The following is a 1153433-nucleotide window of genomic DNA, read 5'->3' on the forward strand; positions in this document are numbered from 1 at the left end:
TGTCTTTTGTTTTTCACAACATTTAATATTTTGATGAGTTCAAATCAGTTGCCTTGCAGACAGAACATCCTACATTCTAGATTTGATTTTTTCATCATGATCTCATTTTATTTCTTGTATTTCCTGAAAATAGGTCTACTTTATAAATGATGTTATTTTATATTCTTATTATATCATGTTAAAAGAGCATATAAATTTAGATTGGTCCACCAATAAGAATAATTAAATGTGACCACTTAGTGAAGGTGGTTAACCAGATCTAAGAAAAGAAATCTGAAGGAAAGAAGCTATAATTGACATCCTAAAAAAGACAAAGTAAGATTTCACAATCATGAACTAAGAAGATAAGGCTTTTACAAGTATCAAAGAATACCGAAAAACTCTTTAGAAATAAATGCATAATGGTAAATATGCAAAAGTCAGTAGAATGTGTGGAAAATAAAGTTGAGGGAATCACCTAGAAAGGGGCTTCCCCAGTGGTTCAGCAATAAGGAATCCACTTGCAGTTCAGGAGACCCAGGACACATGAGTTCGCTCCCTGGGTTGAGAAGATCCCCTGGAGAAGGAAATGGCCTCCCACTCCAGTGTTCTTGTCTGGGAAATGCCATGGACTTGGAGGAGCCTGGCGGGCTACAATCCTCGGGGTTTCAAAGAGTCAGACATAACTGAGCACACAATCACCTAGAAAGTGGGGCAAAGCTGGAGAGAGACTTAGAAGAAAATAAGAGAGATAATGTAAGAAAGTTAGAGGAGTCTAGGAGACCCAGGAGCTCCAAATATGGCTAACAGTACTTCTAATCTGAGTGAAAAAAAAGTGAAGGTGATACAATTATTAACAAGATAAATTCAAAAAGTTCCCCGGAGTTGAAAGATGTGCTTCTAGATGGAAAATGTCACTAAGGAAGGACCCAGCATAATGCATGATGCTATTTTTTTCTCTATATTTGCTCCATTAACCTGTCTTATCATACACATGTGATTTTATTTATTGTAACAAATATGTCAGTGCTTGCTAGGGTATGTCCCTCTTCAATATTTTTGTTCAAAAATTTTTATTTTTTTTATTCATGTCAATTTCATCATGTTTTGATTAAGTTCCATAAATGTGTATAGATATCTGAGTTTGTTTTATCTTTACAATGGTAAGGTTTCCTATTCAAAGTTATTAATTACATACAATCAAGTCATCTTTTCTATTCTCTGCTATTTTTGCCTGAGTGATTTGTCAGTAAACTCTAAGTTTTTTGCTAGTTTAATTCCTAAGCACTTTTTAACTTTTTTTTTTTATAAATAGCATTTGTTTGCCATTACAATTTCTGTATATATACCTTCAGTTCAGTTCAATCGCTCGGTAGCGTCTGACTCTTTGCAACCCTATGGACTGCAGCATGCCAGGCTTCCCTATCCATCATCAACTCCCGGAGCTTGCTCAAACTCATGTCCATCGAGTTGGTGATGCCATCCAACCATCTCATCCTCTATCAGCCCCTTCTCCTCCTGCCTTCAATCTTTCCCAGCATCCAGGTCTTTTCAAAGGAGTCAGTTCTTCTCATCAGGTAGCTAAAGGATTGGAGTTTCAGCTTCAGCATCAGTCATTCCAATGCATATTTAGGATTGATTTCCTTTAGGATTGACTGGCTGGATCTCCCTGAAGTCAAGAGTCTTCTCCAATACCACAGTTCAAAAGCATCAATTCTTCAGCACTCAGCTTTTTTTTTTTTTTTTTTTTTTTTTTTTGAGTCCAACTTCACTATACTCTTACAATTATAAGGTATATAATTGATACCTTAGACAGATATTTAAAAGCAAAGCAGAGGAGGCCAGCAGGCAGAAAACTGTAAGCAGCCCTGGTGGGTGGTGGGTGGATGCTTTCTGAGCAAACTAGCATTAAATTTGCATATCCCAAACTAGAGCCCAGACTTCCCCAGTGATGCAGACAGTAAGAATCAGCCTGCAGTGAGGGAGAGCCAGGTTTGATCGCTGGGTTGGGAAGATCCCCTGGAGAAGGGAGTGGCTACCCACTTCAGTATTCTTTCCTGGAGAATTCCAGGGGCAGAAGGGCCTGGTGGGCTATAGTCCCTGGGTTCGCAAGGTGTCAGACATGACTGAGCAACTAATACTTTCACTTTCAAACTAGAGCCCAGATCTCATCTGGACTGGTATTAAGGTCCCAGATGGTTCCAGTCTATGGGAGTATGGATGATTTAGTAGCCTGGTTGTGATAATGTCAAGCATTTCATGATTGGCTTAGAGGTTGAATTGCAAAAGTAGTAACTGAGATAAGACCTCTCTCCTATTAAAGGACAATGGAAGGATTTCCAGGGCTCTTGCATCATGTGACTTCATTTAGCTTAACATGGAAAATTATTGCTCTACAAATCCAAGTCTTATTTTGATATCCTTCTGTGTAACCCTTTGAAACAAAGTGGTGTAGCATGTCCAAATAAAACTTCTAATTTGGGAAATGTGCAAAATCATCTTAAAATGTCTTTCTTAATATTTATTTTTAAAATTGAATTTAGTATTACTTAGCTGAAAAAACAAAAGTATATAGAAAAAGCTCCTAGAAAAACCAACACCAAGTAACAATTTCTTACTTATTCCAAACTGTAAACACTCCTAGCCTTTTCTTTTTCCTTGAAAATTCCAGAAAGGGAAATGCTTAGCTTATTTTCTTGCTTTTTTTACTTAAACTACAGAATTAAAAGACTCTTAATTTTGGTTATCTCAACTGCTTTCTTTATTTGAATATCTCTATAGCTAATGTACACAGAGGGATATCAGGTTTCTGAAGTCCTAGGTGATCCATTTCAAAGAGCCTCATTGTACATAAGCATTGAGCTTTATTGTAGCATGATTCTGTGTAAATAATTTCCACTTTCTATGAGCAGGATATAGTCCTGGCAGGGAGTCTATTTGGCGTGGATATTCTAAATTTAATCTCATTTCCAGTCTCTTTTATGAAATTCATCTATTTAAGCTTCCTATTTCTTTCTACCAGGGTCAGTTTTGCTAAACAACAATTTTCTAGGAAAATATTTTCTTTAAGTTTCCATATATGTTGCACTAAAATTGTCTATAATATTTTTATGTACATCCAAATTTATATCTTCTGTCTCTGTGGTTGTGTCTCCTTTCTTATCTAATAGTCAATATTCTGTGTCTTCTCCCTTTATTGTTCATTAGATTTGTTAGCATCTAAACAGAGAAGAGCTCTTAAAGGAGGAATTACACAGGAGAGCACTGATGAGAATCAGGCACTCCTTCCATAGTAGTCACGTGTCAGAAAACAATGAGGTGGATTCTACTGACTTTTCAGAATTCTCTACACTGCCAAGTTGTTATTCATATGGCAATGCCCAGGAGGAGATACACCCTTCTCCTATATGCTGTTCTGTGGAAAATGAGGAATTAACTGTGTAAAAAGATAGGCTGTGACTATTCAAATACACAATTGAATCAACATTTTTTTATTAGAGAAAATACTTTATGCTCATATATGTTCTTGAAAATTAAGTAAAATAAAATCAATGTGAAGTAATGTTGGGCTAGAGAGACTAACTATGTCTATGATTTTGAGCATGTGCTTAAGTCCATAAGCATGGAAAACTAATGTGTTCAACTGCACATAATTCTAGATGCTTCTGGGCTTTATCCCTTTGATTGCCTGATAGACAAGTGCTAGGAAGAGGAAGAACAGATTCTCAGGCTCCTTGAAACCCAGACACATTTCTTTCTAAATCACTGTCATTATCCAGGTCCAGAAAGTCTGAATATGGTGATGAGAGGAGGAGTTGAGGAAAGAGAGAGAGAAAGGGCAAGAATATTCAAGATTGAATGTATGAGAATGGAGACCAACATGAAGAAGGACAAAAATAGACAATTGTAGAAGAGTACACATATAATTTGTTGGAACACCAGTAGTATTCCTTGAAAGGCTAGGGGAATTCCAAATCAAAAAAAGTATTTGCCTGGCTTCTGAGAATACAGAAAAGGAGACTGAAGTGGGTAGAGCTGCCCTGCATCTACCAAGAAGCATGTGATATAAAGAGTGTAAGATGACTTACCTTAGGACAGCTCCTTTGATTTCCCCAAAACCAGTATGAGGTTGAGAGTATAAAAGAGAATCCTTATATTTTGAGTTCTGGGACCCATTCAAAACAATGAAATCATTAAAACTTTACATTTCTTTAAAAAATGCAATGAGACATTCTTATGATCACCCTGAATTGAATCACGAAACCAGGAAGATTTGGCTGGTTTCTATTTCCCTGAGATTAGCAAGAAGAATTAACTGATGAGAATGGAGAGATGTTTATCTTACAGGCAATGACCATGTGTCAGAGTTGCATCGGGGGACTTTCCGCCCCAGGGTGAGAAGAGGCAGTAAATTATCCCCAAATGTCCTTTCAACTCTAAACTCTATGTTTCTAATTCAGTCATATACATGTGGCCTCACGTCATCTTTCTCTTCCACAAATAGGAAAATAAATCTTTTTGAAAAGAGAATTTTCCCTAAATTAAAACAAAAAGTGAAACTAGAACACAGAATACGTCAAGGCTGTTTATTGTCACCCTGCTTATTTAACTTGTATGCAGAGTACATCATGTGAAATGCTGGGCTGAATCACAAGCTGGAATCAAGATTGCCAGGAGAAGTATCAACAACCTCAAATATGTAGATGATACCACTCTAATGACATAAAGTGAACAGCAACTGAAGACCCTCTTGATGAGCATGAAAGAGGAGAGTGAAAAAGCTGGCTTAAAACTCAACAGTCAAAAAACTAGGATCATGGCATCCAGTCCCATCACTTCATGACAAATAGATGGGGGAAAAGTGGAAACAGTGACAAACTTTATTTTCCTGCGCTCCAAAATCACTGTAGACATTGACTGCAGCCACGAAATTGAAAGATGCTTGTTCCTTAGAAGACAAGCTATGACAAATCTAGACAGCCTATTAAAAAGCAGAGATATCACTTTGCCAACAAAGATCCATATAGTCAAAGCTATGGTTTTTCTAGTAGTCATGTAAGGATGTGAGAGTTGGACCATAAAGAAGGCTGAGCATCAGAGAATTCATGCTTTTGAATTGTAGTGTTGGAGAAGACACTTGAAAGTCCCTTGACAACAAGGAGATCAAACCAGTCAATTCTGAAGGAAATCAACCCTGAATATTCACTGGAAGGACTGATGCAGAAGCTGAAGCTCCAATCCTTTGGCCACCTGATGTGAAGAGCCGACTCATTGGGAAAGACTCTGATGCTGGGAAAGATTGAGGGCAGGAGGAGAAGGAGGTGACAGAGGATAAGATGGTTGGACGGCATCACCAACTCAATGGACATGACTTTGAGCAAACTCTGGGAGATAGTGAAGGACTGGCGTGCTGCAGTCCATGGGCTTGCAAAGAGTTGGACACAACTTAGAGACTGAATAACAACAGGAACACACAATAATTTTTATGATCCATCTATGATGTCATTGTTAATATGGTGGTTCACACTCCTGTACAGACTTTTCTCCTCCCTTTCTTATGAAGGAGAAGAAAACTGACCTGGAAATTTTTAGGCTTCTATAATTATTATATATTCACAGATACCACATTTTATGATACTGCAAAATAGTATCATTATCTATCTTTATACACAAATATTTGGAGCAGAATTAGTAGAATATCATGCTTTGCCTTTTAGTGGTTTTATATTTAGTTGTATATATATGTATCTGCTCCTAAGGACAGGTCTTGACCACTTTCCAAGCCTAGAATCTAGAATTCCTCAGTGCAATAAGTTTGGTTGAATAAACTTCAATCAGCTTTATAAACGTATGTTTCTTCTATTTAGTAAGTAAAATTCTACAGATGCCTCAAAACATTTCATTCATGCCCAAATTGGCTAGAATGTTCTCCTTCCTTTTGGCAAATATCCTTCTCACTGGGGTTTGTGCAGAACTAATGCCAAACTTACTTACTGTGGTTAGCTTGTGTTTGTGAAACAAGCTTATCATCCACAATGAACACATGGCTTTTAGACATAGGAATTAATCAGTGCTGGAGAGACAGGCTCCTGGCTTAGATTCTGGGCTTCCTGCTTGCATAAGCTTACTTTGGGGCTCTATTACACAAAGCAGAATCCAGGGCTGCAGAGCACAGAATCCCACGCACAGTTCTCTGTCAGCCTTAAACTTTGCAGAAAATGTCTGTTTTGAGTAGAAAATAGTGAGAAACACGGATGGATAGATAAAACTGAGTTAGGAATATGGCTATGTCACAGGGCTAACATGAAAAGCAAATATAATATTAAATGTGAAAACACTTTAATAATGTGTGTTCTACCTTACTTAAAAAGAAGTTAAAATTGTTTATGCTGCTGCTACGTCGCTTTAGTCGTGTCCAACTCTGTGCAACCCCATAGACGGCAGCCCACCAGGCTTCCCGTCCCTGGGATTCTCCAGGCAAGAACACTGGAGTGGGTTGCCATTTCCTTCTCCAATGAAAATTGTTTATAGTGACACATAAAATATGGCAAGATATCCTAAATTTGAAATTGATGAGAAAAAAAAAGTGCACAAAAACATGTAAGGTATCCAAGAAAGAAGCTAATATAAGCTTTGTGTCCTTGCTATTGGTTTTCTACAAAATCAGATTTTATCATTTTATCTGTTAATACATAGAAGAATATCTGATCGATACGGCAGTGCACAATGTCCATATAATTAAATTGCTTAAGAGAAGCACAGTTATTGCCCAGGTTATGGTAGTAAGAAGTTTCTTCCCTGGGTCTTCCAAAATAGAACAATCTTGGCTACAGTGAGCAAAACACCCTCCTTAACAACTTACCAACATTTTCAGAGCCTGACTGTGCCATGTTGTGATACATCCAGGCTATTCTGGAAGGGCCAATGATATGCACAAGGTTTGCAGGTCTGTGCTGGTTTGCCTCTATCCATACTGAGATGCCAGGAGAAAATGAACTGATTGTTGTTAAAACACTTTGTAAAGTAGAAAGCAAAGTAGTATGTAAATGCAAGATACAATAATTTTCACTGTCATTATGACTTTGCAAGCCAGGTGGTGAATTTGAGACTCAATCCAATCAGCACTAGGAAATCTACAATATTGTTAACAAGGAAGGCTAGAGTAAATCTTGTTTTCCTTTTGTTTCTCTTTTGCTGGGAAGCAATTTTCCTCCTGAATAGGTATCAGTCTTCCATAGAAGTATCTAAACGAGGACAGCAATCACTGATTTTACATACGAGCGCTAAGGTAATGACTCAGAACTTCTGGATTTCTTCCCTATCAGGGACAGGCAGATTTTCACAGTAAGGACAGATAATTTATTTGTGCAACAAAAGCAGAAAGTAGAAAATTTAAAATACTGAATACTTTAGAATGCTATCTGCGTATTTAAATGTAGCTATATGTGATATTTTAGAAAGCACCAGTAATGGAAACCAAATATAGATATTGTGCTGTAATGACATCTGTAACCAGGGTTCCTTGTTTCAATTTTTTATGAGAATTGCCTCTATAGTATTGACATTAATGCAAGATACATCTTTTTAAACTACATGTCTTCTCTCTCTAAAGATACTACCCTTTTTACTCTTACATTTACCTGGACTAGAAAGGAAGAGTTTCATTTGTTTGTTTGCTTTTTTAAAATTTTAAATGACTTTTTCTCAGTTACTGAATAGAAAGGGACCAAAAAAATGTTTCTTATGTATTTACTAAATATATTTTAGGTCTTTACTATGAATCAGGCACTAGGTCTAAAACTGTCATCATGTAAAATAACAATAATAGCAAAAATAATCAGCCAAGTCCTGTACTAAGTTCTCTATATGCATTATCTCATTTTAGCATCATGGAAAGCCTATGAACAGTCACTGTTATCATTTCCATTTAACAGATGAAAAAATGATGCACAGAGAGGGTAACTAACTTTTCAAAAGTCACAGAGCTAGTTAGCTCCAAAAATGACTATATGGTTTTATTTTGACTCTGCAGTTTAAGTTTTTAACTATGATGATAAAGAGGCATATGACTTCCTGATATAAACTCAGAAATAGAAAGAACAAGTGGTAGGATATGAAGAAACGTGGGGAATATAGCATTTTTGGGGCAGGACAATTCCAGTATCATAAAAAGACTCTGTGGAGAAGATTTAAGCTGAGTCCCAAAGAACGTGCAGGATTAAGTCTAGTGAAGGAGCAGTGGAGAAAGAGGAGAGGGTATTCCAGATAAAGCAAATGGCATAGCTCTGCCATAGCTAAGCACTAGATCTAAATTTAGGATAAGATACAGTGGAGAAAGCAGTAATGTAAAAAAAGAAATTAGCTAAACAACCCAGTGTCTATAAAGAAATGTAGTGCATTGTCAAGGCAATCATTGAAAGCAAAACAGTAGTCCATTAGTGAGAAAAATAAGATGACATTTCATTATATTGAGATCTAGAGAAATAAATTATATTTAATTCTTCTTCTCCTCTATGATGTATATTACACATTTATTCATTCTCAATAGAGCTTAAAGTGCCTTGAAGGACTTTCTCACCTCCAGCAGCTTATCCTTCTGCTTTATTTAGTAGTCTTATCCACTGACACTTGAAATATTGTTCTAATTAAAGTGCTGGCACTTTAGGGGTGCTGTGAAATTTCTCCTAGAAAAGGGCCCTCTTGTCTTTCTCATTATGAAACCAGGAAAAAGGTTTAGGGACTCATCAAATTTCAAATCTTTTTAAAGCCTCTAGCAATTCATCCTGTAATCATTCCCATGAATGACTGTCAGATCTGGGGTTAGAAATCACCATGCTCGATCTAAAGGTTAGCTTTTTCAGCATTTTTATGCTTTTCAAAATTTCCATAAGACGATAAATGCTGAAGGATCAGTAAGCTCAACAGCTTGGACACCCACTGCTGCCACACAGGCGTGTGAAATGCCTCCATCTGACTCAGAATTAGAGATGTAAAATTGTCATCTAGCTCAGGATTAGAGCTTGGCATTAAACGTATTTATAATTTGTGTTAGCAGAAACTGTGGGCTTGGAAAATCTTTGCTGGAAAACTGGAATTCTTCAAAGAAATTCCAACAAGCAAAAAGGGATCTGAGCAGAATATGTACATATGGAGGAAATAGTCCATCTGCTGATTATCTTGAAATTACTTATATATAGCTACAGCTATTTTAGTCAAAAGTCAACAATACCTTGCATCCTTATTTACATAGGGAAGCAATCCTGTGGTTTTATCTCTTTCTACTCCCCACTGCTGAAACTCCATCCTTACTTTTTTCTAATCAGTTGTCTAACTTGTATATCGACACAGCACAAATTCATTTAAGAAATATTTGTGATATGCCTATTATAAAAGAGGCAAACTGCTAGAAAAGTGAGTATATAATTATGAACAAAATATATGGTTCAAGCAAACTGAAGGACACTGTGAAGCCCCTGCACTGGGACAGACCCTAGTATATTCAAGAACATGAAAGGAGCCCCATTCCCTGTCGCCTCATGAAGATGATGAAGATGGACATGAAATAAGGCTGGAGAAAAGGCAGAGCCAGAGCGCAAAAGCTAGATTCCCCTACCTGCCACACCTGTAACCAGCGAGACAAAATGCAACTGGTTAATCAAGATAAAACTTTAGTAGAAAATGTGAAGCTAAAAAATGAGGTCTTGTCTAAATTCCAGTTATTTCATATACAACTTTCTAATCAGTTACATTTCAGACTTTGATTTATAGTTGGGATTAATCTGTGTAGTTTTGGAAAGAAATACAATTAGCACTAAAATGTAATGTACTGGGAGAGATGGCTCTTCCTGACATGGTGAGGTAGATCAGTTGTCACCAGGGTTTTGAATTCAACAGTTGAAAAATGACATATGATGTTTATTTTTCTCTTTTGGTGGTTGGATTTTTATTTGGCCAAATAAGGTCATTTCAAATAAAACAACCTGTTGTTTCACAAAATGAAGGAAAATTTTACGACAAAAATTGGGAAAGGTATCATTTCAGAATCTTAAAATTAGATTACTTTTATGGCAAGTTAATGAAATGTCTTTATTTTTCTCGTTTCCCTTCAAACCCAGTATATCCTCTCCATTGACCAAGGGGCCAATATTTAGTAGGTATTAAGATATATGGTATTCCATGAGGATTCAGGCAATTAAATTATGAGTTATATATCCTAAATTCTGATGTGTAACTCTCAGTATAAAATGTTCATGTAAAATTCTAGTAATGTGTCGGTTCCTTAAGTAGACACCACGTTCTCTGAGAATTGGCAGAAGGCTGGTTCACTGGGCACGGTGTTGGAGCTCCAAGTAGCCCTTAGGTGGAGACAAATTGGGAAATTAGTATGAAAAATACCACTTAATAAGAATGTGCTTTAAGAACACCAGAACCAAAATGAGGTACTTACTGTAAAATGCATGGAATTCAGCAGGTGGCAGGAATCCTAAGACATGCTGAGGCTCATGAAGAGCAGTTGGTTCATAAGAATGTAATACTATTTTACCAAGAGCAAAGATTTAGCAGAAACAGCCCTGCTTGGCTTAAACAAGGGACCTTGCAAGTCTCTCAGCTGGAGACTTGTCTACGGTTTTCCCTGATTTTGTGTTTAATTGCTGTAGCTCAGTACTATGTGGTTGGAACCAACCATTCTGTGACTGACATTTAAACTGGCTTAGTTGTAATGGTATCTTTCTTCTTGAAGGGAAGTATCCTTTGTAGAAGAGCATGTCTTCTGACCTAATGCAAAGCTGACAAAAGGTATGACTCTTATGACTTTTATGAGGTTAGATTAATTAAAAATATATACACACACATGTATATATATATGCAATTTCTCAGGTTTCTTATACTCAAAGCTCCTTGTGTTTGCAAAGGAATTGAGGCTTTGAATTTATCACTGCCATTAATTGTTCCTTCTCTCTGCAGACCTGGCCAAAAATTTTCTCCTCCTGGTTTTCTCTGTTCTCTCTCTTGGAATCCAATTGTTCAGCTATTTTAACTTGACCCCGTAAATATCTTATTTTCTTCTTTCTAATTTTTCTACTCTTTGCTTTATTGGTCCATTCCATTGGAGAATTTTGCATCTTATTTATTTATAAATATTTATAAATGTATAAATATAATACTGAATTATAAAATCTGCCATCATATTCTTACTTTCTAAAGTTTTTAAAGTAAATCCTATAATTTTTACAACATTATCTTTTATTTCATGGATCCAATCATTTTTTTAAATCTCTGAGCATCTGTGGTCATTCACTTAATCTAATTTGGAACTGTTTTTCCCACAATTCCCTTTCCTTTATTGTCCTTGGTTAGAGCTGCCAGCTCACCAAGTGCAGCTCACAAATGTTATCCCTGATCTGCTGGCTACTCTGGGTAGCCAGGCTATACATCCTCTAATTTCTGCCAGATCTCTTTCTTCAAATTCTTGAAGTCCCAGTCTCGGCACAAATGCAGTTCATGGCAAATAGTACCAACTTTTCTGCAGGAAGTGGACCATTGATGCTGGAGGCGATTAGTCAGGTTATACTTTCCCTCATGGCTCTAGTGTGCCCTGCTGTCTTCTGCTTCTCATTCAACTTTTCTTCCCAACTGCTAACACTTCTGACCAGAATTTAGCTCCACAAGAGATGCAGAGGCAACAGTTTTCCATAGACATTTCCTTCTTTCGTAATAGTGTAAGGACTAATGTCTGCAACAGAAGGCTTTTCTACCTCGCTGGTTGTGGTTCTGCTGCCCTGCATGAACTCTGTGTCCTTTTGGAAGACAGAGAGGAAAAATGAAAAAGATCTAAGACTGGGAACTGACCAGAGAAACTGAACACTATTTATTTATTATTCAAATATAAGCAGCAAATATTGATGTAAGCAAGGGGTCTGTTAACTAAATTCTGAAGATAGGAAACAAGCTTCTAAATTCTCATTTTTCATATCAGGATATTAAGAGATAATATCTAAATCTGAAAATAGGGATATATTAATATAAATGTTGGCTATAATCAGTAAGGTGGTAAAACTGACCGTGAGATGAAGGAGGAGGGACAGATTTGCCCATACACACAAAGCAAAAACAGTGGAAAAATAGGACAGTTTAAAACCAACTGGCATGTATAAAACATCACAGAAGATAAATATATGATTCTCTGTATAATTTGCGTTGTTGAAGTATAATTTGCTTTACACAAGCTTGGAAAAAAAGTGGTTAGCACACACACACACACACAAAAAATTCCAATGAAATTGATATGTCAGTACAAGAAGAGGAACTAATGAGCCCAATTTAGTCATGAATGTGAATAGGACCATGAGGTTACTCAGGTAGTAGTGAAAATTAAAGGGGAGTCAGTGTAAGATCTAATGGGGAAAAGGAGAGCTTTTCGTTATTGCTGCTGTTGTTTTCAGTAAAGAGGGAACTGCAAGCATGCAAATGTGATTATTTCTAGCGCGCTCCAGTCTGTTGTTTCCCTAGCTCAGTTCCTTGTGTGTTTAAATAAATCAGTTCAGGCATATTTGTGTTACTTTGCCTCTTCTATTTTTCTATCAGCTAATATCTATGTATAAGCTGTTTTGTTTTGTATTTTAATTAGGAATCATAGATGTTCACTATCTTGGCAAGTCCTAACAGGGTTCCTTCCAGAATGTAGCAGCCTTAACTGCTTTCCCTAGTCTTCATGCGCACAAAAGCAGCCTGGGACCCCAAACCCTCACCCTAGTAGGGAATACTGCTATAAATAACCAAAGAAACAATAAAAGAATTGAAACTGAAGCCTATTATACAGAGTGAAGTAAGCCAGAAAGAAAAACACCAATACAGTATACTAACGCATATATATGGAATTTAGAAAGATGGTAACAACAACCCTGTGTACGAGACAGCAAAAGAGACACTGATGTATAGAACAGTCTTATGGACTCTGTGAGAGAGGGAGAGGGTGGGAAGATTTGGGAGAATGGCATTGAAACATGTAAAATATCATGTATGAAACGAGTTGCCAGTCCAGGTTCGATGCACGATACTGGATGCTTGGGGCTAGTGCACTGGGACGACCCAGAGGGATGGTATGGGGAGGGAGGAGGGAGGAGGGTTCAGGATGGGGAACACATGTATACCTGTGGTGGATTCATTATGATATTTGGCATAACTAATACAATTTTGTAAAGTTTAAAAATAAAATAAAATTTTAAAAAATAAAAAAAATAAATTTTGTTCTAGAAAGAAAAAAAAAAAAGAATTGAAAGTAGTTGACTGTGGAGAAGAAGATCTGGGTAGGTGGGGCAGGAATGTAATAGGGGAATACTCTTTTTTGTTGTTATGGCTGTTAAGTCATGTCCCACTCTTTGCAACCCCATGGACTGTAGCATGCCAGGCTCCTCTGTTCTCTACTGTCTCCCAGAATTTGCTCAAATTGATGTCCATTGAGTCAGTGATGCTATCTAAACATTTCATTCTCTGCTGCCCAGTTCTTTTTTTGCCTTCTTTCTTTCCCAGCATCAGGGTCTTTCTTTTCAATGAGCCAGCTCTTGGCATCAGGTGGCCAGAGTACTAGAGTTTCAGCTTGAGCATCACTTTTTCCAATGAATATTCAGGTTGATTTCCTTTAGGATTGACTGGTTTGATCTCCTTACAGCCCAAGGGACTCTCAAGAGTCTTCTCCAGCACCACAGTTTGAAAGCATCAATTCTCATAAGAATTGATGACTTATGATCGACTGGTTTGATCTCCTTACAGCCCAATCAATATTTTGATTGATAATATGATTGATAATTTGATATTTTTATAATTGATAAATTGATATTTATTATAAATTGATAATTTATAAATCCTTTAGGATTGACTGGTTTGATCTCCTTACAGCCCAAGGGACTCTCAAGAGTCTTCTCCAGCATCACAGTTTGAAAGCATCAATTCTCATAAGAATTGATGAGACTCTTATGAGAACTGACGAGTCTCAATTTTTATGAGACTCCTAATAGCATGTATTTGGTTATGCACAGATAGTACTTTAGTAAAAATAAAAAAATGTATTTCAAAGGATAATATAAAAATATAAAATAAACATGCAAAATGACCTCAGATGACAGCAAATAGTAAGTACATATCTCAAACATTCCTAGAAAAACCTACTTTCAATCTAGATTCCTATACCTAATTAAACTAACTACTAATCAAGCATAAGGACAGAATAAAGCTATTTTTAAACACCTACGTATTTATAAAGTTATCTTCCCATAAATCTTTCTTTAGGAAAATATTGGAGGATGTATTACCAAACTAGAAGAGGCAGAGGAATGGGGTACAGGAAAGAATGAATCCAATTCAGGAGGGTGGTCGAGAGAAGGCTGAAGATGGCAGCAATACAGTGAGCCTAGAGAAAAACCAGTCTAGACAGAAAAGGGAAAATAGAGAAAAATAATTGTGAATATTGACAAAGTGCAGACTCTAGATGCTTTAAATTAAACACTAGAGAAACTCACCCATAAATTTCCAGCAACAATACACATGGTATATTAAAAGCCCAGACCTGCCCTGGAGAAGTTTGGCACTGTGACACAGCATCTACATTATTGATCAGCCTCAGAAATGTCATTTGGAAAGCAAAACAAACTTATCTGGCTGTCTGCCCATGCTGTATCTACACAGTGAAAGGGTTTTTATGTGGCCATTAAAAAGAATGAGGTGTATCTATATTCACTGATATGGAATAATAACCTTGATAAACTAGGAATAACAATAATAAACAGACCTGGGAAGCCTAATTTGGATGTAACTTGATTGGCTATTAGCTGTTGGCTTCCAACCAGTCCAAAGGTGGGTGAACTAAAGTCCTTATCTTAGAAAGAGATGTGAGAAGACAGTAAGGCCTAGTATCAAAATGACTGGAAACTCCAGTTTGTTTGGGAAGCAGAGAGCAGGAACCTATGGCTCCTAACTTTGCTTGGCCAAACCCCTCTTGATCAGTTTGGAAAAACAGGAGGCAAATAGATGGCTGGAATTCTTGGCACTTTATTGAATAGTTTAGCCAGCAACAGGGGTCAGAGTTTAAACTGGATATTTAAGTGGAAACAGAAAATGGCCACAGGGCAAGGGTGAATTTAAACTGAGAAAGATTAAGCCCTGAAGACTCACTGAAGGCTAATTTCTATAGTCTCACCCCAGTCATTTTCTTAAACCCACTGTTCATGCAATCTTGAATTTTACTGACTTGTATTTTGAACTCTATTTACCATGCTGAGGGTTTTCATATATTTTTAAATGAAAAAGGCAAGATCCCAAGTGTTATATATGATAGTATGCAATAATTTGTGTTATAAATAGGATATTTGAAGACACACACACGAGCAGGTACATATATGCTCCCAGCTGTTTGGAGAAGGAGAAGAAACTAATAACAGCAGGTAGAACTGAGGCACAACGATGGGAAGGAGACTTATACTTCTTGCACACATTTTGGTCCTGTTTAAATTTTAATTATTTACCAATTACCTATAATACTTGCTAAATACAATTTTAGTTTAAAAAGGAAAAAAAAAAAGAAAAGTCCAAAGGACAAGTCATAATCGATCAAAATGTTTTAAAAGAGTGTAAAGGGTTGTGAAAGAAAGTTGATTACGGATGACTGCAGGCTGCTACAAAAAGGGAGAATTTCAGAGTAATGATTAGATAAAGAAGGCTGCACTAGATGAAGGGGATGAAGGGGAGGAAATTCTTAACACAAGAATGAAAACATTGTAAATAATGAAATTTGCATAGTAAATATTTGGGATTTTTCTTTAAATAACACCTGAATTCACCCTGCTTGGGGAAAATACAGATTTCACGGTAAAATTCAGGATAAAGGAAACAAACTTTTACTTGGATTAAAAAAAAAAAAAACTTTATCTGGTAAAGAAATTATTTTCTTCAATCCTACCATATTTCTATAGTAAGCCTGCTTTACAACATTGTAAGATTTCTTTTCTTTTCTATCAAATTTCTTCCTACATTCCACTCACAGCATTCACCTCATAACACAACGTTCAGAGGACAACTCTGTCCTATAGTCATTGATTAAATAGAACTTAATAGGAAAACAAAATGGCTCTCATCTTGAAACTCAACTGGATCTCCACTCATCTCCTCTGTGCTCCAGCTGAACTCTCAAGCCTTCCTAAAGAATCCACAAATAACTAAAGTGGCTTCCTCTGATGACCCCCATTAGGCTGCTCAACACATCCTGACACAATCAGCCTCTTTGCTAGCTGCCAACATCTAAAAATAAAACTCAGTCTTCCCAGATTTTCCTTCCCCTCTTCTTTTTCTAATATATCTGTTTTTGCCCTTGTGATTGACAACAGCCTATTTCTCCTTCATATATGTAAGTAAATTATTAGCACGCATATAACTAACTCAACATCTGAGTTTTCCTTTGACAATTTCTCGAGTTTCTAGTGAAGCGTTATTGACTTGAATTCTAAAATGGTAGCCAGTAAAATTGTGTACCTTAAGGTCTAAATTGTGCCCTTTAAGGGGCTCAGTTTCTCTTGGCTTCTCTGGTTGAATCTCATATGCAGTGATTCAATACTTCAGATCTACCATGCTAAGCACATTTCTTGGTATAGTTTATTTCTGATTATAATTCTGATTGTTTCCATTGTTGACAAAAGTAATGTGGCCGTTGACACTACAGCCTGAGCAACTGGAGATTTCTATCAGGTGGCAGATAGCTGATTCTAATACTGTGGACATTTGGAAGCTTAGGAGTGAGAAGGCATTAGTATTTTGTTGCTCCTTTCGTAAGTAAAATCTACATTTGTTTTTGCTGTTTGCACTGATGTGGCTTCCTCTAATTAAAAAAATTTTCCTCCCCAAACTTAAGCCTTTTTTAGTATTTTTCCATTATGGCCATAGTAGTTGTCAATATTCATAAACATGGAAGTTCAACATCAAAGATGATATTCTTTTAGAAACTTTTGACTGTGATAAAGTGTTATAAGTGGATATTTAGAGTGGAAATGAAAGATAACCTCTGAAATAAAAAGAAATCAACTTTTTTTGATTGGCTAGAAGTCTTTAAACAATGAAATAATTCCAAATTAAGATCCCTTCAGACAGCTTTGGCAATGGCACCCCACTCCAGTACTTTTGCCTAGAAAATCCCACGGACAAGGAGCCTGGTGGGCTGCAGTCCATGGGGTCATGAAGAGTCAGACACGACTGAGCAACTTCACTTTCACTTTTCACTTTCATGCATTGGAGAAGGAAATGGCAACCCACTCCAGTGTTCTTGCCTGGAGAATCCCAGGGAGGGGAAGCCTGGTTGGCTGCCGTCTATGGGGTCGCACAGAGTCGGACACAACTGAAGCGACGCAGCAGCAGCAGCAAGGAAAAAATAGAAATTGATGTTTCTAGAACTTTGTCAATTAAGTTGAAAAATTGCAACTCTAAATAGTTATATAAATTTCAAAAGCAGAGACATTACTTTGCCAACAAAGGTTCGTCTAGTCAAGGCTATGGTTTTTCCTGTGGTCATGTATGGATGTGAGAGTTGGACTGTGAAGAAGGCTGAGCACTAAAGAATTGATGCTTTTGAACTGTGGTGTTGGAGAAGACTCCTGAGAGTCCCTTGGACTGCAAGGAGATCCAACCAGTCCATTCTGAAGGAGATCAGCCCTGGGATTTCTTTGGAATGAATGATGCTAAAGCTGAAACTCCAGTACTTTGGCCACCTCATGTGAAGAGTTGACTCATTGGAAAAGACTCTGATGCTGGGAGGGATTGGGGGCAGGAGGAGAAGGGGACGACAGAGGATGAGATGGCTGGGTGGCATCACTGACTCGATGGATGTGAGTCTGGGTGAACTCCAGGAGTTGGTGATGGACAGGGAGGCCTGGTGTGCTGCGATTCATGGGGTCGCAAAGAGTCGGACACGACTGAGCGACTGAACTGAACTGAACTGAACTGAAGGTATAATTGACATGTAAGAAACTGCACATATTTCAAGTTTACAATTTAATGTTTTGATATATATATAAACACCCATGAAACCATTACCACAATCAAGAAAGTGAATATATCCATCATGTCCAAAAGTTTCTTTGTGCCACTTTTTTTTTTTTTTTTTTTTAATTCAGGCTGCAGTGAAGAAGGTGCAATCCTACTACTGACAGCCCTGTGAGTTTTGACATGTATTTCTGACCTGGACCAGTTTACTCCTCCATAGGCAACCTGGTCACCCTCATTTCAGACAGGTTACCATATTGATGTCAAAGTTAGTGTGGCCCCCAGTGGGCATAGATCACTCACAAAAGCCAGAATCCTGAGCTCAATGAATCCTTCTGCCCCAGCCACCCAAATCCAACTATGACAGTTCTCCGCAGATGATCTTATATTCTGTAACTGGCATAATAATCAGACAGAACATCGAGAACATTAAATTACAATGTCAATCAAAGATTCCTGAAGCTTTCTATGACAGATGCCATTATCATCTTCCTGAAATATTAATTTTTTCAGTTATTTGTTCTCCTTTTTTATCATTCCAAGATTATCTGTACTTCTTAAAGTTCTTCCGGAGGTTGACTGATTTTCCCTTCATCTGTCACTGTGCACTTCTGCTGGGCATTGTTGTTGTTGTTCAGACGCTCAGGCGTGTCCGACTCTTTGCATCCCCATGGACTGCAGCATGCCAGCTTCCCTGTCATTCACTATCTCCTGGAGTTTCCTCAAACTCATGTCCACTGAGTTGATGATGGCATCCAACCATCTCATCCTCTGTCATCCCCTTCTCCTCTTGCCCTCAACCTTTCCCAGCATCAGAGTCTCTTCCAATTGGTTGGCTCTTCACATCAGGTGGTCAAAGTATTGGAGCTTCTGCTGGGCATAACTCATGCTGTATTGGCCAGAGATTCTGCACGCTTCATGTTCTTGAATTTTTTATTGCTAGAGAATGAGCTCACCAAGCAGACCTTTTTATTACAATGCTTTTCACTTTCAGATCCATGATCTGTTGCTCTAAATGCCATTTTTTTTTCAGGTGAAACTGTGGTGAAAAAGTCCCTCAATAAGCTAAACATTCAACACTTGTCAAAGCTGGATGCCAACTTTGCAAGATTCTCTTATTAGGAAGAGCTTTTCAAATTTTCTGTAACTTAATATACCCATCAATCTCCTACACAAGCTTAGGTTCAATCCATTTATAGTCACTAAGGTCACACACAAATCATATATTTCCACTGAATGAAAGGCTTTGGGGCTATATAGTCACCCCCAACAACAGATAGTAGTATGAGGTACTGAAGTTTTGTCTTGTAGCTAATCTTGCTTATCAAAATTTCCTGCGAGGCTAGTAATTATATTTAACTGGAGAAAGTTTCAGTTAAGAGACCAAAACTGCTGAAATGATATCCTGAGTTGGGGGTAGGATGATGTGGATGGCAAATACTTCATGGAACCAGATGTAGTTCTTTGTTAGCTCTAAGCCTCCTTTTATTCCAGAGCTATTTTTCCAAGTCCTGGCAGACTTCATAGGCCAGGCAAGACCTGCATAGTCACCACACTCCACCACCCACCAGCCAGCAGGTCACACAGGTGCCAAGACAGCCACACAGCAGCCCGGTGTCCACCCCAGAGTGGCTCCTGCTCCAGGAGTGACTCAGGAAGAGGCCCTCAGCAATCAAGGGCACAGACCAGCCACATGACCCAACAAAGGGTGAGGGGACTCCCAGGGGTCCTGCCCAGAACACACACTCAGTCAGCTAGACAAACCACCTCCTCACCCTTCCCAGAGGTCTGCACAGACGGTCTGGTCAGAGGATAACTGACGTGAGGGCACGACCTATCCTTGTGTCACTTTTTAATCTGTTTCTCCCGTGCCTCCTGTCACCCTACCTGGGCAGTCACTTATTTGCTTTCTGTCCTTGTCTATTTAATTGCATTTTCTAGATTTTATATAAGTCAGAACAGTATATATTTATTTTTGCCAAGCTTCTATCACTCTTTATAAATATCTTACTATTCCTCCATCGTGTCATGTATATCAGTAGTTCATTTTTATTGCTGAGTATATATTCCACTGAATGGATGAGCATTCAGTTTGTTTACGCATTCATGTGTTGATGAATATGTATATTGTTTCCAGTATGAGCTAGTTCAAAACAAAGCTGCTAGGAATATTCTTGTTAAGTCTTTCCATGTAGATGTATATTTTTATTTCATTTGTCCAAAGTGGTTGTGCCTCTTATATTCCATAAGCAGTATGTGAGAGTTCTGGGTTCTCTATTTCCTTTTTTGGCCAACACATTTCATTTTAGCCAACTTTTGGTATGATCGGGTTTTAATCTTAGGTATTTTTATTTATAACATTCCCACTTAGTGTTTCTTTGTACCTTCTATTTATTTGCTGAGACTTTAAAAAAAAATTTGTTTCCAGCATGTTTATAATTGCATGTTGAAACACTTTTATGATGGCTGCTTTAAAATCCTTATTAGGTAAATCTGATATCTCTGTTATCTCCGTGTCTTTTCTCATTTAGTCTGAGATCATTTGGTTCTCGATATAAGAAGTGATTTTCAGTTGATACCTGGACATTTTGTATACTATGTTAAAAGACTCTGGATTTGTTTTGCAGTCTTCTGTTTTAACATGTTCCCTCTAACACCACTCCTGTGGTTGAAGAGAGGAACCCGTCATTACTGTCAGTTGTGGGTGTGAGTCCAGGTTTCCCTTCAGCTTCTGTTTACACCTGAGGTAGAGAGACTTCTGGTTGCTGCTGGGTGGTGATGGGAGTTCAGGCTCCACTGATGCCAATCTGCCTAGGACAGTCCGATGCATCACTCTTCCCCACGTGACCTCCACTGACACTGTAGGAGTGTCCTTGTTACTGCCGAGCAGTGACGAAGATCTTGACTCCCTCAGTGGGTCTCCTCTGATACCCTGGGATTCCTTTGTGGCTCAGAAGGTAGAGTCCGCCTGCAATGAGGGTGACCCGACTTCAATCTCTGGGTTGGGAAAATCCCCTGGAGAAGGAAATGGCAACCCACTCCAGTAACTTGCCTGGAAAATCCCATGGACAAAGGAGCCTGGTGGGCTACAGTCCATGGGGTTGCAAAGAGTCGGACACAACTGAGCAACTTCACCTGACACCCTTCCTTCAGAGAAAGAGTAGGCTACGTCCTTACCAAGGATGGGATGAAAGTATAGCCTCTATGTGTGGTCTCTGTTGACATTTCGTAAGGAAGGACACCCTGTTGCCCTGAGTGGAGAGTAAGCACTTACCCTACACTAGGGCTTCTCTGATACCACACTGTCAAAGACAGGGAGGAGGTAGCTTACTACTATTAAGTACAGGTGTAACTCCTGACGTAGTCTCCACTGACACAATGGGGTTGCATTATTTCAGATTAGGTTCCCCTTTTTAATATCTGAATAATTATTTTGTGTCTTCTGTTCTAAACATGGTGATTTAGACTGTTTTGACCCTGATCATTCTTTGTCAATATTATATGCATTCTTATGTGTTGTTTAACACTTCATAGTAGCATTTATTGTTTATGTATGTGGGTGTACCTCAAATTTTAGGTAATCATCATGAGTATCTCAGGTTGCACTTTTAGCTTTTGCAATTAATAATTTTTCCAAAAAAATTTTAAGAATATCTTTTAGCCTGCTTTATCTTTTCATAAAATAAGTTTATATACTAAGTTTTGTACTCACTATTTTCCCCTAAGATTCTTAAACCCATTTACAAATGGTTGATCATAAATTCTGTGCCAACATAGATGCTTAAAGAGATCTTAAGGTTAAGTATGTAAATTATAACTCAAATTGCACATATTATATCTCCTAAGATTTTAATACTCAGCTTCTGTAAATGATAATACTGAATTCACAGGGAAATAAAAATTAAAATGCTTAAAATGCTAGGGATGGGATTTATGTATACTTATGGCTGATTCATGTTGTTGTATGGCAGAAACCAACACAACATTGTAAAACATTATCCTCCAATTAAAATTAAATTTTAAAAATGATTAATATTTAGTATTTGATCAATAAATACTGATTCACTCTCCTTCAAAGCTAGATTTTATAGATTTAAAAATTTCAAAATAGGAGAGAGAGCTGAAAATTCATGTTTAGTTTGGAAATATATGAATTATTGGATTAAACTTGTATTCAGTTAGCAGGCTCTTTTTATCTTACCAGTTATTCTGTTGAGGAAGCACTTAATGAGCATGTTTTAGATATCACAAAGGTAAAACTAAAACAATAAGCCCTTAATCCAATGCAATTCAACAAGTATGGTTTGAATGCCCATTAAGCCTAAGGCACTGGACTAAGTACCACGGAAGCTACACATATGAATAAGACCCAGTTTCTGCCCCCTAACATGGCAAAAATGAGTCATTGAAAAGGGGAAGAATGGAAAAGAACTCTATCACAGAGCGGTTGCAATGCACTGTAATCTCATCCAAGTGCACTGAGGGAATGGAGAGAGATAGGCATGAGAAAAGGGAAATGTGGCAGGACGCTAGGAACCTTGCACAAGGGGTTTTCTAGGTTTCCATGGAAACAGTTCGACTTGAATGCATGGGTGCATAAGGCAGTCTTACCAGGTGCCTGCTATTGGTTTGGAGGAGGGACAAAATTACATTTCCATGACAGTTACAGATTAGCTGAGCAAGTAGCTTTCCAAAGTGATGTACTTGCAAAAAAACAGATAAACACTGTCCAGAGTGAAAATGTTTGTATTCTCCAGTGCCAGCTGGGTAATTAGATCTCCCCTTAGAAAGCACGAGATTGCAGTTTGTACTTTCTGACCATTTTACCCAAGATAGCAAGATCTCCTACACAGAAACAGTTTTCTGGGGGGAAAAGTCTCATAATATATAGGTAGACAGTAGGAAAGAAAATTGAATATGTGAGAAAAACTGCCTCAAAGAGAACCCTGCAGACATTTTGGAGGTGACTAAAATAAGACAAGGAGTAAGAGTGTGTGTCCACATAGCAAGTTATGAAATATTTATAATGGCATTGAGACATTGAGGTGTTTGGCGGTGTAGTGAAGCAGTACTTTCTGTTGTGAATTGGGATTTAAGAAAGCAACACTTAACCATCCATCACAGATCAAGAGGTAACAAAGAAAAAATGAAAATTACACAATGTTGCAAAAAGAATCTAACTATATGGGTATAGTCTGAGTTTAGCAAAATATACAATTTAATTTCACACATTTCAGGAACACAAAAGAAAAAATGTTATACTCGCTTCTTCCAAACAAGATAGATAAATTAGGCAAGTAAGTAGGTAGGTAGGTAGATAGTTGCTGTATATTTGATGATTGAATTGTTTATTGAATCTTAATCGTATAAATAATAGTGATGAAAGTCACAACAAACCCTCAAGAAACATAAGGGCAATGGCATCACATACAATAGACTGTCAAAAGTTATAGCATAAATTAAAGATTACTTCTTAAATCCTGCATCGTGCAGAATAAAGTATTCAGGAGGGGCATGGTAATTGGAAAAATATTTTGAAAGGAGTGAGTTTTGAGTCAGATTTTAAAGATGTGGTGGGTTATGGATTGATAACGTGAAGGTGGAGGTCTTATCAGTGGATAGAAATGTTGTTTGCAACCAAGAATAAAATCTATAAACTTCGAGCAAACTTTAAAGACAAGTGTATGGTAAATGTAAGTGTAAACATGCAAGTCAGTGACAGGAAGAATAATGCTGAGATAGGTGTAACCGGTCCCCCACCTTGTGTTACTTTTAGAAACTAATAAATTACAGAAGTAATATAGCAATATTGCTGCAAATGTATAAAATATAGAAACATATAAAATATCCAGTGTAAATGCATGTTCAGTCGCTCAGTCATATCCAACTTTTTGCAACCCTAAGTACTGTGGCCCATACCCTGGCCATGGAATTTTTCAGGCAAGAATACTGGAATGGGTTGCCATTCCTTTCTCCAGGGGATCTTCCCATTGCAGGGACTAAACCCACAGATCTTGCGTCTCCTGCATTGGCAGGTGGATTCTTTACCACTGAGCCACTTGGAAAGCCTCAATTTCTTAAGACTTTTACAGTGTTTTCAGACATCTTAATTTTTGACAACAACTGGTTGTACAACAGTATTTTATTGATGTTGTGATTTATTTTTCTAATTACAGAATTTCCAAATAGGACAAGTTATTGGTTATGTTTCTTTTCCTTGTTTTTTATTTGCTCATATCTATTTGTCATATTTCTAGTGGTACTTATCTTCTTTTTTAGTATGGAGAAGATTAATTATTGTTATTTGTTTATATTACTCCGTCAACTTTATATATGAAAATAATTGCCCTCAGTTTGTGGCTTTCTTATTCGCTTTATTTAAGGTGAATCTGATGAAGAAAACTGGTTAATTTTAATGGGGTCTAATTTATCATTTTGTTTCCAGATAATGCTCTATCTTATTTAATACATTTCCTATTATATTTCAGATATTTTCTTTCAAATGCTAAATTATTAAATGGCGTTGTACTCTGGGATTGATGTTTTATTCTGCTATTTTATATTTTAACTTTTCCCCATGTGGAGGGCCACCAGATCCATTTATTAAATGGCCCCTCCCATTTCTCTCTGAGGAAATATACCTCATTTCCAGTCATGCAAGGGCCATGATACTGCATTTACTCTTACATCAGCCAGTTTTCCTATTCATGTCACAATACCCCCACTTCCTTACTTCCTATTGTTTTATTATAGGTATTTATAGTCATTAGGGAAATTTTCCCTTCTTTACACTTTTTCAGATTGTTCCAGCTATTTAGGTCCTTTGTGCACCCATGAATATTTCATAAACAAATTGTCAATTTTTACAAAATATCTTGTGATTTTAATTGCAGTTGTATTCAATACAACACAAAATAGTATTTACAGGTGCCGTGGCTGCTTTGTTGACTATGCCAAAGCCTTTGACTGTGTGGATCACAATAAACTGTGGAAAATTCTGAAAGAGATGGGAATACCAGACCACCTGATCTGCCTCTTGAGAAATCTGTATGCAGGTCAGGAAGCAACAGTTAGAACTGGACATAGAACAACAGACTGGTTCCAAATAGGAAAAGGAGTCCATCAAGGCTGTATATTGTCACCCTGCTTATTTAACTTATATGCAGAGTACATCATGAGAAATGCTGGACTGGAAGAAACACAAGCTGGAATCAAGATTGCCGAGAGAAATATCAATAACCTCAGATATGCAGATGACACCACCCTTATGGCAGAAAGTGAAGAGGAACTAAAAAGCCTCTTGATGAAAGTGAAAGAGGAGAGTGAAAAAGTTGGCTTAAAGCTCAACATTCAGAAAACAAAGATCATGGCATCCAGTCCCATCACTTCATGGGAAATAGATGGGGAAACAGTGGAAACAGTGTCAGACTTTATTTTTCTGGGCTCCAAAATCACTGCAGACAGTGATTGCAGCCATGAAATTAAAAGACACTTACTCCTTGGAAGGAAAGTTATGACCAATCTAGATAGCATATTGAAAAGCAGAGACATTACTTTGCCAACAAAGGTCCGTCTAGTCAAGGCTATGGTTTATCCTGTGGTCATGTATGGATGTGAGAGTTGGACTGTGAAAAAGGCTGAGCACCGAAGAATTGATGCTCTTAAACTGTGGTGTTGGAGAAGACTCTTGAGAGTCCCTTGGACTGCAAGGAGATCCAACCAGTCCATCCTAAAGGAGATCAGCCTTGGGATTTCTTTGGAAGGAATGATGCTGAAGCTGAAACTCCAGTACTTTGGCCACCTCATGCGAAGAGTTGACTCATTGGAAAAGACTCTGATGCTGGGAGGGATTGGGGGCAGGAGGAGAAGGGGACGACAGAGGATGAGATGGCTGGATGGCATCACTGACTCGACGGACATGAGTCTGAGTGAACTCTGGGAGCTGGTGATGGACAGGGAGGCCTGGCGTGCTGCGATTCATGGGTTCTCAAAGAGTCGGACACGACTGAGCGACTGAACTGAACTGAACTGAACTGTGGATACTAGTGTCTGTCAAATATAAGTTTGCTTCATGGATAAGGATGAAACTATAGCTTTTAAATAGAAGCTGAATCCATCTTTCCATCTTCAGATAGCTTCATTTAGAGACATTTTCTCCCTTTTCACATGGTTGTTAACCTTAGAGCATGTCAAAATGTACCCTCTTGCTGTATTCTTTGTAACTAGATATATAACTTCATAGAAAAGTTACGTTCTCCTCTGTAGATAATACTGAGGAGAACTACCATCATTACGGGGCTTCCCAGGTGGGTAAAGAACCTGCCTGCAAAGCAGGAGACACCGGAGATATGGGTTCATTTCCTGGGTCGGGGAGATCCCCTGGAGGATGGCACGGCAACCCGCTCCAGTATTCTTGCCTGGAGAATTCCGTGGACAGAAGAGCATGGCGGAGTATTGTTCACAGGGTCACAAAGATTCCATAGGTTGCATACAGTTGGATAGGACTGAAGTGACTGAGCACAGCCCAGCACCCTCATTATAATCCCAAGTTTTTGTATTCATTAACACATACTATCTTTCCTTCCATTTAAGTATTTTCAATGTCCTTCAAATTGTGTGTTGCTGTTGGCTAGATCTGAATTTATATTTGAGCATTTAATCTTGCTTCCAGCTATCATGCTCTAATTCTGTTGATTGCCTCTAGGTGCTTTAAGATTGCCTGTGAAAATAATAACATGTCCAGTAATAAGACATTTATTTATCCCTTTCCAATCATTACATCTTAATTTACTTTCCTTATTTTATTCCAGTTTTGGCCTTCTACTATTGTGTTAAATAGAAGTAGTAAAAATGGGAATCCCTGTCTTGTTCCTAAATCTATAGGGAACAATTACAGTGCTTACCCATTTATGATCGTGCATATTGTAGAGGTTCTTGTTGTCTTGTAGCAAGTTAGTTTCCTTCTAATTTAGCCTATTAAATCAGTCTTGAATGCTATTAAAAATTTTTCCTGTATTTCTTGAGATGAGCATATTTTTTCTATTATCTATTAATGCAGTGAATTAAATGTATACATTTTCTATTAAAAGTATCATTGTGTTCTTAGAATATAGTGGTGGTGGGTTTAGTCACTAAGTTATGCCCGACTCTTTGTGACCCCATGGACTGTAGCCCGCCAGGCTCCTCTGTCCATGGGATTTCCCAGGCAAGAATTCTGTAGTGGGCTGCCATTTCCTCCTCCAGGGGTTCTTCCCAATCCAGGGATCAAATTCTGGTCTCCTGCATTGCAGGTGGATTCTTTATGGACTGAGCCACCAGGGAGCATATGGTTTTTTTCCCTATAATCTATTAATGCAGTGAATTTTTTATTAAAACATTATTGCATGTTTATGATGTATTTTTGAGAGTACTGGGTTTCATTTGCTAATATTTTATCTAGGACTCTCACAATCATGAGGAAAATGGGACATAATATTTATTTTAGTTGATCTAGTTTGGGGTGGTATCAATAAGAATACTGTACCACAGCAAAAAAAAACTTCCAAAATTTTAGTAGCAAAACATTATAGTTTTATTTATTGGTCATGCTACATGCTCATCTCACATCAGTCACACAGAGATGCAGGATGACAGAGCTTTCACCATCTGGAAACTCGCCAGTCACCAGGGAGAGAAGGACATAACAAAGCATGCACTGACTTTTAAAGACTTCTTTTTGGAAGTCACACAAATCATAGCGACTCATATTTCCTTAGGCAAAACCAGGTCAAATTGTCCTGATTCTCATCAAAGGATTAGGCAATTGTAGGTTTGCAGAAGGGAAATAACTAAAAAAATGGTAAATATCTCTAAGGACTACCATAGTTCACAATTCTGGTAAGAAAACATTTAGTTTTCTCTCCCACACATGTAAAATGTAACCCCCAACTCATGAGACTTAGTACAAAAGTCTTTTCTAATCATGACATCAGTTCCACAAGCCATATTCTAAGGAATATGGTGGTTTGTGCAGTATCTTGGTATTAAGTCTAGATGTGACTCTTGATATGAAGGGCTGTAAACATCTCCAAAATCCAATGTGTAGTAGTGGAACCAGGACAGATAACTGCTGTAAATATTCTGGCAGAGGACATATTGTAGTCACAAAGAAAACTTTGATCCCAGAAAATAGAGATTTGTCTGTCTCAACTCTGAAAATTTTCCAAAAAAACATAATGATAATATCCACTCCCCTCCAAAGTTGGTAGGAAGAGTGATTATTGAATAGGCACTGGTTCTCTTCTTTAGGTAACTTGTCCAGTTTTCTCCCTGGGTAATTTTTCTTTATCTTCTCTTGCCTTCCCTCTCCCTGCTTTTTTAAAGTTACATTATTCTCCTTGTCTGTATCTGATTTGGACATCATCAAGATGTTTTTCTTGGAACCTGAGCAACTCTCTCAGTTGTCTTCTTGCCTATAGATGGTAGACAGCCCCAGGATCTTTTAAGGTATCAAGCAGTCAGGGTCTATTTTAGTCCAAGCTGTTGATTCTTTTGACAGCACAATTTTCTAAAACATAATTTTAGCTTTTCCATTTTATTGAAGTCAGTTCATGAGCAATGACCACACCTAAATGCCTTTGGAATCGTAATTCTTACTTTGAATATTTCATTACTGTCTGTTCCTCTTGCCTCTCTTTCTCCAATTATCTATGTGTATCTAAAGCGTATATGAACGACTTCATTATTACAGTTGTTCATTTTACCAAGTATTTAGCCACTATATAGTAAAGACACTCATTCTTCTGGTCTATGGTAAAAAACAAAAACAAAAAAAACTCCTCATTATCAAGCATATAAGCCATTAAGCCAATATCACATTGTTCGGGTTGTTTGATAGCACTCTGTATATCAAGGTACCAGTAGCTCTCAGCATAAATCTGACTGTGCCATGTGTGATATTATGATTTATAATAAATATATCTGGCCTTTATCCAGTGCTCTTAGCACAGAGCTCCTAAAACCCTTGGAATTTCCTGTGAGGAAAGTAAAGGTGTCTCTTGTTACATGGCTGAGCTGATTGTAGACCAGCTGGTTATCAGAGCCTTGTGATTAGAAGGAGACTTAAAGTTCTGACCTCCACACTCTCTTCCACATACACACCCTGACCTCCAAGGAGGGAAGAATGGTTGAAGACCAAGTTTAGCTGCCAATGACCAATGATTTAATCAATTACGCCTATGTATTGGCACCTCCCCGACTCCAAAAAAAAAAAAAAGGAGTGGGATCAGAGAGCTTCCCGTTGGTGAACATGTGGAGATTTGGAGAGAGTGGCATGCCTGGAAGCTCTGTGCCCTTTCCCTATATTTTGTTCCATGCACTTCTTCTACCTGGCTCTTCCTGAATTATATCCTTTTATAATAAACCAGTGATCTAGTAAGTAAAATGTTTCTCTGAGTTCTGTGAGCCACTCTAGCAAATTAATCAAAACTAAGGAGGGGCTCTTGGGAACCTCCAATCTATAGCCCATTGGTCAGAAGCATGGGTGATAACCTGGGCTTGTGATGGGCATCTTTGTTAGGGGAGGGAGGGTCTTGTGGGACTGAGCCCTTAACCTGTGGATTCTGATGCTGTTTCCAGGTAAATAGTGTCAGAATTCTGTTAAAATGTAGGATATTTGGCTGTGTCCAAAGGATGTCTTGTTGGTGTGAGAGGAAGCCACACACACACACACACACACGGACACACACACACGGACACATGCACAGGCACACATTGAAACTGGATCCAGAAACCCAAAATACTATGGTAGCAATCAATACCCAAATTATAGGAGCTTAAAATAACAAAGCTTTACATCATTTTTATGATTCGGGGTTGGTTGAGACTCCTCCAAGTCATCCTCACTTGGAGGCATAAGATAAGGAAGTCCTCACTCATCACCCTGGCGGGATAAGGGGAATGTTGCAAACCATTTGCAGGCTCTTAATGGCTTCCAAGTTCAATTAATTGGCCAAAGCCAATCATATGTGCCTGCCTACATTCACCAGAGTGGGAAGGTGCATATTACCACATGCCTGGAAGAAGGAAGGAAAGAAGACAGGAAATCATCATGTTCTATATATATATCAAATTAATTATTTCAGTTGAAGAAGTATGGGGGAAAGAAAACTGGATGCAAATGTTGGCTGAGATTGTTTCAGCCCTGACCATGAGGGAACCCTCAGGCTTTTATGAACACTGCATCTTTTTGATAGATGGGATCCTATTGTAAAGATGGAATTATTGAGGCATTAGGCCTGATACCACTAAACATCCTCAGCATTGTACTAACTCATTTTATTCTAACTCATGCTCACCACATTATCTTCTAATAAGCTGTCTTTCTATGTAGCTTGCTCTCAAGCAAAAAAATAAAAGCATTTGGGAGATATGAACAGTGTCTGTTCCTTTACAGTCATAATTCCCAGTGAAGTTTAGTAAATCAGCATGATGCTTTTATATCTTGTGCAAGATTTGTAGCATGAGTCGGCATCACCAAATCTAATCAGCTCTACTACACCGACATGATCAAACTCAGAAAAGTGGTAAATTCCAAGGGAAAGTACTGCTCAAAAATCTGGAGGCAGGGAGAATCAACCTGACCCTTTTTTCCTTTGCCTGAGGACCACATGAATCTGCATTTACAAAAAATCAAAAACAGATGACAATCCAAAAATTTTGCATTTCCTCTTTTCTTCAGAATACATAAAGTAAAAAATATAAGACAAGGAGATGTGGTAGGAAGAGATCTCAAATTGTATATACCATGGTGGCTCAGACTAGGTAAAGAATCTGCCTGTAAAGCAGAAGACCCGGATTCAATTCCTGGGTTGGAAAGATCAACTGGAGAAGGGAATAGCAACCCACTCCAGTATTCTTGCCTGGAGAATTTCATGGCCAGAGGAGCCTGGCAAGCTACAGTCCACGGGGTTGCAAAGAGTTGGTTGGTCACAACTGAGTGGCTAACACGTGCACACACATAGGCAGAATCAGAGACACTTGTTGGGGAAAAACTGAGCACTAGATCAGAGACTACAGCTTAAAACAAGTCAAGCCGAAAATAGACATGCGTATAAAGCATGGTGATGAGTTGCTGAGTGCTGTGAAAATCAGCCCTGACTGATGGTAGGAGCCGAGACAGGACTCGGAATAGGCTCAGATCGCCACGTGGTTCAGAACATGCTCCATCATCCCTGTCTTACTGGCCTTTTTGCAACACAACGAGCTCAATGGATTTTTATTTGGTTGTTACCTCTGCCTGAAATGAGTTTTCACCGTGACTACAAACCTGTGCCAGAAGGTAGGTGGGTGAAAGCATGTTCTGGCTGTGCTGGCAAGCTCTTGTGCCCTTTTTGCACCATAAGAGTGAAAATAAATGCCTGACAAATGCTAACTGAATAAATATGAGAGCAACGAATAGCTAAATTACATACTCCTTTCTTAGAAGAGAGGGCCAATCGTCAGACCTTTGTTGACACAGCACATTGACAAAGCAGATAGGGGGACAGAGAGAAACCTGCAGCAATGACATCGTCGCAGACTAATCCTTAGTAGGACTAATCTTAGTAGGCTGGTACTATGGTAAAACGTAGGACGATAAATGAGTCATGAAGTCCTGATTTTGCCGATCTTGATCAGTAGGTGATAAATTAATAATACATCATTGCACAGAATACCTATTATATCAATGGCTTCACAAAGAGCCAGAAAGACTTCTTATTAGTCTAGAGCAGGGTACATGTTGCAACATGAGAATGAGAATGAGTGTGGCTTCTAAGATGCTCATGTCTCCGTTTTCTGCCACTATGTTTCTATATCCATCCCTCATAAAGAACAATCTCCATTTAGAGGTGACTAAAAACTGAAGATGGAGTATCTTGTGCCCATCAGACTCAGGTTAAAATGAAAGACTGAAATATGAACTCCCTCCACAACAAAAATTAAACATGTTACTAGGCATCGGAAAAGTGTAGACCAGCAGTTTTCACTTTTCTGCCGCTAAATTTCTATACCCATCCCTCATAAAGAACAGTCTCCATTTAGAGGTGATTAAAAACTGAAGATGGGTTATCTTGTGCCCATCAGACTCAGGTTAAAAAGAAAGACAAAAATATGAACTCCCTCCACAACAAAATGGAGAAGGCAATGGCACCCCACTCCAGCACTCTTGCCTGGAAAATCCCATGGGCGGAGGAGCCTGGTGGGCTGTAGTCCATGGGGTCGCTAAGAGTCGGACACAACTGAGCGACTTCACTTTCACTTTTCACTTTCACGCATTGGAGAAGGAAATGGCAACCCACTCCAGTGTTCTTACCTATAGAACCCCAGGGATGGGGGAGCCTGGTGAGCTGCCGTCTATGGGGTCTCATAGAGTTGGACACGACTGAAATGACTTAGCAGCAGCAGCAGCAGCCACAACAAAAATTAAACATGTTACTAGGCATCAGAAAAATGTAGACCAGCAGTTTTCACAAATTAAAATAATTTGCTTAAAATATAAAATTAAAGCAAAAAATAAAATATTAAGAAATAAATTATCACTGGAAAAGATAAGTCAGGTAAAACATGCAAGCTTTCAAATCAGAGGTGAAAAGAAAGATAAAAATGTAGCTTTCCAAGCTTCAGGGAAAAAAAATCCATCATTAAGGGTATAATTAAATATATTTTAGAATTTTAGAAAGTTGGTGACGGGTATAGGAAACACAAAAAGAAGTTCTGAAGATATATAGATATGGATATGAAAAAATTAAATAATATTGAAATAAAATTACCAAACTAAATTCAAAGCTGTCTTATCTTACAGGGAAAAATGTGTAATGTTCAGATTTATCTTTTCTGGAGAAAATCATTTGCATCTAATTAGTTTCCTACAAATTAACTTCCAAGTTTAAAGAGTTGTGAAATATCTGCTGCTAATCAGTGGGCATGTGTCTCTCAAGTCAGTAGATACTTAGGCAGGTTTATCCGTACAGCATGACTATGAAGGTCATGCTGCATCCTTCTGCCTTGTATCCATGTAAGATAATCTTTCTTAGCAACCCTTCCTTGTGATCAAAGTAATCACCAAATAGTACTTTATTTACATAAATGGCACTAGAATATGAATCTGTGAATTCATTTATTTTTCTTTGTCAACATTATCTCTTTTTTTGTATTATATAGAGAGTGAGAGTGAGATTTTGTTGCTTTTTTTTTAATTAATGTGTGGTGTTCCATTAGTGTGCTTTCACAAGGTGCAGAGCTATGTTCAGATAACAGTAAAGAGCTTGATGTGACCAGAACATAAGATCCACAGAGAGAAATCTAAAAGATAAGGAGGATGAGGTCATCTGAGGACAATTGGTAAAGGTCACATGTTTTATGTAATGGTATTTTATTGTTCTGCTGATGATAATGATTTAATACTAAGTTACTGTTCTTAGAAATTCATCCATTTATTCACTGGTTACCTCATTCACCAAATATTTTTAAAGGCTGATATGTGAAAAAAAATCAGCAATGTGATAGGTGCAAGACAACATGTGTCATGCAAGGAGACAAGTTTTATTTTTTATTCATCAAAATGAAAACATTACACAGGTGAGTCATTCTTCGAGTATATACTTCCTTCAACTTTTCATTTATAAATACCCTCTTCTCATCCTTAGGACTTAATATAGATGCTCTGTCTTTTGAGATCTCTCTGATTATCCCAAGCTGAGTTAAGCATATAACTACAGTCTTTGGTAGATACTTCCATTATTGCATTATTGTATTATTATCATGTGTTATTATTACTAGTCTATTTATTTGGCTCCCCACTGAATTTTGTATTGTATCTATTATATTGATATTTTTGGTAGACACATAGCCCTTTATAAATGTTGGGTGAACTGAAAAATCATGAATAAATAGATGAATTCTCTAGGACAGTAACCTAGTATAACACCAAAAACAACAAAAAGCCAATATGACTTTTATACCCTTTAAATTATACACAGGACAAGAAGTTCTGGAAACTAATCTTAAGGAAATTAAGTGACATGAAGATATTTTTTCTGTTATATTGTAACAATGAAAATTTGACAGACAAGTCAACATAAATATTGGCAGATAACCATGTAAATAATGGTATATTAACTGGTTAATACATTATTCACTAAAATTATACTATGAACAGTGCAAAAGTATAAAACATTAAGAAAAATCCTTAAAACATAATTATAAATTTAAAAGTCTCTCAGTTCAGTTGCTCAGTCATGTCCAACTCTTTGTGACCCCATGGAATGCAGCGTGCTAAGCCTCCCTGTCCATCACCAACTCCTGGAGTTTACACAAACTCATGTCCATCGAGTCGGTGATACCATCCAACCATCTCATCCTCTGTCGTCCCTTTCTCCTCCCGCCTTCAATCTTTCCCAGCATCAGGGTCTTTTCAAATGAGTCAATTCTTCACATCAGGTGGCCAAAGTATTGGAGTTTCAGCTTCAGCATCAGTCCTTCCAATGAATATTCAGGACTGATTTCCTTTAGGATAGACTGGTTGGATCTCCTTGTAGTCCAAAGGACTCTCAAGAGTCTTCTCCAACACCACAGTTCAGAAGCATCCATTCTTTGGCCCTCAGCTTTCTTTATGGTCCAACTCTCACATCCATACATGACTGGAAAAACCACAACTTTGACTAGATGGACCTTTGCCGGAAAAGTAATGTCTCTGCTTTCTAATATGCTGTCTAAGTTGGTCATAGCTTTTCTTCCAAGGAGCAAGCATCTTTTAATTTCATGGCTGCAGTCACCATCTGCAGTGATTTAAAAATCTAAAAAGTTTATATTCTCAAGAGTTCTAATTATGTAATTATTTATGAATCCAACAGTCAAATCAATGCTGAAAAGTTGAAAGATATTTACTTGTTTTTCTATTTATGTTATATAATACTTTGAATACATATTCTTAAGAATTTAACTGAAATAAGCCACAGTTATATGAAGAATAGAAAGTGCTAAAGAAAAAATTTAAAATAAAAATTATTGGAGATAAATCATATTTAAATTAGACACTGTCTACCTGTGGCGGATTCATTTTGATATTTGGCAAAACTAATACAGTTATGTAAAGTTTAAAAATAAAAAAAATAAATAAAAAAAATAAATAAATTAGACACTGTCTATTGGCATCACTAATTGAAATAAAAATGATTATTAATCACATTGCAAGTTAAGTTCAATTTATATTATCTTATAATTATAGCCAACTGAGATATTTAGGCTGTTAGATAATTAAGCATCATTTTTATCCCTTCTATTTGTCTTACCCCAAATTTAGAACTGAGGAAATTAAGCTTCTCCCTTGTCTCAAATTAAAGGATTTTTCAAGTGATGAACATATTAGAAATCAAGTATATTGCTTCTTTATTCTGTTCTTTTACCTCCTTGAAAATATCCTGATGTCTTTTCTTATCAGGATGAGAATTTTTTTTTCCATATTTAAATTATAAGCCACATTTGTGATTTCTTCTCTGTGGGAAATAGTGTCAACAAATGCTTAATTAAAACATTTACACATCAGAAAAACACGACCGGAGTTTTATTTGTGACAAGGTATAACACTATTTCTCTCTCCATCTTTTGTCCTTGCAAGCAGAACTCAGAGGCTAGGGAGAGTGTGCAGGACAAAATAGCAGAGAAAAGAGAGATGCACAGACATCTCTGTACATTTACAGAGGCCCTCCCCTGAGTATTCAACTGAATACTGATCAGCACATCATGGGAGGAAACTGAGGCCAGAGAAAATCACTCACCACCGTTTAAAAGGATAAGAGGTAAGACTATCACTGCTCATACAGGGCAAGGAACAGTGCTTGTTCCCCTGGATTCTGATGATTTATGAGTTGTTTAGAATACACAGAGGCTCTTTTCTCATTAATGAGAATTTAATTAGACTGAGCAGTGCTCTGGTCTCAGCTAACAAATCTTAAAAGCTGAAATCAATAGGATCAAACTATCTTCAAGTAACCTAACTGCATTCTAGAACAAAGCTAAATACTGTTTATAGAAACAGAAAAATAGCTAGCATCCAATAAGGTAAAACTCACAGTGTTTTAATCCAATAAAAAATTACTAGGCATGAAAAGAAGCAGGGAAATAAGATCTATAACAAGGACATAAATCAGTTAATTGAAACCTGCCCAGAACTAAAACAGATGTTAGACTTAGCAGACAAGCACATTATAATGGTTATTATCACTACAAGTAGAGTTGACAAAGTACTAGCAATGAAAATACAGTGTGTTCAAAAAACTGAAGTAGAGGCATGGAAGATGGCAACAAGACCCAAGTCAAACTGCTAGTAATGAAAACTAAGGTATGTTTGGTGAAAACACACTGGATAAAATTTAAAAATTAGGCTTTGTGAAACAAAATAGTGAATTAGAAGGCATAGCAATAGAAGCTATCCAAATAAAGACATAAAAGACAATGAGGAAAAATGAACAGGGTTTCAGTGAACTGAGCCATAGGACAGCATTAGGAGATCTAATATACCTGCAAATAATGTCCGTAAAATACATGTAAATGGTCTAACTATGCCAGTCAATAGGCAGTGATTCTCAGAATGGGTTAAAAAAAACAAGATCAAATTATTTGCTGCCTACAAGAAATACACTTCAAATAAAAAGACAAAAAATAAGGTATAAGTAAATGAATGGGAAGGCTATACCATGCTACTTTCAAATGAAGTTAGAGTGGCCATATAAATATCAGATAAAGTGTATTTCAGATCAAAGAATATTATCAGCCAAATGTTACTGTTGTTGTTGAGTTGCTAAGTCATGTCTGACTCTCTTCTGTCCATGGGATTTTCCAGGTAAGAATACTGGAATGTGTTACCATTTCCCTTTCCAGGGGATATTCCAGACCCAGGGATTGAACCTGCCTCTCCTGCATTGGCAGGCACATTCTTTACCACTGAAACACCAGGGAAGCCCCCCAAAAGTTATTGCATAATGTTAAAGGGATAGTTTCATCAACTGGATGTAATAGTCATAAACGTTTATACCCTGATGTAATGCTTATAGCCTAATATAAAAAATATATAATAGATGAAAGAGTTCTCCTGCACTGCAAGCAGATTCTTTACCATCGGAGCCACTAGGGAAGACAATACCCTAATAACACAGCTTCAAAATATATGAAGGAAAACCTATAGAACTACAAGGTGAAATAGAGAAACCCACAATTATAGTCATAGATTTCAATATCGCCCCCTCTCTATAATTGATAGGAAATGCAAGTAGAATATTAAGGCTATAAAATAGATTTTAACACAATCAACAAGCCTAGCCTGATAGTTTTAAAACACACTACCCAGCAATGGCAGAACATACACTTTCCTCAAGCACACACAGGATGTTTATAAAAATAGACTATATTTTACTCCCTAAAACATGTCAGAATAAATTTTAAAAGAGTCAATTCATATAATATATGTATCCTTTGTAATTAAGAAACTAAATTAGAAATCACTTACAGAAAGATAACTATAAAATCCCCAGATTTTGAAAACTAAGTCATGGGTAAAAGAATAAATCAAAAGAGAAATTGGAAATATTTTTAATAACTAAAATTAAAGCACAGCGTAACAAAACTTCTGAGATGCTGCTAAAGCAGTACTGGTAAAGGAGAATTTATAGCACTAAATAACTGTATTTCAGCAAGACAAAAAGCTATCAACTCAATTAACTCAAGACTCTTTTAAGAAACTAGAAAAAAAGAGAGCAAATTAAACCCAAAAGGGTAGTATAAAGGAGATAATAAAGACAAGAGTGACAATCAATAAAATAAGAAGTAGAAAAACAAGAAAATCAATGAAGCCAAAGGTATTTCTTAAAGCGAGTAATAAATTTGATAAATTACTAACCATGAGAGAAAATATGAACTATAATACAGAAAATTTTGAAACTATGTAAGGTGAAAGATGTTAACTAGACTTATTGTGGTGATTATTTCACAATGTATACAAATATCAACTTACTATGTTCTACACTTGAAGCTAATAAAATATTATAGGTCGATTATATCTCAATTAAAAATATATAATAAATGAGAGAGGTGACATCACTAAAGATTCTACAGCTATTAAAAGGATGATAAGGAAATTCTATTTCTTTAAAACTTAAAGACAATAAAGTCAACCACTTGAATGTGAAAATTATTTGAAAGACAATATATCAATGCTCACTCATAAATACAAAAATATGAATATCCAATATCTATTAAGGAACTTAAATTTGTAGTTTAAAACACTCCTACAAGGAAACCAGTCCTAGATGGCTTCTCTGGGGATTCAACCAATCATTTCAGGAGTAAAAACTGCTCATTCTATACAAACTCTTCCAGAAAGTTGAAATGGACAGCATATCCTGATAGCTTACAGTGAATAGACTTGTGATCTCTGAAGAAGAAAATTTAGCTTCAGGACCAGGGACCAGCTTGATCATTCAAGAGCTTTTGTGTAGCAGAGTCTTATTAAAGCGAGAAGAAACAGAGAAAGCTTCTGACATAGACATCAGAAGGGGGATGGAGAGTGCCCCCACTCACTAGTCTTATCAAGGCCTTAGGTACTTTTACCAGACCCACTCCCACAAGATACATCTTAAATTAACAAAATTAGAACTAACAACAGAAAGGTCTTACTAGACCCACTCCCATCACCAGAAAACCTTTTAAGGAGAAATATGTCCTCGAGCAAGATACATTGTTATAATAAATAAAACAAAGCAATGTAAAAAAAAAAGTTTGTCTTTTTCTCCATGAGATTCCCAGATCCCTTTCTCCTTCTCTAGGGCTCCAGACCCTTTTCTCCTCCTCAGTGATGCTGGGAATTGATTCTCTCAGTCCCCTGACTTAGTCTGCTGGGCTGCCATAATAAAATAACATGGACTGAATGGCTTAAACAGCTGAAATTCATTCCTCACAGTTCTGGAACTGGGAAGTCCAAAATCAAGGTTGCCATCAAGGCAGATTTCAATCTGAGACCTCTTCTCTTGGCTGGTAGATGGCCACCATCTCATTGTGTGCTCATATAAAGTTTTCTTTATGCATGCATGAGGGAGGGGAAGGGAAGAGAAAGGGAGAGACACAGAGGGCATGCTCAAGATCTCTGGAGTCTCTTCTTATAATGGCTCTAATCTCATCACGAGAGCCCCACTCTCCTGACCCCATCTAATCCAAATTACCTCCTAAAAACCCCATCTTCAAATACAACCATATTGAGGATTTGGGTTTCAATATATGACTTTAGGAGGGACACAAACATTCAGTCCATAATAACCCCCAAGTCATTTTACAAAACCAAAATTACCTTGATACCAAAACTAGACATTTTTAGGTGTAGATAAATACCTCTCATGAGCATAAATGCAAAATTTGACAGTAAAAATATGCTAAAAAATGTAGTAAAAAATTGAATCTGATATTGTATTTAAAAAGATAATACATAGTGATCAAGTGGAGTTTATCTAAGAATGCAAGATTGGTTTATCATTCAAAGGATTCATCAATGCAACACAATATACTAACCAAAAAAGAAGAAAATATCTGACAATCTCAATCCAGTGTAGAAATGTACTTGACCAAATTCAAGTCCCATTTCTAGTAAAAAAAAAAAAAAAAGAAAGAAAGAAACTTTTAACAAACCAGGATTAGAAGGAAAATTCTGCAATCTTATAAAGGGCTTCTATGAAAAACGGACAACCAATAACTATGTATTATGATTTTGGTCTGACCAAAATTGGTCAGTATTCTGTTAGCAAAATTCATCCAACTGTTCACTTAAAATGGATAGATTTTATTTTTTTATAACTGGTATCTCGATGAGGCTGGGAAAAGTTGAGTAATAAAATCTCTCCTGCAGAATATTCCTTTACATTACATGCTTTTAATTACTATCTGGTCAACATAGATATTTCCTCTGAAAGGGAATTTACAAACACACTAAAGAAAAAACAAAACACAAACCTATTCAATTTTGCCTGCATGCTAATTTGCTTCAGCTGTGTCCGACTCTTTGCGACCCCATGGACTGCAGCCCGCCAGGCTCCTCTCTCCATGGGATTCTCCAGAGAAGAATACTGGAGTGGGTTGCCATTGTCTTCTCCAGGGGAATCTTCCTGACCCAGGGATTGAACCCATGTCTCCTGAGGCTCCTGCATTGCAGGCAGATTCTTTCAGTTCAGTTCAGTCGCTCAGTCGTGTTCAACTCTTTGCGACCCCATGGACTGCAGCACGCCAGGCTTCCCTATTCATCATCAACTGCCAGAGCTTGCTCAAACTCATTTCCATCCAGTCAGTGGTGTCATCCAACCATCTTATCCTCTGGCATCCCCTTTTCCTGCTGCCTTCAATCTTTCCCAGCATCAGGGTCTTTTCCAATGAGTCAGTTCTTTGCATCAGGTAGCCAAAGTATTGGAGTTTCAGCTTCAGCATCAGTCCTTCCAATGAATATTCAGGACTGATTTCCTCTAGGATGGTCTGGTTGAATCCCCTTGCAGTCCAAGGGACACTCAAGAATCTTCTCCAACACCACAATTCAAAAGCATCAATTCTTTGGCATTCAGCTTTCTTTATAGTCCAACTCTCACATCCATACATGACTCCTAAAAAAACCATAGCTTTGACTAGATGGACCTTTGTTTGCAAAGGAATGTCTCTGCTTTTTAATATGCTGCCTAGATTGATCATAGTTTTTCTTCCAAGGAGCAAGCGTCTTTTTATTTCATGGCTTCAGTCACCATCTGCAGTGATTTTGGAGCCCAAAAAAATAAAGTCTGTCACTATGACCATTGTTTCCCCATCTATTTGCCATGAAGTGATGGGACTGGGTGTCATCATCTTTGTTTTCTGAATGTTGAGTTTTAAGTCAATTTTTTCACTCTCCTCTTTCACTTTGATCAAGAGGCTCTTTAGTTCTTCCTTGTTTTCTGCCATAAGGGTGGTGTCATGGGCATATTTGAGGTTACTGATATTTCTCCTGGCAATCTTGACTCCAGCTTGTGCTTCTTCCAGCCCAGCATTTTGCAAAATGTACTCTGCATTTTTAAATAAGCAGGGTAACAATATACAGCCTTGACGTATTCCTTACCTGATTTGGAACCAGTCTGTTGTTCCATGTCCGGTTCTAACTGTAACTTCTTGACCTGTATACAGATTTCTCAGAAGGCAGGTCAGGTGGTCTGGTATTCCCATCTCTTTAAGAATTTTCCAGTTTGTTTTTATCCACACAGTCAAAGGCTTTGGCATAGTCAATAAAGCATAAGTAAGTGTTTTTCTGGAACTCTCTTGCTTTTTCGATAATCCAACAGATGTTGGATCCGTTAAGACCTTTCATAATATTATAGATTTTGTGCATCAACAGTATCTTAATAACCCATTTATACATATACTCCAAACCTTTCCTACTAATTATTCTATTTCTTCCATCTGATGGTCAAATGCCCGTTGTTACTTCAAACTGCCTATTTCCTGGAGAATTTTATACACTTTATTTACACTGTCTTATCATCATTACATGATAGTGTCCCTAGGCAGAACCTGAAGTCTTGTTGGAACTAAAGCTGGCAGAAGCTATTACTATTTTTATCCAGTTGTAGGTGAGACAACAGAGAGATGTCAATGCGAGGAGCTAACAGAAGGACCAGCTACTCTCGTTAATGCCACACAGATGAAAAGAATCAAGGGTAGTCATCAGGTACAAAAGTAAATAATTGAGTCATAAAAACAAGGAAATTAGAGCAAGACATACAAAATCCAGGGAGGGAACTAACCTGAGTATGGAGGAAGATGGATACGGCCAAACTTAGAATAAGAAAGTGGTGTGTGCAAAAATAGAGGAATTGAGGACTAAGAAATCAGTGAATCTCTGGAATCTTCAGAAACATACTGAAATGGAGAAGGTACATTCACAGGGATTAAGCTTGAGAATGGATTTCCGTGGTGGCTCTGACGGTAAAGAATCTGCCTGCAATGCAGGGGACCTGTGTTCAATCTCTCGGTCAGAAAGATCCCCTGAAGAAGAGAATGGCAACCCACTCCAGTGTTCTGGCCTGGAGAATTCCATGGACAGAGGAGCCTGGCCGGCTGCTTTCCATGGAGTTGCAAAGAATTGGACACGACTGAGCAACTAACACTTTCACAAGCTTGAGAAAGTGTGCCTGGATAGACAAATTTGCAGATAATTTCTGCCAGGAAAACCTTGGACCAGAAAACAGGACACAGGTTTATAGAATGAGTGGAGGAGAGCCAAGACAAATAAGCTAATTAAAAGGATCCTTCTAGCTGGATTCTCAAGCCACTCATGTCCAAACCTTCCTTACTTTCAATTTTTGCTTCTATCCTATGTTGTAACTTTCCTTGGTGCCACCTTGTAAAACCGTGTTATTGGTTCTTACTTATTCATTCCCTGATTCAGTTCCATGGCTGGTAGACTTAAATCATAGCAGATTTAAAGATGTGGCTAGAACCTGGCATATCCTTGGCTTCTTACTCAGAATAGTGTCAACCTCACAGTAGCAGCAGACATTGTATATTGACAAGATGTATTGTTTGGAAGACTTAAGAGTTACACAGAGTGCTTGGTAGAGGCATGCCCTGGTTGTTAATATTACTATAAACACAGGAATTAGTATTGTGCCAGAACTTAAATGAACACATTTTAGGCCACAGAGCTAAGAGTTCTTATTGAACTGGGCATAGAAGGCCATAGTTAAATTATACCTCAAACTATGGGTACCCCATAATTCACTTAAGTAAGATGAAACTTTGAGTAAAATAGAATATGAATTAGCACAGGAAGAGAAGTTCTGATTTGGGAAGTTGTATAGAATTTGAAGGACTTCCCTGGTGGCTCAGACCGTAAAGAATCCACCTGCAATGCAGGAGACCTGGGGTCGATCCCTGGGTTGGGAAGATCCCCTGGAGAAGGGAATGGCAACCCACTCCAGTATTCTTGCCTGGAGAATCCCCATGGACAGAGGAGCCTGGTGGGCTACAGTCCGTGGGGTCGCCAAGTGTTGACCACGACTGAGTGACTAAGCATAGCACGCAGCATAGAGTTCAGAAAAACTGAGAAAACTCACTAAATTCTTTCTTCTTCCCCCCCTTACTTTATGATGTAACCAAAACCTACCTTAAAATGCTGTCATTCATAGTTCTTATCATTAAAATGTTTTCTATTTTATCATTTTTATGAACCTATTCACTCTTTTTTCACATTTTAGAGATCTTTAATTATGATGAAGAGCACAGTTACTTGCTTTTTAAAATCATTTAGCCAATTTACTTTTTTTAATTTAAATTTATTTATTTTAATTAGAGGCTAATTACTTTACAATATTGTATTGGTTTTGCCATACATCAACATGCATCCGCCACGGGTATACACATGTTCCCCATCCTGAACCCCCCTCCCACCTCCCTCCCCATACCATCCCTCTGGGTCATCCCAGTGCACCAGCCCCAAGCTTCCTGTATCCTGCATCAAACCTGGACTGGCGATTCGTTTCTTATATGATATTATACACGTTTCAATGCCATTCTCCCAAATCATCCCCCTCCCCCCACAGAGTCCAAAAGACTGTTCTATACATCTGTGTCTCTTTTGCTGTCTTGCATACAGGGTTATCGTTACACTCTTAATCCTATTAAATGTTCCACTGGCTGTTAGTTGTAATTTAAAGGGACATAGGTATGTTCTTTGTTTTTGACTGAACCACGTGGCTTGTGAGCTCTTCATTCCCAGACTAGAGATTGAATCTGGGCCCTCGGCAGTAAAGCACTGAGTCCTAACCAAAGGACTGTCAGGGAATGCCCCACAGGTAGGCTAGAGACCGTCATACACAGTGAAGTAAGTCGGAAAGAGAAAAACAATATTGTATTTAAATGCATATATGTGGAATCTCAGAGAAGGCAATGGCACCCCACTCCAGTACTCTTGCCTGGAAAATCCCATGGATTGAGGAGCCTGGTAGGCTGCAGTCCATGGGGTCGCTAAGAGTCGGACACGACTAAGCGACTTCACTTTCACTTTTCACTTTCATGCATTGGAGAAGGAAATGGCAACCCACTCCAGTGTTCTTGCCTGGAGAATCCCAGGGACGGGGGAGCCTGGTGGGCTGCCATCTATGGGGGTTGCACAGAGTCAGACACGACTGAAGCGATTTAGCAGCAGCAGCAGCAGCAGCATGTGGAATCTAGGAAAATGGTACAGATGAACCTATTTGCAAAGCAGAAATGGAGACACGATGTAGAGAACAAATGGTGTGGACACCAAGTGGGGAACGGGGAGGTGGGGTGAATTGGGAGGTTAGGGTGGACATACATGCATTACTATGTGTAGAATAGCTAACTAATGAGAACGGAGCACAGGGAGCTCTACTCAATGCGCTTCGGTGACAAAGAGGGGATATACGCATACATACAGCTGATTCACTTTGCTGCACAGCAGAAACTAACACAATATTGTAAAGCAACTATACTCCAATAAAATTTTTTTTAAAATTGAGGTCACTGTCAACAGCTGAAGTTCAGTGGCCCCGACCAATAGGGAACATTCCATCCGTCTTTGCTTGGGAGTGTGCCTATTAGGTCTGCTTATTAAACTGGAGATTGCCCACCAACTGCAGCCACTGTATCTAAAAACTGTGCTTTCTCATTAGATAAAATATATTATTTCTTGGTCTCCCCCACACCCAAAGCATACTCGGTTTTCATAAAGATTCTGTAAGACAACAGAATCTTTTTATTAAATTGTATTATTGGGATAATACAGAAGGCATGAATGTGGTATGAAAGTGAGGCCATAATAAATAAACAAAGTAATGTATGGCAAGTCAGTCACTAGAGACTACCTCCTCTCTGAAGGATTTTTTTTTTTTTGTAGTTTTACTCATAAAAATAAGAAATATATGCAGTGGATAGTGAACTGGGAAAATATTTAAAGGATTATTTTTTTTTTCTATAGAAAGGCAAAAAAAAAACCCAGCTAGGAGGCCCCAGTACTGTTCCTGCCTTTTAATTTCAAACTGGAATGAGACTATCCGACAGTAAATCTGTTTTAAAGTGATTTTTTTTAACGAGAGAAGGTAGGAGAGACACATGAGAGAGATATTTTAATCTTAGAAGAGTGAAGGGAAATACTTGCAGTAATCTAAAATTGTTATTCTATTTATGTCTAAAATAAACGCGCCGCTGGACAGTCTCACTGAGCAGTGCTCTGTTATGGAGCCGGATTCTTGTTGTAAAGCCCCAGGCTGCTGCCTTCCTTCCCCTATTCCATTTCTAGAAGTTGTGCTGTCGTGACGCCGTGGAGCTCACAGATGGCAGCGGGCAGTAGGGTGGGAGTTATTCGCGGCTCACTCCTGCCTCGCATACCCCTGAGAGTAACTGCAAAATGGAGCCCGTGATTAGAGGGTGGAATTCAGTGACCATTATCTCCGCTTATGTTATTAATTAGGAGCCTTCTGCACATAAACAAGACATGCAGAGGAGCCTGTTATTAATGTAACAAAGAGATCTTTTCAGTATCTGCAATTCACACACACATTAGTCCCCAAGCATTCCCAGAAACTATTAGTACAAGTAAAACCAAGTTGTTTGGAACACATGGTCAGATTTTTGTAATTTCCTCTCCTCTGGGCATGGCATGCTGAAATGAATTATTGAGGGAGAATTTGGGAATGGTAATACTGTTAATTCATATACGTGTAGAGTTCTTAATAGCTTACAAAACATGTACATACATGTTACCTCATTAATCTTCACAACCATATGAGACAGATTACTAATATTATTGCCATTTTTATAAATAAGAGAAATGAAATCTCTCAAGCCTAAGAAACTTTCCAAGACCCCATGGCTTTTAAATAGTGGAGCTGGAGTTATTCAATATATGTTTTTGGTTTTTTTTTGTAAGTTCAAGGGGCCCATTTATACCAAACTAAAAAGTAACCAACTAACTCCCAAACTGGATAGCATCCTTCTATTATTAGGCACAACCCTATCTGAACATGGGCAAATCATCTTTGCTGAGCACTAGAGATCCATTCTAGGCACAGAAGTAAGGGCCATTCTGAGTATTTGATGTCTCTTAGCACAGCACCCCTCAGATCATAGTTCCCATACTGCTGGTGGTCTTTCATTTGTCACTGATGTGCAATAAGACAACCACTGAAGTTGAGAACAAACATCTGGAACATGGTATGGCAATTTAGGGCTTCCCTGGTGGCTCAGTCAGTAAAAAATCCACCTGCAATGCAGGAGACCACCTATGATGCAGAAGACCTAGGTTCTATCCCTGTGTCGAGAAGATCCCCTGGAGGAGGAAATGGCAACCCACTCCAGTATTCTTGCCTAGGAAATCCCATGGACAGAGGAGCCTGGCGGGCTGCAGTCCTTGGGGTCCCAAAGAGTTGGACATGGCTTAGCAATTAAACCACCATCACAGGGCAGTTTGGCAGACTAATTTTATGGCTGTTGAATAGTAAAAAATTGAGACCTATATTTTGAATGTCCTTTTTAATAAGTTTTGCTTTTCTATCAATTTATATTTATTTTACAAAAGGATCAGGCCACAGCAGAATGGGGGGAAAGTGATCCCTCACCCAGTTTTGCATAAAAAAGTACTGCTTTGTCATACCAGACAGGGTGCCTGCATTCAAGTTCTACAGGGCGTCCTAGGCAGGCTCTGTGCTACTCTACTGAAACTAATTAGCATGGACTCTCCCTAAGGGCCTCCCTCTCTTCTCGTTTTCTCAAGGTCTGCAGTTACAATAAGCATGTCCTTTGGAGTCTGTAATGCCTGCTTCTGAAGAGTGGCTGTGTCCGTTTTGCTGCATAACAGATCACCACAGACTTAGTGGCTGAAAACCACCCATTCATTATCTCCCAGATGCTGCAGGTCAGAAGGCTGAGCGTGATGGAACAGGGTTCTCTGCTCAGGCCTCACAAGGCTGGTACCCAGGTGCTGGCAGGGCTGCAGGCTCACCTGGGGTTTGAGGTGTTCTTCCAGGCATATTCAGGTTGTTGGCAGAATCCAACTTCTTACAGGGTGAAATGTTCCTTGTTAACTGTCAACGGAGCTCACTCTCAGCTCCTAGAGGCTGCCTCAGCCACATGTCCTCCTCCAAGACAGGTCACATGTTCACTTGCCTTCTTCCATGCCAGCCTGGAGAGGGATTCCAACACATGAATCTTCACCTGATTCAGGCAGGCCTACCCCAAATAATCTCCTTTCTGATGAACTCAAAGTCAATTTGTGACCTAATCACTGGATTGATATCCTGTCATGGTCCTTGTTCCCAACCACACTGAAGAGGAGAGAATTGCACAGAGCATGCATGCCAGGGATGAAAATTTGGGGGAGGGGGCAGTATCTTAGCATTCTGCCAATCACAGTGGTTAACACGTGATTAAAAAAAAAAACACTGAGAAAATATTTTGCTAATGAACTTTGTCTTACTACACTCTTTGAACAGTTACCTACAAATAGTATTAATTAAAATGTGTAACTTTCCATTCATGTTGAATTATACTAATTCCATGCCTGCTTGTGCCCTCAATTTCTTAGCAGGAGGAATCATCTGTCCCAAGAAGCATTTTGATCTTCAAATACCAAAATAACAGAGGTCACTAATGCCTTCATGCGGCAAATCCAGACTCCTCAATGCTTTCTTCTGTGGCACTGCCAGATTGCTGGTATTACGCTCATTACAGCTGGCAGTGCTGAGATTACAGGACTGTAAATGGAGCAGAGAACAGAGTCTTGGGGTGGGGTCAGAAGTCAGGCTCTGAAACTAACAAAATCAACACACAATACAACCAAGCGTGACAGCATCTGTAACTCATCCTGCAGTGGGTTTTTTGAAAGTTTACTTCTGAAACTAAGGCATCAAAAACCAAAAACACACAAAAAGAAAAGAGCATAAAATAATAGGCAGTCATGGAAATCACGGTAGTTCCATTTGGACACTAATAAAAAATGCTGAAGAAGTCATTGAAAAATGAGAAATTTCCTTCTGCCTATTGTATTACCTAAAGACAGTGAAGCTCCAAATTATTACCTTAAAAAAATCAATACCTTTAGTAGTTTCATCCCCAACAGGAAGGGTTATCACCAGAGTGTTAATAAGTATTCTCTTAACTCCATTCAATTCCATTCATTAGCAATATGCACTAACATTTTATAATACTTTTAAAAAGAATATTTTATTATTTCATGGACATATTTTGATTTGTGCTCAGTCATGTCCAACTTTTTATGGCCCCATAGACTATAGCCCAACTAGGCTCTTCTGCCCATGGAATTTTCCAAGCAAGAGTACTGGAGCAGGGTGCTATTTCCCAGTCCAGGGAACCTCCCAGCCCAGGGACTGAACCCACATCTCTTTTGTCTCTTGCTCTGGGAGACAGATTCTTTACCACTGGTGCCACCTGGGAAGCTTTTATTTACTTTTATTTACGCTAACCTTAAAATCTCAAAACAACCTTCTCATTATGATTTGTTTTGACAAATCAATTGTTCTAATAAAAATTTTTTTTTTTCTAATAATGAGAACTCTCTGGTGCAAGCTATAGAAATTACTAAGATAAGCAAAAAAAAAATGGGGAGAGACAGTTATTAAGAGGATGGAAAAAGGTAATTCTTTAAACAGTATATAAATATATAAGGCCCTTATACAGATGTAAAATCAACACATCAAAGATTTTGTTTAACTCATTGATCAACGAGGAAAACAGTAGGTGTTATAGCTTGTTCAAAGTAGAACTGAAAGTACCACACTTATAGTAGTGTAAGGAGGGCTGACACAAATTTTCACAGAAGTTACTCCTGGAAGAATAAATTGAATTTCTGAGCTGAGCTAGAAAGCCTGGACTTCTCTGGACTTTATCGAAGTATTACCAGTATGTGAGATGCATCCAGGAAGAAGCAAGTGAATTATTTATCATTAACATTAATGTAGACCATCGCATATCAAATCAGCCATATCAACGAGCCACACCTGAGGAGAGAGTTGCAAAACGAAACTCTCTGCCTCAGTCTCATTTTGCCAGTTCAATGATCCTATACAGATTAAGGCCTGGATTTACCTGCATATTGTTTGGTATGGAAATTAGACTTACACCTTCTTTAAACTTTCGGAATTACCCTATTGGAGACACAAACCGATGCATCTTTTCACTCAACCTTTCCTTCCCTAAAGACAGCCTGGTCCAGATTGGCTAACAGAAGGGGCCACTGCAGGAACATCTTGATAATTGAGACATCGTTAGTCTAATTACTTCTATCGCACCCTGCTTCACCTTCGCCCTCCCCCCTTTCTTGGAGAAGCATCTGCTAAATGTCAGTAGTTAAGATGTGTCAGACAGGATCCAGAACTGCATAGCTTAGTTTGTTGGGAGGCAGCCAGAGAGGAGAAGAGGAAGAAAAATATTTCTTTCAAATTCTTTTTTTTTTTAATTGTCATCCTGATTGTTTTTACAGAGAGAGAGGAGTCCAACAAAAATTGAAAGAGAAGTTATCTGTGTACCCGAATGAGTATGTGTGAGCATATTGTGTGTGTGTGTGTGTGTGTGTGTGTGTGTGCATGTGTGAGAGAAAGGGAAAAACAGAGATTTTTCAGCCAGGCAAGGGCAAGGGTATACGCATATACAGGAAAAAGCATGACATCACTGGCAAGATTTATATGCCCATTAATGAGTTAATGATTTAATGGCTTTTTAAATAGGGTGGAGAATGGAACACATATAAAACTCAGCATTCCACTTGTATCCATCCCTAATGGATCAGATAGTGAAATTTAGCTACTAAACTAGACACCAATTATCTAAATGCCTATTTGAGGGTGATATCTGTTACTAACTGGTGATGATCAAAATTACATATACCATCTATTCAATGCAAACGTTGTATAAAAGCAAAATTTTTCTCTCATCTACAATTAGTGTTTCCCACCGTCTTTGTATGTGTAGGATAGGGCTACCACCAACAGCAAAACAGGAATTCTTTCCTCATTCTCTCATAGGAGCAGCTACTTCACTGAAGCAATCAACATCTTGGTATCTGTGGAGAAATCACTAAGGGAAGAAAGATCTGCTTGTTCAAATGCCATCACTTTACTTTGTAAATACTGATGTCATCAGCAGTCCCTAGTATGTGTGTTCAGTCCCTAGAACAGTGGGTCTCAACTTGGGGTCCCTGAAGCAGAAGCCCATTTTTTAAACCCCACAGCTGATTCTCATCTATACCAGGCTGCAAGAATCCCTTTAGAGACTTTTGCTCCCTCTGAGCTATCATACCTGTCATACCAGAAGTCACTGCTGGTGGGTGTGTGGTAGTTTAGTCACTAAGTCGTGTCCAACTCTTGCGATCCCTTGGACTGGGAACCCACCAGGCGCTGTCCATGGGCTTCTCCAGGCAGGAATACTGGAGTGGGTAGCCATTCCCTTCTCCAAGTCACTGCTGGCAAGTGGACATGGAAACTACTGGATGAGGACATACAAAGGAAAGAAAGTATTTTTGAAAAATAATTAATAATTAAATACAAATTATTTAATAACTTCTTCATTGGTGAAGAAAAAAAAAAAAACAAGGAAAAGAATATAAACAAGTAGCTACACATTAATTTTCTCTAACCTAAACTTACCATTAATTTGGACCACCACTGGCCCCTATTTCTCTTCAGTGGACTGAACACACAACAGGGGAATCTCAATGAGGGCGTGGACTTTGCCATATTCTGCTGTAATTTTCATAGTTTCATACAATCTTGAGCATAGAGTATTGACTTAATAAGTATCAATATTTGTTGAATGAGAGAATCATGTTCTCAGAATAAAATCATTTGGGGAAGAAACTGCTCTGACATTGGTTTTTACATCTTGGTGATTTTTTTTTCCAATGCAAAAGCTTCATTTCTCTAATCAATGATTATGTCACAAACACCTTCCAAGCCTTGCCTTTGCCATCCCAGCAATCTGGGCTAAATATGAACTATGCTATTCCATAATATCCTTTCCTCTTCCCTCATGTCCAATATCCCTCTGTGCTCCCAATGCAAGAAACCTTACATCAAACTGTCATTTTCTGCTCCAAGATCTGAATTCTGTTTTCAGGGGCCAAAACAAAGGTAAAAAATAAACTAAAAGGATTAAAAGCAACTTGTTTCCTATATCCTCCCCCAGGCATGCTTCTTTAAAAAATTTTTTTTTTTTTCCCTATTAGAGAGAGGTTACTTTTGGCCATGAAATCACTCACTCCCCTCCTCCAAGTGTAGCAGACATTAACAAAAACAGAGCTTTTGCTTGCTTCTCTGGTTTCTATAATTTACCATTTGGCTCAGGTTTTCAGTTGAAATGATTCTGAATTATTCAAGGGAACAATGTGTTTTCCTTTCTCTGAATATTTTACAACATTTAATATAATAACTTACTCATTCACTTGAAGATATATACTGGACACCTACTATGCTCCAGGCACTGAGTGTATAAGTTGGACACGCCACAGTCTGTCTATGCTTTCTAGAGGAGGAGACATGCAAGTAAATCAGTGATTAACCATATGAAAACTATTCTGTGGAAAGTATAGATTTAGTTCCATGGCAGCGTAAGAGAAGGATCTCAGAATGTGACAAGACTCTAAAGCAAGACTGCTTAGAAGAAGGAGGACTTGAATCAAGGCTTTGAAAATGTGAAAGTGCTACATGATATGTGTAGGTTGGAAGATGTAAGAAACTCTTAACATAAGTGTAATGACTATTAGACATAGTCTGAAATATAGGAAGACTACTTTGGAAACTAGAGTCTGGTACATGTGGAAAGTATATGAAAGTGTGAAGGAAGGTTGGATGAGTAAGAACAATAGACTGAAATGAAGAGTATTTGGCAGTTAAACAAATAGATAAACTGACCGGTAGAGTCCAGAAATCAGCTTTAATATAATTTAGTATATGTGTGCATGTTAGTCACTCAGTCGTGTCCAACTCTTTGCAACCCCATGGACTGTAGCCCACCAGGTTCCTCTGTCCATAGGATTCTCAAGGCAAGAATACTGGAGTAGGGTTGCCATTCCCTTCTCCAAATTTAGTATATGACAAAAATATTTTTCAAATATGAAAAATTAATTCTTCAATAGTGGCTTAGGCAACAGGCTAGTTATTTTGCAAAAAAAATCAAATGATTTTTCTAGCTCACTTCTAATAGCAGATGAAATTCTATGTAGCTCGAAATGCGAAAACCAAATCATAAAGGTTTTGGAAGAAAATATAGGTAATGTGAATTGAATTCCAGATGCGCTACTTAAAAGATGTCATCCTAAAAGATGATGACATAAAAGTGCTGCACTCAATATGTCAGCACTTTGGAAATTTTTGTACTATTGGAATTTTGGAAAACAAATTTGCTGTTTTGTTTTGAATGCAATGCCCACAGGACTGGGAAAGGTCAGTTTTCATTCCAATCCCAAATAAGGGTAAAGCCAAAGAATGTTCAAACTACCATATAATTATGCTAATGCTAGCAAGGTTAATCTTAAAATCCTTCCAGTTAAGTTTCAGCAGTATGTGAACTGAGAACTTCCAGATGTACAAGCTGGGTTTCGAAGAGGCAGAGGCACCAGAGATCACATCGCCATTTGTTGGACTATGGAGAAAGCAAGAAAGTTCCAGAAAAGCATCTACTTCTGCTTATTGACTATGCTAAAGTCTTTGACTGCATGGATCACAACAAATTTTGGAAAATTCTAAAAGAACTGCGAGTACCAGACCACATTACCTGTCTCCTGAGAAATTTGTATGTGGGTCAAGAAGCAGCAAAACCAGACTTGGAACAATGGACTGGTTCAAAATTGGGAAAGGAGTATGACAAGGCTGTATATTATCACCCTGCTTGTTTAAATTATATGCAGAGTACATCAAGCAAAATGCCTGGCTGAATGAAGCACAAGCTGGAGTCAAGATTTACAGGAGAAATATCAATAACCTCAGATATTCTGATAACACCACCCTTATGGCAGAAAAAGAAGAAAAACTAAAGAGCCTCTTGATGAAGGTGAAAGAGGAAAGTGAAAAAGCTGACTTAAAACTCAGAATATGATAGATAAATAGATGGCTAATGGTTCAAAAACCAAAGTTACCAAGAGTTTCATCAAGGAACAAGTTGATCTTTTTCTTGGAGCTTTATTTAACCTTTGGTTAGTCCATAGGCCAGTCTTAGGCCAGTTACTAAATATCAACTGCTACTTGATCGACTAAAGTTGCTTTGAACTATTACTGGCTTCTGCCGTTCTACTACAAAATAGTTGAGAATAGAAGTAACCTTAATGCAAAAGAATAGTGAGACAACAACCTTTTTCAGATCTGTCTGAATGTCCATGTTCCTTTGTCCTGAACTTAGTATCAATGCTTTGAAAATGGTGACAGGAAGGACTCTCTTTAATAGATAGAAACAAAGATGAGGCTGAATTTCCTTTTAGTGTGGGATGTCTGATTGCAACTTTTTGTTTTTCCCTCTCTCCATATACTAGATTTTTTTTTCCATTTACTTTATAGTAAATAGATGAGAGCCAATATAAATATGGAGCAATATGCAGAAACAAAGCCAAAATCAAGACTCTGGGGTTGCCTCTCTTTTATTACAATTGTTTTTATTTTGATTTGCTTGCCTGCCAAGTTTTACTTGGAAAAAAGCATTATTCCTCAGGGAAAGTTGAAAAGTCACTAATTCTGCTGTAGAATCAAAAACATTTTGATGCAGTTATAAAAATAACCATCTTTAATTTGTAAATGTCAGTTTGAAAATTTGATATTCAATTCTATTAATTAAAATCAAAAGAAATTACACTCAAGCAACGTGATGGTAAATATTTGGCCACCTAATGCAAAGAACCTACTCATTGGAAAAGACCTTGATGCTGGGAAAGATTGAAGGCAGGAGGAGAAGGGGATGACAGAGGATGAGATGGTTGGATGGTATCATGGATTCAATGGACGTGAGTTTGAGCAAACTCAGGGAGATAGTGAAGGGCAAGGAAGCCTGGCATGCTGCAGTTTATGGGGTCGCAAAGAGTCAGATACAAGTGAGCAACTGAACAACAAATAGGGTATACTATTCCTGTAAGGTCTGTATTGACTTTTAAATTTAAATCAAGAAGCATCATAGTTTGAAATAGTCTAAAGTTCTCTTGTTAATGTATAATTATATATTAAAATAATATTCAAAACTAAATAGAAATACATAGAGGCATTCATCAAATAGGAATAAACATATATTTAGAGTATTGATATCTTTCTAGCAACCTAGTTGTGATACTAAATGGTATTTTGCCATCTATTTCCCCTTTTGATGCCAGTGTGTAATGTTCTGATTTTTCACATAAACTGAAATAAATAAAACTTTAATTTCATATGCCATTTTTTACATCCATGCTCACTCTAAAATTTTGTAATTCTGTTACAAAACAATTCTATTGCTACTTCTGGTGCTTTGCTCAGTGCAAAGGGGAAAAAATGCTTGTTTAAGTTTTTACCCTCTATCCTGGTGAGTGAAAAGCTTGTAATATGATAGACATACACATACTTGTCTATTAAGTTATTGGTTGCAAGATAAAAGAGCAGTTATCATGGGCATGGCATGATTTTCAGTTCAGTTCAGTTCAGTCGCTCAGTCGTGTCCGACTCTTTGCGACCCCATGAATCGCAGCACGCCAGGCCTCCCTGTCCATCACCAACTCCCAGAGTTCACCCAGACTCACGTCCATTGAGTCAGTGATGCCATCCAGCCATCTCATCCTCTGTCATCCCCTTCTCCTTCTGCCCCCAATCCCTCCTAGCATCAGAGTCTTTTCCAATGAGTCAACTCTTCACATGAGGTGGCCAAAGTACTGGAGTTTCAGCTTCAGCATCATTCCCTCCAGAGAAATCCCAGGGCTGATCTCCTTCAGAATGGACTGATTGGATCTCCTTGCAGTCCAAGGGACTTTCAAGAGTCTTCTCCAACACCACAGTTCAAAAGCATCCATTCTTTGGCACTCAGCCTTCTTCACAGTCCAACTCTCACATCCATACATGACCACAGGAAAAACCATAGCCTTGACTAGATGGACCTTTGTTGGCAAAGTAATGTCTCTGCTTTTGAATATGCTACCTAGGTTCGTCATAACTTTCCTTCCAAGGAGTAAGCATCTTTTAAGTTCATGGCTGCAATCACCATCTGCAGTGATTTTTAAGCCCCCCAAAATAAAGTCGACACTGTTTCCACTGTTTCCCCATCTATTTCCCATGAAGTCATGGGACCGGATGCCATGATCTTTGTTTTCTGAATGTTGAACTTTAAGCCAACTTTTTCACTCTCCTCTTTCACTTTCATCAAGAGGCTCTTTAGTTCCTCTTCACTTTCTGCCATAAGGGTGGTGTCATCTGCATATCTGAGGTTATTGATATTTTTCCCAGCAATCTTGATTCCAGCTTGTGTTTCTTCCAGTCCAGCATTTCTCATGATGTACTCTGCATAGAAGTTAAATAAGCAGGGTGACAATATACAGCCTTGATGTACTCCTTTTCCTACTTGGAACCAGTCTGTTGTTCATTTCCAGTTCTAACTGTTGCTTCCTGACCTGCATACAAATTTCTCAAGAGGCAGATCAGGTGGTCTGGTATTCCCATCTCTTTCAGAATTTTCCACAGTTTATTGTGATCCACACAGTCAAAGGCTTTGGCATAGTCAATAAAGCAAAAATAGATGTTTTTCTGGAACTCTCTTGCTTCTTCGATGATCCAGTGGATGTTGGCAATTTGATCTCTGGTTCCTCTGCCTTTTCTAAAACCAGGTTGAACATCAGGAAGTTCACGGTTCACATATTGCTGAAGCCAGGCTTGGAGAATTTTGAGCATTACTTTACTAGCGTGTGAGATGAGTGCAATTGTGCGGTAGTTTGAGCATTCTTTGGCATTGCCTTTCTTTGGTATTGGAATGACAACGGACCTTTTCCAGTCTGTGGCCACTGCTGAGTTTTCCAAATTTGCTGGCATATTGAGTGCAGCACTTTCACAACATCATCTTTCAGGATTTGAAATAGCTTAACTGGAATTCCATCACCTCCACTAGCTTTCTTCATAGTGATGCTTTCTAAGGCCCACTTGACTTCACATTCCAGGATGTCTGGCCCTAGGTCAGTGATCACACCATCGTGATTATCTGGGTCGTGAAGATCTTTTTTGTACACTTCTTCTGTGTATTCTTGCCATCTCTTCTTAATATCTTCTGCTTCTGTTAGGTCCATACCATTTCTGTCCTTTATCGAGCCTATCTTTGCATGAAATATTCCCTTGGTATCTCAAATTTTCTTGAAGAGATCTCTAGTCTTTCCCATTCTGTTGTTTTCCTCTATTTCTTTGCATTGATCACTGAAGAAGGCTTTCTTATCTCTTCTTGCTATTCTTTGAAACTCTGCATTCAGATTCTTATATCTTTCCTTTTCTCCTTTGCTTTTCACTTCTCTTCTTTTCACAGCTATTTGTAAGGCTGAAAAGGCAAAATGATAGGATACTGAAAGAGGAACTCCCCAGGTCAGTAGGTGCCCAATATGGTACTGGAGATCAGTGGAGAAATAACTCCAGAAAGAATGAAGGAATGGAGCCAAAGCAAAAACAATACCCAGCTGTGGATGTGACTGGTGATAGAAGCAAGGTCCGATGCTGTAAAGAGCAATGTTGCATAGGAACCTGGAATGTCAGGTCCATGAATCAAGGCAAATTGGAAGTGGTCAAACAAGAGATGGCAAGAGTGAATGTCAACATTCTAGGAATCAGTGAGCTCAAATGGACTGGAATGGATGAATTTAGCTCAGATGACCATTATATCTACTACTGTGGGTAAGAATCCCTCAGAAGAAATGTAGTAGCCATCGTGGTCAACAAGAGAGTCTGAAATGCAGTACTTGGATACAATGTCAAAAATGACAGAATGATCTCTGTTCGTTTCCAGGCCAAACCATTCAATATCACAGTAATTCAAGTCTATGCCCCAACCAGTAATGCTGAAGAAGCTGAAGTTGAACAGTTCTATGAAGACCTACAAGACCTTTTAGAACTAACACCCAAAAAGATGTCCTTTTCATTATAGGGGACTGGAATGCAAAAGTAGGAAGTCAAGAAACACCTGGAGTAACAGGCAAATTTGGCCTTGGAATACGGAATGAAGCAGGGCAAAGACTAATAGAGTTTTGCCAAGAAAATGCACTGGTCATAACAAACACCCTCTTCCAACAACACAAGAGAAGACTCTATACATGGATATCACCAGATGGTCAACACCGAAATCAGATTGATTATGTTCTTTGCAGCCAAAGATGGAGAAGCTCTATACAGTCAACAAAAACAAGACCAGGAGCTGACTATGGCTCAGATCATGAACTCCTTATTGCCAAATTCAGACTTAAATTGAAGAAAGTAGGGAAAACCACTGGACCATTCAGGTATGACCTAATGATTAGGTCAATCAAATCCCTTATGATTATACAGTGGAAGTGAGAAATAGATTTAAGGGACTAGATCTGATAGATAGAGTGCCTGATGAACTATGGAATGAGGTTCGTGGCATGATTTACTTAACCAGAAACATCCAAAGCTAACAAGCAGAAGACTGTCATGAGCCTCCACAATGAAAAAGCGTAATTCTTTAACCAATATTTGTCAGCTTGTTAATTTTTATAATCTTGTGATTTCCTTTCCCTTTCTAAACTGATATTTATTTTTGTGCCTAATAGGTAATTATCTTAGTTTAGTCAGGCTGTTATGACAAAAATAACATTCATTTCTCACGGTTCAGTTGAGTTCAATTCAGTTCAGTCATTCAGTCGTGTCCGACTCTTTGCAACCCCATGAACTGCAGCATGCCAGGCCTCCCTGTCCACCACCAACTCATGTCCATTGAGTTGGTGATGCCATCTAGCCATCTCATCCTCTGTCGTCCCCTTCTCCTCCTGCCCTCAATCTTTCCCAACATCAGGGTCTTTTCCAATGAGTCAGCTCTTCGCATCAGGTGGCCAAAGTACTGGAGTTTCAGCTTCAACATCAGTCCTTCCAATGAATACCCAGGACTGATCTCCTTTAGGATGGACTGGTTGGATCTCCTCACAGTCCAAGGGACTCTCAAGAGTCTTCTCCAACACCACAGTTCAAAAGCATCAATTTTTCTGCACTCAGCCTTCTTCACAGTCCAACTCTCACATCCATACATGACCACTGGAAAAACCATAGCCTTGACTAGACGGAGCTTTGTTGACAACGTAATGTCTCTGCTTTTTAATATGCTGTCTAGGTTGGTTATAACTTTCCTTCCAAGGAGTAAGCATCTTTTAAGTTCATGGCTGCAATCACCATCTGCAGTGATTTTGGAGCCCATAAAAATAAAGTCAGCCACTGTTTCCACTGTTCCCCCATCTATTTGCTGTGAAGTGATGGGACCGGATGCCATGATCTTAGTTTCTGAATGTTGAGCTTTAAGCCAATTTTTTCACTCTCATTTTTCACTTTCATCAAGAGGCTCTTTAGGTCTTCTTCATTTTCTGCCATAAGGGTGGCATCATCTGCATATCTGAGGTTATTGATATTTCTCCCAGCAATCTTGATTCCAGCTTGTGCTTCCTCTAGTCCAGCGTTTCTCATGATGTTCTGAAGATGAAATGTCCAAGACTGAGGCACCAATAGATCCTATGCTTGGTGAGTTCCTCTTTGCTATGACAGAAGGGACAAAAGAGCACTCCGGGGTCTCTATTATAAGAGCACAGTCCCACTCAGGGGACCTCCACCCTCTTGACCTAATCACCTCCCAAAACCCCACCTCCAAGTATCACCACAGTGGAGGTTAGGATTTCAACATATGAAATTTGGGGAAGCATGAACATCCAGCCATTATAATATTAATAATTTGTTACTGAAAAAGGAAATTTTTCAGTTGATTCTTAAGATTACCAAAGTTCCAGGCCCCCCAAAATCTGGATCTTTCCCTGTGAACAGTGGTTGACTTCATTTCCATTAATTTGTCTATGAGATCACAATATATAAGTTCTGCTGCTGCTAAGTTACGTCAGTCGTGTCCGACTCTGTGCAACCCCACAGACGGGCGCCCACCAGGCTCCGCCATCCCTGGGATTCTCCAGGCAAGAACACTGGAGTGGGTTGCCATTTCCTTCTCCAATGCGTGAAAGTGAAAAGTGAAAGTGAAGTCGCTCAGTCGTGTCTGACTCTTAGCGACCCAATGGACTGCAGCCCACTAGGCTCCTCCATCCATGGGAGTTTCCAGGCAAGAGTACTGGAGTGGGTTGCCAGTGCCTTCTCTGATATATAAGTTCATAGCACAATAAAACTGAAACCAAAAATTTTTTCCACTGTTTTTGTAGTTAATGAAAAATATAATTTGGGACAAACCACTACTAAATTAGTAAAAAGAACATAAGACTTCCTGACTAAACTCTGCCACCTTGTTTACTTCTTTGAAAGTTAATCAGACATTTCCTTGTTATATGAGGACTTGGTTTTTATGCTGTTGGAATGCTGTTCCCACCTTACCCCACCAAGATCTGTCTTTCAGTTAGTGGATGCAATTTCCAGAAAATAATTAAGCAGGTTGTCAAGGGAAGGTAGACCACACATTTTGATGACTTTCAAGAATGTCAGGAACAGCCCTGGCATTGGGGTGTTCCAGAGATAGCATGCTTTGTGTTTGATCAACTTGGAGCAAGGACTCTAAACCTAGAGAGTACAGAGAAAAAACAGGAAAAGAGCACTGGGCAGTTTAAGACTTGAACAAGGTACAATATATTAGAGGTGGGTGGGGTAAAAAATAATTTCATGGAAACTGAAACTACAGCTAAGAAGAAGGACATTAATCTCCTTTGACAGCAATAATCAGCAGAATTAGCATTGCAGAAAATTGATTCGGTGATATACTAGACAATCTTGAGAAGTTTCCTATAAGGCAGAAGGAAAGAATAAGATAAGAAAACAACCTAGACTACAATAGATAATGAGAAGAAATAATGAAGATACAAACTCAGAGTGATGGTTGTTCCTGAGTGAGCAGCAGAATAATTAGATCTAAAACAACAGTAACAAAAAGCATAATGTCCTTAGCTGAAAATCAAACAAACAATTAGAAAAACATTAGCATGAAGATAGAATTGGGTTCATCATGTGCCAGAGAATTCAATGAAAATAAATCCACACTGAAACCCACATAACTTTTTTCTTCTTATTATAAGGACAAAAGAGAAATGTCTATAGGTATTCAGGATTTTAAAAAAATCTGAAATCAAAATGTTACACATAGGACATTTTTCTGGTTATATTTAAAAGAACAAAATCTGCCAATATTCAGACTACCTTCTGTAAGAATGAGGTCAGAAACCAAAAAACTAACTCAGTAACTATTTGAAGACAGTAAGATTGTGTATCTAGATAATCCAGGTAATTTAATGGAAAAATTATTAGGAAAAAAGATAGAATTCAAGAAGTGAAAGGGCTGTAGGATGGCCACTGCAGGTTTATGCTATTTTCATCCTGGTTAAGTGGGCTTCCCTGATAGCTCAGTTGGTAAAGAATGCACCTGTAATGTGGAAATCCCCAGTTCAATTCCTGGCTTGGGAAGATCCACTGGAGAAGGGATAGGCTACCCACACCAGTATTCTTGGGCTTCCCTGGCGGCTCAGTTGAAGAATCCACCTGCAATGTGGGAGACCTGGGTTCAATTCCTGGGTTGGGAAGATCCCCTGGAGAAGAGGAAGGCTATCCACTCCAGTATTCTGGCCTGGAGAATTCCATGGACTATATAGTCCATGGGGTCACAAAGAGCTGGACACGACTAAGCGACTTTCACTTTCACTTTTATCCTGGTTAATGTACCTGTAGAATTGTTGAAAATTGGCTGTTGTTTTTGTCTTGGCCATGGTTTAAATTATCCAGTATCCCTTTTTTCTACTCATTCCCTTTAGTCATATTATGTTTTGAAAATTGAAGTACACTCTCGTTTAAGAGTTCTTGGTACATTGACAAAGACTGATCATACACTTCTCCTCAAAGAAAAAAGCTTCAACAAATTTTAAAAAGCAGAAATTATCATGCCACAAGCTTTGATAAGTCAATAATAAAATGAGAAATTAAAGCAAGATTTGAACAAAATAGCAACAGAACAGAAAATTTTCTGCTAAATAACTCCTGAAGTACTTCAACGATTCAAATGTGACTTGTGTGAGGAGAAAAATGTCCTAAGCTGTCTCATTCTCAAGAAAACTGTTTCTCTGGCCAACCCACCAACCTTAGCACATCCTCTCTCTCCAGGGGTCAGATGTCTCTGGCTAGGATGTCTTCCTTGTCTTTCTGCCAGGGTTGTGATTGATTATACATCTTCATTACCTAATCAGTCTGTGCACTGAATGTGGAATGGATTCAGCGGTCAGAGGAGAAAGTGGGAAAACGAAGCTACAACGTTTTGAAATGTGCTATGACTTCGGTATGGAGGAGGGCCTGGCAACCCACTCCAGTACTCTTGCCTGGAGAATCCCGTGGACAGAGTAGCCTGGCGGTTACAGGCTATATGATACAACTGCAGCAACTTAGCAGGCTCACAGAACCTAGGTAAAAGCTGTGGTCTAATCCACAGTGATCCCATTCGGCTCTCCACATAGGTATCTTCTTTTCCTTCAGATTTGATGCAGAATGCTCAAACCCTAGAAATGGATTGTGGTCCTCTATCCTTTTCAAAATGGGATGACTTTTTGTCGTCCATCTTACTGAAAGCCAAGGGAAGCAGCAGTCTAAGGGAAAGGACGTCCATATAGCTAGGGAATAAAGTCAGAAAACTGATGTCTGTGTTTTCCCAAAGAACCAAACCAATTATAAAACACCCTAGTCCAGGCAAAAGGGAGGCTAATTTAATAACTGGAAGAAATAGTTGTCAATAGAAATTATTTGGGACCTCAATCACAGATCTGTAATGATTGTTCCTCACTTCTCAGAAATGGGGAGATTTGGTCTATTTCTTAAAAAATAATTAAGTCTCTGAGAAGAGGAAAACAGGATGGAAAGAAGCATTCTGTGTTTTCCCCTCTACTTCCCTCAAAGGTGAGATCAGAAAACTTCCACAGGGGAGTCCCCAGAAGGGTTTGGGGCTGAGAGACATGTTTAGAAAACCAGAATAAGATTTTGAAGAAGAGAATTTGTTGTGGCCTAATTAAAGACAAACAAACAAGGAAAAAACCTTTAAGCTATTCTAGTGTCTTCATTCTAAAGGGTTGCATTTCAAATAAGAACAGAGGTGGGCAATGTGCTAAGAAATCTTTCTAGACAGGTGACTGTGTCAGTCTTAGGTTCCCCTCCTTTCTTGTACTTCACTGCTCCACGCTTGCCCTTTAACCCATCGTGATGTGATTGTTTGAGCATGTGTGCCTATTTCCATTAGACTCACAGACTCAGGCAGGCTACCTGCCTGTCTGTTGGTTGTGCCGTGCCTGCTTGTTGAAAGACTAAATGGAATAGCTACATAGATGGGAATTAGTGGTCATGCTGCTGCTGCTGCTGCTGCTAAGTCACTTCAGTCGTGTCCGACTCTGTGCGACCCCATGGACTGCAGCCTACCAGGCTTCTCCGTCCATGGAATTCTCCAGGGAAGAACACTAGAGTGGGTTGCCATTTCCTTCTCCAATGCATGAAAGTGGAAAGTGAAAGTGAAGTCGCTCAGTCGTGTCTGACTCTTAGCGACCCTATGGACTGCAGCCTACCAGGCTCCTCCATCCATAGGATTTTCCAGGCAACAGTACTAGAGTGGGGTGCCATTGCCTGGTGGTACCTATAGTCAAACCTCCAACTGACAGCAGGCATCTCCAGAGAGCTGGTACTTTGAACTTTTGGGGATAGCTGAAAGAACAAAGAACTCGTTGCTTGTAAATGCAAATTAGGTGATTTAAATTATTGGGTAGTGTAATTGGTGATTAACACATTTAGATTATTAGAATATATTAAAATTCTCTTTCTTCTATTGATTTTACCTTACAGAGCTAGGTAGAATATCTCTTCTTCTGTGTATTCCCTCTTTGGTCTTCCTTGTTAGCTCAGTGGTAAAAAAATTCACCTGCCAATGCAGGAAACGTGGGTTCAATCCATGGATCAGGAAGATCCCCTGGAGAAGGAAATGGCAACTCACTCCAGTATTCTTGCCTGGGAAATCCCATGGGCAGAGGAGCCTGAAGGGCTACAGCCCATGGGGTCACAAGAGTTGGACATGACTTAGTGACTAACCCACAACCACCACCGCCATCCTCTCTTCAAAATCTAACTTCTGCCATCATCTACTCTTTTTCTTTATTATTATAAACAATTTACATATACAGAACCTCAAACAAACTAAATAACTTATCCAAAGTCAGAAAGCCAAAGTTGATGGGCTATTATGGGACTTAAACTCAGCTCTTTGACTCCGTAATCTGTGAGCTTAACCACTCTGTTGTACTGGAAATAACTGCAGTTCTTTAAAATGAACCTTTTTAAGTGGCTTCGACAGTACTTACTATCTCAAAACCCTTTCTCCATGTACCATTTACTTTGTCAGTATCTCTCAAAATGCAGCACTAAAATAAATGCAATGTGTCAGATATTATCTGACCAGGACAGAGTGTGGTGGGGACTGTTACCAAATTTGATTTATCGGGCCCAACAGTTCCGTTTCAGTAAAATAAATGTGTACGGATCTTACCAAATCTATATTTATTTTTTAGTAAGCAAAACTTCTGGGCCATTTTTATGCAAATTATTCCAAAGAAAAGTCTCTCCAATCCAGTTGTAGAATTTTCTGTTTTTATTAAAACACAAGGTCATTTATCTTTGTTACATTTCATCATTTTGAATTAGACCTATCATAATCATTTTAAGACTTCCTTCTGATGTCTATCATATTAGCCATCCCCCAAATATGATGGCATCTGCACATTTGATAACCATATTTTCTAAGCATTTAGTCATGTCATTGCTAAAATATTAAAAGAACAAGATAAACATTTACCAATATTCTATTAGAAATGTTCCTAAATACAGAAAAAAAAAAAAACTAAGCATCTCTGGATCAATGGCTCAATGGTTTGCAGTATGATAATCTAGATATATTTCACTATATTATTATAATAACTAGAAATAAGGGTAACTTTGTTTAAATGCCATGTACAAGCCATTATACTCAACATGTCAACTCTATCAAGACAGACTAATTTGCTCTAACATATACTTAGTTAGTGAATCCATATTGGCTCTTGATAATCACAGAATCTTTTCTACAGGCCCAGAAAGTGTGAGGTTAATAATATATCCTGGAATTTTCCAGGGAACAAATATCCATGAGTTTGGGAGTTCTTTCTGAGAAAAGAAAACATAGATCTTTCGATGGAAGATAATGGTGAAAACACAAAATGATACTATTTCTAGTACCACGTTTTTGCATAAAACATAATTGTTACCCATTTTCTTCAACACATTTTTTTCCCTGGTCATTTAATTAACTTCACAATTATATGAGACTACATCTTATGTATTTGAATATTTTGAAACTCTCTTATAACTCCAGGATATATTACCAACCTCATACTTTCTGATCTTGTAGAAAAGATTATGTGATTATCAAGAGCCAATATGGATATTATTGTATGCAGTGTTTTGAAACTAGAAGACAGACTATGTATAGAATTGTATTAGAAGTAGGCCAAGTCCCTTAATATTGTCAAAGCAATTTGCCAATTGGAAGAAAACATGTTGTCATGTCAGATCTTCCTGATGACTGACTATACTGGCTTAAATACTTTAAAAAAAAAAAAATGCTCATCATCCCGTAGCCCTTATTTTACTTAAAATCTGTATTTCCAATTATAATTTATATTTCCCAAAAGTTTTCTGTTCAAAAGTGTGAATTTTGCCCTATCCTATACTTCAGACTTTACCACATGAACCCTGCTTTCAGGAGGCGTGGGTTTGTCTAAGGCTCCGTTTCACGTTTTATGATTGCATTGATTCTGTTCACAGATCTAATTACTTCAGGCTGACTCTTTCTTTTGAAACACTAACTGGTCTTCTCGGAAGTTTTTCTGGATCCCCTCCGGGTTTCGCGGACATTTCTTAGGTATGCTGAGCAGGTGGTATGCACTGGTCATTGGACTCTCCTTCCTGCAATGGGGACGTGAATCGCACTGCAGTTCCGACAGGCTCCACATGATGGTGGCCTTGTCTCCGCAAACCGGACTTTAGGTCCCTCCACATGCTAGAAGTTTACTGGCCTCAGTTTCAGGCTCCCTTAAGAAGTAGGGGTCAATTTGCCGGAACCCCGTCACATGGCTGAGGTTTTCAGCTTGGGCTCTCCACCTGTGGCTGAGACACAGAGACTGTGAGCTGCATGAGGCTTGCAGGGGTGCACACTACTGTGCTTTGCTTTTGATTTTCATTTTTCTCTGGAATACGTTTTCCTAGAACAAAACTCACATTTTGAGGATGGAGGATAAAGATGCAGAATGAAAACATAAATAATGCTACAGTCAGAATTGAGATCTACAGAAAATGTTAAAACACACACAAGATTTCAAAGGTTTAATATGAAAAAAAAGATAATGAAAATTATTTATAGATATTTCACATAAAAATGATTACAACTGGAGGTGTATTGGGTTAAATAGAATATATTAATAAAATTAATTTCACTTGTTACTTTTTAAAATGTGGCTACTAGAATTGATGCTTTTGAACTGTGGTGTTGGAGAAGACTCTTGAGGGTTCCTTGGACTGCAAGGAGAGCCAACCAGTCCATCCTAAAGGAGATCAGTCCTGAATATTTATTGGAAGGACTGATGCTGAAGCTGAAACTCTAATACTTTGGTCACCTGATGCGAAGAACTGACTCACTGAAAAAGACCCAGATGCTGGGAAAGATTGAGGGTAAGAGGAGAAGGGGATGACAGAGGATGAGATGGCTGGATGGCATCACCAACTCAATGGACATGAGTTGGCAATGGACAGGGAGGCCTAGCAGGCTGGAGTCCATGGGGTTGCAAAGAGTTGGACACGACTAAACAACTGAACTGAGAGCTAGAAATTTTAATTTTACACATGACTTGCATTTGTGGCTTGCATGGTAATTATATTGAACTGAATTTATATTGTCTAGAAGGAGGTGGGTGATGTTTTTATATTCCTCTGCAGTTATTTCCTAAGGAAATCTCTGACTTCAGCACAGTTGTCAGATTGAGCGAAGAATCTGAATTCTCAGCAAGTGTTGGAGGCCTCCATATGGCTATAGCATGGAGACATTTTAGAGTGGTCCCAAACAAGAGTTTCTGGGTCATAGTTGATTATCAGAATTATGTGGGAACAATGTTCTAATTGATTGTTGATCCCCTCTACAGATACATTGATTCAATACACATGGCTATATTGATGTTTTCCTTTCCTCCACTCGTTTTCTTTCTTTTTCCCTCCTCTCCAGTTCCTCCACTTCCTGGAGGAAGGAGTGACCTCCAGGTAGGAGAATACTGTGCTGCCTGAAGAAACAGATGTGACAGAGGCATGATGAGTGGAGAGCTGTAGAGAGAGTGTGAGCTGAACAAGAGTGGACTGAGGGTTGTCGCCTTCAGCGGTGCTCCAGAGTAGTTCTGGTGTTTCAAAGTAGGGCATATTCAGTTGTATTATCAGAACATGGGCATAACTGGAAAACCAGCCAGTTGACCCTAAAGTCTGAGGTTGATTTACAGCTACTAAAATTATATAGAATTTCTGCTCACTTCTGTTATCCTGAAAGTGATTATAAAATTGCATACTTTGGACTTACTTTAGATAGGCGATCCATCAGCTCTTCCCTCCACTACTTACATACAACTTTCCTACATTTTGAAGCCATTGGAGCTTTGCTTGAGCTTCATGTACTTTCTCAGGAGGAAATGAAAGTCTCTAAAAAAGTAAAATGCATTCATTCGGAAAAGCCTGCAGAATTGAGTTGGGTAGCCGGTGCACTTTTGACTTTTCACTAGTTTCGCAGCAACATTTCAACTGGATTCTGTTACAATCTCCCAATGAGGTGTTTTGTTTTTTACTTGTTTTGTTTTTCATTTTAGCAGCCAACTAACTCTCTTGAAGTTAACCTACCAGCCCTAAGATGACATCTGACATTGCAATTTAGTTCTTTGATTTTTTTTCTGTTTTTAATGGCTTGCTTTGTGTCTACCTGATGTGTCTATATGACCCAAGTGTCAGCCAGAGATTTGAGCAGGGATTTCCACAAAGCTTGGGACTCCCTCTCTCTAGTTCTCACCTCTCTAAAACTCCTTTCTCATTATCTATCAGCTGTCCCATTTTCTTTGAACTTGCTAGATGAAAATGGATGCTGATTTCCTATCAGAGATTTTGCCATTCTGTGTGGTTAAGATTATGACCTGCCTTAAGGCTGAAAACCATAATAAAAGGGAAACTTGCCTCTGTCTTTTGTTTCTTTCAAGTGCTGGCTCCCCTACCAAATCTCTGTGCTCACATTCTTTCTCAAATACCTTCAAATAATTATATTTTATGCCTTGACAGTCCTTATAGTTGTTGCCTGATGGAGGGCTGGTCCCATGCAAGCTTATTCAGCCATGATGGAAATGGATTTTCTCCTCTTTGTTATTTTTTATTTTGTAGATTTGTGCTTTCTTCATTTTTATGTTTGATTACTAGCTATCATTTGTATTTGATTGAATGATTGGTTTGATTTGTCTGTGTTTCTTCTTTTCCACCTCCCAGGATTTTGATTCATTAATTTGATTTAAAGTTTTTCTATTCTCTATTCATTTTTTATCTGTAATTTTTTCTTCTTTTTGGTTTCTTTTGGCTTATTTTATTGTTATTTTCTACTTTCTTATATCAATAATTTAAATTGCATTTTTTCATGCTTTATATTTATGTATTTATTTATCATAATTATACAAACAATAGCATTAATGTCTAACTATGAAATCTAAATCAGTACACTTTCAAAACAAATAAGCATTTTTGCTCCCCCTTCTCTTCCTATGTATATGTCCTTGATTTTTTTATTAACCTATAAACTTTATTGATCAAATTGCCAACATCCATTGGATCACTGAAAAAGTGAGAGAGTTCCAGAAAAACATCTACTCCTGCTTTATTGACTATACCAAAGCCTTTGACTGTGTGGATCACAACAAACTGTGGAAAATTCTTAAACAGATGGGAAAACCAGACCACCTGACCTGCTTCCTGAGAAATCTGTACGCAAGCCAAAAAGCAACAATTAGAACTAGACATGGAAAAACAGACCAGTTCCAAATCAGGAAAGTAAGTCTAGGCTGTATATTGTCACCCTGCTTATTTAACTTATATGCAGAGTACATAATGAGAAATGCTGGACTGGATGAAGCAAAGCTGGAATAAAAATTGTGGGGAGAAATATAAATAACCTCAGATATGCAGATAACACCACACCTATGGCAGAAAGCGAAGAGGAGCTAAAGAGCCTCTTGATGAAAGTGAAAAAGGAGAGTGAAAAAAGTTGGCTTTAAACTCAACATTCAGAAAACTAAGATCATGACATCTGGACCCATCACTTCATGGCAAATAGATGGGGAAACAATGGAAACAATGACGGACTTTATTTTTTTGGTTTCCAAAATCACTGCAGATGGTGACTGCAGCCAAAAAATTAAAAGACACTTGCTCCTTGGAAGGAAAATTATGAACAACCTAGACAGCATATTAAAAAGCAGAGACATTCCTTTGTCAACAAAGGTCCATCTAATCAAAGCTTTGGTTTTTCTAGTAGTCATGTACGGATGTGAGAGTTGGACAATAAAGAAAACTGAGTGCAGAAAAATTGATGCTTTTGAACTGTGGTGTTGGAGAAGACTCTTGAGGGTCCCTTGGACTGTAAGGAGATCCAACCAGTCCATCCTAGAGGAAGTCAGTCCTGAATATTCATTGGAAGGACTGATGCTGAAGCTGAAACTCCAATACCTTGGCCACCTGATGCGAAGAACTGACTCATTTGAAAAGACCCTGAGGCTGGGAATGATTGAAGGTAAAGGAGAAGGGGACGACAGAGGATGAGATGGTTGGATGGCATCACCAACTCAATGGACATGAGTTTGAGTAAGCTTCAGGAGTTGATGATGGACAGGGAAGCCTAGCATACTGCAGTCCATGAGGTCCCAAAGAGTTGGACATGACTGAGTGACTGAACTGATAAACTTTATTAGAAACAAATAAGCAAACACTGACTGATACACTCCTCATTTATGGAACAAATCAGTTTAAGTAACATTTGTAAAGTCTAGAAAAGTTTGATAATGACTTTAAATAATTTATTTTTAGGTTTTTACTTTTATTGCTGTCACTTTCAATGCTATGCACTTGAGTATTGCGTTAAAGTGTTAGTCGCTCAGTTGTGTTTGACTCTGCAACTCCACGGACGATAGCCCTCCAGGCTTCTCTGTCCATGGAATACTCCAGGCCAGAATACTGATGTGGGTAACCATTCCTTTCTCCAGGGGTTCTTCCTGATCTAGGAATCGAACCCAAGTCTCCTGCATTGCAGGAGATTTTTTTTTTTTTTTCATCATCTGAGCCACCAGGGAAGCCCTATTGATTTAAAAGTATCTTGTATATTCTGAATGTTCATTATTTGATTTTCCTTACCATTATTTTTGCAAAAAAATTGAATTGCTGACATCCTTATTTGTTATTCAAAACTTGTTTAATAAAAATTTCTTGAATTTCTAGATTGGACATGCTCACAGGAAAAATAAGTGCAAGATTTAGAAGGTGGACTAGAAGAAGCACCCATTCTAATACTCTGATAGTGGGTATAGAACTTAAGGTGTTGTGGCATCCATGTGTGTAGTCCCTTGTCTGCTAATTCAATTGTTGGCACGAGGCAGCATCTAACCCACCCTCTCCAATTCCCATCACATCTTCTCATTTGGTCTCTCAGGTCCTGGCCTATGTGCATATACAGCTTCATTATAAAAGATGCCAGCTTTCCTGCGGGCCTCCAGCATCATCCAGGTAAGCCAGAAACGGACTCTGGCTCCAGTTTGTACTTTTGGATTCTGGTTTATTTCTACAAGTTACAGTTTTCTCTGCTCTCTGACTTCATAAAGACTTCAAGCCCAACCTAGCTTCAAAGGCAACAGTTTGCATAGATTTGCCTACAGTTCCCACAATTGGGAAGAGCCTAATATTTATGATAAATTTCTTGTTCTATACCATGTTTAAGAATAGCTTCTCTCATAAACCCTTGATTTCAGAAATTGGTGCTGGAAGTGGTTCTAGAGAAACATAACCTCAAAGAGGGTTTCTCTAATGAATTCTGTGTTATTTGTACTTGTTACTGTGCTGTTGTTGATGTGCCGCTCAGGGAAACATTGATAGTTAATGACAGCGTGATAGTTCCTTAAATTATCACCTGTAGATGTCTCTAATAAAGTGTCTATAAAAACACACAACTTTGGTAGGTCAAGCATTGCAGCCATAGAGGTGTTAGAAAAAATAACCATAATGAGGTGGTTGGTTGGTTGGTTGTATGTTAATTGGAGAATTTGGGGAAAGAATATGCCCAGTCCAAGATTCTACTTAAGGACTAGAATAATTTTATCATTTGCTTGTTAAAAGAAAATTGGAATGGGGACATCTGGGCAGATTCTGTTAAAGCTGGGAAACTTTCCCTGAATTCTGCCAAGTATCTTTGACCCATAAAGAAAGCTCTTTATGTCCTGTCAGGGAGATTCATCTCCTCTTTCCTGAAGACGATGTAATGGGCTTCTCTGATAAAATTTCAGAATAATTTCTTAATTTTACTAAATTTAGGGAACTACTGATCCTCCTTATGAACTGCCCCCACCACTTCTCATTGTTTCCAGAGCTATAAAAGGACTCAAGTAATGGCAATCTTAGACTGTAAAGTAAAAAGTGTAACTTTTGAGGAGGACCTCAAAGATTTGCTAGTTTGTGTCCTAGAAATCTTGGAAACATGCATAGGAATGGATTCTAAGCTACTCATGAGAGGTGTAAGGAATATACTGTTGGATTGTAGCTAAACATTGCTATTGATGAATTGAGATACAATTCTGTACTCAAAACATTGGCAAAGGTGGCTGGAGGAGCTCAACATTTCATTTGCTTGGTTGACTAAAACCTGGTCCCAAAAGTGATCTGCATAGAGTGAAGATGAGATGCTTGCTAGACCTTCCAACATAGGTATCCAAAGGATTAGGAAGACTGGAATGCTAGAGTGGTGGAAGACTTGCCCACCCACTCCCTGAATACCTCCCCCCAAAAATCCAGAGGATACTTCCTTCACAAAGGGTATGCAAAATAGACTGGTCAGAGGAGCCCTGACACTACTATCAGAGTGGGTTACCTGATTTTAATGATGATGATGGGACTCCTGAGTGTCATGGGTCACGTGATGGCACCAAATTACCACAGACAAGAAATGTATGAATACTGGAAAGAGAGGCAGAGCCCAAATCTGTAATAGGAATTTTCTCACTGGCAGAAATCTTTGGTATTAAGTAGTGGGTCATGGTTTCTCTAGATAAAAATTAGAGGCCTGCAAAATTTTTACTTAGTTTAGGTAATTAGAAAGCTCTAGGTTTGTTCAACAGAGGACTAACTGAAATCACTGTAATTGAAGGTGAGAAAAGAAGGGAACGACAGAGGATGAGATGACTGGATGGCATCACTGACGTGATGGACATGACTTTGAGTAGGCTCCAAGAGTTGGTGATGGACAGGGAGGCCTGGCGTGCTGCAGTCCATGGGGTCACAAAGAGTTGGACACGACTGAGCAACTGAACTGACTGACCAAAAATAACAGAGGGTTTAACTGAGCCAGGACTGTGTGGGCACCCTTGCTGGCTACCTCAGGTTAGATGTACTTCTCCTAGTAATGATATCACGGAGTTCAAAACAACGTGCCATTGAAATTGAAAACCAATTGCTGCAGAGAGATACCAGTGATATAGCAAAACCTCACCCTCATGGAAAAGCTCTTTAATCGGTGGACAACTCGTGTCTCCAGGTTATGATTTGGCACTGCATGCTGAGCCTGTCAGCTCAGTAATCACTTGTTGACATAGACCTTTTTGGAGGTTCCGCTGATGTGATTGTGAACAATATTAATAGAATAGTGAGTAACAGGGGAGATATTAGGTTAAATGGAAGAGACAATCAGACTACATCTGACTTCACGTTCATTGTGAAGCAGCAGAGTTCCATGACCTGCTGCTTTTGAGGTTTTCAAAACTGCTAGTAAAGGAACATTTTGCAGGTTTGTCTTGGTCAGATCCAAATCTACCAAGATTTCCTCATGTCTTGATAAATCAATGGGGTTTCCTCTCATATCTAATTAAAGCTCTTAGTAGAATAATTCCATTATTTCCATAACTTCTTTAATAAAACTCCATGAGTATTGATTTCAAACTCATCAGAGATGTCCTTGGGATTTTTGTCAGTATTGAGAATGTACAAAGAATCTGATTTCTGACCAGGACTGCTATGTGATGCTTTGATGTAACACATAAGCTATCAAGTATGTACTTACCATTAGGCAGAGATTAACCTGGAGCAGCTGTTACAGACTGGCTGTTGGTGTCCCCCAAAATGTATGTTGGAACCCTATCTCCCAATGGAATAAGGGGGTAATTAGTCCTTTGGGAGATAACTAGGTTCAGATAAGTTCATGAGGGTGGAACCCCCATGTTGATAGGATTAGTGTCCTTAGTAAGAAGAGACTGTCTGTTTCCCTGCCATACAAGGATATAGCAAGAAGACGGCTATCTGCAAACCACAAGAGGCCCTCACCAGGCACTAAATCTGCTGGCACCTTGATCTTTCTCATCCCAGCCTACAGAACTGTAAGTGTTTGTTGTCTAAGTCACCCAGTCTTTGTCATAGTAGCCCAAGCTGACTAACAACAGCTCCATCAGTCCTGCTTTCTTCTTTGAGGCAGCCAAATGCAGGGTGTGTTTGGGAAGGGAGAGCGGTATGCACACGCACATCATTTGGCAATACGTTAGAGTATTTGTTTAAAAAGTAATAACTTCAATAAATACACTCAGGACAGTTCAATCAGAGTTCCTGGATAGGAAAACTATGTGAGGGATTTTGCTGGAAAACCCAGAGAGCAAATACATATTTTCGTGGATTCTATCCAATTAATCAGGATAATGATAGAAAGACCACACCTCTCATATATTTTCCACATTGCCAGAATATGTTATTCTTTAATAATACTTGCTGTGCTTAGTATACATTGGAGTGTCATTAAAAATGAGCTCATCGTGTGACAGGATGACCGAAAGAAAATAAATCTCCTGTTGCTGTATGTTATTTATCTCCGCCCTATTAAAATTTTCCTTTCAAACTGGCTTTTTAGCTAGCCAGAACATGACCAGATACTATAATAATGACAGTCTACACACACATTTTCTATGAGTCTTTATGCAGCTCATGTAAATACTGTAAGAAGTTTCATTCCAATCTTGAAGATTTTTCTTGATACATAAGAACTCTCCTCTCTATGTGCATCATCCTGAAGTCTCTCTTTTCTCCACTCTCATAAATGTGAGAAGATACTTCTTTCAGAGGGTTATTAAAGTTTGTTTTGCAGTCCACTGGTTGGGAACACAATTTCCTGGTAATTTAATTTTGATGGGTTTCTTAACTTGGGTTTAATTCTATTCATCCCAATAGATATCGGAGTAAAGAAGTACATATTACTGTGAATATGTATTGTATTACTATGAAGTTGAATCATTTTAAATATTTTAATACAGAGCACTTTCGACTCTGGCCATTTTAATGACTTATATCAACAGTAAAAATTCCAAAAACAGTTACATGAAACAGAAGTTTCACTTGGAAAAGGCAAACTGCACACTGGAAATTCCATCACAGGACTGCATTACATTGAATAGCATTTCATGGTTCAAGGACTAACCCCAACTCACTCCAAGGTTGAATTAACAGCATACTAACTCTGGACACGAGAGGCAGAGGGGACTCCCATTAACCATGTTACAGAAAGTGAAAGTTGCTCAGTCATGTCTGACTTTTTGTGACTCCATGGACTATACAGTTCATGGAATTCTCCAGGCCAGAATACTGGAGTGGGCGGCCTATTGCTTCTCCAGGGGACCTTCCCAACCCAGGGATCGAACCCAGGTCTCCCACATTGCAGCTGGATTCCTTACCAGCTGAGCCACAAGGGGAGCCCAAGAATATTGGAGTGGGTAGCCTATCCCTTCTCCAGTGGATCTTCCTGACCCAGGAATCGAACCAGGGTCTCCTGAATTGCAGGTGAATTTTTTACCAACTCAGCTATGTAGAACTGAAGTAGATAAGTCATAATCCCCACATATTGATTTATAGTGATGAAAACAACTCTCCTGGGCTGCAATACTCATTCTGACATGAAGCTGATTTTCTTCCCACTTGTGGACATAAATGGGGCTCAGATATTTGTTCCATGAGATCAGTTCCGTCAAGGCAGTGGTTGTGGATGTGATAAGGTGTTTGGCTTAGGTTTCTCCCTCTGCTGAGTATGTTCATAATGGCACTCCCACATGGACTACTGCAATGCCTCTGTACCTATACTGCTCATCGTTTCTCACCTCTCCCCACCACCTCCAGACTCCTAGTTCTTATTGACACATCGTTTTTTGATAATTCTGTGACATCAATCTTGCACCACTCAATTTCCAGATCAAACAGCCTTTGGTTTTAAGTTTTCCTTGCATGTGACCTAGTAATCATTGATTTTTTTGATTAATCCATTTCTTTTTCAACTATATTTTCAAGTTCTGGGAGACTTCCTCTATGTAGATTCCCAACTACTGAAAATCAGCAAAAAAAAATAAATTTACATAATTTTAGAAATTGAAGTATGGTAAATTAAAAACCATTCTGAAAAGAGAAACATAATTAGGAATTACGAAGCAGAGTTGATGGTAGTTAGCTACTGAAGAAGCTGAGCTTAGGCAGATGTCAGAAAAAACATCTTTATGACTCTCAGAAATAACATGATTTCCTTTTGAGAACCATACATTTATTACAAACACTAAACAAGAGATAGTATAAAGAATGAAAGACCCATATTATAAACAATTTTCCCATCCTAGTGTTAACTTATAATGAGAAAAATAATGACATATCAGGCTGTAATAATCACTTTGACATGAAATTAATTTTCTCTCTTATATAAAGATTAATATTTATTTTTTCAGAATGAAAGAATAGAATAAGGTTTCAGAAACTCATTCATTACATAAAAGTCTGATCTGGGCAGAGATGTAACATTCCTTTTCTGTCACAGTTAAAAACTGTTCGTTGAATTAAAGAATAAACCAGTGTGTGAGTTCAAGAACAATGAATTAAAAGGAAGCTCAGTAAGAATTGGAGGAGCATGTGGTGATACTGGTACAAGGAAAGCTAGTATCCCCAAAGGAGGAAATAATGGGAACAAGGAGGAAAAGAAAGGTGTGTTTGGAGCTTAGCAGGAAGGGGAGCCTGGGGCTTCCCTGGTGTCTCAGACAGTAAAGAAAGTGAAAGTGTTAGTAGCTCCCTCCTGCCCAACTCTTTGCAATCCCATGGACTGTAGCTCACCAGGCCCTTCTGTTCATGGAATTCTCCAGGCAAGAATACTGGAGTGGGTTGCCATGCCCTTCTCCAGGGGATATTCCGGACCCAGGGATCAAACCCAGGTCTCTCACATTGCAGGCCAATTCTGGAGAGAGGAGCCTGGTGGGCTACAGTCCACAGGGTCACAAAGAGTTGGACACAACTGAGTGACTAACACTTTCACATTTCAGGAAGTGTTAGGGAGGAAAGGCAGGTCCCAGTCTGATAAAATACTGAAGGTAAGGTAAGGTGAAGTCGCTCAGTCATATCTGACTCTTTGTGACCCCACGGACTGTAGCCTACCAGGCTCTTCCATCCACGGGATTTCCCAGGCAAGAGTACTAGAGGGGGTTGCCATTTCCTTCTCCAGAGGATCTTCCCGACCCAGGGATTGAACCCAGGTCTCCCGCATTGTAGGCAGATGCTTTACTGTCTGAGCCACCAGGGAGGAGGCCACTAAAGATTGCAGTACAACCCTACTGTCTTGCTTATGACTGTGACTTCAATTGGAATACGGTTCTGAACCAACCAGTGCCTGAAGTAAATGTGGGAATCCAGGACTTAAATAGGAAAACAAATTATGTTTATTTTCACTCATCTCTAACTGAACTAAAATTTAACATTCTCTTCCCTTGCAAATGTAGGCAACAAACCAAAAGAGTATAAGCAGGATTTTTTACTTTGTCATGAAGAAAATCATGGTCTCGTTGTATTACAGTTATCACAGATAGCTACAAATATCATGTATATTACCACTATCTTCAGTAGTTATTAGACTTAACTCTAGATCTAATTTAGTGAGTTAATAGTGAAGCAAAAATATTTCTGCATCAAAAATGTTTCTAAGTATAGAAACTGCATTTCAATATAATTGGAATTATTTATATTCCAATATAGCTTATATTAAGCATTTACAGTATTCTTTGAAGGGATCCACAGCCTTCTCCAGACTGCTAAAGGAGCTCATGGAACAACAAAAAAAAAATATTAAGAATCACTGCATTAGAATTAGTATTTTGGTTTTAGCATTCCTTACCCTTTTCTCTATCATATTAGCTCTCCAACAGTTTCCAGGTAAACAACTCCATCTATTAGCTCTCTCTAGAATTTTTATGAAATTGGTATCTAGGAGAGTCCCTATCAGTGTATATGTGGATAAGAAAGATGAACTTTTACATCACCCTTTTGTATTGTTTTCTTTACTCTCTCCTTTGTCCCTTTCTCTTCCCTTTAAATGAATTCCCTATCTTAGCACAGGCTTCTCAGGTGGCACAATGGTAAAGAATCCACCTGCCAAGCAGGAGATGCAGGTTTGATCCCTGGGTCGCAAAGATACCCTGGAGAAGGAAACGGCAACCCAGTTCCCAGTATTCTGGCCTGGGAAATCCTATGGATGGAGAAGCCTGGCCAGCTACAGTCCACGGGGTCACAAAAGAGTTGAAGACAACGTTGCAACTGAGCATGCATGCACACTTTGGCATTTATCTGGAGATGAAGGGGAAAACTTCAAGCAGGCAGGGAGATTCAGGAGGGCTTACATATAAAAACAGAGTTCTCCACACATGGATAGGAGCTGCTGATAGAAAGGAAAGGAAAAGTTGATGATGGTGGAGGAGACAGAGTTGCCAATGGGAGGGGGAAAGTCCAGCCCAGCAGATAAGAGCCAGCACTCAGCATCTGGAAAGTACAGACACAGGCCACAGGTTGGCCAGAGGCTAGTATCAGGGAAGTCCGGAAAAAAGTGAAATATTTATGAAATATAGCCCAGGAAACATGGCAGCAAGTACGCTAAGCTCAATCAAAATAGGGATAATTTCCTAGCCTGGAAATTTGATTTGCATCAGATGAGTCAGTCTAGATGTGGAAGAGATTCAGAGCAGGACTATACAGAGGACAGTGGTAATGTCGACTGGGGCAAGGGTTTGAGAGCAGAAAACAGAGCCCAGATTTATAAGGTAAGGATACCGGGCTAACTACAAAAAAAGTTAATTAAGGACATAGTAGAAAAGGGTAATAAAATGGAGGTTTCTTACACTTGGATGCAAGTTGAGCATGAGAGTAATGACGAATTTCTTCTTATTGAATCAGATCCTCTTAAATAACGACAGAGAAGATGGTTCACACAAAGTCCGTATTGGGACTAAGTCTGTCAGTCAAGGTGAACCTGATCATTCAAATGGAAACAGAGGGCTTTGAAGGCAGAGAAGCAGGATGTCTATGACAACTGGTCAGCTCTCCAAATCGGCTTTACTCTCTGAGGCATCTATTCTGTGTGGCATTAGGCTCCCAAAGCATGAAGCAGAATGTGTTATTAAGTCAGATCTCCTTGGATCACAACAAAAATAATCAGGCAACAGTGATAGAAGAAGAGAAAAAGAAACAGAAAAAAATGAGTGGGTCGCCAGAGGCAAAAGTGGATGACAGATCCAGATGGCCTTCATTATTTCTCAGTTGGAAAAGTCCAACAGCTTCCTAAATCGTCTTCACATTTTCAGTGCTGCACTACTCAAATTCACCTTATAAACCACTTCCAGGAGAAAGACTAAAATTCTTCAAGTGTAAACACTGTTTCTCACTTCAATCTTCTACTAAAAAATACCAACAACTCTTTGTCACCTAACAAGTTCCTTTTCTTTTCATTCAAATTTCTGCACAATATGGTTCCAACTGATGTCAATGCTTATTTCCTAGTATGCTTTATTTTTAACTCAATAGTCATTAAAATAAAACTAGAATACTTATTCTTTGAATCTTCATTTTTAATGTTTTCTTTTTATTTCTGACAAGTGTGTCCTCCTTTGAAGACTTTCTCTACTTCGTCTCCGTGTGATTTTGGTGGGCTGCCAATCAGAAGGCTATGGACTTCTGACAAGAGAAGTGCCCCGTGGCCCTAGTGAAGCCACCCCTAGTTCCTCGCCAGGAGGCGCATCCCAAGAATGCAGGGGCAGGGAGGGACCAAAAGAGGTTGGAACGGAGGAGGCGTATGAGGAATTCTTAGGTGTCTGTGTCTTTATCTCAATGTTCCTCTGATCCTCTATCCTTCCTTAGGCTCTTCCACTCAATTCTTTGAGCTACTCAACATCCTTTCGAGGAATTCCTTTGTGTGTGTGCACACACACACAGTTCAGTTCAAGAATAGCAGTTTCTGTTGCTTGTAACCAAAGAACACCGAAGGATGCAGAAATGAGCACAAAAGCATAGGGGGCGCTGTTAGGTATACAATAGGGCACAGACCTTCCCCCACCCCGAGATGACTGGCGTATGTGGAGTCAATTCTCAAGCTAAAATATCATAAAAAGCAATGGCACCGACATTAAAATTCTGATATGGGAAATTTAAAGTCATATAAAGGAGAGCTGGGAAATAAGGTCATGGATGGGGCTGCCTGGAACACTGTGGGTGAAACTTCTAGGAACTGTTGGCTTTTGTGATTGTTTACCCGGTTTCTGGATAAATGAAACTGAGGGAACTGTGACCTCAAATATTACCATTTTCACTGGGAGGCACAGACTAAAATCCAGAGTCTTCCTGTCCCCGTGCCCCATGCATCTCTTTTTACTAGTTGTCACGGGGCTGAGACTGATGAAAACCAAACTGGAGATGGACCGTACAGCTTGTTACATCAAGGCAATTGAGAATACTGCCACGTATCTTGCATAGATCTCGAGGGAAATAATGGGATATGAGCTGTGCAGCAGATACATTAGTAAACATTTAAGCCTGAAGAAACCTGAGCCACGGGCGCTCTTGCCAACATTCCTGGTCTGCCCTCCCCCTCCTTGACTGAGGAAGCAGAGTCCCCCACAGGAGAAATTAAATGGATCCTGTGGCGCCAAAGCACCTTGGTGCTGACCTCATCTCCCCTGACTCTCCTGATCTCTTACCCCTCTCCCGTTTGCTTACGTTACCCACAGGCTCCCTGTTCTTGCTCAGGTGCGGGGAGCTCCCACTGCAGGGCTCTGCACTCTCCGCCCTTGCTGCCATCTCTGCTGCCACACTCTCCTGCCAGCGAGGATGGCACGTGGACCCAGTTGCTCCACAGTGTGTGGGAACCCAGTTCCCCAACCAGGGATCAAACCTGCGTCCCCTGCACTGCAGGGCGGATTCCTAATGACTGGACGGACCACCAGGGAAGTTCCCACACCTGCCTGACTTGTTCCCTCACCTCCTTCCAACTTTTGGGGGCTTGAATGTCACCTCCTCCTGGAGATTTCCTCTGGACGTTATATTTGAAATTGCAACACTTGCCCAATATTATGTTGCCCTTCGGTGTTGTATTTTTCTCTGTTGCACTTAACTACCATCTATTATATATTTTACTTTTTTGTGTCCTTTGTTCCCAGACATAGCCCCCAATGAACCCTGCCTCCTGGGATTCACTCCCTCGGGTAGTCCCCCTCCTGGAGAATCTGGGCAGCTCTGCAACTCATTTGAACCTTGAGAATCCGTCAGTAAGGATGCTGAGCCAGTTCCAGGCTTAAGCCTTCAGAGGGCATGCTGACTTCTGACTTTGTGCTTCGGAGGGCTCTGTGCTACCCCGTGAAAAGGCTGGTTGCTTTGCTGGGTAGACTGTAGAGACAGACAACACCCTGTGGAAAGAGTGAGCCCGTGGACTACATGGAGAAACTGAGAGGCCCAGCCCTCCAGTGGCCCACTTGAATCCGGTTCTCCAGCTGTTTCCACTAAGAGGTCAGGCACATGAGGAAGTCGTGTTGGACATTGGACATTCCAGCCCTTCAAACTAACATCACACGGAACAAAAGTGCCATCCAGATGAGTCCAGTCAGCCCACCAGGAGAGGCAGGAGATGAACTAGGTGGTTTTGCATGCAGTGGTATGTAACCAAAACATTTTTCATTGTGTTCATTGTCTGTGTTTCCAGCAAGAGTGTAAATTCCATGAAAACAGGAGTGGCGGGGGGGCTCATTTTGTTCTTTGCTGCACCCCTGGCACCAGTAACTGTGCTGAGCACTTAATAAATAATTCGTATGCAGGAAAGCATAAATTAATGAATTTAAACTAAATAGAGACTATGGGATGAAATGCATAATCAGAATTTGGAAGGGGAAATATATTCAACAAGATTTTTTAGGAATTAATCTCTATTAATCAATATAATTATCATAGAATAACATTTGTTCAAATGGGCTTTAGAAATGCACTTCCTAGGAGTGTGGAATCCCATTTTCAATATGATCAAGCTTCTTGATAAGGATGCCTTCACCAGAGTCTGGGTTCAACTTCCAGTGTTGGTTAAGTTGCCGAATTTAACTCATGAACCAAATGGTGCCAATAGAAATCTACCTTAAATGGCCAGATAATTTTTAGCTTAATATAGAGGGAAGGAATTCAGAGACTTCAGGAATTCTTAATCGGAACAGTTATACACAACTTGCCCATTTTCTTCCTGACCACATCCCAGAATAGACCCCTAATAACTCTCTCTTCCTCCTTGCTGCAAGATAGCAGATTGGCATATGTCTAATGAAACTGATGAGAAGATGAATTATTAGCTATGACCACCTTAAAAGCATACAACTCTGGACTTAGAAGTCTAAAATTTATATCATTTATTGCAAGCATCTCAATCTGTTGGTCATTTATAGCAACTGAGATATTCATGTAATTCTCCAAGAATCTCATAAACTAAGATACTTGAAGATTTCTTTCTCCTGTATTTGAGGGATCTGACAACCAAAAGACAGGAGACAAATGACTCGTTGCGATTAATGTATTTTATGTAATATTTTATATCTCCACTAAGAGCAAGTTGCATATATGGATTCAGTCACTAACATGTTTATACTCTGTAAGGTATTCCTCCATTCCCAGTTTAACTACATGATGTCAGGATTTTCCATGTTGTCATTCTCTAACATAGATTGTATGGCTTCCATGCACATTTCCAAAGAACAAAAGAAAATACATTGCAATAACCTAGATATATAACCCTCTTAGGCTTCCCCAGTGACTCAGTAGTAAAGAATCCGCCTGCAGTACAGGACGTGGGTTTGATCCCTGGGTCAGGAAGATTTCCTGGAGGAGGAAATGGCAACCCACTGTAGCATTCTTGCCTGAAAAATCCCATGGACAGAGGAGCCTGATGGGCTACAGTCCATGGGGTCGCAAAGAGTCAGACACGACTGGGTGACTGAGCATGAGCATATAACCTCCTTAGCCAATCCCACTAACAACTTAATACTGTAGTTGTAATGAGATATATAGATCTAAATATATCAATGTTCTGCTGGTCAAGGTTTTGTCCTTTAAAAATTATATTACAGAAATTAGATATTGAGAGCTAATTGTTCTTTATTTTTCTTTTTAAATTAAAAAAAATGGAACACATGTCAGTTTGCATTCCTTTGTGTTGAAATATTCTTGAATGACATGATTTTACTTGTGACCCTAATAGGACTGAACATTTACTTTACTTCTGGTGCCTTTTTTGGAAAATTGAAAGACTGGGAAGAAGAGAAACATTGAGGCGGGGGGCGGGGGATGGATTGCTAAGATCATGACACATTTTTCTCTGATTAAAATGTTCCCTATATTTTATTTCTAGGAGAATTAAAGTCCACATAAGTATGAGGCAGGTATTTCTTGCTAAATGCTCTGAATAACATTATGCTCCTTACCCTTTATGGAAATGTATTCCAAGATTCTATGTCTTCTTTGAAAGTACTGGAAGATTGAAAATGCATCTATTTGACAGACCTGGAGACATTACTGTCTGCTTAAATAAGTTGTCTGCTGCTTAAATTTCCAGATGCAAGAAAAAAGTGTCCTCTGGCAGCCCAGACTGAGTACGAGAATGCAGGAGGAAAACATGATAAGATAGGGAAAAACATGGAGAGAATTTTTGTGACTCAGAAATAAGCTTGTAGACAGTGAGGAGCCTGTTTTACTCCAAAGAAGAATCTAAAATTTGAATTTACATGAGAAGAGTTGGAACACGATTCTCTACACTTTCGCCTTCTGATTGATTTCACTTTTAAAAGCTTAAGGCTTAAAACTAATTAAATTAAAAGCAAGCCAGAGAAAAAAGAGATTGAGATCAAATGCTTCGATATTGCACATCTAAGGATGCTGATCTGTCGCATTATTTTCTGGAGAAAGTTAATGGGAATAAAGCCCTTTGTTTCACTCCATTAGAGAATCCCACAACTAAAGGTTGATAAAATTTGAATTTTTATGTTTGGAAATTATTTTAAAATAATTCAATTGGTGAAAGATAGTATTTTATATTGCCTCATTCGGTGCTTCCTAAAGCATTTTTACCTTTGTTTTTCATTTAAACCAAAGAAGTTATGAAACAATTTCAGACTTTCAGATACATGGAACCAAGAGTTACATATTATGGGAAAATATGTGTTATCTCTTATTCCTAAAGAAATCTGTCTTCTCAGTGGGTAAAGGACTGTAATGTTTCTTTTCTTAAATAAGGCTTCATATGGTCAAGGACCCACAAATGAAATTATATAGTTCTTTTTGTTTTAATACCTCCACAATTTAGCAGAACTTGATAACTATTTAGAGCATTAAGTTCTGTTTGGAGTTCTATTCTTACAGAATTAACAAGACATTATGATGTCATTCTAGGAATATAGTGTGATAGGATTCATATAATCAGGATAAATAAGAAAGCCTGTCAAAATCCAAGTGTGAAGGATATGGTCACCATATTGAATAAGGACACGTTTGGTAACTGGAAGACTGTTTTTGGTAATTGGAAGAAAACTTTCTTCAGTCGAAGGTCCTTTAAGGAAACATAGCTGATTTCTTTCCATTTCTCTTTCCTTCCTCCAGGCTTAAAGAACACTAGGATAAATAAGTTCATAAAACTCAGAATGATTGGAAGAGAGAGCTTGCTGGGGCACTCTATGAAATACTGAAAATGGTCTTTCTTTTTCTATTTGTCAAGTCAGTGATTTTCAGAGCCTGTCCTTTTGTATTTATGTTTTCAATACTTCAGTGAGATTTAGCAAGGTGTTTAAAGCTGGGGCTGGGATGGAATAATTCTTGAGAATTTAAGTATTTCACACTCTATGCAGTGGAGATTAGCATCCGCACCCTTGCCTTCACAGAAAATCAGGGAGTTAGTGTATGATGTGTTAAGAATCACCCTTCACACAGCAGAGCGCCTTTGGCTTCTTGCCATGTTGTAAGGTTAAAGAAAGAGGGAATGCCATGATTATTTACAGGACTGCTTTTCCTGTGGGAGATTGTGTTCTAGTTCACCTCAGCTCATTACTGATTCATGGGCTGCTATTTTGGCTAAATGATGATGGAGGAGCAATATTAGGTGAGAGGCTAACAAAACATTCTTCAGGCTTTTCCACCATCCCTTTCCTTGCAGAGTCTTTGCTGTCAACAAAACCCAGTCAGGATAATGCCTCCCTTTCATCTCCTCCATCCATCCCCATGAGTACCTTTAGCCTATTAAGGTTCACCTGTAAAAGAACTGCATTCACTATTCATGTTTCTGCATTTGCACTTTACAAGGTACTCTGCTCTTATTAAGCACTAGGCTATAAATTGTTCCACATATGTGCCTAGAGATTCGTTCCTTTTTCTACTGCTCACTGGCAGTTGGCTTTGATTTAGTGGGGAGATATGGACCCCGCCAACATTCCTAGCTCAAGTGGAGTCTTTGACCAGGTGACAAAAATATTTCAACTTTGAAGGCACTTTGGCTGCATCATTAGACCAGATTGTAATTAGTTTATTGAAAGGTATTGAAACCCTCATTTCTGAAAGTGGACTTAGAGTTATCTTGATAGGTAAGTGTTATTTATTGAGTCTTATCCCTTTAAAAGTAAAGGTGGATTTTTCAAGAGAAATACTTTGAGGTTAATCCCAGCTGACTTCTGAGGTGTTATTTCTCTGAATAATAGAAGCATAGTTGTATTTACTTAAAAACTGTGTTTAGAGCCCAGAAGATAAGGGATTTATTAGCATATCTAGTCTGTGGTACTCATATAGTAGATGATAGAGTAGGAACCATTGGTTTATAGAAACCAATAACAAGCAACCATTATGCCTGGTGTTAATATGCAAACCCAGCCTTGAATATTCATTGGAAGGAGGGCTGCTGAAGCTGAAGCTCCAATACTTTGGCCACCCGATGTGAAGAAACCACTCATTGGAAAAGACCCTGATGCTGGGAAAGATGCTGGGAAAGATGCTGGGAAAGAAGGAGAAGGGGTGGTAGAGGATGAGATGGTTAGATGGCATCACTGACTTGACAGACATGAATTTGAGCAAACTTTGGGAGATAGTGGAGGACAGAGGAGCCTGGTGTGCTACTGTCCATGGGGTCACAAAGAATCAGACATGACTTAGCGACTGAACAACGACAAAGTCCAAACTCAATAGAAGAAGAGCATTTTTCTGTTCCACCAAACCCTAGACTAGTTTGGAACTTTAATTCGGTAGCACCAGTCCAACCTATTATATACGGATAGAAAGTTTAAAATATAGTTACAGACTTACATCTACAGCTGTGTCAACCCTCTACAACATTTGTGCCCAAGAATGATTTAATTAGTTTGTATGATCATTTCTCTCTGCTAACAGATGAGCTGGGGGAACATAGGTGACAAAGAGAGAAGGCTTACAATATCAAATTATTGCACACAAAAGCATCTGTTTTTCAGCATCACCTTGATTTATTTTCCTCATCTTTTTTTTTTCCTCCAATGGAAAAATAATTTCATCAAAAAACAAATATTTCTGCCAAAGTGAAATAATTTCATGTTATAATGCTTTCTTTTTTTAAAAAAAAAGTCAACATTGAACTAGGACATGCTCTGACCACCCTCCCCTCGTTTTGCTGACTACCACTTTTTAAAAATCCACTGGCAGAAAAAAAGATATTTTCCTCAAATAGGATGATCATATTTTATTGCTGCTTTGTTTAGTAGATATTTTTCTCAATTGGGAAAAAAAGTCTAGGTGAAAAAAATTACCTAACAAGAGAAGTAGTTTACATAGTCATAACATTTAAATTGCTGCCCAAAGAAAAAAATGTAAAAAAAAAATTTTTAATGTAAAATATCACATAACTTCAAAAAACTTACCTCAGTTTTCTATCACTTAACATGTACTATAAGTCAACTTTCTAAATAGGATTACAGTCCTCTATTATAAGTCCCTAGTGGTACTATGGTATATTGATACATTTTAAAAAATGCTACTACAAAATTTTTCTTTTCATTTTGATTCTGCCTATTGTGTACTTAAGCTATAGATAATTTTTGAATAAAAAGCCTACGGTAGATATAAATGCAATAGTTAACTGATCCTGTTTGCTGATGTCCTTTTCATGGTCCACGGAAGGTGGCAGCTTTTAGTCCAGCATCTTCTCCTGTTTCTTGCCTTCCTTTTTCTTCTTCTTAGATTCTGCTGTGATTAAAATAAAAGAAAGAGAGGAAAAAGTATCACATTAGTAAGCTATGAGAGAGGGAGCCACTTTTCTTATAAATGGCCAGGAATGAAATGATTAAATGCATAGACAAAGTACGTGTGTGTGTGTGTGTGTGTGTGTGTGTGTATGTGTGTATGTGTGTGTGTGTGTGTATGAGTGCACGTGCTTTTGCCAGAGTGCGCCTATGAGAATAGGCAGGAGTAATACAGCTTCCTGTGCAAACACCTATAAATGCCTGGTTTCATACTGGTTGCCCCCATTTGATAAACAACATACTGTCTTGGGGTCTCACTTAGAAAATTGAAACACAGCCGGCCTCTCTGAGAGAATAGCCAGGTCACTGCTCAATGGAGAGCTACCAACGCTATCCCAGACCCTCACTTCTCACATTCGCTTTCCATGGGACAGGTGATAAGCTTTTTTTTTTTCCTGTCATCGTTTTCAAAGTGCTTCTGCTCCTGAGGTATCCTCTCCTGATGTGTCTTCTGTTTATACATTTGGCCACCTAGTCACAGATGAAGGACCACCTCTGAATCTACCAAGCATGGAGCTTTGACTCTACAGAGACTCCTAGCCTTGGTGAAGCAAGTAAGATGGACCAACCTGGGCTAAACCAGGTAAGTAAAACTATTAGGATTTAAACCAAAAGACGTCATCCTTTTCCATTCAGTCATCTGTCATTTCCCTTTTCCTAAGCCTAGGAGAAAATGGTATGGAATAGGACATGTCAGCTTTGGTTCCAAAGATGAGAATGGTCAGCATCACCAGGCTAGCGAGTGCAAGGATATTGCTAAGTGTTTTTCAGATATTAAATACTTTCCCCATTCAGTCCACATAATGGCAAAAATGTATGGGTTAGGGGCTGGAGCCAGACTGCTGGAGTTTAAATTCTGACTCTATCACTAAGTTAATGTGAGACTCTGAGAAAGTTGTATATCTGTGAGTCAGATTCTTCACTTGTGAATGGGCATACAAATAGTACCACTTTGTCAGGTTCGTATCCAAATTCGATGAGTTGTACCAGATCCACTGAGAACAGAACATGGGACAATAAAATGGCAATAAAGGTTAGCACTTATTATTAGTATGATAATAGACTAAGAACAAGGGGGTGATTGCTCTATACGATTAATATTCTTTGTCATCACCAAGATATTTGCACTGAGCAGGTCATTGAATGTTCTGAGCAACAGAGGAATATCAGGACAGAAACAGTGGCCAGTAGGGACTTGTTCATGGGATCACAGGGCACGTACCCAAGAGGGTCAGAGGTTTATGATGAGAGGGGACATGACCCCAGCCACAAATGGTGTACAAAACTCAGCTTATACTTAAGCAGAGCTTGAACTTTTTCCATTCTTATCCTTATCATCTCTTCAGATTAGTTCTGAAGTCCATTATATATTAGGCCTAGTAGTATTTCTGTACAAAGTAATTGTCCTAAACTTCCTTTATTCAAGCTTCAAGGGTGCAACATATGCAATTAGGTCAGGAGTTGCAAAAATGTTGCTGAACTGCTGCTCAAGAGTATTCATTTTGTTCACAAATATCCTCAGATTTTTTCCCTCTCCATACTAAAGTAACACTTTTTTACTCTCTCTGTTTCTACTTGTCATTATAATGTCTCCTTTTTGACCTATTATAGGTGAGATGACCAGAACTTCCAAGTTTAAAGATACCTCTAAGGTCAAATAAGGTTCCCTGTTCAGTTTCTGAACAAATAATATCTGAACATTTAATAATCCCCAGTCTTTGGTTGGCATTTGAAGTAACAGCTGTATATTAAGATGGTATCCTCAGGGAATAATCTAGGATGACAGCTGAAATATAACTCTGATTTCCCTCATCTTATTTTCTCCAAATCCCTTACTGGGGAAGCCTCAGTAATTTATAATCCTCTAGCCTCCAGGAGAGGATGTTTGGGGCAATAGTTCACATGTTTTGGCTATCATGTCCCTATTTCAATATGTAAGTAAATGAATCCCACACTCATCAGGTGTTGGTAAAATTTTATTTCATAAAGCTTAAAGTTATTCTGAATATTTGAAACTATTTGATCTAAGTAACGTAGGCAACACTTTGGGAACTGGAATTTCTCCTCAGTTGTCCTTGGTTAAAACAAGAGCACCTCTCTCTGTTACCTGAGCCTGACATTTACTTTATATTCATCAATGAACAACCATTATTGGTAATGCCATTAAATTTTAATACCATTAAATTGGTATTTAACAACAATTAAATACCAAGAAACGAAGCAATTGCCCATATAATCTGCACAATATCAATCAATATTTTTAGTGCAACTGACAAATAAGTCACCATGGCATTCTTTTGACACACTACACACCTTAAGTCCACTCTGGGTTCAATCTAAATAGATAAAATGAGGAGTCTTCAGTAAAAGGTAGTGGAAAGAATTTGTATTTGTCTATAGTCAATTTCGGAGAAGGCAATGGCACCCCACTCCAGTCCTCTTGCCTGGAAAATCCCATGGACGGAGGAGCCTGGAAGGCTGCAGTCCATGGGGTTGCTGAGGGTCGGACACGACTGAGCAACTTCACTTTCACTTTTCACTTTCATGCACTGGAGAAGGAAATGGCAACCCACTCCAGTGTTCTTGCCTGGAGAATCCCAGGGACGAGGGAGCCTGGTGGGCTGCCGTCTATGGAGTCGCATAGAGTCGGACACGACTGAAGCGACTTAGCAGCATAGTCAATTTGATTTCTCACACTGTGACCTTTATGTATATTTAGTGAGCTTTGTCACTACTTATCTCTATGGCCTCAAAAAGTGATGAACATCCTCTCTAGCTTTACCCTGTCTGTGTTGTGCTGTGCTGTGCTAAGTCGTTTTAGTCTTGTCCGACTCTTTGCAAACCTAGGGATTGTAGCCCACCAGGCTTCTCTGTCCGTGGGATTCTCAGGCAGGTCAGGGAATGGTGACCCACTCTAGAATCACCATTCCCTCCTCCAGGACATCTTCCCAACCCAGGGATCCAACCCATGCCTCTTAAGTTTCCTGCGTTGGCAGGCAGGTTCTCTACCACTAGGGCCATCTGGTAAGCCCCAAAGATCATGGGTATGTGGCAGCTATTTTTATGGCTTCAGTCCGTATTTCTCTTGCTACCATCACAGATGTGTGTTACGTAAAAGACAATAAATCAGTATGGAGAAAAAGTATGTCTGTGGTAGACTTAGCCTGAGGGGGGAAAGAATTTCTCCTCTCGGAGTTATTTCATTCTTTTTAAAAAGTATTAGTTTTCCAGCTTTAAAAGTAATACCTATTTATATAAAAATAAAGAAACATACAGTAAAAAAAAATTACCCATGGTTTCACAATATATAGACAGCACTTCCAGCAAACAGTTCCATTTATGTTTCCTTTCTACCAATATATGTAATATACTTTAAGACCATAATGACAGTTGATAGAATATATTATATGAAAAATTCTGTTACATTAGTTTCCACGCCATTGCATATACTTTGAGACATGACCAAGTAGCATTCTTTTATGACATCTCTGCCTATTTTTCTTCTTTTGTTGGTCAGTCGGCATGTTCCCACATATCCCCATTTTTTGCTATTATAAAGAATGAGGCAATGTGTGTTTTGCAGACAAATCACTGTATGTTTAAGCTTTGCCCTAGTGTACATTACTAACAGAGGATCTACTGGATCAAAGAACAGAGTATTTTTAAAGCTCTAGGTATGTACTGGCATATTTCTTTCTTGAAAGGAAGTACAAATTTAAATTTTTATCAACAACTTATATAAGGCTATCACAGGGATGCTCTAGTGCTCCAGTTATTACGAATCCATCTGCCAATACAGGGAACACAGGTTCGATCCCTGGTTCGTGAAGACTCCACATGCCATTGGGCAGCTAAGCTCCTGCTTCACAACTACTGAACCTGCGTGCCTAGAGCCCATGCTCTGCAACAAGCCACGGCAATGAGAAGCCATACACTGCAAGGAAGAGTACCCCCACTCGCTACAACTAGAGAAAGTCTGCTCAGAGCAATGAAGACCAGGCCCAGCAACAAATAAATAAATTAATACAAATTAAAAAAAAAATCGATCACAGCAAACTCCTTCTCAAAAGGCAAATCATTAAACAAGATGCATCATCTCTTTTCCACCCATCCACAGGTCCTTTTAGGAATAGGATTGCCATGTGGTTGGTACAAATAAACACCCACTCCCATTTCCATTATTAGGGACACCTAGAAGAAATAAGACTGTAAGTGGGAATTGAAAGAAAGACATCACAGATTTTTTTCTGAAGACTTTGAGAGGAGATGGCATTCTAAGAAGCAGAAGAGTTGAAAATTCTGGAATAAAGTAATCTCATTTTCTTAGCAAAATGTCTTGGTTTGATTTCTTTTTTTCAGATGATCTATGGCATATATAGAAAATGAAAGAAAATTAAGAGATGAAATGATATGAGAGGGGCTTAGACTTTAACTGGGTCAACATCTCTTTGCTACTATTTCAAATAAAATGGCTTTGGGTCATTACACTAATGAGAGGAACTGTTAATTAGAATAGGAAAATATGTTTACCTTATATAGAGGTAGAATTCCTATAAGAGGAAGCTATGAACTCTCAGAAATGGACACCAAAGCTTTAGAGGTCAAGAGTGCCCGTGGACAGGGACAGTGGGTGGTGTGTTACAGAGAGTCCTAAATATAACCTGTGGAGATTCATTCAATAAATCATGAAAACTGAGTGAAGGAAAAGGATCAAGTTACTGTCAAACAATAATATCACCATGTAAATAAGCCCCAAAGTCTGGATACAACCAACACCTTTGTAATGCTTCATGAACCTATTTGAAGGAACTCACCTGTGCTTAAGAATCAGCTGCCTAGTCACCTGGAAATCTCTAATTCCTTCCCAGCTGTGTTTCTGAACTGATAACAAGGCTTGCTGAATTGTAAATGTACAGCTCGGTGATCCACCAGAGATCTAGGTACTAGCTGGCTCAGCTTCCCGCCATGGCACCGTTCATTGAATTCCCCAATATTTCAGGTTAAATGGGGGTAGTGTCTATCAAGTGGCACAATACAAGAAGAAATTTCTGTATATTTAATAATCAAAAGTATCATCTCTTAGTTTTTTATTCTGATTATTCTCAGATATGGTTCAGTCCAACATCTGTGTAATAATTTGTTTCCTCTTCAATTCCTTATTTTGTAATGTCATGCCATTTCTTCTTTTATGGACTCAATACATTTATAATACTTCTAGAATTATATATGGAATATATGTGTGCATGCATGCTAACTAGCTTCGGTTGTGTCCAACTCTTTGAGACCCTAATGTCTACTCTATTCATGAGATTCTCCAGGGAAGAATACTGGAGTGGATTGTCATGCCCTCCTCCAGGGGGTCTTCCCAAACAAGGAATTGAACCCACATCTCTTGGCTGCTCCTGCACTGGCAGACAGGCAGATTCTTTACCACTAGCACCACCTAGGAAGCCCGTATGGAATATATACATCCCACTATATATATCCACCTTCATAGGGCTGCTCCTCAGTGATGTGCTAACATCTGCCCTTTCCCTCACTGCCCACCTTCCTTTTGCTCAAGTCTATTTCATAACAACACCAACCACTCTCCTCTCTACTACCTGCCCTTCTACACAAGTTTACTTTTGACATCAAGTACAGTACATTAAAAATAGTATACTTCTGTGTCAAAATGCAGACTAAACATGTCTGGACCCTTTGAGCAACCTCTGTCTGCCTGCATTCACTTAGGGGTGACTCAACACTTAACTGTGTTGCCTCAAAATAGCAAGTTCAGCTATGAAAGTGTGGTGAGTAATGTGGACTTAACAGAGGGTTTAGTGGAGATGAGGAAATTATTTCATCAACTACCCAGAGCAAGTTTAGTAAATGTCCCTAAGCAGGTCAGCTATTTTCCAAAGCAACTCCCCATGTATCAGTAAACGAAGCTCTTCTCCCTTCACCCAGAGACTCCTCTTTTCAGCCCCCTTTCCCTCTTATCTCTCTGTTTCCTCCTCCTTGAAGGAAAAAGCTGAGACCACTACTGGCTTCTCCAACCCATCAAGAAAGGAATCCTCTCTAGGATGTGCTTTCTTTGTAGGGTAGAAGCGAGTGTGCTGGGATCACTCCTAGATCCGACCTATGCACATGGGTGTACCAGGACGAGAGTCACCAAGTCAAACCCCTCTTTTAACTCAGCTCATTCATATTGTCCTTATGTATCAGTCACACCTATTCATGTGTCTGGAAATGTTAAAAAAAAAAACACTGAAAATGTCTGTGGACTTTTCCTCTGAGAGTCACTAGAGAGAACAATGAAGAAAGGAATCAAGAGATACTTCATCTGTATGTCCTTTAATCCAGGGTTTTCTCACTTGTATACAGTTACAGAAGGAAAACAAAAAGCTGTGTGCGTTGTGGGTGTGTATGTTTGTATTCATATTCAGCTGCTACATTATTTTCTTCACCTTTGGGCAAAAAAAATGTTTAAGTACTGAAGAAAATTCAAGAGAGGCAAATACAGCTAAAGCAAATAAAACTTGGCAAAGAACATGTAATTTTATGTAGGTAGCTTTGAGAATGTTGGCATAATTATGGCCAATATTTGTGGGATCAATAGCACCCAATTCTGATACCTGTGTTAGAGACTTGTGTGTGCCTGTGTGTGTGTGTGTGTGTGTGTGTTTGGTTTGGCAGTCACTGGATGCTGTCATTCTTGGCAATCCTGCCAGCCCTATCTCCATGCCCTTCCTACCTTGAAGAACTCTATAAGTCAGCTAGAATAGAGGATATACTTAAATCCACGTGTCTCTGTCTCTCTAACACACACACACAGAAAGACACACACAACCACAGATGGTGGAATGAATGTCTAGGCTGTTTCTGTTCAGCAAAGCATCTGCTCCTTCCTCGGTCCACAGGCCCCTCTCAACACCTTACACTTCTTGACAGTGACCCCCCGACACAGAGTAACTGACCTCTTCTACATCAAAAGCAGAAAGAATACTTCTTTCTAATATGATATTTAAATGTTTAAAACCTTATTTCTGCAATAATGAGGGCACAGGTAGAAAATTGACCTTATTATAAAATATTATAAATTATATGGTAGCCTAAGTCAGAAATGAAGTACATTATTATAAACAATAAGTAGTGCCCACTAAGTACATCATTATTTTTCTATTATCATATCTAATGTTTAATATTTAATGACTGGTGCTATTGGAAACTCAAATTATGATTTATGGAAAAGGGGAAAAGCTTGAACTCTAGAATATTTAAAAACTCAGTAAGTACAGCTCCATGAAACATTTTTAATTCACTCTTATATTTTTTTGGTTCCTATATATATATGTATATGTATACATTATATATGTATACACATTATAAATATATATACATACATTATATATATATGCATACATATATATGTGTATGTATGTATCAGAATCAGTTGTGATGGGCTGAATTATGTCCCCCTCAAAAATTCCTACTGAATTCCTAACCCCTCAGAGTGTGAACATACTTGGAGACAAAGTTATTACAGAGGTAAATAGGCTAAAATGAGGTCATTAGAGTGGGCCCTACCCCAGTATGAGTGGTGTCCTTGTAGTAAGAGGGAATTTGGACACAGACAACCCCAGGAAGAAGAGAACGATCTATGAGCTGAGGAAAGCAGTCTGGAACAGACTCTTCCCTCACAGTACTGAGAGGGAATCAATCCTGCTAAAACCTTGTGAAAAAATGAATTTCTGCTGTTTAAGCCACCCAGCCTGTGGTACTTTGTTATAGCAGAGAGTGAACGAATGCATCTGTGAACTAGATAACACTAGCTGTCCTTTTTGTATATCCTTCAGATAACCCTCATTAGTTGCAGAAAATATGCCTAAGTTTATTGTTATTTTTTTAAATGTCCCCCAGATTTTAATTAACATCATTTGAATATGTGACTTTGGTACTGTACACGGTAGGACTGTATGCGCATGTGTGGTTTCAAGCTGCTCCAGGCATTAATCCATCACTGGTCTCCACGCCTCCAGATTTAGAGCAGCTGAGCTGTGTTTCAACAACACTCAATTCCAGCCTGCCTCCACGCACCCAATGCTCTGTCTACAGCAGCAGCAAGTAGGTCTGAAGAGACTCTCCTCAACTTCTCTGCTGCTGCTGCTAAGTCGCTTCAGTCGTGTCCGACTCTGCGACCCCAGAGACGGCAGCCCACGAGGCTCCCCCGTCCCTGGGATTCTCCAGGCAAGAGCTCTGGAGTGGGTTGCCATTTCCTTCTCCAGTGCATGAAAGTAAAAAGTGAAAGTGAAATTGCTCAGTCGTGTCTGACTCTTAGCGACCCCATGGACTGCAGCCCACCAGGCTCCTCCGTCCATGGGATTTTCCAGGCAACTTCTCTACATGTTTTTAAACAGCAGTCTTCATAGCAGCTTAATTTATTACTCTGGTGCATGTCAGCAAAGGTCTGAAAATAAAGCTTTTCTGTAGAATGAAAATCATCCCTGGAATTTTTTTCACCTTGCAAGAGCGAGCGCCAAGAATGTGCGAGCCTGTGGTAAACAGCTCTGGGCCTTGCCCTCTGTGTACCCCAGCAGCAGGACACTGGGGAAATGTTTACCTGCTTCTTGCTCTTTGGATTTCTGATGAGCTCTTCTATAAATACTGCATTTTCCTCTAGAAAAAGTCTTTCTTTCCCTCTGCCTCTTTGAGCTGAGCAACAGCCAGCCTGCTTTGATTTCCCTGTAGGTTGCTGAAGGCTGTGCAATGCGGCAGAGCTGGCTGGAGTCACCGGGAGCATGCAGAGCGTCTCTACAGCACTTGTTACCAGGGCACCGGTGCCCTGGATCCTGGGGAAGCACGAGTATCTCAGAGTGGAGAGAAGGTAGCCCCAAAGCCAGCCCTGGGTGGAGGCTGGGAGGCCACCGAGTGTAATGGGGTGCCTGGCACTGCTGTGTCTTACTCTGGAGGAAGTCAGCCCCTTTAAGGACCCCCATTTGAGAAAAGTGGCACTAAAAGTTATTATGTGCTCCCATGTGGTTATTATACAAAGAAAAGCTGAGTCAAAAGTATCTGATGCAGCTCAATCGTAAATGACCCCAAACATACTTATACTAATGTTTTAGAGTTCAGCTCAGTACAGTCACTGAGTCGTGTCCAACTCTTTGCAATGACCCCCTGGACTGCAGCACGCCAGGCCTCCCTGTCCATCACCAGCTCCCGGAGTTTACTCAAACTCATGTCCATTGAGTCGGTGATGCCATCCAACCATCTCATCCTCAGTTGTGCCCTTCTCCTCCCGCCTTCAATTTTTCCTAGCATCAGGGTCTTTCTTCACATCAGGTGGCGAAAGTATTGGAGTTTCAGCTTCAGCATCAGTCCTTCCAATGAATAGTCAGGACTGATCTCCTTTAGGATGAACTGGCTGGATCTCCTTGCAGTCTGAGGGACTCTCAAGAGTCTTCTCCAACATCACAGTTCAAAAGCATCAATTCTTCAGTGCTCAGCTTAATTTATAGTCCAACTCTCACATCCATACATAACTACTGGAAAAACAATAGCTTTGCCTAGATGGACCTTTTTGGCAATGTAATGTCTCTGCTTTTTAATATGCTGTCTCAGTTCAGTTCAGTCGCTCAGTCATGTCCGACTCTTTGCGACCCCATGAATCGCAGCACGCCAGGCCTCCCTGTCCATCACCAACTCCCAGAGTTCACTCAAACTCATGTCCATCGAGTTGGTGATGCCATCCAGCCATCTCATCCTCTGTCGTCCCCTTCTCCTCCTGACCCCAATCCCTCCCAGCATCAGGGATCAAGGTCTTTTCTAAGGAGTCAACTTTTCGCATGAGGTGGCCAAAGTACTGGAGTTTCAGCTTTAGCATCAGTCCTTCCAATGAACACCCAGGACTGATCTCCTTTAGAATGGACTGGTTGGATCTCCTTGCAGTCCAAGGGACTCTCAAGAGTCTTCTCAAACACCACAGTTCAAAAGCGTCAATTCTTCGGCTGTCAGCTTTCTTCACAGTCCAACTCTCACATCTATACATGACCACTGGAAAAACCATACTCTTGACTAGAGGGACCTTTGTTGGCAAAGTAATGTCTCTGCTTTTTAATATGCTATCTAGGTTGGTCATAACTTTCCTTCCAAGGAGCAAGTGCCTTTTAATTTCATGGCTTCAGTCACCATCTACAGTGATTTTGGAGCCCCCCAAAATAAAGTATGTCGCTGTTTCCACTGTTTCTGCATCTATTTGCCATGAAGTGATGGGACCAGATACCATGATCTTAGTTTTCTGAATGCTGAGTTTTAAGCCAACTTTTTCACTTTCCTCTTTCACTTTCATCAAAAGGCTCTTTAGTTCTTTTTTGCTTTCTGCCATAAGGGTGGACAAAAACCTAAACTATTCAGTTATTTTAGAATACCTAAAGAGATCCCATTAGGAAGCAATTTAGGAAGAATTGGTATAATAGAGAAGAACTCTGGACACAGACTCTCTTGACTTCAAGCCTGGCCCCTCACTGGCTAGTGACCTTGTGCAAGTTGCAACCTTAGCGTCCTGATTTGTAAACTGCAAACCAAACTCCTTGGGGCTGCTGTGGGGACCAAGTGAGGCAGTGCGTGCTAAGGGCTCAGTATAATGCCTTTCCGGGTTTCCCAGGTGGCTCAGTGGGTAAAAAAATCTGCCTGCAAAGCAGGAGACATAAGAGATGCGGGTTTGATCCCTGGGTTGGGAAGATCCCCTGGAGGAGGACATGGCAACCCACTCCAGTATTTGTGTCTGGAGAATTCCATGGACAGAGGAGCCTGGAGGGCGATAGTCCATAGGTTCACAAAGAGTCAGACACGACTGCAGCGACTGAGCACAGACGCACATCGTACTCAGTAAACAGCAACTACTCTTGTTACGCTCAAGAAATGCTGATGATAATAGCTGCAACTTAAAACATGAAGCAGAAGTTCTCAGTCCAGAAGTTAGAAAGGAAAAATGCAGAAGCTTCAGGGGGAAATAAAAAGAAGGTCCCTCAACCCAGTATCTAATTAGTGCAAACATTGTTCTATTATGCAGCCTTCCTTGATACTAATTATTATATAGCTGTTTTGTATGTACACAGCTAATGAGCCTCTGAACATGGAATTTACCAAGGGAGATGAAAGCAGATACACAGCATGAAGTAAACCCTACAAATATTTATAGCTGCTAGTCCTCACAGCTGCCCTGGCAATTAGAAGCAAAAATTCTTTAATAAGGATGGGAGTAAAATACCCAGGTGACTCTTCTTCCAAGCGAGTGCCCTGTGCTTTAACTGTGATTTCTCTGTACATTTTTGTTGCAGCCAATGAATGAATGGTGTGCTCTAGTGACCCAGAACAGGATAGTTTATTTACTTGGACACATCATTCAGGGAATTCCCTGGTAGCTCAGATAGTAAAGAATCTGCCTGCAGTGCAGGAGACCCAAGTTCGATCCCTGGGTCGGGAAGATCCCCTGGAGACGGAAATGTCAACCCACTCCAGTAGTCTTGCCTGGAAAATCCCTGGACACAGACAAGATGTCCCATCTTGGACAATGGGGTCACAAGAGTCGGACTTGACTTAGCGACTAAACCACCACCACCATTCATTCATTGAGTCAGTACTATTTGTTGAGCTCCTCTCATGGACTAAGGACCTGAGTTGTAGTAACTTGCATAGGTGAATGGGTAGTGGCTCCTGACCTCCAGTGCTTCAGTGTGGGGCAAGGCAGACATGCACTCATTGCAGAGGCAGTGATGAATGTCTTATCACAGGAGCCAGCCTTTAGAGATAAGGCAATCACTGCAGGCTTGGGCAGGGAAGTCTGCAAGTTCTCATAGGGATCTCCTTTCTAATCCTCAACAAAAACAAGCTCTTTTTGGCCTCGGGACTCTGAACTTCCCCTTGGTTTATTTAAAATGGTAGTATGGCTTTGTTTTCTTGGGCTCAAAAATCACTGCAGATGGTGCCTGCAGCCATGAAATTAAAAGATGCTTTCTCCTTGGAAGAAAAGCTATGACAAACCTAGACAGTGTATTAAAAAGCAGAGATATTACTTTTCAGACAAAGGTCCATATAGTCAAAGCTATGGTTTTTCCAATAATGTATGAATGGGAGAGTTGGACCATAAAGAAGGCTGAGCACTGCAGAATTGATGCTTTTGAATTGTGTTGGAGAAGATTCTTGAGAGTTCCCTGGACTGCAAGGAGATCAGACCAGTCAATCCTATAGGAAATAAATCCTGTATATTCATTGGAAGGACTAATGCTGAAGTTGAAACTCTAATACTTTGGCCACCTGATGGGAAAAACTAACTCATTGGAAAAGACTTTGATGCTGAGAAAGATTGAGGGCAGGAGGAGAAGGGAGCGACAGAGGATGAGATGGTTGGATGGCATCATCGACTCGATGGACATGAGTTTGCACAAGCTCTGGGAGATGGAGAAGGACAGGGAAGCGTGACGTGCTGCAGTCCATGAGGTAGCTAAGAGTCAGACACAACTGAGCGACTGAACAACAAAACATTGTAGCTAGCTGCTATTTGTCTTCAAGTCCAAGTTCAAAAGTGACCTCTCAAAGGTGCTCTCCCCAGTTATACTGTCTTAGCCCCCTTCTCTCTTGGTCACTCTAACACTTGGCTCTTTAGATATTAAGACCACTTTCTTCAATATGTAGTTCTCATTTGAATTATTAGTTGTTTATTTTGGTCACTATTATCTACCCACTATCACCACTAGAACACAGAAATAAGAGGGAAGGAAACATTTAATATCAGTAGCACCTAAGATTTTATAAATATATGAATATATTGGAAACTATGTCAAAGGACAGCATGCTTCTCTCAGAGCACTTGGAACTCTCTGCAGTACATTGGGATTTATCCTCTTCCTCCTACTGCACTACTGGGCCATATAGGTCATTGTATCCCTGGAGCTGACCTAACCTATAGCACCCACTCCATAAACGTTTGCTGAATAAACAAGCTGGGTTTTATAGAATGAAATGTATAAAGCATAGGAGAAGGGAAACAGGTCAAAAGTTTTTAGAATAACAGGTATAGAGAAATGGACATATAACAAATCATGGCCCAGGGATCCATCTGTGGGAGTTTGGTGTGGTTGGGGCGGAGTCTATGAGCAATGCCTGGAGCAAGGATCCAGAAGAGCCAAAGTGGATGATGCATGAGCAGCAAGTCCTGCTAAGGAGCCAGGATCTGATTCTGTGCTCATAGAAGTGACGCTCAAAGAGGGATTTTAGGAAGAATAAGTGGGTCTGAAATTCATTACTTTTCTTAGATAAGAAATTGAGAGGCCTATGTGGAATAGATACAGGGGTAGGAGGTATATGTAATGTAGGAAATTTAGAGTCAGGCTGCCTTATATTGAAGTCCTGGCTCCTCTGCCTATTATCTGTATCATCTTACACTAGGCATTTAAGTTTTCTAAGCCATAGTTACCATATATGTAAAATTGGGGATGATCATAACTATTTCACAGAGATTTTGTGAATATTCAATGACAATGTATGAGCATTTACCCAACTGTAATAAAAACCTATCAGGCTCTCAGGCTTCCCTGGAAGCTCAGCTGGTAGAGAACCTGCCTGTAACGCAGGAGACCCAGTTCAGTTTCTGGGTTGGGAAGATCCCCTGGAGAAGGGATAAACAACCCACCCCAGTATTCTTACCTAGAGAATCCCAGGGACAGAGGAGCCTGGTGGGCTACAGTCCATAGGGTCACAGAGAGTCAGACACCACTGAAGCAACTTAGCACGCACACACCAGGCTCTCACAAAATATTAACTCTAATCTCTATTGGTGTAAATCACCATAATTCTTTTGCCTGAAAAAGTGCTGAGGGAAACATCCACCTCAAGAAATCCATTTGGAAGGAAGGAAACATTCTACAAAATACTGCACATTTATCAAAGATTTTTACATAAATTACTTTTATCTATGCAATGTGCTATGAGATATTCATTGTAGATTTTAGTTTCCAGAAGACAAAACAGATATTCCAATAAAAGGGGGGCAGATTTAGATTTTCTCACTTCAAGAACAGTATCATGGATGGGAAATAAAATAGATATTCAAAGATTGCCACAAGCAGAATGAAAAAGAAATGAAAACCTTGAGGCCAAACTGGGTAAGACCGTTTCTCCCTGATCAAAAAGAGCAAATTCCCAGTTCTCTTTCTGGTCACATGCAAGGGCAGCAGCCATCGACCCCCCAGGGGTCTCAGAAAGGAGGAAGCCCCTCCCAGACTGGCTGGCACTGGGATTCTGTGCGCTCACCTCTCTGAACACGTTCAAAGTCTCTTGGCCTAACAAAGTTCATCCACAGAGTATCGCCATGCTCATTCCCAAGAGACGTCAGAGCCCAAAAAATAGAAAGAAACGTTGGGGAGTGTCTTTTATCTTTTAAAGAACTAACCAAAGAATCTATTTAGCAGGAGAGAATTGAGAATGCGGGAAATATCACTTTACTGACCCCCTTTCCCATTTAATGATCAACTGCCAAATGCTGTGCTCTGCACACTGCCGAGTCTCGCACTTAAATGGCTGCTGTGCTTTTGATCTGTAAAGATGAATCGTCAAAGCTGAGAAGCCTAGGAAATCATTCAAAAGAGAGAGAGCAGCAACGTAGCAAAGCTTTTAGAAATAGCCGGAAAGAAATGAAAGGAATCAGGGTTATCGAGAGCAGGGAAACTAGACAAGGACTTGGCACCAGCAGAGCGTACACTGGTGGACAGGATGGCAGGAGGGATTAGCGTTGTTGCCTGGACCACCTGTGACACAGCCATCCATCCGTGTGCTCCTCATCCTGCCTCTCTGGGAAACCATTTGTCAATGCCCTCTGTCACACAAACTCGGAAGCAGACACATGCCAAGCTGGCCTGTCGGAATCAAAAGGAGTTTCACATACTTTCTAGTATTTATGTATCTTGTTCATAAAGCAACAAATGATTTCCATGTCAAGGAAAACTCAAGATTCTAGAATGATCCAACATGATCATCGTGCTATATCATTTGTGGCACCTAGGAGGATCTCAGCTCATCTAGGTGCCTCCCACACAAGTCCCCTCCTCGGTCTCATCTCTGACTCTGCACTCAGGTGATAGCTACCAGCAGTCTGCTCCCCTGGGCTGCACCTGTGCCCACAGACGGGCCAGCCTGGAGGACCCCAGCTCCCCCACAGATAGGCCATCCTGCCAGCCTCATTCAGCTGGACCACCTTCTAAGTCTACGGTGAGTCTGTCCTCCAAGGAAACCATGGAGAAACACTCACTGCCCTCTGAAGGGTTCTCTGCTCTGCTCTTTGTTTTAGCACTGTCAACCCTTACTGGCCACATTTCCAATTTCTGCCCTTGCTCAACAGCTCAAATATTCCTGTACATTATTTTCAAACTGAAAAGACCAAAATGACTCAACAAAGAATGACTGGTGGTTCCAATAAGAAAAGACTTCTCTCTATACTTGCTTCCCTGATAGCTCAGTTGGTAAAGAATCCGCCTGCAATGCAGGAGATCCCAGTTCAATTCCTGGGTGGGGAAGTTCTGCTGGAGAAGGGATAGGCTACCCATTCCAGTATTCTTGGGCTTCCCTTGTGGCTCAGCTGGTAAAGAATCCACCTGCAATGTGGGAGACCTGGCTTCAATGGAAGATCCCCTAGAGAAGGGAAAGGGTACCCACTCCAGTATTCTGGCCTGGAGAATTCCATGGACTGTATAGTCCATGGGGTTGCAAAGAGTCAGACATGACTGATGGACTTCCACTTTCTTTCTTTCTCTCTATAGTTGGGTACTCAACTGGTCCAGTATGATTTTTATCCAAGAAATGTCATCAGTGCCTCTTCTAGCCCAATAGGAGAGAAGGGTGGGTCTAATGATACACTCCAACACATACGCCCTGGAGGATCACTCACTGAATACCAATTCAAATCCTTTTCAGCTTCTCCTTTGTATTTATAAGCAAAGTTTAGAAAGTTTTAGACATTTCCCAGACCCTCTTGCAGCAGAATTTTATATGTGACCTAGTTTCCACCATGCAGGCACTCTTAAATGAGTCTTAGAGCAGAGCAAGCAGAAAATAAGGCCACATTTGGGGAGATTGGACATTTTGGCAAGAAGGGAGGTAGAAGCGTTTGGCTTTGGGGTACAGGGAGGGTGAGGCTTCCAGTGTCCAGCTCTTAGCATTACATGTGTCAAGCAGTCAGTACTTTCAGCAAGAGGGTCTCTGTTCTATCAGTCACGTATGGTGTGATCAGACATTTCTCCTGGATCTGATGTCTTCTCGGCAATATTGCTGAATCCAAGTCAAATCCTCTGGCCCTTCCGGAGAGTCTGTGAGCTATATAAAACTCTTCAATCAACCCCTTTCTGCTTCACTAGCTAGAATAGATCTTGCTGCAGCTAAAATCTCTTCAACAGACACAGGATTTTCTTAATTAAAAATTTTAATTAATACTCTGAATCTCTTTTCCTAAGAAATTAAAATCTTAAGTGTCCAACACAATGACTCACCAATTTCTCCCTGCCAGATTCTGGCAGCAATTAAGCAAATTCCAGTTATAATCTCTCAGTCAGTCAATGACCCTCCCCAGAGCAATCTGTCCTTACCCCAGGAAAGCTACATTTCAATTCTACGTCTTCCCATTCTTAAGTCTGTATAGGATATCAATATTCTCCCTTCTTCTGGGTATACAATTCAGAAGTGAATGACTAAAAGCTTTCTTCAGATTAAGTGGGATTCCAACACAAGAGAACCTTTAGATAAGGATCTAAGTGTTTCACTGAAACTTCAAACCAAGGCTAGAGTGTAGCGTTTGTACAATATTGCCACAGAAGTAAGAACCACTTCTTTACCTCAAAGGTAATGCTGTGAGAATGAAGCACTATGAATTTTAAGACAATTTTTAACCAAATCAAATGGGATATTTAGTCATTTCCCAACATTTAGATGGCAATTCTAGATATTAAGCACTTCCTCTCCCAAGGCAAGTCTTTCAGTCTTTTAACCTCATTAATAATCAAGTCACAACGATTATCCCACAAGGAGGATGTTCTCCCATCTTTCCTCAATTTAATGCTGGGTCATCACAGCCTTACAAACATCTTAATATTCCATTCTAAAATTTAAAGAGCATGTTTTTCACACTGAGAATCATGCAGTTTGCATATTAATCCACTACCATTTCTCAAAACAAGAGGAAGCAAAACCAAGCAAAAGAGTTTTACAAAACAAGCAGGAAAAAAAAAAATCCCAGAACTTAATGTTGTGTTTCATGAGAAGGATAGTGTTGGAGGAAAGAAAGTATATTCTGACTATGAGCTCAGTGACTGGGTTAAATAGACAGACAAATGATGTCAAAAGAGAACAAAGCCTGGAATGATTCTGCTACTAAGCAATAGGGGGACTTGGATGAATCACTGATTTCCTTTGTTCTCATTTGTTACATGAGGGCCCCATCAATCACAGGCAAGGTCCCTAGAAGCTCTACCGTGTAATGAGTCTAGGAATCAGGATTTATCTAATACTGCTAGAGTTTCACGAGTTTATAACACCTAGCGGCATGCGTGTGTGCTCAGTCATGCCTGACTCTGCGACTCCACAGACCATAGCCCGCCAGGCTCCTCTATCCATGGGATTTTCCAGGCAAGAATACTGGAGTGGGTTGCCATTCCCTTCTCCAGGACCTAGGGGCAACACAAAACAATTGAAAAGGCACTGGGTCTTCCTAGTCAGCTAACTTTACATTTGAATCCTGGTTTCAACACTTACAAGCTGTGAAACCTCAGGCGAGTTGCTTAAACTCTCTGAACCCTGTGTTTCCTCATATAAAAGCAGGATAAACAAAATGCACTACAAAGTGTTGTTTGATGCTTGAATTAAATGATGAGGAGTCCCTATGACAGTACTTGAGTCAAAATTAGTGGGTCCTCTACCTCCCTCTGTCTTTTTTGTGTTTTATAAGCTAAAACACAAGAGAGCATCGATGACTTACTCTTTCCTGAATAAAGGAAGAAACTAATTTATAATTGTATAGTTTTGAGAAAAATTTCTTTAAATCATTTCTTTACTACAGCTTCCACCACTCTGGTGGATCTAGTTTACAAAACATTTTTTTTCCTTTTATTAATAGCATTTATTTTATAAATATTTATTCATCACTTATGGTGTGCTGCTCCATGTTCTAAGCAAAAGGGATACAGTGGAGAATAAGATAGACCAAGTCCCCATCCTCCTGGAACTTATATTCTGGGAAATGTCTTTCAGAACAGTTTTGGAAATAATGTTCTAAAAACTATCTTCTTCCATCTGGGCATCATCCCCCACATCACTGTTGAACTTAACAAAGCTCGTGTGTGAGTGCTAAGTCGCTTCAGTCGTGTCCAACTCTTCGTGACCCTACGGACTATAGCTCGCCAGGCTCCTCTACCTATGGGGATTCTCCAGGCAAGAATATTGGAGTGGGTTGCCCTGCCCTCCTCCAGAGGATCTTCCTGAACGAGGGATCAAACCTGTGTTTCCTGTGGTTCCTGCACTGCAGGCAGATTCTTTACTGCTGAGCCACCTTTAGAAATCTCATCTTCTCTTATTTCAAAGGAAAATAAACTCATGGAGGTTACCTAATACCCACAAGAGATTAAGTAAGAAATCTACAGGGTATGAAAGAGAATATGAATTTAGAGTCAGCCAAGTGTGGACTCTTGTCATTTATTAGAGATGTAGCCCTTGGCAAATAAAGTAACCAGTGTTCTTCAGTATCCTTCATATCAAAATCTACTTGCAAGGATATATGGAATTTTATGAGATAATATATGTAAAACACCTAGAGCAAGGTGAGAGAGTAGAAACAGAACAATACTAATCATAATAGAGATTCTATCTCATTATGACTTGTTTCTCCATTGATTAGAAATAAATGAGCTATCTGAAGGGTAGAAATTGACACAGAGAAAGCTGTAACATCCATTCATGGTTATTTGAAAAAAAAAATGGTATAAAAATATATACAACCCACACATGCCACCTGTTACATTTTTACGTAAACCATGAAAAATATGTCATGGAAAGTGTGTGTGAATCCCATTAAGAAAATCTTCTATCTGACAGTCTTCCTAGCTCAACTCATATGATAAGATTTTCAAAACTACTGATGCTGATTTAGTTGGTCTGGGTTATACCTGGGCACTGGGATCTTTATAAGCTCCCATAGAAAATTGTGTGTGCAGCCCAAGCTGAGAACCTGGTGTGCAAACTGCATTCATAGAACCCTCTATTTCTGAGAGGGAAAAGATTAGTTTTAGCAAAGGTATGTTATGTACCAAAAGATTGGATCTTAATGACCTATGAGATGCATAACTGGTAGTGTTGTGAAATACAGAACTCACTTCAGGTAAATCCATTTTCAATTAATTATATACTTTAATTTTTGACATAAAAAATTAGGTAAAAAAATTTTTACATAAAACAACAGACTGCCTACCCACTTGAAATATTGTTACCTCTATTTTTCAAGCCTGAACCATACTTTTAACCTTCATTATGTATCCCTGGGGCTTCCCTGGTAGCTCAGCAGTTAAAGCGTCTGCCTGCAATGCTGGAGACCCAGGTTCGATCCCTGGGTTGGGAAGATCCCCTGGAGAAGGAAATGGCAACCCACTCCAGTATTCTTGCCTGGAGAATCCCATGGATGGAGAAGCCTGGTAGGCTACAGTCCATGGGGTCGCAAAGAGTCGGACACGACTGAGCGACTTCACTTTCACTTTCACTTTGTGTATCCCTAAATGGGAAATGTAAAAAAGGGAACTATTCACCAGTCTAATTAAAATGGAACCTCATTTAATATATTTATCAAATATCCTGAGAAGTCTGTCTTAATCATGTTCCTCCTTTGTCCAACTCATTCCAAACTTTTCAACATTTTATATGTTCACCCAGCCCCACCACCATCCACCACCTGTCTAATCAAAATCCCATTTTTTTTTCTCCTCGCCCCATCAAACTGCAGTTTCTTTCACCAAAGGAGAGAACAGGGAGGGCATGGAAGCTTGTGTGTGTGTGCCTTCCTATCCATGGTCCCTGTGAATTTTACTCTCAATTTTGGCTGATACTGAAATCTCCTAAAAACCATTTTAATTTTTCAAAACTACTGATGCTGATTTAGTTGGTCTGGGTTATACCCGGGCACTAGGATCTTTATAAGTTCCCACAGAAAATTGTGTGTGCAGCCCAGGTTGAGAACCAGTAGACTGGAACATGGAGACATCTTCAATCCCTTTTCTTTTCCACTCTATATTTATGCTGAAGATTTTGGTTCTCTGACCGGATTAAAAATCAACTAATTTGAAAACTGCATCTCTTAGTTCTTCCAGTCTGTGGACTCTCTCACTGAATAGACGAGGTGTGGGATTTTCATTAGATTTCTGTGTCATTGTTTCCAGAAGAGTGATATTTGTACAGTTGGCAGACAAACTCAGTGCGCTGACTCTAGCCCCACGTTATGCCTTTCAAATACACACTGCAACCAGCAGAGGTTCCCATGACTTGAGGAGAGCGTCCTGAATCCCAGATATGCACCTGCAGGTCCAGCCTGCATCTGACCATCCTGAGATTGGAGGTAACCATTTCTAAGGACCACTCCATCAGACTAAAGAGCAAGGCCTATGAAAGGGGTCCTTCCTGCCCATCAGCAGCAAGCCAGTCAATCCTCCTCAGTTTCTGGGGATATTTTTTCTGATTTTAACTTATTATGGACTTTTAATGTTCATTTTCCTGAATTTTTCCTTATAATTAATCTAGCCAATATGAATTTTCATATCCATTTTAGAGTCCATTAAAATGAGCAAAGGCCAAGGAGATATTTTAAGATAGAGTTCACCGAGGCCCATTATAGTCATTTGCTAGGGCTACCATACACCAGATCACAGAGTGCATGGCTTAACAACAGGAGTTTATTTTCTCACAGTTCTAGAGGCCAGAAATGCAAGATCACAGTGTCAGCAACGATGATTTCTTCTGAGGTCTCACTTATCGGCTTGTAGATGGCTGTTTTCTCCCTATGTCTTCACCTTGTCTTTCTTGTGTGTCTGTCTGTGTCCTAATCTCCTTATATACTGCTGTTGCTGCTGCTGCTAAGTCGCTTCAGTTGTGTCCGACTCTGTGTGACCCCAGAGAGGCAGCCCACCAGGCTCCCCTGTCCCTGGGATTCTCCAGGCAAGAACACTGGAGTGAGTTGCCATTTCCTTCTCCAATGCATGAAAGTGAAAAGTGAAAGTGAAGTCGCTCAGTCGTGTCTGACTCCTAGCGACCCCATGGACTGCAGCCCACCAGGCTCCTCCGTCCATGGGATTTGCCAGGCAAGAGTACTGGAGTGGGGTGCCATTGCCTTCTCCCCTTATATACTAGTCATATTGGATTAGGACCCATCCTTATGACTTCATTTAACTTTAATTACTTCTTTAAAGACCCCACCTCCAGACACAGTCACATTTGGAGAGACTGAGGGTTAAGACTTCAATATTTGAATTTGGGGGGATATAACTCATCCATACAACCATGAAATAGAAGATTTTAATACCTTCTTGTCTCCCCTCAGCTGGGATTCTATTGTATGAAACCATGGCCATGATATTTAGTTTGGTTTACTGTCTCTAGCATGAAAGCTGACTTTCTGGGAATGAATACAAAGACAGCTCTACATAATTTTGGAATTCCATGATAAGCTAATCTAACTAAAAAAATATTAGAACTACAGAACTTACCAAGTTAGGGAGTAGAAAAAGGAAAAATATAAAATCATGTAACTGATTTCATGAGAACTATATTCACTGATTATCTAGGAGAGTTGATTTTGAATTTTCAGCCTTTTGATCTTCCTAAGTGTGTTTACACTCGTCAGGATGTGGTCCTGATTTAGGGCTGAGACTATAAGTCACCGTTGTTGTCATTGATGTTTTAATCACTAATCTTATCTGACTGTTTTGCAAAGCTGTGGACTGTAGCCCACCAGGCTCCACTGTCTAAAGGAGTGGGTAGCCATTTCCCTCTCCAGGGGGATCTTCCCGACCCAGGGATCAAGCCTGCATCTTCTGCATTAGCAGGCAGATTCTTTATCACTGAGCCACCAGGGAAGCCGAGTAAGTCACCATAAAACTGTCTTAATTTGCCTGTCTTGTTAAGTTGTTTGTTTCTGCAAGGAGACTATTCCTATACCCTCATCAGTGCAGAGGACTTCAATCTGAACGCATCAACTGCCTGCTGCTTAAAAGTACTTGGTGATGCTCAGTATATGGACTCTTTCCAATCCATTTCTTAAGGTGATTCATCCAAGACTTCCTTGTGGAAAATTTGCACATCTGAAGATCCTGCCTGAGCCCCTCAGTCCATTCAGATTAAAATTATGGTTCAAAGACAGGAACCTACCTTGAGGTTTGGACTTGGTCAGCTTGCCACAGGGCTTGGAGATGGTGACTGTCTTCTGGCAGTCGGCATTGTGGAGAGCTCGCTTCAGGCTCCCAGTTCGGGTCTTCAGAGCCGTGTTCAGATCACATTCTCCCCAGGCCTGGAACTGGTATTTGCACTCCGCTGGAGGCAGGGTAGGACCAAACAGAAATCTCTGAGTTCCTCTTGGAGTACCATGAAAACAGACACTTTTATTTTCGATTTTCTGTAGTGAGGTAATTGTTGGTTCACATGCAGTTGTGAAAAATAATACAGTGAGATCCCATATACCCTGCACTCAGTTTCCCTCCGTGGTGATATCCTGCATAGCTACAGCGCCACCAGGAACTTGTCATGGACATAGTCCAGAGAATTTATTTATTCATTGGAGAAGGAAATGGCAGCCCACTCCAGTATTCTTGCCTGGAGAATCCCACGGACAAAGGAGCCTGGTGGGCTACAGTCCATGGGGTCGCAAAGAGTCGGACACAACTGAGCAACTAATATACACAGTTTCACATGCTCTCATGTGTGTATATGGTATGTGGACGCTGACTTCCATGTGACTTTATCACATGTATAGATAAGAGTGAACACCTCCATCAATAGCATTCAAACCACTTCTAACACAAAGGTCCCTTGGGTGATCCTTTTATAGTCATAGCTTAGCATACTTCTTCCTTTCCTACCTCCTTGCCCTGCTGTGCTGTCTTTTCTTAGTCACTCAGTCATGTCTGACTTTTTGCGACCCCATGGACTGTAGCCTACTAGGCTCCTCTGTCCATGGGGATTCTCCAGGTAAGAATACTGGGGTAGGTAGCCCATCCCTTGGCCAGGGGATCTTCCCAACCCAGAATCGAACCAGGGTCTCCTGCATTGCAGGTGGATGCTATACCAGCTGAGCTACCAGGGAAGCCTTTCCTACCTCCTGAACCCTTAGTAAAATTATACTAATCTGTTCTCTGCCTCTATAACTGTGTCATTTTAAGAACACTATATAAATGGAATCATACAGTATGTAATGTTTTGAGATTGGCTTTTTCACTCGGCAGAATTTCCTGGAGGTCCATCCAACTGTATGAATCAATAGTCTGTTCCTTCCATTGCCGAGGAGTACTCCGTGGTAAGCATGTACCCCAGTTTGTTTAACCATTCACCAGCTGAAGGATATCTGGGTTGTTTCCAGCTTTTGGCTATAACAACTAAATCTGCTATACAAATTCATGTATAAATTTTTATAGGAACATAAGTTTCCATTTCTCTAGGATAAGTGCCTAAGAGTGAAATCACTGCATTGTATAGTAAATACAAGTTTCATTTTGTGAAAAACTGCCATGCTCTTTTCCAGTGTGGCTCTCTATTCTGTATTCCCATCACCAATGTGGGCATGATCTAGTTTCACCTGTATCCTTGCTCGCATTTGATGTTGTTTCTGACTTTAGCCATTCTTATCAGTGTGTAGTATATAGTGATGCCTCATTGGTTTTCATTTTTATTTTCATCATGGAGAAAAGATGCTGAACATCTTTTGTTTTTTGCCACCTATGTATCCTCTTTAGTAAAATGATTGTTTATGTCTTTTGCCCAATTTCTAATTGGATTGCTAGTTTTGAGAGCTCTTTATATATTCTAGACATTTATATATATAAGACCTTTAAAACACATTTTTAAGACATTTTATGTATAGATCTTTAGAGTAGTTGTACACAATTTAATATCAAACGTATCTGAATTTCACCATGCCTTTATAGAATTTACCTCCACTTATATAAAGGTATAACCCCAAAGGTTATAGAGAATGACAAAGATGTAGTGTAAGTATTCATTACCCTTCTCCACTGTCCAGTAGCCAAAACACATTTCTGTAAACCAGTGAGAATACTTGGGGCACTGTGTCCCACTATGGCAAGAAAAACAAGTCTAGAACGTGGGGAAAAAACAAAAAACAGGCAATTTTGGTGTTCCATGGTGGGTTTAGGGTCAAAAGTGTTGAAAGATTCCTTCTCAGATTGGGAGATGAGGTCAACATGAAACTGGCAATAGTCACTGAGCTAACTAAAATCTATGAACAGTGGCTCAGAGCAGTCCAACTGGGTTTGGTGAGTAAAGAGCTATGAACCAGTGTGGCAAGTGGGGAGGGAGCATGAGAGAGAGAGAAGGCCCGGAAGTAACAGAGAGAGAGAGAGATCTGGAGAAGGAGGAGAATAAATAAGAAAAGAAGAAGGGAAGATAAGAGGAATCTAGAAATAGAAGGAAAGAGCACACTGTTAAGAGGGACCGAGGGCCTATTTTCTGCCCCTGTTGCTAAGGCAGTGGTCTCCATCAGGGACTACTCTGACCCTCTGCCCCGCCCCGAAAGGAAACGTGCAGCAACATCCAGATACTTGCAGCTGTCGTAGTTGCTGAGGTGGGGAGTGCTACCAGAAACTAGTGGGTAAAAGTCAGGAATGCAGCTAAATAGCCTACGATGCACAGAGCAGCCCTCCCTCCAGGACAAGACAACTATCTGGTTCCAGATTCTAGCAGTACAGAAAACGAGGGACCCACAGTTGGGCAAGATGCCAGGTTATCTTGTATCTGATAAAATAAATGTGTTAAAATAGAGTCAACCTCAAAAAGATACCTGGTGGAAGGATGCAAGAATTATCTCAGGGTGGAAGATTAAATCAATAGGACAGTAAGGGTGGGACTCACCTCCAAATTGCTTTTTCCAGTTGCAGGGGATCTTACATCTCTGGGTCTTCATGGTTTGTTTACACTCAGCTCCGGTACGGGTGCCTTCACGGGTGCCCAGCCCACAGTCCCCACTGGTGGGTACGCACACACTCCACTGCCATTCTCCACAGTCAGACTTCTTCACCTTCTTTTCTGAAAGTGAAGAAGGAAAAATTATCAACGCCCAGAAAACTCTTTAGCTCCTGGATAAAACCAAGTCCATTCCTGAGCTCATTAATTGCATGGTCTGTGATTTTACCTCTCTCTTCAGTGTCTAGGAAAGAGTAGAAACTCGGTGTTAGCTGAATGAATGATTGAATCAACCAATGACCAGGAGAAAACTAGGGAGCTAGAACTAATATTTATTTAATTCTTACTATGTTCCAGGGACTGTGCTAAGTGATGTACTGACACCTCCTTTAGGAAGCGAATGTTGCTGAAAAAGAGAAGATGATCAAATTCAAGTTAAATCTAAAAAATAGGGAAATAGTCTATGAAAATTAACAGTTGTCAGATTAGTCATTCCAATGTATGTCAATGCTTCTTTCTCTGTCTTATAGATGGAGTGGTGGTCGTGGTTTAGTCACTAAGTTGTGTCCAACTCTTGCGCCTCCATGGGCTGTAGCCTGCCAGGCTCCTGTCTATGGGATTCTCCTGGCAAGAATACTGGAGTGGGTTGCCATTTCCTTCTCCAGGGGATCTTCTTGACCCAGGGATCAAAACCAGGTCTCCTGTATTGCAGGCAGATTCTTTACCAACTGAGCTACGAGGGAAGCCCGTAGATGGAGTAACATGCAGTAAATGTGGTGGACCACATACGTAACAGACTCTCAGCTCCACGGCCAACTTAGGACAATGTAAGTGACATAGAAAAGGTGCTTTATTCCTGCTAAGATTCAGTTTCCTCCTTTGTTAATGAGATAAAACAAAATTTGCTTCCAGGACTCTTTTCGAAGAAGAGTATCAACCTAAGTTAAACATTTGATTGCCAATCAATTTTCTGAATGATGTAGCTATTACTAATTATTATTTTAATTAATAGTTAGTGGTAATCATCTATATTTCAGGACTTAGAGTGGGGGGATGGGATAAGAGGGGATGTCACTTAGGTGTTCCTCTAAATACTTGGAAGAAAGGAAAGTGGGAAGAAAGGGAAAGAAGGAAAAAAGAGAGGGAAGGAAGGAGAAAAGACAAAAAGCAAGTAGCTGGATTAGATAGACATTAATCAAAGAAGACTTTTGTTCATAATGATATTGCTCACCTGGTTTCTCTTTCTTTCCTGCTTCAGCGATATCCACAGCTGCCAAGATGAAAATAAATGCCAAGAAGGCAGCTGCAAATTTTCGACGTTGCTGCAGGTACTGTGGAGTCTGCATTCTAAGAAGAAACAGAGAAATGGAGAAGGTGGAGTCAACCTAAGTCAAAGAAAGCTCACTGAACTCCTTGATGAAGGACTCCAGTTTCCATTTCTGAAATATCAAATTTTAGGAAGATTTATATCAATTATATGGAGCAGAGTTCAATATTTTCTCCAACATCCACTGAAGTAAGTGCTCTTCTGCAATCAGTCATGTATTCATTGATAAAATACAACAGTCCTTCACATAAGACTTCACACACAACCATTTGCTAAGTATGACTTAAGAGCAATGGAAGCAAAAGAATTTTGATGGCATGTGTTGGAACAGACTCCTACAGTAAGTCCTACTGATAGTGACACTTGGTAATGGCAATGACTACAGTTATCCTTATAAGTCCTGAAGATTCCTAAAAACAACCATGATGTTTTCGTCCATGCGTATAATGTGAGTAGACATAATGAATAGATTATCTGTGCAAGTATATGTTTGCTGTTATCTTCAGATGCATCCGTAATGATCAATAGCTCTCATTTTGTTTTATCATTTCCATGATCACAATTGTCTTATCATCATAGTTGTATTATTCATTGGTCCACTGAAAAGTGAAGCCCAGAACAGAAGTAGAGCAAGCACACCTTCAATATACAGCAAAAACACTTCTAAACTCAAATGTACTGAAAATCCTCTAAATTCTAGAATGGAGGGTTTACATTTACTCATAATTTGAAATCTCCACATTTGATATCAATAAAAAAAATCCCAGGATAACATTAGCAAGACTCCTGTAGAACTTGAAGTCACTTGTGACAGCATCCTGTCAACACGATTGCCTTGCCAAGCATACTGGGGAAGGCGCCAGGACAAGTGCCAGGAGAGCCCACTTCTTGAAGCTGTACCAAGTCACTGGCTGCAGCAACTCACCTGGTAGTCATTGATCTCCATCTAGTATGTTCCTGATATTTTATACTTCATATAAAAATGATAGCAATGGCATATGCTCATTAACTCAGAATTTTTCTTCCAGAAGTGTAGACTGTTGACATGATTTTACATTCTCATGAATGTAAACAATAAAACCTCACATATATAAGGGACTAAGATCACTCTGTTCTGTAATTTCCTTTCCTCATTCAAGCCTATCTATAAAATGATATCCTTGTCAGTGAATTTTTCTCCCTTTCTGTAACACTGGAAATGCCCATTGTAGTGTTTTTTAATTGATGACTTTGGATTCCATAGTATGGATGAATATTTCGTATTCATCAGTTAAAGTTAATATTTTGGTCATTTGGTCCTTTCCCTGAATCACAAGTCCTAATTAGCAACTCAGCATCTCCATCACTTTCTAAAATCTAAAATTACATGTTCTTACTTTCTGTAAATTTTTTTTTTTTTTTTAGAAAGTGAAGAAGATCTGAAGAGCCTCTTGATGAAAGAGGAGAGTGAAAAAGTTGACTTAAAGCTCAACGTTCAGAAAATGAAGATCATGGCATCCGGTCCCATCACTTCATAGCAAATAGATGGGGAAACAGTGGAAACACTGGCAGACTTTATTTTGGGGGCTCCAAAATCACTGCAGATGGTGACTGCAGCCATGAAATTAAAAGGCACTTACTCCTTGGAAGAAAAGTTATGACCAACCTAGATATCATATTAAAAAGCAGAGACATTACTTTGCCAACAAATGTCCATCTAGTCAAGGCTACGGTTTTTCCAGTAGTTACGTATAGATGTGAGAGTTGAACTATAAGTGAAGCTGAGTGCCGAAGAATTGATTCTTTTGAACTGTGGTGTTGAAGAAGAATCCCCTGGACTGCAAGGATATCCAACCAGTCAATCCTAAAGGAAGTCAGTCCTGAATATTCATTGGAAGGACTGATGTTGAAGCTGAAACTCCAATACTTTGGCCACCTGACGCAAAGAGCTGACTCAATGGAAAAGACCCTAATGCTGGGAAAGATTGAAGGCAGGAGGAGAAGGGGATGACAGAGGATGAAATGGTTGGATGGCATCATGGACTCAATGGACATGAGTTTGAGTAAACTCCGGGACTTTATGGACTGGGAGGCCTGGCGTGCTGCAGTCCAGGGGGTCGCAAAGAGTCAGACACGACTGAGCGAATGAACTGAACTGAATTGAATGTAAATTTTTATAATTATACTTCAGTGATGATCAAACAGACAAATTGTTACTGATTATGACACTTGCCCTATGACTTTCATTGCACATGAATTGTCTGAGAAGTGAGTCATATTGGTCGGCAAGTCCTCTCAGAGCTAAGTACCCTGGTGCATCTACACAATACATTTAATACATATCCACATAGCAACTATAATTATGAGATGTAACATGAACCTACGTGAAGGTCTTCTGGTATTTTCTCCAAAGGCAGTCCAAGAACATACTCTCAGTGACTAACCACTTTGGAGGCGGAAACTTCTCATTTGAGTCTTCTTAGAGGGTAAGTTATTGGAGAAGGAAATGGCACTCCACTCCAGTACTCTTGCCTGGAAAATCCCATGGATGGAAGAGCCTGGTAGGCTGCAGTCTATGCAGTCGCTAACAGTCGGACACGACTGAGGGACTTCACTTTCACTTTTCACTTTCATGCATTGGAGAAGGAAATGGCAGCCCACTCCAGTGTTCTTGCCTGGAGAATCCCAGGGATGAGGGAGCCTGGTGGGCTGCCATCTATGGGGTCGCACAGAGTCGGACATGACTGAAGAGACTTAGCAGCAGCAGCAGAGGGTAAGTTAACTTTTGAATTTTAATGCATTTCTATGTTGTAATACACCTTTTTGTTTCATAATTACCTATGAATACTTGAAATTAGATTGTGAATTAGATTATTGTGTTGTTGTTGTTTTTGTTCAGTCTCTAAGTTGTATCCTACTCTTTGTGACCCCATGGTCTGCAGTGTACCAGGCTTTGCTGTCCTTCATTATCTCCTGGAGTTTGTTCAAACTCATGTCCTTTGAGTCAGTGATGCCATCCAACCATCTCATCCTCTGCCGCCCCCTTCTCCTCCTGCCTTCATTGTTTCCCAGCATCAGGGTCTTTTCCAATGAGCTGGCTCTTCGCATCAGGTGGCCAAAGTACTGGAGCTTCAGCTTCAGCATCAGTCCTTCCAATGAATATTCAGGGTCAATTTCCTTTAGAATTGACTGGTTTGATCTCTTTGCAGTCCAAGGGACTCTCAAGAGTCTACTCCAGCACCCCAATTTAAAAACATCAATTCTTCAGCACTCAGCCTTCTTTATAGTCCAACTTTCACATCTATACATGATACTGGAAAAACCATAGCTTTGATTATATGGACCTTTGTTGGCAAAGTAATGTCTCTGCATTTTAATGTGCTGCCTAGGTTTGTCATAGCTTTTCTTTCAAGGAGCAAGTGTCATTTAATTTCATGGATGCAGTCACCATCTGCAGTAATTTTGGAGCCCCCAAAATAAAACTGGTCACTGCTTCCACTTTTTCCCATCTATTTGCCATGAAGTGATGGGGCCAGATGCCATGATCTTGGTTTTTTGAATGTTGAGTTTTAAGCCAGATTTTTCACTCTCCTCTTTCACTGTCATCAAGAGGTTCTTTAGTTAAGGTGGAATCAAGGTTGCTGGGAGAAATCTCAACAACCCCAGATATGCAGATGATACCACTCTAATAGCAGGAAAGTAAGAATTCAGAAATTTCCATCATGAGAGCACAGCTATTGAAAGAATTTTCTGACCAAGCAAAAGAGTGATGCTTGAAGAGCCATGTATCATACACAGTGGAAAGAGAGGTCACTGAGAAAACATGGACACTTAGCAGAAATAGAACTCTTCCATAAACACACACACACAGAGTTATTAATAGAAGGATACTATTGCTGGCTATTTTAACCTCAGGATTTCTAGTCTGACATTGCTAACCTTACTTTTATAATTATTTTCAAAAAGCTTTCTTTCAATCAAGTTAAAGTCACTTAATTTCAAGAGAAAAATCCCACAGAGGCCAGAATTTTCTGAACAAATGTTCTAAAATCATAGAATCATCCATTAAACAGGGATCTTAACTGTAGTGGTAGCAGAGAGGAAGAAAGGAGAGAGGAACTGGGATGAGAGTTAGAGTTAATAGAATAAAGTAAACTCTGTTTATATTGTTTCCCCCTATGAATTCAGAAAAATTTGGAATCTTAATTAGTGGGCAAATGGTTAATTTCAGCTTTTAGATGTTCTAAAGAAAATGCACACAATTCCATACGTACAGGGAAAATGTGTAAAATTTGTGATCAGCAATAGGTTTGAATTTTCAACTTATCTTTTCCCCTTCCTCCTGTTTTGTCTGCCATTCTGCTTAAGCCTCTGTTTTGGTAGCTTTAGATTCTTCTGGGTAGAGCAAAGGAAACAATTATTTTTTAAAAGAGGGTAAAGGAGTTTAGGAAAGAGATGAGTCAAATTATTAAAAAAAACAAAAACAAAAAACAAGTAGCATGCTGGTGCCTTGTTGCGGTGTTAAGAACTCGAGTAACTGAATGTGTGTAGATAAGAGCTTCCCTTGCTTGTGGTATCTGTTGGTTGTTTAACCCACTCCAGTACTCTTGCCTGGAAAATCCCATGGATGGAGGAGCCTGGTAGGCTACAGTCCATGGGGTTGCAAAGAGTTGGACATGACTGAGCGACTTCACTTTCACTTTCTTTCACTTTATTTGTCCTTAGCATCAAACAAAGGCAGAAGTATCTCCATATGGTGTATCCCTGCCGCACTCCAACACGTGCTAGATGAGCACAGAGGCAAGAATACTGACTTAAGGAAGTGGTCAGGGTCGGGACTTACTTTTCGAACGGAGGGAACTAGAACAATGGCAGAATAAGCCTTGCTAAGCCAGCTCAGGTCTTTTGAATAATTTACTTATTTTCACTCCTCCTACTGCCAACTTTTGCTGTCCTTACTCTGACAGATTTAATTTCATGGGGCTTAACAGTTAACTAGAAGACTACCCTAGATGCCTGGTGTCTGGAAATCACTGTGGCGTTATCTCAATCACTAATAAGTATGAATGAAGCTCAAGGATGAAACGAAATCGGTTAAAGAAACCAACTGGGGGGGGGGGAGTGTTAATAGATTAAATCCCGGTCACTTCTATAGAAAAATCACTGATGAGAAGGAAAAGTATTAGTCTTTAATAGGATCTAAAATTTTAAAGATGATTAACATCTGGTGTAAACATAAGACAAGGATGCTGGAATCTGTCTCTTAGTGATTTGTTTGGAATGACTAATATAGGATTTAGAGGCAGAAGCTTTGGCTTAAACTTCAGCTGTACCATATAATTTTTGGAATGTTCTTGGGCAAATCACAACCATTTGAACTGCTGTTTTGACATCTACAAAGTGGGTGTGATTATAATAACTTGAGAGGTTTGTTGTGAAAATGCAGGATGCAAACTCAGAGCTAACATAGAATATCAAGAAATATTTGTTGTGGAAACTAAGATGTAGACATAGAGCTAACCCAGATTATCAAGAAATATATTACTAGTTGCTGAATAAAGTTAGTTCACCCCTACACTCATATTACTTATTAAAAGGAAGTACTTATTTTCATTAAGAAATAATGAGCATGACACTTTCAGCTGTCTAATCTTATCTAAAATCAAAGGATAAAATTTTTTTTAAAAACCAGAGAGATATGATTTAATTAATGCCAACTAAAGACTTGTTCAGCTTTATTAGGACACAAATTTGTTCAGGCTTTTGACTTCTTAAAAGGTTAAAAGAAACTCAAGGACCTTTATCCCCAGTGTTTCTTTGGACTTCACTAAAGTATAGAGGCTCCATGTTGAGAACGAATGAAACTGTTATGCAATTTAACATGTATGAAATGAAAAAAAATGTAACTTTGCAACTGAATATTATACCTCTTGTGTGGTGAAACTATTCTACTGCCCTCCTTTTATTCAAATACCTGAGACAGGGTCCCAGCACAAAGTTGCCACTTAGTAAATTTTTTGCTAGCAAAAAAATATAGCTAAAACATGGCATCAAATAGAGGAAGTAGTATTCATGCTAAAGTGATGCCTCAGCTCTTTGTCTATGCCATGGATATAAGATTCACTGAAAAAACTGAGCTAGAAACAACCAGGATCTAAAGCATTTCATACATACAAGAGCAGTCTATGAATGATTTGTAATACATCAAACATTAAACATCACCAAAACTTTCTAGGTATTTTGCGATCTATCTTTCTAAAGCTCTGTGAAATAGTAATTTTTTTTCCCTTTTTATAGGCCACTTTTATTTTCACTAACCCTTCTTCAAGTCATAATCCTCAAATTGATTTATTTTCAAATGGTTGATCATTGCCTTAGATTCCTAAAGTCTCATATAAATAACCATTATGTTTACAATGGAATCTTTTGCTAAACCAGCCTTTCACTTTGATCTTGTTAAGCTGCCTTACTTAAACATTAAGTCTTGAAAAGAATGTGTCCCAAGCATGTGTGTTCATGACCTCAGCTACACTCTACTCACAGCCTATCAATGAATTCAACCATGTTCCATCTTTGATTTTAACTAAGTACATATCAATCAGATTGATAGTATGACATTTGTTTAATTTTTGTATAACACAATAAAAATGGGTAGCTTTCAGGCTGAATTATTTTCACAGCATAATGGCCCCTGTTGGAGAAATGTGATATTTTAGGACATTTTCTTTAGGTATTTATTCACCAATTTTTAGGGTACCTACTGAGGGCTGGATGTCTACTAGGCATAAGAACATGATAAAAGAATATGATTCAGCCCTCCCCCGAAAGAATTCTGTGTAACTGGGAAAAAAAAGTGAGAAATGAGTGACATGACTCACTATGTTAAATATCCTGAAGCCCTTATACACACAGTGCTATTTGAGTACCTGGGCTCAAGTGATAATTTTGCTTAGCAAGGGTGACTGAGGTAGAGGGTTGTGGTATATTTTATCAGATTTAAAAAAATAGTTGGTCTTCTAAATAAAGAAATGAGGGAAGGAAGGGAACTTCAGGCAAACGGGATCAAATAAATGAATTTGCGGAGATGATGTATATAATATATTCAGTGACAGAATGTGATTAGAATAGAGTGTACAGTACCAGCTAACAGTGGGTGGACCTCAAAAGGAGGAAGAGGAAATGAGGGAGAAAGACAGACAGTTATCAACTGCTCAGGAAAAGAGAAGCAAGGGGAAGTCAGGCAGAGAGGAATGTTGTATGCTGTGCTAAGTCACTTCAGCCGTGTCCAACTCTTTGTGACCCCATGGACTGTAGCCTACCAGGCTTCTCCATCCATGGGATTCTCCAGGCAAGAATACTGCAGTGGGTTGCCATGCCCTTCTCCAAGGGATCTTCCCAACTCAGGGATGAGACCCTCATCTCTTACGTCTCCTGCATTGGCAGGTTGGCTCTTTATCACTAGCGCCATCTGGGAAGCCCGCATGCTGTATAAACATAACAAAAACCCTAAGTTACCACGAAAGGGGCAGCCACCATACTCAACCAGTCATCTCGATACCCTTTATGTAGTATGCGTGTTTCTCTTTTGGCTTTCTTATTATTTTTGTTTACCCATGTTGTGGATGTTCTGTGTACTTTGGTTCATTTCCAGGTATTTATTACCAAAGTACTTATAATGCTTATAGTACTTGGGAGTCAGGAACAAGCTCCAAGATTCAAAAGCTTCACACACACACATTTAAGCATCTCTTCTGATTTTCATTAGAAAAATAAAGTTGGTCTAAACAATGATTTTTAGAGAACTGGTGTTTCCAGGGAGAGGTCAAGGGCTGCTGCCAGGTATGAAAGAAACCTGAGATGGTATTGACAGTCACACCGTATCTCCCACCCTTATCTCAGCTTTACCTGCAGCAACTTCTCTTGCATGACTTTCCTTGTAAGGTTTCATTTGTCAAGAAAGAAAAATGTATTTATTTTTTAAAACCTGATACTACTATTTGTTCTTTTTTTTTTAATTAATTTTATTTATTTATTTATTTCTGGCTTCACACGGGCTTTTCTGGTTGCAGTATGCAGGCTTCTCAATGCAGTGGCTTCTCTCGTTGCAGAGCATGGGCTCTAGGGTGTGTGGGCTTCAGTCATTGCCATGCACGGGTTTAGTTGCCCTGTTGCCCTTCCTGGACCAGTGATCAAACCCACGTCCCCTGCATTGGCAGGCAGCTTCTCAACCACTGGACCACCAGGGAAATTCAGAAAAAATGCATTTAAGAGTCACTGGTCTGGCCATTCTTAAGGTCAATAGGGGATATGATGTTACAAAACAATATTTTTTTCAAAAGTAGAAATGCGAAAATGTTTCAAGTAGTTAATATGAAATATATTTGAGTATGCAACATGCTTTGTTTTGGGTAGCAAAAACAGGAACTTTACAAGTGTATATTTTAACTATCCCATACTTTAATGTTTGACATGATTATGTCTTCTTATCAAGAATCAAACACACAGTATAAGTATGACTACAATTATGAGGAAAATAAGACAGTGAATCATAAGGCATTAAAAACTAATTTTTTAATATATGGAAAAAGAAGAGGGTTTGGAGTCAGCCAGATTTCTTCCATATAAGCTTTATTACTTATTATATCTGTGATGTGAACAAAGCAGTCACTCCCTTTTATTCTCAATACCCTCTATGGTAAAGAAATTTAAAGTTTTATCATGCAGACCCCTAGTTTTTTAAAGATTAGAATGAGATAACAGATATAAAATATCTGGCATCTTGACAGGCACACGTTAGGCGCTCCATCAGTAGTGACCCCTGTAGCTCTTAGAGGAAGAAAGTGAGGGGTGGAAGCCCCCAGAAGTAGGTTCATAAAGAGGGTGGCAATACCTCCTTTTAAAGTAGTTTGAATTTTGATAAGTAAATCTGGAACGAAAAGCATTTCCAATGGAAGAAGCATAATCCCTGATGACTCAGCAGTAAAGAATTCGCCTGTAATTCAGGAGATGAGGGCTCTATCCCTGGGTTGGGAAGATCTCCTGGAGAAGGAAATGGCCACTCACTCCAGTATTCTTGCCTGGAAAATCCCATGGATGAGGAGACTGGAGGGCTACAGTCCATGGAGTCACAAAGAGTTGGACACAACTCAGCAACTAACCAACAATGGGAAAATGGAAGAAATTTTAAGGTGAGAAATCAAGAGACTAATTTGAAGGAAATAGTTTGGTTTGCTGGTAAAAGAAGAAAGTGTGATATTGAAAAGTTGGAGCCATAGCAGGCAGATCATTGAAATCATAATTATTATCGGTGAATATTTAGTGACCGCATACTATGTGAAAAATAATAGGCTAGGTTATAAGGGAGACACAGATTTGAATTATATTTGATCTCACAAACTCTCCAAATGACAAACGCTTTATGGAGCCAAAGACACACTAAGATTATATGCCATATTTTGTGGTGGAAGATGTAAAAATGTTGCAAGTAAAACAAACGTATTTTTGATGAAAGAAATGTCTAATATTCTTGCTAAGATTTCTTCTGCAAATTTTAAAGAGTATTTATCAATTTTAGGCAGTAAAAATCAAAAGAAAGCTGTGGGTACTGGCAAACTTAATTAGTTTCTCAAAGCAAGAGTCAATAGTGTTAACAAATCATGGATAAATGCCCCATGCTGACTGAAGACACAGTCCATACTCCTTCAGCCTAGCTCAGTAAGAAAACACTTTTTTAAAAATATGTGGATCTTAACATCAAATGAAAATGTATTTCCTTCAAGATTACCACATTCTCATACGCTTGTAAACAACTGGATACAACTTTATCAACTACTGAGTTCAAATGGCATCTTGTTAATAACTAGCAGCTTTATTTGTTGAGATGAAGTGACCCAATCAAAAATATAACTAACAAAACAGCATGCAATTTTTCATGTTCACTAACATACTGCTCAAAGGACATGAGTGTGAGCAAGCTCCGGGAGTTGGTGATGGACAAGGAGGCCTGTGTGCTGAAGTCCATGGGGTCACAAAGAGTTGGACACAACTGAGTGACTGAACTGAACTGAACATTCTGCTAAGCATTAGGAGAGTATTTCACATCATTTTGTTGGGGGGGGGGCACTAAAGAATAAATATTTTATGGCTGTGTGAGGCAGAGACTTGGTACAAGAGCAATCAGGATCAATTCAGAGAAGTTCTGCATCTGCCACAAAGGTCAGACAAGTAATAAAAACGTCACACCCGGCAAGTGAGAATTTATTCTTTTTTTTTTTTTTTTGAGAATTTTGAAAAGGGATCTAAATTTGTTGACTGGTCTGTTGCAGACTAAATTTGGACCAGAAAAGGAACTGAGTATTACTTTTTGACCACAAAGAAATCACAGAAAATCTCAACCAGTAAGTCTTGAATGTATCTGAGAGACTATACCAGGTCTCTTAATTTGATACCTAGAATTACCAAAGAACCCTCCAGAAATAAGTTTCTATTTCCAATTCAATGGGATTACCCCCCAAAGCTACCAGAACCATAAATGAATTCTGTAATGTTACAGGATACCAGATCAATATACTAATACCAATTACATAACTATATATATGTAAAATATTTATCTGTCAAAGGATTTCCATCTAGAATACATAGAGAACATTTACAAATCAGTAATAAGAAAACCCATAAAAATATGAGCAAAAGAACTGCACACTGTCAAAGAAGATACACAAATTGCAAATGAGCACATCAGAAGATGTCCAACATTATCAGGAAACCTCTATGTGATACTACTACACAGAGACTCAACTGACTGAAAGTTAGAGAATAACCATACCAAATGTTACAAAGATGTACAGGGACTTTAACTCTCATAATCTGTTAGCTGGAACCACTTTGAAAATCGTCTTTATAGGCATGATGGGGGAAATGCAATTATATTGTTTTAAGGATTTTTTACTTACATAAAATGATGTAAAATTCATTTTAAATAGCAAGTTATATGTCAGAGATACATATGTCAATTCCTAATGCAACCTCTAAAAGAAATAATTTAAAGAGTAATAATTTAAAAGAGTAGAAAAATTATAATGCAATGTAAAATAAGGTTTGATTAACCTGAAACAATCAGGAAAGGAGGGACAAAGGAACAAAGAACAAATGGGATAAAGAGAAATAGCAACAAAGTATATGCAAATCAACACATATGAATAATTGCATTAAATATAAGCAGACAAAATGTATTAAAAACACAATGTCAAGTAAAGAGACAAGCAATATTGAACTGCATGCTATCTATAAAAGACATATTTTAAGTATAATTTTTTTTTAACTTGAAAGCAAACCAATCATAAAAAAAATTCTAGTGTGGCTATAGTAGTGTTAGTCAATGTAGATGTCAAGACAGGAAGAATTAACAAAACAGAGACATTTCATAATTAGAAAAGTATCTATTAATCTAGAAGACATAATACAAGAGGGTTTACATATAATAAAGAGGGTTTACATATAATAAAATCTCAAAAGACATGAATTACTCAGAACTGGAAAAAAGAAATAGACTAATCCAGAATCATAGTCTAAGGTTTTTGTTGTTCTGTGCCCAACTCTTAATTTGTGCCCAACTCTTTGCAACCCCATGGACTGCAGCATGCCAGGCATCCTGTCCTTCAATATCTCCTGGAGTTTGCTCAAATTCATGTCCATTGTGTCAGTGATGCTATCTAACCATCTCATCTTCTGCTGCCCTCCGACTCAATGGACATGAATTTGAGCAAACTCCAGGAGATTGTGAAGGATAATTGGTATACGTAGAAAAAAATTCAGTATGAATGAACTTGATAACAAAACCTAACAAGGACATTACAAGAAACCTCCTAATGACCATACACTCCTAATGAACATAAACATAAAAACATTTCTAAAATATTAGTAAGTAAAATCCCGTAAATATAAAACAAAAGCTAGTTAATCATAACGTGGTGTTTATTCCAAGATGCAAGGCTGTTTTAACAGCCAACACATTCACTACATTGGCAGAATTACGACAATAATGGAGAAAAATCATGGGATTAGCTCAAGAGATGCCATAAAAAACCTGAATCAAATCCAATACTATTTCCTGATAAAATAATGATGCACTATAATTAAAAATAGCTATAATAGCTTTGTTCTTCTTATTTTTAATGGGCATAAAAAAGTTACCTGGTTATGTTCAAAGACTTTAAGGAAAGCTATCAAAGGAGACTAGTTCTGAGTTTAGTCTCAAATAATATTTTAGGTTAGAGAAAGAAGAACATCCAGGCAAAGGCCTGCAGGTTTGAATAAGTGTGATATAGTCTAGGAATCAATGATTAATTTAAAATTGCTTAAGCACCACTGAGAAAATTTGAGAAATAGAAAAAGAACTAAGAGATGGAAGAGACTAATCTTGTTTCTTGATTGTCATATGTAAGGGTCACATGAGAAATGCAATGATATTTTACTTTAGAAAACATGGAGCTATGAAGAATTTTGAGTGAAGAAGGACCATGGCCAGCTGTGAATCTGAGAGAGTGCTCAGCAACAGGTTAGCAGAGTGAACGGGAGATGGTGGACCTAGACTCAGGAAGGCTTAGAGAAGGCCTGTTCACATAATCCAGGTGAGACACAGAGAAGACTTAAACTGTGGCACTGGAAAGGGGATTGAGAGAAGAAAAAAGTAAAGTGGCTATTTTCTACTTTACTAGAAAAGTTTCTACTTTACTAGAAAAATTCTACTAAATTGGCTATTGTGAATAATGTTGTGTTGACCATGATAGTTCATTGAGATCTGAAGTTTAATTCTTCTGGATACATATCATATGACAGTTCTATTTTTAATTTTTCTACTAGCCAATGTTTCTGCTTTACTAGAAAAAAGTAAAAAGAGAAAAAGTTATTTAAGGGGTAAAATGTGTTGGGCTTATCACATTGATTGAACACACAACTTATGTAAGGAGAAAGAAGGAGAAATATAGGACATTTCTAAGTTTCTAATCTTTAATCCAGAAATAGGTGCCAACATAGAGAATATGGTTTTCAACAGTTTCCCAAGTAATACACATGATGATCTATGCTAAGGACAGTATTCTCAGCAACTGACATGTATGAAATGTCAGAATATATATAAAAATATTTATATACAATATAGTTTATGAAATATATACTAATATATTAATACTCAGACATCTGAATGTTTAGGTTCTTCTAATATCCTTACTTTTCAGATCATTAAAAAAAAATTGCTTAAAGACACTTAATGACTAAGGTTAAGGAAAGGTAGTAAAGATTTGTTTGGAGATGTTGAGTCTAAGGTACCAGTAGGACATTTGAGTTGAATGAGATAGAAATTATCAATCTGGAAGAAGAGTTCTGATCTAGAGATGGAAATTAAAGTGAAGTGAACATATGCTATCTGAATAAATAGGCAGACTTGAGATTTCCCAAAGAGACCATGGAGTGAGAAGACACAGAGTAAGAATTGAGGATGTGCATAAGACGTGAGAATTCTGATTCTTACATAAGTGGGAGGAGGGACTTCCCTAGTGGTCAAGTGGTTAAGACTCAGTGCTTTCACTGCAGGGGGATTGGTTTGATCCCTGGTCAGGGAACTAAGATCCCACAAGCCTGGTGGTGTGGCCAAATTTTTTTTTTTTTTTTTTTTAAGTGAATTGGGAGTAGCAACTGAGGAATAAGAGGCAAGCAAAGGAAGCTGAATCATGGAAACCAAGCAAACAGGAAGTTCTGAGAAGTAAGAAATGATGAACAGGGTCAAATTCCAGGGAAAGGTGTCTATAGGAATTAGCAATAAGGAATCACTGGTAAACCACCTTAACATGGTATGTTTTAGTGAAATTGTGAAGCTAAAATAACCCCAAATAGCTGTTTCTGAACCAATCATTAAATTAACATTGCTTTAGAAACTGTTTCTTGGCCAGTGACTATCTGTGTTATTTAGCTCAGCATTATGTTACAAGAGCCTAATAAATATTCAACCTGACATAATGAAAGGCTCTGAGAAGTGCCACAGTGTAATGGCAAAGACTGTCCAAGAGTCAAAGGACCAAGGCGCCTGCTCAGGGAATGCCATGACTCACAGGGGCTGGAAAGACAATGACTCCTGTCAGAAAGAGAATCCCATGGGACTCCTTCAGGTAATTTGGATTACAGAAAGGAATCTTTTAACCCATTAAAGAAGAAGACATCATCTCACTGCTTTTGGTTGTGATTCAAAGTGTGCTAGGCACTCAATACTTTGTGTTTTTATAAAGTTCTAAGCCTCTCTTCTGAACCTCTTACTACCCAAAACACTACTCTGAGACCAGTAGCACCTGGGAGCTTCTTAGAAATCCAGACTAGGTCCCACATCAGACCTGCTAAACTATTCATTCTGACAAGGTCAAGATCCCTAGGTGATATTGAAAATTTCATAAACACTTCTAAACCATAATTTCTTTAGGAATCAAAATTTAAATATTTGCTAATAATTTGATTACTTATTTAAATGATTTATGGCCCAATTTCTTCCAATAATTTTAAGGTAGCTTTTAAAAGATACACAATCTCGAAGGATTACAAAAGAAAAATAAAGAAAAAGGCAAAGGAAAAATAAAGAGTAGGGAAATACAGTAGCCATCATGGATTAAAGGCTTTGCTCTGTGCTAAAAGCTTTATCTTTTATCATCCCAACAACATTAAAAATGAGTCAATATTAGTCCAGTTTTGCAGGTGAGTAATACAGAAATTAGAGAATCTAGATAACTTGCCCAAGATCACAAAGTGTTAGAAGAGTGTTTAAGTCAACTTCAATTTTTTAAAAAATAACATTTGAACCTAGATCAGCCAAAATCAAATTAAATCTATGTTCTTAACCACAAAGTTGAATAGAGAAGGTAGAATAAAAAATGCCTGTCATGTACTCTTATATGTTGTTGTTCAGCCGCTTAGTCATGTCCAACTCTTTGTGACCTCATGGACTGCAGCATGCCAGGCTTTCCTGTCCTTCACCATCTCCCAAAGCTTGTTCAAACTCATGTCCATTGAGTCAGTGATGCCATCCAACCATCTCATCCTGTTGTCCCCTTCTCCTCCTGCCTTCAATCTTTCCCAGCATCAGAGTCTTTTCTAATGAGTCACCTCTTGGCAGCAGGTGGCCAAAGTATAGGAGCTTCAGTTTCAGCATCATTCCTTCCAATGAATATTCAGGATTGATTTTTTTTCTTTTAAGATTGACTGGTTTGATCTCCTTGCATTCCAAGGGACTCTCAAAAGTCTTCCCCAACACCACAGTTCAAAAGCATCAATTTCAGTGCTCAGCCTTCTTTATGGTCCAACTCTTATATCAGTTCAGTTCAGTTCAGTGGCTCAGTCATGTCCGACTCTTCGCGACCCCATGAATCGCAGCACGCCAGGCCTCCCTGTCCATCACCAACTCCCAGACTTCACTCAGACTCACGTCCATCGAGTCAGTGATGCCATCCAGCCATCTCATCCTCTGTCGTCCCCTTCTCCTCCTGCCCCCAATCCCTCCCAGCATCAGAGTCTTTTCCAATGAGTCAACTCTTCGCATGAGGTGGCCAAAGTACTGGAGTTTCAGCTTTAAGCATCATTCCTTCCAAAGAAATCCCAGGGCTGATCTCCTTCAGAATGGACTGGTTAGATCTTGCAGGCCAAGGGACTCTCAAGAGTCTTCTCCAACACCACAGTTTAAAAGCATCAATTCTTTGGCGCTCAGCCTTCTTCACAGTCCAACTCTCACATCCATACATGACCACTGGAAAAACCATAGCCTTGACTAGACGGACCTTTGTTGGCAAAGTAATGTCTCTGCTTTTGAATATGCTATCTATGTTGGCCATAACTTTTCCTCCAGGGAGTAAGCGTCTTTTAATTTCATGGCTGCAGTCACCATCTGCAGTGATTTTGGAGCCTAAAAAAATAGTCTGCCACTGTTTCCCCATCTATTTCCCATGAAGTGATGGGACCAGATGTCATGATCTTCACTAATAATTTATTAATACATGGCTTTACACTTTCTAGAAACTGATGTAGAAAGAGAATACAAGAATCACATCCATATTTAAGTCTCTGCCCATCAGAATGCTATTTGTATAGTACAGGAGAGCTATCATTACCTTTTAAAGGAGTTATGGGCATGCTCAGACACTTGTCATGTCTGACTCTTTGCAATCCTATGGACTGTAGCCCACCAGGCTCTTCTGTCCATGGGATTCTCCCGGCAGGAATACTGGAGTTGGTTGCAATGCCCTCCTCCAAGGGATCTTCCCTACCCCAGGACTGAACCCACATCTCTTGCATTGTAGGTGGATTCTTTGCTCACTGAGCCACCTGGGAAGCCCCTAAAGGAGCTACAGATCCTTGTAAAAATGTGAATTATGTAAAACCTCTACATTTTCTCACTTTGCAGGAGTTCTTGAATATACTTAGTAACATTCTAAAAATGAATGCTGCTGCTGTTAAGTCGCTTTGGTCGTGTCCGACTCTGTGCAACCCCACAGACGGCAGCCTACCAGGCTCTGCCGTCCCCAGGATTCTCCAGGCAAGAACACTGGAGTGGGTTGCCATTGCCTTCTCCAATGCATCAAATTGAAAAGTGAAAGTGAAGTTGCTCAGTCGTGTCTGACTCTTCGTGACCCCATGGACTGCAACCTACCAGGCTCCTCCATCCGTGGGATTGACTTGAAGGCAAATAATTTCCAAAAGCAAAATAACAAATATTAATAATTTCATACCCCAAACGTGTGTATGGAGATAGATGGATAGATAGATCGATAGAGAGATATATCGATAGAAAGATCTCTGTAGAGAGATACAAATATAGACTCACATCTTTCACAAAGACACTAGAAACCTTTGTCCTTGGTGTAGGTACTAAAGAAGATGGAGCTGACTGACTTCAGAGCTCATAGTTTTCTCTTCTCTCTGTAGTTTAGGCCCTATGCTAGGTTAGGATCAAACAGCCTGACGGTTATCTTCTCTACATACCCTCCCTCAATCCATGAGTGATGTAAAATCCCTTCCTACACAGTTCCCACACTGGTGGAAGTGTCTAAATGGGTACTAAGCCACTTAAAGGTAAAGATATGGTGTGTGTTTTCTTGGTTTAGCTTGCAAAGGCTGGGTTATTAATGCCTGGTTCCATACCAGGAACAAAGCGCTGGAATAATCAAACAATTGCCCAGGAAGCCATCTGGATTGAAGTTAGTCTCTCCCTCAAGAACGGAAGAGCTGAAACTTGCCAGCTTTGATTTGCACGCCTTTCAGCTACTATTTCCAGCCAATTCAGTTCATACAACTCTAGCTTTCATTTAGAGCTGAGCTCATTGACTAAAAAAATAAAGAAGAATGGGAAAAAAAAAAAAAAAGGAAATCAAGGAAAGGCTTAATTGATTATGCAGAGTGTTGCTTTGGGAAAGAGGAAAATCTTGTTAGAAGCCTGGCAAACTCACTTCATTAGGGACCTAGTGACATCTTTCAAAATGAGAACATTACATCAGGTTAGTTTAAAACAGCAAGAGACCTTGCAGCTTGGTTGGGATACCTCATCCCCATTCACTCTGTCTGCCTCATTCTTTGCATTCTCCATCATATTTCATTGATGGTGAAAAGTTCACTACTAAAAAATATGCTGAAAGAGGTGTAACACTGGAAACTAGAAACATTAAAATCAAGGATTGTGATTCTGCTCACTCGCCTTGTCTTCTAAAAGCCCACTTTCTGTTCCTGCTTACATGGCTATTTTCACCTCATTCCAACATCCTCCTCTCGCACACATGGTGCCTTCCACTCAATCTTCCTTCATCTGATGATTCACTGAAAGCACTGTTGGTGAAGGAATTCGGACCTGAGTACGAGACCTTATGCTGGTGCATGAGAATCAATTGCTCCTTGTCCCTTCAGAGATCCTGTGAAGTCCTTCTGCGTAGTTTCCACATCCAAGAAGGAAGCTGATGATTTTTATTTCCCCCCTTTTTAGGAAGCATCAATGCCCCACTTACTGAACTGCCTCCTTTCTAGAAATAATTAGCCTGAGGCCTAAAACTACCATTGGAATTTATAAAAGAGTAACAAGATCAAAATGGTTCCTTCACGCCAAATAACCCTTATTTAGTTGTGTGAGAAAGTGGCAAGTAATAGTGATCTGATGGCCATAAAGAATCTTGGTTTCAGGAAATTTTGACACGTATTTGGAAAACATACCTCTTGAGTAAGACAGTGAAGTTCCAGTCAGACAATAACACTGTGAGGTGGATACAACGTGAGATAACAGGTTCTACCACAGAATACTTATATTGAAAGGGGAAAAAAAAAAATCTAAAATCAGTAATTTAATCTCTGTCTCAAAAAGCAAGAAAAAAGTTCAAATCCAAATTAAATACAGGTAGGAAAGTAACAAGTACATTTCTATTTTTAAGAAGCTCAAATAGAAAGTTCTTCCTTATACGAGCTGGAGTCTATCCACTGTAAATTTCATTTAATTTTTCTCAGCGGTAAATGAGGTGATTTCTTGACAACTCTTACACAGACAATAAGAGACAAAGTTAGCACTGATTACAGTTATGTCTAACATGACGATGACAGCAGGGAACAACACAAATAGATTATAACCTTGCAGTTGCAAGTTTTAACTAAATTTAAAGTAGTTGCTAACCTAGGTCATGAGCTTCCCAGTAAAAGATCCCCCTAAAGTGCTGGAGACCCAGGAGATGTAGGTTTGATCCCTGGGTTGGGAAGATCCCTTGGAGGAGGGCATGGCCACCCTCCACTCCAGTATTCTTGCCTAGAAAATCCTATGCACAGAGAAGCCTGGTGGGCTACAGTCTATAAGGGTTGCAAAGAGTTGAATGTGTCTGAAGCAACTGAGCACTAACCTAGATCATATTATTTAAGTCATACAATAACATCTTGCTTTATTGGCAAATAAATCCAGCAATTTTATGTATCTAAAACCTGTGTTCTATATATCTTTTGATCTCTATACTTAGTAATTATGTAGGTACTTGGCACATATTTACTGAATGAATGAATAAAATTTAAAACTGACCAGCCAAACCCAATGAAACAGTATCACAGGGTTGATACCCTTAGGAGATCCATCATTATCTTTTGAATTTTATATATAATTCTGCTGGTTTGGCTATCTGTTTTTCAAGTCTGTAGTAAATTAGAAGAAAGATAATAAATGCTGCCTCTAAGTACATCATTATCAGCATAAAGATACAGGAAAATATGGGGATATTATTTTTAAAAACTCAAAGGCACATATAAGTCATTTGGATTGAGTCAAGTAGTCCCCCCAACAACTCAGTTTTCCCTGATTGGAGCCCCCCGATGTCATAGTATTGACATCTGCTAGATAGCTAAGATCATCAATGACTGAGTGACTTGCACTTTATGATTATACGGTGGAGGTGATGAATAGAAGATTCAAGGGATTCGATCTGGCAAACAGAGTGCCTGAGGAACTGTGGACAGAGATTCGTACATTGTATAGGAGGCAGTCACCAAAACCACCTCAAAGAAAAAGAAATGCAAGAAGTCGAAGTGGTTGTCTGAGGAGGCTTTATAATAGTTGAGGAAAGCAGAGGAGTGAAAGGCAAGAGAGAAAGGGAAAGATATACCAACTGAATGGAGAGTTCCAGAGAATTGCAAGGAGAGATAAGAAGGCCTTCTTAAGTCAACAAAGTAAGAAACTTTCCTAGAATGGGAAAGACTAGAGATCTCATCAAGAAAATTGGAGATACCAAGGGAACACATGCAAGGATGGGCATGATAAAAAACAGAAACAGTAAGGACCTAACAGAAGCAGAAGATATTAAGAAGAGGTGGCAAGACAATGATGAACTATACAAAAAAGGTCTTAATGACCTGGATAACCACGATGCTGTGGTCACTCACCTAGAGCCAGATATCCTGGAGTGTGAAGTCAAGTGGGCCTTAGGAAGCATTACTATGAACAAAACTAGTGGAGGTGATGGAATTCCAATTGAGCTATTTAAAATACTGTTGATGCTGTTAAAGTGCTGCACTGAATATGTCAGCAAACTTGGAAAACTTCAGTGGCCACAGGACTAGAAAAGGTCAGTTTTCATCCAATCCCAAAAAAGGGCAAAGCCAAAGAATATTCAAACTACCATACAATTGTACTCATTCCACATGTTAGTAAAGTTATATTCAAAGTCCTTCAAGCTAGGCTTCAACAGTACATGAATTGAGAACTTCCAGAACCAGAGATCAAATTGACAACATTCGTTGGATCATGGAGAAAGCAAGGGAGATCCAGAAAAACAACTGCTTTATTGACTACTGTAAAGCCTTTGGCTGTGTGGATCACAACAAACTGTGGGAAATTCTTAAAGAGATGGGAATACCAGAACACCTTACTTGTATTCTAAGAAATCTGAATGAGGGGCAAGAAGCAACATTTAGAACCGGACATGGAACGACTGATTGGTTCCAAACTGGGAAAGGAGTAAGTCAAGGCTGTATATTGTCACCCTGCTTATTTAACTTATATGCAGAGTACATCACGCCAAATGCCAGACTGGATGAATTCCAAGCTAGAATCAAGACTACTGGAAGAAATATCAACAACCTCAGATGTGCAGATGATACCACTCTAATAGCAGAAAGTGAAGAGGAACTAAAGAGCCTCTTGATGAGTGTGAAAGAGGAGAGTGAAAAAGCTGGCTTAAAACTCAGCATTCAGAAAACTAAGATCATGGCATCTGGTTCCATCACTTCATGGCAAATAAAAGGGGAAAAAGTAGAAGCAGGGACAGATTTTATTTTCTAGGGCTCCAAAATCACTGCAGTCAGTGACTGCAGTCATGAAATTAAAAGACATTTGCTCCTTGGAAGTGAAGTGAAGTGAAAGTCGCTCAGTAGTGACCGACTGAACTATATAGTCCATGGGATTCTCCAGGCCAGAATACTGGAGTGAGTGAGTAGCCTTTCCCTTCTCCAGGGGACCTTCCCAACCCAGGGATTGAACCCAGGTCTCCCACATTGCAGGCAGATTTTTTACCAGCTGAATCAAAAGGGAAGCCCAAGAATACTGGAATGGGTTGCTTATCCCTTCTCCAGCAGATCTTCCCCACTGAGGGATGGAACCGTGGTCTTCTGCATTGCAGGTGGATATTTTGCCAACTGATCTTTGAGGGAAGCCTGCTTCTTGGAAGGAAAGCTATGACTAACCTAGTTATTGTTATTGTTCAGTCACTAAGTTGTGTCCTACTCTTTGCGACCCCATGGACTGCAGCACCCAGGTTCCTCTGTCCTCCATTATCTCCCAAAGTTTGCTCAAACTTTAAGTCCGTGATGCCATCCAACCACCTCATCCTCTGTCGTCCCCTTCTCCTCTTGCCTTCAATCTTTCCCAGCATCAGGGTCTTTTCCAATGAGTCAGCTGTTCGCATCAGGTGGCCAAAATATTGGAGCTTCAGCTTCAGTCCTGCCAATGAATATTCAGGACTGATTTCCTTTGGAATTGATTGGTTTGATCTCCTTACAGTCCAAGGGACTCTCAAGAGTGTTCTCCAGCACCACAATTGGAAAGTATCAGTCCATCGGGGCTCAGCCTTCTTTATGGTCCAACTCTCACATCTGAACATGACTACTGGAAAAACTATAGCTTTGATTATACGAACCTTTGTTGTCAACGTGATGTCTCTGCTTTTTAATATGCTGTGTAGATTTGTAATAGCTAGAGAGCATATTAAAAAGCAGAGACATCACGTTGACAACAAATGTCCAGGAGACAGTGCAGGTCAGAGGAGCCTGGGGTGTTGCAATTCATGGGGTTGCAGAGTTTAACAAAACAGAAAGAGAATCAGGAGAAACCAGGACCAGTCTACCCCTCAAAGGTAAAGATATTATTTTCCACTTAACCCTTCACTTAGACTGAACAAATTGGTGGTGTGTATGTGTATTACTGTGTGCGTGTGTGTGTGTGTGTGTGTGTGTGTTCGCACTCAGTTGTGTCAGATTCTTTACCTGTCCATGGAATTTTCCAGGCAAGAATACTGGGGTGAATTGCCATTTCTTACTCCAGGGGATCGTCCTGACCTAGGGATCCAACCTGTGTCTCTTGTGTCTCCTGCATTGGCAGGTGGATTCTTTACCACCATGCTACCTGGGAAGACCCTGTAAATGTTGATAAGGCAATTCTCTTCATAAAACAGACACATAAAAACCTTTGGTGGAGTATTTTCCGAATGAGTTAAAAATTCAAATATATGTTTAAAATTTAATATATATGGTATTAAATTTTTTCCTTTGAAGCACATTTCATTTTAAAGCACTAATTAGACTAAAAAAAAACATTAACTACTTTTCAACCCCAAGATGGTATGATTCTATCTTGTTCAATTCTGCTAAATCACTGTGGGATAAACTGTGGCAGGCACTGTTAATCTGCAGTTAATAGACTATGAAATTGAAGATTTAATCGATTGCATAACTTACCCCAAACCACATAGCTAGTTAGTAGTGAAGCAAGATAAGAAGTTAGCTTGATCTTAATCTTAATTAATTATTATATAATATGTCTCAACCATGTTTCAAGACAAGAAATCATCAGCAATCCTATTGCACAGCTTGAAATCTCATTCTAGTGGTGTGTTGACAAAGGAGCATGCTGAATAAACAAGACTTGTTCCCTATATGGTATAATAGTTGCTGATCTGCCAGTAAAGTTTTTCTCTACCCTCTCTTGACATTCCACAATCATAATTTGTGAACAATTTCACTGTTAACTTCTACTTACAGTGCTTCCTTTAAATAACTACTGTTTCCAGAGGACTTATAAAGAGGGATTTATGAATTACCAAATGTAAAGCTTATCGGCTATTTTGGGGTTGACATGGAGTTCTTTTCTGCTTGGGATGTGATCTAAGTACAAACAAAATGTATATTTTGTTTCTCAGAGAATTTTAAAGAGAAGTGACTTTAAATTGATCCTTCAGCTCCTAATCCATCAACTAGAATTTATTTAGTGCTGTAATGTATAAGACTGTGGACATAGTTTTTATATATATATATATATATATATATATATATATATAATATATGACCCTTATCCATAACAAAATTAAATTAAAACTTGAAAGTTTTCATGAAAATGTAAATGCAGCTCCTTTGCTCAGTATGACAAAGTGTCCCATGGAATTAAAAGCTATATAATGTATGTGTTTCTCAAAATGCTTACCACGTGGTCCACTGTGAAGCCAGGGAGACCTATTTACTAGACGATTTCTTTTCTTTAATACATTTTTCCAAATTATAAGTGGTGCATATCATAATTATTATTAACTGTAAACTCTACTCACAAAAGACCAACCAGAAAAATCTGTTAACTAAGCAAAGCTAATTGTACTAAACCTACTACAGTAAGGAAGATATAACCTTGACCACAGGACCCAGGGATTGAACCCATGTCTCTTATGTCTCCTGCGTTGGCATGTGGATTCTTTACCACTAACAATTCCTGAGAAGCCCAAGGAATTTACTAGGATTGAGCAAAGTTCATGAAATAAAGGTTTACTGAAACAAAGGTTGTAAAGTGTCTTGATAAGTGAACTGCTGTTTGATAAGCAAACTCTTTATCCAGGTAAGCAATCTATTGCTTTAACTGGGGAATAATTTGCCAAAAGTAAGCGTGTTTTTGGATACGTTCAGGAATTTTATGAAGCAACAAAGTTATGACTTGGTTTTATAGCATTAGAGAAGACAGAAAGAAAAGAAAGAGAAGTTGCTCAGTCGTGTCCGACTCTTTGTGACTCAATGGACTGTAGCCTGCCAGTCTCCTTCATCCATGGGATTCTCCAGGCAAGAATACTGGAGTGGGTTGCCATTTCCTTCTCCAGCAGATCATCCCGACGCAGGGATCAAACCAGGGTCTCCCACATTGTAGGCAGACTCTTTATCATCTGAGCCACCAGGGAATCCCCTTATAGCACTATCTTCCTGGCCAAATATTTCCTAGAAAAATGGGAGTAACTCAGAGGCTCTGCCTGGCTTCACTCTCAGGGTTGCTTCTCACCTCCCAGTTCATTTATATGTTAAGTATGATTTGTAATTATTGTTTATACACTAGAGGATATTTCACCTCATTCTAGGGGTCTCCAATGAAAATCAGTACATTCAATTTAGTGACCTAAAAATCAAGAAACAATATTAGCATAGAGATGGAAAACACATTTATTTGAGGAAAACAAAATTTCCATTTGCAATTTTAAAAATTTAGACCTATCATCTCTCAAGAAAACTAATTAATGTAATATATTCATTAATACTGATATTATTATAGGATATCACTTTTAGTTAACAACAGAAAAACAGCACAATCAGCCCTTCTGCTGGATGGTGGATTTAGTTTGAAAGAAAATAATATAAATCTGCACTTTCTTTTGCTTTTCTCCTCACTGAAACAAGTTGAGATTATTATTTATTTTGCACTTAAATGCAGGTGCTATACCAAAGCTTTGTACGCATATCTTATTTGATAGTCACAACAACTTTGCAAAACAGGTAGCATCATTACCATTTTACAGGTAGCAAAAACAGAATCAAAGTGGCTAAGCAGCTTGCCCAATTCATATAGCTCTTGGCAGAAACACGAATTTTGTATATCTGATTTCTATGGCTGTCCTCTTAGGACTAATAAGAGGAGGTTAACATGACTGTCACTGTGAAATTAGAACCTCAGTAATGGGATCTCCTAGCTTTCTAAAATTCAGACCTACTAATGGCTTTCCTGGACACTCAGTCAGTAAAGAATCTGCCTGCAATACAGGAGACCTGGGTTTGATCCCTGAGTTGGGAAGATCCTCTGGAAAAGGAAATGACAACCCACTCCAGTATTTTTGCCTGGGCAATCCCATGGACAGAGGAGTCTGGTGGGCTACAGTCCACAGGGCTGCAGAATTGGACATGACTTAGCGACTAAATCACCAGCACCAATATGGATCCATTAAATGTAGCTATAAAATGGAATTCTATGTGCCCATTACATGTGATCTATCATTAGCCACATGAAAATTTGTGACGTTTATTTACATGAGAAGTTGCTGACTCCATTTATACACTACAACCCCATTTAATAAAAAAAAACTACAAATGCACACACACATACAATATACACATTTTTAGGGTCCTGTGGGATATACTGTTGTTTAGTCCCTAAGTCGAGTCCAACTCTCTTGGGACCCCATGAACTACAGCCCACCAGGCATATCTGTCCATGGGATTTCCCAGGCAAGAATACTGGAGTGAGTTGCCATTTCCTTCTCCAGGGGATTTTCCTGACCCAGGGATCAAACCTGGGTCTCCCACATGGCAAGCGATGCTTTACTGTCTGAGCTACTAGGGAAGCGATATAAGTCATTTTAATTTTCTTTTAATGCTTTCTAAATTTTCTGCAATCCTTATAAGTATTGTATTTTATTTAGTGTATTTTTGCCACTCAAAAAATACACTAAAGTCATTTCCATTTTACAAAATAATTTGATCCAAACTCAGCCTAGTCACATCAAAGTAACATAGTTACTATTAAATATCCAAAGTGCCAAATGAAGCTTGAGAATTAAATATGGACTGAGGCTCTCATCTTTAACAGATCACTCCTCGTTTCTGTTAATGTAGCCGGGGGCACCTGACGTCATAGACTCAGCAACTACCGCTGCCTACAAATCCCTGACTATTCCAGACCCCCAGTTGTGCCTCGAGTCACAAATGCCAATTAACTCTCCCAAGAACATCCTTAACATGGCCAGACACTCTGAGCAAAGGAAGAGACTCTGATGCTTTCTCAAGACTCCAGCTGAAGTGAGTTGAATGGAATTTCCTTCATTTTCTCTTTTATGGGCAGTGAAAATATCCGGCTCTTTTTCAATGGAATTTCCAATCAGATTTGCTGGAATCTATAAATTTCCAGCCAAAGGCAGTGGGTAAAAATGACCATGAGTTCTTTTGACACACTTGAAAAGTAGGTGTAACTTGATCAGGGCTTCAATTGCCCATTCTTATCGGGATTATGTCGCTTGACATCCTCCTCTAGGGACCTAATGTCATTCACTCCCCGTGTGCCTTGTATCTGGGAAATTCAAGCAGCACAGCCCATCCTGCAGCCCACAAGTCAGACTGGCTCCCCTATTCTTGACTCTCAGGGAAGCGTTCCTTTTCCGGAGCTATTCCTGGTTTTATAAGTGAGCTAACATAACCAGGGTCTCATGAGAGGCTCATGAGAGGCTCAACAACAGAGTTTGTTTAGACCTAAAACTGCTTCACACCTTAGTCAAGAGATAAGAGAGAAAAAGGAGAATCCATAAATAGATGATGAAGAACCAGCTCCTACTTTCTGAGTCATGGTACTAGAAATAATCATTGAAACTGATTTGTGTTGATATGAGGCAGGCATTTTTCACCTCCCAGGCAGTAAAACTACTTACTGGGGAAAAAGCAAAATGCAAGCACCCCTAAATACCTTTACAAGCCATGCATCATACACTTGATAAAGTTTCTGGGCCAGCATACTTGAAATGCTAATAATTAAGGGTGGAATTAGTTGAGCGGGTTGCTGGGGTGCTCAGGGAAGATCAGTTCAGTCTCTCAGTTGTGTCCAACTCTTTGCGACCCCATGGACTGCAACACGCCAGGCTTCACTGTTCATCACCAGCTCCCAGAGTTTGCTTGAACTCATGTCCATTGAGTCGGTGATGCCATCCAACTATCTTATCCTCTGTCATCCCCTCCTCCTCCTGCCTTCAATCTTTCCCAGCATCAGGGTCTTTTCCAATGAGCTGGCTCTTTGCAGCAGGTAGGCAAAGTATTGGAGTTTCAGCTTCAGCATCAGTGCTTCCAAGGAATATTCAGGACTGGTTTCTTACAGGATTGACTGGTTTGATCTCCTTGTAGTCCAAGGGACTCTCAACAATCTTCTCTAACACCACAGTTCAAAAACATCAATTCTTCGGCACTCAGCTTTCTTTATAGTCCAACTCTCACATTCATACATGACCACTGGAAAAAATATAGCTTTGACTAAACTGACCTTTGTCTGAAAGTAATGTCTCTGCTTTTTAATATGCTGTCTAAATTGGTCATAGCTTTTCTTCCAAGGAGCAAGTGTCTTTTAATTTCATGGCTGCAGTCACCATCTGCAGTGATTTTGGAGCCCAAGAAAAGAAAGTCTGTCACTGGTTCCATTGTTTCCCCATCTATTTGCCATGAAATGATGGAACTGCATGCCATGATCTTAGTTTTTTGAATGTTCAGTTTTAAGCCAACTTCTTCACTCTCCTCTTTCACTTTCATCAAGAGGCTATTTAGTTCTTCACTTTCTTCTGAGGGAAGATAGAAATATGCTATCTTGGGAAGTGGAGTGCTGCATGATTCTACAATGCACAGCACCATGAAGGTGGCAATTGATCTTACTTTTTCAACTGAACAATTTATTATGGAAATAATAGATATCATGTTAAGAAAGGGTAGAAGAGTGAATCTTAAATGCTATTTTCAACAGATGTGATAACGATATTGTGGCTATAATTTTTAAAGAGCTTTCACCTTGGCATTTTCAAATGAAACAATAAAATGTCTAGAATGTGCTTTAAAATACTTAAGAAAAAGAAAAGTTTTGGCATACCACCCAAGAAAAAAACGTTCACAGAGCATAGTAAGTATATTTCAAGTCTGTTCTTGTATATGTACTCACAATTTGGTTGCTTTTTTGTTTCCTTTTATTTCCTAGAAAGAAATAGCATTCATATTTAGACCAATTTCAGGTATGTAAGGACTTCCACACTTTAGGATTTAGCTCCCTTGTGGCTCAGATGGTAAAGAATACACTTGCAATTCAGGAAACCTGGGTTCGATCCCTGGGTTGGGAAGATCTCCTGGAGAAATGGCAACCCATGGCCCACTCCAGTATTCTTTCCTGGAGAATCCCATGGACAGAGGAGCCTGGCGGGCTACAGTCCATGAGGTCGCGAAGAGTCAGACATGACTGAGTGACTAGCATTATCCCTGACATTTTTTTAAATTGTCCTTGTTGTCGTTACTTTTTCATAGCTGAGCCAGGTGGAGTTCTTCCTTCCAGCCATAGTTTGAGTTCTGAACATGGCTGCTTAAGTCCTAAAGTGGGCTGCTGAGGGCCCATGAAGTGTCCTGGTACAAAATTTCACATTGCTTTTCTCCCTCCAGCTGAATTCAAGTCCTCAGCAGGGCACAGTCGGCATTGTGTTGCACAGTGTGGAACAGTCTTGGTCCTAAACATTTATGTTCCTTTTCAAAAAAAAATTGGTCCCTGGCTGCTTTACTTGGCAATCTAAGTGTCTGGTCAAGCACATGAGGCTAACTTGCTCCCAATCAGAACATCTCCTGCCCCACCAAAAGAGTTTGGCCAGTTAGGAAGTTTCTCTGCCTTCTGCCCCAGAAAACAGACCAAGCAGCAGTTACTGAAAAGCCCATTATCTATTGTGTCTTTAACTTCTCCTCAGTGCTTTTAATTATGTGTCCCTGTGGTATTGCATATTTGTACATCTTGGGGAAGGTGAGGAGACAAATAAAAACATATCCTATTTCCATTAGCCAAACTGCTTCGATTCCTAATGAAGGTAATAGTAATTGTTTTCATCAAGTAGGTGGAGGACTGGATGTGAATGTCGTGTATCTTGGCTACTGTTTCCTCTATTATAAGGCAATTTGTAATTTTAAATAGGAACTTATGCTTCCAGAGAGTCTGGCAAACAAAAAAACAGAAAAAAATTAACTTTCTCTGGGTCATCAGTAGGTAACTGAGTCAGTGAAATATCCCAACAGTCCATACCTCTCCTGTCTAATACAATAGCCACTGAGTGGATGAACTGTGGGTGGTCTGAACTGAGATATGCAGTAAATGTATAATACGGGCCAGACTTGGAAGACTTAGTATGAACAAAAAGGAACGTAAAAAATATCTCAGAGTTATCTGATTCATTCCATCGAGGACTCATTTACTGACAAATTGGGCAGTGGACTAGTCATTAAAAATGGAGCAATGAATAAGACGAGCTCAGACTTGTAGATAGAGCTTACAGTCTAGTAGCTGTTATTCAAAACTGTCTTCCCTTATTGGTTGGCCTTCAGCACGAATACTCTGAGTATACTTCTGACATTTCCAAAACAGACATCCCTGAGTGCTGCTGCCACACCAAGGACAGGGACGTCCACTCTGCGTGTACATCTTCATGCCACCGGGCAAGGGTGCCCCTTCCCATTGCCTTAGAGCCCCACTGTTCAATCAAACAGCCATGCATCCCAGGGGAATGTTTGAAATGTGACTAGTGTAAATTATGATGGGCTACAAGTGTAAAATACACACTGAACTTCAAAAATAGTATGAAAAAAATGAATAAAAATTATCTGATTCATTTTATATTGAGCATACAGTGAAATGATATTTTGTATACAGCGGATTAAATAAAATGTATTATTAAAATTAATCATACCCCTTTCTTGTTAACTTTTTAATGTGATCACAAGAAAAATTAAGATTACATACTGGCTCCCATATTATTTGTATTGGCCAGCCTTCTCTGTAATGATGCTTTCCACTCCTCCAGGGCAAACAGCCACACCAGATGCCCTCCAGAAACCTGTGGAACAGCTAGGGGAGAAACTTGCACCAAACTAGGGTACTAATAAGCTGGCTCAGCGTCTCCCTCTTTTCTTTTCCATTGGAGGATCACTTGTACCGTGAGTGATTAGTGCATGAGATTCAAATGTGTAGGCAGTATGATGCAACAGAAAGGCAATAGCTGTTAATCAGAAGACCTTGTTTCTGCTGGTCTCAGAGTTCTCATTCACTTACTGAAAAATCAAGAGCAAATCATGAGATCTTGAGGTATAAATAGAAAAATCTCTTCACGTATTAAATATAAAAACAATCTGTTCTCTCAATTTTAGATAGAATGGTACTACATGAGATAAATATATGCATGTGAAGTCACCTGATAAACTGAAAGCCATATTGTCATTATCATCACTTTGAATAAGGATCATAATAAAATACTTTCATAAGCAATCAAGAAAACTTTTGAGATGTAAAATATTGAAATACCCTAATTCTGGGGAAATTCGAACAAAAGCAAAAATTCAAATATTAAAACACAAATGTTTCAATAGTAAAATTGGCACAGGAAGAGATGCATTGAAGGAACAGAGACCCCTAGTGGAGGGATGTAGAAGAATGGGGACAGTTTGGTTTTGGAGCTCACATCTCTATCTATTGCCCAATGCCAAGAGATCACTTTGATATTACTTGTCTCTCCAGTGAACATATTCTTACACATGCTACTCATTTACAACAGCAGCATCAAACTCACCCTATGTATTTGTAGCCAATCATTTGAATATTGCTGCAGTAGCAGAAAGGTCGGAGAAGGCAATGGCACCCCACCCCAGTACTCTTGCCTGGCAAATCCCATGGATGGAGGAGCCTGGTAGGCTGCAGTCCATGGGGTCACTAAGAGTCAGACACGATTGAGCAACTTCACTTTCACTTTTCACTTTCATGCATTGGAGAAGGAAATGGCAACCCACTCCAGTGCTCTTGCCTGGAGAATCCCAGGGATGGGGGAGCCTGGTAGGCTGCTGTCTATGGGGTCGCACAGAGTCGGACACGACTGAAGCGACTTAGCAGCAGCAGCAGAAAGGTGGGCGGGGGGTTTCTGATTTCACAATGGCTAAGTTGAAGCTTGCTGAAACAGAGGGCACTTTGTACAAGTTCTGGCTTAACAACACCAGGCACCACACCACTTAGCTCATGATTGCACACCACTGAGACACAGAGACGTGATTATTTTTCTAGGTATGTGAGCTGCTCCCAACATTCCTGGTCTCCATCAGACCCTGAAGATTGGGGCAGACTGATAGCCTCAGAAGTCCTAGTTTGGTTGTGTCTGTTGCAGCCTGAGAAGTTTGTCACAGTGTGGCTATGGAACTATTTCATGCTTACTTGACTGCACCAACAATTGACAAAGTATCCCAATTACTGATTTTAATCAGCAAATATCTCTTCCATTGTGCATGACAAAGAGGTTGACATCATGGGGAAATGTATAGAACTGAAAGAAATGGACTTGGCCCAAAGAACCTTCCATAAGTCAAGGCCAAGTAAATAATGTTAAATAATACTTTCTAATAAAGCATGTTATAAAATAACATATGATCATTTTTTCCCCAAAGAATCTGTGCCACCAGTTTCCTCTATAGTGGCTGGTCAGGCAGGCATGGTTAAGTTTGGCTTAGGTTTGGTTCTGCATTATGGAGGGACTTGGAAATTTACATGGAAGTGGAAATGCTGTAGAGGATATTTAAGACACATGGGCTCCAAAATCACTGCAGATGGTGACTGCAGCCATGAAATTAAAAGACGCTTACTCCTTGGAAGGAAAGTTATGACCAACCTTGATAGCATATTCAAAAGCAGAGACATTACTTTGCCAACAAAGGTTCGTCTAGTCAAGGCTATGGTTTTTCCTGTGGTCATGTATGGATGTGAGAGTTGGACTGTGAAGAAGGCTGAGCGCTGAAGAATTGATGCTTTTGAATTGTGGTGTTGGAGAAGACTCTTGAGAGTCCCTTGGACTGCAAGGAGATCCAACCAGTCCATTCTGAAGGAGATCAGCCCTGGGATTTCTTTGGAAGGAATGATGCTAAAGCTGAAACTCCAGTACTTTGGCCACCTCATGCGAAGAGTTGACTCATTGGAAAAGACTCTGATGCTGGGAGGGATTGGGGGCAGGAGGAGAAGGGGACGACAGAGGATGAGATGGCTGGATGGCATCACTGACTCGATGGACGTGAGTCTAGGTGAACTCCAGGAGCTGGTGATGGACAGGGAGGCCTGGCATGCTGCGATTCATGGGGTCGCAAAGAGTCGGACATGACTGAGCAACTGAACTGAACTGAACTGAAACCGGTCCCTCTGGAAGGGAGGTTTCACCCAGCGGTACAGAAAGGGGTCTCATATGAAGCAGACGGCACATTCACGTGGATTCACTGAGGAGAGTTTAACGAACGTATTAGTTACAATAATGTAAGAGTAGTTAGGGGGCATCCCAGGTGGCACTAGTGGTAAAGAACATGCCTGCCAATGCAGAAAATGCAAGAGATGTGAGTTCAATCCCTGGGTCAGGAATATCCCCTGCAGTAGGAAATGGCACCCCACACCAGCATGCCTGGAAAATTCCGTGGGCAGAGGAGCCTGGTGGATTACAGTCATGGGGCCACAAAGTGAAACCAAGAGAAGGTATTGAAACATCCTGAAGTGAGCAACAAGAAGGTGCCACCACCTTTCTATCTGAGGTGGAAAGTGGAAGGAATCATTGTTAGAACCTGGGGAGAGCTCAAAGTGTAGGAGACCACGGCCCCAAAGGACCAACCTCCGCACACTCAGGAAACAGCCCAGGTCACTCCTCTGTGATCTCTTGACTGTGCCTCCACTGACCAAAGCCAACCAAAAGCCAGATGGCAACGAATCTGTTGCTATTTCCTATAAAGATCAGCCTCCTGGTATTCGGAGCAGAATAGCAAACACTGGAGAGGGAAACTGAAGGGTTGGATAGAACAGATCCCAGAGGACGGATATGTTAGGTCAGGAGGATGCTGTGGGGTGGGAAGCTTCCCTCTGCTGGGCTCGGATGGGGAAGAGTTTGTTTCCTGTCCATCCAAGCTTGCCTGGGTCTGTTTCCTGTTAGGCTCACAACACAGGTAGCTCACACGGCAGGCAGCAAAGAACTGTCACAAGCAACTATTCTGTGCAGTTTCAACATGAAATCCCTAAGTCAAGGATTAAGGAGCAAGAATGAACGAAAAATAGGTCCCTGGGCCACTTGAAGAGTACAGAAAAATAATTCTTCGATATAAAAACATTATTGTTTCTAATCTTGGGTTTTTGAAAATCCTGAGATTGATGTTAATTCAAATTTTGATTGAACTAATCCCAAACACTGTATTCATTAGCTGAGTAAATATGCTTTAGATTTTCTTTTTTCTGACTTAGCCAGATATTGATCTGAACTGTCCAAAAGGCTTCTGGGTCTCTTGAGTAGACATCAGACAGAGAAAAGTGTCCCAGTCATTTAATATGGTAGATTCTTTAATGTGATTTTTTTTCAGATTTTCTGCTCCTTCTGTTTTATGTTAATAGCTTTTAACACAAAAATATTGGTAATTAAAGAGTTATCAACCTCTTGTTATAATTCACATTAATAAATACATGGCCACTGGATGGCTGGCCATGGAGACAAAGAGAGACCGAGTCAATATTCTGTGCACATGGCTAGTGGCTCAGCATACCGTATTGAGAACAGCTTGTTTTCATAGAAGCCCTGCTTTATTCCTGGCCCTGTTGCCCATAATTATTGTAAATCAGGACTATTTCCTGCCTTCCTGCCCAAAATAGCAGGAAGCATCCAACTCTTTCAGCCCACTTTGCTCATGGGCACCACCTCTCTGCAGGGGTTAGGGTTCTCTGCCAGGAATTTCCAAAGAGCTAACTCTGTTTTGGTTTCTTATCCAGAACTTCACTCGTGAGCAAAGAAATGAAGCAAGATCTGTCATATATCCAGGGATTTAGAGAAATGGCACCGCTTCAGGCCTGGTTAATAGCCCCGAGCCACTGGCAAGATTGAGCCCTCGCTCTTTTCCAGATTCATCATGGGATCAGTTCCAGGTGAGAACTGGTGAGCCTGTGACTGATGGGAAACAACTGGAGAACTCTCAAGAGTGCCGTATGAAGTATTAAGAGCAAAGAGAATGTTCACTGCCCCTTGAGATTTAATATAAAACTGCATCGAGCCTCCTCTCTGGGTCCATGCTACTTACTGGGGGCATGCCCAGCCAGAATACTGTTCATGGACAATATGGCCTACGTCTAACCTTTGATAGCCCCCAAGGTCACAGGCATCCCAGTGTCCATGCCCAGTGCCCAGAGTGGACAGCTACTATTTATAATAGTTAACACTGTTATTTATTGTTTGCTTTTGGTTCTGGGCACAATACTAAATGCTCTGTATGCTCTTATCTCAATTACTCAACCCACTCCAGTATTCTTGCCTGGAAAATCCCATGGACAGAGGAAACTGGAAGCCTACAGTCCATGGGGTCGCAAAGAGTTGGACACGACTGAGCGATTGAGTATGCATGCATAACCCTGCTAGCCATCACTGTTAACCCCACTGTACAGATGAGAATGCCCAGTTTTAAAAAGATCAGGTCCTAAGGAAGGGAGCTAGGGCCCCAGCTAGGAGGTGCTGTGCCATCCAGTGCAGAGGGCACCTGGGCCCGCACCTCGGAGGGGCCTCTGAGGGACCCAGAGCAGCACCGTGCAGGCCCCAGAGGAGCGTCCTGGCGAGACCACCAAACGTGATGGGCGGTCACCTCCAAAGAGGAGGCAGACATTGTTAATACAACTAAACACCATGCTCAGGTATATGAGACACACTCCCAATCACACCCTGTGACCTTGGACAGGGAATCGGCCCCAACCTCTCATCCCTGTTTCTGCCCTTATGAGAGGGAGAGAAACACTACTCTCCTATGTTTAACTTCTGCCTGAGAATCAGCCCTAAAAAACTCAACTTCTGACTCTTGCTAGAGACACTGTTCTGACTCTAGAATCACAGGGGCCCCAAGTAAAAGGTATGCTTTACTTAAAAGGCCACAGAAGTCCCAAATTGTACCATACCAGCCCAGTCCTCAAAACTGTCCTTCATCAGGGCTAATCCTTTCATGGGGGCCCATTCCCTTTTACCCTAAATATTTTTGGGGGAGCAATGTGGGGACCAAGGGCCTTGGGTGAGGTGACTGTCCCCCTCCAGGCAGCAATGTCACCTCTTCTCTGTTTAAAATGAGTCCTTTCTCTTTGTTGCTAGATGACAGATAGATAGGACATTAGTATTGCATCAAAATTCACTATTTAGGGGCTTCTCTGGTGATCCAATGGCTAAGACTCCCTGCTCTCAATATAGGGGGCCCAGGTTCGATCCCTGGCCTGGGAACTAGTTCCTACATGCTGCAACTAAGACCAGGCTGAAACGAAAAAGATCCTGCATGCCACAATGAAGACCAGGGGCAGTCAAATAAATATATAAATATTAAAAATAAATACATTTAAAAAATGAAATTCACGATTTAAGCACTTTTATACCTTTTATCCCATTTGACTCAGAACGTTGTGGCCATCAGGGTGGCCATAGGGCCTAAGGCACAGGTTTAGTTGGTCCCAGGAGGATAATTTGGGAAGTATAAAAACACACCAGCTATTTTTAAAGTGCTCGACAATTTTCCCTTATTTCCTCATGTGTTTATTTTCATTTCTATTTATTAAGTATTTCACAGGTGTCAGCTATGGTGCTAGAGATCAGAGACAGAAGGCAAAACATGGCATGGTACCTGCCCTCAAGGAGACCACAGCCTGGTGGAGGAAACTCACGAATCAGCCAGCAATGATACAGAGGATATCGAAGTAACATGGAAACAAACGAATAAGGATCTCACTCTTCTTGGGAGTCAGGGTGAGTTTAGGAAGGTGTTTCAGAGACAGTAAAGCCTGGTGGGTCCTGGAAGGGATGAGCAGGCATGAGCATTAGATGCTCTGATGGCACACACAAGCAAGCACCAGGGGCTGGCAGGCCCGCTCAGTACAGCAGGTCTCCTGACCAATAAGGAAGGACTAGGGGGATTCGGGAGGAGGCAAGGCAACCCACTCCAGTATTCTTGCCCAGAGGATCCCCATGGACAGAGGAACCTGGTGGGCTACAGTCCAAGGCAGTCGCAAAGAGTCGGACACGACTGAGTGACTAAGCCCAGCACAGCACAGCACAGCACATGCGGGTTTGGAGAAGGGCATTGTATTAACAGCATGAAGGCAAGCCTTCTCTGTGTCTCAGATTATCTTCACAGGGCTTTCATTTTTTCCTGAATTCATCAGTTCAACCCCAAGACATCATAACTTCGATTCCTGAGCAGTACCTTGCCCAGCTAAAGGTTCCACTTCCCAACTTCTATTCTGAATACAGTACAAAATTTGTCTAACCGATTCCTGCCATGTTCTTAGGTATCGGTCCTTTCATAATTTAATCCTTCCACCTGTACGTTAAAGTGAATTCTCGCTTGCTCCCCATTTGTAAATAGCCACTTCAAGGATATTTTGGATAATTGCAAAGGAGGCAGCAGGCTGAGGTTCTAGAGAGAGAAAATATAAAAGGTGTTGTAATGGATACGCTAAAAATGTTGTTTCTGCAATCAACATCCTTATACAACTAGAGTTTCCTAAACAATATCCTAAAGATGTACAAAATGTGTCAGAGAGAGAAATGAACCAAGGCAGTTTGGGAAATAAGAGTTGGCATGTGAAAGTAAAGCACTGCTGCAGTTAAAGACAGACATGGGAAAGAAAACAGAAAGATAATCATCATGTTATCCTCACATAACAACTGGACTGGCTGTTTAAAAAGGGAAAGAAAGTGTGAACATATTGATCAAATCTATCTGAATAGAAGGGTCCTGAATTTCTCTGAAGGATGCCAAGAGTGGCTAAGAATTATGTATATAAAATTAACAGAAATGTACAACACGCCTACTCAGTGCAGAACACCATGTGTAACAGGCATTTAAATGCTGGATTCTCACGAAAAGGACCAGTGATCTCACTTAACAGGTGCAGAATAAGCAGAATTCTAGGAATTCAGATTAAACCAGGCAAACGTGAAAGCTATTTTCTTTTTCTTTGAACTCAGCATGGTTTTTTTAGTTAGTATCATCATTTAAAGTTATATCTTAGCATTTGAAGATCAAGACCTAACAAAGCAGAGGTAACCCAAAACACTTTACTCTTGATAGTCAAAAATCCAGGATAAGAATCACAGTGTTAATATAGGTTCTTTAAAAGTTCTGGTAATTTATTATTATTTTTTTAATTTCCTGGGTTTTCACATAATACATCTTAAAAGGCACTCTTTTTAGAAATAAAATTATAAAAGTCATTTCTGTGCAAAATAAAAATTATACAGAGATTTTAAGAGAAGTCAATATAGGGACTTCCCTGTTGGTCCAGCAATTAAGATGCCATGTTTCCACTGCAGGGAGTGCAGTTCAATTCTTGGTTGGGAAACTAAGATGCTGCATTAAAGAATTTTTTTAAAAAAATTTTAATAGAGGTCAGCATAGTAAAGATAGAAAGTAAAGCTTAAACGGTCCCTACATGTTTTCAGTAATTTATGATTTACAAAGAATATTGTGCAGATTTCTTATTTGATCCCAACAATTTTGTGAAGCAAGGGGGGCAATCTGTATTATCCCCATCCTCCAGAAGTGAAGCCTAGGCCTCAGAGAAGCCAAATGTCGTGAAGAAGCTGACACATGGATAAACAAGTTGTGGTACATATACACAATGGAATATTACTCAGCTGTTAAAGAAAGGAACACATTTGACCCAGTTCTATTAAGGTGGATGAACCTAGAGCCTATTATACAGAGTGAAATAAGTCAGAAAGAGAAAAACAAATATTGTATATTGATGTATTTCTATGGCAATCCACTCCAGTACTATTGCCTAGAAAATCCCATGCAAAGAGGAGCCTGGTAGGCTACAGTCCATGGGGTCTCAAAGAGTCGGACATGACCGACCGACTTCACTTTCACTTTCACATGGAATCTAGAAAGATGGTACTGATGAATCTATTCGCAAGGTAGCAATGAAGACACAGACATAGAGGACTGACAGACACAGCGGGGAGAAGGAGAGGGGGGGATGAGTTGAGAGAGGTAGCACTGAAACATACCACATATCCCATTTACCATATGTGAAACAGATAGCCAGCGGGCGTTTGCTGCATGACGCAGGGAGCTCAAACCTGGTGCTCTGGGACAACCTAGAGGGATGGGATGAGGTAGGGGGCAGAAGGGAGGTTCAAGAGGGAGGGGACATATGTGTCCCTATGGCTTATTCATGCTGATGTATGGCAGAGGCCAACACAATGCTATAAAGCAATTATCATCCAATTAAAAATAAATTTTTAAAAAAGGAGTTAACATAGATAGTAAGAAACAAAGCAGAGGCGATGTAACAGGTCTCCTGACCCTGAGTTACCAAATAACTGGAATGTTGTTGTGTAGTCATGATATTTAACAAATATGAAGAATTTTATTGCTTCTAAGATGAAAACAAAAATTTCTAGCCATCAGATGAAATTCAGTGAAAAAAATTCAGAGTAGACTAGATAAAGCAACATGAAAGTATGGAACTGTTAGTCGCCCAGTCGTGTTTGACTCTGCGACCCCATGGACTGTAGCCCACCAGGCTCCTCTGTCCATGGGATTCTCCAGGCAAGAATCTCCAGGGGATCTTCCCGACCTAGGGATTGAACTCATGTTTCTTGTGTCTACTGCGCTGCAGGCAGATTCTTTGCCGTCTGAGCCAGAAAGAAGAGTAGGAATCAAAAATGGATGCAAACAAGTTTTATTTACCACCAACAATGCCGAATATCACAGGAAGTTTCCCTGGATCGTTAGCACCCTCCCCCTCACATCACCTCTGGGTATGATCTCCAGATAAGGAATTTCACAAGGTATTCAATATTGTGGTCACTGTCATTGATATGAAATTTTGTGAGGAAGAATGCAACAGTGGACTCCAACTTACACACTTAACTTGGTGCTTTTATAATTTTAAGCCATTTCCATTTCCATTGAATTATTCATTTTATTTTCTTGGTAGGTGGTTGGAATATATAGCACGTGCTATTTCATGGTAGGACACAGTTGCATAAATATCTCAAAATAACTCAAAAAGTGTATCAGTTCTGCTCTGCTCTCCCTGCTTTCAATGTAAACTGTATACAATTTACTTTCTTCATAAAACAATAGCTATTACTTATATGGCCTCAAAGAGAAAGCACTTGATGTTCATGTTTATTCATTGTATAGTATTTATTGTAATCATATCAATAAGGCACTGTTTCTATGGGCCAGCTGCATGAGACAGGGAAATAGCTTTGTTTCATAACACTCTCTTTGTATTTTTTGGTTGTTGTTATAATGGAATTTTGTTGTATATGGCTCTGAATTCTACTAAGTGCTTCAGACTTGAAGAGTTTGATTGCAAGACTTTTTCCTTTACTTTCCCTGTGCTATGACAGTAGTTATGAAGCAAGTCGTATCTCAGAGTCATCAGTTCTGAAGCCCAGGAAGGATTTTTACGTTTCCCAAGTGATTCTCATGAGCTACCAGATTTTTCAATGGCTGTTTTATGGAACATCTTTTTATTTTATTGTAGACTTAGGTTGAATGGTTATATTTTGAGAATTCCATCTGACTATTATTGTATTATTAGAATGAAAACATTTTCCCAGGTAAAACTAAAGCCCAATCACATGGAGACTTCTCTTAGGATGACTCTCAATTTGTAGTAGGATCATTTGGTATAAACCAAGTAATTGTGTATGGAAATAATGAATGTTACCAAGGAGAATTTAAGAATTTTTGTCATCTTTACATGATTTTTACATCATCTTTTTACATGATCATATATTACTTAAGTGTTACAATATTACTTAAGTGACAATAAATTTAACATGTAGCATTACCCCTCATCCCAAAAAAGCTTTGATGTTGCACAGCAGTTTATACTTAAGTAATATCTGATCATGTGTAAAGTACTTAAGATGACAAAAAGTTCTTAGATTCCCTTTGTTTAACATTCATTATTTCCATATACAATTACTAAATAATGTTGAGGTTAGTGCTATGGGCCTAAAGATGAACAGAATGGAGTTCCAGCTCTTAAAAATTTAGTGGGAAAATTACAATTTCATCCTGATATTAATCTGTTCCTCATCACATTTTTATTGGGAGGGTGTTAAAATAGCATGTATGAGTGAAAAACCAAGCAAATACCACTCACTGAACTACATCTATAGAATTTTTTATAGTTTATCCAAGTGACAATCACTAACATCCTAAAAGAGATAAACTTAAGTGCATATGAAATGCCCAGTAGGGCCATAAAAGACCTTTTGAATGCTAGTCTTACAAAGTTTCTAGGAAATGACAATAAATTTAACATGTAGTATCACCCCTCACCCACCAAAAGCTTTGATGTTGCACAATAGTTTGCCACCTAATTAAATGGTTTTAAATAAAGTTGTCTACAAGGTAGGAAGGCTGTAATCTGTGTACAGGCTGTGCAATATATTCCAGGTCCACCCCTTAAGAAGATACAGAGACAGATACAAAGCATAATGACTCCCACATGGAGTCACCAAACACATTCTTCAAAAACACTGCAAATCATGTTAACTGACCCCAGGGTTTGCATTCCTCCCCTTCTCTCTGATCTTTACCCCCCTTCTTTCACCTCTCTCCCTTTGCTTTGAGGCTTCTGACAGCCAAGTACTTGCACAGTTACTTTGGGTGACAATATGTTATCCCCAGTGGAAATCACGAGCTTTCATTCAAAAGGTGGTCACTCTTGACCTCTGACCCTGGTGCCTCCCACCCTGCTGCTCCCTTCCATTTTCTGTCTCCATGGATCTGAATAGTCAAGTGGAAAAATGGGAGCAGGAAAAGTCTATAGCTATTCATAGACCAGCCCACTCCCCTTTGCTGCTCTACCCCCAAAAAGGAGAGAAAGATGAATGAAACTCATTCATCAATAAGCAGGAGATGAAGAAGAAAGCCCTATTGGCTAAAAAGCAAGCCAAGAAGCAGAGAGGGTGAAAGAGAAGAAGTGCCAGGAAAGAAATGGAGAGGAGTAAGGGGCTGGTGTCGGGGGCAAGTGGTGAGTTCATGAAAATGAAAACCCAGGCGCTGAAGAGCCACACTGCATGTTTTCCAAGTCGAGTTATCTGTAAGGGGCCAACTGTCTCAAAAATGAATGCCTCCCACTTGTGCCACACCTTCTTAAACAAGCACGCAGTTAAAAATGAACAAAAGGGAGAAGGCCCGAGCCTCTGGGACTTTTATTTCTTTAAACATCTTGATGGAACCTCTGAGAGCCAGGACATAAAGCAACTAAGATACTTGCTGTCAGAGTTAAGAACTGAGAACTTAAAATCTACACTCATCCAGAGGAAATGCTTTTATGTGCCAGCAAGTGACAGCAGACATATCCTCCGTTACACATAGAGTTGATCTTTATTTCAGCGGTCTTGGCTCAGCAATCCGACGTCTGCAATCTAAGAAAGTGGCCTGACTCAGACTGGCCAATGGCCTCTCAGTCAATCAACCTGATCACAGCATAGAGGCCAGAAAACAGAGAGTAGTTCCTCTCAACCTAAGAATGTTAGGTGTGAAGAAATATCAACATTAAATTCAGATCAATCTCAAGGCTAGATAGAGTTCATTCACCATATTTCCTCCTCCCCCTCACAAGATGTAAACATTTAATAATTTATTAATCATCCATGTAAAAACTTGTTTGGTTTTTTCCCATATGCATGCCATCTCTGAGATTGACACTCCAAAGTAAAAAGTTTTCATTTTATGTGAATCCAAGGCAAAAACACACGCATTTGGATTAAAAAAAAAAAAAAAAAGACCAAGAATATGTTTCTGTGCTCCATTCCTCTTCCACCAGTGGGACATCACCTGCACCCCTGTAGCTTGACAAGAACTGCATTTACAGCAACGGAGTCACCTACTTGCTGACATAGTTCAGTTACTTTCAAATAAAGTCTAAAACAATTTTGCCAGAAAATTTGGCATTAGTCATAAATAATTGTTGCATGTTTCCTAGTTTTTCATCTGTCAGTGATACTCTTCTGACCATCAACATTTCCTAGCACTTAGGTTTTGAGCATAAGAATATGCTTGAAGGAGGTCATGGGTTACAACTGGACCAAAATAAAGATGAGGCCGATAGGAAAATTGGCAAATTCACGTGAGCTCAGGTCATCAAGTGGAAATCTCGTGAATTTCAAGTGTACATTACCACCATCAAGGGCAAAGCCCTTGAACATCTCACACAAAGTGGGACTGGAGATGAGTGTGGAAGAATCTCTCATGGAAGAAGCCATCAGGGACTCTACTGTCAGAGTTACACAGACTAACCTGCAGCTAATGCTCCTGTCATGACTGCCTCCCTGCATGGCTCCCTCACCTCCTCCCTTACAATCCTACAGATTCTCATGAAAAGCCCTGAAATGGGGACTAGAATGCAGAGGCAGAGAGGATTCAGCTCCTTTTTGGGCCTCTGCCAGATTCTCATTAGGTCCTGGACATGTGAGCCAATGCTGATTTCCATGGCTGATCTACCCTAAATCTGCCCTTCCTGAAACACTAGCCTTTGTCCTTCCAGTCGCCGTCTCTAAATGGGGATTTGGGTGAGAGCAATACCAAAGGGACCGTCATTATACACCCATTATTATGAAATTGATGGCCTCTAAGTCTTTCTGGCTGAAAGCTCTGACAGGCTGAGATCACACTGGATTGTAGAATCATTGCTTTCCCTGGTAAATCGGGTTACAAATGTGAACTAGAGTGGGAGGGAGGGTGAGCAGGAGGATAAAGGAAGAGTGTTTTTCCTCAAATTCACCTCACTTCATGCTGGAGTGAGAGGCCATCCATACTCACGAAAGGCTAATTATATAAATCAGATGCCCTGGCTGGGTTTCCAACCTCCTGGGAGCTGGGAGAACTTGGAATAAATGAGGTCTTCTGCAAAATGAAAGAAAACCTTTGAAAAAATGCCAAAACCAATGGTTATACAGCTTAACTCACAATTTTTTTATAGAAACAGAAAAATCTGGACCAAGGATAACAAAAATAGCTGAGTTTTCATCTTCTAGCAGCTTTGGAAATGTTCTCTGAATTTATTTACCTCCTTGCTAGGATCTACTTGACTTTACTTTGCATCGCTAAATATGACAACTCCCAAGATGTTCAGATGTCTAAATTCATCTTCAAAATAAAAGCTGACTTTTGTTTTAGAAAGATCAGATTTGTGTTAGGATACCACGATAAAAAGCCATTGCTCAAGCAGCAGAGCTAAATAAGGAAAGAAAAATCACATCGTTAAAGGAACAGGGATCTACACCTTTTGTTCTGGCTTTGCCACTTGGGAACACGCAATCTCGTGCAATCACTTCAGTTTTAAAGGCTTCAGAGTAATATGAAAATAACTGGGTTGATGTACACTTGCACCATTTGGTCTATGACACTAATTTTCCACACATGCCCCAAATAATCAATACTCAGAGGAACAACTAAAATTCACCAGCTGTCAATGGTGGACATGCCACTTACTTAGAATATGAGTGTTAAACTTTGGGCATTTGGTGGATGCTTCCATGAAGTGAAAGTCGCTCAGTTGTGTCTGATTCTTTGAAACCCCATGGACTATACAGTCCATGGAATTCTCCAGGCCAGAATACTGGAGTGGGTAGCCTTTCTCTTCTCCAGGGGAATCTTCCCAACCCAGGGATCCAACCCAGGTCTCCTGCACTGAGGGTGGATTTTTTGACCAGCTGATCCACAAGGGAAGTCCAAGAATACTGGAGTGGAATACTTCTTCAGTGGATTGAACCAGGGTCTCCTGCATTGCAGTTGGATTCTTTTCCAACTGAGCTATCAGGAAAGCCCAGCTCATTAAAGTTCTTTCTTATTCTTGTCCCAAGTCACTGATACTGCCTCCTGCTGGATCCACTGAAGTACAGCATCTGAGAACAATTTAATTCCTGACAATGTAAGCTCCTTTTAAGGGCAGGACAGGAAAGGTACCTGGAAATTCTCAAACCCGGTACCTGGAAATCATTCAGTACATGTCTATTAGAATAAATCATTACATAAGTGTATGAATGTTTGAAGTGAAGTGAAAGTCTCTCAGTTGTATCCGACTGTGACCCCATGGACAGAGGAGCCTGGCGGGCTACGGGCAAGAATACTGGTGTAGGTAACCATTCCCTTCTCCATGGGATTTTCCTGACGCAGGGATCAAACCCAAGTCTCCTGCATTGCAGATGAATTCTTTACTATCTGAGCCACCAGGGAAGATGGTATGGATGGGTAGGCCACTTGAATATTTTTAAAGAATGCTTCTAACTGGATCAAAAGCTGACTTATTCATACTGACTTTTCTTTCTGAACAATCAATCCATTTTTTCTAATTTTTCTTTCTGACCAGACCAACATTAAAATTCATTCTTGCCTGTTTAAGAACTCAGACTAAACATACAGGCACAAGTTGTCAAAATCATAGTTATCCAGAGATGGAACATATTACTGAGGCCATCTGGTCTTCCTCCTTTTAGTTTTCAGAGGTAAGAGGCTAAGATAAATTAAATGAAATGTCTTGTTCAAAGTCATACAATCAAAACATGACCACAGTGGAACTGAAGCCAGAACCCATATTTTAGGAAACCTAAGCCAATGGTCTTTCTATCATGTCTCATCCTGATTAAGTTTCTCTTATTTGAATACGTACACACAATATAAAATGTATATATACTTAATATATGTATATATGTAAGATCTGCTGTGTTCTTCATAAGTGAGAAACAGCTTCAGCTGCTCATGGAACCTCTAAACTGTCTAGGATTATGTTTTCTGCCCTCTTTTCCCCAAAGGAAAGCATTACAAGATCCCTACTGAGGGACATACATAGATCTTAGCAATCCTACTCCCTCTAACTTGCTTTTCTTACCGACTGGAAAATCTTTAGTCTGGGGGGAAGGAAGAACCATCTTTTACTGAACCAATTCATCATTTGTTGTTATAATTGTATGCCCTGAGTCCCCCTTGGCTTTGGAGGCCTCCAAATTGATCACCACTCAAAAGTCATAAATTTTGTGCTCTTTTTCCTATGATCTGCTCTAGGCATTCTCTCTTGAGGGCTGCATTATGGTTTTGTCTAACTACTTAAAGGCAGAAGGGATATAGGGAAACTTGATTTACCAGTCGGGGAAAAGAATAGCACAGAACTAATTCTCCTATTTCACATCATTATTTCATAAAAATACATGCACACTTTTACACAGTCCTACCTGCTACCAGTGGTGATTAGATTCTCAAATCAACTAACTAAAACCTATTAAAACCCTTAGAAAGCTTAGCTATCCGCCTGCCTTCCTTTCCATGGTCAGTTATGCCAAACTGCTGGTGAGTTTGGAGTTCAGAGTTTGGTAAGGCAAATTTTTGTTGAAGATATCACAATAGGGACTTCACTGGAGTGATCTAATCATCATCACAGTCTATATTCTAAAATGCTAAAATTCTAAATGCATGCTAAGTCATTCAGTCATGTCTGACTCTTTGCAACTCCATAGTCTGTAGCCTGCTAAACTCCTGTGTCCATAACATTCTCCAGGCAAGAATACTGGAGTGGGTTGCCATACCCTCCTCCAGGGGATCTTCCCCACCCAGGTATCAAACCCATGCCTCTTACATCTCCTGCATTGGCAGGCAGGTTCTTTACCACTAGTGCCATTGAAGCCCATATCCTAACACAGGACAGGATTAAAATCTTTGCAGAAAACAGAATAACCATGGATAAGATGCCCCAAACTCCATCTTGCCATCTCTCTCGAGGACACTCCCCAAGTTCCATGGAACTTAAGACACTATTCTAGGAATTGTGAATACTAGGGCAGAATAAGGTTTGAATCAACTAACTCCAAATTTACTGGGTTACCCTGAATTGTCTGAGATTGATATTTTGCCATCTAAGAGGCTCAAACGGAAATTATTATCTCTAGACCTAAGAGGATGATCTATCCTATCAATTCAGATGGCCCAATGAAGTTGGGACTGAAAGATAAAATAAGAAGAGGATGGGATCCAAAATAGACATTGAAATGACTCCTAAAGCAGAGTATAGAGGGAGAGCTGGATAGAGTTTCTCTGTGAAACTGGGTGGTTGGGATGCCTGAGGAAATGGCTTTATATAATCCATTAGCCGCTTTATGCATAGGTAGAAAGACCTGATTGTAAAATATAGGTGGCAATTCTGAAGCTCTAAGTAATCCATTAAAACTACCAGACACTGCCAACATGGGGGAAGTGTGATGTTTTCCAGTGTGAAGGACAGGATATTAATTATTGTCTATTTTTGGTGCCAGTAGTTTTCAAAGCCAATTTTAAAATTATACAGTGGCAATCATTCTCCAGTGGAAAATGAATATAAAGTAGGGTGTACAGCAACGAAGCAGCCACGTGAATCCATCCATTTCTCTTTGAGGAGTCTCTGCAGCACACGTTACTTAGGATGGTTTTACTTGCTTTTCTACCAATGAGAGAGATCAGGGTAAATGAGACAGGGAACCAGAGGGTGGGAGGTCTACTAAAATGAGAAGTGGAAGATGCACTTTGCCTGGCTTGACATCTTGTCGGGGTGGTTTGTTCGCTTTCTTTGCCTGATGCTTAGCTGTGATCCCTACAGTTTCTGAGCCACATTCTGTGTCTCAACTTTCAAATTCAGTTTACATACCTACCTTTTGAAAGATTGTTGTTATTTATGTTTTAAACTACCCCCCATCCCTCCTCCATATTTAATGAAAAATATGGGGCTGTTAACACAGGGAAGATTGTTAACCTCTGGTCCAAGGGCAGACAAAAAAGGTGGAGAGCTAGAAAATTCTATTTGTCTTTTTAATAAAAGTGTTAAAATATTGAATTTTAAATAGAGTCATACTCTTACTATAAAACAAATGTGTAAAACATAAATTATGGAGTAAAGGAATTAGTTAATACTAAAACTAATTTACTTTTTTTTTACCTACCTCACAAGGTTGTTCTGAGGATCTAATGAAAAATCAAAGACTGAACATAATAAAAATGCTAAAATAATTTTGTGCTATGGTCTATGTTATTTATACTAGGATATTGTTACGAACTGCTTCTAGGTATTTTAATAACTCTCTCTTTCTCCCTTTTGGTTGTCCATCTCTCACCCATCCTGTGGAAGCCAAGAGTCCTCTTGGTTACGCTCACTCCCACCCAGGTCTCCAAAGAGACTTCTTCAGGGTTATTTGACCTGTCTACCTCCCAGTTTCTATCACATATTGTCTTGTTCAACACCCACCCCAACCCCCTTCCAAAGTTGCAAAAAGCAGAAAGAGTAACAAAACTGAATAATTTTTAAAAGAAAATTATATTTCCCAGCCCATCTTAGAGCTGTTTTGTTGCAAAGGCAGCAACTCCTATAGTGACCCAGCTCTGGGCTGTATTTTGAAGAGTCACTCCCAGAAGTTCAACCTAGAATCCATTTCTTCAGCTTTCTCAATAACTCTGGGAAGTATCTCTGTCCCATAATCAATATCTCACTGCTTAAACTACACAGAGGAGATTTTGTTGTTTGCAACTAAAAAAACAGTTGACTTAAACTCACGCTTTCCCTTGTCAAATTCTGCTCTCAGCCCATCCTTCCATAACTGACAAAGGATGAAATAAATTCTTACTAAAATTTTGTATTTCAATTCATACATGAGTAACTATTCTGAAAATTCATTAAGACCTGTATAAATCTTACCTCTATCTATCCATCTATCTCTAAAAGATTGAAATTTAGTGTATTATAGCTATCCTATTTGTTGGATTGAGAAGCTTTATTTAATGCACTTAGGAACCCAATGAAAACTCATATCCTCTTGGCACATAACCTCTTTTCAGCACTGGATGTTCAACATGCACAGTCTTACTGGACTGGTAGAGATGTACATTTATTATTCGGCCTCTTTAATTTACCTGCTGAGAAATCACACTAGGAAGGCAGAAGAAAGTATCTGTTTTAGAGTCATTTAAGGAGAATGTTAAGCTATGCCACAAACCCAGAATTTTCAGAAGGCTGCATGATACCCTAAAGATAGTATCCCAAGATAAGCCTGTACTCTAGAATAGGGTTTGCACTGGGTCCTCTGTTAATTACAGCAGGTTCAGCAGTATCATGACTCATTATTCTTTTCTGTATTTACTGACCTACTTTGTTCTATGTTTTAGGGCATACAGCAGAGATGAGAGTCACCACTGAGGAATTCACTGTGAACAGAAGACACACATGTAGAGATATTAATAGCAGAATGCAAAGCTGGCATTGTAGAAGTAAAAAGTGCTGTAAGAATAGACTCTGTCTCAGAAGATTCGATAGGCTTAGAAGTCAAGGAAAATTATATATTCTTGAAGTGTGTCTACATTCTGCCTATTTTTATGTTCTCTTGGGCCCCAACCCATATGCTGCTTTGGGATACTTGATGATTCCTCAGTGTTTCATTCAGTTACCTAGCTAATAATTTTATACATAGTTAACCAATACGTATACTCATTCTCTCTGTTAAAATAATCGGTGTGTTGGTTTATCTTGTGGCTAGTCCTGATTGAGCCAGAAATCGACAGCAGGCGTGAGATCAGGAATCAGAACCTCATAGATGGCATTTAGGAACTGGTTTGGTTGTGTCCTTAGGTCTGAACACAGTGATGGGCTCCATGCTAATGGAAAATAGGATGCTAGTAATTATGCAATGCAACGGCATCCCAATTAATCAAATGAACACCCGTGGTTGACTGTGATAAAGTGCCTACTGAAGAACGTGCCTTGAGAGCCCAGATGGCTGATGTCCTTGACCACTGTAGCAGCTAGGATAACTATGGTGTGGGCTGGATTCTTCTGATTACTCTGCAGTGATTAGAGAAAGAAGGGACAAGCTCAAGTCAAAGTTCTTATCACAAATCACAGAAGAGAAGTGGCAACCCTTAAGAGATAAGAGAATCTCTTATCTCTTGTAACTCCTGAGCTGACATTACTGAAAATCTAACGCAACATTTAGTGGTGTGCGTTACAGAATGATAAACTATGTTGAAGTCACAACTTCACCAGGTCTCTAGTGTGAAAGTCAGGACATTGGGAGGTAGAGTTCCTGAAATTTGAAAAGGAGAGATGTAGCTGGACTCAGATAAAACCCAGGTACTTAAACCCCTGAGTTACTCTAAATTTCCCTTTAGTAACCATTGCGTGCATGTGTGCGTGGTAAGTCACTTCAGTTGTGTCTGACTCTGTGTGACCCTATGAACTGTAGTCCACCAGGCTCCTCTGTCCATGGGATTTTCCAGACAAGAATACTGGAGTGGGTTGCTGTGCCCTCCTCCAGGGGATCTTCCCGACCCAGGGATCGAACCCGCGTTTCTTACGTCTCTGCATTGGCAGGCAGGTTCTTTACCACTAGCACCACCTGGGAAACCTGAGAGCCTAACCCTGAGCCAGCTAGAAAAACAGAAATGTGTCTGCAGGGTCCCAACTCCAGCACCACTGGGTAGTGTGTGGAAGAGTGGGTTTGGAGCTGCGACAAGAGTCCCACACAAATGGGCAGCTAAACTGTACAGTGTGAGAGGTGAGAGGTAGATGATGTTACGCCAGCAAGACTCAGTTACGCTGCTGTGTGATCCTAAGTCTCTGGCTTTGTTTCTGTATTTGCATATTAAAAAGAAAATGGTAGACTAGAATGGTAGTTTAGTTCCACTTTCATTTTGAGTAACAAAAACCTCTTATCAAATAAGGCCATGTATAAAACTCAATTACATAAAACATATAAAAATAAGTTGCTCTTATTGTATCTTATACCCAGATGGGGGACCTCCCCTTGCCCACCCTGAGCATCCACCCTAAGCCACCTCTTCAGGGCTCTAAGGCTCTACTGAATGTAGTCAGTAAAGCTCTCAAAAGGATCATCTCTCAAGATCCTTCTTGCTCTAAAGGAAACCGATTCTGAGATTCTCTCTTCATGTCTAAAGTACCTTGTTCTGAACGCATAGTCCTCCGACCAGCAGCATCACATCACCAGGGACCCAGAAGAAATTAACACGTGTCAAAGCTGCCTGGGCTCATGTCTCAGGCTCCCCACTCACTCACTGTGCACCCCGGGAGCAAAGTGCTGACCCTCTGCTCTCACGCCCACCCCTGGAATTTCCATCTCGAGGGCCTCCTTCCTAGTAAGGGAACTCAAATAACATAAGAAAATCTTTGGGACGGCAAACAAGTCACCTTCCCGGGAAATTCAGAGTGAAGCATTTTCCATAATTACACGCCAAGTGACCCAATGGCAGAAAACTTTAAAACAACAGGTCAAGGTCGCCTCACACTAATAAGAGAGGCTTCCTGTCTTTCAAACAGGAGGGGCTGATTTCAAAAATGACCAATGGCAGATACCAAAGGATCGAGAGGGCCCAAAACAGAGTGGAAAGCACTTTCCATGCTGTAGAAACTGACCGGCATTTCAGCAAGAACAATAAGCAGAGGTGCTAAAGGCCCCCCAGGGAGGGCGTGGGGTCTCAGAGTGGCTTCCCAAAGCATCACCTTTCCTACAAATGAGCCAGCTGCCAGATTTGGTAAACATCATAAATCTCTAAGAACAGGGCTTGCACTCATGAGGTAACCCAGGTGTTCGACCATGGAGGATGTTGAAATATGCAAGGCCAGCAACGCCTGTGCCAAATGGGTCACAGCTGCCCCTCTGGGCGCGAGTTTCCCAGGCCCCTTGGTGGAACTGCTCACAATTAACTGCTTTGTCTGTCACCAAGCCCGCCTCTCTGTTGGACATGGGGTTCCTCTCAGGTTGGTGGTCTCTCTCTCTCTGTCTCCGCGTCTCTCTTTCTTATTTCCACGCATGCATAGCAATCTTAATCAGAAATCACATCAGTTACCTAAGAGCCTTTCTGAGACTGTGTTAGTGAACCCATCACTTAGGATGGCAGGCTTGATGAAAAGAGGCCCTGGGTGAGTGGGGAGAGACCAGAGGGCTGGGAAAGCGGACGCAGGCTCCAGGCCTCTTCCTCCTGGTCCTGATCTCTGGATCTGACATGCTTTTGTCATCCCAGCCTGTGTTCAACTCAGAGATCAGAATGTGATTTTTAGATTTCTTCCCATGTGGTTATGGAGAATATCATGTAAGTTTGAAGATCAATAATTTGATAAACATACAAGCACCTCTGGCATCATAATTTCTTCTTTAAACTTTCTAACTGAGCAGTGGGTGTGAGAATGTAGGTAAAGATATGAGAAGAATTGCAGAGGTCCCCAGTGGGGCAATCCCTGGGACCCAAAACTCCTGACCACATATGCAGGAATCTCAACTTTGGGAAACCCTCTAGGCCTTGAAACTTCACTGACTTCCTTTCCACCATCCCAGAAACTTCAAAATGTTCCAGTCTCACATCACCAAATGCAATAACAGATAACCATGGGCCTCTATTCTGTCTGTCATTGGATTTTATAGGGCCTTACTAAGAGAACACCTTAATTAAATATAGTAAAATAATTATATGTAAAATAATTGATACATAAGCAGTGATGGCTTGCAGGGTATTGTGTTATATTTAAAAAAAAAAAAAAACTAAGCAGAGTCCCCTCTCGTCTTTGCAGGAAGGAAATGCATCAACAGACACTGAGTAACATAAGATCTGCGAATAAGGGCTGACATGAGTAAGTATAGTTGGAGCTCAAGAAGTAGATGGTGAGCTTGGATAGAAGGTTTAAATAAGAATCCCTGGATTAAATAGACTTGAAACCTTTCTTCACAAGAAGCAATCTAGTGGCAGAGAGCCCACTGGAGATGAAGGTTTGCAATCGTCCAAGAACATCAGCATCTTGTCATTCTCATGCTGACCTTGATAGTAATCCAAGCCATTCCAGAGACTTCAAACAAATCCTTTTATAAAGTGTTTTATCACACATGGCTCCACATTAAATATTACCTTTTATATATTCTCTATATTTGTTATTTTATATATTGTGGGCTCATCATACATAATTTTAAGACAGCAAGTGGTAGTCTCTTTTTTTAATTTAAATTTATTTATTTTAATTAGAGGCTAATTACTTTACAATATTGTATTGGTTTTGCCATACATCAACATGAATCCGCCACGGGTGTACATGTGTTCCCAATCCTGAACCCCCCACCCTCTTCCCTCCCCATACCATCCCTCTGGGTCATCCCAGTGCACCAGCCCCAAGCATCCTGTATCCTGCATCAAACCTGGACTGGTGATTCATTTCTTATATGATATTATACATGTTTCAATGCCATTTTCCCAAATCATTCCCCCCCTCCCTCTCCCATAGAGTCCAAAAGACTGTTCTATACATCTGTGTCTCTTTTACTGTCTTGCATACAGCAAAGATGTCTTACCATCTTTCTAAATTCCATATATATGCGTTAGTATACTGTATTGGTGTTTTTCTTTCTGGCTTATTTCACTCTGTATAATCGGCTCCAGTTTCATCCACCTCATTAGAACTGATTCACATGTATTCTTTTTCATGGCTGAGTAATACTCCATTGTGTATATGTACCACAGAGTGGTAGTCTCTTAAGTTTCATTTAACTTTGTGTTCCATTTCAGAGCTCTGACTCGCAAATCTGTGTGCTACGAATGAATGAATACATGAATGAACAGCGGCCACAGGCATCTCTGAGCAGAGTGTTGGTCCTCTTTTATCTTTTAGGGCATTTGTTCATTCTCTGTGAGGTCATAAACAGCGTGGATTTTGGAGTCAGACAACCAGAGTTCAAATCTAGCCTTGCTAATCACTAGCTGATGACTTTCAGATATCTCCTTATCCTTTCTAAGACCATGGTTTCCTTATTTGCAAAATAGGATAATAACCCTTTAAGTGAAATAAGGTATTTGAAAGCAGTAAGCATAGCACTCAATACATAGAATTAACTTTCCTTCCATCAGCACCCAAGATTCTTTGTTCTCTGGCATTTTAGAAACTAGTGTCATTGTCTCTCCCTTTTTTATCTTACTAAAGGGAGAAGCTTCTAATCCGCCTACTTATCTACACAGCTATCTACTTACCTATCTGTCCATCCACCCCACTAATATTTAAATTATGTGATATGGCATAACTGCTGACAACTTGAGTTCTGGAGTAACACACACACTTGCTTTCAGATCTCACCTACCAACCCAAAGTGCTTGTGCCTGCTTGGTTGCTCAGTAATGTCTGACTCTTTGCAAGCCCATGGACTGTAGCCTGCCAGGTTCCTTTGTCCATGGGATTTCCCAGGCAAGAATACTGGAGTGGGATGCCATTTCCTTCTCCAGGGGAACTTCCCAATCCAGGGATCAAAACTGTGTCTCCTGCCTTGGCAGGCAGATTCTTTAGCACTGAGCCACATGGGAAGCCCTACAAACCCAAAGACCTTGTGCGATTTACTTAAGTCTCAGCCTCAATGTTCTCATCTGTAAAATGGGGTTCATTAGTTTCCATTCTGTAGAGAATTACTGTAAGGATTAAATGTCATTTAAATAAAGGATTTATCAGAGTTTCCAGTGCAAAAATCATTACCTATTGCAAAGTTTGGGCTTCCCAGGCGGTTCAGTGGTAAAGAATTTACCTGCACTGCAGGACACATAGGTTCAAACCCTGGATTGGGAAGATCCCTTGGAGAAGGAAATGGCAACCCACTCCAGTATTCTTGCCTGGAAAATCCCATGGTCAGAGGAGCCTGGCGGTCTACAGTCCATAGTGTCACAAAAGAGTCACACACGACTTACTGACTAAAACAAACAATTGCAAAGGTTAGCATTTTCCCCCCTTCCATTTCCTCCATAGTGGGCATGACCTAAATACCCATAACCTGAGATTTCTGCTTTTCAGTATTTCCTTAAAACTTGACATTGAAGCAAAGCACTCCCAGGGACTGAAAGTGTCTCTTTGTCATTTTACTGAGACAGCCGCTCTCCGCACACAGCTCACAGTTCTTTTTTTTGGCTGCTCAGCTTCCTCTGTAGTCATTGAAATGGAAAACTCAGGATTTCTCCCCATAGGGTTTTGTCTTCCATTTTATCAGAATCTGACCAAGATCTCAGACTGTTTCTGGGCATCCACAAAGAGTATTCAAACCTGCGCAGACGAGGAGAAGGACTAACTGCCAAGACCTCAGGGCTTGGAGGCTGGGCGCAGGCTCTGGGTTGTCTTGTGGGCAGTGTCTGCTGCCCAGCCTCCAGCATCACGCAGCTTTGCCAGGACTCACTAACACTGTATTTTTCTATGTTGAAGGTAGAGTTTAAGTGACATCAAAGGGTCAGAAGGAATATTAAGAGGGCCTGGATCTGTTTCAGTCCATACTCAATGGCACTGCCCTCCTTGATACACCCCCTGGATACATACTCTACTAAGAATCTACATAGATGAGTTCCTCCAACATTCTAAGAGGCAGAAAACAAATCCCTCCTTCTTTCTAGCTCTGAAATTCCCGTCATACTATATGTATGGTCAGTACGTGCTTGGAAAACACAAACATACATTCATACCTAAATGACAACCATTGAGCATCCTCATATTTATTTTTATTAATTCTTATTATTTTATGCCATGGAAGAATAAAATAGTCTATTATTTCTTTTCCTATTCCTCTTTCATCACAATTCACCCACACATGCACACACAGCCCCTCCCCCATGCTCACCCTGGCTCCCACTCACCTGATAGAAAAAATAAAACCCATATGTGGGGTCTAGAATCTTTCTTAAAGCAGACCATTTTAGTGTCAAGTTTAAAATGTGAACTATATTTTCTAACTATTCTATTCTGTTGTTTTCCTCTTAGCATTTAATACCTGGCCCTGGCGTTAATTAATACATACTTATTTATAAGATTATGAGTACTTTTACTCCATCTACAACTTAAAGCTGTGGCTGGGAGAGATAAAGAAAGGGAAAAAAAATCTTCTGGAAGGTGTTCAGGTAGGGAAAGAGAATTATGACATGTATCAGAAATACTGTAGAAAAAGATATGATGCTGGACGTGAAACAGAGAAAAGGAACATTGTAAAAGTTTGCATCATCCGTTTTCTCTTGATTTTCTGATGTTAGCTTTGCAAGTGAATTTTGTTCCTAACAGCAGTAGGCTTCCATAAACCAGCGCTCAGGCCTCTCTAGTCCTGCAGCTCACTGTGCACCTGCCCCACAGGAGACCCTGTTATTCCTCTTCAGAGGTCTGGGCGTGATGGTTATTCATCTCGCAGAGCAAGCTGGGCTTGGGGGAGCCCTCTGTGTTAGACCTTCTGGCCTGATTTTCCCCAGACGTCCAGTCAGCTCTGAGGTGAGCTATATGTGCTGTGACTCTGTAAGGAGTATTGAAAAATGTTCACTGTGTCCCATTCCGAGCATCCAAGCTAATGGACAGTTAAGGAAGTGACCCAACAGCTACTAGGCCTCCCCTGCTATTGCCAGTCCTGTGTGCATGCTCCAAGGGGTGCTGAATAACAACACAAGTACAGCAAAATAAGCAAAGCAACCCGCCTTCACTACCCTGGGCCCCTCAGGTTAACACCACTTATCAAGCTAGCCTCGGGGCAGCCTTCGACCTGCTCACAGTTGACCAAGAATCAAAGAAATGCTTGCTTTGCAAGAAGACAATCCTTTAAACCAAATATGATTAGAATTTCTGCTTGGCTTTAACAATTTTTAAATGATTCTCTCTCTATACATCTATGTATGTATATATGTACACATTATGAATATGAATATGAATATATGAATACACAATATGAATAGGAATGAAATGACTATATATATATGTATATATAGGCACAGTTTCATATTTCACCACCTAAAAAAATAAGCTAATGTCTTTGTTTATATCCATGTGTTAAAGACAAAAGTCATATGTGATAATGACAATATTTCTCTTGTCATTAATAGTGCTTATCATTGATGTCAAGTTCTTAAATGACAGATAATAAAACTATTTTACATGTGGATTTATAATTTCTCTATAACAATATGATTTTTGCAAGCTATGTACTAAAGTTTCAGCAACATTTTTAATGAATGTCAGCATATGTTTTCCTCTCCTTGTCCAAACCCTATTTAATATTCATTTCTCAGTTGAAATACACACACAGCCCTTGGGATTCACACATATGGTTCCAGATTAAATACATATAATCAATAAAAATAAGATATTGTTTAATGCTTCAGTCTTGAGTTAAGGTTCTATTCATAAATTCATTATTACAGGTTTTGCTTTATTTAAAACAGACCATACATGACTAGGCTAAGTAAAACAATATGTTTCATACCGGGCTCCGGCATTGGCAGGCAGATTTTTTACCACTGAGCCACCTGGGAAGCCCCATTTTATCCCTATCTATCCTTATCTTTGAATTAGGAGAGGAAATAGCTGTCATCCTAGCATTCTCAGTGGTAAAAAATCCGCCTGCCCATGAAGGAGACACAGGTTTTGATCCCTGGGTTGAGAAGATCCCCTGGAGAAGGAAATGGCAACTCGCTCCAGTATTCTTGCCTGGAAAATTCTATGGACAGAGGAGCCTGGCGGGCTGCAGCCCATGGGGTCGCCAAGAGTCGGACATGACTTAGAAGCAAAACAACAGCAAGTATTTAATAGCTAACTTTCAAAAATATATTGTATTACAAGTTACAGAATAAGAAATTTAGACTTAGTAACTGAAATTGTAGGAGATAAGATTTGGCAGGTGTTTTTATCACTGTTCAGAAAAGAATTTAGCAGAAACCCAATAGGTTTTTCCTGGTACCCTCCTCCCTAGACTATCCCCCTTTCCTTCAATAAACACAATCATTCTCCATCTAATTGCTCTTTATTATTTTCCTTAGAGCTTACCACTAACTGAAATCATATTTATTTGGTTCGTCATTTATCAAGAATATAAGTAGGTACCTTTTACCTTTTCACCCTTGTGTTGCTGTACAGTACAGTATATGGGCATCCATATACTGATGAGTGATTAAATGGGTGGATGTTTTCATCTATACTCTTTTAAAAATACAAAACATGTAATCTCATATAGTTATATATAGCAGATATACACAGTCACTGCTTTACAAAGAAATGTGAAATGATAAAAATGGTCATGTAAACTGAAACCATGGAAAGCAACCTTAATAATAATTAGGAACAATTATGATTGCTCCTTGAACTTCAAAAGTTTTTGCAAAATCATTAAAAACTCTTAGTATCAGATGTAAATGTATTGTACATCATGCATCCTTGCTCAGTCGTGTCCAATTCTTTGTGAGCCCATGGACTGAAGTCCATCAGGCTCCTCTGTCCATGGGATTCTCCAGGCAAGAATATTGGAGTGGGTTGCCATCTCCTACTGCAGGGAATCTTCCCAACCTAGAGATTGAACCTCTGTCTCCTGCGTTTCCTGCTTTGGCAGGCAGATTCTTCACCACTGCACCTCCTGGGAAGCCCCTGTAAATGCATAGGAAAATTTAAAAATATAGGGAAGCTCATACTTAGTATATGGTAACTTACAACATTAGAAATATTGAGATTTAAAGTGTTTCTTTTTTTGGAAAAATATTTATCATGACTACTTTGAACAGCTTGCTGTCTTCTCACTGTGTAAATTACAATACATTGTGAGCATCTTTCGATGCCTTGGCCAATTGTCATGGCTCTCTAGGTTTGGATTGGCCTCCAGAGTTTTATTCTTCATGCTTTCAATATCTTAAAATATACTTGAGAATTCCATTAAAGTGGGTTTCTTGCCAGCATCAGTTCCTTCGGGACATCTTCATCCTTTGTTTTGTCTGTCTTCCTCATTTATATCGACAAGCTTGCCTCCACTAAGTGTCTTTGGCTGCGAACGCAGAGCTTCTCAACTGGCAGCAGTGTCAACGTACCCACCTACGGACAGATATTTCTTCTCTAACTCCATTTATGTTTCATTTGAATTTCACTTCCAGTGTTAAATCACTTCTCACTTCTCGCCTGCAATTCATCTCTGTTGGCCAATTTCTTCTTTAAATTGTCTATTTCTGAAAAATGTCATTGGAAGGCAAGGAAGCAACAATACTCCAGACTTCACTGTCTATGCATAAAATGAATTACCGATGCAGAGGGACCACTGATGGGCAAGGGATGGAAGAAATGATGTGACTGCTCACTGATTATAAAGCAAATCTGTTATTTATGGAGTGCTTTGTGGACTGAGGGATTTCTTGGTGGCTCAGACAATAAAGAGTCTGCCTGCAGTGTGGGAGACCCAGGTTCGATCCCTGCGTCAGGAAGATCCCCTGGAGAAGGGAATGGCAACCCACTCCAGTATTCTCGCCTGGAAAATCCCATGGACACAGGAGCCTGGCAGGCTACATTCCATGGGATCTCAAAGAGTCAGACACGACTGAGCGACTTCACTTTCTTTTTTTTTCTATTTGTGGACTGAGAAGTTGGCAGTTTAATTTGTACTTTATGCAATTACTTATATACTAAAATTTGACCCATGTTGTCAGGGACCTGGTGCTAATTAAACTGTAGTAACCAAACTTCATGCACATTGGAACCATGCAAGGCAAAAACCGCCCGTAATTGAAAATATTAATTCTCTGCCAAACTTTCATATAACCTCTAACTCTATGTATAAGAGAAGCTACTTTAGAACCATGCAAAATCAGATTCTTTACTCTCAGAAGTCATCAATTAAAAACACAGAGATCATATTTTCCTTATTGCCCTTCTTTGAGCAATAGAGAACTGTAGACTTTTGGCTGCTGCACAGGTCAAAGAAAACAAGATGTAATTGAACATTTTACATATTTGCATTTATTAGCCAGGATCAGAAATGCATTAAGTCAGCAGTTTTCAAACCTCATCATGTGTTAGAATCACCAAAGGGGTGATTAAAACACAGATTGTTGACCCCCATCTGAGTGTTTCTAATTTAACAGGTTTGGGGTGGTACCTGAGAATTTGCCTCTCTCACGAGTTCCCAAGTGAAACGGATGCTGCAGATCAGGAACCACATATTAAGAACCACTGACTGAAGCACATTCAGAAGGGTGTTTCATGAGGAGACAGAAAAGACTCGGGAGACCAAAATTTGGCAAGAAGACAGCCGCTGACTCAAAGTGCTTCAGGCATCTCAGAGATCTTTTTATTTTAGGCTTCTTGTTTTACAATTAAGGAAGTGGAAACCTGCAAGATTCAAATTACTTAACTCAGAAACAAAGTTAACCAGTCTTAGAGACTGGTCTAAAACCTAGAATCTATTTCCAATAATTTCTGGAAGACAGCTAGCACCATAATAGACCCTATTCTCAACAACTGTAAGGTGAAATTTTTACACACACACACACATGTGCACGCACATACACACACACACACAGAGTTTCTCAAACTTTGCTTCATATGAAATGGCCTGGTTAAAAATTAATATTCCCAAGCCTTTACCTAAAAGTTCTGATTGCAGAGGTGGAGGATGCAACCCCAGGAGATCCAAATGCAGGTGAACTGTTCTTTAAGAAACTGCTCTAGAATACTGCAAGCCAATGTTTTAAAGCACAGTCTATACACAGGAAAGAATAGAATGCTGACTTTTCTTTGTATTTTTTTTTTCACAAAATACTTTTACAGACTATGAAAACTCCTCAAACTATCCTATGAGGTAGATGAGGCACCTCCTTGGAGAACCCTTGGTCAAGTTTCCACTCTCTAAGTTTCCTTTTCCTCATCTGTATAAGGCGTGAAGTTATTAAAACTGATCGCATATGATTGCTTTGAGGACAGAATGAGAAAAAATATATGAAAGCAATTCGTGAATGGAGAAATATTACATGGAAGTTAGTTGCTAGCTTCATTATAGAGAAGCAAATTTTGTTTAATATCAACTGGAGAATCTGCAGATAAAAGATTCTTAATTGTATTACAGTAGGCTCCCCCTGGCAGAAGCTTACCTATTTGTCAAAGGAACCAGAAGAGGTAAAACCTCCGTAAAAGTCATAAGATTTCACTCTCACAGGTTCCCAATTACCGTGAACAGAAGCTGGAGACCAAGTCCTAATCTGTAACAATAAAAACATATAATGTATCCTAGGCACAATGGTTTTCTTAGAAAACTGGCTAATCTCTGTCCCCAGGCCATTTCCTGCCTCTTCTGACTCGCACATGAATTAGGGATTGGAAACCAGACAATTTTGACTTCCTGAGCTTTCTTTGCTTTTGGCAACGCTGGAAGAATAATTTTTAAGGCAAGAAAATGAAAATGATTCATTTACCTTGACTCTGCCCTCACTCTGAAGGAGGATCTTGGAGCTGGAGAAAGAAAATACCAGAGAGGGAGGGGAGCCTTCCTTCCCCGCAGAGCGTTGAACATAAGACACATTCTCCTTTTGAGGGCTCAGCACTTGGGTTTCTCCACATATTTTAATCAATATTCACTGAGCCACAACAATCTGGCATCCACGATCACTCTGGTGTTGTGTTTCATGAATAACTACTTTTTCCACTGGGTGGAGAAGAAATGACTCTGTACACGGCTGGCAGAAGATCATTCCTTCGAGCAAAGCAAAATCAGCAGTTTCAAGGGAAATGTGGGCATCTCATGTGATGATCAGTGCACATCTAAAATGTAAACTCAAATTACAGAAGCCAACTCACAGGCCAACTGATCTCTTTTGGAAGATGTGGCTTCAGACCATTCCACGTGCATGTGGAATGCCTAGACCTGATTAGAGTTCTCCTGAAAGCCAATGCATCCCAGGAAACCTTATGAGATACAGCAAAGTAATAACATGTATTCCCCAGCAAATAAAACTGTTAACATGACCTTGCCTCATTCTGGCAGAAGCATGTTGCAAAATCTCCTGGGGAGGGAGGTACCATCCTGAGCCTGGGAATTTGAGTTCAGTGGGGAGCCTGGTCTCCACTGCCCAAGTGCTGCAAGCCTGAGGCTCCTTCTCATGAAATGGCCTCCGAGATGGTGAAGATGGCCATGAAGGTCAGACACCTGAGAAGCCTGGATCCAGCTCATGCCCCATTCTGAGGATAATCCATCTTTCCACAGTTCCTTCAAGTCCAAGACACTCCACCTCCTCTCCTATATCAGCTATATCTTTCTTTAGGTTTCTTCCATCAGTGGGACTGGAATTCTTTCAAATTGATCAGCACCTCAATTTTTACTCCCCCTTCACACCCATCTTAACATCTAGACTTCCATCCTAATATCAGATAGCTTCTGTTTTCCTTCATAGTGTCTCCAGAAAGAATTCCTCCTAAGTACCCACTAATGTGAAGGCATCAGAAATGCATTCGTTTATTCATTCTTACAGACATTTGGCATCATGCAAAGCATTGGGCTAAGACCTCTGTAGTTAAGTAGGGGAGAAACAGCTATTTAAAATAACTGCTATATAAAAATGAAGTCAGGATTCACACTACTGTCCCTACCAGGAACTCCCACATTTTCAGTCTTTAAACACAAGTCCGGAGACACTTCCTCCTGGAAGCCTGCCATGAATCCACTCCCAAATGAATCAGGTATCTCTCTTATGGGCTTTCAAGAGTGCTTATCTAGATCATTGCAGTAACTGCACGCATTAGCCATTGATGTACCTGCTCTCCAACTAGACTGTGAGCTTTAAAGACACTGTCGTATTCATCTCTGTACTGCTGCTGCTGCTGCTAAGTCCCTTCAGTCGTGTCCGACTCTGTGCGACCCCATAGATGGCAGCCCACCAGGCTCCCCCGTCCCTGGGGTTCTCCAGGCAAGAACACTGGAGTGGGTTGCCAGTTCCTTCTCCAATGCATGAAAGTGAAAAGTGAAAGTGAAGTCACTCAGTCGTGTCCGACTCTTTGAGACCCCATGGACTGCACCCTACCAGGCTCCTCCATCCATGGGATTTTCCAGGCAAGAGTACTGGAGTGGGGTGCCACTGCCTTCTCCAATCTCTGTACTAGGAAGTACTTAACATAGAGCCCAGTAGATCATGTTCATTGCATATTTTTGAATGAATGGATAAAAACTATAAAAGAAAAATCTTAGAAAGTTGTGAAACAGAAAAAGGAATGAGTATTAACTTCAGCTAGAGGAATGAAGACAATTTTCATGGAAGATATGGTACTTAAGCAAAGCACCGAAGTGTGAACAGGATTTCCAGAATTTGAAAAGATCAAGGGCTTGGGAGGAGGGGTGGTACACAGAGAACTATTTTTTAAAACCTAATGGATTCTCCCCACCTCTAATCTGTTACTTCTCTAATCTTTCCTATACTCTAGCAAAGTTTCTCCTTGCTTGTGCAGAACCTCCAAAGATGCCTTACTATTTAACAGGATAAAGTTCAAGTAGATCAGCTTGCATCTCAAGGGTCTTGCTATTGTTATCCAAAACTTTTTTCCTAATCCTAACTTTCACTCCTCGGTCACCCATTGTCTGCACGTATCCAGCCCTTCTACTCTCTGTCCCCAAATATCTTATTTTTTATCATCTTTTTGCTACTCCTCTCTCTCCAGCCCTCACCTCGAATGCCTTCCTCATGCCTTCCTGCCATGGACAGTACCACTCTGTCTTTCAAAACCCTACCTCCTTCATGCAGCCTCCCTTTTCCATGCCAGATCATAGTATCTTCTTCTAGACAACCTGATAACCACTCTTCTACCATTTAACCATTGTGTGGTTTTCTGATTTTAAGCCTGCTTTTCCCTCTTTGGAAGAGCAAATAAGGTACCTACAAGCTAGGATAATGGACAATGGCTTCTGTAACATGCACAGTGTTTCAGACGACTAATCTATTGATGAAAAATTCTTGATAACTGAAGCACTCTTCTCAGGATGTATGACAAGTCTTTAGGCAGACATCTTATTATTCAGCTACCAGCAGACCGGGGTGCTTTTCCTAGGTACAAGACTGAATTTAATGAGAAGTAAATAATCCGTTATCAGTGCGTCTATGTTATGAAATCACTAACTTTGTCTATGTAATGAAAAAAAACTTGCTACTTTCTCATTGATAGAAGTACAGTTATAGTTACTTTTTATCTCTTCCATGAAGCCAAAGTAATACTTTTTTTAACTGTGTAACTAGCCCTTTAAGATAGGTGCATCCTTTTCACCGTTTTTACCCTTGCCCTTATCATTGTGGGGCTCCTTCACGCTTTTCAGCTTCCAGGCTTTGCCCCTCGTCAAAGCACATAAATACGAGTCTCCAACCTTAATAATAAAAGACATCTCGAGGGAGAGAGGCTCAGTACTTTACGAAAAGAAGTGACCGTATCACACACAACGAGCTGCAGGGCATGGAGAATCCATCACCTAACCTTTCCCAGCCTCTATCCATCTGTGCCCCACTGCTGGATTTCCAAGCTTGACAGTGAATGCTTTCCAATGGGAAACTGTAGCGGGATTTTTCTTCCCATCCTTTGGTCCCTATTGTATGTTCAGCTGCACTGAAGCTAGCTGCTAATCAAAGCCAGAGTCTCTCCTACACAAACAAACAGGGCATTGTGGCCTCCCCTGGGGCTGGAACACAGCAATCCAGCAAACAATTTGGTCAGGTGATAGCAGCCCGGAGGAACAGACAGCGCATCACCCAGACACCCTCCAGTCCCCTCTCCTCCCACGCCCGTCCTCAGGACAGGCCAACTGAACACCAGGCCAGGCAAGCCAATGCTTGAGAAAGCAGTGGCAAATTAATAATATACAATCCAGGAGATCCAGTCTGACAACAGGATTCTTTGTCCAAAAAGAGTGGATTCTCTTGACCCTGGTGAGGTAGAAATAAAATACATGGCATGAAAACATATTCCTGGATACAAGAAAGGACAGATACTCACTGAGCCCTTGTCATAGAACAGCAGGCGTAGGTGGAAGAGCATAATGTTTAGGAGCTTTGTGGTTAGATATAGTTGATCTATAATCTCCATTCTACTTCTTAAACTTCCTCAATGGCCCACTGGTTAAGATTCCGAGCGTCTGAAGCAGAGGGTGTGGGTTCAATCCTTTGTCAAGGAACTAAGATCTCACATGCCACGTGATACAGTCAAAAAACAAACAAACAAACGATGTTCTCAGTTCTACCTCTCACTAGCTTGTGACCTTGAACAAGTTACTTAACCATTCAGGGACTCAGTTAGTAATGATGGCGAATTGTGCTCAGAACAGCAAAAGGAAAAGTGCTAAGAAAAGAAAGCAAGATCTCCAGTTTCTAGAAATAGCTGGTGATAGGGAATGAAGACTCCTCCCTGGCCCTGGCATTTCCTAGGATCAGAGCCTCAGATGCAATGGAAGGTCCTGAACTTGACTTACTGCCATTGTCCCCAGAGCACACCAAGGGAAACTCGGGATGCCCAAGGCCAGCATGAAGCCTGGATACAGCTGTCTTCATACCACAACAGGCGTGGGACTCTGAGTGCCTGCACAATGATTATGAAAACATCCCTAAGTATGAAAGATGGAGTAGAAAAGCTAGAGAGGTCAAAGAAAGTGATTGCTCATGTCACAATTTTTGGTCAAGGCAGCCAGTTAATATTAAATGTCACCAGGGTCGGTGAAGGGAGTGCAGGAGAGCAAGGAAAGTGAGTAGAAACTATGTGAAAGAAAGTGAAGTCGTGTCCGACTCTTGTGACCCCATGGACTGTAGCCTACCAGGTTCCTCTGTCCATGGGATTTTCCAGGTAAGAGTACTGGAGTGGGTTGCCATTTCCTTCTCCAAGGAATCCTCCTGACCCAGGGATCGAACCTGGGTCTCCCACATTGCAGGCAGACACTTTACTGTCTGAGCCACCAGGGAAGCTCCCAACTTCCCTGTGTGAAAGGTTGTCTTAATTCTATGTAACGATAAACATGAATTGAGTACCTACTACTCAATTTACCATTTGCTATTTGGGTAGTGGAAGAATTGATGCTTTTGAACTGTAGTGCTGGAGAAGATTCTTGAGAGTCCCTTGGACTGCAAGGAGATCCAACCGGTCCATTCTAAAGGAGATCAGTCCTGGGTGTTCACTGGAAGGACTGATGCTAAAGCTGAAACTCCAATACTTTGGCCACCTCATGTGAAGAGTTGACTCGTTGGAAAAGACTCTGATGCTGGGAGGGATTGAGGGCAGGAGGAGAAGGGGACGACAGAGGATGAGATGGCTGGATGGCATCACTAATTCGATGGACGTGAGTCTGAGTGAACTCTGGGAGTTGGTGATGGACAGGGAGGCCTGGCGTGCTGCAATTCATGGAGTCGCAAAGAGTCGGACACGACTGAGCGACTGAACTGAACTGAACTGACTGAAAGTGAAAGAACTAGAAGCAACTGTCCAGAGGTACAGGATAGAACAAAGAGGTCCGGCAAGAAGACGCAGGACCACTGAAACTTAGAACCAACACAGTGACTTCCTTTAAATACCAAGGGTAGACAATCCAAAATGATTTAATAATTGAAGCACCTTCATATAGAGACCGACAAATGGAAATAAAATCAGCTAGATGCCATCTCGAGGAATCTATAAGATCTGTAGATTTACTTCAGGAAACACCACTCAGTATTTTCATGTCTTATCTTTTCTAGTATGTATCTTAAGTGCTCCTCAATTGCACATGGCGCTCCTCGTTGGGTATTTCCACATCCTTATTTCAGTAAAAGTCAAATTAGTTCGATAAGCCACAGTACCGTAGTTTCTCAATTTTCACCTTCTGGGGGAATTTTTTTTACTTGCTCCTTAAGGCTTTCCTAACTGTCCTGCACTCAACCCTTACATTTCTCACCTCTTAAAATTCAGAAGTTCCTAGCCTCCTATCAGGAACTGAGATCTCACTGCAGCATTATGAGTCATAGTAAATACAAATATACAGTAGATACAAATACTTTAGGCTGATCTTCCTCACCGAAGAAACATTAAAATCACCTTAAGGAGAGTGGTCTCACCTTCCTGTGTTCTGTACTTATTTTCAATAGTTGCTCAAGTTCCAATACATGATAATAAATCTGGCCATACCTTGACATGGACTTGGAAATTAGGTAAGGAAGTGGTCAAATTGAGATGAGAAGAAGACAGGAAACAATACGTAGTTTTTTAAATACAAATGCCCAAGTCTCAACTTTTTTTTTTTTTTTTCTGATTTCAACAAAGATACTTAACATTACATATTAGAGCTGGTAAGTAGACGTCAAGAGTAGAAAACTAATCCAGGAAGCTAACTGGGCCAGAAGGGATGCTATTGTGCCCATGAAAGGGAGCCTCTGGGTCTGTTCCTTGATCTCCTTTCATCATCCCCCTATAAGAGTGGGGAAGATATGAATGGAAACAATGGGTAGAGGGTATAAGCCTTATGGACAAGTTGACTCCAGCAACCAGCTTGTCTAGCTCACAGCCCAGCATCCAAGATTGCTCATGTCCTATTTAAGGCAGGAGCTCTTCACTTGAACAACTGATACTGTTTTGTCTGCAAATACTTCCTCTGAGAGAAATAAGGAGGGGACAGGCTTGCTCCTGTCCTAGAATGACTTTGTGGCATTATTATACCAAGAGACGTGCAGAGCTTAGGAGATTTAGAAAGCAAACAAGACAAATCCACTGGGGAGAAATCTCCTAACGAACCCCACCAGGGTCAACTGAGCCCAAAGGACCCAAAGAGAGTTCAGGCAGAGTGGAGGAAAGGGTTGGTGGGAACCCCAATACTGGCATAGGCAATAAAAACATTTAACTTTCACCCCTTCCTAGTGTTCTCTGTGAGATCTGAAGCTCCTCTGCCCAAGCATCAGGCTTCTATCAGATTTTTGGATGTTTTCCCTAAGGTCTCAGTTCAAGTCCACTTCTACTTCTTTTGCAGTCTTGGTTCTGCTGCCTTTGAAGTTAAATGCTCTCATTTGAACCTCTTGCAAGAGAAATCACTGGATGAGATATTAGAAACCCATAGTTATCTTGCCTTTAGGAAATATGGATTGAGTTAGAGAGAAGTTGGTAGAAATCCACCTCTACCTGCTTATTCCTGCTAAATTGTTTTTGATCTGTTTCTCCAATCCGAGTTCATTTATGACAGCCTTGAAGTACACGTTCCAATCCCCCGATACCATATATCAGAGGGCAAACTCAGTGATCCCTAACCATCAGACCCAAACGGCTGTTTTCAAAGGCTAGAAATTATTTCAGGCTCAAGTTGGTGGGAATCCCAATACTGGCACAAACAATACAAGCATTTAACTTTTGCCCCCTTCTCTACAAACAAGAGTGTGGTTGACAAACCCAAGTGTGATCTGACTCACTTTAAACTAGAGCCAATCTGTACACCAGTCATTCCAAATAATAACAGAGCAAATAAATACTCCCCAAAGAGTGCCAAGCCCCGGGGGGATGTGCCTCAGAGAGGTCAGCTGCCTCTGCAAGCTTACCATCTTCAGTGTATCAGGCCCACTCATCTTAGCCCAGAGCAGCTCAGAAGCTCCTCAGGCTCCTGGGACCTGCTAAGGAGTTGAGATTGAACCAGGGTGGGATCAGGCAGGTGTGGCTTCCCTGGGGAGACATTTACCCCTGGATAGTATCTGAAGGGTCCTCAAGGTTAAGAATGAAAGATAATGTTTACTCAGCTCGACCTTTAACTGGCACACACTAAGGTCCACAGGATTATTTGTTCCCATCTAAATATCCATGTTTGCTGGGAGAAAGATTTTTTGTTTGCTTCGTTGGATGATGGTTGTTTGTTAGCATTCTTCTATTTCCAACTTTTTAATGAGAGTCCATGATATTAATTTACTAAGCTTTTTATGATTCAGATTTATTGATGTCAGGCTAAATAAACTGAATTTCTGTCTTAAATTGGACCACTTAGTAGAAACAAATGTGCATGGTAATGTGTGTAAAACTATAAAAATATAGCATATTTTGATTACAATGTTGACCTAAAAAGCAGGACTATTATTTGCACAACTATTTTCAAAACTTAAATCAGGAAAACTATAAAAGTGTATCAGAGTGTTAATAGTGATGCCTATTTTGAGCATAATTATAAGTCATTTTTTTCCTTCTTCATAACTTTAAAGATCTGAAAATCCTGTAGCTTGGACACATTATTCCAGAATGAGAAAAAATAATGTGTTTCTTCAGGTGTATATTTGTGTTTTCCTAATAGCAAACATAGTAATAAAAAAACACATTATGTTTCACATCATTAAAATTAATCAATCTTTTTACAAGTTTGAATTGCATTGAGCTGAATTTAAGGTTCTGAATTTTGCCAGAGGCCTTGAATTGAATAGTTAAACATATACTGTAATTAAAAGAGGATGGGAAGAAAGGCTTTATGTTATTGTTTCAAAATGTAAGTACCTCCACCAGTTAAAATAGCTTAATAAACTTTCTGCTTTCTTTCACGTAGCAGCTTCAAACTTTCTCGTTTAATCATCTTGGACCATAGCTCATATTTAAAGAAATACATTGTACACAGAAGGCAACATTTTTTTATAGAAAAAATTTTTTTGAAGAACTAAATTGGCCCTCGCATAAGATTCTCCAAAGCAGCAGGATATTTTTTTTTAAGCCAAAGATCCAACTCCTGGCTTAACATGGACACTGTTAAGTATCCATCTGGTCAGTTGGCAGATGCCCAGTGGAAGCCTTCTGATGTTCTAATGCTCAGAAACAAAGGCCACTATACACTAAAACTTTAGAGATGATTCTCTGCTGTCGAGAGCAATAATCCCTCACCCAGGTTAGAAGACGCCGTATTATTCTCAAATGAGGAAGGCCATTACGGAAACATTATTTTAAAGTTTTATATGGTCTCCATTCATTTTATCCTGAGTGAAGAAGAGTTTCTCTGTTAGCTAAAATTGGGACTGAGACATGTTCCTTACTGATTAAATCTGGACTCTGAGACAAAAATCTTTGGCTCCTTTCCTGGGCAGCCCAGTGTCTCCTGGGAAGCCACACAGATGGATGCTCCCTGCTCTACTTCCCTTATGATATGGAAGGGGACCTCCAAGAGAGAAACGATGTTCAAACCTTCAAGAAGAGAATACTGTAGGATGCAGAAAGCCTGTTACATTACATCCTTCTCATACTACGAATGGAATTTCCTAGACACTTCTTCGCCGGCTTCTAAGGTAAATGAAAATGGCAGTATTTGGCTCACTTACACCCTCTCAGGGAAAAGCTCCAGCAGAGTACCTGTAAGAAGCCCGAGATCACACCTGACAAGGGGCCTTGTATTCCTAAGGGGCTTCAGTCAAGTCAACGGCAATTCGGATGGTGACTGTCAATTTCCTCTGCACATGATCCAACATTATAAATATTATTCGGACGTGAAGATACAGGCGTGATCAGCTTTTGCACTAGAAGGACGTGTTACTGCCAGTGACCCTCAGTGTGTGTGCTAAGCTATGGACATCATGATTAGAGAGTTCTGATTCCTCTCCTAGTCTTCCAAGGTTATGGAACTAAACACTATTGGCTGGTCACTCAACATGAGGTCCCCAGGCCAGCAGCTGCTATCACCAGGGAGTCTGTTGGAAAGGCAGCCTCTGAGAGTCAGCCAGAGGCCTACTGGACCAGAGTCTGCATTTTAACAAGATCTCTAGGTGACTGATATGCATATGAAAATGTGAGGAGCACATCTATAGTATAAACAAAGTGCTGCTAATCCACCATAAAAACCTAAATTTACTGAGAATAACTGATGGGAATTTTTGGTATGCATCTTGTACAACTCTGAGGAAGCACTCTAACATAATATTCAGTAAAACAATTCATAGCCATTTTAGTTTAACCTTTTTTAGAGTTGTCTATTCTCTTCTTTCTTTCACTCTGACTCAAATTTCCTTTTCTTCACACCTGCCTGTCACACATCTCGCCTCCTACTCACTTCATCTGATCAAACTTACCTTCTGACGTCTTAGGCAGTCTCTAGGTCCTGAGAAAATGATCATGATGAGCAGCAGAATTGAGGAAAGAAACAGACAGAACTGGCCCTATTGATTTTATTAATAGAAGTTCATATTTCGAATAACAGTTTACAGTTTATAAACGTTGCATGGACACAACTGACCTTTACCAGCAGCCCATGAGGAAGGCAAAGCATATACCACCACCATCATCGTCATTGCCATCTTACAGCTAGAAAACCTAAGGTTCCAGGACCTACAGGACATACTCTACACCAGGTAGAACTGCAATGAGATAAATGCAGGCTCGCGATTCAAACCTGGACTCCTTCCTCCGAGCTGGCAGCTCCACGAAGGCAGCAGGGCCAGGGAGGACATGGCTGTGGGTATCACAATGCCAGCAATGAAGTGCCTGCACCTTGGATAAGAAGTGCCCAGTGTGCAAAATGCTCTCCTGCACACTATAGGCGGGCTTCCCAAGTGGTGCAATGGTAAAGAATCAGCATACAAATGCAGGAGATGCAAGAGACTCGGGTTTGATCCCTGGGTTGGGAAGATCCCCTGGAGTAGGAAACAGCAACCTGCTCCAGTATCCTTGCCTGGAAAATTCCATGGACAGAGGAGCCTGGTGGGTTACAGTCCATGGGGTTGCAAAGACTTGGACACAGCTGAGCACACAGACACTAAAGGAAAGGCCAAGGTCAACAGCCTGATTTGGGGACCTCACGTGTCGGATTCCCTGGGGCCTGGAGCATGATCACATGTCCCATGTGTTTCTTTTCAGAAGGGGTTTTGGATCTGCATTTAGAATAATTTGAGAGTATAGAAGGCAAGAGCATTGCAAGAAGCAGAAAGTCTCACCTTTGTGAGACACAGACTAGGTTTCTGTTTGTCTGTTTGTGTCTCATGCCAGCTGGACATGAGAAATAAAAGCAGTGGACGAGGGGAGTGTGGGAAGAGCAAGGGTAGGCTTTCATGGGGAGGGATGCACCCCCAAAATCAGCATTTCCATTATCTCTTCAAATACTCTGTAGCAGTCAGAATCTGGGTTCAGTCCTTCACATTCATTTTCTAGATTAATATTCATGTCAGTCCTAGGAGATAAGTATCATTGCCTCATCTTAGGAATAAGGAAATTGAAGCAAGAAAGATCACAATATTTGCTAATGCTCACACAGCTATTAAGAAGTGTAGCTGTGGTTTACCTTCAGTTCTTTCATCTTAGAGCTCAAATAATGGAGCATTACAGTTGATGTTTCTAACACATCACCGGCATTCAGGTGGCCTGTCACACGTCCGGGTTCTTTGACTCCACCTCTCAAATCAGAATCTCTGGAGATGGGCCCCAGGCATCTGGATGCTAAAACGTGACTCTAGTCATTCTGATAAACACTGAGGATCGGAAATCAGTACCCTGGGCGATCTGGCCATTCACTGCGTAGACACTGGAGATTAGGTTTGATGTGAGACGCAACTGTGAGAGAAAATTAACTAGCCAAAGGAAGAGACGGTATTATATTATAGAGGAGGAAAAATATCCAAACTAGGAATTTTAAGATCTTATAAGAACTCCAAGATTCTTGTATGGGGTCATCTTAACCTCTTTAAACTTGTATCCTTATCAACTAAAAAAAAAGTCTTGCTCAGCCTACCTAGGTAGAATTGTTATGAAAATATGATGAGAAAATACATGTTACTAGTTCTGAAAAGCAAAAGCCTATAGGCACACTGAAGTTATGATGAAAATAATGTTCCAAGTGTTCAGTCTTAAGGCTTCGAATAACAGTTTGTTAAAGAGGAGTAAGGTTTCTGTCTCCATTATGGAAGTGAGTCAGAGCCATGCAAGGTCAAAGGCCTTAAAATGAACAAGGTGCAGTGTGATAAGGAAGACACTCCATAGAATTGGCAGATCTATACGTTTGCAATAATGGAGGTGAGGGGAAGAGAGGAGAGCTTCTTCTAGAGGTTCAAGGATGAGAATGGGGTACTTGGTTTTAAACAGGAAATTGGTACCAGGTGATGTTTATAGGGATTGAGTACGGAAGACAGGCAGGGTCATTGGAGCATGAGGAAGAGCAGAGAGAATGGTATTCAGAGTCATTAGCTTACTTTTTCACTCATTCATCAGACATTTATCAGGCATTTCAATCGTCCCACTCTAGATATTCTAGGGTTCTAGGGATGAATGAGTGTCCCTGCCTTCAAGGGGTGAATGGGCTGGGTGGAGCGGAGCTGGTGGTAAAAGTGAGTAATCCTCAGAGGTAAATGATGTGCTTTTCCAATGGTAACACTGCTGGGAAAGGAGGAACTGAAGTCTTGGGCAGGGTGACGGAGGGGCTGAGAAGACAAGAGGAGGGAGAATTAGAGCGCCACCTAGAGGGAGGGTTTGCCTGGGAAAACCCACTCTTGGAGGCTTTAATTTTAGACTGATTCAGTTTCACCCAAATTCCACACTGAAGTTTGAGGACTTGCTGTCTCTCTCTCAGCTTTTCCTCCCACTTCTTCCACTTTTTATACCAAGATATCAGATGACTGTCCTTCAGTCAAATATGTGCCTTAAAATGATGTTTTTGGTTCTCATTCAGCACAATTCTTAGACTTAAGAGCCCAAGTGTCAGTTACTATTGACTTACTTCATTCAATATTAATATATAACAATAGATTTTTTAACTAACTATGAACTTTAAGAATCTTAAGAATTCTGGTTTTAGGAAACTCATTATGATGATGTTTTTATTCGAATGTCACTTTATCTAAATCTACTACAAAGAAATGACTCCAAAATAAAGCGGTGTAGAAGAAATTTAATTATTTCTCAAAATACCTTGAGCATGCCATTCACTGTATTCCCTGCCTACTTAAAAGAAATAGGAATTTGTGGTGAATGTGATCTACATAATCAAATCAGCAATGTTACCATAATTATAATGCCCTCTGATAACATTACATTATAGTTAGCCTTCTAAACCACAGAAGTCTTAACTTGTCATTTACCAAATACTAAAATAGGGAGGAACAAAGGGCTTGCTATGTTTGACAATCTAGAAAGGTCGTATGACACCTGGAAAACTATGCCACATAAAAGATTGGCAAGAAGTGCATGGAAACATGGCCCAGTGGATGGAAACTCGAAATGGACATAAACATCAAGCATGGAGAACAGCTTTCCAACACAAGGCTGTGGCCCAAATTCCACTCAAGTCAATTGACACAATGGGAAAAAGCAGGTCCAGCTCATAGAGAGAAGCTCCATATCTGAATATTATTTTACCCCATGTGTGACATGGAACTGAGTCAAGAGGAAACACAAGCTCTCTGATTATTCATTAGAACTGCAGCCAAAAGAGACAACATCACTCACCCTTAGAGAGGCTCCACTCAGCATCCAGCTAAGGGAACAAGGGCAGTTGGAGATGTCTGACTCACCAGACGCTTAAAGGTGAGCATCTCTTCACACAGGACTGACCTGCACTCAGCTTGCCCCTTGATCACCCTGGGTGGTCTTGGTTTGGGCATTACCTTAGGAGGGAGTCAAGGACAGTTCCCCTTTTTACTATGTCACCATATTAAAAAGTGTATTTGGAGAACTGGAATTCATAATCAGAATTCGGACTACTGGCCCTGAATCCGCGATTAACTCATATACCATTTTGAACAAGCCAACCAAACTCAGTCTCCTGAGAAAATTTTGAATAGTAATAAAATACCACATGGCAAATAAGAATATGATCAGAATTCACATGAGAATGTCATTTAAATGTGAAAGCAAGAGTATCTTCAAAAGGAAAAAATATTTAAACTCAAAATATTTAATTTCTAAGATTGACTTTATTGATAAAAGCAATTAAAATATTTAAGGATCTTATTTCTCTCAAGTTATTTCCAGTGATCAGGTTCTGTGAAAATCCAAACCAGGCCACAAGGTTTTCTAGAGTAAAAACATCAAAAATGTTCATTTAAAAATGTGGGTTCTGTGACACATTGCTATATGTGAAGATTAAGGTATACGTGGAAATTTTCAATAAATTGGTAAATGTATTATTCCCAATATCATGAAAAGAAGTCTAGAAATCCACAGAATTGTGTTATAAATATAATATACTCTAAATATTTTTAAATGTTACTATTCTCATTCTATATAAGACCCCATTGAAAAGTCAGATAATAAAAAGTCACATATTAACTGAGTTTCTTTTCTTTCACAGCTCTAGCTTTGAAAATACAATACACTTGTACCGAAATGCAAACAGCAGGAACACAGCAGCTAAGGCATTAAGTATGGCTTCAGGTGGGTGTTCTTTATAGAGGCTTTTCACTACATGAGAAAAAAATGTCCTAAAAGAGGCCTGGGAAGAGGAGGAGAACAACTTCTATCGATTTAAAGTACAATTAGAGAATTCAAAGCACCAAAGTTTCTTAAAGCACAAAATAATAGGGTTTTTTTTAATGAAATAATTGTTTAAAAGCCATCCTCTAATTTAAATGAGAAAGTACAAATATTGCTCCTCTGAAATAACTCATATCCCAAAGGAAGGAAAAAAGAAAATATCCACTCTAATTGCCTTTGAATTTAACTGGACTATAAATTTTCTTAATGATTTGGTCTTTAGAATGCCTAATTTATTTAAAAATAAAACCATAAAGAAGATGGAAAAATAGAAGCTTTATTTTCTATGCTGAGAGACACCTCTTTTGTCTCCCTCCAATTACCTTCCAATATTTCAAATACCAGTTTATCCCCAGATGCTCAAGAGGCTAAAATGGGCTTTACTGTTTCATCAACTCCACATTTGCCTGAAATCATGAAATTGCTTCATTATGTTTTTAGTTTAAAAGCTTTCTTGATAGTTCCTGGACCTCCTCCCAGGCCCTTTCCTCCAACACATACACACACACACACACACACACACACACACACACACACACCCCACCTCTCTCAAGCTGTTAAAGCAAAATGCCTAAATAACCCTCAAGATGATAGATGCCAAATGCCAAAAAGACCAGAATTTAATTTTTCTCAAATTGTTCCTTCTCCCCAATCATTGCCACCCCTCCCCCCATATGCCACTCCTAGTTTTTCAGTGTATCCCCCAAACTTATAAAGCAGCTGTTAACAGAGGGAGGGGTAAGTTAACAAAAGTATAAGTAAACTCAGTGTAGTGTTATGTTAAAGAAAAAAGGGTGCTTGCATGTGTGTGTGTGTGAGTTGAAGAGAAAGGAAGTTTTGTTTTATGTATTAAGTAGGGAAGGGATGGAGTAGAATACATTCGTCCCTTTTAAAATATTTTAACTTATTAGACGCATCAACTCAAAAACTAGGAATCTAGCCAATTAGCAATCAATATACCCCAGCTTTATGTGGGGGAAATAAAAAGTTCAAGTGTCTCGGTACATGGCAATTATTAAAATTATTCAATTAGAAGTGGGATGCAAGGTGTGTCTTTTAAACTTTGGACAGAACCATTTCTAGAACCATTCCTGGGCTGGCAGGCAGGACAAGGAGTGCCCAGATGCTCTGTGAGGGATGCGCAATGTAGCTGGCACTGGGAGGAACAAGCTCCCACTTGGTACCTAGAAATGCCAACAGAAACGCATCAGCTGGCAAGCCCTGGGGCCATCCGGGAAGCTGAGGAAAGATGGGAAAATGAGCCTGCTTGCTCAGGCTGCCTTACTTTCTCTCTCTTCTCTACCCAGCCACACCTACTAGCTCAGGTTCTACAAAGGGCAAAGCCCCCGCACGTTCGCCATCCAGCTGGAAGCCGGGAACCCAGTCCACATGCACATCCCATAACATTACAAAAGCTTACACTCTTCCCAGGGGTCCCTGACTATCTGACCTGACTCCCCCTAAGTAAGCCTCTGGAGAGCTTCAGTGGTGAAAGCAGCCCCACGAGCAGAGACACTAGCAGCCTCTCTCCCACTCTTACCAGTTATCACGCGCTGGCGCCCAGAAAGGTGTCGATCCGAGACACCTTTGAAGGAATCGCGCATTCGCTTCGACTTACTTGGAGTCGCAAACTAGCGGTGCGCGCTCAGGCTGCCTTTGTTGATCCGGGAGAGGTTTTTCTGCGCTGAGTCCAGGTACCCAAGTCGCTGGTGCTCGCGGCGGCCGCTGCTCTCCGCCCCCGCACGCCCGGTGACTCCCTGCTCTCTTTCTTCTACTCTCTCCACTTCGTCTTTTCCTCTGCTCTGTGGCTCCCTTGGCGGGATTTTTGGACTGGAAGGCGGGGAACCCGATCCTGCCTCGGACTGGCGCACGCCCTGCCGGGGAGGGGACGGAAGGGAAATGGAGAATGGGAGGGATGCGAGGAGCGGGCAGGGTGAAGACGCGGCTGGGGAGGAGGGAGCGCGCCGTTCCCTCGCGCGCTGATTGGGAAGCTTCTTCTTAAATGCGAGGTTCTCCCGGGGGCCGTCTCGGCCCCCACCCCCTGCGCCAGCACGCGGATTTGAACCCAGAGGCGGGGAGAATGAAAGACTTGTTTCGTTTTTAGCAGGGACCAATGCGGTATCCCTTTGCCAAACTTTGCGCAGGACCTCTTCTGCAGTGGGTGCGTACCCCAGTTTGCCAAGTAGCAGACCTGAAATGGACAGTCGAGGGTATCTTAGGTTACAATTTGGGCCCCAGGCGATTTTTGTGGTTGCTATTGAGGGTGAAAAACCACAGTCTTCAGAACCAAGCCCTTGTTTGTCCCCACCCCACCCCCAACGCCCTTCCCCCTCTCGCCCAAACCTCTGCACAGCATCAATCACTCCAGCGGTCAGTCCCGTCCCACCTGCGCGTCACTAAATGTGCGAAGGACTTTTTGGCGCTTGTCACAAAGAGTGACAGATGTCTGAAAGTTCCCAATTAAATGCCACTTTCCTTTAGGGGGCTTTCTTTTTCTGGCTTCCTTGGTGCATTTAGTGACCTACTTAATGACATTCTTTGACACTCAAGAATTTAGGGGCTTAATCCACGTGGCTCCAACTCCGAGGTTTTCTTTCTGGAATTTCCATTTTCTTCGGATGAGGACAGAAGTTAAGGTAATATACCTAGGATTATTTGAGTAACACATAAATGAGTATTTGTGATACAGATGGGAGGAAGTGTTGCGTGAAATTATTAAGTATAAAGCAAATGTACCCAAGCACGGTCAAAAAGGAGATTGTCCTCTGCTCACCGGTTCTTTTCTGTTCTTTCTCTTGCTTCTTTTACTTTCTTTCCACTTATTGTTTGCAGACCCCAAACGTAGTTGCAAAATATACTTCCCTTCCGTTTCCCATAGTTCTGAAGTAACTTCCTTTCAAATCAATTTAAGAGATAGCTACTAAGTGACTTATATAACTCTTAAAATTTACGTGAATCAACCTAAACCCCAAAAACCATTGTTTTGTGGGAAGTAGCTCTTAGAATCTTAGAGACTTTGCTGGCTACACGGACAAATGTTCCATGGAGGGGCTGGGTGGGGACAAAGAGCCTTCGCTACAGGCAGTGCTTTGAATCAATCCATTTTTTTTTTTTTTTTTTTTTTTCAAAAGCACAAGCATCAGAAATTCACCTACACACCTCTGGTCTATCCCTATAGCTGAATTCTCCGTATACCCAACACACACCTTCTTCAAATGAAACAAATGAATAAGGAGCTGTCTTCCTTCCATATACAAACTTCAGGTTGCCTGCGTCCCTTTTGTGATCCCATTTATCCAATGAAGTAAAGCAATATTTGTTTTAATCTGATTTTACCTGTATACATTGTGGAGGAATGCATATTATCACTTATGATTATTTTTCCCAGACCCTGTACTGAAAGAGATTTCTCTGTATTCACTGTCACTTCATAGGGGTGAAATTTCCAGGCCATTAAACAAGGAGTTATCCATTTTTTGGTGGTGGTGGTTTAGTCGCTGAGTCATGTCTGACTTTTATGACCCCATGGACTGTAGCCCACCAGGCTCCTCTATCCATGGGATTTCCCAGGTGAGAATACTGGAGTGGGTTGCCATTTCCCTCACCAGGGGATCTTCCCAACCCAGGGATTGAACCCTTGTCTCCTGCAATGGTAGGTGGATTCGTTACCGCTGACCCGCCAGGGATAACTTCTTAAGCACTATCTTAACATCTTCAAATGTAACATATTGCTACCAGTTATTATGATGCTTCTCTATAGGGATCCATAGAGTAAGCATGAGATCCCCATGATTTCCATTCTATTGTATGTGTTATATCAAAAAGTAACCCTTTATTCAAATAGGGACATATGAAAATTATTTTCATCAGTGGTTCTCAACCAGGAGCTATTTTGCCATTAAGTGAACATTTGGCGATGATGGAGACATTGCCGTTGTCACAGCCTGGGGGAGGGAGGTGTTACTGTGCCCCGTGAGCAGAGGCCAGGGATGCCACTAGACATGGTACAGTGCACAGGACAGCTTCCCCACAACGAAGAATTATTTGGCCTGAAATGTTGATAGAGCTGAGATTAAGAAACCCCGACAAACATTATTAATGTTTGTTTTTATTTTTTCATTTAAAAAATTTGTATTTATTTTTACTTTTTTATTGTGGCAAAATATACAGTAATTTTTAAGTGTACAGTTCAGTGACATTATACACACACATTGTCCTGCGACCAGCACCACCAGGCTTCCTAGGCTCTTAATGAGCGATTATAATGGCTGGATGGGACCATAATAACCATTTTTAGCCACTGTATTTTTAAAATATAAAGGAAGATGAAAAAGAGGTTTTTTTTCTTTCTTTTTTTTTTTTTTAAGAAATAGAAATCTATAATGTTTAGATTAGTCAACCCAGCAGGTACCACAAAGTTGAAGAAGAAGATGCTTTTTAACACACTGTGAAATGTGCTATTTCAAATTGAAACTTCTTCCTGTGACACAGACATGGGTCTGTCTGTTGATTTAAGATTTCAAGTCATTTCATTTATTTAGCTGACTTTGAGCACTTAAGTTTTTGAGTGAATAGAGCCATGAACAAAAATAAATGAAAATCCCACTCTCATATATCTTACACTTCTATTGATATAAACTAGCAAATGAAATTAATTAACAAATTAGTAAAATTTGTTAAAGATATAAGCCTATGAAGGAAGATGAAAGCATCCGTTTGGAGGAGGAAAGACTTCCTGAGTGAAGACTTAAAAGAGGTGAGGGAACTGGCTGAGAAAATATTTGGGAAAAGGACCTCCAGGCAAAGTTCAGCAAATGCAAAGGCCCTGAGGCCTGACTGCAGGATGGTAGAGGGCCACTGGGGAGGTCACAAATGGGCGAAGGTGGGGATGGAGGTGAGGAAGGTAGCAGGCTAGATTGTGCAAGGTCTGTGTCCTCCGTCAGGAATTCCACTTTTATTCTGAATGAGGTGAAAGGCAATTAAGTCTCTGGCTTAGCAGGGTCTCTCTGCTGTGTTGAAAAGACCACACAAAGACAAGGGTAGAAGCAGAGATTCCAGTTAGGAGGCTACAGCGGCTTCTCACTGACCAGACTTCTGCTTGTCCCTGTTTCTTGTGAAGAATAACTAACTCCAAACTTACTCTTTCACACGTTCTCTGCCCTCGAAAATGCCTGTCAGCAGTCACCTTGACTTGCTCATCCCAGCTCCCCAGCCTCTCCAGGGTAATTAGTGAGCCCTCTGCATGGGTGTTGCCAAGCTAAAATATAACTACATGCAGGATGATTTGAAATCATAGAAATTATAACATATCCTAAGGGTGTTTTGAAAATGAGGCGGCTGATTCTGCAGTGACAAATACAAGGAGAAGTGTGATGAGCATGAAGTTAAAAAATGTGAAGCAACCTGCTGAAAAATTGGCCAGCGTGTCTCCTGGATTGCCTACTTGGCAGGACGTTTAGATTCTTGATTACCACCCTGAGTTCTTCAATATGCCTAGAATGCAAAAGGACAATTCATCACACCCTCAGTGTGACGGAAGTTTCATTAATACATTTCCCTTCCTCTCTCTGGAATAGTTAAGAGGTAATTTTTTAAAAAAACTTTTATTTTTTTATCTTTGTGACTAAATTACAAAACTTACTTCAATTTAAGGTAATTTTTTTTAAATGACTGCAGTTTTACTGGATAAGAAAACAGAAAACTCAGCTAAGAAGGGCTTAAGTAGTTCGAGAATTTATCTCATGAACAACATAGTTGGATCAAGTCAGTATTTTAAAGTCTTCAAGGACCCAGGTCTTTCCATCTTTTGACTCTGCATCTTTAATTTGTGAACCAAGTCTCTTCAGTATGGGGTCAGGGAGCTTCAGACATATGTGGCTTAAAGTAAAGAAGGTCCCAAACCCTTTTCTCCATATCCTCACCAACATTTGTTATTTGTAGACTTTTTCATGATAGCCATTTTGACAAGTGTGAGGTAATATCTCATTGTGGTTTTGATTTGCATTTATCTGATGATTAGCAATATTGAGCATTTTTTTTATGTGCCTCAGAGCCATCTGTGTATCTTCTTTAGAACAAATGTCTATCAAATAGGCTCTATTTTTAGGAAAAAAAGGACAAATTTGGAAGACACATTGCTTGGTATCAAGTCCTGCTTTAAAATAAAAATAATCAAAATTGTTGTTTAATAATTATGTTTAATAAGTAGAGACTCATGGGTAATATGGTGAAGAAAATGGCACCCCACTCCAGTACTCTTGCCTGGAAAATCCCATGGACGGAGGAGCCGGGTAGGCTGCAATCCACGGGGTGTCAAAGAGTCGGACACGACTGAGCGACTTCACTTTCACTTCACTTTCATGGGTAATAAAGAACAAAATCATCAATTCACCAATGGACTCCAACATATTTCAGTGGAGACAAGATGGTCTTTCTAACAAATGATCCTGAAAGAACTTAATAACCACATGGAAAGGAGCAAATTTTGACACCATAGAGAAAAGTTGACTCCAAACAGCCCATAGACCTAAATGTAAAAGCAAATAATATAGAATTTCTAGATAAAGAGTTGGAGAAAATCTTTGTTACTCTGAAGTTGGTAAAGATTTCATAGGTTAGACATGAAAGCACAATTATTAAAACATTGATAAATTGCACTTTATCTAAGTTGAAATCTCACTCTTTGAAAGCCATCTTAAAAATAATGAGGCAATCCTGAAAATGCAAATAAACACAGTTGTCCCTCAGTATTTGCCAGGGAGGTTGGTTCTAGGACCCCCGTGATACTAAAACCTAATTATGCTCAAGTCCCTTATATAAAACAGCATAGTGCAGTTGACCTTCTGTATCCATGGGTTTCTCAGCCTCAGATAAAGGAGAAGCCAGCTGTTTTCTCAAAATATGTGTCTGACAGAGATTGTGGCCTAGGATATTAAAGATTCCACATAACTCAATAATCAGAAGTCAGCCATCCTAATAAAAAATTGCCAAAAGGTCTCACCAGACACATCACAAAAGAAAATATATAAATGCTAATAAGCTTGAAATGCAAACTCAAACTACCTACCAACCCAAAGAGCTAAAATTAAAAAGACTGACAATCCTAAGCATTGGTGACAATATAAAATGATACAACCAGTTTGGAAAATAGTTTGACACCTGTTAATAAATTCAATAGATTAAAAATGCATCTACCATATGATCTGGACTTTTCACTCTTAGGTATTTACCACTACCTACCAACCCAAAGAGCTAAAATTAAAAAGACTGACAATCCTAAGCATTGGTGACAATATAAAATGATACAACCAGTTTGGAAAATAGTTTGACACCTGTTAATAAATTCAATAGATTAAAAATGCATCTACCATATGATCTGGACTTTTCACTCTTAGGTATTTACTTAAGTTAAATAAAAATCTGTACCCCACACAAGAGTTTTTACATAAATGCACTTTTATTCTCAACAGACCCAAATTGGAAATCCGTCAGTTGTTGAATGTGTTAATAAAATGCAGTAGGTCCATTCAATGAGATGTTACTCAGCAATAAAAGAATAAACTGCTGATACATACAACAATGTGGATTAACTTCAAAATCATTACACAGTGCAAAACAAGCCAGACACTTGTGAGCACGTAAGGTATGATTATATTATAGAAAATTCTAGAAAAATAAAACCTAATCTGCATTGACAAAAAGCAGATCAGTGTTGCCTGCGACTGCAGTACAGGGTGGGAGAGGTTGATAGAAGAACCACCAAATAATCTATCGATGTGGTTACCTGAAAATACACATTTATTAAAAATCTTCAAACTATACACTTAGCATGGGTACACTTTATATAATTAAAATTCTGTATATAATTAAAATTCTGTATATAATTAAAATTCTTAAATGCACCTCAAGAAAATTTTTTACAAAATCAAATAATAAGGTCTTTAGGTGTAGTGGTTAATAACATCGACTCTAATCAGAGTAACTGGTTCCAAACCCGGGACTTTCACTGACTGACTGTGTGACCTTTAGTAACTTATTTAAGCCCTCTGTGCCTTGGTTTGGGCTTTCCAGGTGGCTCAGTGGTAAAGAATCCACCTGCCAGTTCAGAAGACTGGTTCGATCCCTGGGTCAGGAAGATCCCCTAGAGAAGGAAATGGCAACCCACTCTAGTACTCTTGCCTGGAAAATCCCATGGACAGAGGAGCCTAGCAGGCTACAGTCCATAGGGTCACAAAGAATCAGACATGACTTAGCCACTGAGCATGCGCGCATGCCTTGGTTTACCATTTGAAAAGTAAGGATAATAACAGTGCCTGCCACGCAAGTTTGCAAAGGAAATTAAGCTTTTAATATGTCTAGAACACTGCTTGGTTATTAACAAACACTATATCACCATTCGCTAAATTGGTAAAGAATCTTTAAAATCACTGTGTTAAAATCTGGGCCAGACACTGCATTAAATTGGCTCTAGATCCATGTATAAAGGAAATATGTCATGAAGTAACAAGTCCTTTAAATATAAACATCCCTTAAATAAAAGCTGTATCCTAAGACTTTCAAAAGTAGACCACTTAATTTTAAGAAATCATTTTTTTTTCCTTGCTCATTTCCCAAATTAGATTGCTCACCACTATTATTAATAGGTATTTGGTTGATAGTCAGCCAGGAAGGATGTCTGCAGTGTATAGGTGCCTGAGTAGTCAAGCTTCAGATTCTGCTTCAAGACCAGGGCAGTACTTATGCTGGGGGCACACAAAGACAGAGCCACAATGAAAGACACGTGCCCTGTCCTCCAAGAAGTTACACATATGGCATGACTGGCAGATGTGCATGGGTTTATAATGAAGGGCTTTTTCTTCAGTCCAGAGGAAAAATCACCCACAGCCAAAGTCAGGAAAAATGAGAGAACACTTAATAGAAACAGAAAGATTTATATTGGATTTTGAAGAATTTTGTTTGTTTGTTTGTTTTTTAATGTGAGGAGTAGAGTCAGACACAGCGATTATTCCAGCTAAGAAAGTCCAGTAAGAATGCTGGCTATGATTTGTGGGCGGTTTTGGCCGAAGCAGAGACCAGGTCTGGGAGCAAACCCGAGTTGACCTGAGTCACTTTGAGGCACCTCTTGAGTCTGCCTTTATTGTATTGATAGACGCTGCAGAGACGTGGGGGTTTCTGAAAAAGATTGACACAGTGCATGCAGTATTTAGGAAGCTTAATTTGACAGATGTATAACGCATGGAGAAAGACTGAAAGAAAGAAAATCTTTTAAGAACTTGTCATCTTGTCAATCTTTGATTCAATAATCCAAAATTTTCCAGTGCAGGTAAGATGTTTTTGAATGACATCATCTAAAATTTGGTCCTTAATAATGTGCTTCATTTCTCATTGTCTCCAGTATCCATTTTTATTGTAGCCAGGCAGCTGTCCCAGTGGCCTTTGTGCGTAACATGCTTCTTTATGTCTGAGTTCCCGCTATTTTTCTGGACCAATAAGGTCTTCCCTGCTCTAATGCATTTACCAAACCCTGTTTGTCAGTCAAGTTCCTCCTGCACCATAAAGACGGATGATACAGTGGCAATGAACTGGCCATCACCTCCAGCACCTCTCTCAGAACTCTTTGTTTCAAAAACAAAACAGTGAATTGTCATTTGTAAGGAATGCAAACCCAAGAATATCAGGTTAAAAGTGAGCCTCGTCAGATCCCCTTGACCTGCTGCTGGTTCGTTTTCTTACTTTGGATAAATCACCCATGACGTTTGACCTTTTTCTTTGTCTCTCTAAAATATAGTAGTAGAACAAGTGATCTAAACTCCTGATGTCCTGAGTATGAGATTGGACATTTTAATATAATTTCAGGGATTTGGAAGTCCATAATTAATATGTGTTCATCTGAACAAAATCCATCTTTCTTTTCCTTTTACCTCTTAAAATTGTCACCTTCAAGTACTACATACAGCAACACCTCTTTCTTTACGTATTATAAGTTTTACAAAGTCTTTCACATATGTTTTCTCACTTGATGTATATCAGGAACACATAAGGATAGACGTCATTATTACTCTGTCAGAGCTGAGGAAGCAGAAGTTTAATCCTCTAATGAGGATGGCGGCAAATTTTCAGAGACATTTCTATCTGATCTAAAGTTCTCTGCCTCCCTCCCTTCCTCTCTTTCTCACTCTCTCACTCACTAATTCCCTCTGCCACTGAACTGGTTCCAGAAAACCTACATATTTTGTATGTGAGATGAACTGATTGCTCCCTCATGGCAATTTTGCAGTATATGGAAAAAGAGCAAGATTATGTCCATGGACTCAGCATAGACTGTCCTTCAGACATTAGTATTTCTTTTCTTTTATCAGAAGATATTTTTAGGAGAGTCAGGCAAAGGGATGTGAGCCTGAGCCATCCTGTTCTGATAGGTCGGGCTCTGTGGTTTAAGATCAGTTGCTATTTAGCAAGGTACAGTCCTAGTCTTATTTTGGAAATGACTTTCAGCTTCCATTGGGCATGAATACTGAAACCACGATTATTATTATTTGAGACCAAAGTTTAGCCTGAGGAACTCAGTGGAACATTTTCCAAGACTCAAGGAGAATGTGACTCTAGGACATATGAGTACAGATGCTCTGCCGAGCACCTACCACACACCTATACACAAATACATAATCACACGCACAAGCCAGGAAGGAATCAAAGGAAACCTGTCCACAAATGGCATATTACATATGGTCTTTTGGCAAAGGGTACAGACACATACACACACACACATCTAGGAATGAAAGAAAATGTGGCCACAAATTATGTTTACCAAAATTGCTCCTTGAGATGAAATTTAAGAAGAGTCATTAGTTCATTAGAGAGAAAGAGAAGGAGAGGGGAAAGGAGAGGCAGAAGCAGAATAAGCCTGGAGAATCTGAAAACCTTGTTTGTCCAGGGCTAACTGGCAGTACGGTTCATAGTCATGCATGGGTTTGAGAGTTGGACTATATAAAGAAAGCTAAGCGCCGAAGAATTGATGCCTTTGAACTGTGGTGCTGGAGAAGACTCTTGAGAGTCCCTTGGACTGCAAGGAGATCCAACCAGTCCATCCTAAAGGAAATCAGTCCTGAATATTCATTGGAAGGACTGATGCTGAAGCTGAAATTCCAATACTTTGGCCACCTGATGTGAAGAACTGACTCTTTTGAAAAGACCCTGTTGCTGGGAAAGATTGAAGGGAGGAGGAGAAGGGGATGACAGAGGATGAGATGATTGGATGGCATCACTGACTCAATAGACATGAGTTTGAGTAAACTCCGGGAGTTGGTGATGGACAGGGAGGCCTGGCATGCTGCAGTCCATGGGGCTGCAAAGAGTCGGACACGACTGAGCAACTGAACTGAACTGACGCTATCTTATATCTGTAAAGCAATTTTTCTTTCAAAGATATACTGAACTGTCCATTTCCTGCTATATGTGCATAACGAAGTAGCTGCAGATGTTGGATAACGGAGCTGGAATTGGGAATGTTCTTCTTCTTCCTGGGGTACCAGAGCTCAGAGTTTGCAGCAATTTCTGCTTCTGCCCTCTCCCCCCACCCCCGCACGGGTTTGGGTTGTGCATGAAAAGGGAGATTCTGTGACTAATATCAATGAGACAAAGAAATGAAAGCTCTCTAATCCCTGGGCCAGGTGCCAGCCGTCCCACTGTACGGGGCCGTTGGCCAGAAATCCCACTGTAGGCTGGGCCCTAAGCCAACCAGGATTGGATACAATGAGTTTCACAGCCACCTTTTCAGAGCTGACAGCGAATGTCAGGGCACCAACAGCCTTTGATAAGAGCTCCAACTTTCTCTCTAACATTTCTACCCAATAATAATAAAAAAGCTTTTTTTTTTTTTTTTTTTAATTTATAAAGCGGTACTTTCTTGAAGATTGCTTAGTGCTTTTAGAGACACAAACTCATTCATCTCAATGCTTATAGTGAGAAGAGGTGGGGCTGGTGGCCAAGACTGGGAAATCAATATTCTCTTCCTGTGGAGAGAGAGAGAGGGAGAGAGAGAGAGAGAAAGAGAGTGAGAGAGAAACAGGCACATTACTTTATGCAACAGTTCATTCTGTTATTGAGATTTCTAGACAAAATCTCACATGAATATTCTTCCTTAAATTAAATGGGTGTCCTGAGCTAATAATGCATACTTGCGGTGTGATTCCTAATGAGTTGTTTACTTAGAATGTCTTCTCTCTTCTTAAGACTGGGGGCTTTTGAAAGGCCAAACACATACGCAAACCAGTTAGTACTGGCACCCTTCATGGAAATTTCTGGCGGTTTCAGATTTAAATATTGATTTCTTTCTTTCACTTTCTCTGTCTCTTCTCAACGGCAGCAGCTGTCAGGAAGTGAGGAACTTCATGCCAAGAAATCACCCAAGAGACTGTGAACACCATTAAAATATATTTTACCTTTTACTTTATTGTTCTCAAAAGCTCTTGAGTAGCTAGCTGAATATTGGGTAACCAAGAAGGGCTGCTCCACACCAGGAAGCATTGGATCTGATTTCCATTAGAGATTCTGAATAATTTAGTGGGAATTGAGTGCCCTAATCAGTTGCTTTCTGAGTGGTTGCCTCTAGGCACACGTCTATGTGCCTTGAGGTCTTCTTCTCTTGAACACAGAGCATGCACAATTTGAAACTTACTCATTTTTATTTAGAATGGTGGGAGACAAACTTACTTTCTGATAATTAAATCGGGTATAAAATATATCTAGTATGCAAAGTAAGCCCTAGTATACTGAAAATTAGCAGAATTGTGAGGACCTTACTTAATCACAACCTGTTGTCATTTCAGTCTCTTATCATAATGTATTCCGCTATACAATTCTCAGATTTTTCATTCTTTCAAACTGCAAATTGATGGTAATTGCTGTAAGAAGTTGAATTCCTAGCACTCATTATCCTGCTGACTAACTGGTATATATTTAGTGGATTGACATTTTTGATCGACACTAATGGAGATTTCAGTGGAAATCTAGACAAGAAAATAAAAGTTTGGGTTGAAGGAAGCCAATATGCAGATACATATATATCGCTTCCCATCTCTGTGTACCTGTGAAAAAGTCATAAAAACTAAAACAATACAACTGACCACTTATTCTAGATTTGTCATTTTTTTCATTACACAGCATACTTAGAAAGGGATTGTAAGGGAATTGATATGAAGAGATGAACATGGGTCAGATTTATGGATAACGTTGCCCGTAGTCTTAAAGAAGTTAGAATTTATTTTATTGCTATGAAAGTGAAAGTTCAGGTTGCTCAATTGGGTCCGACTCTTTGCGACCCCATGGACTATACAGTCCATGCAATTCTCCAGGCCAGAATACTGGAGTGGGTAGCCTTTCCCTTCTCCAGGGGATCTTCCCTACCCAGGGATCGAATCCAAGTCTCCCGCATTGCAGGCAGATTTGTTTACCAGCTGAGCCACAAGGAAAGCCCACTTTATTGTTACAGGCATTCCTTAGTCTGTTTTAAACTACAGAGTGTCATCTATCAGATTTTCACTTGAAAAGTCTTTCTGCATTGAGTTGGTAGAAGAGAACGAGTGAAGATGAAGCATGGCAGCTGAGATGACCTAGCTGGGTAATCACATGCTTGAATAAGTAAGTCAGCAACATGAATTTGAGTAAGCTCTGGGAGTTGGTAATGGACAGGGAAGCCTGGCGTGCTGCAGTCCTTGGGGTCACAGTCGGACACAACTGAGTGACTGAATTAACTGAGCTGATGGGGCAACAAGAGATTCGAGGGAAAAAAATAGATCACTGTCAAGGAGCAGTGGATGGGGACATCCCTGGTGGTCCAGTGGCTAAGACTCCACACTCCCAATGCAGGGGGCCTGGGTTTGAACCCTGGTTAGAAAACTGGATCCCACTTGCTGCAACTAAGAATTCACATACCACGATTAAAGATCCTGCAGGCCACAGCGAAGATCAAAGACAATGCAAGCCACAAAAAGAGAAAAAAAAAAAAAAAAAGCAGCAGCAGCAGTGGATCAGCTCTGTATGGTGAAAGGAAAAATGATCAAAATTAACTCCTAGGATTCCACCTCTGTGGATGATGATGCCAGTCTTTGAGACGTGAGACAGGACTGGACAACTAGAGATGAGCTCACCTTTGGAAATGTTGCGTTCTGTGATTTATGTGAGATTCAGTACAGAGCATTATTTAAGCAAAATTCAGAAGAAGTATATACCATGGTACAAACTGACAATTTAAAATTCCTCTTTCATATGTTTTCAAAGAATGATCCAAAACTATAGGCCACTTGCTTTAATTAGTTCATTTATAATGCCTCCCTAAATCAATTTGTGCAAGAAGCTCTCGACCCTATTATAAAAATCTTTTCAAGCTAGAGTTTGCCCTTTTAAAAGGGGTGTTTAATTTATCTTTCTGATGCTTCCATGTCCAGAATAGAAACGGAGAAACTTAGCTAGTGACTAATTCTGATTTCTCTCCAACGTCAAGGTAACCATATTTTGGTAGCTCCCTGCATCAAAGTGGCTGGAGAAAAGGGAACCCATGCCTTTTAAAGAAAAATCTGGTTATCTACTACTTAAGTGACAAACTCGGGAGCTTAACTCAGTTTTGTTTCCCACTCCATCCCAAACCCCATCCCTTCTCTTATTCATTTAAACATTCGAATGAATTCTAACTTGCAAGCAGATTTTTGCTGTTATCCAAGGCTTACAATCTCAGTGTCTTAAACTCTGCTTGCTTTTTGTCTTCTTGAGTGCAAGTTTGTGAGTCTTCTTTCTTTTTTAATAAAATAATTTTACCTTTATTCTGTTTTTGGCTGTGCTAGGTCTTCATTGCTGCACGGGCTTTTCTCCAGTTGTGGAGAGCAGGGTCTACTTCCCAGTTAAATGGCACAGCCTTCTCATTGCAATTGCTTCTCTTCTTGTGAAGCATAAGCTCTAGAGCAGTCTCAATAGTTGTGGCTCACAGGTTTAGTCGTTCCGTAGCACGTGGGATCTTCCCAGACCAGGGGTTGAATCTATGTCTCCCGCATTGGCAGGCAGATTCTTTACCACTGAGTCACCAAAGGAAGCTCGAGTCTTTGCTTTTCATTTTGTTTCATTTTGGCTTTCCGTGTGCATGCATGAGAGCGTCAGTGCAACCTTGAGGTCTGTGCTATTCCCTTGCCCCAGCTAGAGGAAATTTTTCTGACACTGATATGACACATGTTAAGCTGAGCCTTGAAAACCCCATGAACAGTATGAAAAGGCAAAATGATAGGATACTGAAAGAGGAACTCCCCAGGTCGGTAGGTGCCCAATATGCTACTGGAGATCAGTGGAGAAATAACTCCAGAAAGAATGAAGGGATGGAGCCAAAGCAAAAACAATACCCAGTTGTGGTTGTGACTGGTGATAGAAGCAAGGTTTGATGCTGTAAGGAGCAATATTGCATAGGAACCTGGAATGTTAGGTCCATGAATCAAGGCAAATTGGAAGTGGTCAAATAGGAGATGGCAAGGGTGAACGTTGACATTCTAGGTATCAGAGAACTAAAATGGACTGGAATGGGTGAACTTAACTCAAATGACCATTATATCTACTACTGTGGGCAGGAATCCTTTAGAAGAAATGGAGTAGCCATCATGGTCAACAAAAGAGTCCAAAATGCACTGCTTGGATGCAATCTCAAAAACGACAGAATGATCTCTGTTCGTTTCCAAGGCAAACCATTCAATATCACAGTAATCCAAGCCTATGCCCCAACCAGTAACGCTGAAAAGCTGATGTTGAATGGTTCTATGAAGACCTACAAGACCTTTTAGAACTAACACCCAAAAAAGATGTCCTTTTCATTATAAAGGACTGGAATGCAAAAGTAGGAAGTCAAGAAACACCTGAGGTAACAGGCAAATTTGGCCTTGGAATACGGAATAAAGCAGGGCAAAGGCTAATAGACTTTTGCCAAGAGAACGCACTGGTCATAGCAAACACCCTCTTCCAACAACACAAGAGAAGACTCTATACATGGACATCACCAGATGGTCAACACCAAAATCAGATTGATTATATTCTTTGTAGCCAAAGATGGAGAAGCTCTATACAGTCAGCAAAAATAAGACCAGGACCTGACTGTGGCTCAGATCCTGAACTCCTTATTGCCAAATTCAGGCTTAAATTGAAGAAAGTAGGGAAAATCACTAGACCATTCAGATATGACCTAAATCAAATCCCTTATGATTATACAGTGGAAGTAAGAAATAGATTTAAGGGACTAGATCTGATAGACAGAGTGCCTGATGAACTATGGATGGAGGTTCGTGACATTGTACAGGAGACAGGGATCAAGACCATCCCCATGGAAAAGAAATGCAAAAAAGCAAAATGGCTGTCTGGGGAGGCCTTACAAATAGCTGTGAAAAGAAGAGAAGCAAAAAGCAAAGGAGAAAAGGAAAGACATAAGCAACTGAATGCAGAGTTCCAAAGAATAGCATGAAGAGATAAGAAAGCCTTCCTCAGCGATCAATGCAAAGAAATAGAGGAAAACAACAGAATGGGAAAAACTAGAGATCGCTTCAAGAAAATTAGAGATACCAAGGGAACATTTCATGCAAAGATGTGCTCGATAAAGGACAGAAATGGTATGGACCTAACAGAAGCAGAAGATATTAAGAAGAGGTGGCAAGAATACACAGAAGAACTGTACAAAAAAGATCTTCACGATCACAAAATCACTATGGTGTGATCACTCACCTGGAGCCAGACATACTGGAATGTGAAGTCAAGTGGGCCTTAGAAAGCATTGCTACGAACAAAGCTAGTGGAGGTGATGGAATTCCAGTTGAGCTATTTCAAATTCTGAAAGATGATGCTGTGAAAGTGTTGCACTCAATATGCCAACAAATGTGGAAAACTCAGCAGTGGCCACAGGACTGGAAAAGGTCAGTTTTCATTCCAATCCCAAAGAAGAGCAATGCCAAAGAATGCTCAAACTACCGCACAATTGCACTCATCTCACATGCTAGTAAAGTGATGCTTAAAATTCCCCAAGCCAGGCTTCAGCAATATGTGAACCATGAACTTCCTGATGTTCAAGCTGGTATTAGAAAAGGCAGAGGAACCAGAGATCAAATTGCCAACATCTGCTGGATCATTGAAGAAGCAAGTGAGTTCCAGAAAAGCATCTATTTCTGCTTTATTGACTATGCCAAGGCCTTTGACTGTGTGGACAATAAACTGTGGAAAACTCTGAAAGAGATTGGAATACCAGACCACCTGACCTGCCTCTTGAGAAACCTGTATGCAGGTCAGGAAGCAACAGTTAGAACTGGACATGGAACAACAGACTGGTTCCAAATAGGAAAAGGAGTCCGTCAAGGCTGTATATTGTCACCCTGCTTATTTAACTTCTATGCAGAGTACATCATGAGAAACGCTGGGCTGGAGGAAGCACAAGCTGGAGTCAAAATTGCCAAGAGAAATATCAATAACCTCAGATATGCAGATGACACCACCCTTATGGCAGAAAGTGAAGAGGAACTACAGAGCCTCTTGATGAAAGTGAAAAAGGAGAGTGAAAAAGTTGGCTTAAAGCTCAACATTCAGAAAATGAAGATCATGGCATCTGGTCCCATCACTTCATGGGAAATAGATGGGGAAACAGTGGAAACAGTGTCAGACTTTATTTTTGGGGCTCCAAAATCACTGCAGATGGTGACTGCAGCCATGAAATTAAAAGATGCTTACTCCTTGGAAGGAAAGTTATGACCAATCTAGATAGCATATTGAAAAGCAGAGACATTACTTTGCCAAGAAAAGTCCATCTAGTCAAGGCTATGGTTTTTCCACTGGTCATGTATGGACGTGAGAGTCGGACTGTGAAGAAAGCTGAGCACCGAAGAATTGATGCTTTTGAACTGTGGTGTTGGAGAAGACTCTTGAGAGTCCCTTGGACAGCAAGGAGATCCAACCAGTCCATTCTAAAGGAGATCAGTCCTGGGTGTTCTTTGGAAGGACTGATGCTAAAGCTGAAACTCCAGTACTTTGGCCACCTCATGCAAAGAGTTGACTCATTGGAAAGACTCTGATGCTGGGAGGGATTGGGGGCAGGAGGAGAAGGGGACGACAGAGGATGAGATGGTTGGATGGCATCACCGACTGGATGGACATGAGTTTGAGTGAACTCAGGGAGTTGGTGACGGACAGGGAGGCCTGTCGTGCTGCAATTCATGGGATTGCAAAGAGTCAGACACGACTGAGTGACTGAACTGAACTGATACCTGTCTCCAGTTAATTTGACATTCCTGTGCTCTTCCCGTCCCCCGTCTTCCTTGCAGCACACTAATTTTTGTCTCTTCCTAGTTAGGTGAGAGAGAGAGATGGTGAGAGGAGTACAATATTTGGTTCCTGCAATAATCGATAAAGAATTGGAATAACTATTGAAGAAAAGCTTACACACCAATAGGAATTTTGTCAAAAAGGAAAAATGAGTATATTTGATAAGTAAATAAAAGATTTCCTTAAAAGCAGAAAAAGAGCAAGTGAATATTAAAAAATGACTATAAAATTGAACATTTATTTTGCAAATTAATTCAGGAGTATATAGTAAAAAAAAAAAAAAAAAGCTGTAATCCTCTTCATCTTCCAGGCATTGGGGTAAGCAATTTACAAATATCACATGTAATTCTCACAAAAACTCTATGAGGTAAATGACTCATTATCCTATTTTTTGGCTGAGATCACACAACTAGATGGGGTCAAGTTGAGGTCTGAGGCAGTCCTAGCCCAGAGTAGACTCTGGTCTTTTTCAATCATCATCTTCCCAAATTTTTCATTACATTTTTGCCATGTCCTGTAACATTTTGATCTGTGGGAAATGAATTATAATGATTGCTCACGTTTTGAAGCTGCAAACTGCTAGAGAAAAATCATGATGGCATTCAAATGTGTAGATAGATTACTACCTAAAGTGTGGCCTTCATCTATAGGGATAATTCAGAATGCTTGCAGCTTCAAATAACAGAAAACGTGACTAATGTTATGTTGCATAATGAGATGTCTAGAAATAGGTGGTTGCTGGCATTGATTCAGTGTCTTAAAGATTTGGATTCAGTGTGATGTCTCTGCCATACCGCTGTCCTGCACTTGTGTCTACAAGATGGCTATATCTTGGGTGTGCAGGACAGAGGGTTTCTCCTTGAGCACCTCTTTCTTGGAGGGAAAAGATAAATCCTTCCAAAGGCCCCCAGAAGACCCCTTACACATTATTAGCCATGACAGGGTCATAAGTGATCGACATGCAAGGAAGATCTAGTAAGCTGAAGATAAAATTTTTTTCAGCTTCTATATGGGAGGCAGGCAAAGGGAATAAATACAGGTGGCAGAAGGCTATAGGGTAGCCAGCAAACACATCTACAACTATTACCTGACGTGCATATATTGTTCCCCTTTAATTTGATGAGTATGTTGTAATTACATAATCTCTTCTCCAAATACCAAACATAGTGACTTGCACCTACCTGGGTTTTGGTTTGGGGATTTTTGATGCTGAATTTCAGCAATTGTACTGAGTTTTGGCAACATTCTTTAATTTCCTCTAACTACCTCACTTTATTAATAAAGAGCCGTTGCAGTGGAAAAATAGTTATTACGTATAATTTCCATCAAATCACTTCTGCCTGTGCCAACATTCTTTAAACAGTTCTATCCTTTGCCTTACGCCTTTCGTTTTCTTTTTATTCATTTATTTATTTTATTTTTGACTGCTTTGGGTCTTAGCTGTGGCAGGTGGGTTCTTCATTAGGGCCCACGAGCTCTTCTCTAGTGGTGGTGTGCAGGCACCAAAGCGCATGGGCTCAGTACTTTGCAGCCCTCCGGCGGCTTACTTGCCCTGTGGCATGTGGGATCTTAGTTCCTTGACCAGGGATTGATCGAAACACGTCTCCTGATTGGAAGGTAGATTCTTAGCCACTGGACCACCAGGAAAGTCACTATCTTTCATTTTCTGTTTCAGCCTCTTCCTATAGAAGAGATTTTGGTTGTTTTTACCTTGTAAACTCAGGATTCCTTAGCAAGTTCTATCGATAACTAATTTGTGTATGTTGAAATTAACTATGTATTTTTGATATTAACATTTTGTTTCTCTGGATCAAAGAGGAAAAGGACAAGTTAATAACTGAGAAATTACTGCTTCAAACAATTTTTCTATCATATTGTTTAGAATCAGAAAATAGTAAGAGTATAAGACATATTTTCACACTATAGAGTATAAGACATATTTCACACTATATATATAAGACAATAAGTCACACTAATTCCTTATCCAACCAAATATTTCATCTGTAACTGGCACAAAAGATGCGTAATGTGGCCAAATGTTATTAAAAGAGGGATATGTGTTAAAGAAGGTTAATTCTTCCTGATTAGTCATTTATTTATTTCCTGTTGAATTTTCTAAACCGCAGTGGTTTCAGTTCGTATTTCTTTTCCACTTAAAGAGTGGGGAGCTTTGAGAGAACCACATGTAATGCCATCCTGTGGCTGTGCCTCTCTAAAAACCAGTTAATAGGAAGCCCACTTGTCTTCCAATATGAGCCACACATCCAATATCAGATTTATCAGTAATAAAGGCAATATTTAGGGCTCTCATTTGCTTTGTCCCATTGTGCTTTTATTTATTTTTCTGAGTTGGCTTTGAACTTGAGCTGTAATAGTGGTGTATTATTTACTGGGCCCATCAATAAATAACTTACAAACATTAATCCTTTTCTTTCACTCAATAGCTATCTGACTATATAACCCCTTATCTGCTGTTCTCTAATATGTATATATATCATATAGATGACACTTTATCAAAGGACATAATAAAGCTCTGGAGGCTTTAGATTAACATTAGCAGTAAAAGTATAATAATGAAAAAAAAATTAATCCACATAAACATAGATAGCATTTACTGTGTTCCACATGTTAATAGTGGTCCACTTCCATGGAAGTGTTGAAGATCAATGGAGTCAATGATACAGATACTGAAAGAACCTGAAAACTGGGATTCTATTCCCAGATTAACTTTCCTGAACTCTGTTTTTTTTTTTTTAACTTTCAAAATATGCTTTGTGAGGACTCTCCAGCTCCCTAATTTTATGATTCTATACTATTTCAGGCCACTTTGATACCACCAATTCAATTACTGATTTGGACCAAAAAAAATAAATAAATCATGTAACAGTCCCTCCTGTGTCCCCAGTCACATAAGGGAATGGATCACAAATGGTCAAGCCAAGTGGGTTGTCTCCTTTTTCAGATAGCAAGTTCAGTTCAGTTCAGTCACTCAGTTGTGTCTGACTCTGCAACCCCATGGACGGCAGTACGCCAGGCCTCCCTGTCCATCACTAACTCCCTGAGTTGACTCAAATTCATGTCCATTGAGTCAGTGATGCCATCCAACCATCTCATTCTCTGTCATCCCCTTCTCCTCCCACCTTCAATCTTTCTCAGCATCAGGGTCTTTTCCAATGAGTCAGTTCTTCCCACCAGGTGTCCAAACTATTCAGCTTCAGCATCAGTCCTTCCAGTGAACACCCAGGACCAATCTCCTTTAGGATGGACTGGTTGGATCTCCTTGCAGTCCAAGGGACTCTCAAGAGTCTTCTCCAACACCACAGTTCCAAAGCATCAATTCTTCGGCACTCAGCTTTCTTTATAGCAAGGTTCTGATTCAACTATCAATTGCTGTGTTGTTATAAGGAAGAACCTTGTATTCTTCCCTCTTACAAGTTTATCCCTAAAGGGTTGTTGTCTGTTCAGCTTAAATTATACATAATTCCCCATCTCTGGGAACTCTGCCTCCTAAGTAAAGAACATTAAGCTAAAATACCTTAGTGTACCTCACAGCTCCACCTGTGAATGACTGCAGGGAGGAGGAAATGCACACCTCTCGCCAGGAGGCTGATGGAAAATAGGAAAGGTTTGGCTTTGCTCCCTCCCCTTTCAGTAAAGAGAAGCCTGGATTCTGACTCAGGCAAGATGATCCTTCAGGAGACAAGTCTGCCAATCTTCTAGGTCTGCTAGTTTTCTGAACCAAGTTGCTATTTCTTGCCCCAACAAGTTATCTCTCAATCCATTGGGCTGTCATTGGGTGACCAGCAGGACCTTGGACTCAGTAAACAAATTTTAGCGCAACCAGGCAGTAGGCTTGTGGCAATGGTCATAGCAGCTGACTGACTGCTAGTCCTGAGGACCTCATCTTGTCCGAGGATCTGCTGTTTCAAATTCCCCAAAACATAAGCTGTCCCAGCATCTGTGGAATGGCAATAAGGTGTCACTCCAGTGTACACAGCCAGGAACGTTATTGTCTCTCCTTTGTGGGCTTTTTCTCTGGAATAAGCCAGTTTGTCTTCTGTTTGAGTTGGGTACCCTGTTGGAGAAAGGAAGGAGTTGCATTTCCTCTCTGGAGCTTTTTCTCTGAAACAAATGGATTTGTTTTGCAGTTGAGTGAGCTGTGAAAAGAAGAGAAGAGAAAAGCAAAGGAGAAAAGGAAAGATATAAGCATGTGAATGCAGAGTTCCAAAGAATAGCTAGGAGGGATAAAAAAGCCTTCCTTAGTGATCAATGCAAAGAAATAGAGGAAAACAATAGAATGGGAAAGACTAGAGATCTCTTCAAGAAAATGAGAGACCAAGGGAACATTTCATGCAAAGATGGGCTCAATAAAGGACAGAAATGGTATGGACCTAACAGAAGCAGAAGATATTAAGAAGAGGTGGCCAGAACACACAGAATAACTGTACAAAAAACATCTTCACAACCCAGATAATCATGAAGATGTGATAACTCACACTCACCTAGAGCCAGACATCCTGGAATGTGAAATTAGGTGGGCCTTAGGAACAAAGCTAGTGGAGGTGATGGAATTCTAGTTGAGCTATTTCAAATCCTGAAAGATGATGCTGTGAAACTGTTGCACTCACTATGTCAGAAAATTTGGAAAACTCAGCAGTGGCCACAGGACTGGAAAAGGTCAGTTTTCATTCCAATCCCAAAGAAAGGCAATGCCAAAGAATGCTCAAACTACTGCACAATTACACTCATCTCACACGCTGGTAAAGTAATCCTCAAAATTCTCCAAGCCAGGCTTCAGCAATACGTGAACCGTGAACTTCCAGATGTTCAAGCTGGCTTTTGAAAAGGTAGAGGAACCAGAGATCAAATTGCCAACATCTGCTGGATCATTGAAGAAGCAAGAGAGTTCCAGAAAAACATCTATTTCTGCTTTATTGACTATGCCAAAGCCTTTGACTGTGTGGGTCACAATAAACTGTGGAAAGTTCTGAAAGAGATTGGAATACCAGACCACCTGACCTGCCTCTTGAGAAACCTGTATGCAGGTCAGGAAGCAACAGTTAGAACTGGACATGGAACAACAGACTGGTTCCAAATAGGAAAAGGAGTCCGTCAAGGCTGTATATTGTCACCCTGCTTATTTAACTTCTATGCAGAGTACATCATGAGAAACGCTGGGCTGGAGGAAGCACAAGCTGGAGTCAAAATTGCCAAGAGAAATATCAATAACCTCAGATATGCAGATGACACCACCCTTATGGCAGAAAGTGAAGAGGAACTACAGAGCCTCTTGATGAAAGTGAAAAAGGAGAGTGAAAAAGTTGGCTTAAAGCTCAACATTCAGAAAACGAAGATCATGGCATCTGGTCCCATCACTTCATGGCAAATAGATGGGGGAACAGTGGAGACAGTGTCAGACTTTATTTTTAGGGGCTCCAAATTCACTGCAGATGGTGATTGCAGCCATGAAATTAAAAGACGCTTACTCCTTGGAAGGAAAGTTATGACCAACCTAGATAGCATATTGAAAAGCAGACATTACTTTGCCAACAAAGGTCCATCTAGTCAAGTCTATGGTTTTTCCAGTAGTCATGTATGGATGTGAGAGTTGGACTATAAAGAAGGCTGAGCGCCGAAGAATTGATGCTTTTAAACTATGGTGTTGGAGAAGACTCTTGAGAGTCCCTTGGACTGCAAGGAGATCCAACCAGTCCATCCTAAAGGAAATCAGTCCTAGGTGTTCATTGGAGGGACTGATGTTGAAGCTGAAACTCCAATACTTTGGCCACCTAATGCAGATAGCTGACCTGTTTGAAAAGCCCCTGATGCTGGGAAAGATGGAAGGGAGAAGGAGAAGGGGACGACAGAGGATGAGATGGTTGGATGGTATCACTGACACAATGGACATGGGTTTGGGTGGACTCTGGGAGTTGGTGATGGACAGGGAGACCTGGTGTGCTGCGGTTCATGGGGTCGCAAAGAGTCAGACATGACTGAGCAACTGAACTGGACTAAACTGAGCTGAGGGCACCCTTTGGAGAGAGGAAACTGTTGTTGGACTTTGACCCAATTTGTGAACCGGTTCATTTGTTTCTTTGGATGCTAGCATCTGTGTGTGCATGTTGCGTCTTGTTTTTCTTGAATTTCTGTTTTTAAGAATGGGTAGTGTTACAACTCTTCATAAAGAAAGTCCTCTGAGCTGCATTTTAGGGAAGTGATCTGATTACAGCTGTAAGCCCAGTGGGTGAGGAGTATATGATACTTCATTGTAACAATGCTGTGTAACCACAGCACCTGTTAGGATCTCTGCTTGGGTTTAGGCAGGGGTATCTCAGGAGCCCATGTACCACTGACTGCTCCCCTTGCTGTGTTAAACATGTCATTTATGGTCTCCTGTATCATTGTATGTCCAACCTCAAGAGCAAACTTAAGGGCTTATTTAGGATTTTCTGTTTGTCCTTTGTTTTTCATTTCAGTTTGTTTGGTAACATTGCTCCATTTACAGCCAAATCAGTTTTGTGATATTTAAAACCTTTACTGATGTCAAAGGGAAGAAAGGATCAGGGGAAAAAAACCAAACTTTTCTTGTCCAAGAGTGGGACTTTCCTGGGGAAGAAGAGACAGGCTCCACTTGGTCCCTAAAATTTAAAAAAGCTACAAATAGAAATAGAAGTGTGTTTTCCATAAATACTAGTAAAAAGGGGTTAGCCAGCTAGACAGGTGATGTTGATCTGTGTTATCTGCTGGAAGCCCAATTTGAATCCAACCTCTTTTTTTACTGATGGGTTTTATGTTGTTTTACCTGATTCAGTTTTTGTTTTTTTAAAATACTTTTTAATTTTCATTTTTTAGTGGGAATATGAAGCTCTCTGGCAGACAGCATTTACAGTTAAATTTAGCCTTTTTAGCCTTAGTGCTACCAAGAGATTCTTCAGTCTTTCTCATTCAAATGACCCATTGTATTGAGAATTCTTTTCTTTCTACAGGACCACTTGCTCACTACTTAAATAGATACAGGTTGCAAGAGAACCTCAGCAGGAATGCCGAAGGCATGTGATATAGGTTATCAATTCAACAATTTAGCACTCTATCTCCATGGCTTCTGCTTCATAATCAGCAATGAGGCCTTCAGAAAGATATTCAGCCATCCTTTATCTTTACACATGATGCTTCCTGAAATATTTTTCAGTTTCTCTCCACAGTGTTAATCATACCATGTTTCATATTTTAAAAGTTTCCCAATCATCAAGTTTTGGCTCAACTATTCTTAAATCTAAGAGGATTTCCATATAATTATGCAAAACTGGTTAAATATTTAAAATTTCTTTACAGAGAATGGTAAGATGAACATAAGTCACTCACATACAGAAATGTTACCATTCATCTTCAAACTGGCTTTATCACTACTCTTCCTGCAATAAAAAGACACTGAAAATATCATGAGTTTTAAAGTTTTAAAGATATTTAGATAAATGTAATTCAACTTTCTAAATTCTGAAAACATTAGAGTTCCTCAATATCTCTTCACATAATTTACTCTTCTCTTAGTTTACTACCTTTGTCAAGAGTGGGACTTTTGGACATTTTCTTAAAAACCTAAAGCAGGAGAAGGAAATGGAAACCCACTCCAGTATTCTTGCCTGGAAAAGTCCATGGACAGAGGAGCCTGGTGGGCTGCAGTCCATGGGGTTACATGACTGAGCACGCATGCATGAGGGTGGAGGGAGATGGGTTGGTAGCAATAAACTGGTAGAATTTAAAAACAGAAAACAAAGCAAAAACCAAAGGCAAGTGTCAAAAATAGTAAAGTTTATCAATTGCCTTCATAGTCTCAAACGCAAGTAAGGCAACCTGAACAGATATAATCATCCTCATTTTGTAGACGAAGACACAAGGCTCAGACAAGTTAAATGACTTGTCCAAAATCAAACACTTAAAATAACTGGCAGTTCTGAGGCTTGACTGCAGAACTGTAGATTTTACAGTCAGAGCACTAATGACAGGATATACATGGAAGCATATAGACCTACTGCACTGTTACTCACTGTTGAAATATCTCTGGCCATGATATGCTGATTTCATCCCTCCTACCATCTTGCTGGGGCTTCTCCTTTGCACTTCGATGTGGGGTATCTTCTTTTGGTGGGATCCAACATTCTCCTGTTGATGTTTTTCAGCAGCGAGTTGTAATTTTGGAGTTCTCGCAAGAGAGGATGAGCACATGTCCTTCTACTCTGCACATGTGGACATCATATGGTAGATACCGAAATCAGATTGATGATATTCTTTGCAGCCAAAGATACAGTCAGCAAAAACAAGACTGGGACATGACTGTGGCGCAAATCATGAGCTCCTTATTGCCAAATTCACACTTAAATTGAAGAAAGTAGGGAAAACCAATAGACCATTCAGGTATGACCTAAATTAAATCCCTTAGGATTATATAGTAGAAGTGACAAATAGATTCAAGGGATTATATCTGATAGAGTGCCTGAAGAACTATGGACAGAGGTCATGGCATCCTACAGGAGGCAGTGATCAAGACCATCCCCAAGAAAAAGAAATGCAAAAAGGCAAAATTGTTGCCCCAGGAGGCCTTACAAATAGCTGAGAAAAGAAAAGACAAAGGCAAAGGAGATAAGGAAAGATATGCCCATTTGAATGCAGAGTTCCAAACAATAGCAAGGAGAGATAAGAAAGGCTTCCTCAGCGACCAATGCAAAGAAATAGAGGAAAACAACAGAATGGGAAAGACTAGAGATCTCTTCAAGAAAATTAGAGATACCAAGGGAACATTTCATGCAAAGATGGGCTCAATAAAGGACAGAAATGGTATGGACATAACAGAAGCAGAAGATATTAAGAAGAGGTGGCTGCTGCTGCTGCTAAGTCACTTCAGTCGTGTCCGACTCTGTGTGACCCCATAGACGGCAGCCCACCAGGCTCCCCCGTCCCTGGGATTCTCCCGTTAAGAACACTGGAGTGGGTTGCCATTTCCTTCTCCAATGCATGAAAGTGAAAAGTGAAACCAAAGTCGCTCAGTCGTGTCTGACTCTTTGCGACCCCATGGACTGCAGCCTACCAGGCTCCTCCATCCATGGGATTTTCCAGGCAAGAGTACTGGAGTGGGGTGCCATTGCCTTCTCTAAGAATACACAAAAGAACTGAACAAAAAAGATCTTCATGACCCAGATAACCACAATGGTGTGATGACTCACATAGAGCCAGACTTCCTAGAATGCAAAGTGAAGTGGGCCTTAGGAAACATCACTACAAAGATAGTGGAGGTGATGGAATTCCAGTTGAGCTATTTCAAATCCTAAAAGATGATGCTAAGAAAGTGTTGCACTCAATATGCCAGCAAATTATTTGTTTGATTAATGCAGATGTGTCTTTAGCATTAAGAATAATGCTTCTACTGTACCTAAGTTTATTGGAAATCAATTAAGACCTTATTATTCCTTTTACAAAGTTTGTTAAACAAGAAAAATAACAATACGACAAAGCTTTTCAGTAAATAAAATAGAGATAAATGTGGTAAGAGTTTTAGGTAAATGCTATAGGTATAATTATGTTTGGGGAATGTCTAGCTAAAATAGTCTCTCTTGATTTTCATAACTTGCAACTTAACTAATTAAATAGAAAGACTCCATTGACTACCAGAATGTGGTCCACTGGAGAAGGGAATGGCAAACCACTTCAGTATTCTTGCCTTGAGAACCCCATGAACAGTATGAAAAGGCAAAATGATAGGATACTGAAAGAGAAACTCCCCAGGTCAGTAAGTGCCCAATATGCTACTGGAGATCAGTGGAGAAATAACTCCAGAAAGAATGAAGGGATGGAGCCAAAGCAAAAAGAATACTCAGCTGTGGATGTGACTGGTGATAGAAGCAAGGTCCAGTGCTGTAAAGAGCAATATTGCATAGGAACCTGGAATCTCAGGTCCATGAATCAAGGCAAATTGGAAGTGGTCAAACAAGAGATGGCAAGAGTGAATGTCGACATTCTACGAATCAGCGAACTGAAATGGACTGGAATGGGTGAATTTAACTCAGATGACCATTATATCTACTACTGCGGGCAGGAATCCCTCAGAAGAAATGGAGTAGCCATGATGGTCAACAAAAGAGTCCAAAATGCAGTACTTGGATGCAATCTCAAAAACGACAGAATGATCTCTGTTCATTTCCAAGGCAAACCATTCAATATCACAGTAATCCAAGCCTATGCCCCAACCAGTAACGCTGAAGAAGCTGAAGTTGAACGGTTCTATGAAGACCTACAAGACCTTTTAGAACTAACACCCAAAAAAGATGTCCTTTTCATTATAGGTGACTGGAATGCAAAAGTAGGAAGTCAAGAAACACCTGGAGTAACAGGCAAATTTGGCCTTGGAATACAGAATGAAGCAGGGCAAAGACTAATAGAGTTTTGCCAAGAAAATGCACTGGTCATAACAAACACCCTCTTCCAACAACATGAGAGAAGACTCTACACATGGACATCACCAGATGGTCAACACCAAAATCAGATTGATTATATTCTTTGTAGCCAAAGATGGAGAAGCTCTATACAGTCAGCAAAAACAAGACCAGGAGCTGACTGTGGCTCAGACCATGAACTCCTTATTGCCAAATTCAGACTGAAATTGAAGAAAGTAGGGAAAACCACTAGACCATTCAGGTATGACCTAAATCAAATCCCTTAATGATTATACAGTGGAAGTAAGAAATAGATTTAAGGGCCTAGATCTGATAGATAGAGTGCCTGATGAACTATGGAATGAGGTTCATGACATTGTACAGGAGACAGGGATCAAGACCATCCCCATGGAAAAGAAATGTAAAAAAGCAAAATGGCTGTCTGGGGAGGCCTTACAAATAGCTGTGAAAAGAAGAGAAGCAAAAAGCAAAGGAGAAAAGGAAAGATATAAGTATCTGAATGCAGAGTTCCAAAGAATAGCAAGAAGAGATAAGAAAACCTTTCTCAGTGACCACTGCAAAGAAATAGAGGAAAACAACAGAATGGGAAAGACTAGAGATCTCTTCAAGAAAATCAGAGATACCAAAGGAACATTTCATGCAAAGATGTGCTCGATAAAGGACAGAAATGGTATGGACCTAACAGAAGCAGAAGATATTAAGAAGAGATGGCAAGAATATACAGAAGAACTGGACAAAAAGATCTTCATGACCCAGATAATCACAATGGTGTGATCACTGACCTAGATCCAGACATCCTGGAATGTGAAGTCAAGTGGGCCTTAGAAAGCATCACTAAGAACAAAGCTAGTGGAGTTGATGGAATTCCAGTTGAGCTATTCCAAATCATGAAAGATGATGCTGTGAAAGTGCTGCATGCAATATGCCAGCAAATGTGGAAAACTCAGCAGTGGCCACAGGACTGGAAAAGGTCAGTTTTCATTCCAGTCCCAAAGAAAGGCAATGCCAAAGAATGCTCAAACTACTGCACAATTGTACTCATCTCACATGCTAGTAAAGTAATGCCCAAAATTCTCCAAGCCAGGCTTCAGCAATATGTGAACCATGAACTTCCTGATGTTCAAGCTGGTATTAGAAAAGGCAGAGGAACCAGAGATCAAATTGCCACCATCCGCTGGATCATGGAAAAAGCAAGAGAGTTCCAGAAAAACATCTATTTCTGCTTTATTGACTATGCCAAAGCCTTTGACTGTGTGGATCACAATCAACTGTGGAAAATTCTGAAAGAGATGGGAATACCAGACCACCTGATCTGCCTCTTGAGAAACCTGTATGCAGGTCAGGAAGCAACAGTTAGAACTGGACATGGAACAACAGACTGGTTCCAAATAGGAAAAGGAATCCGTCAAGGCTGTATATTGTCACCCTGCTTATTTAACTTATATGCAGACAACATCATGAGAAACACTGGACTGGAAGAAACACAAGCTGGAATCAAGATTTCTGGGAGAAATATCAATAACCTCAGATATGCAGATGACACCACCCTTATGGCAGAAAGTGAAGAGGAACTAAAAAGCCTCTTGATGAAAGTGAAAGTGGAGAGTGAAAAAATTGGCTTAAAGCTCAACATTCAGAAAACGAAGATCATGGCATCCGGTCCCATCTCTTCATGGGAAATAGATGGGGAAACAGTGGAAACAGTGTCAGACTTTATTTTTCTGGGCTCCAAAATCACTGCAGAAGGTGACTGCAGCCATGAAATTAAAAGACGCTTACTCCTTGGAAGGACAGTTATGACCAACCTAGATAGCATATGCAAAAGTAGAGACATTGCTTTGCCAACAACGGTCCGTCTAGTCAAGGCTATGGTTTTTCCTGCGGTCATGTATGGATGTGAGAGTTGGACTGTGAAGAAGGCTGAACACTGAAGAATTGATGCTTTTGAACTGTGGTGTTGGAGAAGACTCTTGAGAGTCCCTTGGACTGCAAGGAGATCCAACCAGTCCATTCTGAAGGAGATCAGCCCTGGGATTTCTTTAGAGGAATGATGCTAAAGCTGAAACTCCAGTACTTTGGCCACCTCATGTGAAGAGTTGACTCATTGGAAAAGACTCTGATGCTGGGAGGGATTGGGGGCAGGAGGAGAAGGGGACGACAGAGGATGAGATGGCTGGATGGCATCACTGACTCAATGGACATGAGTCTGAGTGAACTCCAGAGTGAACACCAGATGAACTGGTGATGGACAGGGAGGCCTGGCGTGATTCGATTCATGGGGTGGCAAAGAGTCGGACACGACTGAGCGACTGATCTGATCTGATTGAATACCTGGGTCATTTTTATTTATTTAAATTTAAAAAAAAAAATTTTTTTTTTATTTGGCTGCACTGGATCCTGTTGTGGTACGTGGGATCTTTAGTCCGCAACCAGGGATCAAATCCAGGCTCCCTGCGTTTGAGAGCCTGGAATCTTAGCCACTGGACCACCGAAGAAACCCTACCTGGGTCATTTTTAATAGGATAAAATATTAGAACATTAGTTGCTGGGCTGGTCTAAGTTTATCTACCTTTGCCTTCTTAGGAGAGGAAGACTAACGCATACGTTTGTTGATTGGGAAATGTTAGAATGACAGTTTACAATGACTTGTCTCTAGGTTTTCAGTAGAGATTAAGGTTTTAAGGTTAAGAATTATAAGAGAAGCGTTTCAGTATGCAAAGATGCAGGATGTGTGTTTTCAGCAAAGAGGATTTGAGAAATGGAAATGCATTTTGTTAGAGGGGAAAAGGTAGTTTTGTCCTAGCACTCATTTCTGAATGTAAGAGAAAGTGAGGGACAGATTAATATGAATACAGAAAGACAAAAGTTTGTGGAGGAGGAAATCTGAGTTTTATGCATGGTCTGGCTTGGCTAAGACGAGATTGAACTTAAGAAAATGAATTTTAAAAGTAAAGTGGTTCAAAACCTGAATTTGGCTAAGAGGAAAAAGTTTTCTTAAAATATTGTATTGCTTTTGGTAATAGATTGTGAATTTAAGTGATCTGTATTTGCCACTGAGATCTTCTATATCACTGGTTAAATTTTTGATATTTTTGAAAAACTTACCAAAGATCAAGTTTTAAATGAAGTTCATTTGACTTCTACCTGACTTTGAGGTTTCTCAAAGGATCACTAATGTTAGTCACTCAGTCATGTCCAACTCTTTGGACCTCATGGACTATAGCCCATCAGGTTCCTCTGTGGACAGAATTCTCCAGGCAAGAACACTGGAGTGGGTTGCCATTTCTTACTCCAGGGGATCTTCCCCACCCAGGGATCAAACCCAGGTTTCCTGCATTGCAGGCAGATTCTTTAACATTTGAGCCATCAGGGAAGCCATCAAAGGGTCCCTGAAACACCTCAAGTTATTTGTTTTCTCTCCATCTCACAGAAGAATATTAAACTAATTAGGCTTATTTGGCATGGTAAATTACATAGGAAGCACTGTCAAATATCAATAACTGCAGATATGCAGATGACACCACCGTCATGGCAGAAAGCGAAGAGGAACTGAAGAGCCTCTTGATGAAAATGAAAGAGGAGAGTGAAAAAGCTGGCTTAAAACTCAACATTCAAAAAACTAAGATCATGGCATCCAGTCCATTACTTCATGGAAAATAGATGGGGAAACAGTGGAAACAGTGACAGATTTTATTTTCTTGGGTTCCAAAATCACTGCAGATCGTGACTGCAGCCATGAAATTAAAAGGTGCCTGCTCCTTGGAAGAAAAGCTATGACCAACCTAGACAGCATTTTAAAAACCAGAGACATTACTTTGCCAACAAAGGTACATCTAGTCAAGGCTATAGTTTTTCCAGCAGTTGTGTATGGATGTGAGAGTTGGACTATAAAAAAGCTGAGTGCCAAAGAATTGATGCTTTTGAACTATGGTGTTGGAGAAGACTCCTGAGAGTCCTTTGGACTGCAAGGAGATCAAACCAGTGAATCCTCAAGGAAATCAGTCCTGAATATTCATTGGAAGGACTGATGCTGAAGCTGAAACTCCAATACTTTGGACACCTGATGCGAAAAGCTGACTCATTGGAAAAGACCCTGATGCTGAGAAAGATTGAAGGCAGGAGAAGGGGATGACAGAGGATGAGATGGTTGGATGGCATCACCGACTCGATGCATATGAGTTTGAGCAAGCTCCAGGAGTTGGTGATGAACAGGGAGGCCTGGCGTGCTGCAGTCCGTGGGGTTGCTAAGAGTTGGACACGACTGGTAACTGAACTGAACTGATTGTCAAATAAGTGGTGATAAAACTTCTTAGGCTGTATCATATGGGTGAACATTATTAATATATACATTTTAGAAATTATATGAAACTCCTAAAATTCTAGTATATCCTGGTTAGTGATATCAGTCATAATTTTAGTAGTTACCATAAATTTTTGTATGTCATAGCAGTAACCAAGTTTCTTTTGAATTGTATAGTAATCCTGGTTGGCTAATGCCAAAGCAGATAGACATCCTTTTAGTGTTTAAGATGGTCACTTACTCTTTAGGTTTTAGAGTGACATTTTAAAAAACTGAAGTATAGTTGATTTAAGATATTGTTTCAGTTGAACAGCAAAGTGATTCAGTTACTTGTGGTTGTTTAGTCACTAAGTCGTGTCTGACTCTTTCATGACCCCATGGACTGTCGCCTGCCAGGCTCCTCTGTCCATGACCTTCTCCAGGCAAGAATACTGGGGTGGATTGCTATTTTCTTTTCCAGGGGATCTTCCCAACCCAGGGATCAAACCTGCTTCTCCTGCATTGGCAGGTGGATTCTTTAACACTGAGTCATCAGGGCAATATATATATAAAATTGTTCTTTATCAGATGCTTTTCCCTTATAGCTTATTGCAAAATACTGAGTATAGTTCCCTGTGCTATACAATAGGTCCTTGTTGGTTATCATTTTATATACGCTTCGTCACTCAGTCATGTCTGACTCTTTGCAACCCCATGGACTGTATCCCGTCAGGCCCCTCTGTCTATGGGATTTTCCAGGCAAGAATATTGGAGTGGGCAGCCATTTCCTTCTCCAGGGGGTCTTCCGGACCCAGGGGTCGAATCCATGTCTCCTGCATTGCAGGTAGATTCTTTACCTGCTCAGCCATCAGGGAAGCCCTAGTAGTGTGTGTATGTTAATTCCAAACTCCTGATTTATCCTCCCCCACCTTCCCATTTGGTAACCATAAATTTGTTTTTAAGTCTATGCATCTATCTCTACTTTGTATATAAGTTTATTTGTATCATATTTTTAGATTCCACATATGATATTTGTCTTTCTCTGTGTTGTTTACCTCACCTAGTATGATAATCTCTAGGTCCATCTATATTGCAGCAAATAGCATTATTTTATTGTTTTCTATGGCTGAGTAATATTCTGTCATTTATATATAATATACCACATCTTCTTTATCCATTTATCTGTTGATGGACATTTAGGTTGCTTTCACGTCTTGGCTATTGTAAATAGTGCTGCAATGAATATTGGGGTGATGGATCTTTTCTAATTATAATTTCTCTGGATATATGCCCAGGAGTTGGACTGCAGGATCACATGATACCTCTATGTTCAGTTTTTAAGGAACCTCCATATTGTTCTCCATAATGACTATACCATTTAACATTCCCACCAACAATGTAGGAGAGTTCTCTTTTCTCCACACTTTCTCAAGCACTTATTGCTTTTAGACTTTTTGATGATGGTCATTCTGACCAGTCTGAGGTGATACTTAACTGTAGTTTTGATTTGCCCCACCCTTATGGCAGATAGTGAAGAGGAACTAAAAAGCCTCTTGATGAAAGTGAAAGTGGAGAGTGAAAAAGTTGGCTTAAAGCTCAACATTCTGAAAACGAAGATCATGGCATCTGGTCCCATCACTTCATGGGAAATAGATGGGGAAACAGTGTCAGACTTTATTTTTCTGGGCTCCAAAATCACTGCAGATGGTGACTGCAGCCTTGAAATTAAAAGACGCTTACTCCTTGGAAGGAAAGTTATGACTAACCTAGATAGCATATTCAAAAGCAGAGACATTACTCTGCCAACAAAGGTTCATCTAGTCAAGGCTATGGTTTTTCCTGCGGTCATGTATGGATGTGAGAGTTGGACTGTGAAGAAGGCTGAGCGCCGAAGAACTGATGCTTTTGAACTGTGGTGTTGGAGAAGACTCTTGAGAGTCTCTTGGACTGCAAGGAGATCCAACCAGTCCATTCTGAAGGAGATAAGCCCTGGGATTTCTTTGGAAGGAATGATGCTAAAGCTGAAACTCCAGTACTTTGGCCACCTCATATGAAGAGTTGACTCATTGGAAAAGACTCTGATGCTGGGAGGGATTGGGGGCAAGAGGAGAAGGGGACGACAGAGTATGAGATGGCTGGATGGCATCACTGACTCGATGGATGTGAGTCTGAGTGAACTCTGGGAGTTGGTGATGGACAGGGAGGCCTGGCGTGCTACGATTCATGGGGTGGCAAAGAGTCGGACACGACTGAGCGACTGATCTGATCTGATCTTTGAGCTTTCCAGGTGGCACTAGTGATAAAGAACTTGCCTTCCAATACAGGAGACATAAGAGTTGCGGGTTCGATCCCTGGGTCAGGAAGATCCCCTGGAGAAGGGCATGACAGCCACTCCAATATTCTTGCCTGGAAAATCCTGTAGAAGAGGAGCCTGGCAGGCTACAGTACAGGGGGTCGCAAAGAGTTGGACATGACTGAAGTGACTTAGCAGGCAAGCACATGCTTCTTTAGAGAAATGTCTAGTTCTCCCGCCCATTTCTTGTTTGGGTTGTTTGTGTTTTTGATCTTGAACTATATGAGCTGTTTGTATATTTTGGAAGTTAATCCTTTGTCAGTCGTATCATTTGCAAATATTTTCTCTGTTTCTGAAGGTTATCTTTTCATTTTATTTATGGCTTCTTTTGCTGCATGGAAGATTTATGTTTTACTTAGGTCCCATTTGTTTATTTTTGTTTGTATTTCTATTAGTCTAGGAGATGAATCAAAAAAGATATTGCTGTGATTTATGCTAAAGTGTGTTCTGCCTATGTTTTCCTCGAGTAGTTTTATAGTATCTAGTCTTACATTTACGTTTTTAATCCATTTTGAATTTATTTTTCTGTATGATGATAGAAAATGTTCTAATTTAATTCTTTTACAGGTAGTTATCCAGTTTTCCCTACACTACTTGTTTTTTATTTATATTTATTTTTAATTGTAGGATGATTACTTTACAATATTGTAATGATTTTTGCCATATATCAGCATGAATCAGCCATAGGTATGCCTATGTCCCCTCCCTCTTGTATTCCTCTCCCACTTTCCTCCCCCTCCAGATTGCTATGGACCGCCAACTTTGGGTTCCCTGCATCATACAACAAAGTCCCCCTGGCTCTCAATTTTTTATGATAATGCGTATGTTTCAATGCTGTTTTCTCAAATCATCCCACCCTCTCTCCTTCCCTCACTGTTCTCTATGTCTGTGTCTCCTTTGTTTCCTTGCACATAGGATCATCGGTACTATCATTCTAGATTCCATATGTATGAGTTAATATATGATATTTGTCTTTCTCTTTCTGCCTTACTTCACTCTGTATAATAGGTTCATCACCCTAGGTTTGTCTACCTCATTAGAACTGGTTCAGATGAGTTCCTTTTTATGTGTATATGTACTATATTGTGTATATCTACTACAATTTCCTTATCCATTCATCTGTCAGTGGACATCTAGGTTGCTTCTATGTCCTAGCTATTGTAAAGAGCCCAGCACTACTTACTGAAGAGACTGTCTTTTCTCCATTGTATATTCTTGCCTCCTTTGTCATAGATAAATTGACTTTAGGTACATGGGTTTATTTCTAGGCTCTCTATCCTGTTTCATTGATCTGTTTGCCTGTTCGGTGCTAGTACCACGCTCTTTTGATGCTTGTGGCTTTGTAGTATAGTGTGAAGTCAGGGAGCCTGATTCTTCAAGCTCTGTTGCTGCTCATGATTCCTTTAGCTACTGAGGACCTTTTGTGCTTCCATAAAATTTTTTGAAATTCTGTCCTATTTCTATGGAAAATGCCATTGGTAATTTGATAGGGATTTCACTGAATTTGTAGAGCACTTTGGGCAGTTTAGTCAATTTGATAATATTGATTCTTCAATCCAAGAATACAGTATATCTTCCCATCTGTTTGTGTCACCTTTCTTTCATCAGTGTCTTATAGTTTTTAGAGTGCAGGTATTTTCCTTTCTTAGGTATGTTTATTCCTAGATATATTACTCTTTCTGATGTGATGGTAAATGGGATTGCTTTCTTAATTTCTCTTTCCGATCTTTTGTTAGTGAATAGAAATGAAACAAATATATATATATATTTGTATCCTGCAACTTTAGTGAATTCATTGATAAGCTCTAGTCATTTTCTGGTAGTGTTTCTAGGATTTTCTATGTATAGTGCCATGCCATCTTCAAAGAGTGACTATTTTACTTCCTTTCCCATTTGGATTCCTTTTTTCTTTTTTGTCTAATTGCTGTGGTTAGGACTTCCAAAACTATGTTGAATAAAAGTGGTGGGAATGGACATCCTTGTCTTTTTCCTGATCTTACAGAAAATGCTTTCAGCTCTTCTCCATTGACTATGATGTGCTGTGAGTTTGTCACATATGGCCTTTATTATGTTGAGGCATGTTCCCTCTCCACTTCCTGGAGAATTTTTTATTGTAAATTGGTGTTGCATTTTGTTAAAAGCTTTTTCTACATCTATTGACATGATCCTGTTTTTTATTCTTCATTTAGTGTGGTGTATCACAGTGATTTGTGGATATTGAAAAATCCTTGCATCACTGAGTTAAATCCCACTTGAACGTGGCGTATGATCCGTTTAATATACTACTGGGTTTGATTTGCTAGTATTCTGTTGATTTTTGTGTCTGTGGTTATGAGGGATACTGGCTTGTAATTTTCTTTCTCTTTTATGATATCTTTGGTTCTGCTATCAGGGTAATGATGGCCTTACAGAATATGTTTAGAAGTGTTTCTTCCTCTGCAACTTTTTGGAATGGTTTCAGAAGGATAGGTATTAACTCTTCTCTAGATGTTTATAGCATTTGCTTGTGAAGCCATCTGTCCTGAACTTTTGTTTTTTGTTCAGTTCCGAAGTCATGTCCGACTCTTTGAGACCCCATGGACCGCAGCACACCAGGCTTCCCTGTCTTTCACTATCTCCCAGAGATTGCTCAAACTCATGTCCATTGAGTTGATGATGCCATCCAATCATCTCATCCTCTCTCACCTGCCTCTTTTCCTGCCCTCAATGTTTCCCAGCATCAGAGTCCTTTCCAATGAGTCAGCTCTATGCATCAGGCCAAAGTATTGGAGCTTCAGCATCAGTTCTTCCAGTGAATATTCAAGGTTGATTTCTTTTAGGATTGACTGGTTTGACCTCCTTGCTGTCCAAGGGACCTCCTTGCTGTCCAAGGGACCTCCTTGCTGTCCAAGCAGTCTGCTCCTGCACCACAATTCAAAACCATCAGTTCTTTGGCGCTCAGCCTTCTTTATGGTTCAACTCTCACATCCATACATGACTACTGGAAAAACCATAGCTCTGATTATATGGACATTTGTCAGCAAAGTGATGCCTCTGCTTTTTAATACACTGTCTGGGTTTGTCATAGCCTTTTTTCCAAGGATCACGTGTCTTTTAATTTTATGACTGAAGTTACCATCCAGAGCCCAAGAAAATAAAATCTGTCACTGTTTCTATTGTTTCCCCATCTGTTTGCCATGAAGTGATGGGACCAGATGCCATGATCTTAGCTTTTTGAATGTTGGGTTTTAAGCCAGTGTTCTCTCTCCTCATTCACTTTCATCAAGAGCTTGTTTAGATCCTCTTTGCTTTCTGCCATTGGAAATTTTTAAATCACAGATTTAATTTCAGTACTGCCGGGGTCCAGCCCCGGTGGATCCAGGGAATTCGAAGCGGGGACGGCGTCGGCAAGGATCAGGAAACAACTGCTTAATTAAACTTTAATTAAGGATATAAAGAGTAATAGAATAAGGATAGCTCAGTGAGGAAATTCAGTGGAGAAAAGAGGCTGAAATAAGGATAGCTCAGTGAGGAAATTCAGTGGAGAAAAGAGGCTGAATAATTCAGCCAGAAGGTGAGAGAAAGAACGACATGGGGAGACCAAGTTTTAGTGAACAAGGCCCGCACTTTATTTTCCAAAGTAGTTTTATACCTTAAGTTATGCATAGAGGATAATGGGGGAAGGGGTAGAGTCAAGCAGCAAGCCAGATTTTCTTCCTGCAAACTTATCATATGCAAAAGCTTAGGTGATTTGCATCATCTTCTGGCCCGGAGGCCTGTTAACATTTTAAGACCCTTTCTTCAGAAAACTTACTTTTCTCTAAAGGTGGTTAGTCAGGAGCCACCCTCCAAAAGCATTAGATAAAGTTGCATTCCTACAGAGCAAAGGTGTGGTGGGCTATAACAAGAAAAAGAGTTAACTCAAGGGTCCCAGGTTACAAACATTAAAGCTACTACTTACACCAATTATATTAATCAATACACTGCCAGGGACACAGCAGGTAAGGGATATGGAGACTTAGCAGCAAACATTGGCCCAACAAGTGAAAATCCCTTCACCAATACAATTTCTAATCAATCTTTTAACTGCTCAAAGGAATCTGTGTTTAGACAGTTTAGAACATCTCATGCCTCTCACAGTTGGGAGGCTCTGAGCAATCACATGTGGCCGGAAAAACCTATTCAGGCAGGCTAGAGGATTTCCAAAGGAGTTTGTAGGTTGAAACACTGTCACACCCACGAATTGTTAACTGGAGCTGTAAGCTAACTCTTTTTTCAGAGAGAGGTAGTGGGGGACAGCCCCCTGTAAAGTCAGAGGTGTAGGTGAAAAGCACAAAGCAGAAAGTAGGCAGACTCTGGTTTTGGGGGGTAGATGCTCGAGAATTTCCAGGGGGACTCCTGAGGCTCGATCCCGCCTTTGCGTACGCCGAGCCTCCTTCCTCATGACCTTTGTCATGGGTGGAGCTCCTCACGCTGGCTCCCGGCAGTAATAGAATTCCAGTTGAGCTATTCCAGATCCTGAAAGATGATGCTGTGGAAAGTGCTGCACTCAATATGCAATATGCCAGCTCCTGGCACAGTACGTTGTGATTTTCTGTTTATATGTGATTTTTGTGTTTATATTTTCTATTTCTTCCTGGTTTACTCCTTGGAGACTGTTCTTCTCTAAAAATCTGTCCATTTCTTCTAGGTTGTCCAATTTATTGGCATTTTGGCATTGCCCAATTTATTGGTTGTCCAATTTATTGCTTGTAGTTGTATTTTATGGTCCTTTATATTTCTGTGGTATCTTGTAGCTTCACCTTTTTCATTTCTAATTTTATTGATTTAGGCCCTCTCCCCTCTTTTCTCAATGAGTCTGGCTAAAGCTTTATCAATTTTGTTTATCATTTCAAAGAACCGGCTTTTAGTTTCTATTGTCAGTCTCCATTTCCTTTATTTCTGTTCTGATCTTTATGATTTCTGTTCTTCTCCCCACTTGGGGTTTCATTGGTTAGCCTTTCTTTGGTTGCTTAGGTGTAATGTTACGCTGTTTCTTTAAGGTTTCTCTTGTTTTCTGAGGTACACTTGTCTTGGTATAAGCTATCTTGGAACTATTTTTACTGCCTCTCGTGGGTTTTGGGTCATCGAGTTTTTGTTTTCATTTGTCTCTAGGTATTTTTTTTTTTTTTTTTAATTTTCTCTTTAACTGCCTCAGTGATCCATTGGTTGTTTAGTAGCATTATTGAGCCTCCATATGTTTGTGTTTTGTTTTTTTTTTTGCAGCCTTTCCTTATAGTTGATGTCTAATCTCAGTGTTATCATCAGAAAAGGTGCTTGATATGATATCAATTGTCTTAAATTTACTGAGGCTTCTGTGGCCCAGCATGTGATCTCCTGGAGAATGTGCTGTGTGGACTAGAAAAGCATGTGTACAGTGAGTCCCCTACAAACGAGTTCTATCCTGAGACTGCATTCGTAAGTCCAGTTTGTTCATAAGTCTGACAAAGTTAGCCTAGGTCCCCGACTAACACAGTCAGCTTTATAGTCCTACACTATAATAGGTTTGAAATAGTTTTCACACAAATAATACGTAAAAACAAACAAATAAATATTTTTAATCTTATAGGATGTTGAAAAATACAATGGTACAATACAATAGATGGCACACGGGGGCTGGCATTGAGCAAACAGGCAAGACGAGTTACTGACTGGAGGAGGAAGAGCGGGTATGAGATGGTAGAGCTGAAGGGTCATCAGCAATAGAAGATGGAGGCAAGCTGCAGTTTCATTCATGCCTGACATTGATGGCACAGGTTCTGGTTCCTTGCTGGGTTCAACTCTGTCTACCCTTTTGAAAAAGCGATCCAGTGACATCTGGGTAGTAGATCTTATTTGTCATCGTAGATGACACAGCAGCACTGCTCTGCCTTCTGAACGGCTGCCGCAGCCTTCACGTACCACTGTACGTTCAGGGGCCTCAAAAACTAACCGTGCGTCTTCAAAAAAATAAAAGAAAAAAGAAAACCTCGACATTTCTTGCATCTTGAATCTCTTTGGTTCTTCAGCCACTTCTTCTTCCTCTTGTCTCTCTTGGTCCTTTCTCTGGGCCTCCAGTTCCATCAGGTCTTCATTAGTAAGCTCCTCTTGCTGCGCAGCAAGGAATTCAGTGAAGTTGTCCACGTGCAGATCTAGCTCCAGCTTCTTGCTGAGGGTCACTGAATTGCTGAAGACCTCTTTGGGCTCCTCATCCACTTTCTCTCATCCACGAAAATTGTGAATAAACTGTGGGCAAAAGTTCTTCCAAACCCCATTCATGATGACAGCTGTAACCTCATGCCAAACAAAGTAAATGTTTTTTGTGGCTTTGTAGACGTTAGAGTCCTTCCAGAATTGTCTTGGGTGGTTCCTGATTTGTCACTCACCTTTACTGCCTGACAAAAAGTGTGACATAAATAATATTTCTTGAAAGTCACCGTAACTCCCTCATGGATAGGTTCGATGAGTGACATAGTATTTTGTGGCAGATGCACTACTTCGATGTTGAGGTGAAAGTTGTCCACAAATGCGGGGTGGCCCAGAGTATTGTCGAGTAGCAAAAGATTGTTGAATGGGATATCCTTCTCCAAGCAATATTTCTCTACCTCTAGGATAAAGAAGTGGAAAAACTAGTCCTGGAATATGGTCTGTGAAACCCAGATACTTGGGCTTCCCCAGTGGCTCAGTGGGATATGCTCCCACCAGTGCAGGAGATGCAGGTTCAATCCCTGGTCCAGGAAGAGTCCCTGGAGATGGAAATGGCAGCCCACTCCAGTATCCTTGCCTGGGAAATCCCATGGACAGAGGAACCTAGCGGGCTATAGTCTATGGGGTCACAAAGAGTCAGACAGGACTTTGCGACTGAACAACAGCCCAGACTTTGGGATTACTCTTCCACACAACAGGAAAAGAGCCCTTGGCTATGTTTTTAAGGGTTGTTGGGTTTTCTGGACGATAAATTATGAGAGGCTTAAGCTTCATATTTCCAGAAGCATTGCCACCAAACAACAGAGTTAGCCTGTCCTTTGCTGCTTTATAGCCTGGCATCAACTTTTCATCCTTACCGATGTAACTTTTGTCTGGCTTCTTCTTCCAGTATAGTCCTGTCTCATCCATGTTAAAAACCTGCTTAAATAAATATATAGCTTCATCAATAATTTCTCAAAGCATTTCAGGAAATTCCTGGGAAGCTACTGTATCTGCACTCTCTGCCTCACCACTTCCTTGCACATTGTGAAGGTTGGCTCTAGCCTTGAACCAATGAAACCAGCCAAGGCTGACATTAAAAGGTGCCCTCTCATTCTTCAGCGTGTTTCTTCTCTAAGTCCTCATAAAGGCTTTCTGCTTTCTCTTGAGTCAGCATTAAGCTGAGTGGGACTGAACGCTGATGCTGATCTTGCCTCTATACACTGAGCAATTTCTCCATCTCCTCCTTCACTTTCCCTTTCTTCTTTGATATCTTCATCATCAGGACAGCAGATTTCACATGTTCCATGATCTTGTCCTTGTTCTTTAGAATCATGCTGATGGTTGAACGATTCGTGTTGTAAGAATGAGTGACCATCCTTATGCCTCAATCCACTCTCAATTATTTTCACTTTTGTTTCCATCATTATTTGACACTTTCTAGTAGTCCCAGCTATATCACTGTTGCTTTTACGCTTGCTTCTGGACATCCTGGGTTTGAAATAAAGACACTAGTGTACTCTATACAGTACTGTACAGTAAAGTACACACAAGCACAATCAGGGACTTCCCTGGCAGTCCAGTGGTTAAGAATCTGCCTTCCAATACAGAGGACTCAGGTTCGATCCCTGGTCAGGGAACTAAGATCCCATATGCTTCAGGGCAAGCCAGCACACCACAGCTACTGAGCCCACATGCCCCAAATACAGAGTAGCTCACACACCACAACTAAGACCTGACACAGCTAAAAATATATTTAAACACACACACACAGCCAGGCCTTGGTGCCAAAGCTCTATGAGAGCTCACACTACACTGATGAATACTCCCTGTCACCTCCACCACCTTATTCCCACAGTGAACCCCAGCTTCCCCCTGCCTTCCCCAGAAGATGCTCCACGACCAACAGGTAGGCCTGGCTCAGCCTCCTGTGGAGTCACTGCTCCGCCCTGTGTCCCAGGGTGCACGAGACACTGTGTGCACCTGCCAAAGGTGACATGTCTCTTTCCCCCAGTCCTGTGGAGTTCCTTCTATAAAGCCCCGCTGGCCTGCCAAGTCAATAGCTCTGGGGGTTCCTCCTTCTGATGCCAGACCCCCAGGGTGGGGAGTCTGCTGTGGGGCTTAAAACTCTCATTCCTCTTTGAGAACTTCTGTGATGTAATTATTTCCCCCAGTTTGTGGGTCACCCACTTGAAGAGGTATGGAATTTGATTATATCATGACTTCACCCCTCCTACCGTCTCACTGTGGTTTCTTCTTTATGTCTTTAGATGTAGAATATTTTGGGACAGTTTTCAGTCTTTTTATTGATGGTTGTTCAGCAGTTAGTTGTGATTTGGGTGTGCTTGTGAGAAGAAGTGAGCTGAAGTCCTACTCGGCCACCTTGTCCAGGAATTCCAGCCACTTTTTAAAAACTCTATAGCGGGGACTTCCTGGGCAGTGATTAGACTTCACACTTCCAATGTAGGAGCTGCATGTTCAATCCCTGGCTGGGGAACTAAGGTACCACATGCCTTGTGGCATGACACACACACACACACAAAAGCAGCTTTTGAAGGACTCTATAGCTATTTTGTGAAGAAGCAGGGAAGGATGATGAAATCCTTTATTTGCAAGCATTTGTGCCATTACATCAGAGAAAGTAAGAAAGGAGAGGGTATAAGAGTGAGAATGTTGTTGTTGTTCAGTTGCCAAGTCACATCCGACTCTTTGCAACCCCATGGACTACAGCACACCAGGCTTCCTTGTCCTTCACTATCTCCCGGAGATTGCCCAAGTTCATGTCCTTTGAGTTGCTAATACCATGTAACTGTCTCATCCTGTGTCGTCCCCTTCTCCTCTTGTCCTCAATCTTTCCCAGCATCAGGGTCTTTTCCAATGAGTTGGCTTTTCGTACCAGGTGGCCAAAGTATTGGGCTTCAGCATCAGTCCTTCCAATGAATGTTCAGGGTTATTTCTTCTAGGACTGACTGATTTGTTCTCCTTGCTTTCCAAGATACTCTCAAGAGTCTTCTCTAGCACCACAGTTCGAAAGCATTAATTCTTCAGCACTCTGCCTTCTTCACTCACTTCCAGCTCTCTCATCTGTACATGACTACTGGAAAGACCATAGCCTTGACTATATGGACCTTTGTCAGCAAAGTAATGTCTTTGCTTTTTAACGCACTGTCTAGGTTTGTCATAGCTTTCCTGCCAAGAAGCAATTGTCTTCTAGTTTCATGGCTGAAATGTTGCTTCAAACTGTAACACCTCTGCTTGAGCTAGCTGCCCCAGGCTCTTACACCCACATATTCATCCCTTCTGCCACCTTCCATTCCTTTCCGGCCCCAATTCCTGGCACGGGCACTCAGGACTGTCTCTCCTTTCTGGGAAAAATTAGAAAATTCTGTGTTAATTTCTGGGGCACAGGACTTAGTCTGGTATCACCATCTATGACCCAAGAGGGCACCCAGGAGCCACTCCCAGGGCAGGGCAGTTTTCATCACTGTTATCTCATATAGGGGATGAAATACAAATGATCGCCAGCTGGGTTTCTCAGACTTTAATTGAATCTTTAATTTAAATCTTCCTTTATAGGAAGGATCCTCTAAATCTGAAGTCCATTTGGTAGCATCCACAGCTGAACCAAACTGGGACCCTAGTGAGGGAAGAATGCCCTTACTAGAGCACCCCCTATTCATGAATCTCTGCAGATCTTTGAAAGGGGGGACCAAAGCAAAAGCATTTGAACATAATTCAAGAAATGCAGTAAAAAAAAAATCAAAACCTTTCTGAATTTTTCAAAAGGATTTATCAGGCCTACAGATGTCATACTAATACAGATCCTGAAGCCCTTGAAAATATTAGAATGGTAAATTTGACCTTCCAAGGGGCAAAGTGCCTTAAATGTCAGGAGAAATTGCAAAATTTAGATGCTTCCTTTGTAATGAACCCTTCTTAATGGGTAGATGTTGCTTTTAAAGTGTTCAATAGGGGGGGAAAAAAAAAACAACCAGAAAAAAGAAAATGCCCCCTTTTTTGGCAGCAACATTGGGTTTCCCAGAGGGCAGGAAACCCAAAAAGAGGTAGACCACTATGGGAAAGGAACAATGTGCTTACTGTAAGGAGGGAGAACATTGGAAAACAGAGAGGAACACTCTGATGAATGAAGAGGCCCAGGGTACGCCTTGGACTTGAACTATCTAATTTCCCACAGCAGCCCTGGGCAGAATTGACAGTGGGGAATGAGCTGATTAACTTTCCCGTAGATCTCACCTTGAAGTTTTACCGCAGAACAGCTTGACATCAGAGTCCCACCAGAACTTGCTTTAAGCCTATAGATGGCGCTCATGGAAACCCCAGGAAAGGAGACAGAGCTTCCCCTCACCCACCCGCCCCCGGGTCTACAGAAAGGGAAGACCGGAAGTGTACTAATGGCATCCCAGGGAAGGCCAAAAACACAGGGCCACTGCGCATCCCATTGAAAGGGACACTGGGACACTAATCTAAAACAATATATTCTGAGGCAAGAGAATTACTTCTTCCACAGATTGACTTGTCAAAATACCAGCTAGATTATTCAGAAAAGGACCAAGAGAGGGCCAAAGAGTAAGGATATACCTTGGACACTGTGGCTGCACGTTCATAACAGAATCATACATTAAAAAGGAACATCTCTAAAATATGTCAAGAGACTAATTTTACCTGGGTTAAGGCCTTGCAAGTTCCCCTGCTACGGATCAGTGGCTTCTAGAAGCAGGCCTAAATTAAGCTCCTTTAAAATATTGTGGGCTGTTCCAGGTGTTAGTCCAGGTGGGAGAATCTATAAATGCTCTAAAAGACCTAGCATTATCAATTATGCTAAAACTTTGGGTGCTATAATAACCTCTGTTCATGAGTTGGCCTCCAGTAGGTCTGTCTATCCAGCTGAAGTAGATGGTAATTTCATTGTAGCTCAAGTGTCAACCAATTTTGTTTAATTTTGTCCAAATTCATTTTGGGAACTGGAACCAAAACCCCAAGTTCAATTACAAGTAAGACAAAGTGCTAAGTGGTTTTATCAGGTTCAAATGGTTGTAGATAAAAAATGACTGGCTAAAGAGTCTAAGGAATATTTGTTGCCTCAACTCAGTAGGAATGAGCCAGGAAAGTCTTCATCCCTTTTCCTTATAAGATTGTGAAGTAGATATAGACTGTGGGGAATTGTAATAGGGAAGAAACTTTGTATTCTACTACAAGTAAGTCAGGAAAGGAATGTTGCCTATAAACTTAAATTATACATCTTGTCTCTGGGAACCCTGCCTCCTAGGTAATGAGCATTAAGCTAAAATACCTTTGGTTTCAGTTCAGTTCAGTTCAGTCACTCAGTCGTGTCCAACTCTTTGCCACCCCATGAATCGCAGCACGCCAGGCCTCCCTGTCCATCACCAACTCCCGGAGTTCACTCAGACTCACGTTCATTGAGTCAGTGATGCCATCCAGCCATCTCATTCTCTGTTGTCCCCTTCTATTTTGGTTTAGTTCACTGGAAATATCCTGACAAGGCCCACCTGTGAATGACTGCCGGGAGAAAGAAATTAGCACATCCCCTCTGGAGCCCGACCTGAGCCAGGAAAGGTTTGACTTTACTCCCTCCCCTTTTAGTATAAAAGAAGCCTGATTTCTCTTTTTTTTGAGGGGGGGTTCTTTTTAAATTTTTATTTATTTATTAATTTTTTTACTTTACAATATTGTATTGGTTTTTGCCATACATCAACATGAATCCACCACGGGTATACACATGTTCCCCATCCTGAACCCCCCTCCCACGTCCTTCCCTGTACCATCCCTCTGGGTCATCCCAGTGCACCAGCCCCAAGCATCCTGTATCATGCATCAAACCTGGACTGGCGATTCGTTTCATATATGATATTATACATGTTTCAATGCCATTCTCCCAAATCTTCCCACCCTCTCCCTCTCCCACAGAGTCCAAAAGACTGTTCTATACATCTGTGTCTCTTTTGCTGTCTCGTACACAGGGTTATTGTTACCATCTTTCTAAATTCCATATATATGCGTTAGTATACTGCATTGGTGTTTTTCTTTCTGGCTTACTTCACTCTGTATAATAGGCTCCAGTTTCATCCACCTCATTAGAACTGATTCAAATGTATTCTTTTAATGGCTGAGTAATACTCCATTGTGTATAGGTACCACAGCTTTCTTATCCATTCATCTGCTGATGGACATCTAGGTTGCTTCCATGTCCTGGCTATTATAAACAGTGCTGCGATGAACATTGGGGTACACGTGTCTCTTTCAATTCTGGTTTCCTCGGTGTGTATGCCCAGCAGTGGGATTGCTGGGTCATAACTCAGGCAGGATGGTTCTTTGGGATACCAGTACACCACATTCTCTTTACTTTCTAAGTAAAGTCACTATTTCTTGCCCTAAGAGCTCGTCTCTCAATTTATTCATCTATAGTGTGGCGGGCAGTATTATCTTGGACTTGGTAACAGTGATAGAAACCACCCAAAACTCAGTGGCATTTACATGCTTATGTTTATGCAGTTTAGACCAGGTTTGTCAGGCCAGTTCTACTCTGCATTATGCTGGGACTAGAACATCTGAGAAGTCTTCTTCAAACACATATCCGACAGATGCCTCAGCTCAGGAGGCTATTCATATCTCTTCTTTCTGCACACCTCCCCATGTGGCTAACTTGGGATTTGTCAAAATGGTGCTGAGTTTCCAGAAGGAGGAGACCAAGGGGACAAACCCAAAGTGCAAATGCCTCCTATCAAACCAGCACTTAGTTCACACCTTCAAATGTCCCATCAGCAAGAGGAACAAATCCAAAGTTAATGCTGGAAGGGACTATAAAAGACATTCATAGCAGAGAGCAGGGTTCTCTGGGGCCAAAAGGAACAGTCAGCCAGAGACACCAACATGAGATTTCCAGTTCAAACAACTAATACCGGTGAGTACACTAGAACAGCTTCTGACCCAGGCTCTTACAATCTATGTTTTGTTCCTTGAAAATAAAAAACATACAACAGAACTAAACTCTGAGAAATTCATATTTATTGTGCGGACCTATATTTTGCAGCAGCAGCATTCTATCAAATGACTAGTTCATTATTCTAGTATAAACTGCAGGGATGACATTTAACACTTGTTGCTCAGCCAACTTTTACTCCCTAGTTCTTTTTAAATAAGATAAATAGAATGGAAAATATGAGCTGATTCGGGTCAGACCTAGAAAATCCCATTCTTTCAGTATCTCCCTTCTCCTGACAGCTTAAATGGCTATTTCACATCTGGTGATTAAGAATGTAGTTTTTACCAGAGGCTACTGCTGACGGAGTTCAGACTCCTGCTCCTGATTGTCTCTGTCAGAGGAATGAGTGTCTTAGGCAGACAGGGAAGCTGTAACCTCTTCCTGCAATAAACCAGCAGCTCACTGAGCTGGCACCAACTGCTTCCATCGATTTTTCTTTACAGATAATTGAAAATGGCTCATATGCTGGTATTTCATACCCATCGTCAGTGACAAGGAAAAGGCCTTAGTTTCTGTGATTGTATCACGGTTCTCATTGCAAACCTTAGGTGTGAACTGAAGAAGCACTTTCCTTTCTGTGGACGTACCCCCACCCCAAGGACCCCCCTCCAAAACAAACAAAAAACAAAACACCAAAATTCAGAGGAACCAGGCCAATTTCAGAACTGAGATGAAAAGTTATGGATAGGGGAAGTGTACAGAGGCTTCGAGCAATGGGAATAAACACAGAAACTGAAAATGAACTTATGAGGCATGTGGAGTACATGTTGAATATCACTATAACGCAAACATTGTCACGCATGCTCAGTTGCTTCAGTCGTGTCTGACTCGGCGAATCTGTGGACGGCAGCCTACCAGGCTCCTCTGTCCATGGGGATTCTCCAGGCAAGAATACTGGAGTGGGTTGCCATTTCCTCCTCCAGGGAATCCTCCTGACCCGGGGATTGAACGTGGATCAGAGAGTCAGACAGCGCCACCTGGGGAGTCCCAAACATTGTCTTAGGTTTTAAAATTATGAAAGAATCTTCCAAAGTTTGGTTAATATAACATCTAAGTTTAAAACTTTGGTGGCTTTCAGAAAAATGAAGATAGTTTAAAAACAGGTAAATTAAAAAAAAAATGTATTCAAAGACTGAAACTAAATTGTTAATACACACTGTGTGCATACGCACGCATTTCCAAAGGAAGAGCAAAGTATTTCCCTCTTAAACAGGCAATACACACGGACTGACATACTATGAAACACGATCAGAAGTCAAGCTGATGGATTTTTTTTGCCTTATTAATTTCAGACTTTTTTTTTTAACTTTTCTTTTAAGTTCCCAGGTAGCTCAAATGGTAAAGAATCTGCCTGCAATGCAGGAGACCTGGGTTCGTTTTCTGGGTCAGGAAGGTCATCTGGAGAAGGCAATGGCAATCCACTCCAGTATTCTTGCCTGGAGAATTCCATGGACAGATCATGTGGTTGCAGAGTTGCACACAACGGAGCAACTAACGCTACACTTGATTTACAATACTGTGTTCGTTTCAGGTGTATAGCATCCTGATTCAGATGTTGTTATTCAGGTGCTAACTTTTCTCCAATCTTTTCCGACACCATGGACTGTGCCAGGCTTCCCTGTCCTTTACTATCTCCCAGAGTTTGCTCAAACTTATATGCATTGACTTGGTGATGTCATCCAATCATCTCATCCTCTGTCAGTCCCTTCTCTTTCTGCCCTCAGTCTTTCCCAGGATCAGAGTTTTTTCCAATGACATGGCTCTTCACATCAGATGGCCAATATTTTAGAGCTTCAGCATCAGTCCTTTCAATGAATATTCAGGGTTGATGTCCTTTAGGACTGACTGGTTTGACCTCCTTGCTGTCCAAGGGACTCTCAAAAATCTTTAGCACCACAATTCAAAAGCATCAATTCTGAAGTGCTCAGCCTTCTTTATGATCCAGCTCTCACATCAGTACATGACTACTGGAAAAACCATAACTTTGTCTATATGGACCTTTGTTGGCAAAGTAATGTCTTTGTTTTTTAAAATGCTATCTAGGTTTATCATAGCTTTTCTTCTATTAAAAGGAGTAAGAATCTTTTAATTTCATGGCTGCAGTCACAATATGTAGTGATTTTGGAGACCGAAGAAAATAAAGTCCGTCACTGTTTCCATTGTTTCCACATCTATTTGCCATGAAGTGATGAAACCAGAGGCCATGATGTTAGTTTTTTGAATATTAAATTTTAAGCCAGCTTTTCCACTCTCCTCTTTCACCTTCATCAAGAGACTCTTAGTTCCTCTTCACTTTCTGCCATAAAGGGTGGTGTCCTTTGCATAAATGAGGTTATTCATATTTCTCCTGGCAATCTTGATTCCAGCTTGTGATTCATCCAGCCTAGCATTTCTCATGATGTACTCTGCATATAAGTTAAATAATCAGGGTAACACTATACAGCCTTGACGTACTCCTTTCCCAATTTTGAACATCTATTGTACCATGTCTGGTTCTAACTGTTGCTTTTTGACTTGCATACAGGTTTCCTAGGAGACAGGTAAGGTGTCTGGTATTCCCATCTCTTGAAGAATTTTCCACAGTTTGTTGTGATCCACACAGTCAAGAGCTTTAGTGTAGTTAAGGAAGAAGAAGGAGATGGTTTTCTGGACTTCTCATATTGGCAATTTGATCTCTGGTTCCTCTGCCTTTTCTAAATCCAACTTGAACATCTGGAAGTTCCCATTTCACATACTAATAAAGTCTAACTTGGAGAATTTTGAATATTACTTTGTGAGCATATGAAGTGAGAGCAATTGTGTGCTAGTTTGAACATTATTTGCCATTGCCTTTTTGGGGGTTTGGAATGAAAACTGACGTTTTCCAGTTCTGTGGCCACTGCTGAGGCTTCCAAATTTGCTGCCATATTGAGTGCAGCACTTCAACAGCATCATCTTTTAGGATTTGAAATAGCTCAGCTGGAATTCCATCACCTCCACTAGCTTTGTTCGCAGTGATGCTTCCTAAGGCCCACTTGACTTCACATTCCAGGATGTCTGGCTCTAGGTGAGTGATCACACCATCGTGATTATCTGAGTCATTAATATCTTGTTTGTATAATTTTCCTGTGTATTCTTGCCACCTCTTCTTAATATCTGCTTCTGTTAGATCCATACCATTTCTGTCCTTTATTGTGCCCATTTTTGCATGAAGTGTTCCCTTGGTATCTCTGATTTTCTTGATGAGATCACTAGTCTTTCCCATTCTATTGTTTTCCTCTATTTCTTTGCATTGTTCACATAGGAAGACTTTTTGATCTCTCCTTGCTTTTCTTTGGAACTCTGCATTCAGATGAGTATATCCTTTCTTTTCTCCTTTGCCTTTTGCTTCTCTTCTTTTCTCAGCTATTTGTAAAGCCTCCTCAGACAATCATTTTGTTTTTTTGCATTTCTTTTTCTTGGGGATGGTCTTGATCCCTGTCTCCTGTACAATGTCATGAACTTCCATCCATACTTATTGAGGCACTTTGTCTATCAGACCTAGTCCCTTAAATCTATTTCTCACTTCCACTGTATAATAGTAAGGGATTTGATTTAGGTCATGCCTGAATGGCCCTGTGGTTTTCCCTACTTTCTTTAAGTTTGAATTTGGCAATAAGGAATTCACGATATGAGCCACCGTTAGTTCATGGTCTTGTTTTTGTTGACTGTACAGAGCTTCTCCATCTTTGGCTGCAAAGAATATAATTGATCTGATTTTGACCATCTGGTGATTGGAAGGAGGTGTTTGCTATGACCAGTGTGTTCTCTTGGCAAAACTCTGTTAGCCTTTGCCCTGGCTCATTTTGTACTCCAAGGATAAACTTATCTGTATTCCTGGTATCTCTTGACTTCCTACATTTGCATTCTAATCCCCTATGATGAAAAGGACTTTTTTGTGGGTTTTTTTTTTTTTTTTTTGGTGTTAGTTCTAGAAGGTCTGGTAGGTCTTCATAGAACCATTCAACTTCAGCTTCTTCGGCATTAGTGGTTGAAAATCCAAGTCAAATTGATAGACTTGGATTACTATGATATTCTCTTCAAGAAAATTAGGGATACTAAGGGAAATTTCATGTAAAGATGAGCACAATAAAAGATAGAAATGGTATGGACCTAACAGAAGCAGAAGATATTAAGAAGAGGTGGCAAGAATATACAGAAGAACTATACAAAAAAAATCTTCATGACCCAGATAACCATGATGGTGTGATCACTCACCTAGAGGCAGGCATCCTGGAGTGTGAAATCAAGTGGGCCTTAGGAAGAAGCATCACTATGAGCAAAGCTAGTGGAGGTGATATAATTCCAGTTGAGCTATTTCAAAACCTAAAAGACGATGCTGTGAAAGTGCTGCAATCAGTATGCCAGCAAATTTGGAAAACACAGCAGTGGCCACAGGACTAGAAAAGGTCAGTTTTCATTCCAATCCCCAAAAAAGGCAATGCCAAAGAATGCTCAAATTACCACACAATTGCACTCATCTCACATGCCTGCAAAGTAATGCTCAAAATTCTACAAGCCAGGCTTCAACCGTATGTGAACCGTGAACTTCCAAATGTTCAAGCTGGATTTAGAAAAGACAGAGGAACCAGAGATCAAGTTACCAACATCCATTGGATCATCGAAAAGCATGAGAATTCCAGAAAAACATCCACTTTTGCTTTATTGACTATGCCAAAGTCTTTGACTGTGTGTATCACAACAAACTGTGGAAAATTCTTCAAGAGATGGGAATACCAAACCACCTGATCTGCCTCCTGAGAAATCTGTATGCAGGTCAAGAAGCAACAGGTAGAACTGGACATGGAACAACAGATTGGTTCCAAATCAGGAAAGGAGTACATCAAGGCTGTATATTGTCACTCTGTTTATTTAACTTATATGCAGAGTACATCATGCAAAATGCCAGGCTGGATGAAGCACAAACAGGAATCAAGATTTCTGGGAGAAATATCAATAACCTCAGATACTCGTAGGACACCACCCTTATGGCAGAATGTGAAGAGGAACTGAAGAGCCTCTTGATGAAAGTTAAAGAGGAGAGTGAAAAAGTTGGCTTAAAACTCAACATTCAGAAAACAAAGATCATGGCACCTGGTCCCATCATTTCATGGTCCCATCACTAGATGGGGAACAATGGAAACAGTGAGAGACTTTATTTTCTTGGGCTCCAAAATGACTGCAGATGGTGACTGCAGCCATGAAAATAAAAAATACTTGTTCCTTGGAAGAAAATCTATGACCAACCTAGACAGCATATTAAAAAGCAGAGACATTACTTTACCAACAAAGGTCCGTCTTGTCAAAGCCATGGTTGTTCCAGTAGTCATGTATGGATGTGAGAGTTGGACTACAAAGAAAGTTGACCACCGAAGAATTGATGCTTTTGAATTGTGGTGTTGGAGAAGACTCTTGAGATCCAACCAGTTGCAAGGAGATCCAATCAGTCCATCCTAAAGGAAATCAGTCCTGAATATTCATTGGAAGGACTGATGCTGAAGCTGAAACTCCAATACTTTGGCCACCTGATACAAATAACTGACTCATTTGAAAAGACTGTGATGCTGGGAAAGATTGAAGTTGGGAGGAGAAGGGGACGAAAGAGGATGAGATGATTGGATGGCATCACCAACTCAATGGACATGAGTTTGGGTAAACTCTGGGAGTTGGTGATGGACAGGGAAGCCTCGAGTGCTGCAGTCCACGAGGTTGCAAAGAGTCGGACACGACTGAGTGACTGAACTGAACTGAGGTTTTGATATAACAGTCTCTCTTTCTCTACATATGTATGTATGTGTGTGTGTTTGTGTATGTATTTATATACATGATTGAAGTTGCTGATGTTTTAAATTCAAACTCATTTTAATTATCCTGCATTTGTATTCTTCTCCTCACAATTACTGGTTTGATACCATATTGGTGTGTGTATAATTTCTTAACCTTTACTGTATGTTTGCTTTTACTGGTGAGCTTTCCTTTTTCATAATTTTCTTGTATCTAGCTGTGGCTTTTTCTTTTCCACCTAGAAATGTTCCTTTCAGTTCAGTTCAGTTCAATTCAGTTATGTTCCTTTAGCATTTGTCATAAAGCTGGTTTGATGGTATTGAGTTCTTCTAGCTTTTCCTTGACTGTAAAAGTCTTTTGACATCTCTGTCACATCTGAATGAGAGCCTTGCTGGGTGGAGTAGTATTGGCTGTAGGTTTTTTCCTTTTTTCTCTTTAAATATATTATGCCACTTCCTTCTGGTCTGCAGAGGTTCTGCTGAAAAATCAGCTTGATGGTCTTATGGGGGGTTCCATTGTATGTTATTTGTTGCTTTTCCCTTGTTTCTTTTAGTATTCTGTTTGTCTTTAATTTTTGTCAGTGTGATTATATGTCTTTGTGTGTTTCTCTTGGGTTTGTCCTGTATGAGACTCTCTGCAACTCCTGGAGTTGGATGACTGTTTCCATTCCTGTGCTAGGGAAGTTTTCAGCTATTATCTCTTCAAATAATTTTTAAGGCTCTTTTCTCTCCCTCTTCTCCTTCTGGCACCCCTATATGTGAATGCTGGTGCATTTGGTATTGTCTCAGAGGTCTCTTAAACTGTTCTCATTTCTTTTCATTGTTTATTCTTTATTCTTTTCATTTTCATTCTTTATTCTATTCCATGACAGTTATTTCTACCACTTTGTCTTCCAGTTCACTGATTTGTTCTTCTGCCCTATTTATTCTGCTGTTGATTCCTTCTTGTGTATTTTTCATCTGAGTTATTGCATTCTTCAACTTTGTTTGGTTCTTCTTTATAGATTCTAACTCTGCTAAGAATTTCTTGTAACCTCTTGCTCTGCTGCTGCTGCTAAGTCACTTCAGTCGTATTCGACTCTGTGTGACCCCAGAGATGGCAGCCCACCAGGCTCCACTGTCCCGGGGATTCTCCAGGCAAGAACACTGGAGTGGACTGCCATTTCCTTCTCCAATGCATGAAAGTGAAAAGTGAAAGTGAAGTCGCTCAGTCGTGTCCGACTCTTCGAGACCACATGGACTGCAGCCTACCAGGCTCCTCCATCCATGGGATTTGCCAGGCAAGAGTACTGTGCATCCATCTGTTTTCCCAAGTTTCTGGTTCATCTATAAAGATGATAAGATCATTACTCTGAACTCTGTTTTGGGTACATTGTCTTTCTCCACTTCACTTAGTTCTGAGGTTTTATTTTGCTCCTTCACTTGGAACATATTCTTTTGCATTCTCATTTTGTCTAAAACTCTATTTACATCTTTATGTGTATAGTGGGTGAATTACATTTCTTGACCTTGGAGAAGTCACCCTCTGTAGGCGATTTCCTGTGTATCGCAGCAGTACAGTCCCCTCTCATCACCAAGGCCCAAGGAGCAGCTGGTTCCACTGCAGGTTCTGACCAGTGTTTTCAGACTCAGACTCAGTTTGCAGGCTGCAGTACCATACTTTTCTTGCCTCTGGTGACTGCCCCATGATGGATGAGGCTGGTCTGGAGGCTCATGAGGTCTTCTTGGTGGAAGGAGTTGCTGCCTGCCCACTGGTGGGTAGAGCTGGGTCTTGGCCCTCTGGTGTGCAGGGGTGTGTCAAGTGGCATATGAAGAGGTGGCTGCGGGTTCAAGAAGTTTTTAGGGTAGGCTGTCCGCTGATCGCTAGTGCTGCATCCCTCCTGGTTGGTTGTTTGAACTCGGGTGTCCCAGCACTGAATCCCACAGGCTGTTGGATAGGGCCAGATCTCTATGCCAAAGGCCCACAATGGCTGCATTCAGTCAGAGTTCACATAGGTGAACACTCCTTGCTATGTTCACCACCAGCTTTTATGACCCCAGAGAGAGCCAAAGCCACCTCCTTAGAAGACCCTCCAACACCAGCATGTAGGTCTGGTCCAGGCTCTTGCAGAATCACTGCTTTTTACCCTGGGCCCCACTGCATGCAAGACTTTGTGTGCACTTTCTAAGAATGGAGTTTCTGTTTCCCCAAGTCCTGAGGAGTTCCTGAAGTCAAACCCTGTTGGTCTTCAAAGCCGAATGCTTTGGGGTGCCCTCCTCCCAGAGCTGGACTCCTGGGCTAGGGAGCCTCACATGGGGCTCAGAGCTCTCATTCCTGTGGAAAAACTTCTACAGTATAATTATCCTCATGTTTGTGGGTCACCCACCTGGGTGGTATGGGATTTGATTATATTGCAAGTGCACCAATCTGTTGTGGTTTCCTCTTTGTGTCTTTGAATGTGAAATATCTTTTTTGTAGATTCCAGTCCTTTTCTAATGGATGGTTGTTCAGTCTTTTGTTGTGGTTTTGGTTTGCTTGTTAGAGGAGGAGAGCTCTACTTCATCATCTTGTCTCTCTCCTCTCCATTTCAAACTTTTGGCTATATTTATTGCATATTTTCACTCAATCTGTTTTCAGAGTTGTACCTTATCACTGTCAAAGTTTGTATATCTTTAACTTTTTAAGACACATTTTTAAGCTACAGGGAATAAAAACGATTGAGGCAAACTTAAAAGGTTAGGACTTCAATGTCAAGCCAACTGGATTTAATGAACTAAGATATCTAAAGTGAGAGCATCTTGCCTGTCCCCTATGCCACAGTGCATTCAGTTCAGTTCAGTCGCTCAGTCGTGTCCGACTCTTTGCGACCCCATGAATCACAGCACTCCAGGCCTCCCTGTCCATCACCAACTCCCGGAGTTCACTCAAACTCACATTCATCGAGTCGGTGATGCCATCCAGCCATCTCATCCTCTGTCGTCCCCTTCTCCTCCTGCCCCCAATCCCTCCCAGCATCAGACTCTTAGAACAGTGTTATAAATATGATATTATGCATTTCACCAATGTATCATCCCCAGCATATTTTCATAGGTTAACTTACTATGTGGGCTTCCCAGGAGGCTCAGTGGTAAAAACTCCACCTACAATGCAGGAGAAATGGGTTCAATTCCTGGGTCTGGAAAACCCCCTGGAGAAGGAAATGGCAATCTACTCTAGCATTCTTGCCTAGAAATCTCAAGGACAGAGGACCCTGGCAGGCTATAGTCCTGCTGCTAAGTCGCTTCAGTTGTGTCCGACTCTGTGCAACCCCATAGACGGCGGCCCACCAGGCTCCCCCGTCCCTGGGATTCTCCAGGTAAGAACACTGGAGTGGGTTGCCATTTCCTTCTCCAATGCATGAAAGTGAAAAGTGAAAGTGAAGTCGCTCAGTCGTGTCCAACTCTTAGTGACCCCATGGACTGCAGCCTACCACGCTCCTCCATCCATGGGATTTTCCAGGCAAGAGTACTGGAGTGGGGTGCCATTGCCTTCTCCAAGGCTATATAGTCCATGGGGTCACAAAAGAGTTGGACACAACTTAGTGACTAAACAACAACTTACAATGTGCTAGGCATTATTCTAAATATTTTTCTAGACAATATCTCATTTAATGTCCATAACAACTCCATTTGGTTGGCAGTGGTGTTTTCTATATTTCTGATGAGGAAACTGAGGTTCAGAAAGAAAGAGAGTTATGTGGACTCAGTTTATTGTTAGCACCATAGATGCCAAACCCAGGGCTGTCCACACTGATTCATAAAATGCCAAGCAGGAAAGAAATCCACTGTGACCCTCTTACATTCAGCAGTGAAGAAGAAACACCCTTTCTCATTAGCTATCATGACCACATCCTCTGTGTGGTTTTAACACATAATGCTGATTAAGCATCCATGCTGTGGGTAAGTTCTGGTCCTTTCCATCTGTATAAAACTGAACTAATTATCTTTACACCTTTCAAGTGATAGACTATAGAGTCAAGGAACTAGCAACCTGTATTAATCTCTAGAAATAAAGACACACAAAATTCCAAGGTTTGAAACCTATAAGAGGTGTGGGATTGAAGCCATAGATGTCTTATAGAAAAAGACATTGTAGATTTTTAAAATGCCAGTCAGCATGACTACTATGTCAAATATTGCTCAAACAGTATACTTTGTGGGAGACTTTAGCGGTTTCCAAAGTGAAGGCTTTAAACAGTGATCAATTTGAAGCTTTTCCCATCTTTATAATGAGTCTTCTATAAAAAGATTCCCTTCAGGGAATCCCACCACTTGAAAGCAGAAGGAGGTCCAGAGACCATCAGTTGTTCAGACTTGTTTTACAGATCAAGAAACTGGGCTCCTCCAGAGCAGAACTGGGCCTGGAATCCAGTGCATTTTTCTTCTACCACAAGTATCTGCTTCATCCTCATAATGCCTTCAGCTGGAATCTAAAGCATTCGAATGCTGCAATTGTGATTCAAGCTGCAGATGAGAAGTCCCTAAGCTTTGGTGCAGTCTCCCTGTCACTATTGAGCTATGTGATCCTGAGCAGTGTTCGAAGCTCTTGCATCCACAGTTTTCTGCTCTGCACACGCAGGTTGATGGCCATGGTGTCTGGAGACCTTTTACTACTGTGACATGTAACTCCGTGATTTAATCTATTTGTAAATGAACTTCTACTTTTCACAAAGTACAGGGCCTTCTTTTTCCTCATTAAGACTCTCTGTATTTCTAAGAAAAATGGCTTTGGAACTAGAATTCCAAAGATAGACAAGCTCTAAAAGATACAATAGGCATTTTTAGATATGTAAGAACCCAATTAATTTCCCTTATTCCTAGTTTTAATAAGCATTTTGTGGCTATCCATCAACAAATCAAGGAATTAAGACATGGATATCAAGAAGTAATAAGACAAACGCTGAAGCCCAAAAGAAGACCATCCTAAGAAAATAATTTTTCATCATCCCTAGGAAACCATTTATCAAAACTAGAACAGGAAGCCAGTGGACTCTGAGAAGGATGCCTTCATGAGAAAGAACTGGAATGGATTCCAAGAATCATTAGGGAGTTAGATGACACTAGCGACATTTTCTTTTTTTTAATTATGTGTGTACGTGTGTGTTTTATCTTTCCACAGAATAAAAATAACCAACACCAAGGGAAAGAAATTCATAAATCAGAGAGTACAAATATGAAGCAGAATGATTCAAATAGAAGTCAGAAAAGAAACTATTTGACCCAGATAAAGGAACATTGTCTTTCACCAGCATTGGGTCTGGCCTTGAATGTTATCAGAAAGGAATGTGGTTGTTGCACATTATGACCCCTTGCAGGGCACACAAACCTGCCAGGCTAATGCAACCCCCCACTCCTGCTTTCAACTATTAGAATGAAATTTGACAACACACAGAATTTCTAATATTGATACCACATAGGGGTCAAAGCTTGCTTCGGTGACAGGGAATATTGTTAACAGATGTTGAGGAGGAGAAGAAGGGACAAAAGATGGGGATGTGCTGAGATTCACATAAAACCATCACTGCGGTTCCCCCTGTGACCAGAGAGGGGCAGGAAATGGGACTAAAGGGGGAAAACACAGGAGATGGTAATGTTTTGTTAAGAAATAAAAGCTGGATAGACAGGAAAGGTGCAACCTGGCTAGTGGCAACAGGCATCTTCCCCAGTCTTGTGGGAGCTGACTGCTGTTTCTTACCATCTGGTTCTTTTTCCAGTGTTGGGTACTTTCCTCATTTGCATACCCTGGTAAGTATTTCATTAAATACTTGAGTGCGGGGTCTCTGCAGAACTCTAGGGTTATTTCTCTGTGTGGATCTCTTCTCTCTGATACTCAGTTCTAGAAGCTCTAGCTGCCTTGGTCTCCCAAGGTCTCAGCTCTTTCTTACCAATTTAGGAAATCTTCCAGGCTCTGCCTCAATTTCTACTCCTTGGGCCACTGCCAGGAAACTCTCTGAAGTCTGTAAAAATGAAGAAATCATAGAGCTAATTTTATTTAATTCTCATTTCTCAGGGATTACTGTCTTTCTTTGCCTGAGTCCAGTGTCTTAACAATTATAGTTTTATATATAGATTTTAAAAATTCAGTTAGAGTAAATCTGGTCTCTCTTAGTCCAGATTTACTAGACTAGAAGTCTAAAAGTTTTTTTTCTGCCTTATCAGGGATCTCTTTTAGTTTCTACCATCCCCAAAACAGGCAATGCTTCATTTGCTTCCAAATTTTGAAAATCGAATTTAACCCCCTAAAGGATAATATTTACACCAACTACACGTAACAGCCAGTAACCAAAGAAAAGAAACTAATTGTAGTTCTTAATTTTTATTCTGTACATGTCCACACAATTCACAATACAGAAAAAGTGTCCAAAAAGTAACTGTAACTAGTCAATGTCTTTTTTCAGAGATTAGTTCAATCTCCCAAATTAATTCCAGTGAAAATCTCTGTAGAGCAACGTGGTGATCAAGATAGTTTGTATAAATAGGAAATGCCAGAAAATTAGGGAAAAATACTTTATGACTTTGTTACAAAAACTCCATTCTCCCGCAGCCCACCCTCCCCACCCACCCTCCATTTTATGTTATCTGGATCCTCCTTTACCTGGCAATAAACTTCCTCATCCTCCTGCCGCAGATGCTACTTTGGTTTGGATTCCACCTGCCAGCTGGCAGCTTTGCAAAGGCGTGACTGTGGGATGTGGTAGGGCAGAAGCAGAAATCATGAAAGAGCCCTTTATAATGTGGCTGCAAAGCTTCCTACAGACATAGCCTTCGAGAGTGGACTCCCACAGCCAAGGGTACTCAGGATGCCCAGGAACGTTATCCCACTCAGAAATCAAATTAAATGAAAGGTATTCACTCTTCTGGAACTGAGATTGTCCTCTATTTCTTAATTCTTTACAGGAATGGTTTTCATCATTTTCAATCAGCTATATAGTCCATATAATATTCAGATTCATGGTTGCCCACTTCATCATTGGTAATTTTAAAAAAAACCCCACGGCCTAACTTTTTAACTGAGACTAATTTGGACCCTAACTTTTCTAAGATGTGTTTTGCAAAATATTCTGTTGTCTTAGAATATTTTGTCTATTAAATTTCCAAATCTCACTACCCAGGATGGCAAGAATCCCACATGTCCCAGCCCACAATCAGGATGTTAGCAAGCATCAAGCTAGGTGCCAGTTGCATTGGGAATTATACATGTTATCAAAGCCTCAGTCCAACTAATGGGGGAGGGGGACAGGGAATGAAAAAGTTTACAGTTAATAAAACCTAAAAGGTTAGGAACCATTTGGATTCATCACACAAAGTACAATAAATATCAAAGCTAGACTCTACCTTAAAAATTGATCTCACTAACATATTTGAGAGAATTACCCACAAATTTAAAAAAATATATAAGGTAAACCAATTTAGGGCTTTCATCTATTTATTTTTACAAGAAAATTCATAATAATCTATTTCTATAATTCTTAAGAGGAAAGGTTACATGTAAACCCCCAAATAGGAAAGTCATAGTCTCAGAATTTGTAAGGATTATGAAAAAGTCCCTAAATTGTCCTTTATTTTTCTCAGATTTTATCGGAGTCCTGCACAAGTCCACAGTCTAATCTCTGAACATTTGGAGAAACTCTTTCAAAATCAACCCAGTCCTTTGGAAAGCTCTGCTGGAAAGTTCTTCCTTCTATTACCAGAGCCCTGTTTTCTCCTAAATTCTAGACATAATCTAATTCTTCTAAGCAATATATGTTGACTATTTCACAACTGAGAAACTCTTTGTAGCCACTCTAAACCACTTCAATTTTTCTCTGTATCTTCTGAATTTGCTTTTCATGAGGATCAAAGTTTGCTGAGAGTATATATTATGCATTTGTGGGTTGCCATGGCAATTTAAGACTAGCGCCCTATTACTGTATTACTCTTGAGAATCTTTTTTTTTTTTTTCCCTATTACTCTGCTTTTTCTTACCTTCCTGAGCCAGAGGCAAGTGGGAAGGGTGAGAGACAAGATGGAGTGGGAGCAATTCTCTGAGCAAGCCTCCAGATATGGGTCCACAGTTAACAACTATCTCAGGAACGACTCTCACCCCCATGCAGCCAACCTGAAATCTAGGAATTCATGGAAGTAAGGGAAGGTAGGCAATTAAAACTAGTTCACAAACAGAAACATCCCGGGAAAATTAGTCTAGGGATGGGAGGTTAAGTCCTGTTTCATGACAACAGGTTACAGAAATTGCCTCCATGCCTTTTTGTAGTCAGAAAATACAGAGATCTTCTGCCCGTTCTCCAAGCTCCAGTTCCAAATGCACACCCCAAACAAAAAAAAATGGGGAGAAAGTAGGAGAGTGAACACTAGATCCTTTGTTTTCACTTTAATTCCTGAATTTGTGACTTATGACTTAGGAGAAATATATATCTTATTTAGAGATTTGGGAATTGGCTGGCAGTGGTGAGTGTGTGTGTAAGCAAAGCAAATTTTTTTTTAAGGTCATGAAATACCGGCTTCTAAATGGTCTGGGATATATTTACAGTGTCTGGTATTTTTACAGAAATACTTTCATTGCATCTATATGGCAGGAACTTGAAAGAAGGGGGCTGTAATTGAGTTCTGCTCCAGTCTAAAATCATAGAAATTGAAACCTGGAAAACATCACAGAAGTCTTAGTCCAAGCAATTGCTTTAACATGATCCCTGATCTGGTTGTTCAATATTTACTTATATGCCATAAGAAACATCAGCTGTGATAAGTTCACTGTTTTTTAGGAAACCCAATTCATTTTTCTGGATGTAATGTTTAGGGAAAATAAAATCCTTACATAAGAAATAAAGCTGCCTCCCCTCCATGTCTGTTCCTGATCTCGTCTGTCCTACAGAATTTGGACCTCATAGTCCTACTTAAGCCATCTTCTCCCAACATTCCTATTCATCTGGCTCCCTTCCAGATCAAACACCCCTCTTTTACATATTCATCAACTGCCCACAGTGGTGCCTTGTAAATATGAGATTAGGAATAGAAGGATATCTCCAGCCCGTTTGCTCTTTCTACCTCAAGTGTGGCATCTTCAGTGTTAGGCCTCTATGTATTGTGTTGGCTAAAAAAGTTTGGGTTTGTCCATAACATCTCATAGACAAGCCCAAAAGAATATTTTGGCCAACCCCCTACATGAATGTGTATGATGGATTTAGCCTTGTATACTCACCCAAAACTTTAAGCTTTGGAGTCTTGAATGGCAAGACACATTTTGGTGCAGTATTCTGAAATAATATTATTCCAGTAGTGACTTTCAAGGAGAGAAAATAATACCAACATTTAAAAATGCTGAGAATCACAAAGTAGAGAAGCCAAGAAGTCCCCCCTCAGCGTATTTTCGTAAAATCCATCCTGGTGCCAAAACATTTGGTCTTTTCTCCCCCTTGAAATGTGTCCAACCTGATAAGCCTCTGTATGAGAGCAAAACCCCTAAATTTTTAATTTCATATTCTCCCTCAGTCCTAACCAACTCATGCTATGGAATCTTAGGTAAATATTTTTTCAAGGAGGCACCTTCTAAATGATGGAAATCTGAATGATGGATGTAAAGAAGCATTGAAAGCAATGGTGGAAAATTATTTACTTAGAAAACATCTATTGTAGACACATTAGTCTGGAATATCTGAAGATCTTAGCTGTGCTACGGTTCTACCACTTACTACATGGATCAGTGTTAGTCAAATTCATTGCTCTGAGATTCTATTTATTTATTTTAAACACATTATATGCATTAAATCTCAGGGGTTTGCATTGAGGCTCAAAAGTGTAAAAAATGCATCAAAATGCCTAAGTAACATTCTAAAATCATTGAAACTGTTACCAATACATTGTACAGATTTGAGTGGTTAAAATTATTTTTATTGAAAGCTCTACGCACTAGAGGATTGAGAAACAATTTTCAGTTGCTCCCACCACTACAGCCTCCCATGTCAAATGCTATTTGGCTCAAAATACTGACACTATGGAAAAATGGGCAAAACCAGAATCATTACTTATTTTCATGGGTAAGCTCTCCCTTGTAATTACCATGCCAGGAGCAGAAGCCAGGGAACTTTCCAGGATTGCCTTTCATGGACATTTGCTTGGACCTCAAACATCTTTTAGGCAGCGCTTTCTCCTCTGATTATACCAGATTACAAGTAATTCTAAGAATATCAAACTGCAGCACGTTTTTATCCTGAATTTGAATAGACAGTAAAACAGATTTCAAATAGGACTTTTAAGGATGCCTAAGAATATTCATCAGAATCCATGGTGCTTCCAGAAGTAGAGTTATACCTCTTGGTATGCTTTCTTTTCATTAGCTCTTAAACTCATGCTTAGTTTTAAGATTTTTAAGTGATAACTAAATGTCATTCTCTTTAAGACTTAGACTGTCACAAAGTGATATTTTAAAAGATTAAAAGTCAAGATTTTTATAAAATTTTCAAAGGGATTCCTCCCTTTCAACAAAGTCATTTTAAAAGAATATTTTAGAAAACTCCCAGAATCAAATCCAGCCCCCTCAGACACATGTCCAAAATCACAGCATCCCTCCAGGTGGTCCACATAGCCTCTGCTTAAATACTCCCCATTACTAAACGTTTCTAATTCTGGGACAACTCCACTGTTTGATGATACTTATGCTTCACCTTTCTTCAGTCAAAATCCAACTGCAAGTTTTGCCTCTTGTTCCTAGTTCTGTCCTCGAAAATAGGATAAACATCTGGGCTCTCATTTTAGTAGTGTTTCTAAGTCTCATCTTGAAGTCTTGGTTTCAGATCCTTTTTTTTTTTTTTAGGAACAGTGTCAAGACTCCAAGAGAAAGGGAATGCAAACTGTGGCTTCTTTCATATTCTCGTTTCATATTTCATAGAAATAAAACATGGTTAGGCTTGAACTTGCAGGGCATGCTCCCCAGTACCATGGGCTTCTGTACAGAACTTATCAGATTGGAATTTGTATTTTCTCCTAGACTGAGTTCCGTGAGGCCAAGAGTTCTCTCTCTTTCAGTCATTCTTATATCCTTTGTATGGTGCCTGCACCAGAGTAAACATATCTTCAAATGCATGATTAAATATATGATTGTATAATTGATTTGTGAACAGATGACTGTGTGTAAAATGACTGAATATATGTATAAACAGATTCTGGAATATGTCCACCATGAAGATACCATCCAAATATTCAAATCTCTACTTTAAAACATAATGCTTCAACAGCCTAATAATTATTTTTTATGTCTTTTTTTTTTTTGATGGGGGGCAGGTTGGGGGGACAAGTTCAGTAACTGCCAGTGTCCTGGACAAACAGGTTGTCGTGAGCACGATTCCCCTCTTAGTTTCTAGTTTTAGGTTTCTCTTTGTGAGGTTGTTGTTTGTTGTTTAGTCGCTAAGTCATGTCTGACTCTGCGACCCCATGGACTGTAGCCCACCAGGCTTCTCTGCCCATGGGATTTCCCAGGCAAGAATACTGGAGTGGGTTGCCATTTCCTTCTCCAGGGGATCTTTCCTACCCAGGGATCGAACATGCATTGCCTGCATTTACCATTGAGCCACCAAGGAAGCCCATAAGATTTCTCATTCAACTGTGGCGAGATAGCCTACATCCATAAATAGCCAACAGGGGTAAAACACACACAGAATCCAGCCACCCAGGTGACTTCCTGGGGGCACACGGTTTATATCACTGGGTGTGGAAGAAGCTTCTATAATTGTGTACTCTCATTTTTGACTAGGACAGAAATTTGCTCCATCTATCTGGGAAATTACTTCTCAGAATAAGACCTCTTGTAACTGTGCAAGATGATCAAGGTCAGTGGGAGTCTATTTGTCCTTTAGGCAAAATGGATACTTGTCCTGGAGGGTAATTTTATTTTGATCCAGTTTGAACATAATATCTGGGGGAGACTCGGGCATCTGTATAATGGAATTATTGAAGGTAGTGGCAGAAAGTCCAGGAGTGGGACTACTGCTATGGTCAGACAATTGAAGGGACCAGAGATGGGATTATGACCAGGAAATAAAAATGGGTCGGCGCCAAAGTCAGTGTGAGGGGCCGGGCAGAGGGAAAAAAAAATAGGACTTAAAATAATCAGCTGAATATGGCATTTAGAGAATTAGAAACTTGAGATAGTCAGAGATGGTTCTAAGACCTGGGCAGAAGCAATTTTATACTAAATAAATGTTAAAGATCAGAAAACTCTCTAAAGGATGTTACACTTTTCCCCCTAAAATAAAAATAATCCATTTAAGTAATTAGTTTTATTGGATGGTTACGATGAGCCGGTTTAACAACAATCTACTTTATTTTTAAATAGCATAACTTAATATAAGATGCTGTTTTCAGTGATTTCATTAGCTACTCTTACTGGAAGGAAGCCAAGTTACTCAGACCCTACCCATATCCAAGTTATGACACCTTTTTGGCGGGAGCTTGCCAGAATTAAATATCATTAGGCAGCCTACTGACTGTCAGTCCTGTAAACTCAGCCTTGTAAAGATGTGTAAGAGTGTCACAGAGAAACTCTCCACTCGAGATCCACAAATAGCATAGACAAGTCTCGAGGCTCAGGTAGGTTGCATGCTTCATGGAAGGTAAGAAAAACAATCATAAGACCTCTTGGTCACAGATTTTATGACACAGGCAAGAACAAATGTCATGTGCATTTGAACTGCTGCAGTAACAGAACTGGGCTTAGTAATAGGAAAAATAACAAAGAAGAAAAGAAAAATTTCCTATTACCTTATCTTTGCCCGTTGGAGTTAACCACACAGGCACAGATGACTAGCATGCTTATAAAATGTTTTTTTAAACTTATGCAATATATGTGTATAGGATATATACACATATATGTCTACAATTAAATACATCTCTATGTGTGCCTGGAGGCTTGTATATGCAGAGTATGTCTGACATATGTACAAGCAACAATGTTTATCCGTGTTCCCACTGTTTATCTCTAGGGGCCGAACAGAGGACTCTATACCAGCAGAGAGCAACACCTTGACACTGCATGTGATACTCATCTGTGGTATTAGAACTTCTTCAAAAAAGCACATTCAACTTTTATAATTTAAAAAACCTAAACATTTAAAATAAAATTGACATGGGAAAAAAAAAAAAACACTGCTGCCCCACATTTTTCAAGACATGAATATTATAAGGTGTCCAGTCAATAAATCCTGGCAATCCTTTAGGCAAAGAAACTGTTATTAGGTCTAAATGGAAACTACTTGCTTGTTGAGGATCTTTCAATGTAAACGGACCTGCCTACACACTCAGGCCAGCTAGAACAGAAGGATGGGAACAATGGAGCACGTGTGAGGCTTTCCAGCACTTGCTGCTAGTTTCAAGGCTGTGTACTCGCCGGTTAAATTCTCCATTTCAGACACTGCATTCGTTTTAGGTTAAAACCTCTGTGTGTGCGCTCAGTTGTGTTCGACTCTTCGGAACCCATGGACTATAACCTCTACAGAGGTAACTGAAACTCTGAAAGTGAAATTCCCGGCCGTGGTGTTTATTTTCTTCTTAGCTTCTGTTCTTTATCATAGTCCTTGAATGTGATAAGCACAGCACAACTGGGTCCTTTTTCATTAAATGCATCATATCAGAATATAAGGCTACCAGAAAATGACTAGCTTTAAGGTTATATAATGTTGGCTTTTAATAACTCTCCATTTCTCACGCCTCTATCTGCCCAATCTAAAAATGGAATCCCAGAGCAGACAGGAGCACAACGCGAAGAGCTCTCCTGAGCCAAACACAGAGGAATGGCAGCTGAGCCAGCTACACTTGGCAGTACTGTCTCAGTAGGTTTTGTAGAAAATTGTATTTCCATAGGTGTACAGTTTCATGTCTTTTAAAGTTACGTGGATTATCAGACCAGCGCCAGACTATTTGCTGCCATGCTTCCTGATGGCCCAGGAGAGGGGCTACTACCTACCTAAGCTATGTTGGAGACTCCTAGAGCACATGCCCTTCTCTCTTTTCTAAAGCCCAGGACTGTCACACGCGGTGGCCATTTTTTAAAAAAAGCTACAGGAGGTAGATTTAATGTTTAAACCATTAAATAGGTCACTATTCTGACCATTTCTGATGCTTTTTTTCCCCTCAAAACCTAAGTTCTTAGGGTGTTTGCTTTTTCAAAGAGATATTTGCCTTTGTCCTATGTCATTCCCCCATCAATAATGTAGGACATTAATGTCTCTCTTTTTTGGTTTGGAACAATTTCCAAATGCATCAGGACCCCTACAGTAGTCATTGCTTCATCTATTTCCATACTGAAGATTTACGTGTGACTTCAGCTGGAGCTATTTGAATTGGCCCACAGCCACCTGCACCCTCAATTTTCTCTGGGCTGTTTGGAAGCATCACAGAGAAATATGAGATGGTGGTTGGTGAGAACAGAATCCTTCATCCCAGCGATCGCTATGTGGCCAAATGCTTGGCTCAATATAGGGCATGGAAGGCACCATTCAAAGCCAGATTCCAGTCTGTCTAAAGGATTATATTTCTGTCATCACAACATCTCCTTGACAGTCTCACCAACTGAAAAATTCCCAGCAGAAGCCCAGTGATTAAATTCTCCTGGAGCATGTTTCTTTCCAGCTTCTGGAAACAATCTACTGCAGTCCCTTTGGCCCTTGCCAGAAAACCCAAAAGATCGCTCCATTTCTAAGACTGATGTATGAAAACAGATTCTGCTTTCCACAGCTGAAAATAACGCCAACAGTTTGATTTGGAAACAATTAAGGGCAGATGTGGTCCCCATCCACTGAGAGGCTGTTCCCACCTAATACAGTGTATCATCTCTGTACTTTCAAAATGACACGTGACCAAAAGGGGTTCAGATAAGCGAGGCGGCACCACTGGACTTTAACTTAAATGCAGAGAGACAATCATTTATGCTCACATGCAGAAACACAAAGGAAACACTTGGCTTGTGTCTCAGAGCAAAATGGAAGAAAGCTCAGAAGACATTGGTTTAGTTTAAAGCAAAAAGCGTCACCCACTTTCACTTCTGCCTTATGCCCAGTTTTCTCTGAAAGTGAGGAGACTTTTTCTCCTGATTCTTTAGTTATGAGAGAGTGCCTAACAGAGGTACCTGGAAGTACCAACTGGTCTGTGGCATGATGAAAAGCTGTAATTCTACTGCCAGCGAGATGCTTCTAGTTAGAATTCCAACAGTAGTCGGCACTAAGAACATTCTGGCAGGGGAAATAGAGAAAAGGATATATCCGACCGCCCTGTACATGAACAGCGGGGGTACAGTGCTATCAGGTATGACCCTGGAATCTGACAACAGCAGTTGAGGCATCCATCCAAATGATCCAGGCATCTTGAAAGTCTGGCAGTGGAGCTCGTAAAACAAGGCTTTGTCCTTGGGACAAGGCTCCCTCAGGGTAACGAAAACCAAGACCTTAGAAGGAAAACCTAAAGCGGGCCCCTTCTCAGCACTGCACCCGAACCTATTAGCCTCTGTGCAGCACTCTGGTGACTGTTTTCTACTTAAGTGAGTTATTTTGACATATGTTGCTACTTTTGCTTTTGCTGTTTTATTTCAAGTTGATTAGCCTGCTTTCTACTATCAGTCAAAACGCCCAACAGTAAACGCTGTCGTAGTGCTCCATTTCCTGTCACCAGAGTTCCCACTCACGGTTCTCTGCTCTGCAATTTCAACAGCACTTAAAATGGAGTGGTTCTGCAAACCCGCTACGGGCCTTGGTGAGAATCCACTGCCCATCTCTGCTGCAGCAAAAGGCAAAGATGGCTACACGTAGGCAGTACGGAGCTGGGCCAACAGCCCAAGCTGAACCAGTCCTCCATGGCTCTTGGCAACAGTGCCGCCACCTGGGCTGACCCCTGGGTCCCCCTCCGAGGTACCACTCAACCCAGGAAACTCCCATGCCACCTTGCCGCATCTCAGAGATATTGCACACAAGCGGACGCTATCTATGTGGCACTCCCAGCTCCTATATAATGAAAAAGGGTTAGGGAGGGAGAGGAGACATGCAGAAAGGTCACTAAGTAGTCTCGGTATATTTAGTCTTGGAAGTGGAAGCGGTTTTACAGTTATATTTCTGCAGGACATCCAGAGGGTTTGAAAAGACCTTCAGAGTCTCGTGGTCTTCAAAGACTGAATGTAAAGAGAACAGATCATATATATTTTTTTTAAATCGATGGGTTGTTACAGTAGAATTGTGCGGTACAGGAGAAAAGTGAATGCATGGGGGGCGAGGGAGCAGTGCCATTTATACGAACATCCTTGGATCTTTAAAATAAATTATACAGGTGAACACAGAAGTTCATGCTACTTGCTGGAAGCAATAAGGATCGAATTTTGTGGAACTCGCAGTCCACAAATCTCCAGGTGTCCTGCCTCGTCCTCAGCGGGCTATCATGTTCTGTGGTACATCTTGGTAGCCCTTAAAACTGGTGGCATGGTCTCAGATAGATTCTTGCAGGAGAGACAGATTTATGGATTCCATCAGCTTCTTCCAGAGGAGCCGCCCGATCACCAGGAGGGCACAGGTGAGATGCTTGTTGAGGTTCTCTCAGCCTGTCTACCAGGGTCAAACAGCAGTTTCCAGGTCCTCATGGCCAATGATCTTATAATTCTGGCGGCTTTCCAGGTAGGCAGCCAAGTCTGGGTCCCCGGCCTGTTGGGCTCTGTCTTGAGGTGTCTTACCCTGTAGGTAACAGTGAAGAGGAAAGAGACACGAACACTTTGGAAACATTTTTTAAAAAATCATAGAAACAGAGCAGCTCAAAGATAACTAAAACTGATCTTTCCATGTTTTCTGTTTGAGTTGATGAGATACTTTCTAAATCTATTATTGCATCAAACGTGTGAGATATGCAAGTTCAAAAGAGATGATCCCTTTTCAGAGGTGGGGCTTCCATCAAAGGAAAGGGAGGTTCATAGAGTAACTAGTTACACAGCAGCAAATTGTGTAGCACAGGAAGTATGAGAACCCAGATTCTCTCAGAGGGGGATAGAAATCACTGAACAGAAAGTAGGGAACCAGGCATTCTGATTTCTAGTTTGGAAGTCTTTCTGTGATACTAAATCCTGGGAAATAACAAGCAGAAACAAAGAAGGAGGGATGATCAGAAACAATTTAAAAGGTGTTTCTTCGCTGGTTTCAAACTCTTCAGTTTGGTTCTCCCTAATTTAGAACTATTTTATCTCCCTAAAAAGTAAGTTAATTTCTGATAATAAAAGTGATGGGTGTTGAGTACAGAAATCTTGGGAAAGTAGAAAAGTATAAGTAAGCAAAAATCACCAGTAATTCCACTATACTAAGACAACTGCTATTACCCTTCCCATAAAGGAGCTATTTTCTTATTTCTGTAGCTCTACACACAATTAGTTTTATGAAAACTAAACCATACTTTGTGTATATACTTAGGTAATGTGCTTTTGCACTTAATAACATATAAAACCTCTATGTCATGAAATGCTCTTCTGCATCATTGTAAATGACTCTATAATTTTTTGCAGTCTATTATAATGTTGGGTTTCCCTGGTGGCTCAGCAGTAGAGAAGCTGGCTGCCAATGCAGGAGGTGTGGGTTTGATCCCTGGGTTGAGAAGATCCCCTGGAGGAGGAAATGGCAACCTACTCCAGTATTCTTGCCTGGGAAATCCCATGGTCAGAGGAGTCTGATGGGCTATAGTCCATGGAATTACAAAAGAGTCAGATACAACTCAGTGACTGAACAACAACAAATTATAATGCTATATGTATATTTATTGATTTAGGTCATACCTGAATGGTCTAGTGATTTCCCTACTTTCTTCAATTTAAGTCTGAATTTGGCAATAAGGAGTTCAGGATCTGAGCAACAGTCAGCTCCCGGTCTTGTTTTTGCTGACGGTATAAAGCATGGGCTCTAAAATCACTGCAGATGGTGACTGCAGCCATGAAATTAAAAGACACTTGCTCCTTGGAAGAAAAGTTATGACCAAAGTTATGGCAAAGACATTACTTTGTCAACAAAGGTCAGTCTAGTCAAGGCTATGGTTCTTCCAGTAGTCATATATGGATGTGAGAGTTGGGCTATAAAGAAAGCTGAGCACCGAAGAATTGATGCTTTTGAACTGTGGTATTGGAGAAGACTCTTGAGAATGCCTTGGACTGCAAGGAGATCCAACCAGTCCATCCTAAAGGAAATCAGTCCTGAATATTCATTGGAAGGATTGATGCTGAAGCTGAAACTCCAATACTTTGGCCACCTAATGTGAAGAACTGACTCATTAGAAAGGACCCTGATGCTGGGAAAGACTGAAGGTGGGCAGAGAAGGGGAGGACAGAGGATGAGATGGTTGGATGGCATCACTGACTCAATGGACATGAGTCTGAGTAAACTCTAGGAGTTGGTGATGGATAGGGAGGCCTGGTGTGCTGCAGTCTATGGGGTTGCAAAGAGTCGGACACAACTGAGTGACTGAATTGAATTGAACTGATGTATATTTATACACGTAATATTTCTGAAATGAGGCCAACAAACATAAGTCAACCGTTAAAGGAGGAATGGTCTTCATTATTTTGAATGTTTATAGACATACTTAACCGTCCTTGACGCTTCTAATTTTTGTTCAATGGTATCTACTTAAAAATGATATTGTTTTAAAAATTTTTGTTGGCGTATAGTTGATTTACAGTGTTGTGTAAGTTTCTGCTGTATAGCAAAGTGAATCAGTTATATACTCTTTAGATTCTGTTCCCATATAGGTCATCACAGAGTACTGAGCAGAGTTCTTGTGCTATATAGTAGGTCCTTATTAGTTAGTTATCTATTTATATATTATAGTGTGTATATGTTATTCCCCAATCTTCCAGTTTACCCTTTTCCTCCTCCCTTTCCCCCTTGGTAGCCATAAGTTTGTTTTCTACGTTAGTAACTTTATTTCTGTTTTGTAAATAGATTTATTTGTATCATCTTTTTAGATTCCACATCAGTGATACCATATGATACCTGTCTTTCTGTGTGTGACCGACTTCACTCAGTATGACAGTCTCTAGGTTCATCCATGTCACTGCAAATGGTATTATTTTGTTCTTTTATATAGCTGAGTAATATTCCATTGTGTATATGTACAAAATGATATTAAGTTCTACGGAAAGGATAGAGGCATGATCACTGTACCAGATAAATAGTTCCATGTATAAAAATGCACACAAGTATTACAGAAACTATCAAACACTTCTCAGCCTTATCTTTTGCAATGGATGGTATCAACTTCAATTAAGTCTGATCCTAGTAGCCTACAAGGGCATGTGGAATAGAAGATAAAAGGGATGTAACAATGGCTCTAAATGCTCTAAAATTTTTACCTATTTAGTTGGGATTTAATATTTAGCCATAGCTTCAAGTTCCTATAATTTTATTCAATTTGGTTACAGTACTTGTAGCTTATCTTTTTTCTTCCGGAATATAGATGATTTATAATACTGTGTCAGTTTCAGGTATACAGCAAAGTGATTCAGTTTATTTACACACACACACACATATCCCAATTCTTTTTCAGATTCTTTTTGCATATAGGTTATTACAGAATATTGAGTAGAGTTCCCTGTGCTATACATAGGTCCTTGTTGATTATCTATTTTATTTATATGTAGTAGTATGTATATAAAATAGATAATCTCCCAATTTTTCCAAAACTTTCACCAAAACTCCTAATTCCCCGCCCCCCAACCTTTCCCTTTTAGTAACCATAAATTTGTTTTTAAGGTTTGTGAGTCTGTTTCTATTTTGTAAATAAGTTTCTTTGTATCATTTTTTAAAGAGATTATCTTGTCATCAACATTAATGAGGTTGAGATTCCCAGTTTCTAAATAGAGGTGGAGTGAGTGTGCCTTTGAGTTGATTTTTAAGGAGCCATTTTCTATCGAGAGAAATTCTCTCAAAATATTGCTTCTCTCCAAAAATTTCCAGGAGAAGACCCAGTCATAATTATGATATTCAGCTTTCACCAAGCATAAAATTAGGGAATGGAAAAAATTAGAGGATCCCTGAAAAGGATGAAGCATAGCTCTATTACTCCAAACGGTAAGCTCTCTAAAACAAAATGTTGGGTGCAAACGTAGGTTATACAGAAGCATGTAGTATAGCTTGACTTTACCTACTTGCAGGAAATGAGAGAGAAAAATGGACATACCCACATGTGAGGAGAAATCATTAATATTGTAATGGTATATCGGTCTAGATTGTGGGATTTCTAGCAGTTTTTACTTTTTAAAAAATTTTTGCATTGCTAGAGTTTTCTGTGAGGCTGTACTATATTTATAATAAAAATAATAAAACTTTGCATTTTGAAAAGAGGATATACATACATAACACAAAATAGAAATATCAAGGAACATTGAGTCCCTTTATTTGATTCAGAAACTTAGATTAAAAAAGAACCATCTGTTCTGGGTCCAGGTCTCCTGGCCAGTCTCTTCTTGGTCCCTCTATTTCATCTTGCTCCTCCCTTCTACCACCTGAGTTGAGACCAGTCTCTGGTGCACAGGCAAGGGCCCTGCTGTGTTCAAGTGGCTCCAGCAAGAAAGGCCAAGCCCACCTCAAATCTTGGCCTCTGCTGATCTTGCTTCCCTGGGTTATGCCTCTCACTAAGGTTACACATCAAAGCAGTTGAATGCAAATATCATCTGGGAAGAATATCACAGTGAGTAATTATCTGCCATTTGGAATCTTATACCCAGTTAGCTAACCAGACAGGTAATAGATCAGCTAGAAATGAAGACCCGGCTTAATAAATTCAATAGTCTAGATTTATCAGAATTAAGACAGCCAGGGACCTCAGAGAGCAAGGATCTGGTGGGTCACAAGGGAAATGAAGAATCAAGCACTGAAACTGGTTCAGAAAGGACAGAAAGGTCCATATCAGGGAGAAAGCCATGTCACAATGTACTGCAGTTGGAGGAAAGTCCAGAGTGAAAACCACACACAGCTCCCATTAGATTTATTTAAGTGATGAGCAATTCTGAAGTCATCAGTAGGCTTGTACGTTACCTGTTTCTTGTCTACATTCATTGACGCCAAACTTAGGTTACTTAGCACATACTTAATGAAGTCCTCACATATATTAAAATTCTTCTCTGTAACCTGCTACAGTTAAGTGGCTTGTCCTTTCTTAGAGGGTGCTTTAAAACTCAGAGCCAACCATGACCATGACCTCAGATCATCATAGCAAATTACTCTATGGGGTTGATCTCTATTAACTCTTCTCTCTGCCTCTCTTTCCCCTTGAGTCCTGAGGTCAGAGCGTTCAGAGGTCTATGAAGCCCCTTGGACAAGCACACACCCTCCCTTTGTGCTTATACATTTAAACTGCAGTTTCTCTAAATGAAACACTTTATTTTGGCCTCCTTTTTCCAAAGCCCCAGGCACTTCCATAAGTACAGAAAGGATGCCTTTGCTCCAAGGCAATGGAGCCAGAGATCCTGCCCTGGGGGAGGATGCCTGCACTCACTCATCAAGTTACCTTGGAGTCCGTCTTTCTCAGAGATGCGCCTGCGTCCACCAGAAGCTGGCACACGGCCCGGTTCCGCTGGCAGGCTGCCTTGTGCAGTGCGGTCTCACCCCTAAATCAAAGATGAAATGGGTAAAGGGCTGGAGGCGGGAGTGGGGGTGGGGGAAAGGGGGCAGGGAGGGAAGTGAGGGTCGCATCGTACCCCTGCTGCTGACCTTCTGTGCCCCCTGGCCACTTTCCCACCTATGGTTGAGACCACAGTTGCAGAGCACGAACAGGGGCGGTGGCTGACCGGGGTCCTAAAAGTACCCTGAGTTGGTCATCGTCTCACCATAACACCTGACTCCAGCCTCTTTTTCAGTGTTGGCTGGTTAGGTAGGCTGAGTGATTTTGTTTTATATGACTACTGTCTGATGTAAGTACTCTTCAGTGGCACTCTGAAATAGACTGATGTGCATAGACATGTCTGAACAGTGTGCAGCCACTCTGTGTAGACATTCCAGCTATGTCCCGTAGACATCGGGACATAGCCGGAATGACGTGAGGTGAAGTGCACACAGGAGCAGCACGGAGCACCACATCGCAGGGCTCAGTAGACCACCTGGCCCTGGGAAGACCACCTTCTGGGACTTGACTTCAAAGACCCAGGAGGCAGCCACTCTGCCCGACCCGCTGATTCCTTGTGAATGGAAGGGGAGGGGCAGACCCAGAGGATATCTGGGAGGGACAGTAAGAACTCTGGGAGAGTTCAGCAGCCCGAGTCACCTCTAGTTAGCGGCAGGCCTGAGGTCAGCCCACTTGGGATGGGGAATAGCCATGGCAAAGTGACTATTTCTCCAACCCCCACAGACAGCAGAGAGAGGAGAATATTCCCATCCTGAGTCTAAAATTGAAAAGACACTTAATGCCAAGCTAGGGTGAATGACAACCTTGCTGATGGGATCTGTAGTACGTGAACAAGCTCCCGTAGCAACGGATGGTTCCTTCCTTGTCAGTGACTCATGACTAAACCCCTCCTACTTTTCTTCCTTCCGGGCTCCTTAGCCCTTCTCCACTCCACTGACTCAGTGGACATGAGTTTGAGCAAACTCGGGGAGATAGTGAAGGACAGGGAAGCCTGGTGTGCTACAGTCCATGGGGTCACAAAGAGTCGGACACAACTTACAGACTAAACAACCACAACTCCACCCCACCCATTCTTTATCCTTGTTATATTTCACTGCAGTTCTCTAGAGGCTCCTCCTGACTTTCAGGGTTAGATGTTTTTAGCCTTTCTTTGTCCCTGCTTGGGGAATAGTAACTGTTGTGCTATTCTGGGAATAAAAACGTTGACAACAAATGTTATCAGTTTGGGGGCCAACTGCAGAGCTGGTGAGTTTCTGAACCAGAATTCCTCTTCTGAGGCACAAAACATGGAAATGGTTGGAGCCACTATGTTCCTGGTTCTCCAGTGGTTGCATATAACTTGTCCCATTCTAGATTTAGCACAGAGAAATTGTCTCACTGCACAGAAAGGGTGCCTTAGGGCATTAGGGCTTAATTTGCTTATAAACCTCAGTTGAGAAAGAGTAAATGGATGGGTAATTAAGAGCTAAGTACATTAGACTTCTCTGCCATTCAAGGTGCACCAGTGCAGAAGTACCTCCCTTGAAGGAAGTTTTAAATGATGACCAGCAATGGTTATGTATGCAATCATCATGACAGGTACCATCTATTTTTACTGTGTAAACTTTGATTTAGAAGATTAGCTCTACAGTCATAAAGGCAAGTGAAACTAGGACATTTTTATATGATCTCAAGAAGACAATCTAGACTACATAATGCAAGGCAACACTCACGTTTCACTGTCTGCCATATCCAATAACTCGGACGGTCCTAAAGAAGAGGAAAAGCAAGATGCCCATCAGAAAAAAGTTCAAAAAATTACCATTAATAAAAAACCAAAACTGTAGTCACAGAATTAAAATACTTTGGGAGGCTGAATAAGAGCAGAGTATTTAGTTTCAGGGATAATAAGACCACCTCCCCCTCCAAAAGAGAAATGCTCCCTCCAACTCCCCTTCATCAATCTCTCAATCATCACCAGGCAATATGTAGAGAATGGGAGATAAAAAAGAATATAGCCTCTGCCTTCAAGAAACTTTCAAACAAGCTGAAGAAATAAAATTAATAGGGATAGAATAAATTAAGAATAATTAAGTGGCTATCTAAAGAGGAAAAGGAGAATCAGGTGGGCTTTAAAGTCTACTTTTAGCACAGGTTGTTCGGGAAGGTCTTATACAGCATACCATTAAAACTACAAGAGACTGTATTATTAAGTGCTCTTTATCTGACATAACACTTAGCAGCTTACACTAAGTCAAGACATTATCTACCCCAATTTCTTTATTTTAGAAATAGAGTAAAATTCTATTTTTCATAAAATTTCCCTCCCCAAATCTGGAAGAAATGTTATATATAAACATCAAATGGTTCTATATGCTTCATCAGGAATTGAAACATTCTGAGCTTTCACATTCACAACTTCTTATTTGTTCACTAATTTACTCAATTCAACCTGCAAACCTGCTTGGAATGCCCACCTCTCCCCCTGCTGCACTACTGCTTTCCTCCAAACCCTTCCTGCAACTTCTTACCTGCAGGTATCAGCTGATCCACATTTTCTCCAGAAAGCTCTCTATTACCACATTCTTAACATTGCATTAGATGCCCTGCCCATGTGTTCCCTCATTTTGTATGTTAACCCTATTTCCTACAATTAGGAGGGTAATATAATTAACCATCAAAACTGAGAGTATCCCTAACAAGTAGGGATATACAATCACCTTACTGATCATGACACTTGTCAAGCCATATTAAAATTACCTGCTGTCTTGTCTCTCTCCACAACTAGATTCTGGAAAACCCCTTGAAGTTGTGGCAGATGCCTTGTCCAACACTGTGTCCTCCGTTGGTGACTGGCATAGAGCACGGTGCCAAGCAGAGGCTTAAATGTTTGTCTGAATTAATGAATAAGGAGCCTGGCAAGCTACAGTCCATGGGGTTGCAAAGAGTTGAACACAACTGAGCAAATGACACACAAACAGATGGAAAGGTATACAGTGTTCTTGGACTGGAAGATTTTGACTATGCTACCCAAAGCAATCAACAAATGCAATCTCTATCAAATTACCAGTGCCATTCTTCACAGAACTAGAACAATAAAGTTTAAAAATTTTATGGAAATACAAAAGACTCCAAATAGCCAAAGCAATCTTGATGAAGAATGGAGCTGAGGAGTCAGGCTCACTGACTTCAGACTATACAAAGCTACAGTAATCAAAGTTGTTTGGTACTCGCCCAAAAGCATATAGATTAATGGCACAGGATAGAAAGCCCTGAAATAAACTCAGGTACCTATGGTCAATTAATCTACAACAAGGGAGGAAAGAATATACAATGGATAAAAGAGAGTCTCTTCAATACGTGGTGCTGGGAACACTCGAGAGCTACACGTAAAAACTTGAAATTAGAACATTCTCTAACACCTTACACAAAAATAAACTCAAAATGGATCAAAGACCTAAATGCAAGAACAGAAACCATAAAACTCCTAGAGGAAAACATAGGCAGAACACTCTGACATAAATTGCAGCAATATCTTTTTGGATCTGTCTCCTAGGCTAATGGAAATGAAAACAAAAATAAACAAGACCTAAGTAAACTTAAAAGCTTTTGCACAGCAAAGGAGAGCATAAACAAAATGAAAAGACAACTTCCAGAATGAGGGAAAATATCTGCAACAATGCAACCAAAACATGCAAATAGCTCATACAGCTCAGTGTCAAAACAAAACAGAACAAAAAACCCATTAAAAAATGGGCAGAAGATATAAATATTTCTCCAAAGATAATATGCAAATAGCTAACAGACACATGAAAAAATGCTCAACATCACTAATTGTTAGAGAAGTGCAAATAAAAACTACAATGGGGTATCACCTCACACCAGTCAGAATAGCCACCATCAAAAATATCTACAAACAATAAATGCTAGAGAGGGTGTGGAGAAAAGGAAACCTTCCTATACTGTTGGTGGTGACCAGCCACTACGGAGAACAGTACAGAGGTTTTTTAAAAACTCAAAATAGAACTACCATATGATCCTGCAATCTCATTCTGGGGCATAAATCAGAGAAAAACATAATTCAAAAAGATACATGCACCTCCATATTAACTGCAGCACTATATACAATAGGCAGACATGGGAACAACCTAAATGTCCATCAACAGATAAATGGATAAAGAAGATGTGGTGCATATATATATGCTGGGCTTCCCTGGTGGCTCAGATTGTAAAGTGTCTGCCTGCAATGCGGGAGACTTGGGTTTGATCCCTGGGTTGGGAAGATTCCCCTGGAGAAGGCAATGGCAACCCACTCCAGTACTCTTGCCTGGAAAATCCTATGGATGGAGAAGCCTGGTGGGCTACAGTCCATGGGGTCACAAAGAATCAGACATGACTGAGCAACTTCACTTCACTTCACATATATACATGTGTGTATATATATATATACACACACACACACACATATATATATATACACACACACATACAGTGGGACACTACTCAGCCATAAAAAGGAATGAAATAAAGCTATTTGCAGCAACATGGATGGACCTAGAGAGTATAAGAACTAAGCCAGAAGAGAAAAACAAATACATGATATTGCTTATATGTGGAATCTAAAAAAAAAATTATACAAATAAACTTATTTATAAAACAGAAAAAGACCCTCAGACATAGAAAACAAACTTATGGTTACCAAAGGGGAAAGGAGGTGGGCAGGATAAATTAGGAATTTGGGAGTAACCAGGAATTTGGGAGTAACCTAAACACACTGCTACATATAAAATCGATAAACAAGGGCCAATTGTATAGCACAAGGAAGTTTACTCATCATTTCATAGTTTTGAAAAAGAACATATAGATACATTTTATTTTCAATATACGTGTGTGTGCGTGTGAGTGTGAGTGTGTGTGTGTGAGTGTGTGTGTGTATATATGTACACACACATTAAACTGAATCACTGTGCTTTATACCTGAAACTAACTTAACACTGTAAATCAACTACACTTTTCAATGAAAACAAAAGTCACTGGTCAAGGGGAAGGGAGATGTTCACAATCCTCCTGGTCATCCAGGAGCTACATCACCAACCTCCTCTCCTTTCTTTCCATATATGGTCCTTAGGACAGGTCAATCTTCTCTTGAAACATCTGTCCTATTACTTGTTCCAATTTGTCCTATTTGACAAATACACTTCCTAATAGGTCTCCGTCAGGGACATAATGAGCGTGCAGGACTGTTACTAAGAAAACATATAAAGATCTAACATTTAGATTTCTAGGCTTCAAATTCATCATGTGTCCTCTGTCTCCCCAAGTATTTAAAACATTGAGGTTCACAGTCTTTTACTTGGAACTACCCCACCTCAATTTGTTCTCAAGGCTCCATTTTATTTATTTTTTGTATAAGCTAAATCAGTAGCTGCATGATCACCCAAATATTTCTGAGACTCTCCCAGCTCTGAGAGCTTGCTCCCTCCAGCTATCTAAAGCAGCATTTTCTACCCATATACCTAAATCTTTGGAGGAACAAATGGCAATCCAGTCCAGTATTCTTGCCTGGAAAACCCTACGGACAGAGGAACCTGGTGGACTACAGTCCACAGGGTCACAAAGAGTTGGACGCGACTGAGCATGCACTCACCTAAATCTTACACATTCTTTAAAAGCCCAGTGTGTGACAAGGTCCTCTGAAAAGGCCACCTTTGACCCCATTTCTGAACTCCCATAACACTGGGGTCGACCCCTGTACTGTGCATTTGCTTTCTGAATGTATGCCTTATCTCCTTAATTATTCTACATCTTTTAAGTGTAAGAACACTTTTTCTTACCCTTCTAGCACATTCCCTGTTTCACAGGTTCAACGAGGATTTTATTCATTCATGTTTGTTCCTCAGTCCTATGATTCTAAGGAAACTGGAATGATAACTCTCCACCCCATCACCCCCTGCCCCACCAAAATCCCCCTAATGTGTCAAGCAGTCTAGTGCAGTGATTAAAAGCGAGGGCTTTGGTGCTGAACATCCTTGGTCCCAAACTCCAGCTATCTCTGCCCCTCACGAGATCTCAGGCAAGTTCATTTTATTTCTCAGTCTCTTGATTACTGCACAAGTAAATTATAATTAATAATACTATTTATCGCATAGCTTTGTTATGAGGTTTCGTAAGTTAATACAAAAAAAGTGCTTAAAACAGTAGCTGGGGACACTACATGCAATGTGTAAAGTTTAGGTATAATTAAGTGTTCTATTCTCTGACATAACACAGCAGCTTACATTAAGTTAAGGTGCTGGAACATCAATGAGGGAAGGAGATATAAAAGGGTGCCTTGGCTCCCACTAACATTTGAAGTAAGTGTTGACTCCAATTCAGTGTTCTGAGAACCAAGTGCTCCAGGCCTATTCAGTCTTGGCTGAAGCAGCCTCCACAAGGTCAGGAGCAAGAATGCTTACAGAGCCCAGTGGTCCTTTTAGAGAGCTCCTGTCACTTCAGCAAAGTCATTCATTTTGCAAGGAATTCCATGAACATGAGCAGTGGCCTCACCAGTGTCTGTTCCCACCATTACTGATAATCCTGTAACCAAGCAGGACGCTATGGGGACTTCTCCTGGGGACAGACACCTCCCACATAGCTCCTCTTTGGAGCACCTAGAAAATAGTATCTGATGCACATTTCTGAGTTGTTTTACAGATGCTGAAACCACCAACAGATGGAAGAAGTTAACTGATGATCATGAGCCCCCAGACCTACTGGCCCCTAAGGATTGATAACCTTAACCTCTGTGACACTGCCGTGACCTCACCATCAGATGAGCTGATCATATACTCTGCAATGCCTCTCCCTCACCTGGCCTTTAAAAATACTTTGTTGAAACCCTTTGAGTTCGAGGTTTGGGGACACAAGCCACCTGTTCTCCATGTTTGGCCCTGCAATAAACCTTTCTCTGCTCCAAACTCTGATGTTTCAGTTTGTTTTGGCCTCGTTGTATGTTAGGCACACAGCCTCGCATTTGGTAACAACTGCACAAATATTTAGGCAGTAGGGGTCTCATCTCATTTCCTCAGCTCTGTCACCTGGTACTCTCAGAAGTGCAACCACATTGGATCCGTGGACTCCGGGGTCCATGCCTCTGTGCAGTGAGAGGATGATAAAGCAGTTTAATCTGTGCTAAAAAAGTGGGACAAAGAAAAGAAGCTTGTTTCTCAAACTCCTGACAAGAATCACTATAAATGAAGCCAACCCAGCAGGATTCCAGAGCTGATCGTCTAATCTGGGAGTCAGGCATGCCTAGAGCTGTTTATTGTCTCCTCCTTCCTCTCCAATCCTCTGTCCTTGACAGAGATGCAGATACTAAAACAAGATGTATCTTTTTGCTCTTAATTAATACCCAAAGAAACTTCAATTAAAGGTTTTAGAAAGACGGACTCTGGAAAGATGGACTTAACTGACAGCAAGAAGATTTAGGAGAAGAAAGGACAAGAGGAGTGCATGCCAGGTGGAGTCTGAGACAGAACTGTGGTTTCCCTCCCTATGTGTGTCTCCAGTGACCTACTGGGAGCTATTTTTAATAGTGTATCAAGCTATCACTGCTATGTGGAATCTAAAACACGACACAAATGTACCTATGCATGAAACAGACTGAATCAGGGACACAGAGAATAAACTGGCGGTTGCCAAGGAGGAGAAGGCTGGGAGAGGGATGAATTGGGAGTTTGGGATTAGCAGATGCAAACTGATATATATATATAATGGATAAACAACAAGGCCTTATTGTATAGCACAGGGGCCTGCATTCAGTATCCTGTGAGAAGCCATAATGGAAAAGAATATGAAAAAATATGTGTGTGTGTATATAAGTACATAAAACTGAGTCACTTTGCCGTATAGCAGTAATTAACACAACACTGTGAATCAACTGTACTCCGATTCAAAGATAAAAAGGAATTTTTTACAAAAATGTACATGAGTAGAATTACATTTTGCAAACAATAAAAATTAAGTTTTCTTGGAACAAAAATAGTGCATCATGCTGTCTAATAGTGCCCTGTGTAGATTAGTAGCATAAGATAAGATATGGAGGTGGGAGCATGTCCAGAGAAACAAAAACCATCAACAAAGACCACAAGTATATTCCCTTGAAAGAAAGAAATACATGTGAAAAAGCAGCAACTATGATTTTTGGAAAAGTTAATTTCAGCCTCAGCCATAAGGGAAAGAAGAGGAGAAAGAAAAAATAAAGATGGAATTCCTTCAAGTAGATCAATGGGGGAACATTTGGGTTTGGGCTTAGTTTGTTTGTCATGTGTACATACGTTCTGATTGTGGACACTATGCATCTCCCCTAAGGAATTGGAAGGAATGCCATTAAATTATCAGCAGAGAATTCCTGATTGTTCCCTGAATAGAAAAAGTCTTGGCTTTCTGTCTCCCCAGGGTTTACTAAAAGTCCCACAGTTCAGCCCCCAGCTGACCTGCACTGGGAAGCAACCACTGAATCTCTATTGAGGGGATATAGGTACAGATTTCTCCATGAACGTTTCAGAAGGTGATCGCCCTTCCATAGTCCTATGCCAGTTATCAGTAGAATCCTGTATATGATATTCATTTCAAACTACCCTGAATTGTGGTTGTTTATCTATGCTTTATTTCTCTCACTGAGTTTTAGGAATACACAGGGCAGAGACCATATATTATGGGTGAGCTTTTGCAAGTCTTCCAGCTTTACTACACTTCAGTTTTACCACCTGTCAAGTAGAGATAAGAGAACTTACCTTGTGGGCTTGTTGTAAGAATCAAATACACAAATACACATAAAGCACTCAGAACAATAAAGATGAGCAGTGATTATTACAATAATATTTCTGTTTAAGTGTATGGGACAGACTTTTTGAATGAATGAATGACATTTAAAAATCCACTTGGATCTTGGCCAATATCACACTTTTTTTCCTAAGAGAGAAAGATCCATAAAAGGAACATGGATTTAAAAAAATTTAAAAAGCTATGCTATCTGAGAAATGGTCTGAAAAATAAAGGGGAAAGAAAAATACATTGTGGGTAGAAACACATCAGTTTTCGGATGTGGGTCAGGGAATTCAAAAAGAAGCAAAACTTCACAAATGTCCCAACGTTGAAAAAGTGACAGCGTGGTAAGTAGTCAAACCTTCCAAACTTCAAATCGACTGCCCAGGCAGTGCTCATCCCAGAGGCTCTTCCAGGAACCCATGCAATTGTATCATCACCATTGCGCTTGTATTATATATGATGTGTCTTTTGTCACATGCATCCTTTAATTTGCTTCCCACACCGAGCCATCCAAATCCCCTTTGCTGTCCCCCCCACCTCCCCGTGGCCTCTCTCCCTCTGGACCTCATTTCCCATTAGTCTCCCTGACGCTGCCAGCAGACCATTCCAAATCCTCCTGAGCGCCGACAAAAGCTGCACAGATGTGGGGAGAGCCGGCACTGGGAACTCTCAACAGCACCGCCATCCTGTCCCAGCGGGACGGGGGTCGTTTCTCTTGGGGACCAGAGGCAGAGAGGGGGGTGGGTGAAAAAAAAAAGAAAGAAAAGAAAGACTGAAGGCAGAAAAAGAGGGAAGACAAAGTAAGCCATTGAAATCAGAAAGGAAATGCATGAGTGAGATTTCTATCAGGAAACACAGTAGGGGGCGGGGGGTGGGGGTGGGCGCTGGGAGAATAAAAACAAAAGAGCGAAATGTGCCCGGTGGTTAAAGACTAAGACGCCACAAAAGTCTCAGGGAGGGTACAACGAGGGAGGAGGGAGTGGGCAAAAATATGGTTGAAAGGAGTTGAAAAGCAGGAACCGCTGGGGGGTGGGGGCTCTCCGCTGGAATCCCTCCCGTCCTCCTCTCTCCACCCGGTCCTTGTGGTATTCTTAGGCTCTCTCTCCCACCTCCATTCTCTTTTCAACCCTCCCATTGCCCAAATTCCAGTTTTTTATAAAGGGAAGCAGCATGTTGTGTATTTAAGAGAAGAAGTCCCAAAGAAGATGAGGGACGAGAAAAATTCAAGCCTCCTGTGGCTTTTGAGAAATAACCACAGGTCCCATGGCCCCCCAGCCCGTGTTTAAAAGAGCCCTGAGAAGAGAAATTTGTGGCTGAATGTGGTGCCTGGGAGAATGACTAAGCTCTCACGACTCCCATTCAAGAGGCATCCTGACTGCAGACCCCCACCATCAATAAGACATGAAGAAGAGGGTGAAGCAGAGAGGAGAGAGGCGCTCCCTGGAGTAAGGATGCAGGAGGCAAACAAGTCCCATCAGTCATGCTCCTTGAAAAGGGCCCTCTGATTTCTTAGGACCCTTGTCTTTAAAGGCATCTTGACAGGCGGGTCTTTGAACAGTCTTTAGGATTTATATACTATAAACCCAAGGAAGGACTTGAATCAAGTTTTTAACACAAAAATTAAAAAACTACAATTTCAAGAGGTTTGCAGCAACCGAGATGGCAAGAAGGGGTGTCTCTTGATCTTTTCCACAGTATGAAATCTGCATGGATTTATTCTTTTATTTATGTGAATCCAAACTGATCAGATCCATCCACCGTAAATCTAACGTTAACTTATCAATATGATGCCGTAGTTTGGTAGACATCTCTGAACCCCAGCCTCACAGAGGCATCTCAGCAAAGGCTATTTTCCATCAAATCAAGGGAATTTCAGAGTCAGCATCATTATTAATCAGGCAAGACTATTTGCTGAGCAGAGACCACACTAAGAAGATGATTACAGAGTAGAGAAAGTGTCATGTTTTCTGTGTATGTATCCCTGACTTCAAGAACACCGCAAAGGGCTTGCTGCAATTTAAGAGAGATGACTAGTTCTGCAAAGACAGTTTTCAATTCTAAATGTGCAAGTTTATAAAATCATATCAGCAACTAAAGATATTAAGACAAATGACAACAACAGAAATGGTTGAGCCAAAGTGCTCAGCTCTTAACATGGAGAATTAGGCGGACAATGTCAATAGATTTCACGTCCATGCTCCTCAATAACTAGAAATAATGAAGTTGATGTTAAGAATGAAATGGACCATCAATTCAGTCAACCTGAATTGACTATCAGGTTGATAAATACTAATTTTAATAAAAATCAACTACAGATCAGTTTTTATTATTTGACTGTAGGAGAAGGCAATGGCAGCCCACTCCAGTACTCTTGCCTGGAAAATCCCATGGGCAGAGGAGCCTAGAAGGCCGAATCCATGGGATCCCTGAGGGTTGGACACGACTGAGCGACTTCACTTTCACTTTTCACTTTCATGCATTAGAGAAGGAAATGGCAACCCACTCCAGTGTTCTTGCCTGGAGAATCCCAGGGACGGGGGAGCCTGGTGGGCTGCTGTCTATGGGGTCGCACAGAGTCGGAAACGACTGAAGTGACTTAGCAGCTTAGCAGTACTAAAAAGGTTAAAAATCACCACCCATCAATACCCAACAGTGATCTTTGGACTGTAGATCATAGTCAGATTTTATTTTCAGACAGAAGAGATGGATTTGGCTGCATGATCTTCAGAGTCATACATCTACCGGCCAGTTACAGACCCACGAGGCAGATGCAGTGACCGTGAGAACTGCCTGCCTGTGAGCGAAGTGGAGGTGATTACAAGAATATCGTGTTTTCTCCTTAGTGTAAATATTAAAGTGACTAATTTACAAAAGCTAACCAAAAAAATGAGAAAAATAAGCTTCTCCCTTCCCCAAGTTACTAACAAATTCTTCCTGTCCTTCAGTGTTGATACAAAGAGCTATACCGCATGATTCACTCTTTGCAAAATCTCTCTCTCTAAACTGCATGATTCACTCTTGGGATCCAAGAGAAAGGAGTTCGGTGTTGGAATGTCAGGCTTTGGTGCAAGTACTCAGAGATGTGCCAGTTGGATTTCATGGCAGGAAAAGTGTGTGCTCTGATCTACAGCTTGGTTAGAAACTCCAAGCCCTGGGATCTTGAGTTACAGGGGCCTTTCTAGGCCGTCTTATGTAAGGCAATGGAAAGAGAAATGGGTGGTGGGGGTTGTGAAAATCCATGGTGTTACAGCAATACCATCTCAAGCCTCCTCATTCAAGCCCCTGGGGAGACTCAGCTGAAAAGAAGATTTCTGGTTTTTAGTGTAAGCATGTCCCCAATATTGCATGGGACATACTTCTGCTAAAAAAATGTTATCGTGTCTTGTATTTTGATTTGCTAAATCTTGAAGCCCTAGCTTAGGACCCTAAACCAAGGGAAAATATAAAATCTGAGTACCAGGGAATTCCAAGTGAGTCAGTAGTTCAGGATATTGAGAAGATCACCATTTTCAGCTGAAGAAGACAGAGAGTAAGGGAGGGGACAGATTGAACACATCCATTAATTTTGGAGCAGAGAGGTCTATTTCTCCGACCCTTGAGCGGGGGCTGCCTCCATGACTCGTTTCAGCTGACAAACTGCCACAGAGGTGAGGCAGACTTCTCCAGCCTGGCCTCTGAATGTCTGGAAGCTTCCATTCTCACCCTCCTGAAACCCAGGGATCGTCATGCTGTGAAGAAGCCTGAGATGAAAGTCCAGGTATCCCAACCACCCCAGCTGACAGCCCTGAACACGTGAGAATCCATCTTAAATACAGACTCAGTCAAAACTGCAGTTCCCTGCAGCCTGACAGGTAAGAGCAAGTGAGATACCAGCAGATCACTGATGAGAAAGGATCCCAGAACCAGGGACGGGAATTCCTGCTCTTCAGGAGAGGTAGAGAGGGGAGGAGAGAGAATTTCTAAGAGGTCTCATCACTCTAATAGATAGCCGGTATCTCACCAACCCTAGAGAGGTACTTGGGTACCGAGCAGATTAAGGTGTGAGGGCAAGCACTCAACTTCATGGGGTAAAAGCCAAACCAGGAGGGAATATCAAGATGACAATGATCAAGATGACAGCCACCAGGAGAACTTGAACCTGAGCTAAAAGCAAACAAGGTGAGGGCATATATCCAAAGCTCACCTTCACTTTGTCCAGGGGAAATTCTGAGATATTTTCTATGAAGAGAAAAATAACTATGGAAGCTTTGTGACCTGTACGCACTGTCTATGGGGCTGGGTTCTCATATTTGGTTCTGCCTGTCACCAGCTTTCGGAAGAGTCACTACAGGAAAACACCTACAGTTTGTGTGTGTGTGCAAAAGGCAAGTAGAATTTATGCCACCATTGTCTATTCAAGTCATTGTTTAAAGAGTCATGCTTTAATTGCTGGAGGCCGAATGGTCAGGGGAGTGGGAGACAGAATATACACACCCCTGACACAGCACCAGGAATAGATCTAAGCTTTCTGGGGCAGACAGGCTCGGGACAATCCAATCTAGCCTATGGGGGTTGTGGTGGGGGGGAGCGGGGAGAAAGCGTCTAATGGTGACCATCCTACTTGGATACCCTTTCCTTTTCCTAAACCACTCTTTCTGCCATAATTCAGGCCAAGGGTTCAGGCAAATTCTCCATGGTGAGAAGGTATTGAAGAGAAAAGCAAGGCGAGTCAAATGGGACTGAGAGTCTAATCCTTTCCAAGGTCCTTGTAAAGCTTAAATGATAGGATGTGTCCATTCTAAGCACGTGGCATACAACCAGTGCTCAAGAAACGGCAGCTCTGTTAGTTATCTCTTTGTGACTTTACAGTAGGATTTAAGAGTCCTACATACAACACTTTCAATTTAATGATGCATATGATTATATTTTTTATCCTGCAATTGCTTGACAACAGAGACTTTATTTTATTTTTGTGTGTGTGTCGGTTTATGGCAGATAGTTCCTGTGAAGTACCCCACAAATATTTGATGAATGAATGAATGGGTACATAGAATAAGACATGTTTGCTGAACTGAATAAAAAGAGGAATAAAGAGGAATGTAAATCAATACACAGAAAACAAATTTATGGTTACCAAAGGGGAAAAGGAAGGGGAGGGATAAATTGGGAATTTGGAATTAACAGATACACCCGACTGTATAGAAAATAAACAGCAAGGACCTACTATATAGCACAGGGAACTATATTCACTATCTTGTAATAATCTGTAATGGGAAAAGAATGTGGAGAAGATTAAATATATGTATAACTTCTCAGTGGCTCAGCAGTAAAGAATTTGCCTGTAATGCAGGAGACATGGGAGACATGGGTTCAATTCCTGGGTTGGGAGGATCCCCTGGAGGAGGAAATGGCAACCCCCTCCAGTATTCTTGCCAGGAAAATCCCATGGAGAGAGGAGCCCTGAGGACTACAGTCCATAGGGTTGCAAAGTGTTGGACAAGACTGAGCAACTGAACATACATGTCTTTAACTGAATCACTTTGCTGTACAGCTGAAATTGACATACTGTAAATCAACTATATTTTAGTTTTTAAAAAAGGGAATGTGACTGTGTACCAAAGGGAATGTGACTCTGTACTAAAATGCTTACTATTTACAGCCAAAATGTGGATACAATGAGGGTAGGCCATTGGCTCAGTGCTAGGGCTCACAGAAAATCTTTTAGGATCTCTGTATACCTGAATTCAGCAGAGCCAGAGATTCCTCAAAAACAGCCAAGCTAGGGAGACTTTGCCCACTTCTATCTTATTTTTCAGTCCTAGAAACACTATAAACCAGGGAAGCAGTCAAAGAAAGATTTGATACTCCTCTGACGTGTCTGTGCCATTAAAGGGCTATTAGAGGTAGGTGCTGAGGTCACCATCTAACACCAGATTACAAATCCAGTTAGGAGGCTGTCCAGGGGGTGAACATGGCCTGCCACAGAGGACACAGCAGTACCAGATATTTTTTGAAGAGAATAAAAGGTGACTTGAGTTGAAAAGGTGAATGAGATTCAAATAGAAAAAAAAAAGGGAAACTAGAAAGATGGAAATAAATATGCACATTACTCCTCAGACTGATCAGCTATAAATATGGATTAGGTACCTGGTCCCAACTCGTTAACTTCCCAAAACCCTTCCCCAAACAGTACATGATGCCAAGTCCACACTTGGTTTTGTCTTTCATTTTGTAAGTAATCAGCCCTCAAATACCCTGCAAAGGCCTTGATATGGAAATGATTCCTGTTAAGGTTAAGGTGGTTAAGGTACAGATAAAGGTGCTTGGTTAAGGTGACCTGTGTCACGGGTCTGGAATCCTGGCTCTGTCATACAAGCAAGGAGAGTCAGCGAAAGCTCAAGGGTCTCTCCACCATTCTGAGGACAGCCTGGATGAAAGTCAACTTCGAAAATGCAGTCTGTTTCATGGATAATTGATTCTTGGTTTGCTATGCCTACTCACCGTGGTCAAGGATATATTTCACAATCTCCCCGTTGCCGGTTTTAGCTGCGTAATGAAGGAGTGAACAGTGGTCTGGTCCCTGAATTAGCAGGCTGCCTCCGTTTTTATAGCTTTCTATTAGCTGCAAAAGAGACATAGGAAAAGCAACTCAGACAGAGTCCGGAACAAGGAAAACAGCTAGCTGGTGATAAAATAAAAGTAATGTAGCAAACCACAAATGTCTCCAGCCTCAGAGGACACAGGGAAAAGTCAAAGAGATGAAGTAGCATTCCTGGGTTGTGTTATCACTCAAATAGATGGCCAGTGTCTCAGCAAATTCCGGAGAGGGTAAGTGGGTACTGAACAGCCTAAGGGAATGGAAGCATGCTAAATTACTTGCTCCCTTTCTGTTTTTTTGTCCTTTTCTGGGCACTGAAAGAATGAAAGAGAGGAGAATGAAAGCTTCCCTATGTAGGCTGAGCGTTCTTGAGTTAAAGAACAATTAAGTCTATAGGCAGGAAGAGCTTGATGTCTGGTAGTGACGCTCCCTCCGCCCTTTAACTTTTTCTGCCCTCTCTAATGAGCCCAGTTACTGAGTACAGAAGCTGCTCGCCCCTTCCCAGCATGAGGTCACACGCACAGGCATCCAGTAGACACATGCACAGCCATGTTTGGCTCCCTCCTTCATCCAGATCTGCAGTCTGCCTGCCTTCTATTTATCATCCAACACATACCACCCAACAAGGCTTGAGATGATCCATGGGTTGAGAACCAAAAGGGTTCAGAGAATGTAGTAGTAGAAACCTAAAAGACTTCCAAAAGACTGGGGGAAAAACAGATTTTTCAGCCTGAGAATTAGGTGCTAAATAAGGACACAGTCTTAAGTTTGTGAAATACTGCACATTACTGAACTGTAACGTAAGTGAAAATGGATCTCTGTTCTCTAAACTGCAATAATCAGAACAAGGGCCTTACTAGAGCTTCTAAAATGTAGCTTTAGAATAAATAAGAATCAACTAACCCAGCATGTAATAAGCAAAAGGAATATGTGTACCACCAAGAAGTTAGATAGCATAGCATTATTAAAAACAAAACTCATAAGGTCAAAGAGAGTATACTCATAGTTCATACATTCACACAAATACAACTATAGATTAGCCATGTGCCAGATGCCAAGGAAACTAACATGAATACAACTTGACCACTGACCTCTAAGCCTCCAAGACCTCACTGTCCATGGGAGAGAGAGTTTTTTAAAGAATTGCACAGAGATGAAGAGGACAATGAGGAGGGTAGCACAGGGCACTAGGAAAACATAAAATAGGGGATGGAAAAAACCATGGAAGACTTCCTAGAAAACTGATCAAAAAGGAGCAATTGACTGGAAGTAAGGAACACGGGGCTTCCCAGGTGGCACTAGCGGTAAAGAACCTGCCCGCCAGTGCAGGAGATGTAAGTGATGTGGGTTCAGGCCCTGGGTTTGCAAGATTCCCTAGAGGAAGAACGGCAACCCACTCCAGTATTCTTGCCTGAAGAATCCCCATGGACAGAGGAGCCTGGCAGGCTACAGTCCATAGGGATGCGAAGAGTCGGACATGACTGAAGTGACTGAGCGTGCACAAGGAACATAGAGTTTTCATGCCTAAATTGAGAAGCAAAGGAACAGGAAGAAGTAGCTGTCTTCCATGACAATCTAAGAATCCTATTCTGTTCAACTGTACTGTCTCACAATGGCACGTCCATTCTTTGTGGGAAGATCCACAAAGGATTTGGGCTCACAGAGTAGCAGAGACCCAACCCATCAGCTGCCCCGATTTTGCCTTGCTGTGGTGTTCATAGACACTGTGGCCATTGGGCTAGTCCATGGGTGTGCTGTGCAGCCCGGGGGATAGGAGCTACGCATGACAGCCTGCACGCAGGGCTGATCCAGGGTCTATTCTCAGTTCACTGGTGTGCTTGGACCTTGCTTCCCCTTTCAACTCTCCCATTCTCCCCCTCCTCCCTCACACTCGTGACACACACACCCAGTTGAGTATTTAATATTTATAGTACTTTCTACATGGGACAGAGAAATGGAAGAAGATAAAGAAAAGGAAGGGAAAGTACTTGGGAAGGAAAAGAAAGAAAAAAGTGAAAATGAAAAACCCTAAGGCTTTATATTTTACCTCTCAGTAAATCAGATGTTACTGAGTCATTTCTCAGTCATCTAGGAAAGAATTATAACAGAGAATGAAATAAGGCAACCAGCCGAATATAGCGATTTCCCTTCTCTCACATAATTCTCTGTTAAGTACCAAAGAAGTGCAGTAACATGCCCAGGGCCCTGGAAAATCTGTTGCCTAGACTAAAAGTATATACAAAACAAAATGAAGTGGTTTCAAAGGTACAACAACATTTTGCAAAATTTTCTGGCTTAGAAACTCTCCAAGAGGAGGGATCAGGTCTGAACTCATGCCTTTTGCTCACAGAATCCAAAAAGACTTTGCAGGGAATATAGGATAATATTTGGTTTAATCCACTGCTTGGAAATGGCACTGAATTCAGGTATATACACTGCTTAGAGAGCACTTTCCTCTTGTGGCTAGCAATTCCTAGTAACACTGTGATCTGGTCGTGGCACGGGCACCATTCCCAGGGATGTGTGTCTGAAGATGACAGTTTAACAAGATGCTGACAATCTTCTCAGCCCTTGTTTTCTGCTAGTAACCTGTTAACAATGTAGCTCTGAGGTTTCTCAGTTTATTCAACAGATGTGCTTCCAAAGAACTTGTATACAAGAGCCTGTGTGTGTGTAAAAGTCGCTCAGTCGTGTCTGACTCTTTGCGACCCCATGGACTATACAGTCCATAGATAGGATTTTCCAGGCCAGAATACTGGAGTGGCACCCTTTCCCTTCTCCAGGGGATCTTCCCAATCCAGGGATCGAACTCAGGTCTCCTGCATTGCAGGTGGATTTTTTACTAGCTTCGTCATTAGGGAAGCCCAAGAATACTGGAGTAGGTAGCCAATCCTTTATCCAGCAGATCTTTTCGACTCAGGAATTGAACTGGGGTTTCCTGCATTGCAGGCAGATTCTTTATTGACTGAGCTAGTGCTTCTTAACTTTCTTTTAAGGCTTCTGGGTTCTCAATCTGGGATAGTGCTGAACTTGAGTGAGTTGGAGCCTCTGCCTGGGAAAGTTGCTGATAATACAGAGCAGATCAATGCCATTATGGTGTATACAGGGATACCCAGGCAGTCTTAAGTCCAGACACCGGAAAATAACTTGGGACCAAATATAGCTTTCCAGGTATTCATGGACTATATTATACTTTATAACAAATATTTGTCTCCCTGCTACGTTTAACTATTAAAGGAACATGGATTAACACTGTATTAACAAAATAGCTATCTTGGGAGAGTCCCTTCTATGAAGTTATAGGAACAATCTTAAGAGCTTTATGTGAATTTTATATTCAATCCTCACAGTAAAGCAAAGAGAAGAGCAATGTGATTCCATTTTACAGATGAAGAAATGGAGGCCAGAGACAATTAGGTAATTATACAAAGTCTCATATATAGTCAAAGGCAGAGCCAAGATCTGAACCCAGACATTCTGACTTCAGAATTTGCATTCACTCAGGAGGCAGCAGTTTCCTCTGAACTAAATTCTCCAGAAAACATGAGCACAAATCACAATATTCAAGGCAGATCAGAGTATCTTCTGATTAACTGTGATCCCCAGAGTTCAAAATGACAATAATGTTGCATGATGTTGTCTCTTGCTTAAAGAAAGTATTTCTGGGTATTGTCCAGGTTATTCTTACAGATGCATTCATTTAAAGACTTGGGCTGAAAGAAATCTTTCAACTTCAAATATTAGTTCCAGATAGCAGGAACCCAGGGCACTATGAGCACTGTCTCCTGGGGACATGTACCAGTTGTAACCAGTCAAGGCAGACAGCACTGTGCCTTTGCACAGACCCTTTGCTGTTTGGAGACATGGCGATGCTACAAGGACTCCTCTCACCCTCTCTGCTCAATTCTCAAAAAGAACATCCTTCTGCCTTCTACCCAGCTAGCACCAGGGGGATGGGAAATGATAAATGGGATCATAAAAATTTGGTGAGAAATTATGCTGATTTAGAGTTCTTAAAGAATCACCAAAAGTTCTGGTAGGAAGATATCTTACCTTCATAAGATCACCAGCTATTACTGCCTGCAAAATTGCTGTGAAAGACAAAAGAGAGATGTCCCATTAGTAGAAGACCCTCTCATGAAAATATTACAAAGGGCTGGATCCATATTTGGGAAACACAGTCTACATTTGGGGTGGGGGTCAGGGGAGGAGAAGCATGCCAAAGGTTGAAACGTGGGACAGACTGAGGCCTTCTTTTCACCCCTTCCCTCCCTGGGCATTCATCTTGTACATCATTCTGGAGCCAACAGGAACCCCCTCCAGCCCTGGTACAGAAAAGCGAACATGAAATGTAGAGTCATACATACTGGATTCAAATCTTAGCTCTGACCCTTACAGGCGGTGGAATACTAGGTGAGTTATCTAACCCCTCTGAGCCTCAGTTTCCACATCTGTAAACCAGCAAGTCTCAATTATATCAGATCTTTGAAAGGGTTTATTAAATCATACAAATGTTCTTATCTCATCCAGTGATGCAGAGTGCCTGATCATTAGGATTGTTTCTGCTCCCTTTTTCTAATTCCTTCTCCTTTGTCCTTTGGGGGTTCAAAAATTATTAGTGATTTTGTGTTCTATAATTATAAATAAATACCTACTGCTATGGAAAGAAGGATTAGAAGCAATAAAGAAGAAACACATATTTTAATTATGTTCTAAAGAAAGTAATCATACATTTAGCATAAAATTCATTGGTGATTCTTACAGAAAGAACTCTGAAAGTTTAATTAAACTAATTGTAAGGCTACTTGGTGGCGGTGGTGGTGATTTAGTCGCTAAGTCATGTCCGACTCTTGCGACCCCATGGACTGTTGTCTGCCAGGCTCCTCTGTCCATGGGACTCTCCAGGCAAGAATACTGGAGTGTGCTGCCATGTCCTTCTGCTTAGCTGAGGGGAAAATAATCTAAGTACCTGTGCATGTCATGTAGGGTGCAGAAGAAAAATGAAATAAATATAACTAATAAAACAGGAAAAGAATATATGACTGTCTAATGGCGGTTATGATTCCTAAAGGGGACAGTTGTATTAGGTCAAAAATGGTCCCTTTAGAAAAATACCTATATTTTAAAATTGCTCAAGAAAAAGATCATTTTAAAGTTTTAAAGTCACCTCCCCCCCAAATTAGAAGGTTTGAAGTTTATTTTTCAAAGTATCCTTTTACTCTTATTTCAGAGTCTCTCGTATACAGTTGGCCAAAAATGCAGTATCAAAGCACATGGTGCCCTTGACTATCACTGAACGAAGCCTGTGAAGCTTTCATCACGCGCACTTATGGGCCCTGGGTGATCAGAGCCAAAGAACCACAGACACGTTCAACTTGTTCAGAGGCCCAGGGCCGAGTGCCTTCCCTCTGACCAAAGCAGAAGTCTCGGAAACCTTAGGAAATAATGACAGCTGCTTGAGCACAGAAGGGAGAATGAAGGAAGAAGAGCGAGAAAGGAAGAAGAGGAAAGAGAGGGAAGAATGTTTCTTCTCCGTAACAAGCTGTCTAAGCTGGGACTATGGCTCCAGGCGCAATAATGCTCTTTGTACACAGTCAGTGTGCACCGATCAGTTGTTGAACTGACAGAACAGAGTGCTAGTTGCTCAGTCATGTCCAACTCTTCTCGACCCCATGGACTATAGCCCATCAGGCTCTTCCGTCCATGGGATTCTCCAGGTAAGAATCCTGGAGTGGGCTGCCATTTCCTTCTCCAGACAGAAAAGAGAGCAAAGAGGAAAGGAGTGAAAGGCAATGGAGATAAAAATAACAGAAAAGGGGACTTTCTAATGGTCCAGTGGCTAATACTCTGCACTCCTAAAGCAGGGGAGGCGGGGTTCCATCCCTGGTCAGAGCACTAGACCCCACGTGTCACAGCTAACCGTTCACATGCCATAACTAAAGATCCTGTGTGCTGCAGCTATGACCTGGCACAGACAAGTAAACAAATAGACGTTTCTAAAAAATAACAGAAAGGGAATTAATAAAATGTTGTATGTCAAAAGAACCTAAGAAACGTGTCTCATTCTTCCTTTTACAGATGGGACACTGACATTTAGATGGAAATGACTCTCTCAGGGCACAGAGACCATGGTAGCTCAATCACCCCACAATGCAGGTCCCTGTGACCATCCCAGGCTCTGTCCTGTGCCCTCTGGGAGTTCACCCTGTAGTAGCTCTCCAGGGCTCTGTGGGGCCTAAGGAAAATGAAAGGAAATAGTCTTTAACTGGAGTCTAATTCCGATCTCTGCAATTTACTTGTTGTTCAGTCGTTAAGTTATGTCCGACTCTGCAACTGCATGGACTGTAGCACACCAGACTTCCCTGTCCTTCACTATCTTCCAGAGTTTGCTTAAACTCGTGTCCATTGAGGCGGTGATGCCATCCAACCATCTCATCCTCTGCAGCCCCTTCTACTCCTGTCCTCAATCTTTCCCACCCTCAGGGTCTTTTCTAATGAGTCAACTCTTCACATCAGGTGGCCAAAGTATTGGAGCTTCAGCCTTATCATCAGTCCTTCCAATGGGTATTCAGGGTTGATTTCCTTTAGGATTGACTGCTTTGATCTCATTGCAGTCCAAGGGACTCTCAAGAGTTCTCCAGCACCACAATTTGAAAGCATCAGTTCTTCAGCACTCAGCCTTAGGAGTCAAACTTTTTAAATCAACTTTCTTATCTAAAGTAAGATTAACAGCTGTCCTGGTCACCTCTCTGTAGTAAAGATGAAGCCAAATAAGCACTTTATAAATAGGATAAGTTATACTGACAGAAGGGATAGATTATAGTACTTCTGTGACTACGCATAAAAACACATACACACACTTCAGAAGGAGCCTAGCAAGGAGGGTGAATTGGTGTGTGAAGTCAACCGGGCATATGGCTGTTTATACGGCCCTCATCAGAGGTGAGGCCAGGCTGCAGGAGCCAGTGAGATGGTGGAGCTTTCCCAAGATGTCAACTCTGCATGAGAGGGCAGGGAGAGGGAGGCAGGGGCAAGCACGAGCAATTGCAGGTGTGGGCGAATGACTCAGTTTGGGCTTTTACGCTACAGGATATTCTATATCCATTTAGGAGAGAAAGAAGGCTAGGGTAACTGCCTGACAAGGCAGTTGGTGAAAAGCCTTGAAAATGACACACAGACTTTCCTAACAATACAGAGCCTGCATTTTCAAGACCACATTGAAACACTTCCCAGACATTTAAAAGAAATAGAAAAAAGAAAGAATAAAGGAGAGAGAAAAGTAGAATTCGCTAACTTAAAGCACCAGTGAATAACATTTGGTGCATATGACCAATAAGTCAGGATGATGAAAAAATTCTCCAGGATAAATACTATTGGAAGAGTACTGAACATGAGTGAATGGATGAATGAGAGGCTGAGGGGAAACTCACTGGCTACCTGCCGAGTTCAAAGGATTGTTGGAGGAGGTGAAGTTAAGCCAACTTGTCCACAATCAGTGGTTTCATTAGCAAAAAAAGATTTGGGAAATCCTTAAAAGATGAAGGGAAGATACAAACGAGGACTTGTAAGTTAAGAGGCTGTCCGAAGGGCCCTGGGAAGAGGTCTGCACGATCACACCTGAGGCTGGGTTGTCATACATCATGACTGTGACGTTCCAGTGGGACCACTCCGGTGAGCACCTCTTCGTCCAGAGAAGGGACCTACATTTTTATCCTGTGAGTATTGAGAAGCTAAGGAGGAGTTGAAAGTAAATCAGAGAATCACGTAAATGTCCTGACGCCTGCCAGTTTGATTCAGCCCCTCCCTTCCTGCGAACAGAGTTGCGACCTGCTCTCAGCTCATGTGCCCCCATCACGGCAGCTTTCCATTGCTACCTCACTCCACTCCCAACATCTTTATTTATGTCTTTTGGTTTCCTAGCTTCCCAATTTAAAGTCCCCCTGAACAGACAGAAGAGCGTATAAAAGAATCATAACCACAAATAATTTCCAATTGTACTGAGATGGAAAACATGAATATTTATTTTTAAGTCAAGCAATACACTCAAGGGTAGCTATTATGCAAACATTATTAGGCACAAGGCCCTCTTCTCTGCTGATTAATGTCCTTCCCTCCTGAACACTGTTGTTTAAGATTTCCTCTGCATAAACAGAGCTTGACTCCATTAGTATTCAACTCCAGATAATAACCTTCTGAAAGATCAAGCTTAAAAACAAATAATGAATTGTTATGATTACAGCATTATTTTTTTTTTTTATTATTTCTTCAGCTCAGAGCCTGCCTTCTGGCCTTTTCCAAAATTCCTTCATATAGGGTAAACAATGCTCCCAAATTCAAAAGAACAAGAGAAGTTAAATGGCCAGTGGGATACAAGGGTTATTGAGTATATGACTAGTAGGTTTCCTGGATGATTAAATCACATAAACTTATATAGTCAGACAGGAAAGTAAAAGGGTAGAGGACTGAAAAGTTTGTCATTTTCAGAGAGTTTAGAAGTTGAATCATTAGCTTATAAGAAACGACTTATTTTTCCTTCAGCACTGTGCCTCCTGACAACTGCTGAACAGTAAGCATCCTGAGACAGAAAGCTGTAATGGAAAAGTCAGGACTACTGGGAAGGAGTCAAGTGTCTTCCTCTTACAGCCCCTCTTCGGCCTGGATTCCCAGAAGCCCAGACATCCTTAGACATCTGTGCACAGAAGGAAAAAAGTGACTCCCTCGCATCATGATGGGAGAAAACAGTCCATGGGCCACGGGCTGGCCCACCTCCTTCTGCCAGGCTGGGCCCTGTTCCAAGCTGACTGTACAAAATAAACTCCATCCTCTCCGAAAACTGATATTTTGGCAAGAAATCCAAATTAGGAAGGGATATATTTTAACTGAGTTTAGAATCATATTGCCTGAGTTTAAGGCTTGTGAGCCTGGCGGGCTACAGTCCATAGCGTTGCAGAGTCAGACATGACTGAAGTGACTTAGTACGCCCGCACATCATTAACTAGTAGGCAAGTTAGTTTAACCAAGCTTCAGGTCTCTCATTAGGAAAATGAAGATAAAATCAGTTCTTCTGAGACTCTGCCTTGCAAGTAAGCTCAAGGAACAGTGACTGTGACCACTGTGGTTTTCTGTGTAGAACACCATGGAATACTGATGTTAACACCATTACACAGAAATGAATCACTTCTTAGCTGTGAAATGAGGTGAGACTCAAGTCAATTACAGTTCTAGAACACGTCACATGACTAATTCCAAAGGGATAGTTTAAGGTTGCAAAGTCTGCTTTGCAACAAAAATATTTGCAAAAAAAAAGCGTACTGAACTTGGCAAAGCCACAATGCTTGTAAATCTCAATAAATCAACTAAAATAACTATAAACAGAGTCACAACTCTGAGCACTTGTGTCTATTTAAAAATTTTAACCTTTCATGTTATTTTGCAGTTTTAAAATTAATGTTCTGTTCCTGATTGTCACTTGTTAATGATAGCGGCCATTTAAATCTTTTATTTTAATTGTGGGAGAAAAAGATTAAAAGTAACAACAAAAACTGTTGAACAAAAATGGCTTCTGGAGGCCTACGGGGTAAAAATCAGCCGATTCACTGAGATTCATAAATATACATCTGACTTCGCCAAGTTCTGCATACATTTTACTCCTAAATATTTACAAAGCAAGAATCAGAACATAAAATAATGTGTCAGGAGTCATATTCCACATTCCAGAGCTCTATGTAGCCTTAGTCTAACCCTTGCATTTAATAGAGGAGGAAAATGGTGCTTGAGAAGTAACTTTCCAAGGTCACACAGGTAGTTAGCAATCCAGCTGAGAGAGACAAAAGGATGCTAGTTTCTTTTATTTTTATTTTTTAAAAAATATTTTCTCTGAATCTGAGGTCAGCGTTCCTTCCACCTTCTGTTTCTTCTGTAACTGGGAGCAGGGTGGCAGAAATTAAAACAATCTCAAACAAAAGCTTCACAGATGCATCAGACAGAAAGTGAAGTCATTTTATGGCTCCAGGCTCCAACCCTTCTTACACCAAAGCAGAGGCTGAAGAACCAGCCCCCCTATGGCCAAGGTCAGGTTCACAGTTCCCTTGATCTGATCACAACAGGTGTCTTCACACTTTTCCTTTCTTAGTATTGCTCAGCCCCACAGAGGCTGCACTCCCAGGTGCCTGAGAGCTTACTTCTCTGAGATCCATATTTCTACATAGTTTTTCCTGTATTTTCCTCATCAGCAGCATTCTGTCCAATTTCTCTGCTTCGTGAACAGCAAACCCTGGTACATCAGCAACAAACGGTGAAGGCTCAGCTCCCCAAAATGGAATTTAAAATAAGCATCAATAATAGCAAAGGTAACCTAACACACATTTCATGGTATGGATAACTACGCTGAATTATGCTAATCAGACATAAAGGAGGAAGCCGCTCATGAAAATACTGTAATTAATATTATTTTACATACTCTTACTGAACATTCCCAAGGTGAAAGAAAAGAGGAATTAGATATTGCTAAAGACCTCTGCATGTTAACTGAGGCCTCAAGGAAGTTTTGACAATTGATAATAACATATGTTGCCAAGTTATTTATTAATAGTAATAGCCAAAGCACTAAGGGTTCTTAATAATATATTAGAACAAATTTAAGATTATTCTTCTAATGACACACAAATCTGTATCAGTTCCCTATCCTTGCATAGCAAAACATTCCAAAACATAGTGACTTAAAACACGACAATTATTTATTTTGTTCAAAAGCTGAAGCTTGGGCTGGGTTAAGCAGAAATTGTTGTTTCTGCTCAATCTGGCATCAGCTGGGGCAGATTCACTGAGAGCTCAAAGATCTGCTTTCAAGATGATCACACACATGACTGCTAAGTAGGAGCTGGCTTCACCTGGGAGCTCTGACTCCTCTCGTGTGGACGTCCATGGGCTGCCTGGGCTCCCTCTGGAAGTGATGACTGTGTTTCACAAGCAACCATTCCAAGGGAGCCCAGTGCAAGTCACCTTGCCTTGGACCCCACCACAGCGTCACGTGTGCCCCGCTTCAGTCTTAAGTTTGTCCATATTCAAGGAAAGGAGATACACACCCCATAGCTCAATGAAAAAATAGTCAAAGACGTGTTGCAAGGAGAATGTGTGGGATGGGAGACAATGCTGTTTGAGGAAAAATACGATCTGTCACATCCTACACTTGCATCATGATGTGCTTGGAGTCAAGGGGTCGGTGCTGACCTGCATCATGATGTGCTTGGAGTCAAGGGGTCGGTGCTGACCTTCAGTCAGTGTTGGGAGATGCCCAAGAACACTTGTGTGACAGATACAATGTCATCTGTTTTACATTGAGCATCTCAGCAGATAAATAAAAAAGGCTGAGAACTACTTATCTGAAGGACCAGGTTTTTGGAGTAGGAAGAGGAAAGGCAAGTAGAAGACTCTGCAGACAGCAAATGCTGGTTGAGTTGAATTAGGAATTCTATATAAGGTATTAAAAAGCATAGACATCACTTCGCTGACTAAGGCCTGTATATTCAAAGCTATGGCTTTTCCAAGGTCAGGAGTGGCGGCTGTGAGGAGATACCCCACGTCCAAGGTCAGAGAAACCCCAGTAAGACGGTAGGTGCTGGACTGGCTGTGAGGAGATACCCCACATCCAAGGGCAAAGGAGAAGCCCCAGCAAGATGGTAGGAGGGTGGATTCATGCTTAGAATCAAACCCCATTCCTGCCAGAGATGCTCAGAGGGCTCAAACAAACCTTGTGTGCACCAGGAGCCAGAGACCCCACAGATACTGAGGACAGAACTGTGTTTGAGCATCTCCTGTGGAGGTACGGGTCAGCAGTGGACTGCCACAGGGCCAGGGGCTCTGGCTGCAGCAGACCTGGGTATGGCATAAGCCCTCTTGGACAAGGTCGTCATTAACCCCACCACAGAGCTACCAGAACTTACACAGGATTGGGAAATAGACTCTTGCAGGGTACAGACAGAACCTTGTGCACACCAGGACTCAGGAGAAAGGAGCAGGGACCCCACAAGAGACTGACCCAGACTTGCCGGGGAGTGTCCAGGAGTCTCTGTAGAGGCTTGGGTCGTGGTGGCCTGCTGCAGGGTTGGGTGTAGCAGTACATGCATGGAACTTTTGGAGGAGGTCCCCATTATTCTTCATTACTTCCACCATAGTTTGCTGCTGCTACTGCTAAGTCACTTCAGTCGTGTCCAACTCTGTGTGATCCCATAGAAGGCAGCCCACCAGGCTCCCCCCGTCCCTGGGATTCTCCAGGCAAGAACAGTGGAGTGGGTTGCCATTTCCTTCTCCAATGATGAAAGTGAAAAGTGAAAGGGAAGTCGCTCAGTCGAGTCTGACTCTTAGTGACCCCATGGACTGCAGCCTACCAGGCTCCTCCGCCCATGGGATTTTCCTTTGGCCTCAGGTAAATACCAAGGAGGGAACAGAGCCCCTCCCATAAACATTAAAACACTTAAAGATTCACTGAGCATGACCCCGCCCATCAGAATGAGAATAGTTTCCCCCTCAGTCAGTCTCTCCCATCAGGAAGCTCCCATAAGCCTCTTATCCTTCTCCATCAGAGGGCAGACAGACTGAAAACCACAGAAAACTAACCAATCTAATCACAGGGACCACAGCCTTATCTAACTCAATGAAACTATGAGCCATGCCGTGTAGGGCTACCCAAGATGGACGGGTCATGGTGGAGAGTTCTGACAAAATGTGGTCCACTGGAGAAGGGATTGGCAAACCACTTCAGTATTCTTGCCTTGAGAACCCCATGAACAGTATGAAAAGACAAAGATAGGACAACTGAAAGATGAACTCCCCAGGTCGGAAGGTGCCCAATATGTTACTGGAGATCAGTGGAGAAATAACTCCAGAAAGAATGAAGGGATGGAGCCAAAGCAAAAACAACACCCAGTTGTGGATGTGACTGGTGACAGAAGAAAGGTCTGATGCTGTAAAGAGCAATATTGTATAGGAACCTGGAATGTTAGATCCATGCTGCTGCTGCTAAGTTACTTCAGTCATGTCTGACTCTGTGTGACCCCATAGACATGAATCAAGGCAAATTGGAACTGGTCAAACAGGAGATGGCAAGAGTGAATGTCAACATTCTAGCGAAATAAAATTTTTAGTTCCGAATCAGCGAACTAAAAGGGACTGGAATGGGTGAATTTAACTTAGATGATCATTATATCTACTACCGTGGGCAAGAATCCCTTAGAAGAAATGGAGTAGCCATCATAGTCAACAGAAGAGTCCAAAATGCAGTACGTGGATGCAATCTCAAAAATGACAGAATGATCTCGGTTCGTTTCCAAGGCAAACCATTCAATATCAAGGTAATCCAAGCCTATGCCCCGACCAGTAATGCTGAAGAAGCCGAAGTTGAACGGAGCTGACTGTGGCTCAGATCATGAATTCCTTATTGCAATTCAGACTTAAATTGAAGAAAGTAGGGAAAACCACTAGACCATTCAGGTATGACCTACATCAAATTCCTTATGATTATACAGTGGAAGTGAGAAATAGATGTAAGGGACTAGATCTTATACAGTGCCTAATGAACTATGGAAGGAGGTTTGTGACACCTTACAGGAGACAGGGATCAAGACCATCCCCAAGAAAAAGAAATGCAAAAAAGCAAAATGGCTGTCAGAGGAGGCCGTAAAAATAGCTGTGAAAAGAGAAGCCAAAAGCAAAGGAGAAAAGGAAAAATATACCCATTAGAATGCAGAGTTCCAAAGAGTAGTGAGGTGAGATAAGAAAGCCTTCCTCAGTGATCAATGCAAGAAATAGAGAAAAACAATAGAATGGGAAAGACGAGAGATCTCTTCAAGAAAATTAGAGCTACCAAGGGAATATTTCATGCAAAGATGGGCTCAATAAAGGACAGAAATGATATGGACCTAACAGAAGCAGGACATATTAAGAAGAGGTGGCAAGAAAACACAGAAGAACTGTACAAAAAAGATCTTCATGACCAAGATAATCACGATGGTGTGATCACTCACCTAGAGCCAGACATCCTAGAATGTGAATTCAAGTGGGCCTTAGGAAGCATCACTATGAACAAAGCTAGTGGAGGTGATGGAATTCCAGTTGAGCTATTTCAAATCCTAAAAGATGATGCTGTGAAAGTGCTGCACTCAATATGCCAGCAAATTTGGAAAACTCAGCAGTGGCCACAGGACTTGAAAAGGTTAGTTTTCATTCCAATCCCTAAGAAAGGCAATGCCAAAGAACGCTCAAACTACCGCACAATTGCACTCATCTCACACACTAGTAAAGTAATGCTCAAAATTCTCCAAGCCAGGCTTCAGCAATACGAGAACCGTGAACTTCCAGATGTTCAAGCTGGTTTTAGAAAAGGCAGAGGAACCAGAGATCAAATTGCCAACATCTGCTGGATCATTGAAAAAGCAATAGTTCCAGAAAAACATCTGTTTTACTGACTATGCTAAAGCCTTTGACTGTGTGGATCACAATAAACTGTAGAAAATTCTGAAAGATATGAGAATACCAGACCACCTGACCTGCCTCTTGAAAAACCTGTGTGCAGGTCAGGAAGCAAGTTAGAACTGCACATGGAACAACAGACTGGTTCCAAATAGGAAAAGGAGTACGTCAAGGCTGTATACTGTCACCCTGCTTATTTAAATTATATGCAGAGTACCTCATGAGAAATGCTGGACTGGATGAAGCATAAGCTGAAACCAAGATTGCCAGGAGAAATATCAATTACCTCAGATATGCAGATAACACCACACTTGTGGTAGAAAGCGAAGAACTAAAGAGTCTTTTGATGAGATTGAAAGAGGAGAGTAAAAAAGTTGGTTCAAAACTCAACATCAGAAAACTAAGATCATGGCATCTGGTCCCATCACTTCATGGCAAATAGATGGGGAAACAGTGGAAACAGTGGCTGACTTTATTTTTTGAGGCTCCAAAATCACTACAGATGTTGACTGCAGCCAAGAAATTAAAAGACACTCCTTGGAAGGAAAGTTATGACTAACCTAGACAGCATATTAAAAAGCAGAGACATTACTTTGTCAACAAAGGTCTACCTAGTCAAGGCTATGGTTTTTCCAGTAGTCATGTATGGATGTGAGAGCTGGACTATAAAGAAAACTGAGCAGGGAAGAATTGATGCTTTTGAACTGTGGTGTTGGAGAAGACTCTTGAGAGTCCGTTGGACTGCAAGGAGATCCAACCAGTCCATCCTAAAGGAAATTGTCCCTGAATATTCCTTGGAAGTACTGACACTGAAGCTGAAACTCCCATACTTTGGCCACCTGATGCGAAGAGCTGCCTCATTTGAAAAGACCCTGATGCTGGGAAAGATTGAAGGCGGGAGGAGAAGGGGACGACAGAGGGTGAGATGGTTGAATGGCATCACTGCCTCAATGGACGTGAGTTTGAGTAAACTCCAGAAGTTGGTGATGGACAGGGAAGCCTGGTGTGCTGCAGTGCAATAGGTTGCAAAAAGTTGGACACAACTGAGCGACTGAACTGAACTGATGGCTTTTCCAGTAGCCATCATCATGTATGGATGTGAGAGCTGGACCATAAAGAAGGCAGAGTGCCAAAGAACTGATGCTTTCGAACTGTGATGCTGGAGAAGAGTCTTGTGAGTCCCTAAGGTGAGAGCAAGGAGATCAACCAAGCAATCCTAAAGGAAATCAACCCTGAATATTCATTAGAAGGACTAATGCTGAAGCTCCAATACTCTGGGCACCTGATACAAAGAGCCAGCTCACTGGAAAAGACTCTGATGCTGGGAAAGATTAAGGGCAGGAGGAAATGAGGGAGGCAGAAGATGAGATGGTTGGATGGCATCACTGACTGAATGGACATGAATTTGAACAAATTCCTGGTGATAGCGACGTACAGGGAAGCCTGGTGTGCTGCAGTCCATGGGGCTGCAAAGAGTTGGACACGACTGAGCGACTGTACAACAACAACCACACAAGGTGTGCTCTCATTAATCATCGAATGTGAGAGAAGACTGCGCCTCCTCTTTCTCTTCTCCAGTCAGGCAAACACTCATAGATTTTGAGTCTTATGTTCCTCGAATTCTGCCTACTGGTGTCTTCTCCACTGCTGAAATAGAGCGTGTGGGGTACAGAGCAAACATCTCACATATTACGTTATCACCTCTTCTTCATTGGGATGAACCCATCAGTGGTTAATGTAAAGACCATTCAATGCTACAGTGGTCTAAGACTCACATACCACCTGTGCTAAATTCCTTTTAGCATGTGCAACCATAGATGGAGACATAAATAGGTTTTGTGTCTCTCTAATGACAAATTCAATTAGTCCCTGCTAACTGAATGCATGACTGTATATGGGTTCTTTCCATCTGCTGCAGCAATCTTTCTGAAGTTGCTATTAGCATGGAAGACATCTCCTGTTTGCAGAAAAAACAAACAGCCCCCCACCCACCGCCCCTGCATTCAGCGTTCCCTTCTGGCAGAGAACGTGCACCTTGCTGCCAGAGCACCAGGATGTGCTCTGTTCACAGTCACTTCCATTCCTCTTACAGATCACTGGAATTAGCCATAAACCTGAAGGAACCAGATGCCTCTGCCAAACATCTCATTTGTTTATCTCTTGTTGTGAAACTGTTTTCCGGTTATTTTTCGTCTTTAAGCTCCATCTCTGCAATTAAGCCACAAGCACAGAGATGGTGTTTTTAGTTTTTTCCCTCTTTGCTTTATCCATATGCCACCTTTTAATGAAAACTCTCTAGTACAGGAAATATATGTAATGCGCACTAGCCACTTGGTCTGGTGATTCACCTAGCCAGGTGAATCATTTCAACACTCTTCAAACTGTGGGTCAAGGGAGATGTTCTAAGGAATAGAATAAAATCTATTTTACTGCCCCTGCTACACATGGCAGTTGATTTTGGAGCTGAAAATATTTCCATATCTTTTAAAATTATATCATGGTGCTTACCAGATGCAGTGAAACAGCATTATAAGTATCTCAATAAACCAGAAATGTTTACATATGGGTCAAGTCAGAGCCTTACACTAAGCAACAACACATGTTACTTTCTAGAACGCTGGTTGTAAGCCTTGTGTTAGTTACTTAATTGTGTGACTCGTTGTGACCCCGTGAACTGTAGCCTGTCAGGCTCCTCTGTCCATGGGATTCTCCAGGCAAGAATACTGGAGTGGGCTGCTATGCCCTTCTCCAGGGCTTAGTTCCTTGTTAAAACAAATGTCACACGTTAATTAATTTGCTTTGGGTACTGGGTTAGAGAAAAGTTCACAGGTTAAAGGGCCAACTGGGTTCATACTCTTTCAGAGTCACAATATGTTACTTTCCACCAACTGTGAAAATATGCAGTGACAGTTACTGGGGGCCAGAGAAGTTCTTGAAAATTCCTTCTTGACAGTCTGTACAGCTCAAAATTAATGGTTTTTCTAGTGATGACAGATTAATGTCATTTTCATATGAAGTGGGTCGACACACTTTTTTCTTTGTAGTGCCCTCTTCGAAAGTAATATCCAATTATTCCCATAAAACTAGAAAAATATAAATTCATCTTTAGCATCAAGATTATAGAATTATTTATTTTTGTTCAATAAATATTAAGCCTCCATCCACAGTGAGGATTTTCCTATTAGTCAGGGGTTTTAATCTGATTACAACTGACTGAATTCATGAACCCTAAATAATCGTAGTACACAATAACACGCTTTCTCCTTATCGTGTGGATAAAGTCATACATATTAAAATACTTAGTGCATGGCAAACTGCTTTAGGAATGTCAGAGATTAAAAAGGAAGTTCTAGTATTTTCCAAAAGTTGTTCATCCCTAGAATGCTGAGAGAATTTAATTTAGACTGACAAACTTTGTTGATTTTTTTTCTTTCCTGGCATTTGGATGATGAAGCATCATCCTGAGAGGGCCAGAGAAATAGAAGAACTAAGAAATAAGGTCCCTGTTCGCCTCACAGATGAGAGGAAGGTGCCCAGGAGAAGACGGGCTGCTGGCCACAGTCCTGACAACTTTCCCCAAAGATCTTGGGTGACAGCATTGGGGCTGGGGCTTCATTCTTTCCCTTATTGTCAGGCTGCCTTCCTCCTGTGACAGGTCTCCTTATACTCATGCGATGTATTTTAGCAGTGTCCTTCAGGACGTCTAAAAGGAACTTAGGTTGGAAAAGTGTGCTCGTATATCATTCACCGATAGCCACAAGCAGATCTGACGGGGCTTGAAAGTGACGGATGGTTATTGGTTTTAACCAAACATCAAGACTGTGTGGGAAGTGGCGTTTAAGGCCAGGATCCAAGAACAAATGATTGTGCTCTTGAGCTCAAACTGATGAGAGGTCTACAGGTCATCCAGTCACTGGGATGTCCGTTGAGTTCCTTGTCATCGTCCAGCAGCATGCTGACCACTCTGTCAGATGAAGACCTTTGTGACTGAGAGGAAGACTACCTTTAGCCCCAACAACGGCGTAGCCCTCTCTGGAACAAAATAAAGCCAAGGAGGAGTTGACACAGCAAAAGTCTACGCAGCCCCAACAACTGTGTAGCCCTCTCTGGAACAAAATAAAGCCAAGGAGGAGTTGACACAGCAAAAGTCACTTTCAGGGACACAGATCAGTGAAATGCACTTCTAACAGAAGTGTACCATTACAGTATAGAATCCACCTGCAATGCAGGAGCCAAAGGAGACATGGGTTTGATCCCTGGGTCAGGAGAATCCCCTAAAGGAGGAAATGGCAACCCACTCCAGTATTCTTGCCTTGAGAATCCCAAGGACAGAGAAGCCTGGCGGGCTATAGTCCATAGGGTCACAAAGAATCAGAAACGACACTATTTTTCTAAAAGATAAAACTTTTAGAGTCCGTCCTTACTTGTAAAAGTGAAGACAGACAAGAAGATTTATACCTGGAATTAGGTTATAATAAAAACATGAATTTTGACTCCTCCCATATCAGCATGTGGGCTTCCCAGGTGGCTCAGTGGTAAAGAATCCACCTGCCAATGCAGAAGACATGGGTTCGATCCCTGGGTTGGGAAGATCTCCCAGATCCCCTGGAAGTGGCAACTCACTCTAGTATTCTTGCCTGGAAAATCCCATGGACAGAGGGGACTGTGGGCTACAGTTCATGGAGTCATAAAGAGTCAGACATGACTAAGCACACACACACACATATCTGTCATATGCTGATATGCATATGTGGACAGCTGTGAATTGGAAGCATAGAAAAATCAAACATTTTGTTTCAGAGGAATGAAAAATAAGCTTTAACTTTCACTTAAGTATTATGCTAAGTTGATGAAGCAAGATCACACCTTAGAGGCAAGAGTAATAAAGTTCTTGGTTAGTTCTAATGCTTGCTCTACGGGTAAGATACAAAATAGAATAGGCTTTAGTGTATGAGTTGAACTTCAATGATCTTTATTAAAGAGCAGATTTTACTGTTCAGCTTCTAAGAAAGGAAATGAAAATTAAACCTTCATCCTTCTAGGGATTCATATATTCTAAAGACAGAAAGGTAAGAGTAACTATAAAGTGACATGGACACAGACACAGACACAGGGAGCCCTGCTTGCTAAAGTAGCATGATGTACGGAACAATTTCCTAGGGAATTTGTTAGAAATTGTTTCAAAAGGGAAGATTTGCACCGGCAAAAAATGATGGGAGGAAAGTTTTATATAGAGAAGACACACTGGCATAGAGGCATGGAGGGCAAAGTGAAAAGCAGTTTCACCTGATAAAGAAGGAAAACTGAGGGACCTCCCTGGTGGTCCAGTGGTTAAGATGCTGCGCCTTCAGTGCCAGGGGCGCGGGTTCGATCCCTGGTTGGGAACTAAGAACCCACATGCTGTGCAGCACGACCAAGGGGAAAAAAAAAAAAAAAGAGAGAGAGCTAAAATGGGGGCAGGGAACAATGAATCATAAATAGAGGGCGCTTCCAACATGCAGAGAGCAATGTGAGGTCAAAGATTTTTTTTTTTAAATGTCAATGAAAATCACTCAGCAATTCCATTTTCCAAATATAACCTTGGCCATGACCATCATTCTTTTCCTTGAAGATAAAAAGAGCTTAAATATAGACAAGAGGGAAAAAAGGAAAGGTCACTGGGAAATCAATACCAGAAGAAGAATGTCTGTGAATGGGTCATGTTTTCTGAGAACGAGAAGCCCTCAGGGTTAGTTGAGGAAGATGCAAGGACCAAAGAGACACCTGGTCAGACAAACAGAGCAAACCGCTGCTGACACAGAATGGCTGGAATGCCGTTTTTGTTACCTTATAAAACAGCACTCTGATTTTTCCGCAGTGGCTGAAAAAATTGCCTTCACTTCCTGGAGTGGAAAGAGGGGATGGGAATGTCACCAGGCTAAGCACAACTGAGTGGATTCTGGCTGATTACAAGCCCCGTTTTCAATAAGCAATGAGGCTTTGCTTTGTCAGGAGAGAAGCTGGAAGCTGCATAATTAAATAGTAATGTATGTTGCTACTGTGATAAAAAAAAATAAAAAGCTACAGTGTGAAAGCTGCCTGCAGCCTTTATGCACTTTCAAAGTTCCTGTCTTTTTGGAAGATGGGTGCATGGTGAGGTATGGAAATAGCAGAGCTGTTTGTCATCCAGGCAGAAGTAACAGACTGGCACTCAGTTGCAGGAATCCACATGCTAATAGGGCATACGAGTCTCCAAAATACCTTTCCAAAATGGAAGATGACATTATTAGTTTTGCCTCATGTACTTCATTGTCCAATATCCTTTCCTAGCTTAGAGGTCTGAATCTGTAGAACAGAAGGGGTCTCGGGTGTCAGCCAGCTTGGCCAGCTCAATGAAGAGACCAAGGCGTGAAAGCGTTGCTCTGCCCAGGGTACCCAACCTGTGAAGGGTGGTGCCTGGACCTTCTCATGCTAAGACCAAGGCTCTTGGTCTATGCCTGATATCACCATCCGTGCTCGCCTGACCACTGCCCAGAAAGATACAGTCTTTCTCTGTCTGTTGGGCTTCCTAAAGGAGTTGTTTAGTTCCTGTAAATTTATAAAACAGGCTTAAATAAAGTCATAAGCCCATGCAAATAGGATCCAGCAGGTTTACTCATTTTGGTTATTTGACCTTGATTGTTTCTCTTGTTCTCTGTTGCATTTTTACTCTCTTGCTGTGTCCCTTTCTTTTGTTAATACTTGCAAGCACACTATGTACTAGGCATAGAGCTAAATGCTTTCCCTACATTATCTGATTTGATCCTCATGGGAAGCTGACAGTAATATGTAGTATTATGGCTATCAACCTCATCTGAAGGATGAAGAAAGTGAGGCTGGCTGAGGCTGACATCTGCTCAAGGGCACACAGCTAGCGTGTAATAGAGCCAGGCTGACAAGGAAGCCTTTCCTCCCCCTTATTCGGCTGTACAGACTGTCAGATGGCACTATGGTGATGAACCCAGGTCCTCTCTTCCCACCATTCTCCTGGTCAGCCATGGGGGATGCAAGTTTCGTTGTCTCCATGCCCCATACTTTTCTGGCTCTGATGAGTGAAGGTGCAGAAAATAGAGCTGCAGAGCTGGTGAAAGGAAATGCAGAGGTGATTAACCTCTCACAGGTATTATGTGGAGTTGTGATGTCTGGAAGAAGGGATGATGCAGGAAGCTAAGAAAGTCATCCCCTAAAATTCAGAGCATCCAAAATGGACCCAGAAAAAGAGGCTGATATAGAAGGCTGGCAAAGACAGGGAGCATTCAGTTGACTTCATTATTTTGCTAAAGAAGAGCTGGACTGATGATGATTTTCCTAGCTCTATGCAGGAGAGCACCGGCCTAAGAAGCTATATTTTTTTTGTGGGCAGACAGAAACACACACTGGAAAACTGCTTCTAGATTCTGGAACGTACAGGTTGAAGTAACACATCCAGAACTAACTTCCAGGAGCCAATCGAAAGAAAGGGCAATGCATTCTAATATTTTGCAACTAGTACTTGTGATGAGAGGCTTAGTCTAAGATCATGATTTAAGGATACCAGTTACCAATAGAAGTAACTCAATTCTTTGCAAGAAAAAGCCATCAAAATAGAAAATAAGTTTTAGCTAGAGTAAATTGGGGGCTCTCCAGTGGCTCAGCAGTAAAGAATCTGCTTGCAATGCAGGAGACCCAGGTTTGATCCCTGGGTCAAGAAGATCCCCTGGAGAAGTAAATGGCAACCCACTCCAGTGTTCTTGCCTGGAGAATCCCAAGGACAAAGGGGCCTTTCTGACTCCATGGGGTTGGAAAGAGGTGGACACGACTGAAGTGACTGAGCATGCACACACGCACAGAGCAGATTGGCTGAAAAGTTTTCACTGGCTTTTAGGGTTTCTAGTCAAGTAGAGGGAGAAGGCAATGGCAAGCCACTCCAGTACTCTTACCTAGAAAATCCCATGGATGGAGGAGCCTGGTGGGCTGTATTCCATGGGGTCACTACGAGTCAGTCGCGACTGAGCGACTTCACTTTCACTTTTCACTTTCATGCAATGGAGAAGGAAATGGCAACCCACTCCAGTGTTCTTGCCTGGAGAATCCCAGGGACGGCAGAGCCTGGTGGGCTGCTGTTTATGGGGTCGCACAGAGTCGGACACGACTGAAGCGACGCAGCAGCAGCAGCAATCAAGTAGAACACAGACAAACAGTGTGACAATAACCATGATCCTTATATAAGGACTGTACTATTATTAATACTATCATAGCTGCCAATGTACCTGCTTCCCCCTCGGTTTAATAGGTACCACTATAAACCAGATAAAATCACTGTATAGAGTAAAAAGCTTAAACAAACAGTTTGAACTTTAGTTCAAAAAGCAAGCACAGTTCACTTCTTCATCTCTGCTCTCATATATGACTACATAGGGACCCAGCCAGGCATTTCTCACTTTCTTCTTAAACACTTACCTGTAGAACAGGGGATGTATCTGTAGGAATGAAACCTATGAAAGCTTCCCTCGTTGCCGGAAGATCCATGACACAGCCGTGTTTGATGACCTCTTCCCACCCATCCACTTAAAAGCAAACCAGGAGGTTAGCCTTCCTCCCTTCCTAGCTCTCTCCTTTTTTTCTGTTACTTTCTCATTTTGCAATGTTTTTAAATCCTTTAACTTAAATATTCTCTGAGGCCAAAGGCAATCTAAACTGAAGCTGTACATAAATCTTAGTAAAGAATGCTCCCCACTCAACACACACAGATATCTATAATTAGTCTTCAAGAGATAATTAGATAATGATCACCAGCAAAGTCTTCCAAAGAACCCAGAAGGCTCAAAGGATTATAGAGTTACAGTCAATAGTCAGATTTAATAAGGGGGAGTGAGAGAGAACAGTAGGGTCAGGGAAGAAGTAAAGTAATATAACCTGATTTCAGAAGGCCCAGGGTAAGGGTTTGTTTTGTTTTGTTTGCTGGTTCTGTTTTGTTTTTGCTTTTCATCAGCAGTGATTGTCTGTTTTCCTAGGAAATGTGAAAGAAGACAAGCCAAGGAAAAGCGTGCTGCCATTTCTGATCCCTTCCTTTCACAGAGCCTCTGGGGAGCACCCAGTGAGACCACCATTAAAGGCCATCTTTTCAGCACAGTAGTAATGAATTTCTTTGGAAAAGGACCAGCACTAACCTATCTTCTACAAGAGGGAACAATGTTAATGAGGCTACAATGGAACTCAAAGATGTGTACTGAAGGGTGTGTTTGCCAACATCGCATACTGCAGCAAATGCAACAGTGAGACTTGTATAGAGAGAATCAACTCTGTGCCAGGGCACAGCACAGAATGGGGCAACGTCTCTATTCATTGAGTGTAGAGTTAAATAGGAAAGGCAGCACCGCCCATGGGGAGAAAAACTGGAATCCACTCAAAAAAACCAGTGAATAGGGAAGGAGAAATCATGGGCATTTGAGCTGTCAGAAAAATTCATCATTGTTTGTCCTGAGAATTGACGGAGGTGGTTCCAAAACACCGAATTAATGAGCACCGAGGAGGGACTGGAATGAAGGACAAGGAAGGTGGTCTGCCAGAGAGATAGTAGGAGGGCACAGCAGCCGCACGGATGTGTGAGTACGAGGGAGATGGGATCTGGAGATGGGCCACAAGGAGGGGATAGAAGTAATTCATTAAGGCAACAGAAGCAAAACCAGGATGGAGAAGAACCTCGAGAGCGAGCGCTAAAAAGTTTGAATCCAAATAAAAAGCCAATAGAGGCTTCCATATCACAAAGTGACCTGGGGCAAACACACACACACACACGCACACACACACACACACACACGCACGCAGAGCAAAAACAAAACACTCTAACCACTTTGTACTAGCTAGCCCAAGGTCACTGCAAAGCGGCATACTGCAATGGCCAATGATAAAAATTCTTCCCAGTAAGGCAGTTAAAGATCAGCAGATGTTTCCATCTGTACCATTGGCTATGTTTACTCATTACATTTTACTAATAAATAGCTTGTAGAATATAAAAGAGAAGAATATCTAACTTTCTTAATCCACTCTCTGTTCTGGTCATAAAATACTGGGTTGTTTAAAAAATTTGTTCGGGTTTTTTGGCAAGATGTTATAAAAAAAAAAAAAACCCTGAATGAACTTTTTGGCCAACCCAATAACGGTCTTTATATGTGATATTTCCTTAAGGAAATAGCTACTTTTCAAGAATTCTACCTCTTTAAAGAGTGAGTGCTACTGACAGGAAATTAGATACCTGTTTCTTTGATTGTGGAAGTGTGGAGGTGAAATAAGCAGACAAGAATATAGCTTTAAATTGTTCTTCTCTGTTAAGGGAACTGCTCACTGATATGAGAAGAAAAAAATAAAACCTCTTTGTTAATGATCAGCTCCAACCCAATAATTTTGAGGTCTCTTTTCAGCCAAAAGAATCAAGATTTCCTATTCCACTAGCTCAAAACTTAGCCATGCTATTGAGAGATTGTATAGATGGGTTAAATGTGGGATCTGGATGTAGAGTATCTGAGTTCAAATCCTAGTTTTAAGCCTTACCACCTACACATGTGACCTTGAACAAGTCATCTAATAGGTCCGTGCCTTATTTTCCTCATCAGTAAAATGGGAATAATAGTAGTACTATGATTGTACTGAAAATTAAACATACATAAAACATTTAGGGAAGTTTGTTCAGTATATAATAGTTTGGTGTGATCTTATAGTTATTTAATATCTCTAAACCTCAACAGAAAGCCTCTTAAACCAGTGGTCCCCAACCAGTTTGGCACCAGAGACTGGTTTCAGAAGACAATTTTTCCATAGATGGGAAGGGGGTAGTTTGGGGATGATTAAAGTGCACTATATTTATTGTGTACTTTAATTCTATTATTACTACATCAGTTCCACCTCAGATCATCAGGCATTATATCCCAGAGGTTGGGGAGCCCTGCCTTAAGCCACTGCCTAGAACTTGTTAATTTTTAATAAGTACTAACCTTTATTTTCTAGTTTTAACCACACATATTATGCCAAGTAATTTCAAAGAAGTAGTTGAAATTATTTTTGTTGAAACATAAGGACCAAAACTATTAATCCCTCTAACCTTAGTTTCTCAAAAATCAATTATTCTTTTTAATTTCAGAAGATAACATATGTTTTAAAATATAACTCTTAAGGTTTGGAACTATTATTTGAATAAAAATGAATACAAGTTTCTTTTTCAGATAACAAAAGGAATGAGATACTTTCTTAACATTTTAGGCCAAAATGCTGGATTTAAAAAAAAAATCAGGAAATGTGGAAAGCTGCTTGTAATACTTACAGCAGACTTTTTGAATATTCCCAGATCTCCACATATACAGAGACAGAGAAACTAGAAGAACCAAAACCACATGGTGAAATTTAAGACAAAGTAACTAGATATCCTTACAAACCTCAAGATTATGAGTGGCTGGAGAGAAGACATTGACAAGTCAAGTGACCTGCATTCTATCAACATCTGTGCAGGGAAGCAATGGGGCGGCTGATGGACCTGAGAACAGGAAGCCTCACAACAGCCAAATGTTCACAGAATAGGACAGTGGGCCAAGCTGAGCACAGATGCAGAAATGGTCAGAAGCTTTCCCTACCTGGAACCTGCCCATGTAGACCCCCAAATAAAACTGTGCCCCCAAAGAAAAAAAGCTGTGCAAATGAATAAAAAATAAAGACGACAAAGGACTTAGCAAGAAACTTGGTATTGTATGGGACTAAACACAAAAACAAAGAAAACCTTTATATGAATCTACTTACATCATCTGAATAAGATGCTCTTTGAATTAATATCTCTGTGTTTCCTATGCATTCTAAACAAGAACCAAACAAGCATCCCTACATACAAACGCAGGAATGGAGAATTTAATTTATATTAATTGAGTCTGGTAGTTTTCTCTGGCAACTGGAAAAGCTCGCAGAAGGAGTTAAAGAACTCTTATGCATAAAGGGCCAAGGAAATGAGCATCTCACCTAGAAGAATCTAAAGTGAACATGAATACAAATTAGTAAAAATGAACACGAAGATAACTCTGAAGAACTTATCTGGGATTCATTCCAGACAAACAAAGAGATGACAAAATAGGGAAGGAGGGTAAGACACACGTGCTATGCTATGCTATGCTAAGTGGCTTCAGTTGTGTTCGACTCTGTGCGACCCCATAGATGGCAGCCCACCAGGCTCCGCCGTCCCTGGGATTCTCCAGGCAAGAATACTGGAGTGGGTTGCCATTTCCTTCTCCAATGCATGAAAGAGAAAAGTGAAACTGAAGTCGCTCAGTCATGTCCGACTCTTAGCGACCCCATGGACTGCAGCCTACCAGGCTCCTCCGTCCATGGGATTTTCCAGGCAAGAGTACTGGAGTGGGGTGCCATTGCCTTCTCCTAAGACACACGTAGGCTATCATAAAAATGTCTAACATGCATCTAAATGGAATTCCAGAAGGAGCTACATAAGTAAGAGAAGGCATTCAGGTAATGCTTGTACTTAAATGTCTGTGTTAGGGGGTGAAAAAGTAGAAAAAGAATAAAAATAAGACAAATGATTAGAGGAAAGGAAGCTATAAACATAAGACACTAATGAAACAGAAAACAAATATATAATACAGAGGACCAATGAAGGTAAAAACTAGTTTCTTAAAAGCCAGTAACATAAACAGATCTCTAAGCCCCTGGTGTGAGAAAGAGACACATACACACACAAGAAGCTGGCACAAACAATATTAAAAATGAAAAGGCAGCTGTAACCTCAGATCTCATAGAAATGACACAGGTAATAAGATAGTATTTAAAAATTTATGCCAACATGAAAAATAACTTTAATAAATGGATGAACTTCTTCAATATAGTTATCAATATTGATTTAATAAGAAACAGAAAATCTATTTCTGTAAACATTAAAAAATAGAAATCAGTCATTGAAATTTATTCCCACAAAGGGAATGCCAGCCCCAGACAATTTTGCTAAGAGGATGTTTCAAGATATAACAGAAACGGATAGCTCAAGCGTTACACAAAGTCTTCCAGATATTAGGAAACGAGGGACAGTTTCCAAATAATTTTATGAAGCTTGGAATACCATACAACAAAAAAGAAAAATCAAAGACCAATCACACTGATGAACATGGATGTAAAAATTCTAAATAGAATATTAGTAAGCTGAACCCAGCAATATACAAAGGAGATATATGTAATAACCAACTTGAGTTCATCTCATGCACATAATAGGTTTTCTATTATAAAATCAATTGATGAAGTGTACCACAGTAAAAGACTAAATGAGAAAAAGCATATTATCATCTCAAAAGATGAAAAAATCAATAAAAGTTAGTATTTGTTGAATTTAACAAATTTGAATAAAGGGTGAAATCCTTAAAAGTCTATCCACAAAGCAACCATACCGGCAGCACCACGACACCTCCATGATCTTTAAAAGCAGTGCTGACTTGTGGATGGCACTGACTTGGAGATCAGGAAAAGGCAATGATGCTGACTGACTACCTCTACGTCTATTCGATACTGTACCAAGGCTTCTAATCAGCACAGAAGGAATGAGAAAAACACATACCGAGCATAATGGTTGGAAAGGATGAAACAAAATTCTTAGTACTTGTAGATAATATTGCTTATAGAATTTTTTCCTTACAAAAGGTCCCTATGAGTATAAATATTAGCAGGAATCTTGAGTTGAGATTTTGAAACAAGATTCTAAGGCAATTGCCCTTTAGTATGCCAACAATAATCACGTGAAAATACAATTTTAAAAATATAAAATATCGCTAAAAATGTTAAGTACTTAGGAATATATTTAACAAAATATGGTCAAAACTTTCATGAAACAAATTATAAAACTCTGTTGACAGGCACTTTAAAAGGTTAATTAGTCTTAAAAAATTAAATACAGAGATGTGGTTGAGATGCAAAGACTCATTATCACAAAAATATCAATCCTCTTAATACGGATGTATAGATTCATGCAATTGCCATGAGAATTGCAACAAAAAACTTGGTAACTTGATTCTAAAATTTATATGAAGAAGCAAAAATCCACGTGTATCAAGACACCTTGGATGAAGAACAAATTTAAGGTAACTCCTAGATAATCAAGATTTCCATCGAATTTAGAACTTTTAAAACATATGAAAAAACTGGCTGGAAACTCAACATTCAAAAAACTAAGATCATGGCATCCGGTCTCCTCACTTCATGGCAAACAGAAGGAGAAAAAGCAGAAGCAGTGACAGATTTTATTTTCTTGGGCTCCAGAATCACTGCGATGGTGACTGCAGCCATGAAATTACAAGATGCTTGTTCCTTGAAAGGAAAGTTATGACAAAACTAGACAGAGTATTAGAAAGCTGAGACATCACTGTGCCGACAAAGGTCCATCTAGTCAAAGCTATGGTTTTTCCAGTAGTCATGTATGGATGTGAGAGCTGGAAAATAAAGAAGGCTAAGCATCGAAGGACTGATGCTTTTGAACTGTGGTGCTGGAGAAGACTCTTGCGAGTCCCTTGGATAGCAAGGAGATCAAACCAGTCAATCCTAAAGGAAATAAACCCTGAATGTTCATTGGAAGGACTGATGCTGAAACTGAAGCTCCAACACTTTGGCCACCTGATGTGAAAAGCCGACTCACTGGAGAAGACCCTGATGCTGGGAAAGACTGAAGGCAAAAGGAGAATGGGGGTTACAGAGGATGAGACGGTTAGATAGTATCGCCAACTCAATGTGCATGAATTTTAATGAAATGTGAGAGAGAACGGAGGACAGAGGAACCTAGTGTGCTGCAGTCCACGTGGTCACAAAGAGTCAGACATGACGTAGTGACTGAGTAACAACAAACCTATGCCATCCCTATGTTTAAACCACAGAGACATTCTTGCAAATGGACACCAGGAGGAGTTATAAAAAAGAATGTTCATAACAATATTGTTTATAAAAAGGACAAACCCAAACAAAAACACCCTAGAGTGCACCTAAACATTAATCAAAATTTGGACATGTAAACTGTTCTATATTCATACAGTAGAACTATATATCAACATGATAGCTGCTCATCAACAGGATGAATCAGAGAAACACTATCGTGAAACAAAAGATACAAATCATAGAAGAGTTTGCAAAAGAATTCAACTTAAAAAAGTGCAAAATAAGCAAAACTATATATAGACACAAACATATATGTGGAATACATATATAATATACATATACATATATATTCATATGTGGAATATTCATATGTGTAATAAAATGATAGATAACAAGGAAGTTCTTAACAAAAACGCAGAACAGTAGTCATCCCATAGGAGAGGGAAGATAATGTATAATAAAGGCAAACACAAAGCTTCCAGATTGCCACAAATATTTTACTGTTTAGGCTGGGGGCTGAGTACTGAGCCCCTTGGCTATAATTTAAACCAAGCCAATAAATTTTATATATTTTTATGAGTATTTCTATTTCACAAAATCTATGTACATGGATATATTTATACTAGAGAGAAAAATGAACATATGGTATTCGAGCCAGAGACAGCCCCTGATGTATTGAGCTCTGGGTCAGTCCACTCTGTGTTTCCCTGCACGACCCACTGCAAACTAAAACTGCCTCAAGCATTTCAGTGGCTCATCCTTGGGCACTCACACGAGTGACTGTGGATGTTACATTTTTATTTCAGGATAACCCCTCGTCCCATTCTTGTTCACTGTGTTACATCTGCAACAGCAGAAGTACCATGTAGCGTGAGGACCATTTTTACCAACAACAGGTCTAGCAGGTAGGATAGGAGAGGGATACCTGTTTCAGACATGCTGGGGGAATCAAGATTGCTTGGCACTGCTGCTCCAGAGAGTCCATGAATGTCCTTAACTTTGTAAGTGAACAGACACTGGTTGGAAGCTGACCCTCGGTTGCTGCCTGGGTGTAGATAGCAGCAGCACAGAGGCGATCTGAGTAGCCTGAAAAGCAAGAGGTTAAGACGACAGGGCAAAATCTGAGAGCTCCGAGAAGCAGAGGCAGCCTGGGCACTGGAGGTGGCTCCAGGGGCAATTTAAATGATGAAGTAATAGGCACGAAATGCAGTGGAAACTTGGAGGACAGGGCAATCCATCATCACCAAGCTTATCTTCTGACAAAGACTAGGACTCGGCTTCCAGCTGTAACATTCAAATGTAATGTTCCCCCTGGGACTCAGCATGGCAGGCTTCCCTGAAGCTTCAGTTTCACTCAGTTAACTAATTATGAGAGAATGTGACATTAGTATTTACTTTTTCTACAGGGACAAATCATTCCCAGCAGGAGGGAGAAGTTGTTATTTTTGGTCTGTTTTGGTTTGTCATTAAAAAGAAATCACTCACAGTAGTAAATAAACTCTTGTTAGAGGGAAATGTTTTTCTTTCTACAATTCGATCAATTCACCTGAATGGTGACACTCACTTCTTTTGTTCTCTGGGGACATGGTGAGCAAATGAACAAGAGCTGAGTATTTAGACTAGGTGTGAAAATTAACACCACCACCAACTTATGTAAGAGCTCTTGAGTTTCCTCCCCTAAAAACTGAGAACACATTTACTGTGTCCTGTGATTTGTTACAGATGAAATGAAATGACATAACTGAAACACTTTAGCAGAGTGTTTCTGCCTAAGAAGCACTCAATAGATTTCAGCCTTTATTCTTAACAACTCTGATATTCTGGTGCAATTGGTTCTACACTTCATTTATGCCTTAAATTATCAATTCCTCATATCTACTGATCCTGCATCTAATGAGACACTGGCCCTTTATCATTGCAAGCTAAATTGTGTATTTTTTTTTACCCCTCCTCACCTAGACAAAAAAAGTTTCCAGTGAAATTTAATATTTAATGATAATGTTGAAAGAAACATTTCTCACACGCCCTCTCATTCCCAGCACATCTTTTAACTTGTCAAAGGCAGGGCATAATGCTGAGCGAACATCATAGTAAACACATATTTCCCCATCCACCGTGGACAACAACAGCATTATGTTAGGGCTGCTTTTCGCAAATGGGAAAGTGATTTCACAGACAATTTCACAACTGAACTCACAACAATCCCATGAGGAAGGCAGGCAAGGTAGATACGAACAGCCTCGCTTTGTGGCCGAGGAAACTGAAACCAAGAAGGAAAATGACAAAGCCACGCTAACCAAAGCACATTTTCTGTAAAATGGTGATAATCTGAGGGGACTGAGAAGGTCAGGGCTACCGGACTCTGGAAAATGAGATTTTCTCAAGAACAAAGTCCGTTTTGGGGATGCCCAAAGGGACCAGTCAGAGTGAGGGACCGGATCACTGCGGAAAGCAAACGAAATAGAAAAGCAAGAGGCACTGAGCTTTCTACTCTGATTTCATGACTGCCGATGTGCCTTGACTTTTCTACCCATAACTTTGAGAAAGCAAAATTAGTAGTTCTTACTTCTCTTCCAAGTATATTGCAGTGTTATTATTATACACAAACACAGCTTGATGACACGATACGTAAGGTTTTATGCAAACCACAGCAAACATGAACACTTTAAAATGTATAAACATAAGAAAACACATTTTAAGTACTAGTAGAAAATCTTGGTGATAAAGGAAAAGAATATTATTCCACGGATACATGGGCCAGAAGATGAAAATCAGATGAGATTAGTTACATCATCATTGTAAGTTTATGTTACATATTTGAATCACTTTTGGAAGTTGCAGAATCAAATTAAGAGGCATGCCATGTAATACATGTTTTGAAGCCATGAGGATGGAAAAACCCTAAGTTTGGATAATGTTCCTTTAACTGATCACATACACCCATTTTCAAAATAATCGATTCTGAAGTGCTGTCAATACTGAACAAGCCTTCCTGGTAGTCATCACCTTTCAGGACTCCCCAGGATATGGGCAACGCTCACTGATAGCTCATAATCCTTAAGAATTCCCAGTGGACTATGGACTATAGAAATGGAATTCTAAAGTCTCACTCCCTTTTCTTCTGGAATAGGGAATAAGTTCTTATACAGAGAAGAAGGTGAATGCAAACAAAGTTCATTACAGTAAACCCTAGTTCAAAATAAATACTGAACATAAGTTTCTGGTTTATCATATGAACCTGAAATCCAAGGACTCCTAAATATGCAATTTAAAAACCCCAGTCATACGAACACTGATGGACAAAATAGCATACAAGAGTAGGTCATCATTAGGTGGTCGATACTTGACTTGATAGGCCTGAACATAACTGCCCTATGATTTTTCATAAAACACGACACAACTTTATTCCAATGCAGAGAAAGACGTTATGGCAGCAGAACAGGTCTGCTTAAAAACTGCCCCCTCTCTCGTCAGTATATTCAATTAATAAACATCTTTTGTATGTTTGCTGTTTGTTGGGATCTTTATCAAAGAACTCACAGTCTAGCAGGGAAGACAGGTAAATCAAGCATCAAAATTTTAAGTCAAATTCTAGAATGAAGAAAAATGTGCATTGCATTTTTAAGCAGGGTAGAAAGCTCTCATGGAGGATGGATGATTGACAAGTATAAACTCTCTTTGACAAAAAGGAGGAGGGACTTCGGTCAGAACAGTCTGGATAAAAGTGGGAAACATGATAAATATGGTGAGTTTCAGAAACTATACATACCACCTCATGGCTAGAGCACAGACAGAAGGGAAAAGATGCCCAGAGAAACAACAAGCAGGAGAGGAAGACAGAGTCCATCATTTAGGACTTTCTAGTTCAGGTTTAAGTTCAGCATTGGAAAGAAGAATACAACTATTGGTCTAGTGAAAAGGTTTCACCCCACAGGCAATGGGAGTAGATTTTTGCCATAATCAGTTTTGGTGATAGGCAGTTACAAAGTGAAATAAAAGAAGGAATTCTAGAGGAATGGCTATCAGTTAGAAGACACTTTTAAAGGTCCAAGTAAGACATAGAGAGGCCCTAAACAAAAGGAATGGGAATGAAAAAGAAAACAGAGAAAAAAGTAGTATAAAAAATAGGGTTGGCAGAATTTAGTGACCAGGTAGGAAATAGAGGGTGAAGAGAAAAACTTAAAACATGTCTTTTATTTTTTTACTTGATTGCCTAAATAAATCATGGTGCCTTAGCTGAATTAGGAAGAGCATGAAGGAGAACATCCATGGTACTCTTACAGTCCTGGCTTATCCCTCTTTTATAAGATGAATTGCATTTTGTTTTGTATAGCAGCTGGTATGTGGCATTCCACCAACTCCATCCCCCAAAAAATCCTTGAGGGAGAAAGCTGTGTGTCACGCATCATCTTGTCCCTGCACATAGCCCCACACAGCATACCTGTATAACATGATCATATAACTGACCCACTGTAAACACTTAATAAACATTTTTGACCGACTGATTGAATATACACACAACTTCAAAGCTTAGCTGAGACAAAACTATACACATTCTCCTTTGAGTAAGATAGTTGTCTCTTAAAATGTAAATAACTCATCTTAACTGTGTGACAACTCAGACAACTACCACTCAGCCTCATATCAGACTCATAACATCCTCCACACATCTCAATGTCCCATTTGGAAGGGACTTTAGGAAATATGTACTACAACCCCCATTTTAAAGGTGAAATCTGTGACTCAGAGAAGTCACACGACTAGCCCAAAGTCACAAAAAGTACAGCTGACCCTTGAACAACATGAGTTTGACCTGCCCAGGTCCACTTGTGTGAGGAATTATTTTCAATAGTAAAAACTACGGCACTACAGGAATCACAGCTGGTTGAATTCAAGAAAATGGAGAGATCACAGATACGAAGGGTCAACTCTAAGTCACACACAAATTTCTGACTGTGTGGAGGATTGGTGCTCCTAATCCCCACATGGTTCAAGGGTTAACTATATCCACAGATGGGACAGAAATCAGAATACATTAAACTTTACAATATTTGTCAAACAAATAAGTTGTAACAGATCTGAAGATAGTACAAGATACCAAATTCAGCTGGGGTGAATTAAGCTTTTAAAAGCATTTCATAATTGGCACTTAAAAAAACACAAGACAAACATCTTAAAGACATTTTCTTAAATGATTCTGCTGACAATGAAATGCAAGGACCACAGCTCAACTTTCACCTTTGAATTAGTATAAGTAAGACAGATTCTTACCGTGATCTTCTGAAGAGACTGGTGACCTAAAATGAGACAATAAGCATGATAAATCTTTTGCAAGTGATACTGATAATTCTAAGTACAATGATCAAGAATAATCTTGTCGAAATTACACCATGAAAATTCAGTTAAACAGAAATTCAATACAGTAGATGGTATAATTAATGTGTTGGTTGTATGATATATTCCAGTGAGTAACTCCCAAAGCTTACCTGGATTAGTTAAGTGGTAGATCTTTTACTAAAAGAGTCTATTAGTGGGACTTCCCTGCTGGTTTGGTGGTTAAGAATCTGCCTGGTAATGCAGTAGACATGAGTTTGATTCCTGATCTGGGGAGATCCCACATGCCACAGAGCAACTGAGCCTGCACACTGCAACTACTGAAGCCTGGATGCCTAGCGCCTGTGTTCCGTAACAAAGGAAGCCACCACGACGAGAAGCCGATGACCGCAACTAGAGAAAGTCCTCACGCATCAGGGAAGACCCAGAGCAGCCAAACATGTATAAATAAATAACATTCAAAAAACAGTCTGTCGGCATGGTGATGTAAGACTGAAACAAACTTAGTTAAACGGTCTGGATTTATCACACACAAAAAAAAGAACGCACAGAAATGTGATGATGGACAAAATCCTTGCGATGCCACTTGTGCCCAAGGCCAGCTCTCCAGAGAAAATGCCAGGGAGGTAAATAAGCCCCAGATTAAGTGTCTATCGGTAAAAAGAAATCTACTTGGACAATAAAAAATGAAACCAAAGTAAAAAGCAATGATGTTCCCTAAGCATTATTGGTTTTTGCTTCCACTGTTTGTGGAATTTAATGTTTGAGTGATATGACATAGACACTTTATAAGTTGGCTTTGTGTTTCTAAACCTATCAGAATCAGGATTAGACAACAGGGCAACCACTGGGGTCCCACAGAATTTTCACAAATCGGTGACTTTTACCTATCATTTGAGGCTCAGGTTTAATTACGACATTAAGATACCAATGGATGGGACTTTCTTGGTGATCCAGTGATTAAGACTCCTTGGTTCCAATGCAGGGGGTGTGGGTACCAACTCTGGTCAGGGAACTAAGACCCCACATGCCACAGGGCATGGCCAAAAAACAAAAATAAAGTGACATTAAAGAGAATAAAGAAGCCAAAAGATACCAGTGGATAATGCATCAACCCCTTTCACAATTAAAACCTTTTCTTTCTCAGCTGACTACATATTAAGTTAATTGGGGCAATACAGACACAACCTTGTGGATGAATTCCCCTCAAGCTTGAAAGATATTGTCTTGACTACCAACTCATGCTTTACTTGGGAGAAAGAGATGTATACTACCGTCTTCAGAGGTGTTGGAAGTTTGAAGGGAGAGGCAAGAAACCAGGAGGGAGGGGTCCTTTCTAAATGATGGGCCCTCTGGGGCCCATAGCAGGGAGATGACCAAAGGCTAATGTGTGAGTTTGGTAATAAAGCTACCAAACTTAAATAACTAATATTTATATGTAGTCATAATACAACTAAACCTAGACAGCATACTAAAAAGCAGAAACATCACTTTGCCAACAGAGGTCTATACAGTCAAAGCTATGGTTTTTCCAGTAGTCATGTACAGATGTGAGAGTTGGACCATAAAGAAAACTGAGCATTGAAGAACTGTGGTGTTTTTGAACCGTGGTGCCGGAGAAGACTCTGGAGAGTCCTTTAGACAGCAAGGAGATCAAACCAGTCAATCATAAAGAAAATCAACCCTAAATATTCATTGCAAGGTTGATGATAAAGCTCCAATACTTTGGCCACCTGATGCGAAGAGCCAACTCATTGGAAAAGACTCTGATGCTGGTAAAGATTGAGGGCAAGAGGAGAAAGGGGTGATGGAGGATGAGCTGGTTGGATGGCATCACCGACTCGGTGGACATGAGTTTGAGCAAGCTCTGGGAGATAGTGAAAGACAGGGAAGCCTGGCGTGCTGCAGTCCATGGAGTTGCAAAGCATCAGACACGACGGAGCAACTGAACAACAACAACAATATAACGTTTATGAGACAGGATGCAAACATTGAGGCAAAAATGATTCAATTGGGACATAGTGGTTGAAGGACAATTTTAGCTACTTTGGGATGCCCAATACCATTTTACTTTATCTACTGATCAGAAATATTTTTGTCCATTATGTGAACAAGCAGTACAGTAATACAGACATAGGAGTAATGGTGATACAGCCTTAACTTTCACTGGGTGGCGAAGTGTGAAATTAGTTCAACCTCAGCCGTCTCTTTAAGTAGACATTTGCATGTGAAGACTACAGAGGGTCCCAAGATCTGGTGGAGAGTTAAGCAGGCATCTGGGAGGCAGACACAGGGAGGGCCCCTGACACCACCCTAAATCATCTCTGTGGCATCTGCTTGAGAAATGCCACTGGACCTCCCCAGGTGGAGCTGACCTGTCCTCTCCCTAAGGGCCACTGTTTCATACTTTCACACACCAGCCTTCTCACTAAGCTGTGGCGGCGGCGGTGGTTTAGTTGCTAAGTCGTGTCCAACTCTTTGCAACCCCAGTGACTGCAGCCCACCAGGCTCCTCTGTCCATGAGATTTCCCAGGCAAGAATACTGGAGTGGGGTACAATTTCCTTTCCCAGGAAGGAGATCCCTTCTTCCCGACCCAGGGATCGAATCTGCCTCTCCTGCTTGGCAGGCAGATTCTTTACCACTGAGCCACCAGGGAAGCCCCACTAGGCTGTGAGCTCCTTGGAAACTAGAACCATGTCTTATTTAGAACACAGAGGATCCCTGATTAAAAGGTATCAAATGGCATTAACTTCAGCACCATACACTAGAGTTTGGACTCAGACACATTCTGGAACTCTTCAAAAATCACATCACCTTCAAACTACCTTCTAGTCTGCCAGCTCCTAGGTCAGCTAGGAAGGAAGGACCCAGGGAGTGATCTGAAACTTCAAATTAGTGACGATGTGGGCACTCTCCAGGCTCCACCCCACCCCAGACATGCCCACCATCCAATAAAGGACCAGAGGGGCCTGAACAAAGGAGCAACAGGATTGACATGTACACACTGCTATATTTAAAACATAACCAACAAGGACCTACTGTATAGCACAGGGGACTCTGCTCAATATTCTGTTCCAACCTAAATGAGAAAGGAATTTGAAAAAGAACTGACATATGTGTATGTATATCAATCACTTTGCTGCACTCCTGAAACTAACACAACATCATTAATCAACACCACTCCTGCACAAAATAAAAATTAAAAAGGAAAAAAGAAACTGGAGAATTTTTTAAGCTACCCAGGACATAAAAAAGAGCTAGTAACAAGGAAACATCTTCATTCCTGGTGTTTTCTGATGAGAAGTAAGCAAAAGCCTGTCTTGGATGGTTCACAATTAATTTCTCACAGAGTTATAGGAATAAAGGAAAATCCATGCCGATGGATGGACCACTAGATGTCTCAGGTGGAAGACCCGGGAGGAAGGGTTTTTGCTGCCTTTCTGTAGAAGCAAAGTACTAATATTAAACCTGAAAAATTCCAGATGGCTCCATGAGAGCCCCAGGGGGATGCCTTCTGCGGTATGTCCAGGCAGCGGGGAAGAACGATCGATTTCAGACTGTTTTCTAAGGATTAGTCATGTTGAGTTTCTGTGTGGAATGTCTCCCACACGCCTAGGTTTGTGGAATTTTAAGACATATGGAGTATTTCAATCCTCACTCAGCATTTCACCTTTCACCGGAGCGAGTCACTAAATTATTCCACTGAGACAGGCACATCATCCATTATCGCTGGAAATGGGCATAAAAAGTTTTATGGAACTTAGCTCAGGAGAGAAGAAATACCATGAAATCAGCAGTATACACAGTTATTTTTAAAACAGAGAGGTTGAGTCCCGGGAAGAGATAACCTTCCTTAACCTGACAATGCAGGAAGGCAAGAAAGCTCCCTGCTTTTCCTCCAGTTGCACCTGAACGACTTGAAGTGTTGTCCCAGCCTGCTCATTTCTCCTCCACATACATTTTATCCTGGAAAAAGTATCTACTCTCTTAATGCTGACTGTAGCTTTGCTGCTGCTGCTAAGTCGCTTCAGTCGTGTTCGACTCTGTGCGACCCCACAGACGGCAGCCCACCAGGCTGCCCCATCCCTGGGATTCTCCAGGCAAGAACACTGGAGTGGGTTGCCATTTCGTTCTCCAATGCATGAAAGTGAAAAGTGAAAGTGAAGTCGCTCAGTCGTGTCCGACTCTTCGCGACCCCGTGGACTGCAGCCCACCAGGCTCCTCCATCCATGGAATTCTAGTGCTCAAATAGCTCCAGGATTTAGAGTTTGCCTCCTCACTTTTTTCCTCACCACTGGTTTCTTTTATGATGGGCTTCCCTGGTGGCTCAGGGGCAGAGAATCCACCTGCCGATGCAGGAGATGCAGGTTAGATTCCTGGGTTGGGAAGATCCTCTGGAGAAGGAAATGGCAGCCCACTCTAGTATTCTTGCCTGAGAAATCCCATGGACAGAGGAGCCTGGTGGGCTACGGTCAACAGGGTCACAAAAGAGTCAGATACGACTTAGTGACTGAACAACAACAGGATCTTTATACTTGATTTTGTCCTGTTTTGTTTGTTTTGGTATTATTTCACATGTTTATTTACATTCCATTCAAATCCAGCAGAGACAGTGAAAACAGAAATTCAAGTCCAGCATTTAAAAATCTTTCACCTATTTTATTAACCCTGAATAATGATTATTCAGATCTGAATCTTTCCATTTATAATGATTTGAACCTGAATATCTGTTACTTGAGACCCTCTTAACCACCAGGCCCTAAATGTGATGTAGATTGACAAAGAAACAAGACATCAATTTCAAGGAACACATAACTTAGTGTAGGAGGAAAATATCTAACCAAATGATTATAACGAAAAACTGCAATCATCAAAACATGTATGAGTAAAGAGCACAAAAGAGAGGAAGACCAATGTTCTTTCAATGCTTTTTCAAAAAAAGTAAAAGAAGGCTTCAAAACTCAAGAACTGTCTGAGCTGGGCTTTTTTTTATTTTTAGTTGGCATATAATTGCTTTTAAAATTGTGTGTTGGTTTCTGCTGTACAATGAAATAATCAGCTTAAATATACATATATCCCTTGCCTCTTGAGCCTCTCTTCCACCCCTCATCCCACCCCTACAGTTCAACACAGAGCACAGAGCTGAGCTCCTTGTGCAATACAGCAGATTCCTGCTGGCTATCTAGTTCACATATGGTAATGTATATGTATTGCCAGCAAATTTGGAAAACTCAGCAGTGGCCACAGGACTGGAAAAGGTTAGTATTCATTCCAATCCCAAAGAAAGGCAATGCCAAAGAATGCTCAAACTACCGCACAATTGCATTCATCTCACACGCTAGTAAAGTAGTACTCAAAATTCTCCAAGCCAGGCTTCAACAATATGTGAACTGTGAACTTCCAGATGTTCAAGCTGGATTTAGAAAAGGCAGAGGAACCAGAGATCAAATTGCCAACATCCGTTGGATCAATGAAAAAGCAAGAGTTCCAGAAAAATATCTATCTCTGCTTTATTGACTATGCTGAAGCTTTTGACTGTGTGGATCACCACAAACTGAAAAATTCTGAAAGAGATGGGAATTCCAGACCACCTTACCTGCCTCCTGAGAAATCTATATGCAGGTCAGGAAGCAACAGTTAGAACTGGACATAGAACAACAGACTGGTTCCAAATAGGAAAAGGAGTACGTCAAGGCTGTATATTGTCACCCTGCTTATTTAACTTATACGCAGAGTACATCATGATAAACACTGGGCTGGATGAAGCACAAGCTGGAATCAAGATTGCCGGGAGAAATATTAATAACCTCAGGTATGCAGATGACACTACCCTTATGGCAGAAAAGTGAAGAAGAACTAAAGAGCCTCTTGATGAAAGTGAAAGAGGAGAGTGAAAATGTTGGCTTAAAGTTCAACATTCAGAAAACGAAGATCATGGCATCTGGTCCCATTACTTCAAGGCAAACAGATGGGGAAACAGTGGAAACAGTGTCAGACTTTATTTTTGGGGGCTCCAAAATCACTGCAGATGGGGACTGCAGCCATGAAATTAAAAGACGCTTATTCTTTGGAAGGAAAGTTATGACCAACCTAGATAGCATATTAAAAAGCAGAGACATTACTTTGCCAAAAACGTCCATCTAGTCAAGGATATGGTGTTTCCAGTGGTCATGTATGGGTAAGAGGGTTGGACTATAAAGAAAGCTGAGCACCAAAGAATTGATGCTTTTGAACTGTGGTGTTGGAGAAGACTCTTGAGAGTCCCTTGGACTGCAAGGAGATCCAACCAGTCCATCCTAAAGGAAATCAGTCCTGGGTGTTCACTGGAAAGACTGGTGCTGAAGCTGAAACTCCAATACTTTGGCAACCTCATGCGAAGAGCTGACTCATTGGAAAAGATCCTGATGCTGGGAAAGATTGAAGGCAGGAGGAGAAGGGGACGACAGAGGATGAGATGGTTGGATGACATCACCAACTCAGTGGACATGAGTTTGAGTGAACTCTGGGAGTTGGTGATGGACAGGGAGGTCTGGTGTGCTATAGTCCTTGGGGTCGCAAAGAGTCGGACATGACTGAGTGACTGAACTGGATGCGTATGTTTCACTGCTCCTCTCTCAACTCTTTCCAGCCTCCCCTGTCCCCACCTCGTGTCCCCAAGTCCTTTCTCTTGGGGGAAAATGCATGCCTTTCTATTGTTGCTCTGCAAATAGGTTCATCGGTACCATTTTTCTAACTTCCAGATATATTCATTACTATATGATTATTTGTTTTTCTTTTTGACTTACTTCAATCTGTATAGCAGACTCCAGGTTCACCCACATCTCCAAAATATACAAACATCTCATGCAGCTCAATATCAAAAGAATAAATAATACAATCAAAAAATGAGCAAAAGACCTAAACAGACATTTCTCCAAAGAAGATATCCAGATGGCCAGGAAACACATGAAAAGATGCTCAATATCACCAGTTATTAGAGAAATTCAAATCAAAATCACAGTGAGGTAGTCACCTCACACTGGTCAGAACGGCCATCATCAAAAAAATTTATAAATGATTTGGGCTTTGAAGGATAAGTAGAAGCCTATTAGGTAAGTAAGAAACAAAGAATTATTTCAGGTGGAGGCTACAGGCATATGAGAAAGGATTAGGATAGAAAATTTCACAACATGTGATCAGATATACAAGCAACTTAGTGTTGCTCGCATGTAGAGGAGTCATAAACATTATGTCTAGAGCCACAAGAGGGAGGGGCGTTTCATACAGAGGCTGAGGGGCTTGTCATTTAGGTTCTAAGCTACACGGAGCAAAGTTCTGATGCAGAGAAGTCACAGCGTCTCATCTGAGCTTTTGATCGTGCAGCTGTGGACAGGGCAGATCACAAAACAGTGAGAATAAAGTCAGAAGACAAGCTACAGACTAGAATCGCAGAACCTCTGCATCTGTGTGCTCTTCAATCCTTTTTGAAATCCATGGAAAATAACAGGGACAATGAGAAACAGAAAAGAAAGCATCATCTCTGGCTAAACTAGAAGACGTCCCTAAACCGGAATTATTAGATATGAAGAGCTACTAAGTCTAGTAAAGTTGGACCACATTCAAGGATACAGAATGTGTCCATCTTAAATGAAGAGACAAGGTTAACCAAAGCCCTTAGCTCTGAGCCATTCAGGAGCAGAAGCAAACCCTAGAGGAGAGTGCTGCTAAGAAAGAGTATGAAGACTAGAGACTCAAAGTTTCTAGAAACCCACCAACCTTCTATCCCTAATTATTCATCCCAAGCAGTAGTTCTAAAAAGAACTCACCCCAAACAAATGTGAGTTATGAACAAAAGGGGATCAGCAGGACATCTACACAAAACTACCCTAAGAAGAGAGCAGAACAGGGATTTCTGACAGATAAAACACAGGCGGAGTCCGCACTAAAAAGACACGGCAAGAAGCAGGTAAAAACTTAATGCTTCGCCATGAGATCAATAGATGGAATAAGGGGAAGAAGGAAGAAACAAGGGAAGGGAACAGAGTCTAAACAGAAACTCAAAGAAGAAACACAACAGTCAAAAAAAAAAAAAAAAAAAAAAAAACTAGAAGACCACAGCAGAGGACGAGTGTAAAGGTTTACCCAGATCTTTGAATTATTAAATCATAGAAAAAACCTGCAGGCTTTCCCTACTGTGTCCCCACTGCACTGGGGAAATAAAAGGATTAAAAGGAGGTGACTCACAATTAAAACTGCATTAAGAAGGAATCCATTCATTTATTCATCCCTTCAAATATCTGCTTTGTGGAAGAGTTTTGCTTTTTAAGCCACTCTGATACACTTTTCTATGAATCTTAATTTGAACATGGGCTAGTGAAAGTTCCCTTTCCAATGTTAACCCCACTTACTTGAATATTCATACTTTTCTTTCCCTTCAAATGAAGGCAAGACTTCTCAAATGAGAGTATACATGGGAACCTGAAAATAAATGCTTTCCTGGCAGCTCAGATGGTAAAGAATCTGCTTGTAATGCGGGAGACCCAGGTTCCATCTCTGGGTTGGAAAGATCCCCTAGAGAAGGGAATGGCTAACCTCCTCCAGTATTCTTGCCTGGATAATCCCATAGACAAAGGAGACTGGTGGGTTACTTTGCTACCATGGGGCTGCAGAGAGTCAGACATGACTGAGTGACTAACACTTTTCAGGAAAATAAGACATTGCTTTCAGATGGGAATTATATAGTTTAACTGGTAAAATATTTTCATACTGAAAATTCCATAGCCATGTTATGGCTATGGATCTCAAAGTAAAAGTCACTTGAATTCTTAACAAAAAACAATAAAGTAAAAAAAAAAAAAAAATCTGAGTTTTAGACTGTCAGCTTCAGGAACGTCTCCAAGGTCTGCTAGGGGATAGGTTTGTTCTCCTCTGGAAAGGGACGTTTTCAAGAAAAAGGAAATATGAAATGATCTACTTAAATACAGTTATAGCATCTCAGAATGAATCATAAGATTAGTGTATGCAGATATCAACAATCCAAGGGGATGAGACATGAAGCACACACTGGCTGCAGCTGCTGTCCTGGACGGTACTGCTTCTAGACCGTGTCGTCATCAAGACACAAGGAACCTCTGAGAATCACAAAGACACTTGTGTAGATTGCCTTCCATCAGCAAGCTTCCCCTCAAGGCCTCTGATTTTTCAGTCGATCAATCACAAGGCTTAAGGACACTGAAAAACGTGCCCAGTTTTCTACCAGCGACGTAGTAATAAGAGAGCACAAGTGTGTCCTGGTTATGAAGGTGAAAGTCTTTGAGAAATATGCCACTGCTTGTGATGTTTTATTGCTTCTAATCAATAAAGCTAGAACTGAGATGATGGGCATCATGACTAGTTCAGCCTTTATGGTGTGTTAATATTCTTTGCCGTACATTTTTGATACATGCATTTTCTTGGCAACTTCTATGAAATCTGAGATGCTCTAAATCTACAAGCTCTTCCAAACATGATATCTTTTGTATTTGAGTAATACTGTTCTGACTCTACTTTTTTAAAAGGCCTCTAAAAATATTCTGTCTTCCTTTTTTTTTTTAATCCCATGGCTTTATCTTGATAGTATCCATGGCTTTCTTTCTTGGCCCTTCCTTGGAACACCTGTATCATTTCCCCACTAGGAAAGGGGTAGATCTATAGACTATCCATTTTGCAGAATCTTTCCTAAAGATAGATCAGATGAATATTGGGGTGCCACCTATATTGGTCTACTACTTTTTAGAGAGGATCACTCACAAATGAACATCAATCTTTCTTTCGCAGGGTACCCAACACATAAGACTTTCTACTTAAGAGTTTCTAAACCATCACCTGGCTTGGAGTTGGCAATGAACCAGGTCACCACACAGAGGTGAGTTTGGAATGAAAATATAGCACAGGTGTAAAAGGCACTTCAAAGAAAGTGAAAGCATTGATTGCTCAATCATGTCCAACTCTTTGCTACCACATGGACTGTAGCCCGCCAGGCTCCTCTGTCCATGGAATTCTCCAGACAGGAATACTGGAATGGGTTACCATTTCCTTCTCCCGGGGATCTTCCTGACCCAAGTCTCCTGCATTGAAGGTGGGCTTTTTACCATCTGAACCACCAGACACAAACACAAACATTCGTATTCTGAAAATACGAATGGGACATTTCTATAAGAATGTGGATAGGGGAGGGGAGCTCTGAGATATTTCCTATCCACTTACAGGCCTGGCTGGATGAGCCGAGGCCCCCTTCATTTTCTGGTTGCCATTATGAAATTAGAATAGAAAACACAGGAAGAAACACAGTGTGGTGGTCCAGGAGCCACGCTGCCTCTAGAATCCTCCTGGCACACTACAAATAAACCGCCCTCAGGTGTGAAGTCTTCATGAACAAGCAAGTCCATGTCTGCACTTTGAAAGCAACTCTCGATGTATGTTTCACCAATTTTCCTTTTCATGCCTAACTTTTCTCTGAACACTCCAGCTTTTGGGATGAGGTCCACAGCAAAAACACTACTTTCTCTAAGCAGAGGGTGGATCATCCATCCTACTTAGGAAGAGAAAGAGAAGCGTCTGGTTTCTTCTAGTTTTATGTCAACTCTATTCTTTCCCTCTCTCCTTTGTCATTCTACGTTCACTCCTTCTGCCCTCTCCTGACCACAGCCCTGAAAGTTCCCTGGACTTGCCCACTTTTCTCACACTTTGGTGAAACCTAGTATCTGTGCATATAGGCTCCCATCATGTGCTGATGCACTTATTCCTACTGAAGAACATGAAGAACATTCAGGCTTGATTTGCAGAGATGTGAATGGACCTAGAGACTGTCACACAGAGAGAAGTCGGAAAGAGGAAAATAAATTGCCAACATCTGTTGGACCATTGAAAAAGCAAGAGAATTCCAGAAAAACATCTACTTCTGCTTTATTGATTACACCAAAGCCTTTTTGACTGTGTAGCTCACAACGAACTGTGGAAAAATCCTTCAAGAGATGGGAATACCAGTTCACCTTATCTACCTCCTGAGAAATCTATAGGCAGATCAAGAAGCAACAGTTAGAACTAAACATGGAACAATGGACTGGTTCCAAATTAGGAAAGTAGTATGTCAAGACTGTATATTGTCACCCTGCTTATTTAACTTATATGCAGAATACGTCATGAGAAACGCTGGGCTGGAGGAAGCACAAGCTGGAGTCAAGATTGCCAGGAGAAATATCAATAACCTCAGATATGCAGATGACACCACCCTTATGGAAGAAAGTGAAGAGGAACTAAAGAGCCTCTTGATGAAAGTGAAAGTGGAGAGTGAAAAAGTTGGCTTAAAGCACAACATTCAGAAAACTAAGATCATGGCATCCGGTCTCATCACTTCATGGCAAATAGATGGGGAAACAGTAGAAACAGTGTCAGACTTTATTTTTGGGGGCTCCAAAATCACTGCAGATGTTGACTGCAGCCGTGAAATTAAAAGACGTTTACTCCTTGGAAGGAAAGTTATGACCAACCTAGGTAGCATATTAAAAAGCAGAGACATTACTTTGCCAAAAAAGGTCTGTCTCATCAAGGCTATGGTTTTTCCTGCGGTCATGTATGGATGTGAGAGTTGGACTATAAAGAAAGCTGAGCGCCAAAGAATTGATGCTTTTGAACTGTGGTGTTGGAGAAGACTCTTGAGAGTCTCTTGGACTGCAAGGAGATCCAACCAGTTCATCCTAAAGGAGATCAGTCCTGGGTGTTCTTTGGAAGGACTGATGTTGAAGCTAAAACTCCAGTATTTTGGCCAACTGATGCAAAGAGCTGACTCATTTGAAAAGACCCTGATGCTGGAAAAGATTGAGGGCAGGAGGAGAAGGGGATGACAGAGGATGAGATGGTTGGATGGCATCACCGACTCAATGGACATGAGTTTGGGTGAACTCCGGGAGTTGGTGATGGACAGGGAAGCCTGGCGTGCTGCGATTCATGGGGTTGCAAAGAGTCAGACACGACTGAGCAACTGAACTGAACTGTATGGATGTGAGAGTTGGACTATACAGAAAGCTGAGTGCTGAAGAAGTGATGCTTTTGAACTGTGGTGTTGGAGAAGACTCTTGAGTGTCTCCTGGACTGCAAGGAGATCCAACCTAAAGGAAAGTCCTTCCTAAAGGAAAAGTCCATCCTAAGGAAATCAGTCCTGAATATTCACTGGAAGGACTGATGCTAAAGCTGAAACTCCAATACTTTGGCCACGTGATGTGAAGAACTGACTCATTTGAAAAGACCCTTTTGCTGGAAAAGATTGAAGGCAGGAGAAGGGGACGACAGAGGATGAGATAGTTGGATGGCATCACTGACTTGATAGACCTAAGTGTGAGCAAGCTCCAGGAGCTGGTGACGGACAGGGAAGCCTGGCATGCTGCAGTCCATGGGGTCGGAATGTGTCGGACACAACTGAGTAACTGAACTGAACTGAACCTATATATGTGGAATCTAGAAAAATGGTACAGATGAACTTATTTGCAAAGTACATCTAGAGACATGGACATACAGAGCAAACACATGGGCATCAAGGAGGGAAGGAGGGGGTGGGATAGATTGGGAGATTGGGATTGCCATACATACACCACTATGTATAAAATAGGTAACTAATGAGAACTGACTGTATAGCACAGGGAACCCTCCTCAGTGCTCTGTGGTAACTTAAATGGGAAGGAAATTCAAGGAAGGGGAGATATATGTGTACTTGTGGCTGATTCACCTTGCTGTACAGCAGAAACTAACACAACATTGTAAAGCAACTGCATTCCAATTTTTAAAAAAGACAACATTCAGGCCTGGGCAAAGTTCCCCAGGCTGGACTCTTGTCTCCTGCCTGGGCCATTATTGCTAGCTGTCTGTTAACAAACTCCTGAGAAATGGCCTGAGTGGAAACTGATTTCCCAGCTAGACATCCCGTCCAGGCTCATTTCAAGGGTCCACACACCACTGCTGCAGAAACACCATCTTTATTTTTCTCTTGTTTTATATTAAAGTCACGAGGCTTCACAAATTGAATTTATTTCCTGCAACTGTGGATGAACGAAGAACACTCAGTTTAAATCAAGCCGGCCTAGGGATGATTTAATATGGTCTCAAAGCATGACTGTAGGTAATCATCTCTGGGCAACAGCATTCTCCCTTGCGCTTCCTTTGAGGATGTGCATTGCCTTAGGATTGCTATGCCCAGCCCATGACATCATCTTGAGGGCTTGAGGGAGCGACAGTGAGATCATGGATATAGGTGACATCTTCACCACCATCACTCCAGCCCCCAAGCATCTCCAACAAGGTAAAATAGAACCAGAAATCCCTTAGCACTGAGAATCTCCATCAATTATACAAGCCTCTCTTTGTTTTCTTTTCCTCCCTGCTAATTATGAAAATTGCTATTAAGACAATGAACAAAGCACATACAGTAAGGCAGCAGGCGAGAATAAGAGTGAGAGAGATGAAAGTTACAGCAGCCTCACAGAGTGGCATTGAAATGGGAGAAAGACAAACACATTCTCTATTCAAGTGGTCACAAACCCATTCAGGGACTGCCAAACAGCCTCAAAGGTAACATTCACCACCAACAGAGGGGAGGGTGCGGAAAGAGGAAGGAGAGAGATGGGCATTTGTGTGGAGGTGGGGAAATAAGTTCCAGGACTCAAATAATAAGGCTGTTTGGTGAGTTCTTCTCCTTTGATGTAAATTTCTTCTAATTCTGTTCATGCTCATAGTTTCCTCCTATTCAAATATATACCCAATGGTCCCCACGTGAGCTGTACTTGAAATATCCTCTGTGTTTTTAAATAAGTTCCTGTGTTTAGTTATATTTGCTGTTTTGAAAACACCCCTGTTTTACCACTTGCTTGTATAATTCGGTTTCTCCTGTGCACCCTCCCTAATCAGTCTGCAGAGTGAGGAAGCCCTTAAACGCTCTTTGAGCTTGAAACTGTACTGCCACCTACTGTTTATCACTAAGAACTGCAACAAAGGGAAGGGAAGGTGGTGGAAATGCAAGGACAAAGGGGGCAAAAGTGGGAAGTGGATACAAGAAAAAACAGGTTAAAAAAAATGATGTAGAAGAATCTAATACTGTCCAAGTTCCTTCAACATGAAAACTGGACTATCATACTTTTTATTATGTAAAATCTGAACACTCCAGGGAAATATTTTAACATTTTGAAGATAATGCAAAAATAACAACAACAAAAAAACTGCATCAGACATTGTACAATCACGCAGAAAAAAAGATGTGATGGCTCATATTACAAGTCAGTCTTTGCAATATAGTTTCCTGCCTAGTTTCTAAAAAGAGATTAAAGGAATAGAAAAGGCATGCTATTCTAAAATCTGATCAAGGGAAATATACCTGTGGAGAGCTGTCTAGAGCATTAGCAAGGAATACGTTTTAGAAAGAGTTGCCGGCTTTAGCCTAATGACTCTGGGAACCCTGGCCAACAACTCCTGTTGAGATGCAATCCAACAGGAGTTTTCTGAATGTGGACTTTTTTTTTTTTAAGCATAAATTGAAACATGAAGCTCTCAATTGTGAGGGCAAATCACCTGAGTGCTACATTCAGTATTAACACAAGCCAATGTGCTCAGTTGCTGCAGTCATGTCCGACTCTTTGAGACCCTAGAGACTGTAGTCCGCCAAAGCTCCTCTGTCCATGGGATTTCCCAGGCAAGAATACTGGAGTGGGTTGCCATGCCCAATTCCAGGAAATCTTCCTGACTCAGGGATTGAACCCACATCTCCTGCAGTGCAGGTGGATGCTTTACCCACTGAGCCACCTGGGAAACCCATTAAAATAAGAAACTTATACAAAAAACTATCTCACATACCACAACATGCAGGAGAGATAATATTTATCTTGTGGGGCCAGGGTGATTGAGCAAGGCTTACCTACAGCTAATTATTTTTATGAAATGCCATAAGGACTTCTGAATCCAGCATCAGAAAATGGAAGAAAAAAATAGGTAGAGTTGGGAGTGGCTCTGCTGCTCCTCCTGAAGATAACTGTCATATACTCTGGAAGTTTTCCTGTCAACATCTCCTCCCATCTCACTCAGTTCTCAGAAGAGGAAATTACGTTCTAGACACTGGCATGAGAAACAAAATCCAAAAAAAAAAAAAACCAAAAAACCCCAAAAAACCTCTCTTCCCCACTCTTCTGTGTCCAAAAACAGGGCAGTTTCTATGTAACATTTACATTGTAAGCAACGCAAAACAGGAAAGGAGCTGTAGGAGAAAATGAGAAATTGATATAGATAAATCATGGTGCGTTCTTCCACTTCTGGCCTAGCCACTGAAAACAAACAAATGCCCATTCCTATACTGCCATAAAAACACTCTAACTCCTCCAGTGCAGAAGGAGACGGGAGTTGTTTTCCCAGTTTTAGAATGGTGCTTAAGTGATTTTGTCCCCAAAGGCTCTTGTCACCTTCTGACTTGCTTTCCTTAGTGCCCTATGGCACTCTGTGTGGTTGGAAGGAAAGAGAAATCCCCTGATTTGATTTTAAAGAAGACTCAATAATTTCCTGAGATGCCCTTCCCACTGATCTCTGCCTCTCAGCAAACTCAAGGAAAGTGCTTTCCTGCACAAATTGCTCTCATACTTCCCAATGCTCTGGCTTTGTCTTGTCTCTTTTAGTTGGAAATCCGAGAATTCTCTTCCACCCATAACATGTTGATAGTTTATGGTTCCCCACAAGCCAGGTTTTTCCCTTCTGTCCAAAGAATATTCACAACCTCTTCAAGAACTAAACCTCACTACCAACATAATTGAGACATATGACATAGGCTTCTCAGGTGGCGCTAGTGGTAAAGAATCCACCTGTGGGTTCAATCCCCAGATAGGGAAGGTCCCCTGGAAGAGGAAATGGCACCACACTCCAGTATTCTTGCCTGGAATTCCTTGGGCAGAGGAGCCTGGTGGGCTGCAGTCCGTAGCGTCACAAATAGTCGGACACGACCGAGTGACAGCGCATATGAGCATGGCATGGGAGACATGCATAGGCTTCTAGGAACAATTCTTTCTCCCGGCTTCACCCTATGCTGTGCTCGTCAATAGCACCTACCACGGCCAGTGTCCACCAGTCACCTTTTACTGCCTAGCTTATAAAATAGCGACAGCTCTCTGAGTCAGGGATTCAGCGCATCTTTATTACTATAGTATGTTAATTTCCTGGATCCAATTGAGGAGCAATTAGAGAAAGAACAGAGCACCATTTCTTATTAATTATTTTGCACACATAAAAGGAGAGAGCATTATTATGTGTTTGGCAAGAGAGGATAATGACTGGAGGTAAGTTAGGAGAAAAAGAAGAAAAAAGGAAGATACATGCCAGCTAAACTGCACTTTCTCCAGCTTGAGTGATTAGCCAGGGAGAGCAAGATTTAGAGTCATCAAAGGTAAGTAGGGATGGGACCCAACTATCTTCGTGAGGCAGACACAAGAGACTGTCTCTATCCTGACAGCACTGATCTCATCTCTGAGATAGATTCCAGCAAAACCTGCCTCCCACTAAGAGGATTAATTTTCTCCCTCTTATCTGATTTTGATGCTTGAAGGATATTTCCACAACCAAAATCGCTGCCCAATAGCCTGTCTTCCTGTTGAGAACCTGGAGCTTTGACAGCAAGCACAATTATCCTTTTTGTTAGAATCAGGCCATCACCTAATGTTCCAAGAAGAAATTGGGTAAAGTAAATAGCTGAAGACACGACAGGCAAGCAACTATTACTCCTATGTTCAGACCAGAACTTCTGAGTTTTGGGAAAAGGTGAAGTTTGGGGTCTATCTTCTTGATAGGGTGGTTCAGAATTCTAGACTACACTAAAAAGACCAATTTTTTAAAGTATTATTAAGTGTTTAGGCTATCCTTACATAATTTTCCAGTTGTACAAGCTTCCTTAAGGACACTTTAGGTAGAGTGATGTGAAACTGTCATGGAATATTCAATTATTTGACAGGCATTTCTGCTGATGAGGGCTTCTCTGGTGGCTCAGACAGTAAAGAATTTGCCTGTAATGCAGGAGGCCTGGGTTCAATCCCTGGGCCAGGAAGATCCCCTGGAGAAGGAAATGGCAACCCACTCCAGTATTCTTGCCTGGAGAATCCCATGGGCAGAGGAACCTGGTGGGCTATAGTACATGGGGTCACAAAGAGTCTGACAGGACTGACAGACTAACACTTTCACTTTTCTGGTGATATAATGATGAAAGTGAAGAGGAACTAAAAAGCCTCAATGAAAGTGAAAGAGGAGAGTGAAAAAGTTGGCTTAAAGCTCAACATTCAGAAAACTAAGATCATGGCATCTGGTCCCATCACTTCATGGGAAATAGATGGGGAAACAGTGGAAACAGTGTCAAACTTTATTTTTTGGGGCTCCCAGATCACTGCAGATGGTGATTGCAGCCTTGAAATTAAAAGACACTTACTCCTTGGAAGAAAAGTTATGACCAACCTAGATAGCATATTCAAAAGCAGAGACATTACTTTGCCAACAGAGGTCCATCTAGTCAAGGCTATGGTTTTTCCAGTGGTCATGTATGGATGTGAGAGTTGGACTGTGAAGAAGGCTGAGCGCCGGAAAATTGATGCTTTTGAACTATGGTGTTGGAGAAGACTCTTGAGAGTCCCTTGGACTGCAAGGAGATCCAACCAGTCCATCCTAAAGAAGATCAGTCCTGGGTGTTCATTGGAAGGACTGATGCTGAGGCTGAAACTCCAGTACTTTGGCCACCTCATGTGAAGAGTTGACTCATTGGAAAAGACTCTGATGCTGGGAGGGATGGAGGCAGGAGGAGAAGGGGACAACAGAGGATGAGATGGCTGGATGGCATCACCAACTCGATGGACATGAGTTTGGGTGAACTCCGGGAGTTGGTGATGGACAGGGAGGCCTGGTGTGCTGTGATTCATGGGGTCGCCTAGAGTCAGACACGACTGAGAGATTGAACTGAATGATGAAAAGCAGATACTTCTCTGATCACGGGCAAAAGATGAAGAAAATAAGCAGAGAGCCCTTTAAAAAGCCTCCTTTTTCCTTAGAGGCTTACATTTTCATTAAATCTTTAAATATTCATCCTTTTGACATAAAAATAGAAAAGTGAAATCTAGAGGGAGAAGCAAATTCTTTTTCCTCTTGTTTCCAGAACACTCTATGCATATATCCATTATAACACTTGTCATAGGGAACTATGATAATTGGTTTGTTGAGTATTTCCTCTAAATATATAATATATTTTCCCATAGAATATAAGTTCTTTAAAGATGATAATTTATCATTTAGTTCTACATCATCAATGCCTAAGTGTGTGTGTGTGTGTATATATATATATATACACACACACACACACACACATATATATACATACACACGTATACACACACACACACACACACACATATAGCTCCTACCTAGAAGGTGCTGAATATGTATTTTCCCAAAAAATAAATGACTAACTGAATGGCTCAACCCATTTTTAGATTCCAATCAATCCAATGGAATCCATTTAAATTCCAATGCCAAAAATCCAAATCATAAATCATACCAGATACCTTATCATTCAACTTTTGATAACACTGTCTCTTGATAGAGACAGAAATGCTTTACTGATCATAAAAATCCACCAGTCCTGCCTCGGTCGCAGACACCTGAGCACACGGATGTCTAGACTGAATGTCTGCCTTTGGGTGGTTCCCTACGCTGTCTCTCAGTGTCTTTTATTTTTACCCGTGTGACCTTCACCTTAGCTCTTCCAGGCTCAGGACTTGGGGACACTAAGAAAAAGTGCATCTCCTTCAGTCAATTTTGGGGGGTTTCACACAAACCAAAAGATAAAAGACCTAGGAAATACTACTTTTATTCATAAACTAAATAATATCTTCTGGTCCCTTTACCTGTTTTCCCTTAACCTATTTAATTCAGTGGTAAGTCTGTCCTTTCTCAAAGATAACTTGAAAAGATCATATAAGAGTTTCCACTGAGTGCCTATTTTTTCTTTAATCTCATAGATCCTAAAGTCAGGAAAAGTCTTCCTTAGGAATCAAACAGATTCTGTCTGCTAAAATTTTAATTACTTCCTTATGAATCTTCTGTCAAAATCTAATCTTGTTGTGAATTGTTGTGGTACAATTAATGATGACAGCAAATGTGTTTCCAGAAACATGTTATTTTACTAGCACTTTTATAGACACTAAAAACATTTTTCAAAGAGAAAAACATTTTCGAACATCTTTAAAGACAAATTCATTAAGGTCGTAGCAGTAACAATGTGAGTCAACTATTTCTCATCAATTTATTATAAACATTGGTTCATAAAAATTGTTTTTTTGTTAACTGTGTTCATAGGATTTCAAGACCCTATATGTGTTGTATAGCCTTCTTTGGAATTGTTGTCTCCTCTAGAGGACCTGTGTAAGCATGGTGTGTGATTGGTTGACTCAGGACTTGGAAATCATAGACAGACATATGTCTGTCTGTCTGTAATAACTTCATCCCTCTCCTGGATTTCAAGACCCTATATGTGTTGTATAGCCTTCTTTGGAATTGTTCTCTCCTATAGAGGACCTGTGTAAGCAGGCAAAACACACACACACACACGGAGTATCTACATATCTACATATATTATTACCCAAAGTTTCAAAAAAAAAGATGGGTAAAGGAAATAACTGAAAACAGGAGAGGGATGAAGTTATTACAGACAGACATACATATGTCTGTCTATCTATGATTTCCAAATCCTGAGTCAACCAATCACAGACCATATACTATGTTCACAATCCATAGTTGGTTGAATCCGAGATGCTGATCTGCAAATCTGTAAATACAGAGAGCTGACTATGGGACTCGAGGATCCATTTGATTTTGGTCCTAAAATCAATTCCCTGCAGATACCAACGGATGACTCTATAAATCTTTCTTTAAAAATTACAATGTATCTACAATGGAATTTTAATATAAATGTAATCAGTTCCAGTAAGAACAGAAATCTAATTCATTCTATGTGTTCATTCTGTTTGCACTCCCTGAAGAGGGATGGAGCTTGATGCATCTTAGAAGTGAAAGCTAAAACTCTGAGATGGAGCCTCGCTCCTCTCCCTGAGGGGAGAAGAGGTTGGCTGGGTCAATTAGAGTTTAGAGGGGAAAGAGTCACCCGAGCAGGAGGAAGAATGAGTTGGGGAAGCACTGGAGTTGCATTTTTGTTTGCCTTTTATATTTTAATCTTCTTAGAGTTTTGTCTGTTTTGAAAGAACCAATTTTTAGAATTTTTATTATTGGTTAATCATTTATTTTGTCTGTTTTGTTCTCCTTGTCACTGATTTCTATCTCTATTATTTTTCTTCCCTCTTGTTTCTTTGTCCTCTACTCTGGGACTCTTTCTCCAGTTTATCAAATTGAATGCTTTATTTGTATGCAATCATTTTTCTCTTGATAAATGATTTCTAGTCATAAATCATGCTGTGAATACCACTTCTACCATTTACTGCAAATTCTGACAAACAGTATTTTCGGTTCCAAGAATTTAAAACTTCCCTTTTCATTTCTTTACAGAGTGGGTTATTTAACACAGTGAACAAGATGTTAAAATTGAACTTTTACTATCTCCAAGTTGACTGGGACTTTAAAGCTAAAAGCAACAGATGACAATTGTGCCTACAATGTTATGCTAATTGTTCAGGTTCCTTCACATACTGCTTTTTCAATGTTTCCAAAGGGAAAGTAAATTGTGCAATATTGAGCAAAGCTGAATCTGTGTGTCTGCCCTGCAATAGACACACACTGCAGAACGTTCACTGTATTTTTAAATAATAAGATATTAGAAATCAGGAATAAATAATGGCATATTTGTATAACACAATATTCTATACCAAATAAAATGATTTAAAATCTACATATATCACATACTGAGCAGAACCCTGTGAGGCCTTCCCAGGACAGGTCTCCCTCCCCCATATCCTCTGCTGTAGCTCCTCTGAAGTAACTAGATAACAGTATCTGAAATATTTCCAGAGATTTTCAGATGCTAAAACCACCACCAAATGGATGAAATTACTTGATGATCATGAGGGTATAGCTCTTAGATTTTCTGGTGCCTAAGAATCAATCGTCCTCAACCAGAGAACTGTGTATGAGCTGATCACATACCTTGTGGACCACCCACCACCCACCTTGCCTTTAAAAATGCTCTGATAAAACTGCTCCGGGAGTTTGGAGTTTGGGGGGCACGAGCTACCCATTCTCCTTGCTTGGACCTGCAATAAACTTATCTCTGCTCCAAACTGATGGTTCAGGTTTTTACGGCCTCACTGTGCATTGGGCATACAAACTTGCATTCGGTAACGTCAATACGAGTAACGTTTAAAAATTCAATGTTGTATAAGTGGCAAGCTCTAAAAGTGTATGCACTGTTCATTACAGGTAATGATGAAAAGATAACACAAAACCAAAAAAACTCCGTAAAACAATATATATTTTTATGATATGGTACTATGTTATGGATAGAAAGACTTAATGCAAGTAATAACATAAAACAATAACATATTTCAGCATTGTTGGCACATTAGTATTTTTCATATAATGTTTGTATCTATTTAGACTGGAGCATATTTAATAAAATAAAAGCCTATCTCTAATATTTGTTTCAGTCTGTTTTTTAAAGGAAAAAATGCTTTAAAATTAATTCTCAACTATATTTACTTGTGGGTAAATTTGCAGCCGTGCATATTTAACGAGCATACATAGCCTTCCTAGATTGTAGAATTTTTCACTTTTACAAATGCTAAAAAAGATAGATACCAAAATAAATCCTTTTGGGGCCCTGGGGCTGTGGGTACCCTGCCTTTGCACTGGCCCTTCAGGAAGACAATGAGGTATGGAGGAAAAGCATAAAGTCAGAAGTCAAGAAGACCTCATTCAAACAGCAATCTCCACATTTGTTATCTTGAGTGACTTAAGATGAATATTTTAAACTCTCTGAGCTTCCAGTTTACTCATCTGTTAAGCAATGTGAAATTTAAAAGGTGTTGAAACAGTTAGGGATAATTTAACAAAGCACACAGGAAGTATCAATACTAGCTATTACTGACCTTATGATACATATGTACATAAAATATATATATTGTTATGGAATAACTATAATTATACCCATTTGTATCAAAGATGATCTCTGAAGTAAATAAAGAGATGTTCGTCCTAAGAAATTAATGAACACATGTACACGTTTTCCAAATTAATAGACAATTTGAGTAAGGTAAAGTACTTCCCTGGTGGCTCAGATGGTAAAGCATCTGCCTGCAATGTGGGAGACCTGGGTTCCATCACTGGGTGGGGAAGATCCCATGGAGAAAGAAATGGCAACCCATTCCAATACTCTTGCTTGGAAAATTCCATGGATGGAAGAACCTGGTAGGCTACAGTCTATGGGGTCGCAAAGAGTTGGACACAACTGAATTACTTCACTCTCTCTCTCTCTTAAAAGTACTTAAATGATTTAAAGCAACCATTTTATTTTGTTCATACGTTCTGTGAGTCAGAGATTCGAACAGAGTCCAGTGAAAACAACTTGTCTCTGTTACACAGTATCTGGAGATTCAGCTGGAAAGACTCGAAGCTACAGGTTCCAAAGCTGTTTTGTTTTCTAATTCACTTGAGAGAAGGAAAAAAAAAATGTAAGAGAGTCAGCTGCTCTAGTGCACTTAAGACCTTAGTGTATGTGCTAAGTTGCTTCATTTGCGTCCAACTTTGCGACCTTATGGACTGTAGCCCTCCAGGCTCCTTTGTTCATGGGATTCTTGAGGCAAGAATACTGGAGTGGGCTGCCATTTCCATCTCTAGCCGATCTTCCCAACCCAGGGATCGAACCACGTCTCATATCTCCTGCATTGGCAGGCAGGTTCTTTACCACTAGTGCCACCTGGGAAGCCCATTTGAGAATTAAGTTGTATAAATATTCAGGAAAACTAGTAGCTGCCAACTGAAGATCAATAAAATAATGAAAAGAAATTCCTAAAAGGATAATAAATCCAAATAAAAAGGAGTTGATTTGAAGAACTTGGCTCTTACATAAAGTGCACATTTACTTGTGATTCTTGGAAAGAATATTTACTGTCTTAGAAATAATCTCACATATCATGATATGTATTGACACACTAACATACTATATACAGAAAAACAGGGTATTGGAAACTAGATTGAGATCATGCTCCACTTTTTGCAAACAGCCTGTATATAAGAATAACCAAAACATACATCTGGTTTCTCTAGGCTTAATTTCTATTCTATGACTAATTAAAACTAATTTTCAAATAAATCTGCCTGAAGCTAGATGGCCACTTTTTTGGCTGTCAGTGGGTGGCTGACTCAGTCTGATTCACAAACCTTAATTCCGTATACAAAAGAAATGAAAAAACAGCCTGAATTGTAAGCAATCAAAATGCTATCAGAAACTAACAACATGGTTTAATTAAAAAGGAAAATCCATAGAAATTCACCTTTTCCTTTCCATTCTTCACACAATAGAATAAGAGGTAGTACAGGGAAGCAATTAAAATGAAGTCACCTTTTGCCCTTGGGGTGTTTGAGTAGAACCTTTACCACCAAAATAATTAGCTTCTGATTTCTCATTTTCCTCCTCTTTGTCATACTGAAATTGCTTCTGGTCTTATAAACAATGCATTGTCCTGCCTCTTCAGTTAACCCTAGGCTTCTGAGCATCTCAATAACCTTATTATTTTATAAAAAAAGGTAAGACTGCATAGTTACAATGCCACTGTCCCCATTCGATTAGGACCTTGAATAGGACTGGAAATTAGCCTGATCTCCTGAATTACAATGAACTTTTATATAATATCTGAGATAGGGTTGTTAGGGGAAACCACTGACCAAAACCACCCACCCTCACCAGGGTAGTATAGTCACTATTTGCCTGAGTAATCTTACAACAGGAGGTCCTGGTAAGGAACATGGAATTAACAAGCCACCACCAACTGAAAGATCAAAGGAGAGAGAAGACACCAGACCATATGTCCTACCAGCCTCCCAGAATCCTTCTCGCTGGAATCCACCTTGGCTGAACGATGCGAAAGCCACTGGGAAGGACTCTGAATCAGAATGATTGGCCAGAGACAACCCCAAAATTAGTCCCATCAACATAAAACCTGAGACTGAGAGCCACGTGGCAGAGCAGTCCTCCTGGGTTCCCTTACCCTGTTGCTCTCTGCCTGGGCACCCCTTCCCAATAGAGTTTCTTGCTTTGTCAACATGTATGAGTCTTTGGACAAATCATTTCCAAGTGTTAGACAAGAACCAACTCTCGGTCGCTGAAAGGAGTTCCCCTCCCTGCAACAGGGTGTCTGGTCTGGAGTCAAATCAGTTCAGTTCAGTTGCTCAGTCATATCCAACTCTTTGCAACCCCATGGACTGCAGCACGTCAGGTCTCCCTGTCCATCACCAACTCCTGGAGTTTACTCAAACTTATGTCCATTGAGTCGGTGATGCCATCCAACCATCTCATCCTCTGTCGTCCCCTTCTCCTCCTGCCTTCAATATTTCCCAGCATCAGGGTCTTTTTGAATGTCAGTTCTTCACGTCAGGTGGCCAAAGTATTGGAGTTTCAGCTTCAGCATCAGTTGTTCCAAGTCTTCTCTAACACCACAGTTCAAAAGAATCAATTCTTTGGTGCTCAGTTTTCTTTATAGTCCAACTCTCATATCCATACATGAATGCTGGAAAAACCATAGCTTTGACTAGACGGACCTTCGCTGGCAAAGTAATGTCTCTGCTTTTTAATATGCTGTTAGGTTGGTTATAACTTTTCTTCCAAGGAGCAAGCATCTTTTAATTTCATGGCTGCAGTGATTTTGGAACCCCAAATAATAAAGTCTGTCACTGTTTCCACTGTTTCCCCATATATTTGCCATGAAGTGATGGGACCAGATGTCATGATCTTAGCATAAATAAATGGGTGCAAATGATTCTGTTTGTGCACAGAAGGTGCACCCTGAACCTGTCCTGTAAAGAGGGGTGACAGGAGGGAGGATTCACAGGGCATGAGGGTACCAACACTGTTGCAAAACCCAATTCCCATCCCTCAGACGAAAACACACCCACTCTTCTGACCTATAAACAAACACTTCATCAATTACCCAGAGACTAAAACACAGCACACGCAGCACTGCAGGCGAGCCACTGAAACCTCCTGGCCACATCACACAGCACAGCCAGAGGCTCAGAACTGGAGATTCATGAAGCTGACTGCTAACAGTCCATCCCAACGTTCACACAAATAAAACACTTTACATCATTTCCAGACTATTCATGTCACACTCAGGCATGTCCTTGCGATATGGCATCTGGTAAACCCTGGGATCACTTCTAGGGAAGCCAACACTGCTGAGGTTCAAAGTACTGACAGGTCCATGTGCAGGGTCTCACTGAGGCTCAGCAGCACGAGAAATGGAAAGTGAGGCTCCATCGGAGCTTGACGTGGGTAAAAGGGTGCATGTGAAGAAAATGTCAAACCACAGGGCGATACAATCATGAGAGAGCTAGGGCACCACTGAGAAGAGAATGCTTCCCTTCGGTGAGTGCCCCACGGAATCCCCTCCCAGCAAGCCCAGCGACACAAGGACAAGAGAGAGAATGCTCTTACTGTAGCACTCGGGAGTGGCTGAAATCTTTCAGATCCGAGTCTTCATAATGCGGGCTTATCATCCCCAGCCCACTGTCGCTCAGCATGCGTTTCCGGAGAGCAGGATTCCACCAGTCCGTCATTCTAGGAGAAAGAAGGACACCAGACACTCAAAGTCAGGCATGGGACTCATCTGCTCTTTCTCAGGGTGAGTTTTGTCTCCAAACGAGAGGAGAGCAATTAATCTTTATGGGGGTATTTATAAGCATTTCATGTTTACTTGGGCTTCCCTAGTGGCATTTAGTGGTAAAGAATCCATCTGCAAGCAGGTGACACAGATTTGATCCCTGGGTTGGGAAAATCCCCTGGAGAAGGAAATGGAAACCCACTCCAGTATATTCTTGCCTGGAGATTCCCAAGGACAGAGGAGCCTTGCGGGCTACAGTCCATGGGGTCACAAAAAATTAGACATGACTGAAGCCACTTGGCACATTTTTAGTTCACTTAATTTTTTCAACAGTCAGGCTCTCTTTGGATGTTGCTGCCCTATTTATAGATGAGAAAACTGAATTTTGAGATTAAGTAATTTTAAATATGACACAGATAAGAAGTAATGGCAGGGGACTTTCCTGGTGGTCCAGTGGTTAAAACTTCACTTTCCAATGCAGGGGTGCAGGTTCAGTTCCTGGTTGGAGAGCTAAGATCCCATATTCCTTGTAGCCCACGAAAACAAAACATTTTAAAAAAACCCACCAGAAGTCATATTGTAACAAATTCAGTGAAGACTTTATAACATATGGCCCACGTGAAAAAAAAGTAATGGTGACTGATATCTTATAGAAACATAGCCATTCTCTTTCATCATATCCCTGTTGCTAGTTTATTTCCAGAGGGGGCAACAAAAAAGAAATAAGAAAGGAACTGATTCAAGTTCTTGTGGATTTGCAGGCTACTTTATCTTTGGAACCAGAGCTAATAGCGAGTGACTGGGAGGACAAAGCCCAGGGAGAGCTTGGCCGAATAGGCTCAGACTTCATCAGACTGAACACTACAAACCAGACCTCGTTGAGGGGAGAACACCTAGACTCCAGCAGAACCACAGCTAACAGGCGTGACATCTCACACGGCCTTGCCCGTGCCCTGCCAGGACTCTCCGGGTTACATCAGGCCGTCCTTTGTGCCAGTCGGCTGTCCCTTCAAGACACAACAGCTCTGGGATTACTAGCTCTGGTTCCTAAACACAGCCATCTATCTGTTCCAGCCACCACTTCTATCTTTTCCTGGCTCCCCAGAGACTCGGTATGTACCCCTGATATCAGCTGGCCTGGTAGACTGGGAGATACCCAGAAATAGCAGCCACGGTCAAATTAGTGAACAGGGTGAACAGGCATGAGGGTTTTACCTCAAGTGCACATGCCTGTTAACACTGTACAGGTATGTGTCCACATTTGCACACGCCATTTGAGTCCATGTGTGTCTGCTTCCTGGGGAAATCCTTATTTTAACTATTTACCTTCTATGTACCAGTAAACCTCTAAAGTAAACCATTCAGCTTCACGAGGGCAAAGGTTTCTGTGTTTTCACTTGCACACTGCTGTTTCTTTACCTGCCACATAGAAAATTCTAAAGAAATATTTCTGAAATTTAAAATAATCTAGAAATATTAATATGTTGGTGGTTCAGTATGGTGGTTAAAACATGCATGGGCTCTAGCCTCAGAAAACCTGGGAATAAATCTAAATTTTTTCCCCTTTACTTTCTGCGCAATAGTGGCCAGGTTACAAAAACTCTCTAAACCTCATTTTGCTTACATGGATTTAAGACAGCAATAGTACCAAATTTGCAGGGTCATTGTGAAATGATGACAATTTCAATAACATAATATTTAATGAGTGTCCACCAAGTGCCACAGACGGCCTTAATTTTACATGTATCAATTCATTTGTTTATTTTAAAATTAACTTATCTCTTTGACTGTTTTGTACCTTAGTTGCAGTGCACAGGCTTAGTTGCTCTGTGGCATGTGGATCTTCGTTCCTTGACCAGGGATTGAACCTATATCCTCTGCATTGCAAAGCAGATTCTTAACCACTGGGCCACCAGGGAAATCCCTCAATTCATTTAACTTTAAAAGCATTTTCTGAGTAGGTATTGTCATTTCCATTTTACTGATGAGGAAATAAGCATAGAGCACATAATAGTAGGGATATAAAATAGGCATTTATCATAGTATGTGGCTTTTAATAAGTTCTTGATATTTCATAATTATTGTTATATGATATATATATATATATCATATCTATATCTATATCTATATCTATATCTATATCTATATATATATATATATCTATATATATATATCAGGCTGCCTGGATACAGGGAAAAAAAGGAGAAGGATTAGGAAGAGGAGGAGGAGAGGAAGAAGAGGAAGGAGGAGGAGGGGAAAAAAGTCAAACCACCTGTGTAATTTTTCAGTGTGATAATCTAGTAATCTAGGCATTCCAGACGTACATGGGCTGTGTGCTGTGGGAAGTGACTTCAATTTTGTCTGACTCTTCGTGACCCCATGGGCTATAGCCCACCAGGTTCCTCTGACCACAGGATTCCTCAGGCAAGAATACTGGAGTGGGTTGCCATGCCCTCCTCCAGGGGGTCTTCCCAACCCAGGGATGGAACTCAGATCTCCTAAGTCTCCGGCATGGGCAGACGGGTTCTTTACCACTGGCGTCTCCAGACGTGCACAAATACTAGTACCTTCTAGTTTGGCAGGAAGTGTTGGTGTGGGGGGTAAAGACGGCTCAGACATGATACAGATCTGAGTGGGAAAGAGTGATTCTACCCAGACATTCACAGACCGACTTACAATGCGACCTCAGGAAACACAAGAAAACCTGTACATCCAAACAGTTTGATTTCATTACCTATCCCAAGCACGAGGCGAAAGCAGACATAGATGTCAGCCTGCAACCAGTCTCACCACAAGGAATAAGCCCACTTACCCCGAGGCTTGCTCCACCACCAGGTCAGGCATTCCCGGGGGTGTCCCCGCCTGCTGTGACAACACCATATCTGGGTCCAGAATAAAAATCTCATCTTGAGAAATCTCCATTACAAAGTGCAAATGTTCCTAAGGAAGGAAAAGAAATCTGTCAGATGACTTATGCTATGCTATGCTAAGTTGCTTCAGTCGTGTCCGACTCTGTGAGACCCCATAGATGGCAGCCCACCAGGCTCCCCCGTCCCTGGGATTCTCCAGGCAAGAATACTGGAGTGGGTTGCCATTTCCTTCTCCAGTGCATGAAAGAGAAAAGTGAAAGTGAAGTCGCTCAGTCGTGTCCGACTCTTCACGACCCCATGGACTGCAGCCTACCAGGCTCCTCTGTCCATGCGATTTTCCAGGCAAGAGTACTGGAGTGGGGTGCCACTGCCTTATAGGATGCTCAAATCCATCATTTAAAGAATAACTAAACAAAGCTATTTGGTCCTGAGGAATACTGAAATTTTATGACATAGCAAATGACCACAGCATATTATATTTTCAGAGGGCTGACCAGTGACCTTCCTCCCTGAAGGAACATGATAGCAAGAGGCTGAGGAAGGGAAGAGTGGAATCCTTGGTTTGGGACTCTTTAACCAGGATCCTGTCAGGTATAAGCAGAGATGGCCTTGCCTCTTTTTCCCAAATACTATCCAAGTATTGACACCCTACATGCAACTTGGTCCAGTATGTGCATACAATGACCTGGACTTATACCGTCAGGATCTGGTCAAAGCTAAGTGGCATGGCTAATAACTGGTTTTATCAATGGGTTCCATTCTATACCTTCTTTTACATGAGAATTTGGACAGTGTGTGTCCAAATTCCACTTGCAATCATTGGGCATAAGCATTTTGTTTTCTCACTACCAAACTCTGGGAAGTGGTGAGTTGAAACTAAGTGGCCTACAGATACATTTGAGGTTGCAAATTTGCCAATCAGAAATGAAGTTAAAAAGGCATAAAATTTGGCAAGGAAGCAGTATAAGAGCAGTGTGAATGAAAACTTGGAGTGCAGGCTGGTGACAACGTCGACAAGCCTACTTATCTTCTGGACTCATTTTCAAGGTCAAACCATATCACCTTGAGGTCACAAATCACAAACATGTGAGGACAAGTAACCAGCTCATGGCTGAGACTATGAGTATCATTCCAGAATTGTATACATTTCAGTGTTTTTGTTGGGGGAAAAATGTGTAAGATTAGTATAGTTACTTGGGAATTTTTCACTTTCACAAATAGGTTCCAGAAATCTTACCTGAGATCTGTCTATTCGATAAAAGCGATCAGCAGAAGTAGCTAGGGGGGAATAAAAAGTATATGGGATTCAGAGAGTCCTGTGTTATGGCACCAAATTTACAAGCTTCATTCCCACCATGACACTCCAGTCTTGCTGGATGACTGGCCACTCCCTAAATCTACTTAGAAAAATTCAGGACTTCATGCCTCTGTGGCTGCTGTTCCACTGCTTAGAAAGCCCTTCCCCAGGACTTCCCTGCCTGAAGGTTCAATGGTTAAGACTCTGAGTTTCCAATGCAGGGGACACAGGTTCAATCCCTGGTTGGGGAACTAGGATTGAACCCGTGGCTCAACCAAAAAAATAAAAAAGGGCCCTCCCCATTACACATGACTATCTAAATCATTTAACTCATAAGCTTGGGATTAAAATTATACACAACTACTAAATGTAAAATATAGACAATAAACAACAACCTACTGTATAATACAGGGAACTATACTCAATATCTTGCAGTAACCTATGATGGAAAAGAATCTGAAAAAGGATATACATATATCTGAGATATATACATACAAATGTGTGTACATGTATATATATGTGTGTGTATATATATCTGAACCACCCGAAACTAACACAAGATTGTGAATCAAATATATTTCAATAAAAACTTAAAAAAAGAATCATGTCCTAAGAACCAACTTGAATGCCACCTCTCCTGTGAACCCTTCCTCAGCCCCTTCCTCCCTGCCCCAGATAGAATCAGTTGCTCCCACCTCCGTGTACATTTGTAATCTGTTTACACTTCTTATAAAACTCTCTTCACTGAGAACTCTCAGACCAAGATATCTGCCTCTTTAAAGACCTGTTTCATTTCTTCTTTTATGTCTCAAGATACGGGCACAGAACCCTCAACAGAGCTGAAACTCGATATGTATTTATCAAGTAAACAAAGCTAGAAAAAAAAAAATCTGTAGGTTGCCTGATTTCTGAGGAAACGATTCTCATTTTAGAAAAAAAAGAGCTTGAATTTGCAGAGTTAGGGACCACTTCTGGTATTAAAGGAATCATTTCAGTTTAAAGCTGAGTCCCTGAGCCATGTCTGAAGAAAGCTAAAACAAAAAAAAATAAAGATTATTTAAGCATTCCTACAAAGGATTGGGCTGTGTGTGTAGTTTGAAGGGAAAAAATACTTAATGATAAACTCTGGGCTTCTAGAAATTAATCTGATTATTCCTAATATTGAAAAGAATTATGTTCCTCCTCATTTAAATCTAACAGAGTCCAAATATTATACATAGATTTTCTACAAAGTACATAGTACTAGAGGGAAAAACTCAAAATGCAAATAATAGTTCAAAAATCATACATATCTAACAAGTAGCTTCTCTCCAAACGAAATAAGCTAAGAAGCAAGATAATCGTGGTTCTTACCCTCTAAAACCAAGAGCAGGGAATACCTGCCTGAGAAGAACTTAACCTACTTTGTTCTTTTAACTATGACTGCAATCTTGAAGCATTTTAAACACAGCTATTTCTAGAGTAAATGTAGTATCTAGGTTAATGCCATTAACCACACTTAGAATTTTATCTAAGACCATATACAATTATATACATTCCCATGATTTTCTTAAATATAAGTTGTTCCTCTGCAGATTCAGGAAAAACAAATGACTATGTTTCTCATCATGAGGGAATAAAGGACCTGGAGGGAAAGCAGTGCCAAATATCTTCAGAGGCAGCCGACAAGCCATTAATGAAAACCGATGTCATAATGTGTGTGGATGAGATTCGACACAGATATGGGTGCTCATCTTCATAAAACGTTCACACCCTCACACAGCCCATCATTCTCTTGTCCACATTTATAACCTTTCAGATGTACACAGAGCTAAACCAAAGAGAGGCATACAGGGAAAGCCCAATGTCCGCAGAGATGAGAGGTAGCAGACCCACTGGGAGAATCTAAGCAGAAATGTACTGTAAAATGAGTAACTGCACAGAAAAGTGGGATTAGACAGCCTTTAGGGGGATGGATGGAAAATGGACTCATTAACCACATTAACCAATCAGAAAATGACCAACCTACTATGTACCCAACATGTCATGCTCAGCAGAGCAGACGTGAATGCAACTGAAAATGCCCACCCTTTCACAAAAATGTGTAACTCATTCTGAGATGATGGCTTACTGAAAATAATATGGAAGTTCCAAATATGCAAACAGCATGCAAATTAGTACCTATTCCCCCTGCTGATGAAACCCATCTACCAGCCTGAATTGAAGACCAGGCACTCAACACGTTTTTGGAAAAGGGGGCACAGGAAGGGACGTGTTAGCTTGAGCGATTTGACACTGAGAAGTTTGGCCAGAGTTAACTGACTTGCTTTGAGGGAGATAGCTTCAGAAAAGTGTGCTGCAATATCAGAAAGTCCACATTGTTTGAGATGCAAGTACCAATCACGTGGAGGGTTCCTGAACAATCTTTCGGAAAATTAGAGTCCACTCAAGCCATCAATGCTTTGCCCTGAGGCTTCCCGAACCCCCACCCCTCCAAAAATACAGAAACACTCACCATCTAGAAAGCACCACCGTGGGGAGAGTCTCTGAGCTGAGAGCGCCCTAGGGAAGGAGGTTTCGTGGTCCTGGAAAGACACACACACATCCTCATGGCTCCATTTGAATGAGCTGAGAGCTGTTCCTTACTCCACATTCTGCCCCATCACCTATTTCTAAGAGTGAGCATCCTTTCCTACTCAAAGCATTGGTGAGAGATCGAAGCAAAGTTTTCACTGGAAACACCCACAGGGGCTCTGCTTGGAAATTATTTATTTCACATAACAACTCTCGCATACAATTTCCAGGAGGTTTTCTATTTTTCCATTAAGCATTCATAAATTCTATAACTTGGGACATGTACTTCCTTTGGGAACTCTTTCTTCCCCTTTATGAAGCTGAGGACCTAGTGGCAGCTGGCTGTCATTTGCATTTCAGTTCTCCACACAGGTGTAAAAATGTCCCCTACTAAAAAACTCTCTGCCACTCACAATTTTTTAAAACATAAAATGCTAATTTATAAGAGGATTTGGGGCGTTCTGGACTGGACTCAGTGAAACTGAGATAACTGATAGAAACGGTATAGATTAGGAGGGAGGGCAGGTCTCTGTGGGGAACACACTGGGACTTTGACCCTTATTAGCAATCTGAGATGTTCGATTAGAAGGAGCATCCTTGGAGAGAGGCTGGTTGTTCATGACCTTGTGTGTACAGAGGGGGACAGGAGAAGGATATGGGAGAAACAAAGAAGAGGTTAAGAAGAGAGCGAATCAGAGTTTATGCGCTGAGTTCTTCGGAGGATGAACTTGTCCCACATGGTCCTGGGGCAAAGCTTCTGCTTCAATCAGTGAATCTTAAAGCATGAACCCTGGGCAAGCAGCATCAGCTTGGGAGGTTGTTAGGAACACAAATTCCCGGGTGCCACCCCAGATCTACAGACACCCTGGGGTGACACCCATCAATCGCTGAGGTGAGTCTGATGTATGCCAAAGTTTTAGAACCACTGGCCTAAAGTAACAGGGACTAAAATTGCCCATTATTAGGAATCTTGGGTAGATGGAGTTTTTACATGAGTTGATTCTGCAAATTAAATAATGAATAGAGGAAAATCTGGTCTCACTCAGGACTGGTAGCAAAATTTATATGTAGAGATGTAGAAGTGATATAGCATAGATATAGAGATAAATATAGACTTCTTTCTTGAACTGGCTTTTGGGCTACATGAAATCTTGACATGTACCTATTTATATGAGAATTGTGTTTAACATTTTGGGAATTATATTTTGACACAAGTGATATATTAAAGAAACTTATGATTCTTAATGCATTTTTATAAAACAGCTAAAGCTACCAGTGATCATACTAAGAGGAAGACAAATATAATACGATGTCACTTATATGTGTAATTTTAAAAAATTGATATAAATGAACTTATTTACAAAACAAAAATAGACTCGCAGATTTAGAGAACAAACTTATGGTTACCAGGGGTAAAGGGTAGGGGGAGGATAGACTGGTAATTTGGGATTGACATGTACACACTGCTATATTTAAAATAAAATGCCTTTCCATGAAAAAAAAAAAGAGAGAAATACCTTAAGAACCTTAACGTCAAAGACAAATGTATACTGGGATGGATTAAAAGTGGACCAGAAGTAAAGAGGAACAGATTGTCAAAAAGGAAATCATAATAACCCAAAGCCAAGATCTGTCCATTTCTTCACATTCTTGATGGACCCGAACAAATGAGGACCACAGAGGGGATGCAGGTCTTCTGTACTCACATAACTTTTTCAGTTTGTCTATCTACACCCTCAATTCTCCTAACCAAAAAAAAGGACCAGAAGTGGTAGTGGTGTTAGTATGGAGATAATAAAAAAACTTGCTGTGACTTTGCCTTAACCAACTCTCATTGCTAACACATTGTGGGTATTATACCAGGTAGACTGTGTCCTCACACAGGACTTGGCACACAGGTAGAGTGGGTGAGCCTGGCATTAAGAATCCTGGATTCAGGGTCAGCAGGAGCATGAACAGCAATGCAGTGCAGGCCAGGAGTCAGACTTGAGAAGGAAACGAGGGAAGTAAGGAAACAAATCGCCCCACCAGGAGGTCGAGGACTGGCCCCCAGGATTTCACGAGGCCATGGAGCCATCGCACAAGGATCCACTCTGACAGACCTGGCAGCATCCTTGCCACCAAACAGTGACAGCCGGAAGAATGGCCAGACATGTTTGCTTTGTGAACGCCACACGTTAAAGTCGGTATAAAAAGACAATTTCTGATGGAGCCACAAAAGCTCAAAAGCAAGCCCCTTTCCACACTGATTGTAGACACTTCAGAAATGTGATTGTCTGAACGCAGCTACATTTCTGAAGACAGTCACATAATCCCCTGAGCGGTGCCACTAACCACCATGTCAACAGCCTTCAGGACTAGTTTAGGGCTTCTTGTCTTCTCTGTCCTCTCAAACAGCATAATCAAATCAATGATTCATCAAAGAGATAAGATACTTGACTTGCTCATTTTGTGATCTGTTATTTTTCTTCATAGAAATAGTAGGACTTAGATGAATGCGACTGTCATGGCTGTACAGTGTGGCCAGACTGATATAACCCTGGATGTAACTATGCTCTCTCTCTCTTAAAACTGCATGCTCTTTAAATGAGTAATATTAACAAATACTGCTAATTCCCCAAATTCCTGATATGTGAATTTTCTCTTTTGACATATTCTAATGGAAAATCTGTTCTCATGCTAAAAACAGAGCATGCACAAAAGCAAACCTGACATTCCTCAGATATATATTTTTGAAAGTCAACTGGCATGAATCATATGTAATTGATAAGGAAATTACCTTAACCACTATCGGGCAAACACACACCAAACTTACCCTTAATTTACATTCAATTACTCGCTACTAATTCACACATAATTTCATGATTGTGCAGCCCCATTAAATACTCCACTAGGTTATCCAATTAAGCAATATTCACCTAGCATTTAACTACACCTTTACTGGGAATGAAATTCTTTTTCTTTCATAAAATTTAGGGAAGATATAAGCAGAAACAAAATAGAAGTCCCTTTGAATTGGGAATTTCTGCTTCATTTAATAATGTCTAGTCAATAATTGCTACTTTTAAATTTCTCTTATGTATCCATCCAAATTTCTTCTTTGCTGGTCTTGACATTTCCTGCATCTAACCCATCTACACATTCATTTTTCCCTCTCTTTCCATCACCAGGCTATATAGCAATATCTCTTACTTATCAAATCTACTCCTTTACTACCCACCATTCTTGCAGAAGAAATGTACAGAAATGGGATACCCATTTGCAAAGCCAGCTTTGAAAGATGATGAAATAGTGATTGTGTGGTAGAAGATGGAAATGAGAGATATTCCAAAATTTTCAAGAGCCCTTTTCTGGCGAGAATGTCTTCCATTAACAACAACAACAACAATTCTGTGTGTGTATGTATATGTGTGTGTGAGAGACAGAGAGAGAGAGAGCTGTCTTGCTTTCACTTGTAATGGCAAACAGAATCTGGCCCCAGGCAAGTCTTACTTTAATTCCCCATTTGAGCCATTTCTTACAGTTTTGATCTAGCACCCAAAAAATAACATTCTTCAAATTCTCTACCTAACTCCTGTCCTTGTCTAAGACAAGATAAATTAATTCCCAGGAGGACTCCCATGAACTGGTTTCAACTCCTCCATTCAGACACTTCTAGACTCCAAACCACAAATTAAGGAGGGAGATACTTCAGAGAGAGGAGGGAGATGAGTAAGGGTAGCCAGTAGCAGAAAAGGAATGAGTCAAATATTTGTTGACACATGCTGTTTGCCCAGGACTAGACAGAGCTCCGATGGACTACGGAACAAACCTATCCTCTAGGAGAAGATTAGGCATGTAAAAAAAAGAGATCAGAGGATGAACAAATGGCTATAGAGTCAGATTTGACCAAGAGTGTTTTCTTATGAGGTCTTCCCTGGTGGCTCAGAGGCTCTAAAGGATGAAAGAACTTTTTGAAATTATTACTTCTATAGTGAAATATTCCAACTATTCTAGAGTTATTCTAACTAAATTGATTCTTAAAGAGGAGGAATCAACAGATCCATTTTCAGCTATTATTGAGTCCTATTGTATTTATTAGGGCTTTGCAGGTGGCGCTAAAGAACCTGCCTGCCAATGCAGGAGACATAAGAGATGTGAGTTTGATTCCTGAGTCAGGAAGATTCCCTGGAGGAGGGCATGGCAACCCACTCCAGTATTCTTGCTTGGAGATTCCCATGGACAGAGGAGCCTGGCAGGTTATAGTCCGTGGGGTCACAAAGAGTCGGACACGACTAAAGTGACTAAGCACACACACACACGTTGTATTTATTAAAACCTCAAATTATTAGCTCATAATAGTTTGAAAACACACTTCTGTGTGCCAACTTCACCCATACATATGGTGAAACCCTGAGTGTCTACAAAATCCCTAATTGTCCCTGGTTCCATTGCGCCAGCATATCCATAGATAGCTCTTTCTACTTTCCTTTACCTCTTTGTCTCTTCCTGTTCCTCTTTCTCTCTCTTTCCACTTTTTTCATCTAGCACTATCACTGGCCTTGTCCCCACATGTCCTGAGAGCCATCAGAATGACTCAGGGCTTCTCAAACCCTCACAACTGACATTTGGGGATGGATAATTCTGTTGCAGGGAACTGCCCTGTGTATTGTGGCATGTTTAGCAGCTTCCTTGACCTCTACTCAGTAGATTCTGGTACTTCCATGTCCCCTAGTCATGACACACAAAAATATTCAAATTGCCCAACTGTCCCATCAGTTCAGTTGCTCAGTCATGTCCAATTCTTTGCGACCCCATGGACTTTAGCACGCCAGGCTTCCCTGTCCATTAACAACTCCCAGAGCTTGTTCAAACTCATGTCCATAGTGTTGGTGATGCCATCTCATCCTCTGTCATCCCCTTCTCCTGCCTTCGGTCTTTCTCAGCATCAGGGTCTTTTCAAATGAATCAGTTCTCCCCGTCAGTAGGCCAAAGTATTGGAGCTTCAGCTTCAACATCAGTCCTTCCAATGAATATTCAGAACTGATTTCCTTTATGATTGACTGGTTTGATCTCCTTGCAGTCCAAGGGACTCTCAAGAGTCTTCTCCAACACCACAATTCAAAAGCACCAGTTCTTCCATGCTCAGCTTTCTTTATGGTACAACTCTTATATCCATACATGACTCCTGGAAAAACCATAGCTTCGACTAGACAGACCTTTGTTGGCAAAGTAATGTCTCCGCTTTTTAATATGCTGTCTAGGTTGGTCATAACTATTCTTCCAAGGAGCAACCGTCTTTTAATCTCATGTCCCATATGAGGGACAAATCTCCCTCAGCTGACAATCACTAGGATGTTTGAATCTGCCTCTATTCCTTAGTAACCTTACAACTTGGAGTTTAAAAGAGATATAATGAAGTCCAGGGAGGGAGCAGAGAAGAAATCACTTCACAGTAGGAGGCCTCAAGATCAATCTTATTAAGTAGGTGGACAAAGTTCAATTTGCCTATGAATTCTAGCTTATCTGCCAAGGTCAGGAATATCCTGAATCTGCTAGCACAATGCATTTTGTTTATCAAGTTATAACTTTACCAGTTACAGGTTACGTGAGCTGCATTAGGATTGGTGGGGGGTGGGCTTTGTGTTTAGACCTCAGAGATGATACAGGCAGGAATTTTCAGCAGGCTACAAATATCCAATATATTCTTGTATAACTTGTAAGGCCTTGTCAGGTTAATACAAGGTGTCATTTTGAGGCTTAGGGCTTTGTTGGCATTTCAGTATGAATTTGGGAAGGGAAGAAACCAAAGCACTTCATTGCTTCAATGGCTAGGAACTGCCATCCGGCTCATTAATAAGGTGTCTCGGGGACTTCACACCTTTCCAAAGCCTGGTTTTTCTGTTGAGTTTTTTTTCTAGCCTTAGGAAACAGTCAGCTAAAATCCTAGCTGCAAGTTAGTGAGCCTACAGGAATTTTGCAAGTTTTCAAACTTACTGATGTTTATTCATTCCATGCAAGTTAATTCTTAAGTACATTTACTTCCATCTCATACATAAGAAAAGTCATTAGAAAGCATTTCAGGCTTTTTCTTGTTCACCTTACAGGTCTTTCTCCTAATCACTCGCTAATCTCAGACCAGAGATGCTGATATTACCAGTTTCTGCTTTAGGAAACAAAAGATCTAGTATTAAATTTCCTGCCAGTTGGTTTGGTCACTTTCTGGATAAAACAAATGCTACCTCTAGCCCATGTATTTTATACGCACAGGAATATATTGGAATCAATCTATGTCATCTCAGCCTCCCCTTAGCATTTGACTTATTTCATCACTTCTGCCTTTTTTGAAATACGTTTCAGTTTTGGCTTTCCTGATACCATCTTCTCCTTGATTTCCAGCTATTCAGCCACTCATCTGTCTCCATGACTCTTACTGACTGATTGTTCTCTTAACCTTGTGTTCTTCTTGACCACTCACTAGACACATATGACATTGAGCTCTTACTGACTGATTGTTCTCTTAACCTTGTGTTCTTCTTGACCACTCACTAAACACATATGACATTGAGCTCTTTTCTTTATGAAAACTCTCCCTAAGTGATGTCTAGCCTGATAGGTTCAATGAAGTAGCATTCCTTTGCTGCTGCTGCTTTTGCTAACAACTCTCAAATTTCTGTGTCGAGGAATGAATTTTTCAATGAGCTTTGAAAGCCATACATCCAATTTTCTACTCATCAAAACCTTTTGCATCTAATAGGCAGATCAAAATCATTGCAGCTAAAACAGAACTCTTCATTCACCATCCCTCCAACTCATTCCTAGTCCTGTCTGTCTGTGCTTGTAAATCTCAGCCAAATGAGAATGTTTTTATATCCCCCTACTCCTTGTCTCAACCAGCTTTCCGATGCTCTGCTTAGGCAATTTCCTCACCACCTTCTCCCTACTCTCTAGCCATGTTAGTTCAAACATCATTTCCCCTCAGGTAACCTACATATTTAATGAGCAGATTCTGGGCGTCCCTAGACAACCTTATTCCAGCCTTCTCTTAATACCCAAATGGCTCCTGATTTTTATAACTCTTCAAGGAAGTATGTGGTGCAAAGTAACACCCTGACACTCATCTTTGATCGCTGAATTGGTCATCCTATCTGGTCAGTGCACAAACTTTTGGAAGTGACATTTATAATGCAGCAGTTTTGACACCAGGATTTGACCTGACTGCAAACAAACAACAAAAACAGGAAGATTTTGACACAGATAAGTACCATTAATCCTTCTGTAGGTTATTATGAACAAATAATCAATAAAATAAATGTTCTTATCATATTCTAGAGTCCCAACCATCCCCTGCTATCTGCAGACTTGTACAAACACAGCATAAAGAAAACACAGTACAAAATATCCATATATCAAAACTCTCATGCCAAAATGGCTACATTGAATAAGTCAGGATAATAAATAAATGCATCATAAAACTAATTAGAGGAAATGTTTGGGATGCTTTGATAAAGCTGCAAAGGTTTAAAATACCATGTGTAACAATTAAAAATTCTAAAAAAAGACTTGAAATCTATGGCTAGCAGTGCCAATCCTTAAAGGGTAGAAATCAACTCTAGTCTTTAAAAACACTTAAAAAATAAAATGATATCTAGGTAGTGACTCTAGGTAGATATGCAAATAATGGATACAAAAAAGGTTGTGCTCTATCTAGAAAATACAGTGAAATTTGCCTTCTAAGGGTTGGTGTAAAAAAAAAAAAAAAAAACAGTCCCAGAAGTAGAATTTATTTTCTCATAGTAAACACATCTAAGTGAATTTTTGTCCTTTCTATTGGAGCCAGATGGAGGGCAGGATTCTGGGATAGTGGGGTACTTTCTCTGAGAGATAAACAGACAAAGCAATAAGAACACCAGGGCCACTTCTGTCATCCAGCCTTGGGATAATTAGGCTGCTTTGACTGAGGGCATAGCTATTGACCTACAGGGGAAGAAAGTTACCTGGAGGCTACAAGGCACAGGGGTCTTCAAATCGTTTTTGCAAAATGATGCTTAACCGGCAGTTTCAGGGGTAGTATAATAGACACCAACACCCAGAATGAGATGCTACCAGGAATTACGATTTAGACATTTTAAGTCCTTCTCCCACATGGAAGTATATAGGGTCTAGGAGAAGATTTATTTGGAAGGTGTCACTGGCATGCTGTGTCTTCCACACACCCCTCCCAGCTGGCAAGGGTACCGGGCTTCTCAGGGATAAGGGCTTTTATGGGACAACTGAGAGCTACTTTGCATGCATCACTTACAATTTGGTGTGATGCTGTGCACTGGTATCTAAACCATGCCTGGGAAACCTAATGGGAAGAGGATGGCTTGCAGAGGCCTGTGCTACACAGCAGAGATGGGAAAGTGAGGGAGAGACTGCGCTCCCAGGGAATGTTGAGGCAAAGGTAGCTGAGTGTTCTCCCATGGACAGGAGATGGGTTACTAGAGAGAGGCAGGCTGGGTTTATTGGATTCTATCTGTGAAACCAGGATGGGACAATCAGATTGCATTTTGGAAAGCTGGTTTGATGGTTGCGGAAGCACAGAATTTACTTTCTTGTTTGTAAATGAGAAACCCAACCCCTGGTTGTTCCTGGCAGCCATTTTGGATCAGGAAAACATCTTGTCCAGGGGTGAAATTTCACAGAAAAGAGAACAGAGCAGAAAAACCAAAAGAAAAATGGAGTTTGAACCGTGGTCAAATGGTACACAAAATTCACCCTGGATCTGAACTTTGTGGTGAGGTAAAGCGAAAGACTCCCCGTCAAGCTAGTTTGAGTTGCACTTTCTAGTATTTGTCACTAAAAGCACTTCATTTTATAATCTCTAAAAGATCTGGGAAGACAGCCACAGCCCAATTTGTGCTAGACTAGAATTGTCCATTTTTCAGGAAAATGCACAAGAATCAAAATGCCAGCTTCAACTTGGCTTTTGGAGTGAATTCTATCCCTCAAGGAAGATGTGGAATCTAATTCAAATGAGACATTAATTGAAAAATGGACTTCTTTTGGCCAGAAGGTAAGAAACAAGGAGAGTCAATTATATGTTACCTGGTAATGAACTCTCTGGGAGCCAGAAGAAACTGACTGCAGGTCCTAATGAGAAAATGGAAAAAAAAAAAATAAAAACATACCCATATATCTTAAGACTATTTTGAACAAGCTGCTTCCACGACTCCATCAACTAAATGCCCAATTTTATATTATTAAACCCATCTGGAAAGCATCTTACTCTCCCCAATCCCTCAAGGTTAAACAATGAAGATAATGCCAAAAATAATAAAAGCACAGTAAGTTGGACTGAGAGAAGAAAGGCCATTTAGCTACTGAAACTTAGAAATCCTAAACAGTGTTTAGAGGTGAGTGGTATAATTTCAAGGATAGAGAAGACCAAAAGTAAAAGACAGGCGATTTTGTTGTAATTAATGGGGGTCATATTTAACTTGCACCTGGACTTTTGGCTTGTGAAATAAGCTGCTTAGGTCCCTTTAGGCGCTTAGGAAGAATTTATTTATCTAAGACCAAAAACATACTGTCATGATAATTGTGTTTATACCAGTAAGTTGCTTGGCAAACAAGATTCCATAGACTCAAAAGAAAATCGCTGACCATCTCTGCATGATCACGAAGTGCAAATTAACAGGACTGAAATTAATGAGGTTTTACTGGAAGATTCTGAGAGCCAGGCTCCCTGTATAAAGTTTTATAACTAAGTCATTGCCACTGTCATGTCCTACAGGCTTCCTTGTTAATGAGCATAGTGATTCTATTTACAGATGTCAGCAATCCTGAGTACCTTTGTCCTCACACCTGCTTCCCACAGGCTTTATCAACTTACTGTCCAAGCCCAAGTTTAAAACTCTTCCTCTTTATCTGTGCTTGCTCTTTACTTAAAAAAAAAAACAAAAACAAAAAAAAAACCCCTACTTTTAGTTGAATATTTGTGCAATGAGCCTAACCGTTAAGCTAATTTTCAACAAAGTCAATTCACCAGTCAACTATTTTGCTATTGTGGGATCTTAAGTTACCCAAGTATTTTATATTAAAAAAGGTTTGTTATCAATTATGACTTTTTTATTACAGGTTTTTTTGAGGGAGGATCTACAATAAAAGAATATTATTTTGGGGAAAAAAAAAGAGCCATCTACTATATGTTCTGGGATTGATTTGGGCCTGAGTCACATGCTAAGAAGTTTACCAACTTTAACATGCTCCCGTTGTCTTTGGTAAATGTAGCCAAATTAAGCCACAAATATAAACCCTGTTGACTTTTCTTCTCTCACCCTTATTAACAGTCACAGTTCAGCATCTATCTCAAAATATTCTGCATTCCCAATTCCAACTCTATCCAAAACAATGCTGAAGAGAAAAATTAGTACATTACTTTATGCCTCCTACATGAGTTTATATCCACCAAAAGAAACAGAATCTAATGTTCAAAGCTAAATCTTTTGCAGCCCCGAAGCTGCAAAATTTGAAGGGATTTAAAACACTATACATCTTCTTTATTTGTGATATTTATTTATGTATAATGTGTTGTCTGGAAGAGAGTTGCTCATCTTGGGGTATTTATCAAAATCACCCAACAGCTTTAAAAATAAAAATGTCTTGACCACATCCCCAGAAGTGATTCTAATGTGCATCTTTCACCAAGAAACAAAGATGAAGAAGTGGCTATTTGTGTGTGTGTGTGTGTCGTGTGTGTTTTGCCATTTTCAGGATAAGATACTGAATACTCTCCCTTGAAGTTCTGCAAAAACAACCCATGACCACTGTAGTGAATCTGGGTCTCTGGGCTTTGCAGGTGCAGTTCAAGGGAATGTCATATATGAGACTCCCCTTTCTCTTTCTCAGTGGTAAGACCGGATTGAGAAAAAAATAATAGATTATTCCTTTGTATTCTGACACAAATTCTTCTGAGATAGAGATTTTTCTTTCCTGTAGAAGTTACATTAAAAAAATAAACCTAGTTGTCTCTGACTGAAGTTTGTACTAGACACAAAGCATTAAGTAACCACAAATCTCTATTTCCCTTTATTATTTATCATGCCCCTTGAAATTCTGTAGAGTTCAAAAACCACAGGTGAGCTGTCTGGCAAGACAAGGACTTCCAAGCAATAGTTATGGATCACACTGGAGCAACATCGTGCTGTCGCTAATCCCATCAACCCTTTCCCATTCCAACCACCTGAGGCTGAGAAACAGCAGTGGGGGTGGGGAGGGAGAGGATGCAGTGTATGCTTAAAAGACGAGAAAGACAAGGCCACCATTTTCCCATTTCTCCCCAAATCCCTCATTGTAGAAGTAAATAAAGATGGCTGGTAATTGTAGACAAAAATGGAAAACTGAGCAGCATAAATAATTGGCTAAAGAAACTCACCTCCTGCAGGCGATCTATATACATACGGCAAGTCTCCAAATCACAGTCTCCACGTACAACTAGAATGCCCAGTGGGATGGCTGAGGGCAAAGGAAAGAGAAAGTCCAAAATAACATATTTGATTTTTCTATTTTGGCATAAATGCATTTTTTACGGTTGAAAAAGACCTCTCATAAACAATACTGCTTTTTTGGATACTTCACTCTCTCCCAGCACCTCTCCTATGAGCTCAGTCTCTTTACTTATGCAGTTTTCATATTTTTTCCTTGCATGATCCATGTTGCCCCTCGCCACCTGGCCAGCCTTCACTGCGCTTTGTCTCAGTGGCCCTGACGTGAAATATAATGTCATGGAAACTGCAGACTGACAGGGCCAGAGGCTGTTCACAGCCAGCTGCTAATTTATGCCTGCATTTGAACAGCCAACGTACCAGGGAGGAATTAAAAAATCATGATTCTGGACATTTACCCCTTTCCCTCTTAAATGCATGGGATTTAATCTTTCTGTCACTTATTAGTTCCCTAATAAGAGACCCAAGCTACTCAAGGCACTATTGCTACCTGGTAGCCAATACCAGAACTAAACAGGCAAGAAATACTTAAAAAAAAAAAAAAATGCTTCTAGAAGGTTCACAGCTATAAAATCCAATTGATTTTAAAGATGGTCAGTGTAAATGTGGTAGCAGCAGAGCTTCAGAAATCAATGAGGAGGAGCTGTTAGGGGCTTTAAATATTTTTTCTAGGTGGTAGTAAATGTCACAGGATGACTTTAGTAGATATAGCCATAAGATTGTCTGAAATAATGAAAGTAGTCTCCTTCCCAAAACTTCAAAAAAAATGTATGTGTACATTTCTGATTTTATAAGTATAGTTATATTATTAAACCCATGATTTTAAAAACATTTCAAAATCTTGAATCAACCAACTAGAGATTAACAAGGAGGTGACAGGACAGTGGTGTCCACTAAAGATTTTTAAAAATCTTTCACTCATTGAATTTTTAAAGCCTCCTCATTGATAAGTAGGTCTGAAAATGCAAAGTGCTAGGACTTTAAAAATGAACCATACAGACAATAAAATACATTTAAACTCATGGGAAAATCTTGAACTCACCAAGTTGTAGAGAAGACACACATATGAAAAATAAGATATGGAACACAGGCTATAGTAAATGCATGAACTTAAGTCACTTGAAGACTAGGCGAGAGGGACTAATTCTTGCCTGGAGGGTAGATTTTAGGCTCTCTGAAGGATATGGAGCCCCACTGGTTTTTTAGAGAAGCAAGAGTGGTCTAGAGAAAAAGAAATAGAATTTGTTTCTCAAAATTACTCCTAGATTGGCTCCTTAGGAAGATCAATACCACTGTCTCATACCTCTAGGTGTCCAAAGTGCTACACAATTAAACTGGAAGACATCCATCACCCTGTAGAGCTATGTAAGCCTATGAATCAGTACGGGCTCTCTCACCACAGGAATAAGACTTATTTCCTTTACAACCCCAATATCTGGTAGATATGTAATAAAACTTTGTTTTTTTCATACAAAGGGGTGGAGGGAGGAGGAAGACAAGCTTAGAACCTGTGCAAGTGTGAAAGAGAAAGTGTGTCTTTAAGAACTAAGTCTATACAGGATAGACAAAAAAGGGATTCAGAAGTGAGAGTAGGCAGTGGGCATTATGTTGGAGCTTGCCTTTGTCTATTCTTCCAGAAGCTAAGCAAGAGAACTGTAAGCAAGTATGTGAGTGTCATATGTTTGGGGGAACAATAATCTGGGGAAATACTTTTTCCTCTCTCTCTTTTTTTTTTTTTTTTGTATATAGCTAGAAATATCCAAAAAGAAGTCTTCAGTATGGCAACCATGCATCTTTGAAAGGAATGAAAGGGAAATTCAATAAAGAGATTCCTAAAAGTAGTGACTAAAGTAATTATCCTCAACTAGACTACTCAATAGGTTCAAATAAGGTGATCTAGTTAAGTAAGAGAAGAATAAGGATTTCTAATCTTTGACGAATGAGGAGGAAAACCTAGAATTTTGGCCTAGAAAGTAAATCACAGATTGTGGAATCAGAATACAACTATACTTATCATGAGAGTCCATATCTGAATCTTGTTTAATGAAATTTTCTCTTAATTTCAAATGTGCAAATGCAGAGACATAAAATTCCATTAATATTTGCCTATTTACTTAAATGAGGAAGCATCTTATATGGGAATGCAGGAATTTGGTCACCACCTCGGATCTCCTCCTTACTACCAATGCTTGGAGTTAATCTGGTCATAAATTCAATATACTTGGTAGAAGATACTTTAAGCTACACTTAGAGATTGGATATTCTAGACCCAAAATGATGAATGTCTAGGAAAAAGTTTTCAAAGATGTGTCATTTATTTCTACTAAGAGTATAAAATCAGCAACTTTGCTGATTCCTCAAGTAGCTAATTAAGAGAAATTGTATTTGGTTGATATTAGCTATTCAAATTAGGATTAAAAAAAGGAAAAAGGCATCCTATATCACAATTTCACAGTACAATCACTGGCATTTGTTTGTCAAATTTATCCTATGAAAGTACTACTGTGCACTAGAAAGAATTTATTGTCATTCTCTCTTGGATTCATAGCCCAGTGCTCTGGTCTTACAAATGACTCATGTTAGCTGTTTGGTCTTGAAACTTAGTTCCTTTGATCCTTGATCTTAGACAGCATATTAAAAAGCAGAGACATTACTTTGCCAACAAAAATCTGTCTAGTCAAAGCTGTGGTTTTTCCAGTAGTCATGTATGGATGTGAGAGTTGGACTATAAAGAAAGCTGAGTGCTGAAGAACTGATGCTTTTGAACTGTGGTGTTGGAGAAGACTCTTGAGAGTCCCTTGGACTGCAAGGAGATCCAACCAGTCCATCCTAAAGAAAATCCGTCCTGAATATTCATTGGAAGGACTGATGCTGAAGCTGAAACTCCAATACTTTGGCCACCTGATGTGAAGAACTGACTCATTGGAAAGACCCTGATGCTGGGAAAGATTGAAGGTGGGAGGAGAAGGGGATGACAGAGGATGAGATGGTTGGATGGCATCACTGACTAGATGGACATGAGTTTAAGTAATCTCCAAGAGTTGGTGATGGATGGGGAAGCCTGGCATCCATGGGGTCACAAAGAGTCGGACATGACTGAGCGATTGAACTGAACTGAACTTGATGCTTGGATTGAAGGCTATAGGATTTAGAATAGGTATCTTCTAGGATTTGGGGAAGATTAAACGCAATACTATATTCAAAAATGAATATCCAGAATATCAACATTAGTTCTTCCTCACTCCCTTTACTAACTTTTGAGCCTCTTGAGCTAGAAAATTGGATAAACCAAAAATCTATTTTTCAATGTATCGTGCCACAAGGATTAGCTGGTAGTAGTTCTGTAAGTTATATTCTGCTGATTTAAAACTAACTTTTACTCTTTGATGGAAAAGATAACTGTAGTACAAAAATACTGTAATCTGACACTTCTGTTTGAGGCTTTAAATGGTGAAGAGAAACCAGAAACTTGAGTAAAATTACCACCTTCCTTTTACACTGCTGACAACCAATTGCCAAACCTCAGTGACGCTTCCTTCATCTTAATTGGGAGCAGTGAGAATACTTCTCACCCAAGCATTAGCATTACTATTCCTGATCTTGATGATTCATCGTATTTTAGTGTTAGAAATTTTATTTGACTGCAATAAGCATCAGCCAATACTCAACCTACATAATGGAACTTTTATTGCAGGGCTCAAATGGAATTTACAAGTTCTAACTAAGCAATAAAGAACAAGCTGGTTTCTATGTTAAGAAGGCAGATTTAACACATACTTGCTTCTCTTGTGCCAGAAACGCTACTAAATTACAGCACATGCATTTTAAAAAAGATATAAACCAACAAAAAGAGAGAGTGAGGAGAAAATGGCAATGGATAAAGCACATGGAAAACTCATAACTGACTCAAAGGCCCTAGACAGTCTAATTCTAAACTATACATGGGGGTGGATAAGAACCAACACAATTTATACTGTAAAACCGTCAGAAGATGCACTACCCGGAAACATCATTTGCAGTTAAAATAAGAATCACTGGATTTTAAATCACTAGATTCTACCACCTACTCTTGGTTAGGTGCAGTTACTTTATAGAAAATGGGGATTAACTAATCATCTATGGAATGCAGAGATATGCAACTTGTTCCTCTCACTAGACTTTCCAGAAAGCTGGCAGCCAGACCACACATTCTTAGAAAGAGATCTGAAGAGTCTTCTCTGGGGAATCCTCAGAGAGTTAAGAGAGAATATTCCCTCCATGAAATATAAATATGATTATATTAAAAGATGAAGAATATGAAGAAGAAAATGGGTCATTATTCAGAGAACAAATAGGTCCTTGAAACTTGATAGAATGGAGTTTAATAGAAGGGTTAGAAGATGAAGTTGAAGAAATCTTTACAAAAGAAGAGCAGAAATAAAAGGAGGCATAAGAAAAGGTAAGGAAAATAAGACTGACCCAGTGGTCCAACTTTCCAATGACAGGAGTTCCAAAAATCAGAAATAGAAGTCATTATCAGAAACAAACAAAAAATCAAGACTATTTCTTAGAACTGAAGAACATCAGTTTCCAACTTGAACTGCCCAACAAGCACAATAACTAAAAGACAACAGGAAGACATTTTACTTTGAAATTTAAGAATATTGGGAACAAAAAGAGGGGTCTACAAATTTCCAAAGAGGAAAAATTAGACGGCAAAGAAAATGGGGATTAGACAGTTTTAAACTTCTCAAAGGCCATTGCACAGTCACAGAAGCAAGGAAGCAATGGGTTCAGAAGTCTACAACTTTTACGCATAATTCAAACCACCAAACAAGTTCAAAGACTGAATAAAGGACATACCCTCCACTAAAAAGTTACTGCAGAACTTGCACCAACAAAAGTTGTATTTGGAACAAGAATGAGGAATGCATGGGATATAATGGGGAATCTAACAAAGAAAAAAAAAAACCCTCCAAGGGGATGGGGCTAGAAGATTCTAGGGTGACAGACACATTGGAGCACAGTGACTCAATAGGCCGAGATGTAGAAAGCTGTCATCACCGAGTCTCACCATCACAGGAGAGTTATTTGTCAACCTAAGGACAGAATGTCTAAGTGAGTCTGAGCCAGTTTTCTAACAACCACCCCAAGATTTACTCTGCTTTAACCTGTTCTTGAGAGCAACAGTTAGGTCTTGGTGAAGGAGAAAAATTCAAAGAAGTCCATTCCTTATAACGACAGTTCCACATGATAGCTAGAACCCACCCTTACACCTTACCAAATGCTTTCCAGAATGCAATCATGACCTTGCCCACTAAACCTCACAGAATGGGTGCACAGGTACTCCTGGGGAAGCTGAAAAGTGTTAGTCGCTCAGTTGTGTCCAACTCTTTGTGATCCCATGGATTATGGCTCCTCTGTCCATGAAATTCTCCAGGCAAGAATACTGGAGTGGGTAGCCATTCCCTTCTCCAGGGGATCCTCCCAGATATCGAACCCAGGTCTCTTGCACTATTACCATCTGAGCCACCAGGGTAACTGAAGCCAGACACTATTCCTGAGATTCTTTCCCGATCTTGACAGCCTTCATCTAAAAGTCAAAGCATCGTCACTTCCTTGCACAGGGAGGTTTAAGATTGCTACTTGATTTTTCAAAACTGCTGTATCTGAATGAGGGATGCAGATATTGATGGTAAATACATACATATGAAGAAAATGGCAAATAGAGAAGCCAGCATACTGGGATTATCTTGGTAGAAGAGGGATAAGGTGAGGTATTTGTTCTGCTTCTTAATCTTAGTGGGAGGTACATGAATGCCCATTTATTATTAATCTTTAAGTCTATGCATTATATACACATACATATGTGTGTGTGTATATATATATGTATATGGGTATAGGTGTATATACATGTGTATATATATATGTATATGGGTATAGGTGTATATACATGTATATATATATGTATATGGGTATAGGTGTATATACATGTATATATATATATGTATATGAACATTTATGAACAGAACAAGTATGTGTATGTGTTATGTATATTTCTGTGTACAGTCTCAGAACTGAAAATAAGAAATACAACCTATCTGTGGCAATTGATTTTACTGATAGTGGTGCCAAAGTTCATTGTATATTCTCTGCAATGTTTTCTGTGAATTAAAAAAAATTCTATATTAGTATCAAATAGGAAAAAGTAGAGAAGTCATCAAAAGCCCCCAAATGAAACCTAGTGTTGCAATCCATCTCTAGTAATGGACACCAGGCACATTGAGCAGTCATGACTTCATGGCTCATCATGGCATGTGTATTTGTTTGTGGGTTTGTTTATATAATAAGCAGCAGGATTACCTCGCTGCATTATCTGGGCCTCAGAAGTCTTTAGAGAAGCAGTGTCCAACAGACCTATCTGTATGTCCAATACAGGAGCCACGAGCCACATATCAAACTAAGTCCTTGAAATGTGGCTTGCATGACTGAGAAACTGAATGTTTATCTTATGCAATTAAAGTTTAAATAAACATATGTGGCTAATGAGCATTATGGTTTGTTCTCTGTGGAACCAAAAAGATGAATGTCCTTAGTACCAGATGTAATATATGTCAAAACCATCCATGTGTCAATCATCCCAACCAATACAATATTGTAAAGTTAAAATAAAATAAAATAAAAAAAGGAGAAAAAAAAAGAAAGAAAAAAAAATCCAACAAACAAAACTTCTTTGGTCTTTGCCCCTGCCTAGCTGGATCCAGTGTGCTTCCTAATTTCTAGCAGCAGTACTCCTTGGTTGACTGAGGACAAATTTATTTCCCTTACTCTATATCCTACCTTTCTTAAACAACTTCTCTGACTCTCCTTCTATCAAAATATACTTTCAGATCCTTCTTGGCACTTTAGTATAAATGAATAATAATTAACTAAAGGGTTAATCCTTTAAGAACCATCTGAGTTTTAACATGTTTGAAACCTAAGCTAACACTATTGTCATAAACTGAATGATTGTGGCCCCCAAATTCACATGTTGAGGTCCTAACCCCAGTATGATGGTAACTGGAAATGTGCCTTCTTTGGGAGGTAATTATAGTTAGATGGGGTCATGAAGATGGGGCCTTCATGATGGGATTAGTGCCCTTGGAAGAAGAGATGCCACAGAGCACTCGCATGCTCGCTCTCTCCCTCTTTGGGAACACAGCATGAACCCAGCAGTCTACAAGCTGGGAGGAGCGCTCTTACCAGAAACCAAATCGGCCAAATCAACCAAGTCCTTGATCATAGACTTTCCAGCCTCCAGGACTGAGAGAAAATAGATCTCCATTGTTTAAGTCACCAGGCTAGTATTTTGTTACAGCAGCCCAAGCAGACTAAGACAATGACAAAACTATGACAAATACAGGTACAGAAATAGGAAAGATTGTCGAGTTGACTGGTGATTCTCAGCCCTGAGAAAATTATACTACCAATTACCTCTCTATAGCTAAAACACAAGCACTACCCTACCTTCCTTATCAGGCTTCACCATGGCCTCCATTAACCTCCTTTACCTATCTCTGCTTATTTAAATGCCTCATAATCCAGAAGGTGATTAAATTAATTGGTTGAGAAATCCATTATATATTTCATATCACATGCTCTCAATTTTATGTCTGAAATAAAATGCCAACAGTTCATGATAATTAATTTTGTCTTCTACAGTTGAAGTTAGGACTACCTGAAGTCATTATGCAAATTTATGTCAAGTAGTGAATAAATTAACACCATTCATCTTTAACAAATTCAAAATTTTCTAGCAACCAGTACACAAGTATACTCTTTTATCTATAAGAAACTTCTAAAGTATATATGCACTAAAAGAAAATATATGAAATATGGTTTCTAAAATATATATTTCAGCACAGTTGATGAACAGAGTCAGGAAATAAATCTGATGTAGGCTCAGATATCTATATATGGAACTGAATTGCCCAAAACATTGAAAACCAAAGTTCTTAGAGGCAATTACATAGAAAATTCCTATAGTTTCCAGAAAACTTATAAAATATTTTTCAGAGTCAGAGTGTGTGTGTACATATGTTAGTCATTCAGTCGGTCCAACTCTATGCAACCCCAGGGACTGTAGCCTACCAGGCTCCTCTGTCCACGGGATTCTCCAGACAAGAATACTGGAGTGGATTGTCATGCCTTCCTCCAGGGGATCTTTCCAAGCCAGGTCCCCTGCACTGTAGGTGGATTCTTTAACATATGAGCCACCTTAAGAAAACTTGAAAAACATTTTTAAACAGTCAGAAATATAATGCAAAAGACAACCCAACTGTTTCCTCAAGACAGTAAGTTATTTGACTGAAGACAAAAGATCCTTGGGGACCAAGTCTTAAATGAACGCCCCTCCCCACTCCCCAAGATCTCTGTAGCCATTTTATTCTGGTACCACCACAGAAGTGTGAGCAAACTGAATTAAGGTCGGTGAATTCACAGTGTACAGGAATCTGAGGTGAACAAAACTGCAAACTTCATGAGTTCCCATATGCAAAACTCTCCTGCTGGACTGAATGAGGAGTGCTCATCCTCACCTCACCCAGCTCTTCTGAACCTCAGCCTGGTGGTTCAGAGAAGCAACCATGATAGCAGGAGGAGGGTGGCTGAAGTCATTCGTTTTCTTCTCTTAGTGAATCCCACCTCCACCTTTGGACTAGCCAGCTGTGCCAAAACAGGCTTTGTGCATATGTATATCCTGGGAGCATACACTAAACTATAGTATATTTAAAGCTATACCTAGATAGCATATTTAAAAAGCAGAGACATTACTTTACAACAGTGGTCCATATAGTCAAAGCTATGGTCTTTCCAGTCGTCATGTACGGATGTGAGAGTTAGACCATAAAGAAGGCTGAGCATTGAAGAACTGGTGCTTTCGAACTGTGGTGCTGGAGAAGACTCTTGAGAGCCCCTTGGGACTGCAAGGAGATCAAACCAGTCAATCCTAAAGGAAATCAACCCTGACTATTGGATGGACTAATGCTGAAGCTGAAGCTTCAATACTCTGGCCACCTGATGTGAAGAGTTGACACACTGGAAAAGATCTTGATGTTGGGAAGGACTGAGGGCAGGAGGAGAAGGGGGCAAGAGGATGAGATGGTTGGATGGCATCACTGACTCAATGGACATGAGTCTGAGCAAACTCCGGGAGATAGTGAAGGACAGAGTAGCCTGGCATGCTGCAGTCCATGAGGTCGAAAAGAGTCAGACATGACTGAGCGACTGAACAACAAAAGAGGAAAAAGACAGTAATGATTATGTGATATGAAGAAGGAGAAACAAGAATGGGAAGAGGAAGAAAAGGAAGAGCAGGGTGGGAAGGAGCCAGAAGAGGAGAAGACAAGGTACTGAACACAAGCCATGTACTTGTTTTATGGTGTTATTTAATCTTTACCACAATCCCAAGAGGTGGATATCACTAGTCCAATTTCTAAAATGAGGAAACCTAGTCTCAGGAAGATGAGGTAACATGCCCTGAAAGGTCATGGCTTCCACATGGAGCACCCGGGTTTCATCCCAGGCTTCTCTGACCAGAGAGCCCGTCTCCTGCATTATCCCTCCTTCTCATTAATCCTGGGCCTCACAGGTGATGGAGTCTCTCCTTTCAACACTGAGTTCAGAGCAGTGAAGCCAGAAACTGGTGACAGGCTGACCGAGGAGTGAGGGCAGAATGACAAGTCCTGTACCCAGAGCTCCACAAGAACCGGGGAAAGGCTGTGACGCTCCGGAAGCAAGGCCAAGGTGAGCAATTTCAGCCTGGGACAAAGGAGTATGGCCCTGGGAGTCAGAAACTAGGAGTCAAGATACACACATGCTTCATAAACACACCTGGCAGGGTGGGATCACTTTTAAAGACATGCCATTCCCTTCCCCTTTTTACTTTTAAAGACACACCATTCCCTTCCCTTCCCAATAGGCCAGCTTCTGGGACTGTGATAAATCAAGCTGTTGATGAGTTCTAACCGTATCTGCAATGTAAGAGTCACCGAGTTAAACTATTTCTTACTTTATAAAGAACTACATGCTACTAAAATATTGTGAGCAGGATTATGGGGGCAATAGAGGCAGCAAGAATATATCTGACTTTAATCAGAATCATTATGGACAATCATGTGATTTGTGTTGCTATTAAAATGACTGCATTAGAATTTCCCATACAGAGCTGATGAGCTAATTGACAGCATAAACTGTGAAACCATGTTCTCAACTGAAGTGGAAAAAGTTCATTATGTCAGATGCACAATATATGAAAAATATTTCTCTCAGATTTTTGATAGAGCATTTACTTAACATTAGTTTTGGGTTGTCAACATTTGATATCATTAATCTGGTAGTTTTTGCTGGGATAGGTTTAAACTACATTAAAACATTCATTTTAATGTTTGTTTATTTTTAGTAAATAACTAATTAGAAAAATCAGAATGGCAGATGTTTTTGATCATTTTGAGTACTCAATGAACTTATCTTGTCCTTGATTATTCTCCCATATAGTATGTGAAGTCTCCATGCAAAGACAGATATCATGGTACCTGGGTCACGGTGAGGATTAAAGATATCAGTGTCTGCAGAACACAGTATCTGTGATTCAATTCTATATTCATTCCTATAAGCCTTATTAAATTCATGGATTTCTTCTAATTCCATATCAACATGTACCAGCCATTCATAAAGTCACTTTCAGCATATCAAAGGTAGTGACTTCTACAGCAGATGATATTGTATCAAAGCTTCTAAAGGCCAAGCCTAAACCAAAGCATATAAATGAAAGAATCAACCAAACCTGCAAGGAATCACAGCTGGCTGCTTTATGACACAAGCGAAGACCTTTGGAGCCAAAGCAAGAAACAGCCACCTTTGCCACAAAATCCACATGAAACTGTTACTGAGATTTATAAAAGGGAGAAACTGCACAGCAGCTAATTCATTCCCTGCAAGAGACTGTGATGTGTTCAACAAGGTATCACGATGGAAAGAAAGGGCTGAAAGCTCAGCATTTAAAAAAGAAAGGATTTAATTATCTGACACATGAGCAATTATAGTGCAATTCCTGTTCAAACAGAGTTGTAGCTAAAGGAGCTATTTACCCATTCAAATCACAAAGATATCTTCAATGGGATCATTAAAAGAAGGTGTGAGACCTTAGGGAAAAGCGTCTCAGAAACTGCAAAGGTTTACAAAGATGGGATTTTAAGCTCTAAATATATGCAGAAAAATAATAGAATTGCAAAGGCTCTGTTAAGGCTAAATAAAAAGGTTGCTGCTTTCTGAAAAGGACAATAAATGTAACAACGGGGTTAAAAATTTGTAAAACAGAAACGCATTCTGAATTTTATGGGTAAAACCATCAAATACACATATAATCTTAAAATAAATGTAGTTTATGCTAACACTCTTCAGAGATACACTTTTAAAAGGCTGACATTCCCTTAAGCATTAATTTTAGGTTTACTGACATAATCAATACAGTTTGTCAAAGCTTTGCTATCTTTCCATCAGTTTGTAAGCAGTTTTAAAAAGACCCTGATGCTGGGAAAGATTGAGGGCAGGAGAAGGGGATAGCAGAGGATGAGATGGTTAGAGAGCATCACGGATGCAGTGGCATGAGTTTGAGCAAACTCTGGGAGATAGTGAAGGGCAGAGGAGCTGTCACGCTGCAGCAGTCCATGGGGTCACAAAGAGTCAGACACAACTGAGCAACACAAAAACAACAGAATGCCGTCTTCAGAGGCAAAAGGTCTGAAAAAGAAATTTTTCCCTAGAAAATAAGATAGGAGTGAAGCCAGGTAAGCTTGGGTTTGGTAGTTATATTTTATAATAGAAATAACATCAAAAGCATGATCCATAATAGAAAAAGTTGATGACTTGGACTCATAATAAAAACTTCTGCTCTGTGAAAGGCACTGTTAAGAAAACAAAAAGACAAGACAGAGTGGGGAAAATTATTGGCAAAACATATACCTGATAAAAGACCAGCATTCAAAATATGCAAAGAACTCCTAAAACTCAACAATAAGGGAGTCAATTAAAAAGTGGACAAAGTATCTGAACTGACATCTCACCTAAAAGGATGCACAGATGACATATAAGCATATGAAAAATGTGTTTAAGATAGCATGTTATGGTTGTTGATTAGTCGCTAAGTCAAGTCTGACTCTTTTGTAATCCCATGGACTATAGCCCACCAGGCTCCTTTGTCCATGGGTTCTCCCAGGCAAAAATATTGGAGTGGGTTGTCATTTCCTGCTCCAGGGTATCTTCCTGACCTGAAGATCGAACCATCTGCAAAGCTCCTGCATTGCAGGCAGATTTTTACTGCTAAACCACTGGGCTTTCCATTCATATGTTATCAGATCAGATCAGATCAGTCACTCAGTCGTGTCTGACTCTTTGCGACCCCATGATTCGCAGCACGCCAGGCCTTCCTGTCCATCACCAACTCCCGGAGTTCACTCAGACTCACGTCCATCGAGTCGGTGATGCCATCCAGCCATCTCATCCTCCCTCGTCCCCTTCTCCTCCTGCCCCCAATCCCTCCCAGCATCAGAGTCTTTTCCAATGAGTCAACTCTTCACATGAGGTGGCCAAAGTACTGGAGTTTCAGCTTTAGCATCATTCCTTCCAAAGAAATCCCAGGGCTGATCTCCTTCAGAATGGACTGGTTGGATCTCCTTGCAGTCCAAGGGACTCTCAAGAGTCTTCTCCAACACCACAGTTCAAAAGCATCAACTCTTCGGCGCTCAGCCTTCTTCACAGTCCAACTCTCACATCCATACATGACCACAGGAAAAACCATAGCCTTGACTAGACGAACCTTTGTTGGCAAAGTAATGTCTCTGCTTTTGAATATGCTATCAAGGTTGGTCATAACTTTCCTTCCAAGGAGTAAGCGTCTTTTAATTTCATGGCTGCAGTCACCATCTGTAGTGATTTTGGAGCCCAGAAAAATAGTCTGACACTGTTTCCACTGTTTCCCCATCTATTTCCCATGAAGTGATGGGACCGGATGCCACGATCTTCGTTTTCTGAATGTTGAGCTTTAAGCCAACTTTTTCACTCTCCACTTTCACTTTCATCAAGAGGCTTTTGAGTTCCTCTTCACTTTCTGCCATAAGGGTGGTGTTATCTGCATATCTGAGGTTATTGATATTTCTCCCGGCAATCTTGATTCCAGTTTGTGTTTCTTCCAGTCCAGCGTTTCCCATGATGTATTCTGCATATAAGTTAAATAAACGGGGTGACAATATACAGCCTTGACGGACTCCTTTTCCTATTTGGAACCAGTCTGTTGTTCCTTGTCCAGTTCTAACTGTTGCTTCCTGACCTGCATACAAATTTCTCAAGAGGCAGATCAGGTGGTCTGGTACTCCCATCTCTTTCAGAATTTCCCACAGTTTATTGTGATCCACACAGTTAAAGGCTTTGGCATAGTCAATAAAGCAGAAATAGATGTTTTTCTGGAACTCTCTTGCTTTTTCTATGATCCAGTGGATGTTGGCAATTTGATTTCCGGTTCCTCTGCCTTTTCTAAAACCAGCTTGAACATCAGGAAGTTCATGGTTCACATATTGCTAAAGCCTGGCTTGGAGAATTTTGAGCATTACTTTACTAGTGTGTGAGATGAGTGCAATTGTGCGGTAGTTTAAGCATTCTTTGGCATTGCCTTTCTTTGGGATTGGAATGAAAACTGACCTTTTCCAGTCCTGTGGCCACTGCTGAGTTTTCCAGATTTGCTGGCATATTGAGTGCAGCACTTTCACAACATCATCTTTCAGGATTTGGAATAGCTCAACTGGAATTCTATCACCTCCACTAGCTTTGTTCATAGTGATGTTATTAGAGACTTGAAAATAAAAACAACAATGTGACCCTATTACACATCTACTATGACAGATAATGGAGAAGGCAATGGCAGCCTGCTCCAGTACTCTTGCCTGGCAAATCCCATGGATGGAGGAGCCTGGTAGGCTGCAGTCCATGGGGTCGCTAGAGTCGGACACGACTGAGCGACTTCACTTTCACTTTTCACTTCCATGCATTGGAGAAGGAAATGGCAACTCACTCCAGTGTTCTTGCCTAGAGAATCCCAGGGACGGGGGAGCCTGGTGGGCTGCTGTCACTGGGGTCGCGCAGAGTCAGACACGACTGAAGCGACTTAGCAGCAGCAGCAGCAGCATGACAGATAAAATAGAAAAAAATGAACAATTCCAAATGCCAATGAAAACCTGGAGCAACAGGAACTCTCATTTTTGGTGGGAATGCAAAATGGTAGAGCCTCTTTGCAAGACAGCTTAGCAGTTTCTTACAAATTTATACAAACCCTAACCCTGTGATCCAGCAACTGAACTACTTGGTATTTACTTATTTATTTATAAAATGAGTTGAAAATTAGGCCCCCACAAAAATTTGCCCATGAATGTTCATAGCATCTTTATTTTTAACTGCTGAAACTTTGAAGCAACTGAGATATTCTTTGATAGGTGGAAGGATAAACACGGTGGTTATCACACAACAGAACATTATTCAGCCACAAAGAGAAAAGAGTTTCTGAGCCATAAAAGATAATGGAGGAAACTTAAACGTATACTGTTAGGAAAGAAGCCAGTCTGAAAAGGCCACATGCTGCACAATTCCAACTATATGGAATTCTGGAAAAGGCAAATCCAAGGAGATAGCAAACAGATCAGTAGTTGCCCGGGACTGAAGCACAGTGGGTAGAGAGTGACGCTGTTCTGTATGATACTGTCATGGTGGACACATGTCACACCTCTGTGAAAACCCATAAAACTGTAGAACACAAGAATGAGTCCTATTGTGAAGTATGGGTTTTATTTAATAAGAATATACTACTGCTTTTGCATCAATTCTAACAATGTACCACTCTCACACAAGAGGTGAACAGTAGGAGAAATTATGTGTACTGGAGGCTGGGGGGAGGTTGAGGGGATATATGGAACTCTACTTTGACTTCATTTTTCTGTTAATCTAAAAGTTATCTAAAAGGTAATGTCTATTTCATGCATTGAACCTGGACTGGCGATCTGTGTCACATATGATAATATACATGTTTCCAGGTGCTCAGGGCTGGTGCACTGGGATGACCCTGAGGGATGGGATGGTGGGAGAGGGGGTTCAGGATGGGGAACACATGTACAACCATGGCTGATTCATGTCAATGTATGGCAAAACCACCACAATATTGTAAAGTAATTAGCCTCCAATTAAAATAAAATAATAATAATAGTAAATTAAGAAAAAATAAGTAATGTATATGCAGAGTACATCATGAGAAACACTGGACTGGAAGAAACACAAGCTGGAATCAAGATTGCTGGGAGAAATATCAATAACCTCAGGTATGCAGATGACACCACCCTTATGGCAGAAAGTGAAGAGGAACTCAAAAGCCTCTTGATGAAAGTGAAAGTGGAGAGTGAAAAAGTTGGCTTAAAGCTCAACATTCAGAAAATGAAGATCATAGCATCCGGTCCCATCACTTCATGGCAAATAGATGGGGAAACAGTGGAAACAGTGTCAGACTATTTTTCTGGGCTCCAAAATCACTACAGATGGTGACTGCAGCCATGAAATTAAAAGACGCTTACTCCTTGGAAGGAAAGTTATGACCAACCTTGATAGCATATTCAAAAGCAGAGACATTACTTTGCCAACAAAGGTTCGTCTAGTCAAGGCTATGGTTTTTCCTGTGGTCATGTATGGATGTGAGAGTTGGACTGTGAAGAAGGCTGAGCGCCGAAGAGTTGATGCTTTTGAACTGTGGTGTTGGAGAAGACTCTTGAGAGTCCCTTGGACTGCAAGGAGATCCAACCAGTCCATTCTGAAGGAGATCAGCCCTGGGATTTCTTTGGAAGGAGTGATGCTAAAGCTGAAACTCCAGTACTTTGGCCACCTCATGTGAAGAGTTGACTCATTGGAAAAGACTCTGATGCTGGGAGGGATTGGGGGCAGGAGGAGAAGGGGACGAGGGAGGATGAGATGGCTGGATGGCATCACCGACTCGATGGACTTGAGTGTGAGTGAACTCCGGGAGTTGGTGATGGACAGGGAGGCCTGGCGTGCTGCGATTCATGGGGCTGCAAAGAGTCGGACACGACTGAGCGACTGATCTGATCTGATCTCATTGATTTAAAAAATCAAGAACAAAGAAGGAAAAAAGAAACCGTTCTGAGTTTCCCTCAGACAGATACTTTGCTGTTACCAGAGAATAATGACATGCAGAAAAACAAACATTATTTGCTTTCTTAGCCCGAGTGTACCCACTATTCAAAAAATCAACAAGAAGAAGATTGGGGCTGGAGGGGAACATCAAGGAGGGGAGGTCGTGGACCAGAGAAAGAAAAGCCCTAAGGGAGGATGGCAGGGCCCACCTGGAATCTTTCCATGTTACCTCATTAGTTCTGAATGTGTCAGGGTTATCAGGGCACGAAAATTCTAACTTGATGGCTGATGATAATTAGACAGAATGAGTTGGCAATAGTTCAATCCAATTTTCTCCCTGCATACCACAGGTTTATCGTACAACAACCTGTCATTGTTACCTGCCCACCATTCACCTGGAACCAAGAGGGGAAATTAATGGGCATATTAGCATTCAAAAGGAAACATAACACCCCCCATCCCACCGTGCAGTGCCTGGGTCTGTCAAAGGTTTCACAACCCCCTGTGCTTGTGATGAAAAATGATCCTAGAGTTTGAACTTCACGGCTTGAGCTGAACTGAGTCCTCTCCCCAGTTAATTTAAAATGTCATCCATAAGATAAAAGTCACTATGCAGTTTCCATTGCATTTGATTCAATGATAATATTTTGAAGATGTGCTTTTCAGAAACCAGCAGGTTCTCTACCAATCTGGGTTTCAAACTACAGGTCAAATTCTGCTCTTTATTCTGATGGTATACAACCTAAGAAGGCCATCCAAGGAACAGGCAAGTCACTTTTCTTTTCAAATGCTCTGGGCAGTAATAATCTTGAATAACAACTTATGGTATTCATGTTCATTTAATTTGGCAAACTTGTATATATAAAGGATTGTGCCAAAATATTTTTCAGGTCTACAAATCATACATTTAATTAGTCAACAAACAAGTTTTAAGGATTTTCTCATGCCAGAGACAGTCTTGTGCCAGACTCCCATGCCAGGAGTTGGGCATACAATACCAAGAAAGACACACTTCCTGCCCTCAAGGCGTTACAGGAGAGTGGGAAAAGGGGAGTGATACAAAGACACCCTCCTGATGATACACACTGTGCCAAGAATGCTGATAGCCAAGGACCAAGTGCATTTAGGACCACAGTGCAGGATCTACTCCCCTAAGGAGTTATTTCCCAAGTAAAGAAAACAATGACATTTGACAGAAGACACAAGAGTTTTTCTAGACAAAAGGACTTCTCTAAATCTTAGATCATCCTTAGACTCTAAGAAACCACGGCATGAAAAGCAGCAAATACTCAGGACTGGGGAAGTTAGGGAGGTGCAGAGTAAAAAGGGCTGAGGCCACAGCCAGAGGTTGATTTGCTTATGTTAAGCAGCTGGCACTTTATTCTCAAAAGGATTGGCAGATGAGCAAAGGTTTGCAGCACAAAATGGTTTCAGATTGACACTGACTAAAGTGGGGCTTAATATTGCCCTCAACTTGACTAAACTTTGGACAAGCTTCTTCCTGATTGAATGGCCCTGATCTCCCATTTGCAGAGTACTTTATTTAAATAAAAAAAAAAATTATGTATTTATTTGGCTGCACTGGGTCTTAGCTGTGACATGCCGAATCTAGTTTCCTGACCAGAGATCGAACCTGGATTCCCTACATTGGGAGTGCAGAGTCTTAGCTACTGGACCTTCAGCAAAGTCCCCAGTACTTACTTTAGAAAACTTGCTGCTGCTGCTAAGTCGCCTCAGTTGTGTCCGACTCTGTGCGACCCCAGAGACAGCACCCCACAAGGCTTCCCCGTCCCCGGCATTCTCCAGGCAAGAACACTGGAGTGGGTTGCCATTTCCTTCTCCAGTGCATGAAAGTGAAAAGTGAAAGTGAAGTCACTCAGTCATGTCTGACTCCTAGCGACCCCATGGACTGCAGCCTACCAGGCTCCTCCATCCATGGGATTTTCCAGGCAAGAGTACTAGAGTGGGGTGCTTGCCTTCTCCGTAGAAAACTTGCAGTTATTAAATTCTTTCTCTGCCCTTTTGAGAGGTAAATCTTTTCCCAGCTATCTGCTGGTTCTACAACGCTGGACGTCATTTCCAAAGAACAACCCTGGATGTCACTCCCTAAGACTCTGGGACCCGTCTCTTTGAAATGTAATTGTTGGAGACTTCTTTGCTAATCCAGTGGTTAGGACTCTGTGCTTCCGCTATAGGGTGCCCAGGTTCGAGCCCTGGTTAGGGAACTGAGATTCCACAGGTCATGTGACGTGGCCAAAAAATAACAAAAAATAAAAGAACAAGATGAGTTAAAAAAAAAACAAACCCTGGAAACAGATACATGAAAAATAAACCAATAAAAAAGAAATGTAATCATCCATGAAAAAGAGTACTCCTGTTGCCAGCCTCAACAGGTGGCTAATAAGTGACAATTAGCAAATACAGACAGCCTAATCAAATTGACTCAAGTCCTCCAGTATTTTTCCACTTGTTCACCCCAGTTCTTGAAAAGTCTCGGTCTTTTGTTCCAGCAGAGTTCACTTTCTTTCCCCATTGCCATTGTCTTGACCCCTGTTGCAATAGTCTTGAATAAAGTCTTCCTTGGCTGTTTAACTTTTCTGTGCAATTTTTCTTTGACAACATATTAGAGAATCCTTTGGCAATGTAGAAGGCAAATTAATGGAAGACAAGGTGAGTGGCAGGAAGGTGAGTTAGGAAGCTAGAGCAGTAAACGAAATGAGCGATGCTAGAGTCTGGAACAGAGGAGGGAGAGTGAAGATTAGAGAGAGACACATGGAGATATTACAAATCAGCTCCATAATCAACTGGATGGTGAGAGAGAAAGGAACCAGAGTGGCTGTGGCACTTACCACCTTCTCACACACTTGGTGACAACACAGAAGACTGGGGCCTGCTGAGCTAGAGGGAGGGTGGGAAAACCAAGAAGGCAGGAGAGAGGGAGGCTGTGGAGGGAGAGAAAGTAGAAATAACATAAAAGTAAGTGGCCCTTGGAAAGATGGTTGATAAGAAGCACTTATAAATGCCTCAAAGGCAACTGATAACACCTAAAATATCTGAAAGGGACTTCAGAGTTAGAATGTAGTTACAGGCAGAATTGGGGAAAAGAATATTCTCAAGTCTGGAGAATGAAAAGCAGGCAGGGGGCTTCCCTCATAGCTCAGTTGGCAAAGAATCCACCTGCAATGCAGGAGACCCTGGTTCAATTCCTGGGTCAGGAAGATCCGCTGGAGAAGGGATAGCCTACCCATTCCAGTATTCTTGGGCTTCCCTTGTGGCTCAGCTGGTAAAGAATCCACCTGCAATGTGGGAGACCTGGGTTCGATATCTGGGTTGGGAAGATCCCCTGGAGAAGAGAACAGCTACCTACTCCAGTATTCTGGCCTGGAGAATTCCAAGGACTGTATAGTCCATAGGGTCGCAAAGAGTCAGACACGACTGAGCAGCTTTCACTTTCAGAGTAAGGGGGGAGGGAAGGGGAGATTGTCATTCCCCAGACATCCACCCAAGGCTCAGACCATGTCATCTAGGGAACTAAGAGTCACTGATTCTTTTCTTCTTATCTTTCCAGTCATCAGCATACAGCACATGATGAATGGAGAAGAATAGGTAAGAAAGAGAAGTTCAGAAAAAAAAAAAAAAAAAGATGTTGAAGCAGTTTTCTGAAGAGATGAAAGTGGTCAGGGAGAATGCAACTCAATCAAGGCTAATATGTTTAATATGGCATGAGCTTTCTTTTTTCCTACTTTGGATAAATGTGGTTCATGTATTACTGCTAAATGGAGTAGGAAATGGCAGCCCATTTCCAATATTCTTGCCTGGAAATATCCACAGACTAAAAAGCCCAGCAGGCTACAGTTCATGGGGTCACAGAGAATTGGACACAACTGAGAGACTGAACACATTACTAGTAATAATCCAGGAGCAAATAAAGGGAAAAGGCCCAACGTGTTTAGTCACTCAGTCATGTTCAACTCTTTGTGACCCCCTGGACAGTAGCCCACCAGGCTCCTCTGTCCATGCGGATTTTCCAGGCAAGAATACTGGAGTGGGTTGCCATGCCCTCCTCCGGGGGAGGGGGGGGTGGTCTTCCTAACCCAGGGATCAAACCTGGGTCTCTCACATTGCAGGCAGACGCCTTACCATCTGAGCCACCAGGGAAGCCCAAAAGTCCCAATACGGTCTTCTAATTAACAATAGAAACCAAAGGTCAAGGTCAAACAGTTCTAGAAAAATGTCATATCTTCCAACATAATCTGAAAGTTTACTGACAATGATGTAAAGTTCTATTTTTGATGAAAGGAATTTCATTTCAATGAAGATTTCTAATGTCTGATACAATGAAATTCTAGTACAACAAGGTGGTTTATAAAATTCCTTGGAATACACTGCCAGTGTTAAATATGACAGATGCATTTAACTGTAAGGTTCTAGAAGGCGCCTGACAAGGACATTGGAAAATAATGTAATTTTTGTCCAGGTACGTTCATTCGGAAGGTAATATTTGCAAAATTCCTGGATACAGGGAAGAATCGCCACTGATAATTTACTGCCAGCGCTCTAGTATTTGGGAGGGAGGGCTTCCCTTGTAGCTAAGTTGGTAAAGAATCTACCTGCAATGCAGGAGATCCAGGTTCAATTCCTGGGTCGGGAAGATGCCCTGGAGAAGGAAATGGCAACCCACTCCAGTATTCTTGCCCGGAGAATCCCATGGACAGAGCACTACAGTCCGTGGGGTTGCAAGAGTTGGACACAGCTTAGGGACTAAACCACCAACAAGTACTTAACAGTGACACAAAACTGTTGGCTACATGGTTTGGCTATTCCAATACATGTGAAAATCAAAATGAAACATTAAGTGTTCAGAAGCAAGGATTCATAACCATACTCAAAATTTAAATACTGAACTCAAAATGATGTTTAGAGACACTGGTTCACATCTCTTTCACAAGTTTAACATGCTACTGTCCATTACACATGATGGTGATGGGCAAGGTCACTGACAGATGCTGAAGGAACATTCAGTCATGCAGCTCTGAACTGAGCTGACTGGATACATGTGAAGAATTAGTCACAGAAGATGTCCTCAACTCTGTTGTAGAGGCCCCAGTCTCTTTGTGGAAGCAAAGAGTAAACAATGCAGACAACTGCCATGTAGCAACGTGAACTATGGTGGCCTAAAGGAAAACACATTGCCAGCATTTGACAACCAAGGGAACACTCCAATTCTGCTTATCAGTGACTCTGGAAGGAAAGCAGTGCACCAGGGATTTGGGAAGCCCAGTAAGAATTAAAGAGTGCTTTCCACCAGTATGAACTTGGAAGGCCTGAAGCTTTTATCTATGTAACGAGCAAATAAAATTGTGGTTCTGAATCAATCTGCAAAGTGGTTATTTTCAGACCAGCATACATTTCTGTCCTTGGTTCTGTTCAGTCCAGTATCTTTACCCATAAACTGGATCAACATACAGAATATCCAACTTGCTGAGGATCAAACTATCATGCTATCTCTGACTACAATGTTTGGCTAGAAATAGCCTGAAATTTATATTACCCTGTGTTTAAGTTTCCAGTTTTAATTAGTCAAATTCCCAATGGAGAATTATTTAGCTTGACAGTAGTTTGGGCAAACAGAACCTTTAAGAAAAGGTCAGCATTAACATTTTAGTCTTCCATTTTCCTTAGCTCATTCTGAAACATCTAAAGAAAGCAATTAGCTTATATTCCAATACCCTGAATTTGGAATAGCTGGGAGGTTGGGCTTTCTAGGTGGCTCAAGTGGTAAAGAATCCACTTGCCAATGTAAGAACCTCAGGAGACTTGGGTTCACTCCCTGAGTCGGGAAGATCCCCTGGAAGAAGAAATGGCAACTTATTCCAGTATCCTTGCTAGGATAATCCCAGGGACAAAGCAGCCTGGCTGGCTACAGTCTGTGGGGTCACAAAGAGTTGGATACGACTGAGTATGCAAGCACAGGCCAAAAGATACTACAAAGAGAGAAACTTGGAGGTTAGTGATGCATGAGCCTAATTTCTAGTACCTAGAACAGTTTGGTACATAGTAAGTGTTCAATAAATAGTTGTCACATGAAGCGAATGAATGGACTCAAGGATTCGGGTGTGGGCGTGGTTATATCCTGGTCTTGGTTCAAAAGCAGGTGCCAGGTTATGCAAGCAAGATGGTGATTTCAGAACAGATATGTTTCCCACACTGGCCCCTCAGATCCGTGATGGAACTGAAGCCCTCATTCTCTCAGCTGCTCAAAGTGCTTGCTCTGCTGCCAGTTCACAGCCGAGTCCCTCTCTAAGAAGAACATGACCTCACTCACGGCTTGCTTCCTCCCCACAGACAGCCTGAACACTCGCCAATAACGCTTGCCTCAGTTGGGACCATTCTAAATGGCCATCCCAGGTTCAAATGTCCATGCGGGAGTGCTCTGTTACAGTCGCATCAGGGCTCGGTTTGTTCCTCAGCCCAGTTCTACTGCTCGCTTTCCACATTCATTCTCCTCTTGGAGCGTCTCCAGTAAACCTCCTACACATTAAGCTCAAAAGTCTCAAAGTGTGTTTCCCAGGGAACCCAACCAAGAACAAGAACTATGATCCCAAATTTCTTCCTGAAAGCACATTTCTGTAAGTGCACAGCTATGTCTTTACAAAGAAGGGGAACTGTGTATTAGAAGGTGTACTGGGTTAGGAGAGAGAAGATGTAAATTCTTATTAAAATCCTGTTGCAGCTACATGAGCCTGTGTGAGGCCACCGCTGGAAGTGTCCCTGTAACGGTGACCACTGGACAGTGTATGCAACAGCACTCTGTAAACCAAGAAGCATAATGAAGACTCTTAAGTGTTATTTATTATTAAATATTATAATAAGAGTGGCGACTCTGCTGTGGCTAACACCACACCACCCACATGTTAACATGATGAATGAAAAAGTAATAAGTCCATACAAAGCTCTTAGAAGAAAGTCTTCAAAAAGAAATGTAACTACCATCTGAGTTCGTATACCAGAGTTGGTGACCTGGGAAGGTAACAACAAAACAGACTAAGTTTTTCTATAAGCAGTGAGAATTAGTGATTATTTGTGGGGGGGTGGTGAGGGTGGATACACAGGATAAACCAGCCAAAAGGAAAAATATTCCTTTGGGCAAGACTTAAGAATATACTTCCAACTGATGGTTCTCAAAATGACAAGAACCTAACAGATGAGATTAAGAAGAGGTGGCAAGAATACACAGAAGAACTATTCAAAAAAGCTCTTAGAGCCTGGGATAACCTTGATGGTGTGGTCACTCAGTATAGCCAGACATCTTGGAGTGTGAAGTTAAGGGGCCTTAGGAAACATGATTACGAACAAAGCAAGTGGAGGTGATGGGATTACACATATTTAAATCTTAAAAGATGATGCTAATGTACTGTACTCAACATGACAGCAAATTTGGAAAACTCAGCAGTGGTCACAGGACTGGAAAAGGTCAGTTTTCATTGCAATCCCAAAGAAAGGCAATGACAAAGAATGTCCAAACTACCATACAACTGTGCTCATTTCACATGCTAGCAAAGTAATGTTCAAAATCCTTCATGCTAGGCTTCAACAGTATGTGAACTGAGAACATTCAGATGTACAAGCTGGATTTAGAAAAGGCAGAGGAACTTGAGAACAAATTGCCAACAATCACTGGATCATAGAAAAAGCAAGGGAATTCCTAAAAAAATATCGACTTCAGCTTCATTGACTATGCTAAACCCTTTGACTGTGTGGATCACAACAAAATGAGGAAGGTTCTTAAAGAGATGTGAATATCTGACCACCTTACCTGCCTCCTGAGAAACCTGTATGCAGGTCAAGAAGCCACAGTTAGAACTGGACATGGAACAACAGACTGGTTCCAAATTAGGAAAGGAGTATGTCAAGGCTGTATATTGTCACCCTGCTTATTTAACTTATATGCAGAGTACCTCATGCAAAATGCCAGGCTGGATGAATCACAAGTTGGAATCAAGATTGTCAGGAGAAATATCAACAACTTCATATATGGTAACACTCTAATGGCAGAAAGCAAAGATGAACTAAAGAGCCTCTTGATGAAGGTGAAAGAGGAGAGGGAAAAAGCTGGCTTAAAACTTAATGTTCAAAAAACTAAGATCATGGCATCTGGTCCCATTACTTCATGGCAAATAGAAGGGAAGAAAGTGGCAACAGTGACAGATTTTATATTCTTGGGCTTCCAAATCACTGTGGATGGTGACTGTAGCCACAAAATTAAAAGATGCTTGCTTCTTGGAAGGAAAGCTATGACAAACCTTGATAGTATATTAAAAAGCAGAGACATCACTTTGCTGACAAAGGTGCATCTAGTCAAAGCTATGGTTTTTCCAGTAGTTATGAACAGATGTGACAGATGAACCATAAAGAAGGCTGGGCACCAAAGGATTGCAGCTTTTGAACTGTGGTGTTGGAGAAGACTCTTGAGGGTCCCTTGGACAGCAAGGAGATCAAACCAATCAATTTTTAAGGAAATCAACTCTGAATATTCATTGGAAGGAATGATGCTGAAGGTCTAATACTTGGGTTACCTTATGGAAAGAGCCGACTCATTGGAAAACACTGTGATGCTGGGAAAGATTGAGGGTGGGAGAATGGGGTGACCAAGGATGAGATGGTTGGATGGCATCATCGACTCAATGAACGAGAGTTTGAGCAAATTTCAGCAGACAGTGAAGCCTGGCATGCTACAGTCCATGGGGTTGCAAAGAGTCAAACATGACTTAGCAACTGAAAAACAATAATATCAACACTTTAGGCTACTTCCTTGTCTGAGACCTAACATCATTAGCAACTAATAAAGTAAAGCTCTGGAAACTTCTCACTTTCTTGTAAACAAAGCAAGGCTTTGGATCATAAACAAGGTTAGATAATGAAGGGGATTATATTCAAAATAAGATCATTATCCTTCAGTCGAATATCCCCTTGGCATCTGAGTCTTGGAAGACAAGGAGTGCACTCATGTATAAGCCAAGAAGATCTCCAGAAACTGACAAATCAGGGTTTTGATGCTTTCAAAAAGCCAAGGAGTTCAAGGTTCCAAATTTACCATATGGCTCAGCATTCCTCCCAGGCCACTCACTGTACAGCTCTTCAAGTGACTATTTCAAATTCTTTTTTTCCTTGACCACTGACACACTTCCCTTCCCTACCGTTAACTTGCTTGCTTCTTATGTCACTGAGAAAATAAAAGTAATCAGAATATAACTCCTTCCTCTTCTTGGTACCAAATCCCCCACCTACATGCCTCTGCGCCTATTCCTCTGTCTTCCCTTGTATCCTCTGGGGGACTTGCCCCATCCCTCTGCTGTGCACTGGACCCCATTTTTGGATACTCCAAGGCATCACTCCTGCACCTGGCCCTCTCTATCCTGATTCAAGTTCTCACTCTCTCCTGGACTGGCCCATGAGCACACACACCAGCCTATGGAGCTGAACTAGCTTACAAATCAGAAAACAAAACAAAAAATCCTCCCTTGATTCCACATCCAGCCCCCCCTTCCATTTCTCTTCTTTCCATTTAAACAGTTCAGAAGGGTGATCTACATGGAAGCAATTCCTTTGCTCCCACTTGCACCTGGATCTACTCCATTCAGCTTCTTTCCTCTACAACCTCTTGTGAGGTTGCTAATAACCACCCTTTACTCAAATCCAATGGCCAGTTCATAGCGCGCATCACCCTCCACCTCCACAGAGCATTTGACACCACTGCCACTCTTCTTTTATAAAATAAAAGAATTTATTTCTCTCTTGGCCTTCAACTGACAAGCTCTCCAGTTTTTTGGATTTTGCTAGCTCACTCTGTGCTCCTTGGCTCCACTTGGGTCTTCTATATCAGCCCCACCTCTAGGCACCAAGTTGAAAGTGAAAGTGCAAGTTGCTCTTTGTGACCCCATGGACTTTACAGTCCATGGAATTTTCCAGGTCAGAATACTGGAGTGGGTAGCCTTTCCCTTCTCCAGGGGATTTTTCCAACCCAGGGATTGAACCCAGATCTCTCACATTGCAGGTGGATTCTTTACCAGCTGAGCTACAAAGGAAGCCCAAGAATACTGGGATGGGTAGCCTATCCCTTCTCCAGCAGATCTTCCTGACCCAGGAATCGAACCAGGGCCTCCTGCATTGCAGGCAGATTCTTTACCAACTGAGCTATTGCTGAGGTCAAAGTCTCAGAGGCATCCTTGAATTACAATTTCCTCCTACATGGTGCAGCTAAACCATCATATGATCTTACCAGCATTATCTCCAAAATAGACACCAATTCTGCTGCTTTAACTTCCCTCAACTTTCAGCATACATATCACTTGGAATATCCTGTAGGTCTTGTATCTGGTGCCCTGAATTCTACTTCCACAATCCAGCAGTCAATTCTCCACTCAGCAGCCAGAACTATTCAGTATTAGTACATACATGTGAAACTCCTTCTCAAATAATTCCTGGACCTTCTCATTACATTTGGAATAAAACCTGAAGCCTCTCCATAGCCTACAAGCCCCCTCCGTGGGCCAGCCCTTTCTTACAACTTCAAAACTTTTCTCTACAACTTCGTACCTTTCTCTACCCAACTAACGAGATACCAGCCACATGGATTTCCTTGTACCTTAAATAGTTCAAAGGTGTTCACATTACAGGACCTTAGCACTGGCAACTCCCTCTGCCCAGAGACACTCTTCCCTCAGATACCCTGGTGTGCATTCAACCTTTACTTTCATATCTCTGCTTAAATGCCACCTTTTCAGAAAGTCTCTCTCTGATCACCTTAGCAAAAACAGGATCCTATATCACTTTCTCTATTTCCCCTGATAGAATTTACTGATGTATTATACAATTTATTCACTTATCTGTCTCTCAAATGGAGTATAAGCCATATGAGGGCAGGCACTTTTCAGTATCCGTCATCTGAAATATGGTAAGTAGCCAATAAATATTGGGTTGGCCAAACTGTTCTTTTGGGGTTTTTCCTTAAGATCTTACAGAAAAACCTAAATGACCTTTTCAGCCAATCCAATACAAGCTGAACTTATGAATGGATGATTTATTTGGAGGATTGAGGAAGATTCAAAAACAGAAACTTGTTCAACAAACCAGAGTCTGGTAACTTCAGAGAATGTCAGTTTAAATATAAAAAAGCATTTGAGACAGTGCTGCTAAAGATTTAAAAACAAATATGCTTTTTTTTTAAATTTTATTTTATTTTCAAACTTTACATAACTGTATTAGTTTTGCCAAATATGCTTTTAAAAATATTTTATAAAAGAAAACAACTACTCCTAAAAAAAATAAGAAGCATAGTGATTAAATAAGTATCAGAATGTCAGACCCTTAGACATTTTCCTTAAGTGTTTTGGACCTCAGTTTCTGTATACATGTGCTTCTCTGGTGGCTCAGATGGTAAAGAATCTGCCTGCCAATGCAAGGGACCTGGGTTTGATCCCTGGGTTGAGAGGGAAGATCCCCTGGAGAAGGGAACAGCTACCAACTCTAGTATCCTTGCCTGGAGAACTCCATGGACGGAGGAGCCTGGTGGGCTATACAGTCCATGGAGTTGCAAAGAGTTGGACACAACTGAGCGACTAACACACACACTTTTTATTAAGGGTAAATAGAAGATACAGACAGGAGATAGGGTAGAACAGTAAAGGAGGCTAAACACAAAGCTCTTGAGTAAATTTCAACTCATGAAAATAGAAATAAGCATAAACACTGGCAAAGGAATGGACAGTGTCCTTCAAGGGACAGACTGACATCATTTAACTCGTCAGACAGATTGCAAAATGGAACATCTACATCCACCAAATGGAGGTCTAATCTCCACTGAACAAGCCTGTTGTCAACTTGTTAAATGAGGGGGAAAGATTCAATTTTAGATGAAGCAATCGATAGGGGGAAAAATCCATGTTCTTAGCAAACTCAAAGCAAAATGCACAACACATTTTGACACTTGCAATCACTACAACGAATGATGTTGGAACTTTAAAAACTTTCCTAAGTAAACACATCGGGAGGAAAAATTTTCAGTCCTGTGTAATTTCTATAGGGCTAAACACTTATTATGATACAGTATGTTCTGAGGAAATATGGAGTTTAACCACTGCATTTAGGAGATAAGACAACTGAAGCCTAAAGAAGGTAAATGCATTGCCCACGGTTATTCAACTAATTAGTGGCTAGCCTGGCTTTTGTCATTCTTGCTTATATAGTCCATCCCTTCCTGCAGTTATTTAAATGTTGTTTACTAAGGAAATAGACACATAGTGTTTCCATGGCTCTATCATAATCCTCATCTTATGAGGAAAAGCTCCTGCAAGTCAGGGATTATTTCTGCTTTTCTTTTTCCACCACTGTTTGCTCAGTGAAACCACTCAATACATGTGTACTGAATAAATGACATTGTAATATTACATGTCCTGATTTCATCTTGCAGTACCTGGCATTTAGGGTGAGATCCAGCATATAACTGACACAAATGGATAGTTTTTGGAAGCATGGATGCCTCGATTTGTGAATGGCTCCAGCATTTTGGCATGTTTATCAAAGGCAAGTGAGTCAAACATAAAAACTGGAAACAATAAAAAAATCCAACGATCCACATTCTCCTGTTTTGAAGATGAGTGAAATATGGTGACTCATAAAGAATGGCACAGGGAATGGAAAAAGACAGTAACTTTACAGTGGAGAAACCTGGCCCATACAACCTACCAGGAGATCAGGTTACCATCACCAGGCATGTCGTGTGGGCATCAGGTAACCCCTGATGTGATGGGGAAGAGTACTTTACCTCTGCAGGGTTCTTTCCCAAAACCTATGACTCTAATCTAATTATAAGTAAAACAACAGAGGAAACCATAATAGACGATACTGTGCAGGACACTGGCCTGTATTCCTCAAGACAAGCAACGTCATGGGGGATGGGTGGGGAGGAAAGGCAGAAACTGTCAGAGACCAGGGGTGACTGGGGAGCCAAGCCAACCCAAGGCACATGGTATCCTGGATTAGATCCCAGAACAGGAAGTCCTGGGATTAGTTAACAGTAATAAAGCAGTATCAGTTTCTTTGACAAATACACTATAAAAATATAAAATGTTTAATAACAAGAAAAACTGGGTAAGAGGTACACAGGAATTCCTAGTACTATCCTTGTAACTTTTGCGTAAATCTAAAATTATTCAAAAGTAAAGTTTGTTTTTAAATATTTTGTGATGGATAACAGTTGATGCACTTAAGAAAATGTATAGGGACTTAAGAGAGTTTGTAGATATCTGACCTGATCTCTAAATAAGGATTTCATAGGTAGAAATATCTGGCCATCACAGCCATCCCCAATAAAAGTAAATCAAATGGTTACTTATATTTTCTTCCTGTAATACATCCTAGTGTTTTCAATCCTCTTTTTGAAGTGAGTTGGAAAGTGGCAATGATATGTGCAATTTGGTGAGAAGATACATAAAAACAGGGCAGCAGCTCTGAGCCTGACTTTCGGAGCTGTAGATTGAAGGGCAATGCCACAGCAGCGTCTTTCATAACAGCAACCCCAACAATCATAGTTACCATTTTGGGAAAACTTGCTAATGTTGCCAGGCTGTGCAGCATGGGTTTCATATACAACATTACTTTTAACCCTCAGCACCCTAAGAGGCTGCAATTATATTCTCATTTGAGAGATGAGAGATTTGTTCATCAGTAAAATTACTCTGTCAAGGTTGCAAGCAAGATGCAAACCCAAACATTTCGAGCCTTTTACTAAATCATTAAACAAGATGAAGAAAGTCCCTAAGGACAACTGCCCAAATATTTAACTAGCCATAATCATCAGTCAGATAATATACTGAGATATTATAACTATATAGATATACTAAATTGTAAATGGCCAGATAATACCCATTGTACTGGATGCTGTTTGTAAAAGGGTGGTTGAACATTGTATTTTATATACAAAAAATGTTAGCACCTTCAACCTTTATAGGTTACATCTGTTTTCAATTAGTTTCAAACTGGTTTTTACTTTTGTGTTTAGGCCCTAGAATCATATGAATCATCATGGCCATTCAAACAGGCAGAGGAAGCTGAAGCCAGAAGTAGAGTTTAGTCAGCTTATCAGAGACAGAGTTAGATCTTGGCCAGTATCAAGTTATTCTAAATACCAACCTATATGCCATGTGTCAATGAAACTTTTTGTACTTAGAAATATAAGAAATTAAAAAAAAAACTCCCCTTTGCCTAGACTACACGATTATATGCTGTATTAGGACTCATTTATATACTTCATTCAGATATGGGAGTGAGTTTCTGCTATAATTATTATAGCCTTACATTAAGAGTTATTTTTTTAAGTTGACCACTTTCTCTTTATGTTCTAATTCACGTTGAATAGAATTTCCTCTCTTGGACATCATAACCATTATCCTGAGGATTAATAATTCATAAATCCAGGGTAAAAGACTTTAACTGTTATAAGTAAGTCTGAAATTTATCAACAACAGCAGAGGGAGAGACCGGCAAAAAACTCTACCTCTCGGTATTGTTATATTTTAAAGGAGAAGCTGCCAGGTGAGTTGGGGCTAATGGAAAAGGGATAGGAAGTATTTAAAATACTATAGCCAATTTTCTTTTTTTTTAATTTAAATTTATTTAATTAGAGGCTAATTACTTTACAATATCGTATTGGTTTTGCCATACATCAACATGAATCTGCCACGGGTGTACACGTGGTCCCCATCCTGAAACCCCCTCCCACCTCCCTCCCCGTACCATCCCTCTGGATCATCCCAGTGCACCAGCCCCAAGCATCCTGTATCCTGCATGGAACCTGGACTGGCAATTCATTTCTTATATGATATTATACGTGTTTAAATGCCATTCTCCCAAATCATCCCACCCTCTCCCTCTCCCACAGAGTCCAAAAGACTGTTCTATACATCTGTGTCTCTTTTGCTGTCTCGCATACAGGGTTATCGTTCAGTTCAGTTCAGTTCAGTTGCTCAGTTGTGTCTGACTCTTTGTGACCCCATGAATCACAGCATGCCAGGCCTCCCTGTCCATCACCAACTCCCGGAGTTCACTCAGACTCACGTCCATCGAGTCAGTGATGCCATCCAGCCATCTCATCCTCTGTCGTCCCCTTCTCCTCCTGCCCCCAATCCCTCCCAGTATCAGAGTCTTTTCCAATGAGTCAACTCTTCGCATGAGGTGGCCAAAGTACTGGGGTTTCAGCTTTAGCATCATTCCTTCCAAAGAAATCCCAGGGCTGATCTCCTTCAGAATGTTATCGTTACCATCTTTCTAAATTCCATATATATGCATTAGTATACTGCATTGGTGTTTTTCTTTCTGGCTTACTTCACTCTGAATAATAGGCTCCAGTTTCATCCACCTCATTAGAACTGATTCAAATGTATTCTTTTTAATGGCTGAGTAATACTCCATTGTGTATATGTACCACAGCTTTCTTATCCATTCATTTGTTGATGGAGATCTAGGTTGGTTCCATGTCCTGGCTATTATAAACAGTGCTGTGATGAACATTGGGGTACACATGTTTCTTTCAATTCTTGTTTCCTCGGTGTGTATGCCCAGCAGTGGGATTGCTGGATCATAAGGCAGTTCTATTTCCAGTTTTTAAAGGAATCTCCACACTTTTCTCCATAGTGGCTGTACTAGCTTGCATCCCCACCAACAGTGTAAGAGGGTTCCCTTTTCTCCACACCCTCTCCAGAATTTATTGCTTGTAGACTTTTGGATAGCAGCCATTCTGACTGGTGTGAAATGGTTTCCCCTAAAGTCAGGTATGAGACAAGGGTGCCCACTTTCACCACTACTATTCAACATAGTTTTGTAAGTTTTGGCCACAGCAATCAGAGCAGAAAAAGAAATAAAAGGAATCCAAATTGGAAAAGAAGAAGTAAAACTCTCATTATTTGCAGATAACATGATCCTCTACATAGAAAACCCTAAAGACTCCACCAGAAAATTACTAGAGCTAATCAATGATTATAGTAAAGTTGCAGGATATAAAATCAACACACAGAAATCCCTTGAATTCCTATACACTAATAATGAGAAAATAGAGAAATTAAGGAAACAATTCCATTCACCATTGCAACAAAAAGAATAAAATACTTAGGAATGTATCTACCTAAAGAAACTAAAGACCTATATATAGAAAACTATAAAACGCTGGTGAAAGAAACCAAAGAGAACACTAATAGATGGAGAAATATACCATGTTCATGGATCAGAAGAATCAATATAGTGAAAATGAGTATACTACCCAAAGCAATCTATAGATTCAATGCAATCCCTATCAAGCTACCAATGGTATTTTTCACAGAGCTAGAACAAATAATTTCACAATTTGTATGGAAATACAAAAAACCTTGAATAGCCAAAGCAATCTTGAGAAAGAAGAATGGAACTGGAGGAATCAACCTACCTGACTTCAGGCAGTACTACAAAGCCACAGTCATCAAGACAGTATGGTACTGGCACAAAGACAGAAATATAGATCAATGGAACAAAATAGAAAGCCCAGAGATAAATCCACACACTTATGGATACCTTATCTTTGACAAAGGAGGCAAGAATATACAATGGAGAAACGACAATCTCTTTAACAAGTGGTGCTGGGAAAACTGGTCAACCACTTGTAAAAGAATGAAACTAGAACACTTTCTAACACCATACACAAAAATAAACTCAAAATGGATTAAAGATCTAAACGTAAGACCAGAAACTATAAAACTCCTAGAGGAGAACATAGGCAAAACACTCTCTGACATACATCACAGCAGGATCCTCTATGACCCACCTCCCAGAATATTGGAAATAAAAGCAAAAATAAACAAATGGGACCTAATTAAAATTAAAAGCTTTTGCACAACAAAGGAAACTATAAGCAAGGTGAAAAGACAGCCTTCTGAATGGGAGAAAATAATACCAAATGAAGCAACTTACAAAGAACTAATCTCAAAAATATACAAGCAACTCCTGCAGCTCAATTCCATAAAAATAAACAACCCAATCAAAAAATAGCCAATTTTCTCTATGCCAAAATAAGCATAGTCATTAAAAGGACTGCCATTCTGTGATTATCATGGAGTCCTGCCTTACAGAGAGAAGCAAGGCTTTGTAAGACAACAAACATCTGAGTTTATAATCTAATATAAATAATAAGCCAGACACATGAGCAAAATTCTATTAAACAGTAAAGGCAAACAGCCACATGCTGTCTGGATGAATCACTTGGTGTATAATCAAAAAAGGGAACTAATTTTTTAAACCAGTAATGTAGGACTGCTCTAGTTTAGACTTCAATGTTGATGATAAATGAACGACTGAAGTGGGAATCACCCATTTTGTTCTTCTGGGATGCAAGTCAGAGCACCTTCCTAGAGTCCCTTTTATCTCAATATGTTCTCTGCATTTCACTTTATTAACGCTTCTGAAATAACCTATTTTGGTATGTACTGCACATTTGGATTTGAACTTGTTTTTCCCCTTTGTATTCAATTTGAACTGTCGGTCTCCCCATGCATCTGTAGTCTCTTGCAAGTTGGAGCCAGGGAAAAAGGGTGAAAGTGAATAAGAATAAATTCACAAATACTCAAGGACAAACTTCCCTGAACAACTGCAACTGAGAAGCATCATCACCATTTATTAAAAATAGAATGACTGAGTTGGTCACTTTTACTTCTATTATGTTGTTCTTCTCAAATCTTTAGAATGAGATAATGCTTTAATTCCCTCTTTGAGCGTTTCTTTGTTCTTTGGGGTCCCAAGATATGGCTGAATTTATTGGGCTTATATTTATACCACATCACCTCCTCCAATTTCAGATCAGAAGTTCCCTCACAGAGATGTTTTATCACATAAGAGATGATGAGTAGAGCACTTGCCAGGGAATGTCATCTTATAAAAACTCAAGTCACAGTTACTTCTGGCCAATAGTGGACAGATAATGCCCCAGAAAAGATAGATCATTGGAATCCACAGATAAGCCTCAAATCTCATTTCAGCCAAAAAGTTCAAATATTTCCCCACTCCCAACTGACTCTCCTCAGGATTCTTCATAAGCTGCAAAACATTTCTGGCTTGAGATCCAGGATCTTTGTAATTTTTCAAACTTAAGCTATTTGTTTAGAAGTTTGTAAGAAAAAGAACATAAAACACCATTCTGTATCATTAGTAGCCTCTAAAAGTCAGTTTAGTTTACATTGTAGCCACACATCCCATTACAAACAAATAGGTCCACCACCTTACAGGTGAACCGAGATTTTGCACTAGTCTGTAATCTCATTTACATTAGAAAATACAGTGTGCCATTGGCAGAAGGGGGAAATGCAGAAGTTCAGGGGATTGCTACTCCTTCACTTCCAAGCATTCTTACTAAAGGGAACGAGAGAGAAGGATGGAGTGAGAAGACTGGGGAGAAGCTAAAGGTTACTGACGTTTACAGAAAGGGATGAAGAGCGTTGAAGAAGATGAAGAAGCAGTGAGGGGGTGAGAGAGAAATGCCACACAGGATGCCCTGGTAGGTTCAGTGTCTGGACTATGGGGGCTGGGGGGTGGGGGTGTGGATCCATGCTCTTTGCCACACCCAGATCTCAAAGTCCCTGCCCACCCTGAGACTGTCCTGGATTTTGGGACTTCCCTCCCGTACACCCAACTCCAGATTATAAGTTCAAGAATCAAAGCTCAGAAATGTGCCCCCTACTCCATTCCTGCCAGTTTTAACTATCTGCATCTTCTACACCTGTAGGTAGGTCCACACTTGGAGGCAGTTTGAGTTTTAGTTCATAAATCTCTGGTTCTACACAACACTTCTTTCTCTCTGCTGGCATCCCTGTCTGTGCCCTTGGATACTGGCCCTCATCTTCTCAAACTTTACTGCACTTGACTATCAGCTCCCACAGTTAAGAAGGAACCCAGAACCCTAATATCTAAAACACCTATAGTCTTAACTGCTTCTGGTAAACCCTCCCCAATTACTTCACATATCATATGCAGACATGGATCTAAAATAGTGACTAGAATGTAATAAATGCCCAATAAATATGAAATGATGAGCAAAGTGAACTAATACTTGGTTATATATCTAAAGAAGCATATGGAAAATATGAACATTGAGAAGGAATTCATACATTGACTCAATTTAAGATTTAGGAAACACTGGCACCTCATCAATGACTCATTTTACCACGACATTTACAATGCTGTGGATCTTTCTTAGATGTCATATAATCACATAACAGCTAGAAGTGAAGGAAGTGTCTTCACAGATAACTGTCACACTGGCATGAAGAATGAGGACAGTAATTGGTAACAGTCTCCAAGAAGAGATGCATGCTGTCTTAAGAATTTCCTAGATGTTATTATACCATATGGTGTCACCAACTTTTTGCTTTTCTCATTTTATGTAAACCTGAGACTAAACTGGTTAATAAACCAAGAGATCCTAACACAGCATCAAGAGCAGAACTACTTCATTCTAATTTCCTTTCCTAGTTCCATTTTCTTCAGCCTATATGGCATCTTTGGGTTCACATGTTACTACGCTTCCCTACATTTCTTTAACTATGACTTCCGGACAGAGATGAATCTATCCATTAAATCAAGGAAGACCAAAAGACTGAAAATGAGCTGATCCCATTACACCCCTTAGGCACTTCCAACTTACAGGCTTCCCGGAGTTTCTCTTTGTCATAGTGGAATCCTTCATAGTCTTGTAAACTGATTTTGTTCACCCGGATCCTCAGACGGTCTGGAACAGACTGGGGACTGCAAAACAAGAACCAAGAGGTCAGACATCAAGGATAGCACGGAACTGAGAGTCATAAGCCCCTTGCTGGACTAAAGGCAATACTGACTCTTTCTGCTAAGAAAAAGAGTCAACACTCAAACCAGAATCATGGGTTCTTGACCAGAATACAGCAATTATCTGGAGAACATATCTCTGGAAACCTCAGGTTTCTGGAATTTAGGTAATAACATGGGAATGAGCAGAAAATGCTTCTGGAGCCTATTCATTTTTTTTTGTTTGTTTTGTTTTTTACTACTAACTTATTAAAAACTCCAATAATACCATGTGTTCAGTTCCACAATAAATCAGATGTAGCTAATCTGAAATGGTGAGAAGTGGTGTAGAGCTGGAAAGAACTGCTTTAGCAGATATGCCCAGAATGGCTTGGCTCTGAGAAGAGACAGAAAAACATGAAAAGCAGACCAACAAGCCAGAAAGCACAGGACTGAAAAAGAAATGGCTCTGCACACCTCAAACTCCCTGAGAACATTTCTCAGTCAAAGCAAACTACAAATAAATGTTGCCCATGATGATGCCACTGAGCACCCCCAAATGGAGAAAAAGTGTTAAAATAAGTACAAAATACATTCTTTAGGAAGAGGCTGAAGTATTTCATTCATTTTAAAAGAATTCAACCCAAACTGGCTCAGGATAGATAGTGAACAATTAAAAGGGGGTCATACCAAACTTTCTAAAGTATCCTATTTACCCTCAGAATGTTTTTACCTGGATTCCTTGGGTGTTTTTAACTCAGATTTTCAAAATGGTTTAATCATGGGCATCAGTTTAGTGAAATAATTTGATCTACATCATCACCACTATGGAATAGTACATTTCTTTGATAAATTAGTATGACACAATCCCACTTGTCTTTATGGCTTCTGCTATCTTGTATTATGGGATGAAAGTTCCCACTGACTAAAGCAGAAAGAAGAGCATTAGTCCTCAATTCACTTCAGGAAGGGAGGGACAGGAAGGAGACGAAGAAAGGAAGGAAAATATAGACAGAAAGAAAAAAGGAAGGAAAGAAGAGAGGAGGAAGGAGAGGGAGAGGGAAGAAGGAGGAAAAAGATGGATGGAAGGACAGAGTGATACTTTTAAAATATTGTCGGATACCTCCACCCCTGCCTCACACACACACACCACACACACACATGCACCCACGCATACACAGTTTCATTGCAACTCTGAAAGAAGGAGAAATAATTTCATTCACTTGTCTAAAAATTCCTTTTAGGGCAAAGTATAATAACTCCCTTCATACAGATTCCAACTTAACGAGTACTGATGAATAAAATTGACATGAATATTTAAGTTGGGATGGGAGATGTGGTTTGAAGCATACTTGTGAATATGCAGAACAGACTTTTTGTATCACGCATCCCTATGCCACCATTTACAGAGAGGGCGCCTGAGGTTCAGAAACATGAAGTGAGTTTAAGGTCACAGAGCTACTGAGTGACAGAGCTGGGAGCAGAGTCTTGGATTCTTTACTCATCCCTTTTATGCTCCTTCTATTATATGAGGCCAAGGATCCCAAAGATTGACAGCAAAGCCCTAGAGCCTGGATTAGCAGAGTCAGATGATCCCTATGTGGTGCTCAGACTCTTGTTAATGAATAATCGGCAGTGGGGTGGTTAACTAAACTGTTGGTACAAACAGGAGAATGCAGGACAAATAATACAAATGAGCATCTTCATTTAGAAGAAAGTCTGACTACAACATATTGTTAAGTGAAAAAAAAAAAGTCATGGAAACTTACATATGGCATTATCTCTTCCATGTGAAATATTGAATTCAGGGTTTTACAGAGAAGGATCTGAAGAAAAGGTTCAATAGGCTGTCTGAGATGGTTACCTCTACCTGGTGGGATTTGGGGATTATTTTTTACTCAGTTTTATCATTTTTAGAAAAATAATATTAATATAATCATTTTAAAAGTGCATTAATATGTAAATAGATGGTAGTTCAAGGCATGAGTAAAAGGAAGGATTATATCAATGTTAGGTGTTAGTGTTAAGTAGATAGGAAAGAATCAACAGAGTGACCACACAATGTTTGCACCAAATGCTCATTTTGAAATTAAGAGGGGCCTGATCTTTCTTTTTTTGGCTTCATGGCACAGCATATAAGATCTTAGTTCCTCGACCAGGGATCAAACCCGTGCCCCTGCAGTGGAAATGTCGAGTCCTAACCACTGGACCATCAGGAAAGTCCTAAGAGGGGCTTGATCTCTTTAATGTCAAGTTCACCTTAATGAACTGCAAAGATTATAGTTAGCAAGTATTCAACAGATAAGAGGGAAGATGGAAGCATAGTATATGGCGGCTCAACATACTCTGTAACAGGAGAAGAGAGAGGGCAGAGGTTGAAGAGTTCCATCCGAACGTGTTTTGAGACCATGATTTTGGGGGCTCCAGTGGCCGTGGGCTCCAGTCCTCTCCAATGGTCTGAGATGTCCAGAGCTGGGCCACCACAACAGCCGCAGAGCGGGAAATGGGATGCAGAGAGGGACTGTGGAGCAGTCCCGCAGCCCTCCTCCGGGGGCTCCCCGTGGGCTGACCAGCGTGAGCCACCTTTCTCAAACCCATCAGTATCTGCTCTCTGTCCACACACTTCTGCCTCCCAGGTTCTCATCCAAACTCACTGATTCCCACCACACACTACTGTCCCACCAATCTTCTGGAACTTTCCAGATCCCAAACAAATTCTCAAATATTATCTCACTTCATCTCCAGAATGGAGACCCCCACTACCCACTGGATATGCTGTTTTTCCCATTTCCTACACGTTCGCTCTCCTACTATCGTCTCCCATCTTCTCTCAGCACCCACAACACCTCCCACCTCTCCAACAGCGGCAGCCTCTTAACTGGGTTACCTGGCTTAACTCCAGCCTCTGACTAGGGTTCCTGGAGTCTGCTGCTGCTGCTGCCGCTAAGTCGCTTCAAATGGTGCCCTAGATCAGGTCAAATGTTCATCAACAGAGGAATGGATAAAGAAGGTGTGGTAGATATATACAACATTACTCAGCCATAAAAATGAACAAAATTCGGTAATTTGTAAAGACCTAGAAACTATCACACAGAGTGAAATCAGAGAAAAACAAATATTCTATATTAATGCATATATGTAGAATCTGAAAAAAAAATTGGTATAAATGATCTTATTTACAAAGCAGAAATAGAGAGACAGATGTAGAGAATAAATGCATGGATACTAAGTGGGAAAGAGGATGGTGGGTGAAATTGAGAGATTGGAACTGACATATATACCGTATTGATACTATGTATAAAATAGGACACCAATGAGAACATATGGTATAGCACGGGGAACTCTACCTAATATTCTGTGGTGACCTAAATGGGAAAGAAATTCAAAAAGAGGGGATATATACACACACACACATAAATATATATATATATATATATCAGTTCAGTTCAGTTGCTCAATCGTGTCCGACTCTACACATACATACATGTATAGCTGATTACTTTGTTATACAGTGAAAACTAATATAACATTGTTTTCAACAGAGTAGAGATGGGAGACGGCTCAACCAAGTGGTTAAGAGCTCAGACCCCGACTTAGGTTGACTGGCTCAGAAGTCAAGTTCCAGTTACCGGTCAGTTGGGAACCTGTGCTTCAGCTTCCTTGTGGGAAAGGTGGGAATAACAATGTATTCACCTCACAGGGGTGTTATGAGAATCAGTGGATCAATAAATACAGACAATGTGCTTAGAAAAATGTCTGGCACATTATAAGTGCATCCTATAAGCTATTATCTGTCTAATGGTGATTCTGAAGCTTGTTCTTTCAGGTGAGGTTCTGCCTAATAAACACGAGTGCCTGCTGCTGACAAGCACAGAACAGAGACCAGGGCACACATGGGAACTCCCCCGACACTTCTAACATGCTGCCGGGCTTCCTCGGGGGCAAACTGTCTAGCCTGGCTGGTGTCATGACTGTCCCAGATCTTCTTGCACTTGGTATTTTACAGCCCGAGTGATAACGTGAAAACAAACAACTAGAACACAGGGGGAGAAACGTGCACAGAGATGAAATGAAAGTCAAGTAATTCAAATATGTCCTTTGACGACAAAATATATCGTGTCCCATTAACGGCTGACTGGAGGTGGAAGATGACAAAGCTGTTCCTTGGACTCTGGGGAATAGCATTGCCATTAGTTTTCTAAAATTAAAGTTTGCCAAGAAAGTTAGTAGAGCATAGAAGAGACTAACAACCTGGTAAAAGTAGATTTGCCTCTGTGCCAACATCTGCCTGAAGTTCCTCCAGGACTAATGTAAGCTCTGTATCGGGGTTCCAAACCTGACTTCCAAGGAACCCCTCAAGGTCCCTGCAAAGGACTCAGCAATCATTGAACGTCCTTTAAAATGGGGACAATGGCCTCAGGCTATTGCCTTCTCGCTGATTTCCTCTGAAACATCAAGAATGAGCTCCTTGTGTAGACTGGAAGTTGATGCTCTGAACTTAAGTCACAAATATCCTCATTATGACTTTCTCAACAACCATAATGAGAGCACCTCTTGCTAAAGTCACCAATAGGGGCCTCCAAGAACTCCAGACCACACCTTCCCCCTCCACTTGCACACATCCAGTACCCTGAGATGCTGGGGAGAGGGGTGGGAAGAGGTGGACTGCCATGAAGACAGCTCCCTGAACACAACTTGCATCTCATTCTCATCGCTATCTGCTCTCCTGCAGTTCCTGTCAATAGATTTTTTAAACGGTCTCTTCAAAAACTTTCAATCCTTAAGGGTTAAATTCCTCCCTTGTGTCTCCAAGCTTCTTCATCCTCTCAGTCAATTTCCTTACGACCCTCTGTCTCTCTCAGGCTGGTAACAGACTCCTCTCATCCCAACCTCTTATGTACAGACACCCCTTGTGGACAGAAGGGATGAGCTGGGTGCTTCTGTTCCCACTTCTAGACAACTGACATCATATAATCTCATCTTCTTATTTGGAACAGGAATCACCTGAGAGTTGTACCACTTAATATTAAGACAATAAAGCACAGTGCATAAAGGAGGACATAGAGTCAGAAAAATCTTAGCTCCAATCTGAACTCTGGCAATTAGTACACATTTGACATAGACAGCTCTGAAGTTATCTTCTCTAAACCATTTTCTGATCTAAAAATGAGCACTGAATGAGGAGCTGTGTGTAAGACAGCACATTCCTGGTAAATAAGTGTTCAACATAATGTTTCATTGTTGTTTTGTTATGAGCGACTGAACTGAACTGAATGCTCCTTCAATTTCCACAGGCCTTTTTCTCTTTTTAATTTAGTCCTGAATAATAATATCACAGAAGAAACCAGAGTCATAACTCTAAATAGTAGTTAGTAGATGGCTAACCTAAAGGAAATCAATCCTGAATATTCATTGGAAGGACTGATGCTGAAGCTGAAACTCCAATACTTTGCCTACCTGATGCAAAGAGCTGACTCATTTGAAAAGACCCTGATGCTGGGAAAGATTGAGGGCAGGAGGAGAAGGGGACGACAGAGGATGAGATGGTTGGATGGCATCACCAACTCAATGGACATGGGTTTGGGTGGACTCCGGGAGTTGGTGATGGACAGGGAGACCTGGTGTGCTGCAGTTCATGGGGTCGCAAAGAGTCGGACACGACTGAGTGACTGAACTGAACTGAACTGAACTGAACCTGGAGAAGGCAATGGCAACCCACTCCAGTACTCCTGCCTGGAAAATCCCATGGATGGAGGAGCCTGGTAGGCTACAGTCCGTGGGATCGGGAAGAGTTGGACATGACTGAGCGACTTCACTTTCACTTTTCATTTTCATGCACTGGAGAAGGAAATGGCAACCCACTCCAGTATTCTTGCCTGGAGAATCCCAGGGACAGAGGAGCCTGTTGGGCTGCCGTCTATGAGGTTGCACAGAGTCGGACATGACTGAAGCAACTTAGCAGCAGCAGCAGCAGATCTCTAACCTTTGCAGGGTGCAAGTCTGTTGGTGCAGGTTGGGAGACAGGGTTCATCAGAGTTACAAGCTCATCCACTGGATGAGAATGCAAGTGGGGACTGTGAATGCAAGATATTCTATTAAAAGATAGTAAGGATATAAATCCTAATTCACATTACAAAGGACAGCCTTAAAGCTGTAAAATGATTCTATATTTTGTACCTTGCAATGTCTTGTTTCAACCTTTTTTCAACGGTTCATGTGGACAGAGGAGCCTGGTGGGCCACAGTCCATAGGGTCACAAAGGGTTGGACACAACTGAAGCAACTTAGCACACACATACACATGATAAAGGCCCAGTTAAATTGTATTTCATCATAGAAACCAATGAGTCTACATAGTGTGTGGTTACGGGTAGCAGTATAATGACCTATAATTTAACTGGGCCTGTGTTACTCATGTATAAAGAGTTTTCGTTTGCACAGCAGAAAAGCATCACAGCTCTGCCTGCCTTTCTCTCCTGAAGCCTGATTTAATAATGAGGAGGAGGAGGGGAGGAAGAGGAGGAGGGAGAAAAGAGAAGAGGAAGGAGGAGCAGGGAGAAGTAGCAGTAGCGACAGTGGTAGTGTGGACGTGCTAAGTGGCTCAGTTGCGGTAGTGGTAGTCGCTCAGTCGTGTCCAACTCTTTGCAACCCCATGGCCTGTAGCCCACCAGGCTTCTCTGTCCATGAGATTCTCCAGGCAAGAATACTGCAGTGGGTTGCCATGCCCTCCTCCAGGGGATCTTCCTGATTGAGGGATTGAACTCATGTCTCTTGCATCTCCTGCATTGTCAGGCGTGTTCTTTACACTAGTGCAGAGAATCCCAGGGACAGAGGAGCCTAATGGGCTGCCGTCTATGGGGTCGCACAGTCAGAAATGAATAAAGCGACGCAGCAGCAGCGGCAGCAGCCACCTGGGAAGCCATAGCAGATGATTTAATTTCTTTCAAGAAAAGTAAATGTGAGATTCTATTCAGTCATAACATAGATAGGACAAAGGATGTTTTAAACTAATCTTTAACAGAATCCTGGAGAAGGAAAAGGCAACCTACTCCAGTATTCTTGCCTGGAAAATCCCATGGATGGAGAAGCCTGGTTACAGTCCATAGGGTTGCAAAGAGTCAGACACAACTGAACGACTTCACTTTCACTTTTCACTTTAACAGAATCCATTTGAATCGGCTCAGCTCTTGTTTGATGAATGGACTTTGATTAAGATATTAACTTCCAGTGTGAATTCTTGACATGAAAGACTATTTCTTCCTTCCCGTGGCGGCTCCAGCACCAAAAATAGAGTCAGTCTCTGTTGTTTACAATACCTGATTTTGAACAAATAAATGAGTGAAACGCAAGAAAGTCAAATCCTTCTGGGACTCTGAACAGCCCTGAGGCTTAAGCACAGTTTGGAATCAGACCATCTGTGAGATGCTCACTCCAGAATTTTGTCTTCGGAAGCCCCAGGCAAGCCCTGCTTTGGCTGTCCATGACTGTCATTGGCTCTCTAGATTTGGAGGTAAATCCATGCTGGGTTATGCATTCCCACTCCCTCAGATCTTATTTCTAGTGGGATCTACACAAACCAAGAGGGCAGAACACACAAATAAAGAGAATGTCCCTACTAGAAAGGCACGTAAACCACTTCAGGACTACTTGTTCTTTAAATAATGGTGAACCAGAAGCATTCACTACCACATCCTCTTATTGTCTATCAAGCTGGGCCTGATTTAAATATACTCAAGGGCCTTGCCTTTAGCCACTTCCTAGAATTTGCCTGTTTATCTGAGAACATATCGAAACCGTGACTGATAATAACTTATCCAAGTGGGCCTCTGTACATTGAGCAGTAAAACCAAATCAAGTCAAAGCTTCTGAAGAGAGATTTAAAATGGACTTTTGACACCTGCCGGGTTCAGAGAGAGCTCTAATAATTCAGTTGTCTCCCGCCTAGAGCACAGAACAATAAGTCAGGACTGGGAAATAAATTGTGAAAGGCTTTTTGAATTTGGAACGAAGGATAAACCAAAATCACATTAGCAGCAATCATGACTTCCTGCTGTCTGACATGTTTTTCTGGAGAAAGTCCCTTTATAGGTTGTTAATTCTTTTTTGATAGGAGTTGACTAAGTTCTTGGCTCCTTAAGACATCCATTTGTGAGGTGGCTCATATAACATGTCATAGCTTACAAATTATTTGAGACAGCTAGCCTTCCAGATCCCAACAAGATAATGAAATTAAAGCATTATGGGGTTGGGAGAGATGTTAGATGTCATCTAATTCAATATCTGGTTTAGACTGCTGTAAGCCTTTGTCAATTCTTCCTAAACAATATAAACCTCTCTCTCCATGTTTCTGTTTATTGACCTTTCCTATACTATTTGGGTCAGAATTGGATATTAAGTCACTGAGGTAATCAGCCACTGGCACTAATGGCAAAGACATGTAAACTTTAAGCATGAAAGCTAGACACACATCAAAGAAATGTGTGCTGCTTTCATGGCAAATACACTACAAATAGGCTACAAGTACCAAAGATCAAAGCGCTTTTATGCCACTGGTTGAAACAAAACTTCATTTTAAAATTTTCTTGATATCTTCAAATGCACATTTTCATGCTTCCACTAAAACTGTAATACATTTCTAAGCTTCTGAAATTGTAATCAGTGGATATACAATAGAGTAAAATTAGCATTATTAGGTTCCTGGCATTTTAAAGAGAAGAGAACAAACTCGTAGCGGTTTTAGTCCGAGGCCTCGCAAAGCATCTAGACCAGTACAGCGGTTTCATCATTTCTGCGGAAAGGAAAAAGAAACAGGCCAACAGCTTTGATGAGTATGTCAGATTCTCCTCACCACCCATTTGCTTTTGAGGCAGCGATTGCCACAGATGCTAAGGACTCTAATTAGGACTCAGTCATCTAATGCTGAGATTTCATGTGGAACCACTGCACGTAAACTTAATGTTACAACTTCTGGGTACCAGAGACACAGATTTATTTTTTAAGTCATAAATGCTCAAACTCTCCTCTCCATAAGGTCACACAGTCTCCTCACTTTCTCCTTTCCCTTTATTCATGCATTTTAAATTCCCTTCTAACCTCTCACCCTAATTCTCCCTTCCGCAGCATTTCACTCTGTGGTTAACTTTCTGCTCCTTGAAGCTCTTTGCTCTTGGATTTCAATAGAAAAAACTCCTGGTTTCCCAAGTAAATTTCTGCCTGCTCCTTCTCCCTCCTCTAAATGTCTTCCAAATACATACGCTTCTGGTGTGTGTGTGTGCGCGTGCTTAGTTGTGTCTAACTCTTTGCAGCACCATGGACTGTAGCCCTCCAGACTCCTCTGTCCATGGACTTTTTCAAGCAAGAACACTGGAGTGGGTTGCCACTTCTTACCCCAGGGGATTTTCCTGACCCAGGGATGGAACCCACATCTCTTGTGCCTTCTGCATTTGCAAGCAGATTCTTTACTGCTAGCACTGCCTGGGAAGCCTCCTATGCTTCTCTGTGCCGGGCTTAGTCACCAGTCGTGTCAGACTCTTTTCAACCACATAGACTGTAGCCCACCAGGCTCCTCTGTCCATGGGGATTCTCCAGGCAAGAATACAGGAGTGGGTTGCCATACCTCCTCCAGGGGATCTTCCCAACACAGGGATCGAACCCAGGTCTCCTTCATTGCAGGTGGATTCTTTACCAGCTGAGCTCTCTGAAAGTGAAAGTTGCTCAGTTGTGTCCGACTCTTTGTGACTCCATGGACTACTGGAGTGGATAGCCTTTCCCTTCTCCAGGGGATATTCCCAATCCAGGGATCGAACCCAGGTCTCCCACATTGTAGGTGGATTATTTACCAGCTGAGCCACCAGGGAAACTCAAGAACACTGGACTGGGTAGCCTGTCCCTTCTCCAGGGGAATTTCCCCACCCAGGAATTGAACCAGGGTCTCCTGCGGTACAGGCAGATTCTTTACCAGCTGAGCGCTCTATCCCTCCACTGAAACCCTCCCAGACCAAGACCAGACTCCTATCATCCTGCGACTAGACTACCTATGCTCTTGTACCCATTCACGCTCTTATCCCACTGCACAGGCAGCAGTTAGTGTAAAATGTCAATGTGATCGTGATATGATGGTTTTGTTACCTTCCCTTGTATGATGTACAAAATAAATAAGCTAAAAGGATATACTGCAGAGCATAGGGAATACAGCCAATAATTTATAATAACTACAAATGGAAAAAAATCTATAAAAATTCTGCATCACTACACTGTACACCTGAAGTGAATATAATACTGTAAATCTCAATAAAAAAAGAACAGAATGCCCAGCTCTCTATATATATCTAACTTCACATCTCTCACAGTATGTATTAAATATGAGGCTTTCAACACCTAAGTTACTGCTTCTCATCTAGACTCACTAATTTTGCAATGGGAAACAAGATTTTTCACGGTTAACAGACTATGTTATTCATTCCACCGAATCATGTGTGATGCATATGATGCATCGTTGTCCAGAATGGGGACCACTCAACAGAATTTGGTTCAAAGGAAAAATCAGTTCCCATTACTACATCCAAACAGGAAATAATTGCAGTGCTCACGTTTCTCATCATTGCTGTGCTCTCCTCATGCATGGAGTTGATTCTCTGGCTGCCTCTGGTTAATACTAGTGGAGAATTTCTACTTGTGATAAGACACCATCTACAGAGGTAAGAACTATGAAAGTGGAATCTCCTTCCCTGGTATTTGCTGAACTGGCAACCAGGGATGACAACCTTTGGGGGAAAAAAGTCTGTTAGGAGTTTTAGAAATTAAGTTCCCACTTACACTCTTTTTATACTATTTTATGCTTAAAAATATGGGAGTATTGAAGAGGAGAAAACTATCATGATGAAAGGCAAAGAAAACAAGTACCACAGAAAATAATGAGGGGTTTAGGATGGGGAACACATGTACACCCATGGCTTATTCATGTCAATGTATGGCAAAAAACACTACAATATCAGCCTCCAATTAAAATAAATAAATTAATTAAAAAAAAAAGAGGGATGGAAATCAGAGAGAGAGAGGGAACATACATTTTCGTAGAACTCTATAAATTCAAATGGCTGGGATGAAGAACAGCTTGTAACAGGAAATAAAGAACTCAAGCCATCTCATCATGCCTAACCAAAAGCATTTACACTTTATGAAATAATTCCATGTAATGAAGGTCTTGTATTTAAAAGTGACTAAAGATTCTATCATAAAATGCTAATCTGAGCTACTCTGAGTACCCTAGCCTTCAAAAGCATACAGAATTATTTTGCTCTTCTGATTGTAGAGGACCAATAATCACTATCTCCAATGAAGTAAGGAATCACTGGGCTTGAAGTAAGGAATCACTGGGAGATAATGTTACTCCCAGGTCATTTAAATGGCTTCAGATCGCATGTGCTCCAACAGGAAGAATTTTTCTTTTTACTTCAGGTTTCAACGTTGATATAGCAAATGAAGAAAACCTTACATGTATCTGCCATTTAAATGGCAAAAATCTTCCCTTGGGTTTGTAATCACTAACTGTTGTTAATGTCCTGCTCTTATTTGCAACTGATGAGAAAGCAGACTTTCTTTCCTAGAAAATAGTGTGGAGTAAGGAATGGAGGTTGAGTAGTTCAGAAAGTATCATTTCACAGAAGAAAACATTTCTAGCCTTTCACAAATATCCTGAAAGACACTGAAAGCAGGCTTAAAGCCTAACATATTTGGTCATCCTCTAGTAACTAAGCACTCTGGTGATTCAAGTGGAGGTATCTGAGTGGGTGTCTGTGTAACATCAAAACAACTTTTTACCAAAAAGAAAAAAAAATCCTAGCATGTTTATAATTTAAATATTTTATATTTAATATTTAACATTTAATTCACCTAAAAACTATAGAAAAAGAACAAGAATTTAAAACTGTTTGTAAGGGGAAAAAAGCAATGGCCAAAAATGCATAAAGCAAAAATGGAGTGAAAATAAACATAACCATCTACTGTGGTAGAGAAATGTAACTCTAATTAATTTGAGGAAGGGTTGGCTGCATGAATTACAGGATGTGTTCTTATTGAAAAGTTATCACGCAAACTGTGTGGAATGAGCTCTGCATCCCTAGGAAACAGGCTCAGTAAGGAGAGGATTCCATGTTTTGTTTCATATCAAGAAAATAAAAAGTATTAGCCTTACAACAAATGGCATTGCCTAAGAAACACTTCCTTTAATGGTTTTAGCCTTCTATAGAAAACATCCATGACGTACATTTTCTTAAAATCTGGATATCAGAGAAAGGATGTTTGCAAAGTCATTTTGTTTTTAATAGGCAGTATTTCACTGTGCTACGTTTTGTCTCATTTTTCCCCCAGGTCGACTATGGCTTCCCAAAGTCTGCAGTACTCACTCAGCGGGGCTGCACTGGGCTCAGGAGACAGACATGGCTTCATAACCCTTCTATCCATCAAGCTGCAGCTGGTGGAAAGCTAAGCCCCCCACTTGCGACACAGATGGGTCCCCACTCCCCTGTGTGTCCTTGTCAGAAATCCAAGAAGAAAGAATTGGAAAATCCTTAAAATCCAACTCTCCAACCCAGCAAATTCAGCCAACTAGGAAGAAGCTTTTCACCACCTTTCTCTAATTTCTGATCCAATGACTAAAGAAATTTTTTTCTTGGAATCATTCTTCCTGATGGCATAAAAACAGACAGACTAAAGACGTATTGCTAGAACAGAACTTGAAAAGGTCATAGAACAATTCTGTGACTACCACAATTACTCATCAGTACAGATAATTTTTGTAAAGTTTGACAGTAAACTTGGGGAGAGAAAAGTTCCTTGAGATAAACTTTTAGTGTGTAGACAAATTACTTGTATGATGATGATGAACATGAAAATACCTGCTACCAGTACTAAAAGAGAATAAGAAAAGAGAGGGAAAAAGGTTTCTGTTGAGAAATAATTGGGGTACTTTTGTTGGTCCAGTTAATTCTATCTTCTCATTTATCACATTAAAGTACCAGATGGGCCAGCATTTTGGCCTAAAAGTTAATCTGGACTTTTTTGTAAGATGTCATGGAAAAACCCAAATGAACTTTTTGACCAACCCGATAGATCAAGCCTTTACTAAAGGCGGTATCCTAACATACTCATAAACCAAGAACCTTTCTTCAAGGAAATGTGTAATTGTTTTACTTTACCTAGGTAACAAAACATCATCTGACCAAAAGACTTATTTATGCCCCAATAAGAGGACATAAGTCACTTGAAAGCAGTAGAGCCTAAACGATTAATTAAGAAAAATAAAATAATTATAGCTTTCTGTAATATAAAGCTGAAAAGTTTTGGCCTTTTTGTTCCATTTGTAATTCTAACTCCACATTCGTTTTAATCAAATATCTTAGCTGAAAATTTTGGAACATGCTGCATTCTTTTTAGAATTCCATTTTCTGACATAAAATGTGTGACACAAAAGTTCTAGGGATTAATTAAATCTAGCATCAAGAAGTATTTTCTTTTCATGTCTTTTAAACTATACTCTTTTTTCATTTCATATAAGCATTTCAGGGTATTATGACAGATGAGAAAAACTCAATTGCATTTGTATAATTCAATTGAAACTCTCACAAATGAAATGCACATTGCATTTCATTACCACCTCAGCAAAGCAACCTGAAATAAACCCTCCTGCAACACTCAAAACAAACGTCCAGATTTCTTTGTAATTGATATGTTCTTCATACTCCATGGCAGAATATAATATAGTTATCACTGCAGTACTGGAGTAAAAACTGAGATGTTTCTTTTTTTTTCTCTGAATGCAGCAATTTTATGACTAACTTCACAGTTGTATTGGTATATCTAAAGATATAACTATTTTCTAAAAGTATATAACTTCATTTTTATTATAATAATGCCTTAGGAATTCAGATCCGAGCAAAAATTTGAAGTTCATATTGTGCTGTGCTCAGTCATGTCGGATTCTTTGCAACCCTATGGACTGTAGACCACCAAGCTCCTCTGTCCATGGGATTTTCCAGGCAAGAACGCTGGAGTGGGTTGCTATTTCAACTTCTCCAGGGGATCTTCCCTGAACCTGCATCTTCTGCATTGGCAGCAAAATTCTTTACCACTGTGACATCTGAAAGTGAAAGTCACTCAGTCGTGTCTGACTCTTTGCGAAACCCCATGGACTATGCAGTCCATGGAATTCTCCAGGCCAGAATACTGGAGTGGGTAGCCTTTCCCTTCTCCAGGGGATCTTCCCAACTCAGGGATCGTAGCCAGGTCTCCCACATTGCAGGCAGATACTGTGCCATCTAGAAAGCCCCAAATGCTGGGGATGTTGGGAGAAATCATAGGTATGCTAAATTTCAATGGGTGTTTCTCCTCTTTTAGAAAATATACCAGAAGCTCTTTAAAAACCTTTTTTGAGAGGAGGGTGCTTCATGGCTTGTAGGAATCTTAGTTCATATTGTAAGCCATTTTAATTTACAAAAAATAAATTTTGGCCTAGAGAGGTAACTGACCTTATCAAACGAGAAGCTTCCTTGGTGGCTTAGATGGTAAAGAAACTGCCTGCAATGCCGCATACCCAGGTTCCCATACCCAGGTTTGATCCCTGGGTCAGGAAGATCCCTTGGAGAAGGGAATGGCAACCCACTCTAATACTCTTGCCTGGAAAAATCACAGTTAATTAATACTTAGAATATGCTACAAATAAAAGAGCAATGTCCTTTAGCCTCTTAGACAGTTTAATTTAAAAAAATTTAAAGAATTAAACGATCAATATATGTAAAATACACAAAGTTCAGCCTTCATGTAGTTGGTGACAGAAGAAAAATCCTAAAATTTATTCAAATTTTTCTAGTACAGTGTTATGGGCTAGATTGTGTACCCCAAAAATCACACATTGAAGTCCTAACCCTACTACTGAAAAAAGTGACTGTATTTGAAGATAAAGTCTTTAAAGATGAACTGAGTTAAAATGAGGTCATCTGCTGCTGCTGCTGCTGCTGCTAAGTCGCTTCAGTCGTGTCCGACTCTGCGCGATCCCATAGACGGCAGCCTACCAGGCTCCCCCGCCCCTGGGATTCTCCAGGCAAGAACACTGGACTGGGTTGCCATTTCCTTCTCCAATGCATGAAAGTGAAAAGTGAAAGTGAAGTTGCTCAGTCGTGTCCTACCTAGTGACCCCATGGACTGCAGCCTACCAGGCTCCTCCGTCCATGGTGTTTTCCAGGCAAGAGTACTGGAATGGGGTGCCATTGTCTTCTCCAGAGGTCATATGAGTGAAACCTAATTCAATCTGACTGGTGTCCTTATAAGAAGAAGAGATTAGGAGATGGGCAGACAGGGAGGAAAGACAGTGTGAAGATCCAGGGAGAAGATGGCTATCTATAAGCCAAAGAGAGGCCTCAGAAGCAAGTAGTCTTTCCAGCATCTGCATGTCAGACTTCCAGCTTCCAGGTCAACAAGGAAATAAATTTCTGTTTAAGCCTCTGTATCTGGGCACTCTGTTATGGCAGCCCTAGCAAAGTAATACAGATGCCTATTGAAAAGATGCACTAGGAAAAATAACACACTTTGTTTTAATCCTAAAATTATGGCTGATAAAACAATACATAATAGAAGAATGAGAGAAGTCTAATTATTCACTTTCCGAAATCCCAACGTGACTTGGAAATTTCTCCTGGCTTAATGTCACTGTTGGGATGATCAGACCTTAATTTCTGACTCTTTTCCTCAAAGTCAGAGTATGTGGAATAATCTTTAAAAAGTCGTTGTTGTGTTTATTGGACTGTTACCTCTAACTTCAGGCTTTTTCATTTTTAATTTTCTAAAATTTACTTTGATTAAACAAACACACTCATGAATTTTCCTCCCCAACAGACTATACCCAAACCTTCCTGAGGGCTTCCCAGGTGGCTCAGCGGTAAAGAGTTCATCTGACAAGGCAGGAGACACCAATTCCATCCCTGAGTTGGGAAGATCCCCTGGGGTAGGGAATGGAACCGGCTCCAATATCCTTGCCTGGAAAATTCCATGGACAGAGGAGCCTGGCGGGCTACAGTCCAAGGGGTCGCAAAGAATCAGACACAACTGAAAACCTTCCTCTTTATCTTGGAGCTCACTGGGCCCCATGCCCTGCCCCTTGTACAAACACCTGAGTTAAGTATCAGCTTCACTTTTTTTGTTGTTGCTGTTTTTCTTCTTTTGAAGTGACCTTTTATTACACAAGAAGTGCTGACTTGCAAGACTGTTTCTACACCTACGCAGCCATGAATAATTCATCTGTAAATTTTAAAAGCAATGAGATATAACTTTAAATGTTGAGGGAGTCCTAATGCCCCTTTACATAATTACAGCAGATGCTGGAGCCACGATCACCTTTGCCGAGAGAACACAGGCACCATCCGTCCCCCGAGGATGTGAGCAGGACCCGCCCCTACAAGTCTCTTTTGCAGACTCAACACCATTACAAACAAGCCGAAAAGACTCTCCACCTTCTTTAGCTGTGCGAGAATTTATTTTTAACTGGGGTTTGTCATTCTGACATTTTTCATATAATAACACAAACTTCAAACCTGCAATCCTAGAGATTCACACATTTGAAACACTCAAAATTGAATTCTAACGTGTTATCTCTGAGGTTTTCTTAAAAGGGGGAGTTTATATAGTATGATTTGATTAAAACTCAGCAGTTACATATATAAAAATGCACACATACAAGAAAATGACCAGAAGTTATATCAACAGCACAATTCAGTGCCCTAAACATCACCCTCAAGCAGCCCTGGATGTTACCTTTTATGACTTACAGCACCTGATCTTGGGCAAGTTTCCCAACATTTCTTATTCTCAGTCTTCTCGTCTATGGGGTGGGAATGATAGCAATCATTATCACATACAGTTATTAGGATATTAGATTTGATCACAAATATCAGGCCCATATTATCTCTCTGGCTAAATGAAAAAATCCACCCAGGTTCTTGCTGAGAGCAAGTTGAAAGTGTACACAGCCTGGCCCCCTGATCGGTACTAAGGATAAAGAATGACCCTGTCCCCACCCCAGGGCACATCTCACCTACTTCATGTCTTAGATCCCTCTGGGGCAGATCTTCATAGAGTCTAGGGTCATGCCCTGAACTTTCACATGACAGAACTTCAGAGCTGATAAGAATCCCAGGGACCAACTGCATTTCTTTTTAATATCTGAAAAACTGAAATTCAAAAAGGTTACTATAGGATACAATCGGGTCATCACAAGGACAAAAGCAGGGCTCACATATTCACTCAAAACAGAGGCTGTCTTTCTAGGGCTTGGGGTCTACAGAATGAGGAAGACCCTGCAGTTAGAGACCTGGGTCAGCTCCTGCCGCCCCCTGGTCTTTAAGGCATTAAAGGCCCCTGCCCCTGCTACCTGGGTGAGAACAGAAGTGCAGGTGGGGTGAAGAACTGTTGTGGAAACTCGCAAAGCACAGAGGGGAAAGAAATCAGTGAGCTGAGGTGCAGCCTGGATTCAAGTCTGGAAACTGGAATAAGATGAATTCCACGAGTTCTCCTTTCCTCTGGTGTATTGGTCTTATGGAACCAGCAGAGAAGGGTGGCAGAGGAAGAAAGGAAAGCATGACAGTTTGACATAACTGAAGGTCTAGGAACTGTGGACAGTGGGGAGTGAAATCACTAGAATTCAGAAGATGTGGGGGTGGAAGCGAGAGAAAGGAGGGAGCAGAAAAGACCAGTGAAGCCCAGCAGTTTCCTCTGCTCAGAGGATCAGAGTGCAAATAGCTTTATCTTCCAGAAAGCCTGAAGCTAACTCTTTTATGGAATACCGTTGCTTTAGAAGGTTTTGTTAGTTTCTGTTGTTCAGCAAAGTGAATCAGCTGTATGTATACATATACCCCCTCTTTTTTAGATTTCCTTCCCGTTTAGGTGGCCACAGAGTATTGAGTAGAGTTCCCTGTACAATTCAGTAGGCCCTCATTAGTTATTTACTTTATACATAGCAGTGTATATATGTCAACCCCAATCTCCCAAATTCATTCCATCCCTCTTTTCCCCCTTGATAACCATAAGTTTGGCCTCTATGTCTGTGAGTCCATTTCTATTTTGCAAATAGCCTAACTATTATGCTTTGCCATTTGATTCTGAAGTAGAACTGAAAGAAATGTCACTTGCTCAATCACCGGATTCAACAATTCTCTCCTGTTCATTTAAATTTCATTTTTTTCTTTTTCGTTTTACAGCTGCATTCACTGGGGGAGGGGGGTTGGAGTGTGTGCTTACCCTCCTTACTCAGAACCAGAATCCGCTACTGCCTTTCTTTTTTGGCCATGCCACAGGGCATATAGATCTTAGTTCCCCTGATCAAGGGTGGAACCCGAGGCCCTGGCAGTGAGAGCACTGAGTCCTAACCACTGAACCACAGGGAATTTCCTCTGTTGCCTTGTAAGCAGAGATATTTTTTTAAATGGCTATTTTTTCCCCCTTTACAGACATGTGCTTATTGAAATCAGTCAAAAATTAAAGTCAATTTAAAAAATGATATATAAACCTCCTACTCAGAGATAATCACACATGGATACAATAATAACACAAGCATTAACAACAAATACATTCACAATTTTGTGCATCTGTTCAGTTCAGTTCAGTTGCTCACTCGTGTCCGACTCTTTGTGACCCCATGAATCGCAGCACGCCAGGCCTCCCTGTCCATCACCAACTCCCAGAGTTCACCCAGACTTACTTCCATCGAGTCAGTGATGCCATCCAACCATCTCATCCTCTGTCGTCCCCTTCTCCTCCTGCCCCCAATCCCTCCCAGCATCAGGGTCTTTTCCAATGAGTCAACTCTTCGCATGAGGTGGCTAAAGTACTGGAGTTTCAGCTTTAGCATCATTCCTTCCAAAGAAATCCCAGGGCTGATCTCCTTCAGAATGGACTGGTTGGATCTCCTTGCAGTCCGAGGGACTCTCAAGAGTCTTCTCCAACACCACAGCTCAAAAGCATCAATTCTTTGAAGCTCAGCCTTCTTCACAGTCCAACTCTCACATCCATACATGACCACAGGAAAAACCATAGCCTTGACTAGACGAACCTTTGTTGGCAAAGTAATGTCTCTGCTTTTGAATATGCTGTCTAGGTTGGTCATAACTTTCCTTCCAAGGAGTAAGCGTCTTCTAATTTCATGGCTGCAGTCACCATCTGCAGTGATTTTGGAGCCCAGAAAAATAAAGTCTGACACTGTTTCCCCTGTTTCCCCATCTATTTCCCATGAAGTGATGGGACCAGATGCCATGATCTTCATTTTCTGAATGTTGAGCTTTAAGCCAACTTTTTCACTTTCCACTTTCACTTTCATCAAGAGGCTTTTGAGTTCCTCTTCACTTTCTGCCATAAGGGTGGTGTCATTTGCATATCTGAGGTGATTGTTATTTCTCCCAGCAATCTTGATTCCAGCTTGTGTTTCTTCCAGTCCAGCGTTTCTCATGATGTACTCTGCATAGAAGTTAAATAAGCAGGGTGACAATATACAGCCTTGACGGATTCCTTTTCCTATTTGGAACCAGTCTGTTGTTCCATGTCCACTTCTAACTGTTGCTTCCTGATCTGCATATAGGTTTCTCAAGAGGCAGGTCAGGTGATCTGGTATTCCCGTCTCTTTCAGAATTTTCCAGTTTATTGTGATCCACACAGTCAAAGGCTTTGGCATAGTCAATAAAGCAGAAATAGATGTTTTTCTGGAACTCTCTTGCTTTTTCCATGATCCAGCGGATGTGGGCAATTTGATCTCTGGTTCCTCTGCCTTTTCTAAAACCAGCTTGAACATCAGGAAGTTCACGGTTCACATGTTGCTGAAGCCTGGCTTGGAGAATTTTGAGCATTACTTTACTAGCATGTGAGATGAGTGCAATTGTGTGGTAGTTGGAGCATTCTTTGGCATTGCCTTTCTTTGGGATTGGAATGAAAACTGACCTTTTCCAGTCCTGTGGCCACTGCTGAGTTTTCCAAATTTGCTGGCATATTGCATGCAGCACTTTCACAGCATCATCTTTCAGAATTTGAAATAGCTCAACTGGAATTCCATCACCTCCACTAGCTTTGTTCATAGTGATGCTTACCTAGGCCCTTTTAGTACCACCACAGTTGGTTTTTGGATCCAGAAATTATGACCCCCAAAATAATAATTCATGGAGTAAAATATGGGCAGATTCCTGCCCCAGGCATGAAGCCCTCTTCTGAAGGTTTAACAGGCCCAGAGGTGCTATCCATCCTGAGGTTCCATGAAGGTGGTGTGTTCACCACTAAGCTTAATTCATTCCAAGGCAAACCATGTCTGGTGGGTCTTCTTGGCTACTTTAGAGGTAAACCTCATCGTTTCCAAAGGCATGCATGTAAATTTCTATGTTGACAAGGCTCTTCCTACTCCCTGAGAGAGTCCAGGGTGTGGAAGAGTGAAGTTTACTGAAAGAAGAAAGGAAAAGAGAAAGGGTTTTGGAAAACGCATACAGAATCTTATTTTCTAATTAAAGGGCCAGTACTGAATAAACAAAATAAATAGGCCTTTCATAGCATATTACACAATTCAAGAAAATGCTGAAACAAAAGGTTTGATGTGACTAGTTGGAGACAAAATGACCAAATTTTTAGAAAGCATTTCAAAGAATTTTCTAGTTTACTTTCTTGGCCAGAGGCATGCAAATATTAAACCACCTGTGACCAATTTGTATTTTTCCAATCATGAAGATGAAAGATTCTTGGTTCTCTCTTGGTTTTGTCTCAAGAAATAAATTATTAAACTCAACTCAAAAGAAAAAAATAGACACATCAAAAATATTTCTCTTTCTCTTAGTAAAACTCCCTTTCTTCCTAAAACAAAAATCAATTTGCTTTCATCCTTTACCAAGAAGCCATCACTTAATTGGAAGCAAGTTTAGAATGCAGTCATAGTCAGGTTGTGGTCAAAGGTAACAATTCACACTTTTTTCAAGGACCTGTGTCTAACTCTGCCTTCCCCAAGATAACAAGCAAATCCATGCAGTTTAGCATTGGGAAACATCTTGTTTATGTTTAAATTTTGACTGTTGTGCAAGATTGCCTATTACAATTAACATTGGTTGGTTGCAGTTCAAAACACACTGGTTTCTCTGCAGAGCTTAGCTATGGTACCCTCTGAGTTACTGTATCAGGTAAAAAGAGGATACAGTGTGAAAACTCTCTGCTTTAAAAGACAGCAGATGGAGTTTCCCAGTGGTCCAGTGATTGGGAGTCTGCCTTGGGATTCAGGGCATGCAGGTTCAATCCCTGGCCAGGGAACTAAGATCCCACATGTCATGGTGTAACTAAGTCCACGTGTTGCAACTACTGAAGCTTGAGTGCCACAACTAGAGAGCCTGCACCCAGAAACAAAGGATCCTGCAAGACACAGAGATGATCCCCTCTGTTGTGCAGTGACTAAGACTCAAAGCAGCCGGAAAAAAAAAAAAACAAACAAACACCCCAGCAGAGCAGTTCTGGTTCTGGGTGAGCAAGGTAAGCACCCACCATTCTTTTCCCCCAATGAATGCAGCCATAAAACCTGGACAGAATGCATAAAACAGGTATTTAAGAACTCAAAAAGTAAATGACGGGGAGAAGACCAGAATTTAAAATACCATCCAACTAATGGTGAGTTCTCTCCTCCTTTGACCTCTAATCCACCCTAGTCTAGACTCCAGGCAGTACAAAGCCTAAAATGGACAACAGGCAAAGGCAGAGAAAGCTCTAGGAGAGCCCTTGAGCTGATGTGAGGATAGGAAAGGGACTATGAATGAGTAGAGAAACTGGGGAACATCTTCCTCTTTTATTCCTGCTCCATCTTCTCACAATTCAACACTCAGGCAATCTTGCTGTGCTGGCGGCAGCAATTACAAAGGTCTTAGGCACTTAAAACTATCAAGAGAGGAAGGTAAACAACAGGCTACTACTGCAGAGCACAGGGAACTATATTCAACATCCTGGGATAAACCAGAATGGAAATGAATATGAAAAAGAATGTACATATGGATAACCGCATTACTTTGCTGTCCAGTAGAAATTAACACTAACATTGTAACTTGACAATACTTAAAAAAAAAAAAAATCTTTAAGGAAGGGGAATCTTCCTCTCTGATAAGAGGAGCTGTGGTCCCAAGAGGGTGGGATAAACGACCATGCTTCTCTTTCTCTTCCGGTCCTTTCCTTCCCTGGTCCTGGAGGCGGAAGAATGAGGTAACTAAAGCCCTAGCATCCTGGCTGAAGGATCTGAAAAGGGAGCCCCAAGAAATGGGACAGTGTGGAGTGCAATGAGAGAGAGAGAGAGAGGCAGGAGCTCGGGGAAGCAACTCCACAGGGACGTTCATGAACTTGGGTTCATCCCTCAACTGCAAATGTGTGAATCTGGCCCTAAGCCTAGTACCACAGACTTTGGGAACTAAAGCTACAGAGCAGACCTCCACTCAAATTCCACCCTGCAACTAGGTGGGGCACACGCCAGACAAACAGGAACAGCACTGCAAAGGCTCTGAAAATACAGCTAACGCTCAGAAGATGAGTCAGAAGTTGTGGTCTGAAAGCTGATTCCACTGCTTTCTAAAATGAAGAAATGATTAAGCAAAACACATATCTAACAAAGGCTTGGATCCAAAATACTGGACCATCTTACTCAATAGGAAGAAAACAAACAGCCCAGTTTAAGAAATGTGCAAAAGACTTGAGAGGATGATTCACTGTAGAATATATAAAAGCTGGCAAGTAGTCATATGAAAAGACACTGGTATTAAATGATTAAAATTTTAAAATATTGACATTATTCAGTGCTGAAAGCGATGGGGGACAATAGGAACTCTCATACACAGTTGGTGGAAATGCAGAATGGTACAACCACAATGGAAAATAGTGTGTTGATTTCTCATGAAGTTACCAGATGACCCTGGACTCCCTCCCACGTGTTTAACCTGGAAAAATGAAAACTTAGTTTTTACGAAACTTGTTAATCAATGTTAATGCAGCTCTATTCAGAATAACACAAACTGGAAATAACCCAGATGTCCTTTTGGGTTATTGGGTAAATAAATGGAAACATCCATGCAGGGAATACTATTTAGCAACAAAAAGGAACAAATTATTATTATATGCAACAATTCTGATAAATATCAAAGATGTTATGTTTACGCAAAGGAACCAGTTATAAAGGTTGCATATCGTGTGATTCCATGTATACAGCATTCTCTATAACACAAAACTGGGGCTGCCAATTTTGGTGGCTCAGACGGTAAAGAATCTGCCTGCAATGCAGGAGACCCAGGTTCAATCCCTGGGTCAGGAAGATCCCCTGGAGAAGGAAATGGCAACCCACTCCAGTATTCTTGCCTAGAGAATTCCATGGACAGAGAAGCCTGGTGTGGGTTACAGTCCATGGGGTTGCAAAGAGTCAGGCATGACTGATGCAGCTAACACTTTCACTTTTTCAAAACACAAAACTATAACAATCAGTGGTTGCCAGAGGTTGAGATGAGAGATTCAGGGGTTAGAGGGTGTGATCATAAAGGATATAGATTACAAGGCAGCTTTTTGGAATGACAGAACCCTTCTATAGCCTGATTTTGATGCTGGCTAAATGGATCGATACATGTCTTAAAAGTGGGAACTATATATCAAAAAAAGTCAATTTGACCCTATATTAATTTTAAAGTATAAAAACAAATATAATAAATACTCAATAAAAGGTTATTCACATGAAGTACAACCAGAATCTCTATTTGGACGCTTGTCACACTGTGTCATAACTGTGTTAACACTAGGTCTATTCCTACAGTGCATCCATTTCTCCAGGGCAGTATCCTTAGCTTTCTAATCTCTTATCTCCAGACTCCCACAGAGTATCTGGCATCTAAAGTAGACACTGAATAATATTTTTCAAAGGTAAAAAATGAATACATTAGATGTAACCAGTTCACATTATTTCAGTTTGGTAAAGGAAGAGCAGGAGAGAAACAAAACTTAATGAAAAGAACTCCTAAAAGTGAAAGAGTTCCAGAAAGACTCATTTTACAGTTACACACTTTTGGGGGCTTTTTGGGCGTGACCACATAACATTAATATTTATGATTTATGAGATAATGCATGTATGTAGTCTTCAACAGGGATTCTACTGTAAAGGCATTAATTATAATGAATTTATTAATTGAGGGACTGCTCTAATAATTCTTTGAGGAACACTGGGGAGGCAAGGGTGAACGGGGTGAAGGGGGTCAAAAGGTACAAGCATCCATTATAAAATAAATAAATCCTAGGGATGTAATGTGGTGACTACATGGTGACTAGAATTAATAGCATTGCATTGTCTATTTTAAAGTTGCTAAGCGATCTTAAAAGCTCTCATCATAAGAAAAAACTATTGATGATGATAGATACTGGGTTTCATGGTAACATCTTATGGAAAAAGTTGGATGAACTTTTTGGCCAACTCAATATTAACTAGACTTACCGTGATGATCATTTCACAATATAAACAAACACTGAATAATTATGTGGTACACTTGAAGCTAATATAATGCTAGCTGTCAATTATATCTCAATAAAAAAGAAAAAAAGTAAGAATGGCCAGGTTACAAGGTATGTTATATTAAGAAGAGATAGCAAGAATACAAGAAGACCTATACAAAAAAGATCTTCATAACACAGATAACCATGATGGTGTGATCACTCACCTACAGCCAGGCATCCTGGAATGTGAAGTCAAGAGGGCCTTAGGAAGCATCACTATGAACAAAGCTAGTGGAGGTGATGGAATTCCAGTTGAGCTATTTCAAATCCTAAAAGATGCTGCTGTGAAAGTGCTGCACTCAATATGCCAGCAAATTAGAAAAACTCAGCAGTGGCCACAGGACTGGCAAAGGTCAGTTTTCATGCCAATCCCAAAGAAAGGTATTTCATTCCAATACCATTTCATTCCAAAGCCAAAGAATGCTCAAACTACCACAGAATTGCACTCATCTCACACACTAGCAAAATAATGCTCAAAGTTCTCCAACCTAGGCTTCCACAGTACATGAACCAAGAACTTCTAGATGTTCAAGCTAGATTTAGAAAAGGCAGAAGAACCAGAGATCAGATTGCCAACATCCATTGGATCATAGAAAAAGCAAGAGAATTCCAGGAAAAAAAAAAATCTACTTCTGCTTTATTGACCATGCCAAAGCCTTTGACTGTATGGATCACAACAAACTGAGGAAAATAATTCAAGAGATGGGAGTACCAAACCACTTGACCTGCCTGAGAAATCTGTATGCAGGTCAAGAAGCAATAGTTAGAACCGGACATAGAACAATGGACTGGTTCCAAAATGGGAAAGGAGTACATCAAGGCTGTATATTGTCACCCTGCTTATTTAACTTATATGCAGGGTACATCATGTGAAATGCTGGGCTGGATGAAGCACAAGGTAGAATAAAGACTGCCGGGGAAATATCAATAACCTCAGATATGCAGATGACACCATCCTCATGGCAGAAAATGAAGAGGAACTAAAGAGCCTCTTGATGAAGGTGAAAGAGAAGAGTGAAAAAGCTGGCTTAAAACTCAACATTCAAAAAATGAAGATCATGGCATCTGGCCCCATCACTTTATGGAAAACAGGAAAACAATGGAAACAGTGACAGACTTTATTTTCTCAGGCTCTAAAATCACTGCAGATAGTGACTGCAGCCATGAAATTAAAAGATGCTTGCCCCTTGGAAGAAAAGCTATGACCAACCGAGACAGTATATTAAAAAGCAGAGACATTATTTTGCCAACAAAGGTCTGTGCAGTAAAGCTATGGTTTTTCCAGTAGTCATGTATGGATATGAGAGTTGGATCATAAGGAAAGTTGAGTGCTAAAGAATCGATGCTTTTGAACTGTCCCTTGGACTGTTTTGAGAGTCCCTTGGACTGCAAAGAGATCAAACCAGTCAACCCTAAAGGAAATCAGTCCCTATTATTCATTGGAGGGACTGATGTTGAAGCTAAAGCTCCAATACTTTGGTCACCTGATGCCAAGAACTGACTCATTAGAAAAGACCCTGATGCTGGGAAAGATTGAAGGCAGGAGGAGAAGGGGATGACAGAGGATGAGATGGTTGGATGGCATCACCGACTCAATGGACATGAGTTTGAGCAAGCTCCAGGAGTTGGTGAGGGACGGGGAATCCTGGCGTGCTGCAGTCCATGGGGTTGTAAAGAGTTGGACATGACTGAGCGACTGAACTGAAGCCAACTCTGGAAATTATAGCTTTTCTCTGATGTAAAAAAAAGAAAAAGGTACAGAACATAAAACTTGTAGTGAAATAATTCATTTACTTTATTTTGTTCTATTGGATGAAGGCACTAAGTACCTTTGATTTGTTGCCTTTGTTGTCACTCAGCCATGTCCAACTCTTTGCAACTCCATGGATGTAGCTCGCTGGGCTCCTCTGTCCATGGGATTTTCTGGGCAAGAATACTGGAGTGGGTTGCCCTTTCCCCCCACCTAGGGGATCTTCCTGACCCAAGGATTGAACCTGAGTCTCCTGTGTCTCCTGAATTGGCAGGCAGATGCTTTACCCTCACCAGTTCAGTTCAGTTTACCCTCATATATGGTCAAAACAAAAATTTCAAGGGTCTCCTTTGTGTAAAGCTGAAATTTCCCCTGTAGGCACATATTAATAGTATGCCGCAATTCCTAATAATTTATGCATTATGTTGTCAAAACCATGACTTCCTCCCTAATTAAAAAAAAAGTCATAGGAAAGCTAAAGAGAAAAGATAATTCAAGTTGCTTTAGGAAAGTAACATTTGCTTTAGAAACAGCATAAAGAGGTTTCTCCCAAAGGAAAGATCATCTGTAAAAAAGAGTTGTTATGAGCAGAGAATAGCTGATACAAGAGTAAAAAAAGAAAAAAAAAGTTTAGCTCTCTAAACTGGAATCCTGACTTTCGTGAGGACCAAGGCAAGGTTAATGTGATTCTCAAACACTGCTGCAAACGGCAGCATGGGAGTGGGTCTAAGCTAAGTTTACGTCTGCCATAATATTGGCTTGGCCAAAAAGTGAATTTGGGTTTTTCCATACAATCTTAGAGAAAAACCCAAACCAACTTTTTGGCCAGCCCAATATATAAAGACAATGCTTATTATTGTGCTTGGATTTTTTTCTCCACTTTCCTTGCTCTATTGGACAGTGTTTAGTTATCGAATTTTTAGAATAATACTCTAATAAATACTTATTATATAAGTTATCAGTTACACATATATGCACTAATTAACATAGCATATATAAGTATAAAATACTTTAGATCAATAGTCAAGTTTTAAGTGGTCATATCTGGGGTCCTGTTACACTCTATGAAAACTAACAGGACAGTTCACCTTCCTATAGCATACATGCCTGGAAAAAGAAAAGAAAGGAACAAAGAGCCTCATTTAAATTATATGATGAAAACGAACACAACCAAAGCTTACGTGGTGATAGAAATATGACAAATATCACCCACGTGTCTGCTGTTGATATTCTCAATTGTTTGAACTCTATCAACAAAGGTGCTGAAAATAATGAACACTGAGAGCCATTCTGGACTCAAATTTATTGAACAGGACTTATGTAGAAAAATATACCCCAGTAACAGCTGCTAAATTAGAAAGTAAATACTATCTTCTTCTTGTCTGACCAGTCAATACTGAGTTCCATGAAAGTATAGGGTTGTTGTGCTCAACCCTAAATACCAGGCAGAAAACAGCATCGGACACAGAGCAAGTACAAAATAACACTTTTAGAAAAACTTTTTGTCTTATATACAGGGTTATTGTTACCATCTTTCTAAATTCCATATATACGAGACAGCAAAAGGGACAATGATGTATACAACAGTCTTTTGGACTCTGTGGGGGGGGGGGGATGATTTGGGAGAATGGCATTGAAACATGTATAATATCATATATGAAACGAGTCGCCAGTCCAGGTTCGATGCATGATAATGGATGCTCGGGGCTGGTGTACTGGGACAACCCAGAGGGATGGTACAGGGAGGGAGGAGGGAGGAGGGTTCAGGATGGAGAACACATGTATACCTGTGGCGGATTCATGTTGATATATGGCAAAACCAATACAATATTGTAAAGTTAAAAAATAAAAAAAAAAATTTTCAATAAATGAATAAATTAGCATGTTTTCACAAGATTAGAGTTGAAAGTAAAATTATATAATAACTGAACTTTAGGAATCACATTGGCACATCCCTGGATGTTAGATACTGGCATGGTTCTATTTAGACATGCATTCTTTCATTCATTCCACCAACCAACAAACAATTCTTTCTAATTTCAGAATACTTTGTGTTAAGGTCTGTGATCAGGACTGGGAATACAAAAGTCATAGGAAGATACTGCAAATGATTTCAAGTGGCCTAAGTGTAGTGTGGGATACACACAGATATAGAGCTAATATAATTAGTACCAATCAATTATACCTTGAGAACTATAATAAGTACAACCTTATAATAGTGAATTCCAATGAGGACATAACTAGTTCTACCAGAAATAATCAAGGTATAGTTCTTAGCAAAGGCAGTTATTCAACTGAGCTCTGAGAAATACAAAGGATACTGATAGATAAAAAACAGCAGATTATAAATTGTTAAGAACATGAATTTTGAAAACAGCCTGCAGAAGTATGAATCCTAGTCTACCACTTATTAGCTGTGTGACTTTCCTGAAGTTACTTAACTTCTCTGTTCATCAGATCCCTCATATATAACATGGAAGCAATAATACCACTTATAGCATAGGGGTGTTGGGGAGTAAGTTAGTTGACGTATGTAAAGCACCTTTAACAGCACCTGAAACATAATATAAGTATATGTAAGATGGAGAAGAGAAGCAAAGAAAGAAAGAAGAAACAGCATAAAAAAGTCCTGAAGTGCTAAAAAAATAATTTCTTTCTGTTCTTCACCAGCAAAAAAAAAAAAAAAAAAAAGCATAAAGTGTGCTAAGTACAAACTACTATGTATAAAATGCATTTTGCCAACTCATTAACAACTTTGGGTCATTGATCATTTATTACCACTACAGATGCTCAACCCGGAAAAATGCACAGATGCACGTACATACACTGAAAGCTCCACACATATCAATAATTTCAGGGGACCATCCACAGAATCAAGGGTAGCGGGTGCTTCTTTGCACATACGTACACTCAAAGCTCCACACATATCAATAATTTCAGGGGTCCATCCACAGAATCAAGAGTAGCAGGTGCTACTTCAAGGTCAGAGCCATAGATGATGGAATGGCCTAATGGGTTTACTTTCCATAGAAATCAAAGCTTGGTATGGAATTTCATACAACCCTGTGCAACTTTGGACCCTGAAGTATCTAATCAAAAAACTTAAACTGTGAACTCATAGGAAACTGAGATGAATAGAACACAGAGAACTTTGCAGCTGCGTCTCAAATCAAAGAAGGGCTAAAGTGGACAATCACAGCAAGGTGGTTCTTTGTCTGAGAAGCAGACCTGTGAAGGACGAGGATGCAGGTCCTCTGGCCCTGAGGAGATGAGGCTGAGAGACACAATGTAATAACAGAACGGTTTTGTACTCACATGGTGAAGGAGCCTGGGGGGGCAGACACTCTCCGCAGGTCCGCAGCTTGCACCTGATGGATACTAGAGGCAGCAGGGAATGAGCAGCGAAGACAGTCAGCAAAACAGCGTGGACAGACAGGGAACAAGCCGGGAGAGAGAAAGAGAGACACACAAAATTTAAACAGAACTTAAATGAGCGCGTCACCAAACAGTGAATGAAAAGAAAAGGAAAACCAAGCCAGCCACAGAAAGAATCCAAAAAGCCAGTGATAGCGACGAAGCCAACGGGACACATGGCAGGGCCGGGGCTCAGGCAAGCCGCAGACTGGGCCATGAGGCAGGGTGCCTGCAGCTGCTGCAGGAGCGTGGTGCTGCTCGGGGCTGCGGGCACCACGGTCCTCTCTGGCTCTAGGTCTCACAGGGCATCCATCTGTGCGTGTGCACAGACACACACACGCACACACACACACACACACACACACACACACACGGGTGGTAGGCTGGCCCAATCAACTCATCTTCCAGCAGAATCAAGGTAAGCTGAATCGTGTAACAAATAGTCCTCATGATTCCAGGGCTTTGTTGAAATGTTCATGTCAAAAGAAAAACCATCTTGAACAGAGCCACCCAACAAAAACTTTACGGTCATACCAAGAAAGCCTAATTTCATCACAACGATGCTGTAATTCCACTGATACTCTTGGCAGTGGAGTGAAACCATTGACTTCTCTCTCTTCTCTACACCTCCTTTTAAAAAAAATAAAATAAAAGAGAGGGTCTTCCATGGCTACCACAAAAGATAAAATGTGGAACTGAAGAAATGAAACCCCACATTTCCTGTTACTTTTATGTTATTAGTAACAGCTCTTACTCTCTCAGACCATTTGAATGGTTTCAGTATAAGACTTTTCCCCAATCCGTCTTTTCCCTATAACCCTACTCCCTCATTTCTGCTGGGTATGTAAATTCTCATATGAAGCCTCCCACGAATTAACTCCTTATTATCCTCAAAGGGCTATCAGTTATCACCAATAGTACTTCTCAGCAGCCCAGGATGGTGGAACCCAGTTGCCCAATTCATAGTCTGCCAACTGAAAATCTTTCCCTTGGAGTATGCAGTCACCCTTCACATTGCTGTCTTAATTACTACAGAACTCAGGCTAAGATCTTCCTAAGCACCTGAGTTAACGTAGAACTTCTGATCTCCTTCCAGAGTGCCTTTCAAATAGCAAGATCAGATTTATCTAGCTATCATGTTACTATAACATGAATATGAACCTACACAAACCTGCTCAATTACTTTTGGGGTGGATGATATTTATTAGCGTCACATCTGAAGTATATTCATAAACCATAAATGACATATAAAGGCATATGCTCCGTATCAATGGGGTGGGCAGAGGAGGGGGTAGTGAACCTAATGGGCGAAGCTAGTCTTTTAGTTCGTATATGGTAATAGCAAATGTGATCACAAGCCAAGAAATATTTTTTTAGAAATTTTTTTTTCTTTTTGCAGAAGTAAAGATCTAGGGGCATCATGAAAACCATTTAGCTGTTTATCATGAGATTTTCTCCAGCCATCCACGTGTACCAGATCTTGAAATTCTTAAGCATATATCTTCCACTTGCTACCATAAAATACGATCAAGAGATTTTCTATATTATTTTTATACTCACAAAGTTTTAGATTTATGTTATTTTGGAATCGGTTTCTGAGAAATGCAACAGATGGAACATTATAGATCTGGTGCCTGTGGGAGTCCCTTGTTCAACATGTAACATTAAGACTCCGCACATAGACAGGCACTGGGGACTCTGCGAGGAAAACCCCAGGGTCTCCCCCCAGAGCAGGGGAGACAAGTCAACCAGTAAGGTCACTAGTTTTGATAAACGGTGTGACAGAAGTAACAAGAGCACTACAGGTACGCCGAGTGGTGTATGGAACGGCCGGAAGCAGAAGGAAAAGGATTCTCAGGGAAAGTGATGTGTCTGTCGATGGGAGTGTGAACTCGAGCCAAAGCGAAAAGATGAAAGGAAGGAAGGGACAAACTCAAGAAGAGCAACAGGAGAGCAGAAATACGATGACGTTCAAGACAGGCCCTACTGCTCTCTGTCTGGACTGCAAAGGTGAACTTTGCACAACGGTGGCCTAAAGAACGAAAAGCTTGATGGACTCACAACGTGGAAGAAAACACCTAAGGAGGTATCCATGGCCAGGCTTCCCTTACACTGGAAACTCCACTTGGAAATTTAGTGGAAAAAGCTTGATTTCCAAACAGAAAGAAGTGGTCTAATCACAGGGGGTGAATAATAGTAGTGGGTGACAGATTTTCTAAAAATGCAGTGTTGAAGGATAATTGTAATAAGTAGGAATCAAGATCTTTGCTAATCTTTAAGATTATATATATATATATGTCCTTTTAAGAAACGGACAGAATATTATTACTGCCATTTCACAGAAGTTTATCTTCGAGTCTGAGGCTGCTTAAATGGAGGCACCACTGCCCCCTGGTGGCAAGTAACTGCATTTTTGAGATGAAATTGCTTCTTGAACACCCTCGCAGCTAAATCTGTGAAGTCACATCATATGTACCACATGTACCAAAAAACCCAACTCTTTACATTTGATTTTAATACGTGAAGAAAGCCGCAATAAATTCTTAATACAGTTTCTGAACAAAAACAACTTTTTTTTTTTCTCAAGGGCAAAAATTGTTTGAAACTAAACACCCCAAAATAATTACATGTCTGATAAGGCTACTAAGGGTAGAAGCACCAGGCATGAAAATGAGAGCTGTTTGCCTGTAGATACTAAGAATTTTTAGCCCTGCTAACAAGTGACCTACAAGTGACCCAAAACAACCTGGACTATCTCAGAGAGGACTTACCACTTTGTAGTTCAGATATTCTCTTAAACTGATAGTTCACAGCTTAACTCTGAACATTTTTAAGAGAGAGTATGGCCAGCTGTATACTGCTGCTGACACCTTGCCTGAAACTTGTGAAGTGTATATCCAACCTAATAACAGGGAAAGGCGGAGGATAGCAAAAGCAGCCGAAATGACCCTAGAGTTTCTCGAGCTGCAAAATGTACACAAAATGAAAAAGGCAACTACACCAGCCCTGTGGATAAGGATCTAGGAAAAATGCTGGGCAAGCGCAGAGTGATTCTTGAATAAGGGCGCAGAGGAGAGAAGACCCCTCAAGCTTAGAAGTAGAGGCTACAGAGGAAAATGCTTTATGAGCCCCGTCGAATGCTACCCTTCAACATCTGCCTTTCCCGAACAGGGGTGAAGCTTTGGCAGAGAACGCCTGTGTCACGGGTTCATTCTGCACACTTCTATAGTTGTCACGCTGGCTCAGTAAACACCTTGGCAAAGCATGCCCTTGCTTCGCAGGCACTAGAGGAAGCCAGCCATTCAGTACAAATACATAACCATGCATCACGGGCCACAGACAGGAGGAGCACCTCCGAGGGTACCTCACTGTGACACAAGAATGGCCAAAATTCAAACCGGGAAATGGCCTTGCCTTAAGTCAGGTCAGACACAGGGTATGATATAGAAGAGGCTCAAAATGATGCCCCAAATCCCCATGTTTCGTCATCCCTTTCTCTAACCCCAAATAGACATTTTCAATCAAAAATTAGGTAAAGGGACTCTATAAAATGAATATGCACTCAACATAGCCAGTCATTATCACCTTTTCCAAATCAGTTTATCAAAGCACCCAAGAAAGGAAAGGGTCCAGGAGGGGTACATTTTGTTCAGGCATTGAGTCATGGGTCAGGTCTCATCTATTAGATAACAGGATGCTCTCCAGCAATGGAAAACCTGAGTCGAAGCATCAGAGAATATAGGACTCCAAACTGGGAGCATTGGGAAAGGGACAGTCCACTAACAAGCAGAAGGAGATGCAATATGGGGAGAGGTGAGCCAAAACCCAGTTCTGCCAACCTTCTGCCCTGGAGAAACCAACAATCTCCAAATGACCAGGGTCAAGAAGAGGAGACCAACAGTGCCTTCTTAAAATGAAAGCAAACACGTTTAACCAGACAGGCTTTATGACCCTGAACCACTCAATGATTTTCGGCTGGTCCCAGTCAATGTATACTCAAGTGGGTGGTCGGTGAAAAAGCATCATCAATCTAACATACAACAATTACTCCTGAAAGAAGCGTGTGGTTACCGTATAGTAAACATGAAGAAGAAATATGTGCAAGAGGCCAAGGGACAGCTGAGGTTCCTGGACTGTTCTCCTCTCTCGGCACAGGGAGGCCTCCGGCCATGCACATGCTCAGTGCCCTGCTCGCCGCGGTCTCCGTGTTCACAAAGGGGGGCGAGGGCAGACTCACTCATTGAGCAAAGGCATGGATGTTCTCCTCTTGCTCTTCTGCACCATGTTGGCCTGGTTCCTCAGTGAGATCCGAATCATAGCCGGGGCCAACCTGCAGGGCTCCCCATCCACTTGCATGGGGATGGATTTGTAAGTTAGCAGCATGACCTCCCGACACTGGTGCAGCCTTTCTCCATGGCCTCCGACTTGCAGGGCAGCCTGTGAAGACAAGAGGCAAAAGGAAGCAAGAGCTTAGTGCCTGAGTTACTCAGGAGGGACTACCCTGGTGGTCCAGTGGTTGAGACTTTGCCTTTCAATGTAGGGTGTGCGGGTTCAATCCCTGGTCAGGGAGTTAAGATTCCACATGCCTCGCAGTCAAAAAACCCAAACATAAAAACAGAAGCTACATTGTAACAAATTCAATAAAGACTTTAAATATGATCCACATTAAAAAAAATCTTAAAAAAAAAGAATTACTACTCAGGAAACCCAGAAACCCCAAGTCCACTGCATATAATCAAAAGGTCTTTGAAACATACTTAGTGAAAGCTGTTAGTTGTGAGTAAAATGGGAAACCTTGGGTAAATCATGAATACAAATAAGCTAAAATGTTTAAACTTTTGAAAGCTTGATCGCAAATCCTCATTGACAGCCACTTTTTGCTTTTATGTATTTTCAGCCTTAATCATGTTAGGTTAATACAAAAGCTCTTTTTGTTATCTACTTCCATTAAATAACCAATGTGTGCAAAACAGAAAGAATATTAAAAAAGACAAAATACATAGTTTAAGACAGCTACTATACTATAGCTAATATATAAATATATTTATATATTATACAATTATTATAGTTATATATTAAATATTCATTATATTAAAATATGCTACCCATCCTTAGAAAAATTTTCAAACTTCAGGCAAGCTTTTCCTTCTTACCTAAAACCTCCTCAAACTACTCCTAATCTGTATAAGATCAATGAAATGCAAAATAATAATCCTCAGTTGAAACCATTCTGAAGAGTAAAGCAGCTTTGAGGATCAAAATCAAGCACAATAAGAGCTTGGTTCACTACAGTAGCCACAAAATGAAAAGTCAATCCAACATTAAAATTCTGCAATGAATTAGCATAACTTCTCTGCCTAAGTAAAAAAAAAAAAAAAATACTTTAGTATCACTCACCCTTACAAGGATGAACTAAAATCAAATAATATGTTTGGTTACAGCATACACAGAGACTGCCCAAACTGTCTTATACCGTTTGATGAACATTTTTATACACATATATGAATCTCCATCCAGATTAAGTTTTAGGCAATTTACAGCAACCAGAAGGTTTCCAAGTGCTTCTGTCCAATCTCCGATCTATTTATACTCCTCTCACCTCCCACTAACTGATTTCTATTACCATAGATTCAATGTGTTTGAACTTGAAGTTCATAAAAATCATTCAACATGTAGTCTCATGTCTGACATCTTTTGCTTATCATTATTTCTGAGTAATAGAAAAGTATCAGAGAAGGCAATGGCACCCCACTCCAGTACTCTTGCTTGGAGAGTCCCATGGATGGAGGAGCCTGGTAGGCTGCAGTCCATGGGGTTGCTAAGAGTCGGACACAACTGAGCGACTTCACTTTCACCTTTCACTTTTATGCACTGGAGAAGGAAATGGCAACCCACTCCAGTGTTCTTGCCTGGAGAATCCCAGGGATGGCGGAGCCTGGCGGGCTGCCGTCTATGGGGTCGCACAGAGTCGGACATGACTAAAGCGACTTAGCAGCAGAAAAGTATATTTATCTACTCTTCTTCTGGTAAACATTTGGCGGTTTCAAGTTTGCGGCTATTATTGAGGCAAACTTTCTTGTATTTCTTGGTGGATACATACATACAATGAGTAGAATTGCTATGCTGTAAGTTTAGATGTATATTTAACTATAGTAGATACTACTAACAGTTGTTCAATCAGATCAGTCCAGTCTCTCAGTCATGTCCGACTCTTTGTGACCCCATGAATCGCAGCACGCCAGGCCTCCCTGTCCATCACCAACTCCCGGAGTTCACTCAGACTCATGTCTATCGAGTTGGTGATGCCATCCAGCCATCTCATCCTCCCTCGTCCCCTTCTCCTCCTGCCCCCAATCCCTCCCAGCATCAGAGTCTTTTCCAATGAGTCAACTCTTCGCATGAGGTGGCCAAAGTACTGGAGTTTCAGCTTTAGCATCATTCCTTCCGAAGAAATCCCAGGGTTGACCTCCTTCAGAATGGACTGGTTGGATCTCCTTGCAGTCCAAGGGACTCTCAAGAGTCTTCTCCAACACCACAGTTCAAAAGCATCAATTCTTCGGCGCTCAGCCTTCTTCACAGTCCAACTCTCACATCCATACATGACCACAGGAAAAACCATAGCCTTGACTAGACAAACCTTTGTTGACAAAGTAATGTCTCTGCTTTTGAATATGCTATCTAGGTTGGTCATAACTTTCCTTCCAAGGAGTAAGTGTCTTTTAATTTCATGGCTGCAGTCACCATCTGCAGTGATTTTGGAGCCCAGAAAAATAAAGTCTGACACTGTTTCCACTGTTTCCCCATCTGTTTCCCATGAAGTGATGGGACCAGATGCCATGATCTTCGTTTTCTGAATGTTGAGCTTTAAGCCAACTTTTTCACTCTCCTCTTTCACTTTCATCAAGAGGCTTTTGAGTTCCTCTTCACTTCCTGCCATAAGGGTGGTGTCATCTGCATATCTGAGGTTACTGATATTTCTCCCTGCAATCTTGATTCCAGCTTGTGTTTCTTCCAGTCCAGTGTTTCTCATGATGTACTCTGCATATAAGTTAAATAAGCAGGGTGACAATATACAGCCTTGACGAACTCCTTTTCCTATTTGGAACCAGTCTGTTGTCCCATGTCCAGTTCTAACTGCTGCTTCCTGACCTGCATACAAATTTCTCAAGAGGCAGGTCAGGTGGTCTGGTATTCCCATCTCTTTCAGAATTTCCCACAGTTTATTTATTGTGATCCACACAGTCAAAGGCTTTGGCATAGTCAATAAAGCAGAAATAGATGCTTTTCTGGAACTCTCTTGCTTTTTCCATGATCCAGCGGATGTTGGCAATTTGATCTCTGGTTCCTCTGCCTTTTCTAAAACCATCTTGAACATCAGGAAGTTCACGGTTCGCATATTGCTGAAGCCTGGCTTGGAGAATTTTGAGCATTAATTTACTAGCGTGTGAGATGAGTACAATTGTGCGGTAGTTTGAGCATTCTTTGGCATTGCCTTTCTTTGGGACTGGAATGAAAACTGACCTTTTCCAGTCCTGTGGCCACTGCTGAGTTTTCCAAATTTGCTGGCATATTGAGTGCAGCACTTTCACAGCATCATCTTTCAGGATTTGGAATAGCTCAACTGGAATTCTCTCACCTCCACTAGCTTTGTTCGTAGTGATGCTTTCTAAGGCCCACTTGACTTCACATTCCAGGATGTCTGGCTCTAGGTCAGTGATCACACCATCGTGATTATCTGGGTCATGAAGATCTTTTTTGTACAGTTCTTCTGTATATTCTTGCCATCTCTTCTTAATATCTTCTGCTTCTGTTAGGTCCATACCATTTCCGTCCTTTATGGTTCTATTATAATGCATTTGAGTATCAATTTATAATGAAGTAAACAAATCCTTAAAAGGAGTGAATACTAACTGTAGCTCAAAATCTAAAAGATTTACTCAAAAAGGGAAATCTATATATTATCAGCTTGTTTCCATACTTCTCACCTCTATCTTATGAATGAGGAATAAAAACTTGTTAACTGAGATTTGTGAAGTCAACTTCCACTAATTTGGTTCCCAGGTATTTGTATTTATTTTGTGCTTTGAGCTATTTTTGCACTCACATTAATCTGAACAATAGAAACCTGTTTATGTATAAATGCAAAGATAAAAGAAACACAAAAGAACAGAAAGGAGGGAAAGAAAATAGAACAAAAACTGAAAAGAACTTATCATTATTGAACACGTTTGATGTTAAAAAGCATTCAACTGTAACCCTTACATACAATTTTATTCAATTAGTAGAACAAGGAGGCAGAGGAGAATGAAGTGAGAATTTATTAAAATTCTTTCTAGCCTATTACCCAATCCTGTTACTCAGCTGAAAGTTTCTCTGATTGTACTTACATGACCCATTTAAGTTAATCTATGGATTTGACGCACTATTAGCATCTCCAGGACTTTCCCAATATATTTCCCTTGTCTTCAAGTAATTCGCAGTCCAATATGTATCTGACAAAGCTGTATCCCTTCATTCACTGGGAGAAATACCAGTTTCTTCCTTTTTCCTCAGTCTTGACTAGGCCTAATGACAAATAAAGGGCTTCTCTGGTAGCTCAGCTGGTAAAGAATCTGCCTGCAATGCAGAAGACCCCAGTTCAATCCCTGGGTCGGGCAGATCCCCTGGAGAAGAAAACAGCTACCCACTCTAATATTCTTGCCTGGAGAATTCCATAGACAGAGGAGCCTGGATGGCTACAGTCCTTGGGGTCGCACAGAGTCAGACACAACTGAGCGACTTTCACTTTCACTTTTCAATGACAAATAAAAATGCAGAACCAGCCAAGTAAGTAAGTTACTCCTTGGGTCTGACAGGACTTGAAACTACTTAAGTACTTTCCAACCCCTTGGTATCAGAAGGCTCCCACAGTACCATAGAGCATGTTAAAGCATATTCTCGGCCTCAATGGTAGATCGATAGCAAGTGCAACAAACAGAGGTAAACAGCTGTCAATGGCAGTTCCACTGGCATTTCAGAATCAATCCGAGATCGCTGCACAGGCACAAGAGGAATTATAGTAATTAGCTTCTCAGAACAAAGACAGCTCTATTAGTGTTAGCACAACCATAGTAATTTATTTTTGGAAGAAGCTAGACTAAAGGTAATTTTTAAAAGACTTGCTAGAAATAGGTATTTTTCATCATTCAGATGGGTGTAGGCTTCACACCCTATAAGGCACAGGCTCTAACAACCATAATCATGTCCAGGATTTTTGAATCCACCAATAAAAAAATCTATTGGTATATTAATGACAGATATTCAATTGTCTGTTCAACCTAACATGTATTATATCATTGTGAAAATGTCAAATATTGCCTTTTTGGTAGTATATGAATTTGGAGGAAAACAAAGCTAAGTACATCTGTTGCCATTTACTGTCCTACAGTCACTAACAACTTTAAGTCCACAGGAATAGCATGAGATCTGTCTTTCCGCAATATGCTTCTCCCCAGAACACCATTCTTCATCTCTCTTCAAATCTCATCCTCCTTCTTACTACTCACATCCTTATTCCACCTGCTGCCAGATGATAGGATGGACAACTCTGGGTTGGGAGACTAGAAGAGAAACAAGGCAAGTCCTCCAACGTTTCCTCCTCCCCACTGACAGGGAGAGACTGGGCACTGACTCCCAGACCGAGTCCCTGAACAGAAATGCCCAAGGCAGCAGTCAGTGATGTAGATAAGAAACACGGGAGACAATCAGCAACACGAAAATCTGTTCTTCTTTTTTTTTTTTTAAGATGAACAAAGTAACCTTGTAATATCAAATAACACAAAAAAGGGAAAATTTGTTTTATTAAAAAATAAAACAAAAGAGGATAAATATATTATGTGATTGTACATGATATCAAATATTAACCAAATAAGACGGGACATTAATGTGCATGATAAACAGAAATAAGTATCTTCCTTCCTCTTTAGATTTTATCAACAGAGCAACTGAATATTCTATAGTTTGAAAGCAACATAAACACATTTTTATTGGAAGCCCACATATAACTATCATGAATATCTTTCTAAATAAGAATATTGTGGGCAGCTACTCAAATCAAGACATACATTACATTGGGAAATTTGTAACTCTTCTCTCAGAATATGTCATGAACACTGCAGTTTTAATCAATTAAATGTGCAGTTACTGTTCTGCAAACTGTAAGCTGTGAGTGTATCTGCATAGTGTACATGAACTAAGTTTAGAAGTCATATTATGAAGATCTATATGTTAAACTGGAAACTCTAGATAAATTTCTGGAAAAACATAACTGCAAAAATTGGTATACTAAATACAGAAATCGGATAGCTTAAACTGGTTTTAAAAATGGAAAGTTATCAAAAACGTGTCTCATTCCAACCCCACACCAAAATGTGCTAAGTGGACTTAGATGTTTTACAAGTTTATCCAAGTTTTAAAGAAAGACAGTGTCTAATAAAATTTGTTTTAGGAAATGATGCTAAGGCTGAGATAACAAAACCAGATAAGGGCAGCAACAGAAAACAAAATTTTAACTGAATTTTATACCAATATCACATACCAATATAATTTTAAGTATCATGTGATAGCACTAGTCTGTGGAAATTTTTTAAATGATACAGAAGAACTTATTTATAAAACAGAAACAAACTCCTAGACGTACCAGACAAACTTATGGTAACCAAAGGGGAAAGCAAAATGTGGGGGATGCTGGGGGAAGATAAATGAGGAATTTGAGATTAACATACACTACTATGCACAAAATATGTAAACAATGAGGACCTAACAGGGAACTATACTATCTTGTAAAATGGAAAAGAATCTAAGAATATATACACACACATGTACCGAATCACTTTGCTGTATACCTGAAACTAACACAACACTGTAAATTAATTATACTTTAATAAAAATAAAATAAAGCAAAAAAGGAAATATACTTTCACCACATTACATTTTAAGTGAAAAAACCATTATCATCCAAAAGATGCAGAAAAAAATAAAGTTAGTGCCTTTTAGAATCAATTGTTAGAAAACCAGGAATAGGACATAACTTATTTAACTGATAAAAGGCATCTACCAAAACTCCTAGAGAAAACATTATTTGGAATTAAGAAACTATGAAAGCATTCCTTTCAAGGGACAAAATGTTCCACCAGTAATGCAAGTTTTCAGCATAGTAGTGGAGGATCTTAAACAACCTAGTAAGTCAACAAAATAAAACTGGAAGAAAAAGGTTTGGAAGAAAATAAAAAGCAAACCTGGTAATATTCCCACAGGTATCATCCCATACATAGAAATTCCAAGAAAATTCACAGGCCAAGAATTAAACCTCATAAGAAAGGTACGCTATCAAATAAAAAATACAATAGTCTTCCCCTTTCCTGGCCATAACTAAGCAAAATCATAATAAAAAACATAAAAAAATAGGATGTCATATAATATCAGCAAAATCAACAAAGCAATGCATGAGACTCTTAGGCAGAAAAATTTTAAACCATTGGAGACACAAAGGAAAACTTAAAGAAATGGAAAGTCATGCCATACTCATGGATGGGATAATTTAATAATATTAATTTCCTCCAAAATAATAAATTCAATGTAATTCCAAGTGAATATGAGAAATACTACTGTGAAGAATCTTGTCAAACCAATTCTGTAATTAATTTCAAAGAATAAGGTCCACAAACGACTGAGAACCTTCTGAAAACAAAGAAAAATAGATGATCCTTATTAAACATTGAGATGTGTAATTCAAATAGAGGTGTTTGCACAAGACAAGACATAAAGGTCAAAGGAAATGAATTGAAAGCACTGAATAAACCCATATGCATGAGGACGCAAAATATTTGAATATGGGATTATGAATTACTGGAGAAATCATAGATAATTTAGCAAATGGTGCTGGGAATACTTCTTCCTATAATAGAGAAAAATTAGTATTCTAGCTCACATCATACACATTATCAACTCAGATGTATTAAAGGACTAGGAACAAGAAACAAAAATATAAATAGAAAAATTAGCTGGGAGAAAGAGAGGAGAGAGCAAATCTTTCTCCTTAGCTCTCTTTTTCTCAAGCAGTATCTGGCTGTGGCTGATTCTTCTCTGTGCTTCCATTTCCCACAGGCAAGCACTCTCGCCCAGCCACCCCTGACTCTATGGTCCAGCCCAGACAGGTAGCAAACTACAGCAGTGACCGACCCCAGCTCTCATGGCCTGATTCCTTCCTCTGGTCCCAGCTCCCGCCTGATGACCCTTGCTGCAGAACCCATCAATGTCACTTCTCCAGGGTTCCACCCCTGCCTAGTGGCCCTGGCTCCTGAGTGCTGGTAATATTGTCTCTTCCCTTTATCCCTCCAGCCTTGGAGGTTGCAGAGAATTTCTGCAGTTGCCGATCCATGGATCGCTACCTACAGGTTACTTCCTTCCAGTTCTTCTTCTAACATCCCATAATTTGTCCCCTGGATTAAATTTCCTCAATTGAACTACCTCACATGGGTTATTTTCCCTGTCTGACACACAACCTTAGTCACCAAAATGAGAAATTATTAAGTAATTTGCAGTGGCACCATTATCATCCACTCCACATTTATCTATACAAGTTTTTACATGCTGTTTTATTGCCATGAAGCAACGCCATTAAGTTTTATTGTTTTCCATTTTATCAAATATTAAGATTTCAGGATATGGGTATGTTTTAAAATCCTACTTCAATGCATTCTGTAAGCGGTCTATATACAATCAGCAATTGTATTGCAATTCACTTCATTATTATCCATATGAGTCACTATTTACAGCAAAAATAGCTCCATAGATTCAGTTTCTCTGTATGTTAAGTAATGAGTTTTTGGTAGGCTATTATGGCCTGTTTTCACACTAGCATTTTATGATGCTAGGAAATAATTTCATGTTCCCAAATTCTATCACATACCATCTAGAGTCCCCTGCCTTACTTTAACAGTATTAGCCATAGGACTAATGCATGGCCAGTATGAAGCAGAAGACTGTGAAAAGGAAAGGGCTTTATTTGAAAAACTTGCCTTCTGCTCATAAAAATTAATCTAGGCATTATTGAATACTCACTAACTGTGGTACTGGAGAAGACTCTTGAGAGTCCCTTGGACTGCAAGGAGATCCAACCAGTCCATGCTAAAGGAAATCAGTCCTGAATATTTATTGGAAGGACTGATGTTGAAGCTGAAACTCCAATCCTTTGGTCACCTGATGCAGAGAACTGACTCATTTGAAAAGACCCTGATGCTGGGAAAGATTGAAGGTGGGAGGAGAAGGGGACAACAGAGGACGAGATGGTTGGATGGCATCACTGACTCAATGGACGCAAGTTTGAGTAAACTCCGTGAGTTGGTGATGGACAGGGAGGCCTGGCATGCTGCAGTCCATGGGGTCGCAGAGTTGGATACAACTGAATGACTGAACTGAATTGATGGGTCAAGAATGTTTTTGTGAAACAGGTAAGAGTCTTATAATGTAGAAACCTAAGTACTCCTTCTCAATGTGGTTTACTTGTATTATTTATTATTCTTAGTTGCTCAGTCATGTCCAACTCTTTGCATCCCCATGGACTCGGGATCTTCCTAACTCAGGGATTGAACCTCAATCTCCTGCATTGCAGGCAGATTCTTAACTATCTAAGCCACTAGGGAAGCCTCCTGGTATACTTATGTCTTTCTCTATTTTTGTTCAATTGAGGTAGATTAACTATTAAGGAGAGTGAAAAAGTTGGCTTAAAACTCAACATTCAGAAAACTAAGATCATGGCATCCAGTCCCATCACTTCATGGCAGATAGATGGGAAAACAGTGGCTGACTTTATTTTTCCGGGCTCCAAAATCACTGCAGATGGTGATTGCAGTCATGAAATTAAAATATGCTTACTCCTTGGAAGGAAAGTTATGACCAACCTAGACAGCATATTAAAAAGCAGAGACATTACTTTGCCAACAAAGGTCTGTCTAGTCAAGGCTATGGTTTCTCCAGTAGTCATGTATGGATGTGAGAGTTGGACTATAAAGAAAGCTGAGCATCGAAGAATTGATGCTTTTGAACTGAGGTGTTGGAGAAGACTCTTGAGAGTCCCTTGGACTTCAAGGAGATCCAACAAGTCCACCCTAAAGGAGATCAGTCCTGGATGTTCATTGGAAGGACTGATTTTGAAGCTGAAACTCTAATACTTTGGCCACCTGATGTGAAGAGCTGACTCATTTGAAAAGACCCTGATGCTGGGAAAGATTGAGGGTGGGAGGAGAAGCAGACGACGGGATGAGATGGTTGGATGGCATCACCGACTCGATGGACATGGGTTTTGGTGGACTCTCGGAGTTGGTGATGGACAGGGAGGCCTGGCGTGCTGCAGTTCATGGGGTCACAAAGAGTCAGACACAACTGAGCAACTGAACTGAACTAAACTATTAAGGTGAGTAAATGAGAGGCAAAAAAGCCACAAAGGGGGCTCTTCAGCTTCTCTGCCAAGACCTAGCCTGGGATTCAATGGTGCAGGTTGGAAAATCATCATCTCCATGGGTTCAAGCTATTTTCATATCAATCCCCTGAAATCTGCAGTATTATGACAGAGTGAATACAGTACGATCAAACAATTAACAATAGCCTGGGATCAAACAAATTTGTATAACTAACACATCCTATTGATTTTTTCTTTTTAACACTAGCCTAGTAGCATCCATCCCTTACATTAGACTTAGTAGAATATGATGCTAAAACCGTATCAGCTAAGTCACAATAAAATAAAAGCCAGACTCCATACAACACATCATCTCTCCAGCATATAATCAATCATACTAGACAAAGAAGCAAGAAAATGTGATCCATGATGAAGAAAACACTTTTGAAATGACCACTAAATTGATTTAAGAGCAAACTGAACAGCATAAAAAAGAAAGGGTCTGTAAACGTGAAAACAGAACAACAGAAATTATTTAATCTCAAAAACAAGAGATGAAATTGTTTTCCAGGATCTGTGAGACAACAACAAGCCATCTTTAGTACACATAAGGGAGTGGAAAAGGAAGGAGCAGAAAACACATAGATGAAAATACTCCAAATCTATGGGAAAAAGTCAAACTCCAGTTCCAAAAAGATCAATGAACCTAAAAGAGGATAAATACAAAGAAAATCATGTGGAAGTTAGAATGATGCCCACCACGAGCACCACCGAGAAAAAGATGCCTGCATTCTAATGCCCAGAAACTATGAAAACTTACAAGCCAAAAGGGTCCTTTCTGTTATGATTAAACTAAGGATGTTGAGATAGGAGATTATTTTGGATTATCTGAGGAAGGGGCCCCCAGTGTCTTCACAAGGGTCCTTGCAAGCAAAGGAGGGAGGCATGAGAGTCAGAGGACAAGACGTGAGTATAGAAGCAGAGGTCAGAGTGAGGCAGGGCCATAAGCCAGGGGATGCAGACCACCTCAACAAGTGGAAAAAGACAAGGAACTGGGTCCTTTCCAGAGTCTCTGGAAGAAACACAGCCTAACCGCCCACTTTAGACTTCTGACCTCCCAAACTCTATGAATAAACGTGTGTGGTCTTAAGCCACTATCTGTGGTAATTTGTTTACAGCAGTGACAGAAAAGCTAAACAAACACAGGGAGGCTTAAACACTGAAGAAAAATCTAAAAATCAGAGAAAAAAGATACATTACACACAAGGGAACAGTGATACAGATGGTAAGTGGCTGTTCATCCCTAAAACATGGAGGTCAGAAGAAAGTGAAACCACATATTGAGTTTCAAAGCGACTGCCTTGGTGGTACAGTGGATAGGAATCCACCGTCAATGCAGGGCACATGGGTTCAATCCCTGGTCTGGGAAGATCCCACATGCCGCGGGGCAACAGAGTTGTGTGCCAGTTACTGAGCCCATGTGCCACAACTCCTGAGTCCATGTTCCTAGAGTCTGTGCTCCACAACAAGAGAAGCTGCTGCAATGAGAAGCCCGCACACCACAACTAGAGAAGGTCCCCACAGCAATGAAGACCCAGCTCAGCCAAAAATAAACAAAGTACTAAAAAGAAAAAATAAAGTGCTGAAGCAAGCCAGAAAAGAAACTAGTCAATCCAGTATTCCATATTCATAAAAATATACTTCCAAAAAAATGAGGATAAAATAAAGACACTCCAGAAAAATTAAATACGAAATTACTTACTGCCAAGAGAACTGTCCTTTAAGAAATGCTAAGGGAAATCTTTCAAACTCAAGCAAAATGATACGAGATGAAATCTGATCAACAGAAAGAAGTGACAAAAGCTGGAAATGGTGAATATGTGGGTACACATAACAGACTATGGACTGTTCTTTCATTTCTAAATTTCTTCAAAATAATAATAAAAGCAAAAATATTAATACTGAAATGTGGGGTTATATATATGTCCAAGGGTAGCACATTAAAAAAAAACCTAGTACAAAGTAAGGGAGATAAAAATGAAATTATAAGACTAAAAGGTCTGTAATATATTACTTTTATCAAGAATAAAGGAGGGGATTTTACAGACATTAAAAGAATAATAAGAGAACATTGTGAACAACTTTATGCCAACAAACTTAATTTCTATGGAGTGGACAAATTCCTTGATAAATACAGTTTATCAACTGACTGAATAAGAAATAGAAAATGTGAGTAATTCTATATCTACTCTTGCCTCAAGAGAAATCTCAAGCTCTGAGAATTAAATTCTATAAAATGCCTAAGGGAAAAAATAATACCGATCTTATACAAATCTTTCAAAAGCCAGACATTTTCTATCCCAATTTATGGGTATAACCTTGATACCAAGACCCATAAAGGATATTAACAAGAAAATAAATTTATAGACTAGTATCTTTCATACACATAGCCACAAAAATCCTTAACAAAATACTAGTAAACTGAATCCAGCATATTAAAAAATGATAATACATCAAGTGAGGCTTATCTTGAAAATGCAAGATTAGTAATTCTTTAAAAAAATCAGTGGAATCTGTGATATAAAGAAAACAAAGGAGAAAATTAGGTCACTTCCATATATACCAAAAAAGAGCATTTGATAAAATACATCACTCATTTGTGGTTTAAAAAAAAACTCTCAGAAAACTGTTCATAGAATCATAATTACTTAATTACATAAAGGTTTTTCATATCTAATGAAACATTGAATGCTCCCTCCTACAATCAGGAATAAGGCAAGCATGTTCATTTTTACCACTGTTACTCAACATATTGCCAGCTCATTCACTAAGGCAAGAAAAATAAAAGGTATGGGGTTTCCCCGGTGGCTCAGATGGTCAAGAATCTGCCCACAACGTGGGAGACCCAGGTTTGATGCCTGGGTCAGGAAGACCCCCTGGAGAAGGAAATGGCAACCTACTCCAGCATTTTTGCCTGGAAATCCCATGGACAGAGGACCCTGGTGGACCCCTGTCCATGGTGTCACAATGAGTAAGGCACGACTGAGTAACTAACACCCCAAGGAAATAATAAAACTTGTCCCTATTTACAAACCCACTCAATTAGGTCAGAAAACCCCAAAGAATATATCAAAAACTACTAGAAGTAATGAGTGAATTTAGCAAAGTTGCAAGACAAATATCTACACATGTGTGCACATACATATCAGTTATTTCTATGTATTAGCAATAATGACTCGGAGAAGGCAATGGCACTCCACTCCAGTACTCTTGCCTAGAGAATCCCATGGATGGAGGAGCCTGGTAGGCTGCAGTCTATGGGATCACTAAGAGTCGGTCGCGACTGAGCGACTTCACTTTCACTTTTCACTTTCATGCAATGAAGAAGGGAATGGCAACCCACTCCAGTGTTCTTGCCTGGAGAATCCCAGGGACAGCAGAGCCTGGTGGGCTGCTGTCTATGGGGTCACATAGAGTCGGACATGACTGAAGCGACTTAGCAGCAGCAGCAGCAATAATGACTACATGAGAAATTTAAAATAATACTACTTAAATAGTATAAAATACTCAGGAATGAATTTAACAAAAGGTATCCATAGACCTGAACTGCACTGAAACTACAAAAGACTGCTAAGAGAAATTAAAGAGCAACTAAAAAATAGAGAAATATATCATGTTTCTAGATTGGAACACTCAATAAAGTTAATATGCCAATTTTTCCTAAATTTATCTATAGACTCAAAGCAATCCCAATTAAAATCAAAACTTTTTTTTTGTAGATAGTAACTGATTCTAAGATCTGTATACAATCAAAAGATGTATAATCACTAAAACGCTTAGAAAAACAGAGTGAAAAGATTTATATTACCAGGTTGAAGACTTAAAAGAAATCTATAGCAATCAAAACAGTATGGAAGTGGCATAGGATCAACAAATCAATGAAACAAAATAGAGTTTAGAAAGAGACCCACATACAATCAAGAGGCAAAAGCTCCAAGGCAATTCTATAGAAAATAACTGAAATTCTACACAAAAGAAAAGAATCTATAGGCAATTCTATAGGAAAGGAAAGTCTATTTCACAAATAGTGCTAGGGAGAAAACTGGATAAATATATATCTTAAAGACAAGAATCAGTCCAGTTCAGTCACTCAGTCATGTCCGACTCTTTGCAACCCCATAAACTCCGGCACGCTAGGCCTCCCTGTCTATCACCAACTCTCGGAGTCCACTCAAACCCATGTTCATTGAGTCAGTGATGCCATCCAACCATCTCATCCTCTGTCGTCCCCTTCTCCTCCTGCCCTCAATCTTTCCCAGCATCAGGGTCTTTACAAATGAGTTAGCTCTCCACATCAGGTAGCCAAAGTTTTGGAGTTTCAGCTTCAACATCAGTCCCTCCAATGAACACCCAGGACTGATCTCCTTTAGGATGGACTGGTTGGATCTCCCTGAAGTCCAAGGGACTCTCAAGAGTCTTCTCCAACACCACAGTTCAAAAGCATCAATTTTTCAGTGGGAATAAAATTCTTTTATTTCATCTCTCATGTTATTAAGAAACTTGCAAAGTTTTAGATAATTGTATTTTTTTTAATGAATCTTAAAGCTACTTTACAGAATATACAAGATTTTGAGCTGAATCATACACTTATACATAAAAGCTAAAACTGTAAATCTTCAAGAAGAAAACAAAGGAGAATATTTTCCCAACCTTTCCTGGAGTAGGCAAAGATTTCTTAAGGACACAAAAAGCTCTAACATGAAATATGCCTATCTCATAAAACTGAAATTTGTAAGAATGTTTAAACTTCTTCCCATCAAAAGAAACATTAAAAATTTAAAAATAAGCAGACTATATTTGCACTAAACATATGCCAAAAGACTTGTATGTAAATGGTACCTGCAATTCACAGATTCAATGCGATCCCTATCAAATTACCAATGGCATTTTTCACAGAACTAGAACAAAAAATGTCACGATTCATATGGAAACACAAAAGACCCCAAATGGCCAAAGCAGTCTTGAGAAACAAGAATGGAGCTGGAGGAATCAACCTTCCAGACTTCAGATTATACAAAGCCATAGTCATCAAGCTGTATGGTACTGGCACAAAAACAGAAATATAGACCAATGGAACAAGATAGAAAGCCCAGAAATAAACCCATGTACCTATGGGTACCTTATTTTTGACAAAGGAGGCAAGAATATACAGTGGAGCAAAGACAGCCTCAACAAATGGTGCTAGGAAAACTGGACAGCTACATGTAAAAGAGTGATTTTAGAACACTTCGTAACACCATACCCAAGGATAAACTCAAAATAAACTCAAAATTTTCCTCAAAATTTCTTAGAGGAAAACATAGGCAGAACACTTGACAGAAATCAAGGCAAGATCCTCTATGACCCATCTCCTAAAGTAACGGAAATAAAAACAAAAGTAAACAAATGGGACCTGATTAAACTTAAAAGCTTTTGCACAGCAAAGGAAACTATGAACAAGGTGAAAAGACAACCTGCAGAATGGGAGAAAATAAGAGCAAATGAAACAACTGACAAAGGATTAATTTCCAAAATATATAAGCAGCTCATACAATTCAATACCAGAAAAACAACCCAATCAAAAAGTGTGGAAAAGACCTAAACAGACATTTCTCCAAAGAAGACATACAGATGGCTAACAAACACATGAAAAGATGCTCAACATCACTCATTATTAATGTAAATCAAAACTACAATGAGATATCACCTCACACTGGGCAGAATGCCCATCATCAAAAAGTCTACAAACAATAAATGCTGCAGAAGGTGTGGAGAAAACGGAACACTCTTGCACTGTCGGTAGGAATGTAAATTGATACAGCCACTATGGAAGACGGTATGGGGATTCCTTAGGAATAAAACCACCATATGATCCAGCAATCCCACTCCTAGGCATATATCCTGAGGAAACCAAAATTGAAAAAGACACATGTATCTCATTGTTCATTGAAGCGCTATTTACAACAGCTAGAACATGGAAGCAACCTAGATGTTCATCGACAGATGAATGGATAAAGAAGTTGTGGTACATATATACAATGGAATATTACTCAGCCACAAAAAGGAATGACTTTGAGTCAGTTCTAATGAGGTGGATGAACCTAGAACCTATTATACAGAGTGAAGTAAGTCAGAAAGAGAAAGATAAATATCATACTCTAACACACATACACGGAATCTAGAAAAATGGTACTGAAGAATTACTTACAAGGCAGCAATGGAGAAACATACATAGAGAACAGGCTTATGAGGGGAGGAGAGGGTGAGATGAATGGAAAGAGTAGCATAGAAACATTACCATATGTAAAATAGATAGCCAACTGGAATTTTCTATATGGCTCAGGAAACTCAAACAGGGGCTGCATATCAACCTAGAGGGGTGGGATGGGGAGGGAGATGGGATGGAGGTTCAAAGGGGAGGGGATATATGTATACCTACAGTTGATTCAAGATGAGATTTGACAGAAAACAACAAAATTCTGTAAAGCAATTATCCTTCAATAAAAAGTAAATTAAAAAAATAATAAAATAAATAGTGCCTGTAATTCAACAATAAAAAATAAACATGCCCATCAAAATATGCAAAAAACAGATTTTTTAAAACACCAAAAAGACATAAAAGGTAACAATAAAGATAACATGTCTTACTCTCATTTTTTGTTGGACATAATTGACTATATAAAACATACATAATTTCTTTCTTTCTGGGATGTAATTTTATCCTCTCATTCTGCTTCACCAAGTGTAATATTATAATAGCTTTTTGTCTCTAACCATGAACACATTTCAGCACCTGTTGGGTATTAAATTCCTATCACTTCTCATCAGGTATTCTTATACATTGCTATTAGGCAAGTAAACAGTATAAAATTTCTATAAAAAAGCTTTATAATTTGTATTAAGAGGCTTTAAATGTTTATGCCATTGGATCAGTAATTTCTCTCCTGGGGATATGGCATAAGAAGATAATTTAAAATGTAAAATGAGATTTATGAACATCATGTTAATTACAGGAGTTTTTAAAACCACCAAACATCCAGAAACCTAAAAGTTCCATAAAGGAAGCATTTCATGATGAAATAATTATTATATAAAATGAGAAATATTTATAGAATGAAAGAGTAGGATTTTACTTATGATTCCATATATACTTAAAAACATGGAAATAAGGCAACTGAAAGGAAATACTTCAAAATATAAATACAGTTCATTATGGATCATGTAATTATGACAAATATCTTTACTTTTAACTCTTATACTTACAAATGTTACCAAAATAAATGTTAATATTACCCTTTTCTTTAAAAAAAATATCTGGTATGTGTATAACTTCAACCTTGGGAATTTCTCTTTGTAACCTTTCTTACCTTTTGCTTTTCTAATTCATAAATACAAAAGAGCCTACATATTTTAATTTTGATTAACAAAAAGAGAGCTGTCTATGCTTTCTTTAAAGTTCAGGAGACTGAAATCTTTGGATTGCCTACCATGTAGCAAATTAGGCTCCCAATTCCTCAATCTGAATAATGCTTTGAACTGTCTTGAAAAGTTTTAGATTACTTACAAACAGACTCAACATGAAAGAACCTTCACAGCTATAATGGCAGAAAATTGTGACAGAAATAAATAAATGTTACAATGTCTGAATATAGTCTGTTCAGTTCAGTTGCTCAGCTGTGTCTGACTCTTGGTGACCCCATGGACTGCAGCACACCAGGTTTCACCATCTATCACCAACTCCCAGAGATTACTCAAACTCATGTCCATCAACTCGGTGATGCCATCCAACCATCTCATCCTCTGTCGTCCCCTTCTCCTCACATCTTCAATCTTTCCCAGCATCAGGGTCTTTTCAAATGAGTTATTTCTTTGCATCAGGTGGCCAAAGTATTGGAGTTTCAGCTTCAGCATCAGTCCTTTCAATGAATATTCAGGACTGATTTTCTTTAGGATGGACTGGTTGGAGCTCCTTGCAATCCAAGGCACTCTCAAGAGTCTTCTCCAACACCACAGTTCAAAAGTGTCAGTTCTTCGGTGCTCAGCTTTCTTTATAGTCCACTCTCATATCCATACGTGACTACTGGAAAAACCATAGCTTTGACTAGGCAGACTTTTGTTGGCAAAGTAATGTCTTTGCTTTTTAATATGCTGTCTAGGTTGGTTATAACTTTTCTTCCAAGAAGCAAGTGTCTTTTAATTTCATGGCTGCACTCACCAACTGCAGTGATTTTGAAATGAAGTGAAGTTGCTCAGTCATGTCCGACTCTTTGCGATCCCGTGGACTGTAGCCCGCCAGGCTCCTCTGTCCATGGGATTCTCCAGGCAAGAATACTGGAGTGGGTTGCCATTTCCTTCTCCAGGGGATCTTCCCAACCCAGGGATTGAACCCAGGTCTCCTGCATTGCAGGCAGATGCTTTATCCTCTGAGCCACCAGTGAAGCCCTTGGAGTCCCCCAAAATAGTCTATCACCGTTTCCATTGTTTCCCCATCTATTTGCCATGAAGTGATGGGACTGGAAGCCATGATCTTAGTTTTCTGAATGTTGAGTTTTAAGCCAACTTTTTCACTCTCATCAAGAGGCTCTTTCATTCTTCTTCCATTTCTGCCTTAACAGCAGTGTCATCTACATATCTGAGGTTATTGATATTTCTCCCAGCAATCTTAATTCCAGTTTGTGTTTCATCCACCCTGATATTTCACATGATGTACTCTGCATATAAGTTAAATAAGCAGGGTGACAATGTACAGCCTTGACATACTCCTCTTCCTCTTTGGAACCAGTCTGTTGTTCCATGTCTAGTTCTAACTGTTGCTTCCTCACCTGCATATAGATTTCTCAGGAGGAAGGTCAGGTGGTCTGGCATTCCCATCTCTTGAAGAATTTTTCACAGTTTGTTGTGATCCACACAGTCAAAGACTTTTTGGCATAGTCAATAAACCAGAAGTGTATGTTTTTCTGGAACTCTCTTGCTTTTTCAATGATCCAGCGCACGTTCACAATTTGATCTCTGGTTCCTCTGACTTTTCTAAATCTACCTTGAATGTCTGGAAGTTCACAGTGCATGCATTGTTGAAGCCTGGCTTCAACAGAGAATTTTGGTCATTACTTTGCTAGTATGTGAGATGAGTGCAATTGTGCGGTAGTTTGAGCATTCTTTGGCATTGCCTTTCTTTGGGATTGGAATGAAAACTGACCTTTTCCAGTCCTGTGGCCACTGCTGAGTTTTTCTAATTTGCTGGCATATTGAGTGTAGCACTTTCACAGCATCATCTTTTAGGATTTGAAATAGCTCAACTGGAATTCCATCACCTCCACTAGCTTTGTTGGTAGTGATGCTTCCTAAGGCCCACTTGACTTCGCATTCCAGGATGTAAGGCTCTAAGTGAGTGATCACACCATCATGATTATCTGGGTCATGAAGATCTTTTTTGTATAGTTCTTCTGTGTATTCTTGCCACCTCTTCTTAATCTCTTCTGCTTCTGTTAGGTCCATACCATTTCTATCCTTTATTGTGCCCATCTTAGCATGAAATGTTCCCTTGGTATCTCTAATTTTCTTGAAGAGATCTCTAGTCTTTCCCATTCTATTGTTTTCCTCTATTTCTTTGCACTGATCACTGAGGAAAGCTTTATCTCTCCTTGCTATTCTTTGGAACTCTGCATTCAACTGGGTATATCTTTCCTTTTCTCCTTTGCCTTTCGCTTTTCTTCTTCTTACAGCTATTTGTAAGGCCTCCTCAGACAACCATTTTACCTTTTTGCATTTCTTTTTCTTGGGGATGGTCTTGATCCCTGTCTCCTGTACAATGTCACAAACCCCTGTCCATAGTTCTTCAGGCACTCTATCAGATCCAATCCCTTGAATCTATTTGGCATTACTACTGTATAATAGTAAGGGATTTGATTTAGGTCATACCTGAATTGTCTAGTGGTTTTCCCTACTTTTTCCAATTTAAGTCTGAATTTGGCAATAAGGAGCTCATGATCTGAGCCACAGTCAGCTCCCAGTCTTGTTTTTGCTGATTGTATAGAGCTTCTCCATCTAGAAATAATTACACTTTACAATGTCTGATTATGGTCTGAATGAAATCCAAAAAGGTAACTGGGTTACCGAGCACCCATGAAGAATCATCTTAATTAATAGGAATGCAATTCAACCAGTAAAATGAACTGAATACTTCTGTCTTGAAATGTTCAATTATAAGATAAATAGTCTAAAAGAAATAATCTTTTCTCCCATTCTAGTAATTCTATTTCAAATTTCTCTTAAAGGATCACTCTGAATATTTTATATACACAAAAACAGACATACTTTTACCCAAATAACTACATTGTTCTCTTTATATAATCATCTTACATAGATGCATGTTTTCAAATAATTTACGTTCTCAGAAATGTAATCAATATAATATTGATTACAAATGTAATCAATATAATTTCAAGGAACGTGAAATTTAAGGACTGAAAATAAAGCACTTTAATTATTGAATTAAAAAAAATACACGGTGTCTGCCCTATGGATAAGTACGTGTTAGTCCCTCAGTTGTGTCTGACTCTTTGTGACCCCATGGACTGTAGCCCTCCAGGCTCCTCTGTCCATGAGATTCTCTGGGCAAGAACACTGGAGTGAATTGCCAGTCCCTTCCCCAAGGGATCTTCCCAACCCAGTGATTGAACCCAGGTCTCCTGCTAAAGAATTGCAGGCAGGTTCTTTACCATCTGAGCCACCAGGGAAGCCCATGTTATATGGATAGTAACAACAACAACAATTTGATACTCATATACATCAATAGTAAGTTGTATATGAGTTTTGGGTTGTTGTTTTTGTTGCTCAGTTGCTAAGTCGTATCTGACTCTTTGCAACCCCATGGACTACTGCACGCCAGGCTTCCCTGTCCTTCACTATCTCCTGGAGTTTGCTCAAACTCGTGTCTCTGAGTTGGTGATGCCACCTAACCATCTCATCCTCTGCCACCCCCTTCTCCTCCTATCCTCAATCTTTCTCAGCATCAGGGTCTTTTCCAATGAGTTGACTCTTCACATCAGGTGGCCAAAGTATTGGAGCTCAAGTAACGTTATTTAAATTACATGGGATGTTCAAAACTGTGCAGTTTAATCTACATTTAATAATTTTACAATTTCATGTTCTCTATACCAACTCCTATCTATTCTTTTTCTCCTTTACCTACTCATGACAGGATGGGAGAGATAGATAGAAAGATAAATAAAGATAGAGATAGAATATTAAACACTTTATCCCAACCTAGTGAGTTCTCTGCACATTTGTATATCTTCTTAGATGTCTCACAGGGATTTCAATTTTGACTTACATGAAACAGTTCATTTTTGACACTTTTATCCTTCTTTTATATTTTCTCTCTCATATAATATTGTCACCTTTAATGACCTATGCTGGCCACCCACCCCTTTCTCACCCTCAAGATAAGTTCCTATCCATTCATCAACTCCTTCTGTCTTCATCATCATTTTCTTTACTCAGGCTTTCAGATACTCTCATCTCTTCACCTGGACTTTGGTACCAACTTCCTGATTTGTCCATCTGTCCCCAAAAGTGTAGATTCTCATCACTTTCACACTGAAATCCAGATAACTTTTCTGAGCAACTAATCCAATCCTGTCTCATGTCATCAGTTGCAAACTCCCCAAAACAGTTAAAACAACAAATTAAAAAAATATATATCTAACTCTTTCTGCCCTTCATTCACCATCTGCATCACCACCCTGAGCCAACACTGGTCCTCCTGGTTTCCATGTTCTCTTAAACTGATGCCTCTATGAGTGTGGCCACTTGGCAATCTCACCCAAAAAGACTCCAATCTGTAAACATGGTTCTTTCTATCCTCATTCCACATCCCTTTCCCCCAGAACTTATTGTCTCAGTCTGTGACTGCTCGTTTCCTTCCTCACCTCCCTCCCAACACTGGACTGTGGGCACCCTGAGGACACTGCTTTTTTATTGGTTCATTTTGTACCTGTTTTATCTAGCAAGTGTCACTTATGGATTCAATAAGTATTTGTGATTTCAACAACTATTCAATAAATATTTATGAGTGACACTAAATGAATGAAAGCAGTGAGATATTTTAAATAAATATTGCCTAGCATTTACAAAATCCCTATTAATTAGAGACCAGGTTTGATCCCTGGGTTGGGAAGATCCCCTGGAGAAGGAAATGGCAACCCACTCCAGTATCCTTGCCTGGAAAATCTCATGGACAGAGGAGCCTGATGGGCTGCAGTCCATGGGGTCACAAAGAGTCGGGCATGACTGAGTGACTAACACTAACTAACTAACTAACAAATCCATACCATATTTCCCCAGTTTTGCATGGCCTTTAATGATCCAACCTCAGAAGTTACACAGCATCAATTCCACTGTACTCTATTCGCCAAGTATTTGTAAGCCCACGTAGAGTCAAGGGGAGGTTATACAGACTTCAACCCTTGATGGGAGAAATCCTCCAAACCTGGTGCCAGTTTAAACCCACAGTCACCGAAGGACACTAGTGAACTAAATTACTTTGAAAATATATGAATAAAAGACTTGCTTGTCCTGCTTCTCTGAGACAAACTGTATAACTAAGTAATCAAAGAGTGTGTGCTCAGTCATCTCTAACTCTTGCGACCCCACGAACTGGAGACTGCTAGGCTCTTCTGTCCGTGGAATGTTTCAGGCAAGAATACTGGAGCAGGTTGCCATCTCCTACTCCAGGAGATCTTCCTGACCCAAGGATTGAACTCACATTTCTTGTGTCACCTTTATTAGCGGGAGGATTCTTTACCACTCTGCCACCTGGGAAACCCCAAAAGTTGGGGCACATGGCTTAGCTGCTTGGAGGCACGTGAGATCGTCCCAGATTAGGGATCAAATCTGTGTCTCCTGCATTGACAGGCAGATTCCTAACCACTGAGCCACTATGGAAGCCCCAACCAAGCAGCAGGTGTAGGAAAAACTTCTCCTTATAGAAACATCCCAGTTAACAAATGAAGAAAAGAGTCAGAATATCACTGCTGTGCAATCCCTGATGATTCCTAGATCCTGACACTGATCATCAAAGACTATTATTGAGAGGGAGAGAGAGAGAGAGAACCAGACATTACATACCCTCCTTTGGAAAAATAAAACATTACTTACAAAAGAGATTTGGAGAAATATGTGTCTGATGAATCTATATCCAACTATCAACTTAGCAAAAACAGGTAAAAGAGAACAGCACATTATTTAGACTCTGTGGACATTATCAGCACAGTTCTGACTCAGGGAAACTTCACAGGACAAACAGCCTGGACTCTTTAATAGATAAATGAAAAAAAAAAAAGACAGAGACGGGTGCTACAAAGACTTAAGAGTCATAACAACTAATCACCATGAATGTACTTTATTTGAATCCTGATGCAAATGAACAGAACAAGAGAAAACAGATGACATCTGCAAGACAATTATAAATTGAGCACTGAATAGATATTTAGTAATATTAAGATGCTATTGTTTTTAAGATGGTATGATTGTATTCATAAAAGGAAGTCTTCTTTTTTAAAAAACATATTCAGAGATACTTATGGGTAAAATTATATAATGTCTTAGATTTAGTTCAAAATAATGTAAGAGAGGAGACCATAGTTGGAGACAGAAATAAGATTGCACATGAATTGGTAATAGGTTAAGTGACACCTGCCAATGCAGGAGACATAAAAGACATGGGTTTGATTCCTGGGTTGGGAAGAGCCCCTGGAGAAGGGCATGGCAACCCACTCCAGTATTCTTGCCTGGAGAATCCCGTGGGCAGAGGAGCTTGGAGGGCTACAGTCCGTATGGTCGCAGAGTCGGACCCAGCTGAAGCGACTTTGCACACACGTGTGTGTGAGGCTTGGTGACAGTGAATGAGAGTTCAACGTGCTGTCAGTTTCTCCAGTGAACTTTTTCCGTAACAAATATTTATTTTGCAAACACACTTTACTGATGCCCCAAAGTCAAAACTCCTGGGTAAATTCTCCAGTGCACTTTGTGATATCACCCCTGCCTGCCTCTCCAGGACCATCTGCATCACTTTCGCTTTTCACCTCTTTTTAAGCTACATAAAAATGACTGTAGTCTGCACAGAAGACTGTGCTCTCTCAGACTACCAAGTGTCTGTACATTTCCCTTTTTCAAGACTGCCAAGTCCTATTCTTCTTCACCTGGCAAAATTCATTCATCTGTCACATTTCCTATTGCCAATTACAAGTCTCAGGTTCTCTGCTGTGGACTGGCGATACACTAGACTGATGGATACCAGTCAGCTGCCATTCCCACACGACACTCCACCCCTTCCCTGCCCTCTTCTCTGCCCTGTGAAACTGACCCCGTTAGACCTTGTAATGGCTGGAGAGCAAGAACTGTACTGATGTCTCCAGCTCTCTCCCTGACAGGCTGGCACAGGATGACTGCTTTCACTTAGCAAACACTACTCCTACCAGGTGGTCCTTCCTAAGTCATTCTTTTTCTGGTACAGCTGACTGCTTCCTTGCCTTTGCATCTTCAGCTCAGGAATACCCCACCATCCATCGTCACTTCTCATAAACCTAGTGCACTACTTGTAAGAGTCCATCCATTAAATTCTCCTCTAATTACCCAGTTTCACTCTGCCTTCTCCTTCTTGTTCAGACTTTAATTATACAACTGTAAGGAGAAGGCAATGGCACCCCACTCCAGTACTCTTGCCTGGAAAATCCCATGGACGGAGGAGCCTGGTAGGCTGCAGTCCATGGGGTCGCTAAGAGTCGGACACGACTGAGCAACTTGACTTTCACTTTTCACTTTCCTGCATTGGAGAAGGAAATGGCAACCCACTCCAGTGTTCTTGCCTGGAGAATCCCAGGGACGGGGAGAGCCGTGGGCTGCCGTCTATGGGGTCGCATAGAGTCGGAAACGACTGAAGCGACTTAGCAACAGCAACAGCAAGCAGAAACAACCCAAACCAAAGAAAGACTTCTAAACAGAATCTAACACAGATATAGACTGAAAAGTTATATAAGAGGAAGAGGTAAAGCACATTTGAGATAGGCAGCACATGCAATGGTCCTGTGGTGCAAAGAAGCAAAGGATGTCCAGTGCTATAGTTGACTTGAGAAGCAACAAGCTAGAAAGCACAGAGGGCAGTGGTAAAGGATAGAGATTTGGAAAGAAACTCAATTTTGCAGTAAAGATTTAGTTTGTGATCTTGAGAGCAATGGGAAAGTGTCTCATATTCTCCCTGCCCTCGTAGGCCTATGTAAGGGATCATCTTCCTTTAGCCATTCCTTGACAGCCTTCTACAGCACAGCCAGGACTAGGAAACTCTCATGGCAAAAAATTCAAATCATGTTCACTGGATTAGTGAATAAATGAATGAGCAAAATAACACACGACCAGGTTTGTGACTTTCTTGGGCACCTCCAAACATTCTTCCTTGTACATACCCTAACTGGACTTATTCTTATTTGCTCTTGGCTGAGTCTTTATCTATAATTAACATAAAGACTTTGGAAAGAAAGAGTTACATATGAGCTATGTATGATCTTGAAAATTAGATCATTCCCAGACCAATCTTTTACACTTAATGACCATTTCATTCTAGACACATCAAATGTAATGAGCAACATCACCATCTCAGGAGATGGACATTCTTTTCATAATCACAAGAGTTTATTCTGTTAAATCTCACCAATTCAAGGTGATGGAGGAAAAGTCACTTGAAATCCATGAGATGGATGAAAGAGAGAGTTGTTTTAGGTTGTTTAGAACAAGAAATACAACCTTCTAGCCTTGGGTTATAACAGCACGAACTAAGTGCTAAGAAGCTTTATTTTCATTTGCTTTACAAACTGATGGTATGGCTGACCTATATCTGATAAAATGATATGCAAAATTTTTAATTAATTTCTTTATCATTCAATAATAAGTTAAAACACAAGGCTAAAACCTGCTTGCGATTGACCTTATTCTATACATTTACTTATCTAATGCCAGGAACCAAAATTAAAGTGCAAGGTGATCTCAAAACTGGCAAGTGTATATTCATTAATGTCATGAGAAGTCTTTCTATATTCAGATATTCTATGATAATGTAGATGCCCATCTTATGCTTAAGTGGGTAAAATGGAGATGAATGCAAATGACCATGTTCTTTTTTATCTAAACTTGAGTCCTCCATGAACCAACAAAGTATCAAACAGCAAGATTTCTACATCAATGTTGGGATATGTTTGTGGCATAATGTTATGTAATTAACATAAAAACTTTGCATTTCATTCCAATAGAAAATATCAGGAAAAGTAACAAATAATATTCATTTACCTTTGAAGTTCAAACAAATAGGCATCAACTTTTTTTAGTGACACAAAGAATGACTTTTTGCTTTTGGCTTCCCCTAGCAACTCTACATTGCATACAGTTTATAAGTTGATAAGCCAGGAGACAACATTATACCAAAATCTTGTAAAATGAATCAACTCTCATTGTGACTAAAACATAGTTTACTTCAATAAAACAGATGTATTGCTCACCAAAGATGCCATGGTGAATCCAATGACTTCAATATAACCATCATCATGACGCTGAGGTTCAAAGTCATGGTGATCTCCTGGGTTCCCCCAGGGCATTGTGCCAGCACAATATCTGCAAGAGAAGAGTAAAGTCAGAACTAGAGTGTGTGCCAGTCTTCTCGTGATCACCATCAGGTAATAATTTATAGTTTGATCTGATGTTGATTTCACAAAAGAATGGCTTTCTACTCTTGGTTCATGTCTCCCAATAGAAAAGAAAATGGGTTTATCCCCTTCCCCTCCAAGTATCAATTTATGAAAACGGGTCAAAATTTGACAACAAAAGCATCCCATGGTGTCCAACTTTCTACTAATTCATTATCAACTTTTTAAGTTTTTATTGGAGTATAGTTGTCTTACAATGTCGTGTTCGTTTCTACTGCACAGCAAAGAGAATCAGCTATAGTATACATCCATCCCCTCTTTTTTTCCCTTGGACTTCAAAGAGATCAAACCAGTCAATCCTAAAGAAAATCAATCCTGAATACTCATTAAAAGGACTGATGCTGAAGCTCCAATACTTGGGCCACCTGATGGGAAGAGACGACTCATTAGAAAAGACCCTGATTCTGGGAAAGATTGAGGGCAGGAGGAGAAAGGGACCACAGAGGACGAGATGGTTGGATGGCATCACTGATTCAATGGACATGAGTTTGAGCAAGCTCTTGGAGATGGTGAAGGACAGGGAAGTCTGTGTGCTGCAGTCTGTGGGGTCACAAAGAGTCAGACATGACTGAGTGATGAACAACAGCAGCAATCCCCTCTTTTTTAGACTTTATTCCCATTTAGGTCACCACCAAGCTTTAAGTAGAGTCTCCCCTGTGGCATACAGTAGATTCTCATTAGTTATCTATTTTATACATAGTATCAATAGTGTGTGTGTGTGTGTGTCTTACTCTATAATTCACATAGGCCTACTTTCTATGACATCCCATGAGTTATCAATAGGTGGTGTCAGAATTTGGTCTTGGAGGGAGACATACACATGCCAGTAAGAGAGGAAAAGAGAATCAATCTGGGTAAGTATCAGCAGTAAATACATAATTAAGACAATGAGTACCCCAGGATGAGGAGGGGGACAGTAACTGAAGATAGAGGAGTGGAAAAGGGATGAGACAAAGATGTGAGATCAGAAAGGGAAGGGGAAGTCAGGGAAACTGAAAAGTAGAATAAACCAAGTCCAGACGGGAGATGGGAAGGAGCAAGAAGAAGAATAAGGAGAAGAAAAGAAAATTAAAGCAAGCTAACAAATAATGTTTCCTGAGAATCTAGGCCCCCTACTTCAACGACTAAGATGAAAATACTTCTGGAATAGGTTGTAAGGGGCTAAACTGAGCACGGCCAAAAGTCATCAGGAGACTATGCTTTCCCAGACATAGATTTACATACACTTCTCATTTCAACCAAATTCAGTCTAAATATAACTTATTTGTGGATTTTTGTGTCTGAGTTGTCTGGTTTGCAAATAACAAAGAGTCAGGGATCCATCCCTTTCAAATCTTGGCTTGGGAGCCTAGAATCTAAATTTAAGACCACTGAGAAATGTGCTTATTTTGAGACTAGTTAATCTTAAATACCCCTTTCTCCTGAGGTATATAATAGCACCAAAGAAAGCTGACATTCTGGCTAGAAAATGCTGCTCTAATTGATCCTATTTTTTCAAAGCAATCATCTGGCAACGATTTTGAATGAATTCCATGCTGAAATCAGGCTGGAAGGTTTCCTAATAGCTTTTGGGAAACTAAGAACACGTATTTATGCAAGTCCATCATTCCTGGGGAGGGTGACAGGGTGGGGGGGTCTGTAATTGAGAATTACATTAAAATGTCTCGGTCCACAGGGCTGCCTGGGCTTCTTAAGCATGTGTAAGTATACTCCATGCATGCTATACCACATACATGAAAAAATACCATAGAGAACAGTAAACAAAGCAAGTAGGAGAGAAAATGATCAGGCCTGGAGACTCTTAATAAGTCATTAAAGTAACTAATTTTCACCGCTTGTACCTGGAAATTTTCCATCATGAAAACAGAGAACCTCAGGTCAAACAGAGTTCACGTCAAACCAAGGAAGACAATAAGAACAGGGCTTACCTGGGTATATTTAAAAATACTATACACTGGAACTTCAGTTCCTGGATCTTTGGGGTAAGATCAGTCCCATCACACTGCAACAATCAGAGCAGAAAAAGCAAGGGTTTTGAAGCAGGTGCTAGTCTACAAGCCAACTTAGCCGACAAGGGCAGGTACCAAAGTCTCACCCTTGTCCTTGTCTGTTGCTGACGTGGATGGCCATTACTGTGACTGAAAATTTATTCTAACTTTCCCAGCTCCAGAGTTCAGGGCTTGGTTTTGCTTTGACTTCATGTAAAAACAAAGCTGCCATTTGACCAAAATGTTTTTCTCTGGTCTCAGAATCCAAGGAACTCTCATTATTCTTAATCTTGGAATGTGATTAGATACTTAGGCTTGTCGTATCAACATTAAAAGATTTAGGTAGGTAAGTAGGTTTAGTCGCTAAGTCGTGTCTGACTTTTGCGACCCTATGGACTGTAGCCCACTAGGCTCCTCTGTCCATGGGATTTCCCAGGCAAGAATACTGAAGTGGGTTGCCATTTTCTTCTCCAGGAGATCTTCCTGACCCAGGGATCGAACCCCGGTCTCCTGCATTGCAGGCAGACTCTTTACCAACTGAGCCACCAGGGATTGCAAGATATTGAATATAGTTCCCTGTGTTATGCAGTAAATCCTTAAAAGATTTATGAACACTTAACAAAAGGACAAAGCCTCAAGATGAGGCAGTAGTAATCTCTACCACCATCATCTGATTCAAAAATAGTCATGCATATGACCATTTATTTTCCCTGATTTTTGAGATAATTTGTCTTTTGAAAATGTTCAATGTAATATTTTGAAAGAAGTTAGTAAGGAATATACCCTGCATTTTTTTTTTTCCCCTAACTATCTATTATAAATTAGCATATCTCCATTAGTGATTTACTCTTATCAGTGTAATCTCTTATAGACTGCAACTGGTCTTCTGAGATGAACCATTTCATTGGTTCTGGATGTGACTATGGGTTTCAAGGGCCTCAGGTTGGCTTGGCCTCAATACCTTTGTGTGTGGTTTCCCTGACCCGCTTGGGGCTTCCCTGGTGGCTCAGATGGTAAAGAATCTGCCTGCAATGCAGGAGACCTGGGTTCAAGCCCTGGGTCAGAAAGATCCTCTGGAGAGGGGAATGGCTACCCACTCCAGTATTCTTGCTTGGCGATCTCCATGGACAGAGCCGCCTGGCGGGCTACAGTCCATGGGTCGTAGAGTCAGACATGACTGAGCGACCAGCACTTTCACTTTGCCTGACTGGTTAGTGCTTTCCTCAAGAGCATCCTCTGACTGCTCAAGGAAGAGGCTTTTCGTTTCCCTTTCTCATTTCCCACTGGTGACAAACGCCAAAAGAGGAGCACTCTGGTCAGGACTCTAGGCCTCTTGATGTCAAAGGTATAAAGCCTGGTTTTTATCTGCTCTCCTCACACCCTCATCCAGAATGTACCCCACCCCCACCCCCCGTCTTCTCCTTGGGAGACAGGGTTAAAGCATTCCCAGGATCCTTGCAAATTTCTGAAGGTTTCTTCAGAGGGACTTGCAATCCAGGTTACGATGATTCTGCTAGCCATCAAGGTTGTTTCATTCTCCTCCTCCCAGATGATCTTAACACAGACTAGTTTTCATGAACATTCTCAAAAACTGTTTCTGGGAAATCTTATAATCCTAAACAAGCAAAGTATTCTCAAATGTTATTTAGATTGGAATGAAGTTCTAGACATTGATCGAAGGTGTTTTCACAACACTTTCAAAATCTTAAACACACATAAGGTCTCCCAATTTAAGGACTTGAGTTGATAGATGGCTCTACCAGTGAAGAAAAAATGTAGATGTTTTAAATGATCAAAACTGAGTGTTGTAAGCAACTAAAACTTTCAAAAAAAAAAAAAAAAACCACAGCATGTGATATCTTAATAGTATGCAAAGCAGCACTGTTGCATTACAGCAAAAATCCTATACTTATATATTACTTTATTTAGAACAGAATTATTTTTTTTTAATTTTCTACTTTTTCCACCTGAAAAAAACATAGTGATTCTAGAAACTCAGCAAATTCTATGAAGATGCACGCCTTACAATATTTTACAAAATTTTCCTATATATTATTGCATTTAAACTTCACAACTCTTTAGGACTGCAGTTTTCAATTTTCTCCCTACTTCAAACACACAAAGGAAAATATTTCCAAACAAAAAAATCTTCCTGTGTACAAGCTCCCATGTGGATGAATTGAAACAAGAACACATGTGCAGTAGAACAAAAGAAGGATGCATGCAGGGTTTTGTTACTATCCTCTGGGGGGGTGTGTGTGTGTGTGTGTGTGTGTAGTATTTGTGCACATATTTTGTATTTCTGTGAGATTAGATTATTAACTATTACATCAGAAACACTGACTTCACCCCGTGGCAAAGATAAGATAGTCTGCTGTTATGTGTACATCTATTTGCTCTGAATTCCCATCTTTTCAGTCTCACTCTCAGTGATGTAATTGTAGAAACACCCTTGTATATTTCTGTGTCATAGCACAATGGTAATTGTTGTTTCAAATGCATGTGCTTTTAGTCATATAGACAAACCTGAATCCCAATTGTTAAGACTTAGTTTCTACTGTTTTTTTTTTTCTCTTCATAAATAAAAGATGATTACACAGAACAATCCACCTGGAATATTATACCTACTGGCTGATATCATACCTTTTCTAAGTTTCCGGCTGCCACTTTGGCCTCTCTGCAGGCTTTTTTTAATCCCTGTTCTATGGCCACCCATGCCTGAGAAATTTCTCAACAGGAAGACTGCCAGATGGGGGAGAAAAACTCTCCAGTGGTGTGGAGACACACGGAGTTTAATTTCCACCCAGCTGATTTAGACAGTGAACACCATTCAGTATAGTCAGTGCCCTCCACTCACTGGCTCTCCAGGCAGGTGCTACAATGTTCCCAATAATGCAAAAAAATACTGGGACAAGAAGGAAAGTTTAATTTTGGCTATTTGCAGGCCCCCACAGAAGAAACAGGTTAAGTCTCAGGAAAGGTTGCTGCTACTTAAATAACCATCGTTTTATCAAAACTAAGATCGTCACAGTTTAATGGACTATGTCTCTTTCTCGTATCTAGATTTAAAAATGCAATATTCCAGTTTTCAAGAGTTGCTACAACTAAAGGATACTATCTTTTCATTAGTATTTTATGAGAACTGAAACATATGAAAGTGATGCCACAGGCTGTTAGTGGTAATGTCTTTGTTTCAAATGATTTAGGAGATTTGTGTCTCCTATATGGTTTATTGGTGTCAAGAAAATTGAATATTTATCTTAGGCTCCTCTGCATTCCTCTATAAATCCATCAGTTTAAGGTCATATATTTTTCTCTATTTGTATGTATACCTTTTATCCTACCCCCTTCTGTCACAAATGCTATTCTTTATCCATTCCACAATAAATCCAAGCATTGCTGTATCCCCATTTCTTTTTCCTCATCTGTATATTTTTCTATTTCATGTTTCACTTTACTTATACAGGTATGTGCAACAAAATCATGCTCATTCCCTCTTTCAAGGAAACACTTTATCTTCCTTAATAATTAATGATATGCTATTTTAAAATACATCTCTTAGAGAAAAAATGACTTCCCATCTCCCTTGCCTCCAAGATGAGTATCCCCCAACTTGGGATAGAGATTCAGAAGTAAACAGCAGCCAAAAAAACTCGTAAGTGGTATGACCAGGCTAGAGAGTAAGTGACCACAAAATACTAAAATCAAAGTATTTTTCTAAAATGAAGACTCTTCAAAAAAAAAATAATAAATAAAATAAAATGAAGACTCTTCAGATAGCCTGGGAATAAAGCTAGTTGTTTGGTGAACATCTATTTCTACTTCAAGACCCAGCTCAACATCCTTGCTTTGATGACTTCCCTGACTACACCAGGGGAAGTTTGCATTTCTCCTTTTGCGCCATCAGCATATGACACGAACAGTCGCATAGCAACATTTATTCTATTGTTCTACCATGAGTTAGGTGCCCTTCAGCATGACCAAACCATGAGTTTTTTCAGGAGCAAAATCCATCCATCTTATTTAACTTCATCCTCTGTTCAGTGCCCAACACATAACTGAATGCTCCTGAATGTTGGCTGAACACACCACACTCAGTTCAGTTTAAGTTCTATGCAGCCCGCTGATTGAGTACATAAACTGGTATTTGGGGTTTACGTTAGGGACATGATATTTACATTCAAAGGGAAATGAGTCAACACGTGCAATACTTACGACAACTTTAACATGTTTGGATAAATCTCTAGAGCTTCTCTGTAGGAAATCAGAAAAAGCTGCCTATACCACAAGGAAAGAAAGAAAAAAAATGCTTCATTACACAGTTATGCCAAAGCCCTGCTTCTGTGATAGATAGGTCCTAGGAATTCTGAGTTATGCAAAAATACAAAATGTAAAACAAATTCTCTAGAGTAAAGTAGTGCAGAGGCTGTCAAGTTGAAATCTTTCTCTTTGTTTTCAAAATGTAACTTATCATAAAATTTAAGATAGCAGTAGGAGAGAGAAAATATAGGTAATTTCAAGGGTCAGTTTGGAGATCTGACAGCCTTTCCTGACCTTCCTGTTCATCCAGTAGATGCTGATAAAATCTTTAACTCTCCACTGAGACTGTCTTGTTTCGCCTCTTTTTTACTTTAATCCCCTCTATCCAGTGGTATAAACTTAAGCACACTTTAAAAATTAGTATTTTGGAGGCCCTCTTTTTTTTTTTTTTCTTTCTAGCCATTCACATCCAGGGATGTCCCTGAGAAGAAGTAAAAAGAAGAGTGCCCCTTTATTTCATTTATGCTTCCATGAAAAAACTCTCCATGGTCTCTTAATTTTGCATCCAAATGTCAATGCATAGGATACATACCCTTATGAAAACTACATTCTTACCCAAGACTTGCCATACATCTTTCAGTCTACCTAATTTTCCAGTTCTCTAGCTTGACTTTGATGTTTGCTTTTCACACCACTTCTTGACTATCATTCCCACTCAGCGTCAGGGCTTTAAAGTTCAAAGATAATGAACTCTCTGCCAACCGACTTAAGAAATATACCCTTACTTTTATTCTTCAACCAACACATTAAGCATTAACTCTATATAAACATAGGGCTTGCCGGGTGGTACAGTGGTAGAAAATCTGCCTGCAATGCAGGAGACCTGGGTTCGATCCCTGGGTTGGGAATATTCCCCTGGAGAAGGAAATAGCAACCTATTCCAGTATTCTTGCCTGAAGAATCCCATGGACAGAGGAGCCTGGCAGGCTACAGTCCATGAGGTCACAAAGAGTTGGACATGACTGAACACACACACACATACATAGACACACATGTAAACATCTGTGATGTGTATGTAATTATTAGCATAGTATATTAGCATCTCTATTACCATCAGTAAATTAGTATAAATCACATGTAATCATTAAAAAATGAAATGTATACTTACCCCTGCATAGAACATTTTATTTCGAAAACGACTGTTGAATTTCTCTGGATTTGCTTCTGTGAAAGGGAAAAGGTGGTTTTGTTACACAGACTGCATTAGAAGTAGTGAGTTAGATTAGCTCCTCCATGTTCTCTCTGTCCCTCCCCATCCCAAGGAACCAACAGCTTCATTATCGTGTTTCCTTCAGTTATAGGCAGTTGGCACAATAGCCCAGGGATACAAAATGTAGCCCCAAACTGTCATCAGTGGCAATATCAACTGAGACATGCAAATTATTAGGCTCTACCCTAATCCTACTGAATTAGAATGTCTGGGGGCTGGGGTCTGGTCTAGGAATCTGGTTTAACAAGTTCTCCAGGTGATTCCCATGCACATTAAAGGCTGAGACACTCTGGACTCTATTCAAAATAGAGGAGCAGCGACAGAAGAAAGAGGGAAGGGAGAAGGGAGAGGGTCCATTGTCTGCTTTGACCTCCATGGAGCACAGCTTCCATAAATGATGTATGCAGCTCAAATTTAATATAGGGAATTTGGATAAAAATCAATGAAGAATTTGCTGTCAAGTTTGCAAGAACTCCTAACTACCATCTACACTCTTGTTTGTGACAGGCCTCGAAAAACCATTTGATTTAGCAAAGATATGTAAATATTATATATATATATATATATATGTATATATGTATATGTATATATGTATATCTATGCAGCTTCCAGATGGCTCAGTGGTAAAGAATCTTCTTGCCAATGCAGGAGATGCAGTTTGATCCTGAGGTTGGGAAGATCCCCTGGAGAAAGAAATGACAACCCACTCCAGCATTCTTGACTGGGAAATCCCTCCTCCCAGAGGAGCCTGGGAGGCTATAGTCCATGCAGTTGCAAAGAGTCAGACACAGGTGAGCACGCACATATAGACAGATATAGATACATACAGATGACCTGCAGAATGGACTCAGGGCAAAAGACAGCAAAGGCTCTGACTAAGAATGGCTTAATTTTGTGTTTGTTCCTGGATGTTATATAGGCTGAAGACCATAAATAGATTAAACAAGAATCTTCATCAGAGAATGTTCACATGAATTCAAGGGATGATAAATCCCTAAATGAAATACTATCTCCTTACACTCTTTCTGATAAAATTCCAAGACATTCCAAAGGAACCCACTGTCAATGTTCGTCTTCTGCTATTTTGTTCATTTGTTATCCTTTTTTAGGAATAGCTCTTTCTCCAAGTCATTTCTCATCAGACAGCTGACTGACTTGCTGAAAGTGTCCAAATCCCAACCCTGTATTTGAATGGCAAGCATGACACCAAATGGCAAAGTTCACAGAAACCAAAATTTCACCTACAATAGCCTGCCTTCTGGCCCCTATAATTCACATCCTTCACATGTGAAAAACACATTCACTTCCTCCCAGGTCCCAAAAGGTCTCATTCCCATTACAGCATCAACTCAAAATCCAAAGACCTCATCTAAATCTCATTAGTTCAAACTTGCCAAATCTCATCATCTAAATCATCTAAATGATTTGGCTCTGAATGTAATCCATTTATAATGATGACGAAACCCTGGGTATAATCCATTCCATTATTTTAACATATTAATCCCATCTTTGTGTATAGCACAATAACATATGTGCCATTAGAATGGAATCCAAAACTCTACTTTTATCTGTAATTGGTCTTGCCCATTAGGGAGATATTAGCAAATATAAGTTTAACGCTAGGTTTGTAAAAGCCAATAAGCAATTTGAACGCCATATAATTCATGTGTGCGTGCTAAGTTGCTTCAGCCGTGTCCAACTCTTTGTGACCCCATGGACTGGAGCCCACCAGGCTCCTTTGTCCATGGGATTCTCCAGGCAAGAATACTGGAGTGGATTGCCATGCCCTCCTCCAGGGACTCTCCCCAATCCCATGTCTCTTACCTCTCCTGCATTGCCAGGCAGGTTCTTTACCACTAATGCCACCCAGGAAGCCCATATAACTCATACATCTTCCAAATTATCTGCATTGGATATTAACCCAATCTTAAGACATCAGTTATGTATACATAAATGACTTCAAAATCTATGCCTAGAGTGACAGTATCACCTTCAGTTAAAATTCTATGTGTTATAAAAATCTTTTCTTTCAAAGTCACTGCACCTTAAGGACAAATATTTTTACCAGCATTATCTTCATTTTTCTAACACCATGGCAAAAATCTTTCACTCTGTATTAACTTGTCATCTAACCCACCTTTATCACAAGCTCCTTTGTCCCTCTGTATTTTTCTTTCCTGTCTGAAATGCCCTTACCCATTTCACTTCTTGTCTACATCACATTCCTTCTTTATTTCCCACCATATTCCCTCCTACCCTTTCTGGAAACTTTCCCCTGATACTTTTCTTCTGTCAACAATCCCCACCAAACTCCCATACTACTCACTGCCTATACATCCTCCCCTTACTATATACTCCCTCTACTTTTATTTGTCTTTTATATATGAGCCTATTCTCCAATTTAACATTCCATTCCTATAGCAGACATTTGAGACCGCCACTGGACTTGGCACAGGAGGATAAAAATAAGAGAGTCTTTTGCCCTTGTGTTGTTTAAAGAGGGCAGACAGATCTGAAAATGAAAATGAAAAATGTCACTCTGTATATGCCATAAAAAGATGTCTATATAAGATGACTCCACGGACTGTAGCCCGCCAGGCTCCTCCGTCCATGGAATTTTCCAGGCAAGAATACTGGAGTGGGTTGCCATTTCCTTCTCCATATAAGATAAAATGGGGGTGGCAGGGGAGAGTGGGGTCCACACACAGAGAAAATCAAAAGTGTTCCAGAGGCAAGTACACTTGAATCTAGAATGATGAGTAGATGTCACACTGAGGTTCACGATGGAAAAGAAGGTTACAGATAGAGAAGCTTGGACAGGGTTTCTCAAAGGCCAACTGTGCCTGAGTCTCACCACCTGGGCAAGAGCCTGGCAGTGTGTCCTTTGCAGCGATGGTGAGGGTGAAATTTAGCAGTCCACTGAAAATAACACCTTTTCCAAGAAATCTGTCAGTTCACCATATGAATCATGAAACATTCATAATCCTTTGAAACATGCTGATCTGCATGCCTCTTTATATTCAGAGAAAATAGCAAATCCTAAATCAAATTTAAATACTGCCTCTTCAGGAGTCATAATTGTATTTCCTTGACCTTGTAGTATAAGGTTCAAATCCTCTGAATAATAAGCAATTTCAATGAGGGTATGACTCGAGTGTCCAATCTCAGACTAAAAGTTTGATGTGTTTAATATCCTTCATGTCCCCCAAAGATGACTATCTAATTTACATAGATGGCCAAGTGAGACCTAGCTTTGCTACCTGATAACCATAATCATTGTTACCATGACTATATAATAGTGGACTAGAATATTTTCAGTGTACTTCCTCAAGTACTGTCATAATGCAATAGTGTAAAGTACTGGCAAGATTCCAACCGACAATTAAATGACCAATCCTATTAAATCTCTGAATTTTGTTCCAAATGTTCTGTTACCAACAGTTCAGCCAGACATGGCTTAGCCACTTTGAGAAGAATAAAACAGCGTCCATTTTCCTATCAAATAAAGTATACCTTCTTCTTTTCAAAATCACTTTTTAAAATTTATTTTTTGGCTGCACCACACAGCATGTTGGATCTGACTTCCTTGACCAGGGATCAAACCCACATCCTCTGCACTGGAAGCATGGAGTCTTAACCACTGGCCCAGCCGGGAAGTCCAATATACTTTCTTTTTGATCAAATTATTCAAAGGTTTGCATTATTTACATACAAAGTGAATCAAAATGTTCAGCCTTTCTTTACTGCTTATTTTCTTTTCTACTGGTAATTCTAAAAGCATTTACACAGAAAACACCAATAATAAACTGTCTCAAAACGAATGTCATTTTAATTGTTCCTTCTAAAAGAAATACAATACAGATAGTAATAAAAGTCTGCAACTTTCCCATGTCAATTTGATGGGCTATTTCATATCTATGCCAAAAACTTTTTGCAATTGAATTTTTTAGGATTCTGCTTAGTGAGATTTGTATTTATTACCCAGTCCATGTAAATGGATTGGCATTATTCCCAATTTATTGTATGTTTTGACTAACATCTAGTAGGTTATTCTATGCAAGGTTATTTTTTTTGGAATGGCTCTCATGAGGCTTTGAATCACTCTGCAAGTATCGGATGCAAATGATACAGCTTTGTCATGAAGTCACAGTCCCTGAGCAGCTGCATTAGAGAACAGTTTGGAGTCTCAACTGTGGTTTGCATGGCTTCCAGCCACTATCTATCAACAAAAATAAGTACATATGACCCTAATGAAAATGAAGCCTCACTTTCTTCCTCCTCCTCCTGCAGTGGAGCTTGAGATTTCTTGACTATCCAAGTAAAAACATGGGAAAACCCCAAATAAACAGAAAACAGCCAAAAAAAAAAAAAAAGAAATTAGCCTGATGGGCTTCCCTGGTGATTCATTGGTAAAGAATCCACCTGCCAATGCAGGAGACACTGGTTCGATTCCTGATCTGGGAAGATCCGACATGTCACAGAGCAACTAAGCCCGTGCACAACTATTGACCTTGTTCTCTAGAGCCTAGGAGCCGTAACGACTGAGCCCAGGTGCCACAGCTATTGAAGTCCACATACCCTAGAGCCCGTGCTAGGCAACAAGAGAGGCCACCGCAACGAGAACCCCCTCACACCGCAACTAGACGGTAGCCCTGGCTCACCTCAACTAGAGAAAAGCCTGTGGAGCGATGGAGGTCCAGCATAGCCAAAAATAAATTATATTAAAAGAAGAGCTTGAGTAATTATACCTTTCATCATTAATAATGATTTCTTTTTTGCTTAATGCAAAAAAGATGGACTAACAGATTCTAAAAAGTCCACACCTCTGGTATAGACACATCAGCCAATCTGTTTCAACATTTCGTGTATATTTATTGTGTACCGCCATCTCTAGATCCTCTCCATGAACATGGTATTCATTACTCTCAGTCAGCATCAATCCTCCCTGACCAGCTCTTTAGTCACTGTTCTTCCTCTTTTTTTTTTTTTTTTTTAAATCACTTCTTGGTCGTTCACTGACTTTAGTTTCTAGTCAAACCTAAAGATTGGCAGTCCTGAGTCCTGGAGCACACATCCGGTCCTGATCTTTACTGTCTTTGAGACCCTAAACAATGAGGCCTCGGGGTAACATCTGTAATAAGCTTCTATCTTACTGAGCTCCCAGGGTCACCATGAAAGTTCAAATGGAGAAACAGCAGTAAGCACATGGCGGGCGCTTAAGTGATATGCAAGCAAAAGGGGACACGCAAAACACCCGCTGGAAACTTCCTCCCTGGGAGACGGAAACGGGACGCTGTCCTCACCTCTGGATTCGTGGAACTCCAATGTGACGTGCGCATCGAATCCGAGGCTGAAGTAGTTATTGAAAACATTCAGAGGAAGCTGCAATGATGAACAAAGGCAGAGGTAAAGTTGAAAGCCAGACACCTGTCTGTGGGGCAAGTCCCGGGGAGAAAGACCAGTCACAACCCAACGCAGGGGTGTCTACATAGAAGGAACAAGGGATTTTTGAATTAATTCTTTAGGGAAAGCTCAACTCATAGGATACTCCCAAGAATTTTAAATAGTTTAGGAAACAAGAGACACAACACAAATTATTAAATGAGAATCATTCTTGTGGATATTATAACACGAGAATCTTAAGGGCTGAGGGATGCACATTTGTAACAGTTACAAAGGATGATTCACTAAACAAACTCTGCAAATAAATTTAATTGTAAGGATCACATCTAACCTTCTTAATCAGTGGATGCACATTTTTTGAAGAACTTATGGTCAGCAAATTAATATTGCAACTGAAAATAAATACAATTTACCCTTATTTTCTAAAAATCTATTTATTTTTGACAAAAGTCATGTAAGCAATAAGCCAGTGGGAGCCATTTAACTATTCTCAACCTAGAGAAAAACTAAAAGCTAGTTAAGACAGTAGCACTGACATAAACACACTACCATGTGCGAAACAAATAGCCAGTGGGAAGTTGCTGTAGCACAGGGAGCTCAGCTCGGTGCTCTGTGACGACCTAGGGGTGGGATGGGATGGGAGGGAGGGGACACATGTCTACTTATGGCTGATTCACACTGTTGTACAGCAGAAACCAACACAACATCATAAAGCAATTATCCTCCAGTTAGAAATAAAATATATGTGTGTGTGTATTTATTAGTATTCAGATTTTTATTTACTCTATTAACTCTTAGATCTTTAATAGGACCATGAAATATGCAAACACAAACACACAGAAATATACATAAGCCTCAGCTTTCCTTGCCAGAGTCCTCTGGGTCCCTGGCTGTTACTGCAAGTTGAGTAAAGGGGAGAACAAACTATGTAGTCTGAAGTCCTGCATTAAAACTACAAAGCTGACATGATCTGAAGGCCTTTGGTTTAAGGTGAGAACAATTAGGAAAGCATGTGGGAAATGCTAGAAGGCATATGGTAATTCTTCCACTTTTTCTTCTGCAACTCAGATTGGAAGGTAAATGTTAAAGTAAACAGAGGGGAAACATTATCTCAGCCTGGATGATGTTTCCAGATAATGATCAGGTTTATCCTCCAGAGAGAAATGCACTCCTCTTCTATTAGAAATAAGTGTTTATCCTCAAGATTTCAAAAATTACTGGGTTTCCTATGCCCCTTGATCAGTAAGATTTTTCTCTTTGACTAGAGCAATAATCTTGTCGCAGTAAGAGAAAAACGAAATGAGAGGAAGAGTCAGAAAGAGAGCAAGAGAGAGATTATTAATAATACAGAAACACAGAGATTGAAATAAAGGATGAACCCATCCATGGAAGGCTGACTCAGAGCATGTACTGATTCAGAGGTCAGCTCAGCCCTTAGAAGTGGTTACAAGTGACTGGAGAAGGGAGAGAAACTAAACGCACAGAGCAATGCCAAAACATGTCTCACTCTCCTGGCTTCACATTTGAGAATATCCAGTTCCTGCACTTAAACGAAAATACAAGTCCTTAGGAATGACAGCAAGGGTTGGTGATCCTGCCAAAAGCACAGATATGTTCATTTCTACCATTTATGTTCTTTTGGCTACAATTCTAACCCATGTCTCAGCATCCACTGATAACGTAGGAGAACATCTGGTCACCATACTCTAAATAACATTACAATTTAATCTGTTTTAAGAGTTCTTATTCATATTTTCCAGGAAAAATTGCCCCAATTTCCTACACATCTCCTTACAAATCCACTTTTGAAACCCTTTAATTATCTGGATTAATGTCCCCAGGCTGCATCAAGAAGCCTTTCCATTTCTTAAGCTGTTGGGAAGAGAATTAAATAGAGATTGCTATTGAGGGCCTAACCATTCCAAGTTGAGTGGGGATAGGACCTTAACATTTCCATATGGCACATTTCTTTGTACTTTAGCTGTTTTATGCCCAGTTTCTATAAGTCAAATATATTACAAAGAAGTATTATATCCCAAGACGATACTTGCTTAAACAACACTGTGACCTTACGAACTCAAGGTCAACTGAGCAATCATGATAACTACGAAAAACCTTAGTTTCTGGATCATAGTTTAGGTGGAAAACACTATGAAGGTAAGACAAAACACGTTTTAACCAATTTTAGTCAAATAAGTAACTTGAGCTTCTACCACAACTGGTGAGGATCTTGATGCTCATCAATAAAGGTGCATTTGTTGTTGTTCAGTCAGTAAGTTGTATCTGACTCTTTTGCGACCCCATGGACTGTAGCCCACCATGCTCCTTTGTTCATGGGATTTCCCAGGCAAGAACACTGGAGTGGGTTGCCATTTCCTTCTCCAAGGAAAGGTGCACTGGTTTGGTCTAAAATGATACTGGATTCAAAGGCACCATGAAATCCTGGCTTCATGATCCAATAGAGCAGGGATGCTACACAGATGCTGGGCCTTCACCCTATATCTACTTAATCAGAATCTCTGGGAACAGGGCCTTGTGATCTGCATTTCAGAGGCACACTGCCTGGAGTTTCTTACACAACAAAAATGTGAAAACACTATCACGAAAGAAAAAGGCAAAGTAATAGAAAACAAGTAGCTACTCAAAAACCTATCAGATTTATATGAAATTGAAGCCAGAACTTAAAACTGAATTTTCCCCTGAAGCTCTACAGTAGCATTTTTATAATTATATCCCTTGGTTTGTGAGATACAAGTTTAATCACTGAAGGAAAAACGCTAAGTCAAACATTTATTTAGGTGTATCTTCGCATCCCAAACAAGTGATGAAATTGGAATTTTTGCTATCAGATCAGAAATCTCAGATGGTATCTTTCTATTGAAAGACCCTGTGCCTAATGTTTTCAGGCCATATGACTTTTATTTTTTTAAATCTTCTCATAGTTTTAAGACTTTGCAATGAATCTGAAAGATTAGAAAACTGATATATTTCTTTCTGGTGTGGAATTTGAGGACAGAGAATAGCTCCCTGCGCTACAGAAGCACTTAGAAAATCTTGATCTTTAGAAGTCTATGGGGCAGAATCACTGGATAGCATTATTCTCACAGCCCTAGTAGCCATAACCTCTATAGGAGGTAATCAGACATAACCCTCTGGCCAGGAATGTATTTCCTGTGGCTCAGGCAGAAAATACTCCAGGGTTCCCTTTCTGCAGAAGGGAAAACTCTCTAACCTTACACACGCCATCTTCCAGCTCTTCAGGAGGCAAGTCTGGGTTTCTTTCCACGTGGAGATTCCAGCGATCCAGCTGTACAATCGTCCCATCTTCTACTTGGCAAAGGATCTTAGAAACAGGCTCATCAGTGTAGCCCTAAGGAATCAAAGAACGAACACACTGCTGTCTGGAATAGTGGACAGTACAGCTAAAGGTATTGAGAGTTCATGCCAGGTGGAGACCTTCTGCTACAGCTCTCTCTTTATTTTGCAATTAACAAGGCTGAGAGTAAACTGTTTTCCTTGAGATATTTAGAATTTAAGACAATAGTCACGGGTACTGTGCACAGAAATACTCTCTCTAGTTGGTTTGAGCAGAAGAGTGACTTCTGTCAGCAACCAAAAAGTAAAGTCAATGGCAGTTATTTGAGAGCCATGCTGGATGGCTGTTTCTATCAGAGTGAAAACAGATTTCCCCATGTCTCGCTCTAGAGAAATTTGGAGGATACACAGAACAAGTGTATGTGGAGGAGCAGGAAAATAATCAAGCAACATCTGCTAGGTGATTTCTCATATTCCATTTCACTCACCTCTCCCTGACCTTGTCCTAAGACACCATCCCTTTCAGGATCTAAGGCAAGTCCGACTGATGAACAGCCCTGCTAGGGAGCTATCTACTTACTCCTTGAACATACACGACTGATGGCATGATTATTAAGGATGATCAAGTCACTGATTTAGATAAGAGGAACTAATACTGATAAATACATTAGCTGCTTCATGAGAATATATTATTTATACTATGCTTACTTAAAATTGAAAAAAGACCTCTGGGAAATTAATTCACCCCAGGCCAAATAAATATCTGCTAATATCCTGACATAATTATCACACATGGGAGGTTAATACACCCAAAAGCCAGATTAACACCTGCTAATATCTGAAGATAATTTTCATCGAGCCCAGCTCAGGCAATAATTTCCTATGAGCAGTTAAAAAGCCAGTCAGGCAGCATATGTTAGCATATTATGCTTTCTTATTTTCCTAATACTGTAAAAAATATTAATGATGATAATAATAGTTTTTAAATGACTGTTGTTGCTGTTTAGTCACTAAGTCAAGTCCGACCCTTTGCAATCCCACAGACTGTAGCCCACCAGCCTCCTCTGTCCGTGGATTTACCAGGCAAGAACCCTGGAGTTGGTTTGCTATTTCCTTCTCCAGGGGATCTTCCTGACCCAGGGATCAAACCCACATCTCCTGTATTGCAGGAGGATTCTTTACCACTGAGGCACCTGGGAAGCCCCTTTTAAATGGCTGGTTAGTGGCAGATAAACTACTTTCAACAAGCCTGCCTGTAGTTGACTCCAGGGTGAAAAGGAAAATTGGTTACCTGTATAGCCAAAAGCCTGATGACATTGACCAGAAAACTAAATGCTCAAACAAAGCCATGACTCTTCCAAAGTAAGAATCAGAAATCTGAACCAGATGCATCAGGGCAGGACTAGGGGTCAGGAGCAATTTGAGTCTCTGTAATTGCTTAATATGAGGACCAACCCACCCCCTGGATACCTGTGACTACTGTCTTTTCGTGGATACCTCAGACCCAAACCTGTGTACTAAAACCCATTTTTAAAAATAAAACTTCCTCTTCTCTAGCTGACTATAGATCTAAACTGAAGATAAAACCATGGTTCACGGGGACCTTGATTCTCAACTCTAACTTGTTCCTTGAACAAGAGGAGCACATGTGCCGCCACTGGAGCCTCTGTGGATTCGGGGACTCCACTGCTTGATGACGTGGGCAGCCCCTGAGAACATGCTTACCCCTCCCCAGTTGAGAGTCCGAGCCAGGTCATTCCCAGTCCCCAGAGGAAGGACCCCGACGGGAGGCTGAGGGCTCAGCTGCAGTTCATCCAGAATGGAGAGGATCCAGCCCACCTACAGACATTTGGGGGCCAGAAGAGAGAGAAGAAAGATAAATAAGTTACAAAGAAGACAACCTGAGAATAGGAGGCTTTAAAAGGGCAAAACAGAATAGGCATATTTTTATTTAAGAATCCAGCAGCCAGGAAACAGAAAGGGCACTTATCGCAAGCAGCTTCAATGCGCCAAGCCTCTTCAAAGGGAAAAAGAACCATTTTGTATACATCATTTCATATAAACAAAACGAGACCCGTTCATCACGTGTTTAACTAGTATGTGTATGTGCTCAGTCATATTTGACTCTTCGCCCCGTGGACTGTAGCCATGGGGTTGCAAAGAGTCAAATGCAGGCTCCTCTGCCCATGGCATTTTCCAGGTAAGAACACTGGAGTGGGTTCCCATTTCCTTCTCCAGGGAATCCTCTTGACCAAGGGACTGAACCCACATCTCTTGTGTTTAACTAGAGATCTACTTTAAAATTCAAGAGAGTTTACAATTTAGGGAGGTTGGTTCATCCCTAGGGCATTTCAGGAAATCAGACTAAATCTCAATTCTGGCTCACACTGGCGTTGTCATCTTGATTAAATATTTAACCTCAGTAAGACTCATTTATTTGATTTTCAAAATGAGGATAATAATACCTACCTCACAAGACTGTTTATAGATTAAAACTAAAACATATATAAAAACCTTGATATGGTGCATAGCTGATGGAAGTACTCATTAAATGGTTACTCTGTACGTTATCATCTTAGAAATTAGTAGTGCTTTCCTAAATACCCCTACATTCCTCTTAATGAAACATTAAAAAACATAATTATGGATGAACTTAGTACTTATTATAAGTTTAGGCAGAAAATGGATACTTATACACTAGAATCATATTCCTGTTCTATCTTTTTCTAAGATAAATAATACTTGGTATTTTGTCTTATTATAACTATTTAGAAAAATTACCCCAAACTTGGAAACAGCAAAAAGAAACTTGAATATTGTCACAGTGTCATTCTAGAGCAGCATCACAGGCTTATTTAGGAACTTTATGAGTGTTAAGTTACTGAGAATTTTTGTCCTGTAGAGATACAAACATTGAGAAGAGAAGATCACTTTAAATGCTCTGATTCTATTCCCCCATCAGAACATAAACCAATTTTGTCTCAAATTTAGAAAAATTATTCTGGTATAAACTACATAATTCTTTTCCTCTTCTTCTCCAATAAACTGGTGGTATTATCTTGCTAACTCGTTTATTACAAACCTAAATAAAGTTTTTAACATTTACTGATTCTAAAGTTGTTTGAGAATCATGTTTCAAATTTTTTAACAGTACATTTATTGAACACTACTATATATAAAGCATGGAAATAAGGAATTGAAATATAAAGATGAGTGAGACACTCTAAGATAAGGCAGAATGGTTGCTCTCAAGGATTTACAATTAACAAAAAGAGGGGCATACTGATCTTTCCTGTGTGCCAGTCCCTGAGCAAAGCTTTCTACTGAATGATTAAACTTCAAAACAACTCTCTACAATAGATATAATTTTCATTCCCAATTCGTAGACAAAGAAACCAAGGCTTGAAAGGTTCAGTGATGCCTTAACATCACATCATTTATATGGTAGAGCTGACATTCAAAGCTAGGCTTGCCATACATCAAAGGCCAACCTCTGAGCAACTCTGGTGCGAGGAATGTTTCAGTAAAGAACTAAACTCAGCTCCCAAGTGGCCTGACCATCCCAGAGTCAATGGCATGGACCTTTGGGATCTTTGGAGCACTGGGGAATCCTTCAGTTCAGTTCAGTTCGTCGTTCAGTCATGTCCAACTCTTTGCGACCCCGTGAACTGTAGCACGCCAGGCCTCCCTGTCCATCACCAACTTCCAGAGTTCACCTAAACTCACGTCCATTGAGTCAGTGATGCCATTCAACTATCTCATCCTCTGTCGTCCCCTTCTCCCACCCTCAATCTTTCCCAGCATCTGGATCTTTTCAAATGAGTCAGCTTTTCGCATCAGGTGGCCACAGTATTGGAGTTTCAGCTTCTACATCGGTCTTTCCAATGAACACCCGGGACTGATCTCCTTTAGGATGGACTGGTTGGATCTCCTTGCAGTCCAAGGGACTCTCAAGAGTCTTCTCCAACACCACAGTTCAAAAGCATCAATTCTTCAGCGCTCAGCTTTCTTTACAGTCCAACTCTCACATCCATACATGATTATTGGAAAAACCATAGCCTTGACTAGATGGACCTTTGTTGACAAAGTAATATCTCTGCTTTTCAATATCTGTCTAGGTTGGTTTTCAATATCTGTCTAGATTGTTTTCAATATCTGTCTAGGTTGGTCATAACTTTCCTTCCAAGGAGTAAGCATCTTTTAACTTCATGGCTGTAATCACCATCTGCAGTGATTTTGGAGCCCAGAAAAATAAGGTCAGCCACAGTTTCCCCATCTATTTGCCATGAAATGATGGAGAATCCTTGGAATCTGCTTAATCAAATTCAGTTTATTTGCAGATTTATTAACTGAGCTACACAGAGGCTATGTTATTTGCTCAAGATCAAATAATCAGAAGCGAAAGAAACAAGAGTCATAACCAGGTCTGCTGACTCCTTATCTAAAACCCTTTCTCCTCCATGGTGACTATTTTTTAGGATGTCAAACTTGCCCATCCATCAAGAAGCCTAAAATTGTGCTTACCTTTTAGAAAGGGGTAACACAATGCCGGCCCAAGGCAGGAAACTAAAAATTCAGATCTACAGGGGAGTCCACAAGTCCCCTCATTCGCTCAAACTGAGCAAAACACCCCTAGACAAGTCCTCAGATTCCCACCCAGGGCTTCTTTAGCTCTTCTTTGACACAATACTCACTAAGCTTGCTATTGAAATAAAAGGAAAAAAAAAAGCCAGACGCTAAAGTAGTGCTAATGACTGTTAGAGGTTGTTCCTCGGCCACTGAAAACACAAATGAGATCAAGTCAAAGCAGAGGCCTCTAATAAATGATAAGAAGGGGGTTTAAAGGTCATGAAAAAGGACATGAAAACTCAGAAATCCCAACAATCTGGGCTCCCTGACTACAGCTGTAAACAACCCTGAGTAGAACCAGAGACTCTGAGAAAGGAGGTGGAACTTACTGGAAATCTAATTCAATATCTCATATACAGCAGAGAAAAGAAGACAGACTCTTTAACTTCTCTGCGAGATGCTCTGGCAGCTCCCCTATTCTGATTTATACTCACAAGTCAAATCTAAGTTCTTTTAGGTAGATTTAAATTAGAAATATTTTTCTTGTGGTCCTTTGAAGTAGGTCTGTCTTTTCTGGATAAAATAATGCCATGAGTTCACACTTTGAACATTCTATTTCCCTCCAGACATAAAAATAAGAGGGAAAAAAAAAAAGTCTCCGTGGGTCAGAAACAAAGAAAGCACAGAGGGGCAAGCAGAGGAAGCCAGGCGTTTGGCTTCTGTCTGATTACAGGGGATAAAAGTTCACCCCTTGCTGGCAGGAGGCTGTGTATGAACCAGACTCCCTATGTGGTCAGAAGAAAAGAGGCCAAGAAGAGAGGGTGAGGAGCCACCGCCTGAGGCTGTCATCCACAGAAAGCTGTGATGCCTCGGGCTGGAGGGATAAAGCTTCTATTAGTGAGCTGAAATGCCCATGAGTTTGTTGACACACCTGAAACACCCCTGACCCAGGGTTAGGATGGAGCCCTAACCACTTACAGAAAACCCAACTCAAGCCTCAGGATCCTGGACACCATTCAAACTACTAGAAAAGATGAGTACAAGGGTGCAGAGAAAGAAAAGGGAAAAATCAAACACAGCCAAACATCTTCCTCTGAAGTTGAGCCTGCGGAGAGAAATTCTAAATACCAGGAAGAACACTAAGAGTAAGACAGACCAGAAGGTCAGAGAATAATTTACAACCCATGAAACACAAATAATTGTCAAGTAACTTTGAAATAAGTGTCCCATAACTTCCACGAATTGATAAAGTGTCTCCTAATAGATTTTTATTTTGTGTGTCAAACTTTATTTTTTTGGGCTCCAAAATCACTGCAGATGGTGACTGCAGCCATGAAATTAAAAGATGCTTAGTCCTTGGAAGGAAAGTTATGACCAACCTCAGCAGCATATTTAAAAGCAGAGACATTACTTTGCCAACAAAGGTCCATCTAGTCAAGGCTATGGTTTTTTCAGTGGTCATGTATGGATGTGAGAGTTGGACTGTGAAGAAAGCTGAGCGCTGAAGAATTGATGCTTTTGAACTATGGTGTTGGAGAAGACTCTTGAGAGTCCTTTGGATTGCAAGGAGATCCAACCAGTCCATCTTAAAGGAGATCAGTCCTGGGTGTTCATTGGAAGGACTGATGTTGAAGCTGAAACTCCAATACTTTGGCCACCTCAGGCGAAGAGTTGACTCATTGGAAAACACCCTGATGCTGGGAGGAATTGGGGGCAGGAGGAGAAGGGGACGACAGAGGATGAGATGGCTGGATGGCATCACCGACTTGATGGACATGAGTTTGGGTGAACTCTGAGAGTTGGTGATGGACAGGGAGGCCTGGCGTGCTGTGATTCATGGGGTTACAAAGAGTTGGACACAACTGAGCGACTGAACTGAACTGAATAGATCTTTGATCAGTATAATTGTCCTCATTCAAACTTTAAGAATTGTTCCTTTCTTTTTCTTGGAAGGCTGCCAAGATTCCACATGAAACTGTGGTGTGATTCCACAAAATGGCAAGAGTCCTCTGGACCCTCTGACTCGTCACCATCTCCTTTCTGTTTTAGACTTGGCTTCTCCAGTGGCTCAGATGGTAAAGAATCTGCCTGCAAAATAGGAGACTCAGGTTTGATTCCTGGGTGGGGAAGATCCCCTGGAGATGGAAATGGCAACCCACTCCAGTATTCTTGACTAGAGAATCCCTTGGACAAAGGAGCTTGGTGGGCTATAATCCATGGGGTTGCAAAGAGTTGGACATGGACTGAGCTACTTTTGCTTCATTTTTAAGCATAAAAGGAAAACATACAGTTGATTTGAATGTAAGGGATCTTCCCCTTTCTTACCAGTTGATCAGGTTAAAAAAAAAACAACTGCAGAAATAGATTCTCTCTCCTTTTCCCAATAGCCAGTTTGTTGTTGTTCAGATACTAAGTCGTATCTGACTCTTTGCAATCCCATGGATTGCAGCACACCAGGCTTCCCTATCCTTCATTATCTCCCAGAGTTTGTTCAAACACATGTCCATTGATTTGGTGATGCCATCCAATGGCCAGTTAATCAACTATTTAATTTCCCCCTGAATACAAGCAGGCATTATCAATTACATAACCCTTGGAGTCATCAAACGTCTCCTGCCTTTCACAGCACAGATTTTTTTGTCTTGAATCCATAGTTGGCTCACAGTTCTTTGGCTAACGTGGGTCTGGATCTTTCTTTCACACAACTCTTGGATAATGTTTCTCATCCAAGAGCTATATCATCACTACCCAACAACCACCTCCCACAAGGGAACATAACCCAGGAAAGGCACAGAGATGGGGTAGACTTGCTGGGTCAGAAGCCTGGCTCTTTCACATACTGGCCAGGTGAGCTTAGGCAAGTCAGTTAACCTAGTTCCCTCCTATTTAAAAAGGAGTAACAGTACTTGCCTCATATGGGCATTTTATCAATTAAATGACATAAAGACATTGATTAGCAGGTGCCTGACAAATAGGAAACCCTAAAATTAACATTTACTGCTCTGCCTTAAGCTATATTTTTCTTCCTTTTTCTTTACTTCATCCATAAAAGCCCAGTTTCCTAGAAGCAAAATACCTTTTTCCTGTCTCTCCACTTCAAAGTTGAGCCTTGAATTTCACAGATCGATCCCAACACTGACTGCCAACAAGTCACAAAGTCTTTCACAGACTATCAAAAAAAGTAAAAGCCAAGCTGTACTATAGCAGAAAGGTGAAAGAGACAGGGGATGGGGGTAGAAGGGGCAGGGCAGTGGTGGGGAGAGACTACAGAACAAATACACCTACAAGAGAGGAGGCATAAAAGATCTTCAGTAATAGTCCATGTCTCTGCCCCTATGAGAACAAAACTATATAAAAAGTCTTAAAGTCTGTTATCAGCAGCTCTCCCTTCCCAGGACCCAGGACCCTGCTCCTGCTGGAAGTCCAGATGCATATTTGTGGGCAGGACTGTGTTTGTAGAGAATTTTGCATTACCCCAAATCATCTCCACAAGCACCTCTTCAATTAAACTTAATTAATTGCAGCAGTGGACACTTAGCATATTTCCCATCCCAACTGAAGAATGGGCAGAATCATGTTCCAGGTAGCAGAGCTCCTTCCTGCCTTCATGTTAGGAAAAGCAGGGCTGACAGACCTAGCACACCAGGGTCCCCGGCTTCAGCCCTGAGCAAAGCAGCCCAGCCCAGAGGCCGCAGCAGTTGCGCGATGCTGCCACCTCCTGGCCACATTCAGCTATAACTATCGCCAGATAATTTCCCAAGTGCAGGCGGAGCAGTTTTCATTCAGCAATATGCTAGCTTGAGAACGGACTGAGGGGCCGGCGAACAGGATCGTGAATTGACATTTTCTTTGAACAGAGCGGGTGCACAATTGCCTTTCCTCATATTATCTGCAGGCAGAAGAGTAAAGGATTCTCATATGAAGAAATCAAAAGAACGAGGGGAACGTTTCTGCACCCTGAAAGACCATCCAAAGACAGCATTTGACACCTAGGTTCCCTTCCTAGCATGTACACTGCCATTTGTCCTTTTGATATTTTTATATTTGCACTTAATAGTTTACAAAGTCACTCTATGGTAAGATAAATGTTTAAAATCAGCGCTAAAGGATTGAGAAAAAAGCCAAAATACGAGTTTTTGTTTTTTTTTTTTTAATACAATGTAGACTTTAGGCTGTCCATTCTCTCACTGGCATGAAGACAACTGAGGTTACACCATGCGCTGCTTCTCAAGAGAGTCTGGGATGTGGAGAGGTTGAGAGAGAAGACGCATGTGGAACAATTTTCTTGCCCTGTCAATTAGAAGGAAACAGACCTTTTTTCCCTGTTCTGCGGCTGCAGTGAGCCAGGGCATGGGCGTGCCTTCTGTTTAGCATGTATCCTCACCTGGGGATGCCAACTGAACCAGAAATAAGCATGCTGTAGTTCAAGTCCATCTAACTCCAGCCCTTGGGAAAGACATCAACAGGATTAAGGGTGGACCTTTGGGTCCAGCTCAGTTCATCAAGACCAAGGACAGGGTAATGACAGATCACACTGCACCTTAAGGATCCTTAAGGAGGGGAGGGGACCTGTGACTTCAGTGTCTCAGTTTACAGACTCCTTGATAGTTAAGCAGCAGCCATGGGGAGTTTGATGGCTGGAGATGTGGTCACAGAAAGCACAGAATGCAAATCTACCCCATGACAAAAGACAGAATATGTCTAGTTTAAAACATGAAGATTTGAGATCATTCTGAGTTATTTTCTCTCCGCCTAGAGATCAAAGATGGGACCAGCCCGCTGGATACCTGCAACTATGTGACCATCTTGGGATTCTGTAAACCAGTTACAAAGAGCCTGAAACTGTGGCACTGTCCCCCGCAGCCACCACTGGCCAGGTGTGGTCACAGACTGCTCAAATGTGGCTGATCCAAACTGGAGGCGCTGTAAATTTAAAATATAGGCTGGTTCTGGAGACAATACAAACTGAGCATGAAATATCCCATTAGTAACTTTACACTGACTGTGTGTTGAAATGATAGCATCTTGGATATACTGGGTTAAAGAAAATATATTATAAAATCAATTTCACCTGCTTCTTAGTTTTTTAAGTGTCTTCTAGAAAACTTAAAATTAAAGACTGCAGCTTACATAATAGTTCTCCTGAACGCCAATGGTCTATACTAATACAACGCTACAGCTGTGAAGACCCTGAGGGATCCAAATGTGTCTGTTTTCAGACTTAGAACATCTCAGAAGGGGTTAAGGAACTTGCCAAAAGCCACAGCAACGGTGGCACAAGCATCTCTTCCTCTTCCAAGTGCAGTATATGCCTTTGTACTTTTTAACAGCATCAAATTAAAGTAACTCATACTGAAGCCTAAGAACTTTTTTCCAAATTAATACAAGATGTCTGTATATCAAATAATACTTTGTATATAAACTGATGTGATTAAGGATTAACATATCATCATCCCAACCAGTCAAAAGTATTCCATTTCTGATTCTTCCTAGAGCCTTGTCACTTAAAATTCTGACAACCTCTACAGTGATAGACATACTCACTAAATGAAGGCTGAGCACCTGATGTCAAACATATACCCGGCACTCAGGAATTATCCTTCATTTGCCAAGAGCCAAGAGTTTCTCTTCATGACTCCATCAGCAGGCCTCTCCTTCAAACAAATGCTCAAAATTAAAAGTTTCTTATTCTAAACTGATCAAATTAAAAATGTTAATCATGTACCTTGATAAACACGTCATAAACCCCAGATACCTTTCACAGCACAACTTGTTTTGACAAGGTAAAATAAAATCAAATCTGGGTTTACATAAGGTAGAAGATATGCATGGAGAAGGCAATGGCAACCCACTCCAGTACTCTTGCCTGGAAAATCCCATGGACAAAGGAGCCTGGTGGGCTGCAGTCCATGGGGTCGCTAAGAGTCGGACACGACTGAGCGACTTCACTCTCACTTTTCACTTTCCTGCATTGAAGAAGGAAATGGCAACCCACTCCAGTGTTCTTGCCTGGAGAATCCCAGGGACGGGAGAGCCTCGTGGGCTGACGTCTATGGGGTCACACAGAGTCGGACACAACTGAAGTGACTTAGCAGCAGCAGCAGAAGATATGCAAAGTTTTGATTCTACATGATTGGACTACAGAGGTTACCACTGACAAAAATAATTAGCTCAAAAGAATGTGTCAATTCTAAGGGAAATATACCACTTTTCATAGCTGTTGTACATATAAATGTCTACTGCAGTTGTGAACTATGTAGAAGGATGTAAAAACTGAAGCTAGGATCATAGATAAGGTACCAGGGAGGAAAAAGCACCCAGAACATAAATGAGAAGTTACATCTAGGCTTCTGGAAGACCTAGATTATGGTCTAGGTCTTCCAGATACCTAATTATGGTATCTGGAAGATACCAAAAAGATACCTAATTATGGTATGTTTAAAGAAGAGATGCTAGAAAAGATAACAAAAGTAGGAGAACCAGGTAGTATGTGAGTCAAGAAGGTGACATTAATGATACCAGAAAGTATTTCTAGAAATTCAACACTGTGATTGGATCTGCTCATTACACTCCTTATGTGTGTTGCTCATTAGTTGCTCAATCGTGTCCCGACTCTTTGCAACGCCATGGACTGTAGCCCACCAGGCTCCTCTGCCCATGGGATTCTTCAGGCAAGAATACTGGAGTGGGTTGCTATTAACCCAGGGATAAAACCCATGACTCTTTCACTGCAGGTGGATTCTTCACCATCTGAGCCACCAGGGAAGCTCAGAAATCATTAGGGTGGTACTGAATCTCACTCATTATGGGTTTTGTCCCATTGATGGCATCTCCGACTCAATGGACATGAGTTTGAGCAAACTCCAGGAGATAGTGAAGGACAGGGAAGCCTGCTACAGTCCATGGGGCTGCAAAGAGGCAGGCACAACTTAGCGACAACAATAAATCTCTCATTCTGGGTTTTGTCTATTAAAGTGTGCCAGGCACTCTATTAAAACTATTCTCCTGAAAACCACCAGTTATCTCCTAGTTTCCAAATCCATACTAATCCTTCAGTCTCTTAATAATATAATTACTGTCTGTCTTGAAACTTCTTTGGGGGTTGTTTTCCTTGATAAGACTACTGATGGTCCTTCTCCTTCGATCTTTTTCTCTTCTATTGAAATTCAGCTCTGACTCCATAATTACAAATGTTTCACATGTGTCTGGACTAGGCTCTTCTTTCTCTTTCCTTTATGCTTTGAATTTCCATGTTTCCAAACATTTCTCGTCAATACCACAAACCCTAGAACAGTGCTTTCTACACATACCTGCTGAATAGAGGGAAAAAAGCCGTGAGGGGGTTGGGGGTGGGCAGAGAGAGGTGATGAGAGACTCAGGGGAGAAGGGGAAGTTTGGAAGGTGGAACAGCCAGTCCATGATGAAGCCCAAGATATGAAGATGGCACAGGCAGCCAACACGGATTTGAGGTAATTGTCATTTGAGAGAGAGAAAGGACCCTGAATTCAGGATACCAGGAGTATCCCAACAGTCAAATCATTCTGGAAAGCACCAGGTTAAACAAAGCAAAATAGGTTTGGCTTCTTTAAGACTTTATAATGAATTTTATAAGCTAATAATGTGTATCAGAGTTTCAAAGAATAGTAAAAACTATTTTCTCAACTGAAAATTGTTTTCCTCTCTGCAGAAAATCTTAAAGGACTAGTGGAATCACTGTTTAATTTCTTTCTGGTTGTGCTTATTAGTATATAATGTGTATTCAGCACAGCATTAAGTGCTCACGTGCTGTGAGAGATAAAATTAGAAGATTCTGTTGCTACCTTTGAGAATAAAACATTCTAATTAAGAAAATTAGAGAAAAGCCAAAGATAGTTCACAATAAAATCCTATGAGATCGGACTCTAAATACAGAAGAAAAGATACTGAACAGCAAAATCTAAATGTCACCATTCTCAATTATTTGCCTTTGCTAAATATAGCAACATAAGTAGAGGGCAAACTGAGAAACAGATGAGACAAACTGGGGAAAATACACTCGTGATATTAAACGTCAGCCCAATTCCATCTTTTCTCCTAAAATGACTCCAAAGAGGATTAACTGTGATCTTTAAGACAAAATGTTGGTCAATATTCTAACTTTTATTTCCACAAGTAAAAAAAAAAAGCAATAATTCAATTGTGTATGCATATTTCTCTTCCAGAATTGTGACCAACTATTAATAATATCTGGAAATAGGTCAGTTTCTGTTTTACAAATCATTTAGTCATCTATGATCTTCATTCTAGTGCTCTGGCTAGAAGATCACTTCTAGTGATCATAAGATCATTCTAGTGATCTAGTGATCTTCATTCTAGTGATCCTTACTTTGTGGATCAGAGAGACACAGGACAGGAGAGGGGGAAACAGAATTTAGAAAGACCAAGACTGAATCCTTAAGGGCAATAACAAGAGTCCCTCCTAACCCTTACGGGCTTGGATTCACATAAGAGACAAATGTTTTAGGGCAGTGGTCCCCAACCTTCTGGCACCAGGAACTGGTTGTATGGAAGATAATTTTTCCAAGGACCAGGGTGGGGGGAGGGTGGTTCGAGTGCATTACATGTATTGTGCACTTTACTTCTATTCTGATTATATCAGTTCCACCTCAGATCATCGGGTATTAGATCCCAGAGGTCAGGGGCCCCTGTTTAGGGGACTGGAGAGACTGTGAGGTGGGAAGAAGAAAGACACATGTTTTCAGGAGAACAAATGGCAGACGGAAGAAACAAGGAAGAGAGCCGGATTCTCTTTCAAGGACCTACCGTTCCATCCCCGCCACAGGCCAGAATCCGCAGGTTTGGTACCTTCCTATACAACTCAAGCCTGTGGAGGAAACAGGAAAAAGTTAACAAAAGAGCCTGTCCCTGGCCACTGCAGAGAGCATTATTCCAACACACAGCACAAAAGAGGGGGAGGGGCAGGTGAAGAGAATGTATAATTATGAGGATGGTAATACCTTCAAAACTAGTTACAAAGCGACTCGATCTGAGTGATCACAATAGGACTGACTCCAACAGTCAGATTAGAGGCTGGCCAATCAGATTAGAGGCTGGCAGCCAACACCGTGTTTAAGTGGCCAGTATTGGAACTCCTAGCGCTTATTTCCCATGACTCCTATTAATGTGTCAACTCACATTATTTCCCTCATTAGTGTCAACTTCCTTCTTTTTCTTTCCAGTCATTCTCCTTCTCCTTTCTCAAAGAAAACCATCATTGATCAATAGTCCTTATAAGTCTCTTCCTTATACTTGATTAGCTTTCCTCAGATCTATTTATTTTTCAGACTTATACTTCCCACTCTCAACCCTAGAAAACCTTCTTCAGAGAGATGGGACACCCCACCAGCATTATTACAAATGCACCCACAACTCCACTCACTCGCTAATACTAAAACCTCCATTTATACCTCTCAGCCCAAAGAGGGAAGATGTACCGAATTTTCTTTATTTTGATTTTGTCTTCTTGAAAATTGATCTTTCCTGTTGTCTCTGAAGAAAATGCAATGACACTTCCCCTACTAAACTGTCTGCTGAAGTGAAGATTCTAATGGCTCTACTCCAGAAACATCACCTTATTTACATCAAATGACATTTTGCCTGAAAACAATTTCTGTCTTGCCATATTCTTTATGGTGATCTATGAAGTTATCTACCTAAGGCCTAACTGAAAATGATAAAATCTTAAGAAAAGTAAACATAAAAGGGCAAAACCCAGGATTGTAGATTTGCTTTAATAGATCTGAATGCAGATGTATTAATAGATGTGTAATAGAATGTATAATAGAATGATGTACTCTATTAAAAAAATAGAAGTCTTATAGCAAACTCTAGTGGCAAAGAAGTTCATAGATTAGAAGAATGATAACAGAAATTAATTTTCATAATTAATGTCCTCCTGCATGCTTAAAATGCATAATTTACCCATTTCATAGAGGAATATTATTTTTCTAGAAATTATCTGATAAATTCTCAGAAATGATCTGAGTGCTTCTTTGCCTCTGATATTACTTATTGAAAAGTAATTAGTATCTCTTTAGCTCTAAGGTTTAACAGATGAAATCTGAACTATCTTACAGATGGGTTTTCAAAAGGGAACCAGACAACAGCAGAAACATCCCTGGCTCTTTCCTACCATACACCCTTCCACCAAAAGGAAGATATAAGATACATGTCACCTACAACTAGACTTTATTTTCCACCCCTTTCAACAAAAAATAGAGAATGAAATTTCTGAGAGGCCCAAACAAGGGATTAAACAGGAACTAGAATGTCTCCCCTACTCTGCTATGGAATCTACAGGTATAATCAATTCACTAGTTTCACAAGTGCTCATGGATGCTACACACAATCTCTAAATCAAATAAACAAACACATTCATAAACAGATCATGGCCATTCTCCACAAAGATACACTTGTTCCTCTTAAGGTACATCTCCAAAGCCATACATGCAGAAGTAGAAAAAGGATGGATCCTTTCTCAATTCAGACTTGCCCCTTATCTACAGTTACATGTGTCTAAGCAACAAACACACGAGGAGTTAGTAACACACAGGATATGCGTTGAATGAAACTTAGCGAAGAGGGGAAACATCAGGTGAAGTTTTAGAGGGAGAGTAGTAGAGGTGAGCAAGTAGATGAAAGACAGAAAATACTTCACAACGTAATCAAATAATAAACCAGGACCCCAAAATAGAAAGATCTCACCCGCCTGAAACGGTATGAACCACAGAGGGTATTTCCAGACTTACGCATCTTTCGGTCCTTCCTGAGAAAGGTCAAAGACTTGCCGTGGATTCAGGTACCACATGAACATCTGTAGGACTTTGGTTCCCTGTAACAACAACAACAAAAGACAATAATAGAAAGAGGCTTCCAAATATTAGCTCCTCATTTAAAGAATAAAAATAGATCCTGTTCTGAAAAATAATATCAAACAGTATAGAATAGTAGTTAAAACTCATGGGTTTTGGCCATCTCTATACATAGGCTGAATGCCTACATACATGCTGTTAACTTATGTAACTCTGAGCAATTTCTCTAATTTCATTAAGCTCAGCTCTCCATGCAGAGATAAAAACGCCTACTTCACAGTGTGCTGTGTGCTAAATCACTTCAGTCGTGTCCAACTCTTTGTGACCCTCTGGACCATAGCCCACTAGGCTCCTCTGTCCATGGGATTCTCCAGGCAATAATACTGGCATGGGTTGCCATTTCCTCCTCCAGGAGATCTTTCCAACCCAGGGATCCATCCTGTGTCCCTTACATCTCCTGCACTGGCAGGGGAGTTCTTTACCACTAGCACCACCTGGGAAGCCCTTCACAGACCTGTTGCAAAGATTAAATACACTGTGGATGGCATGCAGTAAGTGCTTAATGACTGAGCCCTATTAGCTTGTGTCATCATTATTTAATTCATGAAAATCCACATAGGAAAGTTAGTCAACTTATGCAATTTAACATTAATTTTTATTTTATTGTGCAGATTACTAGGGTCTTTGCATAATATGAAATATGGACAGTATTAACTATATATAATTTTCTTGAAATAAATGTTTTTAACCACAGCAAAAGTATCTCAGGCTCCCCATTATTTATAATATATGGTGTTTCCAAATCTTACTTTGATATTTTTCAATTTCCATGTCTATACCTGTATCTATTTCTCAAAATCATTTCTGGAGTGTCTCGAGTAATTGCAACATTTATAGAGCTGTCATCATGGCAAATACAAGGCACTTCTAGAGGTCATTTCCTAAAGTGAATTGAGAAAAACAATAAAAGAATAATTTTTCATTCCGTTCAGTTGCTCAGTCGTGTCTGACTCTTTGCGACCCCTTGAATCGCAGCACACCAGGCCTCCCTATCCATCACCATCTCCTGGAGTTTACCCAAACTCATGTGCATCGAGTCGGTGATGCCATCCAGCCATCTCATCCTCTGTCGTCCCCTTCTCCTCCTGCCCCAATCCCTCCCAGCATCAGGGTCTTTTCCAATGTGTCAACTCTTCGCATGAGGTTACCAAAGTATTGGAGTTTCAGCTTTAGCATCAGTCCTTCCAATGAACAGGACTGATCTCCTTTAGAATGGACTGGTTGGCTCTCCTTGCAGTCCAAGAGGTTAGGCAATATCAAAAGAGGTTTAAAATTGAGTAGGGTGCCTCACTTTAGATCACTATCAACCACAGCAAATAATATTTGATTGGTTGGGCAGCATCTGTTGCTTCTAATTATAGTCCCTTAACTAGCTATCATAATTGCTCTTTCTTAAAAATATTCCTGTTTGTATTCTTATATTCTGTATTTGAGAGTCATCCTATTATAGTAGAAATAGCACAATATTTGAGTCAGAGCTAACTTGGATGTTCTAACTGGGTAACTGTGAACATTTATAATCTTGTAGAAATTCAGCATGTAAAATACGGCAGTGTCTGCTTCCCAGGGTGATTATGAGAATTGAATGAATCAGTAATAGTTACATATCCAGCACAGTCCATGGCACAAAATAGGCCTTTGTAAATGTTAGTCCCTTTCTTTTTTGCTCCTTGTTAATCTATTCATTAAATTACACTTGAGGGTGTGAGGGCTAAAGTGTAGTTTATAATTATCACATTGTTATGCCAGTTGTTGCAGAGGCCATGGTAGGTCTTTTTGTTCCACATCTCATCCAAACCTATAATTTAAAAGTTCTGCTTTATCGTGTGCTTGCTATAAATTTAGGAATAACACTCTATCCTTAATTATTACAACTAACCCAATCCTTCAGTTTCACCAAATGACATGCTTCCCTTCCTATAAAATTCAAACATAGGTTTAGATATATAATGGTAACTAAATACTAGACTGCTCTCTTCTTTCCATACCAGAGCTTGGTATCAAGTCAGTTGGGATTATTTCAGGTAATCTTTTATGTTTCATAGGTAACACCAGAGTCATTTTAATGACCGATTGGCTTATTAAAAAATTCCAACTGACTTGCTAGAAAATTAAATTTTCACTTTTAGATTCCTAGGGCAATGTGTATTGTCAATGTTAATTACTCCCTTCTTGTCACCTTTGGCTCTGGTAGAGTGTGCATTTCAATTTCAGCTTCTCTTACACATATAATACTAGGTAATTAACACCTTTCAAAAAATACAAATAAGAAGCATTGAGAAGGTTTTTTTCAATCTTCAAATTTCTCTAAAAGGTTTGGGTGTTCACACTGTTTTGGTTTTTGCTCATTCTGTGTGAGGTAGAACACCTAACTGTCTACAGTTATCCTTTTGAAGAAGGATTATTTTTTAAGGCTGGTAAATTTTGCACCCCATGCTTCTAGGAGGCGCCACTGACAATGCAGTCTACTGGAATGAGGCGCTCTGGAACTGAGCAGGGGTGACTGGCATAAACACACAAGGCTGCCCTTAAGCGTTTACCTTCAGTTTAGTTCAGTTCAGTCGCTCAGTTGTGTCCGACTCTTTGCAACCCCATGAATTGCAGCATGCCAGGCTTCCCTGTCCATCACCAACTCCCGGAGTTCACCCAAACCCACGTCCATCGAGTTGGTGATGCCATCCAGCCATCTCGTCCTCTGTCGCCCCCTTCTCCTCCTGCCCCCAATCCCTCCCAGCATCAGAGTCTTTTCCAATGAGTCAACTCTTCAGTAACCTTTCTAAAATATATTCGTTTGCGAAAATGGTCAGTGTCTGAATAACGCATTGCACTGTATTAAGTCAATCTTGGTGGGTAAAGAAAAGAAGCCTAGCACACATTCAAGTCAGGTCTATTAATTCTGCTGTTACCTCTAGGATGAGCTACTTTAGGGCTTTAATAGATACAATTTATTCAATAGAATTGAATGGGTGGACAAGTACTAACTCACCAGGAAAAGGGTGATTTCTTTCTTTCTCACAGACAAGATTAAGTCTACTCCATCATTTACACAGTTCACTAGCAGGTTCCAAATACTCTCATAGTCATCACATGCTATATGCCTTGCAAAAGCTGAATTTCTGGGCAAGAGGTTTTTTTTTTAGTTTTCTCTAAATTAAAAAAAAGGCTATTATACATCAATTCTAATACACTCTGAAGAGTGTTCTCATACTCAAGGTTGTAGCTGTAATACCTCAATCTTTTTTAAGATATTGTGAGATTGGATATTCCTACGGAATGTTAAAACATTGTTCTCTCCAGCTCTAGGTGTCAGGAAACAAAATGGGACATCATAGACAATAGATACACTTTTATCTATGAAAATAGATACACTTTTCTAGATAGAAACAAGCAGTATTCATCCACTCACCTACTAAGGGCCAGGTACAGTTTTAGGTAAGGGAATCAGGAGATGGACGAGACAGAGAAGATTCTTGCTCTCAAAAGGAAGTTCTCTGATTTATTCATAGAATATAGTAATTTGGGGGTAAAAAGAATCAACTAAGAATGGGTCAGTTCAAACAGCAGCACATCAAGCACTGAAATTCTCATATAAGGCTAAATGGTCTATGCTACTAAGCAAACTTTGGTTTATATCATGGAAATATTTTCTAGATCATGAAAAGAACTGTCCATAAGAAACATCTGAGGAAAATCTAACAGCAGGAGGAAGAGGTGAAGAAATCTCTTAACCCAAACAATCCCAAAGGAATTTATGCAATAAATCTGCGTTAGGCTCCTAACCTGTACCCATGTGCGCACCCAGGAGCTCAACACAAAATAAACTCACTCACTAAAGATGGTCAATGCTATGTTGAAGATGCCAACTGAAATGCATGAGTGGCCAGTGCAGATACTCAAAGCCCAACTGTGGGGACTGGACAAAGGCTTCCTATATATGATGCTTGAACTTTGTCTTGAAAGATGAGTAGAGTTAACCACTTGTTTTTAGATGAAGTAGACAAAAATGTTTTAGGCACAACCCATGTGAAGCAGCAAGACGTATCATGGAAAAACTATATCCCTTGCAGTCTTTGGACCGTAAGGCTGAGGTGGTGGGAGATGAAACTGCACAAGTGAGTTGCAGATTAATTCATAGAGACCAGGGGTCCCCAACTCCCAAGCCACAGACCACCTGTGCACAGCCTGTCAGGAACCAGGTAGCAAAGCAGGAGACGAGTAGCAGGTGAGCGAGGGAAGCTTCATCTGTATTTATAGTTGCTTCCCATCACTCATATTACCGCCTGAGCTCAACTATCTAGTTGAAGGAAAATAAGCTCAGGGCTCCCACTGATTATGTATTATGGTGAGTTATATAAATATTTCATTATATATCACACGTAATAATAATTGAAATAAAGTGCAGAATAAATGTAATGCACTTGAATTATCCTGAAACCATCTCCAACCCCACCGCCCCACAGTCCAAGGAAAAATTGTCTTCCACGAAACCAGTCCCTGGTGCCATCAAGGCTGGGGACCGCTGATATAGGCTATGGAGCTTGGGCTTTGTTTTGCAGGAAATGAGAGTCCCTGAAGTGCTTGAATCGGGAGAACAGGACTTACATTTTGATACATCAGTGTCACTACAGACTAAGGAGCTAGACATCCAGGCCCTAGACCTATCAAAGGGGCCAGATGCCTTGGTTTGTCCTATACACTGATGTCTGTTCTCTAAAATTCACCCTCAACATGAAGGTAGGGCCTTTGGAAATGGCACACAAAAGACACGCAACATCACTAATAATTAGAGAAGTACAAATCAAAACCACAATGAGGTCATCACCTCAATGGTCAGAAAGGTCATCATCAAAGAGTCTACAAACAATAAATGCTGGAGAGTGTAGAGAGAAGGGACCCTCCTACACTGCTGGTGAGAATGTGCATCAGTGCTGCCACTAAGAACAACAGGATGAAGGTTCCTCAGAAAACTGAAAATAGAGCTACCATATGATACAGCAGTCGTACTCCTGGGCACATATCCAGAGAAAGGTTTGATTTGAAAATATATATGGACACCAATCTTCATAGCAATACTATTCACAATAGCCAAGACATAGAAGCAACCTAAATTCCATCACAGGTAAATGAATAAGGAAGATGTTTTATATATATCAGTTCAGTCACTCAGTCATGTCCAACTCCCTGAAACCCCATGAAGTGCAACACGCCAGGCCTCCCTGTCCATCACCAACTCCCAGAGTTCACTGAGACTCATGTCTATCGAGTCAGTGATGCCATCCAGCCGTCTCATCCTCTACCGTCCCCTTCTCCTCCTGCCTTCAATTTTTCCCAGCATCAGGGTCTTTTCAAATGAGTCAGCTCTTCACATCAGGTGGCCAAAATATTGGAGTTTCAGCTTCAACATCAGTCCTTCCAATGAACACCCAGGACTGATCTCCTTTAGGATGGACTGGTTGGATCTCCTTGCAGTCCAAGGGACTCTCAAGAGTCTTCTCCAACACCACAGTTCAAAAGCATCAATTCTTCAGCACTCAGCTTTCTTTATAGTCCAACTCTCACATCCATACATGAGTACTGGAAAAACCATAGCCTTGACTAGACGGACCTTTGTTGACAAAGTAATGTCTCTTCTTTTTAATATGCTGTCTTGGTTGGTCATAATTTTCATTCCAATGAGTAGGCGTCTTTTAATTTCATGGCTGCAGTCACCATCTGCAGTGATTTTGGAGCCCCAAAAAATAAAGTCAGCCACTGTTTCCACTTCTCCATCTATTTGCCATGAAGTGATGGGACCAGATGCCATGATCTTAGTTTTCTGAATAAATGCATATATATATATATATGGAGAAGGAAATGGCAGCCCACTCCAGTATTCTTGCCTGGAAAATCCCATGGATGGAGGAGCCTGGTGGGCTACAGTCCATGGGATCACAGAGAGTCAGACACGACTGAGTGACTTCACTTTCATTTTATATATATGTGTGTGTGTGTATGTGCATATATATATATATACACACAATAGAATATTACTCATCCATAAATAAGGTCATTTGAAGCAACAGGGATGGAACTAGAGATTATCATATGAAGTGAAGTAAGTCAAAGACAAATATCATGTGATAACACTTAGATGTGGAATCTAAAACTATAATACAAATGAACTTATTTACAAAACAGAAACTCACAGACATAGAAAACAAACTTATGGTTACTAAAGGGGAAAGGGGGCAGGGGACACATTAGCAGTTTGGGATTAGCAGATACAAACTATTATATAAAACAGATAAACAATAAGATCCTACTGTAAAGCACAGGGAACTATTACTCAACATCCTTTAATAAGCCATAATGGGAAAAAATACACACATATTGAATCACTTCACTGTACACCAGAAACACCACAATGTAAATCAACTATATCTCAATAAAAAAAAAAGAATAGTGGTTTTTGATTTATGCTTAGGTTGAACACAGTAGAAAACAACATCTTCTTTGAGGTTGTTTGTTCAGTACTTAGAAGTAGTTTGGGGATTCAGATTTGAAGTTACTCCTGTCTCCTCTTTCCTCCTACCTGGGTTGACTTTCCCTGGCCTGACTCAGGACGGGTGCCCCCGATGTGGGAAAGCCTGTCCACGGATAGGGGTACAAACTCGGTCAGTATGAGCCTGTCCACAGACTGAACATCCTTTCCTCCTATAACCTGCTCATAAGCTCCCTGGGAACTCCCATCCAAGGGTCCAACTCATGCCATGCCTGAACCCTGGGATTTCACACTGAACAGTGTAAGTACCCAAGGTCTGGACACTTGACTCTAAGGACTGCTTGGCTAGAATAAATAGCAATCAGATCCCCTGCTTACAGGAAATAAAGCCTATATTTTAGGAAAACTTGAAGCCTAACCTACAAGAACATTGAATCACTATGTTGGACACCTGAAACCAATATAATATTATAAATCAGCTACAGCTCAATTAAAAGAAAGACATCTGCCTAACCATGCATGTATAATCTATGCCACTGAAGATGAAATTTGTGAAGGAGACCCAGTAGGAAAGCAGGAAGCATTGAGAGGCATCAGAAAGGCCCATAAGACTCAGGCACAAATGTGCTAATGAGTCAGGGGCATCCAAAAAACATTAAGAGTTGAAGTTAAAGCGGAGAGATGCGTGAGCAGTCGGGCCCTTTCTCGAGCCCTCAGGTTTCCACACTGAGAAGGGGATCACGCAGGAGTCAAGTTTATCTTTCTTCTTGTCTGCAGGAGACAACACTAAAGTTGGTATCGCAACCCCTAACTCTAGTGACTGTTCCCTCACATAGCTCACATCCCATCAATAACAGCCATACCACCAACCTCCAAAGCTTTGCAGAACACCCAGCATGTGTCTACCTGAAGGGTTAGAAAAAGAGACAATTACTGTAAAGCACCTGTTTAAAAGAGGCTTCTCTGGTGGCTCAGATGGTAAAGGATCTGCCTGCAATGCGGGAGACCTGGGTTTGACCCCTGGGTCGGGAAGATCCCCTGGAAAAGGGAATGGCAATCAACTCCAGTATTCTTGCCTGGAGAATTTCATGGACAGAGGAGCCTGGTGGGCTGCAGTCATGGGGTTGCAAAGAGTCGGACAAGACCAAGCGACTAACACACAAACACATGTTTAAAAGAAGTCATTGTTTAAAAAATAAGATATAAAAACCGCCCCCATGTTCAGCTCAGTATCTTCCTGCCAAGTGTTGGAAATTTTCTGAAAAAAATACTGAAAAAAAAAACAAAAAGAGCTATAGGCATTTTACTTGCCAGCAGATGGCGATGTAGTCTAATTAGCTGAAGAACAGATATCTAAGGTTTTTTGTGTGTGTCTAAGTGTGAAGCCTAACCTTCAAGAACAGAAAGGGGTAAGGAGAGTACTTTATATCTAGACACAGATGAGCAAGACAAATCAATTCTTAAAAGGCAAAAGCCCTGATTTAACAATCAAAAAACAGAGTCCAGGAGATCTTCCTGACCCAGGGATCGAACTCACGTGTCTTGCATCTCCTGCATTGGCAGGAGGATTCTTTGGAAATGGGAAGCCCCATTTCTCTACCAATTGCTGTAAACTCCTGCGAATCAGTGTGGTCTCCGAGCTGCAGCAATGGCGGCACCAGGAAGCTTGTCAGAAAAGCAGGATTTCAGAGGTACCCCGACTCACTGAATCAGAATCTGCATTTAAACATGATCCCCAGGTGATTCATGCACACAGAAGCTGAAGAGGAAAAAAGGCCATGATTCTTAAGACTTGCTAGACAAGAAAATCATCTAGGAGCTTAGACCAGTTAAGGCGCCCTGTCCTTACAGGTCTTAGCATGGGGTGGAGTGGACGTCACTGTCTTTAAAGGCTGCTGGAATCTTTAAAGGCAGTGGCAGTTGAGAACCACTTCTCAAGGACTAAGAGATGACCCTCTTTGAAGACAGTAAGGACAAACTGAGATGCTATTTTTCAAACAAAAAAATAAACCTTCATCTCCAATAAATTCTCACCTACTGTGCTCCTCACACAGGGCCCAGGTAATCTCAGAAACCCTGATATGACTCTGACGATGTGTCCCTAAATGAGTTCCACAAAAGACTGATGTCAGAATTATCTGAGATGCTCACCAGTGGCATTCCTGGGCCTCACCCCAGACACACAGCACCAGATTTTACAGGGTAGCATATGTCTAACAAGTGTTTCCATGGGCTTCATTTACACAGAAATTTGAAAACTACTGGACTATAAGAGGGGAGAGTAAGAGGTACATATTCAGACAGAAATTCCTTGGACTGAACCCTAACGTCAGGATGAAATTTCCTGAATTTTCCCCAAACTGAAAACTTCAGATAAAGATTCTGATGAATGGCATTTCAAAGGCTGTCTGAGGATGTCAAACACACGCAGAGGTCATGTTACTAATCTCAACTTGTCTCTAAGGTAAACGTGAATGGTCTCCTTGTCGAAGGAGAACACCACATCATGTCAGGTTTGAGCACAGAATGCCCCCCAAGGAGAAACTCCAGGTAAGAAAGCGCAGGCACACCCTTCCCCCTTCCTCCTTCCTGGGGATAACCTGCCTTGTTTTCACTGCCACCCTCTGTTCTTCTCTGCCTCTTGGTCTCAGCTGTGGCTCATTTGGGTCAGAGAGTCAAGGGAGCTAAGGAATAAGAAACTCCGCTCCTATGATTCCGTTCTGCCAAATGGGGTGGTTTACTTCATTCTCTGAGCGCCCCCACGCTACAGCTGACTCATGTGCAGTGTGAAGGGCACAGTATGGCCACAGCTAGACCTAAAAGAGGAGTTAGGTCACCCCTGACCATGACTCTGTCCTGCTCACCAGAGCTGGGGGTTGGGGGGTGGTTACAGGTATAACATCCTAACACTGAAGAAGGAACCATAAATATATGAACCATAAATATATGGAGGTCAGTTTGAAAGATTCTAATTATAGATAGGTGTTTGGATTTCTCTACAGCTTTTTCAACATTTCATGTTGTGCTTAGAAAGAAGGTTCTTTGTATTTATTATGCTTAGTAAAGAATTCGAGGGACTTTCCTGGTGGTCCTGTGGCTGGGACTCCAAGCTCCCAGTGCAGGGAGGTGGGGGGAGGGCCTGGGTTGCATCCCTGGTCAGGGAACTAGATCTTACATGCTGCTAAAACAGGATCTAAAAAAGGATCCTAAAAGAAAGGATCCTGCACTCTCCAACAAAAGATCCCACACGCCGCAGTGAAGAATGAAAGCCCCTGTGCCACAACTGGGACCTGGCAGAGCCAAATAAATAAATATTTTTTTAAAAAAGAATTCTACTTTACAGAGGAAATACACAGAAGTTTAAAGTTACGCATTATTCATTTTGATTTGCTTAGTCACATTTCTGAGAATCCTAGGTACTCTGGAAGTGACCTCATTAGGGCAATGCATTCATTAGCCAAAGTGCCTCAAGTGACAGCAAAGTCATGAAGCTTTTTGCTTCTAATAACAGGCCAGTTTTAAAACCTGAATACCTCACTGTGATCTCAAATTCTTCAAACACATTTCAACATCTTTCCCAAAATAATTCTTCCCTTTCCTGAAAAATCCATTGATAACAAAGCCACTTTCCAGATAATCAGCTGGAAAATCTTGATGCCTTACTTCCCTTTAAGTATCCCATTCCTCCCCATGCCCATCTATTCATCCACATGCCCATTCATTCATCCACACAGCCATCCTTTAGCCCATAGGTCTACACATCCATTCATTGGTCCATCCATTGCGCTCTCCATGCAATTTTTAAAAAATTTCATTAAAGCATATTTGATTTACAATGTTGTGTTAATTTCTGCTATACAGCACAGTAACTCAGATATACATATATATAATATATATATTATTTTTCATATTCTTTTCCATTATGCTTCATCACTGGATGTTGAACATAGTTCCTTGTGCTATACAGCAGGACCTTGTTGTTGAGGGAAAGACTGGGAGTTTGGGATTAGTAAATGCAAACTATTTTATATAGAATGGGTGAACAACAAGGTCCTCTAATTTATGCTAACGAATAGCCTCCTGACTTATATGTATTCTCAATATGCCTAATTAATCTGCCATCATATTACTCCTTTATTTAAAAAAATATTTTTCAAAACTAAAAAAAATCTTTAAATAGCAAAAATACACAATTTTTTTTATATAAATCCAAAACCCTCAGCCAGGATTTAAGACACTGCTCCACAAGTTCTTTCTAATCTTTAACCACATTTCTAATAACTTAATATGTATTCTCTACCCATCATATTGTGCTCAAAATGAATCACTTTCATCGCAACACCCTGCCTTCTACACATACTGCTGGTTAAACAATTATAGTTCATTCCTATGCACTATGTGGAGAAGACAGTGGCAACCCACTCCATTGTTCTTGCCTGGAGAATCCCAGGGACAGAGGAGCCTGGTGGGCTGCCGTCTCTGGGGTCGCACAGAGTCGGACATGACTGACGCGACTTAGCAGCAGCAGCATGCACTATGTACTAGAAATCATAGGTTCAGAGGGGCAGCCCCAGGCATTAACAAAGCCTGTGTCTTTTCAGTACAGACACACATAGTATACACAGTACAGGACTTAACGCTGCAATTTACATAGTACACATGTGCGCCATGGACTTTAGGAGCATAGCAGACAAGCCAATTAGTTTTGAGCAACTGTTCAGAAAGGTGCTGCTGAGCAGTAAAGGATGAACGTGAATGTGATGCAAGAGAGAGGAGGGAGAGGGCACGACCCTGGTTTCCTCTGCATAACTGAGTGGTGTCTGTCTTCTGTTTCAGCCCTTTCCCTGACACCATTTCCTTATCACTCCCAAGTGACTGCTTGCCTCTGAAATTTCACAGCACTTGCGGTCTGATCCACTCAATTGAGAATTCACATCTCCTTAATGTTGCTCAGATTCTTTTTCCCATTCGCCCCTTTTGTGTCATTAACAAACACAATATCCTTAGAAAATTCACTTCTGCTTCCTTGAGCTGTTTTCTATTTAGTGAAAGAAGAAACAATCTTAGATCATCTCTGAAGTCCCTCTCTTTAATAATTTATACAGAGACTGAAACAGGAAAAGGCTGTACCTTAACTGGACTGCCTCCTCCTCAAAAGCAGAGATCATCTACAATTTTCTAAATGTCTTAAAGGAAAAGCTTATAAGAATTTAATTAATGCATTTTACATAGACTCTTAAGAGAAAATGTACCTGACATTAATTAGCATGTGGAGCTCAGGTGGCTAAAATCATGGAGTCATTTACATTAAATAACTGCACTGTGTTCCATGGTCCCCAACCACACCCTCAACCCTAGTTAGGCTTCGGAAAGACTAGACCTGCTGCTTCTGCTGCTAAGTCACTTCAGTTGTGTCCGACTCTGTACAACCCCATAGACGGCAGCCCACCAGGCTCCCCCGTCCTTGGGATTCTCCAGGCAAGAACACTGGAGGGGGTTGCCATTTCCTTCTCCAAAGCATGAAAGTGAAAAGTGAAAGTGAAGTCGCTCAGTCATGTCCGACTCTTAGTGACCTCATGGACTGCAGCCTACCAGGCTCCTCCATCTATAGGATTTTCCAGGCAAGAGTACTGGAGTGGGTTGCCATTGCCTTCTCCAAGACTAGACCTAGAGAGGAAGTAAGATTCAGAGCAAACTGAACTTCACTCCTGAGAATTTCTCAAGAGGTAGTTTTAGGATCACCATCATTACAACATGAAGATCATCACTCAGTAAATCAAAAGAGCAGGATGTTAAAAATAAATTCTCTACTTACAACATTTATTTTCCATATTCTCTACAATGTTAATATAGACATTTAACAGAACAATTAATATTAAGAATTTTGGGGGGACTTCCCTGGCAGTCCAGTGGTTAAGACATTGCCTTCCAATGCAGGGGGCATGAGTTGGATTCCTGGTCAGGGCAGCTAAGAAACCACATGCCTCATGGCCAAAAAAAAAAAAAAAAAAAAAAAAACAGAACATAAACATCAGAAGCGATATCGTAACAAATTCAATATGCTCGGTCAGTCAGTCTTGTCCAACTCCTTGCAACTTCATGAACTATAGCCCATCAGGTTCTTCTGTCCATGGAATTTTCCAGGCAAAAATCCTGGAGCAGGTTGCCATTTCCAACTTGAGGGGATCTTTCCAACCCAGGGATCAAACCTGAGTCTCCTGTGTTTCCTGCATTGGCAGGTGGGATTCTTTACCACTGCATCACCTGGGAAGCCCCAACGAATTCAATAAAGACTTTAAAAATGGCCCACATTTTAAAAAAAAAAAAAAGAATTTGGAGGTTTCCCTGGTGGTCCAATGTTAAGAATCCACCTTGCAATGCTGGAGACACCTGTTTGATCCCTGGTCCAGGAAGATCCCATATGCCACGGGGCAACTAACACCTCCCACAACTACTGAGCCTGCACCCTAGAGCCCAGGGTCTACAAGAGAAGCCACCACACCGAGAAGCTTAGAGCAACTGGAGAGTAGCCCCCACGTGCTGTGACTAGAGAAAGCCAGCGTGCAGCAATGAAGACCCAGCGCAGCCAAAAGTTAAGCAAATACATAAATAAAAATAAAAATAATTTTGAAGAAGGAAAGGGGGATAATATTTCTTTAAATGAGAAGCTTTACTATAATTAATGTGATCTGGAAAATACCCATTAACTTTACTAATAAGAACAAGCATGATCTTGGGTCAATCTTAATGCTATGATTTTCCTACTTATACGAGGTGACTAAAACAGTTTTAAATCTTTAAGTTGCTTAGCGTGACACCTCAGGGAATCTTGTCTCAAAACGTAAAAGGTGCACTTAATGGACACAGGAAATATCATCCAAACTCGCATGAAAGTCACAGCAAAACCAGAACCCACAGAGGAGTAATGATAAGAAGCCTCAGAGAGTGGGACGAGAATTAGATGAGGAGACAAAGACCTGGATTCTAGAACAATTTCCAAACTTTAAAGAGCTGTGTACATTAAACATGTTATTAAATTTTACTTCTCTTAAGGCTATCTATTATCCTCAAATGAGGTCGATATTAATCATTCTATAGGACTTGGGCAAAGACCAAATGAAATCTGTGAAAGGTGATATATTTTTGGTAGCCTTGGTGGTGTTTGTTGTTCATGATTATCATGGATAATAAATCATTATTCTCTCTTTCCTCTGAAGACAGGAGAAAAAGTAGTTGAGTCTCAATTACAGCAGAAAGAAACACAGGTGGTGATTCAGATGGTAAAGAATCTGCCTGCAGTGCAGAAGACCCGGGTTCGATTCCTGGGTTGAGAAGATACCCTGAAGAAGGGAATGGCGACCCACTCCAGTATTCTTGCCTGGAGAATTCCATGGACAGAGGAGCCTGGTGGGCTACAGTCCATGGGGTTGCAAAGAGTCAAACATGACTGAGCGACTCACACACACACACAAGCATATGAAGGGCTTCATAACTATAGGAGTTGAGAAAGCTGAAACACTGAGAGTGTGTAGCAGGAACTTTCTTGAAAATCTGTAAGAAAAATGTTAGCAATTAGGTTTTTAACACCTCTAGTGAAGCTTGACGTGGAAGCAGAGGGGTAAATCCTAGAACCTTGAGGTTTCGCCTGGCCCCGTCAAGTGCAAAGCTGTGCCTTACTGGAGACCGGCTGTCTTCCAATGCTAGGAGTCCCACGTAGTGCTATTTCACTTGATGCCAGGAAATATGTTTTCAAGAAAGTGTTGAAACTTCCAAGTGAAACCCATGAAAACCGACTTACCTGGTTGCCTCCACTCTTGGGGTTCACGAACACAAGCAAAGGTTTCATGAGAGGAGAAGAGATAGGTTTTATCACAAAAGGACGACCTTTGTTTTCCTGCTAAAGAAAGAAAGCAGCACTATTGAGACATACATCCACGACTTGAAAAGCAGCCCCAAAGCAATGAAAGTGAGGTATTGCTAGGACCACTGCCACTCCCCACTGCATCCCCCAAATCAACATATCCCCCCAAATACACTACATCTTGTTTCACAGGGCTTACTCAACATGAGAAAGTGTCTCAAACTATAACTTGCCCTCATGTTATAAGGGCAAGTTATATATAACTTAGCCATGATCTTTTTTTTTTTTTTCTATAGGCTTGAAGTGTTCTAGACACATTCTAGCTCTCATCTTCATCTTTATCATCTTTGGGACAATACTTCCACAGACAAGAGCAAATACTTTGACTCTCAAGTGGCAAGAGCTTTTGTGTGTATATTTTAAAGGAACTGGCAGAATCCCAGTGTGGTTAGGGTATGGTGAAGGAGAGTGGCAGGAGGTACATCAGAAAAAGGAGCTCAGGCCAGGTCAAGTCAGACGGAGGAGACGGTGGAGAGGAAGGTGGATTTCCCTGGACCATCACCCTCAAGCACTTACTTCGGTTCCTCTTTTGCTGGCTTTTCTTTTAAAGCTTGTTCTCTTCTTCTTCCGATTGGACGCCTTCAGGGAGTTCTGTAGGGAGAGAAGGGAACCCTGAGCCAGGAGGCCGACGGCCCGCGAGCACGCCCATGCAGGACCATGTAGAAGGTGACGGCGGCGCATGCTGTTCGGCAGGGCATGCTTCTCATGCTTTGACACTTCCAAGCCACTGCTCATGGGGAAGCCACACACAGAACCCAGTCGCGTGCTTCAGTGAGCGACTGACTCCCCACCCCACGGAGAGGCAGGGAGTTAGAACCCTGGAGGCTCTCATGGACTCACATAACAACACATGTTATACCTGCCAACCCTCCCAGTAAAAATGGAAGAATCCCAAATTCTCTGAGGGGCTCCAGTCTCCCGCCCAACCAGGTCCGTCTCCCGCCCAACCAAGTTCAAGAAGTTCATCTCCTGGTATGGAGATCACCTATGTGGAAATGTAAAAAAGGAGGCCATTTTTCACGTTTTTCTTTTTTTCTCTTTTTTCCCCCTCTGTTTACTTTTTATAGGAGATGACCTGTTCATATAAAATGACTCAACCCCACTGAAATGTTATGATCCAAGTCTTCTATCAGCATTCATGGCTTGGTTTTCAAAATGCAAAGAGTCAAGTTACTTATGACAGTAGACTGTCAGTCACTGCTCTTCCTTTTTCTGGCTAAGGACCCAGTGGTTTAAAAAAGCCCTCCCTCCCTTGGCAACCTTGATCTTTTTCCTCTCACAGAAGCACATCCAACTTGAAACACAGGGACCCCACATTTACTTTCCCTGTCTTTCTCTTTCTAGGGAACGTATGGACCACAACTCTGATTATTTCAGCTATTTACTCTTAATATTTGATACAGATGCTTTGAGAAGAACCTCTTTCTGGGAACAGTCACAGCTCCCTGGCTGAAGGCAAGGCAAAATCAGATTTAATTAGTGGAGAGTCCATAATTAATTAGATGGCCATCTTCATAAAGACAAGCTATTACTACCATGACATAGATGTTTTACAAAGTATTGAAAGCTTGAAATACAAAATTTTTAACTTAAAAGTTTACATAAGTATAGACACATGCATTGTTTGAGCAATTAAATGTTTTCAAACAGCTTGAAGAAACTTAGGTATCTATTTTTCAACACTGTATTTTTTTCTTAGAGCATTCAAAATTAACCTTTTAGTCTAGAGTACATCATATATGAACACATCCAAGTTACTAAGACTGAAACTATTTAGCTTTTATTTTACTTGCATTTGGACCAAGAAAAAAAAAGTTGATTTGTGGCCTGTGCTCACCAAGGATGAAGGAAACTTTCTTGAACCACCATTTGTCCCAAGGTTTTCTTCCCCCATCATATTAAAAGAGTCTTCAGGTTTTCTGAATCTCACCAGAAAAGAAATCCAGAAGTTCACGGGTGTTCGCGATGCCAGGTGATTTCTCATCACTCACTCTAGACTATACTTCTCCTGCAAATAGATCTCCAAGTTTCCAAATTCCTCTTTAAATGGATCTATTATCATGTCCCTCTTGGGAAACTTCTGCATTCTTTGAGTATTTGCTATATTTTGACTACTTCCAATTTTATTAAAAGGGAAGAACAATTACTCAGAACTTTCAAATGCTTAATCAGTCGAATATTCCAAGTAGAGTGCTGAAAACTATTAGACTGGCAGAAGCAGTATCTGTTACTTATGGCAATTCATGATGCTTTGGGTGTTGGTACCTGGGCCCCAACAAATATTCTTATTTAATTTGTTTAGGGTGAAACCAATGCAAAGATACTTTTTAAAAGCTCCCCAGAATAGAACAGATTACAACAGGATGGAATAGAATAAAATAAAATAATAAAAGCTCCTGGGGAATTCTAGTGTAGCCAGAATTGAGAACCTCTGTCTGAAATACAAAAGGTAGAATGAGGAGCTGTGTGTACTGCGTATAGTAAAGCCAATCACTGGGGTAAGAAGCGTGAGGTGTGGGATTTGACAGACTGAATTCTGAACCTCCCTGTTACTAGCTCCATAACCTTGGCCAAGTCAAACTTTTGAAATAAGTTTCTTAATTTTCAAATGAAGGGGATAATACCTACCTCAAAGGACAGTTGTGGAGTTTAAATGAAAGAAAAAATGTATGTAAAGTAGTTAACCTGGTATCCATCCCATGAGAAACACTTTGATCAATGTTATCAGTCGCCTCTTGATGGCTATATATCCCCAGCACAAATGCTTGGCACACAGTAGGCACCCATATCATTGTGGAAATAATAAGTCAGTATTTTTATAATTCACGACACTAACTGAGTCTTCCCTGATTTCAAAAAGGGTCCTTAGGAAGTGGGTGACTCTTTGCTAATTTCTTTTGTTTTTGTTGATTTAGTGCCAAGAGCAATGCGGGACACCAAACACTTTCGGCTCTGGACAGGACTCAATAATTAAACTCCAAGAGGTAGGAGACATGAACCAAGTTGAGAGACTGTTTCCTCAACTTGCTTGATCACAGAAATCACAGTTCTTCAGGTGATCCTGCTGATCAAGTGTGTTTGAGAAGAGGGTTAGAAAAACACACCAAAATAAGGCTGTATGTCTGAAAAAGGAGCAGGCAGGGGACTCAGCTCTCATAGGGAACAGACAGACAAAAATAGCCTTTGTTTTAAACACAGATGCAAATGCTTCCAAACCTCATCAAGCCACACGCACCTGAGGCCTTCATCTCACAGAACAAGAAGGGGGAAAGCTCAAGCACAGCGGTTGACTTACAGTACCTGGACGCTTGTACGTGAGCTCTGAGTAAGCTTACCTCCCTACGGATGGTCAAAGAGCAAACGATAAGCATTACGGAGCTTCACACCTCCAAATTCCCCAGGCTTCTTTCTGTCCTTGTGTAAACATGTATCTCTGTCTCAGTACATCACTTCTTTTAGAAGGCAGCTTAATTCAGTGAGGAACAGATGGATGCGAAGGCAGATTCAGGCTGTGTTTTGGCCAAGACAAGTCTTCAAGCCTTGCTAATCCACAATAGCACTTACTCTGCCTGGTCAGTCTTGTGAGAGTTAAATAAACATGGTTCCCAAGAATGAAAAAATTATACCCAGACGTTATTATCTAGAATTGTTGACAAAACAGCCAAGAAACCTTTAATACTTTTCCTGGGTTCTAAAACAAAGCATCGCTGTTATCAAAAGCAGCTAACTCAGTGATGCAAAGGGTTCGCTCTACAAGTTCAACTGTCCAAACAGCGAAACGTAGTGCTCTTGTCTGGATTTTTACGTTCTTCTGATTCCAACAGCATTCACCCCTGTACATTCTGTGCCCACTCTTTTGTGAAATTCCTAAGAAAAGATAAAGGATTTTTGTTTTCTTGTCCCAGGTATTGTGGTACAGGATTACCTTACCACAAAAATAATCCTATCAACACAATCTTTATCACAGTTATGACGCCTTCCTGGCCTGTTATGAAATCCTACAGGTGAATGACTCCACTGTGAATGAAACCCAACTTACTACTCTTATTAACTCTTGGGATTTCCTCAGGTGACAGGATCACAAAGGATCAATTATAACAACAAAATCTAAAGATATGATATCTTACTTCATCATCCCAGATGAAGTCTTCCTCCATTCACATGCTGGACAAAACTCTGATGGATAACAAGAGGGCGCTCCATGGACTTTGTCTATAAAAGGATATTCTCACTCTGCCCTGCTCCAGCTTTAGCATTGCAGCAATGGTTGTTATAAGGACAGGCAAGCAGAAGAATCAAGAAAACTTACTCCAAAAGTTAAGGACAGGGTCTCAGCAGCTTCTCGGGCATATTTGGCCAAATCACAGCAACTTGTCTCACACAGCAAGTGTGACATTTAGATTGACCAAAGGAAGTCTTTGGCATTGGGCATTGAGGGAGATTGTTGCTCATTGCTATTACATACCATGGGATCCCTAGCATTTCAAGATGATCCCATCATAAGGAATAAGGACTAGCATGGAGAAAGCCCATACAAGGGTAGGCAGGAGTTGATGGTGACGTTTTTATAAACAGACCACTAGAAATAATATAGATATCCACTGGGAGGGAATTTGCTTAAATCAACTATAAAATATCCATAGCAGTTTAAAAGGAATCAAATATATGTGTATTAATATAGACTTTTCCCTATGATTTTTCAAATAGAAAAGCCAAATTTTGAAGCATTAAGTAGAGAATGATGTTATTTATTAAAAACACACACCTCTAGGGTCCCCCCACAAATGTGACCTCACAAAAAGTTCATGCCGCATGAGTCTTGCTCCATCAGCTCCAAGTGCCTGTACTAGTATTTGAATATCTTTAATCCATTCATCCAAAGCATTATCCTCTAACATTTTCAGTCCAGAGGACAAACACTGACATTTGTAACTTCAAATATAACTTGGACTTTATATTAACTGATTGAGGCTTGGTCACTAAAATTTGGGTTTTTTGTTTTTGTTTTTCATTTTAACTCCTTTCAGTTATCTGCCTTCCATCATCTTTTCACTTCCAGGTCTCACCAAGTAATTTGGTGATGAAACCTAGCAAATCATCCAGCAAGTTTTCACACAGCGCCCAATTCCACAGCTGGTCACAGAGTCATTATCCACTCAGAACCTGCCATCTTTCCACAGAGAATGAAAATATATGGTTTAATTCCACCTCTTTACAACTCACTTTTTCAGACCATAATACACTTGAGTAAATTCCCTTTACTCTTCTTCTTTAGAGCCATTTATTTAGACACAAACATCACAAATAAAGCCGACTTTATTTCATGACCCATCTTCACTGCTGTTCTCAGTTAGATCCTATTGGCTCGCATTACCCTTCCCATCCCTCTTGCCAGGGATGTGGTCCACATCCTTCAAGACCAAGCACCCTGGGCAGATTTTCCATTGAGCCTAAGCTGTTCCCCATGATGGAGGCAGCTCAATTCTGCTTCATGTCCCATCCGTGTTTCTACATCTTAGGTGGCATTTACCCCTTTGCGCCTTAGATATGCACGCGTCTCAATGACCATGGCTGATGCAACCCAACTCTCTGGCCCCTTCCTTTCACCTCCATATGTGTGTCTCTCCCATGAGATGCACACCAGTCCAATAGATATCCCTTCCCACTCTTTCACAAAAAGCTTATTTGTGTTTTTCCATAAGATGTTAGGGAAAAAACTTGAACAAATTTTTTGGCCAACCCCATATTAAGGATTTACTTGTGGCTGAATTCCTCTCCAGAATCAAATTCACAAAGACTCCAACCAATGATTTAGGTTGTTGTGTCTATTTTCCTCCCTGGGAAGTACACTGTTTGTGGACATCAAATGAACATCTGATTCATCTTTGGACCTTCTGCTGCAGGCAACAGCATCTTCGAATGTGGTTAATTAAACAGTTATTTAATTCAATTAAGGCTCTTCTCCTTTATCATTGTTAAGCAGTGTCATAGAAAAACAGGTAGGTAGGTGCTTGTACTCAGTTGTGTCTCCCTCTTTGCAACGCTTTGGACTGTAGCCCACCAGGCTCCTCTGTCCATGGGATTTTTCAGGCAAGAATACTAGAGTGGGTTGCCATTTCCTTCTCCAGGGTATCGTTCCTGACCCAGGAATCGAACCTGTGTCTCCTGTAGCTCCTGCATTACAGGCAGATTCTTTACTCGCTGAGCCATCAGGGAAGCCCCAGTGGAAAAACATAGAAATATATGGTATAGGTGGAAAGATACATAAACTCTAAATGTTCAGAAAGCATTTTATCTGCTGTTTTCCATCTACTTTCCAAATTTTCCTTTTTTTAAAAAAAAAGATTTCCCACCCAATGTCTCCAAATAAATTCTCTAATCTTACTGCTTCCACACCATCTGTAACAGGTTGCCACCCATGCCCCATACTCTGTAAACTACAGCTTTGACTTATCAATGATCTGGTTTCAAACACAAGGACTTCTCTCAACCCTTGTTATTTTTTTCATGTCTACAGAATTGAACATTGATGACTGCCCTATTTTTCTTTTCATTTTTTAATATTGAAACTTCATCCTACCATAGTTTTCTGTCTAGCAAACATTCTCCTCCTCCTTCCATTTCCTAGGGGTGGATGTTCTCCTTGTCTCCTTCTATTCTTTTATTTAGTAAATGAGCAGGTCTTGACTGTCTCCCCTGGGACAGGGATTGGGCTAGTGAATATACAATCCCACTCTGGTGTGAAATACAACAGCTACAGTAATACTTCGAGGTACACTTGGAAACACTGTAGATGCCATGCTATGGCCCCTACTCTTGACTCTTTCTACCCCCTGCACTGGGTCTCTCTCTCACCCTCTTTACATCTGCTTTCGCTGTAACACAGAAGGTTCAGGGGTCAGTAACTTCTATCCTGACCCCTGTATGACTGTCCCATTGTTTTCTGTTGTTGCACAGCTTCACCTGACACCTTGTGCTCCTAAAAGTCAACAAGAAGGAAAATAGCAAGAGCTAAAATCTGAGGGGTTACAATGAGCCAGGTACTGTTCTCTCTGTGTTAGTTTACGTGTTTTAGCTCACCAGTCCTCAAAAAGGCTCTATGAAATAGGTACAAGTATTATTTACCCTTTACAGAGGAGAAACTGAAGTAGAAGGGATTAAGTTGAGATGAAACAAGTTATTAAGTGGCAGAGCAAAGTTATGAGTCCAGGCTGCCTGGTTCGCAAACCAGAGCGCTTCACCACTACCCTATTGCCACTCTGTCCCCTCAGGCTCATTATACACCACCTTTTATACAGAACTTAATTAGTTAAATTACTTGATGACTTTGGGACCCAGGGGAGAAGGGACCACCAAAATTTTTAAAGTTATCTAATTCATCAAGGCTGGTTTTAGCAACATGGTACAGTAGCATGATATATCATTAACAGCTTGGATTTCAGAATCACAATTTGTGGGTTCAAATACATCTCATACCAATAATTGTATAGCCCCAGCTAATTTGTTTGACTTTTCTATTCCTCACTTTCCTCAGCTGCAAAGTGGGACTAATAAGAGCACTGTAACAATGAGATACTAAATGTATAGTACTTAAAATACATAATACACGTAAAGCATTCATAAATGTTAGGTTTCATTCTTATTATTACAATGTCCTGAATCATAGATGGTAATAAAAAGGTGGCTTATTAAAAAATTTTGGACTTTAGCATCCTGACTCTGAACTACTTTCCAAAAACCATTCCCACCAATCAGCTTTGCTAAAATACCAACTTATTATTATGAAAATTTACAAATGAAGGCAAACACAAAAGCATCTGTTATGTATTATATTTGCTGGTAATAAGGTCAAGGTCTCTTCATGGAAAACCTGTAGCTAAAAATTGAAGAGTAAAAATTGGAAAATCACCCTTTAACAGCATCTAATGAAATAAAAGATTTAGGCAACAATCTGTAATGGATAAAATTATAGATGAAAGACAGAGGGACAAATTTATAACAAATGGATTAGGATGACAGTTTCTGAATCCTAACACCACTAACAGTGAACAATCTGGTATTATGTTCCATTAAAAGCAAGACTACAGAAAAAGACATCAATACCCATCCAGTCCTTTTGCCAAGAAATTAAACCTGAATCTCAGTCCTTACATCTAAATATTTTTATAAGAAATATGGGTCATGATTTTAAATGAGGATTTAAATGATTTTAAAGCACAATAAGGATACAATCAGTCAAAATTAAAATATGAGCTATGCTGTAGGTAAAGTGACCCAATTTATTCAATAAATAAATGGCAGGAAAAATAAGAGAGCAGAGTGCTATAGATTAAAAGAGATTTAAGAGATCAGTCCACAAAAAGGAAGTTGTAGACTTTGGATCTTAGTTTGAAAAAATAACTGTAAAAAAGATATATTTAAAACAATCAAAAAATAATTTAAGGATGCCACCTCAAATTAATTAATTTTGATGGGTGAAGTAATGGTATGGAATTGTCTTTCTGAAGTATTATCTTTCTGGGAAACAAAAGATTAAACGGTATGCTAAACTTTGCTTTAAAATACCCTAGCAAAAGGAAAAAAGGGAGACTTGCACTTTCAAGAAGACAGAGTAAATGGGGTGGGGGCAGAGGAAACACGGATGTGGCAGTGGAAAGGCGACATAAGGACATGGACAGGGATGGGAGTGTCCTGTTCTTCGCTGACGGTGTCGGCATCCTGGTTCCGATGTTATACCCTGATACTACAGGATGGTACCACGAGGAGAAAGTTTGTAATGGATACATGGGTTCCTTCTGTGCTGTTTCTTAGAACTGCATGGGAATCTCAAAACAAATTTAATTATGAAAAGAACAATACAGCGTGGCAAGGGACAGATGAAACAACAGCAGCAGCAGAAACGTTCATGGTTATAGAATTCATTATGATCATCTCTTTCTCCTCACTTGTGTGCAAATTTCCACAACCCAAAGATCTTTTAAAGTTTACACAAGTAAACTTAGAGTTTCTCTGCAGAGTGATAGTGTCTTCTGGTTTTCCTGTTTTATCTTCAGTCGTCCAAAATCCCATATCACTAGGTCATCCCACATACTCATGCTAGTTAAACAATTATATTTAAAAATATACACACATATATATAATTTTATTCAATCATTCCTTTGTTAAAAGGATAAAGTTTACATGGAGCAAAAATCTCCTCGGAGTCAGGCCTGAACAATCTTATGCTCTTCCCTTTTACTCACCCCCTACATAAACCTTCCTCTGCAGTCAACCTAGTCTCACAGCCCCATGGATATAATTTTGGACAAAGTATACTTGCTCCTGCCATTCTCCTGCATGTTATTCTCTTCTCCACTGATCTAAATCCCATCCATCTTTAAGGAAGCAGAATAAAACCCACCTGCTTCATGAAGCTCTCCCTGATCTTTCCTCAAATTACATGGTTCTTCAGAGCAAAGATCATGTATTACATTCACAGTACTTAGTAGCCTTCTTGATACCATCAAGGTTTTTGAAGAAAACGTGTTGATTTAACTGAATGTTTACTATAAAACAATTGGAGAGAGTACTGAATTTTGGGGGGAAACACACGTACAGAAGAGCTTCTTGGTGGCTCAGACCTAAAGAATCAGCCTGCAATGCAGAAAGTACAAGGAGGCTTGAATACAGAATGAGATTAGCTGTTAAGAGGATAAATTCTACTTTGCCTTAAGGAAAGAGTGTTGCTCTCTAAGCAGGCCTCGTGTACTGGGGAAGGTCATGACCCACAGTCTGCGTTGGGGTTGGAAGTGGTGGGAATCGCAACCCAACACTGAAGCCTGCACCACCGTGCGCCCTCACAGTCACTCCCTGGGGTTGCCCAGGCTGCAAGAGAAGAGAGTCGTGTAAGAATCAGCTGCACGCACCGCTCACCACAGGGCTTTAAGGAACTCAGCAGAGCGCCCGGGCGAGAGAATACATATTAGCATCTGAATGGGGAGCAAGCACTCCTGCTATGAAACTCTGATTTCTTTAGGAAGAAGAGGCTGGTTCCATGAGAGAGCCCAACAGCAGTACAGGGATGGGCTAAGGGGATGAACTGGGAAGCTAAGCATGGGCCTGTGGGGAGGAGTGAGCAGAGATCATAGGAACCCAGAGCCTCGTCAGGGGGGAAAAAAGCAAGAAGCAGCAGTTCCTTTTTCTCTGAGCTGGCCCAGCAGCACCAGGGTCCCGGCAGTTACCTGAGGTTTCTTCACCTTAATGATCCAGGTGGGCGGAACAATAACAGCAGCGTGAGCCCCCAGGGAGCAGGGTTCCTCAATCTGATGCAGCATGAAGCAGGTCACCTTATTGTGAAACTGAAGGGAAAAACAGGCCAGTAAACAATTCTGCACGGAGGGAAATGCCACCGCAAGAAGGAACAAGTGCTTGTGTGCATACTTAAGCACACGCTTGCATGCACACACGCATAGAGGTCCCACGCTCCTCATCACTGCCCAACCAACCCCAGGAACTTAACAGACCAGACTACAAATTCATTCTACTTTATAAACTGATAACAACTGATTACAAGAACTCAGTTTATAAGACCAGCTGAAACTTGATAACCTTTTATAGGATATTTGGAGGGTTCTAGAAAAGCTAATTTTGCACATAATTTTGTTTCACTTGGCTTGTGCTCCTCACAGACTTGGCTGATTTGGGATAATATTGAGAAGGAAATGAAGACAAGCAGAGTGGCATTCCTCCTATCTGCCTCTCATTTTTCTAGCCACAGACATCAATCCTTCCCAGTAGTCCCTCCAGTGTAAGGGACCCAGAAAAAAAAAAAATTGTCTCTTCTAGCGAGTTGTTAGAGGGGAAACAAAGAGACTGCTTCTGCTGGGTTTGTCTAAAGCTGCTGAAAAAATAATGGTCCTAGCACACTTGGCAAATCTAAAGTGCTTTTGATTTTTGAAAGGAAGGAAGTCAATATAGACTAATGATAATAACAATACCTAGGTTCCAGGGGCTTAACTCTATATCCCAATGGACTGAGTAACCTTAGGCCAATTACATTTCCAGTAATTTTTTTTTCTTTTTTGTGACTGTAAAGTGATAATAACGTGTGGTAGCATTTGTTTTCTAATAAACATCAAATCCCCATTATACAATTATGGGCTTTAAAATTTTAATCATAGTGATTTTTTTTTTTAATTAACAGTAGCTGCTACTTAGATTATACTTAATGTGACCACATAATTTATCATCTTAACTGAAACAATTTTAAGAATGAAAGGGAGCAGAGACAATAATTATGTTGGAACAGCAGACATAAATTAGGACTGTCTTAGGAAAACTGTCAAATATAGCCACCCCAATTACATCACATCAGGGCAATTTTATCTTTACCGCTGAGTAGCTTCAAGATCTGACATGATCCAGTGGCAAATTACTAAATCAATTAAGCATGAAATACTACTTAATAAGATAATAAATAATTCCCCCTAAATTGTTTGTGATTTGCAAACAATTTGATATACCAGAGAAATGTCGTTCGAATTCCTTTTTTAAAAAATAATTTTCTCTCAAATCATCCCATCTTCTCCTCCCACTGAGTCCAAAAGTCTGTTCTTTATGTCTGTGTCTCCTTTGCTGCCCTGAATGTAGGATTGTTGGCAACACAATATTGCAAAGTAATTATCCTCCAATTAAAATAAATTTAAAAAATAATTTTAATAATTCAAATAAATCTCCATATGAATAACCACTGCATTTCTAACATGGCAGGAATCTCAGAGACTGCCGACTCCAACTCTCACAATTTACACCTGAGTACTCTAGAGAGTGGAGAAGGAAATGGCAACCCACTCCAGTGTTCTTGCCTAGAGAATCCCATGGACGGAGAAGCCTGGTAGGCTGCAGTCCACGGGGTCGCACAGAGTCGGACACGACTGAAGCAACTTGGCAGCAACTCTAGAGAGACTAAGACGTGTGTCTAAAACTGCATGACTTTTAAGGGGTAGAGTCAGGACCCGAATAAATGAAACCCAGCTCCCAAATACAGTTTTATTTTCTGCTACAGGAAGTGCCCACAGAAGGCACTCAATTTTTTGACATCAAATATCCTAGAAGGAATTACCTATAGTGTTAAAATACACCACCACCATAATCTGTCTTAAAAGGTTTTGTATTTTCAGTCCTTGAAAAATCAACTTCTACAATGTGGGACCCTGGGAAACTCAACGATACATGTGCTGTGATTAGTCGCTCAGTTGTGTCCAACTTTGTAACCCCATGGACTGTAGCCAGCCAGGTTGTTTGTCCATGGGGATTTTCCAGGCAAGAATACTGGAGTGGGTTGCCATGCCCCCCTCCAGAGGATCTTCCCAGGTCCTCCCAGGGTTCAAACCCATGTGTCCTGCATTACAGGTGGATTCTTTACCAACGGAGCCATCAGGGAAGCCCCCAAAGATAAAAGAACTGATCAAAACTCTGCCACAAGGGTCAAGTGAGAGTTGTTTTTTTAGTGATTCGACTGGACTACAGATTCACGAAAAGAAAGCACATGAGTTCATTGTCAAGCAGGACAGTTTCCAAATTAAATCACCTGGGATCAACCATCTAACCACAAACTGGCAGCTACAGGGTAGCAGCATGTGCAGCCTATCTAAGGCCAGGCTGATGCTACCTGGCAAGTGTTGTCTCACCAGATCAGGGAAACAGCAAGCATAGACAGTGTTGGGGACCCCAAGGGCCTAAATCTGCTTCTTCCTTTCCAAGCAAAGGCACTGTCTTGATGGGCCAGTTGTAACTGGCATTTGCACAGTTCCTTGAGTGAAAGGAAACATGTTCCCTTATATTTGTGAACATGTTCTTGAACAGAAGCACAAAGACTACTTGTAAAACAATTACCTGAAAGGAGATAGAAATGCCAAGAACAAAAAGTGTGCCAGGAGGCTGATGCAGCAAACACTGAACTTTCCTGACCAAGGTGTCCCCACCAAGTAACAGCAGATCCTCCTGACATGTGGGGGCTAGTGAAAGTATGCCAGAGAAATTATTAGATTGAACCTGATGGAACTGCAAAGAAGCAAAAGTTTTTCACCCACAAAAAAAGCCAATTTCATGTGTTTCAAGTAAATGCATCTTCCACTCCTGCCTTGTGGCACTAGATAAAGCTGATGTGTGCAGCGCATGTGTTAAGTTGCTTCAGTCAATCATGTCCGAGTCTTTGTGAACCCATGGACTGTAACCCCCCAGGCTCCTCTGCCCATGGGATTCTCTAGGCAAGAATACTGGAGTGGGTTGCCATGCCCTCCTCCAGGGGACCTTTCCGACCAATGCACCCTGCGTCTCTTGTGTTGGCAGGTGGATTCTTTACCCCTAAGCCACCAGGAAGTCTGAAGTTTATCTGCACAGCCTTAACCCTTAAGCTTAAACAGCACAGCCCTTTATTTCCAGGTTGGCTGTGCAGTGAGGGGAAAATATATCCCAATTACAAAGACATTTAAAAGAACCAGTAAATTTAGAGATTAGAGCAGGGATCCAGATTGTTTCTATAAAAGGACTGGATAGTAAATAGATTAGTCTTATGGGGCCATATTGTTTCTGCTGCATTATTCAACTCTGCTGCTGGAGCAAAAACATAGCCAGAGACAACACATAAAGGATGGGCATGGCTGCGTTCCAGTAAAACTTTAGTTACAAAAACAGGCAGCAGTCAGATTTGGTTTACAAGCCATAGTTCGCTAACTTGTGAGTTGGTCTACATTGTCTAGTTAAAGAAAAAAAATATGTTCATAGATCAAAAAAAAATGAACCATCTGGTTGGGACAGAGCTGTTAAAAATGAAAAAAAGAGAAGAGAGGAAAAGTAAAAAGGGAAATTATCATTGGATCCATATGAGTATCCATGTTCAAATGTAAGAAAGAGTAACATTTCAATGAGCTTATAGCCAACTATAACAACATCCAAACCTAAGGAAGAATATAAGCCCACTCTAATCCTAACACAGTCCCATTAAGAAAAAAAATTCACCCACATCAAAAACAGAAGAACCAAGATGTCTGAATTGCTTTGTCAGAGGGATTATCTAAGGTTGCAACTTCCTTCTACACAAGTCGTCATCGATGACCTAGTGTACTATGGGGCAAGTGGGCTTGGAGCGAAAATCCCTCAATTCTAGACTCAGAGATAGAATCAGGAGGGGATTTTCCAACCTGGGGTTCCAGGTTTCAATGTATATAAATAAAGGGGTTAATTTCTAGTTTCTTGCAGTTCATTTATCCTGTGGTTCTAGAGTTCTAATGTGTCTTTCTCCCTCCACAGATCCTATGAGAGAAATAGTACATAAATTAGGATAACGTTCCACTTACAGACAGGAACTCCAGCAATGATATAATTCTATTTTGAGAAAACAGGAGCCCACTTTGTTTTATCTTATCCCCAAACTTACCGCCTGCTTGCACCAGGAACAGCTGATAGCCACAATCTCTTTACTGTGGAAGGAGAATTTTTGCTGGAAGCCCTAGAATATTAGAACAAGAGACAGAGAATTAAAAGCCCCTTCCAACCGAGCATGTATCTGCCCTCCTGAAGTCCAAGGAAGTCAGTAAGGCCAGGCTTAAGGGAGCTGAGACAGCAAATGCCACAGTGGGCACTTATATCTCCACCTTCTACCACCTTTCCTATCACCAAATTCTCTAAACTGTGAGAGAGGAGGCACCAGTATTCGCTTTACCACTGGCACTCAAAGTCAGCCACAAAAACTTTTTTTTCTTTGACCACACTGCATGGCATGTGGGATCTTAGTTCCCTGACCAGGGATTGAACCTGTGCCCTGTGTACTGGAAGGCAGAGTTTTAACCACTGGGCTGCGAGGGAAGTCCCCAAATCATCGGCCCCTCCACCAAGTAAATGAGGTTCTGATGCATTTTTATTTTAAGTTAAAAAGAAGCCTCTATTGGTTCACATGATTTTTTTTTTAACAGTGGTTATCCATCTCAGAGGTCCTACACAACCTTACCATCAAGAAGCCACAAAGAGAGAAATGAAGCAGGAGACAGTCAGGTGACCTAGAAGTGAGAGTCTGGGAGACGTCCAAGGGTGGAGAAGGAAATTCAAACACTCTCATCATCCCCTTGGGATGTCAGGACTCAAAACAAGCAGCTTTCAATTTCCATTTTTCACCAGCAAATGGCAATGAGATTAATGGAATGGCAAACACAATCCTCTTAATGAACAAACAGAATTACTTTTCCATCAAGGAAAGAAGAGACGCTTTTTGGCCGCTGTTGTCCCTAAATAATTACCAGAGAGAAGTACGCAGTAACTCTCAAGGAAATTTTTTTTAGCTTTCCCAAAGCTCACCCATTTCTATCTGCTGTGAAATCTAAGCCAAACAAACTAATGCAGATCAATGACCCAAAACTCTTAAAGCTTTTTAAGTGACCCAAAGCAAACAGAAAGATGTGATGGGCAGGAAAGCTTTAAAGGCAATGAGCTGCATGTCTTGCATAATGTGTACAGATAACTTTGAGTTTAAAGAAAGTCAATTTCAGTCAGTCAGTCAGTTCAGTCCCTCAGTTGTGTCCGACTCTTTGCGACCCCATGAGTCGCAGCACACCAGGCCTCCCTGTCCATCACCAACTCCCGGAGTTCACTCAGACTCACGTCCATCGAGTCAGTGATGCCATCCAGCCATCTCATCCTCTGTCATCCCCTTCTCCTTCTGCCCCCAATCCCTCCCAGCATCAGAGTCTTTTCCAATGAGTCAACTCTTCGCATGAGGTGGCCAAAGTACTGGAGTTTCAGCTTTAGCATCATTCCTTCCAAAGAAATCCCAGGGCTGATCTTCAGAATGGACTGGTTGGATCTCCTTGCAGTCCAAGGGACTCTCAAGAGTCTTCTCCAACACCACAGTTCAAAAGCATCAATTCTTCGGTGCTCAGCTTTCTTCACAGTCCAACTCTCACATCCATACATGACCACTGGAAAAACCATAGCCTTGACTAGACGGACCTTTGTTACCAAAGTAATGTCTCTGCTTTTCAGTATGCTATCTAGGTTGGTCATAACTTTCCTTCCAAGGAGCAAGCATCTTTACACATTATTAAAAGAAGTCCTATCGGCATTTTTGCAGTCCCCATAATTCCTACCTGTCTGCAGCATTTTATATACTAATGAACATTTCCTCCTTTGTGGTCCTCTGGCCTCTCCTGATTTCCTAAAACACATCCCAATTCTCCTCCTTCCTCTCCATCTTCTGTACGTGGACAGGAGACTGGGACCAGTGTCAAACCTTGGTGCTCTGCAATTCCACCTTTAATCCTTCTCTTTTTTGCCCAACCTCAAATCCCACTTCAAGAAACGTGACCTCTTCTTAACACGGGACTTTCCTGGATTCTGAAAAGTCTCTCCATCAATATCCCCTTCTCAACAACTTAAGCGATTATAGAATCGCTCAGTGCAGAGGCATTCACAAAACAAGCATGAGTCTGCTATCCTCACAAAAGCCTGCTTGCAGTGTGGGTCCTTGGCTGGCATTAGGGAACTTGAATTTCAGGAGGGGTTGCCCACTTGAGGGTGGCCCACTGTGCCTGAATTGTTGGTACAAACACCCTGGTGTATGAATAGCTGCTTTCCTTCTGGGAGTCTGGAGGCTGGGTCTGTGCTGGGCAGGGGGTGATTATGTCACCAGACCCCCAAGAAAAACCTGACCACCAAGTCTCAGATGAGACCCAGGAGACAGTATTTCACACAGGTTGCTGCAACCTGTGTTGGAAAAATTAAGTGCGTCCTTTGCAACCGTCAGAAGACTTCTGGTGCTTTACACTTGGTTTCCGCAGGACCTTATCCCATGTTCCTTTCCTCTGTTGACTCTGCTTTGTAGCTGTTTGTTATAATAAATCACAGCTATGAGTAGTATTTCCCACATAGCTCAGTTGGTAAAGAATCTGCCTGCAAGGCAGGAGACCCCGGTTCGATTCCTGGGTTGGGAAGATTGGCTGGAGAAGGGATGGGCTACCCATTCCAGTATTCTTGGGCTTCCCGTGTGGCTCAGCTGGTAAAGAATCCACCTGCAATGTGGGAGACCTGGGTTCGATCAGACACGGCAAATCACTTAACCCTTCTGTCTTCTTCCTTCATCCATCTGGAAGTGGTCATAAAAATACAAACCTCTCCAACACCACTGAGTAGTTATAAGCATCCAATAAAGCAATGCATTTGAAAAGTCCTTTATAACACAGTATACAGAAGGAGCACATTTACTGTTGGAACCTCTTCTAACTTCTTGCTAACAAAGTCCTCCAGTATCCTATGTGTGACTAGCAATGCTATATTCAGTTGTATTAGCTCATCTCTCTACTGACTATTGGCCTTCTGACTTCAGGGAGAAACAGATCCAGTCCAGTGCGGCCCTAACAGCCTGGCTGATAGCAGAAAGCCACCAGGCCAGCCACAACTGGGGCGCTGGGTACTGTGTTTATGTAGAGTTATGGTGGGTCCCTTGGAAATGAGCCTAGTGGCAATTTGCTCTCTGTTTCAGACTCTAGTCTGGCATAGTCACAGTGGGCATGGCTTCAGGGTTACTATCTAACAGAAAGACCTAAGTAGAACACCCTGGCAATGCCAAAGAATGCTCAAACTACCGCTCAATTGCACTCATCTCACACACTAGTAATAAAGTAATGCTCAATATTCTCCAAGCCAGGCTTCAACAATACATGAACCTGGAACTTCCAGATGTTCAAGCTGGTTTTAGAAAAGGCAGAGGAACCAGAGATGAAATTGCCAACATCTGCTGGATCATCAAAAAAGCAAGGGAGTTCCAGAAAAACTTCTACTTCTGCTTTATCGACTATGCCAAAGCCTTTGACTGTGTGGATTACAATAAACTGTGGAAAATTCTGAAAGAGATGGGAATACCAGACCATCTGACCTGCCTCTTGAGAAATCTGTATGCAGATCAGGAAACAACAGTTAGAACTGGACATGGAACAACAGACTGGTTCCAAATAGGGAAAGGAGTACGTCAAGGCTGTATATTGTCACCCTGTTTATTTAACTTATACACAGAGTAAGTCATGAGAAACTCTGGGCTGGAGGAAGCACAAGCTGGAATCAAGATTGCTGGGAGAAATATCAATAACCTCAGACATACAGATGATACCACCCTTATGGCAGAAGGTGAAGAGCTAAAGAGTCTCTTGATGAAAGTGAAAGAGGAGAGTGAAAAAGTTGGCTTAAAGCTCAACATTCAGAAAACAAAGATATTGGCATCCGGTCCCATCACTTCATGGCAATTAGATGGAGAAACAGTGGAAACAGCGGCAGACTTTATTTTGGGGGGCTCCAAAATGACTGCAGATGGTGACTGCAGCCATGAAATTAAAAGATGCTTACTCCTTGGGAGAAAGCTTATGACCAACCTAGACAGCATATTAAAAAGCAGAGACATTACTTTGCCAACAAAGGTCCATCTAGTCAAAGCTATGACTTGTCCAGTAGTCATGTACGGATGTGAGAGTTGGACTATAAAGAAAGCTGAGTGCCGAAGAATTGGTGCTTTTGAACTATGGTGTTGGAAAAGACTCTTGAGAGTCCCTTAGACTGCAAGGAGATCAAACCAGTCAATCCTAAAGGAAATCAGTCCTGAATATTCATTGGAAGGACTGATGCTGAAGGTGAAACTCCAATGCTTTGGCCACCTGATGCAAAGAGCTTACTTATTTGTAAAGAGCCTGATGCTGGGAAAGATTGAAGGCAGGAGGAGAAGGGGACAACAGAGGATGAGATGGTTGGATAGCATCACCGACTCAATGGACATGGGTTTGAGTAAACTCTGGAAGTTGGTCATGGACAGGGAGGCCTGGCGTGCTGCAGTCCATGGGGTCGCAAAGAGTGAGACGCGACTGAAGACTGAGAACACCCTGGAGCCTCCATGATCCCACAGGCAGGTTTTGTCTGGGATCTCAGCACAGCAAGAAAAGCCAGATTCCTAATTACCTATTTATAAATGCTGGCCCAAATCTGATATTATGATACCGATAGATGCCCTAGCTGAATTTCAATTGACTCTGATTGTTAAGGGCTACTTCAATCATCACTATCCAGAAGGAAAACAGGGGTGTGAGGTCAGATGTGCTGGAGCTAACTAACTTCAGAATTATAAATGCCAAGAAGCTTGAGGGATACAGTTGAGTTTTTTAGAATAAAGTTTAAACAACATTTATTCTGAGCAGCTAGAACTTGGTTGCTCTTTTTCTTGTGCACCCAAGGGCATACACCAAATAGCACTCAGTTTTATAGCCTTGGCTGAAACCAGGAAAGGGAGCTTTACTTGAAACAAACTTTCTTATTATGTATTTAACTGAGATTTGGGTGAGGGAATTTCCTGACTGTATTTCCAGTCCCTGTACGATTTGATTCAACCCAAGAGATCTGTTCTTGCCTCCAAAACTTTAACCACTGACAGCAAAATAAACCTCACCATGTCCACTTGCATATTCAAGACTCACAAAAGCAAACCCAAGGGAATTATTTAAGGCTGAATCAATATCCATCTTAGCACTCCACTCCAGTACTCTTGCCTGGAAAATCCCATGGACGGAGGAGCCTGGTAGGCTGCAGTCCATGGGGTCGTGAAGAGTCAGACACGACTAAGCAACCTCACTTTCACTTTTCATGCATTGGAGAAGGAAATGGCAGCCCACTCCAGTGTTCTTGCCTGGAGAATCCCAGGGACAGAGGAGCTTGGTAGGAGGCCGTCTATAGGGTCGCACAGAGTTGGACACGACTGAAGCGACTTAGCAGCAGCAGCAGCAGCAGCAGCAACACAGAGTACTTCATTTTTGCTCAAATACTCCCTTTCATTTTTGAAAAATGTATATCCTCTCTTACGCATATTATGTTTAGTATTTAATAAAATGATCATCCTAAGTTTAATTAGAGGCAAAGTTCATTATTACTAGAAAAACAAAATTGAAAATTTACCATGTTTTAATTAAAAATTTAAAATGAAACTATTATAGCACTCTTGTAAACTTATCCAGTGGGATAGAAGTACTATAGCGATTTGATACAACGTACAAGGAAATTTTTCCCACTGGAGCAGATCTCAAACTGGCTGTGCCATTCCCATGCAACTGCTTTTAACCAGCGGAAGCTGACAGCCAGTGATGACGTTCAGCGTTTCACCAGCTGAAGCTAAGTAACTGAGACTTTTGAGTGACCCAGGTATAGACCCACACCAACCAACCTAAGTGAAAACTTTTTTTTAACCAAGAAAAACTGACGTTTGACCTTTGAGTGACCCACAGGCAAACTCATACCAACCTCACTGAAAACTTCTGACTAATAAAACATGGAACCTATTTAACTGATGATCTACAGACTTACAAATTGTCCTGTACAGAGCTTAACCTTCAATAGTTAATTAGCAAGGTCTTCATGAACTGGTCTCTTTCCTTATAAGTACAAATTGTTAACTTCCTCCCGTCAACAAACTATTCAGCCCAATTTTCCATGAATAGGTATACCCTTGCCTGGCAGTGCGAATCACTGGATATTAGACTAGTTTTATAATATGCCTTTTCCTTGGCTTTATCACAGTGTAAAAATGGTACCATTAATGTTGTAGTTTATGCAAGATTAGGGTTTATTTAATCATAAAAATCTAATTTACTTGAGCATCCTAAAGCCTCCTATACTGATTTTACTGGTTTTAATTCACACATTTCATAAACAGTCAAGATTTTCAAAATGTAGACATAAATTGAAGTAAAACTGAGTTAAAATAAATAATAGCTTTATAAACTGAATTACAGTAACCAATTTTTCTAACTTCTGACAGTGCTGCAAATTATATGAATCTACAGTTACTTTATTAGGATTATCTTTGAAAAATCGAAATTTTTGTTCACTGGGTTTAACTATGTGGCATTAAGAGCTCTGAAAATTTATGTCCTTATTGGTCATAATAAACTCTCATTCAAGGGTAATCATTGATTCATGTACAAAGACTGATATTTTATTATTCCTTGATAGAGCCTTTATGTCCCCCCTCCTTTTTTTTGTAATTACAATTTATTAATCAGAGCCAGTCTTCTTATTCTCAGATAGCTTCTGCTTTTTCTATTAATTTATCCAAAGGCTCTTGCTATTAATACAAGCTACAGGTCAAAAATTGAGTATCCGGACCAGGAGAGGAGGTGGGGTGGGAGGAGCAGAATTTAGAGCACAGGATTCTCAACAGAATCCTGTTACCACAAACTTTTGGCCATGTATCAAGCATTTTTATCCTAGAATCAGAGTGGTCATAAAAATATGAAGAGTGTATGAAGTGCCTAAGGCATGATGTCCAGAATATTTTCATCAGATGCAGATATTTCATGGAAGTAGGAGGCTTAACCTTATAATTAAAGCATAATTGAAATTAAGCCTATAACAATGGGCACAGATCTACATTTCAGTTTACACGTTAACTATTTTAACTATGTGTTCATATTTTTATGACCACTCTGATTCTAGGATAAAAATGCTTGATACATGGCCAAAACTGCATACAAAACGGTAACTGTTAATTTTATGTCTTTGTCCTAGAATACCAGGGAAGTTCCTTATACGAAAATATTTATCTAATGGTACAACTAGCTACAATTATAATAATAATGGTCTTCCATGAAAATTAATGTCCATCTCTGCCCCATAACTGATAACCTTCCCAATAAAAATTATAACTTTAATGTTCATAATATTCACCAAAGTGAACGTCGCTTAGTCGTGTCAGACTCTTTGCGACCCCATGGACTATTACAGTCCATGGAATTCTCCAGGTCAGAATACTGGAGTGGGTAGCCTTTCCCTTCTCCAGGGAAACATCCCAACCCAGGGATCTAACCCAGGTCTCCCACACTGCACACAGATTCTTTACCAGCTGAGCCACAAGGGAAGCTTGATAATATTCACCAAGCAGGTCGTTTTTCGGAAAATTTGTTTTTAACCAAAACTACGTTTTTTTTTTTTTTTTTTGGTTTTGAATTTTATGACTTTTATTTCTATTACTCTTAAAGTTGCAATAAGAACTTCAATTTTTAAATATTCATTTTCTTTTTTTTTTTGAAGTACCATCTGGGGCATTTTTTTTTTTTTTAAACTTTACATAACTGTATTAGTTTTGCCAAATATCAAAATGAATCCGCCACAGGTATACATGTGTTCCCCATCCTGAACCCTCCTCCCTCCTCCCTCCCCATTCCATCCCTCTGGGTCGTCCCAGTGCACCAGCCCCAAGCATCCAGTATCGTGCATCGAACCTGGACTGGCAACTCATTTCATACATGATATTTTACATGTTTCAATGCCATTCTCCCAAATCTTCCCACCCTCTCCCTTGTAGTTGGTAACTGTGATACATCAGTCCTGTCTTTTAAAAAAACGTAGTTAGTAACCAAAACTACGTTTTTTTAAAAGACAGGACTGATGGTATCACAGTTACCAACTACAAATCACTACATATATTCTGAGAAGTCCTATAGTCTATAATCTTGCTGACAGTATGACATTCCAGGACATAACTGGCTATAGTCTCTACCCTTAACTAATGGAGGAAATGCTATTCTGCTGGTAAAACTAATTACACTTTCTTTTGGTGCAAAATTAGACTTTTTCTGTAACAGCTCCCAGACAACTGAGAAATATACTGACAAAACTGCTGAAATTATTTAGATTGTGCTCCTTCTGGTTTCATGAATTTATGACAAAGGAATACCACCATATAATGCATGCTTTAGAGAAATAAAAGATTCTGCTGCCTAGAAACAGCTTTGACTTCACTTTGGGATTTTAATAGTAAACTGATGGGTTTTCCAGCTGTCTCTGATATAGCAACTCTAGCAGGCCTACTTCTGTGAGATTTTGATTTCTACTTCCTCTATCACAGCAATTCTGGTATCTCTACCTCACTTAACATGGATTTTCTTTCTTTTTTTTTTTTTTTTTTTTTACTAATAATTATAGTATTATTATAGCAAAAAAATACAAATTAGAATCAGTCAAAGGAGAGATATATAGGTCAATATCTAGAAGGTTTTGAAACATAGATATCCACTGTCCTCTCTCTGTGCAGTCAGGATGTGTAACCATCATGTCATTCTTGAAAAAAAGTTTTTAATTGGAGGATAGATTTGTTGCTGTTGCTGCTGTTCAAGTTTCAAATGCCATTCTAGTGTTAGATCTACTCAATCCACTCTTCTTGCTAGTATCTAAGATGACCTAATAATCTTTTCACACCAATATACTCAGTCTGGAATGTGCAGAGGCTGCTCAGAGAGAAAAAGGAATACATCTCGAAAAATCTAGCTGTAGGACCTAACCAACATATACCAACAGGAAAAGGAAAGTGTGCATTGGACTGGGTCCTGGGCGGGCAGGACTTAATGTTGAATAAAAGAGGGTTTCTCAATGTGGGAGCATCTACAACAAAGAATTTAACAGAGTATCAGGACCCCCAGAATACAGCACTAACACTAGGAAGCTAAAGTCAATACTAGAATGGGGTCTGAAAACTTGAGTGAAAAATGAGTGTTAAGTGAAAGAGCAATGCCAGAATTGCTGTGACAGAGGAAGAAGGAATCAAAATCATACAGAAATAGGCAAATTAGAGCTGCCATGGCATTCCAGGGACAGGTGAATAGAATTCTATACGCTCCTTGTGGTTTCTCTTCTGCTCATGCATTTTAAAGATTCTCTCTATTAAACACATCAAATTACATAATTTGAGTGTGAGATCTCTTTCCTTCCTGGACCCTAAAAGAAAGTGAAAACGTTAGTCGCTTAGTCGTGTTTGACTCTTTGTAACCCCTTGGACAGTAGCCCGCCAGGCTCCTCTATCCATGGGATTTTCCAGGCAAAAATACTAGAGTGGGTAGACATTCCCTTTTCCAGGGGATTGTCTCAACCAAGGAAATGAAACCAGGTCTCCTGCATTTCAGGCAGATTCTCCATGGTTTGAGCTACCAGGGAAGCCTGGACCCTAACTCTTACACAATGTAGGATTATGAATGAAAACAATGTAAACTCAAGCAGTGATCATAAACATGCAGCCTGGTGGTGAGTGAGTGGTAAAGCAACTGAACCACAAGCAGTCTCATTTGTTATTCATTATATGCCACACACACTCAAACACATTCAAGGATTGCAAGAAAATTAGTCCAAATATTTACTGTTAATTTTTAAAAAGCAGAAAGTGAAACTACAAACACTCTTAGCTATAAACACTTACTAATAAGCCCAAATGTTTTTAAACCATCAGTTTAAAAATTTGGTTTTGGTAAGTGAATATATTTATTACCCCATTCGAATGGATAAACTATGGAATAATCTGCATAGAAGTGTGTGGGGGGGGGGTGGGGTGGCAGGGGGGAATGATTTAGAAATCTCTGGATATGTAAGAATGTACAGCCAACCATACTGATGAAAACTATGCATAGCACAAAAAATCTGAAATGCACCTTCAACCATCTAGTCTGCAAATGGAAAGAGAGTCACTAGGTTTCTTCTAATCCAGGGGATAAATCAGGCTCCAAAGAAGGGTTATTTATTATCCAGCAAGGAGACAGATTTAAGACCACCCCATGCCACAATTGCTTGAGCCTGTGAGAATCCATAAGCAGCTGTATTATAAACACAGGAGATGAATATAATAGTACAGTATTATAGGAACTTTATGTGAAGAGCTGGGACCACAGACTTCCCCACAGTCAGCTGTGATGAGAAGTGCCCTGTGACCAGTCCTATGCCTGGAGACACTGGCCGGGAAGACAGACATGGTCACAGCAACTCAGACTGTAGGTTGTCCAGTTCTTCCTCTGTGGTTGACCACGCCCAACAGAAGGCAAGGCCAGAAAGGAGTGTGTAATATGACGCTAGGGAATATTTGTCACAAGATATACAATGCTTATTGATTTTCTTTTAATAAAATTTCTCTAAATCTATTATAGCTTGAAAACTGCTGAGGGGGTGCCAGCTACTAGGCTGTCCAGTGAAAGTAGTTTTTCCAAACCCTTCCTACTGTTCACATCTCCAACCTTAAAATTGGCTGTGCCTACCTGTTCATTCTCTCTTATGCATACACATGTGCACATTCTTATGGGAAAGTTGTAGACAGTCTATCCTTCACTAAGTAAGAGAAAATTTGTAAGCCCGAGTGCAACACCAGGGCTTTCCTGGTGGCTCAGTCAGTAAAGAATTCGCCTGCAATGCAGGCGACAAAGATTCAATCCCTGAGTCGGGAACATCCCCTGGAGTAGGAAATGGCAACCCACTCCAGTGTTCTTGCCTGGGAAATCCCCTGGACAGAAGAGCCCGGTGGCCTACAGTCTATGAGGTTGCAAAGAGTCGGATATGACTTAGTGACTAATCCACCACCACTAGGGCAACACTAGAAAGGGAAGGAGATGGACCCAATGAAGGAGGGTCATGTGAGGGCAAAGGGCTGACTTCTTTTTGTTTCCAGCTGTGGAAAAGGGCTGGTAAGCATCTTTCAACTCCCCCTCCCTCCTCCTCCTATTTTTATCTCTTCCCCTCCCCCCTTTTTTCCTCCTCCCCCTTTTATTCTATTTTGTCTGCTTTTAATCTATTTTCGAGCCTGGAAAGATTCCAGGCTAGAAAGGAACTATCTGGAAGTCACTGTGTTGAATTGGAGGAGATATTACCAGTTATAATGGAAGAAGGGGCATACCCTTGAGGCTAAAGAATGTAGCCTTCCAAAGAAGAGCTTGGTGACCAATGGCTGCAGCATATTTTCTTTCCAGGCACTGGGCAAACAACAAAATTAACCAAACTTTTTCCCCGGTCTCACCCTCCCCACAACCTAGGTGGCCAAAACTTCCCTGCCTCCCTCTATTGTCAAAAATGCATAGTGGTCAGCTCAACCCAGTGCTTGACCCAAAGGAGTCACATGAATAAATACACTTATTAGAAATGAGTTGATGAGGACTATAATTTCCCAAATTATCTTCCACTCTACGAAATCAAAACATCCTTTATTGAGACCAGCTTCTTGTTGTTGATCAGTCACTCAGTTGTGTCCAGCTCTTTGAGACTCCATGGACTGCAGCATCCCAGGCCTCCCTGTCTTTCACCATCTCTTGAAGTTTGCCCAAGTTCACATCCATTGCATCAGTGATGCAATCAAACCATCTCATCCACTGACACCCTCTTCTCCTTCTGCTCTCAATCTTTCCCAGCATCAGGGACTTTTCCAAAGAGTTGGCTGTTCACATCAGATGACCAAAAAATACTGGAGCTTCAGCTTCAGTATCAGTCCTCCCAACAAGTATGCAGGATTGATTTCCCTTAAGATGGGGAAACAGTGGAAACAGTGGCAGACTTTATTTTTTGGGGCTCCAAAATCACTGAAGATGGTGACTGCAGCCATGAAATTAAAAGACGCTTACTCCTTGGAAGGAAAGTTATGGCCAACCTAGACAGCATATTCAAAAGCAGAGATATTACTTTGCCAACAAAGGTCCGCCTAGTCAAGGCTATGGTTTTTCCAGTGGTCATGTATGGATGTGAGAGTTGGACTATAAAGAAGGCTGAGTGCCAAAGAATTGATGCTTTTGAACTGTGGTGTTGGAGAAGACTCTTTAGAATCCCTTGGACTGCAAGGAGATCCAACCAGTCCATCCTAAAGGAGATCAGTCCTGGGTGTTCTTTGGAAGGACTGTTGCTAAAGCTGAAACTCCAATATTTTGGCCACCTGATGCAAAGGACTGACTCATTGGAAAAGACTCTGATGCTGGGAAAGATTGAGGGCAGAAGGAGAAGGGGAAGACAGAGGATGAGATGGTTGGATGGCATCACCGACTCGATGGACATGAGTTTGGGCAAGCTCCGGGAGTTGGTGATGGACAGGGAGGCCTGGTGTGCTGCAGTCCATGGGGTGGCAAAGAGTCAGACACGACTGAATGAATGAACTGAACTAAACTATTAGCATGGGAAATGAGTGCAACTATCCAGTGGTTAGCACATTCTTTGGTACTACCCTTCTTGGGAATTGGGATGAGGAGTGACCTTTTCCAGTCCACGGCCACTGCTGGGTCTTCCAGATTTGCTGACATATTGAATGCAACACCTTGATGGCATCCTCCTTTATGGTTTTGAACAGTTCTACTGGAATTTCATCGTATCCACTAACTTTATTAACATCAGTGCTTCCTAAGGCCCACTTCACTTCACACTCCAGAATGTCTTTCTGTGGGTGAATGACCACTCAGTTGTAGCAATCCAATTCATTAAGATCTTTTTTGTACAATTCTTCAGTGTATTCTCATCATCTCCTCTTGATCCCTTCAGCATCTACTAGGTCTCTACCATTTCTGTCCTTTATTGTGCCTATCTTTGGGTGAAATCTTCAAAACAAAATGAAGCAGGGCAAAGGCTAACTGAATTCTGCCATGAGAATGCACTGGTCATAGCTAACACCCTTTTTCAACAACTCAGGAGACGACTTTACACATGGACATCACCAAATGGTCAATACCAAAATCAAACTTATTACATTCCTTGTAGCTGAAGATGGAGAAGCTGTATACAGTTGGCAAAAACAAGACCTGGAGCTGACTGTGGCTCTGATCACCAGCTTTTCATAGCAAAATTCAGGCTTAAATGAAAGAAAAGGGGGGAAACCACTAGGACAGCCAGGCACAACTGAAATCAAATCCCCTATGAAAATGCAGTAGAGGTAATGACCGCTGCTGCTGCTGCTGCTGCGTCACTTCAGTCGTGTCTGACTCTGCGTGACCCCATAGACGGCAGCCCACCAGGCTCCCCCGTCTCTGGGACTCTCCAGGCAAGAACACTGGAGTGGGTTGCCATTTCCTTCTCCAGGGGATCTTCCTACCCCAGGGATTGAACCCGGTTCTCACGCATTCCAGGCAGACATTTTACCATCTGAGCCACCAGGGAAGCCCACCTTAAGGGAAGGAGGCCTAAAGGAAGGAGGCCTTTGGAAGGGAAGTGACGTACTGAGCCCTGGATTCAGGTGATGGGACTCATCGACCTCAGGTGCTTGCCAAGGCCTGCACACCTTCCTCCGATGCACGGCCACGCAGGGCAACGCCTTACCTTACCACACTGTTTACACTTTCCCTCCTGCCGACGCCTGTGCACCCAGTGGTGACGCACAAAGTTCTGTGGGAAAACAAAAGTAAATGAATACATTTCAATCTGCAAACTCCAGAACTCCTTTTCTTTTAAGTGTTTTAAGAGTAGAGAGTCCCATGAACAATCATTTAAGCCCATCTTAGCACAAAAACAAGTATGTGCCTGTGTGATTTGTTTAACAATAAACACGAATCCACTTGGGAAAACGAAGCTAAGTCTCCATCTTTGGTGATCTTTCATGTTTGCAGAAACCATTAGTCATGCCTTCTCTCTGCAGCTTCCTGGTGACAAATGCCTGTAATGAATTCCTGGTACTCTGCTTTCTTCTTAGTAAAAACATGGTTTAGGTTTGTGACCTTGGGCTGGGAGGTAACTGAGGTGGGTAAGAAATATTCTTAAAGAAAGGAGGTGAAGGAGAGAAGGACAAAGACATGCATTTTAGAAAACACATGTGTATTTAATGCTTTATAAGTGCCAGGCAAGCATCATACTCAATATTTGTGTTAAGAAGAATTTTAAAGAAATCAAATTCTCAGAAAGAAATAGATCTCATGATTTGAGAGTTTGTTTGTTTGTTTGTTTTTTAACCAGCAAAAGTAGAGGAAGAGAAACACTGAAGAAAACTGATGACAAAGACAAGAGACATGGGCATATCATGAAATTCTGCAATGAGGTTGTCCTTAGGTATTCTGAATGGGATCAGTTTCCAAGGTCTATCCTGGGCTTGTTTGTGTGTGTGCTTAGTTGCTTAGTTGTGTCCAATTCTTTTGTGACCCCATGGACTGCAGCCTACCAAGGCTCCTCCGTCCATGGGATTTTCCAGGCAAGAGTACTGGAGTGGGTGCCATTGCCTTCTCCGCTTAGTCACTTAGTTGTGTCCAATTCTTTTGTGACCCCATGGGCTGTAGCCCACCCGGCTGCTCTGTCCATGGGATTCTCCAGGCAAGAATACTAGAATGGGTTGCTATTTCCTTCTCCAGGGGAGCTTCTCAACACAGGGATCCAACCCATGTCTCCTGCATCTCCTGCCCTGGCAGGTAAGTTCTTTACCACTGCACCACTTGGGAACCCCTATTCTTGGCTTGTGCTGTAGGAAACATGGAAGGTCCTTTTCCTTCTAAATAGATAATCACTCAAGAAGCACATGTCACCCAGCTGTTGGGATGCTTTATAAGAGAGAAAGTGGTCTTCAGGCCTAATGCTACAGGTAAACCCTAGTAACCTACTCACAATTCGTCTCTCTTAGGCCAATTCACCTAAAGTACTTGTTATTGTTTTTATCCTGTCCTTTTCTAAGAACACATACTTTACCTGAAATTAACATTTGTATTGTCAGGCCACACTCTATGTTTTCCCTTTAAAGTAGGCCCTCTAATGTATATTCAATTGCAAATACTTGCTGCTGCTGCTGCTGCTGCTAAGTCACTTCAGTCGTGTCCGACTCTGTGGGACCCCAGAGATGGCAGCCCACCAGGCTCCCCCGTCCCTGGGATTCTCCAGGCAAGAACACTGGAGTGGGTTGCCATTTCCTTCTCCAATGCATGAAAGCGAAAGTGAAGTCGCTCAGTCGTGTCCGACTCTTAGTGACCCCATGGACTGCAGCCCACCAGGCTCCTCCGCCCATGGGATTTTCCAGGCAAGAGTACTGGAGTGGGTGCAATTGCCTTCTCCGTGCAAATACTTACCTAATGCCTACTATCCAGGCATTGTTCAAAGTAAGGAGGGACACAGAAAACAGATCAATGTCAAGAAAAAAAATGTTAAGACATGAAATTCAGAGTGACAAAGATACCTCTAACAAGCATTAGCATTATCAATTCCAAATTGTCACCTCTATTTCTCTTCATTATGTCAAACCAATTTAAATTAAAACTTAACAAAGATCCTGGAGGAACAATGGTCTTTTAACTATAATAAGATATAAAGAAGTATAATGGTCCTACTAATTAGTCTAGTTTTTGTCTTGCTTTTTCTACTGTGGCAGTTTAATAAAATAAGGACACAATTCTTACACTGTTCTCAGAAAGAAGCTAATAATAATAGTTAACATTTCTTGAGTACTATCTCTGTGTCAGGCACTTTTTAAAATGCCTTAAAATACATATCTAATACCATACACAAAAATAAGCTCAAAATGGATTAAAGATCTAAATGTAAGACCAGAAAACTATAAAATTCTTAGAGGAAAACATAGAACACTCTCTGACATAAATCACAGCAAGATCCTCCATGACCCACCTCTCAGCGTAATGGAAACAAAAACAAAATAAACAGATGGGGCCTAATTAACCTTAAAAGCTTTTGCACAATGAAGGAAACAATAAACAAGGCGAAAAGGCAGTCTTTAGAATGAGAGAAAATAATAGCAAATGAAACAACTGACAAAGAATGAATCTCCAAAATACATCAGCAGCTCACACAGCTCAACACCAGAAAAATGAACAACCCAATCAAAAAGTGGGCCGAAGAACTAAACAGACGTTTCTCCATGGAAGACATACGGATGGCTAATACACACATGAAAAGACGTTCAACGTCACTCATTATCAGAGAAATGCAAATCAAAACCACAATAAGTACCATCTCACGGCGGTCAGAATAGCCGCCATCAAAACGTCTACAAACAATAAATGCTGGAGAGGGTGTGGAGAAAAGGGAACCCTCTTACACTGTTGGTGGAAATGCAAACTGTTGCCACCATGGAGAATAGTGTGGAGATTCCTTAAAAAACTGGGAACAGAATCACCATACGACCCGGCAATGCCACTGCTGGGCATACACACCAAAGAAACCAGAATTGAAAGAGACACACGTACCCCAGTGTTAATTGCAGCACTGTTTACAATAGCTAGGACATGGAAGCAACCTAGATATCCACTGGCAGACAAATGGATAAGGAAGTTGTGGTACATATGTACAATGGAATATTACTCAGCTATAAAAAGGAACACATGTGAGTCAGTTCTTATGAGATGGATAAAACTGGAGTCTATTACACAGAGTGAAGTAAGCCAGAAAGAGAAACACCAATAGAGTATATTAACACATATATACGGAATTTAGGAAGATGGCAATGATGATCTTATATGCAAGACAGTAAAAGAGACACAGATGTAAAGAACAGACTTTTGGACTCCTGTGGGAGAAGGCGAATGATGGGAGAAGGTGGGATGATTTGAGAGAATAGCACTGAAACATGTATATTAACATATGTAAAATAGATGACCAGCACAAGTTTGATGCATGAAGCAGGGCACTCAAAGCCAGTGCTCTGGGACAACCCAGAGGGATGGGGTGGGGAGGGAAGTGGGAAGGGGATTCAGGAGGGGAGGACATATGTGCACCCATGGCTGATTCATGTTGATGTATGGCAAAAACCATCACAATGTTGTAATTATCCTCCAATTAAACTAATTAATTAAAAAATGCCTTACATATAATAATAATTTTAATTTTCATGAGAATTTTCATGAATAGAGGTGCTATAGAGTTGATAACTACTAGTAAAACCCTGAATTGGTAAAAACATTGAAATATGTCTATACTGATTGATAAATTGCAGTTCGGTGCTTCTACCATCCCTCTGACTCCTCCATAGCTACCATAGCACCCTCCATGCCCTCAACACTGCACACCATTTCTACCTCCTCATTATTAAGAAATTAGAATGTTAATTCTGGGCATAACAGGTCTCTAAAATTCTGGAGCTCTCTTCTGAAAATAAACCATGTTGCCTGGACAATGCCATTGGGTTCCACCACAAAGTCAGAAAACTGGGCTATGCCCCACTGATGGCAGCTGTCTGTCCAGGTATCAATATAAACAATTCAGGGGCCTATGGCTGCAAGTCCAGGAACCTGCTTACTGTCCATACCTCCAGGTCAGTGCAGAAACTCTACTGGGATGAAGGTACCAGACCCTTCACCTCATAGATGAGGCAGACTGCTCCAGCTTTTCAGCCCACCCACATGAGAAGTACTGCCTGGGAGGACAAGGCCAACTGCCAATTGTACTCTATCCCAATTCACATCATTGTAGGGCAGCTTATCAAAAGGTCTGACTTGAATTATCATCATCATCCTCATTTTACAGACGATGAAACTAAGGTATAGAGTGGTGACTTCAAATGTCAAGGGCTGAGCAAGGATTCAAACCCAGGCAGGCTGGCAAAAGAGCCTGTATTCTCAAGCACTCTGTTGCAGTGCCTCTTCTCTGCTCTGAAGCATCAAGTTCAAGCTCTTTCAATAAATGATTTCAATGACAGTCAGTAGTGGAAATATTGAATACATAAAAATGTCAGGCGGTATTATGAGAGATAGAAAAATTTACTATAATTGCTGTTAGTTTAGCAGAAGCTGGGGGAGAATGAACAATAACACTGAGATGTTAAGAGAAACTCTGCTTATTGAGATTATAAATCAGCTAATGACTCTCCATTTAAGAATTGAAGGAGGGAAACACTGGAAGAATTTGATGCAATTACCTATGAGAAATCATGATTGACTCACGGGATTATTTAGTGAGTGACAACCTTAATCAAAAGATTAAACCAGCAATTTCCACAAATCAACAATTATTCAGAAACTATGAGAGGATGAATCATTTGTGAGGTGACATATATTGTTTGGTAAACAGATTTATAATACCATGTAGTTTAGTTTATTTAGGGAATAAAACAGAACATTTTTAAATTGCTTATTTAAATACTTATGACTCTGCAAGTTGTTGAATATTTTTAATATCACCCTTCCTAGGAAACAGGTAGGCAATTGAGGCACAGACAAAATAACTCATACAAATCACCACTGTAGAAACTGAGTAATTGTCTCTGTGACTTTGATTTGAGATGTCAAGTATCCATCTATTTAGAGGTCTTCTTAGATCTGATATAAATTTTTTTCTATTGCTGCTTAAACATAGCTTGAACAAAGTGAAAGCCAATAAATATGTGTTGAATTGAATGAAATTCTCAACCTAATTTCCTTGACAAATCACATAGCTACCATTTTGGAGGATCATCTATTGTTTTTTATCAGTTAGGGGAAAAAGAACACTTCTAGAGAATCACTGCTGTTTTATCATCCATCTTTCCCAAGCACTTAAATTTTTCATACTATTTCCTTTTGACTATTATTCATTTCTCCTAAATTATTGAACTGAAATTAGACTCAGAAGCCTCACACTGCAAATGTGAGTGTTGATACATGCTGTTAAGATAGCAGAGCAAGGCTTCTAAGACTATAACATCTTTTTATTGTTCATCAATAATCTGAATTATTCATATACCACCGTCAAATACTGGGTAAGAATAGGGTTATTACTTATGGGTGTTAAAATCTTGGCGATCCATTATTTCAGGGATTATTTTCAGTATGGTTAGCAAAAATGTATAACACAATTGCTCAATTATTATCCAAAGCAGCCAGTTCAATTCATAATATTCAGTTCAGTTCAATCGCTCAGTTGTGTCCAACTCTTTGCAACCCCATAGATTGCAGCATGCCAGGCCTCCCTGTCCATAGCCAACTCCCGGAGTTTACTCAAACTCATGTCCAATGAGTTGGTGATGCCATCCAGCCATCTCATCCTCTGTCATCCCCTTCTCCTCCTGCCTTCAATCTTTCCCAGCATCAGGGTCTTTTCCAATGAGTCAGTCCCTTCGCATCAGGTGGCCAAAGGATTGGAGTTTCAGCTTCAGCATCAGTCCTTCCAATGGACATTTAGGATGGACTGGTTGGGTCCCCTTGCAGTCCAAGGGACTCTCAAGAGTCTTCTCCAACACCACAGTTCAAAAGCATCAATTCTTCAGCACTCAGCTTTCTTTATAATCCAACTCTCACATCCATGCATGACTACGGGAAAAACCATAGCTTTGAGTAGACAGACCTTGGTTGGCAAAGCATTACTCATAGGGTTTTTTAAAGTATCTTAGAAATTATAGACCAATCCAAGCAGCTTATGTCTAAGGAAACTGAGTCCATCTGGAATGTTTCAACTTAGAGGAGTCAAACCAACATTCATTAAAAAAAGTCCAGGTATCAAGCACCCCACAAAGCCTAGGAGACAGTGATTAACAACCCCGCTCCAGGTCCCAGCCCTAGAGACACCACTGAGGGAAAAAGAAGCAGAGATGGCCTTGGAACACAAGTCAAACTAATTCTAAAGTGACTGTTTCTTTCATTTACATGAAGTAAACTAAGGTCTTTTAATTAAGAATCCCCATGGGTCATGCATCCCTGGTGGCTCAGTCAGTAAAGAATCTGCCTGCAGTGTGGGAGGCCTGGGTTCAATCCCTGGGTTGAGAAGATGCCTTGGAGGCAGGCATGGCAACCCACTCAAGTATTCTTGCGTGGAGAATCCCATGGACAGAGGAGCCTGGTGGGCCACAGTTCATGGGGTTGAAAAGAGTCGGACATGACTAGGTAACTAAGCACAGCACACAGCATGTGACATAAGAATCATTTCCAAATTGTACTCTTAGAATAAGAGTTCTTAGAGATTTGGGGGAAAATTAACCCCTTCATGGGCTTCCCAGGTGGCTCATTGGTAAAGAATTTTCCTGTGATGCAGGAGACCCAGGTTTGATCCCTAGGTCAGGAAGATCCCCTGAAGAAGAGAATGGCAACCCACTCCAGTGTTCTTTCCTGGAGAATTCCATGGAGAGACCATGGGGTCACAAAGAGTCAGACACAACTAAGCAACTAACACTTTCACTCCTCTATAAACTCATTTGGTCAAAAGATATTCACTGATCACATTTTCTGCATCCTGCTTGGTACAATGAGTTTGGAGCAAACTTCATGAGTGATCTCCCAAAGCTTACACTACAGGAGGATGGTAACAAACAAGCAAATGAGTAATACCTGTAAATAATTATGACTCACAAAGTGCTCTGAAGGGCAGAACAAGGTGCTTTGATAAAGAACAATGTGTGACCTATTTAGAGGTGGAAATCAACAAAGACCTCTGAGGGGCTCTAACTGTAAGAAACAGCTGGTCATGAATAGAGATCTCCAGTGCCGTGACAAAACACACAAATATCAGAAGGTGAAGAATATCTTGATGTGTGCCTCAAGAACTGAAATCCATGTGGCAGACGGATGGGTTGCAAGAGGTTGGCTGGCCCAGCCTATGTGGGGCTTTTGACTTTTCATGCCAAGCCAAGGAGTACAGTTTTCCTCTAAATGACATGGAAACCACTGCCAAGTTTTAAGCTGTAAAATGATATAATCCAATGTTCACTTTAAAAGATCACTCTCTTATATCATGGTGGATCGATGGGGGAAATTAAAGAATCCTGGAGAAGTTACTGCAGTGGTCAGAAGCAAGGGATCATGGTGTCTCAGTCTAGGGCACTGGCAACAGAAATGGAGATAAATGCACAATTTGAAATATATTTTATAAATAAAATTGATAGGGCTGGCAAATGGATTAAGTGTGGGGAGTACCTGAGAGAAGCATCATTATGACCCCCTGTTTTCTCATTTGGGGAGTTGGACCAATAGTCCTCTCATTTTCTGAGATACAAAACAATTGAAAAATATAGTTTTTACATTGATGGCAATAGAGTTTGGTCGGTAAAGTATTATATTTGAGATGACTCTGATACATTCAATGGGCATATCAAATGGAACTCCAAGTGTTGTCAACCCAGACACGATACTGAAAACCAAAGGACTGGAGTTCTCCCAACGCCAGTAGGCACAGTGTAGTCCAGTACTAACAAGCCCAACAAATACGTAGAAATCAGGGAGTGAACAATGGAAGGACTATCCAGTGAAATATTTAAAAGAAACATCAAGAAAGCTGTCATGACAGGACAGCATTTCAAGAGGGAGGAAATACTGAGTAGTTTGAACACATTTGAAAGACTGAATAAGAACAGAAAATAGCTAATGAATCTGGCATCAAGGAGATATTGGCAAGATTTAAAAAAGTAATTTCAGTGAATGGGTAGAGTAAGACCAGATCAGAACAGGTTAAAATGCCCAGGAGGGAAACATGCTAGAAACAGTTTATATGGCTAACACCTTCTGGAACTTTAGCACTGAACACAACACTGAGAATCAGAGCTGCAATTAAGACACAGTTGGTAATTAAGGAATATTCTTGTTTGTTTTTGTTTTTTAAAGATGGGAGGTCTCAGAGCATGTTAATGGTGATAGAAATAATCTACAAGGAAGGTGAGGATTTGAAAATGCAGGCATGGAAGAAATAGCAAGTCCTTGATATGAAGACAAAGGAAGACACTGAAAACACTTATGAAGGGTCTGGCTTCACAGAAGAGAAATAATACAGCTACTGAAAACACATCCCCCCAAATCCTTATGTTAGAAATTAGAAACAATCACAATTACCTATCCAAATGGAAAAAGAGAAATCAAAGGACAGGGAGCCAAATATGGATACCCTGGTTAGAAATTTATAAAGTCCATCTTAAAAAACTCAAAACGATTTCTTCCATTGTCCTAAATAAAACGTCTCCTTCATTTGAGCCATCACTGAGTTATCCCTTGGCCAATGCTATAGTGTATTCCAACGACATCAAGGGTAAACACAACCCTATCATTTTTCTTAAGACTTTCTCACCCTACATATGACCCATAACCAACCTCTTGCTGACATAATAGACAAGCACAGTGGGAACGGACAGCTAATGGGGACAGCTATTTTTATCTCTCTCTACAACCTCCACTGCCAGCCTATTCTCACTCCATGTTTTCTCCAAATCTCCTTGTATTAATCAGTAACAATATTATTCTTCTTCACTGCGTCTTCATTCATTAACTGTCATTAACACCAATCTATACTCAGATATCTTCTATTCCTATCTTACCCAGTCATCAAGCTTATAGCTTTAATTGCTACCTCGAAATGCTGACAATTCACCAATGTCTAACCTCTAGCCCAAGCTTCCTCATAAGCTCTAAACTTATATAACCGCTCAGCTTTCTGTTGGATATCACCAATTGGGAGCCTCAGGACAACTCAAACTTGAGAGTTCTACAACTGAACTCATTACTTCTCTACCATATCCTCAAGGCAATTCATTTGCCAGCATATTTGTCCTTATAGTCAAAGGACAGGGGAGCTTGGCATAAAGCTATGGTTTTTCCAGTAGTCATGCAGAGATGTAAGAGTTGGAACATAAAGAAGGCTGAGTGCTGAAGAACTGATACTTTCAAATTGTGGTGCTGGAGAAAACTCTTCAGAGTCCTCTGGACAGCAAGGAGATCAAACCCGTCCATCCTAATGGAAATCAATCTTGAATATTCACTGGAAGGATTGGTGCTGAAGCTAAAGCTCCAATACTTTGGCCCCCTGATGCAAGCAACTGACTCACTGAAAAGACCCTGATGCTGGGAAAGATTGAGGGCACGAGGAGAAGGGGGCGACAGAGGATGAGATGGTTGGATGGCATCAGGGACTCAATGGATGTGAGTTTGAGCAAACTCAGGGAGTTGATGAAGGATACGGGAGCCTGGTGTGCTACAGTCCATGGGGATCACAGAGTCAGACACCACTTAGTGACTGAAAACAACAAGCCCTGTCCTTGTGTCCAAAATCCAATCAACTAATATATCCTGACCATCTTATTTCCTTCAAATTCACATTTACCAATTTTCTCCATCTCAGTATTACTGTTAGTTCAGATCACCATTATCACTTCCCTAGACTAAGAGAATAGCCAATTTCCTCCGTGCCTCTAACATTGCTGCTCTTGAAATACATGGCATCCCCTCCACACTGTAGCCAGATTAATATATTCTGCTTAAAATTGTTCAATGCCCCTCTAATTGCTATGATGATGAGACATGCAACTTGCATCCTTGCTTATAAGAGCCTTCGTGGTCTCGCTTCTGCTTATCTCTTGGGTCTCGTGCCTTCCTTGTTTGTTCCTCACTTTTGAGCCTGTGTGGATGTGTTCTGTCTAGAAGGTGCTCACTCACCCCTGAGCTGACGATCCCCCGAAACTTCACTTAGATCAATCCTTTGGGTCTCAGTTTAGTTGCCACCTCTTCCAGGTGGAATTAAAATAGACCAAAAGCCAATAAAATACTATTTCTTTCTTACCTTTTCAATTCTACCACCATTCCCTCCCCCTACTTTCTGGCTCATTCAATAGACCTTCGCTCTCCAGGGCATTCTATGAGAAGAAGAAAGGGGAGCAGACACACCCTGAAGAGACTTGGAGGGGGGGTTACTGATTGTATTTGTTGAGATACTGATAAGACACTAATGTGAAATGGAGGGAGACAAGATTTTTTTTAATCCCTGATGACAATGAATCCAGTGAATCAATGGGAAATAAAAGGTGGTATTTGCGCTAGAGCTCTGAAATACTTACTTCTCTTGGTGATCTTGAACCTCCTTCTCGAAATGTTGGTTTACATCTGAAATTAATCTGTCATTTAAAAAGAAAAGTGTATTATATTAGGGAGAGCACCTAACTAGAATTACCCTAAAAATTACCTAGAGTTACCCTAAAAAACCAACAAATCCCATGGGCGAATGACAATACTTGCTGTTATTGTGAAGAAATAGGCCCATACCAGGCTTTTCTCTCTAACCTTTTTATTCCTTTACCCAAGAGTCAACATGAAATGATATCAAATTAAAGCTCAGTAAACAATAGAGTGGATGTAAACTTTAAGCACAGTCCTCCCATTATTAATCTGGTGATAACGTTGGACTTCTAGGTTTTTAAAAGAGCATAGCTGTCAAGAAGTTGAAAATGAGAACTGACGCTTTGTCTTTGAAGTCCAAACACTTGCAGGGTAGCAGAGATTGCAGCAGGTGGCGCTGTCTCACCTTTTCTAGCTGTTCAATGCAGGCGGTATGGACGACAATCTTACAGACCGCACACTTCCTCCTGAGAGCTGATTTCTACAACAGACAATTCAGAAGACAAGGAGAAACGTTAGCAGTCTGCTCTGAAAGGTTCCCTGGTAGTAAAGAGAACATTCAGAAATAAGGCAAACATAAACCAATTTAAAACTTCATCATAGACATTCAATAATATGACAAGCTTCATCAACAGTCCTTTGATCTACTAAGCAGCTACACAGTCACGACTTAGGGTGGCCGAGATGTTCTCTTTACAACATAATTATATACTAGATGTTATATGTTGAGTATATACTATGAGCCAAGTTCTTTATTCTGCTGTTTTTTCCTTCTCTAAGTTTCATGACCTAACATGGTAGGCATTATTATCTTCTAATTTTTTTTTTTTTTCATGTTTACTCTAAGGGGTAGGGCCAACATCCCAGGTTCAAAACAAGCACTCTTTCCCTACAGTCAAAGAGTCTACATTTCAAGGGGCCTTCACCTCGGGGTTTTATTTCCAGCACAAACCTAAACAAACTTACTTGGGTTTCTGCCCAGATAGTCTGGAAAGTAAAAAGACAAGTCTAACTTTTACTAATCATTATCATCATCATAGCAGCAGCAACAGTAACATAACAGCAACTCACATGAATGTACTACCTGCCATGTGCTAGGTATTCTAGGAAGCACTTCACAAACAGTAACATTTAATCCTCACCACCCTGAGAAATAAGACACTATTCTTACTTCCATTATACAGATAAGAAAGCTGAGGCACAGGAAGTTATACACTTAGAGCACAGCAGGGCCAGGTGGTCTGAAACCAGACTCCTGCTTAAAAGCATTACATAGTTTGGCCTCACTGACACTCAGTGCGAGTTAAAAATTCACAATAAAAATACTCCCTGAGGCTGATCTTTTCTCTAACTAAAAAACAAGCAGTAGAGAGGGGGAGAGGAAGGTGTGGAAATCTTGATTCATTGCTCCTACTGCCATGGAAAGTGTAAGCTACCAACCCTCAGGTCTCTCTGTGAAGGACAAGCTAAAAGGCAGAATTGCATGAATAATTTGGGGGTTTGAGCACTGAAAGAAACTTACTATAACAAAGCCAATCTGTGAAATAGCCCATCAAAGCATTGATGTGTGAAAGGCCCCGAGTCCCTGTCCTCAAGAAAGGCACTGCCACAGGGTACATTCTGAGGACTGGCTTCTCCTCCTGGGATTTGATTTTTGAGCTAAGAATTGAGGTGATACTGCTACAAAAGGAGCCTGGAAGAAATGCAAACCAGCACCTTGGGAGGGACAGAATTGGCAAAGAAACTACAGCCTCCTGCCTCCTAGACGGCTCTACCCATTCACACACGGGGTCTCCATCAGACACCAGTCAAGCACCAAGAACACTGCAGTCAGTACTGCGGCAATGACGTGTGTCACCCTAATACCCACTGACTAAGGTTTAGGTACTGTGCTTGCAAATGCTTTCATCATTCTTGGTTTTCCTCTGCCTGAGGAAAGGACACGGTCTGGAACTTTAAGCAAGGTTGGCAATCAATTGATTTTGCAAAAAGACAGGATAAAGGGAAACCCAAGCATCTAGCTACACTACTGAAAAGTGTCTTGGCTTCACTACTAAAAAGAAAGAGGGGATGATGGGTAGGAAGACAAAGAAAGGGTGGGAGAAGGGGAGAGAGAACAAGAATGACAAGTAGAAGCGGCAGCACCAGCAGCGGCAACATCACTCAAGGCAACAGTAATAACATTCTAGGTTTGTAGTTTTTCATGGGCTGAGTGCCCATTAGCAAACTCTTGATGCGCTCCTGTTAGCTGGAACTCCTGGTGGGGACCACCGCTTTAGTGTAACCTGCAGCAAATGCATGGGGCTCTAGAGTCCTGTTGCTCAAGAGTTACAGTGATGCTTGAGAGTCGATCTCATTCTACTCGTTATCCACCAACCCCTAGGAGATTTCACAGCAAGCAAGCAAAGTGACACTCTCATGGTAGCAACCACTTACAGGGTTATTCAAGGCCACCTGAAAAGCCTCCCTCCAGTTAAGTCCTGCCCTGGTCGAGCTTTGCGTCTGACCGTGTGCTCTGCGCTGGGGTCTGCACAAGATTGCATACGGGCTCCATGAGGCTCCTAAGAAGCCACTGGGGATGGTGGGAAGGGACAAACATGCACTCATTGAAGCCAGAATACCTCTTCCTTGCATTGCTTTCTGTCTGGATTTCAAGTCAGAATCTTTTTTGAATACAGGATCTTGCCTGGAAAAGTTTGAGAGCCAGTAGGTTAAGACCGTTCTCTCTCAGTTTCCTAGGATAATGTGCAGTTACACTGATACATCAGGTTCAGTCCCTGGGTCAGGAAGATCCCCTGGAGGAGGGCATGGCAACCCACTCCAGTATTTCTGCCTGGAGAACCCCATGGACACAGGAGCCTGGTGGGCTACAGTTCATAGGGTTGCAAAGAGTTGAACATGACTGAAGCGACTTTAGCACACATCCACTCACACGGATAATATTCATGTGTAATAATTCAAGACCAATGTACTACAAATGATAATATATGAAGAAAAGTGCCTTACACTATAAAACTGATTTTATTTAGACAATATTGAATTTTAAAGGACCTCATAAAATATAATACGTGTTTCTATGCCTTCTGAGGCAGAATATATAAACCATAATCTGAATTTGTCTTTATAATCACAACATGATGCATTTTACTATAGAGAACAGTCATTTTTCTGCTTCCTGTCTTCTTATCAGGCTAGAAGTTGTTGTGTCTGACTTTAGTTGCCCTCAATTTCCTAAATGACGGTTTCTAAACAGCTTATAATCTGATAAATTAGATAATTAAGGTCTATATATAATCATATGCAAAATTAAGTGAATAAATTCTGATTGAAGGCCCCAGGTCTTTTTCCATAGTAGAAAAATATATCGATTTTTGCTTCTCAACTGATGAAAACTGTTTCAGTGAATCAGAAGTCCGAACTGCTGACTTCTTGGTTTATCACTGTGCTTCAATTGGTTCAAGTTCTTTGAAGCAGCTGGATAATAAGCTCCTGGGCAAAAATGCTCAATTCATGCTTGGTTATGTTCCAATTTTTATTTGCAAGATTCAAACTAAATATAAAGATAAAATGCAGGAATCTAGATATTCTAAATACTGTAAGTATTCACCTTTTCTTTAAAAGCTCTTAATTTAAGTCAATACTTTCTTCACTATAAAAAATGATAAAGCAAGAAAAGTCATTCAAATTAAGTTGGCAGATTAGCTGTCATTCTTCTTAGTGGGACAGTTGTGATAGAACCTAGCACCAAAATGCAAATTCAAAAATAAACATGACCTGGGAAGTAAACATGCTTAACAATTATAAAAGTTTAATAATTCGCTCTCTTGATTTAAAGGCCAATTAGGCTTATTGCTTCAAATATCAAGTGACCTCAGTACCTTACCAAGGGTTTCCTCATTTTGTAAAAGGAGGTTCATGAATTTGTAATTGTGTGTGTGTCCATGTGTGCAACATCTGTAAAAACTAGTGGGCAGGCACATCTGGGAAAACTAAAACAATATAGGCTATACTATAAATTACATATGGCACCCCACTCCAGTACTCTTGCCTGGAAAATTCCATGGACAGAGGAGCCTGGTAGGCTGCAGTCCATGGGGTCTCCAAGAGTCAGACACAACTGAGCGACTTCACTTTCACTTTTCACTTTCATGCATTGGAGAAGGAAATGGCAACCCACTCCAGTGTTCTTGCCTGGAGAATCCCAGGGACAGGGGAGCCTGGTGGGCTGCCGTCTATGGGGTCGCCCAGAGTCGGACACGACTGAAGTGACTTAGCATAAATTATATCCCATTATACAATGCTTCCCAGGTGGCGTTAGTGGTAAAGAATTGGCTTGCCAATGCAGCATACACAAGAGATGTGGGTTGGATCCTTGGGTCAGGAAGATCCCCTGGAGAAGGAAATGGCAACCCACTCCAGTATTCTTGCCTGGAAAATCCCATGGACAGAGGAGCCTGGCAGGCTATAGCCCATGGGGCCACGAGTCGGACACGACTAAGGGACTGAGCACACATACAGTGACCATAATTTACTCATATAACCGTGACACCATGAATGATACGCTGTGCTTTAGGATGGTGGGCACAACCTGACCAGCAGACCTACCAGTGACGTAAGAGAACACCTTCCAAGTTCTGGCTGGGCCTGCACGTCTCCCATGCTGCAGGCGCTGCTGGCACTCTAAGCAGCAACAATTCCTTCCAAACTTCAGCTCATCTCAGGCACAGAAGTAAACCAGCCTTAGACCACTGGCACTGGGGATGGAAGCCGGAGAGGGGCTGAAAGGACCAGACGCAATAGTGGTAGAAAGCATGTAACTGTCCCCGAGAAAGAGTTAGTATCTCATCCTATCCCACCTGCCCACTCCCTTTGGTCACAAGTCCCTGATTCATCTGTATCACCAAGCAAGCTATGTTTGCTTCCTTTGAATAAGAGATGTGATTTCTACAAATAATAAAGATCTGGTGGTAGGCAACAGCATTTGATAGAAAGAGAGAGAAGCAAGGGAGGAAAGGAAAGAGGAGGAGAAAGAAAAGGAACCTAGCTTCACAGGTTTATGATTTGTGACAGGTCAAGGCCACCACGCTACAAGGTAACTTAATTCAAATGTCACCCCTAATAATGTGAAATCTGACCCAAGAAGTGTGTATGACAAGGTTGACTGAGCCTCTCCCCAATAAACATCCAGCAAATCTCATGTTTCCCTCAAGATGAGCGAGTCATCGTGCCTCTGACCACATCTCTCCTGCTGTATTTTTAAAGATACCCTCCCCCAATAGACACATACACACACACACACAGAGGTTTAATCACAGAGATCAGAAGCAGAGAAGCAGGAGGAAAAATTTAGTCTCCAGAGCCCATGTGGCCACTCTTTCTCAGCCTCCTGTCTCAAGAGACCTCAGGGGCCAGAGCCTACTGCTGGCCAAACAGTAGTATGGGCCTGGCAGCATCTCATTACAGACAGCGTCCCCAGAACACAGGCTCTCAGATAAAATGCAAGAAACCAATGTTTCCATCAGCCCCACCCCTGTCACAAGGCCACAGGGACAAAAGGATGAATGGCCAGGAAAGTGGCTCTGGGCAGGGATGCAACCACACTAGGAGAGGGGAAGGAAGCAGACAAAGTCCTGGGGGGAGGACGAGATGAGGCGCTGAGTGGTGAAAAGCTGAGAGAAGGCTGGATGACTGTGAAGTAATTAGCCTCCAATTAAAACAAATAAATAAAAAACCAAAAAAACAGAAGGCTGGATGAGGTGGTGGGCTGAGCTTCCAAACTCAGGCTCCCCCAGCTGTCTTCTCCCCAGTAATTCTAAACCTCCTTACCCTTCCCACCTCACAAGAATCATGGTGAAAAAGAGAAGCTGAGTGCTGGGAGTCAGGTAAAGGAGAAACAGCAAGTAGGGCGAGAAGAATTTTATCCTCACTTCTGGACCCGAAGCTCTGTTTACAGGGAGGCACTCTGATGGAAAAGGGAGACAGGGTGATTGGGCCCAGGCAAGGCCATCCCTTCTTCGTCTCCAAGGGTGGAGGTAAAGGAAACCTCCTAAGCCTTCCGAGGGTCAGGAATCCGGCAAATATTTAGTGGGGACTGCCTCTATGGGCAAGGCAAACAAGAACGCTGCTGCTGTCTAATCCTAGGTAAATGGAAAACAAGAGTTCTTTGATTTATTCAAAAACCTAATTAGAAGAAATGACAAGCTTCCTTGGCAAGTGCTACTCCTCTGGGGCGTCTAGGATGCAATCTGCAAATTGGTATTAGGGAAAAAAGACTGACATTATCTGGAGGCTCCATTACTGTGGCTTCAGGGCCAAAGCAAAGGCTTCATGGCCACTTGTGAGGGCGCCTGTCTTTCTCAGATAGAAAGACAGGACATTCTGGACAAATCAAGAGGGTGGGTAGCTGAAGTGCCAGCACACCCCTATTGTGGCCTCTCTTACTTGGCAGGATTGCTACTCTGATGGCAGGATTTCACGAGCCTGGACCTGGGCGCAGAGAGGCCACATGTCAGGACAAGTCTGTGCCCAGGGAGAGTCTCCGAGCCCTCTCTCTCTCTCAAGAGTCTCCTGGAGTGAGACCTCACTCGGTGTGACAGGGTGCCAGCCCTCGCCCTGGGCACCACTGCACATGTTGGAGAGTCCTTCATGTGTCAGGGCGCCACCTGTTTGCACCACGTGTCCTCTGGAGAGGGCTCAGTGGGGGGGCTGGAGCCCTCTGAGACACACCCCATCACCACCATCTGAGATACTAAAGATGCCAGAAGCGCCTCAGAATATATGAAAGAAAAAGGAGCAAGACCAACAGGAGGCTGGGTCAGGGATCAGATAAACTGCAACAGAAGTACTCAGGCAACGCTCACACACACACCAGTACACCTAAATCTGCGGTTCACTGGAATCAGGGCCGTCTGAGGTGTCCGATGTAGTGAACTCTGCATGTTGCTGAAACACGGAGTGCTGAGCAGGAAGTGAAGCGAAGGAAGCTTCTGTCCTTCCTGGGAGAAGCCGCCGAGCCACTTGAGACAAGGAGGACTCGAGACGAAGGTCGTTAACAGGAGAAGGCCCTGCATGGCTAAATGCTAAATGAACAGCTCGGACAATAAAAGCTGTCATTTAGAGCAGAGGCTGAATCAGTAAAAAGCACCTAACAGGGAAAAAAAACACACACACACACACACACAATTCTTTAACTGGGCCTTAAAAGATATATAAATATTTGAAAAATTGAAGACACTGTCGCAGGAAAAAGATCCAGAGTCTCTTTACACAGTAGGCACTGATGCCTCCTAAGAGGAACTGATCCGGCTTCTCGTGTCCAGTGGGGCCCCTAGCCAGGGGCTCACAGGTGTCCATTTGCATGAGTCACTGGGCATTGCATTTCATGGTGGAGTGTGGAGGCTTCTCTGTGTGTTGGGGCAGGCGATCAGGTGGAGGTCCACAAAGGCAAAGAGTAGGAATGCTGGCTGTGGGTCACGAGGAACTCAAAGAGAAATAGCAGAGCAAAACCATTCCCGAGAGGCCCAGGGTTAAAAGGATAAGGTTACAAGGAGATGGGGAGAGTCCCCTGTGTTTCCATACTGCTCTAATCCAACACCAGGAAACACTGCCTGATCCATAATAGGAGCTCAAGAGATGTTCTGGAAGGGAGGGAGAGAGGAATGGAGGGGAGAAGAATGGGTTTGCAGAACAGGCCTTTCTCCTAACATAAGCCCCCAGACTAACCTCAGGCTGGAGAACCGGTGGCTTTGGAATGATGAGAGAAACCTCTTCCCCCTCCAAGGCACAGGCATTCTCAGGGTAGGCAACCCCGAAAGGAGAGAGAAAGTGGGGCCTAGAGGTGTTTGAGGGACAGAAGACCTTTATAAATCTTAGAGGGAAAATGGGGTGTAGAGGCTTCATGGGGAGGACAGCTGAACAAATTTTGTGACAACAAATGGTGTCTTTGGGGAGTTTCAGAGACATCAGACAAGAAGTGTATCTTGCCAAAGGCTGAAAGTGAAAGTATTAGTCACTTAGTCATGTCCAACTCTTTGCAACCCCACGGACTGAAGCTCATGATGGTAGCCTGCCAGGATCCTCTGTCCTTGGAGTTCTCCAGGCAAGAGTACCTGAGTGGGTAGCCTTCTCCAGGGGATTCCCTTCTCCAGGGGATCTGCCAGACCCAGGGATCAAACTCAGGCCTCCATTGCAGGCAAAGCAACCATACTCTAAATTTTAAATGGTGGTTTTTAAGTAATGAGAGTTCATAGTGAAAATCCACATATTAGGCAATGAGGGCCTGAATTGGAATGATAAAGAATGGAGCAGAAGTAAAAGCAGAAAAGCCAGAGTGATGAATCACTGAGAGAGTGGGGCCCTCTTTCCATCTCACGCAGGTCTCCCGAAAGGAGGCCTCAGCCTGGGCTTTATGTCTTTCAGGAATAGACCAGCCCCGGATGGCTGCACTCCAAGTCCACAGTCAGCTTGCTGCCGTGTGTGCAGCAGCTGACTACATGCCCTTGTCTCTCGTACCCTGTTATGGTAGGGACTGCCTCTGAAGTACTGCAATAGAACTCACTGAATGCGCTCTTCAAACAGTAGAGTTTGTTCTGTACTAAGGCACACATTATCTGAAGCACTTTGCATATGAAAGTGTTTATGTTTCCAGAGACACCTCCCCTGAGGAACCGCAGATAAGCCTGTAAATCTCGGGTAGGCAGGACCCATTGGAGCTAAGACACAGAAGGGCCTGCTCCACAGCGCCCCTAGAGACACAGAGAGTAGGAGAAAAGTGCCGTTGTTTGGACATGCATACATTTTTCTATTTCCCCAACAGCCAGTGCATTTTATATTTTTCATGTGAAGAGAAAGAAAACCAAGCTCTTAGAGCAGGAAGCCAAAGGGAAGGGAGCTGAGTATGAAGAATCACATGGAAAAATGAGACTACCACCGGGAAACCTTACCTCTTCTAGAAAAGCAGCCAATCAGGGCTCATGGGAGGAACAATTTGGGAAAAACCAAATTACTAGCTAGCGAGTTAATTCAAAGCTAAAGTTGATGGCTGGTTATCAACTGAAACCTCACTGTGTTTTGACCACTGGATTAGGATTGGAACAAGTCGTGGTCAGAACAGCACAGGTGCATTTTGGTTTTGTTTCTTTAAATAGTTATTTGGCTGTGCCAGGTCTTAGCTGCAGCAAGTGGGATCTCCGATCTTAGTTGTGGCAGGCAGGATCTTTAGTTGCGGCATGTGCGATCTAGTTCCCTGACCAGGGAGCGAACCTGGGTCCCACTCCCTGCAGTGGGAGTGTGGAATCTTAGTCACTGGACCACCAAGGAAGTCGCTAGGTTCATTTTAAGAGGGGAAAAAGGTACATGTCCCTATCTCAATAGTTCACCCTTACAGTGAAACTCCTGGTGGCTCAGGCAGTAAAGAATCTGCCTGCAATGCAGGAGACACAGGGTGGAACCTTGGTCCCACTAGATCCCCTAGAGAAGGAAATGGCAACCCACTCTAGTATTCTTACCTGGGTAATTTCATGGACAGAGGAGCCTGGTCGCCCAGTCCATGGGGTTGCAAAAGAGCTGGACATGACTTAGGGACTCAACTCAACAGTGAAATTTCTACCAAATCAGTCTCTTTAAGAGTGATTTAAAAGTGGCTTATGCTAGAGAATTTAGTTTGTTTTTTGTTTGCTTGTTTGTTTTTAAATGAGAAGAAAGTGATAGGTACAGGCTTCTCTAATGGCCTTTATAAAAAACTGCCACATGACTCTTAGGAGAAGTCTACGTCCTGAAATTTGATTGGGTAACTGGTATACACATCTACTACCTTTTGTACAACTACATAAAATTCAGGTCCAGTTATTGAGACATAAACCAAACATAGATTGCAGCTGTTACTTATGAAATGGATGATGAATGGCCTGCTAAGTTTGTATTGGCTGGTGCAAGTTTAATGGAAACATACCAACACATGGTTGCCCCCAGAACCAGGCTGATGATGCTCTGGGTGCCCCTCATTGACTGGTCCAAGACTGGTGTTCCTTCTACCAGTTTTGCATGGCCATCATGCATGAAAAAGGGACTTCTGAATAATGAACCCCAAGAAATCAAAAATCCATAATTCTATTTCCTATTCCTGATTCTCATTTTACCCAAGGAGATACCATATTTCCATGACTACTATTATTGACTGTCTATGCACTCTGTTACTCTCATCTCTTGTTTTGCTGTGTATTTTCTTCTGCCTGCTTGTCTTTGCCTCATTTCTTTTTTACCATTTGTTTCCTCTGTGCCTCTCAGCTTTGATGTTAGCAGGTTCTAACAGTGGCTGGTCAATAGCTTTAAGTTTATCACGTGTTATCTTTCTGCTTTGTTTCTTCTCAGCTGCTTTTACGGCTGTTCCCTGCTCAGTATTTGTACTCTCTTCAAAGTTATCTCAGATCAAAGCTGCCATGTATCTTTCTGTAGATTGAAGTGCTTCTGTATGTACACAAAAATGTATATAAATACGATTACAAGTATACAGGCACTAATAAGTAGATACTCACGCAACTAGAAAACACAAACACATGTGTACTCACAATTTTCCATCAGTTAGGTGTGAGTTGGACATGTTACAGAAGTCATAGTAGAGACAATGGTGTTTCAATGTTCTCTTAATTGTCTTGTTCTAAGGTAGTGTATCGGGCTTCCCTGGTAGCTCAGAGGTTAAAGCGTCTGCCTGCAATGCGGGAGACCTGGGTTCAATCCCTGGGTTGGGAAGATTCCCCTGGAGAAGGAAATGGCAACCCACTCCAGTATTCTTGCCTGGAGAATCCCATGGATGGAGGAACCTGGTGGGCTCCAGTCCACGGGGTCGCAGAGAGTCGGATACGACTGAGTGACTTCACTTTCACTTTCAAGGTAGTGTATCAAGGGCAAAGCAGAGATCTGAAGCTTGACATAAACTAGGAAACAGAAACCACAGTTTGCCTTTTAATATTTGCCAGCCTGATAGCACCATATATGCCATCTTACTTGCAGCATGATTCCTAATACATTCGCATTATCAGTTTACTCCGTGGAAATACACGGAATTTTTTTTTTCTTCTAAAGTTCACAGCACAAGATCTCTAAACAATAATCTAGAGACATTTACTTTAATCCAGAAGATTGCATCTACTTAGAAAGCCATATCAAACTGTGGTAAATTACCTATCCCTTCACTGTCATTTCCAACATCCCAAACTGCTGAGGACATAATGAAGACAAAGTCTTTCAGTCAGTCTGGCCCAGAAGACCACCATTTCAATTTCCATTCACCCAAAACTGTATCTCCAATTGGCCATGTGGTTTTCCTTCACATACATACAACTACCGATACCATTTTTCAATAAGGATACCATTATCACAAGAGTATTTACCAGAAGGCTGGCAGTGTGATATACACACCATGTGTCTAAGAGATACAGCTCAGCTCAGCTGCACCATGTGGGTACCATTCACCTGCCTTACAGATAAGCAGCTGAGACCCAATGAGACTGAGCAACTTGCCCAAGAGACACTGGCCAGGAGTGGAACTTAGGTCTTTCTGACTCAAAAACATATCCTTCTATTACATCTTACTACTTACCTTTCATTTTACTAGTGATGGATTAGGGGAACAAGACTAATGAAGCTAGGAATCCATTATATTTGACATGATTGCCTTAGATGATCTGTTCTCATGAGAATCCCAAGGAGATGATTAATGACAATCTACCATGACTCCCTGTGCCAAGAATGGTCAATAGCAGTCTCTATCTTCCAGGAGAATCAAATAAGAAGGGCACAACACAGGCAAAACTGGACTTAAAACCCTGCAATACTTGTAGTAGCGAGTGTGGCATCTCCCCGTGAAGAGCCTTAAAAATAAGGCAGAAATTCAAATATCTTGGATTCTAAGTATAATGCTACTTAAATGACAGGGCTTATCTGGGGATTGATGTCTGTATGTGTCTTCCAATAATCTCATCATTGAACTCATTCATTCATTCGGTGAAAAAGGGTAGGGTAATCACCCAGTGCTATACTGTTCTCAGTGCTGAGGATCCAGGCAGAGTCCCGTGCTAAATGAAGCTTATGCTTTAATGGAGGACACAGACATGAGCAAGACGTGATGCTGTTACAAAGACTAGAAAGTGATGAGTGCTGTGAGAGATCTAAAGACTGGAGAAAGGGCTCAGCTGGGCTGGTTGTTTCACCTTCTTTTATTCAGTGCAAGAGAGGAGATGATGACGCGGCTCTGAAGTTAATACCTGGACACCCAGGGTACCCAATACCCTGGCACTGCCTGCTGGGTTTCAGTTTCTGACAACCCCCTGAAACCTCTTTTACTTGAGGAATAACCATCAAAATAACCAATTTTTATTGAGTACTTGTAACTGGCTACATCATGCATTGCTGCATCCACTTTATCTCACTGACAGTTCATGGCAACCATAAGTGGTAGGTATTATCACACTTTAATGTGGCTTATCTAGGCCTCAGATATGAAACTGAGGCCTAAAGAGGTTAAAACAATGAAGGACATCACACAACTAGAAAATCCCAAAGACTAGATTTGAAGCTGGGTCACTTGATTCCAAAGCCTGCATATCTTCTCAAACAAACACCACAGAGCAGACTTTGCCAGTTCCTTGCATCTTTAGAACATCACCTTCTGCAATCTGTATCTGTCTGGCATATGAGGTAGGAAAAACAAAACCAAAAAAATCTCCTAAAATACAGTCAATGTCACCTTGGGGCCAGTAGTAGTTCTGGGTAACTGCTAATGTGAATAATGCTTCAGCCAAGCCTGGGGTCTCTCAGAAACAAGAGGGCTGGTTAGAGCCCTGAGGGACGCTGAAGGAAGAAAAAGATTTTCTGTACACCTGGGCATTGCCTGGGTGACATGTAAATCCTATGCCAAATCACATGTAAATTATTTCTATTAAGTAACAGAACCATACCAATGTCAAGTAAGAACTGAACTGTGCCACACAGGCTCATAAACCACCCTCCACCACACACACACAAATGCAGCTTCAATCTAAAAGTATCATGGAAAAAAAAAAGAAAAGGGTCCAGGTAAGACTCTGCTTCCATTGCAGGCAGCATGGGTTTGATCCCTGGTCAGGGAACTAAAATACCACATGATGCACAGTCAGTTCAGTTGCTCAGTCATGTCTGACTCTTTGCGATGCCATGGACTGCAGCACGCCAGGCCTCCCTGTCCATCGCCAACTCCCAGAGCTTACTCAAACTCAGGTCCATTGACTCGGTGATGCCATCCAACCATCTCATCCTCTGTCATCCCCTTCTCCTTCCACCTTTAATCTTTCCCAGCATCAAGGGCTTTTCCAGTGAGTCAGTTCTTCACATCAGGTGGCCAAAGTATTAGAGCTTCAGCTTCAGTATCAGTCCTTCCAAAGAATATTCAGGACTGATTTCCTTTATGATGGACTGGTTGTATCTCTTTGCAGTCCAAGGGACTCTCAAGAGTCTTCTCCAACACCACAGTTCAAAAGCATCAATTCTTCGGCGCTCAGCTTTCTTTACAGTCCAACTCTCACATCCATACATGACTACTGGAAAAACCATTGCTTTGACTAGATGGACCTTTGTTGGCAAAGTAATGTCTCTGCTTTTTAATATGCTGTCTAGGTTGGTCATAGCTTTTCTTCCAAGGAGTAAGCGTCTTTTAATTTCATGGCTGCAGTCACCATCTGCAGTGATTTTGTGTGTGGCCAAAAAACAAAAATAAAGTATTATTGCAGAACAGATGACTACTATTCTCAGAGGCTCAAACTCTAAAAATAAGACAGACACACACACAGGCTTAATGGAAGTTTAGAACAAACACAAAAGAATTACATAAAGATACATAAAAGTTATGAATGAAGCCCCAGGGTAGTGATTAAGTATCTCTGGGTTTTCTTTCCTTTACATGGGAGTAAACTGCCCCAATGACCACCCCAAAGGGTTGCTATTACTGACCAATATTGACAAGAGGAAAACTGCACTGCATGGGTATTTCTCAAATAGTTTTCTACTGAATACTGAGATCCTACAAGATGATGACAGGTGTTCTGTGGGGAAAATAATGAGTTTTCAACAATCATCCCATCCCCCGAGCAAACATATAGGAAATCCTCCACACCACTGCCCTTCTTTGGAGAAGGAAATGGCAACCCCCTCCAGTATTCTTGCCTAGAAAATCCTATGGACAGAGGAGCATGGCGAGCTACAGTCCATGGGGTCACAAAAGAGTTGGACATGACTTAGCGACTAAACAAGTGCCCTTTTTAGAGTTTCAGAGTAAATATTTGATTGTTAAGGGTGTTTAAGCTTATTTGATTACAAGGTTCTTTTTTTTTTTTAATCACAAGGCTCTTTTAAGGAATGATATCCCATATTGCTTTTACAGGAGTTCAGTGCTCTCCAGAACATTTTAATTTTTTTTTAAGCACACTGTACAAATAGACAATGGTGCTGCTGATGCCAGGTCACCTAGGAGAGTGACCAAACCCTGTAGCTTCCTGGGCTCCATATCTTATCATTCTCTCTAGCGCATAAAGTCGGCAGGGTCTGTATTATATGCTCCTCAGGTATACAGATAACACTCTGTGCGAAATAATTACAGTGATAACGATAGTTGGAATAACAACAATGACTAACTTTTACTAAGGACCTGCCACACGCTGGTCTCAGTTCTGTGTGTGTACCTTGCTGACCTCATGGAAATTCCCGACCATCTGGCCAGACACATATGGGCAACACCCCTTGCACCCCCAGGAACATCCTGCCCTCTTCCTCCACTCACAACCCCTGACTCAGGGGTCAAAACCAGAGAGTCCATCTGAGCAAATGCTTTTTCAGAATTATTCTGGTTGATGGCTCTGTTCTCTCTGAGTCATCTGCATTCATGAGCTCCCCAGCATCCTTGTGGTGGGAGGCATCTCTGGCAGAGAGCAGCGGCCTCAGAGGCTCCACAGAGACGGCATCTTCGCGCCAGCACCCAAACAGCTTGCAAGGCTGGCTTGGGCTCCTGAGCCTCGCTGCCACACTCCCAGCTCTCTCTTTCTGTGAGCCCGCACCCGCCCAGCCAGGCCACCATCTGGAGGTACAGAGCATCAGTCTGCTGTGTTGGATAACCAGAGGCAGCAAGCAGGCGGTCCCAGTGCAGTCTGAGGCTCCCGTTCAGTGTGGGTGCTGTGGGGTGTCCACCCGCCAGACCCGAATGCACAGACGGTCAGAGGTCATCAGCCACCTGTGCTGGGGACCAGCTCTCTCTTCTCGCTCCTAGCACACAGAGGCACGCAAACGAGCATCTGCACATACTGCCGTCCGGTACCCGCATCTTCCGGAAACAAAACAGACAGGACTGTCACCAGCTTCACCATCTTTTTTCCTTTTTAAAACAAAAAGCTGAAAGTTTCCTTCAAATAGGACAGAGAGCTATTGCCCTTGTATTCTTGGGATCTTCCCAATTCAGGGATCAAACCCACGTCTCTCGCATTGCAGGTGGATTCGGCACTCTCTGAGCCACCAGGGAAGTCCCTGTCTTCTTACAAGTTTCTTTAAAAAACCCAGGGATGTAGCCAGCATCCTCGTGAGCAGATGCCGTGGTGCCCAACGACAAGGATGAGGCTTCTGACCAAGAAGAAGATATGGCCTGTGAGATATGGTCCAGAAGGAGTTACTGTGGTTTATAGCAGTCAGTTGGTTCCACCCACGACCCGGGGAGACTATGCGTACTACCCACAGCACCAAATGACAGGGAAAGTGTGAGACTCTCACTGTTGGAGTTAGGCAGAATCCTCCCGAACAGAAGGCCGTGCTGAAACCAAAGTCCAACAAAATTACTGAGTAGCTCATTCAACTAATGATATTGAAGTATAATCAGGGACAGGAGACAAAGAGGGAGGAGGTTAACCTTTATCAACTAATTTAATTCTCCCACCAATTCCAAGAAGCAGATATAACCATCACTGTTTTACAGGGAGACCTGAGATGCAGAGCAGCAGGGCAGAGCCAGGATTTTGATCCAGATCTGCTTGTCTCTGCATCCGAGTGGCTCCTCTCTCTCCACTCCCCCTCCTCCTCCTCTCACCTGGCCTCCTTAATGCAAGTCGTTCATTTCCTAAAACTATATTTGTTTAGTGCCAAACAGTATTAAGGTCAGGTGTCACAGGTGGGGTTGGCCACTTTTGCCAAAGGTGAACCACCAAACACATGAACAAAACAATAACAAAAGCAAAACAGTACCCATCAGCCTACCCACAGAAAGAAGGTGACATAAGCACATTTAAAAATAGAGAAGATATATCTGGTAACAGCACTCTGAAGTCTGTCAGCTCCTTTTCCCTCTTACCCAACCTACGCAGTCTCCCTCACCTTTCTACCTTTCCTTTTCCCATAGTTCTTGGCTTCTGGCACCTACCTGTTTGTCTGCTCATGTTTCCAGAAAGCCACATACCTGTCAACTGAAATCCTCCAGCAAGCCTGACTTAAATGTACCTGTGCGAGGGTATCTGAGAGCCGTGTGCAGGCACCTGTGTGGCCAGGTGAGGTAACTCACTTTAACAGAATGAATACTGCCTTCACTTCCTAGGGCTGCCCTAGCCAAGTACCATACTCTGGGGAACTGAAAGCAATAGAAATGTGAATTCTCGCACAGCCTGATTCTGAGGTGTTAACAGGGTTGGCACCCTTCTGAGGCTGAATCTGTCCAGACCTCTCTCCTAGCTTCTGGTAGTAGGTGCAGGCCTTGGCTTGCAGCTCTGTCACCCCAGTCTCTGCCTGCACCAGGACGTGGCTTTCTTCCCTGTCTACCCCTGTGTGCCCTCTTCAATTTTGTAAGGACACTTGTCAAAATGGATGAGGTCCCACCCTACTGCAGTGTGATCCCATCTTAACTATATCTGCAGCAATCCTATTTCTGAATAAGTCATATCTGGGGGTCGTGGGGGTGAGGACCTCAGCATATTTGGGGGGTACACAATTGACCCCATAACAGCTACTATATGCCAGACGAGGGTTCCAGGCCATTTCATTTGGTTCTGATACTCTACGAAGTAGATCAGTGGCTCCCCACCCACAGTGTGTAACAGAACATAACCTCAGCTGTAGAGTTTGTTTTTAAAATACTCATGTCTGGTCCCACTCTCCAGAGATCCTGATGTGGTAGGTCCAGGCAGGGAACCAACTATTTTACAAAGTAAAATTAAGAAGCAAAGTTTCAAAAGGAATGACAATGCTTATCCAGGAATAAGAATCACTGGGGTCCATCTTAACAACAGTACAATAAATCAGGAAATGGGGGCAAAAAGGAAGTGAAACGCTATGTCCAAAATTCACTCAGTACTTGGATGAAACAAAAGGTTTTCCAACCCAGGTCAGTTTCGCTCAGAACCTCCATCCTTTCCACTACCCAGGTGTGACCATGGCTGTTGGCACCTCTACATGGTGACACAGGCAGTATTCTTAGGTGTAAAAATAAGTGTGCACATCTATGTCCTCTGTGGGTTCTTAGTGAGTGTCTTTGGGATCAAGTATGTATTTGGCTGAACATCTTTGTATATTCTATCAGCCACACACCAGAATGACTTCTACAGAGTGTCCCCATAAGTCATGATGTTGTCACTTACAATTAACTGTCACCTGTCACTCTCAACTCAGTCTGAAGTTTCTAGTACAGGGTACTCATCCCACAAGTATTTGTAGAACAAATGAATAAAGAAACATCAATTTAAGGAAACATCATGAAGTAAAAGTGGTCCTTGCTGGAATTTGTGTGTTTTTTTTTTCAGTTTTTCCCCTCATAATCATGATGGGAAACCATGATCCTTCTGCTCCAATTTCCTTACTTCTGCATCCTTGTCTTCTCTCCAGATGAGAAAAAGAAGCCATTACTACCTTGGGGACTGTCGGTGATTTGGGAACAACTTTAATCCCATTAAATATCTATTCACAGACATTCTACAGTATTAAATGTTGTCACTGGAGGAAATAAGAAAGGAAGAAGTTTAAAGGTAATTTGGTTCAGCCCTGAGATTCTGGAGCACACGTTCCGACAACAGTCTTGATGTCGTCTCTGCCTCACTTGCAATGTCCTCCAATATCAGCCCCCCAGGTCCGTCCATGTATGGCAGGAGGAGGTCCGAATTTGCAGGACGGCTTTGGTTTTAAATAAATTCTGGCACTGTCCCCATAAGCTGGGGTGACAGTTTCACAGCAGTCAGTTTCACCCTCAAGTCCGTCCTGCTTTAGACAATATGGCCGGGCTCCGTCAGCACACAGCCATTTTTTACAACGTGCACTCTGAGTTTCAGTTGAGAAAACATAGACAGACACCCCCATCCATCCTGATTTCCATTCTTACCTAACATGTGCCCTTTGCTGTGTTCCTGGTGTCTCGTGACTGTCTCCTCCCTCGTACAAAGCACCTTCCTGCCTTTGAGTCTGCCCATGTTCCTCCCCCTGCCTGAAAAGTTCTCCTTCCCCACTCTACTTACGTAAGTCTAACCCATCTTTCAATATGCCTTCAAGCCCCATTTCCATGAAGCCTCCTCTGTCTACTCAGCCCACACTGATTTCTCCTTTCTCTTAACTTCCACCCGTGACATTTGCTTTGCTAAATTAGGGTATGGAGTGAAAAGCACCTCTTCAGTGATGGATTCAGTCCTCCTCCATGCTCTGCCTGGACTTTGTTTAGAAGGCTGCAGGTAGCACCTGGTTATGGTAATTTGATACTAAACCCGACAGGTTGGCTTTCTTCAAAGGTGGTTCTTTAAAAGAAATAAGAATACATAATTTGCTTACACATGCTTTTATTTTTTTTCCTTTCAAAACTGTTGCTCAATTCTAAGAGAGCTGCAAATAGAATATTTAAACTGGAGCCCCTCTTGGAGATCTCCTCACCTAACCTCTTATCCAAAGCAGAGGTACACCCCCTGTAGCATCCTTGAAAGATGGCCCCTAACCTACTCATAAACACCCTCTTTGAGCCCATCTCTCCAGGCACCTGTGCTCTTGCTGGTTGTCCTAGCTCTGATTGTTAAAGTTCTTCCTTATAATACAGTATTTGTCAACGTTAAGTTTGTGGCCCATCTGTACCATAATTATTTGAGGTGCTTGTTGAAAATTGCAGGTTCCCAAGTCTAACTCCGGACATACTGAATCAGCATTTGGAGCAAGGATTTAAAAAAGTAATCTACATTGTTAACAGGTTTCCCAGGTGATGTTTATGATACCAAAGTGTAAGATCCACTCTTTTTAAGAGTCAGTGGATTCCATATCTAGAACTTAGCTCTACCTTTCTAACAGTGGAGAGCAATACACGTCCCTTTTCTTCTCAATGTTCATTGCAGCACTATTTACAAAAGCCAAGACATGAAATCAATGCAAATGTCCATTGACAGAGGAATAAAGAAGATGTGGTGCTTACATACAATGGAATATTTGTTGTTGCTGTTTAGTTGCTAAGTCGTGTCTGACTCTTTGTAACCGCACGGACTGTAGCCTATTAGGCTCCTCTGTCCATGGGATTTCCCAGGCAAAAATACTGGAGTGGGTTGCCATTTCCTTCTCTAGGGGATCTCCCAAACCCAGGGATTGAACCCAGGTCTGCTTAGCAGGTGGATTCTTTACCACTGAACCACCTGGGAAGCCCCTACAATGGAATATTACTTAGCCATAAAAAAGAATGAAATAATGCCATTTGCCGCAACATGGATGAACTTAGAGATTATCATACTAAGTGAAGGAAGTCAGACAGAGAAAGTCAAATATACACTATCACTTATATGTGTAATCTAGAAAAAATTATACAAATGAACTTATGTACAAAACAAAAACAGAGTCATAGACTTCAAAAACAAACTCATGGTCACCAAAGAGAAAACAGAGTCATGGAAATGAAGACCTTAAGCATCAAACCTTGCAACCTGGAGATTTCATCCATTGGAAAAGACACCTGGAAAGCCCCCTCTCAGATCCCAACAGAAAGAGACATACTTTGCATCTCTGGCAGGAAGTGACACTGCTTTACTATCACTGTAAAGAGGAAGAAAGATTTTTTTTTTTCCTCTTTACCTGGCAACAGCTCAGCCAATGAAAAACCACTATACTTCAAACTGTCAGATTTCCTCAGTGGACTTTTTGTTTATAATAGCCCTCCCAACTTCCCCATCTCTTCTATAGGAGAGTTTCCTCTCCTTCCTTCTACTACAAAGTTTCCTACACTGTCCTGGGTCTTCTCTTTGTCAATGTCCTTCCTAAAACGTGATGCCAAAATGAGGTGGAGAGAGCAAGCTAGGTTTTCTAATGCTTTTATTATGAATACATATGGACAATTTCAGTAATGATAAAACCAGTTTTGTTCCAAACTAGCCAGTGAGGTAGTATCATTCTGTAAATCTTTGTTAACAGACACACAATGTTGACTTTTCATCGTTGTTTTAATTTGGGTGCCTTTATGATTGGTTGTTCCTTTGTAAATTGTCTGCTCTTCTCCTTTGTAGGTTTTTTTTTTTTCCTCTTTTAATTCATTATGTCTGTCTGGCAACTAAGCCGATTCAATGCATTATCTCACCTAATCCTCAAAACAACATTTCCCTTACTTTACAGGTAAAGAAACTGAGCCTTCAAGAACGTGAAATGAGGAAACACAGTTAGACCTTCAGCTTCCTCACCAACTTATGCCTTCATTTAATTAATGTTTTTGGGAGGAGAGATCTTTATCTTCCAGACACTTTGTAAAGTGAGCTAAGAGAGCCAAGTATTTGGGATGCAAGCATAAGGAAGTTTCAAAAGAACATTAGAAATTATCATAACTCCATTATTTACTTACATCTCCCTAAAATTTCCTTTTTTTTTTATTACTTTCCTGGCCTGGAGGTAATAGTGACCAAGTTATATTCAATTAGTGCTATTTACTGAAGCAAAGGTTAAGGAGGATATAAGTACCTGTTCATATTTTTGTCAAGAGAGGTAATGTATGGCTGACCCTAAAAGACCATCAGAAAAAGATCAAAGAGTAATCTAGAAATAAGGCAGAACCCCATAAAATTACAGTCTATTTGTTGGCAGCAACATCAGTAGATAACAGTTCAAAAGTACACATGCAGGAAGAATTGGCTTTCATTTTTTCCATTTTCCATTATCAAGACCAGTATTTATGCAATTAACTAAGATCCAAATGCTAATTCATCATGTATAGCATTTTAGTCCAAACAGCTGAGCTTCTCTTGGTTTTGGTTAATTTAATCGAATTCCACGCAATTATACTTTAATTGAAAATGCATATGCATAAAGTTGAAATGATGTTTAAATCAACTGAATTTACAACTACATTAAAAAAACGCAAACAACAAAGTACAGATCCGAGTGGGAAACAAAATTAATTTAATCCTACTCCATTTTTCTACCTTGAAGGTGGCCAACACCCAAAGGTCCGGTGTTCTCAACGTCACACAGCCAGTGGTTAACACTGAGACTCAAATCCAGGTTTCCTGACTTTGGATTGAGAGCCTGTACAGCTGTGTCTTTAACTGATATTTAACTGTTCCACCCTCACTCAAACAAACCTTGGCCCTCCAAACTCTCATAAAGTTTTTCAAACAAAATCTATAAACTAGGTATCAAAACAGCTAATGTAATTTTAAAGATCTTTGTTCCCCAGCTTTGTGATTCCAGGCAGCCTAATAAAAATCCTTGGGGTCTATATTCTTCCAGAAACTTTGGCAGAAACTCAATTTCTTCCTTCTTCATTATTCACAGAAACATAGTCATTCGCAGTTTCTAGGTTCTACATTTTGCCCCAATCTTTCTTTCACATAATAAACAAGCATAATCAAAAAGAAAAAAAATTATTATTTGATCAATTATGATGCCAATTTCCCCCAAATAAGAAATAATACATCTTTTCTTTCTTTTTTTTTTTTTACCACTCTAAGTTTCCCATTACTTTCTTTTCGGAACCATCATTTGAAACCACACAAAAATTTTAAGTACACTTTCTCAATACTAAAATTTTAGTTCCTCCCAACTTACTGCCTGGCAACCACGCTCTTTTCACAGAACATAAAGAGGATTTAACATTCAAACATTTAAAAGCCACATATACTCTTAATGTAATTGACTGTCATTCATGTATATATTAATAGTTCCTAGAATTTTATCATCTGGAGACTAGTCTTAATTATTTGTAAGCCTGCACCCACCACCAGACCAAGGTCTGCACTCATCTCCAGCTTTGCCCAAGAGTAGTGCCCTCCACCACACATGCTCCCCTACAAAGGAGAGCCCCCTCCCACAGAGACCCTTCCTCCACACACAGGCCTCTCCCCACAAGACACCCCACCCCCAGACGCGAACAAATACCCACCCTGGTTATCATGACAAAGTAGCACCTTACTCCACAGTTCCACCTCAGAGTCAAGAAAAACACCTAAAACCATTCAAATGAGCCCTTAAATGCCATGCTAATTTGATAAACCCTGTCGGCTGTCTCACAGGGACGGGCTCTTTCAAACCTCTCCTTGGAAATTCAGGCGAGGTGACCCCAGCTGCCTTCAGATTCAATTACCTACAAGGCTCCCCCCACAAAGGCCAGACCACAGGGGAGCCGGGCGCACACTCACTGCAAATCTGACTTGGCAGCTCTCCTCTCCCAGGTAGCACAGGTCTCCCGAGACATTGGTCTCCAGCCACAGGTGCTCTCCGTTCACGGCATTTTCCTGGAGAGAAAAAACACACCTGACTTCAATTTTCTTTTCAGGCATAAGTGGGAGCTGGGGAGGGGGGAGAATGGATCTCAAGTTTAGATTTTTGGAAGAAAACTAGTGAATCCCAGCAGTCTAAAGACTTCTCATTTTATACTCCTGACAATACTGCTGGAGTTGGTCCTACTGACATTCTAGAAATGGAAAAAGGTGTTTGAAAAAATTCTGAGCAATAATGAAGATGTTAGCTCCAAAGATGTTTTAACCATGTCGGTGGTCATCTTTGAAATATATAGTAAACAAGGGGGAAAAACCCTCAAGTTATTCAACCTAAAGCCTTATTCATCCAGGCCCACTGCAGAGTCCACAACAACTGAGACCAAAATTCTATTAAAAGTTGATTCTCTTTAACAAGTTAGCTAAGGAGGATAATAGTATTAAAGTATTTTAAAGACTTTTTGAAAACACACATATTATTAATGGGTAAGTTATGCTTCTAAACCAGAAGCTTCTTAAAAGTTAGTTTTAAGTCACTGTATAGACAAAGCATAACAAATTTCTACCGATTTAAACCTATTACCAGTTCAATAGGGCCTTCACCCAATTCTAAGTTCTCCAAGTTGAATGATTTCCCTGCTTCTAAAAATATTTTCATACTTCCAGTAGCAAACAGAGAATAGCTGTAGGTTTGGAACCCTATGGGCTTCCCTTGTGGCTCTGCTGGTAAAGAATCTGTCTGCAATGCGGGAGACCTGGCTTCAATCCCTGGGTTGGGAAGATTCCCTGGAGAAGGGAAAGGCTCCCCAATCCAATATTCTGGCCTGGAGAATTCCATGGACTGTATGGTCCATGCTGTCACAGAGTCAGACATGACTGGGCAACTTTCACTTCACTTCACTTGGAACCCTAAAAGTTCTCACATAGTGATGGATGAAATATTGGGAACACGTGTACACCCGTGGTGGATTCATGTTGATGTATGGCAAAACCAATACAATATTGTAAAGTAATTAGCCTCTAATAAAAATAAATTTAAATTTAAGATGAAAAAAATAAAAAAATAGAGACTTCCAAGGCAAAAAAAAAAATTAATTAAAAGGCAATGCTCTGCCAGTTATCCTAAATAAATCAAGCTCAACAAACTAAAATATTCTAAAACTGGGAATTTAGTACCCAACTGTAACTTATAATCATCTGTAGAATTTCTTTCCATTGTTTTATTCTTCAATTCATTTAGTAAGCATTTTTCCACACCCCTGGTGCCAGGCACTGGGTTGTGTGCCAAGTCGCATCAGTCATATCTGACTCTTTGCAATCCCATGGACTGTAGCCCACCAGGCTCCTCTAGGATTCTCCAGGCAAGAATACTGGAGTGGGTTTGCCGTTTCCTTCTCCAGGGCATCTTCCCAACCCAAGGATTGAACCGGCATCTTTTTTTTTTTTTTTAGATGGTCTATATTAACTTTATTTATTTATTTTTTTAAATTTTATTTTATTTTTAAACTTTACATAACTGTATTAGTTTTGCCAAATATCAAAATGAATCCGCCACAGGTATACATGTGAACCGGCATCTCTTATGTCTCCTGCGTTGGCAGGCGGCTTCTTTCCCACTCACACCGCCTGGGAAGCCCAGGCACGGAGTTAGTGTATAGTAAAACATAACAATGAACATGGAAACTAAACAAATAATTATAGCAGCAAATACTAGGAATACTTATTACAGCAGAAATCCCACCAACTCTTTTAAAAAGTGAAGTATAAAATGTTGCAGTGGGGGAAAAGTCAAAAATCCTTGATAATACCAATCTAGGCAGGCTAGCAATTAAGTCCTGGTAGGTCAAGGAAGCTGGGTAGGAGCAGGCAAGACCTGAGAGTCAGAGGTGTGAGAGACATCAGTAACTCACTGGGCTGGGAGGCTTCATTCACGCTAGGCCAGTTGGTATGTTCCTGCACTAAAGACTGCCCCTCACCCCCGCAAGCACTCAGGGGCTTGCTGATCACTATCCATGCACAGCAAGCACTGCTACTGCTAAGATGAACTAGCTTCACTCCTAAGTGGGGAACCTGATTAGAAAGCCCAACATTTGTAAGAGAAGAAGGAAAGAAAAAGGTGCTGGATCAAACACACTGCTTCTCAAATCTGATTGCTCATTAAAAAGACCTGATGAGCTTTGACGCATACCTGACTATCATCCCATCCCCAGAGAGTCTGCTTTCACTAATCTGAAGTTTTTAGCAAATACTTGCAGTTATAAGAATGGGAACACCATTTACTGAGCATTAAGGGAGAAGACTAGAGTAAGAGCAGACTTAGGGAGTAAGTCAAGAGTTCAGGTTCTTCTTTTATTCTATTTTCAATTGTGTTATAATTAACATTCAATATATTAGTTTCAGGTGTGTAATATAGGGTTTGATATTTTAATACATTATGAAATGATCACTGCAATAAGAGTTCAGTTTTGAGGATCTGAAATTCTGAGATGCTTATTAAACCTTCAAGTGAAGATGTTGAGAAGGCTGTTTTTTATAAGTCTGAAGTTCAAAGAAGAGGTTTGTACTGTATGAATAATTTGGGAGGCAACCGTTAACTGATCTAAAGCCAAGAGAACTGAATGGAAAACCCTAAGGACTGAATGTGGATGGAAAGCTCTGATTTCTGAACCGTGGAACGTTCCAACATTTAAGAGTTTGAGAACACAGGAAAGATCCAGCAAAGGAGACCTGGATGGAGTGGCCATTGAAGTACGAGGAAAACATAAAAAGAGTGTAACGTTTCCAGGAAGAAAGTGCCCCTAGAAGGTCTGCGTCAAAAGCTGAAGACTGAGAACTGGCCATTGGATTTCTCCAGTGAACATGTTAAGTCACTGATGATCTTGACAAAAGTAGGGACAGTGGAATGAGGAGGAAGAAAGCCTGACGGAATTGGGTTCGGGAAATAATGTTACTGACTTTAGTTTCAAAATGTATATGAAACCCAATTAATGCTCACCGCCTCTACTGTTACCACCTGATCCTCCATCCCCCTGGCTTGGGATATTCCCGATAGCCCCCTGACTGGTGTCCCTGCCCCACTCGTCTCTTCCTTTCCCTGTCCAGTTGCCTCAATCTTCTATCTCTCTCCCTCTTGGTCACTGACGTGCAGTCACACTGGTCTGCTCGTATTTCCCAAGCAGACTAAGCAACCTCTCATCCCAGGTCCACTGAATTTGATGCTTTCTTAACTAAAAATTGTTTTACTGTATATTGTTTACTGTATCCAAATTATTTATTCCTCTCCATTCTGACTTATGTGGTTAATATCTATTTACCCTTTGGTCACCAAATTGAGTGTTACTTTCTCAAAGAAGCCAACACTGACCCTCAAATTGAAGTCATTTTGTTAGTTACTCTCATAAAACCATGTTTACCTCCCATCATTTACCCCAGATGGCAATTATTCATTCATCGGCATGACTATTTGATTCATGTTTCCTTCTTATGCTAGATTCTAACCTTCATATGGACATTAAATGCCCAGCACTTTTTTTTTTTAAGTCGCTTAAGTCGTGTCTGACTCTGCGTGACCCCATAGACAGCAGCCCACTGGGCTCCCCCGTCCCTGGGATTCTCCAGGCAAGAACACTGGAGTGGGTTGCCATTTCCTTGGCACCTTGCAAACAGTAGATGATAAATAAATTTAGGGAACTGAGAAGATGAGACTAAGAATCAACGAATGAATCACATTCTTGTTATATAAGGTTCCAAGGAGTAGAAAGGATAATTACTTTCTTACCTGTCCATTAGCTCAGAGTCATACACCATGAGAAGTAAACATGGATGCCTGAGAGACTTGACAATCTTTCAAAATCATGACAGAAACAGAAGCATGCAAGAAAAGGCCAGTCATGCAAGGAAAACATGAAACATACCTTTCTTAGACTATATTTTCCCTGTCTCATCCTTTTCTTGTACATCTGTCTTGTCCAATGCATCAGAAAGAAGTAACCTTATCCAAAGAGAGGTTTGGCCTTTGCCCTCAACTATAGGATGGTAATTTAAGTGCCTGGGATGTCTTGCCTGATAACGGCATCTTTGTTTACCTGGGGACCCTGGGTCATACTCAGTTCAGTTCAGTCGCTCAGTCGTGTCCGACTCTTTGCAACCCCATGAATTGCAGCATGCCAGGCCTCCCTGTCCATCACCAACTCCCAGAGTTCACCCAAACTCACGTCCATCAAGTTGGTGATGCCATCCAGCCATCTCATCCTCTGTCATCCCCTTTTCCTCCTACCCCCAATCCCTCCCAGCATCAGAGTCTTTTCCAATGAGTCAACTCTTTGCATGAGGTGGCCAAAGTACTGGAGTTTCAGCTTTAGCATCTTTCCTTCCAAAGAACACCCAGGACCGATCTCCTTTAGAATGGACTGGTTGGATCTCCTTGCAGTCCAAGGGACTCACAAGAGTCTTCTCCAACACCACAGTTCAAAAGCATCAATTCTTCGGCGCTCAGTTTTCTTCACAGTCCGACTCTCACATCCATACATGACCACTGGAAAAACCCCAGCCTTGACTAGACAGACCTAAAATAGCACTGACTTATGGTGAGGCATATACCAACTCAGCTTCCAGAGGGTTAAGTGGCTAAGCTTAACCATGCAGGTTATGTCCATATGACTAAGCCCCAATTAAACTCTGGTCACCAAGGTTCAGATGCGCTTCCTTGGTGGCAATACACCATACGTACATTCCCACCATGGCTGTTGGGAGAAGTTAGCTCTGTCACAAATTTACTGGGAGAGAACAGTTGGAAGCTCCTTGTACAGGAATCTCCTGGACTCTGCACCATGCACCTCTTCTCTAGGCTGATTTGAACCTGGGTCCTTTCACTGAATTGGGATTCCTTGGTGACTTAGATGGTAAAGAATCTGCCTGCAATGTGGGAAATCTGGGTTCGATCCCTGGGTTGTGATGATCCCCTGGAGAAGAGAATGGCTACTCACTCTAGCATTCCTGTCTGGAGAATTCCATGGACAGAGGAGCCTGGCAAACTACAGTCCATGGGTTTGCAAAGAGTAGGACATGACTAAGTGACTAACACTTTCACTTTCCTTTCACTGTAAAAGGTCATAAATGTGAGGAAAACAGCCCTCAGTAAATTCTGAGTCCTTCTAATGAATGACTGAACATAAGTGTGGTCTTTTGAATTCCAGAAGCTGCAGGTGAGGGTGACCTTGGGAACTCCTGAATTCTGTATAAAGGTATCCAGCTGGGTGGCATTCACCCATTAATAGAGTAGACAAATAAAATATTGTTTTCTTCTTACATTTCTGGTAAATCTTAATCCACTTCAATATTAGTAAACATAAGCTCTGGAGTCAGGTAGACTTGTTACCGATTAGCTCTATGACCTGCTGCTGCTGCTGTGTTGCTTCAGTCGTGTCCAACTCTGTGCGACCCCACAGACGGCAGCCGGCCAGGCTCCCCCGTCCCTGGGATTCTCCAGGCAAGAACACTGGAGTGGGTTGCCATTTCCTTCCCCAATGCATGAAAGTGAAAAGTGAAAGTGACCTAGGGTCTCTCTAACTTTGCTAGACCTCAGTTCACTCCCCTCTGAAGTTGCAATAATGATTTTACTTCTCTCACGAAATCACAATGATGTTTAAATGTGAAAATGAGTAACAGTCAATGATTTACCCACAATGAGAAGTTAATACAAGTTCAATGCAATTCTTACTATTATCATTGTGGTTGGGTTTTCCTTTCTTGTCTTCCTAATCCATAGATATTGGTATCATCCAAATTTCTCTCCTGGGCCTTTGTAGTCAAGACTGCTAGCCATTCACCAAATTCATTTTCCTCTTCTTCCTGAACACACAGAGTTTGCAACCCAGGCTCACCAGCCACATGACCCAGTTCCAACCATGAACAAGAGTGATGTATACTGTTTTCAGACTTGGTCCACTAAGCCTCTCATGTGCATTCCTCAATACTCTGTTCCCATACTGGGTACCTGGGAAGTTGGTCTTTGCGATGATTTGAAAGTCTTCTGATGAAGTTGTAAGAGTAACCGTCAGTCTGGGTCACTGAATAACTGTGTGGAACAGAGCCTACCCCCAACCCAAACTGGCACAGTCCTGGTTTGCTCTTGGGTGGATTTTTTTCCCACGTAGGTCACCACAGAGCATTGAATAGAGTTCTCTGTGCTCTAGAGTAAGTTCTCATTGTTCTCACTGCTGTTGTTTAGTTGCTAAGTCATGTCTGACTCTTTTGCAACCCCATGGATTGTAACCCAGCAGGCTCCTCTGCCCATGGGATTTCTCAGGCAATAATACTGGAGTGGGTTGTCATTTCCTTCTCCAGGGAATCTTCCAACCCAGGGATAGAACCCGTGTCTCCTGCATTGGCAGATGGATTCTTTAGTTATCTATTTTATACACAGTAGTGTATATATGTCAATTCCAATCTCCCAATTCATCCCACACCCTCCTTCCCCCCACCCTTGGCATTCATACATTTGTACGTCTGTGTCTCCATTTCTGCCCTGCAAATAGGTTAATCAGTACCATTTTTCTAGATTCCACATATATGCATTAATATACTGTATTTGTTTTTCTCTTTCTGATTTACTTCACTCGTATGACAGTTTCTAGGTCCATCCACATCTCCTCTCTGATATTTTACACTGCTATAAAATTAACTTCCTAAAAACACAGCTGTGATTATGACTCTCTCTTGCTCAGGATGCTAAAAAAATTCTCTATTATTTATAAAACAAACTCCAAATTTAATCCCACATACTAGACCTTCCATTAATGGTACCAGTCTGTCTTCCTTATTCAATTTCATACGCAGTTTCATAGAATGTATGAGGCTATGTATCTCAACATAGTCATATTTTCCTTTTCTGTGTCATGTTTTTTATTTATCCCATTCTCCACACCCAGGTACCTCTTTCTCTTCTCTACACATGCATCTTGAAATTCCATCTCAAACGCTATACAACTCAGAGTACCCATCTGTGCCAGACAGAAACAATAGCTCTATTTGTACATGAAGATAGCATTTCTTCTGTAGTAGTAAGTGTTAAAACAATGTATCCATAGATATATAGAGTATCTCTATAGATATACATAGATTTATATAGATCAACCTATCTATGGATAGATCCAGTTACCTAAGAGTAGAGACCCACCTATGTAAATATAGATATGATTCCTTGCCCTGAAGTTCTACCTGAACTCTTAGTAGTAATTAGCTACAAGTAAAAAGATTTAAGTTGTGAATGAATGACCCAAATAGGATATACTGACACCAGAAGCAAACAGTCCACACAAAATGAAGACATTTACTGGCAAAAAAAAAAAAAAAAAAAAAATTCTAAAACAATAAGAAAATTATAAATATGTATCAAATATAAATATCCTTGCTGCTGCTGCTAAGTCACTTCAGTCGTGTCCGACTCTGTGCAACCCCATAGACGGCAGCCCACCAGGCTCCCCCATCCCTGGGATTCTCCAGGCAAGAACACTGGAGTGGGTTGCCATTTCCTTCTCCAATGCATGAAAGTGAAAAGTGAAAGTGAAGTCACTCAGTCGTGTCCGACTCTTAGTGACCCCATGGACTGCAGCCTACCAGGCTCCTCCATCCATGGGATTTTCCAGGCAAGAGTACTGGAGTGGGGTGCCATCGCCTTCTCCATATAATCACTTACTAAGAGGCAAAAGATTAGACCTAGTTACTTCTCAGTGAGCTGTGAAGCTGTACGATTCTATGATTTCTCCAAGCAGCCAATGTGATATCGTTTAAAATTCTCATAATTTTAGAAAATAAAAGACTAGTGAGGGTGCCTGAATCATGCTAGATCTGTCCACAATTAAGATGACTGGTCACGGCCAGGACCTTCACTAATTCATAGATGGTTAGCTCCTCCTGCTTGGCTCAGCAATCTGATATCTTGATTAATCTGACAATGTTTTTCAAAAGAGGGATGGAAGTGAAGAAAGATATCAGGCTGTGTCACTATGGGTGATGACACCCAAGCCTGAAGTTAAAGAGCAAAGGCCTGGAGCTTGTACAGAAGGCACAGGTCTGTGAGGACCTCCTATTGTAAACAAGGCTAAAATGAGAGCATGCGCATGTGCATATGGGCACACACACACACACACACACACATACACACACACACCTGCCTCTCCCTGCCTTTCCATTCACGGTTTCCAAAGATAAAACGACCTAGTTTCATAACCCAGTTTAACCAATCCCACCTGAAGACTCTGTTCCCCTAATCTTATCTCTGAACCAAACTGTGAGGTGAGTGTACCCACTGTTCCATGTTCTACCTGCCTAAAAGAACTCCTTTCAACCATCAGCATCCAGAGGACAGGAAAGGTGGTCGGGATATAAAGTCTGGGTTTGTTTGCATTGAGGCTCTGTTTTCCACAGCCCTCAGCATTGGAGGAAATTTTCCAATGAGGAAAGAGAAAATGAACAGAAATCAAGGATGCCAGATTGAAAACCAATATAGTTTTTTTAAAGAAAGATTTTGGTGGATTTTTCACCATTGCTTGGAGAACTGTTTTAGGCAGTGTAATGGGCAAAAGCAAATTACAGAATAGAGGAGACAGAGTGAAGACCCACATCCTATGTTTTCAGCTTTAAGCATAAAAACAAGGAAGAAATCTCCATGTCCAAAATAAGTCTCCATCCCACAAGAGGCATGTGACATTTAAGAGAAGATATGCATTATCTATGCAATAGACTTACTTCAAAGTGGATTGACTCCCCCTAAACTGGAAGCTTGGATTCCAGCCCAGGAGATGGGACTATTTTTCCCTTTTAGAGCATTACTCCCTTCCTTTCTAGCAATTTCGCCTGTTTTCCCCAAAACTGGCTTGGCTGATGTTCATGGCATGGTGTCAAAGGGAGCAGCCCTGTAGGTTCTCACCATGAAAGGGGAGAGAGGATGCCACTGGGGTGAATGGGAAGATCAAAAACTGTGCAAGCTTTAAGTCTTAACACAATGTACTGGATTAGGAAGGAAATTTTAGAAGAGTTACTTGGAACTCAACAGCATAAACTCATTGACGTTTCAAACAGGCTTTTGACTTTCGTCTTCCAGTGCCCTTCTGGAACTGGAGATCATCTGAGTGCCCATCGGCTCCCAGAGATGTGTCCCTTTCTTGCTGACTGAACAGAAAAGCTATAATCAATTCATCCCTGACATCCACCAGACAGTTACTAGGCCAATGATGCTGTGCAGTCCACTGTGAAGAAGATACATATTTCTGCTTGTTAGCAGAAAACACTGCTCCTCCCTTCCAAGTGCCTCAAATCAAACTATGACCTAGAATAAGTCAACCCAAAACACAAATTTGGCTCTAAGACAATGCCCTATTGGTAGAGATTTTATGTGGAATCAAAACAGAAAGTAAATAAAATAAACAGAACTAATTCAACCAAACAAATGAGCACAGCCTGGCAGAGAACAGGAGTCAAGTCTTTGTAGAAAAGAGCCACATTCACCTCAGGTGAAGCCGACTGTCCGCTGTAGTCAGTAGAAGACCCCAGCCCCGTGCTGAGGCTGGATCTGGCTGTTCCCCATCATTAAGGCTTCTATCCCTGACATGAATGGAGAGGAGGGCCTGTGTGCAGGTGGCAGGCCCAAAGGTTGGCAAAGAGTCATCAAGGAAATGACCCTGTGTGGGGCAGAGAATCTCATAAGTCAAAATAAAATATTTGAGTGAATCACAGCAGAAGAGAAGTTTCCGAACTTTGAGGAACAGACTAAAAATAAGAGATAGTATGCATCACTAAGTAGGGAAATGAGAATATGAAAATGGAACACTTCAAGGAAATTATTAAGTTCAGGGACCCAAAGCATAAAAATTGACTCCCGCAACAGGATTTTTCTGGCCGAATGCAGGGGGGCCTATAGTCTAATCTCACTTGGGTCTCAGGCACTCCACAAGCAGGCCACTCCTCAAAGCTCTTTGCAAGAGGATGTTTAGGAAACAATCATGCCCCTTCTGAAGTCTTTGGTACACACTAGAGTCAGAACAGGACTTCCCAGGTGCAATGCAGGAATCTCAGGTTCAGTCCCTGGGTCAGAAAGATCCTCTGGAGAAGGGAATGGCAACCCACTCCAGTATTCTTGCCTGGAGAATCCTACGGACAGAGGAGCCTGGCAGGCTAGGGTCCACAGGGTCACAAAGACTCATACGTGACTGCAGCAACTGAGCACATGCACACACAGTCAGAACGGGGCCCCCTGAGATTTCTGCAGTAAGTTGAAACTTGGGAGTAAGATTGAAATTCCAGGTTCACCCTGATTGGTCTTCAACTTCAGATGCAGCACGGACAGCTTTTGCATCTGTTTTCTCACTGGTGAAAGGAGGAGAGGGGAGGTAACGTAAGTTAGGGGTCATCGTACTACAGGTTTTTGAGATGACTTTCCACCTCTGACCCTCTGAGGCAAAGAGAATCTCAATGTATGAATCAAGGGGGTTGAATGCAGAGCAAGGTGAATTTCCACAGCCCTGCTCCACCCCTGTTAAGCTGGAAGCATCCTCAGCTCTACTGGGGACTCTTATCTCATCCAAGACAAGAAATCGAAGTTCCTCCTTTTTTACCTTTATTTTGAAATTTTTGCCACTCTTCTCATTTGAGAAACTCTTAATGAGAGGCTCCAACCCAAATCAGCACTTAACAATCAGTAACAATAAAATGATTGATCATTTTAATGCATTTAGTTCAGAAGAGGGAGCTGATAGGAGAGAGGTGGTCACACTGCTTTTTTGCAAGGAAGCAGACAAGGAGGTGGAATACAGGCAATGGTGGGAGGTCAAGACTAGTAGGGCTGCTTTCATACTTTAAAGTTTAGAACAAAGAAAATCCTGGTTTAGCTTTCTGCATGAGCAGGCAAACCAAAGTGGCATAAATGAAGTTGGTGTAAAGCAATTTGGTTAGTAAAAGCCAAAAATTTGGAAGCAAGGGCAAGTCTCAGCAAAAAAAAAAAAAAAAAAAAGGCATTTAAATGTTTTTAACAATCTGCTTCTTCCTCTCTTCTGAGAAAAACCTTTTAGATAACTGTAATAAGAATGTGTAGGGTTGGTTGCTGTCTGGCTTCAGCAATATTAGCCCACAATTATGGGGTTTTTCAGAGTCACATCTTGTAACTCCTTCCATAAAAGATCTCTAAATAAGCCCTGAGATAAGAGTGTCTTCAGAGAAGGCTTTCAATTTTCCCTCTACTGTTAAACATCCCCAGAGTGTTTGCTGTCACCGTGACAATTCATCAGGCCACCAAGATGAAGTGACCGCAACTGAAGGGGCTGAGAGATGAAGGATCAGCTACACACCAGCAGCCTTACTTCCTACTCACTCTTTCCGAACCGTGCACTGCAGCCTCCCACCACCAACCAAAAATACCATTTTGATGAAATATTAGCGCATAGACCTCTTTACAGTAATCTGGAAAATAACACCTCCTAGTCAAGCTTTGGTTCAGGAAGGACATTTTTTCTAAAAGCATTTTTCTGGTAACTCTTTCCAACATCAAACAGGGATGGAGTGTCCTTCCTCACACCCCTGTGGCACTCTTTGAACCCCACCATGCTTGGTGTCACAGAGAAGGCAATGGCACCCCACTCCAGTATTCTTGCCTGGAGAATCCCATGGATGGAGGAGCCTGGTAGGCTGCAGTCCATGGGGCCACTAAGAGTCGGACTCGACTGAGCGACTTCACTTTCACTTTTCACTTTCATGCATTGGAGAAGGAAATGGCAACCCACTCCAGTGTTCTTGCCTGGAGAATCCCAGGGATGGGGCAGCCTGGTGGGCTGCCGTCTGTGGGGTCACACAGAGTCGGACACAACTGAAGCGACTTAGCAGCAGTAGCAGCAGCATGCTTGGTGTCACTGCCCACATTTTAGTGTCAATGTCTTTTCTGCATTCTAAGCTTCTTAAAAGCAGAAACCATATTCCTCACCCAGAATCCCAAGGAACCAAACAGGTTCCAGAACAAAGCAGTTACTCCACAAATGGTGATAGATCAATGAATTCATCAGTGACTTAACTTCTGAATAAATAAACCTACTGGCTGTACAGTTTACAAGGACTTTTACACTCACAACCCCATTTGATCTTAACAACAGACTTGAAGTCCCCCTGGGAGAGGGGGGAGAGGAAGAGGTCACCATTGTTCCCATCTATAGATGAGAACACTGCAGCTGAAAGAAATCAAGTGACTTGACTAATGTCACACGAGGGGCAGAGAAATGATTTAATGGATGCGTGTGTGCACACTCAGTCGTGTCTGACTCTTTTGCGATCCCAAGGACTGTAGCCCACCAGGCTCCTCTGTCCATGGGATTCCCCAGGCAGTGGAGTGGGGTGCCGTTTCTGATTCCAGGGGATCTTCCTGATCCAAGGATCGAATCCACGTCTCCTGCACTGAATGCAGATTCTTTGCCAATGAGACACCTGGGAAGCCTGATTTAATGGGTGTTTCTATCTAAATGATGTAAACTCTCTCTCAATAGAATCTTGCACCTCAAATAGAATCCTATGAGTTTGGATCAGAGGATCTAGAACATCATGGATAATAAACTAACATTTTTGGGTCCCTGATTCTTAGCACATCCTCATCATTGGTCCATATATATCCCTTTTTAAATTTAACTTATGTTTGTTTATGTATTTAATTCTTTTAAATTATGTAAGCACTGGTATCAATATATTCTACATTCTAACCTTTTAGGAGTTTATTAAATGACTGTCCTGGAATAAAGGGAAACTTACAGGAGGGCAAGAGTCTTCCCAAATATTAACTCAACATACACAGATGTGACCTGAACAGTCTAACTGACTTAAATTCAGACTGCAATCTTCAAGTTAACAGCTTTCGTAGATGTCTTTTAGATAAAACATTAAAATCAGCTAATATATATAGCAGACTTCATCAAGGAAGAAAGTTTCATTTCAATTAGATTCAGTCTTTTGCCAGGTACTTCATGTATTACATACATTGGTGTGTGTCCAGAATATAAAATAAGGATGTTAGTAAGTGTGTTCTGGGGGAAGAGGGAGAAATATTACAGTATTAAATGATATTAAGTTATGGCATATGTGCCAAAAACAAAATTTAGTTTACAAAGTCATCTCCTCTCTGGCACCCTGCCATGGTCTTTCTTATGGGAGGAAGAGAACATGGATTATTCCCTCTGTTCAACTCAACCAGAAAGGCTAGACAAGATTCATCAGGACCAGACTGGAATAACCTCAGAGCAGCCTCCTCTGGCTTCATATTGCTTCTGACATTCCTTCAGGAAGGGACAGGCCTTTCAGTCCATAGTTAGACATGTCTTCAACCAAGAGCTTGACTCACCGAAGACTCTCAACAAATGTATTCTAATTGACTTAAGAAACTCACACTGCAATCTTCAATATAACAGTTTTTATAGATGTCTCTTAGATAAAACATTAAAATCAGTTAATATACAGCAGATGCAAACTATTATATAAAAGAATAGATAAACAACAAGGTTCTACTGTAGAGCACAGGGAACTATATTCAATATCCCGTGAAAAACTGTAACAGAAAAGAATATGAAAGAGAATATACACATATGTATAACTGAGTCACTCTGCCACACAGTAGTAACTGGGCTTCCCCGGTGGCTCAGTGGTAAAGATTCCACCTGCCAATGCAGGAGACACAGGTTCAGTCCCTGGGTCAGGAAGATCCCCTGGAAAGGGAAATGGCAACCCACTCCAGTGTTCTTGCCTGGGAAATCCCATTGACAGAGGAGCCTGGAGGGCTACAGTCCTTGGGGTTGCAAAGAGTCAGGACAAGACTTAGTGACTAAACAATAACAACAACAGTAGAAGTGAACACAACATTGTAAACAAACTAGACTTCAATAAAATAAATTTTTAACAAATCAGCTAATATACCTACCCCACTGATATAAGACCCATTACCTTTGGGTTAGGAGAGGAATCATAGCAAACAGGAGGACATGGAGTGCCTGGAATGTAAAGTGAGGTCATCCTCTCTCAGGAAAAATGAAAAAGGAAAGAAAAGCACCAAAAAAGAAAAAGGCAGCTTGAGCTAAGGAAATCAAACTTGGACTTTACGACTTAGTCTCTAAGAGTAAACTCTATTCATCGCCAACTTGGCAGGCAGGGACCAATGAAGCAAGTGCACAGAAGTACTTTTGATTTCACAGCTGCAATCCCAGGCAAATAGTGCTTAAAAGGATTCCTGAAGTTTTAAGCCTAGTCTTCAGTATGTTTGACTTCATAAAAGAAGCTATGTTCCTGGAAATCTGAAAATGGAGCCGGGGCTTAGATACTCGAAGATGGGTCAGTGAACAATACTGAAAATGATCAAGTCTTGTCGGGAGCTACAGGAATCCTGAGAATGAGGAAGACACACATGCAGTGAAGTGACGTTTACATGAAAACGCCGACACCTACGCTCCAGTCCAGAGTCGCTCTGGGCTCCTTCGCTGGACCGTTTGCAACAGGAAGGCTGAGGGGATGCGCAGGAGCCAAGTGCTGCAGGCCTGCCCGAGAGATTGCTTTCCTGCAGCAAGAAGGAAAAAAAAAAACACAAAAACCAACATCAGAAGGTAATACAGAGCTGAAAATTTCCCTTGGGGTAGAAACGATGCCTGAGTTAATCTTGCACGTATGAAAATCTTTGCAAATGTACTGGAATCTCTAAAGTGCATGGTAGGAACCAAGGGTGGCAGGTCTCAAAAGACAGGAAGATTGAGGGGGCCGCCTTAGGGACATTCAGGGAAGACAGCAGAATGCAGGTCTCTGTTTGCAGAAAAAGACCTAAGGTTGAGGTGGTCACAGTCCTTGGACAATTTTAAAGCTGCCAGAGACTAAAAGCAACTAAAGCAGGTTTGTGAGGTCATTGATTAAAATTCCTCCATTTCCCAGCAAAGAGCTCTCCAAGCTGGTCACCACCCCCAAGTTCACTGTTACATATCTCAAGAACATCCTCCCTTGCCCTCGCAGAGGATGTCTACAGTTGACTTGAGGTTCTAAGCGGGAAAAGACTGATTCGTATCCTGGAAATCACACAATGCAAGACCAATATTTTATCAAAGTCTGGGGTAAGAAAATTCCAAAACACGTTGGTCGGATTTTAGGTTTGTTGAGTGGAACATCACAGAATTTGGGTCAGAAAGGAGGGATGGAATCAGGAGAGGTTGAGAAAGTCAAGACTGACCTAGGCAAAGATAAGACATAAGAGGAGTTGCTTTAGCAAGCAAACATGCCTATTGCTGAGCAAAGAGGAGGGAGGAGATAAGGGCAGAGTGGAGAGAATGAGGAGAGCAAGATAAAGGAAGAAAGCAGGGATCGCCCACGAAGAGCTTGTGGTTCCATCATGAATAATAGAAGGCCAATTTCTGAATAGCTCCATCAGAAATGTCAGACAATGGTCTTGAGCTTAAACAGGAGTGCTGATTTGTGGCTTAACTAAGTGGCTCCCTGGAAGGGAGAGGAGCAGTCCTCTTGGGAGTGTCCATGTGTGCTCTGAGAACAACCTGAACTAGAATAAGGGGTGCCTTGTGATGCTGCAGCTCTGAGTCCTGAGTCTGGGGTGGGCTTGGGGCGGGGGTGGGGAGGGCAGGAATCCGAGCTTCCACATGCTTCCCAGGTGCTTCTTTCTGTCTCTAACGGCTTCACACTGCTCTATGGGAGCGTGGAAGGATTTTAATCTAAAATGGAACTAGACACTATGAAATGGAGAATCTCCCACATGTGCCCTCAGGCAAACAAAACCTAAGTGCTAAGAGACTGATTTCCAGTAAATGCCTGATTTTCAGGAGACAGATGCTTATCCCTCCAACACAGAATATCTGCCAAGCATCTCTCCCCATCCTCAAGCCAATGAGCTTGCTGCTTAGAGTCTGTCTGGGCTCTCACCACTTTACTCTCTTTGACCATAAGGACACTGCATCCCAAACTATCGGGAGACTTGCCCACAGCTCGCTACAGTCTGCATGTCCCACACTGCTCTTCCTCTGCTGAGTGCGCGTGTGCTCAGTTGCTTCAGTCATGTCCAACTCTTTGCAACCGTATGAACTGTTGCCCCCCAGGCTCCTCTGTCCATGGGATTCTCCAGGCAAGAATACTGGACTGGGTGGCTGTGCCCCCTCTTCAGGGGATCTTCTGACCCAAGGATGGAACCCGTGCTTCCTGCATCTCCTGTTATATCGCAGGCGGATTCTTTACCACTGAGCCACTCAGGGAAGCCCCACTTCCTCTGCTATTCCTATATAAACTCAGTATCTGGTCATTCAAGCTCGTTTCAGTTCACTTCCTTATTTAGGTGGATAGAACAAGTATCTTGGGCAGGTGAGGGGCACTGAGTACCCCAGGCCTATCCAGGAGGAGGAAATCGGCAACCACTTCATTGCCCACTTGACCCCCCATAGCTCCCTGCAGCCTGTCTCACAAGACATGAACAAGACTGAAGGAACCTGCCACCTCTGACACTGGACCTGCAGATGCACCAAATCCCCAGGGAGGCCCAGATCCTCATACAGAGGAGAAAGGCGACACACCACAGTAAGATGGGATCTCATGACAACCCAGCAGAACCTTGCTGGACTCTAGATGACAGATGATCTCCCTGTACTGTTCACTGACCTCTGCAAGCTCCACCCAGTCACATCATTTGTAAAGGTGAGCAAGGTGAACAGCAGCCCCCAAACCCAAAGAAAGGCTGAGCAGACTCCAGAAAAGAAGCCAGTCAGTCATCAAGGATCAAGTATGCCTGAGAGTTCAGCTGATGTCCAGCCTTCTTCACCTGTCCTTCTTCATCTCCTCCTTCCCCTCACTCCATTATATATTCCATTTTGTTGAGCCATAAGGAAAGAAGACTGGAAGATTCTTCTTCTTCTCCTTCTCCTTCCCCCTCCTTCTTCTCCTGCCTTTTTTCCTCTCTTTCTCTTATATTCCTACACAGGAAGTCCCAGAAACACTGGACAGGTCTTCAGTAATTGAAAGTGATCATATCAAGCTTGCCAGCAGCCTACAGAAGCTCCCACTGGGCAGCAAGGAATGTACTTGCTTTACATAAGCCTCCCAAAACAGTCATCACACATATGTAGGCCTTTAACGAAGACAGTCTGATGACACAATATTTTTTCCCTCACTTTCATCAAGGCAAATAAGGAATAACATCAATTTTGGCCCCTGACTCCAAAGTATATTCCATTTTTTTGAGCCAGAAGAAAAGAATACTAGAAGACTCTTATATGGTGAGACTTCACTTCCTCCCCCAGGCATTTTTTCCTCCAGCTGAGTTCAAAGACCTTCTTCAGCATTTTTCATTAGGACTTTTCTCTGATTTACCCTGTATGGTGATTCTCAGTCACAGTTTTTATCACAAGAAAGTCAGATCTCTGTGGAGTCAACATCTACAGGTTCCACTTTTGATTCCCTAACAGTTATCACAATCTAAATTTAAGTGTTCTAGCCAAAAAAAAAAAAAAAAAAAAAAAAATGGTGCCTAAACACAAAGTCTTAGGACAGCTGAAGAATTCCTGAATTTCAAGTGAATGAGAAAAACACAGATCCTTCATTTTTTCATGAATGGCCACAGAGAGTTTTGATCAGAAAATAGAAAGAAGAGAGGAAATAAAACTCTATTATCACAGAGGACACCACAGGACAAATGAGTTTAACTCATCAGAAGCTGGAGACTGACCCCCCAAAACCTGATTATTTTTGCTGATGAGGACTGCCAGCAAATTGCTCAGAGAGTAAAATTAGGATGCAAGGGATACATACATCTCTAGAAGAGCAATGTGGTTATAAGGTAAGAGACATACTAACATTTAACCCTGGACGCGTGGCTGCATGTATGCTCACTCGTGTCTGACTCTTTGCAACACCATGGACTGTAGACCACCAGGCTCCTCTATCCATGGGATTTCCCAGGCAAGAATACTGGCATGGGTTGGCATTTCCTTCTCCAGGAGGTTTCCTGGACCCATGAATCGAACCCACATCTCCTGCACTGGCAGGCAGATTCTTTACTACCGCGCCATCTGGGAAGCCCTAACCCCGGATAAGCCCAGCAATGAAACCTCAGTCAAATCACACTTTCACTCAGCCTGTGAATACAAATGATTAAGGGCTTTTGTTGATTATTCCCCATTGTGGATGCAAATTTAAGGTTGGCTTTTTTGTAACATTAATAGAAGAAAATTGTATATCTACCACACATAAAAACATTAATTAGGGGGGAAATAAATAAGAAACTTCAAAGTGGCTGCCAGTTTGTAACTGTAAATGGGCCTCACAAAAGGATATTACATAAGAGAGAGAACAGGAAAAATATATAGAAGTAATAAAGGGGGTGGGAGGTAACTTCTGATTATAGCTTCCCATTCTTCCAAATAACCATGGGAGAAAAAGCCTTTTTTTCCAATAGTTCATACATGTATACACACTTTGTTCCAAAATAAGAAAGCAATTTCATTATTTCTCAGGCCTCAGATAACATTAGTATAAGTGATTTTTCTATTTGGATTCATCTTGGTTGCAAAAGATGACATTTAAGAATCTGATAGAATTTGATGTGTATTGAGGGGGTTTATGCTGCAGTTTACTACAATTAAAAGAAAAACTCAATGGAGTTTCAACTTTCATTCTTTCCTCCTGCTCAGAATCCTCCCAAATCCACAGTAAGTAAAACCATGAAATGCCAATAATTCTTTCTATTAACTTTACAAGAATACTTTGTCAGGTGATGACTATAATGGCCAAAGAGTCTTTGAAAAGGTGAAGTGTGATATTAATGGTGAAACAGATACAAAACCAAAATGTTCTAAAATGCAGTTTCAGGCACACAAAGTCACAGTTGATGTCAATTACCTGCCATGAAAGACCGTGAGCATATTTAAAGTACAAAAACCATCATACATTTTAAATAGTATTCTATTATTTCCTTCACTTCATTCAATAAGACTATAAACTCCTAAAGGACAGGGCTCAATTCATCTACTAATCTTATTATGTTCTAGCCCGGGGTAGACACAGCATATATTCAATAAATGCTTTCTGAGTTAATGAATGAACTTGACCAAGAAGCTAAGCCAAACAGCTTGCTGATTAGATCAAGGGTTGAGAAATCTGATTAGGATGATTTGAATTATATCCCAGGCCTTCCATTTCAGTGATATTCTTTCCTGAGAAAGCCAAAAATCCCTCAAAGAAGCTCTTTAAAGCTAAAGGCAACTAGAGGGAGAATCCAGTGTTAAGAAGCCTAAGAGACCTCGAAACGGCTTCATGGTCAACATTAAAATGGAATCTTTTGCTACAGCATTTGTAAAGGGCATATGGTAGTCAATATTTTCTTAATGCAAATTATTGAAATAAACATGCAGCATGTACTCTTCATAAAGAGAAAGGATCTTTTTTTTTTTTTTAATTTATGGGAAAACATGTAAGTGGTTTTTACTGGGCCAGAATCCTTTGTAATTATTCATTCTGCAAATTTCTTTCAGTTCAGGTTGGTTCTCCTGTTCTTCCAGGTTGATGTGGCTCCCAGAATTGATCCATCCCCATCTTGCAAACTCCCTCTCCGAGTGATGCTACCTGCGGAGACAGAATGAGGAGCCCAACTGCTGGGAGGAGAAGCGCCAAAGAGTTAGGAGGTCTCCTTAGCCAAGAAGTCTCTTAAGACAGGCAACTTTCACACTAGAGATCGGTGGACTCATGTCCTTGTTCTAGAAAAGGAACCAGCTGCATCAAAAGTTATTCTGTACCTCGGTTTAATTCCCCAAGTACCTTAAGCAAAATCTTAATTATGGTACATGTTGGTGTTTTCCCTCCATTAATTGCACTAACTTTGCCTATGCTCACAGCAGCCCACAGTGCTTCTTGGTTGATCCAGACAAACTGCCTGTCATGTTAAGGGGAGTCTACTCAATAAAAAAAATTGTCTCAAACCCACACAAATTTCAAATATTTTCCCAGAGATTTATATAGAGGAAAAAACTGTGTAATTATTTGAGCCTAAACCTTAATTCATTTTAATATGAAAACAGAGTATTTTTTGACCATCTTAACATCTATGAACATTTTCAGGAATATAATTATTACTGAAACAAAGGTTGGATTTAGGTACCTAAGGGTTGAAAGGCATTCAGAAAATCACCACTGGTGTTGAATCTTCAACATGTTATACATGGATGACTCTACACTGGTATCTGTTACTTTCACAGTGATTCTCAACCTTTGCCTATGATGGGACTTGGAGAATCAGTCTACTTAAAGGCCTTCCAGGTATTTCTAACATGAATTGTGAGCTGAGAACTACTGTTCTATATAAAGGTGCATGCATCTGACCACTTCATTATGTCTGCTAATGTGACTAAGCCCTAGCATTTATATACTGAAATACATTTATTCATTCACCAATGTATTTACTACTGAATGTCTATTTCATACCAACCACTGTTCTAGAGGTTTAAGATACATGAATGAAACAAGCACACACAAACTGTTGCCTTTGTGAAGCTTCTAGCAGGAAATATATTTTGCCAGGCACTGCTTCATTTTACATTCCTTATATATCCCTCACGAGGCAGGTACTTTTATTATCCCCTAATTTACAATTAAAAAAATTATAGCACAGAATGGATAAGCTACGTGTCCAAGATCACACAGGTGGGAAGAGGTTCAAGTAAGATTTGAATCCAGGCATCTTACTTAACCATGTACGTACTTAACCATGACCCAAACCACGCTTACATGAAATGGTGACAACACACACTTACACAGCAAAAGAGACACATGACACAACCAGCCTCTTGCCATGCTACTTTTGTAGTTGTTGCAGTTATAAGTGTCTGATCTCTATAAGAATGCAAGCTTTCAGAGAGAGGCCGATTAGAGAGGCATTCGATCACACGGGTTGAGAACACACCCTACCTCACCCGTCACCAAGTTGCGTGACCTCTCTTAGCCTTTCCTTGTATTTCAAATCAGAACAATGTTACCCAACTCAGAGAGTAGCTCTGGCCATTTTCTTAAACATGTGCGGGATGCCTGGCACATGACAAGCACAATAAATAGTCATGGCTATTACCGGTCTCGCATATGCATCAGCCGTCCTCACAAGCATCCAGCCAAGATGAGGTATATGGTAAATCTCTGAATAAATATGTGCTTTTTATTTGATTGCTCTCAAATATTCCAAGTTCCCTGGACACTGCTGTTCCTTCGATAAACATTTAACAAGCTTCTATTATGTGTCAGACAGTTCAAAGGGGTTATTCAAACAGATTCTTCTTCCAGTCATCGTAAATAATTCCACGGTTGCCAAAGGAATGAATCACTTTTCTTCCCTGACTTGTCTAACTGCCTAGAGCAAAATTAAGAAGCACCACACACTCCCCTCAGATAAATTTACCAACATATTAAAAAAAAAATGCAATCCAAATGACATTGGAAGTATTTAATGATATTCATGTAAATGACTGCAATACCAAAAAGGCAACTGTTTGTTTGTTTAATCTGTAAAGCGGACTGGCTGCTACATGCCCCTGGGAACTTGGGAACCCACTGTTGGGATTTATTTCCCCAGTCTAGTTCATCGTCAGCACATTCCTAGAGCAGCGCTGGCATGGGGTTGGTGTGCAATGCGGCAATGATGTGGACATGAGGCAACATTTCTTAACTGGGATTCTCTCAGGAGTTAATGACATTCTTCTCCTTAAGATATCAGTTGAGGTAATCCCTGGGGATGGATAAAAAGTAATCATACTATTTGGGGTTGAATTGTGTTCCTGTATCAAATTCATCTGATGAAGGCCTAATCCCCAGGATACACCAGAATGGGACTTTAATTGGAGAGAAGGTCTTTACAGCGATAATCAAGTTAAAAGAGGGAATTAGAGTGGGCCCTAATCCAATACGACTGGGGTCCTTATGGAAGAGACAATTTGGATAGATACACACATAAGGAGAACACCATGTGAAAATAAAGGCAGAGATCCAGGGATGTGTGTATGAGCCAAAGAAGGCCAAGAATTGCCAGAAAACCACAGCACCTAGAGGAGCGAGGCCTAGACCACATTCTCCCCTACAGGGTCAGAAGGAATCAACCAGCTGATCTTAAACTTTCAGCCTCCAGAACTGTGAAACAATAAATTCCTATTGTTTAAAAGTGTTTGGTACTTTGTTAATGACAACTCTAGCAAATATACATGCTTTAATAGCAAATACACTTCAAAGCTAGATCCACAATCTTGATTTAGTATGACAGGGTTTTCCAGTTCAGTTCAGTTCAGTTGCTCAGTTGTGTCCAACTCTTTGCAACCCCATGGACTGTAGCATGCCAGGCCTCCCTGTCCATCACCAACTCCAGTCCATCACTCAAACTCATGTCCATTGAGTTGGTGATGGCATCCAACCATCACATCCTCTGTCATCCCCTTCTCCCCCCACCTTCAATCTTTCCCAGCATCAGGGTCTTTTCAAATGAGTCAGTTCTTCACATCAGGTGGCCAAAGTATTGGAGTTTCAGCTTCAACATCATTCCTTCCAATGAACACCCAGGACTGGTCTCCTTTAGGATGGACTGTTTGGATCTCCTTGCAGTCCAAGGGACTCTCAAGAGTTTTCTCCAACACCACAGTTCAAAAGCATCAATTCTTCAGTGCTCAGCTTTCTTTATAGTCCAACTCTCACATCCATACATGACTACTGGAAAAACCATAGCCTTGACTAGATGGACCTTTGTTGGCAAAGTAATGTCTCTGCTTTTTAATATGCTGTCTAAGTTGGCCATAACTTTCCTTCCAAGGAGTAAGCGTCTTTTAATTTCATGGCTGCAATCACCATCTGCAATAATTTTGGAGCCCCCCAAAATAAAGTCAGCCACTGTCTCCACTGTTTCCCCATCTATTTGCCATGAAGTGATGGGACCGGATACCATGATCTTCATTTTCTGAATGTTGAGCTTTAAGCCAACTATTTCACTCTCCTCTTTCACTTTCATCAAGAGGCTCTTTAGTTCTTCTTTGCTTTCTGCCATAAGGGTGGTGTCATCTGCATATCTGAAGTTATTGATATTTCTTCCAGCAATCTTGATTCCAGCTTGTGCTTCATCCAGTCCAGCATTTCTCATGATGTACTCTGCATTTAAGTTAAATAAGCAGGGTGACAATATAGAACCTTGACATACTCCTTTCTGGATTTGGAACCAGTCTGTTATTCCATGTCCAGTTCTAACAGTTGCTTCCTGATCTGCATACAGATTTCTCACGTGGTCTGGTATTTCTATCTCTTTCAGAATTTTCCACAGTTTATTGTGATCCACACAGTCAAAGGCTTTGGAGAAGTCAACTCCAAAATGTTGACTTCTGTCCCCATGAAATGCTGGGTACTTTTCAATCATAATTCTACCCTTCAGAAACTAATAATACTTCAGAACCACACTCCTATGAAAAATCAGTGTTAAGAACAACAGTTTCACACAGACAGTGAGCATCTGATAAGTTCTATTTGATTCAACAATGAAGTAATGAACAGAGGAGACAAATGCAAAAACCAAAGTCTGTATAAGAAACTGGGTATGATAAACTGATTATTTTTAATAATCAGGAAGAAAGTGCCTAAAAAGACTTCTAACTCTGCTATAACGATAGATAACTTTCTACAAGTTAATAAGACCTTAGCCCCTGTGACATTAACCTCTCTTTGGTCTATAAAATCATGACACATCAGCCTTTCACAGGTCAACGTCTAACTTTTTATGGGGATATAAACTGCCAGCACCTCTATCATTTGTGGATAATTAATCAAATATACAGAGACAACAAAAATATAATATCCAAGAATATCAGGTAAGATTCACATTACTAAGAAGCAAGGTTCTACTTCTTTTGGAGCAGACTAATTAGAATATATATGCTCTAGTAAAATAACATTTAAAAAAAATCAAACAATAACCTTTTTCCATTGTCAGAATTTAGGATAACTTTATATTCCCTACGCATGGTTCAAACTACAAATTAGAATTTGTTGTGTTGCTGTTGTTGGTATTTCCCTCATGGCTCAGTGGTAAAGAATCTGGCTGCAGTGTAGGAGACGTGGGTTCAATCCCTGGATCAGGAAGATCCCCTGGAGAAGGAAACAGCAGCCCACTCCAGTATTCTTGTCTGGGAAATCCCCTAGAGAGAGGAGCCTGGCAGGCTACTCATGGTTTAAACTATTAATTAGAGTTTGCTGTGTAGCTTTATATATGTCTAGAATATTTTGAAAAATCTCATAAAATATATGATCTTACTCTCCAAACAATAATAATAGCAATCTGCTAGATATCCAGTATGCCTTGGACATTATTTTAACGGTTTTCTCTGAGGCTAGAAGCAGATGCTTTCAAGTTTACTAGAGAGCTTGTTGGGGAGTGAGGGGAGCAGGACTGGCAAAGTAAGAAGTTGAACCGTGATGCAAAGCTGGAATGCCCTTCAGAGCTGTCCCAATTTCAGGCAGAGACGCTACTTTCAACCTCCACATCAATCAGTCATTGGGTGCAGGCAGCCCCCTGGAGAAGCATAACATGGTCAAGAGACTCTCTTACGTTGAGGCAATGCCTGAGGAGGGGCTCAGCTGCAGACTCTCAGCAGCCAGTGCTCCTGGAAGCTGAAAAAAATAAGCACCTTGGTCCTGAGAAGGCGTGCGGGCAGCAACCCACAAAATCCACCACACACCTCTCTAACACTCACGACAAACTAGAAAATGGATCATTTTATTATGCCCATTTTACTGATGGAACAACCAACTTTAGAAAGTTTAAGGAAATTATAAAAGCCATCCAGCTCAGAAGTAAAGAGGCCAAGACTAAAGCCCAGATGTCTGGTTCCAATGGCTCCACCCATCTGCATTCCCTCTGAAAGGGAGGAGGGAAGGGAAGGAAAGGCATAGGAGAGAGAAGGATGGACAAGATGGTACAGGGGCTGGGCAGACAGTGGCTTGAAGCAACCCAAGAGATGCTCTGGTGCGTGGAGGGCAGAAGGGCATTTTAAGGACACAGTCTAATGTCCAACTGGAAGCTGAGCTGCTGTCATGGAAATGCCCCTCCTCTCTATTTCCCACCTGCTCTTATGTCTTCAGAAAAGCCTACTCCTGGCTTAAAGGCAGTTGGGTTTTATGAATGTGAAAACTGAAGAAGAGGCTGAATTTTACATCTAGGTCAATGAATATAGAATAGACTGCCTACTGGGATAGAAAGATAATCCGAAATTGAACAAATTTAGAAAAAGCATGAGCCTCAGAACAGAAATAACCTTACGAACGTAAGCCCTTTGGGAAACCACAGAATTTAGGGGAAAGAATTTAGATTTCCATAGGGTTGTTCCCAGTAAAACTGGCAACAGAAATTGTTTATCTTTAGAGCCGTCCCTTCCCTGCTTCCAGGATGGACACTTTCCGACTGCCTTCAGTTTCTCGTCACTCCCGGCGCCTTTGCTGCTACCACCACAAGCTTGTTCAGCTGGTAATGTCACTGAGGAGATAACACAACACAGCTTCATCAACTGAAAACAGTTTAGGACATGTCCCTAAGAAGGGTGTCGACAAGAGACCTGTCTTGTCAAAGCTATGGTTTTTCCAGTAGTCATGTATGGATGTGTGAGTTGGACCACTAAGAAAGCTGAGCACTGAAGAATTGATGCTTTTGAACTGTGGTGTTGGAGCAGACTCTTGAGAGTCCCTTGAACTGCAAGGAGATCAAACCAGACAATCCTAAAGGAAATCAGTCCCGAATATTCATTGGAAGGACTGATGCTAAAGCTGAAGCTCCCATACTTTGGCCACCTGATGTGAAGAACTGACTCATTGGAAAAGACCCTGATGCTGAGAAAGATCGAGGGCAGGAGAAGGGGGTGATAGAGGATGAGACAGTTGGATGGCATCATGGACTTAATGGACATGAGTTTGAGCAAACTCCAGGAGATACTGAAGGACAGGGAAGCCTGGTGTGCTGAAGTCCATGGCAAAGGGTTGGACACGACTGAGCAACTGAACTGAACTGAAGAGACTCGTGAAAATGCAAAAACCTTCATGATCCAAAAGAATGGAGTCAAATGATATTCAAAGTGGTCAAAATAATTTCCCTAAGCTACAACCCCAAATACTGCAAAATAGATGGGGGGAGGGTGGGGTTAGAGGCAGCGACCTACTGCTTACTTTGAGACCAGTCCTAGGATAATGCTAGGTTTACAGAGAGGCTTAAGAACGTAGATATGTCTTCTCAACTGGTGTCAGGGAGAGAGGGTTCCTGGTCATAAAGAAAGCTCACTTCAGATAATTCAGACAAAAAGACTTTCATAAAGGAATTATTTTAAAGTAAGATTACGGGGACTTCTCTGGTGATCCATGGTTAAGAATCTGCCTTCTAATGCAGAGAACTCGGGTTCAATCCTTGGTCAGAGAATTAAGACCCCACACGCTGTAAAGTAACGAAGCCCATGTGCCACAACCACTAAAGCCTGTGCACTATGGAGCCCACGCAACACAACTAGAGAGCTCGTGTGCCACCGTGAAAGATCCCAAGTGCCGCAACCAAGACCCAGTGCAGCCAAACACATAAATATTTTAAAAGGAAGGTTAGGGAGCAAACCTCTCCCTGAACTCAACACTTACAATAAAGCTCAAGAACCCAGAGCATGTGGTGTTGAAGGAAAGAGATGTCAAGGTACCCAGAGACTAGACACCAGGTGAATGTTTGAATGGTGCAATAAACCACAATCAGTAATAATCAGTGTATATCTCAGCCTTCTCTTTAGCAGACAAAGGAAGTACAGGATCATCAATCTCTTCTCACATTTCTTATTTTCAAATCTTTTAGTCACATTTGTAACTCTACCAGGCTTTGTCTGAAATCAACTTGGCTCTTTACTGCATCTCTGGGTCCAACGTAGAGAGCAAAGTACCTCATTTGAGGTCAAATAACTAGTCAGTGGTGGAGCCAGGAACAGAAATCAGGTCTCACCTCAGCCCAGCCAATCTACATTATCACTGTATGGCTATCATCCATTCCACCCAGTTTGGCTTGCATGTGTACATGTTCTTTCCATTTTTCCTGCCCGACACCCCCAGCAACTAATTCATCACCACCCAGATCTTCATGCTTCATATGTATCCTTTGGGACTAACAAAAAAGAAAAAACGTGCAAGTGTTAGTTACTCACTTCCGACTCTTTGCGACCCCATGGACTATAGCCCACAAGGCTCCTCTGTCCATGGGATTCTCCGGGCAAGAATACTGAAGTGGGTAGCCATTTCCTTCTCCAGGGTATCTTCCCAACCTGGGGATTGAACCTGGGTTTTCCAAATTGCAGGTAGATTCTTTACTATCTGAGCCACACAGGGAAGCCCCAATAATAACAAAAAAATCATGACTAAAATTTTCAATAAGCTAGAAAGAGAGAAAAAGTCTTCAATATGATAAAAGAGTTGTCTGAAAAATCTACAAGTAATATTATGCATAAGATTTTCTCCCTAATATTGAAACAAAGTACATCTACTTTCACCGCTTCTATTCAACATTATTTTAGAAGTCTTTTAGAGTAAAAGAGAAAAATAAGTAAAGAAAAAAAATATTGGGAAGGCAAAAGTAAAATTTTAATTTGCAGATGACTTAATTGTGTAAAATCCCAAGTAATCTACAAAAATCTACCAGAATTAATATGTGAGTTTGCAGTCATAGTGTTCAGAAGCCATATACAAAAATCTCCTGTATTACTACATATATGCAACTACAAATTGAAAAATAAAAAATTTAAAATATCATTAAAAATGACATTCAAAAATGAATTATGAAGGTATATATCCAAGGAAATATGTATATGACCTATACTGAAAACTACAAAACTTTACTGAGAGAAATTAAAGAAACTGTTAATGAACGAAGGTATCATATTTGTGTATTGAAAGACTCAATACCGTTAAGATGTCAAATCTTCTGAAACCCAACTGGTATTAAAATATTTATATATATATATATATATATATAATACATAAAATAGTAAAAAACCTTGAAAAACAATAAAAAGTTGAAGGACTTTCACTACTCAGTTTAAGACTTACTATAATGACAAATCAAGAGCATGCGATATCAAAGAATGGATAATTAGGTCAATGGAAAAGAATAAAAGACTTCAAAAATAGACTTACACATGTATGACTTCAAAAGAGGCACTTAAATCAATGGGGGAAAGAATATCCTTTTAACATATAATCTTGAAAAAAAAAAAGGTTATTCATACTGTTAAAAAATTTAACCTTGATCCCTATCACACACTGTATACAAACAATGCTACAAGAGGAATCACAGATACAAACCTAAATGGTAAAACTATTAAGTTTCTAGAAGAAAACATGACCTTGGAGTAGACAGTGATTTTTTTTTTTTTTTTAGATATAATGCAAAAAGTTCTAACCACACAAGAAGAAACTGACAAATAGGAAATCATCAAAATTAAAAACTCCTACTTATCCAAAAACATATCAAAAGATACTTCTTACTCTGCTATTCCCATTCCTGTGCCAACAGTAAAAAAGGTTGTGTCAAAACTTCTGAAAAACTGCTCCTTCATAAATAGCAATGAGAACACTTGCAAAATTGTCAAAATCATTATTTTTGAGAACTCTGGAAATTACCAATTGATCAGATGAGGCTGGCAGCAGCGCTGCCCTTGGTTAGCTACTAGGGCAGGCTGAGCCCCTCGTCTTAGGCCAATGGTAGCTTCAATCTGCCCCACTGACCAGGGGTGCAGCCCACTCAGGAGTCAAAGCCCACTCCGTCAGCACTGACCATCCCCACCAAGATTTCGTCTTCTCGTCCACCCGATGGCAGGACGGAAACTGCATCAGCCTGCAGTCTTCTAACGTCCAGGATTTGCTGTTAATGTTGTTTGCCTCCAACTCACCCAGGACTGTGATGATACTGTCTCTCACCCCCAGCCCCAAATTTCAACCACCTGTTCTTGAGAGCCTGAGTGAGGTCAATTTTCTGAAATTTCAGGGAACCAAGAACTTGAAAGGACCCCAATATTCGCTCCATTTTGCCTGGCCAATCCCCACCAAGTCATCTGTTCGTGATTTTGTCTCTTCTGCTGGGATGGCCCAGCAGCCACGTCCATGGACTAAGCAAAGGCCCCAGGGGCACTGTCTGTCAGGCCTTTATGCAGACACCCTTAACTTGCAGGACTATTCTCTCTGAGCCCTCTGCCTCAACCTCTAGTGGCAGCTAGAGAATGAAAGAAATCATGAAGCTTTCCTTTCTAACACTGTAGTCTGAACAAAGCAACATGTTCCCGCCTATCCTCTGTGTTTACTGATTTACAGGATTGGAAAGAAGGGCTGGGTGGAAGAATTTTCTAGCCCTCTCAATGGGCAGCTCTGGCAGCATTGCAACTTTAGAACGTGTCCTCCTTAGTATGTTTGTAGTCTTCAGCTTTGACACTTGACCATAAGTCCAAGGTAACAGGAAAAAACCCTCCACTAAGGGTTTTTCAGAAAGGGGGAGGCAGTTTATATTTAGGAAAAATAAAATGAGTTTCAGAATCAGACTTTTAGACACTCGATACTTATATTCATAGTAGCACATGCCTATATGTACTACAGAGCAGTGCAGTGAATTGCTGGCTGTACAGAAGGACAGCACTTACGGTCCCTCCCCTTGTTAAGCAACAGATAATAAATAATAAATACATGAATTATTGCTGAGAGATACAACTGTTATAAAGGGGATGATAGGAACAAGCGGTGTAGAATGGAAATGATGGTGATAAGGGACCTGACCAGGAGGAGATGAGAGAAGCAGGATTTAAAGTAATCTGGAGTGGAAGTCCTGCTCTCCTACTTGCCAAATACACGATCTACCATGATTTAATGTCTCAGACTCAATTTCTTCATCTGTAAAACAGGAAGAATAATTTACACCACATTGGGGTTGTTAAAATTTAATTAAGAATATTAAACACATCTTTTTCCTATTACTTTCCTAGAACACAATAAAGGTTTTTTAAAAAGGCATCTAAGGATTAACTTTATAACTCTAGACAAGCCATGTACAAGCTCCAAGCCTTCTTTTACTCAACTATAAAAGAGAGAAGGCAATATCTTACAGACTGTATGAGGCTATAAACTACCTTTCAAATAAAAATATGTCTTTGTAAAGTTCTAATGTCCTTGATATGATAAAGTAATGAATATACACTCTTAAGCTTGGTTTGATTTATCATGAAACTAATGAAGTTTAAATATTTTGGGCCTCTCACTTGTATGGGCCACTGTGAGTATCAGGTGTCACAGAACTTTGCATGTGGGAGTGTGAGACATGATATAGTGAGGAAGGATTTACATGTAAACATTCCTGGTGTGTTGTCAGGAAAAATAGGGGTACATATCAAAGAGTCCATTCATGGGTCTACAGAAAATATGTCTGTCTCGGATACTGGTACTCGATGATAGAAGGAAAAAAAACTCTTTCTTGAATATTAGGCTGTAAACTAGCCCTTACATAGGTTTGCTCCCTGAGTTGTCCCAAAGATTCAACCCAAATATTTAGTATAAAGTAGTTATGGGTTAATAAATGTTCCCAGACCACTTGACCTGCCTTTTGAGAAACCTGTGTGCAGGTCAGGAAGCATCAGTTAGAACTGGACATGGAACAACAGACTGGTTCCAAATAGGAAAAGGAGTCCGTCAAGGCTGTATATTGTCACCCTGCTTATTTAACTTATATGCAGAGTACATCATGAGAAATGCTGGGCTGGATGAACCACAAGCTGGACTCAAGATTACAGGGAGAAATATCAATAACCTCAGATATGCAGATGACACCACCCTTATGGCAGAAAGTGAAGAGGAACTAAAAAGCCTCTTGATGAAAGTGAAAGAGGAGAGGAAAAAAGTTGGCTTAAAGCTCAACATTCAGAAAACGAAGATCATGGCATCCAGTCCCATCACTTCATGGGAAATAGATGGGGAAACAGTGGAAACAATGACAGACTTTATTTTTCTGGGCTCTAAAATCACTGCAGATGGTGATTGCAGCCATGAAATTAAAAGACGCTTACTCCTTGGAAGGAAAGTTATGACCAACCTGGATAGCATATTAAAAAGCAGAGACATTACTTTGCCAACAAAGGTCTGTCTGGTCAAGGCTATAGTTTTTCCAGGAGTCATGTATGGGTGTGAGAGTTGGACTGTGAAGAAGGCTGAGCGCTGAAGAATTGATGCTTTTGAACTGTGGTGTTGGAGAAGACTCTTGAGAGTCCCTTGGACTGCAAGGAGATCCAACTAGTCCATTCTAAAGGAGATGAGTCCTGGGTGTTCATTGGAAGGACTGATGCTAAAGCTGAAACTCCAATATTTTGGCCACCTCATGTGAAGAGTTGACTCATTGGAAAAGACTCTGATGCTGGGAGGGATTGGGGGCAGGAGGAGAAGGGGACGACAGAGGATGAGATGGCTGGATGGCATCACTGACTCGATGGACGTGAGTCTGAGTGAACTCCGGGAGTTGGTGATGGACAGGGAGGCCTGGCGTGCTGTGATTTATGGGGTTGCAAAGAGTCGGACACGACTCAGCGACTGAACTGAACTGAACTGAAGTGTCTAAGGAGTAAATACAAGCCCTCCCTAGAAAAACCAATTCTTTAAATCTACATCTCAAAGAATTCCAAGAAAGTACCAAAACACATGAAATCTCTTATCAAAAATCATAAACACAGAAGAATCAACATGTACAAGCCAGCAAAAGCAAAAGACTCTAGAATACTAAAATTGTCATGACTAGAATATAAAACCACATTTGGTGTCTTTAAAGGAATAAACAATGGGAGTAAAATTAAAATTGGTAAGAGACTATTACAGTTAAAGACAATTTTTTAAAAGACTATAGATAACTTTTAATAAGGAAAACTAATTAAAAGCAAATAATAAATTAGTGCATAGTATATAAAAGCAACAGAAAAGTTAGCAAACTATAGTGAAGATTTAAAGAAATTATCCAGAATGCATAATAGAGACAGAAAATTGGAAATGAAAGGAAAGTTAGATGCAAAAATCAGTGAGAAAGGAGATCTAACATATGTCTATTAGAGTTTCAGAAAGAGAAAAGAGAGAACTGTCCAGAGGCAAACTTAAAGCCATATTAGAAAGCAATCCAAACACCCAAATAAAAGATCTTTGTCTATATGGTGGAAGGCTTTTTAAAGATGTCAGTTCTCCCCTGAATGATCTGTTGCTGCTGCTGCTGCTAAGTCACTTCAGTCGTGTCTGACTCTGTGCGACCCCGTAGATAGCAGCCCACCAGGCTCCTCCGTCCCTGGGATTCTCCAGGCAAGAACACATGAGTGGGTTGCCATTGTCTTCTCAACCCCTGAATAATTTAAGGATTCATAAAATTCCAATCAAAATTCCCATAGGCTTTTGGGTGAACTTGACAGACCCATTCTAAAATTTACATAGGAGAGCAAAGAACAAGAGTAGCCAAGGTTCCAGAAAAAACCCTGGAAGTAGGGTTAGCATTAACAGATATCAAGACTTGCTATAACATGTTGACAAATAATACAGTGCGGTTTTGACACAAGAATAGACAAGCTGACCAATGAAACAAAAAATGTGATTCAGTAACAAAACAAAAAGTATATGGAAACTTGATTTATGACAGAACTGGCACTGCAGAAAAGTGAGAAAAAGATACATTTTTCAATAAATGATCCCACAAAAAATTATTATCCAGACAGAAAAAAATAAATTAGACCCTACCTCAAAGGATGCATACAAATTGATCCCAAGTAGATTAAAGATGGAAAAGTAAACCAAAAAACCAGGTAACATTCATAAAATAATATAGGAAAGCATGCTTTTATCAAAGTGGAGGGAAGCCTTTACTAAATAAACATATACAAAAATGCAGATATCCTAAAATGCTTTACAAGTTTAATTAAGTCATTCTGTTTATCAAAAACACTATGCATAAAGTGAAATAACAAACCACAAAATAAAAAAGATGTCTTCCACAAATGTAATTGACAAAGCATTAGTAGAAATCCATACCAAAAAGAACCCCTCCCCCCGCCGATAAAATAGAAAAAAAAGGGGAGAAAGATGGAAGGAAGGAAAGGAGGGAAGGGGAAAAGAGAAGAAAAAGAAGCGGAAATTCATATATCCTCCCCCACTCATTCTTTTCTCTACCATTTCAAACCACTTTGTACACAGTGGCAAAATTTTTAAAGTTTATTTCTAATATTAACTCTTGGAAATACTAACCATTGGAGAGAGAGGGAACTTATAAACTGTTAAAAGGTGTACAGGAAGGCACAATCACTGTGAGAAACACCTGGCATTACCTAGGACACGGAAGGAGTATGTGCATGTGTGCGAGCTGTGCTAAGTCGCTTCAGCAGTGTCGGACTCTTTGCAACCAAGCCTATGGACTGTAGCCCACCAGGTTACTCTGTCCATGGGGATTCTCCAGGCCAGAATACTGGAGTAGGTTGCCACGCCCTTCTCCAGGGGATCTTCCTGACCCAGGGATCGAACCTGTGTCTCTTAAGTCACCTGTGTTGGCCCCACTAGTGGCCCCTGGGAAGCCCCCGAAGGTAAACACAGCACAATGTTTACCAATGACACTCCAGGACACAGATCCTAGATATCTCTGGCACATGCACACAAGATGCTATCAAAAATAGCACAGCAGTACTGTTTATTATATATAAAAAATAGAAGCAGCCCAAATGTCCAATGAATGCAGAATGGATAAATACACTCATAATGAGAAATAACACTCCGTGGCAATGAAAATGAATGAGCTACAGCTCCACAGAATGAAATAGATGCAACTTGGGAAGAGTGATGATTGAAAAACACCAATCCCAGAAGATGTACAGTGGTGTCTACTGATATGACATTAAAAAAACACACACAAATAGGACTATACTATGTATTCTTGAGAGGTGGTGTGGTGTGGAGGGTAAGAGCACACAATCTGCAAACAGACCCCTGGAGTCGAAATACAGGCCGTCACACTTAATACTAACTCTGCTGCTGTTGCTGCTGCTAAGTCGCTTCAGTCATGTCCGACTCTGTGAGACCCCATAGACGGCAGCCCACCAGGCTCCCCCGTCCCTGGGATTCTCCAGGCAAGAACACTGGAGTGGGTTGCCGTTTCCTTCTCCAATGCATGAAAGTGAAAAGTGAAAGGGAAGTCGCTCAGTCATGTCCGACTCCTAGCGACCCCATGGACTGCAGCCTACCAGGCTCCTGCGCCCATGGGATTTCCCAAGCAAGAATACTGGAGTGGGGTGCCATTGCCTTCTCCGAATACTAACTTTAGGATTCTATATACTTCATTTCCTCAACTGTACAATGGGTACCTCTGAGGATTGTTTTAGGATTAAATGAATATATGCCACCTCAAATGTTTACCATATAGAAATCACTATAAAGTTTTATGCTGCCACAATGAAAGATATCAATACTTGGTTAACAGAATAATGAAACACCAGGAATGATAAGTAAAAAATTCAGGTCACTTAAAGGAAGTTCAAGATGGATTAAGGACATCAGAGGCTATGGTAGTGCTCTTTGTCATTAAAACGAGTAGCAAATTCTCAGGTATTTTTTGTGTCATTATTCCTTATAACTTACAAACATTTTATAAATGTTTTGTTGCATTCTGTTTCCTCCTTCCACTGAAAAATACTTTTAAAGATTGTAAAATTGGAAATAAAAGGGTAGGGGAGTTCAAACAGTCAAGTTACTGCTGTCCATTCAAAGCCACCACTCTAGAAAACACACACAAAAATCTCTCAGTAACAGATGGCATTTTCCTGAGATTCCAGTACCTTGTTCAGAATATTAGTGATTTTTCTTTTTTGGAAATGCCTCCAGAGCCTGCAGCCCTTCTTTTGAGCATTCTGAATGCTGACAGTTCTCATCCTTTGAGGGGAGATTTAATTTTTCTCCAAAGAGCAGCAAGCGATTTGAAACCAACTTTGATAGATGAGATGGGTGATTTTGCTCTCTGACAGATAAGTGAGGTAACAGTGTTTCATAAAACAGTTTCTCAAAGTAATTTCAAAACATAATGGACTTCCAGGCATAGCAGAGTAATCAAATCCAACCTCCCTCACAACTAGGGAACTAGATCTGCCAGGACCCTGACAAATGGCTAGGCAGCTTTCACTCAGAATTTACAAATAACACAAAGTCAGACAGAACACCCTAGAAGATGGGTGGTGATAAGCACTGATATCTACTCATTAATCTAATTGCCACATTTCCTAAGTATATAGCTTTCTGTTACATTTTACTGGTCAATATTGGACCACTGTTTCCATGGACAGATATCAAAATCTGACATCTTAATATCAGGTGCATCAGCTCTTTTCCAGAGGAGAATAAGGTGGTAAATATTATTTATGATTCACCTAAGACACTGATGCAAGTAGCAACCAGATTATGACCAAGTGCAGAAATCCTGCTCAAACAAGACCTGGCCCTCAGTTTGGAAGTAATTAGTAATATTTGTGGAAGTGGTTTCCATCTTGACCATAGGGAAATCATGAAAAAGGATCACATGCATTGTTAAAAGTTAGATACAAATTATCTATGGAATTTCCTCAATCTATTACTGTAATAATTCTACCCAATAAATGAAATGAGGCTAATTACACGTATTTATTTATATGTATGTACATAATATATATTTTATTTATATTTATTTATGTAATGTATGTAATATATATTTATATACATTTTATTTCATGCTAGTTCATTGTGATTTCCTTTTATAAGTCTACATAAAATATCTATTTAAGAACTCCAGGGAATGTAATAGAGGTTGTCATTAAACTTATTAAGCTACAATTTCACCTGCACAATTTTGACCATGGAACCTTTTCCTATAACTAATCTTCCAGAAACACTGCCATTTGCAATATTTCTCAGACATTATTGGTCCAAGGCTCTGTGATCAAATCTGCACGCTCTCTCACTATCTGTGATACAATTTAGTTGAATGTGGAAATCTTTCCTCTTCAAAGAAACTAGGTTGTTTTAAAATCTGTTCTTTTTGATTTCAGATTCTTTTCTATCATCAATATTTATTCATTTCTTCCAATTTGAAGGTAATTCTCCTTCATGGAATTACCTGAAGCAACATTAGGCAAAAATCTAATTTTAAATTTTCAGAGATCTAAAATTCTAACATCATTTTCTTCTAAGATTCTTTGAAGGGTATACAAAAATGTTAAAAGCATCCAACACATACTTGCTTTTAAGTATATATTTTAAACAATGCAGAGTGTTTTAAAGCAATTTTCACCTTTAAGACTAGATGTCCGTAATTGTTACTTTAAAATTTTTCTTCTATTTTGTTGCACCAATATGTAGACATTTACCCCAGAAAAAGGACAATGACATATCCAGCACAGAACTGGAAAATAGAGACCTGGAAAGGACAAGAGAAGCAGAGGTGGGACAGAGGGGAGCAGCATGAGCTGCCCAAATCCACATGCGACCCTGGTTCATGACATTGAACCTGTAAAATAAGAGGCAGCCAGTATACCACAACTATCACACAAACTTGCCCTGAACAAAATCCTTCCACATTACTACTTATGTCAATCCACCTTGTTATAAACTGAATATTTGTGTCTCCCCCCATCCAAATTCAAACTCCCAATGTGATGGTATTTGGAGGCAGGGCCTCAGGAAGACAATGAGGTCATGACAGCGGGGCTCGCGTGATGAGATTTAGTGTCTTTATTTAAGAAGAGGAAGAGATCAGAGCTACACACACACACACACACACACACACACACACAACGTGAGGACACAGGGACACGATACAAAGATTGTCAGCAGAACAGAAAGAGGACCTGTATCAGGAACCAAATCAATGAGCACCATGGCCTTGGACTTCCCAGCCTCCAGAACTGTAAGAAATATACCCCTGTTGCTTAAGCCACCCTGCCTGTTTGTTTGTTGCTGTTGTCTTTCTAAAGCCCAAGCTAAGACACACCATAAGCGCAGTAAGATGACATCTTACTGAAATTAAATGTTAACTATAAAATCACTCCCTTGCTGAAGGAATAGAGATGCACAGATAGAGTATGGACATAGACACGTGGGCGAAGGGGTGGGTGGGATGAACTGGGAGAGTAGCATTGACATATATACACTACCATGTGTTACTTTCTCGGGCTCCAAAATCACTGCAGACGGTGACTGCAGTCATGAAATGAAAAGACACTTGCTCCTTGGAAGAAAAGCTATGACAAACCTAAGCAGTGTATTAGAAAGCAGAGACATTTACTTTGCTAACGTAAAGGTCTGTATAGTCAAAGCTATGGTTTTTCCAGTAGTCACGTACAGAAGTGAGAGTTGGACCATGAAGAACGTTGAGCACCAAAGAACTGATGCTTTCAAACTGTGGTGCTGGAGAAGACTCTTGAGAGTCCCTTTGACTGCAAGGAGATTAAACCAGTCAATCCTAAAGGAAATCAACCCAGAATATTCACTGGAAGGACTGATGCTGAAGCTGAAGCTCCAATACTTTGGCCACCTGGTGTGAAGTGCCAACTCACTAGAAAAGACCCTGATGCTGGGAAAGACTGAGGGCAGGAGAAGGGGGTAACAGAGAATGAGATGGTTGGATGGCATCATGGACTCAATGGACATGAGTTTGAGCAATCTCTGGGAGATGGTGAAGGACAAGGAAGCCTGGGGTGCTGCAGTCCATGAGGTCGAAAAGAGCTGGACATGACTGAGTGACTAAATAATGTGTTAAACAGATGGCTAGTAGGAAGCTGCTATGTAACACAACAAGTTTTCAGCTTGGAGCTCTGTGATGACCCAGGGGGTGAAATAGGGGGAGGTGGGAGGGAGGCTCAAAAGGGAAGGGAGGGACATATGTATACGTAGAGCTGATTGATGCTGTTGTACAGCAGAAACCAACACAACATTGTAAAGCAATTATACTGCAATTAAAAAAAAAAGAACAAAATAAAATGACTTTCCTACTTAGAAATGAAGTAACTCCTTGTTCTCCTCAACATTAAACCCACATCCTCACCCTAAACTTGAGACGCCCCACCTTCCCTGTGTCCAGTCATGCAAGTCTACCTCATTAATCCATACAGGCAGTCTTTCCATCAGCTAAAGTAAACTGTTCATTTCCGTGCCTTCACAAATATGAATTCTTCCACCTGAAATGGCCTTGCCCGTCCTTTCTGGCTGTTTATATTATTCTCCTTCATGCCTCCCTCCTCATCAGAAAACACAAATAAAAATAAGCACCATAAAAACTAATAAATATGAGCCTTCTCTGCAATTTCCCATAGGAGAATCAGCCAACGCTGCCCTGCTCCCTTTCACATCTTGCTTCCTGGTGAAAAGCAGGAGCACAAGAGCTTAGATCAGCGGTTGGTGTTACAGATTCTGTGTCAAATGGTGCAGGTAGGACCCGGGCCTTGATATTTGGAAAACCTCCCTGGGGGACCGAATGTGCATCCAGGAATGAAAGCTGCCTCTCGGTCTAGCTGTGCACAGAGTCTCAGGCCAAGCTCTGGAAACATTATCTTAATTAGGAGTCAGTGAACAGACCTACCAAATTAGATGCTCAGAGGCTGAGGCATTTGTATTATTAAACAGCTCTTGACAAACCTAGGCTGAGAAACTCAGGCCCAAACAGTACATTAGCCTGATGGTGGAGCAGGACAGAAGGTGCTCAGGCCCACTGCCCTCTTTCTTCCCATTTTGAAAGTCCCTCAAAGTGTAGCAGCAACGCCCCTTTTAGCATCATCCAAAAGATCACTTGGGTATTCCATGATGCTCTAGAGGTGGGTCATGATGAAAGCCCCAGGTTCACCTAGGGTGTGTCTATAGTATAATAGGCCCAACAACAAACAAGTGTGGACACCTGCAACAGTGGCCTGTTTTTGTGCAGAAGAAAAAAGGAGGAAAATGCAAATATGCAAAGCAACAAGGAAAAACATGTTACTCAGAAATACTTTGTGCGCCGTGAACACCAATCACACAATGAAGAAACAGCCCACAACTCATTATCTCAGTGGTAGAGCCAGTCTGCAACGAGCACAGAAAAGGGAGTGAATTTTGCCTAGAAGAGGGTACAGGTAAAGCTTCACCAAGGAGGTGGCACTTAAGCTCAGTATGAGAAGGATTTAACCAGATGGAGATTTAGATTCAAAGTGTGCTAGGAAGAGGGTGCTGCATAGCAAAAGCCCAGAGCTGCAGCCGTGGCAGTGACAGTCTTGTGCTGGTACCAAGAATCACCACTGTGCTTACGGGAAGAAATACAAAGGAAAGAGACAGCACGAAGCTGGGTGACTGAGGGCAAGAGCATGAGCCTTGAATGGCTGACTAAAGAGGTCATATCGCCAAAGCTCTTATATCAGAGAGTCCATTACCACTCTGGCCTCTGCCAAATATTCCTTATTTTCAGCTTTAATAGAACCTCAATAGCAAGTTCAACATGATAGTTCTCTGGAAACCATGAAACCTTTCTACAACTGTCTCATTATAATTTTGTTTAACATCTTCAGACAATCTGAACATTCATGAAAAGGTTCACTATCAGAATAAAAACCACAAGAAAGATCTTTAAATGACTGCAAAATTTCCTAAGAAAAGCTTGCAGACTCCTCAGGCTCACAAGCAATCCCCACAGGTATCCCCAACTGCTATTGCATTCAGTTGCTATAACAACCTGCCACTCATTTCGACTTTACACCAATAACCCAAAGACAGCTGGATCCAGAATAGGTTAACTCAAACATAAAGCAAAAGATGCCAGTGGAGAAAAACTCAGCAGGGAGGTAATTAAAAATGAAATCACTATTCTCTTAATGATCTTTAAAAGCAAATGATAATGTAGACCCTTGAACACAAGCAGCGTGTGTTGAAAGACTGAAAGGGACGCCAGGAGTGAACATCTTACCACTGACCAAGAAAGGGCCCCTTTTCCCAACTTCATTTCCATCCCTGCCCTCTCTGGAAAAGATGACGCAAATTCCCAAAGGTCAAAGTGGGTACTTCCTTAGCCTTTCACTCCTCAACTTTTTTTTAATTGGGGTATAGTTGCTTTCTAATGCTGGGTTGGTTTCTGCTGTACAAAAAGTGAATCAGCTATATGTGTACATATATATATATATTGTTATTAGTCACGTCCAACTCTTTGTCACCCCATGGACTGTAGCCCACCAGGCTCCTCTGTCCGTGGAATTTCCCCGGCAAGAATACTGGAGTGGAATGCCATTTCCTTCTCCAGAGGACGTTCCCAACCTAGGGATGGAACTCTCATCTCCTGCATTGGCAGGTGGATTTTTATCACTGAGCCACCTGGGAAGCCGATACACACACACACACACACACACACACACACACATATCGTCCCTCCCTCTTGAACCTCTCTCTCACCTACTCCCCGTCTTGCCCCTCTAGGTCATCACAGAGCTAGCTTCCTGTGTTATTCAGCAGGTTCCCACTAGCTATCTGCTTTACACATGTTAGTGTATATATGTCAGCCCCAATCTCCCAACTCATTTCCCTCCTTCCACCTGCCATGTCCATATGTCCATTCTCAGCATCTGCATCTCTATTCTTGCTCTGCAAATAGATTCATCCATACCATTTTTCTTCCCTGGTGGCTTAGAGGTTAAAGCGTCTGCCTCCAATGCAGGAGACTTAGGTTCGATCTCTGGGTTGGGAAGATCCCCTGGAGAAGGAAATGGAAACCCACTCCAGTATTCTTGCCTGGAGAATCCCATGAACAGAGGAGCCTGGTGGGCTACAGTCCACAGGGTCGCAAAGAGTCGGACACGATTGAACGACTTCACTTCATACCATTTTTCTAGATTTCACATATATGCATTAATACACGATATTTGTTTTTCTCTTTCTGACTTACTTCACTCTGTATGACATCTTCTAGTTTAAACAAGTTCTATTACTGACCTACTCCTTTTCCTCTCCCTCTGAAAAAACTCTCAGCCTAAGCAAATTTACCCCCAATGTTGATTTTATTCTGCCTGTTTCTTGCACAGTGCTGTATCAACAACCTTTTACTCACTGATAACTGCACACTCACCTTCCAGACCAGCTCTTATCTTGTGAAACTTGTCCTATTCCACTTGTCCCATAAGGTCAGTTCATCTTGCTAACCTTTATTAAATTCTAGAACACTAGGAGACGGGGATTGTGTTTTATTTGGGACCATAACATACCAGCAAATAGTAGGTAGCCAGTATTCTTTCACATGATTGGAAGTGAAGGAAGAAATTTCACCCCATACACAGAAAAACTCCAAAAAATTGCTTTCTTCAATCTGTTGGTTTAGAATCTGTGGGATATGAAAGATCCTATTATTTTATCCTGGTCAGAAATGGCTTCGACATGCTTTTCTTGGCTTTCAAGAAGGAAACAAATGAAAGACTGTGGTGTTTGTTTTTTTTTTTTTTTTCGACTCTTTCTGTAACTTAGAAGAAACCAACATTCTATTTAAAATAAGTAGTTGGCATTTTGGCTGTAGGGAGCATTTCTCAGGAAGATGGTAAACAAAATAAAATCTAAGAGTAGACAAGCACATTTTAAGTGACATCAGCATTTTCTAAGATGTGGTGGAACCTCTCTAAGGCTTAATGGTGGGTCTTGTTTGTTCATTTACAGGAAATGCAGGCACAGCTCAGGAACACTATGAGTGTGTGTGTGTGTGTGTGTGTATGGACACACACTTGCACAGAGATTTTTTTTTTTACTTTGATTTTACTTTGAGCATTTTATCTGGATATTTGGAAGTATTCAGACAAATTTCCATAAGAATTAATGAAAAGTGGGATATTACATAGGTGGGAAGCAGGCATGAAAAAGGAAAACACGCAATTCTGACAAGGGAACAATGGGGTTCACACCTCATCTTCTCCTGAAGACTTCTCATATAAAACCTGCTGCCCAGAATGGCCACTCTGGGCTAAAAAACATCTCAGCATGTACTTATCAAACCACTTCCACATACACTACCCCGACGATATTAAACTCCCCCTTAGCGTCCTTAATATAAACTACCTCTCCATCTTACGGCTGTTGCGATCCACTAGGGAAGGAGAAATCATGAGCCCTGTTCTCTTCAACCAGAAGAGCAGTGCTTCTCAAAGACAGCCTTCTCAGAAGTGCTCAGAGTGCAGGCCCACCCGGAATGGGAAATGATAACTCACCAAGGGGTCCTGCCCGCTCACAGCGTCTCCAGTGAATGAAACAGAACCAACAGGACTGGCCGATGGCTCCCAGCCTTGGCAGGAGAACGTGGTGAGCAGGAGGCTTTTGTTTTTTTAAAGTAAACACTAGGCTGCATGGATAGTATTATTAGAGCAGTTCTGCAGATGACTATGATGAGGCCCAGAGAGGTTGTATAACTTGTCTGGCTCAGATGACAATCTGCCTGCCAATCCAAGAGACCCAGATTTGATCCCTGGGTCAGGAAGGTCCCCTGGAGAAGGGAATGGCTACCCATTCCAGTATATTTGCCTGGAGAATCCCATGGACAGAGTCTGGCGAGCTACAATCCATGGGTTCACAAAGAGTCAGACACAACTGAGCAGCTAACACTAAAATCACAGGTAAATCAAGGTTAGACTTGGGATTCCAATCCAAAGGGCGGCCCCTTGGGGAAGAGATGCCCACCCTGCCAGGAGACATGATGCGAGTGTTGACAGGGGAGGCTGAAGAATGAACCACCGCGAGGAAGAGGCTCTGTGACTAAAAATGTAGGCCGAAGACTTCTTTCTGATGCAGGCCCAGTCTGCAGGACTCGAGAGCTTTCTCTGTAAGACCCACAAGGTTCCAGCCAACACAACCCCAGTCACAGGGTGACTGCCTCAAAAGGCCGCGAGACTTGCTCAGAGCGGCAATACCCACACAGACACAGAGGGGGCGCCCTCTGAAAACCCTGGAAGTCCAAGGAGGACTGCAGAAAACATGGGAACATCACAGTCACAGGCAGCTTGTAATTCCTACAAGTGAGTACAGGGATCTTTGGGACTCTGCCAGGGGATTTCCCAGCCTCAAGCAGTGACAGGGACAAGAAGCTCCTTTTGGGGGCATCAATGACTCTGAAGAGCTGGGACGCATACTCTGCCATGTAAGGTAACAGCGGTCTGACATGAATCAAAACTGTCCATCTGGGGGATTTTCCTGGCAGTCCAGTGGTTGAGACTTCACCTTCCAGGGCAGGGGGTACAGGTTCAATCCCTGCTTAGGGAACTAAGATCCCTCAGCCCCCCCAAAAAAATCATAAAAAAAAAGAATAATCAGAAGCAATATCGTAACAAATTCTTATTCAAATAAAGACTTTTTAAATGGTCTGGACAGAAGCAAAAAAGTAAAAAGCTGTCCACGTCCATTCGGAGAGACTTGGAAATGTGATCACAATGAAAGCGGTCCCAAACTTTCAATGGGATGGATTCTGTATGAAATACACAAGGGACACTGTGTCCTTCACTTTGTTGATATATTGGTCAGCAGAAAGTCCTTGGCCTTGGCGCATAGTATTTTAACTTCTTGGACAGTTAGATTTTCTGCATCCATTTGCTATTCTGTATCCACCTTTAAAAGATGCTGCTGAAACTTAAACAGAGCATAACCCTGAATCCACCTGAAATGTGCCCTAAAATCACCTAAGTACTGTCTACAGCCCAACTAGGATTCTGGGCTCAAATACTATGTTGAAAGGTGTGTGCTCTCAGAGCCCTTGATGGACTCAGAGCCGCATGGGGTGAAGTGGGGGCACCAGGGTCTCACAGCTGTCTCCTCAGCCAAGAATTAGTTACAACTCCCTCAAGTATTTTAGGAACATCTCATAAAGCCAGAAGATTTTCTGGGTGAGCCCTGCTGCATTTGATCAATAAATCACAGGGTTTACGAGCTGTATATCTCCATTTTCCCCTTGAGCATGAGTCTATCATTTTCTAAGCTGCATTCATCAGGGATTCCCATGGAGCCACGCTCCTCCACAGGCCCCCATGCTGAATGGTATTGGAGGAAGAGGGGGCAAACGAGGCACTTAAAGGGTTCGTCAGAGGCTGGCTGGGGTGGCATCACCCCTCAGCACCAAGGTTCCCACACCACTTCAATCAGAATCACCTGGGAAGCTTGTTCACCAAAAATTCCCAGCTTCTGGTGGGATTTCTGGTCCAGTGGTTTTGAGGATGGGTGCGGGGGTGGGGAGGCATAAATGTATATTTCCAATAAACTCCCCAGAAAGTTCTGAAGCTAGACATCTATAAACCGCACTGAGCAGCATTCTATTTGGACTCATTGTCAACATAAGAGAAAAGACACTACACTCCATTCCTGCTTTACTCTGCAGTTACAATGGTGTAAATCAACGTCCTTTTCAGAGACAATTAAGCTGGGCTTTCCAACAAGGGCATCACAATGCTAGGACTCTTGTCTCTGAGAGGATGATTAGAGAGGAATGATAATCAGACAATACAATGAAGACTCTTGAGAGTCCCTTGGACTGCAAGGAGATCAAACTAGACAATCCTAAAGGAAATCAGTCCTGAATATTCACTGGAAGGACTGATGTTGAAGCTGAAGCTCCAGTACTTTAGCTGCTGCTGCTGCTAAGTCGCTTCAGTTGTGTCCGACTCTGTGCGACCCCATAGACGGCAGCCCACCAGGCTCGCCCACCTCTGGGATTCTCCAGGCAAGAACACTGGAGTGGGTTGCCATTTCCTCCTCCAATGCATGAAAGTGAAAAGTGAAAGTGAAGTCGCTCAGTCGTGTCCGACTCTTAGCAATCCCGTGGACTGCAGCCTACCGGGCTCCTCTGTCCATGGGATTTTCCAGGCAAGAGTACTGGAGTGGGGTGCCACTGCAACCTGATGCAAAAAACTGACTCATTGGAAAAGACTCTGATGCTGCGAAAGATTGAAGGCAGGAGGAGAAAGGGACTACAGATGGATGGCATCACTGACTTGATGGACATGAGTGTGAGAAAACTCCAGGAGTTGGTGATGGACAGGGAAGCCTGGCATGCTGCAGTGCATGGGGTCACAAAGAGTTGGACACGACTGAACTGAACTGAAATATACTCTCAATTGTTTGAGTTACTGGTTTCCTACAGAAAGAAAATATCTATCTTCTGGCTTCCCTGGTAGCTCAGTTGGTAATAAATCTGCCTGCAATGCAGGAGACCCCCATTCTATACCTGGGTTGGGAAAATCCAGTGCAGAAGGGATAGGCTACCCATTCCAGCATTCTTGGGCTCCCCTGGTAACTCAGCTGGTAAAGAATCCGCCTACAATGCAGATTCTGCAGGGAAGATCCCCTGGAGAAAGGAAAGGCTACCCACTCCAGTATTCTGGCCTGGGCAATTCCATGGACTGTATAGTCCACAGAGTCGCAGAGTCAGACATGACTGAAGGACTTTCACTATCACAGATAGAAAAGGAATGAGGAATAAAAGCATGCTCCACCTGGAATTTGCCTTTAATGTGTCATTCCTTTTCCTCAAGACTTATTTTTAAGATTTTCTGACATCTAAATAATGTCAATAGTGAATTTGATAACTGCAACCAGAAAATGTTCCAATCCCAAGCTCCTAAAGCACCTAAAGCCCTGGCACATTCTAAGAAAAGCCACCATGTGGCCCTGAAGCATTTTAGTGAGATGCACGGGTAAGTGAGGGCTGGTGAAGTCTGCCCCATCTCAAATGACCTGGGTGACTTTCAGAGTTAGAGTGGAGAGAAATCCAGAAGGACAAACTCCATCTAATATTGTGGTCCTGCCCATGAATCTTCTCAATCACACCGCATATTCTTTATGCAGAGCATTCTCATGTGCCCTGGCGGGAGGAGAAAATCCTGAGAGCTACCCCAGTGTTTCTGCACCTGCCACAGGGCACGAAGCTCCTCACACTTTTTAAGGAACTAATATTATCTGAGAACTGGAAGTGTAATCTAAAACTCATCAATCTTGCAAATATTCACATTTACCGTCAAGTCCTTAGAGTAATTTGCAAAGTGAAATTTTTGGTAAAATTATTACATATTTAAAGTTTCTGTGATGGTATTTCTAAATCCAGATCTCTGCTTTCAAACCTTAATCCTACATGTGTGCATTAATTTCTAAGGTCAATTAATGACATTCATACACTGTCCCTCCCCCCACATACTATTTCAAATTCCACATTTATTATATTCATATTTAATTTTGCCTTGGAATTTATACTTATGGTCTAAATCTTTATTGTTTCAGAGGTTTCTAAATGCTTATAAACCAGTATCATGCTTACTTTATTCCCATTTGCTAATGAATTTAACTGTCTGCATTATCAACTTTCCCTGAATTATTTTTTTAATTTTATTATCTTAAGAGCTAATACATAAAGATTTTAAAAATTAGCTTAAAAAAGATGTTTCCTTACTACTTTTAGCCTCCATTCATCCAATCCTTTTTCTAATTTTATGTAAAATATCAATACTTACATTAAAAGATTTTACAAGTGTATATATGTGTGTACAAATAGATTTTTATAACACAAATCTTAGCAGACTATTCACTGTTGTGAACCTTTTCTTTTCACTTCGTAATATATCTTGGTAATCGGTATGTCTTTATTAGTACTTAAAGGCTTGCATCCTGCTTTTTCACTGCTGCATCACAGTTCATTGTGATTCAGTCATTATCTTACCAGCTGCACAAATTCAAGGAGCTCCTTACATTGTCTTCTCCAGGAGCAGTAGCTCCTGGGCTTCTGCAAGGCCCTGCACTACATTGTTTCTAACCCTTCTACATACAGCCCTACAATGAAGATATTTGGAAACAAGGCCTGTGTGTATGCCCCAGTAACTAGTCGATCTGTAGAATGAAGCCTGAGAAGTGAAGTGACTGATTAACGGACCCCTCTAAATGAAGCCGTCTATACCTCCAATCTGAAGGAGATCAGCCCTGGGATTTCTTTGGAAGGAATGATGCTAAAGCTGAAACTCCAGTACTTTGGCCACCTCATGCGAAGGGTTGACTCATTGGAAAAGACTCTGATGCTGGGAGGGATTGGGGGCAGGAGGAGAAGGGGACGACAGAGGATGAGATGGCTGGATGGCATCACTGACTCAATGGACATGAGTCTGGGTGAACTCCGGGACTTGCTGATGGACAGGGAGGCCTGGTGTGCTGCGATTCATGGGGTCGCAAAGCATCGGACACGACTGAGTGACTGAACTGAACTGAACTGAACTGATACCTCCTGCTTCCTCGCCCGCATCACTGAGTCCTTTGCACCTCAGATCTATAGTACCTTCCCATCACCTCCACCCTGGACCAGGTCACCATCACCCCTTTGTTAGGCTATTGCAAGACCTTCCGAATTGGTCTCCCTGCCATCTGCCCATCTGCCTTCCAGCTCATTCTCTACAGGGTCACCACTGTGACTGTTTAAAAGTATAAATCTATGCACTTCAAGTTCCTGCTTCAAGCTGTTTCACGTGTCCCTTCACCTGAGGAAACTCCAAATTCCTTTCACGGCCTCTCTGGCCCTTGGTAATGATCAGGCTCATCTCTTACCCTCTTACCTGCCCTCTCTGCTCCAGCCACACTGAACCTCTGTCACGTCCTGAGGAACTGGTCATGATCTGACCCTTGGCACATCTGACTCCACTTGCCCCGAACACTCGCTCTTGCCTAATTCAGCCCCTTATCTAGCCGGCCACTCCGCTGTTCTCAGTCCTCCACCTAAACACACAGCATAGTGGTTAACAGCACAGGCTCTAAAAGTAGGCTGCCTGGGTCTGCTTCTGCCATTTATTAGCTGTATACTCAAGTTAATCTACTTCTCTATGCTTTATTTTCCCTATCTGTAAAATGGGACTAGCAACAGTATCAACCTCATGGATTTGTTGTGAGGATTAAACTGGTTTGTGTGTATGAGGTACTAAGCACAATAGATAGCTCATCATAAATGCCCTGTAAGTGACAGGTATGATTACTTTTATGTACCCTCCTTTGAGGGAGGCTTCCCAGGTGGCGTTAGTGGTAAGAGCCTGACTGCCAATGCAGGAGACACTAAAGACATGGGTTTAATACCTGGGTGGGGAGGGATCCCTCCTGGAGGAGGGCATGGCAATCCACTTCAGTATTCTTACCTGGAAAATCCCATGGACAGAGGAACCTGTTGGGCTACAGTCTATAGGGTCACAAAGAGTCGAACATGACTGAAGCGACTTAATACACATGTACACACCATCCTTTGAGAGGTCTTCATGGACCCCTTAGACAAAGTTAGATCCCTTTGCCATAGTAACTGCCATGTGAGTGGACCTAAAAAGCAGAGGAAGATATACTAGTGATTAACTTACTAATGTGGCTTCATCCATTCACTTAATCATTTATTCACTCACTCAATACATATTTATATGCAAAATTCTGCTCCAGGCAACCATACTGCACACCTGTGAGCATTGATCAGACTCACAGCCCTTCCCAGGGCTGCCAAAGTAAGGAACTGATCTCCCTGATTAATGATTTTACTATTCAGTCAGTTAACATTTATGGAGCTAATAGCTATGCCTTGTGGCCAGGCAATCTTCAGGATGAAAGACATAGAACAGGAAAGTCCAACTAAGTCCCTCACTGAGAGCATTTACTGTGGAGTAGAGAGTCAGACAATAAAACAAAGACAGTTTTAACATAGAGTTAAACTGTGATGGACTGTTGAGAGTCCGTTGGACTGCAAGGAGATCAAACCAGTCAATCCTAAAGGAAATCAACCCGGAATATTCATTAGAAAGATTGATGCTGAAGTCAAAGCTCCAATACTTCGGCCACCTGATGCAAAGAGCCGACTCACTGGAAAAGACCCTGATGCTGGGAAAGATTGAAGGCAGGAAGAGAAGGGGATGACAGAGAATGGAATGGTTGGATGGCATCACCAACTCAATGGACATGAGTTTGAGCAAATTCCAGGAGATGGTGAAGGACAGGGAAGCCTGTCATGTTTCAGCCCATGGGGTCACAAGGAGTTGGACGCAACTGAGTGACTGAACAATAAAACTGTGATAGCAGAGATCACGAGAGAGGAGTAAGGGATGCTGTTCTAGATAAGGTGTTATAACTCCTCTTGGAGGAAGTGACATGTGGGCAGGCTCTTAGATGAAGTGAGAGAGCACCAAGGTCTGTTTGGTGAAAGAGAGTTCCAGACAGTGGTAACTCCAAGTGAAGAGTCCCTCAGAGTTTTGTCTTATTCAGGGACAAGCAAGAATGTCAGTGAGGCTAGACCTCAATAAGCAAGGGCGAGAATGAAGAAGAGACGGGAGAGGCCTCTGGGGCCAGGACATGCAATGCTTTCTAGGTCAAGATGAGGACTTCGGATTTTCTAAGTCTGAAAGAAAACCATTAGAGGTTTTTGAGCCAAGAGATGGTCAGAACAAAATTACATTGCAAAAGATCACATTAGCTGGTGTGTGAGGAACAGATCTGAATGTATGTGGAAAGGGACAGGTATAATCAGGGAAACTATTTAGGAGGCTACTGAAGTAGTCCAGAAAACAGTGGCTTGGGTGAGAATAGGAACAGGGCTGGCGGTCAGACGTGGTAAGGTTGGGACTTCCCTGGTGGTCCAGTAGTAAAGAATCTGCTTTCCAATGCAGGTGATGCAGTTTGATCCCTGGTCAGGTAACTAAGATCCTGCATGCTGTAGGGCACAGCCAGAAACAACAAAGAAGAACAAGAAGTGTTGATGTATGGCAAAACCAATACAATATTGTAAAGTAATAAGCCTTTAATTAAAATAAATAAATTAAAAAAAAAGAACAAGAAGTGGTCAGATTCAAGACACATCTTGAAAGCAGAGCCATCTGCTAATGGACTAAAGGAGGATTACAAGTAAAAAAGAGAAACTAAGGATGACTCAAGGTTTTAGAACAAAACGGTGAGATGGGGATCCTGAGGGAGGACCAAGTGTTGGAGAAATGGAATCAAGCATCTAAACCAACATGTCAAGCAGGGAGTCTGGAGCTCAGGAGAGACATCAGGACCAAGATGATATTTGAGAGTCCTTATGGGGTCGCACAGAGTCAGACATGACTGAAGCGACTTAGCAGCAGCAGCAGTAGCATACAAATGGTATTTAATGTCATTGGGCCAGATGAGGTCCCAGTGGGGAGCAGCTGGGAAGAGAGAAGAAAAGAAGAGCTAGTCTTGCACCCTGGGGCTCACCAACAATGGCAAGTTGCAAAGGCAAGACTGTTCTAGCAAAGGAGGCTAAAAAGAAGCAGCTAGTGATGGAGGGGGAAAATCAAATTAGAAAAGAGAATAACTATTACAGTTACTAAGTCACAGAGGGAAAAAGGGGTCGAAGGGAAAAAGGTACACAAAGGATTCCTGATGCGCTCATCACAAGTATTCTGCTGGCATCTCCCCCTTTTATTCTTAATACCACACACTCCCAGAGTCGGTGGTTTCTCTTCCATGCCTACTCCCTAGGCTGCCTTCCTGTCTGCATTTCTGCTGAATCAAATGTGTGTGCATGTGTGTGTTCGTATGTGCAACACTTGCATTAGGCAGCCAAGAAAAGAACTGGACAAAAGATACTCAACCAAGAGGAGAAATACATCAGTGAAATTGTTGGGTCTTCTTAGTTTTGCTGCTTAAGAAGTCTTGGGATTGACATATACATACTACCATATAAAATAGATAACGAATAAAAACCTATGGGATAGCACAGGGATCTGTACTCAATAACCTATATGGGAACAGAATCTAAAAAAGATATATGCATATGTATAACTGATTTGGGCTTCCCAGGTGGGGTTAGTGGTAAAGAACCCTACTGTTAATGCAGGAGACATAAGAGATGTGGGTTCGATCCCTGGGTTGGGAAGATCCCATGGAAGAGGGCATGGCAACCCACTCCAGTATTCTTGCCTGGAGAATCCCATGGACAGAGTAGCCTGTCGGGCTACAGTCCATAGGGTCTCAAAGAGGAGGACACGACTGAAGTGATTTAGCACGCATGCACATAACTGATTCACTTTGGTACACAGCAGAAACTAACACAACATTGTAAATCAACTATACTGCAATAAAATTTAATTAAAAAAAAAAAAGTCTACAGTTCAAGATCCCGGAAATATATTCTTCTGGGCAGAGATACAAATCAAACCATTTTGACAAATGGTCAAAATAGCCAAATTTCCACTAGTCGAATCAAGCTTCTCTCAATTATTTAAAATTTCAGGCCTGTAACATCCTCCTTTTCATTTTCTTTATTATGTCACTATGTCCCTGAGGTGACCTGGAGACATCAAAGCCACATTAAATCCTTGGACCTTGCTGGAAAGCTTCCCTTCAGCTTGAAAAAATAGACTCTAACCAGAGGGATTTCTATCTAAAATAAATTTTTAAATGTTGTATAACTTTTGTGAAATCACTTTTGTGATATTTTTCTCATTATAAAACATAAATAGATGTAATTAGCCCTAGAAAATTAAAATTGGTGGTAAACTAATCTGTTTATGTTCTTCCCATACGTTTATATCCTGACTTCTGATAACAGCCTCTGTTTCCCTTTCAAGGACACATTTCCATGCAAATTAAACCACAAGAGAAAAAAAGGGGAAAGTTTTAAATTTCTCTCTGAGCCTAACTCTCTTATTATACTCTTTAAATTTATTGACAGATTTTTATTGGCCCCAATCTAATGTCTTTCCTTTGTTCAGGGGGTATTTCAAGTACATCATCTCTTTTTACATAATGGTAATACAGTACCTAAAATTAGTTATTAAATAAAATACCCAAATCCTCATCAAACATTAATTGCTGTAACATGCCATATCCATAGTCCAACAGACTCTTTTTAAGCCTCAACTCATGTTTCCTTGTTGTTCAGTCACTCAGTCATGTCTGACTTTTTGCGACCCCATGGATCTCAGCATGCCAGGCTTCCCTGTTCTTCACCATTCACCATCTCCCAGAGTTTGCTCAAACTCACGTCCATTGAGTTGGTGATGCCATCCAGCCAACTCATCCTCTGCCGCCCCCTTCTCCTCTGGCCTTCAATCTTTCCCAGCACTGGGGTCTTTTCCAGTGAGTTGACTCTCTGCATCAGGTGGCCAAAGTACTGGAGCTTCAGCTTCAGCATCAGTCCTTCCAATGAATATTCAGGGTTGATTTCCTTTAGGATTGGCTGGTTTGATCCCCTTGCAGTCCAAGGGACTCTCAAGAGTTTTCTCCAGCACAACAGTTCAAAGGCATCAATTTTTTGGCACACAGCCTTTTTTACTGTCCAGCTCTCATATCTGTACATGACTACTGGAAAAGCCATAGCTTTAACTATATGGACCTTTGTAGATGAAGTAATATCTCTGATTTTTAATATGATGTGTAAGTTTGTCATAGCTTTTCTTCCAAGGAGCAAGCATCTTTCATGGCTGAAGTCACTATCTGCAGTGATTTTGGAGCCCAAGAAAATAATTCTGTCACTGTTTCCATTGTTTCCCCATCTATTTGCCATAAAGCGATGGGATGGGATGCTATGATCTTCATTTTTTTGAATGCTGAGTTTTAAGCCATGTTTCCTACTGCTTGCTTTATATCTCACCTAGAAGATTCCTCATACTCACCATGCTTTAAACTGAAGGTTTGGTTCTTTCTTCATCCCAATCATTGTTATTGTTGCATGCTCAGTCACTCAGTTGTGTCTGACTCTTTGAGACTCCAAGGACTGTAGCCTTCCAGGATCTTCTGTCCATGGAATTTTCCAGGCTAGAATGGTAGAGTGGGTTACCATTTCCTACTCCAAGGGATCTTCCTGACCCAGGGATCAAACCCTCATCTTTTGAGTCTCCTGTATTGGCAGGCAGTACTTTATCACTCATGCCACCTGGGAAGAATTCAATGGTTGTTTCATCCCCTCAGTTGCTGAGTCTTCCCCGTGGACTCCATCACCCTCAACCTCCATAACCAATTATAGCTAGATTCAGTCAAGCCCACTTCTACAATATGCCTTTTTAAAATTTATTGTTGAAACAAAGTTTAACTTTTTTTAAAAGCCTTTAATGAATTTGTTACAATATATATTTTTTAATGTTTTGGTTTTTTGGCCACAAGGCATGTGGGATCCTAGCTCCCGGATGAGGCATCAAATCGGTACCCCTGCATTGGAAGCTGAGGTCTTAATTATTGGTCCACCACAGAAGTCCCTACAGTATGTCATAAAGCTCTCCATTCACTGCGTCTCCTCTGCTCCCACACCAACCCAAGGCATCCACACTTATAATTACAGACTGCAAAAGCCTCCTATTTGGTCTCTCCTCTTCTATAATTTCCCCTTCCAATCCAAGACCAATCTCAAAATATTTTTTGCATAGACATCATTCTGAAAAATAAAATCAGGTAAAATAATTCCCTGGTTATCAAAACAACCCTGTTAGACCAAAATTATTCATCAAAACATAATGAAACTGAATTATGATGCCAGTTGCAAAAAGATCTGAGAGTTCCAAAAATCTAAGCAAAATTCAGCTCCTAATTTAATAATCCACACATGATATGGTCATGAACTTTCTTCTTCTAATTCTGTATTCTTCCATGGAGGGATCAAGGATTCACATGTGAGGCAAAATCATCAACAACCTTTTTTTCCTGAAGAAGTCAGCTAAGAATGAGGAAAGAGTTTCTAAAGCTCTGTCCCTTTAAAAACTAGCTTTTGGGGTTCAAGAATTCTTGGTATATCACCACTGACCTCTTCTACAAACCATAGAGTTTTATGAAAGATGTTGATGGCATCACTTCCTGTTTTAATTTCCTCAAAAAAAAGTCCTATGTTGTGCAAAATGGTAAAGCTTTTATGACTTCTCCTGGGAGTCTGTTCCCCACTCCTAAACGATCTCACTCTTGTTATTACAGCTCTGATACAGACTCTGATGAAACACTTCTTATATATTTCTATTTTATTTATCAAAGCATCTACTTATGCATGCTGTTAGTTAAGGGTGCTGTTGTTTTCAAGATGTGCAAGAGAAAACAAAACGCTATCTCGTGAAGAGGAGATGTTTAGCTACTAAAGCTACTTCCTAATGCCATTTCCATGGAAACAGGACATTTTCCCTTAACTGCAATGACATTAATAATCAGGTGTCTAAAGTCATACAAAAGGGAGAAAAGAGGACAGAAATTACCAGCCAATCTTTCCTATGTCAATGGGGAACACGACGATCATGACCCTCATCCAAGACAGGAATAGATGTTCAACAAGTTAATCTTTCATCTTATTTTTGTTTCTAAACACATCGTATGAAAACAACAACAAAAAAAGTTGCCATCCAAAGAAAGGATTCTGTGGAAAACCACTCAAGCAACAGTTGAAGAGCAGCTTAATCCCACCGTTCCTTCATGAAGCCTCTCCACACCCATCGTGTGCCACCCAGCGCCAAACACAGAGGGCGTCTGATCAAATGCAGAAGTAAAGGATTTGGGCAAACATGTATTTATTGTAATTTCTTTGTACAGACCTCTGTAGAGCTCTATTTACACAGTGACAAAAGAGTATATGAAAGAAGTAAAGGAAAAGCTCAAATAACTCAAATCAGAATGCTTATAAATTTATGAAAGTCTCCAACTATACATCCAACAATCAAATTACTACTTTTTTCTTTTAATTTTTCCCAGGTGCTCACTGTCATGTCAGTAGCCTTGAATCTCAAGAGTAAAATAATATGCAAACCATGAGAAAAACTACATACAATTTTTCATAGCAAAAGCTTAAAACAGAACATATTGCTTGTGGCCAGAATTGGGAAGCTATGAAACTATCCTGCTATGATTAAACCTTTTTCTATCCACTTCTTTCAAGATATGCAAAACAAATAATCCATCAGACCAGAATTAAGGACAAAGAACTGGCTTGGAGTTTGTCTATCATCACAGGATGATCCAAAATCATGTGAAAACAATTTTGTGAATAAAAAGTTTACAAAAGTTTGGAACTACTTCTTGTTAGACATTCACAAAAAGTGTTGAACTGACTAAAAATTGCATGGTAAAAACGGCAAATGTTACACTTCAACACAGTTTTCTGGAATATCCTGTCAATAAACATGCTATTAATTTGGTGTTCTCTTCAAAATGATAATTTGAGGAAATCTTTAAAGGAAAAATATGGCATGTCACAATGTGGTCCAAAATAGTAGCAACACAACCTTCAGATATATAGCCAGGAGTAAGACTGTTGGATCATATGGTAGTTCTATTTTTTTTTTTTTTAAGAAATGCCATATTGTTTTCCATTAGTGTCTGCACCAATTTATATTTGCATCAACAGTTTTGTGTGTTTGTCTAATCAGTATCTTAAAGAGCTATCTGCACTCCTGTGTTCACTGCAGCATTATATACAACTGCCAAGATATGGAAAAAACCTGTGTCCTTTGATGGATGAATCAAAAAAATAAAATGTGGTTTATATACACCATGGAATATTATTCAGTCATAAAAAGAAGAAATGTGCCATTTTCAGCAACATGGATGAACCTGGAGGGCATTTTGCAAGTGAAATAAGCAGGGAAGAGAAAGACAATTACTGTATGGCATCAAGCACATGTGGAATCCTTTTATAAAAAAATCAATTTCATAGAAACTGAGATTAGAATGGTGGTTGGTTGCCAGGGCCAAAGGGAGGAGAAAATGGTAATGGCAAGGAGTATAGGTCAAAGGGTACAAATTTCACTTATAAGAAGACTAAATTTTGAGGATCTAATATACAGTATGGTCACTCTAGCTAATTACAGAGCACTGTGCACTTTAATGCTACAGAGAATAGATTTTAAGCAAATAGATATTTTAAAAAGAGTTAATTATGTGAGGTGATGAATGTGTTAATTATCTTGATCTTGGTAATCATTCCACAATGTGTATCAAATCATCCCATTGTGCACTTTAAATATACATAATTATATTTGTCAATTTTTCCTCAATAAAGCTGGAGAGGGAAAAAAGAAAAAAAAAAACAATGGCAACATCAAAGTCTGTTCCCACCTGGGAAAAGTCACAGATCAGTCTTGCTGGCTAGTACCATAGAGATGCAATCAACCCTCAACCCTGCAGGCTCAGATTTCAGACTGTCAGCACACGTAGCGCTAGTGGTAAAGAACCCACCTGCCAATGCAAGAGACATAAGAGACATGAGTTTGATCCCTGGGTTGGGACGATGCCCTGGAGGAAGGCATGGCAACTCACTCTAATATTCTTGCCTAGAGAATCCCATGGACAGAGGAGCCTAGTGGGCTATAGTCCATGGGGTTGCAAAGAGTCAGACATGACTGAAATGACTTAGTACACACCCAGCATATCAAAGAATCCTCCCATGGCGGAGACTGAAGATGAATCCAGGATGCTAGTTTAGGAATTTCTACTGAGAAAAGATCCAAATAGTGACTTCAATTTTTGACTTCAATTTTCAGTCTGTGTGAAAAACAGCATTTTACCCCCAGTACGATGGTGGTTTTTTCTTCCTTGGGAAGGAAGGAAGGAAAGGAAGGAGGAAAGAAAGAAAAAAGAAAGAAAGAAGTAGGGTGGATAGAAATGATGCAGTAAATGTAAGGGTTGACATTCATCTCACACAGCCCAGCCTCCCTGATCCAATGTACCCATCTGTGCTGTGCTTAGTCACTCAGTCATGTCTGACTCTTTGCAACTCCATGGACTGTAGTGTAGCAGGCTCCTCTGTCCATGGGGATTCTCCAGGCAAGAATACTGGAGTGGGTTGCCGTGCCCTCATCCATGGTTAATCTTCCCAACCCAGGGATTGAACCCAAGTCTCCCACATTGAAAGCAGATTCTTTACCATCTGAGCCACCAGGGAAGGTCAAGAATACTAGAGTGGGTAGTCTATCCCTTCTCCAGGGGATCTTCCCAAGTCAGGAATTGAATTGGAACCTCCTGCACTGCAGGCAGATTCTTTACCAGCTGAGCTACCAGGAAAGCCCAATATATCCATTTGGTCTCTGCCAATGCAACCCAAGTGCCCAAAGGCATCCATTTATCAAGGTTCCCTCTCAGCAAATCAGGATTCAGAGAGGCATTTATAGCTTTGCCCCAGCTTCTTCTCTGTTTTCCCATGGCTAATCAACCTCAGTGCTCAGCAACACATTCTCCCATTAGATATATTAATACTTTTAATCACATTCAAGTTAAGTCTGGTGGGGAGGGGAGCCATTCTGTATCTTTCAGGTGACTTTGTACATTTCTCTATTACAACTGATTTTTAAGTTTAATTTCAGCAGATCATCTCATGTCTTTGATTTTCTCAAGTGCTCAGAGGTTACACCAACAGGTCTGTAACTACCAAAGACTAAGTAATCTCATGATTCCAGCTACTTCACATTGTCCAAATTGAGTCTGACCCAGAAAATATAAAGCTTTTTTAAAAAAAGATGGCTGTTTATAAGAAATTAAAATCATTGAGGAAAAATGAAATAACTGATAAGAGAGTTGTCAACTTATTTTGCTAAGAGCATTTAAAAGAAAAATATACCATCCACTAAGTAAAGATTTGTTGTTATTATTCAGTCACTAAGTCATGTTCAACTCTTTGCAATCCCATGACTGCAGCAAGCCAGGCTCCTCTGTCCTTCACTATCTCCAGGAGTTTGCTCAAATTCTTGTCCATGTAGTCGGTAATGCTATTTAACCATCTCATTCTCTGTCACCCCCTTTTTCTTTTGCCTTCAATTTTTCTCAGCATCAGGATCTTTACCAATGAGTCAGACCATCTTCGTGTCAGATGGTCAAAGTACTGGAGCTTCCAGCATCAGTCCTTCCAATGAATATTCAGGTTTAATTTCCTTTAGGATTGACTGGTTTGGTCTCCTTGAAGTCCAAGGGATTCACAAGAGTCTCCTCCAGCACCACAATTTGAAAGTAAAGATGTTTCAACCCAAATATAAGGGAAAAGACAGTCTCAGGACAAAACAGTGCCTTTACGATGGTTCCCTTAGTTTCCCCCACTTTTCTTCCCACCATGAGCACCTTACTTTATTCCAGCGTTGTTAGGTGGGCATGGGCTGGCAGAATAGCATGTGGGAAACCATTTTCCATAGCTCCAACACTCAAGAGAGTCAACTCCTAGAGCTCAGGCAGAATGTGACCCAGAAATAAGGGGACCTGCCTCGTGTTCCAAAGTCTCCTAACAAAGAGACTCCAAAGCTCTTTCTATATTTAAGAAACAAAAGTGAAAATCTACAAAAACTAATTCAATTCTTCGATTCTGGAAGAAATTTACAAAAATATAACAACATAGACTATTTCAATAAAATGCCTACTTTCTTCCTTCAGAGCTGAGCTTCTGGGAAGAACAGTCCTTGAGTGCATGCCTGGATCCACTCTTGTCTGGCCTCTGCCCTCGCATACTACCAAAATAGCCCTCAGCGGATCGTTATTAACCTTCTAATGGCAAAATCCAATGAAAGCATTTCAGTCCTTATAAGATTAAGGTCTATGCTGACTACTTCCTTTTTCTTAAAATTTTCTTGGCTTCCAAGACACATTCCTTCATCTCCTTAATAGTTTCACATTCACTGCCTTAAATCAGGGATGTCCACATGCCACAGGGCAGCTAAGCCCACATGCTGCAATTACTGAGCTCTAGAGCCCATGATCTGCAACTAGAAAAAGCCCTCACACTGGAATGAAGAGCCCACATAACCAAAAAAATATTTTAAATAAAAAATAAAAATAAGTAAGGGATGGAAAGGAGAATTCATCTTTCTTGTTGACACTGATCTATTGCAGTGGGTTCTGTGACCACTAGCAGAAATCAACCTTGAATATTCACTGGAAGGACTGATGTTGAAGCTGAAGCTCCAATACTTTGGTCACCTGAAGTGAAGAGCTGACTCATTGGAAAAGACCCTGATGCTGGGAAAGATTAAAGGCAAAAGCAGACGAGGGTGGCAGAGGATGAGATGGTGGGATGGCATCACCGAGTCGATGGACATAAGCTTGAGCAAACTCTGGGAGATGGTGAAGGACAGGGAGGCCTGGCGTGCTGCAGGCCACGGGATCGTAAAGAGGCAGACACTACTTAGCGACTGACGGACGACAATGACTAAGAACACTGTGCTGAGAGATTCCCAAGAGTGCGGGGCTTGATGAACAGTGTTTCCCATGAGGTTGAAAGGAGGCACAGAACGAAACGTGTGCCAGAGAGCTTTTAATCTCCTGTTAAGTACTGACACTGCCCAAAGATTTATCTTTCACTCTCTTCTCATCCCTGTATCATGGCATCTGTGCCCACAGCATTAATAACCTCTCACACACTGTCTCCCACATCCCTGTTTCTAAACTGGACGTCTCTCTGTATTAAACTATCTATTAACCTGAATATCCCATGGGCCCCCCCATCTCAGCATGTCTGTAACTTCATCGTCTTTCCCCGGAACATTCTGCTCCTCCAAAATTTTACACTTTGGTTAATGGCACTTCTCACCAAGCCCTCAGACTGGCAGTCGTCCTGGGCTTCTTTTCTCTCTCACTCCTTATTCTGTATGGTTCCCAGGTCTTGTCACCTTTACAGTCACGTTCCTCTCCTCCTTCCTCTCTACATCACCTTAGCTCAGTTCTTTATAGCTTTTTCCTGCAGTTTTGTGATCGTTCTCTAACTGATCTCCAATCCATCCTTCACAAAATACGAACATCATTTCTTCGCTTTAAAATTCAAGCCCTTTCCTAATATTTTGAAAATATTTTTCTTTATAACTTTACTGAGGTATGACTGATGCACAATAAAATGGCACCTATTGAAAGCAGATTATTTGATGAGTTCTAAAATACGCAGGTCAGACCACCTGACCCGCCTCTTAAGAAACCTGTATGCAGGTCAGGAAGCAACAGTTAGAACTGGACATGGAACAACAGACTGGTTCCAAATAGGAAAAGGACTATGGCAAGGCTGTATATTGTCACCCTGCTTATTTAACTTATATGCAGAGTACATTGTGAGGAACACTGGGCTGAAGGAAGCACAAGCTGGAATCAAGATTGCCGGGAGAAATATCAATAACCTCAGATATGCAGATGACACCACCCTTATGGCAGAAAGTGAAGAAGATCTAATGAGCCTCTTGATGAAGGTTAAAGAGGAGAGTGAAAAAGTTGGCTTAAAGCTCAACATTCAGAAAACTAAGATCATGGCATCCGGTCCCATCACTTCATGGCAAATAGATGGGGAAACATTGGGAATAGTGGCTGACTTTATTTTGGGGGGCTCCAAAATCACTGCAGATGATGATTGCAGCCATGAAATTAAAAAGACGCTTGCTCCTTGGAAGGAAAGTTATGACCAACCTAGACAGCATATTAAAAACCAGAGACATTACTTTGCTAACAAAGGTCTGTCTAGTCAAGGCTATGGTTTTTCCAGTAGTCATGTATGGATGTGAGAGTTGGACTATAAAGAAAGCTGAGCACCAAAGAATTGATGCTTTTGAACTGTAGTATTGTAGAAGACTCTTGAGAGTCCCTTGGACTGCAAGGAGATCCAACTAGTCCATCCTAAAGGAGATCAGTCCTGGGTGCTCTTGGAAGGACTGATGTTGAAGCTGAAACTCCAATTCTTTGGCCACCTGATGGGAAGAGCTGACTCATTGGAAAAGACCCTGATGCTGGGAAAGATTGAGGGCAGGAGGAGAAGGGGACAAGAGAGGATGAGATGATTGGATGGCATCGCTGACTCAATGGACATGGGTTTGGGTGAACTCCGGGAGTTGGTGATGGACAGGGAGGCCTGGCAGGGTCGCAAAGAGTCGGACATGATTGAGCGATTGAACTGGAACTGGAAAACACGTATGTGGGGTTTCCCTGGTGGCTCAGGGTTAAAGAATATGCCTGACAATGCGGAAGACATGGTTTTGATTCCTGGGACAAGAAGATCCTTTGGAGAAAAAAAATGGCAACCCACTCCAATACTCTCGTCTGGGATATCCCATGGGCAGAGGAGCTTAGGGGGCTGCAGTCCATAGGGTTGCAAAGAGTTGGACAAGCCTTATCTCAGTTGGTAACGAATCCACCTGCTTCGATTCCTGGGTTATGAAGATCCACTGGAGAAGGGATAGGCTACCCACTCCAGTATTCTTGGGCTTCCCTTGTGGCTCAGCTGGTAAAGGATTCACCTGCAATGCGGGAGACCTGGGTTTGATCCCTGGGTTGGGAAGATCTTTTGGAGAAGGGAAAGGCTTCCCACTCCAGTATTCTGACCTTGAGAATTTCAAGGACTGTATAGTCCGTGGGGTCGCAAAGAGTCAGACACAACTGAGCAACTTTCCCTTTCTTTCTTTTCTTTTACAATTAAACAGCAGGAACAAGACAAAGTATTAATACATATGCACATGGGAAACCATCACCCCAGTCAAGATAATGAACACATCCACTGCCCTCCAAAGTTTCTTGCATCTCACTATATTCCCCCTATGCAGCCTGTATGTGAGGTAAAATCAGGCCATTTGGGTAAAATCTTCATTCCAAAACTTCAAGACTGAGTTTGGGCAAGTCACTTAAGCTCTCTCTGTCTCAACTTCCCAATTAAAGTAAAAAGGGAATAATAACACTACCAATTTCATGTATGTATGGTGATGAAAATACAGCTTAAACTTCAGAATGCTAAGAGAAACCTCCAGTGGCTCCCATATCACTAGACTAAGAGTTAGATCCTTTAAAATGACCACAAGAGAGACTGCATGATCTAGCTCTCAACTCCTACCGCTCTGCTCTGCCACTTCACTGTTCCTTGTATTAATAATACTCGCTGAGCAATTGCTGACCATAGAGACTTTATGCCCACTCTTCCCTCTGTCCAAAATATTTTCCCCCAAACTTGCCCATTCCAGTAGTCGTATATGGATGTGACAGTTGGACCATAAAGAAGGCTGAGAGCCAAAGAATTGATGCTTTTGAATTACAGTGCTGGAGGAGACTCCTAAGAGTCCCTTGGATAGCAAGGAGAGCAAACGAGTCCATCCTACATGAAACCAACCCTGAATATTCATGGGAAGGACTGATGCTGAAGCTGACGCTCCAATCCTTTGTCCACCTGACATGAAGAGCTGACTTGTTGGAAAATACCCTGATGCTGGGAAAGACTGAGGGCAGGAGGAGAAGGGGATGACAGAGGATGAGATGATTGAATGGTATCACTGACTCAGTGGACATGAGTTTGAGCAAACTCCGGGAGATGCTGAAGGACAGGGAAGCCTGCTACTGCTAACTCACTTCAGTCGTGTCCGACTCTGTGCGACCCCATAGACGGCAGCCCACCAAGCTCCCCCGTCCCTGGGATTCTCCAGGCAAGAACACTGGAGTGGGTTGCCATTTCCTTCTCCAAAGCATGAAAGTGAAATGTGAAAGTGAAGTCGCTCAGTCGTGTCTGACTCTTAGTGACCCCACGGACTGCAGCCCACCAGGCTCCTCCACCCATGGGATTTTCTAGGCAAGAGTACTGGAGTGGGGTGCCATTGCCTTCTCCAACAGGGAAGCCTGGCACGCTGCAATTCATGGGATGGCAAAGAGTCAGACATGACTAAGCAACTGAACAACAAATTTGCCCAGTTTTTTCTCATTCTAATATTACATCTCTCTACAAAATGCCCTTTCCTGTATAAGTTTTTACCCATCCCTTTTCTGTTTACTCCATTTCTTCCACTTTCCAAAGTTCTTTTCACCCTCAAACTTTCTATATATTTGCTCATGTATTTATTGTCTCCCTCCACTCTCTCCCTCCAGCTAATGAAAACATTAGCTCCATGAGAACAAAGACTTTGCCTGTTTTGTTCATTGTTTCTCTAGCACTATGTTCCTACTACATACTAAAAACATTTATTGAATTAACAGGGCCTCTGGCACACAGTGCAGACTCAACACATGGCAGCTATTATCAGTAACGTGATTGTCCTCACCATCCTCATCACACATGCCCTGGCATCACCATGCCTAGTGAACAACCTCCGCCTCTAAATGAAACTGTAGGCCAAACCCTTTCCTCCCCAAATCAGGCCCCCATCTGCATTCTGAGGACAATGCCACTGTGTCAGCTCACATTTCTCCAAAGTCCTTGACCTTGCCTAACCTTGATTTCTGGAACTAGCTGTTTCCCGTAATGTTTTCTTTCTCAGCTTCCTAAATCTGGCCTCACACTAAATAAACCACAGACTTTCCATTCAGAGCATGGCCCATTTGACCCTTAAGAATCTGCTGAAATTAACCCCGTACTTTCTGATTCCCAAAATAAAAATCCACACCATATGTCACCCTAAGCTCTGCTTGATTAGGCCTTCTCTACAACTGTTCATGCTCTAGTTGGACTAATAACTTTAAATGAATTATATATTTTTATGAAACAATCTTTAATTCATATAAGTACTTTTCTGTCTCAGTAAAAGCTTCCATCTTCCCACAATACTTTCACAGTTCTTGAGAAAAACTTGCAATTCTGCCATGTGTAATATCAATTTATTTGCCTAGATGACAAATGTGATGCTGATATGAGTACACAAATACTAACTAGCAAACGAAATAGTGATCTATCTCACAATATTATGTATAACCACTTTTCAATAGATATTTGTAAATATACATTTGTGGGCCTTTCATACCAGGGGGCTGTATAGATATTCAATGAAGATATATTAAATTGAGTTTGCAGGTGTTGTAGAATCTGTGTGACAGGGCTCTGATACATAATCCTGGGTCACTTGACACCTTGCCTGATTTGCATTGCCTGAGTACTTTGCATACAACATATTTGTTATAAGCAAATATTCTAATTCAGAGGCTCTCACAAATATAATACACTGAAAGACCGTTCATCAGCTGATTTCCTTCCATCAATGCCTTTCACTATGATAACTTCCCTAGAGCTTGCATTCCTAACTGCCCTAAATCACCAACCCCTCTCCATAGTTCGGCAGAGCTTAGTCTTAAAAGAAGTTTCTGGGATTGGACAGACACCAGACTAAATGATGCCAAATGGATGTCATCCAAAGCCACCACAATGTCTGTTCCAAACCTGCCCATGTACCACATTTTTATCTATTTGGAAAGTTTCACACATTGTCCTTATATATGAATGGACTTGCTTCAGTGTCCTTTCGCACTTCTCCCAACCCAGCATTTGTATCATTATTTATTATTTAATAGCTGTATCTCCAGATGACTCCCCACTGCACTGATTCTCTCCATAACACACACAAACATACACAGATTCACACTCACACGACGACCACTACTCCTCCCAGCCTGAGGACATTCTCAAATCTCACTCATCCTTTATGAAGAAGGCTCCTGTAGTTTCATCTCTACAAACTCTGGAAATGTTTTGTGCATGTGGTTAAATATACATAACATAAAATGTACCATCTAAGCCATTTTTAAGTGTATCATCCTGTGCATTAAGTAAACTCACACTGTGTACAACCCTCACCACCATCCACCTCCTTCCTCTTAGCCCTGGGCAACCACCATTCATTCCACTTTCTGTCTCTGTGAATTTGATTACTCTAGGACCCTCATACAAAATCATACAATATCTGTCCTTTTGTGAGTAGCTTATTTTCACTTAGCATTATGTCTTCAAGGGTCATCCACAGTACAGTATGTGTCAGAATTTCCTTGCTATTTAATACTGAATAACATTCCACTTGATGTATGTACCATATCTTACTGATCCATCTGTGGACACCTGGGGTGCTCCCACCTTTTGGCCTGAATATACTATCCTGAACACTTTTATCCTTTTCTCCATAACTATTGAGAGACAAATAAACATTAGGTATTCAACTAAGCACTAAGGATAAATCAGGTACAAAATCACGAATTCTGTTTTCATGGAGTTTACGTTTTGATAGGAAGAGACAAACAATAAATAATAATTAGGTAGAGCATTAAAGAATGTGCTAACCATTGGACAATTGAGCTCATCTCCCATGCTAGTAAGGTCATGCTTAAAATTTTGCATGCTAGGTTTCAGCATTATGTGAACCAAGAACTTCCAAATATCCAAGCTGGGTTTAGAAAAGGAAGAGGAACTGTAAATCAAATTGCCAACATTCACTGGATCATAGAGAAAGCAAGGGAATTCCAGAAAAACATCTACCTCTGTTTCATCAACTATGCTAAAGTCTTTGACTGTATGGATCATAATAAACTGTGGAAAGCTTTTAAAGAGATGGGGATACAGACCGTCTTACCTGTCTCCTGAGAAGCCTGTATGTGGGTCAAGAAGCAAAAGTGAGAACCCTGTAGGGTTTCCCTGGTGGCTCAGATGGTAAAGAATTTGCCTGCAGTGTGGGATACCTGGGTTGAATTCCTGGACTGGGAAGATTCCCTGGAGAAGGGAACAGCAACCCACTCCAGTATTCTAGCCTGGAGAATTCTATGGAAAGAGAAGCCTGGCAGACTACAGTCTGACTACAAAGAGTCAGACATGATTGAGTGACTTTCACTTCCACTTTTCACTTTCTTGGACCAACTGATTGATTCAAGATTGAAAAAGGAGTACAACAGGGCTGTCTGCTGTCACTCTGTTTGTTTAATCTATGCGCTGAGCACATCATAAGAAAAGCCAGGGTGGATGAGTTATATCACAAGCTGGATAAGATAGGCAGGAAAAACATCAACAACCTCAGATATGCAGAAGATGCCACTCGAATGGCAGAATGAAAAGAGGAACTAAAGAGCCTCTTGATGAGGGTGAAGGAGGAAAGTGAAAAAGCCAGCTCAAAACTAAATATTAAAAAGCTAAGATCATGGCATCTGGGCCCATTCAGTTCAGTCACTCAGTCATGTCCGACTCTTTGTGACCCCATGAATTGCAGCACACCAGGCCTTCCTGTCCATCACCAACTCCCGGAGTTTACTCAAACTGAAGTCCATCGAGTCGGTGATGCCATCCAGCTATCTCATCCTCTGTCGTCCCCTTTTCCTCCTGCCCCCAATCCCTCCCAGCATCAGAGTCTTTTCCAATGAGTCAACTCTTCGCACAAGGTGGCCAAAGTACTAGGGTTTCAGCTTTAGCATCATTCTTTCCAAAGGAAACCCAGGGCTGATCTCCTTTAGAATGGACTGGTTGGATCTCCTTGCAGTCCAAGGGACTCTCAAGAGTCTTCTCCAACACCACAGTTCAAAAACATCAATTCTTCAGCGCTCAGCTTTCTTCACAGTCCAAATCTCACACCCATACACGACTACTGGAAAAACCATAGCCTTGACTAGACAGACCTTTGTTGGCAAAGTAATGTCTCTGCTTTTGAACATGCTATCTAGGTTGGTCATAACTTTCTTTCCAAGGAGTAAGCGTCTTCTAATTTCATGGCTGCAATCACCACCTGCAGTGATTTTGGAGCCCAGAAAAATAGTCTGCTACTGTTTCCACTGTTTCCCCATCTATTTCCCATGAAGTGACGGGATCAGATGCCATGATCTTCGTTTTCTGAATGTTGAGCTTTAAGCCAACTTTTTCACTCTCTTCTTTCACTTTCATCAAGAGGCTTTTGAGTTCCTCTTCACTTTCTGCCATAAGGGTGGTATCATCTGCATATCTGAGGTTATTGATATTTCTCCCGGCAATCTTGATTCCAGCTTGTGCTTCTTCCAGCCCAACATTTCTCACGATGTACTCTGTATATAAGTTAAATAAGCAGAGTGACAATATACAGCCGTGACGTCCTCCTTTTCCTATGTGGAACCAGTCTGTTGTTCCATGTCCAGTTCTAACTGTTGCTTCCTGATCTGCATATAGGTTTCTCAAGAGGCAGGTCACGTGGTCTGGTATTCCCATCTCTTTCTGAATTTTCCACAGTTTATTGTGATCCATTACTTCATGGCAAATAAGAGGGGAGAAAGTTATAAGTAGTGACAGATTTCCTCTTCTTGGGCTTTAAAATCACTGCGGATGGTGACTGCAGCCATGAAATCAGAAGATGTTTGCTTTTGGCAGGAAACCTATGACAAACCTAGACAGTGTGTTGAAAAGCAGAGACATTACTCTGCCAACAAATGTCCATATAGTCGAGGCTATGGTCTTCCCAGTTGTCATGTATAGTTGTGAGAGCTGGACCAGAAAGAAGGCAGCGTGACAAAGAATTGATGCCTTCGAACTGTGGTGCTGGAGAAGACTCTTGAGAGTCCCTTGGACAGCAAGAAGACAAAACCAGTCAATCTTAAGGAATATCAACCTTGAATAATTTTTCAGAGGACTGACACTGAAGCTGAAACTTCAGTATTTTGGCCATCTGATGCGAACAGCTGACTCATTGGAAAAGTCCCTGATGCTGAGAAAAATTGAGGGCAGAAGGAGAAGAGGGCATCAGAGGATGAGATGGCTGGATGGCATCACTGATGTAATGGACATGAACTTGGGAAAACTTTGGGAGATAGTGAGGGACAGAGAGGCCTGGCATTGTGCAGTCCATGGAGTCGCAAAGGGTCGGACATGACTGGGTGACTGAATAACAATAAAGCATTAACATGAAGGCTGAAATTCTAAATAGATTGGTCAAGATAGACCTCACTGAAAGGGTGGCCTCTCAGCAATGATTTGAAGGTGGTCATTATTTTGATGGTTTCACACAGCATTTATGAAATGAGTAATACCCACCATCTACATCTGCAGTACCAATGCTACTAGATGTATTTGCTTGAATAGACAAGTTTTTGTCTTCATTACCCCCCTAAAATCTATTTCAACGTATTACTGATCTTCATCAATACGTTGCCACTACTCAGTCATGCAGATGTGGTATGTGGTAGGCACCTCTCAGATGGTCCCCAAGGATTCCTGTCTTCTGGAATTCTTGCCTTTGTATAATAGCCTTCCCCTAAGTGTAAGCTGGACTCAGGGACCTCCTTCTAACAAGCAGAATATAGCAGAAGTGATGTAAGGTCATTTCCAAGGCTGAGTTTTTTAAAGACTGTAGTTTCTGACCTGGGCAGTCTTTCTCACATCTCTTAGATTGCTTTCAATGTGGGAAACCAGTTGACATGTTATGAAGAAGCCCTATGGAATGGCCCCTGTGACAAGGAACCATGACCAGTCATCAGGCATGTAAGCACTCTTAGAATCAGATTCCCTAGGAAGGGCTAAGTTCTGAGATGACTGTAGCCTCAGCCAATAGAATGACTACAACCTCACGAGGGACCTTGAAACAAAGACCTCCAGCTAAGCCACTCCAAGCTTCCTGACCCACTAACGTGTGAGATAATAAATGCTGATCCCTGTTTTAGTATAATCTCTTAAGCAGCAGTAGATAACTAATTTGTAAGAAGAGACTTTTGCAACCATTCTCTAGATTTTTTTTTTTAATTCCAGACTTCTACATCCCAAGATCTTGAAAGCGCTTGGCACAAAGTAGGTGATCAATAAATATCAGTTAATTACTCTCTCTCCTTTACACGTCACTATCAATCATCAAGGCCTGTCAATTTACCCTTCTACAAAAGTTGAGAAATTGTCTGTACCCCTATTACCATTATCCTAGGTGGATCCCTTCTCATCGCACACTTAAACCATGTCAGTATCTCTTAACTAAGTCTCCTTGCCTTCACTCGGGCTGCATCTGTGCATATTCTCTTCAGTGGTGTCTGTCTAACTCTTTGCGACCCCTAGGACTATACCCCACCAGGCTCCTCTGTCCATGGGATTTCCCAGGCAAGAATACTGGAGTGGGTTGCCATTCCCCATTCCAGGGGATCTTCCTGATCCAGGGATTGAACTCACACATCTCCTGCATCTCCTGCATTGCAGGCTGATTCTTTACCCACTGAGCTAAAGCCCTCACTCTAGCTACTGCCCCTAAAATTGATCTTTTATGCTGCAATTAGAGTTGTCTGTGTGAAAAACATCTGTCCTATTTACAACATTTCAAGGGTGCCCTGTTGCCTAAAATAAAATTCAATCTTATTGGCACTGCATTTAGGGCTCCATATCAAGGCTTCAGACTATGTGTTCAAACCTACCTTCTGCCATTCACTACCTTATATATCATGCTTTAGTGATATTTATCTATCTTGATTTTTCTTTACAAACCATCAGGTTTTTTCTCCTTTCCTTGGTTCATATTGTGATTTTACCTAAAAACCCTTTCCACCTCTCTCTATCTGGATAGATTTTACCCATTCTTTAAGACGTCACATCAGGAATCATCCTTCCAGAAAACGTTCTCTGAATGCTCCACATTGGGCCAACTAGCTCTTTCTTGTGCTTCCTGGGGTCCCTGTGATATACCTGTGTTTTAGGGTTTACTGCTTTAGTGTTACCCACTCCAGTGTTCTTGCCTGGAGAATCCCAGGGATGGGGGAGCCTGGTGGGCTGCCGTCTATGGGGTCGCACAGAGTCGGACACGACTGAAGCGACTTAGCAGCAGCAGCTGTATTGTTACAGCATCTCTGAGGCAAACGGTAAGGGAGAAAGATTTTCCCTTCAATTTTTTACCTAAAATAAATTAATTTTCCTTGATGACGTAAAGGTATCTCTTAGGGATTTAAATGTCTACGGAGTGGCAAGTCATTTTCTTAAGATTAAGAAGTGCCAGAACATAAAATTAGTTGCTATGAAGAAAATGAGCCCAGGGGAATTTGAGGAAGGAAGGAAGTACAACTCCAACTCTCCACCGTCCAAATTTAAAGTGAAGGACACTGGTTGGGACAGACCAAGTGAGCCCTTTCAAGGCCCTGCCACAGGGCAGGGAACAATTCCTGAAGAAGGCAGTGATTAGGAGCAGAAGCCAAGGCTTCAAGGGTGGGCGCTGAGCTGCTGCTATGGCTGCCATACATGTCAGTGAGGCAGGATGTTCTTGGACCCTATGCCCCAGCACGGCGATTCCTCCCTGGGAACCATGGCTGGAAATGAGCAGATGGCTGCGGGCTGAGCCCTCTGCGGGGGGCTCCACCCACACATCACACATGTTGTACATGGAGCAGCTCGACACCAGGGAACCCAGTTCAGTTCAGTTCAGTGGCTCAGTCATGTCCAACTCTTTGCAACCCCATGGACTGCAGCACACCAGGCTTCCCTGTCCGTCACCAACTCCCAGAGTTTACTTGACCTCATGTCCATTGAGTCAGTGATGCCATCCAACCATCTCATCCTCTCTCATCCCCTTCTCCTCCGGCCTTCAATCTTTTCCAGCATCAGGGTCTTTTCAAATGAGTCAGCTCTTCGCATCAGGTGGCCAAAGTACTGGAGTTTCAGATTCAACATCAGTCCTTCCAATGAACACCCAGGACTGATTTCCTTTAGGATGAACTGGTTGGATCTCCTTGCAGTCCAAGGGACTCTCAAGAGTCTTCTACAACACCACAGTTCAAAAGCATCAATTCTTTGGCGCTCAGCTTTCTTTATAGTCCAACTCTCACATCCATACATGACTACTGGAAAAACCATAGCCTTGACTAGACGAACCTTTGTTGGCAAAGTAATGTCTCTGGTTTTTAATATGCTGTCTAGGTTGGTCATAACTTTTCTTCCAAGGAGGAAGCGTCTTTTTATTTTATGGCTGCAGTCACCATCTGCAGTGATTTTGAAGCCCGAGAAAATAAAGTCTGCTACTGTTTCCACTGTTTCTCCATCTATTTGCCATGAAGTGATGGGACCAGATGCCATGATCTTAGTTTTCTGAATGTTGAGCTTTAAGCCAACTTTTTCACTCTCCTCTTTCACCTTCATCAAGAGGTTCTTTAGTTCCTCTTCACTTTCTGCCATAAGGGTGGTGGCATCTGCATATCTGGGGTTATTGATATTTCTCCTGGCAATCTTGAATCCAGCTTGCGGTTCATCCAGCCCACCATTTCTCATGATGTACTCTGCATATAAGTTAAATAAGCATGGTGACAATATATAGCCTTGATGTACTCCTTTTCCTATTTGGAACTAGTCTGTTGTTCCATGTCCAGTTCTAATTGTTGCTTCCTGATCTGCATACAGATTTCTCAAAAGGCAGGTCAGGTGGTCCTGACCACATCCAAGGTCAGGAGCAGCAGCCGAGAGGAGGTACCCCACATCCAAGGTCAGGAGCAGCAGCCATGAGGAGATACCCCACATCCAGGATCAGAGAAATCCCAGTAAGATGGCAGGCACTTGAGCGGTTGTGAGATACCCCACGTCCAAGGGCAAAGGAGAAGCCCCAGCAAGATGGTAGGAGGGGCAAATTCACATTTAGAATCAAACCTCATTCCCACCAGAGACGCTCAGAGGACTCAAACAAACTTTGTGCACACCAAGACCCAGGGACCCCACAGAGACTGAGACCAGGGAACCCAGCATCCGTTTAATTTTCCACACGGCTCTCTCCATTCCCATCTCAGCTCATCCCAACTTCTGCAAAGTTAAGCAGAAGGAAAAGTCAGAGGAGACATCATTAACGTGGCCTCACTCTCTTAATAAATGTCCAAATAGATTTTGCAGCCTGAGCAATGTGGAGAGTGGGAACATCGATAAACCACTTCCAATATTAAAATAGAATATATGCAGCAGACAATCTCTGTCATGCCACGTGTTGACAAAGGGCAGCCTAAGTGAGGGTTAGGCAAGGGTTTTGGAGACAAATGAAGCTGAACTGCAGATGTGCTCAACCTCTTACTAACTGTGTGACAGTGAGAAAGTCATTTAGTTCCTCTGCGGCTTTTATCTGAAAAGGCAAAATGGGATGAATAGTAGTTCTTACCTTGTCACGTTGCTGTGAAGGATAAATGAGAGAATTTATTGAAGGGCTTAGCAATCGATAAATTTAACTTTTAAAGTGGTCAGCTGAAAGGGAAAACACTTAAAGCCTTTCTATAGCATCTCAGGCAAATGGTAACGGAAGGTCAAACAACAAACCCACAAATAGCATCCTGTTTGTCCTCAGCAAAATAAACATCTAGGGAAAACACTGGATACAATGGGAACTTGAGATTGACCATATGGGATCTTCTCCAGGTTATAAAAATAGCTTAATTTAATCAGAAACCCTCAGCTTCCAAGAGGTCTGCATACATATGAGAAGGAAATAGATTTTGTCAATCAAGCCCTTGTGTCAGTCTCCACATTCAATACAGAATTGTGGCTAACTTAATCAGAGGTCATATGGACCACAGTCAAGGCAAACATTGTATTCAGTTTTTTTTTTCCTAGTATCTGCCTTCAGATCATTAATAATAGTGGCTTTAAATAATGATCTTTGTTTGTTATCTCTTATAAGTCAGGATGAACCATAAGTGAACAATCTGTGGACTAACCCCTAAAAGTTAAGGCTAATTAGTTTAAACTGGACTGAACACCATTGAGCAGAACACGATTGGATGACAGATAATAAGACAGTGTTTTTAAAATATAGACCCCAAAATATTTAGTTTCCTACACTGGGCCTGTGGACACTCACCTAAACATGCTAGCTTTAACTGGAAAATATTTCAATGTGCCTTATTTTAAGAAAAAAACAAAAAACATGCAAATTATTTTCCCTGAAGCTGGGAAAGAATGAAGGCAAAAGAAGAAGAGGGTGACAGAGGATGAGATGGTTAGATAGAATCACTGACTCAATGGACATGAATCTGAGCAAACTCCAGGAGATAGTAAAGGACAGAGAGGCCTGGAAGACTGCATTCCATGGGTTGCAAAGAGTTGGACACAACTTAGCAACTGAACAACAGCAAAAATGCAAATTTTCAAAGCAGAGACATCAGAAGATAATGATTTGCATTAGAAATATTCTTGGAAAAATTCCTTAGACTATAGAAACACTAAGTCCAGAAACTGAATCTGCTTGTACTCTATAAAATTGTATCTGTATCAATGCATTTAAGGAATTAGCAAAAATAACCAAAATCTTACTATCATAAAATGGAAAAGCAGGCAAATATCTTGAAAATCACAAAGGCTAATCCTCTCATTTTATAAAATTGAGCCACATCAGCAGGTGGAGTGATAGCCTATCACTGATCATCTGGGGACTGGACACAGAAGCCATGACTTCATCCCCTAGGTACCTCTCATCACCCCAAACTGCATGCCTTTTTCCTTACACATTATTTGGACACTGTATTTTGAAATGCTTCTAAATATCAACTGTCAATTTTTAATAAGCTAAGAACCAAAGTTCAAGTCTCCTATCAACTACCGTCTTTAGGAAAGGGCAGATCAATCTGGAGGTAAATGAAGTGTGGCAGAAGAGATATGCCAAACTGAAAAGGCCCAGCCACATGGGAGCTCATTTCACACACAACATCCCTGGCCATCTGAGGCTTCACTGCATGGGAGCCATGAAGAAATGGGATGATTAATTTATTCACCCAATATCTGTTGTTTGACTATGTGCTCCAAGCTCTGAGAGTAACACAGAGAATAAGTCAGAAGCAGTCTTTTACCATCCATCAGCAGTGGCAGGAAATACTTATCGAGGGCTTCCATGCTAACCAATCACGTGGATTTTCTCATCTAACACACCCAATGTAAGTCTGATGAAATATGTCCTATGGTGGTTAGCGTTTTACAGCTCCAGAAGGGAGCACAGAGAGACTGAGTAACTTCACCAATGTCACACAGCTGCTAAGTGACAAAGTGGAATTAGAGGCCAGGCTTCCAGGCTTCCACCCTTAGCCAGTATGCTGGACTGACTCGAAGAGAGTGGAGGAGATGCACATTAAACACATATCTGCAAATCATCACTTACGTTACAATTGTAGTTAGTTACACAAAGGGGAACTTTAAGTTACTAGATTCTTTACAAGAAGGATCTAGTCATTGTCATACAGGGCTATGTTCACTGCCAGACTTATTCATTACTTGTCAATGTGACAGTGACATTTACCTTCCAATACAAAATGCCATATTAGTAAAGTACATTTATAGTAATGGGAGAGGGAAGTTATGTTTATAAGCTTTAAGCATTAACCACTGAAACAAATCTGATTTCGTTCACTCAAATTCTGGCTGCCAGAGGAAATGTCTTCTTTTAAGCTTGAAAATGGTCCTTGAAGCCACCCAGCCCTGTCATGTTTGAATACATTTTTTTTTTTTAATCACAGAGAAGGTGGGGTTTTCTCTTTTCTTTTCACATCCAATTCACTAGCTACTCAAGGTGAAGTTTGCCAGACTTTCATTAAGTCTTTTTCCTTTCCTACAACTCTGACAATGCCCATCATTCATCAAGCCAGCCCACGCAGGTCTGGTTTCATCCTAGTTATCCACGCCCATAACTGCAAGAAAAAAGAAAGATTCACCTCTCATCCCCAGGTCTGCCTGATTTCTGCCAAATGAGGGCAATTAGTAGACATATGGACGACCTCATCTACCTAATGGAAAGTTTATTCCCTCACGCAGTCACGTTTTCCATCCAAATCTGTTTTAAATGAATCGGGAAAACCACGCAGAGCCATTTCACATAGCGCACAATTAGTATATCACAAACAGGGGGTTGGAAGCTGACCTCCAGCCTGGACTCCACCCTCTGAGCCACACACTGACCTGATTGTGTGTCCACCTCAGACTTCAGGTCGCCCAGCCAGGTGCCTGAGGGCTGTGTTCTCCTGTTGCACATCTTAATAAATCCACACTCAGTATCCTATAGTCTAGCTGGAGCTATAGAATTACTCAACCCTGTGAAAGTTGCATCTCACTGGGTCTCATTGCCTTTATCTCTAAAATAAAAAGATGGACAAAATAAATTCCAAGGCTCCTCTCATGTTTAAAACTCTAAATACAAAGGTTTAGGCTTCCCCGGATTATTCAGAGATGCAGTGTGATCTGCCTAAGAGGGAAAAAAAGCAGGAGCAAGCGATCCTAGAGGCTTCCTATGGAACCTCGGGCAGGACTTCTCTGTAAACTCCAGCTCTGGCTCTCCTGCTAATTTCCTAAGGGCTGCCTTAGATATCTCATCTGTCTCTTTAACCATTTGCCCAGCCCCCGGTGTACAGTAATGGCCAATGAAAGGGTAGCTGTGAAAGCGGTTGACAAATGTAAAATGTGTTCCATAGATGTATCTGCTGGGTCCTCCCAGAGGTGTTTATCCTCCAAATTGTCTGGGGGAAGTTCTTTTTGGTTATATGCCTCCCAGCGCCCTTCTCTCCTATTTTTCCTATTTGTCAATAGATCCCATGAGAGTGAACATCTGCTTTCCAGTCTGTTTTTGCCATTCCCAGGATTGAGTTGGCCAGCCAGACAAAGTTGACACTGGGGTCTTCATTACTCCTCCTGGTGTTGCCCAGTGATGCTGGTCCACCACGACTATCAAGGTTAGAGCAGGAAAGCAGAAGCTCCTTGTTGCAACAGAGAACATCAGCCAATCAGCTGCCTTGGAATAGCGTTAAAGAGTAAGCCCACTACCATATTTCACCACATCTTCTCAACTCAAAGCCCTACAACAGGATTTGGAAATCACAGACTCTAGCAAATTTAAGCACAAATTCTACTCATGCAGTCTGAGAGACAAACTGCAGAAATTCACGTTCTTGGGAAATAAACGTAAAATACCTCAATTTATTAATCCTGGATGAAAGACCAGCTGCTTCTCTCTCCTTTCCTCTATCCTGATTTTGTTCCCATCTTCTTGGGGAAAAGTGAGCCCGGATCGGTACTGTTTGGCATGAGCGCAAGATGTGTGACATGAGGAATCTCCACAGGGAGGGTGCCTGAGGTCAGGCTGCAGAAGAAATTCCCCCAGGACACCAGCCGTGCTGCCCTGTGTCTCCACCTCAGCCTCCGCCAAAGCATCTCAGCAGCGGCCGGCACACGAGGAACATCCATCGAGCTCTCTCCAGGGATTCCCCACAGTTGCTCCGACCTGCCTCACAACTGGAGACTCAAGAGACTGTCGCGCTTAAGTAACAGGGAAATTTACCTAGACCAGCCCAACCCTCTCTCTCCCTCCACAACAATCAGCCCCAACCTTGGTGGCTCAGCGTGTTCAAAAGTGGTGCAAATATTGAATCACAGAAACATCTCTGGAAAGTTTCTGTGACTTGCTGGTGTTGTAATGCTGAACCTGTGACTCTAGTTTTAAATAAACAGGTGGCACTCGGGGTAAAGAATCTGCCTGCTGATGCAAGAGATGCAGGAAGATCCCTGGGTTGGGAAGATTCCCTGGAGAAGGAAATGGCAACTCACTCCAGTATTCTTGCCTGGAAAACTCCATGGGCAGAGGAGCCCACAGGCTATCGTCCATGGGGCCGCAGATAGCTGAACAGGACTGAGCGGCTGAGCACATGGAGCTCATACAAAATCCACACAGGATGAGGATGCTGTCATGCAAAACCAAGAAAGACTGGACTCTCCAGCCATGCCCTGCTTGTTAGGCAGCCAGGATACTGGAAGGAGAGTGGGCTTGAGAAGTAGCTCTGGGTCCCAATCCTAGTCTGTCATCCTCTGAGTAACTGGACAGATGAGTTAGCCTCTCTGAACCTGTTTTCTCATCTATAAAAAGAGCCAATAAATCTCTGCTGGAAGGGTTGAGAATTTAAAAAATACATTTAAACAGTTAGTGAAGAGTCTGTCCCAGAGTGGTAAAACATCACCATCATCTCTTGCTGAAAGTCTTCAGCTCTTCTTTCTCGCCTCCCATCAGATCAAAAATCCCAAAAAGGAGACAACCCATCCAGTAGGAATGGTGTACATGGAAGGTCATACTTCTTGATTTTATTTCAATTTTTAAAATTAATTAATTAATTTATTTGACTGCACCAGATCTTAAGTTGTGGCATGTGGGATCTAGTTCCCTGACCAGTGATGGAACCCAAAGCCCTGCATTGGGAGCATGGAGTCTTACCCACTGGACCACCAGGGAAGTTCCTTCTTTATTTTAATTAGTGAAAGATAGCACATATTTGAAAGTCAGCCTGCCACAGGCACACTATTCTGTACATAAATATCAGAGGTAGTACTCATTCCAGCTCAGTTTTACAGATGCCTCTTCACACCCATCGGGTATCTGGAATGCTTAGAGAAAATGTAGATGGACAAGTGAAACATGGAGGTTTGAAAAGAGGGCATGTGAAAAAAAAAAAAAAACTTAGCCCACCTAAAGAAGAAAGTTAATACCATGAGGTTCCTTCTGGCTTATCCCAGCTTCTGATTCTTCATATGTCATGTCCCTCTGGACTTTGATTCCTTCCTGCAGAGATCATGGAGAGGTCATGGTTTACACTGAAAGATTTCTTTGGAAAGCACTACTCGGGGCTCCAAGAAGCACCTGTATCTGGACGGTAAAACCAAACAAACCACAGGTGCCAAATGTGCATGGAGCCTGCGAGCCAAACATGACCGCCTGTGCCTGAAGAATTATCTGAATCACTAAGCACAGTCCCTCTTGGGCTCCGGGTGGAACCCAGTTGTGTTAACTATCTCCACAAATCTGGACGCTCTCTCCAATGTCGTGAATTTGCAGCATTGGAAGATATGGAAGATCAACCAATAGATAACACAGATAAAAACCTCTCAATGGTAGCAATGCTGAAAACCACAGGAGTCACAATCTAATAGCGAGGTTCTATGTTTTGCTAGTGTTTTTACATTTACAAATACAATATTCAAGCATCATCTTTATCCTCTTAAAAAGATTCCTGTTGAGAATTTCTATTTGCCTTATGGATAGCTTCCCTCATAGTTTGGTGGGTAAAGAATCCACCTGCAATGCAGGAGACTCTGATTTGATTCCTGGATCAAGAAGATCCCCTGGAGAAGGGATAGGCTACCCAGTCCAGTATTCTTGGGCTTCCCTTGTGGCTCAGCTGGTAAAGAATCCACCTGCAATGTGGGAGGCCTGGGTTCAGTCCCTGGGTTGAGAAGATCTCCTGGAGAAGGGAAAGGCTACACTTTCCAATATTTCCAGCATTCCGAAATACCCACTCCAGTATTCTGGCCTAGAGAATTTCATGGACTGTATAGTCCATGGGGTCACAAAGAGTCGGACATGACTGAGCCACTTTCACTTTATGGATAGCTGGAGAAAAGTTATTTGTGAACAGAAAGATTTTAGTGGCCCAACTCACAAATCTCACCAAGGCTGTGCTAATTGGAAAATCAAATATCTGTTCTTTATAATAATGAGCTCCCATAAATAGTTCCTGCTTGAGTCAGATTTACAGCACACCTCCTTTCAAGGAGGCAAAGAGACAAACTCTCTCACATGCTCTCATATGCCAAAGGCAGTTCTTTGGCTCACAGACTGTTCCCAATTGACGACTGCCATTCCACCCGCCACCCCACCCCCCTCACCCACCTACTGCCTCTTCAATTCTGTCGGCTATAGTCTCCACAAGGAAAAGAAAGCAAAAAACAGAACTTTAAAATCCTTCCTAGGTAGGGTCCTCTGGCAGGCAGAACAGCGACAGAGAATCTCAGCGTTGCTCTGGGTAGAAAATACAGCTTCAATTTTTAAAGGTGCCAGCAAAAAATCAGAAATTTAAAAATTGGGGGAAAAAAGTGCCAGCAAGTGAGCCTAGAACTCACTGGCATGGCCAGGTGTGCATAAAGAAAGCCAAGGATGCTCTGCACACCTCCACTCAGCCCCACAGACAGGTGAAACCTTAACCAGGGCTCTGAGCATGCAAGAACCATTTCTGAGGCAGAGACTGGCTCAGACTGGCATGAGGAGATTAATATGCAAACCACGAACACGTGCTCATGGAATGAAAGCCCAGGTATACAGTAAGCCTATATTTCACTCGATAAATAGAACTGCAAGAAACAAAATAAGTTACTGAGAAAAAAAAAACCCTGAAGTTGGGAAGAAAGAATTAAGTGTGTGAGTGAGTAAAAAGGGCTTGATTCCAGAAGTAACCACGAACAGGACTAAAATGCAATACATAATGGTGCTTACTAAATAAAATAATACACGGAAAGATACAGAGTAGAAAATGGAAGACTGTTTCCTTATAATCACAATACCTAATATAAGGTACTTCTAGTGGGAACAGACTTTAAAATTGTTGAAAAACATCCACTTGTGTGAATTTCTGCTTTATAAAGTGATGAAGGCATGGTGGGGGGGGCAGGGGGGCAGAGTACCAGCAAAATTAGCCTTTGTTATGGAAAGGATTGCTAGCAGGTCTTTTATTCAGGTTGATGGAAGGCAACAAGCACCTTCCCACTCATCTTTGGAAAGACTGAATTCAAAGAAACCCACTGTAGAAGTTCTAGACTAATATATTAAGTGTTAGTTGCTCAATCATGTCCAACTCTGCAACCCCATGGAGTGTATAGCCTGCCAGGCTCCTCTGTCCAAGGAATTCTCCAGGCAAGAAAACTGGCGTGGATTGCCATTCCCTTCTCCAGGGAATCTTCCCAACCCAGGGATCGAATTCAGGTCTCCTGCACTGCAGGCAGATTCCTTACCATATGAGCCACGAGTGACCATAACATACTAAGTATCTATTTATTAATGAAAATTGGCTACTCTAACAGAACTATGGCAATGGCACCCCACTCCAGCACTCTTGCCTGGAAAATCCCATGGATGGATGAGCCTGGTAGGCTGCAGTCCATGGGGTCGCTAAGAGTCGGACACAACTGAGCGACTTCACTTTCACTTTTCACTTTCATGCATTGGAGGAGGAAATGGCAACCCACTCCAGTGTTCTTGCCTGGAGAATCCCAGGGACAGTGGGGCCTGGTGGGCTGCCGTCTATGGGGGTCACACAGAGTCGGACACGACTGAAGTGACTTAGTAGCAGCAACAGAACTATGTCTGCAGAGGCAGAATCGTATTTTTGTTTTTTTCCCAAAGTTTGATTGAGAATTGATCAATCCTTGAAATTCTGGTTTATTCTTGAGATACTGTGTTGTATCATCCAGGCTTCTGCTCCCAGAAAATGGAGCTGGAGTTAGACTGTTAGGACTGAGGTAAGGCTTCACTTTCCTTCCCCTGCCCTTGGGGGACAGGCCACAGGAAGGCAGTATGGACTTGGCAAACCATAGTCTGGATAGGCTGCTGGTCCCCACAGGGCATGATCTGAGCCTAAATAATCCAGACTTGGATTAAAGCACTGTCAATTATATGTCAAGCCTGTATACTGTCACCCTGCTTATTTAACTTATAAGCAGAGCACATCATGTGAAATGCCAGGCTGGATGAATCACAAGCTGGAATCAAGATTGCTGGGAGAAATATCAACAACCTCAGATATGCAGATGATACCATTCAGAAACCTCAGATATGCAGATGATAACACTCTAATGGCAGAAATCGAAGAGGAACTAAAAAGCCTCTAAATGAGGGTAAAAGAGGAGAGTGAAAAAGCTAGTTAAAAACGCAACATTCAAAAATTAAGTCATGGATGGCATCCCATCCCATCATTTCATGACACTTAGAAAGGGAAAAAAAATGGAAACAGTGACAGTGACAGATTTTATTTTCCTGGGCTCCAGACGGTGACTGCAGCCATGAAACTAAAAGACGCTTGCTCCTTGGAAGAAAAGCTATGACAAACCTACACAGCATATTAAAAAGCAGAGGCACGACTTTGCTGACAAATGTCTGTCGTTAAAGCTATGGTTTTTCCAGTAGTCATGTATGGATGTTTAAGAGCTAGACCATAAAGAAGGCTTAGTGCTAAAGAACTGATGCTTTCGAACTGTGGTGCTGGAGAACACTCTTGTAAGTCCCTTGGATGGCAAGGAGATCAAACCAGTCAATCCTAAAGGAAATCAACCCTGAATATTCATTAGAAGGACTGATGCTGAAACTGAAGCTCCAATACTTTGGCCACCTGATGCAAAGATCTGACTCACTGGAAAAGACCCTGATGCTGGGAAAGATTGAGGGCAGGAGAAGAAGGGGGTGACAGAAGATGAGACAGTTGGATGGCATCACTGACTTAATGGACATGAGTTTGAGCAAACTCCGGGAGATAGTGAAAGACAGGGAAGCCTGGCGTGCTGCAGCCCATGGGGCTGCAAAGAGTCAGACACAACTTATATTTTCAGGGACACAGGGCCAAGCCACACCGTGAATCTCCCCTGGGAAAAAAAAATGAGTTTCTCCTTGGTAGTCATCCTGGGGAGAAATGCTCCAGAGTTTATAAAAAAAAAAAAAAATGCCTTGAAATAGGTCAAGGAAGTCATCCTTGCTGTCTGAGCAATCCGCTCGAGTCCAGAGACTCTTAAGTGCATAGGAGCTTGAACTAGGGGTGAGATGAAGGTGGAAGTGAGCCCAGACCCAACAGAGTGAGAGACCCTAAAGAGAAGTCTAGGTCTGAGGCTCCATGAGTCCAAACACATCTGGTACCAGCTGTGAGCTGTTCTCTGGGTCTTCCTCATGCTATAGTCAAGTTTACAAAATGTTCTTATGAACTGAGCCTCACGGCTGTCCTAATGGGAGCTAGGGAGCATATGAGAAAGGGATGCAGTGGTAGTTACCAGCAGAGGACAGGCAGACACAGCAGCTCCTCTCAACAGCACCAGCATCAGCCAACGGGCAAGATGTGGGGGTCAGAAATATAAAAGATCTGTTAGAGCAGCAATCTCCAACCTTCCTGGCATTAGGGACTGGTTCTGCGGAAGACAGTTTTTCCACAGACCAGGGTCGGGGGCAGGTGGTGGTTTCGGGATGATTCAAGTGCATCACATTTACTGTGTACTTTCTTTCTATCATTATTATTACATCAGCTCCACCTCACATCATCAGGCATTAGATCCCGAAGACTGGGGACCCTGTCTTAAAGAATCCCCAGAAGCCAGGACTCAGCAAATTCCTCAAAATCACTGAGAGATATTTTGATGCAGAATTTATTTCTAGTAATTTGGCTAGTCAGGTTCCTTGTCATAATAATTTAAGATTAAAAACTAAACGTAATCTGTTTTTTTTTTTTTTTTTCATCACAGGCTGGTGAAAGTGTGGATTCTCCCAACATTTGTTGGAGTTACTATTATTAGTCTCTTGTATAAAAACTACGAGTGCTCACCCATTCCCGGGTCTCCTTTTCTTCCTCGGTGTTTAAAACCTTTACTTCCAGTCCCTGCACTTGAGTGCAGCTATATGCCTAGATCTGCACAACAGCACATGAGCAGAAGTGACATCTAATGCGTAACTTGGATGTCAAGGCAGTTAAGAACTGGATGCCAACACCCATCTTTCTTCTCCCTTGCTGCACAGACATTAAAGATCACATGCTGAGATGGAGACTCAGTGGTAAAGAATCTGCCTGTCAATACGGAAGCCACAGAAGACCAGGGTTCAATTCCTCGGTCAGGAAGATCCCCTGGAGGAGGAAATGGCAACCCATTCCAGTGTTCTTGCCTGGAGAATCCCATGGACAGAGGAGCCTGGTGGGCTGCATTCCATGGGGTTGCAGAAAGAAGGATGTGACTGAGCATGCACGCATGCTGAGATGGAACACAGCATCACTAGAAGAAGGTAACCTGGATCCTGTGTCCTCAGAGAGAAGAGGGCTCTCATCACCCCTGCCTCCCTCCCCCAAGAGCTGGTCCAGACCTGACTCAGAGTTTGTGTGAGGAAAGAAAACTCTTCTGTTGTGCTAAACCAATTAGATTCCAGGGTTTATCTGTTCCGCAACATACTCTAAGGCATCTATACTAACAAATGCCACTACATTTGACAGACAGGGAGATAAGGTCTTTAAAAACACTGGGAACACAGACAAAATACACAAAAGAAAGTAAAAATTCCTCATGGTTTCTCCTCCCAAGAAATCATACTAGAACGTAAGAGGTCATTCTCATGCTCTGTATCAGTCCCCAGAAATATTTGGCATAAATGACAGAGGATGAGATGGTTGGATGACATCACTGACTCAGTAAGTGTGAGTTTGAGCAAACTCTGGGAGATGGTGAAGGTCAGGGAAGCTTGGCATGCTGCAGTTCATGGGATTGCAAAGGATTAGACATGACTTCGGAGAAGGCAATGGCACCCCACTCCAGCACTCTTGCCTGGAAAATCCCATGGACAGAGGAGCCTGGTGGGCTGAAGTCCATGGGGTTGCAAAGAGTCGGACACGACTGAGCGACTTCCCTTTCACTTTTCACTTTCATGCATGGGAGAAGGAAATGGCAACCCACTCCAGTGTTCTTGCCTGGAGAATCCCAGGGACGGTGGAGCCTGGTGGGCTGCTATCTATGGGGTCGCACAGAGTCAGACACGACTGAAGTGACTTAGCAGCAGCAGCAGCAGCAGCAGCAGACATGATTTAGCGATTGAACAAGATAGTGAATAGTGCTTCCTTTGTGGAAAGAATAAATGACAATTTTGTGTATTTCCTTTAAGTCTTTTTCCCTATACAGATATGTATGAAAAGTTTATAATAATGATTACATTTACATCTTTAAATCATATCTGTATTTCAGTTTTGTAACTCCTTTTGTTCATTCCAGCCATTAGATGCATTTATATTCAAAAGTTTTTAGAGGGATCAGAAGAAAATACAATAAAAACAGAATAATATATGGAATGATTTTGGACTGCTTTCTTTCCACAAAGTCTGATACTATGTATACTCTTTATATACTGTTAGAAATTCATTTTAAACCCACCATTCCTAGTCTAAACCCACCATACAAAGCATGATCCACTTTCTTAAAAACCTTTAGAAAAATCTGTCAAAATTAAGAGAGAGTATCTTAAAGATACCTGATAATAAAAGGAAATTATGACTGGAATTATTAACCTTTTATGATTTACAAGTTACTGGTTTCTTCCAATAAAACTAGCAAACAGCTAACGATAAAAGCTGAGTTGGATGACAAGATAATTTAGTGTCATGCCTTGTAGACAATAACAGCAACCCATAATTATACTGACATGCAGGTTATGACTACGGAATTATTTATGGAGTCAAGAGAATACACTATTTGCAACTAGGATGTATGGTTGCCATATCCACAATGTGATCATCAAATATTTATGAATGGAATCACCTTTTCCAACTCTAGCACTCTATTATCAACAAACTTGTAAAACAAGATTCCCAACTTCATGTAAGATACATGAAAACAGCTCCTTTGTCTTCTGTCCTTCCATGTTCAGATCATAAAATACCTATTGTTCCTCAATTTGAAAAGCACACAAAAGAACACTAAAATAAGGGGCAGGCCCTACCACTCTCTGCCCTTCCTCTCCTCTTTCCTCAGCTCTTACATCTGCTATCATTTCTGTGGACACTGTTAACTTTCCCCAAGCAAGGTCTCCTGTCAAACCACTGCCAAACTTCAAGCTCACAGGCAGCAAAGACTTCAAAGGACTCACTTGGCCCATCTTACCCAGAGTCTAAAGAATTCTTATTTTCTCCCTCCTTCTCTCTCAACAACTTTTTGATTGCTTAAAAAAAAATCCTGGTTGTTTTTATAACTTCAGCTAAATAATAATAATCATTCAGCGACAGGCAAAAGCTGTGAGAGGGAGGGGGAAAAGAGACTGAAAAGCAGAAATTTTATAGAAGGGACGTTTGAGCTAAAAGAGATGTTAAAGTTCATCAACTCCCAACTCATCATTCTGCATATGAAGAATCAGGGTCTGTGAGGTTGGCCAAAATCCCATCTGATTCCATACCTGCAAATCTAAGAGCTATGAGAAGAGGGACGTGGTCTTCATCATTTTGTCTCTGCCTAGAACAGTGCCTGTGAAATCCTGTTAAATCATCAAAGAAGTGAAAAGTTCCCGATCCAGACAGAGCAGGGGTGGGGCTGTTCACAGCAGTGAATGGGTCTTCAGGTGGAACTCACGATGCGGAGCTGAATCTGGATCAGTGGGGCCAGGTAGGAGGCGGAAAGCCACGGAGGAGAGCACAGTGTCGTGGGAGAGCAGAGGCCAGCACCAAGACACAGCACTAGCAAAGAGGAGTCCTAGCAAGAAGCAACAGGACAGGAGATCGTGACGGCAGAACCTGAGGTCAGCAGAATCAGAAGAGGCAGCAGAGAAGGCAAGCCTCGGTGAGGCTAAGGAAGGGACCCTAGTCCTAAAAGAACTCGGGGGAAGGTATTACAGTCAGGGTTTCGGCTACAAGAAAAGGAGTGGCAGGTGGTACAGGAGCTTGGACCCGAGCTTCCCTGCACCAGGTCCAGGCCCCAAGTTGCTCCCTCAGAAAACATCCTCCCCCCTGGTGAAGCACATACACCTGAGATGTGAGACCCCCAAGGGGCGGCCCCTTGCCTGTTTTAAATCTCTTGCATCCCATGTGCAAGGGACAAAGGCTGGAATATTGTAGGTACTTAATAAACATAGAATGAATGAACAAATGATTACTCATTGGCAGTTAAAGGGAAGTTCAGATCCCCCGTCCTGTTACCTGTGTGTCATTTTCTCATCTATCCAATCCCTCCCCCGCTCCCACAAACTCCCTAACGCTGGTGTTCTAGGCTCCGCTCAGCAATTATAGAAATACAGAGGGCACTCCAAAAAGAGCAGAGCGCCTTGCCCAGCCCGGCCCTGAAAGGTCTGCCGCCACCGGCAGTCACACCAGGCAGCCAGGAGAAGGTCAGTCCTTGGGAACTTGTCAATATTTCACTCCATCATCTGTGACCCTTGGGGATTCTGGAGGATCAAGGAAAGGACGGGCATGTTAATGAAGGCCTTTAAGACAATGAAAGACTTAATGCTGATATTTCTGAGATGTTCTCTACATCCACAGTGAATCTGGCTTAAAATTTGAGGAAAAAAAAAAAGATAAGCTAATAAAATATAATAAAGACCAGGTGGTCAGAAGTCCTAGTTTCCAGAGAGAATTTTATACAACTAACTAGATGTCTGGGCCCCAACTTCTTCAGCTGTAAAATGAGTAGGCATCAGTAGGTGATCTCTAAAGGCCACTCCTAGTTCCAGACTCATTTGGGTTTTAATTTACAATTTTGTTCCTATCTAAGGTATGAAACGGGACATCTCTGAATCTATTAGAACTGTGAATCTCACACCAATTAAGTGGTTAAGGTTCTTCCTATGCTTCCTCTGGAGAAGACAAGCCTCCCTCAACAACAGACGCAAAGGTCTACTTTAAAGAATCGGAGGCTGCAGATAAGGGTCTCCTTCACTATTACAGGGAGCAGGCCTCACAATCATTTCTTAATTTCCATCCCAAAGTTCCTACCTCCTAGACTGCTCTAGAAAAGTCATTTTGTCTCCTCCGAACACCAAAACAGAATGTATTTTTCTACAGCCCCTTATGAGAACCTGTCAGACCTAGTTATTTTATCAGATTTCTCCCACTGACAGTTAACACTCTGAGAATAGGGCCATATTCCCACCTACTGAAGGTCTCCCACTGCACCCGACGGGCTGCATTTGCACGTAGGGGGATGGCACTGTAAATATCTGCTGTGCATCTTTTATACATTTTTACCACATTTTTACCATATGCATTCCATACTTGTTTTAGGTGTCTCTCTCTTCCTTGTCTGATTGCTTTAGAATCTCCCTGAGCCCTAGTAATGCTCATACTTTCATTAAAGATCCCCTAAATATTTAGTATCACTGCAGACCTTTTGAAAGTAGGTAAAGGAAACAACAACAAAGGAAATGAGGAAATTAGCCAGACCATGACAACCTATGTATGTTGACGATCAAATACTAAACATTTTAGGCTTTGTGGGCCATGGCGTCTCTGTCACAATTACTTAACTCTGCAGTTGTTCTACAAAAACAACCACTGCTGCTGCTGCTGCTGCTGCTGCTGCTGCTGCTAAGTCGCTTCAGTCGTGTTTCACTCTGTGCAACCCCATAGACGGCAGCCCACCAGGCTCCCCCATCCCTGGGATTCTCCAGGCAAGAACACTGGAGTGGGTTGCCATTTCCTTCTCCAATGCATGAAAGTGAAAAGTGAAAGTGAAGTCGCTCAGTCGTGTCTGACTCTTAGCGACCCCATGGACTGCAGCCTGCCAGGCTCCTCCGTCCATGGGATTTTTCCAGGCAAGAGTACTGGAGTGGGGTGCCATTGTCTTCTCCAAAAACAACTACAGACAATTCATTTTTGCATACATGAGCATATCCGTGTTTCAATAAAACTTTATTTACAAACCAGGCCAGAATGACCTGTGGGCTGTAGCTTTGCAACCTCTGAATTAAATTTTGGAACAAAAATAAATAAATAAACATAAGAAAAATTTATTGTCATCTTGCCAGTCTTACTGAGAAACATTTGATCCTATATGGACCCTGAAGAAGCAAGTTAAGAAAATGAACAATAATAACATGATGATAATGAAGAGATAAACTAAAGCAACATCTTTCGGTTTATTGACCATGTCTGGGCACTAGTCAATCATTTAACTGTATTTAATACTATGTACATATGACATATGCCTTTAAATATATAACCACATACAATCTATCCCTGTGTTTAAAAACTGTAAGTCCTGCCACAATAACTTGGACTAAAAACCCGGCTACTTCCAAAATGTATCCCCATAAGAAACTTCCCCTAACCTGTTCCAAAGAGATTACTCCCTTAATAATAGAAGCTGGGGGAAAACAAAGAGGAAGATGTGGCCAAATTATAAAAATGGTGGGTGGCAAACTCCCATCACTCAAGAATAATCCACACAAAGAGAAAAGAAAAACCAAATCCCATGATCCCCACAAAGGTGTAAATAGGGGTGGCCTCATCACGAACTTCAGTCTGTGAAGAAGGAACAGGAGGGTCTAATATTTATCAACTATATTTTTCTGCTACAGAAGGTGGGAAGTTCCTCTTTACTCACCAGCCATCTGAGGACTCTGACCCTGGCCCTGGACACCTGTTTTGGTTCCTGCAGTTTCGATGAAAGAGACCCATCCACGTGGGATTCATCATTCCAAGACAAGCCAGGAGCACTCCTGGACTCACACGTGTGTTCTCAGGTGCTCGGGCACACACATACACACACACATACACACACATCACTGGCCTGGAAGCTTGGTGCTCTACTTCAGAGTAATCATCTCCCCCTCCCCCGTGAGTTCCTAAATAATAAACCAAGTTAAACTTGAGTGGTCTGAAGAGCGAGAAGAGGAGAAAGGAAAAGACAGGCTGGCTGTGCCAAAAGATAACAGAGGCTGCAAACTGATCCCCAGGAGCCTGGAGCTGGTTTAAACAGCACCAGGCCACTCACAGACCCGGACGTTCTCAGGCGCTAGACACTGGCCCAGAAAGTGGATTAGCTGGGCACATGGTAAAAGCCTCGGAGCCCGGATCCCTGGGACAGCCTGCCAGCGACTGCTGGGGCACCCACCACACACACTCAGGAAGAATTCCAAGGCTTCCCAGGACCCAGCCATCTGCACACACACACACACACACACACACATACATCCAGGGGCAGTTTAGTTCCTCGTTGCCGAAAGGAATGCAGGAGAAGCAGGGGGAAGAGACTGAGTGAAGAAAACTTCAGACAGGACTGGGTGTGAGATCTGAGCCAGTTCACCCCAAAGGCAAAGCCGGGAGAATGTTGAGTGTGTGCACTTTCGGTTCTCTTTGAGTCAAGCTCTGTCTTCCTCTCCCTCACTTCACAGTCTGAGGTGTACAGATGATGTGGGGCCTGGAAGGTGGTCCCACGAGGCTACAGAACAGGTAAGAGTCCCTGTCCTGCCGCCTTCACCAGCAATTCCATTTCTGCGGCTAAGACAACAGAGACATTGGCATCATTATGGTACAGCAGCTCTGGTAGCAGATTCCATCAGCCAAGTGGGTGGCAGATAAAGGAGAAAATGACACCAGGGCAGCTGGTCACCCTGAAATGGGATAATGGATGTTTTTGTTACAGTAATTTTCTTTTAAAGGAGAAAGACGAGGGAGAGAAGGGGGAGGGCGAGGGGAGGAGACGAGGGAGGAAGAGGAGGAGAGGATGGGGGGAAGAAGGAGGAAGAGAAGGGGGAAGAAAGGGCCAGCATCCTTGCGGGTCCAGAGGGAACACCTGCCCCCCCAACCCCGGCACACCCCTGTTTCTGCCTCACATCCACCAGAGATGCTCTCAGTGGAGGGAGGGGGTCCATCACACCCCCCTATCCCCCTCCCGCCTCCTCCATTCCTTCTCCCAGGAGCTCCCCAACTGGGCCTCATCTGCACACATCCTGTGGCTTTGAGAGGATAACAAAAATGACCTCTTTGGCCCAGAGATCATCGTCTTCACACGCTGCAACTTGCATTTTTCCAAAAGGGCTTTTCCTACGTAAGCCAGCACAGGTAAATAAAAAGGCCAGGAGTCTGCCTGCCAACCAGCTCCGGATCCGCCCCTCCAGCCATCTGGAATCCTTCTCTGGCTTCTGTGCAGCAAGAAATGTCTATTTCACCCTTTTCATCTGGAGCTGTCCCCGGGTGACCTCCGCCCCCTCTCTCTCACCTCGGGGCACCTGCCTCAAATAACTTCCCCAGTGTTGTCATTCACCTCATGGATAATTGATAGCGTGTCAAGCGGATGCTAAGAAAAGAACAAGGTGGTTAGACGTGTGCCTACTATAAATAGACCCACGACATGACCAGCATTTGCCAACTTTTGAGCAAAGGAGGCAGAAGCAGAAGCAGGAGGCGGCAGCTTCCCCCAGGTCCCCGGGAGAGCTGGCTTCGTTCGCGCCGGCAGCTTCCACTGACAGCGGAGGGCGGGCGGATGACGCCGCTCCCATTGGGAGCAAAAGTAAAAATATCACACGTGCCGGCAGTTTGAGGCTTGTTTGACAGAGGCAGCAGGAATGCTCAAATGACACATTCTTTAAAACATTTGCCTTCTCCTCTCACTTATCCCTTTTCTCTTCATGTTTCAGGCAGTTCATTTCTGTATTTTGCTCTTGAGGGCATTTCTTGTTCCAGGTTTTTATATACACCCACTCACATGAGTAAACCCATGAGTAATTGGCACCTAGCCTGTGTTAATGGCTGAGTCGTGTCCAACTCTGTGACCCCATGGGCTGTAGCCCACCAAGTTTCTCTGTCCATGGGCTTTTCCAGGCCAGGATACTGGAGTGGGTTGCCATTTCCTTCTCCATGGGATCTGCCTAACCCAGGGATCAAACCTGGGTCTCCTGCCTTGCAGGCAGATTCTTTACTGACTGAGCCACCAGGGAAGCCCAGTTGGCACCTAGGTAGATATAAATAAGGGGCAGGTCAGACACTGCAGATACAAAGAGGGGGAATAAACTAAGGTCTCCAGGCTCGTGAGACATTAAGCAAGAATCCTTTTGTCTCAGACACATGTATCCCAGTGTTCACTGCAGCACCATTTATAATAAGCAGGGCATGGAAGCAACCTAGATGCCCACCAACAGATGAATGGATAAAGAAGTTGTGGTACATATATACAATGGAATATTACTCAGCCATAAAAAAGGAACAAATCTGGGTCAATTCTAGTGAGGCAGATGAACCTAGAGCCTGTTATACCGAGTGAAGTAAGTCAGAAGGAGAACAACAAATATCATACATTAATGCATATACATGGAATCTAGAAAAACAGTACTGATGAACCTATTTGTAAAGCAGCAGTAGAGACACAGCCATAGAGAAGAGACTTGTGGACCCAGGTGTGGGAGGAGAGTGTGGGATGAATTGAGAGAGTGGCATGGAAATACATGCATTACCTTATGTAAAATAGGTAGCCAGTGGGAATTAGCTATATGATGTGGGGAGCTCAACCCAGTGATCTGTGAAAACATAAAGGGGTGGGGAGGGGTAGGATGGGGTGGGAGGTGGGAGGGACGTTCAGGAAGGAGGGGACATGTGTACACTTATGGCTGATTCATACTGATGTATGGCAGAAACCAATACAACACTGTAAAGCAATGATCCTCCAATTAAACATTCTAAAAGTTTTTTAAAAAAAGAATCTTTTTGTCTCAAGTAGCAAAAATCTATTCAAAGTAGAAATATAAATGGGAAAATGGTAAGGATGCAAGGCCTTTCACAACACTTCTTCCTAAGGATTCACCACCAAATGAGGGAGCCGGTCCCTGGCAGGGATCCGATGAAGGAGGTTGCCTTCCTATCCAAGCCTATGTTTCTTCATTTGGCTTCATGATGGCATGTCATGATGCCATTGACAGAGAAGGGGAGAGGGAGGGACAGAGGACAAAAGCAAGAGTGCGAAGCTTTTCAGGCTTTAGTATTACTTCTGTGTCTAGATTGAGGTCTTTGTCTTGGTTACTCACTCATGGCACAAACTGGAAACAAATCAGCCTGAATGCTCTTAATTCTCTGAGGGCATTGAACTGCCAAATAAACAAGTCCAGTCTGAAAAATCCTATAACTGCCCATCCTCCACAGTAACCTCAACTCCCCCAAAGCTCCAGCTGTGAAAGCTGTCAGGCCCTGGGGAAAGTCACCCTTCTCCTGGCCCGCTTCACAGAAGTGTCCTGAAAAACAGCAGGTGAAAAAGAAAGTGGACAGAAACTAGAAAGAGACACAACCAACTGCAATCACTATAAGAAATCACTATATTTCAGGCTCGCAGAAGCGAACTGTATAAACTCCAAGTGTTGGGGTTGACAAGCAGAGCAGCAAGCTGGAAAACACTGGACATGTGAAGGAAAAGGCTTGGGTCCTTGGTCCAGTTCCTAAACACATGACCGAGAGAGCCCCTCAACCTTATGAAGGGAGGTCCATCGGGGAACATTCGTAGGAGAGGTATATTTTGAGCCAGACATTCACCAAGCACTGCAGTCAAACAAAATCAGTTCTTCCTCAACCCAGTCAGTTACCAACAGTAAGTGGCAAAACAGCATCAGAGCCAAGGAAGCAAAAGAGTCACCAGCGTACATACATCACTAATAAACCTGTTTCCTGCAGAGGCCTTAATAGCTAAACAGATAGGAGATCTCTCGCCTTTATCCAAGCAGAGCATCTCATCAGTAACCCAGACAGGAGACAATACACCAAGACAGGCTGTGCCCTCCCCGTCAAGCATGACCTCAGGGCTCCCGGTTAACATGCCCTGAGTTCACACCTAGGAGACAATGGAAATTCACCCTTGGCTGCACAGCCCTTTTCTGATTCATCTGAAAGCTACACTAATAATCCCATGATGCAGACACAGGGGGGGAAGAAAAAAATCATTCGGGAGCCATCAGAAAGGTTATTTTTGCAAGACATAAGGGAATGATTATAATGATTTATTAAAACCTTACAATGTGAGAAAGTAAGATCGGCAAACAAAATCCAATTAAGGAATTCACCAAATAAAAAGGAATTGAACTCCTCCAGCCTGAGGTTGACAAAGAAGCCATTCAGTCGAGGGCTTTATATGCTAAACTTAGCTGGGTAAACCTAGTTATTTTCCATGCAGTGCTGCTCTTAAAAGAGCTATTTAACTTCATCCATCTCTACGATCTGAAAGACTAGGTATTCAGACTTGCAGAGGTTTTTTTTCATTATTATTATTTAAATTTCAATTCTAAAATGAACTTCCCTCAGAAACTACATTGAGTAGATTTGAGCTGATTGATAGTGTTCATAAGACTATCAGCTCAACATCTCTCTCCTCCCCTCCCCTCTCTCTTCCCTTTCTCACAACCTACCCTCCTTCAGTTTTCCCTTCCTCTTGGTCAAATCCATCTACCTAGCTTCTTTTTCTCTCAACCATGTGGGCTCCCTATATTTTGGACGTGTTTCTATATATATTACCTGCTTGTTTATTCCTTTCAGTTCAGTTCAGTTCAGTCGCTAGTAGTGTCCGACTCTTTGCGACCCCATGAACCTCAGCACACCAGGCCTCCCTGTCCATCACCAACTCCCGGAGTCCACCCAAACCCACGTCCACTGAGTCCGTGATGCCACACAACCATCTCATTCTCTGTCGTTCCCTTCTCCTCCTGCCTTCAATCTTTCCCAGCATCAGGGTCTTTTCCAATGAGTCAGCTCTTCACATCAGGTGGCCAAAGTATTGGAGTTTCAGCTTCAACATCAGTCCTTCCAATGAACACCCAGGACTGATCTCCTTTAGAATGGACTGGTTGGATCTCCTTGCAGTCCAAGGGACTCTCAAGAGTCTTCTCCAACACCACAGTTCAAAAGCATCAATTCTTCGGTGCTCAGCTTTCTTCACAGTCCAACTCTCACATACATACATGACCACTGGAAAAAAAGATGTCCTTTTCATTATAGGGGACTGGTATGCAAAAGTAGGAAGTCAAGAAACACCTGGGGTAACAGGCAAATTTGGCCTTGGAATACAGAATGAAGCAGGGCAAAGACTAATAGAGTTTTGCTAAGAAAATGCACTGGTCATAACAAACACCCTCTTCCAACAACACAAGAGAAGACTCTATACATGGACATCACCAGATGGTCAACACCAAAATCAGATTGATTATATTCTTTGCAGCCAAAGATGGAGAAGCTCTATACAGTCAGCAAAAACAAGACCAGGAGCTGACTGTGGCTCAGATTATGAACTCCTTATTGCCAAACTCAGACTTAAATCGAAGAAAGTAGGGAAAACCATTAGACCATTCAGGTATGACCTAAATCAAATCCCTTATGATTATACAGTGGAAGTGAGAAATAGATTTAAGGGCCTAGATCTGATAGATAGAGTGCCTGATGAACTATGGAATGAGGTTCGTGACATTGTACAGGAGACAGGGATCAAGACCGTCCCCAAGAAAAAGAAATGCAAAAAAGCAAAATGGCTGTCTGGGGAGGCCTTACAAATAGCTGTGAAAAGAAGTGAAGCAAAAAGCAAAGGAGAAAAGGAAAGATATAAGCATCTGAATGCAGAGTTCCAAAGAATAGCAAGAAGAGATAAAAAAGCCTTCTTCAGCGATCAATGCAAAGAAATAGAAGAAAACAACAGAATGGGAAAGACTAGAGATCTCTTCAAGAAAATTAGAGATACAAAGGGAACATTTCATGCAAAGATGGGCTCGATAAAGGACAGAAATGGTATGGACCTAATAGAAGCAGAAGATATTAAGAAGACATGTCAAGAATACACAGAAGAATTGTACAAAAAAGATCTTCATGACCCAGATAATCACGATGGTGTGATCACTGACCTAGAGCCAGACATCCTGGAATGGGAAGTCAAGTGGGCCTTAGAAAGCATCACTACGAACAAAGCTAGTGGAGGTGATGGAATTCCAGTTGAGCTATTTCAAATCCTGAAAGATGATGCTGTGAAAGTGCTGCACTCAATATGCCAGCAAATTTGGAAAACTCAGCAGTGGCCACAGGACTGGAAAAGGTCAGTTTTCATTCCAATCCTAAAGAAAGGAAATGTCAAAGAATGCTCAAACTACCGCACAATTGCACTCATCTCACACGCTAGTAAAGTCATGTTCAAAATTCTCCAAGCAAGGCTTCAGCAATATGTGAACCATGAACTTCCTGATGTTCAAGCTGGTTTTAGAAAAGGCAGAGCAACCAGAGATCAAATTGCCAACATCCGCTGGATCATGGAAAAAGCAAGAGAGTTCCAGAAAAACATCTATTTCTGATTTATTGACTATGCCAAAGCCTTTGACTGTGTGGATCACAATCAACTGTGGAAAATTCTGAAAGAGATGGGAATACCAGATCACCTGATCTGCCTCTTGAGAAATTTGTATGCAGGTCAGGAAGCAACAGTTAGAACTAGACATGGAACAACAGACTGGTTCCAAATAGGAAAAGGAGTACGTCAAGGGTGTATATTGTCACCCTGCTTATTTAACTTCTATGCAGAGTACATCATGAGAAACGCTGGACTGGAAGAAGCACAAGCTGGAATCAAGAATGCGGGGAGAAATATCAATAACCTCAGATATGCAGATGACACCACCCTTATGGCAGAAAGTGAAGAGAAACTCAAAAGCCTCTTGATGAAAGTGAAACAGGAGAGTGAAAAAGTTGGCTTAAAGCTCAACATTCAGAAAACGAAGATCATGGCATCCGGTCCCATCACTTCATGGGAAATAGATGGGGAAACAGTGGAAACAGTGTCAGACTTTATTTTTCTGGGCTCCAAAATCACTGCAGATGGTGACTGCAGCCATGAAATTAAAAGACGCTTACTCCTTGGAAGGAAAGTTATGACCAACCTAGATAGCATATTCAAAAGCAGAGACATTACTTTGCCAACAAAGGTTCGTCTAGTCAAGGCTATGGTTTTTTCTGTGGTCATGTATGGATGTGAGAGTTGGACTGTGAAGAAGGCTGAACGCCGAAGAATTGATGCTTTTGAACTGTGGTGTTGGAGAAGACTCTTGAGAGTCCCTTGGACTGCAAGGAGATCCAACCAGTCCATTCTGAAGGAGATCAGCCCTAGGATTTCTTTGGAAGGAATGATGCTAAAGCTGAAACTCCAGTACTTTGGCCACCTCATGCGAAGAGTTGACTCATTGGGAAAAGACTCTGATGCTGGGAGGGATTGGGGGCAGGAGGAGAAGGGGATGACAGAGGATGAGATGGCTGGATGGCATCACTGACTCGATGGACATGAGTCTGGGTGAACTCCGGGAGTTGGTGATAGACAAGGGAGGCCTGGTGTGCTGCGATTCATGGGGTCGCAAAGAGTCGACATGACTGAGCGACTGAACTGAACTAAACTGAACTGAGTAGATGGGCCTTTGTTGACAAAGTAATGTCTCTGCTTTTCAACATGCTGTCTAGGTTGGTCATAACTTTCCTTCCAAGGAGTAAGTGTCTTTTAATTTCATGGCTGCAGTCACCATCTGCCATGATTTTGGAGCCCAGAAAAATAAAGTCAGCCACTGTTTCCACTGTTTCCCCATCTATTTGCCATGAAGTTTATTTCTTTACTTCACATTTCCCTTTTGTATTTCTTGTTTTTCTGGAGTTCATCAATAAACCTCCTTCCCTTTCCTGGGTACCCACACTCTCTTCCACTTCCATTTAACACTTCACCCAGGAGGTCCACAGGCTTCTCCTCCCCACTCTGGGGAAACGTCCCACCAAAGCCACCCCTTCTGTCCCAAAGGTGAGACTCTATCAACCACTCAGTACCATCTGCAGCTACCAACTCGGGTAACCGCATCCTTCTCTTGACCACAGTTACCTCCTTTGACTTCCCTACATGATTCACTCCTGATGTTTCGATCCCCTCTCCTTCCCAGGCTTCTTGTCTTCCTTCCTTAACTCTTGGGAATGTGTGCTCAGCCCTCCTCTCTTCCTTCCATAATTTCCCTAGAAGTCACCCACTGCATGCTGGAGCAACTCGCCTGCAATGAGGAGACCTAACTTTCCATCTCTGTCTGAGACCTCTCTCCAGACAGCTAGAAGGGAACTACTTGAGTTCAACATGTCTAAAACTACCACTATCAGTCCCCCGACCTGGGCTTCCTAGGAGAACAAATCATTCAATCCAAGAACTGGAAAACAGGCCGATACTCCCCTCTTCTTTATTGCTTACATCCAGTCACTAAATCCAGCCAACTCCCTCTCCCCTTCTGCAGCTGCCAGGCTGGTTTAGGACATGGCCAGACAACCCAGCTCTTCCTGCTGAACACACCACTCCTGCTGTAAGATTAACCAATGGCTCCACACCAAACTACAAAGTAAACCGAAGCCCTCGGATATGTTCCTTCTCACATTTCTCTCCCACCTGCTAGCTTTCCTAAGTTATCTGTGGTCTCCCAAAGGCAGAAACTCCAGTACTTTGGCCACCTGATGCGATGAACTGACATTGGAAAAGACCCTGATGCTAGGAAAGATTGAAGACAGGAGGAGAAGGGGAAGACAGAGGATGAGATGGTTGGATGGCATCACCGGCTCGATGGACATGAGTTTGAGTAAGCTCTGGGAGTGGTGATGGATAGGGAGGCCTGGCATGCTGCAGTCCATGGGGTCACAAAGAGTTAGACATGACTGAGCGACTGAAGTGAACTGCACTGAAAGGCAGAAAGCTCCTCCATCCCTTCCTGTCTATTCTTTTTGAGGGGAAGGAATGCATCCAGCTCTCCTTTGACTAACTCTTTATGATATATTTCAATTGTCATCTGCTCCATGAAGCCATACATTATGGACCAAATTCATATGCAGAAGGCCTGACTCTCAGCGTGCATATCTTTGGAAACGGGGCCTTTAAGAAAATAATTAAGGTTGAAGTGAAAGAAAGTGAAGTCGCTCAGTCATAGCTGACTCTTTGCAACTCCATGGACTGTAGCCCACCAGGCTTCTCTGTCCATGGGGTTTTCCAGGCAAGAATACTGGAGTGGGTTGCCATTTCCTTCTCCAGGGGATCTTCCCCACCCAGGGATTGAACCCAGGTCTCCCGCCTTGCAGGCAGATGCTTTACCCTCTGAGCCACCAGGGAAGCCCTAATTAAGGTTGAAAGAAATGAAAGTGAAGTTGCTCAGTGGTATCCGACTCTTTGCGACCCCATGGATTGTAGCCTACCAGGCTCTTCCATCCATGGGATTCTCCAGGCAAGAGTACTGGAGTGGGTTGCCATCTCCTTCTCCAGGGGATCTTCTCGACCCAGGGATCGAACCTGGGTCTCCTGCATTGTAGGCAGATGCTTTTTACAGCCTGAGCCACCAGGGAAGGCAGGGAATTAAGGTTAGGTGAGGTCATAAAGGGCCTCCTAGGTGGTGCTAGTGGTAAAGAACCCACCTGCCCGTGCAGTAGATGCAAGAGACACGGACTCGATTCTGGGTCGGGAAGATCCCCTGGAAGAGGGCACTGCAACCTGCTCCAGTATTCTTGCCTGGAGAATCCCATGGACAAAGGAGCTGGGCAGGCTCCAGTCCATAGGGTCTCAAAGAGTCAGACACGACTCTTAGCATGCATGCAGGAGATAGTAAAAGGGGTGCCCATGGTCCCATAAAACTAGAAGAAAGAGGTACAAGGGAACTTTCTCTCTCCTCCTCCCTCCCTCCCATTGTGTGCACACCCTGAGAAAAGACCACTGCAAGAAGGTAGCAGTCTTCAAGTCAGGAGGAGAGCTCTTGACCCTACTGGAACCATCATCTTGAGTTTTCCAACCTCCAGAACTGTGATAAAATGAATTTCTGTTGCTGAAGCCACTGAGTCTATGGTGTTTTGTGATGCCAGCCCAAGCAGTCTAATCCATCTTCCTCAATCCCCTGTCCTCTCACTCTGGAGAGAGCTGGTCATCCTTCCTACCACTCGCACAACTATCCATCTATGACAGCATCCACCATCGGGTAATCCAATGTATGTTCACACAGCCTTCTTGCCAGCTAACTATAAACTCTCGGAGGGCAGAAACAATGTCTTACCCACTTCTGTGTTCCTTCTCTTGGTCTAGAACAGGATCCAGCCACAGTAAATGTTCAGTACATGCCTGTGAGATGAATTAATGAACTAGTACATGACATGTGTAAAGCTGAATTTCCTGTTCGCAGCTGGGTTGACAGGTGGGCATTTACACGTGTGGATGCTGTGTAGGGGTTTGTATGTGCATGTACGCCTATGCGATAAGATGGCTTACTTGCAAGAGGTGACCATGTGAGTAAATCCAGCTGTTTCATACTCAACTGTAGAACCATATCTCCATTTCTCCATTTGGGGATTCCTCCCCAAATCCTCTTGAATGTTCCTAATGCAGTTCCCACTTAAAAGAAATCGCCAGACCTCATTTTTATATTTGGGTCTTCCTTGTTTTCCCACAAATTTGGGGTGCAGCTGCACATGGTTTTACCCCCTTTGGCTGGTACTGACGACATGAAGCCAGAATGAAGTCACTGGTTCAGAAAATCTCTCTAAACCAACAAGATCTCAACGTAGAGCCTGTTTCCCCAGGGCTCTGGGAACTCTGCATCACTGCTGGACAGATCTACATGTTTACAAGTGATAACGCAGCTGAGAACAAGATATTCTCATCTGGCAGAAGTCAGTTTAAAAAAAAAAATAAAGAGTTTTAGGTTTATTGCAAAACTGGAGAATTGTGCACATCCTCTCTCCAGCCTGGAGATAGATCTCCTTGCCTCCTGGGGACGTCAGGCCTCATTACCTTTTTGCTTTTCACAGCTATTTATTACAGCTTGGAACAATGAGTTCAAGTCCCATACCTCTTGTTTCAACTATCCTTTGTGCAAAAGAACCTTCTTTTCCCAGTAGCTAGAACGATACCTGGTTGTTTGGAGGTAAAGAGATTTGGAAATAGATACAAACCCACTTTACCACCACCTACCCAATAAAAACTGCAAAATCTTGCTAGTGACACTAAGTCTGTGAAAGTCAAGTCTGTGGCAACAACATGACTCTAAGAGCCCCTGAGTGAGGCTTGGGGCTCTCAGATCTCCCTGAGGTTCACTATGTACTTGGGGCCACCGCCCATCCCAGGGATGAGTCCAGCATGCGTTTCCATACGGAGAGCTTGAAAGGAAAAGTCTGTTAGAAAGGAAGGACGGGAGTGGACTCTCAAAGCCCTATGTGCAATGTGCTTTGCTAGATGGAGAGGAGGTCTGAGAGGTCCCTTCCCAGCAGAGGTGCTGGAACCATGTTTTCTGAGACCACACAGGGTGTGATGAGGAGATAGTTAAGCTATAGGCCTCAGTTGTAATTGTGACAATTTCTTACCTTTCCTATTTAGGTGTTTTGATCTTATTCAGAAGGGGACAGCTGCATTCACATATTTAAAAAAAATACATTCATGGAATCCAGAAAAATGGTACAGATGAATCAATTTTCAGGGCAGAAATAGAGATGCAGACGTGGACAAGGGACATGCAGACACAGGGGGAAAGGAGAGTGTGGGACGAACTGGGAGATTAGGATTGCCAAGTACACACCGTGTCAGTCGCTCAGTCATGTCTGCCTCTTTGTGACCCCAGGGATTGTAGCCCACCAGGCTCCTCTGTCCATGGAATTCTCGAGGCAAGAATACTGGAGTGGGTAGCCATTCCCTTCTCCAGCAGATCTTCCCAACCCAAGGATTGAACCTGGGTCTCCTGCAATGCAGGCGGATTCTTTACCATCTGAGCCACCAGGAAAGCCCATATACACTACCACGTGTAAAACAGATAGCTAAGAGGCAAGCCAGGAGGACAAGGAGCTCAGCTCGGCGCTCTGTGATGATCTAGAGGGCTGGGGTGGGGAGCAGGTGGGATGGAGGTTCTAGGTGGACGGGATATAAGTATACATATAACTGATTCACTTCACAGTACTGCAGAAACTAACACAGCATGTGTTAACACAGCATGTAAAGCAATTATCCTCCAATAAAAGAAATTGTGAACAGTGAAAAAAAAATCTGCATTCGACTTGACAGAGAATCTCAAGCAGCTAGAAAGTGGCTGGACAAAGAAGAAGGGCAAAAGACTTTCAAGGAATCCTTAGGTAATTACAGGCCTGGGCTGGGCAAAAAGGCTGCATTAATGTGAACTCACCAACACATACACACACACACACACACACACACACACACACACACACACACACACACATTCTCAGCTGACCACGCCCAGTCCTCTTCTGTACCCCCAGCCAGATCCTTGCTTGCCCTCAGGGGTGACTCCCTTTCCTGAATCAGCTGGCCCAACCCCACCTCTTTTCCCTTCCAGGTTCTGTTGGTGACTATGGTGATTTCTCTAACAGCCAAGAAGCCCTGAAGGGAGGCATGGCATTTTCTAAAACTCTGGGCTCATACCCAGCCAACTCCTTCCACCTCCCTGCCTCCTCCCCAAATCCTGAGTGCCTCAGCTGGGAGCCTGTCGTCATGGTTACTCTAATCTTTGTCTGCTTTGCTTGTTAAACAGGCTGACTTCTTCCCTCCAGCCTGTCTCCTGGTGGCCCCAGCTCCACGTCCTTCAGGGCTTCCCTGCCTCCCTCCCTCACCATCCTCTGGTCCTCCTTCTCCTCAGGGATGAAAGAATGGGCAGTGACCAGTTGCTCCTTTCCCACCCCTCCAGCCCACCAGATCTTACCAGGAGGGTTTTCTTTCATGCTCCTAAACAGAAAAGTACCACTCGTAACAGAAATAACCAGTGACTGAAAATGAAAGTTCTACACAAATTCTAGAAGTAGAGGAGGAAAGGAGGAAAAGGAGCCAGGAGGGATGAGTTCAGTGGGTGGACAAAAAGAGGCTGGTGTCTAGAAAAGTTGGTTGAGATTGGCTGATGCCAGTGCACCCAGCAAGCAATGCCCAGAATAAGACCTTGTGCCCTACTTTAAACAGACTGTCCCTCACTTCTCTTCCTCATCCTCACATCACATCCCTCATCTCTCCGGGTTAGAGGGACGACACTCCTCCTCTGGTCCAAGCCAATGCTGTTCAGGCTGCTCTGGATTCTGTAACCTCCTGCCGCCTTAGGGGTCTCTTTTTTCAACTTCATGGAGTTGTAACCAACAAACAAAAATTGTATATATTTCAAGTGTACAACTTGATGTTCTGATACGTATATACACTCTGAAATAATCACCTCTATCAAGCTAATCAACACAGCCATCAGCTCACATAGTTGCATTTTTCTATTTTTTCTTTCTTCTATTCTATTTTTGTGATGAGAACTCTTAATTCAACCAACATTTCCTCAGTCTCCTTAATCTTAAACCAATTTCTTTGTACTTACTCTTTCCCCTCAGCATGTAAACACAATTTCCCATCTTAAAAAATTCCCTTTTGACCTCATATTACCCTCTAATTCCTGCCCACTCATCCTCCTTTTAGAAAGCCATCTCCCCTTCCTGTCTCTATTTCCTTGCTTTGCATTCAACCCACGAACAAGGGTTTCCTCCAGGACCAAGGCAGAGTCCAGGTTATGAAGGACTTTTCTGTTGCCAAATTCAGTGGAGACTCTAGTCTTTCAGCCCTTGCACTTCCTAACAAGGAAGCGGTGGCTAACAAAGTGGCTGTGATAGTTAATACCCAGGACTCCAGAGCATTTTGCTTATTTTCAGCTTTGGCCCTAGCATTTATCAGCTGTGTGGCTTTAACCAAGTTATTTAGCTCTGTTGCCTCAGTTTCTTCTGATTTCACTGAGGTATTAACCATTCCCTGGGGCTTCCCTGATGGCTCAGTGGTAAAGAAAATCTGCCTGCAATGCAGGAGACATAAGTGAGGTGGGAGGAGATATTGATAGGGAAACTTCTGGAATATATGACAGTTATCTTCAGGAGAAGCACCAAAGCAACTCCCAACTCCACCTATATTTTTCTTCCATTTTCTGACACTGGATTCAGAAGTCCTTATTGGATTTCATAAAAATAATTAGCTGTGGGTAAGCCTTGCTCTATCGCCTTGACCGCACAAGGTTAATATTATGTATCCTGAATCCTGTGATATGTGGGAGTCTTTTGTATAAGTTTCTTATGTTAGTGGGTTTCCCAGGTGGCTCAGTGGGTACAGAATCCACCTGCAGTGCAGGAGATGCAGGAAACGTGGGTTCAGTCCCTGGGTTGGGAAGATCCCCTGGAGAAGGGCATGGCAACTCACTCCACTGCTCTTGCCTGGAGAATCTCATGAACAGAGAAACCTAGCTGGGTATAGTTCATGGGGTCGCAAAGAGCTGGACCCGACTTAGTGACCAAACAACACAGTAACAATACCCACCTCACTGAGTTATGATGATGATTAAATGAGGCAATACATGTAAAACAATCAGGTAGTGTCCATTCACAGAACGCACCTGAATAATGACTGTTGACTATTCCTATTACCTGAAGCCCTTGCAGCATTCAGAGTTGCTGCTCATCCTCTTCTTGAAGCCCACTCTCACATTTTCCTTCTTCCCCTCCTTCCCCTCCCTATACCTCTGTGAACACCTCACCAGCTTTCTGAATGACTCACAGAGTTCTGCTCTGGACCTCTGCTCTTCTGACTTTAGACATGATCCCTATGCAAACTCAGTTATATCCAAGGTGTTAACCACCATGGTGCATGGTCAAGCATCAAATCTCTGTGTTCAGCCAAACTTCTCTGCTAGATGCCAGACCTATATATCTAACTGCTGGATATCTCCAAATGGGTATTTCATAGGCAACTTGAAATCAGTTTAATCAAAGTAGAACTCTCCATCTGTCTACTGTATTCTAGCCGAGTGAATGATACCACGCAGTAGCCCAAGCCAGAAAAGTGGTTTCCTTCATCCCCTCCATCCAGGTAAGAAGAAATCCAATTACTTTTACTTCAGTCTCTCTCAAGCCCATCTAAACTGTCTATATTTAATGACCTTTTCTAGGGACTCATTATTTCAGGCTTAGATTATCAAAAGTATTTACCCCTCTCAAGTGTAATGTTTTAGAATTACAGTGCTGGTGAAGACTCTTGAGAATTGCCTGGACTGCAAGGAGATCAAACAAGTCAATCCTAAAGGAAATCAACCCTGAATATACATTGGAAGGACTGATGCTGAAGCTGAAGCTCCACTACTTTGGCCACCTGATGGGAAGAACTGACTCATTGGAAAAGACACTGATGCCGGGAAACATTGAAGGCAGAAGGAGAAGGGGACAACAGAGCATGAGATGGTTGGATGGCATCACCAACTCAATGGACATGAGTTTGAGCAAACTCTGGGAGATAGTGAAGGACAGGGAAGCCTGGTGTGCTGCAGTCCATGGGGTCACAAAGAACTGGACACAACTTAGTGACTGAACAACAACAACAGCCCCTCCCAAATCATTTCTTTCACTGTTGCCAGAACAACCCATTTTAATGCCAATAGAACAGCATTTCTTCCTTGCATTAAATCTTAAATAGCTCATCACAACCTATAACAGTATTTCCCAAACTTAACTGTTTCTTACAAAAAAAAAAATACATGTGTCCCACTCTAACAGAAATCAGATTCTTCAAGAGAGATAGCATTTTTAACAAGTGTCCAGTGATTGTCATGATCAGTAAGTTAGGAAAAGGCTGGCCTCTAAGATCACAGAGTGTGCCCTTTGTGTTATAGCTGTTCCTCTTTAGAGAATTCCTAAGGTCTCTCATATTCTATAATCCAGCAACAGGGAACAAAAAAGTGAGCAAGTACATAACACAACTCTCTGTCCCAGTTTCCCGCCACTGATGGCCACTATCAACTGGTTTTCCATGTTGCCTCACACCCAGTCCCACTGCTCCTGGTCACTGCACCATTTTAAATGCTGCTCCCTAAATGTGAAACCCCTTAGCCCAGCATTGATCACACAGCCAACTCCTTCTCATTCTTCAAAACTGTTCAAAGAGTGCCTTCTCCAGGAGGCTGTGCTTGGTTCAATAGTTCTCCCCGCCCCCACCTATCCCAAGCCTTCATGAAGTTCATCTCCTCTGGGCCCCTCCAGAATCCTGGCTCACCCTCATCAACCCTCCACTAAAGACACTGTCTGCTTCTTATTCTCCTTCTACAGGCTGTGATTCCGAAACCCAGCAACCAGTCCAACTCCTGGCAACCAGGGAACTTTCTATTGTCAAGGGAGTGGCAAAGAATGATCTCAGTAGGACTTAGCTCCATTCTCTCAACCATTCAGATTTCTCTGAAACCTTATCATTTCAACCAAAGTCCTCATTATCCCTAACTTCAGATCACTTAAAATTTTGTGCTCATGTTCTTTTTATCCTCATCTAAGTTATGATCAAAAGTTTCAATGCAGAGCCCACGGGAGAAATCTATCTGTGTGCAGGTCAGGTATTGGCTGTAAGGACCCTGGAGAAGTCATTCAAACAGGGGTGATGCTATCTGATGGTCCTTTTATACAGCTAGCATTTATTGATATTGTCCAGGAAGCTCTGGGTGGAAAGAGAACTGACACAGACACTATCAAACATCTTGCTGAAGTGCAGATAGAGCATATCCACTATATTTACTTTCTTAAGGCTTCACAACTTTAAACTTTCTTGAAAAGAAATTATGCTACTCAGGCAAGATATTCTCAGTGAGCCAATATTTGCACTTAGGGACCACTCGGTTTTCCTATCCAAGGACTCACAAATTGTCTGTTTCATAACCTGTTCAAGAATGCTTTATGGAAATGATCTCAGGCTCTCTCATCTATCATCCTCCCATTTTTCAAAACCTAGAAAATGTTTGCCTATCTCAGCTTTCCAGCTCCTGTCCCATTTGTTATCCAAGATTCTCTGAAGATTCTAAATTGTAATTCAATAGCTTCTCTCTGTAACCTAGAATGTAATTCATCCAGGCCACAGGGCTTGAATCATGTAGCTCAGGCCTGTGTCTGCCTACGACTTCCTCATCTGGAGAGAATTTGAAAAAAGAGAACTAGGACTAGCTTTTTCCTATGGTTACTGGGGGTGTATCTTGCCATGTCCTTTAAAGACTTGGACAAATAAATCATTTATTGATTTTTTTCAAACAGAGAGGTACACATTTCACACACACACACAGGTTCTGGAGTCAGAAAGACCAAAAGTAAGAATTCAAGCTTTATTATCTAGTAGCTTTGCACCCCTGGGCAAGACTATTACCCTCTATGAACCTCAATTCAAAACTAGAAGAACAATAATGCCATTTTCAGAAGAGCTTAAAGATACCAATGGATCGGGGACTTCCCTGGTGGATCCAATAGTTAGGATCTGCCTTCCAATGCAGGAGACGTGGGTTCGATCCCTGGTCAGGGAACTAAGATCCCACATGCTACAGGGCAATTAAGCCTGCACCCAGCGTCTACTGAGCCCAAGCACTCAGGAGCCCCTTGCATTGCAACTTGAGAGAGGCCCAGTACCTCAACAAAGACCCCATGCAGCACCCCCAAAAGGAAATCAATGTGTTAATACAAAGGCAACTGTAAATAGTACCTGTTACTGAAACTACCATTAGGCTTTTTTTTTTTCAACCTATTATGAGTAATTTTTAGCATGGGATCCCAGATGCGAGAGTCCAGAACGATGCCAGGAATCCAGTGGTAGGATGAATTAAATCAATCAAGCACAGCGATGCAGGATTCCCCTATAAGAGCTGTTGAAGACTGCTTATAAATCTTAGCCTCCTTATACATTTGATGTGAGTTCCACATTGTGTGGCTGAAAGAGTAAAGAATGCCCTCTTGAATCATGGGAAAGCAAAGATGCTCTGTAGGAAAACAGAGACAACCTAGAGCAGAGTGAGGCATTGGCAGAAGCAGACCTGTTAGGGTCAGACCTTGCCAAGAGCTCTCAGATATGGCCTAGAGGCCAAGAATTTAAAGAGCAGGTAAACCGGGTATAGTGTCTAGGTAGCCGGCAAATCCTGCTGCACTTAATCCTTATTTCAACCAGAAAATACATAACCCATCTCTCCATTCCCTGCCATTGATGGCCTTTATCAACTGGTCTTCTACTGTCAACTGGTTTTCCATGTGCATGCCCCCATATACTGGTCCCCCCATATCTGGAGGCATTCTGAGGAACAACTATGATAGAAACACTCAAATCTTTCTTGGCTTTCGATTCCTGTTATGATTTTTTTGCTTCCTGTTTCTGGTTTTAGACACGGAAACAGCTGAAACGTATATTAACTCATACTCAAGGTGTGCAGGCCTTCAATGACCTCACTTCTTACTGGGCTCAAATCAGACTTGGGTGGGTTAAATAGTGGAAGAGAGGAAGAACACAAGTCCTCATAGGAGTCAGCTGCTCAGTCATCACCTGGGAGGCACTCTTTATTCTTAAACCTTTCTACATTACTATGGTTGTTGAGGTAGATTCAAGTTTCAAGAAAAAATGTCTTATGGACTCTGTGAGAGAGGGAGAGAGTGGGAAGATTTGGGAGAATGGCATTGAAACATGTAAAATATCATGTATGAAACGAGTTGCCAGTCCAGGTTCGATGCACAGTACTGGATGCTTGGGGCTGGTGCACTGGGACAACCCAGAGGGATGGAATGGGGAGGGAGGAGGGAGGAGGGTTCAGGATGGGGAACACATGTATACCTGTGGCGGATTCATTTTGATATTTGGCAAAACTAATAAAATTATGTAAAGTTTAAAAATAAAATAAAATTAAAAAAAAAGAAAAAGAAAAAATAGCACTTATTTTTTAGTCCTCTGAAATAGAAACTCTATTATAATTAGCCCAAGAATTTTGATCTGCCTTTCATGAGAATTGTGTTTTCTTCAGTAAATTTAACCTTTTTCTCTAATCTCCTTTCACACTTCTCTCTTGCCTCCAAGATAAAATCCTACCATTTGGACAATTAGAAAGCACAGAATTCTTAGGTCTGGGGTCATCCATTCTCACGGGGCAGACTTCTTCCTTCCTAAGAAGAGTCACTGTCATACAACAGAGGATCACTCAGCATCTCCCTTTTGGGAGCCCCTGGACTAGGGGACCCTTGCATGTCTTGAGGTCCACTGACCGTTTCCTGAGCACAGCGGTGACTCAGCGGTCAGTGGGAGGGAAGTCAGAGGGGAGAGAAGGGTTCCTCCCTGATCTGCGGGGGTGTGTGTTTACTTTCCCCTCCAGGCAAGAACAGAGGTACCTGCCTATCCAAGAGGAGCTACTCTTCTCCATGGGAACTGCGGGCACAACACGCCGTGCCATCTGCCCCTGGTCCCCAGTAAGGCCTCCACCCACCACGAAGCAATTGTCAGTCTCATGTAACAATGATGGAAGTGTGCTGTAATATGTCTGACCAGAAGGACAGAGCAGTCCTAGAGCTCTGAGGACCAGAGCTCTAAATAAGTGACCAGATATCTACCCGCTTTGGCATTTGCTCTGTTTGTAATATCATCAAAACGTTGAATTTAAGCCTCTAAAGGTGCCAAGTGAGGGCTTCTGGGTTGACTCTGATGGGGTCCTAGCACAGATCCAGCAAATATTTAATAAATGTGTTTCGCTGCTCAGCCCCGATGTGGATGGTGTCACCCTAGCAGAGCTCACGTTTCTTAAGATGCCCCACCCCTGTTCTGACTACACAAGTTCAGGGTGGCACCCCGGGATTCAGTATTTTTAAGGTGCTCCCTAAAGGACACTAGAATTATTGTTCCCAGTGAACAGACTTTCACACTTTAGTTTCATAATTCAGAAGGAACTTTCCCCCCTCTTTTTGCCAAATATGTACACCTAAAAAAATTGGGGGAAAGCCAGGATGGTTTCTGTTTAACTTGTTTCAGATACCCCCAACAGAGCATCACTTGCAGCAGTGGTTAATAAATTCTTAAAAGTGCATTTAGTCCACTTTCACCCATGGCAGACATGCTGGTGCAAAACAGAAGTACATCCAAGTTCAAAGTGCCTCCAAGGGCAGGTCATTTACCACCCAAAAGGCCTTTTTCCTCTCCAATAGCACCCATGACAAGGACGGTCTCTCCTCCAGGTTGGCCTGGGGTACCAGCCACAGTTCCATTTTACATCCATCATCCTGGTGTATTTAACAAGCACCCCCTTTTGCTATCAATATCCCGGTTTGGAAGATAGTAAGAGTAACCTACCTACAATCTATCTACAGCACAGGATAAACTTTAGATTCCTCACCCTGAGACAGTCCCAATCTCCCCCCACCCCACGTCCTTTCTCTCCCATCTCATCATCCAACACTTCCTGCCATGCTCCCCTCCTCACCTCACCCAGAAATGCTCTCCTCTCTTCACTGCACACACGCTGCCTCTGAGGAACAGGTAGTGACTCGCCTAATGTTTTCCAGCTAACAAGTAGAAGACAGTTTCCCATCTAAATACCAGTTCCATCAATGGTTTCTCCCGAGATGCTGCTTCCAGACCCTCAGGCCCTTTGCTGATTGCCCTTCTCTGGCAAACTCTCATTTTGCTCCATCTAATAAAAGATACACAAACACAAGCCTTCAGGTGAGTCTAACCATCGAATAGGGTGTTACCTCCCAGGATCAATACATTATGGTTCCATTAATGCTGCTTTTTAGTTGCCTCCCCAGATTTAGCAGCTTATATTGAGCTTTTAGTCAAATAAAACCTAAATGTCTTTTCTCTACCAGAACTACTGCCAGTAAATTTTTTTTCCTCCCATTATCACCATCGATTTTTTTTAAACTCCCAAATAACATTTTACATTTATCTCTTTGTAACGTCATCTGCTTATTTTTAACCCAGCATTCCAGTGTATTTAGATCATTTTGAGACAGGTTTTTGTCAATGATTACATTGACCATTCTTTCCAACTTTGCGTCTGTTTAAATTTTGATATTCACATGCCTCCCGTGTCTTCTTTCAACCTGCTGGCAAGGTGACTGCCCAGGGCAAGTCCAGGAACTGGGAATCTCAAAATGATTTTACCAGTGACACTCCTTGTCTTGTCTGTGTGATCACAGTCCTCAACTGGGCATTCCTGACGAAAGCATGCCCTTGCCAGAGTTTATAACCATCCCACCCCAGCTCTCTACAGTGAGATGTGAACACAAGAATCTTCCTGGAAATCAGGCCCTAAATCACACCATGACTAAGTGATTCAGCCAAGTAGTCCTCAGGCCTGGGCCGACTCTAATGACAGGCAGAATGTGATATGGAGGTTTCCAGAAAGGCCCTTATGGAGAAGGAAATGGCAACCCACTCCAGTATTCTTGCCTGGAGAATCCCGTGGACAGAGGAGCCTGGCAGGCTACAGTCCATGGGGTCCCAAGAGTCAGACACGACTTAGCGACTAAACCACCACCACCAGAAAGGCCTTTAAGCCCCAAAGCAGTTCAGCCTTCCAACTGGCTGAGAAGAAAAAAAAGTCTTTATTAGAGTTTCATTCCCAAAGCCTTGTCCTTGTTCCTAAGAGAAGCTACACTCAGACCTTAAGCCGATATCAGGCATTTGTATTTCACTGTGCTACAGAAAGGTTTTCAGAGACGATGCCTGAAAGCAAAAGGCCAAAAGAAGCCTGGCTGAACAGGTTTCCCTGAATGTTAGATCTAGTTCCTCAATCCTGACAGTCAGTCCTTTTCATTTACAGATAAAGACAGGAGTACAGAAGGTTGAGAGAAAAGAAAAAAGGGCTACCTCAGGGAGGCTTCAGCAGGAAGAACAGGGACCCACTCTGTCGCTCTGCAGGATTTTCTAGCCTAATAGGAAAATGAAGCAAACTCCAGAAAATAAATGTTTTCAACAGTGATATAATCAGGCTTCCATTAAGCATGCCATATTAATGTAGTGTTTATCTCTGCTCCCATCCCAAAATGCACCATAAGGAGAGCAATTAAATTTAAAAAGTGAAGTTCCACAAGGACAAAGAGAAAGGGAGAAGTGATAACAGAAAGACGGAAATGTCACCAGTCTTCCAGAAGACTGACATTGCACAAGCAGGTCATTACCAACCTGTGAGAACAAAGAGAAAATTCTCAAAGGGCAAAGCCAAGGAAAGACGACAGCCTGTGCTGGAGCCCTCAGCAAGGCTCAGCGATGAGAAGTGGTACCATGGAAGTCTTGCAGGGTGCAGACAACCCACCTGACCTGCACTCAACATAAGAACATGCCTTCACCCACAGTGTAGGGGATGTAAGATTCTCTTTCTAGAGAAATTAAAACAGGGTCCTCAGGAACAAGGGGAACAAGTGGGGAGGGCTGGTGTGAATGTGAGGATGGTGCAGTGGTAAACATGAGTCTGAAAAGGGAGAATTGAAAGTCAACACCCATCAGGAGATCCCTCTGTCTGTGGCCCCAAGCTGGGCTCCCACAACACCTGCAGCAGGTGCATGTCCCCAGGAACAAGTCTGGAAGATTCTATGCTGGATAATCTGACCAGCCCATGGGAAAAGCTTCCAGGTGATGCTAACTGGGGATCCTTCAACTGGACAGATCAGCAGATCCCAGACCATGTGACCGTAAGACCTGCTAACTGAAGAGCCTGTGCCCCCCTCAGCAGCTCCTCAGAGCCCCCCATCTGTGTGAGCTGTGACATGCCACAGATCTCCTGACAAAGGAGATCACTAATACATAAGACGGGACCACAGCAGACAGTCAGGAAGAAGGAGCTGAACAAAGGGATGTGTCCCAGATAAATAGTTCTTGGGATTTAAAAACATCACAGAAGAAAAAGTTAACAGAACAGTTAAAAGATAAAATTCAGGCAAAATTCAGGCCAAAAGAAAATGAAGATAAAGGTAAAAAAGAAAATCAATTCAAGACACCTAACTTCCAGGTATCCGGGGCTCCAAAAAGAAAAAAAAAATAAAAGTGACAGTGAAAAGAAGGAAATGACAGCAATTAAAATGAAAGAAAAAGAGTGATAGGCACATATGACTCCTTTATGAACAGTATGTACAAAATCACAGTAACTTAAAGAGTACGTAATTAAAAGCAGACTCTATCACAGATGTAGAAAATAAACTTATGGTTACCAGGGGATAAGGGAGCAGTGATAAATTGGGAGACTGGGACTGACATATACACACTTCTTGCTGTTTAGTTGCTAAGTTATGTCCAACTCTTTCATAACCCAATGAACTGTAGCCCACCAATCTCCTCTGTCCATGGATTTTCCAGGCAAGAATACTGGAGTGGGTTGCTATTTCCTTTTCCAGGGGATAGTTCTGACATAGGGATGAATACCAAGTTTCCTGTATTGGCAGGCAGATTCTTTACCACTGAGCCACCAGAGAAGTCCCCATCTATGTTCTACTTTATGTAAAATAGAAAACTAATAAGAACCTACTGTATAGCACAGGGAACTCTACTCAATACTCTGTAATGACCTATAAAGGAAAAGAATCTAAAAAAGAAAAACAAGAGTAGATATATGTATATGTATAACTGAATCACTTCACTGCACCTGAAACACATTATTAACCAACTGTACTCCAATAAAAAAGGATTTTTAAAGCAGATTCTAGAGCCAGATTTCCTTTAATCTGAATCTACCAATCTACTACAAACTGTATGACTTTGAACAAGTTACTTAACCTGTTTCTCAGTGTCCACATCTGCATAATAGAAAAAAATAACAGTACCTACTTGATACTGTTGCTATAAAGGTTAAGTTATTATGTGTCTAAAGCTCTTAAAAAGTGTCCTGCATTTAGAAAGTGCCCAAATGTCAGCCATTACTTACAGTGTTACATAACACTACAGTATAAATAATATGGGCTTCCCTCCTGGCTCATTGGTAAAGAATCCACCTGCTACTGCAGGAGACGTAGGTTCGATCCCTGGAAGATTAGGAAGATTCCCTGAAGGAGGAAATGGCAACCCACTCCAGTATTCTTGGCTGGGAAATCCTATGGACAGAGGAATCTGGCGGGCTACAATCCATAAGGTCACAAAAGAGTAAGACACGATTTAGCGACTAAACAACAAATAGTATAATCATGAAATTTAACCCAAAACTTTGATGTAAATATAAGAGGAAGAGAAAAAGGAAGAGAAAGCATGACAAATGGGACTCAGGGATGTTAGTCTCAAACCTTATCATTCACAGAAAGAAGCCAGCACTATAATGTCTAATAACATCTTCAAAGGGCAAATCAATAATAGTAGCACAAACAAGGTGTTTAAAAATGAAGAGGAAGACAAAAACACCAGAAGGAACAGCTAGAAGAACTGAAAGTTGCTGTTCCCTGCATCCCTTCACAGGGCTCCACAGTGGGGAGGAGGCCAGACACGTGAACATGAGTAGTTTATTTTCATAGCCATTTAAAACACACACATGTTTAAGTAACTTTATCACACTGAGCTGAAACCCAGAAGGGATGACAATAGATGACTCTCCCCAAGCTGCTGCTTCAAAAGCTAAGCACTGACTCAGAACAACAAAACATATCCTTCCAGCTGCTTCAAACAAAAAGTAAGCGAAGGCCATGTTCTAGAAGAAAGGGAGGAAACCAGACTTGGTGCACAGCCCACCTCCCCTACATGCCTACCCAGGTAAAATCCTGCTGCACTCCGATGCACCCAGGTACCTTGAGTCTTCTCCCCTCCCTCCTAAGACCCAGGCAACTCCCAAGCCAAACCTTCCTCCAGCCCTCCTTTACACGAAGGGACAAAAGAAATTGCTGTGGCTTGATTGAATTGTTAAATTGTGCTCTCAAATCTTCTGAGTTTTCTATTAAATGATCTATATGGTGGTTTCATCAGAGAAACTAACTCTTGCAGAAAAGTACTTGTTTTATAAGATGACACGTGGGCACTCTGTATTCTACCCGAGAGGCACGCTGTAATCGTTAGAGGTGCCAGAAGATGAAAATACCAGTTACTGTAAGAGATTTCTGAAGAAGTCAGGAGGAACAGAAAGACAATTTTGTCTTCTTAAAAAAATGGAAAGTGGGTCAGGAGAAGCTGAGAAAAGAAAGCATTTATACATAGGGATTCATCACGCTGATTATGGAGCCATACTACATGATAATAGTCACGCTTTCTGCCTCTGCCACTTTCAAGGGAGAAATAAGAGCAGATGCAGGAGAAGCCAGAGCATGTTATGATAAATACATCGGACCAACTCCACTTCAGGTAGAATCCAACTATGGCAGTTGAGGATGAAGTGCTGTAAAAAGATATAGACCCCAAATGTTCCTGAAAATTTGAAGCTAAAGTAAAAGCTATCTCAGCCGAAGTAAGCTATGAAGAATCACCCAACAGACTTATGGTTGCCAGGGTGGAGGGGACAGGGGGGCGAGATGGACTGGGAGTTCTGGATTAGCAGATGCAAACTATTATACCTAGAATGGATAAACAACAAGGTCCTACTGTATAGCACAGGGAACCTTATTCAATATCCTACAATAAACCATAATGGAAAACAATATGAAAAAGGATGTGTTATATATGTAACATGCACATGTGTGCTCAGTCACTTCAGTCGCGTCCAACTCTCTGCAACCCCATGGACTGTAGCCAATCAGGCTCCTCTGTCCATGGGATTCTCCAGCTAAGAATACTGGAGTGGGCTGCCATGCCCTCCTCCAGGGGATCTTCCCCACCTAGGGATCAAACTCGCATCTCCTTTGTCTCCTGCATTGCAAGCAGATTCTTTACCCACTGAGCCACCTAGGAAGCCTATACACACACACAAACACACACACACACACACACACACACACACACACACATATATATATATATTTGTATATAATAACTGAATCATTTTGCTATACAGTAGAAATTACATGTACAATGTTGTAAATCAACTGTATTTCAATGAAAAAAATTTAAAGAATTAGTTCTAATCAGTGAAGATGAAAGCAGCACCATTCACTGGTTAATAAAAACCAAATAGTCACTTTAAAAAGTAATTAGTTATACCCAGGTGGATTTTAACAACATATTTTAGGAGTATTTAAGGTTTGTTTATGTATTTAGAATTTAATATCATCTTATAGTCTTGAAGTGAATTAATAAAACATAGACAGTTACGTACTCCATTTATTTAAGGCAACTGTTGAATGAAATACATAGAAGTTGAATCTATATGATTATCAATTTCTGTTTTGGTATAATTCTGATCTACTTTTTCTGCATCACATGGCATGTGGGATGTTAGTTTCCTGACTAGAGATCAAACCTGTGCCCTCTGCAGTGGAAGCACAGAATCTTAACCACTGAACCACCAGGGAAGTCCTGAATAATTCTGCTTTTTATTCCTTATCTGAGTTTATAATTTATCTTTGAAATCATGTTCATTCATTTTTATACAAATCATTTTCTTAAATCCCTAATATTTACCCTGTTAGTTTGTGGGGAAAACAATTCATATTGTATGATATGTATCATATCTATTGCAGATATTTTTGGTGCTGGCCATCACAAACCCATAAAATTAAGCCAAAAAGACTTTTTGTACAAAATTAAGCAAATTTTAGTCTAACAAAGCTATTGTTTTTCCACTAGTCATGTATGGATGTATGAATTGGACTATAAAGAAAGCTGAGCACCAAAGAATTGATGCTTTTGAACTGTGGTGTTGGAGAAGACTCTTAAGAGTCCCTTGGACTACAAGGAGATCAAACCAGTCCATCCTAAAGTAAATCAGCCCTGAATATTCATTGGAAGGACTGATGCTGAAGCTGAAACTCCAATACATTGGCCACTTGATGCAAAGAACTGACTCAATGGAAAAGACCCTGATGCTGGGAAAGATTGAAGGCAGGAGGAGAAGGGGACAACAAAGGATGAGATGGTTGGATGGCATCAACAATGCCATGGACATGAGTTTAAGCAAGCTTCAGGAGTTGGTGATGGACAGAGAAACCTGGTGTACTATAGTCCATGGCATCGCAAAGAGTTGGACATGACTGAGCGACTGAACTGAACTGAAGCAAATTTTCTCTTGAACAAAACAGAGGAATAGCTAGATATTACAAAACATGAACCTTAATTTCAACGCTATTTTAGTGCTATAGTTCAACAATATTTTAAAAATCAAAATGACTCGGTACACTCTGGTGATATACAGAGTAATGCTGCTTTGCTCTTTGAGGACAGTGGAACCTCATGAGCTACTGAACAAGCTGAGAGATTTACTCAAATCTGTCTACCAGACCCCAGATGAATCTGGAAGCTTTGTCAGTAAAACAAGGAAGACTTAGGGCTTGAGACAGATGCTCAGCTTGCCTCCAACTCAAGCTGGGAAACACCTTCTAATAATAAGATGGCATTGCTCTTGGGTGCACTAGAATCATTGGAAGTCACTAAAAATCCTCTGCATGTGGACACAGAAATTGGCAGCTGTGGGCTTAAGGGAATGAAAAATGTCCTGAGACACGCACAGCCTATTCCTCTTTATGATTTTGATCCAGTGTACACTGTTTGCACTCATGGCCAGAGAGAAAGGAGTAAAATAAAACTCATGACTGATTTTATGCCTCTCTCTCTGACTCATTTTGGAGGCTTCCATGTCGAGTAAGATTAGATCAAGTCTCGTCTATTCTTTTTCCACTAAAACCAAAACTGTGATCATTAGAACGCTGTTCAGATACACTCATCATAAAGACAGAAATTAAAAATAAATGTATGAATAGAATATCTGGGGAGGGAGACACTTAACTCCATGGCTACCTCCCTCTAAGTTGGCATCATATTATTTTAATATGCCTATGGTCTGTTCTGTCTCTCCAACTAGACTATGAACTCCCAGGCAAGAGCTGGTCCTTATTCGCTGCTGAGCTGAGATGACCAGCATAATGTGTGGCACAAGGCATTCAGCAAATTTTATTTAAATTGAACTAAGCCTACTTAAAGGAGGGATTTTTGAAAAAGTCAAAGTAATACATACATCTGATTTTAAAAAAGAAAGCATGCAGAATGGTTTATAATGAACAGCCTAAGTCCCCAGACCAGCTTCTGATACTACTCCCCAGAGGCAACCACTCCTAAGGACGAGAATTTGTTTTTAAGGTTTCATCACATTTGTTGCTAATGCAAAAAAAAAAAAAAAAAAATTCCAGTTTCAAATTATTCATGCCTCTTTACTTAAATAGGCCTCAAATATTTGGACACACGGCTGGCAGTTACTCCAAGTTGTTGTAGTCATACATTCAACAAATATATATTGTTTGTGTTGAAAGTGGTGACATTTCAGTTTTCACACTTTTATTAGTAAAGACCAGCTTTCTTTCCTCCTAGAGTGAAAGAGGCATAAGCCAGTATAGCCCTAGAATTAGTGGGGCCAGAGCACATCAGAACCAGACAATAGGGGTGGAGGGGGGTGGGTGAGTCAGTGTCACAGTGGGGTGAAATGCTCTGAGTTAATGTCGCAGGATGGGGGAACCGCCAGATGCAGAGACCTGCTCCCCTGGTAGCTTTAGCTTTCTCTAAGCAGACCTTATTCTGTACAAGGATGGCGCCCACAGGGCAATCACATTACGCCCCATTTTACATCGACAGACTCCATCTATGACAGCAGCTCCACAACCTAGGGAACCATCCTCTTATTTTGAACCAGTGAAATAATCTGCAAAATCCCTGGGAATTATTTATAACGGGATTTCTCTTATATTAGCAAAAACAAGTAGAAGCATAAAATGATGCTACATTTATAGCACATAATGGTTGGAAACACTCTGCAAAGACATGACAATTCGGGAAAATCCCCACTCTGATCAGAGTGAATAAACATGATTAACTTGCAGAGAAGATGCTATTAGGCTCTTTGCCAAAAAAACAGATTACTGCTTTAAAGAGTCTGCCTGCAAAGGTGACCTGACCCCCAGGAGATGCTGGAGCCCTGAAATAGTGACCCCGAAGGGTCCCCAAGTGACGGGTCACCTATGTGACAGGGTCTCTGTGCACCCAGGGGAGCACAGAGGAACTGAGAAACGAGATGCTGATCAAGAAGCTCGGCTGAATGGGTGGCTGTTTATCAAGACAAGAGACCAATTCAGAAAAAAACCCTGTTGGCAGAATCCGGATTCAGATACTTCAAGATCACCTTCTATCTAAACTGAGGAGAAACCCAAGGCTCAGAAAGAAAACACACACACACACATACATAATGACAATCAGGAAACAAGAAAAATGGAGAAACTGATGTTTTCCACATCCTTAATGTGGATTGATGTTTTATGAAATTAATCTGCATTAATCCTCACTCCAGTACTAACCTGTAGCCATTATCTTCAGAGCCTCTGTAACCTGCGGAAGGCCACAGGAGTCATAAAGGGGATTCAAATTCAAGACTGATTCTAAATCCATGTTCTTTCTATCATGACAGGGAGAGTGTCCAGAAGGTGAGAAAAATCCTATATCTTAATGCACAGACATTATACATGGTGAGACCTCTGAGGTTTACAAATGAGTAAGCAAGTCTGGGGATGCAAACATTACCAAACTTTTTTCAGTCACTTAGACTTTCTTTTTTTTCCTGGCTGAGCCACATGGCTTGCAGAACTTGCCCAACCAGGGATCAAACCTGCACCCCCTGCATTGGAAGCTCGGAGTCTTAACCACTGGACCACCAGGGAAGTACTAAACTTATTTTCTTAACTGGGTACCTTAAAATACTTCTTGGATGACTAATTTAGGTCCATGTTTTACAATACTACTAGGGTCTGGTAAGAAGATCCTTGACATTCAACTGGAATTTTAGTTCTAGAAAATGAACTTTGCTTTACAGAGCAATACAGTAATAAGAACACATCTGTGAGTATGCTGCCTGGTGGGTCTGTGCCCCAGACTGGTATCTCCAGCTGCCACTGACAGGGTGATTGTAACTGTGCTCATCTATGCCTTAGACATGCGTTTACTAACACTAGAGGGGAAAGAAGCTACTATTTAAACAACAAAAAAAGACAAATTCCACTTTTTATGAAAACAAAATATTAAAGTACACAGAGCATTTGATAGAGGCCTGCATGTGGACTGTATTTAAACTCTCCAACAGATTCAACAGTGAATCAAACAGAATTCACAGTCATTGTTTGAGCAACATGAAAAGCACATTACAGTTTAAAAAAACCTCCCATTTTCCAAACTGCTTTTGAAATGGGTCAGTCAGACGGAGATTTTCCTCAGAAAGTCACAAGTTTGTGAAAACCGAGTAAAACTAGAAGCTGCGATGCAACTTTTACCACATCAGATCTATAACTGTGGAGGGTATTTTTCCCCCTACTGTAAACAAAACTAAAACATTCACCCTCATATGCATGAATATCATAAAACTGCATCTGTGCCCACAACACACACATTTATCATCACCTCCCCCAACACACACACAATAAAAAATAAAATTGAACTCAACCTTCCCCCCATCCAGGGGTGTTTTGCTTTCCAGCGGTCCCACATTGTCTGAGTTGCCGATAGTAGCTGACTGCTCACAGGTCACCTTTATCAAACGGCCTCTTCTCCAAAAAGGCCATTGGAGTCTCCAAAAAGACCACTGGGGTACATGGTTGTCGGGCAGACTAGCACCTCCACCTGTCTTCTTGTCTCCTCTTCTTCCTCAACCCCCTTAAGTGAAGGTCCTGTATGAAAAGGAGCTGGGATGGGCTTCATGAGAGAATGAGCAAGATGAGCACGCGTCAAGATTTCTGTGATGTCACGGGAGCATTATTAGTGGCCACTCACCATTTCCAAAGAGGCACGAAAATTCTTAGTCTGCTGTCAAAGTCTATCAGCCATCCTCAAGCTTTCCATTCAGCAGTTTTTCCAGGCAGGTCTCCACACACAGCTTCTTTTTTTTTTTTTCTTAACACACTAAGCTGACTCAGACGCACAGGCAGAAGTCCTCTGACTCACTTCTCTCTTCCTTCTTTCTTTCTCTGCTTTTCTTTCTTTCTTTTTTTTTTTTTAACTCCTTGGCTCTTGGAAATGGGGATTAGTTCTCATCTAAGCTGGGGAGCCAAGTGCAAGATCCAGCAGGGCAGTTTGTGATCTTCAAAAGACAAATTCCACTTTTTATGAAAACAAAATATTAAAGTACGTGGAGCATTTGATAGAGGCCTGCATGTGGGCTGTGCTTCAGTGCTCAGAAAAATGCAAATGATAAATATCCTTGGGAAGACTGATGAGGAAACAACACTCGGGATTTTCTTCAAGTCTGGCAGAAAGATACTCATTCCAGGAGGGTAAATGTGGACACTTCTCTGGACCTGCAGTCTTTCCTCTTCTCCCTCAGTTTCTACCCAGGTACCTCTGCCATTCTTATTTCTTGCCTACCTAATTGTGCCTGCAGAGAGGGCAATGGCACCCCACTCCAGTACTCTTGCCTGGAAAATCCCATGGATGGAGGAGCCTGGTGGGCTGCAGTCCATGGGGTCACGAAGAGTCGAACACAATTGAGCGACTTCACTTTCACTTTTCACTTTCATGCATTGGAGAAGGAAATGGCAACCCACTCCAGTGTTCTTGCCTGGAGAATCCCAGGGAAGGGGGAGCCTGGAGGGCTTTCATCTACGGGGTGCGTAGAGTTGAACACGATTGAAGCGACTTAGTAGCAGCAGCAGCAACTGTGCCTGCTCTTTGAGGTCTAAGGATATATAAATGCTTGTATATACACATACACATATATAATGAATTTAATATGTGTGAGGTATATACAGGATTGGTACACATATTTTATTCACTGGCACAGCTGTGTGTCTTCAGTCACTTCAGTCATGTCTGACTCTTTGTTACCCTATGGCCTGTAGCCCACCAGGGTCCTCTGTCCATGGGGTTCTCCAGGCAAGAATACTGAAGTGGGTTGCCATTTCCTCCTCCAGGGGATCTTCCTGACCCAGGGATCAAACCCATGTCTCCTACGTCTCCTACACAGCAGGAAGATTCTTCACTGCTGAGTCACTGAAGCTCCACAGACACATCCTTTGTTAAACTATGTAAAGACTCCATAGTGATGGGGAAAGAGAAATCCTGCACTTAATAAGCCCACAGATAACTCAACAACACTGTCCAGTGGTAGTCACAGAGCTGGGTGACTGGACCAGGAAACAGAGCTCGTGCAGATGCACCTGGAGCCCAACACGGATAGCAGATGCAGCAGGTGGCTTCCGGGGGCCTCACCTGGGAGCCAAAGTACCAGCTCTCCACGTCCACACATTCAGATGTGTGTCCAGCTACCTTCTGTCAGAAACAAAACCCTGGGCTCAACGACCTGATACTTATCAATGCCACAAGCGAATTGTGGAACAGACTGATGCGTTTCCTATTTCAACCCACGATCACACAGGGCTATCACTTAGCTAGAGACAGCTGCATTATACCAACGAGGAATTCAAAATGCTTTGAATATTATCAGAATGATATGAATGATTTGTCCTCTAACATATCACTTGGTAGATAGTGATACAGTGATATGCCCACTAACATATCACTTGATATCATTTAAATATAGTTTAGTTCACTTAAAGAATAGAACCTATTTTTAAGTGATGAATTCTGGATTTATTTACATTACCATACTATTGGGCAAATATTTTCATCATCACCATACTAGTGGGCAAATATTTTCATCATCTTGCTATATGTAAGCATGTGTGTGCATTCACAGATGCTTAGAAAAACTTTGGAAGCACATACAACACAGCAAATGGTTAAGTGCAGTTACCTCTGGGTTGGCGGAAAGAGGTGTTTTGGGAGCAGGTGCATTTAAAGGAGAAATTTTCCATTTTTATACGATATTCTATAGGAATAATGTGTGTGTGCTCAGTTGCTCAGTCATGTCTGACCCTTTGCAACAACCACATGGACTGTAGCCTACCAGGCTCCTCAGTCCATGTAATTTTCCAGGCAAGAACACTGGAGTAGGTTGCCATTTCCTCCTCCAGGGGGTCTTCCTGACCCAAGGATAGAACCTGTATCACTTGCATCTCCCGCACTGGCAGGCGGATTCTTTACCATTGTACTACCTGGGAAACCCAATGTGAATAATACATTTATTACTTTGTAATTAAAGTTTAAAAAAAAGTATACGTGTATATACACACTTGTAAACACGCAAATAACATGTCTGAGGGAATTGAACAGAGGGAGTGGATTATCAGTGTCTTAAGGAACAATAAAAGGAGATGGCCTTGTGAGAAAGGAGAGGTATCTGAGGGGTCAGGTTTACTGCTGGGAGGCTTGGAGCAAAAGCGCAGTGAATACAGGAAGGCAATGTTTTGCAGATTAATCCAAGGGGAGAGGAAAAAAAAACAGAAAAAGAAAGGGGGGATAATGAAATAATCATTAATTGCAGGAAAAATCTTTGAAAATGTGGGCGGGGGGGAAAGAAAGGAGGAAACGGAGAGAAAGGAGGGAAGGAGGAGGGAAGAGTGAAAGGAAGGAGGAAAGAGAGGAGAAACAGGGAAGGGAAGAAGCAAGGAGGGAGAGAAGAAAGGGGAAAGAGAGAAAGGGAGAAAGAGAAGTTGGCTGACATGTCCACATAAATACGCATGGATTTGGCTCCCTGTGTCCAGCAACAGCCAGAGCAGTATGGTCAAGCTTCTGGAAGTGTCCCCCGTGCCACACTGCTGACCGTGCAGCTTCAAGAGATGCCTGAGTTTTGAAATCATAATCAGCCCTTTCCCTTGTGTTCACAAAACTTTAAATCACTTCTCAATAAGTGAAACCGTTGCATCATTGGCTCTTTATTTTGTCACTGCTTTCTACTCATAACTGTCCTTTAGTCTCTTTAAAGGATTATATGCACGTATCTAAGAAATATACATATTCTAAGGCCCCTGAAAGGCTTTGCTCAGGATGAATGGGGCATTTCTATGGCTCTACTTTGATTTAGAGGCTCTACCTTAATTTCACAGTGGCAATAAAATATGATAAAGAATTTGCCTGCCAAATGCAGGAGACACAAGTTCAATCCCTGGGTGGGGAAGATCCCCTGGAGAAGGAAATGGCAACCCACTCCCGTATTCTTGCCTGGGAAGTCCCATGGACAGAGGAGCCTGGCAGGCTACAGTCCATAGGACTGCAAAGAGTTGAACACAACTGAGCATGCACACAAAAATAAAAATATCCAGGGCCATGAACAAAAGGACCAAGGGAAAATAATTTAGGATGGTCAGATGCGTGCTAAGTTGCTTCAGTAATGTCCTACTCTTCATGCCCGGCAGGCTCCTCTGTCCGTGGGATTTTCCAGGTAAGAATATTGGAATGAGTTGCCATTTCCTCTTCCAGGGGATCTTCCTGACCCAGGGATCAAACCCACATCTCTCATGTGTCCTGCGTTGGCAGGAGGGTTCTTCACCACTAGTGCCACCTGGGAAGCCCGGCCAGGTACCGACAATTGACAGTTCGCATTTACAAAGCAACCATAATTTGACTATAATGCCCATCCATCTTCCTTTATTTCCTTTGACAAGCATAGTAGGTGATGGACAATCAAAAATGACTAAGACATTGACCCTTCTCTAAGGAGCTCAAAGCCTCATACTTGAGGTAACAAATAAGTGACTAAATAAGTAAATGCAAGTTGATAAGCTCTATGATACTAACCATTTCCTTCTTCAGGGGATCTTCCCAACCCAGGGATTGAACCCAGGTCTCCCGCATTGTAGACAGACGCTTTACCGTCTGAGCCACCAGGGAAGTCCTATGATACTAAGATATAGCAAGAACAATGGGAAAATAAGAAAGCATGAGAAACACAATTTGAGGTAGTTTCCCATGAGCGTTAATGCTTTCAGCTGACTTTCAAAGAACCGTAAGAGTTAGCCAGGCTATAAAGAAGGGAGAGGCATTTCAGAAAGGAACCATTACATATGCAAAGAACGGGAGATTGTTCCAGGGAAGGGTCTGTCTAGGCAAACGCCAAATGGTCAGTAAAAGCAAAGAGCACATGAAATAAATAAGGAAAATCTAGGGAAAGAAAATAATGAGGAACAATGAAAGCAATGAAGAGCCACTGATTAAGGAATGGTTTGCTCATGTTTGCATTTTTGGAAGACAGCTCTGGGGACCATGGGCAGATGGATTATGAAGCTGAAATAAGAGGCAAGGAAACCATGGCATGGCAGTTGAAGGAGATGTTCAGTCTTTTCCTAACAGCTCAAAACAACTGTTCCACAAATAACAATGATAAAATCTGTGCAATTTTTTTTTTTTTTTAGTTACTAAAAAATACTGAAAAGTGACCAAGGTATGGCAAAAACTGGAGAAGACTGCCATTAAAAGGCAAACCGTAATGGATGAAGTTTTCAAGTTAGCAAATTTTTACCTGAGAGCACTCTCACCCCACAGATAGCTGGGCCTGCAGAAAGCCTAAGCTTCTTACTGGGCGAAGATGTCAGATAATTTCAGGGAAGGCAGAACTTCCAGAAAGTTACAGGGTATGTTGGAAGTAAGGAAGTCACAAAGGGAGTGAATACTGAAATCTGCAAATAACCCCCTCAGTCCCTAGCTAACCAAGAAACTATGCATGCAAATTAACCAGATGAACCAATGCAACCAAGTCATAATCCCAGCAGGGCTTTATAAATAAAAACTGACATAATTCTAAAATCTAATTGAAAATGTAAAGGATCTAGACCAGTAAAATAACCACTGCTGTTGCTGCCAAGTCGCTCCAATCATGTCTGACTCCGTGTGACTCCATAGACGGCAGCCCAGCAGGCTCCGCCGTCCCTGGGATTCTCCAGGCAATAACACTGGAGTGGGTTGCCATTTCCTTCTCCAATGCATGAAAGTGAAAAGTGAAAGTGAAGTTGCTCAGTCGTCTCCGACTCTTAGCGACCCCATGGACTGCAGCCTACCAGGCCCCTCCATCCATGGGATTTTCCAGGCAAGAGTACTGGAGTGGGGTACCATTACTAGAAAAGAACAAAGATTGGAAAGTTATACTATAGGACTTCAAGATACCTTTAATCTAGAGGGTGAAATTGACATAAAGACAGACAGATGAAGAAGACAGAACAGAGAGTCCAGAAATGAATACACAATTATATAGTCAATTGGCTTTTGACAAAGTAACCAACACAATTCTATAAAGTAAGAAGAGGCTTTTCAACAAATTATGCTGAAACAGCTAGATACCCATATGGAAAAAGATATCTTCATCTTATACTATGCACAAAAATTAATTCAAAATTGCTCCTACATATAAATATGAAAGTTAAGACATAAAACTTTTAGAAGAAAACATAGGAGAATATCTTCATAGAGGACAGGGTAAAGATTTCTCTGATGGGAATCAGAAAGCAATATCATAAAATAAAAATGAAAATTTTTATGCTTAAGAAAAATAACACTAGGAAAATTCATGAGCATGTATCACATTGGGAGAAAATAGTCACCAAACATATATCTGATAAGAGACTTATATCTAGAAATTTTAAATCCTATACAGTTCAGTTCAGTTGCTAAGTTGTGTCCGACTCTTTGAGACCTGATGAACCGCAGCACACCAGGCCTCCCTGTCCATCACCAACTCCCAGAGTTTACCCAAACTCATGTCCGTTGAGTCGGTGATGCCAGCCAATGATCTCATCCTCTGTCATCCCCTTCTCCTCCTGCCTTCAATCTTTCCCAGCATCAGGGTCTTTTCAAATGAGTCAACTCTTATCATCAGGTGGCCAAAGTACTAGAATTTCAGCTTCAGCATCAGTCCTTCCAATGAACACTCTGGACTGATCTCCTTTAGGATGGATTTGTTGCATCACCTTGCAGTCCAAGGGACTTTCAAAAGTCTTCTCCAACACCACAGTTCAAAGTCATCAATTCTTCTGCACTCAGCTTTCTTTATAGTCCAACTCTCACATCCAATCATGACTACTGGAAAAACCATAGCCTTGACTAGATGGACCTTTGTTGACAAAGTAATGTCTCTGCTTTGTAATATGCTCTCTAGGTTGGTCATAACTTTCCTTCCAAGGAGTAAGCGTCTTTTAATTTCTTGGCTGCAGTATCCATCTGTAGTGATTTTGGAGTCCAGAAAAATAAAGTCTGACACTGTTTCCACTGTTTCCCCATATATTTGCCATGAAATGATGGGACCAGATGCCATGATCTTCGTTTTCTGAATGTTGAGCTTTAAGCCAACTTTTTCACTCTCCTCTTCCACTTTCATCAAGAGGTTCTTTAGTTCTTCTTCACTTTCTGCCATAAGAGTGGTGTCATCTGCATATCTGAGGTTATTGATATTTCTCCCAGCAATCTTGATTCCAGCTTGTGTTTCTTCCAGTCCAGCATTTCTCATGATGTACTCTGCATATAAGTTAAATAAGCACGGTGACAATATACAGCCTTGACGTACTCCTTTTCCCATTTGGAACCAGTCTGTTGTTCCATGTCCAGTTCCAACTGTTGCTTCCTGACCTGCATACAGGTTTCTCAAGAGGCATGTCAGGTGGTCTGGTATGCCCATCTCTTTCAGAATTTTCCACAGTTTATTGTGATCCACACAGTCAAAGGCTTTGGCATAGTCAATAAAGCAGAAATAGATGCATTTCTGGAACACTCTTGCTTTTTAAATGATCCAGCAGATGTTGGCAATTTGATCTCTGGTTCCTCTGCCTCTTCTAAAACCAGGTTGAACATCTGGAAGTTCACAGTTCACGAACTGTTGAAGCCTGGCTTGAAGAATTTTGAGCATTACTTTACTAGAGTGTGAGATTAAAAAAAAATTTTTTTTAACAAAATAAGCAAAAAAAAAAAAAAAAAGAGCCCAGACATACACTTCACCAAAGAAAACATGTGAGTGTTGAATGAGAAATAATGCTTTATAGCATCAGTTACCAGGGAAATGCAAAATAAAACCATACTGATATCATCATGAACCCACCAAAACAATAGGTTTTAAACACTGAGGATACAAATGTTAGTGAGGATGCAGCCCAACTAGAATGCTCACACTTTGCTAGTGGGAAATAAAATGGGACTTCTGGAAAAGATCTACCAGTTTTTTGTTTTGTTTTCTTATAAAAGTCAACATAACCCACTGTCAAGCCCATTTCCAGGTATTTATCCAAGAGAAATGACAGCATATGCCCACAAAGAGACTTCAAGAACGTTCAAAGCAGCTTTATTCACAATCGTCAGAGATCTAAACAACCAAAATGTCCATCAACAGGAGATTCACAAGCAAACTGTGGTTTATTTATACCATGGACTGACATTCAGCAATAATGATGAACGAACCATTAATAATACAGGCAACTAAAAAAAAAAATAATAATATTACAGGCAACTTTATAGATGAATCTCATGCACATTACACTGAGTGAAAGGCACAAAAAGAATATATGCTGTATGATCCCATTTCTATGAAATTCTAGAACAGGTAAAACTGAACTAAGATTTTAAAAAAAACAGAACACTGCTTGCCTTGATAGGGAAGAGAGGAAGAAAGGAAGAGGGAACTTCTGGGGAAATGGAAAAGCTCTTTAACTTCAAAACATGTGAGTTTGACACAAGGAAGGATGGGTTGAGGATTCATGTATCCATACTGCGTATCTAAGATTTATGCATTTCAATGAATATATATTTTACTCTAAAAAAAAACCCTCTAACCTCATCCTCATCATTAGCAAGCCTGACTGGAAAGTTAGTTGAGCTGTTATGTTGACAACTGTCAAAAAAACTGTCAAAAACCAGGTTCTGAGTAGGTGGGGGTTCCAGTTTATTTACCTGAGTTTTTGCCGTAATTCAAGTGAGAGATGACAAAGGCCTGGATTAAAGAAGTAGCAGTTAAGTTAGATAAGATGAAGCTGAATGCTATCCAGAAGGGCTTCCCAGGTGGCTCAGTGGTAAAAAATCCTCCTGCCAATGCTGGAGAGGCAGTTTGATCCCTGGCTGGGGAACATCCCCTGGAAGAAGAAATGGCCACCTACTCCAGTATTCTTGCCTGGGAAATCCCATCGGCAGAGGAACCTGGCAGGCTACAGTTCATGGTGTCGGATGTGACTTAGCATGTATGTAGACTATCCAGAAGGTGACTGAAGACTGATACTGAACCACTGTGAGACGTAAGAGAGAGAGAGAAAATTCACAGATTCCAAATGATCCACATAGAACTGTATTTCCATATCACTGGTTTCCATAATGGCCCCCTGGAGGTAAAAACATGATTTTGAAAGGTGTCACTAGACAACACTAGATTGCAGAAGGGATGCCGGCAGCACATACAGGCTTAAGAACCTAGAGATGCTCAAACTCCCAGGTTTCTGACTTGAGCAATCAGGTAGATTTTCTAGGTGCCATTTATTAAGACCAAAGAGAAATGACATGAAGATGGCTGAGTATTTGGGATGGAGGGTGGGGTTCAGATAATGATGTGAGGTAAGTTTGTAATATTTTGATCAGGGAAGCCCAGTAAGCTGCCGGATCTAAGAGCCTGCATTTCAGGAAGAGGTCTGGGCTACAGAGACACTGGGGAGTCATCAGCATGGGGGAGATCAATGACTGTAAACTGGGGTCCTGTTGATGCCCAACTTCTCATCAAGAGAGACCCAGGCTTCCCTGATAGCTCAGTTGGTAAAGAATCTGCCTGCAATGAAGGAGACCCCCGGTTCAATTCCTGGGTCGGGAAGATCCGCTGCAGAAGGAAAAGGCTGCCCACTCCAGTATTCTGGCCTGGAGAATTCCAGGGACTGTATAGTCCAAGGGGTCTCAGACACGACTGAGCAACTTTCACTTTCACTTTCTTGTCTACCGCAACACGGCCTGGTTCCACCCTTGTTATCCACTAAACCCATCCCAGAGGCCAGAAATCCTGCCTCCGTGTAGCAGAATTCTCTCTGCAGCAGCATAGCAAAGTTTGACAGAAAGGAGGGGGAAAAAATTTTACCTATGTAACAAGATGTTCAAGTGAATATTCTTTCTGAATTCTCGAGGAACAACTGACAGTAAATTTCAAAAGGGGAGCTAGACCATTTGCAAAATTTACCAAAGAAAGTGGCTATAAATTATTTGTGAAATTCATAATTCCTTTACCACAGTAAGGGTACAAAGGATCAAGATTTGGACATCTTGGGTAGGGGAGGACTTTCCAAGGCAGTTGCTGATGAGTGGAGAGTATACATCCCTCCAGACAAGGAGGGTGTTGATTAGGCTTGCTTGCCTCTGCATCTCACATCAAAACAGAGGAGCCGGAACAGGCAGACACACATCTGTCCTCAGCAGTTCAAGCAATTTGGGAGACACACAAACTTGCGTCTGAGTCACAGCTGAAACCTAGAAATAGAGATGGGCTTGCTGGCTGCGTTGATGGTGAATTCAGGAGAGGCAGCTGCACTCCCAGAGTCTGCAGAAACAAAGGACGCTTGAGGGTCCCCCACGGAACACAGTGTGGACCATGTGCTAGAGACAGCCATGTCCGGGCTGGCTTACACACTCCGCCACGGCCCTTGGCTGAGATTACCTGGATGCCTTACCAGGAGCCTAGGGGCTGAGAAAACTGCAGCCAGGAGAGCAATGCATTGCCCTGTCTCCAGGAACTGCAAATAGGGATCCTTAGCAATGAGGGAGTGGAGGCTGCAAAGATGCCATAGCAGATCTTCAAAGAGAAGAAGTCACCTTAAATACCTGCTAGATTCAGAGAGCACTGACACGAGAAACACAACTATGAGTCACATAGGTACTTAACTGCTTCCTCCCTCCTCCTCTCTCCCAACCCAATTTCAACTTTAGAGAGGTCTGCAATGGAGCCCGCTATGGAAAACAGCATGGAGGTTCCTTAAAAACCTAAAATAGAGTTGCCATATGATCCAGCCTGGCGAGCCACAGTCCATGGGGTCACAAAGAGTCAGATATGACTGAGCAACAAACACTTGTACTTTCATATGATCTAGCAATCCTACTCCTGGGCATATATCCAGACAAAACTCTAGTTGGAAAAGATACATGCACCCCAGTGTTCACTGGGCTTCCCTGGTGGCTCTATGCTAAAGAATTCACCTGCCAATGTAGGAGACGTGGGTTTGATCCCTAGGTCAGGAAGATCCCTTGGAGAAGGAAATGGCAAACCACTCCAATATTCTTGCCTGGGAAATCCCATGGACAAGGGAGCCTGGCGGGCTGCAGTCCATGGGGTGGCAAAGATGGACACAACTGAGTGACTACACAACAACAATGGTCACTGCAGCACTGTTTACAATTGCTAAGACGTGAAAGCAACTCACGTGTCCATCGACAGAGGAATGGATAATGAAACGTGGTACATATTGTGTCCAATTCTTTGTGATCCCACAGAAGGCAGCCCACCAGGCTCCTCTGTCCACGGAATTCTCCAGGCAAGAATACTGGAGTGGGTAGCCATTCCTTTCTCCAGGGGATCTTTCCGACTCAGGGATGGAACCTGGGCCTCCTGCATTGCAGGTGGATTATTTACCTTCTGAGCCACCAGGGAAGTCCTATGATACCACTTATATATGGAATCTAAAATATGATATAAATGAACTTATTTATGAAACAGACTCACAGACATAGAAAACAAACTTACCAAAGGGGAAAGGGGGTCGGGAAGGGATAAGTTAGGAGCTTGGGATTAGCAGACACAAACCACTATACACAAAATAAACAACAAGCTCCTACTATATACACAGGGAAGTAATTCAACATGCTGTAATAAACCATAATGGAAAATAATATGACAAAGAGTTACATACATGTTTGTATGTATGTGTGTGTGTATGTGAATCACTTTTCTGTACACCAAAAACTAACATAACAGTGTAAAGCAACTACACTTCAAGAAAAAGAAAAAAAGACAGAGGGAGAGAGAGGTCTGCAGCTGAGGCCAGCAAATAGGAAGAAATGGTGGAAGAGCAGTGTGGAGTTAACAGGGGCCTGACCACTCGTCGTCTCCCTGACTGCAGGAGGCCCATGGCAGGCCAGAGCTGGGGAGGGAGGAAGCCTCCATTCTGATTCAAGTCTAGAGTTTTTACTCTTCCCAATCTCTGGAAGTCTTAGTGACTGAGTTAGTGTGGTGTTTTACAACTGAAAGCTGTTTTTTGGGCTTTTTATTTTAATTACTTAAGAGTGACCAGCAGTAGCATGGAAGGACACGCCCCACTACTCAGATTTAAAAAATGAATGGCTGTTTCATGATTATCTCCCAGGAGGCCGCTGTGCCTCCCCACAAGCCTTCTCAGATGGCACCCAGATTTCTGGCTCCCATCCACATTTCCTTCACTCCTGGGCCCTTATTTCCAGCTGCCTACTAGACAGTCCAATATGGTGGGGCTCATCCTCAACTCACTGTGTCCCAAGATGAACCTTGTCATTTTTTACAGATCTCCATATCCTTCTCAACCCAATCTGCTCCTTCCCCTTCATTATCTGCCCATCCCACACACCGCCAACAGAAAGATCTTAAACAGAACACTCAATGTCGCTCCGCTGCCTGCATTTTTCAGGGGCTACCAGACATAACTTCTCTTGGTGGATCCTGCCTACGTGTTCAACCACCACTCATCTGCATGTTCTTAGAGATCTCATGTACAAAGCCAAGGGCTCCCTCCCCACCACACCTCTATTCTTGCTGGTCCAGAGTTGCTTGGAATGCCTTATCAACCCCAGCATTTTACCTGGAAAATGCCTCTTTGTCTTCAAAGCCGCCCAGATGTCACCTCCCTTGAAAAAAAACTTTCCTATGCTCTCCAGGCTGGAGAGTTAAGTGGATTACACACCTCTGCAATAGCATTCATCAAATTTTATTTTCAACAGCTCAGTGCTTAATCATTTGCCCGTCCCTGTGCTATTCAACCAAGCAAAACAATGTTCTTTGACAAAAGCCTCCGTTTTGTTTGCCAGCATAATGCCTGGTACAGAGCAAGTGCTCACAAATATTCGTTTAACTGAATTAAAGTCCTTAGTGACTTCAAGGAATTTGTAATTTGAAAGAAAAATGAGAACAGGGATTCTCTAATTCATCTCTAACACAGAGTAGGCCTCTTTGTAAGTTTGGTGAATAAATGAACACAAAAATGAATAAAAGATCATATAGAAAGTAGGGTATACCTAAAATGGAGCAGATAAAGATGACAGAAATTTAATGAAGAGAGACAAGAGCCCTTTCTCCTTTCATTTCTTACTCTGGTATTTTACACTGCAAAGCTTAAAATAAATGAATGCAAAAGGGATGGAAGTGGGAGAGGTTTACTTTTAAAAAAAATAAAATAAAAATAAAAAGACTACCACCCACTACCCATGCTGCCTTCCCACCAGAATGACTATAGTTTCTGCATCCCTAATAGGACTGTTGCAGTTTTGAGAATGTTACCATAGTAACCAACCTCAGCCCTTCCCCTAATATAAGATAAAATTTAGCAAAAGGAATAAATAACAGACTCCCATAGAAACATTATCAGACCTTTCCATATAAATAACCTGGGTAATTAAATGTTTCAAAACAGAATATTTAGAGAGCTGTGAGGGGAAAAAAAAAAAAGATTCTACAAAGTTTATTTTAAAACAAAGAAAAAAAAATCACAAAACATCAGCTGGAATACTTGGCTTAATGGTTTCAAGGAGTCACAATTTCCAGACTCGCCTGGACACAGTCAGAACAGAGACACATGGGTCTATATTTTGATGCACAAGCAATCTTCCTATCAGGAACTCCCAACTCCTACTCTGAGGAGTCTTTTCATCATATAACTAAGAGCCCTGTCCCTTTCAGATTCCCCCCAAACACAACGAGGGGCACATGGAAAACATCTGCAGCTGACCCTCATAGTATAACTGCCTAGAGAACATCCTAGCTTTGCTACAGCTTCCTTATCACTGCAAGAATTCTCTTGATGACTTATCTATAACAGAGGTCACAAATTTGTCCTGTAAAAGGCTAGTAATAAATATTTTAGGCTTTGCAGGTCATACGGTCTCTGTTGCAACTTCTAAACTCCACCATCAAAGCACAAAAGCAGCCAATGACAACTGTTGTGTTGTTCAGTCAATAAGTCGTGTCCGACTCTTTGCAACCCCATGGACTGCAGCACACCAGGCTTCTCTGGCCTCCACCATCTCCTGGAGCAGGCTCAAATTCATGACCATTGAGTCGGTGATGCCATCCAACCATCTCATCCTCTGCTGACCCCTTCTCCTCCTGCCTTCAATCTTTCCCAGCATCAGTCTTTTCTAAGGAGTCAATTCTTCGCATCAGGTGGCCAAAATATTGGAGCTTCAGCTTCAGCATCGGTCCTTCCAATGAATATTCAGAGTTGATTTCCTCTAGGACTGACTGGTTTGCCAGTGACAATACATACACAAATAAGCATGGCTGTGTTTCAGTGAAACCAAGAACAGCCACACAAATCTGGCCCCAGGGAAGAAGCTTGCTGACTCCTTACTCATAGTATTCCTTGTAAATGTAATTTCTATGTATTACAGGAAAAGCTGTAGCACCATCTCTGGCCAGCAGGGAAGCTAGGCCCTAGAGAATACCCCACACTTAAAAGGAGGGGAAAGGGTCCATGGTATTGATGATCCTACGACTGACTCTGGCAATAACCATAATAAGTTCTCAGGGGAAACTGTGAACTTCCTTCCTGTAGGAATTTCAAAAGCCAAAGAGAAAACCATCTGTCAGGGGAGGGTACATACAATGCTCCCTGCAACCAACTGGATGCTGTTCTACTTTAAATGGATAAGAAGCTTGGCTGACTGGCATGGGGCCCAGTGACGCACTGCTATTCAATAAAGCAAATTATTATCAGTCTGAAGCCTGGAGCAATTTCAACCAATTTGGAACCTTGGATGATTTTCCGAAGTTCCTTTAAGTTCTGGAAAGAGACGTGGATGCAGCTGGTGAAACAGAAAGAGCAGGATTCAGGAGATGGATAGTGCACGCTTCTCCACTACCTGGTTATGTTACCCAGCAAACCCCTGAATGACTATATCATGATCCGTAGAATAGGTATAACAGGACCTGTGGCTGGATTTGTGAAGGATTAAATTAGATAATCTATAAAGAACACGTGCTTCAGAGTAAGGATTCAGTTAATGTTAGTTGCATTCTCTTCAAGGGAGCAGGCAAACCTCCAGCCTTTGGCTTAATTGTATCTGTTCTCTCAGAAAGACATCACTTGGGTTAATGTTGCTATAGTCCAAAGAAGAATTTGTTTTTCTTCTGGCAAACTGCTATAGGAGGAGTTTTCTTCTGGCAAATGCTTAAACAACTCATTTGTACAGAAACCAGTGCAAGTGAGCAACAGTGTATGACAAGCACCTCAAAACTCACAAACCTCCCCCTTCTCTATCCTTCTATTTCTTTTTTTGACCTGGTAAAAATTTTAAAGACACATTACATTATTGACAAGACAAGACACATACAAGACATATAAAAGGCTTATAAGGTTTTCAGATAGATTAAACAATTATTTTAGCCATTAACAAGAATAGTTCACAAGTGTTTAATCAATACAGAATTGCAAGAGGTTCTTGTGAGTGAAGTGTGAAAGTCGCTCAGTTGTGTCCGACTCTTTGTGACCCCATGGACTGTAGCCTACCAGGCTCCTCTGTCCATGGAATTCTCCAGGCCAGAATACTGCAGTGGGCAGCCTTTCCCTTCTCCAGGGGATCTTCCTAACCCAGGAATCTAACCCAGGTCTCCCACCTTGCAGGAGGATTCCTTACTGTCTGAGCACCAGAGAAGCCCAAGAATACTGGGGTGGGTAGCCTATCCTTTCTCTAGCAGATCTTCCCAACCCAAGAATCGAACTGGTATCTCTTACATTGCAGGCAGATTCTTTACCAGCTGAGCTACCAGGGAAGCCCAAGAGGTTCTTACCCTTCTCTATTTCCATGGGCATCTGTCCACCTCTGTGTGCATATTTTTCTCTCCTTTCCTTCTTCTAACCCATCCTATTTTTTCCCCTATGTCCCCTCCCTCATCTTCACCAATGGGCCATGATGTGAGCTAGAAGTACATTTATTTAATGGTTTCACATTCCCTCTCAAATCACCTAAATTAGATTGCTCTTTCTTAAGTGTTCTTTCTTAAGGGGCTTCCTTAATAGCTCAGTTGGTAAAGAATCCACCTGTAATGCAGGGGACCCTGATTCAATTCCTGAGTCAGGAAGATCCCTTGGAGAAGGGATAGGCTACCCACTCCAGTATTCTTGGGCTTCTCTGGTGGCTCAGCTGGTAAAGGATCCACCTGCAATGCACAGACCTGAGTGACTTTCACTTTCAAAGAAAAGGCTTGTTTAATGTCAAAATGCAAGCCAACTCAGAAGGACCCAAAGATGTCAAAAGAACTGGTATTTGCATTTCTACAGATTTTTCCAATTAAACTAAGACCTTTACCAGTTGTAAGCCCCTGTAAAATCCCTTGGGCTTCCCTGGTGGCTTAGTGGTAAAGAACCAGCCTGTCAATGCAAGAGACATAGGTTCGATCCCTGGGTGGGGAATATTCCCTGGAGGAGGAAACAGCAACCCACTCCAGTATTCTTGCCTAGAGAATTCCATGGACAGAAGAGTCTGGCGGGCTACAGTCCATGGGGTTGCAAAGAGTCAGACAGGCTTAGTGACTAAACAACAATAAGATCCCTTAAGCATAAACCTGCCCTGTGGCTCAGTGGTTAAGACTGTGCTTCCACTGGAGGAGAATTGGGTTCAATCCCTGATCAAAGAAGTTCTGCATGCCATGTGGTGTGTGGCCAAAAAAAAAAGAAAGACAAAAAACAAAAGGATTCTTTAAAGCTGAAAATGTCACCACCATACACGGAAACCGAAAAAGTTGGCTTAAAACCCAACATTCAAAAAATGAAGATCATGGCATCCGGTCCCATCACTTCATGGAAAATAGATGGGGAAACAATGGAAACAGTGACAGACTTCCTTTTCTTGGTCTTCAAAACCACTGCAGATGGTGACTGCAGCCATGAAATTAAAAGACGCTTGCTCCTTTGAAAAAAAGCTATGACCAACCTAGACAGCATATTAAAAAGCAGAGACATTACTTTGCTGACAAATGTCCATATAGTCAAAGCTATGGCTTTTCCAGTAGTCATGTATGATGAATGTGAGAGTTGGACTATAAAGAGAGCTGAGCGCCGAAGAATTGATGCTTTTGAACTGTGGTGTTGGAAAACATTCTTGAGAGTCCCTTGGACTGCAAAGGCATTAAACCAGTCAATCCTAAAGGAAATCAGTCCTAAATATTCATTGGAAAGACTGATGCTGAAACTGAAGCTCCAATACTTTGGCCACCTAACACGAAGATCTGACTCCATAGAAAAGACCCTGCTGCTGGGAAAGACTGAAGGCAGGAGGAGAAGGAGACAAGTTGGGTGGCATCACTGACTTGATGGACATGAGTCTGAGCAAGCTCCAGGTGTTGGTGATGGACAGGGAAGCTTGGCATGCTGCAGTCCATAGGGTGGCAAAAAGCTGGGCACAATTGAGTGACTGAACTGATTTACGGACACTTCTCTTTTCTATCACATAGCCCTAGTGATAATTGAAAAGAACTTTTGGATTCTTGAAAAGAGCTGCTAGATATTTAAATTCCACTCTCCAACTTGCTTCTGTTTTAATTCCACTCTGGTTTGCTGTCACATGGTGATGGGGTGGATAAAGTTCCTGACTTTTGCTCTCTGGAGCAAAATGTTCTCCGGAATATTTTATTTAGTGGTGGGTGAAGAAATAGAAGTGAAATATGAACCACTCAATCCTTTTCCTCTCACTTCAATTATTCTGTTAAATAATGATGAGATTTCTAGGGATATTGGCTCATGCATAAATGTTCAATGTATTTCAGCATAAAATAAAGTAGTTTAGCCACAATTAAATAGATTGTATCAAACACTGAAGAACTGATGCTTTCAAATTGTGGTGCTGGAGAAGATACTTGGGAGTTTCTCCAATGGCTCAGTGGTAAAGAACCCGCCCACAATGCAGGATGACACAGGAGATGCAGGTTTGAACCCTGGGTAGGGAAGATCCCCTTGAGGAGGGCATGGCAACCCACTCCAGTATTCTTGCCTGGAGAATCCCATGGTCTGAGGAGTCTGGTGGGCTAGAGTCCATAGAGTTGCAAAGGGTCAGACATGACTGCAGCGATTGAGCATACACAGGTACAGAAGACTCCTGAGAGTCCTTTGGACGGCAAGGATATCAAACTAGTCAATTCTAAAGGAATCCAACCCTGAAAACTCATTGGAAGGACTGATGCTGAAGTTGAAGCTCCAATACTTGGGCTACCTGATGTGAACAGCCAACTCACTGGAAAATACCCTGATGCTGAGAAAATTGAAGACAAAAGGAGAAAAGGGCAGCAGAGGATTAAATGGTCAGATAGCCTCACTGACTCAATGGACATGATCTTGGGCAAACTCTGGAAGGTAGTAAGGGACAGGGAGGCCTGGCATGCTGCAGTCCATGGGGTCACAAAGAGTCAGACATGACTTAGCAACTGAACAACCACCACCAAACATCTTAGTGATAACTCAGAGAGGACAAATTATTTTTTAAAGCTGATTTAAATATGGCGCAGAAAAGAGAGTATCTTTCTCACTAATAGCATTGCTCTGAAGTATGAGCCATAGGCCTAGAATACATTGGTTTATCAATTAACACAAATATTTACTGAGCATCTGCTATAAAACACAGACAAGGAGTGCTGGTCTCCAAGAATCATGAATATACAGATAGGTATCCATTAGGGTGGCAGTGGGCAAAGGAAAAAATAAAGAGAATGAGAGATAAAGCTAATTGGGAGAGTAAAAGACTAGAGATCAATAACCACTTTCCCCCAATTCTCCATGGGGATTATATTTAGAATGGAAATCAACAGTCAAATGTGATTTTATTTAGAATCAATATATTTCATTCCTACATTGAGAGAGATTTTATTTCTCATTCATCCATTCATCAAACATTTATTAAGCATCTGTTACAAATAAGCACTGAGTTGGGTGCTGATTTTGAGGACCAGAAGTGCCACTTGACAGCACCAGGAGGTCCTTTCTTCCAGGAAATAACAGCTAATAGCTAACATGTATTGAGTGCTTACCATGTGCCAGGCATTTTCCCAGGCAACTTGTAAGAATCAGCTCATTTAATCCTCACCATGAAGATTATAAGAGTTGGTATTACTCCAATTGCCTCAGGTGGTTTATCTCTTTTATCCTTTCTTCTTTCTCTTCAATATAAGGCCTCAACTGCTTGATGAGATTTCTCTCCTTTATAATAACAGAAACTTCAGTAGCAAACAACGTCTGTCCCGCCATTACCTTGGACTACATCTACCTGCCTGCATCTCCTAGACTATGAAAACAGACCCCTACCTGGTCTACCTGACTCCCGTCTCTTCCTCTTCTGGTTCACCTGGCACTTCACTGTGCTTAAATAACTTTCAAACACCACTTTTTCACATGGTTCTCCTGCTTAGGAACTTGCAACATATAAAAAATTAATAGGTGCTACCAATGTCTGATATCTCTCCAGCTTCCTCTCCTCTTCAAGCGCGATCTCTACAGTATATCTCAAAAATCTGCATATCTGGAATAGTCAAGAATATATTGAAGGGCTTTATATTCTGGAGTTTGAAAGTGTCTTTCTAACCTGTTAACCATTTTCCTAAAAACAACCCCAAATAAGCATCCTCCTACCCACTCATGCCTTATTGAAAATTACTCAACACAATTAAATACAAACCCTTACCAAGCTTTCAGGGTCCCCATAATCTAGTCTTATCCCCAAAATGTGTATCAATTCCCATAATTTTTATATAATCCCTCACCTCCAGTCAAGCTAATCCTCCCACTGTTCAGTTCACAGAGAGTTTACAGTGCGCCTACTCTGTGCCAGTCACTGAGGATCTAGAGCGAGACATAATTCAGGCCTTCAAAATTTTACAGTTTGGAAATCTACATATAATAAATAACTCCCACCTCTGTAGGTTGGCCCATATTCTTTCATCCACTTGATATGTACGCACCTCCTCCTGTTATTTCCTCAAAGCCTAACTCAAATGATGCCTTTCTGGACTACTCCAGCTCAGATGAACTATCTCTTTCTCTGATATTCTTCAAATTCAACTCTTTATCTCTAGTACTATAAAGAACTACAGGAAGGACGAGATAGTAGAAAGACTAGAATCCTCCAAACTGTTAGGGAAGCTGATGATATACTTCTGAGATTTGGGTTGAGAAATATCAACATGAATTAGATGAGGCTAGTCAATTGCAGGGATCTTCCCAGGACAACCACATAAAGATGTAAAAATTCTATAGGCATGTACTTCTCAGACTTTAATGTGAACATAAATCACCTTGTTAAAATGCAGATTTCGATTCAGTAAGGGTGGAGAGCAATCTGAGGTTCTACATTTCTAACAAGCTCTCTCTGAAGCAGTGCTGATGCTATGGTTCCTGAGACGCACTTCAAGTAGCAAGTCAACAGCAAGCGCATCTTAAGGGTCCCCAGCCAACAGCTCACTATCAACCAGTCAATCCCCAAACCTGACTGCCACAATTAGGTTCTCTGGCTTTAACAGGGTTCTAAGCTGAGACATGCACTCCAACTTTATTATCAACAGCAAACAGCCCTCCCTTCTTTCATGAGCTCAAGGCTTAAGGGAAAGGCCTCATCATGTTGGATCTTGTACACAGAAAGATGAGGTACAACATTCCCCTGGAGACATAAATATCCATCTCTCCAAAGTGGAAACAAGCACCAGACTTAATCACTGTGTAGCCTTGGAGCACATCCATTTCCATTTTTCTGATACTGTACTCACTGAACAACTTTCTGGTCTGAAATTTGTGTCTCAAAAATAGTTCTGACATTAAAACCACCTAGAAAGAAAAAGCACTTCTAGAATGGTGCTCCCTGAAAGCAATAAGCGCAGTGGCAAACATGGTCAAAATTAACTTTTTCAAAACACAGAAATTAACCAAAGGGTTGCAAGAAAATGGTTGATTCTCTAGAACTAAGCTCTGTGGCATTTAAACTTTCCCTGTGCCCTTCTCCCTCTTCTCATCTCTGCAGTATCTCTGAAAACAACCAGCTTTAGAGACAGGGTAGCTGTGAAAACTACCAGCTCTTGGAGACAGCAGAATGGGTCTGGAGGTGCCCAAAATGCCACATTTTCAGAGAACAACCACTACTGTCTGGCAGCTCCCTGGGAAAAGCCCATTCACAGAACTTATTAATATCTTTATCTGACTTAATGCAGATATCATTAAGTGAGGAAATCCCTATCTCTGGGGTGTTTTCCCAAAGGAATCAGGAACTGTTTAACATCACAGCTAACTGAAGTGGTGATACCAGTTGGGGAAAACAGAAAGCTGACCAAAAACCTAAAATTCTGTGGAAATGAGATATCCATCGAGGGCTTTGGAAAGCTCTGACACATTCCCGGGAATCAAAAAAGCCATGTGCATGTGCTAGGCTGTATATGTTCACAGGAAAGGTCTGAGAAGTCCCCCTAATCTCTCATCTATGGTGGTGAAGGCAGGCAGACCTGTAAAGTGCCAGAGCCCTGAAGGCACACCCGAACTCCCAGACATACATACAAAAGGGTGGAAGATCCATTAGTTGAAGGAATTTAAGGAAGTAACTGTCCAATCATAGCTGACCACTAAACTAATCAAGCAGAGACTTCAGAATCTGCATACATAAAGAATATAGACCTTAAAAAGTTAATGAAGTCACTAAACATTGATAACTAACCACTACAAGCAGGAACAAAACAAAGTAAGGGGAAGGGCAGCAAATCGGATTTCCAGAGATGCCTCATTATGCTATGTTAAAAGTCTAGTTTTCAGCAATCAAAACAGACAGAACAGGAGATACATAATGAAACAGGGAAAAGAAATCAATGAATCAGCCCTGAAACATCTGAAAAAGCCCAGATGTTGAACCTACTACACAAAGTTATAAATGAGCTGTTATAAGTATATTTGAAGAACTAAAAGAAACTTTGCCTAAAGAATAAAGGAAAAACACAACTACTGATGACTCCCCAAATAGGCAGTATAAACAAAGACACAGAGTTATGAAAAATAGTAAAATAGAAACTCTAGAGCTCAAAAATACAATAAAATGAATGAATGAAAAATTCACTGGAAGAGATCAACAGCACACCTGAATAGGCAGAAAATAAGTCAACTGAAATTATTCAATTTGAGGAACAGAAGAGGGGGGAAAATGAAGAAAAATAAAGCCTCAGAAACCCATGGGACATGACAGCATCTCAAACATACAAAAAGGGAGTTTCAGAAGAGGAGTAGAGTGGAAAGGATAGCTGGAAAAAACAGTAATGGATGAAAGGTTTTCAAATGATGGAAAATATTAATGACGCATTCAGGAAAGTCAATGAACTCCAAGAAGGATAAACTCAGAGGGCCACATAGATACTAAACTGTCAAAAGCAAAGAAAACAAAATGAAACAAAGCAAAACACAGAATTTCAAGAGCAGCCAAAGAAAAATGACTCATCAAATGCAAGCAAGCTTTAATAACATTAACAGCTGACTCCTCATCAGAAAATATGGCAGCCAGGAGCCAATAGATGACAAATTATTAAAAGAACTGAAAGAAAAAAAAATGTCAACAATATCAAATCTAGGAAAACTATCCTTCAAATTGAAGGACAAATTAAGACATTCCCAGATAACCAAATTTTGAAAGAACCCTTTACAAGCAGACGTGCCCTACAAGAAATACCATAGGGAGTCCTCCTGGCTGAAATGAAAGCATGTTATACAGTAACTTGAATACCCATGAAGAATTAAAGACCAGTGCTGAAGGTTACCATATAAGGAAATACAAAAGGCAGTATTAATGTTTTTTATTAACTTTTTTTTCTATCAGATTTAAATGACAACTGCATCAGTTAGAAATGATAAAATGGTCCTGGTGCAGATATAATTTTTGAGATTTTTATGACGATAATAGCACAAAGGAGGATGGAGGAAACAGAGTTACATGTGAGCAAAGTTTGTTCATACTACTGAAATTTAGTTAGAATCAAAAATTTTAAAGAATCAGAACTAGATTCTTTAAAAGAAAATATGTCAAAGGCAACCCCCAGGGCAACCATTTAGAAAATAACCCAAAAATGTATAATTAAAAGGGGTAGTAATTAGAATGGCATGCAAAAATATGTATATTTTACAAAAAAGAAGGCAGTAATGAAGAAATATAAGAACAAGAACAACAACCCAAAAAAAAAAAAAAAACAACAACCCACAAAGACAAATTTCAAATCAATAACCTATCCTCCCATCTTAACCAAAAAGGGAAAGAAAAAATAAATAAATAAACCCAAAGTGAGCAGAAGGAAGGAGATAATAAAGTGTAGAGCTGAAATAAATGAAATAGGGAATAGTCAACTATATTTAATAGAGGAAACTTGCAAAATCAAAAGTTGGCTTATTTGTAAAGACTAATACAATTGAACATCCCTCCGCTAGGCTGACCAAGAAAAAAAAAGGATAAAAGAAGGATATCACTACTAATCTTACAGAAATATAAAGAATACTATAAACAACTCTATGCCAGTGAATAGATAACCTAGATGAAATAGGAAAATTCCTAGAAACAAACTAATGAAACTATCTCAAGAAAAAGTAAAAAACCTACATAGACTTATAACAAGTAAAGAGACAGAATTAATAAGTTAAAAACTTCTCATATAGGAAACCCTCAGACCCAAATGACTTTGCTGATGAAATCTACCAGACATTTAAAGGAAGAATTAATAGCAATCTTGCAGAAAATTTTCTAAAAAACTATAAGAGTAAGGAACACTCTCCAACATACTCTTTATGTCTAGTATTACCCTGTATATTAGAGTTCTCCAGAGAAATTGAAACAATAGGAGATAGATAGATAGGTAGACAGACAATTAGATAACAAGTTGCCAAGGATGTGGAAGAAATTGAACCCTCATTCATTGTTAGTGGGATTATAAAATGGTGCAACACTAGAAAATGGCTTGTTAGTTCTCCAAACTGTTAAACATAGACATCCAGCAATTTTGCTCTTAGGTTTAAACCCAAGAGAAATGAAAAGATAAGTTCAGACAAAAACTTTTACACAGATGTTTGCAGCAGCATTATTCTTTATAGCCAAACAAAATGTAGAATATCCATTCAATGGACTATTATCTGACAAAGGAAGGCAGGCCTGATACATGCTACCACATGGATGAACCCTGGAATCATTTCGCTAGGTGCAAGAGAAAACGGAAGAAAGAAAGCAAGTCACAAAACATCACATATTGTATGATTCCATTTATTCAAAATGACCAGAACAGGCAAATACATGGAAAGAAAGTAGAGAAGTGATTGCCAAGGGTTGCGCAGAACAGGGAAATGGAGAGTGACTGCTAATGGGTACAGGATTTCTTTGGGAGATGGTTAAAATGTTCCACAGTGTGGATGATCGCCCAACCCTGTCAGTAGTATAAAATCTACTAAAATGTACATTTTAAAAAGGTGAATTTTCTGGTATGTAAATTATATTTCAATAAAGCTATTATAAAAACAAAAGCAGTTCAACTCCTCTTAAGAACATACTGAATTCAGCTATCCTGCCTAGAATATATTCCTTTAAAAGTAATCACTTTGACATTACGGTTCATCAGCTTTTGGCTATACCGTTAAGAAATCAATCACCTACTTTCCTAAGGAAAAATGATTAAAAAAAAAAAAAATTTCTGAACCTCCAAGAATTAAAGCCAGAACATTCAGGAACCCAATCTAAAATAGCGAGGCAATCAGCTTCACCCATTTCAAAGGAACACCTGAATTAAAGAACAACCAAACGAGAGATGAGTTACAATACCGCCCATGTAACACTGATATTGTCTACAGCTGCATCAGATACATCCATTTTGAATCTCTAACTGGCTTTCAAACGCACTATGATTATTTTTTAAAAAAGGATTTTAAAAAACATTTCCCTCTGTACTGATTAGTTGCAAGTGTTCAATGACATCAGAAAACACCTGGTTCTATTCTTCAGAGCGTTTATCGTCAGATGACTGTTGGGAATAGAGCAAGAAGAAAATACCAAAGGCAGCAGGAGTGAAGGACATGGTTGTCTTAGTCAAATTGTCCCAGAGCCTTCATAAGGGTAATGAGAACTCTCAGGTACCCCAAGGTTTCCCCACTGGAGAAGGTGGCAGGCTTGGAAGTGAGCTTATTGCTCAAGAGAATTCGAAGACAGCTACTAAATCCTTAAGACAGGCTGGAATGATACACTACCCAGGTGACTTCCCATCAGTTTCATGAAAGGAGTAAAACAGACTGATGTCCATTTTTAATAGGTAAAAAAACTAGACGCAGACAAGACTGGCAGAGCAGAGATTCAGCTCATGCTTACTGGTATTCAAGTCTTATTTCTGCACTGTGTACTCACCTTACTTTAATGTTTCTGCCCCCACCCAGGGCCCATGATGCCCAATCTAGTTAATGCCCTTTCTGTAGTACATGTGTCGGTACTCTTTGCAATTTTTCATTTTGCACAGTGTTTCACTCTACTGTGTCTGTGTACCATGTGTGTGACAGTCACTCAGTCGTATCTGAATCTTTGCAGTCCCTGTGGACTGTAGCCTGCCAGGCTCCTCTGTTCTTGGGTTTCTTCAGGCAAGAATACTGGAGTGGATTGCCATTTCCTTTACCAGGGGATCTTCCAGATCCAGGGATCAAACTTGGGTCTCCTGCATTGCAAGCAGATTCTCCACCACTAAGCCACCAGGGAAGCCCTCTACTCTGTCTAATGAAACCTTGTATTTCTTATTCATGACTCTTATCCATCTTATCCTGAGAAACTTTTGAAAGGACATGATTCATGGGTCAGAAAGAGAAGAGAAGAAGGTATCAGATGATGCTTAAAAAGCTAGAAGGTCCAACGCTCCCCAACTTGAGAGTCAAATTTTGACTTATTTATCTATTTGTACATTCATACTCTCCTACAAAAGGAGAAGGGGTGGCAAAGGATGAGATGGTTAGATAGCATCACTAACTCAATGGACATGAATTTGAGTAGACTCCAGGAGATAGTGAGGGACAGGGGAGGCTGGTAAGCAGTAGTCCATGGGATCGCAGAGTCGGACACAACTTGGCAACTGGACAGCATTCATACTCTACTACTCACATGGAATGTCTTTTACAATTCTCTGAACCTTCAAAGACATTCTTGATGTTGTTTTGAACATATAAGACAGAAGACAAAAATAAATGAAAAAAAAGGGAAAAGAAGGCAAAGAAAAATAAGGATCACAAGATAAAGAAAGAGCAACACTATACACACGAGAGTGGAATATACAGGAGCCTGGCGTGCTCTAGTCCACGGGGTGGTAAAAAGTCACGACTTAGCGACTGAACAACAACAACACACAAGAGAGTCCAAATGTGGGTCAGGTCACTTGCATTACAGAAATTTCAGCCAAGACATTCTGGAGACATAGCGGGCATTTAAAATACTGAAGAGACGGGATGGAGGGATTCTAGCAGAGAATGCCAGTGAGACAAAATGAAATTCAGGTCACAGTGATGAGACAGAGTTTTGTAACAGAGTAGGTTCAAGTTTTCATACAAGGAAATAACAAACACTGGGGCTCTGTTTTGTGATTCTGATATCAATAAGTGTACTAAAGCAATCCTCAGAGGAATCCTCAGCACTGATTTCACATTTTTTTTCAAGAGTTAAATATACTCTTTATATAACCAAAAGTTTATTTGTATAATAGTTTACTTTTTAAAGATTTTTTTAAGGCAGACCATATTTAAAGTCTTTATTGAATCTGTTATAAAACAGCTTCTGGTTTTTTTTTTTTTAATGTTTTCATCTTCTGACTATGAGGTATATGGGATATTAGCTGCCCAACCAGGAATGGAATCCATATCCCCTACATTGGAAAATGAAGTCTTAACCACTGGACCCACCAGGGAAGTACTAATATTTCATTTTTTATTGATTTATTTTTCTCTCTGTTGTCTACCTACTAAAGAAATTCACCTCTCCCATTTGTAGACAGAGACTTAACATAGAATGACATATTGAAGGCTCTGGAAATTTTTCCCCGAGCAAAAGTATTTCCCCCATTTACCAATGAATTTCTTCCACAAATGCCATTTTACCTGCAGGATCTCCTATTAAAATACAAACACTTCTGCAGATGCAACATGCTAAGTCCACATCAAATACTTTGGAGAACTTAGTAAGCATTAAATGTACACTAGAAGAAAAACACAATGGCTTAAGAGCTAGACATACCTGGGTCCAGACTCCAGTTTGAACACTCACTGACTGATGTTAGCTGAATAAGGGAAACAGAAAAGCACAGTCTGTGCTTTTCATTGTCTGAAAACTAAGCTGAAGAGCAAGTCCACTTTGCAGTATTGTCTGCTCTGAGACCTGACTGCCATACCTCCTTCATACAATACCTGAGAGTGAACACTCGGCAAATGCTCTGTGAAGCACTCGGCAAGAAGTACGTGGTTCACGTTCTCCCACATCCACAGTGCCTCGCAAAATGCCTGGCACACACTGGGCACTTAATGTCTGATTTTGATATTGCTGGACAAAAAGGAAGCAATGGAGCACGGACTTTGGACTTCTCTCTTCCCCTGGATGTGTAAGCTTGAGCAATTTGTCTCTCTGAGCATCAGTCTCCTTTTTCAAAAAAGACGAAAATCACCACTTTACAGTTATTGTAAAGAGATTCTATTTTTAAAAGGATCTAGAATGTTCTAGGCATATACATAAAGGCAAATTTTTTGTGCTTTAATAGAATTTAATTCGGAGATGGCAATGGCACCCCACTCCAGTACTCTTGCCTGGAAAATCCATGGATAGAGGAGCCTGGTAGGCTGCAGTCCATGGGGTCGCTAAGAGTCAGACACGACTGAGCAACTTCACTTTCACTTTTCACTTTCATGCATTGGAGAAGGAAATGGCAACCCACTCCAGTGTTCTTGCCTGGAGAATCCCAGGGACGGGGAAGCCTGGTGGGCTGCCGTCTTTGGGGTCACACAGAGTCGGACACGACTGAAGCGACTTAGCAGCAGTAGCAGCAGCAGGATTTAATTATCGGCTCTCTGCCCGTTTCCTTTCTGAAAATGTTCATTCTCTCCTTTTAAGAAATCTCATAGGCCCCCTGCTCATTCATTGAACATCAATAAAACTATATCTGCTATTATAAATTATCTATAAGAACAAAGGCAGGGTATTGGGAGATTCAAATTGAGATATATACACTACTACGAATAAAACAGATAACTAATGAGAATCTGCTGTACAGCACAGGAAGCTTTACTCAATGGTGACCTGAATGTAAAAGAAATCCAAAAACCAGGGGAGAGATGTATACATATAGCTGATTCACTTTGCTGTACAGTAGAAATACATTGTAAAGCAAATATACTCCCATAAAAATTTAAAAAGAAATACGAACAGAGGCAGGGAAATTTTGGATTCTTCAAGAAAAAACTAAAAATTTTAGCTTTTTGGTGTTTGTATGCTGCATGTTTAACATCAATACTGGCTGGGAGAGGATATGAAATAAAAGCAGAGACATCACTTTGCCAACAAAGATCCATATAGTCAAAGGTATGCTTTTTCCAATAGTCATGTACAGATGCAAAAGTTCGACCACAAAGAAGGTTGAGGGCTGAAGAACTGATGCTTTCAAATTGTGGTCCTGGAGAAGATTCTTAAGACTCCTTTGGACTGCAAGGACATCAGTTCAATTTAGTACAGTTGCTCAGTCATGTCCGACTCTTGGCAACCCCATGGACTGCAGCACGCCAGGCCTCTCTGTCCATCACCAACTCCCAGAGTTTACTCAAACTCACATCCATTGAGTTGGTGATGCCATCCAACCATCTCATCTTCTGGCCTCCCCTTCTCCTCCTGCCTTCAATCTTTCCCAGCAGCAGGGTCTTTTCAAATGAGTCAGTTCTTCACATCAGGTGGCCAAAGTATTGGAGTTTCAGCTTCTACATCAGTCCTTCCAAAGAACATTCAGGACTGATTTCCTTTAGGATGAACTGGTTGGATCTCCTTGCAATCCAAGGGACTTTCAAGAGCCTTCTCCAACACCACAGTTCAAAAGCATCAATTCTTTGGCACTCAGCTTTCTTTATGGTCCAACTCTCACATTCATACACGACTACTGGAAAAACCATAGCCTTGACTAGATGAACCTTTGTTGGCAAAGTAATGTCTCTACTTTTTAATATGCTGTCTAGGTTGGTCATAGTTTTTCTTCCAAGGAGTAAGCATCTTTTAATTTCATGGCTGCAATCACCATCTGCAGTGATTTTGGAGCCCAAAAAAACACAGTCTCTCACTGTTTCCATTGCTTCCCCATCTATTTGCCATGAAGTGATGGGACCAGATGCCATGACCTTAGTTCTCTGAGTGTTAAGTTTTAAGCCAACTTCTTCACTCTCCTCTTTCACTTTCATCAAGAGGCTGTTTAGTTCTTCACTTTCTGTCCTAAGGGTGGTGTCTTCTGCATATCTGAGGTTATTGCTATTTCTCCCAGCAATCTTGATTCCTGTTGTGCTTTATCCAGCCCAGCATTTCTCATGAGGTACTCTAAATATAAGTTAAATAAGCAGGGTGACAATATACAGCCCTGACGTACTCCTTTCCTAATTTGGAACCAGTCTGTTGTTCCCTGTCCAGTTCTAACTGTTGCTTCTTGACCTGCATACAGATTTCTCAGGAGGCAGGTCTGGTATTCCCATCTCTTTCAGAATTTTCCACAGTTTGTTGTGATCCACACAGTCAAAGGCTTTGGCATAGTCAATAAAGCAGAAGTAGATGTTTTTCTGACTCTCTTGCTTTTTCAATGATCCAGCGGATGTTGGCAATTTGATCTCTGGCTCCTCTGGCTTTTCTAAATCCATCTAGAACACCTGGAAGTTCATGGTTCATGGTTCATGGTTCACGTACTGTTGAAGCCTGGCTTGGAGAATTTTGAGCATTACTTTACTAGCGTGTGAGATGAGTACAATTGTGTGGTAGTTTGAGCATTCTTTGGTATTGCCTTTCTTTGAGATTGGAATGAAAACTGACCTTTTCCAGTCCTGTGGCCACTGCTGAGTTTTCCAAATTTGCTGGCATATTGAGTGCAGCACTTTCACAGCATCATCTTTTAGGATTTGAAAGTGCAAGGACACCAAATCAGTCAATCCTAAAGGAAATTATATCCTGGATATTCATTGGAAGGACTGATGCTGAAGCTGAAGCTCCAATACTTTGGTCACCTGATGAAGAGCTGACTCATTGGAAAAGAACCTGATGCTGGGAAAGACTGAGACTGGGAGGAGAAGGGGGCAATAGAGGACGAGATGATTGGATGGCATCACTGACTCAATGGACATGAGTTTGTGCAAACTCTGGGAGATACTGAAGGACAGGGAAGCCTGGCGTGCTGCAGTCCATGGGGTTGCAGAATGTCGGACACAACTTAGCAACCGAACAACAATAACAACAAAATCTCCTGGATTAAGGGCTTGGGTGGATGTAAGGAGGGAGAGGAAATGAGGTGTATTTTTTAGTAAAGAATCATGCATTAAGAAATTATTCACAGCAAGGCTTTGCCTATCCACCAAAAGAAATGGAAAATGATGTTTATCCCTTGAGGGCAGAGCAAAATGCCTGTCTGTTTAGTCTAATCTTACTTTGTAGGCTTGTGGAATTGAATGACTATTCAAACCCTCATCCATATCTCCTTTTCTGTGTTCAACTTACATAACTTGTTCTCTAAATCTTCAGCTGTGTTTCCACCAACTCGTTCTCAAAGAGAGTAAGTTAAGAAAAACCCCAGAAGCACCTGGGCTGTATACTACCTACTTGTTTACACATCCCTGTCATTAAAAACCACAGGTTGACACACATGGATGACTCCACTATTGTACTAACGTGTATCGAGCGCTATTTTGCCAAGATGCTTTACAAAGATAATTTCACTCTGTATGCCTTCTCTCTTGCTTTATTTATGTTTTTTAACATAATAGGCGCTGGCTTGTGTACATCTCTAGGAAATCTGCTTCTTTGTCTTTCTGCTGAGCTTGGGGGAAGCGAATGCTGACTCATGTCAGATTCTGACATCCCTACTGAGTGTGACAGCATTCTCCCCTAACCAGCTGACAATCTCCAGTGCCACTCCTCGCGAGGGTCTGAATGGAGAGAAAGTGTCTATCATCCCTGGGGTGTCCAGAAGGGCGGGCAAAACAGGTCCCTGGCCAAAAGGCAACCACCCAGAGTCATCATGAATTTTTGTTGAGACAACCTACCGCCTTGAGAGCTTCCTGGCTAAGGTGCCAAAGAAAAGCAGCTGTGGTTGGTTCCTCAGCAGACGTGAGACAATGATTTGTGGCCATACAATATTGTCCCTACTAGAAACAATGGAAAAAGCCACATTCTTCAAGGTTAAACAAAGGGGAATGCATAAGCAGGCAACCAGGCAGACAGATGGAAACACCTGCTAGAAGCTCTTCTGAGCTCAGAAACGGAAATGATTTACATCCATTCTTCCTCCTGTCTTCAGTCTTTCTTCTCTGAGCCCTCCCCCTCTCCGCCCTTCATAATGCATTCCACTTGCTCTCAGATGGGCCAAATCTCTTAGAATTTTATAATTGGAAATACCTTCCAGATCACAAAGGTTGATGCTCTCATTTTATTTTTTTTTGTTTTGTTTGGTTTGGTTTGGTTTGGTTTTTTTTGTTTGTTTTTTTTGTTTTTTTTCTCATTTTAAAGATAAGAAAACTTAGGCTAAGAAAGGTTGGAGGGACTCACTGGAGTTTCCACAGGTCAGCCAAGGTTGGGTCAACATCGGAACTGTGGCCTGAGTTAGAGGGAGCTAAACAAAGCATAAGCTAATTTCTGTGATGCTAAGTGATAACACAGGCAGCACTTGAATTGAGTGAGAGCAAGAAGACAGGGGGTTTCCCTTCCTCTTCTCGACCTCATCTATGATGGACCACATGTGAGCAAGAACAATGGAGCTGCCTCCCTTTACCACCCGCCTTGAACACCCCTTCTTCAGCATTCTGATTTACCAGATGAAGCTCCTCAGCTGAAAGACAGGTGACAGACAATGGGGACACTGGGGACAGCAGCCAGGGGGGCTGTCACTGATGGGGAGTGTATGCCCAGTGACTTGCGACTTGCATTTTATTCTCCACATTGCAATAGTCAGGGGTTATTGTCCCCCCACTTGCAAATGAAGAAACCAAGCCCTAGAGAGGTTAGGCAACCAGCCCAAAGTGATGGAGACAGAACTGGAATCCAGACCTAGCTGATTCCCAGGTCAGTGCTCCACTAGACCAGGAAGAACCAGGCACTGGGCCTTTGCTTCTGTGCACAAGACTGGGATGAGTAACAGCCAGGCTTCTCGTCTGCCTTCCTCCCCACCAGGCACGACTTCATCCAAGTCAGGAACCCAGCAGGGGCCAAGCATTGGAATAAAAACTGTATAAAATCGCTACAGGGCTCAATTTCCACCCCACACATCAATTATCACCAGCAGCCTATTTGCCAGAGGGATGTGGGAAAAGGGAATGAATAGGACTACAGGTACTCGCTTCCCCTAACCTGTAAGTCCTAGGGAAGATGATGCTCATACAGTACAAGGCACAATGTAAGAACTACACCAAACCTCTAAACCCCGGGTCCCTGGAATAGCCTGTTCTGTGCCAGGTGATGTCCTCAGTTTAAAAGAGGGGCATTTCACTTTTCAATTCTATCTGTGAAGACCCAAAATATTGTGCATCATGCAATACTAAAGTATATTATTGCCAAATGCTGGTTTGCAAATACTAGGACTTCTTTTTAATATAAAATGTTCCAAACCTTCACCGAAGAGCTCTTTGCTTTCAGGTTTAGATGCCTGAAGAAATACATAATGATGAAAAAAGCTACTAGGAATCAGTAACCCTTCCAAATGAATGCTGTATTTTGTCATAATAGCATCTAGGTACATTTGGAACAAAGAAATACTACATTTATGCATGAGCTACACTGTTTATGCAGTTTTCAGACTCTATTGGAAGTGCAGATGGATTGATGGGCCCCCTGGAATGATCCGGCAGCTCACAGGAGAGGCCTAAGTGAGTCATCGTGAAGTCCCCCAGCATCCTCTAGGCCAGTGCCTCTCAAACTTTCCCCGACTCGTGACTCTGAAGACCATTTTAAGGCACAGATTCTAATTCAGCAGGCCAGGGACCTGGCCTGAGACTCTGCACTTCTAGCAGATGATGCTGTTGCTGCTGCGTGTGGACACAATTTGAGTAGAAAAACCCTGCCACTCATACCAACCCCGACTCTCACCCACCCACCTGTCCACTCAACCGTGTTTCCTCTACTCATCAAGTCATACACCCTCTTGCCACCATTTTTCCTAAATGGTAACTATGAGTGTGTGTATGTGAACGTGGCTCCCCAAAAGTGAATCTCATCTCCTAGGCCTTGCTAAATCCCATTCACTCCCATTTCGCTTGCAGACCAGACTGCTATTACACAGCCAATTAAGCTTTCTGCCTAGGACTGTCTCACTGCTGTTTTACATGCATGTGCGTGGATGTTGGTGCTATTCAGCTGCAATCTCCTTGAGAGCAAGGATGACATAGTAGTATATATGTCCACAGTCACTAACATTTGCTCAGTAAATGTTGGCTGGTTCATAAAGTCTCTGGGTGAGAAATCGATGCATACTGGTATGGACATGGATATGAAACAATCCAGCACATGAGTGAAAGAAACATATCCCCAAATTAATCACAAATATTTATTTCAAAAAATAATAGGTGCCATTTATTGAGCACTTAAGAGTCAGGCCACTGAGCAAAGTGCCCTTTACATGATCTCATTTAATGTCACAAGGACCCTAAGAGGAACACTCCAAAGCCCATAGGTCAACAGAGTGCTGCCTCTCATTGCCTCCTAGGTACCAAAACACAGTTAAAACCTGGTATAAGATCAGAGAACAAAACACTCTCCTGTTCTCCAGGCAGTTGCAGCCACAAGTAATGAGGCTGCAATATGGCAAGTACAATAATACGGGTCAAAAGGCAATAGAAATAAGAGCAAAAATAAATAAATGCGACCTAATTAAACTTCGAAGCTTTTGTACGGCAAAGGAAACCATAAGCAAACTGAAGACAACCTACAGACTAGAAGAAAATATTCACAAATGATAAGACTGACAAGGGCTTAATTTCCAAAATATAAAATAGCTCATACAGCTCAATAACAAAAAAAAACCCCAAACAACCCAATCAAAAAGTGGGCAGAAAACCTAACAGACATTTCTCCAGAGAAGACATGCAGTTGGCCAGGAGGCACACAAAAAGATGTTCAAGATTGCTAATTATTAGAGAAATGCAAATCAAAACTACAACGAGGTATCACCTCACCCCTCTGACTGATGTTGATCAGAATGACCAAAATCAAAAAGTCTACACACAATAAATGCTGGAGAGGGTGTAGACAACAGGGAACTCTCCAACACTGTTGATGGGAATGTAAATTGGTACAGCCACTAGAGAAAACAGTCTGAAAGTTCCTTTAAAAACTAACAGAGTTACCATATGACCCAGTAATCCCATTCCTGGGCATATATCTGGGGAAACTTTAATTCAAAAAGATACATGTACCCCTAAATTCATAGCAGCACTGTTCACAATGGCCAAGACATGGAAGCAACCTAAATGTCCACTGACAGATGAAAGCTTAAAGCAGACATAGTAAAGATATACAATGGAATACTACTGCTGCTGCTGCTGCGTCGCTTCAGTCGTATCCGACTCTGTGCGACCCCATGGACTGCAGCCCATCAGGCTCCCCTGTCCATGGGACTCTCCAGGCAAGAACACTGGAGTGGGTTGCCATTTCCTTCCCCAGTGCATGAAAGTGGAAAGTGAAAGTGAAGTCGCTCAGTTGTGTCTGACTCTTAGCGACCCCATGGACTGCAGCCTACCAGGCTCCTCCGTCCATGGGATTTTCCGGGCAACAGTACTGGAGTGGGGTGCCATTGCCTTCTCCTGGGCCATAAAAAAGAATGGAGTAGCACCATTTGCAGTAACGTAGATGAACCTAGAGATTATCAAACTAAGTGAAGTCAGACAGAGAAAGATACATATCATATGATAACACTTACAGGTGAAATTTTAAAAATGATACAAATGAATATTGTTACAAAACAGAAACAGACTCACAGACATAGAAAACAAACCTATGGTTACCAAGTGGGAAAGGTGGCAGGGGTGAGGGGTTGGTAGGGATACATTAGGAGCTTGTGATTAGTAGATACACACTCTTGGAGAAGGCAATGGCACCCCACTCCAGTACCCTTGCCTGGAAAATCCCATGGATGGAGGAGCCTGGTAGGCTGCAGTCCATGGGGTCACTAAGAGTTGGACACGACTGAGCGACTTCACTTTCACTTTTCACTTTCATGCTTTGGAGAAGGAAATGGCAACTCACTCCAGTGTTCTTGCCTGGAGAATCCCAGGGATGGGAGAGCCTGGTGGGCTGCCGTCTCTGGGGTCGCACAGAGTCGGACATGACTGAAGCGACTTAGCAGCAGCAGCAGATACACACTCAGTTCAGTTCAGTTCAGTTTCTCAGTCTCTCGGTCATGTCTGACTCTTTGTGACCCCATGGACTGCAGCATGCCAGGCCTCCCTGTCCATCACCAACTCCCGGAGTTTACTCAAACTCATGTCCATTGAGTCACACTACTATATATAAAACAGATAAACCACAAGGTCCTTTGTATAGCACTGCTACTGCTACTGCTACTGCTAAGTCCCTTCAGTCATGTCCGACTCTGTGCAACCCCAAAGACGGCAGCCCACCAGGCTCCGCCGTCCCTGGGATTCTCCAGGCAAGAACACTGGAGTGGGTTGCCATTTCCTTCTCCAATGCATGAAAGTGAAGAGTGAAAGTGAAGTCACTCAGTCGTGTCCGACTCTTAGCGACCCCATGGACTACAGCCTACCAGGCTCCTCCGTCCATGGGATTTTCCAGGCAAGAGTACTGGAGTGGGGTGCCATTGCCTTCTCCATTGTATAGCACAGGGAACTATATTCAATATCTTGTGATAACCTGTAATAGAAAAGAACATATACAACTGAATCACTTTGCTATACAGCAGAAACTAACACAACATTGTAAATCAACTATACTTCAATAAACAATAACAACAGTAATAATACAGATCAATGCAAAGTGTCACAGGAAGAGAGAGAGCCATCTGGGAATGTTGGAAAAGGCCTAAGAACTGACTTTTAAACTAAGTCTTAAAAAACACAGACTCAAGCAGAGGAAGAAAGAAGGGTGGAAAAAGGATAAGAATGCATGTACAAAAAGCAAGGGGATGTAACAGGAAGGGTTGAGGAAGCCCGGGATGTTTGGGGTGTCTGGAACCCACACTGCACATGGTGGCATGGTGGGAGAGAGCAACTGATGGTGGTGAATCTCTCCAGGGAGAAGGGGATGACTAGGTGGAGAAGAAGTAGTCTCTCAATCGCTGGGGGACCTTTCTTAAAACTGCACATCCCCAGCCCAGGAGCATGTTGTCTCCCTTCCCCATCATTCATCAGCTTATCAGAATTTTCCAGGGAAGCGAGTTTGGGAATGGGAGTTTGGCAAGTGCCATAAGTGGTTCAGATACTGCTAACATGAGGGGAAATCACGGCAGAGGAGGGGCTACGGGCTCAGGATGGAGGGCTTTATCCCCTGGGCTATGGAGGAAGAAGGCTTTGGAAATGGGGAAATGACAGGATTGAATCTCTTTTTAAAAGATGCAGAGTATGGATCGGAGCAGAGAAAATGTAGAGGCAGGGAGAACATGAAGCTGCCAAAATACCAATAATAAAGATAATAATAGCAGATTCTTATCGATGTCCCAGGCACTGTTCTAATTTAATGGTGTAATCACAGATTTAAGAGCCTGATCGGAAGCAATGTCTGGAGGAATGAAGAGAAGAAATTGTTTCAAAAGAGATGTCTAATTGGGTAGGATATGGGCTTAGAATTACAAAGATGGCTATTTTGTCACCAGGTATCAAATTGAAGTCTCAGGCTGTCCTTAGCCCTGCCCCTTGCCCTTTCAGCACTTAATAATGATGAGAGATATCTTAGGCATGTCCTGAAGGGTTGAAGTTTAGAAATGGGGCGCATCTCCAGGGTCAGAAAAATTATAATTTATTTGAAACCACCTAAGTTTGAAAAAAAAAAAAGAAAGTGAAAAAATTTTTCAGAGCCAGCAGCAGTTCAGATGCTATGGCCCTGGCCAAAAATGATGCAGGGATAAGAAGATCTGCTTTCACCAGCAAGAGTCCCAGGCATTTCCTGGGTTTGCTGGGGGCCCTTTAGCGCTCTCCCAGTGACCACACTGCAGCCACTGATAAGGGGGCAGGGACTCTCATCGGGGAGCCCTGATGATGATGCAAAACAGTAGGACTTAGAGTTGAAATAAAAGAATAACTGGCAACAGTGAGTTCAGAGAGAGTCAAAATATTTCGATAAAGCTAATGGCAAGTTCCCTTCAAATTACTGGATTTATATAAAATTCACTCATCAGTCATTTTTTATGTGGACGCAATCCACCAAGCAAAACATTAAGGGCTTCAGCAAGAAGAAAATAGAAGGGGAAAAAATTTTAAGGAAAAAAATAAACTAGACTTCGAAGCTACTAAACAAGTTTTATTGCCCCCTCTAAAACATTTATTATTAAAGCCTTACATTTTCTCAGACGGTTAGACAGACTCTAAAATAAAGTTAAAACAGAGAAAACAAGTGCCCTCAAGGTTACATCTTGACTGGTCACCCAAAGTGCAAGTCCCGGATCTGGATCATTGCATTAGCTGGGAGGGAGGAGGATACACCGCAGATACATAAGCAGTGTCTCATTTGTTAAAATAACAACAATTTATCTCTAGCCCACACTGTCTGTCTATACAGGGTTGGCCAGGAGTCTCTGGGACCCAAGCTGATGATGGGGAATGTTGCCAGTAACTGTGGCAGAAGAAAAAGACATCCCTGAAAGATGATAAACATTCCAGCCAGGGAAGTGGCATGCGTCACTTTGAATAGCAACATATGTCCAGAACTAGTCACCCAAATATAAGGGATCCAGGAATTACAACCAACCATACTCCCTGAGTGGGAAGAGCAGGAATATTTGGTGAACAGCACCAGTGACCACCACAGACACATGGCAGAGTGGGCCCTGTTTTAACTCACCATGAGCCCAGAGATTGAGCTCATGCATCAGCCTTGATCAGGCAGTCTAACATGATTATTTTCAGTAGATAAACTAAAATTGTTCCTGAATTCTGCTCCTGAAGCAATGGTGTGCTACCCAAAGATGAAGTGATAAAGAAGGGGGATCTAATAACACATGCAATTGAGCTTAAAGTGATTAAACAGTAACACCCCTGAGCTACTCCTTACCTACTGCTGTCAGGAGGCTCCTTAATGGCATTACACTGGAAGAGTTATGGGGTTTCTCAAATGACGAGATCTATTCTAAGCACCTTTCTGACCAAGAACTGACTTAAAGGATTTTATTTACCTCTTCTCATCATTCCCACCCATAATCACAGCCTGCAGAAGCCAACTTCCCCCCAAAATAATCTCTTGACCAAACTCAGAAGAAAATAGGCACACAATACTGTGTCAGAAAGACCACGAAGTGCCAGTATTTTGCAAAGCTTATTGGGAAGAACTGAAATCTGCCATGTAAATCCCTTTGACATTGGGATAAACTGAGACTCAGTAAAAAGACTGTGATGCAGTCTTTCAGATTAATCAGACTGTGCAGGACAAGAATGACGCATACACTGGTTTGGACCAAGTCACACTGGTTAAAAGTGATTACGCTCTGGTTGCATTGTGAAGAGAAAAGCAGCCTAACCTCAGAATGAATGGTCCCTCCTTCATGACATGTTAAACACATATTTAAAAAACGGAATCTACATCATTTCTGATTGCTCTGGCCAAGCCAGGTAGGGAGCAACTCTCGAAGTATCTCTCTGGGCTTGCTTTGTTACAGATTTTACTTCATTCTGAATCTCTCCCAACATCCTGTGCAGTAGCTCTCATGGTTTGGTTTACAGATGAGAACTCTGAACTTGAAGCAAGCTGAGTGGCTTGTTCAAGGTCCGATATCTCGTAAGTGGTAGATTCCAGGAAAATCCTCTTTACCTCCCATTCCCCAAGGCTTCTCTTTGGCAAGAGAATCAGTCAGTTGTTGTAAAAGAGACAGCTTATAATAATGATAAATAGTCCAGGCTCTGGGCAGATAGGTCTGGAAACCAATCCAGCTCCAAGTCTTTGAGTTGCCATTTATGTCACAATTTCAGCCTAACTGTAAAATGGAGATAAGCCTGCCATCATATAGTTTTTATTAAGAATAAGTAAAATTAGGTCTGGCACCTCATAGGCACTCAATAAATGCTGGCTATCGTCATCATCACCTAGGTTCTATATCCTATAAAGCCAAGAGGCATTTAACTGTAGCAAAGGTTATTCCCAACCTCTCAAGCAATTTCACATATATTTCCCTGGAGTCTTAAAGACAGTAAAGTGCCAAAGGAAAATGACTACTGAAGAAACCCTGCTCTTTCAATTTCAAGGTCATGATACTGAGCCCCTAGCACGATCATCATAACTAAAATTTGAAATCATAATGTATGAAAGACACCATTTCAAAATCAACACAACATTGTAAGGCAACTATCCTCCAACTAAAAATTAAAATTAAAACAAATAAATAATGAAAGACACCATTCCAAGCCCTTTGGGTTTATTAATTCATTTAATCCTCACTCACAATAACCCTATGTGGCAGATTCTACTAACATACCCATTTTACAGATAAGGAGACTGAGGTCAAGAGATCTTAAATAACTGGCCTAACTCCATAGACCTAGGAACGGATAGAGTCAAGACTTAAACCCAAGAAGCCTCATCTTAAAGCCTGTGTGCCACCCACTAAGTCACACTGCCCCTGTGTAATATTAATTAAGTGCACAGTCATATTTGAGGCATTAATAATATAGGATGCATTATGTGTATAACAAGAAAGGCTGCAGCCTTCCAAGTCACTGACATGATGAATTGAAGCAGGCAAGCACAATTGTGAGATCAGTCAACAATGTGGGTTGTGAGAAATGTAAAGAATTCAAGATAGCAAGGCCTCAAACAATGACTGGGGAGTTATGCAAGGGACACAACTCAACAAGCAATCAGAAGGAAGGGAGCCCCTCTTTTTAAGCAAACTAAATAGGCCGAGGATGGTGCTGATAGGCACCATCCACATAAGAACAGAGACTTGGGCAGACCATCTACAGAGCTAATGAGTGACTATGGTAGTTGACAGATCTCATCATCAGTGCCAAGACAGACAGAAGAGAGTTCTCTCAGGGGCACCCAGACAATACAGAGCAGCTGCATAGGGGCCCAAATCAGAGAGAAAAAAACTGAAAACCAATTCCTAGCTTGGTCTTTGATTTCTTATTTGGCTTTGGCAAACTTAAAGTCTTCTTTGTATGTATCAGAGTGAGTGAGTCAGGATGAATCCAATGCTCATATTCCCAGGACAGATTCAGGTCAGGGGAGGGACAAAAAGGGACCATGATCATCAGTTTTGTCATGTCAGATTGGGGCTTGCAGGGCTGTGGATGTCAACACTGTGGGAACCACAGCCTCAGGTGTTGAGTGTGCTGGTGCTGACTCGATCTACCATTCAAGGAACTGAAGCAGAAAGAAATGAACCTCCACTCAACTTCACCTTCCACCTGAAGGACTGCTCCCAAGGACTCACCCTGTTTATTGCACTCCCCAGTTCCAGACCACTTTGCAAAGATGGTGGAAAGTCCTTAGCTATAAATTTCAAATGGTACAATAGCTCTTACCATGAGACAGACGGAAAAAATGCATTTTTGGCAAGATTTTAACCCACTCGAATGTAGTCATTTTTCTCCAAACTGAATCTTGGCATTTCAAGCTGTGCATTTAATGCTGGCAAAATGCAACTTCTTGATTCAAGATAGTTAATAACTCTAATCGTTATTGAGTGCAATATGGGCAAATGAGGCTAATACCTGGATATAATTTTTCTTGAAATAATCTCTGAAGTGAAAGCCCAAGGGAAAAATACATTCATAATGAGGCAGAAATGGATTTCTGCTAAACACAAAAACAGTGCAGGACACACTATTAAACCCCAAAGGGCAGCTCTGGCTACCTGGGTTGATCAACGGTTCGTCCTTTCAATCCTCCGCTTTTAAAGCTCTCCGCACGGGATGAAGACAAAGGAAGCCAAGGAGCCACCAGCGGAGCACAATGACCTCACTCACAAAAGCCATTACAGGGCCTTTTCTAATCAGACTCTCCGTTCAAGGGTTAAGAAAAACTCTCCACACCGGAATGGAACACCTTCAAGTGTTCTTACAAAGCAGGGAAATTACGAAGGAGCATTCAAATTCCATCACCAACTTCATCCCTCTTAGAAGGGGTGAGTCTCTCACACTCTTGAACACTGGACAGCTTCCAGCTTCTCTGGCTACGTGGATCTGAGCTGCTCCAAGCAACCTGACCCATAACCAAGGCCTGGAATTAGAGAAGAAATGCCCTGGCCTAAGCATTGTTAAATAGTGTAAAACTCCCTACGGAACAAGTATAGAGAAAATTCTGAGCCTACAAATAGTCCAGAGGTAGGATGAACTATGTGGATATGTCACTTACACTTAAAAACAAATGGCACACTGGTTTTAGGTCAAACAGGTCTATAAACTGAAAATCCTTGGGCAGCAGTTTCCTGTCTCTGGGTTATTGAAGATGTCTCTGAGTTTGGACAATGGAGCTTCTCCTTTGCTATCTCGAATTCCACTGTAAACATGGAAATATCAATAATTATCCAAAAGATTTGCTCTCTTTTTGCCTCCCACTGAAAAACAGTAGTAAATAACACTGGCTTTCCATTCATAAAAGTAGAATTGTTTTATTACTTTTGTTGGCTATCTATAGAATCTGCATTTCTTTTCCTTAGTCTTTCAAAGAGTCATCCTCCTTTTTCTCCCTGGAAGCACAGACAAGAGGATCTGTGTGTGTGCACTTGAGAGCAAGGAGAACACGAGAACCATCCCCTCCACAGACACCCCAGGTGAAGCCCACACAGCTGACCCTCTTAGGAAATCATACTGTTTGAGTTACTGGTCCAGCTTTCCCCACTCCCATCAACCTCCTAATGTATGCCTCCCTCCAACTGCCCCCTTGGAAACTGTAAGTTTGTTTTCTAGGTCTGTGGGTCTACTTTTAATAAGTCCATTTGTATCTTTTTCTTTTTTTTCGAGTATACATATAAGTGATATCATATGATATCTTTGTCTGACTTAGTATGGTAATCTCTAGGTCCATCCATGTTGCTGCAAATGGCATTACTTCATTCTTTTCATGGCTGAGTCATTTTCCACTGTATATATGGATGGCATCTCCTTTATCATTCTCTGTCAGTGGGCCTTTAGGTTGCTTCCATGTCTTGGCTGTTGTGAATAGTGCTGCTACGAACATAGGAGTATATTTACCTTTTCAAATTATGTTTTTTCTCTGAGTACATGCCCAGGAGCAGGATTGCTGGACCCCATGGTAGTTCTATGTCTAGGTTTTAATGAACCTCCATACTGTTCTCCATAGCAGCTGTACCAATTTACATTCCCATCAACAGTGTAGGAGGGTTCCCTTTCCTTCACAGCCTCTCCAGTATTTATTGTTTATAGACTTTTTGTTATGGCCATTCTGACGGGTGTGAGTTGATACCTCATTGTAGTTCTGACTTGCATTTCTCTAATTATGAGTGATGTTGAGCAGCTTTTCATGTGCTTGTTGGCCATCTGTATGTCTTCTTAGGAGAAATATCTGCTTAGGTCTTCTGCCCATTTTTTAATTGGGTTGTTCTGTTTTTATATTGAAGTTCATGAATTGTCTGTATATTTTAGAGATTAATCCCTTGTCAGCTGCATTATTTGCAAATATTTTCTCAAGTTACAGATCCAGCTTCTGCAGGTGGTTATGGCACCAATGTAAGTGCTCACTTTTCAGAAATAAGTGAACTTGTTTGCTTAAAAAGTTGGGGGGAGGGGTTCCAGTCTATTGTGAAATAGAGAAAAAAACCCAATGGTCTACAAATGTCCTCGTCCTCTGACGTGGGTTAAAAACAAATTCTCTAACAAAATGGTACATTATTTCTTTCAATAAACATTTTCTAATTCATGTATTCAATACCATCTGTTTATTGAAATCCTACAATACATCAGCCACTGAAGTTCACACTAAGGACACAGATGTGAAAAAAAGTGAGGATCTAGGCCAAAGAAGCTTATAGTTTACCTGGCAGTCATAGCACTAGCTATCAACTGTTGCCTCTGTAACATCACTTACTACATCGAAAATTAAAAATACTAGAGGACCAGAAGGCAATGGCAACCCACTCCAGTATTCTTGCCTGGTAAATCCCATGGACAGAGGAGCCTGGTGAACTATAGTCCACGGGGTCGCAGAGTCAGACACGACTTAGCAACTAAACAAAGCAACAACTAGAGGACCAGTGAGAAAGAAGTAATTCTATAGCAGAACGACTTCAGACAGAAGCACACACTGAACACAGACCTGGAAAGATAACTCTACTCCTTCTTATGGGTCTGACTTCAGTGTCCCTTGCGTCCTCTTTTTTTCTTATCCTACAGATTATCTGTTGATTATCATGTTCGCTCTCATGATTTCTGTTCCCATTGTACAATCTACACATCTAGCCTGGACCAGAGTCCCTTTCACATTGGCTTTTGGTGTCCTGATGGCAACACATTATCTTGTATGCAATAAGACTGAAAAGCCATCATTTCCCCATCCCGTGTAGCTCATCATCTTCTATTCTTTATCTGACATGCTAGTTCCACGAACCAACCGAATGTGAAACACAGAAGTCATCCTTGATTTGTTATTCATTCCCAAAAAGTCACACTCAATCATTCAGTCCTCTTAATTTTAAATCCTAAAGAGTTCCATCTCCTAGCTCTGCCCTGCCCATTTTCTTGCACCTAGACTAGCATAAGAGTCTCTATTGACCCATGTCTGTGCAGTCATTTGAATAGTCTAATTAAAAGACAAGCCTGAAAAATTCACTCCCTTATCTAAAACCTGTCAGTATCAATCCATTTGTTGTTTAGTCCCTCAGTCATGTCTGACTCTTTGCAACCCCATGGACTGCAGAATGCCAGGCTTCCCTGTTCTTCATCATAAAATGGCAACAAGTCCTCCACTTTGAGCACTGGCTCTTGCTCTAGGAATCAGCCTCTAGGGCCCATGGCTTCCCCATGAAGGTCCTCTCTCTCAGCATAATTTTCTCATGAGACCTATCCAGTCTTTCCTTCCCAGTTCTACTCTTCCAACCTCTGTTTCACCAACTCAGTTGGACTCAAGCCGTTACGTCCAGACACAGCTTCACCTGCAACTCAAACTAGAAGCCTCTCCTGCATTAGCATCCTCTTCTGCTAGACATCAGTTCCAGCCAATCCCGTGCCAGCTCCAGCTTCTGGAAACTCAACAGGGACAAGAGTGCCAAGTCCCTACTATGGAAGAAAAAAACCCAAGACCATTTCTTTCTGGGTTCCAGCCTAATATGGTAGCCCTAGCACTCTGCTATTACCTGCATCTACATACTGCCCCAGCTAGAACCATCCTGTGCTGGATGTAGAGGAAACCAAAGCCTTCAACAACAGGTCCCCAAGCTCTTTCTGAACTGTGGTTTTGGAGAAGACTCTTGAGAGCCCCTTGGACTGCAAGGAGATCAAAGCAGTCCATCCTAAAGGAAATCAGTCCTGAATATTCATTGGAAGGATTGATACTGAAGCTGAAGCTCCAATACTTTGGCCACCTGATGTAAAGAACTGATTCATTGAAAAAGACCCTGATGCTGGGAAAGATTGAAGGCAGGAGGAGAAGGGGATGATGGAGGATGAGATGGTTGGATGGCATCATTGACTCAATAGACATTAAGTCTGAGCAGGCTCCGGGAGTTGGTGGTGGACAGGGAACCCTGGTGTGGTGCAGTCCATGGGGTCACAAAGAGTCGGACACAACTGAGCAACTGAACTGAAAGTGAAGTCACTCAGTCTTGTCCGACTCTTTGTGACCCACAGACTGTAGCCTACCAGGCTTCTCCGTCCATGGGATTTTCCAGGCAAGAATACTGGAGTGGGTTGCCATTTCCTTCTCCAGGGGATCTTCCCTACCCAGGGATCGAACCTGGGTCTCCCGCATTGTAGGCAGATGCTTTTACTATCTGAGCCACCAGGGAAGTCCAACCCCACCAGCCCCCACTGACACAAGTACAGCAACCCCAGCCCCCCGCGCCCCCCCTCCTCATAACCAAATAGTGCTCTCCAGTGTCAGGAAATCCAACTGCATGTAAAGAAGCCATAAGCTCAGAACCCAACATGCTCTGCCCCCATTAATGCCAATGGCCCTTCCCACAAGTGGTGAGATGTATTCAAAACCTAGAGATCCTCCCCCATTTTGTCCATAAGGTGTGTGTACATCAAGACTCCTTGAGCTCCAATGTAGAGTTCCACCATCGGGAAAGAAAGAAGAGAGAGAAGGAAACAGGTAGGTAGTCATCTCCCTCCCTTGTATCCAGGTTGACAGTGGGAACCACCTGGCACCCCAGCCTGGCTACACGAGGCCAGCCATGGTATGTGGGGGCAGGTCAGGGCTCCCACAAAGCATAAGTTGGATTACTTGGGCAGGAACTAGAAAAAGACCCTGCAGTGTGATCTTCCAGTGTCTGGAAACTCAAGTGAGACAAGAGTTGAGAGTGTCAGAGCCACCAGGACAGGAGGTGTGAGGGTGAGCAGTCTTATAAGAATGAAGAAGTAACTCCACCACCAGCCACAGGGGAGACCACTCAAAGGATGCCTTGGAGGCCAAGGCTGCTCATGTCTCCCTCCAAACCAAAGTGTTTCCTTAAGTCAGAGCATTCTGGTCCTCAGCTTTGATCTCTCTGGGTCACTAGACACCCTCACAAGGACAGCACACTCCATCCCTGGTAAGACTCCAATTTTTTCACTATTAAATCTTTTATGTCCACCAACTACCCCACTCCCTGATTTCCATCTCACCTGGCATCTCTGATTTGGGGCACATTGTTCGAAACTTCTTAAATTCAATCACAAGTCCTCTATCTACCCTCAACAGCAAAAACTCAGACTAATAGCCATAATGCACATACCTGTGCAAATAAACAACAGGTATTATACCACCTTAGTATTGCCACTTGCTAGATGCATAATCTCAGGAAAGCAGTTAAGCTCTCTCAGTTTCCTCACGTGTAGAATGAAAATAATCATGATGCCTACCTCCTGAGGTTGTTAGGGGATAAATGAGCTGATGTGTGTAAAATACTTAGAACAGTCCTGGTAGATATAGTAAAAATAAATGTTCCCTAGTCTTATTATTCCAGCACCACAGAATGTGTATCCAACATGCGGCACTCCTCCACCCAGAACTTTCAGATATCAAATTTTTCCAAGCATTTGCCTATGTGCCCGGCACTATGCTAGGCTTTAGAGAAATAACAACCAACAAATCAAAGACCTCATGGCGTTCATTTTTTAGGAAGGAGAGACAGATAGTGAAAAAAATACAGAATGTGATATCAGATGGCATCAAAAGGCATGAAGGAATAAAAATAGGGCTTTGCAACAGGGAGTGACAGAAGAAGAGGCAAACGTTTCTGTGGCAGCTGGGGTGGGCAGCACAGCCACTGCAGAAGGACCTTTTGAGCTAAGACTTGAATGATTCAACCCAGACATGGTGGAAAGATCAGGAGCAGGGTTTCTCAACCGTGACACCCCTGACATTCTAGGCCAGGGAATTATTTGCTGTGAGGGGCTGTCCTGTGCACCATGGGACATTTCTCAGCATCCCCGACCTCAAACCATTTGATGCCAGCTGCATCTCCAAAGTCAAGACATGACCGCCCTCACTGAAAAACACTGAAATACAATGACAACATGGTTACCATCCTGGTCTCATTTCTTGACCCAATCTATTGTTTGATAGTCCAGGATTCTCAATTTACTTTTAATTTTCTATACAATCATTTCCCACAGCTCCATCTTTGCTTGTATTGACTTCTTTACCTTTGTAGAAGACCCTTTCCACCCCTCTATAATTGAATCATTTCCTCCTCATCTTTTCATAACCAACACATATACTGTAATTGTCTGTCTGCTTATCAGTCTCTTTGTGAGTTTCTTTGTGAAGTAAGGGTACGGACCTTATTCATCTGTGTTTGGTGTCTAAAACACACACTAGCTGCTTGACACACCCCAGGTGCTTAAGAAACATCTGTTGAATGAATTCATTGCTGTGCCCTCAAGAATATTACCATCATTTTGAAGCCAACAAGATACTCACAGACAAAACTCTCCAGGAATACCAAAAATGATATGTGACATAAAGAGAAATAACTGTTGTTAGAGTTCACAGTCAAGAAAACTGACTTTCCACTAGGTAGTGTATTCATTTGCATAGAACAAAATAAATACTATATGTTGTTAAATTGTGACTCCCCCCCACCCTCATCCTCAACACGGTCCTCAACATAGTCACAGACTATGATCGTAATTTTATGAGTGACCAATAAAGGCCTCACAGACCAGGCGTGAGGATGTCTGTGGTTCATACTGACCCTCACTCCTACTGGAAAGCACACCTGCAGGTACCAGCCGATTGTTTCAATGCTAAGAGGGTGAAGAATGTAGGCATCTGAGTTCCATGTCTGAGTGAGGCCAGTACTCGAAGGCACCTTTTGATCTCTTTCTTGCCCAGTCTCTTTCAGATGTCAAGTCTACCAAGTTTCTTCCCTGTATGTGTGCGTGTCCAAGCCTCTCTAACATCAGGAGTGTGCACATGTATGAAAGCAAGAGTAGTGATGATGAGTGTCCACATCCACACTTTACCAGTCATTCTATATTCCAATACCCTTCTTGGCTTCACCTGTCTTAAGCAATCAGACGATCAGTGACATTGTCTCAAGGCATGAGAACTGAATCAGAAACTGAACCATGAACTGAACCACCTAGGAATCCTTTACCCCTTCCATTACAAAGATGAGCTAACTGGAAAGTATTTTGAGAGGATCGCTTGGCTAGTTAGCTAAAAACTCAACACAAAAATTAAAAAAAAAAAAAAAAATCTATCTCAAACGCAAAACAGGCAACTCAGAGATTGGAAACTGCTGTAGAGTCTGGTCAAAGTGCCATGTCGTTCCAGAAAACAAGAATCCCCTGGGGTTTCTAAGTTCAGCAAGCATAAGCTAACACTTGGGAGTCTGGGGATGTGTCTGTCATCAACACAAGTGCTGTCCTAAGATGGCCCGGCTGGAACATTTGGCTGAGGCTTTGCGGTCCAAGTGCGTCCCTAAGATAGATCTTGCAATGTTGTTGTTTGCATACATTTTCAAGCCATCCCCAACTCTCATCCGATTCCTCCTCCAAAACTTGGGAAAAAATCAACACAAGTGCATCACACAAAATTCATGTACAGATTACTTGTGTTTATACTTGTTGACGGCTAATAACTCAATTAGAAAAAATGCTAAGCTTTACAATAAAAATTTTCCCCTCCAATGTCCTAACCCATAGCCAAGTCATTATCATATAAACTTCAAAAAACAAAACCCTCCCAGCTGCACAGAAGTGAAAATGTCCCTTTTACATGTGCCAATTCTGAGACATAGACAGGTCAAGTGCTTGAGCTGGGTTCAAAAATCCTAATCAAAAGCTGAAATAAGATTTGGAACTTTCAACTCCAGCTTCACTCAGGACCTGGTGCTCCAAGCCCCGCCTGACATTACCTCTTAATATAGCTACTGAGTCCAGCCCACATTTAAACACCTACTCACAGACGCTACACCAGATAACACTCCTCAACAGAGCTGTGTTCCCAGACCCACATCTTCATGCCCACACAGAGAATCTGAGAATTTCAGACGACAAGGGATCCTAAAACCATCTAGGCCAGCCTCCTCATCTAGCAGAGAATCAGTACAGTTCTCCAGCCCACCTCTACCACCACCACCACTAAGGAGAAGTCCAAGCTCACCTTAAGGGGGACAGTACCCTCCACCCTCTGGCCCCATTTATTTCCAGATGCCCAGTTTGCCAGCCCGCTTTGCACCTGTACCTGAGGACCGACAAACAACCAACCTTTTCTAGAACATACCATACTTTTTCAAACCTCCATCAATCAAGATTTGGGAACTGGCTCGAATGTCGTCATCACTATAAAGCATTCTCTGACCATTTCAGAAGCCCTTCTTCCATCCACCCATGATACTTTTTACATGCCTCTGACCTAGTTTATTTTGCATCATGGAACTCTATGCTGTTTCAGTTCAGTTCAATTGCTCAGTCGTGTCTGACTCTTTGTGACCCCATCGACTGCAGCACACCAGGCCTCCCTGTCCATCACCAACTCCCAGAGTTTACTCAAACTCATGTCCATTGAGTCAGTGATGTCATCCAACCATCTCATCCTAAGTCATCCCCTTCTCCTCCTGCCTTCAATCTTTCCCAGCATCAGGGTCTTTTTCAATGAGTCAGTTCTTTGCATCAGGTAGCCAAAGGACCGGAGTTTCAGCTTCAGCATCAGTCCTTCCAATGAATATTCAGGACTGATTTCCTTTAGGATAGACTGCTTTGATCTTGCAGTCCAAGGTACTCTCAAGAGTCTTCTCCAACACCACAGTTCAAAGCCATTCATTCTTCAGCACTCAGCTTTCTTTATGGTCCAACTATGCTGTTTGCAGTCTGTCTTCTTTCACCGGGGGATGAATTCCTTGAAGATAGCAACTCTATTTCATTCATTTTTGTCATCTCTGTGTCTAGGCTGGCACTCAGGGACCTCTTTAAAAAATAAGACAAATGAGATAAAGAGAAATAGGGGAAAAAAGAAAGGCAGGGGGTGGAAAGTTGGAGAATTTAAGAAATTTGCTCAAGATCACCCAAATGGACACTTGGATTCCACATCAGGGACCCTGCCACACGTGGTCACACAGACCAGGGGACGCAAGGTCAGTCTGCACCTATGTAAAACATCCCACATCCACCACCTTCCCCGTGTCCTCTCCACCAGGACACAGTTTCTGGTTCTGAGCAGTTTCCCACCCACTGTTGTGTCACACTCAGGTGGGGACACTTGCAAATGACAACAGCAAAGAGAAGCCTGAACATTCTGGAAGCAGAGAAGAAGAGCTGCTAACGAGGGCTCGCTGGTGAACAGGAGTCTTCAAGCAAGGCTGCCATGCAGATACTCGGGAGGAACAGACACTCACCCTTCTTCCAGCAGTTGCTACCAGAACCAGGGCTCCACCACCAAACCCCCAACCCCTTAACCTTCCAGCATACCAACCCCAAGGACAGCACCCCTGCGGACCACAGGTCTTCTTGGCTCCCTCTCCAATGTCTGGGAAAGCCCCAAGAATGAGCACGGCCTCTCCTACTTGCAAGGAAAGCCAGCCAGGAAACCCAGCCAAGAGATTAGCCAGCTGGCAGGAGCTCCGGGGCTGGGCCTCTGTGAGCTCAGAGCAGCCTCCAGGCACTGTGCAAGGGCCTCCCTGGCCCGGAATCAGGCTTCACAGCCCACAGCCAGCCTCCCCCGGCAAGTGTCAGAGACATCCACCCTCCCCTGGGGCCTGGCCTAGAGAGAGGGCCCCTCCCCAGTCACTGCCAATTTGCACCTCATTAGCAACAGTCTCTCCCCAGTGATGGGTCTTCAGAAATCCCAGACTGAGCACCTCACTGGTGCTAAATGGACTCTGGGTGTTTGGGGAGAATGGCATCTGAGCTGCTAGGAGAATGACAAGTCTGAGAGCTTCCCAGAAAGCCAGTGGAGCACAGGCTACAGAAGGAAGAAAGCCAGGAACCTCGTGTCAGGCGGAAACCAGCTGTTCAAGGTTGGGTTGTTGTTTAGTCACTCAGTTGTGTCCAACTCTTTAAAACCCCATGGACTGTAGCCCTCCAGGTTCCTCTGTCCATGGGATTTACCAGTCAAGAATACTGGAGTGGGTTGCCATTTCCTTCTCCAGGGGATCTTCCCAACCCAGGGATCAAAATGGAGTCTCCTGACTTCCCTTCAAGGTTGGGACGGGCCAGCAATCAAAGGGCTAGACTGAAACTTCAGTTGACGGCTGCAAGGCAAATGGTGAGCTGATAAATGCAACAGTATTGTGCAAAATGCCAGACAGAGATCACAAGAGTACCTCTTCCTCTTGGAGGCTTGAAAAATTATGTAAAATTACCCATTCCTCCTCCAGCACAGAGAAAGTTAAGAGAGATGAAACACCTGTGAAACTCCCAAAAGTCTTTTAGAAGCAAGAGGCACTAAGGACATTACGGTCTGTTCAAAAATTCTAAAGGAATACACTGATTTCTTCAGTAAGAACAATTTTATGTTGTTCTTACCGAAGAAAAACAGTGAGAATTTTCGGGTCTCCATGATAAGATGAACACACACCTTTATCCCAACTCTGTCTAAAACTTCCCACTGAAATGAAAGTAAAAGAAATAAAAGAGACAATGTCAACAAGAAAAAAGAAAAAGGCGTGATGATAGCAAAAGGGGTGACAACAAGATTTGGGGGGCTGGGGAGTGAACTGGGTAAAGGTAAGCCTGAATAGGCAAGGCAGAGAAGGCTGGGAAATAAGTGCAGGAAGGACGGAGGAGCAATCAAGAGGTGGATTCACCCCGCAGAGCCGGAAAAGGGCAGGGATTGGAGGCACCAAGTACCACTGAAGAGGAGGGTGCGAGAAGAGGATAAACATCTTTCCAGAGACGAGAGTACCATCTCAAGCAGCCTGGGGGCTCCTCTTGCCACACACAGCCCAGAGTCTGGAGATGTAGTTTCTAAAGAAGCTAAGCCAGAGATGAGCTAGAAACACCGACCACAGCTGGGTTTGAGGAGGAGACCCTCCACTGCCAGCAAAGAGATCAACTGAAAATCTCTACCTTGAGTAAGAAAAATTCCAGCCCCAGAGAAATAACAGTTAGACATCAACCTCTGAAGAGGAAAGGGGAGCATTCTCCTCTGAGGAAACTGACCAGAAAATATGAATGTTTACTGTTTCCCCATCAAAACAAACCCGATCCCCAACCAGTCACTCCACAGTGGAGTTGAATGAGCTAATGAGTTACAAACAAAACCACATGCTGCTTCCTTCCAGCCTTTGGGCTTGCTCTTTTCAATATGACTGGATAATCAGACATTTGAACAGAGTCTCCAACAAGAAGAGAAGATACTACATAGAAAAAAAAAAAGTCCGAAGAACACAGAATTGTTTTAGGGTTAATAAAACGTCCACAAATGTCATTAAGGGCTTCCCTGGTGGCTCAGTCTGGTAAAGAACCCACCTGCAATGCAGGAAACCTTCGGAAATGCAGGAGATAATGGGTTAATTCCCTGGGTAAGGAAGAGCCCTGTCATCAGAGATATAAGAACATATTAAAGCCACAAAACAAGAATGGAATGCCAGAAAAACGAGCTCTAGAAACCAAGAGCTTTTAGAAATTAAAATGCGATCACAAAACAGTAAAAATCCAACTAAAAAAATGGAGAATAAATGAGGAAAATCCCCAGAAAGGGATAAAAAGAAACAACTTCAATAGAAAAGAAAACAACAGGAATAGTTCAGTAGATACAATAGTTTTATGATACCAATTCCAGAAAAAAAGCAATCAGTGAAATGGAGGGGAAGAAGATATTCTCTTCCACTCTCAAAACTAATACCAGGAAATTTCTTAGAACTCAAAATTTTCAGACTGAAGAGATCTAAAAAGTCCCCAGTACCATAAATAAACGTGCCATGCTAAACCACTACAGTTCTGATATTTCTAAACAGTAGATGGTGGTGGTGGTTAGTCAGTAAGTCATGTCTGACTCTTGTGACCCCACAGACTGTTGCCCATCAGGATCCGAAAAGGGGAAAAAAAGTGTTAACCCAGGGAGAAATAAAAACACAAAGTTGTTGAGAATCAGAATGGAACTGGCCTTCTCCACTGCAATTTTGGAAGCAAAGCAGTAGAAAGGAAATGTCTATACCATTCTGGGATAATATTCTTTCCAGTCCAGAACTCCATACCATGAAAAACGCTCAATCATGTGTGAAGGTAGAAAAAAGATATTCCCAGACATGAAGGGACTCAAAACACCTCCCTCTTATGTACCCTTTCCCAGGATGTATCCCACTTCCTGGGAAACTTTTTAACTTAGTCATCTAAAAATATGATGAAAGTTCCTGGAAAAAAACCTATCCAGGAATGTGGTGTTATTGTTCTTGAAATTGCTGTGTGTTCCACCAAACAAGGTAGAAAACGAAGACATGAAATCCAGGAAATCTAGACAATAGGGGATGCAACTATGAGAAACAGCAATGAGAAACCAAGAAAATTATTTTTAAAAGAGAGAGAGAGATGGGGACTATACTCTCAAACAGTCCAGGAGAACTGCTGACAAGAAAAAATAATGAAACAGATACATTACTTCACACATTTAAATGTAATAGAGAATTTATGGTTCTGTTAAGAAGTGTGTGGAAGATTGAGAAATAAGCCCATGTGAAAATAATTTTTTAAATGACACCAATAATGTAAGAAAGAAAATGCCTTCACTATCACACTGGGTGGCTCAGCTGTGCATGAGATTTACAATGCCAATAATACAAGCATTTATGAATGCTTTAAATAAGACTGTGATAGGAAGATAGCAGAAGGATTATAGAAGGTATATGTGCAGACGGGATAAAAGAGAACTAAAATCCCCACCTTCTCATAGGAAAACAGTTGAGAAAAATTATAAAACAGCACTCAGTGGCATATTATTAAAAACATAAATGTAGACTACAGAGGAAACAGCTAACGTATCATAGCAGCTTTGGGGAAATGAGAGTACAGGAGAGAGAGGGAGAAGGGAACTGCTGGGCTGGGTCATAGCCTGCAGTTCTAGTTAACTATGCTGCTGCTGCTTGCTGCTAAGTCGCTTCAGTCGTGTCCGACTCTGTGCGACCCCATAGACAGCAGCCCAACAGGCTCCCCCATCCCTCGGATTCTCCAGGCAAGAACACTGGAGTGGGTTGCCATTTCCTCCTCCAATGTGTGAAAGTGAAAAGTCAAAGAGAAGTCACTCAGTCATGTCCGACTCTTAGCGACCTCATGGACTACAGCCTTCCAGGCTCCTCCGTCCATGGGATTTTCCAGGCAAGAGTACTGGAGTAGGGTGCCATTGCCTTCTCCAAGTTAACTATGAGCCATGTATTAATCCATGCTATGGATTCAGTTCAGTTCAGTTCAGTCACTCATTCGTGTCCAACTGTTTGCAACCCCATGGGCTGCAGCATGCCAAGCTTCCCTATCCATCACCAACTCCGGGAGTTTACTCAAACTCATGTCCATTGAGTCAGTGATGCCAGCCAACCATCTCATCCTAAGTCATCCCCTTCTCCTGCCTTCAATCTTTCCCAGCATCAGGGCCTTTTCAAATGAGTCAGCTCTTTGCATCAGGTGGCCAAAGGATTGGAATTGCAGCTTCAGCATCAGTCCTTCCAATGACTATTCAGGACTGATCTCCTTTAGGATGGACTGGTTGGATCTCCTTGCAGTCCAAGGGACTCTCAAGAGTCTTCTCCAACACCACAGTTCAAAAGCATCAATTCTTCAGTGCTCAGCTTTCTTCACAGTCCAACTCTCACATTCATACATGACTACTGGAAAAAACAAGGCTTTGACTAGCAGAACTTTTTTGGCAAAGTAATGTCTCTGCTTTTTAATATGCTGTCTAGGTTGGTCATAACTTTTCTTCCAAGGAGCAAGTGTCTTAATTTCATGGCTGCGGGATTACTTTGATTAAATATGTCTTATATTTGGTGGTGGTTTAGTTGCTAAATTATATCCGACTCTTTGCAACCCCATGGACTATAGCCCGCCAGGCTCCTCTGTCCATGGGATTTCCCAGGCAAGAGTATCAGAGTGGGTTGCCATTTCCTTCCCAAGGGGATCTTTCCCACCCAGGGATCAAACCCGTCTCTCCTTCATTGAAGGTGGATTCTTTACAGACTGAGTCACCAGGGAAGCCCTGTGCTATACTTTAAAACTAAACAAAAAGCCGGCTGACCCTCCCAAAGCCACATCTGCACATCTCCACAATGACATGCACCCTTAGCAGACAAAAGCTCCAGGGCCATCATGAAGAAACCGAATTGCCCTGAGACATTCACAAGGTCTTCACATCACCCCAAGGCAGATGCACATGCACAGTTCAGCATCGTGGCAGCACAGCCATTTCCGGCATTTATATAAGACTTTAGAGGGCCTCCCTCACAGCTCAGTTGGTAAAGAATTCACCTGCAATGCAGGAGAGCCCGGTTCAATTCCTGGGTCAGGAAGATCCCCTGGAGAAGGGATAGGCTACCCACTCCAGTGTTCTTGAGCTTCTCTTGTGGCTCAGCTGGGAAAGAATCTGCCTGCAATGTGAGAGACCTGGGTTCAATCCCTGGGCTGGGGAGATCCCCTGGAGAAGGGAAAGGCTACCCACTCCAGTATTCTGGCCTAGAGAATTCCATGGACTCTGTAGTCCATGGGGTTGCAAAGAGTCAGACACAACTGAGCAACTTTCACTTCACCTCACTTACAATGTACAGGGTACATTCATCATTCCATTCAGGAATGGAACGAATATATTCAACAATTATGCTGTGTACGAGGCATCACCAGCCTCACTGTTCAGATGACAACACTGGAGATTGCAGAGAATGAGGCCTATATGAGGGTTAGTAAGTGACAAGTAAACAAGCAAAACCCATCTACACTCATACACACACACACACACATTCTGAAGCAGGTAGTACTATTTTCTAACATGAATGGACAGGGACACATTAACCTATTTGGTTTTTAATTTTGTTTATGCCTTATTTAATCTAGGGCATGATGGTAAATATTTTTGAATGAAAGCTATCGGGGGAGGGGGGGAACTGCGAGTAGTATATTTCATGTCAAACGAAACTGACTTTGGGATTTATTTCTCTCCTCATGTTGATGGACATTGGGTTGCTTCCAGCTTACAGTGGTTACAAATAAAGCTGTGATGAACATTTGTGTACTAAAAAATTGGCTTCACTGAGTAACACAGAACAGAGTAGGAAGTTCTGCATTTTAGAGTTTAGTAAATCGAACAGAATGATGACACTGAGTGGTAGTCGCTACATTAAGAATAACTTGATTTGGTTGGAAAGTAAAGAGAGGGTCCTAATCTTAATCCTGAAATTAGTCTGCAGGCTGCATTCTCCCCATCAGACAGCTCACATGGGTCTGTGAGCCCACGAGTGCTCATCACTCTGGGTGGCCTGGAGCCAAGATCCTATTCTTTCCTTGCATGTTAATATTACTTTAATCTCCAAGTGGCTCCCTCTTCTACTCTATTTCCTCTATTTTCAATTTATATGAGAAAAACTGATGATTTTCCAAAATGCAGGGCACAAGCTAGCTCTCGGGTGTTGCAATGCAATGTACATAATGCAGAGTGTAAGCTGGACATCATCCTAATTCTCCAGGAAAAGGCGTGAGAGCCAGGGGACTGAATTGGTCACACTGACTTTCAACCACAATGCTGCAGTCCATTTACTGAAGATTAGGTCTGAAAGGAGTGTGCAGTCTGCAGCGAAAGCCAGTCTTTCCTAGCTGCAAAATTATCTGTGTTTCTATTAACCGGTCCAACCAATCGCTGTTCACGTAATAGTCTTAGGCAGGAACACAGCCCTCTGACAGGGAACAACATTTAAGCTGCTTGACAACTATTCTCTAATACATTCAGAACACATATTTATCCATTAATTTGTTCAGTGATTTCCAGGTCTTGGAATCTGGGGGATAAAACATTCCACTTCATTAAAAAAAAAAAAAAATCGATGATGTGAATGTGGGGAGTTATTCCAAACAGATTAGAGAGGAAGTCCCCAGCTTAGAAGCAAGCCCAGTTCTCAAGTTTTCTGTCTGGTCAGTGCTTTGAACTTAACACAAGATTATTTAGCTAAAGTATTAATGAATGACATCAAATCTAACCATGTATTACACTACTTTATGTAAAAATGAGTTTGTGTTCAGACTCTGAGGACTTCCCACATTCTCCTTTTTGCTTTCTCCTTTCTCAAACTCTCATGAATTTGAGAGTCACTCTCCTTCCTGCTTCCAGTTGTCCCAGAGGCTTCTGAGTCACCATGGGCACTGGGTCTCCCTTCACTCTTCATGCCCTGGGGGAGGGAGGGAAGCTCTCGCCCAGCCTGGATGCTGAGAGGCAGCGCGGCATTGACAGCGGCTCCACAAAGGTCCCTGGCAATGAATCCACGGAGGACTTCCTCACCTTTGGGTACGGAGTCAACTCTCTGCCCCAAAACTTCCAATGGGTTTCCATTATTTAATAACTACAAAATCTGAATTCTTCCAATGGCCTTCCAGGTCTTCTGTAATGAGCATGCAATTTATCTTCTTGGTCTAAACTTCTACTACATACCTCCACGCATAAAGCAACACTGCTTCCCAAATACTCATGCATTTCTACCCACTGAGTCCTTTCTCATTCAATTCCTGTGGCCTGATTGTCTTCCAGACCTGCCCTCCTGTGTCCCATCTCTTCCTTCAAACTCCAAGAAAACATCTTCCACTCGAGACTAACCACTCTCCCCTCTTTTGTGTTCCTACCACCCAGACATGATCATGTCCATCACTGCATGCCTGCTGTTTACCTTTGCCCAAGAAGCTGATGTCTAACAAGGATGGAGTAGACAGAACTCTTACTAAAGGTCCTTTATGTATGGATTTAAAACAGGTAGCAGAATCTGTTTAAAGCTTCCCTCATTCAAAAAATTCAAATGATCAATGTGGGGGTGCTGTTCATAAGAGATTAAAAGTAAATGGATTGTGTTTTGAGACTCTGTTTCTAGTTTGCCATTTAGAACATGGGATATGTGCATGAACCCCTATGTTCATAGCAGCACTATTCACATCAGCCAAGCCATGCAAACAACATAAATGTCCATCGACAGATGAATGACTACAGATGTGGTATATTTATGTAACGGAATACTACCCAGCCATAAAAAATGTAATAGTATCATTTGCAACAACAGGGATGGACCTAGAGATAATCCTACTAAATGAAGTAAGTAGAAAGATAAAGTGGAGAAGGCAATGGCACCCCACTCCAGTACTCTTGCCTGGAAAATCCCATGGACGGAGGAGCCTGGTAGGCTGCAGTCCATGGGGTCGCTAGGGGTTGGACACAACTGAGCGACTTCACTTTCTCTTTCCACTTTCATGCATTGGGGAAGGAAATGGCAACCCACTCCAGTGTTCTTGCCTGGAGAACCCCAGGGATGAGGGAGCCTGGTGGGCTGCCATCTATGGGGTCGCACAGAGTCGGACATGACTGAAGCGACTTAGCAGCAGCAGCAGAAAGATAAAGACAAGTACCATATGATACCACTTACATGTGGAATCTAAAATATGACACAAATGAACCTATCTACAAAAAGAAATACTCACAGACAGAGAAAACAGACTTGTGGTTGCCATGGGGGAGGAACAGATTGGGAGCTTGGGATTAGCAGATGCAAACTATTATATACAGAATGGTTAAACAAGTCCAACTGCATGGCACAGGTAACTCTATTCAATATCCTGTGATAAACCATAATGCAAAAGAATATGAAAATGAAAGTGTATGTACGTATATGTATATATTTGAATCACTTTGCAGTACAACAGAAATTGACAGGATACTGTAAATCAACTATGCGGTGGCTTAGTTGCTAAGTAAGTCATGTCGGACTCTTGCGATCCCATGGGCTGCAGCCTGCCAGGCTCCTTTGCCCATGGGATTCTCCAAGCAAAAATACTGGAGCAGGTTGCCATTTCCTCCTCTGGGGGATCTTCCTGACCCAGGGATCAAACCTGGGTCTCCAGCATTGCAAACAGATTCCTTACCAACTATACTTCAAAAAACTTAATTTTTAAAAAAAGAACTTAAGGCATGTTTTCTGCATTGAATTGGTAAACAAAGCTACTTAGCTATCTCTATCCAGCTATCTCCTCTTCCTTCTTCAGGGCACATTTAACCATCAGCTGCTCTAGAAGATCTCTGTCAAACCCTTCCTCTGGCCTCTCTCACCTTGCCCCAAACATCCTTCTAACTCTGTTTATCGATCTGTACTGTTTCAGATCAAATTGTTTTTTCTCTCTCCCTAGACCACAAATTCTTGATAACAATGGTTCTTATTTCTCTTTTATTTCTAGCAGTTAGCATAGTATTTAGCATACAGTAGGCACTCAAAGCAGTTTTTGTTTCCCCAATAAGTTATAAGAAACTTGAACCAATTTTAAGGGAGAAATGATATATTGTTTAACTTTGGATTCCTGGCGGAGGGCTTGAAACTGTGCTTCACACTTGTAACAAGTGAGTACCCTACTGTTGTTCAGTTGTTAAACACGTCCGACTCTTTGTGACCCCATGGTCTGCAGCACACCAGGCTTCCCTGTCCTTCACCATCTCAGGGAGCTTGCTTAAAGTCATGTTCATTGAGTTGGTGATGCCATCCAACCATCTCATCCTCTGTCACCCCCTCCTCCTCAGGCCCTCCATCTTTCCCAGCAACATCTTTTCCAGTGAGTTGGCTCCTCGCATCAGGTGTCCAAAGTATTGGAGCTTCAGCATCAGTCCTTCCAATTGAGAATTCAGGGTTGATTTCCTTTAGGATTGACTGGTTTGATCTCCTTGCTGTCCATGGGACTGTCAAGAGTCTTCCCCAGCACTACAATTCGAAAGCATCAACTCTTCAGCACTCAGTCTTCCTTATAGTCCAACTCTCATATCTGTACATGACTACTGGAAAAATGATAGCTTTGACTATATGGACTTTTGTTGGCAAAGTGATGGCTCTGTTTTTTAATTTGCTGTCTAGGTTTGTTACAGCTTTTCTTCCCAAGAGCAAGTGTCTTTTAATTTTGTGGCTGTAGTCACCGTCCGCAGTGATTTTGGAGCCCAAGAAAATAAAGTCTGTCACTGTTTCCACTTTTCCCCCATCTGTTTGCCTTAAACAGTATGAGCATCCCATAACTATCCTTATCAAACAGGTACATTTTTTATCCAGGGAACTGCTTGGATTATACAACATAGGTGAGAAAAAACCAATGTTTCTCCTACTGACACTTTTTTCTTTTTGTACTTTTTCTTGATTTTCAATATCAAGACTTCAAAGAAAGCGCTCAGTGTGTGGGAGAGCCTCAGAGGCCATTGAGATTCGAGTATTTCATTTCTCATCTTCTAAAGCTTCTCTCCTTTTCCATTTCTCATCATCCTCACAAATTATCTCACTCCCTTCGGCAGAAGATGCACATTACCCGGGTTATTTTTAGAACACCCTTGTGTGCAGTATTGGCAGTTCAAAACACCAGAGAGAATCCACACAAACACATAAGGATTCTCCTGGGGCTTTTGCTTTGTCCTTGAAGCTCTTTTCATAGCTTTCTAAGGTCTTTCCTGTAGGAACCAGGTGAGCCACATTAAAGGTTTAAATCCAGGCTTTTACTTCCATGTCTCCCTGCTGAATGTACAATAAATATTTATTGAACATAATGGGAACTAACGTTAAGACTAAAACAGGGCGTACTGAGCGCTTTCCGTGACATAGACAGAACCTGAAGCTACATGTCCATACTCCAAGTTTACACCTGTATCTTGGGCCATGCCCTTGCCCGAATTTCAGGAATCTACTTGTAGAGAAGCAGTACTGCTCTCTCCACACCCTTCACTCTACCCCCAGATGCAACTAGTACTGAGCTAAGTACTGATACTTTCAATGACCAAAAAGCCAATGCACCCTCAAGTCACAGAACATGTTCACTCCCGCACAGAGCCATGTATGTCTGGCAAGGCAGAGGAAGATGCAGTTTGCAAAGGAAACAGAAGACACACTTCCCATCTCTACTGTTATGGAAATCAGCCACCACTGTAGTGAGGAGGGGAGGAACACATGACAAGCAGGCTGATGGGGGACAAGCCGGCCGATGGGAAACATCCAGAATGCCTTTCTCTTTTCCCCTGTCTACAGTGCTCTCTCCTACTTAGCTATACCTCTAAGTGTAACTTTTTTTTTTCTGAAGTGGAAGTGTTAGTCATTCTGCCATGAGTGAGTCTTTGTGACCCCATGGATTGTAACCCTCCAGGCTCCTCTCTGTCCATGGGATTCTCCAGGCAAGAATACTGGAGTGAGGTGCCATTCCCTTCTCCAGGGGATCTTCCCAACTCAGAGACTGAACCTGGGTCTCCTGCACTGCACACAGATTCCTTACCATCTGAGACACCAGGGAAGCCCTAACACACACACACACACACACACACACACACATATACTTTCATTTATTTACTTTTGGCTGTGTTGGGTTCGTGGCTGTGTGGGCTCTTCTCTAGTTGCAGCAAGCAGAGGCTACTCTCTAGCAGTGCATGGGCTTCTCACTGTAGTGGCTTCTCTTGTCACAGGGCAGGGGCTCAGGGGTGCACAGACGTGAGTAGTTATGGCACATGGGCTCAGTGGTTGCAGCTCCCAGGCTCTAGAGCACAGGCTCAGTAGCTGTGGTGCATGGGCTTAGTTGCTCCGAGGCATGTGGGATCCTCCCAGATCAGGGATAGAACCAGAATCTCCTGCATTGACAGGCCGAGTCTTCATCACCAAGCCACCAGGAAAACCCCTAAGATGTAACTTCTTAATTACAGAATTAGACAACTTAATTCAAGAACTGTGCCATTCAAGGTTGTTGTTTAAGGATGATTAGCTAGAGGTTTTTCTGTAGTCTTGATAAATTAGTGCCTTGACACTAATCCCTCAAAGCAGTGCCATTCAATAAAACCTTCTGCAGTGATAAAAATGGTCTGCATCTGTACTGCCAATAGGGTAGGTCCTAGCACCTATGGCAATTAAGTACTTAATGTGCAGGGAGTGTGACCAAGGAACTGGATTTCAAATTTAATTTATTTTCTCTTGATAGACACATGTGGCTCATGTCCACCATATTGAACAACCCTATCTAAAACAGCAAAAGGTTCTCTTCTGGATAAAATAAGCAACCTCCTTGACCACCAAATATAGGTTTAGCCAAAATACAGATGGATTTCTTTATCAGCTCTGTGTCAACTCACTAAAACAAAGCTCACCCAAACCTCTCAGACAAATAGCTTAAGCCAGTTTTAGAAGAGTTGGACACAGACATTTGTCCATCAGCAGTAGGGCCCAGAGAAGAGCAGTACAGGCACTAAGTCTGAAAAATGGAGATAACAGTAAATAGTAGTTAAGAGAGAGCTTCCCCTTTCTTATTTAGGAAAAAAGAGAGAAATAAAGGGAGGGCAAGAGGAGGAATCAGGAATGTTCTAGAAGTGTCTGGTGTCTGAAGTAAATATAAAACATGCCAAACAAACATTTAGCCAAACTGAAATGACGAATCTTAAGTGAATTGTCTGCAACCTAAGCTAAACTATGGAAATGTCATCAGTAATTTGTTGAATTGGCAGTCTGGAAATTTGGCTTTTGAAATGAGTTTTACAGCAACTGGCCTGAACCCAGGCTAATCCATATACTCGTGGCAAACAATGGCCACAAGAGAACTAAGTCCCCCAAAGCCCTACCTACACTTGTGCAGATGGTGTACTGCATGAAGGGCCACGCAGAGACTAAACTCCAGCCTAAGTACCACCCACCACAGGCTACATCCTAGTTCATGGGCTGACAGAGCTCGGGGGTAAAAGAGGTTCACTTGCTCACTTGTTCACTCGGACTTGGACCTGTTTCTAACAGAGACATCCTTTTCACTAGTGGTGGCCCTGGTTAGACTACAATTTCAGTTTACTGCTCAATTCTTTTCTGTTTTTTGGCCACACCAGGTGGCAGGCAGGATCTTAGTTCTCTTGCATTGGGAGCACACAGTCTTAACCACTGGACTGCCAGGGAAGTCCCAACTGCTCAACTCTTATGAAGAAGGCCATGGATAAACCAGTATGCTATGAAATTAGGAATATCCAGAAATGAAGGTGACTGAAAGTCACCTTTGATATGAGATAAGGGAACAATAAAAGTGGAGATGGTTTAGTCTGAAGGAAAGAAGGTTAAAGAAAAATGTAATACCCGACTTCAAATATTTGAAGACCTATCATACAGAAAAAGAGGGAGAATTATCCTGACTATTCCCCAGAAGTGAAACTGTCATACCAGTAAGTAAGAAATAAAGCAGTCCATTTTGGGCTTAATACGAGAGCAGCATGGTATAATAGGAAAAAATGCAAGCTTTGGGTGACCTCAAACTGAGTCTAAATCCTGATTCCATCAGTTAACATCTCTCTGACTTGAAGCAAATTGGTTCTTTTCCGTAAGATTCAGTGTCCTCGTCGGTATAATAGAAATAACTAACTCAGAGAGTTTGGATATTTAGAGAACAATTAAAAGAGAGGCACAAAGTATCTAATTCATGCTAAAGATACATGAAATGATAATACTTTAGTTTTTTCTATTAAAAAACTTCTAACAATTATATATAACCAATTGTTGTTGTTTAATTGCTAAGGTGTATCCAACTCTTTCATGATCCCCCTGGACTGTAGCCCACCAGGCTCCTCTGTCCATGGGAGTTCCCAGGCAAGAATACTGGAGTGGAGATCTTCCCAATCCAGGGATCAAATCCATGTCTCCTGCATTGGCTGCAGATTCTTTACCACTGAGCCACAGGGGAAACCCATTAATCTGACCAGTGGGATAGCCCTAATGTAGCCAAGAACTTCTGACATGGAAGACACTCGCCAATAGAGGCTGGTAGACCATTTGCAAAGATATTTTGTCAGTTAGGTTTTTTGGGTTTTGTTTTTTTGTTTGTTTGTTGGTTTGTTTTTTAGCTGCAAACAATAGAAACCAACCCTGATTAATGGAAACAAAAAGGAACCTCATTGGGAAGATGTTGGATAGATCACAGTTCAGTAGAAGGGCTGGTGATTCCTGCTTGAAAAGGACAGGAACCAGGGCGGGAGGAACCGCCCTATGGGGCCACTGATGGAAATGAGCAAACTGGCACTTCCTTTGACAGCCCTTTAAGAGGTGAGGTGGAAGAGTCTGTGTCCAAGCTCATGCCCCGAGTCCCAAGGAGGAATCAGGATGGTGAGGGGAATCTGCTACAACAGCTCCCAAAGACCTCCCTGGTTTCCATGGCACACAGCCAGGCATTGCAATGTACAATCCCACACCCACACACACAACAAGGTAGAGAGAACTCCCAAGGCAAAGAGGGTGCAGTCACACACTTACACTGGGGTACAGCCCAGAGTAATCTTTCCTTTTTTCTGGCTGCACTGGGTCTTCACTGCATCTCGGGGGTTCCTCTATTTGCTGCAGAGGGGTTTCTCTAGCTGTGGAGCACAGGCTTAGTTGACCTGAGGCATGTGGATCTTAGCCACCCCCCGCCCCCAACCAGGGATCAAATGCATGTCGCCTGTACTGAAAGGTGGATTCTCAACCACTGGGCCACCAGGGAAGTCCCTGGCCCAGAGTAGTTCTTAAGTGCACTTGCCAGGGAGTTCTTTTGGCATTTACATTCTGGCTCCAGTGTCCATCAGCTGTGAGGCCCTGAGCTGTTCCTCTGCCTGAGTTTCTGCTTCTGTAAAACTAAGCAGTAATCACACCTACCTCATAAGACTGAATTACCTGAAATAAACAGGTAAAGCACTCAGCACAGTTCCTGGCACACACAGCAAAGCCTCAGTAAATGCTGTTACTATTATTAATATACTATTAACAATGCTCAGAGCACATCACTGAGCACCTCCCAGATATGCTTTATCTGAGAGACACTTAGCATCTGGCTTCTCTAAGGTTCCAGGCCAGGAAGTCAAAGATTTTAGTCCTCTCCTCCCCAATCCTCCTTGACTTGATTCTCCCAAGTGAATAAGGAGTTCCTATAACACCAGAGCTGCTTCACCAAAGCCATTTCGAGTAATCATCAGAAACCCACAATGAAATATATGAGAAGCACTAATTGTTGGAGAGATGCTGAAAACACCCACGCTACGGAATCCAGCACCTCAGTGGGAATAACTGCTCACCATTTGTGGATTCACCCATGTGTTATTTCTCCGAACATGACTTTCAGTTCCTGGAAGAGGTACTTTGCCATAAATGGAAGGACAATTTACTGGAAGTTAAAGGTTGGCTTCCAGGCATTCCATCTCCTCCTGGAAAAAGGGACTTTCTCCCAAATGGCCTGGGGAGAAGGACTAAGGGGTGGTGGTGTGCAGCGCACTCTTAGAAAACGGAAAACTTCGCTGCCTTAATAATTCCTTGGAAGCAGTGCTTGGGAGACAAAATCCTTGTCTAGAGACATACAAGTTTCTCCACCGTCTGAGCTGCAACAGAGATGGCGGAAGTGCCTGAAAAGGCAGGACCATGATCTCCCACCGTGCAGCCTTCCAAATTACAGCCAGTGCAACTAGAAGAAACAGACCACCTGCCAACTTTGTACTCAGAATCTCCCCTTTCACACACACATTTATCAGGCCATTCAATATCTTCCTCTACCCCCTACCCTTCTTCCTGATACTCTCCACAACATGCGCGAGTTTTGTACAATACTTTCTTTTGCCTTCATTTTATTTTTATGTTTTCAGTTAAAGACATTTATGCTGCTTTCAAATAGAATATGTGGCGGTTGCAGAAAATTTAGAAAATACTGCACAAAGTTTAAAGCAATGAAAACCCATCCATCACTTGTCTTTTGTCTTCATTTTAAGGGCCTTGGGTTGCCAACAAAAATCTCAATACAATGAAATCTTGGCCTAGATCCAACCCCTTGGCTGCAATCACATTTTGCTCTCTGCCATATTACTTCAAGTAACAGAACTGCCAACTGTCCAGAGTGTTCCATCAAGATGTTATCGGTTCACGTCAGACATGGCCTCACAAAACGTACCTGGTTGGTGGTCGAGTTTCCCCATCCTTAAAATCGCTGCTCACTCTTAATCACAGGATGTAGGAGTGTGGCTATTAGGTGATCAGCTCTACTGAATTTCCTCCATATATTCAACAAATGTGTTGAGGCGCCTATTTCTCCTCTGAAAATCACTGAGCATATGCTATATGGAGATGTGAAATGCAGTTGCTGTAAAAATGAAATGCTATTCTGGGAATACCTATGTCATTACTTGAGCCGAATCTCCTTTACAATGAAATGGCTGCTGCTTAGCAACTAATGCAAGGGAAGAGCCTGCAGAGTTCTCTATCTTCCCCCTAGCCCACCCCTGCCCCAGTAGGAAGAATATGAAACACCTACCATCACACTGGTGGTGTCACTGTATGGTTTGCACTTAAAACAGGGGGAGTCAGGACAATGACGACGAGGTCATGTCCTCGTCAATGAGACACGGATTTGGGACCCTAGCCAGTGGTGGAGTCCAACTCCGTTCATCACAAGGAACAACTGAGATCAAGTCAGTAAAATTAACGAGGGGGAAATATTGAGAACCATCTTTCCAAAGAGCAGTGGGAGGAGTCAGGGTGCTGAAGGGAAGGGAACATGGGACTTCAGATCCAAAAACTAGACTGAGCCTGGCAGTGCCCGTTGCTGGCATGTGGCTTTAGGGCAGGTACTTAGCAGCCATGCCTGCTTTCTGAACAGCACAAGGGTTCTGAAGACAATACCTGCTCTACCTGTTTGGAATATTAAATTAGATCAATTATGTGAAAGCAGTTTTTAAATGGTAAAGCTCTAAAAAAGCATCACACACATCTTTATTATATGTACCTAAATTTAGTCAGTATTAACAATTTAAGAAATCTCCAGAAATTTGTCTTTTGTAGAAAAAAAAAAATCCCTTAGATCTTGTTATAATTCTGTACCGGCTCATAGAAAGCTTCTGTTTTAATCTTTAAATAGCTTGGACGTTTATTTTTGAACTTGAGATTTATTTTGCTAAGAAATTCTGAAGGTTTTCTTCAAATGTGAAAGAATGACTCCGGTTTTTTAACTGATCCTTTGGAACTTTCTAGGGGTCTGTAACTATGCACACAGATATGAATTCTAAAATATGCTGCTATGGAAAAACTTGCATTACAAGAACTTGAAGCCTGAATAGGCCCTTTAGTTAAAGGCAAAAGACTCTTCTTAGGATATTTTTTTTTTTTTAAATCAAATGGTACCTAGTATGCCATTTTGGCCACACAAAGTACACATGAATTGTTCTTAATTTCTTCACCTGAAGTATTATATTACCCAACTCCCTTCAAGTTCTACTCTGATTACAACTCATAAGATCTTATACTGGAGGTAGAACTGGAATCAGGGAGTTCCAGGCTATAACCCTTACAAATCATTTACTGGCCTCAGGAAACTGGATTTGTTCCTCAATTCATGCAATGGAAAATTCATATAGTTTGAAAAAGAATCACCAAGGAAAGCTCAACCTTGGCCTTCTTAAAATTGCCAGTAGCACAGAGCTATTCACAGAGCCGAGTCCATGTTTGAACAGGAAAGGAATTCTTGTTTTCTTAGCCCATCACCTTTGTTAAGACCTTCTTCTATGTCAAGACTGTGTGTGCACACTAAGATGAAGCGCACAGCTCTCTCCTCTCGGGGGATTTTGGTCTAATAAGCTACGAGAGGGTGGAAATATGGCTATTTGTACACAGGAAATGGAAACAGGTGAAAAAGAACCAGGCTGAAAAATTGTATTAGAGAAGCAATAAGCAAATACAGGCATAGATCTAAACTCTGCCATTTAAGTGGCTTGTGACCTCAGGCAAGTAGCTTACAATCTAAGTCCCCATGTCTTCATTTGTAAAATGGAAAAAATAGTAGGCCCTACTTAAGTGTGTTAGTGTTACTTGCTCAGTCGTATCCGACTCTTTGCAACCCCATGGACTGTAGCCCACCAGGGTCCTCTGTCCATGGAATTCCCCAGGCAAGAATACTGGAGTGAATTGCCATTCCCTTCTCCAGGGCTACTTAACTGAAGGTTAAATGAAATACTATTATAAAATGTTTAGCAGCTCTCGGCACAGATTAAGCATTTCATAAAATCAGTAACTTGGACGGATTAACAGTCACACAAGTAGGTATGTGAATAAACTAATACTTGCAGTCCAAATTTGAGGGCTTCCCAAAGGGCTCAGTGGTAAAAACCTGCCAATGCAGGAGACACAGTTTCGATCCCTGGGTAGAGAAAATCTCCTGGAGGAGGAAATGGCAACTCACTCCAGGATTCTTGCCTAGAGAATAGCATGGACAGAGAAGCTTGGCGGGTTGGGGTCACAAAGAGTTGGACATGACTGAACAACTGAGCATGTACACATGTCCAAATCCGAATGAAGAAAAGCTTTTTCCTTCCCGTAGCTGCACGTCACCAGATCTTTGGAAGTATATAGGCTGCCTCTGCAGACTATCAGAGGTTGTTGGGAAGGAAAAGAACAGTGACGTGTTGCCTTTTGGTCACTGGGAGGAAAGGGAGGGTGCATTGGGAAAGCAGGTGGCTCTCTGGGTGTTCATTCTGCCAGGGAAGAGTACTCTCTCCAGCTTCTGGGGTTCAAGGTTCCTCTGCTTTCTTTCTAACTTCAGAAGCTGAGGACAGTGTTCCCCCACTGGAGAAAAACAAAAATTCACTACAGCTTATTGACTGAGAGGGGGCCAATTTAAAAGGAAGAAACTGTTTTAAAGCAGGCTCTCTTCTCAAAAACCTCTACAGGAAGTGCTCTGAGAGAGACAGCCTGAAACCCTGTCATGTACAGGACAATGATGAGAACACAGTCCTTTCAGTTTGCAGACTGTTTCAGAAGTTTATCTCAAAGTGATGCATGGAACCCTTTCCAAAAGGTTCCAGTTAAGTTTACATGAAGCTCTTTAAAGAAGATGTGGTACATGTACACAATGGAATACTACTCAGCCATTAAAAAGAATGAAATAATGTCATTTGCAGCAACATGGATGGACCTAGAGAGGGTCATACTGAGTGAAGTTAGTCAGACACAGAAGGAGAAATATCATATGACATCCCTCATATATGGAATCTAAAAAGAAATGATATAAATGAGCTTACAAAATAGAAAGAGACTCACAGACTTAGAAAATGAACTTAACGTTGCTAGGGGGAAGGGACAGTTAAGGACTCTGGGAAGGTCATGTACACACTGCTATATTTAAAATGGATAATCAACAAGGACCTATTATAAAGCATACGGAATTCCACTCAAGGTTATGTGCCAGCCAGGATAGAGAGGAGTTTGGGGGAAGAGTGGATCATATATATGTTTAGGGTGGATCATATATATATTTAGTGGATCATATATATGTCCCTTCACCACTCACCTGAAACGATCACAACATTGTTAACCAGCTATACCCCAGTATGAAATGTTTTTGGTGTTAAATAATTTAAAAAAATCTTTAAACAAATTGCTTTCAAGTGTTTTTGAAACAAAAATTAATTTTTCCACAGAATTTTGACATCTTATATACAAAAGAAGGACACATTTTAAAATGTTCTTTGGACCATGCAAGATGTCTATCTTCTGGCTATTTCCTGAAGATCTTCAAGATATGCAAAAGCAATTAAACTGCCTTTCAAAGAAAAAAAAAAGTGGATTTACTTCCTCAATACTTACCTCAACATCCTGAGCCAGTTTTATTTGCTCAACAAATATTTAATAATCTTCTAAAATTAAAAAAATAAAATAAAATCTGCTATTTGGTCTGGCTGAGGTAACTGACAGCATGTCCCAGAAGGCCGAGCCTTCCATTTCTGAAATAATCCGGGACAGGTCGCCCCTAGGAAGCTTTGTTCTCTCACTGCCAGGACACGGCAGCCAGCTACTGTCTGCATGCGCAGAGAAGACATCATCCAGTCAGGCCAGGAGAGGGATGACCTCCGTCCTGGGGACCCTGGCGACAGCTCTGTTTCTAGCACCTCTGCCTTTATCTGCATACCTATTCCTGGCACTACAAAGCTCTGAGACCCCCATTCCCTCCACGACTGGCTTCCTGCTCCCAGATGGCAGCTGGGCTGTGGGCGACTGCCCCCTGATCACTCTGCTCGCTGCGCCTGTCTTCTCCAACCTTGGCCTCCTGCCTGATCCTATTTCCAGACCACTCGGAAGCAGCCTTCAGATCCTCTAGGAAGGGTGAACTAGTTTTTAATAAGTTGTGAAGGGAAAAGGACATATTCTCTACCCCCAATGAATGTCAAAACCTGTAAATTAAAGTGTATAATCGATCTCATTTTCATATTTTCTGAATAATCTTATCACTTGCTATCAACATTCGATAAATGTTCAATATTTTGAAGAATAAAAAACAAAATCTGGTCCTTGGTTGAACATAAGTATGGCTGATGCCACTTACAATAATAACATATAATAAACATACTCATGCTGCTTCCATTGTTACAGAGACCGTTATCAGTTAGATTTCAAATAATCACACAAGGTAGGGACTATTATCATTACCATTAGACAGGGAAACTAAGGCACAGAGAGGTTAAGTAACTCGTCCATGGCCCCACATCAGGCAGAGGCAGAGATCTGAACCAAAGAGGTAGGGCTCCAGAGCCAGGGCTCTCAGCCACTACTGCACTCTGACTCTCAAGGAACGGAAGAATAAGAATAATGAGAGCTGACTGCAGCTTAATTATTACTGTTTTTAAGCTCTGAATGTCTCCCCCTCCATCTAACAAAAGCCAGACCATTAATATTATAGCTTAACTCAGAATTTGTTCCATATCAGAGCATTTTTTATGAGTCTGAAAAACCTAAAAGACCATTCTCCACTGCAGCAAATGAAGTTTGCTAACTTCATGGAAGTTAGGCACAAGAACTCCAGAAGTCCCCATCTAAGAGCTGTTGCCTTAAAAAAAAAATAAACAGTATTCACTCCACTTCAACAACTCACAAAGGGCTGGAAGGAAAGAACTAAAATTAATCTGCAAAGATCCTTCTTCCCACTTCTACCCAACTATAGCCCCCTGCCCCAACCAATACACACACCTCTGATGGGTTAATTTTTTTTTTCTAAAATTAGCCAAACAGTGCTCATTCCACCTCTCTGAACACTATTGGTGCCAGAAAACTCACCAGCCATTCTTCAGGTGCTTTATATGTTGTGTGAATAAAAAGTAGCTGGTACTTTCTCAAAGACTTTGGGATTAAATGCATTAAAAACAAAACAGAGGTTTAGTTTAGAGTCACAAAGTTGATTGAGGAATTCTTCCTAAAATAACTTTTCCATCCGAACTCAGTCAAGGCAGCTGGGAGGAGAGAGTGAGTAAGGTAATACCGAAGAGAGGCCATGGGGGTAACCTCGGGCTGGCTGGACCACGGTTGGTGCAGATGCCGAAAACGTGGGGCAACCATCTTTCTAAGTTCTACTCAGAGAAGGAAAAGTCAACAGAAAACTCCCTAAGGAGAAAATCAATGATGCCCCTTGGAAAAGGATGAGACAGACAGAGAGCTGGAGAGCTAATTAGTGCGACTCAGAAGGCAAATTAAGGCCTTTTCTGTGACAAGCTGCAAATAGCTGGTTAAGCAAGATATTCGGCCACCCTCTTCAGCCTCCAACAGCTGGCTAAATGGCTGGCACAGGTACTCGCACAGGAAGCTGTAAACAGAAACAGTCCTGGGAAGCTGGACAAAGTGTAAATGAGAAAAAGGCAGACGTTCCTCTGAGTAGAAGGAAAAAAACCACAGTTGAGATGGACAGGGAGCACATAACATAGTAGCTTATTTAAAGAAGGCAATTAAATTCATTCATTCGATAAATATTTATCCAACACCTACTGAGCAATAAGAATAGGATTCAGAGATTCCAATGATAAGGTGCAATTTCTGTCCTCAAAGGAGCTCACGACCTAGCAGGGAAGAGTAAGACTTTTTTTTTCAATAGTGCTTTCATTTTTAATTACAAAAGAAATATATGAAAAATTCTAATGACACAGAAGTGTATTATCCCCTTGGCTCTCCAACCAAGGTCCTACTCTCCAAAAGTAACTGGTGATGATGGTTTGATGTACATGTTTCCAGGATATTTTCTATACATAAATAAACACATTATAAACCAAAATGAGGGCCTAAATAGACATTTAAAGTTAACTCTGCGCAAGGCACTGTGCTGACTTCTCACCATAAAATAACTCATTTAATTCTCCTAACAAACTTCTAAGAGAAGTATTACTATTACCACATGAGCCTCAGAGGGCTGACATAACATTCCCAAGGTCAGCTAGAACGTGCCAGGTTCAAATCCTAGTCTAATTCCCAGGACAGGAAATGACAACTCAGCCCTAACACAGATGTTTGAAAGCATCATGTGAGGACAGGAGAGAACCACAGAAAGTGGACCTTCTTGAGCTCAAGCCTAACGAGGGGTGTGTCTGGGGAACAAGCCAGAGATGAGTCTGGGGAGCGTTATGTGCAAACAGAACTAACTTGGGAGTTTTAATTCCGTTAATCTCCTTGTATAATACACTGGTCTGTTATGCCTTGCAATAGGCATAACATTCCAACCAGTTCAAACAATTCCAAAAGTTCAAACAGTTACAACCAGTTAAAACACTTTGAAATTAGTCCATTTTTATAGTGATTTTGAGCAAATTCAAAGAAACATAAAAAGCCTAACAGCATAGATTTTTACTCTGTTCCTTACCTTAGTCCCTGAACTACCCATTCACATTCCACATTAATGCAGTAAATACTGTGCTAAAACTACCATTATAGGTCTCAGAAAAAAATAATTAGGATCCATGTTATCCAATGCAAACCCTTGTAAGAAAGCAAATGTCACATAGCCCAACATGTAGGAAACTGTTCGGACACTTCTTGTCTCAGGGTGAGTGCTTCTGAACTCACTTCAAGGACACCTCAAGATTGCATAAGGAATGTGTATTCTAGTCCAGAAGAGTCTGGAAGATGCAGCTAGCCTGCACCCTCACAAGGAGTCCTTATTTTTTCAGATTAGAAAGTAAAGCGTTCCCTGTTCAATGTTATGTGGCAGCCTGGATAGCAGGGGAGTTGGGGAAGAATGGATATATACATATGTAAGGCTGACTCCTTTTTTGTCCACCTGAAATTATCACAACGTTGTTAATTGGCTATAGTTAGTTAGTTCAGTCACTCAGTCGTGTCTGACTCTTTGTGACCCCATGAATCACAGCATGCCTGGCCTCCCTGTCCATCATCAACTCCCGGAGTTCACTCAAATTCATGTGCATCGAGTCGGTGATGCCATCCAGCCATCTCATCCTCTGTCATCCCCTTCTCCTCCTGTTCCCAATCCCTCCCAGCATCAGGGTATTTTCCAATGAGTCAACTCTTTGCATGAAGTGGCCAAAGTATTGGAGTTTCAGCTTCAGTATCAGTCCTTCCAATGAACACCCAGGACTGATCTCCTTTAGGATGGACTGGTTGGATCTCCTTGCAGTCCAAGGGACTCACAAGAGTCTTCTCCAACACCACAGTACAAAAGCATCAATTCTTCGCTATATTCCAATATAAAATGAAAAGTTTTAAAAAAAGTAACAAGTTCCAAAGAATTAGCTCTAGTCTAACTAAATCTGACCCTACGAGGCAACACTGCTGTTGCCAGAGCAGAAGTAAACACCAGCAAGGCTCCCATCCACTCCTTCATCCCCTGATGCCACAGGATGCCACAGTGCCACAGTGTTGTCACTCTGCCATGTGAAAACCAAGCCTTGAAAAGATCAGCTAGAGCAGATTAAGTACTCTGGACAGTGGTTCAAATGCAAGCTTGCCTAGTGTATATCCTGATGGTGAAAGTCTACACTTAGCCAAGTCCTAAGTAATTATTGAGGAGGGAAACAGTAACTTGGAACCAAGGTTCTACCTAATCCAGAAGCCTCTAAATATCAAACAAGTATATGAAGCACAGATGAAAATAAATAATATAAATAAAAGTGGTTTACAAAGGAGGATGCTGTGTACTGATATTCAGGAAAAGAAAACTTTCCCCCATACACTATACATTCCCATGCAAGGAAAAACAAGTTCCATGTTCTCCTACTCAGCCTTCAACATGCCAACAGTCTTTCCTAATGTCACAAGGCTGTGTTGCAGGGAAATACTCAAAATGGAAATACTGTCTTCTTATCAATGTGTAAAGAATAACAGAACCATTTTTACCATGCAGCATAATATAAGAAGCTAAATGCTCCTTGTGAGTTTTATCTCATATCCCAAATTCCCTTTCAGGAGGGTCTGATATTACCATCCAGGTTTATAAATAGAGAAACTGAAGCACAGGCATTAATATCTCATAAGTAAAAGTAACTGCCCAGTCCTCCTTACAAACAAAATCACACTTGATCATTTATTCTGTGCTGCTCAAAGAGGTACAGACAGGCCACCTCTTCCCTGGATCAAGGTTCACCTACACAACACCTGTGTAGTTTTTATTAAAAGTAATATAAAACTCTAACATGGAGATCTTCAGAGATAGCAGGTGTCATGTAGGTGGTTTTGTTCTCAGAAGCAAAACCAATGTATTTTCTGGTGATCGTGAATTTAGATTCATTTCTATTTCTGAAAGAGTAGAGGAGTTCCTTAAAATTATACAGCCAAAGGGACACAGTCCAAAGAATAAATTATACAAGAGATAATAAATAATGACCTGTGGCATACTATGGAAGAGGTAAAAGAACAGCTTACATTCATGTGAACACAGACATCCAAGGGACATATTCAAAACAGAAGTGAGTGTTTAGGGGAGAAGGATGGGGTCTAAAAAGAATGTCATTTAGAGTCAGATCTGGGTTTAAATTCTGTCTCCTACCCAAGTTCTAATCCTTAGGTTTGTTTATAAAATAGAAATAACCACAATCATATCAACAACAGAAGGGTTCCAAACAGGAAAATGAGAACATCAAGGCTGTATATTGTCACCCTGATTATTTAACTTATATGCAGAGTACATCATTCGAAATGCCGGGCTGGATGAAGCACAGACTGGAATCAAGATTGTCAGAAGAATATCAATAAACTCAAATACACAGATAACACCACCCTTATGGCAGAAAGCAAAGAGGAACTAAAGAGCCTCTTGATGAAAGTGAAAGAGGAAACTGAAAAATTTGGCTTAAAGCTCAACATTCAGAAAACTAAGATCATGGCATCCGGTCCCATCACTTCATGGCAGATAGATGGGGAAACAATGGAAATAGTGAGAGACTTTATTTTGGGGGGCTCCAAAATCACCACAGATGGTGACTGCAGCCATGAAATTAAAAGACACTTGCTCCTTGGAAGAAAAGCTATGACCAACCTAGACAGCATATTAAAAAGCAGAGACATTACTTTCCCAAAAAGGTCCATCTAGTCAAACCTATGGTTTTTCTAGTAGTCATGTATGGATGTGAGAGTTGGACTATAAAGAAAGCTGAATACCAAAGAATTGATGCTTTTGAACTGTGGTGTTGGAGAAGACTCTTGAGAGTCCCTTGGACTGCAAGGAGATCCAACCAGTCCATCCTAAAGGAGATCAGTCCTGAATAGTCATTGGAAGGACTGATGCTGAAGCTGCAACTCCAATCCTTTGGCCACCTGATGCAAAGAGCTGACTCATTTGAAAAGGCCCTGATGCTGGGAAAGATTGAAGGCAGGAGAAGGGGATGACAGAGGATGAGATGGTTGGCTGGCATCACCGACTCAATGGACATGAATTTGAGCAGGCTCCGGAAGTTGGTGATGGACAGGGAAGCCTGGCGTGCTGCAGTCTCTGAGGTTGCAAAGAGTCGGACATGACTGAGCAACTGAACTGAGCTGAAGAATCACATCATGACCGTCATGAAGAGTAAATAAGACAGAACATGAGATGGTTGGATGGCATCATTGACTCAGTGGACAAGAGTCTGAGCAAACTCCAGCAGACAGTGAAAGACAGGGAAGACTGGCATGCTGCAGTCCATGGGGTCACAAAGAGTCGGACACAACCGAGCGACTGAACAACAGGACAAATTTAGTGCCATTCCTCGTACACAGGAGACAATGAACATCAGCTACCTTCTCCTTCCCTTCCCCTGTGTGTTTCTAAAAGATTTTTTTTGTTGTTATACTGACTTAAATGGGAACTCTTACAGTGGTTAAAAAAACAGTTCCTACACATTATATAGTCATTGGCACATATGTATCTGTTGCAGCACCATAATTTGCAAAGAAAAAGGAAGTAGTAATTTTAACAGAAAAGTACTAGCTCACTTGCACTGCTTTCTAAACCCTTCAGCTTTATGGTCTACAGAGATTATTTGCTCTAGGGGAGCAGAATGTGAAATAAAGGAAAAATTCTCATGGGAAAAAAGGTTCCCAAAAAAAGAAAGAGAAGATAATGAGGGGAAATCGAGGGGTATAGAAAGGAATTTATTTTACTTAACAAAGTAAAAGTCAAGCAAAATGAATAATCTGCCTCCAGAAATGGTTATTTAAAGGTTTTTTGCAAAGGGCTCTGGTTCCTAAAAAGACAGGAGTCATTGCATATGCCCACCCACTCCTCATTTATTTTTAAACCCTAGCTTATATGTTCCTTAGCAACAGAAGGAGCAGATGAGACCCCCTACACACAGGCGCACACACACACCCTCTCCCCTAGCCCCCTTCTTCTCTCCTGTCATGTCATTCTGTAAACACCCATGTTCTTCAAAAGATATTTATTTTTGACCACCTGCAAATTTCTTCCTCCCCACCTCAACTGATCCCCCTGACATCATGGCCATATTCCACATCCTAACTCAACCCTTTCACTTAGATTCCATTCTGTGAGGTGTTCTTGACCCCCATCCATTATCTTTCTCCAGTCACTGTCCTTGGGTGCAGTGAGATGCACCTCCCCCTCAGAAGTGAGGTGATGCGGTTGGTCCTCACTGAGGAGCCAATGCTCAACTTCAGTCAAAGTCTCTTTTCTTACAGACCATTCATCAACCCACCAGTGAAATGGCCAGGCCTAGCTACATCTGAGTCCAGTATAAATGGCTTCCATGATGAATAGGTATGCCATTCACCACCCATTCACCAGGTCTCTAAAAAAATAATCCTCCTCCTCATCAAAATAGAGACACTCTCCAGGCCACCAGCACAAACACATGCTGATGAAATACCTATCTTTCTCTGTCCTTCCTCTGACTTTGGGACTGCTAGCCATGTTTGGCTGAGCATGGATTATGAGTTTAAAGATCAACTGCTTACCTCTGGGGGTTTGCGAGGGAACACAGACCAGCAGACCTCAGATACTAGTGTGCTTACGCATCACCTGAGGAGCCTGTTTAAAAATGCCCACGCATGGAGAGTTTGATTTTGAGAGTGTGGGGTGGTGGGCATCTTTAGCCAGCCTCCTGAGGCGATGCTGATACAGGAGGCTTCCTGAATTGGAGACTGTAAAGCTTTATTTAAAAGGAAATGATGTTCACAAGGCAGAAGCCACTTCTGTAGACTGTAAGGCAGATGCAGTCTTATTCTTTCTCTACAGAAAAAAAAAAAAAAAAAAAAAAACACTGTCTGGGTCTACGTCTGTGTTTGCCTGTGAACACCCATACACATGTATGTGTGAGCATGCAACCCAGAAAGCCACAGTCCCACACAGTACTCTTTTCCAAGAGATAGAGGCTCAGGGAATGACTCCTGCCAAGAGGCGAGCTGAAATGATTTCCCTTGCAAACTCTGGCTTTGCAACCCAGGAGGAGTCTGATGATGAATACCAATGACACAGGAACGATTCTGGGCCCAGGAGCCCAGACACACAGTATGTTTCATGTAATCAACCGCCCCACCGCCTCCAACTCACAATTCCTAAATTAGGCTGAATGTAGTCCCTGGTCCCCTCAGGGCCAGACAAGCCATCCTAGCTAGGAAGTAGAACTGCCTGTGTCCTAGCCTACCTCCTCAGAGCTGCCTCACTTTCCACCACTTGTCTATTTTTAGAAACCAAAAATATCAAGAGAAAGATCCATTTTGTCCTGATCTACGTGAGTAACTAAAAGAGCAAGTCAGGTGGGAAACTCCCTCAATGCACAAAGAACAAAATGCCCTTGAGGGACAAGGGAGCAACACTTCTCCCAGGAAGATGGTCTTGGAGTTGCAAGGACTAAATACTTAGACACAGAGTACATGCCCTAGTGACCGGTTCCTCCAGTCCAGGTGATGCCCGTGGGGATCCCGATAATTCACACACATGCTCCCAGAAATACAACACACATCCTCACAAACCCACACACCTCTGTCATCTGCTTTTGCTTACATAACAGCACATGCTGTAAGAGCCTTAGTACTTTATATGGGTTTCTGGAGAGGACTGCTAACTCAAAATGAGGAGGGTCCCTTGCTTTCTTTTCAAGGAATACTCTGAGCCTGAGCAAGTGAACATCTTTGCAATTCTATGCTTGTTTATCACCTCAACTTTTAAGATTAACAAGCAGGAAGGGTAGTCTCCCAAACTCTCCAAACCTATCAATATCTTTATTCTTGCCTGGGGTGGGAGACTGGGCAGCACAGAGGAGAGAACTTACCAAATCCTCCTTTCTTATCTGTGACTCCTGACACAATGTGGGGTAGTCTTTTAAAGCATCATTTGGGGGGCATTTATCCCACACTGTCCTTGTCTTGCAAATACACCCATGCTGGGCACAAGCATGGCCCCATTCTTGCCCTCACACCTTCTGTGCCAACAGGCTCCCCAGGTCGTCCTTCTGGGCACACCCAAGAGAACTGGTACTTTTCTGTTAAAATTACTACTTCCTTTTTCTTTGCAAATTATGGTGCTGCAACAGATACATATGTGCCAATGACTAGTTCCCAGGGAGGGGGGGTGTCACATGTACAGGTACCCCGGGAACTAGTTGCGTAGGTACAAACAGAGATTCACAACGCAGCAGGACCAACTTCCGTAAGGATTTCTCTCCAGTGTAGAGCGCTGTTCTTTTCTGCCCGTCTGTGATCTCAAGTATCAACTTAGTGCCAAAGGTTCACTCAGTGAAATCAGGAACGGAGGGGGAGTGGGTGAAGATGACCCAGGCTTAGGGACAACTTCGAGGACTTCTCTCAAGAAAGCCGGCACCTGTGTGTGCACCACCCCCCCCACACACACACACACACATACACGCGCATTTTTATTGTTGTTCTGACCTCAGGGAACCAGTCTTCCCTCCAGTTCCAGAGGGAAACCTGGCAGACGTAGCTTCCCTCCAGCCCAGAAAGATGGGATGGGAAGTGAACACACAGCCCAGAAGGGGGAGGAAGAAGCAGAGAGACAGACAGAAAGAGCGAGCGAGAGAGAGATGCCCCCAGTCCGAAGAAGCGCCTCTCCGAGGGCGTAGAACCGGTCTCGCGCCCCGCAGCGGCACCTGCCTCCCGGTTGCCCAGGCTCGCGCGCCTACCTGTAAGAGACCTGCTTCCGGAAAGTTAAGTTCCGCAGCTTTTCCTCCAGTGCCTCGTCCTTCTCTTTCGGGCCGGCGGCCCCGGGCTCTTCCAGGACAGCGGCCGCCGCTGCCCCCGCGCCCCTCGGGTCCGCGCCGCCCTCGGCGCCCAGGCAGCAGCTCCCGGCGCCGCTTCCGCTGCTGCTGCTGCCGCCCGTCGCCCCCTTCTCCTCTCCCGCCGAGGGGCTGGGGTTCATGGCGACCGCTCCGGCGGCCGCGTAGGGAGCCGAGGCGCCGCCGCTGCAGAGGCCGGGCCGGCGGACGGCGCTGACGGCTGCTGCCACTGCAGGAGAGCGAGCAGGTCCGCGCGCCGCTGGCAGGGGCGGCAAATGGCAGCCCCTTCCCGCAGCATCCATCCGCGGCGGCCCCGCACCGGGGCATTGTGGGAAACTCCGTGCCTCCACTCCCCCTCCCCGACCAATCAGAGGCCACCTCCCTCCACCTCCCCTCACCCTCCCCGCTGCACACCCGCGCCCTCCCGCCCCTCTGGCCTTTTCCGAAATCCGGAGCACCTGCCACCGCCGCACCTGAACTCCGCCCTGAGGCGTCGGGTGGCCGGAGAGGTGGACAGAGGACGGAGGTGGGGGCGGTGAGGGGAGCGGCGTGAGGAATTGCCCGGCTGGGCGCGCAGACAGGGGCAGCAGGAGAGGAGAGCTCCAAAGGGAAACTCGGAGGACGGCGTGCCGCGCCCTGGTTATTACACGAGGAAAGGGAGACCAGGAAGGGAGAGATGCCCTGCCCGGGCTGCCGGCCCGGGAGCGCTAGCGCCCTCCTTGGTCCCCGTCCCCATGCCTGACGTCCGATGTCCGGGACGGCATTCTCTTCACCGCCGCTGCCCGACCCTGCACGGCGGAGCCTGGCAGAAGCCGTCCTACGCGGGAAACGTGGGCAATGCAACGCGCGCGTGGTCTGTGCGAACCTGGGAGAGAATTCGTGCGCGGGGTAAATGAGGGATGAGGAGGAGGTAAGTTTAACATGCAGGCGAAAATCTGCCTCCTCTCGCAGGACAAGGGCTGGGATCCCCTCATCCCTAAATCCCCCAGCCTAGAGCCTTCCTTACACATAGAAAGATCTTCCTAAAGAGCTGTTCATAGACTGAATCAGATCACAGGCCACTCAGCGAAGTAGAAACACCGAGAGAACCAGGAGGCAGAGTGAGGACCGAGCGCTGGTTGCTGCTGCGGGCGGCAGAGCAGGGAGGAGAGGATGGGCAGCCCGAAGCGGGGCTTCCAACCTCTCCGGACCCCACTGCCGAACAAAGCCAAGCTTGCAGGCTCTGCAGATTTAATTGCCCAGCGGTCTCTTGTTTTTGTTTTTAAAAATTCTCAGAAACTCTATGAGGTTTGAATGATGTGCTACGAAGTGCGTGAGACAGTTTTCCAAATTAGGATTTTCCACACAAGAATCACTGCTGTCAACAAACACGGGGAAGATGTATACCTAAGGCTAAGTGGAGTAACCAAAATACAGACGGGCAATGAGAGAACCAGACCAGTGAAGAATTTCAGGTCAATATTGCACGACCCCAAGCAAGTTGCTTGATTCTTTTTTTCCTTTATTTCTCATGACTAGAATTAGGAAGTCGAATAAGATATCTCAAATCTCTCTCAAGTGCCACATTTTGTATCTCTTCATATGTACATTATAATAAGTCAAAGGTCAGGGCTTTTCCATAGTGGCATAAGGAAAGGTAATAATAATAAAAATAATTTAAAAAACAGTTAGTGGTTATTAAGCCCTCATTTTCATGATAAATATTGTGCTAAGCACTTCACTTGCCTATCTCTGTACTTTTCACAGTAACCCTCGAATGTGAGTACCTACCCCATTGCTCAGGCTTATTCAACTAGACATTGGCAGAACCAGGAGTTATTACAACCAGGCTGCCTGTTTGTAGGTCTTCGCACCCACCCCCCTCCCCGCCCCCCGCCCCGCCTCACCCTGTGCAGCATGCCCCATCTTCAGAGGAGACTGAGTCATAGAAGGTGCTTCAACGGACATGTTAAATAAAATCCGTGACTATCTAGTGTATAGCTAACACTGAGAAAACATCATCTTTAACTTCCCTGGTGGCTCAGACGGTAAAGAGTCTGCCTACAATGCGGGAGACCTGGGTTCAATTCCTGGGTCGGGAAGATCTCCTACAGAAGGAAATGGCAACCCACTCCAAATCTCATGGATGGTAGAACCTGGTAGACTACAGTCCATGGGGTCGCAAAGAGTCGGACACAACTGAGCAATTTCACTTTCACTTATCTGAATTACTAGACAGCTTCCTAACTGCTCTCCATACCTCCTCCAAACAATTCTCTAGCTCAACCCCCCAGATACTTTTGATATGTTATCCTCTACCTAAAAGTCTTCCGATTACATCATATTGTCATTAGGACCAAATTTAAACAACCCCTTCACTGATTTTCAAGGCCACATTAGTGGGTGGCATGCCAGCCCTGCCCACTTCCATCCACTGTGTCCTGATAGTGCCAATCTGAATTCCACTATGTAGCCATCCCTGATGCTCCTTCTGCTCCCATCTTTGCATGCATGGGTCCACCGCCTCCTTTTCCAAACTCCTCCCATCCCTAATATTAGCCTAGCTAACTACATGTAAATAACCCGTTTCCATTGACAGATGAATAGTTCAAGAAAATATGGTACATACACACAATAAAAAAGAACAAAATAATGCCATTTACAGCAACATGGATGCAACTGGTGATCATCATACTAAGTGAAGTAAGTCAGAAAGAGAAGATAAATACTATGATATCACTTACATGCGGAATCTAAAATAGGGCACAAATGAACATACCTAGAAAACAAAAACAAATTCACAGACAGAGCAAACAGATTTGTGGTTGCCAAAGGGCAGGAGGTGATGAAGGGAAGGACTGGGAGTGTGGGATTAGCAGATGTAAACTGTTATATATAAGATGGATAAACACAAGTTACTACTGGATAGCCCAGGGAACTATATTCAATATCCAGTGATAAACTATAATGGAAAGAAAAAAAGACTGTCTATATGTGTATAGCTGAATAACTTTTCTTCATGGCAAAGAGACTGGTGCAACATTGTAAATCAGCTATGCTTTAATTTTAAAACTTTTAAATTAAAAGTAAAAATAACTCAATTTTAAACTATAATAAGATGCCATTTTTAGAATAAACAATTTGAAAAGAGATGATATATTGGTAAGGGGGTAGGAAAGCCAACACTTTCTCAAAGTGTTGGTATAATCTTTCTGAGGGGACTTGGAAATACCCATCAATATTTGAAACACCAGCCTAATTAACCTAGCAATTATGCTTCTAGGAATTTGCTCTCTGATATCCTTGAAAGTATATACTAAAAATTTAAGACTAAAAATAACTGAAATGTTTGCTAGTATAGGACTAATCACCTAAATTATCATCCATCCAAATAATGGCATTCTCTGCGGCCATTAAGAGGAATAAGGCAAACTGATGAGGTATTGATATAAAACAATCTCAAAAGTGTAACTAAAAAGAATAACCAGGGTTCAGAGTACTTAGCATGCTACCATTTACAGAAAAAGAGAAAATAGCTACAGATATAAGATTTAAGGGAAGATAAATTAAAAAAAAAAAAAACAAAATGGTGATAATCTCTCAGAGTTGAGTGACCTTAGCTAGAATTTTGAGTTTTGCCTGATTAAATAAATACATTCCAACAGGAGGCAGACTGTCTCCCAGGCTAACAGGAAAGCTATCTGTACCAATCAGGTGTGTATTTGCATGTATAAAGAGTCTATCAACAAAGATGGGCTACTATATAAAGGCAAATAGGGTAAATAAAAAAAGATCATTGAACATTCACTTGAATTTAAGACTGAGAGAGAGAAACCTACACCTGAGGAGCATAATTCCAAATAAGGAATCATTCCAGCATAAGGCAAATGAAATCTTGTTGTGGGGTGGCCTTCTGAGAAATTACTTAAAATAGCAGTTGTCTTTTTAAACAATTTATTTTCCTTTTTGTTTTCCAGTGGTCACTAAGCAACTTTGTAATTATTTATTCAACTTCTCAGTTACCTTGACTCTAAAAAGTGGAATCTATGGGCATAGGTCAAAAGCCTCCAATCACAAGAAAGGAAATTGAGGTTGGCGTTCCAAAATGTATCAAAAAAAAAAGTGTATGATTTTGACCAAGGTTGAGTACATAAACAAGAAAATGAGCTTCTCTGGATATATTGAAATATGCTGCTTCTCATCTCAGACCTCGCCTAGAAAATTTTTCCATCAGTGGACCGAGAGCCATGCCCCTTCTAGGTGGACTCTTTACCTTATCTTTCTGTTATTAATTCAGTTCATTCTAAAACAGGGATCATCACAGTCTTAGATACCAAACTTAAGTCTCCCCAATACTAGATCTGAACAAAAAATCCTCAAGCATGAAATTTTAAAGAAAGAAAAAAAATTTTAGAGTTTAGACTGCAAGGCCAGTAATAAAGAGAACATTATATCTAAAAAAATTTTAATGTATGTAGTGATTAAAAATTTTCAGGAAATAACACAGAATCGTTCTTTTGTCTTTTAGACAGAAAGTAACACACATAAACCATGCACATACACAAGTAGACGATTACACACACCGTTTAGGGTCTAGGTTATTTAAACACCAATCTAATTGGAAAATACTGTCACTAAAGGGAAAAAGAAATGGAAGTTTACAGGGTCGAGCTGATATGCGTAAGCCTATTCCTGCCTCCCACCTTTACACCTGCTACTTTTGCTGCCTGGAATGCACCAGAGATTCCCAAACTTACTCAGTTCACAGAACCCTTTAGCATCTCAGAAATTGTTTTTCCTGGCACCTCTAGACCAAAAGAAGAACCTAACATTAAGGTTTATTAGGTAGTTAAGTGCTAACAATTTAATAAGTATTTATGTCTTAACAACTCCAGTTGCTATTTTTAAAAAGTGATACATAAAAATTGAAAGGAAAAAAAAGGGTTGTATTTCATTCTCAGATAGCCCCAATGACTTACTAATGAGACAGTAATGGGCACAGCACAACTTTGCAAACCTTGGAATCATGTTAGACACTGCTGCTGCTGCTAAGTCACTTCAGTTGTGTCCGACTCTGTGCGACTCCATAGACGGCAGCCCACCAGGCTCCCCTATCCCTGGGATTCTCCAGGCAAGAACATTGGAGTGGGTTGCCATTTCCTTCTCCAATGCATGAAAGTGAAAAGTGAAAGTGTAGTCATTCAGTCGTGTCCAACTCTTTGTGACTCCATGGACTGCACCCTACCAGGCTCCTCCACCCATGGAATTTTCCAGGCAAGAGTACTGGAGTGGGTGGCCTACTTAGCTTCATATCAGACCAACCACTGAAAAACCAGCTCTGCCACAATAACGTCATTGAAAAAATGTAGCATGATATACTGTTGAAACCGTCAAATACCTGGAGCTGGTAGTTTGCATGGTATCTAACAGAGGCTGATCACTGTTTGCCCTGAAATTTTCAAATATCCTGCAGTGTCCCTATGAATTCATGGCAGAGACCTGAGCACCTCCAGGGAGTTGAGAAACCATGTCTCCACCTTAATATTTTTACATGATGTTTGTTTTTGCACAGATTCCCTAGAAAACAGATTCTCAGGCAAACCTTACAAACCAAGGTTTGATGGAGAATTGTAGTTCCAGGAGTTTAGGAAGGGAAAAGAGAAGTAAGGCAGAAAAAAAAGGGAAAATAAATTCAAGGTGGTGAGTATGAGGTGGCTACATCCTCACAAATAAACATACCTGGTTGCTTGGTCACCAGAACTTCACCCAGACAGAACTTACATCATCACTGGATTTGGGAACATACTGTCTGCAGAAAGAAGGGGAATTTCTCTGCTGGTTTCTTCCTGTCTCCTGACTTCTGTCTGTCACTGGTTCAAGTCTGTCCCTTAGGGAATTGACTCACCCTCACTTCCAGGTTAAGTCACTGGGGAACCCAGCCTCCTGCCGCACAGCCCGACTCCTCAGCCCTTTCTCGAAGCAATGGGAGGAAACTATTTAGAGCTTGGCTGAGCCTGAGCATCAAGCTGTTGAGCTTCCTGCCAATCCCAGAGTCCAGGCCTCCTTGGGGAGGCAGAGGTAGGATATGAGGCATCGTCGATGTCAACCATTAAGCAATAAATAAACAAGGGGGTAAGGGGACAGCAGCGGCCAAGCCATTCTGGGTCCTATACGCTCTGCTGCTTCTCATCATTCAGGCCTTACTTCTCATGTTACCATTTCACAGAAGCCTTTCTGACATTTCCTAAAATGTCCTTCTCACACAAAGCTGACACAAAACTCTGTGTGTGTGTGTGTGTGTATGTGTGTGTTTTTCCATAGAACTTGCCACTGTCTAAACTGTATTGTCTATTTACTTCTTTGTCTTTCTCCTCTTATTAGAATCTGAGCACTCTCTTAGCTAATGTCTTAGCTAATGTCTTCAACGAAACTATACTAGGCACACAGTAGACACATTATGCTCGTTGGATGGATGAATACATGTTATCTAATGTTCATTTGCCTAGAAAGAAAATCAGAGGGCCAGTCAGGAGGGTGCTAGGATTGTAAATTTACTAGCTAATAAAGAAAGGAGAGATCTGTATGAGGACCATGTGTTAAGCCCAAGCTTCTCACGCTTACACTGTTGTCTACAAACTATGAGGCTGAAGTGGGAGCCTGTTGAGTCAGAATGGAGAACAATCTCTTCTTGGCCTTTTGGCTGAGATCAAGTGCAGAATGGAGAATAATATTTTAGGTTCTACTGATAGGAATTAGAGAAATTTATTAGCTCAGGCAGTCTCTAACTATATTTAAATTAAAATTGAGCTATTCTTTCTCCAGGATGAAAGGGATCTTAAAATCAACCATCCAGCCTTCTCTCCACTCCAGCTTCCATCCATGCGTGGTACTCCCATAGCATCCCTTGACATGATCCTTTTCAGCCTTGAACAACTAAAGTTATAAGGAGTCATTACTTCTTAATACAACTCAATCATTTTCAACAGGCTATTTCATTAAATTTCTTCTCATTTTTCACTGTAATTCCTTACTCAAATTGTTGTTGTTGTTCATTGTTGTTCAGTCCATAAATCATGTCCAACTTTTTGCCACCCCATGGACTGCAGCACACCAAGCTTTCCTGTCCTTCACTATCTCCTGGAGTTTACTCAAAGTTTGCCAATGGTTGGTGCACCTCAAAGAAATAATATAATTTATAATATTTCTGTACTTGAGCAGCTGGTTTGGTGCAGAGTGGAAGAAATTCACATTTATTTTCATTAAATTTTCCCTTACTGTGCTCTGACAATCATTCACCCATCCAGGAATCTTGGGGATCTGAAGGATGTCATTCATTGTATTCACAATCTCTCTTGATTATCAAGAGCAGATCCAATCTGCAAAATACTGTGAAGTTGCCAATAAACTTCCTAAAAAGAATATGGTCAGAATGCACGGTGTACGTCTAGAAACTTCAATTCAGGCTGACAGTGTTTTACAGGCAGCTACTAAATATCTACATGTGATATACTCTGTTCTAGGCACTAGCAATTGGAGAAGGAAATGGCAACCCACTCCAGTGTTCTTGCCTGGAGAATCCCAGGGGCGGCGGAGCCTGGTGGGCTGCCGTCTATGGGGTCGCACAGAGTCGGACACGACTGAAGCGACTTAGCAGCAGCAGCAGCAGGCAGTAGCAATACATCAGGGAAAAACTAAAGACTTTTCTCTCTCTCTGCTGTCTTGGTGCTAAACATTCTAGTGGTCTATTCATCAACAACTTTTATGAATAGTTATTAAAATGCAAATTAAAACACTGAGCTGAACTTTTACTGAATCTACATTTCTCTATTTGTGGACAAATTTCAGTTGCAGAACTATGTCCAATACTCTATCACATTCCCCCAAAGTATCAGATAAGAAAATCTATCCAAGAAAATGAGGCTAGTTTCATGTGACTTTTTAATTAACCCATCCTAATTTTCAGAGATCGTATCTTTGCTTTTTCAACATATTACCAACATTTCTTGACCCTTTCCTATTAGCTAAACAGTAACCTAATGGTGAGGATTCAAAGATGGATATAATTCAGTAAATTCCCTGAAAAAGGTTGGTATTTAATTGTAATAAATGAAAACTATTTCCTTTCATTTTTACTGACAGTGATGAAAGTCATGTGGCAACTCCAAAGTCTTTTTACTCAAAAGTCATTCATGTCCCCTTTCTCCCTCTTCTTCCTAGACTACTAAGATATACAAGATAAAATACTCTTTCCCAAACTGCCCTGCAGTGAAGTGTGACTATGTGACCTGGTTCTAAACAATGAGATTGAAGCCAAAATAAAACCAGATGAGACTACTGGGAGAGTGTCTTATTAACTGTAGAAAAATTATATGCCTCTTCAGTCTTTGCCCACCTTTCTTTTTCAATTTGGTGCCTAGACATGTAATAGCCATTTTGCAACCATGAAGACAAAAATCATTTACTAAGAATGAAAAAGTCAGCTATAATGACCTTGGTCTGTGATGACTTCCTCAAATAGTTGCTAGCTCAGGACAGCTCATCTACCACTAGACTTTTTATTACAAGAGAAAATTAAACTCCAGTCTGTTTAAGCCACTGTTGATTGGTTTTGGTTTTTTGTTTTTGGCTTGCAGCTAAATGCATCCCTAACTTTTAACTGGAACAAATGAATTCAGAAAAAAAAATACACTGGTTGAAATATTCATGCTGCTGCTACTGCTGCTGCTAAGTCGCTTCAGTCATGTCCGACTCTGTGCGACCCCAGAGACAGCAGCCCACCAGGCTTCCCGTCCCTGGGATTCTCCAGGCAAGAACACTGGAGTGGGTTGCCATTTCCTTCTCCAATGCATGAAAGTGAAAAGTGAAAATGAAGTCGCTCAGTCACGTCCGACTCCTAGCGATCCCATGGACTGCAGCCGACCAGGCTCCTTCCTCCATGGGATTTTCCAGGCAAGAGTACTGGAGTGGGGTGCCATTGCCTTCTCCATGAAATATTCATAACCTAAATCAAATGGGGTAGTTTTGGTTAGAGACTCCCCCCAGTAGTATTTTGTGAATAATCTGTGAAGTTAACTATAAAATTAACAATATTACTCTTTAATCAAATCATTCCACATCTAAAATGCATCTTAATTAAAAATCCCAAGTAAGAAGAAGTAAAGAAAGGAAAATATTTGTTTTAGAGTGATTTATAATGACGAGGAAGTGACCTAACAGATAAACAATAAGAAAATAAGTAAGTAAAATTTCCAGTGTCCATTGAAGGAATGTTTATGCAGACCACCAAAACAATATTTAGGGATCCATGCAAATTTGTTATACAAATTGCTGATGATGGGCTAAATGAAAAACACTGAGATATAAAGTTGGATAACACCATTATTGAAACTACATAAAATATGGATCTGTAAGACAGAAAAGGAATGCCACAAATTAAAAAACAACTGGTTTTGAGATGACTCAATTTTTTCAAAATTATTTATACTCATGATTTTATACTTATAATTGTAAGACATTTTAGATGACAAATATTATTTTATTAAATACCATATTCTTTCAAAAATATCTTTTTGTACTCCTACCAGGGACAGAGGTATCATAAACTTTTGGCTTAGACTCACTGGAAATATAAACAGATATTTAACTTAAATAAATGGCATAAAACATTTTAGCTCAGAAAGGAAGTGAAGTTTTATAATATTGGGAAATTTCATTAAGATTAGAATGGTTGCTCTCAAGAATAAACAAGGAGTCAAATGATTTAAAGAAATTTGGTTTTGTTTTCATTTCCCTTGCAAGTCATGGAGAACAAAATTATTTTAATGATTAAAATTGTATTTTGCACAAATAAAAATGGCAGCAAAATAACGGCAGAGTTGGGAGGAATTTAGGAGATTATCTGCCCCAACCTTTTATTTTACAAATGAAGAAACTGACGCCTAGAAAAGTTAAGTGACTCACCAAAGTTCACATAGGTAGTCAGTCGAGAGCAAGAATAGTGTTCAGGTCTTTTTTGACGTTACTCATTCCCAAGAATAAACACTTATTCATTAAATAAGAATTTATTAAGTAGTGACTCTGTACTGCTATACTGCACACTGCGATAGGCACTGTATTCAAAGATAAGCTGAGGATGATACACTACTCTGCAAGGATCAGAGCCTTGTGGGGTGAACAACAGGATAATAATTATAAGTTATATTGACATAAGTGCTTTATGTTCTACTGCATTCCAAACTTTGCTGACAAAGGTCCATATAATCAAAGCTATGGTTTTTCCAGGAGCCGTGTACAGATGTGAGAGTTGGACCATAAAGAAGGCTGAGTGCCAAAGAATTGATACTTTTGAATTGCAGTGCTAAAGAAGACTCTTGAGAGTCCCTTGGACTGCAGGGAGATCAAACCAGTCAATCCTAAATGAAATCAACACTGAATATTCATTGGAAGGATTGATACTGAAGCTGAAGCTCCAATACTTTGGCCACCTGATGCCAAGAGCCGATTCACTGGGGAAGACCCTGATGCTGTGAAAACACAGGAGAAAAGCTTTATACTGTCGGATTTGGCAAATATTCCCTAGATATAACACCAAAAGTCGAAGCAACAAAGTAGAAATAGATAAATTGGACTATGTCAAAATTTAAAACTTCTGTATATCAAAGGACATAATCAGCAAAGTGAAAATGCAACCTACAAAATGCTTCAAACCATAATGAGATATTGTCTCATACTCATTAGAATGGCTACTATAAAAAAATTTTTATGCCCAGAAAATAACAAGTTGTTGGTGAGAATACGAAAAACTGGAACCCTTGTCCACTGTTGGTAGGAAAGTAAAACAGTATAAGCACTATGGAAAACACTGTGGCAGTTCCTCAAAAAATTAAAAATAAAATTATCATGTTGCTGTTCAGTCGTCCAGACATTTTGCAGCCCCATGAACTGCAGCACGTCAGGCCTCCCTATCCTTCACTATCTCCTGGAGTTTGCCCAAGTTCATGCTCATAGGATCAGGGATGCCGTCCAGCCATCTCATCCTCTGACACCCTCTTCTCCTTCTGTCCTCAATCTTTCCCAGCATCAGGGACTTTTCCTGTGAGTTGTCTGTTCACATCAGATGACCAAAATACTGGAGCTTCAGCTTCAGCATCAGTCCTTCCAGTGAATATTCATGGTTGATCTCCCTTAATCTTGACTGGTTTGATTTCCTTGCTGTCCAAGGGACTTTCAGGAGTCTTCTCCAGCACCACAGTTCAAAGGTATCAATTCTTTGGTGTTCTGCCTTCTTTATGGTCCAGCTCTCACAACCACATGTGACCACTGGGAAGACCATAGCCTTGACCATATGGACCTTTGTCAGCAGAATAATGTCTCTGCTTTAAAAACTAACACTGCCTAGGTTTGCTTTTGCTTTCCTGCCAAGAAGCAATCGTCTTCTGACTTCATGGCTGCAGTCACTGTCTGCGGTGATTTTGGAGCCCAAGGAGAGGAAATCTGTCACTACTTCCACCTCTTCCCCTTCTTTTTGCCATGCAGTAATGGGGCTGGATACCATAATCTTAAAGTTCTTTTTTTTTTAATATTTAGTCTTAAGCTGGCTCTTTTCCTCTCCTCCTTCACCCTCATGAAGAGTTTCTTTAGTTCCTCTTTTCTTTCTGCCATTAGAGTGGTATCATCCACATATCTGAGGTTATTGATGTTTTTCCCGCCTGTCTTGGTTCCAGCTTGTAACTCATCCAGCCCTGTATTTCTCATGATGTGCTCAGCATGTCAAACAGGTTAAACAAACAGGGTAATAGCAGACAGCCCTGTTGTACTCCTTTCTTCATCTTAAACCAATCAGTTTTCCATATTGGGTTCTAACTCTGGCTTCTTGACCCACATACAGGTTTCTTAGGAGACAGGTAAGATGGCCTGGTATTCCCATCTAAGAGCTTTCCATGATCCACACAGTCAAAGGCTTTAGTGTAGTCAATGAAACAGAGATAGAAGTTTTTCTGAAATTCCCTTGCTTTCTCTATAATCCAGCGAATGTTGGCAATTTAATCTCTAGTTCCTCTTCGTTTTCTAAACCCAGCTTGGACATCTGAAAGTTCCTGGTTCACATACTGCTAAAGCCTAGCATGGAAGATTTTAAGCATGACCTTACTAGCATGGGAGATGAGTGCAACTGTCTGATGGTTAGCACATTCTTTGGTATTACCTTTCTTGGGGATTAGGATGAGGATTGACCTTTTCCAGTCCTGTGGCCACTGCTGGGTCTTCCAGACTTGCTGGCATAATGAATGCAACACCTTGATGGCATCCTCCTTTAGGATCTGAATAATTCTTCTGGAATTTCATTGCATCTACTAACATTACTAAGAGCAGTGCTTCTTAAGGCCCACTTGACTTCGCACTCCAGAATGTCTGGCTATGGGTGCCTAACCACACCACCATAGTAATCCAGTCCATTAAGATCTTTTTTATACAGTTCTTCCATGTATTCTTTCCATCTCTTCTTGATCTCTTCAGTGTCTGCTAGGTCTCTACCATTTTTATCCTTTGTTGTGTCCCTCTTTGGGTGGAATGCTTCCTTGATGTTTCCAATTTTTCTGAAGAGATCTCTAGTCTCTCCCCTTTTGTTGTTTTCTTCTATTATTAAGCATTGTTCATTGAAGAAGGCCTTCTTCTTCTAGCTACTTTTTGGAACTCTGAGTTTAGTATATATCCAAAAGAATTGAAAGTAGAATTTCAAAGGGAATTTACACATACATGTTCATAACAGAACTATTCACAACAGGCAAATGGTGGAAGCAACCCAAATATCTATCAGAGGATAAATGGAAAAATAAAACATGATCTACACACACAATGGAATAGTATTCACTCTTAAAAAGGAAGGAAACTCTGGCACATGCTACAACATGGGTGACCCTTAAGGCCATTATGCTAAGCAAATATGCCAGTCACAAACAAACAAATTCTGTATGATTGCACTTATACAAGGTACCTGGAATGCTCAAATTCACAGAAACAGAAAGTAGAATCATGGTTGCCAGGGTCTAGTAGGATGGGGGAATGAGGAGTTATTGCCTAATGAATGCAGAGTCTTAGTTTTGCACGATGAGAAAGTTCTGGAGAATGATTGCCCAACATGTGAATATACTAGATAAGAAAGCCTTCCTCAATGATCAATGCAAAGAAATAGAGGAAAACAACAGAATGGGAAAGACTAGAAATCTCTTCAAGAAAATTAGAGATACCAGGGGAACATTTCATGCAAAGATGGGCTCGATAAAAGACAGAAATGGTAAGGACCTAACAGAAGCAGAAGATATTAAGAAGAGGTGTCAAGACTACACAGAAGAAATGTACAAAAAAGAGCTTCACGACCCAGATAATCATGATGGTGTGATCACTCACCTAGAGCCAGACATCCTGGAATGTGAAGTCAACAGGGCCTTACGAAGCATCACTACAAACAAAGCTAGTGGAGGTGATGGAATTCCAGTTGAGCTATTTCAAATCCTGAAAGATGGTGTTGTGAAAGTGCTGCACTCAATATGCCAACAAATTTGGAAAATTCAGCAGTGGCCACAGGACTGGAAAAGGTCAGTTTTCATTCCAGTCCCAAAGAAAGGCAATGCCAAAGAATGCTCAAACTACCGCATAATTGCACTCATCTCACACGCTAGTAAAAAGTAATGCTCAGAATTCTCCAAGCCAGGCTTCAGCAATATGTGAACCGTGAACTTCCAGATGTTCAAGCTGGTTTTAGAAAAGGCAGAGGAACCAGAGATCCAATTACCAACATCCGCTGGATCATGGAAAAAGCAAGAGAGTTCCAGAAAAACATCTATTTCTGCTTTATTGACTATGCCAAAGCCTTTGACTGTGTGGATCACAATAAACTGGAAAATTCTGAAAGAGATGGGAATACCAGACCACCTGACTTGCTTCTTGAGAAACCTGTATGCAGGTCAGGAAGCAACAGTTAGAACTGGACATGGAACAACAGACTGATTCCAAATAGGAAAAGGAGTACATCAAGGCTGTATATTGTCACCCTGCTTATTTAACTTATATGCAGAATACATCATGAGAAACACTGGGCTGGAGGAAGCAGAAGCTGGAATCAAGATTGTCGGGAGAAATATCAATCACCTCAGATATTCAGATGACACCATCCTTATGGCAGAAAGTGAAGAGGAACTAAAAAGCTTATTGATGAAAGTGAAAGAGGAGAGTGAAAAAGTTGGCTTAAAGCTCAACATTCAGAAAACTAAGATCATGGCATCTGGTCCCATCTCTTCATGGCAGATAGATGGGGAAACAGTGGAAACAGTGTCAGACTTTATTTTTGGGGGCTCCAAAATCACTGCAGATGGTGATTGCAGCCATGAAATTAAAAGATTCTTACTCCTTGGAAGGAAAGTTATGACCAACCTAGATAGTATATTCAAAAGCAGAGACGTTACTTTGCCAACAAAGGTCCATCTAGTCAAGGCTATGGTTTTTCCAGTGGTCATGTATGGATGTGAGAGTTGGACTGTGAAGAAAGCTGAGCACTGAAGAATTGATGCTTTTGAACTGTGGTGTTGGAGAAGACTCTTGAGAGTCCCTTGGGACTACAAGGAGATCCAACCAGTCCATTCTAAAGGAGATCAGCCCTGGGATTTCTTTGGAAGGAATGATGCTAAAGCTGAAACTCCAGTACTTTGGCCACCTCATGTGAAGAGTTGACTCTTTGGAAAAGACTCTGATGCTGGGAGGAATTGGAGGCAGGAGGAAAAGGGGACGACAGAGGATGAGATGGCTGGATGGCATCACTGACTCGATGGACGTGAGTTTGAGTAAACTCCGGGAGTTGCTGATGGACAGGGAGGCCTGGTGTGCTGCGATTCATGGGGTCACAAAGAGTCGGACACGACTGAGAAACTGAACTGAACTGAACCATATATTTATAAATGATTAAGGTGGTACATTTTATGTTATCGTTTTTTACCATAATAAATTAAAAAAAAAACTACTTGTAGACATTCTCTGAAGCAAGGGGTTTAAAAAACTATGTTGGGGTGAAATTTTTAAATAAATTTATGCTGAGATCACAAATTATTAAATTTGTCTTTGACTTTATGCCTCAGACCATGAGCAAGGAAAATTAAATTCTGCTGTGAAGATCAGTCTAAATGCATAGAAGTCAGGTAGGGGCAATTGTGAGGCAAGGGAAGAAATAATTTCTTGATGGAGCATCTGTGCTAAGATGCCAATTCCTGTACCAGATTTTGGGACGTTGGAGTTTGCCCTTTCCTCTTCATTAATCAAAGATAATGCAGAATTACAGGATGGAATTACTTGCCAAAGAGTTTTCCATTTTCTGCCTCTCTCAGATGATGGTGATTGGAATGAGAAAAGTTCCCTAAGGACAAATGTTTCTGTTCTTAGGACCAGAATTTGCTTGCAGCAAAAACAGAGTGCTCAGAGGTCTGCTTTTTTATTACTCAGAGTACATCTGTTGAACTGAATACAGTCAGCGATACTCCCCCAGGCCCATCCACCATTATAGAACTGCACACGAGAACATGGGCATTTCCCCTTTGGTTTCTAGCCAGTCGGGTGGTGCTAGAGGTCAAGAATCTGCTTGCCAATGCAGGGGACGCCAAAGATGCAGGTTTGATCCCTGGGTCAGGAAGATCCCCTGGAGTAGGACAAGGCAATGCACTCCAATATTCTTTCCTGGGAAATTCAATGGACAGAGAAGCCTGGCGGGCTACATCCATGTGGTCTCAAAGAATCGGACACAACTGAGCAGGCAACACACACACACACACACACACTCAATGTAACCTTCCTTGTCCAACATTGCTATCCAAGCAGTGAGAAAGCAGCTCCTGTTACATTTCTCTGAGCTCTTATTTGACTCATAGTTTACACTACTGTTTCTCAGTCTTCACTCATATACTGAACTATCTTAAAGAAAAAAAAGAGATTCTTATAGAGTCTCACAGATTCATTTAGATTCTTTCGATTATCATTTTAATTATGTTTTTGCAAAATAAGCCAAAAGTCAGTCCTCATATTGGTTGCTGCTGCTAAGTCGCTTCAGTTGTGTCTGACTCTGTGCGACCCCAGAGACGGCAGCCCACCAGGCTCCCCCGTCCCTGGGATTCTCCAGGCAAGAACACTGGAGTGGGTTGCCATTTCCCTCTTCAATGCATGAAAGTGAAAAAATATAGTGAAGTTGCTCAGTCGTGTCTGACTCCTAGTGACCCCATGGACTGCAGCCCACCAGGCCCCTCCGTCCATAGGACTTTCCAAGCAAGAGTACTGGAGTGGGTTATAAAGACCCAAAATACCCCAAATAATTTTGAAATACAATTCAAAGGGACACAATCCAAATATTCAAAATCACAGTCTTTATTTGTATGATGGACATGTTGTCCTCAAAATGAATCACCACCTTCAACAGGAATATGGTCTTGTTCACTTCAGAGCAGGCTCTTGAGATGGGTGTTTTGTGAATACTCATCTCTCTGGTCATATTTCTAGACTCCAGTTATGATGAAGCCTTTGCTCATACAGCCTGTTCTGTTGCCACTTGGCCTTACTTAGCACAAGGGCATCATATATGTGATAATTCCATCCTTTATTCTTTACTCATTAGCCAGGAGTTACAAAATAGTGCTACTTGCTGATCATTGTGAATGGGGGCTCCTGAAATTAGGTCATTTAGTAATAAGAGGTAATCCAGGTCATGCAGAATTGATATACACTGATTTTTTAGACAACCCTCTAAATAAAGATGAAAAAATTAACTTTGGAGATAAATGACAGAAGATTTAGATTCTTAGAATCCATTGAGGAACATCACAGTGCACTTCCCTTAGCATCTACTTAATTAGTAAATCAAGTGTTTCGTTGTTTCCTATGTATCACTACCAAGTTAAAGTGACAGCAACTTGAAGACAGTAAGTCCCATGGTTCTATGGCTGAAGCCAATAAAGCTGTGCCCGTTGCTACAAATTATCACCGCCCAGCTTCAGAGGTTGCTGAACTGATTGATTAAGGTTTCCTGAGTGTTTACTCCTTTGGAGCCTATGCCGCCCAATTTATTTTTTTTCCAGCTTATTGAGATACAAGTGACATATAACATTGTCCACATTTAAGGTTTAAAATAGGTACCAATTTATTGAATTAAAGGATATACTATTATTGGGACCAGGAAATACATTCAGTCCATGTGTGGGCCATTTTGAGACATGAAAAGAAGTTCTTTCGGCTCACCAAAAATAGTGTCCATTGGCCACTTGCATTCAGACCATACCACCTGATCACTCAAACTTCTGAACTTTTTTCACTTAGAAAATGGGAGCTGGACAAGAATGACAAGTATGGGAAAACCTATACCAAATCTTCCATTGTCAAAGCCCTTTGCAGAAGGCCCTTGTAGTGGAAATCAGGATGCTGGGTGAGAAAGCCAGAGCCCTTCTTGCCCTGTATTTATCTCAAGAAGTTATGTGACCTTAGGCAAATCACCTAACTCCTCTAATATTTGGTTATCTTATTTACAAAGTGAAAGAGTTGAAATAGAAATTCCATAAGGTTCTTTCTCATTCCAAGAATCTAGTAAGTGTGAGGTGGAAATGTAAGAGTTGAGGTAGGCTGCCGTCTCATCACATGTTTTGCTGTGTGTGTGTGTGCTCAGTCGTGTCTGACTCTTTTCGACCCCATGGACTGTAGCCCGCCGGGCTCCTCTATCCATGGAATTCTCCAGACAAGAATACTGGAGTGAGTTGCTATTTCCTACACCAGGGGATCTTCCCAACCCAAGGATCAAATGCAGGTCTCTTGTGTCTCCTGTATTGGCAGGCTGATTCTTTCCCACTGAGCCACCTGGGAAGCCCATTTTGCTGTCTAGAGCAACCTGAATGACACTTTTACTGCTCATTTGTTTCATTTTTCTCTCCAGTCTCTCTCTTTCTCTTTCTCTCCCTCTTCCTTCTCCTCTTCCTCGCTTCCCTCCTCTAGATGGTGATCAACCTCAGGAAAGAATGAGGAATGGCATCAAGAATGCAGTCAAAGGGTATAACCACAGACCTTCTTAAACATATGCGTGTGTTCCCTTCTCTCAGAAATAGATATGGATTCTTTTGATGTTTTTCTGTCTCTGAAAGTAATTTTATGAGTATGTTTGCCAATCTGAATGTTGAAAGATTTCCAAAAGATCACTTCATCAAAGCTAATGGGTAACTGTGTCTGGTAGTCAAGAGTCCACTGATGTGTTTCCTGCTCCATTACTCAATAAGCATTAAATAACAATAACAGAAATGCTACTATTAAGGCCACTCTGGAAGAACTCTTTGAGATGGGAGGAAGGAGGAAGGGAGAGAAGAGAACACATCATACAGAAAGCTGTAACTCATACAAAAGGAGATGCGTTTGTTCCCCATAGCCCAAAAGGGACTTGGTGATTTGCTTTGAGTGTTACTCTGGCAGGTGATGAGGTAGAAACTTCTGCCCTTCTACAGGGATATGTAATAACACTGAACACACTAGTTCCACTGTGTGTAACCTTTGAGAGGAGATATGGAGAGGTTTAAGAGGCATGTAACAAAGACTACTTAAAAAGTGGAGAAAATGATATGAATTGGACATGTTTTGTGAATTTGAAAAGGATAAAGCTAATGGCTAACTCAATTACTGTCTTGTGAGAATGTCTGTAGAGTTATCAGGGGATAGAGCAAGAGAAAGCAAACTTTCTGTATCCCTCTAATAAATTATTAAATTCAGAATTTCTTTTGATTCCACAAACTCTAATTTGTTCCTTACTCAAACAATCTTAATAGCTCTCATTATATTTTCATTAACATTGTCTTCAGTTCTTCCACAGAAAGAACCTAATCTGATTATTCAGCCTGAAGTCCCTTTTTCAAACATTTCTATCTCCTTCAATGGCTAGTGATAAACATCTGACGGTGTTTCTTCTTCACCTACTTGTGCCAGCCAGTCTGTGGTGTCCTTAATACCAGTGTGGTCAGGCTGTCAGGCCTCTTAGGTATAAGCATTCAAGAAGTGAAAGGTAAGGAATGTATCAATTCTTCCTCCAGGAGGCCTGCAGCAAAAAGGCTGGTCAAGAAGGGAGTAGTGCTGAGAGATCCTACCAGAGTAAACAAGAACAGACAGCCTCTCTCCCAGCCAGCAAACTTCTGCTCCAAAAAGGTCTATTGGCTCAGCCAGTCGGTTGCCCAAGGCAGCTAAGCAGACGGCAGGCCTGCCCTGCAACTTTCTGCTTTAGGGGCCATCCTATCTGGTATAGCTATTTGAGCTGTCCACCAGCTCCTAACTTAGGGGATGGTTCTAACAGGTCTGTCCACCAACTTCCAATGTTTGGCCACAATTACTTTAGCTACTAAGTTGCCCATGCAAAAATCAGAAAGATTAGGCAGTCTGAACTCTGCAGTCAAGTCATCATATCCCTAAACCCCTCAGCGCATTCACCTAACCCAGAGCTTGAGAAAATGATGTGGAAATTTTACATGGGTTTTGAGGAATTTTTTGCAACCCTAAGTAATTTACTGGTTTTTTCATTTTCTGTTCCACCTACAGTTTCACGTACCTATTTTCATTTTCTCATGCTTGTCTTGTGCCACCTACCTATCCATCCAACTAATCATTTTTCCAAGCAAAAAAAAAAAGAGAGAGAGAGAGAAAGAAAGTCCCACAAATTCTTTCCTTCTTCCTACGTGCTTCTGTTTTTGCACATAGATCACCATTATGCTGGATAGGAATGTTGATAATTTTCAAAATGTGAGTATCTCGGTGGAGCATGTAAAAAATTCTGATGGTTGAACTTCACCCCAGACCAAATTACTCAGACTCTCTTGAAATGAAGTCCAGGTATCAATATTTTGAGAAAAACTTCCTTGGCAGTTCTAACATATAGTCAGGTATGAGAAACACTGATCTGGAAGATTGTTGGTTTCTCCTGGGCACAACCATCTTGGCAGTTGCCATGAAGTGATTGTTGGTAACTGATAAAGTAACATCATCCTCCCAGGCTCTTGCAGCATAAACAAAGGGTGTTGTAGTCATTTCCGGGGGAGGCAGCCCCTGCTGTGTGGTGCATAGGGTCATTAAGGAAAGTTTTGTTGCAGCAGTGGCACTCATAGAAAGCTTAAAATTATAGTTCTACCTCTATTCTATGAGGAATTTCTATCTAGAAACCTTGCATACACAACAACAATAATTACAAGTAACATGGAATACTATGTAACAATTATTAACATATTCTGTTAACTCACTCTATACTCACAATAACCTGTAAGGTGGGTAGTATTTTTATCCCCATTTTGCACATGAAGGAACTGAAGCAGAGAGGCTAAGAGACTTGCCTGGGACAATAAAGGTCGTGCATTGCAGAGTTAGGATTTTGAACCCTAATTGTCTGTCTCCAGGATCTCTGCCCTAAATAACTCTAAGATAGGAGACCAGATCTGGGGCCAAATTCCATTATAGAACCACTTGATTGTCTGTGATTCTTTAAGCTGAGCTAAACATTTTCTGTTTTCCAGCTCTATTAATGGGCTCTAATATTGCCGTTTGAAGACAAATCTGCTTCACATACGGACATACTCCATTTTATTGTGGGTCAGAGGAGCATTTTTCACAAATGGAGGGCTCGTGGCCACCCTGTGTGTGTAGCAACTTTCTCAGTGCTATTCTTCCCACAGCATTTGCTCACTTAGCATCTCTGTGTCACATTTTGGAAATTTTCATGGTATTTCAAACTTTTTCAGTATTATTATATTTGTTATGGTGATCTGTCATCCACGATCTTTGATGTTATATTACTGCTATGACTCACCAAAGGCTCAGATGATGGTTAGCAATTTCTAGCAATAAAGTCTTTTTTAAATTAAGGTAAAGACTTTCTTAAAGATGTAATGTTATTGTACTCTTAATAGACTATAGAGCAGTGTAAACACAACTTTTATATCTACTGGTCACACCAAAAAATTTGTGTAACTTGCTTTATTGCTGTGGTCTGGAACTGAAGCTGCAATATCTCTGAGGTATGCCTGTAATAAAGGATTTATATATCTAGGATTATAGGATTACATATAATCTAGGATTAGGGCTGGAAAGGCCTCATAAATCATCACAATCAGTGTTGCCTCTGCATTTTATAGATGTCAAAGCTGAGGGCTAGAACATTTGAGATATATTCAAGACTACACAGCTAATCAACTTAACTCCTGGCAATATGGTGGACTAACTCTCCAATGACATTCCCTTGGTACAGATAGCCTAAATTTCTGGATAAAATACAGATAACATTTTTTAATGAATGTCTGATTTATTCATTAAAATTCTTCATTAAACTGATCCCTGTTAAATAGAATGGATGTTTAATGGTCTGTGCAGTTGGGGAACAGAAAATTAAGCCCTAACAGGTTGATAAGTTGGATTAAAGACCCACACACAGCCAAAATCCCTGAAACATTGCATCTATAGTGAGAGAGCTAGAAAAAACCCACACCACAGAGGAAGTTGGTAGGGTTGACTGCACTGTAAAGATGCTTGGTGAGGACCTAATGCAATAAAGAAGGAGGAGGAGAAATAGAAAAAGGAAGAGAAATGTGGCAGAGGAGGAAGAAGAAGAAAGTCTCCTCAGGAAATGTCTCATCACATTGATGTAGACTGGGGGTCAGAATTCATACTAATTAAATGAGCACAGCTATTAATAATTATCTGAACACAAACTGGAGATTTTGTTTCAATAGTTGGAGGTAGGTAGCGTCTTGGTACCTGGTGAAATAAAAGCAGATTTTCTTTGGAGGAACACAGTTCAAATCTAGATCTCACTGAATTTCCACAGATAATTTCAAAAAAAGATGAGTTCACCATCAAATATCACAAAACCCATCAAGAGGAAAGGCACCATAAGCCAGAGTCCACAGAATAGCAAACTGCAGAATCATACTGCCAAAAATTCAGATCTGGAAACTTTAATGCAGAATATAAAATAATTATGCTTAATATGTTTAAAAATAAAAGAAGATACTGAAATTGTGATGTAAAAACAAATGACAAAACAATTAGACATTTTCAAAAAACACTAAGTAAGCACTTCAGGAAAAAATAATAATTGAAATTAGAAATGTCATAAACAGATTAAGCAACATGTGGTAGATTCAAAGATGAGCCATCAAGATTCCTCTTTAAGGAAGGACTTAACTCAGCTGCAAGGGGTGTGGTCATCAGACAGCCTCCAGCTGTCATCTCCTTCAGAGTTTGCCTCAGGCGCCAAAAGCTGCCTTTGCCAATGTCATTGGAGCGGCCTGTATCCAGCGACCGATGAAGGATGCAAAGACTCTGATGGTTCCACCCCAATGCAACACAGCTCTGGTAGGAAATATTCACTCCCTGATGGATTGTTTTGTTTTGCTGAGTCATTTGGTCATGATTGACTCTTTGTGACCCCATGAACTGCAGCGTGCCAGGCTTCCCTGTCCTTCACTGTCTCCCGGAGTTTGCTCAAACTCATGCCCATTGAGTCGGTGATGCCATCCAGCCATCTCATCCTCTGTCGTCCCCTTCTTTTCCTGCCCTCAGTCTTTCCCAACATCAAGGTCTTTTCCAAAGAGTGGACTCTCTGCATCAGGTGGCCAAAGTATTGGAGCTTCAGCATCAGTCCTTCCGATGAATATTCATGGTGGATAACCCTGAGCAGGTATTTTTAAAATTCTTTCATAGCTGCTTCATCTCCAGTACCTGCTTCTCCTGCAACTTAAACATTTTTCTACACCTTATAGCTTTTTGAAATGTGTGAGCCAGCCTGTATCAACTGAGAGGATAACCCTGGATAATGGGACCATAAATTTCTTTGGCTTCCAGCTTCATAACAACGATGTCCACTTTTTTATTATTATTATTCTTCAATCCTCATCTCATGAATCCAGAAACTTAGCTGCTCTTACACCTACTCCATAGCTTCATCACTCATTATAGGTGTTACTTTAGCGCTTTTCAGAGTAGATTCATGTCCGGATCAGGATTTGCTCTTCCTTTTTCTGAATGTACTGTGTTGTTGATTTATTAGCACTGACTTCACAACCAACAGCACCATAACTCATGCCTGAATGAAGCTTCTCTAACACATACTTTCTCCATAAGACACATCACAACTTTTTTTTTTTTTTTTTTTTTTTGCACTTAGGAACACAGAACTTCAGCCCTATGCCCCGGGGGCCATTTTAAACAGCAAAATCACCCCCAAAAAGAACAAAAATGGGGAAAGTATGACACTAAATAGATCGCAAAAAGGACAAGTTTAGAATAGGAGAGCTGAGGTGAGAAGGCAGAGTGTCACCTTGTTCAATGCATCAGGCAACTCCCATTTTTACAGAGTCCTGCACAAGTTCATGAATTACCATCAAAGTGCTTGAAGATTGATTTCAGGGATACAAGTAAATTTTAATAAGTAGACAAATTCATAAATAAACTCTGTAAAACAGAAGGATCGACTATACAACTGAATTATTGCACAGAGATTTCATGAGAATTGGAGAGCTGCTCAGAATTAAGGCATGCTGAGGCTCTTCGATTGCTCAGGAGAGTAACCATACTGATAAATTTTGAATGTTTAAGTTAAATGCTCATGAAAAGAATAAAAGCAGTATGTGAAGAATAAAAAGTGTGTTTTACTTCCAACAGTCACAACCACAAGATGTCATTTTATACCCATCAGAGTAGCAAAAATTAACATCAGTTCACATTAAGCATTTGGTGAGAGTATTCGCAAACAGAAACACATATATTGCAAGTGAAAGTGTAAATTGATAGAACCATTTTGACAAAGCTTGTCTATAACCTAAGAAGGCTTATGATATGTATTTTAAAGTGTGGTGCTCAGAACAGAATGGTACCCCAGGATGGACTGTTCCACACAGGAATCCATTATGTCAGGGCACAGTGGACTCTTGCTTCCTATGACTTGAGGCAGATTCTGACTTTGCACTCACTTCACAACAGCCACATTCTAAAGCATCAACAGAAACTCTAAGAAACAAGGCTAAGCCAGAGCTTCCTCAGTCTATTATTGGAAAGGCAAGGTTTTAGACCTAAAAATAGACATTCCATTATACCAAGTGTTCTGCCTCTATCTGCTACCACCTACTTTATCCTTTTTTCTTTTTTAATTGGAAGATAATTGCTTTACAATGTTGTGTTGGTTTCTGCAGTACAACAACGTGAATCAGTCATAATTATATATATATATATTCCCTCCCTCTTGAGCCTCCCTCTAAATTCTGCCTCCACCGCTGCTGCGATCAGGTACCCAGGAAAGGCACAGGGAGCAAGCCTTACATATGCGAGATGCCACGCAGTCCTGATGGAAGGGCTCCTCTCTGCCACAGCATCCTCTCCCACTTTTCACCCAGGACATGTTCAGCTTCTAAATATATGTTTAATCCCAGCTTGGAAACTGTTTGAAAATTTGGATTCCAAGTTCTGGCTCTTGTTGACAACATCTACCCTTTCAGACATGCAGTGCTACTTGACCTTGGTTTGTGCAAAAACTCAGGTACGTCTAGAGCAATGAAAATAGCATCAGAGACCACTGCAGGCTTGGCGATGTCAGAGGGAGGTGGAATTTGAGCAGAAAAAAAGAAAGACTCACTCCCGGCTAGTCCTTGGTGCCAGCTTTTCATACATCAGTCAGGCAATGGTGGGTGAGAGCAAGCGCCGGGTCATCGAGAAGGTTCTCGGAGCTTCTTTAATGGAGATAATCCAAATGGAACATAGTTTAAGCCACCAGAGACAGAGGAAAGCAGAGGGGAGGCATGGAGTGAAAACACGATGAAGTAAACCACATACCGAATAATCAGATCTCTAGGTCCCATTTCCCACCACGATCCCTGAATACCTGCACAGACAGGACACAGAAACACTCTCCTCTTAAGAAGCTTGAATGGTCCCAGATATCCATATACTACCCTTTGAGAACCCTAACAAGAAACACTAACTTATCATCCTATCTCATTATATAGAGAGAATTCAGTCAGTTTTTTAAACTGAAGCATAGTTGTCTTACTATATATATATATTTAAATATTTATTTGTTTGGCTAGTTGATGTGTGCAGGCCTAGTTGCCACACAGCAGGTGGGATCTTAATTCCCTGACCAGGGATCAAACTGATATCCCCTGCATTGGAAGGCAGATTCTTAACCACTGGACCACCAGGGAAGTCCCTGACTTATTATGCTTCAGGTTTAAAACATAGTGATTCAGTGTTTTTATAGATTATACTCCATATAAAGTTAAATATATTTGTTATACTCCATTGCTATACATGAATGCTCTTTTTTGAGAATTTAAAACATTTTTATGGTGACCCTCAGAAAGACATAACTTTTAAATTGTGACCCAGAACAGCACTTTTATACACAAGTAGAGCTGAAATTAAAGTCATATGTGTTAAATGCTGTTAAACAGTGTTGCTGCTGCTGCTGCTGCTAAGTCGCTTCAGTCGTGTCCGACTCTGTGTGACCCCATAGACGGCAGCCCACCAGGCTCCCGTCCCTGGGATTCTCCAGGCAAGAACACTGAGTGGGTTGCCATTTCCGTCTCCAATGCATGAAAGTGAAAAGTGAAAAGTGAAAGTGAAGTCACTCAGTCATGTCCGACTCTTCGTGACCCCATGGACTGCAGCCTACCAGGCTCCTCCGCCCACGGGATTTTCCAGGCAAGAGTACTGGAGTGGGGTGCCATTGCCTTCTCCGGTTAAACAGTGTTAAACAGCATTAAACTCTACTAAAGGCAGTCTGCTATTTTCTATTTTATTCCATGAAATTGCATTCCATCCCAACCCCATGCTACTCCACTCCATTGTTTCTCTTTTGTAAGTTGGTGATTAAAAATACACAAAATTGATTTCTCAGCCCTGTGGCCCCCAGTTCAAAGAACACTAGGCTAAAAGAAAAGAAACATTTGCTTGCCCTAACTTTCAAATTTACAACTAATCACTGTAGATCATCAGTGTTCTTTTTTTTTTTTTAAATAAGAGGATTTTATTGATGGCATTTTTACTGTCTTCATAATAAAACAAAATATGAAGCTCAAAACTGGATCACTTGGCCCTTTCTCTTCTTATTACCTCCCAGCTCAAAATGCTTGCATCTCTTAATAGCCAGCATTCTCTTTGACCTACAGTTGGGCTCAACACATTCAAGCCTCAGTACAATCTTCTTTGTAGTTTTAGACTTTTTCCGGAAAATCGGCTTAGTCTGCCCACCATAGCCACTCTGTTTCCTGTCATAACGCCGCTTTCCCTGGGCATACAGAGAATCCTTGCCCTTCTTGTACTGTGTCACTTTGTGGGGCTGGTGCTTCCCACACTTCTTACAGAAAGTCCAGCGGGTTTTTGGAACGTTCACCATGTTTGAAAGAGCGATACCAGCACAGAAAGCCATCAGTGTTCTTTTATGTATGGGAATGGGCAACAAAAACCATTCAGGTCTTTGAGAAAGGTTGGTAATACAAAAGAGAGATCAAATGGGGAAAGAAATGTGTGTGTGTGTGACAGTGGTGGTGGTGGAAAACTTCTTATATACATGAAAGAACATAAGAGTCAAAAATTGATATATAAAGTATTAAAGCAGAAATCAACGGGCAGGGTTTGGGTGAACTCCGGGAGTTGGTGATGGACAGGGAGACCTGGTGTGCTGCGGTTCATGGGGTCGCAAAGAATCAGACATGACTGAGCGACTGAACTGAACTGAAAGCATAAATGCATTATATATAGAGAAATAGATGCAAAAAGAAATTTAATTTGGTTACTTCCAAGAAGTAGGACTGGTGGATGGAAAAGATACAGAAAAAATGAACTGCCATTTTTCAATAAAAGCTTTTTAGTACCCTAATTTTTTTAGCTATGGACAATATCACTGCAACAGTATTTCAAAATTTAATTATATTGCAGGAAAATTTTGTCATGGGCTTCAACAGCACTCTTTCCCCCACTCTTTTCCCTGTTATGTCACACATGCAGACTCTTACTTTAACTGGCTTCTTCCAAAGCATCTTTCCTGGTTCAACCTATATGCTCTGTCAAATACTGCCCCTGAGGTAGGACTGCATGGAATTATGTATGTGATACTGCACATACTATTTCAACTGTATTTTATTTTCTGCATTCATTTACAACTTAAACAATCTCAAACCAGGATTTCAAAAGCTGTATTAACCACTGAAAGCATTCAAATGATGGTTAAGACAACAAAGGAAATATTAGGGGAATCAGAGGCACCTTTTCTGTCCTGGTGGTCTCTAAACATGTAGGTGGTTGTATATTTACATTTCTTCTTCGGGTGGGAGGTTTTTTCTTTGAACCAGCCTCAGCACATGGCATCTCTCATATACCCATCAAAGTGCCATCTGTTTTTTTTTCCAGAAATATTGGGGAGGACATTAGTTATGAATACGCTGGCAGCCCCAATTCCTGAATACTTTTCTCTTAAGAGACATTAAACATTTTGAAACAGATTTCTTGGAAAACAGCACAACAGCCTCTCCGGCAGCTTTCATGGTATCCCTCAGTGGTTATTTTTGTTCCTCCATCTAAAAACAACAGCATAGAAGGAGGAGGAGAACACATGGGCTCCTCCTGGGGCCAGAACTCTTCTTTAAAATTGCAAAAAAAAAAAAAAAAAAAAAAAAAATCTAGCAACAGCTGTGCCCACTGGAAGACAACATTAACTTGTGCGACCTGCCCAGACTTATCAGAAAATGAGGGATCAAGTTGTAACCAGCCTCCTTGCAAACGGTGGCTTGGATTATTTTGCAGGAAAGGACTAAGATGAGTCATTCCTTCCTTTCCGTTCCCTGTAGAGACAGGAGCCTTTGGGAGTGTCCCAAATCCTGGATTCAAACTCAGTGCTGAGAATTCTAGGCGAAAGAGTATGCCAGTGCCATCTTGTAAAGTTCCATTAGAGGGGTCATGGATGACGCTATTGTCACCTGCCCCAGATCAGGGACACAGCTCATGGAACTAGGACTAGGCTGGAAATTAGGACAGCTGGTTTGTGCTTCTGCTGTGCACATACTCACTGTGTAACCTAATGTGGAGCCATCCGCATCTCTACAGCACTCACCTCCTCAGCTGAGCGACAGGAATGATAACAATTGCTCCACCTTCCCCATGGATAATCAGCAAGTCACATTAGATGGCATAGGGAAGTGCTTTATGGAAAGCACGGGGTCCTATATAAGAGGGATCATTTAAAAGGTTTTTCATACAAACTTTGAGATAATGAAGATTTTTCTCTAGGATTAAGAACAGAGCCCAGATTGCATTTTTTTCATATAGTCTGCAAATAAAGGCAACTGCTGTATATATGCCTCCTCTGCTTATAGTCCAGGTGCCTCCCTACTCAGCCCTCTCCCTGTCCCTCAGGGTGAAACTAACCACACTCCCCACTCCCACCAACACAGTATTTTTTCCTTTATGCCCTCTCTCATGACTCCCAGAAAGTCAGCCACCACCTAGTCCAGAGGCTGTCAATTCAGATGACAGAAGGACCAGGTGAGTGATATAAATGCATGGACTAGCTTGGGTGTGGGAAATGCGGCCACACAGAGATGGCCTACACCATCTAAGGAGCCACCATTGCTCAGCTCCTAAAATTGCCTGGTCTTCAAGTCTTTCAAGAAAATACAGAGACCTGGAGTTGTATGAGAAATCTTTGAATGTTGAAAGGTTAACCAACAATTTTTAAATGTTTGAATCATCCTAGAGCCAAATCAGAAGCATTTGTGCATGAGTTGAAGGTTTGCAGCCTTTGATCTAGGCTAACTCCTGTATTTTTACAAGTATAAATCCTCAAGTCCTAGAAAACAGCATAGTATAGCTCACAGACTGTGTACTTGGAACCAGTGAAGACCAGGGCTCAAATCTCTCATTAGCAGTTAAATTACCACATGATCATTTGAGTAGGGGTCTTAATTTTGGAACCCCAGTTTCCTCAACTGTGAGAGGGGGTAATTATGCATCCTCCATAAACGTTCTAGAGAAAATGAACAAGATCACAGATAATGCATGAAAATCACCTGGTAGATAATAGGCACTCCGTCTGTGCATGCTCGCGTGTCTAACTCTTTGCGAACTTATGGACTGTCGCCCACCAGGCTCTTCTGTCCGCAGGCATTCTCCAGGCAAGAATACTGGAGTTGGTTGCCATGCCCTCCTCCAGGGGATCTTCCCGACCCAGGGATGGAAGCCGTGTTTCCTGCATTGCAAGCAGATTCTTTAGCCACGGAGCCACCGTGGCTAAAGAATCTTCTTTTAGCCACGGCTAAAGAATCTAAAGGAAGCCCAGGCGCTGTGTCTCCTTTTCCCTCAAGGCCAATAAGTTAACGGTTACGAAGCAAGAGCCCGTAACTTTTATCTCCTGAATCCACTGGTTCTTTTTCCCACTGTATCCCAGCATTCCTTCACCTGGATAGCTCTCGTTTTCAGAGATGTGAGGCATGATTTGCCTAGGAACTGAGCACAGCAGCAGCACTTTATAGACATCTGCTTTCTGATTCTTTCTTTTCCTAAGCACAAGCCCCACCAACCTGTGTAGGTCTCATTTATTTTTTCTGGAACAAAAGTGACAACCAATGTAAAATGAGACAATAAATCTGTGTGACATTGCTCTAAATCATAGTAGGCCCATCTGTGAAACCCGTCCATGAAAAGGCCTGTGAGCCCGAGATCACCCTCTGATTTGACAGCCTGATGCCTAAGGAATATGTTTTAAAATATAGATTTTATTATTATTCAAATACAGGGAGGCCAACAGATAAAGAGATGATTGCTATTGAAAAGATCGTTTGTAAAGAAATTTAAAAAAATAGAAGCTTAAAAAATGTTCATCTTTATCCAGAAAATAATCTACAAGAAGATTCAGATTACCTGCTAATTAATACTAATTGTATTAATTAGCAGGGAGGTGAATCAAGTTGAAAGAATATGGAACATTATCAACATATTCACTAATAAATAGTGAGTATTTTCTAATGTTTCTGTGTCTTCTAGTTTCCCAGCTTCTCCAAGTTGTATGCTATTGTTATCGTTTGTTTTATGCTATTATTATAATTTTTCTATAACATTTAACAGATTTCAATAGACAACGAGTACTTAATAAATATGCAATAATGATTATTAATTAAAGCTGTTGAAAACTTTTAGAAAAGAAAAGGTAGTTTGTAAATTTCAGTTCCCAAGAAGCACCAGGGTTGGTTGAGAAGCAGAGGAGGAAAATTAGGCCAGAAGCTTTACTGTCATTTCTGCAGAAAGGAACAAGCAAGGCAAGGAAAGGAGCTTTAGGGGTGGCTAGTTTAAAGAATTTCAGTGGGCTCTGAGGTGCAGAGGTTGTTTCTAGTGGTCTGGTACCTGGTCGTGGTGATTAGGGCAGGGGGACAGTGAGGTCCTGAGAGCTCATGAAGGAGGTGTTTGAGGAACTGGCTCTGGTTGGCATATGAAAGTTGTGCTTACAGGCAAGCCCTTTACTATGTCTTGGCTACCCCTGTGAGGAGCAGTCCCTTTCTGGGTCACCAAGGTCCCAGATATCAAAGTATTAGGAATACAGAAAATACAAAGGCATGATTAATACAGAGTATCTTCAAACTAGTGAGTATTGCCCCCTCCACACATCCCTGGAAAGATATCAGAATGTCAAAGAGGAAGTTCCCATAATAGGCTCACAGAATAAGAAAGAGGGAGGGTGACTAAAATCCTCCACTGGGAAAGGACCCTTGTGTAGGAATAGAAGAAGAGACGGTCAAGGCACCCAGAGAAGAAAGGCAGCAAGACAGTAATGCACCCAGGAGCTCAAAGAAAGTTTCCATATGCTGCTTAGAAAAAGAAAGTCTTAAGGGTGGGTGGAGCTCCAGGTAAGCGTGGTCCATGGCCTTAGTCTCTTAACATCTTGGCTACTTTTTCTAAGGTTAAATGAAGCCCCACTTTCTCTGAGTGGAGAAAATTAAATATGAATACAGAGACTGCAATGGAATGAAGGTAATTCTGCTTGAGTGCATTGACCTTTATCAACCATTTAACCATAATTTCTGGAGCATGAATCCAATGTTAGGCATACTCTGCGACTGTTCCTATAAAGAAGGATCCTTCTCTTCTGGCTCAGGTCCAGGCCATCATTCTCAAGCATCCCGAGACAGGGAAAGAAAAATAAAATCCATGGAGTTCTGAAATCTAGTTAAAGAATAGTTGTAGGAGACAATGAAAATAGCAGTCAGGCAGCATAAATCTCCAGAGAATATGAGTTTTCTTCCTGTGACTGACTGAAAAAACAATTATATTTCTCAATATTCCTCCAACTGAGACTTGGATTCAGCACTTGATAACATACAAATTGCTGGTTTGAGGCTCTTTTTTTCAATTGCACTAGATAGTTAGGAAAGAATGGCTAGGCACACATGGGCAGATCCAAGCTTATACAAAAAAACTTTTAAAAGCAGAATATCAAGGATTTTCAAGACTGGACAACTTTTTACTATTTAAGAAAAAATATTTTTATTTGCAAGAAATGGAAATACAAAAGCATAACAATTTAAATTCATTTTTTTCCAAACTAAATACAAGTATCCTACAAAGCATTTGCTTTTTTTTTTTTTTTGTATTTACTTAACTATGATAAAGAATAAAAAGCCATTAAAAAAAAAAACAGCGTGATAATGACAGATAATAGACTCACAATGTATTTAGACTTAAATATTACTGGTCTATATAACCTGTTACCAAAGAGAGAAAGCCCAGCCTGTCAGCACAAACATTAAAGCTCATGGTTGATTATAGTCCAGAATCTGTTCAGCATTGTTTAAAAACGGTCGCCCACAATTTGTCAAAGAGTGCTGGTGTTTTTTGTAGACTCAGAAAATATTCCGTCTGAAAGGGAGAGTTGCTGAACAGTGTAGGCCATGGGTCCATGGTGCAAAAAGTTCATGTTCTCAGTCAGCTGGTGAGCAAGCGAGAGGAACAGAGAAACAGCTAAAATTGCTGGTGTTGCTTTCCCAGGATGCAGAGGCTGCTAGCTGTAACTACAGAGGATGGGATGAACGGAACAGATGAACATCTGCACTATGAGGCGAAAACCCCTCAACTTTGCACAGCGGGGCCAGCCCAGGGAGTAGGAGGCACTGCATTCTCCGCCCAGAGGAACTTCAAAGCTTACAGTGTGCTCACGCAGAAAGAGATCTGTTCAACCTAATCCAAAAATTGCTGCACCTCCCCTATCACTTAGCTGTTTATCATCTCATAATAATTAGCTGCCCTTGTTTTCTCTTGCTATAACATTAAAAGACTTATTTAGTATATGTGTGCATGCTAAGTCACTACAGTCACGTCCGACTCTGTGATCCTATGGACTGTAGCCCACCAGGCTCTTCTACCCACCAGATTCTCCAGGCAAGAATACTAGAGTGGATTGCCATCCCCCGCCCCCAACTCTCCAGGGGATCTTCCTGACCCAGGAATCGAACCTATGTCTCTGGCAGCTCCTGCATTACTGGTGGATATTTTTACTGCTGAGTCACCAGGGAATCCCTTACTTAGCACCCAGCATTTACTAAGTGTTCAAGAATTATCATTTTCCTTCCTTCTAGAAACTCAGACATAGTTCCTGAATTTTCTGTTACCCAAAATGACAACATGAAATATGTCCTGTGGTAGGTGGTACTGACCCTTTGGCCATGGAGACATGGAGCCTGAATCCTCAAAGGTACTGGATTCTTCTGTGCCAAGAAAATGTTCTGCTCTGAGGATTTATAATACCTTGAATCCTGGCTGGCCATTTTTTGATGTGACCACACCTTGGAAAAATGGGATTTTCCTAATGGACGTTACTCTGTTTCTTTTCTCCTGATGTATAGATGTGATCAAGGCTCACTTTTTAGGAAACCATTTTTTGAGCCTTTGGAAGTTTCGTCGTCCAAACCCACTTCAATTTAGTACTACAAGGGTGTATACAAAAACTCCCAATGACAAGGTGGCCCTCAGTCATCCTGGATTCAAATATAAGGCACATGTAACGCACAAATGAGTGTCCAAGACAAGGGAGGAATGTATTCTTGTGTGTGTCTATGTGCGTCTATGTGTGTGCCCATGCAAGAGGTGGGGGAAGGGAGGGAAAGAGAGAGCTGGCACTTGGGCCTTTCGAATAGTTACTGATTAATGAAGCTTCGTCAGGCCCCTTACTCCCCAATATCCACTAGGGCCTCTTGCAACACTCTTTCTTGGGAATGAATGACAACTCAATGAATGAATGGATGAGTGAATGAAAGAAGAATCTGAACTGTCTCTGGCTGCTTCACAGGCCTCTACTCTCTCCCAGAGCTGTCCTCCCAGAGGGTCTTATCTGATCACATGTCTCCTAACTCTCTCAGCTAAAAAGCATTCAAAGAAAATGACCTTGACCAGAGCACTACCTGCTAATGGTTTGTCTGCACTGCAAGCAGGAGAGCTAGTGTCTGGAATAAAGACTGGACTCCACAGAACTGAATTACTGACAAGAGCACTTGGCAGAGAAGGGGGAGGCTACAGCCTTCTCCTCCATCTCCCATTTCCCCACGTTAGCAAGGCCGCACGGATGCTCCATCTCCCCGATGGGAAGCGGGAGGTCTCTGAGCGTGCACCCTGTGCACAAACGACATGTGTGTTCAGAGGAGCTGGCCCCGAGGGGCCTCTGATCCTTGTCTTTTGCTCAGTGTGAGAACACACAGGAAGGAGACACAAAGTGCAAAAAAAAAAAATTTTAATAAAACACTTGTGTCAAAAATTCTGGACACTGACTCACTCCCAGAACAAAGGTGAACAAGTTCGACGCTCTTGCTCCAAGGACACATGAGAATCACAGCCCTCTCTTGGCATTCAGGCATGAGGAAGGAAAAAAACCCACGGTATTTATAGTTGGTTTGTAAATAAGTTGCACTAAAAGTTGCTTTCACAATCTGCAAATTAGGTCTCTAAATCAAAATCATTTATACTAATAAAAAGGTTATCTAATTTTGCCTGTACTGGTGTCAAAACCCATCCCCACCTCCTGCCCAAAAGGAGCAACCTAGTTCAGCTGTCAGATTTTTATATAACACTCTCTTTATGTGAGCTAGGCTCCAGAGTCCTAACACTTCACAGAAATCCTTTCTTAAACTTGGCACTGAGGCCTTTCATTTACAGTAGCCATTTCTAAGTGCAAAGTCCAGAGCTGTGAATAGAACCACGCTGGGGAGTCTGGGTTACTCAGGTCTCACCCAGTGAAAAAAGTATGCGTTCTCTGAACTTTTTACAAGACATGTTCTCCACTAGGCTAATCAAAGAAAGGGAAGAGGAAAAGCTGCTGACATGATGGGAAATATATTAGTATATTTATCATGAACATTGATTCTTTATGATTGACGGTTGTGCTAAGAGTCTCAAATTTTCCAAAACTGAGGTTCCAAAGCTGAAAGCCTGCCACTATTTAACATCTTCAGGGCTAACCAGGTATTACTGACTCAGCTATGCTATGGGACGGTTCTGGGGGGAAAACAAATCCACTGACGTTGTGAGCTTAACCCTGGAAGAGAAAATGGGCACATTAACTATTTAGAACCAATGTGGTGTTATCCAACTCTTCTGCATCCTCTGGACTCCATTACATTCTCCTAAAGGGGTAACTGTTTAGTTCCTCTTCTTCGCCTGAGCAAGGAGTGGAGAGCAGAGGTCTTTCTCAAAATAGCAGCAACTGGTCCTTGGGTCCCCTTACAATGGCCATTTGAGCCCTCAGGCTGATGTCCTCAGTCTCTAGACATAGATTCAGTTCTGGAAGAATGGCTGCCCAGAGATCAAGCCCTGCTGTTTGGAGGACTGGAGAGAGTGAGGTCAAGTGAGGAAATAAAATCCTCAAGGCACTAAGTATGGGCCCTAGGTTGTCCTTTGCCTTCTTCCTCTTTACTCAGAAGAAGAGGTTTTCCACTCGGGCTGATCCAGGAGCCTTAAAAACCCAATCTGGTTCCAGTGCATCAGGTGGGTAAGCTGACCCATTCTCACTGACACAGGCAAAGCTTCACTTTCTAATCGTCCAAATACTAGAGTTAATAGTACCTTCTCACCTTCTTAGCCACCCTTGACCCCACCCCATGGGCTGCCTGTGCCTGATAATTACATGACACATTAAAGAGAGGGATGGGTCAGTAGTGGCCCTTGGTTGGCAGACACCAGCCGGACCCAGGAAGGTGTAGAGCAGAAGAGAAGGAGAGAAGAAAGTAGAGAGAAACAGAAGGGAACAGGGCATGTACTAGCAACCCTTCTCCCACACGGCGCAGCCTGTCTGGTCTCACCCTTTGCTGGCCAATGGATGGGACAGTGAGAGGCGACCACTGTGATTCTGATCCAGCTTTACACAGTGCCAAGAAGAGGAACTTGGCCATCTCCCTGTTGGAACCTTCTCCATCACAGTAGGGAGAGAGAGGAATCACTGATGGTGAGCCCTGAAGGTACCAGATCTGCTTATGAGTTTGCTGTTGTTCAGTCTCTAAGTCGTATCTGATGCTTTGCAACTCCATGGGACTGCAGCACGCCAAGCTTCCCTATCCTTAACTATCTCCTGGAGTTTGCTCAGACTTGTGTCCAATGAGTCCACTGCTTATGAGGTCTCATGGCAAATGCTAACGACACCAAATTCTGTGGCTGATATGGAACAGAGGGCCCAGGAGTGGCTTAATCTCTCCTAAGTACAGGTTCCAATGACAAAAGAGATGAGAAAATCAGAGACAAGAGAGTTCAAACTAAAAGTGCTTCAGCTACTTCTAAAAATAAAAAACAAAATGTGAGCAAATTTCTTATACAAAATCTTTTACAAGCTAGGGAAAAACATTTAAGGGGAGCCTTCTACATTATACAATAAAAAGTCTATTTCTATTTCTTATTTGTATGAAAGAGGAAAGTTTTTGTTTTTTTTTTTAAACTACAAAAGTTACTCTTAATCATTAAAAAAAAGAAGTAGGTTGGGGGATTAGGTCGTGTCTCTTTGGGTGAGCTGCAAAGTGGCCAAACCTGACTAGAAGAGGTAAGACACAGATACATGAATGTCACCTGCTCTGACCCCAGGAGCAGGCCTCAGGCCCAGCCTCTGCATGGAGGCAGAAGAGGAAGGGAAAGCAGACGTGTCAGGGGAGGTGGGGAAAACTGGGCTAGCATGGCTGTCTGAAACACCTGGGGTCAGGGCTTCCCTGGCATGGGCACAGGGCAGAAAAAGCACCTGTCCACAGAGCCTCAGACCTGAGCCCTGCTCCATCTTCCCCTCTGAGTTCAGGCTTCAGGAGGACACATGCTTAGGGAGGTTCCCCAACTATAATTAGAAGCTTCCAGCAAAAAAAAAAAAAAGAAGAAGAAAACACAAAACAAAACATGGCCTGGAAGAATGGGGAATCCCAGAGTTCAGGCTGCCCTCTTCGCTCCACAGGCCAACAGAGGACCTTGTGAGCCTGGAGGGGAGGCGTCCGGATGTCTTCAGTGGTCGCCCAGGGAAGCCCCTGCAAGCTAATAAATACTATTTACAAGTGGGGAGGAGAAGCCAGGGAGGCAGAACTAGGGGCGTGTGGGGACACAGACTGTGAAATCCTACAAGCAACATGGTGGGGCAGGTTTGCCTGGAGTAGAGAAGCCTGATTCCTTCAGGCATTGCACTTGCGGCCTGAGAGTAGAAAGGGGCGCCTTGCTCCAGCGAAGGGGCCCTGGGCCGGGGCCCCGGGCAGAGCGGCAGGGGGCGCCCGCGGGGCACCGCAGAGCCAGGCTGAGGAAGGCAGGACGTCAGTCAGTGCTTCGCCAGACTCCAGCGAGCATCCTGGTATTTTTGTGGGGTCTCGAGTGAACAACAGTCAGCTCTTCTTCAAGGAGGCGGTCACACCCACCCCGGTGAGAATCGGGCCGTATCTTTTTGGCACTGTCGGTAGAAACAAGCCTGCTTGTCCCACCCCGACCGAAGATAATTGCCTATGGCAGTAAGCGAGGGACGGGGCGGGATCCTCTGCAGGGAGGGACATGGGACCGGGGGAGGCTCTCTCTCACCGCAGGCGGAAATTCCAGGCCGTCCGTCCTCCCATCCAGAGCCAGGACCACTGGTCCAGGTTTTCATCCAGATTGGGTGGGCAAAAAGGAAAAGCTTATGACAAAAGGTGGTTTGGAGAGGTAAAGGCTAAGTGAAGAGACAGAGGGAGGTGGCGATAGCCTCTTTAAAAGGTGGCGTTCACTCTTCTGTCGAGTTCTACGACTTTTAGTGTCTCATTCCCCTCCAGGTTGGTGCTGACCCTGCAAAGGCATCAGAAGGAGAAAGAAGTCTCACCATCATGCTTGGCAGGATGGCGCAATCACCCCATGACTGGACTCAGCGGGCTGGCCCACGCACGCCTCTTGTCTTCTTCCCTCCCAGCAGCACTTCTCTGTTCCAAGGTCTCCTGCTACCTGCCTGTCCACCGTCCACATTCCTCCTTTATCCTCATGCCAAAGGAGACATCCCAACCCAAAGGATAAACCTGGTGGTTGGATACTGATTCCTTGTACGTTGCTAAAATTACTGTATTTATTGAGGATAAATACCCCATGCTAAACCCTGGGAAGGAGAAAATAAAAGGATAAAGGCTGATCCTTAGTCTAGAATAAACATTTTTTTAAAAAAATTTATATAAAGATGAAACCTTTATAAACATTAAAAGATTCTAGATGAAGGTTAAAAAAACAAACCCAAAACTATCATGAAATAACAATAAATATAACACAGAAAATAAATACATTATTACATTGTGTAACAGCCTAGAACATCTCCTAGGCATTCAGAGGAAGGTGATGAGGACTCTGGTATCAGGGAGACATCCCAGAACAAGAGGGATTTCAATGGGGCCTTGAATAGCTGAGACAAGAAGACTTTTGTCATGAGCCAAGTTACTGAATGGTTAAGTCTTTTCTGGCTCCCAAGAGTAGTCTTCTCTGGCTTCTACAATTCTCTCTAGGAAATAACAGTAATATCTAACCTTGTAAAGTATTTCAAAGGATTTATATGTTACACTTGCCTAGTTCTTAAAATAATAAGTGCTATAAATGTTAAATATGCATATAGAATATAAATATATAAATATATATTTATAATATATATGTATATATACATATATATATATATATGTATATATATAATATATAAAAATATATAAAATATATAAAATTATATATAATTACAAACTTTCCAATGCAGCATTAGGGGAGGAAAGCTAAAAAATTTGAAACAAAAACTTTCCTACTTGTATTGGAATAGAATTATCTCTAGGAGGCACGAGTTCTGCTAGACCACCAACCATACCACGTATAACCAGGATTGTATGCAGACACTCCTTCCCATGTCATATAGTGTACTCAGGTACCTCCCCTGCAGGATACAATCCCCAGCAGTATACAAGTCTTTATGTTTATACAAGGACTCTTCCTCATAACTAAAACAACTCATGGAGAATTGGAGGCAAATATATGTTATTTTCAGTAATGGAAACACAAGAACAGTGCCTCTCAAAGTGTCCTTCAGTATTAATATATAACTATCTAAGTATAATTAACGCATGTTTGCATGTGTGCTAAGTCACTTCAGTCCTGTCCAACTCTTTGTGACTCCATGGACTGTAGCCCGCTAGACTCCTCTATCCATGGGATTCTCCAGGCAAGAATACTGGAGTGGGTTGCCATGCCCTTCTCCAGGGGACCTTCCTGACCTAGGGATCTAACCTGGGTCTCTTACATCTCCTGCCCTGTCAGGCAAGTTCTTTACCACTAGCGCCACCTGGGAAGCTCTATTGCATGTTTATTTCCATGTAAATCATAAAACTACTTATTGACATATAACATGACATATATGTATCTCTAGTTGGAAGGAAGCTTGGAAATGTGCCTTGAGGCAGCATTTGTATAGCAAGTACACTGCTGTTACTGAACTGTATGTTTACTTGTGAGACTCTGAGGAGAGGAAGAAGACAGTGAGGAAGGGAGTCAAGCCCTTTCCCCAATTCTTGGGGTCTCCACTGCCAGCTCCCCAGCGGCATAGCAGATACGGGGCCAGCTCTCACCATGTCTCTTCCCCAGTCTCTGTGAGGGCCAGCTGTTGACAGACAATGGACTCTCCAGAGCCCAGGTGCTGGAAATAGGTCCTGAAAAAGCCAAGGGTTGGACCAGGCCAATGGGAAAGTCTACTCTGCACGCTGCAGTTTGCTGATTCATAACGCATCACTGGGGCCTTAGAGGAGGCAAACCCGTGTCTGTTTGACTTACATGTGCTGCTGCAGCTCCAACAGCACTGATTTCTCCAGGCTGGTCTCATTTGAGATAATGAAATGGGGAAGATCCACGTCCGGCCTGGACTCCAGCCCTTTTGCCCTGAGCAGAGCAGAGCCTCGGTCCCAGCGTCCCAGCTCCCCAGCTGAGGCGGAACTGGGCGGCTCCTCCAGGGGAGAATGTTCCTCATAGATCAGCAGGTTCCTGGATCTCACTGAGAACAAAGTAAAGCAACAGGTGTTACATCACACCTCCCCCTAGATGCTCAGGGCAGGGAGAAGATGATAATTCACTGGTTCTTGTTGCCCAGGACTTAGGGTGCCAACTGGAGTTGGCTTTCTATAAAGGCTTCAGGATTTCAGAGTTTGGTGTGTTGAAAAATGATACCAATTATAAAGTGCTGGAAGAACAATAGAAGAACAAATACACAGGAAGCAAACTGCCACCCCCATTGCTTTGAAAATAAAACTCCCCTCCAGGCCACCACCACCACCCGCTCACAACCATCTGGAGGAGTCAAATATTTGGAGGTGTCCAGACTCAGCTAAAGTAAGCATCCTCAATGAGTAGGTCTTGCACAGAGAGAAGGTACAAGGGCAGAAAACTGTGTTTTCATTTAGAAACTAGAGAGAAGACACAAGGCCAAAGCCATAAATCAAACACCGGAGACACACTCTTTTGTTTTATAGAATAGTTGCATAGCTAGATGGCTTGGGAGCAATTTTCTACAACATAGAAACTTTACTCTCATCAACTTCCATTTAAATTTAGAGATATATTCCCTTGGAGAAAAAAAAAATAGAATTCCCCAGGAGACCACTGAAATTATTTGTTGAAATGCTGGACCTTCTGTCATATACCTGGCAGAGACACACCTACCTCAGATGTTTCAGAACCACAAAATTATGCCTACCCTCAAAATCCAGTACCCCTAATTCCACACTTGTTCTTACTAGTGTATGTATCTATTTCATGATCCCTACATACCATCCCTTTATTTACCATATACTTAAAAGAGATCATTGATCTAGATGAGACTATCACATCTAACACCCGTGTCTCCAAATTCTCTAAATCTTGGGCATTATATTTTGTAACACGGGCTGCTTGTCTCATGTCACTTTACAGATGCTTACTGTGGTAACCTCATTTCCACTGAGTGGAATTCCTTTAAAATGTGATGGAAAATTTACGGCTCCCCCACCCCTTCCCTGCAAATGCACATCCCTCCCCACATCAGAACTCAAAAAGAAGATGTCAGAATCTGCCAGGAACACAGTCTAGAGCAGAAGTCTGAAAGCCATGCACTGTGGAGCTCTAGAGAATTGCCAGTGGTGTCTCAGCCCAGTGTGTGAGGGGCAGAAGGGGAGACCCAACAAGTGGCCTGGGCACCAGACTTCCCATGGCCCTCTTCCTCCCTTCAGTGGGGAAGTTACACTTTTACCACCTTTTAAACATTAGGCTTGCACATGTCAGCAGAAGCCGAGGACACTTCCTGCAAAACCCTGGAGGTCAGAGACATGACAGCTGCTGCACACTCCGTCATTTGGGGGCAGACGCTTGTGTTGATGCTCTTCAATCAGTGTTTATTATGGGACAGAGGGGACAGTGACTTTCAATTGTCTCCTCCCAAGGAATGGATATATATATATATATATATATATGCGCGTTTTTATAGAGAAATGATTTCGAGACCACTGCTCTGTACCCAAGGAGGCTTACGTAGAGCTATTTCAAACCAAGTGATTTAATACAGTCCTCCCATCAGAAAAAAAAAAAAAAAAAAAAAATTAGACTTTCACATAAGACTTATTTCAGAACGTTAAACTTTGAGAAATGAAAGAGAAAAGAAACAAGACACCTCCCCAGCTGCTAAGCGCTGTCTTACCCACGGAGGATGTGTAGGGTTCCTGCAGGGAATGCTGGCTGGGCAGGGCCATCTTGGTGGCAGAAGGATAGGGCCCATAGCCCTGAAAGAAGCTGCCAAATGCTACGGCAAAGCACAGCACCACGACCTGCAGGGTGAGGAGAGAACGTGGGAGCCGTCAACTCCAAGATGCACAGAGCAAACCTGCAGACCTGCAGCTCCTGGGAGGTCTGGAAAGACGACTCTCCTCTGTCAGGCCAGCAGACCGCACCCAGGTCATTCGCTGTCACATCACAGGAGAGAAACATCCTCAGAGCGAGCTGTGGTTCCTCCAAGCCCCAGTACCTGGACATGGCAAGCTGGGGAGAGGCTGGAGCCTGGCGAGCAGGCCGGTTGGTGGCGGCGCTCTTCATCTGGGAAACTCACCATAAGGCATGTGCCAGTCTGCGTGCCGGCCAGCTTGCAGGTGCGAGAAACCTTGCCCATCACCAAAGTCTGAAGCTTCTGCAGCTGCTGCAGGAGAGTTCTGCAAACACAACAAATCAAAACCATGAAGGGCGTCTCAGAGAGAGAACGCTTGTCAGTGATCTCTGCCCCGGGCTCCAGGGAGGCTCCTGTGGCTTTGTGTCTGAATCAGAACACAGTACCAAGAAAAAGGTTCCTCTGATGAAGACACAGACACCACTGTCTTCCAGCACTGGACTCGCAGAGCTTATGGGGCTCAGAATCTGCCCCCATGAGCAGCTTGTCCATTCTATGCTGTTCTAAGAATCACCTCAATGCTCCCAAATCACCCCTGATCATCCTGGGATCTGTTTGTCAGCCACTGAAAAAAAAGAAGCAAGAATTGGTTGGGGATGGTGACACAGAAGAACTCATTTACCCAAGAGAAGAGAAATACCGAAGAAGATGCAAGAAAGGAGAAAAGTGTGGAGAAGGAGATGCCCAGCAGAGAACAAGCGAAGGGGTGGCCAGCAGCATCACTGAGCAGGTGCTCAGACAGCAGATCTAAAGAGAAGGCGAGAGACAGAGAGGAAAACAGGAAGGGCAGGGAGGCCAAACAGCCATGGGCCCCTCAAGACTGTGGTCCTTGAAGGCTCGCAGTACCTCCACAGGCAGAAATGAAGCCCAAATATGAAGGAGCAAAGAGGCCAGCTCAGCTGGACACAGGTTCAGAGCCAGGACCCCAGAAGCCATGCTCTGATGCAGGTTCTGATGTTTCTCCAGGGAAACACAGAGAGGAGGAGTCAAAAAAAAAAAGAGTTCTGCCCCAAATGGGACAACTGCACACAGCTTTAAAAGGGGAAGGGTTGGGGATGAGAATGGTATGTTCTGTTCCGTGTGACATCAGGTCACAAAAGGAGCAGACGGTGACATTCCTTGCAAATTCTGAACAGTGCACCCACAGAAAAGGATCTCCCAGCCCAGGCTCCCAAATTACAGCTTGGGGATGGATTCTGTGTGAGCAGCGTAAAGAGCTGAGGCTGCTCCCTGCCCCCATCCCTCTTCTCCAAGCCCAGGGCCCTCAGCAAAGTGGAGAGATTTTTCAAGCAGATGATTTGTTGAGTCTCAAAGAGTTTCAGAAAATTCATGCTGTGAGGGTGACATGAGAAAGCCAGACAAATTCACCAGAAAACATCAGCAAATCACTCATTGGCAGAAGAATTCCGGGTGTTTGCACATACTGCAGCCCATTTTGCAGACAAGCAAAATATTCCCAAGTCTGCAGCTTCCCTCAACCTTCCCACCCGTGACCAGTACCAATGAAATGAGTTCTCCCAGGTTTAAGCCAGGTGGGGACAGGTTGGCTGTAAGAATGATATTGCTCTAGCAGTTACATGGATGAGAGTAGGGCCAGAACTGGAGCCCACAGCACAGGCCGCACAGGCCTTCTGAACTGAACAACCCCTGTGTGGTTCCACCTACATTTTTACCTTGTACAGTGGTCTTGTGTGTGTGTGTGTGTTTAGTTGCTCAGTAGTGTCCAACTCTTTGTGACCTCATGGACTATAGGTCACCAGGCTCCTCTGTCCATGGGATTCTCCAGGCAAGAATACTGGAGTGGGCTGCCACTCCCTTCTCTAGGGGATCTTTCCCACTCAAGGGATCGAACCCAGCTCTCCTACATTGCAGGCAGATTTTTTACTGTGTGAGCCACCAGGGAAGCCCCAACAGTGGTCTTAATGTAAGCAAAACAAAATCATTCATCCCATTATTTAATATTAAATTCTATTAATATAGAGGTCTTTTTAGTACTTAGTAATATGTTTTTTTGCTTTATAGTAATCTAGAAGTATAACCAAAAGTAGTATAGACTGGTTTACATTTATATATATTCAAGCAATATGTTCTTTAAAAGAATTCTGTGTGTTACTCAAGGCTGAGTAAGACTAATGGTGTGATGACTTTAAATTCTCCTTTAGGGAATTGTGTCATTTGTGACAACATGGGTGAACCTGGAGGTCATTATGCTAAGTGAAATAAGCCAGATAAAGAAAGATAAATACCATATGGAATCACTTACACATGGAATCTTTAAAAAAAAAAAAGAGTTGAACTCATAGTAGAAGGTGGTTGTCAGGAGCTGGGGGAATGGGAGACAGGAAGTTTGGTAAATACAAACTTTCAGCTCTAAAATAAATAAGGTCTGAGGATCTAGTGCAAAATATGGTGACTACAGGTGATAACCCCTGGAGGAGTACATAGCAACACACGTCAGTATTCTTGCCAAGATAATGCCATGGACAGAGAAGCCTGGCAGGCTACCATCTATGGGGTCGTAAAGACAGACACGACGGAGCGTGCACGTGCGCGCGCACACACACACACACACACACATACACACACACAGGATAACACTGTATCATATAATTGAAAATTGCTGAGAGTAGAACTTAAATGTGCTCACCAAAAAATAAAAATAAAACAAGGTAAGTAGGTGAGGTGATAGACGTGGTCATTAACTCAATGTGAGGAATCCTTTCACAGTGTATATGCATATCGAATCATTATGCTGTACACTTTAAATATCTCACAAATTTACTTGTCAGTTATACGTCAGTAAGATAGAAAAAAAATCAGAAGTTTGCAGCTAAAGGATCTTATGATGCAGCAAGTTCCTTTCCTCACGCTTTCTCTCTTCTCCCAAGAACTCCCAAGAGCACCACCTTCTTGCACAGCTGCCTTTTCAAAGCTAAGAGCTGAGTGACCTCTGACACACGCTCCTCCTGGATGAATGTTCCTTCCGGCAGAGCTGACATCTGGCAGGCAGTGGCACGCATTTTATTGACAACCGTCTGTTGTGCCAGCCCCAAAGGCCTCTCTGGGGTCTCCCTGCTATATTTCTGGAAATCCTGGTGGCAGATGCAAAGGCGAGCCCTCAGATAAGAGCCATGTTTGACTGCACGGCACAAACCTTTTCTCTCGTATTCTGGCCTCCTCTCATGTACCAGTTAACAGGCTCTTTGTCAGCAGCTACACTACAGAAAGGGGCCTCGCTGTTTCCTTGGTGGCCTGCTGAAGGCCATGTCTGTACCGCCAGCTGCCACTCCTGATGGGCACCCAGCTTCCATGGGGCACCCTGCTGCCTGCACTGCAGCACCAAGGTGCTGAAGCTCAGCTGTGCTGTGTTTAGGGTGGGGTGGGGGGTCATCCCTTCATCCAGACTTCCATTAGACAGCAGATTTCCACATGTTACCAAAGCCATTCACTTTTGCTCTGAAGTTTTAGGTGTGAATTTTTTAAAAATTTAATGTCCTGTTATTCTGTTTTATTTAGGGGGTGGCTGTACCAGGAGGCAGACATGGGGGATCTTAATTCATCCACCAGGGATTGATTCTGTGCCCCCTGCGTTAGAAGCATGGAGTCTTAACTACTGGACAGCCAGGAAAGTCCCTCTTAAGGTGTTTTTAAAAGTGAAACCACCATTTCCATTTTTACCAACTGTCCCTACAACCTTCCCATCTGTTCCCTGCCTCTTGTCCAGTCTTGAGAGCATGAATCACTGAGGAAACCAGTTCTATGCAATACTAGGAATCACTCCTCCCTTCCAATTTCTGATTGAGATCACAAGGTCTGGGACCCTTTCCCTAGGATGAAGAGTCTCCCAGGAGGCTCAAGAGTTCATCCTGAAGGCAGACCTCTAACAGGCCGACACACCTAAGCCCCGATGGTATAGTGCCTGAAGCTCAAATTGGGCCCCCAGCCACAGGTGTAAACTGCTGCCAGTTTGGACGAAGGACCATCTATCTAGGTCTGACTGGGTGAGCAGGGAGGCCTGTATCTTTAAAGGTGTACGATGCTTTACTTGGCATTCATCAGCACATCCTTTCCAAACTCAAAGGTAATTACGTGCTGAATCCACCGTAAATGCAAATCGTTGTTTAATGGCCCCTGATTTCTAACAGTTTATAATGCAGCTCTTTAAGATAAGCAAACATGTAGTTTCAAATAGATTTTTCAGTTTGAAATTTCTGTGGAAAGCAACAGTAATTTACAATGTGCTGTTCGCTGCTGTTTCTCCTGCTCAGATTAGTGAAGGTAAGCTGGTGAGAAGGCTGACGCTCGAAGGCCCCATCCATCCGCAACAGAGGGATTCTACCCAGGGAGAGCAGGTTAGCTCATCCATCCCCAAAATCGAAATAGATTTCCATGATGTGATAAAGTTTGGGAAATACACAGACATTCACACAATAGAAACACTCATTTTTTGTCATAACCAAAGAAAATTATCAGTGATTGAGTGTCCACTGAGTACTAGAACTTCATACAAGGTACTACATAAATGTCTCAAAGACATGTAACTGGTAACTAGAAGACCAAAGATGTAAACCCAAATCTATGTGACTCCATAGCTCACATACTTTCCAATTCAGTACAGCATGGTACCCCAACCTATAACCTAATAAAATTAATGATCAAAAGACTTCTCAGTTAAGTAGATTTTTCTTAAATCCAGTGACATTAATATCATATTGAGGAAATTCTCTGGTGGTCGCCTGGTTAGGACCCAATGCTTTCACTGTTGAGGCCTGACTTTGATCCCTGGTCAAAGAACTGAGATCCTGCAAGCTGTATGGCATGGCCCCCTGAAAAAATATTATATTGACAATAGCACAGTCAAGAGATATGTCCACTGTTAAACAAGAAAAGATTACTTTAAGCAGTGACTAAACTACAGACAGAAGGGCCACAAGGACTCTGATGGCAATGAGATATGTACTAACAAAGTTTCCGTGATGTTGATACAAATAAAAGCAATAAGGTAAAATATACATTTCTTGGCAGATCTCTGGAAATGACAAGATAAAATGCAAGAGATGGATAAGAGAATAATGGGTGTTCCTTAGCCTAAGTCAAGCGTCAGGAAGTCAAACCTAAGCTTTGTTTAGGAAACTGGAAATTATAAGCCCTGTCCCTCCACTGAGATACCAAGAGAGCTGATGAGATGGCTTCAGAATTACTAAGTCAGTAATATTCACCAGAATAGGGCGATGAACTCTCAGGATAAGAAACCTGAATTTAGATCTCAGTACCACGGCTGTGTGCTTTTCATCATATTACTTAAGCCCTGAGTTCAGGCAGCAGTTCAATGTTCAGCAATGTCCTCTGAACTGCTGCCCAAACTCGGGACTTGAATAATATGGTCAAAGTTAATTCCCTTGACCAGCTAAAAGAATAACGAGAGAATCCCTGTCTGGGGTACTCTGGCTTTGCTGGAACAAATACACCTTTGCAGAGTGCTTGCTGTTTCTTTCCACTGATGACTCTGTATGGGAACGCCTGGGACCTCAGGGCTGATACGCTGGTCTGAGATGACGTGGTACCTCCCTTGGTGGCACTGGACAGATGCCATGCCCTGCAGCACTGGGAGCTCCGATGACAGCTGCTATTCTGCTTGCATAAAGGGCTGGCTGGAGAAAAGGCAGGCCCCAGATGAAATGGAAGAATTATTTTAAAACTAAAGCTATATAAAGTCAATCATAGGACAGACTCTCCAACCGTGCATTCAGAACTCGGTAAAAACTTCTCCTTTATTACTGCACTTTAAATCATCAGTGATCATGGCTAATTATGGCTTAATGAATTCTTGGGCTTCCGGGAGCAAGGTCTTAATTTAGAGAGACGTTTATCTGGGCCAAGAAATTTTTCACAAGTTGTTAAATCGGAGTGTCCAAGGCTCGATTGAGAATGTGGATTTTTGTCCTGTGGTGAGATGTAAAAATAAACTTTACGGCTGTGCTCGCATAGCTCCAAGGAAAAGAGCAGTTGAAGGCAGCTGCCAGCCTCACCCAAAATAAAGCATCACCCTGTATCTTGGGAGATGGATCAAAGGAAATTGGGCAAAACATTCGAAAGTAGCCGACAGTGTGAGACACAGTCTCATAAAAACTGGGAAATGCATCAACAGCCTCATGTGTTTTCTTGTAGTTGGTTTCATTTTGTTTTCTTCTGTTTCTGTTATTTAAGAGAAACAGTGGGGGTGAGAAGAGGAGGGAGCAAGAGAGAACAAGAGGGATGCAGCGGCTGCATCCTGTGCTTTGAACATTCTAGTGTCTAATTTCCCACTGGAGTCAGAAACTGGGACCCAGGGAAAAGGATAAACGGGTGGTTCCCAATTACTTGCTGTGCTAGGAGCTGCCAAGCAGGTCCCCTCTATAAACACACTTTCCATCAAATCCTGTGACACACCTTTCTCAGAAGTGAAACCAGCTGTGCTACGATGTGTGTGCGCACATTTGTGTGTGTGAGTGAACCACTCCGGGCGCATCAGCCTCCCACAGGGATCAAGAAACTTTTTTTACACTGTTATGGAATGACTTAGAGCAGTAAGTTCTAAATTCCAAGTCATGAACCATTCGTGGGCTGTGGAAACAACTGGGGTGTGACTGGTGTATTTTCTAAGGCTGCTGCTGCTGCTAAGTCGTGTCAGTCGTGTCCGACTCTGTGCGACCCCAGAGACGGCAGCCCACCAGGCTCCCCCGTCCCTGGGATTCTCCAGGCAAGAACACTGGAGTGGGTTGCCATTTCCTTCTCCAATGCATGAAAGTGAAAAGTGAAAGGGAAGTCGTTCAGTCGTGTCCGACTCAGCGACCCCATGGACTGCAGCCTACCAGGCTTCTCCGTCCATGGGATTTTCCAGGCAAGAGTACTGGAGTGGGGTGCCATCGCCTTCTCCATGAAACAGAATCAAATAAAACACACACTATCTGAGGGCATCACACATAGTAAATTAGTAATTATCTGTGAAACATTCGTATTAGTTATGTATGTGATGTATGTGTGATGTATGTATATGATGCATGTGTGGTGTATCTGGGTCGTTACACAACATGTAAAATGATATGATCAAAAAGTCTAAGTGTTATTTAACTACAGTGCTTATGCAAAAAAAAAAATTATTATGAGTGACTATTATGTGGCTTCATGATGGAACAGGTAGGCATCCATGTTCTTCTGAAGCAAAATCCCACCTAAAGCCCTCCACATCCACCCCAATCTTCCAGAATTAGTGTCAAAGATCTGAGGGATAGGAGGGAGGTGTTACAAACCTGAAACGTGTACCTCAAAGTCCTTAGTTGGAGAGAGACGAGCTGGTAGGATATATTGTTAATAACAATGCAAAATACTGCATAACAATATTTAAGGAGACTCGTGTGCTAGTTGCTCAGTCGTGTCCAACTCTTTGCGACCCCACGGACTGTAGCCCGCCGGGCTCCTCTGTCCATGGGATTCTCCAAGCAAGAATACTGGAGTGGGTTGCTATTTCCTTCTCCAAGGAGGCTCATGAACTACCACAAAGACTTTTAAATACTAAGGTGCAAACTCTTACACAAAAGATAATCACATTCTGCTAAAATCCTGAACTTTGAATAAATATTCATTTATTTACGACCTTTTACTTAAGTTCTGAAGGCTGTTTATGGGGTTCTGGTCTAAATTTTTAAAAATACAAATTGTCTCCCTTTTCTCACTGTGCAATTGCCACATTCCAAGGAGCTTTATTTTTCAGGGACCAGGAGGCACTTTTGAAATATTCTATCACCTACTTGCCCAAGAACACAAAAAAGAGAGTTCTAGAACGTTTTCTGGGGCTGAAGAATGTCTAACTTCACCATGAAATCATACTAAAATGCCTTTCTAAACTCTCTGGGAAACTCAGCCTTGTATCAACAATCCTTTGAAGTTTGTAATGTTTTCACCTGAAAAAAAAAAAAAAGTTTATACTCTTCACACAGCCAGAAGTTAGAGATAACGGAGAAATGAAAAGTGATTTAAACCAAGATATAGGTCTACAGAGGGTCATTCCTGGACTCGGGTCATTCGTCAGCACTCTAACAGCCTCTCTGTGCACAGCAGGAGAAGGGGACCAGCTGGTTATGGACAGTGGAAGAGAAGAGAAGACATCACACAGGGAAAACCATAATAGCTCGGAGGGAGCCAGCAGACAAAAGTGGTGCAAAGGGACATGACTGTGTGGCTAAACAAACAAATCAGGAGAGGCAGAAAATGACCAAAGCCCAGTGGGCTTGGCTGGAAAGACCTCTCTCAGAAATCGCATGCAGATTGTAAAGAACAAGAAGAGCAGAGACAGAGAGGAGGACTAGAGTTACGAGTAAGGTCAAAGAAGAAAACTAAGGAATCCTTGTTTCTGATAACAACACAAATATAGGTCAGGACAAGCACATCCTTTACTTCTGTGAGGGCCAGGGAAAGGGAACCAGTGAGGCCCACATCCCATGTCGTATATCCTAGCCCTAGCCGGCACACACTGCCTACAGGTACCCCCAAGGCCTGCTCCCTCGAGCTCCCTCCAGGCCAGGTTAAGAGCTCCAGACAGACATATTGCCTTGGTCCTGCTGACTCCTCATCCCACCAGGAGGGGCATGCTAGGGGAACCGGAGCAGGCCCCCTAAAATGTGGGTCCCGAGTAGGGCCCTCTCATTCGGATCCAAGGTCGGCCCTGTGATGGGGAAGGCATTGGTCCTTGGAAAGAGCGCACAACAGGGGTAGGAGTGACTGAGGAAGGGACCATTGGAAAAATGAACTGCCTGAGTCCCAGTTCCTGTCTTACCTCTAAATGTCTGGATGACCTTAACCTCACCAGCCCTCAGTTGCCCACACTGTGAAATGAAGTGATTAGCAGTTAAATGAGATGATCTCTAAAGTATTTTTCAAGTCTGAGCTCCAGATATGAGGGCTCTAATATCCAGAGCTGGTTGCAACACTGGTCTCTCCATTGATTGCCAGGCTTGATTCAGCCGATCTGGATGACTAGGCAGGTGTCCCCTTCCTCTCTCATTGTTCCACATGTGACCCTCTCAAAGATGCGAGATCAGTCAAAGACGACAACCATCTCCGATGGAGGAGGACCAGTCTTCGATCAAGAATATATGAGTGGCTGCACTCCCCTGCTAGAACCTCCAAACAAGCTGTCACGTCTAAGCTCCTATGAGTCTACAAATCAGCCCTGTAGATGCTCAAGGCTTGTAGACAAGAAAGGAGCAAACTGAGCCACAGATGCCTACAACGAATGGGCTAGTCGAATCACTTGTGTAGAAGAAAAGGCTATAAAGCGGGGGAAAGACAGGGTCTCTCAAGAATGAGTCATGCAGCTTGGAGACGAATGAGAAGCAAGGAAGGCCAGCAGACATCACACGCAGTCTCACCTGGACTTTGTAAAAGCAAAAGTATTTCCCGACTGAGCACAGGAAGGAGGGCCCCCTGGGAAACCATCTCTCTCTGGCTCACACATTTCCTGGTGGTAGGCGATTAGCAGATCGCCTTACAGACAAGTGTGAAGGTGACTTCCCACTGCTCCAGCTGCCCAAGGTTCCAGTGGTAAAGGCTGCAGAAGTCTCCTCTTCTGTCCCCACCCCCTTCCAGCTTGCTGAGCTCAAGCAAAAGGGCCTTTTCACCTTGAAGCCAGTAACATGCTACCTGGCTGCTGCTGGGGCCAGTACTACCCTAAGATTCAGGACTGACTCCAGCTTCGAGTGCTCCTTCTCATCTGGATAGATGAAAGTCCTTGTGGGGTAGAGCATGGAAGCGGTAAAATGTAAAGAGGGGCAGTTTTTCTTTAGTTTGGCCAACAGTGAAGCACCCACTTGCCTCTCCTGCCAGGTCATGCCAAATGAAACAGCGGCACCCCAGGTATCCCACCACTTCTGGGTAGCCAGGATCCTGTCCACATCTGGTAAGCATTTCTGCCTCCACCCGCCTACCTCCGAAGGATGGTAATATAAGAAGCGCAAACAGGACACAAACACAGGTGTGTGTCCACTGGGCCCCGCTCTGTACTTAGTTCAAACACTGGGTCACTCACTCGGTGCCATGAATAAAGGGCCCGAATGTCTCCCCCTCACACAGGCCCACACCATCATCTCCTCCTGACCAGTTTAGGGCACAGACTGCCAAGGTTCAAACTGGTCACTCCGGCCACGGTGTCCTCTGGGCAAGGAGAGGCCATTGGCAGGAACAGGAGGAGAAGGGAGAGGAAGTCGGGGGGAAGGTAGGCCCTTCCCTGTTTGCACAAGAGCAGCTTTGCTTTATTCCCTGGCTTCTCAAGCCAAAACACATGAAAAGCTGCCGGACTGAGAGACTATGACCTAGGAGGCCCCTCATCAGATTACTTGTGGGAGGATGGCAGGTTAATCAAGTATTAACCATTTTTACCATAAAGGCTTGGTTGTCTACCAGGAGTTTGGAAAAGGGAGGAGACTGAACACAGAGCCTGCTGGGGAACCACAGTGGAAGCGCCTGCCAGTCAAGGGGCAAGCAGAGCACCATAAGCACGAGGTAGATTGTTTTTTCAGTGGAATCTCCTGCTGGCTGAATTGCTGGCAAAAGCTCCTACAGTGAAGAAGATAGAAGGAAAACTACCATTGGCTCTCAGGGAAGAACTCAAGATATGCTGACCCAAGCTCAAATACACAGGGGCTCTCTAACTCATATTGTATAATAATTGACGTCATATTAATATAGTCGTGGCCATTATTTTAAAGGGCTTCCCTGATGGCTCAGACAGTAAAGAATCCACCTGCAATGCTGGAGACCTGGTTTCAATCCCTGGGTCGGGTAGATCCCCTGGAGAAGGAAATGGCAACCCATTCCAGTATTCTTGCCTGGAGAATCCTATGGACAGAGGAGCCTAGCGGGCTACAGTCCAGGAGGTCACAAAGAGTTGTGCACGACCAAGCAATTAACACTCATTATTTTAAAAGATACAAACAATTGGCAAAGCACAGATTGTTCTTGACACACACATAATCAGATGTGCTTTATGTCCATGCTCTGCAGATAACAGCTCTTCATCAAAATCTGACAGAAATAAAATTATGTAGAAATACATTTACTGATACGAAAATATATGGCCAGTATGGCCAGTGATTTCTGTTAAATGGGGAAGGTTCTTAACAGAAGAGGATGTACAACATAAGTACATACATATAAAATATTCCAGTTCAAAATGTAAACATTTCTTTGGGTGAAAAGATTTGGGGAGGGGGGGGGGGTTCTTTTCTTTTTTAACTGTATTTTCTAAATTTTTTTTTACAATGGGCATATATTACATGTGTGTGGGTTTTATTTTTTAGGTTTAAAATATATGATACAGCAGGGTCACCCTGGAGAGGGGAGGAGACACCCTTTTCCAGTAAAGGAGGCAGGCAGCGAGCCCTTCTCATCACAAGCACCCAATGCTCTTTGCGCCTCTGCTGCCCCCGTGTGGCTGCAGGAAGACCTGACATCTGGAACCCTTAGACAAGACCCAACCTGGACCACTCCATTATGTTGGACGGATTCCTCTTTCCCTTTTCACCATTTCATGGCCTGGATTTGTCCCACTCATGAACATGGGGGTTTTGCAATAGCGATGGCTAAGACAGGAGGTGGGATGGGCTAGAATCTGCTCAAGATGCTTACAAAACGGATACAGACTCTGGTGGGGGTTTAGGACCCAGAGAACCACTCTGGCAAGAATAAAGGTGGAGATATGAAGGGATGAAGCCTCAGGAGACTAATCGCCAAAGACAACAGCAAAACCAGAACCCTGAAGTGCCACTGGAAACCAGTTCCTCTGCATGGGGGATCAAGGTGATATCACATGGAGCTGGTGACATTTACTTACTTCTGTTGTTTGTCTACAGAGTGCTGGAGGTGACTGTCCCTGACCTGCCATATGAGCACATGTTCCCAGAAATGCAGAGAGAAACCCAGTGGGGTCACAATGTCCACTTTTCCTACTGATGGTATTTTTAACTGATGACTCAATTAGCCTGCTGTTTGAGCAATAGACCATGAAGATTTAGGAAACGGGAGCCAAATTTTACACTATTATCGGATGACATGTAAATAGATTTACCCTGATCCGTTAACATTTGCAAAATTGTTATTAGGCATTAATGCTAAGCCTTAAAATGATGAATTAATATTTTGCTTACCTAAAAGTCAATTTTTCTCTGCTTGGATTGTTGGATCTATAACAGCTAAGGGCAATATGATCACTTAACTAATGAATACTTTAATTTTCAAAGCATGAGCAGACTCTGAACACACACACATGATGAAACTCCTCAACCACCGTTTCTCAGCCCTATACCTTAACATGACCCAGGATAAAGCTCATCAAGGCTCTAGGGCCAGACTGCCTGCCTTCAGATGCAGCTCTGGCATTTACTGTGTGACCTTGGGCAAGTCACCTAACGTTTCTGAGTCTTCATTGAGTTCAGTTCAGTTGCTCAGTTGTGTCCGACTCTTTGTGACCCCATGGACTGCAGCACACCAGGCCTCCCTGTTGAGTCTCCATTACCTTCTCTATATAATAGGGATAGTAATAGGACTAGGTCGTAGGGTCATCAGAAGGTTAAATGGGTTAATATCTATAAAGTCCTGAAAACAGTACCTGACACAGGAGGTGCTAGATGAACTCATTAATCCATCTGTCCTACAATTATTTTTTAAAATGGACTTAAAATGTAATCAATTAATTAACTTTTAAACACAATAATCAAAAACTTTTTAAAAAACAAACTTGGTTTTCTCTCCTTTTTTCTTTCACTAATAAGCACTAATTTATTTTACTCAAATTGGGTGACAACAAAGTGGCAACTCCCTCCTTAGCCACCTCTATTATAAAGTCTGATGTCATTTTCGGGAGAATCAGACTCATTGACCATATTCTCTCCCAAGCCTCTTCCTTAACTCCCTCTTCATGAAAGCCCTTGTCAGAGTCAGTCTCTTCATCAATCTCACATATTTTAGGGAAAGTAAAGGACAGCACAGGCATGTGTGTGTGTGTGTGTGTGTGCGCACAGGCATGTGTGTGCGTGTGTGTGTGCACATGCACACCGGTGGCAGGAACAGGTGCATGGAACACGGCCGCCCTGAGCATCCTGGCACAACTACTCTTTCAATGGCATCTCCTCCCCTTTCTTCCCAGCTCCCTTTCTGATCTGCCCCTCTCTCCCCACCTTCCATCAGGCATCCTCACTCCAGGGACCCTCACCTGTTGGTGTTCTCCAGAACCTCCACCTTCTTTCGAAGCTCCAAGTTCTCTGTTGAACAAGACTCTACCCTACAGAGGAGAGAGAAAAAGAAAAACCTGAGTTTTATCAGGGGAGCAAGCACTAAGCCAGGAACTAGGATGGAGGCGGGTGGGGTTCAGAGAAAAAATAAACAGAGAAGCAGCTACTCTGGGGAGATCAGGAAGAGAGCTAGGCCAACCTGAGTTGGGGAAAAGGGTGAGGACACAAAAGAAAAAAAAAAGAGAAAGAGATTAATAACAAATGGCTCAGTAATGGGAAATGAATTGGAATGGTGCACAATGTAAACTTCTTATGTGCTGTGCTTAGTCACTCAGTCGTGTCTGACTCTTTGTGACCTGATGGACTGTAGCCCGCCAGGCTCCTCTGTCCATGGGATTCTCCAGGCAAGAGCTCTGGAGTGGGTTGCCATGCCTTCCTCCAGCAGATCTTCCCAACCCAGGGATAGAACCCAGGTCTCTCGCACTGCAGGTGGATTCTTTACCATCTGAGCCACCAGGGAAGCCCAAACTTCTTAAAGGGTTTTTCCAATTTGATATCTCTTGACTTTTCCCTATGGCTCTCAATGCTCCTCACACTTCTCCCTCCATATTACAGGGTCTGAATGCTGCTAGCTGCACTCTTGGCCAGAAAGACTGACAGGGCTTGGGGCAGGGGGAGAGGGAGGGACAAGAACCTAGGACCTCAGGACAAGGAACCCAGGTGCTGGAGGAGGCGTGCCCCAAGGGGCCATAAAGAGATTTTCATCGAAACATCTTGACCCCGGATACCTCAACAATGATTGGTAATAATTCTTATTACCAAAACCTAAATCAGGAGGAAGAAACACTGACTTTCAGTAGGAACTTCAAAAACCAGCCAGGATCCACCAACTGCTCCTCTCACCACATATACATAAAGATTCATTTCTAGATCCAGGGACTCACTCCCATTTTAAAATGATATTAGCTTGTCAGATGGAAACTATTTTCTAGGGTAATACAAAATTGGGTTTTAATTTATGTTTTTCTAAGAGCCCTCCTGATATTCCAGGCTATTCAGAATAACACAAGGTATCTTCAAGTGTTTTTGTGCAAAGTCACTCACCTATAACACAAATCATAGCAGATAGAAAATAAAGAATGCCAACTTGTCTTATATCCCCTGCTGCTTTCTCAAGGGTGCAAGGCAGTGTGGCCAAGGGTAATTGATTAATTAGCCCTGCTCTTTTCTGCCAAAATAGCACCTCTCGTCTGAGAAGTCCAGGAATGTGCATAAAGGTTTGTATTTATGTTTATTTGAAAGTAAGCCTTCAAGGATTTATGGACCCTTGGTTGAAAACAGTTCTGTACAAATGCCTACTAAGATCAAAAGTGGAAATGTGTTAGTCACTCAGTCAAGTCCAGCTCTTTGCGACTCCATGGGCTATAGCCCATCAGGCTTCTCTGTCCATGAGATTCTCCAGGCAAGAATACTGGAGTGGGTAGCCACTGCCTTGTCCAGGAGATCTTCCTGACCAAGGGATCGAACCCAGGTCTCCTGCATTGCAGGTGGATTCTTTACCATCTGAGCCACCAAGGAAGTTGTACTTTTTAAATTTCTTGCTAGATTTATAAGGTTCTCCTCTAAAAACCACTAGGTGGCAGGCAAAACACAGGCTGATAAACCAACAGCCTTTGCTGGGAGCCAGGTGAGAAACAGAACCCCCTTGTCATGGAAATCAGGGGCCCCCTGGCACTCACATTTCTCTACGTGAATTGCTCAATACACACAACCAGTTTGGCAGGAGGCTTACTTTTTCTCCAAGCTGTCCATGTATTCTTTCTTCTTCCTCCTACTTTCCTGGGCTGAAATCTGCAATGGAAGGGGAGACGAGAGAATTACACTCTAGCTGTTATCAGTAAGGGACAACAGAGGATGAGATGGTGGGATGGCATCATTGACTCAACAGACACGAGTTTGAGCAAACTCCAGAGACAGGGACAGACAGGGAGGCCTGGCGTGCTGCAGTCCGTGGGGTTGCAAAGAGCTGGACACGACTCAGCGACTGAACGACAACATAGCAGTAAACCCAGATGACTGGAGTCTGTGAGCACAGAAATCACAGAAGCCCTGCTCACTTCTGTGGCCACTTCCCATTTCTTTAACCTGCTGGCTCATCTACTAATCGCCTCTCCTGTTCCCTGTGGTTTCAATAGGTCTATGCTCTCATCTACTTTAACAAATTAGGCCACAAGTGAGAAGGATGGTGGTCCAGGAGTCAGACCACAACATGTACATCATGAACCATCTCTATGGTCTCAGAAAAATGACTTCAATTCTGTGGACCTAGTTGGGTCACTGTAATACATAACATAAGCCAGTTGGGGTTAGTTACATAGAAATTCCCTAGTGATTCTGCATGTGGGTGAAGAATTATGACTCTAATCTCTCTTCTTCTTCCTCTCTTAGTCTCCTCCCTCCTGCTCTATCCACACCCTAGCCATACCAACTTTTTTTTGTATTTGTGCTTATTTGAAAGTAAGCCTTCAAGGACTTATGGACCCTTGGTTGAAAACAGTTCTGTACAAATGCCTACTAAGATCAAAAGTGGAAATGTGTTAGTCACTCAGTCAAGTCCAGCTCTTTGCGACTCCATGGACTATAGCCTGTCAGGCTTCTCTGTCCATGAGATTCTCCAGGCAAGAATACTGGAGTGGGTAGCCACTGCCTTCTCCAGGAGATCTTCCTGACCAAGGGATCGAACCCAGGTACTATAGGGGCCCAGGACTTCGAAACTGTTAGACCCAGGTATAGAAGAGCCAGCAGAATTTTTTAATAAAAAACCCCTATCGAGAAAAAAAAATTAAGAAGCACCCATAATATATTGATATTTATGTATTTATAATATTATAATTTATAAATATTTATAAATTGCATAAATGCCTACTAGGGGAAATATTGTATATATCATGAAATAGAAATTTTAAAGTCTGAGATGTTTTTAAATGTAAATGGGAGTTCTAATATTTTCCTCCCATGCTTGAATAGGTTATCTTGAGCATCATGGAGCATGCACACCCAATTTGGGGACCCACTGATCAGAAGATGGATGGCAGGGCTGCAGGAAGACAGGGCCAAGCCTTGGTCCCGAACCAAGGGCCGGGCCAGTGTTGGCCACTGGGAAGGTAGGACAGGCACATGGCTCGGTTCTGCTCACTGAAGTGCCTGCATCTGATGGACCCACCTTATTCTTGATTTTCCTCCGGATTTTCTTTAGGGCCTTCTCCTCTGATTTCGTCAGGGGCAACTTGGTGGGGATGGGATAGCCCTCGGCGATCAGGGTCCTCTTCTCCTCCTCCGTCAGGACCAGGGGGCCTGATCCCTGCAGCTTCTGTGTAGACCAAGGAGCAGAAAAGGGTCAAAGAGGAGCAGCCGGGAGCGCTGGAGGGAAGCCTCCTGAGGGGTGAGGAGGGTCTGATATGATGTCTTGCAAACAACTAAGGAAAAAGGACGCCCATCTGTTTGGGTGAGAAATGGGCACTCTGAAGTGGAAGCAAAAAAATGGAGAAGACACCCATGTGAGTGTTACAACCCAAGGATTATAATTTTAGGGAACAGGTAAAGAAACCTCCACCTGTTATTTCCCACAAAGTACCCCACTGGCTAAAACATGCAAATTAAAGGACAGAATTCATTTCCTACAGCCCTGGAGGTTTCCTGTCGTCAGAGTGATAAGGAATTCACTTGGAGTTCTGTGGAAAGTTTTGTTGTTCTCCTGAAAAGGCCATTTTGCAAGATGCTCTCTATACACTAGGAGCCGCTTCTCAACCTCCACTTCCAGCTAAAGGGTTAGGACTCCCAGGGACGCACCGGCAGGCTTGCTCCACGAGTCTCTGGTCAGCTCTGTCCTAGACTATCCATCGTCAGTGGAGACGACAACCGCAGCTCATCCCATGTCATCCACACTAGGACAACGTGTTTATAATTAGGCAATAAATGGAGGACCTATTGCATATTAGCTCTGTGTTAAATGCATGGAGGAATCAAAACGAACTCTGTCTCTTAAGCAGCTAATGATCGAGACCAAGGCTGAATTGACACACATGAAAGAACGAGAGCAATTAAATGCTAGACGGTGATATTCACTCCAGGTGCATTAATAACATGAAGAAAGAGAACACTTGTGTGAGTCTCTGCGATAAGGGAAGGCTTAGGGTAGCAGATAAGACTTGAACTGGGCCTCCTGAAAGAAAGGGGGTGATTTACACAGGGAAGGACTTTCCAACAAAAGGCAGCCTTGTAAAGAGTAACAGAAGAAGCCGCTCTGCCTGGACGGGGTGAGCTCTTGAAGCTGGTGCAGGTTGGGCACATACAGAGGGTGTCAGTACCCAGCAGAGGTATGAGGGCTTGATGCCAACAGATAGTAGGGAAACACAGCATGGATGTTGAACCAAAGTCTGACATGGGGAGGATTTAATCCATGACCATGGAGAATGAACTGATTGTGGCAGGACCCACAGACCCATAGAATGAACACCATTTCAGTCATCAAAAGAGTGAAGGGTTAATGGTGAGAGGGTAATGATGGAGTGGAAAGAGGTAACCCACTGGCCCTCAGTAATAGTGATAAATAAGAACATGGCCACAGATCTAAGAACTTGTTGAGTTTCTGAGACAGACTGCATTCAACTTTTCAAAGTTATACTAATTGATAGATGGCTTTTCTAGAATTTTTACATATCTCACTTCATTCAATACTTTGGCCACCTGATGCGAAGAGCTGACTCATTTGAAAAGACCCTGATGCTGGGAAAGATTGAGGGCAGGAGGAGAAGGGGACAACAGAGGATGAGATGGTTGGATGGCATCACCAACTCGATGGACATGGGTTTGGGTGGACTCTGGAAGTTGGTGATGGACAGGGAGGCCTGGCGTGCTGCAATTCATGTGGTCGCAAAGAGTCGGACACGATGAGCGACTGAACTGAACTGCATTCAAATTTGCTCTATGTGATATTATAAATTCAGTAAGGTTGACTATGATTTTTAAATCCTCAGAGAAATCAACTGACTTCAAAACAATGCAAAATTAATTATATATCCCTATTTTTTTTTGGAGAAATTATATATGTGAGGGATGAATAATGACTCATGAGTTCCATCCTGAGTCACCGGGTTAAGAGCTGAACCACAGACAAAAAGGGTTAAATTATATGCGTGTGCTTTAGACATCAAAACGTTTAATCTCAGAGCAGTTTTTCAGTTCATTGAAGATTGTTTATTTAAAAAATAAGCTACTTCCTATCCTAGGTCACAAAGACCGCCTAAGTTGATGATAAATATTTGTGATACAATTTTGAGAAGAATGACAACATTTTTATTCCTCATGGTTGTAGCTATAAAAAATAAGCACATGAATAAAAAACGGAAGCGTGCACAGAAAAGGAAAAGAATGTGTTAGCAGGATGAGATCACAGGCGGTTTTTAGAAAATGTTCTCTAAGTCTGTCATCCCCCAGCTTTAGCAATCAGACTGAAAACTTCCCACAGGAAGAAAAGCCAAGTGGCTCGAAATGGCAGCCACGCTGGGTGAAGCTCCAAACGACAGGATGGGAGGATCGGGTTGCAGGGATGCAGGGACACTCACATGAGGAGCAGTGAGGAGCGGGGAGCTGGCCAGCGCCGAGGGGGCCCGCGCCGGGGCCCTGGCGGGGCTGTGGGTCTGCGGAAGGCCAAAGGGGTGCAGGCGCGGGCTGGGGCTCAGGCTGCCCTCGGAATCGCTGCTGTTGCTGCTGGGAGGAGTGGGCGGTAAGTGCAGGTGGTCCACGGAGGCTGAGGGGAAAAGAACCGATTGCATCCATCAGGGAGCAATGAAGCAGGACGTGGGGGCACTTAAACATCCAACATCCAACCTAGGACAGTCGAACAAATGGATGAGGAATCTCTCCGAGTGGACATGGAACAGCCTCCAAGATGTACTGTGAAGGCAAAATTTAAGTGTTTCTTTCGAAAAACAGTAGATTGAATTAGTGAGTTCCAACTCTGCAGTTCTTGATACAGCCTCAAGCAGGCATTTTCTTGGCTTGATTTTCTGGTTTTATTGTGGATAATGGGCTTCCCTGGTAGCTCAGTTGGTAAAGAATCCACCTGCAATGCAGGAGACCTGGGTTCGATCCCTGGGTTGGGAAGATCCCCTGGAGGAGGGCATGGCAACCCACTCCAGTATTCTTGCCTGGAAAATCCCAGGGACAGAGGAGCCTGGCGGGCTGCAGTCCATGGGGTCACAAAGAGTCGGACATGACTGAGCAACCTAGCACAGCACATTGTGGATACATTTTTGGACTGGATTTTTGAGTTTTACTTTCGTCAACAGGTGTTTCAGTAGATGTGACATAACTGTGTGCTGGTCTCAACCTATAGACGATAGAAATAAATCAAGGTGCAAGACAGTGTATAAAGTAGACTTCCTTTTGTATGAAAAAGGAGAGAAAGAGAATACAGACCCTATTTGCTTGTAACTACATAAAGAAACTTGGGGAAATATGTAAGAAAGTAATAAAATTATGACAAAATGGGGACATGGGAAATTACAGCAGGCAGGGATAGTGCTGGCATAACGTTCCCTCTCTTCATTTCATATAGTTTCCACAGTTTGATTGTAAACCACCATGTTAACGTATCAAGATCTTAAAAAAAGAAAAAAAGAAAGAGCAGAAGCAGGGAGCCCATGAGGGTTTGAGAAAAGCTCATTTGTTTCTGCAGGAATGTGCATGGCAGGGCCCACAGGCCAGATGCCAGGCATTCTTGATTCAGATAACACCCAATCCATCTGTGGATAGAAAAGCAGGCACTGGGAGATAAATGAGGGGGAGCGGGGTGTCCCCCGCAACGTCCCCCAGCATCAAGCATCCTTCACCTCTCCCCAGGGAGACACCCATACTCTGCCAGGCTTTGGAGCCTTGGTCAGTGCCGCTCACGCACCTCCAGGGCAGCGGAGACAGGTTCCAAAGGAAGAGCTGTCTCTGAGTTCAACCTGACACATGAGCTTTGGGGGTCTCACTCTTTTTCTGACCCGTGGATCTTCACATTGTGCTGGAATATCTTCATGGCCAGTCACTGTTACTGAGCCAAGGGACGTGACCTTGGGTAAGCCTTTCACTCCGCACTCCTCCTGGGACCCCCGGGACAATACAGCCCCGAGTGTAGCGGCTCTGAACTGGGCGAGGAGCCCGGGGGCCACATACACACCTGGACTTGCTCAACCAGTGAACAGCCCGGGGCCATGGAAAGGCCTCCTGCCTGAGATACTATAGATGGAAGAAGCCTTTCTGAGACACAGCTACTCACCTCAGAAAAAGGACCCTCAGAGCTGCCTTTAGCTGGAAGCATGGGGCTCTTCTGCTCACTGAAACACCGACTGTCCCAGGGAACCACAGGTGATCCATCTCTCTCAGTCACCTCCCCGCCTTGCCCCACCCCCACTAACAGCACATACTTTTTCCTCGTTCTTTCTTAGACTAACCCCTCTCTTTTCTCTTTTTAACCTACCCTGCCATAGAGCTCCCTGGTTTTTTAGAGTCCACAGGCACTCCTAAAGCTAAAGAATATTCTAAAACAATCCCATACATCTCTATTGTCAACTTTTTGGCCACCGTTTCCAGGAAACTAAGGAGGGTAGGTAGATGTCTTAAATATGTGTTCACCTAGAAAGGAGTCCTAAAAGTGTTAAGTAAGGTTTTCCCAACCCCATGATGACCTATGGGACTCTAGTGTCAGGTCAATTAATAAGCGTGGAAGCTGTTACCCTGGGGTGTCTCCAGTGCTCTGGCCACTTACACAGGCAAACCAAAATCCAGTCCTGTAAATGCTTCAAGGTTATCAGGCTGGAATCTAAGGAACTGGTCATAAACAGCCAACTAAGTTTTAAGTTATAGCCCATCAATAATCTCTTTACTTTGCTTCCACCTTCTCTTTATAAAAGTCTCCCCCCAGCTCTTGTCAGAGGAAACTTCTAACAAGTTTGGCGCTGCAAAGTCTAATTAATTTTTGCTCAAATAAGCGATTGAAATTTTTAATTTTTTAGAGCTTATCTCTTAACAATGTTTCCTTTGGACTTCAAGGAGATCAAACCAGTCAATCCTAATGGAAATCAGTCCTGAATATTCATTGCAAGGACTGATGGTGAAGCTGAAGCTCCAATACTTTGGCCACCTGATGGGAAGAACTGACTCATTGGAAAGACCCTAATGCTGGGAAAGATTGAAGGAAGGAGGAGAAGGGGACAACAGAGGATGAGATGGTTGGATGGCATCAGACTCGATGGACATGAGTTTGAACAGGCTCCAGGAGTTGGTGATGGACAGGGAGGCCTGGAGTGCTGCAGGCCATGGGGTCACAGAGAGTCAGACATGACTGAGCTACTGAACTGAATTTTAACAATGTTTATCTTTTAGCCACAGTAAACAAACAAGCAAATAAAAACAAAACCCGGGAGCAGACAAACCTCACAGGGGCTCCCGGTGTCCGCCATGCAGAGCTATTAGTCTGGAGAATTAGTCAAGAGTACTAGAGCTTACTTTTCCCTTTGGCTGGGCACAGTCCAAATTATTCTAGTACTTTTCCCCTTCCCAAGAAGGTGGTGCTCCACACACACACAAAAATGGAAATGGTACGGCAGGAAAAGTGAAGCAAACTCAAATCTCCTCTTACCCACTTATTGAGAGCTACTGCCCTGGTCACAAGTGCCTCAGTATCAGATTTCTAAATTCACTTGAAATGTGGCTCTTGGGTTACTTCCTGACAGGGCTGGGGACAACAAGCCACTTTGCCTAGAAGCCACGCTACATTCAAGGATATTGAATTTCCTCCTCTCTGTTTATCTAGGATAATGAGGAAAGATGGCCACTTCAAGGAAGGACCCTGAAATTCTTTCCTATCCTCTAGAGAGCCAAGATTCTGAAGCCACTACGGGTTTACTGGTACAGTGATGACATTTTCGGAAGCATATGGCAACACAGATTGAAAGAGCAAAATGTATTTGATAGTTGTTACCAGTATCACAAACATGAAAGGAATTACTTTCTTTAAAGCTGAAAGGCACTAAAATGTGTATCACTCAGTTAAAATAAATATTGTCTCAATATGGATTTTAGTCAGTACTACTCATTATAAAAACTCAATCCTGGGACTTGCCTGGCAGTCCAGTGGTTAAGACTCCACATTTCCAAAGGGGCGTGGATTCAAAGGGAACTAAGATCCCATATGCTGTGCTGTGTGGCCAAAAAAGTATAAAAAAATAATTGAATCCTTTCTTTACTGATGACAAAGGTAAATGCCAACCTTGATTAAAGTATCATGGATAAATCTTGAGGATGCTTCTGGTGGGATGAAGTAGACTTTGTTTCTGTGAGCATTGCTCCTATATATTGTAACATCTGCACGTTACGTCCACATCATAGCACAGATACCTTTCCCATGACAAGCCCATATACTAGCTTCTTATTTGTTGATCACATTGATGAGCTGTCCTTCTAACCATGTGCTGAAAGTATAAATAAAAAGGGAGGGGATGGCATGTCTTAAGGCACTGAATTAAGGAGCTGGGCAAAGTATATCAATTAAAAAGGCTGAAAGAGCTTCCTAGACTCTCTGAGACTTAGGGGTCTGCATTCAGAATTCCTACCCATGGGCTTCACAGGGGACAAGGGAAAAACTGACACAGGGAAAGAAAAAAGTGAGAGTGTAACCATTTCAAGTACTGATACCACTTATTTCTAAATAGACGCAGGAATAGAGGAGTGGTGGTGGTTGGTGGGTATTTAGTCACTAAGTCATGTCCAACTCTCGTGACTCCATGCACTGTAGCCCACCAGGCTCCTCTGTTCATGGGATTTCCCAGGCAAGAATACTGGAGTGGGTTGTCATTCCCTTTTCCAGAGGATCTTCCTGACTCAGAGATTGAACCTGCATTTCCTATATTGCAGGCAGATTCTCTACCAGCTGAGCCACCCGAAAATCAACATTTAAAAATACTGAATTGCCAGACAGATAAACTGTGAATCCACTTCACAAAGGATTTAAAATTAGAGTTTGTTTTAAGCCAGCAAGTTGGTTTTGTAAATGCCCATTAGGTCTGTACTGATCATCACACCAGGGTAGGGAGCTGGCTTTTACTCATAGGATGGCTTGAGGGCAGGGGTTCCTGTGTTCCCTTGTCAGCACCCAAGTCACAAGAGTCTATAAACATGTTGAAAGGTCACCCTAGCTTGGAGTAAAAGTTGAAGATTTACTTGAAAATTAAGCATACACATATATGGGAAAATAAAATTTAGCTTTAAAGTTTGTATTTATAGTCAAGAACAGCTATTTCATAAAACAAGCTCTGCCTTCAATACAATCAACAGTCCCCACTTTGCCTGGGGTGGCGCACCCACACCTGTTCGCCCAAAGGGGAGAGGAGACAGACCTTCCTTGGGAGAGAAGTTTAGGAACTGATCCACTTCATGAGGCTCCAGCTTAATCTTAGGAATAATGGTCTGGCATGAGGAATCCACCTAAAGAAAGAAATTCAAACACAGTTTTTAAAAGCCAATAACAAACCTGAAGCAACACCTCGGGGAGCTATTTATCATCCTGTCTCCCTCCCAGGGCTGTGCTAGGGCTGGTGAGGCCCGGCTGAGCGCAGGCTGCTTCTTGGACCGGGAGATATTTTAGTCCTTAACCCTCCCCCATTGCCAAATCTGGCAGTACAGGTGAGGGAGCCCTCAGAATTCTCAGATGAAGCAGCCAGGGCTCACTTGCCAGTGCTTCATTCTATTGTGTTTATGGTACTGTACAGGCATTTTACCACAAAGCTAGTCTGGCACATTCCTAAAGGGTCACGGGCCTCCGGCAGGAGGAACTGTGTGAACCCAACTGCATGCATTCTCTCCAGGTTCCTGACAACCGACAACATGTAACCACGGAACACTGAGTAGGGAAAGGAGGACAGGTATCTGGCCCAGGCATGGGAGAAAGGCCACGACTCTGATCTTTCTTAGTGACTTGCTTAAAATTCAAACTAAAACATCACAGAGCAAGGAGACTAATACAGACTCCAGAAGCCTCACCCTATAAACAGACTCAGGTAGCTATTGAGAAAGGAATTCTAGAGGGCAGCATATAGGTGCTCTGTTCAGCTCATCTTCGTCGGCCCTCATCTTCCCGATGGATGGAAGGTAAACAGCACAAGGAGTGAGGATGCAGCCAAGCCTTGGTGGTGCCACCATGCTGTGTTACCTTGTCCTGATTCCTCTACCTTGCTCAGAGGAGAAATGACTTAGAGAAGGTCAGTGGAGTCTTTGTAACATAACCTGTGGCTTTGAGCACAAGGAAAGTCAGGACTGGATTCCAAATATCCAGAAGATGTACAAGTATCACCCTGGTCCACCACCAGACATCGAAATACCTAAAGAGAAGGTGGAGTAAAACTAAATCCTACTTGCTATAGGCATGGAACTGAGCAACTCCCAATTTCTTATGTTTTCCACGGGTAATACAATAAGAAGTGGTAGCTGGGAAATCCCTGAATTAAGTCAGGGCAACTCGCACAGCACTAGGAAAATAAAGCATGACACAGGAACAAGCATTCCTTGTTGCCACAGCCCAGAAGCTATGAATAGCACCATCGCAGTAACCACTCCCTTTCAACTGGCTTAAAAATCAATTCCAGGGAGAATTTTTTTCCAACATGGATATCCCTGAACTTTTTCAATTTTGTAATAGCATTCACAGAAAAACCGAAATGAGACTTCCAGTTTTTCTGGACAATGCCTTTAAAGGAAGTGATATAACCAGTGTCGACACCAAGTCAACATGCTCTGGATATAGACATAAATACACTTTTACATATAGTTACATATCCTTAAACATATACAACCACTGGCTCCAAAAAGATTAAATGCCTTTTTGGAGAATGAGGATCTGTTATCTCTGGATCCAATCTGTTTTTATGGAAGAAAAGTGACTTTACCCCAGCGTTCATTTCCAGAGGGGTTTCCTCCTTTTCAAACGGGGAGGAGATTGCAGTGATGGTCAGCGTGACAGAGGGGACGAGTCCTGAGGGTGGCTCGTCCGTGATGGGCTCTGTCTTGATGGTTGTTGGTGGAAAGTCTGGAGACAGGTACCATTTCTCACTCTCCACTTCATCTATGGGAAAAAGACAAGCACACTGTGTGAAATCTGCTCAGGGCATCAGGTATAAGTTAAACAAGTGACCACTGACCTTTCTCCTCCAAAAGACCTCCAGCAAAGAATTATTGAGGGAGTTCTCTGGTGCTACAGGGGGTAAGAATCCACCTGCCGATACAGGGGACACGGGTTTGATCCCTGGTCCGGGAAGATCCCACGCGTCTCGGGGCAACTAGGCCCCTGAGCCACAACTCCTGAGCCTGTGCTCTAGAGCCCGAGAACCTGTACTGCTGAGCCCATGTGCTGCAATCACTGAAGCCCGTGTGCCTAGAGCCTGTGCTCCACAAGAGAAGACACCACAATGAGAAGCCCTCGCACTGCAACTAGAGAGTCGCCTCTGTGCTCCCCGACTAGAGAAAGCCCACACACGGCAGCAAAGACCCAGCACAACCAAAACTATGATCAATTAATAACTAATAAAAAAATACTTATTGAGAGTAGAATTAAAAGAAATGAAATGAGAACATGAGACAGGAGATCAATGGATGAACAAACGAATGCAGAACAAGAATCTGTGCTTTCATTCAGTTGAGTGTAAGGAAGCCTAAGGCAACTCTGGAGGCATGCCTATGAAAGAAAGAAACCAAGCTCCCTGGCCACAGTGGGAAGAGACTGGGTGGATGGCAAATAGGGTAGGATGGACAATTCCGGTGTGCAGTGTTTTATACTTTTTGGTTTTCAAACCAAATGAATCTACTATCTATTCATAAATAAATAAGTACATCTAAAAATATGAAGGAAGAGGGAGGATGGATCAGGAGATTGGTATTGGCACATATACACTACTATGCATAAAATAGATAACTAATGAGAATCTACTGTATAGCACAGGGAACTCCACTCAGTGCTCTGTGCTGACCTAAATGGAAAGGAAATCCAAGGAAGAAGAGGTACATGTACACATGTGACTGATTCACTTTGCTGTACAGCAGAAACTAACACAACATTGTAAAGCAAATATATTCCAATTAAAAAAAAAAAAATATATATATATATATAGGGTTGGCCATAAGGTTTGTTTGGGTTTTTCCATAACATCTTGCAGAAAAACCCCAACAAACTTTTTGGCCAATTCTACAATTTAAAAATAAAAACAAGAAGGAAAGAGTGAATGACTGCAACCAGGGTCTCAGGAGACAGGACCAGAGACAAGGGTTAGAAGGTCTCTGCCCTTCTCCCCAGTGGATGCTTATCTGTTTCTTTTTTTCTTCTCACACCCCATGCTGGTCCCAGTCTGCTTCCCTACAACTGCACTTAAGCCTTACACCTGACCTAGACTTCCAGAACTTTACTTAGCCCTCTCAGAAACTTCAGAGTTTGTAAAACATGTTGCTGAAATGCATGAAATCCAGAGGGAAGGGCGGCCTCTTGCCGAGTCTGGTCTTGGCCTCTGGCTTTCGTGATGATCACAGGCCTGGGGATTGCAACGAAGGAACAGCACTGATAGGAGAGAAGCACCTCCATCACTCAGCAGCATTCTCCCAGGAGCCCGCATGGTACCCTGCACTTCTTACAAAGTTACTTGAGAGCAGGTACCTCGGCACAGCCCTGGAAAAGAAGGTGCAAGGGCAGGGCAGGGGATAGCAAGGAGGCTGCGAGCAGGTGCGAAATGAGAGAAAACAAATCAGGCTCCCAGAGTCAGCATTCTTCACCCGATGCCAGTTTACTAAAATGAGACTGAAATAAAGCCAAGATACGCTCCCTTGCTTTAGTAAAATGTACATAGACATTCACACCTTCATGAACTGTTATTGTAGAGGGCAGCAAAGTCATTCACGTTATGAATTACTTCACACTCAGGAATCGGGTTCAAGTTTTCTTATGAAAGGTACATGAACATCACATCACTCAGCCATCACGGGGCAGTGGAAGAGTGGGTACGGAAGCCAAAAACTACAGCTTGCAATGATGAAGGTTGTATTTCATAAGCAACTTCCTTCAGGGGAAGGTTAGATTCACCTGCATCGAGGAAAATGATTTTCCCCCAGATCCAATTTATAACTGACTCGATTAAATATTCCAGCCCCAATGTATTAATATTTCCTGGGGTAAAATAAAGACAGGCAAGGTTTCAGTCAGTTGAAGATGTTACACTTTTAAAGCTGGTTCTCCGGAGCTGCTGAACGCTCTGGAGTGGTGGAGGAGTCCCATCATTCCCAGGGGACTGGGGACCACATCCTGGCCGAGCGGGAAGGGCAGGAAACAAAAGGCCTCTTGAAGGCGGTCAGAGGATGGAGACCGCACTGTACTGGATGCAGAGTCCTGCTGGCCAGATGGGCGCCCCAGCTCAGCTTGGGGGCAGCGGGGGCAACTGGATGAGGAGCCAAACCAAGTTTTTTTTTTTTCACTTCTGGCTGCGCTGGGTCTTCACTGCTGCGTGTGGGCTTTCTCAAGTTGCAGTGTGCAGGAGCTACACTCCAGTCGTGGTGCAAAGGCTTCTCATTGCGGTGGCTTCTCTTGCTGAGGAGCACAGGCTCTAGGGCCCATGGGCTCAGTAGCTGCGGTGCATGGACTTAGTTGCTCCACAGTGTATAGCATCTTCCCAGGCCAGGGACTGAACCTGTGTCCCCCGCATTGGCAGGCAGATTCCTATCCACTGTACCACCAAGGAAGTCCCAAATAAAGTTTCTAACACCACTCCCGGGAGGAGTTAGGAATAAGAAGTCTCTGTTAGCTGCAAGGAGGACATGCTCAGGACCTATGTGGGGAGTGGCTAGAGAGACAGACAGAGCATAGATCACACTTTTTTCCACTCAGGAGTGATGTGTTCATACCTCCACCTGTCAGCACTTACAGCCTGTCCACAGTGAGAATATTTATCCCCAGCAGAGGCTGGAAGAGAGACAGCAAGATGAAATCCAGCCTCAGTACATATGAAAACGAACAGTAAGGAGGCATCACTGAGGAAAAGGGCACATGCAATTATCAGGAAATGGTGAGATAAGGCCAGACCCCATGGTTGTGCCGTTATGATCACTGTGATGACAGGTAAATCACAAGGCACAGAAGAAAAGGCAAACATAAATACAAAATTACAAGCGCACCTTCCCTGGCGGCTCAGTGGTAAAGAATCCGCCTGCCAGTGCAGGAAACATGGGTTCAATCCCTGATCAGGGAAGATCGCACATGCTGCAGAGCAACTAAGCCCGTGTGCCACAACTATCGAGCCTGTGCTCTAGAGCCGGGGAGCCACAGCTACTAAGCCTCATGCTCCCAACAAGAGAAGCCACCACAACGAGAAGCCTCCACACCTCAACTAGAGAGTTACCCCCGCTAGTTACCCAGAACTAGAGAAAAGCCCGTGCAGAAATGAAGACCCAGTACAGCCAACTATGAATAAATAAATAAAATTATTTAAAAATAAACAAAATTACAAGCAAAATGAAGACAGGCAATAGTTCTTCCAATAAGCTAAGCCATTCTCAAAGCACACACCTATTAAGTAGGTCAAGAGTTTATAATCTCAATGCTCAGTGCCCTACACTCTTGTTTTTAAAAAAATTTATGTAAATATAATCTCTGTTATCTCAGAGATGGAGACTGAAGAACAAACGACATGTGAACTATGAAACAAAACTTCCCCTGAACTCTTCCAAGAGAGAAGCCCAAAGAAGCTTACACTCCTCTCCTGAACTTTTTGGTGACAAACGACTGGAGTTGCCTGCCTGCTTCCAGTTCAAATTAGCAATTTATTACTCTCCCTTGAAGGATATTTTCTGAATTAGAAAGAAGTTTAAGGCCATCAAGCTCAATATGTGATCTTACGATGAGGAAACTAACAGGGAGGTCTAGACCACACAGCAAATGAGTGGCAAAACTCAGGTTTCTGGATCCATGAAAGAAACAAGTAAACACAGACAAACATTTTTGCACAGATATGCTTATTCAGCATTATTTATAATCATAAGACACTGAAAGTAACCAAAACAGTAAAAAGGAAGGGCAAGGTTAATGAATTAGGGTGTACTCATACAATGGAAATATTATGCAGCCAGTAATGTTACATGTTAAAGCCTTTTTAATAACAAGGCAAAGATTTATGATAGAGTATTAAGAAAAAAAGATATAAATGTGTGCACTATTAATAAGGAAAGTGACAGAATGATCAATGGCAAATAACTCAGAACATGAGTAATTTTTTCCCCCAATTTCATACTATTTCTAAATTTCTTATACAGGGAATATTATCATCCCCGGATGACCGCACATGGAAATGGCCTGCTTCTGCCTGCTCTACTTTATACCTCAAAACAGTAATTACTAGAAGGCTTAGTGGGTCAAGGGGCCCATTCAGAGTCCCTCGACAGAGTCAATGAGCACCTTAACATATGTTATAAATCACGTAATTGGCTCCACAGTTCTTCATTTGCCCCTTTATCCATGTCCTCTGCCATGTAATCTGGCAGTGCCCTCCCACTGGGGACTAATTCCCATCCTGGGACTGACCACCTGACTTCCTCTGGCTAAAAGGATATGCGCTTCCTAACGCAAGTACAGTCTTGAAATGTACAACTGAACTCATACATTTGTGCCTTTGCCATCACAGTGAGAAGGATGTACTAGGACAATCTACTGATCCCAGGAGGACAGACACATAAAACAGAATTGTCCCCAGATAAGCTTGGCCAAGATCAGCCAGCTCTCAGCCTTAGACATGTGAGTGAATCTAGCTGAAACCAGTAAAACAAGTCACTGTCCCTAACCACACCTAAATAAGCCAACCTCCAGTCAAGGCACAAATGTGTGAACTATAATAATAAATGATTGTTGTCAAAGCTAATGAGTTTAGATAGAGATATAGATGGAGAGAACAAATGTATGGATACCAAAGAGAAAGAGGAGGGCCATGAATTGGGAGATTGACATACATACACTATTGATGTGTGTGCTGTGTATTTGTCACTCAGTCCTGTCCAGCTCTTTGTGACCCCATGGACTTGCAGCCTGCCAGGCTCCCCTGTCCATGGGGATTCTCCAGGCAACAATACTGGAGTGGCTTGCCATGCCCTCCTTCAGGGAATCTTCCTGACCCAGAGATAGAACCCAGGTCTTCTGCATTGCAGGTGGATTCTTTATCATCTGAGTCACCAATATATAAAATAAATCACTAATGAGAACCAACTGTGTAGCACAGGGGATTGTATACAGTGCTCTGTGGTGACCTAAGTAGGAAGGAAATCCAAAAAAAAGAGGAGATATATGTATACCTATAGCTGATTCAATTGTTGTACAGTAGAAACTAACATCTGAGCGCCGAAGAATTGATGCTTTTGAACTGTGGTGTTGGAGAAGACTCTTGAGAGTCCCTTGGACTGCAAGGAGATCCAACCAGTCCATTCTAAAGGAGATCAGCCCTGGGTGTTCTTTGGAAGAAATGATGCTAAAGCTGAAACTCCAGTACTTTGGCCACCTCATGCAAAGAGTTGACTCATTGGAAAAGACTCTGATGCTGGGAGGGATTTGGGGCAGGAGGAGAAGGGGACGACAGAGGATGAGATGGCTGGATGGCATCACAGACTCGATGGATGTGAGTTTGAGTGAACTCTGGGAGTTGGTGATGGACGGGGAGGCCTGGCGTGCTGCGATTCATGGGGTCGCAAAGAGTCGGACACGACAGAGCGACTGAACTGAACTGAGAAACTAACATAACATTGTAAAACAACCATACTCCAATAAAATTTTTTTTAGAAAAGCTAATGAGTTTAGGAGTGGTTTGTTTTTCAGGAATATAGCTGGCTGATATAACACAGCTGAAAGTATCAATATATACAAGAAATTAAATCCATCACATTAGAACCTATGGCAACACAGTAGCTGAACCACATTCCCATAATAACTCCTCTAAACCACCAACTGTAAACCATATCAATAAATATTTGCAGATTGATTCGATCTACCAGTTAAATCATAAAATAAATGACTTCAGCTGAAGAAGGTCAGCCAGTAAGAAATTTGCTGAGAACAACATTCCAGCAGCAGTTGAAATTAGAAAAAAGGAGCTTTCATTCTGAACTACTAGGTGTTAGCTTGTACTCTGTCTGCCAATGGAAATAAATCTGAGGAAACAAAATGACAAAAATAACCTCTGAGGTATGACAGAAGATAAAGTGAAAGGGAATCAGTAGAATATGTATTACACTTTTTCCATATGACCTTACTTTCACAGTCTTTTTTCACTGGCAAAACATCAGCAGAGCACCATAGCTTAGAACTTAGATGGCTGAGTTATTGACAAAACTACAAAAATAAGAGTCAGTGCACACTCTATACATGCTCCAATCCGTAAAACTTCTGAAGCTCAGATCTTGATTAAAAAAAATTTCCCCCCTAAACTATATCTATATGCCTTTTAAGTTTCCTTTCAGGAGGAAAACATCACCTGGGTCTTTCCTGGCCATCCAATGGCTAAGACCCTGAGCTTCCATGCAGGGGGCCCTGGTTCGATCCCTGGTTAGGGAACTAAGATACCACATGCCATGCAGCACAGCCAGAAAAAAAAAGAAAAAATAAGGAAAACATGACCCAATAAGGCCAGTAGTGCACTGTGGAGAGTAAGAAGCACAACCGACATATCTTCTGATTTTATTTAAACAGCTTGCTATCAAAGGTCAAACTCGACTGGCAGATTTCCTGGGCATCACCACTTAGCTGTCAGCAAGAAAACAAAAACAAGCCGCTGTCTCATGATGACCAGTCCTTCACATCCAAGGACGAAATGCAGTGGCTGTGAGCACTGGGGCTAGATACTGAGATTACCAAGACAGCAGCTAAAAAGCCCACAAACTAAAGCCAACATAGAGGCAACACCAAAATGCAGGTCCTCAATCACTTCCATAAATAACTGCACTGACTAGCAACTGATTCCTGGGAGGGGGAAAGAACAGATTAAACTCTAAATTGGGAGTAGAAAGTATCTTTATGTGATATATATGAGTTATATATATATATATAAATAATACATATGTACCTATATATACACATACACAGATATACATATATCTATAACGTATGTCTGTACTCTTAAAAAGAGAAATTACATAGGGCAATACCACTTATATGATATACACACATATGCATCCATTAGCTATTTATATGTCTAAAGTAAAAAGGAAATTTTTGTGAATTAAATAAGTATGCCTCATCTAAATCCTTTAGTATTTCATACTTCACCATTTGCCCTGTGAATTCTTCAACAGAATTGGCAAATCTTGACCAATTTTTGGCATAAACATCTCTTAAAGGAAAATGCCAAGGCTGGGTTCTGGAGGCCAGGAGAGGGGAGGAAAGCAGGTGAATGTATCAAAGAGTCATACTAAGCTGCAGCCCACTGTTCAGACAGAAGGTAGATGCCTGCCTGCCCAGGGTCCCTCCCTGAGTGCCTGGACAATGAAATCACCTCTACTGTGAGTTGTATGGGGAAGTGTTGAAAACAGTGGAAACAGCGAACACTTAACTATGAGTGTTTACTACGTACTAAACATTGTTCTAAGTGCTTTAGATATATAACAACTAATTTAACCCTGAGAGTGACCCTGGAAGGCAAGCACTATGAGCGTCCTCATTTAATAGACAAGGACACTAAGAGATTAAACCCCTCAACCTACATTACCCAGCTGATACACAGCCTCCAGCTGGTATACGGCCCCTAGCTGGTATACGGCCAAGCAAGGTCGCACACCCAGGCCAACCAGTCCCACAGCCCATGGGATATTGCTTTGCAAGAGATCAATGATGAAACATCTCTGCCAAAAGTGAGTATTCTTCAATTAATGTTATTTTGAGCCCATAATTAGCCACTAAAAAAAGTGCAATATCGCTTCTTCCTATACCTCCTCTCACCTTCATTTATATGGACTCGTAATCCACTGTTGCTAAGGTGAAGTATTCCAGTTTAAGACCAGCCAGTAATAGCTCAAATGTTTTGAGACAGGGCCTGTGTGCCAGGCCCCGCTCTTCATGTTTACCTTCCTGATTTCATGTTCTTTCTGTGCCTGTGTTTACAACCTCTTTCACTTACTCTGGTTGTTAATATTGTGGTCAGTTGGTAAATTATGTACTGAATTATGTGGTAATCGGCATAAAGCAATAATAAGAGCAAAGCAATAATGACAAGAGCTAATATTGATTTAGTCCTTACTAATTGCCAGGCATTGTTATAAATGTATAATATGTATTAACTTAATCCCTACAACAATAGTACAAGGTTGAATATTATGAATATTATTTCCATTTTAAAAATCAGGAAAGAAACACAAGAGTTGAGCCACTTGCTCAAAATCACACCATTAGTAAGTGGCAGAACCCAGATTCCAACTCAAGCAAATTGATCCCAGAGATGAACTGCTAAGTTCTATCTGTGGTCTGCATTTGGTATCTCAGGTCCTCCCATAGGAAACTGTGTTTAGAGTATGCATTAAACAATATCTGTGGAGCAAACGACTGATTTCAAAAGATTTACTTAGTGTACACATGCAAAAAAAACCCCTCTTGTGTATACTTTTCTTCACCAAAATTATGACTCTTACTTGTGAACAGAGTAAGTTTAATGCTTTGTTGTTGTTCTTCGGTCGCTCAGTCATGTCCGACTCTTTGCGACCCCATGGACTACAGCATGCCAGGCTTTCCTGTCCTTTACCATCTCCTGGATTTTGCTCCAACTCATGTCCATCGAGTCAGTGATGCCATCCAACCATCTCATCTTCTGTCTACCCATTTTCCTCTTGCCCTCAATCTTTCCCAGCATCAGAGTCTTTCCCAAGTTTAATGCTAGATAGCAAGGCAATGCCAAAGAATGTTCAAACTACCACACAATTGCACTCATTTCACACGCTAGCAAAGTAATGCTCAAAATTCTCCAAGTGAGGCTTCAATAGTATGTGAACCAAGAACTTGCAGATGTTCAAGCTGGATTTAGAAAAGGCAGAGGAACCGGAGATCAAATTGCCAACATCCGCTGGACCATAGAAAAAGCAAGAGAGATCCAGAAAAACATCTATTTCTGCTTTATTGACTATGCCAAAGCCTTTGACTCTGTGGATCACAACAAACTGTGGAAAATTCTTAAAGAGATAGAAATACCAGACCAATTCTCACAATACCAGACCAACTCTCACATTTCTCAGGAGACCACATTACCTGTCTCCTGAGAAATCTGTATGCAGGTCAAGAAGCAACAGTTAGAACTAGACATGGAACAACAGACTGGTTCCAAATTGGGAAAGGAGTACATCCAGGCTATATATTGTCACCCTGCTTATTTAACTTATATGCAGAGTACATCATGTGAAATGCCAGGCCAGATGAAGCACAAGCTGTAATCAAGATTGCCAGGAAAAATATCAATAACTTCAGATATGCAGATGACACTACCCTAATGGCAGAAAGCAAAGAGGAACTAAAGAGCCTCTTGATAAAAGTGAAAGAGAGTGAAAACGCTGGCTTAAAACTCAACATTCAGAAAACTAAGATGATGGCATCTGGTCCCATCACTTCATGGCAAATAGATGGGGAAACAGTGGAAACAGTTACAGATTTTATTTCTTGGGCTCCAAAATCACTGCAGATGGTGACTCCAGCCATGAAATTAAGACACTTGCTGCTTGGAAAAAAAGCTATGACCAACTTAGACAGCATATTAAAAAGCAGAAACATTACTTTGCTGACAAAGGTCCGTCTAGTCAAGGCTATGGTTTTTCCAGTGGTAATGTATGGATGTGAGAGTTGGACTATAAAGAAAACTGAGTGCTGAAGAACTGATACTTTGGAACTGTGGTGTTGGAGAAGACTCTTGAGAGCCCCTTGTTCAGCAAGGAGATCAAACCAGTCAACCCTAAAGGAAATTAGTCCTAAATATTCATTGCAAGGACTGATGCTGAAGCTGAAGCTCCAATACTTTGGCCACCTGATGGGAAGAACTGACTCATTGGAAAAGACCCTGATGCTGGTAAAAACTGAGGGCAGGAGCAGAAGGGGAGGACAGAAGATGAGATGGGTGGATGGCATCACCAACTCAATGGATGTGAGTCTGAGCAAGCTCCAGGAGTTGGTGATGGACAGGGAAGCCTGGCCTGCTGCCATCCGTGAGGTTGCAGAGTCGGACACCACTGAGTGATTGAACTGAGCTATAAATATTGCTTTCTTATACTATTCTAACATTTCAATGACCAAGCAAACAAAGAAGTCATTATTTCTCTTCTAAAAAGTTGAGGAGGTATTTTCCATACTAGTTAGAAAAAGAAAATAGAAGGTAATCTCAAATGGATGATGAAGAGCAAAAGAACGTACACCACTAGTCCAGGTTTCAGACTCTGAAAAGAAGACTGTTCCTCTACTTGTCCACCCCAAAAGCATCAGGTTCTTTCTGTAGCTTATGCTTGCCAGGGGACCCAGCTACTTCCCATAGGTAAATGACAGATATGTCTGCATTTTTTTAACCCTAGAATCTATGCCCTCTAAGACGGCTTAGACCCATGTTCTTGTCAGCAGCTCTAATGTGATGAAAACAAAGCTCTTTGTCATCTCTCTGGGACTTTCTTTCCCAGGTCCCAAGGCCTTGGAACATTTCAACATCAAGATGTCTTCCCCACTGCAAACAGAAAACCCAAGTCACCCATGACTCATCTCTACCCTTTACTCAGCATACCCGATGTTGTGCTAGTCCTGCTCTGGGTTTCATCGAATCCTTTCAAAATCCATTTTTCTTTGTCCTACATGGCACACACCTTTCCATTTCTCCCTGGACTGCTATATCAAGCATACCTTCCCTGCTCTGGCATCATCAGCCATCATTTTTCTTCTTCAAGTCGCTGAAAAAACACCACTCCACTTTACTAAGGCCCTGTTTCTCACCAACTGCTGAGTCTCTGCCTTCCATCAGGCATCTGTTCATCTTTAGCTCACAGACTATTGTTTTCACAGACACCTGTGAAACAACACCATAAATTTAGGATATCCATACTAAGCCAGTGCACCTGGTCACTCCTTGCCCTGCTGACTTTAGAAGCCTAACCGGACCAGCCAGAAGGAAGATGATTATTTTTCATGGTCTGGTCCCACTGTCCGTAGAACTGGAAGATTCACAGTTCCAGTTCTTTATTCCACCCAAAATAAAGTTACCTTGACATGTGCATGGTGCCAGTAGATCACTTCTGGATTAGTATATTCTACTCTGAATCTGTTGACATTTGTATATTTTCTGACTTGTTTCTTATACCACCTTGGAGGACAGAGGCCATGTCTAGCTCTCTCTGAACAGCCTTCATCCAGCACTAGGCTTCCTCTTTAGGAAGAAGACTGAAATAACAAACAAAAGTAAATAAATACCTAGCACCCCAATTACAAAGGAACATGAACAAAAATAGAGTAGCTCATGAAGATACCCTCCAGCTGGTAAGGAGCAAGACTTGGTCATTTAAATATAAGTTTTTCATTCCTCACTCTACTTGGGCACTTCTGCTTATCTCTTTATAAAATCTTCACTTAAAAAAAAAAAAAAAAGAACCAAAAACCCTGCTTAGCAGCCTTAATCATGGGCAGAAATGAACAAGAGGAAAGCAGGATGTCTCTCTGGCGGTTCCAAAGGCTGAGCCCGCATTTCTAGGACTGGCTCCTGTGGTTGCTGAACCACGTGAAGCTCTTTAGTTCAAGTGTTTCAGAGAAGTCTACAGTAAAATTCAGCCCCGAAGATGGAAGACTCCTATGTAATCTTAGACTAGTGTTTCTCAACCTTTTTTTGGTCACAGGCTCTGTTGAGGATCTTAAAAAAAAAAGTTATAAATGTCCCCAGCAGAAAATCTGACAAATATTGTCAGCCCCAAATTCTGCATACAATTTTAGGGGTGGGTCCACTGTCCATCTGAAGAACATGATAGACAAACACCAAAATGTAGGATAAGAGCACCTACATTTGCCCAATAGTTACTCAGGTTTCAAGGAGGGAGGAAGAGGGAAAAGAAAGAGTTAGTAGGGAGAAAACAAAGAAGGGAGAAAGAAAGAAGGATGATGGCAGGAGAGAGAAAGAGAGAAGGGAAAAGGGAGGAAGAAAGAAAAATCCTAATAAACTGAGAGTCTCATTTGAATTGTTTAGCTTATTACTTTGTTTCAGGCTCAGAAGCAATTACAGAAGAATTCCCTTTAATCTTTAAAACTGGACAAGAAGATTGGAATTGTTGACATTGCGAGGTACAGTGAAATACTAACCATGACCAGAAACAAGGATTCCTAGTTCTGGGCTTTAGGCTGTTTAGACAGTGCAAACGATGAAGAATATTAATTTAATGCAAACAGTAATGTTTAAATTGCTGCCTATTTATGCATCTCCTAAAGAAATATCATCCTCCTGGATCAGGAAAGCAATCTGCTTAACAGAACACAGACTCCAGAGGGATCTTTGTGAATTAATCCTCCCTCAGGCAGATGCCAACTGGGATTCAAATGAATCAAATCGTTCTGTTCCCAAACATTTGCCTATCCACACAAAACTCAGAAAAACAATTGAAGCCAAGACCTGCACAATGCTTTCCTCAGCAAGTTCCCCAGCTCCTTCGTGCACACTGCCTACCTCCGATTTCACAGACTCCAAATGGTTACTATTCACACTCATTATTCCCTGCATACAAAAGGGTTTTTGCTAGCATAGGAAGCTTTTACTCAGAGAAAAACTGATACTTAAGATGAAAGGTGGATCAGAAACTCATTGCAAAATATATCTGACCCACTGTACCTATTCTCAGCAAATTACCAGCACAACCTATTGCAGTGTGGTCCAAAAAAAAAAAAAAAGCACAGCCTAAAAGTTGAGAAATCTGTTTTATTCGGCAGATTTCTGAGGACGTAGGTCCAGAAGACAGCCACTCAGACAGCTCTGAGGGTCTGCTCCAAAGAGGTGAGGGATAAGTCAGGATGTACAGGAATTTTTTGCAACAAAAACCAGGTAGTCGGAACATCAAAAGATTACTGTGAATTAAAGAAACGCAGACACCTGAAGTAAATGAATTCTGCACTTTTCTTTACACAGGAAGATGCAAGAGTTTGGGCTCATTGAAATCATTCCTCTTATATTGCTTTAACTATTTAGGGCCAACATCCTGCTTTTTTCCATCCTGAACCTCCTTAGGGGGCATAGTCTGGCTGACAACCACAACACCTTTTGTTGACTGATAAGGCAGGGAACATTCCTTGTGTATGGCACTATAACACCTCTAAATAGCAGGGGCCAGATGGGGAAGCTGAATGTTGTGCTCTTTGGTCTAATAAGAAAGCTTCCAGAAAAAGATTGATCATTTCTCCCCACACTAAGCTATAAGTATAGGTGGTTTCTTTATGCTACATGTATACCAATTAGCATTAAAAAGCAAAAAAAAAAAAAGTTATCAGGAAGAGGAAGGGATCCTGAACCTTTGGAAACCTGCTTTATTTGCAATCATTTCCCTCAGGGTCTTGTTTTAGAAGAATCAGTACCCCAGCCCTGTGTCCACTATCTGCTCCCCTCCAACCATCACCACCATTTCAATTCTACTCAACACTTAAGGGGTCACATGAAATTCGGCCTCGTTCCTGCAGCTTTTCCTGTGATCATCACTGGACATGCTCTTTCTCCTCTGAGCTACTACACTGCTCATATTCAGTCTGATTAAGTATTGGGGTACATGGTATCTTCCCTATGAGCTACTTTGAGGTAAGAATCTAAGTTTTACTGGGCTTCCCAGGTGGTGCTAGTGGTAAAGAATTCACCTGCCAATGTAGGAGAAACAAAGAGACGTGAGTTCGATCCATGGGTCAGGAAGATCCCCTGGAGTAGAAAATAGCAACCCACTCCAGAATTCTTGCCTGCAGAATCCCATGGACAGAGGAGCCTGGTGGGCTCCATAGGGTTGCAAAGAGACGGACATGACTGAAGTGACTCAGTACACACCATTTTACTATCATTGTCTCACAAGTATCTAGAACACATGGTAAGTGCTCAGCAAACATGGATTTGAAGGGGCAAGCTGCCCAGATTGTTCAGGCCAGCTCTAGTCTGCATATTCTAGAACCAATGCTGCTGCATGGATGACTAGCTCCACAGATGATAACTGAATACAACAGAGGTATTGCTCTGCTGTTATCACACCCCTGACACAGGGCCACTTCCTCTGCCTAGAAGCCACTTACACATACACCTAGTTCTTTTCCTCATCTGCTGATCTTTGCTCAAATGCTACCTTCAAAGAAAGGACTTCCCTGTCTATTCTAGTTAAAATGTCAACTCGCCTTCTGCTACGGTTTGAATGTTTGTGTCCTCCCAGAATTCACATGCTGAAATTCTAATGCCGAAAGTAATGGTCATAGGAGGTGGGGCCTGGGGGAGATAATTAGGTCATGAGGGTGAAGCCCTCTGTAATGAAATGAATGCCCTTATAAAAGAGTCCCCACTGGGCTCCAGTCCTTTCTACCATCTGAGGACACAGTGAGCCAAGAAGGAACTCAGGATGGGAAAGAACAAGTTACTGACCCTAGATAATTAAGGTGCATATCAGAGGAACGATTTCAATGAGCCCAGACTCTTACATCGTCCCAAAACAGAGAAAAATGCTAAATTCACTAACTTGAGATGTCTGGTTTTTCTTTAATTAACAGTAATCTTTGGATGTTCTGACTACCTAGTTTTCATTGCAAAAACTCCTATATAACCTGGCTTCTCCCTTACCACTTTGGAACAGAACCTCAGAGCTATCTGAGAAGCTGCAAATAAAACCTAATTCTCAACTTTTAAGTCGTGCGTTGTTTTCAGTCAACAGCCAGAAACACCTATGTGAGCAAGTCCTGAATTCTTGATCCACAGAAATCATGAGAGGTAATAAATGATTATTAATAGTTTAAACCACGAATTTTGGGAGATCCGTTACATAGCAGTAGATAACTATACAAGAGGTATTAGAAATGACTTCCACAAAGGGAAGTCGGGCTTGAAATAGAGCCATCAAAGGAACTATAGGAATAACAGAGGCAAACCAGTAAAGAGAATATGGGAAGTGTCTTCCCTGGTAGTCCACTGTTTAAGACTTCACCTTCCAATGTAGGGAATGTGGGTTCGATCCCTGATTGCGGAACTAGGATCCCACATGCCTCACAGCCAAAAACACCAAAACATAAAACAGAAACATTATTGTAACAATTTCAATAAAGACTTTTAAAATAGTTCATATCAAAAAGAATATTAAAAAGAGAGAGTATGGGAAAACTATATGCAAAGTCAGTTACAAACGTTAAACAGAAACCACACCCACGCAGAACCTCAGCACTGGGAGAAATCTTAAAGGTCATTTAGTCCAATCTCCCATCTAGTGCTGCTGCTGCTGCTAAGTCGCTTCAGTCGTGTCCGACTCTGTGTGACCCCATAGACAGCAGCCCACCAGGCTCCCCCGTCCCTGGGATTCTCCAGGCAAGAATACTGGAGTGGGTTGCCATTTCCTTCCACTTAAAAAAAAAAAGCAACTAAGGCAGGGACTGCATGAGTTTATCTAAGCTAAAATGCAGAAAAGGGCTGACTCCCTACAGTTGTCCTCCACGTTATAATAAAATGAAGAGTATATAGTCGTAACAGAGACCATATCCCTGAATTTGAACAGAGGTCATTCCTGGAAATGATTTAAGAAGAAACTGAAAGGGGAAAAAAGACGGAGAGCAAAGGAGGGGAGAAGAAAGACTGAAAGGTGGAGAAGCAGGAGGAAAAGAAGGGGATCAGGAAAATGAACAATAACAACTCTGCAACAACAGAGGAAGAAAGAGGAGGTGAGGAGAGAAGGAAGAAACACTGATTCACTGAAATGCTACGTGGTGGGCACTGTCCCAGGTTCTTTAAACTCACCATCTCATGTTACCCTCAGAACAACTCCACATCCTCGAATTATTTCAGCTGTATTTCCTCCCTTCCCTCCCAGGGGACCTCCCCTCACCCTGTTCCCTTGTCCAGGCAGGGAAAGTAGACAAACCACAGAGAAGAAGGATTAGATCATCATGCATCTAACCTCTTGTCAGGAGAAATCTGAGAATACAGTTAGGGCTCCAAAGGGTCCAGTTAGGAAAGAACTCACCCACAGATTTGGGACCCTCCCTTCATTGAGGACAGAAGGTCAAAGTTCCTGGGCTGTTTGTGGGTAGACCTCTAATCAAAAGAAGAAAGAGCCTGAGAAAGAAAAAAATCTGCAGCATTCTCTGTCCCAAGATATGATGTTTTACTGATCCCAGAGTTGGTTCTTTTAGAGGTCAGTAGTAGATCTAAGGAGCTCCCCTGGCAGTTCAACTAGTAAAGAATTTACCTACAATTCAGGAGACCCTGGTTTGATTCCTGGGTTGGGAAGATCCTCTGGAGAATGGATAAGCTACCCACTCCAGTATTCTTGGGCTTCCCTGGTGGCTCAGTCGGTAAAAGAATCCATCTGCAATATGGGAAACCTGGGTTTCCCACACACAGCACAGTAGATCTAAGAGGGATTCCCAGGGGGATCAATGATAAAGAATCCACCTGTTAATGCAGTAGACACAGTAGTCGTGGGTTCAATTCCTGGCTCGGGAAGATCCCCTGGAGGAGGAAATGGCGACCTAGTCCAGCAGTCTTGCTGGGAGAAATTCATGGACAGAGGAGGCTGGCAGGCTACAGCCTGGGGGTCAAAGAGTCAGACACAACTGAGCATACACATGCATGCATGTGATAGATCTAAGAATCCCAACTGGAGAAGGGATTCCCCCACAAAGCTAATGGCCTATCTGTGCCATGTGCCTTTAACCCAAGGAAGCAGGAGGCATCCTGTCCTGTAGGTAGTCACTTCACAAGATGCTGCCAATGTGTACAGGCGTATAGGAGGAGAAGGACATCTAGGTCAAGCCAGAGGACATCAAGATGGGACCATCCTCTTGGGAGAAGAGAGCATATGCCAAACTAGCATTAGAGAATACAGTTTTCAAAACTTACTCAAGGTACTAAAACAGGTGGTTGTACTTCTAGAAAAACAAACATAGAAAATTCAATCTTAAAAGTTTCATAGAGCCTATACTAATTAAAGGCCTATGCAGTAATGGTCAAAACATGTGAACATCTCTAAGACCAGGAAAACTAAACTCTCAACACATACCAAGCCAATGCCTTTGATAATGGGCATGAAAGGGTAACCAATGAGAAAATCTAGGAATGCTCGCCAAGATCTCCTATACATGGGGTTAAGGAAACATGTGGGAAATGGGTCAAGAAGATACTCAAGAAGTATTTATGGAGAAGAGTAGTCATAAAAATTCTTTCTCAGGAAAAAAAAAAAAAATGGCATGACCTCTTGAAATGGTGGATGTACTGGAATTAGCAACCAGAAAGGCCAGGCTGATGTGCAAAAGGAAGCTTTGCTGCCCAGTTCACAGGGTCAAAGAGAGAAATTAGTACCATTCAGTTCTAGCAAATTCCCGGAGCACACAGTCTCAGGTAGAGCTACATTCTGTGCCTCTTTGCATTTCCCCAGGGCCCAAGCACAGGCCACACACAGCAGGTATGTGGCTGAAGGGGGTACTGATGATACTGTAACGCACGCTCCACACCCTCAAGGAGGTCAGGGTCAAAGGTGCCAAGGTCCCAGCTGCTTCCCCCACTCTGGGTTTACCGTCATTGAAGCTGTCGCTGGCCGTGATGTGGGTGAATGGCGACTGGGCCCGAGGCTCCTCACATAGGGAGTAGCTGTGCTCGGCCTGGATGAGGGGTGCCGGGGACGTCGGGGACGGCTCGACCTCCATCGACACGCTCTTCTCTGAGAGGAAAGGGTCGTTCAGGAGCTGGCCCAAGACATTCTGGGAAAACTCATCCAGAAGCTCCGAGAAGTGCTGCAAGTGCAAAGGAGGAAGAACTCTTTTAACCATGATCTTATATTTACACACAAAGTCTAACACAAGGGCTTCCCAGGTGGTGCCAGTGGTAAAGAGTCTGCCTGCCAATGTAGAAGACATGAGAGACGCAGTTCAATCCCTGGGTCAGGAAGATCCCCTGGAGGAGGGCAATGCAACCCAGTCTAGTATTCTTGCCGGGAGAATCCCATGGACAGAGGAGCCTAGCAGGCCACAGTCCATAGGGTCGCACAGAGTTGGACACAACTGAAGCGACTTAGCACATTGGAGAAGGAAATGGCAACCCACTCCAGTGTTCTTGCCTGGAGAATCCCAGGGATGGGGGAGACTGGTGGGCTGCCGTCTATGGGGTCGCGCAGAGTTGGACACGACTGAGGTGACTTAGCAGCTTAGTAGCAGCAGCACATTCGCACAGGTTCTAATACCAAAATATTAGCCACAACTTCTAACAACGTCTAAACGAAGTCACTCATACACAACGTCGAATTATCTATTGCTATGTAGCAAACTACCCCAAAGAGAAATGGCTTAAAATAGCCACAATTTACTGTTTCTCACTATGCTATGGGTTGGCTGGATGAATACACTGATTCATCTGCGTTCACTAACAGAGACGGAATGAGCTGCATTTTGGCAGGGGCTGGGCTGGGCTGGGACATTGGGTGCCTGGGCCTTTTCCTCAAAGAGGCTTTATCAGGAGGGGAGTTCTTGCATCACAGCAGAAATGTTCCTGGAGGGAGAAAGGCAAAGCTGAGTGGCCCCAGAGGTCACACAACATCATTCCCTCCAAATTCTTCAGGTCAAGGCAAGTGACAAGGCCAGCCCAGATTCATGGGGTGAAGAGACACCACCTCTTGAACAGAGGAATGGCAAAAATCACACTGCAGGCAGGTGTAAACAGGATGGCATGACTCACTCAGGGCCATGATTGCAACTATCTACCACCTTTTACATTGGGAATATCTGAAAATAAGTAAGCTATCCTGCATTTCTGTAGCATGAAAATGTTATTCATAGCCAAGTGCCAAGTTCAAAGGCATCCGAATAAGCTCTCCTCTATTCTCCCAAGTACCTGGGCTTTGTTCCTCTTTAGTTTTTCCTTAATCTACTTTATCTCTTCCCATCTTCCATCTCCAACAGCATCACCTCCCTAGCCCCCACCCTGCCAGGAGGATGATACAGGAATGGTCTGTGCATAGCCCCACAGGGAGTCCTGCACTCCGTTCCACAGCCCCACACTAAAGGACTGTAGCCCCAGCCTCACTGATAGAGTAATATTCATGATATGAGGGTCTATAGAGCCAAGTTTCTCAACCTCAGCACTACTGCCATTTTAGATGGCAAATTCCTTGTTATAGGGGGTGGAGTTGTTCTGCGCATTGGGGTGTTTAGCAGCATCCCTGGCCTCTAACCTCACGAGGCCAGTAGCACTCCCCTAGTTGTGAAAACCAAACATGTCTCTCGACACTGTCAAATGGCCCCAGGGGGAGTAAGGGGAAGATCACCCTTGGTTTATTTTTATTTTTTTAGATTTTTTTTTAATGTGGACCATTTTTTTAGTCTTTACTGAATTTACAAGATTGTCTCTGTCCTATATTTTGGTTTCTTGACCACGAGACATGTGGGATCCTAGCTCCCCAACCAGGCACTGAACCCTCACCCCCTGCATTGGAAGGCAAAGTCTCAACCACTGGACCACCAGGGAAGTTCCTCACCCTTGGTTTATTATAATTTTTAAAAAAATATTTTGGCCACAAGTTATGTGGGATGTTAGCTCCACACCAGGAACTGAAACCGAGCCCCTCATGGAAGCGCAGAGGCTTAACCACTGGAGCACCAGGGAAGTCCCTACCCTTGGTTTAGAACTCATGCTGTAGAGTATATTAAAAATAACTCCAAAATAATCTAATTTAAAAGTTTGGCTGACACCAGCTGTTAGAGCCACTTCTACCTTCTTAACATTTCCTGAGTCACAGACCAACAAGTGTCATCGTTACTGATTAAACTTCCGGGACACTTAAGGAAGTTTGGAAAGCAGGCACAGTAATAAGAGAGCTGGTTGCAAACGGTGATACCTGGGGGGAGGCGATGAAAATTTCTAAGATTCACAGGGCAACTAAGTCCTACCATGGAACTGAAGGGTCAGTGAAAGTGTTATGGAAATGAATGCAGCTTAGGGAAGGCGGGGGCAGGAGGTGACCCTAAGGTTAGAGCTCTAAGATTAGGATAGTTGTGGGTCAGAACCGCCCCCTTCCAGAAAGAACAGAAGTAGACAACAGAGAAGAGGCCTTGTAGGCTAGGTCCTTAAAGCAGCGTTAGATGGGTGGGTTTCACCAACAGCACAAACATTAGAAAAGCTGCATCTCATCAGGACAGAATGCACAGAAGCCACAGACCTCGGGTACATCCTGATAGGCACGTGTCATGTAAGAGAGCAAGAGAGGGTAGTTGGGTAAGAGTTCTCTGTGCACAAACATATTTAAAACTGAAAGGTCCTTAGACATATCTAAGGCAAGAGTTCCCTGAGAGGGACTTCCCTGGTGGTCCAGTGGATAAGACTCCACGCTCCCAAAGCAGAAGGCCCGGTTCATTCCCTGATGCTACAACTGAGAGTAAGCATGAGGGCTTCCCTGCCATGCTGCAGTCCAAGACACGGCTGAGTGACCGAACAACAAGAAAGTTGCAGAGGAGGTGGCTCAGTGGTGAAGAATCCATCTGCCAATGCAGGAGATGCAGTTTTGATCCCTGGGTCAGGAAAATCCCCTGGGAAGGAAATGGCAACCCATTCCAGTATTCCTGCCTGGGAAATCCCACGGACAGAGGAGCCTGGTGGGTTACAGTTCCTGAGGTCGCAAAAGAGGCAGACATGGCTCAGCGACTAAACACCACCACCAGGACAGCAACTAATAGTTCACAGGCTGCAACTAAAAAGATTCTGATGCGGAAACAAAGATCCCACACCCAGCAGCGAAGACCCTGTGTGCGACAACCAAGACCTGATGCAGCCAAGTGAAAAAAATATATATGTTTAAAATCCCCTTAGAAAGAATGCCAACTGTCTGCATCACAATTATCAGGAGGATTTTTAGTTGTTTTATAATGAAATATTTTAAGCATTCAGAAAAATTATAGAGAATAGTAACATGAATAATGATGATAATGAGTAATAAGATGATAATACCTTTCCAAAAAAATCTTTTTTCCATGTTTGCTACTGCAACTTTTTTTTTTTTACTCTTTATTTTTAAAAAAATAAAACATGAAGCTCCCATTTAATCCCCTTCTTCCGTCTCAAAGTTAACTAATGCCCTGAACTTGGCATTTATTTTTCCCATCTAGAACTTGACACTTCTACTACATAAGTATGTTTCCATTACATACACACGGGTTTTTTTAAACTTTAAATAGTACCATACTTTACACCTCCTCTGCAACTTTCTTCTCTCAAAAAAATTCTTTAGACTTATTAATGTTTACATGTGTAGCTCTATTCATTCATTTAGATTTTTGAATTGTATTACATTATATTTATTCACTTCCTCTTAAGGGACATTTAAAGATTGTTTTTATGTATGACACTGTAATAAACACTACTGAACATAACAGGAAATTTTAAAGCATAGAAATCCTATGACCCATCTTCAGAGCTTTTGACTTATTAGGTCAAAGATAGCCATATTAAAACCAATTCATGTTGATGTATAGCAGAAACCATCACAATATTGTAAAGTAATTATTCTCTAATTATAAATTAAAATAAAAAAAAATAAAACCACCACTGCCATCATCAGTCATTCAAATGTTCATGTCTGTTTTTCAAACACTGAAGGTTGACACCAGCTCCATTCACCACCCTTCTCTTTACACCACTTTACAATTAAGTCCCTGGAAGTTTACAAAGTCCCTAGCAGTTTGGACATGCTCAAAGTCAGAGAAAGATTCATAGATTTTGCAGCCACTGTGTGCTAAACTTTAGATAGGTCCTGTGGATACAAAAAACTAAATAAGAAGATAGAGGAACTTCCCTGGTATCCCAGTGGTTAAGAATCTTCCTTCCAGTGCAGGGAATGAGGGGGTCAATCCCAGGTCAGTTCACTTCTGTCGCTCAGTCGTGTCCGGCTCTTTGCAACCCCATGGGCTGCAGCATGCCAGGCTTCCCTGTCTATCACCAACTCCCGGAGCTTGCTCAAACTCATGTCCATTGAGTCAGTGATGCCATCCAACCATCTCATCCTCTGTCATCCCCTTCTTCTCCTACCTTCAATCTTTCCCAGTATCAGGGTCTTTTCCAAAGAGTCAACTCTTCACATCAGGTGGCCAAAGTATTGGAGTTTCAGCTTCAACATCAGTCCTTTCAGCGAATATTCAGGGCTGATTTCCTTTAGGATGGACTGGTTGGATCTCCTTGCTGTCCAAGGGACTCTCAAGAGTCTTCTCCAACACCACAGTTCAAAAGCATCAATTCTTCAGCACTCAGTTTTCTTTATAGTCCAACTCTCACATCCATACATGACTACTGGAAAAACCATAGCTTTGACTAGAAGGACCTTTGTTGGCAAAGTAATGTGTTTGCCTTTTTAATATGCTGTCTAGGTTGGTCATAGCTTTTCTTCCAAGCAGCAAGCGTCTTTTAATTTCATGTCTGCAGTCACCATCTGCAGTGATTTTGGAGACCAAGAAAATAAAGTCTGTCATTGTTTCCCCATCTATTTGCCATGAAGTGATGGGACCAGATGTCATAATCTTAATTTTCTGAATGTTGAGTTTTAAGCCAGCATTTTCACTCTCCTCTTTCACTTTCATCAAGAGGCTCTTCGGTTCCTCTTTGCTTTCTGCCCTAAGGGTGGTGTCATCTGCATATCCGAGGTTATTGATATTTCTCCCAGCAACCTTGATTCCAGTTTGTGCTTCATCCAGCCCAGGATTTCTCATGATGCACTCTGCATATAAGCTAAATAAGCAGGATGACAATACACAGCCTTGGTGTACTTGGTGTACTATTTGGAATCAGTCCATTGTTCCATATCTGGCTCTAACCATTGCTTTTTGACCTGCACACATATTTCTCAGGAGGCAGGTCAGGTGGTCTGGTATTCCAATCTCTTTTAAGAATTTTCCAGTTTGTTGTGATCCACACAGTCAAAGGCTTTGGTGTAGTCGATGAAGCAGAAGTAGATGTTTTTCTGGAACTCTCTTGCTTTTTCTACAATCCAGTGGATATTGGCAATTTGATCTGTGGTTCCTCTGCCTTTTCTAAATCCAGCTTGAACATCTGGAAGTTCTTGGTTACCTGGTCAGGGAACTATTAACCCACAATCCTCGGGACTACTAAGCCACCCATACACACCTGCGCACTACAACTAGAGAACCCACGCACCACAATGCAATATCCCAAGAGCCGTAACTAAGACCTGAGGCTAAATATTAAAAAAAGAAGAAGATAAAAAAAAAAAGCCCTGCCTTCTCTAGCCATATCACGTCAACCAAACTTTTATGTGCAGATGAGTCAGCTGGGGATGTTAAGACATAGAAGATGATTCACAAATGCAGGTGGGCCCAAGATTCTGCATTACTAATCAGCTCCCAAGTAATGTGGCTCACCCATGGACCAGACCTTGCATGGCAAGGAGTAGAACAGCTTTAAGATTAAGACTAGAACCCAGAGACGTCCCTGGTGGCCCAGTGGTTATGAATCTGCCGCTAATGCAGGGGACACGGGTTTGCACACCCCAACTACTGAAGCCCTCCTACTCTAGAGCCCATGTCCTGCAGCAAGAGAAGTCACCACACAGCCATTAAAAAAGAAGAGAAAAAGACTAGAACCCAGATTCACTGATGACCTGAAGCCAGAGTCTGATTCCCTAAGCAGCTCCCCAAAGTCACATTTACTTGCTGCCTGATGGCAATTACTCTGCAAGCATCTGACAGAATTCAAGATGGAAATTAAGGAAACTAGAAGAGAAATAAATGGCACAATGTAGAATGCAAAAGCAAGCCCTGAACTCACAACCCCTGCATTCTAAAGCCACAATTCCATCCTTGTGCTGCAGTGTCAGCCCTGGCCGGCTGTGCGAGCCCCGCTAAGCCTCTGGAATCCCACTTTATCCTGAGGCAAGGCTCTCTTTGGTTGTCTGTGCTTTCCCATGGAAGTTGCCAGGTTGGTCTACTCTGCTGACACTATTTTCTTTCTCCTGAGCAGCACTAATGAATGTTTTCATGAACATCCCCTGGATAAGCAGTAATAAACCTTCTTTCACTCGGCTAACCATCCCTGACCTCCATTCACGGTGGATTCTGCATTATCATGTCACCAAACAATTTAGCCCTAAATGATAGGGAGTCCTGAAGAACTCATGGCTGTTACCAAGCACATTATGACAACCTCCACTCTGGAAATTGAAGCTCCTCAAAAGAAGGGAGCAACTGTGCTTATCCACCACCTACGCTGAGGCACTCAGCAAAGTGGTAAGTAGGAGAAGGTCCCAGAGAGACACTTGAGATTGAAAAAATACGCCCAACTTGTCCCAGCCAGACACAGTGACTCAACCCAGCAAATTAGCTCCAGCTGGGTCTCCCTGGCAGCAGCGGGCCCTAGGACTCAGTAGATAGGTCAAGACACCATAGTCCATGCAGGGATCAGGCCAGAATCATACCACCTTTAATGCCAATGGAGAAGGGCATACAGTCCTGGAAGCCAAACACTAGAGAAAGGAGCAAAGTGAGCCTCAAAGATGGAGGCTTTCTGCTGAGAAACACTTGAGCAAAGGACTACTCATGTAGTAGATCAAGGATTATGAAATGTCAGTTGAATTCTTTCAAAGCTATGGCATAATGGAGTTTTACCATTCTGTCTAAGAGGTTATGGGTTTATAATATTTTCATAGCTTTTCCCTCAACCAACATTTACAACAATCCTGGGAAGTTGGTTTTAAACCTATTGTCCAGGGTCAGAGTTGTGTACTATTTGAGCTTGGACTTGACATAGATCTTCTTACTACAAATTGAACAAACTTTCCCCACATTACTTCTCCTAGGAAAGAGGTATCTAAGCTTTACAATATAACCCCATGGAGAAGTTCTAACCAGGGTGAAAACATGATGCTGATGCTGATCATTAATGAAGATGCTGACAGGATCAGGTGGTAGGATCATCCAACAGACTAAGTTCTTGACTTTTGGAACATAAGGTAGGTGCTTTCTGATAAGATAGGCATGTCCCCATTTATAGATGAGAAAACTAGGGCTCAATGTGGTTAGGTACATTGCCAAGGTTAGCGCTGCATAGCTGAATTACTATTCCATCCCTAGTCGAGCCAGTCCCAAAGTCTATGCCCTTTCTATGCCCTTTCTAAATGCCCCACCATTTAGGTCAGCCTCTAAAGCTGACACGTAGCAGAGACCGAAGTTTAAAAAAAGAAAGACAGTCTCACTGATAGCCCATTCCCTCACCCATTATGAACACACATTCAAAGTCTTCAACATTCAAAGTCTAGAACTGTGTCAGGGGATTGTTAAATTCAGAGTCTCCTGGTATCACTTCCATGAGGTGTCAGCAATAAAGATGGACGTATTTACTTGCTTCAGAGCATGGTTCTGCCAAAGGGTTCAAAGTCACAGACTCTCCCAAGTTGGAAGATACTTCCTGCTTGGGTCAAACCTCTGTCTCATGACAGGAGTGTTCCTCATCTCCTCAGTGAAGATGCATGCAAGGTCTTTCATGAATTCATTTCAAAGTCTGTCTCCCTATTACTGAAGACCTGACATTTAATGCTCCAACCTGGCCCCAATCATCCTGTGAAGTCTTGTTTCCCTTTATTCTAATACCTGACACTTTCACTCCAGCTCTAACAGTGTCCATATGATACTGGAGCAACACAGCTTTGAAGCCAGACAACTGGATTTGAATCCTGGCTCCTAGTAGTGCAAACCTGATGGAGCTCCTTCAGTTCTCTAAACTTCAGTTTGCTCCTTAATGAGGATAACAATAGTACCAGCTTCCTGTTATGATGATTTAATTAAATAATGCTTGTAAAGCACCTAATGCTTCACTGGCATAGCAATCAATATTTTGAAAAGCTTTTTTTTATAAAAACCATCAAAATTAAATAGGGTTTAATGTCTACACATGGACATCACCAGATGGTCAATACTGAAATCAGATTGATTATATTCTTTGCAGCTGAAGATGGATAAGCTCTATCAGTTCAGTTCAGTTCAGTCGTTCAGTTGTGTCCAGCTTTTTGCGACCCCATGAATCGCAGCATGCCAGGCCTTCCTGTCCATCACCAACTCCCAGAGTCCACCCAAACTCATGGCCATCAAGTCGATGATGCCATCCAACCATCTCATCCTCTGTTGTCTCCTTCTCCTCCTGCCCTCAATCTTTTCCAGCATCAAGGTCTTTTCCAATGAGTCAGCTCTTCACATCAGGTGGCCAAAGTATTGCAGTTTCAGCCTCAACATCAGTCCTTCCAATGAACACCCAGGACTGATCTCCTTTAGGATGGACTGGTTGCATTTCCTTGCAGTCCAAGGGACTCTCAAGAGTCTTCTCCAACACCACAGTTCAAAAGCATCAATTCTTCAGTGCTCAGCTTTCTTTATAGTCCAATTCTCACATCCATACATGACCACTGGAAAAACCATAGCCTGGACTAGATGAACCTTTGTTGGCAAAGTAATGTCTCCACTTTTTAATATGCTGTCTAGGTTGGTCATAACTTTCCTTCCAAGGAGTAAGCATCTTTTAATTTCATTGCTGCAATTGCCATCTGCAGTGATTTTGGAGCCCAGAAAAATAAAGTCTGACACTGTTTCCACTGTTTCCCCATCTATCTGCCAAGAAGTGATGGGACCAGATGCCATGATCTTCGTTTTCTGAATGTTGAGCTTTGAGCCAACTTTTTCACTCTACTCTTTCACTTTCATCAAGAGGCTCTTTAGTTCTTCACTTTCTGCCATAACGGTGGTGTCATCTGCACATCTGAGGTCATTGATATTTCTCCCAGCAATCTTGATTCCAGCTTGTGCTTCATCCAGGCCAGCATTTCTCATGGTATACTCTGCATATGAGTTAAATAAGCAGGGTGACAATATATAGAGGTGATGTATTCTTTTCCTGATTTGGAACCAGTCTATTGTTCCATGTTGAGTTCTAACTGTTGCTTCCTGACCTGCATACAGGTTTCTCAAGAGGCAGGTCAGGTGGTCTGGTATTCCCATCTCTTTCAGAATTTTCCACAGTTTATTGTGATCCATACAGTCAAAGGCTTTGGTGTAGTCAATAAAGCAGAAATAGATGTTTTTCTGGAACTCTTTTGCTTTTTCCATGATCTGGCGGATGTTGGCAATTTGATCTCTGGTTCCTCTGCCTTTTCTAAAACCAACTTGAACATCTGGAAGTTCACAGTTCACGTATTGCTGAAGCCTGGCTTGGAGAATTTTGAGCATTACTTTACTAGCAAGTGCTGCTGCCAAGTCGCTTCAGTCGTGTCCGACTCTGTGCGACGCCATAGACGGCAGCCCACCAGGCTCTGCCCTCCCTGGGACTCTCCAGGCAAGAACACGGGAGTGGGTTGCCATTTCCTTCTCCAATGCATGAAAGTGAAAGAGATGAGTGCAATTTTGCGGTCGTTAGTGTTCTTGCCTGGAGAATCCCAGGGACGGGGGAGCCTGGTGGGCTGCTGTTTATGGGGTCGCACAGAGTCGGACACGACTGAAGCGACTTAGCAGCAGCAGAAGCAGAGCATTCTTTGGCATTGCCTTTCTTGGGGATTGGAATGAAAACTGACATTTTCCTGTCCTGTGGCCACTGCTGAGTTTTCCATATTTGCTGGCATATTGAGTGCAGCACTTTCACAGCGTCATCTTTCAGGATTTGAAATAGCTCAACTGGAGTTCCATCACCTCCACTAGCCTTGTTCGTAGTGATGCTTCCTAAGGCCCACTTGACTTCACATTCCAGGATGTCTGGCTCTAGGTCAGTGATCACACCATTGTCATTATCTGGGTCGTGAAGATCTTTTTTGTACAGTTCTTCTGTGTATTCTTGCCACCTCTTCTTAATATCTTCTGCTTCTGTTAGGTCCCTACCATTTCTGTCCTTTATTGAGCCCATCTCTGCATGAAATGTTCCCTTGGTATCTCTAATTTTCTTGAAGAGATCTCTAGTCTTCCCCATTCTATTGTTTTCCTTTATTTCTTTGCATTGATCAGTTATGAAGGCTTTCTTATTGCTCCTTGCTATTCTTTGGAACTCTGCACTCAGATGGGTATAGCTTTCCTTTTCTCCTTTGCCTTTAGCTTCTCTTCTTTTCTCAGCTCTTTGTAAGGCCTCCTCAGACAACCATTTTCCCTTTTTGCATTTCTTTTTCTTAGGGATGGTTTTGATCACCTTGTGTTTGCAGGTCAGTAGTTGTCAGAAGGCGGAGAAGGCAATGGCACCCCACTCCAGTACTCTTGCCTGGAAAATCCCATTGACGGAGGAGCCTGGTGGGCTGCAGTCCATGGGGTCGCTAAGAGTCGGACACGACTGAGCGACTTCACTTTCACTTTTCACTTTCATGAATTGGAGAGGGAAACGGCAACCCACTCCAGTGTTCTTGCCTGGAGAATCCCAGGGACAGGGAAGCCTGGTGGGCTGCCGTCTATGGGGTCGCACAGAGTCGGACACGACTGAAGGGACTTAGCAGCAGCAGCAGCAGTTGTCAGAAGGAGCTTACAAGGTAAGAGTGAGTGGTTTTAAGTCTGGGCTGTCTCCTGCTGGTAACTGCCCCAGGAACCAGGATCATGGGGTGAGGAAGGCAAGTAGAGTAGGAGGAAGATGAAGGATTCATAATTCTTGAGCCCAAAGAATTGGCTGTATAAAACTAAGAATCTATCTTCCTTATGCTGCTCACCACGGAGGTTTACTCCATCAACAGAGCAAGCAGCTACTGTGAATGAGACCCAGGCTGGGCGAGGGATGAACGGAAGATGCTTAAAGGGCATTTATAAAGAGAGGACTGTCCTGAGGTGTGACATGAGTTATCTAGCTATATCCTGTGACTGCTGTGCTCATAGAACATGTTCTAAAGCAATTTTGTTCCCCTGAGGTGGGTCCAAAGTCATCTTTTGTGCCAGATCAGAGCAGGGACAGGAGATCTGGTCCCAGCCTACACCTGACTGGTTACCACCCCCATCTCTTCTGGATTCTGTTTCCTCTTCTGTAAAACTGTGTGTGTGTGTGTGTGTGTGTTTATGTGCCAGTGTGTGTGTCTGTGTGTGTGTGCCAGTGTGTGTGTGTGTGTATGTGCCAGTGTGTGTGTGCCAGTGTGTGTGTGTGTGTGCCAGTGTGTGTGTGTGTGTGTGTGCCAGTGTGTGTGTGTGTGTGTGTCTGTGTGTGTGTGTGCTGGAAAGTGAGGGGAAGTGATGGAGTAGACTTTGGACTTGGCCAGTAGTTTCTCACCTTTTTTGATGTGTGGACCCTTTTGAGAATCTAATGAAAGTTTCCTGGTGGAAAAATGTCCACGGGCGCTACATGCCAAGTGCAGGATTGAGGGGGGCGGGGGGACTCACTCAGCCCCTGAGCCTGTCCATGGAGAGGAGGGTTCCATGGATTCCCTGCAGACACTCCCAGTAGAGGGAGTGTAATAACACAAGGAGCCTTATCGGTTGTTGCTCACAATCTATTCGGCTCTGCTACACCAATTTTCTAAAATGTGGCAGGTGATTTTAAAATGGAAAAGCTCTGCAACTTAGGAAAAGGACAGACAAGGGGAAACGCCCCCATTGCTGCTCCCTGCATTTGTTCATCTTTGCCCTGTTCCCCTGACCGTGGGCCGTGAATCGGGCAGGGCGCAGGTTCCACAAGCAGAAGTTGACCACTCCTTGCGAGGGGCCCTGGTCCAAGGCTCGGGCTTCGCCGCCTGCGCCCCACAAAGATGCCATTCTCCAGGCCCGCCTGGAAACCGGCTGCCTCCACTGCCGGCCTCCGGCTGCAAGCTCCATCTCAGGCAGGGGAAGAGAGTTTTTACTGAAAAATCGTTGCCAGAAGCCTTGCCCAGAGCACAGCAAGCTACAAAAACATCAGTCACGGATATAGTGAGCACAGTGGGGGCAAGCTGACAACCCTCAAAGCCTCAAAGAAATGCAGGGAAGTAGTTTTGACAGCACACCTCAAATTCACTTTAGAAAGGAAGGTTTCTCTCCAGCAGAACACTGTTCGCCTGTATTGTGGAGGAGGGAAAAGGGAAGGGAGAAGGAGGGAGTGGAAGGGGGGAGGAGAGAGGAGTCCAAAGTCTACTCCTCTCCCAGGGGTCCACCTTCAAGGAAAGCCACCTTAGACAAAAGGGGATTCCTGCCCTGCACACATACATAGGAAAGGGCCAGATGATCATCTGAAGAAGAAAAGGCCATTTGGTCAAAGTCACAAGGAAAAAAATTTAAAAGGCTCACAAGTCAAACCTTATTACAGTAAAATTTCTAGGGGACTCAATTTTTTTCTGATACCAAAATTTAAGTACATTACATATTTCTCTAAATGTTAAAAGAGGTCGGGGTGGGGAGCTGAGCCTTGGAACTCTATTACACAAGAGGTTTGGGAATTTGGGAGGTTTTTGTTTGTTTGATGAAGTGATGTTGACTTTACTGAAATATTACAAGCAGTAGCAAAAATTGATTTTTAAAGATCCCAAATCCATTACATGCTTATTTTGGTTTGTCATATCCAGATGTGGCTTTCTTTGTAAAAGAAGTATGTGGAAAAGGTCAATCAAATTATAAAGGCACTGGGGAGGCTTACTAAAAGAAAACCTGCTATAAATCCATTGGTAGAATATATTCTTTTTTTTTTTTTTTTTTTGCAAAAATAGTTACCCCTAATTTACTAATTATGGAAGTATGAAGTTTTACATACACCGTGTGTGTCAAGGGAGATGCACCAATACTACTAAAAAATTCCTCTTGAATTACATCATTCTTCATCATTGCAAAGGTAATGATGCCCTTTCTCCAAATGCAGTCAATCCTGAATGGTCTACAGCAGCTCTTAGCTTAACATTTAATGTGGAAAAAAATTCATCGTCTCATTTTATACAAACAAATCAGTTAATGAGATTAAGAGAAAAACACTAATGGGTGGGTCCTGCTGGCAAAGGAAAACTAGGAGATTCAGAGTTAGCTGGCACAAAGAAACTCAATCTACCTATTTCCTGGCTTATATATACTGCTGCAAATGCCCCCAAATGAATTCTTTACTCTTTCTGAACCCAAACTAGACTTAGCTTGGTAAAGGTCTCTCCTTCTGTGGCTTAACAGTCTAACCAGCCCTCATAGGAACAAAAACATCAAGAAAATATAATAATAATAATATCATCTCCCACATTCAACACATAATGGTTTACATATGACAAAATACTTCCACATCATTGTTGTATCTGATCTTGGCAAGATCAAGGATTATCCAGAGTGGACAGCTGGAGATTGTGGAGCAGAGTGCGATAGGGCAAGATTCCTGCTTTCTGGCTCCCATGCCCATATACGTTCAGCATAGCCTGCTGCCTCCCCCATCACTAACACAGAGAACTCAGGGACTAGATTCCTCATGGTCAAATGCTTCTTGAATGGCAATGTAGGGCTGAGATCAACACAATCCCCTCCTTATATTAAGGGAGGAAATCCTTAGGGTCCTTTCAGAGCAGACAGAACCATTACAGAAATAAATCATGCTCCATATCAGATGGAGTAGTCATCTTGGATTTGTTTTCAGAAACTCAAACTGTCCTCCAGAGTCCTTCCATTGCCTCTTCCTTATGCTAAACAGCTGAATTCCCCTGACAAACACAAGCCCTTCAAAACCATGATCAGGAGAACCGTTGAAGGCTGAGGCAGTACGGAGTCTGCCCTTCTGTTCCTGCCAGCTACAGTGGGAGGGCACAGAGGCCTGGGATGTTGAGAGGCGGCCATCTTGATGAATGAGTCTTCCCTTCTGCCTTCTGCACTTTGACCTCTAATCCAGAGTCCACCTGCACACTCTCCATGAGAGTGCTGGTGACCCAGCAGGTCTTTCTGCCTGGTCTATCCTACATGCCAAAGCCAACAAAATGTTTGATTTTAACTTCCCACACTTAAAACTCTCCAACATAACTCAAAAGTCCAAACTCTCCACAGTTAAAATAGATTAAAAAAATTTCTTTTAAATTTCTTACTCACTCTCTCCCAAAGTCCCTGAAGAATTTCTTCCTAATTGACGTCTTACCCTTTCTTTGATACTCCTCCTGTCCTGTACCTTCAATGTGCAGATTTCAACCCTTTTATGTTCTCATTATATGAGCAAATTCAGAGGCTGCTTTTAGTCAGGCTCTTCTAATTGGGTCTCCTGCCCCCTCTACAAACATAACCTTCTCCTCCCAGGCTCCCTCCACTCTCCTAGCAGAAAATAACTCCATTTTCCCTCCTTCATCACATACCTTCCATAATCAACACTTCACTTACTCCACCAGGAAACACCCAGGGCACTCCCTCATAGTCCTCAGTGGAGGCTAGGATATTCATTGTTTGTACCCTCTTAGGCCCTACCCTAGAGATGGGAATACCAGACCACCTGACCTGCCTCCTGAGAAATCTATATGCAGGTCAAGAAGCAACAGTTGGAACTGGACATGGAACAACAGACTGGTTCCAAATCAGGAAAAGAATACATCACCTCTATATATTGTCACCCTGCTTATTTAACTTATATGCAAAGTATACCATGAGAAATGCTGGGCTGGATGAAGCACAAGCTGGAATCAAGATTGCTGGGAGAAATATCAATGACCTCAGATATGCAGATGACACCACCCTTATGGCAGAAAGTGAAGAAGAACTAAAGAGCCTCTTGATGAAAGTAAAAGAGGAGAATGAAAAAGTTGGCTTAAAGCTCAACATTCAGAAAACAAAGATCATGGCATCTGGTCCCATCACTTCATGGTAAACAGATGGGGAAACAGTGACAGACTTTATTTTTGGGGGCTCCAAAATCACTGCAGATGGTGACTGCAGGCATGAAATTAAAAGACACTTGCTCCTTGGAAGAAAAGTTATGAGCAACCTAGATAGCATATTAAAAAGCAGAAACATTACTTTGCCAACAAAGGTCCATCTAGTCAAAGCTATGGTTTTTCCAGTAGTCATACATGGATGTGAGAGTTGGACTATAAAGAAAGCTGAGCATCAAAGAACTGATGTTTTCGAACTGTGGTGTTGGAGAAGACTCTTGAGAGTCCCTTGGACAGCAAGGAGACCCAACCTGTCCATCCTAAAGGAAATCAGTCCTGAATATTCACTGGAAGGACTGATGCTGAAGCTGAAATTCTAATCCTTTGGCCACCTGATGCAAAGAACTAACTCATTGGAAAAGACCCTGATGCTGGGAAAGACTGAAGGCAGGAGGAGAAGGGGGTGACAGAGGATGAGATGGTTGGATGGCATCACCGATTCAATGCACATGAGTGTGAGTAAGCCCCAGGAGTTGGTGATGGACAGGGAGGCCTGGCATGCTGCAATCCATGGGGGCGCAAAGAGTCGGACTTGACTGAGCAACTGAACTGAACTGAGGTCCTACCCTAAAATAACTAAAACTTGGCATTTTTCTATTCCACAAACAATTCCTATTATTATAACAAGCTCTGAATCATGGACTGATGAAACGGGAAGGAACGCAAAGTCATCTGAGGCTTCTTGGTCATTCTAATTTGAGAAATGACCTTGAGGTGCAGGGTGGTACATGAAATCAAAGAGTGGAAGGTTGAACTCTTAACACTGTGTGTGTGTGTGTTTGTGTGTGTGTGTGTGACGTGCGCTCAGTCGCTCAGTCATGTCCGACTCTGCAACCCCATGGACTGTAGCCCACCAGGCTCCTCTGTCCATGGAATTTTCCAGGCATGAATACTGAAGTGGGTTGCCATTTCCTGCTCCAAGAGATCTTCCTGACCCAAGGATTGGCAGGTAGATTCTTTACCACTGTGCCTTCTGGGAAGCCCCTTGATACTATAGATTCTGTAATAAGAAAGATGGTGCCTAATCATTAAGAATTACCAAATAGATAACAGAAGAGGGTCCCATAAATGTCTTCCATAGAATTCTCTGAATAGGACATATGTTTTGCAATTAGAGAATTCTGTCTCCAAATCAAGATCCAATGCCAAAGATATCAGAAATAAAAAATTAGAAGAGCCCATAAAGTTTTTATGAAAAGAAATGGCATACTCCCTCGAAAGCTATTGTTTATTTGTGAGCCAGATATGTCGTAAGAAATACTGAGGTAATCTCATCCTTAGAATGCATGAAGGAGAAAAGAGAAAGCACTTCAGACGTAGGAGGAATTGTCTGCCTTGTTTCATAAATGCACAGGGATGATTCACTGCCAGAAAGTACTCCTTCCCCCTGAGATAAGAGCAAGGAAAAAATCCAAACTGGGAGACTCTGGTAGGTTCTGGCTTAAAGCCACTTAGATTCTCGCTCTGTCAGATCTCACACTCATGCTCCCGCTGGCCTGCTGAAACACACCAGAGAATCTTAACCATCTGAAGGAGTATTTTATGCACTGAAGTCATGAGTCAGAAGACACATATGCTGGATTGGCTCTACAGTTATCAGCAATAACTTTGGACACATCACCCATGCTTCCTGTTCCACCCGATATTAGGGACAATACATTCTGCCTTCCAAAATTGTTGTGAAGATAAAATGGAGATATAGTCTGATTCAGACACAACATGGTACCATAGTAAGTGAAAACTGGCAGAGAACCATTAGTGGGCTGTGAACATGAAAGTTACTTCACGGTCATCCAGAGTCACGTCCATCTTGACTAGTAGTTAGCAATGACCACTAGTGAAGCATGGTACCCTTTGGCCTTCCGCTCCTACATGTTCCTTCCTCTTATTAAACTCAACCAACTAGGTAATCGACTCTTTTTTTTCCTCTTCAAATGCTGCTAGAATACAAGAACTCAACACCCTGGTCAGGACAGGACATCTGGGGAAAGTAAGGAATGAAAAATCACCAGATAGCTCTCTGTTACCCACACTGCTTGCTTCAAGTTGGGCCATTAACTCCAGTCCCATCACTAGAAACCAGAGCATTTAGAAAGGCAAGCTCCATTATTTTTTAAAAAGAAGATATGTTAAGAGGTTCTAAATCACCCATTCCTCTTCCAAAAAAGAAGCGAAATTTAACATTACTCACTTAGAAAGGTTCCCTTCACTAATAAGAGTTCAGTAAATGATAGCTGTTTTATTGTGGTTGTTAACACATGCCCTGCTAAAATTGGGACAAATTATTAAGCATGTCTCTGATTAGCCTATTAACACTATAAAAGAGTATGAGGATCATTAAATACCATTTATTCTTAGTGATCTCATCCTAGATTCTAATTTTCCCATTTGCTTACCAAGAGGTTTAAAGTTCAGTTCATCATTCACAATTCTAATGGTTTGTTTTTAATATTTACTTTAAAAAAATTTATTTCTTGGGCTGCACCAGGTCTTAGTTGTGGCATACGGATTATTTTAGTTGGGGTACATGGGATCTGGTTCCCTGACCAGGGATCAAACCTGGGCCCCCTCCACTGGGAGTGCAGAGTCTTAGTCACGGGACCACCAGGAAAATCCCCATCATTCATAATTGATATTTCTTCCTTTTCCCCTTTTTGAAGACCAGGCCCATATCTCCAGTCTCAAACACCTCTCACATTCCTTGTGAGTCCACCGTAGACCATCATCAACATTTCGATCACATTTATATATTTCTTCAGTGCCGTTTCTTCATTCTTAACCAGGAATTCCAATTTCTTTTTTTTTTAACCTTCTCTCAAATGTTTATAAGAAAACTGATCACAGTCAAAATGAATTATCAAGTTCCCCCTTTAGTTGTACTATTGACAAAGAAAAAATAAAAGGCCCAGAAAGTCCCAAGTAAGCCAGTAAGAAGAATGAGATCATCACCCAGTGGGCAGCTCAGAGTCCATGATTTTGAAGCATCAACAGAGAAGGAGAAAAATAGAGCATCTAGGTGGTGAGAAAACATCCTGGACATGCTCAAAGACTCCTGACCCTGGTCTAAGCAGCAGCCGGCCAAATCCTTTTCAACAGATGGCTAGGTCCAGGTTCTCATCTTGCTCTGGAATTGGAGTCCAGGCGCTCCAAAAGGAATCCCTCTAAGTACCTTTGCCACCAAGATAGACCCTGTCACCCAGCTACAGCCCTGCCCCTCTTCTTCAACTGACCTTGTAAGAGTTGAAGATCATCTACAGACGGTGAAAAAAAAGAGGCCATTATATTCTCTTTCTAAGAAAGACCATAAATGGAATCAGGTGATCTCAGAGTTGTGTGAACCAGAACATCACCTGCCCTATCAGTAAAGTAAGGATGTTGCAGCCATCAAGACAGCATGTCACAGCTGCCCCGACACTGAGCCTGGAGGGAACTAAAAAAAAAGTGAAAGTGACAGTGTTAGTCGCTCAGTTTTGTCCGATTCTTTGCAACCCTACAAACTGTGGCCCTCCAGGCTTGTCTGTCCATGGGATTCTCCATGAGAGGGTAGCCATTCCCTTCTCCAGGGGATCTTCCCAATCTTCCCAACCCAGGGATCAAACCTGGATGGAAACAGATGGGCTGCTCATGGCCAAGCCGCAGCCAGCTGCTGCAGCCATCCCCAGCAGAACACCGGAGGAAACCCTGGAGGAGAAAACGCAGGACACTGGCCCCAGCTAGTTGAGGTGTGTAGCAAAGGAGTCATTTCACTGGGCCCAGCCTCTTGCATCTTCCCACACAAAGAAAAGTGCTGAATTCCTTAACTTGAGATTGCTGGTTTTCTTTAATTAACAGTAATCTTTTGATGTTCGACTACCTGGTCTTTTGCTGCAAAAAACTCCTGAATACCCTGATGCCCCTTCTTGCCTCTTCTTGCTGTGTCCTGGGCTTAAGTCCTCACTTTTGTCCACCGAATAAAACATAACCCTCAACTTTTAGGTTGTGCTTTTTTTTCCCAGTCAACAGTTGTTATGAGAATAAGCAAAGTGAAGATTTTCTGCAGTCCCTTTGGGAAACTGTGCAAACACCACATATTAAAACAAATAGCTTAACTGAATCCTTTTCTCCCACAGAGAATACAGAACAATGCTTCTACTTTTTTTTTTTTTTCATGATTGGACAGTGGTGGATAACTGCTTACTGCATCGTCAACAGGGAGCCTTTGCCTTTTGCTTTTAAAAGATTCTTTTCTGTTGCCCATGAACCCAATGGTCTCGGAAATGACATAAGATTTGAATGAAACAATGATGCAATGCCTTGGTGGGGGTGGAGGAATATTTTAGAAAGGAAGTCAGCAAAACTTCATGAATAAACAATAAAGAAGTCAAAAGGGTAGCTGCTGGTGTAGTAGAAAGAACACTTTGGAATCAAAAAGCCGGGGTTTAGATCCAGCTCTGTAACATTAAATGGCTCTGTGACCTCAGGCAAGTCATTTAACCTCTCTGGGTCTCTTAGAATATAAAATAAAAGAGGAGGACCAGCTAGTATCCCAAGCCCCCATAGCTCTGACAGAAATTCTGAGACCAGTTATGATGTAGGTGGCCTCTGCTTTCATATACCGAAGGGAATAAAATAGGCTGAAAACAAATTTTGAGCCTGAGTCAGTGTTCCCTGCAACTCCCCACTCTCTGGCCTTTTCCAAGACTCATTTGGCAAAGAAGGAGTTCCCCTGAGGATGGCTGAGTTAACAGCTGGGCAGTATTGGCTGATTTCTGCCTTTGAACAGCTGGTCTATGAGACAAACAACCAGACAGACTTTTGTCAGAAAGTGTGACTCAACTTTTACAGGCCAAGTATAGATGAAGAAAAATAGACCTAAAAAGCTCTGTGCTGCTTTCTCCTGACCCACATCTCCTTACATGGACCAATATCCTTCTAACCTTAGCTCTGCAGGCTCTCTATGAGAAATAGGGGACAGAGAGAGAGGACCAGACAATTTCTAGAAAGCTCCAGAAAAAAAAAAATGTATGGCCATAAATTCTTGTTTTCTTTTCCATTCCTTTCAAGAACTCAAAGTTCCAAAGGGCTTGAGGCTCTCAACCAGACCATGCTGGGATTTTAGGTATAAAGATTCTTCCCTGCTTGGCCTTGTCCTGAACATCACAGGTCCCCTGGGCACTAAATGCTAGTGGTTTCCTTCATGATACTAACCAAAAAGGCTACCATGTGTTTCTAAAAGCAAAACAAGCTGACTTTCAATAGATAGCAGCTGGATTATAAGGAATCTCTATGTTGATTCAAGAGCTTTCCATGGCTCTGTTTACATCACTATAACAAATTCTCTTGATAACCACCTGGGTCATTGAATTGTCTTCCCTCCCCCGCCTAAGGCCCCACCAAGATCTGAGCGCCCCTTTCCCTATTCTTCCTAATACTCTCAACATTTGCAAAGCTCAGGTTTCTAATAGGTTAAACCTGTAACTAACTTTTAAAGTCCGGGTTTGTAATAAACCGATCCTTTCCTCACCTTTGTTTAAACAGATTTTTGCCACCAGCAGCCCATTTGGAAGGGAAAGGGAAAGAAAAACAGCAACTCACAGAGCTGCACACAGCCTGTGCGGAGGATGAAGGTGCAGGTGGGCCACCTCGCTGACTCGTGATGTCTGTAACGTGCAGTAAAATTAATCAACTGTGCCAGCGCTGATGCTCCAGTCTCAACAAAGCGGTTTGTTTATTGGGGCTTCTGGCTCACAAAAGAGGTATTTAAAAACTCTGCACGTAGCCTTGGGAACATACCCGGGGAAAAGTAAACATAAAGCTCAAGTTTTGCCTTTATAAGCGGCAAGCGCAGCATCAATGACATTAGAGCACCGAACGAATGAAGGTAAATGAAGTTAGGGCTGGATGAAGACAACAGCATTACAACTTCTAAGAAACATCTACTGATCAAAGGTGAATAATCCTCACTTAAGAGCTCTCATCTATCTACCTAAAGCTTTAAATAGCCCCATGTAAGATTGTTTCAACAAATTACAGTATTTCTAGTTAGTTGCAGTTGTTAAAGTAGTAGTTAAAAACATTACTGTGGAAGGCTGTTAATAAATGTTCATAATATATATCAAAGTGAAAATATATTACGAAAACTGAATTTCCCATTCCTTATTATATAGTAGAATTGTCTATAAATGCTAGAATGCAGAAATGTATGGATGGATATCTGGCAAAATGTTGACAGTACTTCTGCAGAGTGTAACGTGGCTTTTTGTTCTTAGATATATTTTGTATAATAAAAACCTATGAGTTTCTAATGAGGGGCAAAGCATTTGTTTTTTTTGTTTTAAAAAAAACACAGCAGACTCTATTTAATCAAATTAAGTGAGAACTGGTTTAAATAGTTCTCAGGGAACTAAGAATAGTAAGAACAGCTGACTAGAGACAACATTTTCTGCACAGAAGATAGATAGTCTATACTTCGTTCCTGATTAAAAAAAAAATAACCCACTGGCAGGCACAGGCTTAAAAGACAAACCCGTATCCAGGACAGTCATACCCCATTTTTCTTGACACTTTACATGTTAAATGGACAGAAACCACCTCTCTAATTTTATCCTCCTTGTTGAGAATAACTAGGACCCACAACAGCTGGGCCTTTGTCCAACGAGCATGGTTACCCACAAGTCATGTGCAGGGTTTGTCTTTAAAAACAGCTCTCATCAGGAACTCTGTATGCAATAAAACCTCCTCACACTTGCAGAGAGCTCCTCTCATCATCAGGCTGGGCCCTGAAACAGCTCCTAACAATCTGCCCAATCAATAACACTTTCTTTTATAAATCAAAATTTCCCCTGTGAGCTACCATAATTAAGTTTTTATCCTTAGATTGTACTTAGCTGTAGTTTCTGTTCTCTCATGACTTGGGGCCACAAACACCTAAAATAGTATCTTTGATCCTGCTCTCCAACCCCTTCCCAAATTACAGTCACTAAATGGAGAGAACAGACAAGCACTGGTCACTTTCTCTCTTGCCCTCTGTAGGAGGCTGAATTCTAAGATGACTCCAAGATTCCTGCTCCCTGCTGGACACACCTCATAAGGTCCTCTTGATGTGGCCCAGGGATATAATGGATGGGCTCCTGTGAGTGCCAGGTTACACTGTGGGGAAGGCAATTTTGCGGATGTAATTAAGGTCCCAAATCAGTTTACTCTAAGTTACTCAAAAGGGAGATTATTTTGGGTGGGTCTACCCTAATCAGGCAAGCCTTTTCAAAGAAGGTCTAAAAATCAGAGGTTCTCCAGCAGGCCTGGAAGAAACTGGCCACCGAGGGGTCTACAGAACAAGAAACTGAATTTTACCAACAACCATAAGCTCAGAGGGACTGTAGCCCAGCTCCCAGCTGACACCTGACTGCAGTGTGGCGAGTGAGTCTCAGAGACAGGAACCAGCTAAGTGGTACCCAGATTCCTGACCCAAGGAAAGTGTGAGATAATACATGTTGCTGTTTTAACCCACTAAATTTGTGATAATTTGTTACATGGCAATAGAAAACGAATACCCTTGCCGATCAGCCATGCGCACGTGGCTGTCCACGCTTTCACCCATGCTCTCTCTTCTTCCTGTCCACCCTCTGTGAGGCTATTTATGTGGAGGAAAAAAGAATCCTCTGTGATCCTTGGAGGCAGCCTCAAACCAGGGAGTGAGGCCCACCCGGTGATGACTTGTCAGAGGCACTCCACCCTTGTTTCTTGAACCCAATGCTCTGCTTCCCCACCCTCTGTTTACTCCTTTTGGGAAGTCAGGCTTAGATTTCAGTGGCTGTGAATTCATACCTGACCTCCCAGATCACAGATCTAGGTCTGGATAAATCTCTTTTTCCTGACAGATGGGCCAAGGTCAAATCGATTTTTTTTTTTAGAAGTTTTTTTTTTTAAAAAAGAAACTTTTAGAAGAAAACAAAGGGAAGGAAGAAGAAGGAATTTTTGCAATGAAAGTAGACACATATAGGACACATTTCTTGCTCTAACTTAACTAAAGGCTGGGCACAGCCTGGCTTGGCTGGTGTCACTCCTGGAACGTTCATGTCCATATCCGCTTCCCTCCCCAGTCTGGTCTTTGCAGGAGGTTTGCAATTGTGCCAGGTTCCCTCTGGCCTGAACTGCATTTGAGTTGGCACCTTACTAGCCCTGGAGCCTCCCTCCCAGGTCCTCCCTCTCTGGTTTCTGGCTCCAGGGATGAACAAGGAACTTCCCCATCTGACCTCAATGAGTCCTCCCTGAGGCCTCATGCTGGGGACCTTGTAAGACATTTGTGCTTCACTCACCATCTTCCAGACCTCTGTGCTCCTGTGTTTTACTCTTACTTTCTGTCCCCCTGGCTTCAATTCACCTAAGATAGGTTAAGAATTCACTGTGTGTCAAGCAACTGTGCTGAATTCCAGAGCTCTGCATAACAGAGATGCTATCATGCAGCCCAGAGCCTATGAAAACTGCTTAAAACATGTTTACTAGTCCATTAAGGTTCTATATGATTTCCATAACTGGTACTAATAGATTCATGCCCAGCCTATTTTTCTTGGCTACTGCCTAACTGGCATCTAGCTAGTAGCCAAAGGAGAACCATGCTATGGACCAAAACTTACCTGCAGCTCATCTGTCTCCTATATAATTATACCCTATAAAGTTGTAAGAAAATAAATGTAAAAGAACTTTAGTGTCTAAGTTCCATCTCCCTACTAGACTTCTCACTATTACTGTTTATTTGCAGAATCCCATTGCATGTAACAGGAGAAAACAGGATACTGATTTGCTTTGGCCAACATCAATCCGTAGAGTTTTGTAAACATCAACCTCTAAGAGGGTCTTCTCGGTTATTCAAATGTGTGCTAGCCTCAATACAAGAATTCCCTAGGAACTTACCTGGTGGTCCAGTAGCTAAGAATCCACCTGCCAAAGCAGTGGACATGGGTTTGATCCCCAGTCCAGAAAGATAGCATATGCCATGCAAAATGGGGAAAGTCTCAAACAAGTTATATGTGAAGGCATTCCTCTATCTAATCAAGAGCTCACATCAGGGTCCAGAGATCACTGGTCCCAGAGGAATCTCAAAGGCCAAACTAGCAAAAGCAGACGTCATTTTCTCTCAGGCAGATACTAGCTATCAAAGTTCAGAAAGAAACAGCCACCTGGACGTGGAGTTTAGCATTCAGAATGCTGACCCCATCACCCCTGCCATGGTGGGGTCAACAGGGACCTTAGAAGAGCACTCTAACAGATGGTTTCATTTTCTATTGATGCCGCACAGATGTTTAAAAAAGAATGTGCCGGAAACTGTGCTGCAAGTATAAAATGGATCTCAAAACATTTTACAAAGGACCCACATATTCATTTCATTGCAAAGCTATCAGGAAAAGAATCTTTTCCTACTCCCCTTCCCCCCAACTCTAATACTCCAAAGACTGGCTGCTTGGAAAAGCTTAATCTACTTTGGGGGTCTTGCTGTACAAGTCACTTCCCTATATGTCACTTTCCCATCAATAAAACAGCTACCAGTGTTGCATAAACCTCTTCCCATGTCATGTATTTGACCTTAGTCTGCTATAAGCAGCAAGCCTCTCCCATCCCTTTGTTCAACATGTACATAAATCTTATCAACATTCCAATCAAGATTAGAAAAAAATCAAAAGGAGACTTCATTAATGTTTATTTTGAAACATTTATATTTCTTCCACAAGGGGAAAATGCTGTGTTATGGAAATGACATTAGTTTAGACATGCACTGATGCAGAAGTCAATGCAGACTGTTTATTTGCTAATGGGTCTGTTAGTGGTTGGGTAATCTCCAGGCAGAATTGTTAGGAAACAGAGGTTACTGTCAAGATACTTATTAATTTTATCTAAGGATCTATCAATAAACATCTTATCAACACAGTTCTTACCATCAGAAGTATAATGAGGAAAGTGGCTAAATACATTATTTCATTACATTTCTTCACAACAAATGCGTGAGTTAGGTAATAGTAATGTTATTACCCCCATTTTACCAATGCAAAAATGTAAGAGGTTTGACAACTTAGCTGATGCTGCACAGGTGAAGAAGAAGCAGAATCAGGGAATCAAACCACTTCCTCTGACTGTGAAAGCTACACTCTTTCCACTACACTATCCGCCTCTCAACCCTCCATGGTGAAAATGTACGTGGATGTTGTCAAGCACTTGTAGGACATAGGAGAGAGACTGTTTCCCAATGTGATATCTATTCTCTGGGCATCTGCTGAGGGCAAAATGCCTGAGTCATTTCAGAAAGCCAAGTAAGGCCAAGTATGTGTACCATCAATTCACATTTGTGTCTTTTTCTGGGAAAATGTAGATAACAGTTCCATTTCCCTTACTGGGTCCTTGTAGAGATCCAATTACACAGATCACATCAAAGAACTTCACAAACTCTAAAGCCCTTGTAACTGAAAGGTGATATGATTACCATTATCCCCTCTCAGACAGGGGACGGTTTCTCACCTCTCCTGGGCTTCTGAGCTATTCCTTAGCAGGACTTTTCCAGGATTTGGCTTACTTGGGGGTGGAGAGTAAGGAGAAATTAGGGAGGCTCCATAAATGCCAGAGCAGAAGCACGTCTGTATATACGTCCACGGCGAGTCATTTTTGCTCCAGTTAATCATGGCACGGTCAGTCAACAGAACAGCATACAGCTGACCCTCATTACTCACAAACTCCATGTCTGCAAATCTGCCTACCTGCTAACATTTATTTGTAACCCCCGATCAATACTTGGGGTGCTTTCATGGTCATTCACTAATATGCACAGAGAAACAGAAATCTGAGTTTTTGAACTGCACATTTTCAGCTGAGGTTGAACAAGGCCACACTCTGCCTTCTTTCGGCTCATACTATAAACAAGTATGGTCTATTCAGTGCCACATTTTCACACTTTTGTTCTTTTTGTGGGTGATGCCACTGTTTAAAACGGCCCCCATGTAGAGTGCAGAAGTGCTGGCTTGGGTTTCTAAACTGAAGAAAGCTGTGATGTTCCCTGTGGAAAAACTGCCTGTGTTAGATACGCTCTGTTCAGATATGAGTTATTGTTCTCTTGGCATGACTTCAATGTTAATGAATTGAAAATATATGTATTTGAGGGCTTCCCTCGTGGTCCAGTGGCTAAGGCTCTGCACTCCCAATGCAGGGGGCATGGGTTTGATTCCTGGTCAGAGAACTAGATCCCACATGCCACAACTAAAACCCAGCACAGCCAAATAAATGATATGAAAAAAAAAAAAGTTTAAAAATACATATGTATGTATTTTGAGTAAGGTGGTTTTTTTAAACATACACAGGAAACAAGGCAATGTATTGATCAGTTCATGAAAATGTGAGACCAGAGGCTCACAGGAATCTAACCTAGTATTTCCCCTAGGAGCAGTGATTCAGTATTCACTAATTCACTATTCACAGGGACTTTATAGAACACAACTACCTCCCACACAAGAACGGATTATCAGTCAGTCAGTTCAGTCGCTCAGTCATGTCTGACTCTTTGCGACCTCATGAATCGCAGCACACCAGGCCTCCCTGTCCATCACCAACTCCCGGTGTCCACCCAAACCCATGTCCATTGAGAATGGATTATATTTAGTTACTAAAATATGTAAATACGGAGTATTAACATAAATTTGGGGAAGAGTGGTAAAATGTCTGCTATGTATTTACAGGACTATGTATTTTTTATTCCAGTTTCATTGAGGTGTAATTGACATAGGCATAAGATATACAGCATAATGATTTGACTTACATACATCATGAAGGGATTATCACAGTGACCATCCACCATCTCACACAGAAACAAAATTAAAGGAACAGAAGAAATTTTTTTTCTTGTGATGAGAACTCAGGATTTACTCTCTTAACACATTTCATATATAACATATCTCATTGTCACTTATATTTATCATGTCATGCATTACAAGTAAACAGCTACCTGTTAACTATCTAAAACCAGATACATGAAAAAAGACTGGGAGGGGATATATAAATATAAAAGTATTTCTGGGTTTGCATAATTATAAAAGAGCTTTCTTATTTCTCCAACTTTGGTAATATATTATTTTCATGGTTTAAAAATAAAATTTTAAATAAAAAAAGCTCCCACCATTAATATCTATGAGAAAAACACAAAAGTCCACATTGTCAATTCTAAAACTAATCTATGTTAGGCAAGCCCCCAGAGGTAATTAAAACCATCTGGAGGGCTGGTGAGGTTTGATTCACTTTTCTGAGAAGCTGGAAAAAGATGTTCCTAGTATGGACCTGATTTATCATCCAACAACGCTGAAGGTTCTTTTGGTGTTTTGATTTCTACAAACCATTCACTACTATATACTCAACGTCCTTCTCTGCTTCCCCACTGCCAATATGGCATCGCTCCAAACCTTCATATTCTCAGCCCCTCAACTCAAAATATCACCCTGGAAAGGTAGGGGTGTAGTTGTAGTCACAGACTTTGTTTTATCTTCTTCATGGCATTTACCATTATCTGAAATCATTGAACTTATTTATCTGTTGCAGCTTTTATTGCCTGACCCCTGCCCCCTTACTGGAACATACAGGACTGTCCATCTTACTCATTGTTGACAGTCACATTACCCACCCCACCCCCCACCACACCTAGAAGGGCTTAGGGGTAGATAGGAGGAGCTCAATAAATATTTGCTGACTTACTGACTCAGGCTTTCCTGATTCCTTTTTCTCCTTTAACCCCAAGCCAGCCGTCATCATTTGCTTGTCTATTTTAATCCAAAGGGAGTTTAGGAATACCTCAATCCTGTAACAAGTCCTTTCAATTCATATTTCTCCATGTTGCTTGATTCCATCCCAGTTTGTTTCCTGGGAGACAACAGGGTCCAGAGTTAGAGATTTAGTTCTCTCTAATTCACTGCAGTTGATTTAAAGTAGGATTAGCTCCTGATGATGTTTTGCTGAAAACCTGCTTATCACTGAGTTGCTTCACAGAACACATTCCTTCCTCATGACCAAATTCGTGCAACAGGCTTTTGAAAACTCCTCTACACACACTCCAGTCTGGCTGAGGTCCAAGGGACCGATAGGCCAGTAAGAGTCTGAGCTTTGGGTAGGTTTACAAATGGCCCACAATCTCCAATACCTGACCCTCCAGAAAGGGAGGTCTGTGGGGGGAGAGGGAGGTGGAGCAGGGGAGATTCGGGTTGGTGGTGACCATCTCGAGATGTGACTATGAAGCAATCATTTTACCTCCGCTGAAAAATTTTTTTCACTTATCTGTGTTTTAAGACCATGAAGAGGTGTACACTGAGCTATTTCTGACATCATGTCTTAATCAGAAAGCAGCTGTAATATAGAAAAAATGCTTCATTTAATCCTGTTTGCATGATGGTTTCTAGGCAACTGCTGAATGCTTGGATAAGATCATGGGTTTTCACAGGGCCCAATAAGATCACACAGCCATGTCACTTTGCCAGGAGGGAAAAAGAAGCAGGGGTTTGTGAGTAGCAAACATGGAAGAACAAACAGAACTTTCTTGATGAACCATCCAGAGAAAAAGAAAAAATCTAGTCCCTCTCAAAAGAGAGAAGATCAAACCCTTGAGAGGCCCCTTGTGGACTGGGATTTTAAAGTTCCACAAGCATAACTAGATTCTGCCCTTTGATCTCAAGATGCAGGTTGTACGTGTTCTACTTAAGCTTGAGGGATAACGAAAATGGCAACTAAAATTGTGAAATGACCGGTAGCACTTAACATTCACCGGGGACAGCAGTATAGGACTTTCAGGTTTACAACCTCGTATTACTTTTCCTGAGAGGAAAAGACTAGTCATCAATGCCAGGGACAGAATTCACAGTTTACAACTCTACCTGCACCTGCAGGTGGGAGAAAAAGGAGGGGAACGGGGGCCTGTTTGCTCCTTGCTCTAACTGCAGTTTTCTATTGTCGCAAATGTCCAGCAGTAGGAAAAGCACTGCAAAGAAATAACCAGAGCATCACAGGATGGTGCCATGCCCTACGAAGACAGACAGACTTCAGCCTGAACTATTAAGGAGCACCCCATCTTTAAAAACTGGTTGTTTCATCAAGCTCCCCAGGCCTGGGAAAGATTGAAGGCAGGAGGAGAAGGGGATGAAATGGTTGGATGGCATCACCAACTCAACGGACATGAGTTTGGACAAACTCTGGGAGATGGTGAAGGACAGGGAAGCCTGGCGTGCTGCAGTCCATGGGGTCACAGAGAGTCGGATACAGCTGAGTGACTGATCAACAACCACCAGGCCCCCATGTGCAAAGCCCCTGGAAACAGTGAACAGAGTTGTTGGGAGGCTCATTGCATGGTGTGGCAGTGACAGGAGGCCAGAGAGATGGGGCTGGCAGTGGGGCTGGAAGGAAGAGGAGCCAACTGCCCAAACTTGCCCAGGGCTTTCCTGGTTTTAGTGCTAAAAATCCTGCCTCTTAGAAGATTCCTCAATCCTAGGCAGACTGGGACAATGGCTCAGCCTACAAACAAGCAGAAAGAACATTGCAGACATTGCCTAAGTGCAGACGTACTTAGTCATTCCACACTCTTAGTCACAGAGAACCCAGACTCAGGAAGCCTGCTCCTCGCTGTCCCTGCTCTAATACTACAGGGAGCCGGCATCTGCAACGATGTAGCCGCCCCACCCTGCTCCCCGCACTTGGCATCTGGGTTCTTTCTGGATATCAAATAAAGCAGAGCATTTCTCTGACCGAGCCACTGGTAAAGACATCATTCTTTCACCATTTTCCCCTATCATTTTTCAGTCGCTAAGTCGTGTCAGACCCCGTCAGACTATAGCCCACCATAGACTATGGCCCACCAGGCTTCTCTGTCCATGGGGTTTCCTAGGCAAGAATACTGGAGTGGGTTACCATTCCTTCTCCAGAGGATCTTCCTGACTCAGGGATGGAACCTGAGTTTCCTGCAATGGCAGGCAGATTCTTTGCTACAGAGCCACCAGGGAAGCCCATTTTACTCGATGAGTGAGTGAGTGAAGTTGCTCAGTCATGTCCGACTCTTTGCGACCCCATGGACTGTAGCCCCCCAGGCTCCTCCGTCCATCGGATTCTCCAGGCAAGAATACTAGAGTGGGTTGCCATTTCCTTCTCGATACTTGGGGGTAAACAATCAATGGCCAAGAGAAACCAATTACCTACCTGACCCCTAATTTTCACTCGGCAAGTCTCTTGTAAATGGTTAAGCATATACACTACCGAGCCATCATTAGAGATTCTCTTAGAAATCTCAGCCCATTTTCCATCTTTGTAGAGTAAGAAGCTATCAAACAGGCACAGAGAAAGCACACGTTCACAGACATTTCTTTTAAGAAGCAAGCAGCAAAGGCCTGATGGATAGAAGCAAAGCTTCACAGTAGTTTCTTAGGAGCCACAGGATAAGCGTGACAATGACAATTACTGAATTGGTTCTTCAGCATTGCCACCTCTCTCATCTCCTAAAGGCCCAGGCTCAACATAAACATTGGATCCAAAAATCCTTACTGAGTCTAGAAACATGAATGAAGGCATCTGGCACTTTCACTTATAATTTCTGATGAAAGTTTATTTTAATTAGGAAATAATTTGAAAAAAAGTAATTCAGAAAATAATGTCACGGACACCCCTGAAACCCACCACCAGATTTTTCTTTTCTTTTCATAACACCAAAAACATTTTGTACTGGGGTATAGTTAATGAACAATGTTGTACCACCAGAATTTCCAATCTGCTGTGTTGGCTTCAGATTTTCAAAAAAGCACAGAAATGTGGCAGGTAACACCAGATCCCCACTCAAAGAGGCAGAGGCCATAGGAAGTGGAAACAGGAGCTCAAAAAGGTTAAGCAACTCCCCGAAGCTAGAGGAAGGGTCTCTGGGAACACTCGCATCCCAGCTGCAAGTGTGATTTCTCACCTCTCAGTGTACCTTGCATTTCACTCGGAGTGTGCGTGTTCAGTCATGTCCCACTCTTTGCAATCCAGACTATAGCCCACCAGGCTTCTCTGTCCATAGGATTCTCTGGGCAAGAATACTGGAGTGGGTTGCCATTTCCTTCTCCAGGGGATCTTACTGACCCAGGGATTGAACCCAGGTCTCCTGCATTGGCAGGCGGATTCCTTACCTGAAAGCATTCCTAATTGGACGCTTCCAACACAAACCAAAGCATGTGATTCCAGGACTCAGACTCTGCTGCCACGGAATACCAAAAGATGCCAGGTATTTGGTGGAGAGACGGAACAGTCAATTCACCTCAGGAATGTAAAATTTTGAGTCAGAAAAGCCCCAGAAGGCCTTACACACAGTTGTTTCCTGCTTATAAGTGGAAAATGAAAAAGCAGTCACTGTGTAAAGAGAGTAAGATATTGCTAGGTGTGTACAATTTCAATATAATTAAACGTTTTGGTTCAATTATATATCACTTTTCAAATGGTTTAACTATAAAACTATTTTTCAAATTTCCTCTCTATAAAACTGAGCATTCTCTTATTCACCAAAGGTCTCAGGCACACCAGGTCCATTGCATGCTGCCATATCACTCTACATTTTTCATTTGCGGGCCCTGACAAGCTATCAAATGGAGTGTCATTGAATATTTTCTGAGAAGCGCCAAACCCAGAAATGCCACATCAAAACAGCAAAAACTAACAATGGCAGGCATTCCATTTTAATTCACATTTCACAATATCCAGGTTGTGAATGTTACAATTAGTACGGAGAGTACAATGCTTCACCTGAAAAGTCAGGCCATCTAACAGGTGAAATAACATTCCCCAGGGCTAGAATAATCTGTTCCCCTTTTTCTAGGAAAAGGAATTCTCTGCTTACAGGGAAGCAGTCAAATTCAATTAGCCTAGTTGTTGAAGAGCTGCTTTTAAATGTGAGCAGCATTTCAATTTGTAAAATAGAGACCTTTCTATAAACTGTGTATGTGAATTTAATCCAATTCCTCCTGCCTCCCCCACCCCTATAATGCATAAAATTCTCAGAATGTTTTGTCTTTCTTTCTTCCTGCCCCTTCACTGGCATAGGCCCTGCTCTGGTCTAGCTGGCCAGAGTGATGTGGATTTTCCCAAGCACAGTGCTCATCAAATCTGTCTGACTTTATTACTATGCTTTAAACGTATTTGTTCAGCTGCACTGGGTCTTACCTATGGCACTTAGGATCTTTGATCTTCATTGCAGCACGTGAGATCTAGTTCCCTGACCAGGGATTGAACCTGGGCCCTCTGCATTGGAGACAGCCACTGGACTAAGACAGGGAAGTCCCCCATCTGTCTGACTTTAGACATAAGATTTCTGTAGCCCAGAACTCCCTCCTCTCCTGGGAAACTCTGACTTCATAACCCAGTCTTTTCCCACTCACCCGGTCACCATCCACACTCAAAGGGCACACAGAGCCCCTCATATACTTCTCTAACTACCTTTATCATTTGTGCATTTTTACTATTGCCCCCGCCCTGCCCCACCTCAAGGATGTGACCACAGGGTCTAACACACTGCCTAGACACGGGCAGAATCAATGCTTGATAAAGCCAATAAAAGTCGTGCCCTGTTGTCTTCCCTACTCTTCTGTACTGCCTCCTCACCATTCATGGAACTGCCTGGCTCCACAAGTGGGTGTTACCTTCACCATGAAAATCTCGACTTAGCCCTGACGACCTCCCACCAGGAAAAAGTACAGCAATTGCGACCTAAACAACCAGGCCATTCCTCCAACTAATGAAGAACCCTTAAATTCAAGTGGTAACAGATAGTTTTTCTTCATTTGGGGAAAATGAAGAATACTTTGCTAATGCAAATAATTCTTAATCCATTCAATTTACCTCCCTCATAAGTTTTCTTCAAAGAACACACCTGTAAAGGGACAATTAGGTGTAAAGGGAGAGTGGTAAATGCAATGACCTGTATCTCCTTTTTCTGCAAAGGAATTAATGATCATTAAGCAAAAACACCTCCGATGAGTGCTTACTAACTTTTGCTGTCATACAAGGAGGAATAAAGATCACAATATAGCATCTCTTCCCAATGTTCAACGTGCAATGTTTGGCATGTTTTTTATTTGGCCTGACCCTGTTGACGAGCTGTTAAACTGAATCAGTCACTTCCTGGTTTTCTCCTAATCCAGGTCATCACTGTACCTGACCCACATGGTCACTGAGAGAATCAAGCAACTCCTTGATCCTTCCTCTTCCTTCCTTGCTCATGAATTTCCCTGGGGTTGGTAGGAATACCGTGGAGTTTAGAGTTTATAGGCGAGTAGACAATCAGGGAGTTTGAGTTACCCAAGGCATACAAGGCCAAGGCCACAGCTAACATACTTGATGGTCTAACACAAAGTAGAAAAGTGTATTCCTGCTTTGAAAAAAAAAGAGAACTCCATTAAGTTTGGGACTTAGAGACAAACTACTGAGATGTTTAGTCATTAAGTCATGTTCAACTGTTTGCGACCCCAAAGACTGCAGCACGCCAGGCTTCCCTGTCCTTCCACATCTCCTGGAGTTTGCTCAAACTCCATTGAATCAGTGATGCCACCCAACCATCTCATCCTCTGCCATCCTCTTCTCCTTTTGCTTTAATCTTTCCCAGCCTCAGGGTCTTTTCCAAGGAGTCAGCTCTTCACATCAGGTTGGCTCTTGCTTGGCTCTAGGCTCAAGTGTAGTATTTGGGGAAAATGAATGGAGTTTCTACTCCCTCAAAATGATCAGAAAGTTACTCTTTAGCTACTCAAAACACACCCAGCAGCTTGAGATCATCTGATGGATTTAAAAGAACTCAAAATAACTTTATTTAAGGAACTAACTTATCTGCTTAGCATTTGCTGCAAAGCAATGTCTAGATGTTCCAAGAAAGCCAGTAAAATATGCAGGGAGGCTCTTTTGCCCACACACCTCCTGCATCAGAGGACAATGAAACAGCTGCTCTTGAACCTGGGCCACCTGAGCGGCCTCCAGCGAGGCCATCCAGCTGACTCTGCCCCCCTCTGCCCCGTTTCCGCTTAGATATGGGTTAGCGGATCTGCTCAGGGATGAAATCCAAGCAGGGTCAGGGTCAAAATTTCCCGGTGCCAGAATTTTACAAACTTGAGCTCTGGCCGCAATCAGAGGAAATAATCACTTCAGCATCTTTTTTCAGTCTTCAGATTACCAACTCATGCAGAAAACCAAACGAACAAAAAGTGGGCATCCCTGGTGTCTCAGTGGTAAAGAATCTGCCTGCCCGTGCAGGAGACATTGACCAGGATTGGATCCCTGATCCAGGAAGATCCCACAGGCTGTGGAGCAACTAAGCCAATGCACCACAAGTATTGAGCCTGTGCTCTAGAGCCCAGAAACTGCAACTACTCAGCCCACGTGTCCTAGAGCCTGTGCTCTGCGAGGAGAAACAACAAACGACGCAATGAGCAGCGCTTGCAACGCAACTAGAGAACAGCCCCTGCTCTCCGAAACTAGAGAAGAGCTTGAGCAACGAAGATCCAGCACAGCCAAAAATAAAGAAATAAATAGATATAAAGAAAAAAGAAAGGACAAAAAGTAAAGCAGAAGATACTGTGGTAGACTTGAGAAAACCTACTGACTCCAAGGAGTTGTAATTGAGCTATTAATGCAACTCACTCCAGTGTTCTTGCCTGGAGAATCCCAGGGATGGGGAGCCTGGTGGGCTGTCGTCTGTGGGGTCGCACAGAGTCGGACACGACTGAAGTGACTTAGCAGCAATGAGGACTGCAGCGTCCTCATCTGGAGAGGGGTGCAAAAATGTCAATACTGGGCAAACCCTCCCATGAAGAAATGGCCTCTGTTTCTCCATTCGTTGGAGAAGGAAATGGCAACCCACTCCAGTATTCTTGCCTGGGAAATTCCATGGACAGAGCAGCCCGGCAGGCTACAGTCCATGTGGTCGCGGAGTCGGACACAACTGAAGCGATTAAGCAAGCACTTTCTGTTCATTGATTCTGGAATGGCCTCTTAGGTTGTTCTAGCCAAGAGCATGTGATAGAAGTGATACTGTCCAACTTCTGAAACTGGGGGCAGAACTGGACTCAAGAATCTCTGATACCACCAATCTCCTTCTTGGAAACTCGATGTACTGTATGAACAAGCCAGGGCCAGTCTTTCAGATAATGGGAGACTCATGGTCCCCACCACTCCTTTCCTCTCTCCTCCAGCTCGTCATCCAGAAGGAGAGCTTCCCAGCTGACCAAAAACTGGTCATGCACTCACTTGCGAGCCCCACTGAGATCAGCAGAACTATCCATCTGAGCTGGTCCACAGAACTTTGGAGTAAATAAAATGGCTGTATGTTATTAAATCATTTAATTTACTGATCAGTTATTAGCAGCAAAAACTCATACATCATTCTCAAAAACTTTTTAGGAGAGATGAACATATGTCTGAATGGCATTCAACTCCTTGAAAACAGGGAACCAGACCAGTGATTTCTCAGACAGTCTACAAACTTGGGTGAATGAAATCATGATGAAAATCGAAGTCATAAAGACCAAATTAACTTATCCTAGGCAAAGTGCTTCCTTCACTATCCAGTGAGGGAAGAAGCTACAATATTTTAAAATTTTAAGTAATTTTACTATTAATTTACCAGTGCAGCAGAAAATCAAATAATAAACTACTTACCTCAATAACGTTTTGCTTTCACTCCATTCCCTTTATTTCTCAAAAGTGTGCTCTTCTGTGTTCCCTTTCCCTAGTTTTTCTAATTCCCATTACTTGGTATTCCCCATTGTAGTTTTCTAACAAGAACAAAAGGAATAGCAGTAACTTCCGCTTATGGAGGCACCTCAATAGACGCTTTAAAAACATGATATTGTGCATTCACACAACCACTCCTTTTGGTGAGTATTATTAGACCCATTTTATAGAGCTGTAAACCAAGGCTCAAAGAAGTTAATTACCTTGCTAAGGTCATTTGGTTTGAAGGTGCTTGGAGCCAGAATTTAAACCACTAACTGTGTGACTACACAGCTCATAAATTTTCCATTGTGTAACACTGCCTCCATGGGACAATAAAACCTGCTACAGGCCTCTCATGAGCAAGGAAGCTTGAAATCCAGGGACTATAGTGGTGGTCCAGTCAGTGATTAAGACTCCACACTTTGAATACAGGGAACGTGGGTTCGATCCTTGGTTGGGGAATTAAGACCCCACATGCCCTGTGGTGTGGCCAAAAGTAAATAAGTAAATAAAATTCAGTGACTATAAATCAATTCAAAATAAGTATTTAGATGTATGCATATATGTACAGGGAGAGAGTGAAAAAGAATAAAAAAGAAAGAAGTGGCTGTGCAAACTGCATCTACCAAAAGAACTGGGATTGTACTGATTTTGGCCAAAACCTTTTTATCACTTAGAAAGAAAGAAGCAGGAATATGCGATGGTTAGGATTCATGGTATGTTTGTCCCAAACCATCAGTAAAAGACATCATTGGCCCAATCATCTCTGAACGTGAAGTACACTTGTGTGAAGACATCAGAAGGGGAATCACCTAAAATTAAAAAAATGCAGCCTGCTGACTATGCATATTTATGAAAGGTTTTGCATAATACAACCACTACTAAACTCAAGCATACATTTTATTTAAATTAACAAATAATCTTCTCTATCAACTATTTTAAACTTAAAAGTAAATTATCTCTTTTACGCCAAAAGAAGGGCAGCTTTAAAAAAGTAAATCTACCGCTAAACAATAACATAATTGAATCTTATGTTCTGTATTAAATTCATTTCCTTCTTCCAAATTATTTATAAACCGGAGGGGGAAGATGTAAACGTTTTAAACATTTGACTGTCCCCAATTTTCCCAATTGTAACTGATTAGCCCAGGCTCCTGGGGATCAGGCCAGCATATGTGGGGGAAAGTGTACAAATCCTCTGAATTAAAATCAGGGTGCGAACACCACCCCGGCAGAGCGAGGAGGGCAGGGGATGTCTCCCTCTATGGACAAAGTAAAGATGAGTCTGAGCCTCTCTGGTTGAGTCAATGGTTTCTGCCCACATGAAGGGCCCAAAACCTCGGGGAACCTCATCCTTTGCTGAAAGACCCCCTCCCCTATTCCCCTCCCACGCAGCACACTCTCCAGGCCTCTCTCATCTGATCTTACCATGACAGTGACGCCCTCCTCACGCCCAGATTGCCCAGCTCGCTCCGCCCCTCTATGCCTGACGCTCTAATTTATCTGACCCACAGAGCCCCTTTCTCAGAAACTCAATCTGCTCCACAAACCTATCTCCAGATCTTCATTTCTCCTTCCCATCACCCCCACTCACTTCCAGGCCCCACTCCACTTTCCCATGTGCCACCACATCAAAAGTCAATCCCAAAGTCCAGGAACTCTTGTCCTTCAAGTGGGAAAGAACCAGAGAATGCTCAGGTCAAAGGGCATCTTGCAGTTTTCCAATGTAAACCCAGGCTCAATGCCAAGCCTGAAGACGAAGCCCTCTCACGGACCTGAGTGGACCATGGCTGAACAGAGCAGCATGAATTATTTCACTGTCACATGATAAACTGAAAGCCATCTCCCTCTAACTCTGGTTGTGGTTCTGACTTGAGAACGTCTTTGAAGATTGCCCTACAGAAGGATTCAGTATTTATTCTCTGATCTTGTGGCTCCTCTGGGGAAACAGACATCACGCTGAGTGTTCCTTCATCCTCACAGCTTCCAACTCAGAGGCCACATTATCAGAGAGGCCTTCCCAGACCACCTTGGGCAATGAGCCACCCCCCACCTTGCTGTTACGGAGTTCTCCATAACAGTAGCACCTCCTGAGAAATTAGGTGCATGTGTGCATGCTAAGTTGCTTCACGTCCATGGGATTCTCCAGGCAAGAATACTGGAGTGAGCTGCCATGCCCTCCTCCAGGGGATCTTCCCTACCCGGGAACTGAACTCGTCATGTCTGCCTGAGTCTCCTGCATTGCAGGCAGATTCTTTACCCATTGAGCCACTTGGAAAGCCCAAGAAATTAAGTACTTATCTAATTCTCTTTTCTCTCTTCCTCACTGGCGTGTCACCTCCAGGAGGGCTGGACCTCCGTCTGCTGCTGCTGGACCTCCAGCATCCAGAATGCAGCACCCGGCACAAAGTGAGTACTCCATAAATATTTATTCAATAGGTGAATTCCCACCCCTCCCCTGCTCACCATTCCCCGTCTCTCACATACACATCTGCTTTCTCTCCCACGGGCCTGTGTATCCCACCTGCCAAGCCAGCCGGGGACTGTGAACACAGATTCTGGCACGTGAGCAGTCCCTTTCAGCTGTGAGTCCCTGGGGTCTTCTGTCCTCTATTCTCCTTCCTTTTTTCCCTCCCTCACATCGGCCCCCTCCTTTATGCCTCTTCCTGATCCAGAACCTTCTACCCCAGAGAAAGTCATAAAAAGCATATGGTCTATGTTATCTTCTAATTTACTGATACAAAAGATGCATAGACATAGCCCTCCTAAAGAACCTCCTCGTCTTTAGTTTTAAGCCAGAATCCACATTCTCTTCTTCTTCTACTTAAAAAAAAAAAATTGTTATTAGATATAAATTTTTATTTTATTTTTTATTGGAGTATAGTTACATTATAATATGCTACTTTCTGATATATTGCAAAGTGAATCAGCCATATGTTATACATATACCCCCTCTTTTTTGGATTTCCCTCCCATTTAGGTCACCACAAAGCATTGAGTGGAGTTTCCAGTGCTACATCATAAGTTCTCATTAGTTATGTTTTATGCATAGTATCAATAATGTATATACGTCCATCTCAATCTCCCCATTCATCCCATCCCCCCTGGCCTCCCTCCTTACCTATACATTTGTTCTCTATATCTATGTCTCTATTTCTGCTTTGCAAATAGGTTCATTTGTACCATTTTTCTAGATTCCACCCTTTTACACTGTTGGTGGCAATGTGGATTGGTACAGCCACTACGGAGAACAGTGTGAAGGTTCCTTAAAAAATTAAAAGTAGAGCTTCTGTATGACCCAGCAATCCGACTCCTGGGCATATACTCATAATCCCAAAAGAAACATGCACCCCAGTGTTCATAGCAGCACTGTTTACAATAGCCAGGACATGGAAGCAACTGAATGTCCATCAACAGAGGAAAAGGTAAAGGAGATGTGGCACATATACATTCTCTTGACTATCTCTTAGCAAATCCACGCAACTACTCAGCCAGCACTGCTTTCTTTCATTCCTTAAGAACCTGCTTAATCATAAGCTCTAGATGTTTCCCAGCGATGAATGTTAAGCTTTTCACTTTTCAAACATCTGTACTGGACTTACCTCGAAACTCATACTTCACTTTGGTATTCCTCATTACAATTTAACAGTCCTCCCTATATTTGTCCTAAGATAAATGGCAATCCTTCTGTCTTTTGGATACATTCTTTGAAATTCTCTAAATACTCTCTGGTGTCACATGACTCCCTATCTGTGTTTTACTGTTCATGTTTTTTATAGATTAAATTTAAATTGTTTCTAATCCCATTATTCACAAATTTTATTTATGTTAGTCTTTGGCCATGGAGCTTACCTAATTTTTTCCCCTGGATCATTAGAAATGCTATGCAATTTCTGATATGGGCAAAATTATGTTCAAGTATTACTTGATGTGTTTTTATAGTCTTAAAATAGAAATGATCATTCCCCTCTTATTTTTGGTGGGGTGTTTGTTTTAGACTAGTTGCTCAGTGTTTGGCATATTTGTTGAAGAAAGAAATAAAAAATAAAAGTGAGCAAATGATGACAATATCAAAATAAAAATGTATCACAACTTCCAGCAGAAACAGATCCTATAAAGTGTAAATAGTCCCCTTATCTTCTTTTAAATTACCATTAAACAAACTTGTACTTAACGGACCAGCAAGTGTATATATCCTGGCTTCCAAAACACTTGCCAATGGAGCAATGGAGACACAGACATTGAGAACAGACTTGTGGACCCAGGAGGGGAAGGAAAGGAGGGGAGGAATTGAGAGTAGTATTGACACATATACATTACCACATGCAAAATTAGCCAAAGTAAACTTGCTGTATGATGCAGGGCGCTCAAATCAGGTGCTCTGTGACAACCCTGAGGGGTAGGATGTGGGAGGGAGATTCAGGAGAGAGGGGACATATGTATGAACCATGACTCATTCTTGTTGATAAATGGCAGGAACCAACACAATTTTGTAAAGCAATTCAATTATCCTCCAATTAAAAATAAATGCATTTAAATTAAAAACATAAGTGCTCGTTGATTCTTGCCAGCCTCAAATAGAAGAGGGAAAGCTTGGAATAAGCTAATCTTTTGGAGAGAAGTGGCACAATGCCTCACTTTGGGCCATAGAAAGTTTAATCTGGAGATTTTACAAAGAACAAGCAATAACAAGTTTTGCCACAATTTCATGACTCTGGAATGAATACTAATAAAAATAAGGAAAGTATAAGAAGAGAGATCAGAGGAAAGAACCTATACCAGAGTTAACTGGAGCTTCCTTCTAAAGGCTTTTTACTGACAAGCTGCAAGAATTGTGGTTCTGAAAATTTTTTCTGCTTCCGTGTAACACTATGAGTAGCACTCTTCACAAGGTAACATCTCTCATTATATACAGACTCTCAAGTGTCTGGGAAAGGGAGCGTGGAAGACAGGGCATATAGTCTGAATATCTGCATCCCCCTAAAATTCATATGTTGAAGCCCTAATGCTCAACGTGATGTTTTTTGGACATGGGGCCTCTGGGAGGCAATTAGGATAAGATGAGGTCATGAGGGTGGGGTCCTCATGATGGGATTAGTGCCCTTATAAGAAGAGACCAGTCTGCTTGCTTGTTCTCTTTCTCCTCCTCCCTGTCTCTCTCTCTTAACCAGGAAAAATTATGTCTGTTGTTTAACCAACCCAGACTATGGTATTTTGTTATGGCAACTCTCACTAAGACGGAAGGGGAATAAACCTAGATCAACCCAACAGTTTGGTCTCTGGACTCATTATCAAGGCATCATCATCAACCTAGTGACAATTTGGGCCAAGAACCCAGGAAGAAGAGCCTCTTTAATGTAATAGTATCATCCCATCAACAGCAGTTCTAAAAGAGAATACATCTCAGGCTTAGTGTGAGTCCCAGCCCCCTCACAGTGGCTCCACCCAAACCCCCAGTTCCTCCCTAATGCTAACCCCAAACAAAAGATGCTCCAGATGGCTCAACAACAAATCACCCTCGCCCTTCATTTGAACCTAATGGGACAGTTTGGTTCTGGCAACTGGATTCTCTTCTGGATCCCAGGCCCCATAGAATCGTGCTTCTGATCACTGGAACCTGCCTTATATCACAGGCAGCCTGCCATGAACTCCATTTCAAAGGACCTTCTTCTACCCACTGACAGGTCAGCCTCAAATTGGTCATCTGCATGAACTTAACAACATCCGCATGTCACCCAGCAGGGATTCCCTTCACTGAAGCACTCCATTTATAGGACCACCTTGTAAATACCTGTGCTGTGTGCTGAGCTGCTTCAGTCATGTCCAACTCTTCATGATCCTAAGGACTGTAGCCCACCAGGCTTCTCTATCCATGGGATTCTCCAAGCAAGAATACTGGACTAGGTTGCCATTTCCTCTTCTAGGGGACCTTACCAACCCAGGGATCAAACCCACATCTCTTACATCTCCTGCATTGCCAGGTGGGTTTTTAAAATGCAGTTTATTGAGTAACAACTCTATGCTAGATCTTGGCTTTAACATGCATTATCTCTAACTTTCAACATAGAGCTGTAAGATAGATATTACTCTTCCCATTTGTAGGTAAAGAACATGAGACTTAGAAAGTTAAATAATGTTCCTACGATCACATAGCTCATTGGTAAAGTCTTGCTATTTTAAGCTCTCTGTCTGACTTTAAAGTCTACGGTCCTCCCAATACACCACTATGCTATTTCTTCCCATTTTGGCACACCCCATCTTCTTCCTATCTCCCACTGCTGACACTTCCCTGGACTGGAGTTGATGCTTCTCACCTCCTCTTAGCCTCATGTGGTGCCAAGAGGCTGTCTGAGCCTCTGCAAAAGGGTCTACCCAAGCTCAGTCCCCCACCACACCCTCCTCAACCCCATCATCTGGTCTCTATCCCAACCCCTATATAAGATCCAATCTGGCAGCTCCCACCTGCCACATGATCAGCTTCTAGATTGAGGCACGAAGTAATTATAGTGCATAACACCAGGTCTTGTGTACATTATGGTGGGGGAAGCATCAGGGAAGAGGAGAAGAAGGGAGAAAAGAAAATGAGGAAGGGAAAAAGAGAAGGAGAAGAAATAAGACAAAAGCAGAGCTGAGGAGACAGAAGGAAGGAGACAGGGTACCCAGTAAAACAACATGTGTCAAATAAGGTCATTTGTGAGACTGCTTAGTCAGGACAGGCAGGAAAATCTGGAAGTGCTGCAGAGTCCCTGGTCTTTTAGTTAAGCCAAAGCAAACTGTTCCTTGTCTGAGAAGAGAATGTGCCTGATATTAAGATTACAAACCATAAAAGCAAAGTCTGATTTTTCATTGGATATTGGATTAAAAAAAAAAAATCCAGCTATAAAGGTCATTTGGGGGACAACTGGGGCAATTTAAACATGGACACATTAGAAAACAGCAGTGAATCAATGCTAAATGTTTTGGAGTGATAGGATTTTCATTGAGGTTGTTTAGAAGCATGTCTCTGTTCTTCAAAGATCCCTGCTAATGTATTTAGAGTGACAATGTCAATGTATCAGTTAACTTTTAAAGGTCAGCATAAACAAAACAAAACATACACACACACACACATGCAGAAAGACAAATAAGCTAAAAGGGTAAAATATTCATGCTTGGTAACTTCATCATACTACTTTTACAACTTTTCTCAGGTCTGAAATTTTTCAAAACAGAAAGTGTAGGGGAAAAAATTATGAATTAGCCCCTAAGGCGTGCTGCAATTCATGGGGTCGAAAAGAGTCGGACATGACTGAGCGACTGAACTGAACTGACTGAAGGGGCAAAACTTCCATAAGCCTCACCTACTGGCCTTGAAGGCACTATTTTGTGGGGATTAAAGGCTCATCCAACCCTGGATTCATGCTGCCTGGGCCAGGACACCATCTATCACTAATGAGCAGAACAAGTTACCTAACCCCCACAAGCCTCAGTTTCCTCACCTGTAAAATGGGGCCAAAATTAGGACCTAACCCCAGGGGTTGATTGTGAGAGCTAAGTGAAATTTAGCTGTTCACAAAACTATTACTATTATTTGGAGAAAGGAATGGCAACCCACTCCAGTATTCTTGCCTGAGAGGAGCCCGGTGGGCTACATGATCCAATGGGGTCACAAAGAGTCGGACACGACTGAGCAACTAACACTACCACTACTATTAATTTTATTATTACCGCATATTGCTGTGTGCTAAGTCACTTCAGTTGTGTCTGACTCTGTAACTCCATGGACTGTAGCCCGCCAGGCTCCTCTATCCCTGACATTCTCCAGGCAAGAATACTGGAGTGGGTTGCCATGGCCTCCTCCAGGGGATCTTCCTCACCCAGGGATCAAACCCATGTCTCTTATGTCTCCTGCATTGGCAGGTGGGTTCTTGACCACTGGCTACCTGGGAAGACCATTATTACTCTTACTACCCTTACTCAAATTGCCCAAATAGAATCCAAACAGATAAACTATTTTGTTTTAAAATTTTCTTTCTCTCTCTTCCTCTTAAGTAAAACACAGAGAAAGCAAGCCCAGAAAGATAGCATGTGCCAGATACTGGAATTGATCTACTTATCACAGCTCTTAACAGTGGGGTAGGGTGATGCCTCTCTACCAAACTGCGTTTCTTCTGAATTCTGTATTTTAACATTATATTCAGGTGAAGCCCTTGCAGTGAAGAAAGAGCAGCTGTAAGAAAGAAAACTGAAGCTTCCCGTGCAAGCAGGACAGTTCATGGAACCAGAGAAAGGGCGGGGTGGGAAGTCCGAAGTCAAAACACATTCCTTCTTTCAGCAGGAGACGCTCAGGCCGAGGACCTGGAGGGCTGGCTTCTCCCTCCCTACAGTAACTGCCTTGATGACTGGAGTGCGGCCCAGACAGAGCACATTCCTTTGGGCCGGAGTGTGGGCGTGTGGCCAGTGGCCATTAAACACCACGTTTGTGTCCTCCAGGAAGAAAGAATGTCTGGAAGCAACAGCCCATGCCTTGTTCTCGGAACAGACTTCTCCCCAGCCATCTCTCCAGCAGACAGAGGAGCTGTTAGGCAGCGCACATCCACCTACACTGCACTTAACTTGAACACTGAGGTCTGCAGTGTGAGACTCTTCCGAATATCCGTATCTTTTTAAAAGCCTCCGGAGTGGAATGTTTGCAACATCAGAACAAACCGAGTCCCTGAGTTCAGTTGGCAGAAATACTGAGACACACAAATTTAAAAGAAAACAATCAAGTCTACACAGAGCCTAAAGGTGACCACTTAGTCCCAGAATTTGAGTAATATATATATATATTTTTAAAGTTTTGGATGACACACAGGTTATCATACAGGACATGAAGTAAAGTGGCAGTCATGGCAGAATTCACTCTCTCCGAGGCAAGGCTCTGAGGTCTGGGTATGTGCAGGACTCCAGCCCTTACTTCCTATAGCCAGAACGTTCACCCTGGGTCTCCCTTCCGGCTGCAAACCCACCTTACCATATGCCCTTCTGAGCCTAATCATGCACTTCTCTGGACAGTCACAAAAAGCCATAGGATGTTTATAACGCATATTCTGTTTCTTTTAACCTTTCTAAAATTATTTTTAAAATTAATCCTATATATATATATGGGCTTCCCTGGTGGCTCAGAGGTTAAAGCATCTGCCTGCAATGCAGGAGACCTGGGTTCAATCCCTGGGTTGGGAAGATCCCCTGGAGAAGGGAATGGCAACCCACTCCAGTATTCTTGCCTGGAGAATCCCATGGATGGAGGAGCCTGGTGGGCTACCATCCACAGGGTCGCAAAGAGTCGGACACGACTGAGCGACTTCACTCATATATATATATATATATATGGCCACATCATATGGTATGCAGGGATTCTATTAATAGTTTCCTGAGCAGGGATCAAACCCATGTTCCCATAGTGAAAGCATGGAGTCTTACCCACTGGATCACCAGGGAAGTCCCCCAGTCTCTTTTAAAGAGAAAAAAACTCCAACACTTGGATATTTGTTAAGAAACTATAAAAAACAAATACAATGAAAAAAACAGGCATTAAAAAGTAATAGATAAAAAGTATTAAAATTTTTAAATGTCTATCATTGAATATAAATGAATATGACACAAAAGTTTTATGAAAAACTTGAATTGTGGTATACAAAAGAAATATTCATAGAAAAATATCTCTGAATGCTAATGCAACGGAAGTTAATAGTAGTTGGGGGAGACTGAGTTTTTAAGAGGTGTCATTTTTATTTTTCAGTTTCTATAATGGGGTAATATTCTTTCTGTAATGAACAACAGTAACAGTTTTTCTTGAAAAGAAAAAACAAAACAATGAATCTAGAATAAGGGCAGATTTCTTATTTTGAATTCCACAATCACCTAAGGGAACTAAACACCAGGTACCCATAAGAGTCATTAATAAATACATTGTGGATCAATCAACACAGCAAGAATTTTCACACCAGCCAGTTCCCATATGGGCACTCTGGCAACAGAGTCCACCTGTTTGATTTGGGGAATGTTCCCTAAAACACTGCAATGCAAGGGGCAAAAATATTTATACATGAGAAAACACACACTAAAAATGGGAAGAAATGGGCTAGTATGGAGGACTGAAATGGTTTGAAATCCCTCAACTAATGACAAACTCAGTCATAAAGAGCCCTACCCCTATATGTTCTTCTTAGGTAGAAGACCTGGGTCCTAAGGGGTAGAGGTCCCAGCTGTTCTCTGAATCTATAAGCTCACAGTGGGCATGTGCTAAAAGTTGATGAGCTTTTACTAAGTCAGTGTAGCACAACAGCAAGAAACACAGAGCTTCTTGGACAGTGGTCCACAGGTCCCTCTTCTCTTTGAACACAATGGAGATTCGCATGGCCCTTGAGAGTTAGAAGAAAGCATAGCCGGAGTAAATTATTCTCCACGATCTATAGAGGCACCCAGCAGCAAAAGATAATGGGAGACGTTCCAAAGTCAGGAAAGCAGCAACTGAGGGCCCAACTGGCACCAGATGCCTTGCTGTGCTCAGAGAGCTAATAGGAAGGATTTGAGACCCTGGATGCAGGCAAAATGTGAGAATGGCAAGAGAGGTCTCAGTCAGCCAGAGCTTCACAATTCAGTTTCAAAACTCTCCTTTTAAGGGACATCTCTGGTGGTCCAGCAGCTAAGACTTCATGTTCCCAGTGCAAGGGATCCAGAGTCCATCCCTGGTCAGGAACTAGACCCCACATGGTGCAACTAAGACCTGGCACAACCAAATAAACAAATATTTGAAAAGAAAGAAAGAGATGGATGGAGGAAGGAAGGAAGGAAAGAAATGAAAGAAACGTATGAATAAAAAAAAAAGCCCTTCTCTTAAAAACCCACTTTTCATAACTTAAACAATTATCCATACTGAGCTTCTAATTAATGACTCTTCCATCCATATTCACAGATAAATTCTCCAATAGTGAATGAAGCAAGTTTTCACAAGATTTCCAGCAATCTAAAAACATGTTATGAGTTGGCACTGATGTTCTGGGGAGCATTTTCAAACCAATGATTGCTCATCACTGATGACTGGGATGAAGCTGGGATCAGCTGGGAAAAAGAAATGATGGTAGAAGGAACTAATTAGAAAAGAAATAAAGCCAAGTGTCTGCCTTAAAAAAAAAATCTCCTTGTATTAAAAAAATATGAATAAATAGGCTTGTCCTACCTACCCTATTGGGATCATTCACTGAACAAATATTTCTGTTTGACAGAGACTGGGATAGAATGGTGGTGAAAAGCAAACACACTCATACTCAACTGGAACTTACACTACTCAGAGACAAGATGTCAATCAATCAAAATAATGGATATGAAAGATAGAGGGTTATAACTTCTCTGAAAGAAAGGAACCAGATCTCTAATTGCAAGGAGAGTTTGCTTCAGGCTTGAGGTCAACCGAAAGAGTCAGATATGACTTAGTGACTAAACAATGACAAAGGCTAAGCAGCAGTTAATTGGACAGAGGCGGGAGGGGAGGAAGAGTGTTTCAAACAGGAAATAGCAAGTGCAAAGCCCCTGTGGCAGAAAGGAACATATTTAAAGAACTTAAAAAGGGGAGCGCAAATTGCCAGGCAGGGCTCTTCAGGAGTCAAACCACAGAAGGAGTTGTAGGCCTTGTTAGACATTGTGTTTATTTCACAACAGCAATATAAAGCCATTGAGGGTTTTAAGGAGTGACAGTGACCTATTTGGATTTGCAATTTGTTAAGATTTCTTCCAAATTCAGGGATGATGGGAAGGCAAGAGAGCAAAAGAAATGTTAGGAGAGTTGTAAATAGGTTGCTGCAGTAGTCCTGGTAAAAGATGGGGGCTGCATTGTCTTAAAAGGCAGCTGAGGAGATGTAAAGAAGTGGATGGAATCGAGACGTTTAGGAGGAAGGTCCACAGGACTGAGTGACAGATTGTATCTGAGGGTTTAGGGGGAGGATGACATCAAGGATGGCTCCTGGGTTCCTGGCCTGTCCCAGTGGATGGATGGCTGTACCACATGCTATGACAGGGAACAGGTTTGGGGTGGAGCCTGGGAGACAGAAGTATCAGTTCAGTCTTTGATGCATTTCATGGAGGAAACTCTGAGATAGCTCGGTGGAGAGACAAGCTGGCAGCTGGATAATCAGGTCTCAGAGAGAGATCCAGGCTAAAGATATAAATGATAGACCTATCATAATATAGACAGTAACTGACAAGACAGAAGCTGCCCAAGGAACGGTTACAGAGTGAAAAGAGATGATGTTTCAGCATTGAGCCATGAGGTACTCAAACTCTTATATTTATTTATTTATTTGGCTGCACCGGGTCTTAGTTGCAGGATGAGGGATCTTTGATCTTCGTTGCAGCAAGTGGGATTTTTAGTTGAGGCCTCTTGAGTTGTATAATTTGAACTCTTAGTTGCAGCCTGTGGGATCTAGTTCCCTGACCAGAGATGGAACCCAGGCCCCCCGTGCTGGGAGCATGCAGTCTTTGCTACTGGACCACCAGGGAAGTCCCTCAAACCCTTTGAGAAGGTTGGGTGACTAAAAGGTGAAAACATCTATGAATGGATTTTAAAACTTAAAACACTATAAAAATTAGTTACTGTAAACTCTGTAAGTTTCCAGTAGTCATGTATGGATATGAGAGCTGGACCATAAAGAAGGCAGAGAACTGAAGAATTGATGCTTTTGAACTGTGGTGCTGGAGAAGACTCTTGAGAGTCCCCTGGACAGCCAGGAGAGCAAACCAGTCAATCTTAAAGGAAATCTGAATACTCATTGGAAGGACTGATGCTGAAGCTGAAGTTCTAATACTTTGGCCACCTGATGCGAAGAGCCAACTCATTGGAAAAACCCCTGATGCTGGGAAAGACTGAGGACAGGAGGAGAAGAGAGTGACAGAGGATGAGATGAATGAGATGAGATGGTTGAATGAGATTATCAATGAGTTTGAGTACTGGGAGATAGTGAAGGACAGGGAAGCCTGGTGTGCTGCAGTCCATGGGGTCTCAAAGAGTCAGACATGACTTGTCGACTGAACAACAATAACAAAACTCTGGAGGAGGCTGGAGACTCTTCCAGGCTAACATTTCTCCAACTAAATTTCTCTGCATTTTATAGGTGTGGAAACTGAAAGAAAGGTTACAGATCAAGCTCAGTGAGGCCAGGAGTTGTACAGACAGGACCAGACTGGAGTAAAATCCATAACAAAGCTTCAAAAAGTCCAGGAGTACAGCCTGTCTGAGTTCTCTGTGAGCCCAAGAGGCTGGGGAAGGCGGCTCAGCCCTACCCATAATCAGCAGGGTATTTCTTTCCAGAACCCACAAATGAGCCCCGTACTCAGGCCTCTGCACTAAGCTGGCTGAGGCTCCCAGGGGCCTGGCTGACACACTGTAGCCTCACATCTGCAGGGCTCTCACTCTCTCTCTCTCTTAAAGGGCCTTTGTCGCTTATTCCCCAGCCCCAAAGGCAGAACAGAAGGACCTTTGCTTCTGTAGCCCTTAGAAGTGGAATGAAGTTTGGGGAGCAGGGAAGTTAGAGAGAGACTTTATTCTGCCCATTTCAGGGAGGACCGGGACCCATGACTCAGTGAGAAGTAAAACACAAACATCACACAACACACTTTTCCTGAAGGCACTCTTCATTTCTTGTTGCCTTGACGCCCAATTTTAAAATAGCAGGAGAGAGAGAGGCGAGCAAGCTTTGCACAAGACAGCTTTTATTTTTCTCCTAGGAAAGCTGTTTTAAACTATATTCATTTGCTGGAATTAAAAGTGATTTCATCCTCAAAACAGTGACCTTAGACTCATTCTATCCAGCTGCATAAATCAAATGCAATTCAGCGCAGGGCCGCTGGGAAAGACATTGAGTGGGAGGCTGACCAGATGACCCTCAATGGTTTCTCCAGCTCCAAGACTCTGTTCCTGAGCCTAAGAACCAGATGTTCTTATAAAGAGTCAGCATCTTTCAAAAACATCTATTTTCTCTGTGCTCATATGTGAATCAATGCCACTCAGAATTCCAATTAACCAAGTTTGGGGTTCAGATGGGTATTTTTTCAGACAGGAGTCTGCTCTCACTTACTGTCTCTCTGGAGCCTTGCTGGGGTCACTTATTTAAATATACAGTGGCCACCCAACCACCAGACATGGGCTAAGACCTATTGACCCTACATTCTTTTCCCACCAGACAGACACAGTTTCTTTCTACTCATCTTCACTGTCAAGTCTTGGGGGGCATCAGCCCCAAATTCATCATCTGGAGAAACAGGGAACTTCCCCCCCAATATTCTAATTTGAAAAATGTAAATCTGAGCTAAGTTTAAAGAATTCTATAATGAATACTGTATGCTTACCACATTGATGCTATCATTAACATTTCATCATTCCTGCTTGACCACAATCCTACCCAGCAATCTATTCATCGATCACTCTATTTTTTTTTAATGTGTTATATAGTAAATTACAGACCTCCAGGATAAATACAGACCTGATCTGGCAACTATTTTAAAAAAAATCCTTATGCCCCCTAACCTCAAACTAGTCCTAAAAAATATCAGACAAGCCCAAATTGAAGAATGTGCTACAAAATAATTATCAGTTATCTACAAAAGTGTCAGGAAATGTAAAATGAAAGAATGTAACACAGTCACATATCAGAGGAAACTAAAGAGACATCACTACTAAACGCAATGTGGAAGTTTAAATCAGATCCTAGACCAGAAAAAAATACAGCAGTAGAAACACTGGTGAAATCTGAATAAATATCTGCACATGAGTTAACAATCAGATCAGATCAGTCGCTCAGTCGTGTCTGACTCTTTGCGACCCCACGAATCACAGCACGCCAGGCCTCCCTGTCCATCACCAACTCCCGGAGTTCACTCAGACTCACGTCCATTGAGTCAGTGATGCCATCCAGCCATCTCATCCTCTGTCGTCCCCTTCTCCTCCTGCCCCCAATCCCTCCCAGCATCAGAGTCTTTTCCAATGAGTCAACTCTTCGCATGAGGTGGCCAAAGTACTGGAGTTTCAGCTTTAGCATCATTCCTTCCAAAGAAATCCCAGGGCTGATCTCTTTCAGAATGGACTGGTTGGATCTCCTTGCAGTCCAAGATTTCCTAGTTCCCATAAGTATACTATGGCCATATGAGTTGACATTAACTTCTACACTATTTTTTCTACTTCTCTACAAGTTGAAATTCATTTTTTAAAAACAATGAAAAGTTTCTGCTTTCAAAAAAAATTCATAGGCCCCATGTCCAGAAATTTTGATTTAGTTAATCTTGGATGGGGATCAGATACCAGTATTCTTTTCTCCAGTCTCCCCAGGTAATTCAAACATGTAGGAAAAGGATTTCTGAGAGCATATATCTGCTTCCCATGAGCCCTGACAGGTGGGGGTGGCAGAGGCCAGCGGGCAGGGGCAGAAGAATGCAACGAGCTTTGCTACCCTCTGCACTGCCTATAGGAGGATGCACGCTACACACACAACCAGCCACAGACAAACACAAAGGGCAGAGGACATGGGGGTGGGTTGGGATGACTTGCTGCAGCTTCTTTAGAACTGAGGCTGCAGTAGGGGAAATTCAGGTCTAAAGACACTGGTCCATGGCCCCTGCCTCCCTTCATCCTCGATAGCGTCCTTCTCCCCCTCACTCTGCCTCCAATGTTCAGTGGAAGTCTGCATGGAGATGGGGTTGTAGGTATTCTCAAAATCTAGCAACAGGGGAGAATGGAGGATTAGCAAAAAACCCTGCCTAGGTTTTTTAGTCTGGATGATCCAGGAGCAGAAGGCTCCAGTGGCAGCAGCCCTTGAAGCAGCAGCATCTCCAGTTGTGTTCTCACAGAGACCCAGAGCATACATAGGAAATGGTTTTGCAACATGACTGTCTCAAAGTAGAACAGTGGGCGCAGATCACGCCTATAGGAATTCAGGAAAAGGAATGACAGACAGTGACTAGGCAAGAATCTTGGTATAACCCGCTGGACATCTAGGCATATAATCAGAAGCAGTTATCAGAAAAGCCTGGATATTACTTTCATGATATAGAACAGACAATAGATAGATGGATGGATAGATAGATACGTTGATTATATGTATTAATAACAACACCGACAAACTTTGTTTTGTTTAAGAAATGCAAAAGCCGTGTTCAGCAGTGCCTTTTAATTAGAATTTAGTACTTTACAATTAGAGAGGACTCAACCTTTTCTCAAATGACCCCACCTAAAAATCTCATTTAATCCTCAAGCCAACTCTGTGAAATCAGTGGGTATTATCATTCCATTTTATAAATGGAGCAAATGAGGCCAAGATAAATTAAAGACTATTGAGCTTAATGAATCCAAAATATAAATGACCTGGTTTCTGGCCACATTTTGTAATCTGAAAGCACTTTACAGAAAAATCAAAAGCAAGGTCAGATAAATAATCTCTCTTAAAACAGACTTTCAATAATGGAAAAGATGAGCTTGAAAGGCCGGCAGGAGAAAGTAAATAAAATGTCCTGATGTCATTTCTGGTTCTGATTTCGGAAGCATCTCCCATGGGTGCAGAAACAGTACTTATTAAATGCAACACAGATAAACCACAACCTGGACAGTCATGTCTCAATCAGTCTCGACCAAGGCAGCTCAGTTTACACAGGTTAAAGCCTTTGCTCAATTTCTGTGCATCTGAGGAGAGTCTAAGATTTATCTCTGAATGGCCCATAAGGATTTACCTCTACTTTGTGATTTTTGTTTGTTGCTTGGTTTAATTTGGTGGTGGAGTGTAGGGCAACTTTTAAAAAGCAAGAGATTTACAGAAATATCTGTATTTCTGGCTTCTTTAAAAACCAGATCATCTGTCAATACTGGGTTCACATTCCCGTCTGGTACCTTCTATCAGAGCTGAGGGGCTGCCGATTCCACTGAACAGGTCCCGAACCCACCTGCCACCCTGCCCCCCAGTCTCTCCAGTCCCAGCTAGCCCCTACAATCTCCCTGATCAGCTTCAGTCTTTTATTTGCCAGATTCCTAAGCTCAAATCAACATAAAAGCAGGTGGTCCAGAAAGGTGGTAATAGACAGCTCTGATGCTACATGAAGGTTACAAGTCAAATCACACTGTGTTCAAACAATGAAGACCCTGGTGGTCTAATGCCTAAGAGTCTTGACCTCCCAATGCAGGGGAGGTCGGGTTCAATGCCTGGTCAGAGAACTAGATCCCTCAGGCTTCAACTAAGAGTTCACATGCAGCAACGAAGACCAAAGAGCCTGAGTGCCACAACTAAGACCTGGCACAGTCAAATAAAAATTAAGTATTAAAAAAACCCACAAATAATGAGGACCCTGGTCAGGCAGTGATCCTGGGGGTCAGGAAGCAGAATGACCCAACCCACTGCTAGTCCCACTGAGTGATGAGGAAAGAAAAGGAACCGGGCAGGGGTGAGGCAATGAGGCAGGAGGCTGGGTCCCCATTTGCTGGGTCCCCATTAAGTATGTGCCTCCTTAAGTCCCAGCCCATTGCAGCCCTGAGCCAAGGGCTGCCCCAGAAAGATCTGTGGGATAGAGACAAGAACAACAATCTCAGAGATTCGGACATTCATTCTACCAATTGCCTGCGAGGGCTGAGAGATAACAAGAGCAACAAATTGAAGCAAAAGATGCTTACAGCATCTCGGATGATATGTGAGAACTTGAAAGTTGTGCTCAGAAACCCAAGAATCACCTTTGGAGTAGTAAATGCTGCTGCTCCGGGAAAAAGAAAATTCACAGTAGTTGTATGTTACGTGCAAAACCTAAGGAATTGGCACTGCCTACCTGGAGTGCCCTACAGGCAGGGAAATTAGGGTCGGTCCCACATGAGCTCAGAAGGTAAAGGAGCTAGCGATGTCTAATGCAGGCAAGGGGGGTGGAGGGGGGAGAGTCACATCTCCACTGTGCACCTGTCATTTCTGTTCTAACCATCCCAGATCTAGCATGTTTTTTTTTTTTTTTTCATTGTCTTTCTGTTTTTAGTCTGATTTCCCTACTTCCATCCCCCAGGGTAAGGACAGGGCAAACTGCTGGGCTGACCAAGCAAAGCACCACAAGGTCAGGCCATCAGGCCAAGGCTTCCCAAAGCACAGACTGCAACCAATTCCACTGGCCTCCAACTTCAGACCAGACCCTTGCATCCCTGTTGTTGAAATATGCTGGGACTTTCAAGGGGACAGGTAGAAAAGGGATTGGTCAGGAATGGGAGGGAATCTAACCCAGATATAGAACCAACCCCCAAGAAATGTTCATGGAGGGAAAGCCAGTGTCTTGGGGTCCTTCTAACCAGACCTAGCATCAGTACTTGCTGTGGTGTTCTGGCTGGGGAGCTTACCCCTCCGAGGTAGGGCAGGAGGACGTTCTAGACCGTAGTTCTTAGACTCAAACGTGCACAGGAATCAGCCGGGAGCTGTGGATCTTCAGATTATCACTTGGAAAGTCTGGAGTAGATTCTGCATCAGGGACAACCTCCCAGGAGATGCTGATATGGCCAGTCCATGGACCAAGTTTCAAGTAGCAAGGCCCCCAGCCAACAGTTCCCAACCTTGGTTTCATTTTGGAATCAACAGGGAAGCTGTTAAAAAAAATCTTGCTGCCCAGGCCTCATGCCCAAACCAAGGAGATCAGAATCACATAGGCTGGGACCCAGGGGTTGATATTTTCTAAGCTCCCAGGTAATCATGATGTGTAGCCAAGACCAAGAACCATTGCTAGAGGCAACGGAGGTGATCACAGTGGGAACCTCATGATTCCAAGGGGTTCATCAGGTCTAAAACACCTTGGGGAGTGAGGCCAACCAAGGAGGTGGCCAGAGGGCCTATAAGAAGAACGTAGACTGATGAGCCACACCTCTAGGTCTGGAGGAACACAACTGGAGAAAGGAAAGGGAAGGGCTGCTGATGCCCAGGGCCAAGCATTATGGACACCAGTAACTAGCACACCTAGATCCCGATTTCCAAAACCAGGGGACCAGGCTTGCTCAATGTAGGTGACAGAACTGTTAGACCTAGAGATCCCCAGTGTCCCAACTGAAAGGGGAAAAACAACAAGAAAGGCAAAATAGGCAAGAAGTTTTCCACTGTCAACCAGTAAAACTCCTCAGTGATCTCTAAGAGCAACTAGCTCCCCTCTTGGCTACTTCTGCTCTTTATTTATATGTTGGTCCAGTTACTCCACAATGCTCCTTCTGGGTCTTCAGGTCCTGAATATTTTGGACAGTCAATACTGCAATTTCCAGTCCGCCTTTAACAATGCACACCATTAATGTGACAACCTCCTGAATGCCACCATCAGCTGGGACCACAGGTTCTGGCATTGAAGCAGGAGAATCAAATAACAGATTCCAAACCCTGAGTTGGGGGTCCTCATACCATCAGGGCTAAACAAAACTCTGGAAACAGTGGCAGAGTTAGGGCACAATCAGAGAAGAAAGGAAAGACCCAGGAGAGCAAAGGACACAGAAGGAGAAAAAGAAGGACAAGAAGGAGATGAGAAGGAAGCTGGGATGGGGAACAGGACCCAGGCCAATGCCACCAGCATCCCTCAGGGACTGTGCCCAGGTCAGGAGTGAGCCAGTCAGATTCTAGGCAGGTCCGTGCTTTTAAAATGTATTTATGTTTACCATGTTTCCAAAATGATTCAAATGGCTTGAAAGAAATATATCATACGAAGTCAAATAAAACTCAAAATGGATGTAGAGGAGAATTCCTACATGTAGAGAAGAAATCCTTCCTGGGAGGACCAGGAAGTAGAGAAGGAAAAAAAAAAATTAAGAGCAATTAGGTTTAGCACTGGCTACAATGAATGAATGTATGGGCTTTCATTTATGATCAGAAAAGACTGCTTCAGCTTTTGTCTACTCTGAGTCAGAATCTTGAGAATACTATGAAATATCTTTATAATAAGCAAGATTTTTTTTTTTTTGCTTATGATGCAAGCTACTCGTTTTTTACGCATGATACAAAAAAAAAAAAAAAAAGGCTTTCTCCCCTCCCCCCCACCAAAAAAAAAACAGACAAAGGGTTTAGGGTACAAATAATGCAGCTTCTGGGAGAAGAGCTCCCCTGTCAGCAGTCAGCATCTAACTGGTGCACAGCAGCAGGAGCAGGCAGGGCTTCTCTGGAATGCTGGGGGAGGCGGGGGCAGCATGGGGCAGGGGTGTGGTGCGGGCCGCGGTCCTCTCCCGTGCACGCGGGATGCTGACAGTGGACACCGGCTGTGCACAGACCTGATTCCTCTCAGCCTTCACTTTAGAAATACAATCTCTAGGACAGTAGGTCTTAACATTTTGGGGTCATGAATTTCTTTTGAAAATGTGAGGAAAAATGTACATCATGTACTATACCTACAATACCCTGGAGAGCTTTCCAGGAGGTTCTCAGACCCACTTGAGTCCATGATCTCAGCTGTAAAGAATTGCCACTCTACAGGTTTTCAACTCTTACAGGTTTCTTCCAGCAGGAAACACACTGCCATGGTCCCCCCTACTTGTCAGTCAGGAGCCTCGTGAAACTCCAGTGGACCCCCAGTGCTGTGGACTGAACTGTGCCATCCCAAAACTCATATGGTGATGCCCCAAACCCCAGTGTGATGGTTTTTGGAAACAGGGCCTTTGAGAGGTAATTAGGGTGAGATGAGGTGATGAGACTCCAATTGGGATGCCCTCCAGAGCACTATTGGGCCCACAGATACAGCACCATGGAGACTGGCTGCACCCCTGAAAGAAGGAATAATCAAACAATGAGAAGCAAGGACAGAAGTAAAATGTCAGGGCTGCCAGGCAGTCCTTGGGAAATGGGAGGACTGAAATTGAAAATTCACAGGGAAAGTTAGTATGGAGCTAGTGGTCTTTCTGACATGTTCTAGTAAATCTGCCTAACACAACACCCACTCTGCACACACCATAAACTCTGTTGACTCAAGGCTGCTCTTCTAAAGGAAACACACCAGGCTACACAGGCCAGTGTTATTAAATGGCTCCAACCTGGCAAAGCTGTTTACCCTCAAATCAGTGTTTTTACACACCATCGCTCTCCACCAAATAACAGACCTTTACGAAGCCCTGCTCAAAGCCAGCTCCTCCAGGCTGTCTTCCTGGCCCGGCTCCTTGGTCTGCCGAGGCTGTTGCCCACCATCAGCACTCATCACACATGTGCCATTGAACTGGGAGCCCTGTTTAGGCTTTGCTCCCCTAGGGCAGAGCTGAGTCTTCCATGGCTTTAGCGAGCGTTCCAGGAGGCCGGATCTCAGGTTCCGCGCTCAGAGGCAGCCCAGTAATTATTGTTGGCTGGCTGCTTTTCCTGAGACGGTATAATCAGAATTTTGGATTCCCATGCACACACTACCCTGCCTCTGCCCCTCTCCTCTCCCATGAAAGGGACTTTGCAGACACTCACATTCTGGGCACAGTTTTCACATCTGGGGATGAGAAGCTCAGCCCAGGGGTGCTCAAAATCCAATTGAGGGGCTGGCACACATGGAGCCAAAGTATTACAGAAGAAAATGAAGCAGCTCCCTTATCTTGGCAAGAAGGGTTGTCCTTGGCCACCCCAAAGGCGCCACCAGACCTAGGATCCTATAAGTCTGGGACAATGTTCTTTTGTGGTACAGCAGACACTGCTGCTTAACCACTCAGTATCCATCCTGCCCTCTGTCCTCACAGTCAGATGCTAATCTTGATCAGGGTAACAAGGTGTTCAGCTAACGCACCTTCCTGGCTTTGCTTCAATGAGAGGTGGCCGGTGAAACCTAACAGGAATTCTGCTAGGGACCTCAGAGCAAGACTTGGCTTTTCTTTTCTCATTTTTATCTTTCGGTGGAGCCACTCGGCACGTGCGGTCGTAGTTCCCTGACCAGGGTCGAACCCTCACCCACTGCACTGGCAGCTCAAAGCCTTAACCACTAGACCACCAGGGAAGTCCAGCCATCCTTGGCTTTTCTAATACAAGTATTACCCTCTTCTACTTTGCCCTCTCACTTTCTCCCTGCCAGGGAGGCTGATGTTATGCCGGAAATAAAGTAATCATTTTGCAGTCATGAGGCAATGTAGAATGAAAAGATGGGACAATCCTAGGCCCCACTGACACTGTTCAACCACTACACCAATCCTAAAAGGCCTAGATCAAGACTTCTTGGGGACTTCCCTGCTGGTCCCGTGCATAAGAATCCCCAATGCAGGGGACATGGATTCCATCCCTGGTCCGGGAAGATTCCACAGGCCTCAGAGCAACTAAGCCCGTGCACCACAATTACTGAAGCCTGAAAGCTCCAGAGCCCACACTCTGCAACAAGAGAAGTCATCGCAGTGAGAAGCCTGCACATCACAACTAGAGAAAGCCCACATGCAGCACCAAATACCCAGTACAGCCATAAACAAACAAATAATAAAAGACTTCTTGGTTCATAAGATAAGTAGGTCCCGCTGACACATTTCAATGACTGTATTTTGAAGCCAAGTGACATATATACTTGCAATCTTGAAACCTTTGTCCCTGGTTTTATTTTTTCTAAATTTGGCTTAGGCAATAGTTTCTCAAAAGGGCAACAGGAAAAAAAAATCTACCTACCAGGATATTTTTCTTTTGGTTGGCAAATCCCAAAGAACAAACTTCTCCATGAAAATCATCTGCATTTCATGAAAAACCAGTGAAGGACTAACCAGTCTCCCAAACTGCCAGCTGTTTTGCAATAAAGCAGCTTTATAGAGAAGAACCATCAGGTAACTTATTCACACTTGTCAGCCTCTACAGCTAAGGGTTTTTCTCTCTGCGGTGTTCACTCCATTACCAGCCATGGGTTTTGTGTGTGTTTGTTAAATAAAAATTATACCTTTCAGAGGGGATGAAGATTCGGACACAGGTTTTCTAACAGCTCCCTCTCAAAGTTTTACTGAAACTGCCCCACCCCAAAATAACAAGGCATTATGGATGTGAGTCTGCTCACATGCCAGAATCTCTATGGACCTTCTGATAGACAGAATGCTAGTTGGTCCACATAAAAGGCAGTCAGACAACTAATAAGGACCTGTGTAGCCTAGGGAACTCTTTACAATACCCTGTAATGACCTATATGGGAGAAGAATCTAAAAAGGAATGATTTCATTTACATGTATAATTGATTCACTTTACTGTATGCCTGAAATTAACACAACATTGTAAATCAACTATACTCCAATAAAAACTTTTTAAAAAGAGGCAGTCAGAGAAAACCAACTTTGAATTCTGCTTCCCAAAAAACCAGAGTCAGAGGAAGTTCCTTCGCTAAACTACTTACACTAAATCCTCTGGAAGGTCAGCTCAGGTCGTGGGTCAGAAGGAGAGCCCGTGGCTTAAACACCTTTTGCTGCAGCTTACCAACAGAACTCGCAGTGGCTTTGCTGGGAGGCCCAGAGGCCAGGCAGTGCTGCAGTGGACAGCCTTACTGCTATCCCACACCATACTTACCGTTCTTTCCCTCTCTCTTCCTATTAAATGAATTCCCAACTTTATCACAATCAGCCCCAGAAATGCTCTTTATATTTTTTTTATTTTTTTATTTTTTTATTTTTTTTTTAAATTTTATTTTATTTTTAAACTTAACATAACTGTATTAGATTTGCCAAATATCAAAATGAATCCGCCACAGGTATACATGTGTTCCCCATCCTGAACCCTATTTTTTTTAAAAAGCAGTGTAAGTAATCTCAGTTACAGATGGCTGTTTCAGGCGAAGGCAGGAATAGCGAATGGACCAGCCCCTGCATGCCCTCCCTCTGGTGACTTGACGACTGTTAACACCTGCTGCCAACCCACCTCCTCAAAACCTACACAGAATTTCAGTTCTGCAGAAGCAGGTGCCTGAAAAATCAAACTGTGAACCCAGTCATGCAAATCAAAACCAGGCTTTGAGCCTAAAAACATTCACATAGGAACTGAAAAAACTTTTAGGGTTTTTTAGGGTTTTAAACTTTTAGGGTTCTTCCCGGTCCCCCACACCTAAAAGTCATCACAATTAGGCCACATTATGGTGAAGGTGGTCAAAAGGTACCAACTTCTAGTTAAAAGGTAAATAAGTCCTGGGGATATAATTTACAGCATGGGGACTCAATATTTAACGATACTGTCTTGGGTATTTGAAAGTTTCTAAGAGGGTAGATCATACAAGTTCTCATAACCAGGAAAAAAAAAATTGTAACTTTGTGAGATGATTTAACCAACTTTATTTTGGTAATCATTTTGCTATATATATATATATATATATATATATATATATATAATGTATATCTGAAATTCCTAAATTATATGTCAATTATATCCCAATAAAACTAGAGAAAATAAACAAAATAACTAGGTCACATTAGACAGGTTTTATTCTATTTACTAATTTTGTTCCCTTTTGATTAGAATTTAGCAAGTGTTTCCTTCCTATGCCTCCCTGAAATTACCAGAAGAGAAAAATGGGATTTCCCTGGTGGCCCAGCAGTGAAGACTCCATGCTTCCAGTTCATGGGGCATAGGTTCAAACCCTGATCAGGAAACTAAGATCCCACATGCTGCATGGTGAAGCCAAAGAAAATTTTTTAATAATTTTTTTTTAATTTAACAAAGAAAAACGGAGGACAGGAACCTATTACCTCCTAAGCAGAGGCCATGTACCAGGCTTGGAGACAGACACTTCGTCTACATCATATCGCTCATCCTCTGTCATGGCCTTGTGAAACAGCCTCAGAAAGATACCCGGGGTAGGCAGTGCCAGATCGTAAGCCCAGAATCATTCATTCATCCACTCAGCAAATAATTCACTGGATCCCTATGATATGTTTGCCAATGTTCTGGTAGCTTCTCAAGAGTGAGTCTATGGAATGCCCTGAGTGGGGGCTGGAGCCCACAGAGCCCCTGGGCTGTGATCAGCCTCATCCATTACTTCAGGGACCCGGGTGGATAACATCATTCTCTCTTGGTGCCAATTTGACAGCACTGGGAAGCACTGAATAAATAATTTGGTTGGTGGTAATGAGGACTGTGAAGTCAGTGCTGACTACAAAATCCTTGTTTTTTCCTACCAACCCTCTGCCCCACTGGTTGAGCAATCAGCAGACAACAGGACATTCAGAATCCACAACAGAAACAGGAAGAGCAGGAATAAGAAAGCTGAAAATTCATCATATTCAATCTGCTCAACCATCCACCTCTCAGCTGGGCCGAGCTTAATTTCAGTTTCCTCCTATAAGTCGAAAGGAAACACTGGGTTCCTTTTTATTTAAAACCCACCTCATGTTCAAAAGGTGTAAACGCAGCTGAAACACCAAATAGTTTTTTTTTTACTTCTCCTTCTCTGCCTTTCTTTCTCATCAAACATGAAAATGTGACAAAAATGCATGTGTACATTAAGACCGCCAGGATCACTGGCTCCTTCAGTTAGAACGTGATGCCCTGGAACCCCAGGGGGTCAAGCTGGTCTCCATCTGGGTTTGGGCTTGACCTCCTTGGCCTCCTCAGCCCACAGTCTTAGGCCTACCAGCTGCTCCCAAATGTAGGTCATGGGCTGCAGGGGAGCCCTGGAAGAAAACTCAAAAACCCAGAGCAGAACCAGAAAAACAACTCCTGGTACTGCCTGAGAAATGAATACCACCTCATGGTGGTATGAAGTTAAAAGTCCTAGCTACAAAGATTGCCTTCAGGTTCTATGGTTACAAAAAAATATAGTATTTCCCCCACTCAATCCTACCCTCCTTTCCAATGTCCAGCTCCTAAGCCACCTGTAAATGGAAGGGGGCAGAGGTTGGGGAGGGAGACACACCATATTTTAAGAGTTTAATTGTAGCCTCACTGACTCAACGGACATGAGTTTGAGGAAACTCCGGGAGATACTGAAGGACAGGGAAGCCTGGCGTGCTGCAGTTCATGGGATCACAAACAGTAAGACATGACTGAGTGACTGAACAACAATAACTGAAATCTATACGTCTGCTCCTAAATTGTCTAAAATAAATTTTTATTCAAAAGAAACAAAAAACAGCCTACACACACTCTCACAAATATAGGTTTGAGGCTCTTTGGACCAACCTGGCTTCTTGTTGGATTACAAAAGGAAGCTTGTCTGTGACTAATTTTAAAAAACAAAGTTAAAATCAAAAGCTGTCACAGGTAACCCTGGCTTATGAATCCACATTCCAAAAGTGTGTAATAGCGGGATGTTGATGCTGGGGTAGGTTGTGCGTGGTGCGCAGAGGTCAGGGAGTATACGGAAACGGTACTTTCTGCTGAATTTTGCTGTGAACCTAAAGTGTGTTACTCATTCAGTCATGTCCAACTCTTTGCGACCCCATGGACTGTAGCCCACCAGGCTCCTCTGTCTATGGGATTCTCCAGGGAAGAATACTGGAGTGGGTTGCCATGCCCCCTCCTCCAGGGGAATCTTCCCAGCCCAGAGATTGAATCTGGGCTCCTGCATTGCAGGTAGACTCTACCATCTGAGCCACTGGGGAAACCCATAAAACTTTTTATTTTTATGATTTACTTATCTATTTATCTTGCTGCAGGGGATCTTAGTTGCAGTACCCAGGCTCTCTAACCGAGGTACATGGGCTTAGTGGCCCCATAGCATGTGGGATCTTAGTTCCTCAACCAGGGACCGAACCTGTGTCCCCTGCAAGGTGATTCTCAACCACTGGACCAGCAGGGAAATCTGTGAACCTAAAACTGTTCTAAAAAAGTTGTCTATTTTTTTTAACTTTGACCCCGTTGCTTCCTCCTTGTACAGTCAGGATGTAGAATTCTTCTCTTTTTATCTCTACCCTCTTCTTTCTTGGGCCAGCTTCAGTCCTGGAGACAGAGTCCTCCTCCCATTCCTGTTCTACACCTCCTGGGGAGGTTTGAGGGCCTTGAAAATGACATCCTGGACACAGGGCAGCAGAGAGTAAAGGCAGCATTGAGCCACAGCATGCAGGGGCCATGGGGAGGACTGAAGGATGTCCCCCACCCAGAGTCCTCCTTGTAGGTCCTGAACCAACAGGCACTGCTTGGAGCTGCACGTCTTCTTTGAAGCGGCATCATTTATTCTAATGTCCCTTTCACTGGAAAACCCTTGGGTTCATACATTTATTACAAAAACCACTTGTCCTCACCTTCCCCCTGTTACTGTGTCATTAAAAATGGGGCCAATTTGGTTTTTTTGTATTTTTCTACCATGTGAATAGTGTTGATGTCTCTGTGATCAAACTCGTCTTTGGCAACTACTGGGTCCATGTGATACTTCGTCATTTGGAAGAGTCAGCAGATATATAGAAAGGAAAATGCTCAAACTTCACAGGTAGTTGATAAATTTCAACTCTCTGAGTCCCTCGTGGCTGCAATGCAGGAGGCCTGGGTTTGATCCCTGGGTGGGGAGGATCCCTTGGAGAAGGGAATGGCAACACATTCTAGCATTCTTGCCTGAGAAATTCCATGGACTGGGGAGACTAGCGGGCTACGGTCCATGGGATTACAAAGAGTTGGATGAAGTGAAATGAAAGTTGCTCAGTCGTGTCCAACTCTTTGTGATCCAATGGACTGTTGTTCTCTAGGCCAGAACACTAGAGTGGGTAGCCTTTCCATTATCCTGGGGATGTTCCAAACCTGGGAATCGAACCCAGGTCTCCTGCAATGCAGGTGGATTCTTTACCAGCTGAACCACCAGGGAAGCCCAAGAGTTGGCCATGACTGAGCAACTAATGTTGCAGTTGTTAACCCTCTTACACAGATATCACAAGTCCAGAAAACCCTCCTTCTACACGCCCCAAAGCCTGAGACCCGTAAATGACAGATGCACAAAGGGACCCCAGCATGAGAAAGGTGTCAGGAATACAGGGATTCAGTCAGAAGAGAATGAAGAGAGGACATTCACAATACTGCACAGGCACCAGGACAGTCTCCAAGGCTAATTTTGAGGATAAAATTTACAAAAACAAAGGGAAAGAAAGAGGCACTGTTGTATAGATTATCCACCACGCATATTTACTCCCAGCGCCCGCCCTTCGGCAGTGTCTGCTCTTGGCTGGCAGCACGGCCTCCACTCCATCAGCACAAAGCCATGGAGCCGCCCACAGGTATAGACCCCCGGGGCCTCAGCGACTCCAGACACAGTTCCACCCTGAGCTGACACCACACAGTGGTCCAGGGCTTGGCAGGCAGCTGAAGAGCACACAGTCCTTCTTTATCTTGACCACTCTGTAGCCACCCTCCCCTCTTTTGGATCCTGCGATGAGATTTTCCTGGATTTTCTCCACTTTTTCTGCTGATTCCTTCTGCGTTCCATCTGCAGATTTCTCTTCTTCTGCTAACCCTCCCCAGGTCCCCAGGGCTGCGTTCTCAGCCCAGCTCTCCTACTCCTCACTCTCCCTGACCTCCCTGGACTACTGGCTTCACTTCTCCCCCATGAGACTCGTAACACCCAAATGTGCATCACCAGACCTTTCTCCAGAACTCCAGAGCCATGTTTCCAAACGCCGTTTAGATATCTCTCCTGAATGTTCCAACACATCAGATCACCATGCCTAAAACTCAACTCATCATCTTCCCCACCAAACTTGTCCTTCCTCCACCAAGAGCAGCACCATCAACTCTGTCTGCTACATCAGAAAACAGGACGTTGGGACTTCCCTGGCAGTTCAGTGGTTGAGACTCTGAGCTTCCACTGCTGGGGACATGAGTTCAATCCCTGGTAGGGGAACTAAGCTCCAGAACGCTGTGCAGCACAACAAACAGAAAGCTAACAGGATGTCTCCCATATCCCATCATGCCCCACTGCCACCAGGTCCCTACATCCAGCTCCTGACCTTCTCTTGCATCCGTATGCTGCTCCCCATGGCGCAAGGCCCCCCTGTGCCCTGTCCTACTTTCAAGGATGACATAACCAGCCAGCAGATCATCTTCCTGCCACCAATTCTCCCCTCCAATCCATCCTTTATAACCACTAGGGTTTCCTTGCAAAGACACATTTCTTCCCCTCTTCTTTTTGTTAAAAGTCTTAAGAGCTTCCTACCCTGCAGCCCACAAAAGAATATCCAAATGGGTTAACAAAGCAGGCCAACTTTGTATGATCTTATCCTTATCTCCCAACACTCCCCACAGAACACCCTACCTGAAATGACAAAAAAACTACTTGGAATTCACAGAATCAGCTATGACATTCTATATAGTCCTACTCTGTACCTACTATTCCTATGGCCCAGAGAAGTCCTATTTATACTTCAGGACCCAATGCAAATATCACCTTTTTCATGAGAGGCTCTCCAACTCTTCATCTCCTTCAGATCTGTTACTCTACCCTGTGTGCTCCAGAAGACTTTGAATACAGCTTTAAAGCATACACCAGATATTTAATGACTTGCGATTTAATAACTTATTTACATATCTTCCTTTTCACTTGGCTTCCTTTTCACCATGAGGCCAAGAATGCATACCCTCCTGCCTAGAACACACCGGTTTAGAAAAGCAGTTCACTAAGTTCCTTTAGGAAGGACCAGCAATGAGAGATGTTTCCCCAGGATGTACAGACAGGAAGCAAAGGGAAGGAAGGAGTTAATGGCTGAACCTTTCAAATGCTATGACTGGTAACCTTGGATTTAAATTTCTGTTTATCACAATTGGCCAGTGAAAAAGCATTTTCATCACGAATCCTTGTTTCCTCCAAGTATTCTAAAAACATAGCCCTATCAGTTTGAATCCTGCAGGCTCTTTCTCAGCCAAAAGGAATTTCCCTTTAAACAAAAACTATTCAGACATTTCCAAGATATGAAATGTTATTTTAAAAAAAAAAAAACAAGATTTTCCACTCAGATGACTAGAAAACTGTTTGTAGGGTTTTTTTCCCCAGACTCCTCTTACTTGCCAAGAAGTCTGAAGAGGGTTTTGTGTGTGTGTGTGTTTCTGATGTTAAAAAAAAAAAAAAAAAATGTTCCTACCTCTGTGCCTCTCTGTTTTCCATTCTTTATTTTGTCTGAATTTTATTGAGGCAAGGTTTTTAAGTCAGAAGACATAAGCTATGAAATGCAAAACTATATCCACCGAGTTACCCAAATGAAAGAAGCAATCAACTGAACTTTGTTGTTGGTGTTTTAAATCACTCATTTTTTTAAAGATCAAGAGTGGGAGCATGATACTCAGCACAGAACAGTGGTGGAGTTAAAAGGAACCTCTGGGACCATAATACAAACACTGCATTTTAGAGCAGCATAAACCAAGGAGGAGGATGTGAAGTAACTTGTACTACAGTGAGTTTTACCAAAGAAAAACTCTCTTCCAAGATACGTCTAAGAAGAAGCAGGCATAGACATTTGAGTAGCTCAGAGTAACCCATCTCAACTCTCTAAAAGCTCTTCAATAATGTCAATAAAATTTAGATAAATAAATGACACAAGAACAGAGCAACTCAAAGGCAGGCAATTCAACACAGGGCAACTGTAACTGGGCTCAACAGCAGCTACACACACCCAAGGGATCAATGGCGCATGATCCAAGAGGTGATGTCTGACTTTCACATGGACCTTCCACTTAGTCCCAGAAAAAAATTAGACATACCACTGTGGAACACCACAAAGGGCTTCCCAAGCTGAAGAATAAGCACAAGCCCACCCCAACCTGCATCTAATGGGTGACACTGACTTGAGAAAACAGCTGGGTCCCAGCGGTGACTTGTGAGCCTCTCATGGGTTTACCCTGCAGTAGAGTTGGGTCAGTAAACATCCCCTAAGATCACAGGGGTGCAGTGATCAGGGGGATCAAAGTGTTCCCAGCTCTTCTCAAAGTACCACATCAGGAAGATTCAAAAGTCATCCAGCCAGAGCTACTCAACAGCTCATGATGGCCCAGAAGAATCTTGGGTCATATTCCAAAGATCTCCCAGGTTCCATCCACTGACAACTAACGGATGTAAAGATCTGAGACCAGCTGTACTGAAGCTGATAGAGGAGCCCAAGAGAGCACAAAAGATCAAGTACCAAATGCTCACATTTAATAGATGGTTAGGCAGCCGGCAAAGGAAGAAACACGAAGCATTCCAGGTGTCACCAAAGCCAAAGCAAAAATGAGTTACGAGATGACCATGTGGTCAGCCAATACTGCCAAACGTCTCCATGAGGCCTTGCAGGTAGGGATGGAGCGAAGAGTAGTGGATCGAGGAAAGAGAAGTTGGAGAACCCTGAGGCAGCAGTCGGAACCAGAACCTACAGGAGGCCGAAGTAAAAAGTGAGGAAGTGGAGGCTGCAGCTATTGTCTGAGAAAACCTGGCAGTAACAAGAGAGAAAAACTGAGCAGAGGAAGGAGGGGCAGTAGCATCTGGCAAACATGTGTTCAAGGCAGAGGCCTGTGTTTACAGCAGAAGGCAGAAACTGAGGAGGAGAGGAAATGAAAATGCGTGAGAGGGAATAATTACAGGTCCCTGAGCATCCTGAATGATGTCAGACTCCTGAGATGGGAACACCTCCTCCCCAGAAAAAAAGACATTTGACTCTGGGGAGAGGGTGAAAAAGTGTGCCCACTATGGGCCTGGCAGATACATGGGAAGAACCTGAGCCCCAAAGAGGAGAGGGAACTTGCCCATGGTCACCAGACATAGTGGCCCTGGATTCCAAATCTGCCTGGCTCAAAGGCCTACCTTTTCCACAACACTGCCTTCAACTCTAGTGGAAACAGGGGCTGTTACACAATCACGCCCCCTCCCATCTTGTTCTCAAAACTAAACAAGAAAAGTTATTGACATCAAACTACCCAACTCACTTTCATATTAAGTTTGCAGACTTGCAGAGGCTTTCACAAGCATCCAGAGTTTTAAAAAAATACATTAACAGAAGAGACAAATGCCACCGAGCTTCTCCAAGACTGCCTCCCTCTATGTAACAGTGCGTTAAACAAGTATTACACATCTCTGAGCATCGTGAACTTGGTGGTGGTTGTTGTTGAGTCACTAAGTCATGTCCAAATCTTTGTGATGTGACCCTATGGACTGCAGCACGCCAGGCTTCCCTGTCCTTCACTCCTCACTACTGACGCGTTTGCTCAAACTCATGTCCCTTGTGTCAATGATGTCATCCAACCATCTCATCTTCTGTCACCCGCTTCTCCTCTTGCCCTCAATCTTTCCCAGCATCAGGGCCTTTTCCAATGGGCTGGCTCTTCCTTCACATTAGGTGGCCAAAGTACTGGAGAGTCAATTTCAGCATCAGTTTGGGAGCAAAGAAAAAACAGTCATGTCCCCTGCCTTCAAGGAACTTGTATTACAGCTAAGCATCTCTCATTTTGGTTCAAGGCCTCAGATTCTCCCCCAGATAGATGGGCCATCACCTCCTAAGTGCCTTGCGAGTAACCCAGACACTTCCATTCAGGGAAAAAATGAGGTCACGTGGTACTTCACTTGGAAGAGCCGTGACAGGCATGTGGCGAGCCACGTGGGAGAATATACTCAAGGCTGACACCAACGATGGATTTCACCATTTCCTTTCAGTCTTGCCTCTGCTGAGGTAGGGAATGTAAACACTACTCCTTCATTCATAAACTCACTCACTAGGGCAATTCAGACACAGTGCAGCCATAGGCCCTCAATCCCATCAAATGCCCATCCAAGGCCTTAGGCCATTTGCCCCAAGACAGTCCACAGAGAGCTCAGAGCTATGCCAGGCTTAGGCAGGCAGTTTAAGCTGCAAACAAGCACACTCTGACCTTATCCCTGTTTGAACAGCCATATGCAACTGGAAAAACAACTTCTTTAGAAAAACACATCCAGCGTTCTGCCTGCAGAGATGAGGTTACGTGGACCTCAAACAGAACAAGTCATTCTTGTCCTGCATGGTGATCGTGATCAAGGCTCGGCTAGTTACTTCCAGCCCTGATATTTGACCATGACACAACGAGTTCAGATAATATAGGTAATTCTACATTTCTTCATTCGTGAGTTGGAACACAGCAATACCCTCTCCATGACAGCCTTTGCACGCATTGCAGTTGCTTAGTTGCTAAGTTGTATCCGACTCTTTCACAACTCAATGGACTATAGCCTACCAGGTTCCTCTGTCCATGAGATTTCCCAGGCAAGCATACAAGAATGGGTTGTCATTTCCTTCTCCAAGGGATCTTCCTGACCCAAGGATCAAACGTGAGTCTCCTGCATTGGCAGGCACATTCTTTACCACTGAGCCACCTGGAAAGCCCAAGCATGCAGAGCAATTTCATATTTAAATGTCTCAAAACTTCTTACATTTGCTAGCCCATCTTTATGAGAAAAACAACCATTGGCTAAAGGAACACACCTTTTCATGAAGGAAAGGTCTAGAAACTCAGACTATTTTAGCAATGATTGTTACACATGGTCATGCTGGTTGAGTCTAAACCAATCAGGTAAATCCCTTTCTAGCCATTGGGATTTAGACATGATGATGTCATCCAATCCTTGATAATAAAGCTTAAAGAGAAATCAGCTGGTGGGCTTCTGAAAAGTTTCTTCCATCCTAAAAACGGACACAGGCAAGGCACTACTTCTCTTCTTCCTCTGGATATTGTCATCTTGAATACTTGAGACCCATATGGGTATGAGTTGCTTTCTGGTCCCCAACAACTTGAAGCTGAAACCCGGAGATGGAATCTAGGTTCACAATGACACTGAGGAGCTCATGAATCAGCCAAACATGTAGCTATAGTTTTAGGCTTCTTGCAACAGAACATAATAATTCACTTATTATGTAGGAAATGGTGGCAGCTCAGCTGGTAAAGTATCCTCCTGCAATACAGGAGACCTGGGTTCGATCCCTGGGTTGAGAAGATCCCCTGGAGAAGGGAAAGCCTACCCACTCCAGTATTGTGGCCTGGAGAATTCTATGGACTGTATAGCCCATGGAGTTGCAAAAAGTCGGATTCGACCGAGCAACTTTCACTTTCACTTTCATTATGTAAGCAATCTGAATCAATTTTCAGTTGCTCACAGCTGCAAGCATTGTCCTTTAATTTGATTATTAATCTAGATGCAAGGCCTGATTACTCCTGCCAGAGCAACTTCACATCAGAGTTCCAGAGAAGATTATCACTCAGGGATCTCTCAAGAAAGACAACAAGTACAAACCTCATCATTGCCCTCTCATCTTCCAGAACCGTGTCCAAACCCACCTTCCCCCAACCCATGTCAACCCCATGAGAACAACTTTGTAGGAAATAATATAATTGAGTCAAAGACTTTTCGTCAATGAAAATTCTTTAAATCATCACTAAATCAGCAACACAATGCAAGGCTGCCTTGGGGAGGGAATTCCCCAAATACTTCTCCCCCCCCCCTCCACCCACTACCTGGCTGTTGACTTGGGTTCTGCATTTAGAGATTCGCCCTTTTAGTCTGAAGTAATTATTTTTAAATATAAATGCCCACTTAGAGGGTCACATGTTAAGTATTATAAATATTAATATTTTTAGTGTTAAGCTTATCAAATCTTTCCTGAGAGCAAAATTAAAGAGAAGGGGCTGAAAGGGGAACACCATTACAGCAAGCACTTGGGGTCCAAGAAGTGAGAGAAACACAAAAGGAGTGAAGGTGAAGAAAGGTGACTTAGGGCCTCTAAGACATAATCTACTGACTTCACAATTCTGTCTCCTATTGGCATTCATTACCTTTATTCAGCTGGTGGAGGTCATGTAACCAGAAGTAATGACTTCTCGCTCATGAGGACCCAGAGTCTCACACAGAATCTGGCCAGGGACCAACAGCTGGAGATGAACATCACAGCAAAAGCTCCCATATCCCACTGGAGCCCTATCAAGTCTCTGGGCCACCAAAAGGAAGGGGAAAGCACCAGCCTCTGAGATCAGCATCTGCCTTCCAGCAGTCACTGTGGCTGTGGAAGCCCGATGGCCTCACATTCTCACCCCAGGCAGGAGGACCCTCCTCTTAACTCACTCCCCACCTACGACCCTGTGGGCTCAGTCTTTCTTTTATTGGATTATAATTGTTTACAATGTTGAATTAAGTTTCTGTTGTACAACAAAGTGAATTAGGTGTATCACAATAGCCAGGTCATAGAAGCAAGGTAGATGGCCATCGACAGATGAGTGAATAAAGAAGATGTGGTACACATATCTGATGGGCTCAGTAATTTAAGAACCAACTGGATATAAAATTTAAGCAGTATAACCACTAAATAATTCTACAAAGAACTGGATTTACACAAATTTAGCATTTAAAATGAGCAGAACTAAAGTAGGAGGTTGGAATTAACAGATACACACTACTATAAATAAATCAGTAGTGTGTATCTACTTATAGCATGGGAAACTATACTCAGTATTTTGTAATAACCTATAAGAAAAAAGAATCTGAAAAAAGAAAAAAAATTATATATGTATATAAATAAATCTCTGTGCTGTATACCTGAAACTAACACAACATTGTAAATTGACTATTTTGTTGTAGTTGTTTAGGCAGTAAGCTGCATCTGACTCTGTGACCCAATGGACCCGAGCCTTCCAGGCTGCTCTGTCCATGGAATTCTCCAGGCAAGAATACTGGAGTGGGTTGCCATGCCCTTCTCCGGGGGATCATCCCAATCCACTGATTGAACTTGCGAGTCTTGCATTGGCAAGCAGATTCTTTACCACTGAGCCACCAGGGAAGCTCAGAAATATCTCAGTAAGATAAAATAAAATACCAAGCAGAACCTCTGTCATTATCTTTGCAAACACTTGGTAGTTCCAACTGTATACCTTTAAAAAAAAAAAAATCATTGTAAACACTGATAAAATCCCTGTTCTTCAGATCGCTAAACTGAGCCATAAGAAGATACCAGGAGCATGAAGTATCATTCACAAATCCACTGCTAATCTTCCAGCCTCAAAGCCCTTCTTCCCCCGAGCACTCCTGCTTCCTCTATTCAGTACCCAAGGCCTCCCCCGACTCTGCTGGTGTTAAGCGAGCATCAGATCCCCATCCCTACAAGGAAATGGAGGCTAAAATCACCTCTAGTCCAGTGGTGCCTTTATTTTGTCATTATTCAATCCCTAAATACTTCCAGGAGGTAAAAATTTGAACAGTACAAAAAGAACAGTGTGAAAACAACTCCCTCTCTCTCCCTCCCTCTCTTGACCTCTAGTCCCTCAAGTCACCTTACTAGAAAATCATTAATTATGTTTCTTAAGCATCCTCCCAGATATTGTTGTTGCTGTTCAGTTGCTAAGTCATGTCCAACTCTTTGCGACCCCATGAACTGCAGCATGCCAGGCTTCCCTGTCCTTCACTATCTCCTGGAGTTTGCTCCAGCTCATGTCCATTGAGTCGGTGATGCGATCCAACCATCTCATCCTCTGTCACCCACTTCTCCTCCTGCCCTCAATCTTTCCCAACATCAGCATCTTTTCCAATGAGTCAGCTCTGCATCAGGCGGTCAAAATATTGGAGCTTCAGCATCAGTCCTTCCAATGAATAGTCAGGGCTGATCTCCTTTAGGATTGACTGGTTTGATCTCCGTGCTGTCCAAGGGACTATATCTCAGATTTAGTCAGTGTATATAATAATATATACAGATAAGATTTATAGACTGTTTTGCTCTTTAAATTGCAAAATCCCACAGTAAATTCCCAGAAGTGTAATCTGCACAGAATCTTAGAGGAAACACAACATCAACATTAGAAATGTCCAATACTCCGGCAGGCTGAGGGGAATTTGACAAGGTGTCTAACAATGATTTGAAAATACACACTCCTCATTTTCATAGCTGCCATCTTTTATGAAATCACCTTTAGCCTGTATCCAAAAGAAGTACTCACTGATTTAAAATTATATCTCATCATCTGTACAGGAACTAATTTGTAAGCTTCAAGAGGAACTGCAAGGCTCTAATAATTCAGGATCTAATGAGCAATTCCAAATTCAATCTATCTATGCACTCCTTTCATTGCGCCTGATGGCTCAGAGAAGGTGCCTGGGAGATGTGACAATCCCAGCCTCCGGCAACTTCTATGTTTTTAAAATCAGGCAGGTGACAGTTTTGCCAAACAGACAGCAGCAGTCATGCATGTAGTAGCTAAATCCCTATTTAGAGCAAAAGGCTGAGCACGATAGGAAGGGCTGGTGGCTGCACTGCCGCCTTGGTTAAGTATTAGCTGCCTTCAGACTCAGCAATTTCTGACTCCCCAAATATCCTTTCCCATCCCCTGACTCAGTTCCTTTTAAGTCTAGATCCTTCATTCATATAACACAGTGGGCAAGAGTTTGGGCGCTAGAGGCAGGCAGACTTGAGTTTAAATGACCTTTACCAGTTCGCTTAAACTCATTAAGCCGCAGCTTTCTAATCCGTAAAACAACTCCTTCATTAGAACATTGAGGTTTTTCTTTTCTTTTTTTTTTTTTTTTGCCACAACGCAGGGCGTGCAGGATCTGAGTTCCCAGTCCAGGGATCAAACCCATGCTCCTGCAGTGGAAGCAGGAATTCTTAACGACTAGACTGACAGGGAAGTTCCATTGAGATATCTCTTTTGTAAAGCACTAAGTACAATGCCTTTCATCAGAACTAGCTACATAATCTATGGGACCTGATACAAAATCTAAATGTGGAGCTCCTTGTTCAAAGATGATTAAGGATTTCAAGATGGCAACAGCATAGCATCAGATTGGGGGCCTGTGGGACTGCACAGGTGGCAGGCCTATGAAGCTACCCTCCCTTTCGGATGATAAATGTTCAATAGATGGTAACTACATTACCTTACCGATTTTCCTCCCTGCAGGCTCTCCACTCCCTATGTGATGCCTAATCTACTCAACTTGGAAAGTTTCAGTGGGCCTTTCCAAAAACAGGCACTTTGCCTGAGGAGTAACCTACATTTACAAGGGAAAAACTGACCCAAATGGGGGGATCTAAAACAGAAAGTGATGTTACCATAAGCTCATGCCAGATGCACTCCCACCTGAGGGCCTTTGCTCTGGTTTTTCAACCTGCTGAGATCCTTCTCTCCTCCTTCAAGCCTCTGTTCAGATCCACTTTGTATGGGAGGCTTATTCTGATCACTCAATTCACTATCCCCCTTACCTTACTCTCTATTCCCCTTACACTCTATCCCCCTTGCCTCACTCTCATTTTACTTTTTCCATAGTACTTTATTGTCCGGCATACTATATCTCTTACTTCTTATGCTTATTGTTTCATTGTTTATCTTTCCTTGAACACACACACACACACAGAGTGTAAGTTTCTCAAGGTCAAGCATTTTGAGGTTTTTTTGTTCACTGATATACCCCAGCTGCTTGAGGGCAAGAGGAGAAGGGGGTGATAGAGGATGAGATGGTCGGATGGCATCACCGATTCAATGGACTCGAGTTTGAGCAAACTCTGGAGATAGTGAAGGATAGGGAAGCCAGGTGTGCTGCAGTCCATGGGGTCGCAAAGACTCCAAGATGACTATCAACTGAACAACAACTGCTTAGAGCAGTGTTTTGCACATAGAAGCTACTCAACAACCATTCACTGCAAGAACAAATAAATCTTTGAGTGAATGCATAATCAGGCCACCCTTTTTCCACTTGGAGGTCAGGCCATTTCACATTATGGACAAATGGCAATAATAACCAGCTCTGCAACTGGATACTCAACAGAGTTCAAGAAACAGATGGGAAAGTTATCTATTTTCAAATCTCTGCCAAACTCCCCTTAGTTTAGAAGGAATATAATCCAGTCGTCTGTGCTACTAAATCTCATCTTTCAACGCTAATTCATATACTCAGTTTGTGGGTCATGACTTGCAACAATGACAAGTGGTATTTTATGAGAGCTGCCCAGAAGAGAGACAAGTCCCTAAGTGGCAGACATAAAAAATAATTGGAAAAAAAAATCAAATTAGAAGAAAAATAATCACCCGTCCCTGCTTCAACACAATGAGAAAAACTAAGCCCTTACTACCAAGAGAAAGGTAAGGTCTTGACTCCTTAAACTGTTCATAAAGATGTGAGAGCCAGCCTGAGCAGTCTGCCTGGAGTTAATGCCACAGTCATAGGTAGCATCTCAAACCCTGAGATCTCAAAAATGCAAGTCCTGAGGCCCTAAGAAGGGAATGTGGACCCTGTGCATAAATTATCCCACCAGCTAAAAGACAACCCAAAGCATTACAGCTGCTGGATGAGACATTTTCACAGTATTCACGAGGACAAAAGAGAAAAGCCGCCCCTCACACATGGTTAAAGTGTGGCCCACGTCAGGAGAAACATCTGGAGATATTATCAGAAGATATTTGAGGGCCAATGTGCTCTCAGTTCTGTCTTGGCAACAGGAAGCACATCTGGGCCCCCAGTCCAAACACAGCCTACATGGTCTCCTCAGGACAGGCTGGTTGAGCACAGCCCAAAAGATCATACCACACATCTGGCTTTTGACCCAGCATGGGCTTCCACTCCCTCTCATCCCGCCCTCCGCCTGTTTTCAACAAGCCATTCTCAGCCACCACAAACGCTTTGGTGGGAATCACAGGGAGGCCCTCCTCCCTTTTCCCAAAATAACGTCAGCCAGAGGCCAAGGCCAGAGAGGTGGAGCCTGCAGGCCATTTTGCAAAAGTTTCAAATATCCTGGCACTGACCCCACTAAAAGAATCATAAAGGGAAAACAGCCAAGCTTCTCATTTTATTAGTGTTTCTCCCTCTCTCTCTCTCAACATAAACTCTGCATTTGTAAAAAGAAAAAAGAAACAAAGAGATCTCACAATAAAGTCACAGTCTCAGTGCTGGCTGTTGTAAACAAAATTTCATGTTGCAAATTTAATACTAAACACTTAGTTGAAATTGAAAACTTTTAAAGAAATGTGTGTGCTCTATGAGAGTTTAAGGCCCAAAAGGGTCGCTGGGGCATAAGGCTGAGCAAGGAACTGGTGAGTTGTCCCACCTTCCCCAAACCCTTTCCGAAATGTGCACTCAGATTTTCCATACCCCTTTGCTGATCTTTCCTCTGAAGAAGGAGGAAGCAGACTTCTTGGCTGCATGGTTAGAAGAGTCAAATAAAGCAGTCTTTCTCCTAAAAGGAAGGCCTTTTTTCAACACACACACACATACACAGAGGTATATTTCTTAAAATACAAATTAAAAAGTAAAGAAGAGAGGGAGAGAATATGACGGCGAAGAAAAGAAACTGCTACTTTGTTTTGTCCAGTTTTTTAAAAGCATCCCACAAAAATCAGTAGCAAACGAAACAGATTATCAAACCATCTACCCCCTCTTCAGCTTTATGGAGCAATAGGAAATGAAATAGCAGATGTGAAAAGCCCTCGGAGAAGAGTATAAGTTGCTAAAGGAATACAAAGGGTCGTTACTGTTATCAAAAATTTAAAAGGGCCAGCGGCTTTCAGCTAGAAAAACCACACCTCTCCCCAGATAGCTCCATTCTGGGCAGGCTCTTCCCCAAATACTCCCTTCCCAGTTCCCGGTCCCGAGCTGTTCCTTTGATGACAATTACCCTTCTCCAGCCGCCCCTTCCCCTGCCCACCGAGTCCTCACCGTGTGGTACATGAGAGCCTCGGTCTCCCCGGGCTCTGACAGCTCGCTCAGCTTGCGGTCCCACTGCAGGACGCTCTGCTCCCCGCTCTCCAGCACCTCCATGGTGGTCCGAGGCGCGCTGGGCCGAGGATGCTGAGCGCAGGAGGGGAGCGGACTGGGCGGCCTCGGTGGGCGAGATCCGCCTCCTCGTGAGGGTATGTGCCTGTGTGTGCCCGTGTGTGCGTGCGTATGCGTGTAGCTTATGCACTTAGGAAGCAAACCGTTAGCTCCTCTGCCTCAGAGAGAACTGCCAAGGGTCCAGCGTCCTCGGAGATCTGAGAATCTCCTAAGGAGACAGATTGTCCAGAGATCAGATCGTAGGCTGAGGAGAATAAACCAGGGTGTGCCTCCAAAATTAAAGCAGGAGATCAATCCTCATCCCAAGAAAAGCCCCTCTCAATAAGCCCACTCTCCGCTACTGCTCCAGACTCAAAACTTTGAGACTCCCCAGGGCTCCTCAGCTCTGCTCCAGGACGCAGCTAAGATTCCGCCTCCGTCCAGGGCGGGGACCAATCGGATGCTCACCTCGCCGCCCTATCCAATCAAAAGTCTTGCTCTCCGCCCAAAGGCAGGGACTGCGGGAAGTCCCCGCCCATGCCTTGGAATGTGGGCAGGCAGCGCCTTTGACGTCACCGGGGAACTACTCTGGCTGAAGTGCCGCTTGCAGCCACGGTCTGCTGCAGCAGACAAATGGAGAGCTTGGATCCAGGAGTGAAGGACTGGGGGAACAACCAATGAGAAAGGAGAGCCTGGGAGGGACAGCCAATCAGATAGCGACAAGAATACATTTTATAAGAGGGAGGGTGCGCTCAGTCTCCTGAGAAAGTCAGAGAAATTAGGGCACGCGTCTGGAAGGTAGCGGTGCTGTGAGCGCGGATTTAAATTGTCTTAAGTATTTTCAAGTAGATTAGCTTATTTGACTCTTTCAGAACATTTTAAAAATAAGTCACACGTTGCACACAAATATAAATATTCTCTAGTGCATGAATTTATGTTAGCATATATCTGGCAAATTGTAATTGCTCATGCTTCTCCCACTTTTTTCTCCCACTTTCTGTTAGGCTCTTCTGTCGTGTTTTTTATGGGCTTTTATTTTATTTTATTTTTTCTTTTATTTACCCAACACACATTATTGCGGAGAGCCAACGGCTTTCTTTTCCAGGTGATAGAAGTCTTAATGGAAGTGACAGGCAGTAAACAAAGAAAGAAACACATGTCAGAAAGTGGTAACTGCTATAAAGAAAAACAAAACCAAAGTAAGCGAATGATATTTTAGATAGTAGTCGGGAAAGTTCTTTCTATGTAGGTGAGGTTTGAGAACAGACCTGAATGAAGTGAAGTTAGGGGAGAAGCTGCTGTTACCGACAGGCAAGGAAACACATGTGGTTGCAGTTTGAGGTGCCAAGCACTGAGTGAGGGGAGGGGGGCCTCAGAGATGGGCGGGGCCCAGACCAACAGGCCTAGTTTGGGAAAGAAAAAGCCTCTTCTAAAATATTTTCCGCCAACATTGTGATTTTTTCCTCCTCCTTTCAGACTCCTCCTTTTAAAGAAACAAAGTGCTTGCATATATAGTTTGCTCATTTTAAATATAAGGGAGTCTTTGCAAATTGTCCCTAAAAGTTCCTTACACTGACACATTCCAGTGTGGAGGTGTGTCACCTTCCTAAGTATTCTTTGATGGATCAGTTCAGTTCAGTCGCTCAGTCGTGTCCGACTCTTTGCAACCCCATGAACCGCAGCACGCCAGGCCTCCCTGTCCATCACCAACTCCCGGAGTTCACTCAGACTCACATCCATCCAGTCAGTGATGCCATCCAGCCATCTCATCCTCTGTCGTCCCCTTCTCCTCCTGCCCCCAATCCCTCCCAGCATCAGAGTCTTTTCCAATGAGTCAACTCCTCACATGAGGTGGCCAAAGTACTGGAGTTTCAGCTTTAGCATCATTCCCTCCAAAGAAATCCCAGGGCTGATCTCCTTCAGAATGGACTGGTTGGATCTCCAAAGGACTCTCAGGAGTCTTCTCCAACACCACAGTTCAAAAGCATCAATTCTTCAGCGCTCAGCCTTCTTCACAGTCCAACTCTCACATCCATACATGACCACAGGAAAAACCATGGCCTTCACTAGATGGACCTTTGTTGGCAAAGTAATGTCTCTGCTTTTGAATATGCTATCTAGGTTGGTCATAACTTTCCTTCCAAGGAGTAAGCGTCTTTTAATTTCATGGCTGCAGTCACCATCTGCAGTGATTTTGGAGCCCAGAAAAATAAAGTGTGACACTGTTTCCACTGTTTCCCCATCTATTTCCCATGAAGTGATGGGACCGGATGCCATGATGTTCGTTTTCTGAATGTTGAGCTTTAAGCCAACTTTTTCACTCTCCACTTTCACTTTCATCAAGAAGCTTTTTAGTTCCTCTTCACTTTCTGCCATAAGGGTGGTGTCATCTCATATCTGAGGTGATTGATATTTCTCCCTGCAATCTTGATTCCAGCTTGTGTTTCTTCCAGTCCAGCGTTTCTCATGATGTACTCTGCATATAAGTTAAATAAACAGGGTGACTATATACACCCTTGATGTACTCCTTTTCCTATTTGGAACCAGTCTGTTGTCCCATGTCCAGTTCTAACTGTTGCTTCCTGACCTGCATACAAATTTCTCAAGAGGCAGATCAGGTGCTCTGGTATTCCCATCTCTTTCAGAATTTTCCACAGTTGATTGTGATCCACACAGTCCAAGTCTTTGGCATAGTCAATAAAGCAGAAATAGATGTTTTTATGGAACTCTCTTGCTTTTTTCATGATCCAGTGGATGTTGGCAATTTGATCTCTGGTTCCTCTAAGGACTTTTTCAAATTTTCTTAGCATAACACTCAACATGAGCAAGCAAGGTAAGAAACAAGTACACCTTCCTTAATGCTGGAATACAAACATTCATCTGTCAAACATTTCTGTTTTAGGCAGAGTCAGTCCCTGGTTTTGCCCATGTGGTTGGCAGCATCTAAGATGGCTCCAATGATCCAGCCTGTCTGTGTTCACACCCGCTTATAACTGCCTCCCCTTGAGTGTGGGTCGGACCTGGGAACTTCCTTCCAACAAAGAGAATATGGCAAAAGTGATGAGATGTCAAAAAACATTCTGGCTCCTGGCTTCCTCATTCTCTCTTCCTCTTTTGTTTGCTTGCTCCGAGCTGCCCTATGGAGAAGCCTACAGAGCAAGGAATTAAGGAAGATGTCCATCTAATAGCCAGCAAGGAACTGAGTCCCTCAATCCAATAACCGCAAGTAACTGGATCCTGCTAATATAACCACTGGAGTGAATATGGAAGCAAATTCTCCCCAAGTTGAGCCATCAGATGACTACAGCCTTGTTGAGAGACCCAGATCTGGAGGACTCAGCTATGCCATGCCCAGATTTTTGACCCACACAAACTAAAGGCAATAAGTTTATATTGTTTTAAGCCACTGAGTTTTTCCTTCATAAAATCAGTAATATAATAGCTGGTGTCCTAAAATGCTTTTGAACCGTGGTGTTGGAGAAGACTCTTGAGAGTCCCTTGGACTGCAAGGAGATCCAACCAGTCCATTCTAAAGGAGATCAGTCCTGGGTGTTCTTTGGAAGGAATGATGCTAAAGCTGAAACTCCAGTACTTTGGCCACCTCATGTGAAGAGTTGACTCATTGGAAAAGACTCTGATGCTGGGAGGGATTGGGGGCAGGAGGATAAGGGGACGACAGACTATGAGATGGCTGGAAGGCATCACTGACTGGATGGACGTGAGTTTGAGTGAACTCTGGGAGTTGGTGATGGACAGGGAGACCTGGCGTGCTGCAATTCATGGAGTTGCAAAGAGTCAGACATGACTGAGTGACTGAACTGAACTGAACTGAAATGCTTGATTAAATTTATCTCTATTGCCATAGTAGTATCACAGTCCCCCAGTGGTGAGTTTTTTCAGCCTCCTTTATTTCATGTACCCTTCTGTTCCTGTATAGAAGACTTCTTATCGGCACATTTTTTCTACTACATCTTGAGTCTAGAGTTTGCCCCTTTCCCTCTCATTCTTAGGACTTAAAAAATTTAGTTGACTCTTTTTCAGCTTCTCTGGCATCCCTTAAAAAGTAGCAGCCCTTGCTCCCCTGTCTGTTGTTGTTGTTGGATTTTGTTATGGTTTTTTTTTTTTGAGTTAATATTGACATGTTACACGATATCAAATTCAGGAGCACAACCTAACGATTCAATATTTGTATCTATTGTGAAAGGATCTCCGCAATGTTTAATTACAGTCACCATGCTGTACTAACTGGAGAAGGCAATGGCACCCCACTCCAGTACTCTTGACTGGAAAAATCCCATGGACAGAGGAGCCTGGTAGGCTGCAGTCCATGGGGTCACGAAGAGTCGGACACAACTGAGCGACTTCACTTTCACTTTTCACTTTCATGCATTGGAGAAGGAAATGGCAACCCACTCCAGTGTTCTTGCCTGGAGAATCCCAGGGACGGGGGAGCCTGGTGGGCTGCCACCTATGGGGTCGCACAGAGTTGGATACGACTGAAGCGACTTAGCAGCAGGACTTACTATTTTATAACTTGAAGTTTGTGCCTTTTGCCCCTTTCACCCATTTCACTACCCACCCCCACTTGAAAGCCCTGCCTCTGGCAATTGCCAATCTATTCTGTCTCCATGAATTTCCTTGTTTCTTTAGATTCTACATATGTGAGGTCATACAGTATTTGTCTGTCTTTATTTGGTTTTCTATAATGGCATGCTTAGATGAGGCTTCCCTGGTGGCTCAGTGGTAAAGAATCCACCTGCAATGTAAGAGAAAGAGGTTCAAACGCTGGTTTGGGAAGATTCCCTAGAGAAGGAAATGGCAACCCACGCTGGTATTCTTGCCTGGGAATCCCATAGACAGAGGAGCCTGGCAGGCTGCAGTCCATGGGATCACAAAGATTTGGACATGACTTAGCGACTAAACAAGAGCAATGCTTAGATTCCTTTATCTTTTGTGATTTTGCTATGTGATTGCCATCAGGCTAACAGCAAACAACTCTAAGTAGATAACAATATAAGCTTGAATTCTTTCTAAATCTCTGTATTTCCCAGCCCCCTCCCCATTTCATTTTTGGTCACAGTTTACATCTTTTCATCTTATGTGTCCATTAAAAATTATTACAGTTACAGTTATTTACTATTTTTGTCTTTTAACCTTTATACTAGCTTTGTAGGTGATTAACCAGTGTGCTTTTACTGTCCTGTTTTCCTGTTAGTACCCTTTTATTTTAGCTTAGAGAAGTTTCTTTCACAATTCTTGTAAGGCCAGTCTAATGTCAGTGAACCCCTTTTGCTTTTGCTTCTTTGGAAATCTCTTTATCTCTCCTTCAGTTCTGAAGGACAGTTTTGCCAAGAAGAGTATTCTTGATTGGAAGTTTTTTCTTTCAACATTTTGAATATTGTGCCACTTCCTTCTGGCCTGCAAAGTTTCTGTTGAAAAATCTACTAATACTTTTATGGGGGTTACCTTGTACATAACAAATTGACTTTCTCTTGCTGCTTTTAAGATTCTTTCCTTGTCTTTAAATTTTGACACTTTGATTTTAATGTTTCTTCATGTGGGTCTCTTGGTATTCATATTATTTGGAACTTTCTGGGCTTCTGGATCTGGATGTCTGTTACTTTTCCAGGTTAGGGAATTTTTCAGCAATTATTTCTTCACATGTGCTTCTGCCCCTTTCTCTCTCTCTCTTTTCCTTCTGGGTCCCCATAGTGTAAATGTTGGTCCACTTGCTGTTGTTCCATAAGTTCCTTAAACTATCTTCACTCTTTTATTTTTCTTTTCTTTTTTCTGCTCTGATTGGATGAGTTCCATTGACCTGTCTTGAGTTCAGTGATCCTTTCTTCCACTTCATCTAGTCTGCTGTTGAAGCCCTTTATTGTATTTTTTCAGTTCAGGTATTCTTAGTTCTGTGATTTCAATATTATGCTTTCTTATATTTTATTTTTGTTGAAATTCTTACTTTAGTTTATCCATTCTTCTCTTAAGCTCAGTGAGACACTTAATGACCATTATTTTGAACTCTATCAGATAAGTCACTTATCTTTGTTTCATTAAGGTCTTATCTTATCCTTGTGTTTGGAACATACTCTTCTTTCTTTCTTTGAGTCTGTACTAGTTTCTATACATTTGCTAGAGCAGCCATCTCTCCCAGTCTTGAAGGAGTGGCCTCCTGTAGGAAGGTTATTGTCCAACTCTGCCTTAACTCTTGGATGTCTCTCAAACCATTGGGATTGTCTAAGCAACATACTTTATTCTTAGTAGTTTACATTGGTTGAAGCTGTGCCAAGCCCTGTCAATATCCCAAAGGAAAGGATCTCAGTCAGCACCTAGATTCAGGCTGATTGGAAGTCAGACTCTCAGGCAGCACTTGTAAAGTATGCAAATTTCACCGAAAGATGGGAGATGGGCATTTCTGTCTGCTCACTGTACACTGATCCTTGGGGAATAGCCAGTTAAGAACTGTTTCTTTGTTTGGTACCATTTCATTGAACGCAAGAACACAAGCCCCACTTTCCACTAGGGCTGGCTATCAAGGAATGTGTTTTCTGGGTAACAACCACAGAAAGTCAGTGAGACAGACATGTACACAGCTCTTTGCTTAGAGACTCAACAGCCTGGGGTGGAGCAGAGGATGAGTGTGAAGGTGGCACTTGTGGCCTCCTTAGTCTCTGTAATCAGTCCCTAGATGTGTTTAATTAGAAACCTACTCCCGGGCCATAGCTATCAAGGTAAACTAAGAGGTAAACTCCTAGAAAGACTGGTGATGCATTGCAGTCTGCTGTCTCCTCACTGTGCCCTAGTGGGGGAGGGCTGTAACTGATTATGAACTTGCTCTCTATTTGACACAGTTCTGTGGGACCCAAGAGTGGAAGACTCACGAACAACCAAACCCTGGTGATCAAGAGTGGCCTCCTGTAGGAAGGTTATTGTCCAACTCTGCCTTAACTCTTGGATGTCTCTCAAACCATTGGGATTGTCTAAGCAGCATACTTTATTCTTAGTAGTTCACAGTGGTTGAAGCTGTGCCAAGCCTTGTCAATATCCCAAAGGGAAGGGATTTCCTCAGTGCAACCACAAAATTTGGGGCACCCATCAGACAGGTTCACAAACTCCTTTCCAGGAGATACTGGCAACTGGAGTGAGGCAGAGGAAAAACTCAAATATGGTGCCTGCTGACCAGTGTCCTTGGAAAGTATTTCATAGCCCCCTAGATGAGTGTTAGATTAGATGCCTGCCCCTCACTCCAAAGATAAGCAAATAGGACTGCTTCATGAGCTGCTTGATTGTTTTCAGGAGCTGCTTTAGTGTTAGGTCCTGGAGGGGAGCCAGGGGAGTTCATGTGAGCCCTTTAATGACTGTTTCTCAGTTCACTATAATTTTGTGGGGCTTGTGGATACAAACCCCACTGGCTTTCAAAGCCAAGATATTTTGAGGGCTCATCTCTCAGATGCTGGTCTTAAAAGCTGGGGTGCCAGATGTGGGGTTCAACCCCTTCACTCCTCAAGGGGAAGCTCGGGTTGTGAGACCCCTACCCCCTTTGCTTATGGGTCACTGCATTGGGTGTGAGTTTATGACAAGATTGTGTCTCAGCCTCTCCTGCCCATTTTGATGTGGGTTTTTTTCTTGTTTGCTCAACATGCAGGAGTCACTCAGCTCCTTTGGGGGTTTCTTTCAGAAAGAAATTGTTCCATGTGTAGCTGTAGATTTTGTGCATATATAAGAGGAGGTGAGTTTAGGATCCTCCTATGTTGTTATTGTCGACTGAAAAAAAATGCTTGTCACCCTGCTTATTTAACTTCTATGCAGAATACATCATGCAAAATGCCAGGCAGGGTGAAGCACAAGCTAGAATCAAGACTGCCAGGAAAGACATCAACAACCTCCAATATGCAGATGATACCACTCTCATGGCAGAAAGTAAGGAGGAACTAAAGAGCTTCTTGATGAGGGTGAAAGAGGAGACTGAACAAGTTGCCTTAAAACTCAACATTCAAAAAACGAAGATCATGGCATCTAGTCCCATCACTTCGCTGCAAATAGAAAGATAAAAAGTGGAAGCAATGACAGAATTTATTTTCTTGGGCTCCAAAATCACTATGGATAGTGACTGCAGTCATGAAGTTAAAAGACACTTGCTCCTTGGAGGGAAAGCTATGACAAACCTAGGCAGCATGTTAAAAAACAGAGGCATCATTTTGCTAACAAAGGTCCATATAGTCAAAGCTAGGTTTTTCCAATAGTCACGTATGGATGTGAGAATTGGACCATAAAGAAAACTGAGTGCCGAAGAATTGATGCTTTTGAACTGTGGTGTTGGAGAAGACTCTTGAGAATCCTTTGGACAGCAAGGAGATCAAACCATCAATCCTAAAGGAAATCAGTCCTGAGTATACATTGGAAGGACTCATGCTGAAGCTGAAGCTCCAATACTTTGGCCACCTGACGTGAAGAGCCATCTCACTGGAAAAGACCCTGATGCTGGGAAAGATTGAAGGTAAAAGGAGAAGGGGGCGACAGAGAATGAGATGGTTAGATAATATCACTGACTCAATGGACATGAATTTGAGCAAATTCCAGAAGATTGTGAAGGACAGGGAAGCCTCACGTGCTGCAGTCCCTAGGGTCCCAAAGAGTTGGACATGATAGTGACTGAACAACAACAACAAAAATGAACAACCTAAAAGTTGAGAATCCTGTTTTATCTGGCAAACTTTCTGAGGACTCACACCTGAGAGGCGACCTCTCAAATAGCTCTGTGGGACTGCTCTGAAGAGGCAAGGGAGGAGCCAGAATACACAAGCGTTTTACAACAAAAACCAGGTTGTCAGAACATCAAAAAATTACTATTAAAGAAAACCAGATATCTCAAATTAATGACTTTAACATGTTTCTATGTAAGGGAAGATGCCAGGGTCTGCGCTCATTGAAATCCTTCCTTTGGTATGCACCTTATCTAATGCCAGTAACGTTTTTTTTCCCCATCCTGAGTTCCCTCAGTGTTCACCATAAAGGGCTGTACTGGCTGATGGCTTGATGGCCACAATATCCTCTGTTTGCTCTTAAAGGCAGGAGCATTCTTAGTCCATGGAGCTTCCCAGGTGGCGCAGGTGGTAAAGAACCCACCTGCCAATGCAGGAGATGTAAGAGACACGGGTTCAATCCCTGGGTGGGGAAGATCCCTTGGAGGAGGGCATGGCAACCCACTCCAGTATTCTTGCCTGGAGAACCCATGGACAGGGGGGCCTAGAGTCCCTAGAGTAGGACACAACTGAGGCAACTTAGCATGCATGCATTCTTAGCCCATATTATCTTGTCCCCATCTATTCTTGACAGATAAATGGTCTCTGAATAGGCCATTTTAGTGGTTTTAAAGTTTCTGAAGAAGCAAGTATCTATTTTGTTCTCTAACGCTCTTGACTTTCTACCATCCTTTAAGAGTTTTCATCCTATTTTAATTTGTTCTATCCCTTAACTCTGGTTTGGAATGGGAGCAAACTTTTACTGCTGCTTGATGTCCCTTCTTTTACTTCTCCCTATTCTAATCATATTCAGTTTAACAAAGACAGTGTCCAGCCTTGAGGATTTCTTTCAGTTATCATTACTTAACTAGAAATGGTGTCTTTCCATTTGACAGTCATTATTATTTCCTGCACATAGCACCCAGAACAGAGATGATGTCTGGGAGAATCTCTCCATAGAAAACCAGGGATTACAGGATTGGCTATGGAGTCCTTTAGCCCCGAGGGATCCTGAAAAAAAATAATGGTATGAGAACCCTGAGCACTGAGATAAAGAATCCCACAAGAGGAGGAGATGAAGGGAGAGGCTGTAAACCTCACACGAGTCAGCCCTGAGGAGACAGTGAGCTGGTAGGGCTGGAGGGTACAAGACCCTTGGCATTAGAAACAATTGCTTGTTGACAGAGAATAGTCCCTGAGAGGGGTGCTGGTGCTGGCATTCTGCCTGAAGCCTAGGAAACCGTGTCTCTTTCCTTCCCCTCCCCAGTCCCACCCTTTCTCTCCCCCACTTCCCCTCTTCCTCTGTCTCTGTCTCTCTCAACTCTGAGAGAGGGGGCTAAGAAAGCCTAGAGAGCAGGCTATCCTTGGAAAATCTAATAAATCTGTAAACCTCGTCCCATCCTGGAAAGATCAGCGATGGCAGAGCCACTGTGAAGAGGAGGACTTGCTAGAGATGGGGGCAGCTGCAGCCACGTGTCACTGGCCCTGCTACACCTTTGTTCCCCTCACATCTGAGCTACACCCTCCCTCTCAATCACTGTCTGAATCCATGCTCATGGCAATTTGCCACTGAGACTGAGCTGGCTAATAAACTACAGCTTCTTTTAAAACGTGAGAGAACGTTTTCTCAGCCAACTGGATAACTGTGTGAAAATAAAATTTTATAAGCCCTGCCTTACAACTTGTGTGGAAATAAACTTCAGATGGACTGAGGACATGAGTGTAAAAGGAAACAGAGCTGTTCCGAGATAAAATACTTTTATAATTTCAGTGTGAGAGCTAGACACAATATAAAAGGTAGAAAACATATAGGAAAAGCTAGATGTGTGTATGTTTGAATATATGTGTGCTTCCCAGGTGGCTGGCTCAGTGCTAAAAAATCCATCTGCCAATACAGGAGACATGGGTTCCATCCCTTATTGGGAAGATCCCCTGGGGAAGGAAATGGCAACCCACTCCAGTATTCTTTCAAGGATAATCCCATGAACAGAGGAGCCTGGTAGGCTACAGTCCATGGGTTTGCAGAGTTGGACACGACTGACTGAGCCACACACACAAGCACTCATGAATATATGTATGAAAAGTGAAAGTGTTAGTCACTAAATCGTGTCTGACTCCATTGACTGTAGCCCTCCAGAACTCTCTGTCCATGGACTTCTCCATGCAAGAATCCTGGAGTGGGTTGCTATTCCCTTCTCCAGGCCTCTTCCTGACCTAGGAATCGAACCAGGGTCTGCTGCATTGCAGGCAGACTCTTTACCATCTGAGCCACCAGGGAAGCTCAAAAATATGTATATGTATATATATAGTTAATATATACATACACACACACATATATATACACACAGAGAATATGTAACTTAAATAAATGTCATTAAGATGTTATACATGCTGTTGTTAACCTGAATCTTATCTAGTGAGGATCTTTAAAATTGCGTCTCCCTGTACTCCCATCCCATCACATGTAACAGTGTTAACAGTCCTGTATGTATCTTTCCACTCTTTACATTGTGCTCATATAGTTCTGTACAAATACACACGCCTACGGAGGAACTTGGTCATTGTTGCATTATGCACACTTCCCTGCATTTTGCTTTTCTTACTTAACAAGAGATCTTGAAAATCCTCCTACTCTTCCAATACAGATCTAATGTATTTTTGTTAATGACTGACAAAAACAGGACTGTTAAAAGATAACTGAAATATATTTAAAATTTTTAAGAGTTTGCTTGAGCAAAAAGCGATTTGAACCTGGCATTAGTGAAGCTGGCAGATAAGAAGGAGTTCCGGGGAGCTGTACAGAACAAAAGACTTTTATAGACAAAAGGGAGCGGGAACAAGGAAGTTACACTCGGCCAAAAAACACATTGGTTATGGTGAGGTTACTTTCCTTTAGGGATGGCAGGGATCATCTATAAGGCAGTTAACCTAATGAATGCTAATCAGGAGATTCCATTTCTGGGTGAGCAGAAACTCTATTTATGTTGTCTCACTTTGGTGAAGCTTAGCATAAGTGACTTCATTTGGGGCCTGTTGTCTTATTTTACAGGATAAAGCACATTTTATTCCCCTAATGATGAGCATTTATTCCATTTCCAGATATTAAATGGGTTAACGTGCCTTTCTCTTTTGAATTTCCTGATAAGTGACCTTCTCCTAGTAATGGAAGATTAGGCTCTGATTATTGCATTTAACAGACGACAGAACACCCAGTTCCCAGAGAGAGGGAATGGGGTGCCAGGTGTGAAGGACAGAAAAGAGCAGGGAAATAAAAGGGCTTGAAGGGGTGGGGAAGAGACAGAGGCCTAAAAGATGACTTTGCTATGCTATATTATTGCCTCATGAGTTGAGCAAGCTCCGGGAGTTGGTGACGGACAGGGAAGCCTGGAGTGCTGCACTCCATGGGGTGGCAAAGAGTCGGACACAACTCAGCGACTGAACTAAACTGATTATTGCCTCAAGCCAGTGTAGGGGCTTTTACCTTGGGATATTCTTTCTGATATGTCACAAGAGAAGGTGGTGGAGGCCAGAGATTGACAGAAGGAGGATGGAAGACACAATCAACCTGAAACTAAACATCTGAACTACAGTTCAATTCAGTTTAATCGTGTCTGACTCTTTGCGACCCCACTGACTGCAGCACACCAGGCTTCCCTGTCCGTCACCAACTTCCGGAGCTTGCTCAAACTCATGTCCATCAAGTTGGTGATGCCATCCAACCATCTCATACTCTGTTGTCCCCTTCTCCTCCTGCCTTCAATCTTTCCCAAAGGACAAGAATTGAAGTTTCAGTCAGAATTTTGTTCACTTCTACAACACTGCCACCATGTGGTTATAGAAGAACATTGCAGCCAGCAAACTGATGGGTTGGGAGAGTTGTTCAGTTGGTAAGTCTGGTCTGACTTGAGATCCCATTGACTGCAGCATGCCAGGCTTCCCTGTCCTTCACTGTTTCCTGAAGTTTGCTCAAACTCATGTCCATTGAGTTTGTCCATTGAGCCATCCCACCATCTAATTCTCTGTAGTCCCTTTCCCCTCCTGCCCTCAATCTTTCTCAGCATTAGGGTCTTTTCCAGGGAGTTGGCTCTTTGCATTAGGTGGCCAAAGTATTGCTTCAGCTTCAGCATCAGTCCTTCCAATGAATATTCAGGGTTGATTTCCTTTTGGATTGACTGGTTTGATTCTCTTTGAAGTTCAAGGGACTCTCAAGAGTCTTCTCCATCAGTTCAGTTCAGTGTAGTTCAGTTGCTCAGTCATGTCTGACTCTTTGTGACCCCATGGACTGCAGCACACCAGGCCTCCATGTCCATCACCAACTCCTGGAGTTTACTCAAACTCATGTCCATTGAGTCGGTGATGCCCTCCAACCATCTCATCCTCTGTTGTCCCCTTCTCCTCCTGCCTTCAATCTTTCCCAGCATCAGGGTCTTCATATGAATCTAAAAAGAAATGATACAAATGAACTTACATATAAAACAGAGACTCACAGACTTAGAAAATGGCTTATGGTTGCCAGGGGGAAGACTTTGGGAAGGTCATGTACATACTGCTCTATTAAAATGGATAACCAACAAAGACCTCCTGTATAGCACATGGATCTCTGCTTGATATTATGTACCAGCCTGCATAGGAGGAGGGGTTGGGGGAGAATGGATACATGTATATGTGTGGCTGAGTCCCTTAGCTGTTCACCTGAAACTACCACAACATTGTTAACTGGCGATACATCAATACAAAGTAAAACATTTAAAGTTTGGGGAAAAATAAACAGAAAAATAAGCAAAATAATTTTTTTTAAGATTAATTTTTTAATATAGTTATCCAATTGCCCTAGTATCATGAGAGCCTCTTTCTTATGTAGAAGCTTGTATTGTGGAAACTCTTGCCTGGAAAATCCCATGGACGGAGGAGTCTGGTGGGCTGCAGTCCATGGGATCACTAAGAGTCCGACACGACTGAGCGACTTCACTTTCACTTTTCACTTTCATGCATTGGAGAAGGAAATGGCACCCCACTCCAGTGTTCTTGCCTGGAGAATCCCAGGGATGGGGGAGCCTGGTGGGCTGCCGTCTATGGGGTCGCACAGAGTCGGACACGACTGAAGCGACTTAGCAGCAGTAGCAGTATTGTGGAAAAAAATACATATGTACTCACAGGAGATTTGCTTTTATTCCAAAGCCTTTCACCATGACACCAAACTATCCCTGTCTCCACTAGAGGGAACCATTTTTTTGTTTGTTTCTAGTTTGTTGTTCCAGTGCTTCTCTTTCAAAAAATTGCCCTCCATTTGCATGTTACAATCAATGAAATACAGGTAATCTGCCCCGAGTAACATACATTTTAGTACTGCTGGCTTTTCAACTTCAGAAAAAGGACATCGTGACTATTTGTTCTTTTCTGAGGCTCTTTTCCCCCCATTCTGTTATATTACTGAGACTCGTGCATGCAGCTCTGTGTAGCTGCTGTCCACTCAGTTTTACTGAGGTGTTCTATTCCATCGTGTAGATATACCGCAAGGCATTTATCCTGTCACTAGCATTTGATTGTTTCCACTGTTTCTCCTATTATGTATACTCTCTTTTAAGAAAAAAAAGACTTATTTATGTATTTAGCTGCGCTGGGTCTTAATTGCTGCACTTGGGATCTTCAATCTTTGTTGAGGCATGCGAGATGTTTAGGTGAGACATGTGAGATGTAGTCCCTTGATCAAGGATCGAACCCGAGCCCCCAGCATTGAGAGCGTGGAATCTGAGCCATTGGACCACAAGGGAAGTCCCCTATTTTGTATGTTCTTGTGAATATTCTTACTTATGTTCCCTAGTACATGTGTGAGACTCCCACCTATCTAAGCAACATGAAATTGCTAAGGAGAACAGTATGCAATGTCCCACTGTAGTAAAAATTGTAGAGAGACTTCTGGTTTCCAGTCCAGCATGTAAGGAGCTTAGAAGTCATCATTCCTAGCCACATGAGAAGAAGCTTAACCCATAACACAGGGAACTCTATTGAACATATTCAGTGTCTTGTAATAACCTATAATGGAAAAGAATCTGAAATATATATATATATACATACATACATATATATATATATTCATACATGTCTGAATCACTTTGCTGTTCACCTGATGCTAACACAACATTGAGCTTTTAAAAAGCACAACCTTTTTTAAAAAGGATTTTAAAAAAAGAAAAGTTTAACAAACTGAAATTCAACAGTACTTCTTAGATCTATCAAAGAACTGAGGTAGCAGGGCAAACTGCTGTCCTTCAAATTGGAGAGAGAGGCAAATACAAACGACCACAAATTATTAAAGTAAAAGTCTTTTACAAGAAACTGTCCTGGGGTAGGAAACCCTGTAACTGTGAATTTCTGGAGGCTCAATGTGGACAAGTTTAAGAATTAAAAACTCAGAGCAGGAGAGGAATCTTTGGTGAATCCCCACATTTTTATGAGTTTTATGTCCAGAGGCACAACCAAATTCTTACAGTGAAGATAAGAGAAAAATTCTCTCATCCTCTGGCAAGGTGAGGGAGAAAGCCGTCTGTTTTTCTTAACAAGGCCTGACCTCAAAAAAAATACTGTTTTATCAGAGCCTAACTGACCTGGGGAAAGGGACTCCAGCCCCCTCTAGCTTTCTTGTCTTACCCAAGGAGGAAAGGAGACTGAGATGTACTTGTGAAGGTCACATCCCAAGGGCACAGGCTCTCTAAAACATGGAGACCTAGTCACAGCACTACAGAAAGCTTCTCTTGGGCTTCCCTGGTGGCTCAGTGGTCAAAAACAAAACAAAACAAAAAAACACCTGCCAGTGCAGGGGACACGAGTTCAATCCCTGGTCTGGGAAGATCCCACCTCCTGTGGGACAACTAAGCTCGCGCATCGCAGCTTCTGAGCCAGCACTCTAGAGCCGGTGAGCAGCAATTACTGGGCCCACACAGCGCAACCACTGAATCCCATGCGCCTAGAGCCTGTGCTCTGCAACAAGAGAGTGGCCAGAGATCACTGCAACTACGAAAGCCTGCACGCAGCAGTGAAGACCCAGCACAGCCAAAAATAAAGAAATTAATAAATAAATCTTTGGGGAAAAAAAGGAAACTTTTGTCTTCCAGTACCTTACCTCCACATCAGTAAGGCTCTTGTGTAATAACAAATTACAGCTTCAAGCCTCAGGCCTTATTTAAGAAGACGTGTCTAGGGAACCCAAAAGACAGTAGGTGAAGCCAAAACAAGGACACTGAGGAAATTTTAGCATTTGGCAACTACAGGGACAATGAATAGCACATACTGCCTAGCCCCCAGCCAGGTAAACCTAAAACCTCACATTAAAGGCCTGTGTACTTCCACACCTTTAGCCCAGCATGCTGTGTCTAGTTTTCAAGAGATCATTTCAAAGCATGCTAAAGACAAAACAACGCATTTTGAAGAGGCAGAGCAAGCATTAGAACCAGGCTCCAACTTGGCAGAGATGTTGTAATGATCAAACCAGGAGTTTAAAACAACTATATTAACATGCTGTAAAGGGAAAAGTGGGAAGGATGGAAAACAGATGGGTAATGAAAGCAGAGAGATGGTGTGAGTCTAACAGAGTCCGTGATGTTGATGCATCCATTATGTGCGGCCGAGCTGCTGCACAGGCTTTGAACTGGCACCAGCCCTTCCTGTGAGTGCATGCCTTAGATAACAGCCTGCAGAATCACAAGCAGATTAAATTCTTGATATGACTTCCCCAACTACCCCGTGCTAAGCACTTTTCCCTGCCTCCCAGCATCTTCCCATTGGGCGCCCATTACATAAGATCGTTGTGAAGCTTACCAAAACCTTGTTCATCTGTGTTTGAATTGACCAATCTGGCCTCAGCCTGGGAACCCCAAAGCTTTCCACCCATAGACCCTAATAAGCACATGTGCCCAGGTCCTGCCCTGCCCTCTTGGCCTGCATCCTGCCTTGACCTCCCCGTGGAGCCCTTTGAGGTGCGTCCTTTAAAAAAAAAAATTTATACAGTCAGCAAAAACAAGACCAGTAGCTGACTGTGGCCCAGATAATGAACTCCTTATTGCCAACTTTAGACCTAAATTGAAGAAAGTAGGGAAAACCACAAGACCATTCAGGTGTGACCTAAATCAAATCCCTTAGGATTATACAGTGGAAGTGACAAATAGATGTAAGGGGTTAGATCTGATAGACAAGAGTACCCGAAGAACTGTGGACAGAGGCTTGTAACATTGTACAGGAGGTGCTGATTAAAACCATCCCCAAGAAAAAGAAAAGCAAAATGGCAAAATGGTTGTCTGAGGAGGCCTTACAAATAGCTGAGAAAAGAGAGTGAATGGCAGAGAACAGGAAAGATATATCGATCTGAATGCAGAGTTCCAAAGAATAGCAAGGAGAGATAAGAAAGCCTTCATAACTGATCAGTGCAAAGAAATAGAGGAAAACAATAGAATGGGAAAGACAAGACATCTCTTCAAGAAAATTAGAGATACCAAGGGAATATTTCATGCAAAGATGGCCTCAATAAAGGACAGAAATGGCATGGACCTAACAGAAGCAGAAGATGTTAAGAAGAGTTGGCAAGAATACGCAGAAGAACTATACCAAAAAGGTCTTAATGACCCAGGTAACCACAATGGTATGATCATTCACCTGAAGCCAGGAACCCTGGAGTGTGAGGTCAGGTGAGCCTTGGGAAACATCACTATGAATAAAGCTTGTGGAGGTGATGGAATTTCAGTTGAGCTATTCCATCCTAAAAGATGATGTTGTGAAAGTGCTATGTTCAGTATGCCAGAAAATTTGGAAAACTCAGCAGTGGCCACAGAACTGGAAAATGTCAGTTTTCATCCCAATCCCAAAGAAAGGCAATGCCACAGAATGTTTAAACTGCCACACAATTGCACTCATCTCACACACGCTAGCAAAGTAACGCTCAAAATTCTCTAAGCCAGGCTTCAACAGTATGTGAACTGAGAACTTCCAGATGTTGAAGCTGGATTTCGAAAAGGCAGAGGAACCAGAGATCAAACTGCCAACATCCATAGGATCATAGATAAAGCAAGAGAATTCAAAAAAAGAATCCACTTCTGCTTCATGAACTATGCTAAAGCTTTTGACGATGTGGATCACAACAAACTGTGGAAAATTCTTCAAGAAATGGGAATATCAGAGGCGCCTTAACTGCCTCCTGAGAAATCTATATGCGGGTCAAGAAGCAACAGTTAGAACCAGACATGGAACAACGGACTGGTTCCAAATTGGGAAAGGAGTATGTCAAGGCTGTATATTGTCACCCTGCTTATTTAACTTGTATGTAGAGTACATCATGCGAAATGCTGGGCTGGATGAAGCACAAGCTGGAATCAAGATCGCCAGGAGAAATATCAATAACCTCAGATATGCAGATGACACCACCCTTATGGCAGAAAGTGAAGAGGAATTAAAGAGCCTCTTGATGAAAGTGAAAGAGGAGAGTGAAAAGGTTGGCTTAAAACTCAACATTCAAAAAAACTAAGATCATGGCATCCGGTCCCATCACTTCATGGCAAATAGATGGGGAAACAATGGAAACAGTGACAGACTTCATTTTCTTGGACTCCAAAATCAATGCATGTGGTGACTGCAGCCATGAAATTAAAAGATTCTTGCTCCTCAGAAGAAAATCTATGACAAATTTAGACAGCATATTAAAAAGCAGAGACATTACTTTGCCAACAAAGGTCCATCTAGTCAAAGCTTTGAGTTTTTTTCTGGTAGTCACATATGGATGTGAGAGTTGGACTATAAAGAAAGCTGAGTGCTGAAGAATTAATGCTTTTGAACTGTGGTGCTGGAGAAGACTCTTGAGTCCCTTGGACTGCAAGGAGATCAAACCAGTAAATCCTAAAGGAAATCAGTCCTGAGTATTCATTGGAAGAACTGATGCTGAAGCTGAAACTCCAATACTTTGGCCACCTGATGTGAAGAACTGACTCATTTGGGAAAACCCTGATGCTGGGAAAGATCGAAGGTGGGAGGAGAAGGGAACGACAGAGGTTGAGATGTTTGGATGGCATCACCAACTCAATGGACATGAATTTGAGCAAACTGCTGGAGATAGTTAAGGACAGGGGAGCCTGGTGTGCTGCAGTCCATGGTGTTGCAAAGATTTGGATGTGACTAAACAACAATTCTTTCAAAATCAAAAGGCACTGACTGCATATAGGCAACCAATTGTAACCATTCAGGAGGCCAAAAATTTTAGGAATAACAATTAGGACATTAATTCTGTGTTATTCTGTTAATATTGCAGCGTATTTTCAAAGTTTATTCCAACTCTGAAGTTCTAGGCTTCATTATTCAAAGGCTAGACCATCTATGTAAACTGAATTCAAATAAATCTTTTTTTCAGCCTCTTTTATATGGTAGAAACTATGCCACTCAATGAGAATACAAAACTTTACCGACCATGTAACTCACCCCTACGAGTTCATTTCTATGAAAGACATAGACATAAGTGAATTATTACAGGTCATGTTCCACAATACATTTCCTTCTTCTACAACATTGCATTATTCAGCAGAGTTTATAAAAAAAAAGTTCACAATTATATTTACTCAGCTACCTGACCCTTGGCCCCAAAATCCTGGAATAGGTTCACATTTACTCCAGATCAATGTCACATTTACTTAATAAACATCATATAAAGCCAAGTGAAAGTCACTCAGTAGTGTCCGACTCTTTGTGACCCCATGGACTCTACAGTCCATGGAATTCTCCAGGCCAGAATGCTGGAGTGGGTAGCCTTTCCCTTCTCCAGAGGATCTTCCCACCAAGGGATCAAACTCAGGTCTCTCTCATTGCAGGCAAATTATTTACCAGCTGAGCCACAAGGGAAGCCCCATATAAAGCCAAAGCAAAGGTAAATGCCCTTTTCAAGAGGCAGGCTCTTCACATCAGGTGGCTAAAGTATTGGAGCTTCAGCAATGGTACTTCCGATGAATATTTAGGGTTGATTTCCTCTAGGATTGACTGGTTTGATTTCCTTGCAGTTCAAGGGCCTCTCAAGAGTCTTCTAAATACATGATAACAATGATATAAAAATCACTAGAGTGGTAAATGGAGTTAAAATTAAACCTCTTAGAAGAGGTTACAACTGATATATTTTAATCAATTTTATTGAAGCATAATTTAAATACAATAAAATGCACCCTTGTTAAGATGCCTGCTTACAGGATGACTGCTACATTGTGGTCTTACTCCAGAGTAGCCCTGAAGATATAGGTGAAAGAAAATCCTCCCAGTGGGTGGAGTGTTGCAAATGTATCTAGTTGCCCACTTTGTGTGAAAGGAGGAATAGTCTCAGGAGGGATGTCTAGCTAGTTGTATAGATGCCTAGAGAATGAGCTGTTATTTCTTAGTACCCAATAGGACAAAGGCAGAAATTGCTCTCTTCTCCGGAGGACTGTGTTGGTTTTATTGGTAATGGATTGACTACACCAGACCCCTTCTACCAAAGAGGGGACAGTGTCCTCATTGAAATTTGACACTTTGGCTGAGACATGCATTCCTTGCTCACAGCACTTCTTCCAGAATAGAAATATTTACAGAATCTTCATATATTGTAATTATTTACCAAACAGCAGTGCCTCTGACCAAAGATCATATTGATTTGGAAAGAAAGTATGTCAATAGATTTATGTTCATACAAGTCATGGTCTTCTGGTTGATGTCTAATCATCAACCAGAAGCATCTAGTTAAATAAAGTTGGAACAGACAACTGAAGACTCAGCCATGGAGCCAGCAAAATAGTCCTTGTCACATAGGTCTTTTGATTTTTTCCTAGTGTTTTGCAAATATGAATAATTTATGCACACACATAATTTTATGTCTTTGCCATTGTATCTGTGGCTATATTCCCAGGACAGTAATTGCTAGATTGATGAGGACATGTGTATGTGATTTTTCTGGACATTGCCAAATTTCCCTCCCTAGAGGTACATAGGGGTGTACCTCTCGTGTACCCTTTTGTATGCCCAAGTGTGCCAGTGCCTGCTTCTCTGAAATATCAGCCTCTCAATAGGGCAGATATTTTCCAGTCTGACATGTGACCAATAATATTTATATAGTTTTAATTTGCATTTCTATTACTGTGAGAGAAGTTGAACTACTTTTAACATGTTTAAGGGCCATTTTCATTTCTTTTCATCTGAATTTTCAATATTTTTAAAACTTTATTTTATAATATATTGGAATAGAGTTGATTAACAACGCTGTGCTAGTTTCAGATGTAGAGCAAAGTGATTCAGTTATACACATATATTATCTGTTCTTTTTCAAATTCTTTTCCAGTTTAGGTTGTTACACAATATTGAGCAGAGTTCCCTGTGCTATACAGTAGGTCCTTGTTGGTTATCTATTTTAAATATCACAGTGTGTACATGTCCATCCCAAACTCCCTAACTATCCCTCTTCCCCACCTCCCTGCCAACCCTGTGAGCATAAGTTCATTCTCTAAGTTGTGAGGCTGCTTCTGTTTTGTAAATAAGTTCATTTATAATTTTCTAAAAAGAATATTCATTGTTTCAAGTCGTTTATTATGTTCTTCATTTTATTTGAGAAACTGTTCCTTAGTTAGGAGCATCAGTCCTAAAGTCCTAAATAGATGACACACACACAGAGTTTTATTATTATTGCCTCTAGATTTTGAACATGGGGAATTTTTCTTATATATTTGGAGAGACTCAAATGCTACATTACCATCATAGTCTTGCTCTTTCTAGAAGTCTCCCATAAAGTCTTGAGTAAAGTGGCTAAAAAAGCCCTTCTAATTTTCAGAGCCCTGTGTTACATGATGAGTGACCACTTGTTGAGTGTATCACTTAAAACAAATTTACCTTTACCACTAAATTTGGGCACCAAATTTAAGGACAGGACTATTCTCCACAAATATCCTGTCAAGCTAATTTTCAAAATGTTGAAAATGTGACCCATACAAGTATAATATGAACTATAATAATATATATTGCATAATATATATTATATATAATATATAAGTATAATATGAAGTATAATATCAAAGATTTCTTTCACCTATTAAGAAGGGAACAAATAAAATGGTACAGTTGGTTCCACAAAGATTTTAAAAACAAAGGTTTAAGTAATCCATCAGGAGAGACATTTTTAAAAATTAAGGAAAAAATTGCTGGTTTAGACACAAAACTGGTTAATGTCCCACAGAGCAATACAACTATAATTTGGGGAGTTATTTTTTCTAACAGAAATCTACAAGTTAACATATAAATTCAATCCTTAGACTTTTTTATCAAGTAGTAAAGAGTCCTAGAGACTTAAATAACACTTGGAGGAAATTTTTAAACAATGCACGCGTGCTAAGTTGCTTCAGTCGTGCCTGACTGCGCGACCCTATGGACTGTAGCCCACCAGGCTCCTCTGTCCTCCAGGCAAGAATACTGGAGTGGGTTTCCATGCCCTCCTCCAGGGGATCTTCCTGACTCATGGAATGAACCCATGTCTCCTGCATCTCCTGCATTGGCAGGTGGGTTCTTTGCCACTAGCACCACCTAGGAAGCCCCTTTTAAACAATATTCCCATATGATTTCCAAGTTTTATGTAACTTTTCTTAATGCCCAGGGAAATTGTCACACTGCATTATCAGAATGCAGCTGCATAAACATTACTGGTATAATCATGTAGAATTACTTTTTGCCCTTGCTGTAAATACCTGGGAATAAACCGGGAAGAGAATTTTGCATAGGGGTAACATTATACATAGACCTCCCTGGTGACTCAGTGGTAAAGACTCCCCCTGGAGAATCCCAGGGACAGGGGAGCCTGGTGGGCTGCCGTCTATGGGGTCGCACAGAGTCAGACACGACTGAAGTGACTTAGCAGCAGCAGCCAATGCAGGAGATGCTGGTTCGATCCCTGGGTTGTGAAGATCCCCTAGAGAAGGAAATGGCAACCCACTCCAGTATTCTTGCCTGGGAAATCCATGGACAGAGGAGCCTGGAGGGCTGTACTCCATGGGGTTGCAAAGAGTCGGACATGAATGAACAACTAATCAACAACAGCAAGCATCATACGCAATGGGTTATATCCTATATAATGCAAAAATATTTTCTGAATCTTTCAAATCTTGTTTATGTTTATATTGTCTACTAAAAAAAAAAAAAACACCCTGATATATTTTTTTGCCAAGTACATTTCCTATATTTCACAGCTCTCTCCTTGTAAGTCCTCTTACATACTTTCTTCTAGTTCATGTAGCAGCAAGTAGGGCTGGGTGGACCTTGGGAATGCCTGAATCAGGGAGTCCAAACACCAGTGGGACATTCTCCATTACTTGTCAGTGCTTTTCTTTGCTTGTCAGTTACATTCTCTCAGATCATCTTCCTCTTTGTGGCAGTGATCCTGATTGCAGCTACTTTTATGTGCCTACATTCTGGACCAATTGTCACTGGCCAGGAAAATGGGAAAAATACTGTGATTAGCAGCCTCTATCATAACCACATGACTAGACTAATTAAAGCAACAAACTTCAAAAAGATGGAGGGAAGATTGCCTCCCAAAGATAGTAAGTGCCCTAGGCAAATAATAGATGCTCACCAAAACCGATCAGTCACATAGTATTGACAAGTTTTTATTCTGGTTTCCTAGGCTTTGATGTGTGCTGTGGCTTCCCATGGGGCTCAGTGGTAAAGAATCTGCCTGCCAATGCAGGCGATGCAGGAGACGTGGGTTTGATCCCTGGGTCAGGAAGATCCCCTGGAGTAGGAAATGGCAAGCCACTTCAGTATTCTTGCCTGGATTATCTCATGGACAGAGGAGACTGGTAGGCTACAGTCCCTGGGGTCGCAAAGAGTCAGACACAACTGAGCATGCACCCATGCACAGCCTTTTATGTAGAGGTAATCTTTACAGGCTTAGCAGTAAATATAGAAAAGCACAAATAGTAAGACAGGATAATAAATATAATTTGTCTATTCATCAAAGAAATTGTTGCACAAGATTAAGGTTATAAACCCAATAAAATAATTGATGACTAACCTGTCATTGAGTTTCCTGAAAAGACCACTGAGTACCACAAAATTTAATTTAAAAAATAGGTAAAAATAATAAGGTTTGCTGGGGTATTCTCCAAATTTTCATTAAGTTACAACAACTGTACAAACTCTTTTGTTTAAAAAACTTAAAAAGTGGAGGGTGGGAGGGAACCTAATAAATCAAAATGAAAAATTGCATTCCCAGGTTAATTATGTATAAATAAAATGTGTTAATATAAGTACATATCGATAATTGCATACTTTTCAGGTTAAAAGAAACATACATATTATTAAATAGAGGTCTGGTAAAGTTGTTGTTCAGTCTCTAAGTCATGTCCAACTCCTTGCGACCCCATGAACTACAACACGTCAGGCTTCCTTGTCCTTCACTGTCTCTCGGAGTTTGCTCAGATTCATGTCCATTGAGTTGGTGATGGTATCTAATGCTATCTCCTCTGCTGCCCCCTTCTCCTTTTATCTTCAGTCTTTCCCAGAATCAGGGTCTTTTCAAATGAGTCAGATCTTCGCATCAGGTGGCCAAAGTATTGGAGCTTCAGCTTCAGCATCAGTCCTTCCAATAAATATTCAGGGTAGATTTCCTTCAGGATTGACTGGTTTGATTTCCTTGCTGTCCAAGGAACTCCCAAGAGTCTCCTCCAGCACCACAGTTCCAAAGCATCAATTCTTCATCTCTCAGCCTCCTTTATGGTCCAACTCTCACATCCATACATGACTACTGGAAAAACCATAGCTTTCACCATATGGAGCTTTGTTGGCAAAGTGATACCTTTGCTTTTTAGTAATTCTGTATTAAAATATTGATTTCCTGGATTTTAGACTTAAATGGCTTGTCGGTTGGAAATAATTATAATATGTTTATGGGATAAATTAAAGGCCCAGAGACAAGTTATTGTCATCATTGATTCTTCTTCACATATCAAACTATCCACAGCTGTAGCATCTGGAACCCAACAATTCCCTCCCACACTTGAGCAAGAAAAATCCCTTGATTGTTATGTTTTGTTTTGGTTTGGTTTTTGGCCATGCACCACAGCTTGTGGGAACTTAATTCCCAGACCAAGGATTGAACCTGGGCTCTCAGCAGTAAAATGGCAGAGTCCTACTCTGGATCACCAGGGAATTCCCAAGAAAAATCCCTTGATTGTTTAACCTGTGTAAGGAAATTACTTGTGCCTCATCTGGACCTTTGAATAGTCCTTTTGGACTAATCCCAGCTGATCTGAATTAGCCAAATGCTTATTTCCAGAACTGCTTGGAGCGTGATAGTAACTCTTGGCAGCACTAAGAGATGTATGACGTATTAGATTGGTGCAAAAGTAATTGTGGTTTTGCAGTGTTCAACTTTGCCATTTGGTATTGGAATACATTCTTAAATAAATACGGCTGTTTTATACATCATTTTAATCTGGGTCTCTCACTTTTTTTTAATGACTTATTACTTGCTATTTATTTTATATTTATTTTAGACTAGGGAAATGATGTTAGACAAAAAGCAGATTCAAGCGATTTTCTTATTTGAGTTCAAAACAGGTCATAAAGCAGCAGAGCAGAGTCAACTGGCAACATCAACAATGCATTTGGCCCAGGAACTGATAATGAGTGTACCGTGCAGTGTTGTTGCAGGAAATTTTGCAAAGGAGATGAGAGCCTTAAAGATGAGAAGTTCAGGGGGTGGGCCATCAGAAGTTCACAAGGACCAGCTGAGAGCAATTATTGAAGCTTATCCTCTTAGAACCACACAAGAGGTTGCCAAAGAACTCATCATTGACCATTCTATGATCATTCAGCATTTGAAGCAAACTGGAAAGGTGAGAGAGCTCGATAAGTGGCTGCCTCATGATCTGACCGAAAATCAAAAAAATCATCATTTTGAAGTGTTATCTTCTCTTATTCTATGCAACAACAATGAACGATTTCTTGATCAGATTGTGATGTGTGATGAAAAGTGGATTTATACAACAATCAGCAGTGACCAGTGCAGTGGTTGGACTGAGAAGAAACTCCAAACCATTTCCCAAAACCAAACGTGCACCCAAAAAAGGTCATGGTCACTGTTTGGTGGTCTGCTGCATGTGTGATCCATTACAGCTTTCTGAATCCTGGAGAAACCATTATGTCTGAGAAGTATGCTAAGCAAGTTGATGAGCTGCACCGAAAATTACAACACCTGCAGCCAGCACTGGTCAACAGAAAAGGGCCCATTTCTTCACAATGCCTGATGACCGCATGCTGCACAACCAATACATCAAAGGTTGAACAAATTGGGCTACAAAGTTTTGCCTCATTCGCCATATTCACCTGACTTCTCACCAACTGACTACCACTTCTTCAAGCATCTCAACAATTTTTTGAAGGGAAAATACTTCCACAACCAACAGGAGGCAAAAAACACTTTCCAAGACTTCATCAAATCCCAAAGCATAGATTTTTTTATGCTACAGGAATAAACAAGATTATTTCTCATTGGCAAAAATGTGTTGATTGTAATGGTTCCCAATTTGATTAATAAAGATGTGTTTGAGCCTAGTTATAATGATTTAAAATTCACGGCCCCAAACCACCATTACCTTTGCACCAACCTAGTAAAGTTTCCAGAGAAGGCAATGGCATCCCACTCCAGTACTCTTACCTGGAAAATCCCATAGATGGAGAAGCCTGGTAGGTTGCAGTCCATGGGGTCGCTGAGTCAGATACGACTGAGCAACTTCACTTTCATGCACTGGAGAAGGAAATGGCAACCCGCTCCAGTGTTCTTGCCTGGAGAATCCCAGGGACGGGGGAGCCTGGTGGGCTTCTGTCTATGGGGTTGCACAGAGTCGGACACGACTGAAGCGACTTAGTAGGAGCAGCAGTAAAGTTTCTGTAACCATGGATTTGAGTAATTTGGGGACAGAGATACCAGCCTATCACCAGGGTTCAGCAATAATAATTGGATTTATAACTTGCACCTAATTTGGGAGTTGCCCATTCAGAGTGATCATGCTGCTTGAATATGCCTGGGCCACCAATCAGCTTAGCTGGAACAGGCTTTGGCACCGAGGTGGCAGCAAGGTGCTTCACACACATGGCAGTGAAGGTTCAAAACCTAAAGACAAAGTATATCCTGGGCAACTCAGTGGTGGAAACATAATAATGAACCTTTTGGTAACCCTAATTTAATTTTTCTCTATTACTAGCTCATACTTACACACAAAAATTAGCAGTTGTCAAGCAAGTTATGCACCCAGATTCAATAAGAAAATTCACCTCAGATAACAGTTACCTGGGCCATCCTGCCAGTTAGCATGATATAAAAGAGCAAATATTGATCCGCTCACTATGCTTTAATCATTATTTGCTTATTTTTAAGATAGACTAAACTTTTCTTCTCGGATGATTAAAGAACTTTGAGGAATTTTGCTTTTTACTCATTATCTTTATCCTTCATCTTTACAAAAATGTGGAGAAAGCCAAGGAATTCTAAAACTGAAAATTGTCAGAACTCTCAGAGACTGGAATTTCAGTCTAATCCTTGTCTTTGCTGATATTACTAATCTTATCATTAAACAGAAACGAGTGGCCTTCCCAAATTAACCACAGAAGGAATCTCTGAATGACGTGAAATGTGAAGATTGAGTCTTCTGGAAAAGATGACAGAGGGAGATTTGCCTTGGCTCCAACAGATAGGTCCTTATCAGGTACTGTTAATAATTAACACGGTAATAAAACTCTAAGGAAGTGATCCTTGGATTCATATTTTTCATTTAAAAAACTTACCCCAGTTTCTCTAAATCATCAGACTTCCATTTCATTGGTAGACCTCAAGCTGAGAGTTCTTTGAAATCTCCCAGAAGTAGATCAGATCAGATCAGTCGCTCAGTCGTGTCCGACTCTTTGCGACCCCATGAATCGCAGCACGCCAGGCCTCCCTGTCTATCACCAACTCCCAGAGTTCACTGAGACTCACGTCCATCGAGTCAGTGATGCCATCCAGCCATCTCATCCTCTGTTGTCCCTTTCTCTTCTTGCCCCCAATCCCTCCCAGCATCAGAGTCTTTTCCAATGAGTCAGCTCTTCGCATGAGGTGGCCAAAGTACTGGAGTTTCAGCTTTAGCATCAGTCCTTCCAATGAACACCTAGGACTGATCTCCTTTAGAATGGACTGGTTGGATCTCCTTGCAGTCCAAAGGAGTCTGAAGAGTCTTCTCCAACACCACAGTTCAAAAGCATCAATTCTTCGGTGCTCAGCCTTCTTCACAGTCCAACTCTCACATCCATACATGACCACAGGAAAAACCATAGCCTTGACTAGACGAACCTTTGTTGGCAAAGTAATGTCTCTGCTTTTGAATATGCTATCTAGGTTGGTCATAACTTTCCTTCCAAGGAGTAAGCGTCTTTTAATTTCATGGCTGCAGTCACCATCTGCAGTGATTTTGGAGCCCAGAAAAATAAAGTGTGACACTGTTTCCACTGTTTCCCCATCTATTTCCCATGAAGTGATGGGACCGGATGCCATGATCTTCATTTTCTGAATGTTGAGCTTTAAGCCAACTTTTTCACTCTCCTCTTTCACTTTCATCAAGAGGCTTTTTAGTTCCTCTTCACTTTCTGCCATAAGGGTGGTGTCATCTGCATATCTGAGGTTATTGATATTTCTCCCTGCAATCTTGATTCCAGCTTGTGTTTCTTCCAGTCCAGCGTTTCTCATGATGTACTCTGCATAGAAGTTAAATAAGCAGGGTGACAATATACAGCCTTGACATACTCCTTTTCCTATTTGGAACCCATCTGTTGGTCCATGTCCAGTTCTAACTGTTGCTTCCTGACCTGCATACAGATTTCTCAAGAGGCAGATCAGGTGGTCTGGTATTCCCATCTCTTTCAGAATTTTCCACAATTTATTGTGATCCACACAGTCAAAGGCTTTGGCATAGTCAATAAAGCAGAAATAGATGTGTTTCTGGAACTCTCTTGCTTTTTCCATGATCCAGCAGATGTTGGCAATTTGATCTCTGTTTCCTCTGCCTTTTCTAAAACCAGCTTGAACATCAGAAAGTTCACGGTTCACATATTGCTGAAGCCTGGCTTGGAGAATTTTGAGCATTACTTTACTAGCGTGTGAGATGAGTGCAATTGTATGGTAGTTTGAGCATTCTTTGGCATTGCCTTTCTTTCCAATTCCAATCCCAGAAGTAGACAATCCCCTCAAATAACAGTTGACTCAAAACCCTGAGCTAAAACTAACGGTTACACACAGTAGACAGTTTCTGCTCAAATCTTTGAAACAAGATTCAATTTCAGGGAACTCATGCCCTTTTTCTTTGAGTCTGATTTTTTTTTTTTTTTTTTTTTTTTACTAATCTTGCCTCATAGCATACATTGTAGTTCCCTGGAAAATGACAAAAGCATCCTACAATTTCATTTTCTTTCTTCTAAACCCCTGTGATCTTCTGGTGCCATTTAAGGAGAGACAAAACATTCTCATGCATTTTTCTCAGACCATAGCCACTTCTGTAAATCTAATTGGTAGATCAATAGCCATTTGAAAAAAAAATTAATCAGGATAGACTTCCTTATGCAGACTTCATCTAACATTTCTCTCATACTAGAGAAATTATGAGAATCCATGTTCATAACATGAATCTCATATAATAAATCCATGTTCATAATATGAATCTCATACTATGAATCCAACCATCAACCTTGTAAAAACTGGACTTCACATCCACATAAACCAATGCTTCCTGTAAGATCATTAAGCCCTGCCCACCAAACCTAGTTTACTGAGAAACAGGAACCACCCTCACTGCAATGGTCAGTTTGCTCTCTTCAGAGTCGCTGTATCCTGCTTGGTAGGAACTGGTTAACTTCCCTCAAAATATGTCTGCCCTTAAGGCCCAGTTAAGATAAGCACTCCTGTTGAGATAAGCAAAATTTTACTGTCCATAGAATCTGTGCCCTCCTTCCCCCAAAGTACAATTCCTTAGTGGATACCACCACTAGTAACCCTAGAGGCCCATTGTTGTTGTCCAATCCCTAAGTCTTGTCCGACTCTTTGTGACCCCACGGATTGTAGCGTGCCTCACTCCTCCGTCCTCCACTATTTCCTGGAACTTGCTCAAATTCATGTCCCTTAATTTAAATGGTTTAAATTCAGAGACAGTCACATATCCCTTGATTTCTTCTTGACTAACCAAGAAAGGGTTTATGCCAGAACAAATATACCATGATGTAAATACATAAATGCTATAACAGACCCAACTAGATTTTTAAGCACATTTTTGAGACTTCAGTTTAGTCATCTAGACCCCTTGATGAATAGTCTATAACAAATTGATTAAAAAAATTTCTGATAATTGCCTGAATCGCAGTTGGTCAGTGCATCCTGTCTAGTCTTAAATGAAACTATATAGCACTTTAATATCAGATGATTCAAAAATTCATTCTACAACAGAAGATCAGGAGGGACCAACGCTTGTCCAACTTAAAGGTAACATTCCCCAAACAATCTAACCAGAAGAATTCTGACAGTGGGAAAGTTCTGAATGTCAAAGATTAACATTCCATGAAAGCCTGGCGTGCTGCCATTCATGGGGTCACAAAGACTCAGACACGACTGAGCAACAGAACAACAACAGCAGCCTGACTTTGTTGGTCTTTGTCCAAAAGTAGGGAATGAAAAAAGAAAAAAACAAAAACCAGCCCTATACCTATCAATTGCGAGCTGGCCTTATTTCTACCGCTAGGCAATACTGCTCTCCAACTAAGTCTAAATGATTTCAGAATATCAAAATCAAACGAGGACTCTTCATGGAATAAGAAGAAACTAAGTTCATCACATGATTGTGCCTGAGAAGAGACGCTAGAGCTGAGTGCTGAAGAATTGATGCTTTCCAATTGTGGTGCTAGAGAAGACTTTTGAGTCCTTTGTACTGCAAGGAGATCAAACCAGTCAATCCTCAAGGGAATCAACCCTGAATATTCATTGGAAGAACGGATACTGAAGCTGAAGTTCCAATCCTTTGGCCACCTGATGCGAAGAACTGACTCATTGGAAAAGAACCTGAGGCTGGGGAAGATTGAGGGAAGGGGGCAAAAGAGGATGAGATGGTTGGATGGCATCAGCAACTCAATGGTCATGAGTTTGAGCAAACTCCTAGAGATAACGAAGGAAGGGAAGCCTGTCATGCTGTAGTCCATGGGGTCACGAAGAGTTGGACATGACTTAGCAACCAAACAATAACAAGTCATTAGGCAATCACAAAATTTACCAAATATCCCACCTTCAGCTAGTGAGCAACTCCTACTTTTTTCCCAGTGGCAACTTTAGCCACATTCTGTTCCTTCTGCTTCCTAGATAAAAACTGTTAAAGTACCCAATCACTATACTGCCTTTATAAAGGTGCACGCACGCTCGCATGCACACACACAACTGCATCCTCAAGCCTGCCCCCACAAATTATGTAGCAGATGCCCAGTTCCTACAATGAGCCCTTTCTAATATATCCTGTGCTTCACCGCAGATTGCAAGTCTTGCCACAGGAAGCTTATGATCCTGACTTCATTTGTCTACAGATATTTTCCTAGTGGTCCTTGACCAATAGCACCACTAAATAATTAGTACATGGGACCATATAAAGCACTGACTGACTTTCGCTGGGCTTCCCTGGTGGCTCAGCTGGTAAAGAATCCGCCTGCAATGCAGGAGACCTGGGTTCAGTCCCTGGGTTGGGACGATCCCTCAGAGAAGGGAACGGCTAGCCACTTCAGAATTCTGGCCTGGAGAATTCCATGGATGGTATAGTCCACAGGGTCGCAAAGAGTCAGACCCAACTGAGCTACTTTCAAAGCACCTGACATATCGTATACACAAGATATTTTTATTACCATTTTTGTTGTAAAAATGATTATTGATATTAGCTATCCAGGAAACAGATAAACTTTTATCTTTGATCTGATCAAATGCGAGGATTTTTCTATAACAGACTACAATGATAATAGTTTCTAGTTCACATTATAAGCATCATATATACATATATATATATATATATATATATATGAAGGTCTGAATTTATTTTCATTTAATTAAGACTTGTTTGAGATAGTCATTTTCCAGGTATATTTAAAATACTTCTTTGTGGCTGATTGATTTTAACTGATGAATTTGATTGAATTAGTCATTCAGTTCAGTTTAGTCCCTCTGTCCTGGCTGACTCTCTGCGACCCAATGAACTGCATCACACCAGGCTTCACTGTCCATCACCAACCCCCAGAGCTTGTTCAAATTCATATCCATTAAGTTGGTGATGCCATCCAAACATATCATCCTCTGTCGTACCCTTATCCTCCTGCCTTCAATATTTCCCAGCATCAGGGTCTTTTCCAATGAGTCAGTTCTTTGCATCAGGTGGCCAAGGGATTGGAGTTTCAGCTTCAGCATCGGTTCTTCCAATGAATACTCATGACTGATTTCATTTAGGATGGACTGGTTAGATTACCTTGCTGTCCAAGGGACTCTCAAGAGCCCTTTCCAACACCACAGTTCAAAAGCATCACTTCTTCAGAACTCGGCTTTCTTTATAGTCCAACTCTCACATCCATATATGACTACTGGAAAAACCATAGCTTTGACTAGACGGACCTTTGTTGGCAAAGTAATGTCTCTGCTTTTTAATATGCTGTCTAGATTGGTCATAACTTTTTTTCCAAGGAGCAAGCATCGTTTAATTTCATGGCTGTAGTCACCATATGCATTGATTTTGGAGCCCAAGAAAATAAAGTCTGTCACTGTTTCCTTTGTTTCCCCATATATTTGCCATGAAGTGATGGGACCAGATACCATGTTTGAGTGTTTGAATGTTGAGTTTTAAGCCAACTTTTTCATTTTCCTCTTTCACTTTCATCAAGAGGCTCTTTAGTTCCTCTTCACTTTCTGCCATAAAGGTGGTGTCATCTGCATATCTGAGGTTATTGATATTTCTTCTGGCAATCTTGATTCCAGCTTGTGCTTCATCCAGCCCAGCATTTCACATGATGTACTCTACATACAAGTTAAATAAGCAGGGTGACAATATACAGCCTTGACATACTCCTTTCCCAATTTGGAACCAGTCTGTTGTTCCAAGTCTATTGTTCCATGTCTGGTTCTAACTGTTGCTTCTTGATTCGCATACAGATTTCTCAGGAGGCAGTTAAGGTGCCTCTGGTACTCCCATCTCTTGAGGAATTTTCCACAGTTTGTTGTGATCCACATAGTCAAAAGCTTTAGCATAGCTCATGAAGCAGAAGTGGATTTTTTGGGGGAATTCTCTTGCTTTATCTATGATCCTATGGATGTTGGCAGTTTGATCTCTGGTTCCTCTGCCTTTTCTAAATCCAGCTTCAACATCTGAAAGTTCTCAGTTCATGTACTCTTGAAGCCTGACTTAGAGAATTTTGAGCATTACTTTGCTAGCGTGTGTGAGATGAGTGCAATTGTGTGGCAGTTTAAACATTCTGTGGCATTGCCTTTCTTTGGGATTGGGATGAAAACTGACATTTTCCAGTCCTGTGGCCACTGCTGAGTTTTCCAAATTAACTGGCATACTGAATGTAGCACTTTCACAACATCATCTTTCAGGATGAAATAGCTCAACTGAAATTCCATCACCTGCACTAGCTTTATTCATAGTGATGTTTCCCAAGGCTCACCTGACCTTGCACTCCAGGACTCCTGGCTTCAGGTGAATGATCACACCATTGTGGTTACCTGGGTCATTAAGACCTCTTTGATATAGTTAGTTCTTCTGTGTATTCTTGCCACCTCTTCTTAACATCTTCTGCTTCTGTTAGGTCCATGCCATTTCTGTCCTTTATTGAGCCCGTCTTTACATGAAATGTTCCCTTGGTATCTCTAATTTTCTTGAAGAGATCTCTAGTCTTTCCCATTCTATTGTTTTCTTCAATTTCTTTGCATTGATCAGTTATGAAGGCTTTCTTATCTCTCCTTGCTATTCTTTGGAACTCTGCATGTAGGAGGGTATATCTTTCTTTTTCTCCTTTGCCTTTCACTTCTCTTCTTTTCTCAGCTCTTTGACTGGTTTAATCTCCTTGCAGTCCAAGGGACTCAAGAGTCTTCTTCAACACCACAGTTCAAAAGCATCAATTCTTCAGCACTCAGCTTTCTTTATAGTCCAACTCTCACATCAATACACAACTACCAGAAAAAACCAAAGCTTTGACTACATGGACCTTTGTTGGCAAAGTAATGTCTCTGCTTTTTAATATGCTGTCTAAATTTGTCATAGATTTTCTTCTGAGGAACAAGAATCTTTTAATTTCATGGCTGCAGTCACCACATGCATTGATTTTGAAGTCCAAGAAAATGAAGTCTGTCACTCTTTCCATTCTTTCCCCATATATTTGCCATGAAGTGATGGGACCAGATGCCATGATCTTAGTTTTTTTGAATGTTGAGTTTTAGGCCAACTTTTTCACTCCCTTCTTTCCCTTTCATCAAGAGGCTCTTTAGTTCCTCTTCACTTTCTGCCATAAGGGTGGTGTCATCTGCATATCTGAGGTTATTGATATTTCTCCTGGCAATCTTGATGCCAGCTTGTGCTTCATCCAGCCCGGCATTTCACATGATGTACTCTACATACAAGTTAAATAAGCAGGGTGACAATATACAGCCTTGACATACTCCTTTCCCAATTTGGAACCAGTCTGTTGTTCCATGTCTGGTTCTAACTGTTGCTTCTTGACTCACATACAGATTTCTCAGGAGGCAGTTAAGGTGCCTCTGGTATTCCCATCTCTTGAGGAATTTTCCTCAGTTTGTTGTGATCCACATAGTCAAAAGCTCTAGCATAGCTCATGAAGCAGAAGTGGATTTTTGGGGGGAATTCTCTTGCTTTATCTATGATCCTATGGATGTTGGCAGTTTGATCTCTGGTTCTTCTGAGTTTTCTAAATCCAGCTTCAACATCTGGAAGTTCTCAGTTCATGTACTCTTGAAGCCTGACTTAGAGAATTTTGAACATTATTTTGCTAGCGTGTGTGAGATGAGTGCAATTGTGTGGCAGTTTAAACATTCTGTGGCATTGCCTTTCTTTGGGATTGGGATGAAAACTGACATTTTCCAGTCCTGTGGCCACTGCTGAGTTTTCCAAATTTTCTGGCATACTGAACATAGCACTTTCACAACATCATCTTTTAGGATGAAATAGCTCAACTGAAATTCCATCACCTGCACTAGCTTTATTCATAGTGATGTTTCCCAAGGCTCACCTGACCTTGCACTCCAGGACTCCTGGCTTCAGGTGAATGATCATACCATTGTGGTTACCTGGGTCATTAAGACCTTTTTGGTATAGTTCTTATGTGTATTCTTGGCACCTCTTAACATCTTCTGCTTCTGTTAGGTCCATGCCATTTCTGTCCTTTATTGAGCCCGTCTTTACATGAAATGTTCCCTTGGTATCTCTAATTTTCTTGAAGAGATCTCTAGTCTTTCCCTTTCTATTGTTTTCTTCAATTTCTTTGCATTGATCAGTTATGAAGGCTTTCTTATCTCTCCTTGCTATTCTTTGGAACTCTGCATGTAGGAGGGTATATCTTTCTTTTTCTCCTTTGCCTTTCACTTCTCTTCTTTTCTCAGCTCTTTGTAAGGCCTCCTCAGACAATCATTTTGCCTTTTTGCATTTCTTTTTCTTGGGGATGGTCTTGATTACTCCCTCCTCTACAATGTGACAGACCTTTGTCCATAGTTCTTCAGGCACTCTTTCTGTCAGATAAGTTAGTCAATAGCACACTGTCTTTAAAAGACCTTCTGAGGCTGACTGGTTTGTCAACAGTACAGTTCCATTAGGGTTACTGGAGGGCATTAGATAAAAGCATGAGCTCTGGAGTCAGACAGACTGACAATTCTTCCTGTTATTCAGTAGTTTTTGACAAGTAAATCGTGTTGACCTCAAGATCCTTCCTATACAAATATCACCAACTGCATTAGTTTCTGTAGGTGGCCATTATAGATTACCACAAACTGAGTAGCTGAAAACAAAAGAAATTTATTCGTTGACAATTCTAGAGTCTAAAAGTCCAAAACTAAGATTTCAGCAGGCCTGTACTCCCTCTGAAGGCTCTAGATAGAAACCCTTTTCTTCTTAATGAAAGTCACTTAGTTGTGTCCAAGTCTTGTGACCCCATGGACTGCAGCCCACCAAACTCCTGTGTCCATGGGATTCTCCAGGCAAGAATACTGGAGTGAGTTGCCATTTCCTTCTCCAGGGGATCTTATCCACCCAAGAATCAAACCCGAGTCTCCTGCATTGCAGGCAGATTCTTACCCGACTGAGCTATGAGGGAGGCTTGCCAACAATCTGTGGTGATCTTTGACTTGTAGATCCATACTCCAATCCCTGCCCCTACCAATACATGACATTCTTTCTCAAGTGTCTGTATCTGTTTTCTTATAACTTCAGTCATTGGATTACAGTTAAGTCTAATCCATTATGCCTTTATCTCTCTCTCTTTTTTTTTGTTTTACTTTTTCAAAAATTATAGTTAACTTACAATGTTGTGTTAGCTTCAGGTATACAGCAAAGTGATTCAGTTTCATATATATATATGGACATATATATTCCATCATAGAATATTATAAGACATTGAATATAGTCCTCTGTGCTATACAGCAAGTACTTGTTTTTTATCTATTTTTACACAGAGTAATGCTGTGTACATTAATCCCCAACTCCTAATTTGTCTCCTCCCGTCCCACTATCCCCTCTGGTAACCAGAAGTTTGTTTTGTATATCTGTAAGTCTATACTCTGTATTGTAAATAAAATCTATTTCTATATTCTGTTTTGTAAATAAGTTATTTTATATCTTTATGACTAAACTAATTATATCAGCAGAAGTTCTATTTCCAAATAAGATCACACACTGAGGGCTTGGGTGAGCATGAGCTTTTGGGGGATTCTGTACAACTCAGGACATACATCACATAAAAGTGTGAAATTAAATAATGAGAAAACCCATGTAAAGGGCATAGTAAATACTCAAAAATAATCCATTATTGTAATCAATAAAATTATTCGTGAATTTATATCAGCAAAGTAATAATTCACAAGTAGTTCTTTTACTGAATGAAAATGAGTTATTTTAAATTAGGTCAGTTTATTTTGAAAGTGTCAATATATAAAGAGTAACTTCAGCCATTTCTCACAAGAAAAGCAATCTAATATGTAAATTCACATCAATTTAGTCAACATGTGCAATCAATTAAAAATTAATTTTAGGAATAAGTGAGGGTTCTCGCTCTAGGTAAAATGAAATACGCATATTCTGACTCTCCCACTGAATACAGCTTTCAAACATGAAATAGTAATGTGAGGAAGTTATTTCAGGTCTCTGAAGAGTAAATAGTAGCAGGTATAAGGCACGACTGAGAGACTGAACTGAAGAAATGAGTTATCAAGCTATGAAAAGACATGGGGCGGGGGGGTGGGGGAGATGTAGAACACTCTTATATGTGTTCAGTTCAGTTCAGTCACTCAGTTGTGTCTGACTCTTTGTGACTCCATGAATCGCAGCATGCCAGGCCTCCCTGTCCATCACCAAGTCCCGGAGTTCACTCAGATTCACGTCCATCAAGTCGGTGATGCCATCCGGCCATCTCATCCTCTGTCATTCCCTTCTCTTCCTGCCCCCAGTCCCTCCCAGCATCAGAGTCTTTTCCAATGAGTCAACTCTTCGCATGAGGTGGCCAAAGTACTGGAGTTTCAGCTTTAGCATCAGTCCTTCCAATGAACACCTAGGACTGATCTCCTTTAGAATGGACTGGTTGGATCTCCTTGCAGTCCAAGGGACTCTCAAGAGTCTTCTCCAACACCACACTTCAAAAGCATCAATTCTTCAGTGTTCAGCTTTCTTCACAGTCTAACTCTCACATCCATACAGGACCACTGGAAAAACCATAGCTTTGACTAGACGGACTTTTGTTGGCCAAGTAATGTCTCTGCTTTTTAATATGCTATCTAGGTTGGTCATAACTTTCCTTCCAAGGAGTAAGCATCTTTTAATTTCATGGCTGCAATCACCATCTGCAGTGATTTTATTTTGGAGCCCCAAAAAATAAAGTCTGACACTGTTTCCCATCTATTTGCCATGAAGTGATGGGACCAGATGCCACGATCTTAGTTTTCTGAATGTTGAGCTTTAAGCCATTACTAAATAAAAGAAGCCAAATCTGAAAATCTGTATGATTCCAACTATATGACATTTTGGAAAAGCAAAAACTTTAGAAACAGTAAAAAGATCAGTGGTGGCCAGGGACTAGGAAGGAGGTTGGGGTGAGTAAGCAAACCACAGGGGATTCCTAAGGCAATGAAACAATTCTGTATGATATTGTAATAATGAGCACATAATATTATATATTTTTCAAAACCCATAGAATGTACAACACCAAGAGTCAACCGTGATGTAAACCATGGACTTCAGTGGATAATGATGTGTCAAAACAGATTCACTGATTGTAACAAATGCACCACTCTGGCGTGGGGGAAGGGTGTTGATAGAAGGAGAAGCATAAAACTCTTGTACTTGCTGCTCGGTTCTGCTGTGAACCTACGACTTCTCTAAAAAAGAAAGTCTACTTAAGAAAAAAAGAACTGAGTGGATGAGTTCAGTGGCAGAATGGAGTAGATGACAGAGGAAAGATAAAGTGAACAGAAGTAATCCAATCTCAAACAGATAAATAAAAAAGATTTTTAAAAAATGAATAGACGAAAATACCACAGTAATGCTGTCCCTTTACAAAAAAAAAAAAAAAAAGCTGATGAGCTGGTAAAAGCTGACGAGCTGGTTAAAGCTGTCAGAATCATTTTTTTTTTTTTTTTTTTGCAGAATTCTGCTGTCTAGTAAAAATTTACAACCAGGGGGAAGCTTGATAAGGAAAGAAGCTGTTGCTTTGCAGTAAGATACAGCTATGGTAAGTCAAATTGCTACCTACCATGCCCTGTACCCCATGTATGGTGCCAGTTGTGAGGACTGTACCCACATTCCTGGTACAGGATGCTAGTGGCCAGACGGAGCAATGCAGAATTTCTCAAAGAATTTTCTAGGAATTTTGGCTGTTGAGTTTCAGCCTGTCTAGTGGCTCCCTGAAGGGCTTGTCTTTATTTTGCTTGATTCAAAGCATTTCTAGTGATAAGGTAGCTAATCAGGAGGCTTTTGCTATGTGCATTTCAAGGCAGAAATATTGGCTGTAGCAGCCATGGGCTAGGGATAATAGTAACAAACAATTAACAATTAATGTCTCATCCACAGGGGAAAATAAAGAAATTAATAGACCCTGTCCATGAGGACACCTAGGCATTTAGACTTACTAGGTATAGACATGGAGAAGGCAATGGCAACCTACTCCAGTACTCTTGCCTGGAAAATCCCATGGACAGAGGAGCCTGGTAGGCTGCAGTCCATGGGGTCACGAAGAGTCGGACACGACTGGGCCACTTCACTTTCACTTTTCATTTCTTGCTTTGGAGAAGGAAATGGCAACCCACTCCAGTATTCTTACCTGGAGAATCCCAGGGACAGGGGAGCCTGGTGGGCTGCTGTCAACGGGGTCGCACAGAGTCGGACACGACTGAAGCGACTTAGCAGCAGCAGCAGCAGCAGCAGGTATAGACATTAAACCAACTCTCTTCAATAGGCTCAAAGAGCTAAAGGGACAAGCAACAAACGAACCGAGAAGCCTAGGAAACAACAGATTGGGAAAAACGGTATTTAGGGGTAAGGGAATTTTTAAAGGCTCCTGTGCATACCAGGGAATCAGATATACATAGTGTCAATACTGCGTACATGCTAAAGATAAAAAAGGCCTGAAAAGACTCCAGGCTTTCATCTCTGACTGGCCTTCAGGCTCTGAGCAAGCTTTGAGTGAAGGTTGAGGCAAAATTGTAAGCAACCTGGCTAAGAACTGAAGGAGTGCTGCAACACAGAACCAATCTGCAAAGACTAAGAGAGTATTTTTTTATCTTTTCTTTTTCTTCCAAACATTGAAAGAAACACTGTTAAAACAACAGGTGACCCCAAAGTTAATGGAACACAGATTTCTTCACATAACAAATAATACAAACTTCACCAAAATTGTCTGGGAAGTCACAAAACAAGCAAACAGCAACAGCCAACAAGTAGCAGCAAAAACAAACCCTTGGGAGGAGGAAAATCTCATTTCCAGAGTTGCCACATGTTAATATTAAAAATCTCCAGGTCTAAATGAACCAAAAGAATTCAAAACATGTGACTAAACACGGAAGCATGGCTCATCTACAGGGGAGAAAAAAGAAATTAATAGACTGTCCATGAGGACACATAGGCATTTAGATTTACTAGACATAGACATTAAATCAACTCTCTTAAATCTGCTCAAACCAAAGGAAATCATGGAGAAAGAACTAGAGGAACCAGGAGAATGTGTCTCACCAAATACAGAATATTAGTAGAAATTATAGAAATGAAAAAAATAGAAATTTTAGAGATTAAAAGTACAGGTAGATAAATTGACATCCAGTTTAAGAAGTCAGAGTGTTAGTCACTGAGTTGTGTTCAACTCTTTGTGATCCCCATGGACTGTAGCCCGCCAGGCTCCTCTGTCCATGGGATTCTCCAGGCAATAATACTGGAGTGGGTTGCCATTCTGTTCTCTAGTGGATCTTCCCGACTGAGGGATCAAACCCAGGTCTCCTGCACTGCAGGCAGATTCTTTACCATCGGAGCCACCAGGGAGAGTCAAATTGTCAAATCCCCAAGACAAAGAGAGAATCTAGAAAGCAGCAAGATAAAGTGACTCATCACATACAGGAAACATTGTGTGCAATAAATAGCCCCTTTTTCTGTGGAAACTGGAAGCCAGAAGGCAGTTGGATGACATATTTACCATTTTTTTTTTTTTTTTTTGCCATACCAGGTGGCATGTGGGATCTGAATTCCCAGACCAGGAATTGAACCTGCAACCTGCAGTGCCAGGGTGAAATATTTAATGGGCTGAAAGAAAAGAATTTCACCAATTATTCTATGTCTAGCAAAACCATCCTTTAAAAAAAGAAATTAGCACATTGCCAGATAAAGACAGAGGGAGCTTATTACTAGTAGACCTGCACTATAAGTCATGCTGAAGGGAGTCCTCCAGGCTACAAGATAAAGGGATACTTGAAGCCATATGAAGAAATAAACAACACAACAGTAAATGTATCTGCATATTAAACAGATAAATATAAAAACCAGTAGAATTGCATGTTCTGTTTATAACTTCTCTTTTTTTCTACATGACTGTAAGATAATTAAAACAATAATTATATATGCCATGTTAATTGATCCCTGATGTATAAAGATGTGAAAATAACAGCATAAAGGGAGGAGATGGAGTTGTAAAGGATCGGAGTTTTTATATACTATTGAGAGTAGCTTGGTACTAATTCAAACTTGATTCTTACAAGTTTTTTTTTTTTTTAAACTTAATTCTTACAATTTAAGATACTAACTGTAACCCCAGGATAACTATTATTATGGACTGAATTGTGTCTCCCCAAAATTCATATGTTGAAGCCTTAACTCCCAATGTGATTGGCATTTGGAGATGGGATCTTTGGAAGGTAATCAGATTAGGTCATGAGGGTGAGGTCTTCTTGATGAGGTTTATATCCTTATAAGAGGAGACCAGAGTGTGCTCCTTCTTCCCTCCTCTCTCTCTGTCTCTCTCTTTTTCCCATCATGTGAAGAAATAACTAGAAGCCGGCCATCTGCAAGCCAGGAAGAGAACTCTCATCAGGAACTCATTGCCAGTATCTTCACCTTGACATTGTGCTTTTCAGTCTCTGTAACTGTGAAAAATAGATGGCTGTTGTTTAAGCCACATAGTCTATGAGGTTTTGTTACAGCACCTCAATCAGACTAAAGGGTATCAAAAATAAATAAATAAAAACAAGCACCTTTTAAAGTATACAGAAAAAGAAACAAGATGGGAATCAGAACAGTAAACTAGAAAAAAATCACAGAACAAGGCAGTAGTGAACTGAAGAATAAAAAGACAATAAGACAGAAAACAAGCAGCAAAATTGCAGAAGTAATTATTTTCTTACCAATAATTACATGAACTGTAAATGGATTGAACCCTCCAGTGAAAGAGAAGAGATTAGTGGACTTCCCTCGTGGTCCAGTAGTTAAGAATCCATCTGCCAATGCAGGGGATATGGGTTCTATCCCTGATCCATGAAGATTCCACGTGCCTCCAGGCAACTGAGCCTGAGAACCCCAACTACTGACGGGCCTGCATCCAAGCCTGTGCTCAACAAGAGAAACTGCTGTGCTGCAACTAAGCAGCTGGAGTAGCTTCAGCTTGCAACAACTGGAGAAAGCCCCAGTACAGCAACAAAGACATAGCACAGCCAAAAATGAAAATAAGTACGTCAATACATTTAAAAAGAGAGAGAGATTGGAAGAATAGGGAGGAGCTAAGATGGCAGAGGAATAGGACGGGGAGACCACTTTCTCCCCCACAAATTCATCAAAAGAACATTTAAATGCCAAGTAAATTCCACAAAACAACTTCTGAAAGCCGGCAGAGGACATCAGGCACCCAGAAAAGCAGCCCATTGTCTTCGAAAGGAGGTAGGAAAAAATATAAAAGACAAAAAAAGAGACAAAAGAGGGAGGGATGGAGCTCCGTCCCGGGAAGGGAGTCTTAAAAAGAAAGAAGTTTCCAAACACCAGGAAACACTCTCACTGCCGAGTCTGTGCCGAGCCTTGGAAGCACAGAGGGCAACATAACAGGGAGGAAAAATAAATAAACAATTAAAACCCACAGATTACGAGCCCAGCGGTAACTCCCCCAGCGGAGAAGCAGCGCAGATGCATGCACCCGCCACTAGCAAGCGGGGGCTGGGCAGGGAGGCGCGGGCTGCATCGCTTAGAGTCAGGATCTGGCCTGAATGCCCCGAGAACAGATTTTTTAAAATGATCTAAATATATGTTGCTAAAAAGAAGCTCATTTTAAATCCAAGGACACAAGTAGACTGAAAATAGAAATAAATTCTATGCAATGCAAAAAATGCCAAAAGAAAACTGAGGTGGCTATACTAATATCAGGCAACATAGACTTGAAGACAATAATTGTTACAGGACAAAGAAAGGCATTATCAATACATACTGACAAAAAGATCAACATGTCAAGATATACTAATTATAAACATATGCCTCTAACAAAAGAACCACAAAATATATGAAGCAACAACTGATGTAATTGAAAGAAGAAATGGTTTTACAGTAACAGTTGGAAACTTCAACACCCCATTCCAAAGAACAGATAAAACAACTAGACAGAAGATCAGTTTAAAAACAGAAGATTTGAATGATGCTATGAACCAACTATGTCTAAAAGACATCTGCTGCTGCTGCTAAGTCGCTTCAGTTGTGTCCGACTCTGTGTGACCCCATAGACAGCAGCCCACCAGGGTCCCCCATCCCTGGGATTCTCCAGGCAAGAACACTGGAGTGGGTTGCCATTTCCTTCTCCAATGCTACAGAAGACCAAAACAGCAGATTACATATTTTTCTCAAGTGCATATGGAATATTCTTCATGATAGTATGTCAGGCAACAAAAACAAATTCAAGTCTCAATAAACTCAAAATGATTGAACTCATAAAAATTAATCCTATTTCTATGTATTAGCAATGTACAGTTGGAAACAGGATTTTAAAATGCCATGTACAATAGCTCTAAAAAATAAGTATTTATACCTATAGTTAGATATAAATCTAACAAACAAATATAGATGTGTGTTCAAAATGGTGATGACCGAAATAAATAGAAAGAAATACTGTCTTCACGGATTCAAAGACTCAGTGTAGTAAAGAATAAGAAATTGATCTACAGATTTAACTCAATTAAAAAAAACTTTAGCAGGACATTTAAAGACAAAGAAAAGCTGATTCTAACATTTATGTAGAAATTAAATAAATCAGAATAGCTAAGGCACTTTTGGAAAAGAATAAGGGTGGAGAAATTACACCATATGATTTTAAGGCCTTTTATAAAGTTAAAAGTATCTAGACAATGTGGTGTCAGTGAAGGAAAAGATACATAAATCAATGAAACAAAGTAGAAAGTCCAAAAGTAGATTTACCCAAATATGACCCTTGATTTTTAACAGTAGTGCAAAAGAAATTCAGTGGAGAGAGCATAATATTTTCAACTAATGGGATTGGAGCAATAGGATTCCCTTTTATAAAACAAAATACTTCCACTTAAATATGCTGAATTATACAAAAATTTACTCAAAATGGATTATTGGTCTAAATGGAGAAGATGAAACTAAAACTTTTAGGGATAAAATAGAATAAAACTTTTGTGATCTAGAATTCAAAGAGTTCTCTTATATGAAATTCAAAATACACTGTAAAAATACTGAATGTTATCAAATTAAAATCTTTTGCTACATGAAAGGCACAGTCAAGAGAATGAAAAGACAAGCTACATACTGAGAAAAAAATATTTGTAAGCCATGTATTCAGTAAAGAACATGTTTCAAGACTTTACCAAGAAATCTTAAAACTCAAGACTACAAGGACAAACAACTTCATTAAAAAATGGGCACTGAACCCACGTTTGAACAGACACTTCACTACGAAGATATGTAGATGGCAAATAAGTATATTAAAAAGTGTTCAACATCATTAACGATGAGATACCATGACACAGCTATCAGAATGGTTAAAGTTTTAAAACACTGACAATCTTAAATGCTATCAAAGATATGGAAAAATAGCAATTCTTATGCATTGCTAATGGGGATGCAAGATGATATAGTTGTTCTGAAAATCAGTTTGGCAGCTTCCTACATAGTTAAACATACCACATGACCCAGCAATCCCACTCCTGAGTATTTTGCCAAGAGAAATGAAAACTAGTGTTCATACAAAAGTCTGTACCACTAAGTCAATCATAGGGGTGGTACAGTGGATAAGAATCGCCTGCCAACGCAGGGGACATGAGTTTGATCCCTGGTCCAGGAAGACTCCACATGCTTCAAAGCGATTAAGCCCATAGGCCACGACTACTGAGCCCTTGTACCTAGAGCCTGTGCTCCGCAACAAGAGAAGCCACCACAATGAGAAGATCTTGCACTACAACAAAGAGTAGCCCCCATTCACTGTAAGTAGAGAAACCCTGCATGCAGCAACGAAGACCCAGCACAACCAAAAATAAAATAAACTATTTTCACAAAAGAAACATATATATAGTCAATATCTCAGCACACAAAGGTGCACCATAAATGTTTGTTGGATTGAATTACAAACAATTATTTAAGACCACTACTCCCCATATTCCACTCTGCCCCAACCTAGTTGAAATTACTGTCTGCTGGCTGATCATGAATCCCGTGGACGGAGGAGCCTGGTGGGCTGCAGTCCATGGGGTCGCTAGGAGTCAGACACGACTGGGTGGCTTCACTTTCACTTTCATGGATTGGAGAAGGAAATGGCAACCCACTCCAGTGTTCTTGCCTGGAGAATCCCAGGGACGGGGGAGCCTGGTGGGCTGCCGTCTCTGGGGTCGCACAGAGTTGGACACGACTGAGAGACTTCACTTTCACTTTTCACTTTCATGCATTGGAGAAGGAAATGGCAACCCACTCCAGTGTTCTTGCCTGGAGAATCCCAGGGACAGGGGAGCCCCGGTGAGCCGCCGCCTATGGAGTTGCACAGAGTTGGACACGACTGAAGCAACTTAGCACCAGCAGCAGTCTCACCTGAAGCTAGCCTTAAGGCTCATAAATTTTTTAAAAAGAATTTGCGATAGGTCTGTTACTTGCTGACAAAAACATCCTGTCAGATGTCAGATTGCTTCCTTTCATCTTTAAAATCAATTATTTGTAGAGATGTAAGCATAAGATCTCAATGGGTTATTATCTACATGCCTTTCATAAGTTCAAAGGACAACCTCAGTTAGGATTTCCAGAACAACCTGAAAAAAAAAAACTAAACAAGTTGAGAAATCTCTTCCCTCCCACTGCTCCTCCCTCCAGCTCTCCTTTCTTTGATTAAATAGGCATTAGCACACCTTCTCAAAAAGACTGCTCTGTGGTGTTCACTATCATCTCTGCACATTTGAAACCTCAGACTCTCCCAGATGCACCTCAGTGCTGTGTATCACCGCATACCTCTAAGCGATGGGAACAGCATTCCTATCATCGGACTTGGTACCTACTCTGAACCTAAATCGGTAAGCTTGTCTCTCCCTCTTTTTTTTTTAAATGAATGCTTTCCTAAAGGATAATCTGTCATTCATTTTGAATGAACTTCACTGCTTTAATTTTTGTAGTAATGAATGGAACCTTGAAGGACAGCTATTTGGCTGAATGAGTACTGAGCCAAAGGTTAAATCGGTTTACAATTTAAAAGTATCTTGACTTAACGAATGGGACCTTTCTGCTTCTTTTACTAAAATTCAGCCTGAATACTGATTATTAGATTGAACCGAAGCACATAAAATTTCTGAGTTTCTGGTTTATGATTTTCTTTAAGTTCATATTTGAGAATTTTTAGTTCCATCTGACAAAACTTTAGTGAAAACCTACCATATATGAAGCACTAGGGGCTTCTCAGGTGGCACAGTGGTAAAGAACCCGCCTGTCAATACAGGAGACATAAGAGAAGCAGGTTTGATCCCTGGATTGGGAAGGTCCCATGGAGAAGGAAATAACTACCTATTTCAGTATTCTTGCCTGGAAAATCCCATGGACAGAGGAGCCTGGCAGGCTACATCCCATGGGATCACAAAGAGTTGGACATGATGAGCAACTGAACAGAACTGAACCAGAATAAAGAGCAGTATGTCTAGAAATGCTACTGAAATTTGAATGATCCTGAGTGAATGAACTCTGTTAAGCTAAGTATAAGTTAAGCAGAGTTGAGGCAGGACATTGTAGACAGAGAGGGAAGCATAGAAGCACAAAGTTAACAATCTAATTATGTCATGCCTCTGCTTAATTTTTCAATGTGCGTGCGTGTGTGTGTGCATGCGCCGTCACTCAGTATGGCTCCCTATCAATTATAGGGTAGAGGACACACTCCTTATTCACACCTTGGACTTTATGGTTCAGTCAAGACCTGTCAGTTCAGCAGCACCTACCACCACTCTTCCACCTCTCCCCACGTGTGAAACACAGCTCCTTGAATAACGTACCTATCTCCATGACCTTGAACATGCTGCTTTCCACCTGGAACATCCTTTCTCCTGAGCTGGTTAATTTTTACTAAACCTGCAAGACTCAGCTGAAGGATTCCTCTCCTTAGAAACCCACCTCCCAGCCACCACAGCTTGCCCCTCCTGTGTGTTCAGGAACCTCTTTGTGCTCAACTCTACTGAAGCAGTTATCACACGACATTGTAACCATTGTTTCTCTGCAATCTTCCCCACAAGGTGTAAAATCCATTAGGAAAGAGACCATTTCTTGTTCAGCTCTATTCTCCCAGTATAGTGTTTGGCATGTGCTGGGTGTTCAGCTAATGCTTGCTAAGTGAATGAATTTGTGAAAGGAGATGCATATATACATATATATATATAGCTTCCCAGGTGGCGCAGTGGTAAAGAATCCGCCTACAGTGTAGGAGACTCGAGTTTGATCTCTGAGTCAGGAAGATCCCTTGGAGAAGGAAATGGCAACCCGCTCCAGTATCCTTGCCTGGAAAACTCCATGGACAGAGGAGCCTGGCAGGCTACAAGTCCAAGAGGTTACAGAGTTGGACACAGCTGAGTACGCATGCACACCTGTGTGTGTGTGTGTGTGTGTGTGTGTGTGTGTGCATCGGAGGCCATGGAGATGTAAAGGCTTACAATAATAATAGCTTAAATTTCCTTAATACCTAACCATATGCCAGGAACTAGTACTTTATAGTACATGCATTTTCTGATTTAATCCTCACAACATTATGAAATACTATTTTATCCTGTTTTACAGATGAGAAAACAGAGGCATTGAGATATAAAATAAAATCCCCCAAACCTAAAGAAGAGAACTGGAATGTGAGCCTATGTAGTTTGGTCCCAGATTGTACCTTCTGAATCTCTATACTATATTGCCAGTTATAACTATCTGTTATGTCAATGAGGCTGCATATTTTTATGACTTTCTATGTGTATTTCTACATATGAAAGTATGTAGGTCTATATATCCAGAAAGTACTTAGAATGAATACATGGATAGATAGATTGTTAAGTAGCTGGGTAGAATGATAGATCTAGGATATGAACCTGATTATTTTTCTCCTCTGTTTAATTATTTCAATGACCCCCTACCAATTATATGACTTCTTACTTGTGCATCTATCATTCTGTCTTTCTACCTATCCCCTGAAACTCAGTGGGGCTCCAAGTGTTGCATTTACCAATAAAAATTATTAAGTGCCTACTATGTGTCTAGTAATGCTACAGGTTAGAGACATTCTAACCTATATGTTATGAATGTTAGAGACATTCGAAAGCAGTCGTGTGTCATCCCAAAAAAGGTTGTAACTCATTTCGGAAGATAAGACATAGTGCATTTAGAGAATATGGCATTAGTGGCATCCTACACTGTGGATGCACCAGCCACATTTGTGATCAGAAATACAGAGCTAATCCAATGCCTCACAAAATTCATAGGTGAAGAACACAACCCACCATGGAAGATTTGGGGGAGGAGGAGACAGGGAGCAGGGTATCTCTTAGCCAGAGCACTCCTTACATTCTGTTCAAAGCCACACTGCTGACAATTCCCTCACCACCGACCCAGGACCGATGAGGCAGACACTAGGGGTACCTGTGCCCAAGTCAGTCGCTGGGAAATCAAAGTATCGTATTAGATTTAATGTCAGACTCTTTGTCTGAGGGCTGCAATCTGACGCCCAGATTCAGTCTTCTCAACCCTTAGTGGGCCTGAGGTTCTTTACACAACCTTTCATCTCTCAAGAGATGGAAGGAGAATGACAGGCTGAAGTAACTGAAATCCTTTACAGTTTGTGTATATATAATCAAGTCAGTCAATATTTGTCCTGGGATCCTGTTCCATTTTGATACAGAAGTTAAAGAGCAGCAGGCATCAGGGAAAGGTCTAGGCTTATCTTGAGGGAAGGCTGGGTGGGCGCAGAGGTGAAAGGCAGAGATAAAGAAGATTTAACAGCAAGCTCTCCTCCAGCGTCCGCCCAGCTGGGACTCCACTGTTGCGCAGGCAGCAGGAACTGTAGCGTGGCAGTCCAGAGGAACGTTACCACGCAGCTGTGTGAGGCCAACCAGCCTTCTTCTGATTTACAAAGACTTTTTTTCTCTCTCTCTTACTATGCCCAACTTTCTTATAAAGATTGTTCATACCTATAGAGTCAGGGAATTTGAGACTGAATGAACATTTAGTAGCACCAAGCTCTCTGTGCACGTCCTCACTGGATGATCACTGTGAAAACTGAAATGTACATATCATCTCTGTACTGTTTCCCTAAGACAGCCTCCCAGAATGGTTTCATACAGGGATGAGATCATCTATAATAGCCTCCCAGTAGATCACTCTTCTTCCTCTCTCTCTCTATGTATCTCCATTGGAGAAAGTCTGATAGGCAAGAGTTTTGAATCCTGTTTTTTTTCCTGCTTTGACAGAAATAAATTTGATTTTTTAATGCATATCAGCCCATGAGTTAATAACCAATATTTTTCAAAAACTTCAAATAAAACTCAAGAATGTTACCAAGTGTGTAAATGACACAAATCTAGGACCAACTGCAAGTATTTTGGAAAATGGGCAATAATTCAGTAAATATTTTTGTGTGCCTAACCATGTACGAGTGGGTCCCCGGTGGCTTAGTGGTGAAGAATCCTCCTGCCAAACAGGAGACACAGGTTTGATCCCTGGGTTGGGAAGATCCCATGGAGAATGAAACAGCAACCCACTCCAGTATTCTTGCCTGGGGAATCCCATGGACAGAGGAGCCTGGTGGGCTACAGTCCATAGGATCACAAAGAGTTGGACACAACTTAGTGAAAGTCCCTCAGTTGTGTCTGACTCTTTGTGACCCCATGGACTATACAGCCCATTGAATTCTCCAGGCCAGAATAGTGGAGTGGGTAGACTTTCCCTTCTCCATGGGATCTTCCCAACCCAGGGATCAAACTCAGGTCTCCCACATTGAAGGGAGATTCTTTACCAGCTGAGCCACAAGGGAAGCCCAAGAATATTGGAGTGGGTAGCCTATCCCTTCTTCAGTGGATCTTCCCAACCCAGGAATTGAACTGGGGTCTCCTGCATTGCAGGTGGATTCTTTACGAACTGACTTAGTGACTAAGTAACAAATGTACGAGGCATTTTTCTAAGTAACACAGGGATGAAAACTATGGGTTAGAAACAGGGATTTAAAATCTGTGGGTGATTTAAGGAAGAAAAAGTAAATACACATAAAAATAAAACATAAGGAAAAGCTGAAGTGCTTTAAGAGAGACAGCACTTATTTGAAGATGAAAGTAACAACAGTTACAGGGTTATAACTGAGGCAGTACCCCTTTCTGGGTGGCTCTGGTTAAGATTTCTGTCACTATACATAATTTTCACACTCTGAAGAGTGAGTCAAAGGCTTTGTACATGGGGCAGAGAGCGGGAAGTCCAAGTCCTTAAGTACCAACCAAGGAGGAGCCTAAAACATCAAGGGGACACTGTGATGGAATTCTGCAGTGAGGAAGAGAGATTGGTGTCAACCCTGAATACATGGGCAAGTGAGAATTTATAACCAAGGAGTAGGGTCTGGGTCTATGAGTACAAAATTACTAAAAGGAAACTTTGGGAATAAGGGACTGCTGCTGCTGCTGCTAAGTCGCTTCAGTCGTATCCAACTCTGTGCGACTGCATAGACGGCAGCCCACCAGGCTCCCCCAGCCCTGGGATCCTCCAGGCAAGAACACTGGAGTGGGTTGCCATTTCCTTCTCCAATGCATGAAAGTGAAAAGTGAAAGTGAAGTCACTTAGTCGTGTCTGACTCTTTGCGACCCCATGGACTGCAGCCTACCAGGCTCCTCCATCCATGGGACTTTCCAGGTGAGAGTACTGGAGTGGGTTGCCATTGCCTTCTCCAGGAGATAAGGAACAATTCTTGCTAAAGCAACTTAACAGGATTCTTGCTGAAAAGAGGGAGTGACTAGACATCTCCTGGGACACAGTTCAGTTGAGTTCAGTTCAGTCACTCAGTTGTGTCCGACTCTTTGGAACCCCATGAACTGCAGTACATCAGGCCTCCCTGTCCATCAACTCCCAGAGTCCACCGAAACCCATGTCCATTGAATCAGTGATGCCATCCAACCATCTCATCCTCTGTCGTCCCCTTCTCCTCCTGCCCTCAATCTTTCCCAGCATCAGGGTCTTTTCAAATGAGTCAGCTCTTTGCATCAGGTGGCCAAAGTATTGGAGCTTCAGCTTCAACATCAGTCCTACCGTAAATGAACATCCAGGACTGATTTCTTTTAGGACGGACTGGTTGAATCTCTTTGCTTTCCAAGGGACTCTCAAGAGTCTTCTCTAACACCACAGTTCAAAAGCATTCATTCGTTAGCACTCAGCTTTCTTTATAGTCCAACTCTCACATCCATACATGACCACTGGAAAAACCATAGCCTTGACTAGATGGACCTTTGCTGACAAAGTAATGTCTCTGCTTTTTAACATGCTGTCTGGATTGGTCATAACTTTCCTTCCAAGGAGTAAGCGTCTTTTAATTTCATGGCTGCAGTCACCATCTGCAGTGATTTTGGAGCCCAGAAAAATAAAGTCAGCTACTGTTTCCAGTGTTTCCCCATCTATTTGCTATGAAGTGATGGGACCGGATGCCATGATCTTAGTTTTCTGAATGTTGAGCTTTAAGCCAACTTTTTCACTCTCCTCTTTCACTTTCATCAAGAGGTTCTTTAGTTTTTCTTCACTTTCTGCCATAAGGGTGGTGTCATCTGCATATCTGAGGTTATTGATATTTCTCCCAGCAATCTTGATTCCAGCTTGTGCTTCCTCCAGCCCAGTGTTTCTGATGATGTACTGTGCATATAAGTTAAATAAGCAGGGTGACAATATACAGCCTTGACGTACTCCTTTTCCTATTTGGAACCAGTCTGTTGTTCCATGTCCAGTTCTAACTGTTGCTTCCTGACCTGCATACAGGTTTCTCAAGAGGCAGGTCAGGTGGTCTGGTATTCCCATCTCTTTCAGAATTTTCCACAGTTTATTGTGATCCACACAGTCGAAGGCTTTGGCATAGTCAATAAAGCAGAAATAGATGTTTTTCTGAAATTTTCTTGCTTTTTCCATGATCCAGCGGATGTTAGCAATTTGATCTCTAGTTCCTCTGCCGTTTCTAAAACCAGCTTGAACATCTGGAAGTTCATGGTTCACGTATTGCTGAAGCCTGGCTTGGAGAATTTTAAGCATTACTTTACTAGTGTGTGAGATGAGTGCAATTGTGTGGTAGTTTGAGCATTCTTTGGCATTGCCTTTCTTTGGGATTGGAATGAAAACTGACCTTTTCCAGTCCTGTGGCCATGGCTGAGTGTTCCAAATTTGCTGGCATATTGAGTGCAGCACTTTCACAGCGTCATCTTTCGGGATTTGAAATAGCTCAACTGGAATTCCATCACCTCCACTAGCTTTGTTCGTAGTGATGCTTCCCAAGGCCCACTTGACTTCACATTCCAGGATGTCTGGTTCTAGGTGAGTGATCACACCATCATGATTATCTGGGTCGTGAAGATCTTTTTTGTACAGTTCTTCTGTGTATTCTTGCCACCTCTTCCTAAATTTTATTTTATTTTTAAACTTTACATAACTGTATTAGTTTTGCCAAATATCAAAATGAATCCACCACAGGTATACATGTGTTCCCCATCCTGAACCCTCCTCCATCCTCCCTCCCCATTCCATCCCTCTGGGTTGTCCCAGTGCACCAGCCCCAAGCATCCAGTATTGTGCATCTAACCTGGACTGGCAACTTGTTTCATACATGATATTTTACACATTTCAATGCCATTCTCCCAAATCTTCCCACCCTCTCCCTCTCCCACAGAGTCCATAAGACTGTTCTATACATCAGTGTCTCTTTTGCTGTCTCGTACACAGGGTTATTGTTACCATCTTTCTAAATTCCATATATATGCGTTAGTATACTGTATTGGTGTTTTTCTTTCTGGCTTACTTCACTCTGTATAATAGGCTCCAGTTTCATCCACCTCATTAGAACTGATTCAAATGTATTCTTTTTAATGGCTGAATAATACTCCATTGTGTATATGTACCACAGCTTTCTTATCCATTCATCTGCTGATGGACATCTAGGTTGCTTCCATGTCCTGGCTATTATAAACAGTGCTGCGATGAACATTGGGGTACACGTGTCTGTTTCCCTTCTGGTTTCCTCAGTGTGTATGCCCAGCAGTGGGATTGCTGGATCATAAGGCAGGTCTATTTCCAGTTTTTTAAGGAATCTCCACACTGTTCTCCATAGTGGCTGTACTAGTTTGCATTCCCACCAACAGTGTAAGAGGGTTCCCTTTTCTCCACACCCTCTCCAGCATTTATTACTTGTAGACTTTTGGATCGCAGCCATTCTGACTGGTGTGAAATGGTACCTCATAGTGGTTTTGATTTGCATTTCTCTGATAATGAGTGATGTTGAGCATCTTTTCATGTGTTTGTTAGCCATCTGTATGTCTTCTTTGGAGAAATGTCTATTTAGTTCTTTGGCCCATTTTTTGATTGGGTCATTTATTTTTCTGGAGTTGAGCTGTAGGAGTTGCTAGTATATTTTTGAGATTAGTTGTTTGTCAGTTGCTTCATTTGCTATTATCTTCTCCCATTCTGAAGGCTGTCTTTTCACCTTGCTAATAGTTTCCTTTGATGTGCAGAAGCTTTTAAGGTTAATTAGGTCCCATTTGTTTATTTTTGCTTTTATTTCCAATATTCTGGGAGGTGGGTCATAGAGGATCCTGCTGTGATGTATGTCAGAGAATGTTTTGCCTATGTTCTCCTCTAGGAGTTTTATAGTTTCTGGTCTTACGTTTAGATCTTTAATCCATTTTGAGTTTATTTTTGTGTATGGTGTTAGAAAGTGTTCTAGTTTCATTCTTTTACAAGTGGTTGACCAGAGTTCCCAGCACCACTTGTTAAAGAGATTGTCTTTAATCCATTGTATATTCTTGCCTCCTTTGTCAAAGATAAGGTGTCCATATGTGCGTGGATTTATCTCTGTTGCCACCTCTTCTTAACATCTTCTGCTTCTGTTAGGTCCCTATCATTTCTGTCCTTTATTGAGCCCATCTTTGCATGGAATGTTCCCTTGGTATCTCTAATTTCTTGAAGAGATCTCTAGTCTTTCCCATTCTATCGTTTTTCTCTATCTCTTTGCATTGATTGCTGAGGAAGGCTTTCTTATCTCTCCTTGCTATTCTTTGGAACTCCGCATTCAAATGGTATATCTTTCCTTTTCTCCTTTGCTTTTTGCTTCTCTTCTTTTCACAGCTTTTTGTAAGGCCTCCTCAGACAGCCTTTTTGCTTTTTTGCATCTTTTCCTTGGGGATGTTGATTCCTGTCTCCTGTACAATGTCATGAACCTCCGTCCATAGTTCATCAGGCACTCTGTCTATCAGATCTAGTCCCTTAAATCTATTTCTCACTTCCACTGTATAATCATAAGGGATTTTATTTAGGTCATACCTGAATGGTCTAGTGGTTTTCTCCACTTTCTTCAATTTAAGCCTGAATTTGGCAGTAAGGAGTTCATGATCTGAGCCACAGTCAGCTCCTGGTCTTGTTTTTGCTGACTGTATAGAGCTTCTTCTACTTTGGCTGCAAAGAATATAATCAATCTGATTTCGGTGTTGACCATCTGGTGATGTCCATGTGTTGTTGGAAGTGGGTGTTTGCTATGACCAGTACGTTCTCTTGGCAAAACTCTATTAGCCTTTGCCCTGCTTCATTCTGTACTCCAAGGCCAAATTTGCCTGCTACTCCAGGTGTTTCTTGCGGCACAGTGGAGTATGAGAAACATGATTTCATATCAAAAGTGAACAGATATGGAGGGTGAGAGGGTGTGCTTAAACTGATGTAGCAGAATTCTTGCTATACTTGGACAGAGCAGAAATAAGTATGAAAGTCCATGTTGGAAAAGAGTTCAAAGGAGCCTGATTAGAGGTTGGTCCATGAAAGAATCCTTGGCAGGGTTGAGACTGTTTTCACAATCTCTGCCTAAAGGGGCCAGGGACGAGGCAGAAACCATAAGTAAATGGTCCTGGAGAGCCAAGTCTGTTTCTCAGCCTTGTTGTGCTTTCCCATTTTGATAATATATATGAGTGCTGCTGCTGCTGCTAAGTCACTTCAGTCGTGTTCGACCCTGTATGACCCCATAGACGGCAGCCCACCAGGCTCCCCCATCCCTGGGATTCTCCAGGCAAAAACACTGGAGTGGGTTACCATTTCCTTCTCCAATGCATGAAAGTGAAAAGTGAAAGTGAAGTCGCTCAGTCGTGTCCGACTCTTCGTGACCCCATGGACTGCAGCCTACCAGGCTCCTCCATCCATGGGATTTTCCATGGATGCAAGAGTACTGGAGTTGGGTGCCATCGTCTTCGCAGTGGTAAAGAATCTGTTTGCCAACGCAGGAGATGCAGGAGGCTTGACTTCAATCCTGGAGTTAGGAAGCTCCCCTGGAGAAGGGCATGGCAACCCACTTCCGTATTCTTGCCTGGAGAATCCCATAGACAAAGGAGCCTATTGGGCTACAGTCCAGGGGGTTGCAAAGATTCGGACACGATTGCGCATGCACACGTATATGTGTGAGTGCAAGAAATGCTTTCTTCTTCTCTACAGTACAAAACCAAAACACACAAAAAACAAACAAAAACACACGCACGTAACACTCAGGAGACCACTGCTGGTACAGATACAGTGAAGTCCCAGGGATTTCATGCACTGTTCTAAATGAACACAGCAATTTCTCCACTACAGCCAGTTGTCATTCATAAACAAAAGTTCAGTGTGGCCTGCTCTTCTCACATATTTCAGAGAATTTTGTAAAGTAATTAACATTTTGTAAGTCATGGCAACTCATTTATATTACTGTAAAACACTGTGTGGGCTAGTATTTTAAGGGTCAAAGAAAGTAATTCAGCTCGGGTTTGTTTTTACTTTTAATAGAGTGAATATCCTGAGTTCCATGCAGTACTTGTGACGCCTTCACACTCACTCCCGTTACAGAAACCCTGGCTCTTAGACATCAAATACCAAGAACTGACTTCTGCATTTTTTGTCATTCCTCGCCAGAGGCAATGAATACTGTGCATCAAACTGCAAAAAAAAAAAAAAAAAAAAAAAAGGCTTGGTGGTTGAGGTAGATGGTAATAAAAAAAAAATACCAGGGAGAAAAACGTAGATTCATATTTCAAAGCCATTAACCTGCCAACGTTAAAATGGATTAAAATGAGCAGAGATGAAATATACAGAGATGAAGTGAGATGGCTTCCATAATAAATCAGGCAAAAAGTAATAAGAACTTGAACTTGGTTGGTGGCTGTGAGGAATATAATTTGGCTGGAGCCTAGAAAAGAAATAAGCTGGCTGAAGGATACAAATCATGGAGTAGATTCTACAAAGCTCCAGCTACCAACTGGGTCCAAACAAAGGAGAATGAATAGTAGCTCCAAGGACAAAAATGGATGTTCCATGACCAGGTTACTACATTCTTTGGATCTAAGGTTTTGAGTTTATCTGAGACTTACCTTTTATTTTTGACCTACTTCCTCATTTTTTTTAACATTTAAAAATCTGAAATATGCAGAGGGGTGAATACTTCTTCATTCTTATTTATTTTTATTGAAGTATAGTTGTTTTACAATGTTGTCAATTTCTGTTGTAAGCAAAGTGATTTGGTTATACATGTATATACATTCTTTTAAGTATTTTTTTTCCATTATGGTTTATCATAGGGTATTTTTAAAATAGGGGAATACTTTTAAAGCCAACATCTGAGTAACCACCACACAGATCCAAAATTAGATATACCCACCCACAGAAGCCCTCTGTGTGCCCTTTCCAGTCCAGAGCCCTCCTTTCCTCAAGAGGTAATTGGTCTTCTAACTCTAATGGCAACTATTTTCTTGCTTTTTTCTAAAGGTCAGTCAACTTTTTTCAGGTAGATTGCCTGGTTCCTCCTCATTTAGTTGTTCTTGTGGGTTGTCATCTTGTTCCTTCACTTGCAACATATTTATTTGTTATCTTGTTTTGTCTAATTTCCTGTGTTTCTGGTCTCCTTTCCATAGGCTGCAGGATCGTAGTTCTTCTTGCTTCTGTCCCACTGCCCACTGGTGCAGCAGGTTGGTCTAGGGGCTTGTGCAGGCTTCCTGGTAGAAGGGCCAGGTGCCTGCCCTCTGGTGGTGGAGCTGGGTCTTGTCCTTCTGATGGGCAGGGCCATGTCAATGGGTGTGTTTTGAGGTGGCTCTGAGCTCAGTACTCAAAAGACGGTACAGCCTGTCTTCTAATGGGTGGAGCTGTGTTCCTACCTTGTTAGTTGTTTGGCTTGAGGCTTTCCAGCCCTGGAGCATGCACGTTGATGGATGGGGCTGTTTTGGTGCTGAAATGTAGACATTTCAGGAGAGCTCACTCCAATCAGTATTCCCTGAGGCTTCTACCAGTGTCCTTGCCCCAACAGTGAGTTATAGTCTACCTTTATCTCCCCAAAAGACCCTCCAAGACCGCTGTGTAGGTCCAGCCCAGGTTCTCATGGGGGTGCTCCTTTGTACTGGGTCCCAGTGCACATGAGACCTTGTGTGTGCCCTCCAAGAGTTGTTATTGTTCAGTTACTGACTGTTTGCGACCCCATGGACTGCAGCATGCCAGGCTTCCCTGTCCTTCACCACATCCCAGAGCTTGCTCAAACTCATGTCCATCCAGTCGGTGATGCCATCCAACCATCTCATCCTCTGTCATCCCCTTCTCCTCCTGCCTTCAATCTTTCCCAGCATCAGGGTCTTTTCAAATGAGTCAAATCTTTGCATCAGGTGGCCAAAGTATTGGAGTTTCAGCCTCAGCATCAGACCTTCCAATTGAATATTCAGGATTGATTTCCTTTAGGATTGACTGGTTTGATCTCCTTGCTGTCCAAGGGACTCTCAAGAGTCTTTTCCAACACCACAGCTCAAAAGCATCAATTCTTTGGCTCTCAGCCTTCCTTATGGGCCAACTTTCACATCCAGACATGACTATTGGAAAAATCATAGCTTTTACTATTTGGACTTAAGTCAATAAAGTAATGTCTCCGATTTTTGATATACTGTCTAGGTTGGTCATAACTTTCCTTCCAAGGAGCAAGCGTCTTTTAATTTCATGGCTGCAGTCACCATCTGCAGTGATTTTGGAGCCCAAGAAAATAAAGTCTGTCACTGTTTCTTGCCCTCCAAGAGTGGAGTTTCTGTTTCCCTAGCCCTGTGGAGCTCTTGCATTCAAGTCTCACTGGCCTTCACAGCTAAAAGCTCTTGGACTTCTTGTTCCTAATACTAAACTCTCTGACTGTCATCGAGGGCTATTTTTATGTGGCAGCATCCCTGTGCAGCCTGCCTGGGTTTAATATTTTTTGGTGCGAGGGTTGTTTTTAGTATAGATACCTGCGTGTGGCTGATGTTGTGGTGACCAGAGCTATACTGGATATTGATCAGGGCCTCCCCTTAGCTCTGTGGTTGTCCCTGCTCTGTCAAGGTGGGGTCTGCTCCCTAGTTGTTGTAGTCGAGGCCCCCCTCCCCAGATCCGTTTCTTGGTTGTATTTCTGATCTGCGGTGTGAGGGAGGCAGAAGTGGAGCACTCCCACTGGGAGGGAAGCCACTGAGTAGTCCTCCTCTGGAGCTGGTCACCCATGGGTGTCCTCTGTTGTGTCACCTTTCACCTGTTGTGCAAGCTCTCAGATTACACACTTGGCACTGCTTTCAGCCCCACCTTAACCATGGGCATGCCAGCAGTTGGCCTTGTGTCTCTCAGATGTTGATTTCACCAGGCCACCAGCACAGATCCACTGAAGTCAGTGCCCAGGTTGCAGCAATCATGGATTTGGCCCTCTGTGGGCACTATGGAGGCAGCTCAGACTCTGGCCTGGCCCCACACCCCTGTTTAAGTGCCCACAAAGTCCACAGCTGCTAAAGCTAGGCCCTTCCTGGACATAAGAGCCCTCGTGTCTGTTTACAAGTCTTGCAGGCACTGAACTTACAAAGCTGGTCTCGGGGGTGTCAATTTGCAGTTGTGAAAAGAGATTTCAGCTTTTCTTCCTTAGTTGCATGGCCCTTGGGGCTCAGCTATAGTTTGGGCACCATCCCCACATGTGGACCACCCAAGGGGTCCACTCCCAAGGCTGTCCTGGTGCACATAAGTCAGCCTTAGTGAGGAGGGGAGTGTGGATGCAGTGGTGGCCAGGGTCACAAGAAGAAAGCCTTTCCTAGTGCCCAGGGAGGCAAGGGCCATGTGTGGGGAGAGAGGCTTCAGTGGTGGTCCCACCTCTTGTGTGTCACTTAACAATGGTGCTTCCCTTCTACAGGGGTCTGTGTTTCCTCCACAAGCATTCTCAGCTGCATTTTCCCCAGTCCCATTCCCTTAGGCTGTCTCCTCATAGCCAAGAGCAGTGCTCTCCCCAGGTCTGCTCACCAAACCCCTTGTTTAGCACCCAGCCCTCATGTGCACTGGCAACACACCTCTCAGGCTGGGGCACGCAGGGTTGTGGCACAGACCATCTGCAGGTCTCAGTCTGTCCTGCGTCAGTCAGTTCAGTCGCTCAGTCATGTCCGACTCTCTGCAACCCCATGGACAGCAGCATGCCAGGCTTCTCTGTCCATCACTAACTCCCGGAGTTTACTCAAACTTATGTCCATCGCGTTGGTGATGCCATCAACCACATCATCCTCTGTTGGCCCCTTCTCTTCCTGCCTTCAATCTTTCCCAGCATCAGGGTCTTTTCAAATGAGTCAGTTCTTTGCATCAGGTGGCCAAAGTATTGGAGTTTCAGCTTCAGCATCAGTCCTTCCAATGAATATTCAGGATTGGTTTCCTTTGGGATGGACTGGTTGGATCTCCTTGCTGTCCAAGGGACTCTCAAGAGTCCTCTTCAATACCACAGTTCAAAAGCATCAATTCTTCAGTGCTCAGCTTTCTTTATAGTCCAACTCTCACATCCATACATGACCACTGGAAAAACCATAGCCTTGCCCAGACGGACCTTTGTTGGTAAAGTAATGTCTGCCACAGATCATTTGTGCTCTCCTCTGATAGCCCCCAAAGCTCCCTTTCCATCCCAACTGATCTCCCCACCAGTGAGGGGGCTTCTTTAGGTGTGGGAACTTCTCCTTTCCTTCAGCTCCCCCCAGGGGTGCAGCATCCTGTCTCCTCTCCTTTTCCTTTTCCCTTCTTTCTTTCATCCTACCTGGTTATGCAGGGATCTTTCTTGTTGCTTTAGATGTCTGAGGTCCTCTGCTAGTGTTCAGCAGGTGCTCTGTGAGGACTGTTCAATTTGTAGATGTATTCTTGATGCACTTGTAGGGAGAGATGAACTCTACGTCCTCCTACTCCTCTGCCATCTTGACTCTCTCTAAAGGTCATACAACAGAAAAAAAAAATTTTTTTAATTGAAATACAGTTGATTTGCAATGTTGCATTAGTTTCAAGTGTAAAGTTTACATCCAGATATACATTCTTTTTCCCATTCTTTTCTCATATAGCTTATATACAAGATATTGAGTATGGTTTCCTGTGCTATACAGTAGGTCTTTTTTGGTTATCTGTTTTATACAGCTACTACTGTATGTTAATCTCAAACTCCTAGTTTATCCCACCTCCCCTTTCCCCTTTGGTAACCATAATTTTGTTTTCTATGTATGTGAGTCTATTTTTATTTTGTAAATAAGTTCATTTTTTTTAGATTTTTTTTTTTTAGATTCTACATATACATGATATTATACGATATTTGTCTTTGCCTGACTTACTTCACTTAGTATGTAATCTCTGGGTCCACCCATGTTGCTGCAAATGGCATTATTTCATTCCTTGTTTATGACTGAGTAATAGTCTATTGTACATATATATTTGCACATATTTATCCATTCCTCTGTTGATGGGCACTTAAGTTGTTTCCATATCTTGGCTATTGTAACAAATGCTGTGATGAACATAGGGGTGCATATATCTTTTCAAATTTTGACAGTTGTTGGATTTCTTATAAATGGAAACATACTGAATGCACTATTTTTTGATTTGCCTCTTTTTCCCAATATTATGCTGTAAGATTCACTGTGTTATTGCTTATCAGCCGTTTTAATTGCTGTATAACATTGATTTAAAAGAATATGTCAGTATCTGCATTCTATTGGTGGGCATTTGTATTGCTCCCAGTTTGGGCTTTCACAGACAATATTGCTAAAAAGAGTCTTACACATATCTTATTGCACAAGTACATGAGTTTCTATAAATGCACTGTATGAGTATCAGTATCTTCAGTTTTAGTAGATGATATCAATACAGACAATTTCCAAAGTAGTTATGTAATTTACATTCCCTCTAAGAATTCATGGGTGAACTTCTTGCTCCACATTGTCACCAATACTTGGTGTCTTTTTAATTTATGCAACTTTAGTAAGAGTAAAATCATCTTTCATTGTGGTTTTAACTTGCATCTTCTTTACCCTACATAAAAATGGCCAATTTTTCATATTTTTTCATATTTTATTAGCCAGTTGTATGTTTTTTGCAAAGTGGCTATGCCTTCTATGCATTATTCTTTATTGGATTTTTCTCTTTTTATTTATATGGTGAATTTTAAAAATATCTGGATATGAGTTCTTTATCAATTATGTCATGTAAAACTACCTCTTTTGAATTGCCTTTTTCAATAGTGTCTTTTGATGATCAGACGTCGATGCAATGCAGGACACCTGGGTTTGATCCCTGGGTCAGGAAGATACCCTGGAGAAGGAAATGACAACCCACTCCAGTACTCTTGCCTGGAAAATTCCATGGACAAATGATCCATGGGATTGCAAAGAGTTGCACACGACTGAGCAACTTCACTTCTGACTTTGATGATCAGAGTTTCTCAATTTTAATACTGTCACATTTATCACTCTTCTAATTTGTTATTAGCACTTTCTTTAGCTTGTTTAAGAAATCCTCCTTTACCCAAGTGTCTTAGTTTGGGTACTCTGGGAAACAGCCTCTGGGAGAAGGAAATTAGCATGCAGGAGGCTTACTGGGGCGTAGTCTCGGGAACCAGACCTGCAAGGGGGTGAGAAAAGCAGGTCTGTGAAGAAGGGAGGGTTGAACTGTGATACAGCAGCTCATCAACCCCACAGAGAGCTCTGGAATGGGAATGGTGCCGAGAGTTGTACTAAGTCAAGAGGACAAGGCTTTTACACACTTGCACCGTCCATAGAGGGAATCAGTATGTATGATTAGCAGCCAGCACTACCGACAGCTGAGGAAATGAGTGTCTCTGTTCTGGGGGCTACCCCATGCCAACCACTAGTCTAACCCTGGTGCCAACTAGACCTACTGGCTTTGTGTGCTAAGTTCTTCCCTGGGAAAAACTCTTCAATAATTATCTGGTTTCTTTCCTGGAAAAAGTTTTAAAGAGGTAGGTTATCAGTTGAATACAACTCCTGCCACTAAGGCTGTCTTAAGAACTTCCCTGGTGGTCCAGTGGTTAAGAATCCACCTGCCAATGCAGGGAACATGGGTTCAATCCCTGGGTCAGGAAGATCCCACATGCCATGGGGCAACTAAGCCCGTGCACCACAAAAGACCCAGCGCACCTAAAAAATAAATAAATATTAAAGCTGTCTTCAAGCTGCAATTGATACTTATTGTCTCCCTCTGAGACTCCCGATTCTAGATTTCTGCACCCTTAGCCTACACCTCTGCTGGTCTGGGTGGCTTATGTGGTATTATGACCCAGATTCTCATCTCTGAACTGTGTGAGTCTCTTGTCAACTTATCCTTCTCAGATCATTTACTCAGGTCATTGTCCATTAACTATTGAAATTGGGAAAGGGTATATCATTGACCTGGGTGCTAAACACTTTCTTCCCTGTCCCACTGGGTAAATATGGAGGAGCTCTACTGCCTTCGATTTTAAAACTCACTCATCCCTGACAGAATGGCAGCGTTTCACCCTGAATGCTAAACTCTAGAAATAAGGAGCCTGGTTTGCCCCTGGAAACTCAGCTTAAAACTCAGGGATGGGAATTACACATTTTCTAAATGGCATAAAAGGGAGTGATGCTAAGTCTGTTGGGTTTTCAGACTCCTGTATTCTACTTGTGGGTCACACAACACTGGATGATGGAAGTTGACCTAGGGTATGTCACACCTCATCCTTACTGGCTTCCCCACTTTCTTAAGTTGATAAAAGGTGCTGCTGTCCATTTCAGAAAACAGATTTCTTATTTTACTAAAAGTGTTCTTATGTATGGAGTCAGTTTTTTTGTATTTTAGATTCTCTGATCTTATCACTTATTTGAGTCTACAAACATGGTATTCTATTTGAGCTTTCTTATTTTTCCCTAAAATTAATTTCCCCCAGAGAATCTGTCTTAATTTACATAGAATTCTCTTATGCTACCTTTAAGACCTACAGAGAAGTATTAATACTTTTCTCACATCCACATTTCCAAATAGTTCCTCCATGTTGATTAGAATTAAGTCCAAAATAGTAATTCACCTCACTGCTGCTTCTGCCATCTAACAAAGTATTTTTAGCAAGTAAAGATCTTTTAGAAAAGGCTCTTTAATGATACCTGAATAATCAAACTTTTCACTACTATAACCTGCTGCGGTGCCATAATCTTTATTAAAAAAAACACCAGCCATATATTACTCAGGCTGAATCAGTACCACACTCCTACCTTAGCCCTTGTTGTTTACCCTTTCTTTATACTAAATGTTTCATTTCTTGGGTTAACCTTTGAAAATACAATCATATAGTGACTTCCCTGGTGGTTCAGTGGCTAGGATTCTGTGCTCCCAATGCAGGGGGCCTGGGTTCAGTACCTGATCAGGGAACTAGGTCCCCCATGCTGCAACTAAGGGTCTGCATGCTGCAACCGAGCATCCTGCAACCAAGCATCACGCAACCGAGCATCCCGCAACCGAGCATCCCACAACCGAGCACCCCCTATGCCACAATGAAGATCTAAGACCACATGTGTTGTGACTAAGACCTAGCACAGCCAAATAAATTTAAAAAAAATTTTTTTTTAGAAAATACAATCATATATTTCAATATGCATTGTTTTGGGCTTTTCCCCTTGTATTAAATTTACTTTAGCTGTATACTTGGTGGCTCAGTGGTAAAGATCTGCCTGCCAATGCAGGAAACTCGGGTTCAATCCCTGGGCTGGGAAGATGCCCTGGAGAAGGGAATGGAAACCTACTCCAGTATTCTTGCCTGGAGAATTCCATGGACAGAGGAGCCTGGAGGGCTACAGTCCATGGGGTCACATAGAGTCAGCCATAACTGAGCGACTAACACTTTTCACTTTCCGTTTTCATACTTAAACTATCAGCTCTAACCCACAGAATCTCAGTGATATGTCTGAGATATATTTACTATCTTATATTGAACTTTATTGCTTTTTGTTAGTACTACGTATACACCCAAGAAAGAAAGCAGTATTTTTACCTTTTCCCCAGTAAATTTCTGATTCTACCCGAACCCTCCTCTTCCCACTGTGCTTTTATTGTCATAGTTGTCATCCATAACACCTCATTTTACAGCTTGGGGGGTTTGGGCTTAATTTCTGTTCAAGCTTTATTGATCATGTTGTTAAGTCACCCAAGATGTGTTTCTAACATTCCTGAAAAGTGTGTCTCCCTTTCCCAACTATTTTACATTTGTGACTATGAATTCTTTTTTTCTAATACCATCTGTGTAGCCAACTGGTTCATTTTTCCTATCCTCTTAACATTAGTAGTAATGACTTTTAACTGAAATAGGGGAAGAAAATAGTTTATGCTCCCAACGCTTTCTGTTTCCAGCCCAGAACTATAAAGTCACTAGATATACAAGAGATTCCTGGTCTCATTCATTCTACAACAAATCACCACTTGTCTGATATGACATTATCAAGCATTTGGTTAGAATACTGAAAATACAGACACAAGCACAAGTAGTTTTCAACATTTGTGAATGAGACGGGAATGATCATCATCTGAATATGAGGTCTACAAATCTACAAATAGCATTAAGCCTCTCCCCTATACAAAACCTAAAATAGGACTTGTAATTTTAATTTGATGAGATTAGTTGTTTGTCTTAAGGAAAGTCTCCATCAAGTCCTTCACTTCTCATTAAGAAAAAATGTAAATGAAGCACACTCTTGTATATTTAAATGTCTTCATAACTAAAGAACAGTAATTTATATGTGATTTGAAAAATGGATAACTTACACCTCAAGTGCTAAGAATTTGTCAGGTTTGGGGGTCCTGAATACCCTCAGTCTTATGCTTCATGCAGTTTTATGAAACGAACAAAGCTCTGGCTGCCAAATTTGATAAAAATGCATCTTGAAAAATGTAACACACCCCTGACAATCTTTTTATCCCAGCTCTACTGAGGTGTAATTGACATATAATAAACCACACATATTTGAAGTGTACAGTTTGATGAGTTTGACACATGTATATATTTGTGAAGCCATCATCATAATTAAGACAGTAAACACATCATCACTGCAAGCTTGTTTGAACTTCCTTGTTTTCCCTCCCTATGATTCATGCCCACAGACCCTACCCACTACCACAGGCAATTCCTGATCTGTGACTGTTACTATAGGTTAGTTTTAATTTTCTAGTATTTTAATAAATAGAATCAGAAAGTATTTATTCTTTTTTTGTCTGACTTCTGGTATAATTATTTTGATATTCATCCATGTTATTGTGTGTAACAATAGTTCATTCCTTCTTATTACTGAGTGGTATTCCAGTCTGTGGATGTATCTCAGTTTTTTTTTAACCCATGCCTTTAACTTATAATTGAGCCTTCTTCAATGAACTTGTGCCCTCCTATAACAGGACTGGGCTTCCCTGGTGGCTCAAATGGTTAATGCAGGAGACCCAGGTTTGATCCCTGGGTTAGGAAGATTTCTTGGAGAAGGAAATGGCAAACTACTCCAGTATTCTTGCCTGGAGAATCCCATGGACAAGAGGAGCCTGGTGGGCTACAGTCCATGGGTTGCAAAGAGTCAGACACAACTTAGCAACTAATACACATTCACAACAGGGCTATCGTGAAATCTCTTATCTTTGGGAACAATTGATCAAGTTACATTTCTGAAGCTGCAAAGCTAAAGGCAGCCCTGGGATGAATGAATCTTCCATTAAGGGTTAGAAGCAATCTGATAGGTCAATTTCTCTGGTTTTCAGACTCCATCTTCCAGTCACAACAGCATAGAATTGGCAATTTGTCATGTTTGCTATAAAACAATGTTTGTGCCAAGTGTCCTGATTCAGTTCAGTTCAGTTCAGTATGTTCAGTCATTCAGAGTTCAGAGTTCAGTCATGTCCAACTCTGTGACCCCATGAACTGCAGCATGCCAGGCCTCCCTGTCCATCACCAACTCCCAGAGTTTACTCAAATTCATGTCTACTGAGTTGGTGATGCCATCCAACCATCTCATCCTCTGTCGTCCCTTTCTCCTGCCTTCGATCTTTCCCAGCATCAGGGTCTTTTCCAATCAGTCAGTTCTTCTCATCAGGTGACCAAAGTTTTGGAGTTTCAGCTTCAGCATCAGTCCTTCCAGTGAATATTCAGGACTGATTTCCTTTAGGATTGACTGGCTGGATCTCCTTGCAGTCCAAGCGACTCTCAAAGAGTTTTCTCCAACACCACAGTTCAGAAGCATCAATTCTTCAGCGCTCAGCTTTCTTTACAGTCCAACTCTCACATCCATCCATGACTACTGGAAAAACCATAGCTTCGACTAGACAGACCTTTGTTGGCAAAGTAATGTCTCTGCTTTTTAATATGCTGTCTAGGTTGGTCATAACTTTTTTCCAAGGAGCAAGATTAAGAACGATTAAACTAAACGAAAGACGTATTTCTCTTCTCCCCCTCCCAATTCCCGATCATTTTAGACTCCTAAGGGGACCTGTGCAACATCAGTGAAGATTGCCATTGACACGGGGTACCGGCACATTGATGGGGCCTACCTCTACCAGAACGAGCATGAAGTGGGGGAGGCCATCAGAGAGAAGATAGCAGAAGGAAAGGTGCGGAGGGAGGATATCTTTTACTGCGGAAAGGTGAGTCTTCCCTTCACCTACACGGTGGGCCTGATGTCACTTTTCCCTGCTGAAGAAACTCACCAAGCCACCAGCTTGTGGGATCTTAGTTTCCCACACCCCCTGCAATGGAAGTACAGAGTCCTAACCACTGGACCATCAGGGGTGTCCCAAAGAGTGAGTTCTGAACTGGCAAATTCCTCAATCTTGCCAAGAATTTAGGGACTAAATAGCCCCTTGAAGTTAGGGCAAAGTTTTTTCTTCACACTTGGGCATCGATTTAACACAATATGGAAGAGCCACACCTACAACGAAAGTAGATTTGAGGAGTAAAGGGACATGAGGAAGTGGTTCATATTACAATAAGCATTTGTCACAACTTTTTTCTTTAAAATAGGTAGTCTTTCTTCTTCTGTATATGCCGGTTTGTCCATAGATCACTAATTTTTTGAGATATAATTCATTTACCATGAGGCTCACCATGTAAAATCAGTGCTTTTTAGTATATTCACAGAGTTGTACAACCATGACCAATACCTTCTCCAGAATATTTTTATCACTCCAAAAAGAAACCCCTCCCATTTATCCCTCTCTGCTAGTCACTGATAAACACTGATCTACTTTATTTCTCTCTAGTTCTCCTATTCTTGACATTTCTTACAAAAGGATTCATGCAATATGTATTCTTTTCTATGTAGCTTCTTTCTCTTATTATGTTTTCTACTTTCATTTATGTTGTAACATTTATCAGAATTTCATTTCTTTTTATAGCCAAATAATATTCCATTGAACGGATATACCACATTTTGTTTACATCTTTTGAGAAATTGAAATCTCCAACTGACAACAGTTAGAAATCACTGTCCATTGAAAAGTAATCAGAAATATAAAGTATCATGATAAGATGAGAGCCAGTGGAAATATAGAATACATATTTACAGGCAGCCTTGAAGGAATGAGACTTAATAACTTTAGAGAACTTGTAATCCAATTCTCCTAAGTTTTCTAAAGAGAACAGAATGGTGCTTCAGACTTCACTCACTGCCCCTTCTCCCAACTCCTTTCCAAGCTCTCTGGGGGCCTGCAGTTCCCCAAGTCACCAGCCACTTACGGGCTATGATTTCAAGGGGCCATGTAGAACCACTGTCTCAAAACACCAGCCTGAAGCTTGTCACTTTATTACAGCTTTGCAGTCTGATTCCTAAAGATTTTGTTATTACAGAGTCTTTCAGGAGAACTCACCAAGAGTTTCTGGGGAAAAATAAACTTGAACTCTTATCCTGAGGCCGTGAGCCAAAGATGGAAATATTTTTGAAGTTACAAATGAAAAACAAAAAAAACTTTCCTTTTTATCTCCCTGGTAAACAGTTAAAGTTGTTGCAATACCTATCACACTGAAAAAGAACTGAATTAAATTGCCCATTTCATAAGGTTGCTGAGTTAACATTTACAAGGCACTTAAAGAGAACCTAGAACTGTTGAATAAAGATAGATTAAAATATATAAAACAGAATTTTCAATTAGATGGGATGTCAATAATATACAAAAAAGACCCACATTAAAAGCAAAAACACATTTTTCACTACTCTTGCATTGTTTTCTCTTTTCTGTGCTTTGAAGGCAAGAAAAAAATTATTGTTCAACATAGGAAAAAAAATTTACCAGTTTTGCTTGCCCTTACTTGTGGCAAAATGTGTACAGAAATTCACGTTTTTTTATCCAAAAAAATATGTGAGCAAATTTGATGCTCCAAGAAAATATCCTCATTTATCCTGATGCTCTGACTACCCCTCAGTACCCTAAGTTTCACAGACCTCAAGGGTACACATGCTCCATTCTCATAACCCAAGGCCGAATTTTTCATTACTTAGCACTTTAGTGACTGAGTAATTTCTTTTTCTTTTTTCTTATATATGTTAAACTGTCTACTTGCCTTTTATTTACCTTTTCGGCTTTATTGAAATATAACTGATGTATGACACTATATAAGTGTAAGTGTATAACACATTGATTTGATACAATTATATACTGCAAAATGGTTATGACCATTGTAAATTAGCTAACACCTCCATCACATTACATAATTACCATTATTTTTTGTGATGAAAACATTGAAGATTTATTCTCTTAGCAACAGTATTGCTAACTACAATCACCATGCAATTCATTAGATCCCCAGAACTCACTCATAACGGAGTTGGCATCCTTTGACCAACATTTTTATTGGTTTTTAATTCATGAATAGCTGTTTAACTGATGATCATTTTGGAGGACAAAGATCTCCAACAAAGGAGTCTCCCATGCCATCATTTTGGTGACATCACCAGATCAGATTGAGTACTTTCTTGTTAGAGATTGGCAGAATTTTCCTGGGGAAATGAGGAAGTGGACCAAATGGGAACAAAGGAGCTATCAAAAGGGATCTAAACCTTTACAATAATTTAAAATTTCACCAGTATCTACACCACCCATCACAGTGTGAAGCATTGGTGAAGTCACGTACACAACCATATTTCATACTCAGATGAGTCATACCTTCTATCAGTGAAATAAAAATAAAGCACCAGGCCAGGGCAGCACCACTAGTTGGATACATGTTCCCTAATCACACAATGAGGAAAAATGAAAGTGCTAAGGGTGGATTCGGCAATTAGCACAGGGCAGAGGAAGACTTTATTGCTGATTAGGTTCTCTGTGGTTCAGGTGGATCTTTAAATCTCTGGTACTATATTTGGATCACATTATACTCTGGGCATCAAGACTTATATCAGTTCAACCTATACTCAGATGACACTGCAGTTTAAACATATCTCTGTGAAATTAAATGAGTGAATACAATGTATATGAGTGTAAAGACAACTGGGGTGGGGAATTCCCTGGCCGTCCTATAGTTAGAACTCCATGCTTCAACTGCAGGGAGCATGGATTCCATTCCTGGTCAGGGAACTGAGATCCTGTGTGCTGTGCAATGCAGTTAAAAAAAAAAAGTTAAAAATATTTTAAAAGGGTGAATTATTATTTTAAAAAATACCATGGATATTAACTATCCACCTTTTTTTCTTTCAGCTGTGGGCTACAAATCTTGACCCAGAGTTGGTCCGCCCAACTCTGGAGAGGACACTCAAGGACCTCCAGCTAGATTATGTGGATCTTTACATCATTGAAATACCCATGGCTTTTAAGGTAGGTTCAGATACCTAAAGGTTATGCTTCACTCTTTGGCAACCATGAGCAAAAAGCTCTGTGCAGGAAGCTCATTCATTACTTAGAACCATAAAATAAAATGATGTTTTGTTACCATAAATGAGAGTACTGACCAGGCCCAACAAATGCCAAGAACAATCCTGTGTATCCATCTCAGGCCTGGATCCCAGGTTTCTTGATTCATAATCCAATGCATGTTCTATCATGTCTTTACAGTAATACTTTGAACTTTCTTTGTTAAACCAACATGTAATCTACTAACTATAGTCCATACTGTAGTTGCCCAGCATCCAGCACACCCTTCTTCGCATTCACACAGTCACAAAAACATCTCTGCACAACATAATGTAAAGTAATAGGTACAACTGAGAACTTACACTCCGTCCTTTGGGTTTTCTTCCTTTGGAGAGAATAGTCAGGTTTTTGAAGCCAGCTCCAAGATCAGGACTTTTGTGTGATATATATTCCTTTAGTTCAAATCACTCCTTCCTTGAACTTTCTCAACCTATGGGCTCACTGTTCATTTAACCATCACCAAAACACCCACTATACACTTCTGAAGATCAGCAACAGCTTTAAAATTTCACTGATGGAAGGAAAGACTGAAAAACAAAGTTGACCACTTATCCATGAGGTATGTGAGGTCCTGCTGGACAGGAAAAACAAGAGCTCTCTGCCATTGCAGTGACCAGAATTTCTTTACACAGCCAACCTGGTTGCCCCTGCCCTGTTCTCTAGAAGCACCTTCCTTATTGACTTTCCTCTGTGGTCACATCCAAGATGTGACCTAGTGGTGGTTGTTTAGCTGCTAAGTTGTGTTCAGCTCTTGTGACTCCATGGACTATAGCCCGCCAGGCTCCTCTGTCCATGGGATTCTCCAGGCAAAAATACTGGAGTGGGTTGCCATTTCCTTCTCCAGAGGATCTTCCCAACCCAGGGATCGAACCTGGGTCTCCTGCATTGCAGGCGGATTCTTTAGTGACTGAGCCACCTCAGCAATTATATATCCCAATAACCTCGTTTCACCAGAGAAAACTTAGACCACAAGTAATGAACTACTTGGTCAGGCTTAAAGTCCATCAGAACTGGGACCAGATCCTGGTCCCTTAATGCCAATCCCAATCTTGTTCCCTTATATTATATTACCCTATCTCTTATCCTCATGAGCTTAATGATCCTAATGTCCTGTGGACTACAGTGATGTTTTGATTTCAGGCTCTTTGGATTTTGACCTCAACCCTTCTCTTCACTCAGCTAACTTTGATTCTTTTTCGAATGGCAGAGTTCTAAGCTGAGTCTTACAGATTTGGAAAGAAGCTATATTTAAAAGTGAGAAAATGAAATTTACTTCTCTGTAGCTGACTAATGACTTGTAAAATCTTTTGGAGAAGGTAAATAGAGAAATTCTATTTCTATTTTTAAATAGGATCAGAGCTCAAGGACACAGAGAAGGTAAAACTTTTAACAGTGATAAATTTCACAATACAGTAACATTACCTCCCAACTGAACCTGTACTTCTTGTAATTGAGAAATCAATCTTTGAAGTCAAAATATCACATGCTTTTTGAATCTCATGATTTTTAAAAAACAAATACCTTTCTTGCTAAAATGTTTTAGCACTTTGTTATTTTTTAATGTCAAGTTAACAAGCAGACACAATTTCAGAACAAAGTACAAAATACAAAGTACAAAAAAGCTTAAGACATTTTAAAAGGACAAAGTTATTGCTAAGCAGGAATGAGAATGAACAGGGTGGGTTTTTAGAAGGTTGAATTATTCTTCTAATAATGCTTTATAGTCAGGAGCAGGAAAGGAGGAAAAAGACAATGGGCTTGTCCAGATGAAGGGATTAGTAAAGTTAGCACAGTGGAAGCTTAAGGAGACATCATAGAAATATCTATGATGGGTTCAGACATGATAAAGAATTAAATTTTGGGAGAGTAAAAACTATTAATATTAACAGAGTTCATGATGGAGGCATAAAGCCATTTCAGATCAAAAGTAAAATTAGGAAATGCTAAAGATAAGAAACATGGAGGGAGAATAGAGTGGAAATAAGCATCATAAGGTCCGTCTAGTCAAGGCTATGGTTTTTCCAGTGGTTATGTATGGATGTGAGAGTTGGACTGTGAAGAAAGCTGAGTGCTGAAGAATTGATGCTTCTGAACTGTGGTATTGGAGAAGACTCTTGTGAGTCCCTTGGACTGCAAGGAGATCCAACCAGTCCATCCTAAAGGAGATCAGTCCTGGGTGTTCATTGGAAGGACTGATGCTAAAGCTGAAACTCCAATACTTTGGCCACCTCATGCGAAGAGTTGACTCGTTGGAAAAGACCCTGATGCTGGGAGGGATTGGGGGCAGGAGGAGAAGGGGATGACCGAGGATGAGATGGCTGAATGGCATCACTGACTCGATGGACATGAGTTTGAGTAAACTCCAGGAGTTGGTGATGGACAGGGAGGCCTGGTGTGCTGTGATTCATGGGGTTGCAAAGATTCAGACATGACTGAGCAACTGAACTGAACTGAAGCATCTTAAGTGTTAAGGAGGTCAAAGGGCTTAGAAATCAGAGATATACAGGGTACTTAATATGAAAGATTACATGGCTTTGATGAGAAAGGAGTCTTTTTCCCACTTTCAGTGTAACAGAAGAAAATTTAGATGAAAATTTTAGATGAAATTTAGATGCCCCCTTTGTTAAAGAGGGCATGGAGAAAGTGTGGTCACCAGGTAAAAGTTTCATTCAGGTAAGATGGCAGAGGGAAAAATTCAGGAATTTTTTTTTTTTAATATAATGGATTTTATCCAATTCCTTGCTCCTTTTTAATAGCAAAAAAAATTCCTATTATCAAGATCTACAAAGACTTTTATGCCACCAACCAAGTCCAATAGACAGTTTGTCCTCATATTTTATTTAACCTCTTTCAATGCAATTGATCACTGCCTCTTTCTTTGTACATTTTCACCTTGTGGCTTTGATGATGTCATCCTCTGATGATTCTTTGGCAGCTCCTTCCTCACTAAACTCCAAATGCTTTGCCCAGTGCTCTTTCTTCAATATTTTTGCCTGACTGAGCCACACTCTTTCTGTAGGTGATTTCACCCAATTGCATGGACTGAATATCATTTAATATGCTGAGGAACTCCCACATTTTACCTGTGCCCACAGTCTCTGAGCCACCGTCTGAGACCTCTCTGTTCTCTTCAAATATCCACTTGAATGTCTAACAGTCATTTCAAACTCAAAATGTCCAAAACAAAACTCTCAATTCATTGTCCAGCCTCAGGAAATGGTTACCACCATCCACTCAAGGAACCTAGAAATCATCTTTTATTTCTCTCTATCCCATTTCCAAACCCATATGAGATGGGTCCCACGTTTACATATAGGAAAAAAAGGAGAAATATGAAAGACAATTTCCACACCATAGTCAATAGATAAACCTACACAGTGTATTAAAAAGCAGAGACATCACTTTGCCAACAAAGGTCCATACACTAAAAGCTATGGTTTTTTCCTGTAGTCATATATGGATGCGGGAGTTGGACCATGAAGAAGGCTGAGAGCTGAACAGTTGATGCTTTTGAACTGTGGTGTTAGAGAATACTCTTGAGTGTCCCTTGGACAGCAAAGAGACAAAACCAGTCAATCCTAAAGAAAATCAACCCTGAATATTCATTAGAAGGACTGATGCTGAAGCTCCCATACTTTGGCCAACTGATGCAAAGAACTGACTCATTGGAAAAGACCCTGATGCTGGGAAGGATTGAGGGCAGGAGGAGAAGGGAATGACAGAGGATGAGATGGTTGGATGGCATCACCGACTCAATGGACATGAGTTTGATCACACTCTGGGAGATGGTGATGGACAGGGAAGCTCAGCATGCTGCAGTATGGGGTTGCAAAGAGTTGGACACTACTTAGCGACTGAACAACAACAGTCAATCTTCATTGAAAAAGTGTCACCAAAAAGCTAGAAAAGGAGGTTCAACAGTTAGTGTGTGAGGTAGAAAAAAAGATGCTGAACTCCTAGAGGCAGCTAAACAGGGAAAGAAAAGAACCACAAGGCGATTAGCCAGACCTGAGAAGTAATGAGCTGTCCATTTCCCTTATACTTAAGGAGCATTCCATTCATCAACTATGTTTGTCTTAGCTGAAGAATTCCTTCTCAGCCTTAGTGATGACATTTGGTTTCTCATAAAAATAAGAAATTTGCTGCCCTCAACTTTGGCAAGGATATACTATCCAAACACTGAGTCTAAATGTCCTAATTTTCAACTTTTACGTTTTTCTAATGAGAAATGTTATCAGAAAGAGAGAACTTCATGACTTAACAACAATAATCTGTCAATAAATAAAGGAATAATAAATGCCAGGGTGAGAGAATAAGATAAACGTATTATATATATTGGACAAGTGAATTTCTGGATAGCTCCACAAAGGGGAGAAGACAAATTTATATGTATATCTAAAATTGGTTTCCCAGGGTCAGGGTATATTGAAATATAGACAACTCAAATTCCATCATTTTAATCCTCAGATATACTTGTTTGTTTGTTTTTTTTTAACAGCCTGGAGATGATTTTTATCCTAAGGATGAAAATGGCAAATGGTTATATCACAAGTCAAATCTATGTGCCACTTGGGAGGTAAGTTAAAATGAGCTTCTTAACCTTAAAAGATTACATTTTTAAATTGTGATCTGGTTATTCCTGTTAGCTTTATAGAGAGTTGCAAACTTTACTCCCAATGAAGAGTAATAGTCAGGTATTTCTAACCATGAGCAAAGATGCATAAAATCTCCATTTCTGGGCACTGAAAAGTGTTTGATTTTGCTTTGATCAAAGAGAAGAATGCCAAAGATAAGAAGGAGAGATAAGTGGGAGGCAAAAGAAAGTAAAGGAAATAAGCTTTGCTATAACAGTAAATAAAAATATATAAATGAGATAAACTCATAATTCTTTTGCTTCTCAAACTGAATTTTTAAAAATTAGTAATATGATGTTTAAAAGAAACAAATGTAAAATAATAAATGAAAAAGTGAAAAATAATTATGGTTCCATTTCTGAGCAATCTGCTGGTTCCTTCCCCAAAATTATAAGAGTGAAAAAGTATGGGGAAATAATGAGAAAACCCTTATGGATTTATGTGTTGGGGGGAGGCAGGTACAGATATTATGAACTGGTTTGTTATGTGGTAACATGGCAGCTTCTACCCAGAGCAAGAGGCAGTGCAGCAACCAGTAAGATAATTTAGGAGAGGAACTACTGGGGTTATTTTTACTCTTATTTCTCTCTTGCTATAGCCTTGGGATAAATAAAAGCAAATATATTGCCAATAGTTCCTCTCTTATATTATCTTACTGGATGCTGGGTTGCATTTTACTCTGGGTAAAAGGGGCCATGTTAGCCTCAGGAGGGGCTTCCCTGGTGACTCAGCAGTAAAGAATCCACCTGCAATGCAGGAGACCCAAGTTTGATCCCTGGGTCAGGAAGATCCCCTGGAGAAGGGAATGGCAACCCACTCCAGTGTTCTTGCCTGGAAAATCCCACGGACAGAGAAGCCTGGAGGGCTCTAGTCCATGGGTCGCCAAAGAGTCAGACATGACTTAGCAACAGTAAAACAACATAGCCTTGTTCACTCCACACATGTAGACACTTAGGATTCATGTTCAGACATCTTCAGGAATCAAGTCAGAGCAGAACTGAAATCTTGCACTTGTGGGAAGCTAGGGAAAACCTAAGTCTCTGCCTGACCTCTGGCAGATGTTTTCCTGCCTCTTCCAATTCAAACTCCAAAGGCTGGAAATTATAATCTAACAATTATCTCATTCAAAGAGTTGAACACGGCTGAGCATGCATGCATGCAATAGACTTCCCCCTCATGTATAATTTCCTCCAAAGGCTGGAAATTATAATCGAATGATTATCTCTTTCTACTAGACTTCCCCACACGTCAGTAACAGCTTAAAGCTCTGAACTGTGGATTGTTTTGAGGGTTGAGGAGGCACTGACTATGTTTTCTGCTGTCTGGGCCTCTCCACCTGAAAAACCATTTACTCAATCCATATGCTACCAATGCACAATTGAAAGCAGATTTACTTCTTTAAAATTTTTTTACTTATTTTTAATTGAAGGATAATTGCTTTACAGTATTACATTGTTTTCTACCATACATCAACATGAATCAGCCATAGGTTTACCCATGTCCCTTCCCACCTGAACATGTCTCCCACCTCCCTTCCCATCCCACCCCTCTAGGTTGTTACCAAGTCCTGGTTTGAGTTCCCTGAGTCATATAGCAAATTCCCATTGGCTGTTTATTTTACATATGGTAATGTATTTTCCATGTTACTCTCTCCATACCTCCTACTGTCTCCTTCTTCCTTCCACCCAAGCAATGTCCATAAGTCTGTTCTCAATGTCTGTGTCTCCATTGCTGCTCTGCAAATAGGTTCATCAGTATCATCTTTCTAGATTCCATAAATGCGTTAGTATATGATAATTATTTTCTCTTTCTGACTTATTTCACTTTGTATAATAGGCTCTAGGTTCATCCACCTCATCAGCACTGACTCAAATGTGTTCCTTTTTTGTGGCTGAGCAATATTCCATTGTATATATGTACCACAGGAAAGCGGAATTTGTAAAAAAACAATATTAAGTATTTAAAGATAAATTTAATACAATCTATGCAAGACATACAGTTAAAATTACAGTATTTTACTGAGAAGATTTTTAAAATCTAAATAAAAGGAGAGCTATATCATGTTCTTTGACAGACTGAATACAGATAAGTTGTTAATTCTCTCCAAATTCATGGATAGATTCAATGCAATCCCAATCAAAATCCCAAAAGAAATTGAAAAGCTGACTCTAAAATGTATAGGGGGGTACTTCCCTGGTGGTCCAGTGACTAAGACCCAGCACCCACTGGATTTAATTATTATCAAATCCAGCACATTGGTAAATTCACTGTTACAATGGGAGATTTCTGATATATTCCTTTAAATTATTGAAAAGACAGGAAAAGCTTGACTTTTCATCTTCTAAATAATGTATGTATGTGAGAGAGACAAGCAAGACCTGTATCCAAAAATAGGAGAAAATACATCTTCCACACACACCAGATACATAAAAATTTCAGGTACTATACCAAAAAGAAAGCCTAAACAGATTTTAAGAAATAAGATCATTATTATTGTGCTGGTATATGTTATGAAGGGCTTCCCTGGTGGCTCAGATGGTAAAGAATCTGCCTGCAGTGCAGGAGACCTGGGTTTGGTCCCTGGGTCAGGAAGATCCCCTGGAGAAGGAATGGCAACCCACTCCAGCATTCTTGCCTAGAGAATTCCAGGAACAGTGGAGCCTGGTGAGCTACAGTCCATGGGGTCACAAAGAGTCAGATACTGAGAAACTATCACTTTCACATTTATACATTATGAAAATACAAGGGGAATATGATAAATATGATAAACAATTCCCTCAAATCATTCATTTACAGAATTCCTATTTCCTCCACTTTTCTTTAGTTCACATAATGCTTATTAACATACCCAGGGACTTTCTTCTTTAAAGAATTCAAAGTAACCCTTATAAATGTTTATTCTTGCTTGTGTTGAGGCTTTTTTTCTTGACCCACTGGCTTTTATCCTACAGGCTTTGGAAGCTTGCAAAGATGCTGGCTTGGTGAAGTCCCTTGGAGTATCCAATTTTAACCGTAGGCAGCTGGAACTCATTCTGAACAAACCAGGGCTTAAGTATAAGCCAGTCAGCAACCAGGTATGGCACTGACAAGGGAAGGGAGGTGAGGGGGGTGTAGGGTTTGGGAAGGTGAGAGAATCCATTACTTAACAGAGGAATCCTGGATTAGGAGTCAGAAAGCCTTGAGGTCACTTTACATACATATCTCATCATTAGGTCCTGGGCAAGTCAATTTATGTCTCTTAAGAAGCAAGATTAGAAACTTCAAGTCCAGGGAAAAGTAACCCAAAATTTTCTGAAGAAAACTATTGAGTGGGAAAAAAACCTACCAGATATTGACATCCACAGTATTTAAAATAATGTAAGATTAGTGCAAATGGCACAGTGGTAAAGAATCCACCTGCCAATGCAAGAGATTTGGGTTTGATCCCTGGGTGAGGAAGATCCCTGGGAGAAGTGATTGGCAACCCACTCCAGTGTTCTTATGCACACATGCAAGATTAACCCAAGGAAAACCTACAAATAAATAGAAAATAAGAGATATTGGGCTTCCCTGGTTGTTCAGTGGTTAACAATCCATCTGCCAATGCAGGATTCATGGGTTTAATCCCTGGTCTGGGAAGATTCCACATGCCTTGGAACAACTAAGCCTATGCCTCCCAACTACTGAATCCCTCGCACCTAGAGCCCCTGCTCTGCAACAAGAGAAGCCGCTGCAATGAGAAGCCTGTGCACTGCAATGAAGAGTAGCTCCCATTCACCCCAAATAGGGAAAGCCTGTGCAGCAGTGGAGACCTAGAACAGTCAAAAATAAAATAAATAAGAAATATCTTAGATACAGCCTCAAATAAAATAAAAGCCTAATGTAAACTAATGACAAAGGAATTTATTTTTCAGTAAATAGTGTGGGGAAAATTGATAGTTGTATAATAACAAATATAGATCTTTATCTCATGTTATACTTCAAAGTGTCCCTTTGAGCAGGAGCTAGAGACAAAGCAAGAAACTATTTGTGAATACTACAAAAGAATTTTAGTTATCTGGAGCTATGGATAGAAAGGGAAGTCATGGGAAAATTATAAAGAATACCAATACATGTAATAGTATAAAAGTGTTAAATCCTAAAAATATTAAAAGCAAAGAGCAAAGAAAATTAGATGATTATATTTTAAAAATATAATAAGGATTCTTCAATATATGCAAATCAATGCGATACACTATATTAAAAAACTAAAAAGATAAAAACTATGATAATCTCAATAGATGCAGAAAAAGCATTTGACAAAATTCAGTACCCATTTATGATTAAAACTCTTCAAAAAAATGGGCACAGAAGAACCTACTTCAACATAGTAAAGGCCATATATGATAAGCCCACAGCAAACATTATTCTCAATAGTGAAAAATTAAGATCAGGAACAAGGCAAAAGTGTCCACTCTCACCACTGTTATTCAACATAGTTTTGGAAGTCCTAGTTACAGCAATCAGAGAAGAAAAAGAAATAAAAGGAATACAGATCAAAAAAGAAGTAAAGCTTTCACTGTTTGCAGATGACATGATACTATACATAGAAAACCCTAAAGATACTATCAGAAAATTACTAAAGCTAATCAATGAATTTAGCAAACTCACAGGATACAAAATCAATACACTGAAATTGCTTGCATTCCCATATACTAACAATGAAAAACCAGAAAGAAAAATTGAGGAAACAATCCCATTCACCATTGCAACAAAAAGAATAAAATCTAGGAATAAACCTAAGGAGACAAAAGAACTGTATACAGAAAACTATAAGACACTGATGAAAGAAATCAAAGATGACATAAACGGGTGGAGAGATAGTCCATGTTCCTGGGTAGGAAGAATCAATATTGTGAAAATAAGTATACTACCAAGTGCAATCTACAGATTCAATGTGATCCCTATCAAATTGCCAATGGCATTTTTCAGAGAACTAGAACAAAAAAATTCACAATTCGTATGGAAACACAAAAGACCCCGAATAGCCAAAGCAGTCTTGAGAAAGAATAATGGAGCTGGAGGAATCAACCTTCCTGATTTCAGATTATACTACAAAGCTACAGTCATCAAGACAGTATGATACAGACACAAAAACAGAAATATAGACCAATGGAACAAGATAGAAAGCCCAGAAATAAACCAACGCACCTATGGGTACCTTATTTTTTTTACAAAGGAGGCAAGAATATACAATGGGGAAACAATATACAAAAACAGCCTCTTCAATAAGTGGTGCTGGGAAAACTGGACAGCTACATGTAAAAGAATGAAATTAGGAACACTTCCCAACACCATACACAAAGATAAACTCAAAATGGATTGAAGACCTAAATGTAAGACCAGAAACTATAAAGCTCTTAGAGGAAAACATAGGCAGAACATTGGAGGACATAAATCAAAGCAAGATCCTCTATGACCCATATCCTAGAGTAATGGAAATAAAAACAAAAGTAAACAAGTGGAATCTGATTAAACTTAAAAGCTTTTGCACAGCAAAGTAAACTATAAGCAAGGTGAAAAGACAACGCACAGAATGGAAGAAAATAATAGCAAATGAAACAACTGACAAAGGATGAATTTTCAAAATATACAAGCAGCTCATACACAACTCAATACCAGAAAAACAAATAACCTAATCAAAAAGTGGGGAAAAGACCTAAACATACATTTCTCCAAAGAAGACATACAGATGGCTAACCAACCCATGAAAAGATGCTCAATATCGATCATTATTAGAGAAATGCAAATCAAAACTACAATGAGCTATCAATTGCCACCAGTCAGAATGGCCATCATCAAGAAGCCTACAAATAATAAATGCTGGAGAGGGTGTGGAGAAAAGGGAATGCTCTTGCAGTATTGGTGGGAATGTAAATTGATATAGCCACTATGGAAGATGGTATGGAGAATCCTTAAAAAATTAGGAATAAAACCACCATATGACCCAACAATCCCACTCCAAGGCATATATCCTGAGGAAACCAAAATTGAAAAAGATATATGTACCCCAGTGTTCATTGCAGCACTGTTTACAATAGCTAGAACATGGAAGCAACCTAGATATCCATCAACAGATGAATGGATAAGGAAGTTGTGGTACATATACACAATGGAATATTACTTAGCCATAAAAAAGAATGCATTTGAGTCAGTTCTAATGAGGTGGATGAACCTAGAGCCTATTATACAGAGTGAAGTAAGTCAAAAAAGAGAAAGATAAATATCATATACTAATGCATATATACAGAAATAGAAAGATGGCACCAAAGAATTTATTTGTAGGGCAGCAATAGAGAAACAGACATAGAGAACAGACTTACAGACACAGGAAGAGGGAAGGAGAAGGTGAGATGTATGGAGAGAGTAACATGGAAACTTACATTACCATATGTAAAATAGATAGCCAATGAGAATTTGCTGTATGATTCAGGAAACTCAAACAGGGGCTCTGTATCAATCTGGAGGGCTGGGAAGAAGATGGGAGAGAGTTTCAACAGGGAGGGGATATATGTATACCTATGCCTGATTCATGTTGAGGTTTGACAGAAAACAACAAAATTCTGTAAAGCAATTGTCCTCCAATTAAAAAAAAACTTTTTTTAAAGTATTCTTGCTGAAAATTAATTGCTTGAGAACTGAAAAAAATATATAATAGTAAGAGGAGGTCATATCCATATGAGTTAAAAACCTAAAAAATATCAATGAAAAAAATCAATGAGAAAAATACTATGGCTCAAAAGAAATGAACAGAAATTCACAGATGACAATTTGCAAGACTGGTAAACATATGAAAAATGTTTAGCTGCACTAGTAATTACAGACATTTAAATTTAAGTGAAATTTTGTATTATGTATCAAATTGACAAAGTTTTTGTTTTATTTTTTAGTATTATGTTCCATATAAGCAAGTGATGGAATACTGGTAAACTGATTCAACTTTACTGAAAAGCAATTTTGCAAGAAGTAACAGGAGCTTTAAAAAATGTTCAGTTTTCAAGTTCTAGGAATCTATCCCTGTTGGGGGAGGGGGGGGAATCAGAACACCCATGTGTCTGTTTATCATGGAAAAAAAAAAAAGAGAACAACATAAATATTAAAAATTCAGGGAATGTTTAAATAAATTTTAAAACATTCATAATATGTAAGCTCTCAACAAAAGATGTTGTTGAATCACTTTTGAGGAAAAGAGACATGGCCATGATACTAAGTGGAAAGACCAGGAGGCAAAATGTATCACAGTATGAAGGTGTTTATATTATTTAAAAAGTACAAATATTGGAAAGAAATATCTTCAAATGCTAACTGTGGCTATCTCTGGCTGTGAATTTTACAAGTAAATTCTGTTCTCCTCTTTATACTTTTCTGTATTTTCAAGTCTTCTGCAGTGAGTGTATATTACTCTTATAATCACAACAAAATACTGTAATCCACTTTATTAAATGGGGAAATGATATCCTCTTCCCTCTGCTTCTTAAAACCTTGAGAAGCTGCACTGAAAAATGTTCTTGACTATGGTAAATATTCACATGTTGGGATGATGGTGGACTTGTTGGTTGAATTCATTGTTTTTAGAAACTCAAAATAGTTTATAACAGAAAAATGAATTATCACCTACATCATGACAGTAACCCACAGCTAAATAGAAGTCTTGCCATATTTAGAAGTACCACTGCCAAACTGATACTTCAGCTAGTGCTGTATCTGAAGCTGTCAGGAACAGAGAGCAAAAAACTTTGCCTCCCTCACTGATCTCAATCCAATCCTTTATTTCTAACCAATCCCCTCTGCAGCATATACTTCCTGCATCCCTAAGAACAATATTTTGTTATAAAAATGTTGAAATGACAAGCAGCTTTTTTCTTACAAATGCACGGAGACAGGTGGTGACTTTTGACCTGAGAATGGAAAAGAATGAAAATTTGACAGTGTGTTTCCTCATGCCAAGCAGGAAATACATTGATCTGTCGGCATGAGACTGTTGATTAACTTCACAAATGTTTCCTGAAAGAGAAGCAAGGTGTGTAGGAAGATCATGCTGCTGCTACTGCTGCTAAGTCGCTTCAGTCGTGTCCGACTCTGTGCGACCCCATAGACGGCAGCCCACCAGGCTTCCCCATCCCTGGGATTCTCCAGTCAAGAACACTGGAGTGGGTTAGGAAGATCATAGCCTGAACCTATTCATGTGTTCTGTGCTGTTTGAATATGTCAAATATTAGCACAGAACATATGAATAGAGCTGGCACAAATCAGAGTGCAGGTCCCCTGGCCCCCAGCACCACCCTGTGCCCTGGTAGAACCGTCTCTTCTCCAGAGATACAAAATGAGCAGCTTTCAACCCAGGAATACAATGTGCATAATGCAGGCCTTGGGCTTCCCAGCTGGTTCAGTGGTAAAGAATCTTCCTATCAATGCAGAGCTATAGGAGACATGAATTTGATCCCTGGGTTGGGAAGATCCCTTGGAGAAGGAATCTTCTCCAAGAAGATTAAGAGAAATGGCAATGCACTCCAGTGTTCTTGCCTGGAAAATTCCATAGACAGAGAAGCCTGATGGGCTATAGTCCATGGGAACAGAGTGGACACATTTCATATACAAGGGATACATATCTGAAGGTCTTGCATAATTCAAAATTAACATATTTCATAACTAACTTTCCCGATGCTGTTATTGTTGAGTGGCTGAGTTGCCTCCAACTCTTTTGAGACCCCACGGACTGTAGCCTGCCAGGCTCCTCTATCCATGGGATTATCCCAGCAAGAATACTGGAATCTGTTGCTATTTCCTGCTCCAGAGAATTTTCCCACCAGTCCAAATCTAACATAAAGTTTGCAAATATTTGTACTTTTCATTGACTTCATGAACAAACTGACACAAAATATAAGCTCACTCTGTACTCATTCTCAGAGCCTGAGCAATCCAAGTTTCCTTAGTACTCCCTGTGGCATTCATCTGGAGTAACATCCCTCTGGGCTCCGCCCCTGGCTTAGACAGTCTGAAAGTCTTCCTAGGGTCAAGCAGTGCTCTCCCAGCCCAATTCAAAGGGAACTGTGGATCTCTCTCAAGGATTTTCATTGCATACACAGCTCCAACACATAACTCTAGGAACAAAGGAAAGAAGGGAGGTAAGGAGGGACAGAGGGAAGGAAAGGAGAAGGGAGGAGTAAGGAAATTTTCCAAATTCTTCCATTTTTCCTGATCTTATTCACTGTGCCTAAGCCACAAATGTCCTGACACAGAAATTAATAAATATTTGTTGAGTGTCTTCCACAATGAAGAGAAAATTCTGTGCAGTTTTTCATGGAAAGACAGAAGAGGTTGGGGTTAATTAATGAAAGGACTTTTGCTATTTTCCTTCGTGGATTCTGTCCAGCTTCTTATCTTTACCTTGCGAGATTCTGATATCTATCTAAAACTACAGAATTACCAAAGACTGTTGTAAATACATATGCTATATGCACATGTGAATATACATATTTAGGCCAAAGACAGGTAACAGGACTCCAACCTGATTAGAAAAGGAGTCTCTGTGGGGGAAATTAAATGTGTTTGGAACAAGCAGGCAGGCATGAAATTAAGGAATTCATACTTAGTCTTTGAGCAATGGAGTGACATGATTTAAAATGTGTTTGGAAACATTAGTGTGCCAATAAGATGAAAAATGGGAAAGATATTAAAGGGGGAGAGTGATGCTGGGAATGGAAGAGGATAAGGGAAAGAAACAGACCACCCTTCATATCCCTGGATGCAAATATGGAGGACCCACTGTAGTATACCATTTCATAGAATGGACTTGAGCATCTGAGGATTTTGGTGTTTACTGGGGGGTGTTCTGGAACCAATCCTACATAGATACCTAGGGTCTACTGTACTATGGACACTATGTGTCACTTTTTAGAATGAAGAAATGTTCCCAAATGGGGTGGGGGTGGGGATGTCTTAGGGAAAAGGAGAGATCAAGATAATGAGGGGGAAAACTCAACATTAGTAAAACCAAGGTCACACAATCTAATCCCATCACTTCCTGACAAATAGAAGGGTAAAAATTTGAAGCAGTTTTCTTGGGCTCCAAAATCACTGTGGACAGTGACTACAGCCATGAAATTAAAAGAAGCTTCCTTCTTGAAGAGAAAGTTATTATAAACTTAGATAGCATATTTAAAAGCAGAGACATCACTACTGATAAAGATCTGTATAGTCAAAGCTATGGTTTTTCCAGTAGTCGTGTATGGATGTGAGAGTTGGACCAAAAAGATGGCAAGTGCCAAAGAATTGGTGCTTTTGAATTGTGGTGCTGGAGAAGACTCTTCAGAGTCCTGACAACAGCAAAGAGATCAAACCAGCCAAGCCTAGAGGAAATCAACCCTGAATAGTCATTGGAAGGACTGATGCTGAAGATGAAGGTCCAATATTTTGGCCACCCAATGGGAAGAGCTGACTCATTGGAAGAGACCCTGATTCTGGGAAAGATTAAGAGCAGGAGGAGAAGAGTGCAACAGGGGATGAGATGGTTAGACAGCATCACCGATTCAATGGACATGAATTTGAGCAAACTCTGGGAGATAGTGAAGGACAGGGAAGCTTAGCATGCTGCAGTCCATGGGGTCTGCACAAAGAGTTGGACACAACTTAGTGACTGAACAACAACAAAGGGGAAAGAGAAAAAATAGGAGAAACTGATAGGGAGTAAAAAAAAAACGTTGTCAAATTAGATAAAGGAAAGAAGACTCACCTCTAAGACCTCTGGTTTACCTTTCTACTTTATCAATAGCATTTTCTTGTGCCTTCTAGAAATGTAACGTCAAGTATTTAATATTCCAGGTAGTGAAAATCAAAATTATATACTTAAAATATTTTAATTAAGCCTTGGTTGATTTTAATTAAAAAGAAAAGAAATCCATAGGTCAAAAGCTACCATAGTGTTTAAGAAGAAACTTAGAGAAGAACTTTTGTTGACACAAGTGTTTTTAGTGCAGGAATGTTGTCAATAAGATACAGGAAATGAAAGTAGGCCTACATTTAGTGCTGTAAAGAACTCTCCACCAAGAAGACAAAATGCATCTCTAAATTTACTTTTTATACACACTCTACTCTTGTGAAAATATTCTTAAATGACAGTGAGGGATAGAGGGCTTTTGCAACATGTCACTTCTATTTAACAAGACTGTAATGTGAACTTGAGACTATGTGTCTGTTATGGAAAATTGTATTTGCTAGAATATTTACTATAAGGAACCAAGTCCATTCACTTATAGCTTTAAAGAATGATAGCTGTAAAAATTGAATTTGCTTCCCAGTTATTTTAGGATTAACCCATAGATAGTGACCTCACTAATCTTGTTTTACTTCACCTCACTCATGTATAAACAATGTAAACTTCTTTTTTGGGAAACATATTTAAGATTTGCCTCACTATCCATACTACTTTGCAATCGATTTTGTTGAATTATTAAAATCTACATAAAATTGCATTCATCCACAAGTCCTTAATTTTGTGCTCTGCTCTCCAACCACATAGGTTGAGTGCCATCCATATTTCACCCAGCCAAAACTCTTGAAATTTTGCCAACAACACGACATTGTCATTGTTGCATACAGCCCTTTGGGAACCTGTAGAAATCCATCCTGGTAAGTTGTTGTGGTCCTTTAATGGACTGGAACCTGGTGGTCCGGAGTCCATGATAAGAAAGGAAAAGAGAGAGAGAAAGAGGCTGATATTCCTTGGTTTATGCAGAAAACCAATAAAGCCCTTTGACACAGGGCTTGCGTCGCTCACGAAGGCACCTGACACCCTCTTGAGCGGGGTGAAGGCACAGTGCGCCTTCTCAAGAGGGTCTTAGAAGCCTGGGCAGGAGAATGAGCACGACGGGTCTCTGCACTCCAAAGGATTAGCCTGAGAGAGAGAGAGAGAGAGAGAAAGAGAGAGAGAAAGCAAGACACGGGGACCAAAGCTCTGATGGAACAAAGGTGTTTTAATCAACATGGTGTGGGCATATATACTGTCTTACAAGGTAGTTCTTTTCAGCAAAGATAAAGATTAAAATTCCAGACTTACAAACATAGGCGATCCATATTAAAGAGAGAGAGAGTTGTAAACAATCACTTCCACTGTATGGTTCATAAGAAGGAAGAGGGTACTTATCACTGTATTGAAAAACTAATGAAGGAAATGCCTGGATTCCTCAGCCCTGGGAGAGGCTTGCCTCTCCTCTTAATTCCTGAATATTCAGGAATTAATAAGGAACAGAGGATTCCTGAGAGATCCAAAACAGCACACAGGAAGCCTCCTGTTAAATGCTTCTTGACAGTAAGTAATGCAGTCTGTCTCCTCAGTAAGTATATTTCCTTTGGAGTATTAGGCTAATGTAAATTGCTTGGCTGAAATGACTATTCATCTGTGTGATCTTAAGGAAGTAACAATCTCTTCAAGTCATTCTTCACATACACAAATTACAGCTAACAAAACCTTCCTCATTGAGGTGTAATAATCACTTAAACTCTACCTATGAAATTTCCTACCAGTACCTTGATTATTACCTGCCAAAGTAATATTCAGCCATATTCTGAAATTTTTGAATTTTTTGAATCTCTGTATTCAGTGGCAATACTTCTACTGTGATCTCTTCCACAGACTTAAGTAGGAAAATTTCCACTCTGATTTTAAGAGTTGTGCCTCTGCTTCTCCTTCAGTCTTCTTGCCTTTCCCTGTGTCCCTACTTCCAACCCCATTCTCTTTATAAGATCCGCCAAAGAAATATTAGTATTATTTACCCTCTCGAAGAGCAGGCTTCCCAGGTGGTGCTAGTAATAAAGAACTGCCTGCCAATGCAGAAGATACATGAGATGTGGATTCAGTCCTTGGGTCAGGAAGATCCCCTGGAGGAGGAAATGGCAACCTACTCCAGTATTCCTGGCTGGGAAATTCCCTGGACAGAGGAGCCTGGTAGGCTACAGTCTAAGGGGCCTCAAAAAGTCAAACATGACTGAGCACTCTGAAAGAGGCAGATCTATGAATCTGCCTGTCTTGATCTTCCCATACTAAGCACTAGTCTTCTGAATACTCTGCATTCAGAGAACTTGGTTACAGGTGACCTGAGTGTTTTGGATAGGTTACCAGGTGAAGGTGTGTGTGTGTCGGGGGGAGGGGGGGGTGTCAGAGGAGGAGGGTGGTTGGTTAACCACTGGTTCTCATTCAGTCCAACTCTTTGTGACCCCATGAACCACAGCACACCAGGCCTCCCTGTCCATCACCAACTCCCGGAGTTTACCCAAATTCACGTCCATTGAGTCGGTGATGCCATCTAACCATCTCATCCTCTGTTGTCCCCTTCTCCTCCTGTCTTCAATCTTACCCAACATCAGGGTCTTTTCAAATGAGTCAGCTCTTCGCATCAGGTGGCCAAAGTATTGGAGTTTCAGCTTCAACATCAGTCCTTCCAATGAACACCCAGGACTGATCTCCTTTAGCATGGACTAGTTGGATCTCCTTGCAGTCCAAGGGACTCTCAAGAGTCTTCTCCAACACTACAGTTCAAAAGGATCAATTCTTCTGTGCTCAGCTTTCTTTATAGTCCAACTCTCACATCCATACATGACTACTGGAAAAACCATATCCTTGACTAGATAGATCTTTGTTGACAAAGTGATGTCTCTGCTTTTTAATATGCTGTTTAGGTTGGTAATAATTTTCCTTCTGAGGAGTAAGCATCTTTTAATTTCATTACACAGCCTAAATATGATACATGTCTTGATTTCTTATTTCATTTTTTTTAAAGGGTGAACGTCTCTTCCCCACCTTTGCTAAAGGATCCATTTCTAAATGCACTGGGGAAAAAGTACAATAAAACAGCAGCTCAAGTTGTTCTGCGTTTCAACATCCAGCGAGGAGTGGTTGTCATTCCTAAAAGCTTTAACCCTGAAAGGATCAAAGAAAACTTTCAAGTAAGAGAATTGCTTCTGGAAGTGTAAAAAGCAGTGTTTTGTATTGTTTTGTTTTTTTAAAGAAAATTTTCTGTTCAGATCAATAAGAAAGCTGCAATGACTTCATATGTTATTTTATACTAACTCCTCAACCCATTCCACCCATGTCTGGATTTAATTTTAGCTGAAATTGTGATAGTTCCTAGTAACTCAGGGATTGCTTTGCTGCTTCTATGCGATCTAGCTCCTTTATTTCTTCTGTTGCCTTACCTATTGATTCTGGACACAACCTTCTCCCTTCTCTGCCAGCACAGCAGGAATAGAAGGTATAAAATTTGAAATTCATAGTAGTCAACTTTCCACCTTCTTAATAGCTCTAGAAAAAATTGGGGACAAATTTGAAAATTATTGAAGATGATCATTTAGACTTCATGAATGCCAGTTCAGACTCTGTTGGGTCTGACTCTTTGCAACACCATGAACCACAGCACGCCAGGCCTCCCTCTCCATCACCAACTCATGGAGTCCACCCAAACCCATGTCCATTGAGTTGGTGTTGCCACCCAACCATCTCATCCTCTGTCGTCCCCTTCTCCTCATGTCCTCAATCTTTCCCAGCATCAGGGTCTTTTCAAAGGAGTCAGCTCTTCCCATCAGGTGGCCAAAGTATTTGAGTTTTAGCTTCAACATCAGTCCTTCCAATGAACACCCAGGACTGACCTCCTTTAGCATGGACTGGTTGGATCTCCTTGCAGTCCAAGGGACTCTCAAGAGTCTTCTCCAAAACCACAGTTCAAAAGCATTCATTCTTTAGCACTCAGCTTTCTTTATAGTCCAACTCTCACATCCATACATGACCACTGGAAAAACCATAGCATTGACTAGATGGACCTTTGTTGACAAAGTGATGTCTCTGCTTTTTAATATGCTGTCTAGGTTGGTCATAACTTTCCTTCCAAGGAAAAGCGTCTTTTAATTTCATGGCTGAAATCACCATCTGCAGTGATTTTGGAGCCCCCCAAAATAAAGTCAGCCACTGTTTCCCCATCTATTTGCCATGACGTGATGGGACCAATGCCATGATCTTAGTTTTCTGAATGTTGAGCTTTAAGCCAACTTTTTCACTCTCCTCTTTCACTTTCATCAAGAGGCCCTTTAGTTCGTCTTCACTTTCTGCCATAAGGGTGGGGTCATCTGCATATCTGAGGTTATTGATATCTGTCCCAACAATTTTGATTCCAGCTTGTGCTTCCTCCAGCCCAGCATTTCTCATGATGTACTATGCATATAAGTTAAATAAGCAGGGTGACAATATACAGCCTTGACATACTCCTTTTCCGATTTGGAACCAGTCTGTTGTTCCATGTCCAGTTCTAACTGTTGCTTCCTGACCTGCATGTAGGTTTCTCAAGAGGCAGGTCAGGTGGTATGGTATTCCCATCTGTTTCAGAATTTTCCACAGTTTATTGTGATCCACACAGTCACAGGCTTTGGCATAGTCAATAAAGCAGAAATAGATGTTTTTCTGGAACTCTCTTGCTTTTTTGATGATCCAGCAGATGTTGGCAATTTGATCTTTGGTTCCTCTGCCTTTTCTAAAACCAGCTTGAACATCTGGAAGTTCATGGTTCATGTATTGCTGAAGCCTGGCTTGGAGAATTTTGAGCATTACTTTACTAGCGTGTGAGATGAGTGCAATCGTGTGGTAGTTTGAGCATTCTTGGCATTGCCTTTCTTTGGGATTGGAATGAAAACTGACCTTTTCCAGTCCTGTGGCTACTGCTGAGTTTTCCAAATTTGCTGGCATATTGAGTGCAGCACTTTCACAGCATCATCTTTCAGGATTTGGAATAGCTCATCTGGAATTCCATCACCTCCACTAGCTTTGTTCATGGTGATGCTTCCTAAGGCCCACTTGACTTCACATTCCAGGATGTCTGGCTCTAGGTGAGTGATCACACCATCATGATTATCTAGGTCAGTAAGATCTTTTTTGTACAGTTCTTCTGTGTAGTCTTGCCACCCCTTCTTAATATCTTCTGCTTCTGTTAGGCCTATACCATTTCTGTCCTTTATTGAGCCCATCTTTGCATGAAATGTTCCCTTGGTATCTCTAATTTTCTTGCAGAGATCTCTAGTCTTTCCCATTCTATTGTTTTCCTCTATTTCTTTGCATTGATCTCTGAGGAAGGCTTTCTTATCTCTCCTTGCTATTCTTTGGAACTCTGCATTCAGATGCGTATATCTTTCCTTTTCTCCTCTGCTTTTCACTTCTCTTCTTTTCACAGCTATTTGTAAGGCCTCCTCAGACAGCCATTTTGCTTTTTTGCATTTCTTTTTCTTGGGGATGGTCTTTATTCCTATCTCCTGTACAATGTCACGAACCTCTGTCCATAGTTCATCAGACACTCTATCAGATCTAGTCCCTTAAATCTATTTCTCACTTCCACTGTATAGTTATAAGGGATTTGATTTAGGTCATACCTGAATGACCTAGTGGTTTTCTGCACTTTCTTCAATATAAGTCTGAATTTGGCAATAAGGAGTTCATGATCTGAGCCACAGTCAGCTCCTGGTCTTGTTTTTGCTGACTGTATAGAGCTTCTTCATCCTTGGCTGCAAAGAATATAATCAATCTGATTTTGGTGTTGACCATATGGTCATGTCCATGTGTAGAGTCTTCTCTTGTGTTGCTGGAAGAGGGTGTTTGCTATGACCAGTGTGTTCTCTTGGCAGAACTCGATTAGCCTTTGCCCTGCTTCATTCTGTACTCCAAGGACAAATTTGCCTGTTACTCCAGGTGTTTCTTGACTTCCTACTTTTGCAGTCCAGTCTCCTATAATGAAAAGGACATCTTTTTTGGGTGTTAGTTCTAGAAGATCTTGCTTCCCTGATGGCTCAGAGGTTAAAGCGTCTGCCTGCAATGCAGGAGACTTGAGTTTGATCCCTGGGTTGGGAAGATCCCCGGAGAAGGAAATGGCAACCCAGTCCAGTATTCTTGCCTGGAGAATCCCATGGACAGAGGAGTCTGGTAGGCTACAGTCCACGGGGTCACAAAGAGTTGGACAGGACTGAACAACTTCACTTTCACTTTCTAGAAGGTCTTGTAGGTCTTCATAGAACCGTTCATCTTCAGCTTCTTCACTGTTACTGGTTGGGGCATAGATTTGGATTATCGTGATATTGAATAGTTTGCCTTGGAGATGAACAGAGTTCATTCTGTCGTTTTTGAGACTGCATCCAAGTACTGCATTTCAGACTCTTTTGTTGACTATGATGGCTATTCCATTTCTTCTAAGAGATTCCTGCCCACAGTAGTTGATATAATGGTCATCTGAGTTAAATTCACCCATTCCAGTCCATCTTAGTTCGCTGATTCCTAGAATGTTGATGTTCACTCTTGCCATGAATGCCAACCTCCTTTATTTCCTCTATAAGTAAGCTGTAACCAGCATTATAAATTATAGATTAGAAAACATGTCACTAGACAATGGAGTAATTAGTTTACCATGCTTCTTCCAAAGAATAACTGCTAGGTATTAATAAATGCAGCTATAGGAAAGTACCATGTAAAGTTAATCATTACCCATCAGTTGATAATTAAAATCTCAAAAGTAAGTTGGTTTTTGTCTTACTCATAAAGATAAAAATGGGACAGTATTTACCCCCTCAGATAGGGAAATAATCAGAATGCTGAAAATATGTGGGAAAACAGGCACTTTCATATAATGCTGTCAGAAATACTAATTGATGTAAGATTTGGAGAAAGATCTTTTCCCAGCTCCATCAAAATTCAAATATATATATATATATATATATCTCCACTGACCTGACAATCTTTTCCTATAGATGCATTTGCATGTTTATGTCCATGTATACAGATGTTTATTACAGCATACTTTATCAGCTAAAAAAAAAAAAACTGGAAACAATTTTCAGTAGGATCTTAAAAAACAAATTATTATTTATTTGTACAATGAAAGATTATATAGCCATTTTTATGTATTTTTCTTTTTTAAAGAACTCTATTGAGGTTAAACTGAAATGCAATGAGCTGAACATAAAGCGTAAAATTGGAAAAGTTTTGACATATGTACACACCATGAAACCACCATAATCAGCAGAATAAAGATCTCTAGTATCTCCAACAGTCTCTTTAGGCCCCTTTAGAATCTATCCCTCCTGGTCCCCAAGCCCAAGCCAAGTACTGATTTGCTTTCTATCCCTAAAGACTAGTTTGCATTTCTTAGAATGTCATATAAATGAATTTACATAGTATGTATGTCTTTATATCCATTTTTAAATAGTGAAGTGAAAATATAAATACCGATGTGGGAAGACATCCATATCAGATAATTATCTTCAGGGCTTTTTTGCTACCACATGAAGGAATGCAATTCAAACTTACCAAAGAAAAAAAAGATACAATTTACTGATTCTCATAACTGGAAAATTCATGGGTAGATCAGACATGACTGGACACAGCTATTCAAATGATTTATAAAAGGACTGAGTTCTCCCCACCCCCTTTCTCCATATGGTGGCACACACAGTCCAGGTTAATCTATTACTCATGTTTAGTAACGACAATCACAGAGAAAGGCTTCTATCTCTATCAATCCCTGCTTGTCCCTTTATGGGTCATTGCTACCCTCATAATAATCAGTGTCCAATGAACAAGATACCTTGATTGGTCCCCTGAGCGCCATCCTTTTTCCTGTGCTAAAGGAGGTGATGTCATGTGACAGATAGCCACTCTCAGTGGGGGAAGGTGTTAAGAAGAAAGGAAGCTTGTAAGGATTTATTTTTTAAGTGATTTCTTCATGACTGTTTTATGTTATAATAAAATTCCTTATACAATCTCATAAACTCTAATACTTGGATAATAAATAATCAAAGGAAAAAATGCTCTGAAAAGACCACTTGGAAATGATCCTTGGGGAAGTGACAAAGTAAATCATACACATCTATATGATGGATGCAATGGCTAGATAGTCAGTCTATATATTTTGACAGAAGAGATCACCAAGACATATTATGGGAATGAGATAAAGCTGCAGAATGATAAAAATATGATACAATTATTGCATTTTGCTCTTGGTGTGCTGAATGTTTGGAAGGAATCTGTAGGAAGGAGACTAGGACTGATGTGGTGGATATCAAGGCACTTTTGGTTTTTTTACTCCATAAATGTCGATGTACTTCTGTAGTCTTTCATTTACAAAGAAGTCTTTCATTTCTTTACATATATTTATGTATTATATAATTAAAATTTACTAATGTAAATTACTAAAATAAAAGCTTTTTAGAAAGATACAAGAGTAATAGAAGATAGACTGTAAACAGATAAACCAAGTGTTAAAAATAAAAATAAGCTAAAACAATTAAAATGTTCATAAAGGACCATCATAAAACCAAGGTATAAAGTGTATAAGCTAAAAAGAAAATAAAACAATGAAAATATTAGAATTAAAAGGTAGATGAAGAGACATTAAAAGTGATGAAAGGATTAACAGAATGAAATAAAGCAAATTAAAAGTTAAAAAATACATAAGCAAATTTAGAGACCAGGGAATATTTTTGTAAAAAAGGTGTATGAAGATCACTGTCCAGAATTAAAAGCTCAGCATCTTATACCAAAGTAGTAAGAATTCCTTACTTCTAGAATTTCAGGAAACATTCTGAATGCATATTGTTTCAGAACACTTGAAATTTATTGCAAGATATCCCCAGCAGGATTGTCTTAAAGACCAAGGGCAGGAAGAATTTCAGCTCCCCGTAGGTGGGGTGGGCTCCCAGCACCTACTTAGTTCCTCTAGGACATTTGCAGAGATGTCCATAAATCTTTGAGGGGCTCTCACTGCTGGCCCCTCTCCCTGATCCCAAGCTCGACTCATCTTCTACTATTCCAAATGTCTGGTTTTTTTTGTTTCTGTTATTTCAGATCTTTGACTTTTCTTTTACTGAAGAAGAAATGAAGGACATTGAAGCCTTAAATAAAAACATCCGCTTTGTGGAAATGCTCATGTGAGTTCTGGGGGATCATGAATCAGTTTCTGCCCAGTGGTGCTGGGTTGTCAAGAGTCAACCAACAGACTCTTAGAAATCAGGACCATGTCCATAGAAGGAACAAGGGTAAAGGCCGGTGGGCAGCATGTATTGGATTAGGAACTTCGTACAAACCTACATTTTTATTTAAAAGAAGACTTCTGGCATTTAGGACATTTCCATTGGTTAGGTTAAGGCATAACAGGCTAAAGACAGTGAGGAGAAATAAGTCACTGTGTTCATATGTTAATACAACAGTGGCATATTCAAACAATATTTTTATTTCTTCCTTAAAAATCAAAGTGGGCACACATTAGAGCAAAGCTGTCAGCAAGAACAATTCTTGGGAAACAGGCATGAGAGTGTAGGAGAAAGAACACCAGTTGGGAGACAAGAAACTTGAGTTTTATACAAATGTTTGCCTATAAGAGTTGGAGTATCTGGCTTACCTATTGCCTGACTTGAAAGAAAGTGAAAGTGAAGTTGCTCAGTCATGGCTGACACTTTGCAACCCCATGGACTGTAGCCCACCAGGCTCCTCCATCTATGGAATTTTCTAGGCAAGAGTACTGGGGTGGGTTGCCATTTCCTTCTCCAGGGGATCTTCCCAACTCAGGGATGGAACCCAGATCTCCTGCATTGCAGGCAGACGCTTTACCATCTGAGCCACCAGGGAAATTACCTGACTTCCCGCAGAAAAACTCCTTTAAAATGTTGCCAAGTTCACCTATCAACAGAAATAACCCTTTAATCTCTGAATATTACAGAGCCTTAGAAATTAAAAAAGAATATAGTTCATGCATATATATATGTATATATTTGTATACACACATACCTTTTTTTCTTAATCATTATTCATTAATATTTCCAATTATTGAAATCATATGGATACTAATCTTCTTTTTACAATCTTCTCTTTAAGTGAATATTTTAAAAATGCTAATTAAGATGTTTCATATGGTTTGGGCACTTATCTTATTGGTCTCACTATTTTTCATGAGTCAGAAACCGCTGACTATGCTGATACTGAATTTCTAAATCAATTTCTGAATTAATAAAACAGCTTTCTAATGTGAATTTTCCAGGGGAAGAAATTAATTGACATCAAAAAGCACCTCCTAGCCTCAAGAACAAAAAAGTAAACACAAACATATAACTAACAAACATTTATAGGTTAATTAACAGGTCTTGAAGATAAACTATTTCTATTGAATATCTAAATTAAAAAGAGATAGTAAGAGACAGCAAATCCACCAATGTGCTGCTATTTTTACAGTTGGTTGGTGACATTAATTGGTTTGATATTTGACATTTTTAATATCTAGTTCTAGCAACACTGCAAAAATAACTCATTGCACCAGGAAATAACTAGAAAAATCAGCAAGGAGAAACAAAGATTGATTAAAAAATATATCATTTAGAAATGCTGGGTCACGGTTCTTCTATTTTTCATCTGGGTGAGCTTTGAGAGCCTTTTTGGTTTTGTTTAATATTTTATTGGCAATTTAAAGCACATAATACTTACAGAGAACTAAATCTTACGTGTTTCAGGACAGGCACACACACTGCAGTCCTTTTATAGACTGTTTCACCATTATTCTTGCCTGAAGAATCCCATGGACAGAGGAGCCTGGCGGGCTACAGTCCAAAGAGATGCAAGGATTTGGACATGACTGAGCACACATGCACACACAGCCTTCCTCTACCCACCCCCTACTCCACACACACACCTACACCAGAGTGCTATCTGGGGCTTCAGTAAAAGGCACTGGCTTGAGAGGAACCATGGGTGGAAGCTGGGCACAAAATATAAATGTAATAAGTAAGAGAAAAGAGGGAGTGGTTGGTGAAATTACCAAAGGATGCTAGTAATACACACAGATGTGCAACATTAGAAGTGAACTTTTTCCCTTTGGGGGAATTGTTTTGGCAGGTGGTGTGACCATCCCGAATACCCATTCCATGATGAATACTGACTTCAGAGAACTCCGCAGCAGATATTTTCCCTTCTACGTGTGCTAGGACTTTGGGTTGGTGGTTGCTCCAGCCATAGAAATGGCTTACTATCCTCAGATCAAGTGATGATAGAGATATTTAACTTGTGTGTAGTGTTAGCGACTTTGATTTAACTATGTGGGGCTGGGGAGAGGTTTAAATCTATTGAAATAACTGTTGGAAATTATCAGCTAATGTTTTATTAAATCAGTGTCTTCTGGGTTTCAGACAGAAAAACATTAGGCTTTAGAAAAGACTTCAGAAGTAACATATGAGGATAATAACTCATGAATTTGGATATTGCTGTCGTAGATAGTCTGAGTTCTTCAGCTGTTAACAGGTCAAGAAGAGGATAGAGAGCTAGACCATGCCAGTGTGCTGGCAGTGGGCTTGATGATTTGAGCCACTGACTGTAATATAGACACAGTCAAGTTAAGATCCACACATGTACGATTAACAAGGAAGTGCTTCACCTTATCTTGAGCAGAGACAGAGGGCTAAGTATAGTAAAATCTTTTAAAAAAAGACAGAGAGCTAATTTAACACCAGAGCAATTAACAAAGCCATACTGATTTGGTTGTTGTCTGTTTCCATCCGGTGTGTTTGTGTAGCTTTTATCCAGCTTGAGAGATGGATAATTGGTGGTTCTCTCTTGCATGCTTTAAAGGACCTGAGCTTCAACAAGCTAGTGATCCATGATATCACTGCCTATCACTCTTGCCCCCATTCATTATGCAACTGCCATTATGTAAAGTGACTTGAGACAACCAATAGTTTAATAAAGTTTTATAAAGTAGTCCACAGACTATTATTTCAAAATAAGACATATAAAAAGAAAGTTTGGGAAACGTATTGAAAGAAGAGACTTTGTAAATTCATTAGACTTAAGACTTTGAAAGTTATTGGGATAACTGAATTTTGAGAAAGTAGCAAGTTCTCTTAAATTAAGCAAGTTCTCTTAAAATTAAAAAGGATAACTTTATTGTATGTAAATTTTTAAGAGAATAAAAAGATTATTAGAATTCCATAGTACAGATGTACCTATTTTCAATCCACCCAGAGGAATCTATTTTATTCATATTAAGTCATTCTCACAGGGCAAAAGAGCTCTTTAAAACTTCAAGACAAACTTATGTTTGTCCAAGACCAATTGCTTATAGGTAATCTTCTATGACCTGAAGACATACATTTCTGAGGAATTATCACTTTAAAAAATTGATCTTTACTTATTGTTTCCACTAATTCTAAAATTAATACTTGCAATGCTGTTCTGTGGGAAATAGCTTGTTCATAAGAAATAATAAAAATGATGATTTATTCTAGGACATGAATATCTATTTTGTTGCTTGAGGTGGGTGGGGAGAATCATCTGAATTCATTTAAATTAAAGACCTTTGACTGAATTCCTACTATACATTTAGCACTGGGAAGATAGGGAAGAAAAGGGAATACTATAAGGAAAGAACAGAAACTCAATTCCTGATCCCTATGGTCAAAATTCTTCAAAATACTTTAGGGGACTGGTGTGGAAGAAGAACCACACCTATCACACCAATTTTAAAAGATAGGCACTGGAAAAGAGCCCCACTATTTGTCTGGGAAAATGTATTGGGTTATCCAAAAATTTCATTAATATTTTTCCATAACATCTAACGGAAAAATCCAAATGAACTTTTTGGACAACCCAATGTTTCTAGATTGAAAGAGGGAATCCCCTCTTAGTCTAAATAGAAATAGAGGAAAAAAGAGTTGGAGACAGAAAAGAGATCAGGAAAGAGTGATGGTCTACATGAGTTTCTGCATGTCACTTCTCCATTCACTTGACTCCTTCCCATCTATTTTGGAATAAACTGTATCCCCCCAGAATTTATATGAAGTCCTAGCCCTCAGTACCTCAGAATGTCACCTTATTTGGAAATAGGATCATTACATATGTGATTAGGTAAGATGAGGTGATACTGGAGTAGGGAAGTCCCTAATCCAATATGACTGGTGTCCCATAAAAAGGGGAAATTTGGAAACAGACAGCACACAGGGATAGCACCATCTACAGATAGAGGCAGGGATCAGGGTGATGTTTTTACAAAGATTTCCAGCAAACCACCAGAAGCTAGGTGAGAGGCTTGGGCCAGATTCTCCCTCAGAGCCCTCAGAAGGAACCAGCTCTGCCAACACCTTGATCTTGAAGGTGAAGTTCTGGCCTCTAGAACTGTGAGACAATAAATTTCTATTAGATGTCTCTGGTTTGTGGCACCTTGTTCAAGCAGCCATAGCAAACAAATACACCATCACTCTATCAAGTTTTCCAACCTCTCAAGCTGACAGCAGCAATAAAAATGGCCTTAGTCAATGCTTAACTGAGCTCGAATATTGATGACCAATGCTTTTTACCTTCTTGGGGACCTTTGCAACCCCAGAGATGTTTGTTAATCCAAATCAATCTCTGTGCTAATCAGAGGTCTCTAATGGAATATGGAGTAAGATAAATCAATAGTTACATAACCTGACTGGAAAAGGAGAGGAGGCCAAGACCATGTCCACTGATCCATAAAAACACATGGATGGGAACAGAAAGGACACTCTGCCCCAGCCTGCTAAAAGTTTTTTGTTTGCCCATGACTAACTGTTCTCCCTGGAGGACCTCCCCCAGGCACTGTCTTCCATAGATAATGATACAGAGGTTAGTGGAAGAACACAGGAGTGGCACATAGGCACCTACCCCATGTGCCTATGGGGTAGGTGCCTATAGGCAGGCTTCAGCACTGTAACGCATTGCACAATTCATGACCACAGTCGTGGAAATTCAAAGGTTGAGCTACATTATATTTCCCAGATTCCAAATTTCCCTGAAACTCCCTTAAAATTTTCAGCTTTCATTGGGTACTTCAATTTCTGACCATTGCAGACTAGTAACTAAATCACGGTACCTTGTAGATCTCTGGTCTTGAACGTGAACCCTTCCTGAATCTGAGCTGTACCCATCATGTTTCTACTTCCAGATACCAAATCCCCAAGTTTGCACATCTCTTGAAGGGGTAAGGGGTCGGAGGAGTAATTGATAATCACAATCTCTTCTGGACATGGGCATTTTAGCTGGTTTGAGAGCTGAGATGCAGAATATGGTAGAAAGGAGTAGACATGGTCTTGACACAAGTACATGAACTTTGTAGAGCCTTCATTAAATCTGGCTATTGGTAAATTTTTCTACAAATACTATGTGGCATCCTTAGGAGCATGAGGGCACCTTTAATCCTGTCTTGGGGGTTGTCAGGAAGAGACAAAATTGCCAAAGGAATTGGAGCTGGGTAATCCTCACTTTAAGTCCTGCTAAGGTTGGTCACATGTTGGTCAGAGAAGAGCAACTAGTGGAAATGACTGAACATATGCTTTTAAACTGTGTTGCTATTTGATATGTACTATCATCTCACACGCTAGTAAAGTAATGCTCAAAATTCTCCAAGCCAGGCTTCAGCAATACATGAACCGTGAACATCCGATGTTCAAGCTGGTTTTAGAAAAGGCAGAGGCGCCAGAGATCAAATTGCCAACATCCGCTGGATCATGAAAAAAGCAAGAGAGTTCCAGAAAAATATCTATTTCTGCTTTATTGACTATGCCAAAGCCTTTGACTGTGTGGATCACAATAAACTGTGGAAAATGCTGAAAGAGATGGGAATACCAGACCACCTGACCTGCCCCTTGAGAAACCTGTATGCAGGTCAGGAAGCAACAGTTAGAACTGGACATGGAACAACAGACTGGTTCTAAATCGGAAAAGGAGTCCATCAAGGCTGTATATTGTCACCCTGCTTATTTAACTTATATGCAGAGTACATCCTGAGAAACACTGGGCTGGAAGAAACACAAGCTGGAATCAAGATTGCCGGGAGAAATATCAATAACCTCAGATATGCAGATGACACCACCCTTATGGCAGAAAGTGAAGAGGAACTAAAAAGCCTCTTGATGAAAGTGAAAGAGGAGAGAGAAAAAGTTGGCTTAAAGCTCAACGTTCAGAAAACTAAGATCATGGCATCTGGTCCCATCACTTCATGAGAAACAGATGGGGAAACAATGGAAACAGTGTCAGACTTTATGTTTTTGGTCTCCAAAATCACTGCAGATGGGGATTGCAGCCATGAAATTAAAAGATGCTTACTCCTTGGAAGGAAAGTTAGGACCAACCTAGATAGTATATTGAAAAGCAGAGATATTACTTTGCCAACAAAGGTCAGTCTAGTCAAGGCTATGGTTTTTCCAGTGGTCATGTATGGATGTGAGAGTTGGACTGTGAACAAAGCTGACCGCCAAAGAATTGATGCTTTTGAATTATGGTGTTGGAGAAGATTCTTGAAAGTCCCTTGGACTGCAAGGAGATCCAACCAGTCCATCCTAAAGGAGATCAGTCCTAGGTGTTCATTGGAAGGACTGATGCTGAAGCTGAAACTCCAATATTTTGGCCACCTCATGTGAAGTGTTGACTCACTGGAAAAGACCCTGATGCTAGGAGGGATTGGGGGCAGGAGAAGAAGGGGACGACAGAGGATGAGATGGCTGGATGGCATCATTGACTCGATGGACATGAGCTTGAGTGAACTCCGGGAGTTGATGATGGACAGGGAGGCCTGGCGTGCTGTGTTTTATGGGTCTCAAAGAGTCGGATATGACTGACTGAACTGAAGTGAACTACACTGATTGAGCATTTTTGTATTGAGATTTATACATAAGACTATTATATAGTTTTATTTGTGTATACTGTTTAGTTTCTTTTTAAATTAATATTTAACTAACTTTTTAAAATTAGTTTCTTTTTAATTTAGTTCAGTTCAGTCACTCAGTCATGTCCGACTCTTTGTAACCCTGTGAACCACAGCATGCCAGGCCTCCCTGTCCATCATCAACTCCCAGAGTCCACCCAAACTCATGTCCATCGAGTCGGTGATGCCATCCAACCATCTCATCCTCTGTTGTCCCCTTCTCCTCCTGCCCTCAATCTTTCCCAGAATCAGGGTCTTTTCAAATAAGTCAACTCTTCGCATCAGGTGGCCAAAGGATTGGAGTTTCAGTTTCAACATCAGTCCTTCCAATGAACACCCAGGACTGATCTCCTTTAGGATGGACTGGTTGGATCTCCTTGCAGTCCAAGGGACTCTCAAGAGTCTTCTCCAACACCATAGTTCAAAAGCATCAATTCTTCAGTGCTCAGCTTTCTTTTTAATTAGTACAATTATCAGATTGTGCTCTTTTCATTGTCAAAAAGAGAGCAAGATTTTCTTTCATGTACCCCACTCTAGAACAAATTAAATTTAAATTGTTTGTTTCTTAAAGTATAGGTAAAATTCACTTGAGAACTGCATCTCTGTCAATAGGGAACCTGTACATTTTCTGTATCATCTCAAATCAATTTTGAAAATTTATCTTCTTCTAAAATTTTTCAATGCCATATATTTGGCAAACGGAGATATATTTGTTCATTTAATCAACAAGTTATTTTGTGTGCCACTCTGGCAGACTCTGTCCTAGGCAGTTCGGATATTTCAATAAACAAAAGTCCCTAAGAGATCTGCATAGCAAGATGGCAGAGTAGAAGGATTTGTGCTCACCTGTTCTTATGAGAACCCTGGAATCATGATTAACTGCTGAACAACCATTGACAAAGAAACACTGGAACCTACCAAAAAAGATACTCTACATCCAAGAACAAAGGGGAAACCATGACCAGATGGTAGGAGGGGCACAACTGTGATAGAATCAGCTGCAGAATACACTTTCTTTCCAAGTGCACACAGAGCATTCTCCAGGCCAGATCACATCTTGGGTCATAAATTAAGCCTTGGTAAATTTAAGAAAACTGAAATCATATCAAGCATCTTTTCTGACCACAATACTATGAGATTAGAAATAAACTATAAGAAACTATTAAAAAAAAAAAACACACACAAACACACGAAGGCTAAACAATATGCTACTAAACAACCAATGGATCACTGAAGAAATCAAAGAGGAAATTAAAAAAAAACACCTAGAGACAAATGAAAGCACAATGTTCCAAAACTTAGAGGATGCACAAAAGCAGTCCTAAGAGGGAAGTTTATAGCAATACAATCTTACCCCAAGAAATGAGAAAAGTCTCAAATAAATAACCTAACCTCACATCTAAAACAACTAGAGAAAGAAGAACAAACAAAACCTAAACTTAGCAAAAGGAAAGAAATCATAAAGATCAGAGCAGAAATAAATGAAATAGAGACAAATAAAACAATAGCAAAGATCAATGATACTAAAACCCGGTTATTTGAAAAGATAAACAAAATTGATAAACCTTTAGCCAGGCTCATCAAGAAAAAAAAGGAGAGGACTCAAATCAATAAAATTAGAAATGAAAAAGCTATAACTGACACCACAGAAACACAAAGGATCATATGAGACCACTGTATGTCAATATAAACCACTGTATGTCAATAAAATGGACAACCTGGAAGAAATGGTCAAATTCTTGGAAAGTTACAATCTCCCAAGACTGATCCAGGAATAAATAGAAAATATGAACAGACCAATCACAAGCACTGAAATTGAAACTGATTTTAAAACTCTAGACAAACAGATACCCAGGATCTGATAGCTTCACAGGTAAATTCTATCAAACATTTAGAAAAGAGCTAACATCTACTCTTCCAAAACTGCTCCAAAAAATTTCAGAGGAAGAAAAACTCCCAAACTCATTCTGTGAGGCCACCATCACCCTGATACCAAAACCAGACCACAAAAAAAGATATCACAAAAAAGAAAATAACAGTCCAATATCATGATGACATAGATGCAAAAATCCTCAACAAAATATTAGCAATCTGAATTCAACAATACATTAAAAAGATCATACACCATGATCAAGTGGGATTATCCAGGGGATGCAAGGATTTTTCAATATCCACAAACCAATCAGTGTAATACATCATGTCAACAAACAATAACTGAAGAATAAAAACCATATGACTATCACAATAGATTCAAACAAAATTCAACACCCATTTATGATTTAAAAAAAAACTCTCCAGAAAGTGGGGATAGAGGAATTTATCTCAACATAATAAAGGCCATATACAACAAACCTACAGCTAACATTATACTCAATGGTGAAAAGCTAAAAGCATTTCTGCTAAGATTAGGAACAAGACAAGGATACACACTCTTGCCACTTTTATTCAACATAGTTTTGGAATTCTTAGCGATAACAATTAGAGAAGAGAAAGAAATAAAAGGAATCCAAATTGGAAAAGAAGTTAAGCTGTCATTGTTTGCAGATGACATGATACTATACAAAGAAAATCCTAAAGATATTTCAAGAAAACTACTAGAGCTCATCAATGAATTTGGTAAAGTTGTAGGTTATGAAATTAATACACAGAAATCTGCTGCATTTCTATACATTAACAATGAAAGATCAGAAATAGAAATTCAAAAAGCAATTACATTTACCATTGCATCAAAAAGAATAAAATGCCTAGGAATAAACCTACCTAAGGACACAAAAGATCTGTACTCCAAAAACTGTAAGATGCTGATGAAAGAAATTGAAGACAACACAAACAGATAAAGAGATATACCATGTTTGTGGGTTGAAGGAACAATATTGTCAAAATGACTGTATTACCCAAGACCATCTACAGATTCAGTGTAATCTCTATCAAATTACCAATGGCATTTTTCTCAGAACTAGAACAAAAAATCTTTAACTCTGTATGGAGACACAAGAGACCCAAAATAGTCAAAACAATCTTGAGAAAGAGAAACAGAGCTGGAGGAGTCAGGCTCCTTGACTTCAGATTATACTACAAAGGTATAGTCATCAAAATAGTATAGTTCCAGCACAAAAATAGAAATATAGATCATAGGGACAGGATAGACAGTCCAGAAATAAACCCACACACTTATGGTCAATTAATCTATGATGAAGCAGGCAAAATTATACAAAGGAGGAAAGACAATCTCTTTAATAAATGGTACTGGGAATACTGGACAGCTACATGCAAAAAAAAAAAAAAGAAGAAGATTCTTTAATACCATACACAAAAATAAACTCAAAATGGACTAAAGACTTAAATATGAGACTGAACACTACAAAATCATAGAGGAGAATATAGGCAGAGTACTCTGATATAAATCCCAACAAGATCTTTTTTGATCCATCTCTCAAAGTAATGGACATAAAAACAAAAATAAACAAATGGGACCTAATTAAAGTCAAAAGTTCTTGAACAGCAAAAGAAAACTATTTAAAAAATGAGAAGACAATCCACAGAATGGGAGAAAATATTTGCAAATGATATAACCAACAAATGATTTGTCTCCAAAATTTATAAACTGCTCATGTGGATTATTATCATCAAAACAACCTAATCAAAAAATGAGTGGAAGACCTAAATAGATATTTCTCCAAAGAAGATACACAGAAGGCCAACAAGCACATGAAAAGATGTTCAACATCATTAATTATTAGAGAAATGCAAATCAAAACTACAATGAGATATCACCTCATACCAGTCAAAATGATCATCAAAAAATCCACAAAGAACAAACTCTGGAGAAGGTGTGGAGAAAAGGGAACCCTCCTACATTGTTGGTGAGAATGTAAATTGGTACAGCCATAATTGGGAACAGTATGGAGCCTCTAATGAAAATGAGTTAATGCAGAAAACAGAAGTTATAAATTATTTCTTCAGTATGAATCAAGAGAAAATTGCTCTGATAAATAATAGACCACCATTGAAAGATAGAAGTAATCCAAAAGATTAAATTAAGCTGGTAATCTACTCTCCTTCTTGTCCCAAGTTTCTTGAACTAGCTAGGCAGAGAACCAATTAAATAGAGGACATCTATAGCACCTCTAAAATAAAGAAAGGGTGCCATCACTGAACCTCAAATCCTTAAGATTAGAAAGTTGAGGTTATTGGATTGACAAAGAGGTTAGAGTAGATAACTGTAGCTGGATGTACTTGCAGGAAACAAGCGCTTCAAAGATAATAGCAATTTTAGACGTGCTTCACATTTAGAGTAAAACAGAAATAATAGAAGTTCCCATGACTTCACACCTGACAGGGCTCTCCCGTCCTTATAAACAGTGCTGAGAGACTCCCAATAGCCTTGTTTGCTCCTTGGGCAGAAACCTACTTCTTTTTATCAAAGTGAATACTATGCCAGTAGAGAGCAGGTATCACAACATGGAGACTGGAGAAACAGATCACAGCCTGAAAAACGTCAAAAAATCACACAAAAGGTAGGATTAAAAAAAGAAAAGAGCAAAGCTGATTTTGGCATTTACTTTCAGGATAAAGCTCTGAAATGGGGGATGGGGAGAAGAAGTGATAATAGAGGGAGGATTAAAGGCTACCCTAGTCTACATGAGAACCAGTGTATTATAACTGAAGCAGAACAGATCTTGGACCTCAAAAATATTCCACTTTGGCATAAGAATTATTTTGTTCTGAAAGCAACTGAGAAGCAATAGACTTAAGAAAAACTTCCTGTCCTCCTCCTATTTGCCTAAAAAGAGGACATAAGCTTACAAAGGTGTCCCTCTACCCTCTCTACCAGGAAGAATGAAAGTTAATCGCTAGGGAAAACTTTAGATCTTTATCAATCCGAATATGGCACCAGAGGGCTTCCTGGGTTGCTCAGATGGTAAAGAATTTGCCTGCAATGCAGGAGACCTGGGTTCAATCCCTGGGTCTAGAAAATCTCCTGGGTTAGGAAATGGCAACCCACTCTAGTACTCTTGTCTGGAAAATCCCATGGACAAGGGCTGGAGGGCTACAGACATGGAGTCACAAAGAGTTGGACATGACTGAGTGACTAATGCATGGCACCAGAGGAATTTACACAACAAACTTTGCTAACCAGACTTTATCTTCTGTTAGTCTCCCATATATTTATCTTCCCACAATTTGCTGTCCCTAGAGACTCAAAATCCTTTTGTCTTGACAGTTCTCTAATGTATTATTCCTTGGTTAGGAAACTATGTAAGGGGACTTCTCTGGTAGTCCAGTGGTTAAGGACACCTTGCAAAGCAGGGGACATGGATTCAATCCCTGGCCAGGCAATTAAGCCCACTTGCCACAACTACTGAGCCCATGGATGCTGCAACTAGAGTCCATGTGCTTCCATGAAGATGCCTCCTACAACAATAAGAGCTAATGCAGCGAAATTAATTAATCAATTTTTTTAAATGAACAGGGAAAAACAAATCAAACTCTGGGAGATATTGAAGGATGGGGAGGCCTGGTGTGCTGCAGTCCATGGGGTTGCAAAGAGTTGGATACAACTGAGCGATTGAACAACAAGGGGAAAAAAAAGAGGTTATGTAAGACCAAATTCTAACTAAGCCTTTGAGTTACTCGTCTCCCTTGTGTAACATGAATAAATACACATGTTTGTAAACTTGTTTGTTTTTCTCTTGTTAATCTGTCTTCTTGTCAGTCCAATCTACAGGACTCCAGCTGGAGAACCTAAGATGGGTAGAGGAAGAAATCTGTCCTTGCCTATAAGACTATTGAACTGTGGTGTTGGAGAAGACTCTGGAAAGTCCCATGGACTGTGAGGAGATCAAACTAGTCTGTCCTAAACGAAATCAACCCTGAATATTCATTGGAAGGACTGATACTGAAGTTGAAGCTTCAATCCTTTGGTCACCTGATGCAAAGAGCCAACTCATTGGAAAAGACACTTATGCTCAGAAAGATTGAAGACAGGGGGAACAGGGGACGACAGAGGACGAGATCGTTGGATGGCATCATTGACTCAATGGACATGAGTTTGAGCAAACTTCAGGAGATGGTCAAGGACAGGGAAGCCTGGCATGCTGCAGTCAATGGGGTCACAAAGAGTCGGACACAACTGAGCAGCAACTGAACAACAACAATAAAACTATGTCAGGTAGTAGTTGGTAGTATCCGTTTAATAAGGGAGGCAAAGAAGCCAAAGGCAAGAATAGACAAGTTGTCTCCTCTTGCCAACTCCACCTGCCTTCTAGGCAAGAAGCCTCTGACAGAGAAGTTAAACACCAAGGTGAACTATGGAAAGTTGAAAAATAAGAGCAGAACATAGTTTACTTCAGCAAAGAAGACAGCCACAGGGCTTTGCCTAAAATGACCTTGAGCAATCAGTAGTCCAGGAGGCAGAACCAGATAACTACAAGACTCCAAATGCACTGCTGACGTCCCAAATTCCAGGAACATTCTTCAAGGGTGTGTGGCATGAAAAGGATGGCCCTATGCAGGGGTGTCATCAGTCACACTGCACTTAACTGTTACACCATCAATTTCCACCACCCCCATTCCCAGGCTTTTTAAACAGGAAACTGCATTCTGACTGGGTGGTAGACCCCGCCAGGAATGCCTTACACGTATATCCTCTGGAATAATTCCCCAAACACAGATTTTTAGGGGTTTCCTTGATAGCTCAGTTGGTAAAGAATCCACCTGCAATGCAGGAGACCTTGGTTCTATTCTTCGGTTGGGTAGATCCGCTGGAGAACAGAAAATGCCACCCACTTCAGTATTCTGGCCTGGAGAATTCCCTGAACTGTCTAGTCCATGGAGCTGCAAAGAGTCAGACAGGACTGAGCAACTTTCACTTTCATTTGGGCTTCCCTTGTGGCTCAACTGGTAAAGAATCCGCCTGCAATGTGGGAGAACTGGGTTCAATCCCTGGGAAGATTCCCTGGAGAAGGGAAAGGCTACCCATTCCAGTATTCTGGCCTGGAAAATTCCATGGACTGTATAGTCCATGGGATCACAAAGAGTCAGACACGACTTAGCCACTAAACCATCATGCAATGTAAAAGAACAGCTCTGTGCTAATACCTCAGAACCCTGCACATATCCACAGAGGCAGAGACAAAGCTTGACCTGCAGCTGATCTGAATCTTGACCGAATATCATGGATCCTCTGAAAACAAAAGTGTGCTAGAGACGTGTGAGGAAGTGCCACCAGACCATTTCTCACTTACTTCCCTATAAACCAAGGAGGAGCCCACAGTGAGGCAGTATCTCATCTTTTCCCAGGTTCTGATGAGGTCTGAGGCCTCTGATGCAGCCCCTGGCATCCAGTGCAGACTATCAAGTGCATCAGCAGCAACACAGCAGTGGCCCTTCAGCAATAGGATGGACCATTATTCATGTTGCAATCATCTGGACCCTTTTGTTTTGCTGTTGTCCTACTCCAGAGACTAAAGGAAGGAGGCTGCCATTATCACAGGGACATAGAAGCTGATTTTTTTAAACAGAGATTATGCTACTATAGTCAGAAAAAAAAGTTATAAAAAAAAAAACCCCAAGGGATCTGCTGGTACATCGTTACATCTTTGTTTCTTTAACTGATCAATATTCCTAAAAGATAGATCAGCAAATAGACACTATTTCCGTGTGAGAGTCTCCTCCTTTGTCACCATTGCAACTCCAGCTTGCACAAGAGGTGGCAAAATTTCTCATATTATAAATATAATTTATATGCACTGTATCTAAGGGGAAAATGTCTTGCTAAAGAAGGTAAAGATTTCTAGGGATTTTAACAAGTGGTGCTGGGAAAACTGGTCAACCACTTGTAAAAGAATGAAACTAGAACACTTTCTAACACCATACACAAAAATAAACTCAAAATGGATTAAAGATCCAAATGTAAGACCAGAAACTATAAAACTCCTAGAGGAAAACATAGGCAAAACACTCTCTGACATAAATCACAGCAGGATCCTCTATGATCCACCTCCCAGAGTAATGGAAATAAAAGCAAGAATAAACAAATGGGACCTAATTAAACTTAAAAGCTTTTGCACAACGGAGGAAACTATAAGCAAGGTGAAAAGACAGCCTTCAGAATGGGAGAAAGTAATAGCAAATGAAGCAACTTACAAAGAATTAATCTCAAAAATATACAAGCAGCTCCTGCAGCTCAATTCCAGGAAAATAAATGACCCAATCAAAAAATGGGCCAAAGAACTAAACAGACATTTCTCCAAAGAAGACATTCAGATGGCTAACATGAGAAGATGCTCAACATCACTCATAATCAGAGAAATGCAAATCAAAACCACAATGAGATACCATCTCACACCGGTCAGAATGGCTGCTATCCAAAAGTCTACAAACAATAAATGCTGGAGAGGGTGTGTAGAAAAGGGAACCCTCTTACACTGTTGGTGGGAATGCAAACTAGTACAGCCACTATGGACAACAGTGTGGAGACTCCTTTAAAAACTAGAAATAGAACCGCCATATGACCCAGCAATCCCACTTCTGGGCATACACACCGACGAAACCAGAATTGAAAGAGACACATGTAACCCCAATGTTCATCCCAGCACTGTTTACAATAGCTAGGTCATGGAAACAACCCAGATGTCCATTGGCAGACGAATGGATAAAAAAGCTGTGGTACTTATACACAATGGAATATTACTCAGCTATTAAAGAATGCATTTGAATCAGTTCTAATGAGGTGGATGAAACTGGAGCCTATTATACAGAGTGAAGTAAGTCAGAAAGAAAAATACCAATACAGTATATTAACACATATATATGGAATTTAGAAAGATGATAACGATGACCCTGTATATGAGACAGCAAAAGAGACACAGATGTAAAAAACAGACTTTTGGACTCTGTGGGAGAAGGCAAGGGTGGGATGATTTGACAGAATAGTATTGAAACATGTATATTATTATATGTGAAATAGATCGCCAGTCCAGGGTTGATGCATGAGGCAGGGTGCTCAGGGCTGGTGCACTGGGATGACCCTGAAGGATGGGATGGGGAGGAAGGTGGGAGAGGGGTTCAGGATGGGGAACACATGTACACCCTTGGCTGATTCATGTCAATGTATGGCAAAAACCACTACATTATTGTAAAGTAATTAGCCTCCAATTAAAATAAATAATTTTTTAAAGTTTCCCATATTATAAATATAATTGTTGAGGAAATATATAACTTATCTACCTCTAGAAAGAATTAATAAACCAGATTATTAGAGTTATTAAAATTTAATGGAGGAAGTTTTTATTCCAATTATCCAATATAACATTAATATATCAAATATTAATATAAATCTGACAAGAAGGTAAAGATTTCTAGGGATTTTTTTGCTTTTTTATGCTTTATATGCACTGTCCCTAAGGGGAAAATGTCTTGCTAAAGTGGGAACAGAAAAAAATGTTTTAAAGAAGCTTATGATCATTGGTTACTTGGTTACTTGGAAATATGTCAAGAGCAAAAACTGTTTTTAAAGAACTTAAAAAATTTAGTATCTGACACAAAGTTACACATAGGGAAAAGTTTTATGTTTATTTTTATAAAGTTTTTTTATCCAAGATGACACCTTGGATAAATTAGACTGGTTTAACCTTTTGGTTTAGAAATAACTATCTTGGGGGGCGGGCGGTCCTAAAATGGCACAGGAATAGGATGGGGAGACCACTTTCTCCCCCACAAATTCATCAAAAGAACATTTGAACTCTGAGTAAATTCCATGAAACAACTTCTGAAAGCCAGCAGAAGACATCAGGCACCCAGAAAAGCAGCCCATTGTCTTCAAAAGGAGGTAGGAAAAAATAAAAAAAGATAAAAAGACAAAAGAGGTAGGGATGGAGCTCCATCCCTGGAAGGGAGTCTTAAAAAAGAGAGAAGTTTCCAAAAACCAGGAAACACTCGCACTGCTGAGTCTATGGCAAGCCTTGGAACCACAGAGGGCAACATAACCAGGAGGAAAAATAAATAATTAAAAGCCACAGATTACATGCCCAATGGTAATTCCCCAAGTGGAGAAGCAGTGCAGATGCCTGCCTCTGCCACTAGCAAGCGGGGGCTGGGCAGGGAGGTGCTGGCTGCATTGCTTAGAGGAAGGACCCGGCCTGAATGCCCCGAGGGCAATCTGAGGGAACTAACTTGGGCTAGCAAACCAGACTTTGGGATAGCTACCAAGCGAAAAGCCCTAACCTAAGACACCGCCAGGTCCGCTCACAGAACAAAGGACTGACTAGAGCTATGTGAAAAGCCCTAATCTAAGACACCATCAGGCCTGCTCACAGAACAAAGGACTGAGCAGAGCTAGCCGCCTGCAGACCGGCCCATCCCCTTCCGGTGACAGGCAGGTGAGGGCAGCCAGAGCCGGAAGGGGGCGGTCGCGGCCCCAGAGAGGCATTATCTACCAACTGCAAGCAGGCTTCATTGCTAACCAAGACTTCACGGGATTCTGGATGGTCAACATCTGCCTGAGAAGGTGCACAGGTTGTGCACCCAGAAAACTGAGTGGCAGGGACAGGGGAGGCGATAAGTCGCAGTGACTGTGCTTGCCAAACACCTGGTCACCTGGGCTGCTCGGACCTGGGAAGAGCACAAAACGCAGGCCCAACCGAGTCTGCACCTTTGAGGACTACCCGAGTACCTGAACCTGAGCGGCTTAGACCTGGGGCTGGCCTCAGACAGTTCCTGGCAGATCAACCTAGAGCCTAAGCAGCGTAGACAGGGAAAGCACACACGCTGTAAGCAGGGGCAAACCCAGTGTGGCTGAGACACTGCAAGCACACGCCAGTGTTATTTGTTTGCAGCGTCCCTCCCTCCCCACAGCACAACTGAAAAAGTGAGCCTAAAAAAGTGTCCACCACCACCCCTTTGTGTCAGGGGGGAAATTAGACACTGAAGAGACCAGCAAACAGAAGAAACTAAAACAGAGGGAACCTCCTTAGAAGTGACAGGTGCAATAGATTAAAACCCTGCAGTTAGTACTGACTACATAGGAAGGGGCCCAAAGATCTTGAGAAATATAAGCCAGATCAAGGAACTATCCAAAAATGAACTGACCCCACACTGCCCACAACAACACCAGAGAAAGTCCTAGATATATTTTTACTATCATTCCTTAATTTAAAAAATTTTTTTTTATTTTTAAGTCCTCTATTATTCCTTTAATTTTCATTTTTATAACCTACTATTGCTTTGCAAAAAAAAAAAAAGAGAGACCCTATTTTTTAAAGCAAACTTCATATATATATATTTTATAATTTTTGTGACTTTTTTAAATTTAATATTGTATTTTTGAAAATCCAACCTCTACTCTAGATTTTTAATCTTTGCTTTTTGGTATTTGTTATCAATTTTGTACCTTTAAGAACCCAATCTTCAGTACCCATTTTTACTTGGGAGCGAGATTACTGGCTTGACTGCTCTCTCCCCCTTTGGACTCTCCTTTTTCTCCATCAGGTCGCCTCTATCTCCTCCCTCCCCCTTCTCTTCTCTACCCAACTCTATGAATCTCTTTGTGTGTTCCAGGCTGTGGAGAACACTTAGGGAACTGATTACTGGCTGGATCTGTCTCTCCCCTTTTGATTCCCCCTTTATCCTCCTATTGGAGAAGGCAATAGCAACCCATTCCAGTACTCTTGCCTGGAGAATCCCATGGACGCAGGAGCCTGGTAGGCTGCAGTCCGTGGGGTCGCTAAGAGTCGGACATGACTGAGAGACTTCACTTCACTTCACTTTATCCTCCTGACCACCTCTGTCTCCTTCCTTCCTCTTCTCTTCTCTGTATAACCCCGTGAACATCTCTGAGTGGTCCAGACTGTGGAGTACACATAAGGAAGTGATTACTGGCTAGCTTGCTCTCTCCTCTTTTGATTCCACTTCATCTCATCCTGGTCACCTCTATCTCCCTCCTCCCTCTTCTCGTCTCCATGTAACTCTGTGAACTTCTCTAGGTGTCCCTCACTGTGGAGAAACTTTTCATCTTTAACCTAGATGTTTTATCAATGGTGCTGTATAGATGGAGAAGTCTTGAGGCTACTGTAAAAATAAGACTGAAAACCAGAAGCAGGAGGCTTAAATCCAAATCCTGAGAACACCAGAGAACTCCTGACTCCAGGGAACATTAATCGACAGGAGCTCATCAAGTGCCTCCATACCTACACTGAAACCAAGCACCACCCAAGGGCCAACAAGTTCCAGAGCAAGACACACCATGCAAATTCTCCAGCAACAGAGGAACATAGCCCTTAGCCTCAATATACAGGCTGCCCAAAGTCACTCCAAACCCATTTACATCTCATAACTCATTACTGGACACTTCATTGCACTCCAGAGAGAAGAAATCCAGCTCCACCCACCAGAACACCGACACAAGCTTCCCTAACTAGGAAACCTTGACAAGCCACCCGTACAACCCCACCCACAGTGAAGAAACTCTATAATAAAGAGAACTCCACAAACTACCAGAATACAGAAAGGCCACCCCAAACACAGCAATATAAACAAGATGAAGAGACAGAGGAATACCCAGCAGGTAAAGGAACAGGATAAATGCCCACCAAACCAAACAAAAGAGGAAGAGATAGGGAATCTACCTGATAAAGAATTCCAAATAATGATAGTGAAAATGATCCAAAATCTTGAAAACAAAATGGAATTACAGATAAATAGCCTGGAGACAAGGATTGAGAGAATGCAAGAAAGGTTTAACAAGGACCTAGAAGAAATAAAAAAGAGTCAATATATAATGAATAATGCAATAAATGAGATCAAAAACACTTTGGAGGGAACAAATAGTAGAATAATGGAGGCATAAGATAGGATTAATGAGGTAGAAGATAGAATGGTAGAAATAAATGAATCAGAGAGGAAAAAAGAAAAACGAATTAAAAGAAATGAGGACAATCTCAGACACCTCTGGGACAATGTTAAACTCCCCAACATTTGAATCATAGGAGTCCCAGAAGAAGAAGACAAAAAGAAAGACCATGAGAAAATACTTGAGGAGATAATAGTTGAAAACTTCCCTAGATTGGGGAAGGAAATAATAACCCAAGTCCAAGAAACCCAGAGAGTCTGAAACAGGATCAACCCAAGGCAAAACACGCCAAGACACATATTAATCAAATTAACAAAGATCAAACAGAAAGAACATATATTAAAAGCAGCAAGGGAAAAACAACAAATAACACACAAGAGGATTCCCATAAGGATAACAGCTGATTTTTCAATAGAAACTCTTCAGACCAGCAGGGAATGGCAGGACATACTTAAAGTGATGAAAGAAAATAACCTATAGCCCAGATTACTGTACCCAGCAAGGATCTCATTCAAATATGAAGGAGAAATCAAAAGCTTTACAGACAAGCAAAAGCTGAGAGAATTCAGCACCACCAAACCAGCCTTCCAACAAATGCTAAAGGATCTTCTCTAGACAGGAAACACAAAAAGGGAGTATAAACTCAAACCCAAAACAATAAAGTAAATGGCAATAGGATCATACTTTTCAATAATTACCTTAAACATAAATGGGTTGAATGCCCCAACCAAAAGAAAAGACTGGCTGAATGGATACAAAAATAAGACCCCTATATGTGTTGTCTACAAGAGACTCACCTCAAAACAAGGGACACATACAGACTGAAAGTGAAGGGATGGAAAAAGATATTCCATGCAAATAGAGACCAAAAGAAAGCAGGAGTAGCAATACTCATATCAGATAAAATAGACTTTAAAACAAAGGCTGTGAAAAGAGACAAAGAAGGACACTACATAATGATCAAAGGATCAACCGAAGAAGAAGATATAACAATTATAGATATATATGCACCCAAGATAGGAGCACCGCAATATGTAAGACAAATGCTAACAAGTATGAAAGGGAAAATTAACAATAACACAATAATAGTGGGAGACTTTAATACCCCACTCACACCTATAGATAGATAAACTAAACAGAAAATTAACAAGGAAACACAAACTTTAAATGATACAATAGACCAGTTAGACCTAATTGATGTCTATAGGACATGTCACCCCAAAACAATGAATTTCACCTTTTTCTCAAGCGCACACGGAACCTTCTCCAGGATAGATCACATCCTGGGCCATAAATCTAGCCTTGGTAAATTCAAAAAAATTGAAATCATTCCAAGCAATTTTTCTGACCACAATGCAGTAAGATTAGATCTCAATTACAGGAGAGAAACTATTAAAAATTCCAACATATGGAGGCTGAACAACACGCTGCTGAATAACCAACAAATCACAGAAGAAATCAAAAAAGAAATCAAAATATGCATAGAAATGAATGAAAATGAAAACACAACAACTCAAAACCTGTAGGACACTGTAAAAGCAGTGCCAAGGGGATGGTTCATAGCAATACAGGCATACCTCAAGAAACAAGAAAAAAGTCAAATAGATAACGTAACTCTACACCTAAAGCAACTAGAAAAGGAAAAAAATTATTTCCTTCTACTAACCCCAGGGTTAGTAGAAGGAAAGAAATCTTAAAAAAAATATGGCAGAAATTAATGCAAAAGAAACAAAAGAGACCATAGCAAAAATCAACAAAGCCAAGAGCTGGTTCTTTGAGAGGATAAATAAAATTGACAAACCATTAGCCAGACTCACTCATCAAGAAACAAAGGGAGAAAAATCAAATCAATAAAATTAGAAATGAAAATGGAGAGATCACAACAGACAACACAGAAATACAAAGGATCATAAGAGACTACTATCAGCAATTATATGCCAATAAAATGGACAACTTGGAAGAAATGGACAAGTTCTTAGAAAAGTACAACTTTTCAAAACTGAACCAGGAAGAAATAGAAAATCTTAACAGACCCATTGCAAGCAAGGAAATTGAAACTGTAATCAGAAATCTTCCAGGAAACAAAAGCCCAGGTCCAGACGGCTTCACAGCTGATTTCTACCAAAAATTTAAAGAAGAGCTAACACCTATCCTACTCAAACTCTTCCAGAAAATTGCAGAGGAAAGTCCAAACTCCAAACTGATTCTATGAGGCCACCATCACCCTAATACCAAAACCTGACAAAGATGCCACACAAAAAAAGAAAACTACAGGCCAATATCACTGATGAACATAAATGCAAAAATCCTTAACAAAATGCTAGCAATCAGAAGCCAACAACACATTAAAAAGATCATACACCATGACCAAGTGGGCTTTATCCCAGGGATACAAGGATTCGTCAATATCTGCAAATCAATCAATGTAATACACCATATTAACAAATTGAAAAATAAAAGCCATATGATTATCTCAATAGATGCAGAGAAAGCCTTTGACAAAATTCAACATCCATTTATGATAAAAACTCTCTAGAAAGAAGGAATAGAAGGAACATACCTCAACATAATAAAAGCTATATATGACAAACCCACAGCAAACATTATCCTCAATGGTGAAAAATTGAAAGCATTTCCCCTAAAGTCAGGAACAAGACAAGGGTGCATACTATCACCACTACCATTCAACATAGTTTTGGAAGTTTTGGCCACAGCAATCAGAGCAGAAAAAGAAATAAAAGGAATCCAAATTGGAAAAGAAGAAGTAAAACTCTCACTGTTTGCAGATGACATGATCCTCCACATAGAAAACCCTAAAGACTCCACCAGAAAATTACTAGAGCTAATCAATGAATATAGTAAAGTTGCAGGATATAAAATCAACACACAGAAATCCCTTGCATTCCTATACACTAATAATGAGAAAATAGAAAGAGAAATTAAGGAAACAATTCCATTCACCATTGCAACGAAAAGAATAAAATACTTAGGAATATATCTAACTAAAGAAACTAAAGACCTATATATAGAAAACTATAAAACACTGGTGAAAGAAATCAAAGAGGACACGAATAGATGGAGAAATATACCATGTTCATGGATCAGAAGAATCAATATAGTGAAAATGAGTATACTACCCAAAGCAATCTATAGATTCAATGCAATCCCTATCAAGCTATCAACAGAATTTTTCACGGAGCTAGAACAAATAATTTCACAATTTGTATGGAAATACAAAAAACCTCGAATAGCCAAAGCAATCTTGAGAAAAAAGAATGGAACCAGAGGAATCAACCTACCTGACTTCAGGCTCTTCTACAAAGCCACAGTCATCAAGACAGTATGGTACTGGCACAAAGACAGAAATATAGATCAATGGAACAAAAGAGAAAGCCCAGAGATAAATCCATGCACCTATGGACACCTTATCTTTGACAAAGGAGGCAAGAATATACAATGGATTAAAGACCATCTCTTTAACAAGTGGTGCTGGGAAAACTGGTCAACCACTTGTAAAAGAATGAAACTAGAACACTTTCTAACACCATACACACAAATAAACTCAAAATGGATTAAAGATCTAAACATAAGACCAGAAACTATAAAACTCCTAGAGGAAAACATAGGCAAAACACTCTCTGACATAAATCACAGCAGGATCTTCTATGACCCACCTCCCAGAGTAATGGAAATAAAAGCAAGGATAAACAAATGAGACCTAATTAAACTTAAAAGCTTTTGCACAACGGAGGAAACTATAAGCAAGGTGAAAAGACAGCCTTCAGAATGGGAGAAAGTAATAGCAAATGAAGCAACTTACAAAGAATTAATCTCAAAAATATACAAGCAGCTCCTGCAGCTCAATTCCAGGAAAATAAACGACCCAATCAAAAAATGGGCCAAAGAACTAAACAGACATTTCTCCAAAAAAGACATACAGATGGCTAATAAACACATGAAAAGATGCTCAACATCACTCATTATCAGTTCAGTTCAGTCACTCAGTTGCGTCCGACTCTTTGCAACCTCATGAATCACAGCACGTCAGGCCTCCCTGTCCATCACCAAGTCCCAGAGTTCACCCAGATTCACGTCCATCGAGTCAGTGATGCCATCCAGCCATCTCATCCTCTGTCGTCCCCTTCTCCTCCTGCCCCCAATCCCTCCCAGCATCAGAGTCTTTTCCAATGAGTCAACTCTTCGCATGAGGTGGCCAAAGTACTGGAGTGTCAGCTTTAGCATCAGTCCTTCCAAAGAAATCCCAGGGCAGATCTCCTTCAGAATGGACTGGTTGGATCTCCTTGCTGTCCAAGGGACTCTCAAGAGTCTTCTCCAACACTCATTATCAGAGAAATGCAAATCAAAACCACAATGAGGTACGATTTCACGCCAGTCAGAATGGCTGCTATCCAAAAGTCTACAAGCAATAAATGCTGGAGAGGGTGTGGAGAAAAGGGAACCCTCTTACACTGTTGGTGGGAATGCAAACTAGTACAGCCACTATGGAGAACAGTGTGGAGACTCCTTTAAAAACTAGAAATAGAACTGCCATATGACCCAGCAATCCCACTGCTGGGCATACACACTGAGGAAACCAGAATTGAAAGAGACACGTGTACCCCAGTGTTCATCACAACATTGTTTACAATAGCCAGGACATGGAAGCAACCTAGATGTCCATCAGCAGACGAATGGATAAGAAAGCTGTGGTACATACACACAATGCAGTATTACTCAGCCATTAAAAAGAATACATTTGAATCAGTTCTGATGAGGTGGATGAAACTGGAGCCTATTATACAGAGTGAAGTAAGCCAGAAAGCAAAACACCAATACAGTATACTAATGCATATATATGGAATTTAGAAAGATGGTAATGATAACCCTGTATGCGAGACAGTTGGAGAAGGCAATGGCACCTCACTCCAGTACTCTTGCCTGGAAAATCCCATGGATGGAGGAGCCTGGTAGGCTGCAGTACATGGGGTCGCCAAGAGTCGGACACGAATTCACTTTCACTTTTCACTTTCATGGATTGGGGAAGGAAATGGCAACCCACTCCAGTGTTCTTGCCTGAAGAATCCCAGGGATGGGGCAGCCTGGTGGGCTGCTGTCTATGGGGTCGCACAGAGTCGGACACGACTGAAGCAGCAGCAGCATGCGAGACAGCAAAAGAAACACAGATCTATAGAACAGTCTTTTGGACACTGTGGGAGAGGGCGAGGGTGGGATGATTTGGGAGAATGGCATTGAAACATGTATAATATATGTGAAATGAATCGCCAGTCCAGGTTCGATGCATGATACAGGATGCTCGGGGCTGGTGCACTGGGATGACCCAGAGGGATGGTATGGGGAGGGATGTGGGAGGGGGGTTCAGGATGGGGAACACGTGTACACCTGTGGCAGATTCATGTTAATGTATGGCAAAACCAATACAATATTGTAAAGTAATTAGCCTCCAATTAAAATAAACAAATTTATATCAAAACAAAATTGAAAAAAAAAAAACTATCTTGGGACTTACCTGGTGGTCCGCTGGCTATGCTCCCAATGCAGGGGTCCTGAGTTCGATCCCTGGACAGGGAACTAGATTCCACATGCTGAACATAAGACCTGGTGCAGCCAAATAAATAAATATTTAAAAAAAAAAAAGAAAGAACTGTTTTTCTGATTTTACCAGTATAAAACTATTTAGCATATTTTCTTCAGTTTATTTTCTAATAAAAAGAGCTAGTTAACTTGAGTTTTCTAGATTTACTCTACTGATTTGAATGGACAATAAGCTAATTCATATAAGATTATAAAATATTAAAACTGTGTCAAAATAAGTTGGATTATAATAGATAATTCTTTATAAGAGGAATTCTTGCAGTGCTATAAATCTTACAGGCTTAATGTGTCAACATAAATTATAATATCCAAATCCTTAGTTTTAAGCACTTAAACTAATATTAAATTGTATTAATTATGGAGTCATCTTTGGATACATGAAAAATTACTAAGTAAGATAAAGACATGAAGCATTGGTCACTAAGCAGATTAATTTACCATCTCTTATTTTTACAAAAATTACAGAATGGCGATCTGCAAATTCAAGGATGAAGATGCCTTTAAGTGAAAATATACAGGACTATTTTTGCCAACTTAAAATTTGATAAAATGATAGTGTGGATAAAAAATTATTTCTCACCATCCACCTCTACAGGGACTAGGTCACTAGCTACTACAGTCACTGACCTTCAACACACCCTGAACAGAGTTCAGGGAGGAGATCAGCAATGAGGCACTCTGTGCTCTGGGAAAACTGGCTGAATAGGCTTTCAGATATGTTTTCAAGAAAAGATTTTATGAGCCCAATTTCATACATCTTTGAATATCTAGAAAAGCACTAATATCATTAACAGAGACATCTGCTCCTGGTAACTAGCAGCAACCTTCTGCCAAAATGTGTGCTTGATTGCCATACCTACCCCCCTTCACTAAAATCACATATTTCCTAATGAAAATGCCAATTAATTTGAGTTTTCTAGATTTTCTCTACTGTCTATATTCTCTCTCCACACACCCCTTACCTCCAGAAAAGTTCTGTAGAGCTATCAGAGAGGCTGTCTCCCGGGTTGTAGTCTTCATCTTACCCCAAGTAAAACTTAACTCATAACTCTCACAGCATGCCTTTTTTTTTTTTTTTTTTTAATGTTGACAACAGATAATTAGTAGTCATGGACAAACATAGCTACTTAGTTCTTGTTTTTTCTCATTTTAATTTGCATCAATTGAATATAAAATTTGGTTGCTATAGCTGAAAATCTCAAAAGCCACCTCTTGAAAGCCAGATCCTAAACAGACCTTCCTTTCCTAACAGGTATTATCAGTTCAGTTGGTTCAGTTCAGTCGCTTAGTCGTGTCCGACTCTTTGCGACCCCATGAATTGCAGCACGCCAGGCCTCCCTGTCCATCACCAAGTCCCAGAGTTCACCCAGACTCATGTCCATCGAGTCAGTGATGCCATCCAGCCATCTCATCCTCTGTCATCCCCTTCTCCTCCTGCCCCAATCCCTCCCAGCATCAGAGTCTTTTCCAATGAGTCAACTCTTCGCATGAGGTGGCCAAAGTACTGGAGTGTCAGCTTTAGCATCAGTCCTTCCAAAGAAATCCCAGGGCAGATCTCCTTCAGAATGGACTAATTGGATCTCCTTGCAGTCCAAGGGACTCTCAAGAGTCTTCTACAACACCACACTTCAAAAGCCTCAATTCTTCAGCACTCAGCCTTCTTCACAGTCCAACTCTCACATCCATACATGACCACAGGACAAACCATAGCCTTGACTAGACGGACCTTTGTTGGCAAAGTAATGTCTCTGCTTTTGAATATGCTATCCAGGTTGGTCATAACTTTCCTTCCAAGGAGTAAGCATCTTTTAATTTCATGGCTGCAGTCACCATCTGCAGTGATTTTGGAGCCCAGAAAAATAAAGTCTGACACTGTTTCCCCATCTATTTCTCATGAAATGATGGGACCAGATGCCATGATCTTCGTTTTCTGAATGTTGAGCTTTAAGCCAACTTTTTCACTCTCCACTTTCACTTTCATCAAGAGGCTTTTTAGTTCGTCTTCGCTTTCTGCCATAAGGGTGGTGTCATCTGCGTATCTGAGGTTATTGATATTTCTCCTGGCAATCTTGATTCCAGCTTGTGCTTCTTCCAGTCCAGCATTTCTCATGATGTACTCTGCATATAAATTAAATAAGCAGGGTGACAATATACAGCCTTGACATACTCCTTTTCCTATTTGGAACCAGTCTGTTAATAGGTACTATAGCAACCAACAGGTATTATAGCAACCCCAAACTCTGGGCATTTCAAACTGTGATAAGCCTCTTTCACTATTAATTTATGAAAGTCAACTTTATGGTTTAGAGTAGTAGCTTCAATTTAAACTCTAAATTTGGGAATTCCCTGGCAGTCCAGTGAGGACCAGGTTCAATCCCTTGTCTGGAAAATAAGATCCCATAAGCCACATAGTGTGGCAAAAAAACCTAAACTTTTCTCATTCTAATTTGTCTGATACTAAACTCTGAAGGATTGATGTGAAGCTGAAGCTCCAAACTTTGGCCAACCTGATGTAAAGAGATGACTTATTGGAAAAGACCATGATGCTTGGAAAGACTGAGGGCAGGAGGAGAAGGGGATAACAGAGGATGAGGTGATTGGATGGCATCACCAACTCGAAGAACATGAGTTTGGCAAACCTCGGGAGATAGTGAAGGACAGGAAAAATCTGCCATCCTGTAGTACGTGGGGTCACAGAGTTGGACATGACTTAGGGGCCAAACAACAACTAAATATTTTATTTAAAATATTATGCTATGAACAAATCATTCCATTCAGATAACTGACCCAAGCATGCCACATTATCAGAGGTTAAAAAATTAACATCTATGCTTAATACTAGATATTATGCTTTTAAAGTTGCTTATGAATTTGCCATGCTACAAAAATAAAGACATTTTCTATGTCTTTGTGAAGCCCAATAAAATTATTGGAGATAGTCCAACATCCAAAAAAATACATTATTAAGCTTAAAACTATTGAAGAAAATGCATTATCTATTATTATGCAAACAAGTAACTCTTACTGGTTTGAATCCAAAAGAAACTAAACATTTATAGTCAATAGAAAGATAATTATGTACTCTAGTTTCTAGAAGAAAAAAATTACTGATAAAATCTTGCATTATTTGTAATTTTCATAAACCCCTAAAATGCTGAAACTGTAGCATGAGACCCAAAGCCCCTACCGAATGAACCACTTGAACATTTAAAATGAACTTCATTTTATTGTTTCAAGTTTTAATATACATTTTAATAATTACTTATAAATAAATATTCTGATGGAAATTAAGTCAAAGTAAAGAGCCTCTCGATGAAAGTGAAAGAGGAGAGTGAATATTGGCTTAAAACTCAACATTCAGAAAACAAAGATCATGGCATCTGGTCCCATCACTTCATGGGAAATAGATGGGGAAACAGTGGAAACAGTGTCAGACTTTATTTTTGGGGGCTCCAAAATCACTGCAGATGGTGACTGCAGCCATGAAATTAAAAGACACTTGCTCCTTAAAAGAAAAGTTATGACCAACCTAGATAGCCTATTCAAAAGCAGAGACATTACTTTGCCAACAAAGGTCCATCTAGTCAAAGTTATGGTTTTTCCAGCAATCACGTATGGATGTGAGAGTTGGACTAGAAAGAAAGCTGAGCACTGAAGAATTGATGCTTTTGAACTGTGGTGTTGGAGAAGACTCTTGAGAGTCCCTTGGACTGCAAAGAGATCCAACCAGTCCATCCTAAAGGAGATCAGTCCTGGGTGTTCATTGGAAGGACTGATGTTGAATCTGAAGCTCCAATACTTTGGCCAACTGATGTGAAGAACTGACTCACTGGAAAAGACTCTGATGCTGGGAAAGATTGAAGGCATAAGGAGAAGGGAATGACAGAGGATGAGATGGTTGGATGGCATCACTGACTCAATGGACATGAGTTTGACTAGACTCTGGGAGTTGCAGATGGACAGGGAGGCCTGGCGTGCTGCAGTCCATGGGGTCGCAAAAACTTGGACTCGACTGAGCGACTGAACTGAACTAAAATAAACTTCCCAAAAGGCCAACATGCTGATACAAAAGCTTATAGATTTTATTTTCCTGTCTGGAAATACCTTCAATAATCAATAATAGTGAAAGTTGATGTTACAGATAAATTATTTTATACATGTATGCAAAGTACTCACATTTAACTGAAAAGTTCACATCGTTTTCAAAGCTATCAGAGGAAAAAGACCAACTAACTAAACACAAGAGATGACACATGGACGTCACCAGATGGTCATATTGAAATCAGACTGATTATATTCTTTGAGGCCAAAGATGGAGAAGCTCTATACAGTCAGCAAAAACAAGACAGGGAGCAGACTGTGGCTCAGTTCGTGAACTCCTTATTGAGAAATTCAGACTTAAATTGAAGAAAGTGGGGGAAATCACTAGACCATTCAGGTATGACCTAAATCAAATCCCTTATGACTATACAGTGGAAGTGAGAAATAGATTTAAGGGACTAGATCTGATGGACAGAGTGCCTGATGAACTATGGACAGAGGTTCGTGACATTGTACAGGAGACAGGAATCAAGACCATCCCCAATAAAAACATGCAAAAAAGCAAAATGGCTGTCTGAGGAGGCCTTATAAATAGCTGTGAAAAGAAGAGAAGCAAAAAGCAAAGGAGAAAAGGAAATATATAAGCAACTGAATGCAGAATTCCAAAGAATAGCAAGGAGAGATAAGAAAGCCTTCCTCAGTGATCAGTGCAAAGAAATAGAGGGAAACAACAGAATGGGAAAGACTAGAGATCTCTTCAAGAAAATTAGAGATACCAAGGGAACATTTCATGCAAAGATGGGCTCAATAAAAGACAGAAATGGTATGGACCTAACAGAAGCAGAAGATATTAAAAGGTGGCAAGAATACCCAGAAGAACTGTACAGAAAAGATCTTCATGACCCAGATAATCACTCACACTCACCTAGAGCCAGACATCCTGGAATGTGAAGTCAAGTGGGCCTTGGGAAGCATCACTACAAACAAAGCTAGTGGAGGTGATGGAATTCCAGTTGAGCTATTTCAAATCCTGAAAGATGATGCTGTGAAAGTGCTGCACTCAATATGCCAGCAAATTTGGAAAACTCAGCAGTGGCCACAGGACTGGAAAAGGTCAGTTTTCATTCCAATCCCAAAGAAAGGCAATGCCAAAGAATGCTCAAACTACCACACCAATCCCATGGACGGAGGAGCCTGGTAGGCTGCAGGCCATGGTGTCACTGAGTCAGACACGACTGAGCGACTTCACTTTCACTTTTCACTTTCATGCATTGGAGAAGGAAATGGCAATCCACTCCAGTGTTCTTGCCTGGAGAATCCCAGGAACGGGGGAGCCTGGTGGGCTGCTGTCTATGGGGTTGCCCAGAGTCAGACACGACTGAAGCGACTTAGCAGCAGCAGCACATACTAGTAAAATTATCCAAGCCAGGCTTCAGGAGTACATGAACTGTGAACTTCCAGATGTTCAAGCTGGTTTTAGAAAGGCAGGGGAACCAGAGATCAAATTGCCAACATTTGCTGGATCATCAAAAAAGCAAGAGAGTTCCAGAAAAACATCTATTTCTGCTTTATTGACTATGCCAAAGCCTTTGACTGTGTGGATCACAATAAACTCTGGAAAATTCTGAAAGAGATGGGAATACCAGAGCACCTGACCTGCCTCTTGAGAAAGAAACCTGTATGCAGGTCAGGAAGCAACAGTTAGAACTGGACATGGAACAATAGACTGGTTCCAAATAGGAAAAGGAGTACGTCAAGGCTGTATATTGTCACCCTGCTTATTTAACTTATATGCAGAGTACATCATGAGAAACACTGGGCTGGAAGAAGCACAGTCTGGAATCAAGATTGCTGGGAGAAATATCAATAATCTCAGATATGCAGATAACACCACACTTATGGCAGAAAGTGAAAAAGAACTAAAGGGCCTCTTGATGAAAGTGAAAGAGGAGAGTGAAAAAGTTGACTTAAAGCTCAACATTCAGATAACTAGGATCATGGCATCCGGTCCCATCACTTTATGGCAACTGGATGGGGAAACAGTAGCTGACTTTATTTTTATGGGCTCCAAAGTCACTGCAGATGGTGATTGCAGCCATGAAATTAAAAGACGCTTACTCTTGGAAGGTAAGTTATGACCAATCCAGATAGCATATTAAAAAGCAGAGACATCACTTTGTCAACAAAGGTCCGTCTAGTCAAGGCTATGGTTTTTCCTGTGGTCATGTATGGATGTGAGAGTTGGACTATAAAGAAAGCTGAGTGCATAAGAATTGATGCTTTTGAACTGTGGTGTTGGAGAAGACTCTTGAGAGTCCCTTGGACTGCAAGGAGATCCAACCGGTCAATCCTAAAGGAGATTAGTCCTGGGTGTTCATTGGTAAGACTGATGTTGAAGCTGAAACTCCAATACTTTGCCTACCTGATGCAAATAGCTGACTCATTTGAAAAGACCCTGATGCTGGGAAAGATTGAGGGCAGGAGGAGTAGAGGACGACAGAGGATGACATGGTTGGATGACATCACTGACTCAATGGACATGGGTTTTGGCTGGACTCCGGGAGTTGGTGATGGACAGGGAGGCCTGGCGTGTTGCAGTTCATGGGGTCACAAAGAGTCAGACATGAATGAGCGACTGAACTGAATGAAACATCAAAGTCAATACAGCCCAGCTTCTAAAGAAGCTTACTCTAGCCCCAATGATAATGAGATCATATTTCAAAATCTGCATAAACTCTCACTACATTAGATTGTTATTAAAATTCCCTTGAGATTTGCCTTGCACTCTCTGCTGACAGATTCCACATTGATGCATTCTGATCTCATTGAGTATTATTATTTTATTAAGCTAATTTATGTGCTCAGTTATATACCCATGAGCTGCCAGCCACATATTCAAAAAGGAAACCAATAATACACCTCTACAGACTAGTTTAGAAGTTCTACCACATTGATGAACTGTGAGGACATCATGGTAAGTAAAATAGTCACAAAAGACAAATATTGAATTATTCCACTTAGAGGAGGTACCTAGAATAGTTAACTCACAGAAATAGAAAATAGATGCATGGTTGCCAGAGAACTGGGGAGAGGGACATGGCAAAATGGGGAATTAGCGTTTAATGGATATGGAATTTCAGTTTGGGAAGATGAAAGCTCTGGAGATGGATAGTGGTGATGGTTGCACAACAATGTGGGTGACACCCCTGAACTGTACATTTAAAAGTGGCTAAAGTGATAAAGTTCATTTTGTATTTATTATATCACAAGAAGGAAAGTTGACGGACAGAGAAGAATTTAAGATTCTACAAACTGGCCATACAAACGGGGTAGGGACCTGACCTTGAGACCCACTAAAAAGGCTTAAGAAACAGATCATGACCAAAGCAAACAGTTTCCCATGAATTCTGTAATTTGAGATTCTCTGATTCAAGATGACATTGGGTGGGACTTCCCTGGTTGTCCAGTGGTTAAGACTCCAAGAGGTGTGGGTTCAATCTCTGGTTGGAGAACTAAGATCCCACATGCCACGCAGTCAAGAAAAAAAAAAATGACACTGGGTATAGACTGTGTTCTGCCAAAGCCTTCAAATCAAGACTCACAACCAGTATATAGGATTCACATTCAAGCTTATGTTTAGTAATCATCTCACCTCCATTTCCTTTCAGGTTAACCCTTTCTATGGGCAACACTGCCACTTTTCAACTATTAATTTGCTCTTCAACCTTCCGAAGTTTCAGAAACAAAGCCTGACATCAAAACTCATCAAAGAGGATCTAGGACACTGGATCACTGATTTCTGCAAGGATTCTACTCTGGTGAGAAGTTTAAAAAACTGCCAATGTGTGAGCCATAATTTATTTCTGATGATGAATCAAACAACAGTTAAAATGCTCCATTAAGACAGGCACATCAAAAAGAGCTTATTTAAACTTAGTGAAGCTACTTTTCTCGCTAGGCTTTACGTTCCCAATTGTAATATCTGTAGCTGTCCTTGTCCCTTTATGCCCTCCTCCACTACCTGATAGCCGGATGTGAAAATGTTGCTATACAGTCATTCCATTATCCGAAACTGACACTCAACTGATACGATTGGAAGAGACTGGAAGAGACTAACCCCTTATGGACAAACCTGCTTCACTTGGAGTTCATTTTACCAAAAGGGGGAAGCTGAGAAATTTCTGTGAAGGAAGTGACAGCCAAAAGGCGATGGCTAACCGAGAAACCCAGGCAGAGGGTACACAGAGACAGCTATTGTGTATACTCCATGACTAATCTCCCAAATTCTTCTGGAGAATCCACAAACCAATGAAGTTCTCACGTACCAATAGTAAGCCTTGTCAAGGACAGAATATGCAGACCAAACCCCTACACTAGCTGCCAACTAGCTATCCAAAGGAGAAATGAAAGTATATTTTAATAAGGTTTTTATATTGAAAATGAAGTCATTTGACAATAGCCTGTTTCAAGTTAAACTTGCAAGTGTGTTTTAAATTCTAAAACAACCATTAAAAAAAAAAGTGCAGAGCTAATAAGTCAATAGTAGACATAAATGTAATAAAAAATATTCAGTAAATTCAAAAGGCAGAAAAAGAAGAAAAAGGAATCAAAAAACAGATGGAGCAAATAGAAAGTGTATAGCAAGATGGTAGATGCAAACCCAGTCAAATTCATAATTATAGTTAATGTAATTTTTTGAGAATTCAAAATAAAAGGAAGAGATTGTCATACTAGGTAAAAACATAAGACCCAACTATATGCTGTCTATAGGATATTCATTTTAAATATATATTTGTAAAGGTAATGAGATCATTTTATACTTAGCAAATTAGAAAAATTGGAGGATAGTGGCCTTAATGAACTGCTGATGGAAGTGAAAAAGTTGGCTTTTCAGAAAACTAAGATCATGGCATCTGGTCCTGTCACTTCATGGCAAATAGACAGGGAAACAGTGGAAACAGTGACAGACTTTATTTTTTGGGCTCCAAAATCACTGCAGATGGTGACTGCAGCCATTAAAAGAAATTAAAAGACACATGCTCCTTGGAAGAAAAGTTATGACCAACCTAGACAGCTTATTAAAAAGCAGAGACATTACTTTGCCAACAAAGGACCGTCTAGTCAAAGCTATGGTTTTTCCAGTAATGGATGTGAAAGTTGGACTATAAAGAAAGCTGAGTGCCGAAAAATTGATGCTTTTGAACTGTGGTGTTGGAGAAGACTCTTGAGAGTCCCTTGGACTGAAAGGAGATCCAACCAGTCCATCCTAAAGGAAATCAGTCTTGAATATTTATTGGAAGGACTGATGCTGATGCGAAGAACTGAGTCATTTGAAAAGCCTCTGATGCTGGGAAAGATTGAAGGCGGGAGGAGAAGGGGATGACAGAGGATGAGATGGTTGGATGGCATCACTAACTCAATGGACATGAGTTTGAGTAAACTCTGGGAGTTGGTGATAGACAGGGAGGTCTGGCATGATGCAGTTCATGGGGTTGCAAAGAGTCGGACATTACTGAGCGACTGAACTGAACTGACCTGATGGACATGTATTCTACCAATATAGTTATATTGGCACTTCCTCAAGTCTGCAGTATCTTGTGTTCAGCTATACAACATGTGAGTATTTATCCCAAATAAATCCCCATCCATGTCCATAAGGTTTTATGCACAAGGATATTCATGGAAGCATTGTTTGTTTTAGTTGGGTGTCAAAAGCAATCTGGATGCCCACGGCAGAGGAGAGAATGAGTAAAATACAGTTAAATACATGGAGTACTAATGCAGCCAGAAGACGCAACAGGTTAATTTTAACAGCCTAATGTAAACATAGCAATATGGATCTTTAAAACACAGTACTGAGAGAGAAAAATAGATAAATAAAAAAATAAGAAACAAGATGAGATCTGTAATGATTCAGTTTACATAATTAGAGACATGGATTCTAAACAGTTTTACCCATGTTAGAGCAATACAAACAAAGAATATGCATTTTAAATATTAGAACGGTTACTTACATAGAGAGAGGAGTAAGAAAATGAAAAGGGATAAATAACTATTCACACATATATATGTACATATAAAAAACCAAAAGAAGTGCCTCACACACTTTAACAATGTGCCATAAAACGAGGCTTGTGATTAACTCACCCCCTGTACATAAAGTCCAACTAAGAAGAACATATATGAAATAAAATGTCATACATTTGAACCTGTCAGTATTTTCCTTTAGACATTCTGACTTTTTAACCCTCTCCTAAAATTATATAAATCACCTCAATCTTTCTAATCATTTCTAGTTGCTCTGTGTGCTTACTTTTAGATCTTTAATTCATCTGAAAATACTTTTGCATTTGCTATGCAGAATAGTCATAACCATATTTTTAACGTAAATACAACTATCCCAATGCGTCATATTCAAAGAGCCATCCTTTCCCAATTTTAAATGCTCCATTTATTATACACTTAATTCCCACATGTACATGAGTCTATTTCTGGGTCTTTTTAATCCTCTGATCTATTTGTTTATTCTTCTACTCAAACCACTGTGGCTTTATATTTTAGTATATTTAGTATGAGTTAGGGGTTCCCTATTATTCCTTTTCAACAATTTCTTGGTAATTATCACATTTTTCCCTTAAGATCAAAAACAGATCCCTAAATGCTCTACTGTGATTCTGTTTGGAATTGCGTACAATTTATATACTTTTCTGAGAAATATTGACAGCTTTGTATCATATCTTCCCACCCAGGAACAAGATATGTCTTTGTATTCCAGCTTTTTTTTTTTTTTAAGTCCTGAAGTAAAATAGTTTTCTTCAGATATGTGTTCCATCTTTCTTGTTTAATTTATACTTGGTAATTTATAATTTGTTGCTACTATAAATTTTTTAAATGTCCATTCCTAATTGAAATGCTATTATAAAGAAAAGCTGTTGATTTTTGACTATTTACTTTGTATCTAGAGCTCATTTCAAATTTATCTTTTTATATGTAACAATGCTTTTTAATATCTTAAATTTTTAATTTTTAGAAAGGGATAGATGATTGCTTTCCTTTCAGAGTGAGCAGGAGAAAAAAAAAGAAATTTAGATTCAAACTATTTCTATTTTATACACACATACACACACACAGTGAGCAGAATGCCTACAATACCTTTTAAAAACTGGAAATTTTTAAAGCATCTAGTTTACCAATATATAAGGTAAAGGTTGTATCCAAAAGTAAATATAAACAAACACATACAGTGAAATGAGGTAATCAGGAAAAAGAAAATATTTACATATAAAATTAAGGAAATTCTGTGGGCCAGGCATAACACAGAAGCTTGAAGTTTAATGTAGAAAAACATTAATAATACTACATTTTAAAAAATAATCTGGAGGAGGACAAGGCAACCCACTGCAGTACTTTTGCCTGAAGAATCCCATGGACAGAGAAGCCTAGTGGGCTACAGTCCATACAGGTGCAAAGAGTTGGACATGACTGAAGTGACTTCGCACAGCACAGCATTTTAAATAATAAACGTACATAAGTTTATACCAATAAACAACAGTGTATCAACTACAGGCAATCTTCCCTTTGCATGCGATAGTTGCTCAGTCATGTCCAACTCTTTGGGACCCCATGGACTGTAGCCTGCCAGGCTCCACTGTCCAGGAATTTTCCAGGCAAGAATACTGAAGTGGGCTGCCACTCCCTGCTCCAGGGGATCTTCCTGACCCAGGGATTGAACCCAGGTCTTCTGCACTGTGGCAGATTCTTTACCATTTCAGCCACCAGGGAAGTCTCTTTGCATGTGGGGCTATAAAATACAAAGTACATGCAAGGTAAAACTGTGCAAAAAAATCTATTAATCAATAGAAAAAAATTATAATTGTCTGTGATGTCTAAAATTTTTGTCAAAATATTAAAAATTCTCTTATCCTTAATTATAAATACATAATAATTGCAAAAAGAACTAATATTTAGTCATTGTGCCATAAATTTAAAATTTTAGAAACACTGAGAATTAAAGTGTTTTATTTGTTTGTAAAAAACTCAATCAAAGGTAGTTTGAACAGTTTTTGCCTATTTCTCACCTAACTTATGATACAGAGCAAGTATCTTTTATGTATTTTGGAGAATTATAATATTTCTCTTCTAACTTTGGATCAGATACCAACATTTTATTCTTTCTGTTTTCAATGTGTTAATCATAAATATGATTCCATTTATATGCAATGTCCAGAACAGGTTAATTCTATAAAGACTGAAAACAGATTAGTGGTTGACTAGCTTTGGGAGATTTGGGGAAATGTGGAGTGGCTGTTAATGGAGTTTTTAGGGGGAGATGATTACAACTACTGGCACTTCTACTTGGACCAGAAGGGAGGTCAAATTCCATTAAATTCCCTCAACTGAGTTGTCTACTGAGATTGGGTCAATTCTCTCCAAAAGGGTTTTTCATGTTTAACTAGGGCCCTGACATTATCAAGTCTTTGTGATTTTCAAACTTTTTTTTTTTTAGCAGTAGAACCCATTTGGGGGGAGGGGGAGGAATTAAGTTTGAGAGACCAATATATAAGAAAAACAACTCTATTTTTAATTGGCATAATACAGTTTATAAATTCAAATTTGTAGTATTTACTCTCATATATGTGTGTGTGCTTAGTCACTCAGTCATGTCTGACTCTTTGCAATCCCATGACTGTATCCTGCCAGGCTCCTCTGTCCATGAAGATTCTCCAGGCAAGAAGGCTAGGGTGGGTTGCCATGCTCTCCTTCAGGGGATCTTCCCAACCAGGGATCGAACTCAGGTCTCCTGCATTGCAGGCAGATTATTTATCATCTGAGCCACCAGGGAAGCCCATTTACTATCATAAAGTCAATTAATTAGAATAATGAGGATGTTTTGATGAACCCCCAAATTTTAAAATTTATCAAATGTTATCAGTTCAGTTCAGTTCAGTCGCTCAGTCATGTCCAACTCTTTGCGACCCTATGAACTGCAGCATGACAGGCCTCCCTATCCATCACCAACTCCCAGAGTTCACTCAAACTCATGTCCATCGAGTCGGTGATGCCATCCAACCATCTCATCCTCTGTCGTCCCCTTCTCCTTCTGCCCCCAATCCCTCCTAGCATCAGAGTCTTTTCCAATGAGTCAACTCTTCGCATGAGGTGGCCAAAGTACTGGAGTTTCAGCTTTAGCATCATTCCTTCCAATGAACACCCAGGACTGATCTCCTTTAGAATGGACTGGTTGGATCTCCTTGCAGTCCAAGGGACTCTCAAGAGTCTTCTCCAACACCACAGTTCAAAAGCATCAATTCGTCGGCGCTCAGCTTTCTTCACAGTCCAACTCTCACATCCATACATGACCACTGGAAAAACCAAAGCCTTGACTAGATGGACCTTTGTTGGCAAAGTAATGTCTCTGCTTTTTAATATGCTATCTAGGTTATAGCAATCTCTATATCAAATGTTTTTAATTGCACAGTATTAAAAACCCTGACACAATATAGTAATATTTGTAAAGAGTAGCAATTGTTATATTCACCCCACTATATTTATTATATTGATAATCATTTCCTCAGCTCTGGCAAAAATGACAGCAAAATAACATATACAGTTTTGAATGCTCAGATCATTGATATAAAATCAATAATCATTTTTTTAATAGCTCTTGAAACATGAAAGTAGTACAACATGAAACGTTGATTGCAAAGTTAAATCACTGGCAATTGCTAAACTCAGTTTGTGTCTTTATCAACAATATACAAAATCAAACATGAAGTCTTCAAAACTTATGGTAAGGACCGAAAATTTTATATGACATTATTATTAGACAGTATGTTATATATTTATTTACTACTGCATAGAGTCCCTTGGACTGCAAGGAGATCCAACCAGTCCATTCTAAAGGAGATCAGTCCTGGGTGTTCTTTGGAGGGAATGATGCTAAAGCTGAAACTCCAGTACTCTGGCCACCTCATGTGAAGAGTTGACTCATTTGAAAAGACTCTGATGCTGGGAGGGATTGGGGGAGGGAGGAGAAGGGGACGACAGAGGGTGAGATGGCTGGATGGCATCACCAACTCAATGGACATGAGTTTGATGAACTCCGGGAGTTGGTGATGGACAGGGAGGCCTGGCGTGCTGCGATTCATGGGGTCGCAAAGAGTTGGACACGACTGAGCGACTGAACTGAACTGAACTGAAGGACAACTACCCAGTGACTATGAGCATTCTCAATAAAGCTCAAGACAGATACTAATAATCTCTATCTTCTATTGTAGAACAAGATAAAAATTATAAATTTTTAATACATTAATCATCTATTTATATAATTTGGACACAACTTGACATTAAAATGAAGTCATAGAGCTATTATCTGCCATTAGCACTTTTAGAAGGAAATAAGGTACTAAAGATTCTGGATGCCTAAGAATTAGTATCATCTGCTGCTGCTGCTGCTAAGTTGCTTCACTCAATAATTATTGCAGAGCGCTAGATGCTAGTGCTCTGCAATAATTATTGAGTTTGTTGCTATTGCAATATTATATGACCTAGCATATTGGGGAGCAAATTTTCCCTGAAGAGAAGACAAAGATCTTTGAGAATGAATATCCATATAGTAGTGTTTCCATGAGAGAAAATGGATTATTTACAAAGGAAGAGAGAGTGTATGTATTTTCTCTCTCCAGTTGAAACCACAGCTTAAGTGATAAGGCTTTAGACCCTAAATCTAACAATAGATAAAACAGTGCTTCACATCCAAAGCTAGTAGTATTTCTCTGAGAACTGTGGCCATAGCTCCATCTCCAATCTAGGACACCACAGACCTGTTTTTTCTGACTGAGAACACCAGGTGGCATATGGTGGCTGAATCAGAGCCTTGGTAACTATGGCAACCAGCTACCATTCCAGCTCCTGCAGCTGCCATTTTTTATCCAAAGCAGTGTTTTGTGCACACTGGGGGTTTTGCTTTGAAATGGTTGTACTATGTGCTTTTCATTCTTCACAGAGTTAGGGTTTCTACTTCTGGGAAGGGAATCCCAATGTCAGAGATATATACCTTGGGTCAGTTGCATTAATTATATTTTATATGCATTATTCATTGCATCTGCAGAAAGCAGACTATGCAGTGATATTTGAGAAGGCCACGCCTTCCATAGCAGGCTTTGTCTAGGGAGGCTAGACTTCACTGAAGGGAAATGCATGATGGAGTGAGAGACTCCTCTCTGGATTTGGGTTAAAACAAAATAAAAATGCCCAGTTCAGTGCTTGAAGCCAGTTGTAGGTACAATGATCCTGAGAGCTGCCTGGACAAAAGGGATGTACATAACTGTCACTGATCTGTAGACAGAAGATGTCTGTTTGCCAACCTACTGGAAGGATGTATTTTACATAAATAGTATCTTCCCATAAAATATGTTTTGGATGTGTTTTATGTCATGCAATAGTAAACCAAATATTTATAAAATGGAGACTATCCTTTTCCTTTTCTATCAGTCAAAAGTAATGAGATTTTCTAAATTAATCACCAGGCGTTGCCTCTAGTGATTGGCAGTATAGCACAAGCCAGGCTGCCAAAAGCCATTCTCTATGCCATTGGGAACAGAGCTGAAAGGAGTTACGTTATCCAAATGTCTTCTCTAAATTCCTAAAAGGTTCTGTTCTGAACGGGGACTCATTTATAAACACATCTATTGCAGCCTGGTGTTGTTTCTGGCTGTTAGATAGAGCAGCCATATCTTAAATGTGCATTCTTTGGATGAAAGATCCTTCTTAGAAAATTTAAATTCTATGTGTTAAAACCACATTATTTTATGACATGAAAAATGAAGAATTTACACTGTATAAGTAATGTAATAATAATCATCAAGGATGGAAGAAAGGAACCTCAGCTAAGAAAATGGTTGAAAAGAAATACAATAAATATTAACAGCTGTGAGACTTTGGAATTTTTTCTCTTCCACACTTATGTATTTTCTAGTTTTTAATCAAGAAAATTTACTACTATGTCATAAACATAAAAACAATAAAATGTATTTTAGAATGTATTTTAATTTCATTAAAACAATCTTATTTTTCACTTACAAATGTAAAAGCTTTTAACATTTTATTTGAAAAAATTATTTGAAATCATGAACTTCCTAAAGAAAATTTTAAATCATTTTAATGTTAAATAAATTTTAATTATATTTGTGATAAGACAATAAACTCTCAAAACTTATAAATTAAAAAATACTCAAAACAATTTTTACATAGTATTCTCTATGAATTGAAGTATTAATTAAGGGTATCAGAAGAGGAGAGTTAATAAATATGATTATATGTCAAATTCAGTTTCCTGTTATTTTATGAAATTATTGACAAGAAAGATGATTTGAGAAAATAAGTAATTTGAGAAAATTAGTCATGGGACTTTCATGCATTTGATGGTTTTATACTATTGCACTTTTCCTATCTTTTTATCTAAGATTTTGATGAAACTGAACCAAGAGCAGTACTGGGTCAAGAGACAAGAATACACCATCCATGAAGGCCAATAATTTGGTACCACTTCATAAATATTTCTCCAGTGTTTACTTACAGGAGCCTGTGTCACTGACTGGGGGAAGGATGGAGGAAGGTCCCTGAGCAAAGTGACCTGGTCACTTTCCTCCCTAGCAGGGCCACAGCAGTAAATGCAATTTGTACTTTGCACTCAGCACAATGGAATTCTGTGGGACTTTTAACAATTACATCTAGAAGTGTACTTAATAACATGGAAATATATTCAAATTATGTCATTAAGTGAGGAAACATTATGATATTGAGATCGATGACAGATAGACACACCCTCCAAGTGATTAAGAACCATCATCTCTGTCATCATTTAATTAGTGCAGTTGCAAGTCATTATTTTCTGATTTTATTTTTACACATTACAAACATTTTCTGCCAGATTGTTGCTTTTTAACATTTTTTCTGATATCTTTCTCTTGCCTCAGTGTTTTGCTTTTACCTGATGAAGTCTCTCAATCGTATCTTATTGTGATTCTTGATAGGCATTCCAGAATTAAATATTATCAGTTTCTTCTATAACTTTTTAAAAGTGTTTATGTCTATTTCTTTAATGTACATGGAATGTATTTTTATGTACTAAGAGGAAGAGTTAACTTTGAAATAAGGAAAAAGTTATTATCGTTGAAGGGGTTCAGAATATTCCACCCCAAGTTATGCCACTTTGGCATGTAGATTGTTTTGAGCTGGGCAATCAAGAGCCAGCAGACTCAGTAAAAACTTTTAACTGCCTAAAAGAAAGTATAAATTTCCCCACTTGCCAGAAAAAAATCTACATTAATAAAGGAAACTTCCATTAGAAAGAATGTCTGTACCAGGAAGATACTATCAGAGATAACATTTTTCAAAAAGGGCAAACTTCATCCACCACACATTTCCTCCTGTCACTATCCTGGGAATTGCCTCCTCCCCACTTAGATACCCCAAATGCCAGTCCCTTTCCTTATCTCAAAATGCTATATAAATATCAATCCTCTGGCCACATTTGAAATCTCATATTTTTATGGGGCTTCTGTGTGTATATATGCCGTTAAGTGTTTTCCTTTTTTTAATCCTCTTAAGCTGTTTTATGTCAATTTAATTTTTATACCAGTCACAGAAGCTAGAAGGGTAAAAGGGAAGCCTTTTTTCCTCCTCAATGCTATTATTATAATTATTTTATTAGACCTTTTCTAGATTTTTGTTCTTTCTCTTGTAGTTCTGCCAAATTCCCTGAATCAAATACATATATTAGGTTCTTTTTGGTATTATGAAGGAGTAATCTTACAAAGAAGAAATGACTTTCAAAAGAAATACAAATACTAAGATACTCATCCAATCACTTGCACACATTTGTGACTAAAGACCATGAAGGATACAAGGAAAGGGGCTACAGTGCTGTTTCATGGGCATCTCGGTCAATTTGGTCATGCCCAGTTACTACTGGCCTTATGATAGAGCACCATCCTTTTCAATAATTAGAGGCAGATGACACCTACAGGGACCTCACTTCCAGATGGTATGTGATAATGAAAACAAGACTCATTCTGCCACATGTATAAATATTTAGCAACCAGGTCCCAGACAATCACGTGAGCAGCTTAGTAAGTTGATGAAGCCTCAGTACTCCAGCCTGTTAGGTGCCCAACAGCACTCCACAGGCACCAGAGGTCAAGAGAACAAGGTTCCAGCTTTGGGGCAGGACTGAGCTCACAAATCAAAGCCAGGTGCAAGAATCCTTCCATTACAGTCCAAGACACAGTTTAGCATCCCAAACATGGAGAGATAATCCAAGGTGTGTAAACTGTTAGGCTGGCTAGATTTCTTTCATGCTGTTTATGCAAGGGCAGGAATACATCTAAACATGTTTTAGTCAGTCCACATAATTGAAACTCGTCTGAAACTCATTTCACCAATGAGAAATTATTTCTAACTCATTATGCTAATTAAAAAAAACCCCAGAACAGATATAAGATAAAGATGGCTGGAACCTGTAACCAAACTCCTCTGCCATACGGCTTCTGAACTGAGAAATTCAAACACTAACCTACCACACTCAGAGTCTGTTTTCACAATTAGGGTTCTTCAAATATCAAGTAACCATTCCTAAGAAGAGAAGAAAATTGAATATACTGTACCACATTTTGTATGCCAAAACATTTTTAATTTCAACGTGAAGATCTTCTAATCACGGACATGTATTTCTTATTATTTTTGGTGATACTCATATCTCCTATTCTGACAAGGAAAACTTACCTATGCTCCCCAGTAGCTTTCCAAAAATGATCCTCCTGCTTCGTGTTCTTCAAGCAAACAGAACAAGGCCTCCTTCTGTTCAGAAGCAAAGCTTTCTTTTTTCGTTTTTTTAGCCACACCCTGCAGGATCTTAATTCCCCAACCAGGGATGGAACCCACAAACGCTGCAGTGAAAGTGCAGTCTTAACCACAGGAGACCAGGAGAGTCTTCAAGTCTTATTCTTGGATAAAAGAATTGGGAGGCGAAAGCTCAGGCTCTAGAACACACTCTCCGGACAGGCTCAGGGTGGGGCTGCTTTATAGAAAGGGATCTCATCAGCGGAGAGGGGATGAAGCTCTCCTGAGGCTGATGCATCAGACTGCTGCATCGAGACTGCACACAGCCTGCTGTCCCTGACGCCGCCATCTTGAATGGAGTACTGTGCTCAGAGCTTCTCTCCAGGGCCTGTGAGCTGAGATACCTGCCCCGCTATTTCACACAAGGAGCTCTCAAGTACCGCGTGCCAGGCCTCTGACCCTGGCACCCTAGGAGCAAGTGAAAACAGAGGAAGCGCAAGGGGGGAGGGGGTGGGGGGGGGAGGGTAGAAAGGTTAGACTCATTACCCAGATTCTATTTTTATTCTCCAGGAATTGTTAATGGGCTTTGCTGGTGACAAATCTCTTTCACTGTCCTGCTCCTCCTTCTGAGGGGCGATGAGTCATCTTCTGCAGCCGCTTTCTGCTGTGTTTGGGCTTCGGTTGTCATAAACGTGGTTCAGATCAGATCAGAGCAGTCGCTCAGTCGTGTCCGACTCTTTGCCACACCATGAATCGCAGCACGCCAGGCCTCCCTGTCCATCACCAACTCCCGGAGTTCACTCAGACTCCCGTCCATCGAGTCAGTGATGCCATCCAGCCATCTCATTCTCTGTCGTCCCCTTCTCCTCCTGCCCCCAGTCCCTCCCAGCATCAGAGTCTTTTCCAATGAGTCAACTCTTCCCATGAGGTGGCCAAAGTACTGGAGTGTCAGCTTTAGCATCATTCCTTCCAAAGAAATCCCAGGGCTGATCTCCTTCAGAATGGACTGGTTTGATCTCCTTGCAGTCCAAGGGACTCTCAAGAGTCTTATCCAACACCACAGTTCAAAACCATCAGTTCTTCGGCACTCAGCCTTCTTCACAATCCAACTCTTACATCCATACATGACCACAGGAAAAACCATAGCCTTGACTAGACGAACCTTTGTTGGCAAAGTAATGTCTCTGCTTTTGAATATGCTATCCAGGTTGGTCATAACTTTCCATCCAAGGAGTAAGCATCTTTTAATTTCATGGCTGCAATCACTTCTGCAGTGATTTTGGAGCCCAGAAAAATAAAGTCTGACACCGTTTCCACTGTTTCCCCATCTATTTCCCATGAAGTGGTGGGACCGGATGCCATGATCTTCGTTTTCTGAATGTTGAGCTTTAAGCCAACTTTTTCACTCTCCACTTTCACTTTCATCAAGAGGCTTTTGAGTTCCTCTTCACTTTCCGCCATAAGGGTGGTGTCATCTGCATATCTGAGGTTATTGATATTTCTCCCTGCAATCTTGATTCCAGCTTGTGTTTCTTCCAGTCCAGCATTTCTCATGATGTACTGTGCATATAAGTTAAATAAACAGGGTGACAACATACAGCCTTGACGTACTCCTTTTCCTATTTGGAACCAGTCTGTTGTTCCATGTCCAGTTCTAACTGTTGCTTCCTGACCTGCATACAAATTTCTCAAGAGGCAGATCAGGTGGTCTGGTATTCCCATCTCTTTCAGAATTTTCCGCAGTTTATTGTGATCCACACAGTCAAAGGCTTTGGCATAGTCAATAAAGCAGAAATAGATGTTTTTCTGAAACTCTCTTGCTTTTTCCATGATCCAGCGGATGTTGGCAATTTGATCTCTGGTTCCTCTGCCTTTTCTAAAATCAGCTTGAACATTAGGAAGTTCACGGTTCACATATTGCTGAAGCCTGGCTTGGAGAATTTTGAGCATTACTTTACTAGCGTGTGAGATGAGTGCAATTGTGCGGTAGTTTGAGCATTCTTTGGCATTGCCTTTCTTTGGGATTGGAATGAAAACGGACCTTTTCCAGTCCTGTGGCCACTGCTGAGTTTTCCAAATTTGCTGGCATATTGAGTGCAGCACTTTCACAGCATCATCTTTCAGGATTTGGAATAGCTCAACTGGAATTCTATCACCTCCACTAGCTTTGTTCATAGTGATGCTTTCCAAGGCCCACTTGACTTCACATTCCAGGATGTCTGGCTCTAGGTGAGTGATCACACCATCGTGATTATCTGGGTCATGAAGATCTTTTTTGTACAGTTCTTCTGTGTATTCTTGCCATCTCTTCTTAATATCTTCTGCTTCTGTTAGGTCCATACCATTTCTGTCCTTTATCGAGCCCATCTTTGCATGAAATGTTCCTTTGGTATCTCTGATTTTCTTGAAGCGATCTCTAGTCTTTCCCATTCTGTTGTTTTCCTCTATTTCTTTGCATTGATCGCTGAGGAAGGCTTTCTTATCTCTTCTTGCTATTCTTTGGAACTCTGCATTCAGATGTTTATATCTTTCCTTTTCTCCTTTGCTTTTCACTTCTCTTCTTTTCACAGCTATTTGTAAGGCCTCCCCAGACAGCCATTTTGCTTTTTTGCGGTTCTTTTCCATGGGGATGGTCTTGATCCCTGTCTCCTGTACAATGTCACGAACCTCATTCCATAGTTCATCAGGCACTCTATCTATCAGATCTAGGCCCTTAAATCTATTTCTCACTTCCACTGTATAAATGTGGTTAGAGGAGCACAAGTTGTGTGGTGGTCACCAGGCCTCAGGCCTGACTCTCTGTAACCCCCACACCCACCGTTTGGAGTTTTATAGATTCTCACCTTTTAGAGACAGGACACCAGACAGTTTAGGATGCAGGCCCAAATATTAGCAAGAGAATAACGGTCATGGGGGAAGGGGGACAGGCGGGGTGAAAAAGTACAAACCAAATGAGGCTCCGAAGTCCTGTTATCCCAACAGGCATCTGTGTTTGTTCAGCCAGAGTTGGCAACCAGGTTTCTGCTAGCCAAGTGGTTTCTCCCAGAAGTCTATCTGCTCTTTCTTCATTCAGGCCACTTGCATCAATGCAAAAACAGCCCAGCATACTGGCTGGTGGACAGACTCCTCTCTTGTCAGCCACTAACAGTTAATCTAGGGCTATCTGATTACCCAGGACTACCAGTCAGGCAGAGAAGGCAATGGCACCCCACTCCAGTACTCTTGCCTGGAAAATCCCATAGATGGAGGAGTCTAGTGGGCTGCAGTCCATGGGTCGCTAATAGTTGGACACGACTGAGTGACTTCACTTTCACTTTTCACTTTTATGCATTGGAGAAGGAAATGGCAACCCACTCTAGTGTTCTTGCCTGGAGAATCCCAGGGACGGGGGAGCCTGGTAGGCTGCCGTCTATGGGGTCGCACAGAGTTGGACACGACTGAAGTGACTTAGCAGCAGCATACCAGTCAGGAGCAAACTGACTTAACCTGAAGTCAAGGCTGGTCTCATCAGCCACCAACACCATGTTGGCTGTTATCTTTTTATGGTGACAGAGTTTTATAAGATCCCCCTGGCCAAGGTCACTAGAACCCTCAAGAGAGCAATGATTCCTGCAATTAGTAGTCTGCTTTGGGAGGCACACTTTTGTTGTTTTTCAGAAAAGAAGCTTCACATCTGAGAGTAGTCAAGGAGTACTACTATTCACAGGAGTGGTCAAGGGTGTCCATGGCCCCAGGTTATCTCTCTGAGGTCCAGCCTTGGGGGCCCCTCTTCACTCAAGTGTGAAGTGCCCATGGAGTGTTCCCTGAGACTTCAGAATGGGTGGGTTAGGATTACCAAGTGAGGTGGGTTCCACTCTAGAGTGAGGCAGCCTTGGAGAAGGAAATGGCAACCCACTCCAGGATTCTTGCCTGAGAAATCCCATGGAGCCTGACAGGCTATAGTCCATGGCGGTCACACAGGGTCAAACAGGACTTAGCCACTGAACAACAGTTGGTTTATTACTTGTATCAAATGTATCACATTAATGCACCAGAGAAAACTGGGTGTGGGATATGTGGGAATTCTCTGCATTGTTTTTCTGTAAATCTACACTATTCTAAAACTAAAAGCTTATTTTTAAAAACACAAGAAAATATTTATAAAGCATATATCTCATAAAGGACTTGTATCTAGAAATATATAAAGAACTCTTTAAACAAAAACAGCCTAATAAAAAGTGGGCAAAAGATTTGAAGAGATATTTTCTAGGGAAGATATATGGATGGCAAATAAGCCCTTGAAAAGATGCTCAACAATATTAGTCATTAAGGAAATGCAAATTAAAGCTACAACATACATAGGTTAATGGCTAAAATTTAAAAAGAAGAAACTCAATATTGTAAAGTAATTATCCTCCGATTAAAAGAAACTAATTTAAAAAAAGAAACTGATCATACTAAGTCTTGGCATGGATATGGAAGAACTGGGACTCTCATACACTGTTGAGGGAGTGTAAAATGGTACAACCACTTTGGAAAACAGTTTGACAGTTTCTTAAAAGTTAGATAAGGGCTTCCCAGGTGATGCCAATGGTAAAAGTTAGATATATACCTATCATATGATCTAGTCATTCCACTCTTAAGTGTCAATCTAAGAGAAAAGCAAATGTAAAAAGATAGACATACTTGAAAGTTCATAGCAGCTTTACTTGTAGCAGTCAAAATCTGGAGACAACACAAATGTTTCATTTATCAACAACTGAGTGTTCAAGGTTCTGTAATGACCTATATGGAAATAGAATCTAAAAAAGAGTGGATACGTGTATATGTATGACTGACTCACTTTGATGTACAGCAGAAACTAACACAATGTTGTAAATCAACTATAATCCAATAAAAATTAATTAAAAAAAACAATTGAATGGTTGAATGGATAAACATACTGTAGTACAATGAAATATGATTCAGCAATAAAAAGGAATAAGCGTTAAACACTGGCAACAACATGGATGAACCTCAAAATAATTAATCTGAGTGAAAGAAGCCAGACCAAATCACAAACAAAAAACATAGTACATGCTAGATGATTCCTAGAAAACAGGATGATTTCTAGAAAATAGAAATTAATCTATGGTAACAGAAAGCAGAGAAGTAACTACATTGGGAGTAAGGGGAAAGAGGGATTAAAAACAGCATGAGGAAAATTTTAAGGGTGATGGGTATTCTCTATCCTGATTATGGTGAGAGCTTCACAGTTGTATATATATGTTAAAACTATCAAGTGGCACCCTTTAAAATATGTGCAGTTTATTATATGTCAACTATACCTCAATAAAGAAAACATTTAAAGAAAAGAAAAAAAAAATGAGACAGTCTTGTGGTTGCTCGTTTTCCAGGTTTTTAGATACACTCAGTCTCCTCCCCTTTAGTAGTGGAGGGCTAAGTCAGTGGGTGCAGACACACCTGATTACCATATTTCATGAGGGCTTTCATGGATTCTTCTACCTGAGGACTTACTGAAGTGGTTCCATCTCAAGGGAGCTAAGGTGTCCTTTCTCTCAGGCTTTGGCAATGGGCCTACCATATGCAAGTTCAAACACACTTAAATTTAACTTATATCTGGGTACTAATGGCATGCATATCAGGGCGGTTGGGAATAATTTAATCCAATTTTCTCAAGTCTTCTGGCATAGCTTGACTAAGGTTAATTTTAAGGTTTGATTAAATCTCTCTACTTTCCTCAATGATTGGAGTCTCCAGGCTGAGTGTAGGGTTCATTTAATACCCAGGGCACTTGTCCCTTTTGCCATGTGAGACACAAATGCTGGACCATTATCACTTAGTCAGGATCTTGGCTTTTTTCTCTTTTATTAATGCATTAGCCAGTACTGCTGCCATTTCAGTTCTAGTGGGGAACTCCTCTTCTTACCTTGGAAATATGTCCACTAGCACTAAAAGATACCTGAAATTGCCTGGTACTCTCAGAAGGACAGTGAAAACAATCTGACTATCTTCCCCAGGATATATCCTTATGATCTAAATGAGCCTTATCTTGGGGGCCTTATCTGGGGATGCAGTATTGGGGTTATTCCTTGAGCAAATGGGGCATGTTTCAACTATGCAACTGATCATACTTTTCATGCCAAGAGTTTCCAGACTTCAACTAACCAATTATATAAGGCTTCCCTCCTGTAGTGAGTTCCTTGATGAGCCTCTGCAATGGCTTGATAAGCTTCAGTTTTGGGAAGGAAGTATTGTTTATGCCCATTAACTAACCTCCTAGGTCTCTACTGAAGCCCCATTTCTGGGCTTTGTCTAATTCTTCATTTTTATAGACTGGGGAGTAATTGGATAGATCTGTCCTCTTAGGTATGAGGGGTAGTTGCCAGGTTACTGGTTCTAGAACTGCCCTTTTGGCAGCTCCATCTGCTTCATTGTTTCCCTTTTTTACCTCTGTTTGGCCTTTTTGATGACCCCTTACAGTGAATCACTGTCACTTGTTTCAGAAATCGCACTGCTTCTAGGAGTCTCAATATGTTTAAGCCATGTTTCCCTTGCTCCTTCTCTACTTTAAGCACAACTCTTTGCTTTCAAATAGCCCTGTGTGCATGTAGGAGGGCATATGCACACTGGCAGTCTGTGTAAATATCTAAGATTTTCCCTGTCCTGAGCTCTAAGGCTCAGGTGAGGGCCATCAGCTTGGCCTTTTGGGCTGAAGTCCTTGGAGGTAGGCTTTGTGCCTCAGTGACTTTGTCTGAGATGTCACTGCTTATTCCACCATCCTTTTTTCTTTCATAAAATTGTTCCCAACTGTGAACCAGATACCTCGTTGGTGTCTGAGAGAAACTCACTTCCTAAGTCAGAGCAACTTGAATAGATGGTGTTTTGTATAATCATGCTCAGGAGGCCCTGTTCCTGTTGGTAGTGGGGTAGCATGATTTTGAGTGACAGGTTTTTATGGTAACGACTGTGTCCCCCTTCAAGGACACTGAGGACATTGTCTCTTCCAGTGTCCCTCTTGTTTACATATGGTGCACAGACTGGGACCCAGTTTCTTTGGCTTGCTCTCCCTCGGTAAGGGCCAGTGGTCACTCACCAGAGTCAGAGGTCTCTATGGGCAGTTAGTTCAGATTCCCATGCTGACTAATTCACATTGGAGAGCAACAGCCAATGTATGAGCTTGCCTCCAACTGTTTTTATCCTCGAACTTATCCTCCTCTATAGCTTTGTTTTTAAACACCCAGTCAGCAATCTCTTACTTTTATCTTATTTTTGTGGCTCAGATGGTAAAGAATCTGCCTGCAATTCAGGAGACCTGGGTTCAATCCCTAGGTCAGAAAGATCCCCTGGAGAAGGGAATAGCTGCTCACTCCAGTATTTTTTTCCTAGAGAATTCCATGGACAGAGGAACCTGGGGGGGCTACAATCCATGGGACTGCAAAGAGTCAGACATGACTGAGTGACTAATACTTGTACTTTTCAGGCAACCTCCACCAGACAAGAGGTAGGGCTATCTGGTTCTATTTTCAGATTCTGAATTTTATACCTAATATCAGCAGCACTTTGGGAAATGAAATACAACATCAGGATTGCATTCCCTTCCAATGACTCAGGGTCAATGGTAGTATAAATTCAGAGACAGTCCTTGAGACACTCTAAGAAAGCCAAAGCATTTTCTATTGGCTCTTGTTTGATTTCCTTTATTTTTTTCCAATTGACCAGTTCCTTTCCTGCTGCCTGGATTCCCTTTAAGTTATATTTTTACATTGACGGGACTGTCTCAGGGATATAATAGTTATCCTCTAGTTCCTACAGTGTCTAGTGAGCTCAGAGCCTGGTGGGTGGGTCCAGGTGGAAGGGCTACAGTCAGTCCCATCTGAGTCACCAAAAATTTGTTATCAACCCTCCCTGACTCTTCCAAAAGGGTTCTCCTGCATAATGTCACTCACACCAATATAGTGAGGCTGAGTTTAGTTAAGAAGCAAAGGAAAGCTTTATTCTTTGATCAAAGAATGGAGAGGTGTGAGCTTGCACTCTAGAGTCCATGCTCTTCCTCAAAGACCATTGGTAGGGCTGCCTTATAGGGTTCTTGTCAGCAGGGAGAGGATTGGAGCTCTTGAGGGTCAGCACAGCTGTGCTGCTCACAGCATTCCAGATCAAAGTGCTGGGTGCAGCATTTCTGCACACAGCCTGCTAAGCTGAGATGTCAGGCACAGCCATTTCACACAGGAACTCTGGTCTGAAGCACCATATGCAAAGCCTCTGCATGTGGTACCCTATGAACAAGTGAAAATACACTAAGCACAAAGGGGAAAAGGTTAAGCTTTTTATTTTATTACCCAGATTCTATTTTTATTAGCATTCCTGGGAATTGTCAATAGGCTTTACCAGTGACAGCAATACCATTATTTGTGATTATGAAAATAAGACTCATCACCTGCCTTTTAGAATGACATTTGGTTCAGGCTTGGAAGTCTCCATAGAAGCCCAAGTCCTCTTTTGTCTTAACCTTAGCTGTTATGAATAATACTCTCCTCTCAGTGTAGCCTGTGATTCTCAAGAGGAGATGGGATATTGGAGAAGGATCCCATTCCAAGTCTGGCTTATCAGAATCTCCTAAGGGTAAGACCTCTCCATTCTGTTAATCCCCCCAAGAGGGAAAGTTACTATTCATCTTCCCAAGCTCAACTCTTTTAGATTGCATTCCCATAGGACTCCTCTCTGGAGTCTGTATTTCACCATCCCCTTGACCTTAATCAGTAACAAAGGCCTTTATAATATTACCATGGCATTGCTCCCTCCCCACCCCTCCCCCATCCCAAGTTTATAAACTTCTTAGCTCCCTTGCCTCTGGGCAAGTCTGTTTATTGCATCTCACAAAAGAAGAAGAAAGAAAGAGTAGAAAAAAAGAACGTCTAGCCCTAAGCTTTCTTTTGCATCTGTATTCGTGCTGGCCTCTGAATCCCTGAAGCAGTGAAAGGTAAATAAACCTCTGGTCTATTCTTTCTTTGTTCTCTGAACTGGGACTTCACTCCCAAGGAGATTTTCTACTCAGATGAGATTTGGAGAGGTCTTTTTTCTTTGCTTAGATGATTTGAACTGATAATTTGCATCTACAAAGGGAACTAAAAATGCTGAATGGCTCTTAGAAAACACTGTGGAGGCACTCCTTAGGATAATCTTGCCTCCACTCTGAAAGAGATGAGACCTCCATGTGAATAGAAACCCAAAAACAAAATTTTCAATTGTTCCTGGATAAATCTCTCTATGGTCAAACAGGTTTGAATTCACTAGTCTTAAAACCAGTACCCACTCTCCCCACCAAGGAAAACACTTAGATAATTTCAACAAAGATAAACAAATAAAAACATAGGACAAAAAACAAACTAACCTAGTATTATTTCAAACAAAAATAACCCAATATTACAAACAACAGAAGATTAAGACAGGAAAGACATGTGTGAAAATCTCACACAACCCTATCTCCAGTTGAGTTATTTCATAAAGCACAAGATTTTTAAATAAAATATACTCAGCTTATTCTCAAGGAGACAAAAGAAAGCATTACTTTCCTTTATTACACCAGAATGGACTTTCATAAGAGAGACAACAAAAGATAGCAGCTGAACTAAAATAAAGAGATGATAAAGATGAAAGAAAAGCAGGCATTACTAGAAAAAAAAAATCAGAACAAATAGAACAGAAGCAAAATGCATCTGATAATGCATTGTGAGAAATCACCATGTTATAGAGGAGGGAGGCTGTGAACAGAGAGCAATGCTCCTATATACCTTGGGAATAGTTTTAAATTCCAAACACAAAGGCAGCAGGGACTCAGCCTGCAGCTTTCTGCTGAAGAATTTATGAGGTTCCTTGGCCCCTTCATCTAGCACCTAATCTCAGAGCCATTTTTATCTGAAAATTCTCCTTTTTCTCTTACACAAAACCATCAAACACATTATAAAATCTGAGCTTTGGGCTCTAGGAAACACTAGACAATGAATGACAGAATTCTGTGGAAATCAGAAAATATCAAATTTGATTTTATCAGACTGACAATAATGACAGAAATGTAAGTTACAGTTATATCTAAAAAGAAGCTTGATGAAGTCAAAAATGCTGGACTGGCCATTATCTTTCTCAGTACAAATGATAAAGAGTTGTCTAAAGAATATTTACATTCTGTTGATAACCATTTAAAAAAGGAAAAAAAAAAAAAAAAACAACTCATGACAAGGATTCTCTCCTTGACTAAACTTCAGTGAGGTTTCACTGAGCCTTCAGCTCAAGTACACCTGCTAACCTTGGCCTTCTATGTCCATCTTTAAATTGTCCAATTTTAGCAAGAACCCTGTGAAGTCAGTTTAGCCAGAATCCCTACCCTTAATATCTAGTCTGATCAGATTCCTCATTCCCCACCATCCCCCAGGTAACATTGCCCTAGCCTGTCTTCATCAAGAATGCTGTTAGGTCAGTTTAGTGAAAAAAATATTTCCAATTAAATATGTGAATTGAATATATATTTGCCTCTGCTCATCCAGAAACTTCACTGAATAATAGTAAAGCTCTATGAGTCATAAACCTGAAAGGGCAACAAGGATAGGAGAGTGGGGTGAGGGGGAAGGATGTTAACCAAAATCTGGGAGCTGGAATGAAAACAAAAGTTGAGTAACTGGTTTACCAAGCCAGAGAGGACCAGAAGGGCAAGGGAGGGCACAAGGGTATGTGGAAGCTGAATTTAAGCAAACTGATTCACAGTGGTTTTGTTTTATTTGCTTTTTAAATTTAAGAGTTTATTTAAGCAAAAATGTATTCATATCTGTCAGTGCCAAACCAGAAGTGGTTAAGAGTGCTCCTGATTCATAAGGTTGAAACCCAGACAATCTAAGGGATTTGAGGCACCAGGGCCCCCCAAATGTGGGATGCGGGGAGTCTAAAAATAGATGAAAAGTTGAATAAAAGTAGGAATGAATGAGTGAAGTGGCAGTGATCCTATTTGTGAAGTTTGCCTCAGATGTAAGCTGCAACACAGCCATGGCTCAGAGACACCTGGCAGAGAACCACCATCTGGCAGAACCACTTGCTTGAAAGTGAAAAACCCCGAACTCCTACTTGTAGATGACAGCACCTTGGAAAGCTACCCTTAGATGTTGTCTGAGCCCAAGCCCTGCCAATGGTGACCTCAAAAAGAAACTGATAGAAAGACTTTATGCAGAAAAATGCAAGCCTGTTTTGCTTCCATTCCAATGTTTGACACAAAGCTTGGAAGTCATCATTCCCATCCTCAAAACAAAGGAAAAAACTGTGCATACTGAAAATCAATCTTTCTTCTTAAAACCACCAGAAAGTTGAAGTTTCAGGACAAATTCGCACTCCAAAATCTGGAGATACAGGTGGATCACAGCTTACATGGAGCAGAAGCCACTAGAGATGAAGCCGGTAGGAATACTTCAGATGTTATTGACTAATTACTGGAGATTGAACAAGGACTGGCTTGAGAGTTAAAAACTTGCAGGGACCCAGTCTCAGGGTGCCCCCTAATACTTTCATGAGTTTATTTCCAAGAGCCCCACCAGATCCTCATAATGAAAATCACAGAAAAATCTCCTCATGCTTAGGGTAGGGAGAGGAGAAAACTAACCATCATAAATAAATCCAGACAAAAATTTTATTCTCCATAAAAAAAAAGAATTCACTCTCAGAGAAACCAGTGCTTTGTCAGAGTTTAATGTGTTCTAGACAAAAGGCAATTAGACAGCCTTCTTGTCCTTCTCCAGCCATCCTGTCTCACATAAAAAGAGAGGGGGAAAGCTATAAAAATTCTTCTGAAGGTTGCAATCCAGGGACACAGGCACACTAAGAAAATAAAAACAAGATTCAATCATATAATTACAGGATACTTCCTTTATGCAATACCTTATCACCATATAAACAGGATTCTGGTATAAAAGTAGGGATTACAATTGACAGAACTGTAAAAAACAGACTCTTACTAAGAAGGAGTTGCTAGGGAAGCCCAAAGGAACAGGAAAGACAAAAACACTAGAGGAAATTGAATTCTCTGACACCTACAGTTATAGCAAATATTAAACACAACCTAACACCTACTCAAATAAACATAAAACCTCACACTACAGACCAATTCTCTCAGTTCCTATTACCCAATACATTGGATAATTTGTTCAACTGTCAACAAAAAATTCAAAGTCATGCTATAAAGCAAGAAAATATGCAGTCTGAAGAGACAAAGCAAGCATCAAAACCAGTCACAGATAGAGCAGAAATATTGGAATTACCAGGCAGGAATAATAATTATGATTGTTATCCTAAGAGCTATAATGGAAAAGGTGGACAGCATGCAAGAACAGATGTATAATGTCAGAAGAAAAATGGAAGCTCAGAGAAGGAAATGGCAACCCAGTCCAGTATTCTTGCCTGGGAAAGCCCATGGACAGAGGAGTCTGGTGGGCTACAGTCCATGGGGTTGCAAATAGTCAGACATGACTTGCGACTAAACAACAACAACAAAATATGTATTTGTCCATTTATACTTATATAAGTTTCTAAGGCCTGGGTATATTTATGTTCACAATCCCCCCTTTTTTTTTAATTCTACAATTTAAAATTTGTAATCCATTCAGTTACTAAACCTGAGATAACCTGAATTCATCTGCTGGTGAAATAAAGACTGTTTATCCCCACCCCAAAAAAAAGAAAAATGGAAGCTCTAAGAAAGAATCATGTTTAAAATTAAAAATGAAAACATTGTAACAGAAACGAAGAAATGAAGATTATCTTTGATGGGTTTATTGGTCAATTGGATGCAGAAAAGGAAAGAATTGATGAGTTTGAAGATATTAAGAGAAATTTCCAAAATTGAAATGCAAAGAAAAAAAAAAAAAAAAACAGAAAATTCAGGAAATGGGGAACAGTTGCAAAAGGTGTAGAATACACAAAATGTAAATACCAGAGGAAGGAGAGAAAGGATAAGAATAAATATTTGAAGTAATAATGGCTGAGAATTTTTCAAAATTAATGACAGACACCAACTCACAAATCCAGAAAGCTCAAAGAACACCAAATATGATAAATAGTAAAAATCTACACTGAGGGACAACATTCAAACTGCAGAAAGCAGAATAAATTCTTGAAAGAAACCAGAGGGATAAAAAAACCATGCCTTTACAAGAATGGGGGCTTCCCAGGTGGCATTAGTGGTAAAGACTCCGCCTGCCAATATAGGAGGAGATTCCCTGGTAACTCAGAGGGCTTCACTGGTGACACAGATGGTAAAGAATTCACTGCAAAGTGAGAGAGGGAGGTTCAGTCCCTGGGTTGAGAAGATCTCCTGGAGAAGGAAATGGCAACCCACTCCAGTTCAGTTGTAGGAGACTTAAGAGGCATGGGTTAGATCTCTGGGTTGGGAAGATCCCCTGGAGGAGGGCATGGCAACCCACTCCAATATTCTTGCATGAAAAATCCCATGGACGGAGTAGCCTGGCAGGCTACATAGTTCATAAGTTTGCAAAGATTCGGACTCAACTGAAGCGACTCAGCACACATACAAACATGATGATAAGAATTACATCAACTTCTTTCATAAACCATGCAAACAAGGAGAGAGTCAATGAAATACTTAAAGTATTGAAAAAACAAAATCAAGACCCTACAATTCTGTATTCAACAAAAATTTCCTTCACAAGTAGAGAGATAAAGACTTTCTCAGAAAAACAAAAACAGAATTTCTTGCCTATAGACCTACCTTTTAAGAAATGTTAAAATAAGTTCTGTAGCAAAAAGGATTATTTAGGTCCGGAACTCAGATATATATAAAGAAAGGAATAGAAGTTAAAAAGGAAAAAAAAAACAAGGGAAAATAATTTAATATTTTTTCTTATTCCTATTGATCTAATAGATTAATGTTCATTCAAAATAATAATAGCTACAATGTATTAAGTGATTATAGTGTATAGATAAGTGTAATGAATGACAGCGCTGTTAAAAGGGATGGGAGGGAGAAATTGAATACTCTCTTATAATGTATCTGCACTAGATGTGAAGTGGTATGTATGTTATTTTGAAAGTGAACTTAGATTAGTTGTAAATGTATAATTTAAACTCTAGGGCAAACACTGAAGAAAAATGTAAAGCGAAGTATAATTGATATGCCAAAAGGAGGGAAAATGGAATCATATACTCAAAACCAGAGGAAACAAAAAAGAGGGAAAGATTAAAAACAGAAAGTATGTAAATAGAAAACAGTTCAAAATATGCCACATATTAATCTAACTATATCAATAATCACTTTAAATATGAATGGTCTAAATATACCAATTAAAAGATACAGAATGACAGAATAGATAAAAAAATAAGACCCAACCATGTTATGTACAAGAAATCTACTTTAACTATAGAGATAAAAATAGATGAAAAGTAAAGGAAGGAAAAGATACACCATGTTAACACTAATCAAAATAAAGCTGTAGTAACTGTCTCAATTTTAGAGAAAACAGATTTCAGAATAACAAAAATTATCAGGGACAAAGAAAAGCATAATCTTATGACAAAGGGGTCAGTTCTGTAAGAAGGCATAACAATTCTTTATGTGTATGCATCTAATATCAGAGCATTAAAATACATAAGACAGAGCCTGATAGAGCTATAAGGAGAAATAGATAAATCCACTATTATAGTTGTAGACTGAAACTCTCCTTTACCAGTAATTGACAGAAAATCAGTAAGGACATAGTTGAAGTGAACAGCATCATCAATCAACTGGTTCTAATTGACGTTTATGGACTACTTCATCTACAGCAACAGAATAAACATTTTTGGTAAGCTCATATGGGACATTCACCACTGATTACTATATTCTAAGCCACCAATCACACCTCAACCAACTTAAAAGAATAGAAATCATATGAAATGTGCTCTCAGACCACAGTGAAATTAAACTAGAAATTAAAGTATCTGGAAAATCCAAAATATTTGGATATTAAACAACATGCTTCTAAAAAACAAATGAATCAAGGAAGTCTTAGAGAAATTAAAATACTGTGAAATAAATGAAAATGAAAAAAGTATTTAGATGTCTATATGCCCTTCTTCCAAATTCCAAAGAAAGGCAATGCCAAAGAATGTTCAAACTACTACACAATTGCACTCATCTCACATGATAGCAAAGTAATGCTAAAAATTTTCCAAGCCAGGCTTCAACAGTATATGAACCATGAATTTCTGGATACTCAAACTGGATTTAGAAAAGGCAGAGGAGCCAGAGATCAAATTGCCAACATCCACTGGATCATCAAAAAAGCCAGAGAATTCCAGAAAAACATCTGTTTTATTGACTTCTCCAAAGCCTTCGACTGTGACTTTCTACAACAAACTGTGGAAAATTCTTTAAGAGATGGGAATACCAGACCGCCCTTACTGCCTCCTGAGAAATCTGTATGCAGGTCAAGAAGCAACAGTTAGAACTGGACATAGAACAACAGACTGGTTCCAAATTGTGTAAGGAGCATGTCAAGGCTGTATATTGTCACCCTGCTTATTTAACTTATATTTCATGCAAAATGCCAGGCTGTATGAACACGAGCTAGGATCAAGATTGCCAGGAGAAATATCAGTAACCTTAGATATACAGATGACACCACCACTTATGACAGAAAGTGAAGAAAAACTAAAGGGCCTCTTGATGAAAGTGAAAGAAAAGAGTGAAAAAGTTGGCTTAAAACTCAACATTCAAAAAACTAAGATCATGGCATCCAGTCCCATCACTTCATGGCAAATAGATGGGGAAACAGTGGAAACAGTGAGAGATTATTTTTTTAGGCTCCAAAATCACTCCTGATGGTCACTGCAGCCTTGAAGTTAAAAGATGCTTGCTGCTTGGAAGAAAAGCTATGACCAACATAGACAGCATATTAAAAAGCAGAGATATTACTTTGCCAACAAAGGTCCATCTAGTCAAAGCTATGGTTTTCCCTCTAGTCATGTATGGATGTGAGAGTTGGACTATGAAGAAAGCTGAGTGCAGAAGAATTGATGCTTTTGAACTGTGGCATTGGAGAAGACTCTTGAGAGTCCCTTGGACTGCAAGGAGATCCAACCTGTCCATCCTAAAGGCAATCAGTCCTGAATATTCAGTAGAAGGATTGACGCTCAAGCTGAAACACCAATACTTTGGCCAACTGATGTGAAGAACTGACTCACTGGAAAAGACCCTGATGCTGGGAAAGACTGAAGGTGGGAGGAGAAGGGGACAACATAGGATGAGATAGTTGGATGGTGTCACCGACTAATGGACATGAGTTTGAGCAGGCTCTGGGAGTTGGTGATGGACAGGGAAGCCTAGTATGCTGCAGTCCATGGGGTTGCAAAGAGTCAGACATGACTGAGCAACTGAATTGAATTGAACTGAACTGATGCCTTCCTTATTCCTACAAAGCTAGGACTCTACCCTTCCCCACCCTGGCAGAAGACTTGAATTTACTCTCTGGAGATCTTGCTTTGATCTCTGGACTCAGGACAACAGGCATAGATGAGGATGTGATCTGAATAAGGAAAACTAAGTACTAGTCTATAAACCAGGTATAACTCTACTTCCCAGGCCCCTTCTCCTATCTGTCTTACAGAATAATGGTAACCAAGAATATGCCCTTGTGGCAGAATAATGGTCCTCCAAAGATGTCCACATTCTAATCCATGGACCTGTGAATATGGTATGTTACATGATAAAGGAAAATTAAAGTTGCTTATATACCTGTATTATTTGAGTCAAAATTGAATAATAATATTGGGGATAGAGAAAGAAGACATTGGGGTACAGAGGTGGAAGGATCCTAAGGGCTAATGTCTCTTTCCATACTGCTGCTAAGTCACTTCAGTCGTGTCCAACTCTGTGCGACCCTATAGACGGCAGCCTACCAGGCTCCCCCGTCCCTGGGATTCTCCAGGCAAGAACACTGGAGTGGGTTGCCATTTCCTTCTCCAATGCAAGAAAGTGAAAAGTGAAAGTGAAGTCGCTCAGTCGTGTCCAACCCTCAGCGACCCCATGGACTGCAGCCTTCCAGGCTCCTCTGTCCATGAGATTTTCCAGGCAAGAGTACTGGAGTGCGGTGCCGTTGCCTTCTCCACTTTCCATACTAGGAGGTTTATAAATAATACCTAAAATTCCTAAGTCAAGAAATAGTATGTTAATAATTTAACAGTTATATTAAAATGTGGGAAAAACATTAAACGAATGAATTAAAATGACTTTTTCTGAAGAGTGGAAATTAAAGATAAAGCAGATATAAGGCAGGGGATGATCATTTACCACTAAAAGATTTAAAAATCATTTGATAAAAAATATTTTTTAAAGATTAATGTTTGCATATTCTGCTTTTTATATACAAAATCCTCTTATGTCTACTGATAATGATGAATAAAGAATTTTTTCCTGCTATCAGACAATCTCAGGTCCCTGATACAAATTCCCAAGTGTGCAAAATGCAAGCTAATAAAGAAATGCGTTGATGGAATGAGGGTGGGAGGAAAGGGTGAATGTGATCAAAGGATACAAATGTCCAGTTATAACATGAAAAAGTTCTAAAGTTCTAACATACATAGTGACTATAGTTAACAATACTATATTGTATACCTGGAAGTTTGCTTAGAGAGTAAATCTTACAAGTTCTCATCACAAAAAATAAATAAATGGTAAATATATGAGGTTGTAGATGTGTTAACTAATCTTATTGTGGCAGTCATTTTGCAACAAATTTATAATAAATCATCATTGTACACCTTATACTTACACAATGTCTTGTGTCAGTTATATCTCAATAAAACTGGCAAAAGAAAGAAATGTATCTGACAGATCCAAATAGAAACACAGCATGAAGCTCCATTCTTCCATAGTTCTGAACCACTTCATTCAACCCTTTCCATGTATTTCTTTTTTCATCCTACTTCTAACCCTTTGTATTAGTATCCTAGACCAACTTCAACTAACTATAAACAGTCATTGGAAAAGACCCTCATTCTGGGAAAGATTGAAGGCAGGAGGAAAAGGGGATGACAGAGGATGAGATGGTTGGATGGCATCACCGACTCAATGCACATGAGTTTGAGCAAACTCTAGGATATGGTGATGGACAGGGAGGCCTGGCATGCTGCAGTCCATGGGGTCACAAAGAGTAGGGCACAACTGAGCAATTGAACTAAACTGATAAACAGGGTAGCTTAAAACCATAAAAATATATTGTCTCACAGAAAACAAGGAAGCTGGAAGGCCTAAATTAAGGTCTTAGCAAAGTTCCAGGGGAGGATCTTTCCACACCTCTTCCTAGTTTCTGATGTTTGCTGACAATTCTTGTCTCTGCTTGGCTTGTAGATGCATCAGTCCAGTCTCTGCCTTCATCATCACATGGTGTTTTCTCTGTGTGTCTCTCTCTGCATCCATATTTCCCTCTTTTTATAAGGATACCAGTTACTGAATTGGGGCTCACCCTAATCTAGCATGACACCATTTTATCTTTTTTCTTTGCTTGTTGCATATCTATTTTTAAATTAGAAATCTAGCATTCTATTCATACCAAGTCAAACAAGTGGAATCAAAATGTCATAATTTTTTTAGTTAGGCAAAAATTCATTTCTAAATATATGTATTATACATATTTATGTATATGTATACAAAAGATTTTCTACTATACTTGGTAAAGGTTTGAGAAAGAACATTTAAAAAAAAAAAAGAGAAGAGATGGAGAAATTGGAGAACATAAATGAAATGGGAGCACTGAACATGAAATAGAAAAACTGAAACAAACTAGGTTAAAGTGAAAGATCGCCATACAGTCCAGTTGTTTTTAAACATGACTACTCACTGGAAACATATCTGGAGCTCTTGAGAAAAAAAAGCAATACCTCAGCATTTGTATTTTTCAAAAATTTTCAAGATAATTTCTGATATGCATCTGGATTTTAAAAAGTGATTACAGGTTTTTCTAGTAGATTCTGGTGTTGGTGATATAGAGTTCTATTATTTTTCTGTTGGCCAATCATGATACAATGGTATTAAGTGAGTAATAGTTACAAAATCACAATAGTAAAATATGTTTATCAGTTTTCACAATCAATAGTCAGACAAAAAATAAAAGATAATTAAAATTGCAAGCCAAAATGGAAACATAATTAACTTACCAATATAAAATAATTACATACAACTTGGGGTGGGGGGGAGTCCAGCAGAGTGATGTTGGTAAGTACAAGTGCAGAGATGTACATGTTTTCATCCACCCAGGCAGTCTATGTCTTTTGGTTGGTGCATTTAATCCATTTGCATTTAAGGTAATTATCGATATGTATGATCCTATTATGGTTTTCTTAATTGTTTGGGGTTTATTTTCTGTAGGTCTTTCCCTTCTCTTGAGTTTCCTGCCTAGTGAAGTTCCTTTAGAATTTGTTGTAAAGCTCATTTGGTGGTGATGAATTCTCTTAGCTTTTGCTTGTCTGGGAGGCTTTTGATTTCTCCATCATATCTGAAGGAGAGTCTTGCTGGGTAGAATATTCTTGGTTTTAGTTTCTTCCCTTTCATCACTTTTAATATATTGTGCTATTCCCTTCTGGCTTGTAGAGTTTCTGTTGAGAAATCAGCTGATAGCCTGATGGGAGTTCCCTTGTATGTTATTTGTTGTTTCACCCTTGTTGGTTTTAATATTTTATCTCTGTCTTTAATTTTTGTCAGTTTGATCACTATGTGTCTCAGTATGTTCCTCCTTGGGTTTATCCTTCCTAGGACTCTCTGTGCTTCCTGGACTTGGTTGACTAGTTCCTTTCCCATGTTAGGGAAGTTTTCAGCTATTTTCTCTTCAAATATTTTCTCAGGTCCTTTCTCTCTGTTGTCTAGGTTCCCTATAATGCTAATGTTCAAGTCTTTAATGTTGTCCCAGAGGTCTTTTAGACTGTCTTCATTTCTTCTCATTCTTTTTTCTATATTCTGTTCTGCAGCAGTGATTTACACCATTCTGTCCTCTAGATCGTTTATCTGTCCTGCCTCAGTTATTCTGCTATTGATTCCTTTTAGTGTATTATTCATCTCTGTTTGTTTGTCTTTAGTTCTTCTAGGTCTTGGTAAACATTTCTTGCATCTTCTCAGTCTTTGCCAGCATTCTTTGCCCCAAATCCTAGATCATCTTTACTATCATTATTCTGAATTCTTTTTCTGGAAGATTGCCTATCTCTACTTCATTTAGTTGTTTTTCACCCACATCTCCACATGAGGCCCTCCAACACTAGCAGGTAGTTTTGGTTCTGTCTCCTGGGGGAGTCACTGCTTCCACTCCTCTGGGTCTTGGTGCTTGCAAAATTTTGTTTGTGCCTCTGGGATGCCTGTAATGAAATCCCACTGGCCCTCAAGGCCAGATCCCCTGGAGATTCCCAGTCCCTTTGTTGGATCCCCAACCTGGGAAGCCTGACCTGGGGTTCAGAACTTTTACAATGCTTCAAGAACTTCTTTGGTATTATTGTTCTCCATTCTCTGGGTCACCTACCTGGCAGGTATGGGATTTGATTTTATCATGATTGTGCCCTCCTACCGTCTCACTGCAGATTCTTTGTCTTTGGACACAGGGTATCTTTTTTTGTTGGGTTCCAGTGTTTTCTGTCAGAGAGGGGGATGGCACCCCATGCCAGTACTCTTGCCTGGAAAGTCCCATGGATGGAGGAGCCTGGTAGGCTGCAGTCCATGGGGTCTGCAGCTAAGAGTCAGCACGACTGAGCTACTTCACTTTCACTTTTCACTTTCATGCATTGGAGAAGGAAATGGCAACCCACTCCAGTGTTCTTGCCTGGAGAATCCCAGGGACGGCGGAGCTTGGTGGGCTGCAGTCCGTGGGGTCACACAGAGTCGGACATGACTGAAGTGACTTAGCAGCAGCAGCAGCAGTGTTTTCTGTCGATGGTTGTTCAACAGTGTTGCGGTTTTGATCCTCTCGCAAGATGAGATGAGCTCACATCCTTCTACTCTGCCATCTTGAACCGGAAGCCCATTTTATCTTGAGTTTCAAGTTAGATCACACTCATAGGTACAGGGATGAGGACCTGAACATATCTTTTGGGAGAATGGAATTCAACCCACAACACCTTTCCAGGTAATTTTGCTGTTTTTTGTAGCACTGTTTTTCTTCCATTTCCCTCCAGACTTTACCTTAGCCCTGCTTCTGTAAGGCCAAACTAGGCTTCTCTCAGTAATGTAACTGCTTAAGGAAAACAGCTCCTCTAAATGAGTCCCAACCCAAACCCACCTGGCCCAGAAAATTTGTACATTCCATTGGGTTAACCTTGTACTTCCAAATGGGTACCCCACAATACTTAGCAGTTCCCAATTGAAGGTGATATGTAAATGTCACAAAGATCCCATCATAAAAATAGAATAATAGTGTGATTGAAAGAGTACAGGTTGTGAAATCAGAAAACCAGAGTTACAATTTTTGATACAGACAGGTACCTAAAAAATCAAGACCAACCCAGGTCTAAATTTCCACAATTGCAAGGCTAGAAAGCTCTACCTGTGACCCAAATTCAATTTCCAAACTAAGGGCAACCATAGATGGCACTGAATATATTACCATCATTTAAATGGAAACTCTTGAGGGGAAAGAAAAGAAGGAGGGGAAGAAAGAAGAGGAAATAGCAAAATACAGTCTCCACAAAATCTCTTTTAGTGATTGTTAAATAAATATACAGATAAAATTTTCAAAGCAGACTCTCTCTTAGAGTTTTCCTAAAGATGAATGGAAAGAAGACTTTGGCTGTCACCAGAATCAACTTCATGCTATTTTGGTTAGTGGATGAGTCATACATGCTGGTAGTGAATTTCCCAGGCTTTCCATTTTAAATGGGAGTAGATAGTGCAAGGCATTCATTTTAGTATGGAGTGTTTTCTCCTGGTGTTCATAAAAAGAATCCATTGTGTTATGATTAGATCATGCTTGACCCACCTAAGGAATGTTTTCAAAGTGACAGAATATTTATTTCTCAGTGACATCACCAAGGTTCAAGAAGGTCTAATGAGCATCTTTCCAAAGCCCTGTGATCCTGAAAGGGCTAAGACAAATCCTCCCTCTTCTTTGCAGGTCGACTGTTAATTGTTCCTCCATCTGCACTTGGGCAATAAGGCCCACCTTTCCATTCTAAACATAGAATAAGAGAGTAATTAGCAGAAAGAAAGAAATCCTGCTTTAAAAAAAAAAAATCTTTCTTCAGAATAATTTAATTGTGCTTCATATGTGTTTTGAGCAAAAATTTTAGACTAGAATTTAACCTTAATACTAGTAAGTATTTATTACTGGTAATACTGCTGCTGCTGCTGCTGCTAAGTCACCTCCATCATGTCTGACTCTGTGCGACCCCATAGACGGCAGCCCACCAGGCTCCCCCATCCCTGGGATTCTCCAGGCAAGAACACTGGAGTGGGTTGCCATTTCCTTCTCCAATGCAGGAAAGTGAAAAGTTAAAATGAAGTCGCTCAGTTGTGTCCGACTCCTAGCAACCCCATGGACTGCAGCCCACCACGCTCCTCCGTCCATGGGATTTTCCAGGCAAGAGTACTGGAATGGTGTGCCATTGGCTTCTCCAACTAGTAATACTAGTAAGTATTTTTCCTCAGCCTATCATAATTACTCAATAAGCACATAAATTTTAACTTAAAAATTTAAATCTAAGATATTCATGCAAATTGATTGTACTTATGAATAAAACCACTGCAAGTGTTGATACCAAAAATCTCTGATGCCCCTAAATATGCAAAACAAACAAACAGAAAACAAAACCCCAAAATATTTGATGCCAAAACTTTCAAGGATTTGGCTTCTGAAAGTCAGCATATCCAGGCCAAAATCAGCAAACTGGATGCACTGAAGCTGACCCAGTGCCCATGCAGTCACAGTTTTAGATTTGTGACTAATACAAAGATTGATTACTTCTCCTTGGATTTGTTGTTTTGAAGGGATATCAAGTGAAAGATTTTGTCTGTGACAGAGAAGCAGTCATGTATCCCTTAGAAATTTTTAACTGAAAATAGTTAACTGGGCATCCTTCCCATTCAAATACCAAATTAAAACAATATTATAAATCAAGTACTCCAATAATAATTTTTTTAAATATCAAATTACAAAAATTGAGATCTTTTTTGAAACAGATGCTGCTGCTGCTGCTAAGTCACTTCAGTTGTGTCCGACTCTGTGTGACCCCATAGACGGCAGCCACCAGGCTCCCCCATCCCTGGGATTCTCCAGGCAAGAACACTGGAGTGGGTTGCCATTTCCTTCTCCAATGCAGGAAAGTGAAAAGTAAAAGTGAAATCGCTCAGTTGTGTCCAACTCTTCGCGACCCCATGGACTGCAGCCTACCAGGCTCCTCCATCCATGGGATTTTCCAGGCAAGAGTACTGGAGTGGGGTGCCATTGCCTTCTCCGTTGAAACAGCTAACAATAGCTAATTTTAAGGAAAACTTAGGTTTAACATGATCAATTCACATTTTAATCATTCCTTTACAATGTTAGCAATTGTGAAGTTTTTTAAATACAAGAAATGTAATTAAATAATAAGACAATTGACCTAAAGAGAAACCTCTGTAGGGTTCCTTTGTTTTGAAGTAATGTCTTTCTCCTCTAAGGGCAGATTGCTCTACAGATAGCAGCTACATACCAGAAGAAGTAATAACTTTGTCTTTGGTTTTATAATAAATCAATAAAAATATTTAAATTCTCCAATCAAACAAGATTCCCTAGGATTGTTGTTGGAATTGTTTATATTACTGCCATTACAGTATAGTTCTTTGGAATATAAAGTAAAAGTTAACTGAGACATACCACTAATGGAAAAAACAAGGCATTGAGGGTGTTTTTTTTTTTTTTCATTGTCAGGTTTTTTTTCCCAACACACCTCCATTTGATTAAAGCACAACATTGGACATTTGGTTAAAAAGAAAAGTGCAATGGAAGAAAAGGCACTATGTATGTTTACATACACCAGTTTCTCTATGTACATTAAGGAATGGAGTATGGGACAATGAAAGACTTAACAAAATTAGTCTGGAGTAGTCAGGGAATAGGAAGGCAGGGTGTGTGGAGGGAGGGGGTCAAACTTGTTACCTGAACATGTGCCACTGAAGGAGCACAGTTCAGAACTAGAGTAAGTCCCCCTTTATACTAGACACTCCCTGCTGCAGGGACACAGCTTCTCCCAACCAGCATTCCCAACTAGATATGTGTGTTCCTTATACTGATTGCTTCCATCAATCTGCCTCATTGACAACCTATGTTATTCTGAATACCTGTTAACTAGTTAATGATTCTGCACCCAGTTCCTGTGTGTGTGTGTGTGTATGTGTGTGTACAAGGGAAGGGAGTTCCTATACCACCAAGCAATTCTGACCCCAACTGGATGTCCTACAATTCAACTTCCACTCTGACACTATCTACCTGGAGTTGACATTAGATCCCACAGGTTAAGAGCTTAGCCCTCAGCCACCTTCAGACACCAAGTGCAAGTCCAAGATTGTCAACTGTGCATCTAATTGGATACAGATTGGAGGTTCCAACCACTCCTTCCCTATATTCAATTAATTTGCTACAAAGGCTCACAGAACTCAAGAAAACAGTTTGTTTACTAGATTGTCAACTTATTATAGAAGGACATGACTCATGAACAGCCAGATGGAAGAGGTGCCTAGGGGAAAGTATGTGGGAAGGGGCTCAGAGCTCCATACTCTCTCTGAATGCTCCACTTGCCGCCCAGTCCCTCCATGTGTTCACCAACTGGAAGGTCTCCAAACCCTGTCCTTGTGAGCTTTTATGGAGACTTTATCACACAGGCTTTATTTTTTGGGGCTCCAAAATCACTGAAGATGGGGATTGCAGCCATGAAATTAAAAGACACTTACTCCTTGGAAGGAAAATTATGACCTACCTAGATAGCATATTAAAAAACAGAGATATTACTTTGCCAACAAAGGTCTGTCTAGTCAAGGCTATGGTTTTTCCAGTGATCATGTATGGATGTGAGAGTTGGACTGTGAAGAAAGCTGAGTGCCAGAGAATTGATGCTTTTGAACTGTGGTGTTGGAGAAGACTCTTGAGAGTCCCTTGGACTGCAAGGAGATCCAACCAGTCCATTCTGAAGGAGATCAGCCCTGGGATTTCTTTGGAAGGAATGATGCTAAAGCTGAAACTCCAGTACTTTGGCCACCTCATGTGAAGAGTTGACTCATTGGAAAAGACTCTGATGCTGGGAGGGATTGGGGGCAGGAGGAGAAGGGGACGACAGAGGATGAGATGGCTGGATGGCATCACTGACTCGATGGACATGAGTTTGGGTGAACTCCTGGAGTTGGTGATGAACAGGGAGGCCTGGCGTGCTGTGATTCATGGTGTCGCAAAGGGTTGGACATGACTGAGTGACTGAATTTATCACACAGGCATGATTGATTAAATCATTGGCTATTGGTGTCTAAACTCAAGCTCCAGCTCTTCTGCCCTCCCTAGAGGTCAGGTACCCAGCCCTCTAAGCATTTAGTTGATTCTTCTGGTGACAAGCCCCATCCTTAGGTGACCTACAGCTTTCCAAAAGTCATTTCATTAGCATAACAAAAGTTATGGAGAGTTATCACCTAGGAAATGTAAGAGTATTAGGCCCTTTGTGACAGAAACAGGGACAAAAACCTAATATATATTTCTTACTATAAATCATCACACTAGTTTACTTCATGGTATATATTTCTTAATTTTTGATGGTGCCACCGAACTGACTTGTCCCATGTTGGTTCTCATACTGGCCCCTGTGCATGGAGGGCAAGAAGTGACTGAAGAAAGAGGCAGAGCAATCCATATTGGTGGATAGTGGGTTGAATAAGAAAGGGAACTTACTTGTGAGGCTTGTCTTGGGCACTGAGAAACAACACATCTTTGCACCCACTGCCAGAATCTCATAACTTTGTGTAAAGACCGTAACAGTTTCAGTCACACATTCAGTCCAGTTGTTCTCAACACCACATTGCTCTATCCAGGATGCATCCTTGAAAACAGTTCCAACTGTAAGAACAGTAGACAGAGCGTACATTCCTAGGACAGGGGAGAGAGGGAGAAGTCTCCCATTGCCCTGGTCCAGCTCAAAGGTCAATTGGTGGTCATGTCTTCTTCAAGGTCTCAGGACCTTGGAGGTGAGGAAACTGAGGTTCAAGGAGATTAAACCAGTCAATCCTAAAGGAAATTAGTCCTGAATATTCATTGGAAGGACTAATGCTGAAGGCTGAAACTCCAATACTTTGGCCACCTGGTGCAAAGAATTGACTCACTAGAAAAGACCATGATGCTGGGAAAGATTGAAAGCAGGAGGAAAAGGAGACAACAGAGGAAGAGATGGTTGTATGGCATCACCAACTCGATGGACATGAGTTTGAGCAAGCTCCAGTAGTTGGTGATGGACAGGGAAGCCTAGCATGCTGCAGTCAATGGGGTTGTAAAGGTCGAACGTGACTGAGTGACTGAACTGAACTGAACTGAACTGAACTCTTCTCCATGACTTCCTCTAGCATCCGCCACCTTCAAATCAACATGATCCCTGCTCTCCTCCTGCCTCAGCCTCTTCTTGGGTAGTGGTGACCAACCTTCTCCACTGGGCTGCTGCTTCACAAATGAGGAACCAGGCCACATCCCAGGAACACACCAGTTGCACCCATGCATGAACAACATCTTCAAATTCTAATGAGAAAAACATCATAAAATACATTTAGAGTAAGATTTAAGAAGATAAAAATTGCTATTAGTTACTTTACTCTCAATCATAGGATGTTTGTGCTGGAAGGGACCTTGGATATGAGGAAACTGAGGTTCAGGGAAATAAAGTGGCAGGTACAAGTTCACCCTGGGTGAGCTGTGGCATCAGGATGAGCACCCAGGTACCTGACCTATTTGTCCACTACTCTCCATCCCTCCTTTCTGTCCCATCAACTGCCCCAAACCTTAATTTTTATCTCTTCATGGCTTTAAAGGAAGAAAATTTAAACTTTCTTTTGTTTCATTCAGTGCTAAAAGCCCACCAAAATTGTGCCCAGCTCTGTACATTTAAATATTAAAGGGAAAAAAAAATAGTAGAGACCATGCAGTGACCCAGGAGTCCATGAAGGTGTATCATGGAGGGGATTTGAAAATAGCCTGCATAGCTAGCCACACAGCCACCTGCTCGGCTCACTGGGTCTGCTCCTTGGTTGGTGGTGATGTGTCCATTCTCACAGCTGCCAATGAACCCCATCAAACTTTCATCTTCCACTTATGAACCAGGCCACACCTTCTGTGGCAACCTCTTAAAAACATGGTCCCCAACAGACTACTGGGGTAAGCAGAGGCTTCATTACACCCAGAAGTTGTCCTTTTAAAGTGTGGGTCACATGTTTATGCAAGCGTGTGACCCCTGGGGGTCCCAGGTAATTTTAGTCTTGTATATATTTTTCCATTTGAGATGGAACTTTGTTGTGCCTGCCTCATTTTGTTGGTTGAGTTAATGTTAATCCAGTTTAGGATGGGCTGGTCAGGCCTTGGCAACACCACAGATGCATAGTCATATATTGTCTGTACTAGCACCTAGTAATAGCCTAGGAGTTGTCACTCATCTATGTTGATCTGGGACAACATAGTCCAGGCAATGACCTCAGTTGGTTGGGTCATTAACCTCAAAGGGTTTGTAGGACCAGCTCAACATGTCTTCTTAGGTGCAATTTGGGATGGAGTCCAATGAGACATTCTAACTGACTTTAAGGAGAAGCTTCTGACTATACCTATGTCAATGAAAAATTAATCAGTTGATCTAACAAAGAAAGAGAAATTTTATTTGAGCCAAATTGAGGATTCAGTTCAGTTCAGTACAGTTCAGTCACTCAGTCGTGTCGGACTCTTTGCGACCCCATGAATCACAGCAAGCCAGGCCTCCCTGTCCATCACCAACTCCCGGAGTCCATCCAAACCCATGTCCATCAAGTCGGTGATGCCATCCAACCATCTCATCCTCTATCATCCCCTTCTCCTCCTGCCCTCAATCTTTCCCAGCATCAGGGTCTTTTCAAATGAGTCAGCTCTTCGCATCAGGTGGCCAAAGTATTGGAGCTTCAGCTTCTACATCAGTCCTTCCAATGAATACCCAGGACTGATCTCCTTTAGTACGGACTGGTTGGATCTCCTTGCAGCCCAAGGGACTCGTTATAAGCTAGGAACAGCACCTCAGAAAACTCTGAGAAGTTTCACCCATTGGAAGTCAAAGCAGAGTCATATACTTTTTTTTTTTAATGGAGGGTTATATATTAAATGGTGTATTATTGACAGTTTACACAATCCAGATCTGCAGATACAGACTGGTGGGTCATGTGACCCCTTACAAGATTAAGAAGGAATGTTACCTTCAAAGAGTTATCTTGGTGCTAGAAAAATGTTGCTCTATACGGGTGAGCAGGTATTTCTCCCCTTGGGGAGATTCGGTCGATGTGTGATACAGATACACAATGCACAGTAGAGCAGAGTGAAATGAAAAGTTGCTCAGCTGTGTCTGACTCTTTGTGAATCTATGGACTAATCCATGGAATTCTCCAGGCCAGAATACTGGAGTGGGTAGCCTTTCCCTTCTCCATGGGATCTTCCCAACCCAGGAATCGAATCCAGGTCTCCTGCATTGCAAGCAGATTCTTTACCAGCTGAGCTATGTGGGGGCCAAAAGACAGAGAAAACTTCTCATGTTTAAATGTTTTGTGTCTTGCCATAAAATATTAGCTTTGTTTCACACCTAGTACTCCTGACCTCAGTCAAAAGCACAGCACCTGGTGGAGTTGTTTAGACATTGAATACAACACATTCCACACCTCTGCATTCTGCTTGTCCCACTGGTGCAGGTCAAAAACCCCTTCTTAGAACTGGAAGAGAGGCATATTGGAGGAAATACATTGTGAAGTACATGCAGCCCTGCCCAGGAGCTCCACTGCCCATCAGGCCTGAACTGTAGGTCTCAGCAATATTACTGAACAGAACTCGTGTCCAATTGCCTGCCATGCAGCAAAGCCAATCTACTGACACTGGGTTGTGGTAAAGGAAATTACAGTGTGAATTTCAGCTTGCCAAGCAAGGAGAATGGGCAGCTCATGCTCAAAAGACCTAAATACCCTGATGGCTTTCAGGGAAGGGTTTTTAAAGGCAACATTTATGGTGTGGGTTGCAGCTCAGGAACTTTCTTCTGATTAATTGTGAAGAGGTAACAGGCTGATGTTTTGAGAATCTTAACCATCAACTTTCTGTTTCTAACTAGTCTGGAGTCTACATGCTTATGGTCATCATGTAATCACTTTCTACACTTGGGTATTGGTCTTATTTCCTTCAGTTCAGCTCTGTTCAGTTGCTCAGTCGTGTCTGACTCTTTGCCACCCCATGAATCCCAGCACAACAGGCCTCCGTGTCCATCACCAACTCTCAGAGTTCACTCAAACTCATGTCCATCGAGTGAGTGATGCCATCCAGCCATCTTATCCTCTGTCGTCCCCTTCTCCTCCTGCCCCCAATCCCTCCCAGCATCAGGGTCTTTTCCAATGAGTCAACTCTTTGGATGAGGTGGCCAAATTATTGGAGTTTCAGCTTCAGCATCAGTCCTTCCAATGAACACCCAGGACTGATCTCCTTTAGGGTGGACTGGTTGGATCTCCTTGCAGTCCAAGAGAGTCTCAAGAGTCTTCTCCAACACCACAGTTGAAAACCATCAATTCTTAGGCACTCAGCTTTCTTCATAGTCCAACTCTCACATTCATACATGACCATTGGAAAAACCTTAGCCTTGACTAGATGGCCCTTTGTTGGCAAAGTAATGTCTCTGCTTTTTAATATGCTATCTAGGATGGTCATAACTTTCCTTCCAAGGAGCAAGCGTCCTTTAATTTCATGACTGCAATCACCATCTGCAGTGATTTTGGAGCCCCAAAAATAAAATCTGACACTGTTTCTGTTTCCCCATCTATTTCCTATGAAATGATGGGACCAGATGCCATGATCTTACTTTTCTGAATGTTGAGCTTTAAGCCAACTTTTTCACTCTCCGCTTTCACTTTCATTAGCAGGCTTTTTAGTTCCTCTTCACTTTCTGCCATAAGGGTGGTGTCATCTGCATATCTGAGATTATTGATATTTTTCCTGGCAATCTTGATTCCAGCTTGTGGTTCTTCCAGCCCAGCATTTCTCATGATGTATTCAGCATATAAGTAAAATAAGCACGGTGACAACATACAGCCTTGACGTACTCCTTTTCCTATTTGGAACCAGTCTGTTGTTCCATGTCCAATTCTAACTGTTGCTTCCTGACCTGCATATAGGTTTCTCAAGAGGCAGGCCAGGTGGTCTGGTATTCCCATCTCTTTCAGAATTTTCTACAGTTTATTGTGATCCACACAGTCAAAGGCTTTGGCATAAAGCAGAAGTAGATGTTTCTCTGGAACTCTCTTTCTTTTTCAATGATCCAGCAGATGTTGGCAGTTTGATCTCTGGTTCCTCTGTCTTTTCTAAAAGCAGCTTGAACACCTGGAAGTTCACAGTTCACATATTGCTGAAGCCTGGTTTGGAGAACTTTGAACATTACTTTACTAGTGTGTGAGATGAGTGCAATTATGCAGTAGTTTGAGCATTCTTTGGCATTGCCTTTCTTTGGGATTGGAATTAAAACTGACCTTTTCCAGTCCTGTGGCCACTGCTGAGTTTTCCAAATTTGCTAGCATATTGAGTGCAGCACTTTCACAGCATCTTCTTTCGGGACTTGAAATAGCTCAACTGGAATTCCATCACCTCCACTAGCTTTGTTCGTAGTGATGCTTTCTAAGGCCCACTTGACTTCACATTCCAGGATGTCTGGTTCTAGGTGAGTGATCACACCATCGTGATTATCTGGGTCATGAACCTCTTTTTTGTACAGTTCTCCTGTGTATTCTTCCCATCTCTTCTTAATATATTCTGCTTCTGTTAGGTCCATACCATTTCTGTCCTTTATCAAGCCCAAAATGTCCCCTTGGTATCTCTAATTTTCTTGAAAAGATCTCTAGTCTTTCCCATTCTGTTGTTTTCCTCTATTTTTTGCATTGATCGCTGAGGAAGGCTTTCTTATCTCTCCTTGCTATTCTTTGGAACTCTGCATTCAGATGCTTATATCTTTCCTTTTTTCCTTTGCTTTTCACTTCTCTTCTTTTCACAGCTATTTGTAAAGCCTCTTCAGACAGCCTTTTTGCTTTTTTTCATTTCTTTTCCATGGGGATGGTCTTGATCCCTGTCTCCTGTACACTGTCACAAACCTCCATCCATAGTTCATCATGTACACTGTCTATCAAATCTAGTCCCTTAAATCTATTTCTCACTTCCACTGTATTGTCATAAGGGATTTGATTTAGGTCATACCTGAATGATCTAGTGGTTTTCCCCACTTTCTTCAATTTAAGTCTGAATTTGGCAATAAGGAGTTCATGATCTGAGCCATAGTCAGCTCCCAGTCTTGTTTTTGCTGACTGTATAGAGCTTCTCCATCTTTGGCTGCAAATAATATAATCAATCTGATTTTGGGTTTGACCCAAACAACTATTTTGGGTTTGGGTGATGTCCATGTGTAGAGTCTTCTCTTGTGTTGTTGGAAGAGGGTGTTTGCTATGACCAGTGCATTCTCTTGGCAAAAGTCTATTAGCCTTTGCCATGCTTCATTCCGTATTCCAAGGCCAAACACCTGTTACTCCAGGTGTTTCTTGACTTCCTACTTTTGCATTCCAGTCCCATATAATGAAAAGGACATCTTTTTTGGGTGTTAGTTCTAAAAGGTCTTGGGGTCTTCATAGAACCGTTCAACTTCAGCTTCTTCGGCGTTACTGATTGGGGCATAGGCTTGGATCACCATGATATTGAGTGGTTTGCCTTGGAAACGGAGACCATTCTGTCATTTTTGAGATTGCATCCAAGTACTGCATTTCGGACTCTTGTTTACCATGAAGGCTACTCCATTTCTTCTAAGGGATTCCTGCCCTCAGTAGTAGATATAATGGTCATCTGAGTTAAATTCACCCATTCCATTTTCTTCAGAACAACTCAAATAAACACATCAGATTGTTATGAATATCCCTCAAGGAGGAACTAGGATTCTTTTTATCACTAACCTATTCTTTAAACTATCCTTGCACTTCCTTTTTTTTTTTTTTTTTCCTTGTGTTTGCTCACTTTCCTAATTAGTAATTGCTTAAATCTGCTCTTTGGAACTCAGGGAAGTCATAGGAAACTAAAGCCCTTTTCTACAAACAAGAAACTAAGCACATAGAGGGGCATTCGTACCCAGGAGGGCCCCACAGGGTCCTGCTCAGTTTTGGCACCACTCACCCCAGTAGACTGGAGCCTATCCCAGTAAAAACCTGCTATTGGCAGTGGGTGACCTGTTAGGTCTGCACCAGGAAATTTCAACAACAACCAAGTACTCTGAGCAACAGCTTCTTTAAGAACTCCAAGCTAGCATAATTATATTTTATATCCTTCTCTATATATGTATTCCATCATGAGAAAGAGACACAAAATCTGATATCTGTGGGGGCTGCTAGTGTTGCTGAAATGTCCAGAAACTATTTCTGACCTCTCAGTTTAGAATTTGGAAAATGTAAATCATGCTCTACTGCCCAGCAATCATAAATGGTTTCTTTGTATTAACTTTTTGCGAAGAACTCCTTGGTTTTCCAATCTTTAAAGTTACCCTGAGACAAAAAACAGGAATACAAGTGAAATTCTTTGCCAACGTAGGGGAGCAGAATTTGCCACTGAGAAATATATCTCTTTGGAATATCAATTATTTTAAACTGGACGGAGGAGCCCGGTAGGCTGCAGTCCATGGGGTCGCGAAGAGCCGGACACGACTCAGCGACTTCACTTTCACTTTTCACTTCCATGCATTGGAGAAGGAAATGGCAACCCACTCCAGAGTTCTTGCCTGGAGAATCCCAGGGACGGGGGAGCCTGATGGGCTGCCGTCCATGGGGTCGCACGGAGTCAAACACGACTGAAGCGACTTAGCAGCAGCAGCAGGTTTTTTCTAAGAAACAACAGACATTAGAAAAATTCTGAAAACCAAGTAGTGTGCACTTAGTCGCTTATTTGTGTCCAACTCTTTGCGACCCCATGGACTGTAGCCTACCAGGCTCCTCTGTCCTCGTGGGGATTCTCCAGGCAAGAATACTGGAGTGGGTTGCCATGCCCTCCTCCAGGGGATCTTCCCAACCCAGGGATCGAACCCAGGTCTCCCACATTGCAGGTGGATTCTTTACTGTCTGATGCAGGGAAGCCTGAAAATCCAGTAGGAGTTGCCCTTTTGTAAGACATATTTATATTTGTGAGGGGAATCTTTTTTTGTAAGGGTGTCTCCATCACTGTACCTGGAAAAGGAGTATGAACAAACCTATGGAAAATATATCAATAGAGAAACCATTGACTCAAATATGTATATAACAACCTTATCCTCGTTTACTGTGCTTTTCCTGGTCACCTTCTGTAACTGACTCTCCCAACCCTCAAGATCCTCTTTTGTCTTTAGCTGAAGGTGGTGTTTAAGGTGAGGGCTTTGACCATTTTGGTGAGTTTCCCTGGATCTTTCCCATGTATACATGTTATTAGACTTTTGTTTCATTTTCTCCTATTACTCTGTGTCATGTTGGTTTAATTCTTATACCAGTCAGAGAAACCTAGAAGGTTAGAGGGAAATTTCTTCCTCCCCAACATAAGGAAGAAGAAATGTCTAACCATTTTTTAACCATTCATTTCTGCATGCATAGTCTTGGTGATCCTCATGAGAATTATTGTATTATTGACCCCATTTGAGGAATGGGCTTCCCAGGTGTTGCTAATGGTAAAAAAATCTGCCTGCCAGTACAGGAAACACAAGAGACACAGGTTTGATCCCTGGGTCGGGAAGATTCCCTGGAGTAGGAAATGGCAACCCACTCTATTCTTGCCTGGAAAATCCCATGGACAGAGGAGTCTGGAAGGCTATAATCCAAGGGGCTGCAAAAGAGTCGGACATGACTGAGCACAAGGGGATTGAGTGTTGCCACTTACCACTTGGTGTGTAATACCAGAAAGAGAACCAGTGTCCTTGGCTTATGGTCCTCAGTGTCTTTGCTTTCTCCCTTCACTCAACACTTAATCTTTGTTTTGATATCATTATATTTTAAAACTAAAGAAGGCTTTCGATGTAACAGAACTTCCCAGGAGCCCTAAGCCCCTTTCTAGACTTCAGCCAACAGCTCAGCTCAAGACAGTAACATTTCACCCCACATTGGCTTTTGGTATGCATACCAGACATTATCCAGACGAACCAAAAAGACCCACTAGACCAGGACAATTGCAAATGACAATGACCAGGAGAAAATGGAGCATTTCTACCACGTTTACATTTATTTATTTGTTCATCCATTACTTCATTCGTATTCCTTTATCCACGTTTTGCATTGAAGAGGGAAATTAAATAACTATAATATTCCCTGTCTGTCCTCAAGAAGTTTATAATCTACTTAGGGAGCTTATGTGTATACAAAAAGTATTCATAGTCTCAAACTTTTTTAGAGTGTGTAAACATGGAACTTGGGGGATGATGGGAGGAAGGCTCAAGAAGGAGGGGTTATATATATACATATATATATATATATATATATAGTAATGGCTGATTTGCATTGTTGTATGGCAGAAACAAATACAACATTGCAAAGCAGTTCTCCAAATAAAATTTTTAAAATTTTTGGAATTTTATAATTTTTTAAAATCAATTTTCTCAATGCTGTTTCTCAGTGAATAGTTTTTATGATGCTGCCTTAGTCTTAAACTTGCCTGTGTCTGAAGTTCACTTTCATTACTATATAGTGTTTCATTGTATGTACATACAGAGCTTTCCTGGTGGCTCAGATGGTAAAGAATCTGCCTGCAATGCAGGAAACCTGGGTTCAATTCCTGGGTCAGGAAGATCCCCTGGAGAAGAGAATGGCAACCCACTCCAGCATTCTTGCCTAGAGAATTCCATGGACAGAGGAGCCTGGGAGGTTATAGTTGATGGGGTCACAAAGAGTCAGACACAACTGAGTGTCTAACACTTTCACTTTCTATTCAGGATGGATATTTGAACTGTTTCAGTTTGGTGCTATTAGACCATAATCCAGCCCTTCCCCGTCTATTGCAGCTGTGATGTTGGGTTATTCTCACCACACGGTTCCCTCCTGGCCTTTATTAAATGTCTGAATGTAGATATCTCACAGTATTTTTGCCAGTAGTAGTATAACCCCATACAAACAGCCCTTTGAATGGTCTGGCTCCCCAGCCCAGGCTCTGCCATGGACCTGGCTTCCCAAGGACACTGGCCACACTGGAAGGAAGCATGTTACCCATGAAAGACTGTAATCACAGAAGACTCCGATTCCAGAGCATGGCCTGCAAGTGTGAGAAAAAGCAAACCCATTTGAGCTGTTTTTGCACAAAAAGATAGACTTCTGGCAGTTGTCAGGGAAATCCCTGCCATAAACCTCTCCTGGCTGCTCTGAAGACAAACTCCAGACTTCCCAGTTACATTAACCCTTAACTTCAGGCTCCAGCACTTTCTAGTCAACTTTCATCCTCAGAGACCCCGCCATCCTCAGTTTCTCAGTCTAGTTTGTCACCTCACCCAATCTGACTTATGCAAATGCTGTCCTCTGGAAAACCTAGTGTCCAATGTCTTCCCAGGTGGCGCTAGTGGTAAAGAACCCGCCTGCCAGTGCAGGTTAGATGTAAGAGACACCAATTCGATCCCTGGGTCGGGAAGATCCCCTGGAGAAGGGAATGGCAACCCACTCCAGTATTTTGCCTGGAGAATCCCATGGACAGAGGAGCCTGGCAGGCTACAGTCCATAGCATTGCACAGAGTCAGACACGACTGAAGCAACTTAGCAGGGACCACTGGAAAACTCATTTAAAAGACCAGCTTACCCTTGTAGAAAACTACGTACACCTGATGATTGGAAAATGGCATTGGACAAATAATTATAAAGTAGATAGCCTGAAAGTGATGATTTACATTTGCCATGGCAGAAATATAACATTTAGGTATGAGTATAATTGATTAAAAAGAGTATTTCTTTGATCTTTGAGCAATTGCTATTCATAATGCAAAGAAAGTGAAAGTGAAAGTTGCTCAGTCATGTTCAACTCTTTGCAACCCCATGGACTATGCAGTCCTTGGAATTCTCCAGGCCAGAATACTGGAGTGAGTAGCCTTTCCCTTCTCTAGGGGATCTTTCCAACCCAGGGTTTGAACCCATGTCTCCCGCCTTGCAGGCAGATTCTTTACCAGGTGATCCACAAGTGAAGCCCAAGAATACTGGAGTGGGTAGCCTATCCCTTCTCCAGTGGATCTTCCTGACCTAGGAATCGAACCAGAGTTTCCTGCATTGCGGGCAGATTCTTTACCAACTGAGCTATGAGGGAAGTCCCCTGAAGAAAAAAGTAAGGCTAAATTGTTTGAATTGTTTTACAGAATCCATTTTAAATATACTTCACCAAATAATAGATTGACTGGGAGCATAATAAAATTAAAAACAAAATTCACTATTGTTAGGAGAGCACTGACTCTAATTTCATATTGTAATTGATATCATCAGCTTTGTGTTTGTTGTACTAGAAAGGTATTATTGAGCGTCTAATTTAAATCCCTTAAGTTCTTTCATTATGAAGTGAATCACTATGTAATAATAACTAATATTCATTTAACACTAAAAGTTCACAAAGCAGCATTTCATAGACATAAATTAGAAATCACTAAATGATTACCCACTATATATTTTATAGGAAGAATTTCTTCAATATTATGGAAATTTCATCAGTATAAAAATAACTGCTGTTAACATTTAGAGTGTATAGCATGCATACTATTTTACATTTATTTTTATTTTTAAATAATATCAAACTTACAAAGAAGTGGAAAAAAAGGTATAAGACATTCTCTGTATATACTTCACTCACTTTTCCCTAATGTGAACCATGTAACCATCATACAGTGATCAAAACCAGGAAGCTAACTTTGATAAACAATACTATTAACTAATCTAAAGATCTTATTCACATATTACCAGTTGTCCAGTTAATGTCTTTTTCTGGTTCAGAATCCAGTCTGAAGTCCCACATTGCATTTAGTTACCATGGCTTCTCAGTCTTTTCTAATCTAGAGCAATTTTGTTTTGTTTTGTTTGTTTTGTTCTGTTTTGTTTTACTGTTGTTACTTTCATGGCTTTGACAGTTTTGAAGAGTACTGACAAGTTATTTTGTGAAACATCCCATAATTTGGGGTTATGGTATGATAAAACATTATGTTTGGTCTTAGAAATAAACCCATGTACTAATGATTAATTAACTGATGATAAAGGAGACAATATATAATGGAGAAAAGACAGTCTCTTCAATAAGTGGTACTGAGAAAAGTTTACAACTACATGTAAAAGAATGAAATTAGGATATCCTCTAATACCATAATCAAAAATAAACTCAATGGATTAAAGGCCTAACTATAATCCCAGATACTATAAAACTTCTAGAGGAAAACTTAGGCAGAAGACTTTTTGACATCAATCACAGCAATTTGTTTTTGTTTTTGTTTTTGTTTTCTTTTTTTGTTTTTTGGCTCTGTCTCCTACAGTAATGGGACTAAAAGAGAAAATAAACAAATGGGATCTAATTAAACTGAAAAGCTTTTGCACAGCAAAGACAAAATGAAAAGACATAAACATAATCAGTAGACAATCTACAGAAGAGGAGAAAATATTTGCAAATGATGTGACAGGCAAGGGATTAATTTCTTTCATACACACACACACATATATATATGTGAATCATTTTGCTGTATACCAAAAACTAACACAACACTGTAAATCATCTATATTGTGATTAGAAAAAATATTCAGTCTTTGTCCCTTTTTCCTGACATTGAGCTCCTAAAACCCTCGAGATTTCCTGAGTGATAGAAGTGTCTGTTATACTAATAAGGTTACTCCTGACCCTAGCTAGCATCTGGACAGACACTTAGTGCCAAAAAACCCCAACCATCTGATTAGAAGTATAGAACATTCAGCCTCTGTAAAGAGGCATTTGAGATTGAGTTTAATCACCAAAACCAATGTTTTGTTAACCGAAAAAAACGCACATTGTGAGAGTTGTGATTTAAGTCTTCTTTGGGACCTAATAGGGCTATATCCTGGTAGACAACCTCTCAGATAGCTCTGGGGAACTGCTCCGGAGAAGTAGTGGGGAGGTCAGTATATATGCGATTTTAATGAAGGGAAGATATACACAATCAAGCACACATTTTGGCAGAAGGTTGCTTCTAGTCACAAGAAGGTTGCTGCTAGTCACCAGGAGATTTCTCCATTAATGATTTTAGTGCTTTTCCAGATATGAAAAGATGCAAGAAAATGGGCTCATAAAATCTTCTAAAAAATGTCCAAATATCTGAAAGTCTGTTCTGCCAGTTTTTCCCAGAACACAGAGTGCCTCATTTCTGATCTCTGCCCTGAGCTCCTTTCAGGGTGTCTTGGAGATCAGTGGCTGCAGTAGCTAGTGACTCCATTCCTGTAGAAGCAGATGGTGAGTGACAACTTCAACTTTCAGTTGGCATAATTAACCACGTCTAGGTAATGAAGGCTTGATAGAAGCTCTTGAACAACAAGGTTCTGCGAGCTTCTGGGTTAGTGAACACTTCAGTGTGCTGGGAGGATAACCACCTGGAGAAAATGTGAAAGTTCTGCGCATCCCAGTCCCTCCTCAACACTAGTTCTATACAGCTCTTCCATTTGGCTGTTTCTGAGTTGTATCCTTTATAATAAAACTGTAGCTGTAAGTATAGCAGTTTTCTGAGGTCTGTGAGCTATTTTAGAGAACCTTCAAAACTGAGCAGAGGAGCATGGTTGTGGGAAACCCCAAATCTGTGATTGGATAGGGAGAAATTTGGTACTTTGAGGACACCCAAGAATTGCAGCTGGTATCTGAAGTGGGGGCAGTCTTGTGGGACTGTGTCCCATAACTTGCAGTGAGGTAGAAATTGCTAGACAGTCAGTGTAGAACTCTGAGACTGCAGTCTTATTTTCAATAAACATCTCGCTCCATTAACCTTGAACTATACCCTTTGTCCTGAATTTCTGGAATGTGTCCTTAGCCTGATAAATTATCAGCACTCAGATACTGGAAAGGGCAGTAATTAACTTCTGTTCCATATGCTAGAGGGAAAAACAACTAGTAATCATTAATCTTTATTTCATACATCTGGTCCATTGTAAAATGGCCAGGGGGCATGAAAAAGGGTGGTGACTTAATCTGAGGATCAAGTTCAGTTCAGTTCAGTTCAGTCGCTCAGTTGTATCTGACTCTTTGCGACCCCATGAATCGCAGCACGCCAGGCCTCCCTGTCCATCACCAACTCCCAGAGTTCATTCAGACTCACATCCATCGAGTCAGTGATGCCATCCAGCCATCTCATCCTCTGTCATTCCCTTCTCCTCCTGCCCCCAATCCCTCCCAGCATCAGGGTATTTTCCAATGAGTCAACTCTTCCCATGAGGTGGCCAAAGTACTGGAGTTTCAGCTTTAGCATCATTCATTCCAAAGAAATCCCAGGGCTGATCTCCTTCAGAATGGACTGGTTGGATCTCCTTGCAGTCCAAGGGACTCACAAGAGTCTTCTCCAACACCACAGTTCAAAAGCATCAATTCTTCGGCGCTCAGCTTTCTTCACAGTCCAACTCTCACATTCATACATGACCACTGGAAAAACCATAGCCTTGATTAGACAGACCTTTGTTGGCAAAGTAATGTCACTGCTTTTGAATATGCTATCTAGGTTGGTCATAACTTTTCTTCCAAGGAGTAAGCGTCTTTTAATTTCATGGCTGCAATCCCCATCTGCAGTGATTTTGGAGCCCAAAAAAATAAAGTGTAGCACTGTTTCCACTGTTTCCCCGTCTATTTCCCATGAAGTGATGGGACCAGATGCCATGATCTTCGTTGTCTGAATGTTGAGTTTTAAGCCAACTTTTTCACTCTCCACTTTCACCTTCATCAAGAGGCTTTTTAGTTCCTCTTCACTTTCTGCCATAAGGGTGGGGTCATCTGTATATCTGAGGTTATTGATATTTCTCCTGGCAATCTTCATTCCAGCTTGTGCTTCTTCCAGCCCAGAGTTTCTCATGATGTGCTCTGCATATAAGTTAAATAAGCAGGGTGACAATATACACCCTTGATGTACTCCTTTTCCTATTTGGAACCAGTCTATTGGTCCATGTCCAGTTCTAACTGTTGCTTCCTGACCTGCATATAGGTTTCTCAAGAGGCAGGTCAGGTGGTCTGGTATTCCCATCTCTTTCAGAATTTTCCACAGTTTATTGTGATCCACACAGTCAAAGGCTTTGGCATAGTCAATAAAGCAGAAATAGATGTTTTTCTGGAACTCTCTTGCTTTTTTCGATGATCCAGCAGATGTTGGCAATTTGGTCTCTGGTTCCTCTGCCTTTTCTAAAAGCAGCTTGAACATCTGGAAGTTCATGGTTCACGTACTGTTGAAGCCTGGCTTGGAGAACTTTGAGCATTACTTTACTAGCATGTGAGATGAGTGCAATTGTGCAGTAGTTTGAGCATTCTTTGGCATTGCTTTTCTTTGGGACTGGAATGAAAACTGACCTTTTCCAGTCCTGTGGCCACTGATGAGTTTTCCAAATTTGCTGGCATATTGAGTGCAGCACTTTCATAGCATCATCTTTCAGGATTTGAAATAGCTCAACTGGAATTCTCTCACCTCCACTAGCTTTGTTCATGGTGATGCTTTCTGAAGCCCACTTGACTTCACATTTCAGGATACCTGGCTCTAGGTGAGTGATCACACCATCGTGATTATCTGGGTCGTGAAGATCTTTTTTGTTCTTATGTGTATTCTTGCCACCTCTTCTTAATATCTTCTGCTTCTGTTAGGTCCATACCATTTCTGTCCTTTATCAAGCCCATCTTTGCATGAAATGTTCCCTTGGTATCTCTAATTTTCTTGAAGAAATCTCTAGTCTTTCCCATTCTGTTGTTTTCCTCTATTTCTTTGCATTGATTGCTGAGGAAGGCTTTCTTATCTCTTCTTGCTATTCTTTGGAACTCTGCATTCAGAAGCTTATATCTTTCCTTTTCTCTTTTGCTTTTCGCTTCTCTTCTTTTCACAGCTATTTGTAAGGCCTCCCCAGACAGCCATCAAGAGGAGCCATAAAGATGTTAAATTAAATATTGTGACCTTTAAACTGATTGGTTAGAAATGACGTATTTTAAGGACAGAAGCCTACCAAAAATGTACAGATCAATACTAGTAAGGATATAAACTGCTATAAGTCCTGCCTTCTGGGGCACACTTTACACCCTTTCAGTGTCTATGCTAAGAGCCTTTGTTCTTTTCTCTAAAATCCTATTCATTTCTATTGTGACTGTTTGTGCATTCATGAAGCTCATTCTTTGGCTCCAAGAATATGAACTTGGATTCCCATTTCACCATATCTGTACTAATTCCAGGTTGTTAGTATCTGGACTGAAATGAACTGTAGAACACCCATCCAGTATTGCAAAATTCATCTTGGAAAATGACACACAGCGTTATCTGATCTGTCCTCATGATAAATTCAGGTTAAGATTTTTGTTAAGAAAACCACAGAAGTTGATCTCATGGGGCCTACAGAGTGCCGCAACTTGAAAAGGATCTTAGTTCCCAGACCTGGAATTGAACCCAGGTTGCAGTGGTAACAGCACCAAAACCCAGCCACTAGAACATGAGGCCCAGAAGATTTGAATCAGGATCTCAAACCTTGCCTTCTTTGAGGAAAGAATTCAGCAAAGAAATGGAGATAGTGAAGTGCATAAAGCACTTATCAGAAGCAAAGTACCCATGGAAGAAGACATGAGCAGGCTTGGAGTGAGCCATATGCTTTTGGGTTGACTTAAATTGTTTATACGGAGCCATTTTTTGGGGTTCTTATTCATCTTGCTGGTTGCCCACATTTTGCCTGACCCAGGGTCCTTCCTGATGTGCACACACATCTTTTAGCCAAGATGGATTTCAGTATAAGGTTTTCTGGGAGGCTGGCAGGACCTATTATAGGCTGGTTCTCCCTTCCTTCCTTGACCCCTAAGGAGTATTTCTTTGCATGTGTGGTTTGGGAGGCCTCCTTGATTCCCCCCCACCCCCCCAAAAAATGTGTTCTTCTTATCTTTTACTCAAGCAGAGTTCTGCTCCTGCCATTATCTTTATCTCAAGATAAAACAGGAGACAAGTTCCAGCTGCTCACCCTGGGGCCAAGATACCTCCTGTCTCCAAGTGATACTGACTCCTTCTCAGTTCATGATGTCAGCAGGCACATGATGATGTCATGTCTCATCTCGGGGAGGAAGAACACTCCAGTACTCTTGCCTGGAAAATTCCGTGGACGGAGGAGCCTGGTAGGCTGCAGACCATGGAGTCGAGAAGAGTCGGACACGACTGAGCGACTTCACTTTCACTTTTCCCTTTCATGCATTGGAGAAGGAAATGGCAACCCACTCCAGTGTTCTTGCCTGGAGAATCCCAGGGACTGGGGAGCCTGGTGGGCCGCTGTCTATGGAGTTGCACAGAGTTGGACATGACTGAAGTGACTTAGCAGTAGCATACATGGGAGAGGAACTAGAGATCAAATTATCAATATCTGTTTGATCATCCAAAAATCAAGAGAGTTCCAGAAAAATATCTACTTCTGCTTTATTGACTATGCCAAAGCCTTTGACTGTGTGGATCACAACAAACTAGAAAATTCTTCAAGGGATGGGAATACCAGACCACCTGACCTGCCTCCTGATAAATCTGTATGCAGGTCAAGAAGAAACAGTTAGAACTGGACATGGAACAATAGACTAGTTCTAAATAAAGAAAGGAGTATGTCAAGGTGGTATATTGTCACCCTGCTTATTTAACTTATATGCAGAGTACGTCATGAGAAATGCTGGACTGGATGAAGCATACGCTGGAATCAAGATTGCCAGGAGAAATATCAATAACTTCAGATATGCAGATGACACCACCCTTATGACAGAAAGAGAAGAAGAACTAAAGAGCCACATTGATGAAAAATGAAAGAGGTGAGTGAAAAAGCTGGCTTAAAACTCAACATTCAGAAAACGAAGATCATGGCATCTGGTCCCATCACTTCATGGCAAATGGATGGGAAAACAATGGAAACAATGACAGACTTTATTTTTCTGGGCTCCAAAATCACTGAAGATGGTGACTGCAGCCATGAAATTAAAAGATGCTTACTCCTTGGAAGAAAAGTTATGACCAACCTAGACAGCATATTGAAAAGCAGAGACATTACTTTGCCAACAAACATCCATCTAGTCAAAGCTATGGTTTTTCCAGTAGTCATGTATGGATGTGAGAGTTGGACTATAAAGAAAGTTGAGTGCTGAAGAATTGCTGCTTCTGAACTGTGGTGTTGGAGAAGACTCTTGAGAGTCTCTTGGACAGCAAGAAGTTCCAACCGGTTCATCCTAAAGGAAATCAGTCCTGAATATTCATTGGAAGGACTGATGCTGAAGGTGGCCAGTATTTTGGCCACCTGATGCAAAGAACTGACTCATTTGAAAAGCCCCTGATGCTAGGAAAGATTGAAGGTGGGAGAAGGGGACAACAGAGGATGAGATGGTTGGATGGCATCACTGTGTCAGTGGACATGAGTTTGAGTAAACTCTGGGAGTTGGTAATGGACAGGGAGGCCTGGTGTGCTACAGTCCCTGGGGTCACAAAGAGTTGGACACAACTGAACTGATAAGTGGGAGAGACCCAGGAGAACTGAATAATTTACCAGTATGGCAGAAGCCCTCACCTTAAATACCACCTTCAGCTAAAGACAAAAATGGATGTTGTGGGTAGAGGTTTGGGGCTTCAAATAGGAGGAAGGCAACTCACAGGGATATGGTAAAGCAAACATTTGATCAACGGAGACAATGAAACATGGAGAGGAATTTTGATAGACTTTTCAAGGTTCCTCCTTGCCTACCATACTTAGTTTGTACTGTCGTTATCTATGGTGATAGTTCCTTTCATAGAATAAGTTTTCCATCTACATTCTTTTAGGCAATTAGGGAGAAGGTCAAAGTTTCTTCTGGAGTCTTTTGGTTTTTGATCATTTATATCTCTAAATAATCCAAATGCCAAAGAGGCAATTTGGGATAGGTGAATTTTGTTCCTTTACACTCATTGCTGGAATGTTAAATTTGATCACTTAGTTAAGGTATTATTTGTCAGATTTCTACACTGTATAGCTATATTTTTCCCAAACCTATTATTTTTAAATGTTTCAAATTATAAGATATTAAGTTATTCATAACTTCTTCCCAGATGTCAAAAGAGAATTTTTAAAAAGTTATCAGTATAAGAAACTATAGCTCCATTAGAGAAAATTAAAGAAATATTTTTGTATAATTGCACAAATTTTTGGAGGAAGTAAGTGAAATACAGGAGGAAAAAGGAGGAGAACTTAAAGTTACCAGTTTCAAAAGAAGGTATTTCTGAGATGTCACTGATTAGACACCGTATGCATTTGCTGCCTTTCTCTATATCAATAACAACTGATAAATTTTCATTTAAATTGGAGGAGAAAAAACCCAAAGACTCTATTAAACCCAATGTGAATGCAGGTACATACAAATCCATATAACGTGAATATCCAAAGGAAGCTCTGGTTGATAATTATCCACCTCAAGTTACAAATAATAAATTTTAGGGACCATTACAAAAAAATTCTTCCAAATAACACACACACAAAAAAAGATTACTAGAACTTTCCACTTCCAAGATGTCTATATTTTATCTCTATATCAAAGTCATTGAGAATGGGGAAAAACTGACAAGGTTGATAACAGTACAAAGTTCTCATGCTTAGTCATTCAGTCATGTCCGACTCTTTGCCATCCCACCAGGCTCCTCTGTCTATGGGACTTTCCAGGCAAGAATACTGGAGTGGGTTGACATTTCCTTCTCCAGGGGTCTTCCTCATCCAGGGATGGAACCCACATCTTCTGCATTGGCAGATGAATTCTTCACCACTGCACCACATCAGAAGCCCCAACACAATTGAATTTTTGCATATTGATCTTGTATCGTGCAACCCTGCTGTGTTTGTTTCTTAGTTTTAACAGTTTGTGTGTTCATGGGTATATATGGATTCTTTGTGTGCGTGCTAAGGTGCTTCAGTTGTGTCCAACTGTTTGTGACCCTATGAACTGAAGCCCGTCAGACTCCTCTGTCCATGTCATTCTCCAGGTAATGATAATGGAATGGGTTGCTATTCCCTTCTCCAGGGGATCTTCCCAACCAGGGATCAAGCCCACGTCTCTTACATCTCCTGCATTGGCAGGCAAGTTCTTTACCACTAGGGCCACCTGGAAAGTTTGACAGCATTTATTACATGCTTTAAATAAACATGAACAAAATTAAATGCATACAACAACAGAGTTATATCTTTGAAACTTAACTGTGATTTTAAAATATAGCTATAATTATTAATGCTATAAAATAGAAACTTTGTGGAAATAAGATAAAATATCTCACAAAATTGTTAAAAACATATAGATGATACAGTTTTAGTTGACAGTACTAATATTCAGGTTATCCAAGAACTTAATAAGCATAATTTAAGTCTGAATTTGGAAATAAGGAGTTCATGATCTGAGCCACAATCAGCTCCCAGTCTTGATTTTGCTGACTGTATAGAGCTTCTCCATCTTTGGCTGCAAAGAACATAATCAATCTGATTTTGGTGTTGACTATCTGGTGATGTCCATGTGTAGAGTCTTCTCCTGTGTTGTTGGAAGAGGGTGTTTGCTATGACCAGTGCATTCTCTTGGCAAAACTCTATTAGCCTTTGCCCTGATTCATTCTGTATTCCAAGGCCAAATTTGCCTGTTACTCCAGGTATTTCTTGACTTCCTACTTTTGCATTCTAATCTGCTATAATGAAAAAGACATCTTTTTTGGGTGTTAGTTCTAAAAGGTCTTGTAGGTCTTCATAGAACCATTCAACTTCAGCTTCTTCAGTGTTACTGGCTGGGGCATAGGCTTGGATTACCATGATATTGAATGGTTTACCTTGGAAACAAACAGAGATCATTCTGTCATTTTTGAGATTGCATCCAAGTACTGCATTTCAGACTCTTTTGTTGATCATAATGGCTACGCCACTTCTTCTAAGGGATTCCTGCCCACAGTAGTTGAGTCATCTGAGTTCAATTCACCCATTGCAGTCCATTTTAGTTCACCGATTCCTAGAATGTCAACGTTCACTCTTGCCATCTCCTGTTTGACCACTTCCAATTTGCCTTGATTCATGGACCTGACATTCCAGGTTCCTATACAATATTGCTCTTTACAGCATCAGACCTTGCTTCTATCACCAGTCACACCCACAACTGGGTGTTGTTTTTGCTTTGGCTCCATCTTTTCATTCTTTCTGGAGTTATTTCTCCACTGATCTCCAGTAGCATATTGGGCACTTACTGACCTGGGGAGTTCCTGTTTCAGTATCCTATCATTTTGCCTTTTCATACTGTTCATGGGGTTCTCAAGGCAAGAATACGGAAGTGATTTGTCATTCCCTTCTCCAGTGGACCACATTCTGTCAGCTGACTGTGGCTGACTGGAGTCACATTCTCGAGCTGACTGTGGTTCAGATCATGAACTCCTTATTGCCAAATTCAGACTTAAATTGAAGAAAGTAGGGAAAGCCACTAGACCATTCAGCTATGACCTAAATCAAATCCCTTATGATTATACAGTGGAAGTGAGAAATAGATTTAAAGGACTAGATCTGATAGATAGAGTGCCTGATAAACTATGGACTGAGGTTTGTGACATTGTACAGGAGACAGGGATCAAGACCATCCCCATGGAAAAGAAATGCAAAAAAGCAAAATGGCTGTCTGGGGAGGCCTTACAAATAGCTGTGAAAAGAAGAGAAGTGAAAAGCAGAGGAGAAAAGGAAAGATATAAGCCTCTGAATGCAGAGTTCCAAAGAATAGCAAGGAGAGATAAGAAAGCCTTCCTCAGTGATCAATGCAAAGAAATAGAGGAAAACAACAAAATGGGAAAGCCTAGAGATCTCTTCAAGAAAATTAGAGATACCAAGGGAACATTTCATGCAATGATGGGCTCGATAAAGGACAGAAATGGTATGGACCTAACAGAAGCAGAAGATATTAAGAAGAGGTGGCAAGAATACACATAACTGTACAAAATCATGATGTATCACAAAACCAGATAATCATGATGGTGTGATCACTCATCTAGAGCCAGACATCCTGAAATGTGAAGTCAAGTGGGCCTTAGAAAGCATCACTATGAACAAAGCTAGTGGAGGTGAGGGAATTCCAGTTGAGCTATTCCAAATCCTGAAAGATGATGCTGTGAAAGTGCTGCACTCAATATGCCAGCAAATTTGGAAAACTCAGCCATGGCCGCAGGACTGGAAAAGGTCAGTTTTCATCCCAATCCCAAAGAAAGGCAATGCCAAAGAATGCTCAAACAACTGCACAATTGCACTCATCTCACATGCTAGTAAAGTAATATTCAAAATTTTCGACTCCAGGCTTCAGCAATATGTGAACCATGAGCTTCCAGATGTTCAAGTTGGTTTTAGAAAAGGCAGAGGAACCAGAGATCAAATTGCCAACATCTGGGTTCGATAAAGGACAGAAATGGTATGGACCTAACAGAAGCAGAAGATATTAAGAAGAGGTGGCAAGAATACACAGAACTGTACAAAGTCATGATGTATCACAAAACCAAATAATCATGATGGTGTGATCACTCATGCAAAAGCAAGAGAGTTCCAGAAAAACATCTATTTCTGCTTTATTGACTATGCCAAAGCCTTTGACTGTGTGGATCACAATAAACTGTGGAAAATTCTGAAAGAGATGGGAATACCAGATCACCTGACCCGCCTCTTGAGAAACCTGTATGCAGGTCAGGAAGCAATAGTTAGAACTGGACATGGAACAACAGACTGGTTCCAAATTGGAAAAGGAGTACATCAAGGCTGTATACTGTCACCCTGCTTATTTAACTTATATGCAGAGTACATCATGAGAAACGCTGGACTGGAAGAAGCACAAGCTGGAATCAAGATGGCCGGGAGAAATATCAATAACCTCAGATAAGCAGATGACCCCACCCTTATGGCAGAAAGTGAAGAAGAACTCAAAAGCCTCTTGACGAAAGTGAAAGAGGAGAGTGAAAAAGTTGACTTAAAGCTCAACATTCAGAAAAGTAAGATCATAGCATCTGGTCCCATCACTTCATGGGAAATAGATGGGGAAACAGTGGAAAGAGTAGCAGACTATTTTTGGGCGCTCCAAAATCACTGCAGATGGGGATTGCAGCCATGAAATTAAAAGACACTTACTCCTTGGAAGGAAAGTTAGGACCGATGTAGATAGCATATTAAAAGGCGGAGTCATTACTTTGCCAACAAATGTCCGTCTGGTCAAGTCTATGGTTTTTCCAGTGGTCATGTATGGATATGAGAGTTGGACTGTGAAGAAAGCGGAGCACCGAAGAATTGATGCTTTGAACTGTGGTGTTGGAGAAGACTCTTGAGATTCCGTTGGACTGCAAGGAGATCCAACCAGTCTATCTTAGAGGAGATCAGTCCTGGATGTTCATTGAAAGGAATGATGTTGAAGCTGAAACTCCACTACTTTGGCCACCTCATATGAAGAGTTGACTCATTGGAAAAGACCCTGATGCTGGGAGGGATTGGGGGCAGGAGGAGAAGGGGACGCCAGAGGATGAGATGGCTGGATGGCATCACCAACTCGATGGACATGGGTTTGGGTGAACTCCTGGAATTGGTGATGGACAGGGAGGCCTGGCGTGCTGTGATTCATGGGGTCGCAAAGAGTCGGACACAACTGACCAACTGAACTGAACTGAATAAGCATGATAAATGAGAATTTTCTTCATCTGTAAGAAACCACAAGAAGTGATAACATTAAATGTAGAACTTTTTCTTAAAATACAATCATCAGAGCAAATCAAACATTTGAGTAAAGTAAAAGTAAAGCAATTGGCAAAGTGAAAGTTGCTCAGTCATGTCTGACTCTTTTATACAGTCTATGGAACTCTCCAGGCCAGAATACTGGAGTGGGTAGGCTTTCCCTGCTCCACAGGATCTTCCCAATCCAGGGATTGAACCCAGGTCTCCCACATTGCAGGTGGATTCTTTACCAGCTGAACCACAAGGGAAGCCCTTGAGTAAAGTGATTAAAGTGAGAAGTGCTAAATATCACTTATTTTATTTATTTGGCTGTATCGGCTCTTAGTTGTTGCACTCAAGATCTTCACCGGTTCATGTGGATCCTTTGTTGCAGCACACACTCTCTAGTTGTGGCGCATGGGCTCAGTAGTTGTGGTACCCAGGCTTGCTCCATGTATGTAGGATCTTAGTTCCCCAGCCAGGGATGAAACTTACATCCCCTGCATTGCAAGGCAGATTCTTAACCACTAGACCACCAGGGAAGTCCCTCACCTATTTTAGATACAACCCCTGATACACACTATGTAGAATAGATTATATAAATTTCTTTCTATTTCAAAAAGGCACACACATATGTAAAATTTTATAGGAATGTGTTCAGCACATTATATGACTAGAAAAAGAGTATATGTATTTTTAATAATGTTGACTGTCAGGACCAGTCCAACAACAAACCTACCTGAGGGAGTGGTGCCACAAAAGAATAAGGGAAAATAAGACTCAGAAACAAAGTGGGCATCAGGGGCTGATGCCATTTGCAGGCAAAAGCCCAGATCCTAATCCTTGTATGCCTTTTATTGTTAACTTCTACTTCCTTATTCGTGCTCTAGAGATATCTGTTGTTTACAATCTCAGATCAGGGATAAAGATATACAATGCACAGTGCTCAGTGTCAAACCTTCAGGCCTTTCATGACTTTGTTTAACACTTTGGCTAGTGACACCCTTTCTCAGCAACTCCCTCAAGGCCCTGGTTTTCCAGGAACAGTCACTAATGGTTTCCCATCAGTCACATCAGTACTTCAACATCTTGTTTTCAAGATGTCTTTCCAGGATGTACTTTTTACTGCTCCCAGCCCTTCACCTGGATGTGATGAGAAAGTCATCCTTATTTTTCAAAGAAGCCCCATTAATTATAGTACAGGCCTGTGCATAGTATATTCCCTACACTGTGACTCCTTCTGCAAGAATTATCAGAAAAACCTGTTGGTCAGGGGAAACCAAGTGTATTGGACTTACAGCATCAAGTGAGAGCATCATCTTGACAGAATGTTAGTGTCTCAACAGTCTGTGTTCAGGTAACTTAAGGCAAGCTCTTCCAAATAGGGAATTGGTAAGGATTAGGCAAAGTTTGTGATTTCCCTTGTGGCTCAGACAGTAAAGCATTTGCCTACAATGCAGGAGACCCGGGTTCGATCCCTGGGTCAGGAAGGTCCTCTGGAGAAGGAAATGGCAATCCACTCCAGTACTCTTGCCTGGAAAATCCCAAGGATGGAGGAGCGTGGTAGGCTACAGTCCATGGGATCGCAAAGAGTCGGACATGACTGAGTGACTTCGCTTGGTCACTTGGTCTAGACAAAGTTTGTTACCTAATAGTTTAGGATTAGTGGGCAAATTAAGTCTTGAATCAAGTCTGTAAACACAAACTCTTGTTCTGATAAGCAAGCTGTTTGCCCAGGTGAGCACACTGTTCTTTTCACTATGAAAAGAACTATAGTTACCACTATGAGGTAACTGTTTGCCTTGATAAACTGGTGTGCAGAAATTTCCTGAAGCAAATGATGAAGTTAGTTATTTACTGTTTAGCAATCTTGTCTCCTTGGGCTAGAAATTCCTGGGGAAAAACAGTTAAGTTCTATTGACACAGACACTATCAATTCTCAGTAGAATGCCTACAAAAATAATCTAGACAAATCTACAAGTAATAAACAAAATAATCTAGACAAAATAATTTGAATGGCAAGGAGTATGACAGTGTCATAACTACACATGGAAAACATAAGGGATCATAGCAACAAATCTCGGAAAAAAAAGAGAAAACATCCTGTATTGTTTGTTTTGTTTAAAATTGATAGAAAACATACAACTTGTTTGACATCAATATTGGAGTTTATTGAAAACAATTTTAGGAAAGAAATTTGAAGCCATTTTTGGGGGGGAAAAAGAAAGTGAAGTTGTCATGACACTAGAAACTTACTTGAAGGAAAAATGCAATGTTCTGTCAAAAACCATTGTGGTGGTGCATTTTCTGCAACACAAGTCAAAGGTATGGTTTTGAAAATAATCATTTTAACATTTATTTGGTTACTGCTAACTTGTAATAGCTTTGGTAAAGCCAACATTAAATTAAAAATGATGCCGGAACAAAAACTCCAAGTACACAATGCACTTAGAAGCATCAAGGGAATTAATACTTTTTGAAAGACAAATGAAGCAATAATGTTTATGAAAAATATGTTGATACTACACAAATTGCAGAATCTCTTGACATTGATAACTCCCAATATCAGCGGTACCAAAAAGGAGTGTTGTGCTTAGTTGCTCAGTTGTGTCCAACTCTTTGTGACCACATGGACTGAAGTCCGCCAAACCCCTCTGTCCTTGGGGATTCTCCAGGCAAGAATACTGGAGTGGGTAGCCTTTCCCTTCTCCAGGACCAAAAAGAGTAAGAAGTTTCAATTCAACTGAGAATCCCATTTATGATTCAAAACTAAAACTCAAATTCAAACTTCTTTTCTGTATATTACATACAACAACATTATTTTTGAAGAAGAGTTTTAAATTACTGAAAGAATATACCTTTCAGTGTCATAGATGGCAAACGTAACTTAAAGAATAAACTGCTGCAACTATGTAAATTCTAATAGTTGAAATTGGTGAACAAAGTAAGGACAATGATACTGATGGAAATTCAATGTATAAGGAGTAGAATCCTAAACTGATTTCTAAAATCTATACTTATAATACTCCAGTTTAAGAACTGCAGTATATTTGCAGTAATAATTTGCAGGACACATTTTCAATAACTTTTTGTAGCTCTTGGGATAAATGTTACCTTACAGTTATAATTGCCAATGAAGTTTTATAGCTTCACAAAAATAAAACTTATTAAAGTACACAGTCACCAAAAAAAAAAAAAAAACAACCGCATTTCTATAGGATATAAAACAAAGGGAAGTATGCATTGAAATTGCTGTAAAACAAATTTTGTCTCTGTGAAAGCAAAATGTATAAATATTTTGTAGCAGGTTATTAAGTCATAATACCTTGAGTATTTTAGAAATAATTATGATCAAAAATTATGCTTTATTGTATGTTCAGGAATTTAATTTGTAGATTTTCAGAATTATTATGTAAGTTTCAGATGTAGTGTTATAATTCAACAACTGTATACACTGCAGAGTGATTACCACAAGTCTAATTATCATCCATCACCATACAGTTGACCCCCTTCACACATTTCACCCACACCCAAACCCCCCCTTCCCCTCTGTTAGCCTCTGATCTGTTCTCCATATCTATAAGTTCACTTTTATTTTGTTTGGTTTGTTTTACAGATTCCACATATGAATGAAATCACACAGTATTTGTCTTTCTCTGTCTGACTTATGTTACTTGGCATGACATGTTCAAGGTCTACCCATGTTGTCACAAGTGGCAGAATTTCATTCCTTTGTATGACTTAGTGGTATCAAATATATATGATATATATATATATGTTTATATCTATATATATCTCACATCTTCTTTTTCCATTCGTTCATCAATGGACATTTGGAATGTTCCACATCTTGGCTATTGTAAGTGATGCCACAATGAATATAAGGGTGCTAATTTGTAGAATTTATATAGGATGACCTCAGGCTTACTGTAATTTTATTATTAAAAATAAATAATATACTACCTTCTATAAATTGTACTTGAAGAAAATAGGTTTTTCCATTAGTCATGTATGGATATGAGAGTTGGACCATAAGGAAAGCTGAGTGCCAAAGAATTAATGCTTTTGAACTGTGGTGTTGGAGAAGACTCTTGAGAGACCCTTGGACTACAAGGAGATCCAACCAGTCCCTCCTAAAGGAAATCAGTCCTGAATATTCATTGCAAGGACTGATGTGAAGCTGAAACTCCAAAGCTTTGGCCATCTGATGTGAAGAACTGACTCCTTGGAAAACACTCTGATGCTGGGAAAGATTGAAGGCAGGAGGAGAAGGGGACGACAGAGGATGAGATGGTTGGATAGCATCACTTACTTGATGGATAAAAGTTTGAGCAAGCTTCGGGAGTCAGTGATAGACAGGAGGCCTGGCATGCTCCAGTCCATGAGGTCACAAAGAGTTGGACACGACTGAGTGACTGAACTGAACTGAAGGAAGGGACAAATTTCCTAACACACAAAGTCAGTATGTGGGTGCCAAAGTATAGTCTCAGAATGTTAAAAAGCATAACTCTTAATCAGCACATATCAGAGATTTATCAAACTTATAAAGGAACTAGCAGAATAAAACCAAAGGAGAATTTAAGAAACTGAGACTTTTACAATAAATGGGAAGTTAATGCTGAAATAAAATTGCTAAGTTAAATAAAGTCTTTGATTGTGTGGATCACAATAAACTGTGGAAAATTCTTAAAGAGATGGGAATACCAGACCACCTTACCTGCCTCCTGAGAAACCTGCATGCCGGTGAAGAAGCAACAGTTAGAACCAGACATGGAACAACAGACTGATTCCAAATTGGGAAAGGATTACATCAAGGCTGTGTATTGTCACCCTGCTTATTTAACTTATATGCAGAGTACATCATGCAAAATGTCAGGCTGGATGAAGCTCAAGCTGGAATAAAGATTGCAGGGAGAAATATCAGTAACCTCAGATATGTGGATGACACCACCCTAATGGCAGAAAGTGAAGAGAAACTAAAGAGTCTCTTGATGAAGGTTAAAGAGGAGAGTGAAAAAAACTGGCTTAAAACTTAACATTCAAAAAAGTAAGATCATGACATCTAGTCCCATCATTTCATGGCAAATAGATGGGAAAACATGGAAATAGTGACAGGCTTTATTTTCCTAGGGTCCGAAATCACTGCAGATGGTGACTGCAGCCATGAAATTAAAAGACATTTGCTCCTTGGAAGGAAAGCTATGACAAACCTAGGCAGAGTATTAAGAAGCAAAGACATCACTTTGCTGACAAAGATTCATATAGTCAAAGCTATGGGTTTTCCAGTAGTCCTGCACGGATGTGAGGGTTGGACAATAAGAAACGCTGAGTGCTAAAGAATTGATGCTTTCAAACTGTGGAGCTGGAGAAGGCTCATGAGAGTCCCTTGGACTGCAAGGAGATCAAAGCAGTCAATCCTAAAGGAACTCAATCCTGAATATTCATTTGAAGGAGTGATCCTGAAGTGGAAGCTCCAATCATTTGGCCACCTGATGGGAAGAGCAGACTCACTGGAAAGGACACTGATGCTGGGAAAGATTGAGGGCAGGAGAAGGGGGGGACAGAGGATGAGATGGTTGGATGGCATCATCCACTCAATGGACATGAGTTTGAGCAAACTCCAGGAGAGAGTGAAGGACAGGGAAGCCTGGCATGCTACAGTCAATGGGGTTGTAAAGAATTGAACACCACTGAGGGACTGAACAACAACAAAGTTAGATAAAGATATGCAGTGGTTAAAATCCTATAGGGTAATAAAGCCATCACCTTCAGGTTTATCTTTCCTATCAAGCAAAAAAGAAAATAATTGCCAGAGATTAGCTTTAAGATGGAGGAGGCAATGGCACCCCACTCCAGTACTCTTGCCTGGAAAATCCCATGGATGGAGGAGCCTGGTGGGCTACAGTCCATGGGGTCGCTAAGAGTCAGACACAACTGAGCGGGGCTGCACAGAGTCAGACACGACTGAAGCGACTTAGCAGCCGTAGCAGCAGCTTTAAGAATTATAAATTATTAAACCTCTGGGCTCTAATTAATTGTACCAACAAACTTATGTTCTCAGCGTAAGATTCTTTACCATTGAGCCACCAGGGTAGCCCATGACATTAATTACTTTTTGACTTATATCCAAGTTTGGGATAATTTTTTTTTTTTTTAACGTGGACTAGTGTCAGTCCTTTGTATTCACTCTGGAGCAGGATGCTGCACTTTGTTGTATCAAAAACAAAACAAAAAGAATTCAAACCCACAATCTACAGAGGAGTGAGTAACACTTTACTAAAGGTTGTATGGCACCCCACTCCAGCACTTTTGCCTAGAAAATCCCATGGACGGAGGAGCCTGGTAGGCTGCAGTCCATGGGGTCGCTAAGAGTTGGACACGACTGAGCGACTTCACTTTCACTTTTCACTTTCATGCATTGGAGAAGGAAATGGCAACCCACTCCAGTGTTCTTGCCTGGAGAATCCCAGGGATGGGATGCTGGGTTGGCTGCTGTCTATGGGGTCGCACAGAGTCGGACACGACTGAAGCGATGCAGCAGCAGCAAAGGTTGTTCAGTGTTATAAAAGAGAGGGTTACCTTGCCTGCATGGATGTTTGCGTGCTAAGTCGCTTCAGTCGTGTCCGACTCTTGTGACTCAATGGACCGTAGCCCTCCAGGCTCCTCTCTACATTGCCTGTCTCACAGCAAAACCTCGTTTTTGAAATTCCATCAGATACCTGCATGCCATACTTCCTATCCATCTTTCCTAAGGTACACTCCTCCACATTGCCTCTCCCCTAACACCTTTCCTAGCTCTTCTTTTTTCTAAAGTGAAGTGTTAGATGGAGGGAATATTGAGTAACATCCTCCAAACAGAGAAGGAACTTTGAGGCAGAAAAACAAAGCAGGCAACTCCATGAAGTGCAATTATGACGTTTATTGTGGGTAACTCATATGCAGGCAGAATCAGGCTGACGAAGATCCAGAGGCATTTGAAGCTGCACTCTGTGCTGCCGGAAGAGGTATGAAGGATTTAAGGGGCTTAACCTAAAAACTTAATCTGACTACTAAGGGAGGAACACGTCCATAGGACCTGGGGCTTTTTCCTCCCCTTCCCCCTAGGGAGGGTCTCATGACCATCATGCCCTGCAGGGCATTAACTACCTACATCAGCAGAAGCCATTCCTGCACTTTTCATATCAGATGAAGGCAAAGCTAAATGTTGATAGAGGACTGATCTGGCTCCTTTTTGCATTCCTAGTGAGTAGGCTAGAGCTCAGTCATGCAGAAAGGGGAGGGGCTGGACTGTGGGCCTGAGATTGAGCTGACAAAACAGAGTTAGTGTGCTGTAGCCTCTGACTACAAGCCTTCTGCTGCGTCGTAGCCTCACATCCAGCAGGCTTTAAGCAAAAAAACATTTCTTACTAATGTTCAGTTGCTTGTGTCTGATGCTTCACAACCCCACGGACTGCAGCACACCAGGCTTCCCTGTCCTTCACTATCTCCCTGAGATGGCTCAAACTCATGTCCATTGAGTCAGTGATGCCATCCAACCATTTCATTCTCTGTCATACTAGTGGGATTCAAGATATGGGACCCCATGGGACTTCCCTGATGGTCCAGTGGGTAAGACTCCATGCTCCCACTGCAGTGAGCGGCTTTGATCCCTAGTGGGGGAATTAAGATCCCACATATCACCTACATAGCCAGAAAAAAAGAAAAGACATGTGACCCCAAAATATGGCACTTTGGTGTATTGAATATCTTAAACAGGAGTATGAGGGAAAAAAAACAGCAGAAAGAGGAAGGTCATTCCGACCTCCCCTTTCTTACTCTTCTCTGAAACAGGTCAGCAATCCCCCACATGAATGTACCCTCCCTGTACCAGGAGGAAGAAAGGCACCCTTATTACCATAGATAGGGAAATGGAGGCTGAGAAATATGTATAAATAAGCCTTGTTAACTAACTCTTATCTTCCCAATTTCTCCTTTATCATTGACTACTCATAGTGCAAATATCTCTGTCTTCTCAATTCATCACAAATTTATTGTTTCTTTGTCTACAAAGTATAGAAGCTCCTACTCTGGTCCTTTTCTTTCCGTCTTTATTCTCTAGGAGAGGAGCCCATGTATTTGTAACAATTCAGTAGAAGGTGTATGTGTTTTTCCTGTTAATCTGTCTTAGATGATTTTAATTTTCAGACCTAGCCAGGGACCCTAAGAGGGTTGAAGAAAACTTTCCTCCTCTGTAGTACATCAAGAGCCAAAATGAATAATAAATTTCCAGCATTTTTTTTTCTTTTTATTGTCACTGTTGGCCAAAACTGACCAGCCTTGCCTAAAAAAAAAAAAAAAAAAAAAACATAAAAGATAAGTGGGATGGTCTGTTTCCAATCATTATTTCCTGGGTACTAACCCTGTGTTCCATCTTTTCGTATCTGTTATCTCTCTCAATCCTTGCTATAATTACTCATATTACTATCAACATTTAACAAATTAAACAACTAGGTTCAAAGAGGCTTGACAAGTCATAGGTAAAAATAAATAGCAAGGCTCCAGTTGAGATTCAGGTCTTCAGATCCCAAGCTCAGAGCTGATTCCTATTGCTTAGCTCAGAATTTATGTACATCCATGATTTTGTGCTTACTCTAAGGTGCAGCTTAGAATCTATTAACTATTTCTTCTTCTGCAGGATTTCTCAACCTCAGCACTGTCAACATTTTTCTTTCCCTCAAGAGGCTATCCTGTGCACCGTAGGATGTTAAGCAGCATCCCTGGCTTCTACCCACCAGAATTCAGTAGCACCCACTCCCAGCCTTCCCTAACCCTAATCATGCAAAATCAACCTGAATGGAGAATCACTTTTCTACTTTGTGCTGAGTTCCTTTGGGATTTGCATCTTCTGTTCCCTTCAGTCTGTGAGAACACTTGGAGTCCCAAATATGGTATGCTGATGCAGAAAACCTCTCTTGCCTGTACCCTGTACTGGTACAGAGGTACAGGGTACCTCACCTGCAGTAACTGACATCCTCACTGTGAACTTCTATCTTTTCTTGGAGAGCATCCAAAACCTACTTACATTGTCTTGATTCTGTGCAAGCTTATCCAATCTACTTGATTCAGTGACTATTCAAGACCAGGCTTAAAATTGAATTGGCTGCCCCAAAATGATTTACTGGAGGCTTCTGGAAAGATCCCCCACAATTGGATTAACTATTTTGATTAATTTGGCCTGTCAGTTTGTTGGGAAGGAAGGGGAATAGCCATTTAATTTATTTATTCACTTAATTTATTCAACTTAATAATTTATTTAGATTAATTGCTTTATTTCACTGATACTGGGACTGAGAAGGCTTTTTAATTTTTTTTTACTGAACTGAAAAGCTAAATTTATCAGATCAGTTGTGCATTTAGACTCAATCTGGATGCAGCATCTATCTCAGCACAAATTATTTCATATCCTTTATTTCCCAGAGAATGTAGTTCAGTTAATAAATAATCAATTTTCAGAGGCTATTTCTAACCACTCTTTTCTTTTTACAGCAAAGAGGATAGGATGATTTTTTCCTTAAATTTCAGAAGCTATTTTAAAAAATAAATGTTTGAAGAGCACTTGTGCTTGTTTGAGCATGCGTTTCAGGCAAGAGAGAGTATTGTTAGTGTGTACATAGAACTCAGAACAATCAATGTGTGTCATTGTAGTCCATGGTGGATTTCCTGTGCAATGGAGGGAAGAATAAGAGAAGACAGACCAGAGGGTGCACGTCACACTAGATTTCTTAGGAAGCTCGTAAAAAAGGATTTACTGTATTTTGATTAATCCATCCTTCATCCACCTTGAGTGTCTCCATGGCAACCAGATATTTGTTTCCCAAAGATGGTCTTTCAGACTGTGGAAGGTTCATTCAGCTCCATACAAAACCCCCTGTATTCCTGAAGCCCACATCTTTGAAATTCTGTGTGCATAGACAACCACTCCCAAGCCCTTGTCTGTGTTACTGATCCCAATGCTAGTATCATTTTATCAATGCCAAGGCATGATCAGTTGTTTAAAGCATTTTCTCAGAGCCAACAGAGACATCTGTTTCATCTCTATTCCACAAAAACAAAATTTAAGTGTTTTAATCTCAGCCTAAAGGAAGCTAGCTAAATGGTCATTATGGGGCTTGAAAACATATATACAGTGTCACATATTGGCTGGAGTATTTCAGAGCATCCACCAGTTAAATGGTCCCATAAATTTAAAAATTACCTTTTATCAAAAGTTAATGATCCCTTTTTCAAAACAAGGTTATAAAGCAGAATCTAATTCAAAGTATACTAACATGCAAAGAGCATATATTTTATAAATGAGGATGGGATGATTTGCCCATTGTCTCACATTAGTCAGAAACTGACCTGAAATGAGGGCGTGGAGACCCAAACTCCCAGCACTTAGCTCTCCCTACCCTACAGCAGGTCTGCCTGCCTTTGTCCTCAGGGGAGCCTGAACAGTGCCCTGGTGATATGTTTTGTGAGTCTTCTACTTCCTAGGAACAGGAAACTCCTCTGTCCTGCCTCAACTCCACCTCTCTACTTCTCAATATGAAAAGATGGCATGGATGGATGGATGGACAGATAGAAGGAAGGAAAGAAAGCTCTGTATTAGAAGTCTGAAAAAATACATAATTTTTTTTAACACATATCCCCAAAAGGTGTTATATGAGGGAAATTCTCTTTAAATGTCTTATATTTTTTTTTCATGACCATGAATGACTTAAAGTCAACAAAAACAAAAGAAAAGCATTTCCATTTTGGAAAAAAAAAAGTTATTTTTCAGGTTTCAAATAATACTCCAAAATAAATTTATCTCTAATGTAAAAACAAACCAAAAAACTGACCATTTGTGAAACTGTAATGCAGTAATTTGGATTTGCACAATTTCTCTCATTATTTCATTAAAAAAAAAATCATCACCTGATTTGTAATGCTGTTATTAATGATTAGGGTAATAAAATCATGTTCTTTTACCCATATTATGGGGCTAATAATTTTAACCTTTATTTATTTATTTAGCCTAAAAGTAATATTGAATTAGTCTGACACACAGTTTAGGAATCATAACTTGAATTATTGGAATTCATTCAGGAAGCCCAGCCTCACTTAAAATTGCTGCTGTCTGCAGTATAATAAATGTGATCGATGGCCTTCTGCAGCGACATAGCTCAGCTGCTCCTCCATTGCTGAGAGAGGTCTCTTTATGTGTGTGCCTGTACAGATTTCTTCAACATTCTGCAACTGCTTCCAACAGGAGCTAGTTTTGAACCTCCTGTTCACAGTTATTTAAGAATAGACTATTATTTTGCATTCACCATGGATCAATTTAGATTGCCTATAACAAAAATAAGCTTACTGAAGATCAATGACTTGTAAAAAAGTAAAAATATACTCAGAGAGAGCCTTTATCAGTTCTGTTTTCCTTGGTTCTTTGTCATTTTGAGCTAGAGGAATAAAATTGGTCTCTACTAGTAACTATAAATTTCCATGATCATCAAATTAGGCAGATTAACAAAAGAAGACTTAAGTTAGTCTACTGTTGCTTTTTAAGAAATAAATGTATAAATAAACTTCCAAAGTTAAAACAGATTGTATCAATGCACTCCCAACATTTTTCCAACAATTCTGATCTTCCTCTTCTGGATTTCCTCCTTCCTTCCATTGTATTTACCACTCAAGTTAGTCATTTTAGAACTAAATTATTTGATACACCTCTTCTAATTGGTTATGACATAACTGTGTTCGAGGATAAGGCAGATTATTTAAGAAATACCCTATGGTAACTTGTGAAATATTTAACTCATAAATCAATTCTTTCATTTTGTAAGTTTATAAATCTAATTAAATATTTGCAAAGAAAAACAACTGCCCAGAAGCCTTATCAGGCTTTTATCCTAAATATAGTTGCAGAATCTTAAATCATAAACTTTTTTATTTGAAAGAAATCTTAAAGACTATTTCATACACAGTTAGACCAAGGTACACTGAGGCTGACTTATTTACCAGTTTTAGAGCACGAGTTATTTAATGAATCCAAATGCTTTCTGAAATCTCTCCATCCTACTATTGTTTTCCATGGGGGGAGAGGAAAGAAAGTCACATACATAACCTTCCTCATTCAACACAAGTCTTGTGAGATACATATTATTCTAATGGAAAAGAGAAAGCAGAGTCTTCTGAGACTCTGAGAAGTTACATAATTTGTCCAAGGTTACACAGATACTATGAGAAGAGAAATTTGAATCTCAAATTGTAACCTAAGTGGATTCCATGAGCAGCCCCAATCCTTAGCCATATCCAAGTTCAGACTACTGATGAAAGGCATTGATAAGAAGAGAATGTTTTGGCCCTTCTCTGGCAGTCCAGCAGTTAGGAGTTCTTGCTTCTAATGCAGAGACTGTAGGTTCAATCCCTGGTCAGATACTAAGATCCTACATGCCAAGCAACCCAAAAGAGAGCAAAACAAAACATAACATTTTACTGACGATTGAAAGTATACATTGAGGAAAATTCATATCACATATAACATTAGGCAAAACCTTAGTAAAATTCTTCTTTAGGTATTTGTTATCTCCCTGCAAAAGTTTCCTATTCTCAGAGATTTCTATTCTATGATGTTACAAGTAGCAATGGAAATAATCAATGTGCACTCCATGATAAAGGAGAGAAGAGAATTTCATTCAAGCTGAGTGCTATAGCCTGGGAGAGACAAATTCATGAAACACTTGAATTGTGTTTTGATTGTTTACAAAATGAAGGAGGCTTAATAGGCAAAAACTGCCAAGTTACGTATGTTGTTCATCAAGAATTAGTATTGGAAAGAATCCCCAAGAGGACCAGTGGTTAGGACTCCAAGTTCCCACAACAAGAGGCACAACTTTAATCCCTGGTTGGGGAATTAAAACCCTGTATGCCATGTGGTGCAGGGGGAAAAATATTAGAAGTATAGGTGATAAGAAGTAAGGGTGCTTGTTTAGCAAGGATTCCTTGGGGTCTGAAATTGTTGCATAGTTACAAGGGGAGAACTTGAGTCCATAAGACTGTAACTGGCTAGCAGATATTGTTTTGAAAAATGGCTTCTGGTATCCTTGAGATTGATACAGTTCAGAAAATTCAGGAATTGATGCAGGAAAGTGTTGGAAACCACACCCACAAGGGCCACTCAGCTGCATTTTGGAAGCCTGAACCATAGTCCTTCCATTGCTATTATCAAATGATCTTAAACATGTCATCACAAGGGAAAGGAATTATAACTGCTTGGTTAACACAGAAGACAAGGTTAGTAAAAAGATGGCCTATTGCCAAGGCTGCATACTAGAAATGTTGCAAACGTTTTACTTTAAAAATGAGGGGTGGATCACCCTAATACCAAAACCTGACAAAGATGCCACAAAAAAAGAAAGCTACAGGCTAATATCACTGATGAACATAGATGCAAAAATCCTTAACAAAATTCTAGCAATCAGAATCCAACGACACATTAAAAAGATCATACACCATGACCAAGTGGGCTTTATCCCAGGGATGCAAGGATTCTTCAATATCCGCAAATCAATCAATGTAATACACCACATTAACAAATTGAAAAATAAAAACCATATGATTATCTCAATAGATGCAGAGAAAGCCTTTGACAAAATTCAACATCCATTTATGATAAAAACTTTCCAAAAAGCAGGAATAGAAGGAACATACCTCAACATAATAAAAGCTATATATGACAAACCCACAGCAAACATTATCCTCAATGGTGAAAAATTGAAAGCATTTCCTCCAAAGTCAGGAACAAGACAAGGGTGCCCACTTTCACCATTACTATTCAACATAGTTTTGGAAGTTTTGGCCACAGCAATCAGAGCAGAAAAAGAAATAAAAGGAATCCAAATTGGAAAAGAAGAAGTAAAGCTCTCACTGTTTGCAGACGACATGATCCTCTATATAGAAAACCTTAAAGACTCCACCAGAAAATTACTAGAACTAATCAATGATTATAGTAAAGTTGCAGGATATAAAATCAACACACAGAAATCTCTTGCATTCCTATACACTAATAATGAGAAAATAGAAAGAGAAATTAAGGAAACAATTCCATTCACCATTGCAACGAAAAGAATAAAATACTTAGGAATATATCTACCTAAAAAAACTAAAGACCTATATATAGAAAACTATAAAACACTGGTGAAAGAAATCAAGGAGGACACTAATAGATGGAGAAATATACCATGTTCATGGATTGGAAGAATCAATATAGTGAAAATGAGTATACTACCCAAAGCAATTTATAGATTCAATGCAATCCCTATCAAGCTACCAACGGTATTCTTCACAGAGCTAGAACAAATAATTTCACAATTCGTATGGAAATACAAAAAACCTCGATTAGCCAAAGCAATCTTGAGAAAGAAGAATGGAACCAGAGGAATCAACCTGCCTGACTTCAGGCTCTACTACAAAGCCACAGTCATCAAGACAGTATGGTACTGGCACAAAGACAGAAATATAGATCAATGGAACAAAATAGAAAGCCCAGAGATAAATCCACGCACCTATGGACACCTTATCTTTGACAAAGGAGGCAAGAATATACAATGGATTAAAGACAATCTCTTTAACAAGTGGTGCTGGGAAAACTGGTCAACCACTTGTAAAAGAATGAAACTAGAACACTTTCTAACACCATACACACAAATAAACTCAAAATGGATTAAAGATCTAAACGTAAGACCAGAAACTATAAAACTCCTAGAGGAGAACATAGGCAAAACACTCTCTGACATACATCACAGAAGGATCCTCTATGACCCACCTCCCAGAATATTGGAAATAAAAGCAAAAATAAACAAATGGGATCTAATTAACCTTAAAAGCTTCTGCACAACAAAGGAAACTATAAGCAAGGTGAAAAGACAGCCTTCAGAATGGGAGAAGATAATAGCAAATGAAGCAACTGACAAACAACTAATCTCGAGAATATACAAGCAACTCCTACAGCTCAACTCCAGAAAAATAAATGACCCAATCAAAAAATGGGCCAAAGAACTAAATAGACATTTCTCCAAAGAAGACATACAGATGGCTAACAAACACATGAAAAGATGCTCAACATCACTCATTATCAGAGAAATGCAAATCAAAACCACTATGAGGTATCATTTCACACCAGTCAGAATGGCTGCGATCCAAAAGTCTACAAGCAATAAATGCTGGAGAAGGTGTGGAGAAAAGGGAACCCTCTTCCACTGTTGGTGGGAATGCAAACTAGTACAGCCACTATGGAGAACAGTGTGGAGATTCCTTTAAAAACTGGAAATACAACTGTCTTATGATCCAACAATCCCACTGCTGGACATACACACTGAGGAAGCCAGAAGGGAAAGAGACACGTGTACCCCCAATGTTCATCGCAGCACTGTTTATAATAGCCAGGACAAGGAAGCAACCTAGATGTCCATCAGCAGATGAATGGATAAGAAAGCTGTGGTACATATACACAGTGGAGTATTACTCAGCCATTAAAAAGAATACATTTGAATCCGTTCTAATGAGGTGGATGAAACTGGAGCTTATTATACAGAGTGAAGTAAGCCAGAAAGAAAAACACCAATACAGTGTACTAACGCATATATATGGAATTTAGAAAGATGGTAACAGTAAACCCTGTATACGAGACAGCAAAGAGACACTGATGTATAGAACAGTCTTTTGGACTCTGTGGGAGAGGGAGAGGGTGGGAGGATTTGGGAGAATGGCATTGAAATATGTATAATATCATCTATGATACGAGTTGCCAGTCCAGGTTCAATGCACAATACTGGATGCTTGGGGCTGGTGCAATGGGATGACCCAGAGGGATGGTATGGGGAGGGAGGAGGGAGGAGGGTTCAGGATGGGGAACACATGTATTCCTGTGGTGGATTCATTTCAATATATGGCAAAACCAATACAATATTGTAAAGTTTAAAAATAATTTAAAATTTTAAAAATATATAAAAATTTTAAAAATAAAAATGAGGGGTGGGGGTGGGGCACATAGTCAAGCTATAAACAAAACCCAAGATGTCAAAAAGAGAGTGAACAGAAAGTCTAAGCAGCATGAGGAATCTGAAGCCAAAATGGCTCACAGAGTTCTTGGAGTTGGATGGCTCCCTAAACGTTGTAGGCTAGTCCAGTTCAGTTCACTCACTCAGTCCTGTCCGACTCTGTGACCCCATGGACTACAGCATGCCAGGCTTCCCCATCAATCACCAACTCCTGGAGCTTGCTCAAACTCATGTCCATCGAGTCGGTGATGCCATCCAACCATCTTATCCTCTGTCATCCCCTTCTCCTCCCACCTTCAGTCTTTCCCAGCATCAGAGTCTTTTCAAATGAGTCAGTTCTTTTCATCAGGTGGCCAAAGTATTGGAGTTTCAGCTTCAACATCAGTCCTTCCAATGAATATTCAGGACTGATTTCCTTTAGGATGGACTGGTGGGATCTCCTTGCAGTCCAAGGGACTCTCAAGAGTCTTCTCCAACACCACAGTTCAAAAGCATCAATTCTTTGCCACTCAGATTTCTTCACAGTCCAACTCTCACATCCATACATGACTACTGGAAAAGCCATAGCTTTGACTAGATAGTCCTTTGTTGGCAAAGTAACATCTCTGCTTTTTAATATGCTGTCTAGGTTGCTCATAACTTTTCTTTCAAGGAGCAATCATCTTTTGATTTCATGGCTGCAATCACCATATGTAGTGAATTTGGAGCCCCCAAAAATAAAATCTGACACTGTTTCCCCACCTATTTGCCATGAAGTTATGGGACCAGATGCCATAATCTTCGTTTTCTGAATGTTGAGTTTTAAGTGAGGACAAAATCTCAGGAAAGATCCTTCAGCCTATGCCCTATGCACAGAGAATTGGACCAGGGACATGTGCATAAAGCTAAGAGTTTTGGAGGGTTGTCCCAGCTCTGATATTATTTAGAAAACACTACCCAATGAACAAAGCTAGTGGAGGTGATGGAATTCCAGTTGAGCTATTCCAAATCTTAAATGATGATGCTGTGAACGTGCTGCACTCAATATGCCAGCAAATTTGGAAAACTCAGCAGTAGCCACAGGACTGGAAAAGGTCCGTTTTCATTCCAATCCCAAAGAAAGGCAATACCAAAGAATTCTCAAACTACTGCACAATTGCACTCATCTCACATGCTAGTAAAGTAATGCTCAAAATTCTCCAATTAAGGCTTCAACAGTACGTGAACCATGAACTTCCAGATGTTCAAGCTGGTTTTAGAAAAGGCAGAGGAAACAGAGATCAAATTGCCAGCATCCATTGGATCATCGAAAAAGCAAGAGAGTTCCAGAAAAACATCTATTTCTGCTTTATTGACTATGCCAAAGCCTTTGACTGTGTGGATCACAATAAACTGTGGAAAATTCCGAAAGAAATGGGAATACCAGACCACCTGACCTGCCTCTTGAGAAACCTGTATGCAGGTCAGGAAGCAGTAGTTAGAACTGGGCATAGAACAACAGACTGGTTCCAAATAGGAAAAGGAGTATGTCAAGGCTGTATATTTTCACCTTGCTTATTTAACTTATATGCAGAGTACATCATGCAAAATGCCAGGCTGGATGAAGCTCAAGCTGGAATCAAGGTTACTGGGAGAAATATCAATAACCTCAGATATGCAGATGATACCACCCTTATGGCAGAAAGTGAAGAAGAACTAAAGAACCTCTTGATGAAAGTGAAAGAGGAGAGTGAAAATGTTGGTTTAAAGCTCAACATTCAGAAAACTAAGATCATCACTTCATGTCAAATAGATGGGGAAACAGTGGAAACAGTGACTTTATTTTTTTAGGCCCCCAAATCACTGCAGATGGTGATTGCAGCCATGAAATTAAAAGACACTTACTCCTTGGAAGGAAAGTTATGACCAACATAGACAGCATATTAAAAAGCAGAGACATTACTTTGTCAACCAAGGTCCGTCTAGTCAAGGCTATGGTTTTTCCAGTGGTCATATATGGATGTGAGAGTTGGACTATAAAGAAAGCTGAGTGACAAAGAATTGATGCTTTTGAATTGTGGTGTTGGAGAAGATTCTTGAGAGTCCCTTGGACTGCAAGGAGATCCAACCAATCCATCCTAAAGGAGATCAGTCCTAGGTGTTCATTGGAAGGATTGATGTTGAAGCTGAAACTCCAATACTTTGGCCACCTGATCTGAAGAGCTGACTCATTGGAAAAGACCCTGATGCTGGGATTGATTGAGGGCAGGAGGAGAAGGGGACGAAAGAGGGTGAGATGGTTGGATGGCATCACCGACTCAATGGACGTGAGTTTGAGTAAACTCTGGGAGTTGGCGATGGACAGAGAAGCCTGGTATTGCTGCAGTTCATGGGGTCACAAAGAGTCAGAGACAACTGAGGGACTTAACTGAACTGAACCCAATATAGTTCCTAGAAGGAGATAAAGCAGAATATCTTTGTGACCTGAGGTCTGAAGCAATTTCATAAACATAATTTTCAAAAGTAGAAACTTCAAAGCAAATTATTGATAAACATTCTTATATCTAGACCAAGAATTTCTATTTAATGAAGAACACCAGGGTGAAAACTGAATAGAAGAGAATACATGAATATATTTGTGATGTCTGTGAAGGAAGGGCTTCCCAGGCAGCACTAGTGGTTAAGAACCTGCCTGCCATTGCAGGAGATGTAAGAGATGTGTGTTCTATCCCGGGGTTGGAAAAATCCCCTGGAGAAGGAAGTGGCAGCCCACTCTGGTATTCTTGAGTAGAGAATCTCATTGACAGAGGAGCCTAGCAGGCTACGGTCCATGGGGTTGCAAAGAGTCGGACACGACTGACCCACTTAGCACAAATGGGAAAGAAAGGGTTAAGTGATAAGCCTGCAGTCTCTCCTCTTTTCTGATTGAGGGGAAAGAGGGTGAGGGCAGAAATCAGGCAGATGACTAGACCACATATCGTTGTAAACATGCTAATGATTACCTCCTAACAAAAGAGCTGAAGGGAAAAAAAAAAAAAAAAAGAGCTAAAGGGATTTGCTAGCAAGAGAGTCCTTATCTATGGAATGCTTCTAACAGGAAGAAGCTGGTTGGTTCGGATTGCTTCTGATAAACAAGCCAGGAATCCATGGCTCAAGGGAAAATGTTATGTAATGGATAAAACCATCTGATTATAAATTGCAGATGTTCATGACCTAGTTGACAAAATATTGATTTATCCCATTTTTCTTTCTTTCTTTCTTTCTTTCTTTTTTTTTTTTTTTTTTGTCTCACTCTGCCACACATGGAACCTTAGTTCCCCAACTAGGGACTGAACCCATGCCCCTGCACAGAAAGGATCGAATTTTAACCACTGAACCACCAGGGAAGTTCCTCCCTCCCCACCCCCTACCTACCCTGTACCATTTCTAATGAACTCAACTTGATCTCGTGGTTAAGATAGTCTGTGTATGTGCTCAGTCATGTCTGACTCTGTGACCTCATAGACTGTAGCCCACTGGGCTCCTCTGTCCATGGGATTTCCCAGGCAAGAATATTGGCGTGGGTTGCCATTGCTTCCTCCATGGGCTCTTCCATGGTTAAGACAGTATCTGCCAAATTTCTCCACTTGTTATTATTTTCCCTTTTTTAACTGTAAACAAAGAACAAAAGAGCATTTTTGCTTACTACCTAATTCTACATAGATTCATCCACTGCAGTCTCTAATGAACAGTGTACATTGGGCTTCTGAAGGAAAATTAAGGTGAAGCAAGATGAAGATTTTCATTCCAGAAGATGGTAAATACAGGATGTTATGTGCTTTGGACAAGCAGTTCCCCTAGATAGTTAGATATATAATCTCAGAAGGAATTTTATTGAGCCTAGATTCTTGCATATTTTCATTCATAGAAAAGCACTAAAATGATTAAGTTGAGATGTTTGTTCTCTGTGACTAGTAGAAATCTTTTACCAAAATGTATCCTTGACTGCTGGAGAAGGAAATGGCAACCCACTTCAGTACTCTTGCCTGGAAAATTCCATGGACAGAGGAACCTGGTAGGCTACAGTCCATGGGGTTACAAAGAGTCGGACAAGACTGAGCAATTATCCTTGACTGCTTGTATTCCCCAGCCAAAAACCACAGTTAGATTGGCTTCTTTCTCTACCTCTTCAGAGCAGCTTTCCCAGAGGTACTGAACAGCTGTCTCCCAGGCTATATTCCTCAGTAAAACCCTGAAAAAACTTAAACCTACAGCTTTTATGTTGTGTGTTTTTCTTTCAGTTGACATAATGTATACCTTTTAGAGACATATTTTAGACTTCCCAGGTGGCGCTAGTGGTAAAGAACCTGCCTGCCAATGCAGGAGATATAAGAGATGTGGGTTTGATCCCTGGGTCAGGAAGATCCCCTGGAGGAGAACATGGCAACCCACTCCAGTACCCTTGAAAGAGAAATCCCATGGACAGAGGAGCCTGGTGGACTAGGACTACAGTTCATGGGGTCCCAAAGAGCCAGACACTACTGAAGTGATTTAGCACTCCCAGAGAGATTTTGACACTATGTGAGAATCCTGTTTGTTATCACATTTCACCCATTCATTTTAGGCTCCCTTGATGACTCTCCTCTAAGGTAATTATTGTATGTTCATTGTCAAATGGCAATTTTCTAATTGAATCAGTTGTTCTGCATTTATTAGTTGGAATTTTGGTGTAAAGAAGACCTTTCCCTATCCCACCCCACCCCCCCGTTTCTTTTTAAATTTTTATTGAAGTATAGTTGATTTACAATGTTGTGTTAACTTCTCCTGTACATGAAAGTGAATCAGTTATACATATACATATGTATATACTTTTTTAGATTCTTTTTTGGATTATTTCCCCATATAGAACATTATAGAGCATTAATAAGAGTTCCCTGTGCTATTCATTAGATCCTTATTAGTTAACTATTTTATATATAGTAGTAAGTATATGTCAATCCCTATCTCCCAATTTACAACCCCCCATCTTTCCCTTCTGGTAACTGTAAGTTTTATTTTCATATCTATGTGTCTGTTTCTATTTTGTAAATAAGTTCATGCCGGAGTCCAGCTCCGGCAGCCAGGGAATCAGCCTGAAGGGGTGATGATGTAGCCTCCGACTCATAGTATGGAAAGTGAAAGTGAAGTCGCTGAGTTGTGTCTGACTCTTTGCGACCCCATGGACTGTAGCCCACCAGGCTCCTCTGTCCATGGGATTTTCCAGGCAATAGTACTAGAGTGCACTGCCATTTCCTTCATCAGCGGATCTTCCTGACCCAGGGGTGGAACCCAGGTCTCCCGCATTGTAGACAGACGCTTTACCGTCTGAGCCACCAGGAAAGTCCAGAACTACATGTTTATTTCAAGCTTCAGGTTTTCTTTTATATTTGACAAAAGCATTAGGTCAGAGGTTTGACATTTTTAGTTTCCCCCACCCAGATTTACGGTCTCCAGAAATCATTGTTGTCCTTCAAACAGAGTTCCTGCTTCAGTGATTCTCTCAGAATCAGCTTCACTATCTATTATCTTTCTCTTATGTGTCCTATACTTAACTTGTGATTACATTGTAACTCATGCTACATTCCTCAGTTTATTTCTTATCTTTCTAAATCCTGTTTGCCCCTAGCATCTTAAAATCATTATCCTAAAAGCCTTCTAGCTATCCTTAACTATTCCTAAACCCTAAACTCAACAAACTTCTTTTGCTATAAGAATTTCCCTCATAAACAGGTCTCAGACAACAATCCTTCCCATGGCCTCAAGCTGCAGCCTACGTGATCTACCTGGGACATTCTTTGTAAAGATCCTTGAATAAATGTCAATGGTTATTTTATAGATTATTTTCTTGGTACAACTGCAGAAGGCTTTGTGCTTTCTCATGCTTCTCTCAAGTACCTTAACATTCTTTCCAGCCAACTCAACTTAAGAAAGGAAAGAACAAGTCAGAATCAGAAGGCCTAACTCCTTCATCCCAGGGCCATGCCTGCGAGATGAGGAGAGGGGGTTAGGGCCATGCAGTGCAGTACTTGGATGCAGTCTCAAAAACGACAGTTGATCTCTGTTCGTTTCCAAGGCAAACCATTCAATATCAGAGTAATCCAAGTCTATGCCCCAACCAGTAACGCTGAAGAAGCTGAAGTTGAACGGTTCTATGAAGACCTACAAGACCTTTTAGAATCAACACCCAAAAAAGATGTCCTTTTCATTATAGGGGACTGGAATGCAAAAGTAGGAAGTCAAGAAACACCTGGAATAACAGGCAAATTTAGTCTTGGAATACAGAATGAAGCAGGGCAAAGGCTAATAGAGTTTTGCCAAGAAAATGCACTGGTCATAACAAACACCCTCTTCCAACAACACAAGAGAAGACTCTACACATGAACATCACCAGATGGTCAACACCAAAATCAGATTGATTATATTCTTTGCAGCCAAAGATGGAGAAGCTCTATACAGTCAGCAAAAACAAGACCAGGAGCTGACTGTGGCACAGACCATGAACTCCTTATTGCCAAATTCAGACTTAAATTGAAGAAAGTAGGGAAAACCACTAGACCATTCAGGTATGACCTAAATCAAATCCCTTATGATTATACAGTGGAAGTGAGAAATAGATTTAAGGGCCTAGATCTGATAGAGTGCCTGATGAACTATGGAATGAGGTTTGTGACATTGTACAGGAGACAGGGATCAAGACCATCCCCATGGAAAAGAACTGCAAAAAAGCAAAATGGCTGTCTGGGGAGGCCTTACAAATAGCTGTGAAAAGAAGAGAAGTGAAAAGCAAAGGAGAAAAGGAAAGCTATAAACATCTGAATGCAGAGTCCCAAAGAATAGCAAGAAGAGATAAGAAAGCCTTCCTCAGTGATCAATGCAAAGAAATAGAGGAAAACAACAGAATGGGAAAGGCTAGGGATCTCTTCAAGAAAATCAGAGATACCAAAGGAATATTTCATGCAAAGATGGGCTTGATAAAGGACAGAAATGGGATGGACCTAACAGAAGCAGAAGATATTAAGCAGAGATGGCAAGAATACACAGAAGAACTGTACAAAAAAGATCTTCACGACCCAGATAATCACGATGGTGTGATCACTCACCTAGAGCCAGACATCCTGGAATGTGAAGTCAAGTGGGCCTTAGGAAGCATCACTATGAACTAAGCTAGTGGAGATGAGGGAATTCCAGTTGAGCTATTTCAAATCCTGAAAGGTGATGCTGTGAAAGTGCTGCACTCAATATGCCAGCAAATTTGGAAAACTCAGCAGTGGCCAGAGGACTGGAAAAGGTCAGTGTTCATTCCAATCCCAAAGAAAGGCAATGCCAAAGAATGCTCAAACTACCACACAATTGCACTCATCTCACATGCTAGTAAAGTAATGCTTAAAATTCTCCAAGCCAGGCTTCAGCAATATGGAACCATGAACTTCCTGATGTTCAAGCTGGTTTTAGAAAAGGCAGAGAAACCAGAGACCAAATTGCCAACATCTGCTGGATCATGGAAAAAGCAAGAGAGTTCCAAAAAAAACATCTATTTCTGCTTTATTGACTATGCCAAAGCCTTTGACTGTGTGGACCACAATAAACTGTGGAAATTCTGAAAGAGATGGGAATACCAGAACACCTGATCTGCCTCTTGAGAAATTTGCATGCAGGTCAGGAAGCAACAGTTAGACCTGGACATGGAACAACAAACTGGTTCCAAATTGGAAAAGGAGTTCGTCAAGGCTGTATATTGTCACCCTGCTTATTTAACTTATATGCAGAGTACATCATGAGAAATGCTGGACTGGAAGAAACACAAGCTGGAATCAAGATGGCCGGGAGAAATATCAATAACCTTAGATATGTAGATGACACCACCCTTATGGCAGAAAGTGAAGAGGAACTCAAAAGCCTCTTGATGAAGGTGAAAGTGGAGAGTGAAAAAGTTGGCTTAAAGCTCAACATTCAGAAAATGAAGATCATGGCATCCGGTCCCATCACTTCATGGGAAATAAATGGGGAAACAGTGGAAACAGTGTCAGACTTTATTTTTCTGGGCTCCAAAATCACTACAGATGGTGACTTCAGCCATGAAATTAAAAGATGCTTACTCCTTGGAAGGAAAATTATGACCAACCTAGATAGCATATTCAAAAGCAGAGACATTACTTTGCCAACAAACGTCCGTCTAGTCAAGGCTATGGTTTTTCCAATGGTCATGTATGGATGTGAGAGTTGGACTGTGAAGAAGGCTGAGCACTGAAGAACTGATGCTTTTGAACTGTGGTGTTGGAGAAGACTCTTGAGAGTCCCTTGGACTGCAAGGAGATCCAACCAGCCCATTCTGAAGGAGATCAGCCCTGGGATTTCTTTGGAAGGAATGATGCTAAAGCTGAAACTCCAGTACTTTGGCCACCTCATGGGAAGAGTTGACTCATTGGAAAAGACTCTGATGCTGGGAGGGATTGGGGGCAGGAGGAGAAGGGGATGACAGAGGATGAGATGGCTGGATGGTATCACTGACTCGATGGATGTGAGTCTGAGTGAACTCCTGGAGTTGGTGATGGACAGGGAGGCCTGGTGTGCTGCGATTCATGGGGTGGCAAAGAGTTGGACACGACTGAGTGACTGATCTGATCTGATCTGAATGCCTAATGCTGCTCCCGACAAGTTCATGTTTATCGTTTTTTTAGATTTCACATATAAGTGATATCATATATTTTTCTCTAACTTATTTCACTCAGTATGATGATCTCAAGGTCCACCCATGTCACTGCAAATGGCATTATTTCTTTTTTTATGGATGAATAACTTTCCATTTTATATATGTACCACATCTTCTTTATACATTCCTCCATCTATGGACATTTAGTTTGCTTCAATGTCCTGGCTATGGCAAATAGTGCTACAATGAACACTGGGGTGCATATCTCTTTTTGAATTATAGTTTTCTCCAAGTATATACCCAGTATATATTGGAGTGTACACTGGGAATAGAAGTAGGATCACTGGATCATATGGTAGTTCTAGGTTTAGTTTTTTAAGGAACCTCTATACTGTTCTCCATAGTGGCTGCACCAATTTACATTCCTACCAATCATGTAAGAGGGTTCCCTTTTCTCCACACTTTCTCCAGCACTTATTGTTTGTAGACTTTTGATAATGACCTTCTGACTGGTATGGGGTAATACCTCAAAGTAGCTTTGACTTGCATCTCTTTAATTAAATCACTGCAGATGATGATTGCAGCCATGAAATTAAAAGACGCTTGCTCCTTGAAAGGAAAGTTATGACCAACCTAGATAGCATATTCAAAAGCAGAGACATTACTTTGCCAACAAAGGTTCGTCTAGTCAAGGCTATGGTTTTTCCAATGGTCATGTATGGATGTGAGAGTTGGACTGTGAAGAAAGCTGAGCACCGAAGAATTGATGCTTTTGAACTTGGTGTTGGATAAGACTCTTGAGAGTCCCTTGGACTGCAAGGAGATCCAACCAGTCCATTCTGAAGGAGATCAGCCCTGGGATTTCTTTGGAAGGAATGATGCGAAAGCTGAAACTCCAGTACTTTGGCCACCTCATGGGAAGAGTTGACTCATTGGAAAATACCCTGATGCTGGGAGGGATTGGGGGCAGGAGGAGAAGGGGACGACAGAGGATGAGATGGCTGGATGGCATCACCGACTCAATATAGGTGATTTTGAGTGAACTCTGGGAGTTGTTGATGGACAAGGAATCCTGGCGTGCTGCAATTCATGGGGTCGCAAAGAGTCAGACATGACTGAGTGACTAAACTGAACTGAATTAGTGGTGTTGAGCATCTTTTCATGTTTGTTGACCATCTGTATGTCTTCTTTGGAGAAATGCCTATTTAGATCTTCTGCCCATTTTTTTGATTTGGCTCTTTGTGGTTTTCTTTTTTAAAAAAATATTGAGCTGCATGAGCTGTTTGTATATTTTAGAGATTAATCCCTTGTCAGTTGCTTCATTTGCAAATATTTTCTCCCATTCTGATGGTTGTCTTTTCATCCTGTTTGTGGTTTCCTTTGCTGTGCCAAAGCTTTTAAGTTTAATTAAATCCCATTTGTTTATTTTTGTTTTTATTTTCATTACTCTAGGGAATGGGTCAAACAAGATATTGATGTAATTTATGTCAAAGAGTGTTCTGCCTATGTTTTTCGCTAAAAATTTTAGTGTGTGGTCTCGCATTTAGGTTTTAATCTATTTTGAGTTATTTTGGTGTATGTGTTAGGGAGAGTTCCAATTAAAAAAGAGATAATTGCATATATTTTTTTGGGAAAAAAAAAACATGATTTGAAAAGAAAACCAAAGTGACAGTATTTAATACTGAAATTTAAAAAAAAAAAAACAAACTGAAAAACCTGCATTTCAAATTTGTGAAATATGCCATGATTAATGCTCTGAGGAATATCTGTAGCCTTGAATGCTCTAATTTGAAGACATAAATTAAGATTTCCACTCAAGATAGTAAGAATAACAATAAGGAAGCAAACTAAAATAAAATGTGGAAAGTGACAGAATAAAAACATGCAAGAAAACTAATGAAATAGATAACAATAAAGGAGAGCTAGTCAATATAACCCAAAAGGATGTGTAGTATAAATATGGTGTGTGTTACCACAAAACAATATATCATGATCAAGCAAACTTTCTCTTGTCAATTCAAGGATGGTTAACACAAAACTATCAATATATATGTATGTGTGTGTATATATATATATACACATATATATATATTTAAAACCACCAATATAATTTACCATGTTAGATTTAACAAAGAGAAGTTCAGTTCAGTTCAGTTGCTCAGTCATGTCCAACTCTTTGCGACCCCATAAATCGCAGCACACCAGGCCTCCCTGTCCATCACCAACTCCCTGAGTTCACTCAGACTCAATCCATCGAGTCAGTGATACCATCCAGCCATCTCATCCTCTGTCGTCCCCTTCTCCTCCTGCCCCCAATCCCTCCCAGCATCAGAGTCTTTTCCAATGAGTCAACTCTTCCCATGAGGTGGCCAAAGTACTGGAGTTTCAGCTTTAGCATCATTCCTTCCAAAGAAATCCCAGGGCTGATCTCCTTCAGAATGGACTGGTTGGATCTCCTTGCAGTCCAAGGGACTCTCAAGAGTCTTCTCCAACACCACAGTTCAAAAGCATCAGTTCTTCGGCGCTCAGCCTTCTTCACAGTCCAACTCTCACATCCATACATGACCTCAAGAAAAACCATAGCCTTGACTAGACGAACCTTTGTTGGCAAAGTAATGTCTCTGCTTTTGAATATGCTATCTAGGTTGGTCATAACTTTCCTTCCAAGGAGTAAGCGGTCTTTTAATTTCATGGATGCAATCACTATCTGCAGTGATTTTGGAGCCCCCCAAAATAAAGTCAGCCACTGTTTCCCCATCTGTTTGCCATGAAGTGATGAGACTGGATGCCATGATCTTAGTTTTCTGAATGTTGAGCTTCAAGCCAACTTTTTCACTCTCCTCTTTCACTTTCATCAAGAGGCCTTTTAGTTCCTCTTCACTTTCTGCCATAAGGGTGGTATCACCTGCATATCTGAGGTTATTGATATTTCTCCCAGCAATCTTGATTCCAGCTTGTGCTTCTTCCAGTCCAGCGTTTCTCATGATGTACTCTGCATATAAGTTAAATAAGCAGGGTGACAATATACACCCTTGACGTACTCCTTTTCCTATTTGGAACCAGTCTGTTGTTCTATGTCCAGTTCTAACTATTGCTTCCTGACCTGCATACAGATTTCTCAACAGGCAGGTCAGGTAGTCTGGTATTCCCATCTTTCAGAACTTTCCAGAGTTTGTTGTGATCCACACAAAGGCTTTGGCATAGTCAATAAAGCAGAAATAGATGTTTTTCTGGAACTCTCTTGCTTTTTCCATGATCCAGCAGATGTTGGCAATTTGATCTCTGGTTCCTCTGCCTTTTCTAAAACCAGCTTGAACATCAGGAAGTTCATGGTTCACATATTGCTGAAGCCTGGCTTGGAGAATTTTGAGCATTACTTTACTAGCATGTGAGATGAGTGTAATTGTGCAGTGGTTTGAGCATTCTTTGGCATTGCCTTTCTAGTCTTTGTTAAATATTTTCAATAGATTTAGATGAAAACACACAAAGAAAATTCAATATTCATTTAGGATAAAAGATCTTAGCAAAGTAGGAATAGAAGACAACATCTTTAAACTCCTCAATGGTTTTGTAAAACATTAATCAACAGAAAGCTGAATTAAATAGAATTAGAGTATCAGAGGGGGAGCTCTCATGACCTATGATGGTAACAGAGGCCTACAGGAAAAAGAAAAGCTCCTTTCCTGGCAGGGACTCAGCCAATCAAAAGCCATGGGTTCTTTGGTTACTATAGCCCTCCCATCTTCCTTTTCCTCCTTATAAAAAGCATGCTCCTATCTTTATCCTTCATGAACTTGCATGTGACTCACCATAATTACAGACCCTGAATTGCAATTCTCTGCTATCCAGGATAAACAAATATTTACAGGAGAAATATTTGGTTGTCTATTTGTTTCAGGTCAACAGTTTGGTAAACTCATGTAAAAGAATAAAAGTCTAAAATAATACTGCAAAGTAAAAGAGGGGATATTTAAATTTACTATAAAACCATATAAATGCAGACAGTATTATATAGGAACTGATTCACTCAGTCGTGTTCAAGTCTTTATAATCCCATGGACTGAAGCCCACCAAATTCCTCTCTCCGTGGACTTCTCCTGGCAAGAATACTGGAGTGGGTTGCCATTTCCTTCTCCAGGGGATCTTTCCGGCTTAGGGATCAAATCCAGGTCTCCTACATTGTAGACAGATTCTTTACCACTGAGCCACCAGGGAAGCCCAGCAAATATATAAAAGGCCCCAGAAACACAATCAATCATATGAGGCTCTAATGTGTTAGATGTTAAAGCAAATTGCTAGGAAAATAATGGATAACTCAGTAAATGACCCTGAGTCAACTGGATTACCATATGGGGAAAAAGTTAGATTTCATTTCATGAGAAAACTCCAACAGAATATCAAACTTAATTGTAAAAATAATTATTTAAAAATTTCAGGGAGGGCTAAATTAGAAGTTTGAGATTAATATATACATATACATTACTATATATAAAACAGATAACCAACAGGACCTACTGTGTAACACAGGGAACTCTGGTCAATATTTTATAATAACTTGCAAAGTTATTTTATAATAACTTATTATATTTTATAATAACTTGCATATATATATACCTGCATCACTTCTCTGTACACCTAAAACCAACACAACACTATAAATCAACTACACTTTCATAAAAATAATAGAAATTAAAATTCAGTAGAAAATGTAGAATATTTTTATAACTTTGGAGCAATGATGGATTTCTTAAAAACAAAATAAAAAAATTTTAAGACAGAAATCATAAAGAAAAAAATGTAAATTTTGGTACTTCAATATTAAAACTTTCAAACAAAATCATTGTCTTAAGCTTTTATTCAAAGACAAATCACAAAAGATTATGTCAACAAAGAAATTAGTTGATCTGAAAAAATGGAAATTTTATTAGAGCCAAATTGAGAATTATAACCTCGGAATTATAATCTCAGAAAGTTCTGAGAACTGTTCTGCCCAATAGAAGTCAAGGCATAGTTATTGTATAAGTTTTTGAGACAAGGGGCTATGTAATAAATGATGTATTATTTACAATTTATGCAATCCAGACCTGGCCCTTTAAAAGATTAAGGAGGAATGTTATCTTTTAAGGAGTTGTCTTGTTAATGCCAGAAGAATGTTGCTGTTTATGTTTGAGCAGGTATTTCTGCTGATGGGGGAGGTCTGGTCAATATATAATGCAGATACACAATGCACAGCAGAGGGGAAAGAGAAGGCAAAAGGGCAGAGAAACTTTTTTATGTTTAAATCTTTGTTTTGCCATAAAATATGAATTTTCTTTCACAGTATTCAGAATATAAAGAGAACAAATCAATGAAAAGAGGCAAAGAGAACATTAAAATTACATTTTTTAAAAAATAACATTTGTTTTATTTTGGCTGTGCTGGGTCTTAGCTGTGGCCTGCAGGATCTTTGATCTTTGTTCTGGCATGTAGAATTTTCAGCTGTGGTATGTGGAATCTATTTCCCTGACCAAGGATGGAACCTAGGCCCTCTGCATTGGGAGTGCAGAGTCTAAGCCACTGGACCACCAGGAAAGTCCTGGTTTGTGTTTCTTTTTAAGATAAAGAATTGAGTTTGCAATTCACAAATCAAGAATAACCAAAGAACATGTAGAAAAGTTTTCAATCTTTTCAGTATTCAGGAAAGTACACAAAATGTAATTAGATATTTTATAATTATCAGACTGACAAAAATTTAAAAGTCATATAATATCAAGTATTCACAAGGATGTGAGGAAACAGAAACATATAAGTTGCTAGAACTTGTCTGAAAAATTATTAGAGTAATAGCTACTACCTTGAAATTAGCATACCTTACAACACAGAAATTTTTTCACTCTTTATTATCTCTAACATATGTATACAAGGAGACTTAAACAAATATGCTAAATTGCAACAAGAAACTTTCTTTTTAAAACAGCTCATCAGCCACTTGGGAGATGGATAAACAAACGTTGGCAAGTTCACAGGGTAGAATGAGCTTCCCTTGTGGCTCAGTGGTAAAGAATTCACCTGCCAAGCAGAAAACTCGGATTTCAATTCCCTGGGTTGGGAAGATCCCCTGGAGAAGGAAACAGCAACCCACTCCAGTATTCTTGCCTGGGAAATCCCATAGGCAGAGGAGCCTGGTCGGGGTACAGACTATGGGGTTGCAAAAGAGTCCAACATGACTTAGCATCTAAACAACAACAGAATAGAATATGGATTACCATTTCTATGGAAAGAATCAATCTCTATGGATCAAAAGATCTCAAAAGACAATGCTGACAATAGATACAAGTTGCAGAATCATACGCATTGATTCCATTATGTAATTTTTTTAATGCATAAAATATAATCTCCATCTACAGAAAGTAAATAAATAAATAAATAAAATCGACTCCACTCATAAGGTTTGTAATGCAGAAATGCAGGGAGATATAAAGCAGAATTCAGCTACATCGGTAATGTCCCAATTATTTATTAAAATTTTCAGAGAAAAATGATGAAACATTAGAATTAGTTAATTCTGAGTTATGAATACAAAGATATTGGTTCTGTTATTCTCTATACTATTCTATTTTTTTTTTAATTAATAAAAGGGTGAAAATTAAGTCATAAATGTTTAACTGAAGTTAGATGTAATAAATGTGTACCATCATCAAACTCTAAAGCCCTTAACAGTTGCACAGAAATTCCCCTTATGTTAAAATATCTAAAGTAGGCCCAGGATGGAGTCACTCACGATAAACTAAAATTTAACTTTCTATGCTCTGCTCCCAGAGAAGGAAGGTCCAGACTGATGAATCAGTGCTTGCCTCCTCAGCACAGTTTATCCAACCTGCTCTGAAACTTACCTTGGCTACAAATAAGGAAGTAACCCTGCTCTAACCAATCAGCACATGCCCAGGACACAGTGCTTGTTCCTGCTCACATTAGACGATTGAATTCTCTTGTGTTGTACAGCTCTTTGGAGCCCCTTCCTATCTGCCAGACTATGAATCACTGAGTAAAAGCTAGCAGATCAGTAAATTGTCTATAGAAATTTTTCTTTTCTCACCTTATATTGATTTTTTTTTAATGAGGCATCTATATGATAAATTATGTCAGTACTCAAAAACACTTTGATGGAATTATTAGTAATGAAATTTGCCAATGATTTGTGAAACATTATTCAGTGAAATAATGCAAAAATTAAAAATGTTTATTTAGCAAGTTCTAATTTAGTGAAAATGCACGGGTACAGATAAGAGATTGGAAGTAAATACAATTCAACCAAGAGTTATCTGTCTCATCTCTGGGAGATGTGATTCTTAAACAGATTTTTTCCATTGTAATTTCTTCTCCTGTTTTTCTAAAGAGAAGACATTTTAGAATCAGAAAATATTATCTTTACGTAAAAAAATGGCTTTTCATTAAAAAAAAAAACTTTCAAGATATTTTTATTAACAAGTTGTTTTTTTTTTTTTTTTTTCTATTTCTCTCATGACTAGCACTGAAATAGCATTTTTCCTGTTACATGTAAGTGATTTAAGAATTTAAACCAACTGCTACATAATGCATAATATTTTGGATCAGCCCTCACTTGTGGAAACATTTAAAGTTTTCAAAATAGGAATTCATTCCAGAGGCAATGACAGAACATCAGCCATGGCAAATATCTGTCTGGTCTTGGGACCTTGAACCTGTGTACTGGTTTACAGAGTGGTGGGCAGAACCAGAGCCCAGCAATAATCCTGCCATTCACTTGCTATGAGTAATGACCATCTGCTGGGGACTGGGGAGGACCCAGCTCAGACAATTTGACTGCCTTGGTTTGCATGATAAAGGAAGGTCACAGAAAGTCAATACAATTGAAAGCAACTCCCCAGGTGGCAGAAAAGATCTGCAAGCAACTGGCAGAAATGGCTTGCATTTGAGGACTGCAACTCTGAAAAGAATTTTCTTTCTTTGGAGATTGCACTTCTCCAAAAGAATGCGACTTACGAAATAAAAGTGAAATTCAAAAACTACATTTCTTTAGAAGGGCTTAGATCTTTTGTTTGTCTCCTCTATTACTGCATGGAAAGAAATATATACTGTAGAATATTTTTTTCTTTTTGAATCTCAGGTGCAAAATAATTTATCATATTCTTCAATTCATGGTTCACTATCACCATAAATCCATGAGTGGCTTTCTTCTATTTAATTATAAAAATATTTCATCCTTTAGGCCCAAACTCAATTTCCATTATCCCTCTTCCTTCCTGTTTTAATGTGCTAGATAAATGTTACTAAATATGCGTTTTGTGAATGAACAGTGAACCAAGTCCTCCACTTTCTCACGTGTTATTTTCCTCTAACATTATTTTGAGAATGTTTATAAATTAAAGATCTCCTACACTTGGATAAATTAAATTATCCATTGAAAATTTGTCCAAATAACAATAGCATTACTGAGACACCTGGAAGTAAGTAGGTGTGGGAAAACTCTGCTTACTCTAAGAAATAGCTGGCTTTTTGTCAAGCCTGTCAACAGAATGGCCAATCAGACAAGAACAAACACAAGAACATCATTCACTCATTTAACAAATATTTATTGAGTGCTTTCTTTGTCAGGCTGAGATGGGGCCTAGCAATGAATCACTAATCATGGTTGCAGTACCTGCTCTGCCACTTATTAGTGCCATGAATTTGTGCCGTCATCTAAATTCTCTATACCTTAAGTTTCTTCATTTGTAAAGTGAGAAAAATAAACCCCACCCCTATCTCTTTTGCAAGATTGTCTTGAGGATAAAATAAATGGGTACTGAAGGGTAACAGAGTATGCAATCCCAAAATATGCCTTTGGGCATATGGATTATTTTCAGCTGATTATTTTTGAGGGAAAGCAGACACAGGAGAACCTATAAAAACTTTTTTTAAATTTTGGCCATGCCATGAGGCTTGCAGGATCTAAGTTCTCCCCTATCAGGGACTGAATCCAGGCCACAGCAGAGAATGCTCTAAATCCTAAACACTAGAAAACCAGGAAACTTCCTAAAAGCATTTTCTTTATATGGAAATTTATATTTATAAAGGAAATCTCAATTTGTATCTCCTTCACTGTTCTAGAGAAGGAAATGGCAACACATTCCAGTACTCTTGCCTGGAAAATCCCATGGACAGAGGAGCCTGGTAGGCTACTGTCCATGAGGTGGCAAAGATTCGGACACGACTGAGCAACTTCACTTTCTTTCTTTTCTTTCTCTGTACCGGGGGAAAGGTTGGCTCTAAATAGCAGGAGAACCTTGTCAATGGAGAAGGCACCCAGTTAAATCTGCATAGCAAATCTTACCTTTCTTTCCTGCTAACCTCCCACATCTAGACTGCCACCCTCCCCTACATCTTTCTTTTGTGTTTAGCTGAAAATGTTGTTCAAGTTTGTGTCTTGGACCATTTCAGGGAGTCTTACTCAGTTTTCCTAGATATCTCGCATGTATACATGAAGTGTACTTGTTTGTTAAACTTTTGTTTTTCTCTCATTAATCTGTCCTTTATAATCTGAAGTGGTGTTTGAGCCAAGAATTTGTATAGCTTCCCCTGCTGCTGCTGCTGCTAAGTCACTTCAGTGGTGTCCGACTCTGTGCGACCCCATAGACGGCAGCCCACCAGGCTCCCCCGTCCCTGAGAGTCTCCAGGCAAGAACACTGGAGTGGGTTGCCATTTCCTTCTCCAATACATGAAAGTGAAAAGTGAAAGTGAAGTCTCTCAGTCGTGTCAGACTCTTAGCGACCCCATGGACTGCAGCCTACCAGGCTCCTCCATCCATGGGATGTTCCAGGCAAGAGTACTGTAGTGGGGTGCCATTGCCTTCTCCAGTAGTTTCCCCTATACAACTATAAAACTGTTAGGGTTCAGAACCAGTCTCCATCAAATGTGCCACTTTTGTATAAGGATTATTTTTTTAGCTAAAGGTAATCAAGACCCTGAGGATTCAAGAGAAACAGCTACCCCTCCCTTAACTGCCCAGAAGAATTTAAATTTGTTTTTTTTCCCCCCAGGGAAGAATTATTACCAGAGATAACTATTATCTAAGTGGCCCCATCAGTATGGCAGGGCACATAGCTAATCACCAAATATCTGGTGATCTTCTTTATCATCCTGTGAGTGATCTTGGAATGTCCCTGGAAGCCTCAGGCTCCTGTCCTATTGCTTAGTTTTCAGAATGACATATATGCCTCATTTTATCTTTCTGCCTTTAAACCTCTCAAGTATATGGTTCTCTGATCTGCTCATGTATGTGGAGCTTCAGTCTGTATGAAATTAGATTTGATTTTTTCCTGGCATTTTAATTCTTAGACCAGCCAAAAGAACCTAGAAGAGTAACATTTTCTTTCTCCTCAACAATACTATTATTTTGTTGATGTTCCCAAAAGAGATAAAGGGAGCAGAGGCCAGGGTAAGCCAGCTGAGAAGGAGCCATGGAGGAACCTTAGCCATTTCTTGGCCATGCTTATGAAAAGTTATAGAAAACATTTAAAAAGAACTGAGGAACTTGAAGTGAAAGTCACCCAGTCATGTCCAACTCTTTGCGACCCCATAGACTACACAGTTTATGGAATTCTCCAGGACAGAATAGCTTATTCTGTCCTATTTCTTCTCCAGCAGATAGCCTATTCCTTCTCCAGTAGCTTCCCCTATACAACTATAAAACTGTTAGGGTTCAGAACCAGTCTCCACCAAATATGCCACTTTTGTATGAGGATTATTTTTTTAGCTAAATGTAATCAAGACCCTGAGGATTCAAGAGAAGTGGGTAGCCTATGGGTAGCCTATTCCTTCTCCAGCAGATATTCCCAATCCAGGAATCAAACCTGAGTCTCCCACATTGCAGGTGGATTCTTTACCAACTGAGCTATCAGGGAACTTGAAGGAATAGTTACAATCTTGCCTATGACCACTGAGAGAAAAATGATGACTGAATGTGAAATAAAACTAGAAGGAAATGAACAGCAGGCAATCCAAAATATTTTCTTACCCCAGTGTTGAGGTCCTTTAATGGACCGGAACCTGGTGGTCCAGAGTCGACTGATAAGAAAGTAAAGGAGAGAGAAAGAGGCTGATATTCCTTGGTTTATGCAGAAGGCCAATAATGCCCCTGTACGGGGCTTGCTCTGTTCACGAAGGCCTCAGGTGCCCTCTCGATGGGGTGAAGGCGCAGAGCGCCTTCTTGAGAGGGTCTTAGAAGCCCGGGCAGGAAAATGAACTCAGAGAGCCCCTGCGCTCCAGGGGATCAGCCTGAAAAAGAGAGAGAGGGAGAGAGAGAGAGAGAAAGACATGGGGACCAGACCTCTGATGGAGCAAAGGTGGTTTATTCAACATTGTGTAGGTATTTATACTGTCTTACAAGATAGCTATTTTCAGCAGAGATAAAATCAAAACTTACAAGGAAACATGAGGTCATCCATATGAAAGAGAGAGAGTTGTAAATAATCACTTTTACCATATGGTTCATAAAAAGGAAGAGGGTACTCATCACCATATAGAAAAACTAATGAAGGAAATGCCTGGATTCCTCAGCCCCCAGGAGAGGCTTGCCTATCCTCTTAATTCCTGAATATTCAGTAATTAATAAAGAACAGAGAATTCCTGACAGATCCAAAACAGCACAGAGGAAGCCTCCTGTTAAATGCTTCTTGACAATTCCCCCTATTTTATTATATTTGTAAAAAAAAAAAAAAAAAGGATCCTGACCAAATGAGTTTGGTTAGTATTAACTAACCTTATAGAAAGGCAACGGTATACAATAAATATAATCATCAAGACAATGACCAAAGTTACAATTTTAGACCTGATGCTGTGGGTAATACTTTGAAACCATCTTCATGGGTCAAGCCCTGATAATTTGTTCAGCTAAAGTTTCTAAATTAGTGGAAGAGGGCAGACGTTTAGAAAAAGTTTTAAGGATTTCCTTTTGCAGTAATTGTACATTCAGAGAGGCATTATCATGTATATTTTGTAAATGAAATTTGATTTGCTCCCAGTTGTAGGTACTATGATTGAATTGAACAGGAGTAACACAAAATTGAGTAGCTTAAAGAAATAGAGGAGTTAAGACAAGTATATAGTTTGTAATTAATACAAGTTACAGAACAAGTACAATACAAGTCTTATTAAATTGTAAATTTTCTATGGCTATAACAAAAGGAAGTGGGACACAGGCCTGTATAAAATATGACCAATTATAGCGAAAGAAATAGTTACCATGACCACGACAGGTCTCTGTGAAAAGTCTGGCCCAAGTTCCAAATTTTTCAGTGTTTGCAGCAAGTTTCCAAATGTCCCATTGTTCAGGCCCAATTTGTTTATCCAGGAGGATTCCAGGAGGAGGAGGGGCTAATCCACCGTCAAGCCACCCAAGAAGTCCTTTGTCATAGTAATGTTCCTTCACAGTGTTGGTGACCTTCCATATCACACATAGTGTTGTTAATATCACCTGAGCAGTCAGATAACCACATACCATGGGGTCCCCAATCAACAATTGTATGATTAGCCACAAACATTAATTTTCTTAATTTGGTTTGACATTTGTCCCAACGAACAGGAATATAAGTAAAGTTTTTATAAGTAAACCCTTTGCATAATGTTCTTTGTTCTTTCCCTAACTATTTCCCTAACTATTTCCCTAAAGTCTCAGTAGTATAAACATGGTTTACAGACAAAGAAAGGGCAGTAAATAGTCTAAGAAACATCCAAAAATCCTCTTTGGGAGGCAGGGCAAAAGCCCAAGTTTGTCAGCTGACGTTTATGCACAATTTTGCTGGGCCCATGTACAAGGGAAGGACTTCATAGCCTAAAGAAATGTTAATTAGTCTTCTTTCCTCCCCAGGGTGTGAGGGCCCTTTCACATTCCAGGGACAGGGTATATGGGTGGAGTCATTGGTTGAAACCATCGGTCTTTACTCTGTCCATTCTATGACCTGTAATAGAGGGGTGTTGTGTAAGTCAGAGCTCAAGCCAGGGGAGGCGACGCACGGTGGCTGGGCATTGCCAGGAAAATGTATTCAGGACTCTGAGGCATTTCCTGTTGAAAGACCAATTTTCAGCTCAATTAGTAAGGGTTTTTATTTGTTCCCAAGTGGGGAGATCATAGGGGTGATGCTGCTGAGGCTGGTGCTTTCTGGAGATCTTTAGAGTGGAAATAGCCTGTATTGGAATTTCTTCTTCCTGGGGTTCTTGTTGTTTCATCTCCATTTTGAATGCCAGGGGCCCCCTTGGGTTGAATCTTAAGAAGAGGTTTAAAAATTTAAAACAAATAAAGCTGTATTAACAATAGTTATAGGTTTAGAAAATATCTTATGTTGGAATCTAGCAAAGTCTGCTTTAGATAAGGAAGACATTAGTGTACCTGTGTATACCCCCTTTTTAAATTTTTTTATTTGTAACTTTAGTGTGTGATGTGTTTGTTTGACTATGTCTTGTGCCTGTGGGTTATAAGGAATACCTGAAATATGTTTAATAGAAAAATATTGTAAAAATTGTTTAAAGTCTCTAGAAATATAGGCAGAGCCATTGTCTGTTTTTATAGAACTAGGAGTTCCCATTACTGTAAAACAAGCTAATAAGTGAGTTATAACGTTTTGTGTAGCCTCACCGTGAAGAGGTGTGGCCCAGATAAAAGCATTAGGTTGTAAACCGAGAGGCTTAATATCTTGTGTGATGGGTAGAGGTCTGTTAGGAGACACCATTTGTTAGATTTTTTTTTTTAATAACAAAAATAGGAGAGTTCCAAGGAGAACAAGATTCCTCAATATGATTTAATTCTAGTTGTGTATCTATAAGCTCTTTAGTCGCCTGTAATTTTTCTTTCATGAGGGGTCACTGTTCTGTCCAAATAGGCTCGTCATTCTTCCATGTTATTTTAATAATTGTATTATTTGTTAAATGAGCAGTGGCCCCCAGGAAAAATGTGGAATATATATCTGAGTTTGTCATATCTTATATCTTTTTATTAAAAGCATATATCTTACCTTTTTTGGCAACTATGAAGTGTCTTGTATATTAGCATTTTATAGATTGGTAAATATATTTATTATATCATATTATAATATATATATTCATTATATATGTTTATATATATTATCTATTATATAATATATTTATTAATAGTTTAAAATCTCTTCAGTTTTTCTGTAAGAAAAACTTTTTTAAGAGGAAGTTAATGTTTAGTAATAAATGTTTTAAAATCTTATTTTATTTAGGAATGACCTAGTTATTTAATAAACTTTTATTATTTAGTTTAGTACAACTCTAGAAATTTAAGTTATCCCAATCCTAAGAGATTATTTTAGATTATAATAATAGATTATTCCATTAAAAGTATAATTATATTTAATAAAGTTTATCTAAAAGTTTTTATCTCTTTTATATATTTATATATCTATATATAAAGAGTTACTTTTTGTTGACAAATTTAGTTTACCTTAAACCTAGGCATAATAAAAGTATTATATAATGTTGATGACTTAAGATGTCTTAATAAGATTAGCAATTATATTTATATTTAAATAAACATATTTAATATTGAATATATATATATTATTTTTTAGTTCACGTGAGTTTTATAGAGCTCATTAACTTCATATTATCTAAAAACAAAGCTGGTATATCGATGGCAGCACTGCCAGATGTTGAGGGTTTCAGGTAAAGGATGGAATTTGCCCCAGGTTTTTGTTGAAGGGGACCTGGGGAGTGCCCTGCTTGGAGTTTCTCGGAATAGATTTCCCATCAATGTCAAATTTAGATTTACAATCTTTGGCCCAATGCATTCCTCTATGGCAGAGAGGGCAGATTTTTGGAGGTTTTATATATATATATATATTAGCTTTCTTAGGGCAGTCTCTTTTTAAATGGTTCTTATTTCCACATGTAAAGCATCTTTCATTTCCTTTTCTTAACGCAGCAGCCATTGTTTTAGCTAGCATTTGTATCTTTTAAGTTTATGATCCTAGCTTGTGACAAGCCTTCAAATAATCAATAATAGTCCCTGTCTCACGAATTGGAGCTATAGCTTTTTGACATTCCTGATTTCTATTTTCATAAGCAAGTAATTTCTCTAGTTGCCTTTTGGTTTTTTTCTCCAATTACAGTACGGGAAATAGCAGTTACTAATCTAGCTAAAAAATCAGCATATGTTTCATTAGGTCCCTGAATTTTAAATAAGTGATGAAGTAAAGTAGAAAAGTGAAGGGGTTTTCCAGCCGTTTTACCCATGTCCTAATACTTGCCGGCCTCAATAGGCCCTGGGGTCACTCCGTCCGACTGCCTATGTGTACCAAGCTCCTGTTCTGGGCGCCATTTGTTGAGGTCCTTTAAAGGACCAGAACCTGGTGGTCTGGAGTCCACCGGTAAGAAAGTAAAGGAGAGAGAAAGAGGCTGATATTCCTTGGTTTACACAGAAAGCCAATAAAGCCCCTGTACGGGGCTTGCTCTGTTCACAAAGGCCTCAGGCGCCCTCTCGATGGGGTGAAGGTGCAGAGCGCCTTCTTGAGAGGGTCTTAGAAGCCCAGGCAGGAAAGTGAACTCAGAGAGCCCCTGCACTCCAGGGGATCAGCCTGAAAAAGAGAGAGAGGGAGAGAGAGAGAGAGAAAGAAAGACACGGGGACCAGACCTCTGATGGAGCAAAGGTGGTTTATTCAACACTGTGTAGGTATTTATACTGTCTTACAAGATAGCTATTTTCAGCAGAGATAAAATCAAAACTTACAAGGAAACATGAGGTCATCCATATGAAGGAGAGAGAGTTGTAAATAATCACTTTTACCATATGGTTCATAAAGAGGAAGAAGAGTACTTATCACCATATAGAAAAACTAATGAAGGAAATGCCTGGATTCCTCAGCCCCCAGGAGAGGCTTGCCTCTGCTCTTAATTCCTGAATATTCAGGAATTAATAAGGAACAGAGAATTCCTGACAGATCCAAAACAGCACACAGGAAGCCTCCTGTTAAATGCTTCCTGACACCCCAGCTTCAAGATATTCCCATTCCAGATTTGGGGAGAAAGAACAGGATATCCAAGGAATAATGTCATCTGCTTCATCAGATGCAAGGTCAAGAGCTTTTCTTACTCTGGTAAGTATATGAAAACATCTCAGGAGCAGGGGAAACTGCGGGGTGGTATGGAAGATAGAATAAGGTGCCTGTAGAAACTGCATGAGCCAAAACCAAAGGAAGGAGAAAACACAAATAGGATTTTTAAGCATTTACTCCATGTTATAAAAGATGCTTCAAGCAAAAACAAAAATAAAAAACATCATTGCACTGATTTATTTCTAAGTGGGTAGTAGACCAAACATTTCCCCTCATATAAAAAAAAAGAAGTAAACATGAAAATAAAAAGACTCATTGTAACCTTGAAAACATTATGTCAACTGAAATAAACCAGATATCCAAGGATAAATACTGTCTGATTCCACAAGTGAAATACGTACAATAGGCAAATTCATAGAGACAGAAAGTAGATCAGAAGTTGCATGTGTGTGTGCTCAGTCATGTTCAATTCTTTGTGACCATATGGACTGTAGCCCACCAGGCTCCTCTGCCTATAGATTCTCCAGGCAAGGATACTGGCATGGGCTGCCATTTCCTCTTCCAGGGATCTTTCTGACCTAGGGATCTAACCCATGTCTCTTGTGTCTCCTGCATTGACAAGTGGATTCTTTACTGCTGAGCCACCTGGGAAGCTCAGATTTTACCAGGGGCTAAAAAGAGGGGTTTGAGGGTGCTACTGCTTAATAGGCACAGAGTTTCTGTTTGGGGTGATGAAAAAGTTCTGGAAAGTGATAGTGATGGTGATTGCACAATATGGTAAATGTAATTAATCCCACTGAATTGTACACTTAAAATGGCTAAATGGTTAATTTTATCTTGTGTATATATTTTACCACAATTTTTTAAAGGGAAGGGAAAATCATCATGTTGCAGGAAAGAACCAATTCTGACTCCATGTTGGAACTCTTTCTTTGACTTGCTTTTTGTTGCTGTTGTTACTATAATCATACATACTGGCCTGCCTCAAAGGACTCTGCCCCTCTGCCTGACTGTTAAACTAAAATGCCTCTGTCTAGTACATAGGGAGACAATCTGACCCTGCCCACCTGTTGTTGTTCAGGCACAGTTGTGTCTGACTCTTTGCAACCCCATGGACTGCAGCATTCCAGGCTTTCCTGCCCTTCAATATCTCTTAATTCCAGCTTGTGCTTCATCCAACCAGGCATTTCACATGATGTACTCTGTGTATAAGTTAAATAAGCAGGATGATAATATACAGCCTTGAAGGACTCCTTTCCCAATTTTGAACCAGTCCATAGCTCGATGTCCAGTTCTAACTGTTGCTTCTTGACTTGCATACAGGTTTCTCAGGCAGGTAAGGTGGTCTGATAGTCCCGTCTCTTGAAGAATTTTCCACAGTTTGTTGTGATCCACAAAGTCAAAGGCTTTAGCATAATCAATGAAGCAGAAGTAGATGCTTTTCTGGAATTCCCTTGCTTTTTCTATGATTCAACAGATGTTGGCAATTTGATCTCTGGTTCCTCTGCCTTTTCTAAATCCAGCTTGTACATCTGGAAGTTCTTGGTTTATGTTCTGTTGAAGCCTACTTAAAAGCGATTTTGAGCATTATCTTACTACCATGTGAAATGAGTGCATTTGCATGGTAGTTTGAACATTCTTTGGCATTGCCCTTCTTTGGCATTGGAATGAAAACTGACCTTTTCCAGTACTGTGGCCACTGCTGAAAAGAGATCTCTAGTCTTTCCTAGTCTATTGTTTTCCTCTGTTTCTTTGCATTGTTCACTTGAAAAGGCTTTCTTATTTCTCCTTACTATTCTCTGGAACTCTGCATTCAGATGGGTATATCTTTCCCTCTCCTTTGTCCTTTGCTTCTCTTCTTTTCTCAGCCCACATGTTAAAGGCTACAAAAATTTAAAAAAAAAAATTTTTTTTTAAAGAGTGAGAGAAAGAGATTAACAAACCCTTCTAAAGGCTTAGCCCTTCCCAGAGATGTTTTGCAAGACTGATAGCCCTTTACTTCCTCACAGCCTCTCCCTCTCTTTTCTGCCTTTTGACTTTACTTCTTAATTGCTTCTCTCTCTCTGGCTCTGTAAAAGAATCTGGCATTCATACACTGACAAGATGGTTACTTTGAGACATTAGTCTGCTATCTTCTTGGTCAGCCAGTTTTCTGAGTAAGTTGTTTTCCTTGTCTCAACACCTCATCTCCTGGATTCATTGGCCTGTTTTGTGCTGAGGAGAGCAACCTATGTCAGCAAAGTGCTTTTTAATACATTGTCTAGGTTTGTCATTGGAGAAGGCAATGGCACCCCACTCCAGTACTCTTGCCTGGAAAATCCCATGGATGGAGGAGCCTGGTGGGCTGCAGTCCGTGGGGTCGCTAAGAGTCGGACACGACTGAGCGACTTCACTTTCACTTTTCACTTCCATGAATTGGAGAAGGAAATGGCAACCCACTCCAGTGTTCTTGCCTGGAGAATCCCAGGGATGGGGGAGCCTGGTGGGCTGCCGTCTATGAGGTCACACAGAGTCGGACATGACTGAAGTGACTTAGCAGCAGGTTTGTCATATCTTTCTTTCAAGGAGCAAGGATCTTTTAATTTCATGGCCAAGTCACCATCCACAGTGATTCTGGAGCCCAAGAAAATAAAGTCTGTCACAGTTTCCATTCTGCCCCCCCCCCCCCCCCACCCCCCGCCTCCATTATAGAGTGGAAGTGAGAAATAGATTTAAGGGACTAGATCTGATAGACAGAGTGCCTGATGAACTATGGACTGAGGTTCGTGACATTGTACAGGAGACAGGGATCAAGACGATCACCAAGTAAAAGAAACACAAAAGCCCAAAATGGCTATCTGAGGAGGCCTTACAAATAGCTGTGAAAAGAAGTAAAGTGAAAAGCAAAGGATAAAAGGAAAGATATACGCATTTGAATGCAGAGTTCCAAAGAATAGCAAGGAGAGATAAGAAAGCCTTCCTCAGTGACCACTGCAAAGAAATAGAGGAAAACAACAAAATGGGAAACACTAGAGATCTCTTCAAGAGAATACCAAGGGAGATACCAAGGGAACTTTTTATGCAAAAATGGGCACAATAAAGGACAGAAATGGTATGGAACTAACTGAAGCAGAAGATACTAAGAAGAGGTGGCAAGAATACAAAGAACTATATTAAAAAAATCTTCACGACTTAGATAATCATGATGGTGTGATCACTCATCTAGAGCCAGACATCCTGGAATGTGAAGTCAAATGGGCCTTAGGAAGTATCACTATGAACAAAGCTAGTGGAGGTGATGGAATTCCAGTTGAACTATTTCATATCCTAAAAGATGCTGTGAAAGTATTGCGCTCAATATGCCAGCAAATTTGGAAGACTCAGCAGTGGCCACAGGACCGGAAAAGGTCCGTTTTCATTCCAATCCGTAAGAAAGGCAATGCCAAAGAATGCTCAAACTACTGCACAATTGCACTTATCTCACACACTAGTAAGGTAATGCTCAAAATTCTCCAATCAAGGCTTCAACAATACATGAATGGTGAACTTCCAGATGTTCCAGCTGGTTTTAGAAAAGGCAGAGGAACTAGAGATCAAATTGCCAACATCTGCTGGATCATTGAAAAAGCAAGGGAGTTCCAAAAACATTTATTCCTGCTTTATTGACTATGCCAAAGCCTTTGACTGTGTGGATCACAATAAACTGTGGAAAATTCTGACAGAGATGGGAATACCAGATCACTTGACCTGCATCTTGAGAAATCTCTATGCAAGTCAGGAAACAACAGTTAGAACTGGACATGGAACAACAGACTGGTTCCAAATAGGAAAAGGAGTACGTCAAGGCTGTATGCTGTCACCCTGCTTATTTAACTTATATGCAGAGTACATCATGAGAAACGCTGGGCTGGAGGAAGCACAAGCTGGAACCAAGATTGCAGGGAGAAATATCAATAACCTCAGATATGCAGATGACATCACCCTTATGGCAGAAAGTGAAGAAGAACTAAAGAGCCTGTTGATGAAAGTGAAAGTAGAAAGTGAAAAAGTTGGCTTAAAGCTCAACATTCAGAAAACAAAGATCATGGCATCTGGTCCCATCACTTCATGGCAAATAGATGGAGAAACAGTGGAAACAGTGGCTGACTTTATTTTGGGGGGCTCCAAAATCACTGCAGATAGTGATTGCAGTCATGAAATTAAAAGATGCTTACTCCTTGGGATTAAAGTTATGACCAACCTATATTAAATAGACAACATATTAAAAAGCTGAGACATTATTTTGTCCACAAAGGTCCATCTAGTCAAGGCTATGGTTTTTCCAGTAGTGATGTATGGATATGAGAGTTGGACTATAAAGAAAGCTGAGTGCCAAAGAATTGATGCTTTTGAGCTGTGGTGTTGGAGAAGACTCTTGAGAGTCCCTTGGACTGCAAGGAGATCCAACCAGTTCATCCTAAAGGAAATCAGTCCTGAATATTCATTGGAAGGACTAATGTTGAAGCTGAAACTCCAAGACTTTGGCCACCTGATGCGAAGAACTGTCTCATTTGAAAAGACCCTGATGTTGGGATAGATT

At 41.2% G+C, this 1153433-nt stretch overlaps 5 protein-coding genes across 23 annotated transcripts; 1 reads left to right on the top strand and 4 right to left on the bottom strand.

The window, feature by feature from the left end:
- Window positions 1-85380: 85380 nt before the first annotated feature.
- On the bottom strand, window positions 85381-188586 carry PTN (pleiotrophin). 2 transcript variants are annotated; one of them, XM_006049829.4, is made up of 5 exons: window positions 188327-188586; window positions 112614-112729; window positions 111332-111505; window positions 108620-108781; window positions 85381-86138 (listed from the first exon to the last, which is right to left on the bottom strand). In XM_006049829.4, exons 2-5 carry the CDS (start codon window positions 112726-112728, stop codon window positions 86083-86085), a joined length of 507 nt encoding a protein of 168 aa, XP_006049891.1. In that variant the 5' UTR covers window position 112729; window positions 188327-188586; the 3' UTR covers window positions 85381-86082. The 2 variants fall into 2 exon arrangements, with proteins under 2 accessions (XP_006049891.1, XP_006049892.1); XM_006049830.4 differs by lacking the exon at window positions 188327-188586 and having other exon boundaries at window positions 85381-86135.
- A 68577-nt stretch (window positions 188587-257163) lies between these two features.
- DGKI (diacylglycerol kinase iota) lies at window positions 257164-759182 on the bottom strand. 18 transcript variants are annotated; one of them, XM_044946917.2, is made up of 35 exons: window positions 758756-759181; window positions 575647-575755; window positions 561106-561201; window positions 560850-560912; window positions 538884-538958; window positions 538420-538476; window positions 528033-528098; window positions 514357-514428; window positions 510176-510277; window positions 500457-500531; window positions 499818-499913; window positions 485416-485498; window positions 483431-483491; window positions 471785-471898; window positions 469977-470114; window positions 466645-466723; window positions 461240-461295; window positions 460027-460089; window positions 455752-455825; window positions 453620-453731; window positions 426834-427033; window positions 422498-422560; window positions 392754-392854; window positions 356767-356846; window positions 354438-354482; window positions 345310-345379; window positions 342756-342796; window positions 341461-341588; window positions 338483-338605; window positions 312750-312775; window positions 282171-282208; window positions 278021-278141; window positions 264466-264502; window positions 262640-262739; window positions 257164-257832 (listed from the first exon to the last, which is right to left on the bottom strand). In XM_044946917.2, exons 1-35 carry the CDS (start codon window positions 759148-759150, stop codon window positions 257716-257718), a joined length of 3276 nt encoding a protein of 1091 aa, XP_044802852.2. In that variant the 5' UTR covers window positions 759151-759181; the 3' UTR covers window positions 257164-257715. The 18 variants fall into 18 exon arrangements, 17 of the variants coding, with proteins under 17 accessions (XP_044802852.2, XP_044802851.2, XP_044802850.2 ...); XM_044946916.2 differs by having other exon boundaries at window positions 499818-499916; window positions 758756-759180; XM_044946915.2 differs by having other exon boundaries at window positions 510161-510277; window positions 758756-759179.
- A 25720-nt stretch (window positions 759183-784902) lies between these two features.
- LOC102416301 (60S ribosomal protein L36a-like) lies at window positions 784903-785285 on the bottom strand. Its single transcript, XM_006051822.4, has one exon. It carries the CDS (start codon window positions 785283-785285, stop codon window positions 784932-784934), a length of 354 nt encoding a protein of 117 aa, XP_006051884.3. The 3' UTR covers window positions 784903-784931.
- On the bottom strand, window positions 785083-920341 carry CREB3L2 (cAMP responsive element binding protein 3 like 2). Its single transcript, XM_006051823.4, has 12 exons — window positions 919823-920341; window positions 843377-843593; window positions 825535-825710; window positions 823990-824077; window positions 819172-819356; window positions 816771-816917; window positions 815340-815398; window positions 813529-813597; window positions 800451-800550; window positions 800046-800172; window positions 798155-798371; window positions 785083-796156 (listed from the first exon to the last, which is right to left on the bottom strand). The coding sequence occupies exons 1-12, from the start codon at window positions 919922-919924 to the stop codon at window positions 796081-796083; spliced, it is 1563 nt and encodes a 520-aa protein (XP_006051885.1). The 5' UTR covers window positions 919925-920341; the 3' UTR covers window positions 785083-796080.
- A 45434-nt stretch (window positions 920342-965775) lies between these two features.
- AKR1D1 (aldo-keto reductase family 1 member D1) lies at window positions 965776-1018259 on the top strand. Its single transcript, XM_006056237.4, has 9 exons — window positions 965776-965968; window positions 986892-987059; window positions 990105-990221; window positions 994816-994893; window positions 997903-998025; window positions 1006488-1006597; window positions 1008745-1008910; window positions 1014834-1014916; window positions 1016871-1018259. The coding sequence occupies exons 1-9, from the start codon at window positions 965876-965878 to the stop codon at window positions 1016911-1016913; spliced, it is 981 nt and encodes a 326-aa protein (XP_006056299.1). The 5' UTR covers window positions 965776-965875; the 3' UTR covers window positions 1016914-1018259.
- The last annotated feature ends 135174 nt before the right edge of the window (window positions 1018260-1153433 follow it).

Source organism: Bubalus bubalis, chromosome 8, assembly GCF_019923935.1.
Source record: "Bubalus bubalis isolate 160015118507 breed Murrah chromosome 8, NDDB_SH_1, whole genome shotgun sequence".
NCBI lineage: Eukaryota > Metazoa > Chordata > Mammalia > Artiodactyla > Bovidae > Bubalus > Bubalus bubalis.

Bases quoted from the DNA above. Each gene is read 5' to 3' on its own strand.
- PTN (XM_006049829.4), bottom strand. From the start codon at position 112,728: ATGCAGACTCCACAGTACCTGCAGCAACGTCGAAAATTTGCAGCTGCC. The intron at 108,782-111,331 runs GTGAGTCCCACC...CCCTGCCTCCAG, and splicing joins CTGGAAAAAGCAATTTGGAG to CGGAGTGCAAATACCAGTTC. The intron at 86,139-108,619 runs GTAGGTTCCTGT...TTTTAATCACAG, and splicing joins GACCAAGTCCAAACCTCAAG to CAGAATCTAAGAAGAAGAAA.
- AKR1D1 (XM_006056237.4), top strand. From the start codon at position 965,876: ATGCACCTCAGTGCTGTGTATCACCGCATACCTCTAAGCGATGGGAAC. The intron at 987,060-990,104 runs GTGAGTCTTCCC...TTTTTCTTTCAG, and splicing joins ATATCTTTTACTGCGGAAAG to CTGTGGGCTACAAATCTTGA. The intron at 1,014,917-1,016,870 runs GTGAGTTCTGGG...TTGTTTTGGCAG, and splicing joins CGCTTTGTGGAAATGCTCAT to GTGGTGTGACCATCCCGAAT.
- LOC102416301 (XM_006051822.4), bottom strand. From the start codon at position 785,285: ATGGCTTTCTGTGCTGGTATCGCTCTTTCAAACATGGTGAACGTTCCA.
- DGKI (XM_044946914.2), bottom strand. From the start codon at position 759,150: ATGGATGCTGCGGGAAGGGGCTGCCATTTGCCGCCCCTGCCAGCGGCG. The intron at 392,855-422,497 runs GTGAGTACAAAA...CTTGTTTTGCAG, and splicing joins CCCCCAGGCTCCTTCACCAT to TCCCCAGTCTGTTCCAGACC. The intron at 312,776-338,482 runs GTAAGAGCATTC...GTCTCATTTTAG, and splicing joins AGCCACTCCCGAGTGCTACA to GTCACCAGTCTCTTCAGAAG.
- CREB3L2 (XM_006051823.4), bottom strand. From the start codon at position 919,924: ATGGAGGTGCTGGAGAGCGGGGAGCAGAGCGTCCTGCAGTGGGACCGC. The intron at 816,918-819,171 runs GTGAGTGTCCCT...TGGTCTACACAG, and splicing joins CGCTCCTCACTGCTCCTCAT to AAGCTGCAGGGATCAGGCCC. The intron at 800,173-800,450 runs GTGAGTTTCCCA...CTCACCCTGCAG, and splicing joins AGACTGGCACATGCCTTATG to GTCGTGGTGCTGTGCTTTGC.